Source organism: Erpetoichthys calabaricus, chromosome 13 (assembly GCF_900747795.2).
Source record: "Erpetoichthys calabaricus chromosome 13, fErpCal1.3, whole genome shotgun sequence".
NCBI classification, from domain to species: domain Eukaryota; kingdom Metazoa; phylum Chordata; class Cladistia; order Polypteriformes; family Polypteridae; genus Erpetoichthys; species Erpetoichthys calabaricus.
In genome coordinates, this window is record NC_041406.2 from 81,716,765 (window position 1) to 82,674,284 (window position 957,520).

A 957,520-nucleotide genomic window follows, 5' to 3' on the forward strand; every position below is an offset into this window, starting at 1 on the left:
TTTTTGTGAAGCTGCCTTCACTCGAGTGATCACTTCGAGCTTTAAGCCTGAGAAATCACCCCGTAAATGCACACGTTTAATTGCACATCTGTTAATATGTATGCTTACAAAGTATTAAAAGACATTCAACAATTACACAGTATTAAAAGACACTCAACAATTAATGTCATTTACCTTCGTTCCCGCGTTTGACTCGTGCTGTAAATCTCTTCCTTGTTTTCACTTCACGTGATTACGTAGGAGGCGTAATACGTGATGACGCGATACGTGACTCCGCCTCCTCCATTAGAGTATATGGACAAAAAACAGGTTCCAGTTATGACCATTACGCGTAGAATTTCGAAATGAAACCTGCCTAACTTTTGTAAGTAAGCTGTAAGGAATGAGCCTGCCAAATTTCAGCCTTCTACCTACACAGGAAGTTGGAGAATTAGTGATGAGTGAGTGAGTGAGTCAGTCAGTCAGTCAGTCAGTGAGTCAGTGAGGGCTTTGCCTTTTATTAGTATAGATAAAAAAAACTGAGAAATCACATGTACATAAGTATTCACAGCCTTTGCTCAATACTTTGTCGATGCACCCTTGGCAGCAATTACAGCCTCAAGTCTTGTTGAATATGATGCCACAAGCTTGGCACACCTATTCTTGGCCAGTTTTGCCCATTCCTGTTTTTTTTTTTTAATTTTATTTATTAATTTTATTGTAATCATTCCATACAAATAGATCAATTTATAACAAAAAAAAAATTGAAGACACATCAAACCCCACCCCTGAGAAGGAGAGCTTAGCCAAAGGAGAATTGCTTAGGGCTTTTTAATAAAGCAACAATAAACAAAAGAAAGGAAGAAATATATATAGGTAAATAAAAAATGGAGAAGGGAATTAAATGCGGTAATAGTTATTTCTCTTACTCTAAAATAATATTGATTAGATCCTGCCAGGTTTTAAAAAAATTCTGTACAGATCCTCTAACAGAGAATTTGATTTTTTCCAATTTCAAATAATATAAAACATCGGTTTCCCACTGACTTATCAGAGGAGAGTTAGGATTCTTCCAATTTAACAAAATAAGTCTGCGTGCCAAAAGTGTACTGAATGCAATCACCGTTTGCTTGTCCTTCTCCACTTCAAGTCCATCTGGAAGAACACCGAACACAGCTGTTAATGGGTTAGGAGGGATTGTGACCCCAAGGCTGTCTGAAAGGCACTTAAAAATTTTGGTCCAAAATGATTTTAGTTTGGTGCAGGCCCAAAACATGTGACCCAGTGAGGCAGGAGCTTGGTTGCAGCGTTTGCAGGTTGGATCTTGACCTGGAAACATTTTGGACAGTTTTCAGTGAGACAGATGAGCTCAATATATAATTTTTAGTTGAATAATTCTATGCTTTGCGCATATGGAGCTTGAGTGAATTCTCTGCTTGCTACCTTCCACTCCTTTTCTGATATATTGATTAAGAGATCTTCTTCCCAATGTCCTCTTGGGTCTTTGAAAGGTAGGGAATCTAATAAGATTTAATATAATGCGGAAATGGTGTTTAATTCCTCGAAATTGAGCAGTATTTTTTCCAGCATGGCGGAGGGTACAAGGTGAGGAAAATCGGGCAGTTTCTGTTTAAAAAATTTCTAATTTGAAGATAGTGAAAGAAACGTGTAGCTGGGAGGTTGAATTTGGAACGTAATTGTTCAAAAGATGCAAATATGTTGTCTATATAAAGATCTCTGAGCATTTTAATCCCAAAACTTTTCCAGGTATTAAAAACTGGAAATGTTTGTGAGGGTTGAAAGAGGTGGTTCTCTTGCAGAGGTGCCACGGATAAAAGATTTTCCATCTTAAAATGCTTTCTAAGTTGGTTCCATATTCTGAGTGAGTAAAGCACAATTGGGTTATTAGTATATTTGCGATAACTTGCATTTATTGGAGCGCAGAGCAGGGAGTATAAAGAAGTACTACAGGATTTTACTTCTATTGCGAACCAAGCCTGTGTATGTTCATTTTTTTGTGTCCAGGTTTTTATGGCTTGTATGTTTGCTGCCCAGTAATAAAACTGAAAATTAGGTAAAGCCATGCCACCTTCTGCCTGAGGTCTTTGTAGGGTCGCTCTTCGGATACGTGGGTGTTTTGAGTTCCAAATGAATGAGGTTATTGTTGAATCTAATTGCTTAAAAAACGATTTATTGATATACAGTGGTGTGAAAAACTATTTGCCCCCTTCCTGATTTCTTATTCTTTTGCATGTTTGTCACACAAAATGTTTCTGATCATCAAACACATTTAACCATTAGTCAAATATAACACAAGTAAACACAAAATGCAGTTTTTAAATGATGGTGTTTATTATTTAGGGAGAAAAAAAATCCAAACCTACATGGCCCCGTGTGAAAAAGTAATTGCCCCCTTGTTAAAAAATAACCTAACTGTGGTGTATCACACCTGAGTTCAATTTCCGTAGCCACCCCCAGGCCTGACTACTGCCACACCTGTTTCAATCAAGAAATCACTTAAATAGGAGCTGCCTGACACAGAGAAGTAGATCAAAAGCACCTCAAAAGCTAGACATCATGCCAAGATCCAAAGAAATTCAGGAACAAATGAGAACAGAAGTAATTGAGATCTATCAGTCTGGTAAAGGTTATAAAGCCATTTCTAAAGCTTTGGGACTCCAGCGAACCACAGTGAGAGCCATTATCCACAAATGGCAAAAACATGGAACAGTGGTGAACCTTCCCAGGAGTGGCCGGCCGACCAAAATTACCCCAAGAGCGCAGAGACGACTCATCCGAGAGGTCACAAAAGACCCCAGGACAACGTCTAAAGAACTGCAGGCCTCACTTGCCTTAATTAAGGTCAGTGTTCACGACTCCACCATAAGAAAGAGACTGGGCAAAAACGGCCTGCATGGCAGATTTTCAAGACGCAAACCACTGTTAAGCAAAAAGAACATTAGGGCTCGTCTCAGTTTTGCTAAGAAACATCTCAATGATTGCCAAGACTTTTGGGAAAATACCTTGTGGACTGATGAGTCAAAAGTTGAACTTTTTGGAAGGTAAATGTCCCGTTACATCTGGCGTAAAAGGAACACAGCATTTCAGAAAAAGAACATCATACCAACAGTAAAATATGGTGGTGGTAGTGTGATGGTCTGGGGTTGTTTTGCTGCTTCAGGACCTGGAAGGCTTGCTGTGATAGATGGAACCATGAATTCTACTGTCTACCAAAAAATCCTGAAGGAGAATGTCCGGCCATCTGTTCGTCAACTCAAGCTGAAGCGATCTTGGGTGCTGCAACAGGACAATGACCCAAAACACACCAGCAAATCCACCTCTGAATGGCTGAAGAAAAACAAAATGAAGACTTTGGAGTGGCCTAGTCAAAGTCCTGACCTGAATCCAATTGAGATGCTATGGCATGACCTTAAAAAGGCGGTTCATGCTAGAAAACCCTCAAATAAAGCTGAATTACAACAATTTTGCAAAGATGAGTGGGCCAAAATTCCTCCAGAGTGCTGTAAAAGACTCATTGCAAGTTATCGCAAACGCTTGATTGCAGTTATTGCTGCTAAGGGTGGCCCAACCAGTTATTAGGTTCAGGGGGCAATTACTTTTTCACACAGGGCCATGTAGGTTTGGATTTTTTTTTCTCCCTAAATAATAAAAACCACCATTTACAAACTGCATTTTGTGTTTACTTGTGTTATATTTGACTAATGGTTAAATGTGTTTGATGATCAGAAACATTTTGTGTGACAAACATGCAAAAGAATAAGAAATCAGGAAGGGGGCAAATAGTTTTTCACACCACTGTATATTGGAATGTTTTGAAATAATAAAAGAAGTTTAGGAAGGATACTCATCTTAACAACGTTAATTCTTCCGGCTGGAGTGAGACGAAGGGTTGACCATCTATGCAAGTCTTACTTAATTTTTTCCATGCAGACGGCAAAATTTTGTTGATAAGGAGCTTTATGTTTACTTGTGATATTTACCCCTAGGTATTTAAACTGATCTGCTATGGTAAAAGTTAGGGTGTCCAATCTAATATTATATGCTTGTGAATTCACTGGAAAGAGTATACTTTTATTCAGATTAATTCTAAGACCAGATATCTTTTGAAATTCTGTGAGTGCTGTTAAAACTGCAGGCACAGTGTTTTCTGGGTCTGATATATATAAAACCATATCATCTGCATATAGAGAAATTTTCTGTTCCAGTCCTTCTCTGATAATCCCCTTTATCTGATAAGAATTTCGGCAGTGAACCGCCAGTGGTTCAGTGGCGATTGCAAACAGCAGTGGTGACAAGGGACATCCTTGTCTGGTACCACGTTCTAGCTTAAAGTAGTCTGAACAAATATTGTTAATACAAACTGAAGCTTCTGGATTGGTATACAGTAGTTTGATCCATGCACAAATATTCGGGCCAAACCCAAATTTCTCCAATGCAGTGAAAAGGTAGTTCCATTCAATCATATCAAATGCTTTTTTTGCGTCTAATGATAGTAATATCTCTGGGGTGTTTGATTTTGCTGATGAATATATAACATCGGAGATTGGAAGATAGGTGTGGGCCTTTAATAAATCCAGTTTGATCCTGTGATATTACAGAGGGCAGCACTTTCTCCATCCTTCTAGCTAGAATTTTTGAGAGTATCTTAACATCATTATTCAGGAGTGAAATTGGTCTGTATGATGCACATTGTAACAAGTCCTTGTGTTGTTTAGGAAAGACGGTGATTAATGCTTGACGAAATGTTTGAGGTAGTATGTGGTTGTCTCTAGCTTCTGTAAATGTTGCCAATAAGAGGGGAGCTAGCTGAGTGGAGAATTTCTTATAAATTCTACGGGGTAACCATCAGGGCCTACCAATTTCCTGCTTTGAAGTGACTTTATAGCATCTAGTAATTCTGTTACCGTCAGAGGTTTATCCAGTTCCTCAGCACTTAAAGCATCTATTTGTGGTGTCTGTAATGTATCCAGAAATGCATTACATTGTGTGTTGTCTTCTTTGAACTCAGTAGAATATAAGGATTTATAATAATTTCTAAATGCGTGCATTATATTTTTATGGTCAATGATTTCTTCTCCATTCGTGTTGGTGATTACTGGTATTGCATTGCGAACTTCTTGTTTGTGAATTTGTTGAGCTAAAAGCTTATTAGCTTTCTCTCCGTGTTCATAGTATTGATGTCTTGACTTATAAATAAGTGGTTCAGTTTCTTTAGTTGTTAAGATGTTGAGTTCTGTATGCATGGCCTGCCTTTTCCTGTGAAGAGCTTCACTTGGACACCTGGCTTGTTCTTCATCTATTCTAGTAATTTTGCTTCTTAGCTCTGACAGTTTCTTTCTAATTTATTTCTGTGGGAAAGATATGAAATAATCTGTAATCTTAAGAAGGCCTTTAGAGTTTCCCAGAGTGTTCCTGCAGAAACCTCTGTGGGTGTGTTTGTCTCTAGGAAGAAGCTGATTTGTTTGGATATAAATTCTGTGCAGTTCTTGTCTGCTAATAGAAGAGGGTTAAGACGCCATCTACGAGGTGAGTGTGAGGGGCTTAATGATTTTAGCTCCAAGACTAGAGGGGCATGGTCGGAGATAACAATTGTGTCATATTTGCATGATTTAATCGTAGGCAGGAAATTATTATCTATAAAAAATAATCAATTCTTGAGTAGTTATGATGCACTGGTGAGTAGAACGAATATGATCTTGAGTTTGGGTTAAGAAACCTCCAGGGGTCTGATAAGTTGTGGTCAGTTAAAAACTGTGTAATTGTCTTTGCAGTGTTAGATGTCGTCCCCCCGTCACAGGAGTCCTATCTAAGAGTGGATTTAAAACACAATTAAAGTCCCCAGCCATAATTTTTTGAGTGTTCACATTGGGAATGGATGCAAATAGATTTTGCATGAATTCCTTATCATCGACATTGGGTGCATAAACATTTATCAAAATCATTTTACTGTTAAATAAGTTGCCCATGACCATCACATATCTCCCTTCTGGGTCTGATACTACATCTGATGCTACAAATGGAACTGTTCTGTGTATGAGAATTCCCACCCCTCTAGTTTTCTTTATAAAGCTAGAATGGAACATTTGGCCAGTCCAGTCTTTTTGTAGTCTGAACTGATCCTTGCTTAGTAAGTGGGTCTGCTGTAAAAATACTATTTTAGCGTTTAAGCCTGTTAGGTGAAAGCATGCTTTCTTTCTCTTTAATTTGTGATTCAGTCCTTTAACATTCCAGCTCACAAAGTTAACTGTCCCATCATGGAGACATTGATTCTGAGTTTTTAATGTCATTTTATAGTCTTAACTGGTAGTGAGGCAGTTTTAATCTTAATTTCAAAATTCCCCATGAGTTATTGCATTTTAACCTATTGTTGCATTGATATTTATAGTTATAGTGATTAGAAGAATAGATTAGATGTAGCCTGCTCTCCTTCTCTCCTCCCTTTATCCCCCCACCCCCCCATTTTGCCTCCCCACATGAGGCTTGATCCCACTTCGCGATGTCCCGGTCCTCTGACATACAAAGAGACAGAGCACGTCCAAAACAAAACAAACCCCACCCCGCAGCGGCGTTTGAGAGTTAAAACAAAGAAATATCTATTGCAGCTGAATTCTAAATACTATCTGCCAAAAATATAATCATTAACAGTCTTTAAGCTTAAAATAATCTTCAGCAATTTTAAGATATTAAAAGAATGAACCCTGGGAATGATTTTTAAAAAGTAGTCTAGGATAAACATAGTAAATCCATAGTGTAATGTAATAGTATAATTGTAATAGTAATGTAATAGTAGAAATAGCAATAAACCAAGAGTATGATGTTAAAAAAGTCTACTTAAAGGTAGTAAAAAAAAAAAAAACCAAACCCTACTTTAATTACTTCCACACATCCACACTCACGTCTATAACTATAATTAAGTCATAAACATATAATGTCCAAGTAAAAAAAAGGATGTATAATTATAATATCAGTCTTTAAAAGTGGATCCGACAGCAGATGATAGGTCCTTCCCATGCCTTGACAGAACATGGCTCCTTATTAACTTTCAAAAGAGTGTCGAAAACAGCTTCTTTAGTTCCTTTTCAGCTTCCTCCTTGCTTGAAAATACATAATATTGGTCTTGAACTTCCACTTTCAGTTTGACGGGATACAAGAGGCTGTATTTGATATCGGCTTTCTGTAGCAACTTTTTAATGTTAATGTAGGCTGCGCGTTTTGCAGCTGTTAATGGTGAGAAGTCGGGGAAAATACAAATAAGATTATTTTCTAATATAATCTCTTGCTTGTGTCTGAGAACTGCCATCACATCAAGCTTACATCGTAATCGCTCAAAGCGGACAATAAAAGACCTAGGTTTAAAGGTGCTTGATCTGTATATGCGATAAGAAGCTGCTATCTCAATGTCGAGTTTAAAATCATCTCCAATTATTTTAGAGAGTAATTCTACTGCAAATTTCACTGGGCTTGAGCTTTCTCGTTTCTCAGGTAAACCCTCAATTCTTATATTGTTTCTTCTGCACCCATCTTCCAGGGCTGCAAGTCTGTCTCCGAATTTTTTACATTCAGAATTCTCAGCTGTAGCTTTTTCATCGGTGTTAGACGCCAATTGTTCCACTGTTTCAACTCGAGCCGTGAATACCTGCTTAACGTCATCCAGCTGATCTGTAACGTCATTAATCTGGTCGGCAAGCATTTTCAGTTTGGATCTATTTTCTTCGATGTGTTCCTATTTCTCCAACATGCCTTTAAAGTTCATGTCAAAACGTTTAAATAGATGCGTTTCCCAGTCTTTGTTATCCTTCTTAAGCTCATTCTTGTTATCCTTCTTAAGCTCATGTATGGCCGTAGCCATGGCAGTGGCCAGTGTAGTGATCATCTCTTTCAGTTCGGACAGTTCTTTTCGGATTTTGTGCTCCGCGAGTGGAAATGCAGCTCCTGTTACAGCAGGTGCTGCGGGCTCGCAATGAGTAGATGAGAGCACATCCTGCAGGGCCTTTTCTAGTCTCGAATGATCCTCAGAAATCGGCGATCCATCGCGACCTGTACCACTTACACCTTCGCTCCCATTTTCACTCTCAACTGGAGATGATACAATGGAGTGGGGTCCCAGGAAATCTGCGCATTCGTCTGCCTGTTCCAGGTCAGTCTCTGAGAGGCCATACCTTGCACTCAGGCCGGATGTCTGTCCAGACTCTGATGCAGCTTTAAGTTTCTTTTCCGGTTCTTTCTGACTTTTCTTCTTGTTACTCATGCTTGTATATTGTAGTGGAGGTTCCTTGGTTGGGTTAAATACAGGATACCTCTAAATAATATGAAATACGTGGGAAAATAAAGCCGCTGCTAGCAGAGCTCTGCTTTAGATGTCCATCTCCTATAACGGACGAGACCAACTCCTCTTGGCACATCTATCCTTGGCTAGTTTCGCCCATTCCTCTTTGCAGCACCTCTCAAGCTTCATCAGGTTGGATGGGAAGCGTTGGTGCACAGCTATTTTAAGATCTCTTCAGAGATGTTCAATCGGATTCAAGTCTGGTCTCTGGCTGGGCCACTCAAGGACATTCACAGAGTTGTCCTGAAGCCACTCCTTTGATATCTTGGCTGTGTGCTTAGGGTCGTTGTCCTGCTGAAAGATGAACCGTCACCCCAGTCTTAGGTCAAGAGCGCTCTGGAGCAGGTTTTCATCCAGGATGTCTCTGTACATTTCTGCACTCATCTTTCCCTTTATCCTGACTAGTCTCCCAGTCCCTGCCACTGAAAAACATCCCCAAAGCATGATGCTGCCACCACCATGCTTCACTGTAGGGATGGTATTGGCCTGGTGATGAGCGGTGCCTGGTTTCCTCCAAACGTGACGCCTGGCATTCACACCAAAGAGTTCAATCTTTGTCTCATCAGACCAGAGAATTTTCTTTCTCATGGTCTGAGAGTCCTTCAGGTGCCTTTTGGCAAATTCCAGGCGGGCTGCCATGTGCCTTTTACTAAGGAGTGGCTTCCGTCTGCCCACTCTACCATACAGGCCTGATTGGTGGATTGCTGCAGAGATGGTTGTCCTTCTGGAATGTTCTCCTCTCTCCACAGAGGACCTCTGGAGCTCTGACAGAGTGACCATCAGGTTCTTGGTCACCTCCCTGACTAAGGCCCTTCTCCCCTGATCGCTCAGTTTAGATGGCTGGCCAGCTCTAGGAAGAGTCCTGGTGGTTTCGAACTTCTTCTACTTACGGATGATGGAGGCCACTGTGCTCATTGGGACCTTCAAAGCAGCAGAAATTTTTCTGTAACCTTCCCCAGATTTGTGTCTTGAGACAATCCTGTCTCAGAGGTCTACAGACAATTCCTTTGACTTCATGCTTGGTTTGTGCCCTGACATGAACTGTCAACTGTGGGACCTTATATAGACAGGTGTGTGCCTTTCCAAATCGTGTCCAATCAACTGAATTTACCACAGGTGGACTCCAATTAAGCTGCAGAAACATCCGAAGGATGATCAGGGGAAACAGGATGCACCTGAGCTCAATTTTGAGCTTCATGGCAAAGGCTGTGAATACTTATGTACATGTGCTTTCTCAATTTTTTTATTTTTAATAAATTTGCAAAAATCTTAAGTAAACTTTTTTTCAAGTTGTCATTATGGGGTATTGTGTGTAGAATTCTGAGGAAAAAATGAATTTAATCCATTTTGGAATAAGGTTGTAACATAACAAAATGTGGAAAAAGTGATACGCTGTGAATACTTTCCGGATGCAATGTAACTCCCAGTTTTATTACTGAATTGTGATTTTATATGCTATTAGGCAACAGGAGAAATCAGAAGGAAATGAGGAGGGTTACCCATGAATAAGGAATCCATCCCAACCTTAATCCCTCACTAAATGCTTTCAGTTCACCAATAACCTGTAATTATAGGAAACTAAGTAGATATTTAATGGTTCAGTAGTCATGTAGAAAATAGAACCGGTGCAGCTGACCCTTGGCAAGCTGTTACAGCCAGTTGCATTCCTGTAAGACAACCATCAACATCCAGTTTTCACAATATGAAATGTGTTTGGTATTGGGAGCTTCAGAGATTTTGATATTGATAATATATTAAAAGCTCTGCAGTAAACAAAACCTTTCATGAAAACATTTCTTGTACCACATACAAGTTAGGCATTTTGTTAAAAAATTAAATTGAAACAAATTAAATTCACTTTATTAGGAATAGCTCAAAAATTATTTAAAATTTACCAAGCACTTAAAATTATTGTCATCTATTTATTAAGCATGATAAAGTGGTGATAACCTTTTAAGATTTTGATATCTTTGAATGGTAATTTCCAAGTAAACCTTCTTTGTTTGCTTTCTGGATGGGATGGAATCTGATATTTTGAATTAAATGTAGGGCTGTATGTATTAGTTATTTGTAATTTACTTGTCATTTGTTTTTAAGGTAGGGAGAACACTATCCAATTTAAGGTAGGGAAAACATTGATTCCAAAATATTGACTTTATTGCAGTTAAGTCCTGTGTGACTTTGACTTAATTTTTTAAACCTCAGAAACAAGCTGTTGCTTTTGTGCATCATAGATGCTGCTGCTACCGTTGCTGCGGTGCAATATTGTGTACTTGTATTAGAAAAAGGTCATCACTACAATTTAAGTGATTCTCATAATACTTTTGCCAAGTTCTTTTATAAACCATGGCTTTTACTTTGACACTCCCCAGCCCAAATGTTTTAACCATCTGTATAATTAGTTTCACCCACGTTCGTTGTAAAAATGTCATTTAAAAAGGTACCCCAATAAATACTTTTTCACACTCAAGATGCTTGTCACAATGCTGCCTTTCTTTTTTCTCAGAAATGCTCGATCAAATATAAATACATATATAAAGAGAACTCACAGTAAAACACATTTAATAACACCTTTATGTGAATATAATACAATTTTATGGACAAATAAAACAGAAAATGATAACAAAACTACACAAATTATGTATTTAAAAGCATAAATAAGGATGGTTTGTAAAAATGAATGTTCAATATATTATGGATGCATGTCCTTAAATGTCTTACAGTTAACAAAATAAGCCCAATCATTACAATATTGTATAGTATTTATACAAATATTTATGCTAATGATAAAAACAATGATGCAAATAGGATTGTATAGGATTTATTGATCAATAAAATAAAATAAATAAACAATGCAGAAACTGAACAATCTGACTCTGCATGTTCCTTTACATGCAGCGCCCCCTGTTGGACCAGTACCGCTCCAGGTAGACATGGACAAAGCTCTGCCGTAAGTGCTGAAGTGTTTCAAAACAACATCACTCGTCCTTGTCTTCCAATTAAAATTCAGTCTTTTTCAAAGCCTTCACCCACAAGCAAGGATTTTCTTCTTTTCAAGGTAGGAAAGATTACTGTTTTGTACTTAATACTTAATACTTAAATATTACTTTCAGTGGACTTGGAAAGTATTCAGACCCTTTTACTTTCAGCATACTTTACTGTGTTGTAGATTGAATTTTAAAAGGATAAATTTGCCATTCAGTCTACACTCAGTAACCCATAATGAAAAGAAGAAAACATTTTCTGAAAGGTTTGAAAATTTATTTAAAATCAAAAAATGAAATCTCTCATTCATGTAAGTATTTAGACCCTTAATTCAATACTTTGTAGAAGCCCCTTAGGCAGCAATTACAGCTTTGAGTCTTCTTGGGGAAATCTCTAAAAGCTTTGCACACCTGGATTTTGGAAGTTTATCCTATTTTTATTGAAAATCTTCTCCAGGTCTTTCAGGCTAACTGGGAAGCATCTGTTAATTCCCCTCTTCAGGTCTCTCTACAGATGGTGTTTAAGTCTGGGCTTTGGGTGGGACACTCAGGTACAGTCGGAAACTTTTTACGAAGGCACTCCAGTATTGTCTTGGCAGTATGGCTCTGGTCATTGCCAAACTGAAAGGTAAACAGTCTCCCCAGTCTGAGGTTGTGTGCACTCTGAAGCAGGGTTCTTCAAGGACCTCTCTGTATTTGCTTGCATTCACCCTTCTTAGTTCTGACCAGTGGCCCTGTCTTAACTGCTGAGAAGTAACCCTATGGTGTGATGCTGATTCCTCTATGTTTCACCATATGGATTGTATTAGGCAGGTGAGGATCGGTGCCTGTCCTTAACCAGACCTAATGCTTGGAGTTCTGCCCAGAGTTTTATTTTTGTTTAATCAGACCAGAGATCCTTTTCCTCATGCTCTCAGAGTCCTCTAAATGCTCTTTTCCAAACTCCAAGTGACAGTTAGCCACTTTACCATAAACAACTGATTGATGGAGTGGTGCTGAGATGGTCATCCTTCTAAAAGGCTCTCCCATCTAGGTAGAGGATTTCAAAAGGTCTATTAGAATGACCATTGCTTTCTTGGTCTCTCTCTCTCTCAACCAAGGCTCTTCTTGCCTGGTTACTCAGCTTGGCCTGATGGCCAACTTGAGGCAATGTAAATTTATATATATATACTAGGGGGCTTTGCCCCCTGCTTGCTTCGCTCGCCAACCCACTTGCCTGCGCTTCGCGCCAGTAACTTTGCGTCTCTGTCACTCGTGTATGTGAATTTCACTTTCACCAAACAACAAAATTTTTAATTCTTGCGGATAGGCCTCTTCATTGGGAACAAATACTACTTTTCCCTGATGGTAACATGAATTAGACAATCTACAAGTCTCCGACTTAAAGTTTAAAGCCAAACAATATCTACATACTTCTGTCATATCACCTATGTTCATATATTCAATCTCTTTTCGCTTTTACCTTTTCATCAATATCGCATCGAATTTTGATTCCATGTTTGGAATTGCATCGTGACAATGCAACGTATAACTGCCCGTGACTGAAAATCGCTTCTTTCTCTCTACAAGAAATGTGTCTGACAGTAGCATTCACACAAATGAGAAATGATTGAACTGTGTGTGTGGTTATGTGGACAGAACTTTTTCAAATCTATTTGCATAAGTTCTTGTCTTGCGGGGCTTGAAATTTTATCTCGCAGGATTTCACTTTCACCAAACAACAAATCTTTTAATTCTTGTGGATAGGCCTCTATATTGGGAAGAAACACTACTTTTTTTTCCCTGATGGCAACACAAATTAGACGATCTACAAGTCTCCGACTTAAATTTAAATCCGAACAATATATTTGATCTGTTTTCGCTGTTCCGTTATTTTACTATTAATAATTTCCATTTGTTTGCACTAATGCGATCTTTACTATCCTTTTTTTGAGACTTTTGAATTTTCGTACTTCCATTATCGCTAACCTGCTCTAAATGTGTACCGCACCAACGTTTTTGAATTTTTTACAATGTTCTACTTTGTCATCTACTCTTTGTGTTTTATTTCCGGCCCCGGGCACAAAGACTTGTCTCGTGGGGCGTGAAAGTGTCTCTATGAGAAAATCACGTCTTGTCTCCTTCCAAGATTTTTTTTTATAATAGATATATATACAGTATATATTATATATCCATCCATCCATCCATCCATTTTCCAACCCACTGAATCCAAACACAGGGTCACAGGGGTCTGCTGGAGCCAATCCCAGCCAACACAGGGCACAAGGCAGGAACCAATCCCGGGCAGGGTGCCAACCCACCGCAGGACACACACAAACACACCCACACACCAAGCACACACTAGGAACAATTTAGAATCGCCAATCCACCTAACCTGCATGTGTTTGGACTGTAGAGGAAACTGGAGCACCCGGAGGAAACCCACACAGACAAGGGGAGAACATACAAACTCCACGCAGGGAGGACCCGGGAAGCGAACCCAGGTCTCCTTACTGCGAGGCAGCAGTGCTACCACTGCGCCACCATGCCGCCCCTATATATATATATATATATACTGTATATATATATATATATATATATATACTAGCAAAATACCCGCGCTTCGCAGCGGAGAAGTAGTGTGTTAAAGAGGTTATGTAAACATATATATACATATACATATATACATATATATACATATTTACATATACACATATCTACATATACATATATATACATATATACATATATATATACATATACACATCCACATATATATACATATATATATACACATATCAACATATATATACACATACATATACACACATACATACACACACACATATACATATACACATACATACATAGTACGTTGTAACACGGGCTGTGATTGTTACATGGGAGGGAGACGACAAATCACAGTTTCCCGCTTTCTAATCGGGCCTGTGATTGGTGCTTTGACTGATGCCCAGATCCCACAGTATCTCCCCTTAGGAGAGGCGTTAGGCAAGTGTAATTGAATAGTGGTGCTGCAAGTTTAGATTTACACCTGTTTTTAAGGCTTATTGACTGAAAGGGGCTTTCATGAAAAAAGTTAGGGCTTTGCTACAGGATACACCCTCCACAAGTTAAGGAAGTAAAAATAAAGGTATATATTTCTGTTTTATTTAAACCTTTTAAGTTTGTATGCGGGCGGTATGGTGGCACAGTGAAAGGTGCCAGTTAGGAGACCCGGGTTCGCTTCCCTGCGTGGAGTTTGAATGTTCTCCCCGTGTCTGTCTGGGTTTCCTCCAGGTACTCTGGTCCTCCCACAGTCCAAAGACATGCAGGTTAGGTGCATTGGCGATTCTAAATTGTCCCTGGTGTGTGGGTGTGTGTGGGTGTGTGCGCCCTGCGGTGGGCTGTCACCTTGCCCGGGGTTTGTTTCCTGCCTTGTGCCCTGTGTTGGCAGGGATTGGCTCCTGTATTTAGGATATAGCAGGTTGGATAATGGATGGATGGACATTTGTATGCATAGTCCCATTTGCCCGTTTTCATTTTTTTTCTTTCTTCAGTAATATTTCAGTAAACCCGGAGCTTGTCAGTTCAAATCCTGGTACTGACACCACTGTGTGACCCTGAGGAAGTCACTTCACCTGCCTGTGCTGCAAAAAACAAAAGTAATGTAACAAATTGTACCTCAGATGTTGCAAGTTGCTGGAATAAAGGCATAAGTCAAATAGATAAATATGTATTATACACATAGGAACTATTCATTTATTTTCAGTTAAGTCATCTGCAGCAAACCTTTATAAATGAGGGTTTCTCCTTTTTAGATAGTGCAAACTGTTTCTTCTTCATTGAGGTTTTCTCTTGGAGAGCTTTTTTCATTTCATTTAAAATTAAAGCAGCAGCTGCCAAAATATGTAGCTTTCTTATTAATTTTTCAACATTGTGTAAAATAACTTTATAAAGTAACATAAAAGGTTTAAATACTGGTTATCCTTTTACACTAAAATATTACTAAAGAGATACAAAAAAAGTAAAATGCATATGTTGTTTTTCTTTAAGGAGATTAAATATTACTGAAGAAAGAAAAAAAAAAAACTAAAACAGCCAAATGGGGCTATGCATACGAACTTAAAAGGTTTAAATAAAACAGAAATATATACCTTTATTTTTACTTCCTTAACTTGTGGAGGGTGTATCCTGTAGCAAAGCCCTAACTTTTTTCGTGAAAGCCCGTTTCAGTCAATAAGTCTTAAAAACAGGTGTAAAGATATTGACAATAAGCTACGCAAACCCACCAAGACATGGAATCGTTTAAATCAAGGCGCTGTGCTACCTTCTTCCAGATCGGCCCCAAGGTGTTCATATTTTTCCAAAGCAGTTCTGGTCTCCATCGGCATCTGTAGCTGAGTCGAAAAACACCATCCCATACTATTAGTTAACGATTAACACATTTCGATATGTATTGTAAGCATACAATACAACTGATAATATGTTGCGCTTATTTATCTGGTGTACCGACATTTTTGCGTGCTTAACGGCTGAAATCCAACGTGGTTTGTGCCCTTCAGAATGAAAACAGTTTGCATTTACCTTTTTAATAAAAGGCGAGCTTTTAAGCCTGAGAAATCACCCCGTAAATGCACACGTTTAATTGCACATGTGTTAATATGTATGCTTACACACTGTTACCTCTTCATTGAGGTTTTCTCTAGCATGTAAATCGGGGTAATTACATTCATGGCATTCGTAGTCTGAATCACAATCTGATTGTATGGGTGGTTACCTACCAGGTAACGCTTATGGTTGGCCAGCAAGTCAGCTAACATCAGCCACGGTGCCTTCAGTTGTGAGAAGCAGATCATAGAATGGTTGAAAATAGTTTACTGTCAAATAATGCAAAGAGTACGCGACATGTGTTTCGCCCTAATTCTTGGCTCATCAGGCGTACACACTCTCTGCACTCGCTTACGGGAATCGAACCTCGGACGTCAGCGCTAGAGGTGAAGCCCCTAAAATTGCGCCACGGCATGTGGTTCGTTTATTTGACAGCATGTAGATCGGGGTAATTACATTCACGGCATTCGTAGTCTGAATCACAATCTGATTGTATGGGTGGTTACCTACCAGGTAACGCTTATGGTTGGCCAGCAAGTCAGCTAACATCAGCCACGGTGCCTTCAGTTGTGAGAAGCAGATCATAGAATGGTTGAAAATAGTTTACTGTCAAATAATGCAAAGAGTACGCGACACGTGTTTCGCCCTAATTCTTGGCTCATCAGACGTACACACTCACTGCACTCCCTTACGGGAATCGAACCTCGGACGTTAGCGCTAGAGGGGCTTCGCAGCGGTGAAGTATTGCTTTTAAATTTTAATTAAGAAGAAAAGAAAACCTTTTTAAATTGAGGGAAAATATACCAATAACAATTTGTTAAGGATGTGTTTTTTTGTGAAGCTGCCTTTACACAGCCTGTCTGCTGTTTTATAAACGAACGCCATATAAGGCTGTCCTTTCTCCTTCACAGTCAGTTCACGTGATTACGTGTGAGGCATGATGACGCGATACGCAACCCCGCCTCCCACGGCCAGCGAGCTGCAGTCCATTACTGTATATGGACAAAAAAGAGGTTCCAGTTATGACCGTTACGCTTTGAATTTCGAAATGAAACCTGCCTAACTTTTGTAAGTAAGCTGTAAAGAATGAGCCTGCCAAATTTCAGCCTTCCACCTACACGGGAAGTTGGAGAATTAGTGATGAGTGAGTGAGTGAGTGAGTGAGTGAGTGAGTGAGTGAGTGAGTGAGTGAGGGCTTTGCCTTTTATTAGTATAGATATACCCTGTATATATATATATATATATATACTGTACATTATATACAGGGTGGCACGGTGGTGCAGTGGGTAGCGCTGCTGCCTCGCAGTTGGGACACCTGGGGACCTGGGTTCGCTTCCCGGGTCCTCCCTGCGTGGAGTTTGCATGTTCTCCCTGTGTCCGCGTGGGTTTTCTCCGGGCGCTCCGGTTTCCTCCCACATTCCAAAGACATGCACGTTAGGTGGATTGGCGATTCTAAATTGGCCCTAGTGTGTGCTTGGTGTATGGATGTGTTTGTGTGTGTCCTGCAGTGGGTTGGCACCCTGCCCGGGATTGGTTCCTGCCTTGTGCCCTTTGTTGGCTGGGATTGGCTCCAGCAGACCCCCGTGACCCTGTGTTTGGATTCAGAGGGTTGGAAAATGGATGGATGGATGGATGGACATTATATACAGTGGTATATGTACAGTTAGGTCTATAAATATTTGGACAGAGACAACTTTTTTCTAATTTTGGTTCTGTACATTACCACAATGAATTTTACATGAAACAACTCAGATACAGTTGAAGTGCAGACTTTCAGCTTTAATTCAGTGGGGTGAACAAAACGATTGCATAAAAATGTGAGGCAACTAAAGCATTTTTTTTAACACAATCCCTTCATTTCAGGGGCTCAAAAGTAATTGGACAAATTAAATAACTGGAAATAAAATGTTCATTTCTAATACTTGGTTGAAAACCCTTGCTGGCAATGACAGCCTGAAGTCTTGAACTCATGGATATCACCAGATGCTGAGTTTCCTCCTTTTTAATGCGCTGCCAGGCCTTTACTGCAGCGGCTTTCAGTTTCTGTTTGTTTGTGGGCCTTTCTGTCTGAAGTTTAATCTTCAACAAGTGAAATGAATGTTCAATTGGGTTAAGATCAGGTGACTGACTTTGCCATTCAAGAATTTTCCACTTCTTTGCTTTAATAAACTCCTGGGTTGCTTTGGCTGTATGTTTTGGGTCATTGTCCATCTGTATCATGAAACAGCGCCCAATCAATTTGACTGCATTTAGCTGGATTTGAGTAGACAGTATGTCTCTGAACACCTCAGAATTCATTCGGCTGCTTCTGTCCTGTGTCACATTACCAATAAACACTAGTGTCCCAGTGCCACTGGCAGCCATGCATGCCCAAGCCATCACACTGCCTCCACCGTGCTTTACAGATGATGTGGTATGCTTTGGATAACGAGTTGTTCCATGCCTTCTCCATACTTTTTTTTTGCCATCATTCTGGTAGAGGTTGAATGTTTTTCCAGAACTGTGCTGGCTTTTTTAGATGTTCTTTAGCAAAGTCCAATCTAGCTTTTCTATTCCTGAGGCTTATGAGTGGCTTGCACCTTGCAGTGCACCCTCTGTATTTACTTTCATGCAGTCTTCTCTTTATGGTAGACTTGGATATTGATACGCCTACCCCCTGGAGAGTGTTGTTCACTTGGTTGGCTGTTGTGAAGGGGTTTCTCTTCACCATGGAAATGATTCTGCGATCATCCACCACTGTTGTCTTCCGTGGACGTCCAGGTCTTTTTGCGTTCCTGAGTTCACCAGTGCTTGCTTTCTTTCTCAGGATGTACCAAACTGTAGATTTTGCCACTCGTAATATTGTAGCAATTTCTCAGATGGGTTTTTTCTGTTTTCGCAGCTTAAGGATGGCTTCTTTCACCTGCTTGGAGAGCTCCTTTGACCGCATGTTGTCTGTTCACAGCAAAATCTTCCACATGCAAGCACCACACCTCAAATAAACTCCAGGCCTTTTATCTGCTTAATTGATAATGGCATAATGATGGAATTGCCCACACCTGCCCATGAAATAGCCTTTGAGTCAATTGTCCAATTACTTTTGAGCCCCTGAAATGAAGGGATTGTGTTAAAAAAATGCTTTAGTTGCCTCACATTTTTATGCAATCATTTTGTTCACCCCACTGAATTAAAGCTGAAAGTCTGCACTTCAACTGCATCTGAGTTGTTTCATTTAAAATTCATTGTGGTAATGTACAGAACCAAAATTAGAAAAAAAGTTGTTTCTGTCCAAATATTTAGGGACCTAACTATATTTCTAAACAATGTCCAACCAATTCAATTTGCCACAGATGAAATCCAATCAAGTTCTAAGCACATCTCAAGGATAAATAAAACAAAAAGGATGCACTTCACCCAAATTTGGAGTGCCACAACAAAGGGTCTAAATATTTATATGAATGGTGACATATCAGTTTTAGATTTTTAATAAATGTGCAAACATTTCTAAAAAACTTTTCACTTTGTCATTATGGTTTTTGGGTGTAGACTGATTAGCAAAAATGGTATATTTATCCATTTAAAATAGTGCACTGTTTTCTTTCAAAAGGTCTTTTCTGTGCTTTAAGAGAAATTTACTGCCCTGAAAAATATTTTAATCTGTGCTGCTCTTATACCCTTATTCAGGATATACTAAAATGTTCTATTGACCTATTAGAATACAATTTATTAACAGATTCATTAAAAAACTGTCAGATTTTGCAGAAACATGTGAAATACTGTCTCTTCACATTCAAAGTTATCACAGTTTTTAGATAATTTTTAAACATATGTGGCTAGAAACCTTTTAAGTTACTGTACTACTTAAAATTATTACTAAATTAGAGCTGAAGGTTTACTACTAAAATGAAAATACTTTTCTCAGAGATAGTGTATAGTTGTAGTAGGCATTAATATTTCCCGTTTTAAGGAATGTGCTGAACACAATGTGCTTAAAGCTTTTCCTAACTATGCATAATGTCTGTTGATTTTGCTTTGTATCTCACATACCTCGCTAGAAAGCAAAATGGATCACAATGTTTACATTTAGAAATGCGCAAAGATGCAAGGAGAATCAGCAGGGTGCCATCACAGGCTAATGTGCTCTTTGCAGGGATATCAAAGTGCACTGAAGTGAAAGACAGTAATATTGGGGTATGTTAAGGAAATAAGAGTGACCAGCCATGCACAATGCTCAAGATTCATCCTGTGCTCTCTTTAAGAGTTAGCAAGCAGGCTTTCTTTAGAAAGCTCATTACATGATGTAATCACTAGTATTTTCCATGCTCAGTAAAAAAGTGACAACAGTCTGAAAAAATTAATAATAAAGATGTATGATTTACTGGTTTATAATTTGTCTAATATGCACCCAATAAGTTAGTTAAGTCTGTACACCTGGCACTGGTTAGTTCCAACATTAAACTTTACTTTGCAACCTAATTTCTCCTACAAGAACATCAGTTTTTAAGAGGTTATACTGTAAGGGAAATTAATAAGTGTGAATAAAGAAGCAAAGGGTTCAAAAATAGGAAACATCATATGCACACTAACTGCTCACAGTGAGAAGCTGTCATGTGACATGTTGAGTGTTTCAGTACATACAATTCTTTATTCCTGTGCAACAGTATACTAAAAAGTTGAATCACAGGTGAGTTACACTGAACTGTAATGCATTAATTTTTCAAACTTGCTGTATTCCAAACCTTACAGGTACTGCATGGGGCTGCAGCCTATCCTGACAGTATCAGGTTTAATCAAAAGTGGAGTAGATCTTAATTTGTCACAAGGCACACATGATGTACCTGGGATCATTCACACTGAGGAATTTGAACTTGCTATTACACTAATTACACCCTGGAAGGCTATGTTTCCCTGCTGTGTGGTCTTGAGCTATGTCCAATACTACCTGCTAAAGCCACTGCTTCACTGTTCTATCGTATCTTTTACATTTCCATTCACTTTGAATATCCACCTTTATATTTTCTAAACTTCAGAAGAGCAGTTATTCTTCACAGCACATATGGCAGAATTTGTCTGTGTCTGGGCAGTGTAACACACACACCAAAATGGTCAGTTTGACTAGTTTGTACTGCACAACAAAGCCAGAGATTTCTAATGGAGAAAACATACAACTGTTAGAAAATGCAAAACTTAAAAAGTAATGTATACATTTTCAAGTGACATCTCATACCCTGTTATAATTTTGCGCTTTTTAATTTTTTTGTACATTAAGATCAATTTTGCTAATGTTTTTTTTTTTCCCTTTCTTGGGTTTTTAGTGTATAGAATTCATTTTTATTATTGGTTTTGGATCCTGGATTCATTTAAACATTTTAATTCTTTTTTTTTTTCCTTTTTTATTTATCACAACACCATTTTATTAACCACTATTTTCTTTGTACAATCCCAATTCCAAAAAATTTGGGACAGTATGGAAAATGCTAATAAAAGCAAAAGGGGTGATTTGTAAGTTTAATTTGACTTCTAGTCAAACAAACAGTTTTACCTAAGCAACTGCATTGTTTTTTGAAAGATATTTACATTTATTCTGAAACTAGCCACAGTACCTTTCAACAGGTAATATAATAATTTTAAAATATTTGCTAACCCTTGCCCTACATGTACCTCCAGTGCCTTTCCTCTGTATTCAGATGCGTCTTTTCACTGGTGCTCTCTCGCTCGAGTGTGTTTCTGTAAGCTTGCTTTCTCAGACTCATTCATTTTCAAGGCACCTTTCTCACTTTCAGTCCGGTTTTATACTTTCAGTCTTTGAAGATTACTCTTTCAGTGTGTGCCTTTACTCCACACTCACACTTCCTTTTTTTGTTTTGTCACCAAACTGAACAATCTGGTTGTTCTAACAGAAAGCACACACAGACCTTAGTGTTTTATTATATAGTAAATTGATGCCTGCAACGTGTTCCAAAAAAGTTGGAACGGGGTAGTTTAGGATTAATAATAGTCTGATAAGTTGAAATAGCAAGGAGAAGTGAAACAGGTGAGTTCTAGTATATAGCAAGCATTCAAAAAGGCATGGGGCCTCATGTATAAACGGTGCATATGCACAAAAATGTTGCGTACAAACGTTTCCACGCTCAAATCGCGATATATAAAACCTAAACTTGGCATAAAGCCACGCACATTTCCACGGTAGCTCATATCCTGGTGTACGCAAGTTCTCCACTTGGTTTTGCAAACTGGCGGCACCCAGCGTCAAAGCAGTGCTACTGTTCCTGTGTGGTTATCCTTTCTTTTTTAGATCCACATCCCTGACGCGGCTTTATAAATACACTGAAATTAACCGCATATTGTTTATTAGTTTAATGAATCTGATTATAATTAACCTGTAAACAATATAATGGTCCACAGAATGGTCAAACTATTCTAAATACCATAGCTGCTTTAGCATTGTTACTCTCACTGCACCTTCTTCTTCTCCTTTCAGCTGCTTCCGTTAGGGGTTGCCACAGTGGGTCATCTTCTTCCATACTACTCTCACTGCACCACTCGGAGTATTTATATCACTGTATCTGAGTGGGGAATCACAGCTCTACAGCAGCTGATTGGAAAGAGAATTATCGGTATACAGCATCAAGCACACGCTGCCTTAGCCATGCTGTCTATTGAACTGCTGTCATACGGCAAATGCTTCAGAGCCTTTCCTCACGGTTCAGAAATAGTTTCATCCCAAGAACTATAAACGTATTCAATCAGTCCATCAAGTGCCCCTTGTAGAATGCTTTGTACTTATAAGTACAATTACCTCACTGTAAACTTGCGATACAGTTATAATATTGCACAACCTAAGCCACTTTATAAGGTGTGTATTTACATATGATGACGATATCATTTTTAAGATGAAATGCAGCAAAATATGTTTATTATAATATACAGATAAAACTTTAACTTAATTTAAATAATCTATATTGTTAATAAATAAACATGTGAGGAAACGGTGTCGCAGCTCAAGAAAGGAGATGGCGCTCCGTTCACGGATTGTTCCTGCCTTGCGCTGTATTCTTGCTAGGACATGCGCAGCACTGGATGGATAGAATAATTTAACATGTACTTTGAAGATATTTCAATGTTCCTTAAAAATTTTGAAGAATCGGCGTTCTAAGCTTACAGATACAATACAATACAATACAGTTTATTTTTGTATAGCCCAAAATTACACAGGAAGTGCCGCAATGGGCTTTAACAGGCCCTGCCTCTTGACAGCCCCCCAGCCTTGACTCTCTAAGAAGACAAGGAAAAACTCCCAAAAAAACCTAGTAGGGAAAAATGGAAGAAACCTTGGGAAAGGCAGTTCAAAGAGAGACCCCTTTCCAGGTAGGTTGGGTGTGCAGTAGGTGTCAAAAGAAGGGGGGCAATACAATACAATACACAGAACAGAACAAATCCTCAATAACAAATAAAAAAATAAAAAATTTTTAGAAGTACAGAGCAGAATTTAACAGTAGATGATATCACATAATAAGATTTGGATAATTTTAGACTCCTGGAGACCTCATCCATCAAGCTGCCTCCCCCATTTGGCCATTCCATGGCTGAAACAGTGTTGGGCCAGCCAATCCAATGAAAGGACCCTTCTTTCTCACGATTCCTGCGATCCTCCATCAGGGATGACTTTACCTTAGGCAGGTGGGCCGTGGCACCAAGTGCCACATTTGAGTACCGAGAAGAGAAACAGAATAGGTGAGGGTTAGTATCCAATTCTAACTATCATGTTACTTATGTTTCAGTGCGAATGACTAACAACAGAGATGCAGTATGTACAGCTAATCAGCAGCTCTAGTCAGGATATGCTAAACTGAAGTAGTGAGTCTTCAGCTGGGATTTAAAAGCTGAGACCAAAGGGGCATCTCTTATAGTAGCAGGCAGACCATTCCACAGTTTAGGGGCCCTGTAACTAAAAGCTCGACCTCCCATTGTTATTTTATTAATCCTTGGAACCATAAGCAGACCAGCATCTTCAGATCTTAATGTGCGCTCTGGTTTGTAAGTCATGATAAGTTCAGACAAGTAAGCCGGACCTCGGCCATTTAATGCTTTATATGTTAAAAGAAGGATTTTGAAATCTGCCCTAAACTTAACCGGGAGCCAGTGTAAGGATTTAAGAACTGGAGTTATGTGTTCGTATTTTCTTGTTCTTGTAATAATTCTTGCAGCCGCATTTTGTATTAAGTGGAGGCTGTATAAAGAACAGTTTGAACGTCCAGTGAACACCGCATTGCAGTAGTCAATCCTACTAGAGATAAATGCATGAATTAATTTCTTAGAATCCTGTTTATTTAGAAAGCGCCTTAATTTCCTAATATTTTTAAGATGGAAGAAGCATGGTTTAGACAACATAATATATGCGCTTTAAATGACATGCTAGAGTCAAAGATAGCTCCTAGATTGTGGGCTGATTCAGTAAAATTAATTGGGATTCCAACTGAGTTAAATGATGACAAAATATTGTTATGATCAGCGTCATTCCCTACAACAATTAACATCTCTGTTTTATCTGTATTTAAAGACAAGTAGTTCTCATTCATCCACTCCTTTAATTCACTAACACAACTAATTAAGGACAACATCGGAGAAACTTCATCTGATTTAAATGAAAGGTATAACTGGGTGTCATCTGCATACGAGTGAAAATTAACATTATGTTTCCTAATGATAGATCCCAGTGGAAGCATGTAAAGTGAAAACAGTAAAGGTCCCAGTACTGAGCCCTGCGGGACACCATATTGAACTTCTGTGTATAATGATGGAGTACTGTCAGCACATTTCTGTACATATTGGAATCGATTTGATAAATAAGAACTAAACCAAGCGAGCACGGTGCCTGTAAGCCCAACATCATCTTCTAGCCTGTGTAGTAAAATAGAATGGTCGATGGTGTCAAATGCTGCACTTAAGTCCAACAACATAATTACAGATGGCTTAACGTCTATTACAGAGCTGATTGTGTGGCGATTGAGTATTTGGAGAAAGAAAAGTAAGGACAGGAATTGGGGGTTAGTACGTTTGAAAGAGACAGTACAGCTGCAATAAATTATTTCATCGAAGGTTGCGCGCGGCGCAGCAAGCATCCAGTGTGAGGCATGAACAATCACTGCGCCACCGTGTTCCCATGTTTAATAACATGCTTTAACTCCTATCATCATGAAAATGATATCACATATACATCTCAGTATTTTAATTATTCAGAGAGCTGTAATATCACAAATGTAATGGATTCTGTGTCCTGTCGGAGGAAGAGAAAGCCGGTTTAAGAAGCACATAGTGATTCACACACACAGAGCACATAGAAGAACAAATACAAAACAAAGCATTTAACGTGCTACTTTAGTTACGATGGGATTTGAGAAACTAGTAACAAACGATTTTAAGAGGAAGTTTATGATGTTCTACTTTAATGAAAAAATAAACTACATGGTTCAGGTGGAAATTTAGAGATTAAAGTTGACATTTCGTGCTTTTTTCCCCACTATGTGCCTATTTTTTTTTCTCTGTACCCTAATTAGCTTTCATATGACACTCAGACGGTGGGCTATGACTTGCCTTTTCATGGCGACTTTGATATCTAACAAATTCTTTTTTATTTCGGGCACTGTGCAAATTTGTGAACTTGAGCTTTTGAGTTTCTCTGACACTCTATGTCACTCGATCAACTTCCTTTTGTTGTTTATACCACTATTTAAACCAACAAATAGTACGTTTTTCCTTACCTCCACCTGGTATTCGCTGAAATTCTTTTATTTCCCCCCGTGCTTTTGCCATTGCCTTTTCATAGAACGCTGAGCTTAAGGGCTATTTATATTGATTTGCATATTCAAAGAGGCATAATTCTGGGAGGAGTTGGGGCGGGACAGCAGGCATGTGCACGTGCGTTACTTTTCACGCTGACTGGGATTTATGTAGCAGAAGAACGTGGAAGTTGGCGTTCGCACAGATTTATGCATCTGGATTTTTTGTGCATACGAACATTTCCGCTTTTGTGCTTACGCCATGTTATAATGTGAATTCTACGCACGCCGTTATACATGAGGCCCCTGGTGTTTCAAGATCAAGGATGGTTCGAGGCTCACCAATTTGCCAAAAGATGCGTCAGTGAATAATTCAGTCTTTAGTCTGAGACATTGAAACGCATTACAGTTTCTCTAAAACATGCACATTTCCTGCTCCGGATAACACCATTTTTGAAGCTGCTTCACATTCTGAACTAAAAAACCAGGTGTACATTGTCTATGCTGTAGTTTAGTAGACCCACCTTGGACACAATACACTGTATTTTCATCTTCAGTCCATAGATTCTGATTTACAAATCCCTATAATCTTATTTATTCAAAATGAATGTTTTATAATGTGTTGCTATATAACAAAAATGAGGAAGGTTGGAAGAATATCAGAACATGAGACGTTATCATTCTGCTGTGGTGTGGCTTTATAGGCCAATTTATACATTTTGCTGTGAGTGATGAAAGTAACCAGATTTTTTATTTTCATGCAAATCACATATTTGGTTAGGTAGAATTTTATTATCCCAGGTGGTAATTTGTTAATTTATTGTTTGTCGGCTATCTCCTTCACCTTTCCACTGGTACTTCTGCTCTATATCATGTATATGTCTTTTACTGAAATCTTTTGGCCCCTTGATCATTGCAGAGTGCACAGTGTTATGAACTACATGTAGCTTTAAAAAGAACCAGAGGCCAGGCTAAGTGTTTAATTTCAAACTGCCATTTTCTTGATTCTTTCAGTTAAGACAAACACAGTTCTCTGTTTCAAAATCCTAAAATCCCATCCTCTTATTTAAAAATAAGAACATAGGATGATAAGCATTTGCTAAGATGTTATTCCAACTTTATCTTCAAGCTGGAAAATAAAGTCATACAGAGATAAAGTGATTCCAAACTGCAATGTAATTATAAAGAAAAATAATTATTGCCATTCATACATCTGTTTGTTTTCACTTGAAAGTAATATCTGGAATTTACAAAAATTTAATTAAAAATATACACGTTAATAAATGACTCCTGACAATTCTTGTTTTTACTTCACTTACGTTTTAGGTCTTTGGTTTTTGGCAGAACGACCAAGAATTTTAGATGCTGACTGTCATTACAGGTTTTTGCACACACATGCCTCTTGTGGTCCCCGTCAAACCTTTCTTGTGGCTGCTCACATTTTCTTTTTCCATTAAGCAATTCAAGGAGGTAACATGGAACTGTAAAAGCATGTGGACCCTGTCTATGCTGCAGTCCAGCAGATCCTCTCTGGATACTCGTGTCTGCAACAACACTAAGGCAGTAGCAGTAAGCATTTGCGCCTTTCTGCTGACAATATTTTAAAGGTCATCGTTTATACTTTTTAAACTACTTTGTCTTCATTAAATTCGTTTGCAACACTCTAATTTTGGTTGTTGCTATTTTTTATTGCACAATTTTTACATTTGGTGGCTGTTGGTTTTTATGTTTATTTTTTAGCTTTAGGCCTTTTACATTTCTCTGGATGTAACAGTTTTCCCAGGATTCAATGGAGAGTCTTGGAGACTCTTTAGAATTTGATATTGTCATTTAGCATCAAATGTGAAGAGAAAGAGTGAGAAACCACTCATCCACATTATGGTTGCAACTGTGTTTACTGATATTATGAGGTTAATGACATAAAAGCAAGCACTGAATGATCTTCTTCAACTAATGACTTTACTTCTTTCATATATTTGTAATTTGCTGATTATTCTCCTAGAGCATTTTATGTTTTTTAGTGTGAGTAAAAGCTCAAATCATTTAACTTGAGGTAATTTTTAGACAATATTTAACTGTTTCACCAATTCCCACTTTTTATTTTTGTCTATTCTATTTAGTAGATGTAGAGATAGAAGGGAAACCTGCAAGTCATCACTGCTTGTCACAGCCCTGACAGTGCCCTTGGATCCCCCGAGACCAATGTTCACTCCATTATTCCTGGGAACATTTCCTGGTGGAGGAGTAATTCCTGTTACCCCCTACAGTCAGCCCTAGGATTCTGTACTCCCCCACGTAACATCCATTCTTTATGGCCACAGCCAGAAACTCCCTTTCTCTGCTCTCTCAGCCAGCTTCTTCAATGCCTTCCTTAACTTGGCCCTTGGCACATGTGGATGCTCCTACAAAGCCTCAACCCCCTGCTTTTACTGGGTAGATGACTGTCCTTCATCCTACCCCTGTACACTCATCCTTTGGACATGTGCATTTCTCTCTATCCTTCTTATCATGGGCTGTCTTAATCCCTTCCTCTGAAGCAACAGTCAGCTGTACCACAACAACTGCCAGAGATGGGAATAGATTCATACCGGGTGGCATGGATCGTGGACTATCTTAAAGACAGACCTCAGTATGTGCGTCTTGGGAACTGCAGGTCTGACATTGTGGTCAGCAGCACAGGAGCGCCACAGGGGTCTGTACTTTCTCTGGTCCTGTTCAGCCTATATACATCGGACTTCCAATACAACTCGGAGTTCTGCCACATGCAAAAGTTCGCTGACGACACTGCTATTGTGGGCTGCATCAGGAGTGGGCAGGAGGACGAGTATAGGAACCTAATCAAAGACTTTGTTAAATGGTGCAACTCAAACCACCTACAACTGAACACCAGCAAAACCAAGGAGCTGGTGGTGGATTTTAGGAGACCCAGGCCCCTCCTGGACTCCGTGATCAACAGAGGTGACTGTGTGCAGAGGGTGCAGACCTATAAATACCTGGGAGTGCAGCTGGATGATAAATTGGACTGGACTGCCAATACTGATGCTCTGTGCAAGAAAGGACAGAGCCGACTATACGTCCTTAGAAAGCTGGCGTCTTTCAACATCTGCAATAAGATGCTGCAGATGTTCTATCAGACGGTTGTGGCGAGCAGCCTTTTCTACACGGTGGTGTGCTGGGGAGGCAGCATAAAGAAGACGGATGCCTCACGCCTGGACAAACTGGTGAGGAAGGCAAGCTATACTATAGGCATGGAACCGGACAGTTTGACATCTGTGGCAGAGTGACGGGCGCTCAGCAGGCTCCTGTCAATAATGGAGAATCCACTGCATCCACTGAACAGTATCATCTCCAGACAGAGGAGCAGCTTCAGCCATAAGACAGCTGTCAGTGTCCTGCTCCACTGATAGACTGAGGAGATTGTTCCTCCCCCACACTATACGACTCTTCAATTCCACCTGGGGGGGTAAACGTTAACATTATTCAAAGTCTGTTATATCTGCATTTTTATCACTCTTTAATTCAATATTGTTTTTATCAGTAAGCTGCTGCTGGAGTATGTGAATTTCCCCATGATGTTAATAAATTATCTATCTATCTATCTATCTATCTATCTATCTATCTATCTATCTATCTATCTATCTATCTATCTATCTATCTATCTATCTATCTATCTATGTGTCTGTAGTCCACAGCACACTCTCTGGCTGGCTGGAAAGAGGCTGTGATAAACTCCGTGGGAAACTGGAGCAGCTAGTCAATGGTCCCATCACTTATTTCATATCTTCTTACAAGTAAACACACTAGTATTTTTATCTGAGCTTAAAGATTGTATGATACAACAGTCAAAGCACTATTTTGGTATGTGGTGTTACATTTGCATGTATCCTATCCACCCTCAGTGTGCTTTTTACCCTTAGTCAGCCCAGTCATGTTAAATTCTTTAGCTTTTTCTGATAAGATCTAAATTTGTATTCTCTTCTTTTATAAGCTCCATTTTATCTAAATAGTCATATAATTCCTATATTAACAGATCACACAAATTAAATATTACAATTCTCATTTAACAAACTGTAAAAGGCACTATCTGCACCCCAAATACAGCTATATTTCATTCTAATTCACTTCCTCCTACTAGGTTGTCCAAACTTTTAGTTTTTGTGGAGCTCTTCTTCCATCCTAACTATTTCTGCGATCATCGGCTCATTCCTCTCCCTATTGGTGACTGAAGACCACATGACGGTGAGTTCTTCCCACCACCACTTCCTGGTGCATCAGGCTGCTAATGTTTTAATCAGAATGCATTTAGTTTTTCTCTGGTGATTACAGCACTAGTGAATTTTCCGAGTTTGGTAACCAGATGTCTCTGCATATCAATGCAGTAGGTAGCAATCTTTTGATTACAGGTGGAAGCTCAAAGTGCTGTCTTGAAGCAGCTCATAATAATCTGTGGCTGCAAACTGATTGTATAGTAGATTAGCTGCATCATTACTACATAATCATTCATTCTCTGGACAACAGATAACTGAGTGTAATGTTAGGAAGTAATTTTAGTGATGACTTACTTATAAAAGAGTAAAAAAAACAGAAGATCTAAAACAGTTTAAGAAACAGAAGAGAGGCTTCTTTGTGTTACTGTGAAAGAAGCACAACATCAACAAATCATTAGATCCAGAGAAGCCTGTGTGACAGTTTATGGTCTCCGTGACCCCTTGAACCCTCAGACCAGACGTCAGACACCAGGTAAAATCCGAAGATGAATATTTTATTATAATAATAAAGTGCACAAAGCACCACCACTCCACTATACTCAATAACCAATCAATAATCAATACAATACTCAATCCTCCACTCCCAGATGCTTAACCACCCTGCCTCCCAACTCAGCTCAACGTCTGGGATTTCCCATCGTCCTTTTATATTCCCTGACCTGGAGGTGTTCCTGTCCAACAATCCCACAAGTCCTTATGACTTCCGGATCAGGGTAAAAGTCCTTTTCCTCAACCCGGAAGCACGTCGTTTCTTCTTGTCATGTGATCATGACGCACTTCCGGGTTATAGGGCACGTAAGAGTCCTTGAGCCTCCCTGCAGCGTCCTCTGGTGGGCCCCACAGTGTCCAGCAGGGTTGGGAATAAAACCTCCATTGTCCATAATTCCCTGCTGGTCTTCGGGGCACTTCCATGCTACAGGGAGGGCTCCATCTAGCGGCCTGGGGGTATTGGCAGGGGTAAATGGCCGGACATCCCTCATATCTGATTAAAGTAGACTCAATAAGACAACAGGGTTTACTCTGTTTTTTGTGAACAGGTTGTTGGTTTGCATTTGTCCTGTAATCACCTCCATTGTGTGTGTTTTAACAAAAAATACCCCATTTCTGAAACATACCTCTTGATTGCCTTATTATTCCAGAAAATTTTCTGCTTCACAATTTTTTCATAATTTATGAGAAATTTAACAAGGATCAATCCAAAATGACCCCTTTACATATCTAGCAAACACATATTTTGGTGACCCCTTACACTAGAAATATTTCCCAGAAGAAACAAGAAAATTAGACAGAACACCCACCTCTTGCTCATAGTCCATCTCTTTAGAATTACGTCTTTTGTGCTTGGTTTTTTTTTTCCTCCAAAGCACCATCAGTATTTTTATGTGTCACCAAGGTGTGATGTCTGGCCTCCCACAGGCATATCACTGGTGGTTGCTGCTATATTTAGAAACCTCCAATTTTCTCTCATATTTGTGGTGAACTTTGCATGAGCTCAGTTTAAAGATATGAATCTACTTATACACTTACCTAAGTAGGGTGTGTACTTTTAATTGGTTAGTGGAGAATCAGAGAACAACCCCAAACTAGAAACACACTGAATAAAAGAAAACATGTAAAAGAAGATAGGAATGAAGAACAGATAGTTGTATGTATAACCGGAAAAAGGAAAATGACAGTAGCTTGTCCATCTCATAACACTAGTCAAGGTACCATTTATATACTATATGTTGCATTATTATGGAATTTTTAAACATTTAGTATAACAGAAAAATAAGAAGAAATGGAAGTAAGCAAAATATTTGATGAAGTGTAAGTCTTGTTAATTCTGCCCATAACATAAAAATAAAATTAAACCTGCTTTTTAGATTCTTTTTGATATACACAATTCATATTTGTACTTAAATGTACTTAAAATGACAATTTGTAGCCTACTAAGAATGGTAGAGCTAATACTGGACAAGTATACTGGTCCAGCTTGCAAAGAGATGTGGGAAAATGTCCTGGATTAATTAAGAAATAGGTAAATGTTTTGTGAGAAAGCTGTCATTATATGAACATGGCTATTGAAGTTAAAGGGTTAACTTTTATATCCTAATATCTTTAAAAGGAGTAAACCTCAGAGAAATCAACACAATTGCTCATCTGAATACTAGGTGTCCAACCAACTGTTTTCCATTTACTATTTTACAAGTTTATAATATTATACAAATTTTATTTTACAAGTTTTAATATGTTATATTAACATGTTCCAGATTTATAGTTTAATTCTGACATACTAATATGCATCTAATCAAAGTGTTCCAGAGTTTGAATCATGTGTACATATTACTAAAATATACAGTGTCACACACATGCGCATGGGAGGCAGCTAAATGGCTTGAGTAAGGGCAGTTCCGAGTCATACCTGGATGTGGCAGAGTAAACGGACTCTTTTTCTCCCTTTCCTGTAGACCATTCACGGGAGATTCTACCTGGCCATCTTGACGTCACCTCAGGGACCGAGCCTGTGGAAGGAGACCTTGCCGGCTCCGGCCCCTGTGATGTCACGTCCGGGCTCAAACCTATGGCTGAAGACCTTCCTGAGCCTGACCCCTTTGATCTCACTTCCTGTCTTTCCCTTTAAAAGCCTCCACCTTTTCCCTATTCCCTAAGTTCTGTTTTGGACTTGGTTTTGTGCACAGCAGTGCTATCATTTAAAAAACAATTTGCAGGCAGGAAACCAAATATACGGATGGCTGCCCTAAACCTTGCTATGGCTCTTTGTGGCTTTTGTGACAATAGTTTTTAATCTTATGTATCTTTAGCAGGATTTTTTTTTCTTTTGAGTTCTCAAGAAAATGTTGCATTTCATTTCTAATTGTATCACTTATTTTTTTTTCTCAATTTTTTTTTTCATAAAATCAACAGGAAATCAGTATGTCAAAATTAGAAGCAATCTATATGTGAAATAAATCCATATGGTGCCCCTCAGTCGTTCTCTTTCTACCTAGTGCCATGTTTCATGTCAAAGCACCTGCCGTACCACCAGGAAATGCAGCAGTCTCAACCAACCACAAGGAAGAGGTGGTAGGGGAATTATAGGGCATACAGAATTGAATCTGGGATCAACATTCATCTTCAAAGTGGTCAACTGAAACTGTAAACATTTTGGGATATTAGACTAGGACTGAATTGTCTGCAAAGAGACGCTGAAAGTCTGAGACGGACATTTCATGAGAATATATCAATGTCCAAATACTTGAACAGTAATGGGGATAAATGTAGGGTAGGTCATAGAATGATCAGAGGCAGCAGGGACGACTTACACCAGTTATACACCCTGACATAATTTCAAAGGAAATGCCTAAATCTCAAAGAGATGCTTAGAAGTGTTCAATAGATATAGAAGATGTCATCAGCATGAAGTGGAAATCTGTGATTTGTAGTATGTAGTGAAATAGAAGTAAGTAATTTTGATGTGTAAATAGCTTCAACCAATGGATCAAAATATAACCTGAAGAATAGAGGAGAAAAATGTACCCTTTCTGGAACCATTCTTAATAAAATTGGAGACAATATGTCTGAATTTGTGAGCAGCACAGGTAAATGTGCACAGCACAGCAGTAAATCCCAATTAATTCCAGAAGCTGCGACAGAAATACCTAGTTTAACCAATCAGAGTGTAAAGCTGCAGGAAAAAATAAAGGGGAGTGATGCATCAATTACATGAAGGAGTCTTCTGAGATTATCTGATGCAAAAAGTGGTAATCGATGAAACCAGATAAAATGAGGTGAATCAGTTTATGGATATTATGGAGTTTAGCAAAAAGTATGCCATTTGAGTGTGGTCTTTGCCTTGTTTTAACAGGAAAGTAATGACTGCAGTGTTGGTTGTTGGATTTAAATACTGTGTGGAAGTGGCTGCAAGAAGTATTTGGAAAAGAAGTAAAGAAAGTTGTTCTGAAAAGACCAAAAATAACTCAGGTGGAATGAGATCAATGCACGGGGCTTGCCCTTTTCATACTGGCCAACCATTTATTCTATTATGAAAAACATTTTTTAATAATTTCACTACATGCAAAAACTATCCATCCATCCATCCATTTTCCAACCCGCTGAATCTGAACACAGGGTCACGGGGGTCTGCTGGAGCCAATCCCAGCAGGAACCAATCCTGGGCAGGGTGCCAACCCACTGCAGGACACACACTAGGGCCAATTTAGAATCGCCAATCCACCTAACCTGCATGTCTTTGGACTGTGGGAGGAAACTGGAACGCCCGGAGGAAACCCACGCAGACACGGGGAAAACATGCAAACTCCACGCAGGGAGGACTCGGGAAGCGAACCCGGGTCTCCTAACTGCAAGGCAGCAGCGCTACCACTGCGCCACCGTGCCGCCTGCAAAAACTATACCAAACTATATTTTTGTCTTTTCAAAGTTTATGCAATTTTAGAAAACAATTTTATCTGTTCATTAATCTTTATTAACATTTTGCTACCTTTAGAATTATAATATGCAATTTTCTGATAGTTTTGTTGATCTTCAAGGAGAATAATAACATTCAAAATCATATAAATGTTTAAAAATGAAGACACCATTCAAAGTGTCTTCTAGGGTTCAATAAATTCTGTCTCAGATATTAAACACAGAATACAGTTGGTTTCTTCCAACACTTTAAATTACTGAATGAAGCACATTTTTGAACCATGTCTGACCTCTTTAACAAAAAAAAGGAAAAGATAAAAGATGTTATTCTAATTCCCTGATAACAAAGGAAATGTTTTTAATCTATTCTAGATACATACTGTAATGGCAAGTATCTTAATACATTAGAAAAAACAGTTTAGAATGTGACAGTATCATTCATTGGACTTACATATAGGAGAAATAAAATGAAATCAAGAAATCTGGTCATTCTTCATCTGCTCTAGCCAATGCTTTATTTAAGAAAACACTCACGGTTAATGAAATAATAATGATAGGTCAACAGTTTAACACAGTGACAGGCACTCTTAGCAAAATATATACATCAGCTAATACATCAAGTTCTTCATCTGTATCCTCCATTCAAAGTAGACATACAGACACAGTAATGAGAAGAGAAATGGACGCATACGTGAATTGAATAGTCAAATCATAAAATCATGAAATCATAATATTTACAACTAACAGATAATGTTTAAATTTCAAAGTTAAAAAAAAATTAAATAGAAATGCTTGTGCAAATTTGTGAAACTTTTGTCCATCTAAAATTTGGAATTATACCACTGTATGTTTTTTCTGCTGTTTTTATAACAATAACTAAAAGATAAAATGTATTCATGTTTCCTCTTTAACCCACATAAATCAATGCCATGAATGAAATAATAATCATATTAGATAAAGTAAAACTTCTAAATTCTGATCAAAATGCCTTTTGAATTTTGGAAGCACACAATACATTGCCATTTCAGATGAAGCACACAAGCTGCATTATATCCATAATGACTATGAAGTATCTCAGGAGAAGCAGTTACATTTTATTTGTCAAATCAGATGTCATGCATTGCATAAATAGAAACTAGCGTAGTTTTTATTTTTCCCAACAAGAAAGAAATTCACAGATCTAATTATTTATATTTCTACATGGTTTACAGTGAAACACAGAAATAAAAAATATATATTTTTATTATTTCAAGCAACATAATATTTATAGGAGTAAAACATGTATACACTTTTTAAATGGTAAGGGTTTTAAAAATTGCCAATATAAACAGAGAACAATAAATGCTTATTATACAAATTTTAATATTATATAGGCAACTGGGATTCGATAAAATTACACAGTTGAAGATAACAGTCCAGATATTAATTGTATCAATTTGTATAACACATTTTATGATTAGGAACATATTTAAGGCTTTTCAAATATGTAGCTTTCTTTAGCTTCACCATTTTTGTCTTCATCATCTGCATATAGTAATGAAATAAAATATTTTAGCCAAACATCAATATACTTTATATAACACAAGGTAAGTGACACTAATGTGTAACACTTTGTATATTACCATACTGAATTATATGTAAATTGATGATTGGGTACTACAGAAATAATACAAGAGGAACTGATAGACTGAAAGCAGTGTATTTGAGAAAGCGCAGCATCCACTGTTCAAATCTGGCTGAGTATTTCTCTCTTTAAGTTGCAGCATTTAAGAGAATGGGGCTTGAGATTAATAAATGAAGTTGTCTGTTTTTGACAGCTTCACAGGGAAATCTGCAAAACGAAAGGAGTGAGCCTGTGAGCAACCGATGAAGCAGATGCTGTAAAACAACAGGGGACGGTTATCCTGCTTCCAGTGAGTTGAAGGTAGTTTGATAAACAGCCAGTCATGTGCCTTTAAAGCCCCATCCATCAGAGGATTTCTAGAAAATTAACACTGACACGTCCTGATTGAACTCACTGTGTAGCGTTCTGCATTTTTGCATAGTTTTGAAGAAGTGGTGCTCATTGAAGTCATTGTTTTTAATAGATTACTTAACTGCTTTGAATCACTTTGTAACTGTGTGTGTAATATAATTATTTAAAATTCCACATAAGATATGTAATGGGTACAGCTGGGTAATTATTTTTGTACATACATCCATGTTTTAATTAACTGTTAACACGTCATTTTAAATTACATAGCTAATGTAAAAAGGGGCTATTATGTAATCTTCATTTTCATTCTTTTTCTTCATACTGCTAGAAGTGTAGCTGCTCTTGTCTATGGTTTACTGTATTTTTTAAAATTGTAAAGGATTTTTGAAGTGTAGCTTCATGGCAGAAGTATGAGGAATGGACTGAATTTTATTTGAAATCTTTGGCAGATGAAGGTTCTGATCATTTTAATTAGTAATATTTAATTTCTTACTTGCAAAGTCACCTGATGGTCACTGCTTGACCTGTAAAGGGCACTGCGTAATTCAGGGAACACATTCAAAGGATGGATATGACACTAACCATAACACTGACAATAATTATTCTTTGGTATTTCATTTATCCATGCTTGACATGAATTCCTCAGAATACGTGCATGCAATCACTGCACAAGCCTTAGTATGCACACCACTAACTTTGAACTGAACACTGGCTTGCATATATTTAGAAAAATTGTAACAGAATTTTGTTACTAATTTTGCCCTTAGAATTTTTACTTGGAGTAATTATGCATGCACACTTATGTTGACTGATAAATAGTTAAAAAAAAAAAAGAGAATTAAAGATCCGTTCATGCATCTAAAACCACTTACAGCTGCACTGGGAATCAATTCTAAACAGGACACCATTTCATTACAGAAAAACTTGTGTACACAGCCACACTGGCATACGTCAGAGGCATGAATTGGCCTAACCTGTATGCTTCTTGCATGTGGGAGAAACCAAAGTGTCCGGAAAAAGCCAATTACTCATGAGGAGAATGTGCAACTCCACAGTAACTGGGCATTAATTGAGGGCCATGGAGAGTGAGGCAGCAGCACTTGTCAATTGAGGTGTGGAAAAAAGAATAATAATGTGTATTATCACAATGACGTCCAAAACATTAAATCATAGATACACTAAGGATGAGTTGTTTGTCTTTTGTGTTTTTTTTCCCCCCAGTTTTAAGGTTCTGTTTGTTTGGGGGGGTTTTTTGTTACTTTTTTGGGTAACAAAATATATTGTGCCAAAAACCAGAACTTTTTTCAGTTGTGAATTCTTAAATTAGTCTGCAAACAACTTTTTATTTGTTTTTGTGAAATAAGATTCAGATATATCAACTCAACACACAGCATACTACCTATTTGGATTGTTCTATTCCTGAATACAAACACAGACTGTTTGAACACATATATACGAAATCTCATATCTCCTAAAAGGCTGTTATGTCTGTGCATTATGTTAATGTTTATTCGTCACTTGAACACTATACAACGATTCACAAATGCTGTCTATTGGATTATACATACATTCTGTTTCTGCTGTCTATTATGTCTGTCTGTTGTTATATAATGTGCACTTGTCTTTATGTTTGTGTTCATACATTGAGACTGGAGAAACGAAATTTTGTTCAGCTGTGCACTCCTTGTTGTATTGTTTGAATAACATTAAAGTACATCCAATCCAATCTGCTGTGTTCATATTTAAGTCAAATGTTTAAATTCATTTTGGCTTTCACTTTTTTACAAGGAATATGTTTATTTGAAACATTATATTTCCAAAACTACATATATTAAAATGAAGCATTCCTGAACACATTCCATGCATTTTAAAATATGTATAACGTCCTTTCTAACTTTTCCGTTCACCTTCGTGATACTCCAGACACAGTATGCAACGTTGTGAGATTTTTTTTAGATCTACATCTTCTTTTTCACATGCAGGGACGGTCTTTTCAAATTGTCTGATGGAATGACTTCATTTTTATGCCATCAGTAAAACAGATAACTCTCAGTGTAGTGGAAAAGAGCAAAAAATCACTCCCCTCTATATTTGAAGGTTGTTTTATGCTACATTATGCTACACTCACATTCTATGGTAAATTTAACAATTATCCAAATTCTGTGTTAAATGTGTTACTTCATTTTGTCAGACGGGTGTGCAAAGTACAGATATACATCAATTTGATGCCAAAAATGGCATTTACATTGGTTTATAATTTGGAGAGAAATGTGATGGTATTGCAGGTCAGCCCCACACTACCAGGTCCTTCAAGGAGCCTCTCAAATCCACTATTGCTGATAAGATGCTTGAGGGATAAGCCTAGCAAATAAGGACACTCACAAAGCAAGGAGTAGATGCAAAACTGAAATACTGCTTTTATTACAAACAACCATCAAAAAAAACCCAAAAGTGTCTAAAGTGAAGTGCAGTCTTCAATAAATAAATAAGCCAATAAAAGTGGTGACTATCCATGAGTTAAAAAATTCAGAATTAAAAATGAGAGTAAAACCAACAGCCATCAGGTCCTTCATGATCTGTCAGAGGAGCCCAGCCCAAATCCATCTTTGTCTCCCTGGCTCTCCCACGGCTCGCTCAGCCAGCAGAGATGCTACCACACATGGCTCTCATCACCCTTCCAGACCCCCAATTGCATTGGATGCACTGATTGAACAGTTGGTGGACCCGAGCGGTCATAATGAGACAATGTTGAAAATTGCTCATACACATGTCTTGGTAGGGGAGGGGGTCATCTTGACACAGAGAAGATGAGGGATCACATTTCGAAACACATTTTTTGGCTGAATATGGGCAAAGATGTGGAGCAGCTTTGTAAGTCTTGCCCATACTTTCAAGTTGTTTATGTTCATAGACCCGCTTGGGCTCCCCTTTCACCGATGACTATTTTAGACATCTCTTTTTGAGATAGTTGGGTTAGTCATTGTTGGTCCACTTCCCAGGAGTAAGAATGGTTATCAGTATATGCTTGTGTAGGTTAATTACACAACAAGATATCCCAAGGTTGCCACTTTGTGGAAGACTAACTCGCAGGCTGTCTGGCATTCCACGCGAGATTTTAACTGACCAGTGTACATTCTTTACCTCCTGAGTAATGAAACAGCTATGTGAGAGCCTTGCAGTTAAACAATTGAGCATCACTGTTTATCATCCTCAGTCAAATGGCCTGTCTGAATGATTTAACTTTAAAAGAGATGATTTGACAGTGTTGCCCTTTCGCATTTTCACTATTTGTGAATCTCTGTGGGCATCTACCGGCTTAAGTCCATTTGAACTATTGTTTGTCAATTTGACAGTTGGGTCATTTCACTCTAGGCTGACATCTCTAAATTGTCCTGTGTATCTGTGGAACATCAGTAGCATGAACAGGATTCACAAATATGTAATTATGATAGAAAAAGCAAACCTTGTGAATTTAAGAAAAGGCAATCGGGTACTTAGTTTGATCCCGTCTGACCTGCAGAAGTTTCTGGTAAAAAGGCTGGGTCCTGCAGTAGTGGAGGAACGAATGAACCCTGTGAACTATAAGGTTAGGATTCCTGGTTGTCAAAAGCCCATTCAAAAATTACATGTTAATGTTGAATGTTATGACCCTAATGAGGTGTTGGCCACTGTTGTTGATATGAAAGCTCCTGTTTGGTTAAATGCTTAAGTTTATTCCTGCCTTCATAAAAATAAAACTGATTTTCTCGGAAACATGGGCTCACCTCCTTCTCTCTTATACAAGTCTGTGACCCATACTACAATATATAACATATAGTGTAAATACAGGGGTGGGCAGAAGTAGGTTTACAGTTGTTCGTATGGAAAAAGACATGCAGGTTATGATTGCTACACTCAAGCACACTTTAGTAATAATTATGGGAAAAAGACAAATAATAGAAATAAATAATACAATCATTAAAAATAAATAATTATGTAAGAATAAACTCTGTGTTTCATGTACACACAATTATAAACCTTATTTTGCCCACCCTTATATATAAAATATCTAGTCTAATTTTAATATCTTCAGGAAAACATCAAGAGTTAAATTATTGCCACTTTATACCATGAAATCAAAACTTTGAAACTGCCTCTGAAGTTTACTTGAATCCAAAGATATACTGCACCACAACCATCTCTTAGGAATTAGATACACAGTGAGCGTGCAGCTTTTAAAAATAAATCCACTACAACGCAGTGTCCTCACAGTTCATTTATTATATGTCAGTAATTGTTCCACCTGCGAGGAGGCGTCAGATGCTTTAAATAAAATTAAGAATAGATTCAAATAGTATACAAATAAAATAATGAAATTTCAGTAAAATTTCAACTTCATGTCTACATGAATATCCTACACATCTGTATGTCCTTGTGTGCTACTGAGTTGGGGAAGTTGTACAGTTGTGCTGTATAGATAACCAGCTTTACCAAGCTGGGACTAATGTATCACATTTTTAGTTACAAAATACAGTTAAATCCTTGTCAGTCCATTTTTTAAGTCTGTTTATGAGAAATATCTTTCAGTGTAAGATTTGCTTGTGTTGCTTTCATAATCAGTAACTCATTTCTGCTTTAAATTTAATGCCCTGTTTGAGAAACAGTCAATTGTCTACGGTTGTTCTGTGTGATTTACATATGTAAGACATTTGTAAATTTTCTATTATAGCTTTTAATCCTCAAGAATCTCTTTGAATTTCTTTTAATACTTTGCTTTTTATAAGGAGTTTTCTCCCTTTATTGTATACAGTTACTGACAATTTACAAAGAGAAGCAGACGCAGGTGCAAATGACAATGTATTCTAAAAGGAAGCAGCTGTTTACTTGTTGAATCCAACTATGGTTCAATAGCAGGCAATGACCTAAAAAACAGTACATTTCAGAATAAACCTTAAAAAGCAATTTTTAGATATATAAACACGAATGCTTGGAATTATTATCCTACAAAAAATAACAGACAGTTAATCGAGAAATTAGTAAAAAATAATCGGTGCTTGTATCTATCTGAAGATAGCTGAAGTGACAATGACAAGTGCAGAAGAGAAATCATTTGAGATTGTAAAACCATGCTTCCAAAGTTATATTTCTTAAGATGTGATGAGCTCAAACGGAAATATCTAAAGAAATACTGTACATTGTCATGGGTAACAGAAATACTAAATCTGTAAATACTGTATATCCAGACAATATTAGCTAGTTCATTCTGCAAATGGAAAATTTTGGTTTTGGTTTTTGTTCAGTATTATAAAAATAGCAATTTTCTAAGCATAACCTAATGATAAAAGAGAATACATTTAAAACTGACAATTTAATCTTACATCTAATTTTATGACAGTCTGTTACATTTGAATTTGTTGTAGTACGGCACTTTGCTCAATATTAATTTCATAGGTCTCCTGAAATAATCATGTCAGCCAAATACACTGGAGTCGTAATAATAAAAATAATAATTAACACTCTGCATAGGACTGGGCTGTACAGGAAGGTGTTAAGAAATTAGGTCAGTCTGTGGTTCATCAAAAAGCATAAGCGTGAACCAGGAAAGTTTTGGGAAAAGATCTTGTGGTCAGGTAAAACTATCACTGAGCTTTTTTTTCTCAATATTCAATATGGCATTTGCAGCACAACCTTAACACTGCCCAAGGCATACTAACTGGTCTCAGACTTGTTTTTTCAGAAGCCATGAAAGAACTGAGTTCAGAAATCACTGTTGTAGTAGCAACTGTCATGTTTATGAGCGAGTGGCTTGTATGTGCTAACCTAGGACTTCATGGTGGCCTTTAATTTTCCTAAAAAATAATCTTTCAGTTAAGAGCAAACTGTCAGCCTTTTTGGTCTGTATTAAAAATTAATTCACCTTGTTTGTTACATTCTTTTTTCCAGCTGCCAGATTTGACCTTTGCTTCCTTTTTAAGCATTTTTGTTGATTGTTTTCTGAGGACTAGCTGTTTTTAGGGGCTCCCATTCCTTTGTGTTTTCTGTGCAGCTGATATAAACACAGTTCTTTCAGGTAGGGATCTTAACTGAGTAAAGCAGGTATGACCCATCACTTTCAGGCAGAGGCCATGAGTGATTAGAGCAGGTGCACTGTGCGCAGATAGGAAAAGAAGTGCTGTTAGGGTCTAAGAACATAGTCCATATGTAACATAGCTCAGATGGTAGTTACCCATACCTGACAAGTTTCACAAAAAGTTCAATGACAATGCAAAATGTGTGAGCATTTATAATAGTGAGGGACATTCTAGAAGCCAGAAGCCATTTCCAAGAAGAATACCTCTTGCACTTCACTGAACTGGATGTACAATCATCAGCATTCCCAACTGAAGAACTGGACGCTGATTGTACTCCTCCAATGGCTTCTCTTTGGCCTGGATGTGTATGTATAAATAATTATACCACATTGTATATTGGAAGTGAAAGTAGCATTTTAAAACATGTATATATCTTTTTATGTATTATTTCTCTTGTCTGATTATTTCTGCCATGGTTACTGAAGGGGTATATATTCAGGTTCAAGTATGTCCTACATTTCTATAAAGAACAAAATTCCGGGGAGCAAACTCCCCTGCTCAAGACAGTTGCCCTGGCTCAAGTTTATTTCTTGTGCATTTATTTATTTATTTTTTACTGTCATTTAAATATTTTGTGACCAAATTTGTTGTAACATTATGATTTGATTTTGTATTGTATTGTTGAGAAAAGCCAAGCAAAATTACACCTTTTATTGGCTAAATAAAAAGATTACGATATGCAAGCTTTCGAGGCAACTCAGGCCCCTTCTTCAGGCAAGATGTAATAATTGTATATAATTGTATTGTTGATAACTTTTGTTAATGTTATATTTTTAATATATTTCGCTACGTGCCCTTTCTCCTTTGTGAGGAGTTTAAGAGGAAGAGGCCACCATGGCATTTCAGTTGTACATGTGCACTTTGCCTGTTTATTCCATGCAGAGGTTCAGGTTCTCCAGGTTGGCATTTAGTGTCATTTACTGAACCCTCTTTCTTTAGTATGTACTTTTAGGTTCTTTTTGTTATTCAACTTTTTTTGCTATGTTTTCATTGGATTTTTGATTATCGGCATTAGGATTGATTTTGGTTGTTCTGCTTTTCCATTTTATTCCCACCCTTTTTGACATTTATTTTCCTTTATCATCTTCATCTTTCCCTTATCATCTATAATCTTCGATATTTTTTAAAGAGCCATAATTTTTCATGGTTTTTCATTTTTGCTTCTGAAGATTTTTAAGGGTTGTTCTGATTCTACGGTTTCCATTTTTTGTGCATGCGCAAGCTGAACCCTCCTTACAGTCTGGGGGAGAAAGCCATTTTGAACACTATGCCTCAATTTAGCCTGGAGCAAGATTCCAGGAGTTAAGGCCCCGTTTTGGTATTTTTATGCTGCTCAAGGTCAACATTTCATTATTTTTATGCTGCTCATGGTCAACAGAGTGAAGTACGTCATTATGGTTTCTTTAATAAAGACTCCATTAAGCTTCCATCCATCCATCCATCCATTTTCCAACGTTAGGGGCTGCTAGGAATTTACACTATTGTGTGTGCAGCTTTTTTTGAATTCTCCTCTATAAAATATATTTTTGTGTGATAAGTCATTACTTGTGCAATTTTAATAATTATGCAGACATATTTAAGTTTTTCACTTGCTTAAAGATCTCTGATGAAAGAGAAAGGAATTAATCAAATTCACAAATAATCAGGGGAGTTTCTTTTCTTTTAAGAGAAATATGAATCTTATAGTGTTAAGGTAGGACAGTTTCATCTGCAAATTTAAAAAGATCATTGTTAATTACAATCTGGAAAAAAGTTATATAACATTTATCCCAGCAGCTGCAACATTGCACTTGGTATATTTTATTTTTCAACTTTAAATTAATCATCTGTTTTCACTTTATCTTAGCAGAAAAAGCAACCATACAGGAACAAAAATGGGCATAATACTACTCAATAATGAATATAAAATTAACTTTTACCTCATTTTTCCTTTGTATTATAATGGTTTCATATTATTAACAGAGGCCAGATTGACATTGTCATTTATTATGTTAACTAATGCAAATCCCAGATGTCTCTTCTAAAATGAAAACTTGTCTGTGTGTGTGTGTTACTGTCAGTTTTCTACATTATGCAGATGACACAAACTGCTCTCTCTAATGTTTCACATTAGTTCTATTTTGATAAGAATTTTTCTTATTATCAATGATGGAATTTACATAGAGTATTTCTGGATATTTTCTAAAGATTCTAAGGAGCACAAAATTAATCTTGAAAAGATGACAGTGTATGCTACCTGCAGGTTGTATACAGCAATAACAGCCCTTTTGTATTTTGTTTTGTAACACATTTTGAAGCAATGAAGGTGAAAGTAACCAAATGTACATTTACATTAGAAAAGCAACTGTGCTTTTAAAACTCTCTTAGTGTTACATAACAGCTGTATTATGTTGTATGAAACTGTGTATCTGTAGGTTAACCAAAGGTAGAGTATAAGCGTGTCAGAGACTTTTGGTGTTGCTCAGAAAAATGAGATGCAAACATTTCTCTGTATAATATGTGTATTTCATGTTTCACATTTAAATTAAAATTTGAATGTCTTTTTGCATTTGTATACATGAATACCAAAAACATAAAGTTAAACCAGTTAGAGTTAAGAATTTGATTTTTTTTTCCTGTTTCAGAACTACAGCACACTAATTGTGCCATTTTTAGTGCTGTTTAATGCAAAATTGTGAGCAGCATTTAATTACAGCTTTGTTTTTATGGAAGAAAGTATTTTCTTCACTTTCAGGAAGTTACTGCTGAAAGTTACATCATGTTTTCTGCATCATTTGAGCCTCATTCATTCATTTTATAATAATGTTTCCTTCAGAGCTGCATTAAGTGGGCACATTAATTCACATACAACAAGCTGTTGAAACTCAAAAAAAAAGATTTTCTCTCTGTTTTTGAAGGATAAAAATGAAAAAAATTAGTTATTTTTAACTTAACAGAAAAGGAGTGGTTCTAGAGCCTATTTCACTTTATCTTTACTTGTTCCCCTACAGTAGTGAAAGGTGACAGGACCAGATCATCCCAGTACACAAATAGGAAAAGCATATGAACTGATTCAAGTGCATCAGCACATTGTAAAGAACCAGCAGAGAAAGCAGAGAAAAGGTTAACGGTGTCAAAAGTCTCTTATAAACATACAGTTATGTGGACTACAGCTGTCAGTAGGAAGGTGATGGTTTGTGCTTAATCAGGCATTAAATGCATTACAGTAAATATTAGCATGTTAAATATTAGCTTTCTGTTTCCTTTTCCATATCAGAGGCAAATATTCAAATAAAAAGATAGTGATGTTTATGTCAGCATGTGTTACTAATTTAGCTAGTTTCATTAGAAGTAATTTAGAAATGATACATAAATACTAGCTTGGAAAAACTGTGTCCAACAAGTAGGTAGCTTTAAGAACTTCATCTACATACTGTATTTTCAATTTCATCATGTCTGTTCTTATGTTAATCTAAACCTTAATACATTGTTATATTTTCTCTACCATTTCCTATTCTTTGTGTGTTATGTTTTTAATTTAACATTTTAAATAACATTCTCAAATCCTTTTGCTCTCTAATTCAAAAAAATATAGGCAACCTTTCGGCACTATCTGGTGCAAGGTATAGACTAAGTTTAGATGTGGTGTAAGTTCATCACTGGGCTCACTCACACTGGGTTAGTTTGGTCCGAACACGTTTCAGGCATAGAAAGAGAACCAGACAGAGCAGCTTCACATGGAAGGTAATCAGGCACAGAATTCAAAGTTATGACTCCAGATGTTAACCACTGTAACACCCAATAATAAATTCTACTAATAAGGGAAATCTAAAATGTCTGTGTCTTTATGGATCTCAGTTTTTACTTTTATTAAATAGCTACAGTACGTTGTTTTAGTAGATATTTTTCTAGATAGAAAGCTTTAAAGGGAGCTTTGAACCAAATTGGAATTTTCTTTCCCAGACTATTATGCAATCTGCAACCTCTCCATTCTGTTTCATTTATGTAACATTTGCACATCTGTTATTTGTGTAACCAGAAATATACATTTTAACAAGATATGTTTATATTAATATCCATTTCATCCAGGGGAAGCAAGAGATTGGAAAAGACACAATATTTTTCAAACTTTTGCTTCTTAGGGTAAAAAACTAAAGTATGTCATTTCATGTGTGTGAATGTTTTATTTTTTACTGATAATCTTTAAAACACTTGTTTTATTTTATCACTTTGGTCCTATGTGATACAACAAAATTAGTGTTTAATATTTTCTTAACTCTTTTATGAAGATATGATATCTAAAATGATTAGCAGTGAATGATAGACTTCTTTTTGTGGTTTATTACTTTAGTTGTATTTACCTGTCCTTTCCGTTACATAATACTTTACAATTGTTTACACATTTTTACTGTTGGCGCAAAGATAAATGAAATAATCACTTTGAGCATGGGAAAGGTGCTATTTGAATAAAATGTAATGTTATTATTCTTAATATAATTAAATTACTTTTTGAAGATCAAAAAGTGAGCCGGAGGTGGGAATTAAGCTGACAGCCTTGGTGCAATTGTAATCAATTGTATGCTCTGTGTAGTTCATAAGAGTTCATAAGTTCACTATTGTTTGCATCCATTACAGAAACACTGGCAAAGCTAAACATAAGTTTTCCTCATTGAAACTGAACAAAAGCACTTGGGAAAGCACAAATAGTTAACATCAAGAAAGTCAAAAGTCTTTGATATCAATAATCATTTAATCAGTTTCTTCTTTAAGAACTAGCAGCATCTTATCACTTAAAAAGTAGTTTGATTATACTTGAATTAAAAATACACTTGAAAGAAGGTGGGAGGCATTAGCTGTCAGCTTCTTCGTATTTTTTAAAATAATTTTGGAAATGTCGTAAATATACTTAGTGCAAGAATGGCTAGTGTTAGAACATCATTGTGTACTTCTAACAATGTAAGGATTAAATATAACATGAAAAACTAATTGCTGTTGGAAGTAATAACATTGATTGTCAAAAAATGGATATTTTTATGTATATAAAGTTCATACTATTCTGATTTGGATTTTCTAACATTGCAATGAAAAGTAGCATGGACATGCAGCTGCTACATTTTTTTAGATACAGTGCATCCGGAAAGTATTCACAGCGCATCACTTTTTCCACATTTTGTTATGTTACAGCCTTATTCCAAAATGGATTAAATTAATTTTTTTCCTCAGAATTCTACACACAACACCCCATAATGACAATGTGAAAAACGTTTACTTGAGATTTTTGCAAATTTATTAAAAATAAGAAAATTGAGAAAGCGCATGTACATAAGTATTCACAGCCTTTGCCATGAAGCTCAAAATTGAGCTCAGGTGCATCCTGTTTCCCCTGATCATCCTTGAGATGTTTCTGCAGCTTAATTGTAGTCCACCTGTGGTAAATTCAGTTGATTGGACATGATTTGGAAAGGCACACACCTGTCTATATAAGGTCCCACAGTTGACAGTTCATGTCAGAGCACAAACCCAGCATGAAGTCAAAGGAATTGTCTATAGACCTCCGAGACAGGATTGTCTCGAGGCACAAATCTGGGGAAGGTTACAGAAAAATTTCTGCTGCTTTGAAGGTCCCAATGAGCACAGTGGCCTCCATCATCCATAAGTGGAAGAAGTTTGAAACCACCAGGACTCTTCCTAGAGCTGGCTGGCCATCTAAACTGAGCAATCGGGGGAGAAGGGCCTTAGTCAGGGAGGTGACCAAGAACCCGATGGCACTCTGTCAGAGGTCCTCTGTGTAGAGAGGAGAACCTTCCAGAAGGACAACCATCTCTGCAGCAATCCACCAATCAGGCCTGTATGGTAGAGTGGCCAGACGGAAGCCACTCCTTAGTAAAAGGCACATGGCAGCCCGCCTGGAGTTTGCCAAAAGGCACCTGAAGGACTCTCAGACCATGAGAAAGAAAATTCTCTGGTCTGATGAGACAAAGATTGAACTCTTTGGTGTGAATGCCAGGCGTCACATTTGGAGGAAACCAGGCACCGCTCATCACCAGGCCAATACTATCCCTACAGTGAAGCATGGTGGTGGCAACATCATGCTGTGGGGATGTTTTTCAGCGGCAGGGACTGGGAGACTAGTCAGAATAAAGGGAAAGATGACTGCAGCAATGTACAGAGACATCCTGGATGAAAACCTGCTCCAGCAGCGCTCTTGACCTCAGACTGGGGCGACGGTTCATCTTTCAGCAGGACAACGACCCTAAGCACACAGCCAAGATATCAAAGGAGTGGCTTCAGGACAACTCTGTGAATGTTCTTGAGTGGCCCAGCCAGAGCCCAGACTTGAATCCGATTGAACATCTCTGGAGAGATCTTAAAATGGCTGTGCACCGACGCTTCCCATCCAACCTGATGAAGCTTGAGAGGTGCTGCAAAGAGGAATGGGTGAAACTGGCCAAGGATAGGTGTGCCAAGCTTGTGGCATCATATTCAAAAGGCTTGAGCCTGTGATTGCTACCAAAGGTGCATCGACAAAGTATTGAGCAAAGGCTGTGAATACTTATGTACATGTGATTTCTCAGTTTTTTGATTTTTAATAAATTTGCAAAAACCTCAAGTAAACATTTTTCATGTTGTCATTATGAGGTGTTGTGTGTAGAATTCTGAGGAAAAAAATGAATTTAATCCATTTTGGAATAAGGCTGTAACATAACTAAAGGTGGAAAAAGTGATGCACTGTGAATACTTTCCGGATGCACTGTATATCATGTACTATAACCAGAAATAAATGGAAATTATCAGCAGAATATTTTAGTAAAATGTTAAAAAAAGTCTCTGTTCAGCTTGCATGGAGCTTTTTCAATAAAGAACAGAAAAATATGACCTGTCTAATATTAAAGGCACCCATCCCCACAGACCGTGGCATTGATGGTATCTTCTAAACATTTCTTCCAGCCATCTATAAACGTCTTGGACCTTTTTTCTGGTGGTTTCTCCCAAACTTAACCTGTTATTTGTTCTAGTTCAATGGTGTTTGCAGGCCTTTCTTAAACAACAGCAGATCTGTTATCATCTGTTCAGGAAGGCTTTTAACTCAGCCTAACATTCTGTGCCTTCCTTCAGTTTACCTCTCTGTCCAGATGGTCTGGATAATTTGTGTTTGAGTCTTATATCACAAATTATGTTATTTGTTCAGGTTTTCTTATAGTATTGAATTTAGTATTTTGCTCTGGTTTGACTTTTTTCTCTCTTTATTCTATTTATTGCTTTGTGTATCCTCTATTTATCTGTTCAGTTGTTGTATGTAGAAAATATTTCTGTCCAATGTTACATATACCTTGCTGTTCTTTCTGAGACTCTGCAAGGTGCCTTGGGCATGGGAAAGGCACAATGTAAATAAAATGTATTATTATTATTATTCCATAGCAGAAATGGCTGTAGTGAATGCATACAAGGGAAATGTGGGTATTGATATGGTAGAGGAGTCAGGGCAATTACTATATTAGTATAAATAAGCAATGGTATTGAGTCTTTTATTATGAAGGTGTGCACACATAACATTTTAAACTCATTTAAGTTAGCATTATTATAGGATACAAATATTTACATTTAAAAAATTATTTAGCATTGTTGGGGATTTCAACAAAGCAAATTTAAAGAAAATTTACCCTAAACACATCAGCCTCGTGGGGGCTGCTAAATGCCTATAAAAGATGTTTATTACCACTACTGCACCCTCACCTCAGACAATTTAATCTCCTGTTAAGCACACAGGCAGAGATTGACATGTGGTTGAAAGAAATATGATTCAGTGTTGGCTTAAAGGGGCAGAGGAAAAACTGCAGGGCTGCTTTGAATATGCTAATTGGGACATGTTTAAAGATTCCTGACCTGACCTGGAGTAGTATGCAAACACCAAAAATAAAGTCTAATCCATTCTCATCTACATTTTCTTTCCATAATCAACTTCTGCAATCTTGGTCTTGCTGGATCTCAGTGCAGCATTTGACACAGTGGACCATGAAGTTCTGTTAAATTGGCTTGAGGATGAAGTAGGCATTCAAGGCTGTGCACTGAATTGGTTCGTGCCCTACCTGAAAGGCAGATCTATGTCTGTTAACATAGATGGAAATTTCTCTCAGCCAGCTCCTCTCACACATGGCGTCCCTCAAGGTTCTATCCTGGCTCCCCTTCTATTTTCCCTTTATCTGTTCCCCTTGAGGGCCATCTTTTACAAACATGATGTTGCATATATTTGTTATGCTGATGATACGCAGCTGTACCCCAAAGTTAGTTCTGACATCACTTCATCTGTAAAAAAGCTGCTGAATGCTTTAAGGATATTAAACATTGGATGGCACAAAATTTCTTGCAATTAAACAAAAATAAAACAGGTCATTATTTTTGGTCCTACCACATCTGCAGTTGAAATCAGCATGCAGTTAGGACCTTTGGCAGCAATGATTCATAATGATGTCAGAAACCTAGGTATCATCTTTAAGTCATTACTAAGTTTTGAAAAACAAATCTTCATGGTAGTAAAGTCCAGTTTTTACCAACTGAGGCAAATTCCTAAACTAAAATCCTTTCTATCACAGAAGGATTTGGAAACAGTCATTCATGCCTTTATTACATCTCGCCTAGATTACTGTAATTCCTTATATGTGGGTCTGGCAAAATCTGCTCTGTCGCTCCTTCAGCTGGTTCAGAACGCGGCAGCTAGATTTTTGATTGAGTCGAGAAAACAGGATCACATCTCCTCCATTTTAGCCTCTCTCCACTGCCTACCGTTGAAGTGTCACATTGATTTTTAAAATCTTGCTGTTTGTTTTTAAAGCCTTGCATGGTCTCGCTCCAAAATATATCTGTGACCTCCTTCACCCCTATGTGCCACCAAGAGCACTGAGGTCATCTGGACAACTGCTCCTTGTAGTGCTAAGATCTCGGCTGAAGTCTAGGGGAGACAGAGCTTTTTCAGTTGTTGCTCCTAGGCTTTGGAATGACTTACCTCTGCACATCAGGTGTTCATCCTTGATCGAGGATTTTAAAAGTCGGTTTAAGACCTACTTGTTTTCTTCTGTCTTTCATTATGTATGATGGGATTGTGGTGGATGTTACAATTGGTTGTTTTATTAATCTGCTTTTGCATGATTATTTGTATTGTGCTTATTTTAATGCTTTTTTGTACAGCACATTGGCGCATCCTCTGTTGTTTTAAATGTGCTTTTATAAATAAATAATCTAATCTAATCTTAATGGCATCTATGCCCACTTTGATTACAGTAACAAGCAGACAACTATTTCATGCCTAAAGCATCACATGATTCATTCTCCTTCCATTCTTATGTAGTCTGGGTCACCTCCAGTTTGTCACAGCACTGATCCTCAGAGGATGCCATATCCCTTTCACTTCATACCATCATGGCTCATCTGGATAATAAAAACTAGGAGGAAAAGTGTCCTGTTTTATAGACTACAGCTCAGCATTTAACACTGTAGAACTATCAGAGCTCATTACCTCAATTTGGGACTTAGTGTCACCCACTGCAATTGGATTATGGACCTCACTAGCAGACTTCAGCATGTACAAATTGGTAGAATTGCATTGTCTATTATGACCTTAGCACAAGTACTATACTAGATGGGAGATGTTCTGTACCCTTGTTGACCTATGACTCTGTGGCCAAAAACATCTCCATCTTCATCACTAAATTTGCTGATAACACCACCATCACAGGCCTCATCACCAACAATGATGCAGGCTACATAAAAGAGATTTACCTTCTAACATGGTGGTGCCAGGACAACATTTTCACCTTTAATTTCAGCAAAAACTAGGAGCTGGTCTTAGACTCCAGGAAAGAGAACAGACCACTCTCCCATATATATTAGGAGTGATGTTGTTGAGATGGCAAACTGTAGGCACAACACATTTTAGCTATTATCAAGAAGGCTCATTGGTGATTCCATGTCCTTACAAAACTGAGAAAAATTAGGATTCTTTCATTTGATCTCATTACATTCATCAGATGGACAATGGAACCCATCTTCACTGGTTACGTAACATCATGCTATGATACCTGATTAGCTCATGATCATTAAGCTCTACTTTGGGTAGTGAAAGTGGCACAGAATATTACTGGCACATAGCTTCTTTCTGTTCAGCACATACTGCACGTAACACACACTGCCTTAGAATGGCAAATAGAATCATTAATGACCTCAACCATCCAGCACAGTCGCTTATCTTACATTTTCCTTCTGGCAAATGATCCAGGACCAACAGACAAGTCAACTTTATTTTTATTTGTCCACAGTACAATCACATTTTTTGCATGTCTCCATAGATTGATTCACAAAAATACAATTAAAAAATTCTGAGAGTTTCTGTGTGTAGTAACAAATACTGTAGTGTCCTTGTCATCATAGCAAATATCATAATATAAGTTCCTGCAAATATACACTATAACATATATATACATTATATATACAGTATATATAATGTTTATACTGTATGTATATTTTGCATTCTATGTGCATTTTTTTCTTAGTTTAGTGTATGTCTTTTGTTGGTATTGTATTACTGTTGAAGAAGCAAGGTGGCATAGTGGTAGCAATGCTGCCCTGCAACAAGGAGACTGGGTTCACACTTGCCATCCTCCATACATGGAGTTTGCATGTTCTTCTTGTTTTCGTGTGGGTTTCCCCCAGGTACTCCATTTTACACCCACAGACCAAAGACATGCAGGTTAGGTGATTCGCCATTGCTAAACTGACCATAGTGAGTGTGCGGATGTGTGCATGAGTAGGTGTAGGTTTGCCCTGCAATGGGCTGTCCCTCTGTCCAGGTGCTGTTCCTCCCTTGCACTCAGTGATTGTTGGGATAGGCTCAGTTGCCTTGTGACTCTGCCCTGCATAAGCAGGTTATGAAAATGGATTGATGGGTGCATTACTGTCACTATTGTGAGGAGACATGCAAGAATTAATTTCATTGTACTGTGTACACATGACAATAAACTTTAACTTGAAACACAAATTTGAAACTCCACTAACTATTCTTATCCTACAGCTGCCTTGTACTAAAATTATACAATTGTAAACATACTGTCCATAATATTTACAATACTGAGCAAAAATCTTTGCTAATTGTGAGAAAATGCTGCTAGGTGGGTAGTCTTTAAAAATAATGATATAATAGTTTTTATTAGTCAAGTAACTTCCTAGGAAAGTGCAGTATACATGAAAAAACAAGTGAAATCAATATATGGTTTTGTCACCCTTTGCCCTAAAAACAGCGCAATTCTCCTTGGTTCACTGTCATGCTTTTAGTGAAAGTTTTTGCAAGGTCGGTTGTTCCAAGACTCTAGGAGAATTTGCCAAAGTTCCATTGCAGACTTTAATTGTCTTATTGGTAATCAAGGACAAGCTTGATGACATTCAGATAAGGCTTTGTGAAAGTCATGCCATCTGTTGCAGAATTCCATGTTCCTCTTTTCACTGTATTTTTTTATTTTGGCAATGTGTTTCAGGTCATTTTCATGCTGCTGAATGAAGTTGGGACCAATTAGACTGTAATACTCAGATGTGAGGGGGCCATCAATTTCAATCAGTTTCGCCAACTCTAGTCCAAAGCACCTATTGCCATTTTTCTGCACTGCAGTCCTTGTGTTTACATGTGTAGGTGAGCCATTTGGCTTTATTTTCACTTAGAGGAATGACTTTTGGGTTGCAACTCTTTCAAGAAAGACGTAAAAGTTCTCAGGACTGTAGATAGGTGTATCAGGGTTCAAGTGGGTTCTAGGGAGGTAAGCTTGATGCATCTCTCATTTACTTTATTCATTTTCTGTGGCTGAACACTTATACCTCTGCAAAAGAATTTGGGCAGCACATCTGGAAACACCTGTCTGCCATAAAATTTCTGATTGGGAGAGACGTTAATGAAGCAGGAATACCACCTTGTGTCTTGTCGCTATGTGCACTTATGGCACAGCGTAAGATTTGCAGGTTAAACTGCCACAACTACTCAAGCCTCACCCTTTTAGTATGGTTGTTCTTTGCCCGTTTTTATTCTACAGAGCATACAAACATCTTTACATTTTTTAAATGAAGTGGTCTATTACTATGTTAATTTCCTTCTTTAAAGACATTCAAATATGTTATTGTATTACTTCATGTTTTGCAAAATGAATATTTGGAACTCTAAAATACGCTCTTTTCTGTTGTCAGACTAATCCAGAGGACATAAAATAACCGTCGTAAGACAAATATTTTGGAACTATCAAAAGTGCCTAATACTTCTGAACAGTACTGTATCTTTGATTAATTAGATGTAGCCGTCCATGACTGGTTCTTGCCTTATGCCCAGGATTCCATGCAATCCTACAATTGTATTAGGCGAGTTAGATGTGAGTAAAAATGGCTCTTATTCCCATTTGAACAAAATGCATCTCAACCTATGTATAAACACAACATTTTTGCAGTCAATTTTTGAGTGACTGAAGAAACTGCTGAGATGTATCTTAGTTAGGAAATACATTAAATCTAAACATACTAACCGTATTGAAATATATTCTGAAATAAACCCTGAAAACTTATTTTAGTGCAATTAGCAATTTATAACATTCATGAAAATTACTATGATGTGATGAAAAAGGCAAAATGTAAATTAGTAGGTGAAATGTCCTTCAAATCAAATTATTTTCACATAATAACACTCTTTATTTAAATGTGTGAATCATTGTTCTTACCAATATCATATGGCATTTGAAAATATAGATTACTATGGTTACATCAGTATGTGAGTAGTGTAGCCCTGGAATAAATTGATTTCTAGACATTATCACTACTTAAATGATCGCCTTTGATGCACATGTCAAATGAGAGTTTAAAAATCTATACTAATTACTGAAAACAACAATCAGTAGGCTAATAGATTAACAACAGTCATATGTAATTCAAAGGAAAATGCACATTTACATCAGGACTTTTACTTCACAATACAGTAATTTTCAGATTTTATCCTCCTAACTTTCATGTATTTTGTCAAGGTACAATTAATGTAAGTTTTATGAGGACACAGAACGATGCCACTGAAAAATGAAAGTGCGGAGTGTAGAGATACACATTCTTACAATCCAAGTATGAAATAACTGGTAAAAAGATTGAACACTTTCTTTAGCATAGTTTTAAACTGATCTGTATTTTTTTTTCAAAGAATATAGTTGTGTTCTATCTTGCAAACATTCTTGCTTTCTTCTTGCTTATTATGATAATATTTGTTTTATGCTCTTAGTAGTGTTAATTTACTGTTTACACTTTAATCCAAGGTGGAGATTCCGGGAGGGCTTGAGCCAGCCTTCCATAATCTGAATGATGAAGGTCAGCCTTTACTTTCCACCAATCATTAGAACAAAAATTTACAGCAGTCAGTCTTTATTTTATGCTATAAAGTCTCTCTTTGCCTTTGCATTGGTAGAAATACATAATCACATTCCTCCCTTGCATGCTTTTTTCTGAAAGACCCTTATGTTGCTGTGCCATGTTTTGTGTGTTTTTTAGCACATTGTGAAGGATACACTTTATAATCATGTTTACAGTGTAAAGCATTACAGTATGCATAAGCTTAGCTAATTTTTTAAAACTTACAAGGAATGGATTTTCTTTATTCAAATAGGCAAACAGTTTTAAAATGGTTAGAAAAATGCATCATTGTTGTAAAATACACAATATACCTTCTTGTAATGTGAGAGTTTGCATATAGCTTGATAAATATTTTGTATGTCTTTATTTGTAATTTAGGCCAAGCAATGTAATTTAGTGTTATTTTGGTGAGAGGCATTCGTGTTTGCCCCCCCTTTTACGACTGAGTTTCTTTGAATTTTACGACAGAGTTGGGGGGGTGTGCTTTAAACCAGTTTGGCGAGTGTTTCTCTGCTAAAGTCTTTCAATCCCCGCAAGGAAGCCAGGTTACTTTAACATATGGCCTTGTGGGGTGGCAGGTTTTAAGATGTTGTATTCCCCCATTGGTCTGAAATATGGCTGTTTGGAATTGGCTTGGATCAGAAGGTTTTAAGTACCATGGTGTCCTATTGGCTCTAGGGGTTGGACGGAGAATCTATAAATCTGCTTGATCAACCACATTATCTGTCTTTTACTAACATCTGAAAGAAGCATTTCTTACTAACCTCTGATGATGAAGACAACACAATGGAGACCACAGTTTAGCAGCCATATTGGAACAGGCATATGGCCTGTTCTGAAGAAAGCTGAGCACCAATGATGCCTTAACTAGAGACATTTTAAATAACTAAAAGGTCTGTGTGCTGCTTGAACTACACATCACCATTTAATCAGGTTGTATAGTTGCCAATATTCAAATGTATTTTGCATATTGTTATTATTTATGAATATTACCAATAATACATTGTTTTATGTGTAACTTAATTCCTGCTTGTCTTTTTACTACACCTAATTGCCTATAGATATAGAAGGGAAGGTGGGGATAAGTTATATACTATAATACCTTATAAACAGTGGTAAGTCTGTGAGATTAGGCATTCTGACAAAGGCTACATAGTGTATTAATAATACAATAGGGGAAAGTAGAGCAATATATTACTCTACCAAGACAAAACATACCTGTATTATGTAAGATTTTAAAACAGACAATACTTTAAACAGCAAGAAAGTAAATGTCATTGTTTAACATTTTGAGTCATTTATGATTTACAAACAGAAGATTATAAAAGTGCACATTACAAATAAAGTTATCTAAGTAAGGCAACATAAGGTGTAATGATTCTGCAACAGACAGGCCTTTCAAAGAGAAATATACAGAGGATAACATGATTGGATGTCCGAAATGTATTCCTAAATGCAAACATGTGTAGCATAAAATAAAGACTGACAATATCTCCATTCTAATTATTTGCTAATAGTAAAAGGGTGTGTGGGTTGTGCCTTCAAATGACTGATGGCTGCCTCATACCCGTCAGAAGCCCCCAGTTTATTTTTTATGTTTTGTGTCTGAGGTAGGATGATGTTTTGTTGCAGAGCAGAAAATTGATGGTGTGAGGAAGAGGGTTTCACCAGAGAAAGGTAAGAGTTTTGTGATAGGATAGGTGCCATTTTACAAGCAGAGGTAGGAAGGAATGATGAAGTTTTATCTAAGGGAGAAGAACCTTTTAAAATGGACACTGTACAAATAAACGTAATATTCACATGTCATGTTGTAATAAGTCTTGAGTTTGTTCCACATTTGACCTTTTGGAATCATTCAGCATATCTGAAGGCAAACCTGATGAATTTCATTGTGCAAATACCATTTCAGATAATACAAAAATCGCTTCAGCAGTTTTAAATAGTTCTAGAAAATGTAGTGTTTCTGAAAAATGGTGGTAGTTCTTTAGTACTATTTTTTCTCTAAATCTTCCACAAAACAAAATAGTAGGCCAAACTCAGCTAAAAAACTGTTTACAGATTAAGGGTTTTTATTAATATTGTTCAAGGCTTAAATGTATAACACTAATGAGTAAAATGTGCTCACTGTGCATCTCATGTGATAGAAAATTAACAAGTCTAAAAGGAAAAAAATGATACATCATATCATAAAATAGACATTTTGTCAAACTTTCTCATATAACTTTACAGCTATTTGTTTATTCAATTGGAAACATCTGCTTTTAACATGTTCTACATTTTATACCTTTGGCTGGACTTGGGATAAATAACAGAACAGTGGTTTTACTTTGTTTGGCTCTTAGGGTTCAGGATAATTGAACACTTGGAGATCTCATTAGCTTGTACTATGCAGGAGATCTGGAGGAAATTCCACACTTGTCCATTAGAGAAGAAGTGTGCATTCTCATAGTAAAATACACACTGTTTAGGGGCACCAGAGGTAGCAGCATTTAACCTCTACAGCTTTGGAGAAATGAAAATTGAATCTAATATATTTCATGTAATCAGGACTAAAGATTTCCAGTGGTGTTAATATCCCCATTAAGAAGATAGTTCTATTGAAGTTTCTGGTAAAGTCAGAGGTGGGTCAAAACTGACTTGAGGGACATGGCAGTGTTCAAAATGTATAGCAGCTGTAGAAAAATGTGATATAGTTGTTATACTTTTTGTGAATGAAGGGCACTTTACTAAAACCCTTCACATTTCTAAAAGAAAAATATGACTTTAAGGATTTTGTATAGGTTGTGAACAAACAAACTACCGTAAATGCTGAGTAAAATCCACTTAAGTCAATGGTGGGTCAAAACTGACCCAAAGGACGTTGCAGTATTCAAAATGTGTAGCAGCTGTACAAAAACATACTTTTTTGCTTTTTGTAAAGTTAGGGTACTTAACTAAAAACCCCTTCACACTTCTGAGCTGAAAAGATGAATTTTAGGATGTGGAGGACAAACAAACTGCCCTAACTACAGTGGTAAATCAATTAAAACTGATTGAAGGTCAAAGCTCATCTGAAAGATATGGTAAAGTAAAAATTGATTAGCCCGTACACAATTTATTGGATGTTTAACTATTTTTTATGTTTGTTAATTTGAGGAAAAGTAGGAAAAGAAGCAAAGTTTAATTCTGGACATATGTAATTTAGGGTGCTTTAACAGGCACAAAAACAAAACAGATTTAACCCTAAGACACTGTAAGCGTTAAATAAAATAATTAGATTTATTGACTCTTGGGGGTTGATTTGTTTTCAATCCTATTTTTGTAAACATTTATCTATTTGTATGGAATGTTGTGTGATTTCAATAAAATCAATAAAATAATAATAAAAAAAAAGATTTATTGTCACTTTTGTAAAAGAGCGAGAGTTCCTTCCTTCAGATCTTTAGGAGTTTATCCAATTTCATTTACCACCAAACAATTCACACTAAAGTGTTAAATATTTAAAATTGTAGTTTCTTTGAAGAATATAAGATGGATTTTGTTCAGTGCAGTCAATTTAGTTCATTTTATGCATTTAGTCTTACTAGTAGGACCCTACTCTCCAAAATTTTGTTAGCAAAACCTGCATTTTCTCAGTAGCTGATCACAATTAAAACATAACTAAATACTGTTCAAATTATTGTTTCACATTTTGTATTTCTTATTCCACCATTTAGTTCTAAATAGACATAACAGCTTTTTACAAACTTTATCCCAAATAATTTCTCAAAGAAAGTTATATTTTATTTATTCTAAAGTAGATTAAATGTAGTTTTTAGTTTCCTGATTCCTTTGGCCCAAAACACTTACACTTAGAACAGTATGATCAAAGGTTTCTAGCAACTTGGTATACCAAGCCAAAATTGACTTTCTTTCTAGAAACTCATTTTATATAAAGCATTCTTTTTTAACCGATTGTAATCCAGTAGTTGAATATTTTGAAAACTTGCATTTGGCTAAATGTACTTGTCACTGGCACGATGGAAAGAATGGTTACTGCCATTGCCTCAATTCCCAGCCTTGTAACTGTTTTTAAGGAGTTAGCACTTCCTCCCGGTGACTAGGTGATGGGTTCTCTTGGTACTCTGGTCTCCCTCCCATGCCCCAAATATGAGCATGTTAGGCTATTTGGTGACTGTAGATTTCTGCCATGTGAGTGGGAGTGCAATTCACTGGCACCTGCTCGAATTTTGGTTACCATTTTGCACTCATAAGATACTGATGCCATTGAGTCTGGAGTAACTTAAACATGCTAAATTTGACAATGAATGGGTGGAGGTTGCTTATTATCACAATACACCAATCTCAAATATGCACTAGAAGCTTTTTATTAGCATCTCCATCTTTCAGGTAACCACTGTCCATTTGCAGACAGCCTTAGAAACTTTCAATCATTAAGGATGAATACAGTTATCTATAAATTTCTTTCAAAGTATGCATAATATTAAAATATTACTAATAATGTACTTCCTTAAATCAACCATAAAGTATAACAAACAATAGAGAAGGAAAGGTCATCCTATCATGTTAAATTCTTGTTGGCATTTTGTTCACCTGCACCTTTTGCATCTTATTATAGGATTTAATGTCCCAGAAGCCCTTAGTAAAGATTCACAGTTTAAAGGCTCTTTTATATTATGATAGACAGGATGGAGAGTGATTAAAGATGCCTTTCCTTATTTCACATGACAATCATAATTTTAAGTTCTGCTTTTTAAAGCTGTAAGAGTAAAAAATGTTTCAAATTTGTATAACATACACTACACTTTTCTCTGTGAAAATAAATTCTTAGTGTCATACAGAACCACAATCATTGCAAGTATGCTGTCAGATTGCATGGCACCACACTTGGTCACAAAGCAAAGTAGAAGGATTGAACGCTTCATCTTGACGTTCTAGGATTGAAAATAAGAATGGACCCTAAATGAATGAAATAAATGTAAATTTACTGTGACTTATTTTTTGTTCAAATGAGAAAAACAATCTCTGAAAACTGAAATGAAAAGCTGAATATGGTTTATTGTTTCATATAAAAGTAAAAAATAAATAAATAAAAGCACAGCAATACAAGTGAAAATATTAGACATAAATTAATTTTTGTAAATGCAACCTCTATAACAAATTCATATTCTTTCAAACGAAATGTGGATGCTAATTCACTATTTGCTTAACAAATAATGTTGAATTCTTGCATGTGTACAGTTCTGTAACAGAATGTGTTGTGTTGTGTTGTGTTGTGTTGTGTTGAGTGGATATGGATGATAACTAAGCAAAAATTTAAAGGGATGAATCTGTAAGCATAACAATATTGATTTTGTGTTGTTTTATTAGATATTGATTAATTCCTTTTATGATTTATATGTATATATTCTATCACATAAACATGCTATGTAGTTTAATATGTAAATAAACAATTATAAGACAGGACATCTTTTGGTTTGAGTTTTCAGCCTTGAAGTAAAAAATTCATTATTAGAGTGTTAATGCTTTACAGATGTTAACAATATTTTACTTTTGTCTTTAATGTAATGAAAGCAGGACAATGCAAATACAATTGTTTGGTTTTGTACTACATTTCTTTGTTTAGACTTTAATTTACTGTTTAAATAATGACATCAGCAAAAAAAATGTACTTGGCTTATTATTGTGATCCTGTTGCACTCTGACTCAACAAAGTATAGTTCAACATAGTTTGCATGGATCGATATATTGAGTTTAAATGTATGGACTTGATTTAAAAGGTTTCTTATAATTTGTTTCTATGGATACAGTTCCTATTCTGATTGCCAGATTATTGCTAAAAACTGCCATTTTTGTCAGAGCTGTGTAGAAGATGATTGCAGCTATGAAGATATTGAAAGAAATGTAAGGTCACATGATCTTAATTTATGTAGCCTAAATGTATCAGGAGCCAAACATGGCACTGTATCTAAAACAGTCCTGAAAGCTTTTACTTATTTTATTGCTTTCTTTTGAACTTACAACTTCTTACAACTACTAATTTATACAGATACTTAATTTACTTACAGATACAGTTACTTTAAGGCTTCTTGCATAATGGAAGTGTTTTTAAAGATTATTTTGTTCATGAAGCCTAAAGAATACATGTAATGAGTGCATCCTTATACAGTATGTTTACATTATACAGATACTCTTAAAACTTCTTGTAATGGAAGAAATGAATGAATAATTAAAAATTAAGTGTGATCACTAAATAGCAAAATTTAAACATTATCAAAATTGAAAATGATGAACTATTTAGGAAAGAAATGCACACAATTCTTATTCTTGGTTAGATTAATAAAAGCTTTACCTATTTTGAAGGGCTAGGATTACACTAATAATCCCCATTGGTAAAATATTCTTTAAATCTTCATAAAATGTAAGATGGGTCCTCCTTGCAATTTCTTGGATGAGTTGATAAGCATTTGGCAAGCTGTTCCAAACCTATGATATTTTATGTTTTTTTGACAGAGTAAATGATTGCGTAGCTAAGACATGGCTAACAAATGTGATATCACACACACACACAGACACATAAATTGCTTTATACACTGTGTACAGAATGATAAAAAGACATATTTTACAGATACACTGGAATGCCTATGACTAGAAATAATCTTTTACAGATTTTGAATAGTTATTTTCTTGAGATTTTCTTTTTTATACTTGTACTAATTTAATGTGCAATTACATTTAATGAATATTTAAAATTTTGGTATTCTTACAATACAATATTTTGTACATATAAAATTTAAAATGTACCCTTATAAACAAATGATAAGAATTATTTGATAACTGTTAAGTGCTTTTCAGCCTTTTGGACATTTTTTCATCACTCTAAACAAAGTGCTCTATAGCTGAAGGCATTTAATACAGTTTGCTAAAATTTACTGTAATCTGGCAACACTGGTAAAAATGGCATAAGTGGATGTTGACTGGTTTTTACTTTTTAAACCTATGCATTTTTCTAGGGAAAAGTAGAAATCAATTAAAAATTGTTAGGAGACAAATTTTACTTTTTGCTATTCCAAACTTTATCAGCCAACAAAGACAATGCAGGCATAAGGTATAAAAGTAAAAATTTCAAAAAAAGTAAAAAAAATAATAATAAAAATAATCATAATAAGCATGCAACACAAATACTATTTTGAAGTTATAAATATGTATGTAAGTTTCAAATATATATATATATATATATATATATATATATATATATATATATATATATATATATATATATATATATATATGAAATAAAAATTTATGAATGTAAAGAATGTAAGAATCCACACATAACTTTGTACTATATATATAAAAACCTTCCAAAGTTCTACTCCTTGCTCTGGTGTCGTGTTTTTCGAACTAATGAAGAGAAGAATCCTCTTACAGGCGGTGGGCCCATCAGCATTGGAGCTTGATTCTTGTGAGTTATTTTGATCTAAAACAAAACACATGTAATGATATCAACTTCTTTTTCCATTCTTAATAAAAAAAATCATACAGCTGCTAGAGAAAAGACTCTTGCATGAAAACATATTTTTGCAAATATATAAAATAAAATTGTATTGATGTAAGGGAAAAGAAAAAAAGTGCTTGAAACTGCCCATCTGTTATTAAACTAGGATATCCTGACTTCATTTGTATCAGCATATTTAAATTAGAACATGGTATCATACAATATATCACACTTAATGTTATATTTTCCTCCTTGATGCAGTTTTACATATAAGAAGTATTTTTTTCTTTTAACCAGATATTTATTTAGGACTTTAATATGTTTATCTAATTTGGGACTTTCTCTAATGCCGAATGACATTAAGGGTGTTTCTAGAATATGCCATTTAGCAGTATGCTGATTGCTGCAAATTAAAATATATTTAAATACTAAGTAAATTAACCAAAATGAAAAGATAATACTTTGTTAAAGTTCTTCACTCTGCCATGTTACATTGAACAAATCGAACTCTACCAGTTGGTGCAAACAAAAAACGTCCACGTTGGAGTTTATTTATAATGATGGCTCAAGACTCTTCTTTATCTCCTAAATATTTTCTGCAACAATTGAAAATAAATTATTATTAACTTTGTTTAAATAAATACAATAGTTCTGTGCATTTACAGCAATTGCTACTTGAAATCTAGCTGGGGCTGTACATTTTAACATTCTTTAAATATAGCGTGAGGGACAATTTTAGTAAAGTATAAAAATAGCACTTACTTATCAAATGACAGTGTGTGTCCTAAAATGATTTATTGCCATGGCATACACATCTAGCCATTTTTTTAAACTGATTTAGCTTATTTCATGGTTACAGTGAGCCAGGACCTACTGTATAAAAACAACACTATAAGAACAAAAGCCTAGATTGGTGCATACTCATACAAGCATTCGCACTCATTCACAATGGGGAAAAAGGATATCATTTAAATTATCGTGCAAGCGTTTTGGATGTGGAAAACCAATCTAGAAAACCTGAAAACCTTAACACAAACAGAGAGAGGGAAAACAAAGATGTTTGTTAAGTCAGGAACTAAACTAAGTCCTTGAAAATGTAATGCAGGAGCGTTAAGCTGTATTTCAACTGTACTATTTTTGTTGATAAATGTGCAATATATAAAATCATAAATAAAAATTATTTCTGTAACTTGCTTGCATACACTCTTTTCTGTCATGTTTCATGCACTTAAGGAATCTTTCAATCTATTTTTAATTACTGAAGCTAACATTTAAGAAATAATAGAGCACAAATGGTTAAAATGTATGCATTTTCAACCAGTCATTTAATTAATATTGCAAAAGCAAGCAGTGCACCCTGTCTGAAACTGAGGCCAATCGAAAAGTCAAAAACATCACTGAATGTGAATGGGAACAAAGGGGCATATCCATCGACAGATTTCTAAACCACACCCTTTGTCCAAAAGCTAAAAAAACCTAACCCTAAACCCAATAGTCAATACAAATAACTCATGGTGCAGTTAATATAAATTAAAGTAGGTGCTGAAAGTATCTCTACTATATATAAAATCCAACGTCTGTCTGTATGCCTTTCACGAGAGAACTACTGTACTTAATGGGTTTAGATTGGGTTTTTTTCTAACATTTCTGTCACTTCTCTCATCGCACTAAGAATCATAGTTTGTTTGCAGGAGCGATATATTCATGCTAATCCAAGACAGAGGCTGCGGGCCGAGGGAAGAGGTAAGCGTGATGTCAGGAGTAGGGAGCCGGGCTGGGCACTCCTCACTGTCCTGTTTCACTACTACGTGGGCGGAGCCACGGGAGACAGCTTGTATTATATAAATAAACAAATGCCTCATAACAGGCAGAGATACCACTGTATTACTTTAATTTTATTAGCCAAAAAGATTTAAACATTGAGTAAGCCCTGGATAACCCTCCTGAAGCAAATAGTCCTCAACAATATACTGTAGTCCATGCACAAAGTAGCAACTGAATCTAATCATTAATTAATCAACTAGTGACCTTCCTGGTGGCTAACCTAAATATATCTGGATAATCATTTAAAAAGGCATTTTTTGTATTCATTTATTTGGATTCCTAATTAATACATTGTATGTAAACACAATTCAATTATGTAGAAGTTTGTCCAACTTTGGAGCATTTGATGGTGATTGGTTATTATGTGTGTCAGTGGGGTGGCCCTTTTTGTCTTGCTGCTAAAAAATCTAATCTGTTGTGGAAATCTGTTGTGTAGAGGGTTAACAGGAAGGGAGACACAGCAGTTCCCTGAGGTATTACACACCACCATTTCTGACACACAGTCCCTAATGCTTAACAAACTGTTGTGTGTTGGTCACATAGTCCATGATCCAGGAGATTGAAGGAGCATCAAAATTTAAACCCACGAGATTTTGTCCCAGTCAGTAAGGCAGAATGGCGTTAAAAGCACTGGAAAAGTCAAAGAACATGATCCTGACAGCAGTGCTGGCTATGTCCAAGTGGGAGTAAGCTTAATGGAGCATGTAGATGAAAGCATCCTCCGTACATACAGTATTTGTGTCTGATAGGCAAACTGCAGAGGATCCAGATGTTCTGAAACTTGGGGTAGTAGCTGTTTTAGGACTAGCCTCTCAAAGGTCTTCATGATATATGAAGTAAGAGCAACTGATCTGAAGTCCTTTGCATCACTGGAATGGCCTTTCTTTGGCACTAGGACCAGACAGGAAAGAGAGAACAGGTGCTGAAGGACCTTGTAGAGATGGCTGGCAAATATTTCTGATCTGGTCTGATTCCATCCGGCCCTGAAGCCTTGTTTATGCAGATTTTCCCAGGTCTCTCCTCACTTCATCAGCAGAGACACACAATCCAGGGAGTGAAGGGGGGCTGGAGACTGATGCTGTGATGTCACTGTAGGTCATGCAGGGTGCAGATAAAATTTGGGATTCTGGAATCTTTTCCAGCTTTCACACAGAGTCTAGCAGTATTGGGGGAGGGCTGGACTGACTAGGACTGGATTGATTCATTAGTTCCGTTCTTGTTCCCTTCTTCTGCATTTTTAACAGCCTGCTTGTATCCATTTCATTCACCAGCGATCGTACATTACCCATGATAATTGAAGGCAAATAAAGTCTGTACCTTCTTCTCTTATTGTGAAGTCTGGCACCTGTTTTTTTTCCCCCGATTTTTAAGCTGTAGCTTTGCTGACAGCCTGGTGAGTTGATCTGATTCTCCAGTAAACAAAGGCCGCAGGTCCAGCAGTTGCTTTTGTGTGCAAGAGAGTGTGAGTGCTTCCTCACATTTTTGCATACCCATAGTAAGCAAAGATGAAGACAAACAAACACAGAGCTGCTGTTGCAGGCTGCCACTCTTGGCAGCACAGGTAGTACAAGATTTTAGCCCATGTTTGGCAAATGCATGTTCTTATTTTGGAAACAAAGACTGTAATAAAAGCATAAAATTCTGGCAACTTCGCTGATCATTAGAGCTCACCAACAAATGGATGGAAGATATCGCTCCTGCTCCTACCTAGGAAACATGTCTCCCGAACTCTCTCAAACCTCATGACTGCAAGCTTTTGCCAGTAGCTCTCCTTCAAAAATTGTATTATTGTGAGTGTCCAGCTGATATTAAAAGAAGCCAAGTGTATCCTTTCTTTAGTATTGTTTTTTCTTTCTGCATCTTAAAATCACCACAGTACAACTAGGGAAGGATATACAGTAATAAAAGCTGGAGTCTCTGCTGAACATTTACTCAGGGAGTATGCATGCCCTGCTGGAGGCTGCACACTAAAGATGATAAACACGATCCAATTCTGAAACTTGCAAAAATGACATATAGAAATAACGTGATTGTGAAGCAATATAAATATGACTGTTTTTTTAATGAGATGGCAACCAATAATTGCTTTAGTATACTGCACTAGTATTAAAAGTTACTTTTCTTTCATGCTTCGATGCCAGAAGAGGAGTTGCAAACTTATGCCTTAATCAAAGTTTAAATATTACATGTACATTTTAAGTTTTTGTCATTGCTTGTTAAGTAGTAATTTATTGATTTCATGTAAATGTGACAACATATTGGTTGATAATAAATAGTAAATATTGGTAAAAACAGTGACGTGAAACATACAGTGGTGTGAAAAACTATTTGCCCCCTTCCTGATTTCTTATTCTTTTGCATGTTTGTCACACAAAATGTTTCTGATCATCAAACACATTTAACCATTAGTCAAATATAACACAAGTAAACACAAAATGCAGTTTTTAAATGATGGTTTTTATTATTTAGGGAGAAAAAAAATCCAAACCTACATGGCCCTGTGTGAAAAAGTAATTGCCCCCTTGTTAAAAAATAACCTAACTGTGGTGTATCACACCTGAGTTCAATTTCTGTAGCCACCCCAGGCCTGATTACTGCCACACCTGTTTCAATCAAGAAATCACTTAAATAGGAGCTGCCTGACACAGAGAAGTAGACCAAAAGCACCTCAAAAGCTAGACATCATGCCAAGATCCAAAGAAATTCAGGAACAAATGAGAACAGAAGTAATTGAGATCTATCAGTCTGGTAAAGGTTATAAAGCCATTTCTAAAGCTTTGGGACTCCAGCGAACCACAGTGAGAGCCATTATCCACAAATGGCAAAAACATGGAACAGTGGTGAACCTTCCCAGGAGTGGCCGGCCGACCAAAATTACCCTAAGAGTGCAGAGACGACTCATCCGAGAGGTCACAAAAGACCCCAGGACAACGTCTAAAGAACTGCAGGCCTCACTTGCCTCAATTAAGGTCAGTGTTCACGACTCCACCATAAGAAAGAGACTGGGCAAAAACGGCCTGCATGGCAGATGTCCAAGACGCAAACCACTGTTAAGCAAAAAGAACATTAGGGCTCGTCTCAATTTTGCTAAGAAACATCTCAATGATTGCCAAGACTTTTGGGAAAATACCTTGTGGACTGATGAGACAAAAGTTGAACTTTTTGGAAGGCAAATGTCCCGTTACATCTGGCGTAAAAGGAACACAGCATTTCAGAAAAAGAACATCATACCAACAGTAAAATATGGTGGTGGTAGTGTGATGGTCTGGGGTTGTTTTGCTGCTTCAGGACCTGGAAGGCTTGCTGTGATAGATGGAACCATGAATTCTACTGTCTACCAAAAAATCCTGAAGGAGAATGTCCGGCCATCTGTTCGTCAACTCAAGCTGAAGCGATCTTGGGTGCTGCAACAGGACAATGACCCAAAACACACCAGCAAATCCACCTCTGAATGGCTGAAGAAAAACAAAATGAAGACTTTGGAGTGGCCTAGTCAAAGTCCTGACCTGAATCCAATTGAGATGCTATGGCATGACCTTAAAAAGGCGGTTCATGCTAGAAAACCCTCAAATAAAGCTGAATTACAACAATTTTGCAAAGATGAGTGGGCCAAAATTCCTCCAGAGCGCTGTAAAAGACTCATTGCAAGTTATCGCAAACGCTTGATTGCAGTTATTGCTGCTAAGGGTGGCCCAACCAGTTATTAGGTTCAGGGGGCAATTACCTTTTCACACAGGGCCATGTAGGTTTGGATTTTTTTTTCTCCCTAAATAATAAAATCCACCATTTACAAACTGCATTTTGTGTTTACTTGTGTTATATTTGACTAATGGTTAAATGTGTTTGCTGATCAGAAACATTTTGTGTGACAAACATGCAAAAGAATAATAAATCAGGAAGGGGGCAAATAGTTTTTCACACCACTATATTGTAACATCGAATGTATTTTATTTTGCTTCTTATGCCATCCTTATTGATTCACTTATTCTGACTACTCTAAAACCACATAAATGCTAAAAGGAGAAGCACATTATTAAATTGTTTTCATTTTTAACATGAAAAAAGGCTTTCTCTTTCCCTTTGGAAATTTATTACATCTGCAGCTCCCTTCAAACAAATTAACCTGCTTCCATGTGTTGCTTCATTAAACAGAAAGATCAAGTTGTATGTTCCTTTTATAACTCTGATAATTGTGCCCCTCAGTGAAGCTTATGTCAAGCTTTAGAGAAGTAGCTCATCCAAAACTTCTGGATGGACAAAATTTCTTTTTTAGGAAGCTGCATCTACATTTGAAAGATTAATCAAAGGTTTAATTTTCATGTGTTATTTATAATCAGAAACTACCATCACAGCACTAAGCACTGACCCATGGTTTTGCTGTTATGTATTGTTCTTTTATTTACTCAGTAATTCAGTTTTAGAAATATGGTAACTTTTAATACAGAACTTGCTAATTGTTACTGTAACACAACAGAAATCAAACAGCACTGACCATGGAGTAGAGTATAGAAGTATTCTGTTAGTTTACTTACTAAATCATTATAACTGAAATGTCCTGAGCTGGAGTTTATGCTGATAGTTTTCTTGACTGAATCCCATTTGGTTGCCATATACTCTCACAATCTGACAGTAACTTATAACAGGCACATTTAGAGTCAGAAAATATCCTAAAATGCTCTTTTTTGGAATTTTGTAGGAAAACTGCAGCATAAACCACCCAGCTCGGCCTTAGAATCAGTCCCAACAAAATGTAAAATGTTCATTTAACTTTTTTGCAGCAGTCATATTTAACATTATCAATACATACTAATTAACAGGCAGAGTTGCTAATGCATAGGAAATACCTACTGCCAAGTACCAGTAAGGGGCAAACGGTGTGGAGTTCATTTTATCCTAAAAATCCTGAAAATGTCTGTGAACTTCACCGAACTTACCGAAATTCATTGAAGTCAGTGGGGAAAGGAGAACTGAGCTAGTTTTGAGTGGATTATAATGGTACAATGGTCTTTTAAGTGTCCCCAAGGGCAACTATGCTGGACTGATTATTGGGGCCAAAAATGTAAATTGAGCTGTGAGGCAGCGGCAGTGCTAACCACTGTGCTTTAAATAGCAAAAGATGCAGATGAAATGATAACCACAAACAAGCCACAACAAATGGCCACAAACCAGCAAAATGTCAAACAAAACCAAAAATATATTATTACACTCACAGAGTACCAAACTTCAGTGTACTAAATGGCCATGCCATGCAGCATTTTTGGAAGATGCACTTCTGCTGGCATGCATAGCCATGCAGCACTGCAACATCCATGCAGCTGATATGTTTATTTTAATTTCTGATCTATCTTTGAAAATGCTTCAAAGAAGACAGAAAAATTCTTGAAAATACTAATATATTGTTGGCTATTGTTTCACAAGGTCTCATGTGTTTTCTGATTTGGGGAGCACGATGGGGAGGGCTGTCTTTAAGGTTTGTTTTGACTCTTCGCTAATTGTGTGGCTAGTTGCATATGCATTAAGCCGGCATACCCAATTAACCATGTGGCATGGCAGGATCAATATGATATATTTGGCAACAGTACTCATTATATTCTCGTTGTGGTCAGCTAACATACCCCTCAAATGAAAATACTGGATTTTTTTTAAATGCATGTGGAGTGCAAATACAGCCGGAGTACTGTGCATTTAATGACATCACATTTGCCTGAAGCAGATTCAGCAGTGATAAAAATGAGAGGTGGAGTATATTTACAGTACAAAAGAATTAAAATTCTGTGCATGGCTGCTACAGCTCTATGATGTCACACTGGCCTTGCAAAGTATCATGGAACACTGGGGAAAAAACATTTTTGTCAAAGACAAATGCATGGCAAATTTCCAGGAAAATATTTGGCAAACAAGGTCACCCGTGAACACAGTATATGTTATATAAAAAATGCTTTGGCAAATTTTGCTGCTCAAAATTGCCAAACAACATTGATAAATCTGACCCAAATATGATTTATAATTGTAGACCAATTTAAAAAATGTAATTTAATTCTAAAGTTCTTGAAAAAGTTGCATTGACTCATTTTATCTTTGACATTTTAATAACTTTTAATAAAGCAGAGTTGACTATTGCACTAACTGTAGCATTTTTTCCTAAACTGTTCACATCCTTTTATTTCATCCTTATAGCTCATCTGCTTCCAATTAAGCATAGGGATAGATTCAAATGGGAATGACTATAGCACCCTACCAACACACATGCTACACTCATGGTATATTTTACAATGCTGTTTTATGATAAATGCCTTCTTACAATTACAACAATAATTATAATTCCTGCAGAATTCTTGAAACATCTATCAGTCAATCAACAAGATGTCACACATCATCTCTCTTTCTCAGCATTTAAATCAAGGTTGAAAGTTTAGCAATTTAGCATAGCATACTCTTATTAGACCTGCTGGTGAGACCATTTCATTAAGGCCTGTTAGTGTTTTGTAAATACATTGTCATGTAAAAGTATTACCTCTTATTAGTATAACTTTTGACAATGATTATTTTATGCCCTAACAATAGATAAAAGAAACTTTATTGGACAAATAACACATTATCTATGTTCATTATTGAATGACTGAAGATATCAAACATAATTAAACTTAATTAGAACATTAGAACAATCTGGATGAGAACAGGCCATTCAGCCCAACAAACCTCACCAGTCCTACCCACTTAATTCTTCTAAAATAACATCAAGTCAATTCCTACTGACTACCACACTACTTGGCAACTTACTGCATGTGTCTATGGTCCTCTGTGTGGAAAAAAACTTCAGAATGTTTGAGCAAAATTTACCCTTAACATGTTTCTAAATGTGTTCTTGTTGAACTCATTTTAAAGTAACAGTCTCAATCCACTGTATTAATTCCCTTCTTAATTTTACACGCTTCAATCATGTCTCCTCTGAATCTCTTATTGCTTAAACTGAAAAGGCTTACCCCTTTAATCTTTACTCGTAACTCATGCCTTGCAGTCCTGGAATTAACCTAGTTGCTCTTCTCTGTACTGTTTCTAGCATTTATATGTCTTTGTTGTGGTCTGAAGACCAAAACTGTATACAGTACTCCAGATGAGGTCTAACCAGTGCGTTATAAAGCTTGAGCATAATGTCCTATGATTTGTACTCTACACATTATTATTCTACATAACCTAACATACTGTTAGTCTTCTTAATGGCTCTTGAACACTGTCTGGGAGTTGATAGTGACAAGTCTATTACAACTCTTAAATCCTTCTTATATGGTATACTTTCAATTTTCAGACCTTTCATTTTGTATTCTAACAGGATATTTTTACTTCCTATGTGTAATACTTTACATTTAGTTACATTAAATTTTATCTGCCACAAAGCTGCCCAAGCCTGTTTGCTGTCCAGCTCCCCCTGTAATGATTCATCTTATTCTAGATTATCTACCAATCCACCTAGTATGGTATCATCTGCAAATATCTGGTTGTGCCACCTTTATCTGCAACTGCAGCAACTAAATGCTTTCCATATCCCAATACTGGTCTTTCATATTGCTGTGAAAAAATGTTAGTCCACTCACATCAGCATGACCTATATGATCCATGAGGTTTAGGAAAATTCCTGTCCTTACAATTTACGGATCTAGTGACAGCTATGCTTCATATACTTAAAAGGGTAACAAAACAAACATGGTTCAGTGGAAGACTTGAAACAATGTTTACAGAAACAGAAGTAAGCTTGCACTGATGCTATTGAAAGGCATTACATGTTAGCATTTCATAAATGAAACAACTATGTGACAAAATTAAAATATAATCTACAAAGATGACATGGTGGCACAGTAGTTGGTAAATTCCAGCACAAGCAAGGTCTATGTTGAGTTTAGTCTGTTCAGGTGTTTTCTCTCACATCGCAAAGATGTATGGGTTAATCACTGAATGCTACTATAAATAACTGAAAAACAAAGCAATGAAAATTAAATGTTTTTCTTAATTTATTTCTACATATCATCTTTGTGACTTGACATGGCTCTGCAACTTCAATGCTACACTTACTGATTGAATCCATTAATTTTGTGAACCTGTTTAATCCAAAAACTGGATTGCATGTAACAGGAGCCTATTTTAGCATTATTAAATTGAAGTTAGGAGCCAGCCCTGGAGGAGCCTCCATTTATTCATAGAACACACTCATGCATGCAATCACACACATTTACACCAAACAGGGACAACTTAGAGTCATCAGTTCAATTAATCTGCACATATTTGGTAATATAATTGGCGATTCCATAGTGCGGAATGTTAGAATACCAAACTATATTAAACCAGCAGTTAATGTTAAATGCCTCTCAGGGGAGAAGATTTCTGACATAGAGGCCACATTGGATCGTGTAGCTGACGATGAAGTATCTACCTTATTGCTGCATGCTGGCACTAATGATATTTATTTACAGCAATCTAAGGTATTAAAGAGGAACTTCATCTCTCTATGCACCAAAGCTAAAAGAAAATGTCAGAATTTAGTTGTATCTAGCCCCTTATCAAGATTATATAGAGGGGATATGATTTATAACAGATTGTGTTTCCTTCATTGTTGTCTAGAAACCTGCAAATAAAAGCATAGCCTTTATGAACAATTGAGAAAGGCCTGGATTATTCAGAAGGGATGATCTGCATCCTAACTGGAGGGGATCTTTTTTTATTATCCCAAAATATGGCAGCAAAACTGCCTGGCTGACTGATTAGAGCACCATCTTGGCCACTGTCATGCGATCTTAAATCACAGGCTGTTGTTTAAAACACCTGTTACTTTCCTGAAGTTGTTACCCATAATCACTGTTTTGGGGCATCCAGTAAATTTAGTCATGATGCAGACTTTAAATTACTTGATAACCAAAAAATAAGGTGTATGATTAGACCAAGAAATAAAACCAGACCCTCCACCAGGGGCACCTGTAATAGAAATAGTTCAAATTAAAACAAAAAACATATCATCTCTTCAGAAAGAAGAATGCAGTTTTAAATGGAGCTTATTGAACATAAAGCTGTTTTGGTAAATGATATTGTATTAAGTACTAAATCTGATCTGTGTCTTCTCACTGAAACCTGGCTTAATAAGTTTGACACTGTTCCCATAGCTATGGCGTCACCAGATGGATACTCGTTCCTTGGCCTTGGAATAATTAATTGCGACAAAATGCAAATTGCTTGTAAAAATGTAGGCGACTTCACATCATTTGAGGCATTCATTTTAAATATTAAAACAGGCTCCAACACAATTGTAGTGCTAGTCTACAGACCACCAGGACCATAGTCATTGTTCATAACTGAATTTGGCAACCTTTTTATGATTTGGCTATAAATTATGATCACATAGTGCTGATGGGGGGACTTTAATGTACACATTGATGTGGAAACTGACACTTTTAGCCAATGATTTACTTACTTGTAAATTCAGTAGGATTTTGTCAGATTGTCAAAGGTCCAACTCATAATTATAACCACACATTGGATTTAATTATAATTTACGAAGTTGAAATTCAAAATGTAAGTATTACTCCATTAAATTAAGTTATTTCTGATTACTACTTAATTACGTTTGGTTTGGTTCTGTCCTTACCAATAAATACACTCACAGATTAAAACAAAGACAGTGTGACATCTAGACTGTAATTCTGCTTCAAAATTTATAAATACTTTGAGTAAGTCAAGTGTAATTGTGGGAAACAATTTAGATCAGCTAATATCACATTATAATATGACCTTGAGAGATGCTTTGGACACAGTGGCTCCCCTTAAAACAAAAGTGATCAAAGCACATAGAAACTCACCCTGGTTTAATGAGAACACTCAAGCTCTTAAATTAGAGTTTCGAAGGCTGGAGCGCGAATGGAGAACAACAAAGCTGCAGATCTTTCAAATTGCATAGACAGAGTGTTAAAAAATATAAAAAAGCTCTCTTTAAAGCTCGCTCAGAATACTATTCTAAAATCATAAATAACAATAATAATAATCCTTGGGTACTATTTAGAACAGTGGCTAATTTAACAAAAGGGAATTCAGATCTACAGTGCAAAATGCCAACAGACATTAGCAGCACAGACTTTATGAACTTCCCAGATCTCAGCATCACAGTGCAAACCGTATACTAACATGGCAGACCTTGTCTCACATTGCTTTTAACTCTTTAGACATTTTAATCCTGTAACAGAGCAGGATGTCTTGACTTTAATTTTTAAATTGAAACCTACTACTTGTTCCCTAGATCCTGTGTCAACAAAACTAGTAAAAAGCACAATGGAAGTTCTTGCAGCACCTATTCTTAACATTATTAATAGTTCATTATTGCCTGGCACAGTATCTGATGCACTAAAAGTGCCAGTCATCAAACCATTACTTAAAAAGTCAGACCTAGACCCACACATACTTAATAACTATAGACCCATTTCAAATTTACCCTTTCTCTCTAAAATACTAGAAAAAGTAGTCACCACACTGGTCATAGTACAGAAACGGCACTAACTCGTGTTGTAAACGACATTCTGACATCCTCTTATGAAGGAAACTCCACTGTAAATATGTTGTTAGACTTAAGCATAGTGTTTGACACCACTGATCATTCTATTTTACTGCACAGGCTAGAAAATGACATTGGGCTTACAGCCACTGTCCCTGCCTGGTTTAATTCTTATTTATCAAATCAATTCCAATACATGCCGAAATGTGCTGACAGTACTCCATCATTATACACTGAACTGAGATATGGTGTCCTACAAAGCTCAATACTGGGACCTTTACTATTTTCACTTTACATGCTTCCACTGGGATCTATCATTTGAAAACATAATGTTAATTTTCACTCATACACAGATAACGCCCAGTTATACTTTTCTTTTAGACCAAATGAAGTTTCTCCAATGTTATATTTAATTAGTTGTGTTGGTGAATTAAAGGAGTGAATGGGTGAGAACTACTTGTCTTTAAACACTGATAAAACAGAGATGTTAATTATTGGAGGGAATGATGCTGATCACAACAATATTTTGTCATCATTTAACTCAATTGGAATCACCATTAATTTTACTGAATCAGCCCACAATCTAGGAGTTATCATTGATTCTAGCATGTCATTTAAAGAGCACATTACAAAGCTGTCTAAATCAAGTTTCTTCCATCTTAAAAATGTTTGGAAATTAAGACGTTTTCTAAATAAGTGGGATTCTGAGAAATTAATTCATGCATTTATTTCTAGTAGGATTGACTACTGCAATGCGGTGTTCACTAGACGTTCAAACTGTTCTTTATACAGCTTCCAGTTAATCCAAAATGCTGCTGCAAGAATTATTACAAGAACAAGAAAATATGAATACAAAACTCTAGTTCTTAAATCCTTACACTTAAGTGTAAGTTAAGTTTAGGGCAGATTTCAAAATCCTCCTTTTAAAATATAAAGCCTTAAATGGTCAAGGTCCGGCTTACTTACATTAAGATCTCAAGATGCCAGTGTGCTTATGATTCCAAGGATTAATAAAATAACAGTGGGAGGTCGAGCTTTTAGTTACAGGGCCCCTAAACTGTGGAATAGTCTGCTTGCTACTATAAGAGATGCCCCTTCAGTCTCAGCCTTCAAATATAGGCTGAAGACTCACTACTTCAGTATAGCATATTCTGACTAAAGCTGATGATTAACTGTGCATACTGCATTTCTGTTGTTAGTCATTAACACTAAAATATAAATAATATGATACTTATAATTGTTACTAACCCTCAGCTATTCTGTTTGTCTTCTTGGTACTCAAATGTGGCACTTGGTGACACTGCCCACCTGCCAAGTGGTTTTGCCTGCCTAAGATAAAGTAATTTCTGATGAACGATTGCAGGAATTGTCAGGTAGAGGGGTCCTTTCATCGGATTGGCCGGCCCAGTGCTGTCTCAGCTGTGGAATGGCCAATAGGAGGAGGCAGCCTGATGGCCAAGGTCTCCAGGACTCTGAACAAATCTTAATTGTATTATGTGATATCATCTACTGTTGAATTCTGCTCTGTACTTGTAATATTTCTATTGCACTATTATATTGTATTGAGGACTACTTGTGTTCTGTTCTGTGTATTGTATTGTATTTACCCCCTTTTTTGACATCCACTGCACACTCAACCTACCTGGAAAGAGGTCTCTCTTTGAACTGCCTTTCCCAAGGTTTCTTACATTTTTTTTCCCTACAAGGGTGTTTTTGTGAGTTTTTCCTTGTCTTCTTAGAGAGTCAAGGCCACGGCTGTCAAAAGGCAGGGCTTGTTAAAGCTTATTGCGGCACTTCTTGTGTGATTTTGGGCTATACAAAAAAATAAATTGTATAATATTGCATATTTGGGACATTTTCTGTCTCTAGAACTGTGAGGCTGCAGTACTAACCACTATGGCACTGTTATCAGGATTCTTGCTTTTTAATATTACTTTCCTGTTTTTAGGGTCATTGGTTTAACATAAGTATGGCAGAACAATTCCCCACTCTATCCCAGCAATTGACTTCTTTATGTTAAATCTAGATAAAAAATGCCAACTTGTCATAAAAGCATACAGTGTGTGCAAGGTTGTTCAAGCTATCTAATAGTACCTGGCACTGCATATTCTCACACCAATAACTTTCAGTTATTCTGATAATATGAACTATAATTCTAATTTCAAAAGCTAAAACTATGCTGTTATGGATAGCATCATGGATGAAAATAAAACTGAATGAAAAGAGCAGCTGATAACAGAACTTTAGTGTTCTTTTTAGTGTGAAACATAATATTACACCTCTCTGTTTTCTAAATGATACATTCTTCATGTTCAGTCAAATTAAGTAAGACATTTAATGAGAGCTTCCTCTGCTCGCAGCTAATTGAAAGCAATTATCAAGGTGGCATTTTGATGCCAACTTTAAGATACATTGAGAGATAATAAATGATCCTCATTATGTAATAAAAAAAGGTCAGTTACTGCCTTAGGGGCCAGCGATGTTAACATTTTCTTGAGAACATTTTAATACATTTTCATCAGTGGAGGTAAATGTAAAGAAAGATCAAACATTCATTAAATATCAGCTGTTGTCTTCTTTAAAACTATATCAGACATAGTTTTTCCTTTCAATGCCATACAGAATAAAGCTCAAGAAGGTTCCAATTAGTTTTTATCAAATATTTGGAAATTATTTTAATTATGCTTTTAAAAAGAAATCATATTCTGTGTAAATTTAATAATAAATATGTCTGTAGTTGTGGAATATCTTGTATAATTATAAAACATTACTAAACATCCATCCATTTTCCAATATATTGAACCCTCCTTTTCCAGTATATTGTATGGGTGCAGGAAGGTGGCAACTATCCTGACAGTATGAAACTGAAGGTGGGCACCAGTATTGGATGTACAACAAGTTTATCACAGAGGATACCTGAGCAAATACCTACATTCAGCCAATTTAGAGTTGTAAATAAACCTAATCTACATCTGTATGTAATATGCCAGAATTCACACTGAAAACAATGCAACAACAACAAAAATTCAAACACTGAGAGAATCTACAGATTTATTAGAGACTGTTTCCTGATGCTTTAAACAGCAGCCTAATAGCCATCAACACTGTACTGTAAAAAACTAAAAATATAATACCATTATAGGGTTTAGATTACATGTGCTTGATGTTTGATGTATTCTTGACACATTTTTAGAGGAAAGCATCAATTACTATTAAAAAAATTCTGTATTTTAATCATGTTACTATAAATTGAATGCCTTGTTAACATATTAAAATAAAATTGAATATAATACTTACATAGACTATTTGAACTTTGAGCTCATATTGTTTTTTGTAGTTTTAGATATATTTTCATACCAATTTTCTAACTTTATTTGGTATTTTACTTTACTGTTTAATTGAAATAATAAAGATTTATAAAAACTGAAAGGGTACCTTATTTCTAACATACAATACAGTCATGCTCTAATTTATGGAGTTGTGACCATCCATACAATCAAGGGCTGTAGGAAAACACTAAAATAATAATGATCTAGAAATTACCAAAATCAGCCACTAGAGACCATAAAGACTGAATGTCTTTTTTGTTACATACTTGTGGCTACATTTCCTGTCTTTCTTCCTGTTGCAACCAACAAATGGCCACAATCTCCAATACGCGCAGCTTGTAATGATAGTTGATCTGTGAACTTGAGAGCTAACAGTAATGTCTTAATTAATTTACATAGAGGAAGCGGTAATAGGAGTTGGTGTTTTGCAGAAGTTGTTGTACATGTCTACGACTGTTCAAGTAAAGAGTTACTCCTTTCCAAACAACATGTCGCTGAGTTATTGGAACCTACAATAAAAAGAATACACAGCTGGCATATCTTTTTTGTTTCCAATCTGTGCAGATGATTTATACTTTTTACTTTCATCAAGTGAGAAGTCAAGCAAAATGACACCTTTTAGTGGCTAACTAAAAAAGATTACAATATGCAAGCTTTTGAGGCAACTCAGACCCCTTCTTTGGGCAAGATATAAACTTGATTGATTACAAGATTAAAACTTGGTTGATTACATTGATTAAAAGATTGATTACATCTTGCATGAAGAAGGGGCCTGAGTTGCTTGCATATTGTAATCTTTTAGTTAGCCAATAGAAGGTGTAATTTTGCTTAACTTCTCAATGCATTCACAATGGCTAACACGGTACAACATACTAGTACTACTTCCATCAAGAAGAATGAAACACCTTGTAGATTCCAATAGGAATTCGCCAGGCTAATACAGTGGAGCACTTTAAAAAACTGCTGAAAACACATTATTTTAGCATGGCCTTCTCATAACTTCACAGAAATTTAAATCCTGATACTCTGTATATCCAATTCATTATAATAACTATTCATGGTGGCTCTAAAATCTGTACTAACCCCTACTCTCTCTTCTGTTTTCTTTTCCGGTGTCCTTTTGGTGACCATCTACTCAAAGCACCGTGATGTTCCAACAATGATGGATGGATTAACAGCCAGAAGTCTGTATGACCATCAGCATCAAGTGACTCAGTGAGAACCCTAACTACAAAGAGGACTATTTTATTTATGTTAGGTAGAATGCCCAGAGGGGACTGGGCGGTCTCGTGGCCTGGAACCCCTACAGATTTTTTTTTTTTCTCCAGCCGTCTGGAGTTTTTTTTTGTTTTTTCTGTCCACCCTGGCCATCGGACCTTACTCCTTTTCTATGTTAACTAATGTTGTCTTATTTTAATTTCTTATTTTGTCTTTTAGTTTTCTTTTCTTCATTATGTAAAGCACTGTGAACTACTTTTTGTATGCAAATGTGCTATATAAATAAATGTTGTTGTTGTTGTAGACAGTAATAATTATTTTGTCATTATAATTATTATTATTTCAAAGGATCTCATATATTTTCTGACTGTTGGAGGCCCTGTAAGTTTTAATTTTATTAGAGCTGCTCCATGTGGCTAATTCTTATGTATTCAGCCCATACCGCCTTCCCTTACACAAAGACTCGAAGATAGGTTCATGCTACTCTATAGCACCAGTTGAAGTATGCATACCGGGTACCCATTTGACAGAGCCTCAACTGTAATGACCTGTACGTGAAATCTGACATATAGCCAAATGGCTGGTCCCAAATGGAGCTGTAGGTCGACACATCCATCCATCCTCTTCTGCTTATCCGAGATCAGGGGCAGCAGCTTGAGCAGAGATACCCAGACTTCCCTCTCCCCGGCCACTTCTTCTAGATCTTCCGGGAGAATCCCAAGGCGTTCCCAGGCCAGCCGAGAGACATAGTCCCTCCAGCGTGTCCTGGGTCTTCCCCTGGGCCTCCTCCCAGTTAGATGTGCCCGGAACACCTCACCAGGGAGGCGTCCAGGAGGCATCCTGATCAGATGCCCGAGCTACCTCATCTGACTCCTCTCGATGCGGAGGAGCAATGGCTGTACTCTGAGTCCCTCCTGGATGACTGAGCTTCTCACCCTATCTTTAAAGGAAAGCCCAGACACCCTGCGGATGAAACTCATTTCAGCCGCTTGTATTCGAGATCTCGTTTTTTTGGTCACTACCAATAGCTCATGATCATAGGTGAGGGTAGGAACATAGATCGACTGGTAAATCGAGAGCTTTGCCTTGCGGCTCAGCTCCTTTTTCACCACGACAGACCGATGCAGAGCCTGCATCACTGCGGATGCCGCACCGATCTGCCTGTTGATCTCGCGCTCCATTGCAGAGTTTGAATGCATAAATAATGCAGTCATGTGTCGACCTACGCTGAATGGAGCGTAGGTCGACACATGACTGCATTATTTATGCATTCAAACTCTGCAAAAAGTAGCATTACATAATATACAGTAAAGTCACAATGTCATACACATTTAATTCAATGTAGGGTTACATGTGGCTGGATCCTATTACAGCAGGATTTAATTCAGTGCCTGAACCAACCCAGGAGAGGGCACCAGTCCATCACAGGATACACTTAGGCATACACATGGCAAATTTGTTAGCACCAATAAACCTAATTTGTGCATATTTTGGCATTTGGGAGGAAAATCGAAGTTCCTGAATTAAAACTAATGTAAACATGAAGACAGCATGTAAATTCAAACCAGGGTACTAGAATGTTGGATTTGTGATGCAGCACACTAACCACTACACTACTTTTGGAAAAAGTGCATGACAGTTGGAAAGGATTCTGGGCATTTGGGAAGCAAGTCAGTTAAATAAAAGTATTTCTCTTTTAAGATATTGAGAAGTATTTTTTTCTTGTGGTAACATTTGTAATTTACTTGTATAGTCTAAGCTAGCATTAATTTGTATTTTAGTGATAGTATTATTTCTGTATTAATAGGTGCTAATGCTATAAAACAATTACACCTCTGTACAGTACATCTTGGAAATATAAGACCCAGTTGCACATTTTTCACATATCAAGGCTGAAATTTCTTGTTGTGTAAGTTGTTCTGAGAAATTACATTAATGATTTGCTTTCTGAATTTTAGTAGTTGCAGTTTGTTAAATACACAGTACCCTTAAATAATTTAATATGAAAACTGAATAAGACCAAACATGACATATCAATTATTTTATTGCATTTATGAACACAGTTAATTGTCATGATTTATTCCTTTTATTATACATTTGTATGTAGGGTAAATATAGTGTTAGTTTTTAGACTATAAATTCTCTAAAGTAGTAATAAACTAGACTTAATAAAGATTACTTTAAAAACAGAAGTAAGGTGTTTATGTCAACAGAAACGCCTTTTGAGAATAATGGGCTGAAGCTTAGGAAAGGTCAGTAAAATGTTGAACACCGCCTGCTAGCCATGAAATCTCAATAATTCACAGATGCAAACAGCAGGCTAAAAGATACAGTCCTTTTATTTTATTTTATTTTTTTCTTCAAAAATAGCAAATCGGCATGTGGTTAACCATTTACACACAGGGGAGGGTAACCCAAGGGAGTAAACTGAAGCACAAAATAAATATTATGAAAAACCTACTGCTCCACTGGACCTGCCTGAACAGATTATATTCTTTAGCATCACTTAGGGTGAGTCCACCAAAACCCCAGTCCAATATTTCCAATATTTACTTTCACTCATTCAGATTATATAATTCAGTGTCCATAGTAGTGACCTGTCACCTTCACTTACCTGTTACAGTGTATGAAAAACACTAACATTTGTGCATTATTTGTTTTGTTTTCTCATTTGGAATGATTGCTTTAATAAGGGACAACCACAAATACCACAACATGATGTTACTCAGCAATTGTGATTGTGAACAGGTACTTAATGGGCCACGTTCCCACATATCTTTTTCTGCAGCATACTCTATGCTATTGCCAGTACTTTACCACTTTACTCCTTTGTTGTTGAAGGACAGTCCCTTAGGTTAGCCTAATGTGCCAACTATACACGAATACTTGGCTTTCTGGTGACACCTACTTGTCTGCAGATCCAGATCTCTACTACAAGAACTTTTACAGGCCTTCTTACTGCTTAAATTCACTTATTTATTACTAAGGGGCTTTTCACCCTGCTCGCTCTGCGAGTCCACCCCCTGCCCCCGACCCCAGGGCGCACCACGCGCCATCCACTACACATCTCTGTCGCTCGGGTTGTGAAGGGCAAGGTGTGGGGGAAGGGCTGAACGCACACTAATGAGATGTGGACGGATAATCTGCTTGCTTACTGCTCCTCCTGCCATGCTGCGTGTTCTGCTTGTTGCGCTGCGCGTCTATCATTTAAAAGCCTGTACAGCAGCTATCCTTTTGTCTCACTGCCCACTGCTAACAGCGGGACATCAAAGTGTCTCTTGCGGGATGTCCGGGCTGATTATTACTATCCTTATTTTCTGAATTGGCACATAGATTATTATTGTTCTCTTGTGCATCCTTTTTTGCCTTCTTTTCTCTCCAACACTTTTGTGTCTCTTTTTGACGCACTGCTCTTTCTTCCTCGCTTAGTCATTCACGTGCCATCTACAATGTATAACATTTTTAAGAACTGGGAGCACATGAAATGTGTCTGCCAAAAGCATTCCAACAACTGCGAGGATGGATATCCACGAACTTGTTTTAAATTGTTTGTAAGTAGGGCGTGACGAGCAAAAGTCATCGTCTCACGGGTCTTGCTTCCTAAGGTTGTAATGTCTAGCCTCGCATGACGTCAAAGTGTCTCTGCGAGATGATCACGTCTCGACCCAAGATTTTTTTTATATAAGTGATAAATTTATTTGAGTGTATGATCATGGTGGATTATATTCAATCTTGATAGCAGAGGGGACAAAGCAGGAACCCTAGAATGTTTACCAGTCCATTGCAGTGCACACTCACACACACTTATATAGTGCAAGGCAAACTTAGATTCAAACAACCCAGGGAGAACATGGATCATTTGTGCAGACACTACCCACGATTTGCACGTACGTATAATTCTGAAGTTGTGAGGCAACAGCAGTAGTAACTGTGCCATAGTATTGCTTTTTTGGCTTAAACTATATAGTAAAAATCAATGAGAGGTACTTAAATAAACCTTTAAGAGCTCATACTTGTGGCTGCCTTTCATAATCAACACATCTTCCTCTTTATCAGATGGGCCTACAAAAGAGCACTTTTGTGGGCATGTAAAGCTTATTATCTTCATCCAGACTTAATCTATGTAGACAGTCTTTGCCAGGAGAGTGACTATTTTGACTGTACTCTTTTATCAGTATTATCTAGTAATTAATATTGTAAATTACAAAATATTTTACAAACAATACATCTCATACATACAGTATATAATCATGTCTGAGAAATGGCAGAATGTTCAGCATTACTGATATATTTGTACAAATATACTGAATATTAAATACTAGATTACAGTGTAAAAAACATGAAGGCATACTACAAATTAGTCACATTGGGCATTAGAAACCTATGCAAAATGTTAACTTTTACCACCAAGACCTCCATGTTTTACAAATTCCCTCAGTACAAGTACTAGGTCATTCTAAATTTGTTGTCATTTCTCCTTTTGTTCCAATGATGATGATTCAGCATTGAGAAAACATTCATTAAATATGTATGCCCCTATATGCCAAGCAGTAGAACATCCATTTTTCTTGATCTGATCACCACATTGTCAGAATGAGTGTTAAATGAATCTCTGCTGAATTTGATTCACCTTGACCTCGGCAAAAACACAAAATATTTGGGAACTTTGCCTAATTCAGCGAAATGCATTGATGTCAATGAGGAAGGAGAAACTGAACTAGTTTTGAGTAGATTATAATGATGAATTTGTCTCTTAATGGCTTCTGTTAGCTAGGGAAATCCCTGCCAACTATGCTGGACCGATTATTGTGGTCAAAAATGTGACCTGAGCTGTGAGGCAGCAGTGCTAAACACTGCACTACCATGCCTCCTGCAATAAAATAAATAGAATAAAATATCAGAAAAGTACAATTTCTTGCAGACAGGAAGCATATATTCAGTACGGCTTGTTCCTAACAGATTTGATAGCATTTCTCACCTATCTTGAACCAAAAAGTACTGTTTGTGTACTTTGTTTACCCTGCCGCTATTTCTCATTCACTGCAGCTTCTAGTAAATAAACACAACACGTGAACTCTTCTTTCCTTCCTGTTTGCATCTGCTGCACAGCACTTGTAATATTATTAAAAGAGCAGGCTCAATATTACACACAGGTCACATACAAGTCCATGCAAAAAACATTTCCTTTAAGGTATGAATACACTGACACATTTTCAGTTTCCTTCCACGAGCACATATTGTATTTAAATGTATTTATAGGTTTAGTGCTACTTTTTAGCCCATTGCTAGGATCAGTGTGATTTACTGTGATGGTCCAGGTTGGCTCCATGCTCCCTGGATGCTTCCAGGAGCCTCCGGAACCTGGGACTGTCAATAGTCATGAGCCAAGATGAGCTGGGCAAATGAGGATACACACAGTCAGCAAAAGTGTTCAATGCTTTTACTAAAATGAAAACAAAAACAGTGTGTAAAGTGCAAGTTCTATGAGTTCTTCGAAAAACATTCAATACATAAATAATTCATAAAATCCAAGTGTCCAGTGGAGGTTAAATACTCAGATACAGACATACGCCCAAAAGCCTCTCTCTAAAATCTGGAGTCCCTTCAGCTTATTCCATCAGGATCTTATAGCATGAGGAGACACCCACTGACAGGTGCAATCTTCCATTAATCCCGGGTTCAGGGTCCTGCTACCAGTCCATTAGCATCATTAGAACTCTCCTCCAAACCCCACGACACGTCTCCCTCAGCCAGTCTGTCAGCATCAAGAGGAAGACACCATACAACGGGGCCACTCCTATTCCTCTTTGCAGTGGAGTGGTGCTTTCAAACAAAATAGAATGCTGTGTAAATAAAAAGCTGTAAACCCAGTTTTAGAACAAACTGAAACTGAACCATTAGTTGAATTAAATGATAATGATGACAATGAGAATTGGTCATCAGACGTTGACATGGATAGTGAAACTGATGTATATAGCAATGTAAGACTGAACTGTCATGATATGCCTGGTGAATTTGGTCACTTGAAATCTACGATCAAGTAAAAGGACAAGAAAATTGTTAGCACCCTAAGTGCTGTTCACAAAGCAGCAACTATCATTCATGTCAGGAAAAATGTAGAAGTTACTAAGCCTAGCACTGTGGTAGCCCGCAATAACACAAAGGGAGTGTCAATCGTGTGGATCAGGCACTGACCTCTCATGCACAAACAAGAGAATAAATAATAAAAAAAAATGTGTCCTGATTGCAGCATTGGTGACTGTTTCAAAATATATTATGCAATGGACATTGTGGTGGATTGCCGGCTTCTTACTCTGGCCCTCACCCCCAGGCCGCCAGGAGGAGCTCTCCGGACAGCATAAACGTGCTTTGTTGGGTTGAATGGCCTGTTCTAGTCCAGATTGTTCTAATGATCTAATGTTCTAACAAACTAAATCTTCATCAGTACAGCAGTGGACACTAGACATGCATTTTGTACTGTATTTATGTTAATGTTTTGGTTATTACATGTTACTGTTACACATAATAACATATGTTCTTGTTGAAAAGCAATCAAAGATTTTGACTCATTTTTCTGGGGGTAAACATAATGTTAAGGAAGTTAAATGAAAATAGCACAAAGATTTTCAAATCAAGAGGTTGATTTTTGAATAAAGAAAAAGGCTGGCTTGGGAGAACAAGTAGAAACAGTCCTTGGAGTGTGGCCTGAAGGGGACGCTCCAGCTCCCCAACACCCGACAGATTCACACACCCACAAGTCCAGCAACACACAGGTTTTTATTTTGTCTTGGGAAACTTTTCCCTTAAGAATTTCTCACAGCACAGTACAATAAGCACAGTATCAAGAAGTACACAGGACTTTGTCTTCTTTTCTTCTTCCTTCTCTCTCTTTCTACACCTCCTCCTTTCTCCAGCAAGCTTTGTCCCTTTTCCTCTCAACTCTGGCTCCTGGAGCTGCGGCAACTGGCATTCCATTAGCCTAGTTCGGAAGCACTTCTGGATGAGGCGGGAGCTGACAATATACGGCTCAGCAGTAACTGCAGCACCCCTGGAACCCAACAAGGCTGAGCTACCAAACTCCAACTCCCAGCATGCTCTGTGGGAATCCGTGGTACTGTAACAACTCAGGGGAGCTGACATCTAGATAATCTCCTGAGCACGCTTTCTCCCCCGGTCCTTCCATTAAGAAGGCATCCCACAGGAGAAACAGAGTGACATCCCAGATGCATGTTCAAATATATCTAAAGTAAGAAAGGCAATTATGCTTAACTTTGTTAAAGAAGGAACTGTAGCTATTGATAACTCATGCTACATACTAAATTAAAAAAATAACAAGATTGTCAAACTCTGTTAATCAAGTTCATGGTTATAGGGGTTGTAGTTTATCCAGGCAGTAGTGAGTGCCTGAGAAAAACCCTAAACAGGGTCCAATTTCATTACAGGCCCCCCTCATGCATAGAGCAACACTCACACAGCCAATCAGCTTAGCCAGTGCTTCTTCAGATATGTGAGAGGAAAAGTAAAGTGCCCAAAATAAAACCGAAACAAAAACTCCACACAAACAATAATCAGGCAAAAGATTTGAACTAGGGACACTGAATCTACTATGTGAGTTGGAGGAGTTAAGACACTGTGCAACCCGCATACAAACTTGTATATAAAAATAAGGACATAATTGTATAAAACACTGGAAAAACAGGGGCTTGTATTTGATCACAGATATGTGATTTAGCATGTATGAGTTGTCCTCGCATTAGCTAACTTCCACACTAACTAGCATTTTGTGCATGTTTGTGCATTTTAAGTGCGCATCTCCTTAGTCCAGTATGAGATCTACCAACTTGCAATTCACAAATCGTCCATCCAGTGTACACCACTATTCAAGAAATTTTATTTTAACAACTCAGCATGCATCACATCAGTCTGTACACTGTACAATGGTAGATACTGTACACTGGAAGATACTGTATGTTTAAATTATTATTACCTTGTCATTATTAATTTACAAAGCCTTTCAACTACATATTGTATTATAAAATGTAACACCAACCCATCTGCATTGTGTTGCTTAGCAGCCTTTGCAATGATTGATAATATCCAAATATTCCTAAAGATTTTTTTTATTCATTTCTACCCCTATGGAATTTTATCACACAGAGGAAGCAGACATGGTCCTGTAAACTAAAGCAATGCTTAATTTTTTCATGCCTAGGGATATTCAAGTGAGCAGATTAAATGGGTTGGAAGTATTTAGAGTAAGTGGTAAAGAGTTAAATTCTCCAATACTTACAAAGTAAGGTTATCTGCCCAACATGTGTGTGTATTTGTATATATAAAAAAGCGAACCTTCAAATATGATTAACCAAGACATATGTCAGGAAAAGGTGTTTATTGAAAAAAAAATTACCCCAAGACATGTCACGTTTTATCTCATTCAATTCTTTCCTCAACTGTACTGTATATTATTTTGCTTTAATATATTGCTTTCTTAGTCATTTAGCAGTAGTTTGAAATTCATGCCTTCATTTTAAAAAGTATGTTACCATAAAGGCCAGCGACATGGGTTTAGTTTAGTTCATTATCTCCTGCACTGTTCCATCTATCTATCTATTGTGGGATATGGCCAGCCATTCATCCCGGCCAATACCCTGTAGCGTGGAACTGCCCTGAATGCCAGCAGGGAATTATGGACAGTGGACTTTTAATTCACAGCCCTGCTGGATACCTGGGGGCCACCAGAGGACGCTGCAGGGAGGAGTAAAGACTATTTTCCCTACACCCCGGAAGTACGTCCTAGTCACATGCACAGAAGAAATGACGTACTTCTGGGATGAAGAAGATAACTTTTTTTCTGACCCGGGTGGAAAGGTGGCAACGCGTCTGGGAGAGTGGAGGATTGATTAGTATTAATTATTGTTGATTTATATGAGTATTGTGGAGAGGAGGGTGCATTGTGCACGTTATTGTCCTAATAAATATCATATTTGGACTTTTACCTGGTGTCTGGCGTGGTGTCCGAGGGTTCAAGGGAGCGAGAGCGCCCCTATCTATCTATCTATCTATCTATCTATCTATCTATCTATCTATCTATCTATCTATCTATCCCACTTGTAATGTAAATATGTTAGTAATCTGCAAATTATAATCAAACTCATTCCTCCCTATGCAACTTTCTGTTTTGTCTTTTTTGTGGCTTGCAAAGAATGGGCGTTCAACAGCCAAATCTAAAGTTAATAATATTAGTATTCTTTTTAATTAGTATTCATTAGAAATCCAACTTTTGTTTTTTTCTTTAGTTTTTTGAAAAGTGCTAATTTTGGCAAAATTACAATAAATATGCCAATGAGATCAAATATTTACTTTTACTCTTTTTTTTATAACTGTTAGCCAACAGCTGTTATTGGAAAGCAAATTGTTTCTCTCTTATATATGAACTAGCAGGAGTACCCGGCGTTGATCGGGAATCTATAACTGGTGAATTTCCCAAATGAAAGAAACAGAACATAGAAATAGAACAAACAGTTTTCTGATTGACATTTTAGTGTAATAGGTAATATAAGTTGTCATTTCAGAGCCTTTGGATACAGTATATTTTTTGTTTTGCCTTGTGGTGCGAAAATGAACAAATTATTAGGATTGCCCACTGTAGAATATGGTACGTAGAGTTGCCCGTGTGAAAAGCATGGATTTTTCAAATTGATGCTTTTAACTTGGAACGATTGTGTTTGAGCCTTATTAATTCATATAGCAAAAGCCAAACAAATAGGAAATTGTAACCATTTGAAATCAAAGGGTAAATCATTCAGAATCAGCGGAACTCTTGGTATGAAATTATCTTCATGTCTTGCGCAGTGTTTCAGACGGCCTTGAAAGAGACCTTTTTCTGGCATCGGAAGTGGACTTTCTAATGGTACGTCTTTTTTTCGGTGGCATGGGTATATTAGCGAAAAGCAGGACAATTATATAGATAGATAGATAAATACTTTATTAATCCCAAGGGGAAATTCACATACTCCAGCAGCAGCATACTGATACAAAAAAAAAAAATTATAATGTGTTACATGTTACACTTTGTATGGAAACATGTTGACGTCTTGAGTAAGGTTTGAGACGGCCTTGAAATAGACTTTTTTGAACAGGAAATTGTAAACGTTTGAAATCAAAGGGTAAATCATTCAGAATCAGCGGAATTCTTGGTATGAAAACATCTTGACGTTTTGCGCAATATTTGAGACGGTCTTGCAATAGACTCTTTTGTGGCATCGGAAGTGGACTTTCTAATGCCATGTCTTTTTTTGGTGGCATTGGGTATATTAGCGAAAAGCAGGACAATTATAATGTGTCACATGGTATTACACACGGAATAAGCACCAATTTGAGATGAATGTACGTTATTTACATTACGTCGGAAAGCGAACAAATAGTACTAGTCAATGAGAAAGACCAAGACTGAAATATTACTTTGAGTCGGAAAGCGAGCAAATAGCACCACAAAAACGGAAAGCCAGTAAAGCGCACTGGGTCGTTCACATTTTACATCCATATGGCAGTTCCCCTTCATGCAATAAAAGCAGTCAGCTTTCTCATACTTGGATACTCCCGCAATGTCTTGGCAATTTAAAGAAACATTGGTAAAGAGGGAAGCACAGAGACCAAACGTGCCGCTAGATGGCCCTGCCGTTAACGTCTGTTGTAACATGCGGCCATCTTGTCGATGATAAGTACGGGGACTTTTTGCAAACGTTGTGTCGGTCAAAAGGTGTCCCGCACTTGACCAAGGACATTTTCCCAACCAAACATACCCCATGACCTCCTCCTGATCACAAAGCAGCCCCATGCCCAGTTTGGTGGCGATCGGAGGCCGGTGCAGATTTGTATGGTGGACAAACAAACATAGACTCTGCTTTATATATTAGATTGGCATACTGCTACATTTTCGTTTTTTTTCTCATGTAACCTACAGGACAAGCATAAGCTAGTGGTCAAGAAAATAGGAATACTCAGTGCTTTGTTAAATATCCATCTATCGATGCCACCACCACCATCAATGTCACAATTGTAAATCAAGGTTTACCTGTACCCAGAACAAGCTAAGAGCCAGCTATTTCTGCAGGTGTAAGTGTTACAGAATCCATGCTTGGATCTTGACAACACCCACAGTCAGAAAATATGCCTCATGTTGCAGAAATGCAAGGCTGGATAAACAGAGCAACTGCTGGCACTTGCAGCAGGTGAATATCCTAAACTAAAAACTAAACTAAAGAACTAACTAAAAAGAAATGGCCCTAAGCAGCCTATTTTATTAGAATTCCCTTACAAAAATTTTGGAGTCTCAAAGTGATCCATTTCCCCTTATTACCTGAAATATTACTCAATTAAATATTTATTTGAGAAAGAAGCAGTTTTCTGTTCTCCCTCCTGCCGTTTCCATAGTATGAGCGTGGTGGAAGAGGATCCATTTAGGAAAGAATTGAGTGACTAGAAGAAACTGAGCACTAAACTCAACAAACATACAATCTTCCAGGCCCATCTGAGTTACATGGTTAAATGGAAAACTTCAAACAGACAACACATTCATGATCTACTGCACCAAACTACTAGAGAGTTATAAACCTTCTGCAAAAACATATCCTGTGTGCTCAAGGTGGTTGATATTTTGAAGCTACTGTCTTCATCTCATTTTGCCATTCCAAAAGCACAGAGAATGAAACAATTCAGAACTTCAAGGTAGTTTTCTTGAAGTATACAGCTTCTTTTACAGTTCTTGTACAGAATTTGAAAATATTCAGTTCACATATTTTAATGCCACCAGCCCAGATTTCCAGAAAAAACTGATAGACAAATGCAGTTACTACAGTAGTTTGCTAACATTATCTCAGGGCATGTTTCAGGAGAGCAGTGGCACATAATGTAGGCCCCATTCATATGTACAGTATTTTGTATGCACTGCGTGGCACACATACTTAACCTGGTGCTTATTAGATGCTGCACAGTGAACCAAACTGTTGACATATTCTTGAATTTACTTATTTAGCTGTGTTCAATATTTGCATAGCTATCCAACTGCCATTGGTTCATTGAAATGCAGAAAGCTCTGAATATGAAATAAACAAAGATTGTACAGCAAACTGAAATGAGGTTGGCATGCTAGTGGCAATGTGTGAAGTCAGTTAAAATGCACTTCTCTAAAATCAAAGGCTGTTTGAAAGATATGTGGTGAGAAAGAAAAATCAGCTGTTGAGGCCAGAAGTCTTTTTGAACACATGGACACACTATCATTTATCTCACTGTACTGTAACAAGTACTGCACATGGAGCATGAAACTCACAAGACACTCTCTGAAACATAACCTCAGAGTACATTTGATATCTAAAAAAGATGAAGCCACATAGAGCAATGTATGGATCTAAGGGAAATGATTTTATGGGGACGACAATGTGTCAGTGTGAAAGGATGCACAAGTGGATACTCCTTATCCCATTGCATGCACAAGCAGGCCACAAAAATTTGACAGCTTCCTGGTCTCCACTACATTAGGCCACCAAAAAATAAATGAAATTACTCAGCAGGTAATGGAATAAGTCAGTAACGTTTGAGAAGCACCTTCTGGATACTGCTGGATACCCTTATCTCCAAACTGGATTCATGTGAGAAGGTGCCGCATGGTCTGCATCTCGCACAGCACTTTGAACATTTAAAAGCCTATACAGCAGCTGTCATTTGGTCTCACTGCCTTGTCTTTCTTCTCCCCCAGACATTCTCTGGTCCTGTTGGGCCTTCCGCTCCCGAGGCGCTCCCCTATGAAGAGGAAGATTTTCTATTCTTTTAATTGAGAGATGGAACTGTGCCCTCCAGGTACACATGGAGCTCAAATCATTCCTGAAAGAGACTTGTTTGTTTGAAGTGTTTGAATATAGTTTCTGTCTCTAGAATCTCCTGTGTGAATCTGTGCAACTCTGTGACCCAAGCGTGACAAGATATGTACATCCTATTAAATTGATTCTACTAGATTTGACTGTGCTGGACAATAACTGTGTAATTCATTGTGTCACACAAGCATGAGTAGTGAGCATTCTCAGGGGCATACCACTCCTGGTTGTGATAGGGCACTGACATTCACATCTTCTTCTCTTTTATCCCCAGACCGGAGGCTTCAAGGCTTAATGGTAGATGAAGACTAGCCTAATCCCACTGGAAATTCCTCCTCTTCCAGGAAACAACCCATATAATGGCCACACCTACTGTACATTTAGTCAACAATCTTGTTATGGGCTTGTGTCTGGAAAGATGTTTCTCAAATTTCAGATTTACAATTGCAGTATGTATCTGTCTTATAATAAACAGGGATCACTGGCTGGTGTCCCAACTCTTCTTCAGTGTGTTGCCTTATCATTTTACAATCTACTATAACAGACAGTGTTATTGCTTTCTATCATTGAGAGTGTGTGTGTGTGTGTGTGTGTGTGTGTGTAAACATTTGGGTGTAGGCATAACACTGATTTGAGTAATTTTATGTATAACAGTTTTGTTGTGATTCTGAATATATCTCAAAGCTAATGAGAGTTATTGCCATGAACAATAAGACTGAGCTCCTACAAAACTCACATATAATAAACAATAAATAATAGTACAGTGGAACCTCGGTTTGCGAATAACTTGGTTTACGACTGTTTTGCAAGACGAGCAAAAATTTTTGATAAATTTTGACTTGATAAATGAGCGAGGTCTTGCAGTACGGGTAGTATGTATACACTTTGTCTGCTGAGTGTCATGTGATCACAACTGAGCTGATGGTTCTTCTCTCTCTCACTGCAGGATTGTGGGCAATCATCTCCTATTCTCTGTCTGAGTCGTGTGCCTCACTCATAGTAAACATCCGTACGAGCGTATACTGTTTACTACAGCATTAGCATTGTGACTGTGTGTGCGCACGCTTGTGTGTGTATGAGTGTGTGCTCACTCGCTCACGTGTGTGCTGTGACGTGCGAGTCCCCGTCCTACACACTAAAACACAAAGCTGAGTCTCAGTACTTTAGCAACAACTTTATTCAGCTTGAAACAGACACAGCAGTCAGGCAGGGCCCTGCACATTTATAATGTTCCTTGTTCCTTGTATCACCCATCAACGGCAGGCACTTATAGCATGTCCGCGATTTTTTCGGATTCGGTTTTACGGCGAACTGCTACAGCGCTGGGAGACTGCGATTGCTTTGGGACGCTCTTCTGCGTGTCGTCCCGTTGGGTGAAATCCCACAAGAGTTTAGAAACTCACTCACACCAGCCACGATTCTTTTCAAAGGTAAAATGCAGGTTAATTTATTTTATGTATTTTTACTTTATATTTTGTATTAGTCATTTTTATATGAATAGTTTTGGGTTGTGGAACAAATCATCTGAGTTTCCATTATTTTTTATTTGGAAATTCACTTTGATATACGAGTGCTTTGGACTACGAGCACGTTTCCGGAACGAATTATGCTCGCAAACCGAGGTTCCACTGTAATTCTTTACATTTATATAGTGCTTTTCTCACTAGTCAAAGTGCTTTGCAAGGTCCATACATGAGGGACCCAGAATGCGCATGCCCGTGCTCTCCTTACTGCGAGGTAGCAGTGCTGCCACTGCACCGTTACAGGTCACAACACAAAAATATTATGAGTAAAACAGTAAAAATAAACATAAACAAGCAACTGAGAAACAATAAAATTTAGAATCTTAATATATATGGTTATTTGAGATTATGCTTTTTTAAATTTACAACATTCTGCAATGTTTCTTGTGCTGTTCCTTCATAGCCATCCTTATTACATTTAACCAGTACTGAGTAAATAGTCCAGTATGATAGCGGTCACAGGACATTGTATTTTTGATTGCCAGTACAACAAATATTTCTTGCATTTCCTTTCATCCTACACTTACCCAGATCTTTGTAGACATGGAACACATATAAAATGCATGTATTCCAAATAACTATATACTGTATTATTTACCCTATACAACTCCAGATCTCACATGCAGATAAGGATACTTGGCTTGAGCTTGGAGAACTTTTTACCCAAGCTGAGCTCCGTCAAGGCAGGGGATAGGGCAGCAGGCTGCTTGTGCTGATCGGCACATTTACAAAACAAAAGACGCTGATGGAGAGGTACGAAGGGATTTAAGGTGGGCCGGGATTACGAGTTTTTTTGTAGGCTTCAGGAATTCTAGTGTTAATAATTATTACCAAATTACTAGTAATCTAGTAATCTACCTTAGCTGCCCCTTTTCAGGATAACTTACTTTTACATAGTATTTGAGTCTTGGAAGACATTAGCCATTTCTACTTCCAGAGATATTTACACTGATAATAGGTTTTCAACTTTTTAATGATATTTTATTGTAAATATGCAATTCTCTAAACACACTTATTTTACTATTTACAAATTTGGAACTTTGCAAAAAAGAATTTGCCTACCTTCGCTTATCCACTGCCAACTCTCAGACTCAAAAATATTTTCACTAGCAAGGAAAAGAATATTGGCACCATTTGTACAATTTATTAAATTGTTATTGTCACAGTGTTCACCACCAGAACACCTTTGGCAATGCTGAGAAACAGATTTCTCTCTCAATATCTCAGAAAAGGAGTGAAATTTGATAATTCACTATTTTGTGCAAACCATGATGTAATTCAGCTGAAAATTGTACACTGGATACACCTCTCTAAATTAAAACTATCTCATATATGTGAGAAATTGTACCCCAATTATGAAGGAAGTCGGGCAACACCGGCCTTAATTAAGCATATGGCTTGGGGCTGTACAGAGTTAACCCCTTTTGGGAAAAGATTTTTTCTTACCCATCAGATAGTATAGGATGTACAATCATTGCCAATTTTCTTACAATAACATTATTTGGAGCTATATCAGATAAACTTAGATCATTGGGTTGCAAGCTTTTAGGTTAAACAGAGTTGTTATTCTGTGTTCAGAAAGTGTAATTTTCAGTGTGTTCAGGGAAAGGGTAATGTACATTTTGTGAAGTGTTGCTACAGATATTTGAAGTAATCGTCCTTGCACTGCTAGGACGATCAGCGGAGATTCTCCAAGGGCACCAAATCTGATGATCATCATGGATTGAGTCCCAAAGATACTAAGAAGGGCAAGACTGGGTCTCGAGAATAAAAAGTTTAAGAAACACTGGCTTAGACTATTTGGTGATAAACTGACCATTATTTCCTATACTACATTACTTGCATGTTGATTGATTGTACTTAATTGGAAGAATCCCAGTGCATCCTCTATATCTCAATGGGAAAATGATTTTTAACATTTTATAAAGATAAAAAAATCTGGTTTTCCTTGTATGGAACTATGCAGAACTTGTTTAAAATTTCATTTTTCTTTTATGTTATGCTAAAATAAGTTAGCTGAGCTCCTGCCTGTGTTTCTGATAAACTCCTATGGTTATAATTAATAAGAATTTGTATGACACAGTGGATCTTTTTTTTATTTACTACTAATTAGTTCTGTTTTGGGTGAGGATGGGGATTTCAGTGTGGCTTATGATTACATACCTTAAATATTTCTTCCATAAGTGGCATCAATTGTATGGCTTTTTTAAATCTTGTAATTTTATTTTACTGAAACTTATATATGATTTTCATAATATAAAACTTCTGTAATTTATAGATCTGGAACAAGTAAAATGTTAAGAAGGGCACAAAAATAAAAATAAATAAACACAGTTCTACTTACTAGCATGGTGGTGCTGTGATCTGTAATGGGTTGAAATTCTGACCCGTTCTCTTTCTATATGTTGCTTTTACATTTTCTCCATGTATGCATGGGTGTTTTTCAGGTATGAGAGTTTCTTATTAAGTTAAATAAATCTTCTAAATTAGCATTGGGTCTGCATGTATGAGTGTGTCCTGTGATGGATGTTCACTTCTTTCAATGCCTGCTCCTTTCTTGCCCTCTGTACTGCTAATTTCCCTTAATTGTGACCTGGATTATGGGTAGGTAGAACAACAGATGACCATTGACACAAATTCATTTTTATGAAGCAATTAGGGATGGCATGAGTGTAAACGGTGATTTACTGAGATATGTAGATAACTGAATTTTTCCATCGATAAATACACATTGGTTAAGTATCTTCAAAAAAAATGACTTTGATATTATATAACTACCAAATGAAGTAACATTATTCTAGGTAATTTTAATTGCTGTTTAGGAAATGCATAGTTTTTGTTCAATACACAGAATATTTGAATAGTGTTTTAAATAATGTCAAAAAGCCACAATATTAGGCACAACTACAGTTAATACATTAAAGGGTGTACAAATGTTAATTGAAATGTTAAAGTCCACATAACCGTCATCATCAAGTTCTTCCACGTGAACCCTGAATACAAAGAGGACTGATTGTGAGGTCATTTATGTTAGGTAGAATGCCTAGAGGGGGCTGGGTGGTCTCATGGCCTGGAACCCCTGCAGATTTTATTTTTTTCTCCAACCATCTGGAGTTTTTTTTTTGTTTTTTCTGTCCTCCCTGGCCATCAGACCTTACTTTTACTCTATGTTAATTAGTGTTCCCTAATTCTATTATCTTATTTATTTTGTCTTTTTTTTTCTTTCTTCATTATGTAAAGCACTTTGAGCTACATCATTTGTATGAAAATGTGCTATGTAAATAAATGTTGTTGTTGTAAAGGAAATATTATTTAATAAACAATATTTTAATATTTTGTACTTAATAGTTTTTTAATAGTAGCTGTGGAAACAATTTATCTTTATCAGCCAAGTTAGAATCCAAGATTCTGTCATTATTTGTCATTCTATACAGTGCAAATATAGTAAATTCAGTTGGTCAATGAAGAAATCTTGTCATAATTCATTGCCTAATCTCACAGCATTAATGACAACAGTGGTGTACATGATGGAAAAGAAGAGCATTTATTTTGCACTTCAAAGAGGTAGTTTATACTTAAAAACTACCCGATACTGAAAAACAACTTTCACAGGATATTTAAAATAAAAATGCTGCTCTTTTCTGTTCTGTCTTGTTTATTTCTTATTAATGTGATTTTGAAAGTTCAATCAAAAAAATGTCATTCTATGCTATGTTAATCAGAGTTAGGTTGTCTTCTCATTTGTTCACATCCCTTTATCAGTCCCTGTCACTTTTTGAATATACAGTGCCTTGTAAACATTTCACATTCTGTTCCCAAAAAGTGCAACTTAAAATGTATTAGTGGAGGAGTTTATTTTCACAATATCACATTCAGCATGAATGATCAATGACTAAAATATTTAAGAATTAATAAAAACAAAGAATATGTTATTTTTCAGACCTTCCTCAAACTATTCCCAAATTATCTCCGCTGCTGTAAATAAATGTGCCAAAATTAGAGGTCTCCTGTATTCCTTCATTGTAGTTCAGATAATCTGAATGTGCTGCGTTGATGATTCAAGCTGTTTCTCTTGTATAAAATGTTTTTAGAAGCAATATTTGATTTAATGCCGAGCAAAGTGGTGAAGAAACAGCTCTTGAATAAAAAAGGTGCAGATTGGAGTATGGTAGCTGTTAAATTGTCAATATTTTTAATACCCCTCTGGGCTTTGTCAGGTCATCATTGTCAAGTGAAAACAGCTTGACACAACAAGACACTGTTTCGATCATGTTGTCCGTATTAACTGAGTAGATGTGAGTTACCATAAAATTACTTTAAAATAAATACAGAGGACTCTGAGTAAAATTTATAAAAACACTGTATTAAACTTACAGGTGATTCTACAATCATGGTTTATATAGAATGGAACCTCCTGATGAAGAAATGTAAAATTATAGCGTTGTTGTTTTTCCAAAACTGTTCTATAAATTACATTTGTTTGCATTGATTTTTTTTTCTTGTACATTTTACACTTTGGTCTATTGTCATGCTATTGTGCCTGCAGCAGACTACTGTGCCCTCTTTAGTGACCTTAATAAACAAGGTATAATTTATATCCAGATTATAATTCATTATTGCTTGCCTTACTGTATATTAATCTGCCAGTTTTCTTAGATCCTCTGTCACAAGCTTTCTAATTATTCCAAAGACACATTTTAAATTTCTCGGTTTGTCACTGTCAGAAAATGAAACACTGTCTCTCCGTCTGTTTGTGAAGCTCCATCAGCAGTCACATTCAAATCATCTCCAAAAAATTTAGCTTTACAGTTTTACATTTTAGCTATAAACACATCTGAATTCTTTAGTATTTATTTTTTCCAACTAATGCATTGATTTTATGACCTTGTCAGCATATATTTTCACCGTACCACCATATATTTCCAGATCTGACATGGGCAACATATATGACCTCACCAGTGCCATTTTGCATAAAACACAACCATGCCTTCACTCAAACAAAAGACATCCTAAGATTGCTTTTTAAATGTTCTGCTGTGTTCTCATTGTTAGAAACCTGTAGCTCTAGCTGCAAAAAAGAATTCTAGCAAATACAAATGCTGGGTATTTTATTTTGTTCATCATGCCATGTGGGTGCCGTTTTTCTTTTTCTTTTTTTTTTGTCTCGTTTTTTTCTGCAGTCATTGCATTGTCCTGACATTCTCTGCTTTTCTATTGAATGAACACATTTCCGCTTCGCTCCAAATTTGCCTCCTTTTTTTCATCCTACTATCATCAGTTTAACTAAAATTTTCAATAGACACTCTGCAAATGCTGCTTGTCCAGTCTATTAAAAAGTATTAGCTGTCTTTCTGTAAGAACAATTAATCATTAGAAGTGGCCAGAGTTGCATACAGCAGTCAATCTGCAAGCAAGTAGTGCACTGGTTACCAGCACAGTTATAATTTGGCTACAGTTTGCACATTATGCCCTTGTTCACATTGTTAAAATCTGCGTATTTCAGTATCCTCTATTATAATTGCATGTTAGGTAAGTTTCAAGTCTGCCTTGGCCTGTTGTGAGAAAGTGTGACATAGATTGTGGTTGGTTCTCCAAAATGCAGTAAAGCTACTGTAGTTTCCAACTGTCCATGATCATGAAATGGGAATGGCAACACACCAGAATTAAAATCAAATCAAATTTTATTAGTCACATACACATATAGTACAATATGCAATGAAATTGTGGTTTCCTTCAACACAATCCAACCTCTGCTCCTTAGGGACAAGCTGACAGAGATGGGAGTAGATTCATACCTGGTGGCATGGATCGTGAACTATCTTAAAGACAGACCTCAGTATGTGTGTCTTGGGAACTGCACGTCTGACATTGTGGTCAGCAACACAGGAGCGCCACAAGGGACTGTACTTTCTCCGATCCTGTTCAGCCTATATACATCGGACTTCCAACACAACTCGGAGTCCTGCCACATGCAAAAGTTCGCTGATGACACTGCTATCGTTGGCTGCATCAGGAGTGGGCAGGAGGAGGAGTATAGGGACCTAATCAATGACTTTGTTAAATGGTGCGACTCAAACCACCTACACCTGAACACCAGCAAAACCAAGGAGCTGGTGGTGGATTTTAGGAGGCCCAGACCCCTCATGGACCCCGTGATTATCAGAGGTGACTGTGTGCAAATGGTGCAGACCTATAAATACCTGGGAGTGCAGCTGGATGATAAATTAGACTGAACTGCCAATACTGATGCTCTGTGTAAGAAAGGACAGAGCCGGTTATACTTCCTTAGAAGGCTGGCGTCCTTCAACATCTGCAATAAGATGCTGCACATGTTCTATCAGACGGTTGTGGCGAGCACCCTCTTCTACGCGGTGGTGTGCTGGGGAGGCAGCATTAAGAAGAAAGACGCCTCACGCCTGGACAAACTGGTGAGGAAGGCAGGCTCTATTGTTGGCATGGAGCTAGACAGTTTGACATCTGTGGCAGAGCGACGGGCGCTCAGCAGGCTCCTATCAATTATGGAAAATCCACTGCATCCACTAAACAGTGTCATCTCTAGATAGAAGAGCAGCTTCAGCGACAGACTGCTGTCACTGTCCTGCTCCACTGACAGACTGAGAAGATCATTCCTCCCCCAAACTATGCGACTCTTCAATTCCACCCGGGGGGGTAAACGTTAACATTATATAAAGTTATTGTCTGTTTTTACCTGCATTATTATCACTCTTTAATTTAACATTGTTTTTTGTATCAGTATGCTGCTGCTGGAGTATGTGAATTTCCCATTGGGATTAATAAAGTATCTATCTATCTATCTATCTATCTATCTATCTATCTATCTATCTATCTATCTATCTATCTATTTAGTCACTCAGCTCCTTGAAATGAAAATAAAGGGATAAAAAAAATACATAACTGTATAACTTCAAAAAACATTAATAGAATTATAAACATTTAATAAATAATAATAAAAGCTACATGGATGACTAATTTAAATAACTTAGTATGACGGAGTTAACAATAGGGCATCACGCATTTCTAGACACTTTCCTTACTTAATGTGCAGATGGACTGTGGGAATATTTTTGAATATGTGATTATTTTGTGTGGCTATTCTGCAGGACTTATCATTACCCCCTAATACTTTCAGTGTTTTTTGAGAATTAACTGTTTTGCCAAACAAGTATCTCAAAAGTAATTTTAAAGATTTACATTTTAAAAAAGTCTTTGAACTTAAGCTGCAATGCAGAATTATTGATCTGACTTGGTTGTTACATTGGGGGAGGTCATATGAAGTTTTTATTTTTTCCCGTTCTAACCCTTTGACCCAATGATGTTTTTTTGCTAATTTTTGAAGAAAAAATACTTTAAAAAAGACAATTATCAGTCTAATTTGTTAAACAGGAAATATAAAGTATATTAAACAAATCAAAGCACTGAAAAGAGAAAAAAATGGATTGAGGTGTCTCTGTGTCTCACTGAATAAAGAGCGGTAGTCTTTTTCACAAGTCAAATCTGGTTCAGTGTATTAGTCCGCATAGTACCAGCATGCTGCTTGGCAAGGATTTGTAGAGAAATTAATGTAAGGCTGAGTATTTCCATTGTCAAAACTGTTATTATTTATAGATTTGTCAGGTGCGTCTGAAGCTGAAAGATTTCCCAGTGTGCGCTTATGCTATGAGCATGATATTCTGTAATCAGATTTTTTGTAAATGTTGAGTTTGTGAAGACAGATGCAGTTGGAAAATAAAACAAAGAGAAAGTGGTAATGAAAACATTTTTTCATGGTATTTTGTGGAGATGCTGAAGTGGCAGCAGCTGCATATTGCTGGTTTTGGCAACATATTTGACTCTAACCAGAACAGTGGGTTTTATATACAGTCTGAAAGTAAAAAATAACTATTTGTGATTTTTTTCAAGCTTTCTATAATATGCTAAAAAGAATCTATTCATATACACTTCTTTCGTAATTTTTTTAAATGGACTTGTTAAGTCTGCACTCCTTTGTTAATTTCTTTTTTTAAGCAGCCAATTAACAATGAGAAGACACAGGTGCAAATATCAATGTACCCTACAGAGGACAGGAACAGATAGTTTAATGTCATTAGCACATGTGTGTATCTTCATCATCACTTTACTGCTTAAAATATTCTGTAAAAAAACAGCATCTTAATTATTAGGCTGAGAAAAATTAAGGTACCACTACCAACCATAGTGATCCCCTTGGACAGAATTTTCAGAGCTAGCACTTCGGAGGTTTCTGTAAAGGCATTACACAAATCTTGAGTGAGTGTAACATTTCAGAAGTTTTCATATAATGGATGAGCATCAGTATAAATCATGGTAGCTCATTTGAACATTTATCAACAATGCTGATAAAGCAACCGTAATTGTAACAAGAACATTTGGTGTTTAAGATTCATTTGTATTATTTTATGCAACGACAGTTATTTTGCTAGATAATAATGTGGCAATGGTGAGTTAAGGATGGAATTTTACCTTCAAAGTTACATTTTATTTTTACATTATATCTAATGTTTTAGGCAATGATTCAATGACTGTATATTACACTATTTCTGAACTCACATCCTCCAGTACAGAGTCAGGAGAAGCCATGTCCTATCATAGCAGGAATAAGAACAAATCAGGAAACAGCTGTTTATGGAACATCTGTGTGCACCATTCAAAAATGAAAACCCTTGGTGTACTTGGAGTAGCAGAAAAACAGCAGCACTGACAGAACGTTCAAACTCAAAACAGTGACTGACTATGTCAGTAATCAAACCTCTGTTGTGTTTCAACCGCTCCAATCACTATGCTTCTGAGCTGTCATTTTACATTACAGTTTATATTACATTGTGGTTATTTTATTTATTAAGAAAGAAAATATGTCAATGAACAATACATCTTTAATATAGGCTCTTTTTCTATAGTTATGAGTGCTGAAATGTATTTATAATGAGAATTAATTACAAGTGGCTTTTGATTGTGTGATAATGAATTATTTTTGTTTTTTTCCCTTTTAAAATACAGATTTGGGTTAAATCTTTATTGCAGGCTTCATAAATGAGTTCCCAAGGGTTATTATTATATATTTTATCTTATGTGGCTTTATCTGAGGAAAACTATTATTTTTTATAATTTACTGAAATATGACACTTTAATAAGAACACCACCGTATTATAATTAAATGACATATGTATTACAGCTACTTTGATAAGTTGAAAATTATTACATATATCATAAATATTAATGTAACCAAATGCACACGTCCCCATTCAAGCAAGGTAATGCTTTAATTAAGTCTTAATAGACAGCCCTTCAAACCACAGAAAGCCCTAATCACTTTTACATTACCACAATCATTAATAATGATTTTTATAAAAATCTTCTGCAATCGTGGAGTTCCCTTGGAAGCTTCATTGAGTTGGTAATACAGACACAAGGGTATCATCATCATTTTATAATGTACTGTGAAAATGACAGAGGCATAATATTAAAATTCATGATTAATGATATTTTTCTTTATTTTTTGCTAATAGGTGTAACTCAGCTTTTAAATTAATAGGGTTGTCATACATAAGGTTGTTACAAATCAAGCACATCATGAAAATGGAAATGATATACTTTGAGGGTATTCAAAGTGGTGCTTTGGAATACTTAAAATATGATGAGCATTTTTTAACTGTTAATGACTCTAAATTAATTGCAAATTTGTCACCAGTTCTGTTGCAGTACATTAAAATTAAATAAAGAGTGTATAGCATGTTAGCCTATTTGCCTGAAGAAGATGAAAGTACACAGGCAGTAAATTACATGTCAATTATGTTCAAGATTTCAAATTAAAATGTGAGGGTAGATTTTGAGAAGTTGTAGAATAATAAGTAACGTAAAACAAAATGAGTTTATGATTCTCGGGTTAGCTCTTCTTCATCATTATTATGAGAACTAGCCAACAGAAGCGTGTTATGTAAAATATTTATTTTGGTATTTAAGTAAATAAAATACAATTTTAAATAGTGTAATTTGTTTAAGAAAATAGTGTGCCATGATTTAAATATACCATATATTCTATTGGAATATTCATATTTCTTTATGTACTCTGCAAGTATCTGTAGCCAAATTTAGAAATAGACTCAGTATGTACAGTAAAAAGGTGATTGAATTTCCTGTGACCACACTATTCTTTAAATGATTTTTCAGAAAAAAAAGTTCTTATGTGCATGTCTCAGTGTACAGTCTGTTGTAATGTTAATAACTGCTTACTGTGTTTGCTCAATTGAAGTCTAGTTGCTGTATGAACACTGCTTTGAAATCTGTGGTTTGTTACTTTTACCAAAATTCTAACACATTCACATTCAAAAATGTAATCGAATAAAATAAATACTTAAAGAATAGGATCTATTTCTATTATTTCTTATGTTGCATAGCTTAACTTTATCTGACTGCAATGTAACATGCACATCTATAAATCATTGAGTCTAATATATTACAAGCCCTTAAAGGAATATTCCACCCTAAAATGATTATTTGTTTATCTGTTACCTGCCTCATGTTGTTCATAGTGATGGCCAAATTTCTGACAGAATTGGCTTCAATGGGGTCTACCAGGGGCAAACTGAACAACAGCAAACAAAACAAACACATCCATGAAAAATCTCAAATTACTTGTTTCACTTACTTCTGTAAAATGAGAGCCGTGCCCAATAGTAAAGTATTGAAGAATGGCTCTTGACTAATGTGTAGATGGGGAGCAGCGGTTTTAAGGTATTTTAGCAAAAAATACATATTTTTTGGACTAGATAACCAACATGTGGATTATGTGACACAAGTAAATTGAGATTTTTTTTTTTAATGGACATTTTAATATTGCTTGATAATCTTCAGTGTTTGCCCCAGCTTGCCCCCATTTAAAATAGAAACAACCACCTAAAGGAGGGCTACAGGTGGCACTAAACCATAAAAAAGAAGCTGAAATAAAATCTGAAGTAAAATAAAAAATATTATTACTGTATGCAGTGGGAGATGATTTTCTTCCAAGAAGTGATAATGTGTCAGAAGACAGCTGAGAAAACCAACTGACATTCAAGCAAAGACGACATCTGTGCTATGAAAAGTGAATGGAAGTCTCATCATCAATGCCTACATGAATTTCTGTTTCTGAATGCTAATTGTGATATGATCCGAACTTGTACTTAAGCATAGGGGCTATCTAGGTTTTGGAGTGGAGGTATGTTTTCAGTAAGCAAACTGGATTTGGGGTTACATACAAGGAATGATAATTGAAAAGTTATTTAGGGCAATGGCACAATTGTATTCTACTTATTATTACTGGAAAGTTAAGAGAAGCCATATAGAGAGGTTAATATTGATGCCAACATTTTTAACAGAGCTAATGTAACTTAAATTGTTCATACTTCTTGATGAACTGAACACACCTTAGGGGAACTTTCACTGAAAGTAAAAGCAAGTATAATTCTTATAGTAATGTGATGTAAAACAGAAGGGCAATTTCAGTGGAGTTTTATTGATTTATTTCCTACAAGTCTGTTACAATTATAATATCTCATTTAAGATTTATGACTAGTTGCGTTTTGTACATTTTCACAATAAGTGTTGTAAACTCCAACATTAGTTAGATCATTTTTTAAGTCTTTAACACAAATTATAGACAATTAATATGCCTTTTAAGAATATTAAGATTTATAAAGTTCTTATATAATTATTTGCATAGTCCTGTAACTACAACTTGACATTGTTCATCACTACATATTGAGCTCTTTTTATCTGGGTCAGTGATTTAATGTCTACCTCATAAACAGAAACACAAGAATATAGGGACACATATCCTTCCAAAAATACTCAAAACATATCCTATGGATATCAAAATGTGTCTTTAGTAAACCCAGAGTTATGTCTTTTATAAAAACAATACTTCCTCCATATATGGAAAATAAAGAAATAAAAAAAAATCTGACATGCAGGAACCTGTCCACAGTGGACTTTCTTCAGAGTGTGATGCTGTAAATATGACCTTTTTGGGATTAAAAATTTCATAATTTTTTTAACAGATATGTCTCAACACAGGGAAATGAGTTTCAAAAAAGAAATATCAATGTAATAACCAAAGTACCCACACCAAATGTTAAAAAGCTGTGTTTTTCAAATGGTATATTCACTCTTCTTTTGTACCCGCCCAGTAATTCCTGATTTTTCTGATCAACAACATTGGGTTTTTTTTTTTCTTGTATCAAACATCAAAAATGATTTTCATTCTTAAGTGACTTAAACTTTCTCAATTCCTTCTCACTGTATTTTTGCAATAAATATCTGTTGTTCACAAAAACAACTTAAAGTGTGTTTTAAACATTAGAGTTTCTTTGTATTCTTCACACAAGTTTGTGTGGATGTTTGTTTTCAATGGTCAGGTTACTATTGTGCCTTAAGAAGTTGACATCCAGCCATTTGGGAGAATTCTCTGTTCCATGTGCAACTACCAGTTAATTAGTGTTTCAGAAAAAAATACATTTTATTATGAGTTTTGCTCAAACACAAAATGCATTTAATTAGTATTTCAAAAAAACACATTTAATTTACATTGGCATCAGAAGCAAATTCACCTATGATCACTGTGGCAGTCAATGTGTTAAATATTTATGTTTTCTTCTCTGGCATTTCCAAGGATCTCAAGCATTTTCTCAAGCATTTCCAAGGAAACCAATTATTCTATCTAAACAATGTGACCTTTAAAATTAAGCACCTACATTTTGTACTTCTGTGTTACACCCATTGCAATCCCTTACCTCAAGAGGTTTATACTACTAGTTAATATAATGTAAATTTATTATTGTAGTTACTTTTGGCATAACAGATCAAAAAATGAACAATAATGTTAATAAGCCCTGGATAAGTCTATTAACCCATCCATTATTAAACCTGCTTAATCCACAGTTGAGTCACTGGGACCAGTGCCTATTACAGCAGTATCAGGCACAAGACAGGAACCAACTCTGGAGAGAGCAACACTCACGGGCTCTATGTATAATCACAACCTTGGACGTAATACGTCGAATACCGCCGTGATGATTATCACCTGAATGAGACCTACAGGAAATGCCAGTGTTAAGGAGAACAGAGACCGGACAATTTACTTAAAACTATATAGTGGCCAGGTAGTGAGGCTGTGCTCTTGCCATCTTGCAAAACTCAGATTTATAACAGGAAGTGTCCATGTAAGATCATGGTATCCACTAAAAATCAATTCAGCACAGTTAAATCACTGTTTCCATCTATGATGGCAGATGAGTATTGCAACAAAGAAAGAAGTGGCACCACAGAAATGTGGTAGACTCTGAACACATATTAACAAATCTTTAGGATCATGCCAACTTGGCATCATAGCAATCTGAGTACATTCGGAATTTTAATATTATCAGCATTTACCTTATTCCAATGAAGCAGTTAAAAACAATGTGTTTTCTGAAACAAACACTGATACATTTTAACAAGCTAATTTTATGAAAGACAAATTGCATACAGTGTATGTAAGATACTACCACTTGTATATTATTAGTATTATTGTATTCTAAAAGATATGTGTCTCTTCATTGACCTTTTTTTTCAACTTAATAATTATTTGCTAAGAAAGTACAGAATTACAGATGGAAATATTGACTTGCTTACATGCAATCTGCTAATCCATCCGAGGATCAGACCATGTCATGTTCTAAGGCATTTACCTTTTTAGTTACCCTCTCAGCTTAGTTTCCTAGCAATGATTTCCTGTTGACGCTCTGCACACCTGACTCCCATTGTTAATTAAGGAAGGGTTTAGGGGAGTGGTCCACATGTAGATCTCAATCATTCTTCTTGTTTTTCTGAACTCAGATATGTGGCACTTTCACTGCTCTGAAGGCTTCATATGTTGTTAGTGGTACTTTAGACAAAATACCATTAATGTAAGAGTAGATTAGTTGGCTGCTGGCATTACAGACCACAGATTTTAGACAAATGAGAATAATACCCTCTTACATTTAATGTGAAAATTAGTATATTTAAAACAGTAAGCCCTGGTCGAAAAGTTATTAAGATGTGAATATGATTGTGATCAATGAAATAAATGAAAATGATAGCAAAGGTCTGCTCCTCAGGAAAACTACAACTGAACACAAAGAAATTGAGCAACCTGAAAACACAACTTATCAGTTGTTAGGAAGTGACTTTCAAAAAGTACAATAAAAGAAATATCAGAAAGCAGACTAGTATTGAAAGATGTGTTCAGAATAGCCCAATTTCAGTAGTGGTAGGGTGCTAAATTAGTTTGTAAAATATTGTTCAGTGATCAGTTTGAGGCTGAAACTAGTTCATAAAAACATTTTTGATGATCTTAGCCCTTGGAATGGAAATTACTAATTTAATATTTGTCATAGCTAGTTCAATGGGATGAAATATTGCTGAAGCACTTTTAATATCAGATGGATGCAGCAAATTTATCTATGATAACATTTATTTGGATGTTATACCAGGAGACGACCTGCACTGTGTAAAGCAAGTGTTAATGATGGATTAACAGTATTAAGTGTGGTTTTCATTTTTGACTTTCAACTACAAAGCACCTTTGCATTAAGCTAGTAGTTAATGAGCACGGACAAGTACTAAACATTCAGCAGAATGTACAGCTGGCAACCAAAAGAGAGCATCACTTGATTGGACATAAGAAGATGAACTGATGTATTGCATCAGCTGCTACAATTCTTGAAAGCATTTTATGTAGAAAGAGTGTTGGTAAAGACAAAGCATAAGGTACTATGATTTTCTACCTTGATTGAATCAACATGAAAGTGAAAATGATAAAGGAGATATCATTAACATCCAGATAAAATTAAACTAAATCTGTCAAGTTATGCAAAACAGAAAATCCAAAATGTAAATAGAACATTAAGATAATGTTAAAGATATTAATACTTTGTCCTACTAGAAAGCCGGCTTTATTACTATTAATACACCATTAGATGCAAAATTGTTTCAAGTAAGTGTGTTACGATGAAGAAAATGCTGACCGTTTAATAAATAAATCATCAAATTAGGTTTTGAATATAGTTATACATAAAAATATCTAAAACTACTGTTTGAACATAAAACTAAAATAATATATTTCCTGTGTTTTTAAATTGACATTTTTGTGAAAGGTCTTTTTTTTTTTTTATGTTACAACATACCATAATACATTAGCAGAAGCTGGTAGAAATTATGTAGATGGGGGTTGGAGGCCTTCTCACCAGCTCTTGTAACAGTTACATTAAAAATAAAAAATAACAAGCCTTGTTTCTAATATTACTTTTTAACACAAATAGGTATTTAAAGAAATAACACTATTTAAAAGCTAGAAATGAAATAATCCAACATTAAGGTTTCAGTATATAATAACATGACAATCTATCTGAACAATTGTTTTGTTATTATTATTTTTAAATACTTTTCTTTGCAACTTAATTTTATAAAAGCAGAACTGAAATTTTGAATTTGGAAACTTGACACAGCTGATAAACTCAAAAATGCATTTGTACAGCAGTTTTCAAAATGTTACATGAAAAATAATAAATACCAAGACCTACAGGCATTAAGAGTCAGACTTGCTAATACGTCTAACACGTCTAATTTGAAATTATCCATGTATTTAAAAGCACTTTCAAAGGAAAAATCAGACTTTTTCTATGTTGCACAATGTTGAATGCACAGGGAAAGCCCCTTTCCTTTAAACATCATGTCTTATATCTGCTTTGTTTCTTCAAACACTTTAGTAGTAATGGTGAATACTCTAATAACACATGCTGTAGCTGAAATGTTTCTGTATTTCGTCACTTGAGGCTCTTGGAGCTTAATTTTCTAAGGAAATTAAGGTCCAGCTTCATCTTTTTCTTTGTCAGCCTATTCTACCATAATTTTTTAAAATAAAAGAACGTGTAGCCTTGAGTAATTTGTGAGTGATGTGTCTCTAAGAATTTACACTAGCTGATATAATTTTATAGTGAAATACAATGAAGCATTTGTAGGGTTATATTATATGCAGTAGATAATTTGGTAAATTTAAATAATTTCTGCTGTTAATTATTGCAAACTTATAATTGTAAGACATTTCTAGTGATATTTTAAAGTTTTACTTTCACAGAGATTTTTCAATTGGTCATAAAGACATGCTGGAAGAAAGAAACTGGAAGTACAGGAAGCTGATATATTTAGAAGTGGCTGGAGTTTCCCAGCCACTTTAAGCCTAGTTAAATGGGCCATAAAGGTACTCTACATTCAGTGTACAAGCTATTTATAATGATCAAGGACTTTTTAAGGATATTGTGGTAAAAATCACAACGCATGCACCTGGGCTGATTTAGCAATGTGTCAGAAGACAAGAAATGTTGTTGGATAGCGGGTATCCATTTTGGGCATATCTGTTGAGAACTGTAACTATCCCTCTTAAACTGGATGAAGAAAATACAATGCAGCATATTAGCAACCCCACAGAATTATTGAAGACAATACGGGCATATGGAATAATGCAGTTTTATTGTCTTCACAAACCTTTGAGGGGAATGAGATTTTCGTCTCACCTGCATATGGTGCAATGACGCATACAAGATTATTGCTAGAGCAGTCATACCCCAATCCAATAAAGGCAAGGAAGAGGGAATAAATGTTGGAAATGTCAAGATTGCTGCTGTCAGAGCAGTGTGTACATTAAGTTGGTGTGGGGTCAGGCAGGCCATCATCATTACCCTATTTACATAATTATTTAGTTCTGTTCATTGTTTTTTTTTTAATGAAAGACTTTTTGAATTTCATTGTACTTCTGTTATCCCATATATATATTTAAGAAGTAAACACACTATGGAAAATACCAGATTATAACTTAATTATACAGCAAATACTAACAATTTACAAATTGCCTCTAGGTTGCTCAGGTGGGGCCTGTGTGTCTGAAAAGCCAATTCTCTTGGCTATCTCATTCTATTTGTGTTTCTTCTTGCTGTTGGGAAGACTGCTGCATGCCATAGTAAAGAAAAAACACTCTATAATCATCTAAAACAACAATATACACTTTTCAGGAAAAGCTTTGTTTTCTGTAATATCGCATGTCTTTCGATTCTTGTGCACTGATCTTAGAAAGAACAGGTGATTGATTTTGTTGATTATTTAATATGTTACAGTTAAAACTAAGATAGATTAAGATATTACTAAGATATTATGGTATTTTCTTTATAAATAAAGAAGATAAATAAAGATAAATATCATGATGTTTGGTAAGAGACCACACCACATCATTATATGCACATTCTCAATTCTTTTAAATCTTTTTGATTTTCTGCTACATATATTCATAAAATAAAAATTTGTAAAATATATGCACTGTACAAGTTAATACAACTTTTGGAATCACATTTTTATCAAAGATATGAAATTGCTATTCTATGACATACAGTTAGGTCCATAAATATTTGGACAGAGACAACGTTTTTCTAATTTTGGTTCTGTACTTTACCACAATGACTTTTAAATGAAACAACTCAGATGCAGTTGAAGTGCAGACTTTCAGCTTTAATTCAGAGGGGTGAACAAAACAATTGCATAAAAATGTGAGGCAACTAAAGCATTTCTTAACACAATCCCTTCATTTCAGGGGCTCAAAAGTAATTGGAAAAATTAAATAATTGGAAATAAAATGTTCATTTCTAATATTTGGTTGAAAACCCTTTGCTGGCAATGGCAGCCTGAAGTCTTGAACTCATGAACATCACCAGATGCTGGGTTTCCTCCTTTTTAATGCTCTGCCAGGCCTTTACTGCAGCAGCTTTCAGTTGCTGTTTGTTTGTGGGCCTTTCTGTCTGAACTTTAGTCTTCAACAAGTGAACTGCCTGCTCAATTGGGTTAAGATCAGGTGACTGACTTGGCCATTCAAGAATTTTCCACTTCTTTGCTTTAATAAACTCCTGGGTTGCTTTGGCTGTATGTTTTGGGTCATTGTCCATCTGTATCATGAAACGCTGCCCAATCAATTTGACTGCATTTAGCTGGATTTGAGCAGACAGTATGTCTCTGAACACCTCAGAATTCATTCGGCTGCTTCTGTCCTGTGTCACATTACCAATAAACACTAGTGTCCCAGTGCCACTAGCAGCCATGCACGCCCAAGCCATCACACTGCCTCCACCGTGTTTTACAGATGATGTGGTATGCTTTGGATAATGAGCTGTTCCACGCCTTCTCCATACTTCTTTTCTTGCCATCATTCTGGTAGAGGTTGATCTTGGTTTCATCTGTCCAAAGAATGTTTTTCCAGAACAGTGCTGGCTTTTTTAGATGTTCTTTAGCAAAGTCCAATCTAGCCTTTCTATTCTTAAGGCTTATGAGTGGCTTGCACCTTGCAGTGCCCCCTCTGTATTTACTTTCATGCAGTCTTCTCTTTATGGTACACTTGGATATCGATGCACCTACCCCCTGTAGAGTGTTGTTCACTTGGTTGGCTGTTGTGAAGGGGTTTCTCTTCACCATGGAAATGATTCCGTGATCATCCACCACTGTTGTCTTCCGTGGACGTCCAGGTCTTTTTGCGTTGCCGAGTTCACCAGTGCTTGCTTTCTTTCTCAGGATGTACCAAACTGTACATTTTGCCACTCGTAATATTGTAGCAATTTCTCAGATGGGTTTTTTCCTGTTTTCGCAGCTTAAGGATGGCTTCTTTCACCTGCATGGAGAGCTCCTTTGACCGCATGTTGTCTGTTCACAGCAAAATCTTCCACATGCAAGCACCACACCTCAAATCAACTCCAGGCCTTTTATCTGCTTAAGTGATATTGACATAACGACGGATTTGCCCACACCTGCCCATGAAATAGCCTTTGAGTCAATTGTCCAATTACTTTTAAGCCCCTGAAATGAAGGGATTGTGTTAAAAAAATGCTTTAGTTGTCTCACATTTAAATGCAATTGTTTTGATCACCCCACTGAATTAAAGCTGAAAGTCTGCACTTCAACTGCATCTGAGGTGTTTCATTTAAAATTCATTGTGGTAATGTACAGAACCAAAATTAGAAAAAGTTGTCACTGTCCAAATATTTATGGACCTAATTGTATAAGAAAGCATATCATATTTTTAATACTACAATGTGGCTGACAAAGCAGACAAAAACTGTCTACACGTTCCAGCAATCATGAGAGAGAAAACATGATCAACAAGTCTTTGATAGGCTGTAACAAAATGACGAAAGAACGGGCACATTTTTTTTTCACACAAGCGGAGCAAGACCTTTTATTCGAAGCACATGAAGAATTTCAAGATTTAATATGCACAAGGGGTAACACTGCAAAAGCAGCCCAAACCAGAAAAGATGGCAGGCAAAAAGTGGCAGAGAAATTAAATGCATGTGCACTGTACTTACTGAAAGCAGGGTTTCATTTCCTATGTGTCAGTTTAATTATTATTTAATATGTCATAATTCCAGATCAAACGTGAGCACTAGGAGAACATGGGAACATGTTAAAGTGAAGTACAAGAATATACTTCAAACTGGTAAATGTTGGTATATAACTATTTAAAGAACTGATGACATAAAGAATCATATATAATGTAAAGAACATTAGTTTTAAAGCTAATAAGAAGGCAGACAAGCAAAAAACAGGTGGAGGTCCACACGGTCCAGACCTAACCCCTGCAGAAGAGTTGGCTCTCCAGCAAAATGCCCATCGCCCTGTTTCTGAGGGCATTCCAGGGGGAAGCTCCTCCTCAGAACCAGTGGCAGGATGCAGTGGTCACTTTGGTAAAGGATGGTCATTGCATATATTTATCCTCAATGTGTACCATAGGTAGGTTCCCTATAGCCCTCTTTTTGTTTTGGGTCAGTTGCAGGGAATGTCATATCCCTAGAACCTGTGTCTGACCAACGAGATATTGACAAAGGTCAAATATTTGATGAAGACACTGTGTCTGATTGTTCATCAGGAGGAGAGGTACATTTTCCAAATAATGTTTGATCAAACTCCACTGTGATCAGTCCCATGTGCCCCAATCACATTTGGAAACCCTGGATAATGAGAATGTTAGGCTGATTGTGAGATTCTTTATGGAACTGTGGGTGTTTTTACCTGTGTATTACCTACATGCAATGGCATGAAACGCCTCTTTTGTCTGCACACGCAGGTGTCCAGGAAACACTATGAAAACCCGAAGGAAATATTTCAGAGCTAAACAGACTTTACGAATTGCCTGGCAAACTGCACTTTTAGATAGATTTTCCGCATCGCCTACAGTATATAAAAAAAGTGCTGCTTGCAAAAAACCTCAAAGCAATACATACTGTGTGGTTGTGAGAGCCCGACTTTGCTGAGTTTGACTTCGAATATAAGGTCCTAATAAATTTTTGAGGTGCAATATTCCCCCTCGGCTAAAGTGGTATCTTTCGAAAAGAATTTCCTCCGGGAGCAATAAAGGATCTTGCCGATCATGCAAACCCTTCTCTATATGAAATTCTCTTCTTATAATTTGCGTACAGATATCAATTGGTCGCTCATTCATGAACGGCGAAGTCATGACTAAATGAATTCCACGCATGGACAGTGATTAAGTGTGTGAGCTAATCCTTGTTTACATAGAACAAACCTGCTCCGAGCAGGTTTGAGGATTAGGATGTGTTGCTATGACAACACTTCCAGCAAGAGTTTCGAAAAACCGACAGATCCAGGATCACGCCAAATCGTCAACAATTACATCTGGCTAAACGAGTAATCCACGTACGAAAAATACTCCCCGGGTGTCCTAATGCTGGGTCTATTTAAGGCCTCAGCATATCTCAGGTTAGTGTTACAGCATTAGCTATTACTGCTGCTGTTGTTTTGCTCCCCTTTTTTGCACCTATCTCCTCTTTGTATGTTTGTTAGTCTTGTGACCATTTAACGCTAGAATCCCTGAAACCTACAAAAAAACTCGTAATCCTGGCCTACCTTAAATCCCTTCGCACCTCTCCATCAGCGTCTCTTGTTTTGTAAATATGTCGATCAGCCGACGGAGCTCAACTTGGGCAAAAAGCTCTCCCAGCTCAAGCCTTGTTTATCTCAATGTGAAGTGCCTGGAGTCGTATAGGGTAAATAATATATTGTTATTTGGAATACATACATTTCATGTGTGTTCCGTGTCTGCAACGATTCATGTAAGTGTAGGATGACATGAAATGTGATAAATGCAAGAAATGTTGAACACATACCTAAAACACAAACTTTTTTCATGTTTTAGTACAAAATTTTGACATGAAGCATATAATGTGTGAAGATTGCCTTCTGTGATCTTTCTAGACCATAAGCCTTTTTGGTTTGTAGGCATTAGGCCTTTTTTAAATGTATTAGGCCTAATAATAACACCTTGCGGGCAGCACGGTGGCGCAGTGGTAGCACTGCTGCCTCGCAGTAAGGAGACCTGGGTTCGCGTCCTGGGTCCTCCCTGCGTGGAGCTTGAATGTTCTCCCTGTGTCTGCGTGGGTTTCCTCCGGGTGCTCCGGTTTCCTCCCACAGTCCAAAGACATGCAGGTTAGGTGAATTGGTGATCCTAAATTGTAACTGGTGTGTGTGTGTGTGTGTGTGACCTGCGGTGGGCTGGAGCTCTGCCCGGGGTTTGTTTCCTGCCTTGCACCCTGTTTTGGCTGGGATTGGCTCCAGCAGACCCCCGTGACCCTGTAGTTAGGATATAGCGGGTTGGATAATGACTGACTGACTGATAACACCTTGCATGAATAACCCAATTTTTTAACCCTTTCCCTTTTTTCTATTTATCTATGTTTTCATTTTATAACTATTTTAACTGTTATTTGATTATTTAGCTAACTTCTATTTTTCCTTGTAAGAAAACCCCCAATTTTCATTAGTTATTCTAGTTAACTGTCTTTAATTTTATAACTCTTTCCCTTTTTTCTGTATGTGTTTTCATATTTAAACTTCTTTTAACTTTCATTCTTTTAACCTATTTTCTGTTTTTTTCCAATTTTTTTTGCCTGTTTAATTTTAACTTAATAGATTTAAATAGTAAGCACTTCCTGGCTCAGAAGCCAATTAACCAAAAGTAGCCTGACAATCAGAGTTGTACATAAATAAAGAGTGCAAATGGTGGTATTAAATGTAACAACGCTGTCTCCCTACATTTCTGCACTGGCTTAATTTATGGATTTGTTCTTCAATTGTCATCAATTGTTTTTTATGCATATGATTTTTTTCCAAAGTAATCTATATATATAAGATGCCAAAGGCTGTGTTTGTCAGTTACAAAAAATTTGAGCATCCTTCTCCACGCAAATCTTTGAAGCTGTATGGAAGAAAGAGTATAATTTTCCCTGATATAAAAGCTTATTCTAAAATTTATTGATTAGATCCTGCCATATTTTAAAAAGGTTTTGAACAGATTCTCTGAGTGAGAATTAGATTTTTGTCAATTTCAAATAGTATAGGACATCAGTTACCCATTGACTTAAAAAATGGATTTGGATTCTTCCAGTTTAGTAAAATAAGTCTACATTCTATTACTGAGGTAAAGGCAATTACGATTTGTTTGTCCTTCTCCACTTTAAGCCTATCTGAGAGTACACCAAACACAGCTGTTAATGGGTTAAGATTGTGACAAGAATCTTAATTTGGTGCATGCCCAAAACATGTGGTCCAGTGAGGCTGGAGCTTGATTGCAACATTCACAGGTTGAATCATGCCCTGGAAACATTTTGGATAGTTTTAGTCAAAGTCAAAGTGAACTTTATTGTCATCTCAACCATATACAAGTATACAGATAGACGAAATTGCGAAGCTCAGGGTCCACAGTGTAACAACATGACGTGCAATAAATAAATTAAAAATAGAATTAAATTTAAAATTCAAAAATTTTAAAATTAAAAATTAAAACACAAGACAAGACATTGTGCAAAGATAGGACAAACAAGTAGTAGCAATATTGATTTGTAAGATATGTAATATAATGAATAATAAATAATAGATATAGATAATACAGAAATTATCAGTGTATGCTAATAATTGTTTAAGACGTGTAAACAATGACAGGTCAGAATGTTTCACAGCAGAAGGATCTCAAGAGTGTCAAAATACTTTAAGGTCAGTATGAGATTTTCAGTTTTTTTCTACATGCACACTCGTCTTTGCAGGAAAGTGGCTCGCATGTATAAAAGTTCTGTTTTTAGAGGTGGTTGAGGACTTGTGGAAGGTCCCAGGGGGCAGCCTGGTGTTAAGGAGTCTAACAGCTTGGGGGTAAAAACTCTCCTGCATCCTGGCAGATCTGGCTTTGATGCTGCAGTATCTTCTCTTGAATGGCAGAAGAGTGAAAAGTCCATGTGAGGGGTGTAAGGGGTCCTGCACAATGCTGCAGGCCTTGCGGACACTGCGTTTGTAAAATATGTCCTGCAGTGAAGGGAGAGGCACCCCAATAATGTTCTCTGCTGTCTTCACTATCCTTTGCAGGTGCTTGCGGTCGAATATGTTGCAGTTGCCAAACCAGACCGTGATGCAGCTAGTCAGAACACTCTCAATGGTGCCTCTGTAGAACATGGTGAGGATGGAAGGGGGAAGACTTGCTTGCTTCAGCCGCCTCAGGAAGTGTAGTCTCTGCTGGGCTTTCTTGATTAGTGATGAGGTGTTATGTGTCCATGTAAGTTCCTCAGTTATGTGCACACTGAGGAACTTGGTACTCCTAACAGTTTCCACATCTAAACCGTTGATGCTGAGTGGGATGTGGGCAGGACGTGATTTTCTGAAGTCCACAATTATCTCTTTTGTCTTGTCGACATTGAGAGATAGTTGTCTTCACACCATGCGGACAGCCGTTCCACCTCATCTCTGTATGCTGTTTCATCATCCCTGCTTATCAGTCCCAGCACCGTCGTATCATCTGCAAACTTGATGGTGTGGTTGGTATTGTGCGTGGCTGTGCAGTCGTGAGTCAGCAGGGTGAACAGCAGTGGACTAAGCACGCAGCCCTGTGGTGCTCCAGTGCTCAGTGTGATGATGCTAGAAGTGTTGTAGTCCATCCAAACTGACTGGGGCCTCTCTGTCAAGAAGTCCAGGATCCAATTGCAGAGGGTGGTGTTCAGGCCCAACCTGCTCAGTTTTACAACCAGCTTTGGAGGGATGATTGTGTTGAAGGCAGAGCTAAAGTCTATGAATAGCATCCTGACATATGTGTCTTTTTTATCCAGATGTGTCAGGGAGAGGTGAAGGGCAGAGCATATGGCATCCCATGCAAACTGAAGAGGGTCAAAGGAGGCAGGGAGATTAGTCTTTATGTGTGACATGACTAACCTTTCGAAGCCCTTCATTATGATTGGTGTGAGTGCAACTGGTCGGTAGTCATTCAGACATGATGACTTCTTCGGCACTGGTATGATGGTGGTCGACTTGAAGCATGCTGGGACTGACGACTGGCTCAGAGATGTGTTGAAGATGTCTGTGAGGACACCAGCCAGTTGACTGGCACATTCTTTGAGCACACGACCAGGTATGTTGTCAGGACCTGCAGCCTTGCGTGGATTGACTCTGGATAGCGTCCTCCTCATGTCAGTTATGGAGAGGCAGAGCGTCTGGTCAGTGGAGGGAGGTGTTGCTCTTCTCACAGGCTCTTTGTTCTGTGCCTCAAACTGTGCGAAGAAGTTGTTCAGTTCATCTGGAAGGGAGGCATCACCATCGCTGCTGTGTGGGTTCAGCTTGTAGTTTGTAATTGTCTGAATGCCCTGCCACATACGATGTGTGTCTCTGGTGCTGCTGAATTGTTTGTTGATCCTCTGCGAGTATGCCAACTTAGCTCTCCTTATAGCGCGAGACAGGTTGGCTCTGGTCACCCTGAGGGCGGCCTTGTCTCCAGATCTGAAGGCTGCATTTCTGATCTTGAGCAGCTTGTGCACTTCTCTTGTCATCCAGGGCTTTTGGTTGGCTCTTGTGGTAACATCCTTGGTAACAGTAACATCCTCTATGCATTTGGAGATGTAGCCAGTCACAGAGTCTGTGTACTCCTCCAGTAATGAAGATAAATGCTCTCAACAGAAGATTTTAAGTTGAATAATTGAATGCTTTACACATATGGAACTAGAGGGTATTCTGTGCATGGCTGTCTGCCACTTCTTTTCTGAAATGTTAAATGAACGATCATTTCCCCATTGTGCCCTGGGATCTTTAAAAGCAAGGGACTTTAAAAATTGGGCAGGTTCCATTTAGCAAAGTTTCTAGCTTGAAAATAGAGGAAGAATTGTGTTGATGAGAAGTTACATTTGAAGCTTAATTGCTCGTAGGATGCAAAAGCATTATTGATGTACAAATCTCTAAATGTGTTAATCCTAGACATTTTACAAGCATTCAACACTGTGTATGTTTGAGAGGGTGGAAAATAGTGGTTGTTATGTAGAGGTGCAACAGATAAGAGCTTCTCTTTCTGAAAGTGCTTCCTACATTGGTTCCATATTCTGAGTGAATAAAGCACAATTGGATTATTAGTGTACTGACAATAGTTTGTATTTACTGGAGCACAGAGCAGGGACTATTCTAGACCAGGCTTGTATATGTTCATCAGTTTGTATTTATGTCCAGGTAAACTGATCTGCTGAAATGAATAGTAATGTGTCCAGTCTAGTATTGTGTGCTAGAGAGTTCACTGGAAAAAGCACACTTTTATTCAAATTAATTTTGAGTCCAGATATCTTTTGAAAATCTGCTTTTTGGACTGCAGGCACAGATATATACCATATCATCAGCAGATAGTGATATTTTTTGTTCAAATCCTTCTCAGAAAATCCCCTTTATCTCTTATATATTTTGATAGTAAAAAACCAAGCTCAATGGCAACTGCAAAAAATAATGGTGATAGGGAACATCCTTGTCAAATCTCATGTTCTAGTCTGAAGTAGTCCAAAATAATGTTGTTAATACAAACTGAGGCTTCTGGACTGGTATGAACTAGTTTGACCCATGCATATACTGTATGTTTAAACAGAACTCAAATTTGTGCAATGCGGTGAATAAATAGTCCCATTCAACCTGGGATGTGAGATTTAATGGGTGAATATATATAATATTTATTTTAGTAAAAAACATTGAAATCATTTTTAAGAGTATAGTTTATTTCATGAGTTTCAGAGTATTTGTGCAGAGAACTCAGGGGATGCATTTGTATCCAGAAAATAATGATAAAGATGAGTATGTAGGGCATAGTAAATTAAGCTCCATGATTAGAGGGGCGTGGTCAGAGATAACAATAGTGTCTCATATACAAGATTTGATAATGGACAAAAAATTATTACATATGAAGAAATAATCTATTCTTGAGTAACATGATGAACTTGTGAGAAGGAATATGCTCTAAGGTTAGGATTTAAAAACCTCCATGGGTCTGATAAGCTCTGATCCTTTACAAGCTGTGTAATTTTTGCAGTATTAGATGTTATTGCAGCTGTAGCTGAAAACCTATCCAGGTCTGCATTTAAAACACAATTAAAGTCTCTGGCCATTATAATTCTATGTGTGTTCAAATTAGGAACAGATGTGAATACATTTTGGATAAAAACTCTATCATCCACCTTAGATGCATAATTATTTATTGGAATCACTTTAGTATTAAATTAAATGCAAATCACTATAACATATCGCTCTTTATGATCACATATTACGTCTGATGTTACAAATGGGATAGTTCTGTGTATTAAGATTCCCACACACCCCTAGTTTTCTTTGTATAGCTGGAGTGAAAAATTTAGCCAATCCAATCCCTTTGTAGCTGAAACTGGCTCTTACTTATTATGTGAGTTCCCTGTTAAGTGAGTGAATACTTTCTTTCTCTTTACTTCATAATTGAGACCTTTGACATTCCTGCTCACAAAGTTTACTGTTTGGTTATAAAAACATTGCTTCGGAACTTTTGTTTACATTTTATAGTCTTAAAGTAAGGCTATTACAGTTTTACATATGATAGCGTTGACCTAGATTTGATATTATTTCCAGGTGTTTGGCTATGTTATGTTGGCAATAAAGGTTATTAGAGTAGAAATCTAATCTATATATATAAAAGTCAATGTATGTGTGTGTGTTTGTATGTATGTTCCAGCATCACTTCCAAACTTGGTACACGTTTCTCATTGGTCGACTAAAAATACTGTAAGGTGAAATCAACCATAACGCACCCCCTTCTGGGTAGGGTGGGGGTTATCTTGCGGTCTTGTATGCATGTTATCATCCAGCTGACACTCGGAACAACCACCAGAGGGCGAACTGGAGGTGACTGCCAGCATTCTTTATGTTTGAGCACCACCGTGTCCCTGTTGCTTTTGAAATTAAATAGAGTTTGCTGGTTCCGAGCATCAACTGGATGATAACATACATACAAGACCGCAAGACAAGCACATTAGTGAGTCTTCATTGTTTGTTAATTTATTTTTATTTTTAAAGTTGTGGTTTTTTCATTTATATTTTTCTCAAACAATTAAAAAAAACCACTTTATTTTCCTCCCGGGCAATGCCGGGTATTTCAGCTATGTTAGCTAGTGTTAAATAAGAAAGAGCAAAGTTCTCTTTCTCTCTCTCTCTCTCTGCCTCCCAACATCCTCCTCTCCCCACCCCCATTTTGCTTAACCAAGTTAAGCAGACCAAAATTCACAAAGTCCCAGTCCTCTGACATGCCAAGAGAGACAGAGCATGCCCAAAACTTAAATTTATAACATGCATTTTTCAGACCTTCACAGAACCATTTTATTTTGATTGTTTTCTTAGAATGGCTGCCTTTTTGGGTAACTGTTTCATGGCCATGGCCATGTTGTTTATGGTTGTCGTGCCATTGCCAGTCATGTGACGTTTCTCACAATTTAATGACAAGATGGCAGGATGATGGTCAAACTAATCTAGTTTTGAAACTCTTTAAAACAAATGGTTAGTAATTTAGTTAGGGAAAGGATTTCATTTAAGACTAAAAGTTTTATCACTGTGTTCTCATTATGGTTGTTTTTTTCTGAAATGTTCCTTATTGTCAGTTCTTTGATCACGTTACTGCTCCCTCTCAAAAATATATATCTCCTAGTCTATTTTTGCACACATTTCTTTTACTTCAATTCTCTCTTGCAAATAAGAGCATAACAAATTTAATTTTACATGATGTCTTTGTGTTTCTTTTATTTCTTTGCAGGTTTCAGTTTGTTTCAGTAGTTCAAAGTTTTGTTTTCATGTATATATTGAATTAAAAAACATTTTTCCATTAAATCTGAAGAATGCAGAAGTGAAAATCAAGATGTCACAAGAAAGATAAACTTAAATATTCAAGGTGGCAAATGCAAACAAAGTTTCTCATTAATTTCTCATTTCCACCATGGTTATTTGCTGTACTAATTACCTAATTTGTTTTTTCTTGCAATAGTTCAGAAGGGGCAATATGAAGTTATGAATAGGGATGTTATTCACATTATCAAGAGAAGGATTGTCATCATTTGTGAGATCAGACAATGCATTCTGGATCTGCTGAAAACATGAAGACAATATCATGCAAAATATTTTATTTTGGCTTGGTTCTAGTATTATAAATGAGTCATTGAAGTAATAGGAAGGGTAAGAATTACTTGTACTGAAGGCATTAAAATATAAAGTATATATTTGCTTAATTCTAGTCCATCTATTGTAATAATATTGTGAATGTTTTGTCCATGTATATCTAAAACCCCGTCAGTGGGAATGCAGCTGGGGCAGGGGGTGGTCATTGGCTCATTCAGCCAAAGTTTAGAACTACAGCACAGGAGTGAGCCACACAGTTGGAGTTGCAAACTAGTTGTACTTCCCAACAGCTTAATGACAGAAAGACAGGAAATTCATTCACAACATGATCTGCTTACTATGAAGCAGTGTCTCTGGTGGCTAACAAGTTCCCCCATGGTGAATGGAAATAAATGTCAAAGATCTGTAAGGTAGAAAAAAATGTACTGAATATACAAATGTCACCACTGGAATTTCTTCTTTAGCAAAGAGCCGGTTGTGATTCGATTAATGAAGTACTGAACAACACAAATGAAAAATGGAAAAAGATATCCATGTCTATATTTGGGTTTAATAAACACTGAATATGAGCACTGCAAAATAAATATTACTACTTGTAACAACAAATTCATTAACTGAAGGTATAACCAGATGATAATATAAATGAATATAAGGAAGAAATATATATCACATTGCTTTATACAGTCCAAAGCAATCTAGTTAGTTTGACTTCTGAGACAAAAAAATTAACCTTGTGTGAGACTGTTTTGTATTATATTCTGTGTTGGGTCCATATTTGCTGTGATATGGTGCAACTACTCTTGACCTTGTACTGGAAAACTTAAGTGTAGAAAACACATGACTGGTCTTTCCTGCCAGACAGTATTTCTTGCTACTTGAATCTTGTTAAATTGTTAAGAATAACTATACTATGTCTTTTTGAGAATGTTAGTTTTTCACAGCAAAATGTGATTCTGCAGACCTGAGGGAAATGAAGAAAACACCTCCTCAGGGTACAGCCACTGAGTTGTCTCTAATAGAAATAGTGTGCAATGCATTAATTTGGTGTATTTTTAAAAATGTGTATTTTATTTTCTTTAGTTAAAGCAAGGTGAATCAAATATAATAAAGTGTATGTCACAAACGAAGCAGCTGGATGGGTCAGGCAACTAATTGCTAAATAAAGAAAATAAAATGAATATGTTTATGTCTGCCCCATCAGATTAGATTAGATTACATAAACTCCATTAATTCCAAGGGGAAAATTCAGATGCATACAGCAGCAGAAACATAAAAAAACGAGGATACAGACTAACAGGACAAATAACATACCCAACAAGTCAATCAATCCACCGATAAATAAATTAACTAATATATGGTGTGCAGATACTTCAAAATGAACTGAAATAGTACATTGGGGGAAACATTGAATTGCCTGATAGCAGTGTGCAGAAAAGACCCCTAGAGGTGCTTCTTAGGACACTGTGGTGTAATGAGCCTGTGGCTCGAAGTGCTGCAAGACAGCAGCAGCTGGAGAGGATGGAGAGGATTTTTCATGATGGCATCCAATTTTGCCACCATTCTCTTTTCCACAACAGATTCCAGTATGTCCAGCGTCTGCCCTATGATGGAGCAGTCTTTCCTGAAAAGTTTGTTCAGGCATTGTGCTTCTTTTGAGCTCAAGTTGCTTCCCCAGGAGACTGCAGTGTAGAACACCACAGAACATTTCCAGCAGTTTGTTGCATACATCAAAAGACCTGAGTCTCCTTAGCATGTACAATCTGCTCTGGCCCTTCTTGCACAACATCACTGTGTTGTCAGACCAGTCTAATTTATTGTTTATGTGAACCCCTGGATACTTGTTGATCTGCAACAATTGTACATCCTCCCTGAATAGTGACTGGTCTCAGATGCTCCTTGGCATCCTGGAAGCTCACCACCATCTCTTTTGTCTTGTTGATTTTGAGTTGCAGGATGTTGTCCCTGCAACACAACATGAAGTATTCCACAACCTTTCTATACTCTGACTTGTCTCCCATTATTAATGCAATCTATGATGGAGGGGTCATCTGAAAATTTCTGCAAGGGGCAAGCACTGGTATTCTGCTGTAAGTCTGTTGTGTAGAGGGTAAACAGGCAGATAGGCAAACTGCAGAGGATCCAGATGTTCTGAAACCAAGGGCTCATAGTTATTTTAGGATCAGCCTTTCAAAGGTCTTCACGGCATATGAAGTAAGAGCAACTGTTCAGTCTTACATGTTACAGCAAGCACTGCACAATGTACACTGTACATTAAAAGGAAATACGTTTAAGGACAAATAGCTGATTTAATCCTTGTCTTTTGAAAGGAATCAAGTAAGCCATGGTTTTAGAATTTAGTGGTTTCAAGTATTTAAAAACATATGTCAGAGGGGGACATTTTTTGTGCACTGGGTGGTTCCATTAGGCACCCATTGTTGGGACTGGGGGGTGAGAAGTTAAAAGGCTGTCTGCAGGATGTAAGTATTTGCTGTATTGCAAAGGAGTCACCACTTTGAAGTTTATGGCTGGTTGAGATTTACAAACAATACCACGTGTGATAAAAGAACTGCTGCTTCCTTGGAGGATCCTGGATAATCCAGTTACTGATTGTGTCAGGATTGTTTGTGTAAGTATTTGCTGTCTTGCAAAGGAGTCGCCACTTTGAAGTCTGGCCTTGGAGGATGTCTGTATTTACCTGACTTGGAAATATTGGTTTCTAATCAGCATATCTGTACTTATTCATGATTGGTAACAATTCCTTTTTTTCACTTGTGTTTTCATTAATTGTTAAACCCAGTAAATGCAGATATACCATTGTTTAATCTGATTGTCCAGAACTGATAATGGCAGGGACTGAAGTAGATAAAAACTCCTGGCAGCAGAAGGCAGAGGGGACAGTCCACAGAAAACGCTGCCAAGGCACTCGGACAGAGCACAGGGGTTTGCAGGCAGACAAGGGTACCTGGCTGGCACGACGTGAGGCACAAGGACGGCAACACTTCCAGGGAGGAAGAGACAGTTCCACAAAGAGACGCCAGATGTGGGTTCATCAAGAGAGGGAATCCGCATGAAAGGACCAAGCGAAGCTGACAGACGAGAAATGAGGCGTGCCTAGGTCCCAGCAACACAAGGAGCCCAGAGTGAAAGAAAAAGGAACAACGAAGAGACGCTGACAGGGATTCAACAATTTGACACAACTTCTGTAGGGGACGAGTGTCCGGGGAACAGAGTGCATCCATGGACAGTTGAACAATTAAGTGTTGGGGTAACACAGTGCACAAACTGGACTCTGCACCACTAAAGGTTGTATCCTCCAATTCTTGTTTTTAACGGACTTTTAGAGGGTGGACTGTGTATTTTCCTTTTTTAAAAAAAGGAAATTGATTCCTGATATGTTTAGTTTTTGTTATGTTCGCTTATCTTTTTAATGTACCTTATATTGTTTTATGTAACAGAACTTACTGTTGCTTTTTTCTAAAATTACTGTTGTGTCTTTCATTGTGTGTTTACTCACCGCCCAATTTAAAGAAACCTGTGTGCTATTATTGGTAAATTTCAGGAGTTCCCAGTCTCTTAATAAAACTGGGTGGCGTAGTCGGATATTTTAATGGTGTCTAAGTTAGATTACCTATAAGTGTGACCATACATCTGTTACATATATATTACTATTTAAAAAACTCTTAAAAAAGAAATTGTGTTTGAAAAGTTCACACAATAGCCAAGTAATTGGGCAGAGCATTTGAAGTATGTGTGTTTGTGAAATGATCAGGCCTTGGCAAGTATGTTCACAGCCTAGTGTTGTCTGTGGCAGTTGTGTTTGTAGCATTTATTGTCAAGTGCGTGATAAAATATCCTTCAGTTCTCTTGGGAGTAACTTTGAGCAACAATTAAAATAAGAATGTGACTTGTAGGGGCCGCTGCAGCTCCCCAAACACCTGACACAAAGTGGATTTTATTCGTGGGAAACTCTTATAGCAAATATTTCCCACAGCACCCTGGAACATTTTATCTTTGCCTCCTCCAGCAAACTGTCCACCTCCTCCCGACTCTAGCAGTCTGAATGAAGGCAGCGGGCTTCCTATAGCATGGTCTGGAAGCACTTCCGGTTTGAAGACCAACGAAGTAGGACTCTCCAGCAGCCCCTGGCAACACCCCTGGAAGCCAACATGACTAAGCCACCAAACTCTAATGCTCTGTGTGCCCAGTGAAAATCGGAAGCACCTTTGCAATCTAGGGGGGCTGCTATCTAGCAATCTGGGGGAGATAATGCCCTCTGCACGCTATTTCCTCCATTCATTCTATTATGAAGCTGTCCTGACCACAGACTAAAAGTGAGTAATCATTTAGTCTTGCATTCCAAGATAAAGTAGGCTGATATAAAACATCTTTGCACATGGCTGCACCAAACAACTCAATTATCATACCACACAGTATTAACTTAACTTCAAGAGTTAAGCAATGTTATAACCAAGATGAAAACTTGCTTTTCCAAAACAACAAAAAGAAGGAAGAATTTAACCAGGAGATGTTAAGAGTGGTCAGAAAGAAGCAAGGCAAAATAATGTTAAAAAGCCATGGCCTGAGGCCAAAAGAAAACAAAAGCATTATCTAACAAATCTAAAATTTTGATCAAAAATTTCAGTCAAAAATAACAAGAATCCAAGGTCCAAAGAATTGTTAAAAACTTTCTTTAACTAATACCAATAAAAATTTGTTTTAGTTTGTTTTTATATGCATACAATAGCTTGGTTATCGAGGGCTGCATGACATTTTCTTAAATAGGAAATTAGCAATAATGTCATAGGTAAAGAACTTCATGACTGGCCACAGGGTAATTTTTCATAACAAAATGGTTAATTTGACATTAGAAAAACAGCCATTCTCAAACCAAGTTTAAAAAAAGATTTGTGAAGCCAAAAAAATGCAAAGGAGCTCAGAATATAAGAAAATAAAGATTTTTTTAAAGTAGTTCAAGATAAATAAAGGTTTACAGATAAGTAAAATAATTTTCTAATATAGCATCCATAGAAAAACTTTAAACTAGATAAACTGGTCAATATAATATTTTTTATATAATCAAGATCTTGTCACTGTGGTTTTTCACTGAGAGAAAGTTGGGAAATAACAGGCTTAAATGGAGTTATCTATATATATAAAATGCTAATGGTTGTCTATCTGTCACACAAAAACTCACAAACTCCTCACTTTGAAACTTGATCTTAGTCTCAACAGACAGCTTATACCATGATATGCACAACAGGACACATGAATTAGACATGCTGGCTACCTCGGCCATGAAATTAGGTGCTGGGGTCCTTCTCTTGACAGGTGCGTCAATTCAAGTCAAGTTGGCTAGCATGCACTGGTACAGTCCGTTGCCGCACCCACTACACAACGAAACAACTCGGGATCCTGGTTTGCAACCCCCCAGGCAGACACACAGTCCAGTCCCACCCTCTGGAAATGACCCTCTATCTGCCGCAGCCAGGTGTTACGTGGATGACCCCTTGGTCTGGTCCAGCTATTCGCATCCCCAACAATGAGGATCTTATGAGCTGGATCACCCTCGGGGTAACGCGCCACATGGCCGTAGTGCCGTAACTGACGCTCCCTCACAATGCAGGTAATGTGCCTCATTCGGGACTCCATGAGCAACCACTCATTCGACACAAAGTCAAACCAAGGATTTTCCGGAGAGACACAGTACCAAAGGAGTCCAGTCTTCGTCTCAGGTCACTGGATAGCGTCCATGTCTCGCAACCATATAGCAAGACAGGAAGCACCAGGACTCTAAAGACTTGGACCTTCGTCCTTTTGCATAGATATCAGGAGCACCACACACCCCTTTCCAGTGACCTCATGACCCCCCATGCTTTCCCAATCCGTTTACTGACTTCATAGGAAGAGTCACCAGAGACATGAATGTCACTGCCAAGGTAAGTAAACCTCTCAACATGGTCAACACTCTCTCCGCAAACAGATACACTGCTGATGGCTGTGCCAAGTGTGGCTAACATGAAAAGCATGGCAATGTGAGCAAGCAGCATTGCTGACAGGGAAAGAACCTTGATAAGCTCTCTTGACCATGAAGCACATTGCATAGCTCAACCAAACGTTTCCATTGAAAGTACCAGTCATACACACCGAGCACCACAGAAAATCATACACTACCAAACTATTGGAGGGTGTGGGCTTCCTCCACCACTTTATTGGGCTTCAGGTCCTCTGCACGCCAAGTAGCTGCGTTGCCGCCTCACATGGCTGACAAGAAGACAATGGCAGTGAGAATCTCAGGAAAAGATCCATGGCAACATCAGGTGGCAGTGAAAGACGTTACAGGATCCTTGGTGGAGTGATCTGGGATTGTTTATTTTTTGAGAGGCATATAGGCCACATTTCTTCAAGGACTGGAGGTCCTAGTGTTACTAGTATATACTAATTTTTGGAAATAATATTTGAGTAAGTCCATAAAAAGGGCTAGCACCACACCCTTCTGCTCAGACACTTATTTGCAAGTTTGCTGCTTGTGCTTCTATCATGATTTTTTAACACTTGAGTGCAGTGTTGCAATTCATCATCCTTTCCTCCCAAGTAAGCTATGTGGGTGTAAGTGAAGAGCTTAACACTAGAATTACCCGAGAATACGAAAAAACTTGTAGATCCGACCCACCTTAAATCCCATCACAATTCTTCCTCAGCATCTTTTGTCCTGTAAATGTGCTGATAAAGACAAGCAAACAAGCAGCCTGCTATTCCATCCCCCCACCGCCGCAGAACGTGCACAAAGTTCTCCCGGCTCATGCCTTGATTAACTGGGAGTGAAGTGCTGGAGTTTTAGAGTGGAAATAATAGATTATTATTTGGAACACATGCATTTCATGTGCATTCCGTTTCTACAATAATCTGTGTAAACACATTGTTAAAACAGAAATGTTTTTCATATTTTAGTAGTAAATGACAAAATGTTGGAATAAAGCCTGAAGTCCAAAGATCAAATAAACACTTTCACAAAAGGTTCAAGGATAAAACAACAGCTTCCAGTTTGATCCCGACTGCCTCCTATATTTTGCGTCTGTAACAGTAACTGTAAAAGTTACCGGTTTTTTTTTCACTTTTATTCTCTCAGTCACGATCACGATGCATACTACCGCCCTAGGGATCTGACGCTGTTAGTTTTTATTTGAAACTGGGAATAACTGTAGATGTGAGTGGTGTTTTGAGGCAATGGAACTAGACATTCTCTGATCTGGAGGGGTAAAAGCTGACACACAAATGCTGGTGAATCTGCCTTCTTCGTATCTCACCTACACTTGATTTTTTTTACTCAGGTGTTTTACACAGACCCTTCTGTCATTGGCCCTTCTATGATGTACAGCATAATGTGTGTATCAAATATATTGCCTCATGGTGGCAGCTATCTCTTTCCCTGAAATAGAAAAGTATGTTTTGTTTGTCAATGCCGTGTAAAGCTATTCTGCCTGTAGTTCACTCATATACCAAACACTCATTACAGTATTTTAAAAAGATTTAACAAGAAGCATTGGGAAGGTACTTAATAATATTTTAAATAGGATGTCATATATATCCCAAAATAAACAAAATGAAGCACAGAGAGTGAAATGTTTGGCTAGGCCAAAATCATAGACACATGTAAACGTCACATACATTACTCTTAAGCTTTGAAAGTAAGGTATTTTCTGCTTGATTTATTTGATGAAGTTATATATTAGGAGAATTTACAAAGACATTTTTCAGCAGAACCACAGAAGGAGTCATTATCCACCTTCTGACTGCACACATAAACAAATAACTAAAGTAAGTTAACATTATTGTCTAATTGTATAATGCAAACCCGTCATGACAGGGTATAGCTGCAGAGTTTTAATATGCAGTGTATACACAGACCACAATGCTTATGTAAACTCTACTTGCTGTTGTTATGCCACATAGTGATGCAATAGTCAAAATAAGAGAAATACAGTATATTGTAGCAACGTGAAGAACTTCTCAATTGCATGAGGCCAAGTACCTGAAGTGGTCTACATGTGTATGTCTGTCTGTCTTTTCTTTCACCACACTCATCACAATATTCAAATTAATTATTAAGCTTCAGTTACCTTGTACAACTGAGCTCTTGTGAAGTGATAACAGAAAATGTAGCTTTCTATTTTATCAGTGTCAAGAGTTTCTGTTCAGTTTCTTTTTCTCCCATTCTAATACATGAGTAGACATGAGACACTGCAACCCCAAACATTTAAAGTGCCCAGACTGAAGGAAATTTGGAGTGAGTTTTTAGGAAGAAACCCTGTGGGTGTAGCCCTTTCAGTACCCACTATTCACTACAAACTTTCTAAAGGGTTGTCTTTGGACGTGAATTCTCATTCGAAAATCAAGTCTGATCCCACAAGACTACATTATAGTAGTTTGTAAAAGCACCTTTTTCTATCATTTTTGGTCTCAGGGTGGTACACACACTCGGATGAAAAGTCTTTTTTAAGTTGTCAAAAATGGTATCACAGCAGGTACAAGAAAATGTATGTTATATTTTGTTTGCAGAGTTGGGCCTGCTCAGTCAACAGAATTGTGGACACTTGTCTGGACAATCAAGTTAACGTGTTGTTGTCAAGTGTATTTAAAGAGTCTAATGATATGACGGGCACTGCACTTTCTTCTGACCTAACATAATGTTATATGTAATTCTCTGCCAAGAATTTAGTAAGACCTGTACTGCAAAACCTTCAGCATTTAGACAGTATGATTTTAGTAAGTACCCCAATTATTACAGTTTTGTCACATTGTTTTTTTATAGTTAGAAAATGAATTTAGATGTAGCTTGTAGTAGTAACAAGTATAATAGCTTGTAAATGTTACAGAAGGCTACAATAACAAATTAAATAATATCAATATAGTTTAGCATCAATATCACTATTATTGGTTTCAGGATATTTTATTGAAAAACATTTTTTCCCTGTATCGCTCAGAGTTAAATTGTTAGTGGTTGGTTTCTTTCATTACATTTTTCTTTTCACAAAATAATCAAGCAATATATTTCAACATTAAGTCTAACCTAAAAACATCACAGTAGGTTTAACTAATACAGTAAACCAAACATGTATCCACAAACAATTGTCAGTTCTTTCAAAGTATTACCTTCAATACTCCAAGGTTATTTTAAACATTTTCTTAGAAGGTCATTTCTTAGAAGAACACTTGCTTACGGCACAGAATTATGACATTTTTTTCTTGAACTATATAGCATCCTGTGTATAGCTTGCCGTAAAAATACTGCTGTCCCAGCACATCTGATTATGGGTAGGAGTGAGGGAGATTACCTTTTTACTGAACACACCATGATATTTATTTAAAACTTATTGAAACACCACCATATAATCAATATTTGCTAAAACAATGAGGGATAGCTTACTGTGCATGGTGTTTGCATCCAAGGTTCTCCATCAATCTGCATTGGAAGAGACTTGCTGGTCCTTGATATAAAAATAAAACAAATATTTTATAATGCTAACAACAATAAACAATATTAAAAAATTGTTAACATTTATAATAACAGGATATCAAAGACTCACTTTAAAATAAACAGTATTTCTTAGAAAGCATACTCTGTATCAAAGCTATTATAAGAAATGTCTTTAGGGTAATCTATATATATAATTCACTAAGGCAAGACAACCATGGAAAGCACGCCGGAAGGGGCGTGGATTCACTAAGCCGCCGACAAGTAAGACACCCATGGCGCACGCAGGAAGGAGCCACGCCCACCAACTCTAAGACCATTGGATACGACGACAACTCGCAGAGCCACGCCCACCAACTCGGACGCAACAACACACAAAAAACAGCGTCATTTATATTCGTCTGTTGTAGAGGCCACATGCACCTCCGAGCCACGTTGACTGTTCATAGAGGCATGTTTCTCGCGGACGTGAATCGCCATATGCAGCGTGTAAAACAGTTTGCGAGGGGTATCCCATGGGATCCTTAAAACAATCCTTTACAACTGAGGGTAAAACACAATGAAGTAAGCAGTCTTTAAAAACCGAGTTTTCGGTTACGACGCACGACCTCGTGCACCATAGCAAACTGTTTTACACGCTACATACAGCAATTCGCATCCGCGACAAACATGCGTCTTCTTAGATGGTCCTGCAGGAACACGGAAGACGTTTCCCTGCCCACCAACCCTCCTTTTTCACCGGCCCGCGTCTACCCTCGCTCTCTAGGCATTCACACTGCCTGCCCATGTGCCCGGACGCAAAAACTCACCGACCACCCAGTTAGTCCCTTTCGTCTGTGCTAGGAGTCCACATGCACGTCTGAGCCACGTTGACTTTTAATTATTTTTTTCGGTTTCGACACCCGACTGCGTCCACCATGAAAAACCATGCGAAAGGAACAATGAAGCCCCGCCCAGAAACTCTGCCCCTCCTCCCACGTGCTCAGGAACGCACCTCAGACCACTGCCCGCCAACTCAAACAGCTTATCAAACACATACTCACTCGCTTTGGTCTGTGCTGCGGTCCAAATCCAGCTGTGAGCCACGTTGACTATTCTTTTGCCCTCCATGGCTACCGCTTCAAAAGTATTTCATGGAAACAACACTTCTTTCAATGTTATAGAAATTCCTGCTTCAGGTAACTGTTTGTTTCTGTCAGTCAGGTTTTTTTGGAAAAATGTCATTGACGAAACTGTTGCTCTCAAACTTCGTAACATGGCTGTTAGCTTTGTTTGCCAACATTGGGATAACTTCGGTGACGTGGTGTCTGTTGTTGTTAGTCACAGAGGCATTGTTATACAGTCTGCTCAACAATACGCTGACTACATGAATACGTCCGGAGTCTATGGTGTCAAGGCAGAAATTGTGGCAATGTCCCAAATCCTTCCAGCTACTATCAGCATTTACTTCCAAGAACGTCCTCATGCCTCTCCTTGAGTTTACAATCCGGCCCAGCGTCTCTTCATATCCCTGCTCTTTAGCAGTTCTTTGGATCATGGACATTACGAGGTTCTCATGCCTCTCAAATACCCACGTGATAACCTTCTGTTGACATCTTTTGACTCTGTCGGTATGTGCACACAGGGTGCACACCCACTTGCTCGCCACACTAATGTGACTTCACCTGCCCACTCTCCTCTTCCTGAAAAACATTTAAAGACACACTCCCCTGAACACATGCATTTCACACAGGACTTTCAATGCACCTTTTGTTCCAAAAGCTTCAGAATGCACAGATATCTGAACACAACACTAACCGAATGATGCAATGTGAACATTGCCGACAATGCTTCAAAACAACTCGCGCTCTCAAGAAACACTTACGAACTCATTCCACTCTCACCTTCAATTGCACATTTTGTAACGAGGACTTCACAGGTGAGATGGCTCTCCACAACCATATGCAGATGCATTCAACACAAAGATTTGTATGCAAAATTTACGACAAACACTTTCATGCACGCAGATACCTTACTAACCATCTCAAAACACATTCCCTGATGAATTCTTTTCAGTGTCAACACTGCTCCAAAACCTTCACACGCCAGAAATATCTCAAAGCACATTTAAACACCCACTCCACTAAACAAACGCATTCCAAACAGATCTTTGAATGCACGATTTGTTCAAAAACGTTCCGAGTGCAGAGATTTCTTAACATGCATTTAAAAACACACTCCACTGAACGAATTATGCAATGTGAACATTCCCAGCAATGCTTCGACACAACTCATTCCAATTCCCTTCAGTGTCAACACAGCACTAAATCGTTTATGCACAAACATGGCATTCACTTTTCTGCAGCTTTTCAAGAAGATACCGCCATTCACGTCCAAGAACATAACATTGGCCTACCTACCGCACTATGTGCTTCTTGCAATGCTCTTCATTGGCCAGCAGACATTACACTAAGTGTTGTCATGCCGGCAAGGTGTCTTTGCCACCGCTATCCAAACCCCCTCTTTTATTAGAAGACCTCTTGACTGGCAAGAACCCGCTGTCCCGAAATTACTGTGATCATATCAGGGAATACAACTCTGCTTTAGCTTTCGCGTCAATGGGCGCACACATTGCTCAACCATCTGGACAAGGACTGTATGCCTTTCAGAATCCACAGTCAAATTTATCACCAGGTCTCTCCTTTATATACCAATCCTGACACGTCACCACAATACGGTCAGCTATATATCTTCGATTCTGCTGAGGCTACCAGTCAACGTTTGCAAAAGGAATGTAATAGCGCTTGCAGTGACATTTTGTTGCTTCAACTAGACAACATGATACGACAGGTTAATCCCTTCGCAAAGTCTTACATGCAAATGCATGACATTATCACTCACGGTAACCCTGTTACTGCTGTACGAATGGTGTTCATGGAAAATCCAGGTCTGGATATGAGAAGGTATAATGCCCCGTCCTGTCAAACTGATGTTGCTGCTATCTTTGTAGGTGAAGACGGGGAACCTCCTGCACAACGTGACATTTGCATATATCCAAGGGGAGATGCTTGCAAACGTATCTCTGTTCTCAATATGAACTGTGACCCCATGGTTTATCCACTGCTATTCCCTTACGGAGATCCAGGCTGGCACATACAATTAACCCATGTTGAGGAAAAGCGAACCGCGAAAAGAACGCGAGTCACACAGCTCCAGTTTTATGCTTTCAGGCTTGCCATGAGATCTTCATTTAGTGTCTTGCATTCCAGTGGCAAACTCTTCCAGCAATACATCGTCGACGCATATGTCAGAACAGAAGGCGTGCGTCTACATTACCTTCGCTCACATCAACAAGATTTGCGTGTAGAGCAATACAGAGGACTTATGGATGCTGTCACTGCGAAAGCACATCACCATGACCTCCGCCCTGGACAATTGATCATTCTTCCCTCTACCTTTCAAGGCAGTCCAAGGTACATGCAACAGAACTACCAAGACGCGATGGCAATTGTCCGCAAATGTGGAAAGCCTGACTTATTCTTAACCTTCACCTGCAATCCTGCTTGGCCGGAAATCTGCAACGCCATTTCCCATCATGAGCAAATAGAACACAGACCTGACATCGTTGCTCGCGTCTTTCATATCAAACTGCGACATTTTCTAACAGATATTCTGGAAAGGAAAATTTTCGGCAATGTTCTCGCTTACATCTTCGTCATTGAATTCCAAAAATGAGGATTGCCTCATTGCCATATGTTATTTACACTTGACTCACAATCCAAAATAAGGACCAAGGATGATATAGACAAATATGTTTGTGCTGAGCTTCCAAATCCTGAAATACACCCTCGACTTTTCCAAATTGTCACTAAATGCATGGTGCATGGTCCGTGTGGCACGCTCAACGCCAAATCACCTTGCATGAAAGACGGCGCATGTACCAAAAATTTCCCGAAAGACTTCAATGCGGAGACTCAAGAAAACACACAAGGCTACCCCATATACCGCAGAAGACAAGGGAGAACTGCCGTTGTTGGCAAATATGATATCGACAACCGTTGGATAGTTCCTTACAATCCGTGGCTTTCTCAGAAATTCAATGCTCATATTAACGTTGAAGTTTGCACGTCCATTCAATGTATCAAGTATCTTTATAAGTATGTGTACAAAGGACACGACGCTGCATCAATTGCACTTCGCAGGGAGCCAGCCGATGATATTTTTCAACATGACGAAATACAGACTTTCCTTGACGGTAGGTATGTTAGTGCTCCTGAGGCTATGTGGCATTTGAACGAGTACAGCCTATCAGAAAAATCTCACGTCATTACCTGACTACCAGTTCATTTGCCGGAACAACAACTCATCTTCTTTCATGAGGGTCACGAGGAACAAGCGCTCCAAAGACACGTCCACAAAAACACTATGCTGTTAGCATGGTTTGAACTCAACAAAACAGATCCTGAAGCTGTAGAGTTACATTACACTGATGTTCCACAACATTACACATTTCAAAAATCCTCAGGAAAATGGAAAAAGAGAATCAGAGGAGGCACAAAAGTGATCGGTAGAATGCCTGTTGTTGCCATTAACGACACTGAACGTTATTACCTCAGACTTTTCCTTACCCGTTGCGTGGGTATCACAAGTTTTCACCATCTACGAACAGTCAATGGTATCGAATGTTGCACTTTCAAAGAAGCTTGCCAAGAATTAGGTCTTCTTAAAGACAACAAGATATGGCATGATACTCTTTCAGAGGCATCCCAGATACGAATGCCACGATTCTTGCGAGAAATGTTCGTTTTCATCTGTGTCTTCGGTGAACCACACAATGTTCCACACCTTTGGGACACGCATAAACTCTCCCTTTCTGAAGACTTTCTCACAAAATATTCCACAACCACCGCTTGCATGTATGCTCTCGCTGACATTAATGACATGCTGCAACCACATGGCTTCAACCTGCACAAATTACACCTACCCCCCACTGACATTTCTCCACTGTGTCATTCATCTCCCACCTTCGACGCTCAGGCTGAAAACTCACACGCTATAGAACACTACGACAAACTCAACACAGAACAGAAACACGCTGTTGATACTGTTTTACACGCTGCATATAACAATTCCCATCCCCGATGCTTCTTCTTGGATGGTCCTGCAGGAACAGGGAAAACCTTTGTGTACAAAACCCTGATTCATACCATCAGAGCTAGGGGAGACATTGCTACAACTGTAGCATCTACAGGAATAGCTGCAACATTATTACTGGGAGGACGAACTCCTCATTCTGTTTTTAAAATACCGTTGAAGCTCACTACTACTTCCACATGCAACATCAAACCTTCCTCACCACATGCTCAACATCTTCTACAATCCAAAGTTATTATATGGGACGAGGCGCCAATGACACACACATACGCATTCCAGGCAGTTGACAGGTTATTACGTGACCTCATGGGTGACATGCAAAACAATACTATTGGGTGGAGATTTCCGACAAATTCTTCCCGTCATTATGCGTGGCTCCCGCGCGTTTACTGTCGCCAGTTGCATTAACAAGCACCCTTTGTGGCGTCACATGCATGTTCTTACACTGACAACAAATATGAGAGCTCTTCCTGAAGAACAACATTTCGCACAATGGCTCCTTGATGTTGGGGATGGGATAAATGGAACACCTGTGACATTGCCTTCACATTGTTTTCCTTTAATTTCTGATCCCGTTCAACAACTGTATGGCGACATCGACTTCTCAACTGTCACTCTGGAACAACTCAGCACGCGAGCTATATTAAGCGTCACCAACGAAGACTCGCTATACCTTAATGAAGAAGTGCTAAAACTTATCCCTAACAATGAGGTGACTTTCATGACCGTGGACTCCATCGTCACAGATGATCCTGCAGATCATCTTTTATTCCCCGAGGAATTTCTTAATAGTCTTACTCCTACTGGCATGCCTCCACATAAACTCAAAATTAAAAATGGATCCATCATCATGCTTCTCAGAAACCTCCTGCCTGCAAAAGGTCTTTGTAATGGCACTAGACTCTCTGTTAGCACCATTCACCGTAATGTACTGGAGTGTAAAACTATCACATCTGCAACCTCACAAACTGTCCTTATTCCCCGGATATGCCTGACCCCGTCAGATTCCAATTTGCCTTTTACTTTTACCCGAAGACAATTTCCTGTTCGACTGGCATTTGCGATGACAATTAATAAGGCACAAGGACAAAATTTCAAAAAGATATGCCTGTATCTGCCAAAACCAGTCTTCACTCACGGACAATTATATGTTGCTCTCTCCAGAGTTCCATCTTTTCATTCACTTTCTGTTGTATCCTCAAACCCTCCCTTTTTAGACAACTGTGTCTTTCCAGAAGTGTTCAACCATCAATAAATAATTATGCGGCATTTGTTATGCCGCAGGTTCACTATTGTGTTGTATTTTCCTCTCTCCAGAGTTCCATCTTTTCATTCACTTACTGTTGTATTCTCACACCAACCCGTTTTAGACAACTGTGTCTTTCCAGAAGTGTTTAGCATTCAATAAATAATTATGCATGAGATTGACCATGTGTCTACCCGGCGTAGAGAGGCGTGGGTAAGCCGTTGAACCCCATTCGGGCTGCAAACCGTGGAATTCCCACTAAGTGCGACTCATACGCTCCCACTGATTACGTCCCTACCTTTTGTACACACCCCCCTGCCACCTCGCTACTACCGTGGTCGGGTGTCTTGGTGGATTATATATAGAAAAGCAGCCAAAACTGCACAGAGCAATGAAAAGTCTACGTGAGTCACAGGTGTATCTGGACTGTGCAAAGATGACAACGACTCAAGTGACGAGTTGGAGGTGGGCACATGAGCAGGCAGTGCATACTGAACAAAAAATCAGCACACTAGCATGACGGAGAGAGCGGAATGGGCGTCCTTCTCCTCTCCTCCCGTTCCTTTCTCCGCACCTGAACGCCGTCCACCCCTATCCCTCCGTCTGGGAGTAGAAGGCGCGATGTCGGTCTGCCAGTTTTCAATCACGGACGATTGTGTGTTGGTTTGTTCCGTGCATTGTTACAATGTTGCTTTTCTTGCTGATTTATTACATTGCCGATTTTTCAAATGTTAATTTTCTCCCTGTGCTTAAAAATCATTAAAAAACTGGCCTGATTATGCGGCGTATGGTACGCCGCAGGTTGGCTAGTATGTTATATAAAATATACTTTAACTTAAGTTCAGAGCAAAGTACAGTAATGACATTTTCCATTCATAATTAAAGTAGGGGTCGTTCTTTTCTACTATTTAACATTCACAAATTGCTGAAAAATCACCCAGGGAAAATGAATCATAATACATAAATCATCAGTTTTATTCATACCATTGACTTCATTATAAATAAATTAATAAATAAAATGTAAATTGTATAGGGAACTTAGCAATTATTTTAAATGTAATATTTGGGGTGTACTCACATTGGCAAATCGTTCAGTGTCCGGGCACATTTGTCAACATTTAACCCTGCAAAGTCTAGTTTGTTTGACTAGTATGATTGTTCCGTGCTGGGCCCAATGAGCATGAATTGTAGTTCACAAGAAAAGCTACAAATTCCTTCCTTAACATAATTTGTTTCTGTAAAACTGTCATTCGTGGAGCATGATTAACAGCAAAATGCTGCTCTGCATACTCAACAAATTTGTAAGAGGGTAGGGCATTATCCTGCCCTACATGACTCCAAAATAACCACAAAATAAGTAAAATCATTTTGACATGCATGTTGTCACTCCATGTTCGGATCTTGTTTTGGCTTTACACAAAGTCTGATGGTCATGACGAAAGCACAGTGTGAGTGCAGGCCAGCGGGGGAATAGGGAGGGGGGACAATCGTGCTTGGGCACGGTACAGAACAAACGTGCCAAGTGTGAGTACACCCTTAAAAAATGTGGAGCAGCAATCATTTTAAATGTAATATTTAAAAAAATGTAGAGCCTGTGATGGAGGGGATAAATAGAGATCTATTAATTCATGAATGAATTTGCTGAACCTGATTAAAGAACAGAATGCAAGGCCAACAGGGATACATAACCATCACATGAATACAGACCTATAACTCGCTTATAACTGGTCATGTTATAGTTGCCAGTTATTCTAATGTGCATATTTTTGGGAGGTGGGTAAAAACCAGAGTACATGGAGAAAATTTCACACAGATAGTGAAATGGACCAAAATTCAAAACCACTTTTCTGAAGTCACTGCCATAACATGCTGCCCAGGTATAAAAATAAGTGAAATGATAGACTGATCATGGAAAAGTCCATTTGCTTGACAACAATAGCTAATTATTAGGCTGAAGATGGTGCTGGAGTAACAGTGCCTTTGTTCTTTGCTCAGGGTATAATGATCTGAAATTAAAGTAAAGGAAATAAGAATCTTACCTAATAGTGACAGAGGAACTCTGAGCAAGCCTTTTTCCAGCACTTTTTAATCCTGTATAGATCTGTCCCATTTCCATTGCACCTTCCAGGCCAATAACTTCAAAAAGCTGATCTGAAGGATCTAAGAATAAACATAAAAAATATATGTAAGTATTGCCATGTGTATTTGAATGGTAAATTACATTACTCAAAGGGAACCCTTAAATAACACATTGGATATATCAATTGGAAAATCTGTACTGAATAATACCATGTTTTTTTGTTGAGAAATGATGTAACAATGGTCAATAGAATTCAAAATCACCAACCCATTAAGGGTTGGATTCAACCTCACAGGCTGATCCAACTTGCGTTAATTTCAGCACAGAAACTCATAGTGTGACTCAGTTTTGTGTAAGGCCCCCTTATGCCTGTATGTACTCCTGACAACGTCTGGGCATGCTCCTGATGACATGATGGATGGCATCCTGGGGAATCTCCTCCCAGACCCTGATCAGGGCATCAATGAGCGCTTGGACAGTCAATGGTGCTACTTGGTGGAATCCGATGCACCGATACATAATGTCCCAGAGGTTCTCAATTGGATTCAGGTCTGTGGAACGTGCAGCCAGTCAATGGCATCAATGCCTTCCTCATCCAGGAACTGCTTACACACTCTGGCCACTTGAGGCTGGGCATTGTCCTGCACCAGAAGGAACCCAGGGCCCAATGGACCAGTGTGAGGCCTGACGATGGCTCTGAAGATTTCATCCCAGTACCTAACAGCAGTCAGGGTATCATAGCCTAGCATATGAAGGTCTGTACGACCCTCCAAGGTATGTCTCCCAAGACCACTACTGACCACCCCCCCCCCCCCCCAAATCAGGTATGCTGGATGATGTTGAAGGCTTCATAATATTTTCAGACTCTTTCACATCTGTCACACATGCTCAGTGTGAACCTGTTGTCATCTATGAAGAGAATGGGGCGCTAATGGCGGAGCTGCCAATTGTGGTATTCTCTGGTGAATGCCAATCAAGCTGCATGGTGATATGCTGTGAGCACAGGTCCCACTGAAGGATGCTGGGCCCTCATGCCACCATCATGGAGTCTATTTTTGACAGTTTGGTCAGAAACATGTACACCAGTAGCCATCTGGAGGTCATTTTGTATGGCTCTGGTAGTGGTCCTCCTGTTCCTCCATGGACAAAGGAGCAGATACCAGTCCTGCTGCTGGATTGATGCCCTTCTATAGCCCTGTTCTGCTCTCCTCTTGTAACAGCCTATTTCCTGGTATCTCCTCCATGCTCTTGAGACTGTGCTGGGAGACACAGCAAACCTTTTTGCAATGTCACATATGGATATGCCATCCTGGAGGAGCTGAACTACCGGTGTAACCTGATTCAGTAGCAGATACTGCCTCATGCTACCAGTAGCGAGGAGGACACTAGCAAAATTCAAAGGATAAGGAGACAGCCATTGTTTGTGGTCACCACCTGCAAAACCATTTCCTTATTGGGGGCTGACTTGCTGTTGCCTCTCCATTGCACCTACTGTCACTTTCATTTGCACCAAAGCAGGTGAAGTTGACTCACAATCGCATATGCTTCCTATTGATAACTCTGTAGCTTAATTGACTTGGTGTTAGACTGAAGATTAAGTGTTCCCTTATTTTTTTGAGCAGTATAGTTTTTCTATTACTGACCACACTCAAATATCTAACAAATATTTTTCATTTTTTGAAAACCACAGAAAGAAGACAGTTTTACTGTTTTTCAATACAGCAGAGTTGTATACCAAGTAATTCAACTAACATTTAAAGTGCAATGAATGTCATTAGCATTGTTTGATACATGTCACTGAACAGAAATCACGCAGGAATAAAACCTTCAAAGACTGATTCGTTACAGCAATGCTGACATGAGAAAAAATGTGTTTAGTATGTTATGTGAAATGTTGTAAAAATGTTTTGAAATCTATTTAACTTCTTATTATTAGTGAATTCAATTTTAATTCAATATTACAAATAATGTAAAAGAAAAATGAAATGAAATAAGTTACATCAGAGATTTTAAAACAAAAATGTTGTGGCGATAAACACTATCTACGAATACAATTGGTTATCACCAACAACTTAAGAAAGTGGATGCAAATGTATTAAAAAAGGAAAATAATAGAAATGAGAAAATACCTGCAAAAAAGACAATAAGGCAGTGACAAGTTTGCTGTAATTTGACTTAATTACATAAACATATAGTTTTGTCATGTTAACATATTATATAATGTACACCTTGGCTGTGCCAGCTTCTCATCCCTTCTCACTTACCTTCTTAGAAATGTTCCTTCAAAATGGACTCTGACATTTTTTCATGACACTATTCTACTTGGTTTCCACACTAATTTTTTTTTTTTATCTTCATATCATGCCCTTCCTAAAGTTTTCCTAGTGTCTGTTAATAATGAATTTTTGTTTTAATATGTACTGTTGTTATGAGATTATCGATGTGCACTGAAGTGTGATCTTAATTGTTCTTTAAAATGACACGTTATTTAGAAAATTTTTAAAGATTCTATAAATTAGAGATCGAATGATTAAGGGATAAAATGTATAGCTCAGTCCTGACTTCTTCTAATTTTTAATTGCATATAAAAGTTATAACTACATGGGTGTTTTATTCAGTGACTAGCTGTGCCCTGCAGTTCCGCCCGTGCATTAGTGAAAAAGGACAATAGGGAGGGCCCTGCCTGGTACCCAACTCCTAACATGACGCTTCCCCCTCCCCTCGCCCCACAGCCTCTGTCTCAGATTAGCGCAAATATATCACTCCAGCAAGTGAACTATAATTCTTAGCGAGATGAGAGAATTTGCAAAATCAACTGGAATGTTCAAGCAAATTATAGAAAAAAAATGATCTAAATCCATTAAGTAGTTCTCTCGTTCGCTAGCTAAGCAGAGGTAAGGCACATGCCCCAAGGTTGGTGAGTGAGTTAGGAGGTACATCCACGCCATCGCTTCGTGTCTCTCAGTTTTGCCCAAATAAATTGGTACCATAAGTGAACTACAATACATAGCGCAATGAGAGAAGTTGCAATATCAACCGTTATGTTCAAGCAAATTATACAAAAAGACCTTTTCTAAATCCGTTAGGTAGTTCTCTCGTGAAAAGTGGACAGACATACAGACAGACAGATGTTGGATTTTATATATAGAGAGATTTTTATTATATTTTTTTTTTTTGCTACAATTACTTTCTGCATGCCCTGTCAAGGACCATTTGCACTTAGTGTAGCTGATTCCACATCCCTCCCTAACCCTGAATTAGAAAATTAGAATATTACAAAATTTTTGACAAGAAAAGGCCTTTGAGCCCAACAGGCTGGCCAATCCTACCCACCTAATTCCTCTAAAATTACATGATGAGTAGTTTCGAATGTCCCTAGTGTCCAACTATCTACCAAACTACTTGGTAACTTATTTCATGTGTCTGTAGTTCTTCCTAATGTTTGTGTGAAATTTACCCTTAGCAAGTTTCCAGATGTGTTCCCATGTTCCTGTTGAGCTCCTTTTAAAGTAACAGCCTATATATACCTTCTGTACTAATTAGTTTCATAGTTTTAAAAATGTCAATCATGTTAACTCTTAATCTCTGCTTTCTTAAACTGAAAAGGAATCATCTTCTTTAATCTTTCCTCTTATTTCATAAACTGCAGTCCTGGAATGAGGTTAGTGTCTCTTCCCTGGATCATCATTTTGTAGCATGGCGACCAAAACTGCACACTGCACTCCAGACAGTGCCTCACTTTGACTTGTATTCTACACATCATGTTACTGTATGTAACCTAATATTCTGTTGGCCTTCTTAGTTGCTTCTGTACAGAATCTGAATGCTGACAGTTATGAATCCAATACAACTACTAGGTCCTTCTCACAGTGGGTATTTTAAAGTTTCAGACCTCTCACTGGGTATTCAAATCTAACATTTCTACTTTCTAAACATAGTACCTTACATTTACTTACATTCAATTTCATCAACCACAAATTTGTCTAAACCTGTCTTCTGTCTGTATACTGTATATATGACATTATTTCTTGTTGTGTACCCTACAATTTGAAAGATCAATAAATAATGAACACTTGCAACATTTAATTAACATTGATTACATATATGCAAACCGAAGTCTGTTAACATTTGTATAGCACATTTCACTTAATACAGGCTAAGTACATAAGTGCTGCTGCTTTGCAGTAAGGAGACTGTGGAAGATTGTGGGTTCGCTTCCCGGTTCCTCCCTGTGTGGATAGCACTTTGAGTACTGAGAATAGCGCTATATAAATGTAATGAATTATTATTATTATTATTGAAGCAATTATAATGTATTTGCATTCACAATTTCCAGTTACCCATACTCTCGACCAGAAGGAGAAGGCAAATCCTTCATGACACAAGACATCTATAACTAGCCTGCTGAAAAAGCAACTCAGTGTATGTTAGCAAACTTTTAATGCTTTTATAATGTATAGACATATGCATTGCAATATAGAACACAAAGTTTTACATTTTTCATTATATATTATTTTTTTCAAATTTAAGGCATTATACAAATCAATAGTGCATAAGGCAGACTTGTAGAAATTTTGGGGATGTGTACTGTAGATGGCAGACTGCCTAGCAATTATTTCTGCCTTGCGCATGATGTTTGCTGGGGCAGACTCCAAATTCCAGACAAACCTGGTCACGATAAGCATGTTTGTAAAACTGATGGATGGATGATTATACTGTAGTATCAAAATAGAAAAGGTAATTGTCTCTAAAATTTACTAAAAGAGGTCAATGAATATAGGGTTGTGTACTTATCATAAGTCAGACAGGCCATTGTGATTATACTAAATGTTTTTCTTTATAAAATTCACATTTCCTCACATTTTCTCAAATGACCTCTCATTATGTATTATGAAGGGTCTCCTGTTCAAAAACACATCTTTTGCTTGCATACATTATGTGTTACATATAAAATATATAAAACTTTCTTTTATATATTAAAATGATATCTAGATGTTTTCATTAACAATAAGTTTGCTACCTTTTCTCTAAGCATAATATGCCAATGTTTTTAAACAGGGGCATTAAACATTTTTCAAATTCTTTTTAATATTTTGATAACAATGATCCATTTATTGCAATTAACATATTTTGATTACAATACCTAAATGGGAAAATTGGTGTGAAATAAAGTTTATAATACAGTATTGATTAATGTGAGACCAGAGATTTTTTATTTAGTGATTTTGTTTAATTTACTGAAACTATGTCTGGACCCTGTGATGGACTGGTGCCACATCCAGGCCTTTTTCTTACCTTGTGCCTAGTGCTACTGATAGGTTCCAGCCTGCCACAACCCTGAATTACATTAAGCAAGGTTGAAAATGACATGTGCACATAGAAGTACTTTTTGCAGATGCATGACATTCATAGTTATTTTTCACCTCATAATTTTAGGTCAAGATAAATAATGAAAAACTGCAACATTAACATTGATTGCATGTAGCATCAATACACCAGAAAATACAAAATCTGAAATCTGAAAGCAAAGGCGAAGCACAAAGAAAAAATAAACTAACATCAAATCAGACCAGTTTATAATGTACTGTGGCAACAAAAACAAACTATCTGACTAAAAAATCTTAACTTCTTTATTAAGTTATGTTGAGCCGCTTTTTAAAATCAGTGAGGTACAGAGTGGGAAAATGGAAATGGAAAAAAAGTTGAAGCTGGATAATTTCTCAGTTTTGCTCTGAGTTTCTGATCAGATTTGCAATACTGTATTCTTTCATGTAATAAACTGTTCTGTCTGATGATTTATTTCCTTATGTTGCCACATAAACTCTGTGAAAATCCATGCAATGCCACTATGCCTGCATTTTTGTTTGACAAAACTTGTCAATCAATGGTACTTTCTTTCCTCTGCAAATTAAATCAGAGAAGTATGTATGAATAAGATGTGGTAAATGTAGGCAATTATTCAATTAAAAAGAACATTTTTTGCAGGGCAAATTGAAATGTCAGAATTTTCAAATGTCATGTCAATATGCAATGTAATTAAGTGGAGGAGCAGTTTTGTTGCCTGACATTTTTTTATAAGCATCTGTCTATTTTCTCTGCATTGAACATAATTTTTAGCCATTCAGCAAAGTATAGAATATACTTAGATAACCAAGCTCTATAAATATTCTGCATAAATATTTACCCAGCTGCTTGGTTGTGCTGCTTTTCACTGTAGGAACTATGTATAGATGAAAACTATATACAGTATCATATTGTTGACCTCATGAGCATTTTACTAAGCAGTCACACTTGATCAAGATTAATTTATCATTTACACAATATACAAAGATAAAATACAAGCAGCAGAGTAATTAATGATACTATATATACCATATATACTGAATATAGTTTTATAATCTTATATGATTGGTAAATTATAAGTTAGAAGGAAATTAAACCCTGGGAAAAATTGAACAATAAATCTATTTGTCCACTAACATTTTAGAAATATGCCATGTTAAAAAATATACAGTATGTTGTGTATGTATATATATATATATATATATATATATATATATATCCATCCATCCATCCATTTTCCAACCCGCTGAATCCGAACACAGGGTCACGGGGGTCTGCTGGAGCCAATCCCAGCCAACACTGGGCACAAGGCAGGAAACAATCCTGGGCAGGGTGCCAACCCACCGCAGTATATATATATATATATATATATATATATATATATTATGAGAAGCAGCCCGGACACAGACAGACGGACATCATATTTTCTCCCAACACACGTTTATTTACACTATTTACAAGGTCCAGTACACACAAACCCATTGCTTCCAGCACCAATCCCCCAAAGTCCAGGCATCTTCTTCCAGTGCCTGCTTCCTTCAGGCTGCCTCCACTCCTCTCCAACACGACTCTCGTCCACTTCCACCCGACTTCAGGGAGACGGCCCCTTTTATCTGCACCCGGATGTGCTCCAGGTGTGTTCCGGCAATCTCCCACAAACACGCTCCAGTGTGGTGGAAGTGCCGGCTAAGTACCCGGAAGCACTCCGGGTGTTCCCACTCGTCTTTCCCCAGCACTTCCTGGTGTGGCGAAAGTGCTGGGGTCCAGGGTTCTCCAGGCATGGGGGCGCCCCCTGGCGGTGACCACGGGCCCCTACAGGGTTGTACCCGTGGCCCCCAAAAGAACAAGGGCGGTCACCCCCTCATGGTCTGGAGGAGGCATGAGCCCTCCTCCTGTCTTCCTGGGCGTCCTGGCTGGGTGCCACCACCAGCCGCGTGCCACTATATATATATATATATATATATATATATATATATATATATATATATATATATATATATATATATATACATATATATAGTGAAAGACCAGTCCAGATACAGACAGACACTGAGTCTGCCAGAAGTCCAAAGACACACGTTTACTTTCACAGCACAACACTGCCAAAAATTAACTCACACAGCTCAGTCCTTTTCCTTTTATTTCCTTCTGCCGCCTCCACTCCTCTCTTGCAAGCTCTGTCCATTTCCAGAGACTCTGGATCTCTGAATGGAGTGAGGCGGTCAATTTTATAATGCCCCGGATGTGCTCCAGGTGCTCCTTGATGATCTTCGGGCAGCACTTCCTGGTGTGTACGGAACTGCTGCCCTTGCACCTGGAAGCACACCGGGCATACCTGGTTCCTGTTCTGGCAGCGCTTCCTGGTGTGGCGGAAGTGCTGCAGTCCATGGCTCTGGAACGATCCAGGTGCCCTCTGGCCCTGATACAATCCAGGGTGGCTGCTCTCTTGCACCCCAGGGATGATATTGCCCCTCTCCCAGTCCTTCCCCTCTCCAGGCGTCCCAGTGGGGCAAGGGCACTGGTTGTCTGCCACAATATATATATATATATATATATATATATATATATATATATATATATATATATATATATATATATATATATATAATATATATATATATATATATAATATATATGTATATATAATATATATGTGTGTGTGTGTGTCTATATACAAATATGGTATAAATGCAAAGATTGTTATATATTTTTTATATTCTAAGAACTATGTATAGTACGAAAACTTGTCACTTAATAGTTTTGAAAGTTTTATTATGCACAGTCAAAGAATCCAAAATTCATGTTTTCAAATGAATAGTCTGAGTAATCTCATTGCCACATATTCTTTATTTGCAGTTGCGTCAGATGTGACTGTAAGTCTGCTGCACTTACATGTCTATGGATTTTTTTGTGTATTTCATGTTCATTTTCACTTAATCTGTAAATGTTTAGTTCTAATAACCTTTAAAGCTTTTTTATTTAATTATATTCATACATTAATAATACACATTTTGTTTGCATATTTTGCATCACTATTTCAAAAAACATAATACTGTAAGTCTATACAGTAGTAAGTCCCATTTGTCTCCTATTAACCCTTTGCGGTCGTTAGGCCAGAAAACTGGCCTTAGTAAAAAGTGCGCTATAGGTCGTCAGGCCACCGCTGGTGGCCCTGCAAGTTTCTGACCGATTTGCACAGTCGCCTGGTCGAGAAAAGTGGCCTGTGTTATTCCTACGTGCTTGAAAAAAATAACTGCTGTAATTATTGGCGTTTTTTCAATAATTAATTACGACTAATGTAGCGTGACGTTGAAAATTAAATACGACTGCAAAGGGTTAATAATGTGTCCATAGATTTTATTGTAAAGAATCAGTGTTTAACTACTGTAATTGTTATATGCAATGCACTTATATTTTTCAGTAATTCAGTGATTTCAGTAATGTTCTGGGCAAGTAATCAATGTAAATTTCACTAAAGTAATACACACACTTAAGTATTCATAAAATGTCTATGATGTTGCCATAATTTGTCATCTGTAATGTACTGCCATAGCACTGAACTGTTTTAGAAAAATGATAAAGTTTATATATTAACTGTTTGTAGACATAATCGTGTACCTTTAAATGTCACAGCTAGACCAGAATTGATTTGATTGTTAATTTTTTTTTCAAAGAAATAAATCTTCCATAATGTTATTAATTCATGTGTTTTCTGTGAACTCTTGTTGATAGCAGTTAATATTTAGTTAGCAGAAGTTGTGATAGTAGTATGATCCCATTTACTTCTTCAAAATAATAAACAATAAGAATGGATTATTTTAACAATTATGTTTACACTAAATACTGATATTCTACTAAATTTGCCAAAACCACAAAAAATATGCTATAAGTAAATAAGTATAAGTAAATATTAGTAAATAAAAAAAACAAAAAGCAGCTACAGAAGAATCAAAATTTTTCATTACTCAGTGAAGTTTTTCAAAAGCAAATTCTGAAATGGCTCAAAACTAACCCTTAAATTATTTGAGTACATTTACCTAAAAAGTGGACTTTTGATGTATATCTGATGACATGAAGTAATAAATGCATGTGTGAATAGATAGATAGATAGATAGATAGATAGATAGATAGATAGATAGATAGATAGATAGATAGATAGATAGATAGATAGATAGATAGATAGATAGATAGATAGATAGATAGATACTTTATTAATCCCAAGGGGAAATTCACAAAAACTTCAAACAAGAATAGTTCGGTTCATTTTAAATAGTTTTTGCCAGTAGAACTGTCCTTAAAAACAGCAAAGCTTTACCAGGCACTCTTATTATTTATTCCTCCTTCTTGAATAAAGTAGGGATGGAAGGAGGGAATGGACTGGTATACAAACCACAATGGATGGTGTTCCTCTAGCCAGTCAGGAGGAAATAATGGATGGATTTTAGGGGTGATGTGGATGAGGGTTGTTCCCTTTTCTAGTCAGGAGGCCAAAATAAGGGAAGGATGTCGGGACACTGCTTCTCCGGGGCCATGTGTTCCTCTAGTATGCTGAGTGGCAGCATCCCTCTCATCAAGCTCCCATTTGGATACCCTCAGGGCTACATGGGTACACACAGCTGTATTTGTTGATAGTGCCAGACGACCCTGAGGCTCTAAATCCTCTGACCCTGTATCTTACTAGCATCATCAAGTGGATAAATAAAAATTTCCATAAACGTAAAAGGAAAAAAACAGAAATTTTAAATTATGGCAGCAAACAAAAAAGTGAGGACCTTAGAAATAAACTAGGCCATCTGAAATTCTATCCGTGGTATCCCATGCTAGCTCTAGTTGCTTAAAACCTTCAGTCATTTGTAGTTATTATTATTAATGGGTTTTTTTCAGTTCATTTTTGAGCAAATCACTTTTGGGAAAGGAAGAGTCTAGATATTTCAAGGTAAGGTCCACATTTGACTAGTAATATGTGCTAGTAATGGCACCAGAGAGTGACGACATGTCATACATTGGTTAGACATGCAAGTAACAATTCCACTGTATACCAAACATTAAAATAAACTTGAATTGGATTTAGAAACAAAATGAACAGCTCTTTAAATCAGAGTGTTTCTGAAAATCAAATAAAAGCTGCTTAATTTATAAACTGAAAAGTATAAGAAATGATCAGCTGACTGTTGCACAGAATTTGTATTAGTACAAACAGCCATTAAGTCAAAAATAAAGGGTAATAACACACGAGTTAGTATTTTGTTCAACTTTTTAGAAAAGTAAAATGTTCCAAATTGTTAAAATTGTTTGATGTGCTACCAAACATCTGGAAGAAACGAACCTCCCTTGTGCACAAGTCTCAAGTAGTGAACTTATACTGTATATTGGGTATTGCATTGTTTTCTTGTGATTGTCACATAAATAAATTACAGTCGTCTACTCATTCATTGAATATTCAGACATTTTCATCATAATGTAAACAAGAAAACAAAAATATGCACTTGTTTTCTGAACAGTCTTTTACTATTATGGGGGAACATTGAGTCAGGGCCTACCCCAACAGCATCAAGTACAAGGTGAGGTCCTAGCCCTGGACACACAAGAGTCCCAAGGGGACAGACATGAACACTCACACGTTCACTCATATTGGGCCACATTGGAGTCACTTAATCAGACATTTCCTTGGCGTATGTCATGAATTAAAAAGCATCTGAAGAAAAGCCACACAAATGAAAAACATGCAAACTCCAGAGTAGGATCACTAGACCTGAAACAAAGCAATGCTAAGCATCGTGCCAGTCTGCACAAAATGATAATCTGAAAGGCATATACGTTAGCATGGATGATGGAGACAATGTGTCACATTAGTCACTGAAGCTTCCAAGATAAAAAAAGATAAATTTTGTTTAGAGTATAGTCATATGCAAATCATCTGCCCAGAACAGAGAAAAGAAAAACACTACCCTAGCAAAGATATTTACATGCTAGCAAAACTTTTTGCAGTATTAGAATAGGAACAAACCATTAAGACAACTACTGTTCTGATATTTTTTGAGGTACATATGCCAGGATTATTTGTAATCTACACCTCTTAACAAAGAAGGAAAAAATATGTGAAACATACAAAAAACACAGACAGCAGATTTACCAGCAAGCTAAACTACTTTGCAAGCTCAATAATTACTCAAAATAAGTTGAGCATTCTGGATCAATACTCATCATACTACATGCACTGCATCAAACGCAGCTGAGTATTGGATTTTATTTCATCCTAGAGAGAAGCACTTGACAACTTAAGATAAATGAAAGGTTTTGTTACTTTATGTTGTTTCACTGCTGTCACAAAAGATGAAACATCACTGTGAGATGTAATAGTATTTTCAGTCAGAATGCACAATGCATAATAGAAGAGAAAAAGGTATAGAATTATTTTGAAATAGTAGAGCTTTCTTCTTTGACCAAACAAATAATTATATTAAACCAAGCAAAGAGAAATAAGCAGAAACTAGAATTATGGCCTAAGCAGCATTAAAGTCAAAAATCAAGAAAACATACAGACTCATAAGTTGGAGAAACCCTGTAAAGGATGACTATCCATAAAATGGCAATCATACACACATACTAGGTGACACTCTAAATGAGAAGCCATTCCACTGAAGGGCTAACAAATACACAAGGCATTCTAAGACAACGTAAAAAAATGACATAGGTAACTTTTGTATCTATCATCCACTTTCCACTTGTTTGATCTAGGTAACAAGGGGGCACTATATACCTAAATCTGTAAGGTCTGGAATCACTTTCAAAGATCACAAATAAGTGTTATATACAATGGAGATGTCTAGTTGTTACGATGCCAGGGAACTCTTCAATAGTCCTAGAGCAGAATGCATTGTTTGAAAAAAAAAAACCTTTCCTAGGCCATTTACTGCAAATTCCCATTCCCTTGGCCCTGTCCTGTTTTGTGAACCATTTTTCATTATAGTCACAGTCTGTGTATTTTACACACAATCATACCACAATAATTTGAATAAACAAATCATTTTAAAAGAGAAAAATCATCCTTAGAATAATATTTTCAAACCAGGGTTGTGGAGACAGACCCTAATTCGGAGCTCTGGCTGTAAGGCAGGAGAGTGGGCACCAGTCTGTCATAGTATATCCTCAATATAATTAATAAAATTAAAACAACTGTATGTGTTTGCCAATATTGTTTGTAAATGTTTTGCAGAGTTGGAGGGGACATATTAAAATGAACTATAAATAATGGCTGAGTTGATTTCAGAGACATTCTGATCCAAGCTGAAAATCATGTAATAATTTCAATGTATTTCAGAAACAGGTTTAATGAAAAGACTAAACACTTCTTATGATAAGCTATCCATCATAGATTAATGGCACATTCAGGGAAGAAAGTCCTTTTCAACAAACATAAATTTGAGGCTTGTCAATGGGGGAATTTAATCTTAATATACAGTATTTGTGCTCTTAATATAACTAATTATACTGTATTAAGAAACCTGCAACACACCTTCATTGACTGTCTATGGAGCATGATATACACTACTGCAAAAAGTTGGATTTGTTTGATGATGGTTAGGGCACAAAAAGCAGATGCAAGCAGATAATCTTTATAGCGTTGTATTATAGCACTTATATGTCCAATTTACAGCCCCCCAAAAAGCTCTGCTTGATTTTCTGTCTCCTATATTGCATCACATCACTTATTAGCCAATCAAAATACAGAAAACTCCGCTGTTTATGCAAATCTAGTGCAACTTTAAAACACAACTTCTACAGCACAGTCCAATATTACACTTACAAGTTTGTAATAACTACATAAATGATTAAAATTACATAGACAGAGGGGACCCACTTGAACCACCAACAATGTGTAGCACCCAGCTAGATGATGCGATGGCTGCCATTATTGTACTAGTACACTCACCACACGTTAGCTCTTAGGTGAAGGAGGGCTGAGAGAGACAGCCAATTAGAGACAGGGAATGATTAGGGGGCCTGAATGGACAATGCCATGATAAGCAGTTTAGCCAGGACATCAGGATAAACCCTAATCTTTTTGAAAGATGACCAGGAATCTTTAATTACCACAGTGAGTCACAACCTCAGTTTTATGTCTCATCTGAAGGACGGCGCCATATTTACAGTACAGCGTCCCCTTCACTGCACTGAGGCACTGGGATCCACACAGAGACCATAGAGTAACTTTCCTGTTCTACTGTACGTTGCATTTAAATTGACTACTATGTGATCAGTAATTGAATAGTATTTACCAATTACACATCTGTTGTATTGTCAAGAAAATATTGTCTGCCTATTTTCATATAATAACAGTTCATTTTTGCTTGTGCCAGCTCCACAGAGTTTGTTTTCTTATGATTTGTTAGGTATTATGTGATATTGCTGTACTAAATAAAGTAATTCAAGTGGTGGTGCAATGGAGAAGTGGGTAGAATTGCTACCTCAAAGGTTCAGATCCTGTTGTGTACATGGCCTATGTGGAGTTTGCATGTTTTTCAGGCTTGCAATCTCCTGAGTCTAGAAACAAATACGTGGAGTTTGAAAATATACAAATGGATAGATGCAAAATATAACTTGAAGTCTGTATAGTTTTGTGTGAACATTAGTAAGCACTTAAAATGAACTGAAATGTCTATTAGAATGTACATGTTTAGCCTTTGGCCTCGTAAAAACTGTAGTCTCTGTTTGTCACTAATGGGTGCACGATTAAAATATTACTTATGTACCTTTCACCTTTGTTTCCCTCTAGCCAAGAGAAACTAACGGGATGCTTTAAAATTCTGTGAAGGATTAGAGTTTACCTTGAAGCGAACATTGACTTGACATGGTTTCTAGGCAGGTGTCAGAGGACATTAATTCTTTGGGCTCCATTCTCATACTTAATAATTTACTTCTAACCAATTTTATACAGAATTTTTATTCCACCTGAAGTCTGTTGTCACCTAGTGTAACCTGCGGTGATTTATAAATCTCAGAATATTCTTGATTTGGTGACATGACGCATAATGCCATTTTTGTTCATGGGCACTTTAACTTTTGTCTTCTGATTTTTGACATGGCTTATGCTTTAACCTTGAGACAACCCTAGACAGCTTTTTACACTACTTTGCACTTCCACTGCTGTGATCTATAAATTTGTAAGGAATATTTACACAACTAAAGTGGTTTTATATAATAAATAGTTAGCAGAGAGGAGGCAGTGTGCAGCAAATATAATCAAAAACATTTAACTTATTAAAAAGAAATACATATAAGATTTTTTAATATCCACCAAATTATACATGCATTTACAAAATAAGATGTGAAAGAAGGCCTTTTCAAATTTAAGCATCCAAAAACACACTAGAAAACAAGGCTTGAAGTCAGGCACAAAGTCTTTCATGCAGCCAAGAACATCTTGGAATATTCTGGTTATTCAAAGAAAGAAGAAGGCACAGCAATGGACCTATATTGTTTATTGGGCTATTAAGAGCTCCAGCTCCCTTACTCATGGACTGTCAGTCTGTCTTGATAGTTTAATACACGAAGGTTTGGAATTTTTCTCTGGATCAAACCACCTGGTCAAACCTGGAGGGCCAAGACATGAGCCTCAGACAAGAAACTTGCCCAGTTCCCTGTTGAAGCAGAAACTCTTGCTTAATAATGTTAAACACCTTCCCAGCTATTTGAATGAAGAAGTTAAAATAGTATTAAATAATAACATTTTATTATTTATTTTTATTATTTTTATCACCAATGTTTGAATTTTTTGCCCTCTGTCACCTATTTTGAGGCATGAGTGGGTGTGTTTTCTGGCTAGCATTATGGTTCTAAATGAAATAACTTATTTTATAGGTTTTTATATGGAAGACAAAAACTATAGTAAACTGAACGGGTCTGTATCAAAGGAGTGACACTTCATAGGAGTGACATAACAAAGGAGTGACATAAATACTGTATTAAAGGAGTGATATTTTATTGGAGTGACATAACGACGGAGTGACAAATTGTGATTCAAATTTTATTTCATAATTTGTTATCTTGCTTCAACAGAGAGCAGGAACACAACTGAAAGTACACTTGCCAAAAAAATCATTGTCGCCTCACCTACCACTTGGATGGTTGGTTGGATGGTTGTCACTCCTTTGAAATTTATATCTGAGGTTTCACTCGTTTGTTATGTCACTCCTATGAAATATCACTCCTTTGAATTGCTCCCAACTGAACGGATTATCAGACATTTCTGATGTACAAATGTCGAGGGCTATCTAAAACCACTACAAAGGTTACTTATGAATTTGTACTTGTGAGTTGTTAGAAGTAACTGCATTTCATCATTTAATAAGAACACCAAAATCCTGATAAATGATGAGGTTTAGTGTCAGGAAAGGCATCCGGCCATAAAAGTCAAGCTGAGAACTCTGTTGGAGAAGTCTATAAGAAAAAAACTAAATAAAATTAAAAATAAAATTTCCAGAATATTACTTAATTTGAGAGTCTATACATATAACTGGATTATTGTTTCTTTTCTGTCCGACTATGCACCAACACTTTGCAGTACTGAGTATCATGTTTATACATGTACGGATTGTTGTGACTAATAATATTCCATTATTAACCACCTGTTCTATACATTTTGTTAAAACTTACTCTGAAAGGTATTAATTGATAAATACAATTTCCAAATGAATATTTATTGTAAAACAGACAAATGACTTTTCTGCTTCTTTTTATTCCTACCTTAGTATTTTTGTCACTTCTATTAGCATTTTTGTCTTGCATTTGACACTTCACCTGTGTTGCTTAGAAATAAACTTGTTGTTTAGTACATTATCTCTGAAACAAAAAGTTCTTTGCCTGAAGTAAGATGAAGTTCAGACAAAGGAAAGTATTTTGTATATACTGTATCACTGCATAATATTCAGTGACACCAGGAAACACTTGAAATTTACATTTACATATGATATCAATACCTTAAGTGTTTCCATTGTTTCCTACAATGTCTGATTTGCAGCTTGCATCCTGCTTACTTTCTTTTTTTTTGCATTTTATCTCTTTTTTAATTGAAGGATGTTTCTAATAGATTGGGGAAACAGGGAACAGCTTGTTGACCTTCATTATTGAAAGGCTTCTTTCTTTGGCTCTCACTTTCTGTTACAGCTGTGACTGGCTGCTACAAATAAGCTAAAGTAGGTTTTACAAATGGTTGCGTAAATTTTGTTCATAAGAGCCAAAAAAGCACAATATTATGTAAGCCAGAATAAAAACTGAATATAAATTCTGTATTGCATATATTAACTAAACTTCATCAAATGCAGATACTATGTAATTTAAGAATTTGTCCTTTCAGTAATCCATTTTATTGACAGTATTCCCTTTCAGGACTATTCTTAATAAAATGTGCACAAGATAGGAGGCAGCCCTGGACAAAGGGCCACTTTAATTTCTTATATACACCAATCATATCAGGTCAATTTATAGAAACCACTCTGTCTATTCATTTATAAATATGGAAACTATTGATTTGAAAACTTTTAGTTTGTCTCACACCCTGGCCATATCACAGAAATGGTTATAGCCAGAATTGTTGATCATGCTTTGATATACTCTAATGGAGAAAATATTATAGTAATTACTCTTCTTGATTTATTTTACTATAAGTGCTGCATTTCATACAATACATCACAATACTTTATCACAAAAAGTTCTGTTCCATCATTAGACCTTTTTGTTCTATAGTTTGCATCCTACTTAAATTTACAGTATTTCCAAAAAATATAAATATCTAGCAGCATTAGTCCACTATTTTTGTCATGAATAATACATTGAATTTCAATTCCTCATGATATAGTTATTCTACAAATCCCGGAAAATTTTGTTATATTATGTTTTCTGTTATTTTTAATTATCATGAACATTATTTTGGTATTGCTATCATGACACCAGTTTGTTTTCTTTTGTCATGTGGAACACCATATTATTTATCATTGTCAGTTGCTGTCATGTGACAAGGTGTGCAAAGGTAGTCACCTGACATGTAATGTTATCATGCTCCCCCTAAATAAAATAAATAGAACTATCAAAGTAACTAACAGTCACACAACTATGCACAACAGTTTAATGGAGCATAAGTCATGCACACAGAGAGCATTCCCAAAAAAAAGTGGTCTTATGCAATAAGATCCTTGCTTACCCTTGCTTATTCCAGCTCAGTGTTATAGGAGGGGTTTATCATCAATATATTTAGTTATGATAAAATGTATTATGTTTGGAGATTTCGTTTCAATGTTTCCTGTGTAAAAAATGACTTTGATTTATAATGATATTGTATATGAAAAGTAAGGTATAGAGAAAAGAAAGATGGATTGTATAAAGAAAACTATGAAGGGCTTGAATTGAATTGAAATGAACAGTTACATGTGAGCACTGTCACGCACGAGCGCATGGGGAGCAGCTTAAGGACCCGACGTGCAACGCGCCAAGTCATGCCAGGGGACAACGGCGGGGTACTAACCTCTCTCTCTCTCTCTCTGTTTCCTCAGAAAAGACGAAGCACCGCCGCCATAATCTTGCCCGGACAACTCCAAGAAACACTACACTTCCGGGTCCCTTTCTTTCCTCTGGTCCCCATTTGATGACGTCAACTACCCATCCATCACCACGTTTTCCCAACATCCCACTGTTTTGATTTCTGGTCCGGCTCCATAAATTGTCTGTTTACCCGCCCTTCTGTGTCTAATGATTTGTACTGATTATTTTGACCTTCGTTACAGTATAAGGGGCCTAAAAACCCCAAACCTTTATGAATTTGTGGTTTCTCTTTATTACGGTGGCATAGTCGGCAGGATACAAGCCCGAGAAAGATGTCAAAAGGGAAAGACCTGATAGTGTCCTAACAACGATGGCAAACGAGCTCCAGGCCCTCAAAGTGGACCAAGCAGCCATGAAGGCAGAGCTCGCAGAAACAAAAAGATGGCTGGCAGCAGCGGAGCCTGCACGGCCCCAACCTCCTCCTATTGTTCCTCTCTCGGAGGCTGACGACATAGAGTCGTACCTCTCGCTCTTTGAGAGGACAGCCACCCGAAACCAGTGGCCGCAGGCGGAGTGGGCATCCATTTTGGCACCGTATTTGAAGGGCCCGGCGCAGCAGGCTTATCATGACCTTCCTGAGGAGGAAGCCGCCCAATACGACCTCCTCAAAGCCGAAATTTGCGAACACTACGGCGTAACCTCCAGCCAGCAGGCGAGGGAATGGCGGCAGTGGACATTTGACCCCGGCAGCCCGGCTAGAGCCCAGGCCTTCAAGTTTTGGGGCAGGTGGTTGAGCAGGTGGTCTGCGAGGCATTCGTGCTCGCCATGCCGGACTACCTCGCCCAGCAGGTCCGGAGACATCCTTTTAAGGATATGAACAGCCTTCTGTAGGTTTTGGAGCGACAACTGGCGGTAACCCACCTCGGGGAGTCTGAGAAGCCATCTTGCGGGGTCCGACAGGGGCGTGTGGCCATCCCGGAACCCACCCGTTGCTACTGAGGCTCTGGCTAAACTGAGGGACAGGGTGCCCACCCCACCATGCTGTTTCAAGTGAGGCGAGGTGGGGCATATCGTCAGCTGGGCCAAGGGTGAGAGGTACTGTGCTCTGTCTAATCCTCTGGTGGTTAACAATACGGGAGTGGTGTTAATCAATGGGCACTCGGTGGTAGCATTATTAGCAGGTAGCAGGTCCGCAAGGTTCTTCATAACCTGGGAAGGGATTCCTAGAGAAATGCTCGTCGCTGTGTTGCCCAAGCCCCCCTTCCCGGTTATACTGGGACAAGACTAGTCAGAAAGTAACCGCGGTAGAATTGTCACCACTCCGAAACCTAAGCTGGGTCTGATTATGCTCCTGGTGCTCCTCTGCGACTATTGATGACGTGGACCATCCAGGGGACCCCTTTTCGGCTATGGACCTCAACCCAGAAGTGAAACCAGAGGAGGTTCCGGGTCGGGGTAGTGCTACCCCCGATCCGCTCGCCAGCTTGGAATATCAGTCTCGGTCCATGCCGGCGTCCTTTAAAAGAGAACAGTGGAATGATGATTCCCTGAAGTTTGCCCGGAATGCCATCGTGTCTGCAGACGGCACATCGTCAGCTGATTCCACTCCACCGGGACCCTACTTTGTTTTGGAAAATGAGTTGTTATATCAAGTTGCGGAACACGAAGGTGAGATGCGGAAGTTGTTGTTAGTTCCACTGACCTACCGGCGGGAGTTATGTGAACTAGCTCATGCCCACCTCCTAGGCGTCCACCTCGGGGCCGAAAAACGCTGGAGTGAGTGAAGCTCCGGTTTTACTGGCCCGGGATCAATGAGGAGGTCCGACGTTTCTGTCAGTCTTAACCAGTCTGTCAGTTACGTCAGATACCGCAGAGGGATCGCGCTCCTCTCGTCCCGATTCCCCTTATAGACGTGCCCTTTGAGAGGATTGGTTTTGATCTGGTAGGACCCCTAGAACCTTCGACGCGAGGCCATAAATATATATTGGTTATGGTCAACTATGCAACTCGATATCCCGAAGTGGTTCCCCTGCGAGCTGCCAACTCAAAAAATATTGCATGGACCAAGGTACGCCCTTTAGATAGATAGTTTACATCGGATACGTTCCGGGAAGTCGCCAAGTTACTCTGCATTAAGCATTTCAGGGCATCGGTATACCACCCCCAGACGGATGGGTTGGTGGAACGGTTCAACCAGACCCTGAAACAGATGCTCTGCAAGGTAGTCAGCGTGGATGGTAGGAACTGGGATCAACTTTTATCGCTAGTACTTTTCGCTTACCGGGAGGTGCCACATGCCTCCACAGGGTTTTCCCATTTTGAACTCCTGTAAGGACGCCAACCCCAGGGCATTTTAAATGTGCTAAAAGAAGGTTGGGAAGGGGAGGCGCTTTCCTCCACTAACATTCTAGAACATATCGCGCAGTTACGTGAAACGCTAGAGAAGATTCGACCCCTCCTAAAGAACACATGTCTAGGGCTCAAGTAGCACAGGCGCGGAATTATAACAGGAATTGCTCACTGCGCGAATTTCAGCCGGGAGACCGCGTAATGGTGCTTGTGCCCACTTCTCACTCCAAATTGCCGGCCCATTGGCAAGGCCCGTACAAGGTTAAAGAGAGGAAAGGGCTCGTGGACTATTTGGTGAGACAACCAAATCGTTGACTGAGCGAGAGGGTGTACCACGTTAATCTATTGAAACCATGGAGGGATAGGGAAGGACAACCTCCCTCTTGGCCCTCCCTCTCCCTTTTCTCAGAGAAAACCAACCTTAACCTCGGCCACAATTTGACTGCCCACCAGCGACGGGAGCTCGAGGGTGCAATCCAGTCTGTCCTGGAAGTGGTCAGTGAAGCACCAGGCCAGACCTCCCTGATTCAGCACGACATTGTGACAGACCCAGGGGTGGTAGTCAGGGAACAGCATTATCATTTCCCGGAGGCAAAACGTGCTGAGGTGGAGCTAGAGGCACAACAAATGTTGGATATGGACATCATTGAAGAAAACCATAGCTCCTGGTCCAGTCCTATCGTCCTCATGTCTAAGCCTGATGGGTCATGGAGATTCTGCAATGACTTTAAACTTCTTAATCAGGTCTCCAAGTTTGATGCCTATCCTATGCCCCGAGTAGATGAGCTCCTTGAGAGGCTGGGGCCGGCCCGTTATCTGACTACTCTTGACATGACAAAGGGATACTGGCAAATTCCCTTAACGGCATTTGCAAGAGAAAAAAACGACTTTTAGCACCCCTAGTGGGCACTGGCAATACAAGGTCCTTCCATTTGGGCTGCATGGGGCGCCAGCAACTTTCCAGCGTCTGGTAGATAGAGTTCTAAGGCCCCACCAGTCCTATTGTGCTGCCTACCTGGATGACGTGGTCATTTTTTCCGGCACCTGGGAGGAACATGTATTGCAGGTATACACTGTCCTCAATCCCCGGAAATGTTATTTCGGGTGGAACAAAGCCAAATATTTGGGCCACCTGGTAGGAGGGGGAATGGTGAAGCCACAATGTTTCAAAATCAAAGACATCCTGGAATGGCCCCATCCGATAGTCAAGAAGCAAGTGCAAGCCTTCTTAGGACTAGCGAGTTACTACCGCCAGTTTGTACCTCGGTTTTCTGAGAGGGCCGCACTCTTGACAGATATGACAAAGAAAAGGGCCCCTTTTCATGTGCTGTGGAATAGCATGATGAAACAAGCATTCAGTGACTTAAAAATGGCCCTCACAACGGCACCTGTGTTGAGAACTCCGGATTTTTGCCTTCCTTTTCTCCTCCAGACTGATGCTTTGGACACAGGTCTAGGTGCCATGCTGAGCCAGAGCATTGATGGTGTCAAGCACCCCATGATCTACCTGAGCTGGAAAATGTTGGACCGGAAGACAAGGTATGCAGCGGTGGAACGGGAAGCCCTGGCCATTAAGTGGGCGGTAATGTACCTGTGGTACTACCTGTTGGGACGGGAGTTCACCCTGGTGACAGACCATGCCATACTCCAATGGATGGCTCTTCACAGGGACTTGAACCCTCGGGTCACTAGGTGGTTTTTGGACTTGCAGCCGTAGAAGTTCACCGTCACTTATCGGCGGGGTAACCTCCAAGCCAACACTGATGCTCTCTTGCGGGTTCATGACCTCTTGGTTCAGGCCGCCCGAACCGATGGGTCTGGGCTGAAGGGGGGAGGTCATGTCATGCACGAGTGCATGGGGAGCAGCTTAAGGACCCAATGTGCAACGCGACAAGTCGTGCCAGGGGACAATGGCGGGGTACTAACCCCTCTCTCTCTGTTTCCTCAGAAAAGACGAAGTACCACCACCATAATCTCGCCAGGACGACTCCAAGAAACACAACACTTCCGGGTCCCTTTCTTTCCTCTGGTCCCCATTTGATGACGTCAACTACCCATCCATCACCATATTTTTCAGGGATCCCATTGTTTTGATTTCCGGACTGGCTCCAAAAATTGTCCGTCTACCTGCCCTTCTGTGTCTAATGATTTTTACTGATTATTTTGACCTTTGTTACAGTATACGGGGCCTAAAAACCCCAAACCTTTATGAATTTGTGGTTTCTCTTTATTACAGCATGAAGAGACTGCTTAATTATGTAAATGCTTAAACTGGTTACAGAATTATGTTGCATAACAGTATTTGTGTTCTCATTTTTCACTAACTTGTATCATCATACACCATAATACAAACATAACCACAAACTTAGGGAAAATGATATTATGGTCATATTCAACAATTATTTAAATTTTTTATTCATTTAAGTAAACTTGGTTTCAACTGAAAGTAAGAAATACAGAGACATTCAAAGACCGTGACTGAATATACAGTATACAGTGTAATGCTGGACTAATGCTAGTGTGTTAAAATTCATCCATCCACTCATTCCCCAATCCAGTATTTTTCCAGTATGTAGTTTAGAATCCAGAGACAATCCCAGCAGCAATTATGTCAGGACACATGCCAAAAATAACACTAGACTGATATAGGAAAGCAGTCCCAGTGCCAATAGAGTTATTAATCAACCCAACAGCATGTCTTTGGACAGTAGGAGAAAAATGTGTTCTGCAAAGCAATCCCATGTGTACATGCAGGTTGAGGGAACAGATACAATTCTAAACACAAGGCACCTTGTCTGTAACAGAAAGAAGAGCTGCTGTGAGGGAGAATCAGAGACATTTTTCTCTTTGTTGGACAAAGATTAGTGTTTTAATTTTGCCAATCAGGAAACATTGAATAAACTAAATGAAGGAGCACAATAATTTATTATTTTAGGTTCAATCCGTAGTTACTTTCTGCCTTGTGTGAAAATTGATAGGGGCATGTATACATGCCGTAATATTTAGGTGTGTTCCTAGACTTGGCCAGCTGTTGGAACATTTTAAAATTTTCCAGTTATTTAATTAAAGAGTTTGTTATTGCAATTCTATTATTGTAACAGTGAATCATATTCAAAAATAGCTGACAAATAAATTTCATAAACATTTTTTTTATAGAAGTACCTAATGGAGATTTAAAATGTGTGCTGTTGTCTCAAGCTATTTGCTGAATCCAAGCATCATAGATAGCATATTATTGCGGTGTTTTCATAATAAATTTTAGCATCAGAGAAATATTGAATCATTAAAACATTTAGTTAATGCAGTCATTGTTTTTAGTGTACTGGATATACTGAGAGCACGAATAATCAGTAAATTATAAAGTGTCACTGCCATCTTTCATACATTACAAAATAAGCTAAGCTGATTTTACCTTTTACGTTTATGGGCATGAAAATCATTTCACTTACCCTTACACTTAACTTCAGTTTCAAGGAGTAGGAGAGGTAAGCTGCTGAGACTGAGGTTCACACAACAGACCACTCAACCACAGAAGTGTCTCTATGTTATGTTTTGGCCAGAGTACCTTCCCTGTCTTATGATTATGTTTTTTCCTTTGTATTTTTTGATAATTTTTCAGTTTGAATTATATAGTGTGGTAATTTCTATTAATATCGTTCTGATCATTTATCATTTAGTCAAAATGTCAGTCAGTCAGTCATTTGCCAACCCGCTATATCCAAACACAGGGTTACGGGGGTCTGCTGGAGCCAATCCCAGCCAACACAGGGCGCAAGACAGAAACAAATCCCTGGCAGGGCGCCAGCCCACCGCAGGGCACACACACACACACACGCACACACACACCAAGCACACACTAGGGACAATTTAGGATCGCCAATGCACCTAACCTGCATGTCTTTGGACAGTGGGAGGAAACCCACGCAGACACGGGGAGAACATGCAAACTCCATGCAGGGAGGACCCGGGAAGTGAACTCAGGTCTCCTTACTGCGAGGCAGCAGCGCTACCACTGCGCCACCATGCCGCCCTTGTCAAAATGTTTAATACATTATTGTATTTTTTAAGTTTAATGTACTTCTGATCCCTGTTTTTTGTCAGTGGAACCACAAGAGGCAGGGCCACCTGTACATCATATTTGAGGGATGGTTCCCAGCCCTAAAAAGGCTTATGGGAGATGCAGTCCCTCACTGTTCATTGAATGAACGGATGCAGGTAAGTTTCTTTTGTTATTATTATTGTGCTTTGTGGAATTATTGGATTTTTTTATCTGTATGCTTTGTTTTGGACTTCAGCCTTGATTTGTGTTTTAGGGACTTGTTTGCCTTAGATTGCCTTTGTTGTTTAAGACAGTTCCTTCTGTTGTTCTTTTTGGAACTTCTTTGGTTCGGAGCATTTTTGTAAAAATTATATTTTTATTTATAAATGTTTTCTGTTTTCTCCATTTTGCTTCAAGTCAAAGGTTGATGGATCGTTTCATTTGTGGGGCTTTTTGCTACAATTATATCACAGCATAACTATACAGGACTTGAGCTACTCAGTTGAAAATTAAATAAAGTTATGTGACGGTCAGGGTCAGCTCCATGTTCCCTGTTTTGTCTGGGTGCCTTCTTGAACTGTCAATAGTCATAGACCGAGATGTGCCAGGCAAATCCAGCCAAAGGATACGTGCAAGTGTCAGTGTTTTTATTACAATCCATTAAAAATCAGTTAAAGTTCAAATTAAAGTGAGGTGCATCGAAAATCTATATATATAAAAATGGAATGGGTGGGTCGTCGGGTGGGCCTTTTTTTCATTCCGTCGTTTTTTCGACGTTTTGAAAATGTAGAATGATTATTTGATTTTTTTGTTTTTATTTGATCGTGTCTATGTAGCCGCCGTCGTAATAAAGTATCGCTAAAATCGTCATTTATCGTAATTTATTTTTGACGTATAACGTCGCCGTTGTCGAGGTCAGTGATACCAGTGCAAAAAATCTGCTTACGGTTGAAAGACACGCCCTACTCACTGGACAGTTAAAAACACCAATCAAACTAACGATGACATCAAGTATTACCCAATCAAAAGTAGGAAAGGAGGCATCTTCATAAAATGCGTGTGGGATGATTTGCATGAGACGCTGCTTTAAAAAAAAAATGATAAAAAAAATACGGGATAAATCCCGTCCAGTATTGATTCAAAACGGGACGCGCAATTTCATTCTCAAACGCGGCACGATTCCGTATTTTAAAGGACGGGTGGCAACCCTACAGTGCCAGGTAACCACCCATACAATCACATTGTGATTCAGACTAGGAATGCAATGAATGTAATTAACCCGATCTACATACAAGGCGAAAGTCTTGCAACATTCAAAGATGATGGTTTGGGATAAGTACACCATACAACATAAAAGAGCTTATGAAGCCTTGAACCGAAAAAAGCAACATCTCAGAGATCGTAAAAAAAAAAATAGGAGCTAATGTCGTTTTACTCGCTGTAGATTTTAGTCAAACATTACCAGTTATTTCACGAGGGAGACCAGCACATCAACTCAACGCGTGTTTAAAATCCATGCTTCTCCCACGCTCGGTTATATGTCGCGTGTTCTCGGGTAGGTGCACCAAAAAATGTATACATTTAAGCATGTAATGGGCAAACAAAAAATGAGGTATACCCGAAGGCACAGCAGTAGTACTTAATGTAACTTTACTTCTTAAATGTTAATGTTTTACTGTTTAATAATTTATACGCTTCTTATATGTTGTTCAAATTCTTTTATCAAAATACCACTGACAGCGCAATGCACGATAACATCGAGTGAATACACCATACGCATCCGCCCACGGCTGCCCTGCTGTGCGCAGATAGGACTTGATTGTACAATAAAATAAAATAAAGATAAAAAGACTAAAACAATCATCACCCATAAAGCGGATAGTAGACGTGACGTACTATATGTGTACCACATTTCAAGTGTATAGGTGCAACGGTTTGCGAGCTACAGGTCATTTAAAATCCTGGACAGACACACAAATTGCCACGGTAGCAAATTACAGAAGAAGATTTTACTGTTTAATAATTTATCTTTATATGAAATGTGCTTCTTATATATTACTTCATATTCTCATATGATAATGATGTTAATGTTTATATTGATTTCTGTGTTATTAAAACTGCATGTATGTGTGTATATGTATATATATATATATATATATATACTAGCAAAATACCCGCGCTTCGCAGCGGAGAAGTAGTGTGTTAAAGAGGTTATGAAAAAAAAAAGGAAACATTTTAAAAATAACGTAACATGATTGTCAATGAAAGCCCGTTTCACTCAGTAAGTCTTATGTGTGTGTTTATGTATGTGTGTGTATATATATGTACATGTGTATATGTAGATATGTATATATATGTATATGTATATAAATGTTTATGTGTGTGTGTATATTATATATATAATATATATATATATATATATATATATATATATATATATATATAAAAAGACAGCAACAGTTATAACAATGACAACACAATTACATTGACAATCATGTTACGTTATTTTTAAAATGTTTCCTTTTTTTTTCATAACCTCTTTAACACACTACTTCTCCGCTGCGAAGCGCGGGTATTTTGCTATATATAGATACGAGCTGTATATACCCGGCGTTGCCCGGGGCAGAAGTAACCTAATCGGTCAAACACTTACATATATACCAAAGTAAACCTAATCGGTCAAACAGTTACATATATAAAAAAAGCGAACCTAATCGGATAAACAGCTTCATATATACAGAAGCGAACCTAATCGGACAAACAGCTAATCTATATACATAAGCAAACCTAATTGGTCAAACAGTTACATAAATACAAAAGCAAACCTAATCGATGAAACAGCTTCATATATACAGAAGCGAACCTAATTGGTCAAACAGTTATGCATGTGCAGAATAATTTTACAAAGATTATGCGTGTTAACAATCATTAAAAAGAAAAGATTGAGGAACTCTTCTTCTATATGTGATGAAGCTGGATGAAGCTGACTTGACGAAGACGTAGGTGGCATAGATTGGTTTTTCTAAAACAGAAGAAAAAAATGAGTATCTATTATTATTTTAAATTAGAATGAAAATGAGAACCTTGATTAGAGATAGATTATCCGTATTAAAATATGTGCATGAATAAACTTTTGCTAACTCTCTAGCAAAAGTTTATTCATACAAATTGGCATGGGATGGCTTTGTGAAAAAGTAAAAATTAGATAAAAATAAATTGAGAATGCGTACTTCGATTTGACTGAGATTATCTGTAATGATGAAAAAAAAGTTTAGTATGTTTTTTTTTCCATACGGGAAGGATGTAAAACCTTACATAGGCACCCTTCAGCCCGTACTGAAGGGTACTGTCAGATTCTTACTGACTAAAAAACACCCTTTTTATTCCACAGCTACCCCAAAAACCACTATTAGGCATTACTTTGGGGTGGCAGTTGTTTAGTTATGAAACAGCTGGGTCCTGAAAAAAATCTGTCTTATTAGTGGCTTCATCACATATAGAAGAACAGTTCCTCAATCTTTTCTTTTTAATGATTGTTAACACGCATAATGTTTGTAAAATCATTCTGCACATGCATAACTGTTTGACCAATTAGGTTCGCTTCTGTATATATGAAGCTGTTTGACCGATTAGGTTTACTTTGGTATATATGTAAGTGTTTGACCGATTAGGTTACTTCTGCCCCGGGCAACGCCGGGTATATACAGCTTGTCTTCTATAAATAAAATAGCCAATAAAAAACAAAGTGAAATCTGTGTATCCAGTGGAGGTTAAAATGTCATTAATAAATAAGTCCCATAAAAACAAGGTTAACATTTAGAGACAGTTCTTTCTTCAAAATAAAAGCCCAAATGCTTCCCTCTAAAACCAGACATCTCCTGGACAGACGTGGCAGTAATAGCAGATGCCCGCTAACAGGTGGCTCAGATCTCCATTGCCAAGTATGCCACATCCATGGGGCTCCGCTCCGAGCAACACATATGCCTCCCGTTGCTCATCCCTCCACATCCACGGGAGAAACAGCTCCCTGACATTGTTCAATAGGACCACCCATCTTCCAGCCACACCTTGAGGCTTTCTCATGAATGTCTTCCTCCGTTCTTCTTACGCACAGACTCTTCCGATCCTGCCTCTCACTCTTGCTCTTTTCCTTTTAACCTCCATCTCTCTTTTTCCTTTTCATTTCTGCACTCTGTTCTTCCTTTTCTTTCAATTTTCTTTCCCTGTTGTTCCACCCCCCCCCCCAATGCAGACTCCTCTTATATAGGCTTGATTGGGTGCAGGATAGGTACGTCGCTGCCTCCAAGGTATGAATGAAAAACCCGCAACCGATTGGAGCCTGCACTTCCTGGGATGCAATTATTTATTTAAAAACCTGCACAACACCACGGATCACTTATGACATATTACTAATAATAAACAATTCATAAATCTGATTAGGTATAACAGTAAACATATTTTAAAAGACATTTCAGTCAATTAGTGAGACGAATTTAGGTGTATATTTATTAACAATAATAAAAAAACATACCACTAAAAAGAATGAACACTTGGAGCCCACATGATATATATAGTTAAAAAGGCATGGTAGATGCCTAATATTTAGTAAATTAATGTTAAACAAAGAAAGGACTTGCTAGAAAAATACTGGTGTATGGGCAACACCAACATTTAAAGATGCATGCTGTTGCTTTCACGGGTCATCCCAACAAATCTTTGCATGTAGATCCAGTTCACAGTAAAGCAAACCCATGAGGGTAATGCATTATTTATCACATAAGTGAGGAAAATAAATGTATACAGTAGTAATAAAAAATATAACAAATGTTTTGCAGAAAAAAACATAAGTTTGATATTTTTCAAGTCAGATATTTCTTCACAAACATGGTATATATGCATTTTCTATACGATATTGTGTTCTAAAGTTAAGTGTTTTCTATAACTTTTTAAAAATACATAGTCGGTTCTATAATGTATACATAGTCAGTTTCATAATGCAACCCATGTGCCTTTGAAAATAAAATGAATATGTCCTCTTTGAAGCAACAAAAGTTTTAATATAAGAAAATATGCCTTGTTTCCAACACATGTTATGACAACAAAAGGGATCTGGAAATATTAATTTAATAGCATTTTCCTAGTAGTATTTTTCTTGCGGTAAGGATACATTTTCTAGTTACATTTGTGATAGTAGTAGCCTTCCTGGGAGAAGTTCTCACATAAATACAGAAGTAAATCAACATGACACCAAGCACATGGCACAAACTGTTTTGTACGACTTTGTCTTTTGAGAGGAATCCACACCCTTTTTAAAAGATTGCTGCGTAAGAAGGTAAGTGCTGATGCACTATGCACAGCTGGTCTTCTTTTACATTTTTTGTTCAACAATGGCATGTATAAGCTATTTTACATTGTGTGTGTAATCGCAAGACGCAAATCGATGTTTGACATCTTTCTTGGCATGTAAAATGGACGTATTCTATAAGTTTCTAAGATTTATTTTCTGGGGTGCTCCATGCACCATTAGTTACATTATAAAACACCTGGACCAACTATGTATTTTTTTTAATTTATAAAAAATGCTTAACTATATTCCCAATCATCAGCTTGATTTTTCTCCATTTACTTTGAGGCATTTCCTTTCTAAACTATCTTTTTATTTCAGTATCTTCACTTTGATTTCAGATTTTGCCATCAATACAAGATCATCTATATACAACAACTTCAGCGCAATCCTTCATGTACTTCTATGTTCACCACCACCATTACTCTTACGAAAAGAAATGGACTTAGAGCAGATCCCTGGTGCAGTTCCACCTTCACCTTGGAACTTTCACCATCCCTGTCTGCTGTCTTGATCACCATTTATGCTTTCTCATATATTGACATCACTGCACACATTAACAACTGACCTAACTTTCTCAATACCTACCTCACCAACTCACATAGCACTATGTGAAATGCATTTTGCAGATTTACAAAATCATAAAGCAGCTTCTTTCTCCTTGCCTGATACTTTCCCTTTGCCTGTGACCTGGGACTAGAATAAGGTCATTTTACCTTCTGCGTATCATAAAAGTAGGTTGGTGCCAGGAAGAGCATCTGGCCTTAAAATTCTCTGTCTCTATACAGTAATCCCTCGCTATATCGCGCTTCGCCTTTCGCGGCTTCACTCTATCGTGGATTTTATATGTAGGCATATTTAAATATATATCGCGGATTTTTTGCTGGTTCGCGGATTTCTGCGGACAATGGGTCTTTTAATTTCTGGTACATGCTTCCTCAGTTGGTTTGCCCAGTTGATTTCATACAAGGGACGCTATTAGCAGATGGCTGAGAAGCTACCCAACTTACTTTTCTCTCTCTCTCTCTTGTGCTGACTTTCTCTGATCCTGACATAGGGGGTGTGAGCAGGGAGGCTGTTCGCACACCTAGACGATACGGACGCTCGTCTAAAAATGCTGAAAGATTATCTTCACGTTGCTACCTTCTGTGCAGCTGCTTCGTGAAGCGACATGCTGCACGGTGCTTCGCATACTTAAAAGCTCGAAGGGCACGTATTGATATTTGATTGTTTGTTTTTCTCTGTCTCTCTCTCTCTCTTTCTCTGCTCCTGACGGAGGGGGTGTGAGCTGCCACCTTCAACAGCTTTGTGCCATGGTGCTTCGCATACTTAAAAGCCAAACAGCCCTATTGATTTGTTTGCTTTCCTCTCTCTTTCTGACAGTCTCTGCTCCTGATGCGCACTCCTTTGAAGAGGAAGATATGTTTGCATTCTTTTAATTGTGAGACGGAACTGTCATCTCTCTCTTGTCATGGAGCACAGTTTAAACTTTTGAAAAAGAGACAAATGTTTGTTTGCAGTGTTTGAATAACGTTCCTGTCTATCTACAACCTCCTGTGTTTCTGTGCAAATCTGTGACCCAAGCATGACAATATAAAAATAACCATATAAACATATGGTTTCTACTTCACGGATTTTCACCTTTCGCGGGGGGGTCTGGAACGCAACCCCCGCGATGGAGGAGGGATTACTGTAATTCCTTAATGATGAGACATTACAAGTTAAGTCAATGAAAAGAAAGTAATATTTCAAAAGTGATCACAGGTGGAATAGCCAGTAGGAAGGTGGCAGCTTAATGGCAGAGGTCTCCAGGGCTCTGAACAAATCTGAATCATATTATCTGATATCATCTATTCTTGCATTTCGCTTTGTACTTGCAATATTACTATTGTACTCTTGTATTGTATTGAGAATTACTTGTGTTCTATTCTATGTATTGTATTGTATTTACCCCTTTTTTGACACACACTGCACGCCCAACCCACCTGGAAAGGGGTCTCACTTCAAATTGCCTTATCCAAGATTTCTTCCATTGTTTTTATCCCTACAAGATTTCTTTGGGAGTTTTTTCTTGTCTTCTTGGCGAGTCAAGGCTGGGGAGCTGTCAAAAGACAGAGCCTATTAAAGCCCATTGTGCCACTCCTCGTGTGATTTTGTGCTATACAAAAATAAACTGTATTGTATAATTGTAGGTGAAAATGAAAAATATTCTGCCACAACTAAGTGATGTGACAGTTAAAAGAACAGAGAGGAGCAGAAGATGAAACATAGTCAATAAGCAATGTGTGGGTCATTACCAGAAAGACTAATTACTTCGTTTCAATGACAAAATGGATTTCAAAAGTCAAAAATGGGAAGGCAAAAACTTTGTAAACCAGAAAACCAAAACTAAGGTACTTGCAATCGTTTTTTAGAATGTACTACAAACTTAGCCAAAAAGTTACACGTGACGCCAGCTTAAAAAGACCAATTCTCCTAGACATCATGTCACAGATCTGACTTGAGGCTAATCTAATGGCATTTACGAGACATACAACTATGTTATCTGTTTGTTCTCCTGTCATCCTTAAAGGTAATTATTTTAGAGTTGTTTTTATTGAAATTATCAGTTGTTACATTTTTTAACAAAACTAATTTAGAATATTCAAATCATTTGTAATATTTAGTAAAATGTTTGTTAAACCCATGCAGTATTTTTTCCACACACTTTTGTTGTATGCAAAGTTAACATTGTGAAAACTTGTTATAATACATTTTCTACATAAAATCACTCCAAATGAAAATTTTTGGGAATATTATGAGACTTGAAACTGGAGTCTGAACTTCTTGAATGCTTTTTTCATTTCAGCTACAGCTGACTAAAGGAAATTATAAAATAAATAGAATTTTTAAATTGTAATTTAAAAAGCTGTTGTCAATTGTAACAAGAACATAAATATGCATTCTGAAACCTGCTTCATCCAATTAGGGTGTCACGGCGGGCTGGAGCCTATCCCATGAGCACAAAGACAAGTCTTTTCCGGTAAATGATGTTTATAACAGAGATTATTTAAATGCACTCCTCTGTTCTAGTCACTTTAATGAAGTCATGTAGCTGAAATTGTTGTCAACCTAGACAAATGGCCAAAATGATATATCATAGTGGTTTGTAAACTGTAGTGCAGAGAATAAAAAAATAAAGACACGCTGAACTTTTTAACAATATTTTTGGCAGAAGATAAAAGCAACACTGAGACTTAATTTATAGTTCAGTCCTCCATTGTCCAACTAAACACCAGAAGCATACTTACAGTATTTTCTGTATATAAGGAAACACATAAATAATCTGCTCAGTGAGCTCTTCTAAACATGTGACCACTTACCTAAAAAATATGAAATCTATTGTATCGCAAAATCTATAAAGAATTTGTAACAACCTATGCTGCTTAAGAATCTGTGATCATTAGTCAGCATTTGTCACTGTCCATCTGCCAAAATCAATCAGAGAATGTACCTTCTCAGAAGTTTAACCTGTCAGTTTCAACTGTAAGGAATGTAATCAGGAAATGGAAGGCCACAGGCACAGTTGCAGTTAAACCCAGCAGGTCTGGCAGGCCAAGAAAAATACAGGAGCAGCATATGCGCAGGATTGTGAGAATGGTTACAGACAACCCACAGATCACCTCCAAAGACCTGCAAGAACATCTTGCTGCAGATGTTGTATCTGTACATCGTTCTACATTTCAGCGCAATTTGCACAAAGAACATCTGTATGGCAGGGTGATGAGAAAGAAGCCCTTTCTGCACTCACGCCACAAACAGAGTCACTTGTTGTATGCAAATGCTCATTTAGACAAGCCAGATTCATTTTGGAATAAAGTGCTTTGGACTGATGAGACAAAAATTGAGTTATTTGGTAATAACAAAAAACACTTTGCATGGCGGAAGAAGAACACCACATTCCAAGAAAATTACCTGCTATCTACAGTCAAATTTGGTGGCGGTTCCAACATGCTGTGGGGCTGTGTGACTAGTTCAGGGACTGGGGCCCTTGTTAAAGTCGAGGGTCGGATGAATTCAACCCAATATCAACAAATTCTTCAGGGTAATGTTCAAGCATCAGTCACAAAGTTGAAGTTACACAGGGGTTGGATATTCCAACAAGACAATGACGCAAAACACAGTTCGAAATCTACAAAGGCATTCATGCAGAGGGAGAAGTACAATGTTCTGGAATGGCCGTCACAATCCGCTGACTTGAATATCATTGAAAATCTATGGGATGATTTGAAGCAGGCTGTCCATGGTCGGCAGCCATCAAATTTATTTATTTATTTTTTTAATTAATTTTTTTGTAATCATTCCATACAAATAGATCAATTTTTACAAAAAATAGGATTGAAAACAAATCAAACCCCACCCCTGAGAAGGAGAGCATGGCCAAAGGAGTAATACTTAAGGCTTGTAAACATGCCTAAATTATTGAGTTTAATAGGGCAAAAAAGATGAATGGAGAAGGAAAAGAAATGCGAAAATAATTATTTCTTCTTATTCTAAAATATTATTGATTAGATCCTGCCAGGTTTTGAAAAAATTCTGTACAGATCCTCTAACTGAGAATTTGATTTTTTCCAGTTTCAAATAATATAAAACATTGGTTTCCCACTGACTTATTAGAGGAGAGTTAGGATTCTTCCAATTTAACAAAATCAGTCTGCATGCCAAAAGTGTAGTGAATGCAATCACCGTTTGCTTGTCCTTCTCCATTTCAAGTCCGTCTGGAAGAACATCGAACACAGCTATTAATGAGTTAGGAGGGATTGTGACACCAAGGCTATCTGAAAGGCACTTAAAAATTTTGGTCTAAAATGATGTTAATTTGGTGCATGCCCAAAACATGTGACCCAGTGAGGCTGGTACTTGGTTGCAGTGTTCGCAGGTTGGATCTTGCCCTGGAAACATTTAGGACAGTTTTAAGCGAGACAGATGAGCTCGATGTATAATTTTAAGTTGAATAATTCTATGCTTTGTGCATATGGAGCTCGAGTGAATTCTCTGCATTGCTACCTTCCACTCCTTTTCTGATATATTAATTAAGAAATCTTTTTCCCAATGTCCTCTTGGATCTTTGAAAGGAAGGGACTCTAATAAAATTTTATATATTGCAGAAATGGTGTCTAAGTCCTCGAAATTGAGCAGTATTTTTTCCAGCATGGTGGAGGATACGAGATGAGGAAAATCGGGCAGGTTCTGTTTAACAAAGTTTCTAATTTGTAGATAGTGAAAGAAATGTGTAGCTGGAAGGTTAAATTTGGAATGTAATTGTTCAAAGGATGCAAAGATATTATCTATATAAAGATCTCTGAGCAATTTAATCCCAAATCTTTTCCAGATATTAAAAACTAGATATGTTTGTGAGGGTTGAAAGAGGTGGTTCTCCTGCACAGGTGCCACAGATAAAAGATTTTCCATCTTAAATTGCTTTCTAAAATGGTTCCATGTTCTGAGTGAGTGAAGCACAATTGGGTTATTAGTATATTTGCGATAACTTGCATTTATTGGAGCGCAGAGCAGAGAATATAAAGAAGTACTGCAGGATTTTACTTCTATTGCAGACCAAGCCTGTGTATGTTCATTTATTTGTGTCCAGGTTTTTATGGCATGTATGTTTGCTGTCCAGTAATAAAATGGAAAATTAGGTAGAGCCATGCCACCTTCTGCCTGAGGTCTTTGTAGGGTCGCTCTTCGGATACATGAATGTTTTGAGTTCCAAATAAATGAGGTTATGGTTGAATCTAATTGCTTAAAAAATGATTTATTGATATATATTGGAATGTTTTGAAATAAAAAAGAAGCTTAGGAAGGATATTCATTTTAACAACGTTAATTCTTCTGGCTAGAGTGAGATGAAGGTTTGACCATCTATGCAAGTCTTGCTTAATTTTTTCCATACAGACGGCGAAATTTTGTTGATAAAGAGCTTTATGTTTACTTGTGATATTTACCCCTAGGTATTTAAACTGATCTGCTATGGTAAAAGGTAGGGTGTCCAATCTAATATTATATGCTTGTGAATTCATTGGAAAGAGTATACTTTTATTCAAATGAATTCTGAGACCAGAGATCTTTTGAAATTCTCTAAGTGCTGTTAAAACTGCAGGCACAGTGTTTTCTGGGTCTGTTATATATATAAAGCTATATCATCTGCATATAGAGAAATTTTCTGTTCCAGTCCTTCTTTGATAATCCCCTTTATCTGATAAGAATTTCAACAGTGGACCGCCAGTGGCTCAATGGCGATTGCAAACAGCAGTGGTGACAAGGGGCATCCTTGTCTGGTGCCACGTTCTAGTTTAAAGTAGTCTGAACAAATGTTGTTAATCCAAACTGAAGCTTCTGGACTGGTGTACAGTAGTTTGATCCATGCACAAATATTCGGGCCAAACCCAAATTTCTCCAATGCAGTGAAAAGGTAGTTCCATTCAATCATATCAAATGCTTTTTCTGCATCCAATGATAATAATATCTCTGGGGTGTTTGACTTTGCTGGTGAGTATATTATATTCAACAGGCGTTGAAGATTGGAAGATAAGTGTCGGCCTTTAATAAATCCAGTTTGATCCTATGATATTACCGAAGGCAGCACTTTCTCCATCCTTCTAGCTATAATTTTTGAGAGTATCTTAACATCATTATTCAGAAGTGAAATTGGTCTGTATGACGCACATTGTAACAAGTCCTTATTTTGTTTAGGAAAGATTAATACTTGACGAAAAGTTTGAGGTAGAATTTGATTGTCTCTAGCTTCTGTAAATGTTGCCAATAAGAGGGGAGCTAGCTGAGTGGAGAATTTCTTATAAAATTCTACAGGGTAGCCATCAGGGCCTGCTGATTTCCCGCCTTGAAGTGACTTTATAGCATCTTGTAATTCTGATAGGGTCAGAGGTTTATCCAGTTCCTCAGCACTAAAAGTATCTATTTGTGGTATCTGTAATGTACTCAGAAATGCATTAGAGTGTGTGTTGTCTTCTTTAAACTCAGTAGAATATAAGGTTTTATAGTAGTCTCTAAATGTGTGCATTATATTTTTATGGTCAATGATTTCATCTCCATTTGTGTTAGTGATTACTGGGATTGCCATCAAATTTAACTGAACTGAAGAGATTTTGTATGGAAGAATGGTCAAAAATACCTCCATCCAGAAGCCAGACACTCATCATAGGCTATAGGAGGTGTCTAGAGGCTATTATATTTGCAAAAGGAGGCTCAACTAAGTATTGATGTAATATCTCTGTTGGGGTGCCCAAATTTATGCACCTGTGTAATTTTGTTATGATGCATATTGCATACTTTTTGTTAATCCAATAAACTTAATGTCACTGCTGAAATACTACTGTTTCCATAAGGCATCTTTATATAAATGAGATTTCAGGATTCTGCCTTGTCTACCTTCTAAGACAATGAAAACACTATTGATCAATGAATTCAAAAATTGCAAACTCTTGTACATAAAAATTAATAGCTTTAAATGGGTCTGTGACATTCCAGGTTGGCTGCTGCTGCCATACTACTTTGAACCTGAGACTGTCAATAGAGATGAGCTAGGCAATGATGACAAAAATAAGCAAGAGCAAGGTGCAACAAAGTACTTAGTGCTTTTGTTTTTACCTGCTCCACAAAAACAAAGTGCACTGCTTCTTCTTCTAAATAAATAAATACTCCTATAAAATCAGTGCAGTGCAGAAAGTTAAAAGCAATAAATGAATACATCCTCATTAGAATATCATAGAATAAAACCATGCAGATATCAGGATCCTTTATCACTGGAAATCATACTTTCAAAGCCTAGCATCTCTTTCTCTTCCATGTCTCCCTCAACTCACCCCACAGGTCATGCAGCCAGGCAGAGATGCCAACAGTTGCAGTCCCATCATCTCGCTCTCATCCTGACTGCTTTCTGCGGCGTCTGCTGGCACACTCAAAGCTGGCCCTCCATCTTCAATATGTCCTTTTCCTGATGTCTACATCTCTACCCGCTCCTGTTCCTCCAAAGTTTTCAGTGGATGACTACCCCTAGAGCGCCTTTTGCTTTGCTTTCTCATGAGGCCAATGACTGCTTTGCTTTGTCTCCAATGCGTTGGCTGAACCGCCCAATTCTGCCTTTCTCTTTCACTTTCGGAATGCTTTTTCATATCTTCACACTTTTTCCTTGCTCAGGATCTCCTTTATACTTCTATGGGTGCAGTGTCCTAATTATGAACTGAATAGTGACAATGAGGAAATTGGAACCAAGCATGATCTTATATGTAAGCGTGATCAGCCCCAATTTCCCCATTAAACATCCCTGGGCTGCACAAACATGCACACCCATGGAGCCTGAGCCACACTGCTTTTATTAAAAACCTGCACACAGTCATGAACCCTAACAGGCATCACTACAGGGACCTAATTCATATAGGTCAGAAAATATGGACAGGAGACAAGCTGACATGATAATTATTTTTTATTGCTAATTAAAATGCAAGGGAAAATAAATCACATTTCTCATTTTCATGTCTTTCATAGAAGGGAGATCTGAGATTCCTAAAATGAAATAAAGGACAACTGGTGGACACTGCATGCATCAGTAACAAGATGGTTATTGGGAGAGTTTATGCTTTACTTTTGAATCTCCTCTGTATGACCTCAATCGAAATTACTGTGTTTGACAGAGTGTACTTTTAAAGGGTCAAATCACCTTTTGACCAATTTGTCTGTGCTAAACATCCATCCATCCTCTTCCGCTTATCCGAGATCAGGTCACGGGGGCAGCAGCTTGAGCAGAGATGCCCAGACTTCCCACTTCCTGATCACTTCTACTAGCTCTTCTGGGGGAATCCCGAGGCATTCCCAGGCCAGCCGAGAGACATAGTCCCTCCAGCGTGTCCTGGGTTTTCCCCGGGGCCTCCTCCTGGTTAGGCATGCCCGGAACACCTCTCCAGGGAGGCATCCAGAAGGCTCCCTGATCAGATGCCACCTCATCTGACTCCTCTCGATGCGGAAGAGCAGTGGCTCTACTCTGAGCTCCTCCTGGATGACCGAGCTTCTCACCCTATCTTTGAGGGAAAACCCAGACACCCTGCAGAGGAAACTCATTTCAGCCGCTTTTATTCGCGATCTCATTCTTTCAATCACTACCCACAGCTCATGACCATAGATAAGGGTAGGAACGTAGATCGACCAGTAAATTGATCTCCCGCTTCATTCTTCCCTCACTCGTGAACAAGACCCCGAGATACTTGAACTCCTCCACTTGGGGCAGGATCTTGCTCCCAACCGTGAGAGGGCACTCCACCTTTTTCCGGCTGAGGACCATAGTCTCGGATTTGGAGGTGCTGATTCACATCCCAGCCGCTTCACACTCAGCTGCAAACCAATCCAGTGAGAGCTGAAGATCATGGCCTGATGAAGCAAACAGGACAACATCATCTGCAAAAAGCAATGACCCAATCATGAGCCCATCAAACCGGACCCCCTCAATGCCCTGGTTGCGCCTAGAAATTCTGTCCATAAAAGTGACAAAGGGCAGCCCTGGCGGAGTCCAGCTCTCACTGGGTACGGGTTCAACTTACTGCCATCAATGCGGACCAAGCTCTGACACTGGTTGTACAGGGACCGAACAGCCCTTATTAGAGTGTCCGGTACCCCATACTCCTGGAACACCCCCCACAAGATTCCCCGAGGGACACGGGTGAATGCCTTTTCCAAGTCCACAAAACACATGTAGACTGGTTGGGCAAACTCCCATGCACCCTGCATGGGTGTAGAGCTGGTCCACTGTTCTGCGACTAGGATGAAAACCACACTGTTTCTACTGAATCCGAGGTTTGACAATCTGATGGAACCTCCTCTCCAGGACCCCCAAATAGACTTTTCCAGGGAGACTGAGAAGTGTGATCCCTCTGTAGTTGGAATACACCCTCCTGTCCCCTTTCTTAAAGAGGGGACCACCACCCCAGTCTGCCAATCCAGAGGCACTGTCCCCGATGTCCATGCAATGTTGCAGAGGCATATCAACCAAGACAGTTCTACAACATCCAGAACCTTGAGGAACTCCGGGCGTATCTCATCCACCCCCAGGGCCCTGCCACCAAGGAGTTTTTTGACCATCTCGGTGACCTCAGACCCAGAGATGGGAGAACCCACCTCCAAGTCCCCAGGCTCTGCTTCCTCACTGGAAGGCATGTTAGTGAGATGGAGGAGGTCTTTGAAGTACTCCCCCCACTGATCCACAATGTCCTGAGTCGAGGTCAGCAATGCACCATCACCACCATATACCGTGTTGACACTGCACTGCTTCCCCCTCCTGAGACGTTGGATGGTGGACCAGAATGTCCTCAAAGCCGTCCGGAAGTTGTTCTCCATGGCCTCCCCAAACTTCACCCACGCCCGAGTTTTTGCCTCAGCAACAACCGAAGCTGCATTCCGCTTGGCCTGCCAGTACCCATTAGCTGCCGCCGGAATCCCACAGGACAAAAGGGTTCTGTAGGACTCCTTCTTCAGCTTGACGGCATCCCTCACCGCCGGTGTCCACCAACAGGTTCAGGCATTGCCGCCACAACAGGCACCAACCATCTTACGGCCACAGCTCCAGTCAGCCGCCTCAACGATAGAGGCACGGAACATGGCCCATTCAGACACAATCAGGACGTGGTCAAAGTTCTGCTGGAGGTGGGAGTTGAAGCTACTTCTCACAGGGGACTCTGCCAAATGTTCCCAGCAGACCCTCACAATACGTTTGGGCCTACCAGGCCTGACCGGCATCCTCCCCCACCATCGAAGCCAACTCACCACCGGGTGATGATCAGTTGACAGCTCTGTCCCTCTCTTTGCCCGAGCGTCCAAGACATGTGGCCGCAAGTCTGACAACATGACCACGAAGTCGATCATCGAACTGAGGCCTAGGGTGTCCTGGTGCACATATGGACACCCCTATGCCTGAACATGGTGTTCTTTATGGACAATCCGTGACGAGCACAGAGGTCCAATAACAAAACACCACAAGACTTCAGATCGGATTAGGGGGCATTTCTCCCAATCACACCATTCCAGGTCTCACTGTCATTGCCCACGTGAGCATTGAAGTCTCCCAGCAGAACGAGGGAGTCCCCAGCCGGTGTGCCCTCTAGCACCCCCTCCAGGGACTCCAAAAAGGGTGGGTATTCCAGGCTGCTGTTCGGCGCATACGCACAAACAACAGTTAGGACCCATCCCCCCACCCGAAGGCGGAGGGAGGCTACCCTTTTGTCTACCAGGGTGAACCCCAATGAACAGGCTCCAAGTCAGGGGGCAATAAGTATGCTCACACCTACTCGGCGCCTCTCACCGGGGGGAATTCCGGAGTGGTAGAAAGTCCAGCCCCTCTCAAGGGGATTGGTTCCAGAGTCCATGCTGTGTGTCGAGGTGAGCCCGACTATATCTAGCCAGAATCTCTCGACCTTGTGCACTAGCTAAGGCTCCTTCCTCTTCAGAGAGGTGACATTCCACATCCCAAGAGCCAGCTTCTGTAGCCGAGGATCGGACCGCCAATGTCCCCGCCTTCAGCCACCACCCAACTCACACTGCACCCAATCTCCTTGGCCCCTCCTACAGGTGGGAGCCCATGGGAAGGGGGACCCACATTACCTCTTCGGGCTGTGCCCGGCCAAGCCCCATGGATGCAGGCCCAGTCACCAGGCGCTCGCCATCAAGCCCCACCTCCAGGCCTGGCTCCAGAGGGGAGCCCCGGTGACCCGCGCCCGGGCAAGGGAAAATGCCATCCAAATTTCTTAATCATCATAGGAGGTTTTCTGAACCGCTTTGTCTCGACCCTCACCTATGACCAGTTTGCCTTGGGTGACCCTACCAGGGGCATAAAGCCCCCAACAACAGAGCTCCTAGGATCAATGGGACATGCAAACCCCTCCACCATGATAAGGTGGCGGCTCAAGGAGGAGTATGCTAGACATCTCTAGGATAAAATTCTACATTTATTGATCATGACAAAACTCACCGACCATCTCCCATCACAATACACATGCATGCACCAGGAGTACAAGACTAACCAAATGTAAGGATGCTTGTCTCCACTTAGTAAGAAGTGAATAGATATATGAAGCAGACCAAGGATACATTAGTAGAGTATTTAAATGAATAATTATACACAGCTAGAACAAAGAGGAATGTACACATACTCCTGCGCACCCCAGTCTACCTAGGATTAGGTAATTGAAGGTTACATCTTTAAATGGATAAATGTGTTACACTCTAGATTTGACACCTAACTAACACTGGTTTCATTTTTCAAATTTGATAATCAAGTGCTGTATGTGTTTGATATGTTTAGAGATTTTGCAGTTTTTTTCTTTTTTCAGAAGAAGATTAAAAGATAAAAATATCTTCAGTAATATACATTGCTGTGTTTGACTCTCTGCTTGCAATGTATGGCTAAGTAGGTTAAGAATGTTACATGTGAGGGCATAATCTGCATAAATAAATTTCAATATTTAGTCTGTAATTCTCTTGTCTGATTATATAATTAGAGAAGATAGTGTCAAAAGCAAACTTTCAAGCGCTATTAATGAGGGTAAGCACTGTGACAGATGTGCTCCTATATGCACTTAGGTGTTAAGAGTGTGAAAGAAAAATAAAGATCTTCTTGAAGCTTCAAAAAGTTTGGAATATTTTCTTCATATAAAATTATGCCTGTTATGTGATTTTTTTAATTGCACAATCCTAATCGCATAAAAAATTCAGCTTAATCCATTTCAGGGTTGTGATGGGCTTGAATCTATCCCAGAATCAATAGGTACATCCCACCACAAAGGGCCAATGGCCAATCTTCATAATTAGCATGTGCCTGGGTATGTGAGAGTAAAATTGGAGTACCTGGAAGAAAATTCATGGAGACACATGGAAAATGTTTAATTTTTACACAGACAACTGCCAGATGTGCGAGTTTAACCCAGGATGCTTGATTCATGAGGAAGCAACACTGTGCAACCATGCCCTTCCAAAAATCATAATTCAATTCTTTATTATTATTCAATATCAGCAGTTAATTAATAGCAATCAAGATATATACTGTATATATGTGTATATTAGCAGGGGGCCTTATTTCTAAAAATGTGTATAGAATGATGCTGAACCTGAACATAAGATTATTTGCTAAGAGTTCCTATGAATGAAATATAAACATCTGTATGCATTAACAAATGCTTCTAAATTCTTCCCACTCATGGTCTGATTATAACTTTATCAAAAATCATCTTAAAATTGAATGCACAAGACTATGTGAGTTATCCTTACTCAGAGAATGACCATATATGATATAAAGCTATATAAGTGGCAAGAAATCAACTTTAATTGACTCTGTTAAAGTATCCAGTGAACATTAAGTTCAGAGCAAAACCAAAAAAAAGATGACAGAGGAGGCAGTCAGAGCAAATAAGCTTCTCAGCCCTGGTGTTACTGGAAAAAAAAGCAAGGCTTGAAATAACCCTCACGGAATCCAGGGATCCCTTGGTCAGAGGCGCTGCTCCCACCTTGGTAATAGGGAGGAGGTGGAGGCCAGGAGCAGCAGTCCAAACCAGCAGAGGGGGCCTAGGCCTGCGTACAACACCTAAATGGCAGAAGGCTAACCCATTAGAACGGCAATGCCTGGTGATAGAGGAGGAGTGCCACCAGGAGGAAGCGGGTAGATGTGCTAGGGCTGTGTCCCAAGCCAAGCAAGGCCGCTGGATGAAGTGGGATGGTGTGGGGAGGAGAAAGATCACCTGGAGCGAGCTATGGAACATGGAGTCCAATATGCTGAGCTTTACCATCAGAGCCACATATGATGTCCTGCCCTCTCCAACAAACTTGCATCTCTGGTTTGGAGAGGATCCGGCCTGTCTCCAGTGTGCTGCCCCAGCAACTCTTAAACACATCTTGGTGGGTTGCAAGACGAGCCTTACCCAAGGCAGATACACCTGGCACCACAACCAAGTGTTAAGGAGCTTGGCAGCTGCACTGGAGATTAAGAGGGTAACTACCAACGCCATACCCTTGGAGGCTGAGACTGCCTCTCGGCAACAAATATCTTTTGTCTGTGAGGGGGAGAAGCAGCCGGCCAAAAGAGCGTCTCCAGTTTCATGTCCACTGAATGAATGGGAAATGCAAGTGGATCTAAATCAAAGGCTCACATTCCCACCTGAAATCGCAATAAGAAACCTGCGGCCAGACCTGGTCCTTTGGTCTAAATCCTGTCGACGTGTGTTCATTGTGGAGCTGACAGTCCCATGGGAGGAAACCATCGATGAGGCATTCAAAAGGAAAAAGCTGCGATATACAAACTTGGCAGATGAAGCGGAGGACCGGGGCTGGAAAGTGTCTGTGCATCCAGTGGAGATGGGCTGCAGGGGTTTCGTAGCTAGTTCCACCACAAGGCTACTGAAGGAGGTAGGAATCAGTGGGCAGGCTCAGCAGAAGATCATAAAGGAACTGGCAGATACCGCCATAAGAAGCAGCCATTGGTTGTGGCTGAAGCGGAATGAGACCGTATGGGCTGCCCATGGAGCCTCCAGCGCGGCACACACCCAGGTCTGATCAGCCTGTGGTGGGCCGTCCTCGGGTGAGGGTGTATTGTGATAAAGGCCGAAACACCCAATGACCCTGGGGTATACAACTGATGAGGTGTCGTACTGGAGGCAGTAACACTGCCAGATGAAAATCCATGAGGACATCTCCAGTCCTACCTAAGAAATCAATGCTGTCCTGATTACAAAGGAATTAAAACACCTAGTCCTAGTAGACATACTGCCCAATAAAGCAGGCAACCAAAATTAGGCAAGCAGGTAAGATGCAACCTGTCTGCAAGTTCTGCCTGAAACATCTCTGTTAAAAGAACCCAAGCATGGACAGAACTGGCACTCGCTATGATTGTGTCAATGTATGCAGTTCAATATGTATTGGCAGAGTTCCATAAGGATGACCCTTATTATGTGATAATGGTTTATGAATCACTCATTTTCACAACAAACAAATGTAACTGATCACTTAAAAAAAATGCACTCCCCGTGTGCACGCATTTGGTGAAGTTCTATAATAGAGCAAACGTAAAAATAAGTCCTTCCTCTTTGAAGATTTATATATATACTAGTTACAATAACGGGCGCTAGAACAGTAGTGCATAAACATTAGTAGGAACAGTCTGTATTAAATGGCAAGGGACTTTGACCTCATTCTTTTTGTTGGTCGTATTTTTCTTTGTCTTTCAGCCTTTCATTTGTTGATGTTTACTTGCTGAACTGACCGTTCTTCGTGGGCTGCCACCGTGTATTGTGTGTCTTTAATTTTCTGTGACAGTAATACTGCCTTGTACGTCCGCTGGCTTGTACATCCGTAATATACCTTTAATTTTCTCTGGCGGTAATAACAGGCGTGCGTGTCGGTAATATGCCTTTAATTTTCTCTGACAGTAATACTGGCTTGTATGTGGCTGTAATATGCGTCACTGTATTGTGTACCTTTAATTTCCTCTCGCAGTAATACTGGTTTGTATTTCCGTAAAACGCCTGTAACTTTCTCTGACAGTAAAATTCGTGCATCGCACCGTGCCCCGCGCATGCGCACTTCACCAGAAGACACACACACACGGACACCTGGACGCACACAGGGATTTTATTAAAGAGGATATTGTGGAACGAGCCCCGGATACAGACAGGTAGACATGAGGTTTGCACCCAACACACATTTATTTACAACTATTATGTACAAGTCTATGAAGCACATCCCAGTGCCGCAGCACCAATCACCCTCAGTCCAGGCCCTCTACACAATGCCTTTCACTCTCTTCAGGCCGCCTCCTTTCCTCTCCTCCAGACCTCGTCCTTCTCCTCACCCGACTCCAGCCTTGAATGAAGGTAGGCGGCTCCTTTTATAGTCCCCCGGATATGCTCCAGGTGTGTTCCGGCAATCTTCCACCGACACGCCGCAGTGTGGCGGAAGTGCCGGCTGCATCCCCGGAAGCACTCCCGGTGTCCCTGCTCCTCTTCCCCCCAGCACTTCCTGGTGTGGCGGAAGTGCTGAGGTCCATGGCTCTCCAGGCAATTGGGTGCCCCCTGGCGGTGACCACGGGCCCCTACAGGGTCCCCACAGCAACCAGGGCGGTTGCCCCCTCGTGGTCTGGAGGAGGCGTCCCCTCCTCTGGTCCTCTTGGGCGTCCCGGCTGGGTACCACTCCCAGCCGTGTGCCACAATATATACACTGTATATATGTGTTTCCCCGAAAATAAGACCTACTCCGAAAATAAGCCCTAGCATGATTTTTTAGGCTGCTCTGTAATATAAGCCCTACCCCAAAAATAAGCCCTAGTCAAGATCGTCAGCTGGAAAGTAAGGCACCTAAGGCCAGGTTTATACTTCACGGGATGCGACGTGTGTGCCCAAAACATCCATTAAATTCCGGGGACACCTTGTCACAATATCTCTGAAAAGGATGTTTAATGATGACATCCATCAATCCGGGGATACGCCGAAGCCCCAGAAGCACGTATCGATTTAACAACTGGGTTCGATTTTAAGATGACGTTTATGGCGGTCTGCTTTAATGATAAAGTAAACTACAAGGTTAAAGAGGACATTTTGAGGTTATAGCCAAAATTTTTACTTTAATCACAAAATAGACATTTTCATTATGTCCTTATTTTTTTCTCTGTGGCTCAAATACGCCGCCGTACATTCTGACGGTATTGTAAAGGTGCAAATAAAAAAAAAAAAAGACGGCACAGAAGATTGTATGTGAAACTTATAAAATATATCGTGTCATTACTTTGAGGAATATGTGACACTTGAATATAAAAGCACCACGAATGCATTTGTATGTCGGCATTTTGCTTCACCACATCGAACCATTCATCAAACGCGCAACGATCCTGGAGGATCCTAAAAGCGGCTGGAGTAGCAAGAAATTCAGGGTTTGAATGTGGAGAGTTATGACGATATTCCAGAAGAAGATGACATGACTGTATTTGGATAAATGTATATTGTTGTACATGAATAAATATAAGACATCCCTGGAAATAAGCCCTAGTGCATCTTTTGGAGCAAAAATTAATATAAGACCCTGTCTTATTTTCGGGGAAACACGGTATATATATAAATACAGTGGAGAAAATAAGTATTGAATGCATCAATGTTTTTGTGACTAGTTTCTCCATACAGGAGGTGTCTTCAAGCTGTCATTACCAATAAAGGCTTTTCTAAGTATTAAATAAATTTCAGTAAGCATGTTCAATACTTACTCCCTATGTCATTCCACTTTATTACACATAATTTATGGACTTATTTGTTTTGATTTCTTTGTATGTGTGGATTACATGGGTTGTTATTGAAATCTGGTGTAAATATTGTGTCAATATTTGTGAATTTCCCATTGGGATTAATAAAGTTTCTATCTATCTATCTATCTATCTATCTATCTATCTATCTATCTATCTATCTATCTATCTATCTATCTATCTATCTATCTATCTATCTATCTAGCTATCTAATAGCCCCATTAGAAATATATTTACTGAGAAAAACATTGAAACGTTCAATACTTATTTTCCTTGATGCATACATACATATATATATATATATATATATATATATATATATATATATATATATATATATATATATATATATGTGCATATATATATATATATATTGTCACACACGTGCGCTTGGGAGACAGTTTACGGGCTCAAATAGATGCAGTTACCCGCCAAACCGGGGGTTGGAGCTGCCCTCTAACTCTTCTTTCCCCTCTCCCGGCAGAACAACTGAGGAAAATACCCAATAAAAACACTTCCGGTTCCAACCCTCAACATCACGCCTCTTCATATCATCACTTCCTGCAGGTCCACCTATATATACACTACCCTTATTTTCTTTTGCACCAGTTCCGTTTTGAACTCATTCTGTAAAGACGTCATTTCCATTTTTCTGTGCGATAGTATATTGGGGATCCCCCCAAATCTTTGACGGTGTTCTTGTGCTTATTTTACTATATACTGTATATATACATAATGTCACAAAAACCAGACATAAGAGTCATGAAAAGGTTTGGGACAGCCACCCGTATAATTTGGTTTCCTGGCTACAAAGTTGCTTTCAATAGATATAGCACTGATGTGCACAAAACCGAGTCCAAAACAGAACTGAGGGAACAAGGAAAAGGTGGAGACTTTTAAACAGGAAGACAGGAAGTGAATTCAAAGGGGTCGAACTCATGAAGGTCTTCTGCCATTGATGCGAGCCCGGACATGACATCACAGGGGCCGGAGCTGGGAAGGTCTCCTTCCATTGACTCGGTCCCGGAAGTGACGTCAAGAGGACCAGGTGGGATCTCCCGTGAATGGTCTGCAGGTAAGGGAGAAAAAGAGTCCGTGCACTCTGCCACATCCCGGTATGTCTCAGAACTGCCCTTACTCAAGCCCTTTAGCTGCCTCCCATGCGCACGTGTGCGACGTTATTATATATATACAGTATATATGTATATATATATATATATATATATATATATATATATATATATATATATATATATATATATATAAGGCATGTTCAATTATAAACAGGAATTTTCAAGTTCTGTTCTTTAAAAGAGTACAATGTGTAGACATGACTCATTGAACAAACACACGCATGTTTGAACTTGGCATTAGTAGTGCTGGCTGCTCTTTCCCCCCCTTCCTGTCAGTTTTAATCAACATGTCGGAGCAAGAGGTACACAGAAGTGTTACACAGCGATTTATTATTACATTTTTGACAAATGAAGGAGTCATTTCATCTCAAATTTATTTGTGACTTAAAAATCAGTTTGGGAATGAGTGTCTCTCTCAGTCTAGAGTGTATGATTGGTTCAAGTCATTAAGAGAGGGACTATTATCTCTTCGGTCCACTTAAGGAATTTTTAGTAGTGGAGAAATTTAAGTCAAATGAGATGCTGTCATTATTGATGCTGTGCAAGAATGGGGCAACATGCAGTCAAAAGACTTCTCCTCTTCTGGGATTAAGACGTTTCTTGAGCGCTGGAACAAGTGTATTGCTGTGGCAGGAGATTGCATAGAAAAACAGTATGTAAGTTGTTTCATTGTATTCAATAAATAAAGTGTAGCTCATAAATTCAGGTTTATATTTGAACGCCCCTCATATATACAGAATTACAGAATGCAGAATATTCAGAATATGTTTTTCCTTACAATGCAGAACAAAATCAATATAATGCATTTTAATATTGTATTTGTGTTTTATTTAATTACACAAATTCTAAATTAAACAGTGATATTGTTGCTTGCAATAATCTTTCTACATTGCCTCTCTGCTGAATTCACACAAGGATAGAGATATCCTGAAATTTGCAGATAACTGTCATTGTGAGTCTTTTACAAGATAAGGAAGGCAGCCACTGATGTATTGTCGATGAGTTTGTACAATGGTGAGATTGTTCCTTTTTACAGCTTAATATTACTAAGACAAAAGATATGTTTGTAGATCTTAGATCCTCCCCTTTTTCCACTGTCTTAACTTTAATTAAAGGAGTAACAATGGAGATGGTAGAGCACTACAAATATCTGGGGAAAGTCAGATAACAGACTAATCTTTGATATTAACACTGAACACATTTGTAGGAAGTGGCAGGCACAGCTTTTCTTTCTTAGAAAACTCAACTATTTTAAAGTGAACAAAACAATAATAACACTGTTTAAATACGTCATTAATTGAGTCTATTGTTACATTTGTTTTTATATGTTGGTCTGGCAACCTCAGCATTAAGAATATAAATCATCTTAACAAAACTGTAAAAATTGGTAGTGAAATTATTGGCTTGCAGCAGATCTCTCTCAGTGAGCTGTATCACAAACAGGTTAGAAAGAAGGTCGACTCAGTTCTGTTAGACAGTAGCTATTCTCTTTTTCCTAAATTTCAAATTTCCTAAATTTGTTGCAATCAGGCTCCAGATTTAGGTTTTTGACGGTAAAGAGCAATACTGTGTTTTTCCTAGAGCTAGAAGCATTTTGAATTCTGTTACTTGTGGGGAGGCTGCTAAATGCTAAAATTTGATATATTATATTGTGTACTGTTGAAATTAATCTTTTCTGTACTCTTATTGCATGTGTGTGTATACAATAAAACCGGCTGGCAGCTGCTGTAACTTTCTTTATTTTATTAGATGTGTCTAACAATGCCTTATGTTTTTCTACTTTCCTACTGTAAAGAAATTTCCCTCTCGTATAATAAAGTCGTAATTTTAATTTTGGTTGTTCTGTTTTGGTACTAAATTTTTCTCTTTAAAGTTTAAGCTTTTCACTTTTTACATTTTATTTATTTACATGTTTGTTATTATTTTTTTTTTTGTATAAAACCCTCAATTTCAATTCGGGAATACCAGCTTTATTTCATTTTTCATTGCTACATTCTGGCAGTAAATTGTTGCACGTTGCCACCTCCTGCTCTGACTTGATAAAGAAATCGTGTAAAATTTACAGCTCATCGGTAGAAGGGCTATGATGTCAACAATAACAGAGAGTGCTGGCAGTTATTTACCATATTTCCACTTCAGACATTGAAAAAACTGAAAATACTGTCATGAATGATTTTCCCAATTGAGTAAGCAGTAGCTTCCTGACTCATGTGCAAAAAAAGTTTGCACATATACTTTTCAGTTTGAGTATGTGTTAGAATGTTCTCAAATCAAATCGATTTCAGGTTTTGTAAATGCCAGTATGCATGTACAGTATATCAATTTTCATGTAAGATCAAATCCATTTAATTTAAGACAAAATCTGTATGTATCACTGATTTATAAATTAAGCCTCTGGATCACATATAACTTAGAAAGGCCCATAATCGGAAACAGGTAGCTGTGCAATGGCTGACCCTGCGCTTTGACACTCAAAGGTCATGTAAAAAGACAATTTCCCCTTTTGGATTAACAAAGTATATCAAAATAAGAGAAAGATGTTTTAAGCTTTTTTAATTTTTTTCATATAAATACGTATTTCATGGACCAAACAATAGATCAGCAATAGCTAATTGGAGTAAGGTAGGGCATGATTCTAATGAAGAAGAGAAGAGAACATTCACAGAAGAGCACATTCAGGGAAAAGAAATAAAGAAAAAGACAAAATTATTATTATTTTTTTTTGTATATTTCACTTAACTTTGGGCAATATTTTAGTGGTGCAGTGGCTAAGGAATTGGACTTTAAACCACAAGGTTGTCATGTTTGTTTCATCCTTCCTTTCAACTGAATGTAGTAAGCCCTGACAAAGCCACTTAATCAAACTCTTAACTGTCCAAAAAAAACAACCTGTTAACCTGTGTGGTGTATTCTGAATTTCAATATCTACATGTAAATACCTGAAGTAAGTATTACTATGAATATCATGGGATTTGATGCTTTTGAAAGGGAACTCGGGGAGAATGATAATGATTTGGCCTAACTCAGAAGTTTTAATCTCAGAATAGAGCAGATTTCAACTGTTGCATTAAAATAAAAAGACGACATTTGCATTTAGGGAAATAAAATCGAATGGGGGAGGAGTGGAGTAAATGGTAACTACTATTATTGAAGGAATATTTTCAGATATGCTTTCAGCAATTGTTAATAGACTGTCTGGAAACAAGGACGTTGAGGCTGAGGTCATTGTTGGATTAGTTAAAACAAAAGCTGTTGAATCTCTGCTGTTCCTAAATGGGTTAGGAAGTTATCTTCACATCTACTGTTTTCGAAAAGCTACCATAACCTTTATTTTCATTACACAGTTTCTAATTGTGCAGGCTTAGCTTAGTTTAAACTGTAAGAATGTGCACAATTTGAAATCAACTCTAAGATGTTCTTTGCTCAACATTTGTGCAGCTATTTAACACACTATGCATAGTTTTTAAATACCTACCATGCAAACTCGCTTGTCAAGGTCACAGTGGAGTTTTTCATTGATTGCTACAACTGTACTTTCTATGTACACATTTTTAATGACCTGACACATTGCCTGCCAGCTAATGTACTTTTTTTCTCTGAGGGAGACAAAGACGTGATGTCCTAAAGGGAGCAAAGAACAGTTTACATCACATAGGCAACCGTCATCCAAAATGGGGGCTTTAAAGGAAGCTTGTCTGCATTGTATATGGTTCATTCGCATGCAGTGCACATTTGTGCAATTCAAAAGTTTATTATAATAAATTATTATATCAGATTATTATAAGAAAGCACCCTTTTGTCTGGTACCATTGAATATTTCTCTCTTTGTAACATTGCCTGTCTAGGCTGCTTACCTAATGTATATGGCACATACAGTACCATAGGCAAGGTTCATATAAATATTTTTTTCAGTCATTATTTCCTTATTTATATTGGTGTTCTTTTCATTAATGCCCCTAACATTCGAGAAGCACACTGTATCTCCTACTAATTGACTCTGCGCTCCTGCTTGACTATATACCTGGATATGATCCTGAGGACAAAATCAAATTACTTATAAGGAAGAGTGATGGAATTTGAACTTTCTATGGCTATTACAAAAATGAAAATCATTTGCTCTAGTTGTCCATTGAAAAATCTAAACTACTTATTAAATTACAACTATTTATGTTGGGTAGAACACCTGATGGGGGCTTAGCAGTCTTTTCGCCTTGAAACCACTGCAGATTTTGTTTTTTTTTCCTGCAGCTTAACTGGAGTTTTTTTTTTGTTTTGTTTTGTTTTTTTCAGTCCTCCCGGCCATCTGATCATATCACTGGAATCATCTTTAGTGACTTGCATTATGATATTGTATATAAGGATGCTACCCTTCTCCTAATGTTTTATAAAATTGTATACATTTACTTACAGTATTTTACTTTGTTACTTATTCATTAATATTCTTGCCTAATCTTATTTGTTTTTTCTTTTCCTGTAACTTTCCTTTGATATTTTGTATAGCACTTTCAGCTACATTGTTTGTATGAAAATGTGCTATATAAATAAATATTGGTATTGTTGTCACTCTTTTACCATATGCCAACATATTTACTATTTCATATTAAGCAAAAGTACCATGTGATAACATATCATAAGGATCTCTTGGTAGCCAATGATGGTTCATGAGTTTTAAGGTATCTATGAATAACAAAGGAAACAAAGGAAGCCTCTATCATAAAATACAGCTTAGTGGCATCAGCACTTGAACAAAAATTTGCTGTGCCTCCTAATGTTAGATTGTTTTTTAAATTGTGTTCTGAATTTTTTTTAGGTAAGGAAGACAGAAGTTTTGAGAAAGAATAGTTATGCTCACTAATTATGGTGCCGGAGAGTGGTGAAATGCAGCATGTTGATTAGCACAGGCAAGTAAGATTTTCGCTGTACTCTGTACACTTAAAAATAATTACCCAATAAACTTAAACCTAAAATAAAATAGACAAATGGGATAATAGATTTTTTCATTCAGCTGACCTAAAATAGTACAGGCTCCTCTTTCACACAGTGGCAAGCAAAAAGTATGTGGATCCTTGGGAAATAACCATATTTACGTATAAATTTGTCTTAAAATATGATCTGATCCTCATCTAAGTTACAATAATGAACAAACACACTTTGTTTTAACTAAAAACACACACATTATTGTATTGCTCTTGTACATACTGAATACATCATTCATACATTCATAACTGGAGATTGGCAAAGGTATGTGAACCCCTAGGTGGATAACTTCTACAAAAACTAATCGGAATAAGGAGTTAGCAAATCTGGAGTTTAATCAATGAAAAGAGATTGGAGGTATTGTTTAGCGCTACTATGATCTATTAAAAAGACTCGCACATTTTGAGTTTGCTATTCACAAGAAGCATCTGACAATGTGAAGTATGCCTCACAAAAAAGAGATCTCAGAAGGTCTACAATCAAGAATTGCTGAAAGATAAAAAAGAATTACAAAGTAATTTGAACCTTGAGATATGTGTCATCCCACAGTATGTACAAATGAAGATGATTTAGTACCGTGGTTGTCGAATGCTCAGTGAGGTAAAAAATAACCCTAGTGTAAAAGCCAAAGACTTGGATGAATAATTGGAATAAGTCTGTTCATGAGTCTACCATACACAAAACACTGAACAGACATGGTGTCCATGGCAGCATACCAATGAGATGGTTACTACTCTCAATAAAAACATTACTTTTTGTCAATGTTTGCTAAAGAACGTCTTGACACCCCCCAATGCCATTGGGAACATTTTGGGGATTGATGGAACTAAGGTTGAAGTATTCAAAAAGAATATGTAGCATTACATATGGCGTTAAAAGGGCACTGCATACCAACATGAAAACATTATCCCAGTGGTGAAATTCGTTGGAGGGAACATCATGATTTGGGGTGACTGCATTGCCACCGAGAGGAAAAATAATTTCCAAGATTATCAAGGTATGTTACAGGATAATATCTGAGTGACTATATGCAAGCTGAAGCTTAGTAGATGTTAGTTGTTGTAGCAGGACAATAACCATAAACATCAAAGTAAATTTGCCTTTTGTGGGGCCCAGTCAGAGCCTAGGCCTTAATCCCAGGAGAGATGCTGTGAAATAATCTCAAGAGAGCCATTTACTCTAGAAATCCTAAGAATATGGCTGAGATGAAGCAATTCAGTAATGAAGAATGGTCCAAAATGTCTCAAAAACGTTGTGCAGGTCTGATCCACAGCCACATTCAGTGCATGTTTAATGTTATTGTTGCCAAAGCAGGTTCAGCCAGTTATTAAATCAAAGGATTCACTTAATTTTTACTTAGCACATGGTGAATGTTTGATGGGTGTGTTCAATAAAGACATGAAAGAAATTGTCTCTTATTAGCATAAGCATATTGTGTTTGTAATGTGTATACTTGTAACTTAGAGGGTAGATCACATCACATTTTATCACCAATTATTGCAGAAAAGCAGGTAATTCCAAAGAGTTTACATAATTTTTCTGCCATTGTATATGCAAAATTTGCTTTCTTCTTTCAAAATAAGATTTTTTCATCATTCTTATTTCAAAGGTTTTTTCATATACTGTAACATCCTCTTTTATTTTCTATTCTGTGTCTGAATAGAGTACATCTCTTTTACTTCTCCAGAACCATAAGATGTATTTTATATTGTGGCATTAAAGGGGTTGAACATTCCAGGATGCTTTACACTGCTTCATCTACAAACTTTATTTTCAATTCCAATATTAGAGATACTCAGTTAACACTGCTCTTAATACTTATAGTAATTCCTCTTAATAAAGATTATCCATAGTACTTTTGTTGAGGTTTGCATTGCCCAGTAATATTTTTTTGTTTTCATCTTTTGGTATTAATTCTGTTTTTGGTTTTACATAAACCTATGTTTTTCTTTGTTTTTGCTTTGTTTAATTACTTAGTATGTAAGCATTTTATTTTCTTTGAATACATTTCTTGTGTTCTGTGGGTGGAGGCCCAAAGAGCAAGCCCACCAGTGATGTTATTGCTGAGTGAACACCGTTAGCCTTTAAATTCAGGTTGAGGAGAGCATCATTGCTCTTGTGTAGTTAAGAACATTTTTTCTGAGTAATGATTGGATTTTACTGGTTATTGAATATTTGCTTCAAAATTTGTGGTCACTGTGTCTGTTATGATTCCTGAAGCCTGAGCTTTGTTTTGGGCTTAAGCAAATTAAAAAACCTTCCTATTGAGCCTGAGACAAAGCCTGATTTTGGAGGAAAGTCCTGGGGCCTCATGTATAATGCCGTGCGTAGAACTCACACTATAACATGGCGTAAGCACAAAAGCGGGAATGTGCGTACGCACAGAAAAATCCAGATGCAGGAATCTGTACGTACGCAAACTTTCACGTTCTTCCACTACATAAACCCCAATCAGCGTGAAGAATAACGTACATGCATGCGCCTTCTGTCCCTCCCCAATTCCTCCCAGAATTACGCCTCTTTGAATATGCAAATCAATATAAATAGCCTTCTGTGAAAAGACAATGGGAAAAGCACAGGGGGAAATATAAGAATTTCACCGAATACCAAGTGGAGGCAAAGGAAAAACGTACTATTTGTTGGTTTAAACAGTGGTATAATCAACAAAAGGAAGTTGATCGAGTGACAGAGTGTCGGAGAAACTTGAAGGCTCAAGTTCACAAAGTCGCACAGTGCCCGAAATAAAAAAGAAATCACATATCAAAGTCGCCATGAAAAGCAAGTCGTAGCCCACCGTCTGAGTGTCATATGAAAGCTTATTAGGGTACAGTCAAAAAAAATAGGCACACAGTGGGGAAAAAGCACGAAATGTCAACTTTAATCTCGAAATTTCCACTTTAATCATGTAGTTTATTTTGCCATTAAAGTAGAACATCATAAACTTCATCTTAAAATCATTTAATTTACTAGTTTCTCAAATCCCATTGTAACTAAAGTGGCACATTAAATGCTTTGTTCTATATTTGATCTTCTATGTGCTCTATGTGTGTGAATCACTACCTGCTTCTTAAACGGGCTTTCTCTTTCTCCGACAGGACACATAATCCATTACAATCGTGATATTACAGCTCTCTGAATAATTAAAATACTGAGATGTATATGTGATATCTTTTTCATGATGATAGGAATGAAAGCATGTTATTAAACATGGGAACACGGTGGTGCAGTGCTTGTTCATGTCTCACGCAAGAGGCTTGCGGCGCCATGCGTGACCTTCGATGAAATAATTTATTACAGAAGTACTATCTCTTTCAAACGTACTAACCTCCAATTCCTGTCCTTACTTTTCTTTCTCCAAAAACCCAATCGCCACACAATCAGCTATATAGACGTGAAGACATCTGTAAGCTTAAAACGCCGATTCTTCAAAACTTTTAAGGAACATTGAAATATCTTCGTAGTACATGTTTAATTATTATATCCGTCTATCCTTCCAGTGTCACGTCAGCACCAGCAAGAATACAACACAATGCAGGAACAATCCCTGAACTAGCTAGCGCTGCGGCACCGTGTCCTTACATGTTTAATTATTAACAATACAGATTATTTAAATGAAGTTAAAGTTTTATCTGTATAATATAATCAACATATTTTGCTGCATTTCATCTTAAAAATTATATTGTCATCATATGTAAATACGCGCTTTATAAAGTGGCGCAGGTTGTGCAATATTATAACTGTAGTGCAAGTTTACAGTGAGGTGATTGTACTTATAAGTACAAACAGTTCTACAAGGAGCACTTGATGGACTGATTGAGTGCGTTTATAGTTCTTGGGCTGAAACTTTTTCTAAACCGCGAAGTCCGTACAGGGAAGTCTCTGAAGCGTTTTGCCTTGGCTCAGGCAGCGTCTGCTTCATGCTGTGTACCGATAATTCTCTTTCCAATCAGCTGCTGCTGTGATTCCCCACTCAGATGCAGTGATATAAATACTCCGAGTGGTGCAGTGAGAGTAATATGGAAAAAGATGATCTGCTGTGGCAACCCTTAACGGGAGCAGCTGAAAGAAGAAGAAGATGCATTGAGAGTAACAACGCTAAAGCAGTTATGGTATTTGGAATACTATGGCTATTCCCTGGACCATTATATTGCTGCACGTTAATTACAATCAGATGCATTACACTAATAAACAATATGCAGTTAGTTTCAGTGTATTTATAAAGCCGCGTCAGGAATGTGGAGCTAAGAAAGAAAGGGTGACCACGCAGGAACAGTAGCACTGCTTTGACGCTGGGTGCCGCCAGTCTGCAAAATCGAGCGGAGAAATTGCGTACGCCAAGGTATGAGTTACCGTGGAAATGTGCGTGGCTTTACGCCAAGTTTAGGTTTTATACATCGCTATTTGATCGTGGAAACGGGAGTACGCAACATTTCTGTGCGTACACACCGTTTATACATGAGGCCCCTGGTCTGGCCTGTGTGATTTTTGAAGCCATAATATACTTTATGCATGTTGTGTGTTACTGTATCATGATAGGTAATATGGAGTGTGTGCTAGCAAAACATAAGAAACGTGAAATACTTCACTGAGGCCAAAACAATTTGTGAAGACTAAAAATTGTAAATGTAAAAATGGGAAAGACAGTGATTTAACAAATTAGTTTTAAAGTTAGACCGTGGCATCATAAAGCAGGTATATTGACTCAAGACAAGAAAGTAAAAGATTTTAATCAAATTAGTAGAAGAAACATGGTTAGAAAGCAGAAAAGACTGCCAACCAGTTGTAAGGTTTAAAAGCAAAAAATCAGTCTTTTAACTAGAAAACATTAGTTTGTAACCAGAAACAGACAAATCAAAATAGTGCAGCACACACCAACATGGAAATCCTAATATGGGATACTCCAAAATTGAAAGTGCTGGTTTTCATGCCAGCGTTTTGAATGATGTTACACATTGCATACTCCCAGGTGATTCTGGGAGATCAGTGTGACAATGGTCAGTTCTATAATATAAATAATGTGGCATCACAATTAAGACATTATGAAAATTAAACTTTGTATATGCTACATAATGCAAAAAAAACTTCATAGTTATTGTGGAACCATTTTGTTCTCTTCTTTCATTAATTATGTTGGGTATTTTAGGTCATTTTTATTTCAATCTGAAATGTTACAGTGCTATGCTGAATTGTCACTGTTATTTCTGCCTTTTGCCTTAAATTAACATGAAGTGCGTAATCTTCTAAGATTACATTTTCAGGATTGACTTATTGGGCTTGTATTTTGCAGTGGAAAACTGACTAATAAAGATGATGTAAGCCACTAAATACTGACTGAATGGTTTTTGTAAGGTTAGTTTTGGATGTCTATGCACGACGTCTCTCCATACCCCATAATTTATTCTTGCTTTCTGTTTTGTTTCCTATTTTGATTTATTTTTCCTTGGTCATTAAAAACAATCCAAACCTTTTTTGGGTGATTTTGAAGATCAAGAAACCTTGTGGTAGTCACATTTGTTTCTGTACATAATGAGTTTTTCACAATGTGTAAATTTATTAACATCTCTTCTGCTATGCCATTTTGCTTTTAGTATGAGAACCACCTTTTTCAGCATTTTTGTTGCTTGTTTTCTATCTTGTTTCTATGCTGGGACAAGTGGAAGTGTGAGAGTCATGACATCATTGGGTCATAGCTGTAAAGGTCAGCATTTTGCACTTCCCTTGAGTCCATGACTTGGCTCTCCCAAACATACAGCATTTGCTTGCCTTTATTTTTGTTTCTCAATCCCTTCCTTCAAAATTCTTTCTCTGCTTTTTGATAAGGATTAACATTTAACAATTTAGCTCAGGTTATGTATTTCTTTTTCATTTCTTTGATTTTCAATCTCCTGCTCCATTTGCTGACTACGATTCTTGTTTAATGTCCTCATCTAGTTTGTCTGATCATTTGTCTTTCTGACTTTGACTCCTTGCGTACTATTTTGTATTTTTTGGTTAGTTTTTTTTTGACATCTCCCATATCCTTTTCCACTGAAAAGCTGCTGCCACCTTGTGCAGTACACACACTTACCAGCTTAAATGTTTTTGTGACTTTATAAAAATTAACAAATTTTTGTGGATTCTGTCTCCCGACTTTGAATTCCATACCTAGTTGTAGTTACTGTGGAGTTTTCTTCCTTGAGTCTATATGTGTTTTCCACTAGTTATTTCTCCCACATTCCAAAAGATAAATGCAGTTGTGTGTGAGTGTGGTGTGAGAATAATTTGAAGGTAACAATAGTTAAGTGTTTTGGTTTATTTTTCCGTATTAACATACAGCATCTATCTTATAAGTATAAAAGAGTTAATAAAATTAGTTTTGTTAAGTTTGACTTGATTGTATGGAATGTTATATGTTTTTAATAAATTAAATAAAAGTTCAAAAATAAAATAAATAAATGTCAGAAACCTATTCACACAATTCAGGAAACCAGATAAAGGTCAAGTGAACAACAAAAACAAGAATATACCAGGTGAAGGTTGAGGTAATACACTAAATGTACTAAAAGATGACTACGAGATCAGCAGATGTCCTGTAACAAGACTGGACAGTTGTCACATACAAAGAGATTTCAAGGGTAATAGCTAAAAAATATAGATATGAGTAAAACCTGAGTGTGGTACAAAAGTTATCCAGGTGTGTAAGCCAACAAACCAACCAGAGTAAATGTCAGGTGATGTGTATGCATTGATCAGCACTGTTATGTAAATTCAGTTGTGTGTAAAATTAACCTCTGCCCTTATTATTTTGACCATTCTAGCCATGCTGTAACAGACTGCTGTGAGGAGAGCTCCCTTTTCAGCATTTACTCTAAGAGTGAAGAAAGGACGCAATAAACTAACATGGTTTCTGAGCATGCATGGTTTCTGACTCAAAGAAGTTTTATCAAACTTGCCATGGTAAAGGATAAGTTTCTTTCTTTAATTAATTAAGATGTTGATTTCTACCACAGTGGATGCATACAGTATGTAAATATGACCTGTTAATGAGAATTTTAACCCCAGCAAAAACTGACCACATTATAGATCAAATATTTTTTTTCTGTTGAAAAAACTGCATGATGACAAATTAGTTTCCATGTATTAAGCATCTTTACTATATGTATTTTACATAGGTAACAATAGCTGTTTCTTTTTTATATCTGCTTATATATTTATTTATTTACAGTACGTCTGTAAAAAAGCCAAATTTCTCCCTGGGGACAAATAAAAGTCTATCTATCTATCTATCTATCTATCTATCTATCTATCTATCTATCTATCTATCTATCTATCTATCTATCTATCTATCTATCTATCTATCTATGTACCTGATGTCCAAAACAGTGCTAGTTTGCTCCCATGGTATATGTCATCCATGAATGGAGGGCCAAAACACTGTTAGCCTTGATGTTATGCCATAATGCAGAAATGGTGGGAATATTATTAAGGATGGTCTATTGTTTCAATGAAACAAAATACACAGTGTGTCTAATGTGTTCATTTTCAACTCCAAGAATTTAGACCACATGTCAAGACTTTAGCTAATTATACCATACACTCCAGTACGTCATCTTCACTCTCTTGATGCTGGTCTTTTGGTCATTCCCTACCTTTACTACCTTCACTTAAACCTGCCCTAGAATTCACTCAGGTCTATCACCTTTGAAATATTACCTTAAATGCTTAAATTATCATTATCTTTTATTCTTGACATTCCTTAACTTGATGTTTTAATTTTGTTTTATTTAAACTAGATTTATCATTCCTTCGACAATAATGTGGTTTTATTTTATTTTATTTTTTTTTATTCTTGTCCCATGTATTCTCCTTTTTTGTACAGTGTATTGAGACCATGCCACATGGTGATTCTGCATTTTAAATATACAGTATCTGATTGATTGATTGATTGATTGATTGAATAGAAGGTTATAGCAGTTTAGACTCAATGTTGTAAATCACCAAAAAGAAGTCTCGATACTCACAGATATGTTTTACAGCAACAACTGCTAAACTCACTTCTCACCTACCATTGTAGATATGAATGTAAAAATCTATGCCTTATTCATCCCTAAAAGATACATGTAGGTTTTTACATATAATTTGTTATTTTTGGCATATTAATTACATATTTAAAGAAAATACACTTAAAAAAACACTTGACCATGTAAACCAAGACAATACTTTTCAATCCTAGTCAAAACGTTTACTTTTTAATGATGAAGGTTAAATCAGACTTTTTCAACTGGAAGAATGTCTTACAAGAACTAGTATAATTTAGTTGTACTAGTACAGTAAGTATATTTCTAAATAGACACACTTAAGATTATAACTTTATATAATTTAATTATTTATACATGTTAAATTGCTTTCAGGTTATCTTACCCAACAGTGAACTACAGGTAATAAGGTATTGCCTTGAAAATATCTGGCTATAATGGCTTTAACTAGAAGTCTGGTTTAAAGTTTAAAGCAAACAAAAAATATTACAACACAGATGAAAAGATTATAACTAAGAAAACTGAATTAGAGAAAAGAAAGAAAAATAGAAATACAGCAATGAAGTTTAGTAAAGTTCATTTGGAATCCCTCACTTATATGTCATGTCATTTTCTAACCCACTTAATCTAGGCCAGGGTTGCTGGGGGTGTTGAAGTCTATTCCAGCTAGCATAGGGCACAAGGCAGGAACAAACCCTGGACAGGGCACCAGTCCACTGCAGGGTGAACACACACACACACACACACTAGGGCCAATTTAGTGTTGCCAATTCACCTAACTTGCATGTCTTTGGACTGTGGGAGGAAACTGGACCACTCAGATGAAATCTACATGCATTTTGCATTTGTATTGTCACCTCTTCATAACTCTATAGGCAACATTGTATTAATACTTGACATTAAGGATGCTCTATAAAAGATTAACTGATTGATTGATGAATTTTGGTGTCATTAATTTTCACTGCACTAGTCAGCACTGTGACACCATTAGGATAGACAATGCGGGAATACAATTTAATTGTTGCTTTGCCAAATAACCGTTTTAAAATGTGTGCATTTTCCCATTATTGTATTTAATGTTATTTTACAAGGTGTTAATCAGCTGTGAACCATTCTGAATTAAATCACACTTTTATCTGCTTTGCAAAAGTTGCTAAGCAGGTGCCTAATTATGTTTTTTTTTTCACCTTAGGCCCTTTATTTTCTAAGATAAAAAAGTACATTGTTTCTAGCTAACTTTCATTAGATGAGAACTATTAAAATGTAATGCGTATATGGCAGAAAGAGAACACTGAGCAGCAGGATTGTTTGGTTAATATCACTTGGCTATAAAGTTCTTTTAGCAAATCCTCAGGATATGAAAATGTACCCGTCATTCAAAGCATGCAATGTCAAAATTCTGAAAGCTAATGAAACAATTTAAACCTATTACATGTTTCAGAAAATAGGTAACATGTTATATTATAATTGAACATATTAGTATTTCCTTGACAAATGCACCATAATTGGTAGTAGACAGAAAGTTAAAAAGTATAGCTAGAATCAGGTCAATCAGAGCGACTCCGTGTTCCACCCTATTTCTAAATAAAATATACATTTTTATCAAAAATAATTTTATAATTCAAAGTCTACTAGTGAGGAATAATGAAAGGGAGGACAGAGGAGTAACAACTAAATGTGCAACTTACATAGGAAAAGATCCATGTTTGTACATTGGTGTGGCTTACCCATCAGCCAAACACAAAATGTTATTATGTCACAAGAACCACACATCTTTCACACTTGCCTCCCAAACTCTCGACTCTGGCCATACTACAACACTGCTAGTCATATCTTGGCCCCAACTCACCTCTCAACTCCAAACTCCATAAGTGACTGGCAAGCAACATCCTTGAAATTCTACCTTGTGATTATCTATGTTGCAATCTCCCAAATCTTTTCAGAAACTTCACCTGATAGTTCTTGGTCCATCTCCTCAGAGGAACCTCTGGTTGGTGCAGGTATTCCTGCATTTGTGAGACCTCATCAACAATTAAAGGCCTAGGCACCCTTAGTGCCATCAGCTTTGCCTACTCCCCATAATATGAAGTAAAACTCTACCTGTTTCCCTGTTATGTTTTACATAAAGTCTTAATATTGAACACTAGGCGCCCAACCCCCAGTTGCGGCCAGTCTGCCGCTCGCATTGTGAAGAGGGGGGCTGAATGCATCCCAAGGAGATGCGGTCACTCCTCTGAAACCCTCTCTTAAACCGTGATACAATGGGAAACAAATATAGTATTTTTTTACCTCCTCTTTGCTCGATCAGCTGCTGGCTTGCTGCTGCTGCCGTGCCGCATGATCTGCATCTCACTTCAAACATTTAAAAGCCTGTACAGCAGCTGTCCTACTCTTTGTCTTTTATTTCCGGCCCCGGGTGTGGTTAAATCTCTTGCCACTCTTGGTTAAGTCTCATCTCGCGGGACGCGAGTTATTGATAATTTTTAGTTTATAATTTAAAAAATATTAAAAAAAAATAAGAATTTGAAAATCTAACAACATCACATTAAAGTTCGATAAATTCTGAAAAGAATGACACCAAACATATATATATATGTAGGTTTTAAAATAAGCCCTAATTAAAGCGTGACAAAAAACGTGACATAAAATCATTGCACAAAATCATTGCACTTTTAGGCTTAGGATTTTATATATATATATAGTAGATTATATATGATCTGAAAAATATAGTTGAACAGCATTAAATGAAAGCTTATAGTAGCAGTATAATATACCAGAAATAATAAAAAAGAAACTAATAATGTATTAGTTTATTAGTTGAATGTTTATAGAACTAACTGTTCTTATTATTTGATATCAAATTGAATTCAGTTTATGTTTACACTGTATAATTCTCTTCACTGAGTGCAGACTCAGAGTACTGTAATAAGTTAACAGGTAAAATACAATTACAAACTTTACACATAAAGATACAGATCAGTTCAAGCACACAGTAAAACAAAACAATTTCAATTTCCTGAATGACATAAAAGGATCGTAAAAATATACAGTATGTCAATTTATATTATCCCTGAGAAACGGCCAGTTGACAACAGAGCATCCCTGGAGAACATAAACCTCTGGGTAGTTGACAGTCACTTATAATGCAAAGCTAAAAAAATAAAAAACAAGTCAGATATAGTCACAGTTTTGGAGACCTAGGCCAATTGGTGGCCCAACCCTTCCTCAGTACACTATATTTTTTTCTAATATATTTTTGACATCATAAACAGTCATTCATTTGCAAAGTCAAGAATGTGACCATTTTGATTTGCTTTCGGGGACATTACTAAACCAGAAGAAATGCATATGTGCTTCCTTCACAACCTAGAACTCACTGACCTGAAAAAACAACACTCAGCATAGCTTCACCCAACAACTCATCCTTACAAAGGACACATTATCCACCAGCTCACTTGTCTCTAGTCAGGACGGAAGTATCTCCATACTTTATGCAACAACTCTTGGTGCACATCTTTCCAAATGAACTTTACCTTTCATCTTGTATGTTTATTTTACTATAGAGTAGTTGAAGCAAGTTAATTGTTAGTGTATGAAACATAGACCAGCTCTAAGTTTAGAATTTGTTATGTATTTGTTTATGGTGTTAACAGATCTTGAAAATTAAGTGTGAGCCATATACAGATAAAACTGGAAACAGTATATATATTTACTGCTGTGAAACTAAATGTCTAATTCTAATATCAAGCAATCAGTTATATAAAAAAGTGTTTTTTTATATTTTTGTTAAAAAGCAAGCAAATATGTTGATATAAAAAGAATTGCAAACATTACAAGTATAGTAAATACTGTAAATTGTAATCATGTTGTAATGTGAATATTAAAGCATGCCAGGATGCTATGATAAATACACTAAATGCATCCAGGTTGCATTTCTGTGTAAATGTGTGAATGCTTCCATAAGGTTATGAAATGCTGTCATAAACTCCTGAAAGATTTTAAAACACTGATATGAGCACTATTCTCTTTTCCACATCTGGTGTCTGCTTATTGTTAGTTATTTTATGAACTTGTGATCCAAGAACTGTTCCTGGGTGAATCTGTATCAGTTTTATTTATTTTTTTGCCTGATTATTCTTGAATGGTATGCATTGCTGAGCAGGGGTAACATTATCTGCAATTCACAACTAATTATTATTATTTGAGCATGCATAGTGTGAAGTAATTAGGCTTTACTAGATACTTTTTGAAACTTTTTATTATTATGTTCATCTTTAAAATTGAACTTAATAAAAACAGGTGAACATTACCAAGGAGTATCAAAAATATTTAGTGTTTAGTAGAAATTTTGTGTATTTATTGTCCAAAGTTTTAATTGGATGTTGTGGCAGATGGCTGGGTCCCATACCCGGCCAGGATGCCCCTTCGATGGGTATTCAGGGGGAGCAGCCCTGGATGGTGCAGTACCTCCCCCTGGATGCTGGATGGCCGCCCCCCTGGGTTGGAGAGGTGCCTCAGTCTCTCGCAGGGCTTTATGGGAGATGGGGTTCTCCACAGCCCTGTTGGGATCTGGGGTGGCTGCCAGGGGGTGCAGCATGGGTCCCTGAGCCCAGCTGGCCTAATCTTCAGCCCCACCTGGGAGTGCAACCGGAAATAGGTGATCAAGTACCTGGAGCACTTCCAGATGGGCCATAAAAGGAGCCAGCAACCATCACTCAACGGCCAGAGTCGGGAGGAGGAGGACTAAGCTTGTGGAGGAGTGGTGGTGGAAGAGAAAGAAAGAAAGTGAGAGAGAGGAGTGTTTTGGTGTTGCAGTTTTAGTGCTTGGGACTGTGTTGTGGCTGGGGGGATTACGGGGAAGACGTGCTCTCCTGCTGAAGAAAATAAAAGTTTTATTTATTTTATACGTGTGCCTCTGTGTCTAATCTGTGTCGGGTCGGGCACAATATAGCACCTTTCTTACAATGTGTTATTTTGGTTGTGATTTCAACCACAATACTTTGGATGGAACAATGACAAACTTCCTTCAGTATGTGTCATGCTCCACAAAAAGCTTAATTAAATGTTAAATACCTTTAAGTGTAAATATGTGACACAACTGGGCAGATCTGACTATAATCTGATCAATCTTACTCCCGCCTACAAGCCTGTTATTAAATGGCATTAGATCTCTTATTATTTCCCAAACCAGAGGTTCTTGTGTGTGTTTGGAGGGTTTGGGTGAAATATTTTGTTTATTATAATATTTCTGTTTTTATTGAGCTTCTGTAAAGTCTTAATTTCACTTTGGGGGCTGTCACAGAGGGCCAGGGTCCTTGTCCAACCGGGACGCCTCTTCATTGTATGGACTGGGGGAGCAAGCTTTGTCAGAACAGTACCTCCCCCAGAACGCTAGATGGCAGCCCCCCTGGGTGGCAGTGGTGCCTCAGATTCCTGCATGGTTCCATGGGAGATGGAGTCCTTTACAACTCTTTTGGAATCCAGGGTGCCACCAGGGGGTGCTGCAGTAGTTCCTGAGCCCATGTGGGCGGTTCTTCCGCCACACCCGGAAATAGGTCATCAAACACCTGGAGCACTTCCGGGTGGGCTATAAAAGGAGCCAGCAGCCACCATTCTGGGAGCCAGAGTCGGGAGGAGAGGGACTAAGCTTGCCAGAGAGGAGTGGAGGAGAAAAAAGAAGAATAATTGTGGTGTTGTACTTGTGGGACTGTGTTGTGCCTGTGGGAATGGGAAAGGCGTTGCTCACAGGCAGAAGAAAAATAAAAGCTCTTTTGCTTTAATTAGTGTGCCTCCCGTTTCTGTCTGTGTCGGGTCAAGCGCTGGTTTAGCGCCTTTGTCATGCAAACGGAAAATAAAGTATTATCTATCTATATGCCTGTCTTGAAGACTCTACTGTAATCACCAAGTTATATGAAAAAAAATAAAGTCTTAATAAACTTTTAAAAGTATGACAATTTCCTTTTAGGCATTTTGTATGATGATGAACATTAAAATATTCACTCATTCAAATTTAACTTCATTTATTAAGGAAAACTTCATTTTTAGATTTGTTGCATAACATTAGCTGATAAACCACACTTTGTCAAATAAATAAAAATAACAGAAAAGCAATAGATATTCACGATCACTGATGCTTGGCCACTCACTGTCAGTGATCTAATCTGTGGCCATATGTTCTGGACTAGAGCTGTCAATTTATCAACTAATGGATTTTTCTGTTCTGTATAATTTAAACTTCCACCACTGGAAGAGTGTCTGTGTAATCTTAGGAGAGTTTAGGAACACAGAATCCAAATGGACTATATTGAAGACTTCAGTAGTGAAGACAATTGCAGGGTGGTGATGAGTTTAGTAAGGCAATTGAGCATGCGCCTTTCAGAAAGCCTCAAAAGCGGTTTTGGAAAATCAATGGATATCTAAAGGAAGGTACACAGGACATTGTCCAGGCTCTTTTCTTCAAGGATTGAGAAGCATTTCCTCAAATAAAATATAATTGAGAAGTGCAAAGGACACTTTGAAAAATTACCTCCTGGTTAGGATTGTGTAAATCGCTGTGGTGATTAAAAATCTTCATAGTGACAAGGCCACACAGGTGGAAGAGCTCCAACAGGAAAACTGAAAGCACTTGATATTATAGGGTTGTTTTGGCTAAGCCACTCATTTAATGTTGCATGGAAGATAGGGACACTGACACAGGACTGGCAGACTGGGTTGGCTGTCCCCATTAAAAAAACAAAAAAAGAAAAAAACAATGAGAGTAAATCTAATTTCCTGAGAAGTCACAATCCTCAGCCTCCTAGAGAAATCCTATGCCAGGGTAGTGGAATGGAGAATCTCTCCAATAATTTAATCTCAAGTTCAGGAGTAGCAATATGGATTCCATGCTGGCAGTGGAACAGCAGTCCACACTTTTGTTCTTGAACAGATATGTAAAAAGGTCATGTGTACATGTGCCCTGTGGACTTGGATAAAGCTTTTGATTTTACAGTATGAAGTTCCAGTGCTGCTGTTGCATGCCATTTGTTCCCTATATTTGTGGAGAGAGGGTTGTGTTCTCTGACCTAGTATTTTAAGTCAAGACTGTTTCAGTGTTGGAGATGGTCTCTGCCAAGAATGTGTCTTATATGTTTTCTTATTATTGATTTTAATGGACAACATTGCAAGGTGCAGCCAAAGTTTGAAGAGTATCCAGTTTTGGAATCTAAGGGTTGTATCTCTGAGGTTTGCAGACAATTTTGTTCTTGTTGTTCTTAGCCAACTTGACATTCCTGCACAGGTTTTTTGGGCTCACTTTGTATGACAGAAGGACGAGCTTGACAATACAGGAGGAACCTGGAGTAAAATGTCTGCTTCTCCAGATCGAAATGAGTCAGTTAAGATGGTCCAGATGGTCACCTTGCATGGGAGGTGCACTAGTGTGGCCAGCTGAGAGAAAACTGTCGGGTGGTGACAGGACATGGTGTAGGAATTACATTGCTTGACTTCTCAAGAAGGACAAGAGAAAATTGCTGGGAATAGGAAGGCCGGGTCAGTTTTGTCACTGAATTGCTATATTGTCCCTTTACCAGAAACAAAAGTGGTGATGATGATGGTCACACATAAGTCAGAGGTTAAAATGCAAAATGACTATACTTCATTTTAATGCTCATGTGGGCAAAAATACGTCAAAGTATTTGAATTTTCTAACAATTTACTTATACAAGTAAATAGAAACAAAGGTAGAAAAATAATATGTTGCAAAACAAAACACCTATTTACAGTGCTTTGGAATGGATGATACAACATGCAAAGTATTTGAGACTATCAGGGGGGCTAATGCTCTCATATGGAGTGAATAAACTGAATGGCATTAATGCACAAAACAAAAGGCTATATAATAAATCCTTTTGCACTTGCCAGTCTGAGCACCAACGCTTTCATCCTGTGGTTGGAAAGATGTTAGCAAGGAAAAGAAAGCATTGAACCTGTAACACAACCTACTAATACATCAGTGTGTACTTATTAACCCAGTGAACATATATGGTATTTGGACATTTATTTTAGATACCCAGGGGCTACACATTCCAGTTTTTATTTTTAGGATTTAATTTTATTTATAACATGGGGCTCTGTGGCAAAAAGAAACAGATTTCTAGCATCTGTGGAGTTTGATCACCTAATAACTGTTTACCAGTCTCCCATTCAGCACTTTCAACTGTGGCTATAACAGGAAGAAACTATAAAGTGACAAGCAATTGCTATCAGAGATTAGATTTTTGTGAATTTTAGTTGGAAATGTATTTCGCCCTTTTTGAAATATGTGTAAAGACCAGTTAACTTTATTAGGCTTTTCATTTTTTGCTAGTTACTGAACATAAAACAATGTGTGAAGTTTACGGATCACTCAGGTCTTTACTTAAAAACTAGTAAATTACACTTGATAGCAACAGAATTAAAATAGAACATAAACATCCTATTTTAGCTTCTCTTTTGAAATGACACATTTGATTTCAATTAACCAAACTATAAACACCTGGTACTAACAGAGCTCAAACAGCTGGATTCTGACTCATGTTGCATCTGTGTTAGATATGAGATCTACATTTGCGTGTGTGTGTGTGTGTGCGTGTGTGTGTGTGTCTGCATGTGTGTGTATCCATTCCTCTGTTTCTTCATTTAACCTGCTATATCCCTTTCTAGGATGGTGAGGAGCTGGAGTCTGTCCCAGTGGTGCTGGATGCAAGGCAGAAATTATAGCTGGAAGTGGCCCAACCCATATACTGTGGATAAATATCCACACATACATATACAATACGAGCAGACACTATGTTTTATTGTGAATTTGATTGTGTTATGTTAAAAGTGACACAAGATATATTTTATGTGTAAAAATATTCTGTCCTCTTCTACTGAATAATTTATTTAAAGTTTGTTAGTTTGCCAATTTCAGATGCAGTGGGCTCATTGCATTTTTTTTACATCATTTTTTTTTTTTAATTTAATAGCAATGTTGCTGATTTGCTATATTGGTGAAACTAAAATATGGCGACTTATTAAAATCTAAATGGGTTTTAAAGGGAGCTGGCAAAACGCTTGAAAACTGGAATGAGTCAGTCAGTTATCCTTTACTTTATTGTGTCATTCACAATGTCTTCCGTTGTAGTCACCTGGCAAACCTCCAAGGCAACAAACCAGGTATGCCATATGCTCTGGTCTTTTCTAACATCACCTTGTTTTGTAGATTTTTTTCTCATTGAAAATTAAAATGTTTGCTGTGTAGGGACTAGTTCTCCCCAATTAGCTAGTTCAAAAGAAAAATAACAATAAGAAACCCATGTTAAATTGTAAAATGATAAGCAGTATTTTTAAAAGCATACAACCCTTGTTTGTTTGTCTATGCTTATTAGTTTCAAAGCAATTGAATCTTAAATGGGGATTTATTTTAAATATTTTGAAATAAAAAACTGAAATAACTTAATCTGATGAACACTGAACCCAAGCAGGCAGTATGGCATAGTAGGCAGAGCACTGGAATTTTGCCTACGAATGCTGGATTGGTTCCTGCCTCTGTCTGACTGTATATAATGAATATGATCACAATTCATAATACAGTCACTCTAAAATTTAAACAAGAGTTATTGTGTGGTGAGTTAATTGGTAATAATTATACAAGAAGTACACCTGTATAAAAAAGGCTCCATAGCTGACAGAAAAGAAACACAAAAAGCTGTCCGCTTAAATGTTTAAAAAAAAAATAAAAACACAAAAATTAAGAAATAGTATCTGATAAGAGGAATTAAAAAATGTAAATTACCTTAAAATATTGAAAAAGCATACAAAACAAGAAGAATTCTGGACTGATAGGAATAATGGGAAGAAATGAATGTCTCTCTTCACCAGTCAGGATTTCTCTCTTCTGTTACAAAACATGGCTAGAATCCAGCTGTTCCTAACTTCCTGTCTTCATGTTTGATCGCACCTTTTTATATTAATATTTTATTATTTTAACAAATTAAAATTACAATTAGTAAATTAAATATCAGTAAGACACACAGTACAGTACTACATCTGGATCAAATCACAGCAGATATTTCCTAAAAAAAATGAAAATGTTTTTTTTTATTCTCTTAAATTTATAGAGGGTTTTCAATGTTGCCATATCTTTGCTGATAATTTTTAACTAATGTGCTACTCCGAATTTGGATCATAGTCTTCAATCATTTCAGTCAATACCTCAGGAAAGTTTATGCTTAAATGTTTTCCTTATGTTTTTCTTTTTTTCTCCTTAGCTCGTTGCTGTTCAACAGGCTGAATGGGATGCTTGTTGGTATGCTCTTTGCTATAAGATGCTATAAGACTGTACAATCTTTTGTACCCTTCAAATCTTGTTTGCCAGTCAAATTTATAAAATATTTATGGATGTTCTCCACAATAGCCTTGGAAACTAAGAACATGTTAAATTCCCTACTTGAAATTCATAATTGTTGATGAGATAATTCACCAAGCTGTTGCTAAACGCTTAATTATAACTTTCATGATGTAATCACATTTTGGTCCACCTTGGCTAAGGCAAGGATGGTGTGACCACATGGGTATGGCTTCCATTGTTGAGGTTAGCATACAGGGTAGGGATTTGTAGCCAAGGCTATTTTCTTTGCAACACTTTGAAGAAAAGGAAACATATTTTCTCAATATATTCAATGAAAACTTACCTTGTTAGCCATGCCTACTTATTGAATTGATGCATAAAAGGTAGACATCTCTTTGAAATGCCCTACAATTTCCTGGGATTCTTGGAGTGATACCAAAAAAAAACACTTCAGCTTGAAATCAGCCTCTCCCTTGCAAACAAAAGAACGAACCTTCCTTTGGAACTTTCTTCTCCATCACTAAAATGTATGTCCACAATGACTCTCACTTCTAAAACAGGTTGTACTTTAGTATTTAGTTTTCATCCATGATAATATTTTAAAGTGCATTTGAGAAACACTTCTGCTGTCAGTCACTTGAAGCAGTTACTTGTGAAACTGCAAAAAATAAACATTCTCTTGTAGAACTTGTCAAACCCCTAGCTTCGATACACTTATTTACCTCCTCCTCCTTAACTGCCTTCTTCAGGTCTTCAAATCACAAAATATCTTTTTATCCAATTAGAATATGGATGAAAGGGATATCATGCTTAATTTTCCTGTGTTTAAATGGTACATTCAGAATGTATGAGTCAGTCAAGCATAGTAGCATCTGCATTTTTTAAAGATCTAGGCCAAGAAGCTATTCTTAATAATAATAATAACTTTTATTTATATAGTGCTTTTTCCCATGCTTCTTAATTCCATATCAGGTACGATAATCTTTTACTCTTATTTTGACAGATTGTATATATGGTGCAATAAAGGAAGCCCATGTGGCAGCCCACCACACCCAAAAATAGAAGAAAAAGGTCCATGCAACAGACCCTGCACCTCAATGTAACATCAAGGATGTACAAAAAAAAGCAAAGTTGGCTCCTTTATTAAAAATAATATAGAATGGGACATATAAAGGGAGAAAATACAGGGAGATACCAAGTGTTGCCATCCTGGGCCTAGGTAACTGCTCTTGGAGCTCTGCCTACACCAAAGCACTCCTTTCCTCAACTGACATTTCTCTCTATATATATATCTTTGGCTACTCTTTCTACTGACAACTGTGTTACTGTCCAGTCTTCACACAAATCTGCACTCAGTGGACCTCTGGCTGTAAAGTAGTTCTATCCCTCATCCTTGACCTAGGCATAACCTTTCGTGTCATAAAATGGCCTGATATTTTCTCCAAAGATCAAAATCTGCTCTGTCTGCACCTTCTCCTAGTGCAACCTCTTGTCATTTAAGCATTCCTCACAATAACTGAAAAAGTAAGCTCAAATGGTCAATTAAATGTCTTGTTTCTTTGCTACCTCAAATCTTCTGAATTCTCTCAATTATTGAATACAGAGCGAAAAAGTATTAAAATGCCTGAACAAAACAAATACACACCAGAAATGTTGAACATACACATAAAATATAGCTGCATGGTCAACACAAAAATGACATAATCAAGGTGAAAGCAAGTTTTGCTAAATGTTTTGTGTGAAGCTTTTTGCCTGTCATAGCTTGGGAAACATGCCACAGACATCAGTGCACAACATCATTAATGATGGCTGAAATAGCTAAATAGACAAGCAGGAAGGCTAAAAGCAAAGTCTCACTAAAATATGCCTCTATCAGTATCAGTTCTCAGTCCAGACAAAATATTTTACAGACCTGCCTCAGCTTGAAGAATAATTCACTCTGATGCCCTCAGTCTGTACGTGCCCTGCTAAATGTTTTTTAACTGGACAAACAGACAGTTATCAAAGGAGAAAGTAATTTCGCTAGCAATACACATCAGAAACAAAGCATTAGCAATAAAAATAATGATTAAAAATGATAAACGATAACCACACTGATAATTCCAAAAATTTCATAAAGTGAATCAGATGGCCAGTTATTGTTTATCATGTAGCTTTTGGAGTGTGTTGTGAATGTGGGAGCAAATAAGCAAAAATAATCAGGCACTTTCCAAGAGGTACAGAAGTATACAGAACAGCAGAATCTGCACATGTTTCAATACATGTTGTAATATTTTACTTGCATATAGTAGAATGTTTTGCAAAATTATAAAAAAATTACAATTTCAGTTAATTAAAACATTGAAATTCTCTAAATGTTGTGATGTACTTTACCCTGTATGGCAAACTGCAGCTCTTTTGCATCCAAAACAGCGGTTCTTTTATCCTGAGCCTTTTTTCCTACTCTGCGATGACTACGCCGTTTTCTTGTCTCTCCCCAAAGGTTTGAACCTCCATGAATACTTGGAATATTCAGAATGGCAATTCCTTCCAAGGAAATATTACTCAGGTCAAGTTGGGTTCCATCACACTGTGAATTAAGATAAAAAAGGGAAACAAGAATTTCAGTGTTAACCATTGCACCACAAAGCCACACATGATGAATACTGTATGTCTCAAGCTTCTACTATATTAATCATATTCTAAAATTCACAGAAGAGTGTTTTATTTACTGAATGCCTTAAAGGTCTCCACCAATGTAAATGCAGATTTTGGATAGTGTACTAGCCAACATCATGCATGTGAGTCTGAAGATCACCATCCAAGCTCTTGTGATACCACCCAGGGGGCACTGACCCTAGCAGTCCTGTCATGTTCTTCCTCCACAGTCTTGAAAAACCACCAAGTGAGAGCAACTGACCCCAACCCTACCAATCCCAGAGTTTCAAAGGATCGACTGCCTGGAAAGAGGTGTCATTTATTGCAGAGACGACCTGATGAAAAGAGTTCCAAGTCAGAAAACCCATTGGCAGAGCTGAAACGAGTAGACACTCGTCACTTCACTATGTGGAATTTTCTTTTGTCGTCTTTTCTCAAGCCATCAAGCATTGTTTTTGTTTTGTACCATAGTAGTAAACATTGGAGGGTTATATTGGCACCCCAGAATATTTCTGTTTTGTTGACCTTCACTAGGACAACCACACCAATATTAAGCACACACTCATACAAAGGCAAATTCTGGAGTCATCAGTCACACCAACACAGTGCAGATTATATAAGTAGAAGAAGATATAATAAATAAAAAGCTGTCAGGGCTTAAAACATTCTTCTTTGGTCCAGGCATCCCTTCTACTTTCTATTTTCTCTATTTGCATCAGGGGGTTGTGCACAGAATTTGTGGGGTACCTCTCTCTTCCCATCTTCCACTTCATCTCTTGTACTCTTTTACTTCTACTCTCTCTCCTAATTCCAAACCTATGTCTAATATCTATTCCTTCCTCCACAAAGTTTCCTTTAGAACCCTTACTTTCTAATCTAATGGACTTACAGACCTTTGTCCAAAACCTGCACTGTGTTTGAATATTGTTTTTCAAAACATCAGAAATTGTTCCACAAATCCCATTTAAATGTGTCCATAGGTTACATCCTACTGCCCAGAAATGCTACCTCATGTGTTCAGAACCAGAACCACTTTAAATTCTCTGCCCTCTTCAACTCCCTGGCACACTTCCCCATATGTTCTGGGACTACCTCCTGTTGCTGCCCTCTGGTGCTATGTGGCCAAACCCCTCTCCAGGATCTTCTCCTCCCCCGCCCCTTTTTACCCTCAAGTCCTTCTCCTTCTGGATCATTCTTTTTTCATCTCTTTCATCCCCCTTTCTTTCAACCAACAGAGGAGTCTTCTGACTGCTTCCATTGCAGCTAAGCCACTATTAGCTTCACATTAAAAACTGTCCTGGAATGGCTACAACAGTCAAAAGTCTTCTTTCTGTGTTGTCCTTCTTCAATTCTCTGTGTCCTTAATTAGCAAATCTTCTAGCTCTACTATACAAAATTGGCTTCATGTTGTGAACTTACTTATGAGCAGGTTGAGGGATTGTTCCATGGTGTGGTTTACCCTGTTTCACTCCTTTTAACCTCATGTTTTTTTCTTTAGCTGCAGGTTCCCCTGAGTAGGGTGTATCAGCTGGTTTTCTCATCAGCTATATATTCTGATTATCTTTTCTTTCTTTTGCAGTCTAAGGGCAGGATATGTGGGTGGGTACAGTGGAGTTTTGTTGTTTTGGGATGGGTGAAGATGTGTTGTCTCTTTTTAGTTTGCTTTTACATATTTCAAGTAAACTATTACTACAGCTATTTTTGATGTACTTCTTTTTCAATAATGTAAATATGATCACAAAAAACAGATAAAATAAAACATTTAACCTCTATACTTAAGCTTTAGTCAATAAACAGAAGAACACAAGTTCAACATAGTTAAAGTGAATATAACCACCCAGCATTAAAGAAGACTAATAGAACCATCCCAGATGGAAGAAATCATTTTTAATTAAACATCCATATTACTAACCGAGAATGCTAAACCGGATGGACGCAGGGACATCCGGCCATGGGCCGTAGCCGCAAAAAGACGTACTGCGCAGGCGCCCCAAGAAATGAGGCTCTGCGAGAGGCGGAAAAAAGGAGTCAGCACAGAAAAAAGGAGTCAAACGCAGGCGACGCACAGCGCCGCACGAAACCCATTGCACACGAAACTAGCACACAAAAAAAAAGAAGCCGCTCGCGCCCACCTGCAAGCCCCCACCCCCCCCCCTACAGGCACCGGACGGGACACACACAAAGAGGACGATTCAACAAGCCCCTGGCACACAAAAAACAAAGAACCCAAAACCACCCCATCCACCCTACAAGCAACGGACGGGACACACACAAAGAGGGGGATTCAACAAGCCCCTGGCACACAAAAAGAAAGAAGACGCTCGCGCCCCACCAATCCAGCCCTCCCCCCCCACCCCCCCCACCCCCCATACCCCCCCCCCCCCGCTCAGATGCCGCAAAAGCACACAGCGCCGCATGAATCCCATTGCACACGAAACAGGACCCACACAAACAGGAGGATTTAACAAGCTCCTAACGCACCAAAAAAAAGAAGCCGTGACCGCCACGCCAGGCCCATTAGAGACGAGACATGGCACACGAAACGTTCACAACAACGACGAATCAGACCCACAAACACACTAACATCAATAAGAAGTGACACCCAAAGCCCCATTTCTAAAGGAACCGTCCATATTAAACATACGTCATCTCAACACCTTCACACTAGGCAGCATAGGTGGATCTCCTTACAATAAAGCACTATTAACCGTTCAACTGCAGAAAAGGCTCCATATTAACAGTGAGTGCGATCCTCCTTATTACTTATCCATATTTCGCATGCTGAGGAACAAACAAGTCATGAATACACACTCACGGGTACAAAACGATTCGGCTCGGATAATGGGACCAAACACACGAACCCGCATGAAACAACAAAATACACGGCGGCGCATCTGCATTACATCCTACAATAGTTCATTTGATTTTGCATCTACCGGAGTAAATATCAGGTCACCAAAAGGCAATGACCCATACTGCTTTTGCGTATGTGGACAAATATTACATCGCATTGGAACAGTGCACCCTGAAACAAATCAAGAACGCAAATATGCACAAATCACGTCGGCACCTACAAAGCGCTTCTGAAACCGCGGAAGAAAAAATGTCTCGGCTCCAAAAACACATGTCACTCCTTATTCCAAATACCGGTCCCAATCACAGAAACATCGGTATCCACTATGACAATGCACAGTAACAATGCACGTGACATCCGTCTTGCCACACTATTAATTATAGATGAATGTACAATGGCATCCAGTCACTTACTCAACACCATTGATAAACTTCTACAAACGTTGATGAATAATAATATTCCCTTTGCGGGAAAGGTACTTTTATTAGGAGGAGATTTTAGACAGTGCTTAATTATTACTCCACTTACAATGCGCTCAGCTATTGTTCAGTCCACCTTAAAATACGCGGACAATTGGCATTGCGTTGATGAATAATAATATTCCCTTTGGAGTGAAGGTACTTTTATTAGGAGTAGATTTTAGACAGTGCTTACCTATTGCTCCACATGCCATACGCTCAGCTATTATTCAGTCCACCTTAAAATACACGACGACGTCATATAAACAACACGAGACCGAACTACAATACATATACAGGCACGAGACCTGATTGGTGATAATACGAAGAAACGAACAGTCCACATATTAACAGTGAGTTCGATCCTACTTATTACTTATCCATATTCCTAACGATAAAGATCAAACAAGTCATCAATTCATGATCACGGATACAAAACTAGACGGCTCGAGTAACGGGACCACAAACACGAACCCGCATCAAACAAAAAAATTCACCTCGGCACGCTTCTAAAACCGCGGAACAAAAAATGTTACGCGAACAATTGGCTTTGCTTTCTAAAGATACACTTGGTACAAAACATGCGATTTCCAGATCCCGAATATAACAATTGGTTATTACAACTAGAACATTGTACACTCACCAATACAGATGGACTTCACCCAGATATTATTACAATTCCTCAACCCTTCATCTGCGACGACTTACTTACGGAGATATTTGGAACAGCGGTCTCATTAGACCAAATGCCCCTTTTAACACAACGCACTATATTATGTCCAAAAAATATTAATGTTGATCACATTAATAACCAGGTCATTTCATTACTTCCTGGAGAGGCACGGCTCTTTCTAAGCTCTGACAAAGTTGACTCTGATGACGACAATGAACATCTAAATTTCCCCTTAGAATATTTGAACACTATTAACCCAGCCGGATTACCACAACACAATCTTAACCTTAAAAACGGAACAATAATCATGCTATTAAGAAACCTTAACACTAAACAGGGTTTATGCAATGGCACACGTTTAGTCGTCAACACCATGACACACAATGTTATTCAAGCAACAGTTCTTACAGGATCACATGCTAACAATACTGTTCTCATTCCTAGAATTGACCTTACGAGTTCTGACCTAGAATTACCTTTTACATTGAAACGCCGACACTTCCCCATTAAACCTGCATTTGCCATGACCATCAACAAATCACAAGGACAAACCATGGACAAGGTTGGCATCTACCTCTCTGAGCCCATTTTTGGACATGGACAACTTTATGTTGCCTTCTCACGTGTTCGACGTTCATCTGACGTTAAAGTTAAAGTTATAAATGCTCCATGCCAAGAAAGACTCATTCAAGGACAGGACACCATCTTTACTACTAATGTTGTGTACAAAGAAATATTCCAATAAACCATTACTCTGTGCCAAACACTGTATTTTTTGCTTTCTATATGCATCATCCACACCTGCACACTATTCTATATCTAATTCATACATCTCACTCTTTGTCATGCCCCAACGCCAGGGGTTGGCGAGCGAAGCGAGCAGGGGGCGGAGCCCCCTAGTGGTGTTAGAAACAAGGTTCCCAGTTTCTCCACAAAATTACAGTGTCCTCTATAAACAACATGACAATGAAAACAGCACAAAAATATTTCAAATATTTAAACAAGCTTAAAAAAAAAAAAAACATTGGAAAAACCAAAACGTACATTTTCTAAAATTTAATATGAGCTAGAAAAGGTTAATCAAAACAAAACAGGAAAAAAAAATAGTAAGCATATCATAACATGGCCACTGACAGGATCCTGTGTGCATTTACTATTTGTGGGGAGTCCTTTTTTATCTTTTTTTAATAATTTGGCCCTTTTTTTGTTTTTTGTTGTAAGGATATAAAACAAAGATATATTTAGTAAGGCAACTTCCAATATGTCCTGTATATCAGTCCTAATGTAAATGTCATGACTAGTTCTTAACACTAGAATTACCGAAGCCTACGAAAAAACTTGTATATCCGGCCCACCTTAAATCCCTTCGTAACTCTACGTCAGTGTCTTTTGTCCTGTAAATGTGCAGATAAAGACAAGCAGCAAGCAGCCTGCTACTCCATCCCCCCACCGCCACAGAACGTGCATAAAGTTCTCCCAGCTCTTGCCTTGATTTTCTGGGAGTGAAGTGCTGGAGTTTTATAGTGGAAATAATAGATCGTTATTTGGAACACATGCATTTCATGTGTGTTCCGTTTCTATAATAATCTGTGTAAACACATTGTTAAAACAGAAACATTTTTCATATTTTAGTAATAAATGATAAAATGTAGACATAAACAACCTTGCACATAGTCTAGGTATGACTAATTCATCCTGGATGGAGTAGAACATTTAATCAACAATCACATGAGACAAGATTAGGGCCTATATTTATCAAGTGTCTCAGAGTAAGAAAAATGTCCCAGCTGGCCCACAAATCTCGGAGTGATGCAAGTTTAGTCCTAGTCTTAGGAATGGGAGTGGAAGCATTTCATCAGTTTTCCTAAATTACAAAACCACTTCTAACTTCACCAGGGTTTAGAAGTGCATGTGAGCTGTCCTAACTAGCAACAACCTACCAGAAGATGGCGTTCAGGCAGAGATTGGCACAAACATTTGGGGAAATGCTGAACAACAATAAACTCATAAAAAGATATTAATTTAAGAGAGATGGAAAACAATTCGTAACAAATTTTGTAAGTTATTTGATCGTTCCATCTATGTGGAGAAGTCATGTCCTGTCAGCTGAAAGTAAAGTGTTTTAACATATCATGTAAAATGCAGTTTTTCAATATTGATGATTTGGGTATTTCAAAACTAAGTATTTCTCAGATTCTACACCAAAATTTTGACATCCCCAACAACACAAGTTAATATACAGATATATACATTTTCCCTCTGCTTCACATAAATTAATATTAAAACAAGCTGCATTTATGCATATCAGCATGATCATAAAGATTATTAACATAGTACAAACACACAGTGGTCATGGGTGCAAACTGTACTGTCGTAGCCAGCATATTACAGTACACTGAAAGTAAGCAGTGCTGGATGGGTGACTAACAGTGAAATGTCACACGGATAGGCTGAGCTTTGCATTCCATGAACCCTGGAACATTCCTGTTACATGTTACAAGTTTCAAGAAGGCCACAGGAGACTCCTGGGGCAGTGGATAAATAGAGTGTCACAGGAAATAAGCAGGGATTATGGAGGGGGCACACAGGGCCGCTGCTGGCCAAATGGGTGCCCTAAGCAGAAATTTACTTTTGTGCCCCCTCCCCCAAATATTACGGAAGTAAAAATAAAATAATAAAAAAAACACTTACTATAGGGGCCAAAATAGAACTTTATTCAAATAAAAGTAAATACATACATAAATTGTATCATTTATAAATTACAATTGTAGCTCTACAGCAAAAAATACAAACTAAAATTACACTTTAAATAAAACATTTATAATAAATAAAATAAAAAATAATAAACTGAAATAAAATCAACACTGTCATCTGCTGGAGCTTTCCAAAGTTCAAAATTTACAAAGGCACACTTCTGCTTTTTCTTGAGGCGAAGTCGTAAATGAGCTCTTCATATGATAAAGCCTTTGCTAATTCAGAGTTGATGCTGACAATTGCCAGACCACTCATGCGCTCTTGTGCCATAGATGAGCGCAAGTACGTTTTGATGAGCTTCATTTTAGAAAAACTTCGCTCAGCAGAGGCAACAGTTACAGGGAGCGTCACTGCTATGCGCAGAGCAATCCAGAGATTTGGGTACAACTCTTGTAGGTGGTTGTTCAATTATTATCATTTTTGGCCAAATAGGCAGCTGTAACAGAGGTGAGGGCGCGCGCGTCATCACGTGTGCTTAGCCTACTCTGCGTTCACCGTAAAATGCAATATATACGTTTATATTTTTGTTTATTTGTATATGTATATTATTAATATTAATTTATTATTATAATATATAAAAATGATTTTTTTGAGCAGCTGGGATGGTGCCCCCCTGGGAGTTGGTGCCCTACGCAGACTGCTTACTCTGCGTATAGGGAGCGGTGGTACTGGGGACACACACATTATGAGTCCCATTTTGCAGCTCGAATATAATGAAGTCATGACATTATTCATTATCATATGTGAACTCTCACTCCTAGCTGGAACTAGGTGTGGAATGCTTTGTGAATACTTCTTATGTCCTACTCTGAGGTACGTCAAATTCTTATCCTTTTAGTACAGTTCCTATGGGTAACTCTAAGACACTTGATAAATACAGACCTTGATCAATCGGATGTCTGATCATTTCTGTGCTCATGCCTACATCAATTAAAGTGCTGTCAAGATAGCTTACTTCACAGGTATATGTAAAGGACTGTAAAATTCATTACTGAAAACAAGAATGACCATTCTTCGGACATACATCTCCAACTAAGAATCTATTATAAAATCTCGTTCTTATGGAATTACTAGGGGGCTTTGCCCCCCCTGCTCGCTTTGCTCGACAAACCCTAATGCCCCCCCAACCAATATAGCCTGCACTATGCGCAAGCCAGTTCAGGTCTCTGCCGCTTGTGTATGTGGATTTCACTTTCACCAAACTACAAATCTTTTAATTCTTGCGGATATGCTTCTTCATTGAGAAGAAACACTACTTTTCCCTGATGGCAACACGAATTAGATGATCTACAAGTCTCCGAATTAAAGTTTAAATCCGAACACAATATTCAATCTCTTTGCACTGTTCCATTATTTCATCGAGTAATAATTTCCATTTATTTGTGCTAATGCGATTTTTACTATCATTTTTTGGTAACTTTCGAATTTTAGTACTTTCATCATCTCTAACCTGCTCTGCATGTGTAACATTTTTGAACCTCTTTACAATGTTCTACTTTGTCATCTACTCTGTCTTTTATTTCTGGCCCTAGGCGTGGTTAAATCTCTTTGCACAAAGTCTTGTCTTGCTGGACTTGAAAGTATCTCTCTCTGAAAAAGTCACGTCTCGTCCCAGGCTACAAAGTCTCATCTCGTCCCAGAAGTTTTTTATATAATAAAGAGATATTACTGCTCTCAGTAATACTGTCAGCAACAATTCTGAATGCTTTTGATTTTGAGTTTGTATTCAGAGGTTTGAGTGTATCACTCACTGTCTACAGGTGTGCTTATAGGTGTGCTTTCAAATACCGGCAGAACTTTAGTGAATGTGAAGTTTTAAAAAAATGCAATTGTTTATAATTAACTTATTACTTTCTACTTACACCACTCAAACATGCAACCGGCTCCCCACGCAATGGGGAGAAGAGTAAATAAAATGCAGAAGAGTAAATAAAACAAATAGAAGTGTAGCCAAAAAAGCACTAGTGATATACAAAATGACAGAAAAAATATGAAAACACATCCAAAAAAAAAACTACCCAAAAACATTTTGAAAGGTAAAATGTAAGATATGGCTAGTTTGTAACTAATGAATGACATTACAGATCATTCCATGGCATTTTATTTAATATTTATAATAAAATAAGGTGCTTTTTGACCAGAACTGGCCAAGAGTGTATGTATAACTGTAGAGACAGTGCTTCTAATACAGTAATTGTAAAAAAAAAAAAAAAAATTAGCATTCAATTAATATTTAAAAGCAAATGGTCATTGAAGAGTCAGAATTAATTTATAGTGTGGGAAGTGACCATCTTTTAAAATTTTACACTGAAAATAACAGGATATTTGGCATGAAACGGGGCAGAAATTCAATGAAGAAATCCATGCTTGGAGTTTCATCACATTAACTTAAAACATCAATCACACCTTCAAGTAAGATATGATTCTTGTTGTTACACTGTGCTTGAAATAACTCTTTGTTTATTATTTTACTTTTTAGTGCTTGAAGTAGGCTGGTACTTAACAGTACTCAACATCAGCACTTCTGTGTTTTGCAGTTTTAAATAACAGCTATTTGTTTTGGTTTTTTTTTTGCATATAGCTGGTACTCACCAGTATGCAGTACCAGCTCTTCTGCTTTTTACTCTTCGGAGTATGGTCACTTTTTCTTTCATTACTCTGTACTGTAATGCTACACACTGATATCTCCTTGGAATTTGTAATGATCCCAATGTGCTATCCAACCAAAAATTGCTCCATATATATGTAAGACCTTGGGGTTCTGCCTCTTCATTGTTTTTACTTCAACCACTGCTGTACAAAATTTAAAAAACAAATATGTGTCCATACAGCCATTCACCTGTCAATTTTATAAGACCTGCTGTATCCTGAGCAAGGTCACAGGGAAGCTTGAGCCTATCCCAGTAAGCATGGGGTGCAAAAGGCAGGAACATCCCCGGACCATCACAGGTACCAATAAAGCTAATAGGAAATGTACAGATGTGTGTTCAACTCTTTATTTCAACCTGTTTCAGATGCTCAGCTTACTGTATGACCTAAAACATTTTAATACGAACATTTCATTTATTTGCATTTTAAAAGTGATAAAATTATTCAGGCATTACCAGCCAGTAATATCATTCACATAAGTAAATACCATTGGAAAACACATCATACATTCAACACAATTTTTATGAATTTCAACATTGTAAGGACAGATTATTTAAAGTGTTAAAGAAGTAGTTATATCAAACACTATTAAAATATTGTAATAAATGCTGTAATCATGCACAATGTAGTTTGAACTATGTTTCATGTAATTGTTATTTTTTTATTACCATGCTGTTATGCATACAGGTAAAATTATTTCTAATTATTTCTAATTTTCCCCCATGGTTAAATGATACTTTATCAGGTGCAAAATCTTAGAATTTACAATTATGACATTTTGCAACAGCGGCAATGAGATATTCATTGCATTGTCTTTTTGTTTAACTGCATTCCAAAAATATTAATGTTAAGTTCATTGGTAACTCTAAACTTATGCCATACGAGTGAGCATGAATGTGTATTTCAATGTGCCCTGTGATGAGCATGTAACCCATCCAGAGTGGTTTCTATATTGTGCCCGACACTCCAAGATTATTCTTTGACACCACCATGACCCTGAGCTGAATTAAAATGGGTGGAAAATGTCATGGTATGTTTATATACTGTATGTACAGTATGAATGGCCTATGGCTTAAAAATGCTGTAATAACAAAGGTGCCTTACAGAGATATTATTAACTAAGGAATACAGTGATTACAGACAAGCAACACATAGCTTCCCTGTGAAAAGCATGAAGTATCTAATTTAATGCCTGCTACTTCAAGTTTTAGCCTTGATTATAGATACAAAAAATCAATTCAAATAGGACACTGCAGTCACTTGAATGCAAAATGAACATTGGTAGGTATCAGAGCAAAACCTTATCCGCTCATCTGTGTCGTTGAAATTGTAGAAAACATTAAAAAAAAAAAACAAAGGTACAACCAGGGTCAAAATTTTGGGTCCAGGAATAGTCTACAGTCTTCCCCTGATCAAATGAGGGAGGTGTGTAACTTTGGCAGAGATTGGTCCAGTGATGGGGATTTGTATACCAGACATTATATACAGTGTACAGCAGGGTTCCCAAACTCCGGTCCTGGAGGACCACCGTGGCTGCAGGTTTTCATCCTAACCCTTTTCTTAATTAGTGACCTGTTTTTGCAGCTAATTAACTTCTTTTCAATGAATTTTAATTGACTTGTTTTTTAAGATTTGTCATCGTTCCTCTGAATTCCTTTATTTCTTTCCTTAAATGACACCCATAACAGAAATGAAATTTGAAGTGAGTGAGCCAACAGAAGACCATGTAAGTCAGGGCCTCAAACTCCAACCAATCTAATTCCAACCAGTTGCTTAATTAGGCGCTGATTCTTATTGTTAATTAAACCCATTCTTTAATTCCATGGCTTGTTGATGCTCTCATTGTGCGATACAGTAGCATACATTTCTGAAATTGTTGATTTTCTTTTTTCTAAGGGCACTGTTAAAATGTTTTGTTGACCTGAGCAAATAAACATTCCTGAGACTTTCATCTTTCTTTATTTTCAGATACTGTATGATTGACACCATTTGCTGGTCATGTTTTGGCTCATAGTTCCATAGGTGCCATCAGGAGGCGCTGAAGGGATTTGCAGTCCTTACTTTTCAGGACCTCCACCAGACCAAGAAGTGCTTTTTTCAGGCTATCCCTGGCACCAGAAGTGCTCCTGGGTCTGCCATAAAAGGAAGCCACCTGGCCTTCTCCAGTAAATAAGAACTTGGAGAAAGGAGAGCAACAGTCGCTAGAGGGAGGTGGACGAATAAAGAAATTAGTACAAGGAAAGGAAGAATTGTGTCAGACTTGTGTATCATTTGAATGACCTGGAAAGGTATCTTGGTTAATAAATCACTTTATTTGAACCCGGGACTTGTGTCTATGCTTTTGTGTTTGGGGTTTGAAGTCCTAGAGCGCTTCTTGTCATTCACTATATACAGTATATAGTCTTGCATTACCTGTATGGTCCTCTATTCTGGTCTAGACACTCAATACTATTTGAAGCCATGATTATTTGGTTCAAAAAACTGATTGACATATACAAATAGCACAACAACTCATCAACATAACAAACGTATTTATTCTTTCTATTGAATTAGTAAAAGATGAATTACATAGTATTTGACTATAAATAATCATTACACTTGCATTTTACTTGAGCTATGATTAAGCACCTTTATTTTTTCTAGATGACATCAACTGCATGTATACAGAACTAAAAGCAGAAGTAAAAAAAGCTGCAGTTATCTTTTCACAGAACAAACCAATTATGCCATTTGATAGGGAAAAAAGAACATAGTGAAGGTTTCAACTTGTTACTTCTGGCAGCAACGAGATATTCTATTGTTCTCTAAATCCTTATTGGGATAAAAAAAACACAATGTGAAATGCTGCAAGACAAGCACACATTAAGTAGCAAAATTATTCTGAAATGACAGCCCTATCATACTGATCCCAAAAATAGATGGCAGATACTCATTTAGAACTGACAAACCATTGACCATTTATAACACTTTGTTTCACTGTTAATGAAGGCATTCAAATTTCCCAGATAATTTCTCTAATTGCATGTATTATTGTGCATTTTAACATATATTCTGAGGATGTGTCAAACACAGAAAGAAATTAGTTTCATAATTAAAAATAATCTTATGTAAATACACTGCAGGTCTCAATGAATCAAACACACACTGGGTGTCAGGCCTCCCACTGTCCTCAAGTAGAATTTATTGGTTGGATAATTAGATGGTACATATTTTTAACCTTATTTGCATGCATATTATATCTCTTGCAGACTGACAAGCAGCAGTAACAACAAAAGTCAGATTACCATGGGGAATTCCCACAAAGAAGCATTTATTCCTTATAATTTACAGCCTAAATTAAAATAATTTGATCTTTGACAAGCAAGAAATGTCAAACAGAAGGGGGTCCTCTACAAGTCATGACCTGCAGCTCTGAAATCTGCCTAATTTATGTCATCCACATCTTGATTCATATTTAAACAAGTTACAGTTTAAATAAATTATAAATATTCAATCTAATAGCTTTGGTATACCCCTGCTGTTAATTAATGGGGGTCTCAGGTCTTCTGCACAAACAGTAGATATTAAAGAGGGGTGTATTGTGGAATGGATGAGATGGGGCTTGGATCCATTATCACTCAATATTAAACACAGCATGCAGCTCTGTGAATTAATTATCTGAACAATCCTTTCTACATCTTAAAAATACCTAGCCTTTAAGATGTATAAAATTAAGCTTTTTTATGGAGAATTAAGTTTTCAGGCATCCAATTTACTTTGCTTCATTACACAAGTTGAATGGACATATCACGCAGGTAATGTATAAATGCCAACATAATTACATAGTTGTGCTAAAAAAGAATGGTAGGTCTTCACTTATTGCATGGTAGACAGTCACGGACCTCCGTAAAAGTTGTTGAACAATATATCCTCAGTAAAAAGTAGCAATTATGCCTGTGTCAGTATTTGTCTTCTTCAAAGAATGTTTTTGTGTAATTTTAGCTAAGAATGGATTGGCTATGTTTGGATATCCACTAAATAATCTAATTCTGTAAATGGTGTGAGAAAATATGCAGTCTGATTAAAGTGTTTTTAATTGAATGCCACGATTTCAAATTGGAAATCTTTTGTCCTCCAGTAAAACGGCCTTTGAGATACAGTAACTTTATTGCTGCCTCCATTTTTTACAGTCTGATTGTACAGTATAATTAACTACTGTAAACATAACACAAACAATTGCTTTTACTTTTTTTAAATAAATAGAAATTCAATAAACCTATACTATTATTACAGAATTGGTCTATATTTATTTAGAGTATGAATTTATATCATTAATTATTGTAACATAGTTATTTAATATGTTTTCATAATTTACCATAGTTTACATTTAACCATCACTCACCTTTACTAGCTTTTATATGGGTAAATGTGTAACATTAAAAATTAAATGAAAATGAGATATTCCCAAACACTAACAATACAGCAAACATTAATGGATAACTATAAGCAACTATTAATAGTCTGCATTTTATAAAACATAATATAAAACTCCTGAAAGAAATGCTTCACTCAAAAATTATATTTTTTCTTATGTTACTTACCCCAAGTAATGTGTAGTTGTGGCCAAGAAAAAAATTTAGTCTCATGTTTTTGTGAGAGAAAACAGTTTATGATATAATAGAAGGTAATGTTGACCCAGTCTGTTCAATGGCAAACATTGTAAAAAACGTCCACGAAAAAGCTTTAAAATTCTGACATAAATTGTGTCACATAATCCACAAGTCCATTATCCATACTCAAAACATGCAAAATGCATGCATTATTTGATAAAATATTATTATTACTTACTTATGGAAAACCTAGTGTACAAGATAAACAGGAACAATGAATTCCAATAATTTTGTGCATTTGAATTGAAGAAATGATTCTTGACCAATGAATGGGGGGGGGGGGGGCATGTCTTCAATTCACACAGAAAGCCATCTGGCCCTCTTTCACCTGCATTCCACAAAGACACTAAATTGAGGAACTATTCTGTGACTTTCATTTGATAACCAGAAGTGTTCAATAAAGATAAACTGACATGTTGGATAATTAAAGAGGTCCCAAAAGGACATCCATCTTTGGCTTGCACAGCTCTTGCTTACTCTAATAGACACATGAAGGTATGGTCCTGAAAGTAGATTCTAATATAATCCACAGAGGCTACATCTTCTCTTAGAAACTAGACCCATGCTTGTCTTTGGAGCTAGAAAGCTGATCCACACTCGTTGTAGCTTCGAACCTCACCCATGCATCTTTTAGTGGAAATTATTCTCTTTGGACCTGGGGTGGGCTATTCTCCTTAGAGCTCTTGGAACAGAACACTCTAAAATCCCTGTAAGTGACCTAACAGAGTGACTATATCTAATATCAAATATTCCATGATTGCACTCTGTGCCAAGTCACTTATGCTGGACAGGAAGATTTAATTCAAAAAATGAAGTATGAAGTCTTATCTGAAAGAGTCATGTTTTTCCCTATGAAGTTGTAGAGAATATGGCAAAAAGAGCTGAGGAAGATAGTGGTACCCCAAAGTCGCAACAAAAGACCATATGGCAAAGACAACATGAGTATGGCTACACAAGCAGTTTCTTCACTTGAATCTTCAGAGATGACACACAAGTCACCACAGCATCAAAGAACTTAAAGGCTTAGTATCATAAAATGTTTTCCCAATGTCAATATAAATTAGAACTGAAAGTAGCTAGTAAATAGCTAGCAAAAGACCCGATTTTTCAGGTTTCATCTTTACTGTGCAACAAGCTTATAAATAACTGTTACAAGGTTTTAACTAATTTAGAAACACATGCCCGATTTCCTGGATGCATTTCGATTTGCATTTAGAGCCAACCGGTCTGTGAAAGATGCAGTGAAATTGGATTTAGCTTTCTTTGCCAACACCTTGATAAGGGAAGGGGTTAGATAGATAGATAGATAGATAGATAGATAGATAGATAGATAGATAGATAGATAGATAGATAGATAGATAGATAGATAGATAGATAGATAGATAGATAGATAGATAGATGTGAAAGGCACTATATGATAGATAGATAGATAGATAGATAGATAGATAGATAGATAGATAGATAGATAGATAGATAGATAGATAGATAGATAGATAGATAGATGTGAAAGGCACTATATGATAGATAGATAGATAGATAGATAGATAGATAGATAGATAGATAGATAGATAGATAGATAGATAGATAGATAGATATCTATCTATCTATCTATCTATCTATCTATCTAGATAGATAGATAGATAAAGTGACTTGAATCGCACATAATTATAAGTTACAATTTTACAGTTCAGGATGTCAGTCACTGGCACACATGGCTTCATTGTCTCTTTTATGTTTGAACCCATAACCCTTAGTACTGGTGCACCCAAGGCTGAGTACTTTCCCTACTACTCTTCTCTTCTCACTATATAAAAATGACTGTACCTCTGGTGAGTTGTCAGTCAAACATCTTAAATTTGCAGATGGCATCACACTAATAAGTCTCATTTCAAACAATGATGAGTCCATATATATACAAGAGGCAAACATCTGATAGATTTGTGTAGCCATAATTATTTGAACCTTAACATTCAAAAAACACATGCTCACCTACCATTTGCTTTAAACATCATAGTCGTTTGGATGGCAGAGTCATTTAAATTTCTGTACAGTCACAAAACCTTAAATGTGACAAAACCATCACATATACAAGTATCACTAAGAACACCTATCAGAGAATGTTCATTTTGTGCCAGCTGAAACAACTCAATCTCCCTTAGCAGTATTGATTGAGTTCTACACAGTCATCAGTGAGTCCATCACTTACCACTTATTTAAGTCCTATATGAGTCCAGGGTAAAGAAGCATGTCACAAAGATCATTGCTGATCCAAATTATCCAGGACACCCCCTATTCCATAGACTTACATCTGACAAAAACCTTATAGGGTTGAAAGCTAAAATAACACTTAGTTTTTTCATGTTCATTTATTCTGACTAACCAGGTTTGAGGTTCTACTCAGTATCTATGTATACTGGCACACCTTACACTTTTTTCATATTTTATTTTGTCTTTTGTATTTTGTTTTGTCCTTGTATGTTGCATCAGTGCTACCTGGCCAATAAAGTGAATTCTGATTCCTATTCTGAAACAAGCCCTCAGTCACAGTCTAACAGTTTGGTTCTCTTTAACACATGCCTGTGCTTTAGAACAATCTATCTATCTATCTATCTATCTATCTATCTATCTATCTATCTATCTATCTATCTATCTATCTATCTATCTATCTATCTATCTATCTATCTATCTATCTATCTATCTATCTATCTATCTATCTATTTTGACAGACAAACTTGCATCCTAGCTGGTATGGACACTGCTCTCTTACCTGTCCAGGAGGCCTTGGTAATGTAAGGTGAGTGAGGGAGCAATAATATCTCCTTTCCATGCCAGGACCTGGAGGAGGTGCAAGGATGCTACAGTGTGAGTGGCACCCTAACAACCACTGAGTGACATCTGGGATGCTCTCAGGAATTGGGGAGATCAGCACAGTGGTCAACTGCCTTGTATGGGTAGAGCATCCCCCAGTGCACTAGAATGCAGCATCCCATTGGGCAAGCCCCAGTATGGACACCCAGAGGTCAGCATGGAAGTTGTGGTCCAGCGGATTTGGAGTCAGGTGTGGAGGAAGGACAGAGCTCAGCTGGAAGGGGTGGAGGTGGAGAAAAAGAATAGAAAGAGTTGTGCTGTATTTTGAACTAAGGAACCCTGAAGCTGTTATTTAAATTAAAAGCAATTTAGTTGAACTAGGACTGTTGTGGTACAATTGTGTCTAGGGGAGTTTGGAGCTCATTGGCACCCCCTACAGGACACACTATCTATCTATCTATCTATCTATCTATCTATCTATCTATCTATCTATCTATCTATCTATCTATCTATCTATCTAAATGACTTAGGTCACTGGTATTTTTTTGCTTTGTTCTTTTACCTTTTTTGTCCCATATTTTGCTTACATAGAACTAGCTAAGCCTATAAGCATGCATGATGCATGCTGATTCTAGAGTCATGTATTTCAGAGGCGTCAGCAAATTCCAAAGAATTACCCAGGGCCTACTGTTTTGAAGGTGCTGGTGTTCCAGTAATCTAAACCACCGCTGGCTTTCAGTTTCAGGATTAACCAAATACTTCCTAGTGAACTATGTTCTGACTAAAAACATTTCTGACTTTTCCACTAATTTACTTTGCATTGGTGCATGCATGAATAAAAATTGTAAAACTTTTATTCAAAACCACTAACAAATAAAACTACTCTATGTAAGACCACCTACTACTACAGTAAACGAAACTGTGAAAATAATATTGAAATAAAAAATAACTAGTGTACAAAGCAAGCAGCTGAATGCACCCTATAACGTGTCATTAAATGAAAGCAGAAAATAAAATGGAATTTCAAATGATTAAAAAATCATTCACTGTTAAACACTTATATCAGGCTGAGAAAAAGTGGAATTGTTATTTTAGAAAAACTACTGACTACTAACCGACCATGTAATAGTGAGCTGCACTTTTTGCCAATAGCAGCTAATTTCACTTAATGCAAATGAAATCTTTTATACTGACATTCACTTCAGTGTACGCATATGCATTATACATTTACTTGCACAGAGGTCGCTCTACACGAATACATACTGTATGTTGTGGCACAATGCAAGACGCAATATGAATAATGTTCACCATTCAGTAGTTAAGCTAACATGTAATTAACATGTATTCATATGTAGTGTGTATTATTTGACTGTGATGAGTACACACTTATAATTCTCACTTACACATACAGTATGCATTTCATCTCCTTTTGTAAAAGGTGTGAGTAGACAGGAACACTGTGATGTTTGTAGAACTTTATTGAAGTTCCTGTCATTTTTCAATGCATATATTTGGTTTTCTGTTAGGCATTTGTATTGGTTTCTAGCTTTCTCTGTCCATCTGGTTCCTGATGTCTTTAGTCTCAAGAGCTAATAACCTCATTTATCTTATAACTCTGCATTTTTTAAAGCATACTGCACAGCAGTACTCTGGTACTTTGATTGGTGAAATTGAGGAAGAGATACATATAGCTTATTCCAAAACTAAACAGAAAGATTGAATAGAATAAAAAAAAACATCTCTTTTGGCAAAAATGAAGATCCAACAGACTGAAAGGAAAAATGTATTTTTTAGCTCATGGAGCCAGGGATATCATACATCGACATATATGTGCATAAACAAAAATGATGCCTGCTATATGGTAGTATGCAATCAGCACCTACTGAAGTCATCAACACACAATCATGTGAAAACCAAACATAAAGCAAAGGAAAAAAGCTATAAGAAATTCAAAGAACACCTTATAAAATATATTTAAACACCCCTGATTCTGACACACCCCTTGACTCCATATACGTTTTAAGGAATATTCAGGGTTCTGTTGCTGATTCTGGTCTGTCTCTGAAGCACTTTTAGTTTCAACGTAAATCAGCCTCTGTGTCAAGTCCTGAAGCTAGCATTATTATATTCTATTACCAAACTCAGTTTGAATATTTCTGTTAGATTATGCATTTTGTGTACTGTTCTGACTGTTTAGATTTGCTAATATGCACATACAATGCATTATTTTAATTTGTCCCTTAATTGACACTAAATTTCAAATACACTGCAATTTAGGTACAATAGTAAAAATCAAACAGCAATTGAAACTAATTTTAATAATGATATATTTCGATGAAATATAATTTTACTTAAATAATACATCAGTAGGGGTGGCACGGTGGCGCAGTGGTAGCGCTGCTGCCTCGCAGTTGGGAGACCTGTGGACCTGGGTTCGCTTCCCAGGTCCTCTCTGCGTGGAGTTTCATGTTCTCCCCGTGTCTGCGTGGGTTTCCTCCGGGCGCTCCGGTTTCCTCCCACAGTCCAAAGACATGCCGGTTAGGTGGATTGGCGATTCTAAATTGGCCCTAGTGTGTGCTTGGTGTGTGGGTGTGTTTGTGTGTGTCCTGCGGTGGGTTGGCACCCTGCCCAGGATTGGTTCCTGCCTTGTGCCCTGTGTTGGCTGGGATTGGCTCCATCAGACCCCCGTGACTCTGTGTTCAGATTCAGCGGGTTGGAAAATGGATGGATGGATACATCAGTAAAGTTATCCATTCCTTCATTTTCTAAACATGCTTCATCAGATTGCAAGGTTGGGTCACAAACATAGCAGCACCATTCACAAGTCAGAAACCAAGCCTGGACAGGACACAAGTCCTTTGCAGGCACGTGGATAGACACTATCACTCTCACTTACATAAAATCAGTTACCTAAGGAAAAAAACAAAGCTTTATGCTATTGACAGATACATAAATGAAAATTCATGAGACCAGCTGCATTTGTTGCTTGAGAACAGATTTCTATGCTTGCACAATCAGGGTATCTCCAAGGGCAGCTAAGGCTGTTTCTACAAACTACAAACAGCAGTGCAAATGTAGATGGCAGATAGAGAAAAGGTGGTTTCTGTCAGCTCCTGGGATCTCACTGATGCAAGAAAGGCTGCCAAGGTTGATAGAGATCAGACTCGGAGTGCCCAGTAGTGCTGTGTGGCTAATGAGAGGTGCTAAGAGTTGAACAGATAGGTTAAAAGAAGCTGCTGAAAAGACAAGAGTAGATGGAGAGAGACAATGTGCTAAAAAAAAACAAACAATGCAGCTGCAGATGAAAATAACAAAAAGATGTTGAACAGGATTGCAAGAGACTTATCAAACACATGATCAGCAAAAATGTCCAAATTATAAATGAATAAATAAAGGAGATTTAGGAACGAATAAAGAAGGCAAAAATGAAATACAAATGCAGCACCTATCCTTCTGGGAGGTACAGAACTGAATTTGCTTTTTGATTTCAGGCAAAAGGCAGCACTACAGATGTGTTAGAAATAGTTGTTTTTAACAAAAAAATAGCAAATCACAGACACCAGAACTAAAAAAGGCAACTACAGTATAGCTACTACTAAGTCCCTTTGTTTTTATTTGTGAGTAAAGTTTTAAATGGTGTCCGGTTGAAGAAGCTGAGGGCTCATGTTACACAGTTGCCATGAAGAAACCGGATGAGTTTTGAAATGCCAGTTGCCAATCTCATCTTATTGCTGCATATTAAATTAAAAAAAAAAGTTTGTACTATCAAATGCAATACCTTGATTGTAGACTTAAAAAAATCTTATTTTGGAATGTAATGAAGCATTATAGCTTTCTTTATCCATGTAAATAAATCTTCAGGGCATGGTACCAAACATTCTACAGCTTTGTCAAGTTTGGTAGTAGTAATGCTGTTGCCTTTGAAATTGTTACTAAATTTAAGCTTAGTTTCCTTTTTTGCTTGCTTTATTACTGCCATGAACTTTGCTACAAAAATGGCAATGGTTAATATAACATTTTTGATATTAAATGAGATATTGAAAGATAACTTTGCCAATGATATTGTGCGCTCAGATACATCTCACTGGCAAAGGATCCTGAGACCTATGAATTAAAGGTGAGACTGACTGTAAGCAGGGCTAAGAATAAATTGATGCCAGGTACTATAGAACAAAACTCACAAGTCACATTGGTCAGTGTAAAAAGTAAAAGATATCAAATATTTATCATACCATGGGAGATGCATATCGAAAAATTATGGTACAGAAATTAAGGCAAAAGTTAAAATCAGCATGGATGTTTCCATCTTCCTTTGTTTTTTGCACAACACAGTCATTATAACGATCAAACTGTGCTTTTATAATCGTATTACCTAGGGCACTTTAGGCTTCTGAAACATGGAAAAAAATGTCTACCATCACAGGTCAATTGGAGGCCTTTCAATAGCAATGTCTTACATCAATTTAACTTGCGTTATAGTTTTACCATATTTCAAATGATGAAATGTTAAATAGAGGGATTGCAAAGAGGCTCCATGACAGAGTGCAGGTTGTGATGTTGGTGGGATGGACATGTTAGAAGAAGATGCAGAGAATGTCTGGCTAAAGGTAACTAGCAGCCGGTGTCAAAGCAAAATGCCACAAAAAAGACTTAAAGGATGCTGATTATCTTTGGAGGAGAAACCTTGCTGACCAACAAACCAGCACAAAATGGAAACAATACATCCTGTATAGTTATTTATTTGTTGATTATTACCTTAAGAAATACAATTAATTATAATTATTTTTGCACTATACCCACAAACATGGTTAAATTCATTGGTATGTGATGTTGCAGTACCTATTGTATTCTATAAAATAATAACTGGAGCCGTGATTCAGATTATCAGCCCTTCTGAATAATTTTGGAACATCCAGTTTTTGTTGTTCTCTTTCACAACCTGTGAGCAAATTTCTTTCTATTCTCATCTTTAGATAAATTGTTGATATTTGTTTTGTTTCAATTTTGTGGTAGCTTCATATCCATCTATTTTACAAAGTCAGTTGAATACTCAACTACTGCGGGCTCATCTTTGGACTACCATCTTATTTTTTTCGTTCAGGTTACTGTTGTTTTTATTCCACTACTTCCTGCATCCATTAAATCTTCATGTTAATGTTTTATTACAGTGGCACCATTCATTTCATATAAATGCCTATCCATCTTACCAGCTTATCCCTTTCAGGAATGTAAAGAGATTGTAGCTATCCTGGCACCACTTAGCGTAAAGTGGGAGCTAACCCTGAAAAGACCACCAACCTATTCCACACCATACTCATCATACAATTTGAACTGACAGTATGACTTAATATAATGGGAGTAGCCTCTCATGAAGAAATGACATCACAGTGGTTATCTGAATCTGAAGTTCAAGAGATGTAAGACAACATAACTGTTGATTTTTTCACTCATTAAAGTAACAACAACATAATTGATTGGTAATTTAAAAAATACTTGAAATCACCTAGCAGTGAACTTGTAAAATAAGATATATTTTTGAGTTACACACAATAATAAATAATCCCTGACATGGTAATGTCTAATATATTATATTAGTATGAAATAAAATATGAAAATATTTGCAATAATTACCTCAACTTCCAAGAATTCATTAAGTTTCTTGCAGGTAGCTGAAAATGTCTCAGATGTACCAAATTCAAAGTACCAAAACTTGTTTTTCATTCTGGAAAATATAACAAAGGGTATTTAGCCAGTCCAGACCAGATTGTGCAACCTTATAAGAATATAACATTATGTTCAAATTTGTTTTTCTACCAGATTAAACTGAAGAAAATGTGTCACACACTAAACTACTATTACATAAAATAGCATTGTACCCGTGGAACATAGCAAAAACTAACCTCCTTTGGAAAATTCAGATTGAATGACACTGTAGTTTATTTTGGGTTCAAAATGCATGCAGTTTTTTATTTATTTTTTTAAATATTTACAATTTCATAGGTTTTCATACCCGTTTTGTTTCTAACAGTGCCACAGTTCACTGTTTTCTTTTGCACGAAAGCCCAACTCATAGTATAAAATTCTGAAACCCGCTCAATCCAATTCAGGTTTGTGGTTGGTGGTGAAGGGCCTATTATGGCAGCATCGAGGACAAGGAGGAAGTAATCCTGCTTACAGCATCAGTCCACTGAAGAGCACACTCATGTTTGCCTGTGACATACTGTACGGTTTTCAAGATTGTAACTTTACTGGCAGATTAAAATAAATATTTTGTATATCAAATACAGGAGATCTGGGGAATAAAAATTCTCACGTGTCACATAGTTCCTTTAGTTTGGAAAATGTACTCGATCAAATTTAAGAAAAAAGAGTGGATTAAGAAAATTAATGTTTAGATACAGCTTCATAATTATAAGTATTAAAAACATATTTTCCAGACTGTATTCCAGTCACAAATAAATCTAGAAATATTATACATGCAATTGTTAGTAATAGTAGTAGACTACTAAACAGTGCTCAGTCTGTATGTAAAATGTGGTATTTTTATTAGTATGATGTGCATTTTTTAAATAATTTACAAATAAAAATAAAACTGTTTAGGTGACAAGGTAATTTGGTATGCAACGTGTATCCCATAGTTGTGGTAAAAGAGGAAAGTTGTGTGAAAATGGACATCGGTGACTGAGGTTACTGCTGAATCGGTTTTTGGAAGCAATTGTAATCTTTTCCCCAAAGTTGTGGTTTCAACTTGGGATTCATGTGGTGACTTTATATTCATGACCAGACTACATTGTCAGTTCATTTGAGCATGTTGCATGATACAGTTAAGAGGAAAATTTAAAAATAAAAACTCATAATTCAGCATTGGGATAAGACAGTAGTGTTCAGAGGGAATTTATTTATTATGGGATACGGTAAAAATCTTGTACACCCCCTTAAGTAAGACTCCAGTCAGCAATGAGATGTCACATCAAAATGTTTGTTGCCAGGTTATCCTAACAAATAAAATACTTCAAATTTTACTTCACCCATTCAGTTTGGTCCACTTTAAATCAATTTTCATTCAAGAACAAAAATATTTCCAGAAGAAAGTGATTAACTATGGCCTATTCTCACTTAGAATTTTTGTAAACAAATAGTACCTACAGTATATCAATGAACTTGGCAATCAAATTGCAGCCATAAAAAATCAATTGACTACTTTGAAATATTTAGGTAAAATTCCTAAAAGAAGCAAATTGTTATAAGTAAATAAAATTACGGCTCCTGAAGTGAACATTGTAACAGACCATTGCTGTTGTTAGAATGTCTGCCATATTCTGAAAAATTCAAGCATATACTATAGCAGTAGAGTGTTGTACAGTGTTAGCCATAGATTGATACAGGAGAAAGTAGGGTGAAATGACACCTTTTATTGGTTAACTAAATAGATTACAAATGCAAGCTTTCGAGGCAGCTAAGGCACTTTGCCTGATGAAGGGGCCTTAGCTGCCTCAAACACTTGCATTTGTAATCTATTTAGTTAGCCAATAAAAGGTGTCATTTCACTGTGCGTTCTCCTATAAGCATATACTATGTAAGATTATCACACATATATAACCACTAAAAGTATTGCTTTACCAGTTCTAGCATGTTTAGATAATAGTACAAATAATGAACAGAAGGATAATGATTAATGGGTTGATTTTTTTAACACCGAGTCTTGCACACAGCATATCATTTGCCAAAAGCACTTCTTTTTGTTGTAGATAAATGTTGGTTCATTTCTTTATTTGCATAACAAATCCCACACATATAGAGCTTTAATACAATAGGTTTGTTACAGTTAGTGCACAGGTTGGGTAAGTATCTTTTTTAAGTTTGCAGAGTAATCCAGAAATTAGGACTGAAATAGCAACCTTGTGGTATAAAGTAGAGACCAAGTGAAAATTGGTTTGACTAAAAGGTCAAAACATGCTAAATGCCACTCATTGGATGGACAAGCTGAACATTTTGGCATTCACTTTAACATGGAAATGCTCAATAGACTGATATTGATTCAACAGAATTGGTCTGCCATATATCAGAATGCAAATGACAGAAAGAACAATGCTAAATAACCTTCTGTTTTAAACTATATCTTCCATTAGTGTACATGAAATATAATTAATGCTTATTTTCTTGGGCAGCACAGTGGCACAGTGGTAGCGCTTCTGCCTCGCAGTTAGGAGACCCGGGTTTGCATCCCGGGTCCTCCCTGCATGGAGTTTGCATATTTTCCCCGTGTCTGCTTGGGTTTCCTCCCACAGTCCAAAGACATGCAGGTTAGGTGCATTAGGATCACCAAATTGTCCCTAGTGGGTGGTGGGTGTGTGTGTGTGCCCTGTGGTGGGCTGGCGCCCTGGTTGGATAATGAATGACTGACTGAATTATTTCCATCCATCCATCCATCCATTTTCCAACCCGCTGAATCCGAACACAGGGTCACGGGGGTCTGCTGGAGCCAATCCCAGCCAACACAGGGCACAAGGCAGGAACCATTCCTGGGCAGGGTGCCAACCGACTGAATTATTTTCTTTATTTATTGGGATCCATTTTTTGTTAATTTTTTTTGGCTCCCATCCATTCTAAATTCAAGAAAATGATTACCAAAATGTTTGAAATAACATCTAGCACTAATATCTGTGTGGTATACCCACCTTCTCTGTGCTCTGTGTTTCCTCCACATTCTGAACACATACATTTGGAATTACTCACCTTTCTAAAATAGCGTATTTTAAATATAATACAACAAGTAAGTTTGCTGTTTTACTTTCACTTTAATACTGTGTATATTTGTGGGTACTGCCTTCTCATTTAGGATTGGTTCTTGCCTTGAACCAGCTGCCATTTAGGGATGCACTCCGTCTTAATTTCTAAATTCAACATTTTCACAGTGGCACCATTGCAATTCTTTCTACCTTATACCTCAAGAAACTTGAATTGAACCCAAGCTGTGTGAAATTTGCTTAATCTTCTTTTGTAATGAAACTCTGAGGTCCTTTGGACTCATTACCACATCCCGAAGATATTCAAATTAGGATATTCATTGACTTAGGGAGTATGCTGATGAAGTTGTATCAGATCATACAACCAGAATCTTGAATTGGAGTAAGTTGGGTCAGAATATGAAACGATAGATATGTAGACTCCAAATTATACATTTTCAAAGTACTTGATTCATTATCCCCAATCATTTTCTCTCCTATACCAGCCTACTGCATATGTAACCCTCATTTAAAATATTACTTCACTTTTCACTTACCAAATACTAATAGCACAGAATACAATAAGTACCAGATGACTAATAAACTTACTTTAAATTAGTTATACAGTAGTTGTTTCCCAACCAAATAATATTCTGTATTTAAGATTAAGAAAATGTGAGTTTTAATATAATGGCACACTAACTAAATCTGGGACACTTAAGGTCTGCAGATCAAAAATCAATATCTGTAGAAATCCAGACCCCTATTGCTCAGAAATACTTTCATTCAGATATGTGGTAATTTTATTGTAAACCATAATTCATTTTTACAATGGTCTCCAGCAATGTAAGCACTTAAATCCACAGAGTATTTAGACTTGACCAGAAAAGAAAGGTGACTGTGTTGTTAATATTTCATTAAATCTGTTCATGTTCTCACAAGTGGCAAATTAACAGGGGTTAACCATGGCACCTGGTGTAAAAACCAGCAATTACATATCAGCATGAGTGCAAAAGAATGAGATATTTTAGAGCCTCCGTAATTAACTGATATGCAAGCGCAATGAACTGTGATCTACTTAAAACAAATGCTGTCATCAAGATGCCCTGCTCTACATCAGTATAACTGCCTTGAAAGACGATGAATAAATACAATATGTGACTTTCAATTAGTACATTTTAAACGTATTTCTTTATTTCCAGAAACTGTCAAATTGGTCTTTTGTCAAAATTTTCTATTTATAAAATAGAACATTTTAAAATTACATAATAATGATAATATTTCTGTTCTGAGCATTGTCAGAACCCACCAGATCAAGAATAATTATCTTCCACACTAGTATTTGTCTCAGAACCCGTACAGATGAACTCATTTCAGACTCTACTTTATGTCATATTCAAGTATACAAATACAGCTGATCTCACAAGGAAGGCACTCTTATGACTGGTCCAAGTGCAGCAAAATACTGAGCAACTGAGGAACCTACGCCAACTACTTAAAGTCTCAAATTAGATAGATAGATAGATAGATAGATAGATAGATAGATAGATAGATAGATAGATAGATAGATAGATAGATAGACTTTATTAATTCCAAGGGGAAATTCACATACTCCAGCAGCAGCATACTGATACAAAAAAACAATATTAAATTAAAGAGTAACAAAAATGTAGGTAAAACAGACAATAACTTTGAATAATGTTAACGTTTACCCCCCCGGGTGGAATTGAAGAGTCGCATAGTTTGGGGGAGGAACGATCTCCTCAGTCTGTCAGTGGAGCAGGACAGTGACAACACTCTGTCGCTGAAGCTGTTCCTCTGTGTGGAGATGACACTGTTTAGTGGATGCAGTGGATTCTCCATAACTGATAGGAGCCTGCTGAGCGCCCGTCAATCTGCCACTGATGTCAAACTGTCCAGCTCCATGCCTACAATAGAGCCTGCCTTCCTCACCAGTTGGTCCAGGCGTGAGGCGTCCTTCTTCTTTATGCCGCCTTCCCAGCATACCACTGCGTAGAAGAGGGTGCTCGCCACAACCGTCTGATAGAACATCTGCAGTATCTTATTCCAGATATTGAAGGACGCCAGTCTTCTAAAGAAGTATAGCCAGCTCTGTCCTCTCTTGCACAGAGCATCAGTATTGGCAGTCCAGTCCAATTTATCATCCAGCTGCACTCCCAGGTATTTATAGGTCTGTACCCTCTGCACACAGTCACCTCTGATGATCACGGGGTCCAGGAGGGGCCTGGGCCTCCTAAAATCCACCACCAGCTCCTTGGTTTTGCTGTTGTTCAGGTGTAGGTGGTTTGAGTCGCACCATTTAATAAAGTCCTTGATGAGGTTCCTATACTCCTCCTCCTGCCCACTCCTGATGCAGCCCACAATAGCAGTGTCCACATCTTCCAGTATGGAATCCATTATACAATAGTATTTATGTAAACAAAAGATCAGCTAAGTTTAGGTCTCATCATAAATAGTGTTTTTACTGCATATCTCACAACGTTGGGTGGCTTACAATTACTCCTGGAGCATAACAGCATCATTTGGCGCATTTAGCCTACTGCACTTAGGAATTTTGTTTATACAGTATTCCAGTACTTTTATTGTGATGACACTTTTAGCCAACACAAAATGATACAGCTGCTTTCACAACTGAGCTCTGACAGGTAACGTGACCTACCTATGGTCTCTTGGTCAGTATTGGCCTTGTGTTGAATAAATTAGCTATTAGACATCTTTACTCCTGGTGTCAATAGAGCAGGTGGCCTACAATTGTAAAGTGACTTTTTTGCAATATTTTAAAAAGAACGTCTCCATTAATACCATAGATGCCACTAAACAGTTTACAGCATTGCACCAATGTTATGCTGCTGCATTTATCACATATCAATTCAAAACACATCACTGCAACACTGGTTTTGGTTTGATGCATGTGCCTGTTCAAAACCACAGACATAGCATGACATTATACCGGTATAAATATTCAGTCCCAAAATCAGACTGTTTACAAGAAATGTGCAACAAAAATTATGGAGGAGATTAGCTACAACAAATGTAAACATGTAAAAATTTGCTCACACACTTGCAAGTAGAAGATCTGATTTTCAGTTACATGAACAATAAATGCTTGCTCAACACAAACTGTAGTCACCATAAAGAAATGTGCTTGCATGATCACAATGAGATCTCATGAGATTTATTTTGTCTTTAAATACAACAAACAACTGTTCAAAGATCTAATGGAGTCTCTAAAGCTTTAATACAGCAGATGACATATGACAGGATGATGATCTCTAGCCGTCTTCAATTATACATCACACCTGGAAAAAATGGCTGGTTTTGTACTTAAATAGAACTTTTCAAACACATAAACCTGCTGAGCAAGTTTTATGGCAAACAAATTTACAGTTAACTGTACATTGAAACTCTTAGAATGTGTTTTCAAAAAAAGGCGTGCTGCTATATGATGGCAACCAAGTGCTTTTTCTGAAATATTCCAGTATAATTCCTGACATTCACATCATACAACTACTTCAGCAGAAAACTTGACACCACGAATACAAGATCAAATTCCTACATTGTCGGCAAGGTTTAAGAACTTGGACTTAAACATATATTATTCCCTGTCAACAGTTTTACATGCAAGTCTAAATATTAAACAATTTTCCTTTGGTGTTTCACATCATGTCATACAATACATGTAGAAATTAAAATTATAGAATTGTTTAAAAAGTGTATTACATATTAAGATTCTTCTGGGGCATATCAAACAAACCTCCTCAGTTGGCTGAATATTCACTTAGGTTAGGTTAAGTTAGGTTAGGTAGGCTTTATTATCTCAAAGGGAAATTTGTTTGTAGTAGAAAAATACAGAGTAAGATTTTGTTACACAGATAAAAGAAAATTAGCAAAGACATAACAACTGACAACTAGTGTTATCAATAGTGCACACGCTCAAGATTAGTAAAAAGAAGAATAATTATCTATAACAGTATGCCAAATAATAATTTTGAATTTAGCAGCATCATAACAAGTAACAGAGTTCAAAGTGAGTATACTGTAGGTTTAGGAATAAAAGAGTTCTTTAATATGTTGCCTTTTACCATCCGAAACCTAAAGCAGCCTGATGGCAACAACTGAAATTTAGGAAAAAGGCGATGGCTACTGTATAGAAGAACTGAGATGGCCTTCTTTCTAACCTGTTTGTGAGACAGCTCAGTGACAGAGGTCTGCTGCAAACCAATAACTTCACTGCTAGTTTTTATAAGATTAATTATTATTTAAGATTAAGTTTATGTTCTTAATTCTGAGGCTGCTAAAGCAACATATAAAAGCAAATGTAATAACAGATTCAATAACAGATTTATAAAAAGTGCTTTGAAGTGTGCATCTGTCCACCTTAAAACAACTGAATTTCCTACAAAGGAAAATCTTTGAATTACCAGTGAGAATCAATGTAATTAAACTGAATAGATTTCCAAATTACTGCAATGGGTTGGTGCCCTGTTCTGGATTATTTTCTGCCTTTAAGCAATGGCTACTGGGATAGGTTTCAACCTGGTGAATTGCAAATTACTGCACTCTTTTTGAATGCATTCTTCTCTGCCAGTATAAAGCACAATATCTGTTTTTTGGTTTATTATGCACAACGTTGTATTCCAAGCTACAGATATGAAATATTGCACAAAGGTGCATCTCACAATTAGTCAATACAAAGAGAAATGGCGCTGCACACTTTATGACTGTAGTGTGAGGGTTAGCATGCTTGCCTTTATGCCAAGAAATCTGGGTTCGATTCCTGTTATTTTTACTTTACTTATTCTTTAATCAGTAATATTTTTCACTATTTTTTCATAGCTCCAAGCCATTTTTGGTGGGGCCATATTGTCTCCACAGTTATTTATTACAAATTGGGGTTCTTTGCACAAGAAGGAAGAAAAGAATATATTATACAAAGAAGCTTTTCAACACTACCAAAGTTATTGATTAAAAGCAGTTTGTCTAAAAACAATAAGGTCTGCTTATATATAATTTGTAGCTACTTTTTAACTTTCCCCTTTCATAGCCAGGCAGAACTGGGTAATTCAGCTAGTATGTTAAAAATATTTCTTAAGCAAATTCACTGCAGTAATATAATTGCTTATTTGAAACAGTTAAACCTGAAAAAAAATTCTCTCCTACATACCTAAGGCAGAGGGTGGTCTGGTGCCAAGAAAATTTAACTTGTACAATTGGATTGCATTTGCTATGATGTTTGAATTCTGCAATACAGTACATCATGTTGTATAGTTTTGAACCTTAATCATCATGACTTTCTATGGAGATTTCTAAAGAATGCCTAATATCCGTTCCTCTTTATTTGCGCTATCCTATGCCTCTGTATTCACAATCTGTTACATATGTAATATTACTATTAATTACATCTGTATAAGACAACAATAATAGAGAATAAGGAGATTCAAAGAATGTATTTTCTTCTCCTGATTTTTCACAAAGGCATTTATTGTGCAAGCAGTGTGGCATAGAGGTTAATGCCTTGGATTTCAAAACCTGAGGCTGTTGATTCATATCATTCAACTGACACTTGGTAACTCCAAGTTACTCCACTTGGAAAAAAAAAGAAATATAACCAATTGTATCTCAAATGTTTTAAGTCACCTTAGATAAAGGCATTAGCCAAATAATTTAACTATGTGAAAGTCAATATAACTTGATTTCTCCATCTTCTTAATTTACATAATATACAGACTTCATTTCAAAGCAGATTGCTGATAATAGAGATTGCAATAAGCTTTCACAGCCATACACATACAAAAAATGGGAACTAGACCTTACAAAAACATTCTTAGACAATTACTGGAAGTCAACACCTGATTGCATACGCTCCAACGCAAACACAGGCTATTTCAGTTTGAAATTTTACATCACATCAATCTCTGTATACTGTACTTACACAGGAAAAATTGTACCCATTTTGATATTGCTTGTGAGAAATGCCTTCAAATGCCCTCTTCCCTTGGACACTTCTTTTTGCTATGTTCTCATCTAATTTGATCACTACTTCTGCCTTTTTTGAGCATTACCAGGATTACCTTAAATCTTTATTCTGTAATATTCATTTTAAAGTGTGATAAACCTTTGCCACACTATGAGTTTGCCATCTTATTTTGCACAGTTGAAAGATTCTCCTTCCACATTTGGTATATTATTGGTAGTTCTTATATTTATTAAATTCTTTTTTGAGAGAAAGGTTAACTTGATTGAGACTATTGTGCTAGATTAAAAAGCAGGTACATAAAGAAATGTACTTATATTCACATAGATTAGGTTAAGTTAGGTTAGGTAGGCTTTATTATCTCAAAGGGAAATTTGTTTGTAGTAGAAAAATACAAAGCATAAGACATTGTTACACAGATAATCAATTCGTCAGTCGTGTACTGCAACACATTGTTATGCTCTTCTGAAAAAACAAGGCAATAATGACAAAGGCACTGAAATTATAAAGTCTAAATAATGATTGTGGAAAACCAGTTCAAATTTCAGAACTTGACAGTTTAAGCACCAAAAATCACATAGAGGAGATGTGGATTAAAGTTCCAATTTTTTGGATGAGTAAATTAAAAGCCTGTGGAGACACTTTAGACTGGGGTCTCTACTGAAAACCATGCAAACAAATTCCATATCAATGACACAGTGTGACCAAAAGAATGAGTTCTTCCTTCCTCCTTTAACATCTGTTAAACACTCCTTTAATTATTATATTTTATACTTTTCATATTATTGTATTACATTTTTTGATATTCAGTGATATAAAATCCAAACTGGTATGTAGTTTAGAACACAGATATTTTGGTTTTGATAGATAGGAATCTTTGACACACATTCTTCCAAATTTAAAAAGAAATTAAGTATATATTATGCAGTGTCCACTATACACTTTTGAATAAATTGCCTTTTGTGCTCATTGTATTATCTGAATATTTTGTTTTCCACTTCTGTGCACTCAATGACTGTACAACTATCATGGGCCTTTACTGTTTTTTTATTAAATAGATATACATTTTCAAAAACATTTTAAAAATCATTGATCATTGAATCATTAACAATTGTAAAACAGTCAGTGTAGATAAAAACTCTTCATACACTAAAGTTGTATAAAAAACAATTAACTGTGCACTCCTTTTATCCCAAACCATTTCAAACCTGTAAACGATCCTGACTTGTAATAAGCAAACTCAACAGTTTTCACTTCACCTCAAGTTCAGAGAAATCATGAAGTGTATGTGATTATCGCTAAACTCGTCAAAATGCATTGAAGTCATTGGGGAAGGACTAACTAAACTAGATTTGACTGGATAATAATGGAAACATCTTATTTAAAGTTTTCCTGAGGGCTAGGGAAACGTCTGCCAACTATACTGGACCAATTATTACGACCAAAAAGGTGACCTGAGCTGTGCAGCAGCAGTGCCAACCACTGTACCACCATGCTTCTGTGCGATCAAAGAAAAAAGAATGCAGTCTAAGATGTACAATCGTATATTCTGTCAAAATAAAGCGGAAATGCCAAAATTGTAGTCAAAAAGTCAGAAAAAAATAAGTCTTTTAAAGGCAAAAAGTTCAAAGTGCCGTGTCATGATTGAAGCCGCTGGCTTGTCCTGTTTTCTGAAGGCTCTCCAAACTCTCTGTGTTGATGCTTTGCACTTTTTCTTCAATCAAAAAGATAGAAACGTCTCAAAAATTGTAATAAGTCTTTCATTATTGTTTATAGACTTTCCTATGTTTGGTGTCAGGCTCCTTCAAGGTTTGTTTTTAATCTCCATGTGACTAATTATGCAGGCATAGGGCACACACCTCCTTCTCTTATACTGGCGTGGAACTCAAATATTGACCTGCACATTTGGTGACAAGCAGAGATAACTTGTTATTTATGCTGTAATTCCTTCATTATTTACTATCTGTTTTACCACTAACTAAGTCTCACAGAGTCTGTAATGCACAAGATCAGCATTATATACCCAGGGGGCGATCCCATCTAGTGTTCCAGCTCTGGGGGATGTCACACTGGCCTCTCAAAGCATTATGGGGCACTGGGGAAAAAACAGTTCTCCTAAACAAGCTGAATCATCAGTAAATAATTCAATGAACAAGGGCGAACATGAATGCAGCAAATTCGCTACAAATAACGCTTTGGCAAAATTCGCTGATCAACATTAATCCTGACCAAACAGGGCTGGTGTTAGGAAATAATTCATTATCATTATTAATAATGTTTTATTTGAGGAGTTGATATTAATTTTAATATTTTTCATTTTTGTTAGTTTTGTGCTTTATGGTCCACAGGCACCACCATATGGTTTAGCAAAGGCACCCATTGCTAGTCACATGACATATGACGCCACTATAAAACATAAAGGTGTTCACTAAGAAGGTCTGGATTTTTACTGTACAGACAAAGAGAAGACCTAGTTTAAGCTGATGCTTTTAGTAAACAGAAATCATTTGAATGACCTCGACATGGAGAGTATGATTGCGAACTGGCTGTTACTTTTTACTTGGAAAAAATCTTTTGGTTACAAAATTTCAGAATATGGGTATCACTCTGTCTTATTTTTTAGTAATCCTTTTCTTCCATAATCAGCATTTGGGTAAATCTTTGTTCAAGATACCTACATGAAAGTAGGAAGATATTTCACAAATTTATTTACTTCTGATTAGAGATCTACTTTCATGAGACATCTTATACAACTCTGCTATAAAAATGTCTCCATTTGGATAGTTATATTGGATTAGACCTACCCAGTCAGAATTACAGTTTGTAAATTCTTCAGTTGCCAGTCTCACAGAGTATCTGACAAAATTAAGGAACAATTAGAGATTAGACAGGAACAACCTGTCAACAATTTTTGATTCACACTGTGATGCTCTACTTGTTTCACCAGTGTGGTTATGATTCACAACACTCGAGAAATCAGACAGGTGTTTCTGAAGTTCATGTCTTGGGAGGAAGGCTCTCTTATATTTTTGGTTACTGTACCGTCGGGCAATCCATTTTTGTACATATTTATACATTTGGTTGATATTATTTTTCTACTATTTTTCACATGACTCCATATTGTGCTCTAGTTTTGTGGCTGTCTGCATGGATGCAGGTATGTCGTTTACAGGTTGCTATGACTGTTACTAGCGTGTCATGACATTTTAAGTCATCATCCCTGCAAATAAAAGATGGTGGGGTGTTAATTCTGGTGTCCAAATTTCTGGATCCTAAAAACAATCTTTGAAGTCAATTAAGTTATTGAAAATCAATTTAGGGAGTTAGGGTTGTTGGTGGTTCTTTTTAAATATGAGTTTGCATATTGGAGTTTACCATATTATATTTGAATATATTGGTTTTTAGACAGTAGGAGGCATTTCACACCCTACACCATATACACAACTGACAACAACTTAAGCTCTGGTCCAAAAATACTCTTTCATTAGGGCACAGAACCTTTATACAGGTGAATAGTGGCTCTGAGGCTAAGGATCTGTGCTGGTATCCCGAAGGTTGCCGGTTTGAATCCCTGTCACTGCCAAAAGAGATCCTACTCTGCTGGGCCCTTGAGCAAGGCTCTTAACCTTCAATTGCTCCACAATGGCTGACCCTGTGCTCTGACCCCAAGGGGTATGCGAAAACTAACAAATTCCTAATACAAGAAATTGTATAAGGCGAAATAAAGAACAAACAAACAAACAGTGTTGTTCACACACTCTATTGGTATATTAATATTTCTAATGTTCACAAATTTTCCAATCCTTTTCAGTGGAGATTTTTCAAACTTCAAAACTCCGTACAGCAAGCTGTGTTTGAAATATCTCAACAAAAATTATAACATTAACCTATTTTCTTTAATTAATTCTGGAATTAGTACATTTTTCTTTGCATTGTATTATTTTTTTATTGTGTTTTAGAAACTTTTAAACTTAGTTTCATTTTCATTTTTGTTTCGTTTTGAAATTTGTTAATTCATTTTACAGTTGTATTTTGTATTTACTGCAATTCACTGTTGCTTTTCCTATGGGCACTACCATTTTGATATGCCCCCAATGCTATGAGTGTGGTGTCTGCTGCTAGCCATATGCCCCAGGAAGTTGCTGTTTAAGCCAGTGCCACATGGGGCTCAGTATCTGTGGACAGACTTGGTGAGTTTGAAAACCTGAATGAAAGTGAGAAAGCGTTAAGTTAGAGCAACAAAAGGGCAGGCAATACCATGAGATATTGAAGTATGGATAAAGAACATCATCAGTGATAACAAAGAAATCTGGTAAATCAAGAGATAAATAATTATAATGAGATAGCTGTCAAACTATAAAAAAGAATGAATTATTTTATAACCTAAAAATGTCATTATGTTAGACTATTTAGATATTGAACACACATATTTTCCAACACTGTATTATAGGGCAATTATAGAGTTGAAACTAATAATATCATGCTACTATTTTAAAATTATGTGATACTTATACTAAAGCCTCCTTGAATACTGCTGAACATTTCTTTTGGAGGTCATTCAATAATCTTAAAAAGAATGAACTATTTTTGTGCATTACAGTAAAAACTATAATTATTATTATTATACAATAGATTTTTTCTTTTTCACATTTTTCTTATTTACTCGCATTGTACTTTACATGCACTACAATTAGGCAAAAAAATCAGGATGAACTTCCAAGTCATTCTTGCTTACACACATTCTGCAATTAGCCTACTGCAAACCATATAATTTGATTGTAAGTTCATGTTCAAGCAATATGCACAATATTCAAAAAATATCACATAGAATTTTAAGAATATTTTTAGTATTTCACACTATGCATATCTATATCTCTATGTACATTCATATGGACATTTTGTGATATTTTACTGTTATAAACCCTTTCCATTCATCATAGAATTTGGAACTTTAAGTGAAGAAATGGTGCAAAATGGCAAAAAATCCTGAACAGAGCTCTAGTCCACTGCCATACCCATTAGAATAAAATTTTAAATGTTAATCTAATTAATTTGGATACCTAATGATGGCTTAGTAGAAATCTTTTGGTATTTTTCATATTGCTTATTAATCTATCACAAATTAAAGCTTGAAAGTTATAAAGTATTATGTACATCCAGGTCTGTTAACATGAATATGTTGGCAGATTGTTTCAAATAATTCAGTCCATTTTCAAAAGATTAGCCATGGAGAATATTAAGCTTATGATGTGTTACAAAGCATAATATACAGAATTTATAGAATTTAGATAATAACAATAATAGGGCTACTATTCAATTAAAATGTTTAATTGCAATTAATCATGCAATTAAAATTTTTAATCAAAGTTAACTGTATATTACTTGAATATTTCTGTCAATCATATTAATATTTTTCTATAATACAGAAATCCCACAATGATTGATTTCCATCCATCCATTTTCCAACCCGCTGAATCCGAACACAAGGTCACGGGGGTCTGCTGGAGCCAATCCCAGCCAACACAGGGCACAAGGCAGGAACCAAACCCGGGCAGGGTGCCAACCCACCACAACAATGATTGATTTCTAATACAAAATAGTTTTTGTACTCACTTGTCTATGCATATTAAATTATTGCAGTTAGTTCATCAAATAGTTTTGTGTAACAGGAACACCCAAGTACACCCTAAGGATTGATATAATATTTGGGAAAACCAATATATATGGTTTGAACTGTTATGTTGCAAGACAACATACCAAAAGCAATAACAATTACACAAATGATTAAATTTTTAAAAACAAATACCAAATCATAGCTCATCTTTTGTGCTCAATTAGCACAGTTTTAGCTAAAGTTCTTCTTAATGCTGGGATATACACAAGTCAACTCCTCAGCTGTTATCTGGAGAGGAGAAGTCATTAATTAAATCAAAAATGTGCATAGATTAGGCTTTTAAATAGCAAAGGATTAACTGAAAAAATCTTCTAAATAAATTGATATATAATGATAGGGCATTTATTTAGAGGTTTTGTGTTTTACATTTTCATATAATGTGTCATATATGAATTATAAAATAGGTATAACTATCTTAACATTCAGCCAAAATTGAAATATTAACATAGTCGATTTGCAGTGATTTGCACTGATTGCCTAGTTTTTGTTATTTTTTATCATTTTATTGAATTTATTAAAATCAAATAACAGTCCATACAAGCAAGTCAAGTTTTACAAAACTAGGTTTTGAATCAAATCAACCCCCACCCACGAGAAAGAGAGCTAGGCCAAAAGAGTACTTTAAGCTAGTAAAAATAAGTAAATAAATAAATAAATATGGAGCTCAAGTGAATTCTGTGCATGGCTGCCTTCCACTCCTTTTCTGAAATGTTGAGTAAGAGATCCTTTTCCCACTGTACTCTGGGATATTTGAAAGGGAGGGACTTTAAAAAGTTTTTTTCATATATTACAGAAATGTTGTCCAAGTCCTCAAGAATATTCAATATTTTTTGGGAATAGAGGTTGGTGGAAGGTGAAGAAAATTGGGGAGGTTTTGTTTATCAAAGTTTCTAATTTGAAGGTATTGAAAGACTACTTGCCTGGTTTTATTGGTTCCAGTATAATGTAGGATAATATAGGCTACAGTAGGTAATATACAAATAATTCAACAACAACATACCATGTCTAGTTTAGGGGAAGTCTGAGTGAGGAATAAGGTATCAAGTAAATTCACTGTGTGTTATTGGCTACTTAGCTACTGACATGGGTATAATCTGTACTGTGCTGTTTCAGGTCAGATTTCCCTCTGTGTGACTGTCCCACTGACATTCTTTCTCCCACTCAGGCCCATACCAAACAGCCACTTTTATAGATGGAATTGGATTAGTAGACATCAACACAGTAATGTTTACAGAACATGTATAATCTTGTTCTGGACATTCGGCTATACTGCTCAATAGGAATGTTTTCTCTCTTTTTTTTTCTTTTTTTTTTTTCTACTGTCAATATATGAACGCAGCATAATGGCAAAGAAGATGCTGATTGCTGATGCTCAATCTCACTCAGTGGGCAGTGCTCGTCAGTCTGCAACATTAGTCGGACACGAAAATGAAACCTGCTCACTCCTTTTGTATAACTAATAACTAAAATCATGTACTTTTCCATGCCATCAACCCAGCCCTTATACAGAGATATTCACACTATACTTTAAAAGAAGAAGGGCCCACCATATTCTATAAATAAACACAGATGCAAAGGACTTCCTGGTCACAGAGGAGTGCTGTGGCACTGTAGATCCAGATTTTTAAAAGGCAGCCTCGAACCCAGGTGCTACTCAAAGGAAGCATAAATGGCCACTCTCGGTGTAAGAGACAATCAATCTATAGCTGTGAGCTGTGGTCCACTGACTTTGATTAGAGCAACCACAGTTCTTCAGGGAAGGAACAAGATTTTAAAGAACTGTATTTTGAAGTGGGCAAATACTTAGCCCATCCCACCTAGTTAGTTACAGATAAATCCTGTTTATGGGTAGGCATAATTGAATTGACACAATTCCTTCACTTTTTACACCTTCACTACCCCAATTGATTTTCCCTCTGTATATAAATGTATTTTTTTAATACAAACAAAATTTGTCTGGTATATTTAGTTCCCTTTCTGCTTTTTTTATTTTGGGAAAAGGCAACACTTAACAGATGCTACTGTATATCACACACACTGGAAGATTTCATATACAGGTACATATGTTCTCAAATCCCTTTGCACATATTGTTTATTAAATTTCACTATCTGTATAGTTTGTTTGAAGTCTATTCTGTTTATACAGTATATGTGTTAACTTTGTAGCGGGACCACATAGTGTTTAAATGTCAGTTCTGAGTGCGTCTCGTTTCATTGTCCCATTTACTGTTTGTGCATCAGTTAATGCCATCCCCGTAAAAGGGGACGGATGATGGAAGGAGACCACAGCCACAAACCTGGAAAACACCTGTTTACAATCAATCAATCACAGCCGTCACAGGATTATTTAAGCCATCAGGAGAAGGAAGAGAGAGGAGAGAAGGAGATTTTTTTTTTATCATCACGACCACGAGCACACTGTACCTGTTCTTTTCCATATCGCGCTTAGCCATCCAGTTTGTTTTTCCATCTGCCGGATTTACTTCAAGGACCTCACCACGAGAGACCCCGGGGTAGGACTTAATCATCCACCACACACACGAGGATTCACGGTGAGGCTGTTCCATTTTTTCTGGGGAGAATCAAACAACGCAATTTCAATAATTCAGTCATCCGCTTTCAGGACAGTTTCTTTATTACCGGACTCACGTTCTCATTCATTTTCAGTTTATCATTCATTGTTGTCGTTCGTGTTGTGTGTTTATTTGTTACAGGGACAAGGGAGGGTTTTTGTTGTGTATATATATATATTTGGTGGTGTCTTGTTATTGCTGGGGTGAAGGGATATTTATATTTATATATGTTTCTATTTTTTGCATGTCTTATTTTACTTAATACATTTAATCCGTTTAATTTTACATCCTGTTTTTGTGTGCTTATATTTTTCACCGTCGATTGTGGGGGAAAAGTTTAATTGGTAAGAAGTACGGCTTGATAGTAAGATTATTTCTCAGTCAATTATCCAAGCCACAGGTCTTGGGAGTGTAGCTGCCGGCTGGGTAAAAGGGGTCGGCCGTTACATAAAGTGGTGCCCTCTCTGAGGAAATCTTAATAAATATCTATCGCTGTCTGCCTTTAAACATTTCCCCATTTAACATGTCTATAGTGCGTGCCGAGCAGGACAACACCATTGCTTCGCCACGGTGTGATGATGGAGTAGCCGGGGCGCGGCACGTCACGGTCAGAGCGTGTTCAGCGGTGCGGGAGGTGGTGGATTCGTTGCAGTCGCTGTACCTCGAAGATCACCATGGACCTGAGGAGGAATGCCTGGAGGATGTCTCGCCTCCGTGGGAAGATCTGGCGCAACAACTAACCCGGCTGGATGAGAAAGTCCGCGAGGTTGCTGAAAGTGCGCTCAGGCGCGAAGATGCCTTGCGGGCTCGCATCAGCAGCTCCCAGGAGGAAATAAAAGAATACCTCAATGAGCAAGTTCAACTCCTGGGGCGGGAAATCGTGTTGTGCCTCCAGAGGCGGGATCAACGCTGGCAAGAAACTCTTCAGGGGGAGGTCAGAAGGAGTCTCCAGAAGTTATGTCAGTCACCCTGTCATTCAACGGCGTACGGGTCTCGTGGGGGGGGGGGGTGAATACATCAATCGGCCCTCTGTTCCTGGGGTGCGCCTTTCCTTTCCCAAGTTGGGGGCCCCTTATAACATCGATGATGTCCTCAACTTTGTGGAAGAAGGGGAGGTGTATCTGGCTGTTAACCCTTTAACCCCAGAAGAGCTTATGGGGTTGATAGGGGCATCCCTCTCTGGGCCGGTGCGGAGCTGGTGGCTGACGGCCAAGAAGAACATTAAAGACTGGGTATCCTTTCGTCGATCTTTTCTCGCGGCTTTTCTTCCGGAAGATTATGAATCCGAACTGGAGGACAAGCTGCGATCCATGGTGCAACTGCCTTCGCAATCCATCCGGGACTTCGCCTATGAATATCGGGCTTTGTGTTTGAAGTGGCGGCCAGCTATGTCTGAAGAAGAGGTGGTCCGCCGCATCCTTAATGCCTGCAACCCGCGGTTAGCTGAGGGTCTCAGGGGGGTTGTGGGGTCGGTGGAAGACCTGGTGAAGGTGGGCTCGCAAGTGGAACGGAACTGGGGAAACTCAAAAACGTACTGGAATAAAGTACAAGCCAGTACACGAGAAACCCAGCCCCTAAAACCCCAGCGAGCCAAACCTTGCCGGTCGGAAGCCGATCTCGCCATCATGCAAGCGAGTACGTCCCTCCTGATCGTCCCAGTGAAGCTGCGGGGGTGGCAGGTGGATGCGGTGGTGGATACAGGGAGCCATCACACCTTAATCCGCTCAAGCATGTGGAAGAAGATTAGCCGACCGACAGACAACTTAACATCTGCCCCATCTGTCCAATTTGTATTGGCAGATGGGAGTGAACACAGAGCCCTGGGCAAAGTCCCCTTGAGGTACAGTGTACTCTCCACCACCTGGGAAATGGATACGTATGTCCTGGATGACCGGCACCTGTCCGTCCCGTTACTCCTCGGGCTGGACTCTTTAACCACCATGAGGATGACCATCCATCTCAGTCCCAGGGGGTATACGGTGCCAGGGGAAGGGGTATGCGACTTCATTCATAAATCCAAAGAAGATCTGGGCTCGGAATTCATTGGCTTCTATGTGGCAGTGAGGAGTGACGCAAGCACCTCGGCGGCAGCCCCTGTGGAGGAACAGCCCGAAGAGGTGAGGCCGGTGCTGAAGAAGTGGGCCGAGGTGTGGACTGAGAAATTAGGAGTCGCCCGTGGAGTTACCCACGTGATCCACACCTCGGACAAAGTTCCAATAAGGCACCGAGCTTACCGTGTTTCTCCACTAAAAAAGGGCATAATTAAAGAACATCTTGATCAAATGCTCGCCGAGGGAATAATCGAACCATCTTCCTCCTCTTGGGCGTCCCCTGTGGTCCTCGTGAAGAAGACGGATGACACCTATCGTTTCTGCGTGGACTACAGGGGGGTTAACGGGAAGACGAGCCTGGATGCATATCCCATGCCCCTGGTTCATGAGATTCTTGAGTCACTGCATGGAGCTGCAGTTTTCAGCACACTAGACCTCCGCAGTGGCTATTGGCAGGTGCCGATGGACGAGGGGAGTAAGAAGAAGACGGCAGTCATCACCCCTGAAGGCTTGTTCCAGTTCAAAGTCATGCCTTTTGGGCTTAAAAATGCTGGAGCCACCTTCCAGCGGCTCATGGAACAAGTCCTGAGGGGGTTGATAGGCAAGATCTGCTTTGTATACATCGACGACGTCATTATTTACTCCCCTTCTATTAAACAACATCTCCAGGACCTGGACACCATCTTCCAACGATTACATCAAGCGCACCTTACGCTGAACACGAAGAAGTGTACCTTCATTCAACCCCACATACGTTTCCTCGGGCACATTCTTTCATCTGAGGGGGTTGCTGTAGACCCCGAGAAGACCTTAGCCATCCGAGACTACCCCACGCCCACGGATTTGAAATCTTTGCAACGTTTCCTTGGGTTAGTGGGGTGGTATCACAAGTTCATTCACCGGATGGCTGATATAGCGGCTCCCTTGAACAGCCTAAGAAAAAAAGATGTCCCGTGGGAGTGGACAACAGTGTGCCAGGACGCGGTCGAGCAACTAAAGAGCCACCTTCAAGAGCCGCCCATTCTGGCCCAGCCAGATCCGCAGCTCACTTTCCAGGTACAAACAGATGCCAGCAACCTGGGGCTTGGCGCCGTGCTCACTCAGAAAATCCACCAGGCTGAACACATCATCGCTTACGCCTCTCGAGCCTTGCACGGCACTGAGCTCAATTATTCGACAGCTGAAAAAGAGTGTTTGGCTGTCGTGTGGGCTGTGGAAAAATGGAGACACTATCTGGACGGGGTTGAATTTGAAGTGTACACCGACCATCACGCTCTGACCTGGGTATTTAATCACCCGAAGACCTCCTCCCGTCTAACCAGGTGGGTGTTACGCCTCCAGAACTTTACTTTCAAGGTGACCTATCGGAAGGGCTGTGGCAATATTGTGCCTGATGCTCTGTCCAGGGTGTCAGAGCCACCGGGGATGGTGTGTTTGGCAGAGGCAAAGAAGATGATCCTCCCTCTGCCAAGAAGCCTGGAAGACCTGGCTCAAGCACAAGCCACCAGTCCATTCTGCCAGAGCATCAGGGAGGGACTGGAACAGCAGCGTACCGACCGGGTACACTTCGTGGACCTCCAGGGGGTTCTGTATAGGACCACTCCATCCTCCCTTGGGGGTCTGCAACACCAACTAGTGGTCCCGGAAGAGCTCATCCCAGACTTCCTAACTTACTATCATGACAGTCCTTTAGGTGGTCACCTTGGAAGGACAAAAACTTTATTAAAGATCCTGGGGGTTGCGTGGTGGCCGTCTGTCCGGAAAGACGTTTGCCACCACGTGAAGAAGTGCATCACCTGCCAGCAGCTCAAAAACCCACCTGGTAAACCGGCAGGATTTCTACAATCGACAATCGCGGATGGACCGGGGGAGACTTTGGGAGTCGACCTGATGGGGCCTTTTCCTGTTACCAGCTCGAGGAAGACAGTCCTGATGGTGGTGATTGATTATTTTTCAAAGTGGGTGGAGCTGTTTGCCTTAACGGATGCCAAAACTAACAAGATCTGCTCCACCCTGAAGAACGAAATCTTCACACGCTGGGGGGTGCCGAAGAACATCGTTTCAGACCGGGGTCCGCAGTTCACGAGCTCTCTATTAGATGAACTTTATACAGCCTGGGGAGTGAAGAAAAACCTGACAACAGCTTACCATCCCCAGGCTAACATGACAGAGCGAGTGAACCGGACCCTGAAGAACATGATCGCCTCCTATGTGGGTGAACGCCCTCAGGATTGGGATAAATGGCTCCCCGAGCTCCGGTTTGCCCTGAACACCGCTGTGCATGAAGCCACAGGTGAGACGCCTGCTTTGATTGCGCTGGGCAGACAGCTAAAGGGCCCGCTTGACCGACTCCTTCCCAGAGCCCCTAATCCAGAAACCACCAGTTACAATAACTTATTTAAAATGGAGGAATTATGGCGGAGAATCCAACAGAGGTTGGTGAGTTCGACATCCAGACATGCCAAGTTATATAATGCCCGGCGTAAGGAAGCGCACTTTCAGCCGGGTGATTTGGTCTGGATTAGAGCTCACCATCTCTCGGATGCCAGTTAAAGGTTCTCCGCCAAGCCAGCGCCTAAATGGTTAGGTCCAGCCAACATCATATCTCAAACAGGTCCAGTCAACTTCCAGTTTCAAAGGGGTATCGGCACTGACTCCAAGATAGACACAATCCATGTGGCCAATCTCAAGCCGTACTTCGGCCCTCCCTTGTCCAAGGTTGGGGGGGGGGGAAATGTAGCGGGGCCACATAGTGTTTAAATGTCAGTTCTGAGTGCGTCTCGTTTCATTGTCCCGTTTACTGTTTGTGCATCAGTTAATGCCGTCCCCGTAAAAGGGGACGGATGATGGAAGGAGACCACAGCCGCCAACCTGGAAAACACCTGTTTACAATCAATCAATCACAGCCGTCACAGGACTATTTAAGCCATCAGGAGGAGAAGGAAGAGAGAGGAGAGAAGGAGATTTTTTTTTATCATCACGACCACGAGCACACTGTACCTGTTCTTTTCCATCTGCCGGATTTACTTCAAGGACCTCACCACGAGAGACCCCAGGGTAGGATTTAATCATCCACCACACACACGAGGATTCACGGTGAGGCTGTTCCATTTTTTCCGGGGAGAATCAAACAACGCAATTTCAATAATTCAGTCATCCGCTTTCAGGACAGTTTCTTTATTACCGGACTCACGTTCTCATTCATTTTCAGTTTATCATTCATTGTTGTCATTCGTGTTGTGTGTTTATTTGTTACAGGGACAAGAGAGGGTTTTTGTTGTGTATATATATATATTTGGTGGTGTCTTGTTATTGCTGGGGTGAAGGGATATTTATATTTATATATGTTTCTATTTTTTGCATGTCTTATTTTACTTAATACATTTAATCCGTTTAATTTTACATCCTGTTTTTGTGTGCTTATATTTTTCACCGTCGATTGTGGGGGAAAAGTTTAATTGGTAAGAAGTGCGGCTTGATAGTAAGATTATTTCTCAGTCAATTATCCAAGCCACAGGTCTTGGGAGTGTAGCTGCCGGCTGGGTAAAAGGGGTCGGCCGTTACAACTTCACTATTTATATAGTTTGTTTGAAGCTAATTAATTTTATATTTTCTACCTATTTTCAAAAATGCCAAAGATCTGTATATTTTAGAATATCATTTATAAAGAACACTCCATTTGCATGGAGAGAACAGATGCATAATCCATTACAAATTATAAATTATTATTCCTATAGGCTTGCCAGAGTAAACATGTAATTATAATAAGTGAGAAAACTTGGCACAAATTATTATTTTTATGATCTATATTAAATAATAATAACAATAATAATAAGGTATTTAAATTAGTCTTGATAATCTATTCTGTCTGGTGGTTAAAATGTCTGTTGCATATATTTTTTTACATGATTAATTTGGAGTCAATAAAATTTAGATTTATTTTTGCACCTAAATTACTCTATATCATGCACTTCTCATCTGGAAATCAAATGCTATCATTCCATTGAGAGATTGACTTTAGGAATATTAAATGGAAAATTGAAACTGCAAGAAACTACTTAAAATTTAGTTTTTCCCTAACATACTGTAAATCCATTCTTTCTGAAATTGGCTTTTCCAATATGAGTGTGGCTGGAACCAACACTGGAGGTAATGGAGAGACACAAAAACACATAAACACACAGGGGCCTTTTTAGTTGTCTGTTAGCCTAGCATCATGTCTTTGGATTGTGTGACAAAAATGCAGACAATGCATTGAAGTTAAACAGAAATTAAACCTGAGTCCACAAATTGTAAAGTGCCAACACTTGTGTTGCACTACTGTGCTGCACTGTAATTCATGCTACTTTAGCAAATGATTAGGCAGATTGTTTTTGTACAATACAATGTAATTGTGAATGCTTGCAAAAAATGTGCTGGAAGTGGTAGTATAAATAATGGTAGTGTTATAAACTGTGTTCTGAGATTTTTCAAGTAAGGAAGACAGAAGTTTTAAGGTAAAGTAATCATACTCCTCATAGACTATACAAGCGTAGAATTATCATATTTTTCATGGATTTGCAGTTATTATTAATCTGCACTCTTCTCTGCTTTATTTTCTAGTGCCCCACTGCCAACTGACCAAATTACTGTGCAGCCACATGTGATGCTCTTATGAAAGCAGATACTCCAACTGTGCAAATGACCCACTGCATTAAATCCTCCAGGATGAAGCATGTAACAAAAAAGAACTACTTAAATATATTTCAATATTCAAGGAATCTTTTATTGTCATTCCAGCATTCATAGGCAGAAACGAAATTTGGAACTTAGACCCCAACCCCCCCAATAATAAACAGTACCATGATAATCTCATAAAGGAAAAAAAAGCTTCAAGATGAAAAGTACCCAATAAGTAGCCCCTTAACCCCATGAACTTTGTGATAAACACAATAAATAGATAAAACAACATTAATACATAAATTCAGTAAGATAACTATAGCTAAAAAAAAATTGCTAAAAAAAGTATTATTGCAGTATGCAGCAAGTAAATAAAAAGGTAGCAGCAAATAGTTTAGTACATGAGATTACTAAAACAAAATGCAAAGTGTAGTACAAGTCACACAGAGTGTATAGTCCAATTTACTGATGAGGTATTCATTAGTCTAATAGCATTGAAGAAGAAGCTATTCATCAACGTGGTAGTGCTAGCCCTCTTACGCCCAATGTGATGGTGGCAAACAGTCCATATGCAGGAAAAGTGTCATCTTCCATAATGGAGGAGGCTTTATTTTTGAACCTGCTGGTGTAAATATCCTTGATACTGGGTAGGCTGCTGCCGATGATCTGTTGTGCAGACTTGTTGCAGTGCTTTCTCATCTGCAGCCAAGCAGCTGCTGTACCACAATGTAATACAGGAGGTGAGGATATTCTCTACCACACACTTGTAAAAGGAGGTCAAAATAGAGGGGCACAGACTAGCCCGCTTCAGCCTCCCCAAGAAGGAGAGGCATTGGTGGGCTTTCTTTACCAGATAGGCTGTATTGTAGCTCCAAGACAGGATATTTGTAATATGCACCTGTGGCAGACCCGCCCGGGACGCCCCTTCTACATATGTTCCGGGGGAGCAACCATGGGCGTCTTGGTGGCAGCCTCCCTGGCTGACGATGGTGCCTGAGTTTCCTGCAGGGCTCCATGGGAGATGGAGTTCTCCACAGCCCTGTTGGGATCTGGGGTGGCCGCCAGGGGGTGCTGCATGGGTCCCTGAGCCAGAGCTCTTCTGGGTGGGCTATAAAAAGGGCCAGCAACCACCACTCAGGAGCCAGAGTCGGGAGGTCGAGGTCGAAGCTAGACGGGAGAAGTGGTGGTGCCAAACGGGACTGTTGCGTGATATACTTTAAGTACTTTTGGGACTGTGTTGTGCCTGTGGGGTTCACAGGGAAGACGTGCCCCACAGGTGAAGAAAATAAAGTCTTTGTGTCATTTTACACGTGCCTCTGTGTGAGTCTGTGCCGGGTCGGACTCTATACAGCTTCTAATTCACACACCCCCAGGTATATGAAGCAGGTCTTTTTTATCTACACCATTACCAGCCTCTCAAAGCACTTTGAGATTATAGATGTGAGAGTCACGGGATGGTAATCATTCAACCAAGACACTGTGGAGCTCTTTGGGACTCTCATGTTGGTACAGATGCCTGGGACAGTGAGAAGTTAATAATACCAGTCAGCACCTCTGTTAGGTGATGAGCACAATCCTTCAAGACCCTGCCTGGGATCTTATCTGGGCCTGCAGCTTTACAGGGATTAACCTTCAATAGGGACCTTCTTACACCTGCTGCTGACATGGTGAAGGACAGCTCATCTGATGCAGGGTCTGTAGAAGGTATTTAGAGTATCAGGTGGAGACAAGTCCATAGTGATTTATACTAGGTGGAATGCTCAGTATGGGCTGGGTGGTCTTTTCACATCAGAACCCCTGCTGATTGTTTTTATTCTGCAGTATCTCACCCCTGGATTTTTTTTCTGTCCTACCCTGCCATCTGACCTTATCAACGGAATCATCAATAGAGACTAATCTATATACTGTACATGGACTGTACTTATGTCTATGTTACGCAAGTGTGTATTGATTTGTTCTTAGCTGTTACTTTTTGTATGTTATTTATTCATTCTTATTTGTGCAACTATTTCTCTGACGTCTTGTGAAGCACAATAAGCTACATCCTGTGTATTAAAATGTGCTACAGAAATAAATGTTGTTGTTGTACTCACAAGTCATGGCTGCAGACAGTGGCAATGTGTTGCATGTTGACTAACACATAAAAGTAAGAATTTTACCATACTCTCTGCATGCACAATAATGCCCCTCTACACTATAAACTTATAATTGAATATAGAATATATCTGGTTACAAAGTAGGAACTACATTATCCTGGGTGAACTTCAGCTGTCTATCAAAGTCCACCATCAACTGCCAGCTCCTTGAAGAGGCAAAGATTCCTGCAGATCTTTTTCCTGGAGGTTTTGCTTGTTAACCAGCTTTAATGAAGGTGATAGCGTGTTTAAAAGGCCCAAATAATCCTCTCGCTGATGCTTTCTGTTTGACCTTTAAAATTTCATTGCGCACGACCTGTATCTTTTCTCTCCTAGTGTCTTGGAGCAACTACTCAAAATATTTTTCATTGACTCACATATGGAGCGTGGTGGGCAAACTGATTTCTGTATTGAAATGCTTGCTACTTTTCAAAAATGAAACACTGGGAAAAGCAGCTATACATTTATTACTCCTATATAGTCCTAGATTATTAGCCTTGAAAAATGCATGTATTCAAAGAAGTAATAGGGCTGATGAACTGTGCAGCATCAATCCATTTTTAAAACCACTTTAATCTTTGACTTGCAGAAATGCATATATCTAGTGATGGCATAAGTGCCGTTGTCTTAATGTGTCTGAGAATATAAGAACAAAAAAATGTCATAGCTCTGTTATCTTCATTCCAGCACTAGTCTAGGTCTGTTTTTTTCTCATGTTCCCTTTTTTCTGTTTGAGTTTCCACATTTGAGTATTAAGTCAATAATGTCATGTTTTAATACATAAAAACCTGGGCTTTGTAAGCAATGACATTTCCAGAAATATGGAAAGAGTTTTATCCACTCCAGTATTAAATTTATTTTACTGATCATACAGTGGTAACACCATTTTTAGCTCAAATAAACTGAAACCACCTAGAATGATTTTGAAGAAGTATTGTGATCTGATTTCTAAATTTTCAGTAATCTCAAACTCAGTTACTAATGCAAGTGCTATAATGACGAAGGTCTGAATTCAAACTACTTTCTTAAATATTTGATTAAAATCACTTGACAGGTGCAGTAGAATACAGAGTGTCTAACAATAAGTAATTCAAAATCAAGAACTGCATTCCCTGACTTTCAAATTACTATGTCACCCATGTATATACAGTACATAAAGATGGGCTATTCTAGCTGTCAATTCTTGAGACTCCTTGCACGTATCCTACCGTCAGTTCTTGAATATTTCTAAGTCAACATCCTTAATGATGATACCTCTGTCTCTTGTTCACAGTCTGTCGCTTTTCCTTCACTCAGTTTTTATTTTTTTTATTTTTTTGCAGTTAAATTCATTTTTATTTGCAGCTGGATTTATTAACAAATGGGCATCTCTGTTGTGGATGGAAAGTATCAGAAGATTCAGTTTGCTTTTACTCGTAAGGTATTTAAGTTATAAGGTATTACATAAAATGTTCTCCCTGTGTCTGTGTGGGTTTCCTCCGGGCGCTCTGGTTTCCTCCCACAGTCCAAAGTCATGCAGGTTAGGTGGATTGGCAATTCTAAATTGGCCCTAGTGTGTGCTTGGTGTGTGGGTGTGTTTGTGTGTGTCCTGCAGTGGGTTGGCACCTTGCCCAGGATTGGTACCAACCTTGTGCCCTGTGTTGGCAGGGATTGGCTCCAGCAGACCCCCGTGACCCTGTTTTTGGATTCAGCGGGTTGGATAATGGATGGATGGATGATTTTCTCAAAATATTTTAAAAGTGCATTGTGAGGGACTGGCTGCCCATGCAAGAAATGACCCTGCTTTCCAGTTAGTGCTACTAGAATAGCTACTTGTGAAAGTGTATTGGAATAAACATTAAAAGCAAGTGCTGGGAAGACATACTTGTAGCTAGGTAGTACCCTCCTAGCCATTAGGTGGAATCACCTAGTCTCAGGGTGAAAGAAAGGGGACCATACCTCCTTTTTATTCAAACCAGCCAAGAAGCTGCTTAAGTGACTTGGATTTTTAAGAGTTATGTAAAGGTCAGACACGCAATGGTCACCAGTTGCTGCCACATGCAGCTAGATTAAACTTATTGACACATCCCTTTAATTCACTCCAATTTTTTATTTTCAACTCTGGTATCTTCCATCAAGTGATTGCTGACTTCAACGTTCACAGTCGTTTCCACCATCCAATTTCCCCCTCGTGTGTTCACAAGAATTGCTCATGAATGCTTTGACATTAGTTCAGTTTCTGGCTGGGATTAGCTCCAGCAGACCCCCGTGACCCTGTGTTAGGATATAGCGGGATGGAAAATGACTGACTAACTGGTAATATGGGTATGTGGAATGTCATTTTATGCTATTTTGAGGTTGCTGATCACAAATATATTTAAAAAATATGATTCTTAACTTTCTGGAAGTGCCTCTTGGAGGGTTAGGTCCACCAGTTAAAACTGACAAATGTCAAGCATAAGCACGTGGGGTATTGTTTTAGACTATTTTAATGTCAGTGATTATGAATATGATTTTATTTTTGGTTTTTAACCCTTTACTAGGAATCTAGACCTCATTGGACCTCTATCAGAGGGTGAAAAATTACAGATTTCTACAGATTACAATCAATAAATAATTACACTTTAAAATTTGAATCAAATCACACATTTTAATATTTCAAATATAACATTTGTCTGCATTTTTCACAATAATTTTATAATAGTTGTGGGCTTATTTGATTCAAATTGCATTTTTTTAGCTTTAGTAGTAGTCAGTTTAGTACAAAGATCTTCTTGCCTATTTAGGTTTCAGTGGAGTGATGCTGAGTTTGGGTCAGAACAAATTCAAATATTTCCCATATGAAGCACTGTTAAAGTCTTTTCAGTAAATTCTCAACGCCACCCTGGGCAAAACAGTGATAGAAGCATATGTTGGGACTGGATCTACTGCTTTGATTATAAAGATCCATAGTGTCAGTAAATGCTGAAAAAAGTAAGCATTCTGTCATGGATAACATACAGGTGCTGGTCATAAAATTAGAATATCATGACAAAGTTGATTTATTTCAGTAATTCCATTCAAAAAGTGAAACTTGTATATTAGATTCATTCATTACACACAGACTGATGTATTTCAAATGTTTATTTCTTTTAATGTTAATGATTATAACTGACAACTAATGAAAGTCCCAAATTCAGTATCTCGGAAAATTAGAATATTATGAAAAGGTTCAATATTGAAGACACCTGGTGCCACAATCTAATCAGCTTATTAACTCAAAACACCTGCAAAAGCCTTTAAATGGTCTCTCAGTCTAGTTCTGTAGGCTACACAATCATGGGGAAGACTGCTGACTTGACAGTTGTCCAAAAGACGACCATTGACACCTTGCACAAGGAGGGCAAGACACAAAAGGTCATTGCTAAAGAGGCTGGCTGTTCACAGAGCTCTGTGTCCAAGCACATTAATAGAGAGGCGAAGGGAAGGACAAGATGTGGTAGAAAAAAGTGTACAAGCAATAGGGATAACCGCACCCTGGAGAGGATTGTGAAACAAAACCCATTCAAAAATGTGGGGGAGATTCACAAAGAGTGGACTGCAGCTGGAGTCAGTGCTTCAAGAACCACCACGCACAGACGTACGCAAGACATGGGTTTCAGCTGTCGCATTCCTTGTGTCAAGCCACTCTTGAACAAGAGACAGCGTCAGAAGCATCTAGCCTGGGCTGAAGACAAAAAGGACTGGACTGCTGCTGAGTGGTACAAAGTTATGTTCTCTGATGAAAGTAAATTTTGCATTTCCTTTGGAAATCAAGGTCCCAGAGTCTGGAGGAAGAGAGGAGAGGCACAGAATCCACGTTGCGTGAGGTCCAGTGCAAAGTTTCCACAGTCAGTGATGGTTTGGGGTGCCATGTCATCTGCTGGTGTTGGTCCATTGTGTTTTCTGAGGTCCAAGGTCAATGCAGCCATCTACCAGGAAGTTTTAGAGCACTTCATGCTTTCTGCTGCTGACAAACTTTATGGAGATGCAGATTTCATTTTCCAACAGGACCTGGCACCTGCACACAGTGCCAAAGCTACCAGTACCTGGTTTAAGGACCATGGTATCCCTGTTCCTGATTGGCCAGCAAACTCACCTGACCTTAACCCCATAGAAAATCTATGGGGTATTGTGAAGAGGAAGATGCAATACGCCAGACCCAACAATTCAGAAGAGCTGAAGGCCACTATCAGAGTAACATGGGCTCTCATAACACCTGAGTAGTGCCACAGACTGATCAACTCCATGCCACGCCGCATTGCTGCAGTAATCCAGGCCAAAGGAGCCCCAACTAAACTATTGAGTGCTGTACATGCTCATACTTTTCATGTTCATACCTTTCAGTTGGCCAACATTTCTAAAAATCCTTTTTTTGCATTGGTCTTAATTGATATTCTAATTTTCCGAGATACTGAATTTGGGACTTTCATTAGTTGTCAGTTATAATCATCAACATTAAAAGAAATAAACATATGAAATACATCAGTCTGTGTGTAATGAATGAATCTAATATACAAGTTTCACTTTTTGAATGGAATTACTGAAATAAATCAACTTTGTCATGATATTCTAATTTTATGACCAGCACCTGTATTTCACTGATGTTCTATGGATAGTGAGAACAGTGCCTTCAGACTGGTAAACTGCCACTGCAAGTTGCCCTCACTGGGAAACAAACTTGCTCTCAGTGCTCTGCATGGACATCTAAACCCAGTAGTCCTAGCCAGTAATGCTAAAGAAGAACCGTGCTGGTGTATATGATTTGAATTGGTATCTTTTACATAGGAGACTCAATTCACTTGAGTACTGCTACACGTGTATTAGCTATTTGTACACAAAAGGTATGTAAATCAACAAGTAAACATTGGTTAATCTTCAATAACTGGTCTCCACACCCAAACAGTCTTCTTTTTTCTGTGATGAGTTGTGTTAAACCTCAAAGCAAAACAGTCCAGAGTGAGCTCCCGTAAATGTTACAGCATAATCTGTACCCTAGATCAAACAGCAACTAAACATTTTGATCATGTCTGCTGCCACATGATTTGTTGGAGGGAGTTCAGGCTATTTGCACCTAGTGGTCACTGAATAAAGTATATGTCTCTCTATTATATAAAAAAAATCTTGGGACGAGACTTTTTCTGGTGACGTGATCTTTTGAAGAGAGACACTTTTGAAGAGAGATCTTTTGAAGAATGACACTTTCACATCCTGCAAGACAGACACGTCACGTCATACTTACAACCAATGTAAGCAAGTCCTGTGATACACGTACAGAGCAGGTTTAGAGATAATGGAAGTAAGAAAATTCAAAAGTCTCAAAAAAATGAGTGAAAAGATCATATTAGCACAAACAAACGGAAAATATTACTCGGTGAAATAACGGAAAAGCGAAAAAGAGATTGCATAGTGTTTGAGGACAAAAGGACAGGTGCTGTACTGGCTTTTAAAAGTTAACGAAATGCTGATCACGCGGAACAGAAGCAGCAGCAAGACAGTTGCTGATCGAGCAAAGAGGAGGTAAAAAAACAACTATAACTTGTTTCCCAATGTATTACTGTTTGAAAGGGGTTTCAGAGGAGCAGCCACCCTCTTCACAATGGCGCATAGCACTGGCGGGGTGGGAGGGAAGAGGTAGGCGGGTGAAGTGCAGATCACGTGGCATGGCAGCAGCAGCAAGCCAACAGCTGATTTAGCAAAGAGGAGTTACAAGAAAATGTATTTGTATCCCATTGTATCACTGTTTAAGTGTGGTTTCAGAGGAGTGGAGAGCGTCTCCTTGGGGTGCATTCAGCCCCCCTCTTCTCAACGGCACGAAGCACAGGCAAGGGGGGGAAGGGGTTGACGAATGAAGGGAGCAGGGGGCAAAGCCCCCTAGTATATTTATAAATTACATTTTAGTTTGTGGTTTATTTTGAAAACATTACATTTATGAATACCATATATGAAGCACTTTGAGCCAATTTATTGGTTTAGGATTAGGTTTGATGAATCAGAAAGAGTAGGAAGTGAGGTGGGGATTTCTTACCCTCAGCTGGGAATATTATTGGGATTTAAAACACACAATTTAACCACCACATCCAAACATAAATGATCTCTTCAAAGCAGACTGTGCCAGAAGCATCTGATGGACTTGGGAACATTTCTGTGGCTTAGGCTACTGTACATGTTCTGGAATGGCAAGGCTGAAATGATGGCTGAAATGTAAAAGTGTTGGATGTTGTTTGGCTGTCTTGATTGATATGCATGTTTTATTTTTCAAAAAATGCTTGGAGAGTATTTCTTTGGGAAGAAGTTAAATTTATTATTTTTTTTTAAAGAAAGGTGTTTTTGTGTTTCAATCGATAGAGAAACATACTTTCATGCCTCCTAAAAAAGGGCCAACTCTGAAGTTTGCACTTTGCAGGACCCATCACTTTCTTTAAGAAATTGTTCTTTTAAACATACCCACAACTTAAAACCACATTCTTCACCACAATAACCAACACAGGACTAGAGTACTAGAGAAACAAACTTGCTGTGCCTTTAAATCTTGTTTAATGTTCTTACACACAAGCAGCTGCAGAAACCACAAACAGCAGAACCAAAAGATGGCTCAACTTCACTGTAGTAAAGGCAGAAAACAGGTACTATACTTGGCCATTATGGGTTCCACAGAATGTCCAGTCTGCCTCCAGGAGGCCTGCCTCTGGACCAGCAAACAGGACAGCACAAGTAAAGAGTGATGAGCAACAAGCAGCAAGTTGTTTGAGTCAGTGTGTCCTGGCTATTTTTAACTTTATCATATTATTTATTTAAAAAAATGTTTGCATCAATGTATTATTGTATAAGAATGAATGTATTAATGCATGGGAATTTTGTATCCTGATTACAGTGTCTAGAGAGTCCCATAAATTTCATGCATGGTACTTAAAATCATGAACTGTAATGTCATTAACTTAGACATATAGTCTGTTTTATTTAAAAGTTGGAAAATTATATCAAAATGTTACAGTCTAGAAGTGTCCACTGAAGATAAGCACCTATTACCTGAGAAGTTAAGTAAAATTTTACATATGGTTACTAATCAATACATATGACTTTATATAGCACTTTTTACAAGGCACTTCATTAAACATTAACTCTAATTCAAAGCAACAAAAGGAATAAAAGTCTCAAATATAAAAATGTTCAACATACAAAAGTAAAAATGACTTGATTTTTGTACCTAATTCAATTAAAAATATGTATAACTTTCAAATAATATGTAATGACATTGTTGAAATAACCATATATTTAAACATGTATGGTTTTGTAAATTATTTTATAGTTAAATAAGTTAATAAATTGCACCATCTTGTAAGTCTTTAAACTACACTTTCAGTGTGTACTAGGAAGAGTTAGGAAAGGGTCTGACACTTCTTTTTTTAAGCATGTTCTTTATTTTAAATGTTTTAATTAAACCCTCAATTTATAATGTATATCTTTTAATGAAATAGTTACAGCATGTCAACTGAACTCCTAGATACAGAGTGTGGCGGACCCAGCCAGGACGTCTCCACGCTGGAAGGACAGGGGGACGGAGTGTTTCCAGAGCATTTCCTACCCCAGAGCACTATGTGTCAGCCCCCCTGGGTTGCAGCAGTGCCCCAGAATCCCGCAGGGCTCCACTGGAGTTGGATACAACCCTGTTGGGAGCCGTGGGCGCCGCCAGGGGGTGCTACAGCAGCTGCTGAGCCATTATCGGCATGTCTTCCACCACAACCAGAAGTGCTGCCAGAAATGCGTCAACAAGCACCTGGAGCACTTCCAGGTGCCTTATAAAAATGTGCCAGCAGCCACTACTCGGGGAGCCAGAGTTAGGCGAAAGTTAATGAAGCTTGCTAGGTGGAGTGGAGGAGAAAAAAGGAAAGTAAAAAGGAAGAGAATTATGTTGTGTTGTGCTTTGGGACTGTGCTGGGCTTGTGGAAAATGGGGAAGGCGTTTCCCACAAGGGCAGAAGGAAAAAATAAAACCTGTATGTGCCTAGAACTTGTGTCCCATGTTTGTCTGTGTCGGGTTGAGGTGGCGGTGCTCGCCTAGAAGTTCACAAGAGGTATAAAAGAAGCAACTGCGAAGCCTTTCTCTGACATCTACTTTATCCAGCTTTTTTCTGACCTGATTTATTAAATATACTGTATTTCTCATAAGAAAAATCACTTTTTTACTCGAAAGTTTTCAGTAATGGTAAGTTGTAACATATTTGGAGTTTTTCAACAAGTCAGGTACTCCTGATAGATCAAGTACTTTCAGCATTGTTAATGTATATCTCAAAATAGCACACTCAAGAAACTAGTCCTTAAACTGTTCACATTTACAAAGTTTTTTTCACTGTGAACATCAGTGAGAGGTCATTTGAAAGATGATGGATGGCTGGATGTTAAGTATTATGATTTGTATGATGTTGTGATACCACAAGCTAAAAATGACAAAGAAGGGTGCAGGCTTCAAAATGTCACAAGCCAGACCAGGACTCCACTTGTTGTGAGCGTCAGAAGAAGGCCTCAGCCAAGGTAGTATGTCCCCAAACTGAAAAGGTAGAATTTTTGCCCTGCACAGGTCTAAAATGGGGTTCAATGATTTATTAAATGAAAAGAGGAAGAAAAAAGTGGCAAGCCAGTTTAAAAGGAAAGCACAAAGGAATAAAACAAAGTTTAGCCAAAATAAGCATCCTCATGCAAACAAATTCAATGCCAAATCCAAAGGAAGAATCCAAAGACAGACCAAAAAATAACCAGAAACCAGAAATCCAAACAATGTTCACAATAAAGATCATTACTCCACAATAAGTAATGACTCACTGCTGAACCTCTGCCCTCAGCCAGATTAAATAGGCTGAAGGAGGACTTCTTGGGGTTTCAACCACAGAACAGAACGGCAATAACCAAGAAACATATGTACATAATACATATACTGTATATTCATTCATAATAAAGCAACAAATTATTAAATATAAAAATTACAAAGAAATAAAAAACACACAGAAAAGAAAAACATATTTAAGCCAGGGATCAAATCCTGGCCTAAGCATAACAGTTTTGAAGTATGAAAAAAATAACTAAAGATATTTCAAATATTATCAGGGCATATAAGGTTCTGAAGCAGGTTGACAGTAGATATGTCAGTCAGTCAGTCATTATCCAACCTGTTATATCCTAACACAGGGTCACAGGGGTCTGCTGGAGCCAATCCCAGCCAACACAGGGCACAAGGCAGGAACAAATCCCCGGGCAGGGTGCCAGCCCACCATAGGGCACACACACACCAAGCACACACTAGGGACAATTTCGGATCGCCAATGCACCTAACCTGCATGTCTCTGGACTGTGGGAGGAAACTGGAGCACCCGGAGGAAACCCACGCAGACATGGGGAGAACATGGAAACTCCACACAGGGAGGATTTGGGAAGTGAACTGGGTCTCCTAACTGCGAGGCAGCAGCGCTACCACTGCACCACCGTGCTGCCCGAATAGATATGTATAAATGAAATTTGTAATAATAAACCAAAACTGTTACATTGTGACTATTTAAATGAGTCAGTAACCCAGTGATTAATCCATTTTATTTCATCTGTATATTCAATTTAGTGTCACAGAGAAACAGATATTTATCCCAGCCACATCAAGTGCAAGGCAAGAATCAACACACTGTTGATGAGCCAGCACCTCTCATGATACACTATTGCACACACCCAAATGCAAGTCCTGGAATCTCCAATTAATGTAATGATGATGATGGACAAAAATCAGATTACCAAGACAAAAATCCAAGCAGAGAGAGAGAAAATCTGCAGGATTCACATAGATAATGCCCAGGCTGGGGTTTAAACTCACCAGCTCTACAACTGGTGTAAACCTTGATGCCTTCTGTCTCAGTCATATATAATACATTTACAATAGCCATAAAAACTAAATAAATTCAATTTTGTCAAGAATGTTACTATTCTGTTTAATTTATAGTAAGGGTAGCACAGAATGGGGTTGTAGCTAGAACACTAAAATTTAAGCAGTCAACAAGTTGGTGAGCTGAACTATAGCACCAAAGTGACTCTGCCCACTGTAGTTGCCTCAAAAAGGGGCCTCATACTATCAGCACATTTGACATGAAGGCAAGTCCATAGGGTAAATCATTATAGGCAAACTGTAATAATCACTGCTGCCTGTGTTCTTGTGTGAGCACACCAAATCAAAGGATCAATGTATGGGGCATTTCCATTCAGGAAACCATCTTTCATATTTTATTTTAATTATCTCATCTAAACAGAGATGTGATTACCAAATATTTGGAGACATTTCACAGCAAATTAGAAACAACACATATATATAAATCAGCAAATTGAGCACAGTTTAATAGGGATTAATGAGAAATAATTCCCTTGCTCACTTAAATGATCCATTATTATGAACAGTAAATGTTTTATGAGCAAAAATTACTTTGTCCTGCCAAAAAGTATAAAAGCATTACTTGCTCTTCTCCACTATTAAGGTCTAAGTGGCTCACAAAATAAATCAATATTCCCAGGCAGCCTTCTGGCTATTGTTGAGACAAATTCTCTCTGACTTCCTGCAGTCTTTAGGGACCTGAGAAGCTCAGAAGGCTTAATAATAGGTCCTTTACAGAGCTAAGCATTGTCTTTCATGTGTAAATGCACAATTTCATCTAACAAATGTGAGGCTATAGCCTTTAAGGTCCTGGCTTTCAAAGTTTATTAATAGAGCAAATATATCTTTACAACGTGAGTGAAGTATAACACCTTGGCAGCATGCAGGCCAGAAGGGAAAACAAGTGGCAGACTTCACACAAAAATAATAAACACACTAAATAGAAGGCAGAGTTTTTCACAAGAAATAATTTTTCTTAGAATCAGAATTTTCTACAGATACATACATACATACATTCATAGTGTACATACATACATATACTTTATTTTTTAATATATATATATATATATAAATATATATATATATATATATATATATATATATATATATATATATATATATATATATATATAAAATTAAAGCACCACAATTTGATTGTAAATCAATGACTAAACCAATACAAAAGAAATGCAAACATTTTTGTAATTCATGAAGATACATTCAAAATAATATTGAAGCTGTGTTATTATGGTCACACTTTTTGAACAAGAATCAGATGTTGTGATATATTCTGGTATGGAAGGAACACGTCAATGCAGTTTTCCATCCATCCATCCATTGTCTCCCGCTTATCCGAGGTCAGGTCGCGGGGGCAGCAGCTTGAGCAGAGATGCCCAGACTTCCCTCTCCCCGGCCACTTCTTCTAGCTCTTCCGGGAGAATCCCAAGGCGTTCCCAGGCCAGTCGAGAGACATAGTCCCTCCAGCGTGTCCTGGGTCTTCCCCGGGGTCTCCTCCCGGTTAGACGTGCCCGGAACACCTCACCAGGAAGGCGTCCAGGAGGCATCCTGATCAGATGCCTGAGCCACCTCATCTGACTCCTCTCGATGCGGAGGAGCAGCGGCTCTACTCTGAGCCCCTCCCGGATGACTGAGCTTCTCACCCTATCTTTAAGGGAAAGCCCAGACACCCTGCAGAGGAAACTCATTTCAGCCGCTTGTATTTGCGATCTCGTTCTTTCGGTCACTACCCATAGTTCATGACCATAGGTGAGGGTAGGAACATAGATCGACTGGTAAATTGAGAGCTTCGCCTTGCGGCTCAGCTCCTTTTTCACCACGACAGACTGATGCAGCGCCCGCATTACTGCGGATGCCGCACCGATCCGCCTGTCGATCTCACGCTCCATTCTTCCCTCACTCGTGAACAAGACCCCGAGATACTTGAACTCCTCCACTTGGGGCAGGATCTCGCTACCAACCCTGAGAGGGCACTCCACCCTTTTCCGGCTGAGGACCATGGTCTCGGAATTGGAGGTGCTGATTCTCATCCCAGCCGCTTCACACTCGGCTGCAAACCGATCCAGAGAGAGCTGAAGATCACGGCCTGATGAAGCAAACAGGACAACATCATCTGCAAAAAGCAGTGACCCAATCCTGAGCCCACCAAACCGGACCCCCTCAACGCCCTGGCTGCGCCTAGAAATTCTGTCCATAAAAGTTATAAACAGAATCGGTGACAAAGGGCAGCCCTGGTGGAGTCCAACTCTCACTGGAAACGGGTTCGACTTACTGCCGGCAATGCGGACCAAGCTCTGGCACCGATCGTACAGGGACCGAACAGCCCTTATCAGGGGGGCCGGTACCCCATACTCTCGGAGTACCCCCCACAGGATTCCCCGAGGGACACGGTCGAATGCCTATTCCAAGTCCACAAAACACATGTAGACTGGTTGGGCAAACTCCCATGCACCCTCCAGGACCCTGCTAAGGGTATAGAGCTGGTCCACTGTTCCACGACCAGGACGAAAACCACACTGTTCCTCCTGAATCCGAGGCTCGACTATCCGACGGACCCTCCTCTCCAGGACCCCTGAATAGACTTTTCCAGGGAGGCTGAGGAGTGTGATCCCTCTGTAGTTGGAACACACCCTCCGATCCCCCTTCTTAAAGAGGGGGACCACCACCCCGGTCTGCCAATCCAGAGGCACTGTCCCTGATGTCCATGCGATGTTGCAGAGGCATGTCAACCAAGACAGTCCTACAACGTCCAGAGCCTTGAGGAACTCCGGGCGTATCTCATCCACCCCCGGGGCCCTGCCACCAAGGAGTTTTTTGACCACCTCGGTGACCTCAGTCCCAGAGATGGGGGAGCCCACCTCTGAGTCCCCAGGCTCTGCTTCCTCATTGGAAGGCATGTTAATGGGATTGAGGAGGTCTTCGAAGTACTCCCCCCACCGACCCACAATGTCCCGAGTCGAGGTCAGCAGCGCACCATCCCCACCATATACAGTGTTGACACTGCACTGCTTCCCCTTCCTGAGATGCCGGATGGTGGACCAGAATCTCCTCGAAGCCGTCCGAAAGTCGTTCTCCATGGCCTTCCCAAACTCCTCCCACGCCCGAGTTTTTGCCTCAGCAACCACCAAAGCCGCATTCCGCTTGGCCTGCCGGTACCTATCAGCTGCCTCCAGGGTCCCACAGGACAAAAGGGTCCTGTAGGACTCCTTCTTCAGCTTGACGGCATCCTTCACCACCGGTGTCCACCAACGGGTTCGGGGATTGCCGCCACAACAGGCACCGACCACCTTACGGCCACAGCTCCGGTCAGCTGCCTCAACAATAGAGGCACGGAACATGGCCCATTCGGACTCAATGTCCCCCACCTCCCTTGGGATGTGGTCGAAGTTCTGCCGGAGGTGGGAGTTGAAGCTACTTCTGACAGGGGGCTCTGCCAGACGTTCCCAGCAGACCCTCACAACACGTTTGGGCCTACTACGCCTGACCGGCATCCTCCCCCACCATCGAAGCCAACTCACCACCAGGTGGTGATCAGTTGACAGCCCCGCCCCTCTCTTCACCCGCGTGTCCAAGACATGTGGCCGCAAGTCCGACGACACGACCACAAAGTCGATCATCGAACTGAGGCCTAGGGTGTCCTGGTGCCAAGTGCACATATGAACACCCCTATGCTTGAACATGGTGTTCGTTATGGACAATCCGTGACGAGCACAGAAGTCCAATAACAAAACACCGCTCGGGTTTGGATCGGGGGGGGGCATTCCTCCCAATCACGCCCTTCCAGGTCTCACTGTCATTGCCCACGTGAGCATTGAAGTCTCCCAGCAGAACGAGGGAGTCCCCAGAAGGTATGCCTTCTAGCACCCCCTCCAGGGACTCCAAAAAGGGTGGGTACTCCGAACTGCTGTTCGGTGCATACGCACAAACAACAGTTAGGACCCGTCCCCCCACCCGAAGGCGAAGGGAGGCTACCCTCTCGTCCACCGGGTTAAACCCCAATGTACAGGCTCCAAGTCGGGGGGCAATAAGTATACCCACACCCGCTCGGCGCCTCTCACCGGGGGCAACTCCAGAGTGGTACAGAGTCCAGCCCCTCTCAAGGAGATTGGTTCCAGAGTCCAAGCTGTGCGTCGAGGTGAGTCCGACTATATCTAGCCGGAATCTCTCAACTTCACGCACTAGCTCAGGCTCCTTCCCCTTCAGAGAGGTGACATTCCACGTCCCAAGAGCCAGCTTCTGTAGCCGAGGATCGGACCGCCTAGGTCCCCGCCTTCGGCCACTACCTTCGGCCACCACCCAACTCACACTGCACCCGACCTCCTTGGCCCCTCTCATAGGTGGTGAGCCCATGGGAAGGGGGACCCACGTTGCCTCTTCGGGCTGTGCCCGGCCGAGCCCCATGGGTGCAGGCCCGGCCACCAGGCGCTCGCCATCGAGCCCCACCTCCAGGCTGGGCTCCAGAGTGGGGCCCCGGTGACCCGCGTCCGGGCAAGGGAAAACGCCGTCCAAAATTGTTTTTCATCATAGGAGGTTTGTTTAACCGCTCTTTGTCTCATCCCTCACCTAGGACCAGTTTGCCTTGGGTGGCCCTACCAGGGGCATAAAGCCCCGGACAACAGAGCTCCTAGGATCATTGGGACACGCAAACCCCTCCACCACGATAAGGTGGTGGTTAAAGGAGGGGCAATGCAGTTTTGTTTTGTTTTATTTTTACATTGATCTTCTTCTTCATCCGGCTGCTCCCGTTAGGGTTTACCACAGCGAATCATCTTTTCCCATATTTTTCTGTCCTCTACATCTTGCTCTGTCACACCCATCATCTGCATGTCTTCTCTCACCACATCCGTAAACCCTCTCTTAGGCCTTCCTCTTTTCCTCTTGCCTGGCAGCTCTATAGGATCCTTTCCGTAATATACCTATAACTTTGCCACCCCCAGTTCTTTCTCCTGTTTTTTGGTCAGTGCCACCGTCTCCAACCAATATAACATAGCTGGTTTCACTACCGTCCTGTTCAGCAGGATAAATTAATCAGTTATGTATTCATCCACCTTAATCATCACTGGTGTAGCCAATTGATTTTCAAAGTCAAATAATTAGTGAAATGGAGATCATCTGTGTGTAGTAAAGGTGTTTCCATTGATTGTTAGAATAAATGCACCTTAGTTGGAAGTTCCAGCTTGTGACTAATCAGTCATGGCCTAATTTTCACAATGAAAATGAGAAACTCTAAGCAACTCCATGAAAAGGTGATCAAAACCACAAGCCAAGGGATGGAGACAAGGAACTATGCCAGTCCCAGAATATTACTTGAAGTCCAGTTAAATCAATAATTAAGAAATGGAAAGAGTATAGCATAACTGTAAATCTGTCTAGACCAGGCTATTCACAAAGAGTGATGTACTGTACAATATGAAGATTAGTGGTGGGGAGATCACCAAGAGACCTAACTTGGAAGGAGTTACAGGTTACACGGCTCAGATTGGTAAGACTGTGCAGACAACATCTGTTGTCTGGATACTTCACTATTTGCAGCTTCATTGAAGAGTGGCAAAGAAAAAGCCATTGTTAAAAAAACACACAAACACATAACATCTCAGCTAGAGTTTGTCAGAAGGCAATTGAGAGACTCCGGTGTCAGAAGGTGTTAATCTCTGAATTACAACTTGTACAGAGAAACAAGGACTGACTGGCCTCCATCACACTTTATAAAGATTATAAGTTGCTAATAAGATTCCATCTTTAACTAGGTACATTACTTTTGTTTGTTTAGTTTTTTTGATATGACATGAAAGTCACTTGCTTCCGAAAAACTGAAATTTTTGAAATTATTTGAATAGGGTAAAAAATATGAATATATTTAAATGGAATGGTACAGTGTAGTTATTAGTGAGCACTGCTTCACAGCTTCCAAGTTTTTGGCTCAAGTCCTGCCCGTGTGAAGTTGACACATTTTCCAAGTAGGTTAAGTTGATTGGTTATTCTAAATTGACCTGGAATGACTTAATGTGATTGTGTGCCCTATGAGAGTCATGTGTTACAATCAGTGTTGTACTTCTTGTTGCTGGAATAATCTCTGAGCCTTTGACCCAACATTAGAATAAACAGTTCAGAAAAGAAATGAATATTGATATACAGATAGAGTATAAAAGGTCCATCAGAATGGATCATGCTCATTATTCTGTAAATAATAATAAATGCACCATTACCACTGAGGGATGTGTTGCTTTTACTTTTAATGATATAGTTGACCCTTAAAAAGAGTCGAATGTTCTGTTTCTTATTAAAATCAGAAAGGGAATTTTCATGTCTTAGAAGTCCAGTTATGTAATGAGACTCCTACTGGATTTCATAAATCTATTGTTAGTCATTTAAAGAATGACATAATTCTGAGCCTTAACCCCAGGTACAGGTAAATGGAAGTATAAGCAAACTAAATGGAATTTTAATTATTTTAGTAGTGATTTACAGCAATGTAAATTAAGAGATTAATAAGTAGTGCCAGTTGAAGAGTGTAATTTTATTTCTCTTAGATTTATATTAACTAATTAAAAAGAGATAAGGTGTACATGATATTCTGTTTTAAATGAAACCTGAATTACTTATTTTAAAAAGAATGTATATTGTAGACACACTTTGCATTCAAGGAACAGTGCCCCTACATGTAAATATGCCAGCTCTTGATTTTAAAATTTCAGAGTTTTACTCCAGTTCTCACAGTTAGAATGTTGCTTTATGGTCTTGGTGTCTATGGGATAATGACATTTTGATTTTTTTTGGGACTTGTGACTAGATTGGCAACAATTTACAATTTGCAGTGTCTTTTTTACATATAGCTGTAAGTAGAATTTTGTGGGCTGTAGTTCTGCATAATTTTCTCCTAAAATGCAGTCAGATCTTCAACTACAGCAAGTCAGTAAAACAAACAAATGCAATTTTCTTGAACTAGTAACACACACACAATTGCACTTTTTAATGCTACATATTTTCTTTGAATATTCACAGTCTAGCTTTTAAAAAGTATGTGAACTTCTAGACTAATGGCTGCTTTAAAAACTAACAGGAGTCAGAAGCTCCAATCAGTGACCTGAGGTAGAATGTGCCCTGCACTATAAAAAGGTCACATAAAGTGGTGTCACTAAGTAAGTCTGCTCTTGTGAACCATGCTCCAATCAAAAGAAACATCAGAGGACCTTACAAGAAGCACTGTGAGGATGCTTAAAGTTTGAAAAGGGTTTAAAAATGCCTATGAAGGACTTGGTGTTTGTCAATCCAGAGCACTGAATACAAACAGGAAATTCAGTAATGTTGCTATTCTTCCTAGGAGTGAGTGTGACAGTGTGGGTCAGCTCCTTGCTCCCTCTTCGTTTTTGGGAGCCTCTTGAACCCGACACCATTGATAGTCATGACCAGGATGAGCTGAGCAAATGAGGACAAACCAACCAAGCAAGAGGATAGAGAAAAGTGCAAGTGCTTTTATTAAAAAGAAGTCAAACCAAAACAAGTATTCAGAAAATGCAATGCTTCAAACAGTTCAGTAATAAATAAATAATACCTAAAAAGAAGGTGACTCTGTGAAGGTATAAATCAGAACAAATCTATCTATTATAAAAAGAAATCCTGTCCCCTGTCCTGATAGTCTACGATACGTGATCTTCTCGGAAGATAATTTAAAGACCCGCGAGACGAAAGAGACCTGCCACGGTGCGTCTCACGGGAACATAGAACGGGAGTCTTGCGAGACACACCCTACTTACAAGCAATATCAAAAAAAAAACAAATTAGTAGTGTAAAGGCAGTCATGCAGCACACACAGCTCCAGGGCTCTCAGTGCATATAAAGTGTATACTGTAAGGTCAATACGGTAGAAATGAATACGGTAGAAATTAAATGAATAGGGTAGAAATAAAACGTTGATGATTAAACGAAGAAGAAAGAAAAGCACGGAGAAAAGAGACTGAAATGCATTGGACAGAAAAAAGAGCAAAAAGGAATAATCGAGGTGCAAATTCAGAAAATAAGGAAAATAATTATCAGCCTGGAACAAGTGGAACTGAAAAAAAAGCATGTCCAATCCGGCTCAGAATTAAATGACAGTGAGTAAAAGACAAAGTAGAACTTCATAGAGACGTTTACAAACGTTGGCGCTAAACACATGCAGAGCAGGTTAGAGACCATGAAGCCAGTGAAATTAGAAAGGCTCAAAAAAAAAAAAAGGATATGAAAGTAGGAAAATTAGAAAATATAAAAAAGTAAAGTTCACAGTAGCGCAAACAAACAAACTGCCTCATTTAACTATGCACCAGTCTAACTTTGGTTTTGCACAATAATTACTACACTATTGCACCTTAACACTTAATTCTACTTTATTCACATAATTTTACTTATTTATTATGTTCTACTATACTGTTATCTTTCGATCTATGACTTTTTGTTAATCTAACTGATATTCTTCTAACTTTGCACAGTTTTTGATAAGCGGATCAGGATGCATGTGTTGTCCTGTATAACTATGCATGTGACAAATAAAGAATCTTGAGAGTTTAAAAAATGGAGTTTACCGCACATGCATTTATTGGTTACTTTGTTCATGTATATATATTTATCTGTCTGCTTATTTAAAAACCTAAATTTACCCGAGGAGTCAAAAACGTTCTGTCTAGCCCTTGTACAAAAACCTAGACAAAAGCTGGGGTATAACCTTGGTAAACCCATGTACTTTTGGAACTGTGAGAGGAAAATAGCACGACTTTACAGACAGGAGTCCAATGCAGAACTCTACTTACTTTTTTACTTTGTGAAAAAAAAATATTAACTGCTGATGATGTAGATCGTTTTGTCTGTGCTGAAATTCCAAACAGAGAAACCTATCCTGACCTTATTAAAAAGATTCAGCACATTGGGACTCACAAGATTACAAATATTGTTTTTACAGAAGTTCTGAAATAAAAGTGAAACTAATGAAATAGCAACAATTCAAAGAAAAAAAAATCTTAAAAGTGTGTATCCGGAAAACCAAATACGGGGGTTGATGAGCGAAGTGAGCAGGGGGCAAAGCCTGCTAGTAATTCCATTAAAAACAAGGTGAGAATTCAGGCAAGAAACTAAAAAGCCCAGTGCATTCTCCTTTCTCACTGGCGGCTCCCCTGCTTATCCCATTCGGGCCTTGCAGCCAAGGAGTTGCTCTACTGACAGATGCAACTGACCTTCTGCAGGTCTGGGTCCCTGCTGTCCCATGGCTACAGTAATGCTCCCTCCTTGGATTGGGTCCCCAGTGGCCATGGTGCTCATGTTGGAGCTCTCCTCCCAAGCCTCCTTGACCCCTGCTGCTTTGTCGGTCTTCTGCGGCAAACTCTTCACATATCTGGTCACTCCTACTCCTCAAACATGTTCAGCCGGAATGACCCACATCAACCCTCCCGTGTGTTGTCCACACATTCCTCTCCAGGGTTTCTCTTCCTAGCTGCCTGCCTTCTCTCTCCCAAGCCTGCTCTCTTAGCTCGCTCTCAAATGCCTGCACCAGGTCCTTGTGCCTCCTGCCTTCTGCTCTCTCTTTCTCTCTTTAACTTTCCTTTTTCTTCTTGTTTTTTTCCTTCCTATCCCTCACACTCGCACTTTACGTTTAAAAATGGGGACATGGTACAGCTGAGGCAATCAGCAGCTCCCAGCGTCAAATAGCGTCGTGAGTGATCCTGCACCTGTACGCTAGGTGTAAGGCTGTCCACTCCCGCAACGCATACGGGAGCCACTCTCGCCACACTACCATGCACCCACCTGAAGACGCAAGTCTGACGATAATTTATTTAAAACGGCAATCAGCCCCGGACACTCACTTTACCACAGTAAGTGTAAAGATCATGGGAAGAGCACTGTGTACAAGGCTGAAGAGGCTAACAAAAATAAAACCCTTTGGTAACAAACAGCAAAGGACCTGCAGTTAGCCCTTGAACTTGCTAAAGTCTTTTTTCATGTGTCCACTATAATGAAAAAAGCACTTACCAAGAATGATGTGTATGGAATGACATCATAGAGAAAACCACCACTGTCCATAATTAAAACTGAAGCAATTTTTTTTTAAAGTGAAATAAGCTAAATTTCCTTCTAACCATCGTGCAAGTCTTATCACCAGCTACAGGAAATGTTTGGTAGAGGTTGTACCAGTTACTAAATACAAGGGTTCACATACTTTTCCTTCTTGGATTGTGAATATTCATATAATGTGTTCAGCATCAACATAAAAAAGTATAATTGTTAGTGTGTTATTAGTTTTATTAGTTTGTCTATTGTTGTCATTTAGTTGAAAACCAAACCACATTTTTATGAGTAAATAATAAAGAAATTCAGGTAATTCCAAAGCATTCACAGACTATTTTTTGGCAGCAGTACTCATATTCTAATTATAGATTTTTTAATCCACTCACCTGTCAAAAAGTTGGAAACATCCCTGTATGTACAGCAAATATTAATGAAATACTAAATGATTTGGAGGCTACAAAGAGAGAGGTACTGCTAGGATGAGAGACTAAAATCAAATAAAACACCAGGGCTGCATAACATTTATAGTAACATGCTCAATGAAAATGGCAATTTAATGTATATAATGTAAAATTATCTAAGTTTATTTTGAAAAATATTCCATAGTAAGTTAGAATAAGCAATATGGGAAACTAGCATATGTCACCCTGCTGTTAAAAATGGTGTTTGGGCTAATCCTGGTCACTATAGGTCATTTAGATAAACGTGTGTTGCAGGAAAATTAATGGAAGTAATTTTTAAAGAAGTGATGAATAAAGTATGCCAAGTATAAGTGAACTTATTAACAAACTGTGAAACTCTAGTGGGCACATGGGTAAATACACATTTCTCACATGCTTTTTATTATTATTTCATACTTGACTGTGTACTTAGCAATGCTATTAAACAAGATATGCGATAAATACACAACAATAATGCATAATTATACCGTAATTAGGCGAGTCATTTATCAATGCTTTCGTATTACAGACTGACAGTGTGCAGTGCTCACAATGAAAAAGAGATGGCTAATTCACCACACAGAGGAGATGAAGAGTCTCTTTTGTTTTGAGCTTGATAATGTAGAAAACATTGCTTTTCCATAGAGGTTTTCTATTACCAATAAAAATTCCTTCTTCTTCTGTCATATAATGTCAAGGTTTCTTCATCCTCATGAATTTCAGTCATCTGCCAACTTGTGAATTAGAGTACTCAAGTACACCTTATCCTTCACAATAACATATGCATCATATGTTTATAAAGTTCTGCATTACAATTTGTCAGTCTCTAAAGCACTTATTTACAGGTAACAGATAAATAACTACCACATTTGCAAAAGGTCGACATTTTAATTCTATAAATGGCAACACATCCTTTAGTTGCTATGAAACCAGTCAGCCATATGCTATAGTACTAAATAAGTCCCTCTCAGCTTTGAGAACATTTTACTCATTCATTTTTAGAAAATTTCCTCAATTCCTCCAAATTTGTTACCTCAACTGCCTGAATAAATCATTCCGAACTTTATACATTTCTCTTGATCTGGTATCTTGAATGTGGCTTGGTTATTTCAAAACAAAGAAATTCTTAATTTTGACTTGTTCACAACTCACAAACAGTGAAACTGATGTTCTCCACCAGAACATCTCAGAGTGAATCTTAATTTATAGTTCAACGAAAGTAAAGTGTTTTTGCCAATAGACATCAAACCAGTGCCAAACCATGACACTCTCACCACCATGCTTGGTTGGGTTATGCTTATTTTAGGGGTAGGCAGTATTACTTTAAAGTGAACTTGGCTTTATGTGAGGTAGGTCTAATGGTCACTTTTAAAAATGATCTTCCAAAAAAAACACTGAATGTTTTCTCCTACTACCAATGGACTGACCCCCAGCCCACAGCTGGTTCCTGCCTTGGGTCCACTGCTGCTGGGATAGGCTCTGACCTTGACCGCCTTGAATTAGATTAGGCAAGTATGAGAATGATATGTTATGTTTTCTTCTAGTTATAGCTATTCTAAATGTGTGTTGTATTGTAGAGGTACAAACATGAACATTACCTGCAACAATAAAGGTCTGGACATCTTTGCAGAATGTCCTTTAATTAATCTGGAAATACTTAATGACTTTACTTGTTTCTTTGTGAGGTTATTTTGAAGAATGTATGTATCTAGGTAGAGAGCCATTACAGTTTTGTGTTTTCCATTTTTGGACTTCTTTTTTCAGCATACTGATGAATTCCATACTTTACTATAGGTTTTTGAGGCCCACTGTGGAGAATTTGTGATTACTTTATTTATTTGTTTTTTAGTATTGATTTTATTTGAAGAAAATAACATTCCATATGACCAAGTCTAACTTATATAACAGTGAAAATAACATTATATACAATCAAGTCAAGCTTAACAAAAGAATACACTGAAGTGTATTCTATGCATGGGTGCCTTCCACTGGTTTTCTGAGATGTTAAGTTAAAGATCCTTTCCCCAACGTACCCTGGGATTTTTGAAAGGAAGGGACCTTAATATATTTTTTTAATATAGAATTGAGATGCTGTCTGAGACTGATCAATATTTCTTCTGGAATAGAAATGGGTGGAACAGGAAGAAACTGGGCAGGTTCCTTTTAGCAAAGTTTCTAATCTGAAAGTAGTCAAAAAATTGTGTTGATGGAATGTTATTCATAAGATGCAAGAACATTATCTATATACAATTCTCTAAATGTTTCAATCCTGGATGCTTTCCAAACTTTAAATACCGTGTAGGTCTGAGAGGGCAGAAAAAGATGATTACTATGTAGAGGTGCAACAGATAAAAGCTTCTCTGCCTTAAAGTGCCTCCTGCATTGGTTTCATATTCTGAGTAATTGATGTACAATTGGATTATTAGAATATTGAAGATAATTTGTATTTACTGGAGCAGAAAGCAAGTCATATAAGGAAGTACAGCAAGATTTAATTTCTACTGCCGGTCAGGATTGTGTATATCGATCAACTTGTGTCAATTTCCAGGTCTTTATAGCTTGTATATTTGCCGGCCAATAATAAAATTGAAAGTTAGGTAGTGCCATGCCCTTTTCTGCTTTAGGTCTTTGTAATGTTGCCCTTTGGATGTGTGGATGTTTTGAATTGCAAATAAATGACATTTTAATTGAGTGTAATTTCTTAAAAAACAATGTGTTAATGTAATGTAACAATAGCATTGATTCTCCGTACCAATGTGAGATGGAGGGTAGGCCATCTGTTCACATCTTTTCATGCTGATAGCAAAATTTTGTTGAAAAAGATCTGTATATTTACATGTGATGTTGACCGCTAAACATTTAAACTGATCTACTAAAATAAATGGGTTGGTGTCCAGTCTATTCTGTGCTAGAGAATTCATTGAAAAAAGAACAGTTTTATTGAAATAAATTTTAAGTACAGATATCTTTTGAAAATCTACTGGTACGGAAGTTTGTGGGTCTGATATATACAGTACCATATCATCTGCATAAAGTGATACATCCTTTTCAAGTGCTCTCTGGTAATCCCCTCTATCTCTGATACATTTCAAAAATGAATGGCCAATGGGTCAATGGTGATTGCAAAAAGCAATGGTGATAGGGGGCATCCTTGTCGAGTCCCTCATTCTTCTTAGAAGTAGTTTGAAATAATATTGTTAATATAAAAAGAGGATCCTGGACTGGTATAAAATAGTTTGAGCCATGCACATATGTTTGCACAAATTTGGGTTTGGCCCAATGTGGTGAATAGGTAGTTCCACTCAACCATGTCCAGTGCTTTTTCTGTGTTCAAAGATAATAAGATCTGTGGTGTGTTAGATTTTGTGAGTGAGAATATTACATTAAACAAATGTCGAAGATTAGAAGCTAAGTGTCTGTCTTTCATAAATCCTGTTTGGTCTTGTGATATTACAGAAGGAAACACTTTCTCAAACCTTCTATCTGGAACTTTGGAGAGTATCTTAATATCACTATTCAGAAGTGAAATAGTTCTATATGATTGTAATAAGTCCTTATTTTTCTTTGGAAAGATCGTAATGTTTGCCTAAAAGCTTGATGTAGAATTTTGTTGTCTCTAGCTTCTATAAATGTTGTTAATAATGGAGCTAATTTATTTGAAAATTTTTATAAAATTCCCCTGGGTAGCAGAGCCTACTGTTTTCCCACTTTGGAATGAGTTCAAGCTGTGCGTATTTGTAATGCATCAAAAAACTCATCATATTATGTCTTATCTTCTTTAAACTTAGTAGAATGCAAGGACTTATAGTACTCTCTAAATGTGTGGGTCATATTTTTATGGTCAATGATTTTATCTCTATCTGTATTGGTAATTTCTGTAATTTCATTGCGAACTTCCTGCTTGTGGATTTGTCAAGCTAAGATCTTATTAGCCTTCTCTCTGTGTTCATAGTAATGATGCTGTGATTTAAACATGAGCTGTTCCATTTTTTTTGTTGACAAGAGGTTAAATTATGATTGCAAAACCTGTCCATCCCTATAAAGTGTTATAACTTTAAAGCACAACATTCTAAGTAAGGTTTTCTGACTACTTAGATCATGGTATTTTTTTAATGTAACCCATATGATTAATACAAACTTGATTAGATTTCTTGCTACTAAAGGAACACTATGACATTTTTGGTGTAACCAGCTTGTTAGATAACTTAGTACCCACTTATTTAGCATCTGCTTATATTTACAGTACCTCATTGACTGAACCAAGCAATTAATTTTGTGGATCACTTACTTTTCCATAAGAGTTCATGTGATGGTGAAGGTGCTTGCAGATGGCATACTCTCTTGAACCCAGGTTGTTGACACTTGTGTCAATGGCAATAAAGTCACATAACACACAGCAATGGATAGTGTAAACTTCTAAGTGCTTTTACTTCCACAAAGTGTTTCAAATTCAAAACAAAATGCAGTTCTTGCAATAATTGATTAAATAATCAATGAAACAGGATCCAAGGGAAAAAATAACAAATAAATAATACAATAAATAAGTTAAAATCCATAAGGGAGAGGTAATCCATATGTCAATCTTTTTTCTCTGTCCTCATCCTTGTCAGGACCCCGGAAATTCCCTGAGGTGCAGCCTGCTGCATCCCCACGATCTGCCACCTCTTGTGATACTTTCAGACTCGAACTGTCACCTCCGCCAGTATCTTGGATGCCACCACATTGGAACCCCTTTCTTCCATCAGCTCCTGTGTCTTTCTTCCTTCTTTCCAGCTCACCTTTTGGTTGATCAGCCAACAAGTGTGCTTCCACTTCTCTTGGACCTCTCACTCAGCCATCTGTCCAGCTCTCTAAAATTATTAGCAACATGGAAACCTCCTAAATTATCCTCCTCTTGCTTCATCTCTCTGTGCCAATGATCATGCTTTCTTTTTCTTTTTTTTTGTTTCATTTCTCCCCTTCCCATTGTAGCTGTGCTCCCTTTATACTCATGTGAGTGTGGCACCTCCTAACTACTATCTGCAGAGCTGACCGATTAAACAATAAGCATGATCACACACCAAACACCTTATGGCAGCTCAACTCCTCAGCCACGCTAACCCCACAATGCCTGAGTCAGTGTTTTTTGGTAAAACCAGTACACTGCGGTGTATCCCTAACACACTTCATCACAGTTCATTTTATTTATTAATTTTTTTAGGTGTATTCACATATAATCAAAAAGTATTTGTGCAATAGCTATTTCTGTCTGTCCACACAAAACAAGTCAGCTCACAGTACACCAATTTTGTTTAAATTTGGTACACTTATTATTTAAGGGAATTTGTCAGAACAGTTCAATTTTTGTCAGGATATCTCAGTGCACTGTACACATTTTAGAAATTTCAATATCTTCAATTGAAAAGCATTAGCAAATTTGTGAACTTGTTTGTCTTGAACAAAAAATCATTCTGTATGACCTCAACTATGAATCATCCATCCATCCATCCATCCATCCATCCATCCATTGTCCAGCACGTTGCATCCGAACACAGGGTCACGGGGATCTGCTGGAGCCAATCCCAGCCAACACTGGGCACAAGGCAGGAACCAATCCCGGGCAGGGTGCTAACCCACCGCAGACTATGAATCAGTGTTTTGTTTTTAATTTTAGTTTAAGAATGATTACTTCAGGTTGTACATATATATTTTATATTTTGTTCTTTTACTCCAAATGGCAAAACAGTGAAGCACCTGTAGTCATGTGTGCTGAAGCAAGTACACTTTCCTGCAGGACATGGTATGGAGTACAGTCAGGTATAAGCAGGGTTAGAGGACCGAATATCGCCATATAAGAAAGGTATGACATTAGTTTTGTAAATTTTATGCAGTTGGCTGATGATATTCTTTATTTATTCAATATGGTGGCAATGATATAGTTTATTTATTCATCACCACAAAAGGTAAGCATTATCTCCTACCATACCAGAATATAAGGGTAGGCCTCGTTATATGCTAACAGTTGGTTTCTTCCTTTGCCTCATCCATCGCTGCAGTTGCGTGCCATCTTGTGTGAACCTCAGTTGCAACCCACTTCTCATACTCCTTGAAGTTGAAGTAGGGAAGTGGCATGGTGTTTATTTCCGTAAAAGCAAAAAGTAAAATCAACTTAACTTATGCAGAAACATATGAATGGTGGCTTACTGACTAAATTTGCACTCAGGATTCCCATTACACTAAAAAAACCTAATAGCTGCATTATATGAAAATTATAATGATTCAGTATTTCTCTGCCACAGTGTTGTATTGGCAAAGGGCAACAATCATCAGCTATTTATCATGTAGGGATGCACCCAGAGATTTTAGCTTGATACTTTTATATTGCATCTTCATTGAGTACTTTGAAAAATATTTTGTTTAAGAAATTGAAACTATAATTAGCCCAGTTAAGAAAAAATCAGTTGGTCAAAGAGCATTTACCTACCATGCACCTTATCTTTGGAATGGCCTTCCATTATGTGAAAGTTGATATTTTAAATCAAAACTAAATATTTACCTTTGCTTCTTTCATTATAACCTGCCCTAGAATTCAGTCAGGTCTCTTGTGTCTATCATATTTGTAATATTCCTTAAATGTTTAAATTATTATTATTTTTATTACTTGTTGACATACCTTAACTTTTAATGTTGTTTTATTTAAATTATATTATTTATTATTCCAATTAGCATTGCTGTCATTTTATTGTAATTTGTATTTTTATTTGCTTACTTTATATCTTTTTCCATATACTTCCATATTCTTATTTGTACAGTGTTTTGGGATCATGCGGCATGATACTGCACTTTAAGTAAAGTTGATTGATTGAATGATTGATTGATTGAAGACATTTTTATATATATTGTACTGTAGTGTGTGTCACTATTCATTATTAATTTGATTTATATTTTTCAAAGGATTAATTGACACACAATTGTCAGAGCAATATAGTAGAGAGTCTGCAAAAAATACTTTATTTAAATAGAATAAACAATTAAGTCTGCATAATTGGCTTAAGTCCGAAAACACAGATAGAAGAGTAATAAATCAGAGTAGAAACCCACATTACATGACTATCAATATGCTTTACAGTCACAAACCACATTTTTCCATTTTTAAAAAGCTGGCTTCACTCATTACATTATTTGTTTAAATGTCCCCAATGAATATGGAATTAGTGGTAATGTGAACAGATTTAACTCTGAAGTGTTAAAAGTCATCTAATTATTGCCATCATGTTTCCAGTGTGATTAAAGTATGATCTTTAATTGTGCTATTTCATGCTAATTAAAATGGTTGGAAGATGATATAAAGTGTAATGCCAATGCAAAATTTTCAAAATTCAGTGACAGTTAAAATGACTGTTCTATATACTGTGTCAAGATTCACATTTTAAGAAGAAGAAACTTACCTGCTATGTGCATACATTATGTGAATAAAAATTGCTTGTCCATTTGTGTAAGCTGATTTACAGTTACTTACTCTGGACAGCACAGTGGTGCAGTGGTTAGTGTTTCTGTTTGTGGTTTAATGTTTGATTCTCAGCCAGTTAATCGTCTGGATGGAGTTATACTATTTTGCCTGGGTGTTCTGCTTTTCCTCCAACATTTCATACACGTGTGTTAAGTTAATGTCTGATTCTAAACTGGCTCAGTGTAAGTGAATATGGATGTTGAGGTGAGCTGCACGGATAGTATTTGCCCCCTTGTGACAATGTAATAAAGTTTATATTATGATATTTATGTGATTTACAGTAATTCCCATTAATTTTGTTTCATTAAATTAATACATGTGATGAAATTTTTTTTTTTTATTTTGCCATGATTCAGAACAGCTAGTGCTAATTACATCAGGTAATGTAAAACATTGTTCATATTCCTATGTAAATTTGACAGCTTAAAACATGTTTTTATTGTTGCATCACCCTTTAAAATAAAGTCAGTTGAAGGCAAACTTTAATGCCTAAAATATCCAGAGAAATTAAGTCAATAGAATCGAAACCACTACAGAGTAAACTTAACAGGGAAGGAGCGGACACACAGGTTATTTGTCATCTCTCCTCCTTGAATCCTGCTGTCTTGCCCTTTTCATTCCTTCTTAAATCTTTACTCTTGCTGACATGTTTCATGACTCTAGCCATCTCCTTTATACTAACACTAGTTGTCAGCATAAAACAGCAACTGATTTTTAAAAATGGAATATTAACATCAGCATGCACTGCTGTCATACTGCGCCTGTGTATTCAGCCAGTCATTGATTTATGATCACCTTCAGCCAAAACGGCATGTTTGAAATATTACAAACCAAATGGAAGTTTGATGGTAGGGAAAACAAGTGGAATAAAAATTGTAGGAAAATTAATTTGTAAAGTTTATTAACAGAAGCAATGAAATCTAATGTATCATTGCAATTTTATATTCCAGCTTTATTTAGTGCAGTATCAGTTGAAATATATATAGCATTTCCATTAGGTTCAGTTTTACATTTACACTACTGTGTTAATGCCTCACATTGACAGAAATACTGTTTTTTTTTTAATTAATAATACATATTGTTGAATACTATGCAAAAAGCAACATCCCAAATATATAGAAAACAGAGAGAAAATCACGTACGTTGCTATCACTATCATAACTATATGCTTACAATAATATCTCAAAATATTTCACACTATGTTAATATAACAAGGAAAGACATGCAGCCTCTAAACAAAGCAGGCAATAAATGGACTGATGTTCCCATTACAAAATGTAATCTTCGGTAATATAATCCAATTTATTTTTATATAGTGTCATTCATAAAAAGAGGTTTGCTCAGAGCTCTGTATAGAGTGTCAGGTATTAATAAGAAACAAAGATTGATACGATTAGTTAATATTTCTATCACACAGCTCCACTGGAGTTTATTTCTTCTCCTGATAACCTGTTTGTTGGAGTTCACTTGTTCTCATGTGTCTGCTGAGTCTTTCAGCTGGTATTCCATATTCCTCCATCAACCCAAAAGGTGCGCATGTTTGGTTAATTGATTGTAAACTGAAGAGGCATTAAGCTGTGCGCATGGTTGTCCTTTGGAAAGAAAATTTTCCTTTCAGTTGAGGCTCTTGGTCACCTCAACTCTGTAGTGAGCAGGTTACAAAATTACACATAAGGATGAAGAGCTTGGTAGGAATTGATTAGATGAGTTGGACTTAATATCATGTTCTTATTGATCAATCTTTATTGTATCGAATATTTTCATATATTTATACAATGCTATGTACAATTTCCTTATTTTTTAATTATATGTTTTTGTATCAGTCACACCACTCTCTGTTTAAGGACTTTATTTGATCAGATCTTACACTTCATACCTATATAAGATTGAGACTCAAACCAGAAACACCTCATAATACATTACTGCCAATGTCAAAGTTGAAGACACCTTCTGAAATATTCAATGTGTCTGCACAAACAATGTTTTTGCCAGGGTACAGTTCTGGGGCCTCATGTATAAACGGTGCGTACGCACAGAAATGTTGCGTACGAACCTTTCCACGCTCAAATCGCGATGTATAAAACCTAAACTTGGCGTAAAGCCATGCACATTTCCACGGTAACTCATACCTTGGCGTACGCAATTTCTCCGCTCGGTTTTGCAGACTGGCAGCACCCAGCGTCAAAGCAGTGCTACTGTTCCTGTGTGGTTACCCTTTCTTAGATCCACATCCACGGCGGCGGCTTTATCAAATACACTGAAATTAACCACATATCGTTCATAAATTTAATGCATCTGATTGTAATTAACCTGTAGCAATATAATGGGCCAGGGAATAGCCATAGTATTCCAAATACCATAACTGCTTTAGCGTTGTTACGCTCACTGCATCTTGTTCTTCTTTTTGCTGCTCCCATTAAGGGTTGCCACTGCGGATCATCTTTTTCCATATTACTCTCACTGCACCACTCCGAGTATTTATATCACTCTATCTGAGTGGTCAACCACGGCAAAAAGCGTCAAAGCCTTTCCTGTACGGACCTCGCGTTTCAGAAACAGTTTCATCCCAAGAACTATAAACGCACTCAATCAGTCCATCAAGTGCTCCTTGTAGAACTGTTTGTACTTATAAGTACAATCACCTCACTGTAAACTTACACTACAGTTATAATATTGCACAACCTGCGCTACTTTATAAAGCGCATATGATGACAATATCATTTTTAAGATGAAATGCAGCAAAATATGTTGCTTATAGTATACAGATAAAACTTTAACTTCATTTAAATAATCTGTATTGTTAATAATTAAACATGTGAGGACACGGTGCCGCAGCGTATAGCTAGTTCACGGATAGCTCCTGCCTTGCGCTGTATTCTTGCTGGTGCTGACGTGACACTGGAAGGATAGACAAATAGAATAATTAAACATGTACTACGAAGATATTTCAATGTTCCTTAAAAGTTTTGAAGAATCGGCGTTCAAAGCTTACAAATGGCTTAACGTCTATTACAGAGCTGATTGTGTGGCGATTGGAGAAAGAAAAGTATGGACAGGAATTGGAGGTTAGTACGTTTGAAAGAGACGGTACTTCTGTAATAAATTATTTCATCAAAGGTCGCACATGGTGCAGCAAGCCTCTTGCGTGAGATATGAACAATCACTGCGCCACCGTGTTCCCATGTTTAATAACATGCTTTCATTCCTATCATCATGAAAATGATATCACGTATACATCTCAGTATTTTAATTATTCAGAGAGCTGTAATATCTCGAATGTAATGCATTCTGTGTCCTGTCGGAGAAAGAGAAAGAACGGAAGCACGTAGTGATTCACACACAGAGCATATAGAAGATCAAACACAGAACAAAGCATTTAACATGCTACTTGAGAAACTAGTAAATTAAACGATTTTAAGATGAAGTTTATGATGTTCTACTTTAATGGCAAAATAAACTACGTGATTAAAGTGGAAATTTCGAGATTAAAGTTGACATTTCGTGCTTTTTTCCCACTGTGTGCCTATGTTTTTTGTTTGTACCCTAATACGCTTTCATATGACACTCAGACGGTGGGCTACGACTTGCCTTTTCACGGCGACTTTGATATGTGATTTCTATTTTATTTCGGGCACTGTGCGACTTTGTGAATTTGATCTTTCGAGTTTTTCCGACACTCTGTCACTTGATCAACTTTCTTTTGTTGATTATACCACTGTTTAAACCAACAAATAGCACGTTTTTCCTTTGCCTCCACTTGGTATTTGCTGAAATTCTTATATTTCTCCCTGTGCTTTTCCCATTGTCTTTTCACAGAAGGCTATTTATATTGATTTGCATATTCAAAGAGGCGTAATTCTGGGAGGAGTTGGGGCGGGACAGAAGGCGCGTGAACGTGCGTTACTTTTCACGCTGATCGGGATTTATGTAGTGGAAGAACGTGAAAGTATGCGTGTGCACAGATTCCTGAATCTGGATTTTTCTGTGCGTACGCACAATCCCGCTTTTGTGCTTACGCCATGTTATAGTGTGAGTTCTACGCACAGCGTTATACATGAGGCCCCTGATGATTACATTTTTATTTTGAAACTCATTGTACACAGATGTCCTTGCAGAATTTATTTTAAAGTAATAATTCCTGTAATAATTTTAAACACTTCCAATCATGTCACATCTTAATCTCTGTTTGCTTAAACTGAAAAGGTTCAATTCCTTTAGTCTCTCCTCACATCTTGTATAATCTGAATCTGAATGGTCACTGTTTTATGGACTTTATGTAGCACTGCCTATTCTTTTTTGTAATGTTAAGAAACATCTTCAAAAGCATTAATGTAAAGTATAACCAAATCACAAAGACAATTATTAAAAACAAAGTCAATATCGTTGTTATAATAGTTTTTATTATTTTTTTATGGGTTCACCTGGACTGTTTTAAGTAAAGTATACAACTATTTAGGGGTTTTGGAACCTGATGTTTTGACAAAGTAAAAAAAAAATTGTACCATTATGCTGCAATACAATATTGTTTTGTACATGGGCACTGCCATTTTGCAAGTTCCCATTGCAGAGATGTAGCTCATAGGTCTTGACATCTGAAATCGTTTAACATTTGTTTGAAGTTCAGCACTGGCAGATATGTTGTCATTTGAGTATGCAGATAATGCTCATGTCAGTGTGAGATGCTTAGGTGATAATTAACTTCCTGGTCTTAGAATCATGCTTTTGTTTTTGGAACCTCAATATTTAGTTAGTAATTTAAATTTGACGATTGATCAGCTCGACTTTTGGTTCTTATTTTGGCTTGTCTCTCTGACTATGTTTCATCTCCTAATCCTGATCATTAAAAAACTGTATACAGTAACTCTTGTTATTTTCGTATTTCCTCCGACAGAGTGTAACCTCAAACATTGCTCAGAAGAATAAAGTACAATGTTGCAGTGATGTTTGAGTGAGAGAATACTGTATGTATGATGTTTAATTTCCATTAGTAGACCTCCAAAGGTCTGCAGCTGACTGAGGTTACTGCTTGTTCAGGTGGTGCACAATGACTCGACTGCTTGGAGTACTGCAGCTTTATATACATTATTTCATTATAATCAAAAGGCAACAGACCAAATTCAAATAAGAAATACACTACTATTAATAAAAAATATTGGTGGGGCTAAATAAATTATTTATCAAAGTGTCAATCAGATTATAATTTTAAAATTAATCAATGTAAAGAATCATCCCACATATTTATTTTTAAAACTTGTCTACTTCATTACAGAGCCACAGGGGACAAAGCCTACCCCAGCAACCCTGGGCAAATGGCGTAAGGCTTTAGTTTTGAGGTTAATTTTTATTGGACAGTATTTGCATAAAAACACATAACATTTACTTACTTAATTTCATTTCTGGTGTAAAGGAAGAAATACGTAGAAACAAAAGGTTAAAATCTTCAAAAATATAAAATACTTAAAAACATTAAAAAATAAAAAAAAAACTATATGTCACACACGTGCGCATGGAAGGCAGCTAAAGGGCTTGAGTAAGGGCAATTCCGAATCAGACCGGGATGTGGCAGAGTGCACTGACTCTTTTTCTCCGTTTTCTGCAAACCATTCATGGGAGCTTCCATCTGGCCCTCTTAACATCACTTCCGGGTCCAAGCCTATGGAAGAAGACCTTGCCAGTTCCGGCCCCTGTGATGTCACGTCCGGGCTCGAGCCTATGGTTGAAGACCCTCATGAGCCCGACCCCTTTGACCTCACTTCCTGTCTTCCCCTTTAAAAGCATCCACCTTTTCCCAATTCCCTCAGTTCTGTTTTGGACTTGGTTTTCTGCACATCAGTGCTGTGTAACATTTTTACGATTTTGCAGCCAGGATACCAATTATACGGGTGGCTGCCCCAAAACTTGCTATGACTTGTGGTCAAGTTTGTGACATATATTAAAACAATAATTGAATAACTACATCTAACAGTTTCAAAGCTTTGTTCTAGACATATGGACACTTTATTCTCCTCAAAGCTTTTTACTGCTGCTGATGTATTTTTTGTTAAAATGCCACATGGTGCTAATGAGAGAATTCCTAGAGTGGTTTGTGAGACATGAGACATTGAGATATTCGAGCAAATACCCTTGCTGATTTAATAATGGTAAACATTACATGCAATTCATGATAGTCAAAAGCTGAGATGATTCCAGACTTTCCTCAGCACTGACCTCAGACACATATTCATTAGGTAGCTTCACTAGCTTCATTCATTTTGTGTGCCTGTCTGGTAACTTGCTGAAGCTTCTTTAAATTTTGATTTGTCAGACCACTATACTAGACAATGGAGCTGAAGGTGAACTTGCCCACACCTGCCCATGAAATAGCCTTTGAGTCAATTGCCCAATTACTTTTGAGCCCAAGAAATGAAGGGATTGTGTTAAAAAAATGCTTTAGCTGCCTCACATTTCTATGCAACCGTTTTGTTCACCCCACTGAATTAAAGCTGAAAGTCTGCACTTCAACTGTATCTGAGTTGTTTCATTTCAAATTCATTGTGGTAATGCACAGAACCAAAATTAGAAAAAAGTTGTCTCTGTCCAAATATTTATGGACCTAACTGTATATTATATATATATATATATATATATATATATATATGTATATATATATGTATATATATATATATATATATAATAATAATAATTTTTATTTATATAGCACCTTTCCCATGCTCAAGGCACTTCACAGAGTTTAAGAAAGAACGGCAGGGTATAAAGTATATAGCATTGTACTAAATCAGATAAATAAATAAAGAAGAGTAAGATAGTAAATTCAGAGAAAAAAAAAGCCTAACAGGCAACATAATTGATGGTCTAGCACACACACACAGGTTACATGAGCAACTTGACATAGAGGTAAGCATGTGTGCACATAGGGGATGGTTTAAGGGCTCTAGTAATGGTAATTTTCTGCCACTCTAGGGGTTGATGCTGTGTGATAACGTCTTCTCTTTTGTTCCCTTCTGAAAACCGGAAGTATGACGGCTTTTCCACCACTGATGTCACTTCCAGTGTCTGGCTGCCAAGACCCACCTTTTTCTACTGGCCAACAGCATAACCATAAGCTTCGCCGTTTTTGATCAGTCAGAACCAGACTCCTGTCTGAAAAGATGTTTTCTCACCATTGTTAATTGTTTGTATTGTTTTTTTTTTTTTTCCAAAACCAGTTTTACAGATTTGCCCAAGGGTACAGCAACACTCCTTATTGTCTCTGCTTATTAATGTATATATACAATACATAGTCTATATACTATATCTATCTATCTATCTATCTATCTATCTGACAGAGAAGTTTTATTTATTCGTCCACGTGACTGTCGCGGAAACTACCACATTGTAACTTTTTTTTAGTTGGCAGTACTTGATAGTAGAAGAGGAAAACAGCTTTGCGTCTTTCTACTTTTTAACTGCACCGAGCTGTACACAATGTGAAGACGAGACCGCCTTCAGCGGTGAGGGGTCGTGAGAACAAAGTGGACGCTGGGAGGCGCGGAATGTAATTTGGACGTTCACATAGAAAATGTAATTTCTATACCACAGCGGTTGTGTAGCACTTTTCAAAAGGGATCTACTACTGAGGGATGATCCAAATACATTTTAGCTGCTGTTAGTACTACTTACCTGTTGTGTTATACCGCCTTTAAAATGTTTACCCGAAACCACTCCAGTAGTTAATGTTAATGTTTTACTGTTTAATAACTTATAGACTACATTTTATTTTTTTCCCTTGCACTCAGTGAGCGAAGCCACTGGGTAATCAACTAGTCTATTATATAAAAAAATCCTGGGTCGAGACGTGATCATCTCGGAGAGACACTTTGAAGCCCCGTGAGACTTCTTGCATGTCTCGCCCTACTTACAAACAATTTCTCGGAGACACTTTAACGTCCCGCAAGACAAGGAAGTGAAACAAAAGGACAGCTGCTATACAGGCTTTTAAATGATCGATTCGTAGCGCGACATGCAGAGCACACAGCTCGTAGCAGCTAGCAACAAGCCAGCAGCTGATACGTCTGCATTTCCTTAGCTTGCGTTCAGGCCCCCCCCGCCCCTTCACAGCGCGAGTGAGAAAGATGGGGGCACAGCCCCCTAGTGTAGCCCTAGACCCCCGGCCATCTGTGACAATGTATATATATTGCATATATACAGTATATATATGCAATATATATACATTGTCACAGATGGCCGGGGTTCTTGTCAGGATGCCTCTTCATTCTGTGGACTGGGGGAGCCAGCCTGGTCAGGACAGTACCTCCCCTGGAATGCTAGATGGCAGCCCCCCTGGGTTGCATCGGGGCCACAGGCATGGGATTTTGGAACTCAAGCCTGTTGGGGTCTGTAGGCACCACCAGGGGGCACTGTAGTTGTTTCTGAGCCCATGTGGGATTGTTTTTCCGCCACACCCGAAGGTGCAGCCGGAAATGGGTCAGCAATCACCTGGAGCACTTCCGGTTGGGCTATAAAAGGAGCCAGCAGCCACCGCTCCGGGAGCCAGAGTTCGGAAGAGGAAGACAAAGCTTGCCGGAGAGGAGTGGATGAGAAAAGAAGAAGAAAATGTATTGTGGTGATTGTGTTTGGTGCTTATTGGGACTGTGTTGTGCCTGTGGGAACGGGGAAGGTGTTTCTCACAGAAGAAGAAAAATAAAACATTTATTTGTTTTATAAGTGTGCCTCTCGTGTCTGTCTGTGTCGAGTCAGACGCTGGTATAGCAATATTTGTAATGACTGTTCTGAGAATCTTGAGTTTTTTTCTACAAATTAATTACAGTGGTTGTCCCGTGTTGCCATATCAGTTTAGGGAGTGAGAAGGAGAGAAAACAATTCTTAGTCATAGTATACTGTATATTTAATCACAAAGAACACACATTTTCTAAAATAGTGGATAAGCTGATCTGTCCCACTAGCAAACAGGTAGCATTGATGTGCTTCTTTTATAGAGGACAAATATGTCACTGTAGCTTCACTGATTTATTGCTTTTTGCAAGATTAGCAGTGAGCTTTACTCTTGTTTGCCATGTTGGATCCTCATTTAACACTTCAACTTGATTGTTATTGACTTCTTTAAACAGAAAAAGGCCAAAAATCTCTGGTAGTGAAAAATCCTGACAAACATATGTTTTCAGTAGGTATTCATGTCTTACCTATTTAAGACTTTATAAGTATTAAATCAGTGGTCACTGATCATTTTCAGTAATGGTTGTTATCACGAATGCCTAAAAAAATTTAAACTGTTTTATTCTCTGCATTTTAAATATTACCAGTAATCTGAATATGTTGTAAGCATAGTATTATATGAGAATTTAATTGATTTTGATTACCGTAAGTGAAAGAACATGCTCTCGTTATATTTTAATTTTCTTGTATTGTCTTACCTTTTTCTCAATAAATGAAAATATTTAACAGACATAATTTAATAAGAAACTGAAGTGGTTCTATACTAACTATTGGTTCACAAAGCTGCTGGTAGACACTTTGTTCCTGACCCAATCACTATCTATGTGAAGTCTGTACATTTTTGTAGTGTCTATGCAGGCTTTTTCTGGGCCCTCCGGTTTACTCTTACAATCAAAGGTGTGAGCCTTAAGTGTTAGGTTAACTAGTTGTTCTAAGCTGGCTATACTGTTAGTGTATGCATAATGGGACCACTCAATGGACTGAAATTCCCCCTTGGGATGGTTCTTAATTTGCAACAAATGCTGCCAGGATGGTAGCTGCTGGTAGCATCTAATTTGCTCTTTCTATAACTCTGGCCTCAATATTATTCTAATGAGCCTGTATAGAGAAAAAAGGGGTTAAAAATTGATATATAATTTAACAGTTATGCTTAGCAAGCTGCGGTGGGCTGGCACCCTGCCCAGGGTTTGTTTCCTGCCTTGTGCCCTGTGTTGGCTGGGATTGGCTCCGGCAGACCCCCGTGACCCTGTAGTTAGGATATAGCAGGTTGGATAATGGATGGATGGATGGATGCTTAGCAAGAGTAGCTTTAACAAGCTAATGCAACATACAGATAAAATCATTTATTTGATCACAGAAATATATAAAATATTTCCATGAGTTAACTTCTACATGCTGTACTGCTGGTCATCATCACAGCTTAAAAATAAAATTAGGGTTCCATAAATAATCAACAAAGATATATTAGAATGGCCAAAGTAGGAGTCTGTAGGTTATTGATTTTGTGTTGTGCTTTTGTCAGGGTCATTTAGTGGCTTTAAAAATGAGCTTTCATTAGCCAGTTTTGGAGATACTATTAAAGACTTTGATTTATAATGTTTAATCTGATCAATAGACACAAAAGATTGTGGTGAAAATTATGTATTGCTGGTATGTGAATAAATGCATGTAACTGTACTGCAATTTTAAGGTTTTAAATTTAGATTTTTTTGGTCTGAATGGTATAGAATAGATAAATTTATATAAATTCAAAATAATTTTTTGATCATTTATTTATATTAATTTACCATAAAAGACATACTATATGGAAAATATGTACATTATTTTAATCATTACCAAAGAATACAGTTGTAAAACCATGATAATATTCTAATATTTGGGTGTACACATTGTAAAATATTCCAGTTTTTAGAGTTAAGATTATATTATGTGAAATTACATATATTTCTTATTTGAAACAAACAAAATATAAGTTTTTTTCATGATCTTCTTTACATGTTCTGCTTATGTAAATTTACAAAATTTTAAAATGTTTTATTCTGAGCAAAATAAAATAACATTAACATATCCAATAAATAATTCCCTAGGTAGAAAATAAGACAATGTTGTTTGTTTACAATTGTGTAACTTAATCCTAGCATTCATTTTGAGGAAAATCAAAGACCATGTGGCGTCTTTATGCTTTATCCGTGTTCCAGTAGATTTTTCTTTGTATTCTGATTTTCTTTCATTTCCCAAAGATGTCTGTGTTGGTGACTCTAATGGCATTGGTAAAATTGTTTGTGTGTACTACAACAAACTGATAACCTATCCAGAATTGTGTCCTGCTTTGTATTAAATGTTGCCTGAGATACTGTAGCTCCTGGCGCTCTGTAACCCCATAATTGAAATGCACTTAAAAGTTTTGATGTCTTCAGGAAAGGAAACTAAAGCACAACTCTCCGATTCTGGGAACAGCTGGAACAATTCCAAGATACAAAGGTTTGAAACACTTATGGTATTTTCACAATTTTACCCCAATATACAATAAATTGTTTCTTACTGGAAGCAACCTCTTCCAGTATTAAGAATAAAATAATTGAGCTGGATTTATATTTACAGTAAGTATACATAATTATGATATAATAGGAATGACAGAAACCTGGGTAAATAAGAGAGATGAGTATCAGTATAACATAGAAAGGTAAACATTATTTAGGAGAGACTGGCAAAACCAAAAAGGTGGAAGAGTCACCATTTATGTAAAGCACAGTTTTCATGCAAGTCTTCAATTTAAGTGCTTAGCTAAGGCTAAGTTTGAATATTTTATTTGACTAGAAAATATTATGGATTGAGGTCTTATACTAGGAGTGTGTTTTATAGATGTCCTACTACAGACTTTAGTATCAATATACATCTTTTTAATAATATTAATAAGCCAAGTTTAGTGGAGTATATTACAGTCATGGAGGGCTTTAAATTACCCACATATTAACTCTTCAATCCTTACAAATAGTGAAGCATTCTAAAACATACTGTTTTAAAAAAACATTTAATGATTATATTAAAGAGAAACCTGACTAGATTTAGTATTCTATAATAATCATAATAGGATTCAGGGGAAGAGTATAATTAAACCATTAGTATCTAGTGATCATAATGTATTACATTTCACAGTGCTCTGGCAGAGAAAAGATGCAAAAACTAAAACTGTTAACTTTAGTTTTAGTAAGACACTTTTTGAGCAGATGCAGCAAAGCCTAAAGAAAAATTGCTATAGACTTTGAAGCCATCTTAGTTTTATGTGTAATCCAGTAGAAGTTTATCCCAAAATTCAGAAGACATAATTAATTAAAGATATCTCTGGCATTGATCAATAAGAAGCAAAAAAAGAAGTTACAAAGGGGAATAAAGCTGTATAAAATGTAAAAGACTAACTGTGCGGCATATGAGACCATATGAGCAACGGTTAAAAAGAAGATAGGAAAGACAAAAGGCAGCTGGAAGGAAATATTGCAGAAGTACTAAAAAGAGATCAAGGAGGATGTGAATAACATTTGGAGAGGTAACGGCGAGCTAGAATATACAAACAGTAAAACAGCAAATGCTCTGAACTGGCACTTTTTTTAAGTTTGCACGTGTGAAGATGATGATAATCTCCCACAAGGATCCTACTAAGCAGGTGCTTTATGATGTGGAAATTTTATAGGGAGAATTACTGCTTAGACGAATTAAGGCGAAATCTTACCAGATATCATTCACCCTTAAACGTTTAAGGAAGTTTGCGAGTACATAAAATCTATAAACCCATATATCTTTGGAAAATCTCTGTGCAATGGATAAATTCCTAAAGAAGGTAGCAAATATTATTCCATTGTATAAAAAGGGTGATCAGACTGATCTAAGAAACTATAAGCCAAAAAGCTTAATGTACACCATATAGAAATTAATGGAATCAATTGTTAAGGAAAAGATCGACTAGCACATGACTAAAATAGGTGTGTTAGCAAATAGTTAACATGGGCATGGATTCAGAGAGGGAAGGTTACATTTCACTAACATGCTGAAATTCTACCAGGAAGCAAAAAAAGCATATGATAAGAACGATGTATATGATATTATTTATTATAATTTTCAGTAGGTTTTCGATAAGTCACCACAAGAAGGGTTGATGTTCAAACTAAAACAAGTGGGTACAAAATTGGCACAAACAAAGCAAGGGTTATATTAATGTAGGGACGTTCTCACTCTAGGTGATGTTAAAAGTGATGTCCCTGAAGCTGATTTTTTTTTTTTAAATATACATAAACTATCTACCATAGATAAAAACATATACAACAAGCTGGTAAGGTTTGCAGGTGCCCATCAGCTAAATTGCTACAGAAGGACTTGGACAACATATAGACAGGCACATTTGTGACAGATGAATTTGAATGTAAGTAAATTTAAGGTTTTACACATAAGAAGTAGAAATCTTATATTTAAGTACACAATGGGAGATTTGAATCATGAAAGTACTCAATAAGTGGAAGGATCTAAGAATCATAGTGGACTCATCACTATCTACATCAAGACAGTGTACAGAAGCAATCAAGAAGGCTAATTGGAAATTAGATTATTTATCACAATGTGAGTGTGGAGTACAAGGCAAAAGGGGCTCTGCTTAAGCTATATAGTGAGGCCTTACCTGGAGTACTGTGAACAGTTTTGGCATCCAATTTACAAAAAAAAATAAAGTAGCAGTGCTACAGAGTGACCAGGGAGAGTGATTAGACTGATTCCAGGACTGAAAGTATTAGCTATGATAAAAGATTAAGGGAGCTGAATCTTTTCAATTTATACAGATGTATGTGAAGAGATGTTATGATTGAAGTGTTTAAATTATGAAGGGAGTTAGCACAGTGGATCCCAGATGTTATATTAAAATACATTCTTCAAGAAGAATGTAGAGACATGGTTGGAAACTTGTAAAGGGCAAAATCGCACAAGTGTTTGAAAGGTTTTCTTCACACAAAGAACCATAAAAAACATGTATTATGGTTGACAGTAGGACATTCAAACCTCAACTTTTTGGAAAGGCTATGTAAACAGGATTTGCCAGCTTGTCAGGCTAATTAACCTGTTCTCATCACAAGTGTTCTAATGTTCTAAAGATCCCTTTCCCATAATATTTTCAGTATTGTTTAGAATATTATTGAAAGTTTGTTTACCCAACTGCGGTGAGTTGGCACCCTGCCCGGGATTGGTTCCTGCCTTGTGCCCTGTGTTGGGTGGGATTGGCTCCAGCAGACCCCCGTGACCCTGTGTTCGGATTCAGCGGGTTGGAAAATGGATGGATGGATGTTTACCCAAACAAATGTGCTCTCTGCCACTTAAACGGCATTGTGGCCAAGACATGACATTGGCATTGACCTATCCTCTTGTGAATCACATCAGTCAGTCATAAGCAACATATCCATGATCACGAGAACATCTAAAATGGTGCAGTAATGACACCACATTAAAAAAATCCAGAATGCGTAAAATATTCGTTGAAGAACATGACGAGACTGTTTTTTTTTTGCTTTTCTTTACTTTTTTATATTTTTGTTGTTGGAATTTTGGCTTTTGCTTTTGATTCCATATTATGAAATGTGTATTTTAAGTTTTGCATTTCTTCCTTTGTGGTGCAGTGGGCAGCGCTGCTGCCTCGCAGTTAGGAGACCTAGGTTTGCTTCCCGCGTCCTCCCTACGTAGAGTTTGCATGTTCTCCCCATGTCTGCATGGGTTTCCTCCAGGTACTTTGGTTTCCTCCCACAGTCCAAAGGCATGCAGCTTAGGTGCATTGGCGATTCTAAATTGTCCTTAGTATGTGCTTGGTGTATGCGTGTGTGTGAGTGTGTGTGTGTGCCCTACAGTGGGCTGGCACCCTGCCCGGGGTTTGTTTCCTGCCTTGTGCCCTGTGTTGGCAGGGACTGGCTCCAGCAGACCCCCGTGACCCTGTAGTTAGGATATAACGGGTTGGATAATGGATGGATTTATTCCTTTGTTAAACTATTTAATTTACTTACTATATTAAATAATTGCTACTTGTGTTGTGGCCAGAAATGTTTTGACAATTTTCTCTGTCCACTTGTGGCAAAATCAGCATGAAGAAGAATTCAAGGAGATCTAATCAAGCTCCTCGAAATTCTGAAAGACACTGATAAAGTTCAACTGGTAGAATTCACTTGATTAAATAGTGAATCACATACCAAGAGATGACTGTGAAAATTATGCGGAAGTGCATATTAAGAATACAGCCAGAAGGAACTGCTTCACAGAAAACGTCATGGGAATCTAGAACAAGCAATTGGAGTCATACTCTTGCAGTGGAAACCTTAGAACATTTTAAACTGTCATGATATATTGCTAAAGTATAAAGTGCAATATAAATAAAATTTATTATTATTATTATTATTACTATTTTTTACATCATATAGTTTATATTTTTTCAGCCTTTTCATTGGTTTCTAAACATAAAGGAAAAATAATTCTGAGGGTTTCTAAAGGTCAAGGAATTAGAGTCACATTAATTATTTTTTATTTACAAGATTTATGAAGACGTTATCTTTGAAATACGTCTTGCCGCATGCTGTTTTTATTATTGACAATGCCTTTGTTTACAGTTTGTTATGCAAGATTTCCTGGCTGCTGCTAGGCAGGAAAACCAGGGATGTGTGAAGCATGACATCTTTACCATGACAGTATAAAGTTCAGAATCATATATTTCCTATCCAAGTCTGTGGATAAATTAAAATGGACAAAAAACGTAAGTTATTATTGTTAAAGATATCTATTATTACAAGTTATTTACTGTTCTTTGACTTTGCAAAGGATTATTATTATTATTATTATTATTATTATTATTATTATTATTATTATGTTAAAAAAATTCTGGTTATTGACTTGTTCACTTTGTTTCTCAATCTACAATTTTGTCACATATCCTGGCTTATTTTTTTTCTATCCTCCCAGTGTCAACCTTGGATTATTATTACAATTACAATGCATCCTTTGATTCCATCTTAATTTAACCTGCTGCCACCTTATACCACCAGTACATAAACAGTAAATGCATTAGATGTTGGAACAGCTTAACTATGATTAGACCAAATTAACTTGATGAACTGAATGGTCTCCTCTTATTGTTCACTCTTATGTTGTTAATTCTCAATGTCATGTCGTTTATAAGCTTAAACTCAAGATTCATTGTTCTATTTTGAAGCAAACCTTAAAATTATGTTCAGTATCATTGCAGTTTAAGCACCAATTTTACCCAGATATATCTCATCCTGAGCTAATGTCTACCTAGCATCAGTGACCATAGGTTAAAATTAGTTGATCCAGAAAATGGATGGATGGAAGGATGGATATCATCCCTTCCTCATTCAAAGAGGATTCCATCAGAGATATCATTCATATCCTGTTATATTCCTTCATTGCTTCCACCTCTGACTGACATTTTCCACACCACAAACAAGACAGCTCCCTTTCACATTTGTGGATCTACTGTGAACTTCTCATTACATGCTGTATTTAGTATGTCAGTATTTATTAAAAGGATGCAGTTTCCCAGGTTTGCAGACTTCTTTGTCATGTCATGTATGACAAGTTGCAAGACTGTGTATGCTTCAGGCACTGCTTTGCATTTGTAAATGTAAGTATTCTTTGGTATATAAGAGTAATTTTATTTGAATGATAAAAACAGATTTGTAAAGAAATAAAAAAAAACCCATTGATTGCACAATGAGGAATAACACTAGATTTTTTTTCCTGTTTGAAATGATGGACTGTGCTAAAGATTTCAATGCAAACCACTGCAACAGGAAGTGTTACTTCTTTGTTATAGTAATGCCAGCATATGATTACTGATGTGAGTAATTTATATAGCACTTACCTGTTTCCAAAGATATTTATAGCTGTAAATGATATCTTTATTTGCTTTCGTTTCAGATTTACTGATACAAGTACAGGAAATAAGAGAAAATAAAGAGAGTTTGATGTGTCATAGTTGTATTGTGCCATTTCTATTTCATTTTAGAGAGAATGTGGTCCTGCATATATTTATACAATAAAGTGCATGTACTTAAGTTGACATTTTGGTTTCAGGCTATTTAGAAACAGCCAAAATGCACCTAGCCATGAGATCAGCCTAAGCATTACTGTGAACATGGCCATAGTAATAATGCAGGACAGTAAGCTGCTCATTGACCTTTCTTTGTTCTCTCATTTTTAAAATATCACCTGCATTATTCATTAGCTAAACTTATTGTTCATTTCTGACTGTCTTCAGGTTATACTGCTGCTTGAGATATGAAACTAGAGATATCGATATATTGCCAAATATTAGTGTAATTTCAGTTTTACATTCCTACTTTGTCTAAAACAATACATTTCAAATAAGCAAACAGACTGAAGATTGGTAAGTTGTTTGTCAAAACAAGGTGCTTCAACTATGGTTGGTAGTCTGCAGCATGGTGTAAGGTGCAGTTTTTAAACTCTGTGTAAAGCACCCAAACAGATCATTATATTTGTGACAGAATACATGCAGCTTAAAAATGAATTAAAACAAAAAAAAGAATACATGCAGCTAACAAGCTGGTTAAATTTTAAGACAACACTTAAATTCACAAAATGGTACATTACCTTAGAATCAGTACAGTCATTGCAGATGGACTCGGAAAGAAATCAGACTTGAGCACATAATGTTTAAGGTAAATAAATATTAAATTGTACATGTAGTAAGTAACAAAGATTATGCAACAAGCAGTATTAAATTAGTAAATATCCCTTATGAAACAGATTACGGACATGTGATGGTTTCATCCAGTGCTTAAAGTGGAACCAAAATACTAGCGGTACTCTATTAAAGGTGATACAGTGACATTTAATCAAATATTTTGTGTTGGTGGGGAGTGTTCCATGTGAAGGTTCACAAAAAGATGATGGTACTCTGGGAAAAGGTGCCAGTACAGTGTAACTTTCATCATTGTGATACAATTACAATCACTTAGAGGACAAAGTTCCCTGTGAAAATTAATAAAGAGGTGCCGGTATTCTCAGCTATGCTACGAAGAGTACTCTATAGAGTACTGTATAGTGAAACTGGAAGAGGTGCTGGTCCACCAGCCAATAAAGCACTTCATTCGTCACTTTTCATAATTGTACAGAAATGATTTAGAAGGCTAGTAAGAAGTTGGTAACATAGCATGCATTTTTTGGCAACAAGTCATGTGAGGTTATTAAGCTGTACAATGAATGTGTGAGCTCTCTTTTGAGTACTGTATTGTACTTAACTAAAGATATAACAGTAGTAGATTAAGTCCAGAAAGAAGTTATTTGACTGATTCCAGGACTTTGAGATACAATACGAGCTATGAGAAAAGGTTAAAGGAGCAGAATCATTTCAGTTTAAGAAAATTGAGATTAAGACATGCATGACTGAAGTGTACAGAATTATAAGGAAGATAAATACAGAGGATTATAGCTGTTATTTTATAAAGAGTTCTTTTATTACAACACAAGAACACAAATGGAATTCAGTTAAAGAGTAAATTTTGTACAATGTAGTAATACTTCGATCGATCGGCTGTGATAGACTAAACTGGCAGATTTTCACTCCAAACACTTGTCGGTGATGGGTACATGGACGATCTCAAAAAAAGTTTTTTCAGTATCTGCTTTTCTAAGCTTTATGGTAATTTAGTTGTAGTGTTGTTTTACATTGAATAATGCAGGACTTGAGCAAGCACACATGTATGTTTCTAAAAGAGCTTTGTTTGTGGCATTCATTCCTTCTGCATCATTTGATTGAATGAGTGACTTGGTGCTTAGCAATTAGCTGGCAGTTGCTTTCCTAGTCCTCTGGAATACTTAAAAGACCATTTCATGATTATAATCCACTCAAATGTAGCTCCGTCCCTCCTTACCCATTGACTTCAAAGCATTTTGTGATTTTTGGTTGAAGATCCTGAACATTACCATGATTTTGCCAAATTTATGGTGAAGTGAACTCCGCGGGTTTGCTTATCACTAGTGACCAAATAGTGTGATATATAAGAACACAGTAGACACAATCAAATCTTGCCTTGGTGATATTTTGAAAAAATGAGCTAAACATGAATTGATGAGCTGGGTTGGGTTGTAAGGTCTGTTCTTTTCAAATTGTTGTCATATTGTTTGAGATCCAGCAACCATTATTATCATTTAGGAATGATTAAAAATGACATTTTTTTGGCTAACTGTTCTAGAGCAGATTAAAGTAGGACCTTAAAACTCAAGAGACATGACAAGAGAAAGAGTGAAAGTACAACATGGAATAGTAAACAGAGGCACTATAAGGTTGTATCAGTAAAATCAAGACAAAGATAGGTGGGGTTTTCAATTTTTTTTATCTCCTGAGTCTCTCTTACTGTCTTTGAAATTAGCTTTCCTTTCAAAAATAATTGTAAGATTTACATTTTAGGAAGATTTCACTAATTTATAATAAAGTCAAGAAAATTACCTGCATTAATACTATAGGTCTCATTATAGTTTTAAATTCTTTTTTCCAATGTCTACATCTGCTTTAATTTATGTTTGAAATAGACCTCTTATCAAAAATCTACATTTATTATTTTTATTATTACTTTTATAACTTGTGTTATATTAATTTACACAAAGAAGAAAAGCTCAATTAATTTAGTACTTTTGTACATTAATTTTCCATATCAGGTTGATCTCACCACCCATCTCTCTTACCCAATTCAGAGAACTTTGTGAACAAAAGGCTCAAAATACAGTGGCCTATCTAATATGTTAAAACATTAAAAATCTTAATAGAGACCTGGCTTGTTCATTTTAATACAGCAGTCATGAATGCTTGCCAAGAAGAATGAAAAACAGTCACCCAGACAGTGACTTAGTTGGAAATTGAACCCTGGTTCAGGAAACTGTTAGACAGTGCATTCTATAGAGCCACATTTGAATCATCAATAACTATTATTAATTTAAAACATACAACTTTACTTATTATGCATTTAAAAATGATTAAATGTTTACTGTATTGTGTTACATAAATTTCAGTTGTTTCATTCACATTAATGCATATTGCATTGTGTCCAGTGCTTCTGCCCTGCAATAGGTATTTTAAATAAAAACTGTACCTAATTAAAACAATTACTAAGTAAGCCTGTCTGGTACATTGATGAGATGCACATCTTTTAAAAGTTTTAGCAAATATTTAATTGTAAAACTTTTTATCTATGACCATGAGCAATATAGCTAAAAGTTAAGAAAAGTCTGTTTACTGGTAAAAGTGTAATACCACCATATAATAAAGTGCAAAATGGACATCTTACACATACGTGCGTGCGACTGTCCCGAGGCTAATGTATGTTTATGTTCTCAGAAGCAACAAAAATGATGACCAAACATTGATTTTTTGACACAGTATACTATCTTTTATGATCAATGACCCTATTTTGCCGCTAATTTATTTTTTTATACCATACAAGATAAATATCACATTGACTTAACAAGCTTTTGAGCATTTTATTGATGCATTATTTTCTGTAAGATAATAGTAATTTAAAATAAAAACACTTGCAGGTAAAACTCTAAACATTACATCTAAAATACAGTATAATGTTTGTTTTGGTCAGGTTTATAACATTTTAAGGTTTACTATAAAATACTGTCACAAATGGTAGTGTAAAACATTTCTGGAGTATCCAAAAAGCAGTAATTTATAATGTATGTTCTTGCTTACAGTGATCCCTAGAGAGGATTAGCAGGGTACCTGCTGCTACTCTGAACTTGATCCCTGCAGTGTTTTTAATTGCACTCTAGTGTCCTCATCCTTTTTTTTTGTGCTTTGTTAATTTTCTAAATATTAACACATTTCAGAAAAATTGAAACATCTTAAGTTTCACTTGCTGCCTTTAAATATGTGTGTTAAAATAAAGGTAACTGACAAACAGATGTTTCTCAAGATTATTCAAACAAGACTTCCACATAAATTATACAGAATGCTGTATACAGCATTTGCACAGTACAAAGCATTGCCTTCAACGCTGTCCTCCAGCTGCATCGAGCCATAAAGACTGAGAATCTTGTAAACTCATTTCTTAAACACACTGTAAGATTTTGACAATCTGCCCCATCCTTGAGGCACTAAACTGTCTTGCCAAGCATGCCTCAAGTGGGCTATTTTGTTTGTTAAACAGCCAGCAATTATTTAGTTAAAAAGTATCCTTCTATTTTTTTTTTTAAAGTCAGTCAGTTTGAATTAGTGCTTAGTTTTGCTGTCCTATCAAGAAGTTTTAGTTGTCAGTCTCTGAGAATAATTGTGTAATATTAATTAACTGAAAGTCAATTTTATCCTGTAGCTTACCTAGCTTTTCTTATATTTACAATTTGAATATATGTAAACTAATATGTAAAGCAAAATACTGTATCAGTACCTGCATTTTCGTGTTTAATACATATGTTAGCCTCTAAATATAAACATTGCCTCACATCATGCAACATGCAATAATAATCACTAAATAATCATTCAGTAGTGTTACATTAATAACCTCAGTTAGTTCCCTACTGTTAATTCAGATTTTGTGAATAATTAATTACGCTGATATTAGGGCAATATAAAGAGTTGTCATTAAATCTGATCTGATCTATAGGTGATGTGTTTACTTGCACATTCTGATTAATATACTGAATTTACAAAAAAAACCCAAAAAACTGAAAAATAAAAAATCTATTTGAAAAATAGGTTTACCTACACATCCTAATACACTGCTTTAGGCAAAAAAAAAAAAGAATAACATTTAACAATTGTTGGTTTTAGAGAGCCAGGCAGCCTGCTTTCCATCAGTCTAGCTAAGACGATTAGTTGCTAATATGAGAATTTACTAAAAATCCTGAAGGAAGTTACAACTGTTTCCCAAAAGTCAGAAGCAAGTAAATGTACCCATAGTGTACAAATCTGCATTTTAAAGTTTAATAGGTTAGCCTCCTGACATTAACACAGCCTCTCCTCACAAAACATACAGGAATAATCACTAAATAACCATTTAGTCTATTAGTAACATTAGTTAGTTCCCTGCTGATTGTACGTTGATAAAAAGTATTGTCATCATAGCTGATCTGATCTATAGGTGAAGTTTACCTACACATTCTGACTGATACAATAAATTTGCCAAAAATTAAAACAACATTAGCATTTGTTGGCTTTAGAGCACCAAGTAGCCTGCTTTCCATCACTGTCTCTAAGAAGTTTCTGTGCTTATTTGAAAAGCTGTTAAAAAACCTGAGAGAAATGATGGCCGTTTTCCAAAAGTTAGCAACAAAACTTATACACACTGTACAAAATGAATAAATAGAATTTTACAAAATTTCTTAACTGGCAACAAATTGTTTATTCATACACAGGAATTGTTTATTTATACACAGGTGAAGTAAAATGTTCTGTTCAATGAAAATATTTAGACTGGAAAATAATAAATATACTATCACTTGTTATTTCGAGCATCAGTTTAAAAAATATTTATATTTTTTTTGTTTTAAGAAAAAATATAAGCAATAACAGAAATGATAAATCAGTTTTTTGGAAATGCCAATTTGTTAAACACTCAAGGCTCAGTTTGTAGAACTTTAACAAAATGTTGCATAGATTTTGTTATATTGGAGACTTTAAAAATAAATTAACATGGCAGATAGCCTGCTGTGCATATCATTAACGTGTAAAGACAAGAACAGCAACTGGGGTTGGGTATTTTATTAATGTAAAAAAGTGAAAGTACACAGTGGAAATTGTTATAAAGTCTCACAAATCAAAATACGTCCTGTGTCCAACTCTAATGATATGTGTTCACTTGGAGAAAGAGTTCACACATGATGCTTCAGGTGTTGTGAGTTAAAGGGGAAAGTTGGGTACTTGAAGATTTACTGAGAATGTAAAGAGCTTTGCTTGTAGAAGCTATGTGAAGGTACTGCTCGTCCTGTATGTGTGCAAGGACTGAATGTGTGGATCAGTAATGGGAATAGGATATAAACCAAATGTGCCAGTATAACTTTTCATGTAATTGAGTTTAAACAGGAGATTATTCTAAAAAGAATCAAGTGATTAACTGTTTAAAATTCAGACTACGATATATTTTCAAGCTTCTCAACAGAAATTCTCATTCTCAACATTTTAATCAAGTTCAGGGTCATTGGGTGGCTATAATGACCAGTCAACAGCTCTTTGCTGAGACTGAAAAAATTTTTTAAAAGTCTTTGTGCTTATAATCAAGTATAATTTAAACTTGAAACAAGTCCAATCTGAGGGAAAACAAAATTCCACATAAGGAAAGTTCTGGGTCAGTAAATATTTCCTGAGCAAACTGTCTGCAGAGAGGGTGCACCAAAACTCTGCAATGGGAGCAGGGCAAGGGTAAATCCAGATTATTAAAATCCAAATGCAAATGCTTTGCTTTGTTTAGCATTTGTGCATTAAGGCACTACGGCCATGTGCCGCGTTTCCCCGAGGGTGATCCAGGTCGTAAGATCCTCATTGTTGGGGACCAGAGTGGCTGGACCAGGCCAAGGGGTCGCCCACATAACACCTAGCTGCGGCAGATAGAGGGTCATTTCTAGAGGTAGGGACTGGACCGCATTTCTGCCTGGGGGGTTGCCAACTGGGATCCCGAGTTGTTCCGTCGTGTAGTGGTTGTGGCAACACACTGTACCAGTGCATGCTTCCCAACTTGACTTGACTTACTGTAGAGTCTTCGGTTTGACTCTCATCCTGAACAGTGACTCGGTGGAGTGTTTGTTTATTTATGTTTTTCTGAGTATTCCATTTTTCCCTCATATCATAAGGAAGTTAATTGATGACTCTAAATTGTTCCAAGATTAATCAGGGAGAACATGTACATGAATGTACGCTGTAATGAATTGCAGCTCCATCCATAGATAAATAATGGAGTTTTGGTGGGAGGACACAAAGCCTCTCAGCTTACAGAGAGAAGCAGATCCTCCCATGCTAGGAGAATGGGAGTCATGTCATCCTTACAAGGATGAATCATATAAGATAGGTAGGAAGCCAGTAACTGCCCCTCAGCCTGGTTTACGCCATTGTGGAAACGAACAAACAAGACTGTTTTGCTCATTTAAGAGTTAGACATTATGAGAACGTCCTTGGGAATGTGCCTTTTTCAGTTGCTGGGACAACATACTACACTAAAGGGAGCTCTGCCCTGTGGTCACTGCAGCCAGGAGACACTGGGACAGAGTTTAAAGTCAGTCAGTCAGTCATTGTCTAACCTGCTTAGTCCTGGGTTTTGAAGGGTGCTGGAGCCTATCCCAGCTACCATAGGGTGCAAGGCAGGAACAAACCCAGGACAGGGAAACAGTTCATCACAGGGAAAACACACAGACTCCCCAACCACACACTAGGGTCAATTTAGTATCTCTGATACACCTAACTGAAGTTAGTGGCAGTAAAAGGAAAGGCCAAAGATGAGAAACACAGGGTTGTTGTAAGAATATTTTACCGCCTGCTAATTAAGAGGAAATAAGTATCTAAAAATAGGTGGCAGCTATCTATATATACAGACCCAGGGTGGCTGCATACAGTATTGTCTTTTCTGCTTATTTTCCTTTGTACTTTAACTCTTTTCTTTTGTGTGTGTGTGTGTGTGTGTGTGTTTGTTTTAATAAACACACTTACTGTATGTTTTATTATACAAGTTCAGTATCTCTTATCCGAAATGCCTCAAACCACTTTTTCAGATTTAGGATATTTTTGGATTTTAGAACATAATGAGGTATCTTGGGGATGGAACCCAAGTCTAAACATGGACTTTACTTATGTTACATATACACCTTATACACATAATCTGAAAGTAATTTGAAACAATCTTCTTCTTCTTTCGGCTGCTCCCATTAGGGGTTGCCATCTTTTTCCATATCTTCCTGTCCTTTGCATCTTGTTCTGTTACACCCACCAAATTCATGTCCTCTCTCACCACATCCATAAACCTTCTCTTAGGCCTTCCTCTTTTTCTCTTACCTGGCAGCTCTATCCTTAGCATCCTTCTCCCAATATACCCAGCATCTCTCCTCTGCACATGTCCAAACCAACGCAATCTCGCCTCTCTGACTTTGTTTCAGAACCATCCTACCTGAGCTGACCCTCTAATGTCCTCATTTCTAATCTTATTCATCCTTGTCACACCCAATGCAAATTTTAGCATCTTTAACTCTGCCACCTCCAGCTCTGTCTCCTGTTTTTTGGTCAGTGCTGCCATCTGCAACCCATTTCTAATTAGCAAATTAGTAATTACTAAAGTAATTTAAAACAATACTTTTGTTTTTTAAATATTTTAAATAATTAAAAAAAAAATGTTTTAATTTTGTTCATGAAACAAAGTTTGCACACAGTAGCATCAAAAGAATACCTGTAAACAGCAGCAACAAACAATGGCAGGCTTTAAGTCTCCACCTATGATGCTGAGTTTTGATTAAAAGGTTACTGTACAGAGAATAAGCTAAAAACACAAACATGCATGTAGGTCTGATGGTGACAATGCTTGATAACAAACTGTCAGCAACAGATCATCAGAGTCATTGCTCCTCCTAAGCTGTGTGGGTTTCATGCAGCACTCTTATAGCTGTGTTATATCCTTCTCTTGTGCAGCAGTTTGCAAGTTTAGCACAGCCATTTTTGTGCTCTGAATTTCCCCTTTACCCCACCTCAACACCCTCCTTTTCATTTGAGTGCCATTTGTTGGTGCTAGCTGGTGCTCGATAGTTCATGGGAGACCCTCCGTCGCTGGTGTAGTGGTGCTTCATGCCACTTGATATTCAAACACAAACTGTAGAAATCAGTCATAAATGGTAAGTACCAGCTCATGTGTTATTCACATCTACTCATCACAAAAAAAAAATTAGAGGGAGCTTTAGTCAGAGCCCCACTTGGTCAGATGAAATCAGGTGTTAAATTTTACAATTGTTATCGCTTGAAAAGTTCTGGATTTTGGAAATTCAGATTAGGGATACTTAACCTGTATTATCTATGGTGAACAAACCTGCCTTGGTGTCATCATCTTCTATTAAATTTAATGAGCTGCTTTTTTGTTTTTACTATACCCCTTGTACCCATTATGTAGTCTTCAGGATTTTTACTTGTTGTTTTTAATTAAAATGCTCTACAGTTTTGCCCTGCTGGTGTTCTTGAAATAGTGATAGTCTTCAAAACATAGAGCAGAGCTGCGTCTTTATTACAATTTTGTTGAAAAATATTGCATGGCCCTTTTAAGGAAACTATCCTATTTTTGAACAGATATTGATGTGGAAACTTTAAATATTAAAATGTCAGGTTTTCATTGCTGGATTTTTGTTTTTATTTAATGCCAGCGCATAAATGATAAATCTACCTCTGATGTCATGTCACATGCAAGACTATTTTTGCCATTCAGTGACATCAGCATGCAAATTAATTTTCAGTGAACTGTATGGCTGATTTGTTTATTCACTCCAAAAAATATACAGGACATATTTAAAGGTCATATTAAAATGAGTCTCCTTTTACTTCTGATCTTCAAGCCAATACCTACACATGATATTTTTTCTGTTAACTTGATTTAGTATGTGTAGTTTAGTGTTATTTTTAGAATTGATTACTCCTCATGCCATACAAATTTAGACTTCTAAAAGTCTGGCTTATAGCACGGCCATCAGTTCTGCTTTGCTGCTCTGGCAAGGTGGAAACACTTGCTGTTGAGCCTCAATTTTTCTTTTTTTTTTTTTACATACCTTGTACGTATAATAATCGTCAGTTTTCTGAAGCCAGTTATTTTATTACAAGGTTCCAAAAAATGCAATAATCAACACTGGATGAGACACCATGTTCATTACAACATAAAGTGGAGTACCCAGAGAAGCCCAGGTACACACATGGGGAAAGTGCAAATTCCACATTGATTTACATCAGGTCAGAATGTGAAACCAGGTCCCAGAAATCGTGAGGCAGAAGCAATAACAACTGTGCCTTCATGCTGTGCCATTATTATATAGTCATATTCAAGTACTAAAAAGTAGTTTCATGTTACTGTAATAAGGAACTGTATAGTTATACTAATGGTGTTCTGCAGTGCTAAATATGTAGCTGTGACAGGTTGAAGTGCCCTATTGTTTACAGCTGTATGCATTGCTATTACCACATCCCATTTGATGGTGATATGATTCCTGTTAACATCTCAGGCTCACAGAATTACTCCCTGCTGATCTATGAAAATGCAGGGTGATGTATAATTTAACTAATACCTGCTGAGATGTTGAGCATTTTGCACAGCCTTGACTGAGCAAAGAAGCCAAAGAGCACCATCAAAGTTCACATATGAATAATGTGGTCAGAAATGATAAACATACTTTGTCTTTTACACACTGTAAATTACAGCCAGAAGACTATAAAGAGAGCCATTCTCAGTTGATCATGTGACAAAACTGAATTTATACATGAGAGAAACACTTCTGCCTCTCTCCTTTTCTCTTGTCAATATGGCTATTAATGTTAATTTTAATAAGCTTGAGGCGTATTTTAATATTTATCCAACAAACCTGTTATGTGTAGTTTGTTCAGTTTCACAGTACAGGAGAGTGGAACATGATTGTATTTTGAAATGGCATCTTAAATTTAATTGAAGGAAAAATCACACTCTCTTCAAAAGAGAACTGATGAAATGAATTTCTGTTAGCTATACATCTCTAATACTTACAGATAAATCAGAAAACTGTTGAAAACACAAATGAAGCATTTCCCTGCTTCCATTTACTTATGGAAATTATCGAGCATCAGGTTAGACATACAGCTTAATTTTTTTAAGCGCAGGAAAAAATTAATATGGAGCAGCATCATTTTTTGACTTGTATCTTCTTTCTTTATACCAGTATTTGTATTTTCCAGCTTGTTTTGCAAGGGCCATTGAAAAATGACAAATCACAAGGGTAACTGAAAATAGGATCAAAAGATGAAATCTTCAAGAAAAACAATAGCAGGGGGCGTTACCAGAATGTTTAATCATGTCACAAAGCCCAAAATGTGATTAAAAAAATATGGTTAAGAATCTAAAGCAAGATCTCTGTACATTAGGAATTGAACAGAAAATGCACTCATCAAAGGTTTTTGTTTTGTATCAACAAATTTGGGTAAAGGTTGTCTTATGATGCTGGCTTATATATCTTTGCAACAATGATGTCACAAAATATGGCTTCCTTGGCCACGACCCTAACAATCAATGAATGTGACCTGACAATGGGATCACAGAATTGATGGGAAAGGTGCTATTTAAATAAAACATTATTATCATCTCTGTATTGTATTTAAAAAAGTTTTCCATCGTGTCTGCGTTATTCAGCCTTGACCACTCCCTTCCACACAGATTACCCAATTTTTACTCCTACTGCGCACATCTTCTCTCCATACCACCCCATGACACTCTCAGTGCTGCTAACTCGCCCTTCAACACAGTTGGTTATAACGCAAGGCAGAAAAGCAAATTATCTATCCAAGAACATAGAATTTTAGATCGCTATAGAAAAGCAACAGGAGCTGATAATGAACATCAAAAAAAAAGAAAATGAACTAAAATGAACTGCATATAATAAAGATCATTCAATAAATGAGAGAGAAAAATATCCTGAACAATATATGAACAGAAATGAAAAAAGCAACAATTATAGAATGTAAGTTAAAGGATAAAGTAATTCATAATATCATTTTTGACAAGGTGTTAATGTAATTTCATTTTTATTTACTTTTTATTACGTTACTTTTTTACTTTTACTTTTCACTATGTTTATTATTCATTGGTATTTAAAATAGACAGCAAATCAGCATGTGATCTGAACGAATCTCCTTAGTGTGTGATCAGCCCCCCTCCCCCTTCACAACACGAGTGGCAGAGGCGCAAAGTGGCAAAAGGACAGCTGCTGTACAGGCTTTTAAATGATCGACGCGCAGTGCAAAAAAAAAGAAAATGCAGCTCGCAAGCAGCAGCAGAAAGATAGCAGATGATCTGACCACATCTCCTTAGTGTGTGTTCAGCCCCACTTCACAATGCGAGCAGTGTAATACAACCCACAAGAAAGAGATTTAACCACGCACGGGGCCGGAAATAAAGGACAAAGAGTAGATGACAAAGTAGAATATCGTAAAGAATTCAAAAATGTTGGTGCGGTACACAGGCACTGCAGGTTAGAGAATAATGGAAGTATGAAAATTCCAAAGTCTCAAAAAAAGGATAGGAAAGATCGCATTAGCGTAAACAAACGGAAATTATTACTCAGTGAAATAACGGAACAGCGAAAAGAGAAAGAATATATTGTTCGGATTTAAACTTTAAGTCGGAGACTTGTAGATCGTCTAATTCATGTTGCCAGTGAGAATTAAAAGATTCCAAAAACGTTGTTGCGGTATGAAGTCCCGTGAGATGGAGACTTTTAACATGAGATTCTTTCAAGTCACGCCCTACTTACAACTATTTTCAAACAAGACCACAGTCATCTAACCTCAGTCATGTGAATGCTTTTGTCAGACATGCTTCCTGCGCTCTCAGCTCTTATACAATTTATCAGGACAATAATTTTATACTTTCAAGATGACACATCAACGACAAAGTGAAGAAGAAAGAGCATGGACAAACATTCGAGAAAGTCATTCTATTTATTAGAGAGAAAGGAACGATGTTCACTCACAGGCAGTTATAAGTTGCATTGTCACGATGTAAGTCCAAACACGGAATCAAAATTCAATGCGATCTTGAAGAAAAGTTTTTACAAAGGTTTTAAAGTAAAAGTGAAAATAATGCCTATGTAACAATTCACATAAAAATAACAATCTCTTTAAATTGCGTATCAAACCAAACCTGGGGTTGGGCGAGCGAAGTGAGCAGGGGGCGGAGCCCTCTGGGCGGAGTTAATTAAAATGACTAAATGAAATTAAATGTCCCAAAACAAAATGTAGCAACAAAATGAAAATGAACTTAACTGAGCAAGGTTCAAAACTTTAAGGGGAAAATACAGAAGCTGAGAGAAAAATGTTTTGGCACAAGAAACTGCCAAAACTCAGCTGAGTTACAGTCTTGCTTTGTTAGTGTGGGTTTTCATTATCCTTCATCTCAAAGGCATGAAATGAGTTAGTGTCTCTAAAGTGGGCTGTCACCCTGTCTGGGTTTGTTTCTTCCATGCAATGGATATTTCTGAAATAGGCTTTTGTTTCCTGTAACATTATAATTGCAATAAACGGTTGTGTTGTATAGTTGTATGCACACATTATACTGTATTGAGAAGAATTAAAAAAGCAGTCAACTGCTTTACTGGATTACTGATTTTCTGCTATAATGTTGTCTTCTCAAGCACCTAATTCAGACATTTGCCATTCTGGAAATGGTCTGGCATGGCTGAACATTCTATACAGGAAATATCAAAAGAGCAGATTTGATCAATGTCAGAGGAAATGCCATTTTGTATGGCACATTATTTCTGTAGAAAGTAAAGCAAAATGTATGCAATTTATAATGAAGTATACCTGTTTATGTATGTGTTTTTTATTGCAGCAATAATATTAAAGCATCAACCATGTAAATATTGTTGTAATAAAAGATTTTATAATCTTATGCCATTTTTTTATATAACTGCACCATGTAAATGATTGACAGCTTGGTTATTTTATACCCCCTTTAAAAATTCACATCAACTTAATAAATGAACTCAATTCACTTCAAGAGTGGATGCTGCAAGTTGTGGGGGTGGAGCTATAGATTACTGGACAGGTGACTGTGCTTACTAGGTGGCCTAACAATTAATCTGAATGGTTGGAGAAACATTGCACATTTCAAATTTTATAGGAAGGAAAGAAGGAAGCCTTTGTCACTGTACCTATACAATGAAATTGTAAAAGCTACATCTGTAAATTGTGCAAGTACAACAAACAACGACAAACAAATAATATGAAAACACATATTCACTATAACAAATAAATACCATTCATAAATAAATAAGGGATGGAAATTATTATCCACTGAAGAAAATGTTGTATAAACTTGGAAAAATAAATTCAATTCAAACTCTGATGGCCCAAGGAAAAAACTACCTGCAAATCTTTTTGTTCTAATTTTAATTCTCATGTACCACCTGCCCAAGGGCAGTAGTGTGAACAATGAGTGGCCAGGATGGGGAAGGGTCTTTATTGATTTTCCTGGCTCTGCTGAGGCATTGGGCGCTGTAGATATCTTCCTTGGAGGACAGAGAGCAGCCAATGATTTTTCTCAGCTGTGAATGTTACCCCCTGCAGAGCTTTACTGTGTGCTGCTACACAGTCAGCATACCATGTTGAAACACAGCATGCTAAAACACTCTCGATGGTTGAGCAGTAGAAGTTCAACAGCAGCTTGTCCTTAATTTCCACTTTTCAAACATGTCTCAGGAAATGCAGTCAGTGCTGGGCCTTTTCAGCCATTGCCAGAGTGTTTGCTGTCCAGGTCAGGTCCTCAGAAATGTAAGTTCCCAGGAATTTTAAGTAGGTGACCTTCTCCACCAGGTCCACATTGATGTAGAGTGGGGCTGGCTCTGCCCTCTGCCTACTGAAGTCAATGACCATCTCTTTAGTTTTGCAGGTGTTGAGTGACAGACTATTCCTGGACCACCACACTGACAGCTTCTGCACCTTATCCCTGTATGGTGACTCATCTTCAACGGTTATGAGACCTACCACTGGGGATTCATCAGCAAACTTGATGATAGTGTTGGTGGAGTAATTAGATGTACAGTTATAAGTGTACAGGGCATAGAGAAATATGCTCAGTACACAGCTGAGGGAAGCCGGTGCTAAGTGTGAGGGTGAAGCAGCTGTGGGGGCCATTTCTAACGGATTGTGGGTGGCCAGTGAGGAAATCCTTTATCCAAGCACAGAAGGAGGGGGAAAAGTTCAGGTTATGCAACTTATTGATTAGTATGCTAGGGATGATTTTATTAAATGCTTAGCTATAATTGACAAATAGCATCCTTACATAAGTCCCTGAGCGTTCCAGGTGACTCATCAATGTATGGAGGGCTGTATTGATGGTGTCTTCTGTGCATATATTTGATCTATAAGCAAACTGGTAAGGGTCAAAAGTGGGATGGAGACTGGCTGGCTTTAATGTGCTAAGTAATAAGTCTTTCAAAATATTTCATGACTGTTGACAACTTAAGACAGGGGAAATGGTGGCCTGTGTCAGTGACAGATTAAATATCTTAGTAAGGACTCCTGCCAACTGGTCAGCACAAGCTTTAAGTACCATTTCCAAGCATGCTGTCTGGTCCAGCAGCCTTCCTCGGCTTCAGTCTTGAGCACCTCTCTCACTTGAAGTTCCTGAAAAGTGAGCATGTTGCAGTTGGGGGCCGGCAGGGGCAGAGTGTCTGTGTGAGACCACTCTGCCTCAAAGAGAGCAAAGAAAAGATTTAGTTATTCAGCCAATGAGGCATCAGCACAGATCGGCACATGTGTACTGCTTTTGTAGCTGGTGATTTATTGTAATCCCGGCCACACCTGCTGTGGTTTATTGTCTGTCAGATAGGCCTTCACCTTGCTGTTGTAGGCCATCTTGGCAGTTTTGGTGTCTCTTACCAGATTTGCTTTTGCTGCACTTTACTGGGCCCTATCCCCTGACCTGAAGGCAATGCATTGCAGAAATGATCAACACACAACATTCACATAGAGGTTTGCAGCCATCAATAATTCCAGATTGTTTCATTTGTGGACGGCTAATCTGCCGTTTGTGAGGAAGATGCTCAGTATTGCTGGGGGAGGGAGTGAAGTGTTTGTATAATATCTAACTGCATTTACACCATTGTGTTTGTTTATATACAAGCAAATACTCCCACCTTTATTCTTGCCAGAGTCTCCGTTCTTGTCAAAGCGGTAGATGGTATGGCCCATCAGCTGACTTACGGTGTCCAGGATAAGCGGGTGCAGCCAGGTTTCATCACACTGCATTTACGAACATAGAAGTTTGCAGCCATCAGTAATTCCAGATCATGTAATTTCTGAAAATTGTATTTTATTGTCAGTGAGGAAGAGACCCTGGGGGAGGTTTAGGGGTTGTACAACTGCTTCCTTAGTCTAACCAGAAGGCCTGCCCAGCATACTCGCTTCAGCTTGTGCTCCCTATGCCGCCTGCCACCTCTCAGACCCAATAATAACCCAAGGAGCTCCTGGAGGCTTCACTATATTCTGCGGTATTTTGTAAATCTGCTTGTAACTGCTTGTAATGTCCATATACATTGTATGGCAATATTAAGCAAGTCCGTATGACAATAGAGATCCATCTTAGCACACCTTGAACATATTACATGCACACACATTAACACAACCAAGCACTGAAACAGAGAGCTGAGAGCCGCTGCGTCCATGTGTGCCACCATATCTGTGCAAGATAAGGAGTCATCAAGCATTGTTACACTGAATTCATCCTGGTGTTTTTATTCAAAATGAGTAACCTCAATCACTTAACTTCATATTTTTTTCTTGCAAAAATCTGCAATATTTATGCCTGATGATGAAACTTTTACTGATTAGCCAAGAAGTACAATTCAAAATTGTGAGGGAGAAGTGATTTTGGTTGAAATGGAGCCATTGCAACTACCCAAGTGAAACTTTACTTTTACTCTCGTTCTCAATAAACAGTGCAGAAAAACAAATACTGCATTCTAAAATTTAGTGTTATAAAATCAGCTGGATTTCTTTAACTGATTGATATTTTGGTAACACTTTATAATAACTTTCATCAATAAGCTATTAACAGATTTAGTTCATGTATATTCCAAGAGCTATAAATGCCATTAAATGATAATTCATGCATTGTTAACACTCTGGAATAACTTTCAATAATATCTCATCAACAAACATATACAGTATAATGTTTCTTTAATTATATACCAATCATTTATTCATTAGTTGTAGTTCATTTTGCAGTGTTTAATCAATACATCCATTATAATTGTTTGTAAAGGTTTTTCTAATGAAAAATTTAAGTCACCATAAAGTGTTCCTAATATTTCATTATGCCATTAATAACCACTGCTAAAACAAAATGGAACATGATTGCATCTTTGACTTCCTTCAGCATTCACCTTCGTTTAACAGATTCAAGGTATCAGAACAGCCTGAGTTATAGTGAAGAAAGTGCTGAGCCAGAGACACAAGGAATGGTTAATGGCCCTTGGAAGGACTGTTTGTTAGCTCTTTTCTTAGGTATCTGGGCTAACATCTGCTATTGAGAGATGCTCAAACTTCATTTTTCTGATCTTTCCTTACTGTACTGCCCATCTTCTCATTCTTTTCCAGTCTAATTTACTGTGCAGTTTGGCAGAGCTTCTTTTATATGCTCTGTCTCCCTGCACATTATAACTTGCAGGTGCCCTCATAGGTCAGAGTCACAGTAGTATTTATAGATGTGATAGAATTTCCATAGCTATTGAGAAATTAAGCTTAGTTTACTTACTAAATAAATAATACTCAAAGCTGAATAAAAATCACTAGTAAGCACTGAAATACAAACATTGAGAATTTACCTCAAATAACTGCTGCAATTGAGCTGTTTTTATTCCCTACTGCAGCACTGAAATGCAGAACTGAGATGGTAGGAATTGAATGGATGAATGCTTATGCTATGCAGGTTTTTTAGGTGAAAGTGCTCAAATATCCTTGCATCCAGAACTGCCACCCTCTGTTGCCCCCCAATTCCCAGCCCCCCTTTTCCTAGGGTGCCAGTCCAGGCTTGGGGCAGAAGAAAACTTGCCATCAATGGATGACCCCCAAAATTCAGGTTATCACAATGTAAAAACTGACGTACATGTTTAAATGTTAACACATCTTCAATAAAGCTCATTTTGCTTTGCTAGTTATTTTTAGAGATGCAAATTATTGACAATATATTAATGATATATTAAACATCTGTTTAAATATCTTAAAAGTTTAAATGCATGCATTATTCATCATGCTGACATACTGTATGCAAAAATACTTTACAATACATGCAACACAAATGTATAATTGTTGTGTAACAATTACTTTCAGAGAAGGGCACACATGAAAGTAAACACTGAAACAAATGCATGACAGGTGGAGCAGCTTGCAGCTCAACAGGAGAAGGTATTACTTGGCTAAGGAAACTAGGAAGGTTATGGCCACATCACCCAGTAGGAATCACAAAGCAACAACTGCTAGTTTGCAATACTTTTGCAATAATTTTAAGGGGTAAAAATTGGAATACTACTTGAATAATGGACTTAAACTAATGATTTTATTTCCTGTTTTGATCCATAATGCAAATTGAGCCTGCTTTTTATTGTTAGCATTGTATTTCCCTCATTATAAGAAAATGGAGAATTCTATTCTGTCGCACATGTTTAAAAATGCAGAATAAAAAGTGAAATCACAATTGTCAATAAAAGTCATAAAAACTTTATTATATACTGTATCTATTTATAGTAAATTATGGCATTTCTGTCAGTCACCTCATGCCTTCAAAGTTAAAGCTGTTTCAAAAGGCATCTGTTTTTAAGATGAAACGTGGAAGAAAGAAAGAAAAATGCAAATTTTTGGTTAAACTGCAATGTTAGAAATGTGCCAGAATTTGGACTCTTCTTTCCTTTTAATGTCAGTAAACAATGTATGTGAAGATAAGACAACTGCCTTTTAAGGCACTTCAGATGAGTCATCTATTTAACAAAAAATGACAATTTAAAGGAAAATTTAAATAATTCTGTGAAGGGTCCTTTTATCATTATTTCTGATATTAGGTATGGAAACCTATTAAAAATGTGGGTAACCTCATAAAAGCATTATTGTTCTGTGATCTCACTTTTTTGCTAAAATGCACCTATTTAACAATTTTCCATTTTATTCAGGCACTTCAGAAAGAGTGATTTTACTAGTTTCCTTTAAATATTGGGAATTTTCTTTTTATCTATTTAATAATAAATATTTCTTCATTCAGGAATTACCTTGCTGAGAAATGATGATTTATTCACATAAATCACACTGTAATCCTGAGTATAAAAATAATTATCACAATATATTGTAAACACAATATTACAAGCATACAGTACATAAAAAAATTCTTTTCAGTATCGCCCTGCTGTGAGAGAGGCAGGGCCACAGGTGAAATCTCAATAAATTACACTCATAAGTGGCTATGAATAATAGATGACAGCCTGGTTAGACAAATTATTTTATCTCAAATTAGGTGCAAGCAATTAGGCAGCCAGAGGCCTTGGCTCCTGCAGCAAGTGCGCAAGCACAGGCAGCTGGCTGGCCTGGGTCACGCGATGCTTCCTTTGAAGAAACTGATAATTAAGCTAAGTATCTCTTAATGTTTTGGCTTCCCTGTGCCTTTTGGAAAGGTTAACATAGGAATATTTTAAAGTTTAAGTACAGGCACACAAATGGTAAAAGGCTGACTAAGCTTATTTTCAAAACATTATTCAACTAACCCTTTGTTATCCATTCATCTCTTGTTATTAAAATGGGATGGCTAACTCATAGAAAATATCAGCAAAACAACGACTTCAACCAGTATACACCTTTCTACTGTGTGCATAATTGAGCAACTGACCTAATGTGTGGAGGCATAAGGACAAGGAAAACAAACCAGCTAAAGTCAACAATATAGTAACAGTGTCCCCCTTGTTTTAGTGTCCCATTGTACAATGTACAATATACAATGATACTTGAATATCAGTGCTTATTAGCAATAGTATTAATGCCAAGGAAAACATTAATGGTCTATATGTACTCTCAAATAAGAACTAAAATGGAACATTACTTGCACAGGAACTAAAACTGACATGCATGGTAAAAAAGAAAATATAGGATATACAGAATTCCATGAGTACATTCAAGTACTGATAACATGACAACTTTCAGGATGAAGTTGAGTTGGACATTTTTTCCGCAGCTTTTTGATTCTCCTTGCTTAGTCTGCATTGCAATTTTTTTTTTCCATCCACAAGATGGAGTGGACAGCTATGAGACAAATGCACTCCTGTTCTTACACTACCTGTTTGTGGAGGACTGTGTCTGTATTATGTCAATTAGGTATTTTGTCCATAACCAAAAAATAAATATTTAATGTGGAAGGAAACATTAAATTGACTAATTGGGTTTGAGCAACTTTTTTGACTGTGTAATTTGTATTATTTTCGTATGTTTTGCACAGCACATGAAGTGATTATACTACAGTTTGTTAGCCTTTCCACATCAAACTATAGCAAAAGCTTATATTCTAGTTCATTGTGTATTCCCCCATCCCTCAACTAATCAAACATGTTAAACAAGGAGAAGACTTGAGAGATACCTACGTGTGAAAAGCCCTTTTCACTGTTTATAAATAGAAAAAGATCACTGACACTCGACACTCATTTTCCAAGTTGCATTATATAAAGACTTGTGCTAAATAAAGAATAATAATAATAAAGTCTAAAGGCAACAATTAAGTGTTTGCTTGTGAAATTCAGTGGCATAGTAGTGGTGTTAAAGAAGCACAGAAGATCTCCCTGGTTTTTTCACATTTACAGCATGCTTCAGGGAATTCACAATGAAACTGAAGACAGTGTGCAAGATGGTGGGGTTGTAGTAGTTGGGGAATAAAAGTAGTGTTAAAGTAACCAATCCCCTATGGCCATAACAACAGAAGGTTTGAATATAATTACTGACTGTTCAAGTTATTATTCTGTCAGAAAATGATATTTAAGTCATAAAACAGAGATTGTAAGTTTTGTACGTTCTGATCTTAATTTGTGCTCCTGCAAGTAATCTTGGCCCTTTGAAAAAACAACCTAATGTAAACCCTTCACAAAAAATCTTGGTGTGACTTTTGATAATGTTTTTAAATTTGATGAAAAAATTAACTCCATTATTAAATCCTGTTTTTATCAGGATTTTTTTTTTTTAAGGTTAGAGCAAGGGGAGGTTAGACCCTCTAAATGTCCTCCCTCCACCCCCAATTGTTATATATCTATCCAAGCAAACCATCCCCTGACACCCCAAGATTGTTGAAAAATTAATCCTGACGCTCGTGTTCCTATCCTTCTCCTCGATCACCTTGTTCAACCCATCCAATAAACATTCAGTTCTTACCATCAACAAAATACCTGTACCTTTATCTATATCCATAGAGACCATCTGAAATGGTAGCCATAAACCCATATCTACGTCCTCATCCTTCCAAAGAACCCCTTGTTTCCTTTGAGCGTCCCGATATCTCCAGGCCAAGATGTATATCAGGCTCCTCTGGCAGTCCATCAAGATGTTTTTAAGATACATCCAGTCCCAAAATTCTGGTGGGTCCATCACTTTTCTCAACCCAGGATCCCACTGCCAGGTCCAGCTCCAAATTGGCAACACGTCACCAGGGCCCACCTTTCCCCTACCTCCACAAGACACTTTACCACACATCCTTTATCCATGATCCCTAATCATCCTATTCCACACCCAAAAGCAATACATATTGGAGGCCCATCCTACACTCCACTCCTCTTCTGTAAACTTGACCCCCAAATGTACGCTGTCCATCTCCAACAGAGGATTCATGCAGGGTCAGAAATGAAATATCCCGCACATACAAATTCAACCAATCCTGTTTGTGACCTGATCAGATACAACTCATAAGTGGACTGCACTTCATGCTTGATCTCCCTCAACCTCCTCCTTGAATAGCCCCTCTTTCGTAGTGCCTGAAGCAAAATGTGGATGGCCTTGTCTAAATCTGCCTGTGCTGTATTGATTCTAATAAAACGGATTAGCTGTGATTTTACGATTCCTCTAAACGTATGTCTCAGATGGAAACTAGAGGCGTGCAAGAGCGCATTGAAATCCGTCTGTTTAAAGAAGACCCTTAAATGTAATTTCTTACCCTCCTCCATTTCCGTGAAAAATACCTCCGTATCAAAAAAGGACAGAGCGTCCCTGCTCATTTTTACTTGCAATTTAATATTGGTATGGAGGCCATTCATCACTTCCGCAAACCGCTCAAATTCTACCCAAGTAAAGGACCACACCCCAAAGATGTCATCCAAAAACCTCAAATACAACAGTGACCAGTGCACCAAGTGCACTTCGCAAAACCTGTCTCCTCCCAATCTGTCATATAAATATTGGCATAGACCGGGGCGAATTTCTTCCCCATCGCTGTGCCATAACTCTGGAGATACGTATAATTTCCCATTAAATTTAAAGTTGTTGGTCCTAAGACTTAATTCCAGTAAGTCCAAGATGCCCCTGTCCGGCCCACTCGTATCCAGGAATCTCTGGAATATCTTTTGTACTGTCTGAAGGCCCAACTCTATACTGATATTGGTGTTTAGGGATTCTACGTTGATTGTGAACAAGAATGCCTCCTCTGGGAAGACCCTATCCCAATTGATCTGCAAAAAATGGTACGTGTATCTGTTGTAACTATTATGTCTCTGAGACACCGGATTTAAATAATAGTCGATCCATTCCTAGATAAGGTACAACTTGGAGGTGCAATCAGAGACTATCGGACGGCCTCCCAGAATCTCGAAGGGGACAGTCCATTGACTCAGGAGGCTTCTGTATTTTGGGTAGCAGATAAAACTTTATGACTGCCGGAACTGCCGGACCCATCAGATATCCTTTTTGTTTGAAAGTGATGTAACCCTGCTGGAACAGCCTTTCTAAAATCAAGCTAACCATTTTCCGGGTCGTCTCCTGTATAGACTTGAAAAGAGGCCTATAATGCAGCCATTTTGAAAGTTGTCTTTGGGCCTCGTGCAAATATTGCACCCGATCTAGGATGACAGTCATTGAACCCTTATCCGGAGGTTTTATAATTATATCCCATCTCCGCCTAAGGGTCTGGAGAGATCTATTTTAAGCCAGGGTTAGGTTCTGTTTGTTTCGGTCCGAAAACTTGATTTGATCGATAAACTCCAAATCTTTCTTGACCACCTCCAATACTGGCTGACTCACCTGCAACACTTTAGGTGTCCAAACCGACCAATCCACAAAAGGTGTCGCCGTTCCCTGTCTATCCAAATCAAAATAATCCACCAATTTCAGTTTCCTCCTCCTGAGGGGTTGGCATGAAACTCAAACCCTTCTGTAAGAGAGATATGTTGCTCTCCGTCAACCTAAAGTTTTTCAAGAGGTTATAAATATTGACCTCTTGGGCGGACACAAACCTCCTTAGCCCGTCAAAGAGTTTAAATATTCCTGCCAATGATCCAAAACCAAAGCTACCTCTCTTTCTGTCCTGTGTATCCCATCAGATTCGAAACTCCTATCACCATCACCATAACACTCCAATGCAGAATCTTTGAATTCTTTCTCCAACAACTCATTAAATTCCAACAAATTAACATGAAATTAACATGTTCCCCTTCCACCGAATAAGGCAGCTTGGAGATGAAGATTCGCGCCCTCGGAAACTTCCGTTGTGCCACCGTGAGCAATTGTTTAATCTGTTTCTGGATCATACCCAACCGAGTTCTGTGATTATTTATCCCTATCGAAAAAATCACTCCCTTAGTTTCCTCCCTCAGGGTAAGACTGACCAAGACGCATTGTAAATTGCATATCTTTTCCTCTGGAAAACTATTTAACTCTAATTGATTATTTTTATACTCTCTCACCCTACTTACATTAGAGTCTCCTATAACCAAATAGGGCTTCTTAGGATCCAGATTCCAGTCTTTGTTCTTACGCTTCGTATGCTCACGCACTATCGGCCTCTCTGCCACTTCAAAGGCACCCACCGGACAATGGGAAGGCTCAGATCCAATCGGAGAAACATTCAACTCCATCTCTGTCAACTCCACCTCTACCTCCATTAGTAAATGTTCCACCTCCAATTCCACACTCAGGGCCCACCTCCTCCCCCAAGGGAAGATTCCCACTATAACCTCTCATTTCTCCCATCAGACCAATCTCCTAACTCCGCTCCACCTTTCCACACATTAATTCTCACTCCATGGTCTCACTCTTCCTCAAATAATCAGGTCAAGGTAGCCACCCTTCCTGCCCTTCCAAATCACTCTTCGAACCACCCCCTTTTCCCTCCTCACTGTGACCCAACACCCCTTCAGAGAACGAAAACCTTCTAGATGAGGGTGTCGAGGAAGGACACACTCCTGAAGAGCCACCGCTACTCACACTTTCCTCACCCTCCTCTAAAGATAAAGGACATTCCAAAAGAATAAAAGCATGTGCTTTATTAAGATCTATATCACCAACTAAAGTTTTTATTTGCACCATATCAGAACATAATCCAACAGCTGGTAACACCTGCTCTGAACCTGACCCCTCGCGAGCATCTCCACTCCTTCCATCCAAACCCTCCTCAAGATCCTCAATGGTCTGTGCGATCCTCCTCCTCTGTTGAATCAAGAGATATGAAGAGGAGCTAGAAGAAAAAAGGTTGTTCCCCAAAGAGGTCTGCCTATGCCCTCCCTCCAAGACTGTTAAGCCCCTCTCCTGTATTGAATCTAACCCAGGTGAAGAATGCAGTCCTTCCCGAGAAGTGTCTACCCAGGTGCTCGAGGCCAATTGCGGAGTCCTTGGCCAATCCATGTTTGAGAATAGCAGTGTAAGTGTTATGTTATGCAAGTATAAAATGTCTTTGAGTTTGCGCAGATCTATGTATAAAATATATTGGAGTGTAAAGGTGTAGATGACGTACATAGGATATCTTTATACACAACATTTGTAGTAAAGATGGCGTGTTGTTCTTGAATGAGTATTCCTTGGTATGGAGTTATTATAATCTTAAAATCACTTATTTACGTCAGTTGAGCTCTTTCGTTTCTGAGCCGTGGCTCCTTCGCTTGCGGTGTATAGGCGCATGTGCCCTCCGTACTATCTCGGGTGTGACTATGCTGTGTTTTGTGGACGTTTGGGGAATCCGTACTTTCTCTGGTTTGACTGTGGGGCGGGATGCCGAAGCCTCTTCGGTTTGTGTTTTCTGTGAGTACATATAGTATTGTATTACTGTAATGTGATTCACATATGCTGTGGAGTCCGGATCTTTGGGGCTTCTGTACTATCTCAGGTTATTGTTTGCGGTGCTTTAGAAATGTGTTGTAGGCGCCTGCACCTTCCGTACTATGTCGGGTTTGACTATGCTGTGTAGTGTGGACGTGTAGGGTTCTGTACTCTCTTTTTGTATCTCCGTCAGTCGAGCTCTTTCTTTTTGGAGCCATGCCTGCTTTGCTTGCGGCATTTGAGACGCGCATTGTAGGCGCTTGCGTTCATTGATTTTATCCAGGTAGCTCCGTTTGTCGAGCTGTATCGTTTTGGAGCCGTGACCGTGTCTCCATTAGTTATACGTTGTTTACCGTTAGTAATATGGATATTCGCACTTACTGTTAATACGGAGCGTTTTCTGTCGTTGTACTGTTAGTAATGCATCACTGTAATGTGATTCACATATGCTGTGTATTTTGGACGTGTGAGGATGCCGTATGTTTAATACGGAGCATTCGTTTATTCTTATTACCCATCTGGTGTCGAGCCTGTGTTTTCTGTGGTTATACTGTTAATATTGTATTACTGTAATGTGATTCACATATGTTGTGTTGCACTTACTGTTAAAATCACTTATTTGCGTTAGTTGAGCTCTTTCGTTTCTGAGCCGTGGCTACTTCGCTTGCGGTGTATAGGCGCATGTGCACTCCGTACTATCTCGGGTGTGACTATGCTGTGTTTTGTGGACGTTTGGGGACTCCGTACTTTGTCTGGTTTGACTGTGGGGCGGGACGCCGAAGCCTTTTCTGTTTGTGTTTTCCGTGAGTACATATAGTATTGTATTACTGTAATGTGATTCACATATGCTGTGGAGTCCGGATCTTTGGGGCTTCTGTACTATCTCGGGTTATTGCTTGTGGTGCTTTAGAAGCGTGTTGTAGGCACCTGCACCTTCCGTACTATGTCGGGTTTGACTATGCTGTGTAGTGTGGACGTGTAGGGTTCTGTACTCTCTTTTTATATCTCCGTCAGTCGAGCTCTTTCTTTTTGGAGCCATGCCTGCTTTGCTTGCGGCATTTGAGATGTGTGTTGTAGGCGTTTGCGTTCATTGATTTTATCCAGGTAGCTCCGTTAGTCGAGCTGTATCGTTTTGGAGCCGTGACCGTGTCTCCATTAGTTATACGTTGTTTACGGTTAGTAATATGGATATTTGCACTTACTGTTAATACGGAGCGTTCTCTGTGGTTGTACTGTTAGTAATGCATCACTGTAATGTGATTCACATATGTTGTGTAGTTTGGACGTGTGAGGATGCCATATGTTTAATACGGAGCGTTCGTTTATTCTTATTACCCATCTGGTGTCGAGCCTGTGTTTTCTGTGGTTGTTCTGTTAATATTGTATTACTGTAATGTGATTCACATATGTTGTGGAGTCCGGATATTGTATTACTGTAATGTAATTCACATATGTTGTGGAGTCCGGATCTGTGGGGTTTCTGTACCATCTCGTGTTTATGCTTGCGGTGTGTTAGAAGTGCATGGTATGTTGTGGAGTCCGGATCTGTGGGGTTTCTGTACTATCTCGTGTTTATGCTTGCGGTGTGTTAGAAGCGCGTGGACCATGCTGTGTAGTGTGGACGTTTAGTTCAGAAGCGCGTTGTAGGCACCTGTGCCTTTCGTACTTTCCCGCGCCTTCTGTACTATCTTTGTGGACCTATGGGGCCTCCGTAGCCTCTTCCGTTTGACTCTGGGGTGCAGCGCAGAATCCTCTTTTTTGTATGGCTGTCGTTAGTCGTTAGCTATGGGCGCGTTGTTGCTTCATGTCTTATTCATGTTAGTTGAGCTCTTTCGTTTTTGGGCTGTGACTCCTTCGTTCGCGGTGGATCAGACTTCGCTTGCGGTTTATGAGACGCGCGCTGTAGGCGCCTGCGCACTATGTCTCCTGGTCCCATCGCCGTGTACCTGTGTCCATGCCTTCCGGTTTACCATTCTCGGTTAGTAATATGGATAGTTCCTTTAATAAAAAAGGGGAATATCAAGGAAAAAATATTTTATTTAAAATTGGCCTACTCACTCTTTCTCTGCCACTGCCTACTGTTTCCTCCATTTTGCAAAAGCCCCAATTAAACTTATAAAATGGAGGGATTTTCCCTCCCTCCCGGGCTCTAAGTGCTTAATAAATAAGTGCTATGAATCAAGGGCTAAGAAGACTAAAAATAAGTGGTACTACTACTAAATAAGTGCTAGAAGAATAAAAAATAAGTGCTCTAATGCTAAACAAAGACAAACACAAATGATTTGTAAATAAAGTTCACAAAAAAGGAGAATTTTTTTTTTGAGTGTCTATGAGTTAAGCCATTTCTTTCTATAGATGATTTTGAAAAACTAATTCATGCATTTGTCTCTTCTCAGCTTAACTATTGCAACTCGTTTTACACTGGAGGTAATCAGTCATTCCTTGCTCATCTTCAGCTAGTCCATAACACTGCAGCAAGGCTTCTAACAGGAACATGAAAACAGAATTACATCACACCATTCTTAGCTTCTCTTCACTGGCTTCCTGTTTGCTACAGGATCAGGTTTAAAATTTCACTGTTTGTTTTTAAGTCCTTGAATGATTTAGCCGCCATTTATCTTACTGATCTTTTAGACCCTTTTTCTCCTTCATGGCCACTGAGGTCTTCTGACCAGAAGTTATTTGTCATGCCGAGATGTAGACTTAAGCTTAAAGGGGACTGTGCTTTTGACGTAGCTGCCCCTAAGCTTTGGAATAATCTGCATTTTTATATCAGGCCAGCACCAACTTTAGTTATTTTTAAATCTTCCCTGAAAGCTTTTATTTTTCCCTTAGCTTTTTAAACTTATTTTATTTATACTATTACACTATTTATACTATTGATTTAATCAGTTTTGGTGTATTTATTTTATCTATATATGTATTTGTGGAAGCTGTACAGAACTTTGGTCAACTTCTGTTGTTTTAAATGTCCTTTATAAATAAAATTTATAATTAAAAGTTCATCTGCACATTGCAACATTGTTTACACACAGTTTCAAACAGTCCGCAGTCTTAGGTGGCTGTTGATTTGAACAACAATGTCTACAACATAAAATACATGCATTGCATTTGTATCTGTAAAAGCAGAAAAAAAAGAGAAACTTTGTCAGTTCTTTATGTTGTTCATTTACCTTGGGCTCCTGCCTCGAGAACTAAACTGATATCACATACTGCAAACTGTCAAGATGGCTCATACATACAGTATGTGAATGAATTTTAATGAAGAATTGATTAATGACTTTTGTTACCTTGTTTGAGAAATCACAGGTAGTTTTATTAGTTTTCATCAGCATTAGAGGGAGGTGTTCCGAATGGCACCATGTCTGCTTTATCTTTGATCATGTTACTTTGCATGAACAGAGAATCCAGTTTTCAAGAAGGGCTGTGTTTTCAACTGTCACATTCTTCTAAAGTTTGCAGTTTTAACCTTAAGCACCTCATGCTTTGTAGATGCAATGTTCATTACAACTTTGTGTGTACACTTTCCAACATAACACAGCTTCTTTTAAGCACATTAATGTTACTCCCATGTGCCTTCTGCTAGTGAATGTGGTACAGTTACATTAAAACAACAGAAAAATGCCTGTGCCTTCCTAGCTGTGGTTACAAAAGGACAATACACACTAGAAATGCCTACATAGTATGAACTTACTATCATATAATAGAATATAGTGTGAAAGATGCCTGGACACAGACAGACACGACACCAGATGTCCACAAACACACACGTTTATTTACAGTTCTTTTCTTAAGCACAGCACATACAGTACACTAATCACCACAATGAAAGCTCAGTCCTTTTCTTCCTCCTTCCGTTACTCTTCTCTTTACTGCTGCCCTCACTCCTCCTGTCACAAGCTCCATTATCTACCTCCTGACTCTGGCTCTCCGAATGGAGTGAGGCGGTCTTTTTTATAATGCCCCAGATGTGCTCCAGGTGCTCCGTGACGTTCTTCCAGCAGCACTTCCTGGTGTGGCGGAAGTGCTGCAGTCCAGGACTCCATGATCCTCCGGGCACCCCCTTGATGGTGGCCGCTGGCCCCAACAGGGTTGAGCTTCTAAGCTTTGATCCCGTGGCCCCCATGTAGACCAGGGCGGTTGCCCTCTCGTGGCCCAGGGGGGAGGTATTGTCCCTCTCCTGGTCCTTCCAGGTGTCCCGGCTGGGCAGGATCCCCAGCCATCTGCCACAATAGTTACAGACCTTGTACTGTTATATATTGTGTATGATCCTTTTCTTCACATTCTTGAGCTGGAATGAAGTGGACCTTTTTTTAATAATTTGGCAGTGCACAATATTCTGTGGAACCCTGATGGTGCAAAGGCTGTGTTTCACAACTACAGGTTTAAATTTATAGATTTTTGTTTATTCAATAAAATGTCAAACCTATCATACAATTTACTGTACACTAGTTTAAGAATGGTGGGCTCTGTGATAACTTCTCTTTGTAGAGGCTAGTGTTTATCTCCTGGCTAGGTCATTGCCTATATGACGTCTGCACATTCTTCCTTTGTTATTACTAATATTGATATTTTTGTGGTAAACGTAAAGTGTAAATGGTGACGATGATGGTCACAAAGACTTGCATGTTAGATTTGCTGGTGAGCTTCATTTAGACAGACCAGTGTTTCTTAAACTATGGGTCACAACCCATATTGGGTCATAGACATATCTGTGATAGGTTGCCACTTAATTGTGTGATAAAATTAATCAAGTTTGTCCATGTGTAAATTCTGTATCAAGTAATAAACCAACTACCATTTATGAAACTCTTTGCAGCAGTGCAATATGTGAAACAACACCTCTGATGCATCACAGAGAGCTTTAATTTCTGTGTCTCAAATATAATAAGTAATCCAACGTTCCATCGTGGACCAGTGAAACAATCAAACAGAAGACTGAGAGCAAAGACGTGTATAAGAAAGGGGGGAGAGGAGACAATGACAGGCAGCCAGGCTAGTGAGGTGAAGAGACCATGGCACAACTTTGAAATATCAAAATGAAAAGAAATGTGTGGTTCAAGGATATGACATCTTTCAATGTTTTGTGAGGCATCATTCAGTAGAGTTAGGGTACAGTATATATAGTACCATGACAGTGTTTCATACGAAATAAAGTTTCAGTGGCCATGGACAACTGATTAGTCCCTCATTATGCGTTCGCCTTTATGGTGTATATTGACGCTTAATCTACAACTTAGGTGCAAAAAGGATTTTGTTTTAAGTTTAGCATACCTTAGTCAGGAAGAATTATTTCATTGTCACACAATTTTAAAGCTATATGATAAATATCAGTCTACTAGTAGTGTGAAAGACATGTTTGTCAGACTGCTTTGAGCTGCAAGAATGCTTGAAAATATCAAAACGGTGAGACAGGCAGTTGACATTCAGCATGAAGTTTGTGAATAGATTTAAATATTTCAAACTGGATTGTTCACTGAATTATTCATCCAGATTTATCCTGTATAAAATACACATGGTGTATATTTATTTTTTAGGAATAATTTAAGTTTTATTCAATTAATTGAACTGTTAATTGGAAAACAAAGTATGTAGCTATTTGCAAACTCATTTCAAAAAATGTATTATTAATGGTGGAGCTCATTTAAAAAAAAAGATTGTTTGAAAGAAGGTAAATAGGCTGCATTAATCTGTTAATTTTTTAACTGCTTCAATCCTTAACTCGTGCCATGAGTCAGATGACAAAGTTAAGTGATCTTTCATTCTATACTTTCAAAAATCATCATATCATCGCACCAATCCCCAAGAAATTCTTTCTTTCAGCTTTACTAAAGCTTAAACTAAGCATTTCCACTGGCAGTGAAAACCCTGAGAATTCTATTCCTGTTTTGAATAATAATAGTTATTTTAGTTTCAAGCCCCAAGTGCTCACTGCATGGAATCTGCATGTTCTCCCAGTGTCTGTATGGGTTTCCTCCAGGTGCTCTGGTTTCCACCATCCAAAGTCATGCAGGTTAGGTGGATTGGCATTGCTGATTTAGCCCTTGTATGGGTGTGTGTGTGTGTGGTGAGTGTGCGTTTGTGTGTGTTCACCCTGTGATGGGATTGCTACTTGTCCAGGGATCATTCCTGTCTTTCACCGTATGGTTTCTGGGATAGGGGTGGTCAGTTGCCCCATCATTCTTCTCTGAATAAATAGATTTGAAATATGGATAAACAGAGTATTGTTTTAACAATACACTTTTCTCCTTTAGTTATAATCATTTGAGAAAATATACTTAAAAGGAAACAAAAACATATATAATGTAGATGGACATTGTTACTTGCCTTTTTATGACTCTGTTGTCATTATGATAATAATCATCTTCTTGGGTTCCAGTATGATACCAGGTTCTAATTTGGGTCCTCAGATAAAAAATGTTAAGTATCCCTGAATTAAGCCAATGTGAGACTGTTTATCTGAGTGTATGAATGTACCCTGCAATGGCTTGAGGTACTGTCTAGTGTTAACTTTTGCCCACTCACCTGACACTGCTAGAATAGATACCCCATTATATATTTGAGCTGTCAAACAAGAGGCCTTTATATTAAAATGGGTTATGGAACAACTCAGATATTTTTTTAGAATGTTCACTTACCCTTACTATTTTTGGGAGATAGCCAATAACAGAGAGGTTAGCCCAAGGAATAAGAGTAATGTGAAACATAATGATCATATTGAAAATTACTGACAATATTGAATTGTGCCTATATATAATATATACAATACATACAGTATATCCCTAACAATATATAATTGTGCTTGTATTGGACCTATATGAAAATAATATACTTAATAAAAGCCAGCATGCTACCTACTGTATGTGAAAATAATTTACTAAATAACAGCATGAGTTTATAAGAGGAATATCTTGATAAACTAATGTGTTAGATTTTTTCAAACAGGCAACTACAATGCCAAAGTTACATTTTTGCAAATAAAATAATTTACTTAGACTTTCAAAATTCCTTTCATACGGCCCCACACTAAAAGCTTCTTTTGAAACTAGAAACTATAGGCATTAGAGGTAACCTGTAAGACTGGATCTCAAGTTGGTTAACTGGCAGGAGATAAAGAACAGATTACAGTAGAATTTTCTATGTGGAGTGAGGTTATCAGTGAAGTCCTTAATGGGTCTGTCCTTGGAATGTTATTTCTTGTGAATTATTTTGATGATATAGATTTCAGTATAGTTAGTAAACTTGTGAAGTTTGCAGATAATACTAAAATTGAATGAATGGCAGACACTGAGGAAACAGCAAAGAGAATTCAAGAAGACTTGAAGAAAGTTCAGAAATGGGTGAACACTTGGAAAATGCAGTTCGATTTAGAAAAGTGTAAAGTGCTACACGTTGACAAAAGGAACATCATTTATAAATACAAAATGGGAGACACTGTCTCCTAGTAAAGCAACCTCGGAAAAGGATTTAGGGGTTTATTCTGACGCAACATTTTCATCACTTTATTTGTAGAGAACAGTCTGACATAAATATCATGAATTGCTAGAACTGTAAAGAAGGTATATACATCTTCTGTGCATTTGGCTTGCATTCGTCTGTATGTGTGCACAATAACGTCATAACACTTTTTTTTCAAAGAAAATATAAAATCCTTTGCTCTAAAATATTTGGATCCATGTCAGGTTACCCATATATGAAATTAGAAGTAATGAAGATATACATTCAAAAATGTAATACTTGCTACACTACTGGTAAAAAGCATTAGAACACTCATTTTCCAGTTATTATTGAAATGTAAGCAGTTCAAGTCCAGTGAACAACCTGAAATTGGACAAAGGTAAGCGGTACATTGCCAAAGGTTAAAAAAAGTTTAGTTTACCAAAACAGAAAAATAATGCAATTTTCAGAGTTGTACAAAAAGGACTTCTCAGAGAAGAATTAATTGGTCAACAATGTATAGCTTTTCTACAGCAGTGGGAGTTTATTAAGCCTTGAACGTTGATGCAAACAATTCCCACAGGTGTTCCAACTTTTGTTGATTACTTACCAACTCTCAATCTATATAACAGCAGTCATGGAACAAACTGTGTTCCACATCCTCAACTATGTTTGTACAATACTGCACCATATACTGCTATAATATTGATGAGGAAAAGGAAATTAATAAAGGAAGACAGACAGACCATTAAACCTTGTAGGGCTTTCCTTTAAAAAAAATTGCAAAGAAAGCCAAGGTGTCAATGAGTAGTTTCCTCCACCATCAAAATTAACTTGGAAACTGGTGAAAACTGATAGGAACAGCAGACTCAAAATCAGAATAGAATCAGAAGTTTGTGTTTCTGAGAATCAACAGCTTGTCTGACAGGTGCATCACATGACATCTTCAAGCACAGCTTAACAGTTGTTCAGTATCCATATCTCCAAATATTTAATTGTTCTATGCTTAAATTTCAGAGTACATTGAGACTTGCAGTGGTTTCTGGGCGAGGCAAGCCTCTCACTTACTTACTTTGCAGTTTTAGCACAGACTATCTTACTGCCACTTCACCTGTGAAACCTTCATTTAGAAGTCTTCTCTTTACAGTTGAAAGTGAGACCTCACTTGCCTACTTTGACCACTGTTAGACTGAAGCTGTTGTCCTGTGAGGTGCCTATCATGACTTCCCACACTGACATAGTGAGCTGCTCTCTCCTGTGACTTTAAACTGCACAGTGCCATTTTGGTAGTGGCCTTGCCCCAGTCAACTCTTACTAGAATGGCACACTGCTTAAATAGCCATTTGTTTTGATTAGTGATATTCTGGCCTACAAGTTTTCCAGACATCATGTTTGTATTAATTTAAGTATATTATTCCAAGTCTGGCATAAGTTGAGTTTTACTGGTGGAAGTTATTTCTTCATCTTTACTGCTCAAAACAAGAATTGTTTGAAGTAGCAACCTCAAAGAAGAAACTTATTTTAATTGTACCATTGCTGATCCTCTAGATTGTTCAGTTATTCACATTTTTCATTAAGGGGTGCTGGATCCTTTTCGACATTATATTGTGGAATGGCAATAGTGGGAAGAGGAAAAAACGAGAGACAGAAGAGAATTGGATGGAAACATGCAAGAGGGCAAGGGACTGAGTAGGTACAAAGTGTACCAGACCTGCCATGGATGGCAAGAGGCCACATAATCTCCTCACCAACAAGTTTTGACCCAGAGTGTTTAACCAATATAAGGCCCAATAGTCCGTTCAAGAGTCATACCAGTGAGGGCTAACAGTAGATATGTTCTTTCTCATCCATCCTCGGTGGCAGGATTGGCATTCCAGCCACTGTTAAAAAAGACCTCACACTGTTCCAGTGTGGTGCAGAGGTGTCACCTCTTGCACGGCTGCATTTAGGTCTCAATCCGGGTGGTTTGTCGTGTGGTGGGTGTGGCAATGTGCTGTATCAGTGCATGGTCCCACCCTCCTCCTCTTAAAGGCAGAAAAGGAAATCAGCAACTAAGGCATATGGGTAATTTTTGTAAAATTTCTCTTATGTATTTTATTATTATCTTTTTTCTTTTTTTAAACACGACTTTTTATACTTGACATTATCATGGCTGTAGAAGGACACACATTCTAGTTACCCCCACAAAAACAAGTAACAAAAAAGACACAAATTAATATATCAAAATAATTCATAATCCAGACTTTCTGGTCTCTTTTGCTAAAGAAGGAAACACAAATGAAGGGGAGGATTTGGATTAATTAAAAAAACAAAACATCATTTTTTAATTTATCTTTTGTTTTAAAGGTTGTGTTATTTTTTTTATTTTAATATGAAATTCACAGCCAGAATTGTACTTGCACTGGTTAAAGTTCGGACATAGCATGGCAAACAAAACAAAATGTTTTTTTCAACGTCAAAAGCTGATACATGTGTGAGGCCCATAGCAATGTCCACTGTGTCACACCCATTGGCTACTGTAGTAAAATAATGCTACTTGTGTGTAACAAAGAGAACAGAAAAAAAACAGAATCCAAAACAGGTGACCAGTAAGTGTGAAAATATGCAGTCAACTAGTCTTAGAACCTGACGAGCATATTAGAAATTCATGTGCTAATATAATAATTTCATGGTGCTGATGAGTTGCATCAGCATGAGGATGGCATCACTGACGAGTCACCAATAGTATTATTGAAATGAACAGCTTTTGAGCCAGTTGCAGGGGAGCCAATAAAAACATCCAGCCTGCCAAAATTCCAATTAGTGCAGCAACAGCATCAGAGTAAGGACAGCAAGCTACCTTAAATATAAAAGTAAAAAAAAAACAACCCATTAGGTGAGCACTGTATTACAATGTATATTTTGGGATGACTCTTTTAATTGCAACATTAAGGTAGTAGTTCTTAGCAATAGCAGGATCACAGAGATCAATGTAAAGCTGGAGAAATGTCAAGATGCTGGAACTAACACTGAAGCATGACATGTCTATACTGTAGAGCATTGTTATGATAATTAGTGTCTCCAATTTGGTTTTTTGTGGTTCTGTTTATGCTTTTACCACTGATAAAACTAGAACCCACTGAGGCTGAGATATGATAGAGCTCCCCATGATTCCAAACACTAGAAATAGGCACGGATGAATGTGATAAAATATTACTGAAAGGTTAATCATTTCTGCACATTAAATTGAGGTGTAGAATAATAAGAATGAAATCATTTTTTTAAATTATGTTGTCTTATTGAAGGTGTGATATTTTTTCAAGTAGTAATAATCTGTGAGTAAGAGAATTATTGGTATAGATTTCCTTGATCTGTTACTTAATGGTTGAATATAGTCAGGGGAAAGTGGAAAGTTGTGGTTGCCATCCTTCAGATAGAAGAAGATACATAACAAGAAGAAGAATTAAAGTGAGGTATGTGGCTGTATTTATTTTAGATAATGTCATAGGGTATTGTACAGTGAATTTCATGCAATTATCCATGTTTTGTAATAAACCTAACCTTTACAGTCAGGTGATCCATACAGAATAGTAGCCTTAAATAAACTGAAGTTATAGATGAAGATAATTGTGACCCATCATATTAAGAGAAATGAAAAGGAGACAATATTTGTAAGTATTAAGCAAAACAGCTTTGCCTTACTTACAGATAAGTCTCTGAAACAACTGTCAGCAATGTATTGGCTGTTTATGTACATTTTTAAGAGGGCATTAAATATAACTTGCCCTGATATGCCTTTAATCATAAGAGTTTCTGGAATCTGTCAGATTTATAGGTATAAGAATACAAATAGAGAAAATGAAAAATATAGTATACAAATTATAGGGCTAGTAGAGTGTCAAATGGTCAAAGAAGCAGATTATTGACAAGGTTCAGGAATCAGTGAAGACAGCCTAAAACACTAGACAATGATGGATTTAAAAGGAATGCAGAAATTATTTGAGATAATCAGAACTGATGACTGGGAATAGGCTTCATGTTCAAAATCAACCAGTTAATATGTAAGACACCCATTATAAAGGCCTCCTTAACATCTAAAATAAATCATTGCACCAAAATGCATCTTAAGTTCTTAAGCTTGTGTTGAGCCAAAAAAATATATAATGAATGGTAAAATAATCAATCACACAGCTGAAGTCAAGCACAAATGAAGCATCATTTTTAACAAGCATCTAAGTTACTAGCTTGATATCTTAGTTTAATCCACAAACCTCATTATCACCTTTCATGTAACGGCTTTAGAAGTAAATTAATCTATTCCGAATGAGTCTCATTTTGTCACTTTTTTTCTCCTAATCACCTCTGGTGTAAATAAAAAACATGACGCATTGTGCATTTATCTGCAAGTTAATTTTTCTTTAATAATGCAATATAAATATGTAATTATTGTTCCTATAATTAATACTGAATTTTGCTTAAAATCTCATATGATGGACAATATATACATTTCCAAAAACTACTGTATAATAAATCATTTCATGAAAACTAATTTAAAAACCTGAAGAAAACAAAAAAAAGTATGTTAATTAATGGTATAAGACAATGAGCATTACACTTTTGTTTGAAAGATACTGTGGCACAAGCAATAAAAGGGACAATTACTGGAAGCATGTTGTGAAGCACATTTATATTAAATACACATATGTTAGTATTTTAAGTTTAATTTACATTGATTGTTTAATAATATCATGTTTAGTAAATTAAATTAGATACTACCTTTTACAAAAACATGCAATTTGTAAGTTAAAGATGAACTTGTTTACGTAGGTCCATATTGCAAGTTTATATAGTTATGAAATTAATGTTTCCAAAAACAAAAATTATTTTAGAAAGTGTGTTGGCTCTTTCACTTCATATTCATTGTAATAAATGAAGAAATTCAGATGGACAAAACTCTGTTCTGGAGATAAATCTTCAAAGAGAAGAATATTCAGAGAGTAATTTCTCACACCTACAGTATGAATCAGGCTATCCTCCTAAACAAAGCAAAAGGCTTCATTTTATTAAAGCTCTGGACCATCTTTCTTGTTTTCCCTCTCCTTTGTTTATTTCATTTATTTGTTTCTTTTACTACTTTTTCCAACTAGTAGACAATGCGCCTTATTATTATTGGTGTATAATGTGTGAAGTTACATAGTCACATTCTACACATTACTCATAATGCAATGCAAAAACATTTAGTATTTAAAATTATTGTGCAGTGAGATGTTTCTGTGCACAGCTGCATAAAATAAAATTAGATACTCAGACGTTGGGGTTATTCTGAATATGGTGGCTGATGACAGTTAATAATACAATTAACAAAGAAATAAAGAAGTGTGCAAACTGACTGATAATAAAACTAAAGAGATGACAGTCCTCTTCACTTCTGAGCAAAGCTTGTTTAATCTGTTCATGACATCACTCTTAAACCCACTTATTTCATCCTACCTTATTAAAATATACTTGGAGAAAAAAATATTACAACAGAACAAAATTAATAAAGTATATAAACAACTCAATCAAGGTATCAACAAACAAGGGTATCGTAATCTAAAAAAAACAAAAAAAACTCAATCTCCATCAACAAAGAGAGCAATACAAATCGATAATCCATCTAAAACAGTTCTTTGTGGGGGTTTAAAGAGTCTGTAACACAGAAAAAGTGAACCATGGGTCTATCATATTTACTTTGGAAATATATTAATAAGTTCTTTAACAAGTTCTAAAAAAAGTTATGACCAGATTGTGGTAAAGAGATTTTTTTTCCCACATCAACATACAACTTTGGTTTCCCATTGAGCTATAGAAGGCATAATGTGGTATAAGATATTACGACCTGTTTATTCAGATGGATAAACAGCCCAGGTTGTGCCACATGGCATTTTAGGGGATGTGACAAAGAGTTAGGCTGCATTGAGTGAGGTGCATTGTCTGACTTTATCACAGTGCAACAACAACAACTACAATAATTATTTATATAGCACATTTTCTGACAACAATGTACCTCTAAGTGCTTTACGAGATGACAAAGAGAAAGTTACAAGAAAATAAAAACAATTAAGATAAGGCAATACTATTAAAGAATAAGTAACAACAAAACAAGGTAAGGTCATATGGCCAGGGGGACAGAGAAAAAAAACTCCAGTTAGGTTGGAGAAAAAAAAAAACAATCTGCAGGGTTTCCGAGGTCAAACGATTGCCCCGCCCCCATTGGGTATTCTACCTAACATAAATGTTCTTAAATCAATCCTCTTTGTTTTCATGCTTCACATGATAGGATTCTGATAAAGTTGGTCTTGTGGACAGATGAGACACCTGCCTTCATTCTATCATCTGAGGAGGCTGTATGGTGCCTTGATCAGGTGGTGGTGGCACAAATCGCCACCACAGAAGAACCGGAAAAGACGGCAGAGAATAGTGGAGATTAGTACAGATTGTGGATCCCTGAAGAATCTAATAATTTTATATCAATAGAGTTTACTATGAATACAACTAAAATGTAGCTACAAAAAAGTCAAATTAAAATAATAGGTTTTTAGCAGTTTTTTTTTTTTTTTAAATGTTCCACAGTATTAACCTGGCGAATTTCTATAGGTAAAGTATTCCAGATTTTAGGAGCCTAACAGCAAAAGGCTGCCTCACCACTTCTTTTAGCCTTGGCTCTTGAAATTATAAACAGACCTCCAATCGAAGATCTAAGATTACGACAAGGAGTGTGGGGGGGTCAGGCATTCCAAAATGTAGGATAGAGAAAAGCTATTTAAGGCTTTATAAACCATTAGCAGTATCCATCCATCCATTATCCAACCCACTATATCCTAACTACAGGGTCACTGGGGTCTGCTGGAGCCAATCCCAGCCAACACAGGGCGCAAGGCAGGAAACAAACCCTGGGCAGGGCGCCAGCCCACCGCAGTCATTAGCAGTATTTTAAAGTCAATTCGGAATGACATAGGTAACCACTGTAACGACGCTAAAACTGGTGAGATGTGCTCAGATTTTCTTTTTCTAGTTAAGATTCTGGCTGCTGCATTCTGCAACTGATTGATGTCCTTCTTAGGTTGTCCTGTTAGGAGTGCTTTACATTTATCTAGTCAACTAAAAATAAAAGGGTGAATTAATTTTTCAGCGTTTTGTAAAGTTATAAGAAGGACAACTTTTTATATATTCCTTAAGTGAAATAATGCAGTCCTTATAATCTGGTTAATCTAATTTAAAATTTAGGTCAGTCAATGATTACCCCTAAATTCTTTACCTCTATCTTAATTTTTAAACCTCAAGTTTATTTCTAATGCCCTCACTATATACATGTTTGCCAATCACTAAGATTTCTGTTTTTTCCTTATTTAGTTTGAGAAAGTTTCTACTCATCCATTCAGAAACACTGCAAAGACATTGGATCAGAGACCCAAGAGCGTCAGGTTCATCAGGCTTAGTGCAGTGAGTGTCTTGCAGTGATTCACCATTTGTAGGTCAATTATTAGTTAATGCTCCAGTTCTATGATATGAAAAGAATCAAGAATTGCGTGTGCAACTGTCATCTGTAAATGAGGCACAGAAATGCGTGTTCTCATAGGTTCCTTGCTACAGGCAGAGCGTTCGTAAAGGCAAATAACTTTTTTAAGAGAATGAAATTTGGACCTTGCAATGATCTGTAGAAAAGGACGAGGTTTAGTATTAATTTCTATGCAAGCCCTGCTCGTGAAATGTCACTAATTTTGAGGTTTGATTGGAGATTTTTGTCGGTGGGGCGAGGATGAGGAGCTCTGAATTGTTGTTTACAATTAGCCAATCTCTCCTGCTGGCAGTAGCGCAACAATTTTAACCATGTGGTACATCTGTTTATGAACTGTAGTGAAGGTCTTGTTGAGGGACAAAGCTGAAGTGTTTCATTGCTTAGTGGCATTCCCACACTTGTTGCTTCACGGAGGTCTCCAATCCCCCAAACCTCTTGATTGTCGATCATGTGTCATTTCCTCATGGCACTTGATGCTTAGCAGGATACACCACCCACGGATTGTCAATCAAGTCTCAAAGCTTTACAGGGGACTTTTAGTTCAATTTTAGTTGAATTTGTTCACCTGCAGTACTGTATGTGGTTCAATTTGTTGTTCAAAAATTACAAATTAGACTTTTTCATCTTCAAATGTGATATTGCTTTTCTAGGGGGTGCAGAGCATAGAATAGGTGGGAAATGCGTCTTTTACATATTAATGCACTGTATTATTTGCTATGCCTATATATCCTTCAAAAGTAAATGATTTTTTTAAGAAAATGCTGAATCTTGGTTCTTTATGCTTACTGCATTTCTTAACACAAAATTAACAATACAGAATGTAACATAATACATCTCTCCAAAATGTATCCTTTTAAACCTCGGTATGCTGTTTTTAGGGAATTTAATTCCTTCATTGAAACAGGTTTACCTGAATAATTCCTTAGCAAAAACATTCCACTTGTGTCCTTGTGCCAGTCTCAACAGGTTTTTTCAAAGGAATCTCCGATGTGCTAATTAATAGTGTACTTGACATAGCTAACTCATCATTAGATATGGGGATCTTCCCAGATTGTCTAAAGACTGCAGTAGTTAAACTCATTGTTTAAAAAAAAAAAAAAATCTAGACTCCTCTGTGCTGGACTGCTTTAGACCTATTTCTAAACTACCTTTTTAAGTTAAATTCTAGAATAAGCAGCTTTTCAGCTGTTAAATTACTGTTTAAATAAACATTTTATTATTGATAAGTTTCAATCAGAATTTTAGAACAAATACAGAAACTGCACTGCTTAAAGAATTAAATGACTTGTGGGCTAATGAAGACAAAGGGCACTCCTGTTCTTGTTCTCCTACACCTGAACACAGCATTTGACGCTATAGACCAAAGTATTGCTATAAGTCACCTCAGTGAATGGGTGGGCCTCTCTGGCAATGTCTTAAATTGGTTTCAGCTTTATGTAACAGGTAGAACATTCTTTGAATAGAATAGAATAGAATAGAATAGAATGCCTTTTATTGTCACTGTACACACGTACAATGAGATTAAAAGCAGCTCCTTCAGTGCAGACATATATGTAGAACACAACAAGTAAATAAACAAATAAACAAATAGTGCAAAAAAGTTCTGCGACGCTATATACATATGGAAAGAATAAATAACTATTGCACTATTGGGTTATTGCACATAATTTAAATATTGCACAATAATGATGATCATGTGCAGTGAGTAGTGGATGTTGGACACTGAGAGTAATGATATTGTGCAGTATACAGATATTACACAGTTATTATCAGTACCATTTAGATATTGGATATTGCACAGTTGATGGATAGAAGGAAGTCCAGTGGTTGGGGGGTTAGACTGTGTAGTCAGTGCATGTGTGAGTTTAGAATGGTTATGGCTTTTGGGAAAAAACTGTTCTTGAGTCTATTTGTCCTTGTTGTGATGCACCTGTAGCACCTCCCTGAAGGCAACAGGTCGAACAGATCAGAGCCAGGGTGGGAGCTGTCCTTGATGATGTTTTTTGTTCTGCTGAGGCAGCGGGAGGTGTAAATGTCCATCAGGGAAAGGAGAGGGCAGCTGATGATCTTCTGTGCTGCCTTTACTACTCTCTGAAGCCTCTCCCTGTCTGCCATGGTGCAGCTGCCGTACCATACTGTGATACAGTACGTTAGTAGCAGGTTGGAGTCCAGGTTGTGCTTTCTGAGGACCCTCAGGAAGTGTAACCGCTGCTGAGCCTTCTTGATGACCGCTGTTGTCTGTCCAGGAGATATCAGCGGAGATAAGAACGCCGAGAAACCGGAAGGTATGGACCCTCTCCACACACTCGCTAATGATGTAAAGGGGGGCTAAGTCGGTGCTGTGCCTCCTGAAGTCGACAATGATCTCCTTGGTTTTCCTGGTGTTCAGAGCCAGATTGTTCTTTGAACACCAGGCTGCCAACTTCAGGACCTCCTCTCTGTAAGCTGCCTCATCTCCCTTTGAGATGAGTCCGACCACTGTGGTGATGTCAGCAAACTTGATGATGAGGTTGTTGTTGTGGGCCGGACTGCAGTCGTGGGTGTAGAGACAGTACAGAAGGGGGCTCAGCACACAGCCTTGTGGGGTACCAGTGTTCAGCGTTTAAATGGAGGAGTGGTGGGGGCCGAGTCCCACAGTCTGGAGCCAGTTGGTAAGAAAGTCTTTTATCCAGACACATGTGAGAGGGGGGAGGCCAAGAGTGACCAGTTTGGTGATGAGAATGTCAGGAATGCTTGTATTAAAAGCTGATCTGTAATCCACAAAGAGCATCCAGACGTAGCTCTGCTGCTGCTCTAGATGGCTCAGCACAGAGTGGAGAGCTACGGCGATGGCGTCTTCTGTGGATCTGTTTGCGCGATATGCGAATTGGTAGGGGTTGAAGTCTTGGGGGAGATAGTCCTTGATGTGCTGGAGAACCAGTCTCTCGAAGCACTTCATGATTACTGGAGTGAGGGCCACAGGGTGATAATCATCTAGGCTGGTGATGGGAGACTTCTTTGGCACTGGAATGATTGTGGCTGATTTTAGGCAGGACGGAATGACTGCCTGGGCTAGGGAGAGGTTGAAGATTTTGGTGAAGATAAAGGTGAGCTGGTGGGCACACGCTCTGAGCACCCTACCAGGCACTCCATCTGGGCCAGCAGCCTTCTTGGGATTCACTGCCAGGAGCACCTGTCTGACATCGTGCCCCTTTACAGTGAGTGGAGCAGTGCAGGAACCCAGTAAGGGCGGGAGCAGGGCTGGAACAGGTGAGTGCTGCTGTTGTGATGATTCAAAGTGAGCAAAGAAGCAGTTTAGGTCCTCTGCTAGCGGCGCACTCAGATCTCCTGTTGTTGCATCACAGTCTCTGTAGTTTGTGATGTTTTGTATTCCCTGCCACACCTCCCGTGTATTGTGGCTGGACAGGTGGGACTCTATGCTTCTCTTATGGTCCGCCTTGGCTTTTTTAATTCCACTTTTCAGAGCGGCTCGGACAGCCCTATACAAAGCTCTGTCACCTGACCTGAAGGCAGCATTGCGGGCTCTGAGGAGTGTACAGACCTGGCTGGTCATCCAGGGTTTCTGGTTTGGGAAAACCCGAATGTTTTTGTCCACAGTCACATTTCCGATGCAGAATCTGATATAGTCCAGTACTGTTCCTGTGAATGTTTCCAGCTCTTGGTGTTCAAATATGTCCCAGTCTGTCTGTTCGAAGCAGTCCTGTAGTTTGGAGAGTGCATTTTCTGGCCAGGTTTTAACTGTCTTTATGGTGAGCCTGGCACTGCGTCTAAGGGGGGTGTAGGTTGGGGAGAGCAGGAGAGAAAGATGGTCGGACTGGCCAAGTTCGGGGAGGGATATAGCTCTGTACGCGTGCTTTGTTTAGTTGTGCTGATTATTGTTCAGTGACCCATGATACAGCATCATGATATGGGGATGTGTCAGTGCCCATGGCATAGGTAACTTGCACTTTGCACCTGCAGAAAGATATGTACACATTTAAGAGTAACAAATTCTGCCATCCAGATGCTGTCTTTTCCAGAAACATCCCTGCAATTTCCAGCAGGACAACACCAAACCACATTCAGGTACTAGATTGGCCTGCATGTAGTCCTAGCCTGTCTCCAATTGGGAAAGTGTGTCACATTATGAAGTGCAAAAAATGGCAATGAATTGTGCAGCTAAAGAACTGCATAATGGATGAATGAGGGAAAAATTCAGCTTGCTAAACATATAACTCACATGTGCTTTCAGTGCCCAAACATTTATTATTGTTATTTAAAAAAAACGGTGATGATAAACAGTGGTAAACACTTGACATTTCCAACTTTTTTGGAGCATGTTGCAGTCACCATATTTAACATGAGTGTACATTTAAAAAAAACAAATTGAAATCAAATAAGGTGGTGTTTTCATTGTTTTCAATACAGTACAGAGTGAATTCTGTTTAAAAATCACTTTTTTGTTTTAATTAGCATTCCCCATACTGTACCAACACTTTTTGGAATTGTAGTTGTATTCAAAAACAGTTAGGAAAGTAAAGGTTTTAATGAAGCCTAAGTGAACTTTCAGAACACTGTAATACATGCAATCCCTTTTTCTTATGGATCTCTAAATCATATTTGCCTTAACAGTTTTAATAAAATAATAAGTTTTAATCTGTTTTAGTGACCCTGTATCATTTATTTTAAAAGTAGTATCCACTGCAAATAAATTGTAATACTATTAGGTTCCCCCAGTATGTGGATGAATTTAGCCCTTTTGTATTTTCAACTTTGTTGTTAATGTTGTTTTTTATGCATCTTTAAATTTTTCCACATAATGTTTCTGGAGATTACATTCATGCCGAATTATATAAGATTGTCTCTTACATAGTTGATCGAAAGTACCTGGAATTTCTTTGTTCAAACATTCTGGTCAAATGTGTATTGATGTCCACAGACATTTTGATTATTAGTAGTAATTTGACTAGTGTTGATGCCTTAAATTATTTTTAACAAATTAAAATGAAACATAACATGGCTATTCTAGCAGTTAACAAATTAAGGAAAGAACGTAAAATCTAAATTATCAGTTGCAACACACCAATGCTATATGCACATCACAAGGACAACAAAGCCTGGTGTCCCTTTTCTCCACAACGTAAGTGTATAATTACAACATATTCTACTGCGATTTGACAAGAAGAGTGACTTGTTTAAAAATGCTAATTATCTCCTTTGACTGTGAAAGATAAATGTAAAAAAGCTACATGTTCCATGAATCTTATGAGAACTTGAACTATTTGTAGTTAATCCATCTGCCCTCAGTTTGCACCCTAAGGGCCTAATTAATGAAGCTGTCACAACTTCAGTACATTGCAGGATCTGTTTTGCCAAAAAGAACACAAACACTGTAGTTAAGCAAAATATAAATGCCAAAAAAAAGATTTAAAAAATACCCTGTATATTCGTGTGCTGAAAAGACTACTTTGCCAAAACCGAAGGCTGAAGCATGATTATACAAACCAATCGAAAATATTCAAAAACAACAATTTTGCATAATATGGTTAAGGCAATGGAACACACAATTTCTACTTTACTTATTTAAGAAGCGATTTAATATATTGGAGGACATAAAATGAGGACTGAACTGAAAATTCTGGGGCAAAAGGTCACTAAGCTTGAACTCTGCACTGGTTTTGTAAAATGAAAACAGTTGGGACACTGAACCTTACATTTACTTACATTTGGGACATATTATTCATAGTTTTCCAAAACTGATGGTGAACATCACAAGGTGTAGAATTCGAAAGGCAACACCTCTGCACCACAAACAACGCCCCTACGTGAAAACAGTTTGGAAAAAACGCCAGCTTCCTAAGTTGCAGCTTTTAAAATGCTCTCGTTTCAGTTCAGAAATAATACAGGTTTGACGAGTAGAATAGATTTCAGCCTACCAGTTATAAAGCTTGGCCTAAGAAATGGATAAACTGGTGATGCATGAAGTCTAAAAATGATGGAAAACAGACAGGTAAAAAAGTATAAAAATTAGAACATGAAATGAAAGAAGTACAGTGACAGGAAGAAACTTGTACTGAGAAGAGCATTGACTAATTTCTGGTAGTCACCTCACTCTGACAAAGCACATGAAACAACAAGAATGTGTACAGGAAGATTTTTTTCCCATTTACTGTGCAATATGTGAGAAAGAACTTCTAGGTCACATTATGCTAATATAACAAAAACAATTTTGTGCCTATTGCCCCTTCATCTATTGGCTTTGTATTATTATTATTTACCTGTTTTTTGCCTAAGAAAAAAAGAAAACCATCCATTGGACAAAAATATTCTCCTTATAACACTACTCTACCAGTCAGTGTGAAATTATGGGTAAAATTTCCTTTTAAGATGAAATAAAGAAAACAAAAGTGACAAACAGTATATGATCAAGTATAAAGTAAAGTGGGTGTTAATATAAAATTATTTCTATTTTAAGAAAGACAACAAGGGTAGAATCTCTGTGACTGTGTCTTTTATTTTATAACTCATACTCAAATGTAATGGAGAGTATATATTCCTGTTATCGATAGATTGGAAATAGCTTACCTACTTTTACTTACTTATTTCACATGTATACTTAAATAATCTAGTGTTCCTATTCTGTATTTTGTTAAGTGCATAAATAACGCTTTTTACCATTTATGTAGTCTAGACTTGACGTTTGTCTATTTTCAGAGGTTTGGTGGGTGTTGAGGATGCTGATCTAGGGATGTCATTGTAGCAGAAGTAAGATTTAGGGAAAATTATTTAGACTGTAAAGGCTCTATTTTAAAATAAGGCAAACCAAAACCTGTTAAATCCAATTGGTCAGTACCAGATCCTCAAGATTAAACCTGTTGGGTGAGCCTTAAAGACCTTAAGGTCACTATTTTCTTTAGATTTCTCACCCAAGCCTTTCTCTAGGCACAGTGAATACTTTTTATTTAGTCCTGAACTATAAAAAAGTATTGAGATGAGATGGTTTGTGCATGTGTAGAGGAGAGATGAGGGGTACATCTGGAAAAGAATGTTGATGATGGAATCACCAGGCAAGAGGAAAAAAGGAAGGCCTAAGAGGAGGTTTATGGATGTGGTGAGGGAGGAAATGAAGGTAGTTGTTGTGGCAAAAAATGACGTAAAAGACAGGTATAGATGGAGAAGGATGATCCACTGTGGTGTCCCCTAAATGAAAGCAGCCAAAAGATGAAAGAAGACATTTGTTAAATATTGGCAGAAACTTAAATTTTTCCATTGATGTCTCACAGCATTTTAGTCTTTGGGTGGATTCCCTGATGACATGATTTCCGTGAAGAATATGCATGTCAACTGGCATTTGTTGGGTATTCGATTTTCATCTGTTTCCTTACACACTCCAAATTGCCAATATATATCTGCTTTGCCTTTGTCTTTCTCCCTGCCTCCATCCTATTTCCTGCTGCTATTTCCATTCCCTGTGGCATTGTCTTTCTTTCTTTAATCTTTAAAGACTATGTCCATAGTTGTGCTTCGTGACAGGCACCATCCATCCATCCATTTTCCAACCCGCTGAATCTGAACACAGGGTCACGGGGGTCTGCTGGAGCCAATCCCAGCCAACACAGGGGACAAGGCAGGAACCAATCTCGGGCAGGGTGCCAACCCACTGCAGGACACACACAAACACACCCACATACCAAGCACACACTAGGGCCCAGAGGAAACCCACGCAGACATGGGGAGAACATTCAAACTCCACGCAGGGAGGACCCGGGAAGCGAACCCAGGCCTCCTAACTGCGAGGCAGCAGCGCTACCACTGCGCCATCATGCCGCCCTGACAGGTGCCATGAATATGTAATATGATGTGCACCTTATATTGTAATGTGTCTGTCGTACCTTCATTTTCTACAGACGTTTACTGTTAGCTGAGAGGTTTAAATAGACACATTTTCACTCTCTTTCCAACTTTGAAAAAACATGAGGAAGGATTTAAGAATTTCGGATACCTTAGAATCCATTCTTCTCTAACCTCACTAAGGATTCAGAAGTGCGTGCAGAAGGACCCACACTATTTATAGACCACTGGAAGATTAAAGGATTCAAAAGGATCTGCTCCTTGTGTTTTTGCTTAAATGAAGTGATATGAAAACAACAAAAAAATCTCTTTGGGTGACTCTACCTCAGTGTTTGCTTCTGAAAATGTAAGTAAAGATATGTTAAAAATGAGACCCAAAATAAAATGCAGTCCAACATGTTAACTATGATAAAATACAATATATTTGCAAGTGGGACATTTAATTTTCACGTGGTTTTATTATTTCATAATTAAAAATATATTAACCAAATGATCAATTACTTTCCACTATTGCACGCAATTTTTGTGTCAGTTTAAAAAGTAGTACAGAAGTCTTTTGCATTTTAATTCATTTCCACAGATTGCATGTCATAAATAAAAGCAAAGCAGACATATTGCAGACTTCGATTCGATCCGAGATGCTTTAATTGTGCCAAAACTATAAGTAATCAAATAACTAATCAGTGTCTAAAGGTGGGGTAAGGGGTGTCAACAGATTAATTATATTTAATAATTTTATTTCAAGAAAGTAATATAGTATACAATCAAGAAAATAAAATTTGCAGAACATATACAAGAAATAACTTAACCTAACCTCACAAAGCAAGAATTCAACCTCCAACACAGCAAAAGAGCAGAGAACCAAGAGCATAGAGAAAAAAAAATAAAAATAAAAAATAAATATACAAAAAGGAAAAACATCCATTTCCCCCTAAATGAATGCTTATTCTGTTTTTTTTTAATTAAGTCTTGTCATGTTTTGAAAATGTTTTGGACTGATCCTATGAGGAAAATCTTTAAATCAAGTTTTCACTTAAAGTTTCTGTATTCTGGCAGCAAGCATACGTTTAGTTAATATGGTCTGTGGAGTGATTACCGAAGTGGCGAAAAGTATGTTTTAGGTCTCAATGAAAAAATGTACACTTATGATGAGTTGTATAAAGTTGTTTTCTTTTTATACATTGTTATCTTTTTAGTCTTGCACATGTTAAATTAAGCAGTGCAGTTAAATTATCAAGATGTGTGGGTTGTTATTAATTTTATCTAAATATCTAGTGAAACATTTGTTAGTGTTACAGAGCTTGGTTTCTTCATAGCTTTTTATTCGTACCCTCTGTGATAACCAGATAATATATAGCTTTTCCCTTCTTTCAACATTCAAGAGAATGAAATCATCATTTAAATCACCAACTTCCACCTGTTCAGTGAGACAGCATATCCTCTGCCTTATCATCCCCCTGTTCACCTTCTTTCCAAGTACAATACACTCATGATTGGAACGCCCATTCCCCAAATGTTGACACCCCTTGCCTCACATTTTGACACTGATTGATTACTTTTCATTTTAACACGATTAAAGCATGCTCTTGAATTGAAAAACAATGCACACTGTGCTGCCGCTAAGTAAAATGCAATACATCTGCTTTGCTTTTAGTTATGATGTGATCTATTGACATGAATTAAAATACAATATGGTTTTGTACTGCATTTTAAACAGACACGAAAATTGTGTGCCATAGTGAAAAGCAATCAATCATTTGATATGTTTTTAATAATGACACAATAAAACTGTACCAAAATTAAATGTCCTACCTGCAGATGTATTGCAAACATGAACACACCAACACTGTCCATTGTTCAAATAAATGGTGTTTATTATAATTACCACATATACACAAGCACAAGAACAAGTTGTTTTTTCTCTTTTTTTTCCTCCTCTCCTCTCTCTACCACATTGCTCTCCTCCAGTTGAGTGTTGCATTCCTCCCAGCTCCAACTCGCCTGCACAAGGCAATGCGGTCCCTTTTATTGAGCACTCGGTAGTACTTCCGGTGCCAGGGATTTTGCCTGTTGGAAGCACTTCCAGGACAAATGGAAATCCAAAATAACAGGGAGTGTATCTCCCTGCAGAGCCCTCTTATGGCACCCACAGACCTCAGCCGGGCTTATTTGCTGGACTACAATTCCCAGCATCCCCTGCACCGATATCCAGGGCTGCTCCCATCTAGTGTTCGGGGTGAGCAAAAATTCCTCTTAGCCAGTCCTTCCATTTCATCCTTGCCAGGTACGGTACTACAAATATGTCCGGTCAGGACACCTGTCCATCTGCCTGGGGCTTAAAGTCTGGTATGGAATCTTCTTCTCCTTTTGCTGGGGTGTCTGTCCATCCACCTGGGGAATCCCATTTGGGTATGGCACCTTTCTGTCCTCTTGGAGCCTCCTGTCTGGGTAAGGAACCATCCTCTCTCTTGGTTTTGATGCCTGTCACATATGATACTTACAAAACATAGTTTATCGGTTGTATTATGATTAATTTTGAACAAATAACGCACTACCGGTCACAAAATGTAAATGCATTTTCAGAAATGGATTTTCCTATGCAGTCTCAATAAATCTATTTTGAATTGAATTGGTATAAATTCAATTAAGAAGAAGGGGCTCATGTTTTTCAGGTAAGTATAGTATAGTCTGTAGTGTATACACACAAGCTGTTTGGATTTAAAATCTCATTGCATTACATTCAGCAATAATACTTAATAATGTCTTTTTTTTCTCTCTTCTAAAATACAGGGGGAATGATATAATTAGAGTTTATGAACAAAAAGCACATTATTCTAACTAAAAGTAACAAGACACTATGGCTTTTTTGTTTATTTCCTTTTTTATTTTATTACTATTTTTTGTTCATTATTTTTCTTCCTCGTCATTTTTTTTTAACATTTTTATCTTTTGACTATCTTAGTAAGAGTAATTATGATAATTATTATTTAATATTTCAACAGTTTATTATACACTGTTGTTTGAGGGAACTGTGTTTTCTCAGTGTGCAATTCTTCATGGCATGTCACAGGACTGAGTCTCTGAAGTGTTTGCTTCATTTGGGGAGGCACGTTGGGGGGCAGTGGGAGGGAAGGAGTGGATGGTTGAGACAGCTCATCATGTACGTTTTATTCTTTGCCCTCCCTATTATTTTGAAACTGTGCTGGAGCTATTTATGGTGAGAGGGCTCACAAGTTGGAAACATTTTGTTGAAATGTCAAAATTTTTAAAGATACAAAAATTATATAATAATGATCATTTATTACATTTCATAAACTAGAACATTAATGGTCTCAATCATGAACTCAGGCAGAAAAAATTGATTTTGTATATCAGCACCTAGAGTAAAGGAAACCCACTTAAGTAGTATCAGTTGGGGGTAACAAGAGATTTGTTGGGCCAAGTTGTCCATTCTTACAAAAACAAGAAGACATAAAAGAGTGGGAGTTTTAGCTTATAAAGCAATAACCTTCATTCATCCATCCATCCATCCATCCATCCATTCATCCATCCATCCATCCATCCATCCATCCATTATCCAACCCGCTATATCCTACAGGGTCATGAGGGTCTGCTGGAGTCAATCCCAGCCAACACAGGGCGCAAGGCAGGAAACAAACCCTGGGCAGGGCACCAGCCCACTGCAGGCAATATCCTTCATAGCGAATAAAATAATGTCAGAACTAGATTGGAGCTATGCTATTGTGATGTATAAACTAATTGACAATAATGTAATTCTAGTTAATATCAGTGATAAACAAATTCTTTTTTTAATGAATGAATTTTCAGTTTAAGCTGTCATAAGCTTAGTAAATTGATAGATATTAACTGTATATTAAACCAGAAATTTTTCAAGTTTTTAATCTGAGGACCCATATAACAAAATAGATACCCTACTAATACCCCAAAACAGTGGTTATTATCATAATGACAACAAAGCCATAAATACTGTAGCCAAATAACAATGGCCAAATAACAAAAAACAGCAAAGTTTTTGTATTGTTTCATGCATATTTCTTACATTAATATTACTAAAAGGGAAAAATGGAAATTAAAGTGTATAAAACAAGGCTAATAAAGCAATAATTTTCATTTAAAACAAGGAATAGATTCCTGAGATGTACCAAATAATGTCTTTATAGTGAGTGCAGCATGAGGAGTAGTTGAGTTTTGAAGGGATCATATAAATCATCACTTAATCTAGTCATTTGGGTCATGATGCAGTCAAAAAATAATCTGTGCAGTTTTTTTTTAACTTGTCTTAACATTTTTTTAAATAAAGTCTTTCATATTAGCTCCACTATTAACAAGGTTAACGCTTTTCTAAATGAGTCGGCAAATAGTTATTCAAGTATATTAATTTAGGAATTCAATAAACACATCAAAAAGTAGCTAAATTATTTCTGAAAAAAAGTATTCACTGTGTGTATTTTATATGGTGATGGGATAAATCTTGATGAATAAATCAGTGAACACTCCAGTCTAAAATGGTTAATGGTACTGACTGATGTTGTGCTGAATGTCTACAGCATGTCCCAGTCTTTGGGCTGTTTCTGCTGTTCTTACAGTTCTCAATAATCCATTAAACATGAACTGCTTTAAAAGTAATGTTATGAAAAAGAATTCTTACCTGCCAAAGCATAATGGAAAATCTTCTTTGCACCTCTGTTACAGATTTAGATTCAATATATACTGTAACAGCAAACACACAATGAGACACCAACCTGCTGCCCATGGCCGCTGAAACTGCTTTTAATATACAACATATATGTCCTAACTCCTAGATAGATAGATAGATAGATAGATAGATAGATAGATAGATAGATAGATAGATAGATAGATAGATAGATAGATAGATAGATAGATAGATAGATAGATAGATAGATAGATACTTTATTAATCCCAAGGGGAAATTCACTTTTCCTATTGACGAAGTCTCCACAACACTCTGAAAATCGTTACATTATTGAGCCGAATCTGTCCTTTTCATTTTGGCATTTCAAATTCAGGCATAACAGTTTTTCTTATCCAGATGTGCCAGGATAGTATGCAGTACAAAGGGATATGGACCAGTTGTGATGATGTGCAAAATGGAGGTGATCATGATTTTTCTGGAATATTCTGTTTAATGTATCCCAGTGCCATTCTTCTTAAAACAATTTTTGCAGTGAGTGCTATCAGTCTGTAGACATTTAGACAGTTCACATTTGTATCTTAATGACAAAGATAATCGTTGTCCTTGTGAAGCAGGGAAGGACTATAGATTTTCTTAAGAAAGTATTAAAGATGTTTAATACGGAAGATATTAGCAGTAAACCCTGTTTTAGACCAGTCAACAACAGCTGAAATCACTTTATGAAACTGCTGATATAATTTCATATTTTATGAAAGATCATGAGTTTTTAGGCCATGGAGATTTTTCTACCCTTTTCAAGGCAATTTTCCTTTTCTCCAACAGTACATCATAGGTGTTCAAGGACTGTCTTTATAGATGATAACTTTTTGACATTTTGTAAATATGATGTAATCCCTATTTCAGGCTTTGCTCACCTGATTTTAAGACTTAAATACTACACTCTACTGATACAACCCGTCACAGACAGGCTCAGGACACAGTTCAGAACACACGTTTTTCTTTTTTTTTTTTCTTGTGGGAAACACTTTCCCCACTTTCATACCTGCTCAGCACAGTTCAAGCACGAGGACACAAGCACACTTTTCTTCTGTCCTCTCCTCTTTTTCTCTCTCACTCTCTCTCAGTCCGCCTCCACTCCTCCCGACTCTGGCTTCTGGAGTAGTGGCTGCTGGCTTCTTTTATGCTGCTCCTGGGTGTACTCCAGGTGGCTCATTAGCCTACTCTGGAAGTACTCACAGGTGTGGCAGGAGCCCAATATAGTAGGGCTCTGCAACACCCTTTGGCAGCACCTACGGAACCCAACAGGGCTGTAGCAAACTCTAAATCCCAGGTCGCCCTGCATGAACCCATGGTCCTGCAGCAACCCAGCAGGGCTGCCCTCTAGTGTCCTGGGGGAGATAATGCACTAAGCACACTCTCTCCCCATGTCCTTCCATTAAACAGGGCAGCCGTCCGCAAAAACAAGTTAATAGAGACCAATACATGTGTCTCTCATAAAAATAATTTCTAAGCTAGACGAACTTCAAAACAAATTACTGAGATCAAGATTGATGAAGAATATGCAGACTTTTATGACAAAATATACAAAAATAAGTTGTCATTACAAACAAAATTCATTTTCTGGCTAAAATGGAGCCACTAATTTTAACTCACACCACTGTTATTATGAATACGGGCAAATGGCTAGAAAGATTATAGCTTAACAAAAATATAAAAAGGAAGTGTGCAATGGAATTACAGAGTTTAACAACTCTTAGGATCCAAAGTTAGAGAATATAACAAAATTGCTAATATATTAAAGAAATACTTTGTCTCTATGCACATCAGAGTGTAATGATGGAGAAGCTCATGTTAAAAATTTCTTTGACAAATTAAAACTGCATTATCTAGAGTACACTACACTACTTATAGAGGAACTGAACAAACAATCAAGCTGCATGAAAATTTATAATTCTGTATAGTCTCCACAAAAAAGCAAAGCAATGCTTCAGTTTATTCTCCATAGCCATTCTGTTTATAAAACTTTCCAATATGAGAAAGGGAAAAACATTGAATGTAGGTTATGATTTAAAGCATTTTAATTATCCATAGTCTTGAATTAAACATTGTACTGATAATAATTTTGACTGAATAGTGCAGTACTTATTTTACGGTTATGCAAGATAAAATCACATCAGTAAGTGCACATCTGGAAATGAACAATGAACATTTTGTGCCTGGTAATAAGCCATCTTGTGCACCATGTTTTCTGTTTTTGAGTTCTTAATAGTGATAATGCCCTTTGACACGGCACTGTAGTCTTCAAAACTGAGAGAAAACCCCAATTTACAGTAGTAATATGTACAGTATTGATCGAAGAACTAACTACAATAGCTGTGTGTTCCTAGTGATGGAAAAATTTACGCAATTTTCACATGCAGTTCCAGTTAGTCTTAAGCAGTCACTGCAGTGGGTGTGTGAAGCTAATGATAGACATGCACAGCTAAAGCATTGATTCTCACCTCCTACGGTAGACAAAAGTGAAATTTTAGAATTTCTTTGCAGAAAATTAGTCTTTTTCAAACACATTTTTAAGAACACTTTTATGTAATTAAAAAGGTATACCATTGTTATTTTCACTTGTTTTGCATCAGTGTTGTCCTGGGTGTATTATTTGGCACTAAGGCAGTAGGTATATATAAATATCAAACTTATAGTAATTGTACAGAAACAAATTATCATTGATTTGAGATCTCTAAAGTAATCAGTAGCCGAATACTTAACTGATTTTAATCAAATCTTTTACTGCATTTTTTTGTAGTTCTGTTTGTTTTACATTCTGTTTTACATATTATTATTATGATAAGTACAATTTCTGATTTGTAGGTTTTATCATTTTCATGCCAAGATATTATTTTTTCACAGTTAAATAAAATTTGTCATAATGTTGATATAATTTTCACTTTGTATGCAGAACACTTCTACAGTGCTCAGGTCTCACTGTTAGTTTGTCATGTGCTATAAGAGTTAAAACATCTGCAAAGTGAGACAGTGCTCTGTATCAGTATTACCTACAATTATACAGGAAGCCACATTGTAATAAAAATTATTATTTTGGTTTTAATAACTATTTAACATATCACATTGCAGACCTGCATTTATGTAGTGGACTCTTTAAAACAGTCTTAAAATTAAGTATTTCAGAACTCCAGGCAATACCTAACCATAACATCTGACTGAAGAGGTGGCACCCTTTTTTATTCTGCACACACAAACCTTAAATGTGCTAATGTTTTATTTACTGAGTAACAGATGAATTTTATTGAAATATTTAAATATTTTTTTAAAAATTCCACTATGACAAACCAGACAAGTGTAAAAATAAAATAAACCTGCAGCTATGTTTCTGTTAGTTGGCAGCATTACTTGTTTGCACTTACTATTACTTGGAAAATTTGTCTTGTTCCATTGCATTCTCTAAATATAATGTGCTTAATGTGTCATAAAATAAGAATGCACCTTGGCCAACGTTAATACCAAAATGTGGTGCTAAATGTTTGTGTCCTTGGTGCCAGTTTTATACACAGCACAGTGTAAATCTCTCTCTCTCTTTCTATATGTATATATAAAATCCAACGTCTGTCTGTCTGTCTGTCTGTCTGAGAACTACTTCACGGATTTAGATCAAGTTTTTTTCTATAATTTCCTTGAATATTCTGGTTGATTTTGTGACTTCTGTCATCAAACTAATAGTTTGCTTACAGGAGCGATTAATTTGCACTAATCCGAGACAGAGGCTGCGGGCCGAGGGGAGGTGAAGTGTGACGTCAGGAGTGGGGAGCCGAGCGGGGTCCTCCTCACTCATGTGTCAGCCGCGGAGCGAACCTTGCCTCCTACTTAGCTAGTGAACGAGAGAACTACTTAACGGATTTAGATTGAGTTTCTTTCTATAATTTGCATCAACATTTTGGTTGATTTTGTGACTTCTCTCATCGTGCTAAGTATCATAGTTCACTTGCAGGAGTGATATATTTGCACTAATCCGAGACAGAAGCTGCTGGCCAAGGAGAGGGGGAAGCATGACATCAGTAGTGGGGAGCCGGGCAGGGCCTTCCTCACTCACACGTCATTCTCCGTTTGAATTGGTCTACCTCTGTCCACATTTTGGAGCATACCTTTCCTCTGCTTAGCTAGTGATACCTGTTTGTTTATTGATTTTTAAAGTTTGTCCTGTTTCGCTACTACGCAGGCAGAGAGAGCCACAGGGGACAGCTAGTACATAATATGTATGAAAATGAGTTACAAACTAATTTCTGTATATGTATATTTTCATTACTTTTATTTTCTGTTGTTTATTTTCTATGCCTTTCGCCTAAACTGACTAGAAGCAGGACTTCTTTATTTACCTTTCCCATGGAAGTTCTTTTTTTATACCTTTAACTTTATGAAACATCAGAGATCCATATACTGTAGTACTCTTTCATACTACATTTTTATTTTTTACTTGGACATTCATGGTGTCCCAGAATTGTGGAATCACATGCAAAAATAACTAATTGGTGTATTTTTATTTGTGCAGCTACAAAATGTCTTAGGCAGGAACAAACCCAGGCAATTTTTCTCTTAAGAAATCATAACCAGAGAGAAATTGCTTCAGAATTTAACTATGAGTAGGTAATGCAGGGCTTCCTTTATATGAATTTTTCCCTATGATTCCAGACTTAAGGAACATCCTGCGCATTGTTAATACTCATTCCTATTTTAATAAAAAAATGTGTTCACATTGCAAATGGAGTAAAGTGGATCTCTTTCTCTTTGGCACTTACAACACTTGCTGTTTAGCAAGATTAATACAAATTTGAATTCCCTTGATCATACATGATGTGATGTCAATGTACCAAGTTACTCTTTTCTGAAACTTTCATTCTTTCTGTTTTGGAAGGATCATTAAATAATGTGACAGCCATAATATTTTATGGGATGAAACTTTAATTTAACTAAATTACACATTAGAAAAGTAGAAAAGTAAAACTTTGGTGTTTAATAAATATTTTACATTTGTAAAGAGTCAAAAAAACTATACTGAATTCATATGGTGTTCACTAAATTCAATACTCACAAAAATGTTCCGTTGTCAGAATTAAAGCAATGATGCCATCTGCTGTTACACATGCAATGCTTATTCTGTTTTAATTGGGCAAAAACAGGTGCAAAAATATTTATTTCAAGTGTAACATATAGAAAATAATCTTTCTGTATTCTACTTTTCAATATTAAAACAATCATATAAAGATAACATTTTTATAGATTTTGGAATGAAATGTCAAGCATCAAAGTTCCAGAATCATATACAGTGAATGAAAAGAAAAACAGAAAAAAAAGATTTTTTTGTTTAATTTTCCTCTCATTATTTATTTCCACTGTTATCATCAGTGAATTTTTTCCTTATTATCAAGTTAACAGGTTCATATTCAATTTTTCACTTAATAAGGTATCATCATTTAAAATGATAGCAGGGAGAATGATGGTAAATATACGACACACCATTTGACCTGCTCCTTACTAAAGGTGTGCCAGCTTGACATCATTTAATCTAAATTAGTTTCTGTTGACCCACAGCCAAAACTCCACAGTAACTGGACTAATCCATTAAAAATAATCAACCTGCATTTGCTGAAAGATGTTTAGGTGCTGAGGTTAGTTGGTTGAAAAACATTGCATGTTAATCATGCGGCTGGGTGCCGCACATCATGTTTTGAAGTTTTTTCCTGTTGGCAAAGATTTCCTGCTGTTCAGAAAATAAGCAGTCATCATTTTACTGCCAATTATGCTCATACCTGTTGATTGATTGCACAAGGTTGGCGAGTCCTAAATCAAAATCTATGAAGCACTAATATACTGTATGTCAAATGTTTATTTAATATTGCAAATTACATTTTTTATTACTTATGCATACTAATTTAATTTATGGTGACTAGTTCATCGCAAGTGTTTTTGACATTTTGAAAATACACAAAATTGCAAAGAAAGACAAACATATCTAATTTTTTGAATCAGTTACATTTCAAATAACTATTCTGTACAATATATAAAATATGAAAACCATTAACTTCCAATGACTTGAAGCCTTTTGAAGATAATCAGCACATTATGCTTTTTTAATAAGAAAATGAATCAGCATGGTCAGTTATATATATATTCATTTACATTTTCTTAAATTGCATTAAATCATTAGTAAAGCTCAATAGTTTTTGCTAAAGAACTGTTCTTGATTTATGTTTGATCTGGAATTTCAGAAATTTGCCTGTGAATTCTCATCATCTTTTTAACTATAAATGACATATATGTTGTGGAACATAATGTTTGCTTTTCTTATGTTTTGAAATCTCTTGAATCAGATGGTAATAAGTAATACGCTCTTGTATTTCAGAACAAGTCTTTTGTTGGTATTATTAAAATCCTTGTACCTTAACCTTCTTCTTTTTGCATTTAAGCTAATTCTGTATCCATATATATTAGACAGAACAATTTGAATGGCCAAAGCAAATGGTATTGTTACCATATTAGATGGTCAACTGGGCATCCAAAACAAATCTAAATGTCTGCATAAGGTGTATGAAAAAGTTAGAAAGTATTTTACTGCTTTCCCTATAAAAATCCATATATTTTGAACAAAGACTGTACTATTATCTTTTTACAAATTTCTTAATGTTGTATACTGCACACTATATGTATTTAGTACATAATGTAGTAAGAACAGCTTATAGTTCCTAGTGTTTATCTAATGTGTAGAGAGAAGTAAAATGTGCAAGCTGACAACTCTATATAATGTACAAATGTATGTAGTAATTTGAACACTATAGGATAAATGTCAATCATCTTCTCTTACTCTTTTTGCTTAGTACTCTTCATAATACATCCTTTTCTTAATGTTTTAAATAAAGAGATATGCTTTCTCAGTATGGACTAAATAATTCTAATGGCTCCACTCATTTCAAGTTATTGTAATAAGCCGTATTAAATATATATGTATACACACACATTTTTTATTCTGTAGTAACATTAGATTGTGTGCACTATAAGTATCTTGTTATTATAAACAAGTTGAAAACTAACTAATTAAAAGTTAAAGACATTTAGAAAAGCTATTTACTAAGCCAACACTAAATTAAAAAATCGAAGTCAAATAAGAAGCTTAACAAAACAGTCCAAACATTACCAGAACACCTCTCCCTAACTAAACTAAGATTCTGCAAACTCATTTATTTAAAATACTTGAGATGCTGCCATGCCCGTGTGATCTGAAACAACATAGTATTGTCCATGCCTAAACATTGCAAAATTGATCCACCACTAGAAACGGAAGGCATGAAACTTATTAAATCCAACACAAAAATATAACATTTAAAATGTTTTTCAATGAATAAATAGTCAAAATATAATTTTAGACTTGGACATTATTGACCTTCAGATTTTTTTTTTTTACAGCTGACATTCTCCAAATTGGTCACTGTACTATTTGGAAATTAGACTGACTGGAAACTGCAAATTGACCTTTGTATAAGTAATCGAGCAGAGGTGGGTGTGATGGAAAGGTGACCTGCCCAGAGCTGAGTACTACCTTTTACCTGTTGCTGCCAGGATAGACTCCAGCTAGTGGGTTTGAAATAAGTGATTGAATGAATTAATGAAGGAATGGGTCTATTTGAAATGGTTAACTCTGTCTTGTCTCATGGATGGCTGTTCAAATTGAGGTTAAGTATATTATAATGTACCTTTCTGTGAGCTTTTGCAATTTTGTATGATTTATAGTTTGTTAATAAAAATTTGATCACAAAAAAAAAAATTCTGTGACTAAAGAACACATTTCATTAAGCTGAATTCAGTGATGTGTTCTGAGGACCATTCTAAGATTATGCCTGCTAAACTGCTGCCATGAAAAGATGCACATGATCAATAAAAATATTTTCAGAGATTTTGTATATCAGGATCTAGAGATGTTTGAGACTATGTTTCCTCTTCAGACAGTTTTCTGTTGCAACAATACCACTGCAAATGCGCAAATTTTGTGATATAGTAGAGTACCCTAAGCATGATGTATTGCATTTGTTCCACATCCTAACTTAAAATCAAAATAAATATTGTTTCCTCAAGAATTTATTACAACATAAGAGGTTTCTAATTTCTGTTCTTTTACAACTATAATTCTTGTTTCTTTCTATTAAGAATGCATTTATGATGAATTGACCTTTGCCAGTTTACTGATTTCATTTTCTGTTTCATGCTACATTCTCTGGCAGTCAAACATCTAATAACATATATATATATATATATATATATATATATATATATATATATATATATATATATATATATATATATATATATATATATACAAGCTCTGTAAGCCCATGCTGTAAAAAGCCCAGGGTCCTAGAAACTATTGAAATAGTCAGAAAAAAATTGAAATGTAGAGATGTTAGGTAATTGAAAGGAACTACTCTGGGCATCTCTCTTCTATGAGGATTCGTTTTGCTGACGTGCTCACATCGCTTTTGCATTAGCGGTGGGAGGAAAAGTAAAAGGGATACCATTTTGCCGATGTTAGCGGCTAAGCGACTTTGTCTTTCTTTTGAGGTTTCATTTTGCTGACGTGCTGGACTTGCTTGTGTTATTAGCGGCTAAGCAAGTTTTCTGTTTCCTTGAAGGTGGAGCCCTTACCCCGACTCCACCTCTCACTTCCGGGCCAGACAGACAGACACACACACTTCCACGTGTAGACGTTCATATATAAGATACACATTTTTTTTTCCATGGAAGGACATGCCCATTGGCCAAACTGTTACACTGAAAGTTTTTTTTTCCTATCAATGGACAGTGAAAGCACATTTCCACCATAAGTACCTGACTGTATTGGTAACAACCAGCAGGTCATATTCCAGTCCCCTAATCATCATAAATTACAAGGAAATAGGATTTTTTCAGACCAGACAATATTTTCCCAATATTTCAGTGTCCAATTTTTTGAGTTTTTTTAACACACAGAAACTTCATATTATTGCTATTCACTGACAAAAGCAGAACTTGGTTGGGCCATCGGCTGTCGTACCCCATACAAGAAGAGATAAAATGAGCTGTGAATTCTTGTATATCTCTTTCAACATCTCTTCTCAATTCACATTTTAGTAGTAGATGGTCTGTAGCCTGTCTTTATTCTACAAAATACATGCTCTGTTCCAGTTTCAACAGCATTATTTTACCACAGGAGTTTTACAGGAGGCCATTTTAGTGGCCAGATTTCAATATATCAAAGCATGAAATCTCCAGAAAACTTTTCATTTCTGATATACTGATACCACTTACAATGGCAAGTCTGGCAAATGCTTCCATAGTGCATTCAAAACCACCTAAAGCATTAGACTTGACCACTCTCTTTTTGAACTGCAGTGTACACAAGACAAAAACACTGCTTCCTTTAAATAGCAACTGCTGGATGTATGATGCTGTCATTGATCCTATAGTAAATTACATGGGAATGGCAAGTACACATAGAGTGGCTGCTCAATCTATTTGTAAACCCATTAGATAATGCAAGTTGTCCTAATCTATAAAAAGGAATGGTGACACTTCTCTACCATATGATCTGAATACATTTTAAACCAGGGTATAGTTTGTAAAGACAAAGTCTATAATCAAGGCTCTATGAACCAAAGGGAATTTATGCAACAATTCAGTTAACATGATCTCTGCAAACTATTTTAAGAAGGGAGAAATTCAGGAAGCAAATGGCACTTTCTCATGTGGAATCCTCAAAACCTTTTCAGAGCAGAAAACTCCTTTATTTACATTTCAGCCTCGGTTTGTTGCTCTCTTTTGATTTATGTTTTTCATGCAAATCTCCAAAATACCACAATCAAAAAAATGCAGTTTAAATCCTCTGATTTAATATTGCCACTAAATTTCTTTTCTTATGAACTATTCATAATGTGAGCTATGACTTGCTATTCAATGGGTGATACTGTATCTTTGGTCTTACAAATTGCTCTTGAATCACTTACTACTCATGTTAGGAAAGTGGCTAAGCTTTGTGTTTAAAATGATGCACCATCAAAGAAGGTGTTGAAGCTTAGATATTTTGGTCTTTGTAATTTCACTTGAACTTGTTAATGCACTTTTTAACAGGAAGACCAAAGATAGACAACAAAATCACATTCAGCCTGACCTTGAATATCCTCAAAAACCCTTAAGGCTGCTGTCTCAGGTCCAGAATATACTAACCATTCAGCAGTGACTCTACAGGAACAATGATTTCGAAAATACTTGATACCACAATAATAAAATGAAGAAAAACATATTGTTGGCCTTGGCAGAGCATCATACTTGTTAGCTTCACTTGAGCATTAATGAAAGTTGTTTTGTTGTTTAAGACTGCTGGGTTTACATTTTATTTAAAATTCAATTAGAACATACAACACTTAAAAAGGAACAGAGACAGAATAAATGTACTATGAATAATAGGAGAATTGTTAATTTTACCAGAGCATCATAGGACACAACCTGATTGGCAACATCATCAAATTATGTTAACAAAAAAACCATCTGTGATGAAAAGGGCACACATAGAATTATAACATCAACTCATAAGTTCTGACTTACCTCAGTGAAGTTATTCCGATAATTTTAGATTCTGACCAGTCCAGAAGCACGCTATACGTATGTTTTCATAGATGTTAAGAATATTAAAAGCACCAGAGTACTGTATGCTGGATAAGAAGTATTGCAACTTAAACAAGGCGTTTTATGTTGTATGGTACGTGATATGACTGGACTCACTCTTCACCCTATCCTATTTCCTTAACCACATTTCCTGACACAGGCTGCAGTTGCAAAATGTCAAGCACAGCTGACTAGTCTTCCAAAAGTCCAGAACAATTTTAAGCTCTTTTGTAATTTAGAGGTTTTCCTAGACTAGGTGCCATGCCTTAAGTATGTTCATTCAGTGTTTTGACTCCCCTTGTACAGTTACAATTGGAGGTAATAATGGGGCAAATTCATAAGACCCTAGACCAGGTCTACAAGCTCCTCAAGTTTCAGAATATCAGTGACTCTATTCTGAAAATTTTCAGAATTGAACTGCTCTTTTATTCATTATTCACTGCTACGAATTTTCTGTCTTAATTGCAGTCAGCATGATCTTTTTTTTTATATTTTAGTTTTTAATTATCTTGATTTTCATAACAAAGATTCCATGCTGCTTTGTAGTTGCAGGTTAAGAATAACGTCACTGTACTTTTAGTTTAATGTAGAAAAATGTGCAGCTAATAGGCGCTAAGGGCAACTTCTAATTACAGTAAAATGATGGACAAACAAAACATCCACTAAAATATTACAGTATGTGCAGTATTGCATTCTTTTGCAGTTAACATTTAGCATGTAATTATATAAAGCAGCTCGTCTAATATTTCTCTAAACCACACTTGTCAAGACATAACAGTAACTGGTCAGAGTGAGTAACTGGTTCGCACTGGTTTTCAATAAAGGAAGCACTCAGTTGAACACCAAACTGTATATAATATGATATTTCCATGATTTAAAGAAAATTACTGTGTTCCATTACTGTGATAAAACCCTTTCTTTCCTTTTAACATATAAAATTCACCTCAAACTCTATGTGTGCTGTGATGTGATTTTATTATTAATTGTTGTATTATGTGGAACAAAAGTCTGCTGTTGCCTCAAATTTTTTAGATAACGTCTGTTTTATTTGGATGTAACTGATACTTGATGTTCACTCTTTTAATACAATTTAAAATGAACATTATTTAATGGTCTTTTAATCATTTTTTGCATTGATTTAAGCTATTTGTAAAGAAAAATGCAAATCCTTACCTACTGTTGAATTTTTCAGGATGTTTCTCTCTCATAATATGAAATCTGTGTGCAATTGAAGCATCCTATAAAATGAAAACAAAAAACACAAATATAACAGCAGTCCAAGTGTCCACAGATGTAATAAAAGAGGCAAAGGAAGTAATTGGTCATGACAGTGCTGAAGCACACCTGACATGTCAATGTTTGATCAAAAGTTATGACTTGCTGGCATGGAAAAAAATATGCATATATAAATATTATATAAAGTATGTGGAAATTAAATGAAGAAAATTATAGCAGAGTGCAATATACATATTACACCATTAGTTTAACAATAAAATTAAATACAAACAATCATATTATTTGGAAAAACAGGTAATTTAAAACAGGTAATTTTTTAGCAGGTTCTATATTACACATTTTCAACTTTGTTGTTTCACTTATTTTATACACTTCACAAGAGTACTACATCCTACATGACATTTTAGTCTCCCAGTGCTCTAACATTGACCAATCAACTTTCAGATTAAGGACTACTGGTTAAACAGGGTTTTCATAAAGGACTTCCAAACAATGAGTGTATTTGTATTTCATTCTCAGTTTTAGAGAATAGGAGTATCTGCATAAGATAAACTGTCGAGATGAAGTTTTACAAATAAGATCGCGCTAAATATTTGCTTCAGAAACTTTATTCCCTAACAGAACCACTCCAAAATAAACTATAAGAGGATTAGAATCTATGGAAGCCCAAGTGATGCTAGTGTAAACTACGAATTTTAATTTTTTATTACTGGACTTGATAAGATTATTTAGAAATGTGTTCTTTTCAAATTATTTATGAATGTAAATATTGCTATTCTTAATTTTTCAGAAATAATTTAACTTTGTTATTTACTCCAAGACAGGATGATACCAAGTACAACTGAAGCCAAAAATAACCAGAAGTAGATAATGTCGGATTAGAACAAGCCACACACAAATTTTTTTTTAAAGTGCATAAGTCACAACTGCAGACTTAAATTTTGTCTCAAAACCACAAAGGAGATTTCTGCATAAAAAAAATCCTGCCTCACATTTAAGAAAACTCAGAGATATATCAGTACAGGTATACTGAACTTCCCGTTTGAGTAGGGTCATGATTACAGTATAGTTAGAGTTTTAAAGTTTTTTGCCATTGTAAACTATGGACATAGTAACTACAGTAAAATTGTGATAAAGAAGGACAGAGAACTTCGTGACCTGGTGGGTAGCAGAGCTGCTTCACACATGCACGGTCACTTAGTGATAGAGTGTGAGTGTGTTGAATGTGGCCATGAATGAGGCATGTAATGGACTACTATCCTGTCCAAGCTCAGATACAACATTATACTCAATGTTCCTCAGACCGGCTCTGGCACTATAAAGCACTGTAATTGAAAATATGATTTTATTAGATTGATGAAAATTAACCAAATAAAGTTACTATTTTATAGTGTTATATTAAAACAAATATTTGCATATCTGTATTTTTTAAATAAAGGAGTAACTCATACATAATAAACCAGGTTATATATACAGTTTCAAGTATTGAACTAAACCATTATTTTTAATATTACATATCAGTAATGTCTACAAGTCAATAAAGCACTGTGTTAACACAATATTATATTTTTAGGATTTTAGTCAGATAATTAGACAAAACCCTAAATCGTAGTACCTTTAGAATCAAACCTGTTCAGCTTTTTTTTTATCTCCATTAACTGTTCATTTGCAAAATCTGAAACCAGTAACAACAAAGTCCTCTATCAGTCAAGCACCATGGGGCCACAATGAAGCATAATTAATCTGAAACACATTAAATAATCAAAGCTGCAAACAGATTTGTATTTTCCTTGGCAACAGTATTATGTTTCTGTTTTGGATCCAGGCAACAGAACTTCACAATTTATGTTGCTAATGTGCATTAGCCTACCATAGATACACTTTATTTCAGTATTCATATTCTGCATATGGCTCGTTTCATGATAAATTATTCAATAATAATGTTTCTATAACAAGTAAACACAGCAGGTAATATAATAAATAAAGATGATCACAATTTAAAAGCATTGTAAAAGTAGTGATATGTGCATTTATTCTACTGCATTTATTTGTTTGATATTAGATGTAATCCTGAAAAACATATTGATTAAAGTTTCATGGAGCAAAATAAGCTCTTTACAGTGTTGTTTGATTTGACTATTTTGATTCATTTAGATATTTAAAACTTAAGGGCTCTGTGAAGGGCCCATTTGTCTGTTTAAGGGAAAGAGACATGATAGCTGGTGAAAAATACTCAGATAAACTGTCGTATTCTGAAATTACAGCTGTGATTCATGTAGTAAGTAATCGGTTTTGAATTAAGCATGGTGATGCTCATTATTACTGTACAAACCTTTTGTATTATGTCATATTTTGACATTCTCCCAGATTGTTGATTCTTCTGGTTAGAATGTTTTTAATAAAATTAGAAAGCCGCATCGGAAACAGACAATTCTATAGGGAGAGGGTTACAAATAATAGTTTTTATATTAGATCAAAGACTTCCTATTAATAGTACATCTGGGGAATGTTTAATATAAAATGTGCAGATACTTAACTTAGTAATGATCCTATTTAATTACACTGACTTATGTGTAGCCATTTCTAAAATTTGATCCATGCATTTTTATTTAGTTTTTACTTTGTATTAGCAACTCTGAATTTATTGTATCATTTAACTTACACTGCGGATCATATTGTTTATATCTTTTGCCATTTTGTTAGAAAATGTTTAGTTACTGACACATATATTAAGAAAAGATTTGATTTAAGGGATAGACAATATTATGCCTAAAATAGGTACAGATACAAATAAATTGTGGTACTACTAATCGAAAGCAAACATTAAAGTCAGTGGTGTGCAACTCTACGTCTTATTGATAATGTTTCAAGTGAAATCATTATATCCAGGTACTTGAGTTTAAAACAATAAAATAATGGATTGCCATTCCAACTGGAATTGGTTGCTGCCTGGGATAACTCAGGTATGATATAAAGGCTGTGAAATGTACATATAAAGTTGATAAACAGCCAAGGGAGATAATTTCAGTGTTAAACTGACAATATACAGTATATTCAGAAAGTATTCAGATTGTTTCACTTTTTTCACATTTCACTATGTTGCAGCATTGTGCTAAAATTATTTAAATTATTTTTTTCCTTATGAAGCAACACTCAAATCTCCAGAATGACAGCGTGAGAAAAGGATTTTAGAAATCTTTGCAAATTTATTTAAAATCAAAATTGAAATATCCCATTGACAAAAGTATTCAGAGCTGTTACTCACTATTTAGATTCACCATCTTAGACCTGCAGTCTTCTTGGGTATAACATAATAAGCTTCGCGCACTGAAATTTTGGGATTTTCTGTCATTCCACTGCACATACTGTATATTCTCAAACTCTGTCAAGTTGGATGGAGAACATCAATGGACAATTGTTTTCAGGTCTTTCCAAAGATGTTCAATTGGGTTCAAGTCCAGGCTGTGGCTGGGCAATCAAGGATATTCACAGAGTTGTCCCTAAGCTACTCCTGTTTAGTCTTTGCTGTGTGTTTAGGGTTATTGTTCTGTTGGAAGGTGAACCTTCGGCTCAGCCTAATGTCCAGAGCACTCTGGAGCAGGTTTTCATTAAATATATCTCTAATTTGCTCTGTTTGATTTCACTTAAACCCTGACTAGTCACTTAGTCGTTACTGCTAAAAAACATCCACAAATGCTTCACCACTGGAGTGCTATTACACAAAGTGATGAGTGGTGTCTTGTTTCCTCCACCCATGATGCCTAAAATTGAGACCAAATAGTTCAATCTTGGTTTCATCAGACCTGGGAATCTTGTTTCTTATAGTCTGGGTGTTCTGTAGGTGCCTTTTTGCTTTCACATGTCTTTTCTTAAAGAAAGGTTTCAATCCGGCCACTCTGCCATAAAAGCCCACATCAGTGCAGTGATAGTTTTCCTTCTGAAAGTTACTCTCAGCCAGAGTGACCATTAGAGTTTGGTCACCTCTTTTACCAAGGCACTTCTCCTTAGATTGCTCAGTTTGGCCAGACAGTCAGCTCTAGTAAGAGTCATACTTGTTCCAAACAAATTCCATTTAAGAATTAAGGAGACTACTGTTTATGCTACATTTTTTTTTCTGTAGCCTTTACCAGCTCTGTGCTTTAACATTACCCTATCCCTAAGCTTTGCCAGCAATTTCTCTGACGTCATTGCTTGGGTTTTGCTTTAGTACATATTGTCAACTGTGGAACAATAGGTGTGTGCCTTTCCTAAGCATGTCCAATTATTTTGAATTGACCACAGGTGGACTCCAAATAGAGGTGTGCAATATTGGCAAAAAATTACATCTCGATATTTTCTGGAACTTTGGTGATAACAATAATTAGACAAGATTTTGCCTAGTTTAAAATGTGTTTGTAAAAGTCTTATTGAACTAGCTTGGTCTTGTTAATAGGATATTATTTGTAGTTTACTATTTAGGATTAATGGAAACACTAGTTAAGGAAAATATGTCTTTTTTATTTACTTAAAAATGAATTAAAATTACACAAAAACATTAAAATCACCAGTCAAAGCATTACTGAGATCAAATGGTGCAAGTATGAGTAAACCGTTTCAAAGTGACCTAGAGGATTTACACAAAATACCAACAACAAAACAATTATAATGAGAGCATTTTAAACAGACGTTTATCCTTAATATAAACAAAATATGAATCCAAAGGGAATAAAATACTAATCATACTACAGGTCATGAACATGACACTCTGGATAAACAAACTACTCTGCTGTAAAGTGAATTGTGCAGCATACAAGCAACAACAAAAATCTAACAGACTGTCTATAGTGTAAAAATCCAAAGTTCTATCAAATACTGCATAGGGAAAAAATATAGCATTTGTAAACAAATTCTGTCATATTGCACAAAGATACTAAAAAAAATCCCAACAAATCTATAACATTTTTAAACAAATGACTAACTTCAAGTTCTGTCTAATATTGCACAAAGATATAAGAAAAAAATAAAACAATTGTAAAATTCTACTGAGGAAACTTCAAGTTGTACAACAAAAACACCAGTCTGTCCTCAGCATCTGGCTTCAGAACAGCACGGATACATGTTACCACATTTCCTCCATTGCTGAAAGACCTCTCAGAAGGACTGCTTGAGGTAGGGAAGCACAGGTACTTTTTTGCAAGTTTCCCCATTTTGGGGAAATGTACTTTTTGTGTGTTCCACCACTCAAGTGGATTTACATCACAGTCCACCTCAGGTATCGCCAAGAAGCTCTTGATCTCTTTTTCAGTGGCAATGTGCATTTTCCTGTGTGTTTATTTTTTAAATAGCTGCTAAAAGACTTTTTGTTTTGCTCCTTCCCTTGTGTCATCACCTACTCCATCCTCTGCAGCCATAGGGGGGAAGATGGAGTGGGATGAGGAGGCAGGGAAATGTGCCAGTGTATTAAATAATGAAAGAAAAAAATGTGCTTTGGAATCAAGGACCCCCAACCCAGACGGCTTGTGTCATAAAACATGCCTAATAGGCATATGCTTCTTATGGAAATAAAAATAGAACATTCGGTGAAATTACGTAATTTATTCAAGCAGATTAATAATTCGTTTGAACTGATTTTTTTTTTTTTTGCTTGATACCTACTGGACTTCTAGATCAATTTCACTTAAATTACATTTTATAGAGGAATAACAATTTTCATCACGCCAGCTCCGAATGCCATGACTCGTCTTAATCTCAGTTTATTACATGTAGCGGTTTCAACTACGTTCAGATACATTTGTCTCACAATTACAGGAGAAAAAAGGCAATTGATCTCAACACAAAAATGAAGGTGATCAAACAGTATGAGGAAGAGAAGAAGTCAAATGTGATTGCATGTGACTTTAATTTACTGCATTGTAACTTGTGTTCAAGGCACATACTGTGCTGCTGTGCTGTGGCTTTGAATCCGGGTAACCTCCAAAGCTTCAGTGTTATGACTCTTGATTTGCAACTTCGTGCGAACCACCAAGAAGGGGTAATGAAACCACACTGAACTCCTTTATCTGTTAATGTTTATTATTAGCAGGCTGGAATGTTAAAACAGAAAACATTTAATTGCTCAAACTCTGCCAGTACAATTCCTCCTCTCACAGTTAATACAATGAATACTTGGAGAGTCTCACGCTGATGATGTAACATAACGCAGACAAAGAGATGTGTTTTTGATTTTGATTGTTTTTTGCAAAGTGAGTGACATATTCAATAATTTCACCTTGCACATTCTTAAAACAACAATGAAGATTATATCATATAACGATACATACTCTCCTAGACGAGACATACACTCCTAACTCCAAACAAGATGATGAAACATCTCAACAGTGAGCAATATAATGGAAAGCACCTGAACCATATTTTAAGTGTCATAGCAAAGGGTCTGTATACTTGTTTAAATTTGATATTTCAGTTTATTTTCAATAAAGAAGTTTTGAAATCCTGTTTTCACTTTATCATTCTGAAGTATTGAGTTTTATACAACTTTATTAGCTCAAATTTTTTAAGTATTATAAAAAACTAGCCAACCCGCGGCGTAGCATACGCCACATAATTATGTATTGATGGGTGAACACTTCCTGAAAGACACAGTTGTCCAAATGGGGTTGGTTTTGAGGATACGACTGTAGGTGAATGAAAAGATGTTACTCTGGAGAGGGCAGCATACAATACAGCGTATTACACGCTGCATACAGCGATTCACATCAAAGCATAGACACTGCTAAGATTATGGGATATCCCTCGCAAACTGTTTTACACACTGCATACAGCGATTCACATCCGCGACAAATATGATTCTTCTTAGATGGTGCTGTCGCGTCCACCCTTGCTCTCGAAGCATACACACTGCCTGGTCATGTGCCCGCTCGCAAGAGCAACTAACAGAGACCTGCCCACCAACTCTAAGACCATGGGATACCCCTCACAAACTGTTTTACATGCTGCATACAGCAATTCACATCTGCGACAAACAAACTGTTTTACACGCCGCATACAGCGATTCACATCCGTGACAAACATGCCTCTTCTTAGATGGTCCTGCCACGTCCACCCTCGTTCTCGAAGCATACACACCGCCTGGTCATGTGCCCGCTTGCAAGAGCAACTCACGGAGACCCGCCCACCAACTCTAAGACCATGGCGTATAAAACAGTTTACGATGGTGGACGCAGTCGTGCGTCATAACCGAAAAGAATGCAGTGGAACCTCAGTTCACGACCATAATTCGTTCCAAAACTCTGGTTGTAAATTTGGTCGTGAACCGAAGCAATTTCTCCCATAGGATTGTATGGAAATACAATTAATCCGTTCCAGACCATACGAACTGTATGTAAATATATATATTTCTTATATATTAATATAAATATATATTTTTAGTTTTATAAGCACAAATATACTTAACTAAACCATAGAATGCACTGCGTAATAGTAAACTAAATGTAAAAACATTGAATAACACTGAGAAAACCTTGAACAACAGAGAAAACTAACACTGCAATAGTTTGTGCTATAGCAACAAAAAATGAACATTTGAAAAAATCCGTAATTTAATAAACCACCAAGAAAAGTAACATTTCAAAAATGCACACTACGAACCGATCGCTGTAAACAGAAGTGAAAACAAAATCAAGCCCAGTGCATTCTTTAACTGCCTTCCTACCTTATGAGTCCAGCCCTCTCTCTCTCGCGCGCTGCCTGTGTGTGTGTGTGCGGCTCTCTCTCTCTGGCCCTGCCAGTGTGTGTGCGGCTCTCTCTCTCTCACTGCCTGTGTGTGTGCCTCTGTCTCTCTCTCGCGCTGCCTGTGTGTGTGCGGCTCTCTCTCTCTCACTGCCTGTGTGTGTGCCTCTGTCTCTCTCTGGTGCTGCCTGTGTGTGTGCGCGGCTCTCTCTCTCGCGCTGCCTCTGTGTGTGTTTGTCGCACAGGAAATGCATAGGGAGAGACTGAACCTCGCAAGAGCAACTAACAGAGACCTACCCACCAACTGTAAGACCATGGGATACCCCTCGCAAACTGTTCTACACGCCGCATACAGCGATTCACATCCGCGACAAACATACTTCTTCAGAGGTGCATGTGGAGTGTAGCAGAGACGAACGCGAATGACGCTCTGCTCTGTGAGTTGCTGCGTCCGAGTTGGTGGGCGTGGCTCTGCGAGTTGTCGTTGTATCCAATGGTCTTAGAGTTGGTGGGCATGGCTATCTTGTGTGCTTTCCATGGGTGTCTACTAGTCGGCGGCTTAGTGAATTATATATATAGATGTTAATTAAAAATGAAGTCATGGTACAATACAATCAATATGAATATTTAACCTAAAAGATAATGTAATATGTTTTACAGGAAAAAGTATACCGTAGGATGTTGTCAATGTCACTTTTTAACTATTACAGGAACAGGCAGTACTAATGCAGATCAGATGTGATGATTTTACAAACAGATGGATATTTGCTAACGTGTTTAAGGCAAATGTCAACTGGGGTGCAATGCACCACTTACACTCATTGCTGAGCAGTTGCTCTTGATAAAGCCCTACAAATAGACCCATTGATCCATTTTTTAACCCACCTATTCAGCATGGGGTCACAAGAAGCCAGTGCCTATCATGGCAGCATTGGGAACCAGCCTTGGACACAGAGCCAGTTCATTTCTTTGCATAACCATGCAAAGCCCACAGTCATTCATACTGAGTCAATACAGAGTCAGCAGGCCTTTGGGGTTTTGGAGGAACCTTGAAAAACAACAATTCAGATATAAGGAGAGCGTACAAATTCAGTACACAGCGCCAGAGCCAGGATTAAAACCTTTAATGCTGAATACAAGAGGTAGTAGTCCTTTTTCCTATGCCTTCTACAGATAGACATGATATCTAAATACATTTGTAGAATTCTACAGTGAACATGTTTAAACCTGTACCTTCTGCCTCTGAAGCTTTAAAAAACATCAGTAGACACAACTGTTTCTGAAATGACTTTACTGTAGTGTTGCAGCACCTGTCTGTTTTTGATTATAATTAAGTAGCATTTAATGGTGTTATCGTATTAATGTATTCAAGCCTTCTTTGATTTTATGAACCAATTAAAATTATTGCCTCATTAGGATAATTCCATGCTGCTTATTTTACATTAAATCACTGAACAAACCACAAGAATTGATGTCCAAACTGTGACTGATGCACAGAGGCAGTAGTAAAACTCTTAAGTGGAGTTTGTTTTTTTATGTCTGATATATTAAAATTTCACCAAGAAAAGAACATTAGTTTTGAAAAAAAAAGTAATCTTTCAGTAGAAATGGATTGTACAATTATTAAATAAATGTTATACCTTTGTTAACTTAAATGTTACATATTTTGAGAGCATGGTTACATTATAACAGTTAATACTAATTTATTTTCTTCTGCACTGGGCTAACTATATTGGCATAGGCTGGCATCCAAGTGAAGGCAATACATTTTAACAGTAAATGATATTAAATCTTATTTAAGATTAATAGGTCAGTTTCAGTATTTTTCACATTAATCTACTTAACATTACAATTAGTGGAAAGAACATTCTATTTGCTTTTATTCCTTTTATAAAATTGTGAATGAATGTTTTAATGCATGCATTAATGCCTTCATTGAGAAACTCTCATTCTGTGAATTTCTTTGTGAATGGAATAATTCAATGATACAAAAAAGTATAGTGTCACACAAGCAGCTGAAATCTTTAAAGGTTTTGTAGAGGGGATGAAATCATTTCTTTGTTTAAAAGTCTAACAATACTCCTCTCACCCTTTGTGACAGATCTTACTTTGGCAGAATATTTTGTCCATTAGCATATTTCATGTAGCTTATTTCAGACAGGCTATCAAAACAGACTATCTATATTCTAAAACATTAGCTTTAATTATGATTTTGAAAAATATGTGATTTTTTGTAAAAACACTTGTTTCAGGGTTAAGATCCAAGCTAAGGATCCTGAGGCTAAAACGTTTTCCCTGTCTAAGTTAGAGTCGCTATTTACTGTAAATATATAGAGTATGTACATGCAGGTTCAATGAAAATACCTAGTTTAATAAAAAAAGTGAATTACAACATCATTTTTTATCTTTAGATTCTGTTTTACATTTGTAATCTCAGATACATTTATTATTTAGATTTACATTTATTTGCTTAGTAGATGTTTTATCCAAAGCAACCTCCAAAGAGGGCAACATAATCAAGTAAATATCAGTCTTGGGGACTGTTTCGGAACAAGCATTACAGGACAAGATTACAAAATTGATTATCATAATTGAAGAGCTCAGAACAATATACAGCCAAATTACAATTCCTAGATTATAAAACCTAACAGTTAATATCAGTCGGACAGAAATTCTACAAACAAGAAAGGCTTCAAACGCTTCTTAAAGATATTGAGGGAGTCAGCAATTTAAATGGAGGTGGGCAGTTCACTCCACCAACAAGGACCTACACATAAAGTGAGTCTGTTTTGAGATTTGATGCCATGCAAAGGTGGAATCATTAGATGCCATTCATCATTAGACATGAAAGGTGGAGAAGGAGCACAAGACCTCACAAGTGTCTTAATATACATATAGTAGGTGCTAATTCACTGACTACTCTGTAGAAAAGCATCAATGATTTAAACTTAAAATGTGTCACAACATGGAGCCAATGTAGTGATATGAAAAGAGGAGTCGCATGTGCCTGCTGGTTGAACGCCAGATGTGCTGCTGCCTTTTAAATCATCTGCAGCAGCTTGGAAATACATGCCAGTATTCCTGGCAGCAGAGGATTTCCGTAGTCCAGGTCATGTCAAGACAACAGCCTGGACCAGGAGTTGTGTTGCATTTTGTGTTTGATATGGTCTGATCTTGAAGATGTTGTTTAGAGTGAATCAGCAAAACCAAGATACTATTGCAGTATTACTTAACACTAGAATCCTTGAAGCCTACGAAAAAACTTGTAATCCCGGCACACCTTAAATCCTTCCGCACCTCTCCATCAGTGTCTTTTATTTTGTAAATGTGTCGATCAGCACAAGCAGCAAGCAGCCTGCTGTCCCATCCCACCCTTGACAGAGCTCAACTTGGCCAAAAATTTCTCCCACCTCAAGCCAAGGCTCCTTGTCTGCGTGTGAGGTGCCTGGAGTTTTATAAGGTAAATCAAAAAAACATGTGCGCTTTTATTCAAGAATATAACCAAAGAAGTAAAAACATTTGATTTACATGTTGCTGTCAATGAGTTAAAAACCCAAGCTCAAATGTCAATCGACAGGTAGATTATATGCATTCTTGAATGGTGCACAGGTAAGAACCCCACTGCCTCATAACCCACTGTCCCGGGTTTGAGACCGGGCATTTTGAGTAGTGAGTTGCTATTATTATTATTACTATAATAAAAAACATACACTTGATTTGAGTCAGTATCACCTGGCGTAAATTTTGGCTAATTGTAAAAGTTAATGCTTTTAGCATTTTTGTTTTTTTTTTTTTCTTTTCAGTTTTACTCTCTCAGTGACGTTCATGTGGTACAACAATCTTGCCTCTCACTCTCTGAGTTGATGACATTTATCTCCATTCTTTTCACATGAGCAGAGCTGTGGCTGATGCCTGTTCAGAACTATTTGTTGTGACCAGCAATGAAAATACGATGTCCCGTGACCGTTATCAGACTGGACAAAGGCAGGACCGTAACAACAAACAGCTTCTTCACAGTGCTCTCGCTAGCTAATAGACTGCTGCACTCTAACCTCAACCCTGTTGAACACCTTCAGTCTTCTTGTTCCACATCATTACCAGACCTCAAAAATGCTGTTTTGGTTAAATGGGCATAAATTTCCACTGACACACTCCAAAATCTTATGGAAAGACATCCCAAAATAGAAGTGGCCATTATAGCTGTAAAAGGGTGGCCATCTCAATGTTGATGCCTATGATTTCATAATTGATTGTCCAATAAGCTATGGGACTGTCAGATGTCAACAAACGTTTGGCTATTTAGTGTATATACAATATAGTATTTTGGTGTCTCATGCTCACGCCCTGAAGGAAAGAGACTGAAAATGAGTAGATGCAATAAATGCAAAAAAACAAAAAAAAGTTCTGCACTTTTGGTGTGCTTTAGGAAAATAATCTGAAAAAAACAGACTTCTTCCTTCTACAAATAAAGTGCACAACGTTTTCTTGCCAAAAAGAACTCAAACGTGTACAGCACAAAAAGATGAGTCCCAATTTCCTCTAGCTTACTACCTCCTCTCATCCATCTATTGCTTTCATTCTATTACAAACAGAAGGCTCTCTCCACTAAGCAGCTTCTTTCAAAGTTTACGGCACCAGAAATGATCTACAGGTGGATTTGCCCTGAAGACTACCTCTAGCATCCATGCAGTAGTTTTATATTGCTGAAGGTTTTTGCCTGTCCAATCCTGGTAGAAGCTATGAGGGTTCCTCCTATCCTTGTTCAGACTGCAAAACTAGCCCTCATTGACCCAATGGGATCCTACATTAACTTTATTCTAAGTTTCCCTGTGTCCCTGCCATGGCTCTCTCTATCTCTTTCGCAAATGAACACACTTGATTGAACACTAGGGTTGATGTGGAAATGAATAAATGGCAGTACTCTGTTTTTGTCTGCTTCTTGGTCCTCTTTGCAATGCTATTTAAATTTAACACAATTTCTTAATCAAACTTTACCTCTCAGAAACTTTGACCGTGCTATTATATGTATATAGTATATTATATACTGTATTTACTCGTAAGCATAATTCACAGGGTAAATCATTCATGGATAGATAACCTGTCATTTTAGTTGCTAGTATTTTATAATTTTACAGTTAGGAAGATTATTAAATTTTCCTGTTACAAATTAAAGCATCAGGAGGACCGAGGTGCTGATACACTTGTTCTGTTTTGCTTATGCTTAAGCTGCCAGGAAGACTTTATAAAGCATAAAAAAACTGCTGATACGAAAGTTTCTGTATGCATGCTTAAGCAACCTGTGACAGCAGCAACTTCCTACATGCACGTACAGTCTGCTGGTGTTTATGTTTTTGATTGATTTTATTTAAAGCAAGTAACATTTAATACAATCAAGTCAAGCTTAAAAAAAACTACATTGACCCCCCCCCCCCCAACAGCCAGAGTAAAACTTTAAAAATAGAAATGATGGAAGATAATCCTTTTCCCCAATATAGAAGCCTGTTCTAAAATTTTATAGATTAGATCCAGCCAAGTTTTTAAAAGGTTTTGAATGATGCTCTAAGTGGGAATTTGATTTTTTCCAATTTCAAATAGTTTATAACATCAGTTACCCACTGACTTAAAAGAGGTGGGCTAGGATTCTTCCAGTTGAGCGAGATAAGTCTACGTGCTAGTAGTGAAATAAAGGCAAATACATTTTGTTTGTCCTTCTCCACTTTTAGCCCATCTGGGAGTACACCAAACACAGCTATTAATGGAATTGGAGGGATTATGACACCAAGGCTGTCTGATAGGCATTTAAAAAATTTTGTCCAGAATGATGTCAATTTGGTACATGCCCAAAACATGTGGCCTAGTGAGGCTGGTGCTCAATTGCAACATTCGAAGTTTGGCTTTAGCCCTGGAAACATTTTGGACAATTTTAAATGAAATAGATGTGCTCAATAAAAGATTTTAAGTTGAGTAAATTCTGTGCCTGTCTGCCTTCCACTGCTTTTCTGAAATGTTGAGTAAGAGATCGTTTTCCCAATGTACTCTGGGATCTTTAAAAGGAAGGGACTTTAAAATGGTTATATATTATAGAAATGTTGTCTGAGTCTCCAAGACTGGTCAGTATTTGTTCTGGAATAGAAATAGGTGGGAAGTGAGGAAAACTGGGCAGATTCTGTTTAGGAAGGTTTCTAATTTGGAGATAGTGGAAAATTGTGTTCATAGGAAGCTAAATTTGGAGTGTAATTGTTCATAGGATTCAGACATTTATATACAAATCTCTAAATCATTTAATCCCATATGTTTTCCAAATATTAAAAACTGTGTATGTCTGAGAGGGTGGAAAAAGGTGGTTATCATGTAGAGGTGCCACAGTTAAAATATTCTCTAACCTGAAGTGCTTCCTACTTTGGTTCCATATTCTGTATGAATGAAGGAAAATTGTGTTGTTAGTATATTGATGATAACTTGTATTTACTGGGGTACAAAGCAAGGAATATAAAGAATTACTGCAAGATTTCATTTTTATTGCAGACCAAGCGTGTGTGTATTCATCAATTTGTGTCAATGTCCAGGTTTTTACAGCTTGTATATTTGCCACCTAGTAATAATATTGAAGTTAGGTAGTACCATGACACCTTTTTCTTTGTTTCCAATAACAGAATAAATGAGGTTATGATTGAATCTAATTTCTTAAAAAGTGATTTGTTAATGTATATGGGGATATTTTGAAATAGTAACAGAAGCTTAGGGAGGATATTCATCTTGATAGTGTTAATTCCCCCTGCTAAAGTAAGCTGGAGGGTAGACCATCTATGCACTTTTTATTTAAGTTTTTCTATGGAGACAGCACAATCTTGTTGAAAAAGAGCTTTATATTTACTTCTGATGTTTACCCCGGGCGGCACGTTAGCGCTGCTGCCTCGCAGTTAGTAGACCCAGGTTTGCTTCCCAGGTCCTCCCTGCATGGAGTTTGCATGTTCTCCCCGTGTCCCCGTGGGTTTCCTCTGGGTGCTCCGGTTTCCTCCCACAGTCCAAAGACATGCAGGTTAGGTGCATTGGTGATTCTAAAATTGTCCCTAGTGTGTGCTTGGTGTGTGTGTGTGTGCCCTGCGGTGGGCTGGCGCCTTGCCTGGGGTTTGTTTCCTGCCTTGCACCTTGTGCTAGCTGGGATTGGCTCCAGCAGACCCCCGTGACCCTGTAGTTAGGATGTAGCGGGTTGGATAATGGATGGATGGATGTTTACCCCTAGGTATCTAAAATGATCTGCAATGATAAAATGTAATGTGTCTAATTTAATGTTGTTTGTTACAGAATTCACTGAAAACAGCGCACCTTTGTTCAAATTAACTTTAAGTCCAGATATCTTTTGAAATTCTGCTAGTGTTGTTAGGAACACGTAATTTTGTGGGTCTGATATATACAGTACCATATCATCTGTATATAGTGATATTTTCTGTTCAAGTCCTTCGCTGATCTTCCCCCTTATCTGAGATGCATTTTTGAAAGTGGTGATTGCAAAAAGCAGTGGAGATAGGGGCCATCCTTGTCTAGTACTACAGTCTAATTTGAAGTAGTCTGAAATAAAGTTGTTAATACAAACTGAAGCTTCTGGACTGGTATACAGCAGTTTGATCGAGGCACAAATGTTCTAGCCAAACCCAAATTTGTGCAATGTGGTGAATAGGTAGTCCCATTCAACTATATCAAATACTTTTTCTGCATCCAAAGATAATAAGATCTCCGGGATTGTCAGACTGTCTACCTTTAATAAATCCAGTTTGGTTTTGTCATATTACTGAGGGAAGCACTTTCTCAGTCCTTCTAGATAGAACTTTGGAGAGTATCATAACATCATTATTCAGAAGTGAGATTGATCTGTATGATGCACATTGTAATAAGTAATTTTTCTTAGGAAAACGGTAATTAATGCTTGGCAAAAAGTTTGAGGTAGATTTTTATTGTCTCTGGTTTCTACGAATGTTGCTAATAAAAGGGGAGCTAACTTAATTGAACATTTTTTTATACAATTCAGCAGGGTAGCCATCACAGCCTGGTGCTTTCCCAATCTGAAGCGAGTTTATAGTGTCTAGTAATTGTGATAGTGTCAGAGGCTTACCCAATTCCTCTGCACTGAGAGTATCTAGCTGTGGTATCCGTAATGTATAAAAAAACACATTAGATTGTGTCTTGTATTCTTTAAACTAAGTAGAATATAAGGACCTATAGTAGCCTCTAAATGTGGGCATTATACTTTATTATACTGATTTTATCTCCATCTGTATTGGTGATTACTGATATTGCATTGTGAACTTTCTGCTTGTGGATTTGTTGAGCTAAGATCTTATTAACCTTCTCTCCATGCTCATAGTAATGATGTTGTGATTTAAAAATTATTTTGTTCCATTTCTTTTGTTGTCAAGAGGTTGAATTCTGATTGCAAAGCCTGGTTTTTCCTACAAAGTGCCTCATTTGGAGACCAGGGGCCTCATGTATAAGCGGTGCAAACTCACAAAAATGTTGCGTATGCCCATTTCCATGCTCACTTCGAGATGTATAAAAACTAAATTTGGCATTACGCCACATCAATTTCATGCCAGCCTTAAACTGTGCGTACTTTACTTTCCACCCCATTTTGCAAACTGCCGACACACAGCATCAAAGCAGTGCTACAGGCAGAGGTGGTGGCTCTGAGGCTAGGGATCTGCACTGGCAATCGGAAGGTTGCCGGTTCGAATCCCGTAAATCCCAATAGGGACTCTGCTCTGTTGGGCCCTTGAGCAAGGCCCTTAACCTGCAATTGCTGAGCACTTTGCGTAGTGAGAAAAGTGCTATATAAATGCAAAGAATTATGACTGTTCTTGTGTGGTTTCCCATTCTTTTTTAAATTCACATCCCTGACGTGGCTTTATCAGATACACTGAAATTAACCACATATGGTTTATAAATTTAAGGCATCTGTAATCAACCTGTAACAATATAAAGGTCCACAGAATGGCCAAACTATTCCAAATACCATAGCTGCTTTAGCACATAGTCTATTTCAACTTCTCCCATTCAGCAAACGCTTCAGAGCCTTTCCTGCACAAACCTCGAGGTTCAGAAACAGCTTCATCCCAAGAGCTATGTATGTATATTGTACTTATGCTTTCATATTGTATATTTTTCATTGTTTTTTAACGTATTATTATTATTATTGTTTTATCATTTTATAGGAAAATAAGTTTATGGAGGATTTACATATTGAATCTCATCGTGCCATACAGTAACAATAAAGGAATTCAATTCAATAGAAGAGAGTGTGTATTTACAGATGATGACAACTGGCTTCTAAGTCGATTTAGATTTCCAAGTGCTATCTTCTTGGAGCTCTTGATATCATTTTTAAGAAGAAATACAGTAAAGTATGTATATTACATTATACAGATAAATGTTTAACTTCATTTAAATAACGTACAAAGATATTTCAATGTTCCTTAAAAGTTTTGAAGAATCGGCATTCTAAGCCTACAGATGGCTTGACATTTATTACAGAGCTTGTGTGGCGATTAGTTACTTGGAGAAAGAAAAGGAAGGACAGGAATTGGGAGTTAGTACGTTTGACAAACACAGTATGCTGCCATAAATTATTGTATCGAGGGTTGTGCACAGCGCAACAAGCATCTTACGGGAGGCAGGAACAATCTCTGGACTGGTTGCCAGCTTGTCGCTACCACTGCACCACTGTGCCACCATGAAAATGATATCAAGTATTCATCTTAGTATTTTAATTGTTCAGTGAGCTGAAATATTATGAATGTAATTTATTCTGTGTCCTGTTGGCGTAAGAGAAAGCCCGTTTAAAAAGCACATAGTGATTCACACACATAGAGTACATAGAAAAACACATACAATTCAAAACATTTAACATGCTACTTTAGTTACGATGGGATTTGAGAAACTAGTAAATTAAAGATTAAGTTTATGACGTTCTACTTTAATGACAAAATAAACTACATGATTAAAGTGGAAATTTCAAGATCAAAGTTGATATTTCAACCTTTTTTTCCCACAGTGTCCGTTTTTTTTTTTCTTTTCTCTGTACCCTATGACACTCAGGTGGCAGGCTTCGACTCGCCTTTTCACTGCGACTTTGATATCTGACCACTTCTTATTTATTTCGGGCACTGTGCAACTTTCTGAACTTGAACTTTCGAGTTTCTCCGCCACTCTGTGTCACTCAATTAACTTCCTTTTGTTGTTTATACCAAGAAATAGTATGTTTTTCCTTGCCTCCACTTAGTATTTGCTGAATTTCTTCTTTTTTCCCCATGCTTTTGCCATTGTCTCTTCACAGAATGCTGAACGTAAGGGGCTATTTATATTCATTTGCATATTCAAACAGACGTAATTCTGGGAGGAGTCGAGGTGGAAAAGCAGGCGTGTGCACGTGCATTACATTTCACGCTGACCAGGATTTATGTAGCAGAAGAACATGGAAGTTGATTTATACATCTGGATTTTTTGTGCGTACGCATCTTTCTTTTTTTGTCCATACGCCATGTTTTAGTGTGAATTCTATGCACGTCATTGTACATGAGGCCCCTGATGTGTGGTTACCCTTTTCCTGCCCTTCCATGCATTTCTGGACTCTAGATTGGTTAACTTTGTGTCAATAAATTCACTAGAATCATTCATTTAATGTGTAAAATAAATACTGTATATTCTAGGACAAATAAAGCTGAAAATGCTATTAAGGTTGTTCATTTTTACAACCAATTCAATTAGTAGGCAAAAGGAAAACAAAAGAATTTACACTTTCAAAGCCATAGACACAGAATATACAGTATAACCTGGCAACTGAAGTGAGTAGCATGAGAAGTAAATTGGCTAAATGTATTGCAGTCTACTTAAGTTGTAAAGAAAAAGACAGCATTAAAAAGTAAAATGCACCATGTGTGGTATGTCATCAATGAAGTTCCAGAAGGAGTGGGTATGAGACTGCTTGCTAAAGTCACTAATTTATATTAATGACATTGATTCAGATATAGTAAATAAATTTGGGAAATATGAATCTGGCACATACAGTATATTGGAGGGACTGCTAATTGAAAAGAGGTACAAAAACAAACAATTCAGAAATGCTTGAGTGATCTTCAAAAGTGGGCAAGCACATAGAAAATGTAGTTTAGTTCCATGTGGACAGAACATTATTCATATATAGAAGATGGGAGACAATGACTTACAAAATGTTGATTCTGAAAAGGGTTGGTGGCACATTCTCTTAAAAATGCAAAGAACCAGTTTAGAAAAAAAAATGATGCTATATTGTTAAAATCCATATACTAAACTGCTAAGAGTTATAAATTCAATGCTGAGTTTTCAGAGTTCCTCAAGGCTCTGGATGTTGTAGGACTGTCTTGGTTGACACGCCTCTGCAACATCGCATGGACATCAGGGACAGTGCCTCTGGATTGGCAGACCGGGGTGGTAGTCCCCCTCTTTAAGAAGGGGGATCGGAGGGTGTGTTCCAACTACAGAGGGATCACACTCCTCAGCCTCCCTGGAAAAGTCTATTCAGGGGTCCTGGAGAGGAGGGTCTGTCGGATAGTTTAGCCTCGGATTCAGGAGGAACAGTGTGGTTTTCGTCCTGGTCGCGGAACAGTGGACCAGCTCTATACCCTTAGCAGGGTCCTGGAGGGTGCATGGGAGTTTGCCCAACCAGTCTACATGTGTTTTGTGGACTTGGAAAAGGCATTCAACTGTGTCCCTCGGGGAATCCTGTGGGGGGTACTCCGAGAGTATGGGGTACTGGCCCCCCTGATAAGGGCTGTTCGGTCCCTGTACGATCGGTGCCAGAGCTTGGTCCGCATTGCCGGCAGTAAGTCGAACCCGTTTCCAGTGAGAGTTGGACTCCGCCAGGGCTGCCCTTTGTCACCGATTCTGTTCATAACTTTTATGGACAGAATTTCTAGGCGCAGCCAGGGCGTTGAGGGGGTCCGGTTTGGTGGGCTCAGGATTGGGTCACTGCTTTTTGCAGATGATGTTGTCCTGTTTCCTTCATCAGGCCGTGATCTTCAGCTCTCTCTGGATCGGTTCGCAGCCGAGTGTGAAGCGGCTGGGATGAGAATCAGCACCTCCAAATCCGTGACCATGGTCCTCAGCCGGAAAAGGGTGGAGTGCCCTCTCAGGGTTGGTAGCGAGATCCTGCCCCAAGTGGAGGAGTTCAAGTATCTCGGGGTCTTGTTCACGAGTGAGGGAAGAATGGAGCGTGAGATCGACAGGCGGATCGGTGCGGCATCCGCAGTAATGCAGGCGCTGCATCGGTCTGTCGTGGTGAAAAAGGAGCTGAGCCGCAAGGCGAAGCTCTCAATTTACCAGTCGATCTATGTTCCTACCCTCACCTATGGTCATGAGCTATGGGTAGTGACCGAAAGAACGAGATCTTGAATACAAGCGGCTGAAATGAGTTTCCTCCGCAGGGTGTCTGGGCTTTCCCTTAAAGATAGGGTGAGAAGCTCAGTCATCCAGGAGGAGCTCAGAGTAGAGCCGCTGCTCCTCCGCATCGAGAGGAGTCAGATGAGGTGGCTCGGGCATCTGATCAGAATGCCTCCTGGACGCCTCCCTGGTGAGGTGTTCTGGGCACGTCTAACCGGGAGGAGGCCCCGGGGAAGACCCAGGACACGTTGGAGGGACTATGTCTCTCGACTGGCCTGGGAACGCCTTGGGATTCTCCCGGAAGAGCTAGAAGAAGTGGCCGGGGAGAGGGAAGTCTGGGCATCTCTGCTCAAGCTGCTGCCCCCGCGACCCGACCTCGGATAAGCGGGAGACAATGGATGGATGGACTGTGCTAATATTTGTATTTCTAAATACGTTTAATAGTCTTATTTTTCTATTCTCACCATTGCTGATTTGTGTTTTTATGAGTGCAACATTTTTACTTGAAGAATCATTGTGGTTTTTGCTTATCATAGGTTCAAGATACATTTTCAGGATGTACTGCAGTGCATCCTTAGCGATGTTACCTGGGGTTATGGGGTACTTCAGGTCTTTCAACATCATACACCCAGACAACCCAGCCAGAGTTGATCATACCCCAACTTGCATCGCAGCAGTAACAGCCCATAAATTGGTTCTCTTAATCCAAAGGCATCTAGTGGCTTTGTCTGTGGCATCCAATGAAGATTTTATGGCTGTCTTCTTTGCAGCTTCCATAATACCCAGCAATTTGAACAGTTAAAGCCCAACTCTATTGGCTCATTGTGATTCTACCAGCCTTGAGTCCGACACAAGTCTACCAGTTCCTTGTGCTTGGCATGCTTTCTTTCGTTGGCTATGTTTCTTCCCAGCATGATCACTTGTTTGGTTGCTTCTGACAAGATGACAATTTCTGGATTTAAAGTTGTTGCAATTATGTAGTGTACTCTGGAAATCCCAGTCTTTTGCCCACGGCAGCTTTCAGCTGCCAGTCAGAAACTGTAGACAGAACAACAATGCGTATTACTGGCTGTGAATGTGGCTTTTCTCCAGCCTTAACAAAAGCAATGGTCTTCTTTGGAGGATGTTGATGTTTGCTGATGTTGTGGCTACACTGTCAGAAACTGCCTTGAGCATCTAGTCATGGTACCAACACTATTGACCTTCCTCAAGGGCTTTTGGGCAGCTGTTTGGAAGGTGTCCCAGAGATCCTCTTCCAGACCACAAAGGACAATAAGGTGTGTCATTCTTCCCTCAAGGTTTCTTAGCCTTGGTAGCGTGTCATAAATGGCTTGGCCAAAGAATTAAAACACAATAGAAGTCTGTCTGCCAGATGTTAGACCAGGTAATTATGTGCTATAGTGTCCCCTCACACCTAGTCAATGTTTCCTGCTGCTTAAGCCCCACCATCCTATGTGTCCTTTCTTCCTCCACAAATACTCTCACTTCTACCTGAATCAGCTAGTATCTCTGTTTGCCCTTGGCCATGTCTCCCTGGATTTTAGGGAAGTAGCCAGGGCCTGCTCAACCTGTTGCCACAGCGCCCACCAGAGCCTTTTGCTTCAGCCAAGTATTACATACCCCATACTTTTTCAAAACATAAGTCATAAATCCAACTTTCAGTGAAATAGTTTTCAGGAATTAAGTATTTTTAATAAGCAATATAAATGCATATAAGTATGATTGTAAATATATTAACATTTTTTGATGTATAGTGCTACATTGTTTCACTAACCAGAAATATCAGCGAACATGAAACTTGATAATGGAAATTGTAGAAAAAATGTAGTAAAAAATATTACAATGGAAGTTTTAAGTTTGTGCAAAAGAGAACTGAATACTTGGTAAAGGTCACCTTAAATCCATAGTAAAGGTAATAATCCAGTAATGGAAGTAGTGTACATAAGAAAGCAATTCTACATTAAATGATTGATCTGAGCTGAGTAGACTTTACATAGTCAGTTATAATGTTGTGCATGTTTCTCCAAAATGGGTGCTCTGATTTATCAAGAGTGGCTTCGTGTAAGCTAGCATAAACGAAGGCAGTTCCTGAAATATCTAGCACTGCCTGCTGACAGATGTCAAAGTCCATTTACAATTTCTGCTACATTGAGTGGAATAATTTTAGTTTAAGGAATGAAAAAAAAGACACACAAAGGAGAAAATGGACTTAGATAAAGGTTGGATAAAGCTTGCCAGGGTCATTGGAAAACACAGTATCTTTGCTTTAGATGTTTGATTTGTCAAATAAATATTCTGACAACAAGAAACACTTCTGTCACTTGCTATAACAATTATCTGCTAACCTGACTAAATCAGGGCTGATCTTTGCTTATTTGTACTTCTCAGTATCACTGAAACTCATTACTAACAATAATAAAGAGCCCGTAATTTGATTTTGTTCCCTCTTTCGGCTTTAGGCCAATTATCAAGCACATGCCCAGCTGATATCTCTTCACACTGAGATTAATTACACAGCCACAGGCTCTGGGTCATTATGAGACTAACTACAACAGGCTAGGACTACTCTTATGATTATCTTTAAGTGGCATGCTTACTTCAAAGACCTGAAAGCTATTCATATGATTACTCTCCTTCATGGAGGATTATTTAGCCAGTTAACATCAAGGATAATAGACAGTCGCAAAATCTGTGAATCAAATTTACTTTTAAATTAGTTTTGCGAGAGGAGAAACAGGGATTAAAATTTAAAAGATTAGGATTTGCCCTAATGTGCATAAAATTAAGACAATAACTTATACCATGTTGGATACTGTTAAATATTATAAAAAAAATCTTCATTTATTTTGTAAAATGTACATTAGTAAATTTTGTTCAAAATTTACTTCACACTTAATTAAGAAAAAAAATACTTGGCAAGAGCTTTGTAGTACATGGTGTGCACACTGCTATTTCTGTAGAAAGGCCAAATAATAAGTAAAAATAGCATGTATGATATTTTATTAACACATTTCTTACACCGTAATGCATAGGATTTATAAACTTTACTTCTATGCTTAGTCAAACCATTTTTCCTTTTTAGATTAGCTATGGGCGGCACGGTGGCGCAGTGGGTAGCGCTGATGCCTCGCAGTTAGGAGACCCAGGTTCGCTTCCTGGTTCCTCCCTGCATGGGTTTCCTCCGGGTACTACGGTTTCCTCCACACAGTCCAAAGACATGCAGGTTAGGTGGATTGGCGATTCTAAATTGTCCCTAGTGTGTGTGTGCCCTGCAGTGGGCTGGTGCCCTCTCCAGAGTTTGTTTCCTGCCTTGTGCCCTGTGTTGGCTGGGATTGGCTCCGGCAGACCCCCGTGACCCTGTGTTAGGATATAGTGGGTTGGATAATGGATGGATGAGATTAGCTATAAATTTTCCTGGGTAAACAGAAATGAGCCCTGAACAGAATGCTAGTTCATACCAAGGCAAAATGGAGTTGTCAACTGATCTATTAATATCTTGTTCAAATGGAGTTCCTACAAGAAGCCCAACTTGAATATTTCAAGTCCATAAAGTTCCTGACATTAACCAAAATTTAACAATAATACAAGCACTGATACTTGCCTTGTGTCACTTTAATTAAATCCTATGATAGTGCTGTAAGTTGTTCCTTAAGATGCCATCTGTGCAGGTGACAATACAAATTACTATGTGGTCCACTGATTTTAATATACTGTTTGAAAGTGGATAATTCAAGTAGCTGTCACTGAGGAGCATGTTAATGCCAGTTTTGTAGTACACAAGCTGTACTTCCACTTTCAATGAATTTAAAGTTTCTTTACTTGTATGAAATTGGTACATTTTTTGGTAAATGTTAATATTCATGCTGCACGAAAACATCATCTGTGTACTTACAAAATGTGGTTTATTCACAGTAAGAAACTAACAGCTGCTGAGCTAGCAGTTTTCTTTCTAAATGAAAACGAATGGTATTCTAGTTTATTGTTTATGATCTTGTACAGGGCTAATAAATTTGCCATGCAATTCTTGGTTTCACAATTTTGAGGTCAATAATGTTTTGGTGTATTCAGCATTACGTTTCTATTGATTTGAATGTTTTCAGGAAAAATAAAAAAAACATATGTATGCAGTAAAGTGCTGCTGCCTCACAACAAGGAGGCCAGAGTTGATCAGTAAAGTCTGCATGTTCCCCTGTGACATTCATCCAGGTGCTTCAGCTTCCTCCCACACTCCAAAGACATGCAGATTAGGTGGACTGATGATGTTAAATTGCCCCTAATGTGTATGTGTTCAGTCTGTGATGGACTGGTACTGTTCAGGGATTTGACCTGATGAATGCTGGGATAGCCTCCAGTTTTCTCATAGCCCTGCTCAGGATAAAGTGGGTTTATAAGGGAGACAGACAGAAATAATGTGCATACAGCACCTATAAAAGTATTTATCCCCCTTGGAAGTTCTCACATTTATTGTTCTATCTGTCAGGTTGCATGAGGGTCATGAGTGAACAGCATTTTCAAGTCCAGCCTCAAATTCTAAATTGGATTGAGATCTGGACTTAGCCACTCCACGACATTAATATTGTGTTTTTAAGAGCTTATGCTTGGGGTTGTTGTCTTGCTAGACAACAAATCTTCTTTCAAGGTGTAGGTTCAATTTACAGTTTTGCCATACTCTTTTCATTTCTTAATGACTGATTTAACTAGACACCAAGGAATATTCAATTGTAGGACAAGGTGGGCATTTCCCACTCTGCTAGGCTTTAGTGGCACACCAGGCCTGTTAAAGCAGATTTTAACAGGGATCCAGGTATCCTGCTGCATTTTCCCCCACTTGCATTCCAAACTAAGTGCCTGATCTCCAGCTTGTATCAGGATCTGCCTGGACTTCATCTGATAACAAAGGTGTAAGTCAGAGTTGCACTGACATCTCTCCAGAGGCCCCTCTGCCGACGTTTTGAGCCGGAAGGCACAAAATGGACTCAAACAAGGACTAAGACTTATAATTCAATGAATGACAACTAAGATGGTCTAGAGAATTTGCTTATTAGAAGGCACTGATTGTGTAACTCCAATTAGAAGAAAGTTCAACCTTTAAAACCATCTCTCAAAAGGGGAGAAGAAAAGAGAGGCAGAAAATGTCAAGTTAAGAGAAGTTCACAATTCTCTCAGGGCACCTCTGTGGGATTCTTTCAGGGAGAGGTAACTCTTCAAAATGAATGAAATCCTGCTCTAAGAACCTAATAGTTATGGAGAGCCACATAGGTTCTTCTGAACTTGAGACCCAGTTTTCCAAGATAAACAGTAAGCCAGTCTGAAAGCTGAAAAGCAGTCATTACTTCAAAACGGGAACTTCAGCATGTAAACTCTTGTGCCAGAAAGAATAATGCCTTTCCCTATGAAGTTGCAAATGATACAGCAAAGGCCCTAACAGTAGAAAGCAAGCTGAGAAAGCAGCATCACAGAACCTGAAAAACAAAGGATCATGAAGCAAAGAGTAAGAGTGCACTTCAACGCATGAAGAATCCTACACTTGAACCAAGACCAAAGCAAAAAAGCAACAACTCCACACAATATGGGGTGTAATCTTTAAAGACTTGATGTCATAAAACTCTTTATCTGTGCCAAGATAAAGCAGAACTCTAAATACCAGTAAACAGCCAGTCTATATGTTATGTTTTTCTGTCCAGTCTTATATGTCAACGTATATATGCAGTTATCAGATTTCTATAATTCTTGTGTTTATCAGTAAATTGTATTATTCTGTTTCTTAAAATGAGTGTGCTTCAGTTATCTTGATATAAGTCTAAAGGTCAGAGATAAATAAAGTAGGAGCCTTGCAGAATTATTTGATTAATTACCAGTATTGCTGAAGGCAAAACTGATAATTAGCCAAGTTAAAATTTATTTTTCAAATCCTACGCAGTGACTTTGATATTTTTTTTAGCTTCATTCCCTTGTCTTGTGCTTTTCAATCATCTTTTCATGGAGTTGCTTGGGGTGTTCTTTTTATCTTCATTGTCTATGCTAGGCCACCATATTGACTCATCACAAGTTGGCCCATCAAGATAAGATGTACTTTTACTACAATCAACTGAAACCCCAGACATCTGACCTCAATTGAACTAATTACGTGACTCCTAAAACCAACTGGCTGCACCAGTGATGATTTAGGGGTCTCATTTTAAACTTTCAGTATGTGATGAATTATTTTGTGCATCATATTAAGCAGCAGAAACAATGATTCCTTAGTGGGGGGGAGGGGGGAAATGGGCAGCGGCTGGCTTCAAAACAGCAAAGAGGCTCAGTGGTACATAGGCAGGCGGCTAGCTGTAAGAGCAGACAAGAAATGAACTAGCCTTGTACATTCAGTAAGCAAGTTTTTGTAGATTGAAAAGTTCCCAGTGGTCAGGAAGTAAAGAAACAGAGAGGGCAATAGCATAAGGGTTCATTATTTTGAAGGAATACAAATGGTGTAACTGAAGAACTTTTAAGTAAGGAATAAGTGGAGTGCAAAGTTAGGAGAACAGAAAGATTGGTGCCTTGCCTGGGTGTAGGTGGTTTCTGTGTTGTGCTTGGCACAGCAGCATTACTAGAGAGAAACCTTGGTGGGCTGGAGGAGTCTCCACTGTCAATAACAATGCAAAATCAAATGACAAGGTCGGACATAGTTACTGTTCTGGAGAGCTACACCAAATGGCCACCTAACCCTTCATGGGCATTCTACAGGACATATTTGTGCTGGGTAATCCATTAAGATATCATAACCTTTTCATTCTTTGATTCCAAGGCTCCCAGCATCTCTGTTGTCTTTTCCACGGGCAAGAAACAACTTTAAAGTAGGACAGTGGCACCAATTGCTACAGCATGATGTGGTGAAGAGAAACAGAAAAGAGGAAGGTCAAAAACAGTTCATAATTATTTTAGTATTTATATTGTTTGTGCAAATGACTTACAAACAGAGATGCAATATGCACAGCTAATCAGTAGCTCTAATCAGGGTATAGTAGAGTAAACTAATGAGTCTTCAGCCTGGACCGTCCACTGTTGTTTTAATAACCCTTCCATATAGACAGGAGGTTAAAGGAGTAGGTTAACCATGACACTAAACTCTTATACTTGGCCCCAAGGGGCAAAAGGTATGTTGTTTCGTTATCTGTTTCAGTATATACATTATTACAATGGGGCAGCACAGTGCTAGTGATCTGGGTTCGTATCTTAGGTCCTCCCTGCATGGAGTTTGAATGTTTTCCCCATGTTTGTGTGGGTTTCCTCTGGGTGCTCCAGTTTCCCCCCACAGACCAAAAACATGCAGATTAGGTGGATTGGCAATACTACATTTTCCCTAGTGTGTGGTTGGTGTGTGTTAACCTTGCAATGGACTGGTGCCTGTCTAGGGTTTGTTTCTGCCTTATGCCTTATGTTATCTGGGATAGGCTGCAGCAACCCTGTTCAGGACTAAGCAGATTTGAAAATGACTGACTGAAAAATTATTATAATGCTGCTATTATAGAAGCCAACTACCATTACAACAAAAGATCAATTTAAACTTTTAAAATGTAATATTTTCTTTTCTTTTTCAAAACAGTTCTATTCATCTCTAACCATTTACAATTGTAATCTAAATTTTCCAGTTGAGTAGCAAGTACTGTGTATTGCCCTGAATATGTCAGAGATCAAGAGTCGTCATGGGGGAAATGGGATGTCTTCAGAATCAGGGCATATGTTAGGCTTTATAAGTGTTAAAAGAAACATGAATTGTTAAGGATCCTTAACAGTAATGGCCCACAATATGAGACACTTAAAATATCCAAGTACATAAGAAATTTTCTTAATATAATATTCTCAAATTCAGCAAATTCTCATTTTGCTACAAAATATGAAATGTGAAAATATTACCTTCACTGTACCGATCTCTACCAAACAATGTTTTATATAAATCTAATCTCAGCATAAATATCTTAAAGCCTGGTTGTTCATTTAGCCAGTAACATACTAGATGTAAAGAAATTCACTAAATTCCACCCAGTACTTGGAAAGAGTGACACAATAAGTGCAGTTGTTAATGAGTCCCCCTCACAGTATTAGTGATCTGTATTCAAATCCTCACCCTGTCATTGTCTGTTTGGAGAATGTACTTTCTTCTCAAAAGAGATAATACCCTGTTAAATTAACTTTCTATAGATTAGGCTTGAGAGTACTAAATGGGCATGTTTACTTCTTTAACTCAGAGAAGGTTATGTGGCTGTTAATTCTGCTAAGGAAAAGTGAGAAAAATAGCCTCAGTGTATTTACAGTGTATTGACTTGGTGTGGTCTATGTATGGTGTGCTTATGGATTTTTACATGAAAGTAATATTTTTGAAAAGAATGTGAAGTAAACAAAGCTGATCCCTTACATTTTTTAAAAGTGTGAATGTCTTTCTCCTGTTTTTGCAGAAGCCTCCAGAAAATAGGGACGTATAAGTAACATTGAGCCTAAATAACTTACACTTTTTCATGTTTTAGTACCAAAGTGAAGAGAATTGTCTGTAATTTGATATTACTTTGTTTTCAGTACTGATGATGTTGATCAAAATTGTGTGCCATGCAAACTATTGCAGTACTGAACTCAAAAATGTATACAGCCATCTAAAACTGTGAATGAAAGCTAAGCAAGCAGTACCAAGTTCGAATAATTTTAGGTCTGCAACACAAATAACCATTACATGTTTACACAGTAATGCATAAACGTTAACATTTAACATATACAAAGTTATTGTCTTTTTTTCACCTGCATTATTATCATTCTTTAATTTAATATTATTTATTGTATCAGTATGCTGCTGCTGGAAAATGTGAATTTCCCATTGGGATTAATAAAGTATCTATCTATCTATCTATCTATCTATCTATCTATCTATCTATCTATCTATCTATCTATCTATCTATCTATCTATCTATCTATCTATCTATCTATCTATCTATCTATCTATCTATCTATCTATCTATCTATCTATCTACGTCTATATCCAGCAGACCATCCATCCATCCATTATCCAACCCGCTATATCCTAACTACAGGGTCACAGGGGTCTGCTGGAGCCAATCCCAGCCAACACATGGCGCAGGGCAGGAAACAAACCCTGGGCAGGGCGCCAGCCAACTGCTTCAGCAGACCATTGAAAGCAAAACCATATGACAGTAGTCCACACGTTTTTTATTTATCAAAAGACTAGGATCCTATTGAAACTGTGCACACCAAAGGTTTTAAAAAAAAAGATCAAACACCCAGGGTAAGACATACGCCATCTCCTCCTACAATTTTTATGAAGTTACATTACATTTTTTTAATTACAAATGTCAGACAGAAATTGAAATGGATCTGAAACAAGTGTCATTTTTTACAATTACAGCTGCTTCGTGGCTGACTTGAACTATGGAAACATGCCTGAACAGAACAGAACAGATTCATCATATTGATCAATAATTTACAGGTAAAAGCAAATGCTTGCAAACAGCATACTTTCCTCAGGAACAGAGCTGCAAATGCTCAAGGACTGAAAGTTGCACTTGCCTGCTGGGGCAGTAGGTTTGCAGATTTCAGATAATGGTGCAAACGTCATGAATGTTGTTGATATCAGTACTGAAACAGTAAACACTGCATGCCATGGTGCATATACTGTTGCCATATTTCATATGTGATAATGTGCAGACACTTTGTCACCATACTGTATAGTGAGTAGTATTCAGTATTTTTTTGATTTGATGGTGCTATGTTTGTTTTCTTGCACATTATATTAATGACACAATGACAGAAACATGTAACAGTGTATCAAAATCTAAATACTGCTTGAGCTTGCTGTACATTTTTGAATGGGGAGTGGTGGTGATGGCATATTTTACAAATGTATGTTTTGAAAAAAAATAATTTATATTGAAATTTATTTGATAATTTGAATGTCAGCAATTTACTGTATTTAGTGTATTTTAAAAACAGTCACAAATATTTTTTAGGAAATGTGCTGCATTTTTATTGTTAAAAATAAAAAGGAAACATTAATATTAATTTCCACACCAATTTTTTAATTTTTCAACTAATCTAGCATTTAAAAATTTCACCTTAACAATTTTAGGTGGTCCCTGCTACAGTAATTTGATGTTCATTGTAATGGCTCTATACAGTATAGAATATAGTATATGAAAGTGCATTTATTATATAAAATCAAACCTTGAAATTCACCTGTCAACACCTGTAAAACAGTCTACAGCTTTGTAGACTCTGAGCACTCTATCTAACTTTGTAGCTGACCATTTTTTCCCATCATACTCTCTCACTCTCTGTGAGATTTCAGACTTGATGAGGTTTTTATTTACTTTTATTGATGTAATTTTTGGTGATACTTGCTTGCTTTCCGTATTTCCTTGCACCAGAAAAAAAAAAAATCATGTTACTTATCTTATATATAAATGTCTACATGTGGAAGTGTGTGTGTCAGTCCGGCCCGGAAGTGAGTGGTGGAGCTGGGGTACAGGCTCTGCCTCTGAGGAAACAGAAAACTAAACGTCTATGCATGGAAGTGTGTATGTGTTTGTCTGTCCGTGCAAGGCTACTACAACATGAAGCTCAGAGAGATGGCAAGGCGGCCCCAAGTTAACGAGTCGGGAAAAGAAAGCAACTCTGTTGCCAAAGTAAAACTGCAGAGAAAAGAGAGAAACTCTTACGCAAGCGAGACAAGCACATTTGCAAAATGGTATCCCTTTTACTTTACTTCAAGCCGCTAATACACAAGCAAGGAGAGCACGTCGGCAAAATGAAACCTAGGAGAAAGATGCCCAGAGTAGTTCCTTTCAATTACCTGACATCTCTACTTTTCAATTTTTTTTTCTGATGATTTCAATAGTTTCTAGGACCCCTGGCTTTTTACAGCACGGGCTTACACAGCTAGTGTTATAATAATAAGCTTCATCTCTGTTATCCATTCACTTGCTCAAAACATGCAAAATGAATGCTTTTTTCCATTCAGGGTTCTCATAAAAGACTCTTGACCAGTGAATAATGTGGAGAGGGAAGTCTTCAAGTCAAAAGTCACTCCGTCTTTCAGTTTATAGTTTGCATATGCACTGATCATTCCAAAATGAACGATTTAACAAGATTTTAGCAAAAATAGCATTTATTTTGAGGAAGTGACTGGATAACTGACCTTTGAATTATGCAACACAAGTAATGTGAGATTTTTATTTTCTTTTTTTTCCACTGATGTTTTTCAGATTGCTTGCCATTGTACAGAACTGGTCACCATTGAGTTCTCTTACGTCATGAACTTTTTTCTCAAGCCTATTCATTGGCTTGAGATGGTGATTTCCTAACTGATTATTTCTGATCAATGTGGCTTTACCAAATCCTGTCATGCTGCTAAGTAGAATTCTTGTTGTATCTCATGCATATTGCCGCTCCCGCACCGCCCCTTACTGCTGTTATTTTTACCCACATCACAGAAAAGAGAAATACATCTTCCTCCACTTCCTTGTCTCTATCATTTTCCTTTTAATAGGTTTTAGTCTCTCTCTCTCCTATTATTGACCATCTTATATGCCCTTCAGATATGGCGATGGACTAGGAAATGAATGGGTCCACTGCCGATACAGCATGCCCACACCTTTTGTTTCCGAACTGGACCTTGTACTGTATATTTTCCTCTTCATGGTCTTATTATGGTATCTCCACTCTCAGGGACATTTTTAGCAATTCATGGCTTGAAACACGACCCTCTCCCCTCTCTTTGTCTGTCGAGTCGATTCATGCTATCCCTCCAACTTCCTATGAGTGTGTAGAGCCCTCCTCTCTTCTGCCCTCTTTAACTTCATCCCGTGTACTCTTTTGCTTTAACCTTTTCTCCTACATCCTGTGACGGGCGGCCATGGCCATTACCTGACCAGTACGCCAGCTGGATGGAAGGACCTAGGGAGAGGGCATCTGCAAGGCACTACCTCCCCCGGAACGTTAGAGGACAGCCCTCCTGGGTGGCTGTGGCACTATGGATTCCCGCATGGCATGCTAGGAGTAGGAGTTTGGTACAGCCCTGTTGGGTTCCGTGGGGGGTGCCAGGGGGAACTGCAGAGTCCTATCTTCACGTTGCTATCTTTTGTGCAGCTGCTTCCTGAAATGACATGCTGCACGATGCTTCGCATACTTAAAAGCTCGAAGGGCACGTATTGATTTTTGACTGCTTGTTTTTCTCTGTCTCTCTATCTCTCTCTCTCTCTCTGCTCCTGACGGAGGGGGTGTGAGCTGCCGCCTTCAACAGCTTTGTGCCGCGGTGCTTCGCATACTTAAAAGCCAAACAGCCCTATTGATTTGATTGTTTTCTCTGTCTTTATGACAGTCTGTGCTCCTGACGCACACTCTTTTGAAAAGGAAGATATGTTTGCATTCTTTTAATTGTGAGACGGAACTGTCATCTCTGTCTTGTCATGGAGCACAGTTTAAATTTTTGAAAAAGAGACAAATGTTTGTTTGCAGTGTTTGAATAACGTTCCTGTCTCTCTACAACCTCCTGTGTTTCTGCGCAAATCTGTGACCCAAGCATGACAATATAAAAATAACCATATAAACATATGGTTTCTACTTCGCGGATTTTCTTATTTCGCTGGTGGCTCTGGAACGCAACCCCTGCGATGGAGGAGGGATTACTGTACCAGCTTTGCATAACTTTCCATAGACCTCCACCTATCATATCTAATTGACTGACGGACATTTCCCCCCAAGCCCTGTGTTGAAATACCATTTTCAAAACATCAAAAATTGTTACAGAAATCCTAATCACTAGAACACATAACTTAAATTTGTCTGGAGTAGTGGCTCTGAGGCTAAGGATATGTGCTGGTATCTGGAAGGTTGTCAGTTTAAATGCTGTTACTGCCAAATATGACCGGATCTCTTTCTACAATCCTTTCCTCACCCATTCATTTACTCTCTCAAGTCCTCCTCTTGAACCTGATTTCTCTTTTGTCACTTTTCCTTACTCTCACCCAGGTACAGGTTTTTTATATCTGCATCCATTGCTGCAAAGTTACTCTTAGCTTCCTGTTGGAAATCTCCTGGCTTTGCCTCTCCACCAGTCGAAAAGCATCCATTCTATGATCTTGTCCTTCATGAAATCTATGCATCCCCGATTAACAACTCTTCCAGCTCTACAATCCAAAATTGGCTTTATAATGTGCAGGTAGTCAAGGGCTGGGCTGCGAGAGTGTCCATGATGTGGCATCTTTTTTCACTATTTTTTACTTCTTTTTACTTTCCTTTTTTGTAGGTTTTCTATTTTCCATTTTTTGGTGCTTCAGGGGTTAGATAGTTGGGGGTTGGTAATGCTGAGGAAGGATGTTGCCAAATTTATGTTTATTTTGATTTTTTTTTATATGTAATTTTTGATGTTCTTTTTTATTAGTAAAACTCTGATCACAAAAAAAAAAAAACTTACAAACTCCTTATACTCCAAATGAATCAATGAACTACTTAACTTAATGTGACCTACACAATATAAAATCCAATATTGCTCACCCTCTAAAGAATCATTTCTTGTTCGGTAAGATGAATCACCAAGGCAATCCATTCATGTCTTTAACTTGTCTACATGTACTGACACAGCAACTCTTTATAGACCGTTAGACTGCCTATGTTAAACGCTAATGCTGATTGACCTTACATCACACTTGTAGGTCAGTCTATTGACCTGTTTAATAAAAGCACCATTTCTAACATAGTAACCTTCATCCAAGTGCAAAAGCATCTAAGTCACAATTAAAAAGATATATTTGTTCATATTCAAAAAAAAATGTAGTTTTACAAAAGTTTCTTAAAACATTAAAAGAACAAAATGAGAAGGAATTTCAAACAACATATACTAAATTTATTTTAGTATAAAAAAGATTCAGTTCAGCCAGTAACAGTAGCAAAAAAGAAGCATTTTATCATATTTTTGTTACATGTGTCTGAACAAATATGTTGCTGACCAGTTAATTTTAACAGGAACCTTAAAAGAAATTGTTTTTAATATTATACATGATGACATTGCCCACATTGGAGAATTGAGAAGGCGTTTATGCAGTTCAATATTGTAAATAGCTTAGTATAAAACATAATACATCATTAACTGTTTACATCTGGATGTAGAGCATGACTTGAAATAAGGGTTCCTAGGAGACTGGAAACCCCTAATTTATCCTTTGGATTAAAAAAACAACAAGAACAACAAAATTGTGCTATGTCTTTGTACATAAATTTTATAAACATATAATAGTCCAATGACTGCTTTACCTTTGAAATGACCTGCTTCTGCCTCGCCTCATCTTACTAGAGCTGCAGTGCTGATCTGTGGCAGGGTGTCAGATTGGTTTATGGTATCTAATAAAATTATTCTGCATAATGAAAAAGCAATTTTAGCATTGCACACCCACCTTCCGTTTTTCTCCCACAGTCCAAAGACATGCAGGTTAGGTGGATTGGTGATTCTAAATTGGCCCTAGTGTGTGCTTGGTGTGTGGGTGTGTGTGCGTGTCCTGCGGTGGGTTGGCGCCCTGCCCGGGATTGTTTCCTGCCTTGCACCCTGTGTTGGCTGGGATTGGCTACAGCAGACCCCCGTGACCCTGTGTTCGGATTCAGCGGGTTGGAAAATGGATGGATAATAGTCCAATGACTGCTTTACCTTTGAAATGACCTGCTTCTGCCACACTTCATCTTACTAGAGCTGCAGTACTGATCTGTGGCAAGGTGTCAAATTGGTTTATGGTATCTAATTACATTAATCTGCATAATGATAAAGCAATTTTAGCATTGCACACCCAACTTAGGTGTTCCGGTTTCCTTTCACAGTCCAACGACATGCAGGTTAGGTGCATTGGGGATCCTAAATTGTCCCTAGTGTGTGCTTAGTTTGTGTGTGTGTGTGCCCTGCGGTGGGCTGGCGCCCTGCCTAGGGTTTGTTCCTGCTTTACGCCCTGTGCTGGCTGGGATTGGCTCCAGCAGACCCCTGTGACCCTGTGTTAGGAAATAGCAAGTTGGACAATGACTGACTGACTGACTGACTGACACCCACCTTATGTCATGTCTACATGTCATGAAATGTGTTTCTTCTGCATGATGCTGGTCAGAAGTACAAGGTGGTATAGTTTTTATTTAATGATCTGTATATGATCTAATTTATCTACTGATGACATGTTTTTTAAAACTGATAGCATTTTCTCATGATTGTCATATAAAGTATGTTTATTATATTGATATAGAGTATACAACAATGATAAGTTCTCAAAAGGGTTAAATTTCTTAGTTTGTGAAACTTTCATATGGGCCATTCATAGTTAATTACAAAAATATACAGTCTAACTAAAGTAATTGTGTTGTACAAAAAAATCTTCTTCTAATGTCTTTTGTAACTCAGAATAGATTATGATTTATCAAAGTGATAAAGTTTAAGAAAACCCATCATGCAAACTTTTTTTCTATCAGAACCTTCAATAATAACATTTTTTTATTCCTTAGTTTTCTTACTTTGGTTTTTTCTTCAAGGAAAATAACAACTTAAAGAATACATGCAACTTGTTATGCTGTGTCTTCTATCACAGGTCAACTCAGAAAACCTTAAACTGAAGATATTCTTTTCATTTGCTATATCCCTCATATGCTAATTCTTAAAAGTGAAAGACTTTTTTAATAAGGTAACCTGCTCTCCTTTGGTGGCATATCTATTCAACGGTATTCTGAGAATCTTAAAATTAAGCTTTGAGACTGATGGTATTATAGACTACAAATTACTACATCTCGTATATTTGGTGAAATAGGCAGCTCCATTCAAAATTAATGTCAAGAGGAATTCTCCACAGTTAGTGGTACCACATGTTCTTCTAAATAGAAATGTCAATTTAGCATATAAATAGAGAACTATGTAATAAGTGAGTTAAGAAAACTAATTGATGAATGCATTGATATATATTAAAAGTATGAAATTATATAAGCTTACCATCTTTTAAGTCAAATTCTCATTACAGTACCATATTAATAGAAGACAATATTAACAGCTTCAGAGTTTTATTTAGAAAAGTAGCTAATATTACAAATGCAAAGCAGGAACTGTCAGACTTACTCCTATCTAATGTTAGTTCCATTAAGTTCTTATGGATTTATTTTATAACTGTCTGTGCTACCTGTTTAAGATGGGTTAAAATCTAAGTAATCAACATAGGCCTCAGCATTAACATTAGAAGTGCGCATTCAATGCATATGTCTCTTTTATACGCCATTTGGTATGGGAATTGTTAAAACAGTGTTAATGTTTGTGATGCACCATCTATTGGAATGACATATGCAATGTATTTTATCACTAAAAATGTTTGTGTTGTGCCATCTTTTGAAATGACAGATATTTCAACGGGACGGACACACAGACAGACATATATAAACATCATTTTGTTAAAGGTTGTTAAAGTATATAACGTCAAAAAAAGTCAGCTGTTAGCTTTACGATTTTAAAATATAAATGAGTGACATTAGAGGAAAATGTATTGTTTTAAAATGTGTCTACTACCTTTCCCAAAGACCTAATTTCAAGTACATTTTTTAATACATTACTTAAAGCCATTTCTGAAAGTAATCAATACATTTACTGAATTTACTAAAATTCATCATTCCCAACCTTTTATATTAGTTATTATTAAATCTTTATTAAAGACATATTTATATATCGGAATGTTTTCAAGATTCATAAATCTTAAATCTTTAAACTGATTTTAAACTACCATTTTATACTAAAAGACTAAAGAAAAGTATACTGTACCAGCTCAAATTTTATTAAAAAAATATAACTTTTGTTTAAAATGTATGTCTGGCTCTCATTCCAGGCAGAGTATGTTAATTCATACCACACAGGTTTGCTGTTACCAGTCAGTCAAACACTATATCTGTAAACCTATATCTGATTTTGATGGTGTAATGCAGGGCTATTCAATTAGTTCTAAGTAGAGATTATGAAAATAATACCAGTTGAAAGGCCATCGTTTTTTTTTTTCAATTTGCTGAAGGAGAAAAATCAGAAGAAATCAGTCTAATATGTTGTTAGTGAGACGTGCAGGCAGCGATGAAGGTGCTGGCCAGTGGTGGATGCTGGCTTACTTGTCTTAGTTTTATTTATATTAAAGAATACCTATTTGCCTGTAATCACTGAGCTGAACATTGTTAAAATAAATGGTGCATGCCTTCTTGAGCCAGGGAATAAGAGTACTTCCTGAATAGCCTCTGAAGTTGCTAATGGCCTGCCAGAGAGAGCCCAGCAGTAAGTTGATGATGAAGTTAGAGTGGGTAGCCTCAAACTCTTATATCACAGTAAACACACAGTTTCACCCTGAAACAAAAAATTATCTTTCTCATCTTTCGCTATAAAATTGCCTGTTTTTCTCTATTTGAATGTAGAAAGCAACATTTTGCACTAGGACTGACCACCTACTCAAAGAACATGCAGGAGACAAGACAGAGGAATAGCTTGTGGTAGCTGTTACCAGCTTGAGGATATTTTTGGGTGACTACTTAAAATTGAACTTTTGCACTGATAAGGTGGGACAAGTAAGAAAAACTGACACAATTTATAAGCCCGAGAAGTGCTACATTTAGTAGTTTATGTGCATAGTGATATTTAAGATCTGGTATAGAACAGATTAGAAACTAGTAATACAAGATTCATGTAATAATATACAGGTAAAATTCCGTTACAACAAATATCTTTACAACAAAATTTTCATTACAACAAAGTATTTTTATGGTCTCGACAGTTTCCCCATATGACACGAGTCTATAGAAATCTTGTTACTACGAAGTACATTCAGCAGATACTTTCATTACAACAAAGTGCCTAAAAGACCTTGAAATGCTTGAATGAATCATCCACAGAGCAGTTCTGTGGTCACAGCTCAGTTGTGCACAACAATCCCCAAACAGAAACATCGTAAAAAAAAATCTTTCTTTGAACTTTGCTCGTACTATTTTTTTTTTTTGCTGTTTTTGTTTTCAGTGGTTTTCAGTGATACCTTTTGCTTATTGCTTGTCAACATTTGAAAAACAACCATTGGGATTTAACTCATTGTCACCCTCCTATAGAAACGGTAGACACGAAAAAACGATAACAGTTCATATTAGAAAAATTTCATTTTTGCAGCTCTCGATTGTGGCAAAAAGAAAAAATATGTTGCCCGTGAATTTGGAATTTCGCCATTGACACCGTCAACTTTCTTTAAAGACTGTGCAAAAAACAGAAGAAAAATCTCAGGTTGCAAACGTATGCAAACTGCTGCATTTCAAGACGTCGAAAATGCTGTTTTTATGTAGTTAAGTGATGCTTATTCAAAAAACAATCCTATTAATGCAGCACTCATTCAAGAAAATGTGAGGTTTCTAAACTCTCTTGGGACCTCCCCCAACTGGACCACTTGCCAAGGAGCATTCCGAAGTGCGATCACCGCGTCTGTGGAAGACTGTTTATATGTTGCCGGGGCAACAGCAGGCTCACAGCTCTGCTGCATCTTTCCGCCAAAGCAAACTCGAAGGGTGATGCAAGGAACATTGTAAATGCAGGGAACAGAATTACCTGGCCACTAACCTGGCCACGACTCTGCCTGACTGCTGTGTCTGTTTATAGGAGAGTGGCAGATCCCGCTACAATAAATAACCCTGCTGTTCCTGTTTCAAACTGAATAAAGCTGTTTTTTCTAAAGTACTGAGACTCAGCCTCGTGTTTTGGGGTGTAAGACAGGGACTTATAGCGTGACCCTGATCTTTTAGGATTCGCTTCTGTGGCGCCTCACTGCAACACTGTGAGCCTGTTGTTGCCCTGCCCCAGCAACGGACAAACAATCTTACACAGACACGGCAATCACACTTCGGGACGCACTTCAGTGTGACGTTCCCATTGGGGGGGGGGGGGATCCCAAAAGAGTTCAGAAACCTCACAATATGAAGAAGAAGAAAAGGATGATTCAGCTTCTGATTGATAACTGTGCTGCCCACAACATGCTTCCACATTTAGATAATGTTTGCGTTGAATTCCTCCCGCCCAATTGTACAGCAGTGCTTCAGCCATTGGATTTGGGCATCATTCGCACCTTGAAAGTGTATTATCGCAAGGAAATGCTGAGAAAAATTCTCATCAGCATAACTTGCAGACAGGAGAAGATTAAAATTAATGCGAAAGAAGCTATTGAAATGATTGCAGACGCCTGGACGCAAGTGTAAGAAAGCACTATAGCAACAAATACAGAATCTCATTACAGTAATCCCTCCTCCATCGCGGGGGTTGCGTTCCAGAGCCACCCGCGAAATAAGAAAATCCGCAAAGTAGAAACCATATGTTTATATGGTTATTTTTATATTGTCATGCTTGGGTCACAGATTTGCGCAGAAACACAGGAGGTTGTAGAGAGACAGGAACGTTATTCAAACACTGCAAACAAACATTTGTCTCTTTTTCAAAAGTTTAAACTGTGCTCCATGACAAGACAGAGATCACAGTTCAGTCTCACAATTAAAAGAATGCAAACATATCTTCCTTTTCAAAGGAGTGCCTGTCAGGAGCAGATCATGTCACAGAGATAGCGAGAGACAAAAGCAAACAAATCAATAGGGCTGTTTGCCTTTTAAGTATGCGAAGCACCGCGGCACAAAGCAGCTCACACCCCCTCCGTCAGGAGCAGACAAAGAGAGAGAGAGAGAGAGAGAGTTTGTTTTTCAAGCAAAAATCAATACGTGCCCTTCGAGCTTTTAAGTATGCGAAGCACCGTGCAGCATGTCCTTCAGGAAGCAGCTGCACACAGAAGGTAGTAACGTCCCTATCATCTAGGTGTGCGAACAGCCCCCCTGCTCACACCCCCCTACGTCAGCGCAAGAGAGAGAGAGAGAGAGAAAGTAAGTTGGGTAGCTTCTCAGCCATCTGCCAATAGCGTCCCTTGTATGAAATCAACTGGGCAAACCAACTGAGGAAGCATGTACCAGAAATTAAAAGACCCATTGTCCGCAGAAACCCGCGAAGCAGCGAAAAATCCGCGATGTATATTTAAATATGCTTACATATAAAATCCGCGATGGAGTGAAGCCGCGAAAGGCGAAGCGCGATATAGCGAGGGATCACTGTACAACGAAATATTTTTAGGTTCCTGGAAGTTCTTTGTAATGGAATTTTACCTGTACTGTAGTTATAAATATAAGCAAGATTATTAGCTATAATATTTGTAGAATATACTGCATTAAAACATTCCCTCTAATAAAACTGTTGTTGCACATTAATACTAATAACTCTGTTAATAATATCAACCAAAGCCAACACAAAAAGCTAGTAGGAAACCAACTGTAAACTTATTGATGAATTAAGAGACTTGTTGTGTAGCTGAAATGCTACAATATGCTAACATTCAATACTACTTGTAGTATTAAGACCATCATGTGTATATGGACACTTGTACAGTAATGGAGAATGGCACTAAAACTATTTGTACTGGAGCCATGTAATTATAATTTTGGTAATAATATCAGTGAGATATCCAAGGTTAAAGCATTATCCTGCAACTCAAGGCTCTATTGTTTCCTACTTAGTTAAAAGTTGGCAAAAAGTAGAAGCTTACCTGACAGTTATTCATGAGCTTTCAAGACAGCAACAATTAAACATCAGAAAGCAAGTCTTTAGCTGGTTGTTTACTAGTTACGTAGAATTCTAAATTATCTTGCCACGGATAGAGCAGACTGACATTGCCCAGCCTTTCTTTTCCAAGAAAATTTTCGATGCTGTGTAAACTTGTTTTGCTTTCAGTTCAAATCAAGAATTTGGCTTTCAGTTGAGTGCAATCATTGTCTTTCTTAACCGACCCTTTGTCAACATCCATACCGTGATATATCCTTTCTCAGCTCAATTTGGGTGTTAGGCCCTTTGCACTGTCCTCCTGAATACTGGACTTCATTGTAGCACAAACGTTTAGGTTCTAGGATCATCTTATGAAGTCTGGCTTCTTCTCCCAGATTGTGTTCAGTTACTGGCACAGAGCTCGTCTTAGAAGATTGGATATTATAGCTACTGAAGGGAGTGTTCAAGGAGATTCCAGAGCGTCCAGCTTTAAAAGCTCCACAGAGATAAATCATTTCAGGCCCAAAGAGGAGTTGTATGTTTCAAGGTCCCAAACCTCTATTGAGAGAAGACATTCAGTGTGACAATGCCGGTCCTCTACAGACTCCCTTTTCCCACATGGGAGTCTGCTGAACCAACACCGTCGATAGTTATGATCGAGATGAGCTGACAAATGAGGACAATTCTCTGATGATGCCAGAGGATGATGGAAAAAGTGCCCAAGTGCTTTTATTCAAAAACAGTCAAAAACAAAAGTAAAACCAAAAAAGTGTCCATTGTGCAGTGTTCTATAAACAGTACATAAATAACTCCATCTCACTTGGTCGCACCTCAGAAGCCTAGGGAGGGCACCTGCCTTGCTTGCCACACCCCACCCGAATATTCAGTGGGACAAACTAGCCCCTAGAGTGCTACAGCCAACACTTCTTCGTGGGGCCCCAGCTCATACTGCCTCCTCCGTCCACGTGGCCAGATCGTCCTTCCAAGACTCCCTTTTACGTCTTTTAACCTCTTTCCTTTCCATCTTTTTCCTTTTATTTGATTCCCCTCCTCTCTCCTTTTGTGCCGGCCAGTATATATACACACTTGTCTCCATGGGTGCAGCACCTTTATCACCCGCCGCAGGAAGCCAATGAAGCAATTGAGAACGATCACACCCGCACGTGCAGGTGCGACTCGCCCAAACTACCTCATTAACTCCCCGTGGTCATGCAGTCGCACCCACGGAAAGTGACATGGCTTTATGGATTTAAATCAGGCCCCATTTTTTTTTTTGAAGCTGCAGACCTGCTATAACACATTCAGGCTCAAAGAGGGATGGTAAGTTTCAAGGTCCCAAAGAGAATGCTTTCAGTCTACCCAAGGATAATGGACAAATGCATGCTGTGGAACATTTCCATTTTACATTCAATTTGGGATGCCAAATAAACCCGAAGAATATCAGTTTCAGCTTCTGAGCAAAGGCAAAAGTGGACACAAATCAACTTTCTCTTTCTCTGTTTATGGTTCAAAGACGGGGAAAGACTATTTCGCAACAAATATTCTAAAGATGCTAACTGCAATAAAATATAGTTTATTGATAACATAAGAATAGTAGAGGATGGATATATGTAGGTATAAACAGATGCCAAGAAACAAATCTACAACACAAAACATACACCTATGTTAGTTTGGTTTTCTCTCCCTTTTTTAATATAAAGTGAGGCCACAAACTTCTGAGGTATATCTCCCATCCTTAATTCTTGTCTAAAATCTTGTATAAAGAATTGCCAAGGAAACATTATTCATTCAGGACTGGTTTTTAAATATTTTTGTAAGATTTCCTGTCTAAACGTTTCTTCATTGTATAAGTTTCCAGCTGCTTATTTTACAACGGCATTGATTCTCTTCACACCTTGTTCGGGCTTGTTTCCCCCCAACAGCTTCTATTCTGAAGCTGCTACATGTCTGTGCACCAACATCTTCTACGAATTAAAGGAAGATGCACTTGTGAGTTTAGTTTTCCTATCAAATGCTGGAGAAAAAATGTATAAATGCTAAAACTTACCCATCACAGGTTACTACTTTAAATTCAAGCAACACAAACAACTATAAATACTGTAATAGTATTAGGCATCCATAGGTCTCGAGAGACCATGGCATATGCACACTTAGAGAAACATGAGGTGATGGTATTATAGTTTTTGGTGTGGCTGAAGAGCCAGATTTGTGAGTGCCAGTCCCTCTGGCATTGATTAAACAAAGCATTACTGCTGCCTTGGTTTGTCCCCAGGATTACTGTCTTCTCTTCTGCAACTTGAATCAGCATGGTTAGTCTTTGCTAACTAGTGGTTACTGCCAGATTCCTCCCAGCTGCTGATGTCAATGACCATGGACTTCCTATCATGCTTGTAGACATCCTTAAAGCAGAGGTGGAGGCGGCTTTGTGCTCTGGTGCCATCAGCCAGCTCACCGTAAATGAGATGCTTGAGGATCCTTCTGTCAGACATCTGGTGGATGTGGCCAATCTAGTGAAGTCTGTGCTGAAACAGCAGTGGGTAGACTGATGATAAGGTCAAAGTCCTGAAATGCACTGGAGTACTGATCTGTCGGTCTCTACAGTTGCTTTTATGAGTGGATGGTCAATATAGCATCATTAGCATCATAATGACCTGCTGGACTTTGGTCTTTGTTTTTAGGCCTGAAAGGCTGAACAGCTTGCCATCAGACCTTGTGTGAATATACACCCCCTTGTGTGTGTAAATACTGTACAAATGCTAATATGTTCACTAACTTTACCCTAGTTACAAGCAATGTTAATTTCAAACAAATGTATAAAGAATAATGCACTTAGTTTTATTCAGTTCTTCAATGGGTGGTTACGGTGCTTCAATGGGTGGATACGGTGTCCTCAAGTCTTGCAGCCCCACAGAGAGATTTTCATTGGCACATGTGAACACAGAAGGATGATAAGCATGAGTTGTGTTTCTTTGTCTAGATGGTTTTCTCTGACTTGGCTTTTGTTGCAATACGTGCTGTACTGCAGGTGATCAGATCTTTATTTCAGCAAATGAATGTGCTGCTTTTCTGTACTGTCTGTCCTGCTTTTTCATATTGCAATCCTTTAGTGAGGTAAGACTCAATGCAGCATCCAAGCCAAACTCTGTTATGATCTGTCTTCTGTTGCTAATGTCGTGTACTGGATTACCTCTTAGAGCAGAACGGTTGCTGTAGCTTTTTGTTTGCGGCCACATCATAGGCAATAGGGTTTTCTGCTATGGATCAGCAATTGCTGGCACAGGAAAAAGCTGTTGCAGAGAGAAAGCAGTTGGCTAATCCTGACATCAATTATAAAGGAAGGACTGGGCACTTTGTTGTTGGTTTGTTGAGTGGGAAAAGATTGAATTATGGTCATTTGTCTCACTAACTAAACTGATAAACAGTACAAGACTGAAATGGCCCTAGATATATATCAGCAAAAGTGTAATTTGCCTGCGATTAATACAGTTTTATCAGATATAGAAGATTATAACTGAAAGATTTGACAGGGGCTTAATTCTGGAAAATACTGACATTTGGTTTCAACTTTATCAGGGCTACCAAAAATATTGTGTAGTGAAATTAAGGAAACTATATATAGATATTAAAAATGATTTTTATTTGACTTAACCTTCTAATTTTGTGCTTATATATTACCTTGTATTTTTCAACCTTTTACAAAATCCTTTCATCATGAAATAATATTGTTTTCACCCTTTGCTCTCTTATGCATGAAGATTTTTTGACATAGATTTTGGAAGCAGTTCTGCAGACTACCGGTAGTTACTATAATACGTTGAAGAAGCATGAATTTCAGGTAAATGCTGTCTGTCTTTAGACTGTTTTTCTTTTTTTTTGACCCATCTAATTGTAACCCACTTTTCTAGCTTGCATTAATCATATCCTTTTACTACTAATGAGTTTCATCTGCATGAAAAAACAGTGTCTTTTTAGCAATGGAAGATAATTATTTAAGGAATAATCATGTTTTTCTCATTTGAAACATCAAAATATAAATCAGAGAGAACCGCTGCTATTCAAGTTTCAGATAGGGAAGGCTGTCTAAATAAATGGGTAATAAGCAAAAACAAAATTTAAGAGAAAAAAAAATTAAATACTGTAGGGACAATATCTTTATTCATGCTTTATCATAATAGACTATTTAATTAGTCAGTACTAAAAAACAAATGACCAAAACCTTGTTTATTATTTTATTATTGCAAATTTTTAAGTTTGATTTAAGAAGCGATTTGCATAGGTTCACACAGTCGGTTATTTGTCACCAATTTGCGCACGGTCCTCTTCAATGCTAAAAACAAGAAATCGACAGCAGAAACACGAAACACAGTTTATAGCATTCCATGCAGTTCTTGCCCAGCGGTATACATAGGACAACTTCAAAAAGAATCGCAACACGTATACAGGAACATCGCAACGCCGTCAGAAGAAAGGACTCACGATCACTGATCTACACGCATACTAAATCAACAGGACATACATTTAACTGGGACAATGTACAAGTAAAATTTAAGGCCAGTACTAAAAGTGGCAGAGAGCTGGCCGAATGTTGGCTATCAAATGAGAACGCCATCAACAGACACTTGGACATAAATCCAGCATATGGAAACTTAAGAAGAACATCCATCCATCCATCCATTTTCCAACCTGTTGAATCCGAACACAGGGTCACGGGGGTCTGCTGGAGCCAATCCCAGCCAACACAGGGCACGAGGCAGGAACCAATCCTGGGCAGGGTGAAACCCACCGCAGGACACACACAAACACACCCACACACCAAGCACACACTAGGGCCAATTTAGAATCGCCAATCCACCTAACCGGCATGTCTTTGGACTGTGGGAGGAAGCCGGAGTGCCCAGAGGAAATCCATGCAGACACGGGGAGAACATGCCAACTCCACACAGGGAGGACCCGGGAAGCGAACCCAGATCCCCAGATCTCCCAACTGCGAGGCAGCAGCGCTACCCACTGCGCCACCGTGCCGCCCTAAGAAGAACATGTTCATAATAAATAAACTGTACACCCAATACCCCCACCCCCCCCATCACACTGACTTAGCCACCCCCCTCCCCACCCCTTCCACGAAATGTTTTGCTATATATTGCCTTTGATTCTTGTAAGTCTAAGCATTATCCAATAATGAAGATCCCTGGCAGGGGTTGAAAGCTCAGGAATGAAAACTACTTTATGATACGTGATTAATTTTTTCTCCCTTTGTGGATCTCCAGCTGCAAATATGCAAACCGTATCACAGAACTTCTCTTCCATATATATAATGCTGACGTCCGAGGTTCGATTCCCAAGAGGGAGTGCATTAGAGTGTGTACGCCTGATGAGCCCAGAATTAGGACGAAACACATGTCGCGTACTCTTTGCATTATTTGACAGTAAACTATTTCAACCATTCTATGATCTGCTTCTCACAACTGAGGGCATCGTGGCGGATGTTAGCCGACTTGCTGACCAACCACAAGCGTTACCTGGTAGGTAACCACCCATACAATCAGATTGTGACAGACTATGAATGCCGTGAATATATATATATATATATATACTACTAGGAAAACAACAGCATTCAATAACATAAAGCACATTAGCTAGACCACATTAGATGATCTGCAGGAAAATGATCCCTTTATAGAATGTTCTTGCTGTTACCTATAACCGTCATGCTGAAGTACTTTGCAAAATTACAAAAGAACTTCAGCCGATGCTAAACAATGATGACAGTTGTAGTCCCAGAACCTCCCCTCTGGGCATACAGACAACCACCAAACCTGTAGCAACTAATTGTTCTGAAGCTCTCAGAGTGAACCAAAAAGAAAATATTACATATCCCTGCTACAGAAAAGATGTAAAACGTGCTCACATTTATAATACAGATATCACACTGCTGAAAAGAATATTGCATAAAGGGATCGTTTTAATATGCAGATCATCTAATGTGTTATACCTAATTCTATATATGAAACATCCCAACAGTGCACTCTACATGGGAGAAACTGGACAAACACTTGGCCAAAGAATTAATTTATACTGGTCCCACATTCAGCGTGGCACTAGAGATATTCTGGTAGGAGCTTACTTCAGCAGCAATGGACACTGTGAGCAGGACTTTAAAGTCTCTTTGCTTAAGAGCAACTTCAAGACACAGCAGGAGGCAAAGGAATTGGAAGTTAAACTGATGATAACATTTAACATATTAGAACATGGTTTAAATAGAGACAAGAGTTTTATGATAAGATATGAGGACTATTTACATCTATCTGTCTGACCCAGATTTGATTACAGATCCACATTGTAAGGAAAACTCATCAAAAATATCAAAAGACATTGCTGGACAGTTATCTCATCAAAAGATCCTAACTATACATTGTTCTCCTCCCCTCCGAAATGAATCTTAGGCTGGAGAGGTCTGTTAATTTTTGACACTGAAGATGACCCACTTAAATGTTTTCAAATGCTGTTTCTTTCCTATTGTATATATAAACACAGGGAACTTCGCTTTCTTAAAAACAACTGGCCTGAACAAGAGGCCTGAGTTGCCTTGAAAGCTTGCATATTGTAATCTGTTCAGTTAACCAGTAAAAGGTGTCATTTTGATTCACTTCTTAGTGTATCTGTAATGGTTAACACAGGACATCAGTAATGCTATTATCCCCTACCCCAATCTTACCATTATTACTTAGTTGTAATGCCACATGCATATTTTCCGTGATAAATCCTTGTTTTGGGAATCCTAAAAACACTTTTTTGGAAGCTTTTGCACACGCTGTGGTGCCATTTTGTGTTCTGGTTTTTAGATGATGGCTGTCATTTATTGGCCATCTGTGCATGGCTACAGCCATGTTGTTTTTGGTTGCTGTGCCTTTTATGTGATGCAGAGATCACACAATACATTGAGTCACCATTACACACATACATAAAATGGAGGCACACTGAAAACTGTGTCCGAACAGTAGACTGGATTTCAAAGGACAAACCAAAAACACAAGCAACAGATATGGGAAACAGATCCTAGTTAATTTGAAGGCAATTTGTTATTTCAATTATTGTTTGTGGTAGTTTTACCCAAGCCTATTTTTCAATCCCTTTTTAATGTCTACATCTTCTGGCTATTTTTTTGATCTTAAATAATCAATATTATCTCACAATTTAATCCTTAGTACTCGTAACACTCTGAGGAACACGTGCAATACAAATGACTCACATCGGTCCTGCAAAAATAACGGCTTGCATGCAAGCAGTCTTGACTTCATAGGCATAAGAATAATTATTTTTTAGAACTTGCAATTTGGGGTTAGTATCTGAAAATGCTGAATTTTCGGAAGGGATGCACTGTATATATGTGTTCTAATATTAAAAATGAAAAATAAAATAAAATGATGGAATACCATCCTTATATCTCATTCACTCAAATATCAGTTTGGCATGGAGAATTTTGACACAAGTTGACAGGTTGCAGGTTTGCCTAAAAGATTGTACTAAGTAAAACAATATTATTTTCAACTTTGTTTTAAGTCCTTCTAAAAATAATTTCTGCATTTGAAATTGGTGCATTAATAAGAAAGTTATGTCAACCCATTTATAACCAACATAATATTGCTACTTCACAAAAATATTAACTACACTAACACTGTTTTAAATTCCATAATGCATAATAGGTGTGATGCAAACTTTTATCTGTGATCTGAAACGTATCCTGTACATCACTCAAGAAGGTAAATATTAGAAGCAAACTGGTAGACTGAATCATTGTGGCTCAACTATGTGAGAGCTTTTGAAATTAAGTGCTTTCCTCCAATCCTTTAATCAGATTTTTTCATACATACACATTAACAATTTGTGTGAGTTTATCACAACATCCTAGCATATCATTTCTTCATAGAAAACATCTAATGACTATACAGTTAGGGTTTGCAAAAGGCACTTATTGTTTCAATAATTTAAAGATAATCTTTTTATCATTAAAAATATTTACCTCACCTTCTTGCACTCATATACAGCAATGTTTATATAGTCCATGAGTGTAACTATGATTATCAAAAAATTAATGAAAGACCATATTGTACCTTGTTAAGCCACTGAAAGTGATTGGAAAGACCTGGTTCTTTATTGCCTTAGGATTTTTTTTTCGATTACTTATAACCTTAAAAGTTATGTTTTAATACAATTTATAACTTAATATGATTGTATTAACGTTATTAAGACCATAAATAATGTCAATGGTAAATCAATAACATGTTAAGTACATTTTTTAAAGTCATGTGTTATTCAAGAGATAGAATGTGCCAAGAATTGTAATTGTGAAAGAAATATTATTAAGAGAACAGATCCATCTTATTTCTAAACCTGTGGTAAACAAGTCATTGGGGCAACAGTCTATCCTGACGGCACCACGATACAAAGCAAGAAGCAATCCTGGTCACCAGTCCACTGTAGGGTACACTTGGCCACACACTTACACTGGTCACACTTTCATTTTACAAATAAACTAACACATTTGTCTTTAAAATGTAGGGAGAAAAATGAGCACCTGTAGGAGATCCTACAAGGACATACTATACAAACTCCACATACATATTATATGGGTCAGAACACTTTAATTATGATAAATCAGTACTTGCCCATGAGTTTGGTGTAATGAGTATTCTATTTAATATATGTTTGAAATAAATACAGTAAATGCATTACTAGAGAAACCAGGACTGGTTTGTGAAATAGGCACTATATGTTTATTTCATATATATTCTGCTTTGTCTCTGTCATTCTAAAAGATGGTGCATCAGAAACATTTTTAGTAATAAAATGCATTGCATTTGTCATTCCAATAGGCACTACATCACAAACAATAACATTGTTTTTATGAATCCCACACCAAATGGCCAATAACAGAGACCTGTGCATTGCATGAGGTCTAGATTGATTGCTTAGATTTCAACACATCTTCTAGTTCTCCATAAAAACACTGTCTGAAACTTACCCTCAATCATACTGTTTTCTTCACCTATTTTAATGTCATCTTGTAATCATTTTCTTTGAAAAAATAAGATTTTGTTAGCAATATTTTAATTTGAACTATATGTAGTATTACTTAGGTGCACTCATCAAGCCTGTCATTTTTAAGGTGCTGGTCCCAAAAGGTGCATTAATAATATGTTTTTCTCCTAACCAGTACTTTCTTCTATATCACAACATGTAATTATGAGGATATATTATGTAAAGCTATGAAAAACTGGGGTTAATGTGAAGAGTACTAAGAATTCAGTTTACTATAATGTGAATCATTAGCAGATAATGAACATAATAATAAATCTAAGATGCTCCATAGTACTACTCTAAGGGGGTACATACTACTTAATATTAAAAACTGAAGTTAGGTTAATTTATTATTATTAACAAAAGCATAAAGCCATCCTTTTTTAGATAAAGGACAGCTGCACTTAGTCTTTTTAAACAAACAAAATATTATGAATTTATTTGTATGCTGTGGACTTGAGAAAAAGTTTCCTGGTGGTCTTACTGATGGCACAGTGGTCCACAGATTCATATTTATGTCTCGTAGTATTTGTGCTCTTGCAGTGATAGCTTGGATTTCTCCTGTGGACTGGGGGTTCCTCCTCAACTTGAAAGACATGTTGTTGAGTAGATTTTAAACTATCAGCTGGGTGATTAAGTGTGGTTGAATGCATTACTATGCACTTTGATGGACTGATATTCTGTGTACCATTAGATGCTGAGCTGTGCTATCTGTTGCAGCTTAGACCGGATGTCTCCCTTTAGCACTGCACTTGGAAAAAAAAAAAAACGGGGTCTGAAAATTAATGGATGACTGCAGATGTTCAAACCAAAAGAAATGTATTTATCATGAATTATCTTTCTGGAGGAGCTACAATATCTCACTTTTATAGCAGTAATTTTGTCACTAGGGAGACTCCAGCTGAAGTTCACTAACTCTGTTTATTTCAGCACACCATTAATTTTGGTAAGAATAACTAGAAAACTGGGTGTGATTTTTTTATTATACCCTAAATGATATATATCTTTACATAGATGTTGAGAGTAAATTATACACTGAATAGACAAACTGTAACATAAGAATAATATTAATCTTTTCAATACTGACATTTTGCCTTTGCAGCAAAATTGCCCCTTTAAAATATTCTGATAAATGTACAACTAAAGGTCCAATATCTGTTTCAAAATTTTTACCCTTTTACATTTTTATCACATTATTTTTATTAGTTATATATTTACAGATTAACTGTATGCACATATTGGGTTTGCTGAACTTTACTTCATATTTAACATCCAAAACAACTTGATTGGCATTTAAATTTGCATCAAATCAGCTAACCGTGTAGGTGGTCTCAGTGTGATTGCAAATGATCTCTGCATATTTCCTTGTTATTTTCTGCAATGTGGTACTGAGAAAATTTCAGTTCCTTTGCAAATGAAGACACCAGGGAAGTGAATATATTATATATATGTTTAATGCTGTATTCTTTAACATTTTTATATTCTTTTAAAAACAAATGAGATTTTATTTAATAATTCTATTGACATGATTAAATGCAAAATAACAGATAAAAATATGACATCTCAGCTGGTTAAGTGGTGGCCGTGTCCAGTCCACATAAGTGCTATGAGTGTGAGGGATAATATTCAATCCCTGGTGAGATATGCCGCATGGCAAGCTCAGGCAGTGAGCCCATTCTCAATTTACTGCATCATTTTACAGCTCCATGATCAGAATTTGAATTCCTGCATATCTTCCTTATGTCTGTGTAGATTTTGTTTTTCAGGAACTCTAATGTCTTTAAATATTCCAAAAAATTCCATATTAAGATAATCATTTAGTCTAACACTGACCATTATGGTCAAATGTTAGTGTGAACATGACTGTGCTTCTGTGTCCCGTAAAGCCTTGGCTCCAGCCTTGTCAAACCATGTAACAGAAAAAGTGGGTTTAGAATAATAGATGGATATTTGTTTATAAAATTAACCACTAAAGACTATTCCCTCTGTTACAACTTCATGAAATGTAATATAGAACAAGAAAACATTACTGGCAAAGTGAATTCTTCAGATATTTATTTGCTAATTATCCAGCATCATGATACATGTCAATGTACAGTATACATAACGGATACAATACAGCTGAAAATCACAAACTATTAAAAAAAATAGACAAAGCCTTTTTTTATTTCCTAACAGCTAAAAAACTGAGTGCCATATTTAACTATTGCTAATTGTTAATTTCCTCCAAATAATTTCATTTTGTCTGATAAATTTCTATTTTTATTTTTAAATATTAGAAATGAGTACATTAGAGGGTCAGCTCAAGTCGGATGGTTGGGAGACAAAGTCAGAGACGCGAGATTGCGTTGGTTTGGACATGTGCAGAGGAGAGATGCTGGGTATATTGGAAGAAGGATGCTAAGGATAGAGCTGCCAGGGAAGAGGAAAAGAGGAAGGCCTAAGAGAAGATTTATGGATGTGGTTAGAGAGGACATGCAGGTGATGGGTGTAACAGAACAAGATGCAGAGGACAGGAAGATATGGAAGAAGATGATCCGCTGTGGCGACCCCTAACGGGAGCAGCTGAAAGAGGAAGAAGTTCTTTAAATGATTTTTCTGTTTACATTACTTTATTTTATACTAAACTGGTTTATATGTTTTCACTTTTTTAATGATTGTTGTGAAGTCTTTTCCTACATTTATTTTGAAATTTTATGTGCTTCATACTGACTGAACTCTGTATTTTCCACATGCTTGGGTTTCCAAAAAGGACCATTGGAGTCTATTTGGGTCAAAGACACGCAGTCAGTTTGATCAATGTTTCTAAATTCCTATGCTTCACTTTGGTTGTTTTATCCTTTGTGTTTAAACTGTAATGTAAGAATAATGTTAATGTTGTCAATACTGACATTTTGCCTTTGCAGCATAATTGCCCCATTAAAATATCTTTTAAATATCTTTAACTTAGTATTCCATCCAGCAAAGTTCCATGCACTATGCAAATCCAGCCTCCTGGTGAATGGGTGACAATTAATAAAGTTATTCCTTTATTGCCTTTCTATACAGGCCAAAACAGTCAAATTATTGTGACAGAGATTGGTATTTTGACATCCACAGTCTAATCTAGTTATTTCTTGAAAGACAGTAGATTGCCTCGTATATATTTTACCATTTTGTGTATTTCTTTCTCACAAATAATGATACAGTTTAAAAATGTAATTACACATTTAATCAAGCATTCTCAAGCCGACTTAATCCAATACATGGTCCTAAGGGCCCAGGTTTTATTTCTGCAGCACTAGCCATATTGCAGGAAGGAATGCTGTACAAGGCCATCACAAGTCCAAACCACACAGACACACACAGCTTCTTAAGTAATTGTATCACTTAGCTATTGTTTTAAACTTGTAAAGCATGAGGTGATATACTGTACAGTTGATAATTTGCTATACTTTCAATATTTTTTGTTTGCCTTTTAATGCACACTATTCAACTAATATAAATATTAATATGACTGTTGAGTTATTGGACCATCAATTCCAGTGTGCATTCAAGTTTTACACCTACTGCAGCACTGACCTTCTGTTTAGGCTAAAGACCAACCAGAATAGATGAAACTATAACATGGATTGATGACTGATGTATTGTTGAAAATGATAAAGATGTCACCGATAGGTGAAAAGCAAGCTGAAGACATTGAGAGACAAAGTATTGCTAGTCACATTTACGCCTCAGATTTTAACAGGGCTTTTTAGAATGGTCAGTGCTTAAAAATAAGTCTGAACTCCAAATGGATTGACAAGTATTATGCCTTATAAGCCACTGTATATGTGATTTTGTGAGCCCCAGCATGACTTCAGACAGCACAATATGCTCAATGTCTTTAAGAATGAGCTTCATTTTAAATATGCTGCAAATCTATCATCACAACTATAAAGCAGAGTTTTCATGACCTTTGTACCAGCTGGTACGACCCACATCCGGAGTTTATCTATTACGCTTTCAGACAGCTGCAGTTCTGCACATTTGTCTTTTAAACAAACGAGCAGCTGTGTTATGTTCAGAAGAGCCACTTCATGGTGATTTTTGTACCAGCCAATATCAGAAACATGCAAATACTCATATATTGCCAAAAACCGTATACCTCACAATTAGATTCAGTTGTCTTAGCATGTGTCTTTACCATCTTTTTATTAATGGCGTGCATTCTCCATTTACTATGAGTTATTTAAAATCATTCAATTGCAATTTTCTTCCATGGGAAATAGCATTCCTTCTGCAAAATTAAGTTAGACATTTTGTAAAAATCAAAAAAGCAAAAAGGACTGCAATTTGTGCACTTTTGGGTTTTTATCCTCTTTATTCCTTTATGCTACTGATGATTATTATTATTACTATTATTATCATTACTATGTTTCCTTTCCCTATAAGAATGCATGACTGCCTTAATATTTTTGGCTTTGTAATAAAGACTATGATGAGAATAGTTATAAATCTTTTACTTTCTTCTGGAAACACCAGTGTACGAAGCTTGAAGCATCATGCAATACTCAACAAAAATGAAAGGATTAATGCACTACATATAGGCAAACAATATTCATAACCCCTTACACTACATAGAGATGCCAGGATATTAGAGATGAACATTGTAATTTAGATCTTTGTTTGCATTATTTCTGATTTGAACTAAATCATGCCAGCGCTTGACAAAGGCTTTGGCCAGACTCCTATTTAGACCCATAGACATCTGGCATTACCTTTCTTGCAGTCAAAAAGGATAATTGAGCTATTAACACATTCAGTAGATAAGAATTAGCAAAATATTCTAAATAACAAGGTATCAAATTATCTCTCTGGTGACTTCCCCTATCTGTTTTATCCTAAGGGAATGCAAAGTGTGCTGTTGAACAGCTCTGGCATTTTTAAAGTAAAATTAGCAGCAAATCTGCAAAGCTTATACAATGCACATTTCATTACACTAACATTCATTTACAAATACAAACATATTTGAAAAAAGAAGATAATGTTTACAAGGGAGACTTATTTTGCCTTTAAAAAATAATTACTATTTTAATGAAAACAATTATCTGAAAAAAAGTTAACCTGTAACCTATAAAGGTATTCAATTTACATTGATCCATTAAGTTTTAATTGTCTTACTTGAAAGAAGAATAGCTGTATATTCATAGTCAGATAACCTTTGTAAAGTCTGTGCTTTTTACTTAATTAGTCATGAATATTTTTTATTCGTTCTACATATTTCTCTCCTACCTTCATAATTGAGTGTTCTGTAGAAAGAACACTGTCTTAATTTATATTGTCGTATGATGTGTAATATGGAGGACTCTAATAAAGAGTAGGTCAGGTTATTTTATCAGTGGTTTGATTTGGAGAACATTTCTAATGCCATGACTCTGCCAACTGACATTACATTTTAATTGTACGCTGAGTTGATTTATTCTTATAATCCAGTCAATTGCAAACAAATTAATTAACTGCTTCTTTAATGCCACATAACACACACATTTCCTTTAAAGAGATTCTGCAGTTTCTGTCCATACAATGCAAAGATTATATCAATTATTCAGAAATAATTAAGCATATTATATTAATTTGTGCAGTATTATAAAGTTAATTTCAATCTGTTAGTTCATTGAACTGAATTATGCATTCTTTAAAGGCACTATATAAAGTAAATGATTTCCCTATTAATTTTAGCATGTGAAGCTACATCTTGCTCTTTCAAAGTATGATATGTAGAGGGGAGATACATTATTAATTTGAACTGCAAAAACAAGTATCTTTGAGATGACTAGTCTGTTTCAGAATCTACATGCTTGCGAGTACAAGTCATTTAGTACAGCATTGCTCCCTAACTCTACCATCATTTCTTATCTGCAGTGAACCTTACAGATTTTCCACCAAAGTCTAAACTCTCTAAATTTATTGGATATGTCCTCAGTTATCTTATTCTTGCAGCTGACAAAAAATATTTGGAACATCTAAGCATTCAAGGCATTACTTCCTCTATGCACGGCCACCATTTTATCTTTTCACCACTGCATAAGACAGCTCACATAAAATTCCACAGTAAGGTATGTTGGAAGAGAATGTTTTTCCAACCTTTTGTTAAAACAAGCTCTTTTTAATGACTACTCTATGTGAACATACCACTTGGGACCACTGGACCTATCCAGAAAAAATTTAGGTCTAGTCCAAAATTATCCTATTGAAAGAGAGTCATCCTTACAATTTATGAAAAGCAATTGACATGATGACACAGGCAGAGATGCGGTATCTCCAAACTAAGACAAGACAATTATCCCTAAGGAGTGAAACTCATTCTGAAACTTTCCTGGCCACTCCATCAACATAACATAAAATTTCAAATCCATTAAATCCAAACCATGACTGCAAGGATACCAGAGTCTGCATGAGGCACTAGTTCATTGTGGGGTCAACTCACATACCCATCCACACAGGAACAAATTTGGAATGGCCAATTAACATAGGCTGCACATCTTCAGAGATATGGGAAGAAAACCAGAGTCCCAGCAAGAAAACATGCTGAGACACTGGGAGAACGTTTGAGCAGGTGATTCACAACCAGGCTACTGTGCCACCTCAACATATTATTACATACATGTAAAGTTATATACTATAAGAACATATGAAGACATGGAAATAAAGATAAATAAAACTTAATAAGCATCCAGCTTATAATGTAATCTTTTTTACAAAACCTGTGACCACTGGGGTCGGGTGCTTTTTAACACTCTTAAATACCTTTTCCATCTAAATGTAATAATTTTGGCTTGCATTGTATTAATGGTCATTGCCACTATTACACTATTAGTGTCTGGAGTAAGCTCTGTCCCATCTCCAGAATCAAAGAGCCTGCAGAGTTCGTTCTGTGTTGACCTGCTTCCCACAGAGAGACACCTCAGATATGCAACAAGATAAACAGCACGCAGATCTTGTTCAGGTTTGTTAAATACTTTGATGAGCAGTGTTTTTTATGGAATACATTAATTAGGTTGAATACTGGAATGGAAAATGCACAGAACATGAGATTAGGAAAAGAATATATTATAGAAAGGAAGTAGTTAAATGTTTGACACAGCCCAATATAAGCATAGTGCACAGCATAAGAAAATAGTACCACGATGTGGACTGACTGCAGAAGAAACATCCTTATGGTAAATCAATTAACTTTTTTTCAAATAGTCACATAACAGATAAGAGGCTTATTACACAAAGATCATTATTAGGATTTTAACAGACATGTGACACTAAATTAGAAACTTTATTTTACCTCATCCATTGGTTATCCAGGGGGAAAGGTATAAAGTTAGCTATGCTTTCAAGAAGCTAGAGGAAATAATATCCTATCCTACACTTTATGTCTGGTATTGATTATTGTCTTTCCAAAGAAAATATAAAGACCATGTGGAATGTGGACCTTACAAAATAATACTGAATAGTGATGTCAAAGAGTTGCCTTAAGTTTTATAGAACAGAATAATGTCACAGGGTCAAACTGGATTTGTTAAAGATAGATATCTATATATAGGCAAACCATCAAAGATAGTCTGAAGTATTATCAACTACTTCAGCATCTGATATAGAGTTTTGCATTTTCTAGGTACCAAAAAACATTTTATAGAATGGAATCAGATTATCTATTTATGGAGCTGTGGAAATTTAGGTTTGGGCCTAATATTTGTGTTTGAATTAAGTCCTTTGGCTCCAGCCCAAAAAACACTGTTTGTGGAAACAACATCAATTCTGATAATTTCACATTATAACATGATAAGAGACACTTCTTTCCCTTATCTTCAATGCATTTTTTCTATTGCTCACAGACTACTGGCTATTCACCTTTGGAAATAGACGGAAATAATAGGAGTTATAAGAGAATGAAGGAGAAGTATATGTATTTTCAGCCCCTACATTTCTAAGCTTTGCGGTGATTTAGTTGTAATGCTTCTTTACACAAGGTATTATGGTATTTGAGGCAGCACTCGTCTTTTTTTTTTTTTGCAAACAACTTCCTGTAGTGTAAACAAAGAGCAGTGAGTGGAAGCCTGTTTTATCAGTGAATTGAGAGGTGATTGGTATAATAACCTTAACGTTAAAGAAAGTAGTGTGTAATAGACTGGAAAAAAAAAGTAATCAGAGATTTTGTCCTGTGTAGCTAGACAAATGGCAAAAACAGCTACTTTAAGGAATTCACAGCTTGATTTTGTCTTTTAAATTAAAATGAACATTGCATAAGTTTGGGCAGCATGCTTATTCAAAATGCAATACCTTACACTATTAATTGGAAAAAGAAAGATAAAGATGAATTTGAAATCGCTGCTTAATCAATAATAGGCTTTTTTAAAAACATTTGTATTGTGTTTATTATTTGTTATGTGTCATACAGAATAAGATTTGGTAAGAAACAAGTACTACATAATTAAAATAGTAATCCATATTTTAAAATTAAACCTCAAGAGTTAAGAATGTCTAGCTGATACACTGAAGAAAAAAACACACCTGTATAAATATAGTAAATGTATTAATTAACAGCAAAAAGCTGTAGTACAATTAATGATTTAAATGATTAAAACATATAGGTAAATATATATTTACATTTAAGCAGTGTTTATAGTTATTTATTTGTCAGAGAAATGGTGAAAATTACTGTTTATAGTTAAGCCTTGTTTCAGATAGGTACATTACAGAAAAAAAACTAAACAGTATGGCAGCTTGTAATTATGAGAAGCTTTTATGCCATATGTATTATGGACAAATATTTTTGTACATATTTTATTAGTTAAAGTATGTATTTTAAGGAAATATTATTTACTTTAGTATTTTAGGATCACTGAACAATAAGCCTACAGAATTTCATATTGTTAATAAAAAATGAACAGTTAACACCTGTGGTCTATAGTTCAATTATAAAAATTAAAAAATAGTTGTTATAAAAATTAAATAAACTTATTTGTCTGGTTATGCAGGAGATTAGTGTACAAAGCTTTTTAAAGGGATAAAGAAAAAAAAATTGGAATCTACATGCGAATCAGCCAATCAAGTAACATGAAATCGGTATTGGCCTTAAAAAACCTGATCGGAGCATTCCTGTGTAGTAGTGTTTGTTTGATTGTTTTCTTATATTAAAATAAGATCATTAAAAAACATCAGAGATGATTCAACAGTTTGAAGGGGTAAGCAAAACAACAATTAGATTTCTGGAAAATACTGAATTTGTCAATAAAAAACAGTAAAACCTACCACTCCAATGGAAAAATAGTTGTTAATAATGCTATAAGGCACAGGATCACCCTTTTCTTCTTTATCATTGGGAATTACATCTATCTTCCATCTGTCCAACATTACTTCTGTACTGTTTTCAATATCCTTCAGAATCTTGAGCAGATTTTCTCCCTCATAACCTAATGCAACAATAATGATACAATTCATAGAAGAAACACATTAAGAAACAAACAAGCAACACAACTGTATACACTTAAAAAATATGAGTAAAAAGTGTTAGATACAAATATTTAATTTCATTAAGCCTGGATAATGAAAACAAATATTCAACATCATGACATGCAAGGTTGCTATATTTACCTCCACCCCATCGGAGACACCTTGCTAAATCATTTCCCGTCCCAAGTGGCAGCACACATACTGGAGGATGTTTGTTTAGATTCGCCTTATCTGTGAAACAAAGTAGCTATCAGTGCCTGTTTTAACAAATCCCAACATTTGCCACATTTTTTTAAGTTAAAAATAGACACTTAACCATACTCATGAGTGAAAACAGTTTGTGTTTTGACCCTAGTGTCAAACCTTGCATTGCTTTTTTTTGACAAAAGTCTATAATTCTGTATCTCAGAATATATAATTTTATTTTAAAATACCTGAATATACTTTTATATATATTAGGCTCAGTAATGTATGTACAGACTCAATCATTACAAACTATAACTTCATCAAGCATGCATTGTATATGTAGGGATGGCAGTCAAATAAGAAACAAAATAAAACCTTACAGTGTTTGAAAATTTTGGCAATATTGTTAGTAGTCTGAAAGCTGTGTAATTTTCAATATTGTAAAAGACATATAATCAGTTACACACACACACACACACACACACATACATATATATATATATATATATATATATATATATATATATATATATATATATATAAATAAATATGAATATGAACACAACCCATATATATGTACTGTATATATGCGGGGGATGTTAAAAAAGTTTCAACACTTTTTTTAACTCTGTTTATTAAGAATTTCAAAAACAAGTTACATCACTTTTCTACATAGTCACCTTCGTTTGTGATGCAATTTTCCCAACGTTGTACCAACTTTTTTATTGCCTATTTAATACTCCTTGCCTCCCGCCTTCACCATTTCCAATGAAAATATAAAAGTGCAGAAACTTTTTGAATGTCCCTTGTAGATCTGTTAACATTTATTATGAATGCAGTGTGTCAAAATATCTCCTTCTGCTATTCCTTAATGTGGAAATGTAACAATCACCAATGTCATAAATTACCAATTACTGATTTAAAAACCATACCAGAAAAGTACAAAAGAGCATCAGTTTATCTAAAAGCAAAGCCCTGGGATGAAGAGCACATTTCCAAACTAAAATCTAACATAATTTGGAAACGCCATAGGAATTCAAATTCAGATTTTGACAAACTTGTGAATCTTTTACAATTCTGTTATTTATACAAAGACACAGGTAACTGTGAATGTAACCAGAAGACATAAACATCATATTTTTTCTTGAAAATCAGTACAAAGTTCAACATAATAAAATAATATTAAACTGTCATAGCTTGTATATGTACTCTATATTAACTGTCAATTATGCCTAACTGCTCTACAAAATAGAGCTGTTTTAACTTGAAATAGATGTTTTTCTTCTTTTTTTTCAGACAAGGCTTATCTGCATACCTTAGACAGATAAAACTGTAACACAGGCACAACCTTGTTTACTCCAGATCAAAATATGTGCTAAAATGTGCTTTGCAAATAAGAATCAGTGTGAATAGATGAAGATCTTACAGTAGCTATAAGTGCATTTGCAGCTAATTAAAAAAGGTTTAGCTAATATGCCACACCTTTTCAAATACCAGACTTAAGCTTCTTTGACACATGCAGGTTGAGGTCATGAGCAGATAAAACTCAAGGTCAATATACTACGTAACTCAACCTGAACATTTGGTAGGTCATTGCAATTGCTAGGACTCTGTCTTAGTATGTGTTAACAATACTATACAATTATAAGGCCAAGTGTGCAAAATGTTACAACACTCAAATATTATTATATATCATATTGTATAATATGCTGATGTCAATGTGAAAGAACAAAGTATGTGAGATTATGACAGTAATGCATTTAAGGCTGCCAAAAGTTACATTTTTCACAATAGAGGTTGGAATTTAAAGTTGTTTTGCAAAGAAACTATGTGTATTCTGAACTTGGGGCAGGTTTCTCCATTTTAAGCAGAAAGAGAAGATAACTTTTGGTAATAATGAAAGATACAGCTGATTCTCTTGAGTTTTTTTGCAATATAAAACCCTTGCCTGCCCATCTCCCTAGAAAGCCTAAATAATTCATTCTTTTCAATTAATGTCTCTCTGTATGTAACAAACATGGCTCTTCATTTTTCCAACTATGGAGACTCGACTCCAGACTGAGATCTCTGGCCTGAAGCAACCTTAAATGATCTAATTTCCAGCTAGAACCTGGAATCGTTTATGGGATCAGAGGTTACATCCTTTTACAGGTACATGCTGTCATTACAAACCAAGTAGCTGCGAAAGGAATTGGTTTCCATCTTAGCTCTGTATTCTCTTAAATGGATAACAAAGTTCCCTTGTTTATAGACAGAACATGTGCACTGCCACCTATCTGCAACATGGGAAAAACTACCCTCAGCTTTAAATGGGCAATCTGGTCCCATTTCTGGTCTTTTAGCCCGCCCTCAGTGAGCTTTCTAAGTGAGCTTTTTCTCACCTGCTAAGTAACATGTCCTCCTATGCAAATGGGGGCACATTCCACATTTCAACCTCAGATGACACCTTCTTGGTTTATATGTTGATTACTAGAAGGTTTATTTACAAGGCAATTTATCTTGCAGGGATGACTTTATTCTACAAGAAAGTCAGTGTTCCTACACTGGACTGTAAAGTCATAAGTCACCCTGACCTGTCAGTGTGGGCCTCTTTCTTTTTTGGAAGTTTTTTGTTGGATTTCCTTCTTCTTGTTCCCACCTTGGTGGTGAACATGCCCCCTTGAAAGCTTTGCAGGCCAGGCATCCCTTCACATTATATAAAAATGCCAAAATAGTATTCCCTAAGATTCTATGTATAAATCTTATTCCCAATTGTTCTCTGTTATTAGCAATGGATGTCCTATAAAATGTCAGCAGTACCACAAGTTCAGTACTTTTTATGTAGTTTATGTATTCTTTTTATTAGTTAGAATGGAAATACATGTCTACAGTAAATATGGAATACTCAGTACTCATATTCAGTCTGTGGCAAAAGCAAGGTACAAAAGCCATGTTTTGACAGTGTTCTAATTCAGTAATGTAAATACAGTGATTCATTGCCTGTATGTTAAACAATACGTGTATTTTTAGCCATAAACTGGAAAAATAATAAACATTTCAGGAAAGTGTCATTTTAAATTGTGCATCATGAAACTGCAAATATTTGTGGTTGCTCTATTCTCATATACAGCATTGATTGGATACCATGGCAACCTAACAAGATGTAAAGTTCATAAAGCATTTCATGGAATAAGTACGTGTTTGTAGCTATATGAAAGCAATTACTCTACAAGGAAAGAAGGAGACAAAAAATATATAAAAAATAATAAGTTATGGATACAGGTTAAACACACACACACATTATATATAAATATAAATAGACTGAGAGACAGAGAGAGAGATCCTACCTATGTAGTCTAAAATCCACCCGACTGTCCCATCACCTCCACAGGCAAGAACTCTAAAATCTGGAACATCTCTGAAGAAGTTTAACCTAATAAAAAGTACATTCAGTACTTCATTATTATAAAGCTTTCAGTTAGATCATTTCTCATTCTGTATCAGGTTAAATAAACAAGCCCTGGCACACGATGCAATTATTGAAAGCAAATCAGTTTTACTCCAGTGTGACAAACTGTAAAGGCTTAAAGCCACAAGAGACTGAGATCTGTTAATAACTGAATTAAATGCAGAAGTTTTCAAAATACAACATACTGTTTTCATCACTATATTGTTAACATATGTCAAACCTAAATCAAAAACAGCATATCCTATTTGCCAGAAGGGCAAGTGCTTTCTGAAAAGCAGCCTGTTTCAATTGTAATTTGATCAAGGCAAGCATTGCTTGAAGAATAGTCTTCCGTTCACCCAAGCTAATGGTCCTTTAACCTAATGAGGGGCAGACTCTGGTTAGAGTTTATTATGGTAATTAATTATATAAAAACACACTCTATTGGGATTTACAGAATAAAGCCAAAGAAAAATGTAAACCAATTTGTTGTAAACATTAAAGAAGTCATGGGATAAATTGAAATATACTGTAATAGCAAAAGAAAACATATAATCAATAACATTTCAAGCAAAGAAAAAGGAAGGCAATGTAGTATTACTTTCAAAAAAGGGGAGTTAATAAATGGCATGGCATACTCAGATGACCTGATGTTTTAATGCTATACACCTGCTTGCAGATTTAAAGCACAATTGATTTATTATTATGTAGCATCCAGCCATTTCTAATAGCCAATTTATCCCTTTATAACAATTTGCATAATGTTGTAAACAAATGTTACTCTGAAGTACAATATACCATCTAAAAACAGATGCATTCCTCAATATGGGATTTAGAATTTTTTTTAAATGAGACATAGTGTGTTCATATTGGAGGGGATGATCCTCGAAAAGAAGAAGTCATGGTTAAATACAGGGGGGCGATTCAAAGAGGTGAGGCTTCAAATAAAAGAAGGATTGTTCAAACAGGTGAGAGGTCATTTAAAAAGAAGATGGGGCTTCCAAATAAAAGAATCTGTGATCAATATAATTAGGCACTTATGAGAGGGTGTATTAAGACTGGAGAAAGGATTATTATATGTGTGATTCTGCATCCAAATATAACATTACATGTTCAAACAAGAGGGTTGGTGCTGTAGGAAAATAGATCCTTCTCTTATTTGAAAATTTTCTATCATGTGAGAAATGTTGTAGGCATTTAAATATACTGGGAGCTATGTTTAAATACAAAAACATATATTGCAATAAAAGACACATCATGTTCTAATATAACCCTAAATGTCTGTAAAGTAAAATTGCCAGGCAGTGCTTTAAGTCATGGTGGATATGTTGTAAGAGGTATATAAAGAAGCCAATTTTTATTGTTTTGTGCAAGGATAAATACACTAAATACTTAAAAGCAAATCACTAGTCATAAATTGTTTGCTTATGCGTCTTCTGCTCAAGTAGTAATGTATTTTATATGCAGAAACTACTATTTCTAATTACCGTTAAGACATAATGTCTTTGTTAACCCCCTCCGGTGCCCACCACACAATGGAAATTTAAGAAAGAATATGGCACCAAAGTTTACTCTGCAGGATATTTTACTGAGAGAGGCTTTCACTTCCACATATCATAACTAACTAAGGGAAGACTGTGGTGATGCAATGAGCCTAGAACTGTGGCCAGTTCAACAACAGAAGTTTATGTCCCAAGTTAAGCATGTTCTTCAAACCATCGTGGGTGAACTTCGACCATTAGCATCCAAAACCTATGCTTACTGCTCCATCCAGTTAGGTGGGATAGAGTTTGTTTACCAAGAAATATGATTGTTTACAATTCTTTTATTCTGGTCTAACATTTGCTCTAACAATGTAACTATTGCAGTCCATCTGTTTTAACAAGTGCAGATGAAACGACTCTCTACGTGGCCCAGGAAGTAGTCAAATCAGTTGCGTTCAGGTCTTAATGTTCCAATCAATCCAATTAGGGTCAGGATGGTCTTTCCAAAGTGGTACGGTATCTATGTACTTTGATGAAAGGAAGGCTGCATTTAATAGGAATATTGCAAACAAAAATATCACTGTATGCATTTTGGCCATGCTGAAGCTGACTAAACTATGATGAAGCCTTTTATGTTAAGATATTCAGATGTCTTTTATGCCATAGTTGTCATGATGGATAACCGGCCAATATACTATTGCAAAAACCCCACAACAGGAAGAGTCAATGTCAAGCTTTTTTTTTATTATTTTACAAAAACTTCTTTGTAGCACAAGAAACTCTGAGGAGCACAAAAGATACATAAGGAGTTGCCTTAAAAATAGGTAATCCAGCGGCAAACAAGTCCCAAAAACACAATTCCAGAGAGGGGTGAAAAAAAACAAAGCAAAGAGGTGAAAATCCAGTAAATCAACAAAAATCAAAGCAATAATCAAAAAGAACACACCAACACATAAAAGCTAATAAAAAACACCAAATAATAAACATACAACAATATTATCGTTAACAAAGGAAACGTAATCTAACATGAACAAAAAAAGACCTTAACAGGGAATTTGAACAAACCAGTGGAGGACCCTGGCTGAAAAGTAACAATGATAAACTGATAAAGCATCAGTCTCATGCAGCCTGGAGATTATCTTATACTGCTGTAGTTCATTGTGATTCCGTGTTGCCACAGAATGATGAGAAGGCATAGATAATGAAGCAACAAAAGCAACTTTTGTTCAAAACATTCTAAGTGAAAAGAGATTCCAAACACAATCCATAAACACGATGTCTGTTAGCTCAAACCTTCTTTTTATCATGTCCATTCACTGACATGTTTTTTACTATAATTAGCCATTCTGTTTGGGGCAAAGTAAATCTCTAGTAATGCAGTGTAATACAAAAGATGTACAGTAGTGGCCAAAAGGTTTGGTAGTGACACAAATGTTATGTTTTGCAAACTTTTCTGCTTCAGAATTTTCAGATTATTTTTTACGTTTCTATGGCATACTGAACAATTATAAACATTTTGTAAGTTTCAAAGGCTTGTATTGGCAAATACTGTACATCATATTTATGTAAGACATCAATATTTACAGTGTTAACCCTTCTTATTCACAGCTTCTACAATTCGCTCTAGCATGCTGAATATCAGATCCTTGGCCAAATCCTGACTGATGGTGATACATTCTTGTCTTTTTTAGTGATAGGAATTGATTGTGGGCTTATATAGGGGGCGCTTTTTCAGATTTGACCACAGGTTCTCTACAGAATTAAGATCTGGGGAGTTTTGCAAAACACATTTGTGTCACTGTCAAAGCTTTTAGCCACTACTGTAAAATATTATGGTTCACTATGGGTCTTATCCTGTTTTTTTTTTTTTAATTATGCTTACTTTTTTTCTTCTTAAGATGCTCTGTTTTAGTATTTCTGTTAATTGCTTCATTACTATTAATCATCTTTTTTAGTTTCATTTGTTATTTAATTATACCTCCTCTGTTAGATGCCAATAAACCTTAAGTTCCTAGCTGTTTTGATGTAGGTGTGGCAAGGCCACCTATTACACTACAGGCCCCATTAATTAGCCTTAGTTCATGAACTGGAGACTATAAAAGGTTCTAATAGCCATTCCCTCGGTGCAGTGGTATTATCCATGTGTGATGTTTGTTTACAGCCTTTCACATTTTGCTTTTTGTTTAGTTTTGCAGTCTCTAATCTTTTTGTTATGAAATATGTAGTTTTTCAAATTTGTGCTTTTGTACTGGGATTTTCAGTATGTTTCTTTGATTAGCATTAGTAGTCTTTGCTTTCTTTTAAGGAATTTTGTATTTCTTTTAAATTCTTTTGTATTTTGAGTGTCTGGATATTGACCTATTTGTCTTTAACCTCTAAACTCTTTATTTGTATTCTGCACTTTTCTGATCATTTCTTATTTTTCTTTCTAGATATGTTTGATTTTTTAAAAAGTTTTCTTTTTGTTTTAAATTCTTCATTTATTTTACCGAATAAATAAAAGAATTAATTGCTTGTTTGTTTCCAGAGGTTTTCAATGTTTTTTTGTCTCACCATGTTTGGCATATTCAAAAAACAATAGTACGCCTTCTCTGTCTATATGAATTCAAGGAAAGAATGACGTGAAAAGAACATTTAGCAAATTGCCTTGTGGCCTTGCCACACCATCTTTGTCCTTACCACTAGAATCCCTGAAGCCTATGAAAAAAGTTGTAATGCCGGGCCACCTTAAATTCATTCGCACCTCTTCATCAGCGTCTTTGTTTTTTGACAATCAGCACAAGCAGCCTACTATCCCATCCCACAACCAACGCAGCTGAAGTTCTCCCAGCTCAGGTTTGTTTATCAGGGAGTGAGGTGCCTTGAGTTGTGTAGGGTAAAAATTATGTTTGGAATACATACATTTCATATGTGTTCCATTTCTACAGCGATCTGGGTAAATGTTGGCTGACAGGAAATACGAGGCAGGAAATGTTAAACATATAACTAAAACAGAAACTTTTTCCATGTTATAGTAATAATGACATGAAGTGTATAATGTGTGAAGACTTTAGTTCAAATATCAAATAAACACCTTTATTCAAGAATATAACAAAAGAAAAGAAAATCATTCAGTTTACATGTTGCTGTCAATGAGTTAAAAACCCAAGCTCAAATGTGAATCAAAAGAAAGTTGATATGTCTTCGTGGATGGTACACAGGTAAGAACTGCTGCATTATAATCAAAAATTTACGGGTTCGAGTTCAAGTGTTCCTCGTTTTGAGTAGTGAGCTACTATTATTATTATTATTACTATAATATAATAAAAACATACATTTGATTTGAGTCTGTAACACCCGGTGTAAATTTTGGCTATTTGTAAACAAACTTGAGTTGGGAGAACTTCACCTGCATCAGTGGGGGGATGGGATAGCAGCCTGATTGTGCTGAGTGACACATTGCAAAACAAAGATGCTGATGAAGAGGTGCAAAGGAATTTAAGGTGGCCCAGCATTACGACTTTTTTCTTAGGCTTCAGGGATTCTAGTGTTAACTATCTAATAAATAATGTTCACAGTTTCTCACCTCTCAAAATACCCTAAAAGCAAACCAATTACTTCTAATTTCTCTCAATCACTCTCTCTCTCTCTCTGCAAATTCTGGTATTTCCTCTAATGTATTAGTGAACCTTCCAGCAACATGCCTCCAAATTCAAGACTCATCTGGTTTCTGTAATGGAATGATTTTTACTTCCTGTCTAAACCCAAACATCACTCCTGGGGCCAGCTACATCCCATAAACTATATATGCAAAAATTTACACCGGGTATTACAGACTGAAATCAGAGGCTGCTTCATTGTGGCACTTTCAGGTCTAAACACTAACATGGTGAATTGCTTGTGTACTTAAGTGACTTTAGCTGTAAGTGGAAGTCCCATTTTACTTATGGTGTCAAGCAGAGCTCCGTTGCAGAGCAGCAGTCAATTAGCCAGTGAAAGCGCTGTGAAGAAGTTGTCTGTTTTTACGGTTCTGCCTTTGTCCAGTCTGATAGTAGTCACGGGACATTGTATCTTTGATTGCTGGTACAACAAATAATTCTGAGCAGGTATCAACCACAGTACCAACTGTGGTCATCACTGTTCTTGTGAAAAGAATGGAGATAAATGGCATCAACTCAGAGAGGGAGAGGCAAGTTCTTTGTACCACGTGAGCATCACTGAGAAAATAAAACTGAATAACTGATACAGGATTTTCTAGTGTTTTTAACTAAATATTAAATAATACTGATTCTAGCTTATTAAGACCAAGAGGAGAGGAGAAGTTTAATGAAAGGGAGCACTTGTTGTTGTGTCTCTTAAAAAAGGGCTGTCTATTGAAAAAATCCTAAAACCATGGGATGTTTATCATAATGATCAACTATTTTTATTACTCTTGCATTTATCTACTTAAAGAGAAGCATCTAAATTTACTGAGCACCTTTTAGTCTGACTCTACTATTGTTTTCATAATGGTGGGGTATCCATTCCAAAACACTGTACTTTAAAAGAAACATTCAACCTGTCAATTCCAAAATCAGCTTCTTTTAAAAGTACAGTATTGTTTATCCACTCTTCAGACTTCCTTCCTAGATTGACAACAAACAAATCCATATACAATATTTGATTTACAATAGAAATAATTTGGTTTCTTTGATTCTAAATATGATATTTCAGTTTCTTACCATACCTGTAAGAATCCATTTATGTAGCTGTTTATTCTGCAGCTGAGATTTATGAAGTGTTTTGTTAAAAGTGAACCTTTAACACTCAATGATATGCAGCATCACAGCTATCTTTTATGACATCTGCCAGGCTATTTGTGAATAGTACAGACTAGCTGACCTGTTGATACTGCAGCTGCAAAAGTCTGTGACATTCATTCATGACTGATGCCTCCTGCATATTTTGTTCAGAATGTGCAGTTTCTCATAGAGAAAACAGAGAAAACTACACAGTTCTTATTTTATCTTTTATGAAAGGTGCATTTTTAAAAGTTGCTAAAAATTAAGTAAACAAATATAACCTAAAAATGGAGATTAGTGTTTTTTACACCATCCTCACCAGGATATCCCACAAGCTATGATACTAGCTAGCTAATAAAATTTTTTTATATCAGAATATTTGCCTTTGAAATCCATGTGTAAGATTATACTGATTATTCTGGGAGAAAACATGCACATAAGTTAATTGAGGTTCCTACAACAGAGACAGAACATTTTTAATACTTATGGATAAATTGAGAAAATAAATCAAAAATGTATAATCTAAGATTAAACAAGGTTGCCTTAATTTTAGAGTGTGACATTTTTCAAACTTTATTTTAGGTCTAATTTCTGAAAGACAAAGGTTTTTATTATTTCTTCTTTTACATTTATTTTGAATGATTCTTAATCATATAAAATAAACGCTATATACTTAAACAAAAAAAAAATTTTTTTGCTCATTATGTAACTTCCCCAGACTGAAAACCACCAGCCTAAATACTGCAAACTTTCACTACACAGTTATTATGAGCAGCGCTTTTAAATTAGAATCAGACTTCAGGGTTATTAATGCGGGTGTTGTTAATGAAGGCTTCCTTCACTCAAATAATAAATTTGGCATTCTTTAACTTGTTAATTATAAATTAAATTGATTCTTTTTTAAAACTATTCATAATCAACTCGGATTAACATGCAAATGACTGGAAAATGGCAATTTGTAAACAAGTTGATTACTTAGCTGTCAAGTATTTTATAAGGGTTTCTTATTATAATCAGGGGCCAATTTATCCAAATAGTCCATCCTAATGTTTTCCTTCTTTTTAGAAATCAATTTTCTTAATGTTATAAGGAATATGAAACACAGAAAGCATTTCTTGAACATTTACCTTTTTTATAAACATAAATAAGCATATTTTTATCATAACACTTATGGAAGAGTGGATTATTTTAGATAAATAAACCTATATTTACTATAGTAACCACTTATCAAAAATAAAATTTGTGCAGTTTTAATTTGTGTGAGTAATCAGATTAATAGATTGAACAGTTTAAAAACTAAATATTCAACATATTTACTCCATATTTTTAAGTTTTTATTTTTAGTGGACTGAAGTATTTTATAATTACATTTTTCTTAAATTATATTGTTTAATATATGTATTGTCAAACCTACTCTTCCTACACAAACTGATCCCATCTTGACATTGGGGTATATTTTCAGGAAAAGTAAATATAAGGGGTATTCAATAATTTATCTAACTGACTGTGAAAATAAAACCTGATGGTCAAACACACCTCATTACTTTTCAATGTTATTGCACTTAACTTCAACACACTTGGTCCACTTTGCCTCCAGTGATTTAATCCATTCAGAATAGAAGGATTCATCTTGATCCACCAGCCCACCCATTACTGTCACCATCATCATCATCTTTCATAATTATCACCCGGAAATTGTTGCCTATATAAGAATTTCTTCAGGTTTTGAAAAAGAAAAATAATCAGTAGTGGCCAGGTCTGGACAAACACAAGCTTTTTAAGTAATCGACAGAAGTTGGGACACCTGTGCAAACTTTTTGCTTCAACTTACTGGGCTTAATTTACTTTAACTTACTCAGCTTCTTAAGTTGTCCACCCACCCTATTGGTTTGTGCTGCTCTTCATGTGGCCAGTCAATCACTTCTGCTGTAGCCTTCATTTGCATAAAAGCTCCTCTCAGCACAGTCGATGTACATTAGCATAATATTAATAAACATCGACAAATTAAAAAAACAAAGGTTGTCTAATTCTCTTTTTTCTATAATGTCACCAAATTTCAATCAACACAGTCAAAGCATTTTTGACTAATATATTTTTCCAATTGTGGGGGAAGGGGGGTGTTACCCCTAAAAATTGATATATCATTAAGTCATTTCTTAGTGATTACCTACTACCCTAGATATACAATTCTGACAAATTTCAGCGTTTTGTTAAATGGGAAATATTGTTTTTGTTGAAAAGTGTGTGAGTGAGTGAGTCAACTGTGCATTTATATATATATATATATATATATATATATATATATATATATATATATGTATGTACATATGGAAGAGAAGGTCTGTGATACGGTTTGCACATTTGCAGCTGGAGATCCACAAAGGGAGAAAAATTAATCACGTATCATAAAGTAGTTTTTATTCCTGAGCTTTCAACCCCTTCCAGGGGTCTTCATCAGAGGATAATGCTTAGACTTACAAGAATCAAAGGCAATATATATCAAAAATTATGTGGGGGTGGGGAGGTGGCTAAGTCAGTGTGATCGGGGGGGGGGGGGGGTTGTGGGGGGTAAAGTCTTGTTTATTATGAACATGTTCTTCTTAAGTTTGCATATGCTGGATTTATGTCCAAGTGTCTGTTGATGGCGTTCTCATTTGATAGCCAAGATTCGGCCAGCTCTCTGGCACTTTTAGTACTGGCCTTAAATTTTACTTGTACATTGTCCCAGTTAAATGTATGTCCTGTTGATATAGTATGCGTATAGATCAATGATAGTGAGTCCTTTCTTCGGACGCCGTTGCGATGTTCCTGTATACGTGTTGCAATTCTTTTTGAAGTTTGTCCTATGTATACCGCTGAGCAAGAACTGCATGGAATGCTATAAACTGTGTTTTGTGTTTCTGCTGTCGATTTCTTGTTTTTAGCATTAAAGAGGACTGTGCGCAAATTGTTTGTGGGTTTGTGTGCTATTCTGACGCCTGACTTGGCCAGGATGCATGCTGCACCTTCCAACACCTTGTGGTGATAAGGGAGTGAGTGCCAGGTGGGGTGGGGGTTCTGATTCAAGTCGATTGTTTGCTGAGTTTTTTGGCGTCTTCTGTGTAAGCTCCAATTAATTCATGTTTTTGAGTATCCGTTTGAAGTGAAAAGATGGAAGAGACAGCGTCTCTCGTTCATTTTTGTCTCCTTCGTATTAGAATAGGTGTGGACTCTTCTGAATACGGTTTTAACAGAGCTCTCATTTGGGCTCTTCAGCTGTACACACTCTACTGCTCCCCTCTCGGGGAATTGAACCTCGGACATCAGTGTCAGAGACAAAGTCCCTTAACACTGCGCCACGGCATGTAGTTCGTTTATTTGACAGCCTGTAGGTCAATTACAGTAATTACATTCATTGCATTCATAATCTGAGTCTCGACACGTGTCGTGTACTCTTTGCTTTATTTGACAGTAAACTATGCAACATTCCATGATCTGCTTCTCGCAACTGAAAGAGGGCATCGTGGCAGATGTTTGCCAAATGGCAGACCAACCACAAGCGTTACCTGGTAGGTAACCACCCACACAATTCAGGTCGTCGAGACTCAGACTACGAATGCAATGAATATATATTTATGTATATATATATGTGTGTTTTGTTTCCCCCCCCCCGCCCCCAAAGGGGACTGTTTAACATCATACCCTTGGTTTACTGTATTAGGACTTACTATCAGACGTTATCTGCTTATCCATGGCTACTGTTTAACATCATCCCTGGGTTTACTCTGTCAGGAATGTTTAAGATTATATTTTATGTTTATAGTATTTGGACTGTATTGTCAATAGTTATTTCTATTTTAATCTTTATACACAACTGCTGGGGGGCTTGTTTTGTTTTGTACATGCTCTGTCTCTACGTATGTCAAAGGACTGGGACTTCGTGAAGTGTGGTCTAGTCTCATGTGGGGAGAGGAGAAAGAGAACAAGCTATTTCTAATCTATACTTTTAATCCTTACAATTGTAAATGCCAACGTAACAATAGGCTTCCTGGCAATAACTCCTGGAAAAATTGGAAATTAAGGTCAAAGCTATCTTATGTAATAATGTACTATCTTAATTTAACACTAAAAAATGTCAACAAAAGTTCAGAAGCAATGTCTACATGACCAAACAGTTAATTTTTTGAGCTGGAATGTTAAAGGTCTCAATCAAGAATTAAAGAGAAAGAAAGTATTCTATCATCTAACAGGTCTAAATGCTAAAATGATATTTTTACAGGATGCCCACTTATTAAGCAAGTATCAGTTTTGGTTGCACAGAGATTGGACTGGCCAAATATTCCACTCCAGCTATACAAAGAAAAGTAGAGGTTTGGGAATTCTTATACATAGAACAATTTCATTTGTAGTATCAGATGTAGTATCTGATTCTGAAGGGCAATATATGATTATCAGAGGTAGTTTATTTAACTTTAAAGTGGTTTTGATAAATGTCTACATACCCAATGTGGATATTGTTATCTCTGACTATGCCCCTTTGATCATGGTGCTCAAATCATTATGCCCCTCATACTCATCTCGCAGCTATTGTCTTAACACTAGAATTACCAAAGTTTACGAGAAAACTCGAAAATCCAGCCCACCTTAAATCCACTCGCACGTCTCCATTCAGTGTCTTTTGTCTTGTAAATGTGTTGATAATCCCAAGCAGCAAGCATCCTGCTATACCATCCCCCCACCACCGCCAGAGAAACTGCAAAAACCTCTCCCAACTGAAGCCTTGTTTATCAGTGAATCAGGTACCTAGGCTGAAAAATATATATCGTTATTCGGAACACATGCATTTCATGTGGCTTCCGTGTCTGCAAAGATGTAAGTGTAGGATGACAGGAAATGTTGAACACACACCTAAAAGACATACTTTTTCCATGTTTTAGTACTAATGACAAAATGTAGACATGAAGTGTATAATGTGTGAAGACTGAAGTCCAAATATAAAATAAGCACTTTCACAAAAGATACAAGTACAACAGAACAAATGCGCTTTTTTCCCCTAAGACTTTAACCAAAGAAAAAGAAATCAGGATAGTGTTGCTGGTTATCCTGACTTCTTGGGTAGTACAGCAGTTAGAGCTGCTGACTTCTATTCTAAAGGTTCTGGGTTCAAGTCTTAACGTGTCCCAAAATAAATGTTTTGAGTAGTGAGCTGTTCTTATTGTTACTATTATACAATAACAGCATGCATTTGATTTGAGTCTGTAACAGCCGGTGTAAATGTATTGTACTTGTAAAGGTTAGCATTTTTTTTTTTATTCAGTTTTATTTTCTCAGTCACGTTCACGCTCACCCTGATCCGACACTGCTGTTTTCAAATACAGACGAGCTATAACAGAGGTGAACTCAGACTGGAGAAAGAGAACAGAAGCCCTCCCCGCAAGAAACGTCCACTCACATATAAGAACAACGCAGCTGCACCAGACGTAAAGGCGAAAGATGGCAAAGTTTGGATACAGGACGAGGTCCAGCGTCATCCTGCCAATCACCTGTCCTTCAAAGAAACAGCACGGCTTACAGAGCTCGCCGACGTATCGTGCAAACTCCTGTTTGTGCTTATGTTTTGTGATGGTCTTTACATAAGAAGCATTTATATTTTACTTATAAAAAAGCCAGATCGAATGTTACTTATCTTGATTTATTTACTTATCTTCCTACAGCGTAAAGTCACAAGTAGACTACAGAGCTTCCTCTGTTTGATCGACATGGGCACGCTGACACAGTACATGTGTACTGAAGTGACTAGCTGCAGGTGGAAGCTCCTGACGCACCCTACACAACTGTGTTTGATCTTATTCAGGAAAAGATCCCAGTCGCCCCACTGGAGAAAGACTTTCTGAGACTCTTCAGTACACGAGAAATTCTCCACGCTAGTGTTTAGACCTGGACGGTGTATGTGCCCAAAAAAAAGTCTAACTGCATTCTCGTACCATTGCTCGCGTACTAAAGTGTCAGCAGGTATTTTTCGTGGCATTACACATGTAATTTGAGTGCATGCCCTTGTCGAGACAAGGCAAAAGGTGGCATGGATGTACCTAACTTTCAAGTTTTATTACTGGGTGGAAAATATACAAGCTATTGAAAACCTGGACAGTGACACAAATAGATGAATACACACAGGCTTGGTCCACAATAGAAATAAAATCCTGCGGTACTTCTGTATATTCCTTGCTTTATACCCCAATAAATACAAGTTACTATCAAAATACTAACAACCCAATTGTGCTTCATTCACTCAGAATATGGAACCAATGTAGGAAGTACTTCAAGATAGAAAAACTTTTATCTGTGGCATCTCTGCACAACAACCACTTTTTTCCACCCTCTCAAACATATACAGTTTTTAATGTTTGGAAAACATACAAGATTAAATCTCTTAGAGATCTGAACATAGATAATGCCTAAATATCCACGAACACTCCAAATTTAACTTTCCATTAACACAATTCTTCCACTACCTGTAAATTAGAAACTTTGCTATACAAAATCTGCCCAATTTTCCTCACCTCCAACCTACTTTGATTCTGGGAGAAATATTGATCAGTTCAAATTTTTTTTAAAACCTGCCGTATCTAATCAATAACATTTTAGAATAAGCACTTAAATTGTGGAAATGTAGATTTTCTCCCCCTTTCTTTCTACTCTTGAAGTTTTACTCTGGCTGTTGGCCTTGTTCTCTTTCTTATTGGGGGGGGGTGTGGGGGTTGGTTTGAACTTAGTTTTGTCAGGTTTGACTTACTTGTCTGGAATGTTATTTGCATTTAATAAATTCTATAAAATGTAAAAAAAAAAAAAAAAAAAAAAGAGAAAGAAAGACTCAATGGGGTCAGGCCTGTTGAGGTATAGAACTGGCGTGGTATGGTGTGCCCACTGCATGGCAGAACTCAGGTCCAAATCTGAGGCGGCCCATTGTGGTAGTTGCATGGTATGCATGATGGGTACACCTTTTATTGGTCTGGTCACACTCTAATGGCTGTTGCTGTGGTGGCTCCTCCAGATAGTGTCTGATGTCACTCCTTTCAATAATCGTATTATGAGACTCATATTAAGGCACTCTCTGAGTGTCATTTCTGTTGTCTCAATGTATGTTCTGACCATGGTGATTGATGTCTTGGTGAGAGATATTTTATTCACAACTTTGCTCAGTGGTTGATGGGTATCCACAAGATGACACTCTTCTGATTACTTCAGTACGATCACTGGCGCTGACGGGGCTGGCTATGAGAACTGTGTTGGTCCCCATGGGTCTGGCGACCATGGTGAAAGTGGCTCCATGTTCCTTGACTTTGTAAAAAGTCAGGGGCTGCAGATCACTGAATTCTGCTTCCAGCACCCTGAGCCACATCTTTGGACTTGGTGTTCCAATATTGGGTGAAGGAGATTGATCACAACCTTGTAAGCAGACAATTGAGGCTCCTACAAAACTGCAGGGTCTACAGAAGTGCCCAGTTTGTGAATTCTGATCACAGACTTGTTGTAGTCTACCAGCTACTAGGAGAATAAGATTGAACCTAGCCAGACTCCAAGATCAGGCTGTTTGTAATGAGTTTGCATGCAGTTTGTGTGAAGAACGTGCAGACTTGGGTGCGACTGCTGATCCTAATGTAATGGGGGAGACGTTCCATGACAAGACCCTGAAGGATGCTGATGGTTATGTTGGGATTGCCAGTGTTCACAGAATGTGGCATTTCATCTATCTCGAAGGGCACTCTGAATGTCATAGAGAAGAGTTGAAGCACATGGCTTGATGGCAAGTCTGGTCTGTACTGAGAACTGAGAAGGACAGCTGCAAGGGCTGTGAGGGCAGATAAGGAGGCATTTGTTAGAGGAATCTGTGCATTTCACACATCATCTATGGTCTAGTGACCCATGTCTTGCTTACAGAGGAATCAAAGAATTAGGCACGTACAAATCTGTTCCTTGGAGAGTCGCAGTCAGGGGTAGAGAAAGAACGGTCCTTACAGATCACACTGCAGTTGTGACCCGTTGGGCTGGCTACTTTGAGCAGCTGTTTAAAGCTGATCCTCTGGTTAGGACGTTAAACATACCTGGGTCCACGGTTCTTGAGGTTGATCCTCCAATTAGCTGTGAACCACCCAATCTCACTGAGATTGCACAGGTGGTGAACCTGCTGAGGGTAGGGAAGGCTGCTGTTATCTGTGGTTTCTGGGATAAACTTCTCCAGTCTAGTGGTGAGGCTGTCCTCGTGGCATTGCAAGCAATCTTTGCCTCCATTTGGGAGGTGGGCAGCATCCCAAATGATTGGAAATCGGGTCTTGTTATCGATATCTGGAAAGTGAAGGGTGATTGCCTAGTTTGCAGAAACTATAGATGGATAGCATTGCTCTTGGTGCCAGGTAAGGTCCTTGCTAACTAACCAATCTCTTTCTCTCATTCTTCCTAGGGCACGAAGCGGAAGTGGAAGCAGAAGCAGACAATGGCTGACGGTGAGATGAATCGCGTTGCAGTCGTAGTAGAGGAACTCCAGGCACTCAACGAACAGATTCAGAAACTCCTGTCCAGACAAAGATACCTTAGAGATCTGAAGGCTTGGCGGCTGGATAAACTGTCCTCGCCATCTGTAATCAGCGTAACATCAACCCCGCGTTGTGCCGCTCAAGTGAACTTCACCCCCGCGCCTCGTAGGAGCGACACTGATGATGACCTTGGCGTATTTCAGCTATGCAGGCGGGGGTCCTTCGGCACAGGCAAGCATCTTAACTCAGACCCGGTTCGACCCTCTCTGCGTCCCCAGTTCACCTTCAGCCCCTGGTGATGTAATAGTGGTAGGTGATTCTATTGTTAGAAACCTCAATATCACATGCCCTAATAGAAAATCATTTGCTTCTTGTTTTCCCGGTGCTCGGTGTCCGAGATGTGATGAGACGTGCGCCAGCAATCTACGAGAAGCACAAGAACAGGGCAGTTGGAGCAATTGTTTTGCATGCCGGCGTAAACGATATAAGGCACCGACAATCGGAAATCCTCAAGGCTGACTTCACAGCATTAATTAAAGACACGAAGGAGAGGACCCCATCGGCAAAGATCTTCATTTCGGGTCCACTCCCTCTCGTCAGACGATCAAACGAGTACTACAGTCGTCTGCTAGGATTAAACAACTGGCTGCAGGGCTTCTGCAAGAATCAAGACATCGGGTTAATCAACAACTGGGACCTCTTTTGGGAAAGACTGCATTTCTTCAAGCGAGATGGCCTGCATCCGAACAGTTTCGGCGCCCGGGTCCTCTCCAAAAACATATCTAAGGTAATTCGTTTATCTTGACTATCTATCTCTGCTCTTAACCCCTTCCGAAATGCTACTGCTGTGCTAGGACATGATAATTGTTTAAGAAAATCTTCCATAAAAGTGCACAACATAACTACTGTAATAACCAATCTCAATGCACGTAGAAAATCTAGGCAATACGGCATAAACACCAATAATTTAATTAAAATTACTACTTTAGATGAACAATGTATTAAAGCTATAAAAACAGATTATAGATTAAACAAAAAATACACAGAGCGGCGCTAATAAAAATAACTGAGTTCCTGTTCCAAATATCAATAACGCACATAGTATTCATCTCTGCCCCTCCGAAACATTAAATATGGCTCTATTAAATGTTAGAGCTTTAACTAACAAGACGTTTTTTTATCAACGATCTTATTAGTGATAAAAAAATAGATTTTATTGCACTAAGTGAAACATGGATTAACTCAGATGGCGCAGCTGTTTTAATCGAATCTGCGCCTCCGGATTACAGTTTTACTTGTGCAGATTGCCAAGGAAAAAGAGGCGGCGGCTTGGCAAACATTTACTCAAACCGGTTAAAATGTAAAGATGTCAGTTTTGGTAAATTCAAGTCCTTTGAGTATCTCGCCGTTGTTATCCATGGAGATTCTCACGTTCTAGTATTATCTGTGTATAGACCTCCAAAATTCAATGCGTCTTTTTTTGAGGAATTCTCTGACTTAATGTCAATTTTAATTACGAACTATGACACACTCTTAATAGTTGGCGACTTTAATTTTCATATAGATAATCAGTGTGACCAAAAAGTAAAAGAATTTATGAACCTCCTGGACTCTTTCGATTTGAGACAGCTCGTTAATCATCCTACAGATAAAGCAGGTAATACGTTAGACTTACTAAAGGACTAAAAGTTGAGGTAAAGCAGGTCATTGATACGGGTCTATCAGACCATTTTCTTCTACTGTTTAATATAGAAATAATGATAGAAAACACTTATGAGAAGCATATTATTAAAAAATGCTTCTTTGACTCATCAGCTGCTTTAAAACTTAAAAACATTCTAAGCAATCAGTCCGTTTATAGTGCCAACTATAATAGTGAGGATAATGTAAATAGTAAGGTGGAAAGAATTAATACTAAGGTGAGAGCTGCTGTTGACATAGTTGCACCTGAAAAGACAGTTAAAAAATTTTCTGGCATTGTTATACCATAGAAGACTCAAAGAGTGTCTGATTTAAAGAGAACATGCTGTAGAGCTGAGTGTAAATGGAGGAAGACTAAACTAAATATCCACTATGAAATATTAAAAGTTAAAATAACAGAATACAATAACACAGTCCGTCTTGAGAGGCGCTGGTATTTCTCTAAGATTATAAATAACAATGCTAGTAATCCCAGAGTCTTATTCTCGACGATTGATCGTCTGTTAAACCCAAGTAACTCAAAGGAATGCCTCCTAAGTACTTCCAGTAAAACCTGTGACGCTATTGCTGTATTTTTCAATCAAAAAATTAATGATATTAGAAATAACATAGTATATCTCCCCAACACTAAGGATCCTTCTAAACCCCAGTATTCCGTTATAAACAAATTAAAGTCTTTCACTAGGATAGATTTACCTGATTTACATAAAATAATTTCTCAAATGAAACCCTCCACCTGCGTCCTTGAACCAATACCAACAAATTTTTTCAAAGAAGTATTGGGCGTGCTAATTGATAATGTTCTTGACATAGTAAATTCGTCATTAGATACGGGGGTCTTCCCAGACTGTTTTAAGACTGCTGTAGTTAAACCCCTACTTAAGAAAAATAATCTCGACCCCTCTGCTCTAGAAAATTTTAGACCCATCTTTAACCTGCCTTTCTTAAGTAAAATTCTGGAGAAGGCAGTCATTATGCAGTTAAATGAGCACCTCAATAAACATGCTATTCTTGATAAATTTCAGTCAGGTTTTAGAACAAATCACAGCACAGAAACTGCACTCGTTAAAGTAGTAAATGATTTGCGGGTAAATGCAGACAAAGGCCATTTATCTGTTCTCATCCTCTTAGATCTGAGTGCCGCATTTGACACCATTGATCATAATATTCTTAGAAATTGCCTTAGTCAATGGGTGGGCCTCTCTGGCAGCATCTTAAATTGGTTTGAATCCTACCTGGCAGGGAGAAAATTCTTTGTTAGTTGTGGTAATTACAACTCAAAAACACATTATATCCTATATGGTGTTCCACAAGGCTCTATCCTGGGTCCGCTGCTCTTCTCAATCTACATGCTTCCATTAGGTCAGATTATCTCAGGGCACAACGTGAGCTACCACAGCTATGCTGATGACACACAGCTGTAGTTATCAATTGCACCTGATGACCCTGATTCTCTTGATTCACTAACACAATGTCTAACTTGTATCTCAGAATTGATGAATAGTAACTTTCTCAAGTTAAATAAAGAAAAAACCGAAATCTTAGTGATTGTCAATAATGGATACAATGAGACTATTAGAAATAAAGCAGATGCATTAGGATTAAAAGTCAAAACGGAGGTAAAAAGCTTAGGGGTAATTGTTGACTGTGACCTGAATTTTAAATCGCATATTAATCAGATCATTAGGACAGCATTTTTTCACTTAAGAAACATAGCAAAAGTTAGACCTCTTATATCATTGAAAGATGCTGAGAAATTAGTTGACGCGTTTGTTTTCAGTCAACTGGATTACTGTAACGCACTCCTCTCAGGACTACCCAAAAATGACATAAATCGTTTGCAACTAGTGGAGAATGCAGCTGCTAGAATCCTAACCAGGAAAAGAAAATCCGAGCACATCCCTCCAGTTTTGATGTCACTACACTGGTTACCTGTGTTATTCAGGATTGACTTTAAAATTCTGCTCATGGTTTATAAAGCCTTAAATAATCTCGCCCCATCTTATATATCGGAATGTCTGACGTCTTATATTCCAAATTGTAACCTCAGAACCTCAACTGAGTGTCTCCTTAGAATTCCAAGAGCAAAACTTAAAAGAAGTGGTGAGGCGGCCTTTTGCTGTTATGCACCTAAAATCTGGAATAGCCTGCCAGTAGGAATTTGCCAGGCTAATACAGTGGAGCACTTTAAAAAACTGCTGAAAACACATTACTTTAACATGGCCTTCTCATAACTTCACTGTAATTTAAATCCTGATACTCTGTATATCCAATTCATTATAATAACTATTCATGGTGGCTCTAAAATCTGTACTAACCCCTACTCTCTCTTCTGTTTCCTTTTCCGGTGTCCCTTTGGTGACCATCTACTCAAAGCACTGTGATGTTCCAACAATGATGGATGGATTAAAAGCCAGAAGTCTGTATGACCATCAGCATCAAGTGACTCCATGAGAACCCTAATTACAAAGAGGACTATTTCATTTATGTTAGGTAGAATGCCAGAGGGGACTGGGCAGTCTCGTGGCTTGGAAACCCTACAGATTTTATTTTTTTCTCCAGCCTTCTGGAGTTTTTTTTTGTTTTTTCTGTCCACCCTGGCCATCGGACCTTACTCCTTTTCTATGATATCTAATGTTGTCTTATTTTAATTTGTTATTTTATCTTTTATTTTTCTTTTCTTCATTATGTAAAGCACTTTGAGCTATCTTTTTGTATGAAAATGTGGTATATAAATAAATGTTGTTGTTGTTGTTGTTGCTAGGGTCATCCTCAGTAGGATCTGTGATCACTTGCTTACCTATCAGTGACTAGAGCAGTCTGGTTTTATGCTTAAGATATCTACCATCAACTGCATCATGACACAGAGGGTTCTCATCGAGCGCAAACATGAATATCGGCAAAGTTTCTTTGCAACCTTTGTCAATTTTCATAAAGTGTTCATCGAGCTGCCTTATTGGACATCCTGTGATTTTGCAGGATCCCCCCGAAGTTGCTGGATATCATGGCCGGCCTGTACACTGGTAAAGTGAGTGCTATGCAGAGTGGAGGCAGAACCTCTGTGATTTTGCCAGTTGGTTCTGGGATTCATCAGGGGTGTGTTCTTGCTACTACTCTGCTCAATGCTTGCATGGACTGGGAGTTGGGCAGGGTCATGGGGTCCAGCACTTGTGAGGATTCTGTTGGCGAAGAAAGATTCACTGATCTTTGCCGACGATGCTGTGATCTTCGTAAAATCAATGGAGGCTCTGAACAGGGCTCTCGAGAGACGAAGCAAGGAATCTGAGTATTTGGGCATGCAAGTGTCCTGGATAAAAAACAAGATCCATACCTTTAATGACATCTTGGGCACAGCCATCCATAGTATGTCTGTCTGCAGAAAGAGACTCCTTGGTCTCAGGAAGGACAGGATCATATTCTTATGTGGTTACTTTTATATCCATTTTTAATGCATACAAGCATTAAATGGAAGAGTGGCACTGACTACTCATGTTGCATGGCTTCATTACTCTTGCTAGACTACTGTTTAAGAAATTTTGGTTGTTTTAACAGAGGGTACTCTATTATTCCAACTACAATTAATCTTAATGGCAGCTGGTGGCATTCGCTGCTGCCTTTTGAACTAATTTAATTTGTGTCAGATAGTAAGAGTTCATGTACTATGCTTATTTAACTTAATGTATAGAAAGACATCTTTTTATACAGCGTGGAGGTAATTTGATTTTAATTTTTTGATTTGTATACTTTATTAATCCCAGAGGGAAAATTGTCAGCCATTGTTCAACACGACCGCAGCAATTTTCAGGTTAAGGGACTTGCTGAAGGACCCAGCGGAGTACAATCCCTTTAGTAACATGATTTCAACCAGCAACCTTCCAGATACTAGTGCAGATCCTTAGCCCCTAAGCCAACACTCTGTGCATTAGTAGAGAGAACATGCAGGAAATGTAAATGGTAGAAAATTGCAGGATGTCCATCACTACTTTACTCCATTGTCAAATCATGTTAGGATATGAAAATGGTAGAATGTTCAGAGCTTGATACCTATAGTTAGAACACTGTCAGAAGATGGGTTACTTTAAGCTGGTATAAACATGGAAAATCTCAAATAGACTGTTATGAATATAATTATGGGATATTATGACTTAAAGAAATATGTCATGTCTTTGTTATATGTTTGAATGTTGTGCAATAAATTGTGTTTTAGATATTTAATTTTCTGTTTTTAAATACTGATTTGACTGGGTAAAATTCAAAGAGCTAAGTGGAGGTTTAGGTGGGATGAGAGTGGTGTGGGCCTCTGGAAAATAGTTGGTGGTCTTCTGGAAAGATCTAGGGTTGGGAAAAAAAATAGTTCACACAATAAACATTGACAGAATTGTTCTTTTAGAAAGAACATAGTCTCCAAATCTGCGGTGGGTTGGCACCCTGCCCAGGATTGGTTCCCTGCCTTGTGCCCTGTGTTGGCTGGGATTGGCTCCAGCAGACCCCCGTGACCCTGTGTTCGGATTCAGCGGGTTGGAAAATGGATGGATGGATGGATAGTCTCCAAATACTCATTAGCTTTACTAGATAGAAGAATGTGAAGAACATGAAAGAAGTGTGGCATTAATGTTGACTGCTGGCATCCAAAATAAATCCAACCAGGCAAAGTGTAACTTAACCTAACAGAGACAAGAGTCAATAATTTTTAAACCACATAACTAAAATGGGAGGCATTTCTTAGATTGTGTCAAAATAGGATATAAAAGTAATGAAACATGAAAACACATGGGGATATTTTTGAAGTACAACATGCAAGTCTATTAAAATATTCTGATGGGAATAGACATAAGATCCGGTGAAATGATTTCTTAACTTAATATGAAGATAAGAGGTCTAATTTCATAGGTATACATTATACAACAGTTTCTAAGAACATTTCTAAAAATCTTAAAACATTTTTCATATCCATAGTGAATGTCTAATTCATGACAGCACATAAACAAGATCAAAATTTGTTTAACTTGTTTAAACAGACCATTAGTTCATAGCTCATAACCAAAGTTAAACTAGACAAAATTGCCATAAAAGAAAAGAATACATTCCCAGTAATATAAAATTACTAGAGTACCTGCAAATCGTGCTTGTTGGACAACCATACAACCAAAAAGTAATTGCAAATAAATTAATAATAAATAAAGTGCCAAGAAATTAAACATTTCAATTATTGCATTTGCACAACAAAGTTTTTGCTTCTTGAACACTGTTGGATGTTTCTTATAGATTTTTGGGCGCTGATCATGAATATCACATCAAAATTTACCCGTCACGTACCGTTTCAGTTTTGTCATGATTTTTTCTTATATTTGTATTCAAACATTTTCGCTCCCGTAAGTCCTGTAAGTGACTTATCAACAACGGTTTGTGCAGCCTGGGCATGTCCACGCATGGAATCAGGCCAGGTTGGAAGCTGTTCTGTGGAAGTTGACTGCCTGGGCAGGTCTGAACGAGCTTGACACTGTCTCAGCATGCTATAAAGGTGGCTTGCATACACCGATCCTGCTCATTTGGTTAATATAGATAGTCAGTGTGTATGTTGTTGTGGTACCCAGCTGGGACGCCCAGGAGGACTGGAGGAGGGCTTGTGCCTCCTCCAGACCACGAGGGGGTGACTGCCCTGGTTGTGTGGGGTGCCACAGGTACAGAGCTGTGAAGCTCAACCCTGTAGGGGCCCATGGTCACCGCCAGGGGGCGCCCTGCTGCCTTGGGAACCCTGGACCTCAGCACTTCCGCCACACCAGGAAGTGCTGGGGGGAAGAGGATCGGTAACACCCGGAGTCCGTCCAGGTGCATAGCCGGCACTTCCACCACACAGGGGAGTGTTAGCAGAGGAGTGTCGGGAAGCACCTGGAGCCCATCCGGGTGTGAAAAAAAGGGGCCGCCTCCCCCCATTCGGGAGCAAGAGTCGGGTGGAAGTGGACAGAGCTCAGGAGGAGAGGAAAGAGGCGGCCCAAAAGAATGGAAAGGCATTGTGTTGGCCAGGACTTAAGGGGTGATTGGTGCTGCGGCACTGGGTTGTGCTCACTGTTATATTGTATATAGTGTAAAATAAATGTGTGTGTGGTGAAACCATCATGTCTACCTGTCTGTGTCTGGGCTGTACCCCACAATGTATAGTATCAGTATAGTAAAGTATAGTATCTGTAGCAATATAACAGTAAGCAAGCTTGATGCTATTGACGTTTTGGTGTTGGGCGATATGTCTCATCAAAGTTGTAACAGCCGCGATACATTCTGCTATATCTGTGGTGAATATACACTTGCTACGCAGAAATGTTGGATGACTGCTCTTGTGAAGAAAGCTTATCATCTGTATTTTGGCTGCAAAATTGGTGATCAAGACAAGGAATGGGCGCCTCACATTTGGTGTGCGACATGTGCTATAAGTCTGAGAACCTGGCTCAGAGGCACTCGAAAGATGATGCCGTTTGCTTTTCTGATGATATGGCGAGAACAGAAAGACCATGTGACGGACTGTTACTTCTGTTTGACTAATGTGTCTGGTTTCTCTGCCAAAAACAAAAAGTCAATTGAATATCCTAATCTGCCATCAGCAATGAGACCCATGCCACATGATGACAGTCTTCCAATTCCGAAACCACCAGAGGATTGGACCTTTGACGAACCAGATGAAGAAACTGCAATGCAGGGTACTGACAGTGACATTGACCCGGATTTTGAACCGTGCTCATCAGCCGATCCACATCTGATAACACAGTCCGAATTGAACGATTTGGACAGAGATTTGGGTCTGTCAAAATCAAAAGCTGAGCTGCTGGGTTCGAGACTGCAGGAATGGTGTTTGATGTCACCAGGTATGAAAATATCTGTGTTTCAAGGCCAACATGATATAACCAAATTTTTTTCACAAGTCGACAGTCTCTGTTTCTGTTGTGACATTGAAAGATTGTTCTTGGCCTTGGCTTGTGATCACAACCTGGAAGAGTGGCGTCTCTTAATTGATTCGTCAATGTTAAGCTTGAAATCTGTTCTGCTACACAATGGCAACGTTTATCCTTCAGTACCTGTTGGCTATGCAGCACACATGAAAGAAACATATGAGAATATGGAACTGTTGCTGAAGCACATCCAGTATAGCAGGTACAACTGGAATATCTGTGGAGATCTTAAAGTCGTTGCTCTTTTACTAGGACTGCAGCTTGGCTATACAAAGTACTGTTGTTTCATCTGTGAATGGGACAGCCGTGCCAAAGAGTCGCATTATTCTGGACAGAACTGGCCACTCTGTAAAAAGTTAGTTCCAGGACAGAAAAATGTGGCACATGAATCACCTGTTGACCCGGAAAAGATATTTTTGCCTCCTCTTCACATAAAACTGGGACTCGTGAAGAATTTCGTGAAAGCACTGAACAAGGAAGGCGAAGGTTTTCGTCATTTAAGACAGATGATCCCAAGAATAACTAACGCCAAGATCAAAAAGGGCATTTTTGTTGGCCCCCAGATCAGACATATTATGAGTGAAAAGCGATTTGAAGATCTGTTAGTTGGGCCGGAAAAAAATTGCCTGGAAAGCCTTCAAAGACGTTGACAATTTTTTGGGCAATTACAGAGCCCCAAACTACATTCAGCTGGTAGACAAACTTCTCAAAGCATACGAGACAATGAAGTGCAACATGTCACTCAAGATTCATTTCCTCCACTCACACTTGGACTTCTTCCACGCAAATCTTGGTGCTGTTAGTGACGAACACGGTGAAAGGTTTCACCAGGACATTGCTACGATGGAGAAACGATACCAGGGCAACTGGAATCCGTTAATGTTTGCTGACTACTGTTGGACACTGCAACATGATGCACCAGACATTGAATACAAAAGAAAATCAGGAGCAAAACACTTTTAATTCTGTTGAATTTAATAGTTTATGCGAAACATAAACGTGACTAAATCCGTTATTGTCAGTAAACATATAAATGTCTGCTTCGCAGAGTTCCTACGTCATGCAGTAAAACCAAAATGATATTTGTGCATACCCAGTAGTAGGTACCTGTCACAATCAGCAAAAACTTTTCAGGAAGCAAGACTTTTCAAAAAAATTGTTGTGCAGTGCTATGAAAGCGTGCTACAACTACTTTCTCCACTAAAGGGCATTTCAGGGTTCAAATATGAATGTATCTGGACATAATGATTATGTAATGTTACGATAGCACACATGCTTATGTGGCACAGATGAACCTCCTACATTGTTTTTCCTCTCCTGGTCAGAGGATAAATTTTTGCAGGGCATATCCAAAACAAATCAATGTACAGTAGTTTTAAATAAGGCTATTTTTTATGAAGAGAAGTCAAAAGCAGTTACAAACTATCTATATATATAATTCACTAAGTCCATGGCAAGCAAGACGCACGCAAGACAGAGCCCCACCCACCAACAATTCACTAAGCAGCCGACCATGGCACGCACGACAGAGCCCCGCCCACCAACTCTAACACTTGAGAAAGAGAAAAACCATTACCTGTATAATCATTTTAACAGTATAAGTATATTACTAGTTTGTATTAATAAGCTATGGATTAATTGCTTCTAATAAGACTTACATATCAAAGTATTAAGTGTTTACGTGCAAAAGCTAAAAGAACAAACTTGCAACATTTCTGTCAAATTGCTGACCTTTTAGTCTGTACTCAGGAAACTGTTAATTTTAAAAAACATCTAGGATTGTAAAATCAGCAGCAACAGGCTTTTTCACTTCTTCTTAAGTTGTTTTGAACAAATGTGTTGTAATTTTTGGGCATATTACTGAACCCCCCCAAAGAATTGTGTAACCTTGTCTCATGATAAGATGTCTCTGTAAGATGTATCAATTATAAAAAGGGAACTCAACCCCCCCCGCAAGATTGGGCTATTGCTGGTAACTGTCAGTGACACAAACTGACAGGGGCTGCAGTGGTCCCTCTGCTCATCAAGAATAAAGAAATTGCTTTTTTACTCTACATCTGCTGTCTACCTGCTGTTTGCCTCGAACCTTCATCCACAGTTTTCTGGTGCCCGAACGTGGGGCGGAGACGGACAGGTGACTACTCGAGCGGGATCGCCCAGAGGACCAGTAAGAGGACCGATTCCGGCTGGATCGGGAAGACCAGCTCCGGCAAAAGTTAGGACTGGCCTGCCTCGGGCGAATCCTGCGTGAGAAGTCTCTGGCCTCCTCCGATTGTATATGAAGGTCGAGTGAAACTGGGAATCTCGATGCATGCTCAATAATCCAGGTAAGGAAATCCTAGAAATTTGATTCTGGAAGGACATCCACTGCCTAAGCGAAAACCCTTAGTGATCCCGTATGTGTCAGGAGTATCGGAACAGCTGAGGCGCATTTTCTCGAAACACCGGGTCTCAGTGGCTTTCAAACCCCAAAACACACTACGCCAAAGATTGGTCTATCCCAAGGATCGGGTCCCACGGCACAAACAGAGTAACATAGTTTACGCAGTTAAGTGCCAGGAGGAGTGCCGTAAATTGTACATCGGGGAAACCAAGCAGCCACTGGCTAAGCGCATGTCACAACACAGAAGAGCTTCCTCGTCAGGCCAGGACTCCGCAGTCTATTTACATCTACAGGATAGTGGTCACTCCTTTAAAGATGAAGAGGTGCACATCCTGGACAGGGAGGAGCGCTGGTTTGAGAGAGGAATCAAGGAGGCCATTTACGTGAAAAAGGAACGACCATCTCTGAACAGAGGAGGGGGCCTAAGGGTACATCTGTTGCCATCTTACAATGCTGTGATTGCAGCCATTCCTCAACCCTCTATGAATGGTTCACACGTCTACTAATCAGTGGACAATTTGCATATCACTGATCAACTGGCCCTTTGTCAATGGTGCTAGTCTCGGTGATTAAGCAAAGGTACTGTTTATAAGGTTGGGGAATCCTGCAGTCAATTGAGACTGAGGAAGAGACTTGGATAAGTCTCGAAATATTTCTCCCACTTAAAAACTTTGTCCAGATGAACAGAATCAAATTTCTAGGAGTGAAACTGGGAGTTTCCCTAGCAGGACGAGAAATTCTTGGTGAGTAGACCGAGGGAATCCGATTGAGTAAAAGACGTAACTCAGGGTTTTGACTAGTTTACGGTAAAATATAAATTAAAATACTGTATCACCTGGCAGATACAGGACCAGAATGCGGAGAATAATACTTGGGTCCCTCAGAGGCAGTGTAAGATGTTAAGAATGTTAGTGAATAACACTCCCTGTGAAGTGGAATTGAAAGAGGTGAGTGGCACACTTCTCATAAATAGAGGAATGGGAGTGGGAAGAATAGAAATACATTGAGCATCTGAGAAAAACACTGTGTGGGTGGGCGAGTCTCTGCCTCTAACGTCTGGTCATATTCCTGCTCCTATGGGTTAGTCTGTGGTGGACACCAAAAGTGGTTACCAGCTGTTAGGCGACTGACGAAGGGATTGGCATTGAATTGTCGAAACCCCCGGACTCAGCGTTGGACAGACTGTCAGTCCGCTAAAGCCACGAAGGCAATTTTCTTGCCCTTTAATACAGGTCCCCAACCCCAGACATAACCCCAATCAGCCCGCAGGAGCTAACAATCCCACCACAGTAATGATACATCGCAATTGGGATATCCAGGAACTGAAAGATGTGGTGTCCGAACTACCCGACCCTAAGGGAGTCGGTGGCTTAAAATTTGTGGAACAGCTCCAGCAATTGGACGATATGTATAAACCAAATGCTGCAGAATGGACACAGGTGCTGAGACTAGGCACTACCTGGGCAACTGTTAATCATGGGATGAGGGGGGATGGAAACACCTGGAGATGGGACCAAGGTCACAACCGAGACGGAGATCAGGAACCCCAATTTTTAGAACAATGGGACTTGTTAAAAACTGCAATTGCAGGAATATATAAAAAGGGAATGGACTGGTCGCTCATATAAGCCGCTAAGCAGCAGAAGGATGAGACGGTCGATGAGTGGGCACACAGAATACAAGACCTGATGGCAAATCATTCTGGTCTAGAAGACAGCGATGACCGAAACCGCGCTGCCGTTCCTCCTGTTGTTTCGGGACTAAGAAGTGACATTCAAAACAAAGTCCGCACATCCTGCGTAGGCTGGGAGAGCGCTACTTTTGAGGAAGTGAAACACCATGCAGAGCATGCCGAGAGACAATCTAAGCAAAAAGAATCTGATACACAGTCTAAGCTGCTTGCAGCACAACTACAATACTACATAGGGGGAACGAGCAGGGGCAGAGAATTCCAAGGCCACGGACGTGGCAACTCTTTCTGAGGAAGAGGGCGTGAAAGGGGACGAGGGTTCCAGTCCTTCAACCCCAACAACCCCTTCACCCAGATGCCTAATTCATCAGAGCAACCTCCATTATCTTACACCTGCTAAGGCTGTGACGAACTGGATCACTTCAGACGTGACTGTCCAAACAAGCGTCCGCCACTACCACCCCCTCTCCCAGAACCCATTGACATTCCTTGGTCCTAGGAATTAGCAGGGACCCCCAGCCATTTCTTCCAGTTTCCTCTGCTTACCCGTCATGCTGACACAGATGCTTTACTGACTTTGATATTAAATGGCAAGGAAACTGTCTTCCTTGTGGACACGGGAACCACATGCTCCACTTTGTCACTGCTGGAGGTCCCTGCCTCGAAAGACACTGTGAAGGTTCTCACTGCTTCAGGACAACCACACACTTTACTAGTGTCAAAGCCTCTGCAAGTGCAACTCAGCACTGACAGCTCTCCATTAACTCACCGCTTCCTGTTAAATCATCTGTGCCCTGTCAATCTACTGGGAAGAGACCTCATGACTAAACTGTCAGTCTCAATCTCACTGACAGAACAAGGATTTTACTGCTCCATTCCTAAGCTCCTGTGCCAAACTTCCCCACACCCCAAACCCTCTTTTGCAGCCTGGACCCTAAACATCTCCCCACACACCTTTCTCCTTAAAGCCCTACACTCTTTTCCTTCATGCATCTTTCCCCACCTTCAAGTCCCTGAAACCCTCCACTGTACTGCCCAATATTTCCCCACTGAAGTAGACATGCCTTGGTTAGAATCTTTTCTCTCTTCAGGTACTTGCCCAGAGACCCTTCATATCCCTTGCATGTTCATTTCATCCACTAAAGCTGCTGCTTCAGTCCATCTCACATACTCACAGAACATTTTCTATCTAGGAGGTTCGGTTCCCCATGTTTCCTTGGCCAAATCTAACACCGTTCATTGGGGAATGGGTTGAACAATGTCTAAATAGGACTGATTGGCAATACGTCGCTCCAGGCATTTTTGATACTTCAGACCATCTAATAACTAAGGTATTAATCCAAATTGACCTACCGGTCGTTCGTTCTCTTTGTCACCCGTCTGTTTCTCTATGCTCTCTACAAACTGACTTTTTCCCATGGCTTTCTTCAATTCCTGACACCCTATGGTCTCAGGGAAAGAACGATTTTGGCAGGATCGCAAATTGTGAACCTCTGGTGGTTTTTCCAAAATCATCCTTCCATCCTCGCCGTGCGCAATATCCTCTTTCTCCCGAGGCCGAACTCGGAATTTCTGCTGTACATAAAGACCTCGTTGAAAGGGGGGCTATAATTCCTATCAAATACTCTCCTGTAAACTCTCCTATTCTACCAGTAAAGAAAGCTGATGGCTCTTGGCATTTTGTCCAAGACCTCAGACAAGTTAATTCTGCTATTTTTCCTAGGGCACCGATTGTCCCTAATCCTTCCACTATTCTCTTTATGATTCCTGCAACAGCTTGTTACTTCTCAGTAATTGACCTAGCAAATGCTTTCTTTTCTATTCCTGTACATCCTGATTCTCAGTTTTGATTTGCTTTTACTTTTCAAAACCGGACATGGACTGTTATGCCACAAGGTTATACAGAGGCTCCTTGTGTATACGGCCAAGCGCTTGCTCAGAACCTGGAAGGCTTCTGGCCTAACAGGGGGAGTGCATTGATACAGTACGTTGACGATTTATTACTCTGTAGCGAAACAGAGAGAGCATACACACAAGATACAGAATTATTGCTCAAGTATCTTGCAGAAAATGGCCACAAGGTCTCCAAGGCCAAGCTGCAGCTAGTTCAAACCACTGTCAAGTACTTGGGTCATGACATCACTTGTGGTACCAGAGCTCTGTCATAAGACCGAATTACGACCATGCAAAACCTTCCAAGACCGGTCACAAAACAACAGGTCATGTCTGTATTGGGCATTTTAGGTTACTGTCGACAATGGATTTTAAATTTCTCTGAAAGAGCACAGCCTTTACAAAATTTAGCTAACACTGCTGACCTTCCCCTTTCTGGTCACATACAGTGGAATGAGCAGGCTGAGAAGGCTCTATGTGATTTAAAAAGTGCACTACTCTCTGCGCCAGCTTTAGGACTCCCTGACTATTCTCGTCCATTCACTCTGTTTGTGGACGAAAAGGTGGGATATATGAATGCAGTACTAACACAGCTCCATGGAGAAAAACAGAGCCCAATAGCCTATTTTTCGAAAAAATTGGATCCAGTGGCTACAGGACTTCCAACCTGTCTCAGAGCAGTAGCAGCCACAACAGAAGCCGTGTTAGCCAGTACAGATATAGTGCTCATGAGCCCCCTAACAGTAAAGGTGCCTCACGCCGTACACTCCATTTTAGTACAGGCCAAAACCTCACATCTCACTACTGCTAGGGCAATACACTATCAAAACATACTCTGTACTCTGTCAAATGTTACAATTGAAAGATGCTCCACTTTAAATCCAGCCACTCTTCTTCCCACTGAAGAAGAAGGGGAGCCACATAACTGTTATGATGAAATAACTAAGGTCTTAAAACCTAGGCCAGACCTGCAATGAAACTCCACTAGAAACCGGAGAAGTACTCTACGTAGATGGGTGTTCCTTGCAATTGGATAATGGAACACCCTCAACCAGCTATGCAGTGGTCAAAGGTGACCACCTGCTGGAAGCAAACCGAATTTCTTCAAGTTTAAGTGCGCAAGCAGCTGAATTAATAGCTCTCATCCGAGCTTGTCAGTTGTCAGAAGAAAAAATCATAACAATTTACACTGATTCCAGGTATGCCTTCGGAGTCTGCCATGATCATGGAGCATTGTGGAAATTAAGGGGATTCAAAACCAGTACTGGTAAGCCCATCCAACATCAGAAATTAGTCGAATCCCTCCTCGAAGCTATAATAAAACCATCAAGATTGGCAATAGTTAAATGCCAGGCCCACACTGGGAAACAAGATCCTGTCAGCAAAGGAAACGACCTGGCTGATCACTTTGCTAAACAGGCTGCCTATAATAACACACCAATCTCTTTATTCCAACAGAAAGATGACAAAGACCCTGATAATCAAATTATCTTTTTACAGAGCGCAGCCACGGACAGAGAAAAGAGAAAATGGTCCAAAGAAGGATCCCTCTCTGATGGGGTCTGGACCCATAAGCAAAATAACAAACCCTTCCTCCCAAAAGCTTCTTTCCCAGGTATGGCAAAAATCGCACATGGCCTGGATCATGCTGGAAAGGATGCAATGACTCAAGATGTCGAGCAACATTGGGAAGCCACAGGTTTCTCCACGTATGCAGAGCAATTCTGCAGATGCTGTGTATTATGTCAAAAATTTAATGTAGGTAAAGGTACCCAGGTAAGTTCCGCCGTCACACCTAACCCAATGGGTCCATTCAAACATCTCCAAATGGTCTTCATTGAATTAACACCATCTAAGGGCTACCGTTACAGCTTGGTAATTGTCGATGTGTTCTCCCGATGGGTGAAAGCTTTCCCTTCCAAACATGCAGACGCCAAAACTGTGGCAAAAGCCTTGATAAAAGAAATCATTCCAAGATGGGGAATACCACAGAAATTGCAGACTGATAACGGTACCCATTTTGTGAACTCTGTAATAAATGAATTGGCCACTTGGCTCCAGATAAATGTACATCATTACTGCAAGTACCATCCTCAAAGTGGAGGTATTGTAGAGAGGTGCAATGGCACCCTAAAATCTAAATTGGCAAAAATCTGTGAGCAGACGAATTTAACCTGGTCTGACGCTTTACCCCTGGCCTTAATGGGATTGAAAGGGAGGACACACCGGCATTTGGGACTTTCGCCGTTTGAAATTCTGACTGGACGTCCCATGCCTGTTAGCATGGTTATTGGAAATGTTACCCTGCATACTGTGGATAATGATCTTCTCTCTAGTCTGACTGGTCTCCGAGCATCCCTGAAGGAGGTCCAAGAGCAGGTTAACCAGGCTTGGCGAACCAGTCCTCCACCAAAGGAGTCCCAGATTCCCCTGGGAACCTGGATACTGGTCAGAGACACCCGAAGGAAGCACTGGCATCAACCTCGCTGGAGGGGATCATTCCAAGTGCTGCTATCCACACCTCACGCCGTTAAAGTCGAAGGACTTCCTGCCTGGATTCACGTGTCGCATTGCAAAAAATGGCCCTCATAGCTCTGCTAGTCCTAGTCTTTTCTATCCATCTGACTTTGGGACAACGACAAACAGGTGGTGACCATCTGACTCAACAACTGAAGCAAATACATGGGGACTTTCCCACGTTAACTTTCCAAATATGGAAGACTGCCTCATTCCAGATTGACTTTTGTGCCATTGCTCCCTGTGGATCCAGCAGACAAGACAAATGGAGATGGTCTGAAAAATACGTTTGTGTGACTCGACCCGGGTATAAATCTGATTCAAGCTCCTCTTCCAGCCTGTCTGAATGTTCAAGCTGGAGTGGTGTGTTTGCAAACACTGGCAACCAGGACTTGGGGTATAATCCGTAGGAAGCCCAGGAGCATGATCTAAAAACAAGGTTTTCTATAATTAAATCAGGGTTTACTCCAATTTATGAATGTAAGGTAGAAACTTGTAATCCTTTGATTATCACTCTAAACGACCCCTCATATTATGATAAAGGAACCTATATATTAGGGGCCTATGTTTCTGGCACATATCCCCTTGGAAAATTTATTATACAGGTAATAGGGACACAACCCGCTCTTGTCACAACTAGCTCAAATATCTCTGCTACACCTCCTCCTGACGACTTACCCTCACAACCGGTGAAGTATCTAAATATTACTTCTTTGTCATCTACCTTTGCGGTGGAAACAGGCTATGGAGACCACAATCGCTGGCTCCAGTGGGTGTTTTTCTCTGCTAGACAGGTAAACCAATCAAATTGCTATGCCTGTGCCACGGCCCGACCTCACCTGGCCACAACCACTTTTCCCCTAGCTGACCCCTCACTTCCAGCAGGACTCTCTTGTGTATTACAGCTATTCTCTTCCCCGACTCCCCCTACTGACCCTTTATGCACCTCATTCCGCCACCTTTTTCCTCCTTTTCCCCTTATGACTCCGCCAATGTACCGCACCTATTGGGCTAATTACACCTGTTTGTCCCGGAAATGTTTCAACTCATCCTCTCCAAAGGTTGGTAGTCTGTCCCCTCGGTGGTGTCAGGAGACTTACAATGTAACTCCTGGCACCAACACCCATAAAAACCTTTCTCATTCTTGGTTTTCCTCCCACAATACCCCTCATGCTGATATATGGTGGATGTGTAAAAAAAATATGCTACTCTCAATCCTTCCCTTTGATTGGAGTGGCTGTTGTACTCTAGTCCAACTGATTATGCCCTTCCACATTCTACCGCTTCACTCATCTGCTACTAATATCCCTACACCTAAACCTCATAGATTTAAACGATCTGAATGGGGATTTACCTACCAAAACAAATATGACCAAGCTTTACATGGCAAAGGTGTATATATAGATTCTATCGGAGTTCCCAGAGGTGTTCCAAACAAATACAAAGCACGTGATCAAGTGGCCGCCGGGTTCGAATTAATTATTTTTAATAAAAATGTAGACTGGATAAATTACCTTTGTTACAATCAACAACGCTTTCTAAATTATACTCGTGAGACCGTCGAAGGTATTCATGAACAACTAGATAAAACATCTCTCATGACCTGGCAAAATCGAATCGCACTTGACATGCTTTTAGCTGAAAAAGGCGGTGTATGTGTCATGTTCGGTGATAACTGTTGCACTTTTATCCCTAACAATACCGCTCCTGATGGATCAATAACCCACGCGCTTGCTGGCCTCACTGCCCTTTCTCAGGAACTTGCGGAAAATTCTGGTATTGATAATCCACTGGATGAACTATTTGCTAAATGGTTCGGATCATGGGCTGGATGGATCAAATCTATTTTCATCACTGCCATAATTTTCTTTGCAATAATTGTTGTTTGTGGTTGCTGCCTCATCCCCTGTACCCGTGGTCTTCTGCAGAGACTAATAGATGCCTCTGTCACAAAATCCTACTTCCTTTACTTCCAACAATCCCAAGAATCCCCGACCGCCCCTTTACTTTCTGAATATGATGATGATGAACTTACCGACTCTGTTTAAATTACTAATGTGAACATTTTATGTTCAAAGGGGGGAACTGAGAAAGAGAAAAACCATTACCTGTATAATCATTTTAACAGTATAAGTATATTACTAGTTTGTATTAATAAGCTATGGATTAATTGCTTCTAATAAGACTTACATATCAAAGTATTAAGTATTTACGTGCAAAAGCTAAAAGAACAAACTTGCAACATTTCTGTCAAACTGCTGACCTTTTAGTCTGTACTCAGGAAACTGTTAATCTTAAAAAACATCTAGGATTGAAAAATCAGCAGCAACAGGCTTTTTCACTTCTTCTTAAGTTGTTTTGAACAAATGTGTTGTAATTTTTGGGCATATTACTGAACCCCCCAAAGAATTGTGTAACCTTGTCTCATGATAAGCTGTCTCTGTAAGATGTATCAATTATAAAAAGGGAACTCAACCCTCCGCAAGATTGGGCTATTGCTGGTAACTGTCAGTGACACAAACTGACAGGGGCTGCAGTGGTCTCTCTGTTCAGCAAGAATAAAGAAATTGCTTTTTTACTCTACATCTGCTGTCTGCCTGCTGTTTGCCTCGAACCTTCGTCCACACACTCCTCCCACGTCCATTACCTTCACATTGTTTTCCTTTTATTTCTGATCCCTTTCAACAACTATATGGCGACATCAACTTCTCAACTGTGACTCCGGAACAACTCAATACGCGAGCTATATTAAACGTCACCAACGAAGACTCGCTACACCATAATAAACAAGTACTGAAACTTATCCCTACCGATGAAGTAACTTTCACCAGCGTTGCCTCCATCGTCACAGACGATCCCGCAGATTGTTTCATTCCCCGAAGAATTTCTTAACAGTCTTACTCCCACTGACATGCCTCCGCATAAACTCAAAATTAAAATAGCTTCAGTCGTCATGCTTCTCAGAAACCATCCATGGCAAGCAAGACGCACGCAAGACAGCGCCACGCCCGCCAACTCACAGAGCCCCACCCACCAACAATAATTCACTAAGCAGCCGTGCGCGCAGATGATTTCCACACGTGTTCAGTCTCTCTCTGTGCATTCCCTGTGCAGCGAGCGAGCGATCCAGAGAGAGAGAGAGCGACACACACAGGCGCGTGAGAGAGACACACACACACAGACGCGCGAGAGAGAGACACACACACACACAGGCGCGCAAGAGAGAGAGACACACACACAGGCGCGCGAGAGAGAGACACACACACTGGCACGAGAGAGAGAGGCACACACACACTGGCGCGCGAGAGAGACACACACACAGGTGCACAAGAGAGAGACACACACACACAGGCGCACGAGAGAGAGACACACATACACTGGCATGAGAAAGAGAGACATACACACAAAGGTGCGCGAGAGAGAGAGAGAGACACACACACAGGCATGCAAGAGAGAGTCACACACACATACAGGCGCGCGAGAGAGAGACACACACACACTGGCGCGAGAGAGAGAGGCATACACACATTGGCGCGAGAGAGAGAGACACACACAGAAAGGTGCGTGAGAGAGACACACACACACACAGGCGCGCGCGAGAGAGACACACACACACACAGGCGCGTGAGAGACACACGCGTGAGAGAGAGGGGGCTGGACTCATAAGGCAGAGAAAGCAGTTAAAGAATGCACCGGGCTTGATTTTGTTTTCACTTCTGTGTACAGCGATCGGTTCGTAGCCTGCATTGTTGCAATGTTACTTTTCTTGGTGGTTTATTACATTACGGATGTTTCAAATGTTAATTTTTTTCCCTGTGCTTAAAACTCATTAAAAAAGTGTTTTTCAACTGTGACTCCGGAACAACTCAGTATGCGAGCTATATTAAGCGTCACCAATGAAGACTCGCTACACCGTAATGAACAAATACTGAAACTTATCCCTACCGACGAAGTAACTTTCTCCAGCGTTGCCTCCATCGTCACAAAAGATCCCGCAGATCAAGTTTCATTCCCCGAAAAATTTCTTAACAGTCTTACTCCCACTGGCATGCCTCCGCATAAACTCAAAATTAAAATAGGTTCAGTCATCATGCTTCTCAGAAACCTCATGCCAGCAAGAAGTCTCTGTGATGGCACTAGACGGACTGTTACCAGCATTCACTGCAATGTGCTGGAGTGTAAAACTATCGCAGCTCCTACCTCACAAACTGTCCTTATTCCCCAGATATTCCTAACCCCATCAGATTCAAATTTGCCTTTTAGTTTTACACACAGACAATTTCCTGTTAGATTGGCCTTTGCAATGACAATTAATAAGGCACAGGGACAAACTTTCAAAACGATATGACTGTATCTGCCAAACCCAGTTTTCAGTCACGGACAATTGTATGTTGCTTTCTCCAAAGTTCCATCTTTTCATTCACTCACAGTCGTATCCTCAAACCCACCCCATTTGGACAACTGTGTCGTTCAGGAAGTGTTCACCCATCAATACATAATTATGCGGCGTATGCTACGCCGCGGGTTGGCTAGTTTTAAATATAACACTACATAGGACCTACACAGAGGTTAACATAGTTATAGAACATTTAATTAACTAAACAAACATTTAAAGTGTATCGGATTTCATGGTAAAAGAAAATTCCCCTAACAAGGAGGTAACTACTTGATAAATGGACAAGAGGAAAACAAAAACTGCAGTTTACAGCATTTCAGTAGAAGATAAACACCCTAGAATTCCATGGTCTTTTGGAGTAGGCAAGATTAGATTTTTGTTGTTTCATTCCGCATGACCTTTGTCCCCATTAATGGAATCATACAGTTATGGTCATAGAAGGTAAATGGAGATGTTTCAGTCATGAGATAAAACATAATGGTGGATAGAAAAAATAAGCCAGGCTAAAAGGTATAAACTTAAAGCAGACAGGATACACTGAATAAACAATGTCTGAGATGAAAAGTAAATATATAATAGAGAGACAAGAAAGAAGTTGCTGTACTACAGTCTTCTCTGATGCAACTTTCCACTTCTTCTGTTCCAAAGGAAAAGACTGCATAGGAGGCAAGGTAGAGCATCAAGAAGTTCTGATACAGGTAGAAGGTCAGAAAAGTTAGAAAAAAAAATCGAACAACAAAACCAAATCTCTAGGCAAAAATTACAGTCAAGAAAGCAAAAGTAAACTTTCTTTCACTATCTTGTTTTAAAGTGCCCCTAACCAAAACTAGCATGGTTACCAAATGTGTCAAGTTATTACCAAGTCATGAGACTGGCAATGGGCATTGTGACAGTAAGCAAAATGGCCATCATCATGCAGAGATGATCACAAAATGGTGTTGAGCCTCCAAAAAATAGAATACAAAACATTATCAGAACACTGATAAAATAATACAAGTATTACAAAAACAAACTAGAATTATACACCAAGCCCAAAATTAAAAACACAAGGTTTACAAAACCATGATCACAACACATACTAAAGTTAGCTGGTACAGTAAAATATAATAGTTGAAACCTAACTTCCCTAAAATTTTCACATATCTTTTACCAGGAAAATCACCTTGGTCAATGTAACAGTGGCATCACACATTTACTTAAGAAAAGGAATCAAATAATCAATAGTACTGAAATAAGAGTAACCTAATAATAAACTCTGATAAAGGTACACTAAAATGTTCAATCTTAAAATGTTCAGACTGATAAGAAATCCTTTACAGTAAGTAATATGTAAAATATTACAAATTTGATAAAAAGTCCCTGACAGTAAGTAAAATGTAAATTATTCCAAGTTTGAAAGACATATAGTTAAGGCTCTACCACCATACAGTATTGTGGTTTTATTTATTTGATGGTTGCAATAAGCCAAAAGTTAACAGTGAAAATTAAAAAAAAAAACATTCATGCAGTTGTACTTTATTAGGGAAAATACAACCTTTGGGAGCCTGAGGCCAATGGATCACCTCTCAAAGTTGGACAGAATTACTAACAACCATAGCTTTATGAGTGAGAGGAAGTCACTCAGTCCATTAAGCCTATCTGCTTTACTAATAGCTAAGATGTCCCAGTTCCTACAGAAAATTTAAAAAGATGTTAAAGCTTTCACTTCCATGATATTGCTCAGTTGTTTGTTCCAGATTACCATAGTCTTCTGTGAAGTGCTTCATGGTTTCAATCTTAAATGTACTTTCTTTTCATTTCCACCACTGTCCATAAGTATGCAATCCTCTATTTCAGTCTTATTTGTGCCTTTGAGAAATTTGAATATCTGAATAAGGTCCTTACGCAGAATATTAAGCTTAAGAGTATAGAGAGTTATTCTCTTAGCTTGTCCTTTAGTCCTGGGATACATTTGACTGTTATTCTCTGCACAGTGCCGTTGTGTCTTTTTTTGTAGTGTGGTGTCAAAAGCAGCACACATTCCTAAAGGCAGTGTCCCAATTACATTGTACAGTTTGCATATCATACCTTGATTTATGTTAAAGGTTTTAATTTTTAAATCATAACTTAACATTTTATTTGCCTTTTTAATTGCTTCTGCCTAGATGATGAGGATGTTGTGTCAATGTAAATCCTTAATCTCTCCTAGAGGATGCTTCCTGTAGGTTTTTGTTGTTCATGTTGTATCTATAATTAATATTTCTTTTTGCCTGCGTGTGGTTCTTTGTACTTACCTACATTTAATTTCCCTGTTCAAGTGTTTGTTTTGAAGAATGTCCAGGTCTTTTTTTTATTATTTTTGCTTTCTACTCAGCTTTTACTGTCCCTTCAATTTTACAGTAAACAGTAAAGGTCCAAACATACTGTAAATCCGTGAGAAAATCCACTAATTGTTTCTTCCTATGTGGAGCCTTTTCCTCTTATGTGTATGCTTTGCTTCTTCTAAAATGATAAAGCTCACAGTGATGACTAGAGGATTACAATGTGAAATCTATTACCTTGCCAGCATTAAATAAAATGCCTCAATTCTGACACTGAGAAACCAATGTTGCCAATAAAAGTTCAAAATGTTTACAGTGAAATTCACCTAAAGAAGCATTAATAGTGTAACACACAAACTATTAATAATGACAAAAAAGACTAGCCTAAAATTATGTAGCTATTGGGAGTTGGAACATTTTTTATATTAGTATATTGTAAAAAATAGAGTGTAATTTTTTAAAGACAGATTTAAAACTTTACCATCGAAATAATATTTTTTCAGTTACAAAAGTGTGGCGTTGCTTTGAGGTTTACCTGTATTTACTGAATATTATCTGTCATATAACGCATTTGCTTTGCATTGAATGTGATGGCTGTTATATTGATGAAACTTTAAAGTAATACATCTGTCTCATCTACAGCCCTCTCAAATGTGATACTATGGTTGGTCAAATTGGTGAAGCCTGCATTTTCTTGCCTTTCATTATTTAATTAGAACCCACAAACTTCATAGAACAAAAGCTAATTTGATTCTGTAACAGATTACTGTAGTTTACAGTTTTTGTAAGTGATTTATATGCTATCAGAAAGACATTCACTGAAAATGAAGGCTTTCTTTGTCTTTCTGCACTTCTACTTAAATGTTCTAATAATTTCCTGAATTGATTATTACTGTTATTTAGCACTGAGAAAGTAAAAGGTAAAAACGATTACAAATTTATAATTACATAAAAGCCCATAGCGTTTAAGCATGACAAAGTGCGTCTGCTGCCAAAAAATATTTGTAATTAATTGTTGTTTTCTGTCTATAATTACAGAGAATCAGAGTGTGATCTCTCTCCTGTCTGTGTAATATGCGGGTGAGCATCCCAGCATGACACCACATACTGCTTACAGATAAACCTGTTTGACTGTTTTGACAGACAGGATAATCTCTAATGGAGAAAAAAAGTACTTAACACTCCAATAAAATATCAAGAAATAAAGCCTTCTAAATCTGAATATGAAAATGTAGCTTGCAGAATTGTTGGGTACGCATGAGCATTTTGAGGTTTGTGTTTTTGTCTCTGCAAACTGTTTTGTTAAATTCAGATTTTAGTGATTATTTTATAATGTCATTTGCATCCATTTGTCTATTAATGAATCAAGTTAGAAATTTAGAGATTTTTAATGAGTTTCCTTTTAACAATATCAGATCTTTTGCCTTGCAGCTCCAGCTCTTATTTTTCCCACAAGTACACCTATTTGCTATCCTGATTCATTTTTAAAACATCATTTTAAAAGTGGATATATACAGTGGTACAGCCATATTTAACTATATATTATTAACTATATAGGTTAATTACTAAATAGCCTTATTTTCCAAAACCACTTATTACCATTCAGAATTTGTCATGTAATCAGAAGGAGACCAAACTCCATATGCAAACCCAGTCCATCGCTGGACACATTTCTGCAACCATGCTTAGTGAAAATATGTTGATTTTGAGTTGGTAATCCACTCCAGCCTACAAGTGTTTGGGATGAGGGTGGAAACCGAAATACATGAAGGAAACCCACACACAAAAAATGAATGTGACCATGCAAAAATTAGATCCCAGGACTCTCGAGAGCTAGTAGTACTAAATACTGTGCCATTGTGAAATCCAAAATATCTTTAGCATACAAAAATAGTTATAAGTCATTTAAACACAATTACTTTTCATCTTAATTTTTTCATCAATGTTTTGTTCCTAGTTTCATAAAAAGTAAGAAATGCTTCCATTCATTTATACATTCTATTCAAATAGGTGACCATACTGTATTTTTGTGCAGTTTAAAGAGTTTTAGAAAAAAAGAAACTTACCCTGGCATGGGTCCGTTCATTGCAAGATTGTAAACTTGACGGGGATTCAACAGGTACTGAAATTTTCTGAATATTCTAAGAAATAAGATTATAGAATTACAAAATTGAAGATATGCAATGACAAAAAAGCATGCAGTATTCAATTTCTTACAAGTAACCTTCACCTTGTTTCATTAATAGAAATTATACCAGAAGTGCTTATATGAGAGAATAATATTTTTACGTTACTTATGTTAATATTTTAATATATACTAAATACCAGTGGGCATAGGGTTTAGTTTTCATCTGCCCTGTTTTGCCACTTGTATGTTTGTTTCCCCTATGTTTCATAAAGGTTATCACATTTAATTTTGGAAATCAAGATTATTATAAAAATTACATCATGCAACTCAAAAGGAGTTTTACTTAACTAAATTGTGGCTTCTGATGTTGGTTCTAAAACAAAAAGATAATAAATTGGGAATAGATTCTGTATTGGTTAAATTTGTGGGACAACTCCAAGTCTAGAGTAGAAAAGACTTTAAATAATTAATTAATTATAATAAAATGCTGTATGTGAGTCTTTCATTTTCTTATAAGGTTAATGGGCATTTTTTATTAAATAATCCTATTATAAAATTTGAGCGTAAACTTAGCACACACATTTCTATTAAAATTCTGTATTTGTTAATATGAAATGCTCATTTATTACGATCAGACTCCACTAGGCTCATCAGTTGACCTACACAAGCTTCTGTAAGTAGAAGAACAGTATTTTACCCAACTATTGCCCTTTTACACTGAAAGACTTAAAGGTATATTGATGTTTTTCTCATGAAAAATTCATTTTATATTAAACATTACAGTTTTACATTAAAATGACTTTCAAGGAGTAACCCTAGAAAACAGTTATCTATAAAACATTTATATTCTTTAGAGTAGAATAAGAAGCAATCATTAGTTTTATTAATTCAGTTGAACTGAAATACTCTATATGAAGGAATGACATTTTTATGAAAACTAAAATGTTTTTTAATACAGCTGGTTCTTTTTGCTTAATGCTTATTACCTATATGAAAAAGCAATCATATCCAAACTGTATTTGTTTATGTACCCTAACATGAAATTTTCCAAAATAATCAAGAAATTGTCCATTTAAAAGAAACTCTATGCGACACCCATTTTTAATAAGATTATTTCAGGGGGATTCGAAAAATCCATATTTATAATTTTTGATTATATTCATTTTCAGAACATTTACTACACTGTCATATTAAATGACTTCTGATGAAGATATTTTACTCATCACTGGAACATAGTACATGCACAAAAACAATCATACACTTAATTTATTACATTAGAATATCAGCATAATATTGAAGTCATATAAGTAAATTCATCAACTATAGTTTACAAATTATTTATTTATAATCTGGAGCTAAAAGACTACTGGGCTGACCACTCTGCCATTACTAATATTAACAAAATTGCTGATGACAGGAATACTTTTGAATACTTTACAAATTCTATGACCCTTATGGTGTTTTGTCTCTGTTTCCCAGGGTATTTTTACATAATTTAATCTGATTCTGTGCTTTCGTAAATTTAATTTAATAAAATAAAAATCAGCTGTGTTTTTAAAGTCTTGAAGGAAGAAATTTAAGTATAGTTTACTTTCATAATGGAAATTATACTACACTTAAAACTTTACAAGCTATAAAAGTGGACAGGAGGTGAACAAGATACTGTATCTTCAATGTAAAGAGTCTGAGGAGCAGGCTTTTACAGGATTGCGCTCCACAGAGGTACAGTAGTGCATGGCAAGACACAAAAGAATACTTATTACTGACATGTACATCTAAATTTTGATTTAGAAGTGAATTAAGTTTGAATTCCTTGTGTGCCATTCTAATTTTGGAGCTGCTCCCTCAGGAGAGATTACATGGTCTTGGTTACTAAAATGATGAACTAACAGACAGAAATGCAAAACTAATACTACTGCAATTGCTTAATGATGTTAATCCAATCATTCAAATGGTATAATTGTATATTATTTATTTAATGGGTGTTTCTTCTTTAGAATAACGTCAAGGAGGCATGACTCAGCACTCATAGGATGGGCATACCCAATACTCACGGATAAATGATGGATATATAGGTAATCTAGGTAAAACAGATATAAACCAGACAATCTAGTGAGAGGGTCTTTTCCATCTGAGAATAACATAAGGCACTGCTATTCTGCCACTTGGTGGAAGAATGAGAATAACCTTAAAACCGCTGTAGCTGTAAGAGTCTAGGTTGTATACTTTATGTAGTTCTTCCAACTATGGATAGATTGTTTCTTGATTTTGATTTTTTTTTAATTTGATTTACTTTGCTAATCCCTGAGGGGAATTTGTCTTTTTGCATGACCTTTGAGGGTCAGAGCACAGGGTCAGCCATTGTACAGTCAAGTCAAGTCAAGTTGGGGAGCATGCACTGGTACAGTGCGTTGCTGCACTCACCACAAGATGAAACAACTCGGGATCCCGGTTGGCAACACCCAGGCAGACACGCAGTCTAGTCCCACCCTCCGGAAATGACCCTCTATCTGCCGCAGCCAGGTGTTACGTGGGCGACCCCTTGGCCTGGTCCAGCCACTTGGGTCCCCAGCAATGAGGATCTTACAAGCTGGATCACTCTCAGGGAAACGCGCCACATGGCCGTAGTGCCGTAACTGACGCTCCCTCACAATGCAGGTGATGTGCCTCATTCGGGACTCCATGAGCAACTGCTCATTCGACACAAAGTCAAACCCATGATGACATTTTTTGACATTGTACAGTGCCCCAGGTATATTGAATAGAACAGTTTGCCCTCACTGCTATTTTACCAATGGTTTCTTACCTGGTATTTAAGAGCTCATTAATAATTTCAGGTCACAGGTACAGATGAGAGAAGACATTCTTAATAGGTTCTGTGCAATGTGTAGTCTTGTATAAATGGCACTATATGAGCAAGGGTGTACCTATTGATTGAAGACCCAAATGCTGAGTGGACACACTCTGGCTGACAATTTTAGAGTTCTGATGAAGGCACTATATATTACTACAGTTTGGAATATATGCTGCTACATAAAAATGAACCTAACATTTGGGATTGTGTGAAAAGCAATGCATTGTCATAATATTACATTTGCACATCATATAACAGAAGTCAGAAGAGTCAGAATGAAAAGCCTGAAACACATTCCCTTTGTTTTCTATATGGTGTGAAGCCAAGGGCATGTACAGCCACCCTAACCTGACACAGATAGGCAGAACACAAGTTTCACCACACAGGACATGTTTACTTTACAGCTGGGGAAGCACTTTCTTCACTCCCCACAAGAGCACAATATCCACACCACACCAAGTACAGCACAGTCCCTTCACCTCCAGTCCTCCTTGCAGGCTTTGTCCTTCTTCCTCCTGACTCTGGCCTCCTGAGTAGTGGCCCTGGCTGCTCTTCTAAAGTGTTCTGGGTGCTCGTTGACTTGCTTCCGGCAGCACTTCTGGGTGTGACAGAAGTACTGCAAACAAGGGCTCAGCAGTTCTCAAGGCACTCCCTGGCGATGGCCACGGGCCCTAGCAGGGTTGAGCTTCCATGGTCCATATACATGGCATTGCTGCCCTCTAGCGCTCTGGGGGATGTTATAGTCTGAAAATGCTCTCTCCCCCTGGACCTTCCATTTTAAGAGCGTCACGTTCGCCATAGTGTTTAGAATGATACTCTTGAATTGACTCTTTTCAAAAGCGAAGTCCAGGTATCATCAAATCAACTTTGTGCATGGACAGTAATGGCAAAGTGAAATTAAACTTGCTTGCTTTTTCATAAGAATTTAAATTTTATTTTTTTAACATGTAAAATTTGTGACACTCTAAAACTAATAAATAAAATGCTATAGAAAAATTGTAGAGTCTGCATACCTTTGTAAATACTCACTGTTGCCCCAAATAAGTGAGAGCATTTTCTTTCAAATTTAACATTAATAAAGTGCATGAATATGTGGTTTGTCACAATCACTAAAAACAGAATAATATGGTTAACTATAATATTATCCTATTATTAAAAAATCAAAAAACCTAAGTTAGTATAGCAGGTGTGGCTTGGTGGCATAGTGGTTGATGCTAGTGCTTCAAAGATCTTGTATCCTGGGTTCAGAAGTTACCTGGTTGTTGTCCATGAGGTGTGAACATATTCTCCCTTTGTACATGTGGGGTTTACAATTACAGCTCCAAAGATGTGTGTAAGAAGTAACTTGGTGATTCCAAATTGGCACTTTGTGAGTGTGGATGTATGTCTGAGTGGACATTGCAATGAATTGTCCAGAGCTCTTTCTTGCCTCTCTGTGGCACTGAATTGGATTAAGTGGGCTTGAGAATGTTATGTTACTAAAATAGCAAGACATCATTAAAGAATATGACAGTAACTAAGCAGTCAGATCATATCAACAATAAGATTACTATCATCATGTATGAGAACTAATAAGAATACAATAATGAGCCCACTATTTGATGTAGTTAGTATCTTTACAAAATGTTAACTTTTTGTTTTCATTGCTTACACAAAAGAATCTTACATCTTTCACTAACCTACAAAAACAAAATTCTCACATGTATGTCTGATATATCTAAAAACACCTAAACGTATGCGGAGAATCTTTTTTTTATGACACATTTTTAATGTTATTAAAGAAATGGCCTGTTGTGTTATTTAATCTATATTCTACATTCTTGGAAGGTTCACGGGTTTTAAGAAATGTACACTGTGCATTTAAATTGATTATTAGATAGATAGATAGATAGATAGATAGATAGATAGATAGATAGATAGATAGATAGATAGATAGATAGATAGATAGATAGATACTTTATTAATCCCAAGGGGAAATTCACATATTCCACCAGCACCTTACTGATACAAAAAACAATATTAAATTAAAGATTGATAATAATGCAGGTAAAAAAACAGACAATATCTTTGTATAATGTTAATGTCCCCCCGCCCCCCCAAAGGTGGAATTGAAGAGTCGCATAGTTTGGGGGAGGAACGATCTTCTCAGTCTATCAGTGGAGTAGGACAGTGACAGCAGTCTGTCGCTGAAGCTGCTCTTCTGTCTGGAGATGACACTGTTTAGTGGATGCAGTGGATTTTCCATAATTGATAGGAGCCTGCTGAGCACTCGTCGCTCTGCCACAGATGTCAAACTGTCCAGCTCCATACCAACAATAGAGCCTGCCTTCCTCACCAGTTTGTCCAGGCGTGAGGCGTCTTTCTTCTTAATGCTGCCTCCCCAGCACACCACCACGTAGAAGAGGGCGCTCACCACAACCGTCTGATAGAACATCTGCAGCATTTTATTACAGATGTTGAAGGACGCCAGCCTTCTAAGAAAGTATAACTGGCTCTGTCCTTTCTTACACAGAGCATCAGTATTGGCAGTCCAGTCTAATTTATCATCCAGCTGTACTCCCAGGTATTTATAGGTCTGTACCCTCTGCACACAGTCACCTCTGATAATCACGGGGTCCATGAGGTGTCTGGGCCTCCTAAAATCCACCACCAGCTCCTTGGTTTTGCTGGTGTTCAGGTGTAGGTGGTTTGAGTTGCACCATTTAACAAACTCATTGATTAGGTCCCTATACTCCTCCTCCTGCTCACTCCTGATGCAGCCCACGATAGCAGTGTCATCAGCAAACTTTTGCACGTGGCAGGACTCCGAGTTGTATTGGAAGTCCGATGTATATAGGCTGAACAGGACCGGAGAAAGTACAGTCACTTGTGGCGCTAATGTGTTGCTGACCACAATGTCAGACGTGCAGTTCCCAAGACGCACATACTGAGGTCTGTCTTTAAGATAGTCCACGATCCATGCCACTAGGTATGAATCTACTCCCATCTCTGTCAGCTTGTCCCTAAGGAGCAGAGGTTGGATTGTGTTGAAGGCGCTAGAGAAGTCTAGAAATATAATTCTTACAGCACCACTGCCTCTGTCCAAGTGGGAGAGGGATCGATGTAGCATATAGATGATGGCATCCTCCGCTCCCACCTTCTCCTGATATGCAAACTGCAGAGGGTCGAGGGCATGTTGAACCTGTGGTCTCAGGTGGTGAAGCAGCAGCCTCTCCATGGTCTTCATCACATGTGATGTCAGAGCAACAGGCCGGAAGTCATTCAGCTCACTAGGACGTAATACCTTTGGGACTGGGGTGATACAAGATGTTTTCCAAAGCCTCGGGACTCTCCCCTGTTCCAGGCTCAGGTTGAAGATGCGCTGTAGAGGACCCCCCAGCTCCGATGCACAGACCTTCAGCAGTCGTGGCGATACTCCATCTGGACCCGCTGCTTTGCTGGCAAAAAGTCTCCTCAGCTCTCTGCTCACTTGCGCTGTTGTAATTATGGGTGGGGATGTCTCTCCTATGTTGGTATCAGCAGAAGGATTTGTGGAGGGTGCAGTACTCCGAGGTGAGAGTGAGAGTGGGTTAGGGTGGTCAAACCTGTTAAAGAAGTTGTTCATTTGGTTTGCTCTCTTCACCACATCTCTCTCGATGGTGGTACCCCGCTTCGAGCTGCAGCCAATGATGATCTTCATTAGGGTTAGGTTAGGTTCATTACATCCATATATTTTGTGTGTACGTTTGTGTGTTTAGTGTACTGGCACCAAGACAGTTTAGTTTCCTTCCTTGTGCCCGTTCCTGCCAGGACACAATCTAGCAAACCTCCAACTCTCAAAGACATTTTGTGGGAAATTAATTAATTACTGTTGATTGCAGGAAGATTTAACATTTTCCATGAGTACAAAGGTAACTTTTTATTCCTTACAAAAAGAAGTAGCAAAGAGACCATTACTAAATACAGTATATTATTCATCTGTAGCAAGAAGTTATCAGACAGCAATCGATGCCTTAAAAAATCTAAAGGCATATGAAAGTAGTTATGTAGCTTCATTAAAACTCTATATGTGAAAACAATGTAAACATTGTCTTCATTGTATGCATGTATATATGAGAATGCATTTAATTAAGTTGCATAAACATAGACATATACTGTAGATCAAACTGTCTTATTGGAAATCATTTTCTTACTAGTTTATTTCAAATTGATCATGTGATTCATGAACAGTAAAGATTCTTATCTGTGAAATGTTGCTATATTTCATAAAACATTCATAAAACAAATTACAAATAAAAATTAAAGCAATTAGACATACAGAGAAGTGTATAAAACATTACAATATTACACAGGATTCTTTTGGACTACAGTACAAAACCTATACTGTACATAAGAAACACATTTACCATTTAGATTAAAAGGGTGACGAAGAATGGACATTAGAAGAATGCCCCCAGGATAAGTCATCAGAAAGACTAATTCATTGTAATTTCTATTTCATTATATTAACTGGGCCTAGTAATATGTTGATCTCATAATTTTAACAAAGTACAGTAATAAAAGGAGAAACTGAATAATTCTTAGTAATAACCTTATTAACTCCATGAGTTATCAACTAGAACTACTCGCCAGATGACATCAGTCACGCAATTTCATCAGAAAATAGTTACAGTAGCATTCTACAAAATAAAGGTAATACCTGTAAATAAAATGAATGATGCAGGAATACATATTGGAGACATACCTTTAACAGGCTTTTAATGTTTTGGTTGTTTATCAAAGATAGAAAAAAATAATTATGCAAAAAATATATTTGCTTTACATATTATACTCTGCCATCACTGAAAATGTTTGAAACATAGAATGTTTACCTTTCTCCTTGTTTTCCTCCACTTTTAGGATTTACGAAAACCAGAAGTGGATGTGTTCCCGGGACAGGAGTGATCTAAAGTTTAGTAATAATAATAAAAAAAGAATTAATTCATACATTAGGAAAAATAAATGCTTTCTTTCAAGTAATACTGTACAATGTGAAGGTTAATTCGTACATATTTTAGTTTGAAATGAAACATGCTTCCTATATCACATATCTAATTCAATATTTAAATTTACAATGTTAAATGAATTTAAAATAGATTTTGACATTTGATCATTTAATTGTGTCTCTTTTGAGTCTGCTTTATGGTTGTGATCTAGCATGCACAACTGTTTTTATCCTAGTTTTTGAAAAAAAAACCTTTTGCTGAAGATAAGAGGCTAATAAAAGTTTATTCAACATGTTTTTCAGTTGCGTGAAAGAATGAGGGCATATTATACTTTTAAAAAATTCAAAACGAACAACTGACACATTATGTTATCACAGACAGTTCAGGATGCTGTAATTTCTTCCACTGTGTATGAACTACTTAAACCAGAGTGATCCATAATTTGTGGAGATGTTTGTTCCCTTCCTGTGTGCCAAATGTGCACCAATGAGCCTACCATTGACAGAGATAAAGCACCTAACTAGCTTAGTCTCCTGTCCCCATAGACCCAGGTAAATTAATGAGTCTCATCCAAAGGTTATGTATGATCTATTACTTCCTCTAATTATAAATAATAATCCTGATTATTATGCTGGTTAGCTAGAAAGAACTGAGATGAATGTTTCTAAATATGATTAATAGTCTTTTTTGAGAAGTGAGGATCTCCTCTATCATACCAAAATGAGCAACTTTCATTGCTGCTGACTTCTTTTATATAATAATTGTCATTCTAATCAATGAAATTCAAATCTTTGTTATAGGCTTTTGGAAGTTATAATCCAACGATACTGCATAAGAGTTTTTTGATAATGTAATATAAAAATTACATTATACTATGTATGTTAACAGTGGTTTGATGGTTTCACAGTAGACCTGTATTCATTTATCTGATTTGGTTTGAAAAAAGTGAGTACAAATGTGAGTAAATCCTCACATATACTGTATATGTGCAAGTAACACATCATACCTTACACTTAGATCTAACTACAGTGCAAATAAATGTAATGATTTGGGAAATGATTGGGAATAACTTTGAAACCATAATATTTTTAAAAAGTCCCAGTAATAATTATAAATAACTTACAACTAGTAATACAAAAACTGTTTCAAAATTTATGAAAACATTTGCATTGCTGGTTGAAAAAGTAATAGTTGAGGTAGTAAAATGTGTCTTTATGAGATTTCATTAAACAAAAGAGCAATATCTCATTAAAATAAGAATAATATGTAGCACATTACACATATATCATGGCTTAATGTACTACATGAATGACAAAAATGGTGCTGCAACTGTTGCGTTGTACCTACTGTACAAGTCTCAATGTGTTGGGTAATACACATTAGACAGGAATAAATTAAAAAAGACTTTTGTGTGGTTAAGTGCTGAATTACTATTGTAGGTGTGAGCATACACCAAGGCAAGGAAGCTCAAAGATGCAGCTGACACCCAGAACACATCAACAGCGCATCGCCAGCAGAATATGAAAATAAATGTCATTTTTCAACCTTTTTGTTAATTGCCATTGATTTATTTTAACCCTGTCAGTCTATCATTGTAGAAGTGGTACTATTTCACCATAACTGATGTGCCTTGTCTATTGCATTTCTAAAGTAACTGTAAAGAATTATTTATAATGCTGAAACCTTCATATAACCACAAAAATTCTTTTTAGAAGGTTGCTAAGTCTTTATTACAGAACAGTCTGAACAGCAATTGATAGACGACCTGATGTTAAATAGTTGACCTCTTGACATCACAATTTTTACGACTACAGTGCTGAACCACATGCAGCAACAATGCAACAAAATGACTGGGATGGCAACATAATCAACAAAACAGGGAAATCAAAAATAAATAGTAAAAATTATTTGAAATAAACTGATATTTCTTAAACCCCTACATTAAAAAATGTAATGATCTGCACTTTTTTGGAGTCTTTACAGAGTACAAATAGACTGATGAATTCAGAAATCTCACTGATATTTCTGTGGTGACTCTGAGGAAGCCGACCATATTAAATGTACTTTGACCAGTACAGAACAAGGAAGCTGTCATGTCTTTAGTTGTATTTAAATATAGCATGTATATGTCATTTTAAGTTTACACTTTGTTTAAAAAATGTAATGGTCAGTATTACCATCTCAACAGAATAATGCTTGGATAGAAACAACTGCATATTGTACTGTTTACTGAATTATAAAAAAAATGTGCAAAGCAATTGCTGCAAATAATATGTAAATTAACTAATTTGAAGGATTACTCAAACTGAAATTAATATTTAGTTTTTAAAAATCAGAAATTAGCTTTTAATGTGATTTCTGATCCTGCATTAAATCATTTACTAAATCGTGATGGTGGTTAGACCTATTGCTTCACATCTCCTTTGTTGAACTCTGTAATTTGACATTGTATAAATGCAGTTTGAAGTGTCTTCCTTTTTATTTTAATTTATTAATTAATTCATTTTGTCATTTAACTGTTGCCTAAATACACATGTTAAGACATTTTTATCCTTCTTCTATAATCTATGGTTTTCCTCTGCAATCATATTCCAGGTGTGTATGGTGCACTTCAAACTTGCATATTCAAGTTCTCATTATCAAACTGAAACACATACAAACACTAAATGCACTTGAACAATGATTGCACTTTGAAATGAAGTTACCAGGTGTACAGGTGTGGGCACTACAGCACAAATACAATTATAGCCTAAATGAGAAAATCATGATAAACTCTGGGAACCTTAGAATGGGCCTATATAAATTTAGTGTAATTTAGCCACTGTGTCTACATGTATTTGAAACTAAAACATTGGATTATAAGGCGAAATACAAGTCATTTTCGGCCAAACCATTTGGTCCAAACCACACTATTAATCTATCATTATTAGGGTTGTGCTCACCAGCTGGTAGGGTCCTGTATACTGAGAGCGAGGTTAGGAGCACACGCTGTTGGCGCATTGCCGCACCCACCACATGACAAACCAACTCACGATCCCAGATTGGGACCCGAGTGTAGCCATGCAACAGATGATACCTCGGCACCACACAAGTTCAGATGGAATGGAACCAGTGTGAGGTTTTTTATGGTGGCCGGAGTGCCAGTTCTGCCTCCAACCACCAGGTTCTTCCCTGCAGGTTGGAGGGCCTACTTGCAGGGCTGGATGCAGATTAACATCATACCCAGGACTGTATACTAAGCAAGTGTTAAATTTGTAAATAAGTTGAACACCCTTAAGCATAGAATTAACTAAAAAGTAAGCCAAAATCAATCGGTATGCAGTATTTTAAAGTTAAAAAAAGAATGTACATAGTGTTTTCATACAGTATTGACAAATAAAAGTCTACTTCTTGAAAAAAGTTAATACCTGAATATCAATAATGTTACTTTAATAGTGAATAAAAATATTTTTTTTTATAAATTATGGTCTGCAGTGTCACCTGCCCACATTGGGTAAGTGCACTGTTGTTTTTATAAAAGTGATAATATATTATGGTTGCAGAACTGTGTAATCTTCTGAGAAATGCTCAAACTATAAAACAATATTAATGTTTTATTACAGATTATTGAAAATGCTGTGCAACTGATGCTGACAGAAGATTTAATTTTACCACACAAGGGGCACTGCAAAAGTCTGTACCCTTTCATGAAAGCTCATTTATTGGTGACTTCAGAACTGCATCAATGCACTTTTTCATGCACTTGATCCCTCTGTAAATGTTCATTCATTTTTGGGAACAACTAAAAATCTCAAGGTGCTTAATTGGGTGAATATGGAGGGGGTTCAACCAGTTGGATGCCACAGTTCTCCAAAGTTTCAGTTGTCACCTTTGCAATGTTCGTCAGCGCATTGTCATGGTGGAAAAATGACTTGTTCAGAAGCGGGCGAAGGTGGCCTCCACACCTCTCACTCTTTTCTTTTGTACCATTTGCCAAACTTCCTTTTTTTGTTATAAGCACAGGAAAGAATAAACTTGATCTCTAATTGATATGAATATGGTGGCAGCTCACTAAGTACTGAAGGTTAAGGACTTCTACAACATCTCTCATCAATTGCCACTCTGTCCCTGAAACACTTCAAAAAATAATTAAATATGAACAATTGGTATTCCTTTCAATTAACATTAAGGCCAACTGCAGAACAAGTTTTGTTGAACAAATGTCTGAAACTCATAACACATACCAGTGGCATTTTTGTCATGAAAATTCTGGTGCAGTCATACTAGAATTTTCCTTTATGTATGCAGACTTCTCTAACATTAAAATAAACTTACCTAACCCCTAAAAAAATTAATCAAACAATGGAATGCTGGGCATGAAAATATGAACTACATACATTGAAACAGCAACACCACAAGATAAGAATTAAACAGCTTTGAAGTAAAAAAAAAAAGGGACAAGGCAATAAAATGGAAAAGAACATGAAAGCTGCACATTGGACAAGTGAAACACTAACTCTGTGGCTGTCTGGTATCAGTACTAACCTCCTTACGCATAGGTGATGCTAGACAGTTCAAGGCCATCAAACAATTGAAAAAACATATTTCTGCATATCTGTTCATTTAGGACCAGGACTTTGGGCTTTTTTGAAACAAGAACATCATAAAGCCTGGCATTTTTTCCACAACATGGAAGGAGCACAGGTACATTAAGTCTTTCTTGGGGGCTTTTTCAGATTTAGCAAAATCTGGCAGTCCTCCCTCAGTGGCCAGTGGAGATCAAGATGCCACTCAGCCTCATTCTAATTAGCATACTTCTGGTAATGATTTGTTTATTTTTTCTCATTAACATGGTGGCAAACTTTTCGCCAGCATTAATTACCATTTTTTCTAAGAAAAAATAAGGACTTATTACAATGTGCATCATACAGACCAAACTCACTTCTGAATAATGATGTTAAGATACTCTCCAAAGTTCTAACTAGAATGACTGACAAAGTGCTCCCTTCGGTAATATCACAAGACCAAACCGGATTTATTAAAGGTAGACACTTAGCCTCCAGTCTTTGCCACCTATTTAATGTAATATATTCACCCATAAAGTCTAACACTCCAGAGATCTTATTATCTTTGGATACATAAAAAGCATTTGATATGGTTGAATGGAACTATATGTTCAGCAGATTGCATAAATTTGGGTTTAACCCGAACAAATGTTCATGGATCAAACTACTGTATACCAGTCCAGAAGCTTCACTTTGTATCAACAATATTATTTCAGACTACTTCAAACTGGAACATGGTACTAGACAAGGATGCCCCTTGTCACCACTGCTATTTGCACTTGCCATTGAGCTATTGGCTGTTTACATTCGAAATGCATCAGAGACAAAGGGCATTTTCAGAGAAGGACTTGAACAGGAAATATCATTATATGCAGATGATATGATACTATATTCTGTGCCTGTAGCCCTAACTGTAATAGCAGAATTTCAAAAGATACCTGGACTTAAAATTAATTTTAACAACAGTATGATTTTTCCAGTGAATTCTCTAGCAAACTACATTAGATTGGACACCTTCCCTTTTATCATTGCAGATCAGTTTAAATACCTAGGGGTAAAAATCACAAGTAAATATAAAGCTCCTCTTCAATAATATTTTGCTTGGAAAAACTTAAACAAGACATGCACAGATGGTCTACCCTCCATCTTACTTTAGCAGGGAGAATTAACACTATCAAGATGAATATCCTCCCTAAGCTTCTGCTTCTATTTCAAAACATCCCCATATACATTAACAAATCATTTTTAAGGAATTAGATTCAATCATAATTTCATTTATTTTGAATTTGAAATATCCATGCATCCAAAGGGCGACCCTACAATGACCTAAATCAGAAGGTGGCATGGATCTACCAATTTTCAGTTTTATTACTGGGTGGCAAATATATAAGTTATAAAAACCTGGACATTAACACAAATAGACGAACACACACTAGCTTGGTCTGCAATAGAAAGGAAATCCTACAGCACTTCTTTATATTCCTTGCTTTGTTCACCAGTAAATACAAGGTATTGTCAGTATACTAACAGCCCAATTGTCCTTCATTCATTCAGAATATGGAACCAATGTAGGAATTACTTCAAGTTAAAGAAGTTAAAGAATATTTTATCTGTGGCACTTCTACACATTATTTCATATAGAGATTTGTATACAAATAATGTCTTTGCATTTTATGAATAATTACATGGCAAGATCCAACTTGCAAAACGTTGAAATCAAGTTCCAGCCTCATTGGGCCATATGTTTTGGATGTGCTCCAAATTAACATAATTTTCGACCAACATTTTTAAATGCCTCTTAGACAGCCTTGGTGTCACAATCACTCCTAATCCATTAATAGCTGTGTTTGGTGTACTCCCAGATGGCCTTAAATTGGAGAAGGACAAACAAACTGTAATTGCCTTTACTTCACTATTAGCATGTAGACTTATCTTGCTCAACTGAAAGAATCCTAGCCCACCTCTTTTAAATCAGTGGGTAACTGATGTTATATACTATTTAAAATTGGAAAAAAAATCAAATTCTTACTTAGAGCAGGGGTGGGCAGATTCAGTTCTGGAGGGCCGCAGTGGTTGCAGGTTTTTGTTCCAACCCAGTTGCTTAATTAAAAACCAATCCTTGTCAATTATTTAATTGCATGGCTTGCTAGTGCTTTAACTCTGCCATGTCAGGTCATTCTCATATCCTAGATTTATTTTCCTTTCTAAGGATATCATCCAAATGATTTGAAGTCTAAAACAGATGAGTAATTCTCAGTGCTTCACTTTTTTCTCTTCACTTTCCTTCCAAGTATTTAATTAAACCAAATAGTGCATGATAAATACACACAGGTGTAAATGAAAACAAGCTAAATGGAGAAATGCTGGTCTCTTTTGTCATTTGCATGGTATTGCTAATTAGGAGCAATTAAAAACCAAGAATACAGCTGTTTAAGACTAAAATAAGCAATAAGGGTTCAAAATCTTAACGAGCGAAACAACTAAAGTGAAGCTGAAGTGTTACTTGAGCAATAAGAGCTTCTTATTAAGCAAATGGGTTGGAGCAAAAACCTGCAGCCACTGCGGCCCTCCAGGACTGAATCTGCCCACCCCTGACTTAGAGGATCTGTTCAAAACATTTTTAAAACCTGTCAGGATCTAATCAATAACATTTTAGAATAAACATTTATATTCCCTCTTTACTACTCTCAAAATTTTACTCTGGCTGTTGGCCTTCCTCTCTGTCTCAAGGGTGGGGGTTGAATTTAATTTAGTTTTGTTAAGTTTGACATGATTTATGGAACGTTACATGCTTTTAATAAATTCAATAAAAGATAAACATAAATAAAATGAAGTTTGAAAGCTGTTAGTGGAAGGATTTTGGGGGGTGTTGGAAATGTTTATAAACCATTCCCACCATGTTTACTGCTTGTGTTCTTTAGTTTGGACTTTTCTTTTCTTCTGTTTTTGTTTTCTTTCTGTTTTGGCATTCATAGAGGCATTGGTAATACAATGTACACAAAGTGTATTCTGGCCAATTCAGATCTGTGATTGCTTTGAAAAATAAGAAGTGGAATTGTCTCCTTCCAAGAATTAAATTTTTTAAGGAACTCTGCTTTGTTTTGGGCACACAACATGTTTGCTTTATTTGCTAATTAAAATTATTTATTCTAGGAAGGAAGGTGGCTCTCTGGATTAACAGCAATAGAAAGAATTGCATGAATGAACTTTTTTACTTATGTTTTTTCATACAGTGGCATCACTTGCCAAGCAAAAGTTAAATTCATTTTGCAAGCTGCCCACCACTCTTTAAGCAGTGACTAAAATTTGTTTTGTTTGCCTATGAGTATTTTAAAGAGCAGAAGATCGACGGCATCCCTAGTTGCATGAAATCAGCCACCTCTATCCTATATGTAACTGCACAATATTTCAGTTCAAGCAAGGCATAATCCAGGTGGTTGTCCAATGGTGGAAAGCAGCCATCTCCAATTTTCTGTATTATGTATTTCATCCAAATGCTTCATCAAAATTCTACAGTATGTTTGACTCGTTTTCATTACTGTGTCATGATACTTGCCTTCACTGACCTTGAGTCCCTATCTGTTAATAAATTTGTCTTGCGCTTACTGTAACTCAAGGATTTGAACCTGAGTAGATAGATAGATAGATAGATAGATAGATAGATAGATAGATAGATAGATAGATAGATAGATAGATAGATAGATAGATAGATACTTTATTAATCCCAATGGGAAATTCACAGTAGACTGAAACTTCAAGAAATTCAGGTTTTATCATTGGCATTTATTTAACTTTCAGTCATAACATTGTTCAGATTAGAAATATTATATAAATCTGTAGTTTTTTAGTTGTAGAAAAGCTACTACATTCATTTATATACAAAAGATGTGACTACTCTGTAATGCTTCGCATACAGATTGTCCTGATGATTCAGTTACTACTCTTCAGTTATTTAAAAGCCTGACAACTTAAATTCTAATTAAAACTAGGAAGCATTGCCCTATATTCACATCCTAAATGAATATATTGACCCTTTAAATGTAAATGGCTTAACCTCAGTTAATGTACAGCATTTATTGCAATCTCAAAATGCAGGTCTTCTTAAAACTTCTAGAATAAATAAAATTGTTATGGAAGACAGACCCTTTAGCTATACAGCATCCAAAATTTAAAATGACCTCCATGACAGCGGTAAAGATGATCCATCAGCCTCAGCGTTTAACTGAAGATAAACAACCTTGTTTTAGCATGGCCAATTAGACTGCTCATACCTATTTTATTAAAAACTGTGGCAGCAGTTTCAACTGACTGCAACTACGTTTTTCAGAATCTGTTTCTCTTCTTGCTTGTAAAATCACTATGACTGTCATTACTCTTTAAATTGTCACAGGAGCAATGACAAACCCAACATCAAACCTACATTGCATTTCATCAAAATCATTTACATTTAATTGTTCCGTATTGTACTGTAAAGTGGTAGGGAGGGGCAACCAGACAACAGACCACAGACATTTGTTTTTCTGGAATCTTTGTTGACTGAAATTTTGCATTTTTCCCCTTCCCCTCGTCTATCTGGCCTTATCTTAACATTTAAAAATAGCTTAACATGTTTATTGTTTACTGTGTATCAACAGTAAAAGTGGCAGATGCATGAGTGTGAGACTTGGTATTTTAAAATATGTTAAAATATTACTTCATACTTTTCAGTATGTTAAATTAATTGATTTAATGTAAACTACATCATCACTACCAATTTAACAGCTGTTTTCCAGCTTTACCGATGTTAGCTGGTTGCCCCACAAACCTTTTTCCTCTATGGGTCTGGGAATCCTTTCCCCTGTAATTCCATCTGGCTACACCTCTTCACCTAATCGTCCTCTGTGCTTTCGCATCACATGCCCAAAACATGTAGTCTGTTTCTCCTCGGCACAGCACCTATCACCTCTCTTAGCTCAGCATTTGTCTTCCTCTCACTCTGTGACATTCCAAACAACCATCTGATCATTCTCATCATCCATTTTTTGCAGCATTGCCTTTGTTTCATCTTCATTAGCCATGTTGCACTCCCATAGAGCATATAACACCTCACAAAGCTTTCATAAAAAGTCTTCCTTGAATGCCAGAGAGGCTCCTTTAGAATTTGGAAAATGGGACAGCTTCCAGAATTTCTTCTATACATCCTTCACACTATCACTGCTGTGATGAAGTGCAAAACAGAAGGAAAGTGTACTGAAGGCAAAATGGAAAGGTAAAGATGTGAAAATACTTAATGGGAAATGTGGAGGTGAAGAGGGTAAGCTAGTAGGTTTGTTGGTAAATGAATGAATATAGTCTTGGCATATTCCCCACAGATTTGTAGAAGTGATGAAGAGAAAGATGAGATTTAGGACAGGTTGATGAAGGTGACGGCTCACAGAAAGAGCATTGAAGTGGGAGGTGACATTAATAGGCATGAGAATGTCGCAGTTTGTGAGACTCAATGACTGTGTTTCTGATACAGATGTGAGCAACACTGGAATACCACAAGTAACACCCCTGTCTCATTTTCTCTTCACTCTGTAAACCTCTGACTACAAATATAACACCAGGTCACGTCACTTGCAGAAATTCTTGCAGAAAGTGATTCTGCACTTATTGGGTGTATTGATAAAGGGGATGTGTCAGACTATAGGAGTGAGTTGGAGAACTTTGTTTCTTGATGCAAAGGGAATTGTCTGCACCTTAACACTAGCAAAACCAAGGAACTGGTTATTGACTTTTGCCACACCAACAATCTATATCCGGTTACTATTCAAAGAATGGATGTAGAGGTGGTCCACTCCCTCAGGTACCCATTAATTGACAGGTTGTATTGCTCTCGGAACACAGAGGAACTATCTAAGAAAGGGTAGAAAGGTTCTTTTTCCTTAGGATACTGCATTCCTTTAATGTGGGAAGTGACATCCTTCATATCTTCTATAACTCTGTAATGGCCAGTGTGATTTTTTCTGTTGTTGTGTGCTCAAGATACAGGATGCATTGTGGACCCCCTGGAGGGAGAAGTGAAGGAAAAAATTAAAACCAAGCATATTATAAACAATGCTGCACATCGTCTCTCTTACAAACTAACACTGAGGACTTCCAGCCATTCAATTATTTAGCAGAAGTGTGTCAAGAAATGCTGCTGGGGCTCCTATATACCAATGTAATACCTCACTGTGACTGTGACAGCCAAGTCAGAATTCTTCTTTCTTTTTAATGTTCTTGCTTTACAGTCTGGTGTGTGTTCAAACCAAAATGTGTGAATATTTACTTATCTACTTGTTTATATATTTATTTATTTAAAGAGGTTCTGTATAAAGCCAAATTTCACCCTCTGGACAAATAAAGTTGTGATAAATGCCATAGGCGATGGCGATATTGTTGTTGTGAAAATAATCGGTGCCCCATGAAAATGAGACTGTAAATAACACAGTTGGCAGCCTTTTATCAAAGTTTATTGTTTAAAGTCAATCCATTCAGTAAGGAGGGGTGTTTAATAATATGACACTTAACAAAGTGGACAGGCATAGAATGCAGCTGAGCTCACAAGAAAGCGTGGCGGAGACACGAAAGCACAATGCAGTAAAGCAAAAATATATATATGTGCACACATATATTATTTATTTATTTATTTTATGTATTGAGTTACTTTTACAAATGTTGTTTGGTGCAAGATTGCCGATTGCTGTGGACTGCTTATAATCAGTCCTGCTGTAAATGAACTTAAAGTTGATCGCTTATTTATTTATTTTTTTTAAAAGTGTAGTTTTGACATTTGTGGTGTTTTTAGTACATGACAAGAAAACCAACACTAGTTGTGAAGACTGTTACTTTCATCTGTAATCAGCACATTAACATGACATGGGGACAATTTGGTGTGGCTATTTTAAGAATGAATTTCTTTTTCTATGCTGTGAATGAGTCTAAGTCAGTCAGTCATTCATTCTCCAACCCGCTATATCCTAACTAAAGGGTCACGGGGGTCTGCTGGAGCCAATCCCAGCCAGCACTGGGCGCAAGACAGGAACAAATCCCCGGGCAGGGCGACAGCCCACCGCAGGTGCTGTGAATTAGAATCTTGCATATGCTGATAATCTTAAAAGCACATAAAGCACAAGGGAGTATGACGGGGTTGTGAATTTTGCACTACAGCATCCCTTCAAGGATTTTTCCTTCCCATCTGCACTTATTCAGTGTTGGCGAAGGTATGCATCATCTGTGTTTTTGGTTGTTTTAGTGAGAACACAGACCATTTTGTAAACAATGTGAAAACACTAGTATGGACTAAGATTGTTTTGTTGAAAAATGCTGATTTTAGTAGTGTGGACATAGTGTAACAAGAGGATGCCATTTACAAGTTTATCTGAACTGATTAACTATTAACTAGGCTGCATTTCATATCATCCAGTCCCATGTTACAAATGGCATGTTATATGTTTATTAAACTTGGCAGGGTTATTGGTTGCTCTCATTGTGCTTTGCAAAAAGAACTTCATACATACCGTATTTCATCCAGCACTATCTATCTATCTATCTATCTATCTATCTATCTATCTATCTATCTATCTATCTATCTATCTATCTATCTATCTATCTATCTATCTATCTATCTATCTATCTATCTATCTATCTATCTATGTCCATGGGGATTTTAGCTTAATGTAAAACTCCTATACATGTTAAGTAAAATAAATGTTAATACAAAATTAAATTTGATTTTCCATAATGTAATGTATTATTATTATTATTATTTGCATAAAAATACCATACCTGAAGTCCTTGACCATCAACTGTCACAGAATTAGCTCTCTGCATCTTTGTCTTGTCTCCTAAGGATCTTGGATGCTGAGAATCTTTTTTTACTGTTGTTTGTCTCTCCTTAAAAACAAAAATAAAGTAAATGCAAAATGATATCTTGCATTCATAACAGAGTGGTAAATAGCCCATGATGAAAACAGACTGTTTTTAATTCATGTTACACAATGTATAGTATAATCTTCATTTTAAAGTTACAGAATACAGCTAATTTAGTGGTGTTGTGACTTGTCTTCTAGCAATCAGCTAATTCAGCACTTGCAATTGGGGTGCATTTCCCAAAAATTATTGAACTTAGTGAATAACGAACGAGATAATGAACAAGTTTTTCCCCAAAGCCTTTCATTATCTGACATTTAATAAACAAGTTTAAAGTAATTCTTTGTTGGGCTCCTACGCAGTGTCCACATCAGAAAAGAAGTCTGTCGCTAACAGGACCATTGATCCTACATATTTTAGTTGTCATATATATTATATTGTCACAACAGACATGTGCAAATGCAAAAAGAAAACAAGTAATAGAAAAATCAAGTATTATGTAAAAAAGCACAAAATAAAGAAATGAAAATTTTCAGTAATAGGTAAGATTACTTTAACCTATTAGTTAAAAATCTATACAAGAGCTCAAAATGTCATACGGTTTCCTTGCAAAAATGCCAAGCAGTGATTGAAGAAAAAAAAAACACTTCACAACAGAGGAGTTAAAACAACTTGTCCCTTTAATTTACTTAATGTTATAAGGATGCAGACTTTGAGTGTAACTTTCAACATGTCATCCTTTTTAATTTATTCAACTGTAAGATGTATATTTATGAATTCTAATAGTTTTGGTCAGTAACAATGAAACTAATGATAGAGTTCTGGTAAAATGTGTGAGAAGCACTAGCATGAGACTTAATATTCTGCTGCTTTAATCACATTTTTCTAAAGATTTTATTTGACTTCCTTGATCTATGTACCAGTTGCAAGCTATTACTTTTACAAAATAATGTGCTTGAAGCAGGAAATTTCTCAGTATGTCAACATCTCCTTTTACTAAGAATGCAAAACTGATCTGTTTATTACTTTTTCTAACAACATGATGAGATGCCATATTGTGAGTGGCAAACAATGAAAAATAAATTAATACAATACACAATATAATACACAAATAAGACAATAGATAAACAGTAAGTAAGACACAAAGATGTACATTTTGTAATGGCTGTATAATCAGCCTGCAGTGGGTTGGCACCCTGCCCGGGATTGGTTCCTGCCTTGTGCCCTGTGTTGGCTGGGATTGGCTCCAGCAGACCCCCGTGACCCTGTGTTCGGATTCAGCGGGTTGGAAAATGGATGGATAGATGTATAATCAGCTATAAGGGAGGTAAGAAGTGAATTGTAGGGATTTTTTTTTTATTTACATCATGCTGTCTATGGCACCATAATGAACAGCATTACCCCAAGTACTTTTAAGAATCCTGACAAAATTAAATTATAATACAGTGTTAAATAACATTCTCATTACTGATAAAGATGCTATTTTGTTGTATCATAAACTTTAAACAATTAATTTATTAGAGACAAAAATATTTGATTCACTAATAAAGAACAAATGCATTTTTTTTGAAGTTCACATGAAATATTTCACACAAATGCTGTCATTGATTTGATCAGACTACAAAGAAGCATGACGTAAAATCAACGGTGGGAAGCTCGGTAGCCTTTTCTCTTTCAAGTCACTCAAGCAGTGGATGCTTTTAAAAAGCAATAAAATATTCATGAACATAGGGAAACTGAACATGTATCTGAAAGGCAAAGTTAACAGCTTATCTGTCCATCTACAAATTCTAAATTTCTTTACTAAAAGTGGGCTTCAAAGAAAAATTTGACGTGACACTTTTGACCTACTTTGTAAAATGGCAAACCATAGGGTGGAAGACTAAAATAAAGAGAAAACCGTGTCATATATGAGACAGTACAATATATTGAGTGGGTAGTGTGGCCCAGCTTGTGACTAACACAGCCAATAAAGGACATATTCTAATGAGCATCACAGATCTAAGAAGATATGAACTGGACAAATTATAAAGGCTGTTTGATTTCTTTAATCACTCTCTAAAAGTGAGTATTCTATAGTATGGTTCCCTGTACAAATATGAAGAACTTTTAATCAAATAAAAAGTGTACATGGCATATGCAGAAAAAGAAACATTGCTTACCAGGACTACTGGACATATAGATGTTGGTGGTAAAATATGATCCCTCAGTGATCCACAGTCACATTCAGGCTTTACATGTGATGCACATTTATTATGTAGCTAAGCACAGGAAAAAAATATGAACAGCTGATGTTAACAAATCATAATCAATAACCAAAGAAATGTATAACTTAATAAAACCAATTTAACTATCATATACATGCAAGATTTGTTGTGTCTGTTCTGAGTATATATAGATCACTTCACATGTTAAATATTGCTTTTTAAAAGTCATATGATCTGTTTTTTAAAAACCGAAAGGCATGATGTCTGCTTACTTTTGCATAAGATCTACATTTTCAACATTTTCATTTTCTAAAAAGTTATCTTTGCTTTTGGTTTCCATAGTTTCTGGACATTTTTTTTTATTTTTACACATATGTATATAAAGTCAAGTAAATTCTTACCATTATATTGTCTTGTCTGTAACTGTGAATGCCTGTCCTGTGTCAACTCGAAATGGCATAGTGTCTAATACAGTATAGTTTTAATCATGAAAAATATCTACAGAAATATGAATTTTTAATGTATTGTAGCATATGAAAAGTGTAAGTTATTGAGTTCCTTATTATTAGTATCGAAAACTTGTACTGGTATTTTAAACTGAAAATTAATGTTTCTAGTAATGAGTCAGATTTTAAACAGAATTAACTTCAAGTTTATTATCTTGAACAATGTCACTTCAACACAAAAAAAATATAGAATGCAACATATATACAGTTATGTACATACACAATGTGTAAACAAAAACATGTACAGAATTTGTTCATATAATTGACTGTTCAGTCACCTTACTACATGTGCAGAGAATCTGCCCTGACTGGTGCAAATGTAAATTGTCCAGTAGAAGGAGTGAGAAAAGCCACTGCTCAGGGTGGCTGAGGTCTTTAGACTGTTTGCCTTTGTCAGGCAAAGTGTGTTGTTTTGAAACAGATGGGATCTAATTGCGTTCTGTGCCACCTACATCACCTTCTGCAGTGTTTCATTATCTTGACCCAAGCTGGTGCTGTACCAGGATATTACAGTGCCAGTGAATATGGACTCCAATGTGCACTTGTAAAGGTTAGTGAGAGCAAATGGGGAAATCTCTAGACGTCTGAGGAAGTAAAAGTGTTGGTGAGCTTTCTTGACAACAGACAAAATGTGTTGTGTCTTAACAGCATCCTTTCCAACGTAGAAGGGAAGGTGATCTGCTTTCTGTTTCCTGATATCTTTGACCAGCTTGTTGGATTTGCAGATACTGAGGGTGAGACTGTTGTCTCAACACTACAGTGTCAGCTGGTGGACCTCTTCTCTGTAAGTGTTTTTTAATTATTTGAGGTGCTCAGGTATCATCAACAAATTTAATGAAGGAGTCGGAGCTGTATTTAACCACACAGTCATAGGTGAAACAAGGAATACAGAAGGTGGCTCAGTACACTAACACAGGAGTGTCTGCATCGAGTGTTAATGTAGAGGTTGTGATGCTGCCAATCTACACATGATGAGCTCTAAAAAAGTAGCAGACCAAAGCTTATTTTGAAAAAGAGTAAATTATAAAAATGCTTTATTTTCAAAAGTCTCTAATTGCGTATGTCTGAAAATGACATGAACATTGTATGAAACTAAGCAAATATACTACTTATAACAATCCATTCATAAATTTTATTTTAAAGATTCAACTTTACTGTTATGTGTACAATAAAGGTCAAAATAGTGGCTATTTTCAGTGACAAGTCATATTACATCTAATTATAAAAAAATAATCAAAACTAGTAACATAAGTTAAAAAAACAAAAGAACAGAGAGAGGACACAAAGCTTCTGTAAAAGGCTGCTGCAGGTACAATTCTAAGCTAAATTCACCAACTTTTAGAGCTATATTTAAATCTTTTTCATAATTTTTGTACACAAGTTGTTTAAATTCCGTATTGAGCCAGAAATGGGAACACAACCAGAAACGTTTTAGTTCAAAGCCCATAGCCTTAGCTACTAGGTGCCATTATTGGCTAGGCATGCATAACACATTCCTACTTCTACAGCTTTAAAATTACATAAGTGCAGCAAAAACTAAACAGGTCTTTCTGCAAGTGATATTTGAATGAACATTTTTTTTACTAGCAACAACTGTCTTTAGTCTCAACAGAAGTAAATGTATGGTATGCTGTTCAAACAATTACTGTAGAAAGTTTGATTACAGGTTCACACGCATTATATTGATGAGATTTGTGATGAATGATTAAAGTTAACTCATAAAAAAGTAGCCCAGCAGCACTATCACCATATTCTCTCTGTTATTACATAACATTCCTATCTTTCACCCACATTTATACTCCTAACATATACAAATACTAGAGCTACAAGGAATCTCTGTAAAACTGCATACATCCTATAGGTACATTATTTCTATACCTTATTCAGTTTATTTCAGATGTCAAGTCAATAATGGCAACAAAAAAGGGAAACAGCATCTTTTAATGCACTAATCACTAACTATTAAATGTAAAAATGTTTTATAATACAACATATTAGTCATAGTTCTGACAGCTGTTCTGTAATTTTGCAAAACAGAGTTCAAAAATATTAAATCTTCGTTGGAGGTGCTGGGCTGGTTGATCTCTGAATAAGGGCTGTTTTTAATTTTACTTTAAACACTCTTATTGCATTGTGCATTCATATCTTAAGCAAGCTGTCTGTATAGTGTTGTTCACTGTCAGCAAGCTTCACATTCATTGGACATTTGATTAGTGAATCTTTGTCTGTATTAAACAGATCACAAGTGTTTGGTGATGTACCATGTGCAACAACATGCACACTACTCTGGAGAGATCAGTCATGTCATCCTTAGGCCAAATAAAGACCTTCAAAATAAGGGTACATGTAGTACTTTAGGGCATATATACTGTGTAAGACTGCTGAGTATTGCATAGTATCCTGTTAACTATGAGAAGTGTTCTTCAACAGATAAATGTATTCATATACCAGTATATTTAAGGAGTTCTTACTGCTCTCATGTACAGTAATAGCAAGGGCCTCAATTGCACCAATATGCATTTTTTATATAGTGTATAAATGAATGGTACTAATTAGTGTTGGATTAGGATTAGTCCATTAAATTATACTTTTTCAGTGTGGTTTAAGGCCAACATTTTAAAATGAAGTGCTAAAATGTATACAAATTTTATTTTACATCCTGCTGTGCCATAGCAGCAGTGTTACTTTATAATTAGAACACTAGCAGGTAAACTGAATTATTTCGTTTTTACTTTAGTAAATCTAATTCTTAATGATCTAAACAAAACTGATTCCAGAAAAATATGGTTCACAGATTTTCTTTTTCACATAAACCACAATCTAGCAATCCATTTTAGGGAGCTGCTTATTTCAATTTTGGGTCATTGTGTGGGACCAAGTTCAAGCCATCTAGAGCAAAGACCTTGCAAAGCTGATCGTAGAATACTTTACATCCCTTGATCAAAACCACACTGTTTTTTCTGTTTTCGCAGCTTAAGGATGGCTTCTTTCACCTGCATGGAGAGCTCCTTTGACCGCATGTTGTCTGTTCACAGCAAAATCTTCCACATGCAAGCACCACACCTCAAATCAACTCCAGGCCTTTTATCTGCTTAATTGATAATGATGGACTTGCCCACACCTGCCCATGAAATAGCCTTTGAGTCAATTGTCCAATTACTTTTGAGCCCCTGAAATGAAGGGATTGTGTTAAAAAATGCTTTAGTTGCCTCACATTTTTATGCAATCGTTTTGTTCACCCCACTGAATTAAAGCTGAAAGCCTGCACTTCAACTGCATCTGAGCTGTTTCATTTAAAATTCATTGTGGTAATGTACAGAACCAAAATTAAAAAAAAGTTGTCTCTGTCCAAATATTTATGGACCTAACTGTATATTAGTCCTCGTGGATTATGCGACACGGTACCCAGAGGCTGTTCCTTTGTGCTCATCTACATCTAAGGCAATCGCACGGGAACTAGTAGGGGTCTTTGCACGAGTCAGGATCCCTAACGGACCAAAGGACTCCCTTCACCTTGGAAACATTCAAGGAGACTGCCAAGTTACTGAAAATCAAGCACTTAAAAACCTTGGTATACCATACTCAAATCAACGATTTAGTAGCGAGGTTCAACCAGACTCTCAAAAAGATGCTTCGCAAGGTGGTCAGCGAGGATCGGAGGAACTGGGATCAACTCATCCTCCTCGTACTCTTTGGCTATCGGGAAGTCCCACAAGCCTCTACGGGCTTCTCCCCTTTTGAGTTGTTATACTGAAGGCAGCCCCGGGGAAATTTTGGATATCTTAAAAGAAGGTTGGGAAGGAGAGGTTCTTCCCTCGACAAACATACTCGAATATATTGCACAGGTATGCAATAGATTTGACAAAATTTGACTGATTCTAAAGAGTCATATGAAGGAAGCACAAACAGCACAGGCCTGCCTGTATGATCATGGCAAGACCCTCCGGGAGTTCCGCCCAGGGGATCGGGTCATGGTATTGATTCCCACCTCTCATTCCAAATTGCTCACCCATTGGCAAGGCCCTTACGAAATTAAGGAGAGGAAAGGATTGGTTGATTATTTGGTGAAACAACCTAATCGTCAACCAAGCGAGTGGGTGTATCATGTGAACTTGCTGAAACCGTGGAAGGAAAGGGACCCCAATCCCTCCTCTGGTCAGCCCCACTCACTCTTTGCTCAAACAGATCCCCTTAATTTTGGAGCAGAATTATCGTCCTGACAGAGGCAGGAGCTGGAATCAGCTATCCGCTCTGTCCCAGAGGTGGTGAGTGAAACACTTGGTCGGACCACTCTGATTGCGCACAATATAGTGACTGAGCCAGGGGTTATCATCCGAAAGTGGCCCCATAGACTCCCGGAGGCAAAGAAAGCTGGAACTGGAAATCAAACGAATGCTGGAACTAGGAGTGATTGAGGAAAGTTTTAGTCCCTGGTCCAGCCCCATTGTCCTCGTCCCTAAGCCCAACGGGAGTTGGAGGTTTTGCAATGACTTCTGTCAGCTTAACCAGGTATCCCAGTTCGATGCTTATCCCATGTCAAACGTGGACGACTTCCTCGAGAGGCTGGGACAGGCTAGATTCTTGACCACACTTGACATGACAAAAGGGTACTGGCAGATTCCTTTAACAGAGTCTGCGAAGGTCAAGACCACGTTTAGTACCCCTAGTGGGCACTGGCAGTATTGTGTCTTTCCATTCGGGGCTCCTGCAACTTTCCAGCGTCTGGTGGACAAAGTGCTCCAGCCCCATAACACGTATAGTGCTGCCTACCTGGATGACGTCGTCATCTATTCCAGCACATGGAGGGAACATGTGCAGCAGGTCACAACGGTATTGTGGACATTAGGAGAAGCCGGGCTTCGAATCAATCCCAAGAAATGTTTCTTCAAACTGAGAGAAGCTAGATATTTGGGCTACCTGATTGGCCAGAGTACTGTGAAGATACAGTGTTCAAATGACTGAATGCCATTCTGAAATGGCCCCATCCGCAAAACAAGAGGCAGGTCCGATCATTTCTTGGTTTGGCCGGGTACTACCACCGGTTTGTACCTAGGTTTTCTGAGAGAGCGGCGCCCTTGACCGAATTGATGAAGAAAAGAGCTCCCAACCATGTGGTATGGACTGACAAGACGGAGACTGCATTCGGTGACTTGAAACAGGCTCTGACTTCAGCACCTGCATTGATAGCCCCTAACTTTTATCCTCCAGACAGACGCTTCAGACACAGGCCTGGAAGCCATATTGAGCCAGAGCGTCAATGGTGTTGAACACCCCATCATGTACCTAAGCCAGAAACTGTTGGATCGGGAGACCAGATATGCAGCGGTGGAGAAGGAAGCCTTAGCGATTAAATGGGTGATTACCCAGTTGCGATACTATCTTTTGGGCTGAGAATTCACTCTGGTGACGGACCATGCGCCGTTAAAGTGGATGGCCCTTCACAAGGAGTCGAATCCATGGGTCACAAGGTGATTTCTTGACCTGCAACCGTACAAGTTTTCACTCGGAAGGGGTCTCTTCATGCCAACGCTGACACCCTCTCTCAGACTCACGACCTCTTGGTGCAGGTCGCCCGACCCAACGGGTCTGGGCTAAGGGGGGAGCCTTGTCACACACATGTGAATAGGAGGCAGCTGAAAGGCTTAACGACTGGTAGTAACATATCTGCCCAGGGGGCGGCAGGGTGCACTGACTCTTTTTTTAAGTCTCCTGCAGATCTTTCCCAGAGAATCTCACCAGGAGCCGCTACCTCAACATGGGACACATCATTTCCGGTCCCGGCCACAAGGATGATGTCACTTCCCCCATACAGTGTCCATTTTAGGACATCCTCCTCCCTCCGAAAAAACTCCATCCTTCCTACTACCTTCGATAAAATATTCCTCCTCCCTGCGAGGAATCCCCAGTCACCCCTCCTCCCTCCTCTCTCCTCCCTCCTCCATCCGCTCTCAGTTCTCCGATGTCCGTTTTCCGCCATCCACCCTCCTATCTCCGTCATCCGCCTTCAGCTCTCCATCAAACCCCACACTCCCCCCGCCCCCTCATCGACATTTTCGTTAATGAAGTGACGTAATACTTCAGCTCCACCTTCTTCACAAGTTCATTAGATAGATAGATAACCAAATTATTTGTCAATTATATTTCACAGTAAGAATTTACAGCACGACTCAAACGTGGGAACGAAAGTAAATGACGTTAATTGTTGAGTGTCTTTTAATATTGTTTAAGCATACATATTAACACATGTGCAATTAAACGTGTGCATTTACGGTGTGATTTTTCAGGCTTAAAAGCTCGCCTTTTATTAAAAAGGTAAATGCAAACTTTTTTCATTCTGAAGGGCACAAACCACGCAAAAATGTCGGTACACCAGATAAATAAGCGCAACATATTATCAGTTGTATTGTATGCTTACAATACATATAGAAATGTGTTAATCGTTAACTAATAGTATGGGATGGTGTTTTTCAACTCAGCTACAGATGCAGATGGAAACCAGAACTGCTTTGAAAAATACGAACGCCTTAGGACCGATCTGGAATAAGGTAGCACAGCGCCTTGATTTAAACGATTCCATGTCTTGGTGGGTTTGCGTTGCTTGTTGTCAATATCTTTACACCTGTTTTTAAGGCTTATTGACTGAAAGGGGCTTACGTGAAAAAAGTTAGGGCTTTGCTACAGGATACACCCTCCACAAGTTAAGGAAGTTAAAAATAAAGGTATATATTTCTGTTTTATTTAAACCTTTTAAGTTTGTATGCGGGCGGCATGGTTAATGAACTTGTGAAGAAGGTGGAGCTGAAGTATTACGTCACTTCATTAACGAAAATGTCGATGAGGGGGCGGGGGGAGTGTGGGGTTTGATGGAGAGCTGAAGGCGGATGACGGAGATAGGAGGGTGGATGGCGGAAAACGGACAGCGGAGAACTGAGAGCGGATGGAGGAGGGAGGAGGGAGGAGAGAGGAGGGAGGAGGGGTGACTGGGGATTCCTCGCAGGGAGGAGGAATATTTTGTCGAAGGTAGTAGGAAGGATGGAGTTTTTTCGGAGGGAGGAGGATGTCCTAAAATGGACACTGTACCCCCAGACTCCCTATAAAACCTCACTCCCTTTCTCTGGATTTTAGTTCTGTTTTGGACTCTGGCTTGAAAAGACTACTCACTCTAAAACTTTTTTTTTTGCTTTTGCAGTCAGGAACACATTATAAGGGTGGCTGCCCCAAACCTTTGCAATGTCTGGTGTCCTTCCTTATTACTATATATTATAGTAATATATATAATATATATAATATAATATATTATGTGTGTTCCGTAGATTCATTCATTTTCTAACCCAGTTATCCAGTTTAGGACCACTGGAGAGATATAACATACTGTATGTATTTTTTATTCTGTAAATAGCCTCAAAGCTTATGTAGTAAACTTGTCTTAAATAGAATCATATGCCAGATTTGCTTGTAATAACAACTATTAATACATTTTAATGGCAATTCTATTTAAGAAAAATACTGTGCAATTTTGTTTGATATATGTTATCATTTTATGTTTGACTTTTCAAATATAATAATCTTTTTTTTATTTTGAATGAAGTATAATAATTAAGTACATGATGGCGATATGGCAAGAAATTACTGTTAATTGATCTGGCAATGATAAAAAGTAAATATTTAGAAATGTTTTTGAACTAACATGTTATGTTACACGTTTTTATTAAATTTGATGAGACACAACTCTTATGTGTTGCTGAAGAAAAATAAAAGTGTGGTTTTAGTATTAAACAGCCTTTTTTTCTTTGTTAATTATTGTTAAAAAAGAAAGAAAAAACAGGAGAATTATTCGTAATTAAAATAGACAAACTTAAGTTTTAAAAGTTAACAAAGAAGAAAGTGTCTTGGATACAGAAATTAAAATCTAACAGGAGCTGATTTAGCTGATATCAAAGCCTAACTGAGAGATAATTTAACAACATGGTAATCTGTCTCGTTCGTCATGCTAATTCTCAGCCCCAGCAGTGAGGCAACTTGTACAATAATTAATGCACACCAGGCCACATAACATTAAATAAATGTTTCTCAATAAGTGCTTGAAATTCAGTGATAATTAGCAGCACTGCTTCTCTGTGACATGCATGCTTGTCTATGAAAAATTGCTTAATCTTCTTATTAGATCCTGAAGTCTTTTGTCAAATTGTACCTACCTAAAGAAGAAAATGAAAAAGTCTCAGAGGTTAATCATGGAAAAATCTAAACATTTTAAAGTTATAATAAACTTACTGAAAGATGTACAGTATTTTACATTAGCTTTCCAGAAATAAAGTAAAATAAAATGTGATTTAACCATGATATTAAGATGCAATCATATAATCTCAAAATCGCACCTGATTTAGAAACAAAAGGGAGATTTATTGACTTTTCTTGTATGTGCATTATCTGAATTGAACTATTCTTTTCCTTTATAATGCATAACGAAAACAGTGTATTCTTGACTTTTGCAGAATTTTGAAGTTTAAGTGAGAACTCTAATACATTTTCAAGAGAAACAGAACTGATGCTGAATAGCTATGAAAATAACAGACAATGAATGAATGAATCCATTTTTATGAGTAATTTGTCTATTCTTCTATCCATTTTCTGAATCAGTTATTTTCTCTGAATGATCTCTGGGATATAGACATCCTGGCAGTACCTGACATAAGCCAAAAGCTAATCCTGTAGATGACACCAGAATTGCACTAATGTGCATACTCAAACAGTGATGGGTTTATCATTATTAACATTATTACATATTTGTCAGACACATTTACTCAGGATGACTTACAAGGTCAGGACGGATTACAGTTGTTATATGCATGTTCTTTGGAGCACAAACAGGTTAAGTGACTTCAAGTAAATGAGTCACATAGTGATTCAGAGGTGGTGATTTGCTTGATTAAAGACCAGGGTCCTAACCACAACACCACATCAATTTGCTTTAAGATTATCAATCAACCTGGAGAAAACCACATGCAAGAAATGACTGGTCTGTGAAACAAACCAAGGTCAGACAGTAAGGGTAACCGCTGTCCCATCAGCCTTGGCCATTTATATAAAATTATTTATGGGCAAAAGTTAAATGCAAAAATAAGCTGTTAGGATTTCTAGGAAACATTTTTTAAACAAAAAAGTATGTTAAAAATCATATTTTGTAAACCAGCATATTCTGTTTCCAATTCACTGATAACTCATGTCTATCCAAGTCGCACTGAATGCAAGAGAAGACCCAAACCTGGACAGAATGCCAGTGTATTTTAAAACACCCATTTACATCAGACAGGTTTAAAATTTCCAGTTAACGTTAATATACTGTGTGATTAGTTTCAGGTAAACCATATGAACATGAGGACAATAATATGCTTCACCTACATCTGAAGTAGTTAGCATTTAATCTCTGGCACAGACATGGCAAAGAATGTCTTATAGAAAACATATCTGTGTCAGTCAAATAACTTTTTGAAAATTACAACCTGCCCTAGAAACATTTTTATTACTTGCAATTTGGAGATGCAGCTCACTGTAGCATAGCACCATTTCCACTTATTATCTGCAATGGAAATACTGCTGCCCTACAGATAATGAAGTAATTTCAAAATCATATGAATGTCTTCAAAACAACTTTCAGAGAGGGTCTTACACTCAAAGTTACAGATAATATGTGGAAAGACACTTTCCAAAGAATATATTACTTCACAGTTTGTGCTAGACATGGATTAGGTCTAATATAAGATTTAGATTAATATACAATTGTACATTGTGCACACCTCTATGAGCAAGTATTATCTTATGTCTACCACAAGTTGTATCCCACCTACAGAATGTACTACCTGCAAAAAGCTTCAATTGGCTACATATTTTGGGTTACCCTAAACTTAAGTAGTACTAGACATCAATTTGTCCTATACTGTTGAAGGATATTGATGCTATAATACATCTTTACTTTCATTTCAGATAGATAGATAGATAGATAGATAGATAGATAGATAGATAGATAGATAGATAGATAGATAGATAGATAGATAGATAGATAGATAGATAGATAGATAGTGTGACGGGTGGCCGGGTCCCATGCCCGGCAAAGATGTCCCTGCTGTATATGTTCCAGGGGAGCAACCATGGGCAGCTCAATACCTTCCCGGGGACGCTTGGTGGCAACCTCCCTGGCCAACGGTGATTCCCCAACCTCCTGCAGAGCTCCATGGGAGATGGAGTCCTCCACAGCCTGGTGGGGAGCTGGGTTGGCCGCTAGGGGGTGCTGCCTGGATTCCATAGCCCGGCTGGACAAACCTTCAGCCCCACCCGGAAATGCAATTAGGACCAGGTCGTCAAGCACCTGGAACACTAGCAGGTGGGCTATAAAAGGGGCCAGCCACCACCACTCAGTGACCAGAGTCGGGAGGAGAGGACGAAGCTTCAAGGGGGGAGTGGTGGTACCAGAAGGGTGTGTTCTGGTTGTAGTCAGTGCTTGTTTGGGACTGTGTATTGCCTGTGAGGTTCACGGGGAAGGCGTGCCCCACAGATGAAGAAAAATAAATCTTTATTTTGATTTTTATACATGCCTCCATGTGAGTCTGTGCCGGGACGGGTGCAAGAAGGCGCTATTGTTACAATAGATAGATAGATAATGCTTTATTTGCCCCGAAAGGACTTTATAGAAGACTTTAAAGAAGCTCAAGATAAATTTAAGTATTATCACAAATAACAACCACCCAAATACACACACAAGAACTTCTGGTTTAGATAATTGGAAGAGAGCTATTGGAATGCCATCCTTAATGGTTACTTTAATTTAATTGGGTTTCTCACATTTCCAGCATAATTTTGCTAAACCCAGATAATCATATACTACAAAAAGTCTTCTTTATTCCCAGAGCAATCTTGAACCTTACACTTTTTTCTTTTAGTCTTTGATTGCATTGAAAATGGTACTTTGGGAATATTAAAACAAGGAAAATTAGATAATGTGTGTTGTATAAATTATATACAAGTAATGAAACACTGTCTTGCTTTTCTAAAAAGAAAAAAAAATATACACTGCAAGCTTTGAAAACTCAATAAGTAAAATAGAGGATCTTAAGTCTAGAAATTTTGGTAGTGTGCATTAAAAATATATATTTTTAATTTAAATATAATTATGGCTGTTAACATTTCAAGCTGCCTCAGTGACTAGAAAGATGTGAAATATCAAACAAGCCACTTCAGCATTATATAGCTCTTTGCAGTTCTGTTATGATGTTCTTTCAAAAAAGAACTTTAAAACTGTGAAAACAGGATTTAGTGCAGTATAAAGAAAGAAAAATAGTCGATTTCAATACTTACAGTTACTTGGCACCAAACACAGTGAAGGCCTGTCAATCCCTGATAACATTTAATAGTTTTGTGACATTTGTCGCATTTTGTTTGACAGTTTCCTTCCACCCAGAAATGATGCATAACCTAATAATAAGAAAGTATATCCCATTATTTTATTTTTATATATTTTACCAGATGTGCAATACTCCTTAGAATGTAATTAAACTAATAAAAAAGAGCGTACCTCAGTATTCTTTTTGGATTTGACATAAGTTTTAATACAGGATAAAGGTGCCCGTGATGCACAGCGTTCATGAACGGTATACTTGCAAACTAAAGAAAAAAAAGTAATAATAATAAAGTTTTTCTAATCTGATAAAAAATAATGCACTGAATGATGGTATTATAATAAACAGTATGCATTGACTAATATGTTTATTTGTTTAGAACAACACTTTGAAAAATGTTTGCAAAAAATACGTATTTTTAATAATTCAATGCTTTTATATTATTTTGGTATATATTAAAATGCCCACTTAATAAAGACACTGATTAAATTTATGTATTGTCAGACATGCACAAATATGGGACAGCGTCAGGGCTGTAGTGTTGCCTGCACTTCCATTTCCACTCCTAAGTATGTGAGGGAGCTGACTCTAACAGGTTTTCCTCTTTTGCGTCCAGAATGGATTCACAGATTGACTACTGACATCACTTCCTTTACTACTGGACTGAAAGTTCTGCCCCTTCCGTCCAGGACAACATATAAACCCACCCTTAACCAGTAAATGGCACTCGCTGTGGTACCCGTGTCTGAGTGTGACACAGCTCTGCACAAGAAGCAACTTCCTACATAGGGGAAACTTATCTTGAGACCCAAGTGAGCACATCCTACTATGGCGATTACGACTTGATTTGTCTTTTTTTCCCTTTCATTACATGGGCCTTACTGAATTGGTACCCCAACACTTCATCCTGTCTTTGATGTTTTAATACAAAATATACATACAATACACTGTAACCTATACATTTTCTATAAGGGACAAAAGAAGTTAGTAACCCCAAAAAAATCTGTTGTAAATTGTAATGTTTATAAATATTTAACATAGACAGTTGCTTTAAATGTAGTCTATATACTGTAAAGGAAAATAATTTCTGCAAAGGCTGCAATAGGTCATACTCACATCTACTACATTTCATTCTGGAAGTACACACTTAACCATAATATACAGAAAATCAACTGTTGACTGTACAACTACCACGATAACATTATATATATATATATTTATATGTAGTACCTGCCAACTAATACAAAGAGTACACAATATGTTTTATTGAAGTCTTAAAGTTAAAAAAGTCAAAGGAGAAAAAAGTATTAATATGTGATTAATGACATAAACAACATTTATGAAATCATGTTTTTCAAAATGCAGTAGCTGATTTTTGTATCTATAGTATTAAAATAATGCTTTTTAAAAAACATTAAACAGAGTGAAGAAAAACGTTCAGGAGAAATCCAACAGTTTTTCATTACAAGTCATTATATTTTCTTTTTCATGATGATATGACTACAGTAAATACCCATCAAAATGAAATCATTTACCATTTATCGATTAAAAGTAATGTATACACACAGAAAAAAAGCTGTAACCCTTCAAGCTTGATATTTCATTTTGAATGAAGTAAAACATACTTTCCAATGTACTTGAAATGTAAAAAGCACTTTGCATTCACTTCGTCTAGATATTGATTATTCATGATTAATAACACGGTTATTGGAAAGAAGCCAGAAGTTGGCCCCTTCTGCTGCTCTTTTGGGGGGTTAAGAATTATACTTACATGAGCAACACAAGCCTTGTTTTCCAACTCCAATAAGCATATTCAAGCAAAGATTACAGTACGCAGGTTTGTTAAAGTGTTTTAGTCGCCAAACATGCTGACCATCATCCTTTACATTCTGTGACAAAATAAAAAAGCACATTCAGTTTTAAGCATAATTTAACATTACCAACATTCTGTCTGTATTTCATTATATGTACATTTTTTATCACTATATAATATATATATATAATTTTTGTTTATATCATACATATTTTTGATCAATGACCTGTACCACAAAAATAGCAATGACAGTAATATATACTGTAGCTGTGCATAATGCACTACATCAAAACTATTTAATTCGGATAACCATCTGTCTTTGTCTTATTCCGTGGTTAGGGAGCTAAAGCCTATCCTAGGGACACACACTCACCCACACATCCTTATAGTTTGTCAGTTTAGAGTCACCAACTAATTTAACGTGTAAACCTTTGGGCAGTGTGAAAAGGACCAGAATATCCAAAGGAAAAATCCATTCTCGGAGTACATGCAGACTCCAAACATACAGAGCCAGGCCAAGGGACCACCAAATTTTCCGGGTCTGTGAAGCTGTAGTGCTAACCTCTGCAGTATAATGAAGCCACCTGAATCATCATAAATATTTATGCTATTTAAAAAAAAAAAACATTGTAAAGACTGGGTAGTGTCACAGTACAGCCCTTGCTGAAGTCCCAGCCGAGTTGCCTTTTGCATGGAGTTACCTTTGTTTACTTATTTTTTGGAGATTCACAGTTAAAAGATATGTTTTCAGGTTAATTTGTGACTCCATATAACCACACTTGGTGGTTTTATATGAGTGTGTTTTTGTGTGCTGTGTGATGAACTACAAACCTACCCTGGGCTAATTCTTGCTCTTTCAGTGTGCCAGTCTCTTCATTCAGAATTGGATATGTGAAACTGTTGATGATGTAAAAAGATCTCCACAGCCCAGAAAAGAACAATAGAAATTTAACATGAAATATTTAAGTATTCCAGGGCCAAATTCATAATTATTTTACACTTTTCTAATGATATGCTGAGGTAATGTGTTCTATAATATTCTATTATTACTTGAAATGGCCAATGACACACATTTTGAAAGCATTGTCCTGCAGTATATACAACTGAATTTTTATACAAAGCCCTTTGGCCTTTCTTGTCTTTTACCCACTTTCAGGTCAGCTTTATTGTTTTGAATGAAAAAATTCCATTAAATACATTAAGATTTTTAATCATAATCTGTATCATATTAAAAATGCCTAATTTACATGTACACTATGTGTTAATTATCACACATATATTCCTCATTGATCACACATTACACTAAAGTAATAATGGAACAAAAAGTGTCAAATTATTTATTCCAAGCATAATATATGCAAATGTTTTATAACTTGTTTATGTATACTGTACTCTGTGTATTTAATAAAGCATAAGGCTTGCTGCATTGTAGCTTTTCAAAAATGACTCGTGAATATACACAAATGTCACATTTCGAATTTTATCTGTGTATTAGAAAAATCACACTTTTTTCCCTTTTCAAGTGAATATTCACCCTAGCAAGAAGAAATATGGTATTTATAAAAATGGAAATAGATAAGGAAGAAGAAGAATAAGATGAAGAAGTGAAACTTCCCTCTTGGATGAAAAGAGGAAAAGTCGGCCAACCTGATGTGAATTTCAACACTCAGACAGAATTTTGCTACTGTGGTTGTGAAAAGGACAGGCAAGATATTGTTTAAAAAGAACAAATAGTAAAGAGGTGTAAAAATGAACTTACTGTACTTGTTAATTATGAAAAATGATTTTATACATACAATATAAAATAGATACAATATGTTTCATGCTAAAATATAAGCTAAATTATTATTGGCTATAGCATTACACTTAAATATCAAGTTAAATTTCACTTACAAGTGGAAGCATGACCATTGTGATATGCTGCTACTAGAGCAATAAAAGCGATATGTTAATGGGTGATTCAATAATAAAAAATAAAAATGAACTGTCAGTAGATATCTTAGTAATGCTATGCTAAAAGAATGCTTCATATTATTTTATTCACAAAAAAACTAAAGAAAGTGAAAAAAGTGAAAAAAATTAAATCATTGACAATCTTTTACTGTCATAATGGCATCTACCGTGTCATAATAGTATGTATCAACAAACAAATAAAATACTTTTATTACTGTTCAGCTTGTCTATTCTTTTGCAGTAATATTACTGTTAAGTGAAGACCTTAAAACAATGAGTAAAATCCATCCATCCATTATCCAAACCGCTATATCCTAACTACAGGGTCACGGGAGTCAGCTGGAGCCAATCCCAGCCAACAAAGGGCACAAGGCAGGAAACAAACCCCGGGCAGGGCACCAGCCCACCGCAGAGCATACATACACACACACCAAGCACACACTAGGGTTCAATGTAGAATCACCAATTCACCTAACCTTCATGTCTTTGGACTGTGGGAGGAAACCCACACACACATGGGGAGAACATGCAAACTCCACACAGGGAGGACCCGGGAAGCGAACCCAGGCCTCCTAACTGCGAGGCAGCAGTGCTACCACTGTGCCACCGTGCCGCCCATGAGTACAATAATTTCTAAAAATATTTTGACATAAACCAGAGAAACATCATTTCTCTATGGTGCTGTATCACTGCTATCGAGCTTTATCTTGAAATCTGAGCACTGTGTATGTCTGCTCATTCTCTATATGGGTACTTAAAGGTTTACTTCCATTTTCCAAAGAAATCCAGTCTGGCTAACTGGTCATCCTCAGTTTGCAGTGTGTGAGTAAGTGCAATGGACTGGGGCTGCAGCCAGGCTTTCTAATGCTCAATGCATCAGTATGCCCTCCACTACAATCTTGGTACACCTCTTCACCCAACCACTTTCTTTTGCCCCACCTGTTCAAACTAGTCTGTTTCTCCTCAGCACTTACATCTATTGTCTCACCTCTTAGTCTTTCTCTTAACTCAGTTCCCAGGACAGGGCTGGACAGTAAACCTAGCTGTACTAGACAGGTTTTGAGTATAAAAAACTCCTAAGGATTTCCAGTCATCAAAGTGCATCTTCTGTCTGACCTTTCTCATTTCATGTTTGTTGCTCCAGTGTCAATAAATTATGCTACATTAATTTATGAAGGTGTTGTTGCTATGAGTTAAGAAATAAAAAGAGAAGCATTGTTATGGAATACACATATTAATTTCTATTTCAGCATATGTATGTTGTATTTATTTTGAATCTACATATTTTTATTTACTATTTTCTCCATATAATACATGTTTTCTACATTTACTTTTGTATGTTTTGCATGCAATTTTATTATTAGGATAACAGTCTTAAAACAATATTTTGCTTTTATGGATGAAATATCCAAATTTGCTATTTTGATAATGTGCTTGTCAACAACAATGTTTTTATGTGCTTCTTTCATTGTATTCAAATAGAACTGAAAAAAATCCTGAACTTTGCTGCATAAAGCACACTTTGTTTAATTTTTTCTAGTTATGTTTCTGATTTTGTGTAGTTAACATAAACATAATTTTATAGACCCCAACCTGGAAAGCACTCACCCACTAAGTAGACAAACAGACAAACAGCAACCATATTTTCCCCCTTCAGGCTTTGGTGCTAAAGTTAGTCATATATGATTGGGATTCTGAGATGCAGTCAAGCAGAGTTGAAAGTAAAGATCCGTGACAGCTGGTACAGTATCATCGATAAGCACAAATAAAACAAATTCAACAAGGTAAAAATGTTTACTGGTATCCATTTTGCTAACATCATAAAAAATAAAGGCACTGGTTCAAAAATCAGTTTCCTGTGCATAATATGAGTGTAACTTAGCAAGAGCGAATAATCTACACATTTTCAAGAAATGAAAGGAAGACGGCAATTACACAAATAAGCTGTGTAATGCAGAACAGAAGATACAGTCACTAAACATCAATGAGAATTTATTATTCTGTTTGCTTCAATGTCACATTGTTCGGTAAGATTGTTCGGTAAGATTGCTGAAGCCAGTATAAATTCATGAACAAATAAAACAAAGATTTTCAGATTTTATGAAAGACATAAATATTTACATAAGATAAGAAAAATTAAATGATTGCAATCTAACACAAATAATATGTTCAATTATACTTCATTTGAACATTTTATCCCTTAAATCAAATATCTTACTAAGAGTAGGTTTCTTATGTTTAAAAGGGTTAATCGGCAAGTAACAAATATTTCACAGTAATATGTTTTGTGCTTTATGCATTTATTTTGTATTTGGAGCACATTAAAATACATTGTGTATTTTTTTTTATGGATTGATCACATTATCCATAATAATAATAATAATGAAAAATAATCCATAACAATAAGCAATGTTTCAAGATGAATACAATTCATCCATCCATCCATCCATTATCCACCCCACTATATCCTAACTACAGGGTCATGAGAAGTCTGCTGGAGCCAATCCCAGCCAACACAGGGCGCAAGGCAGGAAACAAATCCCAGGCAGGGCGCCAGCCCATCGCAGTGAATACAATTAATTTATATAATTCCTAAAAAAATATTTGTGGTTATCAACATATTAATGGACGTGGTGTTGATTGTCATCTTGTGGCATGTTCTTTAAAGCACTTTTCTATCATTAACATATCTTTTTAAGGTTTAAAAAGAATTCATTGGAAATATGTCAGTATAAGTTCACAATCACATGAAGATAATACATTATTTAATGAAAATGTATTCATTAGGACTATCTATTTGCCCATCCATCCATATTTAGACCCCTTTAATTTTAATTAGATTCAGGGCTAAGGGGGCTCGAAGCACAAGGCAGAAACCAACCGTGAACAGCGCACAAGAGCACCACAGGGCACACCTGTCCTCACACCCACACTCACTCCAAGCCAATTTAGAGTTGATAATTAACCCAACTAGCACATCTTTGAGACATGAAACAAAAAGCTGTGAAGACCAACGTGGAGGTCCTGCAAAGTCCATGCAGATAGTGACTGGGCTGACTAACTCCAGGGCTAACATTAATTTACTGAACCATTTAGATTCATAAAGTCAGGATAAGTATGTTTTACAATTTCTCCTAATGTGGGCTAGTGTTGTATTTTTCATATCATTATTATATGATATATTATGAATATTATTATGAATATAAACATGAAAAAATGTACTCTTAATGCAGATAATAGAAAAAATAATGTGTGCAATCTTGATGTTATATTCTCAAAAATTCACTACGCATATAAAATATGGTTTATTTTAATAACTGTTAATCCATTACTTAGACTTTGAAATTACTTGCCAAATGGCTTATGCATAGTTTACATACTTTATGTATTATATACAATTATATGCTGTATGTCCACCTAGCTACTGCATGCAGTTTTTAACAGAGCTGAGTATACTGAACATTTCTAATGAAACATTACCATCTAGTGGGCATAGTAATATAACACCAATGAAGCCTTTTCATTTCATAGAGATGTATTGTATGTTTATGTAGCTATAATAATTTTAACACAGAATATTTTAGGTGCTATCATATCTTATCTTACACCATAACGCAAAATAATAACTCTGGCCATTATTATAATGTATGTTAATACATTTTTTCTTTAGTAATTCCACTGATTTTTAAAACCCTGAGGACACTGGTAATTGGGCAATGCTTTCTTTGTAGCAGATCAAAAAGGTCAAGCATGCTAATTCACAACGTCCCTGGATCAAATGATTTATGTTTTTTATATTTGTATTTTCTTTTAGTTTGTTAATGAGCAAGAAAGAGTTTATGTCACAGTTCTCATATACTGTTCTAGATCCATGATTATTCCACCTAATTCTGGAGGCCTTTAGTGGTTCTGGTTTTCTTTCCAACCAATGTTATTTCTTAATTAGAATGTGGTTCATACTGTTAAAGTACTGTGGTATTTAATGAGATTTTTTTCCACCTCTCATTCTGCTGTGCTGTGGTAACCATTTTGCACTTTATATTTCTTACAAAATGTTCATTAAAAGAACTGACTAATAGTACTACTCAGTCCTACTCATTATTATTTTTCTAGGTATTTAAACAAACCTTCAATTTTAAGACATTGAAGACATTTGCTGTAAATAGTACCAATTTAGATATGCCAGTGATGCATTTCATTTTACTTGAACCTTAACCTGCAAGTGCTTCGTCCTGGGTATCTGCATCCAGCCCTGCAAACAGGCCCTCCAACTTACAGGAAAAAACTTGGGGGTTGGTGGCAGGACTGGCACTCCAGCCACCGTAAAAACCTCACACTGCTCCATGTGGTGCTAAGGTGTCACCCGCTACACTCGGGTCCTAATCCAGGTGGTTCTTCATGGCGTGACAACATGCTATCATCACATGCTCCCAACCTCCTCCTCCTCCTCCTTACCATTAACTGTTGTGGTAAAAAGATTAATCTTACAGTTGTATCTTTTGGGGTGAATATATTAGAGATACTGGAATATTTGCTATAAGCTCATTATACAAACATAACATTTGCCACCACTTCAAACTACCTTTCACATTAACATCTCAACTTGGTCCCCCAGCAATACAATAAATGGTAACACTTTAGTTTAGGTACTCGAAAAATGCATCCATTACTCATTTACTGTTATGTAACAAGACCTTAACAAAGGCTTATTTTGGTGTTCATGACACTTGCAAAGCATCATTAAAGTGGCTATTCATTCCTGCACAGTTTGGCATTTGACATGCTGGTAAAAATACTTCTGAAAATAAAGGATTCAAAAGTCTTATATTGAAGTGTGCAATATTAAAAGACATATGTCTCACACCATCTCTGACCGTTCCAGAGATACGTTATTTTAGTAGGCCACATTGAAGAGATGAATAACTGCTTTATTGGTGCTTTGTAGATGTTATGAACACCAACAGAAGCCTTTATTAAGGTCTTGTTACATAAGAGTAAATAAGTAATAGATGCATTTTTGTAGTTGTTAAACGAAACTATTAACCAATAATTAGTCTTTCCAGGAGACTACATCTCCACACTCCACACATCTCAACACTGCATATTTTTTTACTTTTTAGATTTTAACAAGGAAGTCCTAGGCAGATGACCATGCTTCCAGTGAGTCCACAGCACATTCTTGCTCAATTTTCAATAAATCTTACTCTTAGCTAATATAAACCATCAGTCAAACAACAGTAGAGACCTTCCAATCAGAGTGTCCAGATTTTATATTGAAGTCTGTTTCTTGTAATTGCTGTTTGTCTCCATAACTGTATCTGGAACAGAACTGCCCTACTTAAAATTATTTTTGGCCGAGACAAAAAAAAAGGGCTTTCAAAGGGCACTAAGTGGAAAAGGTGACAAAAACATTCGGATTTTAAAATAACAACAATAATATAACAAGAGTTTCAAAGTTCAAAAATAGCAACCAAAAAGGTAAAAAGGCAAGCAAAATTTCCTGACACTAAACAAATATCCCTTTCCTCACTGTCACCAAGTCATTTGTTTTTAATTTGGCTGCCAGGCTGTGCACACCACCTGAAATAGCTGGATGATAATATCATAAGCCACGCCCACGTGTGATGTGTATCATCAGCCACACACACTACTTACAACAGACATGATAATAACAACACTATTTTGGTTTCTGTGAAAATAATAGAAATGATGGTAGTGTCTAAAAAGCAAAAATGGTGACATGCTAACATCAATAAAATTAATGTAAAAATATCATAAAATAACAATATCCATATAGTAAAAAATAATAAAAAGTTATTTATAATATTCCCACATGGACTCACAACAAGCATGAGCTATGGCCATAGTATGACTCTGGAACTATACAATTTCCAGTATTAGCAGGGATTCATTTAATTCTATAACTGCATTTTGTAATAAATACTTAATTTACACTTTTTTCATACCTTTAAAGTGTCTTGCCCTGATGCAAAATATGTTTTAATGTCCTTTTTTCTTTCAGTTTTGGCTTTTATATTAGTTATAACAAGATGAAATAATGTACTGTACATAATCTCCAAGGCATTAACACTTCAGCAAGAGATCACCTTGTAGTCATAAAGTTTAACCTCATAACTGAACAAAAATCAGCACAGTTTTATCTCTTGTGTATCACACTTTATACTGGTACTCTTCATCCACTCCTTTAAACTCTGCACTGCTTTCTACTTTGAAGGATAGAAATATGTAGAAATGAAAAGGTGCATTTCATTTGCTTTTGTAAATGTAAAACATTTTTATTATCTGCAGTAAGCATTTCAGTAATTCCATTTCTATTAAAACATTCTCTCAGCTTCTCAATTATTCCTTTCTGATACTGTTAAATATCTATTTTGAATTTACATTTACCACCACTAAATATGTTTTACCTAGGTGAAAAGTTGCATAATCCACATCTTAAATGCACAACACATCAAACTTTGTGGTGGTTTAGCTACAATGGCAGAAGGCCATGTCAGCTTCTACTCCTGTCAGCCAGGAAAGCATAGTCTGCAGTGGGCATTGGCTTACCAAAATTAGCTAGTTGAACAAACGTATATCAAAAAAATATTTTGAAAATTCTGTATTCTAAAAATCACAGCTGTATATATTGTATTTTTGCTCCATTCCAGCCTTTCCTTTTGCCTGCCATTTATCAAGACTCCTCCAGTCTGTGTTATTTGCTATCCAATGCTTATTACATGGCAGTGAGACAGAAGTGAATGGGGGATACAAAAGGGTTGAGCTAAGATTATGTAGTTGTTTAAGCAAAGTGTATTATTTTTGCAGCACTCATATTCTTGAGCTGCCTTTTTGTCAAAAGGTTTTTTGCTATTTTATTAACTTTCTATCTTGTTTATTGGGTTTACACATCTTATCCTGTGCTTTTCTTCCAGTTTTGGTATCATGACCCTCCATCTCATTTTTGTACTTAGTTATTGTTTTGGCCTATTTGGATTTAATCACTGATTCTAATTGCCAGCTTGTAACTGCCCTTTCTTGAACAATAGATTTTAAAATTAAAACTATTTGAAATTAACCTATTTTAAATGTTAATTAGAACACAGCAGGCCCCTGTGTTAATGGCAGTGTATCTTATTTGAAGCTGCTAATTAATTACATTTTGCAATGATATACTCATTATTTGGCAGCTAACAAAATATATTTTGAAAGAAATAAAAGAGCAACTTCTTAGCAAATAAAGTAAGGAAAACTAATATTTTAAAGTTAAAGAAATCTTTCCTAAATTATTTAAAATTTAAACACATGATGGGTATTCATAGAATGGCACAAATAAATGGCGAGAGTGCAAACTTGATATAACATAACATCAAACCCACTTAATACAGTTAGGGATTGTGACTGAGGAACACAAGGAAATAAACAACTCAAGACAGGACATCAGGTTATCTCAGGGTCTACCCAAGCACACACCTACACTTACCCAGACACACCTATCCAGCATGTCTCTAGAGAAGAATCCTAAGAATACAGAAAAAAAATGCATGCAAACACAGGGAGAATATTCAAATCCCATATGGACAATGGGCATGTGATTTCTATCAAGGATGCTGGATCCATGAAGCAGCAGCACTGCACACTAAACAAACATGATAACCTGAATACACCTAAAATATTTGTCTAGTTACAGCAGGGTATAATCTAGTAATCAGTAATTACACGGTAGTGGCCTCAATCTGTCTTTTAAGACTTTTGATTTTTGCTGAGAAATGTAATAATGACAAGAGTGTGTATGCACTAGATTGTAGCGTGGCTACATAGTTTATAATGTTGTCAAATGTTAGTACTAAGTGCGTCTTGTTCCCATTGTCCCGTTTGCTGTTTATGTGTGTATCAGTGAATGCCGACTCCTTCCCAGAGCCCCTAGTCCAGAAACCACCAGTTACAATAATTTATTTAAACTTGAGGAATTACGGCGGAAAATCCAACAGAGGTTGGTGAGTTCGACATCCAGACATACCAAGTTGTACAATGCCCGGCGCAAGGAAGCACAATTTCAGCCGGGTGATTTGGTCTGGATTAGAGCTCACCATTTCTCGGATGCCAGCAAAAGGTTCTCTGCCAAGCTAGCGCCTAAATGGTTAGGTCCAGCCAAAATCATTTCTCAAACAGGGCCAGTCAATTTCCAGATTCAGAGGGGTATCGGCACTAACTCCAAGCTAGATACTATCCATGTGGCCAATCTCAAGCCGTACTTCGGCCCTCCCTTGTCCAAGGTTTTTGGGGGGGGGATGTAGCAGGGCTACATAGTTTATAGTGTTGTCAAATGTTAGTACTTGTTTCCATTGTTCCATTTGCTGTTTATGTGTGTATCAGTGAATGCCGTCCCTGTAAAGGGGGACGGATGATGGAAGGAGACCACAATCTCAAACCTGGAAAGCACCTGTTCACTATTAATCAATTACATCCATCACAGGACTATTTAAGTAATCAGGAGGGAATAGCCAAAGGAGAGAGGAGAAGAGAAAGGAAGGAAGGAGAGAAGAAAGGAAGGAAGAAGGAGAGAAGAAAGGAGACCATTTTTTTCAACCACGGATCAACTTACTTGCTATTTTTTACATTGCGCCTTTGCACCAGTTTGTTTTTCATTTTGCCGGACTGTCTTCCATCCCTCATCTGCAGAGACCCCGGGGTAGGATCGTCATCCACCACACGTCGAGGAATCACGGTGAGGTTGCTCCAATTGCCGGGAAAATCAAATATACTCATTTATCGCTAGTTCAGTCAACCATATTCAGGACAGTTTTTATAACCGGACTCAAGTTCACGATCATTCCGTTTATCATTCATTGTTGTTGTTCGTTGTTTGTTATATGTTACAGGAGCAAGGGAGGGGTTTGTTGTATTTATATATGGTGGTGTCTCATTGTTGCTGTGGTGGAGGGATATTTATATTTATATATGTTTATCTTTCTATTTTTGCATTTGTCTTGTTGTTTCATTTAATACATTTTAATCAGTTTAGTTTTACATACCTGCTTTTGTGTGCTTATATTTACACCGATTGTTTGGGGAAAAGTTTAATTTGTTAGAGGTACGGCTTGATAGTTAGATTTAAGCTCAGTAAATTGTCCAGGCCACAGGTCTTGGAAGTGCAGCTGCCGGCTGGGTAAGGGGTTGGCCGTTACAAGATAGTATTAAAACTGATAAACATGTTTGGCTATTGATTTATTGCAACAACAGTCTAGCAATCAGTTTAATGATTATGGCTTGATCTACCTCAGGAATGTAGGGGGACAGAGATAGGAACCAAGCCTGGATATGATGCCAGTCCATTTTTGTGTAAAGTGGAACACATATTTGTAAAGAAATTTTTAAAAATCAAGGGAATAATTTGTTAAAAATCAATCTGATGTATTGTGTATAGAAGATAATATTCTGTTGTAAAGCAAGAATTGTGCTGTTTTTTAAAATATTCAGGGTATTTGGAATGGATTTCTAAGCATAAATTTAATAAGCTGGTTAGGCAGAGATATTAAACTTATGATTGCCTGCCACTCTGTCTATTAATCTGATTATATTTGTACTTAGAAAAGGACATACATCTCTTAATGCAAAGATGCTACTGATGACTAAACCTTTACTATAAAGACAACTCCTTTCCATATTTCTCTCACATGATTTTATTCGTCTATCCATTTCTTAAAATCACTTATTTGATTTCAGAGGAAGTCAAATGAGCACAAAGTTGTTGAAATATTAACAAACAAAAAGAGAGAACATTGGAATAAAGTCTAAAAAATAGTGGTGCCTGTCGTGGCGGCAATCCCCGAACCCGTTGGTGAACACCGGCGGTGAGGGATGCCGTCAAGCTGAAGAAGGAGTCCTACGGGACCCTTTTGTCCTGTGGGACTCTGGAGGCAGCTGATAGGTACCGGCAGGCCAAGCGGAATGCGGCTTTGGTGGTTGCTGAGGCAAAAACTCGGGCGTGGGATGAGTTTGGGGAGGCCATGGAGAACGACTTTCGGACGGCTTCAAGGAGATTCTGGTCCACCGTCCGGCGTCTCAGGAGGGGGAAGCAGTGCAGTGTCAACACTGTATATGGTGGTGATGGTGCGCTGCTGACGTCGACTCGGGACATTGTGGGTCGATGGGGGGAGTACTTCGAAGACCTCCTCAATCCCACTAACTTGCCTTCCAATGTGGAAGCAGAGCCTAGGGACTCAGAGGTGGGCTCCCCCATCTCTGGGACTGAGGTCACCGAGGTGGTCAAAAAACTCCTTGGTGGCAGGGCCCCGGGGGTGGATGAGATACGCCCGGAGTTCCTCAAGGCTCTGGATGTTGTAGGACTGTCTTGGTTGACCCCCTGATAAGGGCTGTTCGGTCCCTGTACGATTGGTACCAGAGCTTGGTCCGCATTGCCGGCAGTAAGTCGAACCCGTTTCCAGTGAGAGTTGGACTCCCCCAGGGCTGCCCTTTGTCACCGATTCTGTTCATAACTTTTATGGACAGAATTTCTAGGCGCAGCCAGGGCGTTGAGGGGGTCCGGTTTGGTGGACTCAGGATTGGTTCACTGCTTTTTGCAGATGATGTTGTCCTGTTTGCTTCATCAGGCCGTGATCTTCAGCTCTCTCTGGATCGGTTCGCAGCCAAGTGTGAAGCGGCTGGGATGGGAATCAGCACCTCCAAATCCGAGACCATGGTCCTCACCCGGAAAAGGGTGGAGTGCCCTCTCAGGGTTGGTAGCGAGATCCTGCCCCAAGTGGAGGAGTTCAAGTATCTCGGGGTCTTGTTCACGAGTGAGGGAAGAATGGAGCGTGAGATCGACAGGTGGATCGGTGCGGCATCCGCAGTAATGCGGGCTCTGCATCGGTCTGTCATGGTGAAAAAGGAGCTGAGCCGCAAGGCGAAGCTCTCAATTTACCAGTCGATCTATGTTCCTACCCTCACCTATGGTCATGAGCTATGGGTAGTGACCGAAAGAACGAGATCACGAATACAAGCGGCTGAAATGAGTTTCCTCCGCAGGGTGTCTGGGCTCTCCCTTAAAGATAGGGTGAGAAGCTCAGTCATCCGGGAGGGGCTCAGAGTAGAGCCGCTGCTCCTCCGCATCGAGAGGAGTCAGATGAGGTGGCTTGGGCATCTGATCAGGATGCCTCCTGGACGCCTCCCTGGTGAGGTGTTCCGGGCACGTTTAACCGGGAGGAGGCCCCGGGGAAGATCCAGGACACGCTGGAGGGACTATGTCTCCTGGCTGGCCTGGGAATGCCTTGGGATTCTCCCAGAAGAGCTAGAAGAAGTGGCCGGGGAGAGGGCAGTCTGGGCATCTCTGCTCAAGCTGCTGCCCCAGTGACCCGACCTCGGATAAGTGGAAGAGGATGGATGGATGGAGTAAAGTCTTAATCAGACACAGGCATTATGGGAGGAACTTTGAGGCACTAATCAGGCAGGGACCAGGGTAATAGAAAAGGAAAACGTGCAGTTGGTGACTACTTTTCCTTTTTCTGTCACAGACAGAAGGATGAATTCAAATGGAAGATATGCTATCACTTGTACCCTGGTCCCAGAAACCTGCCCTTTCCAATCCACTGACAATACAAGAAACAAAATTTGGCATTAATTTCCAAACTAGCAACAGCTGGTGACAAATCTTGTGCCTCAGAACTTAAGTGACTTTCCAGCAGCTATTCACAGTTCGGTTTCTTTGTGTTTAATTTATAATTGGCAGTAAATGGGACCAGCATCCAAGACCCCAACCCTTTATCTTGTGTTCCTCGTCTTCATTACGCTCTCCAAAACCCTAAACTGGGTTACACCCTTTTAAGAATGCTAACAGTTTTGAAATTAACAATGTAACAAAATATAACAAAAATAATCCTTCTTATTTATCAGAAGTTCTTTAAAATAAGTAATTTTTGTTCTCTTTCCTATATTTAACTTGACTACAAACAACTCTGTTATATAAAGTAATATCCACATAGGAAATCTGATGAATCAGAAATACTACTAAACAAAATGTGTATATACAAACTTGCAGCAGCTACCATTAAATACTAATATTAATAGACAGGATTCATGCACTGACCATCAAGAATGCCAGTTTTGCATATTAGCAAATGAGTTTTAAGAAATACAACTTAATAAAGAAGAAAAAACACAGCAGTTGTCAGGTTTTTTAGACATTTTTCAATTACTTTGGTTTTGCCTGTAACATTAAAAAAATTGTTTTGAACCTACATATTGTATGCAGTATAATGCTATGGTCTTAAAACACAGAAGTTTATCTTCTTGGCATTTTGCACAATTTGGAGCCAAGCTTAGATAAGGTGCCAGTCCACCAATAAATCTAAATTCACATCTTTAAAATGTGAAATGATAGCGTCCCAAAGAATAGGGAAACAAATCACAGCACTATCAGGCTACACTTCATGGTACAAGTGTACTCTTTTAAAAGTATTACTATAGACAGAATAGCATGTATTCATTTTTTTTGTTTTTAATTTGAAATCATAGTGAGAGATAGTTCATATACAGTGCTATTGCAGGGTGAGGACTGAGATTACAACCTATTTCGTTATGTATTTAAATCTATTTTAAATATGTGTAAGATAAAACATGCTAATGTATTTCAAGAAGTGTGAAAAAAATGTGTTCTGTGCAGAAATACAACAGTCCTTCAATATTTTTAACTAAAACACACTTCAACTTCATTAACTGATTTTTTAGTGTTACATTTGCATTTGTTCGTAGGTTAGTAGTTGTCCCAACAAATACATCTGAATGTGCTAAAGGAAGGCACTGATGGGAAAATGTGTGCAATGGTGCTTATTATAGTATTGTAAATCATAACCAAAATGGCCTATAAAGTATTTATTTAGCATCAATGGCACTTTGTGTAGGCTAAATGTATGAATTACTTGAATCTAATCTTTGCACAAATTACTTTTAACCATACCACATGAACTAGCATGACAGTACAAAACAAAAAATTATGTATCCCATTTTAACTTTTTGTGTAGATGATCAAACAATCAATAACATTTTTATGTAGTCTAAAACAATTTTTTTCATGCATGATTGTTTAAATACCATTATACATAGTGAATACATAAGGGTATAATATTCAACAAACATGCCTTTCCAATCCGTTTTTAAGCATTTTGGTTTATCATAATGGTGCTGTTGCAGCTAATTAGTTCCTGTTTTTATTACTATGCACATTAAACATTTGTTCAGGATGATCAAACTCAAAAGAACTAAGCTGAAAAGTCACTGTATACTTTGTAGAATCCCACATCAAACTGCTCCCTATACTAAATTAAGTTTTTAAAATAAAATAATCCACGATATAATAAAACTGTGTGTCCAGTTCCTCTTCTAATCTGATTGGTCAGTTTAGCTTTGGTGACATGACGACAGAGGAAGTGTGAGTGTGAGACACAAGAGAACAAGTAAAGATGTGTTAAGTATCCTGAGAGCATCGTCTTCAAATACTGGAAGTATAAAATGAGACAGGAGGTGAGAAAAGTCCCATGCAAGTAATGACAGAGTCTGAGAAGACGACTTTATGGGAATGTGTGTGAGAGAGGGAGCATCGGCAAAGAGATATTCACACATGCAAATACAGAGGAGAGGCACTGTAGAGCTAAAGGCAATTTTTTTTTTATTCTATTACCCGTTTTCAAATAAATTAAATAAAAACAACACTACTGCAAAGCAATTAAATATTTTGGTAACATATTTCCATTATTGTTTGTGTGGGGCATTATAAACATTTGAACAAACTGCAAAGTTCGTTCGAATATGTACTTATCATTATGTGAATAGTCTGGGGTGAAGCAGAGGACATACACTGTATCTGCACTGTGTGCTTTACCTGGGATTTTTTTTATTTAAACTAATTAACATTTTCAACATAATTTCAAAGCCATTGCTTCTGAAAACGTTCCATTTTGTGAAGTGTTCCAGTATCAATCCAACTATGATTTTAACTGAATTGAAGTATTTTAACTTGTGCTGCAGAAGTATAGGAGTAAATAAAGGGTGTTCCATATATATGCATTGTGTACTGTCTCCTTAACAGCAAAAAATATCTGCAGACATTACACTGAACACTTAAAATAACATTATAGAGATAGTTTTGATTTTGTCGTCAAAGACCCATTAGTTCCAAGTGATATTTAAAATCTAATGATGTGTTTGCATACTATTAAGTATTTTTTAGCATTAAAAAGTAGGAAAATATAATTTTATGATGGCTAATTTTAAAAGATTACTATTACCAAAACTTTAGTTATGAATACTGTGATGTTATATATCATAATTAAGCATTATTGCATGAAATAGTTCCTATCACTAATGAATTGATAAAATTAAGTTCACAACAATAGTAAATACAGCTGGAAATTAAAAATAAAAATTATAAATTTTGAAAATTCACCTTTTTTACTGTGGTAAAAAGGTTAAATGCAAATCTTTAAAATGTTTGAAGCTGTGAATACATACTTTTATCATTTATTATGTCCATTAATACAGGTATTTGTCCAATGAAACTTTAAAGAAGTGGGAAGTTTGTCTTTCAGACAGAATATTCATAGACAACATTTATATTGAAAAGAAAGACAGCATTGTTATTTCTTATTTATCCTTTCTACCCCAATAACCATAAGTGCCAACATAACAGTTGGCTTCATAGTCATAACACCTGGCAATAATATTAAGTCTGGGTCAGAGTTATCATATGTAACAATGTACTACCTTAAGACTACAAAATGTCAACAAAAGTTCAAAAGCAATGTTTTTATGACCAGTGAACTGGAATGTCATAGGACTCAATCATGAATTAAAGAGAAAGAAAGTATTCTCTCACTTAACAGGTTTAATGCCAAAATAGTATTTTTACAGGAGACTCACTAAATAAGTAAGGACCCGTTTCGGCTGCAAAGAGAATGGATTGGCCAAATTTTTCACTCCAGCCATACAAAGAAAACTAGGGGTGTGGGAATCTTAATATACAGAACTACTCCATTTGTAGCATCAGACTTAATATCTGATCCTGAAGGGCGATATGTCATGGTGATGGGCAATTTATTTAATACTATAGTGATCCTGATACATGCACCTAATGTGGATGATAGAGATTTCATCCAAAATGTGTTCACATCTGCTCTTAATGTGAACTCTCAAAAAATTATAATGGCCTGAGACTTTGTGTTTTAAAAGCAGACCTGGATAGGTCTAACATCTAATACTGCAAAAATAATTACAAAGTTTTTAATGGATCAGAACTTACCAAACCCATGGAGGTTTTTAAATCCTAACGTAGGAGCATATTCCTTCTTCTCACAAGTTTACCATTGTTACACAAGAATTAATTATTTCTTCCTTTAACAATAACTTTTTCCCCATTATCAAATCTTGTAACTACAACACTATTGTTACCTCTGACCCCTCTGATCATGGAGCTTAAATTATTATACCCTACACATTCATCTCACACTCATGTCCCCCCGTCATTAGCTGATAAGAACTGTATAGAATTCATATTCAAGCAATTTAATTATTTTCTAGAGACAAATGCATCCTCTAGAGGTCTCTGCAAGAATACTCTGGGAAACTCTGAAGGCATTTTTAAGAGGCCAGATTATTTCATGTCTTTCTCACAAAAATAAATTGGAAACCAAGAAGGTATCTGAGTTAATCAGTGAAATTACCAGAATAGATCTATTAAGCCAGTGTGTAACTGATGTCCTCTACTATTTGAAATTGGAAAAAATGAAATTCTTACTCAGAGGGTCTGTTCAGAACTTTTTAAAAGTATGGCAGGATCTAATCAGTAACATTTTAGAATAAGCTTCTATATCAAGGAAAAGGATACTCTTCCTTCCTTGCTGCTTTTTAAGATTTGCTTTGTTGGTTTGCTCTCCACTCTTTCTTTTGGATAAAGGTTTAATTTTGGTTTGATTTGTAATGATTGTTATTTGCTTTTAATTAAAATCAATTGATGAAAAAAGAATTTATTTAGTGTTGTACATTCACCATGTAACATTTTTTCTAATGTTGTATGGACTCTAGGTCATACTGATATACGGTATTTAGATATAGTATCACCTCCAGATATTAAATGCTTCATATATTTCACCCAGTGAAAATTAATTAGCACAAGATTCTTCCTGAAATAATGCATGCAATGATGCTTAATTTCAAGCATCGACATTCTGGACATCCAACACGTACAGACTTTGTTGATGTTTAATTGTTCATGGAAAAATAGGTTCTGCTGACCCATACCTAATCTATTACATGTCTGCTACATGCCACCACCCTTCATTTATTAAGATTCATTCCACATTGATAAGATTTTCTTCTTTTGCCAATATCAATGAATAGCCAGATCTTATTTAAGAAATGTTCTACCATAATGGAATTCTGCAGCCAATCTCTTAACAGTGGCAGATGAAGGGGACTGGTCTTAGTACACATTGACTCTGTAAGAATGAATATCAGAAGGCATATTGTTCTTTAGCATTAGCAATAAGACATTTTATGATAGCACAATGCTTGATATTCAGGTTTTTGGCACACACATTGACTTAGTCCTGAAGTAACATCCATACACTGTGAATCACACCTTGTTAACTGACATATTTTCATACACAGATGTCAATCTTTGACAACTTAAAACACAAAACCACATTATTATCTCTATCAGATTTCATCTTTAATGTGTTTGATCACATACTGCAAGATTAAAAATTATCAAAACAATGAATCATTATAGATTATTAGAAGATTCTGGTATTAATTACAACTTAGCAGAAAAACATACCGACTCCAATCCAAGCAAAACAAGAAGGGGAATTGTAGTCATCCCGCCTTGTATCCATTCTTCTAAGGACACTGTGCCATCACGGTCATAATCTATCTCCTCCATCATTTCACGAAGAATCTAAAAATAGGAGAGGTGATTTTTTTTTTCAAAGTTTTTATTACTAATAAAATCACACCATATCAAACAAGATGCCTTGAGCATGGAAAAGATGCTATATAAATAAAATGAATTCTTCTTCTTCTTATTATTATTACATTAAACTCAAAGGTACAAAATACAGAATTTGAGTAAATTAACATATGTTTAAACATTATTCAATATTTAACATTGCACTTCTACCCAAAAGTCAAAATTAAAAGTTAAAATCCTTCATACATTTAAGGAGCATCACTCACATATTTTTTATGATTGCTCACGAAAACACACAAATTTTCAACAAAATTAAACTATAAAAAGTATTTAAATGAAATCAACTATAACCCGATTTATGAATTATGGCAGTTCTGAAGGCAAAAGGGGGTCCAACCTGGTCCTAGTTCTGTAGTACTTCATATACCCTCAAAATTCAACAACATTGTCAATAAGTACCATATGCGCTGGACAACTAAAACAAGAATGTTCTCTACAACGTCACTTCAATGCTACATACTGTCAGTAGAAGAAGCCTTGTTTTCCAGTGTCATTTAGATATGCTATACTTTACCAAACTTTATCCTCTAGTGACCCAACAACTCAACAACATCTGTAGCCAAACCTCCCTACATATATTAACTGTCAATTGTTAATATATATATAAAAAATTCTTTATATACAGTAATCCCTCCTCCATCGCGGGGGTTGCGTTCCAGAGCCACCCGCGAAATAAGAAAATCCGCGAAGTAGAAACCATATGTTTATATGGTTATTTTTATATTGTCATGCTTGGGTCACAGATTTGCGCAGAAACACAGGAGGTTGTAGAGAGACAGGAACGTTATTCAAACACTGCAAACAAACATTTGTCTCTTTTTCAAAAGTTTAAACTGTGCTCCATGACAAGACAGAGATGACAGTTCTGTCTCACAATTAAAAGAATGCAAACATATCTTCCTCTTCAAAGGAAACAGAGAGTAAAGCAAACAAATCAATAGGGCTGTTTGGCTCTTAAGTATGCGAAGCACCACCGGGACAAAGCTGTTGAAGGCGGCAGCTCACACCCCCTCCGTCAGGAGCAGGGAGAGAGAGAGAGAGACAAAGTCAAAAATCAATACGTGCCCTTTGAGCTTTTAAGTATGCGAAGCACCATGCAGCATACTTAAAAGCTGCACACAGAAGGTAGCAACGTGAAGATAATCTTTCAGCATTTTTAGACGAGCGTCCCTATCGTCTAGGTGTGCGAACAGCCCCCCTGCTCACACCCCCTACGTCAGGATCACAGATAGTCAGCGCAAGAGAGAGAGAAAGAAAAGTAAGTTGGGTAGCTTCTCAGCCATCTGCCAATAGCGTCCCTTGTATGAAATCAACTGGGCAAACCAACTGAGGAAGCATGTACCAGAAATTAAAAGACCCATTGTCCGCAGAAATCCGCGAACCAGCAAAAAATCCGCGATATATATTTAAATATGCTTACATATAAAATCCGCGATAGAGTGAAGCCGCGAAAGGCGAAGCGCGATATAGCGAGGGATCACTGTATACACTGCCTGGCCAAAAAAAAAGTCGCCACCTGGATTTAACTAAGCAAATAGGTACGAGCCTCCTATTGGATAATTACTGCATGGGCGATTTATCTTTCAGCTGGCAACAAGTTATTTAACCCCAATGGTGCAATGAGTTGCTTCTCATTTCTTAAACAACCATGTCAAAAGACACATCTCGTGGTCGTGGAAAAGATGTTAGTCTGTTTGAGAAGGGTCAAATCATTGGCATGCATCAAGCAGAGAAAACAACTAAGGAGATTGCAGAAACTTCTAAAATTGGGTTAAGAACTGTCCAACGCATTATTAAAAACTGGAAGGATAGTGGGGACCCATCGTCTTCGAGGAAGAAATGTGGCCAGAAAAAAATCCTGAATGATCGTGATTGGCGATCACTTAAACGTTTGGTGAAATCAAATCGAAGAAAAACAACAGTTTAACTCAGGTCTATGTTTAATAGTGAAATTAAGAGCATTTCCACACACACAATGCGAAGGGAGCTCAAGGGATTGGGACTGAACAGCTGTGTAGCCGTAAGAAAACCACAAATCAGTGAGGCAAACCGGGAAAAAAAGGCTTCAATTTGCTAGGGAGCATAAAGATTGGACTCTGGAGCAATGGAAGAAGGTCAATGTGTCTGAGTCCAGATTTACCCTGTTCCACAGTGATGGGCGCATCAGGGTAAGAAGAGGCAGATGAAGTGATGCACCCATCATGCCTAGTGCCTACTGTACAAGCCTGTGGGGGCAATGCTATGATCTGGGGTTGCTGCAGTTGGTCAGGTCTAGGTTCAGCAACAGTATGTGCTCCAAGAATGACGTCAGCTGACTACCTGAATATACTGAATGACCAGGTTATTCCATCAATGGATTTTTTCTTCCCTGATGGCACAGGCATATTCCAAGATGACAATGCCAGGATTCATCGGGCTCAAATTGTGAAAGAGTGGTTCAGGGAGCATAAGACATCATTTTCACACATGGATTGGCCACCACAGAGTCCAGACCTTAACCCCATTGAGAATCTTTGGGATGTGCTGAAGAAGGCTTTGCGCAGCGGTCAGACTCTACCATCATCAATGCAAGATCTTGGTGAAAAATTAATGCAACACTGGATGGAACTAAATCTTGTGACATTGCAGAAGCTTATCGAAACAAAGCCACAGCGAATGCGTGCCGTAATCAAAGCTAAAGGCGGTCCAACGAAATATTAGAGTGTGTGACCTTTTTTTTTGGTGGCGACTTTTTTTTTTTGGCCAGGCAGTGGCCAGGCACTTTCTATATTAAGTTAGAAAGTGTACTAAAGTGTACTAAAAAGTAAGAAATAAGTCTCTCATACATTACTCGTAAAATAAAAGGTGGGCGCTTTTGCTAAGATTTTAAGAAGTGTTTTTTGAATGTTGATTGATGAAAAGCACCTACGCTTTTATTTTATGAGTGATGTATGAGAGACTTATTTTTTACTTTTTAGTACACTTTTTAACTTAATATAAGTGGGGTTTTAAAAAAGTATTTTTGTATATATATATTATTTTCAGCTTTTTAGTCTTGGGTTTGTTTTAGTATAATTTTGTAATCAATATTTTTTAACACTTCCTTTATTAGTTCTATCCGTTACTAGCGCCATCTATTGGTGAAATTTTGAACTATTCTTCATATGAAAATTTCATTTCTTAACATGGATTACTTGATCAATAAGTGAAACTGATTATTGATTCATGTATTGTCATCGGAAGTGAGTAAGTGTGCAAAATTTCAAGTCATTTGGACATTAGGAAGTGGGTTAAATATCAATTACAAGATTTGTACTAGACAACAAACAAGTGAAGTTAAAATAAGCGTGGTAATAAAAAGAAACACAATTCCTGCAATCTATTTATATATCAGTGGCATCAGATGATTCTCAAAGACAAATACTATCTGCAAGCCTATTCTGTAATGTTTAGTTGCCTAATTTTGCTTAAAATCAACCACATTTAAAAAAATGTTAGCTTTGAAATTAGTAATAGCCATGGACCTTATGGAAAAGGATTGAAACCTCTACTTTAAAGAATATACAAATGTAGAATGCAGAGAACATTGTTTACTCAAACAACTTCTACCAAAGTCCTTTGCCCTATAGAATTTGAACCAGCTTCCTCACACTGATCAGCTCAGATTGGAAACAGAAAAATGAGTGACCTAGCCAGCTGAGCTAAAGGAATTTTCTTGTAATCAAGGAAAAACTTTTTTCTGGAGAGGTTCATGAGGTCCCAGAATTGTTTAAGGCAGCATATTCACATCCTAACTCTGTGACAGTCTTCTGTGTATGTTACTTATAATTATTTTCAGCCAAGTGTTTCATTTCTCTAACACTTAAGGGATGGCTTATACTAGAAACACAAAGACTTGGTCACTGCCAAGACTTGAGCCTGTAACCACGTTCTCATCTGTCTAGTCATGGGTATAGAAAGTAACATTCCTCCCATTATAAGGATTTTAAATATGTCCGGTGACTCTTTGCACAGTTTCCAATGCATTTTTGAGTTTGTTTTGGGTTTTGTTTGATCTTTGTTTTGAATTTGCTATAATGTTTAATATTTCCATCAGTCTGTGATGTAAGTATGCATTGTCATGGAACAGGCATTGTTGCCATTTATTTGGTTGCACATACTCACCCATAACAGTATGGGCATCATGTTAATGGCCATCACTGTAAAATGAAAAGTGGTGAAGAAAAATTGTTTGTTAAAGAAAAGACATTTATTTTGTTTTTTTACCATAGGGACTGACAAACTGAATTTCATAACGTACATTTCTTATTTTGTTTCAGTTATTAATCTTATCATGCCTCCTATTTCCCCTTAAACAACAGCCGTTTTATATGGTTTTGCTTGTTTGATCTCCATGTGCAGTGCCTGTAGCCTGATTTGTCATTTGGTTTCTAGGACTGTTCATCTCTCCTTAGTCTGTGTCTTATTAAATTTCTCTAGAGCTTTATTTGTTTAGTTTGTAACAGTGGCTTTTCAGCTCTTTATGCTGGGTCTGCAATTTTGTTGCCTTCTTTTTTATTAGTGATTGTATCCAGCATAGAGCGTTAGCTCCCTGGGAATGAGTTCTTTTGTAATTGCGGCATTGTACATAACCTGAATCTATATAGGTATGATATAAAAAGATGATAACCCTCCCTTGATGATACGGCGGTAAGAAATCATATAGGAGAAATAACAGCTTTGTTTAATGACGGCTTACGCTGCATAACAGATAAAGGAAACCAATGGCAAGAACCTAGTTCGGGAGTGGGGGCCCGATGTGTAGAGTCTGCTATTTTCGCCTTGCAGTGGAAGGAGTTTCAGGATTGGATGACATTATCTTCCATCCGTCCGTCGGCTTCAAAGGTGTTCCGGGCAATGTTCCAAGGCTTTATACTCTTTCTTCATGTGCAGGCCCCCACTTAGGTGAATCATGCCATTCCAAACAAGGCAAAAGAGGATACAGTTTCATGCTGACATTGACACACAAAAATAGCATATAATGGTCCTCAGTGTGTTTGCCCATTTCGCAGTTGTCTCTAACTGTCTTGTCTTATAGTGCTTGTCTAGCAGTTCTAATATGGTGAACCCCTGTGCTAAATCAGGCTCTGTGTCAACTGTGCATGTGAGTAGAAAAAGGCAAATTTATAAAATATATTTGCACATAGCACAGTGACATATTAAACTTGTACACTTATTACAGTGATTTAGCAACATCTTCTTGATTGGTGCCTGTCTGCTCAAGCTACTCGTTAGTTGTCATTTTCATGTTGGCAATGCTGCTAAAGAAAATCAAACTGGTGCTGCCTCGTCCTTCTTTGCCTGTTCAGCTACCCAAGCTCTTTTTTAAAAAGCTGTAGTGTTCCTTTGTTTTCCTGTACATTTCCTAATCCATCAGCTTAAGCAGCAACTTTTGATTCCTGTACTTTATGAGCAGCTTAATGATTTAACCTAGCAATAATTGACTTGTTTTCCTAATTTTAGTTTATTCTTACCATTGAATGTACTCTGATTAGGTTTTGATTACATTATCTTGCTTTTCCTGATTTGGTTTGACCTCTGCCACTATATTAAAATATCCAGCTGTCTTAAATGGAGGAAAAAATGCAAGCCTAGCTGAACTATTACACTCAAGAAGCTAAAGGAGATCATCTTCAGTGCCTCTCTCAATATAATAGACTCAGTTACTAATGCAATTACAACACATTTTAACTAGCCGACCAATTTACAAAAAAGTTTGAAAAATAAATGAGAAAATAGTATATAGCTGAATGGCAATGTAGTAAATCAGATTGAACACAGTAACATTCCTGGTTCAAAAGTCATCACTGACCAACTATGCAACCTTCAGTAAGCCACATAACATGCACATTTTGCATTTAAAGATACTTAAAATGATGTCTTTCTAATTTATAAATTATTTTGAGTAAAAATGTCAGAAGACGGACAAAATAATCAAAAAACAATAACTGATTTTATTTTTGTTTGTAAATAAATTTTACTCATTCATCCATCTTCCTAACCTATTCAGGGCTGAGTTGCAGTGCAACGAGCTTAACCAAGCAATTATAGGGTGCAAGGCAGAAACAAGCCCTGGACTGGGCGGCAGTCCATCGCAATATTAACACACACACATATACACACACACTAAGTCCAGTTTAACAATGCCAATTCAGCCAACTGGCATGTCTTTGAACTGTGGGAGAACATGCAAAGACTTCTGGTCACCGAGTGTCCCACATATCCAAGTTGGCGCCAGTGTACGTGTTGTCTTGCTCTCTGCTGTTATTACCTTTTGCTGTGTTCACTCTGTCTGCGCTGTGCCCTACTTGTTTTTGTATGTCTGCAATACACTATGACCGTCAGACCCTTATGGAGATACATTTCGTTGTTATTGAATCATGTGGTGGGTTTCTGGACAGTTGCTATTACAATACAATATATCTATCCATCCATCCATTTTCCAACCCGCTGTATCCAAACACAGGGTCACGGGGGTCTGCTGGAGTCAATCCCAGCCAACACAGGGCACAAGGCAGGGAACCAATCCCAGGCAGGGCGCTAACCCACCACAGGACCAATACAATACAATACAATTTATTTTTGTATTGCCCAAAATCACACAAGAAGTGCAGCAATGGACTTTAACAGGCCCTGCCTCTTGACAGCCCCCCAGCCTTGACTCTCTAAGAAGACAAGGAAAAACTCCCAAAAAAACCCTTCTAGGGAAAAAATGGAAGAAACCTTGGGAAAGGCAGATCAAAAAGAGACCCCTTTCTAGGTAGGTTGGGCGTAATGTGGATTTCAAAAAGAAGGGGGTCAATACAATACAATACACAGAACTGATTATTCTCTTTGTCCTCCTACTTGTTGCTACGCTTTACTCACAATCCTGTCAATAGGACTTATGCTGCTCATCATGCATCCAGCAGCACCAGAGGAAGCACCGTATGAAGTGCTGTGGTAAACAGAGTGGTGTTTTAGTGAGTATTAAGCTGAAACTGGATTCACTGTATGGATCATTCGACTCCCAGATCTGGGAAGATTGTGGCAAAAAGAATCTCTTTCTGATCCGGCAGTCCCTAGAACTTAGATATACTGGTCTTTGACCTGTAGCCATGGATCAACCGGTTGGATCTTTACGATGGTTCCCTGGATTCTTACAGCTTCACAGTGGTGGTAACTATGGTAACCTTCATCTACTGGGATCTTCACAACAGTTAATCAGCGATGGGTCCTTTATTAAATGGTGTTAGATCTCTACTGAAAAAAACTATTATTTTAAATGAAAATTTTGTCTTTCATGATTTGGACTTATTTCTGATATAGCTGAGTGAGAGTGACGTAAGACCTTTTTTTGAACTCCCAGGTCTATAGGCCATTGTGGAGGTCTAACTGTAGTTTTTAAGAATGTCGGTTATTACCTACTTTTGGCTTTGAAGTTCAATTGATTAAGGTGAATTTGCCTCATCCAGCTCTGTGTCATGGTGTACAAACCCTCCCAAATTCGTGTAAGGATTTTGTCCAAGAATTCGGATTTTTTGTCATTGATCATAATACTCTGTGATCATGGCGCTGTCCTAAACCTCTGGCCAGAGATTTTTTCCATCTTATGGAGTCTTTTGTTACAGGTCCCACTCATAAACATGGTCGTACCTTGGGCCTTGCATTTTCGTCAGGATTCTCTGTTTAAATCTTTGAAATGGATAATGGATATCTTTCTGACCACAGCTTTATTATATTTGATAGACAATTTACAGTACCTGCCTTTAGTGACTGTTCTTCAACGTTATTGGTTGCATAGCTTTAATTCCGTGACTTTTTTGTAATTCATATGAACCTATTTCTTTATCATCTAAGGCAGGGGTGTCGAACTCCAGGCCTGGGGCCTCATGTATAAATGGTTGCGTATTCCCGTTTCCACACTCAAATCGCGATATATAAATTCTAAACTTGGCATAAAGCCACGCACAGTTTCACGCTAGCTCAAACCCTGGCGTACGCAAGTTCTCCGCTCAGTTTTGCAAACTGGCGGAACCCAGCATCGAAGCAGTGCTTTTACTCCAGTGTGGTTTTCCTTTCTTTTTTAGATGCACAACCCTGACACGGCTTTATCAGATAAACTGAAATTAACCACACATTGTTTATTAGTTTAAGGCATCTGATTGTAATCAAACTGTAACAATATAATGGTCCACGGAATGGCCAAACTATTCCAAGTACCATAGCTGCTTTTGCGTTGTTACTGTCACTGCACCTTCTTCTTTCAGCCACTCCCGTTAGGGGTTGCCACAGCGGATCATCTTTTTCCATATTACTCTCACTGCACCACTCGGAGTATTTATATCACTGTATCTGAGTGTGGAATCACAGCTTTACAGCAACTGATCGGAAAGAGAATTATCGGTATACAACATCTAGCACATGCTGCCTCAGCCATGCTGCCTATTCGAACTGCTCTCATATGGCAAACGCTTTAGAGCCTTTCCTGTACTGACCTCGCGGTTCAGAAACCGTTTCATCCCAAGAACTATAAACGCAATCAGTCCATCAAGTGCTCCTTGTAGAACTGTTTGTACTTATAAGTACAATTACCTCACTGTAAACTTGCGATACAGTTATAATATTGCACAACCTGAGCCACTTTAGCGCGTATTTACATATGATGACAATATCATTTTTAAGATGAAATGCAGCAAAATATGTTTATTACATTATACAGATAAAATGTTAACTTCATTTAAATAGTCTATATTGTTAATAATTAAACATGTGAGGAGACAGTGTCGCAGCGCTAGTAAGGAGCTGGGGCCCCATTCATGGATTGTTCCTGCCTCACGCTGTATTCATGCTGGGGCTGGCGCAACAGTGGAAGGATAGATGGATAGAATAAATAAACATGCACTACAATGTTCCTTAAAAGTTTTGAAGAATCGGCGTTCTCAGCTTACAGATGGCTTTACATCTATTACAGAGCTGATTGTGTAGCGATTGGGTATTTGGAGAAAGAAAAGGAAGGACATGAATTGGGGGTTAGTACATTTGAAAGAGACAGTACTGCTGCAATAAATTATTTAATCTAAGGTAGCTCACGGCTCAGCAAGCATCTTGCATGAGGCAGGAACAATCTCTGGATGAGGCACCAGCTCGTTACTATCACGGCACCACCTTGTTCCCATGTTTAATATATTGTTTAATTCCTATCATCATGAAAATTATATCAAGTACACATCTCAGTATTTAAATTATTCAGAGAGCTGTAATAGCATGAATGTAATGGATTCTGTGTCCTGTCGGAGGAAGAGAAAGCCCTTTTAAGAAGCAGGTAGTGATTCACACACATAAAGCACATAGAAGAACACATACAAAACAAAGCATTTAACGTGCTACTTTAGTTACAATGGTATTTGAGAAACTAGTAAATTAAACGATTTTAAGATGAAGTTTATGATGTTCTACTTTAATGACAAAATAAACTATGTGATTAAAGTGGAAATTTTGAGATTAAAGTTGACATTTTTTTTCCCACTGTGTCCCTATTTTTTTTTCTTTTCTCTGTACCGTAATAAGCTTTCATATGACACTCAGACGGTGGGCCACGACTCACCTTTTCATGGAGACTTTGATATCTGACAGCTTCTTTTCTATTTCGGGCACTGTGCGACTTTGTGAACTTGAACTTTCGAGTTTCTCTGATACTCTATGTCACTCTATGTCACTCGATCAACTTCCTTTTGTTCTTTATACCACTGTTTAAACCAATAAATAGTACGTTTTTCCTTGCCTCCACTTTGTATTCGCTGAAACTCTATTTCCCCCCATGCTTTTGCCATTGCCTTTTCACGGAATGCTGAGCTTAAGGGCTATTTATATTGATTTGCATATTCAAAGAGGCATAATTCTGGGAGGATTTTGGGGGGTGGCAGCAGGCGTGTGTTACTTTTCATGCTGACCGGGATTTATGGAGCGGAAGAACATGGAAGTTGGCGAACGTACAGATTTATGCATCTGGATTTTTTTGTGAGTACGAACATTTCCGCTTTTGTCCACAATGTTTTAGTGTGAATTCGACGCACGCCATTAAGCATGAGCCCCTGGAGGGCCGCAGTGGCTGCAGGTTTTTATTCTGGCTTTTTTCCTAATAAGTGACCAGTTTTCACTGCTAATTAACTCATGTTCCCTTCATTTTAATAGTCTTGTCTTTAAGGATTCAGTCCTCTGAATTTATTCATTAAATGGCAGCCAAACAGAAATGAGACCTGAAACGAGCCAACAGATGACCAGCTAAACTGTGATTTCAAACTCCAACCAATCTCTTAATGAGAAGCTGATTCTTGCTGTTAATTGGCTTGTTGCTGCTCTCATTCTGCCACAGCAGACATTTCCAAAACTGTTGATTTTTCTGTTTTTTCTAAGAACGCCGTCAAAATATTTTGGTGACCTGAGAGATCAACCATCACCTTTCTTAATTTTCAGATATTGTGTGATGTGGCAGCTTGTTTTGTGTCTCATTATTGTTTGGCTGCTAATTAAGGAAAAAGAGACAACTAAGGGGGCTGAGTCAAGTTAATTAAAATTAAGGCAAAAGAAGTTAATTAGCAGCAAAAAAACTGGTCACTAATGAAGAAGATGGTTAGAATGAAAACCTGCAGCCACTGCAGCCCTCCAGGATTGGAGTTCGACACCTGTGATCTAAGGGAAGCATCTTCTCTGGACTTCAGCATTGATGAGCTTGTGAATCAATTCACATCTGCTTGTGTGGATATTTCAAATATTGTAGATCCCCTTAAAGAGAGGAATGTAAGCCAAGAAGACAGTGGCGACTTAATGACACTGCATGTTCTCTCAGAACAACATGTATGAAGGATTAGAGAAAGTGGAAAAAGGATCATTTCCCGGGTCTCCTTTGACATCTTCAAAGACTCCCTTGTTAATTATCAATAAGCTGTGAAGGCTGCAAGAATGTTTTTTTCTAATGTTATTGCGAGCAACTCTAACAATCTTTGAGTATTATTTAGTGTTGTTGATGCTGTGCTTAACCCATCTGGGGGTTCTGCAAATGCTGGGTCATCACTCTTTTGTGATGACTTTTTGTAATACTTTATCAGTATGATTGCTGATATTAGAGCTAAAATTGTGCCTTTTGCTCAGGATCCATCGGAGGGTGTCATCGACTCCGCTGCTTTTCATCATTTTCATCCAGTTTCAAGCATGATAAATGTTCTGTTGTTGGCAGCTGATTCTGCAAGGTGCGCAATGCAAATTTTATTGGACTTGAGCATCAGACACAATTGATCATGACATTCTAAATAATATTCTCAAACACTGGGTTGTCATTCTGGGTACTGCTCTTAAGTGGTTTGCGGATTCCTTCAAAGGCATGACTTTTTTGTACATGTTGGTAGTTCAATGTCTCCTACTGCTTCCGTAACCTATAGGGTACTCCAGGGATCTGTCTTATGTCTGTTCCTCTTCTCCTTATATATGTTACCATTCTGCTCTGTACTGAACAACTATAACATCCTGTATCATTGTTATGCTGATGATACCCAAATTTATTTTCCATTTATTTTGATGAAATGGAATTGGTGACAAAGCTTTTTAACTGCTTAGATAATATAAAATATTGAATGGCACTAAACTTCTTGAAGTTAAATGAGTCAAAAACCAAAGTCATTCTATTTGGTCAACCCACTGTTACCCAAAACATTACAAACACATTGGATCAACTTGTCTGGCACTCAAAGTCATGTGCTAATAATCTCGTGGTGATTTTGGATTCAGATTTTTAAATTTGATAAAAAGACCAATGCTGTGGTATGTAACTTTTTCTACCTCAGGCCATTTAACAAAGTCAAGTTGATTTTATCATTTAATGACCTGTGAAAGCTCATTCATGCATTTATAACCTCATATCTGGATTATTGTAATGCCCTTTATGTCGGTGTATCCCATACAGCACTGTCTCTTCTGCAGATGTTTCAGAATGCAGCTGCTAGAGATTTGACCTGCAGCAAAAAAAGTGATCATACTGTTCTGGTATTGGCCTCTCTTCATTGGCTCCCTAATAGTTACAGGGTGAATTTTAAGATTTTAGTGTTTGTTTTTAAAACCATACATGGGTCAGCTCCACCTTACTTAGCTGGTCCATATTCATCAGCCAGGCAGCTGAGGACTTCAAATAAGCTATTGTTTACTGTCCCACATGTATGGTTGAACATGAGAAATGATCATGCCTTTGTGGTGGCTAGTCCAAAACTGTGGAACTATTTGCCACTCATAATAAGGTCGACTCCCACAATTCATAGTTTTAAGTTTTTACTAAAAAAACACTTTTAATTATTGCTTTTAAGCTTATGAGTGTGTTTTAAATCTTTATATTCATATTATTTATACTGTGTTCATCTTATTCATTTGCATGTATGAATAATTAATTTATGTTTATGTGTTCGTGTACGTGTGTTTACGTATGTATAACGTTTTCTATTTATATATACAAATATATATATAAATATATGGTTGAAATAGTTTACTGTCAAATAAATGCAGAGAGTACGCGACACGTCCGAGGTTCGATTCCCGAGAGGGAGTGCAGTGGAGTGTGTACGCCTGATGAGCCCAGAATGAGGGCGAAACACGTGTCGCGTACTCTTTGCATTTATTTGACTGTAAACTATTTCAACCATTCTATGATCTGCTCCTCACAAACTGAGGGCACCATGGCGGATGTTAGCAGATTGCTGGCAAACCACAAGCGTTACCTGGTAGGTAACCACCCATACAATCAGATTGTGACACAGACTACGAATGCCGTGAATATAAATATATATATATATATATAGTAATTCTTTATTTTGCTTTTATTTCATACTATTAGCTTATATTCTATGTAAAGCACTTTGGTCAACTTTCAGTTGTTTTAAATGTGCTATATTAATAAATAAATACCCAGGATGACACCCCGGTCTCCTTACTGCGAGGCAGAAGTGCCACCCAACCTATAATTAATGGAGAATTATTTAACTTACTGGTTTAAGTTCTGTAACATCCCATTCCAAATATTCTGCAACATGCATCATTTGTGAGACAATGTTTTCTAATTCCTGCATGAAATAAGACATTTTTGTTACAAAAAATTATAATCAGAATAAAATTTTTAAAACATTAACCAATATCTCAGTGTTAATGAAACTTTTTTATGTGCTGTGTTTGCTTTGTGAATAATCAATTTCAAAATGAAAACCTATTTTATATTTTTAGAAATTTGGCTTTTTCCAGAAATATGCATTCTAAGAGAACTGTTGTATGAATCAAACAAACTCTGATACAGAGAAAAAAGTAAAATAAAAAAAGAAATCACTCCAATAAGAAATACAATCAATCCCACATTTCATAGAAAGTGTTGAGATTTGAAATTTAAAACATTTAAAAGTAGAATTGATATCAATCAGAAAGGAAAAATGCATTAAATATTCCGTAAATTGCGCATTTATAAATCCAGATTTAACACTAATTTAATGTGAGTCATAGCTTTACAAACAGTTAATATAATTTATTTATTCACACATTCTTGGAGCTCAGTTTTCCTTTATATGACAGTAGACTGATGGAGCAGTTTACTTATTTATTTATTTATGACAAAAAAAAACAAAAAAAACCTGTACCGAGTTGTCCAAGTATCCATTTCCGTCTGTGTCATAGAGACGAAACATAACTGCAATTAAAAAAAAAACAAACATATTAAAGATTTTAAGAAACTGTTCATAAGTAAAGAAAATTTGTAAATAATAACTTTGAAGATTTGCAGACATAGAAACCTAATAAACAATGGAGCAAAAACCTTCTCAAATAAATATTTTTCAGTCCAAATTTGATAATAAACAGTGCAAGGGATCAGAAATCAAAGGAAACAGAGCATCAAGTCTGTATCTTCTATATCCAAGAAGCTAATGTTGCTGCATATTTTTGTTGCAATCATTTCATAATTAGGAAACAATGCATACTGGCAATGTAATTAATTTAATTTCATGGCTCTTTAGTGCTCTTATTTTACCATTTCAGTCCTTTCTGAAAATTTACATTTTTAATTTATGTGAAAATTACTTAAATGTTTTAAGGACTGAAAAGGGTAGTCATTTTAGCCCTTCGCATGTGTCTCTCTTTAGGTAAAGTATTGTAATCGTCCAAAGACTTGATGTCAAGATTTTGATGACCCTCAACGTATTAGACCTCCCTGACTTTCTTGTATATGAAGATTGGGAAAGTATTGGAATCCTCCAAAAATTCCATTTCAAGATTTTGATGAAGCTCGATGTTTTAGACCTCCCTGAGTCCAAAAATACCATTTTTGGAATTATGTCTGTGTGTGTGTGTGTGTGAGAGCATGTGGGTGTGTGTGTGTGGGTGTGTGTGTGTGTGTGAGTAAACATGATAACTGATAACATGAGTACGCTTTCACTTAGGTCAACCAAATTTTTCATACAAGTATTAGGTACAAAACATAAATTTCTATCAACTTTGGGCTATTTCTGCTAACTGGAAGTACTTTACATTTTATTCATGCAGCTGCAGAGTCCGATTTATAAAACTTTACTTTTATAATTGTTCATGTTGATGATGGTTCTTTAATGTACATAATATAAAAATATAATCATTGTCTTGCAGTTTACTCCTCAAATATCCATCCCCATATGTGAGTATATGAGAAAGTCTAGGGGAGACCACTCCCGATTTTAATAATAATATACACTTAATGGTTAACACACAGGTATAGATGGACCAAATTAAATAATCAGTTATTGGCTTCTATGTCATTTACATCTCATAGTTAACTGGCAATTTATTAAGAAAACAGGAAGCAATCAAAACTGTGAATACACATGTCTAAGATGAACAAAAGGAATAACTGATTGTGAATCCTAACAAGGAAAATAACTAGATTCAAAAAGTAAGTTATATTAGTAACTGTAATTGGTTTCTTATTAAGAAATTGGTTGAAGCTAAATACTGCAGCCCCCCAGGACTCACACTGAGAGTCTCAGGGAAAAAGGAAACATATAATTAACTCAAACTGTACTATATATGGGTATTACAAATCTCTATATATCCTTATTTCATTTTCACCTTTTCCTTTACTCCTCTTTTCAGAAGGAATAAGTCACAGTCAAATTGCAAGTATTCAAATTGCAAGGATACCTCATATACATAACAATCATTTATAGATAAATAGATCAATAGATAGATGGATACTACTTTATTTGTCTCCAAGGGACAAGTATTATAACAAACAACAACCCCCCAATACACACAAAAACATCTGGTTTAAATTATGATAGAAGATCAGTTGCCAACTAGTAACAGGCTTGTTACTACAATTTGGATTATTGTCATGTAAAAAGGTGACATTTTTTAACTTTGATAAAGGGTAGCATGTGAGTTGAAATATGTTGATATATTTCACCTTTATCCTGATCAGAGTCTATATAACAGAGGACGAAAAGTACTGTAACTCCATAATATGATACTACCACCATCTTGTTTGATCGTATGTACTGTGTTCTTTGGTAGATATTTTTTGGAATTAAGGTCAAAAAGTTATAGCTCTAGTTCAAATATAAAACACTAAATATTTAATAGTATATTCACCCCTTTTAATATGACACACTTAGATCATCACTGGGGCAGCCATTTAGAATTAACATAATTGGTTAAATGGAGGTCACCGGTCTGTACTCAAAGTGTATCTATTGATTATAGTATAAACGCACCTTACATGGAAGATCCAACTTGTGGTGAACCAGTATGGTAGCCTTTCATGCACAATGAAGATAAAAGAATAATTCAAGCAACCCCATGAAAGGGTAACTGAAAAGCACAAGATAGGGGATGGAGAAAAGAAAATATCCAAGTCACTGAATATCTCTTGGAGTCCAGTTAAATCAATAACACTGCATAACAAAGTTTTTGCTTCTTGAACACGGTTGGGTGTTTCTTATATACATTTTCTCTCCTGTAAGTGACTTATCAACAACGGTTTGTGCAGCCTGGGCATATCCAGGCATGGAATCAGGCCAGGTTGGAAGCTGTTCTGTGGAAGTTGACATCCTGGGCATGCCTCATTGGGCAGGTCTGAACGAGTTTGATGCTGTCTCAGCTTGCCATAAAGGTGGCTTGTATACATTGATCCTGCTCATTTGGTTAATATAGATAGTCAGCGTGTTTGTATAGTAAAGTATAGTATCTGTAGCAATATAACAGTAAGTAAGCTTGATGCTATTGACATTTTGGTGTCGGACAATATGTCTCGTTAGTGTCGTAACAGCCGCGATACATTCTGCTATATCCGTGGCGAATATACACTTGCGCCTCAGAGACGTTGAATGACTGCTCTTGTGAAGAAAGCTTATCATCTGTATTTCGGCTACAAAATTGGTGATCAAGACAAGGAATGGGCACCTCACATTTGCTGTGTGACATGTGCTGTCAGTCTGAGAGCCTGGCTCAGAGGCACTTGAAAGATGATGCCATTTGCTGTTCCGATGATATGGCGAGAACAGAAAGACCATGTGATGGACTGTTACTTCTGTTTGACTAATGTGTCTGGTTTCTCTGCCAAAAACAAGAAGTCAATTGAATATCCTAATCTGCCTTCAGCAATGAGACCCGTGCCACATGAAGACAGTCTTCCAATTCTGAAATCACCAGAGGATTGGACCTTTGACGAACCAGATGAAGAAACTGCAATGCTGGGTACTGACAGTGACATTGACACGGATTTTGAACCATGCTCATCAAGAGATCCATATCTGATAACACATTCCGAATTGAACGATTTGGTCAGAGATCTGGGTCTGTCAAAAGCAAAAGCCGAGCTGCTGGGTTAGAGACTATAGGAATGGTGTTTGCTGTCACCAGGTACAAAAATTTCTGTGTTTCGAGGCCAACATCATGATATAACCAAATTTTTTGCACAAGTCGACAGTCTGTTTCTGTTGTGACATTGAAGGATTGTTCTCGTCCTTGGGTTGTAATCATAACCCGGAAGAATGGCGTCTCTTCATTGATTTGTCAATGTTAAGCCTGAAAGCTGTTCTGCTACACAATGGCAACGTTTATCCTTCAGTACCTGTTGGCTATGCAGCACACATGAAAGAAACGTATGAGAATATGGAACTGTTGCTGAAGCACGTCCAGTATAGCAGGTACAACTGGAATATCTGTGGAGATCTTGAAGTCATTGCTCTGTTACTAGGACTGCAGCTTGGCTATACAAAGTACTGTTGTTTCATCTGTGAATTGGACAGCCGTGCCAAAGAGTCGCACTATTCTTGACAGAACTCGCCACTTCATAAAAAGTTAGTTCCAGGACAGAAAAATGTGGCACATGAATCGCTTGTCAACCCAGCAAAGATATTTTTGCCTCCTCTTCACATAAAACTGGGACTCATGAAGAATTTGTGAACGCACTGAACAAGGAAGGCAAAGGTTTTCGTTATTTAAGACAGATGTTCCCAAGACTAACTGACGCTAAGATCAAAAAGGGCATTTTTGTTGGCCCCCAGATCAGACATGTTATGAGGGACAAGCGGTTTGAAGATCTGTTAGTTGAGCGGAAAAAATTGCCTAGAAAGCCTTCAAAGACGTTGTTGACAAGAGCCCCAAACTACTTCACATTGATATTAAAGAGTCTTTTTCTGTTGACCAATGTCAAAAAAGCTAAAGTAAATTCGCAATGATTCAATATTGTCTTATATATAAACGTCAACACGTGAAAGTGTGCGTCTCTGTCTGTCTGGCCAGGAAGTGCGAAGCTATAGCAATGAAGCTGAAAGAGCTGGAATGTTGGCCCCAAGTTAATGAGTTGGAGTCAAACTTGCTTAGCCGCTGATAGACAAGGGGGGCGAGAACTTCCACAAAACAAAACCACCGGCTCTGGATTTCAATTTTTTTCTGACGATTTCAATAGTTTCTAGGAGCCCAGGCTTTTTACAGCACGGGCTTATACAGCTATTACTGTATAATAATAGTGTGGAAATTTTCAATGGGGTGAAAACGTTTAATAGGCACTGTATATTTACATTAAATTCACAACACAGAAGTAAAGACCAATATCAGAGATGGAGTGCCTGGTGTTTTAGCTTCCATCTGTAAGTGTATTCCCACTTGAAAGAAATTACATGATCACAAATATAATCTTCTTCTTCTTTCGGCTGCTCCTGTTAGGGGTTGCCACAGTGAATCATCTTCCTCCATATCTTCCTGTCCTCTAAAAAAGGAAATTAAGCCACCCAAGTATTCAGAAGGAGAACTGTTTCATTCTGCACAATCCAGGGCTATTGCTATTGTTACCTATTTCGGTATTCCCAAACAGATTTTAACTGCTCATGGAACCCCTTTAACATTAAAAAATATTTGCTGATACATGCATTTATGTATTTGTTTGTTTGTTTGTTTTTACCTATGTAGATAGGCACATCTGTTGATCACACCCAATGCAACTGCCCTGTAAAAAAATTATATAAAATTTTAAAAATGTGCTCTTAGTGGTTGAATATGGAAAAGTCTGAAATGTTGTTACTCAATTTCTTTATTGTAGTTATACTCTAGGAGGTTTCTGAATTCCCCTAATATTAGTCTATTCCTTATTAGGATTTTGAATAGTTTGGAAACATTTTAATGTGTATTCATAAATTGAATTACTGCAAACACATGAAAGCTATACATAAGCTCATTTTGAAAAATGAAAGCAAAAACAGGTCAAAGCCCAGGTATCAAAACACTAACTCAAAATGCTGATCAAATGGTACATGCCATCATCTGGGTTCTTTCTTTTTTATCCATACCAACACCAACATCAACATGTGACTGCTGTGTATGAGTACCTGAACAAAAGAATGAGATAAGTGGTGTCAAGACAAAAGCAAGGGCTAGGGGGCTCAGCCTCAGCCAACTTATTACAAATATAAGGTGCACTTCCCTTTAAGCGGCTATAAATGCAAGTTCACTAAACAGTTCTTATTATGTGGAATGGTCCTTATTTGATGTTACCTTTACTGATGGGTCTAGTTTAAGATAGCAATTTCTTTCTTTTTTTTTTTTAAATTTTATTAATTTTAATCATTCCATACAAATAGATCAGTTTTTACAAAAAATAGGATTGAAAACAGATGGACCCCCACCCCTGAGAAAGAGAGCATGGCCAATGGGGTAAACCTTAAAGCTTGTAAACATACCTAAATTGATTAGTTTAATAGGCCAGTAGAGATGAATGGAGAAGAGAAAAAAATGCATAGAGAATTGCTTCTTTGGTGCTTTAAGAGCTTATTCTAAAATATTATTGATTAGATCCTGCCAGGTTTTGAAAAAGTTCTGTACAGATCCTCTAACTGAGAATTTGATTTTTTCCAGTTTCAAATAGTATAAAACATCGGTTTCCCACTGACTTAAAAGAGGAGAATTAGGATTCTTCCAGTTTAGCAAAATAAGTCTGCGTGCCAAAAGTGTAGTGAATGCAATCACAGTTTATTTTTCCTTCTTCACTTTAAACCCATCTGGAAGACCACCAAACACAGCTGTTAATGGGTTAGGAGGGATTGTGACACGAACGCTGTCTTAGAGGCACTTAAAAATTTTGGTCCAAAATGATGTTAATTTGGTGCAGGCCCAAAACATGTGACCTAGTGAGGCTGGGACTTGATTGCAGCGTTCGCAGGTTGGATCTTGCCCTGGAAACATTTTGGACAGTTTTAAGCAAGACAGATGTGCTCGATATATAATTTTGAATTGAATAATTGTATGCTTTGCGCATATAGAGGTTGAGTGAATTCTCTGTATTGCTGTTTTCCACTCCTTTTTTGATATATTGATTAAGAGATTTTTTTCCCATTGCCCTCTCGGATCTATGAAAGGGAGGGACTGTAAAATAATTGTATATGTTGCAGAGATGGTGTTTAAGTCCCCAAAATTGAGCAATATTTTTTCCTGCATGGAGGAGGGTGCAAGATAAGGAAAATCGGGCAGGTGCTGTTTAACAAAGTTCCTAATTTGAAGATAGTGAAAGAAATGTGTAGCTGGAAAGTTATATTTGGAATGTAATTGTTCATAGGATGCAAAGATGTTGTCTATATAAAGATCTCTAAGCAATTTAATCCCAAATGTTTTCCAGATATTAAAAACTGCATATGTTTACAAGGGTTTAAAGAGGTTGTTCTCTTGCAGGGGTGCCACAGATAAAAGATTCTCCATCTTAAAATGCTTTCTACATTGGTTCCATGTCCTGAGTGAGTGAAGCACAATTGGGTTATTAGTATATTGGCGATAACTTGCATTTATTGGGGCACAAAGCAGGAAATATAAAGAAGTGCTACAGGATTTTACTTCTATTGCGGACCAAGCCTGTGTATGTTCATCTATTTGTGTCCAGGTTTTTATAGCTTGTATGTTTGCTGCCCAGTAATAAAACTGAAAGTTGGGTAGAGCCATGTCACCTTCTGCCTTAGGTCTTTGTAGGGTCGTTCTTTGGATACGTGGATGATTTGAGTTCCAAATAAATGAGGTTATTGTTGAATCTAATTGCTTACAAAATTATTTATTGATGTATATTTGAATGTTTTGAAATAAAAAAAGAAGCTTAGGAAGAATATTCATCTTAACAACGTTAATTCTTCCAGCTAGAGTGAAATGAAGGGTTGATCATCTATGCAAGTCTTGCTTAATTTTTTCCATACCGACAGCAAAATTTTGTTGATAAAGTGCTTTGTGTTTACTTGTGATAGTTACCCCTAGGTATTTAAACTGGTCTGCTATGGTAAAAGGTAGGGTGTCCAATCTAATATTATATGCTTGAGAATTCACTGGAAGAGTACACTTTTATTCAGATTAAGTCCGAGACCAGAGATCTTTAGAAATTCTGTAAGTGCTGTTAAGACTGCAGGCACTGAATTTTGTAGGTCTGATATATATAGTATAATATCATCTGCATATAGAGAAATTTTCTGTTCCAGTCCTTCTCTGATAATCCCCTTTATCTGATAAGCATTTCAACAGTGAACCGCCAGTGGTTGAATGGCGATTGCAAATAGCAATGGTGACAAGGGGCATCCTTGTCTGGTACCACGTTCTAGTTTAAAGTAATCTGAACAAATGTTGTTAATACAAACAGAAGCTTCTGGATTGGTATAGAGTAGTTTGATCCAAGCACAAATGTTTGGGGCAAACCCAAATTTCTCTAATGTAGTGAAAAGGTATTTCCATTCTATCGTGTCAAATGCTTTTTCTGCATCCAATGATAATAATATTTCTGGGGTGTTTGATTTTGCTGGTGAATATGTTACATTAAACAGGCATCGAAGATTGGAAGATAAATGTCGACCCTTGATAAATCCAGTTTGATCTTGTGATATTACCGAGGGCAGCACTTTCTCCATCCTTCTAGCTATGATTTTTGAGAGTATCTTAACATCATTATTCAGAAGTGAAATTGGTCTGTATGATGCACATTGTAATAAGTCCTTATTTTGTTCAGGAAAGATGGTGATTAATGCTTGGCGAAAAGTTTGAGGTAGAATTTGATTGTCTCTAGCTTCTGTAAATGTTGCTAATAGGAGGGGAGCTAGCTGAGTGGAGTATTTCTTATAAAATTCTTCAGGGTAGCCATCAGGGCCTGCTGCTTTCCCGCCTTGAAGTGACTTTATAGCATCTAGTAATTCTGATAGCTCCAGAGGTTTATCCAGTTCCTCCGCACTAAAAATATCCATTTGTGGTATCTGTAATGTATCCAGAAATGCAATAGATTGTGTGTTGTCTTCTTTAAACACGGTAGAATATAAGGATTTATAGTAGTCTCTAAATGTGTGCATTATATTTTTATGGCAAATGATTTCATCTCCATTTGTGTTGGTGATTACTGGGATTGCATTGTGAACTTCTTGCTTGTGGATTTGTTGAGCTAAAAGCTTATTAGCTTTCTCTCCATGTTCATAGTAATGATGTCTTGATTTATAAATTAGTTGTTCAGTTTCTTTAGTTGTCAAGATGTTGAGTTCTGAATGCAGAGCCTGCCTTTTCCTATGCAGAGCCTTGCTTGGATGCCTAGCATGTTCTTCATCTATTCTAGTAATTTCGCTTCTTGGCTCTAATACTTTCTTGGTTTCTAATTTATTCCTGTGGGAAAGATATGAAATAATCTGTCCTCTTAAGAAAGCTTTTAGAGTTTCCCAGAATATTCCTGCAGAAACCTGTGAGGATGTATTTGTCTCTAAGAAGAAGCTGATTTGTTTGGATATAAATTCTGTACAGTTCTTGTCTGCTAATAGAAGCAGGTTAAGACGCCATCTGCGAGGTGAGTGTGTGGGGCATAATGACTTTAGCTCCAAGATCAGAGGTGTATGGTCAGAAATAACAATAGCGTCGTACTTGAAAGATTTAATCGTAGGCAAGAAATTATTATCTATAAAGAAATAGTCAATTCTTGAGTAGTAATGATGTACTGGTGAGTAGAATGAATATGTTCTTGAGTTTGGGTTTAGAAACCTCCAGGGGTCTGATAATTTGTGGTCAGTTACAAACTGTGTAATTGGCTTTGCAGTGTTAGATGTCATCCCCCCTGTGACAGGAGTCCTATCTAAGAGTGGATTTAAAACACAATTAAAGTCTCCAGCCATTATAATTTTATGATTATTCACATTGGGAATGGATGCAAATACATTTCGCATGAATTCCTTATCATTGACATTAGGTGCATAAACATTTATCAAAATCATCTTACAGTTAAATAAGTTGCCCATGACAATCACATATCTCCCTTCAGGATCAGATACTACATCTGATGCTACAAATGAGACTGTTCTATGTATGAGAATTCTTTGTATGAGTTTTCTTTGTAAAGCTAGAATGGAACATTTGTCCAGTCCAGTCGTTTTGCAGCCGGAACTGATCCTTGTTTAGTAAGTGGGTCTCCTGTAAAAATACTATTTTAGCGTTTAAACCTGTTAGGTGAGAGAATACTTTCTTTCTCTTTAATTCGTGATTCAGGCCTTTAACATTCCAGCTCACAAAGTTAACTGTCCCATCATGGAGACATTGATTCTGAATTTTTGCTGCCATTTTATAATCTTAACTGGAAGTGGGACAGCTTTAACCTTAATTTCCAATTTCCCCACGAGTTATTACCATTCAGCCTATTGTTATGATTGTAGTTATAATTATAAGAATTAAAAGTATGATTAGATATAGCGTGCTCTCTTTCTCTCCCCCCCTAATCCCCCCACCCCCCCTTTTGCCTCCCCATGTGAGGCTGAACCTCACTTCACAAAGTCCCAGTCCTCTGACATACCTAGAGACTGAGCACGTCGAAAACAAAACAAGCCTCCACGCAGCGGCGTTTGAGGATTAAAAAGTAGAGACATCTATTACCAATAAAGTCTAAATACTATATGCCTAAAATATAATTATTAACAAACTATAAGCATAAAGTATAATCTTCAGCAATCTTAAAGTATTAAGATAATAAACCCAGGGAATGGTCTTAAAAAGTGGTCTTGGATAAGCATAGAAAATCCTAATACAATAATAACAGTAACAATAAACGAAGGGTATGATGTTAAACAGTCTCCTTTAGGGTAGTAAAAAAAAAAAGAAATTAATTTCTTCCACACACACGTCTATAACTGTAATTGAAACATAAACAGAAAGCGTCTGAGTAATGAAAAGGATGTATAATTATGGTACCCGTATCATTACAAGTGGATCAGACAGCAGGTGATATCTCCTTGCCATGCCATGACAGGATGCGACTCACTATTGTGTTTCAGAATAGTGTCGGGATCAGCTTTCTTAATTCCTTTTCTGCTTCCTCCTTGCTGGAGAAGATGCGAATGTCTGCTTAACGTCATCCAGCTGATCGGAAAGTTTTCTCCGTTTAGACGTATTTTCTTGAATGTGTTCCTCAATATTCCCCAGCATATCTTTAATGGTCGCATCAAAACGATTATATAAACGCATTTCCAAGTCTTTATTATCCTGCTCCAAATCAATTATTTCTTTCTTCATACTTTTCTGGATGTCTTTCTGGATGTCTTTCTTAAGCACACTTATGGCTGTGACTGTGGCCGTGGCCAATGTTGTGATCATTTCCTTCTGTTCGGACAAATCGCTTCAGATTTTGTGCTCTGCGGGTGAAGTAGCAACCCCGGTTATAGCCGATGCTTCGGGCTCGTGAGGAGTAGATGAAAGCACGGACCTGCAAGGCCGCTTCTAGTTTCAAGTGATCTTCTGGAATCGGTGAACTATCGTGACCTGCATCACTTGCACCTTCACTCCCATTTTCGCTCTTGACTGGAGATGATGCAATGAAGTCTGTGCATTCGCCTGCCTGTTCCAGGTCAGTCTGTGAAAGGCCGTACCTCGCACTTGGGCTTGATGTCTGTCTAGACTTGAATGTAGCTTTAAGTTTCCTTTCCGGTTCTTTCTGACCCCCTTTCTTGTTACTCATGTTTATATACTGTAGTGGAAACTCCTCGTGTCGAGTAAATACAGGATACCTCAAAATAATAAGAAATACGTGAAAAAAAAAGCCACTGCTAACGGAGCTCTGCTTCAGAAGTCCATCTCCCGTAATGGACAAGACCAAATAATTGCTAAGATAGCAATTTCTAAAGTCATGTTGTTCTTTTTTGTCTTTTGTGATAAACCTAGGCCCACTGAGATGCGTGTGCTGCTCGTCTTTGCTTTTGGTAATGAGAAAAGTGGGCTTCCATGTGCTTTGATCTAACCCCCCATAACTTTTTTACCCTGTCCCTCAAAATCATCAATTAAAGGGCTCATTGAAGAAAGAGAGACAGGTGTAGGACAGTGTAAAATTGGTTAAGGGGGTTTTGCCTTTCAATTTTTCAGACATCAGTCGAAATGTCTGTTTAGATCAGATAAGATTCACTCCAAGCACTCGGTTGTTGCCACTGCCTGTTGTCATTGCCTAGGGAGGAGACATGACTCGATATACTTCATTGACTGAACATTTGCCCGTCCTTTTGTGAATCACCTCAGCTGTAAAATCTGCCTGCCTACTCATGTCAGATTGGCAGCTGGCTTGAAAACTACTGCATAATTTGTCTCAGATTCCTGTGAATAGTATGACAGTCTATGTCACAAACATAGCTGGATGCTTTTGGACTCCCTGGTTTGCCGAGCTTGGGGCCGTCATGTTCAGCTCTGTACTTTTCTCCTGGATCTTCTGTGACAGTAATACTGAAGTCAATACTAGAGGACTGCAGAGGAATATTTTATTAATTATCCTACCAAATCATTTGTGCTGTAGTTTCTATTGTGATATCATTGTCTAAGGGCAAATATGGAAAAAATGATTATGTTGTCTTTGAGATATATGGCAATAAAGCAACTAACTAGAAAAAAATAAACTAAAACTGCCTTTTTTCTATTGGGCTACATCTAAATTCTGTTGTTTTTTTTTAGTATATCTTTATATATGAAAAAGAAGTTAAATTATTTCTGACACACACCATTAAAAGAAACAAATTCTTGACAACATAGATCAATCAGAAGAGCCTCATTAGAGAACAGCAGCGTGCAGATATAAAGTGGGAGGCAGTGGCAGCAATATAGGCAGTCAAACTGCTGAATTACTACCTGCCATGGACAGAGTTCGACCTGTTTGTGACTGACTATACCGATGTAAAATGGATTGCCATTTACAAAGATGTCATTAGGATTTTTCTCAGCCTAAAGTATGAAGAACAAACTCCAGATGTTGTTCCTGCCTTGTACCCGATGATTGCTTGGATAGGCTCCAGATGTCTCCCGAAACCTGCCCTGGATAAGCAGTTTAACAAAATGGATAGTTGTTATGGCTGTCTCTCAAGTTCATAGCCTCATGGTAGGTGTCTTTCCAAACCTCAGATTGGAGCTAATGAAGAGTTGTGGCCATTAAAATTAAAATAAATATTAGCCGTCTCAGATGCTGAAATCCTTTTCACATTTCTCATTGCTAGAAATAGCAAAACCATGCTGAAGTAAGATATGTGATTGATGGACAGCAATGCTTCATTCACCCTGATCAGGTTTAAATAGTGTAGCTCTGTAGTCACGTCACATGCCTGAATATGAGAAAAAGGTAGATAACTTGAATGAGGAAATATAAAGAAATGCAGTTTATGTGATCAAGGCACTTTAGAAGTGTTTTTTTTTTGGTACTCGAGAGTTGTAAATATTCAGTGTAAAAAAAAAAAAAAAATTAACCAAACTCAATATTTCAGCCGAGGATGTAGTTTTGTATATATGAAGAGTTTACAGGGTCTCCCTGCATCTACCCTAGCTTTCTCCAAGGATTCAGATTTTCATCCGTATCTCAAAAATGTGGATTTTAAATTGATTGGATGCTCCAAATTGTTCTTTTGTGAGTCACTGTGCTTATGCCTAAATTAAGATTGATTTTAACATCCCAGAAGCCTGTAATAAAATAAGTGCATTTGGAAATCAATTGCTGGATGAATAATCCTGAAACAAATTACAATGGAGAAGGTTTAAATTAAAGTGTAGTTGTCTGAAAATTAAGAGTGTATTGAAGTCATACAGTTTTCTTATTAAATTAATATTATATGTGTAACTGATAAATGAACAATTAAAACAATAGTTTTATAATCACAATGAGAGGGGTTAGTTAAGTAAGCTCTTAATTTGTATATGAAAGATGAAGTATGAAATATTGCCAGTAGATGGCGATCAAAGCCTATGAACAAAAAATAATCATTGTTGTGTAGTTGATACCATACATCCTTTTTTGTTTTTGGTTTGACTGCAATATTTTAATATTATCTATGGAATAGTTCATTGTAAATGTGATCCTTTGCTGCTGTCATTTATTTAGGTAATGTTATTTCATGGAAAAGAATATTCGTAGAATTTAGGATATAGATAATCATATGTTTAAATATTACAATGTAATAATAAAAAGGCAACAGTGCATAATGAAATCTAGACATTTTTTTGAAAGTTGCACCTTCATTTTTCATCTTCATGTCTTTTACCTTACACTCCAAATTGTAAGTTTAGATCTTCAAATGAGTGTCTGCTTATAATTCCAAGAGCTAAACTTAAAAGAAGTGGTGAGGCAGCCTTCTGCTGTTATGCACCTACAATCTGGAATAGCTTACCGAAACAGATTCGCCAGGCTAATACAGTAGAACACTTTTAAAAACTGCTAAAAACTCATTATTTTAACATGGCTTTCTCATAGCTTCATTTTAGTTTAATCCTGACACTCTGTATATGCATTTAATTATCAATATTATTCCTGGTGGCTCCATAATCCGTATTAACCCCTACTTTCTCTGCTGTTCTTTTTGCAGTTTTCTGTGGTGGTGATCTGTTCCACCACCCTCTGATCAAAGCAGCGTGATGTCCCTACATTGATGGATTAAGCCAGACGTCCACATGACCGTCATCATCAAGTTTTTCCATGGGAACCCTGAATACAATGAGGACTGATTGTGAGGTCATTTATGTTAGGTAGAATGCTAGAGGGGGCTGGGTGGTCTTGTGGCCTCAGAGCCCCTGTAGATTTTATTTTTTTCTCCAGCTGTCTAGAGTTTTTTTGTTTTTTTTCTGTGGATATGCTGTATACTACGAAGCCAAGTAGTTTCAAGGTGGCTGTGTACATTCCTTCCTTACAGGTATGATGGATATTCACTCTCTAAAATAAACTTTGTAAAATGTCTTTATTTTTTATAATTTGCTACTGCAGCAAACTCAGCATGTGACCCAGATTAGATATGCAGCTGGCTTACTCATGAATGTGAATAAGAAAATGTTATTTTTTATGATCAACTGATTATGGCACATTATCAAACAATAATTTAAAGAATATAGAGGATAGTGCAGTACAGAAGTAACAACCTTTTACCATTATAATACACACACACACACACACACACACACCATCACTAACACCCTGTCACCATTCTGAGTCGGTGAAAAAGATTTTTAGTGTCTAAGGGACAACCGAACGAAATGTAGACCTAATTGCAGACCTAACCACAGCAAAACTTACAGGAAATCTTACAATTACTGTGGAAAAGAGGATGGACGAAAAAATGAATGCCATTCATGAAAAATCCCCTCCAGGAGGTGCTCTCTTAGAGCACTTTTAGCCACAGGCTCATTCCACCGCTGTGTGCTAAAAAGCGCCTCTGGGGTTTTTTTCTACTCACTGCTATCAGGCAGTTCAATACTCCCTCCCAACATACTCTTTAAATGCATTTTAACTAACTACAGGGTCACGGGGGTCTGCTGGAGCCAACACAGGACTCAAGGCAGGAAACAAACCCCAGGCAGGGCGCCTGCCCACCGCAGGACACGCACACACACCAAGCACACACTAGGGACAATTTAGGATCACCAATTAACCTAACCTGCATGTCTTTGGACTGTGGGAGGAAACCGGAGCACCCAGAGGAAACCCACGCAGACACAGGGAGAACATGCAAACTCCATGCAGGGAGGACCCAGAAATCGAAGCATCAGTGCAATATTTATTAATTTATTTACATGTATTTACTGACTGTATTATTCATTCTATGCATCTGCATCTTTGTTTTTTATGTTTCTGCTACTACAGTATATGCATCTGACTTTCCCCATTAGATTAATAAAATTAATCTAATCTAATCTTAATTGGAAAGTCAGACTAGACAAGGAAGATTAAAGGAAGCGAAAGGAAAGGCAGATTATAAAACATACCCTCAGGTAAGTTTCACAAAACACTGTAAATAGATTGCTTTAAGTTATAAATAATTGTGTATTGGCAAAACAAGTTATTTTTTTATTTTATACTTTTATAATTAATATAGTAATCATTTACAAGAGGTGCAGTAATACCTCTAGAGCTAATGGAACATTATGTTTGCTCAGTAAGCTAACTCTATGGTTGTTTCAGTCTGAATAAAGGATGGGTCAGAGTTCCTTGAATAGGCAAACATCTTACATTTAGGGTTCTTGCTACATATTATGGGGAGTATGCAACAGAAAAACCTCTGTGGTTTCTTGTGCCTTCAATTCAAAAGTGGGGCTTGGGAATACTAGCACTGACAAAGTGTGCTGTAATTGAATGACAAGATTTTTAGATAGCATTTCTGACCAAGGCAGTAACTACACTGGTCTACAAAAAAATATTTTTTGTTTGCTACTGGGAACTTCAGAGCATCTCTTTATTAAGTTTTCTACACTGATTTCATATACGAAATCAGAATTAAGCTAGCACGTCAGGTTTTTGAAATAAACATCATTGATGTTTTGACACTTTTGAATATCGATATAGTATATCAACATGATATCTAGAGTTTGGACTGTGTCCCACCAAAATTGTTTTGATGTGTTTATTCTGAAAACAAACCAGAAGCCGATACCAGAGACACGTTAAAGCATATTTATGTCAATTTACCTCAATATAAAAGTGACGTCAGCCTGCCCAAAAATGTTGGGAGGCACTTGCTTTTGCGCTTGTACTGCACATCCGTCTCTCTTTGCAAGAACCAAAAGTAGTCACCCATCATGTTCGGAGTGAATTTTCCCCAATTTCAGTTTTCCATCACCTTTATATCTTGATGAAATCTTTCCCCATGCTCATCTCTGACATTGCTTAGATTTGGTGGAAAAAAGTCGAGATGAGAATGTAAAAAATGCGTCTTCAGTGACATTCTGGCTCCCGTAAGCAAATATACTTTCAGCATATTCTCCACAAGCTCAGTATAATTCTTTGCTCTGTGACTGTCAAGAAAATTCTGGACAACCTGCACGAATGAGGGTGCTGATTCAGTTGGCTTCAGTTTCCTTTTGAACTCATCGTCAAGCATCAGTTCACGGATTTCAGGACCAACAAAAACACTTTCCTTAATTTTGGCTTCACTTTTCTCGAGACCAAACTTATTTCTTAAATGCTGAAATGCATTGCCTTTACTGTCCAGTCACCCTAGTTGTCCAAGACCTGGAACATCATAACTAAAAAATGGGATGTGCTGGATGAAAACGATTTTCAGATTTGGAGTCAGCAAGTGAAATTTGTTAAAGTACAAGTGAAAGAATCCCAGTAGCAAAATGCTTGTTGACCAGTGCTATTAGTTGGCATTAGCAGGTCCACCCTGCCAGTGGATGTTGAAGTAAGAGCTGAGAGAATAGAACCACGGGGTTTAGAGCTTTCAGTCGAGTGGCCCCTCGCCTCTGGAAGTCTCTCCCACAAGACATTCGTAATATCGACTCTCTTCCTACCTTTAAATCTCATCTTAAAACACATCTTTTTAAGATGGCTTATTCTGTTTGATCATTTTAGCTAATAAATTTAAATTTAATTTTACTATTTATTAATTTTATGTTGTGACTGTTGTTGTTAATGTGCTCTGCAAGGTATAATATTATTATTACAGAATTTGAAAAATTCAGGCGAGAACAGGCTATTTATCCCAATAAATCTTGCCAGTTCTGTCCACCTAATTTCTACAAAATAACATCAAGTTGAGTTTTGAAGGTCGTTAAAGGCCTACTGTCTACAAAACTATTTGGTAATTTATTCCATGTGTATATGGTTTACTATGTGAAGAAAAACTTTCTAGGATTTGTGAGATTTACCTATAACAAGTTTCATTGTGCGTCCCCCTATTGTTGTTGAACTAATTGTAAAGTAAATGCCTAGATCCATTATGTAATAATCCACTTGTATAATTTTAAAAATTTCAACCTCTTATTCTCAGTTTGCTTTAACATTCAGCTCCTTTAATCTTTCCTCATCTTTCAATCTCCTCAATCTTTCCTCCTGATTTCCTGGAATCAGCCTAGTCACTCTTCTCTGGACTTGTTTTAGCGCTGCTATGTCTTTTTTGTAGCCCAGAGACCAAAACTGCATACAGTACTCCAACTGAGGCCTCATCTGTGTATTATAAAGCTTAGAAGGCATAAAATTCTTAGAGTTGCACTCTGCACATTGTGCTGTATAGCCTAACATTCTGCTATGCTTCTTACTGGCTTATAAACACTGTGTGCAAGCTGGTAGTGATAAGTTCGCTATGACTACTAAATCCTTCTCATAAGGTGTACTTTCGATTTTCAGATCTCCCATTGTGTACTCAAAGCTCACATTTCTACTTGGAACGTATAATATCTTACATTTCATCTGCCACAAATCTGTTCAAGCCTTTATGTTGCCCAAATACCTCTGTAATGATTCAGTGGATTCAAGATTATCTTCCAATTCACCTAGTTTAGTATCATTTGTAAATTTAACAAGCTTGTTAGTTATATTCCTATCCAGATCATTTATATATATTAAAAACAGCAACTGTCCCAGCACTGACCCTTGAAGCACACCACGTTTAGCATCACCAACTTTTTAGAAGGTTCCTCACACCATAAAACTTTGTTTCTTGTGGTATAACCTAACTTTTGCATCCATCTATACACTACTAGTATGAGACAGTTTAGGGGGCAAGTGAGGTGTGAAGGGAGAGAGCCTCCTCACCTGAAAAATAGCAATTTGACCCTGTATAGATAGAGAAGTGCAACAAGGCCTCTTCTAGCCTGATTTGGTTTTCTTCAGTACTTTTCTGTTCTTACTTTGATTGTCCCTACATTGTTTGTCTTTGTCAAATAAACTACCTTTTTCTTTGTAAAGTTTTAGGCCTTGGCACTTTTTGTTCTATATATCGGGGTGACACGCATAAGTGCACCTTATCAAAGTACAGCTAAGCCCAATAAATTGCTGGCTCATCAGAATTCATAACAAGTGTTGTAGAATCTGGAATTAATGAAAAAATAGTCTAATAAAAAAATATGCCACAAAAATGAGCTAGTCAAATCTAGAATATATGGACTGCTGTTGTTCTTTGGAATATTTGTGAGAAACAAAATCCTACATGGAAACTAGCATGTAAACAAAAATTCAATCAGATTTCTCAGAAACCAGATTGCTAATAGTATTTGTATTTAAACCAATCATCATTCTCAATCTTTTAAAAATGAAGTATGACGCAGAGGTTTCAATGAAAAATACAGAGACCTTGACTAAATATTGTATGTCAAGTGGATTTTTACCAAAGTACATAAAAATCTGAAAAATTTACCAGCCTGGGTAAAAGTCTAAAATGCAACTGAGAGACAGAAAAAAAAATATATATAATACAATTATATATATAATTGTATTGACCCGTCCTTTCATTTACTGAACCTGCTTAACTGAATTGAAACCTATCATACTTTAATCTATGTTCATGTACTTTTAGAGTCACTAATCAGTTTAACGGCAAGGACTAAGTGTGAGGGGCCCTGGAATTTATTCTGGTCTTGCTGTATGGCTGGCTCCAGCAATAATGAAGTCTGAGATGCCAACATAGATTTTGCTGATATAGTATTTGTCACAATGACTTTGATTGTCCCTGAAGTAAATAATTAAAAATAAAATCTCTGTAGAACATTCTGAGGAAGATAAAGACAAACAATTCATCAAGATAAATGCAATGTGTACTGCAGAGTTAGCAGTGCAAAAGATTAAAGAGGAACTATCACATCTAAAATGTCAGAGATTGAGACAAAATCTATGCTTTGTCTGTTTTTACTGAAAACTAATCAAAAGATCTCATCCAAATCAATTTTTCTTCTATTTTTTCATAACATGTTTCATATATTGCTCTATGCTTATCTTAAGCACAAATGTTTGAATAATTGCTGTTGATGTTTATTATTTTATGCATATAAATCTCTACTTTTTCCTCTGGGGTTTTTAAATATGGTCTTTTTGATTTTTCATATGAAGGAAAAAGTGAAACACTTGAAGCAAGTATGACAAAGGGTAAACTAATAGGAGAAGTTCTCCTTTGGATTTATACCAATTTCGATTAATCTTCTTATATAATACGCTACCGTGGCTGTCCGTTTGTCTGTCTAGAATTATAAATCACCTATACCTCACAAACCGTTTGACCTATTGACCTGAAATTTGTTACACATATACTACGTGACGTCTACTATCCTCTTTACGGGTGCTGATTGACCTCCAAGGTTATTCCTCTTTTTATTTTCATTTTATTTTATTGTAGAATCAACTCTCAGCAGCGGCCAGCAGGGCGGCCATGCGGTGCATGTATACGGGTGCCATTCTCATTCCTACCACCTTCGCTGTCACTTCCCCTACCTCTTCATATCTTAAATCAAGATTAAGTGCCAGCTTAAGTGAAAAATTAAGGAAAGCGTACTAAGTAATTGCAACACAAACACTGACTTAATCAGTTTTAATGTGAAAAGATGCTGACGAAAGAAGAGAAGAAGCAGGCCACTAGGGTTGAGAAAAGAACAGCTGCTCAGGAAGCAGCAAGCGCATCAACCTCTGAGCAAACTAATGCTAAACATACAGAGAAAGAGGATGAAGACTAGGAATGCTCAAGTCAATTGGTGCAGTGCGCCGTTACTGGTTATAAAATAATAATAATAATCCTACTGGATCTATATGAGATTGCAAGTTTTTACATATGGAATGGTATAATGAAATTACTTTTATTGTGAATTGTGTATTTTTTGGATGTGGGCTAGCATTTTAAATGTATCTTTCAGTATGTGACCTAGACTTGATCTAGACTTGTTCATCACGAGAATTGCACTATTGTATCTACTATCCCAGTTAAGAGGCTGTCATTTAAGGCTTCCCATAAGTATTGACTCCAGAAATATACAAATAAGGAAAGGAAAGCGGATAACACTGGACAAGTGGTTGTTCATCCACAAAGATATTTGACAGGAGCAATAGGGTACACCTATGTTAAAGCATACACGTTACTAAGCTGTTACATCATTTATGTTAAAAATAGCTGAAGCTTACTTTCATATTAAAAGGAACAACAACATAATCTTTTAACAGATACATTTATTACTGAAGTGCTGTACGATAAGCATATCAAGAGGTTTCTCCCTGTAGAATTTCTTTTGTGCATCACATCATAGATTGTATGTCACTGAGGTGAACACAAACACTTTTCTCGTACATTTTGTGTCATGGTCATGAGGGTTGGATGTAGTCTAAGTCTCCAGGTCAAACATCAAAATTGCATTAACAAAGACAAGAAGTACATACTTTCAGTCAACATCCAGCTTTCTGACTCTGTTTAATCAGTTATGTATATATATTGCATTAGCTTATTAGTGTTTCAAAATTCTGACCACTAGGATACATTTTCTTGTTGAGGTACTGGATCATACATTGTCTTTCTGTAGCTTTTAGACAAGATGTTTTATTAAATATTATTTACATTTTTTCTGCAATTAAGCATAGGTTAGGAGTGCACAGTAGTACCCCATTCTCTTTAAGGCCAACATCAGATGGGTAACACTCCATTATGATAAGGGACGGAGCAACACTTTATTATTATATGGAGGGTTTTAAGATGAAAGAATGTGCTTTTTGTCAATGGGCATTTCTTGGGCCATATGAAGTTGGTTGAATTATATATTCATTGTTTCACTGCAAAGGTGTCTAACTAATAAAATGGCACTTTATCTACTGCTATTTTTTTTTTTTTTTTTTTACATTTTGTTGGCAGTTGTAGCACACCGGGGATTTGGAGTAAATTCCACACATTTAATATACCGTACTGTAATCGAGGATGGTATCCTTTTAACACAATGTGCCCCAACATATATGAAGAGAGACAGAAAAGAGGTAATGGCATTAGCATTTGACATGTTTAAAGTTACAATTTAATCATAAAATAATGTTCATAACTATCTAATGCGGCGGCACGGTGGCACAGTGGTAGCACTGCTGCCTCACAGTTAGAAGACCTGGGTTTGCTTCCCAGGTCCTCCCTGCATGGAGTTTGCATGTTCTCCCCGTGTCTGCTTGGGTTTCCTCCGGGTGCTCCGGTTTCCTCCCACAGTCCAAAGACATGCAGGTTAGGTGGACTGGCGATTCTAAATTGGCCCTAGTGTGTGCTTGGTGTGTGGGTGTGTTTGTGTGTGTCCTGCAGTGGGTTGGCACCCTGCCCGGGATTGGTTCCTGCCTTGTGCCCTGTGTTGGCTGGGATTGGCTCCAGCAGATCCCCGTAACCCTGTGTTCGGATTCAGCGGGTTGGAAAATGGATGGATGGATGCCTGAAATAAAGTCAAAATATGAAATTATCCAACATATTACTTTCTGCTGCACTAATAGACTATGTATTTACAGTTCTCTGTGTGATGAAATATCTTCTAACAACCATTAACCATTTCAGGGTTAATGCAGTGAATGATGGATTGGGCAAAATTTAGTTTTAAACAGCTTATGAGCTCTTGTTTAAAATTTTCGTTTAATGTAACATTGCTGTATTGCTTAAACTCTACATTTACAGTAACTGCATAAAAGTTTTCAATCTAAAGATTCAGTTTTTTATTCCTTCTCCAGAGTCCTGGAATTAGTCTCGGAGCTCTCCTTAAGTAGTATGTTGTCTGTATTATTACACTCACAAAAACTGCACACGGTTTAATAATGTGGCAATAAACTTCAAGCAATGAGTTGTTGTATGTCAGGCCTCCTAGCATCCTATTAGCATCTTTATTTCTTAGGTATTCTGTCTGCTCATATCCATTAGGACTACCAGGTCATTTTTATAAAGTGGATAAATTGTTCAAATGTATGTAATAAAATATTTTAATTCCTGTGTGAAAGGATTCACAATTATTGACCTTAATATCCATTTACTCCAAAACATTCAATCTGTCAACTTTAGCTAAACATGAAGTGTCTGCTAATCCTTTTCATTCAGAGATCTTTGAACCATTTATTTTGTGATGGGCGGCCACGCCACTACCTGGCTGGGACGCCAATGGATTGGAAGTACCAGGGTTATTTAAGGGCATTGGTGAGGCAATACCTCCTCTGGGACACTAGAGGGCAGCCCTCCTGGGCGGCTGTGGCACCCCGGATTCTCGCAGGGCATGTCGGGAGCTGGAGTTTTGATGAAGCCCTGTTGGGTTCCTTGGGGGCCACCAAAGGGAGCTGCAGAGCCCTATAGAGGTAATACTGATGAGCCATCTGGAACACTCCCGGGACCTGAATAAGAGGAGCTGCCTTGCTCCATTCAATGGCCAGAGAAGGAGTGGAGGCGGATGAACTGGCGACAAGAAGGGAGTGTGTATTGGTGGTGGTTATTGTGTACTTTAAACTGTAAATAAACCAGGTGTTGTGTTGAACCTGTGTCCTGAATGTGTGTGTCCAGGTTAGGGTGGCTGTATGCCCCCTGGTGGCATCACAATTTAAATTAAAAGAGGCAAAAACCTGTATTTGTCATCATTTAAATTAAAGAATGTCTCTGTGCTGTAACCCATTAATTTGTCAACCGTCTTCACAAGGTACCTTCCATACATGCCACTTGCAGTTTAATGTTTAGTTTCTCATAGTAAGCAATATTATATACATGTATAATTTTTGATTTCTTATAAAATTTCAGAATTGTCTTTTTTTATATTGTGACCCTGCGTGCCAGAAATACCAGGCTGTCCAGAAAGCCACTCATCTCCAAGAAAAGCCATGCTATTCATACTATTCTTTACATGCAACACAATTCTATTTTAATTTCTGTTATAGTTAATTTCACAAAGTCTAAACACAAAAAAATAGGTTATGGGTTATAAGAAAGATTAGCCGTTCTCATGTCTTTGAAGGTAGGCAGATTCTATTTGTGTTTTCATGCAAAATGAGTCTAAATAGTAAAGCTTTTTCTTGTTACACAAGCCATCTACCAGTGATCAACTGTTGACTAACAAGTCCTTAGCTTACCTTTACCCAGTTTTAAGCTCTTGTCTAATTGTCCAAAACCATTTTAAATTAATGCAAAATAAATAATGTGTTGTTCTCTATATAGCCTGTTGTTAATCCTGTCATTATTAAATTATTAATATCTACAATACAATGCAAAATCTTCCCACATCCCTTTATGTACTGGATGATCATTGATAACAGTCACCAGACAAAAGCCTAGATGCTCACTTTAAAACTAACTAGTGAAAACATAATATAAGGCACATGATCAGAAGTACAGTATTGGGGTACCTTAAATGTGCCGCTAAGTCATCAGATACAATGACTTTACATCCTGTTGCTTTTAATAAGTCAAATATTGCTTAGAAGAGGGGTTTAAATGCAAACTGGGGCTATTTCATTAATGTTATATGCACAAAAAATATATAGAAATATATCAATACTTATCTTGGTCCTCTGACACATGGTTAACACTGCTAAATCACAACTCCAGAGACCTGAGTCAAACTCCAGCCTGGCTGCTGTTTTTGTGGAGCTTGCTTGCTTTGCTCTTTCTGTATGAACTTGCAGCAGGTATTCCATTTTCCTCTGGCAACCCAAATGCATGAAGTTTAAGTTGATTGCTGGCATTAAATTGGCCTGGTAAGACTGAATTCGAGTGTTTCTGTGTGTGTGTGTGTGTGTGTGTGCGCTATACAGTGCAGTGCAACCCCATTCAGGGGTTGGCATTTGCGTGGTGCTCATTACTTCCAGAATGTGCTACACCTCCTCACAAATCTGGAAAACTGATAAATTAATAGCTTAGAACATTATTCAAAGCTTTTCAGTCATATTAAAGAACAAGCTGCTAGCGTATAACTTTGCAATTTCTTCCAATTCCCACAAGCCTTACTGTTTGAAATAAGTGGGCTGTGAAAAGGGGAGGATCAGTTTTAACTGTAGCTTAATGAAAACTTTTCAGTTTGTGCACATTTAATAAAATCTGTCATTTGAAAGTTAACAAGTGTCTGTACTGATTACAGTAAACAAAGATTATTCAAGTATGTACAGTAGCTCATTTTTCGTAACATATTGCTGGCTGCACTATGGTATATCCCTTCAAGTCATCTCTGGTTGCTAGCATCCTGCTGGTAAACAGATACACAACTTTATGGAACAAATACTTCAAAAAAAACATTAAAGAAAAAAAATGAAGAAGCACTCCAAGGGCCATCTTCCATCCATCCATTATCCAACCCGCTGAATCCGAACACAGGGTCACGGGGGTCAACCCACCGCAGGACACACACAAACACACCCACACACTAGGGCCAATTTAGAATCGCCAAAGGGCCATCTTTGTTTCAGTAAAGATTCAAATGAAGCAAGTAAGTCCTGTGCTTAGAGAGTACCCTCTTGCTGTTGCATTCAGACACATCAAAACAAGGATGCATATGAAGCAGACCATGGAATGTCTCCACATATGGTTTTAGTACTCCTTCTTGTCAGGTCTTAGGGAGTGTGGAAATCCTTAAAATCATTATGAAACAACCACACATAGACGCTAATGAAATGCCATAACCACTCAAGAACATGTGGATTACACTCCGTCCCTCTGCATTTCCCTAATGGAGAGTAAAGGAATACCACAAAAAAACAATTTGATTTTTTTTTTAAATGTATACTTTTTTATCTGTTACTTGTCCCACGTTGTTTGTTTGTTTCAATATGTGGTAAATAACAAATTAAAAAATATAAACTATATTTAGGCGGCATATTCTTTTAACAGTTAATGAAAATCTTTCAGTAACTGGAAAGAAACATAGCATTGGAGCAAACAAGAATTTCACACATTACATTAAACTTCAACTTGAAATATTTGCTTTTCCTTGCAGATATCATACAGTATTTTGGTATTGTTTACACATGTTTGGCAGTTTTCTTTAAAATGTATATCTTGCTCTTCTGCTTGATACAATGTAAATATCTAAGTTCAAATGTGTGTATTATTTAGGGGAAAACATAAAAATAATAATTAATCCCAATGTTGGATATATATGAGATTTCCCATATACCATGATAAAATGCCATTATTTTTATTATGGACTATGTGTATTTTTTGCATGTGGTAATGAGGAGTCTCTGTTTTGTAATAGGTAGGCCCAGAGAGCCATAGATCCGTTTTATTTAATGATTATTGTTTGTCTAAATTCATTCTGTGGTATCTAACTATTAGCGGATTTACATTTAGTTAATATATCACCCAAATCTCTGGGCCTCAGCAGTGTCTTCCTTAATTCATGGACTGCTCATGTGTAAACAAAAGATCACAGTAATGTGGAACTTATACAGACTTTACATTATATGTACTGTATAGTTATGATTTTTTTCTACTACCTGATGTTAGATTTGAATATATAATGGGAGGTTTGAAACTTAAAAGTACACCTTATGAGAAGGACACAGTAATCCTAATGGAATCTTCACTTTCTACACTGACAGTGTACAGAAGCGATCAAGAAAACTAATAGAATGTTAGATCATATATTTTGATATATGGAGTACAAGTCAAGGGGGGCTATGTTTAATTTATATAACATATTAGGAAGACCTCACCTGGAGTGCTGTTTGGAGTTTTAGTCTCCATATTACAAAAAAAGACATACCAGTATGATGGAAAGTCCAGAGGAGAGCAATTAAGCTAATTCTGGAACAGAGAGGTATGAGCTATGAGGAAAGATTGAAGGAATGGAACTTTTTCAGTTTAATCAAACAGTTATTAAAAAATGACATTAAGAGGTTATATGATCGATAGGTTTAAAATTATAAAGGAAATTGGTACAGTGGATCACAGAAGTTACTTTAAAATAAATTCTCCGACATAAACACAGGGAAGCAGTTAGCAACTTCTTAAGGGCAGATTTCGCACAGATGAACCACAGACACCTACAATAAATGACCAAGTATGATGGAGAGTAGGACTTTAGAAACATTCAGATCTTGATTTGATGTTATTTTGGACAATCTAGGTGAATAGGATGGTCAAACTTATTGGGCAGAATGGCCTGTTCTCATCACAGTTCTTCTGACATTCCTATGCTCTAAAGTGTTTTTGTTTCAATTATGTTCATTACTTTTCACTTTGATTTATCAGTTGTTGTCACTAAGCTTCTTTACTGTGGTTAGTTCACATACAGTATACAAATATCATGATCACTGAAAAATAGATATTCTTTAAGTTTGACAGATATGGCTAGTGTTGCAATAGCTGCCACTGGGATATGCTACAGTGACAAAAATTATTCTGAGTGGCTGAATATTATAACACCAAATTGATAAGGTAAGATCTCACTTGTGTAAAATATTACAACAGGGTAAGTAGTTATGACAAATTCTGTAGTCAGTTGATATTTGCAGTTCACATTTTTAAAGGCCAGTCGAGAGACATAGTCCCTCCAGCGTGTCCTGGGGAAGACCCAGGACACGCTGGAGGGACTATGTCTCTCGACTGGCCTGGGAACGCCTTGGGATTCTCCCGGAAGAGCTAGAAGAAGTGGCCGGGGAGAGGGAAGTCTGGGCATCTCTGCTCAAGCTGCTGCCCCCGCGACCCGACCTCGGATAAGCGGGAGACAATGGATGGATGGATTTTTAAAAAGCCAATAATACATTAAGTAGGTAAGGCCACTGTTAACTGAGTGTGCCTGGGCTGGTTGTGGCCTTTATAACTAACAAAAGGCACATGGCTGTCAGTGCAAACATATTTCAATATTATGTGTATTACTGCAGTACTGATTCACTGCCTTGGAACATTTAAAAACAATCCCATTAACATTTCAATTTTTTTTTAAATATGCCTTTTATAGTTACCTGGGAAACCACCTGTGGCATTTTTAGTTATTGTCCAGACTGGGTTTTGAGGTGCAAAAATGACTATAGATTAGATCTAGTCTTGTACGCTTGCAATTTCACACTCAAATTCAAAACTGGTAAAATGGAAAAGTGCACCTCATGCTACACATCAAACGTGGCAGTGGCTCTTCAGCACAGACAGCAGTGACCTTAGGCAGCCAGGCTTAGTCCATAGACAAGACAGAAGCAGGCACTGCGTTCAGAAGCCTTGGATTGTTTGGCGAGTGGCTGTTAGCTTTTCCAGGCATACCAGATAAAGTGATGACCGCTTTGGTTTTGATCACAATCTCAAGCATTTTCCAGTGCATTCTACTGTATCTTTTTTGTAACATGTCTACATAATAGCAAGGGAAGAGCAAGTTTACTATTTGAATTTAATATTTAGCATCTGCAAACAGCATGAGAGCCTGCATTGTTAAATCCCATCAAAAAACAACAAACTCGAAAGATTAATTTTACCAAAGCCTGCTTTATCAACATCAAGAAACAAACTAGGTTTAATTCTGCAAGATAAAATAATATAGCAATTGTGTTTGAAAGCTTTTACATTTCAAAATATCCATATGTATAACTATGCATTTAAATGTTTATAATTTAACAGTGTTGCTCAAATTTATCTGGAATGAAAACACAGACATACTGATCAATCACTGCAGGCTATGTTAGTGCATAAGCAGTATTCATTTCACTTTATAATTACCGAGTAAAAATATTTAATATAGTATCATTATGTTTTTATTTTCATAATATTCACATCATTAAATCTGTTTGTATTAGCTTTCCCATGAAAGCTTTTAAGAGTTCAACTGCTTCTGCAGTGGCTTAGTGCCATGCCAATTATAGGATTAATAATGCACCACCACATACAGGTTGTATACAAATGTATCATTTTTTTGTGTTCATATGAATCATTTATGAATGCTTAGAATTCACTTCAGTTTTTTTTTTTTTTTTTTGCTGGGCACCTCCTCACTCACCAGTACAAGAAAACCCTCACATATGATATACTGTTTGACTCTTGATGATGTCTAGTTATACAAGATGTTGAGGTTTTTGGGATTCCCTCCTATTTTAGGCCATTTTTGGACAATACTTTACACCTTTATGATAAAGAGTAAATTACACATGTATGATAAAGAGTAAACTACTAGGTATCTTCTGTAAAAGTGATCAGAAGGACTTGAAGCATGCCACATCAGCCAACCCCAGGGGTCCAGCCCCTATTGGGATACGAGGGGTCAAAATTTAAATAAAATTTAGACCGGTAATATAGGCCTGTGGAATGTCGTTTTATGCTATTTCAAGATTGCTGATTGTGAGTATCATCATATTTTTGATATTTGATTATTTACCTTTAACACTAGAAATTACCAGAGCTTTACGAAAAAACTCATAGATCCGTTCCACCTTAAATCGCTTTGCACCTCTCCATCAGCGTCTTTTGTCCTGTAAATGTAATGATAAGCAGCAAGCAGCCTACTATCACATCCCCTCACTGCCGCACAATTTTCTCAACTCAAGTCTGTTTACCTGAGTGTCAGTTGCTTAGAGTTGTATAGAGTAAGAAGTCAAGTAAAATGACACCTTTTATAAATATTATATGGTTATTTGGAACACATGCATTTCATGTGTGTTCCGTGTCTACAACAATCTATATAAACACATCGTTGAAACAGAAACGTTTTTCATGTTTTAGTAATAATTGACAAAATGTAGACATGACATGTTTATTGTGTGAAGCCTGAAGTCCAAATATCAAATAAACAGTTTTCACAAAAGGTACAAATATAACAGAACAAGTGCGTGTCTATTCAAGAATATAACTGCAGAAAAAGAAACCGCGTTAGGGTGCAACATTCACATCCCTTTGATACGATCACTTCGATGGCGCAATGGTAACAACTGTTGATTGGTAATTCCAAACTTCACGGGTTTGACCCCGGACGACTCCGTTTTGAGAAGTGAGCTGCTCTTATTCTTGCTATCTTAGAATAAAACAGCCTGTGTAAATTTATGATACTTGTAAAGGCTAGCTTTGGTTTTCTTTTTATTCAGTTTTATTCTCTCAGTCGCATTCACGATCCCCTCACCCCCCATCTGACACTGCTGTTTTCACATAAAGACGTGCTATAACAGAGGTGAACTCAAATGATGACGACGGTTCTACTTCGGAGAAAGAATGCACGTCGCACTTTTGCCGTCGCTGTACTTTGTATATGTACACGGGAAGCTCTGCAGTCTACTTGTGACTTTACGCTGTAGGAAAATAAGTAAATAAATCATGATAAATAGGTAAATAACATTCGATCTGGCTCTTATATACAAAGTACAGCGACGGCAGCTTCCACCTGCAGCTATAGACTCTTCAGTACGCGAGCGACTCTCCACGCTAGTGTTTAGATCTGGACGGTGCTTGTGCTTGTGATTACCAATGAACAGTTGTTAACATTGCGCCATCAAAGCGATCATATCAAAGGGGTGTGAATGTTGCACCCTAACGTGGGTTCTTTTTCTGCAGTTATATTCTTGAATAGAAGCGCACTTGTTCTGTTATATTTGTACCTTTTGTGAAAAGTGTTTATTTGATATTTGGACTTCAGGTTTCACACAATAAACACATCATGTTTACATTTTGTCAATTTAATACTAAAACATGAAAAACGTTTCTGTTTCAACGATGTGTTTATATAGATTGTTGTAGACACGGAACACACATGAAATACAGTACATGTGTTCCAAATAATCATACAGTATTTATAAAAGGTATCATTTTGCTTGACTTCTCACTTTATACAACTCTAAGCAACTGACACACAGATATACAGACTTGAGCTGAGAAAACTGTGCGGCAGTGGGAGGATGTGATAGTAGGCTGCTTGCTGCTTATCGACACATTTACAGGACAAAAGACGCTGATGGAGAGGTGCGAAGCGATTTAAGGTGGGACGGATCTACAAGTTTTTTCATAGGCTTTGGTAATTCTAGTGTTAAGAGCCACTCGCAGAAGACTGAAAATGACTAATTTAAAAAATAAGCCTGTGAGGTTTTGTTTTATGCTATTTCAAAGTCAGTGATAACAAAATTAATGTTTTTGTTTGGTTTTTAAACCAAGAGTAAGGGTCTAGCCCTCTATACCTCTATCAGAGGGTGGAAAAAGAACAAATCTTTATCACGATTAAGAATATTTTGACATTAAACATTTCAATTGAAGCACATATTTGAATATTTTAAATACTGTATACAATTATTCTTATTTATTATGTACTTCTATTTCATGAAGTAGATCATTATATTTCTTATGAACACCACAAAATAGGGCAGCTTATGCTAATTCAGACTTTTTAGAGTCTTGAAAATACTGTAATTTGAATTAAGCCCTTTGCGTTTTTCTTCAAGTGTATACTTAAAGTGTAATTAACTACCTGTCTATCTGAAGTGTTATTAGACATTATTTCTGTACATGTTAAGGTACCTGGTAACTAGCCTAATGTGAGTGCGATGGAATGGTGTCTGTCTTGTACCCAAGACTGTTAAGACAGACTCTTGTCCCCTTGACTCTTGGATTAGCAGGTGAAAGATTGTTATCTTACCTTATGTATATTATCTTGTATCTACAGTACAGGTGAGTACACATTTTTCTTTCATATTCTATAACTGATTATGTACAGTACTTAACTATACCATTACTTAAACCTTGAGTACATGGTTCTTGTACCAAGTTACAATGTACTTATGCCATGTACGTACACTATAATAATTCTTTTTTCTTTGCATTTATATAGCAAAGTGCTCAGCAATTGCAGGTTAAAGGCCTTGCTCAAGAGCCCAACAGAGCAGAGTCCCTATTGGCATTTATGGGATTCGAACCGGCAACCTTCCGATTGCTAGTGCAGATCCCTAGTCTCAGAGCCACCACTATGCCATAAAAAGACTATAGAAAGAAACTATTAAAGTGAAGTTCTGCCACACATTTAAATGGAATAATGCAATGCTGCATTTTTTGTCAACAGTAGAGGACACTCTTGGTGCATACCGTAATCCAGGAAAGTTTCCAATGAGACTAAATAAATAAAATAAGATGATTTATGAAACAATCAGTATAAGAAGATATACCACCAGAAAAAATTCAAAATTGCAAAACAAAGTAACAAAACAATACACTTGTTGGCATTCAGGCCTCCACCTGGCTGCCTACCTCTAACCAAGATAAAGCACTCCCTTTTTTCACCTCTTACACCTTCTCTCAAACATACTGCCTATGACCAGTTGTTCAGCTTTCCTTCTGACTCTAATGTCATTAGTCTTCTAGCTGAGAGTACTTTTTAAGCCCAACCCATAATACTTCTGCTGTCACTTCTGGTCCCACTGTGGATGTTTCAGAGCCAAGGATGATGAGAGACAGCAGGTCAGAGCTCCACCTAGTGGAACCTGTTGTTCTTGCAACCCAAAAAACTTGTCTATAACACGGAGAAGCATTTCAGGCACACCTTAAAGCTCCCTGTTGACACCAAACAGACAGATGGTCATTCTTATCACTTCTTAATAATCTTTGCCCCAAAAAATTTAAATATTGCCTTAGAATAGCCACAGGGTTAGGGTAAAAGTCAAAATGAGAATATGTGCAACTAATTTTTAAATAAAATAAACTTAAAAAGAGACAATGAACTATTGCTTTAGTCTTTGAATACAGTATGTTTATTAAAAAGGCTGTCTTAATTATTACATTCAAATCAGTATTATTTTTAATATTTAAAACCCTCTCATTTAGTGTTAGCACCATAAGCCTGACTATTTCTTTGTTTATATATCTCCAATGGTTTGGTACTACCATTGCACTCAGTGCTACTTGGATAGGATCCAAATACCAAAGTGAATTTAAGAGAACTGAGAATGTTATGTCTTTCACTATTTAAATCTCCTCCACTGTCAACTGGCCAGCAATGGACAGATATTGTTGGTTTGCATTTATGTTTAATCAATTTCTACCTTACTCTGCTTGTGTTTTAACAAATCTGCATTTATACCATATGTGTATCAGTTCTGTATTTAGTAATTTGTATAATCTATACTTATATTATAACTAAGAATTGTTCAAAAATAATCTTGATTGTTCAAAAATAAGATGTAATTGTAATTGTAAATATATGCATAGTCTTGCCACTGAACCTGAACAGAAACTGTTATAATAAGTAGGAAAAGTCATTTTAGAGGTGCATCTACTTACTCATATTTCCCATAGTGTGTAGTGTTTAGCTGTCCAGCACATTATTATCTGGTGATGACAAAGTTGTTGAATTTAGACGCAAAGGGATCTCATGTTCCTTTTATTTATTTGAACATGTCCACAGGTGTTATTGAAAAGACTGAATGTTATTTTATAGATAACCTACTTACCAGGCTGTATTACTTTGTTTTTAGCATATAAAAGTATGGTAAGACTATTACATTTACCCAGTCATTAACAGTGTACTTATTTCGTTAGTGCATTTCCCAAAAAAAAGACAAAATTTGACTAACAGAACAATGTTTAAAAAAATAATCATGTTGGACTAGTTAAGTCCATATGTAAAAAAGATATTCAACGTTAATCATTCTGAAAGTGTTTTCTTTAATCAATAAACTTGCTGCTGTTTGAGCAGAAAGATACTGATCAACACTTTTGAAGAAAAATGATTGCATATATTGTTTGCTGGACTCTGTCACATGCATTTTGTATGATGAGCTACTTTATCAAATCACAGTAATCAAGGGCTTTCAGTCTGATCCAGAATCATTTCTTTGCTTCCCTGTTAAATTCCACTGAATTTGTGAAACAAATTGGTTCCATTTAAACTTGTGCAGACAGTGGGTAGATAGTTATTTTCTGCTGTTAGTGTATTTTTATTATTTCCATTATTTGTCACAAGTTATACCAAGAGGCTTTCAGTTTCCTGAAAGATCATATGCTCCCTTTTATGCTGTCTCATTTACACTGCTTAAACATTTCCACAGTCTTCAGTGACCTCCACAAAAATTTTATAGGCTTTAATTATAGACTCTTTGAGAACTCTGGGACAGATGCTGTCATGGACCTTTAATTCATTTCTGTTTAGCTCCTTAAGTAATGTATTACCCTCCATCTGAATTATTCTCACCAGCACTTTATTGCAGTTACTGACATATTTCATATATCTTAAAGTGAAGATGATCTCAGAAAAATAGATACGTAGCACAGATATTTTAAGATTTGATGTAATTTCCCATTAATAGTCTCTCTTAATTTTAAAATACTCAAAACACTTTTTACTCATTTTTACATTATTAGCAATATTTTTCTCAAATGTGTTTGCTAATATCCAACATCTTTTTAAACTGCTGATTTGTGAATTTCCCATTGGGATTAATAAAGTATCTATCTATCTATCTATCTATCTATCTATCTATCTATCTATCTATCTATCTATCTATCTATCTATCTATCTATCTATCTATCTATCTATCTATCTATCTATCTATCTATCTATCTATCTATCTATCTATCTATCTAATCCACTAAATCTAAGGTCACGGCAGGTCAAGACATTGCCTTTAAATACACTCTGCATTTATTGCCCTGCCCTATCACACCTATCAGCACTTCCTCATCAGTGTTATTGCTTCCAGCTTTATTTATATACAGTATTTGTTTTTCTGTTAAATAATTAAATATATGTATATTGTGAGAGACGGCCGGCAACTCAACCCGGCAGAGACGCCCACAGAGTGGGAGGATGGAGGAAGGCAACCTTTATGGGACACTACTTCCCCCAAGACGTCAGATGGCAGCTTCCCTGCAGTGTAGCAGTGCCCAGGAGTCCCGCAAGGCACCATGGGACATGTAGTTTTATATCACAGCCCTGCTGGGTACTGTGGGTGCTGCCAGGGGACACTGAGAGAGAACCTGGGGAGTCATATCTTTCCCATAGCCCAGAAATATGAAGTCACGAGGACGGAAGCCCCGAAGAACTTCCGGGCTGATTAAAGAACTTAAATTCTCCATCTGACCTGGAAGTGCTGGCAAGTCACGTGGACGGAAGAGCAGGAACTATATAAAGGACTGCTGAAGACTCGGCAAGCAAGCCAGAGTCTGGTGGAGGTGGACAAATCTTGCTCAGGGGGGTGGAAGAGAAATAGATAGAGAATATTGTGTTTAATTTATTATTAATTGCCTGGATTATTGTGGCTGTGATGCTTAGGGAGCATTATTTAAAGAAGAAAAGAAATTAAATATCATCTTAGTGCTTTTAACCTGTGTTCTGAGTGTCTGTCTGTTGGGTTTAAAGGGGCAACAGTGCCACCTACCGTCCACAATGTCTATATTTAAGTTAAAAATATATGTATGGAAATTAATTCAATTAATTTAACAAAGACGCCTTAAGTTGTTTATATACAGTGCTGATCAAAATGTAGTTAATTTTATATTGTGCATGCAAGTACTTGTAACACTTGTTTGGTGAATAATCTACTATACTTTGTAAATAGATGTTTATAAAATTTTAACATGCTGCTAAACTAATATATATCATTTTAAGTAAAACTTAAGAATGCATTGTGATAGAGTATGATTCATTACATACATTCAAGTTTATCTTCAGGACGACCTCCTTCAAGCAAGGAGAGGTAGCAAATAATATCTTTAAGCTGGACAGTTTTTGGTGGATCTGATTTTGGATGGTAAGGCACTCTTGGAGGAGTTCCATTGCCTTTAATGATCTTCAAGCCTAAAAGATAAACATAATAATCAGTAACATGTTATGCATTGTTTCATTTAACATAGATTAGTGAACTTTTATTAGTTCAGAATATTTTTTTAAAAAAGATGAGCTGACAGGATACACTGGTCTAATTAAATATACAGTAGGTGGCTATTTCTTTATTCACTACAATAGCAACTGAGCTCTTCTTGGTATTATGAAATGAGTACATTTTAACTCAGATACAACAGGTAACATTTCACATTTTTGCTACATCAAAATAATGATTATATAAAGATTGAAATTTTAACCCTGACATTTTAGTGATGAATCATCACATTTATTTTGGGAAAACTGTATTTCTAGATATACTTACTTACTTAGAACCTTATTTATCCCCAGGGGGAGATTTGGCTTTTTAAGAAGCTTTTAGAACAATCAGATAGATAGATAGATAGATAGATAGATAGATAGATAGATAGATAGATAGATAGATAGATAGATAGATAGATAGATAGATAGATAGATAGGCCTGTCTTGAAGTGATATTACCAGCCCAGCACACCACAGCATAGAAAATCACACTGGCAATTATAAAAGATATGAATGCAGTCTCCTAAGGAAAAAGAGCATGTTCTGCCCTTTTTTATATACTGCAGTTCCTCTGTGTTTCATGACCAGTCCGACTTGTCATTAATGTGGACCCCTAGGTACTTATAGGAGTGGAAAATAAAGAAATATGTGACTCCTTAAATCTTGTGCAAATTATTAATACACCAACAAGAGTAAATCGTAAAGCACAAAATAAATCCACCTTGCTTGATTTATTTAAACAAATACACCACATAAATATACTGCAACTGGCATATTTTGCATTTGTGAGTATAAAATGTAAATAGATACTTAGAAAATGGATGAATGGTGGGATAAGGAGATACCTTACTTCAAAGATTATGTTGAAGGTCAGCATTCAATGCAGAGCTTGAGGTAGTGATATATTTGTATTTGGAAAGAAAACTGTATTTTTTTTTTGTTCAGGCATATATAACAAGAAAGGGCTTTTTATTACTAAAATATGGCCGTTTGCAGCGCATAGACCTTTTTCATTCTATGAACATTTTTCATAACATTTTACTGTGACACGACTTACAAATCAATTCACAGATTATGTCAAAGCCATGGAAAAATGGCCCCGGAACTTCATAATTACTGTATAAGGTGACAATAGGTGAGACAATAAGGTGAGATACAGTAGGTGAAAAGGCTTTGACAGGAAAAGAGCTCTTATTTGTCTGTAGTTCATCCGTAGGCGATAAGAAAGATGATGAGTTTTGTGAGTGTTAAAGTGACACATCCTCCAAAAGCTGAGATTTTGCCCTTTCAAGAAAATTTGGGTTATTTTAAATAGCATTGATCTTTTACAAAATATGTTCCTTTGTATAAAATAGACTATATTTAGCCAAGAGAGAACTAAGAAAAAAATCATAATTAATCCTAGATCTTAGTCCGCAATGGTGAAGAGCTGTAGTTACCACAGACTTTAGCAAATTTCAAGGAACAGTATAATATCCATCCATCCATTTCCCAACCCGCTGAATCCAAACACAGGGTCACGGGGGTCTGCTGGAGCCAATCCCAGCCAACACAGGGCACAAGGCAGGAACCAATCCCGGGCAGGGTGCCAACCCACCGCAGACAGTATAATATAATATGATTTAATGCTGAATGATTCAAAATGCCTCCTCTGAAAAAATGGTGACTTGGGACTTTCCCAATTTAACCATTAATACCCCAAAAGTATATTCATTTGTCTTAACAAGTATAATTGATTATTTGATCTGTTTGAACTTAACATACAGTCTACCTAATTTCAAATACTATATTTAAATTTTTAAGGTGTAGAAAGTATCAATACACAATACATTAATTTCTGATGCCCCTTTACTAATATAAAACCAATTTCAACATTACATATGCAGCTTTTGCATAATATTTTACTTAAATATTTCAGTAATCTATATGATGGGCATTGACACAAATCCTGTACTCCATTCAGTTCTCATTGCCATATTATCTGAGTTCTCTCTATAGTTAAATGGACACTACTTTCCTAGATAACACAGTGCTGCGGTGGTTAGCTCAGTTGTCTTGCGGGCTGAGGGACATCCGTTTACACGGAGTATATACATGTGCCTCCTGTCAACTTCTCAGATGGGGGGGGGCAAGGGGGGACATCTGTCCACCGGGCGCAGCATCCAGGGGGCACCAAATTGATGTTTCTTTCCCTTCCCCATTGCATTTTGGCAAACAGGAGGGGGTGCGAAATCTTCAGTTGTCCCTGGGCACTGAAAACCCTAGCTACGCCTCTGCTCAGATGTCCTTCCAAAGATGTATTCTAGTTTGATTGATATGTCTGAACTGGTGAGTATGGGAGAAGATGTGTTAGTGTGCCTTGTTTATTTGTGCCATGTACCTGATTTACCAGGCTTATCTCTGGCTCCCAGTGGCTCTGTAACAGCATAAGTAAGGAAACACAAGGAACTGTGGATTATATCAATAGTCAAATAACTTGTAAATGTTAATCTAAATAATGAATGGTAAAATGACAGAACCTTAATCATAACATTATCTTCTTAATTTCATAACACTGAAGCTTATTTTTTAACATTTTCAAAATGTATTTTTAGTATTATTTTTATATTATGCATTAATTTGTTGTCTAATAAAAATCAATAATCCTTTCCTATTATAATACATTGAAACGTTCCTGGTGTATCCTCCTATTTTGCCCTTCTTTAGTGACTACTGAATTTGGTATATTATTCTTGCAGTTAATTATATTTAATACTGATGATTATATAGTTAGATGTACATAATGGGGTCAAACTTTTTTTCTTTAACATCAGATGTACACAGTCCTAAATACCGTTGTATTTACCTCAAAATTGTTCAGCAAGCCAAATGTCCTATAGTGCTCAACCTGCCTTTTGATGATAAAAGATGAGCAACTAGGGCATTGAACTTGAGCTACACTGAGGCAGCTACAGTATAAACTCTTCATATCATCTGAACACATCAAATGAACTGCTCCACTGGACTGTAAACAAGTCACTTTTAAGCTTTTAATTTGCCCCATAGTCATTTCTTCAAACCATTCTATTCTAATAAATCCACTGACCTCCATTTAACTTCTGACTCTGAATGGAAAAACTGAAGTAGCCATTCTAATTTGTTGAGTGTTCAAACTATGTAGGTCTCATTTCAACAATTTCAATGTCAGGTCAATACAATATTTTAGAGTGAAAAGAACTCTGGGCTTTATTGTCTGTCATTTTCCTTACTTATCTGGTCTCCTAGTTCATTACTGTTCTTCAGTGCAGCTCTGTCCAGTATTCATCACTACACAGCATTTCTAAATGACCTTGATCGGTGCGAGGTATAGGCTAGTCACAAGCGAACAGCTCAGCATTTAAACTCAAGATTTCTGTTAATATGAATGTTTAATACTGAGTAAGCACACTCCAAATTATCAATAGAGCTGTAAATACATTTTTGATCAATTTTATACAATAGAAAATAACTGAAAAAATGAAACATTAAGGAGATATGTCATTTATAACAGATACCTGAGATTTATAACAGTTAACTGAGATGGACAGAGATGGATTATTTCTGTCTCATATCAAATTTGCATGGATTATGGGGAGTCCATTGTAAGTTTTTAATTTTACTGAACCCTCTTGGATAACATTCCATGTCTATTTAAGGAATTACAGTAGCAATAAAAAGGCCTATTTTTGTGGCTCAGTTTCATAAACTTCTTTTGTTTGACCCCAGAGAGAATAATTCCAAGGTTTCAGATTTCTGTCTATTAAGCAGGATTTACAAAGAAATCTGGGGGGTTCATCAAACATCCAGGACCACTCAGAAAAAAACTAAAAAATGAGTCTGATGCAATCACTGCATTTCATGGCGAGCCACGTTTGAATATAACTATAACTAAAGCCTCCATCAAGGAATACAAGGTCTAGAAGTCCTTGCATACTCTCTCAGCAATAACTAAAAACTTTTAACTTATCAGAAGTATAATGTAACCAAGTACTAATTTTTCAGTTTGATATACTTTGTTAGTAACACGCTATGCTCTGCACACATTTTGTTCTCAGCAAGTGGCCTCTCCAGAAAAAGCACACACTCTCTGTAAAATAAGACACTTTGCCTGTTTTATAGAAAGCATGCGAATGCTGGGGAGTTTTAAAGGGGAAAGAAGGAAATGGCAGGAAAGAGTTTGCTTAGAACTTTATGCGGCCAGGAAGGTAACAATACATTTTGAATGATGGTGTTTTAAGGGTTAATGTTGCCAACAATGTCATCACTGTCAGTAAAATAAATATCAATATTCAGAGGATGCTAATTTACAAAATCATGGTGACGCATTCGAATGCTGTGTTGAAACCAAAATGAAGAGGATTCTGAAGTTAAATCTTTAGTATTGGGGTGTACAAGATAAAACCAAGGGTTCAGGGGGTTCAGACAGAAAAGGCTGATTTAAAATGAGACAAAAACAGACAATGGTGCCTCAGCAGTGCCTTGAAAGGTTGAAGGCATTTTGGAAACTGGCTAAAACATTGCACACATATGTATGTATGCAGAAAAGAGTGGAATAGTTACTACAGGATGAAAATAAAATGTCGTAAAAGGATCACTCAGAGTTTCAAAGTATACACATCTAAATATGATTATGTAGTATAATGATTTGATAGCTAAGAAGGAAATATTTTGGCCACTTTGCCCATCACAGTATACTTGTAACATGTGCTTAACTTAAATCTTACACATTACACAGACATGGGAAGATCGACTTACTGTAGAACTTCCTACTCTTAAACTTTTTAAAAAGAATGATTAAATTAATTATTCAGCCAAAAACAGGTCAAATTTCTTTTGAAATTGAACACAATATTAGTGGTAACATTCTCTTCTGGAAAAGGAAAGTTAAGCATGTGATTTAATAACAATAATATGTGGCCCTGAATCCCTCAAAAGTACGATATACAGTATAAAGGCCACTCCATACTCCAGGAACATGTTGCTATTGCTAATTGACGTATAATTAATAAGAATTGGATTTCTAATTCTTTCCAGTTTTCATTTGTTTAATTATAGTTGTCCTTTTCCAGATGAACAAATGAATTGAAAAAAAATGGGCAGGTAAAGTATATTTATAGTGAATGAACTGAAAATGATGAATAAACTGGTGATCGGTTATTATTGACTCAGTTTTGTTTAGGGGTTTTACCTTAAGAATAATGAGATGAACAAAACTTAAGCAAGACTAACATATAGATTAAGAAAGGAATGACACATAAACAGTTGAAGATAAAGTTTCTTGAAACATAAGGTTTACTATGCTTAATGAGAAATGACGAAACTGTTTGGCTATAACTTGACATCACCTAGAAAAAGATATGAATTACCAGAGAAAGAAACAGAGCTTCACATCAAAGGGATAATAAAACCTGAGATCAATAATTATTTTCAAACTGATGAATATAGTATGAAAGAGGTGATTTTTACTTGTTCTGTTTTTGACTTGTAGTTATTTACAAAAGAATGTAGGAAATAATAAAAATGTTAAGTCTTTGAATGGAGGGAAAAGAAAGGGAAGAGAGTTCAATAATAAAAAATACATTTGAATCTGTTGGAATTGAAATCCAAGAAATGTCAGGAATATGTAAAACAAATGAAAAAACAAATTGGTTGATTTCCTAACAATTGTTAATTAGCTACAGGTTAAGAAAACCACAGGAACTACAATATGGTTGGTGTTTACTCATATTCAAAGAAAAGGTTTCCTAACCAAAAGATTAATTTTAAATCACAGTTAAATGTTAATCATGAAAGATATAAATTCCTGGTTAAACAGTTATACATTTAAAAGTCAAATCAGACAGTGATCAGTCCAACTATAGATAGATGATGATCTTTTACGGCCAATGCAAACACTGACAAAGATGAATGATAGCAGCTTGAGCGTCTGAGTTGGGAAACAGAAATATGATAAATAAAACCAGATTTAGAAGCCGAACTGATGGCAGATCTCAGAAACAGCACACTAAGTGAACTGTTTATCCAAATTCCTATACAAATGTATTTACGCTTGAGTCTTGCTCCTGTGCAGAATAAACACAGATAAAATCTTACTAAGTGAAATAAAATCTCTTTATAGCACTGTGTTGACAGGCAAAGTTTAACAGAAATCTAGTGTTTATTTTAAAAGAACTCGGCATACTCATTTCACAAAACTTTCCCTGATTTGCATTGGCCACAAGGAAACTCAATACATTACACTATGTGGGAATCTATAAATCAATGCAAACATCACTAAAGTAAGGAAGCACTGCAAACAAACAATGATAGACAGAAGAAAACATAGTATGCATGTGAATAATTAATGAAGAAGAAACTGATGAAGGGCGGCACGGTGGCGCAGTGGGTAGCGCTGCTGCCTCGCAGTTGGGAGACCTGGGGACCCGGGTTCGCTTCCCGGGTCCTCCCTGTGTGGAGTTTGCATGTTCTCCCCGTGTCTGCGTGGGTTTCCTCCGGGCGCTCCGGTTTCCTCCCACAGTCCACAGACATGCAGGTTAGGTGGATTGGTGATTCTAAATTGGCCCTAGTGTGTGCTTGGTGTGTGGGTGTGTTTGTGTGTGTCCTGTGGTGGGTTGACACCCTGCCCTGGATTGGTTCCTGCCTTGTGCCCTGTGTTGGCTGGGATTGGCTCCAGCAGACCCCCGTGACCCTGTGTTCGGATTCAGCGGGTTGGAAAATGGATGGATGGATGGAAACTGATGAAGCATTAATTAACTCCAATGAGAAAAAAAAGACAAATTCATGAAAGCTGAATTAACCAGGAAAGAAAATGGTATCCCCAAGCACTCACACTCAACAATATATATGGAACAGTATACTTTCAGAATGCATGGGAATGACACTGAAATCATTGTAATGAAAGAGGAGTGTGACCACATTGCTTAAAGCATCAAACATTTTAAAACTGTAGAGAATGAAGTAAAGTAGCCACTCCATGGCCTACCAAACTAGATGCGAGGAACCCAAATTAATGGAAAGGTCACTAGCAACTTGGTAACTCCAAAATAAAAATTAATATCATAGCCCCAAAATATTTATTTGGTCTTCAAATTTCGTTTCTGTTAAGGAAAATATCAAAGATTTTTAAAGGAAAGTAATCATAATGTTTAATAATAATTATCAGTTTTGTTTAGCAGTTTTTGGTTTGTTTGCTGTATTCATTTTTGTAATTGCATTTTTGGTTTTCATAGATCTTTAATGTGCTTTTCCAGATCCACCATTATCTTTGTATGAAATTGTTAGTACTATAAAATCTACACTGTGTAAACATTCCCAGATAGAAACCCCTTCTCTTAAGACTCTACTGGACATTTTACTATATTTTCAGGTTCCTTAACCTAGGGCGAATAGACGTTGATTTCAGGCTATGCATCCTGGTTTGGCTTGCCAGATATCCTGTATTTTCAGGACAGTTTTTATGCATCACATCCCGGAATTGAACAAAATGTCCCATTTGTCCTGTTTTGTGCATTTTTAGGCAGTCAAAACACCAAGGGGACCCCCTCTAACCTAATTTCGATTTCACATGCATTTTTCCCAAGGAGCATGATACTCCATGAAGGACTGGACTTTGATTTCATGTACATTTTTACAATGTGCATGATACTCCATGATGAAATTAGGTCTTCCTAACAGTGTCCCTGGACATGTGTTGAGGAGCTGTGCAGTGCAGCTGGCAGGAGTCTTTACAAAAATCTTTAACCTGTCACTGTCCCAGGCCTCAGTACCTCTTACTCCCTTTACCAAAAAAATCACCCATAACCTGCCTGAATGACTATCGGCCAGTAGCACTCACCCCCTTGTTGATGAAGTGTTTTGAGAGACTGGTCTGGAGTCATATCATGTCCTTCATCCCTCCCACCTTTGATGCACACCAATTTGCTTACAGGGCTAACAGGTCTACTGAGGATGCTGTTGCTGCTGCTCTCCATGCTACCCTGTCCCATCTGGAGCACCAGGGGAGCTTCGCACACCTCCTTTTTATTGATTTTAGCTCTGCTTTTAACACCATCCTCCCTCACAGATTAGTGTGCAAGCTGCTAGCCCTGGGACTCCTGTATTCCACCTGTATATGGATTAAAGACTTCCTGACAGACCGCACACAAAGGGTTAGGGTGGGCCCTCACATCTCCTCGGCCATCAGCATCAGCACTGGATCTCCTCAGGGGTGTGTGCTGAGCCCCCTGCTCTTCACGCTGTACACACATGATTGCGCCCCCACCCACCACAGCAACACCATCATCAAATTTGCGGACGACACCACTGTGGTGGGGTTCATCTCTGGGGAGGATGAGTCCACCTACAGGGATGAAGTAGAGTGGCTGACAGCATGGTGCACTGACAAGAACCTGCTCCTGAACACAAGTAACACCAAGGAGCTCATTGTGGACTTCAGGAAAAAGGAGACGGACATCAAACCACTCTACATCGGAGGGGACTGTGTGGAGAGGGTGTCAGACTTCAACTTCCTGGTAGTCCACATCATGGAAGACCTGTCCTGGGGTGTGAACACAGCTGAGCTGGCGAAGAAGGCTCAGGAGAGACTTTATTTCCTGAGAGTCCTCAGGAAAAATAACATCCCCCAAAAACTGCTGGTGTCCTTCTATCGCTGCTCTATTGAGAGTATCCTGTGCTACTGCCTGTGTGTGTGGTTTTCCAGCTGCACAACAGCGCAGAGGAAAACACTTCAGCGGATCGTAAAGACTGCCCAGCAGATCATCAGCTGTTCTTTACCCTCTTTGGATGAACTGCACAGCTCAAGCTGCATAAGGAAAGCAGAAAATATCTTAAAAGCCTCCTCACATCCCGCTCATGACATGTTCCAACTGTTGCCATTAGGCAAAGATATAGGAGCATCAAAACAAGACTAATAGACTGAATAACAGTTTCTACTCTGTTGCTATTAGGGCACTGAATGCCACCTAATCACCTCCAATGCAGCAGTGCAATAGATGACATCTTGTGCAATAGTGTTCATGTGCACTTAAGGTCTTATGTTGAATGTTTGTGTTCTACCTTATTTCTTCTTTTCCTTTTTTTAATTATATTTTATTTATATTTAGACACCACAAGGACTGCACCTAATTTCGTTGTATTTGTTACAATGACAATAAAGATTTTCTGATATTCAATTTGCATCTAACACACTTACTGGATTATTGAGTTGTGTCTCACGTTGAAATCATAACAATCTGGTCAGTCTGTTTACAAGTGTCTTGGTTTGGAACTTTGAAAATCTGGTCACCCTACCATAGACACTATGTCAGAAGTATGCCCTACCATAGCGTTTTGGGTAATATGAGTAGCAGAATTTGAAGTAAGGAGTACATCAGGTAAGGTAATGTAGGGTTGCAATTGAACAAAATGGAGTTTTGTATTTTAATACATACTTGTATATTATGGCACCAGAAAGTGGCTTTGTATTCCATGTTGATCAGAGCTTCAAGGGATTTAACATCTGCTCTTTATTTCCTCATATTTTATTTAGTGGTGAAAGGTAAATGACTTAATATGAACAAAGGGAAATAAGTATAATGAATGTACTATTATGTATTGTGAATGTCATCAGCATGTTAAGATAATTTGTCACAGGTAGTGATGCTATTGTAGCACTGACCGACTAAACCTTACTGCTCATTCTAACCTTCTCCACATGTTCCTGGGGAATTGCTGGGTGTACTCAGAACAGTCAAACATATAATCTTTTCAGTGTGTCCTGAATCTGCCTTAGTCTTCTCCCTAGAGGTCATACCAGGTATACAGTATCCCCTGGAGTAGCTGGCTAGGTGGTGTCAAAAGTAATTTGTCACAAAAGGCAATATTAAAAAAGCCATTTATCTTTTGCCCATTAGTCAATACAACTATGATGACCAGGCTTTCCAGAGAGTATAGAATATTGTAAATCGTATATCCTTGTCACCAATCCTTAAAAATGTGTTCATCTTTATATTTATAAAGGAAATTGCACAAATTGTCCTTTTGTTACTGATGTACATGGAAATGTTTATAATCTTATAAAAGATAATTACACATGAGTTTTGCGATGTTGTCACACTATACTTTCCTTCATAGATTCAGAATAATGAAACAAACATAAATATTGTGAATTTCCCATTGGGATTAATAAAGTATCTATCTATCTATCTATCTATCTATCTATCTATCTATCTATCTATCTATCTATCTATCTATCTATCTAAATAACTCTTTTTGATTATAACATATACATAAACAATATTCAGAGGTAAAAACATCAACTGAGACTGTATTTATTTAATCTATTATTGTAATACCAATTAAAATTTAACATCTACACTTAAGCTGCTCATGTTTTTCTTGATTTTACTATCAAGAGGAAGGCCTAAGAGGAGGTTTATGGATGTGGTGAGAGAGAACATGCAGGTGATGGTGCAACAGAGCAAGATGCAGAAGACAGAAAGATATGGAAGAAGATGATCTGCTGTGATGACCCCTAACGGGAGCAGCTGAAAGAAGAAGACTATCATCATAAAAGTATCTGTTAAGTCATTATTGTAATTACAGTACTATTCTTTATGTAACACATTAAAGTATCATACTTTTCACTCTAATTTTAACCTTTAATAAATGCATTGAACCTGATATCACTAGTGTGAATTTATTTATTCAGAAGGAAAAAAATTAATTTCACCAGGAGATGTTTTAGAGATTGTTTAATGGACAAGCTAAAAAAAAGTGGTCTAAAGGCAGGGCATGTCACGATTTGGAGTCAGGGCCATAACGAGAAAGAGAGTAAGGCTTTCTAAAGGCTCCACAAGTCAGGCCAGATCTCCTTTGCCCGCCTAGAGTAGACCTCAAACTTCAAATATAATGGTCTGTTTCGGCCTGCAAAACTGCAGGGGAGGTAACTTCTTAGAAATATATTAGAAATGTCTCTGAAAAATTGAAGGTGTCTTGCAAAGAAAAGGAAACTGTAAAAGCCTTTTGCATGCAGAGACCAATTCACCCATTAGTCTTTGAAAATAAAAATGTTTATTCATAAAACAAATAATGTAACAAAATGCTCCAAGAGCAAATAAGGAGGAACAAGGAGTTACCTAAACAGGCAATCCACAGTAAATAAGACACAGTTTGAAAGAATAATCTACTACACACAACAAGAACAATTGAAAAAACACTCCATACAGAAAACAATACTCACAGAACTCCTTTACAACTGCAATGTGTCACTGACTGAAGCTTCTGCCACACTGACCTAATTAACCAGTGAGAAGGCTCCAAGTGGTGACATCAGGGTGATCCTTAATGTTGAGGTATCACTCACAAAGCACAAGGGACATTTAAAGACGTAAATTTACACTCACACTTATGGCTATGTATTAAATAATTAAATGAAGAGAAAAACATTTTGCTTAAAAGAAAACAAAAAATTCAAATAATGAAAAATTAAACAATAAGAAAGCATTAAATATATAAAAAATAAACGTAATCCGGGGCAATAATTCTGGCTGATCCATAACATGCTAATTCAGAAGTCAACACTGAAATTGAACAAATGGATCAACAAAATTTAAAACAAGTCCAAAATACATAACCAAGTCTTATTAACAAAAAATATAGTTTCTTTAAACAGAAAAAGTTCAAGTTTTTAACGCACCGACATCTTAAATAGTTGTTTACATTATGATATCACACATAGTGACTCTGGAAAAAGATATTGCCACTATAAACAACATGGCTGTGATCGTGAAAAATTCAAACCAAAATAGCAGTGTCCAAAAAAAAAAGCACAATGATATAATGGCGCTAAGATGATATCTGAACAATAAGAACAAAAATTAATAACAAAAACAAAATTTTTGCTAGTAAAGAAATAATAGACCAGAATGATTCTATAGGTTTTCAAATATAATCATGGCAAAGTCACTCTTAAACATTCTTACTAGAACTGTTTGCATAAAATGTCTGTTTTTCTGTCTACAGGAAACAACTCAGCTCCCTAGTCCACAAGTCTTGTTGATATTTAGTATGCTTATTCCTCAATGAAATGAGCTGGGAAAGTTCCATTTTTGTTGAGATATCTGTAACGCAGCACACATTCAAAACTGTTTGCTATTGTTTAGCTTATCTAAGATAGAGAAACATTCTGTGCGACTTCAATTACAGATTACACTTTCAAATTTACCTTTAAAGAGGTAATTTTAACTAGAGAATTTTGCACTTTTTCTTCTTTTCCATGTCCAGTGGTAAAACAGATCCCCAATAGTAGGTTTTGAAACACCAGCAGAGTTGCATACATTGTAGGGCTGAAATTACAGTATTAGATGCTTGGACGAAAATCTGCCCCACCAGCTTGCTTCTCCTGATAAATGCAGTCATACCAGGGAAGTTAACAGAGCTTCACTAATGAATTGTCAGCAGATCATAACAATTCAGTATTTCTTTGACACTATCCATCTTGGTCCATTGGAGCCAATACTTTTAGCTTGAGACCTGAACATACATTTTAAGTCTCCATTGTTTATATCTTTCAAAAATGTTATGATTAAGGAATATGAACTATAACTAACCATTGGCCTTTCCCACCCAACAACTATCACAGTATAAAAAATGATGTTTACCAAGCTGTTTCAGTCACCACAAACTTGTTTTTCTTTGCAATGTATGTACTCTGCTAACACATGTAATTAAATCTGTTATTAGTGTTATTTTTGTATATCAATCTTTTTTAAAAAACTAAACACATTAAAAAATTTGTAAGCAAAACTGATATCTGTTTGAACAGAAATAAATAATTCTCCCACTTTCAAAACTGTTAACTAAGTCCCTAAGCACATCTGGATGTTATGCTATGAATGCATGTTCTAACTTTTTCCAATAAAGGAGTGGGTAGCATTAGTCAAAAGTCAGGAACCAATTAGGCATTGCAGTTGATCACAGGGCATATTCATTCATAAAGTCATACTTTCTTCTATGGGACCAATTAACAACTCAATATGTATGTCTTTATGATGTGGTAGAAAAAGGAGATTGCGACGAGAGAAATCCCACTCATACACAATGCAGAAGTGCAAGACACAGTGTATAGATCGGTGAACAACTTGGTCTAAACACCGAAAACAAAGGGTTATGGTAAGAGGAACTTTTTCAGAATTTAGTATGGTCAAAAGGGTTGTCACTCAGGGATCACTGCTGGGAATAATGCTTTTTCTAAAATATAAATAATAACACCATTAATAAAAACTGAAATAACTAGCTGGTTACATTTTTTTGATAATAGAGTACAGTACTTATTGGTGCTTTCCCACTGAATTAACTTTTTTTCAGGAACCAGGGACTTTTTAGAAACTCAGGAACTTTTGTAGCATTCCCATCTCAGGAACTTGGGCCATTTGTAGTTCCTGGTACTTTTCTAGCTCCTACCCCAGGGTATGTACTTTTCGTTCAACTAAGAACTATAGTGGATGGGGCTTGAGCGATAAATTGTGGTGATTGGTTGACCACAAGCACTGGCGCCATCTTACAAATCTGTTAGTAGTTTGGCCTTTGGACAATTATCAGTGAAGATGGAGCACACCCTTTGCCCCACATCACTTTTCATAGCTGCCTCCCTGGTGCGCCACACCACACACTGCATCAAAGCAGTAATCTCCCCTGTGATGACACAATCACTTGGAAGAAATAAGGTGGGAGGTCACCCATGAACTCCTAATTGCACCCCACTTCTCACTGCATCCTTCTTTATAGCTGTCACCCTAGTACACCACTCCATGCAACGTATCAAATTAATTGTCTCCCCTGTGATGTGCAGGGGTCCCCTGTGAAGTTCCGAATGTGCCTAACGTCACACTGCATCACTCTTCTTTGCACGTCACACAGTTTGCATAAAGGTTCCAGTTCCAGTGGTGCAGTTGGAACAAAACACACAAAAAGTGTCCAGAGACCACTCATTGGTTCCTTAAAATGACAAATGTGGACTAGCAAACAACTTGATATCAACTTGTAAAAAGCATTTTAATTTTATACTTATTTACAATTCTAAGAAAACAGCATCATCTCTATACTGTATACTGTATATAAAATCCAACATCTGTCTGTCTGTCTGTCTGCTTTTCAAGAGAGAACTACTTAATGGATTTAGATCAGGTTTTTTTCTACAATTGAACAATGATTTTGTGACTTCTCTCATTGCACTATGTAGTTTGCTTGTGGTACCAATTTATTTGTGTTAATCTGAGAGACATGCAGCAGGCTGAGGGGAGGGAGGGGCGGGGCCCACCTCACTCACATGACAGCCTCGGGGTCAAGGAACTAAGCAGTTCCTTACCTCTGCTTACCTCGCGAACAAGATTACTACTTAACGGATTTAGAAAGTGTTTTTGTTTCTATAATTTGCTTGAAAATTCCGGTTGTTTTTGCGACTTCTCTCATCATGCTAAGAATCATAGTTTGCTTGCAGGAGCAATATATTCAGCAGTGCAGAGACGGACAGGGCCCTCCTCACCGTTTTGTTTCACTACTATGCAGGCGGAGCCACGTGGGATGGCTAGTATATTATATAATAGGATGATGTATTAATTATCATTAAATTTCTGAACTTTGAAATTTTGGAAGAATACAAAGAGAAAAAGACACAATTTAGCCTCATGTTAATGTTTTTAGGTTATTTGTTTTGTACTTTTACATTTTCAGGTAATTTGCCAAAGTACATTATGGAAAAAATATCAACTGACCTAAAACAATATGATGAAAACCCTGATACAGCAAGTATTTCATCATTTAGATACAATTTATATAGCCTAACCTTACAATAATCAATTTTTCCTAATTATTCTTAATCAATAAAGGATGTTAGACTGTTCAATAAAAAGCTTAAATGTGAAGTGTTTTTAATGAGTGGTGTTCTATACTCCTGTCTTTAACAGGTCTTCAGAGACCTCACCAACATTCATATGCAATAAGATTAATGATTTGCTTTTCAAATAAGGGAAATGTATTTTAGAAGTATGAGTTGATAAAATAAGATGCATGTATGTGAAAGCCAAATACTTACATATTTAACTGATCGCTATTTGACTAACTGAAAATTTCACCCTTGAGTGTACATTTTTATTGCTTATAAACCCATTCAAGGACAACATATGTAACAGAATTTTACTATAACAAATCTTAGTACTAATGTAAAATAAAATATACCATTTTATAAATTACTACAGTATATTCTTCATGATTTTTTATGTATAAAGATATATACTAATTAAATATTCAATATTTTACCATTGTAAATATAATACATAAACAATTTCACAGGTTTGCATTCCTCAAAGTTGAGACATCAATGGTGAATGGCTACAAAGATAAAATTATATGAGAAATATTTGTATTTTATTTGAAAACAATTATGGTTATCTTTTTAATATGCAATTACTAAAAATGTTTAATCTCCTGAAAGAAAAGATAAATAAAATCAATATATCATGAAAGTAGTACTTTTATCTCATTGAACAGTTTAGAATATGTAATACGTTAGTAGTTAAAAATTAACTAATATAAATGTGACATGCATTTTCAACACGCATGAAAGAATAGCTTCTTATCTTACCTCCAGCACGCAGAGTCTTTTCTGTTGTTGTGGGACTTCTATGAGAAAATTTGTTGCTGAATGACATAAAGAGATGTTGACAGAAATCGTCAGGCAGCTCCGTTTCTAAAAAAGTCTTCATGAAGAGTGTAAAGCCTTCATAGTCAATAGCCTACAATAATAATGTAATATTCTAATTTTAATACAATGCATTCCCTTGCTTGTATAAGGTATTCAAAAGCTATTGATAAAAGGTTTGAATAATTTTATATAAAAAAGTATATCTCTGCAAATCACATTTCCATCCTTCTGTCCATTTTAGTACTTGTTAAACCACTGGGTATTAGGAGAACTATGGTGGATTCTAGAGCAGCAGTTTCTCAGTGCACACACACAGATCTGCAATTTCAATTGTATTGAAAAAAGCTTTTCAAAAGCATTACATTGAACAACAAGAGGAACCCTATCTTTACAAACAAAGAGCATGCATGTCTATAGTGTAAATACAAAATGCCTGTCATGGCTTCAACTGTGACAGAGTCCCTCTGAGGGGATGGGATTTCTCAACTATATCTTATTAGAATGGGGAGTTTAAACATAACTAAAAGATGGTGCAGTGGTTGCGCTGCTGCTTTGCAGTAAGGGGGTTATGGGTTTGCTTCCTGGGTCTTCTCTGTGTGGAGAGCGCTTTGAGCTATATAAATGTAAAGAATCATTATTTAATACAGTTAAATAAATGCTTTGATGGTCTCTGTTTAAAAATAAGTAACATCCTTACAAGTAGTCCAAATAATTCCAGCTGTTGTGAATTATAGTGGTTTTAATGTAAGCATATTTAAAAACACATAAAATGAACATACTGTAGGCCGCTCAAATGAACTCACCTGTGACAAAAACACATAATGAAAACTTACAAAGTGAAGATGAATTTACTCTTTTAATGTTAAATAAGTATGCAATGACTCCAATCAGATGCTACACTTCATTGTCACAAATCTAAATTTCCTGAGCAAACACTCCCAAGGAGATAAAGAGGTGTTACTAAAATCTGGTTGCCAATCCATGCCAGGGTACTCCAGTTAAACAAGCTTGTACCAGTGTAAAGATCCGGATGAATTAAATGAAGAGTGTTGAAAGAAATTTTGTTTACCTACTAACTGCTCATAGTCTAGTATATAAAGCTCTTAACATATGAAGTGAAAAATGTGCAAAACAATTTAGAAAAAAACAGCAGGTGATAAGCAATATATATATACAGTAATCCCTCCTCGATCGCACAAAGGTGAAAATCCGCGAAGTAGAAACCATTTGTTTACAGTAATCCCTCCTCGATCGTGGGGGTTGCGTTCCAGAACCCCCCGCAAAAGGTGAAAATCCACGAAGTAGAAACCATATGTTTATATGGTTATTTTTATATTGTCATGCTTGTGTCACAGATTTGCACAGAAACACAGGAGGTTGTAGAGAGACAGGAACTTTATTCAAACACTGCAAACAAACATTTGTCTCTTTTTCAAAAGTTTAAACTGTGCTCCATGATAAGACAGAGATGACAGTTCCGTCTCACAATTAAAAGAATGCAAACATATCTTCCTCTTCAAAGGAGTGCGCGTCAGGAGCAGAGAATGTCAGAGAGAGAGAGAGAAAAAAGTAAACAAAAATCAATAGCTGTTTGGCTTTTAAGTATGCGAAGCACCAGCGGACAAAGCAGCTGCAAGGATGTACAATGTAAAGGTAGTCTTTCAGCATTTTTTAGAGGAGCATCCGTATTGTCTAGGGGTGTGAACAGCCCCCCTGCTCATACCCCCTCCGTCAGGAGCAGAGAATGTCAGAGCAAGAGAGAGAGAGAGAGAGAGAAAAGCAAACAATCAAAAATCAATACAGTAATCCCTCGCTACTTCGCAGTTCACTTTTCGCGGATTCACGACTTTGCGGATTTTATATGTAAGCATATCTAAATACATAACGCGGATTTTTCGCTGCTTCGCGGGTTTCTGCTGACAATGGGTCTTTTTACTTGCTTCCTCAGTTGGTTTGCCCAGTTGATTTCATACAAGAGATGCTATTGGCGGATGGCTGAGAAGCTACCCAATCAGAGCACGCAGTTAAGTTCCTGTGTGCTGCTGATTGGCTCAGCGACGGAGTGTTGCATTAACCAGGAAGTCTCATCTCACTCATTCATCATTAACGTGCTAATGCTTCAGGGGCCGTGTTCAAGCACCAACAGAAAATGCAAATGATTGCAGAAAAGGTAAAAGTTTTGGATATGCTGAAGGAAGGGAACAGCTACACCGCTGCAGGACATCGATTCTTTTTATTTAAAAAGGAGGAAAAGCATATAAGATCTACGGCCGCAGTGTCCTTTAACCAGGGTGCAAAACGAGTTGCAAGTGGACGTGATAAGGCAGTAGTCTGGATGGAATCTGCTTTAGGAATCTTTGCAACAAGGTCGACGATGTCATGACCGCCTACAAGCTGCTACGTGTACTTCGCTATACAGTAAGTGTAAACTTATCTACCGATTTCATTTTGCTTAGCAGTTGTCCCTGTTTTTAATAGAGTAAATGGTGGGTTGTAAACAACACAGGGAGGGTTTACAAATGTCCAAATACACGTTAAATAATTAAATAAATATAGTGTCCCTACTTCGTGGAAATTCAGTTATCGCGGTCGGCCTTGGAACCTATCTCCCGCAATAAGTAAGGGATTACTGTACGTGCTGTTTGATCTTTTAAATATGCGAAGCACAGTGCGGGAAGCATATCGCTTGACAAAGCAGCCATATGTAAGCCCAGCAAGGAAGAGAACAATGTGAAGGTAATCTTTCAGTGTTTTTTGAGGAGCGGCCGTATCCTCTAGGAGTGCGAACAGCACCCGTGCTCACAATATATCTGAGGAGTTTTATTTAATATGTAATACGCGCTCTGGTAGGGTAGCTTCTCAGCCATCTGCCAATAGCGTCCCTTGTATGAAATCAACTGGGCAAACCAACTGAGGAAGCATGTACCAGAAATGAAAAGACCCATTGTCCGCAGAAATCCGCGAACCAGCAAAAAATCCACGATATATATTTAAATATGCTTACATATAAAATCCGCGATAGAGTGAAGCCGCGAAAGTCGAAGCATGATATAGCGAGGGATTACTGTATATATATATATATATATATATATATATATATATATATATATATATATATATATATATATATGTTTTGGTTGAGATAATGAAAAGGCATAGTTTAAAAAGTATTTCTGAAGGTGTTTCTGACACTGTGCTTCTTTGGTAGCCTATATTAGACAGCAGGGTGAAAAAAAGAAATAATAATAATAATTCTTTGCATTTATATAGCGCTTTTCTCACTACTCAAAGCGCTTAGCAATTGCAGGTTAAGGGCTTTGCTCAAGGGCCCAACAGAGCAGAGTCCCTTTTGGCATTTACGGGATTCAAACCAGCAACCTTCTGATTGCCAGTGCTGAACCCTAGCCTCAGAGCCACCACTCCGCCTTGCAAAAATCAGTTTAATTCAGTCTTAGAACATTTATGTTTAGTCTGCCTTCATGTACAAATAAAATGAAGAGGGCAACACAGTTACCATCTGTTTACTTTTAACAGTTTATTTAAAAGTGTTTTGCCTCATTAAAAGGCACTTGATTAAATGAATATATGGCTGACAGAGAGGAATTACAGTCTATACCAAGGAAAAGGACAACAAAAGTTGTTTGAGAATTGTACGGGTCTGATTAAGGCATATATTTCATTACTCAGGTGGTGCCCGGCAGTATGTGCTTGGAAACTGTGAGATGTTTATCATGCTACAACATTGCTCACAGCATTAATGAGCTGATAAATGGGAGGCAGATCTCTGCTGGAGGAAGTCTTCTGTTGGAAAGTTGGAACAGCAAGGACTAGAGTCAGGAAAGCAGAGAGGCACGAAAGAAAACAATATAACTTAAAATATAATATATATAAAAAGATACACATAGTGTACATTGTAGTCATGTTGTGTTAAACTGGAGATCCCGGTAAACACCAGGCAGGTCCTGGGTAGGGATGTCTGGATACAGGCATTAGAACTGAATAGAAACCATGTCCATTAGTGAGATTCTCTGGAATAGGGCTGTGGAGAACTTCAATTGCAGGAGCAGCAATCTGTGACTTCTGGTACAGGCCTTTCTCAGAGTTCAGTCATTTGAAAGTCACTGTCCAACAATTATTCCCCATATGTAAGTACAGTAGTGAGTTGGGTATTTTAGTTTTTAGTCATATATCTGTTTACATATGTAGTTTCTAAATATTTTATTCCATTTAGCATTTTGGTTTTGCTATTATTATTAGTATTTCTATTGTATTTTATGTTTATTATTAGCATTACATATATTACATTAGTACTAGGGTGTTGTACCGTGTTAGCTTTTCTCTATATATATTACATTAGAAATTTTTCTTCTAATTGTTTCACAATAGTTCAAACATCTAGGAGTTATTGTCACAAAGAAATTCAAATATTTATATACATTTAAAATTTGCAAAAAGATAGAAAGCACAGCAGAAGATATTGATAAGTGGCCATCTGTTCAACTCTCTTCAGCTGTAAGAATTACTCTTATGATATATCCTTCCAAATCTCTGACTTGTTTTTAAGTGCATCTTCATATATATACTATTAAGTCCTACTTCAAAAAGCTTGATTTAATTATCATTTTGTTGATGTGAAATATGAAAAGACCATTATTTAAAAGGAAATATTGCAAAGATCTGAAGCAGAGAGTTTCATGACATTACCTAAACCTTTATGTTTACTACTGGGTTGAAAATATTTGTATTTTGAGACCAAAGAGATCAGTACGTAATGAAACTGCACCTTCTTGGTCAGCCATGCAAAGGTAATCTTGCTCAAATTCCTTCCCAAATTACTTGTTTTGTGGTCCAGTTGTCAATAACTACCATCACTTCACTAGCAGTCGGGTTGTGCATCACAGTTTAAGGTAGAGATGCTATTCTCTTCTGCTCCAGTGCATGAAAATACATTCAGTCATCTGTAACCTATGCAGCATTTACAGTAATTTATGGAAGGTGTAAAAGCCTTTCTTAGTAAGCTAATGTTCATGCTTTATCCATGCAAGTATTTGTTTATTTATGATAGAAATGCTTACATTTTAATATAAAGTTAAATAAATTACTACAAGCTATGTTCAAAACTACTCTCTTCAGTTTTGTGTTTTGGAAAACATTAAAAGCTAGTTATCATCCTGATTTCCCTGCTGCTTCCTTAATCTTACAGATGAGTTTGTGATGGAAAAAAAGAGACACTGTGGAATATCCTACAGGAAGCAACCTCTGAAAAGGATTTAGAGGATTATGTTGAAACAACAGTTTAATTGCCTAAGCAATGTGCAGAAGCTATTAAAAACTCCAATAAACTGTAGAATATAAATCAAGAGAAGTTATGTTCAGACTATATAATGCACTAGTGAGACTGCATCTGGAGTATTGTGTGCGGTTTGGTCATCACAGTACAAGAAAAACACAGAAGTACTTGAAGCTGTGCAGAGGAGAGCAACCAGGAGCATGTCAGGACTTAAGGACATGTCCTACACTGGCAGGCTCAGAGAAATAAACCTGTAATAATAAGCCTTGAGCAGAGGAGACTGCGTTGGGGCCCTAATCCAGGTTTTCGAAATTCTCAGAGGCATTGATAAAGTACATCCAGCAGAATTTTTTCAACTTAACTTTAGGACTAAAGTCAGAAAGCACTTCTTTATTCAAAGAGTTGTGAGATTCTGGTACAAACTACCAAGGCATGTAGTTGACTACCTTTAAGAAGTATCTGGGTAAAATAGAGGACAGTTTAATTATTAACTAGACAATTGACTGAATGGTCTCCTCTTATTTGCCAGATTTTTTATGTTGTCTCATTTGTCAGCTTTATTTTCTTATGTTCTTTGCATGTGAAGTTGAAGAATTCTACAAAAATCTCAGAGCATAGCATCCATAAAGTGGATGAAGCACTCGTGAAGATTTCTTGGGGGCATATTACTAAAGGTCCTCAATTTAGCCCAAGATCTCTAGTTGTTAAATTAAATAATCCTAATCTACTATCAATAACTCAGTAAGAAAGAGATGTGCTATAATATCTAAAACATAAAATATTCTTTGTAAGGAATGGTGCAAAGTGTTTTTAGACTCTTGCAGAAATTTACTGATGTTGTTCTAAAATATGCCTGCTGGGGCTTTGCCTCTGTTCTGCATTCTTTCTGATGTTTTAATATAAAAGAGGAGCCATTTTGTAATGGGCTGTTTGTTCATATATCTTTATGAACAAGATGTGGGTGGAGGCTGAAGTGTTAAGTATGATTTAACTCTCTTTTTTGGAAATGTTGTATTCATTGTATTTTTGAATGGATTATGTGTTATCTATTGCAGTATGGTGTTTAAGCTTAATATAAGTACATTTTTAAAAAGTAGACAATATTTTATTCTGAAGATTTTATGATTCTTTTTTAAATTAGTTCTTTACTTACAGAAGTAATGAGGAGAAGGAAGAAAAGAGGGAGCAATACTTTATCATTTGTAGTGTTTTCCAAAATAGAGGTAAATCAGCACCTTTACCAGTGGCATTTTTGGCTTGGAAATTCTGGTTGGACCATACCAAGATCTTGCTTAATGTATGCATACTTCTTAACTGTAATATCCATCCATCCATTATCCAACCCACTATATCCTAACTACAGGGTCACGGGGGTCTGCTGGAGCCAATCCCAGCCACCATAGAGCACAAGGCAAGAACAAACCCTGGGCAGGGCACCAGCCCACCGCAGTCACTACAATATTAAACTAATTAAACATTAAATTAGTAATAATATCACATAAAACCAGTAATTCAATGACATGCTAGTACCTGGACTGTCTCAGTTTTCATTGGATCATTGATACAGTACCCACTGACAAAATTGTCTTCTGACAAAATACAGATTTAAAGGTTAAGTAAATGGAAAGCCTTGCAAGCCTCCCACTGACCAGGAAAAAGTGTGGGATATGAAATTGAAATAACAAAAATTCAGCTTTAGAATGAAATGGCTTTGAAGCACTGTCCAGTAGCAGCACTAACCAACACAATGCCAGATGTTTGTGGCACTGTGCAAGGCTGGCAAACAATTGAGTTTTTTTTTCTCTCCACACCAGAACTCTACACTTCTTAAAGTGTGGGCATTATACAACTGGCATCTTTCCCACAAAGTGGATGAAGCACTTGGTGGCTTTTTTAATTTCATGCCATCAGGCAGTAATCCTCATCAGTGGGTGAAGATCAAGATTCTGCCTGGCCCCATTCTGATAAGTGTAATGTCTTATGCTCAATGCATTCCTGATATTAATCTTCTTTCTTTATTTTTAGATTGATGTAGCTGCCTTTAAGGAAGCAAATAGCACTGAAATTTTTGTACCTGACACCCAAGGGTAAACCTAGGACACTGCCAACAGAACAGAGCTAGTCCTTTTAATTGGAAAAAGGCTTTCAGAACCCAGCATAAAGACAATTTCGCATATTACAAAAAGTCATATTTTTTACATAAGAATTACACTGAGCATATGATTGGAAATTGAAAAAAAAATCTTAAGTAAACAAAGTTCTTGGTTGTTAATACATTATAATATTAGGTTACTTTACTGAGGAAAGCTTATCACAAATTTTACACAGCATTTGGTGGAGCTGTGTCCCTCTGGCCATAGTGTACATCCTTACAAAGACACCACAAGTTCATAGCCTGACTGATAGACGTATTGCTGTCCTTTAAAGGGGAAATTGAGAGTCTTGTTTTAAGATGCTGTTTGGAATGAAGTGTACTGGAAAAGGAAAACTTTGATTTCTGAAAGTATATATAGTTCAAATCATGGATGTGTATTGCTTCTCTACCTCCAAAAGTGTACAGTTTATTTAACCATAATTAAAATTAAGTTTAACTTAAAACAGATGTTTGCAGAAATTTGATGTTTACAGACATTGCATTTGTAGTCTGACTGGCGTATAATTAATAAGGCAGACAGCATATCAGGTTGGCTCTTAAAGTCCTGCTTTAAGCAGGTATCTCCAGTTTTTCATTTGTCTTTTTAACTGGTCTCTGACCTGTGGCATTGTACCTAAACTGTGGGAACAAACAATAATTACCCCAGTTTCTAAAGTTTCCAGGCCAAGCTGTCTGAATGACTATAGACCATCGGCACTCACCTCTATTCCAATGAAATGCTTTGAACATTTGGTGAAAAACATTTTAATGACAGAGACAAATTCTTGTCAAGATAACCACCAATTTGCTTACTGTGCAACCAGAAGTGTTGAAGATGCTCTGCTAGTTATCTTACATCAGATCTATACTTTTCTTGATCAGCCTGGTACCTATGTCAGAGCACAATTTCTGGATTTTTCTTCAGCGTTCAATACCATACAGCCTCACATACTGATTGGAAAACTGAATACAGTAATCCCTCGCTATATCGCGCTTCGCCTTTCGTGGCTTCACTCCATCGCGGATTTTATATGTAAGCATATTTAAATATGTATCGCGGATTTTTTGCTGGTTCGCGGATTTCTGCGGACAATGGGTCTTTTAATTTCTGTGTACATGCTTCCTCAGTTGGTTTGCCCAGTTGATTTCATACAAGGGACGCTATTGGCAGATGGCTGAGAAGCTACCCAACTTACTTTTCTCTGTCTCTTGCGCTGACTTTCTCTGATCCTGACGTAGGGGGATTGAGCAGGGGGGCTGTTTGCACACCTAGACGATACGGACGCTCGTCTAAAAATGCTGAAAGATTATCTTCACGTTGCTACCTTCTGTGCAGCTGCTTCCTGAAGCGACATGCTGCACTGGTGCTTCGCATACTTAAAAGCTCGAAGGGCACGTATTGATTTTTGATTGAAAAACAAACTCTGTCTCTCTCTATCTCTCTCTCTCTCTCTTTCTCTGCTCCTGACGGAGGGGGAGTGAGCTGCCGCCTTCAACAGCTTTGTGCCGCGGTGCTTCGCATACTTAAAAGCAAACAGCCCTATTGATTTGTTTGCTTTTCTCTCTCTCTCTGACATGCTCTGCTCCTGATGCGCACTCCTTTGAAGAGGAAGATATGTTTGCATTCTTTTAATTGTGAGACGGAACTGTCATCTCTGTCTTGTCATGGAGCACAGTTTAAACTTTTGAAAAAGAGACAAATGTTTGTTTGCAGTGTTTGAATAACGTTCCTGTCTCTCTACAACCTCCTGTGTTTCTGCGCAAATCTGTGACCCAAGCATGACAATATAAAAATAACCATATAAACATATGGTTTCTACTTCGCGGATTTTCTTATTTCGCGGGTGGCTCTGGAACGCAACCCCCGCGATGGAGGAGGGATTACTGTAGTATGAATGTAAACCCATTTATCACATTGTGGATTCAGGACTTTCTTTTAAATCGTTCACAGACAGTCAAGGTACAGGACACTTTTTAAAAAGTCATTCATTCAAACACAGGAAGTCCGCAGTGGTGTGTATGTATTATCACCATTACTATTTACTCTGTACACAAGTGACCTGAGACAGAAAAGTGACCACTGCTCCATTATCAAATATGCAGATGACACCATGCTCATAGGACACATATCTGGGGAGGATGGAAGCCACTATCTAAATATCTAAATACACTACCTGGTGTAATACAAACTCCCACCATGAATGTAAAAAAGACAAAAGAAATGATATTTGATTTTAAGAGACAGAAATCTGTATGTTCACCCATTGCTGTTTTGGGGAAGGAGGTAGAAATAGTGAATTAATATAAACTAGCCAACCTGCGGCATACCATACACCACATAATCAGGCCGCTTTTTAAATGATTTTTAAGCACAGGGAGAAACTTAACATTTGAAAAATCAGTAATGTAATAAATCACCAAGAAAAGTAACCTTGTAACAATGCACGGAACGAACCAACATACAATTGTCCGTGACTGAAAACTGGCGGACCGACGTAGCACCTTCTCCTCCAAGAGCGAGGGATCAGGGTGGACGGCGCTCGGGTGCGGAGGATGGAACGGGAGGAGAGGGGAAGGACACCCATTCCGCCTCCTCCGTCATGCTAGTCTGCTGATTTCTCGTTCAGTATGCACTGCCTGCTCATGTGCCCACCCCCAACTTGTCACCTGAGTCGTTTTCTTCTTTGCACAGTCCACATGCACCTGTGAGTCACATAGACTTTTCATTGTTGTTTGCGGTTTTGGCTGCTTTTCTATATATAATCCACCAAGTCACCTGACCATGGTAGTACCGAGGGGGCGGGGGTGTGTACAAAGGGCAGGGACGTAATCAGTGCGAACGAATGGCCCGCTAGCCAACCCGCGGTGTAGCATACGCCGCATAATTATGTATTGATGGGTGAACACTTCCTGAACGACACAGTTGTCCAAATGGGGTGGGTTTGTGGATACCACTGTGAGTGAATGAAAAGATGGAACTCTGAAGAGAGCAACATACAATTGTCCGTGACTGAAAGCGGGATCATCTGTGATGATGGAGGCCACGCTGGTGAAAGTTACTTCGTCGGTAGGGATAAGTTTCAGCACTTGTTCATTAAGGTGTAGCGAGTTTTCGTTGTTGACACTTAATATAGCTTGCGTACTGAGTTGTTCCAGAGTCACAGTTGAGAAACACTTTTTTAATGTCTTTTAAGCACAGGGAAAAAATTAACATGTGAAACATCCGTAATGTAATACTTTTAATACTTGTAATGCTTTGCAGTAAGGAGACTGTGGAAGATTTTGGGTTCGCTTCCTGGTTTCTCCCTGTGTGGATAGCGCTTTGAATACTGAAAACACCGGTATATCATTGTAATGAAGTATTATTATTCTTATACATCCAGCGCTCTCTCTCTCGCGCGCGCGCCTGTATGTGTGTGTGTGTTGCTCGCTCTCTCTCTCTCGCTCGCTGCATGTGTTCCTGCAGGCATACCAGTAAGTGAAGGAAAAGATGGAACTCTGGAGAGAGCAACATACAACTGTCCGTGACCGAAAAGTGGTTTTGGCAGATACATGCACATCTTTTTGTAAAGTTTGGCCCTGTGCCTTATTAATTGTCATCGCAAAGGCAAATCTAACAGGAAATTGTCTTCGTGTTAAAGTAAAAGGCAAATTATCTGCGACAAACAAACTGTTTTACATGCTGCATACCAACCCGCGGCGTAGTATACGCCGCATAATCACTCCGCTTTTTTAATGTTTTTAAGCAGAGGGAAAAAAATGAACATTTGCAAAATCCGTAACGCTGCTTTCAGTAAGTACAATGCACACGCGTTTAATTTGTCGGCCACTTTTTGCCAGCCGTCTTTTCTGGTTTGGGCTGCTTTTGCAGTGTTACGCTTGTGCATATTAAATCTTGAAATCCTTCGAGTAACTAATTAACTAACTAACACCCTCCACCCAGCTTGTGTGAAAAAAATGCGCCCGTTCTTTCATCGTTTTGTTTCAGCCTATCAAAGACTTGCTGATCATGTTTTCTAGACTCAATATACATTGTCTTTTCACTCAGCGCGAGGGGCGCGCATTCATCTCGGATTATTATATCCTGCTAGACTAATCTGCTACATGGCTGCGTTTGAAAAACTGACTTATCCCTGATGAGTTTCACTGGCATTAATGATTAGGAATCTGGTTGGAACAAAACCCTGCATCCACAGGGGTTCACCAGGACCGAGTTTGGGAAACACTGCTGAACACAGACAAAACCGACTCAGGTGAGGAGTTGGGGCGGGCAAAGTAGTTGCAGCTATTGATTATTCAGTGTTGTTTGCCTGGGTGTCTGATCTGCGTTGACTGACATGGCTATTTTCTGCGTATCCCATGGTTGTCTTTCAGCAGTGTGAATGCCTCAAGAGACAGGGCGTCCTTGTGTGGTGAGTTGTTGCAGTTTGTGACCACGTCGCCGACGTTTTCCCAATGTTGGCAAACAAAGCCAACAGCCATGTTGCGAAGTTTGAGAGCAACAGTTTCGTCAATGACATTTTTCCAAAAAAACCTGACTGATAGAAACAGTTACTTAATGCAGGAATTTCTATAACTTTGAAAGAAGTGTTGTTTCCATGAAATACATTTGAAGCGGTAGCCATGGAGGGCAAAAGAACAGTCATCGTGGCTCACAGCTGGATTTGGACAGCAGCACAGACCAAAGCGAGTATGTGTTTGATGAGCTGTTCAAGTTGGCAGGCAGTGCTCTGAGGTGCGTTCCCGATCACGTGGGAGGAGGGGTAGAGTTTCTGGGAGGGGCTTCGTTGTTCCTTTCCCGTGGTTTTCGATGGTGGACGTGGTCGGGTGTCGCAACCGAAAAGAATAATGAAAAGTCAATGTGGCTCAGAGGTGCATGTGGACTCCTAGCACAGACGAAAGGGACTAACTGGGTGGTCGGTGAGTTTTTGCGTCCGGGCACATGAGCAGGCAGTGTGAATGCCTAGACAGCAAGGGAAGATGCGGGCCGGGGAAAAAGGAGTGTTGGTGGGCGGGGAAACGTCTTCCGTGTTCCTGCAGGACCATCTAAGAAGACGCATGTTTGTCGCGGATGTGAATTGCTGTATGTAGCGTGTAAAACAGTTTGCTATGGTGCACGCGGTCGAGCGTCGTATCCAAAAAGTCAACGTGGCTCAGAGGTGCATGTGTACTGTAGCACAGACGAACATAAATGATGGCGTTTTTTCCGAGTCGTCGCATCCGAGTTGGTGGGCGTGGCTCTGCAAGTTGTCGTTGTATCCAATGGTCTTAGAGTTGGTGGGCGTGGCTCCTTCCTGCGTGCTTTCCATGGGTGGCTACTTGTCGGCGGCTTAGTGAATTATATATATAGATACTTAGGAACTAACCTAGATAACAATCTTAAATCCAATACAAATACACAAAAAAAATATTCTCTAAACGCAGTCAGCACTTATTTCTCCTCTGTAAACTCAAACTATTTAAAGTAGACAAGGACCTCATGTTGTCCTTTTATCGCGGTATGATTCAGTCTATTATCACTTTCAATTTCATTGCCTGGTTTAGTGGTCTAACAAACTGCTAAAGAAACTAGAAATAATCTCAACTGACAGACATCCATTACATGTAGAACTTAACTTCAGTAAAGCTTTGAAATCCCACAGAAATCGCTCCAGAAATTACTGTCTTCCTACTGCCATATGACTTTTTAATAAGAAATATCGGAGAAAATGATTTAAGGTTTGATATGTATACTGTGACCATTTTTGTGTAAATATGTACTATCAAATTGCCTCACTTAACCTGTCTTGTCTCTATTTGTTTTATTTCTTTGTGTCTTGTTATTAGATGCAACCGAGAAGGAAAATTTCATGTATTCTTGCGTAAACATGACTAAATAAAGAAACTTTGAACCTTGAACATTCATACCAATTGGCACATTATATAACCCCAAATCAGAAAACATTGGGATGGGATGGAAAATGCAAATAAACAAAACACAGTGATTCTTAAATTTACTTTGACTTTAATTTCATTGCAGATAGTATGAACTCAAAGATATTTCATATTTTGTCTGGTCAACTTCATTTCATTTGTTAATATACATCCATTCCTGCCTTTCAAGTCTGCAACACATTCCAAAAAAAGTTGGGACAGGGCAAATCAGGGCCAGTAATGAGGTAAAATAATTAAATAATGATGTGATTTCAAACAAGTGATGCCATCAGGTGGTTGTAATCATGATTTGGTACAAAAGGAGTATCCACAAAAGGTTGTGTCTTTCTTTGATGAGCAAAGATGGGCAAAGGATCTCTAGTTTGTCAACAAATGTGTGAGAAAATTATTGAAATGTTTAAAAACAATGTTCCACAAAGGAAAATTGGGATGGATTTGCATATTTCTTCCTCTACAGTGCATAATATCATTAAACAATTGAATGAATCTGGAGGAACTTCATTGCGTAAATGGCAAGAGCACAAGCCTAAGCTGAACACCCGTGACATCAAGAACTCATTCACAGCTTATATAACCACATGAGCAAGGGATGACTTTGGCAAACCTTTGTCAAGCACTACAAAAAGGAGTTATATTCAAAATTGTCACTTAAAAGTTTACTATGCAAATCTGAAGCCTTATGTTAACCTTGTCCAGATGCAGCGTCAACTTCTCTGGGCTCGGAAACATCTGGGATGGTCCATCACACAGTGAAAACATGTATTGTGGTTAGACAAATCAGTATTCCAGATTGTTTTTGGAAGAAATGGCTGCTGTGTGCTCTGCACCAAAAATGAAAAGGATCATCCAGACTATTATCAGCAACAATTCCAAAAGTCAGGGTCTGTCAGGCTATGAGTTTGTGTAGTGCCATTGGCAAAGGTAATTTATACTTCTGTGGTGGCAGCATTAATGCAGAAAATGACATTGAGATTTTTAGAGCAACATATCCTGCCTTCAAGACAACATCCTTTCCAAGGATGACCATGCATTTTTCAACTAGACAACGTAAAACCACAAACTGCACACATTATAAATGCATGTTTGCAGAAGAAGAAGGTACTGGACTGGCCTGCCTGTAATCCTGACCTGTCCCTAATAGAGAATGTGTGTAGAATTTTGAAATAAAAAATGCGATAACGACCTTGTGCAATTCCACATCTTAAGACATGTTTGCAGGAAGAATGGGAAAAAATAACATCTGAAACGTTTCATCGCTTGGTATCCTTTGTGCCAAAACATCTTGTAAGTGTTGGCGACATTAAAGAGTGGTGAATGCTTTACTGTCCCACCTTTTTTTGGAATGTGTTGCAGGCCTGAAATTGAACGAATGAAATAAAAGTCAAGGTAAATTTAAGAATCGCTGTTTTTTTATTTTTCTTTGCATTTTCCATACCGTCCCAACTTTTCTGATTTGGGGTTGTATACTAAAACTGAAAACCTGGGCAGAACCTAATACATTAAATATCTTTGCAATATTATATAATGTGGAATATATTCATGATAAAAGTATTGATTATAAAAATTCTACCGCTTAACAACAGCTGCAGGGATCAGAATTACAGTAAATGGTACAATGCAACTAAATTGGTTACAAATCAAATGTATTAAGGTCACATGATAAATATGGGTATTAAAAGCTTCTCACAAGCTTTAGAAAGTCTTTACAACAATAACCATAATGACTTTACTGATTCATAAAACAAATAACCCATCACAGCACCCCTGAGGCTGAACTTAACATTGCCAACTCTGCTTCATAACACACTGCAATCAATCTATAACATTTAGAAAGACACAGCTTTAAGGCCCAAGAGACCACTATGTCTTGCCCAAACTCACTTGTTAGGTTTCCAGGCAGCAATGAGATCAATTTAGTTTCATTGAGATTGTGTCAACATGTACACCTTTTTCTAAATGACTTCAGAATTCCAGACAGTAATCTAGCAGTGTGTTTTGCTGGCAGACTTTTATCAATAGCTAGTGTGTATAACAGATACTTAATATTACCTTACATTTATTAGTGACACTTGGCTATTCCTGTCCTTTACCAGTTTATTCGAAAATGTGTAAATTAAGAAATATTATACAAAAGTGAAGAATTTCTGCAGAAAAGCTCCCTAATCATCGACTGCACATAGTATACATTATTTTTCTTGTAGTTTTAAACTTTATTGATTTATTTATTGAAGCATCCAATCTACATTTATATAATCTTATTGTTGTCTGTACACGCTGTTGGCCGGATTCAGCATTAACGTTTGTGATGCATCATCTATTGGAATGTATTTTGTAATGCATCAAGTAATTAAATGTGATGCATGTTTTCATTTCAACAGATGGCACATTACAAACATTAGCACTGCTGCTGAGAATCTTACACAAATGTCTGTATAATTGAGACATCAGGCAAGCTGTCACTCTACCTTATAAATGGAAAAAATATGGAGAATAAAAGAGAATGACAGAGAAAGTACTAATCTCATTTTAGTCCATTAAACATTCTTGTGAGCTGCTCTTATTCATGTAGAAAAATGAGAGCAGGAATAATGTGTGCAACTAAATAAAAAAATCTTTTAACAGCTATAAAAGAGACCACACTGGCCTCTCAGGAATTGAGTTGGAGACTCCCATAATATCAGCTACTTTCCTCTGAATGACAGTCGATGTGTTCCAATATGATTAGTCATTCCTTTATCTGCCTTTTAAGGTTTCCTATCTTGTTTGTCTATTTAAATTTCCTTTAAAAGGTCATAATGCCAGCTGTAAACACCATCTGTTGGAAAGAAAAATCCAGTGCATCTTATTAATACATGCAACAAATGCTTTGGAATGGGTGTGTGGAGAATGATGCCTCTGAGTAAGCATGTCACAAGTGACGTTGTAGGTATTGCAGACTGCAAGTACACTCTGTTCAACTCATTTCAATTAGATGATGCTTCTGCACTTTGATTTAAGTGTTGGAGTAGTACTCCACTGGTCCAGCTAATGTTGAATATTAGACTACAGTCATGCGCCGACATACGGCTCCATTTAGGATAGACCATTTGGCCGTATGTCATACTGGTTGTGTGTTGATCACAAAGTGTACACCTTATTGTAATTGAGGCTCTGTGGGCCTGGTGTGGGTCATTGGTATGCACACTTAAACTGCTGGTATGGAATAACACAAACTGTTCTTCTCAATGACTGAAAATTGGGTCTGTGTAAGATAGTGTTTCTCAACCACCGGATCGGTCATGCATTGCTGTTTTTGGCTTATGAGTGGGTCAGAGTGGGTTGCGGTGGCTCGCCTAAGCAATCACCTGCGTTCCATGACATGGTTCCCCATTTCTTAGTGAGTTTGTTTCACCAAGGGGGGACCCTGATTATGCTGGTTTCTCCAAAAAAGGAGTTTGCAATTACTGTTATGGGGTTGTCATTGAATTTAAAAAGGTAAAACTGGGGTGTGGGACCATAAAGTTAGAAAAACACTGGTGTAAGGAAGGCGGTGTAGGCTGAATACTTAAGAATTAGCTATGTGGAGCAGTGCCGATCAAAACAAACCTTAAAGAGCACTCCAAGTGTCCGAAAACATATGTGACCATATGAAATAATAATAATAACGAAAGATTTATTACTGTGGATGGTTTTTTACCAATTTCTGGAACATAATTAGCCTTTTGTTTTCCTGGGACACTTGGTAGTAAGTACAAATCGCCTCAACTCGGTTGGACATAAATCAGCGTATGATTGTATTACTGTATATGATAGATAACACATAGTGTATCATCCTAACTATCTAAAAGGAAACATGTATACTGGACACAGATAGTATTCAGCTCCTTTCACTTTCTGCACACTTTATTCTGTTGTGTTCAATTTTAAATAAATAAATTAGTCATGTTTGCGTATCAGTCTTGTGGTAAAATGCATTTAGAGTCTGTGGTGGTATATGTGTTTTTAATGAGAGAATTTGCAGAGCCCACATTCAATGTAGACGCACACAGGTTAGCCAATTTCCTAATTAGTGGTCTGGGGTTCGTAATTAAGGCGCCTTCATGCACAGAAGTATAAAAGGGGCCTGAATAGGAAGACAAGGAGGGAAGAGAAATAGAAACAGAGAAAGAATGAAAAGAGACTGTGGCAGAGCCACTGTGGCAGGAATGGGGTCAGGAAGATGGCACCCACTGGTGCAAGCAAATGGCATCATGGGGCAGGGTCACTCATGCTGACTGCCTAAGGAGCAGAAGCAACCAACCACTTTGAGTGACAACCACTGAATGTCGAGGTATGGTGACAGAAGAAGGGAGCAGGGCTTGCAGGGTATCCTGCTAAATGCCAAGGGATGATGGCATGGATACGAGCCAAATTAAAGGGTGATTGTGCTTGCTGGTGGACATCTCCCCTTGCTGAAGAGGGCTAAAATGGTGATCAGAGGAGATGTCAATATTAGAGGGATGCACCAAGGCTCATGATGGTGTTTATTGACAGCTCCTAACTGCACTTTAGCCTTTGACTTTAACTGCTTGGATTATTTATTTATATATTAATGGAAAAAAACTACACTGCACTTTGTGTTTTGGAACTGTAAAAGCACCAAGCAATTTTACATCTGCACTTGCTGTGAAATGTCTCATCATTGCTCGGCTGATCCTCTGTACATAACTATCAACAACCTGGGTTGAAGTTGGACATGCCAGCTGAGGACACCCAGCTATAACAAATCTACACTCAGTAACCCATAATGATAAAGTGAAAATATATTTTTCAAATTTGTGAAAATTTTAAAAGTGAAATCTTTCATTCATCATTATTCATTATTTTGTTGAAGCTCCTCTGGCAACAAATACAGATTCATGTCTTCTTGGGCAAGTTTCAACTATCTTTGTACACCTGGATTGGGGCAGTTTATCCCATTCTTCTTGGCAGATCCCCTCAAGCTCTGTTAGATTAGATGGGAAGCATCTTTAGACTGCCATTTTCAGGTCTCTTTGCAGATGCTCTATAGGGTTTGTGCTTGGGCTTTGGCTCGGACACTTGGGCAGAGTTTGTCATAAAGCCTTTCTAATGTTGCCTTGGCTGTAGGTCAGGTCATTGTCATGTTGAATGGCGAACAGTTGGCCCAGTCTGAGGTTGTGTGCACTCTGCAGCAGGTTTTCTTCAAGGACCTCTCTGTATTGGACTGCAATCATCCATTTCTTAATTCTGACCATTCTCCCTGTCCATGCCGTTGAGAATCTCACCCATAGCATTATGCTGACATCACCATAGGGAAGAGATTAGGCAGAAGGTGAACACTGCCTGGTTTTCATCAGAAACAATGCTTGACATTCTGCCTAAACAGTTCAATGTTTGTCTTATCAGAGCAAAGAGTTTTTTTCCTCATGATCTTCGCGTCCTTTAAATGCCTTTCACCAAGAATGTCTTCCATCTAGCCACTCTACCATAAATACCTAAATGATATCATATTACTGAGATGGCTATCATTGCAACAGGTTCTCCCACCTCAGCAGGGAGTTCTGAAGTTCTGTTAGAGTGATCATTTGGTTCTTGTTTACCTCCCTGACCAAGGCCCTTCTTGTCCTGTTACTCAAGTGTGGCCACACAGTCAACTCTAGAAAGAGTCCTGGATGTTCGAAACTTCCTCTATTTCACAATGGAATCCTGGGAACAAACAAAGCTTTAGAAATGGATTTGTACCCTTGCACTAATCTATGTCTCACCACAGTTTGATCATGGAGGTTTACAGAGAGTGCCATGGCTTGTTTTTTGCCGAGACATACAGTGACAATTGCAGGACCTTATATACACAGGTGTGTGCCTTTCTAAACTAAGATTAATACAAGATTAAAATGTTCTCAGGCATGGTTTTATTTTTAGTAAATTCCATTGTATATATATATATATATATATGATCATTTTTAAAAACTTCCATAGCTTAACCTGTACTTTCCATGATTGGAATTGGTGGCACATGATGTTTACAAGTTTTATCTGGTTTTCATGTTATTGCTCTAATATATGCACAGTACTATTAATCAACCAGCCATGCGCTGCCCTTTCAATGTCTGGTGAGGTGACTCACCATACCATTCACTGCTATTTTCTTCAGAAAGCATCCCAAGAGAGAAAAATGAAAGCAGCTCAAGCTAACAGCCATTTTTTGCAGATGACTTTTAAATTCATTTTGTCAATCAGTCAGTCAGTCAGTCAGTCATTATCCAACCCACTATATCCTAACACAGGGTCACGGGGGTCTGCTGGAGCTAATCCCAGCCAACACAGGGCGCAAGGCATGAATAAACTCCCGGGCAGGGCGCCAGCCCACCACAGAAATTCATTTTGTTCAATATGTAATTTAAGAAAGCTTCCTTGATTAAACAAACACTTTAATGCAATTTGCAGTAAAACAGAGTAACCAGTAATTCTGATATGGAAAGAAGACTTTTTGTACAAGTAATCAGTACGAAGTTTTAAAAGACCATAAAGTCAAAGATAAGAAACATTTTATTAATTAGCAAACCACCTTATCAGGAAATATAACAGATGTAATAGAAGTGAAGATATTTGATTGATGCATTTACCTAAGACAACATCACAATTTTATACATACTAATGTATAAAATACGTGTTTTTTACATTTGCAGCATAGGTAGGCTAAGTAAATTGCTCAGGGATATATACAATATGTGAAATACAGTGGTGTTGTAAATCACTGAGTACCCATTAGTAGGTTAGCAAGAAAATATGTTCAAATACAAATTCAGTCAAAGATCACTGTTTTTATGTATCATGCTTTACCCTTGAAAATGCTAGCTTCTGACCTCCATGCTTTTATCTAACTAGAGTTGCAGTGCTGGTCTGTGACAAAGTGGCATTTGTTATTTTTTGTTTGGCCTAACTATGTTCGAAAACAAAGTTCTTTGTACATTTAATTTTTAAAAATATAAGCTTAAAAATGCAAATGTTCTCAACCAAATGTTTTGTGGTTACTTGGTAAATATGGGTATTAAAAGCTTCTCACAAGCACCTCTATGACAAGTGAGATGGTGGCTTCTGCTCTCCCACAAATAGGTGCATTTGTGACAATGAAAGTATCTGTTCTGCAGGATCCTGGTAAAGAGAACATATGCACATTTCTTTTGTTTGCATGTTGTACTGTATATCCATGCATAATGCAATTCATCAACTTAAGATATATTTGTACTAAATAACAGCATTCTCAATAACCAATATATATCGCATAGTAGCAGAGTAAAATGTATGTGGTTTGCCAACATCTGAGCTCTAAAGTGGTCTCCTTTTTACCAAGGTATATTTTACACACTAGGTCACACATTAAGTCAATGGAGGTGGTTGAAGGAACAACCATAGGCACTACCCCACAATGCCTGATGTACTCTTGTATATTTATCGTGCTTTGCCATAAATAAATAAAAAATAAATGCATGATTGATCATAGAATATTTTTATAGCAATTTTATACTAATTTCACTTAAGGAGGAGTATGTCTGTGCACTGTTTGTCTGGAGTTTGCAGTTTTCCTTCGGTATCCTAAAGACATGGAAGTTAGAATACTGAATTGTCTAAACTGACCTGCAGTAAATGAGAACAGGAATGTTCTCTGTGATTGACTGACACTCCTCCAGGGTTGGCTCCAGTTTTATAGCTGATGCTGCGAGGAGAGGCTGTGGTCAACATGACTGTATAATTGGATTAAGTGAGTCTGAACATGAATGAATGAATGAAAAAATTAAAAAATTAAATATAGTCCATGGGTAATAATAGTTTGCATTCAACTTTATATAACAATATGTAAGTTAGTTATTATGCACAATAGAAAAAAATACTAATGGTTTTGAAATCTTTATATGTATATCCTAATTATTTGAAATTCTGTATGTTACATACTTTATAAGGGTGGAACGATGGCACTGCTGCTTTGCAGTAGAGAAACCAGATTTCACGTCCCAGGTCCTCCCTGCGTGGAGTTTGCACGTTCTCCCCATGTCTGCTTGGGTTTCCTCCCACAGTCCAATGAGATGCAGGTTATGTGAACTGGTGACACTAAATTGGTTCTGGTACGTGAGTGAGTGTGTGTGTGTTTGCACCTGATGGACTGTCGCACAAAGCAGAACTGTTTTTTCCTGCCTTGTGCCCTATGCTAGCTGGGATAGGCTCAGGCATTTCACCGAAATCCTGATCTGGATTAAATGGATTAGAAAATGACATGACATACTTTTATGTTTACATAATAACAAACACTTTTTGTTCAAAATTATAGTTGATTTTTCATTCTACTGAAATTTTGGAAGATGCAATATATACTGAATGAAAAGTTCCACCAGCTTTGTGCTCTTTAAGGTTGTATATTGAAAATAGTGCAAATGAAGATATTTTGTGAATCGTCAATAGCAAACATTGCTATGGCATTGATTTTACATCTGTAAAAGCTACATACCGAATGTTTAGTTATTAGTTAAAACTAAAACAGATTAAAGCTAATTATATCATAGGAATTGTGTGTCCTTAAAATTTAAAAGTGATTTATCCAAAGATATTTGTGTTAACAAGTAATTCTATATCGGCCCCATATTAATGAAGAGAGGACAAGAGTGCTCTATCCAGGGCTGTATCCTAACTTACATGATTAAATTCCTGTTTTGTATTTTATACATTATCTTTTGTTTTGGGTTTGGTTTATCTTCCAAATGACTGTAAAGGCCATGTTATAGTATATTATATATACAGTATATATATATATATATATATATATATATATATATATAAAAAACAACGTTTGTCTGAATGTCTGTCCACTTTTCACAACTACTTAACGGATTGCGGTACCAATTTATTTGCGCGAACCTGAGAAACACGCAGCGGTCTGGGGCCCTCCTCAATCACACACCAGCCTCGGGGCGTATCTTACATCCACTTAGCTAGTGAAGAAGAGAACTACTTAATGGATTAGGATTGGGTTGTTTTCTATAATTTGCTTGAACATTCCAGTTGATTTTGTGACTTCTGTCATCGCGCTAAGAATCATAGTTTGCTTGCAGGAGTGATATATTCATGCTAATCCAAGACAGAGGCTGTGGGCCAAGGGGAGAGGGAAGAGTGACGTCAGGAGTAGTGCAGGGCCCTCCTCACTGTCCTGTTTCACTAATATGTGGGCAGAGACGCAGGGGGCAGCTAGTTATATAATAAGAATGAATACATAATTTAATATATTTGAGGACTATAATTGTTTTTTAGACAATGCAATTCAGTTATTAAATAACCAGATTTAATCATATCTATTTTGAGATCCTTGGACTCCTATTTGGCAAAATAGCTAAAGGATTTTACTCTGTTTTTTCAAAAGTTAAGATGCATTAATTTTTCATGAACAATAAAAATTTAAATCTTTCTAATGCAATATTCATTTACAAATGTTCAAAACATTTAAACCAGAAGTAAATTACAAAAAAGAACAGATGCATGTGTTATATGAAATAATGCAGGTACTAACAATTTTTCCCATTGGGATTAAAAAAAAGATGGAAAAATATTAGAACAGCAGATAAATTGAAAAATGTTTTCTGCAATTTAATTTAAATTCTGTCCTAACTAGATGAGCATATAATTTGCATAATATTCCAGAATCTCTCCTTACCATGCAATATTGAGTACTGGGTTTGTGTGGTCACATGAGGTCCACATCACTTTTTGACTTGCTCTTTAAATGGTTGCAGAATTGTGGTATTGTCCCTAAGCTCTGGAAACAGTCAGTCCAAGGTTTTCAAGCCAAGCAGACTGAAAAGACTGTAAGTATGTAGCACTCACCTTAGTTTTAATTATAAGCATTGAACATTTGTTGAAAAGCGTCTTAATAGCACAGACTAAGCCGAATAGCAACATTAGTTTCCTGTGCAAACAGAAGGGTGGAAGATAAACTGCTTGATACCTCACATAACATCAAGTTTTTTCCTTCCATACGTGACCTGGTACCAATGTCAAAGTACTATTTCTAAATTGTTTTCTTGATTTTTAATATTGTTTAGTGTCACATTTTGATTGACAAATTGAACACTATGAATGTTAATCTATATATTGTACTGTAGATTCAGGATTCTGCGGTGGGTTGGCACCCTGCCTGGGATTGGTTCCCTGCCTTGTGCCCTGTGTTGGCTGGGATTGGCTCCAGCAGACCCCCGTGACCCTGTGTTCGGATTCAGCGGGTTGGAAAATGGATGGGTGGATGGATTCAGGATTTTCTTTTAAATCATTCACAGATATTTAGGATACATATTACTCTTTGCAAAAGTATTTATTTACCACAGGGAATCTTAAATCTTGTATTCTGTCTCCTTCACTATTTAGCAGATCCCAGATACACATTAAAGAACATTGTTCCCTTTTCAGGTATGCAGATGACACTGTGGTTACAGGACACATATACTGTATGAAATGATGAAAGCCAATATGTAAATTAAATGGACTAATTATTTAGGTTATACAAGGACAACCATCCTTCTCTGAAAGTTAAAAAGACCAAACAAAGTGCACTTGAGTTTAGGACACAGAAATTCGTACATTAATCTCTAATTGCTCTGAGAAAGGAAGTGTAAATAATGACTGAATGTTAACACCCAGGAACGTACATCAGTAATAATCCAAATTAGGATGACACTATAAAAATTTTTGTGCAAGAAAAAAGGTGCATAGTAACATCATAATGGCCTTTTATAACCGTGATCTATTTTCCCATAACTTTCAGCTTCATTGAATGGTTCATCACCACGAAAATGAAATTTAAATAAACTCCAGCAGGTTACCAGACAGGCAATTAAAATTATTGGAGCTGATGTGGATGACCTGATAAGACCTGATAACTGGGAATCATCTTAGTTGATGACAGCCTCCCTTTATGTGCAACACGTCATCAGTAAATCATGGAACCCAGTCACTTTAAAGTCTCACCTACAGTAAACTACTCCTTGAATGACTTTCTTTCCAGTACTGTATGGTGTTTTTGCAAAAAGCATCACTGACAGTAATCAATCTTTAAAGAATATGGTGTGTGTGTGTGTTCTACAGTTGCACAGCCCGTATGTCTTGGAAAATATTTTAAATTGGCACAAGATGCTATCAGATAATTATTTGAAACTGATCTGTATTCATGTTTATAAATGTTGCCAATGTTTTTAACTTTTTGCAGAAATGAAGTCTTTCTTTGTCCTGCGGTGGGTTGGCACCCTGCCCAGGATTGTTTCCTGCCTTGTGCCCTGTGTTGGCTGGGATTGGCTCCAGCAGACCCCCGTGACCCTGTGTTAGGATTCAGCGGGTTGGAAAATGGATGGATGGATGGAAGTCTTTCTTGTTTCAATTGTTATTAAATGAAAAGGTACATAAAAGTTGGATTTAACAATGAATAAATTTGAATACATAATAACAAACACAAAAGTGGCAGTAACCATTTCAACGTGACCATACTCATAAATAATACATGACAATAATAAAAACCAAAGTAACAATGAATCTGACAAAATGAAAAGTTCATGTATAAAAAAATGTAAAATAATAAAAAATATGTATATTGTAGAAGATAGCCCGGCTACAGACAGACACACAGACCCAAAATGTCCAGAACACACACGTTTATTTCTTTATACTGTCCCGCACAAAACACAGTGCTCCAATAACAAAACAATCTTCCCTTTCTTTCCTTTCGCGCCTCTACTTCTTTCTTCCCAAGCTTCATCCTCCTCCTCCCGACTCTGGCTTCTGAATGGAGTGAGGTGGCCTCCTTTATAGTGCACCCGGAAGTGCTCCAGGTGTCTCATGATTAACCTCCGTCAGCACTTCTGGGTGTGGCGGAAGCGCTGCATAGGAACCCAGCTCCTCTTCTGGCAGAACTTCTGGGTGTGGTAGAAGTGGTGTATGCCCAGACTCTGGAGCTGTCCAGATGCCCCCTTGTGATGACCATGGACACCAAGCGGGTTGAGCTTCTGAGCTCCAAATCCATGGCCCCGATGTAAACCTAGGGGGCTGCCCTCTCGTGCCCTGGGGAGGTACTCCTGGTAGTATGCCCATTCCCCCGGTCTTCTCTTATAAAGTGTGTCCCGTCTGGGCAGGATCCCCGGACATCCATCACAATATGTATAACAGATTCCACTTATTTGATGTGGATCTATTTACATACCCCTTCTTACAAAGCGACAATTCTAGACACAACCTTCCAGATTGTTAATAATTTGTTTATAAAACAAAACAAGAGATGTAGAGTATGTAAATCACACGATAGTACTGGAAATTGGTTTTCCAGAGCAAATCCTTGCCAAGAGACGACAAGATAGTCCACTCTTAGAACCCCTTTTTCTAGAAAGGTTCTTTAAACTTCAGTCATAACGTTTCTCAACCATAACCACTGGAGGTGACCTAGAAACCACAGGAAAACTATATGAATAAATAGGTCCAAGGTGAAAAACATGAAATGACAAATGAATTTTAAAATAATATGATAATGTCAGAAAATAAGGACTGCTCCAATCTGTGTAACAATAGTTTAATATCCTCTATACTGCAAAACAAGATTACAGCACAGTACTCTCTGGTGGATGTCTTGACTAGCAAGCAAGACCTTCTGTCTAACTTTGTATGTAGGTTCGTATTTTCTCTTCTTGTCTGCATAATACTAAGCAGAGGCTTCTGCCTTCAGTAAGTTGCTTCTGAACTCCAGGCTAACTAAAACATAAATTATCCAGGTGGAGGAGGAGATGAAGCCCAGGCAGACTGAAGAACCTTTTGAAGACAATCAAAAAGAACTGTCCTAATGAACCTGTCAGTGGGAATTATACTTTCTGGTTCAAAGCATACATTATCAAGCTCAAACATTTTGGAAAAAGCCTTTAAATTACATTCATCATGATGTAGTACTAGGGTGTTGTACTGTGTTAGTCATTATGAATGTAGTGAAAAGTCAAGCAAAATGACACCTTTTATTGGCTAACTAAAAAGATTGCAATATGCAAGCTTTTGAGGTAACTTAGGCTCCTTCTTCATTTTGTCTGAAGAAGGGGCCTGAGTTGCCTCGAAAGCTTGCATATTGTAATCTTTTTAATTCATCATGATGGTAAGTTATTAAAAAAATTAAAGCATTTGTAAAATATCAATCAGTGAGTCTGACAGGCATTGAAGCATTTGGCTGTTTTGAAATTCTTAAGATTTGTGTGATCAGTACAGATGATGAATTGATGGCTAACATTTCTTCTTCCCCAACATCATAGATCTGCACAGAAGCAAACAGTTTTTAAAAGAATACACACATGAATGCAATTGACCTTTAACAGGAAAATGCTGTGCTAGTGCAGCCCCCACTCTGACGCTAGACACACCAGCTTCCAGGTGAAATCCATCCATCCATCCATTTTCAACCCACTGAATCTGAATACAGGGTCACGGGGGTCTGCTGGAGCCAATCCCAGCCAGAAGAGGGCACAAGGCAGGAACCAATCCCGGGCAGGGTGCCAACCCACCGCAGTCTAGGTGAAATATCTTAGTATTTGAGAATCAGAGCAGATGTGAATGTTTCGTTTAAAGTATTATTAGGGTGTTGTACCGTGTTAGCCATTACAGATGTAGTGGGAAGTTAAGCAAAATGACACCTTTTATTGGCTAACTAGAAATATGCACGCTTTCAAGGCAACTCATCTTGCCTGAAGAAGGGGCTTGAGTTGCCTTGAAAGCTTGCATATTGTAATTTTTCCAGTTAGCCAATAAAAGGTGTCATTTCGCTTAACTTCTCTCAAAGTACCAAATGCATTCAGAGAATTTTTGATCCTTTTCTCAATAAGATTTGTGACTGGGGCAATAATAAACAAAAGTTCTAAATAAAGCACCTATGATAATTTGCAAATCCCACAAATAATCATACTTGCTTTAAACTCACTTGTGGTTTCAGTTTTAACATAGCAGAGATCTTCTTCTGGTCCATTTAATATGATAATATAATGTGATAACCTAAAAACAACACCAAAGCTGATGGAACTATTTTCCAAGTTTAGCAAAAAAGTAATTTGTTCTCTATTTAGAAAGAACATCCTTAACATGATTGACATGAGAATCCAAATCTTGAGGCAAAATTAAGTTATTGTCTATGTATACCAGCACACAGTGGCCCAAAAAATTCTGAAAGATATAACTGAGAAACAACTGAAATACTGCTAGTGTCCTGCTTATCTGAATGGCTAAATAAGTCTGTGTTCATATATTAAATTCTGTTATCAGCTTTATACTGATTAAACAGGGGATAAATAGGAAAACAAAAATTAATAAAAACCCACATTCTCTCATTTGAATCCATTCTATTAAGTGGAAACCTCACAAAGACAATGATCTGTATAAGAAATAAACCCTTGTAGTAATTTAAATTACATCTTTTGCCAGCAGAAGGGCAGCAAAACACTCACACACACAAATGAAGTCACTTCTTTTCGATGGGCAAATACTGATTTATTCTAAGCGTATTTCAACCAAAGAGATAAGTACCCCAGCCAACCAAGACATATTGTAAGTTTTGGACAGCACAAGCAGCCGCTGCTTGAATGTTGGTTATCAGTTATATTTTCACCTTGGAGTCCTAAGTGAACACATCCATTGTGTAGCCAGTAAAAGATTGGGAGTGTAAATGCCAAGTGCTGCAAAAGATACACATTGCTAAGTTTGAGGAGCATCAGGAAAGATCTTGTGCAAACTTTGCATCAATCCCACGAGTAAGAAAAAACAACCATATGCTTTGTGCAGAGTAGTACTGTAATCATGCAATGTTCATGTCTACTGGGCCTAATCTTTCCATTGTTTCCCAAACATAAAGGAAAAAAGAAACTTAAAACAGAATTATCTTTTTAAAGAAAGAAATAAAATGTTTTTTTATTTATTTGAGTGAAGATAACAGTTGAGAATGTTGTATAAAATTTTTATTGAAAGCACTACCAGAAATGTTTTTGTATGTGTTTTTTCAAAACAATTTCATTCAAAATTTAACACTTCATGTCAGTGGAGCTAATTTAGCACATCAGTCGGGTTTAAAAGCAGTAGGATAGAAAATTGTATCCTGAGAAACTAAATGAATGAAGAGCGGCAGAAATCAATAACTCTTGTCAACAGCAGAACCAGTTAATGCACAGAGCATCCAGGCATTTTCAGAATGGGTTTGTTAATTTTGGTTGATATTTACAAGATAAATTAGATATAAATCTACTCTTATGGAATTGGAGTAGCAAACCAAATGGCTTATTATGAAACTTACAATAATCAATGTTATTGCTAGCTGGTTTGGGAACATAGATCAGTCAAAGTGAGCTAATAACAACTGTTTTTATGTTTAGTTAAATGCATATCATTGGCATCAACAACAAGAAAGTGAAGTTAATCGCTGACATCTTATTCTCATTTAATGCCTGAATGCCACTTATGGTCTTTTTAGTACGTAGCTCACATTAAAACCTTTCACCTCTGTCCATTTCTTTCTAAATATTTGTATCATTTTAATCTTTATGTTTAATTTAGACAAAGTATTTACCTCTTCAACCCAGCAGTGTCATACCAGGAAACTTTAGGTTGTAATAGTGACCTTTTAACACTAGAATTACCAAATCCTACGAAAAATCTTGTAAATCCGGCCCACCTTAAACCCCTTCCCACCTCTCTGTCAGTGTATTTTGTCTTGTAAATGTGTCGATCAACAGAAGCAGCAAGCAGCCTACTATCCAATCCCCCCCGCCGCCGCAGAAAGGGCAAAAAGTTCTTCCAGCTCAAGCCTTAATTATCTTGGAGTGAAGTTCCGAAATAATAGATTGTTATTTGGAACACATGCATTTCATGTGTGTTCCGTATCTACAACAATCTATGTAAACACATTGTTAAAACAGAAACATTTTTCTAGTTGTAGTAATAAATGACAAAATGTAGGCATGAAGCATATAATGTGTAAAGCCTGAAGTCTCTCATTACCTTCCACATGAACAATTGCGCTGGACTAATGATGCCTGATACATACCTGCCATTATAGCAGGTGAAAAATGGTACAGCCGGCCCATGTTGGGACAAATCCTGTCTATGACTGTGCAAGACCAGCACATACTGTAGAGGTAATATCCATTGCTTTGACACACGATGCGGAAGTACTGTCATAATGAACACATTAACCACAAAAGCAAAGCTTTATGTTTGCATCTACATAAAGATGGCTGCTGAAACTGAAAACTATTTCAACGTGTATAAAATGTATGATTTTTATCAGTAGAGTGTTTCCTAATCTAAAGCATCAGTGATTTGCTTTGAGAGATGATGGTGTCAATATATGGACCATTGGATTAGAGGAGTTGATATTACTAAAAAATGCTTTACACACTGAACTAGAGGCTTGAGAAACCATGAGTAATAAGGGCTATATAATGTAACCTATAGCCAGTGTCAGATTATTTTGCTTCCTAGGCTGAGCTTATTAGTGCAGCAACTGACTGTTCTATCGCTAACCCGTGCGACTGCCCCCCCCCCCCCGAAATGATCTTCGCTCTAAGCAAATGCCTAATTTGCCCTAATGGTGGTGCCTGCCCCTCCTACAGCTTCATAACTGTCATGTATGGAAATTAAGTCATGTGTAGTTTGTTTTTTTATTTTGAGATATTATTTTAATGTCTTTATGTTATTTTTATTGCTTTCATATGTAGTTATGTATCGATGTACTATCCTTTTAAATGTGTGTTTCATGTTCTTTGTAGGTGGAACCCTCAAGAGGTGGGACCACCTGTCAATCTCTGTTCTGGAACTGCTCCCAGACCTATAAAAGCGACGGAGACAGTAGGAATCATTGTTATTGTTAAGTCTATTGTGAATCATGAGTATGTTATTTATGGTTGGATTTTTTAGATTTTTGATTATTTTACTAAGGATTCTGTTTACTAGATTGTGTAATCTTACTTGATGTGGATCGCCTTTCAGACAACTCGTTTATGCATCTATTTGTTCTGCAGAACTTTCTTGCTGTATTTTGGTGGAATTTTGCAAATAGATCATCTTTTTATAAAGATATTTTCGTTGGCCCATCTCTGCACAAGCTGAGGTTTATAAAGACCCTCCTTTTATGGAGCTTTTATGATATTCAAGACATAAAAGGATATTTGGGGCTTGCATTGCTTTTAGACCTGCATAGGCTATTTCAAGTTGGGTCTGACCCAATAGGACGAATTTTATTGCAGGCAAGCAGTGGAGGCCTGGCCTAGCCAGTGAAATCTTTATGGGGCATTTATGAGGCCTCACACGCTTTTTGCTTTCTTGGAGGCACCAGTTCATGACAATCACATATAGTGAAAATATGTGAGTGATTATACAAGTGTGACCTTTTTCTAGATGTATGCTGAAGAGAGACAGCAATTAACATCTGGGGAACAATGTTCAGTAATGTCAGAGGATTAGTTAGAGTAAAAAGAATATTTAAATGTGGTGAAGTGAATGCCTGAGAAGAAGGACAATTCACACCTGGATACTAGTTTTCAATGGCATTGGTTCTGGAGGTAACAGGGGTTTTTTTCTTGTAAAAGACAAAGAAAAATATCATGTCATGTTTTTTGAATAGGACATAGGCATTTGCAGTACAGAAATTTATAAAAGGTCAAGGAGGAACAGGAGCAACAGCAACTGGCATTGACTGCCGCACATATAGTGTTAAGTAGATTGTTCCTTCTGCTCCTTATTACTTTCACTAGAGCTGCAATTTTAAAAGAGCATATATATCCTCCTTTATACATTGATAGAAATTTCAGTACCCCATCTCATAGATGCCACCCTTTACAATAACATTTAAGTGAGAATAGAAATTGTACTGTTCCTCCACTGAGGTGGAATGTGGCAAACCACACAGCAGGGATAATCAGACTGGGAGATGTGTATAGGCTCATAAAACTGTGGTGAGGATTAGTTTCGAAAAACAGTTTTCAGACTTTTGTTGCCAAAAATCTAAATGCTAAACCATGCATGTCAAACAGAATTGCCAGAAGTCAATAAGAAAAATTCACACTGTCACCAAAACCTAAATGCTAAACCATTGATGAAGTTGAAATGCAAGAAGTCACTACCAAAAGATGTTTATTAGTGAAAGCACACACAATAAAGTTGTCTGAGGTTTGAATCCGTAACTTTGGATGCTTCACTGAATGCAGCACAGATTTAGAAAACGTAGCATCAATGATTTGGTGTATCCTGTCACTAAATCTCAGAGCTCACAAAAAACTAAAAATCGCAACATGACAAACTGAAAAAATTATTTTATTACAATTCTATTTATATCCAGCTATATTATTAATACATGTATATATGTAACATTCCTTGATGTTCAAAACCTCTAAAAATGACAATAATAAATTTAGGAAAAAAGCAGGTTTATGTATCTTTTTTCATTTCAAGATTGAGTACACATAATTTCTTGTATTAAATAATAGTTTTATACCTGTTTTTGGGACTCTTCTCTATATGGGATCCAGAACATTCCACTGATCTGTGACTCTTACTAACTACTACTGACAGTTTTTATGAAATTTCAAAGTGTATCCTTTTGAATATTAGAAAAAAGTCATCATGAATCTTGCTGGGTGGGTAATACATATGACAGAGTATTTTTTTTACTCTGAATAATTTTTTAAGTTTCAGCAAACTATTAATTTGCAATTACTGTTGATTATGCAATTAAGCGTTGTTTGTTAATGAAGTATTAGACGAAGCCATCATTTTTCTAATTCTGCTTTTTCAACACTAGAAGCTAGAGTTTATTGTAACAAACATAGGTATAAAGTACAGTGGATGGAATGTCAGTCACGCAGTAAGTTTATAATGTACAGTATGTCTGTCATCCATAAATTAAAATAAAAGATGTGCAAGAAACACTTTTTAATCAATTTAAAAATAAGTAGTGGGGATTTTGTGCACTTCAAGAAACATGGCTTTGAACATCATAATGAGCTGCCCTTATCCTCTTTCCTCTTTTAAAATGGATCAGTGATTAACATCATTACACATCATCAGGAAATCTCCTCAACAGTCTTTTAAAAATCTACATATAAAAGACAGTACAACCAGGAAAGCATTAAAATTCAAAGAAATATGGTACTTTACAGCAGCTGCAAGCCACACATTCTTGAAATAGTTCTCACTTAATTTATACTTAATTAGATATTTTATCATGGGAAGAAAAATGATTATATCAAAATTCTTCATGCTCTAAGCTCCAAAAATAGCATTGTAGCTTACGACATACTCTTTAATTCATCTACTTCTGTAATGTGTCCTTGTATTTGGTACATGTTGAATATATGACACAAACAGTTCAAAACTCACTGTAGAAATAAATTATTTCTGATTTGGATCCTGGCAAGAAACTCATTTTAAAAATGTACTTGTTTTATGAATAACATTAGTACATTATGGTGATGTGTTTACTTAAAAAATATGTTATAGTGTAACGTGTTGGCATATTACAGCAGTAGAATAACTTATCCATCCATTCATTTATTTTCTGAAACTGCATATACCATCATACTGGGAAGAAGGAGCCTATCTCTACAGTACTGGATTCAAGTTAAAAATTAACCTTGGACAGTATACTAGTCCAGCCAAGTGCACAGTTAAAAATTACACACTTACTGATATTTGGGCCATTTAAAGTTACAAATGAACCTGAAATGCCTGTCTTTCAAAATTAAGATGAAAACATATGCAAACATAGGAAAAACATGCAGACTGCTCACCATGACAGTACACAATGAAATAAGAAAACAGAAACAAATGTTTCTTTTATTTATTGTTTTTTTAAGTTGCCACCTTTTTAAAAAATGTTTTGCTACTGAACTACAGATAAGAGATGCATGCTTCAAATGGGGTCATCAGTGGAGTCCCTCAGGGGGTCTTTCCTGGATCTGTTACTTTTTCTGATTTATATTAATAACATAGATTTCGGTATATTTAGTAAACCTAAAATTGGAGGAATGGAAGACACTGAGGAGGCAGTAAAAACAATTCAAGGAAACATAGACCAGGGTGAACACTTGATAAATGCAGTGAAATGTAGAAAAGTGATACATTGGCACATGGGCAAAAGAAACATAGATTATAAATACAAGATGATAGACACTGACCTAAAGGAAGTAACCTCTGAAAAGGATTTTAAGATTTAGTTTGACACAAACTTTCCATTGACTAAGCAATGCACAGAAACTATTGAAAAGGCAACTAAATTTTATACCATAAGAACTTGAATATAAATCAAGAGACATTATGCTCAGACTATATCATTCTCTAGTGAGACTGCATCTGGAGTATTGTTTGCAGTTCCGGTCATCACACTGCAAAAAAGACATAGCAGCACTTGAAGCTGTGCAGAGGAGATAAACCAAGTGTATTCCAAAACTTAAGAACGTGTCCTACTCTGAGAGACTCTGAAAATTAAACCAGTTTAACCTCGAGAAGACGAGACTGTGTGGGGAACTAATCCAGGTCTTCACAATTCTCAAAGAAATTGATAAAGTAGATCCAGTAGAACTCTTTCAATTAATTAATAGTGAATCACATACTCAAAGATTCCCATGGAAATTAAATGGGAAGTGAATTTAGGACTGAAGCCAGAAAGCACTTCTTTGCTCAAAGAGTTGTGGATCTTTGGAGCAAACTACCAAGATACGTAGTTGAATTAGAAACCGTTACAACCTTAATGAAGTGTCAGGATGAGATATTGGGACAGCTTAGTTAACTAAACAAATGAGCTTGATGGACTGAATGGTCTCCCCCTGATTGTCAGTTTTCTTATGTTCTACAAGACAGCATATTAGCTTAATGGTAGCATTTTCCTTTCTTGAATAATTTTATTGATCATCATGTAAAAGTTCCCAATTCAATAATGCATTAAGTTTTATTCCAATTAAAAAAAATAAGCTTTATTATTCCATCCTATTTTCCCTAAAATGACCATTAGTCCTACTTTTTCTCATTACTGGACTTGAAAAAGGGGATCACAGTCCTTTATGTAATACCTGGGACATCTAATTAATTGTTTCTTAATTAGCATCACTTAACTCAATCAGCTGTACATTTGGCCATTGAGCTATCAATATCAAATGCATTACTCATATTTACTTACACCACAGTTTCTTAAATTATGGCAAATGACCTAAAACGGACTGCAAGTTGCCACAATTGGGTTACGAATCAATGTTGTATTCAATGGGAAAAGGTGGTTTCCAACGTGTCTCACTATGGGTTCCCCCGTGTTATTTAAGTAATCAACAATGCTCCCTATTATGTCAGATTTTCCAAGGGGAACCCTTTCCACCGTTCTAATGGTCCTCATGGACTGAGTCTTGAAGACACTAATAAGGGCAAAATTAGGTTTTACGAACAAATTAAGAAACCCTGACTTAGACTAACAGAACAGTACATAACGATTGATGATTTCAATTCCTTTACTTCCATTATGGATGCAGTATAATATATTGTTGTACTACCACAATAATTCTGTTGACCACCCACCATCAGTTAACCCTCACATTAACTCAGGAAATTCATAGCATACTTCTTGTTTTACTTGTTCTGTGGGATTCTAAAACATAAGGCCTGGGAGCACCATAAAAGACATTCAGTTAGGTCAATATCCATACAGCCAATTATTTTCATTGCATTAGTGCTGCACAATAACAGAAGGTACATCTTATAGTGCCTCCACTTAAGCTATCTTTCCCAAAAAGGTACTTAATATCCCCACTATGAAGGTACACTGCTTTTCTTAGTGCTGTTATTAAACAGACAAACCTTCATTTCATTTACCTTCTTCCTATAATGCTTCAACAGTGCAATGGTGTAAGAAAACAACGTAAAAAACAAATGTTTTACTGCTGGACCACAGACAGATTAAGTGACTCTCTCTGGGTTAGACAGTGGACTTGAGGTAGGAATTATCGCAGCAATCATGCGGTTTAAAGTTCAATAATTTAGCCACTAGAAAACACTGCTATCATCCACCTGAAGTTTAAGCCACAAAAGATTTAGAAGACATGCTTGTGTGATCGGTGCCTGACAGCTCAACAGCTTCACGCACAGTTAACAGTGGTGCTGTATCCATATCTCCAATTGTTTATGGTTTAAATTTAGAGAACATTGAGAATGGAGGTGGTTCATGGCCCAGGCAAGACTCTTTCTTATTTTGTAGTTTTAGCAATGGCTTTCTTACTGCAGCTTGATGTCTTGACTTCACGGTTCAAAGTGACACTTGCTTACTTTAACCATTGTCCTGAGAGGTGCCTATTATGCAAGCTATTGACTCTCAGAAACTTGTCTAGTGATCCTGTTGTGGCTTTGGGTCTACCACACCAGTTTCTGTCAAACCTTCTTTCAGTTTCCAATTTGCTTTTGATGATGTAGGACTTGTAGCCCTTGACACCTTTGCTTTCTTTGCAATTGCTCTAAATGAAAGACGTACAATTTTTAAGCATTATAATGATCTGTCTTCCTTAGTTAATTGCCTTTTTCTCACCATTATGATAGCAATATACGGTGTAATATTGTTCAAATGATGCTTCAGAGGGTGTAGCGGCACAGTTTGTTCCAACACTACTTTAATGCAGACAGAGGGTTTGCAAGTAATCAGTTTGCAGTTGGGGAACCTATAGGAGTTGTTTGCCTGAACTGCAAAAAAAAATTGCTGCAGAAAAGCTATAAGCTGTTAATCCATTTCTTGTTCTCTTAAAAGGGACTTTCGGGATAATTCTGAAAATTTCATCATGTTCAGCTTTTGATATTCTGATCTTTTTTGTTTGTATCTCTTACAGTCTACCACTTACTTTTGAGCCATTTAAGGTTATTCGCTCAAATAACTTGAACTGTTAAATTTCAAGAAAAAATGAAAAATAAGGGGTGTTCTAAATCATAATGAATATATAAACATCAAAAAGGAAGGAGAGGGAGATGTTTATTTTAACAAAATATTTTAAAAGAATTATTAAAAAAACAATTCACTTACCTGACTAAGTATCTCTTGCTTCTGTGCAGCATTTAAATACAACAATAAAAAATTGTTAAAATATTGACTTAGGAGTGAAGAAACACAAATGCACTGGACTTACAGTATCTATTATTTTCATTTTACCATCACTCAGCACTGTGAGGCGCAGGTGGCTCTGCTCCAGCCTAACATGATATGCCATAAACTGTTAATACACAATAGAGGGAACATGTCGACTTTTCACACATTAAAGCTAAACAGGTACAAGGCTAATCTATTCACATCAAAAAGAGAAATAAACACTGCTGAAAAAGACTCTTAAAACAACAATAGAGCAGCTGTAATAACTCACAGTTTTATTAATAGTTATATGTTCTGATATACTGATGATGCAGTCATGAGTTAATACCACTGGTAATTCTTAGATGCTCTAATGCTAGATTTACTGTATGACATTAGACATTATCTAGATGCTTTCAGATTGTATATTCCTAGAAAACTGATGGTGTACATTTCATTTGTTTTATTTACAACTCTTTAACAGAAAGATCTGATGCATGAAACACTGGAAATCAGCAAACCTAGAAAGTGTGTGTATATTTATATTTTATATTTTCCATAATATAAGTTCATTATTAAAGAAAAAAAACTGGATTTAATCAAAAAAAATATATACCAAAAACAATACATATGGATTAATTACAATATGAATTAAGTATTTTTACCTTTACAGGATTATGGTTAAGACAGTGTTCAAACATGTTTGTCATATTAGGGGAAGCAGAACTGTTATGTAGATTTTTTTTATGAATAAAGATTGAAAAATATTGTAATTTAAATATGAACAGGGAAAACAATATTGTCTGGCTGAATGGCCTATTCTCATCACAATTGCTCTAATGTTCTAATAAATAAAAATTTCTGACCCTCACAGGTGAAGTGTTTGTGAATTCCAGTACATCATATCTTTGACTCTGGTATAATACATACATACTTACTGAAACCAAATTGTAAAATCTTTTACAAAAATAAAGAATAATGTATAAGGGTAATTAGTACCATTCACTCTCTCATCTACTAATATTTCATTCATGTTTGTGGCTTTACAAATTGGTACTATAGATATCATCAGAATAATTAAATTTATCACAAAGTCCATATTATATTATAACAAAAAATAAACAACAATTCACCTAAGAAGGCAAAATAATTAAAAATATCAATACTTCTTCTTCTTCTTCTTTTGGCTGCTCTCGTTAGGGTTTGCCACAGCGGATCATCTTCTTCAATAATGATATAATAATAATAATAATAGCAATACTCATGTGCACAATAATTTAGTTTAAGTGGTTGAAAAGTGACTTGCTCAGTGGGGACCCACTATCTAGGACATAAATAACATTTATATTAGAATTCAACGATTAAATTATGTTCAGTTTACATTTTTTGTGTTTTGAAATTATATATATAATTTCTGTACTTTCTATGGTTTATATTAGAATACAACGACTAAATTATGTTCAGTTAAAATTTTTTGTGTTTGAAAATTATAAATTTTCTGTACTTTCTATGGCTTTTATTAAATCATACCATTTTATCATTGACATTTTAGCAGGTCCGTAAAATGTATACATTTTCCCAGTGTAAAAACCAATGGATCTAGCAGAAATTTATTAAGGATAAAAAAGTTAATTTCACTTTAATTATGCATTTTCCGGTGAGAGTTGAGCAGGCAAGCTGCCAAGTTGGACAGATAAGGGTATTCTATCCTTAGAAACAGTTTCCAGCTCCTGTTAAGGGAATTTCCAGACACTGCTCCATCATGTCATGATTACTCACTCAGTGGGCCACTCAAAGGAATATATTAACTATATGCCAAAACCTCCCATGACACATAATAATAAAGAAAGTCTGTGGTTTTACTCTGACATTTTCCTATATTGCTAAGATTCTCACCCTCTCATTGAAAATGAGCACGGGAACTCTGTGCAGAATTTCTGAACAGAATTTCTTCCACTTGTACTTGTGGCTTGTAACCACAAGTGAGGATGAGGATGCAAGCTGAATTTAAAACTGAAAACTTCAGAGATATTTGATCACAATATCTCACTATGGCTGAATACAATTTCTGCTTAATCTGACAATGATATCAATCAACATGTGTTAAATGGACCTCAAGGAACTAGAACTATTTCTTTGTGCCAGCAACTCACCCAGTACCTGAAGAGGGCAAGTCAGTATTATCCATGAGAAGACCACAAACTCACACATACTTCCATGCCAGACATCACAGTCAAGAGAACATCATGATCTACAAACATCAGAGCTACAATATTTAGATTGCCAAACTGAACACCTTCCAAGACTTAGCTGCAGAATGACATTCTGTACATAAAAATCACAAAGAAGATGGAAGACAAGCTGCAATCTTGGTTGAGACACACATTCACACCAAGATAATTTAACTCTCCCTTTGCAAAAAGGGGGGGCACTCCTCTGGAATCTCAATGCAGTCGTGGCCCCCTACAATCGTCATCATGGTGCATATGGTCATAAGTTTCTTCATGGAGTCAAAGTACAAGTAGAAAAGATTGGCACACTATTGCCACCCTTCAAATACCTGTGCAAGAACAAAAAATAGTTCCAGTGTTCCATGGCCACGGCAGAATTTAATTTACAGTTTCTCAATTTGACATCATTCTACTAGCCAGGAATGGGCTAACCCCAAGGAAATGAGGTATGTAATCCATCAGTAATTGGAACACACCTTCTTGTCCCTCTTTTGAAAACGTAGACAGATTACCATTTGAGTCAGCCAATCTAGAGTCGCTATCCCCACATTCCATGATTTATCAAAGAGGCTTGTCATGTCTGAACCTCATTCAGCCTTGCAGCCTTGGAACTATGGAAGTTTTTAATTGCTGCAATGAAATCTGAAACACAAAAGGACCCAACCCAACTCATTCCTCTGTCTCTACCTCCTTTAAGGAAAGTGTATCCACCAGGTGTAGGAGTAACTCAAAGTGTTCCTTCTACCTCTCGACAACATACCCATTTTAGATTAATGTTTCCCTGCCCCATGTTGAGAATAGTGTGAGTGGTATAGCACCCTGAGACATTAAATACCACAACATATTTGAGTCCTTTCAAAAGTCACTCTCCATGCCCTCGTCAAACTCACCCCACACACACCAATGTTTGCTTCAGTCATTTCAGTAGATTCCCCTTTTTTAGTGTGATGGTGCATCTCAATTCAAAGGCTTCTGGTAACATTACACTAAAAACATGTTTCTTCAACATGATGGGCTCTCTTACTGCTGGTGTCCATCAATAGGCCCTAAGGTTGTCACCATGGCAAGAAATAACTACCTTTTGAAAATATCTCCTTGCAGTTGCATCCACAAATTAAGTGTTAAATAGAATGGTTTCATACTCCATGTCCTTTTTATTTACTTGTGCAGGTCAACATATCTAAAGCACCAGTATCCTTCGATTTCAATAACTTTTAAACTGTGCATCATTCCTCATATTGGAGCTAAATATTTTTTTTCTTTTAAGCACCTCACATTCTTCCAGTCATTTATCCATCCTTGTCATTGCCAAATACAATAAAATGTAGATCAATAATTAAGAAGTACCTCTCCAGGGTTATATTTTGCAAGTACTCCATCCCCATGAAATTCTTGCAGAACATCCTTAAGTTTCTTGGTAGTATCTGAAAGAAAAAATATTATTAATACTAAACTACAGCACTACTTTTATAAATAATTCTAATAATTATGTTTGCTTTTTAGTCAAATAACATGTTTCCCCTTTCCTTTTCCATAAAATAGCATACTTGTCAAGTCTTTCAAAAATAATTTAATTACAAATCTTAAATTCATGGTCAATGATAAAAAAAAGCCAATGTGCTTCTTTTTAAAATTCTTCTGAATATTTAACTATATATTCCTATGTATACTGCACATTCATTTGCTTACTTATTGCACTTTTGGAAAAAGAAAAGTACAAGGCCTGTGGAGGATTGGCGCCTTATTCAGGTTTGGTTCCTGCCTTGATCCCTGATCCTGGGTAGGCTCTCCAGGTAGGCTATCACCCCACTTTGACTCTAAAATGGATTGAGCATGTTTGGAAATGCAATATTATGTTGGGAAAAAAGCAAAGAAATCATGTCCAGAATATTAATTATTTACTACTGATATTTAAATTTAGAGACAAATTATTTAAAGACTGTTTTTTTTTATTTTGACATTATTAGATATCTCCTTCTTTAATTTATAAGATACGTGGATTCTATTAAAAAAAGTCCTCATCCAGTATACCCTAAGGATTTTGTTCATTTCTAGTCCTTGCATTTAAAATACAATTTTTCACAATGCTAACTCTAGTTATACAAAGAGAAACAGGAGAGCGAACAGATTTTATATGTCCTTTAATGAAAAAAGAAACAAATGTGATAACGATAGTTAAAGAACACACTCTGTCTCATAGTCAGATTTGTTTGGAATAGAATTAAATCGTCATTGCACTATAAAAAAGAAAACCTACAACTGTTGCAGCTCAGATAAAAAGAAAAATTTAGAACACCTCAATAGCTGGTGCTGAGGGATAAGTGAGTAGGAGGAAGAAAACAGAATTGATTATTCCTCCCCGTAGCCATAAGAATGAGATTAATTCTATAGCTTACTACTGTGTATTTTGTAGCATTTTATGGCTTACAACATTTTTTGAGGCAAATTAAAGCTTAGTTAACCAAGTGAACTTGATGTACTGAGTAGTTTTCTTTATTTGTCAAAATCCTTAATGATTTTAGGAAATTCTAAATTCATTTTATCTTATCTTAAATTAATTTCATTTTAACCAGTTCTAAATATTGTATCATCATACTGAGAAGTAAGTATAGATGGTCTCTATAAAACCATTATCTATATATTTAAAAATGGTTAAAAAAAATTGTCTGACATACTAGAAAATGAGTATTGATGTATCTCAGTAAAAGTATATATAATTCAAATAAAGCGTAAACATTATTTTGTTCGGATTTAGTAATTCTGTACAGTAAATGAATACTGAATATTTTTATTTCCTTGAATAAAAATCTTTATTTTGGAAAATGGATTTTTTCTTTGTTCAGTGTGGAGCATGTTCACCAGTTTGCAGACTTAGGGCACTTTTGTCAAGCTACCAATAATCTTTATCGGTGGTTCATTGGCGACCCTGTCAGCTCAGTATTTGAACAACATAGAGATTGCTTCACTGTCAAATGACCTTTCCAAAAATATAAGTAATTTGGTCAGGTCTTAGAATTAGGTCTCTAAAGTATAGAGAATAATTTTATCTTCATAAAGGATTTCTCACTACCGTGCAAAGTGGCAGATAAAATACAAACACATGAGAAGTAAGCTGAAGCATTTTCACTCAAAAACAAAACACACCCTATGTACAGTATTTAGTTTATTGGTCCATTTATGATATATCCTAATATTACAACTCAGCATATATAAAAAATAAAATGCATACATATTTTTGAGACACTAAATGTACCACTTAGTGTTCTGGATTTTAGCTCTGTCAGGGAAAGTAAAATAAAGGAAATAGAATGTGGTGCTAAAAAATTCCTAACCTGTCAAAAGGTGATCTAAAACTGAGGACCTTATATTCAAGCCTGCAAGTACTTCCTTTCCTTAATATAAACAGTGAAGTAAGAAACATAAAAGAAATCATGTAAAATATGTAAAATGAGGAGAAAAGTACAAGGACCAATAATCGTAAAACATATCAGAACTAAAGATCAGGTCCGTGTCCCCAGTGGTCATTTTAAAAAGGAAAATTGCCACAAAGACATCATATGCCAGCTTACCACTCTGGAAAAAATTAAAAAAGCACCAGGCAAGGAAAACAACTTGAAACACAAAAACAATGTGCTCAGCTGCCTACAGATCCTGATACTTCAGCTATGCAGCAATTTAAATAGCAGTGAGCTAGCTATGTCTGAAATACTTCCACTGGCACTTCAGGTGGTTCATGTCATCTCTTGTTCAAAGTCACTTAGGCCATGATGTTTGTGCTAAAATCTAAACACTACATTCAATTGCCTTCTTACAGGATTTATAAGCCCCAAAAGTGTCAAAGAATTAACTTGTGGTTTCAATTTTCATTTGGTGCACACTGTATTTAAGTGAACATATGATAAGCATACTGGTTTGACAGAATTTATACCTTGAATGCCTTTTTCTTGTTTGATCCAACTAATGCACGTCCATTTTGGCAGCAAGCTTTGTTAATCTAGTACATAAAATAACTACTTAGTGGTATATGACAGCCAGGGTTGCTTTCTGGCTGGGGTTCAAATTCCTCTTTTATGTTTTTGTTCATTTTTGAGTCATTTATTTATGTAAATGTTACTTCTGTGAACCCTTCTTTTTGATTGTGTTTGTGTATGTCTGCCTCAGTTACATTCCATGTGTTTTGTTGGTGAGGTGGGGCTACCTTCCCATCACCACAAGGGACGGCCCTCAGCATTTTAAAGGTGGGATCAACCCACTGTCCCATTTGAATGATCTAGGAAGTATGTTAGTGTTTCTTCGCAATTTTACTATACTTTTGTGATTTATTGAATTGTTTTTTAACCTTTTTGCTCTGTTCTTGATCACTCTCTATATTTCATATTAAGACTCTGCTCACCTTGGATTGCCTTTGCTGGTAACTCCTTTGTGTCTTTTTGTGCTCCAAGGAGTTTCACGTTATTAGAGAGCATGTTTGTTAAGAAATGTTTTTGTCCTTATTACTACCTGGGATTTGATGATAATTTTCCTGTCTAATGGGCTTTTCTGGGATACATCAGGACTTTGTGTTTGTGAACTCTTGAGTGTCATAAACACTCAGTTTATTTTCTTTTAAAAAGTATGTGATTATATAGTTGTATTATGTGAACTAGAACCAGACAGACATCATTATCTAGTTAAGCTACAGTTTATTCTTTAATAGTTTGGCTGTGTGAGTATTATGAAAATTACATGTTCATAGTTCTGTATATTATTTTATAAAACAAACCATTTTTCTCTTAAATTATTTCTTTGCCTTTAATGTCTTTAACATTTTTTTGATATGTCATTTTAACAGTAAACATAGCACAGCTCTATTTAAATATTCCCTTTGTAACTCTGGATTTGTTTGATACATAGAGAAGTGGTAAATGAAAGCTCTTCTAACAGAATACATTTAAAATGCACCTTGTGATTCAAAAATGACTGCCAGCTAAAGGCAACTGGATCTTAGAGGTACCATTTGACCCAGTGTCATCAGTAAAAAGTCAGGATAAATCAGAAATGGAATAGCTATTGCTTATTTTGCCACTACCTACTAAATCCTGGTCATACAGTTGTTACATTTTAAACACATATTTGGAGCTTTCAGACAATTAAAGTAGTTTAAATCTATGTGTTGTTGAATACAGACTTAATAAAGAAAGTGGTTCTGTCTCCTGGGATGTTTTATACAAATGCCTAGTGATAGCAAACACAACTGTTAAGTAATGGTTGGAAGTACAAGAAAGAATACTTTATATGTGTATTTCTCAAACACTTATTCTAAATATTCATGGAACCAGTGTAGGGATCAATCAGATTAAACGTACTGCAAGACTAGTTTCTAACATCTCATTTTCATAACAAGGCATAATATGTTACACTGAAGTTATACAGGTATAACAAAGTACATTTTCAAATGTTTGCAGGTCCTACAGTATACCTCAAGAATAATAACTCCCCTACCAAAGCCATGATATTTATCCACTTGTACATTTGCTGCAGTCTGGACATAGGTGCTTGTTTTTAAACTTATATTTATTAACAAAAGCATATTTGCTGCCTTCTAATTTATGGAAACATTGCTTTGCATAAGGACACCAAGTCAGAACCTCCACCAACAACCACAGATGTCCCTACTCAATTCTAAATTGCTCTTAATCAGCTGGATACCTTAATTCTACCTGTTTTAAAAGGGCATAACAGTCCCAACTCCTGCTTGTCAGGGGCTGTGTGCTTCCCTCTAATGCATCAAAGGGAAACAACAGCAAAATTTATTTAAATAGCACATTTTCATATAAATGATGTAGCTCAAAGTGCTTTACAAGATGAAGAAGGAAAAAAAGATTAGGCAATACTGTTTAACAAAGAATAAAGTAAGGTCTGATGGCCAGGGAGGACAGAAAAAAAAAACAAAAAAAACTCCAGATGGCTAAAAAAAAAAAAAACAAATCTGCAGGGGTTCCGAGGCCACAAGACTGTCCAGCCCCCATGAGGCATTCTACCTAATATAAATGATCTCAATCAGTCCTCATGGTTTTCAGGCTTCACATGGAAGAATTAGACGATGATGGTCTAATACTTGCTGTTCAAACTTTGTTTTGCTGCATTAAAAGATCTTTATTTAGTCTTTTTGGTTTTTCAAATCCCTGCTATTAGTTTCGACTTTGACTTTTACAATTGCATTTTGGCTTTGACAAAAGACCTTGACTGCAGGTTTTGACCTTTAGCCTATTCTTCAATTTACGATTCTCCTTGCCATTTTAATTTCTATTCTACTGTCTCTTGTGACTCAATATACATAGAGTGGAGAAATATATAATTCAATTTTAAAAATTATTTCTCAGTATATGGTGTATTGTTTAAGGCTTTGGACTTCAAACCCTGATGTTGTAGGTTCAAATCCCACTACTGACATTGTACTGTCATGAGCAAGACACTTCACCTGCCTGTGTTCCAACTGAAAATACAAATCTAATGTAACTAATTGTATATCAAAAGCTGTAGGCTGCCTTGGACAAAAGGTAAGCCAAATAATAATAATTTGTATATAAAACATACATTTTTTTGGTCTTGTCAATTGTGAGAGATGGATGTCTAGGACAGAGCTCCATTAGCAGCGGTGTTATTTTACATTTTTCACCATTATTCCAATGTATCCTGTATTTACTCAACCCCAGAGGATTTAATTACATTATAAGGAAAAGGTAGCTAAAGCTTCATCAAAGTCTAAACTGGTCTCAAGTTCATGGTACAGCCTGCCAGAGACAAACCTGAAACAGACAGGTGAAGGAACACATCTGCCAGGACCTGATGATGTAGCATTGGCTCCAGCTAAGAATGAAAGTGGAATAAAACTGTGAGTGAGGCGGGCAAGGAGAATTAATCGATTCCAGGGGGATTATTGGAACTGAGTATGACTTCCTCATCCCTGCTGTCAACTACTGCTAATACCCCCAGTGAGTCAGCAGCATTAACTCCAACTGGACTCACAACTCTGCCTACGGAGCACGGAGAAAACTGAAACAAACTGTCCAAGCTGAAGGTAATGATTTTAGCAGATCAGTCTAAATACCATGGGGTAAATGAAATTTTGCTGTCCTAATGGAAGAAATCAAACAAGACATGAAAAGATGGTCTACCCTCCATCTCGCATTAGCAGGGAATAAGCACTGTTAAAATGAACTTCCTTCCCAAGCTTCTTTTTCTATGTTAAAGCATCCCCATATACAGTAACAAATAACTTTTTTAAGAATTTAGATTCCATCATAACCTCATTTATTTGTAATTCAAAATATCCACGCATCCAAAGGTCAACTCTACAACAACCTAAAGCAGGAAGGGGGCATGGCACTACCTATCAATTTTAATACTGGGTGGCAAATGTACAAGCCATAAAGACCTGGACATTGACACAAATCGATGAATAAACACAAGCCTGGTGTCTGCGATAGAATTAAAATCTTGCTGTATATTCCCGACTTTGTGCCCCAGTAAATACAAATTATCATCAATATTCTAATTATCCAATTGTCCTTCAATCACTCAGAATATGGAACTAATGTAGGAAGCACATCAAGACAGAGAAGCTTATATTTGTTGCACAACTACATGATAACCACCTTTTCTATCCTCTCAATCATACACAGTATTTAATGTTTGGAAAATGTCTGGGATTAAAACACTTAAGAGTATTGTATATAAAATGATGTGTTTGCATCCTACAAACAATTATGCTTCAAATTTAACTTCTCATCAACACAATTTTTCCAGTACTTTCAAATTACAAACTTTGCTAATTGGAACCTGTCCAATTTTTCTTACCTCACACCTATTTCTATTCCAGATGAAATACTGATCAGTCTTGAAGACTCAGACAGCATCTCTATAATATATAAAAACATTTTAAAGTCCCTTCTTTTGAAAGATCACAGGGTATGGTGGGGAAAAGACCTTTCGCTTACCATTTTAAAAAGAAGGGGTGGAAGGCAGCCATGCATAAATTAAACCCAAGCTCCATATATGTGAAGCATTCAGTCATTCAACTTAAAATTTTTTATCAAGCACAATTATCTTGTTTGAAATTGTCAAAAATGTATCCAGGGCAAGATTCAGCCTGAAAATGTTGCAATCGAGCTCCAGCCTCACTGAGCCACATGTTTTGGGCCTGCACCATATTAACATCATTTTGGACAAAAATCTTTGAATGCCTCTCACACAGCCTTGGTGTCACAATCACTCCGAACCCATTAACAGTTGCGTTTGGTGTACTCCCAGATAGGCTTAGAGTGGAGAAGGACAAACAAAATGTATTTGCCTTTACTTCACTATTAGCACGTAGACTTATCTTGCTCAACTGGAAGAATCCCAGCCCACCTGTTATAAGTCAGTGGGTAACTGATATTCTATACTATTTGAAATTGGAAAAAAATCTAATTCTCACTTAGAGGATACTGTTTAAAACTTTTGAAAAATATGGCAGGATCTAATTAATAACATTTTAGAGTGAGCATCTGTCTCAAGGTAAAGGATACTCTTCCTTCTTTGCTGTTTTTAAAGTTTCGTTCTTGTTGTTGGCTCTCCTCTCTTTTTCTTGGGTGGGGGTTGAATTTTGGTATGTTAAGTTTGACTTGTTTCAAATAAAATCAATAAAAATGTGAAAAAAGATCAAGATAAAGAATATATGAGCAAGACTCCAAGTTAAATTAAAATTAGCTACAAAGGTTATCATTTTTGTGTTAAATCAGTTACTTCTTTATGAAACATTTTTGATAATTGTGCTGACATCTCTATTCCAAAGTTAGCAGACACCAAATGCCAGTTATTTGAGACTTCAAAGGCCATAATATTATCAAAGGTTAATATGATCAAAGAAGTGTCAGGGGGTGTGAGTGTTGATTTATTTGTGTTGTTTTACTGCAGTTACAAAATAGATATGGTATATGAATAATACACTGTGGGATATAATTTATAACGTTAATAAGAACTTGTTGGTAAATTTAAAAAGTCAGTTACTGCTATACAAGTAGTTTTGATTTGATCATGATTAGAGGGATGTGGTTTTTCAAAGCACCATTGACAACACCTAACATAGAGGATGCATATAGTACCATATTCTTAAAAATGTACAGGATTTAAATTCATTACAAACAAAACAATTTTAATGAACAATTATAGTTAACCCTTTAATTGAGGCATGTTTGATGGGGGAAATTATTTTATTTTTTTTACATGAAAACTGCACTTGTAATGATGATGTCAAGGTTTAGTATGCCTGGGTCCATCCCACTTCATCTTCCTTCCTGATTGTCATTGCACTTGACACTTAACATCCACTTTTTGTGTGATGAGCCCACATGGCAGCTGTTTCATGAACAGGAAGACAAGGTGGAGTCAATATTTCGAAGATATCCAGTTTGGAAACCAAAGAATTATCTTTCTGTGTTTTGCAGATTACAGTATATTGTCATCTTGGCATAATCAGTCCATGATCTCTGGTACATAATGGAATAGTGTGAAGCTGAGTATGACGTCATTGGTGAAAAATGAATACCTCCAAATCTGAGCTCATTGTCTTCTCCTGAAGGTAAGGAATAAGCAGCTATCTTAAGGCAAGATATTCATGTGCCTTGGAGTCATATTTACAAGGGCAAAATTTTCAAAATGTATAAGTCAGTTAGACTATTCAAAAAGACCACAGCCTTTAGGCACTTGCTAGGAGAAGATTTTGATGAGTTCAAGAAGCTGAAATAAGTTTCTTGTGTAGGGTTATTGGCTCATTTTCTGTAAACTTGTAAGTGCCTTGCACTGGAATTGCTGGTCCTGTAGACCAACAGTATCCAGTTAAAGTGGTGTGGGCAAGTAGTTAGAATGACCACCTTTGAGCCCACGTTGGGGGAGAAGGTGCACAAACCAAAGCCCATTGAAAGAAGACCTAGGAGTTGAACCAATACTTGCTGGTGGGGATTATATATTTCAAATCTCCTAGGAATGTGTAGGCATACTTCATGGAATTGCAACAGGAAATTCCTGGGAACATGAAAACCTGGTCAACCCCACTTAACATGTTCCTAGTTTGACCCTACAAAGACAAACTGGAATGAAAAGAAATTAATGAATGAATAATGTTGAACATTAAATAAAAGTGCCTCAGTGTCTTTTTCTTTCTCTGACTTTAAAGGTATATATACAGTATATATATATAAAGTATACAAAGGTACTGTATACTAATCACCCTCAAAAAAGATCTGACCAAACTTATTGTGAAAAGTATAAAATTATAGAGATACTTTATCATATAGTATGATACAGTGCATCCGGAAAGTATTCACAGCGCATCAATTTTTCCACATTTTGTTATGTTACAGCCTTACTCCAAAATAGATTAAATTCATTTTTTTCCTCAGAATTCTGCACACAACACCCCATAATGACAAAGTGAAAAAAGTTTACTTGAGGTTTTTGCAAATTTATTAAAAATAAAAAAAACTGAGAAATCACATGTATGTACATAAGTATTCACAGCCTTTGCTCAATACTTTGTCAATGCACCTTTGGCAGCAATTCCAGCCTCAAGTCTTTTTGAATATGATGCCACAAGCTTGGCACACCTATCCTTGGCCAGTTTCGCCCATTCCTCTTTGCAGCACCTCTCAAGCTCCATCAGGTTGGATGGGAAGCGTCGGTGCACAGCCATTTTAAGATCTCTCCAGAGATGTTCAATCGGATTCAAGTCTGGGCTCTGGCTGGGCCACTCAAGGACATTCACAGAGTTGTCCTGAAGCCACTCCTTTGATATCTTGGCTGTGTGCTTAGGGTCGTTGTCCTGCTAAAAGATGAACTGTCGCCCCAGTCTGAGATCAAGAGCGCTCTAGAGCAGGTTTTCATCCAGGATGTCTCTGTACATTGCTGCAGTCATCTTTCCCTTTATCCTGACTAGTCTCCCAGTTCCTGCTGCTGAAAAACATCCCCACAGCATGATGCTGCCACCACCATGCTTCACTGTAGGAATGGTGCCAGGTTTCCTCCAAACGTGACACCTGGCATTCACACCAAAGAGTTCAATCTTTGTCTCATCGGACCAGAGAATTTTCTTTCTCATGGTCTGAGAGTCCTTCAGGTGCCTTTTGTCAAACTCCAAGTGGGCTGCCATGTGCGTTTTACTAAGGAGTGGCTTCCGTCTGGCCACTCTACCATACAGGCCTGATTGGTGGATTGCTGCAGAGATGGTTGTCCTTCTGGAAGGTTCTCCTCTCTCCACAGAGGACCTCTGGAGCTCTGACAGAGTGACCATCGGGTTCTTGGTCACCTCCCTGACTAAGGCCCTTCTCCTCCGATCGCTCAGTTTAGATGGCCGGCCAGCTCTAGGAAGAGTCCTGGTGGTTTCGAACTTCTTCCACTTATGGATGATGGAGGCCACTGTGCTCATTGGGACCTTCAAAGCAGCAGAAATTTTTCTGTAACCTTCCCCAGATTTGTGCCTCGAGATAATCCTGTCTCGGAGGTCTACAGACAATTCCTTTGACTTCATGCTTGGTTTGTGCTCTGACATGAACTGTCAACTGTGGGACCTTATATAGACAGGTGTGTGCCTTTCCAAATCATGTCCAATCAACTGAATTTACCACAGGTGGACTCCAATTACGCTGCAGAAACATCTCAAGGATGATCAGGGGAAACAGGATGCACCTGAGCTCAATTTTGAGCTTCATGGCAAAGGCTGTAAATACTTAGGTACATGTGCTTTCTCAATTTTTTTATTTTTAATAAATTTGGAAAAATCTCAAGAACACTTTTTTCACGTTGTCATTATGGGGTGTTGTGTGTAGAATTCTGAGGAAAAAAATGAATTTAATTAATTTTGGAATAAGGCTGTAACATAACAAAATGTGGAAAAAGTGATGCGCTGTGAATACTTTCCGGATGCACTGTATATGATATAGTATGTAACATATGAATACAAAATGGTAAATGATAATGCTTTGTTGTAGAAGAAAAGAGAAAGTAGAGTTTATTTGATTACTTATGTGAATTAGCCCTGTTGTAAAATTGTATTTGAAACAGAAAATTAATTGACAAAAGTGGTAATTACTTGCCACTGCACCAGATGGCACTGTATAATAATGCCTTTTCTCTTCCTCCCACTACAGACCGGATAACTGACATCCTTACCACCTCTGATGTCATTTCCAGTGTCCCTCCACATGGACCCACCTCTTCCTGTCTGGCCTGTATTTAACCAGAAGTGTAGCCATCTTGGACAGCTTAATTTCAGACTTTCATTTGCAAATATGTTTCTTTGCTGAGAAGTATCTTCTCTACTGCACTAGCAATAAATCTTTACATTAAAGTAGAGATAAGTAAGTAGTTTTTTTTATTTTTATGGAACTATATTCACATCTAAGAAATACATAAAAGTAGCACCTGTGAACGTATGCACATGCTTATTTCATTCTAATGTTATTTCTGACTTTCTTCTGTGATTTAAGATTTTTTTTTTCATATTTCAGATGTCATGGCAGTGATATAAGACAAGTTTCAGTTGTTACGGTGGTTGTTAGCCATAGAGCCATTGTAGCTAGATGCAGGTGCATATGGTGTCCACGTCTGATATAAGTTGGCACAATAATATATAAGGACAAGGTCAAGGTCTGCTTTTGTCACTCTTCTTAATTGTAAATCAGCAAAGATGTATTGGAAAAAACAAATCTTAATAAAAAAATAAGAATTTTTACATCTTTGCTGTGTCTCTTGTCTTGCCCATGTACCTTAGACGATGATTAATAGTCTGTTAATACCCTTACTGAATGAGTCATTTTCTCTTTTTTTTGTTGCTTTGGACAGATGCATCACCTCCTAACAAAAGTTCAGACCATTAAAATGAGAAAGCCATAGCTTAAAATATGTTAGTTCATGTTGTTGCCTGCAAAGATTAACAACATGGAAGCACAGTTAAATTAAACTGCAATTACATAATAACTGAATAGTTAGTAGTTTGTTGTTGGGGAATTTTTTGTTTAATATAATCTGATACTTTATGTACAGCCAAGCTCTTCTGCCACTAAGAAAGCTGGTTTTATTACCTCATTTATTTGTTGGAAATTATTCTTAAACAGGCCATTGAGTTTTTTTAATAGCGGGCATCTGTTTTGAAAAAGTGTACAGGGATTTGTTAAAGAATTTAAAGTTGTTTTTGATTCCCTTGAGAGAAACTCTGTGCCTGAAAGCTCTTAACTGAGCTTTAAACATGGAAATCATTCCATTGGAGAATATAAAATGCATTACAGAATGCTTTTTACAGATTCAGCTTGGAATGGCAGCACATTAGTTTCTTTTTAAAGTTCTAATTTAAATTTGAGATGGTTAATAACAAAGTTGGTGAGACGCTAAAGCAAGGGTGCCCAACTCTGATCCTGGAGGGCCACAGTGACTACAGATTCTCATTCTAACCATTTTCTTAATTAATGCCTAGTTTCTGCTGCTAATTAACTTCATTTAATTGATTTGCTATTTAGGACTCAGACCCTTTAAATCAGGGGTGAGCAATGTTAGTCCTGGAGGGCCACAGTGGCTGCAGATTTTTGTTCCAACCGAACTGCTGAGACATCATTTATTGCTGGTGAAGTACTTATTGCTCAAGTGCCATTGTTCTGCTTCATTTCAGCTGTCTCGCTTATTAAGATTTTGAACACTTAATTCCTTATTTTAGTCTTAAACATGTGCATTCAATTGTTTTTATTAGCAATAAGATGTAAATGACAAAGGAACCAGCACTTCTCCACCTGGCTTGTTTCCATTTACACCTGTGTGTATTCACCATGCACTATGTGGTTTAATAAAATACTGAGAAGAAAACTGAAAAGAAAGCAAAGAACTGAAAATTACTCTTAAGTTGTTAGCTTCAAGTCATTTTGATAATATTAATAGGTAGGATATAAAAAGTCTACGATTTAATAATGTCCTGACATTACAGAGTTAAAACACTTACAAGCCATGATGTTAAATAAGATCTGTTATTGGCAAGGATTATTTTCTAATGAAGCAACTGGGTTAGAACAAAAACCTGCAGCCACTGTGGCCCTCCAGGACTAGACACTGATCACCTTTTGACACAGAGGAAGTAATTAGTTTAGCCTTATATTTGCCACAATCTTTTTAGAAGTGTAGTCTGCTAAGCTCATTTTAATGAGAACAATTACTAAATGAAAAGGAGTGAAACTTGAGTATTTAGTATTGCTAAATTTTATGTGAATGTCAAAAGCAATTCAAGGAAAAACTGCATTTTTGTTGAGGTCATTTGAAGCTTATCAAACAAAAAAGAGGCATCAGGCTTGTGAACTGAACTGTAAGACCTTGGGTTTAAAATAGTTTGTATTTACTCATAACTTTAAAATTCAAATGTATTTTTGAAGCCTTTGTGGATAGAGGGGCTGCTGATAATTATATCAGCTTATTTTATAGGCCATTACTAGGGGGATTGCCTCCTGCTCGCTTCACTCGCCAACCCCCCGGCCTGTGCTACGCTCCAGCCACTTCGTGTCTCTGCTGTTCGCATTGTGAAGAGGGTGTCTGAACGCATCCCAAGGAGACGTGTTCGCTCCTCCGAAACCCCCTCTTAAACGGTGATACAATAGGAAACAAATACAGTTTTTTGTTTTTTTTTTACCTCCTATTTGCTCGATCAGCTGCTGGAATGTTGCTGCTGCTGCCATGCCGCATGATCTGCATCTCACGTGGCACTTCAAACATTTAAAAGCCTGTCCAGCAGCTGTCCTACTCTTTGTCTTTTATTTCCGGCCCTGGGCCTGGTTAAATCTTTTGGCACAAAGTCTCGTCTTGTGGGACGTGAGTTCTTGATATTTTTTAGTTTATAATTTAAAAACGGAATAAGAATCCAGAAATCTAAAAACATCACATTAAAGTTCGATAGATTCTGGAAAGAATGATACCAAACATTTATATGTAGGTTTTAAAATAAGCCAGATTTAAAGCGTGACATAAAAATGTCACATAAAATTGTTGCACAAAATCGTTTCACTTTTAGGCTTAAGATTTTATATATAGAGAGTATATTAAGCTTTAGAGTAATTACTAACTATCAATGGTGGTTCATGTGGAATATGTTTTATAGATTTTATTGTGTTTGTTGGTGCAGTCCATTTAGAATTTATGTAATTTGTGATAGTTGAGTCATTGAAAAAGTGACACCAGGTTGTCAATAGCTTTTCCAACATAATCATCATTTTGATTGGTGAAACACAGAATTAAATAATGGAATCCTAATTGCTTAAAGAAGTATTTTCAGTTTAAAACCATATGAATTGTTATAGTTTTAAATATGGTAATTCTGTAATTTTCACTAAGTTCTACCTACAAACTACTAATAATTGAAAAAGAAAATAAATAGAAAACAGCTTTTACTACATCCCCCAGGCATTATGAATACCTATTCACTTCTCATGGTTTGAATAATGCTAGTTCAGGGGTTTATTACATTTACTAGTTACTAAAGAAAGTTCATTCAAATTTTAGTAAAATGGTCTCCTACATAAATTCTCTGACAAAGACGTCGAAAAAAAAAATCCCCACATGGACTAGTGAAACACAACTAGTGTTCAGTCATCTAAAGGAATTCCTCATTTCTGCCCAATATTAAGTATTGATCTTTATAAGAGCAATCAGAATAACAATATCAGTAACAACCTTGCTAAATTTGAAAATTATATCAAGATAGATTGAATAACAATAAATCTAGAATCATCCAGATCATTATAGATGAAATCAGACATAACTCAGGCTTGGGTAACTTTGTGGCAGATTAAATTTATTCTAAGGAAATGTTACACACACAAAGTAAAATCTGAATATACAAACAGGGGGGTTAGACCTTGAAAGTACTCCTTATGAGGGGGACCTAGGACTCAGAGGACACCCTTCACTTCCTAAGAAAGCTAATAGAATGTTAGGCTATATATCCCAATATGAGCAGTACAAATTATGGCAGATTATGCTTAATTTATCTGAAAAAATTGTGAGGCCTCATCTGGAATAATGTGTGCTATTTTGATCTCCATATTACAAAAAAGAAACTGCAGTGGAAAAGAAAATCTAGAACTGTGACGTATGAACTATCATTTTAAGCAAATGGAGACTAAGAAGTAACATGATTGAAGTGTTTGAAATTCTAAAGCAAAATAATACAGTGGATCATAGCAGTTATTTTAAAATGAGATCAACAAGAACATGAGAGCACATGTGAAAATGGGCCACGTTTATATTTCACACAAGCGTTAGAAGGTTTTTTGTTACACAGGAAACCATAATTTACATCTAACAGGTTACCAAGTAATGTGGTAGCCAGTAGTTCAACTGTTTCAAAACTCAACTCAATGTTATTTTGTAGAAAGTAGGTGAATAGGAGTAATGAGCTTTGTTTGCTAAATGTATTGTTCTCATAAACATTGTTCTATGTCATCCACATAATTCTCTCCTACTGAAAACAGACATTCAGCCTCAAGGTATGGATGTTATCTGTTTTCCTGGCAAAAATTAAATCATGATGTGGGCATTCAAGAATTTTTAGAAATCAAATTAGCCTTGAGTGACATCCAGGCATCCATTTGTAAATGTCGGCTCTGTTTTGCAATTGCATAATTCATTCAGATCTGAGGGAAAGAATGGAAAGCCAATAAATGATGCATGAACTAAAAGACTCCAAACTAACTAAAAGTCTTCGGATTTGTAGCAGCTCTTGATATTGATTCAGAAGTTTGCTTGCTTAGAATGCCTGCTATAAAATGCACAAAGAAGAAGTCTGTATTTTCAGGAATTTGCTGTTTGAGCTTAAACTTTAAACTCAAGTGCTAAATTGGAGATGTAAAACTTTGATTCATATCTATCAGGAATATAAAAAAAAACTAAAATAATAGTTTAACACATCTCTGTTAGTCAACTCTTTATCATGATGTACTGTATATCAAAGCCTACAGCAAGTAGAACAGATCCAAAGAAGTAAGCTATTACCAAGGTTGGATAGACCCTACAATTAACAGACCATGGATTTTTATAACAGACTTACTTCTGTCAAATGGAATTTCTGCAAGTTTAGTTACTGTCAATAGGTTTTCTAAAGATACCCATTGTGTGCCCAAAGCAAAGTTCATTCTGCTTCATGTCTTGCTGTTGTGTTTTATACCTTCATGGGTTTATTTATATCTAAATTACCCAAAGTCAACAATTTCTGTCTCAGATTTGGAAACGTTTTTGTTCCCATCCTGATGTTGTGATAAATTTGAGTTTTGGTTATCACTCCAAAGAAAACACCCAAAGAGAAATATTTAACCACATCCTTGAAAATGTTTAACATCTCAAAACAGTAGATATCAGTCAGATTAGTCTACAATGCTTCCTTGGACTGAAAATTACTCGGATTTTGTCAGTTTTTGTAAGCCCATCTCCTTTATTTTAAGTTGTCCCCTTTTTATAAATATGGGCTGAAACATGCACGAACCTAAAGTTATCCCAAGCTAGTAGAAAAAGGCTTGCTGATTGTTGATGGAGTGTTCAGGATGAACTTGCAGTTGCAAGTCATGGACTTCTGCATTAAATAGTCATAAAAATGCAGTCTGATCTTCATCTACTGAGAGTCACAATAATAATCAAAAACAATTAGCTAAATCTAATAACACAAAAAAGCATTGTACTCTTTCAGGCCAGTACTGAACACATTATTTAAGTATTCACAGTCCAGGCTGAACCCTTGTATTTAATAGCTGGTAGAACTTCCTTTAGCAGCAGTAACCAAATGTTTCCCGTAGCTGCTGTTGAGCCTTACACAATGGTAAGAGGAATTTTAAATGATTGCTCCATACAAAACATTCAGTTCAGTGATGTTTCTGGGTTTCCTTGTGTGAACATTAGTCTTCAGTTCATGCCATATTGTTTTAGTTGGACTGAGATTTGACTGTGACTCAGCCATTCCAGAACACACATTTTCTTCTGTTTAATCCACTCTGTTGTTGATTTACCCCTGTGTTTCAGGTCATTGCCTTGCTGCATCAGCCTCTAAAATTTATTCACACAATTTTGAATTCTTTGTTCTCTTTATGATAGCTATCTGTTCAGACCCTGAGGCAATAAATCAATACCAAATACTTTGCCCCCCATGCTTTACAGTTGGGATTAGGGTTTGGTGTTTGTGTGTAGTGCGTTGTTTGTTTTTCATACGTTCACAAATCATTGACTCAGACACATTGTGGAACATCCAGGACTTGTGTTTCGAACTTTAGACATGCAGTTATATTTCTCCTGAAGAGCAGTGGTTTCTTCTGTGGTGATCTTCCATGAACACAATTATTATTAATTGTTTTTCTCATTGTGGACACATGATATTCATAGAATAGCAAGTATCATGGGAGTAATAAATCAGTTTTATTCAGAATTCTTGTAATGTTTGCCCCTAGTTAAAGCTCTTCAACATTTTTAAATACACATTTTCTTATGCATAATTGATACACATTTGTGCAAAGGCTTAGTTTACTATCTATGGGTTTTCTAAACACTTCAGTCTCTACAGCAACAACAACAGTGATGTTTGGAAATGGTTAACCAAGCATATGTACATCTTAAATAAATAGAAAGAAAGTGAATGATGGTATAGGTTTCTGCAAGGTATTTGCTTACAGAAAGTCAAAGTAAAAGGTCTCAGCCCATGTGAGTGGAACCAGGAGCAGTCGTAACAGAAGTGACAATTGCAGCAACAAAGTCATTAGAGATCAGAAGAGAAATGAGGTGTGCAGAAAAGAGAGTAAGCATTCATGACAAGCATAAATACTGTCTTAGCTGTTTTTCACAGAAACCACTGGCACCAAGTGATCTGTGAAAGAAAGCAAAACAACCATATAAAAGTCTGGTGGGAGTCTGTTGTCTTTCTTTTTTTTTCAAGTGTGCTAAGGAGGTCTTTGAACCAGCAAAACCACAGCATGGGGTGACAGACAATTGATAGACCAAAGAAAAAGAGAGATGATTTTTATTTATTTATTTTTTTTACCTTATTTTATATTTGATATATTGCTCTGTTATTCCTTAGAGATAGAGTTGGAGAAAATAAATGGGAATGGGTAGGGGGTCAATTATTCACTGAATTAGGCACTAGAAATAATTTTAATTTGGAGACATATCTATGGTATGATATGCTCTTTCATATTTGTTTCTTTTTAACAGAGAAATATTTTGGTGTCTGGGCTTAGGTTTAAGTAAACATTAAGCACAGTACCATGAACAGTTATTTTTTCTCCTTTCTGGTGACCTTTAGTATTGCTAATTCCAGACACTGAATATTTTCAGGTTTGCAAACACAATCTGTTATTAAATAAAGGGCACCAGTGTAAAAACTACAACATATTTTTTTGATTTTTTTCATTTTTCTGCTGAACAAATTTGTCCAACACCACCTCACATTGTGTGAAAAAATAATTTCTGCCCTAGTATACAAGCGCTTTGAGCATGGGAAAGGTGCTGTATAAATAAAATGTAGTATTATTATTATTATTATTATTATAATCAACACATTTGCAGGAATAATTAGCCAAGCTTGATTACAGCTAGCCCTGCTCAATACATGCCTCACTTATTTTGACCTTTACTACAAAGGTTCAATAAGCACATAATTTCACGATCAAAGGAAATTCCTGAAAGATTGGGGAAACATTTTTCATATCTCTTGGTTCAGAAAGAGCAACAATGGCTTTGGAACTCCACCAAACGACAATAAGAGCCATTATTTCCAAATGAAAACCAGAACAGGAGTGAATATTTCCAAAAGGAGCCCACCTGCCAGATTTGCTCCAAGGATGCAGTGTAAAATGATCCAGGAAGTCACAAAGGAAACTAAACTGCATGATTCACTTGTCTCAGTAACGATCAGTGATCAAGACTACACGTCTAGAAAGACACTTGGTAAAAATGGGCTTCATTGGAGAGAAGCAAGTGAGAAACCTCTGCTAATCTGAATGAACGTGAACTTTTGTCTCATATTTGCTAGGGAGCACCTAGATGATTTCCAAGCTTTTTGGGAGAAAGTTCTATGGACAGAAGAGGCAAAAGAACTTTAAGGATGGCATGTGTTCCATTATGTCCAGCATAAAGCATATATAGCATTCCTTAATAAGGACATCTTACCATCAGTCAGAGATAATAGTATTAATGTGAAGGTGTGAGGATGCTCTTCTGCCTCAGGATCTAGACAACTTGGCATAATTGTAAAGGCCACAAATTCAGTACTGTATCACAAAATGCATACAGAGAATAGCTGGCAATACAGCAAGACAATAATCCAAAAGACCAACACCTGATAACAACAGAATAGCTAAAGGGAGAAAGTTTTTTGACTGTTCTAGTTAAAGTCTTGACGTTTGCCCAATAGAGATGCTATGGCAAGATCTGAAATGAGCTACTGTACACCTACCTATTTAAAAGGACCTGGTTAAAGGTAGTTTTGCTGTGAGTTTCCATTCTCATCAGTAGTTGATTTTGCATTCAGGAGTGATTGCGGCACTTATACAATTTGAAAGTGACTTTGAATCTAACATGAAATAGCTACAGCACATTTCAAGAACACTTGCTTATATTACTCTACTTAAGGGTTGCAAGATTAGAACACCTCTTAAAGTGGAGGCTCTTTGCATATAGAGCCCAATTTAACAAATTCATCAACTCTTATTGATTCAACGTGATTGTGGGCTGAGCAGAAGAGGCTCCAGGTGTATTGACATATTCTAAATAGTTGCATAAAGAGAAAAAGCATAATTTAATTTTTAGACAGAATAATTTAACCTGGGAGATCTCCAATAATGCACTCCATTTTTCAGTGTTACACCCCTTTGGTTGTTCATTTTTTAGACTGTAATTGGATTTTAGAAGGCTTGAATGACATTTACAGATGACACCAAATGCGAAAGTGTAACGGCTATTTGTGAAGCAACACTGCTGTTCAAAAGGATTAGGACACTCTGTGTGCGTGGGTAGACACATGGAAGATGAGGTTTAATAGCAGTAAACATTAGGCTATGTGCAGTACGTGAGGCAGGGGTTTTCTGAATTCTATTTCAAATTAAACCAAACCTACAGCAGCTTCATCCGAGCTGTGTTGAAAGTAGGCAAGCCATCAGAATGGCAGATTGAGGAGGCATGCTTTATAGAATAGTTCATGCTAAACATAACTGGTTAGTGATATTACACTACTGAAATATTACTAAGTTTTTGTTTCAGATTGTTTTAGAAACATATTTTATGTATGTATGTATATATATGTATAATATTCAATTAAATGGTTTTTCCTACATTCTGTATGTGACATGTCAACAATATAAAGTACAGTCAGCTGATCTGGATTGCCAACAATGGTGGTGGATTTTAGGAGGCCCAGGCCCTCATGGACCCCGTGATCATCAGAGGTGACTGTATGCAGAGGGTGTAGACCTATAAATACCTGGGAGTGCAGCTGGATGATAAATTGGACTGGACTGCCAATACTGATGCTCTGTGTAAGAAAGGACAGAGCCGACTATACTTCCTTAGAAGGCTGTTGTCCTTCAACATCTGCAATAAGTTGCTGCAGATGTTCTATCAGACGGTTGTGGCGAGCGCCCTCTTCTACGTGGTGGTGTGCTCAGGAGGCAGCATAAAGAAGAGAGACGCCTCACGCCTGGACAAACTGGTGAGGAAGGCAGGCTCTATTGTAGGCACGGAGCTGGACAGTTTGACATCTGTGGCAGAGCGACAAGTGCTGAGCAGGCTCCTGTCAATAATGGAGAATCCACTGCATCCACTAAACAGTATCATCTCCAGACAGAGGAGCAGCTTCAGCGACAGACTGCTGTCACTTTCCTGCTCCACTGACAGACTGAGGAGATCGTTCCTCCCCCACACTATGCGACTCTTCAATTCCACTCGGGGGGGGTAAACGTTAGCATTACTCAAAGTTATTGACTATCTGTATACCTGCATTGTTATCACTCTTTAATATTTTCTTTATCAGTATGCTGCTGCTGGAGTATGTGAAATTCCCCTTGGGATTAATTATCTATCTATCTATCTATCTATCTATCTATCTATCTATCTATCTATCTATCTATCTATCTATCTATCTATCTATCTATCTATCTATCTATCTATCTATCTATCTATCTATCTATCTATCTATCTATCTATCTATCTATCTATCTATCTATCTATCTATCTATCTATCTATAACCCTGTACCACAGTGGGTTAGAATGGGAGTGTGCACAAGTGTACCCTGCAGTAGAGGAGTAGCACATCCACTACACCTAGCCTTGTTTTTCACCTTGTTTCTATTGCTGCTGTGATTAGATAGACAAATAAGTGTGTCTCTCTGCAGTCTTGTAATGGAAAAAAAAATCAAAATTCTGCCAAGGAATGGATGAATTTCTTGCTGGCACAGCTTCATCAGGAACTCATGAAGGAGAGAGATGGATTGAAGTATTTAGGGGAGGTATAGTGTGTTTCATCACATGAAATTAGCTTTCACGAGGATACATTTGAGAGTCCTTCAGTATTCATATATGAGAAAGAAACCAACTGAAAAATAAACACTAATATTCATGTTAGAAATATGCTATTTGATATCTTTAAGAATTACTCTACATCATCCACTTTTAACAATTATTACTATCATTTTCTTCATACTTTTCCTGGTGAGAGCTCATGCAGCAATAGGCTTAGGTAGACAAAACAGTCCTTCCTATCACCATCAGTTTTCCCCAGTCCTTCTTCTCAAACACCCTGACATTCCCAGAAATCCAATGTGCCTTGGGTCTGACTATTGACTTTCTCTCAGTAGTCTCAGGGTTCCTGAGACGCAGGAGAAGCTACTGTCACACACGTGCGCATGGGAAACAGCTGAAGGGCCTAGACACTTGTAATTCTACACCAGGCCAGGGGGCGGCGGAGTGTACTGACTATCTCTCTCAGTCCCTTGCAGACCTGTCCCGGGAAATCCCGCCTCTGGACAGCCCCAAGGATGACGTCACTTCCGAACACCAGGATACCACTCCCACTTCCTGTGATGAAGACGTCATTTCCCTTCTGGGCCTTTAAAGCTGCCATCTTGTCTCCTAAGAGTCAGTTCTGTTTTGGACTCCGAACGATTCACTTCGTGTATTTAAAAAGAGCAATTGCAGCCAAGCATAATATACGGGTGGCTGCCCCAAACCTTTGTGATGTCTTCGACTCATTCTTCTTACACTACCCAAAGATAGTAGTTGAACCCATTCTAAACAGAGGCATCCACTAAGTTACTCGAATCCTTATTATCTGCCTGGGTCATCCAGTGGGATTTAAATCCCATATGGACCAGATTACCACTAAATGGTGATCAGCTGACAACTCAGGACCTTTCTTTATCTGAGGCTTTTTGTCCTGGACCCTCAGATTAGATAACACAACTACAACAACAATCATTATTCTTTGCCTCAAGGTACTCTGGTATCAACTACGTTTATGAGAAACCTTATTTTTAATATTGGTTTTGGCCATGAACAATTTATAAATAGTACAGAAATCTTTTACATTTACAGCTCAGGTCAGGTAAACTGTTCCGCCCAATTTTGAACCTCTGCGCACACTAAATGACCAAAATCTTACCATTACCTCTATATAAGTTTGTTGGACGTCCCATTAAAACCATTAATTAAAAGCATTAATATGGAGTGGAGTGGCTGTAACAGCTTCCACTCCCCTGAAAAGGTTTTTAACAAGATTTTGAAATGTGTCTGAGGGAATGTATGCCTATTCAACCAAAACAGCTTTAATGCCAGGTACTGATGTTGGACAAGAAGACCTGGCTCGCAGTTCATTCCAAAGGTATTCATTAGGGTTGACGTCAGGGTTCTGTGCAGGCCATTTGAGCTTCTCCACCCCAGACTCCTCAAACCATGTCTTTATGGACCTAGCTTTGTGCACAATGGTATAATCATGCTGGAACAGAAAAGGGCATTGCCCAAGCTGTTGCCCCAGAGTTGGAAGTGCCCAATTGTCTAAATTCTTTGTATGCTTTAGCATTAACACTTCACTGAAATCAAGAGGCCTCCTCCAAACCCTTAAAAACAGCCCCAGACCATTCGCCCTCTTGTACCAAACTTTACAGTAGACAATATATGGTCTAAAAGGTAGCAGTCACCAAATTTAAATTTGTCCATTAGACTGAAGAGGGAGTCATCACTCCAGAGAAAACTTTTCCACTGCACCAGAGTCTAATGATTGCATGCTTTACATACCTCCAGCCAATTCTTTGCATTACACATAGTGATCTTAGGCTTGTGTGAACTGATCAGCCTTGGAAATACATTACACGAAGGCCTGATAAACAGTTCTTGTGCTGATATTTCTTCTAGAGGCAGTTTGGAACCTTGTTGTGATTGATGCAATAGAAGATAGGCAATTTTACATGTTATGCATTTCAGCACGGCAAACCCAGCTCCGTGATTCTGCGTGGTCTACCACTTTATTCTGTGCTATCATTATGCTGCCAATGTTTGTCAATGGAGATTGCTTGGCTTTGTGCTTGATTTTATGACCTGTTAACAATGGGTATGGCTGAAACACCTGAATAATGATGAAGTCTTCCAGTAAGACTATATAGTCCATAGATGTTACAATTTCAAGCACTGAAATCAAATGTCTTGGAAAAGGTCAGTGTTGTGGTGTGAAACTTTGCATATAAGATGATAAATATTTTGTATTTCTTTATTTGTAACTTATAACACTAATGCCTATCATTGATAAGAACAGCAATGGTTAGATGCTTAAGAACCCCTTCTCGCTTTTCAGGAATGAGTCCCTTTGTAATTTTACGCCAGGATTGAGGGAAGTGCTTCAAACAAGTTTGGCCAATGTTTCTAGGACTCTCTCAATCAACCCCCACAGGAAAGTCAGACTGCCTAGCTGGCAAGCTTCACCTTAACACATGATTTTGGGGGCAGGTGTGAAGGTACTCTATGCCCCATTGGTCTGAAGTATGGCTGTTTGGAATTTGGTTGTATCAGATGCCTTTAAGTACTATGACACCCTATTAGCTGTAGGGGTTGGACAGAAAATCTATAAATTTGCTTGCTTTACCCCTCCTTCTCTCTCTTACCAACTGACAAAGGAGCCTCTCACACACCATGAACTGAAAAGGACAACACAATGAAGAGCACAGCTCTGCAGCCATATTGAGACAGTCCTGCGGCTTGTTGTGAAGAAAGTTGACCAAAAATGAGGACTTAACTAGAGACATTTTAAGTAACTAACAAGTCTGTGTACCGCCTGAAACTACACATCAGCATTTATCAGGTTGTATGGTTGCCAATATTCAAATGTATTTTGCATATTATTATTATTATTATTATTTATTATTATTATTTATGAATATTATTAATAATACATTATTTAAATTGTAACTTAACTCCTGCTTGTCTTTTACTACACCTAATTGCCTGAGGTTATAAATGTAGAAGGGAAGGTGAGAAGAAGTTATATGGTACAATACTTTATAAAGAGTGGTAAGTCTGTCAGATTTGAGGCATTCTGACAAAAGCTACACATTAATAATACAAAAGGGGAAAGTACTCTACCAAGATAAAACAGCCAGATACTCTGAATGGTTGTTAGGTGCATACTGTAAGGTTTCTAAACACTTTTGGGACTCACCCTAAAGGGATGACATGCCGAAGAGCATCCCGAAGCATAATCACTGCATCTATGGAAGACAGCTTATCCATCGCCAGGGCAACTGCAGGCTCCCAGCGCTGCAGCAAAAGCAAATCTGAGCCGACCGCGGTCGCACTATAAGCGCCTGCTGTCAATGGGTAATGCAAAGAACATCATAAATGCAGGGAGCAGTATTACTTGGCCACTAACCTGGCCACGACCCTGCCTGATTGCTGTGTCTGTGTTTAGGAGAGTGGTAGATCCCACTACAATAAATAACCCTGCTGTTCCTGTTTCAAGCTGAATAAAGCTGGTTTAGCTAAAATACTGAGACTCAGCCTCGTGTTTTGGGGTACAAAACAGGGACTCACACATCACAATACAGTGGACCCTTGACTTACGAACTCAATTCATTCGCGAGGGCTGGTTGTAACTCAAGTTAGTTATTAGTCAAGACTATTTTTCCCATAAGAAATAATGGAAATACCCATAATGCATTCCGAACCTCCCACAGCAACACTTACTTAACCTTTTCATAATAAAAAAGGGTTGTATAATGTGCATAATTTACCAAAACACCAATAATTTTTCTAATGTACTAACCAAAAAGTTATAAAAAGTGCCTAGCCTACCAGAAACAATAATTTCATACTGTACTCACCATTTAATTTGACATCTTTGGGTTGCAGGAAGGGAGGAGGAGGAGAATGAAATGGAGGCTGGTTATTGTTTGGAAGGTGCCTCTTTATACAAATCTTTTCTTTGTAAAATTGTCGAGATGGTGGATTTCGACATGTTGTACATATTAGCGAGATCGGTCACACAAACACCACTCTTATATTTCCGCACAATTTCCTTCTTCGTTTCGATTGTGATCGCTTTCTTTACCTTTGTTACCTTCTCTTCCTTCCTTAGCAATTATCGAAAAAAATTATATAAATCTCTGCACTGACCGAAATTACATCCACAAACACATGTATCTGGGCTCCGACTGACGCTTACAAACGCTCTCGGCTGTTTGTTTACAATCGCGCAAGCGAATACACGTGACTGCATTCAGATCGTAACACAAGATGTTGGTCGTAAATCAAAACAAAAATGTTGGTCATAAATCAAGTTGTTCGCATGTCAGGCTGGTCGTATATCAAGGGTCGACTGTACATACAAGCAACAGTCAAGTTTTCCATTCTGCAACTCAAAGACCCATTGAAGTGACTCTCTAATCTACATGAAGAAACTCCCAACTGTCCACCACCCAGCCACAGGCATGTGAGCATCCCAATTCTCACCTAGATCATTGCTTGTGGAGTAACTCCAGAGCATAAGAGAGTCCTCCCTTGACTGAGAGCTATGGTTCCAGAACCATGCTATACACAAAAGTGAACCATAGTATGTACAGTATACTAATAATAATAATACATTTTATTTGTATAGCTCTTCTGGTATTTTTCAACCTTCATGAGTCTCATTTTCTTCCTGCCAAAGAAGTAATGTTCTGTGTCTCAGGGGCCAGTTTGCCTTGCAAAGTTTGGCATGCCTGGGTCAATTCCACATTTACCTGTTCTCAAATTGACATTGCTTCTGACCCTCACTTTTCCTCTTTTGGGAGATGAGCCCATAAGCTGGCCCCACACATGTATTTCAGCCTGAGCTGTATAGGTCACCTGGCCACAAGGTGCTTACTGGTGAACACTACACCAAGACCTGGCTCCAGAAGTGACTCCTGGTATCCTTGTTCCAGACAAAGTCTCTTAGATTTAAATTGAGCATTCAGCTAAGTCAAATTATGGATTGTTTTTTAGTCTGGTTGCTCCACTTAGACCTTTTTGATGTAGGCAACACTATTAATAGCTCATATCTCCAGACAACACTGCTGTAAGGATCATTGAGGCACACAACTGCCCCACTATAGTAAGGGCACAATCCTAGGAGTGGCACAATAATTCATTTTAAAATGAAATTAAGTATGTATAAAGATAGGGCTGACTTCAGCTTACTAAAGATGCATGTATAAGACCCTAAACCAAAATACAGACACAGGAAGCTAAAATATGAAAAATTGCAGGGATTTATTATCATAAGTGGAGACAAACATAAAAGTAAATGTAACAAACACCTAAGCCTTCAGGGCCTCTCTACAAGTATATAGTCCTTGATTAGCCTATGGCTGGTCCTTTCACCCACTGCCTTACCTCGTGCCCTGCTCAACTTCTTGTTTGCTCTGTCCTTAAATCTTTCTGCCAGTTGAGCTCTTAATCAGCTCTTACCTCCCAATCCCAGTCTTGCCAGATATGTGACTGGAAGGGGGTTTTAAGCCCTTGTCTATCCTCACTTTCAGGTAATCCATTGTAACTACTTCTGGGGTCTATGGTGATGTTACAAAGCCTTTTGGGTGTAACCTCCTATGGGAACCCCAGGTGTTCCTGTATATTTATACTACTACAGATACTTGCTGGGGAAGGCCAGAAAAAAAACGTGTTGGTGTAGTTGTTAAGATTTTTGACTTCAAACCCAGAGGCTATGGGTTCAAATCCTGCTACTGACACTATGTGACCACGAGCATATCACTTCACCTCCCTGTGCTCCAAATGGAAAAGCAAATGAAATGTAACCAAATGTATCACAGATTTTGTAAGTTGCCTTGAATAAAGAAGTCAGCTAAATAAATGAATACTGTTTTAAGAATTAGCACACATTGGGTTATACAGTCCCTTGACTTTCAGGAATTTTGTATAACTCAAAACCATCTATTTATACTGTATAGCCCATTTTCCTATAGGAAGTGCCTCATGTTTGTTATAAATGGCAACACAATTTAGCTTCTTTAACAATACAGTATGTGTTTATTTTCATTTACCGTCAACCTTTACATTCAAACCCCATTATAATTATACTTTTCCAGAAACCTTGTCTTGCTTGGAAAATGTCTTATCTAATTTAGGAAGGAACTTAGGATGCCCAGCTAAATTCATGCTTTAATCAATTTTTATTGTTATCACTTTGAAAAGCACTATATAAAAATATGTTCAGTTCTGAATCACTGCAAACAACACACAATACTGTGTAAAGCAAACTATCCTTCTTTAGCCAACTGTAGTACATGTAATTTATGCAATTTTTATAGATTGAATAAAATGAATGAATATGATCACACAAAATACTTTTATTTTGGTAGCCCTACAGAAAAAAAGTAATAACTTGTGCTCTGATAAAGAAATTGTTACAATTAAAATCCAATGCTGCAGGTCTGCTGAAGTGCAAAAATCTAGTCGGGGAGACCTGTAAAATAAAATAAAGTAGAATAGGAGGTGGTGGACAGAAGTGTGCATAGGCTGATGGGCTTTTACTTTGTACAAGCTATCTTCATGAATTTCCACTAATGATTATATTAAACATTTTTTTAAAAGAATATACATACAATTCCAAAAGAATAAACAGGAAATGCTGGCTAAATATGAATTTTGCTTGACATATTTAATAGTAACAGTAGATTGTATGCAATATTGTTCTTTCTGATATATTCAATCAATATATCCTTCCACAAAGTTTAACTTATGTAAAACTACTTTGTTAATTAAGTAGCTATAGTGTTCTGTCACAGCATGGTGCAAATATCTAAAAATTGCTTAATTATAAGTTGCTATTGGATATTTTACTGCGACCAAAGAGAACCAAACAACTGAATATTTTGGTATTGAGGAGCACCTGCTGTGGGCACTTCTACCTGTTAATATTTACAGGTTTAAAACAGACACTTAATAAAATCTTGATAATGTCTCGTATTTCTTGAAGGTTATGCCATATTGAGCTTCTTTACTGTATATGTCTTGACTGTTGAATTGAAATTGAATTAATTTATAGTTTGGATAAGTCAAATGTTACCATTCAAGAGTTTGTGGGTGGGTGCTCTCCATTTAAAGTGGCTGCAGGACTACATTCATTTTTAAGACTACTCAGTGGGGGGCTTCAAGCTTAATTTTTAAGTGAACATGTGAATATGATTTATTAATTTGTTTGTTTGTTTATTCATTTCTGCAGTGATGTATTTTTTGTATTAGCGTCTTACGAAAATATATATTTTTGTCCATTGTCAACCTTTTAAAGAAATAGCCGTATCTTCCTTTATTGTCTGTTTTCATTTAGAAAGTAGAATTTTAGGATACTATTTAGTTTTATAACATGTGACACATACTCAGGCAGTTCAGGAAACCCATTTATAATATCTGACTGTATTGACAAAACTGACTCTGCAAACGAAGAAGACAACTACAAGCAATAATTTCTGATTTTTACAGAATCATGTGTTTAATACCACTTGCTCTGCAAACTAGTGTTTGGGACAATTGGCAACAGTAAATACATTTCAGAAAATTATTTAGCAGTTGTATCACATTATTGTATTTAAATTTTAAATCAGAAACCTTCACTCCTACTTGATTATTATGCAGTATATTTATATGCAGTGCCAAAATAAATAATCATGTTTATTTTTTATGTGTGAACTGTACTATACTTTATACAACCAAATGCACAGAGGCAGCCTTCATTTTGTAGCTTTTGCTAACTGCATGTAACATCCAAAGATGACACCATGAAGTATTACTAAAACCAACCCTATTCCACCTTAATGTGTGTCATCTGTGCTGTGTGTCTAACCAGTTACTATGTCTGTGGCATTCAAACAGATGGCGCATCACAAACACTTAAACCTGCTTTTATAAGTTGGCATATAATAGAGACCTCTGCATTGCATGGCACACTGCAAACGTTTAAGCTGATGTCTGCATTGATTACTTAGATTTCAACCCGTTTTAACACTATTTAATCGCTGCACCTAGCAAGACATGCAAGTGTTATATACTATTAATCCTAAAAGCTAATTTTCAACTGACTTTTCAGGGGCGTATTTAACTTTGAAAAGCTTTTCAATTTCTAAAAAGATGCAAGAGGTTTTTTAAAATTCTACTTCTTCTCTCTATGTGATCTACAGGTTGAATGTTTACAAGTGAAATGATTATATATAATTTTAAAATACAAGCACTCCGTTTTTGTCCTGTGAAAGCTCTGCACATAAAATGTCATAATACCTCTGCTCTGCTCCACTTACTGCAGCACTCTGTCATTTTCCTCCATTTGTCTCTGCACATGCACAGATTTGCTAGTGACATTAAGGAACAGCAGTTTATCTATGCATAAATCAATGTATGGACCTGCTAGAATGCCAGGGAAATGCCAGTTTGTGTTAGTGGGATAAGCAAGTTCAGAGTTGTAGGTTTAAAAGAAACCTAAATTAAGCCTGAGGAGCAGAAAGAAACACTGAAAAAAACGTTTTTATCATTTTAATAGGTTTGTATTTGCTTAAATTATTTCAGTATTTTAAGCTATATTGATAATAAGGTTAACTGCTGAAGATGGTGGAAGAGAGAAAGAAAAACTAATCTAAAAAAAAATAATAAAGCAATACGGATACAGCTCTGCGATAAATGAAATTTGAAATCAAAAAAGACATTGAGCCAAATGTAAATATATTTCAGAAATCTTTCCATACTGAAAAGTGATTCCACCATCAATCAAGTAACGTAGTTCACAAATTCATGACACACTATGTAAATTATTCTGGTACCCAGCATAAATAAAAAGAAATACGTCGCTTTATGAATTCAGGTCTGCCACAGCCACAGGCATAGACATTAAAACTTTAAAATACTTTAAATTGAATGTTGTCCTGATTTTGAGCCTTTTGCAGCATACATCGGAATTGTCATTTGCAAGGAATCAGTTTATTTCATTTCTGGAATTTGTGTACGTTTATTTTAACTTACGTATGAATTGTATTGTTATTCTGGCAAGGTCATTTTGTGTTTTATTTTTGGTGTGGTCACCATCATTATGCTAGGCCACAGATATATTGTTTATGGCTGCTATGCCCCTTGCGAGTAACCTGATGGAGAGATCATGTGACATATTGTGTCATCATGCTCCTCAGAGGTGGCTAATAGTCAAATAGACAAATAGAATGTTCTAGAATAATTAGAGGTAAACAAAACAAGTTAGGAATATTTTATAGCATTCACTTGACTTTTTTGTCTGGTTGTTTGTTTTGGCTTTGACGTTTGGCTTGATTTCTTATTTGCTGCCTGTCACTTTTGATTTCTCTTAAGAAATCTGGCCCAACACTCAGAGAGGACTTTAGCAGCCAGGAGACATGTCAGGGGTCCATCTGCCTTGGTGCATATTCGCCAGCAACTCTCAGGTCAATGGAGTGAGGAAGAGAGAGGACGGGTATATATGAGCAGGCAATGGGACTAAACAGCTGGGAAATGCGTCCAAAGTGCTCACGAAGTGCCGTGTCTGCGTACGGCAATATCCAAGCTTCTTTTTTTGCTGCCCCCTGTCCTGCCCTTTCATACAGTTTATTACTTGTATAGATTTAATATTTTTGTGGTTGGTAGAATCGTGGTGTGCCTCGGGATTTTTTGGGTTACAAAAAGGTATGTCACCACAGAAAAACTGTAGGAAAACACTGCTCTACCTACACCTTTGCTCCTGACATGCTAAAAAAGATCTCCAGAGCTGTTATCTCGCTTAAATACTGACATTGTGCATTACTGGGATTGTAATATTGTGTTCTTTCCATAAACTGCAGAAGATACCACAAACATGAATCATGGATAGAGATTATCATTACACTTCTATTTCACAGAATGTTGTCATTATATCAGTACTGTAAGCTGGTTGGCAGACTAACAAGTTAAATAAAGAGGTACTAGAGACTTCTTTTGGTTTTAGTGCCACTCAAAGATAACTTATTTAGCACGTATGTGATATGACATTTATTCAATCTTCTAACAGAAACATGAAATGGAAAAAAAAAAGAGAGAGCATAATTTTTACCTTCTGAACTTTTCTGTAGCATTTTACCTGGACTGCCATAAACCCCAATCCCACACCCCCTTTACTCCCACGCCCCTGCATCTATGTCAGTAAGTATAAATCAAGAAACTGAACACCACTGCTACGTATTGATATGTGGCGTATCGTTGAGAGACGCATAATATGAAATGTTAACTCCTTAAATTGATATTTTATTTCATAGAATTTTTAAAGGTAGAAAATATATGTGGTACTGAATGTGTATGTAATTCTTTAGGTACAACTTATTTGTATTATTGTTTCATAATGTTAAAAGAAAAAAAATACATGAAAATGCCACACTGACCAAAGCATTGCCGGAGTTGTTTGCCTCTTTGTTGGCCCTGGATTCAACAGTATTTTTTACAGCATTAACAGGCCACATTAATCTCAAAAATTAACATGTTAACTTTCCTGGGCCTAAATAAAACATTAAATTTAATAAATGTAATTAGGCAAGATCTTCTTGAATAGTTACTACTCACCTTGTATGACATAATGTTATTGCATGTCCTCTAACCCATGGGTACAACATACACAAACATTGCACTATGCATGATTTATCACACAGTGCCTTGCTAGCTGTCCATTGGTGAAATGTGTTCGATGATAACATAGTGTGTATCAGTTCAATTCATAACAGATTAGATTCTACCAATCAGAATCCCTGTGATTATAAGCCTCACTCCCACATCAACATGTAAACCTACAAATTTGCACAACACTGATGATCACGTGCAGTGAAGAACACAACACAGAGCAACCAGACTAGAACTTCCACTTTATTTAAAAAAAAATGAAGCTCTGCTTTTGTAAACTATAGTGAAGCTGTTACTAACACTGATGACCAGTTTGTATATGAAATTTTAAGAATTTGTGGGGATTTGCATCCCTTCTTAATTTTTTATTGTTACCACTGGTTTGCTATGCCATGGAGATGTTGTATACTGCATGTCTGCCATGTTAACATGAGTGAAACATAAGAGTATGAATTCTAATAGCATTATTATAACATGGAAGTTGAAAATAAAAAAGAAAAAAATTATATATAAAATTTATTGCATGCCACCTAATCAAGCATTAATGCTCCCCACTCCTGCTTCTACTCAGGTCCACCTGCCTAAACCACTTCCGGTATTGCATCTGGGAGAATCTAGTCACCCTTGGCATAATGTTCATTTGAAATCTGTAGTGTCATTTTCTAATTTCTGATACCAGCGGGAACTTTCCCTGTTTTTTTTTTTTTTTTTATTTTACTATAACTCAAAGTCAAATACATGCATACTAAAAAGGGAACAATGCCTGCAGAGAAAAACATTTTACAAGGGCAAAAACTTTGCTCTACTTTCTAAATTATTTTTTGTATACTGAGGTATGCAGCCTCAGCATATCTCAAGGTATCTTTTATTGGCCTTCATTTTGATAACTGATAGATATAGTTAAGCAAGAAGAAAATCACAAGTGAAATGTGAAATGTGTGTAAAGTGTACTGTCTCCATATAGTATTATGTATGTTAATTCATAAGTCTCTTCTTGTATTTATTGATTTGGAAGTATAGTTGCTCAACTGCATCAATCATTTTTTTTTTATAAAACCACCATCACTGTTCAAAGCATTTCATAAACAACAATATTTGATTCCAGTTCTACTTATTGTAGAGACCAATACAAAAAGATAGGTTTATAAGAATACATAAATTGTATTATTCATGTTTTGTGTCTCATTGCAGACAAAAAGACACCGTTAATAAACAATCTGAAATTCTCTGCCAGTCATTAATCATTAGCTCCATGACATTCACTACATCTTTTCACACAGTGAAAAACTGAGAGTCTGAAAAAATGGCGAATTTCCCAGCACAGCATGAACCGAAATCTATTACTTTCAACATGAATTAGTAATACTCCAGCTAAGGGCTTTATCACTTTGCACTTTAGAAGATATGCTTTCTATGTCACTTATTACACCAGAAGGTGCACTCTTATTATATTGCTGAACATAGACACTGAAACACTGTGTTTAAGATGATACAGACTGTAGTTTTATTTAACACAAATAGATCCATTTCAGTTACAGTCATATTACTCATACTGTACAAATATACACATTTCATAGAAAGCAACATATTTCTAACGAAGTGTGTAAAGACATTGCCCTTTTTATAATATATAGTAATCTCCAAACAGCTTTATATCCTAAATCATCATTAATTATTTTAATGCTGTTTTCCTGTAGTTAGATTAACAGTAGTAAACTGCTAACTGTAGAATATCGCAGTATCTGCTCAAATTAAAGTTTTAAAAGTTTAAAAACTATCAAACAGTTTGCTAATTCTTGTTTGAGAATCTTCTTTAAGATAGATACTATATAATATATGCAATGCTTTCAGCAAAATTAATTAATAGATTTACAGTTTACTGCCATGTTAATTGGGCTGTGAATTAAAGAATTTTAGGTCCGTGTCATCTGAGTTTTGATGAAAGTCTAATAATTGTACGTGGATCTTCTGACCGTATCCCTCTCCTGAAACTAATTTCCTGTTGTCAGAGCTCTATCACCATTATTTATGATACATCACATACATTTAAGACTCATTTGAGTTCATCAATTCCACATATTGCAGCTTTCATGTGCTTTTAATGTAAGCAAAGTTTACATGTTAATGTATTACCTTTGTATATTTTATTTCAACAGCTAGCATCTATTTAAACTTACTTCCTTAAAGCAAATTGGATTAAAAGGACAGAAGCTGTCATCCCATATATTTATTTACCCACTGCTGTTTCATACTAGTCCTGCGGTGGGTTGGCACCCTGCCCAGGATTGGTTCCTGCCTTGTGCCCTGTGTTGGCTGGGATTGGCTCCAGCAGACCCCCGTGACCCTGTGTTCGGATTCAGCGGGTTGGAAAATGGATGGATGGATGTTTCATACTAAATCACATAGAAATAAATGTAAATTCTGAAGCATGGCCTCATTATTTTTTACATTTATTATTAGAGTAAACCCCATATTGTACATATTATGATCACAAAACACAGTTTAGATTCTACAACAATGAATGTACATATTTGTTATTGCTAACCCTAACCTTACCCCTGACCCTAATTAACTTAAATTACTTCATTAATAAGAACCGTTAGGTCAACCCTCAGGACCTAAACGTTAAGGCTACAGGATAAAAAGAAACATACAATTGGTACTTTATAAATAACATAAAACAAATTGGTTTCTGTTTACTTTGTACTTTTCCATTTCTTCTGTATTTTTTCCTTCCAATCAGTTAGCTTACTCCTCTTGGTAGCATGGGCGCTCACTACAAGCACTCTTGTCTCTTAGCCACCATCACTTTCTCACTCTTAAGACTCTCAAGTCTGAGCGGCCTTTCTTAATAATGAGCCTGTCTTTTTGTCCTTGTCTGTTACCTGTCCAGGATTATGCTTACTGTAGTCGGCTTACCACTCCTCTGGTACTGACCATACTCCTACACTGGGGTGATATTTGCCATTACTGCTAGGGCACATTTTCCTGTTTCTGTGGCACTGTTTCCTCTTTATTAAAGGGTTTTCTAATATCACTAATTACATATTACAGTGCGTATGTTGAGGTGTCAGTCAATTCTGGTAGACACCCTTGTCCCATCACAAAGGATTTACAGAGCAGATCTACAGAGACTGCTCTGCACAATATGTCTTCTTTGTAAAACTAATTCAGGGTTAGAAAGAACAAGTGGCTTGTAAACTGTAGCGGTACACCAAATCATAGTGCTGGGAGCACCAAGCAATCTGCCTGGTGCATAGCTAGAGCTATTAACCAATCAGAATGTTGAAATGGTTCATGTGACCTCCTCTCTGTACCTCAGAGAGGATCTGAGTGTTCACTTCAGTGAATGCTAAAGAAGGCCTGCACCAAGTAGTAATTAAAGATGATTTTCTGTCTATAGCACAAATATTGCTTTGGACAACTTATACAGCAAGGATGAGGAGATTCACTTAGAAGAAAAGCATTTTTTCATTATTTATAATTCTTTGCTACAGTTTTTATGATGTTGAAATTAAAATGAATACCTATTGCGTCTACCCATGTTCAGGACTGTCTTAACAGCATCACAGGCCCCTGGGCAAAGTAGTGCGCTAGGGCCCCTGTTTTGAAAGCAAAACAAACATACATAGGCATCAGAAACATCATGAGCCCTCACCAAGTGCCCATTGTGCCCATATGTTAAGATGGCCCTGCTTAACACTGCTCATAATACAATCAAGTATTTTTTCCATTTTAACTTTTTGAAAAAACAGTTTTTTTCTTATTGGTTGAGGTAAGATTGATTTTTTTGTTGGCCTGTATTAGGAAACTCAAAATATTTCTCATATCAGTCTCTGATCAGTTTACCTGCATCTTCAACCACAAATCCACAAGCTTCAGAACTGGGTGAACACTTGGAAAATACAGTTTAATGTAGAAAAATGCAAAGTGCTACAAATGAGCAAAAGAAACATCAGTTATAAATATAAGATGGGAGGCACAACCTGTGAAAAGGATTTACGGGTTTATGTTGACACAACATTTCTTCATCTTAGTAATGTGCATAAGCTATTAAAAAGGCAAATGAAACGTTAAGTTAAATCATAAAAACTGGAATAAAAATTGATGGACATTATGATTAGACTATATAATTCATTAGTGAGACCACATCTTGAATATTATGTGCAGTTCTGGTCACCACACAAAAAAAAAAACACACAGCCGCATTCAAACTGTGCAGAGGAGAGCAACCAAGTAGTGTATATACCGGGACTTAAGGACATATGCTACTGTGACCGACTAAGAGAATGAAACCTGTTTAGACTCGAGCAGAGGAGACTGCATGTGATCTTAATACAGTAATTCAAAATCGTCTAAGGCAGAGGTCCCCAACTCCGGTCCTGGAGGGCCCCAGTGGCTGCAGGTTTTCATTCTAATCCTTTTCTTAATTAGTGACCTGTTTTTGCTCCTAATCGACTTCTTTTGAATTAATTTTATTTGACTTGCTCTTGAAGACTCAGATCCCTTAATTGTTTCTTTTTCCTTAATTAGCAGCCAAACAATAATGAGATACAAATGTGATCCAAACACATGACCAGCAAAACTGTGTCAATCATACAATATCTGAAAATAAAGAAAGGTGAAGGCCTCAAGAATGCTGTTCTGCTTAGGTCTCCAAAACATTTGTCCAGTGCTCTTAGAAAAGAGAAAATAAATAATTTTGGAAAAGTTGTTATTGCAAAAAGAGGGCAGCAACAAGCCATGGAATTAAAGAATGGGTTTAATTAACAACAAGAATCAGAGCCCAATTAAGCAACCGATTGGAGAGAAACTGGTTGGAGTTTAAGGCACTGACTTAGTTGGTCTTCTGTTGGCTCACTCACTTCACATTTCATTTCTGTTATGGGTGCCATTTAAGGAAGGAAATGAAGCAATTCAGAGCAACATTGAAGATAATCAGGAGAACAAATCTTAAAAAAACAAGTCAATTAAAATGAATTCAAAAGAAGTTAATTATCAGCAAAAACAGGTCACTAATTAAGATAAGGGTTAGAATGAAAACCTGCAGCTACTGGGGCCCTCCAGGATCAGAGTTGGGGGCCCCTGTTGTAAGGCATTGATAAAGTACACCCTGAAGAATTCTTTAAGCTTAATGACTAATCACTTACTCAAGGAAATTAAGGGAAAATGTGTTTAGGAATGAAGCCATGAAGCACTTCTTTATGCAAAGAGTTCTGAGAAACTGGAACAAACTACCAAGAAATGTTGTTGAAGCAGAAACATTGACAACCTTTTATGAAGTAATTAGATGAGATATTGTGAGTCAGACAGGTTAACTATAAACTAAGCAAATAAGCTTTATGGACTGAACGGTCTCCTCCTGTTTGTCAGATTTCTTATGTTTGTATATGCAAGTCAGCAAAAGAAAACAGAAACAACATGCTTCACCTGCTCAGAAAAACAAAGAATTGCCAACTGTCCTTGAGGCTTTATATCCACCTTTACACGCACCAGTCTCATATGATCACCTGCACCCCAAGTTCTCATTAAAAAGTTGCTGTAACCTGTTATTTCGCTTTCTCTTTCATGGCTCTTATGCCTTTCCCATGATGTTTACAAGTCTGTGGAGAAACTAATTTGTCTTTGATTTTACTCAAGTGCCTGTCAATCCTTTTTCCCTGCACCCACACACACCACCAGTTCTTTAATAGTGTCCCTTGAAAATAAAATTAAAAAATTATAATACTGCTTTCTGTTCAAACATAAATATAAGTAACTAAAATATGATAAACTATTTAGCAAAGCGATGAAAAAGTAAGTGAATCATAGCAAAATAAATCAGGTAACACTACAAAATACAATCTGTGACACTCGGCAGCCTCATACATCTGATCACTTATTGTTATACACAATGTGTGACTATTTATGTTTTATACTGTAGCTACTATGGATGTTTACAGGTAACCATTTCAAAAACTGGCTTCCTGTTTTCTTTAAGTTTTGTAAGCCTGTCATTAAGGTTCATTTATTTTTTTATATTATTATTTTTTTGAAATCACACAACATTCCATACAAATAAATAAATTTTTACAAAAATAAAATCGAAAACAAATCAACCCCCACCCCTGAGAAAGAGAGCTAAGCCAGAAGAGTAAAACTTAGCTAGTAAAAATAAGTAAATAGATGAATTAATAAGTGAATAAAGATAAATGGAGAAGAAAAAAAAAGCTTCCTCAGTGGTTTAAAAGCTTATTCTAAAATATTGATTAGATCCTGCCAGGCTTTGAAAAAGTTCTGCACAGATCCTCTAAGTGAGAATTTGATTTTTTCCAGTTTCAAATATTATACAGTATAACATTAGTTACCCACTGACTTAGAATAGGAGAGTTAGGATTCTTCCAATTCAGTAAGATAAGTCTACGGGCCAATAGTGTAGTAAAGGCAATTACAGTTTGTTTGTCCTTCTCCACTTTAAGCCCATCTGGAAGTACACCAAACACAGCTGTTAGTGGATTAGACGGGATTGTGACACCAAGGCTGTCTGATAGGCATTTAAAGATTTTGATACAGAATGATGTTAATATGGTGCAGGCCCAAAACATGTGGCTCAATGAGGCTGGAACTTTCCAGCATTTGCAGGTTGGATCTTGCCCTGGAAACATTTTGAACAATTTTAAGCAAGACAGATGTGCTCGATATATAATTTTGAGTTGAATAACTGTATGTTTTGCACATATGGAGGTCGAGTGAATTCCATGCATTGCTACCATCCACTCCTTCTCTGAGATGTTGAGTAAGAGATCCTTTTCCCACTGTCCTCTTGGACTCTAGAATGGTTTTATATATTGCAGAAATGCTATCTGAGTCCTCAAGACTGATCAATATTTTTTCCGGCATAGAGGTAGGTGGGAAGTGAGGAAAATTGGGCAGGCTCTGTTTAACAAAGTTTCTAATTTGAAGGTAGTGAAAGAAATGTGTTGCTGGAAAGTTAAATTTGGAATGTAATCATTCATAGGATGCAAAGATGTTGTCTATATACAGATCTCTAAGTGATTTAATCCCAAATGTTTTCCAGACATTAAAAACTGCATATGATTGAGAGGGAAGGTTATTTCTTATTTCACAAAAAATGACAAGTACCGATGAACCACACAAACAATGTGCCATAATGCTAGTTCTGGAATGGTTGATTCTTTTTCCTGGTCTCAGAATTATGACTTGTCCATCAGGCTCTTGCACAAACCCATCTCTTTAGGCAGTTTCTGACCTTTTCTCCAGTCCATAGAGTTTAAACCCATTTATGCAATAAACTCTAAAATATTTACCCAGATGACTTTCAAACTGTGTCACTGGCTGTTGGGCTATGATTTACAAAGCAGAAGTTAAAAATACTCTTTATTAGCTGGAGGCTGGTCATTCTCTGTATTAAGGCTGTATTTTTTTTTTAGTTTAATTGTTTTATGAAGTTCATTTATAATTAGTAAAACTATCTGACAACTAGGTCTATTGACATGGATATGAGCTTTGTAATGGTAATTAAACATTTTGCACTGAGGTACCTAAAAGGCATTGTGTGTGGCAATGTGCACAGTGCAATGTCTGCTTAATTTAGTTCATATCTAAAAAATGGGACAATTAAAGATTTTTTTTAAGAATAAGTCTTTTCATCTCTACATATAAGGAATTCCACAATTTCTTTTGACTATTAATAGCACTGATCTCTGAGCATGCTAAAGATATCAGTATGGTATTTGTAATGCTGCATTTTAGTCTGTCATTTTTTTCGTGCTGCTCCCTGCATTGCAGTCATTTATGAGGGATAGACTCTGATTTCCAGTGACTGTAACCTGGATGAGCAAGTATGAAAACAGATGGATACACAGATGAATGATTTTTTTTTATTGCATCTCCTCATCTTTTGATTCCTTTTGTCCCAAAGGAACAGAAGTATAGTAACAGAACTGTTCAGTTAACCCTTGGAAAAGTAAATGCTCTGAGCAACCTAAAAGCTTCTTCTCTAGAAAAACTACTAATGCATCTTGTTTTCTGAACAAAGGAACCATCCAGAAGAAAACAAAATCTATTGTCTTTCTTATCCTTTGGTTAGGTAGAAACAATGGTAAGGCCAATATTTTGTATTGTATTTGCAGTATGCTTTTATTTATTCATTTCCAAAAGCACAGAAATCCATGACAAATTAAAATATATAAGTGGCAAGGCAGCTCATATAAGCAATTTCATGCAAAGCATTGCTGAATAATCACTGCTTCTTAAATGGCAAAACAAAGCAAATGTTTGTCCTGAATGGATATAAATAGAAACTAAAAGACATAAGTATGTCATAATGTTAGTGTGATGGAGGATATTGTGATGGAGTTGAAATGTATCCATTATGGCTAGTAACAGACAATGGAATAGGTGGGGTAGCATGAAGGTTTGGATAATTCTTTTTGATTAATTGACTTAAAAGTCTTTAATTCTATAAATTAATAACTGTAACCCTTTAGGAAAAATAAGGAGTTGGGTGTTGTGATGATTTAGTGTTCATTTATATGTCATTGTATTGCATTGAAAATACGTTTTCTTTTGGCATTTCTAACATCTGTTGATGATCATGAGTTTTCTGAATCTTTAATCAAAATCAAAATGCTAAGACGAACTTGTGGTCAAAATTGCAAAACGAGAATCAAAACCCGAAAAGTACCTTTTTTTTGTGAGTCATTACAAACGGAAAGGTCTTAATTTTCAGATACATCACTGTTTGCCTTCTTTTACAGTATTGATGCCATAATGTAACATTTCAAGGCAGGAATCAAGACTAAGGCACTTGAAAAGCGCGTTTAGAATTTACCCACAAACGTATTTAATAAGCTGCATGTAGCACTGGCTTAATCCTGCCAATGACATCAAGCGGTACAACTTCTGGGACCATGCGTCCTACCAACCCACTGTTGCATCTTAGGAATCAATGTAAAAATGGTGTCTTCCATTAAGAAAAGATGGTATATAAATTTTACCAGTCTTAAACAGAATCCTATCAGGAAAAAATGTAAGGTTCATTTGGTTTCCTTGTAAATTTAGTAAAAATCAGCAATCATACTAATAACTGAATTTTGGAAATATACAGTGAAATCCTTAATACCATGTAATATACAGAAAAATAATGAACAAAACATCCATCCATCCATCCATTTTCCAACCCGCTGAATCCAAACACAGGGTCACGGGGGTCTGCTGGAGCCAATCCCAGCCAACACAGGGCACAAGGCAGGACAACATATATATTATACAGCTTTGATTGTCAGTTGTTAAAGTTTTTTTTCATAAAGATGTTTATGCAGTAGGTGTTAATTGGGATGTAACTTTACATTTGCAAGAAAGGAGAATTTGCCAAAAACACAGCAAGCTTTATACATTTTTGAGATGCTTAAGCATAAGATTAAATATAAACAAATGAAGCAGGTTGATAGTAAACAATAACCAATTAAAAACCTTTATTTTTACATCATAAAAAAGCAAAAAAAAAAAAAAACACAAAGAAAATATGAGGCTGAATATTTTCTTAAATAACACGCTACCGTGGCTGTTTGTTTGTCTGTCCAGGATTTTAAATCACCTGTAGCTCTCAATCTGTTTCACCTATTGACCTGAAATTTGGTACACATATACTACGTGGCATCTACTATCTGCTTTCAGGGTGATGATTGACCTCCAAGGTTATTCCTCTTTTTATTTTTATTTTATTTTATTGTAGAATCAAGTCTCGGCAGCGGCCAGCAGGGCAGTCATGCGGCGTTCTCATCCCTACCACCTTTGCTGTCACTACCTACCTCTTCATATTTTAAATCATTCTTGAGGCAGATTGAAGACTTAAGTGCCAGTTTAAGTGAAAAATTAAAGAAAACGTACTAAGTAATTGCAACACAAACACTAACTTAATCAGTTTAACACGAAAAGATGCCGACAACAGAAGAGAAGAAGCAGGCTGCTCTAGGGTAGAGAAAAGAAGAGCTGCTCAGGAAGCAGCAAGCGCATCAACCTTTAAGCAAACAAATGCTAAACATACAGAGAAAGTATGAAACCATGAATACTCAAGTCAAGTGTATTCACTGCACCATGCAGTGTGCCGTTACTGGTCTATAATATTTGAATAAGCAAGGTGAGAGCAGAATATAATTATGAAAACCCATTCCTGTAAGTCCTTTTTTCTTTAACTTTTTGTAGAGGCAGCTACTAGGCAGAAGTTTAACAGGGTGCAGAATGATATGCAGATTTTCAAGGGACTGCTAAAAAGAGAAGACAACCAACACCTCTACAGCCTCTACCTTGAAGCCACCTCATGGATATCTATTTGGGTAATGATATCTGAACTAAAGCCTGAAAACTTTGTCCCATAAAAGTAGCGCCAAGTGGTCGATAGGAAGAAAAAGTCTTGAGAGATGAGAGGATTTCAAGTAAAAAAAACCCAAAGCAGGTCTGTGTTCTCAAAGATTAAAATCAAGCCCTTTATTGTAATGCTTGAACTGCCAGTTATTATTAATGTTTTCAGAATCTTAGAGAAATGGATTAGCTACCTTGTCTTGCCTTCACATTCCAATATTTTAAGTTGTGGCTCACCCGCTAAATATACTAGTAAGTTTAAAGTTGGTGTAGAAGAACTCCATCTTGACTTTGCCTATTTTTTTACCCTCTCATCACCCTTAGTCTTAGACAATCTAAATTGAAAGATTTGAAATAAGATACATGTGTAAGAAGTAAGCAAGTCACCAGAGCTGCACTGTAACAAGGCCCTGGGATGGTATTAGGGGCAACTACGTAACTTAATCAACACATTCAGCCTGGGAGTATAGGTGTGTGGCATCCACTTCTACATAATGTTTTAGTGTAACAGTAAATACACATGGAAATAGCCAATTCTGTTAAATGGTACGAGAGAAGCTACATTTGCCAGTACAATTGGAGACAACCTGCCATGTCGAGTAACTTAGTAAAGAGAACTTTTTGATGAACGCTTGTCATAATTGAGAGTACCCAGCACAGCACATACAGTATCCACCTTCTATGTAGCCATCTTCATAGGCACAAATCAATTAAAGGATGTTAATTTAATTATTTTTTGGCCTGGAATCCTAGGAGGTTAAATACATTTTTGTTTGTCCATGGTATCACTTCTCTTTGTCTCATTGAGCACAAAAAAGCATTAGCTCATTGCAGGATAGAATCATTCTCTAATACAGGGCCAATTTAGCTTTGTCAATCAAACTACCCCGTAGACCTTTGAGTTATGGGAACACTCACAAATACAACAGAAATGTGTAAACTGTGCAAAGACAGTTACTCAGCTGTAATTTAAACCCAAAACCCTAGGGCTATTAGGCAGACATGTCAACAACTCTGGAGCCCTATATTTAGGCATCCACTTTTGTAAGGTTCACGATAATAGTATGCATAATGGTTCAGCTCAGACCTAACCTATATCAATAAATACCAACTATTTCTGAGGGAATTTCCAGGTTATGCTAGGCCTACTGAGAGACCTAATTGCTATAGCATATCAAGGATCTAACCTGAGTCCATTCCCTAGTGGAACATACCTGATGTAACGTTTCAAGGAAGCATGCTGTAAGAATTCCCACCACATGACCATACTACCTTAGCCCTTACTTTATCACCAATATATAGTTAGACACTCACAGAACCTAATGTCTTCCATACCGAATTGTGAACAACACCCTTATATGTCATGTTTTACTGTGATTTTCAGAGGAGCAAGACCCTCTTTTCCAGGGATTGACTATAACCTCAGATTTAAAAGTGGTAGGTCTCACACACAAAACACATTTGGCTGCTTACCTCCCCATTACACACAACAGTCTAACAAGCTTAAGAGAACAAGAGCGTCCATAAACAGTAGAAGTACCCCTTTAACCTCTGTCATGTTTACACTGAAACTTGTTATCCTGGCGATGAAAACCAGGAGCACTGTCTAGGTGAACTCCTATACCCATCTTTAAAGGACTAATATTAAGTATGCAAAGATAATGTTTACTCTACAAATACAGAAGCAGAATTGTACTCTTGTAGAATCTTCCACAGGATCTCCAAAGGACATAAAGTCACAAGCTGTTTTCAAGTCCACATAACATGTTAATACAGAATTAGCAAACTTGTATGAACTTTAGAAAGTCCATGGAAGAACAGAGAGTTGATCCGCTCTTCTACAACCATGCAGAAATTTATATTTTTCATCCTTGTATCTAAGGTTCAACTACTGACAAAAGTATCTGTTTGACATAACTCACATGTCAACCCATTTTTTGAGAATGAGAACCAATGCCCCAACACTGGCCTAGCCTTTAGCGGAATATTGAAGAGCCATGTTAACCAAAACACCCCTACAATAACCAGTTTTTTTCAACCAAGTAGTCTTCCCAACACAATGTTTCTAACCTCAGCCATAGAAAATGATTTATTTACACTGGATGTTTTCTGCACTGTTTGGAATAGAACATATCCATTGAGTTAGGAGTTCTTCAGACTTCTTCTTCTAGCATTTTGACTACTTTTTCTTTTCAGATCTTGCTAAGTATAGTGTAAGTGATAAGTCTCCTACCCCTTCTGGGTCACTGAAAGGCTTGCGAGAAGGGTCTCACTCTATTATAATCTAATATTATATTTGGTGTACCTAACGTTTACAGGTCAGGTCAGGTTGGGGAGCATGCACTGGTACAGCACGTTGCCGCACCCACCACACGACAAAACAGTTTGGGATCCTGGTTGGCAACCCCTCCAGTCCCACCCTCCGGAAATGACTCTATGACCCTCTGTCTGACGCAGCCAGGTGTTACATGGGAATCCCCTTGGCCTGGTTCAGCCGCTCAGGTCCTGTGAACCGGATCACCATTGGGGAATCGCGCCATATGGCCATAGTGCTGTAACTGACGCTCCCTCACAATGCAGGTAATGTGCCTCATTCGGGACTCCATGAGCAACCGCTCATTTGACCCAAAGTCAAACCAGTGGAACCCAAGGATTTTCCGGAGAGACACAGTACCAAAGGAGTGCAGTCTTCATGTCATGTCACTTGATAGTGTCAATGTCTCTCAAACATATAGCAAGGCAGGAAGCACCAGGACTCTAAAGACTTGGGCCTTTATCCTTTTGCAAAGATATCGGGAGCGCCACACACCCCTTTCCAGTGACCTCATGACCCCCCCCATACTCTCCCAATATACAATATTTAAGATGAATAAATATTTTAAAACTTATGCATACAAACATAGAGAAATATGTACAAAGTCACTCAGAGTAACACTAAATTAGTATTATTTCTCTAAGATCAATTATTAGAACATTTTGTACCTTACCAGTGGTACAAGTTCAACTCAAAAAGCCTGCCAGTACGTACTAGGTCCACTGGAAAAATAAAGTTGTGACCAATTGTATAATTAATTAACAGACACCAAGACCCCCTGTTAGCCAAAACTGATTTTACTCCATACCAAGGATGTTCAGATCATAACAAGGAAAGTCATACATTATACATTTTTTAACTGTTGGATCACAGAGAGGTTATCTGAATTTGTTTCATTTTCTTTAACGGGAACATTTTCTGGAAGTGGTTTATTTAACCACATTTTAGAAGAAAAAAAAAGTTTTGGACACTGAGCATACAACTGGATGACTTGACATTGAATTATGTAACACAAGGAACGTGATATTTTTTCATGTACTTTTTGATATAGTTTGCTGTTGTCCAGCATTGGGTAACATAGACCCCTGTTGTATCATAAATTTTAACCATGAGATTAAATTTTTTTCTTAGCTATCACTACAAGCTACATGGGGAAGATAATATATTGAAAAAAATTCTGTGTGAAGTATTCCTTTAGTCTAAACTCTACTTGACCCGGGTTAAAATGAAGGTGTCAAAACTTTAGGAAGAAAATTGTCATTTATTTTGAATTGAGTTGTTTATGTGCCACCCTGTTTTTAAATATCCTCCATTTTAATTTTGTCTTTGACTTTTTTTCTTGTTTTTGTTTATTTGTTGGTTTGCCAGTTTGATTTTATTTTTTCAACATTATTTTTCTTTTATTTCATTTTTCATTAAGTACTTTATTCTACAGCGGCACGGTGGTGCAGTGGTAGCGCTGCTGCCTCGCAGTTAGGAGACCTGGATTTGCTTCCCGGGTCCTCTCTGCGTGGAGTTTGCATGTTCTCCCCGTGTCTGCGTTGGTTTCCTCTGGGTGCTCCGGTTTCCTCCCACAGTCCAAAGACATGCTGGTTAGGTGCATTGGCGATCCTAAATTTTGCCTAGTGTGTGCTTGGTGTGTGGGTGTGTCCTGCGGTGGGTTGGCGCCCTGCCTGGGATTTGTTCCTGCCTTGCGCCCTGTGTTGGCTGGGATTGGCTCCAGCAGACCCTTGTGACCCTGTGTTAGGATATAGCAGGTTGGATGATGACTGACTGACTTTATGCTACTGGTATCTTGTGAAGATATGTTGGCTGTGTCGTGTTGAATTTCTTGTTTTTTCACTACTGTTATTGCTCCCATTTCCCTCAACACTGAAATTTAGTAGGCAATTTAAGAGGAGTTTGTGCCATTGAGGTAGTTTTCCATAAATGGAATAATGCCAGGGGAACTACAGATATCAAACATGAAGTTTTAAACTCATTAAAAATTTAAGGCGCAGGAGAAAAGGAGAACACAAAGGAAAAAAAGAGAATTCATAAAACAAAAACCCTGCTCACTTCCGAGGCCTGCTTTTACATGTAGTTGCTGCATCTACAAGCTATCACACCAAAGCACTTCCTCATCATTTTCTGTCTCTCTCTCTGAAGGCTCTTTCTCTCAAAAATTAGTCACATTCTGCCTCAATGTTTGTCAGGATTTTAGAGAAAATAATATTGTTTTGTTTGAATTATTAATTGTGTTTTTTTTTTCAAATACAGTAAAATTGGTTGTTATTATGCCATGCCTCCCTAGGAGGCCTGTCCTGTATAGGTACATTTGTGTTATGTCGCAGAAGCAGGGTTATATTGCTATATTGCTTATTTAAGGGAGAGCCACATACCCTGTACTCTGGCAATTTCTTTTCAAGGTGTTTGCTTTTGTTTTTGGAATATTGTTTTGTACTTAATTACTGAAATCGCTCATTTACACTTCATTCAGTAGCCTCTGGTATACAAACATTGCTTCCCAACCTGAGCTCCCTTTGCCCTTTGAAAGTAATCTCTTTCTCACTCATTTACTTTACATTTACATTTACTTATTTGGCTGATGCCTTTATCCAAGATGACTTACAACATTGCTGATACAATTGGTTTTCCAGTTGGAGCACAGGCAGATCAAGTGATTGCTCATGGTCACACAGCGTCAGTAGCGTCTGAAGTCCAAAGCCTTAACCACTACACCATTAATTACAGAAATGATAAATTAACTTTTTGATACTTTCTTTTTAGAAAGATTGAATCTCAGGCTATATCCGCATTACTATGTTTTCATGTAAAACTTTTTTTTAAACTCAAATTATTTATGTGCACACTAGCATTTTCACATTGTTTGTGAAAGTATTTTAATCCATACTAAAAGGATTGAAAACATGTATGATGCAATCATCCGCCTACACTCGGTAAGTGCACAGCATATGCATCTTAAACCAGGAATAAATTGTACGATTCTGGCACAATGTTAAACCCGATTTTCAGTTGCATGCAAATTTTCTGAGTTGGTCTGAATTTCATCTTCATAGACAGTTGTTTCATGTGCAGTACGAGAGTAGTTGTGTTACCCAACTGCCTGTCCCATTTGGGATGTCACATGATTGGAAGAATTTCTATCATGTTAGAAATTTCAGTTGGCTGTCTCGGAGTGTATGTCGTCTCACAAGCCAACTATTTGATATCACCATTTAATTTCTTGAAATTCATTGTGCAGCAACCACAGTAGGTGTACATTGTACATGTACAGTTTAAACACCCACATTGTTGCATGCCAATTGGATGAATTGCCCATGCAATTTGACCACATATAAGACTCTATAATGCAGTGTGAGTGGTTGTTTGACCGTAATATCTGAAAATCACACAAAATGCAATTTAGGTGCATGCAGGTTTGTAACACAACAACACACTATGGAGAGCTACTTTCCTATGCTTAGTATGTTAGAGTATGTTTTTCTTCCATGAAGGGCGACCAATCAGGGAATGAGACACTGTAATGAACAGGATCCACCCAGGGAAGAGGCACGTATTAAGTACAAACTAACTAGACAGAGATTGAGTCTATGCATTTTCAGACAACTTTCATTCAACTGTCATCACTGAAACACAGCACTGGTGTTTTCAAATGTCTGGCTCTGAGAGTATTTTCAAAAGTGTTCACTTTTGTCGGTTGAAAACAACAATAATTGAGACAAATGCCTGCATTTATTAAATGAAAATATACTTGTGTGGATGGGGCCTCGTTTGAACCACTACCCTAAGAAGAATTTTAAACCCCATCATTGTCATTTCTGATCAAACCCTAATTTGGATAAAAGCACACTAGGCTTTTATGACTTATAGTACTCCAACAAATCTGGGCTTCATTATACCCCTTAAGCTTATGGAAATGAAGAATTTGATTAAAGAGTAATGGAGGAAAAATGAATGCAGTTAAATCAGCAAAATCATTCATTTTTTTCTAGTTAGGTAGAATAAACCTAACCTTGACAGATTTTGTGACAATATCGGGAACTTTGAGGGAACTCCATCAGTATGTTTGAGACATTATCAAGCCGCATCTCCTTGGTGTTTCTTTTTTTGCCATCAAAAATTAATTAATTGACCATGTAAAATATTTGCAATGCACTAAAGATAAAGAAAAATGATATAATGCAACATAAGTTACACTATAAAAAAATGCAGATTAAAATCATCCAAATAACTGTGCTTTGTTTTAAAAAACCTCTCTAAGTCACCGAAAAAAAATCTTTTAAAATAAGATAAATTAACATACAGAAACCCACTCACTGTAATTTCTGGCAGCACTAGGTATGAGGTATGAACAGTCCTAGGGTCAAAGCCTGTCGTAGGGCCCACTCGTACACATACCGATGCTTAAACTCCACCTACCCTAACGTAATAGCTTCGGGAATGTGGGATGAAAAAACATGAAGGCATCTGTACTCCGTTTATGGAAGTGTTCATTGAACACCAGGATATACTGGACAGTTTTTGAGCTCATTCAGAAAAGTGTATTGTTAATGGTGGAACTCATTTAAAAAAGCAAGTAAATGGTGTTGACTGCATTTTTTTGATTACTTTATTTCTTATCCAGTGCCCTGAATCAAGTGACTAAGTTAAGTGACCATTTGTACTACCATTTTAAAAATCATCAAATCCTCATGCCACACACCTTGTACGGAATTTATTTCTCTTAGCTTTACAAAACCTTATTATACTAGGCATTTATACTGGTTGTGATATACCTTAAAAATCTATTAATAATTGTTTTGTTAACAAGTTTGCTTCCCACTTTTCTATTTTTTGGGAGCAAAAAACTTTAGTATTTTAGTATATGGCCATTTTTACTTGTCTTGTGTAGTTCTGCTTTCATTATGGTAATAAACCTCCACTTTCATTCCAGAATGGAAATGATTTTCTTATTTGGGTCTGCACAGTAAAAGTTTCAAGAACCCCTGGTGTAGAGCATTTCCTAAGCTTGTGATCTAGTAATGTGGCAGTTGATGACATCAATCACAAGAAGGATCTTGTCCTGGGTACACAAATGTATTTATTTTTAGATGAGATATATGTCAATGATTATCAGTTTTGAATACACTCTAATATGGTACATGCAAATATCCCTCCAATGATTAAGTGCTCAGTCCTTTTTATACTACTTAAGCTACTCTACTAGTTTGCCTGATTATTGTTAGGAATGTAATGTCTTTATTATTACCTTATGTTTCGTTGAATACATTAGTTCTCTAAGATAAAGAATTTCAAGATAAGGCATAGGGTATTGTGGCAGATTAGGCATTAGGATTTTGTTAGGAGTTGTAAAGAAAAAAGTTGTATTCACCCTATAAGATAACCTGAAGTGAAATATTTTTAACTTTCCATAAAGCAATAACCATTCCACATATTTATATACTATAAGTAATACTCATTCTGTGGTTAGCAAAAAATAATATTGTTAAATCTATAAAAAAATGTATTCAGTGTGTCTTCAAAGATGTCCGTGTCATATAATGTACGGTACTTAAAAGGTGTTCAAGGTTATCAAAAGAAGATTACTTTATATTTGGACCACTCTATTTTTCATTTCTACCAGACTTAGAGATCTGCCTATAAAATACACTATGAGGAAAAATAAAGAAATAGAGCAAAAAGAAGCAATTTTTTAAAGGACACTAGAACCACAGACTCATGCCAGCCTCCATTATAAATCACCTGCCTCTACTACCGTGACAAGTAAGAAAAATAAATGAAAACAATGCCATTTTGTTCTCCCTCCCCAGTGTGCATCTCTGTGCATTTAACCTAATATCTTTTAAGCTTTGCTTTGAGAAGACCTCTTATGTCATAATTTATTTCTCATAAGCTTTTCAATGTCTTCTCCTGTTTTATGTTGTGCTATAAAAAGGCATTCCTTTAAACGTTCCTTCATATCGAAAAAGGCACTTTACATTTAGATTAAAATAAATGTGTTTTTATTATTCACTAGCCACTATACTTGCCCCAAAGACAAAGGAAATAGAATATTTAAAAAATATTTTGTTATTCTTTGCCCTACGTGCACCTTCAGTACCTTTCCTGTGTAATCCTGATACTCTGTATATCTAATTCATTATAATAACTATTCATTCAAAATCTGTACTAACCCCTACTCTCTCTTCTGTTTCCTTTTCCGGTGTCCTGTTGGTGGTGGCGTGCGCCACCACCATCTACCCAAAGCACCATGATGTTCCAACAATGATGGATGGATTAAAAGCCAGAAGTCTGTATGACCATCAGCATCAAGTGACTCCATGAGAACCCGAACTACAAAGAGGACTATTTCATTTATGTTAGGTAGAATGCCCAAAGGGGACTGGGCGGTCTCGTGGCCTGGAACCCCTACAGATTTTATTTTTTTCTCCAGCCTTCTGGAGTTTTTTTTTGTTTTTTCTGTCCACCCTGGCCATCGGACCTTACTCCTTTCTATGTTAATTAATGTTGTCTTATTTTAATTTCTTATTTTGTCTTTTATTTTTCTTCTCTTCATTATGTAAAGCACTTTGAGCTACTTTTTGTATGAAAATGTGCTATATAAATAAATGTTGTTGTTGTTATTGTATTCGCGTGTATGTGAACATCTCTTCACCAGTACTCTCTATCTTGAGCACACTCCCATAAAGCCTGCTTCTCAGACTCTGTCATAATTTTTGAGGTGCCTTTCTTATCTCTTGCCTGGTTGTATACTTTCTGTTTTTGAAAATGACTCTCTCGATGTGCACCTTTACTCCTTGTGCGTCTTACACTCACACTTCCTCTCAGGTTGTGTTGCCAGAGTCAAACTGACCAATCACATCAAAGCCAAACTAATCAATCAGATTGCTCAGAGGGACTGGACAGACAGATCTCACTGTTTTATTATATACAGTAATCCCTCCTCCATCGCGGGGGTTGCGTTCCAGAGCCACCCGCGAAATAAGAAAATCTGCGAAGTAGAAACCATATGTTTATATGGTTATTTTTATATTGTCATGCTTGGGTCACAGACTTGCGCAGAAACACAGGAGGTTGTAGAGAGACAGGAACGTTATTCAAACACTGCAAACAAACATTTGTCTCTTTTTCAAAAGTTTAAACTGTGCTCCATGACAAGACAGAGATGACTGTTCCGTCTCACAATTAAAAGAATGAAAACATATCTTCCTCTTCAAAGGAGTGCGCGTCAGGAGCAGATAATGTCAGAGAGATAGAGAAAAGCAAACAAATCAATAGGGCTGTTTGGTTTTTAAGTATGTGAAGCACCGTGGCACAAAGCTGTTGAAGGAGGCAGCTCACACCCCCTCCGTCAGGAGCAGAGAAAGAGAGAGAGAGAGAGAGAGATTGAGAGAGACAGAGAAAAACAAACAATCGAAAATCAATACGTGCCCTTCGTGCTTTTAAGTATGCGAAGCACCGTGCATCATGTCGCTTCATGAAGCAGCTGCACAGAAGGTAGCAACGTGAAGATAATCTTTCAGCATTTTTAGACGAGCGTCCGTATCGTCTAGGTGTGCGAACAGCCCCCCTGCTCAATCCCCCTACGTCAGGATCAGAGAAAGTCAGCGCAAGAGAGAGAGAGAGAAAAGTAAGTTGGGTAGCTTCTCAGCCATCTGCCAATAGCGTCCCTTGTATGAAATCAACTGGGCAAACCAACTGAGGAAGCATGTACAAGAAATTAAAAGATCCATTGTCCGCAGAAATCCGCAAACCAGCAAAAAATCCGCAATATATATTTAAATATGCTTACATATAAAATCCGCAATAGAGTGAAGCCGCGAAAGGCGAAGCGCGATACAGCGAGGGATTACTGTAGTACCATTTTTTATATGCAGATTTGATATCTGAAAATATACCTTAAAAGATTTATGTACATTTTTATAAAGTGACTATTCTCTGTATTTTTCTGATATTGTTATTTGCATGTTTATTAATGTAGCTGTTGATTTAGAGTATGTTGAAAAAAGGTAAAAACTTCTGTGCACTACCATTTGCTCTTAAACAAAACCATGTGCATGCCATTTGTGTGAGTCAATCTTTACTAAAATTTTTATCCTCTGAAAAGGATGCTTATGTCAAAAAATTATGAAGAAAACTGAAGACAACTTTCAATATTGAAATCCATTGTAGATCACCAGCAATATCAGAAGAGAACTGTGGTGCTACCGGCATATGAACAGCCTGCTATCAAGCAAACTAGCATCTGCATTTGTCACAACAAACAATGTAAAACATTAAAATATTTTTCATAACCACAACCAATTGACCTGCCTCCAAAATACACATTAGAATGCTGATAAAAGTATTCCGGTATGAAAGCTGTTTGAAACACTGGGAACAGCCACTCTACAGCAGATGCCACATCGTAAAATGTTTTGGGTAAATGGGCTTTAATACTGTATAAGATGAAGATGTTTAGTTTCAGATAATCGATAAATAAATCTCCTGTATTATTAACAGTGTATGAGTCTCCTGGACTGTGTGTTGGAGATGGTGGTTGGCCAGAAATGTTAGAATAGAATCTGCATTATAAAACACTTTGAATCCATTATAAAGCATGTTTTATCAAACTTTAAATTCAATGTTAGACCCTTTCATCTTTTTTAACTTGTCTCTGAGCATCATGAAGTAAGAGCTTATTGATATAAAATATTGATTTCTTGCTGTGTCAGAGTGCAAGAAATCAGGAAGAAAAGAAAGCAGATTTCTAAGGATTCTGCAATAGATGGGGGCTTGAGACTCCTGTCAGGTGTAGGAGAAAAGGCAATGACACAAACAGGCAATGACAGAAGCACATATAGCATGGGATTAGACCATGGATGAGTGATACAGGAATTTCCCACAAATCCTGTCATCTCCCTGAGAATCAGGAATAACAATTAATGTTATGTCACACCTCTGCATGCATAGGGAGCATCCATGAAACTCTAGAGGTAAGCACATCAACACCACCCCCGGAGGATACACGGACACAACCAGCCATAGACTAGGGAAAAGTTGCATGAAGACCACTGATGTCCCACTTCTTCCACCCTGTAGGCTATATAAAGAGCAACATTGCTGGATGTTGACGTTCATTTCCAGAATCAATTCAGAAGAGGACCGAGCTCTGCCATGGAAAGCATTTTTAACCCTTATGCCTTAAAGAGGTTCAGTCAAATGACAACATCTGTGATCATTTTTGTTTTGACTTTTTGTTTAACTTAGCTAATTTGCCCAACATTAAACCGGTTCCCGGGTGATCCCCAACCCTTTTTCATCTTCCTGTTGTCTTTTGTTTACAGTTATGTGTCATGTATATTCTCTGTGACAAAGCCTGAAAACGATAGAGAATACTTAAGGACATTTATTTTAGGCAGAATGCCTTTTGGCCTCGGAACCCCTGCAGGTTTTGTTTTCTTTTCTCCACTTTAACTGCAGTTGTTTTTTCTGTCCTCCCAGCCATTTGACCCTTTTGTCATAGTCATCTCTAGAGACTTACAAAATTCTATATATATATATATAATATCCATATATATACTGTATATCTAGACAATATTGTATATAAGGACACTACTGTTCTATTAATTACATATCTATGTTATGTAAGCTTGTATGGATTTATTTTTCTGTTACTTATTCAGTATTATTCTTGCATAATTTAATTTGTCAATTCTTGTAACTCTGATATCTTGTAAAGCACTTCATGCTACATATTTTATGAAAATGTCGCTATAGAAATAAATGTTGTTCTTCACATGTCAGTTATCAACCAATCTGATCCACTGTTGAGTCCCCCAGATATATTTAAGTATGCATCACCTTTACCTCTTACCCTATTATCCTTGGCCTGCCAGAAGCCCACCACCAACTCCTTTGTCTTTGCAATGTGTAGTTCCCAATGATTTTTCTTGACCTGTGCTGCACTTTTATAAACCACCACATCTCCATTATCAACGTAGTCTATAGTATAGGAATCATCTGAGAACTGTAGAAGGAGTTTTACTTAAACTCATTGGCGTTGAGGATAAAGAGAAGATGAGACAGGATAGTACCCTAGGGTGATCCTCACACTTATGAGAAATGCCCTGCCAAAAGTTTAACTAAACGTCAGCTAATGGATTGTTTACTGTACTGGGCAAAGCTTTCTGAAATGAAATGTAGAGAAACAGCATTGAAAAATATTTGCATTATTTTACAGGGACATAGACTCCCACAGCATTTAACCAAGGGGAGGAATAGAATTACAGTCCTCTTCTGAGAATGCAGATTCATTTATGTGCTTTCAGTGTTCAAAGGCCCTATTCTCCTGAGAGAACCTTGCAGCAGACATGAGACTACATCTAACCACTAACACTAATAGCTTTGAGCCAAAGCAAAGTATTATGATACACGTATTAGAGCTTGTCAATTATAACTCTGTGCCAACTGGAGTTTTCAGTTAATTTCATTTTCTCCAAGCAGCTACACCACAGTGCAGTTTATAGTTTAAACTCAGCAACTATATTAAGGTCCTTTTGTGCTGGTTATATATTCATTTCAGTAGCACTCTATTCACCATCAAACCTACAAAAGCTACGGCAAAGATAGATGGTGGCACTGAAAACACCTTTTGTGCATTTATTCATTTAAAAATTGTGTCCTTTACAAGACAATGTACATTACCAATGTACAACTTTGTGTTGACCTTTACCAGGCAGTTTGGATACACACCAAGCCTATATGATGCTTCAAGCTTCTCCAGACTATTAACTTGCTCAGATGGGTTTTCCATGACCTCTAAAATTTGTAATTCTGACTTACATTTGAATACAATGAAAGTGTTAAGGATTGTAGGGATGTCTTCACTAAAAAAATACTAAGTGATCTGCTTTCTCTAAACCTGCTGATATCAGAAATCTTCTCAGTGCTGCAGAATGTTACTTGGGGCTTCATGTATAAATGGTGCATACACACAAAAATGTGGCGTACGCCTGTTTCCACACTCACATCGCAATGTGTAAAAATTAAACTTGGTATAAAGTCATGCACATTTTCACGCCAGCTCAATCTCTGGCATACACAAGTTCTCCGTTCGGTTTTGCAAACTGGTGGCACCCAGCGTCAAAGCAGTGCTATTGTTCCAGTGTGGTTTCCCTTTCTTTTTTAGATCCACATGCCTGACGCGGCTTTATCAAATACACTGAAATAAACTGCATATTGTTTATTAGTTTAAGGCATCTGATTGTAATTAACCTGTAACAATATAATGGTCCACAGAATGGCCAAACTATTCCAAATACCATAGGTGCTTTAGTGTTGTTACTCTTACTGCACCACTCTGAGTATTTGTCCCACTGTGTCTGAGTGTGGAATCACAGCTCCACAGTAGTTGATGGGAAATAGAATTATCGGTATACAGGATCAAGCACACACTGCCTCAGCCATGCGCACAGTCTATTCGAACTTCTGCTATACAGCAAATGCTTCAGAGCCTTTCCTGTAGGGACCTCGCGGATCAGAAACAGTTTCAACCCAAGAACTATAAACACACACAATCAGTCCATCAAGTGCTCCTGGTAGAACTGTTTGTACTTATAAGTACAATTACCTCACTGTAAACTTACAATACAGTTATAATATTGCACAACCTGAGCACTTTATAAAGCGCGTATTTACATATGATGACGATTGGCTTCTAAGTCGATTTAGATTTCCAAGCACTATCTTCTTGGAGCTCTTGATATCATTTTTAAGATGAAATGCAGCAAAGTATGTTTATTACATTATACAGATAAAATTTTAACATCATTTAAATAATCTATATTGTTAATTAAATATGTGAGGACAAAATGTCACAGCGCTAGCGACGAGCTGGCGCCCCATTCAGGGATTGTTCCTGCCTCACACTGTATGCTTGCTGGGTTTGGCACAACCCTAGATGGATAGATGGATAGAACAATTAAACATGTACTACAAAGATATTTCAATGTTCCTTAAAAGTTTTAAAGAATTGGCATTCTAAGCTTACAGATGGCTTGACATTTATTACAGAGCTGATTGTCTGGCGATTAGTTACTTGGAGAAAGAAAAGTAACGACAGGAATTGGGTGCTAGTATGTTTGAAAGTGACAGTACTGCTGCAATAAATTATTTCATTGAAGGTTGCGCACGCTGCAGCAAGCATCTTGCGTGAGGCTGGAACAATCTCTGGACAGGGTGCCAGCTCGTCATTATCACTGCGCCACTGTGTTCCCATGTTTTATACATGCTTTAATTCCTATCGTCATGAAAATGATATCAAGTATACATCTTAGTATTGAACTGAGCTGTAATATCATGAATGTAATGGATTCTGTGTCCTGTCGGATGTAATGTCCACACACATAGAGCACATAGAAGAACACACAGAATACGAAGCATTTAACGTGCTACTTTAGTTACGATGGTATTTCAGAAACTAGTAAATTAAATGATTTTCAGATGAAGTTTATGACGTTCTACTTTAATGACAAAAAAAAAAACTGTGATTAAAGTGGAAATTTCGACATTAAAGTTGACAGTTTGAGCTTTTTTTCCCGCTGTGTCCCTATTTTTTTTTCTTTTCTCTGTACTCTAATAAGCTTCCATATGACACTCAGATGGTGGGCTACAACTCGCCTTTTCACCGCGACTTTGATATATGACAACTTCTTTTTTATTTTGGGCACTGTGTGACTTTGTGAACTTGAACTTTCGAGTTTCTCCGACACTCTGTCACTTGATCAACTTCCTTTTGTTGTTTATATCACTGTTTAAACAAACAAATAGTACGTTTTTCCTTGCCTCCACTTGGTATTCACTGAAATTCTTCTATTTTCCCTTGTGCGTTTGCCATTGTCTTTTCACAGAACACTGAACCTAAAGGCTATTTATATTGATATGCATATTCAAAGAGGCGTAATTCTGGGAGGAGGCAGGGTGCAACAGCAGGTGCGTGCACATGTCGTTGACTGGGATTTATGTAGCAGAAGAACATGGAAGTTGTCATATGCACAGATTTATACATCTGGATTTTTTTGTGTATACGCACATTTACACTTTTGTCTGTACTCCATGTTTTAGTGTGAATTCTACACACAGCATTATGCATGAGGCCCCAGGTCTTTGCTTACACGCTACATACTTATTTCTTAACATTTTAAAATTGAGCTTTTTTAACAGATGTTTTTGTTTTTAGATAAAAGACAAAAATAAAGAACTGTGGCAGTTTCATTGTAACAAAGATAACCTTAGCTGCATAGTCAGACTGTTTAATTACATTAATTAGTCTTGATGATTTGAAGCAAATCGTGATCATACATTCCCATTACTTGGGGTCATTTCAGAAGGCACTGGCCTGTACTGTTAGATAGGTATAGTGCTGTGTCAGACCTGATTCAAATCAAATTTATTTTAGGAACAAACAAGAATAGAGAGCTTCCTGTATAACAATTACTTTAATAATAAAAAAAAATTATTAAGCAGATTGATAATTTGCTATTTTGTGTTTTCAGTAGATACTACAAGCTACTAAATGTTGCCATTTTGTACCCTAATGCAATCATTTGAACATAAATTTCATTAAAGTCGTCATCCTAAAATTTTAAAATTCAAAATGTGTTAGTAGAATGCCTCAGTCATTATAAATTATAAAAAATAAAATGTAATGCCTAATCTTTGATTTCATGTACACAAAAAGGTTCTGTGTTGGCTGTTACATCATGGGCAACATCAGGTATGCATGCAAGCCATATTTAAATCAAATCATTAAGTCATGGAGTCATGTTGAAAAGAAAAAAACAATATTACATTTTGACTAACTAGACTATCAAATGTGTAGGGTAGTTATTTCAACAAATGATAATGGAACATTTAAAAACTGAAAACTGATGATTCAAAGCCATAAAAATCACAGTATGACGGGCAAGTCTTTGTAGTGTACCATCCAATAAAGAGATACCCGCCATTAAGACCTGAACAAGGTGGCAAATAATCGCTTTTTATTAAAACTCAGGATTAATGTCCTTATACATATTACACATGTTTAGGATTGGAAGGCACATCTTTAATATGAAAAATGGTCAATGTCCAACCTTCACAGTTTAACTGTCATTTATTTTTGCATTCTGTATATGTCTATCAGTCATTTTCTAACCTGCTTACTCCTGAACAGGGTCTTGAGGGGTGCTGGAGCCTAATCCAGCTAGCATAGGGTGCAAGGTGGGACAAATACTGGACAGGGCACCAATCCACCACAGGGCGAACACACACACACATACACACACACACCCTAACCACACATTATGGCCGCTTTAGTGTTGCCAATTCCCCCAACCTGCATGTTTTTGGACTGTGGGATGGAACTGCAGCACACTAGAGGAAACCCATGCAGACATGGGGAGAACATGCAAACTCCATTTGGGGGGGGCTGGGTTCCGGCAACTTGAACCCTGGTCTCCTTACGGCGAGGCAGCAGGGCTACCACTGCACTACCCTGCCACCCGTACTCCAAATATGTCCTTCTTTTTAATTATATTTTTCTTTCTTTTTTTCTGATGGTATAAGGTTCTAGTCCTTCTAATTGCACTTTTCCAGGTATGTTGATTTTTTCTTTATATATGGTGATTTGGCAGCTCAGGATCATTTCTTAAAGAGGTTTGCACTCCTGCCATGCTGCAGGGAGATAGCATCTTTCAGCACAATCCACTTTTACAAATGCAAAACATAACACTAGCAAACTACAACTGAATGAGACCAAGCCCCTTGAGGAAAAAAAATGAATAATTAATCTATCTCAAATAAATATAGGTTCACAAATAATTAATTGGAAATGCTAAATTTGTCATCTTCTGGAGGCATATGTACATCTCCATATTTCAGTTTTGCACTTGTAGACTGATAACTGCATTGGATGCACTAGGAACACAATATGCTGGTGCATGATGTTGCAGGCATCTTCCTGTATAAAAACATGTGGTAGGCAAAGTTCAGGTGTCAGATCTTTGTGTTAGCAAGAGAAGACTGTGCCATGTTTGCAGAAAACGTTAAACCGGACTACGAAAGAACTGAAGATGTCATTATTTAGTTAAAGAAAGTAGGGAGACTGATTGTAACTGTTTCACTCCTAAAGCAAGAAATCAGTTTTGAGATTTAAATTATAACTTGTCCATGTTGTTTTGACCTTGGCATGTTTTGTAGTTTTGAATCTGGCTCTGCACCTCTAGTTTTCATAGGTTTCCTGCTTCAGATCTAGCCTGATTTCCAGCAGACTTATGTAGCAGCAACTGACCTAGATTGCGATAGACTTATACACCTTATTCAAAGGTTTCACCAATGAATACACCCCCTCTTCACCCATTTCTCAATGTGCTTAAATCAAGTTAAGAGGCATAGGAATTCTACTCTTGCACACACAAGCATTCACTTATACCATCTAACTTTTAATCACTAATTAATCCGAAATGCACATCATTTTTTTGTGAAAAAACAAAAAAGTGTTCCCTAAGACAGTCCCACTCAGAGGAATGAAGGACATGTAAATTACATACAGAAAATGGTCTTATATTACATTAGCACAACCTGATCAAATGAGAAGAAAATATCATTGTACATTAGTCATTGGAAATGCACTTTATTTTACGCTGCATTGCACCTCACAACCATGAATAGTACAAGAGTCAGGCAAGCAAACTAGCACAGGTTCTCTGTGAAAGCTGCACACAAGTAGATTGACATAAACACCATTACGTCAGCACAGGAATGTGTTGGGAAGGTTGTCAGCTCCTGAATTAGCAAGCTATTGTACCACTTAGCATGCACTGCGTGTTTTGTCAGGCACTAACATCTGTGTTAAGTAGGTGGAGCATGCCTCCTCTCGCTTCTAAGCCAGTCTCTCATTCCTCCTTAAAAAAATCTGAAAGGCTTAATCTCCAAGCAGACATGTACAACAGACAACAAAAAGGACCCCAAGCAAAGAAAGAGTCAAGAGAGTGCCTGTATCTTTGGTGCATCGCCCAATAATAGTTATTGCAGCAATGCAAAAACAGTATATTGTGGAATTGGCAAATCTCCTGCTTTTTACAAAAGCAAAAGGAAAAAAAAGGCTTTTGTTAAAATGAAAGAATACCTACATTGTGTGTACTTCTGAAGCTGAGAAAATTCTGCAGGGCTTAGAGTGACCCACTTCTCTAGATTAGTCATGATGATCAATCTCTTTCTTGTTACATCCCAAGAATCCCTGTGAATTCAGCAATTCATTCAAGAAGGTCTCCGCTCGAGTAATTACTTATATCCACAGAAATGACATGTAAGACCAATATGAAGAAAGCTTTCTGAAGTGTAACTGATCGCAGTTCCTTAAATGCTGTATCTCCAAACCTAAAAGAAAAAAGGGTAAATATATTTTTAGATAAGGGATCTAATACTATGAACAGGAATCAACCATTGCAGCTATGATTTCAATTATTTTTTTATTCTCTCTACAATGCTATTTATAAAGTTGTTCAGCTTGACAGGCTTTATATCAAATTGATGAATAAACCAATCCAGTCTTAAATTAAATAATAGCACACGTTATTCAACACCTGATCAAATAAACAAAAAGATAAGCAAATGCTGGTTAATATAGGTGTCAAATAAATGCAAATAAATAAATACAAATAAATAAATAAATGCACTGTAATGTTAATATTTAAAACATTTACTGAAGGAACCTAAACATCTCTATATGTATTTTGTTTTAATGATAATATATTTCTTTGGATTTACTGGAGCAAAATTATAGCAATAATATTTTATCCATACAGAATTATGCTAATTTGTTTCTTGTATTTTGGTGTGCTAGTGCATTGGTTAGTGTTGCTGCCTCACAGTTAAAAAAAAAAAAAAAACCTGTGTTCAAGTTCCACAATGTTCATTATCTATATTGTCTTGTGGGGCCAGACATGAGTCTGGGGACAACTCACTAAAAAGATTGTATTGAATATTGGTAAAATCCGCTATTGAAAGGGCTCTGCCCACAGGGTTTCTTTTCTAAAAACCCATCCCCAATTTTCTTCAGTCCATGCACTTTAAACAGCCAGGGCTGCAGAATTTAATTTCTCCTTGTGTATTGAAAAATACACAAAATAACAATGAAAAATCTGGGAGAGAGCAAAAGAAATTGAACAAAAGACTTGATGCTGAGAGAAACTAAAAGGCTAAAATTGGTGTAATCAATTCAGAAGCTCAATCGCACAAGGTAACTGAAGGTTAAGGATTAATTTGTAGAACACTACAGGTACTTGGTTCCACCTGATTGAGAAGTGCTTCTGTTTGCTACAATATCTTTCTGTCATTTTGACAGTTGTATCACTATGTAGCATAATAACAACAAATAGAGTTTAGATTAGCATTCTGGTCTATACATATACAATGTGTTAAAATGCTGCGGCTGAATTCTATCATGGCGTGTTTGCATTTCCAATTCAACAGTAATGTTAACTTAGTTATTCATTTAAGCATGCAGTCAGAAGGTGAATGCTGCACAGACTTGTCTGTCATCTGTTGAAGTGTCACATTTACTAATTATGGTGTTTTGACAAGCAATACAATACAATACAGTTTATTTCTATATAACCCAAAATCACACAAGGAGTGCTGCAATGGGCTTTAACAGGCCCTGCCTTTTGACAGCCTCTCAGCCATGACTTTTTAAGAAGATAGGGAACAACTCCCAAAAAAACCCTTGTAGGGAAAAATGGAAGAAACCTTGGGAAAGGCAGTTCAAAGAGAGACCGCTTTCCAGGTAGGTTGGGCGTGCAGTGGGTGTCATAAAAAAGGGGTTAAATACAATACAACAAAACAAAATCTGCATCTCCTGTGACACTCCATTATTGTCATTAGGTGTTGTCAGTAGGTAAATTTACTGGTTTAGGTGTTTTAGGTACTGAAATCTTCATCTCCTGTGCCGCTTCATTATCACCTCTCTTAACAGCAGTCCTTTTCACCTCCTTTTTTCAGGGTGTGATACACCATTTACTTCTTCTTCCATTGCAACAGGTTATGTTTATTTTTAACACATGCAAAGTACTATCTGTACATGCAAGATACATTTATATGTTTAGTAGTGGTCTTTGTTTACAGCCGAAAAGTCTCCTAAAATTTATTGTAACTAGAAGTTTACTCCCTGTTCACATGAGCACCACTGCTCTTTGCAGTTCAAAATCACCGTCTCTACTTTGAGCGTTGTCTGTTAGGAGATATTGGGTAGGTTTAGAAATGTCTCTGTGAGCCCTCTAATAGTTCTTATCTACTTTTAAGCACAATTCACTCATGGTTGTCTCGAGATGTATATACATCTGATTCACTGAGAGTATATTATCTGTGGCATTTGTAAATACCTTCTGAACCCATCTTCTTTTTCTTCAAGTTCTCTCACATCCCAAACACATGTAATGTCAGATTGAACAATCTGAATGAGGGCTTTCTTAAATATTTTTACTCACGACTGAATCTTGCCCTTCTTAGTGTCTTCGAGACTTATTCCATGACCATTGTCAGAATGACGGGAGAATTGCTGCCGATCATCATTGTTTTCCCTTGGAGAATCATCACTAATTGACAGTGCAAGGAAGGGGGTTCCCCTTGGAGTAACGCCAACTGATAGTCATAACAGAGCAATGTCAATTGCTTAATCAATCCACATCACTGCAACAAACTTCACAAACCATACAAAACCCATTCCCATTGAACACAGTAGTGACTCACGATCCCATGTGACCCAACTCGGGCAACCTGTCTCCCATTTTGGGTCTTGACTCACAGTTAACAAAACTCTGCTCTAAATTGTTCTAGTGTATATTCATGAGTGAGTATCCTCAGCAATTGACTAGAATCCTATCCAGATTTAGATACTTAGCTGATTCAGGTGTTGCCAGGGCAGACTCCACCTCTAAATGAAACCTCAAATGGAAAGATGGTACTGTACTGTAATAAGGTTAGATTATTATTTTATTGGCCAATCCCTTCATTTCCAACAAATTTACAAGATTAGGATACAGTATAGTTATTCATATGCAATTTTTACAGGTGTGTTAAGTGACTTACTGACAGTCACACAGTTAGCCAGATGTGAGGAATGAACCTGTTCAAAGTCTTGTGCCTTAACACTAGAATTACCAGAGCCTACGAAAAAACTCGTAGATCCGGCCCACCTTAAATCGCTTCTTAAATCCATTCACACCTCTCCGGCAGCGTCTTTTGTCCTCTAAATGTGCTGATAAAGACAAGCTGCCAGCAGCCGGCTTTTCCATCCCCCCACCGACTTAGAACGTGCACAAACTTCTCCCAGCTCATGCCTTGATTGATTATCTGGGAGTGAAGTGGAGCTTTAGAGTGGAAATAATAGATCGTTATCTGGAACACACACATTTCATGTGTGTTCCGTTTCTACAGTAATCTGTGTAAACACATTGTTAAAACAGAAACTTTTTCATATTTTAGTAATAAATGTTACAAAATGTAGGCATAAACTATAGAATGTGTAAAGCCTGAGTTCCAAAGATCAAATAAACACTTTCACAAAAGGTTCAAGGATGGTACAACAGTTTCTGTGGCGTAATACGCTAAGATTTGCTTCTCAGAGCGCAGCAGCTTTGCCGTTCCTCACAGACCTGAGTTCAATTCCCCGCTGGATATAAAGTGTTACTTTTTTTTTTTTTTAACCTCAAATGGACTTGAAATTTATAAATTGGTATGTACTGTCAGTTAATGAGAACGTTATATTTTCATGTGGGATGCTCCTTTTAAAATATTTTTTTAACAATTGAGACTACAATTAGCATGAACAACTGTCCTTATAACTGTTATTTTTAAGATCCATAACACACAGACAGACAGAGCACTGTGTAATAGAGACAGACAGGCAGAGAAATCACTAGATATATAAATAAACAGGGAAGGCACATGTACTGAAAGAAAAAAAGATCAACATGTGCATTGTTCCTGCTGCACTGAATAAGCTCACGTGCTCTAACATCACCCCTTCCCCCGATCTGACTCTAAGTAACAGCAGAAGTACTGACGCAAACCAAGTGTAATCAAGAGTTCCCGGTTTGATCCCCACTCACTCCAATATTTGCCGTTTTCAGTAGTAAGCTGCTCTTTTTGTTAATATTATAATAATAATAATAATTCTTTGCATTTATATAGCGCTTTTCTCACTACTCAAAGCGCTCAGCAATTGCAGGTTAAGGACCTTGCTGAAGGGCCCAACAGAGCAGAGTCCCTATTGGCATTTACGGGATTCGAACCGGCAACCTTCCGATTGCCAGTGCAGATCCCTAGCCTCAGAGCCACCGCTCCGCCAATATTATACAGTACACACATGCACTTGGTTTGCGTCTGTACTTGTGCTGTTACTTAGAGAGGCAGAAAGTACAGGAGCTTGATGTGGATAGTCAAGTAAGACCTAATGAAGCTTAAGGAAATACCCCTGATTGTGACACAGAGGTAAGCCATGCTGCCTCATGGCTGCAGGCCCCTGGGGTTGAATCCAAACTCAGTTACTGTCTATGGTGATATATTCACATTCTCCCATGTGATTTCCTTTGGGCATTTCCCCCTCCATCCACATCCTAATGTTCAGTTTAGGTTGACTAACCACTCTAAATTTGGGCTAGTGTGAGCAGCTTCTATGAGCATGCATGAGTAACTTATGAGAAAAAACTCAGAACTTAGTTATTGATGGGTTTTGCCCATAGTTGCTTAGTTAAGTGTCAGCTTCTTGCGATCTAGTAGTAAACTAATAAAGTTTGAAAAAACTGATGGAGGAAAAAAATAGAGAAGCATTTTTTAATTTAAGCCACATCCCTAAGACAAAATCAAACTCTACATACATATTTCTGTGTCACTCACACTCTGTCAGGAATCTTGCTAAGACAGTGTTTTTACAAACAGCACGTCATCCATTGCATCTTCAAAAGACATTTTTTGTAGCAGAAAGACAGCTTGTGTTTGTGCTCTGCTAAACGGGTTCAAGACCACACGGTGTGCAGTTATGCCCCCCCCCCCCCCCCACTGTGTTTGCACATTTTTGATACAAACATACACATTTATCTTATTGCTTTATAATGAGTGCTAGCACTAGCAGCACAACACACAGTATTATAAGAGAGAAATCCTGGCTGATTTTTTATTTTATGTTTTTTTTTTTACCATTTGCTCTAATTAACTGGAAAATAAAGAAAAATAAAACCATTACAGGATGAATTGGGTCTATTTAATTAGTAATGGCAGATATATCAAAATCATAGCAAGGGTGGCACTGTGGTGCTGAGGTCAGTACTGCTACATGACATCTGTAGAGTGTAGGGTTGAATCGCACCCAGAGCTTTGCATATGTGAAGTTTTCACGTCATTCCTGTATGTGCTAGGATTCTTTCTCCTCACACTTTGCTTTTCCTCTTACATCCCACAGACCTGTGTGTCCTGCACTGGAGTGGTGTCCCATTCAGGACTGGATAAAGCTGGATCGTTTTAGCACTTGGATATATCATGTTAATTAAACAGAAGTTTTAATATACAGTATATACATTAAAGACTGTTCATGTGTGGTGCTGTGAATTGTAAACTGCAGTTCACTTCAATTTTCTTAAGGCAACCTTTAAACAAGTTCTTAAGAAATTCATGATTATAATTTAGCAAGTATACTACAAATCTCCTTTTTCTTTTGTAATGGTTTTAATTTTTTTTTTTAACTGTATACTAGCCATAACAACTCATCCTCCCATATAGAAGGCTGTAATATTGAATGGGTGCATAGCATATACATCTGTAGGCACATAACAAGGATGAGAAAATGGATAAATAACTTTCATGCTTACTTGCTTCTATGTATACATGTAACTTGTATGTTTAAATGTTTGTTGTACACAGTATATATACTTGTATGCTTACATACTGTAACACCTTAATGAATCAAACAGCATATTTAAGCAGAAAACACTTCCTTATACATAATATTTTAAGCAAACATTCCATCTTCATTGGAAATTAGTTTTTCCTGCTTTTCTGTATTAAAAACATTTGTACTTTAACTAGACCAAGTGTCAAATGCTTGGCCAATAGTAAAACTGCAATGAATAAATCAATAACAAAAATATCTAAAATTTGGCAAGTGATGGAGATGGAGGAAATGGAACATGTGCTTCCACGCCAAAATGGAGCATGAAAATGAATTGAGTTTTACTGTGTGAGAGACAGCCGGCAGCTCAGCCAAGTTGAGATGCCCCTGAAATGGAAGGATGGGTGGAAGGCAGCTACTTGTGGACACTGCCTCCCCCAAAATGCTAGATAGCAGTTCCCCTGGAGGTGTAGCGGTGCCCTGGATACCTACAGGGCATCCTGGGACTTGGAGTTCTGTTTCTCAGCCCTGTTGGGCGCCATTGGGTGCCACCAGAGGGTGCTGTGAAAGGTTCTGGAGCGAGTCATGCTTCCCGTATAGCCCATAAGTACTAGGAAGTCACGAGGACGGAAACCCCGAAGTACTTCGGGGCTGATTAAAGAACTTGAGTTCTCTGTCTGACCCGGAAGTGCTGGCAAGTCACGTGGAAGGAAGAACAGAAGCACTTCTGGGTCGTGCACTATTTAAAGGACTGCTGAAGACCCAGCAAGTGAGCCAGAGTTGGGAAGAGTAGGACAGAGCTTGCTGGGAGGTGTGGAGGACAAAAGAGTGAGACAGTGAGAGAGAGAATTGTGTTGATTGTTGTATTACTTGCCTGTTTATTGTTGGCTGTGGTGCTTAGGGCACTGTTTTGGAGAAGAAAATGAAAAATACTTCTCAGTGCTTTTACCTTGTGTCCTGTGTGTCTTTCTGTTGGGTTTAAAGGGGCAACAGCGACCCTCTAGCGTTCACAACTGTTATAAATTCACATATATGCATCAGCCTCAAAATTTATATTCTGTACTAATTGAAGTTTCTGCTGTGTGTTTACTACTATCTACATACTGACTGCATTCACTTCCAGATTTTGCTTAGCTGTATGCTATACGTTGCTTGTGAATAAATGCCAGATTCAAATTTGTGAAATCTAAAATGTCATTCATGAGCCATACATAGATATATATAATTTCTTTATATGAAAAGGTGTTATTGCGTGTTTTTCCCTTTGTTTAAATAATTACATATTACATTTTCCTTTTGTGATTTACTTGCTGAATTAGCATTTTTTACATGAATGTTTTAAGATTTTCCTATTTGTTGCCTTAGGCATATTGTGTTGAACTGTATTTAGCAATTAACATTAGTTGTTTCTCTTTCTAGTAATTATGATTAAACATGAGAAATGTCTTGGCCTACACAACTCTCTGCTAAGATAAACTCACTTCATTGAGCCTAGTACATACGGCAAAGACACACATGTTAGGATCACTTGGCGCACTCCTTCTCCATACTAGCAACCTTAAAAACTATGGCTAGATAAAGATCTATAACTCTCTTGCCATTCACATTCATAACCCTATTAGTCATAATACTAGCTTGGTTTTAATCATCTCAAAAACTAAACATTGCAGAACATTTTCAATAGGATATGGGATTTACTGACTACATGCCTAAAATCGTACACACGGTACAATGTACACAATCACTCCAGGGTCGTCATTAAACCGTAGAGTGCCTACCAAGTGAGAATAGCCTTGTTCAGAGTTTCCTCATGAGTAGCCTGAAAGCAAACATTTATCCATGTTACTAACCGAGAATGGTAAACCGGATGGCATGGACGCAGGTACACGGTGATGGGACCATGAGATGTACTGCGCAGGCGCGTACAGCGCGCGTCTCATAAACCGCACGCGACGTTGTATCCGCTGCGAATGAAGGAGTCACGGCCCAAAAACGAAAGAGCTCAACTGACGTGAATGAGAAATGAAGCAACAACGCACCCATAGCTAACGACTAACGACACGGCCATACAAAAAAGAGGATTCTGCGCTGCAGCCCAGATTCAAACGGAAGAGGCTACGGCGGCCCCACAGGTCCACAAAGTGAGTGGGACTACTACGGAAGGCGCATGCGTCACCGCCATATTGTGAGTGGCACTACTGCGGAGTGAAGTTAGGAATAATGTGCTGCTTAGGATTGTACAAACCGCTGAACGCTTTACACTGAATTCAGACACAATACAGCTCAACAATACAAACACGAGCCCACCTAGATAAGATCAATGAACGCAGGCGCCTACAACGTGCGTCTGAAACTGCGGAAGCAAAGCAGGCACGGGTTCAAAACGAACGAGCTCGACTGACGGATATACAAACACGAGCCCGGCTGGATAAAAATCAATGAACGCAGGCGCCTACAACGCGCATCTGAAATGCCGCAAGCAAAACGGGCACGGCTCCAAGACGAACAAGCTCGACTAATGTATTTCAACGCCAGGGGTAGGCGAGCGAAGCGAGCAGGGGGCAGAGCCCCCCTTGTATTGTTATAATTAGTTTGCAATCTATTTGAAAATTTTTGTATAGCATTATGAAAAATTATGTTATAATGTTAGTTTATATTTTTATTATTTTAGTGAGGTCATCACAGCCACATTTTGTGTTCTAGTTTCTTGGATGATAGCCACGCTTTTGTGTTTCTGCATCGTTGGAACAATGTTTGTGGTTGCTGGTAACATGACATAGGTTACTCCCTGCTTACAGCATATAAGATGGCAGTGCCAGCACACAGTGTCCAGCCTTTTGGATATAATTCAAATCTCTCTGGTGATGAAATCTTTTTGAATCTCTCGTTGATTATATTGCATTGTAATTTCCTGGTCTAAAGCCTCTTGTGTTCATTTACAGCTCAAATGTCAATGATACAATATATATAGCTTGGCGCAAAAAAAACTTGGCATATTAGAGTTCTCCACAAGGACAGCTTTTATTGTATAACAAACAAACACACACACAAGATTTTAATAAATATAAACAACATTTAGAGGTCACCCCATTTGGCAGTTTTATGGTGTCATCTGGACTGAACAGTAGGCAACTGTTCCACATTTGTAGGTCTACAATATTAGCACTATTTGTCAGTTGTGAAGTTTTCAACACTTTATATAGGCAAAAATTGTAAAGAATTTCTGTGCAGACCACAAATAAACTAGAAATAAATAGAAACTTGCACTTACTACTAGAATATTCTGGTAACTTCATGTTAGTATTAGAATGTCCCCTGTTTAATTTTATTTTTGTATACTAGTCACGTAGCTGTAACAACACAAATAAAATGTTTAGAATGGCACAGCCTCTAAATGTTTCAAAATCAGGCTGAACTATTACAGTTAAGTAAGCTATCACTAATGGACACAAATAAGCCGTGTGGAGAAATTATTCTACAAATCATATATGTATGTATATCTGCAGATGTGTATGTGTGTGTGTAGCCTGTTATGTGTGTTTTTTCTGTATTTTAGGACAGAAGCTTTATTTTTGTATTCAGGGTGAATGGAAAAAATGTCTCCAATATGAAGAAACTATGTGATTGTCAGTAAATGATTGTGGGTGATAATGATAGCTTGTTTGCTGGTGATATACTGTATAGCGTAAACCGAGACTTGCATGTGTTCTTGCATGCGTATTCCAGAAAGACAGACGAATAAAATCCTATTGCCAAAAACATTAAAGCAAATATTCAAAATTACTCTTCCAAATGATAACAATGAATTCAATATGCATTTCCCAGAACAGAATATCATTAAAAAAGCATGGTACTCTTGGTTTTCTTATTTTCTCAGTTATGGTCCCTATACTGTTCTTCATACTATGTGACCAGGAGCTAGTGAGTAAAAATTCTCTCTCGATAGGATAAGCACAGGCATTCAAGCAAAGGTCAGTCAGTGAGTCTCCAGAGATTTGTAAAGAATGTGTGCACATGTAGGTTGAGAAATCGCAAAAGTAGAGCTGCAGCTCTTTGGCTCTGTCAGTTTACAAATCTGTAGTCGCACTGGTCTCATTTTGCTTTGAAGTTTGGTATCTTCATTTTTATTATTGAACATTTCACCTATAATACTGCACATTTTCAATACAATTATGATTTCAGGAGACGGTGTCTGTTAGATACAATGACTAATAATACATGACATTGCAGTGTAGACTTATTTATATGACAAGTAACAGCCTCATCTTTTTCAACAATGAGATATTTGTGTATATTTTATCAACAAATGAAAGGGAAAATATGAAACTTAACTATTTAAAACAGCAGAAACATAAAGCATACACCACCTTTGTTATGTATAAAATAAAACAATTACCGGTCATGCAGAGAAAATGAACAAATCATCTAAACAAAAAACACCCTGTAGCTGTTCACGTTGTTCTGGAACACATCTGCTGTCTTATAGTCATGTAATAGTGCAGAACACCATCTGTTTCTCTCCTGCCATTCTTTAAATAATTAAAACAAATTGATCTAAAGTTGCTCAGCTGGACTCAAATTGAAAATGTTGTTAGACAGCCAATACTACCTTACTTGAAATAATCAAACAGGTACAGAGAAATGTGTTGTCTGCAACTGTTTTATGCTGTTGTTGAAGCAGAACACTCTAATACAGTGCCTGGAAAATTGCAATAAGATTAATACTGTGGTGCAATTGATAGTGCTTCAATAAAATGGTAAAAGAAATAAAACATGGGTCAGGGGAGCATATCATCATACCTTTTTGCCATTGTAATATGCAGTACATACATTAAAGTGGATAAAATTAGGCAGAATCTGTAAATGATGAAAGCATACAGTAATTGTCAGACAGTATCACATAAATAAGTTAAAGAGGTGGAACTTACAGTTTGCTATTTAAGTTTACAGGTTTTGTCCATTTTTTCAAAACAAAGAACAATAAATAGTTTAGTGTGTCCTAAATTTGAAAAGTGCATGGATGTAATTATGTTTTTTTGCAAAAAAATAAGCATATTTTGATGCAATTATTTGATAAATGAAATTTCTTTTTTTTTCTAAAATTAGTCATTCTGAAAACATTGAATAGGAAAATACAGTGAGACTGAAAAAATGTATACAGTTTAAAATAAATATATCTTCTAATATGTAAAGCTGAATGTGTGCTTATGAGTTTGTTCAGTATGCACATCCACACCGCTGATATCTCTCGCAAATTGTGCACAGATTCCCCATTTATATAGGAGAAGATCATAAGCTATTATATGTTCCAAAGTCTTTCCACATCTTTATTTAGTGACCACCCCAACAATTTATTAAAGAAGGAGGCATTTTCTTAGATTAGGCATGCACCACAGTGGTTTAGTCGGAATTTTGGAATGAGGCAAATATTTTTCCCAAGGGGAATTTATTTAGTAACCTCACCTTTACTATATTCCGCTCCAGACTGCACACAATAAAATAAAACTAATTAAAATTTAAATAGTTCTTGTCATTTTTGTTTCATGTATGTATACTAGTCACCCCTCCAAGATGAAGACTTGCTGCTAATATTATTTTAATAAATAGTTTAATGATAGGGAGCATGCTCATAGAGTTTCAGCAATGCTGAATCTTGCAAAGGAGACTAAAGTATAAAAGAGTTTCATTTCATAAGTGAGAAATGGGAAGCAATAAATTAAGGGTAAATAGGGGCACAGTAATAATAAATAAATGCCTAATGTCTCTGTGGACCTTCCTAGAGGAAGTCCTTTGTCCCCAAATGTTAGCGGGGATGACTTTCCCACATTCCCAATATATGCCTCAAGAACCAAGCAAACGCCTCTACTTCCTCTGATTTTGATTACACTTCTAAATGCTAGTGAAGTGTTTGCTACCAACTCTTCTACAGATGCTCCACTTAACAGAATTCTGATCTGGAGGTAGCTTTAAGACACCTCCTAGGGTTATCTCCACCCTGGATCAATAATCCCTTCGGGGTCAAGATCAGCTAAGCATTTCTTTTAGGGTTAACAGGCTAGTGCTCGGTATATCTGCCAAAAGTGTTCCTGCAACCCCAAGCCTCCTGTTTGCCATAATGGACAAATTTTTCATGAAAGTACACATACTACCTTGCCTTCTAAATTTGTAGCATGGTCTTCCTCATAGAACTATCTGCCTCTGTCAGATTGGAGGTGTTGCCACCTCTGTCATTCTTTTTGACCAGTCTTTTTTTGTGATTCTGGCTCCCTGGAAATGCACATGCTGTTTTCCTAGAACGTGTGTTAAGTCAAGGCGTCATATGTCTGTGCTTTTGACCTCTATATTATTCTTTCAAACCTGATCCAAACCAAGCTCCCTATGACAACAATATTCATATTTATCTTATATATAAATGTCTACGCGTGTGAGTGTGTGTGCCTTTCTGTCCAGCAAAGAAGTGAGAGGTGAAATGGGGTTAGGGCTCCACCTCAGAGGAAACAGAAAACTCGCTTAGCCGCTAATAACACAAGCGAGGCCAGCACATCAGCAAAACGAAACTTCAGAAGAAAGACAAAGTCACTTAGCCACTAACATCAGCAAAACGGTATTCCTTTTACTTTTCCTCCCACCACTAATGCACAAGCGATGCAAGCATGTCAGTAAAACAAATCCTTCTAGGAGAGAGATGTCCAGAGCAATTCCTTTCAATTACCTGAAATCTCTACATTTCATTTTTTTTTTCTGACGATTTCAATAGTTTCTAGGACCCCGGATTTTTTTTACAGCACAGGCTTACACAGCAAGTTTAATATAAGTGAACTATTAATGTCAAACTTAATTTCTCCTGTAGTCCACATTAATCTTATCCTAAGAGTAAAAGCAATGGTTATAGCATTATCAAACCCTTACTGAAGTTTTAGGTTTTGGTGATCTAAAAGCTAAAACCAAGAATGATCATGCCAGATCATTCTTATCTTAAAAAGATCTTGTAAACAAAGACAAAGGAATTATTTTAAAGAAAAATAAAATAAAAAGCTTTCAATGCTTTGGTTGCATAAGAGAATTGATTTGAATTATTATCTGTATTCTATAATGTATACATGCTCCGGCACATGATGACACTGATGTGTGATAAGCAAATATAGTAAGTATAGGGATGGTTGGAAGAATAGGTGCACATACACACTTTTTTTTTCTTGTTTAGTATATTATATTGTAATTGTTTTGGCTATTAGCTATATAGTAATGTTACAAATGATGTATTGAGGTTTCCTGTTTGTGGCCAAGGTTTCCTAAAGTTGTATGGCAACTTTGCATTTGTGCAGAATAGCAATTAACCCCAATTCTGCGAATAAAGAACTCTGTGTATTCTTTAAGAATGGTTAATAATTTAAATACAAAATGTTAGAATTACCAAACCATCAAGCGTTAAATAAGTTGTACCTTTCATATTCCCAGCAGCAACCCCCATTCTGCATGAGAGAAGCAGGTTGGGAAACAATAGCTCGATGTAATTATAACATTTGTATAATATATTCAACAAAACAGAGGTAAGCATTACACATTAATATTAAAATTCTTGTGCGTTTTGTTAATAATATATTGTAAAACTAAAGGAAAGTGATTTCAGATTCTGTTGGTCTCTTACTAATCTGTCTACAGTATATGAGCAGCAATGAGAGGAAAAAAAAGAAAATGGTATAAAAAGTGTACTGTTTTGGTAAACATACCATCAACAAGTTCATGCATACTATCCATCTACCAGGCCATTTTTCATGTCCTCTCACAAGAGAAGGTTGCAGGCAGTGTGCAAAATATCCTGTAGTAATCAAGGAATGCCAATTTTTGGTTGAGCAATGAAGTCTTACTTTGGTCCTATCTAATATACAGTATATAATTAGCTATACAGAATGCTGTCACTTAGGATTCGCATATCTTAAGTAGATGAATCCCATCATTCTTGAATACAAAAAATGACCCACCTTGTACTTCTGACCAGCATCACATAGAGTGGTTACAGTTTGTAACACCTAAAGCACTTGTGTGTGGTGGAAAAGAAGCTGCCAATGTTTACTTGAAGGCAAGTTACAAAAGCAGTGAAACCTTTGTTTATTTGGAACATTTTTATTGTTACTGTATGTTTGGTTTTAGTAAATCCAAAATTTATCAGCAGAGAACTTTTTATTCTTTTCTTTGTCACAGTGCAGATCTTACCCAAATGAAATATCACTAGCTAAAATAGCTAGCCTCTCATGCATATTAATATAATTGTGTGCAAATCTACTACCACAACACCCTACCACAAACAAGGGCAACAGCTCAAGTTGGATAAGAGTACAGCAGACAAAAGTACACCATTTCAAAGGTACAGCAACACGAAAAAGAAGAAACTCCCTAACAATGACCTTCTTCTAAACTCATTGTCAAATAGTGAACCTAAGTGAATGGCAGTGAACCCAAATGTAAATCCATACTAAGGGCTGAGATATACTTGACGCCACGTGACTTGTACACTTGTGGATGCTACTGCTATGCAAGCAGTGTACTGACTATACTTGCATGCGTACTTCATGTAATTCTGGAGGATTACACCAGGTGGCAGTGTGAGAAATCATCACGGTGAAAAAACATTTGGTTTTGCTGTGTTGTGAGTTGAGGGAAGAAAGAACACAAAAATTATGTACATTCTGATGCTGTTGGGAAGGTGCAAAAAAAGATGGCAACAGTGACACAGAAGATGGTATGTGAGACATTTAAATGTATCATATAATTACGGCGGGGAATATACAATGCTTGTATTGCCTATGTGAGAAATGGGTGGAGAAAAGCACCATGAATGCTTTCATATGTCAGCACTTAAGTTTGGTGATTTGCTTCATAGCATCAAAACATTCATCAAACATCGAAGCACGCACATTGATCCTGTTGGAGCTGCATTGCAACATGCCGTCTGTCACACTGCATTATGTTACAACAAGCATCAGACTCCAAGCATTAGCAACCAGCTACAAGCTTGGGCCAGCAACAGTTTCCAACATTGTGGCTGAGGTCTGCCAAGCCATATGGGCTGCCCTAAAGATGGATTTAGTGGCTTTCCCTGATACAGAGCAGTGGGAGATCATAAAAATAGATTTCTGGCATTTGTTGAACCACCCAAACTGCCTAGGCATAATAAATCAGAAACATGTGAGAGTACGTGCACCATGGCAAACTGGGAGTGCATTTTTTAATTAGAAAGGGTAAAGATATGGGTTCACTGTAGATATACGAGCATACAGCTGTGACAGTGACGCAGGAATATTTATGAGAAGCTAGTTTGAATCACAGCTTATTCAAGGGAACTTGTCCCTGTTGCCTCTATCTACTCTGTCTTGCAGTGAAGTAATGAACCCTTGTGTGTTTGTAGCAGATGAAGCATTCCCTTTGAAGGTGAACCTGATACGGCCCTATTCAGGTCAGTGTGAACAATTCTTTCTTTCTCTCTCTCTCACACACACAAACACACACATGCAGGTCAGGGTAGCATGCCCTGGTACAGAGTTTTGCCACACCCACCACACGATGAAACAGCTCAGGATCCTGGCTGGCAACCCCCCAGGTAGACATGCAGTCCAGTCCCACCCTCCGGAAATGACCCTCTGTCTGCTGCAGCCAGGTTTTACATGGGCATTCTGTTGGCCTGGTCCAGCCACTTGGGTCCTCAACAATGAGGATCCTGTGAGCCGGATCACCCTCAGGGAATCGAGCTACATGGCTGTAGTGCTGTAACTGACGCTCCATCACATTGTGCCTCATTCGGGACTCTATGAGCACCCACTCATTCAACACAAAGTCAAACCAGCGGTACCCAAGGACTCTTGAAGAGACACAGTAGCAAAGGAGTCCAGTCTTCGTTTTAGGTCTCTGAATAGCGTCCATATCTTGCAACAATATACCAAGATAGGAAGCACCAGAACTCTAAAGACTTGTACCTTTAGATATTGGGAGTTCCACACACCCCTTTCCAGCAACCTCATGATCTATCCATGCTCTCCCAAAGTGCCTACTGACTTCATAGGAAGAGTCACCTGAGACATGAACGACGAGGTTGACAATCTCTTCACAGACTTACATACTGCTGATGGCTGTGCCTAAGACGTCATTGAAGACCTGGATCTTAGTTTTTATCCAGAACACTTGCAAGCCCAGACACTCAGACTCTTCTCCCAGTCTCTTTGAAAGCCCCGGTCAGAGCCTCCATTGACTCCATGAAGATTACAGCATCGTCAGCAAAGTCAAGATCAGTGAATCTTTCTTCACCAACAGATGCCCCACAGCCTCTGGACCGCACGACCTTGCCCAAAACCCAGTCTATGCAAACACTTAACAGAGTAGGAGCAAAAACATACCGCTGACGAACCCCAGAATCAACTGGGAAAAACGCAGAGGTTCTGCCTCCACTCTGCACAGCACTCACAGTACCAGTGTACTTTTCTTTTTTGTGTGTGTGTTTGTATTTTTAACTGAAATATGCAGTAGTTTAATCATGATTTTGTTTCATTTTTTATCAACAGGAAGCAGTCTCACTCCTCAGCAACGTATTTACAACCATTGGCATTCCAGATCCAAATGGATTTTAGAGAATGCTTTTGGAATTCTGCTGCCATGAGGAGAATTTTCTGAAAGGCCATGGAGTGTTCAGATGACAAAGCACAAGACATCACCAATCACCAAAGCATGCATTGCTCTACACACTACCTCTGCGCTGGTGACAGTATGGAGCCTGATGGTGCACGATATCTGTCCAGTACCCTGGTGGACGATGGGGACTTCCTAGGGAGAGTGGAAATGCATGGTTGAAGGAGATTCCAAGCTAACAAATTCAGGATGCCTCACTGCCAGCCACGCTACAAGGACTGGCACTCTCATCTGTGACAATATTTTCAGACTGTTGTAAGGAAAGTGTCCTTCTAGGGTGCTGTGCTCCAGTGAGGCACACTCAATTAAGACTATGTTTATGCTGTTTCTCATTATTGGGCCCTCAAAGGTTTAGAATGTAAATAATTAACGAGATCCTAAGAGACTGTAATGTAAATCATGATACATACTAGACATACTTCAGTTTTGTTGCAGCAATGCTGAACAGTTCTGTGAAATATTTCTCTCACCCTGAAATGTTTTATTTTAAGTTTTAAAACTTTAAATAACACATACAATTTTTAAGGGTGTGTTTGACATTCAAACAACATATGTGAACAATCGCAGGACTCTTTAATGTGTTTATGTAAACACAAACATAAAACTCTATATGCAAAAAATACAGTGAAAACTATGAGTGCAAAACTTTAGTGGTTTTGTAAACCTACTGATATGAGAGCTTGAGTTGCTTTATCTCTTTAATCAGTCTGTTTGCATCTGGTTCTGCAAGCTGCAGAAGGAACTGTTCCAGGTAGTTACAAAATGCACTATACATGTTTTGGGATGGCTGACTGTCATCTTGCGGTTTAGACAAAGTCTGTAAATGAGCAGCATCAACTGGATAAACTTTTTTGTCTTGCTTTCTCTTCTTTGATGGTTTTGAAGGAGTTGGTTTTGAAGATCGACTGCACTCTGAATGATCTGATGAAGGGAGCTCAGTTGTAGGTGAAGGCACATTTGTTTCATTTGGTCCAGGAATTTCCTGGTTGCTTGTCTGTAACCACAGTGAAAAATTCCATTTATTTTGACAACAAACTGTAACGTGAGCAAAAAAATATTGGAGGCAATATACGCAAATTTTATGTGTAAATATTTCACACATTGCTAAAATTTAAATGGTTAAGATTAATAATACATAAAGAATCCGGAGTAAAAAGTAATTACATTGTGAGCACACAATGAGGTGATGTTAGCTATTCTTGTATTAGCATATGCTATATATTAAATATGATGCTTTAGCACTCACCATAGGATTGAAGTTTGTATCGGTTGGACGATGGGTGGCAAAGTTTTGCATCCATGCCAGACGCTTCACAACTTCAGGACAAAACACAGCTTCTGCTGGATCCCCACTTCTTTTCTTGGAAATGTTTCGCTTTGCATAGGTGTATCTGTCCCAGATTTGCTTCTGTTTCGTCTTGCACGTTTCCATATTCACTTTCAAAGTGCTGGCGATTTGATGCCAGCTGTTCTGACAAGTATGTTTGTCACTTTGGAGAGGGGTCGGCACATCATAAAGATGACGATAATTTCTAACCTGCTCTATCAGCTCTTCCTTGAAGCATTCAGCCATCTTGATAATAAGTGTAAAAACATAAAATGATGTAATTGAACAAAATGTATGTGTGTAAGTACAGAAAATAGGACAGAATGATCAAACTTGTTTGTGTTTTGCGTACGTGGCAAAAAGCATGTATACTTTCTGGAAGTTTTCTTTCAATGATGTGTGTGACAAGAAAATATACCTTTAGGGTAAGGACTTTACCAATTGGAATAATACAAAATGAGTCAGGACGCTATTTTTATTGCTTACGTGGTCAACGATCAGGAGACTAGAAAGGTATAAAAGAGCAAGGATATCTTCGCTCGAGGCAGATGAAGTGCGGTGTCCTAGGACTGTATTTCTCTGTCATTTTATCCTTGCCTGGTATGTATCAATAAAAGGTTTTTACTAATTTTAATTTTCTTCTCTGTCTTCAGTCACAAAAAGTGTCCACAGTTTTTTGGCGCCCGGACGTGGGGCAAGAAACGGCCGGTCGACTCCTCCAGCGAGACCATTTCAGTGATCCGTCTTACCAGCGGACTGCCGTCAACTTGAGCTCCGGCAGCAGAGCATGCAGCTCCGGCAAAAGTTAGGACTGCCCTGTCCTGAAAGAGTTCTTGCGTGAGGAGCCCCTGGTCTCCTCTTTGCTACATCCACAGTGACTGAACGGATTTCCAGACAGAGCTTGCACACTTCCAGGCTGGGGTAAGCACCGGGGAATTTCCGAACATTTTTTTATTTTCTAAATTACGGGAGGGCGAGTTTCCTGTTGACCGTCTAGTCATATTCATATCTCAACGGGTTGCTTAAGGTGATGGAGACTTGACCCAAGCAGTTTGACGCATACGAAAGGTCTGACGAAAGGATACTGGCCTCACCCATATCCTAGACTCGGCTGGACGTATTGATGTAGTATTCTGCTGAACCGAATCGGACACGAAGTCACCTGAGCTGGAATCCGGGGATGTGAGCGGACAGGCTAACGGGATGAGTAACGGGGTGGTATATATATATATATATGGAAACATAAACAGAAAAAGAGCACAGATTGCAGGTTTGCTGTTAGGACGGAATAAATAAATCTACATACTAATAGGAATACCGTGTTCTCCTGGGAACTGGGACAGGACCGATAGTTAGGTGTCTCCCCTTGGGACTAAAGAAGGGAACAGTAAGGGAATAGTGAGTGGCACACTTAATACCTCGCTGATTCATACGTACAAGGGATTAGGCGAATCAGTATATAGTTGGAAAATTAAATACAGGACCCGGGAAGAGCAAGGGGACATAATGGGAACTTATAACAGTAAGCCTGTTAATCGCCGCACAGGGGGATCAAAATCATTAATGCTGGAAGAATTATTTTCGGAGGATCAACAGACGCCCCGTAAAAATGGGTCTCCTAGGAAATTTATAGAAAAGAAGACAGGTTTAGATTTCAAGAAGGCATGTAGGAAATGGAATAGACAGAGTGGTGGGCGTTGGCCGATAGAGGGGACAGGAGATGCAAGTGAAATACAGGAAGCTAGGAAGATCCTCTGTAGGAATAAGCAGGGTTGTTATAATAGTGGACCGTATCGAATGGATAATGTTCGATAGATGGAAATTAGTAATAAAAGACAGAAATTTAGAAGCAGTACAGAAACAGAATGAATTGTTGCGGGCAAATGAGGGAAAGGCTAAAAAGGAGAAAGAGGAATTACTAATTACATTACAGAAAGTTCAGACAGGCACTGAACCACAGGCAGACGGGAGGAAAAGGAAGAATAATCCAAATAAAGACCCCCTTTATCCTATTATTTGTTCCTCTCCTCAGTACCAACCTCAGGCACCTCCATTATCCCCTCCTCTATCCCCCATTCCGACTGCCCCCCCCCCTACACTACAACTGGCAGAAGTTTCTCCCGATGATCCCCCAGGCACAGATCACTATGACCCCTCTACCCATTGTGATGACCCACCCCATACTAGACAAACCCCCGTCTCCAAATGCACTCGAAGTCAAACCTCCACTCACAAACCAGCTCCAACTTTTTTCTCTTCTGATCCTTCACCTTTACTTACTTGCCCTTTAATAGAAGTTCCCAATCCCCATTATAACCCTGCCCATCCAGCCGGACCCCAAAATCCCACAACAGTTATGATAAATCTGAACTGGGACATCCAAGAACTAAAGGATGTCGTGAATGCACTTCCAGATCCAAAGGAAGTAGGAGGACTAAAATTTGTTGAACAACTTGATCAGTTAGATAGCATGTATAAGCCTAACGCTGCTGAATGGACCCAGGTACTTCGTCGAAAGCTTGGGACCACATGGGCCACTGTTTGCAGGGGTGTCCGCAATGACGTTCCATGGGTATGGAACCCAGCTTTAACTCGAGGACAGGGGATTGGTGGAGAAGGCGAATTTAACCCACAATGGGAGGCGTTGAGACAAAATATTGCAGAAAAATATAAAAAAGGAACAGACTGGTCCCTTATTTCTGCTGCAAAACAAAAGAGAGACGAGACGGTTGATGAATGGGCACATAGGATTCAAGACCTTATGGCTAATCACTCGGGCTTGGAAAATGTTGATGACCGCACCCGAGCTGCAGTTCCACCTTTTGTTTCCGGTTTGCGCCTTGATATACAAAACAAGGTCCGCACTTCCTGTATTGAGTGGGAAAGTGCCGCGTTTGATGAAGTCAAACGACATGCTGAACATGCCGAAAAACAAACTAAGCAGAAGGAATCGGACTCTCATGCCAAATTATTGGCAGCACAGATGAACTATTATACCAGGAATACTCCTGACCGAGGCCGAGGATATGGCATTAGAGGAAGGGGACGAGGAAGAGGACGAGGTGGTTTTGGAGCTCCTCCTGCTGACCACAATAACAATCCTTTTATTCCCTCTCCCTTTAATCCCAATGTTAATTCCTACTCTTGCTACGCCTGTGGTGAAACTGGACATTTTCGTCGGGAGTGCCCTCACAGACAGCAACAGCCCCCGCCTCCCCCTATTCCACCTGTTTTTTCTGACACCCCTGACCAACAATACTGGCCATAGGAAAACGCAGGGACCTCCAGCCACTCTTTTCAACTACCTTTGCTCACCCATAATTCAGAGACTGATCCTTTACTGACATTGTTCGTTGATGGCACTGAGACTATTTTCTTAATCGACACTGGTGCCACTCGATCTACCCTCTCGCTGGCAAAGGTCCCTGCCTCGAACGAGACTGTTACTGTGCTTACTGCTTCTGGACAACCTCACCTTCTTCAAGTATCAAAACCTCTTCAAGTCCAGTCACGTCCTGGCGGACATACCTTACTGCATCGTTTTCTTTTAAATCAGCTCTGTCCAGTTAACCTTTTAGGAAGAGATCTCATGACAAAACTTTCTCTTTCTATTTCTATGACTGACAAAGGTTTTTTCTGTTCTACCCCCAAGTTGTTGTGTCAAATTGCCCCTTACCCCAAACCCTCTTTTGCAGCTTGGACTTTAAATATTTCCCCACACACCATTCTCCTCAAAGCCCTACACTCTTTTTCCCCCTGTCTCTTTCCCAATTTACAGGCCCCTGACATTTTACACTGTACTGCCCAATACTTCCCTATAGAAGTAGACACCCCCTGGCTAGAATCTTTCCTTACTTCTGGTACTTGCCCCGAAACCCTTCACATCTCCTGTGTTTTTATTTCATCCACAAAGGCAGCTGCTTCTGTTCATCTTACATGCTCACAGCATATATTTTATCTTGGCGGCTCAGTGCCTCATATTTCCTTAGCTAAATCACGCACTGTTAAATGGGGGGAAATAGGACCATGGGTAGAAAAATGCCTTGAAAGAACAGACTGGTTACAAGTTACTCCAGGTATTTTTGATACTCCTGACCGTTTAATAACTAAAGTGGTGTTTCAAACTGATTTTTTAGTACATCGCGCTTTGTGCCATCCTTCCTCTTTTGCTTGTTCATTGCAAACCACTTTCCCTTCTTGGCTCTCTATGCTCCCTGATTCACTATGGTCCCAGGGAAAGAATGATTATGGAAGGATAGCCCATTGTGAGCCTCTGGTGATCCACCCGAAATCCTCCTTCCGCCCACACCGTGCCCAATATCCTCTGTCTCCCGAAGCAGAGGCTGGCATCTCCGCCGTACATTCCGATCTCGTCAAACGCGGTACCGCCGTTGGACATGGACCGTCATGCCTCAGGGATACACTGAAGCCCCTTGTGTATATGAACAAGCTCTTGCCCAAAATTTTAGAAGGCTTTTGGCCGGACGGGATACAGTATGTAGATGATATGTAGCGCTACGGAAGAAGATTGTACAAAAGATACCCAGAAATTGTTGCTGTTTTTGGGGGACAATGGCCATAAAGTTTCTAAAGTTAAGCTGCAGCTAATCAAAACAACTGTAAAATATCTAGGTCATGACATTACGTATGGAACAAGAGCTCTCTCTAGCGATCGCATTACAGCCATCCAAAATCTTCCTAGACCGGTCACAAAACAACAGGTTATGTCTGTTTTAGGTATTCTGGGCTACTGCAGACAGTGGGTTCTAAATTTTACTGAAAGAGCACAGCCGTTGCAACAATTGGCTAATACTCCTGGCATCCTCCTTTCTGGCCAGGTCCAATGGAATGAACAGGCTGAGAAGGCTCTCTGTGACCTCAAAACTGCTCTTCTATCTGCGCCCGCGCTTGGTTTGCCTGATCATTCTCGTCCATTCACTTTATTCGTGGACGAAAAGCAGGGATTTATGAATGCAGTACTGACGCAACAACATGGAGATAAACAAAGACCGGTGGCTTATTTTTCTAAAAAACTGGATCCAGTGGCCGCAGCACTTCCTCCGTGTCTTCGTGCTGTGGCTGCAACAACAGAAGCTGTATTAGCAAGCACGGATGTAGTTCTCATGAGCCCCCTAACAGTTAAAGTGCCTCACGCTGTACATTCTATCCTAGTACAAGCCAAAACTTCACATCTCAACCAGTTACGCAGTGGTCCAAGGGGACTGCCTGCTGGAAGCAAATCGAATTTCATGAAGCTTGAGTGCACAAGCAGCTGAACTCGTAGCACTCACTCGAGCATGTCAGCTGTCCGAAGGGAAGATCGTAACAATTTATACGGATTCCAGGTATGCTTTTGGAGTCTGCCATGATCATGGAGCACTATGGAAACTAAGGGGATTTAAGCCCAGTACTGGCAAACCCATCCAACATCAGAAATTGATTGAATCCCTTTTAGAAGCTATAACCAAACCATCGAAGCTAGCGATTGTTAAATGTCAAGCTCACACAGGAAAACAGGATCCTGTTAGCAAAGGAAATGAATTAGCTGACCACTTTGCTAAAGAGGCTGCATATAATAACACACCAATTTCTTTATTCCAACAGAGAAATGACCAGGACCCTGATAATCAAATTATTTCTTTACAGAGTGCAGCCACGGATATCGAAAGGAGAAAATGGTCCAAAGAAGGGTCCCTCTCTGATGGGAGTCTGGACTCATAAACACACTAACAAACCTTTTCTCCCAAAAGCCTCTTTCCCAGGAATGGCAAAAATTGCCCATGGCCTCAATCACGCAGGTAGAGATGCCATGGTTCGAGATGTTGAAAAACATTGGGAAGCTATAGGTTTCTCTACATATGCAGAACAATTTTGCAGACGCTGTGCAATATGTCAAAAGTTTAATGTGGGAAAAGGTACCCAGGTAAGTCCCGCCATTACCCCTAATCCAATGGGTCCGTTTGAACACCTCCAAATGGATTTCATTGAACTAACCCCGTCTAAAGGGTACCGATATTGTCTTGTGATTGTCGATGTGTTCTCCCGATGGGTAGAGGTTTTCCCTTCAAAACACAACGATGCCAAAACAGTAGCTAAAGCACTAATTAAAGAGATTATTCCAAGATGGGGTATCCCTCAAAAGTTACAAACAGATAATGGCACTCATTTTGTGAACTCCGTTATAAATGAATTAACCACCTGGCTCCAAATTAATGTGCACCATTATTGTAAATACCATCCCCAAAGCGGAGGCATCGTAGAACGATGCAATGGCACTTTAAAAGCTAAACTCGCAAAAATTTGTGAACAAACTAATTTATCATGGCCAGATGCACTACCCTTAGCTTTAATGGGACTAAGGGGACGGACACACCGACAACTGGGACTATCGCCGTTTGAGATTCTGACCGGACGTCCCATGCCCATTGGCATGGTTGTAGGAAATGTGAATTTGCATACTGTGGACAATGATCTTCTCTCTAGTCTTGCAGGTCTCCGAACCTCGTTGAAGGAAGTCCACCAGCAGGTTAATCAAGCCTGGAGGACCAGCCCACCTTCTAAGGATTTACCAATTCCCTTGGGCACCTGGATCCTGGTTCGAGATACTCGGAGGAAACACTGGCATCAGCCTAGGTGGAGAGGACCATTCCAAATTCTTCTATCCACACCACATGCCGTGAAAGTTGAAGGACTGCCTGCCTGGATCCACACATCACATTGCAAGAAATGGCTATCTTAAAAAATACTTTTTCTGTTGACTGTTACCCGCACCCTCTCAGGCTACCCAAGGATGGGTGGTGATCTCTATCTAAGTACTTTACCGCCTCTATGGAAAGGGCATATATGCTACATGAGGAGCACATGTCTCGTATAGCTTCTTCCATTTTCTCCTCCCCATCCCCTTTTCCCCCCCCTTCCCCTTCATCAACCATTTCAATTTAATTCTACTGCCCACATCATTTTGTTCAAAAAGGGAGGAGTGTAAAAACATAAAATGATGTAATTGAACAAAATGTATGTGTGTAAGTACAGAAAATAGGACAGAATGATCAAACTTGTTTGTGTTTTGCGTACGTGACAAAAAGCATGTATACTTTCTGGAAGTTTTCTTTCAATGATGTGTGTGACAAGAAAATATACCTTTAGGGTAAGGACTTTACCAATTGGAATAATACAAAATGAGTCAGGACGCTATTTTTATTGCTTACGTGGTCAACGATCAGGAGACTAGAAAGGTATAAAAGAGCAAAGATATCTGCGCTCGAGGCAGATGAAGTGCGGTGTCCTAGGACTGTATTTCTCTGTCATTTTACCCTTGCCTGGTATGTATCAATAAAAGGTTTTTACTAATTTTAATTTTCTTCTCTGTCTTCAGTCACAAAAAGTGTCCACATAAGCAACAATGCTGACTTCATGTACCAAAACTTGAACACACTGGCCACCCAGATTTTTGCTGTTACTGCAACTCGCGCACGTATCACATTAATTTCTGACGATGTGCTCACAGGATGTGTCAAAAGAGCATTGAGAATGTATGTAGCCATGATGCATGCATGGAAGCGTTCTGAACATCAAGTATACCCCAGCCCTAACTCACACTTACTTATACCCTGAACCTGTATATTTTTTAGAATTTGGGTGGAAATCAGAGAACCAATGCAGATATAAGGAGACAGTACACACAGTACACAAACAGTAACCAGTCCAAACTCATTTCCCTGAACTGGAAAGGTAGCAGTGCTCTCCATACAGCCACTGTTCCCTCAAGCTCGATGTACTAAAATTTGGTAAAAAATGTAACAAAACGTCTGGGCTTTTATTTTTAAGTCCTCTATTTTCTTAGAAACTATATCACTGGAAAATCAAAATCATAATTTTTAGTACTATAATTTTCTAAATTAGATTTATTTTAGATTCTGCAATTGACAAATGAAAAAAAATGTGTTCTGACGCAAAACGGGTTATAATTGCACATTTCACTGATAAGTACTGTATAGGTTACTAATGCCATTAGTGTATGGAAGCAAAAAGTGCCATTTTTTTTCCTGAACATCCCTGGGTTGAGGCATCAAATGTCTTTTATTAAAGGCAGGGATATTGCTTCAGCCCACACAGCTTGCCATTTTACTGTCCCTCTGCTATACTCGTTTTTTCTCTCTCTCATTCTCTTTTTATTTTGCATGGACACGTCATTGCCCTAACTGTCCCTGATACATTTTCTCTGAATTCGTAAACAGAAGCATTCTTTTCATCAGATGACAATGAAAAGTAATTGTGGATTCAATGAAATTCAGCCATATAAAGAAAACAAATCAGAGCCCCATAAGGCTAGAGGCTGACAAATATTGCTTGTGCTCTAATTACTGCAGAGCTTGGTGTGGTTTAACATGATGTGCTTACATGAGTGTAAAGGCTACTTTACCTGTGAACACTCTCTGACTGCTTATGGAATATAAAACACCCAGTGTTAACAATGATGTAAGGGGCTTGGCATTTCATATAGAAAATGCAACAAGTTTTTTCTTCTCTCTTGGCAAAAAAAGGCTGCCTTGATCTCAAGAAATAACTGCACAACACCTTTTTCCATATATATATATATATATATATATATATATATATATATATATATATACAGTGCATCCGGAAGTATTCACAGCGCATCACTTTTTCCACATTTTGTTATGTTACAACCTTATTCCAAAATGGATTAAATTCATTTTTTTTCCTCAGAATTCTACACACAACACCCCATAATGACAACGTGAAAAAAGTTTACTTGAGGTTTTTGCAAATTTATTAATCAAAAAACTGAGAAATCCCATGTACACAAGTATTCACAGCCTTTGCTCAATACTTTGTCGATGCACCTTTGGCAGCAATCACAGCCTCAAGTCTTTTTGAATATGATGCCACAAGCTTGGCACACCTATCCTTGGCCAGTTTCGCCCATTCCTCTTTGTAGTATCTCTCAAGCTCCATCAGGTTGGATGGGAAGCGTCGGTGCACAGCCATTTTAAGATCTCTCCAGAGATGTTCAATCGGATTCAAGTCTGGGCTTTGGCTGGGCCACTCAAGGACATTCACAGAGTTGTCCTGAAGCCACTCCTTTGATATCTTGGCTGTGTGCTTAGGGTTGTTGTCCTGCTGAAAGATGAACCATCACCCCAGTCAGAGGTCAAGAGCGCTCTGGAGCAGGTTTTCATCTAGGATGTCTCTGTACATTGCTGCAGTCATCTTTCCCTTTATACTGACTAGTCTCCCAGTCCCTGCCGCTGAAAAACATCCCCACAGCATGATGCTGCCACCACCATGCTTCACTGTAGGGATGGTATTGGCCTGGTGATGAGCGGTGCCTGGTTTCCTCCAAACGTGACGCCTGGCATTCAAACCAAAGAGTTCAATCTTTGTCTCATCAGACCAGAGAATTTTCTTTCTCATGGTCTGAGAGTCCTTCAGGTGCCATTTGGCAAACTCCAGGCAGGCTGCCATGTGCCTTTTACTAAGGAGTGGCTTCCGTCTGGCCACTCTACCATACAGGCCTGATTGGTGGATTGCTGCAGAGATGGTTGTCCTTCTGGAAGGTTCTCCTCTCTCCACAGAGGACCTCTGGAGCTCTGACAGAGTGCCATCAGGTTCTTGGTCACCTCCCTGACTAAGGCCCTTCTCCCCCGATCGCTCAGTTTAGATGGCCGGCCAGCTCTAGGAAGAGTCCTGGTGGTTTCAAACTTCTTCCACTTATGGATGATGGAGGCCACTGTGCTCATTGGGACCTTCAAAGCAGCAGAAATTTTTCTGTAACCTTCCCCAGATTTGTGCCTCGAGACAATCCTGTCTCGGAGGTCTACAGACAATTCCTTTGACTTCATGCTTGGTTTGTGCTCTGACATGAACTGTCAACTGTGAGACCTTATATAGGCAGGTGTGTGCCTTTCCAAATCATGTCCAATGAACTGAATTTACCACAGGTGGACTACAAGTAAGCTGCAGAAACATCTCAAGGATGATCAGGGGAAACAGGATGCACCTGAGCTCAATTTTGAGCTTCATGGCAAAGGCTGTGAATACTTATGTACATGTGCTTTCTCAATTTTTTTATTTGTAATAAATTTGCAAAAATCTCAAGTAAACGTTTTTCACATTGTCATTATGGGGTGTTGTGTGTAGAATTCTGAGGAAAAAAATGAATTTAATCCATTTTGGAATAAGGCTGTAACATAACAAAATGTGGCAAAAGTGATGCGCTGTGAATACTTTCCGGATGCACTGTATATTATAAAAACATTTTCAAACATTATTTAATATTGTATAAATTTGAATCAAGCTTTGATGGTCACTATGAATCCTTAACTGCATAATCAAGTTTGAAAATGGATGGATGGATGGATGGATAAATATGATAAAATGTATAATTCTGTAATGCAAAATACAAACTCTCCAAAGGAAACAAAATAATAAAGCATAATACTTTGATCTAATGATACATATGAGGCCTGGATGCTCAATTTAATAGATGCTATTCTATTATTACTGTTTCAAAGCATATTCTTCATAACAATAGATCACATAAAAAGCATAATGTTTGTTCAGTTTATTACCACTACTACAGAATTGCAATATCTCCTGTGGCACAGTAATTTGTTACATTTGTAAGAAATGTATGAAACATGTTTAATAATGCTGTGGTATATTATGTTTACATAGTATTGTACACTGAGCCAATAAGTACGGCTAAAATAGCTGAATTAGATTAACTCTTTACTACGTAGTGATGCCAAACTGATTATTGTGACCAAAAATGAGACCTGTGCTATGAGGCAGCAGTGCTAAGCACTGTGTCAAAAGCTTCAAACAACAAAATCCAAAGACAGAATGATAACCCCCCCCCCCCCCTCCCCCACAAAAAGAAGAAATGTCCAAAAATTAACAAAAAGTAAAAAAAAAAACAAACAAACAATTCTATATCATTGAGCTCTCAGAGTTCCAGTCTTCATGGTGCGTAATAGCTGCTCCAGCAAGCCGCAGTGTGGGATGGCTCAATGTATTATTTGAACTTGGATAACTATGAACCATTGTTTTTGTTTGCGATTTATCTGTTCAAATTTTTCACTTTCTACTTACATCAAGATGATGTATATAGTAGTAAATCTTTCATTACTATTATTATTTCACAGGGTCTTATATGTTTTCTGACTAGGGGAGGGCTTCTTTAAAGCTTATTAAGACTCATAGATATGCCACATGGCTAATTATGCATGCATTTGGCCAATATAAGAAATCAACCATGCAGCATGGAGGTGAGTGAGTGAGTGCCAAGGATCAATGTTATATATTCAGTGACAATACTTTTTATATTATCATTATGGTCAGCTAATGTACCCCTCAAATGAAAATATTGCATTTTTTTCTTTAAATCTATGTGGTGCACAAATCTGGCTGGATTACAGATAAGGCAGATGACATCACACATGTGCAAAGCAGATTGGGAAGCGATGTAAAATGTGAGGTGGAGTAGGCTTAAACAGTACCCATGTGTGAAAGTCCTGCTCATGGCAGCTATAGCCCTGTGATGCCATAATGGGGCATTTGAATAAATTTGTTCTTCTAAGTCAGCTGGAATGTTGAATTTCCAGGAAAATACAAGGTCACCAGCAAATACAGCATATTTGCTGTGAAAATACAATTTTCCAAAGTTGGACGATCAACAATACATTTTACTATTATAAAAATGTACAAGTTTGTAGTCCTTAATGTTCCTGTTGTATTTTAATAGTGAATATAAGCTGAACTTTACCTTTTATGTACATTACTATTATTGCTAATTTTACCAATAAATATATGGGACAAAAATATCCTGGTAGGTAAAGTCTACTAATTAACCATTTAGTGCAATGCATACAGTAGTTCACTCTTACATTCCTGCTCTTCTGTGATTAAACTCGTACATGCAAAAGCTTCACATCATTTGTAATGTTCAACATAATTTTACTTCTGTCATGATTTGTTTGATGTCTCCATTAACAACACTTTATTTAAAAGTAACTAAACAGAGCAGATGAGTCATTCCATGCTTGTTGAATCCAGGTGCATCTGTCTCTTTTCAACTGTCACATTTTTTAGCAGATCTTTTTTTTCAGGATCATTCGGCCTTATTCATCAACTAAAAGAAGCAAAACACATGTCCAGTGATTCAAATTATTTCCCCTTTTCTCATTATTTGCTAAATGTTATTAACATTTTTATAAATAAAGTATCAAGTAAATATCAAATTATACTAATAAAATATATCTCATAGATAGATAGATAGATAGATAGATAGATAGATAGATAGATAGATAGATAGATAGATAGATAGATAGATAGATAGATAGATAGATAGATAGTGTTGGATGAAATACGGTATGTATGAAATTCTTTTTGCAAAGCACAATGAGAGCAACCAATAACCCTGCCAAGTTTATTAAACATATAACATGCCGTTTGTAACACAGGACTGGATGATATGAAATGCAGCCTAGGTAATAGTTATAAATAAAGTATCAAGTAAATATCAAATTATACTAATGAAATATATCTCATAGATAGATAGATAGATAGATAGATAGATAGATAGATAGATAGATAGATAGATAGATAGATAGATAGATAGATAGATAGATAGATAGATAGATAGATAGATAGATAGATAGATAGATAGATAGATAGATAGATAGATAGATAGATAGATAGATTCTTTATTAATCCCAAGGGGAAATTCACATACTCCAGCAGCAGCATACTGATACAAAAAACAGTATTAAATTAAAGAGTAATAAAAATGCTGGTAAAAACAGACAATAACTTTGAATAATGTTAATGTTTACCCCCCTGGGTGGAGTTGAAGAGTCGCATAGTTTGGGGGAGGAACGATCTCCTCAGTCTGTCAGTGGAGCAGGACAGTGACAGCAGTCTGTCGCTGAAGCTGCTCTTCTGTCTGTAGATGGTACTGTTTAGTGGATGCAGTGGATTCTCCATAATTGATTGGAGCCTGCTCAGCGCCCGTTGCTCCGCCACAGATGTCAAACTGTCCTGCTCCATGCCTACAATAGAGCCTGCCTTCCTCACCAGTTTGTCCAGGCATGAGGCGTCCTTCTTCTTAATACTGCCTCCTGAGCACACCACCGCGTAGAAGAGGGCGCTTGCCACAGCCGTCTGATAGAACATCTGCAGCATCTTATTGCAGATGTTGAAGGACGCCAGCCTTCTAAGGAAGTATAGCCAGCTCTGTCCTTTCTTGCACAGCGCATCAGTATTGGCAGTCCAGTCTAATTTATCATCCAGCTGCACTCCCAGATATTTATAGGTCTGCACCATCTGCACACAGTCACCTTTGATGATCACGGGGTCTATGAGGGGTCTGGGCCTCCTAAAATCCACCACCAGCTCCTTGGTTTTGCTGGTGTTCAAGTGTAGGTGGTTTGAGTCGCACCATTTAACAAAGTCCTTGATGAGGTTCCTATACTCCTCCTCCTGCCCACTCCTGATGCAACCCACGATAGCACTGTCGACAGCAAACTTTTGCACGTGGCAGGACTCTGAGTTATATTGGAAGTCCGATGTATATAGGCTGAACAGTGCCCTGCGGCACTCCTGTGTTGCTGACCACAATGTTAGACCTGCAGTTCCCGAGATGCACATACTGAGGTCTGTTTGTAAGATAGTCCACGATCCATGCCACTAGGTATTAATCTACTCCCATCTCTATCAGCTTGTCCCTAAGGAGCATATGTTGGATGGTGTTGCAGGCACTAGAGAAGTAGCGTATAGCTTATAGCAGTGTATACGTATATGTATAGCGTATAGCAGTGGTGTAGTTGGGGGGGGCAAGGGGGGACATCTGTCCCGGGCGCAGCATCCAGGGAGCGCCAAATTTCCCTTCCCCATTGCATTTTGGCAAACAGGAGGGGGTGCGAAATCTTCAGTTGTCCCCAGGCACTGAAAACCCTAGCTATGCCACTGATAGATAGGAGTGGTTTTGAAACAGTTTACTCTACTCTCTTGTGGTGTTTGGAGGAGGAACTCTTGAGGTGTTTGGAGGAGGAACTCTGATGCCTCAAAGCATGTTCTTCTTTTTTCTCACGCTGACTCCCAGCCTCTCTCTCTTTGACTAGAGATCAGAAGAACGTGCCCATGTCCTGGAGGAACAGTTAACTATAAAAATCCGTGGAATGTCCTTGAAGTTCAAGAATTGAAACCTCCAGGCCAACTCCTTCTGGCCAAGTGATCCCAAATAAGAGGGCAACCCATTAAAGTCCAAATCAGTTAACCTCCATATAGAGTGACAATCTACACAGGGTGTAACTTATGTATAGAATGAGCACTTCACAAAGAGGCTCTAAGGAAAGGACTAGTTTTTCGTCTGATTTGTCTCTCAAGAGAGGTCCGTTGTGAGGCTGAGAAGTCTTAAAAAATTAGAACTGGGTTTTTGCTTTGTAGTAAAAGTTGATTTTATCTTAACTCTTTTAGGGCTAATTTTTTTTTGTTTCTTTTCTCCCAGGGCTAAATATTTTTCCAAAAACTAACTTTTTTTAAAAAAAGAACACAAAGCAATTGAAATCAACAAAAAATATTTACTTTTGACAAATGTTACTGTCTTGCATGTTGTATGAGCCTGCATACTCTATGATTTCACATACATATCACATACATTTTACACAGCAAAGTCCTGCAAAGCCTGATCTATCTCATGTGTTGCTTTGGTGCCTACTTTTCAATTGTCTGTTGCTGCACTTTCTCACATATATTGTTAGTGTGTACTGTAGAGAGACAAATCACCCGTTTGCCATCGTGCCATGCCACTGCCACCAAGTTTTCTGAATAAAACTTTGCAGCATCACGTACCTACCATCACGCTGCATAACCTGTCCTAAGCCACCAGGGGACAAATCACATTTGGACCAATGCTCTCTGAAGTTATATCACCAGTTCCGTCCCATCTCTATTTGTAATGCCACAGCGCGCTTCATCTCGTCTTTTGTTGTGGGTTTCCACTTTGAAAAACGAGAATGTGATGCAAGTGCAGCCCGCGATTCAAAAAATTTCTCTGCCTACCTGTTTGTCTTGTCTGACAGTAGCTGAAAAGCAGCATCAGGAGAGAGCAGCCTGAAGTAGTTCAGCAGCTGGTGATCTGTCGTGTCCAACAGCAAGCCATGCCGTCTTGTGAAGTACGGTAGCCCACGGATCAATGTCTGTGTATTCCTCCCACGCGAACCTTGCCGTAGATGCATCGGCTGCGCGAATGCGTTCAGCTGCCAGCGGATCAGCTGGTGCGGCATCGGCTGGTGTCCAATCAGCCGATGCTGGCTTCTCACTCTCTTGTTCGATCTCCTGATCACTGTCAATAAAATCCGATTCTGAAAAATCACAGTCCGACTCCGCGATAATGCGCAAAACATTGTCTGCCGAGTGTTTTCTTTTCTGCACTCGCTTCGCTCCCTTGTGACATGTCGATGCCATCTTGCCATTGTTTACATTTTGCAACTCACGCACACGCAAGGATTAGTTGCAGAGTCAACGAGTCTAGCATTCCTCCAAGCACAGAGGGAATGCCTGTGACGTGACAGTGAGTTTTGTCGCCATTAACAGCTGATTGTTGCCCTCTATCCTTGGATGCCGACTTTTGTCGACATTCGCCCTCAACCCCTCCTGTCGACAAAAGTCGACATCCGCCCTAAAAGAGCGGAGATCTGCTCATTGTCTGTAGCATGATTTTTTTCTCCATATATATTAGCCAATTTCTTTCTGTCCAGAAGTTATATTCTGTTGGGTGTATTCAACCTTTACTTTTGCAATGTACCGTCTACTGAAATGCATTTTGTAATGAATGTAGTAACAAAATACATTGCATTTCTTATTGCAACAGATGAAGTATCATAAACATAATTACAACTAATCCTATTCCGAATGCTATACAGTATAAGCATTTGAAGCAACAGACAAATTCATAGTATAACTTAATAAAGAAAATACTGTATATAAAATTACAAATAAATGAAAGGAGAGTACTTATTTCATCTGAGTCCTTTAAACATTCTGGTGATCTGCCCTTACTAATATAGTGTGAGTGTCATGCTGGATGGACCGGTATCCCAACCCAGATTGAAGCTGGTTCCCTGCCAGAAAGTGAGGCCGCAATGGAAGGACAGGGATGAACTGGCATCCCGACCAGGATGGGTATGAGTGCATTTCCCAGAAGGGAGGCCTGCAGAAGGACAGAGGGTGTCTGCTTCCCAGGGGTGTATTTTCTCTCCTACTGTATATACACACAGTGGCAGCATCCCAATTATGGAACATCCGTATGGATACTCACAGGGTAGGCTAGGAATTGCAGTCCCCTGTATCCTGTTGGGGTTCTTGGGTCCCACCAGGGGGAGCTGCAGAGAATCACTATACCCTTCCTCCTGATCTGGAAGTGCTTCCGGTGTGCAGTGCTGTGGCCCTGGAAGTACTCCCAGGTCTAGCATAAGTGGTCTACAGTTGGGAGTTGTGAAAAGAGAAGAAAAAACTATTACTTTGTTGTGCTGCCTGAAAAGGAAGAAAGCTGATACACCACCTGGAGGTCACAGTAGCAAAATAAGAGCACAAATAAACAGTGAAAATAAATAATATTAACACCTATGAAATAGATAAATGCATATAATTTTTTAAAACCCTACATGTATGTATTTTTAATAGTAATTTTAATCTGTCTTTAATGGTAACAGAATAACTATTTTATATTAATAAGTTTTACACTTTTCTACATGACAGAAATAGATAATTATATTGATTCAGCTGCAAAATGAATGACTTTACAGATTTAATTGCAAACACACTAGCCATAAAATTATTATCAGAACAAGACAACCACTTCAGTGAAGGTACAATCAAGAAAATGCCCAACAACAGCATACCTCTTATTGATGTCAAGCTGATAGAAATTTGAGGAATCTCAGGAGTCATGAGGTGAAATTTCCTGAAAATAAACTATAGAACGTTCACCAAAAAAGTTAAAAATCTAGGTACCACAACACAACTCAGCAGTTATTTCCCTTTAGGTGTATTTTGGCACCCTATGCTACATGTGTTTTCCATATGTTTAGGAAAATTTTTGTCATTTGCTTTTTCTTAGATGTTCAACCTAGATAACTTCAAATTCTCTCTTACTGTCACCTAGATCTGACCCATCTAGTTTAATGACCCCCAAAATCTCTGATGCTTTGTTAAGGGAAAGAAATATATATCTTGTTTTCTAAGCCATTGTCATCTGTCTCAGTTCAACACCCTTTTTTAAAGGCTCTCTCTTCCTTTTCCAGTTTTAGAAACACTTAGTTCAGTGGTTCTCATCCTGGAGCCGCAGCCCACTAGGGGGATGCCATTAACCCTCCAGGGGAGCAGCAAGACAACTCAAAATAATTATAAAATAGTAAAATATTTAAATCTCTTAAATTCAAGATACAGCAGGGATGGCAAACTTATGAGGCCCGCTCCATAAATTTTCAAAACAAGTTACGGCCCTCAAGGACCATTTGGTTTTTTTAAACACCCTCTTCAAAGTTGATTTCATATATACATCAATCAGTCATGACATTAAAACCACCTGCCTAATTTTGTGTTGGTCCCCATCATGCTGCCAAAACAGCTCTGATCTATCGATGGATGGATGCTACAAGACCTCCAAAGGTGTACTGTAGTATCTGGTATCAAGATGTTACCAGCAGATGTTTTATGCTCTGTAAGTTGCAAGCCTCCAACAATCAGACTTGTGTTTCCAGCATATCCCACAAATGTTAGATCTGATTGAGATCTGGGTAATTCGAAGACCAAGTCAACACTTTGAATTCTTCATCATGTTCCTCAAACCATTCCTGAACAATTTTTGCAGTGTTGCAGGGCACAATATCCTGCTGAAAGAGGCCACTACTGTCAGAGAATATCGTTACCTAAAAGGGGTGTACGTGGTCTGCAACAATTTTTAGGTAGGCTGTACTTGTCAAAGTAACTTCCACATGAATGCCAGGACTCAAGGTTTCCCAGCAGACCATTGTCTGGAGCATCACACTGCCTCCGCTGGCTTGCCTTCTTCCCATATTGCATCCTGCTGCCATCTTTTCCATAGGTAAATGATGCACGCATATCTGGCTTATCCACATAATGTAAAGGAAAACATACCTATTGTAGGCACTTTTGGTGGTCTACAGGGGTCAACATGGACACTTTTCACCGGTCTACAGGTACACCATTCCATACACAGTAAGCTGCGATGCATTTTGTTTTCTGACACCTTTCTCTCATGGCCAAAATTAAGTTTTCCGTCAATTTTTGCTATAGTTGCTGTGGGAATGAACCAGATGGGCTAGCCTTTGCTCCCTACATGCATCAATGAGCCTTGGCCACCCAAGACCCTGTTGGTGGTTCACTGGTTGTTCTTCCTTGGACCACTTTTAGTAGGCACTAACTACTGCAACCACTGCAAATTGAGAACACCCTACAATACTCCGATCTAGTTATCTAGCTATTACAATGTGTCAAATTCTCTCAGATCCTTATGCTTCCAACCCATCACCTTTAAGAACTCACTGTTTACTTGCTTCCTAATATGTGCCACCCCCTGACATGTGCCATTGTAACGAGATAATCAATGTTATTGACTACATCTGTCAGAGGTCTTAATGCTGTGGCTGACCGGTAAAGATATAGCAGGATTGCATTTACACCTGCCATTTAAATGCGTATCTAGTGTTCTTATCAGGTATGGACAGAGAACATATGACCTTCTCTCATATAGACAACAATCCTGGGTTTAATGGTTACACACGTTTATCTCCTCAACCTGTAGTTAGAATGGGAACAAGAACGACCCAAATAGAAAAAGTGAAAAAAAGATGGAATGGCGTAAAGAACCTGAAGTGTTTTAGAATGATGACAAAGATCTGACAGTTTCATAATGGAAGGGGTAGGTTAACTTCAGACACGCCACTAAAGTGACCTGATTGTTATAAATGGAGAGAAAACACATTTGCATTTCCACTCGGGTTAAATATGACTATCTCTGATGGAAACATTGCAGTGCTGAATCCAGTGGATAGCAAAGTATTTTCTATAATTAACTTGTAACAACTAATTCTGTTTCTAAAAAAATGTTAAAGCCAAGGCTGCAGCAAAAGTACAAGAAAGTAAATATCATGGTCTATGCAGGGGGTTTTCACATATTCTGATGGTACACTCGGGGGACTGTAAGAAAGTTTAATGAGGTCATGCCCTCATCCGGAAGTGGTTGCCTGTTCACGACAGACTTTTCATTCCGCCATATTGGTTTATCTTCAGCATGTTTGTTTGTTTATTGTTTCAGTTGTTTTTTTACGTTAAATAAATATAAAATACTGGAATTCAACAGTCTCATATCGCCAGTCATCTGACCATGACTCACTCGGCACTCGGCTGTCTGTTAGTTAAACCCTGCGAATTAGCGCATTTCCAGAGGTCCCTGACATCCCTCTATTACATGGTCCTTCGAGACGGAAAGCAAAACAGACTGACCAAGAGCAAAATGAACAAGGCAGTGTGTACGGAGGAGCTTAACCTCGTCAAACCAAGCAAAGATGCAAAGAAGAACACCCAAGCTGACATCCCCGTGTCAAGCCAAACCGTTTCTTCTGACCCAAGCTCACACAATGTAGATGACCCGTCTGCGGGCGCCTTGGTAGCCTTTCCGCCAACGGGCTCAGTCGGCGCACACAGTAAGCTCGCAGTACGCAGCCAAGGCCGCCAAGAGACAAGAATTCCAGCACACCTTTTGGACTATGATGTGGGATACTGTACTTCCAGAGGTAACGCACCCTCTATCGCATGTTCTAAGCAAAGCGAATGTAGCAAACCGAGAAGTGCCATTAGCGCACCTTCGAGTGAAACTAACTGATCAGTAAAATCGGATCAAGGCAGCAATAAATACAGTGTACGTAAAGATTTACAATAAGTTGAGTCTCCGTTTCCCTTCGAGACTCACAATCAGCAATAGTAAGTGAGGAAAGGAAACATGCTGAACTGGAGGAGATTAAGCGGAAGATAGAGGAGGATGAGCGAGCTGACGAGTTATGCAGCCAGCTTGATAACCAAGCGTGCGACGCGCTTCGCCAAAGAGAAAGCTTAATGCAAAGGCTCTCTAGACAGTGACGTCTTAGACAAGCAGAAATGGACTTGTTTGATATCGGCCTTTCTTAAACAAGAGAAGGATGAAGAACGTTTATCATTGCGTGCTTGTCAGTCTACTGACGTTTTTCTAGGAGTAAATGTGAACTCTCAAGTGGAAGTATGTTATCCACCAGAATATGACCATTGCAATGCAAGTGAAATAATTACCAATGCACAAGTGGCACCTCCTAATATTCTTTCAAAGGATGCTGGTGTAAAACTGCAGGGTGATTGCACATCACAGATTCTTACTGCCACTACAGCAAAGTGTTATTCATAGAATGCCATACACTGCACCTAAGGATTGTAAGGATTTAAACTACTATATTCCTTTAAGTGACAAGGTGCAGCAGCAGCCTCCAAATGGAGCAACATCAGCTTTGAACCCAAATGCACCCCCTTATGGGGCGGCTCACTTCCCAGATGTCAAACTAAATAGACCTCATTCAGACAGTAAGAGACCTTATTGTCAACAGCCAGATTTGCAGCCGAACACTGCATGTTCACTGTTTCATCATCCAATGCACACAGCACCAAGTACAGCATCTGTGTATTTTTCCTGCAGCAAATATGATGGATTTATTAATTGCCTCATCGCATGGTATTCCAAAGCCAACCCTGCCTTACTTTGAGAGTGGTAAGGAAAGTGACTTTGCCCTTCTTATGATGGCGCTTGACAGCCTTATTAATAACCATGCACACCTTACTGAACAGTATAAGTATCAAGTGTTACTTGGACAGCTTAAACTACCAAGTGCATACAAATTAGCTAAAGCATGCATGCATGATGCAAACCCATACACAACAGCATTGAAAGCTTTAAAGGATAAGTATGGACAGCCTCGTCAACTTGTCCAGAGTGAAATTGGAGTGCTGATGAATACACCTTTTAAAATAGGAGACGCTGAGGCATTTGATGAATTTGCTCTCTCAGTCCACTCACTTGTTGGGATGTTGAAAACGCTTGAAGGAAATAATGGATATGAACTGAAATGTGGCTCACATGTTGATCGTCTTTTCTGCAAACTACCTCCTAGTTTTCAAGATGGATTTGTTCAATATTGCATAACACAAGGCATATTGACCAGAAATGCTGAAACAACTTATATGCTGCAGGATCTCTCCATCTGGTTACAGACCAAGTCACGAGCAAAATGAATCGCAGAATGAGCTGTTCTTCTTTACCAAGGTGAGGTCATGAAGTCAGTGAGATGAACACCACTATCTTACATCCAGAAGAAAGGAAACCCCACCTCAGTGCATTACTGTGCTGAAGCAAGACCAGCTGAAACAGCAACATGCCCGACACAGACAACAGATAAATCAAATCCTATGCCATACTGCCCATACTATTATTGTAAAGAACATTACCTTAATAGTTGTGCAGAATTTAAGAAGTTAAGCACTGATCAGGTTTTAAAATGGATTAAAGACAATAACCGCTGTTGGAAATGTGCCCGTTCACATAAGCCTGAAGTCTGCAACTTAAAGAAGCCCTGCAGCTCTTGCAAGGAGCTTCACCTGACCATACTGCATGAGACAATTACTAACTCGAAGCAGAGTGTTCTAATGACAGTTGTTGAGCCAGAAACGATATATTTTGATCAGCAACCAAGACTACATAATGTCATGGTAAAGATTGTAAAAGTGCTACTTCACAATGCTGGACAATGCATTGAGGCCTTTGCTATACTAGATAATGGTTCAGAGAGAACAATTATCCTGCCTTCAGCTGTACAGAGTCTTAAGTTGGAGCAGAGAGCAGAGACACTGACTCTTAGAACAGTGAGACAGGACCTTTTACAGGTAAATGGCACATCAGTCACTTTTGATATCTCTTCTATAGCAGAGCCCTATAGGAAATACAAGATCACACAGGCATTCACTGCGAACTGTCTGGGGTTCTCAGAGTATTCCTACCCAATTTCCCAACTTCAGAAGCGTTACCACCACCTACAGGTCCTTCCATGCTACTCGATCAAAATTGGACATACCAGCTGTAGAGCTGTTGCAAGCAAAACCTATGAAAGTGAGTAGTGAAGAAATGCAATGCTATGCAACCCCATTACTGCGTAAGAATGATGGGACCCATTTTAAAGCCATAAAAGAGGCAATACTACCTAACTTACAAAGCACTGAACATCATCTTCCTAGGAACCAAGAACTAACTAATATTTATAACAATCGAAACCAGCAGCTGATGGATTCTGGGAATGTAAGATTTGTAACTCAAGCAGAAATTGATGCCATTCAGGTTCCTAAGGTCTCTCCTATACCTGGAACATTGTCCACATCATTATCTTCATATCTGACCACTCACAGAATCAACCCACAACCACAGACTGAAGCTTTGGACCCAATGAAGATATCGTTATCCTTAAGCTTTGATCAGCCACCAACATCCGCACCACTTCCTACTGCATCATAGGCAAAAGTGTTTGAGGCTGTTCCCAACAAAACTTTCCACAGTAGTGGAATTAATGTCCACATTTTAGTTCCATTCCAGTCAATACAGACAATGTTCAAAATGAATACCCCTATGCCTCCAGCCAATGAGGCAGAAGCACTGAAACAGTCCATTCAGTATCGAAGCAGTTACAACCAGAGTTTTCCCAGCCAGGCAGATCACGAGGTGGAATATCCAGAACTACAACAGGAACAGTTGCAGTCAGTGATCAACACTTTCCACACCCAGGATCAATCTATCCCAGCAGCAGGCAGTCATCAGTTATTTTTTTTCGTTACATAAATATAAAATACTGGAATTCAACAGTCTCATATCGCCAGTCATCTGACCATGACTCCTGCACTCGGCTTTCTGTTAGCTAAACCCTGCGAATTAGCGCATTTTCAGAGGTCCCTGACATCCCTCTATTACAGGGAACTTGGATGAATACATGTTGAGAGCCATTTATCTATAAGAAGAGTCACTCTACAAATTCATGACTTCTTCATTGATGCAGCTCACTTACGTTATAGAAACTTTCCAACTGTTTTGTTTTCCTAAATAAATTTTGATACCAAGTGTACAGGTATATATACAGTATATATAAAAAACTAGCTACAGTTGTTAAGATCATGTAGACCCTGTTTGGGGATTTTGCAGGCAAATCCTATTTTGTCAGTGCTTCTCCCTACTAAGCAGCCCCCAGTTCTTTATCTTTTTCTTTATGCTGCCTTCAGCATACATATTTGCAGCACACTGTTCAGCCTTAAGGATCTCTCAAATATATCAATTTTCTTAGAGTAAATTTGTTTTTCAAGTGCTTTCCCAAAGTGTGCTGCTCTTTTCTCCTAAATGTTTCCAGGAACTCATCTGGCAAAAGTGAAAATGAGGACAATTCCTCAGACAGAGTTATCTTTAGCCAACACCCCATGCTTCGTTTTGGCAAGCAGTCTATCCGGATCTAAGCTCACTTTGGCTATAAGTTCTGTCTCTATTAGGGAACCACTTATGAAGTCAGCATGCAGATTTGTTCAACTGGGAACAACTGAAAAATCAGTTGGCACAGGGGCTTGTTGCATTGCAGGCGGGCAGATAAAGGTTACCGACTCAAGTGCTTCAGAACCTGAGGCCTTCTTGGATGGTTTTGTTTTCTTCATGCCTGCCAATGATCTTTAAGCCTTCTGTATAATAGCTCAGGGCCAGTTATCAAAATATGCCTTTTGTGTTCAGGCTGTTGTCTTACTTTTATTTGGGCTGCCACACAATCTAGTATTAAAACTATACTAGGTACAATAGGGGCATCTCCGGGTGCCACACTAATCTGAGACAGAATTGTAGCTGATGCCATTCTTCTTCAGGAATGGCTGTGCATTCAAAACTGTATAATGAAATAAAATAAAGTCATACTGATTGCAGCATGTTGGCCAGTCATTGTGTGTATTTGAAATGGAGTTTATTTTCTCTCCCTGTGCCTACATGGATTTTTACTTGGGAACATAACTTTTCCTCCTGCATCAACAGGAAATGACTTTGCAATCTAAAATGTCTCGGGATGAGTGAGTGTGAGGGTGTGTACACCTGAACTATGGTTGTTTTTTACCTTGTGCCTAATGCTGCTATAATAGGCATTAACAGTCACAACCAAAAACTGGATTAACCTGTTTAATAAAGGATGGACAGAATGGTCCTAGAATATTATTTTCACTCAATTAATGGATAGATATATAATCAGACTGGTGAAGTAATAAATGCTGTCTTGTTAAGTTAGAGGTGCTTTCTACAGTACATTCTGGACATTTTGGTTGTTATCAATGGAAAAGTTCTCAAGTACATAATGTGCTTGCCATCTGCAGCAGCACCAACTAATTTATAGTGGATAGTATTGCAGACATTCCTCAACCTGGTAAGCACATTTTTGTTGGAAACACACTGCTCATGAAAATAATATCTGAACAACCTAACCTTTTCAGCAAATGTACAATCAAGCAGATACACAGTGTGAATAATAGCGTGCCTGTTAATGATGTAACACTGAAAAAAAGATCGAGAATGCACAGTTCACAAAACTCAAATATTGCATGTAAGACAGATGACCTAAAAAGAAAGTGTCCCTAGGAAGTAATACAATTCTAGAATCACTGAGACCAGTTGTCACTGTCTTGAAGAAGGTGAGAAGATCACTACTTGTACCTCACTCACAGTAATGGTGCTATCAGCTAGTCATAACCATCAACTTGAGAAAGTGTCATTAAGGAACATTTATTTGTTTGGCCAACGCTTTTATCCAAAGCAATTTACAACGTTTGAGATACAATTGGTTACATTTCTTTTTGTTTTTTCTAATTGGAGCACAGGTGGGTGATGTAACTTGCTCAGGGTCACACAGTGTCAGTGGTAGGATTCAAACCACAACTTTAGCATTTGAAGTCCAAAGGCTTAATCACCACGCCACTGCTTGTCTGCCAGGAACCTGGATAATGTTGTGGACGATGATATACAAGCAAATATATGGTCTGAAACTGTTTCAGTTACCTCTCATCCAATATCCAGAAACCTACGATTAGTTTCAAGGGCATGACAGATTGTATGGATCTAGATGTGGCATGGGCTCCTTCATCTTCATGGCCTACTACTGCAGAAAATTTAGACAAGACAGTCTTTACAACAGCACCTCTAAAGCCACACTAAATAAACTGAATGCAGTAGCACCCAATATGACCAGCATCCAGCTTACTTCTACTATCACAAATCAGCATTACTCTCAAATATTGTAATTAAGATTGTATACTCATTGAAGGAATTTGTCAGAACAGAACATAGAGAACCTTACCTTAAGTCAATTTGAATACCGTGGCAGTGCCTGACAAATTCAACTCTTCACCACAACTACTAATAAATCATCCCATCCTCCCAAACAACATCTTCAAATAGAGCTTATTAACTACAAGGAAAAAGGGCCTCCTTAAGAAAAGAGATACTACAATTGACCAATAAACTTAGAAGAAAAGCAATCAGAATTCAGAAACATAACCAAAATAAGTCAGTGACTTTCATCCAGTTAATTAAGCTTATCGTGCTTCAGCACAGACATATTGCTGTATGGGATTAGGGGTACAGTTTGAGTAACATTCACCATTAATTGTCTTTCATATGTTGTGCTGTTGTGAACGAGATCAATAAAGTTCAGAGAACACTGAACACTACAGAGTTAGCCTTCTGCTCAAGGAACAGCTCTTCTTATATATAAACTTCTACACGTGGAAGTGTGTTTGTCTGTCCGGCCCAAAGTGAGAGGTGGAGTCAGGGTAAGGGCACCATCTCCGAGTATACACAAGCGAGGCCAGCACGTCGGCAAAATGAAACCACTGAAGAAAGAGTCACTCGCTTAGCCACTAATACAGAAGCAAGGCGAGCACTTTGGCAAAACGGTATCCGTTTTACTTTTCCTCCCATCGCTAATACACAAGCGAGGTGAGCAAGTCAGTAAAATGAAACCTCCAAAGAAAGACAGTCACTTAGCCGCTAATGCACAAAGGATGCGAGCACATCGGAAAAACTAAACCTCCTAGGAGAGAGATGCCCAGAGTAGTTCCCTTTAATTACCTGACATCTCTACATTTCAATTTTTTTTCTGATGATTTCAATAGTTTCTAGGACCCCGTGCTTTTTACAGCACAGGCTTACAATGCTAGTATTATATAATATGGTAAGTTATGTATTTCAGTGGTAATCTCAAATTATTTATAAAAGGTGTGCAAAACAATGCACAATATCCTAATATCCTAATGGGTCAAAATAAACATATTTTGCTAGCTGACAAAGTCAGGTGGCACACCCCACACACCCTTCTTTCCGCATAATTTCTCCCAGGAGCTGTTTGTGAATTGGTGCATCACAGTCTGCTTCGGAAAGTCCCAAGGCCATCAGATTATGATACATTCTCACAGTCTCAATAGGGATTGCTAAGGCACCCATGCATGTCCTGTGACTGGCTGCGCAAATAAATAATCACCAAAGCCGATGTAGCTATGTCATTGACATCCCTACAGTACCAAGCAGGGAAAAGAAATTGTAGCTGACACTATACCAACCATTCTTAGCATTTACTGGAATCTGATACTACATGGGTTAGTCATTTCTGGGGCACTGTTGTTTAGGGGGTAGTGGTAGCTGTTATGGTATATTATCGTACAAAAGATTTCACCAAGATTCTCCTCTTAACAATGTCCTTTAAAATGACCCCTGAATAACTCATTCTTTAACTCAAATATATTTGATACTGGTTCTGCCATAGGCAATCTGTCACAAAAACATCTGGAACATCACAGAAGAGCATGGATTTTATGACCCGAGTATAAAATGTGATGAGACATGGGATCATGGCTACACATTTAATGTCAGATAGATATTGTTGTCACTTTTTAAAGCTGCTAAAATGTTTTTTTTTGGTGAGGGGATGTCAAAGTTTGACAGCAATGTTGTCAATTCCCTAGAAGATGCAAACCCTATCTAAATAATTTTATGTTTATAATTGATGATCATGTTTAGAAAGTGGCCTAAAAAATTTTCTTGCAGGAAAGGCCAAGATGGGCTATTGATAGAATATTGATAAGTTTGAAAAACACTAAAGAACACAAAACATAGCAATGTCGAAGTGGAAACAAAAGTGTGATTTCTTTTTGCATCACAGCTAATGTAGGTATAGCAGAGAATAACAGATACAATCCCAGGGAGATTGTGCAGAGTCCATGCAGACCACCACTGGCCATGAAATTCACAGCCACTGTAGCTGCTGGTAGGTAAGGCAGGATCAAGCACGGGTCAAACGCATGCAGAAAGAAATCTCTCAGTCCAAAAGTTTGTTTTAAAAAGTTTAGTGAAAATTCAAAGCAAACAGTCCACACAAGAATAAAGAAAAAGGTTGTTACACATGGACAATAAAAGGAAAAACGTTTCTTCTTGTTAAACTTCAATTGTTTATATACTTAAGGATGAGTTATTTCTCTATACTTTATTTCACATTCAGTATGTACTAAACATACGGCTCTGTACATACAACTGAGCACATTAAGGCACCGTTTAAAACCATGTGCCCTCCATGCCCTATACATGGCAAGGCAGGTCACTAACTGAGACTATTCTGTAGTCAGTGGAGCAAGAAGTAGTTAGAATATACCAATTCAATTCAACTTGTGGGGGTTATAAGAACCTCCCATAGATTATGCACTAATATATAGGCAAACATTTCATATAACTTTAATACAGTATTTAGCAAATGGCTCTTACAGCCAAGATACCGAAACTGTTACGCTACCCTTGTTATAGTACTTATAGTCATATGAAAAAGTTTGGGAACCCCTCTCAGCCTGTATAATAATTGACTCTACTTTCAACAAAAAAGATAACAGTGGTATGTCTTTCATTTCCTAGGAACATCTGCGTACTGGGGTGTTTCCGAACAAAGATTTTTAGTGAAGCAGTATTTAGTTGTATGAAATTAAATCAAATGTGAAAAATTGGCTGTGCAAAAATTTGGGTCCCCTTGTAATTTTGCTGATTTGAATGCATGTACAGTAACTGCTCAATACTGATTACTTGAAACACCAAATTGATTGGATTAGCTTGTTAAGCCTTGAACTTCATAGACAGGTGTGTCCAATCATGAGAAAAGGTATTTAAGGTGGTCAATGGCAAGTTGTGCTTCCCTTTAACTCTCCTCTGAAGAGTGGCAGCATGGGATCCTCAAAGCAACTCTCAAAAGATCTGAAAACAAAGATCGTTCAGTGTCATGGTTTAGGGGAAGGCTACAAAAAGCTATCTCAGAGGTTTAAACTGTCAGTTTCAACTGTAAGGAATGTGCTCCAGAAATGGAAGGCCACAGGCACAGTTGCTGTTAAACCCAGCAGGTCTGGCAGGCCAAGAAAAATACAGGAGCAGCATATGTGCAGGATTGTGAGAATGGTTACAGACAACCCACAGATCACCTTCAAAGACCTGCAAGAACATCTTGCTGCAGATGGTGTATCTGTACATCGTTCTACAATTCAGCGCAATTTGCACAAAGAACATCTGTATGGCAGGGTGATGAGAAAGAAGCCCTTTCTGCACTCATGCCACAAACAGTCGCTTGTTGTATGCAAATGCTCATTTAGACAAGCCAGATTCGTTTTGGAACAAAGTGCTTTGGACTAATGAGACAAAAATTGAGTTATTTGGTCATAACAAAAAGCACTTTGCATGTCGGAAGAAGAACACCGCATTCCAAGAAAAACACCTGCTACCTACTGTCAAATTTGGTGGAGGTTCCATCATGCTGTGGGGCTAGTTCAGGGACTGGGGCCCTTGTTAAAGTCGAGGGTTGGATGAATTCAAACCAATATCAACAAATTCTTCAGGATAATGTTCAAGCATCAGCCACAAAGTTGAAGTTACATAGGGGCTGGATATTCCAACAAGACAATGACCCAAAACACAGTTCGAAATCTACAAAGGCATTCATGCAGAGGGAGAAGTACAATGTTCTGGAATGGCTTTCACAGTCCCCTGACTGAATATAATCGAAAATCTATGGGATGATTTGAAGCAGGCTGTCCATGCTCGGCAGCCATCAAATTTAACTGAACTGGAGGGATTTTGTATGGATGAATGGTCAGAAATACCTCCATCCAGAATCCAGACACTCATCAAAGGCTATAGGAGGCGTCTAGAGGCTGTTATATTTGCAAAAGGAGGCTCAACTAAGTATTGATGTAATGTGTCTGTTGGGGTGCCCAAATTTATGCACCTGTCTAATTTTGTTATGATGCATATTGCATATTTTCTGTTAATCCAATAAACTTAATGTCACTGCTGAAATACTACTGTTTCCATAAGGCATGTCATATATTAAAAGGAAGTTGCTACTTTGAAAGCTCAGCCAATGATAAACAAAAATACAAAGAATTAAGAGGGGTTCCCAGTTTTTTTTCATACGACTGTATATGTGTTATGTATTGTAAGATGCATCTGTTATTGGAATGGTTCTGCCACTTTGTAGAGTATTTGTAATTCTGAATGTTGCATAAACTGCATGCACAAACAACACAAATGCATTCTCCCCTAGACTCAAATGGCAAACCAAAATTACATTTAAAATTTAAAATGACAGGATCTGGAAATTAATGTTAATCTTTTGGAATGTAAAAATAAACAACGTGTAATTAAACATCCCACCAATGCTCAATTACAGTAGCTTTCTTTCCAACCCAGTTTCCTTTTGACTTTAAGCATTCCGACTTTTTCCAATTACTAATTTCTGTCAATCCAGTTTCAATATGAATATAGCAAGTATTTGTATATTAGAGATTACAGTATTTATTTAGTTATTTATTTTCTTGCTCAGATTTTTTAGTTGTGTGTTTATTTTGTCTTTGCTTGCTAATGAGCATGCAGATGGCTATGACACAGTAATAATAACCCCCTTCAGCATTTAATGTCATTGGCACCTGTGCCTGCTCCACTCTGTTAAATGCCACAATTTGGATACAATTAAGGAAGAGAACACCATGGGGAAAAATGAATAAAACTAAAAGAAATGACAAAAGAAATTATAAAGTATTTAAAGCTATAACAAAAAAAACTTTCTAAATTTCTTATATTTTAAATCTCACAATGCTACATTTTTCTGAACACAAACTAAGAGCAGAAATAAGATCAACTAATAAAATGATGATATCAAATAAAGATAAGAATAAATTACTAGTTCACTGTTGATTTCTTTCGAATGAAAACCTTCACCCACCAGAGTTCCACAGGACAAAACTTGAATATCATTATTAGTGATGAGCAAAATGATTCATACAAACTGAATTTGCAACGAAGGTCTGTGTTTTGCTTGGTTAACAAATATGTGAAAAAAAAATTGTGTTTTGCTTCTAGCAAAATGTGTGTAATTAATACAAGAAGAAAGGTGTTTAGGTCCTGTCTCGAAATATTTACATACGTTAATTTTTCATGTCTGCCAGTCATTTAGTATTTAAAAAGAGAAAAGAAATTACGGACTAGTTTCCCGACATGTGTAGATATTTTCATGATGTGTTCTGGTAACACAACCCCCACATTGTCAATTCTAAAATACGTCCTAAACCGAAAAGAAATAACACTCTGTGGCACCTGGGGTGGACATACTGTATCCACAACCTGGTCTGCAGCAATCAAGAAACAGTTACAGTAATTGCTGAGTAACAGAGCTATGGAGTTGTTGTCTAGTGAGATTTTCCAGGGTAGAAAACCCAGTAATGTGCACAGTGGGAAATATGTACAATTTCACATTTAAGAAAAAAAATAATTTCACCTTAGCAGTGAACGGGGGGGCCTAAATAGCACAGATTTAGCAGGTGCGCCACATTTACAGGCATTGTGCAGCTACAGAAAAAAAAAAAAACACAGGTAAACATGAAGTTATGAACGAGTCTTTAGGAAGCAATACTCATTGTTTCGCACACAAAAACCTGTACAACATCAGGAAAACTCGTGTTAGTGATTTTTTCATTTCCCAACTGCGAAATCACCTGCAATTTTAATGTCAGTTTTGCAAAACTGTGTGTGAATCGAAATGTTCCTGTTTTACATATCTCTAACCATTATTATAGATAACCTAAACAGTATCCAAAGCTTTTATCTCAATGAAATAACAAGTAATAATATTTGATTAGAAGAGTAGAATATAATTAATGGAAATAATAGATAAAAAATACAGATGTTGAATTTTTGGGACCATTGACAAATTTGTTGATAATTAATGGTCCAAAACTCGTTTAAATTAACACAATTTAAGACATCACGAACAAAACTGAAACCCAACTATTTGTATTGTATATAGTATTTGTTTCTCTTATAAAGCAAGTCAATGGTTTAGTTGAAATTAAACTTCTGACAGAGAGGAAGACATTGCAAATCTCTATTAATAAACATGACTCTAAAAACACTAAAATCAAATTTCGCCTTAAAAATAACTGAAGTTACCTTTTTACTGTGAAAATTTTGATTTCAGTGGCGGACGTTTGTTAATCATCCTGCTCATTTCAAGTACGCTTAATCTAAAAATATAAGAGAGGATGGACTTTGAGAGTACACATTGAACATCAGGAAATGGAAAGGTGTACTATTAAAATAATCCTGCTACAAATTAATTTGTTTTATTGAATCTAAATGCACTGTTCAGTCCAATTCCAATTCCAGTCAGATTTTAAACAGCACTTCATAATTTCTTGAGAACTGTCATTTATTTGTTGCATTAATAATGCAAGAAGTGCCTCAAAATGGATTTTGTATATAGATATATAGAGCAAAATGTTCTGTAATGTAGTGGAAATTTACAACCTATATAGCCATTAAATCAATTTGAAAAAATGAAATATATATGCTTTGGTTCAGTCAAAACATGCATCTATATTCATGAAATATTCAGGTTTTATTTAACAATGACATTACAAGCCTTCACCATTTTATTGAAATATTTCTAAACTCCAACTAAACATATACTATACTATTATACGTATGCCTGGCACTAAATAATGCCTGAACATCTTCTGAAAGAAACATCAGACAAAGATCAATTCATTATTGACCCTCAAGGATGTGCTAATTAAATAAAAGAGAAGCGTTCCCAGAATAGGGAATGGGGACTGGAGCGAGGCATTGGAGGGTCATTCACAGGCCACTGCCTTTTGGCCAGTTGACTAACAGAGCCTAGTTAGATTCAGCCTGAAAATGATGTGTGTGGGGGATCCATGAGAGTTTATCACCCATAAGGAAACAGGTGATACTCAGAAACGATGCCAGTTATGTAATGGTCAAAAACAGGACTAACCAGGATAGATTTTGTCAAATTAAACTGGTTCTTGTGGCATGGAGTGTAACTTCTCTGGTGGAGAAGGAGCTGGAACTTGTGCCTAGATATAGTTAGACTCATTTCTAAGCACAACATTGGTTCTGTAACCAAAACACTTGACCAAAGGTGGACTCTCTCGCTGTCTCACTCTCTCACAAGTCCCTGTCTTGGGTGGCATACTGATTGAATGTGTTTTGATTTGCAAGAGCATTGCCTCAATGCAGTTCTGGGATGGAGAGTGTAAAATTTTAACTGTTCCTTATGTGAATACACACAAAACCTATTCATTTTATTCTGACATTTAGAAATATTTTAGTTTGTGCTTGTAATAGTACCATCTGCTAACTCTTTAGTTCTACTGGGAGACTTCAACACTCACATGGGGATATTGGAACTACCTGTACTGGGAGGAAGGACCTGCCTGATCTGAATCCGAGTGGTAAATTGTTGATTTTATACTAGTTATGGATTGTTCATAACAAACACCTTGGACCAATACTTTGGGCCAAAAGCCAATGATCAACTTTTTAGTCCAGTCATCTATTCTGAGGTCACATCTTTTGAACATTTGGGTAAAGAATGGTGCCGAGATGTCAAATGATAACCACTTGCTGCCGAGTTAGTTCAGATAGAAGGAGTACCTGCTTTACAAACCTGGCAAATTTTAAATGGGTAGTGATGGTGTGTTGGGAACAATTAGGGGATGCCTCTGTTTAGAATAAGTAATTCCCACCTGTGTGAGAGCTTCTCCTCGATGTCAGGAGAGGTGACAAATATAGATCATGAATGGACCATGTTCAAGACCTTAGTAGCTGAAGCAGTTTCAAGGAGCTGTGACCAAAAGGTTGTTGGTATTTGTAATGGTAGCAATCCTAGGACCTGTTGCTTTGACAACTGTAGTAAGGAATACTGTCACATTGAACAAACAGGCATTTCATGCAATGTAAACAGAATTGTCTACAGATTTGATTAAGAGATATCAATAGGCCATACAGGTGGCATTTGTGGCTGTGATTCAAGCAAAGGCCTAGGAGGGGATGGATTTTAGTAAGTAAAATGTCAATGACTTTCAGAAAGAACCAGTGGAAAAAGATGTAGCCACAGGCAGGACATTGCATAATTGTGTTTTCCAAAAGGGAAAAATACATGTAGGACATATGGCAAGAGGAGCGAAAGCGGCTAAGTGCTTGGCTTCAATGGTAGAAAGATATATTTTCTTGATGTTCTTTGGATCAGTTCAACTCTTAATACAATAACATCAATGTCTTATCTGCTAATATTTACTTAAAGATTCTGAAGAAATATCTTAATTCAAAGACTACACAGAACCTTTCTGGTCGCCTGAAGGGTAAATAAACATTATAACTAATTTGTCATATACCTTGGTTTTCTCATTCAGCATATTTGAGTACAATCAAGATTAATGAAAAATATCTGGGTTGGAACTTTCCATCCTCATCAATAAATGATGAGGTTGCATAGATTATCATGGAGCAATAGTATGGCATCACTCCTGCACATAACAGCTGTACCGCCTGCTTTTAACTGATTCTAGGTTGGTGTGTCAATGTCTTTGTTCAATACATGTGTATACTATAACAATGTAACACACATATATTTGTATTTTTTCTTTTCTGCCATATCAAATTTTAAAAAGCAGCACTAACTTTTGTACGAAACATTTAGTCGATCACTTCCTTATGAATTAATGGATAAATAAATGGATGGGTGAATGGACACAGGAAAAACAGGAGAGTATAATTCTACAGAAATGTACACATGCTTTGTAATGACATGTTTGTTTAGAGCTCCATGCGTCCACCAATAGGCATGGTAATAAATTTATGAAAATGATATGTTAGTATAAATGTTTTATCCATTTATCCATCCAACCATTTATTGATCACACTTAATATCTAGTTGTAGTGCCCTACTTTGGCAGCCTTGGATGAAAAGCAACAACATAGAACCTAGGCCTGACTTCAGGCACACTTATCCAACTGTCCACACTCATTTATACCAGGCAAGACATCCATCAAGCAAACTAGCACATCTTTCTTAAGAGAGAGGAGAACTGGAGAACACAAAGAAAGATCCAGATATACATAAGAGGAACATGCAAAACATGCAAACAATGTTGGAGGATGGCTTTAGGTCCATTCTCCTGAAGCTGTGAGGCAGCACTAGTAATCTTTGTGTTACGGTGCCTTCATAGTATTAAAAATTATTGCTAATTTTGAAAATAAAAGCAATTGCAGTGAGCCAAATATATTGTTTATATTGAATGCATTTTAATAAATTTATTAAGGAATTAAATCTTACCTTAATATTTCACAATTTAGCATTTATTTTAATTAAGGGACTTTAACATTAGGAAATAAGTCATTGTACATAGTATGTGATTTCCTATTATGCACTGTTGTATAGTAACCAGAAATGTTTTGAAATCTTTGAAGAGCAGAAGGGTGAGCTGGTGAGCTCAGTGTTTACCCTGCAGGGATTGTTATCCTGCCAGGCCCAAAAGTCAGAGCCACTTAATGAAAATACAGTAGCTTGAAATGATGAGCCTGAAAGAGGTCTGCTAGTTCTTGAACCACCCTGGGCTAAGAGAGTGGGAAGTTTGACAAGACAGTAACTAAATCAGGAAGACTAAATTGGAGAGATACAATTAGTTCTGAAAAGACCTTGCATTAAATAAAATAAATTAATAAAAATAGAATAAAAAGGTAGTGTTTTCATGGTTAATGATGTTAGACATTTACACTAATGTGTTATTAAAAGAAACAACATTGTAAATCATAATTCGTGCAGACTATTTTCTCATGCATTTGCAGAAAAGTTTTTCAGCATTTTTTATATTTTTTTGTCTATCAAAGTCAATTAAAAATACTTTTATTATTAAATGTTCATGCTACAATATACAGTAAATGTATAAACCTGCATATACACTAATTTCATATTTTTAAATGTATCATTATAATTTTAATTGTAAAGGAATATTTTTAATTTTCATTAATTGGAAGTTTAAAATATGTTAAAATAAAAACATAATTATAACTACTGTACATGTAGCAGACTATTCAGATTTTGATGCACATTTTCCTTCAATTAACACTAGAAACCCTGAAGCCTACAAAAAAAGTCGTAATCCCGGGCCACCTTAAATTCCTTTGCACCTCTTCATCAGTGTCTTTGTTTTGCAAATGTGTCAATCAGCACAAGCAGCAAACAGCCTGCTATCCCATCCACCACTGACGCAGCTGAAGTTCTCCCAGCTCAAGTCTGTTTATCTGGGTGTGGATGACAGGAAATGTGAGGCAAGAAATGTTGAAAACATAACTAAAACAGAAACCTTTTTCATATTCTGCTAATAATTGGCAAAATGCTGACGTGAAGTGTATAATGTGTGAAGTCCAAATATCAAACAAACACGTTCACAAAAGGAACAGGTATAACAAAACATATGCACTTTTTTCCAGGAACCGAATAAAAAGAAATTGGGTTAGGGTACAATGTTGACACGTCTGCTTGGATAGTGCAGAGGTAAGAAACGCTGTCTAATAATCAAGAGGTTGGGGGTTTGAAAAGTGAATTTGTTTTGTTATAGTTTAGTTAAATTAACTACTGCCAATAAAGTTTCAAATACTGTATTGTTACTGAGAGAACTCACTTAGTTTCCTTAAATGTTCTGATGTTATCAAAGCACTTCTTCATTTTAAGTCATATTAAACTGTGCTTTCCAAATCTTAATCATTGCTTTTTCTAAAACAATCCTTCTTCACTAAAGTTTTAACAGCAAACTGAAAAATACCATGTGCACATCCACAAATTATAAGTTTTTGTATGATAAATTGGTGCAGTTAATAAGTCTAATATTGAAATGTAGGTTGTTTAATATACATTAATTTTTGGAGTTGTCAGGGATTTTGTGCATTATCTCCTGTATTATCCGAATTATTCCTAGTTATTTTACAAAAGTAACTGATTCCAATTTCAAAAGGTGTTATAACTATTTATAATCAGAAATACCAGCTCTATACTCTTCTTTAGATATACCGTATTCCTTAATAAAGCTGAAATAGTTTATAAAATATTTAGTAAAAAAATAAGTTATATAAAATATCCTTTCTATTTCAAATAACCCTGAAAGAATGTTATGTGTGTAATGCTTCGTAACATAATAATAATTCTTTATAATTTTATGTAGCGCTTTTCTCACTACTCAAAGCTGTTTACATAGTGATTGGGGAGACACTTCAGTCACCACTAATGTGCACCATCCACCTGGAAGATAAGATGGCAGCCATTTATATGTCAGTAATCTCACCATACTTTAGCTATTTTGGTTTTTGGTACACTGTATTCATCCCCGAGAGGAAATTGTCTTTTTGCATGATCAATGCAGTGTCAGCCATTGTAAAGAGCAATTGTTCAGGTTAAGGGCCGTGTTCAAAGGCACAACAGAGTAGGATCTCTTCTGGCAGTAATGGGATTTGAACTGGCAACCTTCAAGATGCTAGTGCATATCCTTAGCCTCAGAGCCACTATTAGGTGGTGAAGGGGTCTGAGAGATAGGAACCATTCAGACACAGGGGATGATTAGGAGATCAGAATGACTAGGACATGGAGAGCAATTTATCCAGGATATCGGGATACACCCTACTCTTTATGAGGGGTCTTTTATGACCACAAGAGTCAGGACCTTGATTTCTCATACAAAGGATGGCACCATTTTACAGCACAGTGACCCTGGACTGGGGCATTGGGACCAACATTCAAACCACAGGGTAAGCTGCCTCCTGCAACACCTCTTCCAGCAGCAGCTCAAGCTTTTCCTGGTTGGTCTGCCAACCAAGTACTGGCCAGGCCCGCTTAGCTTCACGTGGATGACCTGGTCTGAAGTGATTGTGCTATGGTTGCTGGTATAAGCATTATTAAGCAAAAAATGAATATTATAGAAACTAAGAATTGTGATTTTTTCATTTTTAAAGGGCATTGTGAAATAATCAAAAACCTAAAGTACAGTATTTTTTTCTGCAAAGCTGAAGTAAATTCAACACATTTTTGTATAGTGCTCTTCATTGAACACAAACTCAAAGCACATGCTAAATCCACCATACTTACTGTACATACATAAACACACTAACTTAGTTAAAACACAGTGTAGATCAGAGCAGCCTTACTTTAACATAAATAAATAAAATGTATAAAAACAAAATTGTTATAGTAAAAAAGCATTGTTATTAGTAAAAGTGGCTACTTCAATTGTAACATTATTGCTCTACTTTTCTTGTAGCGAAACAATGTATGTATGTGTGTGTGTATGTAAAAATATATATATGTATATATAGGCACCCACACACTGTATCACTGTATGTAGTATAGTTTTGTAAAAAAAAAAAAAAAATTGACAAAACAATTTTAGGGGTAATGAAACTTCAGGTATATAATAAAGATCAACAAAACAACAATAATGAGCAAAACCTAAAAGATAAAATATAAAATAGTTGAAATTAAACTGAATGATGAGCAGTAATGAAAATTCAGATCAATGATAATTAAAATGTTTCAAAATTAAATTAAATTAACTTGTTATCCTTTTGCCATTAGAATATACAAAGATTCCAAAATGTTTTTTGCACATTGTCTAGCTGTGTAAAGTGAAAGCCAACGTTTTAGTCACCATGGTAATTTTCTGTTTTTTGAGGTATCTGTCTTTAAGAGTCGACAGGAAACCACTTTTATTTGGAGTCATACAAAGGAACAGCGGGCAGGCCCCCATTTCCCTTCTTTGCCAGTTCCTCACTCATTATTTTAATTGCCTTTATTCTACTTATATTGCACTTGTATAACAGTTGCAGCAAATTGGGAGGCTTGGTTCAATTAGTGCACGCTTCTTTTGAGTAATGCCTCAAATTCTAGCTTTAAGGTAAGCTTTGCAGAATATATGAACATGTATACACATGGGCATTATTATATAATATAGATTGAAAATCACATACCTCTGTATACAGTACAATAGTCATCAAAGTCATGAACACCCAGAGGAAAAATTATTTCCACCTTAGGGATTCTAGTGGCCAAATCCATTATGTCAAAAACATAGCTTATGCAAACTGTATTCATATGTTTTAAAGTAACAGAGTATAGGGAAGCACGTGGACATTGTTTCATGGTAGATTTCATGGTAGTAAGAAAATAAGGATTTAACATGTCATTAAGTGTGCTGTTGCTTTTTTCTATAATAATGTAGAGATTATCTTGATAATTTTGCATTTTGTTTATGGAAGATACATTTTCCTCTGATGGATGATAAAGTAGTCATAATGTGCATTAAGTGTATCACTATGTGTGTGTGTGTGTGTGTGTGTGTGCTATTATTTATTAATTCATATACTTATTTACTTCTAATTTATTATTTAGTTATCTTTTGTACCAGGAGATAATATACTATGACATTCTCCAACCCATTCAATCAAACTCAAGGTCTCAGAGACCTGAGCCGATGCAAGAAGGCAGGAACCAACCCTGGCCCACACTTACACTCACTCTAAAATGGAGTCAGTTTTAAAGTTTAGATACTGTAACAGACAGGGATGTGGAAGGAAAACCACAGTACCCAGTGGAAGATAAAGAGTAGATAAGGAATATTAGATTCATCAAAAATAGAGATCCTCAGTACACACAAAAGCACACATATATACCACTCATTTTTTAAAATTTAATTTTAGAGAATGGTACACTGTTCAGGATTACCATACCTGCTATATCTAAAGTAGTGACTATGGTATATAAGTTGGGGGGAAATGCCCAACATGTATCATGAATAGTAAGTGTGACTGATATTGAATTCAGTGTAAGAACTACCTCTTATGACAAAGAATGGATATAAAGGAGTTAAAAGATAAAAATTAAGAACCATTCTTTTGGAAGCACAGTGGTACTGAATCACATCTCCAGCCTGGTTATGGAGTGGTGTGTGCAAGTCCTTACCTGTGTCTTCTTATGGTTTCTTTCCACATCCAAAACTTGAGTGGTTAACTTTCTGTGTGTGAGATGAGCTCGAGTTTTGATCGAGTTTACATTGATGGATTAAAGGCCAGAAGTCCACATGACCGTCATCATCAAATTCTTCCATGAGACCCCTGAATACAATGAGGACTGATTGTGGTCATTTATGTTATGTTAGGTAGAATGCCTAGAGGGGGCTGGGCGGTCTTGTGGCCTCGGAACCCCTGCAGATTTTACTTTTTTCTCTAGCCGCCTGGTGTTTTTTTTGTTTTTTCTGTCCTCCCTGGCCATCAGACCTTACTTTTACTCTATGTTAATTAGTGTTCCCTAATTCTATTTTCTTATTTATTTTGTCTTTTTTTCTCTTTCTTCATTATGTAAAGCACTTTGAGCTACATCATTTGTATGAAAATGTGCCATATAAATAAATGTTGTTGTTGTTGTTGACTTCTTGAGTGTTATAAAACTGGATTAACCAAGTTCAGAAAGTGCATAAATGTATGGATGGATGGTCTATTCTGTTGCTGTGCTTCTTATACTATTTACATATTTAAATGAAGTGGGCGAATCACATTGCATTCCAGACAGCTATTTTTCTATTTTTTAATTTGTTTTTGGCACAGGACAGATAAATAAACATTAGGAGGGATGGTCATAAGTGCCAATAACTGCACAGAAATGGTTGTGATCCATTACGAGGGTGCTTTTTTATTATATGTATAGCAAAAGAGAATTGCTCAGTGGAGAGAACTATTTTGAGCTTGAGATTTGGTTAGGACCCACAAATATAAATTACTTGAAATGATTCTATCAGTCATTTAATACAATTTACATATACCAATAAGTGAACTAAGTGAAGGAAACGCTACATTGTCTAAATTCAAAGAATATTTTCTTTGAAGATGCACTATATTTTAAACACACAGTGCCCACTTTAGGTGTTATTTTTTAACACAGTGGGCTTTACTAACAGATAAAAGAATGGCAGAAATATTTGTTTTAATCAGATCACAGAAGTTTTCTTTACTAACCGTCTTTGGCAGCCTTTAACAGTTTTAATCAATTAGCTACTTCTGCGTTTTACATATGGATATGAAATTTTAATAATACCCTTTATCCCAGAGCAACTTAACTGAAATGATAGTATCATTCTTACTTTTTCCATTTTTTTGTTTTAAGATAATGTTTATTAAAAAAATGACTCTTTATTATCTTAATTAGGACAATAAGGGGAGAATGGAAAGACACTTTGATTCTCAATTGATGCTTCCTGACCAAACTATTTTGAATATATAAATCCCAGGCTAGATCAATATTAAAATTTGCCTTGTTATCTGTCCTTTTGATTTTGTCTTTTGAGTAAAATGTTTCAATTTTGCTAATAGAATTCCTTTAAATATGTTTAACAAGTACTCTTGCAATCTAATCAGAGGAGTACTTCTAAATAAAAGCATCATAGTGCATGTAAAATACAATTTAAAATGTGTGTGTGATAACCCTAAGTGTTGCCCAACACACAGACAAAAGTTTTAGTGTTCATACATTAATAATAGTGACAGCCATTTTCATCGTTTTTTTTTCAAACAAATAAATTATAATGATGAAAGTAGTTACAGGATAACAGTATATGGATTATAATTTAGTTTTGTGAGGACCTACTTAATGAAAAATCTGATCTGTGGTGAATCTTATGTTGTATTTATGCCATCTTCATAACAGTTTAGAGTCAACCAAAATATCTGAATAAGCCAAATGATACGTTCTCAAAGAAATGCTGGCTAAACTAACAGCCACACATTTTGTGATCTGTTTACCTATGACTAGAAGTCCAAAATTGTATTAACATTTGTAATGTTGTAATGTACTTTAAATAACTTGAATTAAGCCAATGCAACGATAAAAACAAAAGAAATTCTACTGACAATATGACAAATGATGACATAAAATACTATAAATATGCCCAATTTTTAACTTTCAAAATAAAACAATTAAAAGATGGAATTTAAATAAGTTCCTAGGATTTAATTTCAAACTATATATTAGTGAACATTTAAAACACAATAGCATATGAAAAATATTAATTAACTAAATTACAGAGAATTAGCATGATTTTCCTCTACACAATGGTCATCTCTCCCCAGAAAGTTTGCGATTATGATGACTCCCCACCACTCAAATGTATACAATACTATTTAAGCATTCCAAAATTTGAGTTTTGGGGTAAAGGAGCACCCTTCAAAAAATCACAGGTATGTAAATGAATGCTAAATTTTGCTCAGTTTCATAGATATATAGTATGCTTGTTCGACTAGGGATGCTGACAGTGGAAAAAAACGTCATCAATATATATGAAGTTATGGATAGCTGATTAGAGGCAAGGAGGAGACATCAATTTCCAGGAGATTCCCAGAAGTTCTGGGAGACCTGGGAAATGTGCATGCCTCAATAACAAATGTAATGAATTCAGCTCATATATAGGTAGTGCAGTTCCTAATGATAAGCTCCAAGCACTGTGCAAATTTGCAGATACAATATACTTAAAGCACAAACTAACATTCTGTGAATGTGAAATGCAGTGTATAATATGCTTAAATATAAAAATATATACACATACATAATAATGCATAATCTGAAAACATAATGAAACACGAAAAGCTATGGTTTTGTGGTTATAATGGCCGGATCAACAGCAATTACTGTAAAGTTGAAAAGAAAAATTCTAAATGCACATGTATACCAACATGTATATCAAGTGTATTATAATAAAACATATTTTGGTTATTTCAGTTTTTCATAAAGAAGATGCATTTCAAATTTTAAAACTAATAAGCACTACAGCTCTTCTTCGCTCATCAATCTTTTTATAGTATGATTTTTCCCTATAAGGTCACACGAAGCCAAAGACTAACCCAGCAACATTCGGCTCCTGACAGAAACCAACCCTGGACAGAACCTCATTCCAGACTCTGTCCCAGGAACATAGCCATGCACAGTCAAACAGGAGAGTCTTTAGTTATCATAACACATAACTACAGTATAAAGGATGTGTTAGGAAATTAAAGTACCTGGAGAAAGCCCATAAATACACATGGAAAATATGCATATTCCACATAGGCACTCTAGCTCCATAGATCTGCTGAGCAGCTCATTAATTTAAATGTGAAAATTGACTTTTTTCCTAAATGTCATACATTTTTCAATAGTCTAGTTCACCTTGTTTATTATCATATATATTGTAAATACAAAACTCCTTTTCCATCCATCAATATACTAATTCATCCTTCCACTTTCTATTCTACTTATGCAGTCCTTGGTCACAGGGAGCAGGTGCCTATTCTGGCAGCATCCTTCACTACGCAAAATCACGCCGGCAACCTCAATGGTCACTATTCTGTATGAACAAAATGTAAAGATTCAAACACTTTTTGACACATCTTGATATTATGCCAAGTTTATAAATGTTTAATGAGTTTCCTTAATTTGTAATGCAAGGTTTAGGCTATGCTTACACATATATAGCAGGTCTAGCACAATAATTACTTCACTATATTTACCTAAACAACTATTAAGATGTTCCCAAGTGTTAGTGTGTGTGTGCGTGTGTGTGCGTGCGTGCGTGTGCGTGTGTGTGTGCGTGCGTGTGTGTGTGTGTGTGCAATGAACATGCATTCTCCCTAAGGCTGTTCCTAGTGCTGCCAGAATAGGCTCTGGCCCTTTGCAACCCTAAATCAAACTAAGTGGGTTTAAGAAAAAGATGAGACCATTACAATGAAAGAAGCACAATAGCACAGTGGATAGTGCTGCCCATTCATGGATCCAGTGTCCTACGTTTGATTCCTGTAACTGGTCATTGTGTCCATATGTAGTTTGCATGTTATCCCTTTATGTTTGTATAGCTTTCACTCCCACATACTCAAACACATGCAGGTTGGGAACAGAACTCAGCTATTCAGAAAATATATTCCTCTTCGGTTTGTGCAAAGCATTTATAATCAAACTAAAATTGTACATCAGCCACATGCATTGCCTAAAATTGATCCAGGATAAGATCTGAACTGTAAACTCGGTCAACAGGTGCCCATCTCACTAGGTCATATACTTTGGGAGTGTTCTCCACTTCCATTATTTAAAAAAAACTCCCAATCCTTTAAAAGCAATATTTGTAATAACACCAGATGACAAAATTATCCAAAGGGACATTCTATATCATATAAAAAGAAGACTAATCCATCTCACGTAACTCAAAGGAAAACTGTTTCTTATATTAAATAGAAAAAAAATGAAATTATCTGCCCGAGAAACAGTTCAAGAATGTTTTAGAATTTTGCAATAATAGATGACTGTTATCTTAAAAAAACTTGCCTGGTCTTCAGTTGACATTTGCTGCTGCTTTAACACTGTATGTAAGACAAATCATACGCATTGCTGTCTGATGTGGATATGGACAGGAAGCTTTCTATGTCTTCTTTTCAGTTTGATGGGATTATTTTTTTCTGTTTTCTTTTGGTGCACAGCTGTACTGCTCACATGTCATGAGTGTATCACTGGCTGAAAAAAATGCATTTTGTTGTTTTACTCTCTGAAATAAAATATTAAAAAGGGTTAACTTAACTAGTGCCTTTAGATTTGCCCTTCGTGAGTGCTAGCATGGGTATGTGTATGAGTGAGCCCTGTAATGGACTGGCACCTTATCCGGAGTTGATTCCTGCCTTGTGCTAGTGCTGCCGGGACAGGCTCAGGCTTTTCAACTCTGACTTGGAATTAAGTGGGTTTTGAGAATGTTTTTTGATTATTACAGTGCATCTATACTTGATAAACTTTAACATCATCACTATGTAAATTATTACATTTCACATGGCTTAACATTACATTGCTAAACAATTGTTGGTGCAAGATATGATAAAATTAATAAATAATCCAAAAGGATTTATATTAAAATTTGAAGTCATTTTTGATGGATATTGATCAGAGTTTTATATTTGCTTTATTATTCATGTAATATAATAAATTAGAAAACATGTATGTTATCATTGGATACACACCATATTATAAATCTATTGGAATAAAGTTAACAGGTAATCCTTTTTAGCATTTGTATATGAAGTTGACACAGCAGATAGTTTGGGTGTGCAGCTGTTTGCACATGCTGTAGAAAAAGCCTTAGAGTTTACAGCTTTCAATTCTTCATAAGCCAGAGTTGCTGACCAACCTAATTAACACTTGTCATGGTCATGTGAACGTTAACAACTGTTCTCAGCTAATTAGCACAATGTATTAAAAGCCAAAGATTTCTTCATTTTGCTAAAGCTGCACTATGTAAAAATTATTTTTTTCCCCCATACCTAATCCTGCACAGTTTCCTAAACAACTAGAATTGATGGCCACAAAGCACCTGATCACAAACACCGCTCTTGTCAAGTAATCACAAATGAGAGAACGATGCAAGTTAAATCATCTATCACGTGTAATGAATTTCACTGCCCCATTCATAATACGTGAGCTTTGTGGGGGATGTGCTCCCATACTGTAAACTGAATGGAGCACTCTAGACTATCATCAGTATAAAAATATACACCATTTTAGGTGTAGTCAAACTACAATACTTTTCCCTCTTGCGTATTTTGCTTGCATGTACTACTACAATATTCTTTTTAGATTTTACACTCTCACGCAGCACAGCAAGGAATCTCCAGTAAGAAGTCTGTACTTTTGATCTCTCCTTCTAATGTTATACATTTTATTCTGTTTATCATACCTTCCCTTTTTCAGACTCATATTGAATATCTTATTAAGCATAGAACAGAAAATCATTTTAAGAAAGAAACAGGTTGACAGCTGACTAACTGTGGTCATAAAGGATTTTAAAATAGTGCTATAAGATAAAACAAATGGACTTGTTGGAAAACAAGTGTTTCAGCCTTTTAAAGTAGTTCTTTCTTTTTTCTCATCTGTGATGCTCAGGCTTTGAACTGCACCATTCTTCTCAGGAGGGTGCCTGCTGATTGTAAAGACAGCTACAAATACTAGATGATGACTGACACATATTGAAATCTACTAATATTAAACCTTCGTCTCACAAGCAAAGCCAGGCATGCAAAAACATGTCTTTGAACAGATACACGAAAAAAGCAAGAACAACAATCTCTTAGCACAATGGCAACAGAATACACCCATGAATTCAAACACTATGCAGGATTTTATTTATGTAGCAACAGCAACTTACCTAGCAGACAAAAAGAACAAGATTTAAAAAAAAAAAACGAAGCTAGAAATGTATAGCATTCACACCAAATGTCTCTGTTCACCCTGCGTATGTGGGCTTCTCCATCTTCATTATGCAGTTCTCTTTTTTTCGCTTCTTTTATCAATAAAACAAGCAAATGCAGTGGGATGCTGCAGACATTAGAGAGGCACTGAGCGTGTGTGCTGTGCTGAAGAAGTGTTCCAGTGGCTGTGTAATTATCATTTCCCACACTGCTACTGACGTCACTGCTGGCCTCCAGGAGCTCCTCGCACTTCCTGATTGATTGTCCTAGGCTTCAGCACTTTAGGAAAGGGACAGAGACCAATCTTATCAACTTGGTTTTTTTTTTTCACGGACAAGTGCAGCCTCACAAACAATGTAATTCCTGCAATTATTATCAAAAGTGCACCAAAAGTGTGTCTGCACATCAGCCTATATCAATCATTCAGCACTAAATCCTAATGAGAAAATTCAAGTTTCAGTGCAATTGACAGATCATGCATAGAATGAGCCATTATGTGTTTGACCTTTAAAAGCCATTTTTGTGTTTTTTTCCTTTCTTGGTTTTTTATTTCCTGGTAAATTGCATATTATCTATTCTGGGGTGAGTTAAATTTCTGTATAAAAGGTTCAATGAATTCATCTTATCACTCCAAGCTTCTAACAAAAGCAGATTAATAAGAATATCACATGCATTCTAAAATGTAGCTAAAAGCTGTACTTTTAAATGACAGTCAAAAATCATTTGAAAAGAAATGTGAAAAAGAATCATTCCTATAACATTCTCTCCTTGTATGAGACCTCCATCCATCTTCCTAACCTGTTTATCTGTAGCTTATTCCAGCAACCATCAGGCACAAGGCAGGGACAATCCCTGGACAGTGTACTAGTCCATCACAGGGTGAAAACACAGAGAGCACAGAGCATCATCAATCCACCTAACCTCCATGTGTTTGGACTGTGGGAGGAAAGCAGAGTACCAGGAGGAAGGACATACAGACACAGGGAGAGCACTCTACATAAGGAGGACCCAGTACGTGAATCCTTACTGTGATGCAGCAGCGTTACCACCGTGTCGCCCTGTGTTGAGACATTTCCACAAAATTAATATAAGCTGGTTCTTGATCCTCTGCATTCAGCCCATAAAAGAAAAATAGTGTGAACTAGAATTTAGTATCATGTCTGAATTTAGAGTTATGTCTAAGCTAGTTCACATAAGGGTGAAGTGATTGGATGGATGGATGGATGGATGGATGGATGGATGGATGGATGGATGGAATGCAAGACTGGTGCTGTACTAACATATACTGTATTTTATGAGGTTTTACATATTTCTCAAAAGCTAAAAAGCCTGAAGTGCAGGCCATGCAGATAAATGCTAAATAAACAGAAGTTTGATTTTGGGGTTGTGCAGTTTCAAATCACATAAAGCAGGAGTGTCAAACGAAAGGCCTACAGGCTAGACCTCCAGCTCATGGACCTTTTAAAAGCAGCCTGCTTCATCAATATTCAAAACATGTAACATAATGGTCTGCAATGACTGCTAGTTTTCTCAAAGAACCCCTTTAAGATGTGTTTCATATATAGATAGTATCCGTATATAATATAGGTAGATTACATTTACACCTGGCATTAAAATGCATCTCTACACTCACCAGCCACTTTATTAAGTACACCTCGCTACTACTGGGTTGGACGCTGTTTTACCTTCAGAACTGCTGCAATTCTTCATAGATTCAACAACACGCTGGAAACATTCCTCAAGAATTTTGATCCATATTGGCATGAGAGCAACACACAGTTGCTGCAGATTTGTCGGCTGCACATCCATGGTGCGAATCTTCTGTTCCACCACATCCCAAAGGTGTGCTCTATTGGATTGAGATCTGGGGCCTCATGTATAACGCCGTGCGTAGAACTCACACTATAACATGGCGTAAGCACAAAAGCGGGATTGTGCGTACGCACAGAAAAATCCAGATGCAGGAATCTGTGCGCACGCAAACTTTCACGTTCTTCCACTACATAAATCCCGATCAGCGTGAAAAGTAACGCACGTGCACACGCCTTCTGTCCTGCCCCAACTCCTCCCAGAATTACACCTCTTTGAATATGCAAATCAATATAAATAGCCTTCTGTGAAAAGACAATGGGAAAAGCACAGGAGAAAATATAAGAATTTCAACGAATACCAAGTGGAGGACAAAGGAAAAATGTACTATTTGTTGGTTTAAACAGTGGTATAAATCAACAAAAGAAAGTTGATCGAGTGACAGAGTGTCGCAGAAACTCGAAAGATCGCACAGTGCCCGAAATAAAAAAGAAATCACATATCAAAGTCGCCGTGAAAAGGCAAGTCGTAGCCCACCGTCTGAGTGTCATATGAAAGCTTATTAGGGTACAGACAAAAAAAAATAGGCACACAGTGGGAGAAAAGCACGAAATGTCAACTTTAATCTCAAAATTTCCACTTTAATCACGTAGTTTATTTTGCCATTAAAGTAGAACATCATAAACTTCATCTTAAAATCATTTATTTTACTAGTTTCTCAAGTAGCACGTTAAATACTTTGTTCTGTGCTTGATCTTCTATGTGCTCTATGTGAGTGAATCACTACGTGCTTCCGTTCTTTCTCTTTCTCCGACAGGACACAGAATCCATTACATTCAAGATATTACAGCTCTCTGAATAATTAAAATACTGAGATGTATACGTGATATCATTTTCATGATGATAGGAATGAAAGCATGTTATTAAACATGGGAACACGGTGGCGCAGTGATTGTTCATATCTCACGCATGTGCAACCTTCGATGAAATAATTTATTACAGAAGTACTGTCTCTTTCAAACGTACTAACCTCCAATTCCTGTCCTTACTTTTCTTTCTCCAAAAACCCAATCGCCACACAATCAGCTCTGTAATAGACGTTAAGCCATTTGTAAGCTTAGAACGCCAATTCTTCAAAACTTTTAAGGAACATTGAAATATCTTCGTAGTACATGTTTAATTATTCTATTCGTCTATCCTTTCAGTGTCGCGTCAGCACCAGCAAGAATACAGCGCAAGGCAGGAGCTATCTGTGAACTAGCTATACGCTGCGGCACCATGTCCTCACATGTTTAATTATTAACAATACAGATTATTTAAATGAAGTTAAAGTTTTATCTGTATACTATAAGCAACATATTTTGCTGCATTTCATCTTAAAAATGATATTGTCATCATACGCGCTTTATAAAGTGGCGCAGGTTGTGCAATATTATAACTGTAGTGTAAGTTTATAGTGAGGTGATTGTACTTATAAGTACAAACAGTTCTACAAGGAGCACTTGATGGACTGATTGAGTGCGTTTATAGTTCTTGGGATGAAACTGTTTCTGAAACGTGAGGTCCGTACAGGAAAGGCTTTGACGCTTTTTGCCGTGGTGGAGGTAGTGTGTACTTGAAACTGTATACCGATAATTCTCTTTCTGATCAGCTGCTGCTGTGATTCACACTCAGATACAGTGATATAAATACTCTGAGTGGTGCAGTGAGAGTAATATGGAAAAAGATGATCCGCAGTGGCAACCCTTAACGGGAGCAGCAAAAAGAAGAACAAGATGCAGTGAGCATAACAACGCTAAAGCAGTTATGGTATTTGGAATACTATGGCTATTCCCTGGACCATTATATTGCTACAGGTTAATTACGATCAGATGCATTACACTAATAAACAATATGCAGTTAATTTCAGTGTATTTATAAAGCCGCGTCAGGAATGTGGAGCTAAGAAAGAAAGGATGAGCACACAAGAACAGTAGCACTTCTTTGACGCTAGATGCTGCCAGTCTGCAAAACCGAGCGGAGAAATTGCGTACGCCAAGGTATGAGTTACCGTGGAAATGTGCGTGGCTTTACGCCAAGTTTAAGTTTTATACATCGCGATTTGAGCGTGGAAACGTTCGTACACAACATTTCTGTGCGTACGCATCGTTTATACATGAGGCCCCTGGTGACTGTGGTGACCATTTGAGTACAAATGACTCATTGTCATGTTTAAGAAACCAGTCTGAGATGATTTGAGCTTTGTGGCATCCCTTCTAGAAGTAGCCATTAGAAGATGGGTATACTGCAGTCATAAAGGGATGGACATCGTCAGCAACAATACTCAGGTAGGCTGTGCCATTTAAACAATGTTCAATTGATACAAAGTGTGCCAAGAAAATATTCCCCATACCATTATACCACCACCACCACCACCACCACCACCAACCTGAACCATTGATACAAGGCAGGATGGATCCATGCTTTCATGTTGTTGACACCAAATTCTGACCTTACTATCCGAATGTTGCACCAAAAATCAAGACTCATCAGATCAGACAATATTTTTCCAATCTCCTGTTGTCTAATTTTGATGAGCCTGTGTGAATTGTTGCCTCAGTTGCCTGTTCTTAGCTGACAGGAGTGGCACTCAGAATGGGGTCTCCTGCTGCTGTAGCCCATCTGCTTCAAGGTTCGATGGGATGTGCATTCAGAGATGTTCTTCTGCATACCTCGGGGTAACAAGTGGTTATTTGAGTTACTGTTGCCTGGCCAGTCTGGCCATTTTCCTCTGACCTCTGGCATCAACAAGGCATTTTTGCCCAGAGAACTGCTGCTCACTGGATATTTTCTCTTTTCCTGAAAATTCTCTGTAAACCCTAGAGATGGTTGTGCATGAAACTCCCAGTAAATGAGCAGTTTCTGAAATGCTCAGAACATCCTGTTTGCACCACCAAGCATTCCACATTCAAAGTCACTTAAATCACCTTTCATCCCCATTGTGATGGTCGATTTGAACTTCAGCAGGTCATCTTGAGAATGTCTACCTGCCTAAATGCATTGAGTTGCTGCCATGTGATTTCTGATTAGATATTTGCCTTAACAAGCAGTTGAACTAGTGTACCTTATAAAGTGGCCAGTGAGTGTAATGTCCACATGTACAACACAGCTACTTACTGGTATTTACTGTCCGCAAGTAATAACAAACAACGAAAAAGTGAAAAGAAGGTGAAATGCCACACTGCTAGAACATTTAATAACTGAGGTGCCAAGTTCTTTGGCGGAGAGGGAAATTAAAGTGAGAAAAGCTCAGGGCAATAAAATCTTGCTTTGAATTTAAATAAAAATGGCCCAAAATCTGTCCACATAAATCCTGAAGGAGCCTGACCCAGAAAAAGTGACATTAGTGGATGAATAGAAATGGGTTAAGTGCAAAAACAACTCAACACGACAATGGATAATAAGAATTGAATTATTAAAAGCAATGGAAGTAGCTATAGTGGGGAATTACTGTACGACATTGATTTCCGAATAGGTGGAAACAGCAGAGTAGTGGGGTCCTCGGAGCGAATGAACTCACTGCTGCCCACAGACACCAACCATGTGCCAGTCTTTATTACCACTAAATCAACTCCTGGGCAGGGACAAACCGGAGACCACACCTTGCTCATCATATGGGAAATAAAAAGAAGGAAGTCAGTTGATGAATTTTTGGAGTATTTACAGGAGTCTGATCATTCAAGTGAAAGGCGATACAAGCAACTCATGAAGTTTTACAGGTACCGATGGAACAGTTAATTAGGATTCTCCTGGAAATTAAGTATTAGAAAAGAAAAAATAGATGTACACCTTTTTGTCAGAGCAATTTTTTTATATGTTGCACTTTTATTCTAAACATTGGATGACTTTTCTTGGTGTTATGTATGTTGCACAGCTAAAGTTTAAATTAGTGTTCCAATTTTTTGGCATTGTTAAAACTGAGTTGAAGCCATAGATGTTTTTTTTGATGTTTGCACAGGGTTGAGAGCTGTCTGATGGTTTGTGACAGCACTTTTGTTTTAAACACTTAACACCCATACTCGTGCCAGAACTGTTTCTATTTTACTCACATTTCCCATTGTCTCCAATAAACATAATTGCATTTTTTCATTATTGGTCATATGAAAATGTTTGATGGATTGAGAATTATTACACAATACAGACAAAGAAATTAAAAAAAAATTCTCTGAGCCTTTAATTTTATTTATTGAGTATTATTACTTTGGTAAAATAACAGGAATGGTTACCTGGCTAAAAAAGGTGAAGGATGAGGTGAAGGATGGGGGACTCCGTTATTGCTATCACCTTGTGTATGCAAGTGGCAGTTCCTCACAGTGGTCTTTTTCTGGTTTGACACACACACATATAGCAAAGGGTACACACAGCCAAAGTGTCAATCCTGGTATTTTTGAGGTTGCGCAGCCTCCTCTATCTGCATGACATTCTACCGAAATCCTACTCAGCTGCTACTCTTTCATGACTCACTCTAACTTTGTGGTTCTGTTTTCAAATATAGAGTGCTGTTATCTTGTTTTGGGATAACAATGATATATACAGTATTCTCTAGTAGGTTGTACTCTTCCATCAACTGCCTCCGAATCACATAGAAGGTGGAGGCCATTTGCATATCCACAATATTGTACATTTTCTGGAGGCCCTGCAAAAGTGTTAAAAAACCTTTCCTGGTCAGCAACAATTCCAAGGAGAAGCAAAAAGTAAAATGACATCCTATAAAGATAGCCCTTGCATTAAATAGGAGGCCTGTGAATTTTGACATGGCATCCATCAATAGCTCCAATTAAACCAATTATTCCACGCACATCCTCCTAAAAGCTGTTGCACTCTCCGTTGTCTGACACCATGAGGGACATTTAATTAACAAAGAACATATGTGACCCTAAGCACCTTATGATTTTTTCTGCTATGCTTTGTGATAAGTCACATTTATCGGAAATCTCTCTTAATCGGTTTTGGTTTGCCTTGTACCAAAAGAACATGACACTTTTCTTATTTGTGAAACGTAAATGAATATTCATTTTGCAGCTCCTTATGTTCAAGTGTGAGAATCAATATTTCAGTTTTTGGATGACATGCAGGTGGTGTTTGATTGTTTCATTATTTATTTCCACCTAGAGCTTCCACGCCATGCCAGTGTTCAGACATGGCTGGTCACAGTTTTGGACTTGAGAGGATATTACAGTCCTATAGACATTTAGGTTTACATTAGTGGGAATTAACAGACTGATAAAAGATTATGATACTTATTTTGGAAAACCTTACAAAAGGGCCTTAAAACATTTAGAAAACTAGAAGTGAGTTTAAAAATAATCATAAGCAACTAAATTCAATAAAGCAATGTGCCCACAGAGGGGGTGGATAAAAGCAATAAACACACAATGACAGTAAAGATAAAAACAATGCAACAAACAACACATTAATCTAAAGACTTTTCTAGCACCATATGCTAATAAAAGTAAGAAATGAATCACTGCAACCTCTGTTGATCAGACAAGAACAGCTGAAATGCTGATTTTCCAGTTTTTTGTTTCAAATTTGCTGCTGACTCAGTTAAAACTTTAAATTAAATTTTCTGATAGTGTTGTATTTGGAAGAATATGAAACCTAATTAACACATTTCCTTTGCTTTTCATTTTTATGAATAAATCGCTAGCCCATCTCTACTTGTCTTGTGTATCAATAAACCAGAAAAGAAAAAACAAATTTGTTGTTGTCATTCAGCATGTCACTACCACTTGTCCCACCAGTTATGCATGAGATGAGAACAAAGTTAATGGTTGTGACATCAAAATTCCCCTTCATCACTCCATCACAAGACACAACCAGGCAAAGATCTGTCATGCATGCACATCTGCGGATCACCTTATCGGCTCAGATCAAGCATACGATACCATCCCAGGAGAAGAGAGTGCACTGTTGCTAACAGTCTTGTCTTTTCCTTCTGCAGCTCTGAGAAGACACCCTCAATGATCATGCAAACATACAATGCTGGACGTCTCAGTCTTGAACCAAGCCTACTATAGGACAGAGCTACATGGACGGACTCTTAACATAGAGCCATCAGAGGCTAAAGATCTATTGTTTGCTTTTTTACCTATTCTTGCACCATGAAGCACCTGTTTATTTTGCTGCTAAAGCTACTATTTTGTTGTTTCGTTATTAAACAGGGTGGCCGGGTTGGCATCTCAACTTTTCTTTTGATTTTGTCTTTGACTCGTACCCGACACTACACTCCCATTCATTTACTTTAGTACCACCATTCAACCTAACCGGCTTATTTATGGGAGTAATAAAATTGACTAACCTAAAGAAAAGCCAACAGAAACATAAGTGGGACCTGTAAACTTTACAAAGATAATGACAACACTGGGATTCATGATTAGTATCCAAAACTATGAGTCAACAGCAGTAACGAAAGTGCTACCAGTCCTTATAATGTAAAACTCTCCTGATTTTGCTCTGTTATACTTTCTTTCTTAATGTACTGTTATGTCTTTCACTTCTCATCCGAAATGTATATTGCTATGTAAAGCACTTTGTACTGTGGCTAAATGTAAAATGTACTACCAGATAGTATAATACATGACAGACATTATAACTTTATCTTTTTCATAATTTTATATTTAAAACAATAGCAGACCCAATTCTAAATATTCAACACCAGATGTCACTGTAATTTATTACTTTTTCAGCAATTGATCTTTCCAGAGTTTATGTGCTTATAGAAATATGAAATACAACAACACATTTGTGCTGCTAGTAAATGCAGTTCATTATCAGGAATTCAGTTGATAACAGGAATGTAAAGCAAGAATTCTAACAATCACTCAATATTTAGGAAATAGCTACTACATTTTACATATCTTCACTTAAAAATCCTAAATGGTTAAAACCTAAAATTTAAATTTTGTCCAACAAGATTTTTTTTACCAAATGTCTCTGTTAAACAGCCAAGTGTTGGAAACAAAAAAGAACTGCTGATTCACATTTGCCAATAGAAGTCTACAGTGCTCTAAATGTGCCACCATCTGTGACACCCAGTTATAACATTTGGAAAACACATCTTTCTTGTTTTACTTTTTTTAGTTTTCACTTCTATATTTGACATTGGTCTGCTTGTTGTTGGCTAGTGCTGGATTTCAACTCTGCCAATTGTTAGTACTTTATTTAATGTCACAATGCAGTGCTTTACCGGACCCAGATTTGTTCGGAGTAATGAAGTCATGCTGGTGTCCCTGTGTTTGTTTTAAGCATCAGGAACAATATTTGGCATTGCTGTTTGAATTTTGTAAACCAAAAGGAATAAAACACCACTGAGGGTTTAAAACAGACCATTTCCCAAATGAAAAAGCCACATTGATTCATTTTAGACAGTATAAAACTATAAAGGAGACTCAACCTAATATATTGTATCTCTGGGAGATTTCCAGGTTTACCAATTTCGCAGTATGAACATAGCTAGCAATCTACCAAAAATCTTTAGACTTCACAATTCATTAAAATAAATCATACAGACCACTGTGAAAGGGCTGGTAGACTGGCAAGGCAGCAGTGACATGAGGAGTGGTACGATAAGGTTGGGAGCATGCACTGATAGAACGTTGCCACACCCACCACACGACGAACCACCTGGACTGGGACCCGAGTGCAGTGGGTGACAACTCGGCACCACACTGGAACACTGGAACAGTGTGAGATTTGCTTACAGTGGCTGGAGTGCCAAGCCTGCCACCAGCCCCCAAGTTTTCCCTGTAAATTGGAGAACCTGCTTGCAGGGCTGGATGCAGATTAACATCACACCCAAGACGATGCATAAGTAAATGAGAAATTAGCTATCCTTTGCTTTAATGATCTCTGTCACTCTGTTTGTTTTTCCAATTCTAATTTGAATGTTTGCACCATACATTCTGCAGCTCCATTTATTTGTAGGCAATAGGGCACTGAAGTCTTATATATTACTGCATTTAGTCTAAGGAACTCGACAAATTCAGCTGACTTAAATAGTGAACTATTGTCTTATACTGTCTCTTCCAGAAAACCATTGGCAGCAAATTGTTTTCTCAAAATATCAACCAACCTAGTGGTAGTAGTGGCATTCGTCTTTTCAACCTTGACCCACCTAGAATAGGCATCTACCAACACTAAAAATATCTGTCCATGTTTTCACAAAAAATCCAAGTGAATCATCTACCTGAGTCTTTCTGCCCAACTTCAAGAATGTACAGGTGCTTTTTCTGGCAGATTCCTATTTTCTTGAGAGAATCTGCATACAGCCACCCTCTCCTCTATCTGCCTATCCAATCCTGGCCACCAAAAATGAGTCTAGGCTAACACTTTCATTTTTACTATTCCTGAGTATTCCCCATGTAACTTGTCCAGTAGGGTACAATGTAACGATGCTGGAATTACCACTCTCAGCCCCCAGTTTACACAATTGTTCTATACTGTGAGCTCTGTTCTCCTTTGAAAATAAGGCTTCAATTCATCCTCGCTTAGATACTCTGACCGCCCACTCAGTTTATAGAATTTCACCTTCTTCAACACTGAATCTCTAGCTGTCATTTGAGCAATTTCTGCTGCTGAAACTGGAAGAGCATCTAAGGAAGTCTTTGTACTTTAAGCATGAATTTGGACCAATTTCTTTTAACGGCAGTCTTGATAAGGCATCAGCATTCCCGTGCTTGGCAGTTTTTTAAAAGTAAATCTCATATTGATAAGATGCCAAGATTAATGTCCATTTTTGTAGTCTTGCAGCAGCTAAAGAAGGAATTGCTATTTTGGGACTTAAAATTTTGACTAAGGGCTTGTGATCAGTGACTAACTCAATTTTTGTGCCATATAGATATTCATGAAATTTTAACAGCTCGAAAACAATAGCAAGTGCCTCTTTTTTGATCTGCAAATAGTTTTGCTTGGTCTTACTGAGTTTCCAAGAACCATATGCAATAGGCCCCACTGTGCCATCTACAGTATGTACTTGTGTGCAACAATAGCTCCTACACCATAGGGGAGCATCGCAGGCTAAGGACACGGATAATCTTTGATAAAAATGAACCAGTAATGTTTCCAAACAAAGTTGCTGCTTGGTTTTCACAAAAGCAGAATGCACCCAGTCTGACCACAAACATTTTCGTCCCTTCTGCAGTAACTCTGTCATGGGTTTCACAAGCGTAGAAAGGTTGGGAGTACATTTTCCGTAATAATTCTAGGTATGACCTCAGTTCTCATACATTCTGAGGTGTGAGAGCCCTCTCAATTGTCTCAGTTTTTTTCATTCATAGGCCTTATTCTTTCACAATAAAGTCTGTGGCCTAAATACTTCACTTGACTCTGAAATAATGAGCAATTGTCTGAATTAACATTAAACCCATTTTGCTTTGTTCTGTTCAGCAGAGTTTCAGAATTCTTTAAGTGCTCCCCCTGGTCAATCCAAATAGCAGATCATTCTGTTCAAACCTTGTAAAACTGTGTCCATTATAAACAGAAAAATGGAAGGGGCACAGACTACTCCATAGGGTAATTTGTTCATCTGGAACAGTCCCTTCCGTGTAATAATATTTAAATATGCCTTGCTTTCCTTATTGAGTTCAACTTGCTGATATGCCTGTGCTAAATCAATTTTACTAAACTGTTAACCTGCATCAGGTCCTCCAACTTGCAGGGAAAACTTGGATGTTGGTGGCAGGATTGGCACTCCAGCCACAGTGGAAATCTTCACATTGTTCCATTCAAACAAGTGTGGTGCTGAGGTGTCACCCGTTGCGCGGATGCGCTTCAGTCGTAATTTGGGATCCTGAGGTAGTTCATCATGTGGTGGGTGCGGCAATGCTCTGACAGCGTTTGCTTCCAACCTCTCTCTCTCTCTCTCTTTACCATTATCAAGTCTCACAAACAAATCTTGAGCACAGGGAATAAGGTAGGAATCTACATATAACCATGTGTTAATGGTGACCTTATAGTCCCCACAAATACTCCCATTCAGAGGATCTGTAATAAGGACTGGCACTGGCTAGAGTGGGTCACTCTTCTCAGGTATGCATTTCTCTGTAGTTTTTTGTGATTAAAATATATTGCATTAGAAATATTATATTAAAAAATAGACAGTGTGATTAAAAATTCTGTACATCTAATGGAAGGTTCTGAACAGGCATGGTCATTTTGAAAAAGACAGTATCTGGAAGTCATTCCTCCAAGCCTAGGATGAGAACACTGGAGACCTCTGTGCTTCATAAACCCTGTGGGCCATGGACCTTTATGGAAAGAAAGTGAAACATGGGCAAAGAGAACTGCAGTTAACTAATTTGGATTTAAAACTACTCCAGCTTCATTAATCTATACAACTTGGAGTTGGAAGGCTAGAATACAGCAGGGGCAGAATTGCAATGAAGCAGCATGGCAAGATGTATAAAGGGCAATGTAGCTGTGTTTGTCCCAAATTACCAAAGTTCTGCAGCTTTTAGTTTTGTTCATACGATGGTTCTGGCAATAGCGTGATGCGTGTTCAGGTAATTCAAAGCAAAACAGTTCACACAAGAAACAGAGACAAAAATTGATATGAAAGAAAAGAAAAGTTCTTGTTTAAGACTTATATATACCTTGTTTCATTTCTGACTGTGTGTTTCACGAAAGATTTCAAACAGCTGCACTATCTTTGTAAAATTTGCAGGAGTGTCTTTAAAGCTTTAGATTTCAGTCATAAGATCGGAAATCTGATCTTGCCTTTTCTTTAAATGATCTTTAAGAACCTTAAGCACATTCTTTGGATTCGAGTCCGTACTCAGATCACTCCATGAAACTCCACTTGAAGTCCGCTGGGACATCTTTACAATTGCACAAGTAGCTGACAGCGCGTTTCCAGATAGACAGCTTCTTAGCAACAGCTATGTCACAACTGTGACGTTCCACCAACACAGACAAGTCAAGCTTCTTTATCTCAGGCAAAATCATAAGCAATCATCTGTGATGCCTTTATATTCTATCACAGTCTCTTACATCCTCTTAAATTTAGGTATGGTGACTTCTCTTTCAGTTCTGATCAGGCATAGGTAGAAGAGAAGAGCACAGCATCTCTCAGTAGTACAGCATTTTTTTTTGTTGACAGGTCCTCAGATAGTAGTTTCCAGTTCAAAGCCTTCCAATGAGTTTTCTGACAAAAAATGTAGCTGCGTTTGTCTCAAATTGCCAAAGTTTTGCAGCTTTTAGTTTGTTCTGGCAATAGTGTGACACATGTTCAAAGAATTCCACAAACCAAGTATCTTCGTTTTTAAAAGTTTTAGTAAAATTCAAACAAAACAGTTCACACGAAAAACAGAGAAAAAATTGATATAAAAGAAAAGTTATTGTTTAAGAAAAGTTTGGTTTAAGACTTATATATCTTGATTAATTTCTCTAAGTTTGGTCATACAGTCGTACTTGAAGCACGTTAAGCATGATCAGAAAATTGTATGCCATCCCCTATTTGCAAACATATCTAACAGTCCATGCTAGCAGTAAGACTATTTCCTAATTTGCTTAATTAACACTCTGTTTTACAAATATAGCTAAGAAAGTTCTATATCATGTTAACTTACAGGGGTTAAAGGGCTATACCATATTCTAACTAACTATGAGAATATTTAGTAAACACTTATATGAATTTAACATTAAACATTAACTTTCTAGGACTGGCTCTTACAGGCACAAATAAATAGAGAATAGGATTGAAGGTGGTGTATTACACTTGATTTTTTTTTTTGTTTCTGACACTTCAATCCTCTCTACTTTTATTATTTTACTCCAAGTAATACATTGACTAGATGAAAACCTGTTTAATATCCAAGGGTAGAGCACAGGGGTTCCCTGGTCTATGGTTGGCTGCCCATTAGCAGAGAGTACTGAATTTGTGATATGCTTTAAGTTATAGTAAGTCCATTTCTGTCTTTTAAAAAGAATAGGCAATTTTATTTAGTGCAGCTCTGAGTCCTGTAGGAGCTCAGAATGTAAGATACCTGCTCTATCAGGCTGCCTCAGTCTACTCTCTATTTCTCCATCCAGGCTCTAGAGTATGTTTATAGTGCTTAATAAACACTGCATTCCAGGTCTTCCTTTGAACGAACCTGTTGAGAGGTCATTTCTACTGCATATTCTCAGGAATTTTTAGGAGTCTTGAGCCCTTTTGAGATTTTTGCCTACAAGTCAAATCTCTGAGCCTGAATTTGATTTCCATTATCTGCGTTCCTTGCTTGTTGCAGAAGTGTCATGCCATTGAGCTAGGATTTTTATTTTAAAAGTAGATGTTCTGTTTTCAATCTGTTATGCCATTTTATCTCTGTTGTTTATTTATAGCAAAGGAAAAACATAGTCAAACCACATGAAGTTGCTTGATTCATGTTGATGTGTCAAGGGTTAGTAGTCAAATGATAGAATGGAATAGAATGCCTTTTTATTATCACTATACACATGTACAATGAGATTAAAAGCAGCTCCTTCAGTGCAGACATATATGTAGAACACAACAAGTAAATAAACAAATAAACAAATGGTGCAAAATGTTGCAAAAAAAAAGTTCTGCAACGCTATATACAAATGGAAAGAATAATAACAAAATCGAGTTATTGCACATTATTTAAATACTGGAAAGAATAAATAACTATTGTACTATTGGGTTATTGCACATAATTTAAATATTACACAATAATGATGATCATGTCCAGTGAGTAGTTGATGTTGGACCCTGAGAGTAATGATATTGTACAGTATACAGATATTACACAGTTATTATCAGTACCATTTAGATATTGGACATTGCACAGTTGATAGATAGAAGGAAGTCCAAGGGTTGGGGGTTAGACTGTGTAGTCAGTGCATGTGTGAGTTTAGAATGGTTATGGCTTTTGGGAAAAAACTGTTCTTGAGTCTGTTTGTCCTTGTTGTGATGCACCTGTAGTGCCTCCCTGACGGCAGCAGGTCAAACAGATCAGAGCCAGCGGGAGGTGTAAATGTCCATCAAGGAGGGGAGATGGCAGCCGATGATCTTCTGTTCTGCCTTTACTACTCGCTGAAGCCTCTCCCTGTCTGCCATGGTGCAGCTGCCATACCATACTGTGATGCAATACGTCAGCAGGCTCTCAATGGACGAGCGGTAGAAGGTCAGTAGCAGGCTGGAGTCCAGGTTGTGCTTTCTGAGGACCCTCAGGAAGTGTAACCGCTGCTGGGCCTTCTTGATGACTGCTGTGATGTTGTCTGTCCAGGAGATGTCAGTGGAGATAAGGACGCCAAGAAACCGGAAGGTATGGACACTCTCCACACACTCACCATTGATGTAAAGGGGGGCTAAGTTGGTGCTGTGCCTCCTGAAGTCGACAATGATCTCCTTGGTTTTCCTGGTGTTCACAGCCAGATTGTTCTTTGAACACCAGGCTGCCAACTTCAGGACCTCCTCTCTGCCTCGTCTCCCTTTGAGATGAGTCCGACCACTGTGGTGTCATCAGCAAACTTGACGATGAGGTTGTTGTTGTGGGCCAGACTGCAGTCGTGGGTGTAGAGACAGTACAGTAGAGGGCTCAGCACACAGCCTTGCGGGGTACCGGTGTTCAGTGTGCGAATGGAGGAGTGGTGGGGTCCGAGTCTCACAGTCTGGAGCCGGTTGGTAAGAAAGTCTTTTATCCAGACACATGTGAGAGGGGGGAGGCCAAGAGTGACCAGTTTGGTGATGAGAATATCAGTAATGATTGTATTAAAAGCTGAGCTGTAATCCACAAACAGCATTCGGACGTAGCTCTGCTGCTGCTCCTCCAGATGGCTCAGCACAGAGTGGAGAGCTACAGCAATGGCGTCTTCTGTGGATCTGTTCGTGCGATATGCGAATTGGTTGGGATCAAAGTCTTGGGGGAAGATAGTCCTTGATGTGCTGGAGAACCAGTCTCTCAAAGCACTTCATGATTAATGGAGTGAGGGCCACAGGGCGATAATCATTTAGGCTGGTGATGGGAGACTTCTTCGGCACTGGAATGATTATGGCTGATTTTAGGCAGGATGGAATGACTGCCTGGGCTAGGGAGAGGTTGAAGATTTTGGTAAAGATAAAGGTGAGCTGGTGGGCACACGCTCTGAGCACCCTACCAGGCACGCCATCTGGGCCAGCAGCCTTCTTGGGGTTCACTGCCAGGAGCACCCGTCTGACATCGTGCCCCTTTACAGTGAGTGGTGTGGTGAAGGAACCCGGTGAGGGTGGGAGCAGGGCAGGAGCAGGTGAGTGCTGCTGTTGTGATGTTTCAAAGCGAGCAAAGAAGCAGTTTAGGTCCTCTGCTAGCGGCGCACTCAGATCTCCTGTTGTTGCATCACAGCCTCTGTAGTTTGTGATGTTTTGTATTCCCTGCCACACCTCCCATGTATCGTGGCTGGACAGGTGGGACTCTATGCTCCTTTTATGGTCCGTCTTGGCTTTTCTAATTCCACTTTTCAGAGCGGCTCAGGCAGCCCTGTACAGAGCTCTGTCACCTGACCTGAAGGCAGCGTCGCGGTCTCTGAGGAGTGTATGGACCTGGCTGGTCATCCAGGGTTTCTGGTTTGGGAAAACCTGAATGTTTTTGTCCACAGTCACATTCCCGATGCAGAACCTGATATAGTCCAGTACCATTCCTGTGAATGTTTCCAGCTCTTCGTGTTCAAATATGTCCCAGTCCATCTGTTTGAAGCAGTCCTGTAGTTTGGAGAGTGCATTTTCAGGCCATGTTGTAACAGTCTTTATGGTGGGCCTGGCACTGTGTCTAAGGGGGGTGTAGGCTGGGGAGAGCAGGAGAGAAAGATGGTCGGACTGTCCGAGTTCGGGGAGGGGTATGGCTCTGTACGCGTGCTTGATGTTGGAGTAAACATGGTCCAGAGTGTTCTCCCCTCTAGTAGAACACTTAACATGTTGATAAAATTTTGGGAGTACAGTCTTCAAGTTGGCCTTGTTAAAGTCTCCTGCAATTATATGAGCACCGTCAGGGTGGGCTCGCTGCTCACTTCCTACACTGTCATTCAGAGCTGTGGTCAACCTGGAAATGATATCACATTTTTTCTGTTCTGAGGAGGGAAGCAGACTGCCTTGAGAACTGTTCCTTTACCTAATGTTTTTTTAAAAATGAATCTTCATAGGAGATTCAACATGCTCACATGGTAAACAAAGCATATACAGTATATACAAGTACAGACATACACTTTTAGGAGAAAACTAATAATTCCTGGAATCGGTCAATAGCATTGGAGTAGGGTTTAGTTATCGACTATGCTGCTAGGTATTGTGTGCCTAGTCTTGTTATACAGTTTACCAGGTGGCATTGTGCCGAATTAATCGAGACCCATATTTATGACATTTATTCTACAACTGTGCCCGTGACTTTGGTGTTTTTTTATTCTATAACCTAAAAAAAGATGTCACGTCATATCGAACATCAAGACAGACATCAACAGACATGTTAATAAAGAGTTTCTTCATGAACAGACTGGTCTGTTAATAAGCAAAATTATACTGACTTGATCAGGCATCTGCTGGAAAGCATATGGAAAAATGGCACATGTAAATCTACAGTTTGCACCTGACAATGCACCTGCACACACTGTGTTGTCAGTCAAGGAGTTTTTTGTAGAACAGTGACTGACTGTGTTCTGTTGTTTATGCACCTTGACAGCCATTGTAGTTATTGGGTATAGATGCTGTGCTCAGGTGTAGAAGTTTTAAAATAAGAAAATATGAGGAGCGGTGTTAAGTTAGGTTTGGATGTGTGTGCAGATTCAATTGTCAGTGTGCAATAAACCACTGATACTTTCAATAACTGTGACCGCTCATCATTCAACATTTAAAACAAAAAAAAATGTAGTTGTTGCTTCACACCACCTGTATTCCTCAGCTCTCCCTCTACTGTGACTTCCTTTTGTTCCTGAATTTAAAGCTGAGAGTAAAGGCAAGATAATTTACTATTGCATTAAAAATCCAGGAAAAAATTGCTAGAGGGATATGAAATGTTTCTAAGAATTGATGCAGTTCTAGGAGTATTGCATCTTTCACATTGACTAAAAGGGGGAACTGCTGTAAGTTGTATGATAATTTTTTTAACACTTCTGGGAGTGTTTGGTCCCCTCTTGCACATACATATAGTTCTTAAGCATTTGTGATGGTCCAATTTTTAACTATATAACTGGGACTACATTTGTGGGTATAGTTCTAATTAAAATGACCTGAAAGTAGACCAGAAACAAATTTAGTCAGAATGATCAATCCATTTTCATCTATAATGAAAAAATCATTAAGGGTCATTCCTGAAAGATCATTAAAAGACTGTTAAGTGAGGTATCACGTAAAATGGAAAACACTTTCAACAAGTAGATAACCAAACATTTTCTTTACACACCAATTTCTAAATGAGAAATGCAATTGTAATTTTGATTACTTTGGTAATAGTTAATGGATAACATTTAGCTACTGTAATGAGGATTAAGCAGGGTTTCTGAACACATTAAAAATAGCAGAGAAAGATATGTGTCTTAAGCTTTGAAATCCTCTAGTCATATTATGGAACAACACGTAGAAATATTACAATGATAGAAGGACTGGTAGATTATTAGGAACCAGATTACTTTTTTAGATGTTAAATTTTATAAAACAGGACTTCTTTCTAGTGGCATGGTAGTACATTGGGTGCCGTGGAAACAAATTTTGAGGAGGTCCCCATGTAAAATTAAAGAAAAGAAATTTCTTCAACAAGGTTTAATAAAATGTAGGTATATTTAATTGAATATAGAGTTTCTTTGAAACAAGATTTTGTACATCAAATATTTAATTTTTGCATAAGATGATAACACATTATATAATACATTATAATATAATACATTATTTCAGAAACATGAATAGGACACTTACAAAATTTTAACCAGTATTTTAAGTTATTTATTTATTTAACTGACACATTAAATGCAAAGTAATTTAAAACTACTGCTGCATGGATTTTTTTATTGAGTTGGCACGTCAGGAGAAGTGGATACTTTACTGTTTTATGTGCTATTTTCATTAATGTGTGTGGTAATATTAATGAAAGAAAGGATACATTGAATTGTATTATATGAGGTCAATTTATTATTTACTATATTTCACATGGCATAATTTACAATTTATAGAAATGTCAATGTATCGCACAAATAAACTAGAAATCCATGTTAATCATATCCTCAAGTTAATGTTCACAATTAAAAACATGAATATCACAATTAAAACTAGAAAATATTTTCTCATAAATCCTAGTCATATAAGAAAATCAATTATCCAGGCGTGTTAGATAAGTTTTTCTTTCTGGACTTCTTTTATTTATTTATGCATTTATTTATTTTGGCTTTATTTTTTTTTGGTACTTTTTAATTATTTGTTTGTTTTTTTTGGTTATTTCTTTTTCAGTAGAAAGAATTAGTGCTATGGTTTAAAACTGTATGACCAATGGCAGGAGTTGTCATTGGTGTAATTAAGGGCTTCTTAAACTTTTACACAAATAAGAAAATCGATTGCATACTGGGGACAAGAAGAGGACTATTACTATAATATTAACAGAGCTATAAAGATACAAAAAATAATGGCCATACAATAATAATAATAATAATAATAATAATAATAAACAGTAAATGTTTTTGTTTAATTTTTCAGTATATTTTTCACATGAATAGTTTTAAAATTGAAAAATGGAAAGTAAACATATTATTAATGAAGCACTAATTCACACAGGGAATCGATTGCTGAGGTCTATCACAGCCAGTGGAAATGTTTAGTGTTAGCTTTGGTAAAGCTGAGAGAAAGAAATTGTTGGGGTGCAGAGCTGATGATTTTTGAAAGGACAGTACAAATGGTCCTTTAACTTAGTCACTTGGTTAATGGTGCTGGATATGGAATAAAGTACTCAAAAATGATTAATTAATGCAGTTTATTTACCTTGTCTTAAGTAGCGTATTTTTTCAAATAGCATTTTTCAAAATAGCATCGCAATGAACAGTGCACACAGTATTTTTAAATGAGTTCACAAATTGTTCAGCATACAGTATGGCAGTTTTTATTTAAAATTGGAGCAAATGAGTTAAAAAGTAGCTAAATTATTCCTAAAATGTATGCACTGGCTGTATTGTATGTGAGAGATAGGATAAACCTTAATGAACAATTTGGTGAACGTTCCTCTTTTAAATGTTTAATGCTGCCTGCTGAACTTATGCTGAATGTCTATACCTTGTCTCTACATTTTGATAATTTTATTGTTCTTGTGGTTCAGAATAGTCCAAACATATCTTTCACCAGTGGATTGAATTTTATCCAAGCACATTAAGATAGTGTGACGAGATGGTATTCTTCCTCACCAAGGCACATTAAACTTTCCGTACACCTCTTTGGCAGATTTTGATTCAATGTATGCCTAAACAGTGACCATACAATCAACTATTGACCATGGCCACTTAAACTGCTATTAGTAGACAACATATACCATATACCCCAATCCTGTTCACTTGCATTTCGTAATACTCCAAAAATTGTCACATTCTTGTGCCACATCAGTTAATTTCATTTTCACATTTTAAATTAGTGCCATGGTTCCCTCACCTTACAATCTCATCTGTTATTGTATTTTCTCTCCCCCTTTCTCATACATTTTTCCCATCAATCATCTCAGTTTGATTGTTTCACTGGTTGTGACAGAGAAGTTGGTGTCATGGGGAATATTTTTTATATTATTTTTATTAACCGTGTTGTTTCACACACTAAATTGAAGGCGGTATATAACTGGTGCATGAACTAACTTGGCTACCTTTACTACACAGTCATGTGGCAACCTACCACAAACATGTCTGCAAACTGTTAGTTAAGAAATATTCCTCTAACTGATTACAGCAGTATGCTTTGAAAGCACCGTGTGCAATCTTGACCACATGCACTTGCTGCATAGATTGGTAAACATGCAACAGTGGGAATTTTTTGGGAAAAAAGAGAAAGGCACTTAGGGTGATTTCCCACCCACTCCACATGGTTGCTACACTACAGCTTGTTACACAAGAGCAAGATAAAGAAAATCATACTTAGTTTTGAGTGTAAAATATTAGAATAAACTTTAGACTCTTAATAGAAACTGCAGACAAAAATGAAGCAAGAATAAGCAAATTATAGAACTTCAGACCCAGTCTTATTATATAACATGCTACCATGGCTGTCCGATTTTAATTCACTTGTACCTCGCAAACCGTTTGACCAATTGACCTGAAATTTGGTACACATATACTACGTGATGTCTACTATCTGTTTCAGGGTGATGATTGACCTCCAAGGTTATTCCTTTTTTTATTTTTATTTTATTTTATTGTAGAATCAACTCTCAGCAGCAGCCAGCAGGGCGGCCATGTGGTGCATGCGTATGGGCGCCGTTATCATCCTTACCACATTCGCCGTCACTTCCCTTACCTCTTCATATCTTAAATCATTCTTGAGGCAGATTAAAGACTTAAGTGCCAGCGTAAGTGCAAAATTAAAGAAAACGTACTAAATAATTGCAACACAAACACTGACTTAATCAGTTTTAACGCGAAAAGATGCCTGCGAAAGAAGAGAAGAAGCGGGCCGCTAGGGTGCAGAAAAGAAGAGCTGCTCAGTAAGCAGCAAGCACAGCAACCTCCGAGCAAATGAATATTAAACGTACAGAGAAAGAGTATGAAAACTATGAATGCTCAAGTCAAGTGTATTTACTGCACGTTATCGTGCAGTGCTCCGTTACTGGTAACTAAATAATACTCTTCATTCCTAATCAGATTTTTAGTATGTATGTACATTAAACTGTAGAATGATTCGGTGAATTAGAGAAAGATGACGTCTTTGAAAAGAGGCATGGAGGAAAAAATCAGCTGAAGGAGAAAGGTATCTGAATTTGTAAAACTGACAGATTTTTATAATCTGGAGCAGGGGTAGGCAATGTCGGTCCTGGAGTGCCACAGTATGTGCAGGTTTTTGTTTCAACCCAGTTCCTTAACGAGAACTCAATTATTGCTGATGAAGCACATATTGCTTAAGTGACATTTTGATGCTTCATTTTAGTGGTCTCGCTTGTTAAGGTTCTCCAACCTTAATTGCTTATTTCAATCTTAAACTGCTGCATTCAGTGTTTTAATTGCTCCTTATTAGCAATAAGATGTAAAACAGGGGTAGGCAATGTCGGTCCTGGTGAGCCGCAGTGGCTACAGGTTTTCATTCCAACCCAATTGCTTAATTAGAAACCAATCATTGCCAATCTCAGACCTTATTTAATTTTATGGCTTGTTAGTCTGTGCAATGTAAGGCTTTTATATCGTAGATTTTTTTCCTTTCCAAGGATATCAACCAAATGATTTGAAGCCTAAAACAGATCATTTTCAGTCTGTCACATTTTTCTATTAAGTGTTTTATTAAATCAAACCGTGCATGATGAACACACACAGATGTAATTGGAAAAAAGCTAGCTGGAGAACTGCTGGCTGCTTTGTCTTTTACATCTTATTGCTAATAAGAAGCAATTAAAACACTGAATGCAGCAGTTTAAGATTGAAATAAGCAATTAAGTTTGGAGAACCTTAACAAGCGAGACCACTAAAATGAAGCATTAAAATGTCACTTAAGCAATATGTGCTTCATCAGCAATAATTGAGTTCTCGTTAAGGAACTGGGTTGGAACAAAAACCTGCACATACTGTGGCACTCCAGGACCGACGTTGCCTACCCCTGATCTGGAGTATAGAGTGGATATCAAAACCCAATATTCCATTATTGAAATTTCAATATCTGTTGATTTAAAGGCCAAAATCAAGGAGTAAAATGTCCCAGTCACAGTTCAGTATGGCAGTCTGTCTACTTAGAACAGGATGCAGATAATGTGTTTGTAGTATGCACCATTTCTAAAATTACTGGTCACCAATTCCACAGTCTGAATTCATTCTACATTTGCATACTACAACATAAATATATTAAGGACTTCTCAAACTTTTCACACCCTCTACCATATGGCACAAAACTCTGAACAGTGCTACCAAATTTTATATATAAGTAGTACTTATTCAGAAACTATGACATTTTTAAAAATAGAATCTTGACGTTAAAAGTAGTTTAGAATATTTTGATGAATTTGTCTAAGTGTGCTTGTTTTTAAGCTGTTGTGAAATGATAAACTTTGCCTTTTGTGTTGTACAAATATGCTTATATTGATATTTTATGTTTATAAAATTGCAGTACATGCCCCTCACATCATTATGGCAATAAAGTATTTACTACATTAAATTATATGAGACCATTTTCACCTTCAATAAAAAATGCTGTTTACAAGATCTTAAGCAAAAAACAAAATGGATAATTTTAAGTGTCATTTGCTGGTAATGGTCACAGTTATGGTTGTAAATATTAAACAGTTCAATCTGTATAGCACCTAAGGGGCAGGAAATTGCAAGCAAGGAATAAATGAAAACCAACAGCAACAAAAAGAGTGCAAAAATGGAATGATAAGGAAGATAAACTGAAAATCTAAGTAGCAAAATTTCAGTGGAGAACAGCAAAGAGGAATTGCACTCTGTATAGTATACAGAAGGCAACAATTCAGCTGGAAAGTACATTTAGTGGCATGTGGAGAGGTGATGCTAAACTGAGACATAATGAGATGACATAAACAGCTGTTATTCAAAAAAGAAGATGCAGGAGATAGTCGGCAAGGGGTGAGTAATCATCAGAATGCAACAACTAAAGAAAGTGGGATTGCTATGACCTGGTGGACGTGGCTAAGTGTATCGGCACAAGACATCATGGCTTCCATGCTAGATAAAAGCCATATGGTGTGGAAGGTCTAGCTACAGACCTCTGGAGCTCTGCTGAACAGCCAACCAGTTTATGTTACATGATTTGCACAGTGAAAACTTTATGAAGTATTTGGCTCCGATCTACTACAAGACGTGCCTATATGATACTTTTCATTACTTGCGTTTCATTCCTGTTTGTTATGTTGTAGCCAGGGTTTTACTCCTGGCTCAGTTTTCTTTTCTTTTCATTCAAAGATTTTGTGTTTCTCTATTTGTTATTTAGTAAGTATTATTGATTATGTTTTTTGTTTTCTTGTTTTATGTTTTAGTGAATATTGTTTATTCATTTATTTAATTATATATCTGAGTTAGGTGTATTCTGTTTTAATATGGACGTCTTCTAGCTTTATCCCTTGTGTTCTGTGGTTGGAACCCCAAGAGGTGGGTCCACCATGAGGGAATTCTCTCAGCCTATATACAGTATATAGAGGTTGAGAACTTGGATTCGGGGCAGCACTGTGGCGGAGTGGTAGCGCTGCTGTCTTGCAGTTAGGAGACCTGGGTTCGCTTCCCGGGTCCTCCCTGCGTGGAGTTTGCATGTTCTCCCCGTGTCTGCGTGGGTTTCCTCCGGGTGCTCCGGTTTCCTCTCACAGTCCAAAGACGTGCAGGTTAGGTGGATTGGCTATTCTAAATTGTCCCTAGTGTGTGTGTGTCCTGTGGTGGGTTGGCACCCTGCCCGGGATTGGTTCCTGCCTTGCACCCTGTTTTGGCTGGGATTGGCTCCAGCAGACCCCCGTGACCCTGTGTTTGGATTCAGCGGTTTGGAAAATGGATGAATGGATGGAACTTGGTCTCATTTGGTAAGTATTGTTTGGATTTTTTGACCTCTTGTTCTTTGTGCTGTTTTTCTAGAAACTAATCTCAGATAATACATTGGATTTGTTTCCTTTAGTTTTTGGGCAAGTGTTTTTTTGATTTTTTTTACTTCTTTTTTTTTCTTCCTTGCCTGGTTGTTCTTATTGATTATTTAATAAATACTTGAATTTTAAATGAACCTTTTTTCAGTTTTGTCCTAAAGATCATAGGTTTCCTCCTCCGAAGGCCAATTTTACTACTAAAGTGCATTTTAAAAGCCTTACACCTATTTTGCGCTTGTATAGGCTGGAATGCCTGCCTTTTGAGTTTGGGGCTAGCCTGCCTGAGAGATGAAGCCAATTCAGTAGGCTCAGACCTGTATTTGGGGCACAGTTTGCCATTCTGTATAGTTTTTTTGAGACCTGCACCCCTTCCTTTCTGTTTCTGTGGCAATTTTGTTTTCATCTACTCCCCATTTTTTTTTTTTTTTGTACTTGTCTACCAAGCCAAACCTTTCAAGGCTGTAAATCTGTTTATCATTTAAGCTAAACATATGTGTCCAGCTAGCAGATACCCTATTCTCCTTTGCCTGTATGGATAATCTGTTTTCTATAATTGGATTCATTAGCCTCATTACCACGTTTACGCTATCTGTTCAGATCACCAGCTCTTCTGATCTGCAGCTGTATTTAAGCCAAAGATTGCTCATTTGCATTTGCCATTATGGTGACCCATATAGTTATGAGGTCATTTTGACCTAGTGCCAGGTGATTTTTTAATTTGTAGCCTATAACAACACCCCACACCTTTACTACTATTGTTTTTAGCATTAGCTCTCCTTAATAATAGACACACTGCTGAGCAGCATTTTTGTTCAGTTGCAGATGTCGAAGAGTTCAATTTATAGGTAAATATATAACTGTATACCTGAAATTGAGCCTCAGATTTATTTCTGCTTTTCCTACTCATTCAGTAATACCTGATCTTAACTGCACTGTGGATAGTTTAAAACATCTTTTGGCTCCAGTTTATGAAGATGTTATTGATCATTATACCATCGTCAGAAGTAACTATGGTATGGGGGGATTCAGCAGCTATGTTTTTTTACTAAAGTCTTACAGTTAAGTGTTCCATTATGGAAGGTGGTCTTGTAATATGTTAGACCATAGAAGATTATTAATTATATGGGTCAAGTTATATATCACCTAGTACATTGCCTAGTAATTTCAGGGTTTATCCTTCTTCTCTTAACCCCAGGGTGGTCATGGTAATACAATACATTTTCAGAATATAAGGAAAAAAGTCCATTAATTCCTGCAGGACTTGGGGTCAGGTGCATTGTTGTATTCTCTGGAGACTTTATGATCCTGATGAGATGTATTAGAGGCTCCTGTTGGGATATTCCCCTGTCAAAACAACTGTTTCACCTGAGCAAAGCATGATCGGCACATCTGGACATTACTAGCTCGGTCAGATTCTACAGCAATTCAATTGTTTTCTTTTCTAGATAGATAGATAGATAGATAGATAGATAGATAGATAGATAGATAGATAGATAGATAGATAGATAGATAGATAGATAGATAGATAGATAGATAGATACTTTATTAATCCCAATGGGAAATTCACATTCTATGTTCTGTTTTTTAAGAGTTTTAGTTTCTTTTGCTTTGTTTGCTAGCAGTCTCCAGCAATCCAAAGTGACCACCATTTAATGATGTCACAGAGTTGCAATCACATATCATTAAATGTGACTTTATAGTAGGAATTGGATGTTAGTGGCATATGATCACCACTGCCTAGAGATAGGATGGGCTTTACAAGCAAAAAAAAAAAAACAGTTAAATGAGACAATGCTGCTGGACCCAATTAATGGTTATTTTAACGTATCTACATCATATCATCTGTTAACTGCTAACCAGACAGACAGACTGATTTAGTCTGTGAGCCCATTTTATTGGATAATACATTTAAAACAACATTTATTTATATAGCACATTTTCATACAAACAACTAGGGGGCTTTGCCCCCTGCTCGCTTCGCTCACCAACCCCCGTGTTTGGTTTTCCGGATACACACTTTTAAGATTTTTTTTGCTTTGAATTGTTTCATTAGCTTCACTTTTATTTCAGAAGTTATGTAAAAACAATATTTGGAATCTTTAGGGTCCCAATATGCTGAATCTTTTAAATGAGGTCAGTGAGACATGTGTTTAATGACTTTGTATCATAATTCAGGATAGGTTTCTCTGTTTGAAATTTCAGCAAAGACAAAGCTATCCACATCATCAGCAGTTAATAATTTTTTTTTGCAAAGTAACCAATAAATGCATGTGAGGTAAACCCCGTTTTTGAAATTTTTTGACTTAAACTTCAAAGCCTTACAATATTTACATACTTCTGACATATCACCTGTGTCCATATATTCAATCTCTTTTCGCCTTTTAGTTATTTCTCCAAGTAATAATTTCTCTTTGTTTGCGCTAATGCGATCTTTACTTTCTTTTTTTGACACTGTCATTTTTTTCTGCTTTCATATTCTGTATCTTGCTCTGCATGTGTTTCGCGCCTATGTTTTTTTTTAATCTTTTGAATTCCAGTTTTCATTATCTCTAACCTGCTCTGCATGTGTTTGGCCCCCTTTTTTAACCTCTTTATGACATTTTACTTTTGTTTTCTACTCTGTCTTTTATTTCTGACCTCGCTTTGTCCTGCTTTTTTTTCAATGACACCTGGTTCATGGTGATTATTTTCCCTTTTTCGAGTAATAATTTCCGTTTGTTTATGCTACTGCGATCTTTACTTTCTTTTTTTATACTTTCTAATTTTCCTACTTTCATATTCTTTAACTTTCTCCACATTTGTATCGCGCATAAGTTTTTTTTTTTTTGAGCCTTTCAAATTCCACTGCTTTCATTATCTGCTCTGCATGTGTATAGCACCAACGTTTGTGAACGTGTTTATGAAGGTGCAAAAGCAAAAAGACTTTGTTTTCCACTCTTTGTCTTTTATTTCTGACCTTGATTTGTCCTGCAGTTTTTTCAATTACACCTGGTTCTGATGATTAATTACCTTTTGTTTGCGCTAATGCGATCTTTACTATCTTTTTTTTTTATACTGTAGCGACTGACGTAATAAAGTGTCGCAAAAGTTCTACTTGAACAATCGCCAACTTTGTAACCCCAAACACAACTTTCTAGCACCCTCTCTGATCCCTCCTCCCCCTTACCGCATCAATCAATACCCCGCTATCAGTCTTCCGTGCTGTACTCCGCCCTCCCTCAATCGGACCTAACAGTTACTTAAAACAAAAAAGGCTTCAACTTGGCTGGGGAGCTACAATACTTTTGAATTTTACTGCTTTCATATTCTGTACCTTTCTCTGCATGTGTTTCGCGCCATCGTTTGTTTGAGCCTTTCGAATTCCACTGCATTCATAATCTCTTATCTGCCTTTTTTTCTCTCCAACGCTTTGGGTCTCTTTTCTCAGCGCTGCTCTTTCATCTAGAACGTATTGTCCTTATACACTTTATATGTGCTGAGAGCACAGGATCTGTATGTGCTACGTGCATTTACATGTCTGAGTGTTTTGCTGGCCATACTCTTATTTGATAAGAAGGGCGTGTCTTGCAAGAATCTCATGTTCCACGACCCCGCAAGACGGCCCTGGGACTATCTCTTGGCACCAAGTCTCATGTTTACGGTCCCCGCGAGACGCTCCGTGGCCAATCTTTTTTGTCTCACAGGTCTTTTAAATGTCTTCCAAGAACTTCCAAGAAGATCATGTATCGTCGCCCTGCTTTTTCTTTCCAGGATTTTTTTTTATAATAGAGAGATGTAGCTCAATGTAGCTTAAGGTCAGATGGCCAGGAGGAGAGAAAAAAAAAAAAAAAAAAACTAAAACTCAATTTAGGCTGGAGAAAAAAACAAAATCTACAGGGGTTCCAAGGCCAAAAGACCACCCAACCACCACTTGGCAATCTACCTAACACAGATAGTCCATAAATGCATGGGGCAGCTTGGTATCTTGATTAGGTGGTGGAAGAAACGGATAAGACAGCAGACAATAGTACAGATTAGTAGGGAATTTCAGAAATCAGAGGAAAATGATAATTCAATGCCCATACACATTAATAGGGATACTAAAATGTAGCTTCAAAAAAGCCATTTTAAAATATTTAGCTTTTAGCAGTTTTTTAAATTGTTCTACAGAATTAGCCTGGCTAATTTCTATAGGTAAAGTATTCCAAATTTTAGGTGCATAACAGCAAAAGGCCACCTCACCACTTCTTTTCAGGTTGGCTCTTGGAATTTTAAGCAGACTTTCATTTGAAGATATAGGATGAGGCGAGTTTATTTAAGGCTTTGTAATACATAAGTGGCATTTTAAAGTCAATTCTAAATGACACGGATAGCCAATATACCATTGTTAAACTGGTGAAATGTGCTCAGATTTTCTTTTTCTAGTTAAGATTCTTGTTGCTGTATTCTGTACTAACTGGAACCGATTGATGTCTTTCTTAGGTTGTCCTATAAGGAGGGCATTCCTGTCATCTAGATGACTGAAAACAACCTCATTTTTCAGTGTCTTGTAAAGTTATAAGAGGTCTAAATTTAGCTATATTGCTTAAGTGAAAAATGCAGTCCTAGTAATCTGATTAATATGGGATTTAAAATTTAGGTCAGAGTCAACAGTTACCCCTAAATTCTTTACTTTTAACCTGACTTTTAAGCCTAAGGGATTATGTTTATTACTAATATCTTCACTATGTCCATTTTTGCCAAAAACTAAGATTTATGTTTTCTCCTTATTTAGTTTGAGAAATGTACTGTTCATGCATAAGACACAGGATCAGAGAGCCAAGAAAGCCAGGTTCATTAGGCACTATCGATAAATACAGCTGTGTATCATCTGCAAAACTGTGGTAGCTCACCTTGTGCTTTGAGATAATCTGACCTAACAGAAGCATATAGATAGAAAAGAGCAGTAGACCCAGAATAGATCCTTGTAGTACACCATATACAATATCATGGGTCTCCGAAGTACAATCACCACAACTAACAACGAATTTTCTACCAGTTAAGTAAGACTGAAACCAATTTAAGACACTGGCAGAGAAGCCCACATATTGGCTAAGGCGATTTATAAGAATACTGTGATCAATGGTGTCAAATGCTACACTCAATTAGAACAAGAATAGATATATGGCCTCTGTCCGCATTAACCCACAAGTCATTTACTACTTTAACCAGTGCTGTTTCTGTACTGTGATATGTTCTAAAACCTGACTGAAACTTGACAATAATAGAATGTTTATTCAAGAAATAATTTAGCTGTGTTTTGACTGCCTTTTCTACAATTTTACTTAGAAAAGGCAGGTTAGATATCAGTCTAAAATTGTTAAAAACAGAGGAGTCAAGATTAATTTTCTTGAGAATGGCTTTGGCAACTGCAGTCTTAAGACAGTCTGGGAAGACCCCCATCTAATGATGAATTCACTATATTAAGTATACATTCAATTAGCACAACAGAGACTTCTTTGAAAAAAGCCTGTTGGAGTTGGGTCAAGGGTGCAGATGGAGGGTTTCAGGTAGATCTATTCTGGTGAAATAATTTAACTCGCTTAAAATGGAATACTGGGATTCAGTCGGATTAAGTTTGGGGAGATGTACGATATTATTTCTAAAGTCATTAATTTTGTGTTTAAAAACAATAGCGAAAGCCTCACAAGTTTCACTAGTAGTTTTTAGGAGGTATTCCACTGAGTGAGTTGAGTTTAGAAGACAATTAATCATTGAGAACAAAACTCTTCAATTGCCAACATTCTCATTTATAATTTTAGAGAAATAAGACTGCTTCGTTGTTATATTCAGTTATTTTAGCCTTTGGACTATCATAATGAACTATCTATTTACTTTTTCTCCATTTACGCTCAGCTTTCTGACTTGAATCAGACACTCTTTGAGTTTCCCAGGATATAACACTTTTGGAGGATTTTTGGGGCAATGAAGTCAGCTGCAGCTCTTACCTTACCATAAAAACTTTCCACCATGCTATTAACATTGTTGAAGTAATCACTACAAATAGACTGATTGTGTAGAAATCAGCAAACTTTGAAGCTGCAGATATATTAAAACTGTGGCACCATCAGAGCTACAGTAAACCATGTTTCACTTAATGTAAAAAAGTCAATCTTCCTTTTACTAATAAGGTCATTAATGTAAAAAGTCTTGCTGGTTAACACTCATTATTTAGTAAGGCCATATTTAAAGTCTCAGAAAAGCAGAGCTGAATTGGAGTGTTACGACAGCTTGAAATGGTAATTAAATTATCCATCCATCCATTTTCCAACCCGCTGAATCCGAACACAGGGTCACGGGGGTCTGCTGGAGCCAATCCCACCCAACACAGGGCACAAGGCAGGAACCAATCCCGGACAGGGTGCCAACCCACCGCAGGACGTAATTAAATTATTCACTAAATATTTGCACAGATGAGTACTTTTTCAAGTTTCATTGGTCTCTAAAAATATTTAGAAGTATCGTGCCAGTTGCATATCATTTAACATTAACTATTAGATTTGAAATTCACTCTTCATTTCATGTCATACTAGTGGTTTCTTGTGCATGGATATCTAGAACTTACTCACCACCTTTGATTATGCTGGATTGCCATCCTAAATACGAGATTCAAAAGATTCTTGATTCTCAAAGGATAGGTGGTTGGGAGCAGTATCTTATTAAGGAGTAAATGAGAGGTCATGGGTTCCTTTCATCATTGCCGCAGCACTTTTACTTTAGGCCTCTAGGGAAGTCCAGATAATATTGAGAAATGTTAGATTTAAATTCACAATGGGAGATCCAAAGCTTGAAAGCATCCTTTATGAGAAAGACCTAGGGGTCATGGTGGACTCATCATTATCTACATCCAGACAGAATACAGAAGTGATCAAGTGGAATGAGCGGAGCGGAATGGACAAGCTTGATGAGCTGTATGACTTGCTCTTGTCACAGTTGTTCTAATGTTCTAACTCAGGGTTAGGGAGAGGCCGCTGTCAGAATCAATAAGGAATCTACTGCAATTTTAGGAAATTACACATTTAAATGTTGTGACAGGCCTTTTGCTTTATCTTTGTTCCGGTGTTTTGTGTTTATGTACCTACACAATGACTTTTTAATATGTATTTTATTTTCCTGGTCATTTATAATTAATCTTGTTACAGTTTGTTTATGTTTCTTACTTACTATAATGCTGTATTTCTGTAGTCTTTAGGACACCACCTTAGGAATAGGAATAATGTGAGACAGAACCTTAAACCACTACACAACTGTGCCACCCAAAGGAATCATCTGATATAATTAAAACTAAAAGAGCAGAATTGCTTGAATTTTAAACATATTAAGGTTCATTTAAACAGTAGGTTGCACACTGTCAACTGAAAAAAGTCACTCCTAAATAAATCTCTGAGTCTATTAAAAATTTTATAACATCCACAAACCCACTTAAACTTATTTGGGGAGCCTATTCCAACAACATCACACATGAGGCAGTGAACAGTCTGAAATTTACACAGTATTCATTGAAAAATAATAAAGATTACTCACTATTTTAAAGCATCATCTTAAAACGTTCAATTTCACAACTGTAATGACATTCTCATATATTTTAAGTTTCTTTATTTAAAGCAAATGTTGCCATGTGTGCACAGGTACTGAGTAAACTGCAAATGTAAAAGCAGAGTATGATGGGTGAGGTGTATTCTTTACAATGTAATGTTCTCGGCATGTCATTAGTGACAAAATTTTTTTGCTTCACTAATGAGATATACACAATGCCTGTTCATTTAAACAAGATTTAGAAGCATTATTGATCTAGACTTCAAGCCAGGATGTAATGTGTTTTATGAACGACCAACCTTAAAGCTGATTTGAAGAAGGCAATACATCTTATTAAAAGCCCAAATCCACACACATGCTGCATTAAGGGCATAAATCAGAAAACCATCAAAAAAGGGAAAACTAGAATAGAGTAAGTAGGCCATAATATGCTACTAATTTTACTTAAATCTTAAGTGTAGTGGCAGAACAGACATGTATAATGCACTGAACTTATGATATTATTTTAAATGCTTTTTTATATAGGGTAAACTAATTATTTATCTTTTTATGGTTAATTGTAGTTACTGCATGGAGAATTCGCATTTTAATTATCCATTAGTGACAGGGATCATACTAATCAATTGTAAATCATGGTTAATTATCCATGCCCTGTAGGTGCTGGTTCCTGTTGCTTTATAGAATATTATACCTGAATTACATATACTTCATCATCTGTAAAGTATAAAAATGTAGGGATTGTTAGTTTTAAAATTTCACAGAACTTTAAAATGTTAGGTTGCATCAGTAAAGGATGGCTTTTCTTATTTCCAAATGAGACTGCTTACCTGGGTGGTCTAATGTAAAACCTCATTAGTCAACTGCAGTTGCACTGTTTGCCAATACATATTACTCAGTTTATTTTTATAAAGTCCAGCATGTAATAAAATATTCAATTAAAAGTATTCTGACTGAGCACACTTTCGCTTCTATACCCAGTGCACTTTCCAAAAATTTCCAAATATAATATGACATAATATGACATATGAAATCCATCATTAACACAAAATGTAATGTTGCACTAGCAACAAAGAAATATTATGAAGTATATAGAAATATATACCTACTAGGGGGTTCCCCCTGCTTGCTTCGCTCACCAACCCCCCCAGCCTGCGCTAGGCGCCAGTCGCTTCGCATCTCTGCTGCTCGCATTGTGAAGAGGGGGGCTGAATGCACCCCAAGGAGACGCAGTCTGAAACCCCCTCTTAAACGGTGATACAATGGGAAACACAGGTTTTTTTTTTTTTTACCTCCTCATTGCTCAATCAGCTGCTGGTTGCTGCTGCTGCCTCTAAAAATCTAACAACATCACATTAAAGTTCAATGAATTCTGGAAAGAATGATATATTCTAAAAAATACCACTATAATGAGGATAATTTCATTTGGTATAGAAAAAATTCTAAAAACAGGTTCTTTGTATGTGCCGTTGCATGCAGTCCAAGGCGGACCACTGCTGATACTGAGAAAAGAAGTACAAAAAAACCCAAAAAGTTAGTAGTGGCCAGTCAAAAAGAAGTCTTGCTAACTAAAAGAAATCTAAGAGATTAATATGAATCAACCTAAGCCACAGCTCTAACAAGAGTATATGATAATAAAATAATGAATCTTCAGCCTTGATTTCAGATACTGGGGGCTTGTCTAATATTGGAAGGCAGATTGTTCCAGAGTAAGGATATTCTATACCTAAATGTCTTGCCTTCTACACTGGTTTCTCTGTCTTAAGTATATAAAAGGAGGCCTGCATCTTGAAATTGAAAAGTACAGATGCACATATTTTATATGGCAGAGGGTGAGATGGGGAATGGCTAAACCATTTGTAACTTTATACATAAAAAAGTGGATTTTTTAGTTGGCTCTAAACTTGAAAGCCATTGAAGTGATTTATGATCTGGAGTTATATTGTTTATACTTCTTAGATCTTGTTATGATTCTTGCTGCCATATTTTGAATTAACTGTAATGGTGCAAGTGAACAATTTAAACAGCAGGACAATAGTCAATTCTGCTTGATTGAATGAATTATCTTCTTAAAATCTTGAGGCTGAAGAGACTACCTTAATGTTAAAATATTTCAAACCTGGAAAAAGCAGATGTCACAACCAGCTAACACGTAAAATGGTAAAAAAAAAAAAAGAATAAATGTGCTCCTGAGTGTTAAAAGACAAGTAAGTGTCCAAGGATTTTTGTGAAAAGCAGGAAAAAGACAAGGAGGTGAAACTACAGGCAAGAGATCAGGGCAGAAAATCACAACAAGCGAGACATCAGAAAAGAAAAAAATAAACAGGCAACCAGAAAATAAGAGGGCAAAACGAGAATCTAAAGCCCGAGGCCAAATATATGTTGAAACTGAAATGAAAACCTGATGCTAGGGCTTACTTTGCTTTTACTATCTACTCTAAAGCTTCTTCAAGACTTCGTTTATCCACCAAGGGATAACTTACACTGTAACTGCGGTGATATTTATACTGTCACTTACATGATGGCAAAGACACAATGAACACAATCACATGACACCAGAACGCATCATGTAAACAATGAAAGCCAAAACAGGAACAAAAATCTTCTTTCAAAATATGTCGAATTAAAAATTAAACCTAAAAACACAAACCAGAGAATTTAATTTAAGTAAGCATGAGCTAAGGAAAATGACCATTAGGAGAGTGAAGGAATGGCTGCTGAAAATGGGGATTTGCAGTCATATGCGAAAAAATAAATTAATAAATTAAAAATCACTTATTTTCAAGCAGTAATAGGCATAGGCAACACTGGTAATTCCTTGGCTATATTTTTAATTCAATTTATTGGTATCTTTATAAAAAGGTATTAATTTCTATAACAAACATAACAATTTTGGGGAATTCCAGGCTTTTGACTGGAAGCGTATGCCAGATTTTTTATTTGTCAAGTTACCTGTTGTTTGTAGTAAAACTTGAAGATTAACATTTTTATCAATTACTCTGCTTTCTTATAAAGTTTAGTATTTTTCATCTATTCACATTGATGTATTTGCAATTTTTCTAATTCTCCATTCACATTCTGCTTTAGTTAAAGATAGTATGTGTTCTCATTAAACCAAGGTGAACATATTTTCACTTTAATCATCTGTGTTGTGAGAGAACCTGTTTACAAGGACAACTTTGTGGGGCCAGTTAATCTTACAGTATTATTATTATTTAAATGTCTCACAGTTTTAATGGTAAATTGAACATTTACTGACAAAGAAAGAAGCAAAAATAAACATAATCAAGTAATAATTTAAAATGTTTTCTGCTACGTCGCCGCCATGTTTGTTCCCTGGCTTATGGTTATTTTCCTTTTTATAGTTACAGTATTCCTGTTATTGTTGAATTATTTTATGTGTTTTTTGTCTTTAAGTATTTTTATTATTTTTTTTTTATTTAATTTTTTTAATTAATTAATTTTTATTAATTAATTAATTTTTATGCATTGTAATTATGGCCTTTTAAACTACATTTTTTGTGTTCTGTGGGTGGGCCACTCAGGCAAGGCCACCATGACATCCCTGCTTAGGACCACCTTCACCCTTTCTAGGCTAACTGAAGGCTAAGTCAAGCAGAGGTTCCTTGAGAAGTTTTGATGTTTTTATCTTTGACATATTTTCTGTTTAGTTCTGTCTGGTTTTATGGATTTTTTTTCTCCATTTTTTGATTCAGCCTTTGGATTTTAGAATTTTTTGCTTTGGGTTTCTTTTTTAAGTATAGCCTTTTTGGGTTATTATTGCCCTTTTTCCTGTGCCTTGCCATTTCTAAACTTCTTTTTGTTAAGTAAATGCTTATTTAGTCCTTTTTGTCCATTTATCCTCTTATCACTTATTTTTTTATAATTACACTGTTTATATTTTTATTATTAATAATAATTAAAGGCTATTTTTGGGTATTTAAAGTATTTTGAACTTTCTAAAACCTTTCAATGTTTGGGTTTAAGCTGCCTGCGGTGGGCCCTGTCCCTAGGACTGACCAGTGAAGGCTTGGTCAGGATTTAGTTTATTTGGAGGCCTTTTGACCCCTGTTTTGTTATTTTGGTGCAACTATTTAACAGGTTCATTAATAAGTGAGTTAATGACTTACTGAATGTTAACTTCATAGGCCATAAATAAATCTAAAGTGTGATTACAAGAGTGTGAAGTACCTTTCACATTTTGGGGAATTTATACAGAATCAATCAGGCAAAGAAAAATGTTTACCGAAGGTGTCGGTTTCCACATCAAGATGACTTTTAAAGTCACCCAGTAACATTGCTTTAACATAAAAGCTAATGTGAATAAAAGGTTGCTAAACTCACTTAAGAGTGTGGTGTAAAGAGCAGGCAGCCTGTAAATGGGCAACATGTAACTACCTTTAATTTAGGTTTAAAATCTAAAATTAGTTCCTCAAAAGGTGTCATGGTATCTAGACTTTAAGGTGATGTTCAAAGCACATCATTAAAAACATTTCCAGGTCTGCCATTTTGGCTTCTATTCTGTGAGTTATGATGACAAGTAGAACCATCAGGAAAGGAGTTCCTTTTCTTTTACGACACTTCAACATGTAACTAATTCCCTTACTATTATACGCAACATTAAGTTGAGGTTGAATTATGGTCTGTATATGATGATCACGATTTTTATTTGTAATGATTTTGAAGCTCTAGTAAAGTATTTTCTGAGGTGCTTTTATGTGGTGACTATGAGAATTAGACATATCAAACTCTAAATATGAGATAATAAACCAAGGGCTGTTTGCAAAATAAGAGCTGGAGCCAGGATGATGCTATAAATAGTCAACCAGACAGTTTTCTTGGCATATCTTGGGAGAAAACAAAATCAGTTACTGCAGAGACAGTCTTTCTTTAGAGGTCCAGGCCTTCCTCTAAAACAATCCCAATCATTTATGCAGGCTGTGCTTTTTGATGAAGTATAGGTCTATAATAAGTCTAATCCTTGAATATAGTGAGAAATTTCCCATTAGCATGTGTGCTCATACATATGAAGAAATTCTTTAACTTCTGATTTCTGAAAACAAATATTATTACAGCAAGTGTGTAATTTTAGAATAGCAACTTCATCATTGGCAAGTTCGGTCAATTTTTTTTCAGTGTTGTAAATCCTGGCACTTCTGGGTTTTCATGCTAGGAATTCTGACATTTTAAACTATAGAATCACCAATTATGAGCATTTTATTTTCAACATCAGAAGTTGCTGTTAAGCATTTAGAACTCCCCTCTGACTAAAGCCCATTTACTATGAGATCAGATTGGTATAGCTCCCTTTCATTGACTACTGGGTGTCTGGGGGGGCCTGGGGATTAGGCAGAATGTGAAAACTGCAGGATGATCTACGCAAACAGAGCCAGTGCAACTTTCAGTTTGCACTCACACACACTGCCTCACACACACATATCCAGGTCCAATTTTAAAGTTGCCAGTTAATGTGACCTTCAGAAACATTGTGTCTCCAATAATCTATTTCTAGTGTAAGTATAACCTTTATCTTTTTCAATCAAGCCAGTAGTGTTTCCGGCGCATAAGCAGAAATCCAATAAGAAACCTCTTCATTCAATTTGCTTGTGTACAAGTGCAGTGTTGCTAGCAGTGCATCCGTATCAACACGCAATGTTGTAGTCAGCAAAACATAATCACTGAGGAGGTATAGCGGAAAACCTTTATGTAACATTTTTAGTCTGTTAAGCTTTTCGGTTATACTGCTTTTTGTCTAACTGCCCAAAGTAGGATGAGTTCATTGATGTATGAAGTCCCTCCAGGTAGCCCCTGACCTTGAAATGAATTATCATGTATCTGTCTATGTGCGCTAAATACTCGATTATCTAATGTCCCATATATGAGTCTTTTTGTATTGGATTAACATGTTATCAGCTATATGCTATACATACTTTTGTATATTCATAAACTAGCTTCAAAGGTGTCTTTGTTAAATAAATTTATTATGCATATACAATATATTGCTGGAACCTTTTATGTACGAGTGCTCAAGTAGAATCAAGGGTCAGATGAGAAAGACAAACAAATGAAATGCCCAGACAATGCAGAAAAATGTATGAGTATACCCAGTCACTTAGGCTAGGAACATTAATATTTAGATTTTTTCTTTATATAAAAAAGAAATATCAGTATCAGAAGTAAACATCCATCAATCCATTGCATTCATTCTCCAAACCCGCTTATCCAGAGCAGGATCGCTGGGCAGCTGAACAATACTATTCATTTTAGGTAGATAGATACTTTATTATAGCGCTTTGAGTACTGAGAAAAGCGCTATATAAATGTAATGAATTATTATTATTATTATTATTATTTATTAATCACCAAGGGGAAATTCACGTACTCCAGCAGCAGCATACTGATAAAAACAATATTAATTAAAGAGTGGCGAAAAACACAGTGTAAATTAAAAAGTGCAAGGTGGAGAGTGTGAGGCAGGTATAACAGTCAATAACATTGTATAATGTTACCGTTTACTCCCCGTGGAATTGAAGAGTCGCATAGTGTGGGGGAGGAACGATCTCCTCATTCTGTCAGTGGAGCAGGACAGTGACAGCAGTCTGTCGCTGAAGCCGCTCCCCTGTCTAGAGATGATACTGTTAAGTGGATGCAGTGGATTCTCCATGATTGACAGGAGCCTGCTGAGCACCTGTCGCTCTGCCACGGATGTCAAACTGTCCAGCTCCATGCCTACAACAGAGCCTGCCTTCCTCACCAGTTTGTCCAGGCGTGAGGCGTCCCTCTTCTTTATGCTGCCTCCCCAGCACACCACCGCGTAGAAGAGGGTGCTCGTCACAACCGTTTGATAGAACATCTACAGCATCTTATTGCAGATGTTGAAAGACGCCAGCCTTCTAAGGAAGTATAGTCGGCTCTGTCCTCTCTTGCACAGAGCATCAGTATTGACAGTCCAATCCAATTTATCATCCAGCTGCACTCCCAGGTATTTATAGGTCTGTACCCTCTGCACACAGTCACCTCTGATAATCATTTTAATAGAAGCAATACCATTTCTTGTTACAGATATATTCTGTATTCATTATAAATACAAATATAATAAAAGAAATTAGTACTTTGAGTTGTAGCTTTGTACTGCATGAGACAAATTAAACTTGCTGGCAAATTTAAATCTAATTGTGTTTCTTGTGTTTTGTCCTGTTTTTTTTTAATAACCTTTAAATCATTTTTGAAAGTATTTTTCCATAGTTTGTATTTTAAGACAGTAAGGATTTCTTAAGAATTGCATAAAACAGCACTTTACCATTTAATGCTATAAATAAATGCATGATAAAAATGGTCACTTACCTTTAAAATGTTTTTCTTGGTTCCTGTAATTAGAGTGGAAGTTAGAATAGCGACTGAATTGTTAGTATTTGATGCCCTTTTTTGTGGCTAATTACCAATTAAAACATCATGTTTTGGCACCAGTACATAAGGTTTCAGGCAGTAACAACACACAAATAAATCTACAAAAAAAGCTTCACCATTACTATTCTAAATATCCTCTTCACACTTGACAATTTGAAACAAGTGTCCGTGTATCCCTGAGCCTATGTGCACAGTTAAAGAGTGAGGCACAAGTGTTATCTGCCATTCAAAAGTTACAACAGGACCCCACCTGCTCCATACAGGAAACTTATGCTGCCTGCCCTCCCTAACTTTACAGTAAGTTTACATGAATTGTGGGCTACTTTTTATATTTATGGAGCAAACAGTGTTTTAATGCCTGTATGTAGAATTCTGAGCTAGAAAGTCCTTTAGCAACTACTCACTCACATTTTGGGCAAGTTTTGTTTTTAAAATAGGCCATTCCAGGTCTGTCTTCTGCTGTCTGTCTGTTTCCTGCACTTTTTGACCATGGAAACTTAGTCAGTCAAGCCCCCTGTCACACAAGCAACAGAATTATTTGTGAAACTAGGATTTGTGCAGAATCCTATGCACTCATTTTGGAGCAATTTTGTATCTTATTGAAATTCAAAGCCAAGTAAAAAATGCACCATTCTTAATTTCTAAAATAGCACAGAGATTGCCAAGGTTGTTTAACAAGAAGTTCTAGTAATAACAATAACTAAACTTAAATTGAAAAGCAGGATACAGCAAAGCCCTACAGCCTGAAAAGTCTTCCATGGTCAGCATCAGCCACTCCATTACAGGCAAACAAAAGCCCACAATATGAGCTAGAAGCTGCTGACAATATTAGTAAAATTCCTTGCCCCTTTTCCTATATGTATTTTTTCCCGATTTTGTCTATGTACGTAATTCCTGTCTATTTCTGATTTAATATATGTATCATTATATCACTATAACTAAGACTTGATACTGTATGTGATTTTTTGTTTGGAGGATTTAACTTATGACTTCTTTTTGCACAGGAATATATCTGCACTGTATGAAATGTCCATAGTTGTCATATGCACTGTTTTGAGGTTGCTAAGGATACTGTTTTGGATACAGCGAATACTGTTATTACTTGCAGTTTCTAGTCACCAGGCTCTTAGTTTTACAAAACGAAAAGCTGAACAAAGTCTCATTCTGCTAACACAACAAAAAATCTTGCACGGTGCATTCCTGGATTCAAGACACTGTGTAGACTACAGAAGAGCTGATATGGGTGTAGTCCTAATGTTTATTAATTAGATGCCGATATGTGATAAAAATATATCCAATGTCTTTAAGTTATCATGGGGGTCGTAAGAGTTATGAGCTGGAAATGGCATAAGCGGTTGTGCATTTCAGCTGCACCATCATATATACTGTGATCAGCAATTGCTTTAATTAAGTCTCCAAACCCTGGCCAGTCTGGTAAATGGTGTCTAGGACACTGATAAGCAGACATCTGCTCAGCAACTTCCTCTATGACAGTGAAACTTTACCTTGTATCCTCATAATGATACATTATTACTGAGCAAACAAAGGAAACTTTTCAGTGTGCTGAAATCCACTAAATGCCGCCTGCAGTGAAAGGATACTGAAGAACATACTGAACTTACAAGAGCTGGACACCAGGTGGCGCTTGTTTCATGTCAAGGATGTTATCAAGCACGAGCTTGCCAGCACTAGAGAGCAACACAAAGAAGTGAACAATTTTGCCAAGAACAAAAGCTGTTGGAATCGAGGCACACCTCAACTATCTTGGGAAGCCAATCTCAGAAAGCATGCACTGGAAAAATGGCTTAAGGAAAAAGAGAAGCCAGAGGAATACTTCAGCAGGATCCAACATAAAATGCCTTTAATGCTACAGGGATATGATTCCATAGAATTATGGCGCCAAAGCAGGCTTTGTTTGCCAATGATGATGATGATATACTTATAAAGGAAAGATTTCTTTTGTGGATATGAATGACTAACTGAAATCAGATTCTATATTTACAACTACTCATAAAAAGTGTGATTTTATTTATTTGATATATGTTATTAATCCCTAAGGGGAAACTGTCTTTTCACTTGAACTTTGGGTGTCAGCCATTGTACATCACCCCTGGAACAATTTTCAGGTTGAGTTCCTTGCTCAAAGGCTAATGGAGTAGTTATCCCTTCTAGCAGTAAAGGGATTTGAATGAGCAACCTCCCAGATACCATCAGAGGTTCATTGCCTGAGAGCCACAACTCCACTTTAGAAACTTCCATAGCAATGGACTTATTTTCTGTGGAAAAATATGGTCACTGTTGTTGTGATAGTGAAACTTTCTGAGTAAAAACAATCAAAGATATTTTCTAGGTCAGATTTTCTTTTAACCCAGTAGTATGGCAGAACATTTTTTGATCCACAAAGCAAAGAAGAATATTAATAAAAGTGATGAAGAGTTGGTCTCGTCCGTTATAGGAGATGGATGTCTGAAGTAGAGCTCCGCTACCAGCAGCTTTATTTTCCCAAGTATTTCATATTATTTAGAGGTATCCTGTATTTAACCCGACCAAGGAACTTCCACTACAATATACAAGCATGAGTAACAAGAAAAAAAGTCAGAAAGAACCGGAAAAGAAACTTAAAGCTGCTTCAAAGTCTGGACAGACATCCGGCCCGAGTGCAAGGTACGGCCTCTCGGAGACTGACCTGGAACAGGCAGACGAATGTGCAGATCTCCTGGGATCCTGCTCCATTGTATCGTCTCCAGTCGAGAGTGAAAATGAGAGCGAAGGTGCAAGTGATACAGGTTGCGATGGATCGCCGATTTCTGAGGATCATTTGAGACTAGAAAAGGCCCTGCAGGATGTGCTCTCATCTACTCATCGCGAGCCCTCAGCACCTGCTGTAACAGGAACTGCATTTCCACTCGCAGAGCATGAAATCCGAAGCGAACTGTCCGAACTGAAAGAGATGATTGCTACACTGACTGCCGCCATGGCTATAGCGATAAATGAGCTTAAGAAGGATAACAAGAATGAGCTTAAGAAATCTAACACTGAGCTTAAGAATGAGCTTAAGAAGGATATCATCGAGATTAAAAAGGATAACAAAGACCGGGAAACGCGTCTATTTAAACGTTTTGACATGAACTTTAAAGGCATGTTGGAGAAATTAGAGGAACACATCGAAGAAAATAGATCCAAACTGAAAATGCTTGCCGACCAGATTAATGACGTTACAGATCAGCTGGATGACGTTAAGCAGGCATTCACGGCTCGAGTTGAAACAGCGGAACAATTGGCGTCTAACGCCGATGAAAAAGCCACAGCTGCGAATTTCGAATGCAAAAAACTTGGAGACAGACTTGCGGCCCTGGAAGATGGGTACAGAAGAAATAATATAAGAATTGAGGGTATACCTGAGAAACGAGAAAGCTCAAGCCCAGTGAAATTTGCAGTAGAATTACTGTCTAAAACAAATGGAGATGATTTTAAACTCGACATTGAGATAGCAGCTGCTTATCGCACATACAGGTCAAGTGCCTTTAAACCCAGGTCTTTTATTGTCCGCTTCGAGCGACTACGATGTAAGCTTGATGTGATGGCACTTCTCAGACACAAGCAAGAGATTATATTTGAAAATAATCTTATTCGTATTTTCCCCGACTTCTCACCATCAACAGCTGCAAAACGTGCAGCCTACTTTGACATTAAAAAGTTGCTACGGAAAGCCAATATCAAATACAGCCTCTTGTATCCCGCCAAACTGAAAGTGGAAGTTCAAGATCAATATTATATTTTTTCAAGCAAGGAAGAAGCTGAAAAGGAATTGAAGAAGCTGTTTCCGACACTCTTTTGAAAGTTAATAAGGAGTCGTATTCTGTCAAGGTATGGGAAGGACCTATCATCTGCTCTTGGATCCAATTTTAAAGAGACTGGTATTATAATTATACATCCTTTTCTTTATCTGGATATTATATGTTTATGTCTTAATTAGAGTTATAGACATGAGTGTGGAAGTTTGGAAGTAATTAAAGTAGGATTTGTTTTGTTTTTTTTGTTTTTTTTTACTACCTTAAAGTAGACTGTTTAACATCATACTCTTGGTTTATTGCTATTTCTACTATTACATTACTATTACATTTAAACTATTACTATTATACTATTTATACTATTACATTATACTATTACAGTAGGAATTACCATGTTTATCCTAGACTACTTTTTAAAATCATTCCCAGGGTTCATTCTTTTTTTATCTTAATATCTTAAAATTGCTGAAGATTATTTTAAGCTTAAAGACTGTTAATGATTATATTTTTGGCAGATAGTATTAAGAATTCAGCTGCAATAGATATCTCTTTGTTTTAATTCTCTAACGCCGCTGCGGGGTGGGGTTTCTTTTGTTTTGGACGTGCTCTGTCTCTTCGTATGTCAGAGGACCGGGATATCGCGAAGTGGGATCAAGCCTCATGGGGGGAGGCAAAATGGGGGGGTGGGGGGATAAAGGGGGGAGAGAAGGAGAGCAGGCTATATCTAATCTATTCTTCTAATCCCTATAACTATAAATATCAATGCAACAATAGGCTAAAATGCAATAACTCATGGGGAATTTTGAAACTAAGATTAAAACTGCCTCATTACCAGTTAAGACTATAAAATGACATTAAAAAATTAGAATCAATGTCTCCATGATGGGACAGTTAACTTTCTGAGCTGGAATGTTAAAGGCCTGAATCACGAATTAAAGAGAAAGAAAGTATGCTCTCACCTAATAGGCTTAATCGTTCTACTCACCAGTGCATCATAGCTACTCAAGAATTGATTATTTTTTTATAGATAATAATTTCCTGCCTACGATTAAATCGTGCAAATATGACACAATTGTTATCTCCGACCATGCCCCTATAGTCTTGGAGCTAAAATCATTAAGCCCCTCACACTCACCTCGCAGATGGCACCGTAACCCTCTTCTATTGGCAGACAAGAACTGCACAGAATTTATATCCAAACAAATCAGCTTCTTCCTAGAGACAAACACGCCCACAGAGGTTTCTGCAGGAACACTCTGGGAAACTCTAAAGACCTTCTTAAGAGGACAGATTATTTCATTTCTTTCCCACAGAAATAAATTAGAAACCAAGAAAGTGTCAGAGCTAAGAAGCGAAATTACTAGAATAGTTAAAGAACAAGCCAGGCGCCCAAGTGAAGCTCTTCACAGGAAAAGGCAGGCCCTGCATACAGAAGTTAACAACTAAAGAAACTGAACAACTTATTTATAAGTCAAGACATCATTACTATGAACACGGAGAGAAAGCTAATAAGATTTTAGCTCAACAAATTCACAAACAAGAAGTTTGCAATGCAATACCAGTAATCACCAACACGAATGGAGAAGAAATTATTGACCATAAAAATATAATGCACGCATTTAGAGATTATTATAAGTCCTTATATTCTACTGAGCTCAAAGAAGATAACACACAATCTAATACATTTCTGGATACATTACAGACACCACAAATAGATGCTTTAAGTGCTGAGGAACTGGATAAACCTCTAACGCTAACAGAATTACTAGATGCTATAAAGTCACTACAAAGCGGGAAATCAGCAGGCCCTGATGGTTACCCTGTAGAATTTTATAAGAAATTCTCCACTCAGCTAGCTCCCCTCTTATTGGCAACATTTACAGAAGCTAGAGGCAACCAAATACTACCTCAAACATTTCATCAAGCATTAATCACCGTCTTTCCTAAACAAAATAAGGACGTGTTACAATGTGCATCATACAGACAAATTTCACTCTTGAATAATGATGTTAAGATACTCTCAAAAATTATAGCTAGAAGGATGGAGAAAGTGCTGCCCTCGGTAATATCACAGGATCAAACTGGATTTATTAAAGACCAACACCTATCTTCCAATCTCCGACGCTTGTTTAATATTATATATTCACCAGCAAAATCAAACACCCTAGAGATATTACTATCATTAGATGCAGAAAAAGCATTTGATATGATTGAATGGAACTACCTTTTCAATGCATTGAAGAAATTTGGGTTTGGCCCGAATATTTGTGCATGGATCAAACTACCGTATACCAATCCAGAAGCTTCAGTTTGTATCAATAACATTTGCTCAGACTACTTTAAGCTAGAACGTGGTACCAGACAAGGATGTCCCTTGTCGCCACTGCTGTTTGCAATCACCATTGAACCACTGGCGGTTCACTGATGAAATTCTTATCAGATAAAGGGGATTGTCAGAGAAGGACTGGAACAGAAAATCTCTCTATATGCAAATGATATGGTTTTATATATATCAGACCCAGAAAACACTGTCCCTGCAGTTTTAACAGCACTAACAAAATTTCAAAAGCTATCTGGTCTTAAAATTAATCTGAATAAAAGTATACTCTTTCCAGTGAATTCACAAGCATACAATATTAGATTGGACACCCTACCTTTACCATAGCAGATCAGTTTAAATACCTAGGGGTAAATATCACAAGTAAATATAAAGCTCTTTATCAACAAAATTTTGCCGTCTGTATGGAAAAAATTAAGCAAGACTTGCATAGACTGCGGTGGGTTGGCACCCTGCCCAGGATTGGTTCCTGCCTTGTGCCCTGTGTTGGCTGGGATTGGCTCCAGCAGACCCCCGTGACCCTGTGTTAGGATATAGCAGGTTGGATAATGGATGGATGGATTCATAGATGGTCAACCCTTCATCTCACTCTAGCCGGAAGAATTAACGTTGTTAAGATGAATATCCTTCCTAAACTTCTTTTTTTATTTCAAAACATTCCAATATATATCAATAAATCGTTTTTTAAACAGTTAGATTCAACAATAACCTCATTCATTTGGAACTCAAAACACTCAAGTATCCGAAGAGCGACCCTACAAAGACCTCAGGCAGAAGGTGGCATGGCTTTACCTAATTTTCAGTTTTATTACTGGGCAGCAAACATACAAGCCATAAAAACCTGAACACAAATAAATGAACATACACAGGCTTGGTCCGCAATAGAAGTAAAATCCTGTAGTGCTTCTTTATATTCCCTGCTCTGCTCTCCAATAAATGCAAGTTATCGCAAATATACTAATAACCCAATTGTGCTTTACTCACTCAGAATATGGAACCAAATTAGAAAGCATTTTAAGATGGAAAATCTTTTATCGGTGGCACCTCTGCAAGGGAACCACCTCTTTCAACCCTCGCAAACATATCCAGTTTTTAATACCTGGAAAAGTTTTGGGATTAAAATGCTCAGAGATCTTTATTAGACAACATATTTACATCTTTTGAACAATTATGTTCAAAATTCAACCTCCCAGCTAAACATTTCTTTCACTATCTTCAAATTAGGAATTTGGTTAAACAGAAATTGCCCGATTTCCCCCACCTCGCACCCCCCACAATGCTGGAAAAAATACTGCTCAATTTCGAGGAATTAAACACCATTCCGCATTATATAAAATCCTATTAGAGTCCCTACCTTTCAAAGATCCAAGTAGGACATTGGGAAGAAGATCTCTTAATAAATATATCAAAAAAGGAGTGGAAGGTAGCAAAGCAGAGAATTCACTCGAGCTCCATATGCGCAAAGCATAGAATTATTCAATTAAAAATTATATATCAAGCTCATCTCTCATTGCTTAAAACTGTCCAAAATGTTTCCAGGGCAAGATCCAACCTGCGAACGCTGTAACCAAGCTCCTGCCTCACTGGGTCACATGTTCTGGGCCTGCACCAAACTAACATCATTTTGGACCAAAATATTTAAGTGCCTTTCAGACAGCCTTGGTATCACAATCCCTCCTAACCCATTAACAGCTGTGTTCGGTGTTCTTCCAGATGGACTTGAAGTGGAGAAGGACAAGCAAACGGTGATTGCATTCACTACACTTTTGGCACGCAGACTTATTCTGTTAAATCGGAAGAATCCTAACTCTCCTCTGATAAGTCAGTGGGAAACCGATGTTTTATATTATTTGAAATTGGAAAAAATCAAATTCTCAGTTAGAGGATCTGTACAAAATTTTTTCAAAACCTGGCAGGATCTAATCAATATTATTTTAGAATAAGAGAAATAACTATTACCGCATTTAATTCCCTTCTCCATCTCTTATTTACATATATATTTATTTCTCCCTTTCTTTTGTTTATTGTTGCCTTATTAAAAAGCCCTAAGCAATTCTCCTTTGGCTAAGCTCTTCTTCTCAGGGGTGGGGTTTGATTTGTCTTCAATTTTGTTTGGTTATAAATTGATCTATTTGTATGGAATGATTACAATAAAAATTAATAAATAAATAAATAAATAAATAAATAAATAAAAGTGATGAAATTGCTCCAAACAAAAGTGAAATGTGCATTCAAACAAAATGATGGAATGTACTCATTTCCTATATCTTTACAACTACTGTAAAGTGGGGCAGTCATATAGATGAAGAATCCAACATTATCTAAAACAAATCGATGCAGATTTCACAGAATGGAGCTGCTTTACCGAAAACAACAGAGCTTATATACTTGATTAAGCAGAAGTGAATTGAAGTTTTTTTTTTCAATGAGACCTCTGGTGGAGCTTCATGGACAGACCTATTCAGATAATTTCAGAAAGTAGAAGGCACAAAGATAAATGTCTGATAACCAAGAGATACATGACAAGTGTTTGGGGAAGTGAGAAATCTGGCATTACAAGATGTGTGTTTTGTGTTACGTATTAACGATGAGCAGAATTTTTAAGTTAGTACCTGAGTTTTGAAGGTAGCATGATATGATACAGAAATTCAATGAGGGTGAGCCAGTTAAGAGGCGATACATTTGTTACTGACATCACTGGCAATGATATTTTGAACTTGCAATGAATTTGTTTTTCATTCAAGGAAGCCACTGCAAAGACAATCACAGTTATTCATATACTGTTAGTCAAAGATAATCACATTTATTTGAATAGTGTTAGTGAAACTTGCTGAGTGAGAGTTAAAAATCTGACTAGATGTCCTGAAGCAGTCAATGATCTTATCTACAGCATATCTGATATGCAACCAAGTGTAATTTTACATTAAGATGGGAATTATTGTCAGACAACAGGAAATATTAGGTTTATATGATGAATTAGGAAGTCTTTCTTTACACAGAGAACCACAGACACATGGAATAAGTTACCAAGTAGAGTGGTAGACAGTAGGACTTTAGGGACTTTCAAAACTAGACTTGATGTTATTTTGGAAGCATTAAGTGGATAGGACTGGTGAGCTTTGTTGGGCTGAATGGCCTGTTCTCGTCTAGATTGTTCAAATTTTCTAATGGTGTCCTAGTGGTAACATGTAAATATGGAAGAGACATGGACTAAGCACTGGACCTTGTGGGGCATCAAAGATGAAAGGATGCATAGAATCTGATTAAAAACAAAAGAGTCAGAAGCCAATTCAGGAGAAACATGCCACAGTAGGTAAGGCATTATTATTCAGGTACCAGAAGTAACAAAGAAGGAGGTCTAGCATTTAAAGTAAGTAGGAAGTCTTTTTCAATCTGCCTATGCAATTACTATAGGGTATATATGTTGTGTGTAATGTACTTTGCCTATTAAAAGTATTCACCCCCTTGGAATTAGTATACAAAATTAAATTATAGTGTGTTTAACTTGGCATTTTTGTCATTGATCAACAGAAAAAGACTCTTTAATATCAAAGTGAAATCAGATCTCTGAAGGGTGATCTAAATTATTACCAAATATAAAACACAAAATAATTAATCTCATAAATATTCACCCCCCAGTCAAGTCAATATTTAGTAGATTCATCTTTGGCAGGGCGGCACGGTGACACAGTGGTAGCACTGCTGCCTCGCAGTTAGGATACCTGGGTTCACTTCCCAGGTCCTTCCTGCATGGAGTTTGCATGTTCTCCCCGTGTTTGCGTGGGTTTCCTCCGGGTGCTCCGGTTTCTTCCCACAGTCCAGGTTAGGTGGATTGGTTATACTAAATTGTTCTTAGTGTGTGCTTGGTGTGGGTGTGTGTGTGTGTGTGCCCTGTGGTGGGCTGGTGCTCCTGCCCAGGGTTTGTTCCTCTTTTGTGCCCTGTGTTGGCTGGGATTGGCTCCAGCAGACCCCCGTGACCCTGTATTACGATATAGCGGGTTGGATAATGGATGGATGGATGGATCTTTGGTAGCCATAACGGCCTTGAGTGTTTGCACATAAATGTCCATTGGCTTTGCACATCTGGGCACTGCAATTTTTCCCCATTCTTCTTTGCAAAGCTGCTCAGGGTCTGTCAAGTTACATGTTGATTGTGAGTACTGTAATTCATTGATGTATAACAATAAAATGTTAAATCTTACAAGGGGGTGAATACCTTTTATAGACAATGTATATAATGTACAGAATGTTATTATAACAAACAATGCATTGCATGTTGTGATGGATGGCCGACTACATATTCCGGCCCTCACCCCCAGGCCGCCAGGAGGAGCTCTCCCGACAGCATGATCGTGCCCCGAGTTCCAGCAGGGCCTCATGGACTATGTAGTGTTTATACACAGCCCTGCTGGACACCTTGGGGGCCACCGGGAGTCGCTGTAGGGGGGCTCGTGGGCTCTTATGGCCCTATAACCCGGGAGTACGTCACGGTCACGTGACAGGAAGGAACGACGTGCTCCCGGGGTGAAGAAAAGAACTGTTTACCCTGACCCGGAAGGAATACGGACTTGTGGGTAATGGACAGGAACACCTCCGGGTCAGGGTGTATAAAAGGACTGTGGAGGAAAGAGTATTGAGAGTAGTGTGATTTATATGAGTAGTGTGGTGTGTAGAGTGCTTTGTGCACGTTATTGTTATTTAATAAAGAAGTCTTGGACTTTTATCCAGTGTCTGGAGTGGTACCTGAGGGTCCGAGAGGTGGACAAAGACCTCTACTGCTACAATGTATTATTTAAAGAGGTAAAAGTGACATGTAAATTGCCTTCAAATTTAATAGTCTAAACTGCATAATGCAGTTCCCAGCTAACCTTCAAACTGTAACCAAATACATTTAAACTGTGGTCAAAGCTGAAAGAAAAAGGGGCAATACAGCATTTGTTATGTTTTCAGATATGCTGCCTTCATTTCAGATCACATTGTGTTGGAGAAGCACAGTGGTGCAGGAGTTAGCACAACTGACTCCTGCATCTACTTGTCCTGGGTTCCAATCCCATGTCTCAAATTTTGTCTGTTTGGGTTTGTACATTTTTGTCATGTAGGTGTGGGTTTTTCTTCCAGATACTGGAGTTCTAGGTGAATTTGTGACAGTAATCTAGTCCCATGCAGAGGTATGAACTGGTATGCTGCCCAGATTAGATTTCTTCTTTCCATGAAATAATGTTGTTTTATGCTGGTGTAAGGAAGTCTGTCAGTTTTTAGCTGTGATGACCACAGAGCAGTCCAGTCGGACAAGATGGATTGTGAGCTATATATCAAGATGAGCCAAATGATTCTTTTGTGCCTACACCTGAAAGTGCTAAGCAAATCTCTTACGTAGTCAGTGGGGAGCTATGGGAGTAAACTTCACATAATTGTAAGATACACAAGCATGCATTGCAGGAGCAACAGTAAAGCACATGTGCAAACAGCAGAGCAATATCTTCAGCAGTGGCTTTCAATGTACTTGTAAGTAGATACACTTAATGCTAGCGTAAGTATATGGGCGCACTAATCCTGTTCCCATTTCATGTTTCTCATCTGTGAAGATGATAACTCAAACCAGGTTAATCTTATTAATGAAACATTACATCATTTGCTTGATTTTAATGAATGTTGTTCAAAATTGTTTTAGAAAGAAAATCCCAGCAATGCTTTTTTTTTCTTTTTTTCCTCAAGACACTATAGTCCCTTTTTATTAAAACCTAAGGGCATTTTTGCCAAAGTTGACATTTGGTGGTCCTCACTGCTGTCATAAAGTATTAAGAAATCAGAAATAACTTTTAGGCTATTGGCTGTTTGATTTTTCCCAACATCTATGATAAGGTTCCTGATCCACTGGGAACAGTCAGCAATAATTGCACGCATCCCACACAATGTTTGTAAACAATCTGGCTGACAGATGTCCCAGTGCAATACACTTATTGGCTTCAGACTTCAGAAAATCCATGTACTATGAAAGATAATTGGAGTGGCATACAACTGCTTACAGTTTGTGTTACACTAATGCCTTACTCCACTCAGGGGGCAGGCACTGTAAGGCATTTGCTCCTTGTTCGGACTGAAGCCATCTCTTTCTGAAGGATTTCTTCAGGAAGTAAGATTAAATTATTAACACTAGAGTGGAGACATTTTTCATTACATCCCCAGGATGGTATTCCCATGTTTTTGCATAAGGTCAATAATGTGTGGGAGAGAAATAACATGATTGCCATGTTGCAAGTGCTTGTATTATACCTCTTCCAATCACACAGCTTTGCTGTTATTACCATTAGCTTCTTAGAGCCTGACAAAGACTGAAAATGGTCAGAATGAACAATGGCCTTGCTCACTCTAGATAGTAAGCTCCTTCTAACCACACACAAGAAATGAACATCACTATTTTGTAAATAGTAGCATTTACCCTTTATACCAATATACAGTTTAATTTTTATTTTAAAACTAATAGTTTCAAATATATTGAATGTTCATACATTTTGCAACACCAAAAAGTAAGTTTACTAATTCATATTATAGAGAAGAACACAAATATTTTAAAGATTTTGTGAACATTTTAAAGTAGAGACACACTTACTAGTATCATATTAAACAGTACTCTGTCTAGCTAGTTTAACTGGATTATTACAATAAATGTGAATAAAGCTGGTGTTCCCTGAGAATAATGAATTATTATTATTATTATTATTACATAGTTCACTATGTACAAATCAAAATGATCAATATTATTATTATTATTATTATTATTACATAGTTCACTATGTACAAATCAAAATGATCAATATCAAGTGACCTGTCATTACATTTCAATTATCTAAGATTGCTTTGAAGTTGAATGGATAGGTTGTATTGAACATAAATGTAAGGAGTCCATTGCTGAGCACATTCACTTACAGTATACAACTATACATTTGAATTAAATGGGTTTATCAAATGAATAAAAGTTGAGCAAAAAGCAGTCATTATTAACATCTCCTACATGTCGGTGCCAAAGTGGCTCATTGCTTACCACTGTTTCTTCCCAGGCCAGTTACCATCGGTGTGGAGTTTACATGTTTTGTCAGGTTCTTCCGTTTTTCTTGCATTTTAGGTTAGGTGGGTATTTGGGTGACACTAAATTGACCCAATACAAGCATCCATGTCCTCCCAGATACTGCTGTCCTGTCCAATTTTGGTTCCTGTCTGGCACCTAATGCTAGAACACAGATCAATTCAACTTCTCCTGCCATAGACTGATGTATCTATGTAAGACAGGAAGCATAAAAACTTAATTTAGTTTTCTCTGGACAATGTTTCACTGAAAATACTTGTAACTTGAGTGCATGGTAGTGTGGGATATATGCTACAGTGTTAGTCTCAGCCAGAGGGCGCATTTTTGATGGTTAGGCATTAGACATTGGATATTTTAAACTTTAAGCCAAATTTTTTCTATCAAAACAAAATAACACCATCTGCAAGACATATATATATATATATATATATATATATATATATATATATATATATATATATATATATATATATATATATATATATTGTCACAAAAGCCACAAAAAGCCATAGCAAGGTTTGGGGCAGCCACCCGTATAATTGGTATCCTGGCTGCAAAGTCGTGAGAATGTTACACAGCACTGATGTGCACAAAACCAAGTCCAAAACAGAAATGAGGGAATAGGGAAAAGGTGCAGGCTTTTAAAGGGGAAGACAAGAAATGAGATCAAAGGGGTCAGGCTCATGAAGGTCTTCAGCCATTGGTTCGAGGCCGGACATGACATCACAGGGGCTGGAATCAGCAAGGTCTTCTTCCATAGGCTCGGTCCCGGAAGTGACGTCAAGTGGGCCAGTTGGAATCTCCCGTGAATGGTCTACAGGTAAGGGAGAAAAAGAGTCCGTGCACTCTGCCACATCCCGGTATGACTCGGAACTGCCCATACTCAAGCCCTTTAGCTGCCTCCCATGCGCATGTGTGTGACAATATATACTGCATATATAGTATATTGCTAAGACTGTTTGCTGTCCATACTGTTATATTGCTGCCTCTCTCTCCATGTTCGCATGTGAAAGTACATATTCTTAGCTAATGTATAAAGAATTTCTTTTTTATCCTATTTGTCTTATTATTGTTACTGATTTAAAGGGTACTCTTGCTGCTTTTGTACCTTGAAAAAAACGTTTGTGAGACAAGGAACAAAAGAATCTGTAGAAATGTAATCAGATACGTTAATTATGTTTGTGACTTTATGAAAATGAAAACTTTGGACTCCACAGCTATCTTGTTTATGAATAATGTCTAACTGTGCTACACAAACAATTTTGCCAATACATAGTAAATTAAAAAAACATAAAAGAAACATTCAGCCGGAAAATAAAATGTACAAAACAAAATGACTGCAAAATATTCTGTTATAAACTACTGTAATACTAAGAAGGCATTGAAAGTTGCAGTGAAAAGTATATCACAGGAGAAGTTAGTATTACTCTTCTCCAAAGCAAAATTATCTCCTTGGCTATATAATATATTCAGTAAATCAAAAATTATCAGACCTGAAAGCCTCTGGGAGCAACTTAATCATAAAACCTGTGCTCAATATTAATGTGGGCTAAAAAAAGGCACATTCTTCACACAAAGGACATCGTTCACTAGTCAGCTAATAATGCAGAGATACAGAAATACTTTCTTTTGAAAAGAGTACACGTAGTTTTGCCAGATTACCAATGACAGTTAGAATAGACTGACAGTGTTAAGAATACAAGTTAATATAGTGTAATAGGCACCAAGATAGTTGACAAATACATACATGGAATAGAGCCCTTAAATAATCTCCTCTGCCACAAAAGCAACAAAGCATACACGAGAAAAGTCGCAGCTCTTCTCTAAAGTATAAACCTTGCAGAGTCTCCTTTTCATAGTCCGGACTCCTAACTCTGGGGTTGTCTTGATATCCCCCACCCTAGTCTGTGTGAGGTCAGCCTGCCTGCCACTGCAATAACCTTAATCTTTACTATGCTGGTATTTTAAACAATTGATTACAGGTGCTGGTCATAAAATTAGAATATCATGACAAAGTTGATTTATTTCAGTAATTCCATTCAAAAAGTGAAACTTGTATATTAGATTCATTCATTACACACAGACTGATGTATTTCAAATGTTTATTTCTTTTAATGTTGATGATTATAACTGACAACTAATGAAAGTCCCAAATTCAGTATCTCGGAAAATTAGAATATCAATTAAGACCAATGCAAAAAAAGGATTTTTAGAAATGTTGGCCAACTGAAAGGTATGAACATGAAAAGTATGAGCATGTACAGCACTCAATATTTAGTCGGGGCTCCTTTGGCCTGGATTACTGCAGCAATGCGGCGTGGCATGGAGTCGATCAGTCTGTGGCACTGCTCAGGTGTTATGAGAGCCCATGTTGCTCTGATAGTGGCCTTCAGCTCTTTTGAATTGTTGGGTCTGGCGTATTGCATCTTCCTCTTCACAGGTCAGGCGAGTTTGCTGGCCAATCAAGAACAGGGATACCATGGTCCTTAAACCAGGTACTGGTAGCTTTGGCACTGTGTGCAGGTGCCAGGTCCTGTTGGAAAATGAAATCTGCATCTCCATAAAGTTCGTCAGCAGCAGGAAGCATGAAGTGCTCTAAAACTTCCTGGTAGACGGCTGCGTTGACCTTGGACCTCAGAAAACACAATGGACCAACACCAGCAGATGACATGGCACCCCAAACCATCACTGACTGTGGAAACTTTACACTGGACCTCACGCAACGTGGATTCTGTGCCTCTCCTCTCTTCCTCCAGACTCTGGGACCTTGATTTCCAAAGGAAATACAAAATTTACTTTCATCAGAAAGCAGCAGTCCAGTCCTTTTTGTCTTTAGCCCAGGCGAGACGCTTCTGACGCTGTCTCTTGTTCAAGAGTGGCTTGACACAAGGAATGCGACAGCTGAAACCCATGTCTTGCATAAGTCTGTGCGTGGTGGTTCTTGAAGCACTGACTCCAGCTGCAGTCCACTCTTTGTGAATCTCCCCCACATTTTTGAATGGGTTTTGTTTCACAATCCTCTCCAGGGTGCGGTTATCCCTATTGCTTGTACATTTTTTTCTACCACATCTTGTCCTTCCCTTCGCCTCTCTATTAATGTGCTTGGACACAGAGCTCTGTGAACAGCCAGCCTCTTTAGCAATGACCTTTTGTGTCTTGCCCTCCTTGTGCAAGGTGTCAATGGTCGTCTTTTGGACAACTGTCAAGTCAGCAGTCTTCCCCATGATTGTGTAGCCTACAGAAGTAGACTGAGAGACCATTTAAAGGCTTTTGCAGGTGTTTTGAGTTAATTAGCAGATTAGAGTGTGGCACCAGGTGTCTTCAATATTGAACCTTTTCACAATATTCTAATTTTCCGAGATACTGAATTTGGGACTTTCATTAGTTTCAGTTATAATTGTCAACATTAAAAGAAATAAATATTTGAAATACATCAGTCTGTGTGTAATGAATGAATGTAATATACAAGTTTCACTTTTTGAATGGAATTACTGAAATAAATCAATCTTGTCATGAAATTCTAATTTTATGACCAGCACCTGTATATGAAACCATTTTGATTATTATGAACACAAAGATATTTTAATATGCCACTGAGTAAGACAGACATGTCAATAAATGTCAAAATGACATTATTGATGTACCGATTGACAAAGATAACACTATGTAAAATAATTTTATACCACAAATTTGAAGCACCTGGTAGGCGTTCTTAGTGGAAAGGAAATATAAAAGATGGTGGCTTTTATAATGTATGCAAGATAAATAATATCAGACCTAATGGCAGTGATTATGAACACATGACAGCATTTAATGGAAAATCTGACATGCAAAAAAATTACCACAGGAAAATGTTATTTGTGATAGAAGGCAGGGATAAATGCATCCTGGCCAGGCCGAGATGGATGGTGGGTCTTTACCTGGCTAGGAGGCTTTCATAATGGATTAACAATGGTCATGGAGAGGCATCCTTGCCAAAACACTTGGTATTCCCCTGTTCAGCCAGGAGGCTGTAGTGGAAGGACAATATGAGTTATGGGGCATATCAACCGGGATGTTGGTGTTCCCTTTCCTGTTTAGGAATACAAAATAAGGGAGGAATAATGAGAGATTCCCGTCTAGGGTCATGTGGACCCCCGCTGGGCAGCAGCTGTACTCTTAGCAAGGCCAATTTTGGACAGCCACAGGGCAGCATAGAAGTCGTGGTTCTGGTAAGCTCCCCTTGAGTGCTTCTAGGTGGAACTGTTAGAGGAGGATCCTCTGTTCTACTGAGGTTTTGCCTGAGACAAAAGAGCTTCGTGGTGACTATATTTTTTCAACAGAAGTAAACTAGTTTAAAAAGGAGCCCTCCACTTTGGAGTCAGAAGAGAAGAAGGACAAAACTCATTTGTGGAGGAGTGGAGGAGAAAGACATGAAATATGCTGATATGTAAAGGAAGAAACCCGCTTGTAAAGGTACAAAAGATAATAAAAACAGTCTTTTGAACCCGGGACTGTCATTACTGTCATTGTGCCTGGATATGGGAGCTCTAAGATGCCCCATGCTGGTCACATACAAATTTTGCAAAATGTTGTAATAGCAACTCAATAGTAAATGAGAAGGTTAACTGTATTAAATACTGAAAGAGTTAAATAAAATATATAGAAAAGTACATAAGAAATACTCTTTTTTTGTACTGCATTCATGTGAATCTTAAAACTCTGAAAAGGTAAGTAATATAACAGTAATTAAAGGTTATTTGAAATAAATACTAAATTATTTGGAGAGTGTAGAACGTCTGCTTTGCTTCGATTAAAACGGCTAACAGTCACCCAAGGGTGCTGAAAGAAATTTAACATGGATTTTTTTGAAATCACTTTACAATAGTAAAATTGCAAAAGCCTTCAAGCTAGCAAAAAATGGATTCATTCAATAAAAAAGGTGATCAGAGAGCTCTTAATAGCTATTTGCAGTTAGCTTAATGTGTATCACAAGAAAATTTATAGAAGCAATTACAAAGAAAAGACAGAGCACAAGCGAACAGTCAACCAGTATTTGGACTGTGTTTCATTTATACGCTGACATTTTATGAGGAATCAACAAAGGCATTGCATTAATGTAGAGTGTATGTTATTATTTATCTTGGTTTTAAATAAAGGCTAGTCATGAAACTACAACAGAGACATAGATTCATGAAGGAAGTGTGCATGTGGGTGCACAGTTGCCTTAAGCATGGAAAACAGCCTGTTACAGTTCAACAGACTTCGTACAGATTAAAAGTGGAATTTTGCACAGCTGTTTCTTTCATGTATACAAATAATCTGATGAAAATGTAGCAAACTAGATGGATTAGAATCAATAAAATCCTTATGGGGGATTTTCAGATATGGTCAGTTATTTAGATACACTATATGGTCAAAAGTATGTGGACATCCCTCCAAACTATTGAGTTTCAGTGAAGGGTACTCTTAATGCTACAGCATACAAAGACATCTTGGACAATTGTGTGTTTCCTACTTTGTGGCAACAGTTTGGAGAAGACACGGTTTGAGGAGTTTGGTATGAATGAAGTTGAGTGGCGTGAACAGAGACCCTAACCTCAATTGTTTTAAACACCTTTGGGCTGAACTGGAATCTTCTTATTTAATATTAGTACCTAACCTCACAAATGCTCTTTTGGCTTAATGGGCAAAAATTTCAACAGTCACATTGCAAAATCTTGTGGGAAGCCTTCCCAGAAGATTGGAGGCTATTATGCCCATGAAGGGGGGTGGAGGAGCGTCTCCATATTAATGCCAATGTTTTTGGAATGTCCAACAAGCTCATATACAGTGGTGTGAAAAACTATTTGCCCCCTTCCTGATTTCTTATTCTTTTGTATGTTTGTCACACAAAATGTTTCTGATCATCAAACACATTTAACCATTAGTCAAATATAACACAAGTAAACACAAAATGCAGTTTGTAAATGGTGGTTTTTATTATTTAGGGAGAAAAAAAAATCCAAACCTACATGGCCCTGTGTGAAAAAGTAATTGCCCCCTGAACCTAATAACTGGTTGGGCCACCCTTAGCAGCAATAACTGCAATCAAGCGTTTGCGATAACTTGCAATGAGTCTTTTACAGCGCTCTGGAGGAATTTTGGCCCACTCATCTTTGCAAAATTGTTGTAATTCAGCTTTATTTGAGGGTTTTCTAGCATGAACCGCCTTTTTAAGGTCATGCCATAGCATCTCAATTGGATTCAGGTCAGGACTTTGACTAGGCCACTCCAAAGTCTTCATTTTGTTTTTCTTCAGCCATTCAGAGGTGGATTTGCTGGTGTGTTTTGGGTCATTGTCCTGTTGCAGCACCCAAGATCGCTTCAGCTTGAGTTGACGAACAGATGGCCGGACATTCTCCTTCAGGATTTTTTGGTAGACAGTAGAATTCATGGTTCCATCTATCACAGCAAGCCTTCCAGGTCCTGAAGCAGCAAAACAACCCCAGACCATCACACTACCACCACCATATTTTAATGTCGGTATGATGTTCTTTTTCTGAAATGCTGTGTTCCTTTTACGCCAGATGTAACGGGACATTTGCCTTCCAAAAAGTTCAACTTTTGACTCATCAGTCCACAAGGTATTTTCCCAAAAGTCTTGGCAATCATTGAGATGTTTCTTAGCAAAATTGAGACGAGCCCTAATGTTCTTTTTGCTTAACAGTGGTTTGCATCTTGGAAATCTGCCATGCAGGCCGTTTTTGCCCAATCTCTTTCTTATGGTGGAGTCGTGAACACTGACCTTAATTGAGGCAAGTGAGGCCTGCCGTTCTTTAGACGTTGACCTGGGGTCTTTTGTGACCTCTCGGATGAGTCGTCTCTGCGCTCTTGGGGTAATTTTGGTCGGCCGGCCACTCCTGGGAAGGTTCACCACTGTTCTATGTTTTTGCCATTTGTGGATAATGGCTCTCACTGTGGTTCGCTGGAGTCCCAAAGCTTTAGAAATGGCTTTATAACCTTTACCAGACTGATAGATCTCAATTACTTCTGTTCTCATTTGTTCCTGAATTTCTTTGGATCTTGGCATGATGTCTAGCTTTTGAGGTGCTTTTGGTCTACTTCTCTGTGTCAGGCAGCTCCTATTTAAGTGATTTCTTGATTGAAACAGGTGTGGCAGTAATCAGGCCTGGGGGTGGCTACGGAAATTGAACTCAGGTGTGATACACCACAGTTAGGTTATTTTTTAACAAGGGGGCAATTACTTTTTCACACAGGGCCATGTAGGTTTGGATTTTTTTTTCTCCCTAAATAATAAAAACCACCATTTACAAACTGCATTTTGTGTTTACTTGTGTTATATTTGACTAATGGTTAAATGTGTTTGATGATCAGAAACATTTTGTGTGACAAACATGCAAAAGAATAAGAAATCAGGAAGGGGGCAAATAGTTTTTCACACCACTGTAGGTGTGGATGGTCAGGTTTCCACAAATGTTTGGTCATATAGTGTATGTAACACATGAAGTTAAATGTTAAAAAATGTAAAGTCATATATACAGTAAGAATTGAAAACACTGTAGACAATTACACAAAAAGGGGTCTAGGAATGGAAAAAATGCTTTAAGTCCTCAGTTCATGCAAACCACTTAAATGTGTTACATGATGTTATGTGACAGAGTCATTGTGGAGGACAAGCCAAAAAAGTAACTCTTCAGATGTATGAATTACTTGTGAGGACATATTTGGCTGCGGTGGGTTGGCACCCTGCCTGGGATTGGTTCCTACCTTGTGCCCTGTGTTGGCTGGGATTGGCTCCAGCAGACCCCCGTGACCCAGTGTTCGGATTCAGCCGGTTGTAAAATGGATGGATGGATGGACATATTTGGAATACTGCGAGCAGGACTGTGAGGGTGCTTGGGGTATTTTCACTCTTTGTTCTTTTTTTGCATTGGCGTTTTCTTTACTTGCATTCTTTTATTGTGTTTGAGTCTTGGCTTGGGCAGAGTTGTTTTTGACATAGCCTCACAGGCACCATGTTACTAAAAACGGAGGTCTTGTGTAACAAATGTAACAAATTATTGGTATTGTTTTGTTATGAAACTATATATTTTTGTTTCTGTTCACCTGAGGGCTGTTTAATATGTTGAGCCAGCAGCTTTTTGTTGTCCCTCCTGCTAATGTACATACCCATCTTTTGCTAATTGCTTTAATACTCTTGGTAGTCTCCATCACTTGATGTTTCCTAATGTTTTAAAGAGGCCCCCTTCTTGTGTGTCCTCGGCTGCAGTTTAGTTCTTTTGAGTTGCTCGAACAGTTTTTCAGCAGCTGATGTGTTTTTTAATTAGCTGGCTGCTTCCTAAGCAGTGACCATATGCATTTAAAGAATTGCTCATCTGTGGGTTGTGTGTTTTAGTCACAGTATTCTTTAACAGAGTGTGTGTTCTAGCAGCTACTGTACCTTCCCATGATGAATGAAGTCTTGTTCTTGTCTTGTTTGTAGCTGGCCAATTCTCGGCATATAGGCAAGCTACCCCATTTCTGTGACGCTGGCCCACCCCAACTAGCATCAATCAGTTTCTTTTCAGTTTGGTGCATTCATAGGAACAGTTACTTGGCTTAGACAGCTCATTGATTTACTCTGAAACAGAACTGTGTAATTTCCTTTGGAGTAACTGCAGCTAATCTTAACTCCCCTAAATAAAACATCACTTGGATATATAATAATACTGGTATTCATGACATAAAGTGGCTGCATATGTGTGTGATGCATTCCAGCCGTGTGCCCTAGTCATGTAAACATTTAGTGTCTCAAACTCCAAAACACAAAGAAAAGGGGCCAAACATATTTCTAAAAACAAAATAAAAACAGACATGTTGCAGAGCAACTGTCAAACCTCCCCAAATCCTGACATTATAATGTCCCAACATCTCCTGGATCATGGACTGCCTGACCAATAAACAGCAGTTTGTGAGGCTGAGGGACTATGTTTCAGAAATGGTAGTGTGTAATATTGGAGCACTTTAGGGGACTGTCATGCCTCCCTTCCTGTTTACCTTCTACACAACAGACTTCCAGCATAATACTAGCTCTTGCCATCCATAGAAATTTTTAGATGATGTGCCCATCATAGGCAGTGCTGGTGCTAGGTTATTTTGCGCCCTAGGCCAAGCTTATTAGTGCACCAACTGGCGGTATAGGAGCTAACCCATGTGGATGAGTCCCCTATTATCCCCCCAATGATCTTCACCTTAATGGTGGCACCAGCCCTGATCATAGGCTACATTACTAATGGGCATGGTTCAGAGTACAGGAAAGTCGTGGAGGACTTTGTCTTGTTGTATAGGAACAGCAACCTGCAACTCAACATGGGACAAAAAAACTGGTGGTGTTCCTCTGACGTGCCAAGAAGCCCCTGACATGAATCACCATTCAGAGGAAGGATGTGGAAGTGGTGCAGAACTACAGGTACCTGGGGGTTCATGTGAACAACAAACTGGGCTGGTCTGACAACACAGTGGTGTTGTATAAAAAGTGCCCGAGCAGGCCATACTTGCTAAGGAGACTCAGGTCTTTTAATGTGTGCAGAAGGCTGCTGGAAATGTTCTATCAGTCCAGAGTAGTCAGTGTGCTGTTTTATGCTGCAGTCTCCAGGAGGAAACAACTCAAGCACAAAAGAAGCACAATGCCTGAACAAATGTATCAGTGAACAGGGCAAACCTAGACACATTGGAAAATGTTGCAGAATAGAGGATGGTGTAAAAATCAGATGCAATCATGAAACATTCCCTCCATCCCCTCCAGGAGGTGCTCTGTTGGAGCACTTTTTCACCATGTTCTGCTAAGAATGGGTCTCTGCAACCAATTCAATGCTTCCTCCCAATGCACTCATTAAGTGTGTTTAATAATTCATTTATTGATTGATTGATTGGTTGGTTGATTGGTTGTATTATTTGTCCCATGAGTGTGTATCCTTGTTTTTTTATGTTTCTACTGCTGTATGCATTTGAATTTCCCCATTGGATTAATACAATTTTATCTAGTCTATGTAATCTAATTTAAGGAAATGAATGTTTGCAGTTTACATAAATGGAAATTGAAGTGTAACATGACAGACATGTTTAAAATTTCAAAAACTGTATGAAAGATTGAGGCCACCCTATGCTTTCAGATGTGTGCTTCAACAGGGCACAGATAAATATGTGGCTAAGAGGAAAATTTTGCACAAATGTTGGTGATTTATTTTCATTATATATAATAATCAGCAGTCAGAGTTTAGAAATTATAAAATCATAGTCATCTATAAGGTTGAAATACCTCAGTGCACACCAGGTAAATTTCTCTATAAACCTTGAGCACAGTCCTTTTTTGGAACTGAAACTGTTTTTACAATAATACTCTTTGCCAGTAATTGAAGCTTCTTCTATGTGTAGAAGTGTTTCGTTGGGCCCTATTTCCAGCTTGGCCAGAGTTACAGTTACAATAGTTTATTGGACAGAATACAGTTCTAAATCTTTAAGTAATTGAAGGCACTTTCTTTTTTTTTTGACTTACCCACAATATGGTGTAAAGTCTCTGCAAACTTTCAGACTCAAGCAGCACATCTCACGTCTGTTCTCACAAATCTAAATTTAATAAACTGGTATAAATAAACAAATCTGTTAAACCTGAAACGAAGTGTGACAGAGGATCTTACAGATTGCAAATTTAGGAAGTGCAAAAGAAGAAAAAAAATAGAAGGGACCAAAGTGGTATCAGCTAAAATAAAAAAGCTGTTTCAAATCATAGTACCCATAGTAAAGAGAACAGCATCCTGCAGCTGTGTGCTGCTGAATCATTCCGACAGAGTGAAAATAGATGGACATGTGTAATGCAAAAATAGGATGACCTTTTAATGTGCTAAACATTATGTCTTTTAAATGCATGTAGTAAATAATAAAGCAATGTATAATATTCCACTTCAAGAAAAAAACATTCACAGTACTGTTTTATTCTTGAGACAAGCCTGCACTCTTTCAATGTGAATTGTTTTTGATCCTTATTCTTACTATCATTCTACCACATTATCATTAATAAAATATAGAAATGACTTCCTTAGGTTTCATTAATGTTGTTAATCTTACCTGTTCTCTTTTTTCTAATGGGAATATGGTGCACTTTAACCACTCATGAAGGTAGGTGAAACACACATACCACAGAAAAAGACATTGCATCTATTTAAATTTCTTCCTGAACCACCAACACACTAATAACTCCATAAATGTGGAAGTTATGGAAATATGGAAGAAAAGACGCATAAAAGAGACATAAATCTGAACAAATTGCTAGAAAGGAATTATAAATATATGGCTTTCATCCTGAAGGCCATAGCTGGTTTGTGACCCTTGTGAGATATTGTAATCAAGAACACCAGCCATGTACGTGTGAATTTTATTACCTGTGGGACCCAAAGAATCAATGGATATAAAACTGGAGAAGAATAATTGTTTGTTCATCACGTGAAATTATAAAGTCAACAGATGAGGCAGAAGTTTCAAAACAAATTTCACAAAATGTTATTTTCTATCTCACCTCACATTTCAAAACTGTCTTCTGAGTCTTGTACTGTTATGAGGCATATACATTTGACTTTTTAGGTGTTTGCAATATTTATATATTTGCAACTCTGAATAACCTTACAAATATTAGACATGTGAAATGTGCAATCACAAAAAAGTGAGAAAAGCATACCAAGCAACACTTCTCCAGAGCTGCTGAAAGGCCAATAGAGACATCCTGTGCTACCTTATAAAATGCAGCTTTTATCATTTTTCACCTCACTTCAATTCAGTTTGTTTGACCGCATCATTTGTAAATAAGGATGCTTAGCACAAGTGAATATTTTGTTCCTAACTACATAACTACATAATATACTAAATGGACTTTGGGCAGTTTTGTTGCAGTTTAGAGTTTGACTTTTATATAAAATTACTAGTGACAGCCTAAGTTTTGTTGCTTTGGTGCCAGCGGCGGTAGTTTAAGCGATACTCACTGTATAAATGATGTTCTTTGTTAGTGTCCTTCAAAAATCACTTCTCTGTTCTCACCCAGTCCTTCCAGGCGTCCCGGCTGGGCACAGCCCTCAGACCACCCGCCACATTGCCCCTCAGTCAGCTGAGACCCGTAGGGGCCAGCGGTCCATCCCACGAGGGCAGGTCTCCCGCGGCGGGGAGCCGACACACTCCTATGCAGGGCCCGGTCCTACAAAACAAAAGCTGGAAAAAGGGGCGGAGACGTTGCCTTGACGCCACCACTCAGCGTCTCTCTTCATTCCATATAGGCAATGCTCCCCCCTTCAACCGGCACTTGCTACTTCGGCACCCCCTCCGAGGTCTCCGTGCCCCCAAGACCAGGACATCAGAAGGGAACGCTCGCACACCTGTCTTCTCAGCTGATTTGTGGGCTTCCCTCTGACACAGCACAGGGCGGCCTGTCACCATACGTGAGCTACCAGCCTCACATCCTCCCTTGTTGGATGAGACAGCTTTTTTCCTCCGGGACCTCCTCTTTCTCTGGGGCTCCCTGATGGTCTGGGTCTCCTTATGGCAAAGAAGGAGACCCTGTGCCATCTGCGTCCCTGTGGAGCGGCATGAGACTTTCGCTGACTCTGGGAGCAGGGCACTTTGACCCCTGTCACAAAACAGCCGGCGTCTTACCTGCCCTCTTGCACTTTCCGCCCCCACCACACGATCGGTCCTCATCACCGCATCCACTATAGGAGATGCGGCTACTTGATTTCCGGAACCGTACAATACCGGAATCCCTTCGCACAACAATCCCCTTTTCTTCATGGCACAGGTATTACTTACCTGTACCGCCGCATCCCTCTGGCCAGAGAATCCAACGCCATGCTGCTTCATCCACTGCCATAGTGTCTTCAGTGACGCGATCGCCTTCCACTCCAGCTTCTCCCGTGTCTCACTGAGGACGCGTATCACCTGGAGGAGTGACTGTGCAGGCTGAAGAACCCCCTCCAGCTCACACACAGCCGCTAACAAAACCATAACATCAGCCAGTGGTGGCCTTACCTGTTGTTCGGCCTTATCCGCCGGCTGTGAGCCACGGAGCCTCTGTGCAGGCTCAGTCGGGTCGACGTCGGGCTTAGGATGGATGTTCACTGGCCCCGCCAGTGACCAATCAATGGCGGGGACACATCACACCCCGTCCAATCCCTTGCCTGTCTCAGGGAGGGACTTCCGGTCCTTGACGCCCTCCTCCACCCTTCGCTTGGGTCCGTCAGGGAGTTGATCTTTTGCTCCCGCCGACGTCCTGCTGCCACTCCCCAGGCCAGCTTGCTTTGACCTTAGACGTGGATCCACATAGTCTCCTTCTGAAACAAAAACAGAGGGGACGGCCAGGTAATCTCCGCCAGGCCAACCGGCTCTGGGCGCGATGCTTACCTGAGGGATCCTATCTGCCGGAGCAACCATCCTCCGGCTGATCTTTCCAGCCCATATGCCGACCTGGGCATCCGCAACGGTGACATGGGTTTGGGCTCTCGCCGCTTTTGGAGCTGACCCGCTCCTCCTACTCCCCATAAGTCCGGATTCAGACGTCTCCCTGGACCTCTGGCGACCATTGAAATGAGCGGCCTGTTGCATGCGTGGGTGTGTTGTGCCGTGTGCGTGCCTTCGTCTGCTGTGTGGGGTTGCTTCCACAAAATTATTTTTATGAGGGGTTCCCCAGTTTTTAGCAGGTGGAGAGTCCCATCTAGGATGCCATTGTGTAAAGACAGCCCCCAGGCACAGACAGACATCAATTGCCATGAAACACACACGTTTATTCACAGAAGGTCTTGTAACCCCCGACACAATGCTGTACTCAGCCCACACTCATTCCCTTCTTTCCTTCCGTCTCCATATTTCTGCCACCTTTCCTTCCAAAGCTTTGTCTTCCTTCTCCCAACTCTGGCCCATGACTGGAGGAAGGCAGTCTCTTTTAGATCCAGGTGCCCACTGACGACCTGTTGTGGTGGAAGTGCCTCATGAGCACCAGGAAGCACTCCGGGTGCCTCTGATATTTCTTCCGAATGCACTTCTGGGTGTGGCTGAAGTGCTGACATCCAGGGCTCCTCAATCCTCTGGGTGCCCCCTGGTGGTGGCCACGGGCCCCTGTAGGGTTGAGCTTCCATGCTGAGTTCCTGTAGCCCCCATACAAACCAGAGTGGCTGCCCTCTCATGGTCCGGGGGAGGCATAGTCCCTCTCCCGATCCTTCCAGGTGTCCCGGCTGGGCACAGCCCCCAGCTGCCTGCCACACAGCATAATATACAGCATAAGTCTAAAACAAATATTCTTGGAAAAAAAAATAATTTTCTAAGTCTGGATGATATCTGTGTGGATGTTCATAACTTCGCTCATCCCACATGTAGCAATGCAGTAACAAAATACCACTATCTGGTCACTGTAGTACTCTTACCATCATACATAAGGATTTATTTTATTATTCAGCCTGAATCATGTATACGTAGGACCTGAAGTGTACCCCAAAATATTGACCTTTATTGGTGAGGTTTTGCAGCAAAAGGCTGTTTTACCACTTTTTTATGTGCAAACCAGTGTTCAAGGATCTAATATTATGACTGGGAATATACTGGAACAGGCACTATAAAATATAAAAATGAGCGAGAGTATTCAGAGCTTTATTTACCATTAATAGTACTTTAAAATCAATCCTAAAGGACACAGGTAACCAGGGTAATGATGCTAAGACTGGTGAACTATGGTCAGATAACTTTTGCAATATTCCTTAAATGAAAAAATGCAGTCCTAGTAATATAGTTACTATGCAATTTGGAGTTTAGGTCTGAGTTCATAATAACAAGTAAATACTGGGCAAATTTGCCTTACCAATTTCGGAGGAACACTGGAGTTGCTGGACAAAATTTCATAGACACAGTGCCAGCCCCAGACATTTGAGGTGTAAGATGGTAGCACTAATCACTGCACCTCTTGGGATGGTTTGCCTGGTGGATTGTGCGCCCTTTGCAGTGTGATTCATGGTGCATAACCTAAACTGTTACTTTTATAGAAAATGAAATGTTTATAAATACAGCTAATTCACTGGTTTTTTTTTACATTTCATTCTCCCATCCAGAAACTATGTGCACTATTTAAAATAACAAAATCAGTTCATTTTAAATTGATCATATCATAACTTTCATGTGTTAAAAATATTTTTGTCAGATCAATATTTAGGCATTGCTAGATGAGATTGTATACTGAGCAGATGATGCGTGTTCCCCCATGGGCTGAAGACTGCAGATACACATTACAACGATGTCACTTGTGCCATTAAGAGATATGTTTCTTTCTGAGCATTAGTTGATCATTAAAACCTAACATATCTGTAAGTCATAAGACAGAAATGATTTAATTATTATGTTAAATGACACAAACAGTTGTATAAAACGACAGCTCCATATATTTGCTTGGAAATTGTGTTGTCTGCTCAGGCAATAACATCACACTACACAGTTATAAAAACAGAGTCTGATGTTGACTTGCCCAGTTACTTATACATAAATGTGCTATGCTTCTACTTATTTACTTGTGTTTGGTCTTTACTCAGTTATTCGTTTTTTAGCTGCGGATTTAATTTGTAGTGTTCATTTTATGTTTTGATTTCATTTTAAGATAGTTAAAAAACAGTCTTTTGCCAACACCATTTTGTTTTTCTTAAGAGCTGCCATTTTGTGGTTTGGTTGCCACCACATTGCTAAGGAAAATGGACCTGAAGTGTGCAGTATGTGATGTCATAACGGTATAAAGGTTGTGCCATGCCCTTCCTGCTCATCTATGATTACAGACAGATCCCTTGAATTTGTTGTTTAGTGTTCCTAATTGAATTTTGGACAACAAATTAAAGGTATTTGTTTTTGACATAATGGCAGATTGCTCTGCCTTCTGTTTAACAAATTTGACTTAGCTTCAGAATCACATTTTATTTTCTAGCTAATGCTAAAATACCATCAGTCATTTTCCTCAACAGAACAGTAATAATTATATGAAAAAAATAATTTCTTATAATAACGTCTTTTATTGTAAAGAATACTAATGAAAAAGTGACTTTTTTTCTTTTTACATATTAAAGAAATTTGGTTTAATTAATTTTCAGAAGCTTGTCTTCCTAAATGTATTTCTTTTTATACTTGTATATCTTGATTTGTTCCTGGAATTGAAAGTAGAAGGTCTGTGACTAATGCCTATTCTGTTACTTTCATTTATATTTTGACTTATATTATGACTGCTGAACTTACAATGAATCTCTAGTAGTAAATTAATAAATACATTTGAGAAAAAGAAGAAGACCTTTTTCTTATTTTCATGACTCAGCAAGTATTAAAGAAATAGGAGGAACAAGACAACAAGCCATTTAGTTTATTAAATTGTCAACTAGGAAAATATATGTAAAAAAATATAAATTAAAACGTACTATATAATAAACTCTAAGGTCTGTGTGTCCAGTCCCTCGGAGCAATCTGACCGGTCAGTTTGGCTTTGGTGACGCGACAGAAAAGGAAATCTACGTGTGAGTTGCATGAGGAGGAGTAAAGGCGTATGAGGCATACTGGGAGAGTCACCTTCAAAGATGACAAGTATAACAAACGGACAGGAGGCAAGAAGGATGCCTTGAAAATAATGACAGAGTCTGAGAAGCGCAGGATAAGAGACGTTCACACACACAAATACAGAGAAAAGGCGACGAAGTTACACGTAGGGCAAGAGATAGCAAATGTCTTTAATTATTCTATTAACTGTCTTTGACATGTACTGTGGCTAGAATAAATATAAAATCCCTTGCACAACATCAGCTCTATGATGACATTATGAAAGCACACATACTTTTAAACCCAGAACAAGAGGGAGACTGGCAGTCACAAAAAGAACATGAAAGAACAATCCGTGTACAGCATATTTTGAATTCTTTTTTTTTTTGTTCTGAATGTGACACTGAATTCTGTTCACATTTATTCTTACGTGAAAAACAGTCAAAACCATTAAATTATGAAACTATTGCTATTTTTGTATCATTGAAACTGTATTGGACATTTTAAAGACTTGGCAAGCTAGGAACAATAAAGAGGTGAAAATGTTTACCTTCTATTTTACTCTCTTTATCTACTATGTCAACTGTTTGTCAATACAATCCCATTTTTTATATACCATGAAAAACTGCCACTGCTTTGTGTTTAATTTCTGGACCCACTGAAAAAGATTATATTTTGTTTCTTTTAAAGATGGTTATTTGTTATCCTAGTGAACATCTTGCAATAAAAGTTTTTAAGCAGTAAATGCTGTCTGATCTGTAGAACAATATACTATAGATATGCAGTTTCAGCACTTAAATAAAGTAAGTGGGAAATCCACATAGAGAATCACCTACATGGTGGTCTGCATATTTCTTTCCTTCAGCCTATGGAGTAACTATGTTTTTCACTTTGTTTCTTTCATATTGTCAGTGTTTAAACCAATTATTTTTATAAAAAGCCACAAATTGTTTATCTGTAGAGATTTTTGGTATATTTGTATTGGAAAAGAAATAAAGTCAAGATGGGCCAGTTGCAGTGCACATTCAGCACAGGATCATCCCGCGATCATCTCGACTTAGTGCCTATTTAGTGAAATAAGACTATATTTTGAATTTAGCGCTGTTGCAGGGTTCAGTTGATCTGCATACTACTACTTTCCGTTAATCATTGGCTTCTCTTTCTAGGGGTACAGGAGACTGAATGAAAATCTTACAGGCAGTCTTTCAATATATGGTTAGCAGAACAGCTACCATGCCAATCTATGTCCCTGTGTTCTTGGTGAAGAACTTATTTTAAAGTAACAGCCTGGATCCATTGTACTAATTTCTTTCATAACTTTAAAAATAATTCTGTCACTTCTTAATTAGCTTAAAACAAAAATGTTCAGCTCCATCAGTCTTTTCTTTCAATTTGTAACTTGCAACCTTGTATTCATCTAGTCTCACTTCTCGGGACTTTTTCTAGCGCTGCTTAATCATTTTTGTAGACTGGATACCAAAACTACCCATATAGTCAGGAAGTAAAACAAGTTTTTGTTGGGGTCATCTATAAGGCCTTTGTACCTTAGCTCCTTCTTCAGGCAGTCAAATAATTGTGGTTGAAGAGTGTGCAGTTATTATTTGGTCTTGGTGATACAATTTTTCTATTAAATTAGATTAGTTTTAATTAGTGTAGCCTGCAGCAAGGTAGTACTCAGAAGCAGGCACAAATGTTGAGGTACCATCCTGGTTACCCTGTATAATCATTCAAAAATAAAAAAGGCAAAAACAGATGCCTAAGTGCACAACTAAAAAGACACCAGCTTAAGGTCAGTCTCATGGGCTTTCTCACTCTGTGCTCTCTATCTGGTACCCATCTTAGAGGACTCAGGTCTAGGTGTGCTTAAAGATGCCAACTTTCCCTGCTGTCAGTTTATGTGGCGGACTGACAGAAAGGGGTGGGACTTGTTCCAGAAGTCACAGACGGGCAGGAGCGCCCCCCACTGGGCATCTTCTTTGGGCTGTGCAGAATGGAAAGCATACCTTGACGACAGCACCTCCTCTCGCCCTTGGAGTGATATCTTTTACTTCAGCTGAGCTTGTCTGAGGGACTCCCTGAAACGCATGCGTGGCATTAGATAAAACTTTTTTAATCTCAAAGGGAAATTTAGATGCAAACCGTTGTCTCTTGCTCTGTACTCCTTCACCTAGATTTGAGACTGTAGCATTTTTCTGTTTTCCTGGGACTGAAGTTCTGGTTAATTTTGCTATAGGCTTGAACTTTCAGGGCATTTTGAGATTCTACCTCCTAGTCTATTTTGAACTGTTATTACACCACACCAATAATGTGTCACTTCACTTTTGAAAAGCACTGGGTGTCTTTTCACGAAGTAATAATGTCACAAAGTAATAATGTCAGTCATTATGCTTTATTGACCATCTCCAACAGCCATTCAGAGAGAGAGAGAGAAAGCAAACTACAAACAGCAGCAACCGCCATGTATGAACTCTGCAAACTAGTTCTATTAAAAAAACATCAGAAACAAAAGATAGGAAGAAAGGAAAGGATAACAATCACTCATTTTTACTGGCTTGGCTGTTTAGCCTGGAGCCTAGAAAACAACAACAACCTTAAATCACATTCAGGAATCAAGAACTCCATCTACATCCTTAATCAATTGAAACCGCCATGGACTGTTTTATTTGCTTTTGTATCTTTTCACTGAATTTAATAACATCAAACTGTTTCTACTTAATGTGTTGCCATGTGCATATGCCTAAGTCAAATGTAGATATATATACTGTATTTATTTTTTTATATATGTAAATTAAATCTGGTTTTTGTCTTGCCATCTTTATGTATAAGGCTTTTAATTAGTAAACAATATGGACCAGTTTCTGATAAGAGTGAAGGCTTGTTTTGCACCTTAGCGTTTACATTTTTTTTACAATGCTCAGGTTGATTTTCTATTTAGCATACTTACATTTATTGCAAATGATCATAGTATTAATTAATGGTAATATCCAAGTAACTATGGTATATCTTTATTGCTTTTGTTGATTATCTGTGAAAGGCACCTTGAGTTGCATGTAAATGTATATTAAGGTGCTATATAAATAAAGTTATTATTATTCCATTATTAAAAGTTTTATTTTTCCAATGAATAAAACAGTTTAGACCATTTGGAGCATGTAGTTTTCCATTTTTCTAAAAAATCAAGGAACAATACATCTACTTATTTGTTACCATTTTTATGTCACTATTTTTAGCGAAGATACTGTATAGAAAGACCTGGACATTTAGCACTTTATGGGGAAAATCTCCTTATTTACTTTACTGTACTCTAAACAGACTTTGTGCTTTTTATTACAGTTATGTTGTGCTCTAAATATTTGGAGTATATTTACCCTTGGGGCTTTATTTCTCTCTCTGTTATAATAAAAAAATCCTGGGACGAGACAAAACTTTTTAGCCTGGGATGAGACGTGAATTTTTCAGAGAGATACTTTCACGTCCCGCGAGACGTGACTTTGTGCCAAGAAATTTAACCAAGCCCGGGGCAGGAAATGAAAGACAAAGCGTAGATGACAAAGTAGCAACATTGTAAAGAATTCAAAAATGTTGGCGCGATACACATGCAGAGCAGTTTAGAGATAATGGAAGTATGAAAATTTGAAAGTCTCAAAAAAATTATAGTAAAGATCGCATTAACGCAAACAAACAGAAATTATTACTTGGTGAAATAATGGAACAGCGAAAAGAGATTGAATATACCAGTGGTTCTCAGGCCCTGTTTACGCAAGGCCCACATTAACAATTCAAACATTTTTGCGGCCCACATGTTAGCCTTCGCTGGCATATAATTTGGGGTAAATATTACTAATATACAGTATTATGTAATTTTTTCTTTACATGTTTAGTTGCTCATTGCTTGCTACACAAATACAATAATAAAGAGAGAGACAACGATAATCATTATCTGGTTTATTTTATTTTCATTTACGTTAGTAAAGTTGTTAAAGATGATGCTGTTTGGGCTTACATAGCATGTCAATTCTGGCTGAAATTTTTGATAAACACACTCGAAGATCATCCTCCATGTTCATTCTTGACTGATATTTTGTTTTCATGGCAGTCAATGCAGAAAATGAAACCTCGCACCTCGAACTTTCATCGCTAGTGCTGACAACAATGGATATTCAAGCGAAACTATGCACCAAAAGGAAGAGATATCCGTAGCAGGATCGTCAAATTTGATTTGTAATGTGCGATCGCTAGACAGCTCCGCTAAGTCATCTTGTGCACGACTGGTTAATTTTGAGGATGCACACTGAAAAGGATTACAAATCCAGTCAAAAGCTTCAATGTCTTCGGACATGAAGTATTTGTCAAAATATTCAGCAAGAGATGTCAGATACTGTCTTATTATGCCAGTGACCCGTTTCAGCATCTCGTCGTTGACTTCATTGCTCTCTATAAATTCACAAAATAACTGAAACATGTCGTGTGAATTGCTTTCGAGTCGTGTGCGCCAAAGTCGTAGCTTCTTCTTAAAAGCTGCCACTTTGTCGTATGTCTTGAGTAAACTGGCATCTTTACCCTGCAGTGATGTGTTCAGATTGTTCAAAAGACTAAAAATGTCAGCAAGGTATGCCAGTATGGCAAGCCACTCAGTATCTGCGACCTTACCGGCCAGGTCGAGATTGTGTTCGGTCAAAAACTGCAACAATTCGAAACGAAGTTCAAACACCCTTGCGAGAACTTTCCCTCTGGATAGCCAACGAATAGCCGAGTGCAATAGTAGATGCTTATGTTCTGCAACTGCCTCGATACAGAGTTGAGCAAATAATTGACTGTTCACTGTTCTAGTTTTAATGACGTTTACAATCCGTACACAGTCATCGAGTACAGATCCCAGAGTTTCGTGCAAATTCTTTGAAGCCAGTGCTTCACAATGGATCATGCAATGAGTGTCTACAATTTCGGCTGACACTTGCTTTATGCAGGCTACAACACCATTGTTGAGACCAGTCATTGTGGCAGCACCGTCGGTGCAAACACCGATGCAGTTCATTCACTGCAGGCCAAAAGTTGTGAAAAATTCGTTTATAACACAAAATATTTCATTGTTCTTGATGGCAATGACTTGCAAAAAAGAAATTCCTCTTCTATAACATTTTGCCACCAATAGCGAACATAAACAAGCAGCTGTGCTTCACCAGCGATATCAGTTGATTCATCTAATTGAATCGCAAACTTAGTAGACTGTAACCATTCAGTTAACTGCGTGACAATGTCCCCCAACATTTCAGAAATTCTTCTGCGGACAGTATCATTTGAGATGGGAATGCTTTTCAGTTTTGTAGCATATTCTGAGCCAAACAATATATCGCAAATCTCAAGAGCAGCCGGCATGATAAGATCTTCTCCAATTGTGTGTGGCTTTATTACTTTTGCAATTCTCTGAGCAATCAAGTAGAATGCTTTAACAGTTTTTTCGTTGAGAGTAGCTCTTGTTTTTAACACTGTCTTCTGTTTAGTGTATTCCGTGGCTTTACGCTCAAAATATTCTTTGGTTTTATTCTGTAGATCTGGATGTCTTATAGTAAGATGACGACACAATTTCATCAGCTTCATAGCTTCGTTCGAGAGGATTTGCAAACAAATAACTCACATCGGCAAATTTTGGTCATTTGCTGATGTAAAACAAAACCGTATTTAACATATTCTACATCATATTTTCGAGCATATTTAGTTTTCTTACAAGTAACAACTTTAGTGTCGTCTTGATCATAACCGCTTTTGCTGCCACTACTATCTGTTTCTTGGTGTGAAGTCGAAGGTTTACATTTCAAAAATCGATCCATTTTAGGGTCTAAACTTCTCTACAAGCCTAAAGTAATCTAAGTCTACTCTAAACAATAAAAAGGTTAACGGAAAAAGTGCGTGACAGTCAAATTTAAATTATTATTGCTTAAATCCCTTGCGTCATCGCTTGCATCAGCCAGTGTTAACAGCTACGGCTGCATTTTGATCCTACTAAAGTACTAAAATAAGTAAATTAAACAAAGAATCTCTAAGCCCTAAAATCCTGCAGCTTGCATCCGTACGTACGGTCTGCCACTAACAATGCGTAAAAAATGAGGATTATTTTTTTGTTTCCTTTGACTTTTTGTCTAATTTTGGTACTGGATTAAGACTTTAGCGCGGCCCACCATATTCCCTGCCCACCTTTGGTCCGTGGCCCACGGGTTGAGAACCACTGGAATATACTGTTTGGATTTAAACTTTAAGTCGGAGACTTGTAGATCATCTAATTCATGTTGCCATCAGGGAAAAGTAGTGTTTCTTCCCAATGAAGAGGTGTATCCGTGAGAATTAAAATATCTGTTGTTTGGTGAAAGTGAAATCCTCATACGCGAGTGGCAGAGACGCATAGTGGCTGGCGTATAGCAAAGTGAGCAGGGTGCAAAGCCCCCTAGTAAGTATATATTTTTTTCATGCTTACTGCAAATAGGTCATAACCAAAGAGCCACACTTATAAACAACAAACTCTAAAGTGAATCTCGATATTGCCTTTTGATTTTTCTTGAGTATGAATTATATTTAAGCTGAACTGTCATTTAGTATTGCTTTGATGTGCATTGTGAAAGCTACTTCATAAAACAAAGATTGATTGATTAAGTGTATGCCGGCATTAACACAAGCACTCCACTGTTACAGCCAAATACAGTACTGTAGCTTTCTACATAGTCATGTGAAACAAATAGCAAGCTTTGCTAAAATAATGCAGATTTTTGAAGTTACATTTCTTCTGAAATGTTTAGGTGTACAACATCAAAAAACTGACTAGCTTGTTGTAAGAGGTGAAATAAGCATAGTATGCTTTTCAACAACTGCTTTCTGTTACTAGAAATGGCTTTAATACTTCTTACACAAATATCTTTTTTTTGCATGAAGGTTGCTATGGCAATAAATAAACTGGAAAATTTTATCAGAGATTGTATAGCAATTTATTTGACTGAAGCTTCTGCAATAATCTCTGTGTTTTTATTGATTCTTATCATGATTGCATATTGTTCTGCAGAGTCCAATTATTGAAGCAGGATTGGCTACGTACAGAGCACAAAATATCAACCATTAGACAGAGACAAGTTTTATAATTAGGAAATGTTAAAATTAATAGTTCAATTAAAATTGTGATAAAGTGCAATGTGTAGCAGACTATGCTGAACATGAAGAAAAGCATGTTATTTTGTAGAATGTCATCATTACTTGAGGCATGCTAATATGTATATGTGATAGTCAATTATAAAATAAAATGATAATTGCAAACTTCTGGAATATAACTGATTATATATTAATAATGATAATGGTATATTCATATTCAGGCCATGGCACTGTTTTGTAAGAAGAAACTAAAAAATGCAAATTACAGAAAGGTAACAGGAATTTGCTTTACTCTGATGATCTGCACAACCAGCATATGTACCTACCTACTTTAGCTAACTTCAAATTAATCCAATAAAACAGATAAAACAACAGAAGAAAAAAAAATAATGAAAAAAGGTGGAGGAGCACAGTCACAAAAGAGTAAGAATTGTTAACAAGTAGCATAACTGAGGGTCAAAAAAGTCTGGCTATTCTAAAGTAAATGAAAACAGCAGACAATTTTATGATGCATTCATGACAAAATGGCCAGCATGATATCACATATTGACACACTCCTTGCCTCCAACAGCATGATTTTGTAGCGAATTCAGATGCCCTAGGAGTGAGAGAGATCATCATAAGTCAAAAACAACAAGACATTCCAAGGAAAAAATGCTAACTAAATAAATAGCAGTGTAGAAACTCTCACCGGGCTGCTGTGTCAGGAACCATCTGGAGGGAGAGCATCTCAAGGTTGTGTGGCAAGTGTCTCCAACCTACAGTGCACACTGACACCTTAGAATAGAAACTACCACATCTAACTTGTTAAATGTCAAAAGAGGGGTTTATTTATAGTACACTGATATACTGTAGGAATAGTGAGAAAGGAAAAACGGGCACATATGAGAAATGACAAATCAAATAAAACATAAAAGTAACAGCAGTGTTTCAAGATTAAACAAAAGCAAGAAATCAAATGCTTTACCAATGAGTTTAGGAATGGGTCAAGACTATCGCATCAGAGTGCATGCATACACCAACATTTGTATCACACTCAGATCCCCCCACTCCTGTTTAATGATGTCATTAATATTTGTCCTTTTTCCTTTTACTATTTAGTGGTGAGCTACAGTTTACATAGAAAATATTTTCCAAGCTTTCCTTTTGTTTAATTTTCTAATTGCAGTAAATTAGGTTGCTACCACCCTAGACACTCGTATAATATGTGTAATATAATCTGAAGGGCAAAGACCCTCTTACACAAAACATAAACGTTCAGCTATAACAGCAAAAGGATTAGTATTTTTTGAGAGGAAAAGAACATATTGTATTAATTATGGTCAAATTCCTATTTATTGAAGAGTACACAGCCTTTGAGGGTGTAATTTATGATTGAAAAATCCATTTCTTGTAATGGAAATGTTAATTGTTAGCCTGCAACCTAATATGACCTTTATTGGATTGAATCTTTAAAAACGAAATTGAATTATACAGTTAAAATTAACTAATTGATCCTTTGAAAAGTAAAAGTCCCAGAAAAGTCACATTTTAAATTAGATATATTAATAACAAAAATATTACAAAGCATTAATAAAGAATTCAGAGCCATACATTTAAAAACCTTTCGCATTTTAAATCCATCCATCCATCCATTATCCAACCCGCTATATCAACAACAACAACAACAACAACATTTATTTATATAGCACATTTTCATACAAAAAGTAGCTCAAAGTGCTTTACATAATGAAGAAAAAAAGAATAAAAGACAAAAAAGAAATTAAAATAAGACAACCTTAGTTAACATAATAAGGAGTAAGGTCCGATGGCCAGGGTGGACAGAAAAAACAAAAAAAAACTCCAGAAAGCTGGAGAAAAAAATAAAATCTGTAGGGGTTCCAGGCCACGAGACCGCCCAGTCCCCTTTGGGCATTCTACCTAACATAAATGAAATAGTCCTCTTTGTAGTTAGTTATCCTAACTACAGGGTCACGGGAGTCTGCTGGAGCCAATCCCAGCCAACACCGGGCGCAAGTCAGGAAACAAACCCCGGGCAGGGCGCCAACCCACCGCAGGGCACACACACACACACACACACACACACTAGGGACAATTTAGGATTGCCAATCTACCTAACCTGCATGTCTTTGGACTGTGGGAGGAAACTGGAGCACCTGAAGGAAACCTACGCAGATATGGGGAGAACATGCAAACTCCACGCAGGGAGGACCCGGGAAGCAAACCCAGGTCTCCTTACTGCGAGGCAGCAGTGCTACCACTGCGCCACCCTTAAATCTATTTGAATAATTCCTATATAAAGAATTTCAAGAAAGGACTATTTTTAATACATTTCTAGAAGGATTGAAGAGATATCTGAGTGAAGGTTAATCCCTGATGTGCTTCTCTTGAAGTAGTAATCAAGAACATTTTGCCCCAGCTGTGGTATATTTTATCCACTGTGAGAAAATCAGCCCGGACACAACCAGACGGACACCGGCAGTTCTTAAAAAACACACATGTTTATTACAATTTGTCCCCAAAGTCCAAATCCCGCACACACACAGTGTTTCCAACACCACAACACCCTTCCTCGGGCCTTTCAATGTCTGTGGGCCGCCTTTCCTCTCCTCACTGGAGCTTCATCATCCTCCAGCACCCAACTCCAGCTCCTCGATTGTAGGAATTCGGCCCCTTTTATATTCACCCGGATGTGCGCCAGGTGCTTTATGATGACCTTCCGGCGGCACTTCCTGGTGTGGCAGAAGTGCCGCACGAGCACCAGGAAGCACTCCGGGCGTCCCTGGAAGGTTTTCCTCCACCTACCCAGGTGTGGCGGAAGTGCAGATTTCCTGGGCTCCACGATGCTCGGGGTGCCCCCTTGCGGCAGCCACAGGCCACAATGGGTGAGAGCTTCCTGGCTCGGTCCCCGTGGTCCCCTCATTATCCAGGGTGGTTGCCCCCTCGTGGCCCGGGGGATATATAAACTGCTTCCCGGTCCTTCGAGGCATCCTGGTTGGATCTGGCCACCAGCCTCCTGCCACATCACCAATGACCGACATTCCTTTAAAATAATGTATTCATTGTAATTGTGTAAGGAAAGGTGGTTATAACATACTGTGTATTATTGAGCACTGTTCAAATCATCCCTGAACTGAAGGAGAGATGACGTACAGCCACTATGACATGTAGTCTGGATTGCATTATGGAACATACTGAAAAGATATTCCTAGAGATCTAATTCTTATTATTATTGTATGTTGTACTTCAGTTCAGTTTTGAGTGTAATTAATGTCTTTTAGAGGACACCACATATACTCAGTCCATCATATGACTCAGCTCACACATTTAGCACACCATATGTGTTTGAGGTAGTTGTGAAGCAGCTGATGACAGTCAGAAGAAATCTGAAGACTATTTATAATCCAGTCTGACAAATTTCAGATAATGTTTAATGCCAGTGAGTGTAGTCCTAGTGTACACTTTACTTGGGCTTTACACAGTCTATTACAATTCCTTTGTGATAATGTTTTACGTATATCTCCTTTTATCATTACTTCTTATATTTATGCCTGTAAAATGTTTCCACCATGCATCAGTCTCTCCTGCAATAATGTGGTGTTTTTCAGCAATGCAAAGTACCTGGACGTCACCCCTACATTTGTTAGGCAGATGTATAGACACACCTTGAACTCCACCAATACATTTAAAGGCAATCACACAGAAATGGAAATGTGGAAAAAGCACCAGAGACCGTTTTTTTAAGTACTCATCTATTCACCATTATCATCATCACAGGCTTAACGGCTATTCTCTGGGTTTATGAAGGTTGTCAGGTTGCCCCAAATCTTTTTCCTCCACTTTTCATGGTGCTGAGCATCCTTTGTGGTAACACCCACTCTTTGGTTGCATTAAGTGCTATTTAACAATAATTGAAATCTGCTGATTACTTGATGTGACCTGCTTTGTGGTTAGGTCCTTTAGTCAAACTGAAGCGAGAAATGACAAAACAGACAACATGAAGTCAGACAATTGCATACCATGCTAAGCGTGATTTCTTAGCTCCCCAACCCCACTTCAAACTTTCAAAAAAGGACTGCAAGAGGCTGAAAGCACAGGAGGGCATAGAAAAGAGGATTGTCACATTTGAAACAACAGTCCTTACCATGTTAGCATATTCAAAGGACGTCGAAACCTTTTGAAAATGTTTGGATTATTTGACTGAAATGTAATATATAGGTTAGAGGTCAGTCTTTTTTATAACATGGTTCCACTCCTTACTGAGGTTAGGTAATACTAGGGTGTTGTACCGTGTTAGCCATTATGAATGTAGAGAAAAGCCAAGCAAAATGACACCTTTTATTGGCTAACTAACAAGATTACAATATGCAAGCTTTCGAGGCAACTCAGGCCCCTTCTTCAGGCAAGATGTAATACAGAGACTGAAGTTTCCTATGTTTATATACACACTCTAGGACAAGAAACAACATTGGTAAATCTTGAAATGAGAAATTTTAAATGTAAAAAATTGATAGATTCATTCAGGCTAGGGTTAATTTAACAAGGGAGAAAAGAACAATATATTGTCAAGATTTCTGGATAAGATAACTGTCCAACGAAGTCTTTTGAAGTTTGTAATGAGTTTTTTCAAAACAATGTGGATCTGTAGACAGGTTGTCTGTCATTCTGAGAGATGTAAACAATCCTCATATCTGGCCATAAAACTCTTGTCTCTGTTCAATCCATGTTGTAATGTATTAAATTTTAGCATGAGTTTAACTTCCCATTCCTTTCTCTCTTGCTGTGTTTTGAAGTTGCCCATAAGCACTGTGACCTTAAAGTCCCTCTCACAGTGTCCATGGCTGTTGAAGTGGGCCGCTACAGGAACATCTGTGTTGCCATTTTTAATCTGGAACCTGTGTAAATTCATTCTCTGGCGGTGTTTGTCCAGTTTCTCCCACATAGAGTGCAGTGTCAGGACATTTCATGCAGAAAATTAGGTAGACTACATTAGATGATCTGCAGGAAAATGATCCCTTTATGTGATGTTCAAATTGGCAGTGTGGTATAACTATACGGTCTGTATCATAGATGTGGGCACATGTTTTGCATCTTTTCTGTAGGCATGGAGATGTGCCATTTTGTGTTTGTTCACTTAGGGAGCTTCGGACAATTAGTTGTTGAAGGTTTGGTGGTTGTCTGTATGCCAAGAAGGGAGGTTCAGGAAATACATTTTTTAGTGTTTGGTCATTGTTTAGTATTGGCTGAAGTTCTTTTATAATTTTTCAAAGTGTTTCAAGATGTGGGTTGTAGGTGACAACAAGGGGGATGCGGTTCTTGTTGTCTTTGTTTTTATTTTCCAGAAGGTTGTCTCTGCATATGGCAGTAGCTCTTCTTATTTGAGTGTCTGTTGTTTTGGGGGTGTAACATTGTCTGATGAAATCTTGTCTGAGCTCCTGCAGTTGTTGATCCCGGTCTGTCGGGTCTGAGCAAATACGATTGTACCGTATTGCTTGGCTGAAAATAATGGAGCGCCTTATATGCTTGGGGTGGAAGCTATCACTTTTCAGGTAGGTCCGTCTGTCTGTCAGTTTGTGAAAAACAGAAGTTACAAGGGTGTTGTCTTTCAGTTGAATGGTGGTGTCCAGATTATGAAGATGTCATCTATGTAACGGAGATACAACATTGGTTTTACGATGCACATTGACATGAAATCTTCCTCCAATTTTGCCATAAATAGGTTTGCATAGTGAGGTGCAAACCGACAGCCCATTGCAGTCCCCATTTGTGGCAAGTAGCAATCTAGATTATGTATCAGAGTGAATTTTATCATTTCTATTACTGACTTTGTGGGTAAATGATGTTGTTTGAGGTACATTTCACATGCCAATATGCCATCATCATGGGGGATATTTGTGTAATGTTTGAGGTTAGGAAATAATGATAATTTCAAGCACCAGGCATATTGACACTTGACAAGCCCAAAAATGACTGAGCTGGCTTTGTAGTAATTAACTTGTACAACTTTTCCAACAAGCAAAGTATTTCATTGGAGTGAAAAAGAACAGACAGCTGAGGCGTGAAGTTCATATTATCTCTGTAAAGCAACTTGTCAGGCCCTTTGAATTTAATATCATTTGTGAGGGGCACATTGAAATGAGCATTCAGCTCACAATGTACTTTCCTTGAACTCTATATTTTACACATGATGGCCAGAGCAGCCGGCCTAACAATGCACAGGCCTTTTCAGACTCAACTAAAATTCAAAAATGGAAAGTAATGAAAGGCAAGATTTGTATTCATCATAGGAGACAGTTTCTTTTTTTAAACATGATATATTCTACTTTCATCTTTTAAAGGGTAAAATAATCTTTTCCTCACTAGTAATTCAAGCCTTTGGGATAGCGTTTATGTTTTGACTGTCTCATTTACTGTCAGTTTCTTCTGGTATGTATTTATGAGTAAGCTTTTCGTGTTGTTTCTGTATTTCTTTAAGGTGCAGCAAAACTGAAAGAAGTGGTACAGGCAGGAGATGTTGAGAGAAACGTTTTTTCACACTACTTGCTTTGTAAAAATTGTTTTTTTCTATCCCTGTTGTGCACACTTTGGCTCAGTTTTACATGTTCTATTAGTCTTTAAGCTGGTAATTTCTTTTTCTTCAATCTGACAACTTTTCTCACCATTGGTATCCAGCAATTGATTCTAGGATTGAGTTCAGTTCATTTTGTTTATTGCTGCAGGTCACAAAAACAACATACCCTAAGTTCTTGTCAATAAGCCGCGGCTTATCTAAGAAAACAAGAGTTGTGAAAATGAAAAAATAGAATATCGGCTTATACATAAGTCCGGCTTATACATCCATCGCGGGGGTTGCGTTCCAGAGCCACCCGCGAAATAAGAATATCCGCGAAGTAGAAACCATATGTTTATATGGTTATTTTTATATTGTCATGCTTGGGTCACAGATTTGCGCAGAAACACAGGAGGTTGTAGAGAGACAGGAACGTTATTCAAACACTGCAAACAAACATTTGTCTCTTTTTCAAAAGTTTAAACTGTGCTCCATGACAAGACAGAGATGACAGTTCCGTCTCACAATTAAAAGAATGCAAACATATCTTCCTCTTCAAAGGAGTGAAGCAAACAAATCAATATGTCTGTTTGGCTTTTAAGTATGCGAAGCACCGCGGCACAAAGCTGTTGAAGGCGGCAGCTCACACCCCCTCCGTCAGGAGCAGACAAAGAGAGAGAGAGGGAGAGTTTGTTTTTCAGTCAAAAATCAATACGTGCCCTTCGAGCTTTTAAGTATGCGAAGCACTGTGCAGCATGTCTTTTCAGGAATCAGCTTTACAAAAGATAGCAACGTGAAGATAATCTTTCAGCATTTTTAGACGAGCGTCCGTATCGTCTAGGTGTGCAAACAGCCCCCCTGCTCAATCCCCATACGTCAGGATCACAGATAGTCAACGCAAGAGAGAGAGAACAGTAAGCCGGGTAGCTTCTCAGCCATCTGCCAATAGCGTCCCTTGTATGAAATCAACTGGGCAAACCAACTGAGGAAGCATGTACCAGAAATTAAAAGACCCATTGTCCGCAGAAATCCGCGATATATATTTAAATATGCTTACATATAAAATCACAATTTAAATGACCGCTACGCGCTCGTGTTGACTCGGCGACGCCCAGAGCAGAAAGAACGCGCTCCGGCCGCTCCAACCGCGCCATGCGGGAAGTGAGAGAGACGGCAATATCTCACACTCTCTCCCCCCTTAAAGAAATTAAATGGGCGCGAGTGAGACCACTGACCTCCCTCCCTTCTATTAGTTATAGGTTATAGTACGTTCGGCTTATCCATGAGTCCGGCTTATCTATGATACGATTTTATTTTAAAAATTCGTATGATTTTTGGTCTCCGGCTAATACATGAGTCCGGCTTATAGACAAGAACTTAGGGTAATTCTTTTTTAAACAATTGCTCCAAGACCAGAAACTTTAAACTTCTCTTAGTTGTACCTGTGATTTAAATCTTTTAGTAACTAAAAATATGTAAGAGGATTGGAAAATGGAATGGTAAACCAAGAATATCACCTGAAAATTCCGCTTCTGTTTTTCTTTCACAAACTTTAGAGTTCTTCTTTAATTTTCTGATAATCTCAAAATCTTCTAAAGCAGTGTTCTTCAACCTGTGCCGGTCCGCAGAAAATTCCTGCCGGTCCATGAAAAATTTCGACTGAATCATGTAGATGCACAGTTCTGTTCATGAGTATATAGCACATTTTTTTAGTCGACGCAGAAGCTAACTTTTGTCCGAACCATGATTTATTTAAATATGTACTAGCCCCAATACAACGCCTCTCACGGCTATTTTTCATACTACTTTAGATCGTGTTTACAGATTTCGCCGTGCATTTGACACTTCTCTAAGGCGCTGGTCTCCAATAAATGCCGTCGACTGCGCCGCATCAGATGCTTGTTCGGTGGATGAAGTGCGCAGCTGCCGAATGTCAGTATAGCGTCCGCTCGTCTGCTGATAACACGCCACACAATTCTTATTTTATTGCTCATACGTATTGTTTTCTAATATTTTGTTGTAGTATTTCGGAAAACAGGTTATTTCTTTCGTAAAATTTTTATTTTTATTTAATTTTTAATTTGTAAGGCCTACAAAATGGAGACAAAAAAAGTCAAACAGCAAAATCTTTTAACGTTCTTTAGTAGAGGCAAGGACAATATTCAGGAGAAAATTAGTGATGGTGCTGAAAGAATGCCAAGTACTAGTGCTTCAAGTTTAGGTGAAACACAGAAAAATAAATACATTGATACTTTGGAATGTGAAATACAAACCAAAAAGAGAAAAGGAAACTATGTTAGGCATTACGATAAAGAGTATTTAAAGCTTGGTTTCATTGTATCCCCTGGCAATGAAATATCGCCACGGCCTTTGTGTGTAGTATGTTCCGAAATTCTGTCAAATGAAGCTATGAAACCTTCCAGACTTGCTCGTCATTTGCATTCGAAACAGAGATTTTACTGATAAGCCACTGAACTTTTTTGAAAGATTACGTGACCAGATAAAAGTGCAGAAAAGTCAAATGAAAATGATGATGACTAGTGACAAGTCGCTGCTTCAAGCGTCTTATTTAGTTGCACTTCGAATAGCTTAATCGAAAAAACCATTTACTATTGGTAAGGAGTTAGTAAAGCCTTGCATCTTAGATGTCGTACGAGAAATTTTAGGTCCTCAAGCTGCTGTAAAACTAGAGGCCATACCGCTTTCGGACACCATCATTATGAAAAGAATTGTTGAGATGGCCACTGATATTGAAAATCAAGTTGTAGATGGGATAAAGAAATCGAGATATTTTGCGATTCTACTTGATGAGTCAACTTATCAATAGTAATCATGCTATCCTACTTTGCTTCGTGAGGTATAATGAAGATGAAGACATAAGGAAAGAACTTCTTTGATGTCTCGACTTACCTGGACGAACCACTGGTTCAGAAATATTTAATGCTCTTGATGAGTATTTTCAAGCGCAGGGCTTAGACGGGAGCAAATGCATCGGAGTGTGTACTGACGGTGCTGCGAGCATGACCGGACGTTGCTCAGGAGTAGTTGCGAAAATAAAAGAAGTTGCACACCCTGAAGTTTTGTCCACTCACTGTACGATCCACCGAGAGCACCTAGCTGCAAAGAAGCTTTCTACTGAACTAAACACTGTGATGAATGATGCGGTGAAGATTATTGATGAAATTCGTAGTCAAGCTATAAACTCAAGGCTATTCACGACACTATGTGAGAGCATGGACTCACACCACCAATATCTCCTTCTCTATGCAGAAGTGAGGTTGTTATTGAGAGGAAGGATTCTTTTGCGCCTTTTCGAACTGAGGAGAGAAGTAAAGCAGTTTTTGCGAGAGCGAAAATCTGAACTGGAGCCTTTGTTGAATGAAGAATGGCTGGCAAAGCTTGCTTACTTGGGGGACATATTCAGTCTGCTCAATGAAGTTAATATTTCTCTGCAAGGGTCATATACAAATATTTTTACTTTAAGAAATAAAATGGATGCGTTCAAAAAGAAGCTCTTTGGAATAGTCGCTTACAAGAGGAAGATATAGAAATGTTTCCACTTTTGGAAGAATTTTTGATTGCTGCTGATGTCAACAAGAAAGTCATAGTCAACATAATAAGTCAACATTTAAGAGCATTAGCTGAAAATTTTAATAATTATTTCCCTGAAAATGAGGATCCTCGTAAAAGTAACCTCTGGATTAATAATCCATTCTTGGAAGATATAAAGTCATGTGCACTTGATCCTCGTGAAAAAGAAAAGCTGATCGAGTTGTCTTCTGATGTCACTCTGGTGTCCAGACATAAAATGCAATCATTGTCTCAATTTTGGAAATCGCTAGAAAAAGAATATCCATCTTTGAGTTATAAAGCTATCAAATTATTGGTCATTTTTTCGACTTCCTATTTGTGCGAAAATACTTTTTCAGCCATGTCAATAATAAAAACCAAACAGAGAAATCGAATGGATGTTAATGCAGCGCTTCGTCTATCAGAAACAACTCTGCAGCCACGTATATCAAATTTTCTAACAAAGAAGCAGCAGCAGATGTTACACTAAAAAATTGTAATTGTATAACTGTCTAACATATACCTATATAGTAATAAAATACTATCTATATTGGTTTTTATTTGTGTCATAGCTTTCAGTTGGTCCGCAAAATATTTATCCTATTCTCACCGATCGGCAGGTGCAAAAAGGTTGAAGAACACTGTTCTAAAGGTATTTAAATCCTCTTGGTAGAGGTAGCTGTTCTTTCCTCACATACAACTCATTTGCCAGAAAAAAACATAACTTCATATTTGTAGATGCTGACTCACAATCTCACCTGTACTCATGTAATGTTTCATGTAAATTTAAATTTATCTCAGCTAAGAACTACAACATGATATATAAACAATAAATATATACTTTCCACTGTGATGGACTTACTCCCTGTACAGGTGTGGTCTCTGCCCCGTGATTCTGCACTGGATGAGCACATTAGGAAGTTAGATAGATAGATGAATATACTTTCCAAACCTTGGTTGTGTCATAAAATGAAGACCATAAATTTTTTAAACTGTATTAGTGATAATGCAACCCACCTTTGTTTTAAATAATTGCACACAAAAATAGCTAAAAGGAAGCTAGGCCACCAAAAGACCTACAAACCAGACCATGACTTTCAATGTTCTGCTTAAAGTTAGGCCTCATCTCAGGCAGCCTGACCCCAAGCTCCAGAGCTAGGCCCACAATAGTGAAACTAGCTTTTAAAGTTCAAAAAATGCCTTTAATCTCTCTGATGTTAACCACAAGAGTGACTCAGGCTCAGAATTCTGTATTATTGTGGTCAACCTGAGTATCTAACTGAGTATCAGGGTGACATTTAATGATCTACTTTACAGTGTAAAGCCTTAATAACTCTCGGAACAGTATTCTGCTGCCATCCAGTGGATAACATTATACTGCAATTATGCTGCAATAAAATCATGTTCTATGAGTTTTGCCACCATAAGGTAACTCGTCAATATTCATGACTAGGTTGAAGCCTTCAACCAAAACACAATGAGGTGTAAACAAGAAGCTATAAATCCAGTTTTAGGACAAACTGAAACTGAACCATAAGTGAAATCACGCGATGGTGATGACAAAGTAAATTGGTCATCAGATTTGACACAGATAGTGAAACTGATGAATATGGCTATGACTGTATGACAGAACTGCAATGATATGTGTGGTGAGTATAGCACTGTGAAGCTTCCCCGTGGCTTTAGGAGCTTTGTGGCAAAAAAGGCAAAACGATTGCAGTTAAGTAGAACGACAAGAAAGGTGTTAGCCTTCTAAGTACTGTTCATAATGGAGCAACTGTCAGTGTTCTTTTCGGGGGACATTTGGAATTCACTAAGCCTTGTGCTGTTACAGCCTTCAACAATACAAGGGGAACATTGATTCTGCAAATCAGGCATTAATGTTCTTCCTTCTCATGCACAAACAAGTAAAAAAATATTATATGAAAAGTGTGCATGGAAACACGCTGTCTCAATTGTGATGTCAGGCTATGTACCGGAGACTGTTTCAAGAGATGTCACACGAAGGGAGTGCTCTAAATCTACATCAGTACAGCAGTGGACACTAGACATATTTTTCCTACTGTATTTATGTTGACATTTTAGTGTTTACATGTTTCTGTTACACATGATAACATTCTTTAGTGTCTCATTTTTCTGGGGGTAAGCATAACGTTAAGAAGATTAATGTTCCAAAATACACAGAAATGACCTTCAAGGGAGAAGCTTGAGAAGAAAGCACCAACAAATAATCCTTATAAATGAAAAATGTATTCAAAAGATTGAAGGAAGTACAAAAATGGCACAACAAGGAAAAAAACACCAAAAAATACAGTAATCAGAACCAAAAAACTGAGAGAAACTCAATACTGACAGATATATCTCACAGTTATATTTTTTATGTGTATTTTTTACCAGTAAGGGGTTTTCAAGTGTAAGGAATTCAATTATGATGACAGTTTTGAGTTATGAAAATTATTTTGCAATGTTTCCATTGCCATTTTGTTGTCGTTATGGACACGGTCATTTTTAGGTTTTCTGTTGTCAAGATGCAGCTCCTGGTTGCCAGGGATGCAACATCTGACATCATTCATATGACTGGTCAACCTGTGAACCAATTGTAGAAGATCTTATATTATCTGAGATTGCAGATTAATAACAAACCTTGCTTAGTGATTCTTTCCAAAAATATATTTACTGGTTACAGGTTTTTTGGCTATGTTTCTTCAACTTTGATTTTTAATTCACGTTTTGGGTTTTTAAAATATATTTTATTTGTTACAGATCTTTGGGCTGTTTCTTCAACTTCGATTTTTGATTCATATTTTGAGTTTTGTATTTCCTGATTATAATCTTAGCTTTGCTTATTTACATGTTTTCTTCTGTTCCTGCTCATTATTTTGTGCTATTTACTATCCTTTAGCACAACTGGGGCCTGTACTATAGCTGCTTTTATTTTTTTAGCATTATATTTTGTTGCAGTGTGATTTGCAAGACAGTAAAATGTGTGTGTGAATGGAGCAACATTCCTTTAATTAAGCAGTATAGTTTGTTACCCTATTGTTATATTAGATTGAATAAACCTGTGGCCATTTATCTAATAAAGGTTAGTTTGTACAAAGTTGAAGTCAGATTAATCATTGCTAAACGTTTGTGTCAATCAGTGTTGTGGGACGGGCAGATCTCCTGCATAGTTGAGGTGTTTCTGATTCAGTTTAACAAGAAGAAAATTGACTTGCACCACATAACAGCTGGATACTAGGGGTTAATGACATCATTTGACATGCTGGGAATGATGTAGAATTTAAGAGAAAAAGTACAGATGGAATGTTGTCTGTTCTGTTTTCTGTTATGAGTGCTCTGGATTGAATAAAAAAGACAGTGTGTTTTAGTTATGGGGTAAAGTGCCGAAGGGTCATTTAAGGAGCTGGTCACTACTTTTGTTAGGAGTTTGCAAGTGTTTAAGCTTTTTTGGCACATTTTCCAACTTACATTGCTGTGTTTCTCTTTCTTTATGTGCTTTTGTTTTCTGCCTGTTTTTATGTCTTTCATGGTAGGTGTGACATGAAAGGCAGTTGACATCATAGATGGGAGAGCCAACTGCAAAGGCAAACAAATTTGGGGAAGTAGCTGCTTGACAGGAATTGGTCAGCGGTACAAGGGCCGCCTGAGAAGCCAAGGAGAATGTTGAAAGTCTTTTTTTGTGATGTGCATATCTGACACCAGCACATCCTCTTATTGGAATTTTGCTTCTACCCATATATAAGATGCTTTGATCCATGGATGAATTTTTACTTGTGACATCTATGTTCTTTTATCACAATTTTGTCTTGTACTCACACTCAAGAAAAATATCTGTGAGTCAAAGGAAATCTGTATCATCAGGTGTTGGATAACATCCCAGAGGCCAACTCTAACATGTGCCAGAAGGGATACCAGTTGGTCGAGAGGGTCCCTTGAATTATTATTCCAATGATCAGAATATAGTAGAAGTATTTAGGGGAATTCACTAACAACATAGTAAAAGTGGGCCAGCAGTTTGGCAGAGATACCTGGAGCCACCAGAGTGAGCGCTCTACAGATGTGCTTCTGTGGAATCAAACTAAAAGAGGCCACTAGCCATAGGTCCATTAACACTAGAATTACCAGAGACTGCGAAAAAACTCATAAACCCAGCCCACCTTAAATCCCTTCGCACCTCTCCATCAGCGTCTTTTGTCTTGTAAATGTGTCGATAAGCTCAAGCAGCAAGCAGCCTGCTATACCATCCCCCACCACCGCAGAATGGGCAAGAAGTTCTTCTAGTTCTGTTAAGCTTGGAGTCAGGAGAGCAATGGTAGATGTCAACTTGAATTGGGAGGAAGAGTGGCCAGAATTGTCATGCAAGAAGGAGAGGGAGGTATGATTGTAGCAGTGCTACTAAATAAGAACTGCATCTCCCAGCAGTCCTTTCAGGGGCTGCTGGGGTCAAAGGTGATCAAAGGTAGTTAAAAGGAGGGCAGAGGGCAAAAGGAAAAAAAGTTTGTTTTGTTTGGTGCGTTGTGTGTTGCGTTTATCTGTCGTGCTGCCTGCTATTGTTGGAACTTTAATTAATCATTGTGTCCTGGACTGTATTCGTTTGTTGGGGTCTGGATTGTCTGTCTACCTGTGCACTGAGTACTGCGTTTGGATTCATTGGTTTTCCGGAAGAGGGAGCGCTCCTGAACCATCCATCCGATTTCATCCTTTCAGTAACTACCGGTAGGACTGTGTTTTCTTTCATCCTTTCAACATACAGATCGCTGGACTTAACTTCGTCACTTCACATTTCATCCGGTTTGGTTTCATGGACTTTGCTGTGTGGTGTTTGTGTGTATATATGTTAAATGTAATATCGCTGAAGGGGTCAGGGGTGGTATTACTGTCTTCATTTAGTTAATTGTGTTTCATTATACTCTTAATTGTTTGCTTTCCCAGTGTGCTTTATTGGTCTCTGTCGTGAGTGTGTGTGGGTCAATCCAAGGCTGGGGACGTTCCTGGGATCTCTTGTATTAAAATAAATAAATCACCGTCAGCCTGGACGGTGTGAATCTTAGCGGCCCCTGACCGCTACAGATTTTGGCGAGCCGGGTAGGAGCCAGGATATTTATGTTCCCTTCTAGCCGACTTTACATACACCACTTTCAGAAGCATGTCTGTTGTAAGCGCAGTGCAGGGCGAGGAGCTTGAACTGAGTAGACTGCTGGTTGATGTGCGGCCGCAGCCTAGGCCACGTCACGTTACGGTCAGAGCCTCTCCCGAGGAGAAGTTGAGCCTGCTGGATTCCTTGTGTGTCTCCAGTCCGGAGCAGCCTGAGACGGCCAAGGGACGGCTTCTGCATGACCTGATGCTTCGCCTAGAACAGCTAGAGACGCGGGTGGGTCACATCGCCGGCAGTTTTCTAAATCGAGATGAAACCATCCATGATCTCATCGATGCCATGCCCGCCCGAGTTTCCAGTGAGGCGGTTGTGAGGGTGCAGCTTCTGGAACAGTCCTTCGCAAAGTGTGTGCAGCGCCTGGAAGCCAATATGAGAAAGGAGATCAGGAGGCAGGTGCTGGAAAGCTGGCGTGCCGTCACGCAGCCACTGGGGCAGTTGACTCCTTTAGCGGGAATAGGGAACAACTCGGGACAGTCGTCCTTGTCCGTTGCGATGCCGTGGATGGAGTTCCCTAAGCTGGCCCCTCAGTGTGCACCCACGGGCATTGTCGACTTTTTGTAGAAGAGGTCGACTTGTTCGTGGAACTGCATCCTCTGAGTGGAGCTGAGTTGCGGGGAGTCCTGAACACGGCACTCAGCGGGCCGGCATGCTCTAGGTGGTTTGCTGAGCGGCACAAGTGTAACACCTGGGTGGAGTTTCGCGCTGTCTTCCTGAAAGTGTTCCTCTTGGATGAATACCAGGTGCTGTTGGAAAAAAAGCTCCGGACCTTTGTATAAAAGCCATCATAGAGTCTCAGGGAGTTTGTCTTTGAATTCTGTGCATTGTGCCTGAAGTGGCGATCTGACATGCGTGAGGAAGAGATATTGCGACGTGTTCTTGACGCTTGTGACCCTCGGGTGGCAGCTACTCTGAGGGGGGTCGTGAAGTCGGTTGATGAGTTGATGAAGGTGGGGTCCCGAGTGGAAAAGGACTGGGCGGCTATCGGGATTAGTGGGTCTCGAAAGGGTTCCACGACTCGGGATGTCCCCTGTGCCAAACCATGAGGAAAGGCCCCAGTGGATCCCCGTGCCGATCTCACCCTGGTGCAAGCCACCTTGCCCCTCTTAGTGCTGCCCATACAAGTGCGAGGTGTCACTGGATAGGTGGTCGTAGATACAGGGAGCACTTATACCCTTATGAAATACAGCTTGTGGGAAAATCTTAAAGTGCCTCATGAGCAGTTAAGGGGAAGTGCAAAAGTAAAATTCTTTCTTGCGGATGGAAGGGTGCACGGGGCCAAGGGCAGGGTTCCTATGAGGCTCTGCTTACATGAGACATACTGGGAGACAGAGGTTTACATCCTGGAAGATGACCACCTGTCAATGCCCTTATTGCTGGGAATGAACTCTCTTGTGTCGGTAGGTCTTACTATCCATCTGTCGCGGCTGGAGTACGAGTTGCCATGGGGTGAAGTCCATCGGTTTGGGATGAAGGCTCAAAACAATCTGGTTTGGCCTAACTTGTGTTATTATCTCGCGCAGTTGGTGGATGAGCCCAGCCCAGTAGAGAAGGCTATTCTTGAACAGCCGGAGCTCGTTCAGCAACTGCTTAGGAGGTGGCACTCTGTGTGGACGGACAAATTGGGTCGGACTAAGGTGGTGTGTCATCACATTCACACAGTCGAACCTGTCCCTGTTCGGCACAGAGCCTACCGAGTGTCACCTCTGAAAAGAGGAATAATCAAGGAGTGGGTTGACCAGATGTTGGCAGAGGGGGTCATCGAGCCTTCCACCTCGCCATGGGCTAGCCCTGTGGTGCTTGTTCAGAAGGCCGACAGGACCTACCGATTCTGTGTGGACTATAGGGAGCTGAACAAGAAGACCTTGGATGACACTTACCCCATGCCACTCATTCATGACATCTTGGAGTCTTTGCATGGGGCAGCAGTATTCAGCTCCCTCGATTTGAAGTCCAGGTATTGGCAGGTGAGGATGGGGAAGAGTAGCATGGAGAAGACGGCCGTCATCACCCCAGAGGGGTTGTTCCAGTTTCGGGTGATGCCCTTTGGACTTAAAAACGCTGGGGCATCATTCCAACGGCTAATGGAGCAGGAACTCTGGGGACTCATTGGGAAGACCTGTTTTGTTTATATCAATGACATCATTGTATTCTCCCCATCTGTCCAACAACATCTAAAGGACCTTGACCACATCTTCCAGAAACTGCATAAGGCTCATCTGACCCTCAACATCAAGAAGTGTAGATTTCAGCAAGACCATCTGAACTTCCTCGGCCATGTGGTGTCGGCAGACGGGGTCCGGGTGGACCCAAAGAAAATTAAGTCCATCTTGGACTACCCAGCACCCCAGGAGGTAAAAAGTCTCCAGCGCTTCCTGGGGATGGCTGGGTGGTTCTACAAATTTGTGCATGGGTTTGCCGACATCGCTGCCCCTTTGTTTCAGCTGCTGAGGAAGGGATCCCCCTGGGAGTGGTCACCAACATGCCAGGACTCTTTTGAAAGACTCAAACAGGCCCTGATATAGCCTCCAGTCCTGGCACAGCCTGATCCTTCATTAACCTTTCAGGTCCACACTGACGCAAGTGACCTCGGGCTCGGCACCGTTCCATCACAAACTAGCCAAGGAGAGGAAAGAGTGGTGGCCTATGCTTCACGGTCACTAAAGGGCGCCGAGTATAATTATTCCAACACACTTCCTGGAGGGAACCTCGTTTGAAGTCTACACTGACCATAGGGCTCTGACCTGGGCATTCAATTGCCCGAAGACCACGTCTAGGCTAACAAGGAGGGTATTGCGCCTCCAACAGTTCACGTTCAGGGTGTGCTATCGGAAGGGTTGTGCTAACGTTGTGCCCGATGCCTTATCACGGGTTCACTAGCCCGCGCCAGTGGTATGTGCGGTATCGGTCTCTAACCCTTGGCCTGATCTTCCCCTGAACATGCAGGAAATCGTTCAATCTCAAGCAGCCAGTCCTGCATGTCGGGGTTGAGAGAGGGCTCAGGGGGGAGGCCTGACCGCATACATTATAGGGAACTTCAAGGGGCACTCTGTCGCTGTGTTCCAACAAAAGATCGGGGTTACCATTATCAGTTGGTAGTGCCTGAGACATATGTGCCCAAGTTCCTACAGTATTATCATGATAGCCCGATCGGTGGTCACCTTGGACATACTAAGACACTGTTTAAAATCTTGGAGGTGGCATGGTGGCCGACTATACGCAAAGACGTCTGGTCCCATGTCCAGACTTGTACCACCTGTCAGCAATACAAAACCCCACCTGGTCTACCCTCGGGACAGCTTCAACCAGTAACCAACACTACCCCGGGGGAAAGCCTAGGTGTGGACCTAATGGGACCATTTCCTGTTAGTAAGGACCGGAAGACCTACCTGATGGTGGTTGTGGACTATTTTACCCGCTGGGTGGAGCTATTCCCTTTGGCTAATGCCACCGCCAAGAAGATATGTTCTACCCTGAAGGATGAGATATTTACCCGATGGGGGGTGCCAAAGAACATCATCACAGATCGGGGCCCGCAATTTACCGGCTCAGAGGCTGAAGAATTGTGGAAGCAATGGGGGGTGGTTCACCTGAAAACGACAGCATACCATCCCCAATCTAATCGCACTGAGCGGGTGAATCGGACCCTGAAGACCATGATAGCATCCTTCGTCGGAGACCACCATTAGGATTGGACAAAGTGGCTGCCTGAGCTGCGGTTCGCATTGAACACAGCGGTGCACGAGGTTACGGGTGAAACCCCTGCATTGTTAGCTTTAGGCAGACAGATAAAGGGTCTTCTGGAAAGGATTATTGAGCTCAACCCACCTAAACCAGACTCATCATTACATAATCACTTACAGAATATACAACAAATCACACAACGGGTAAAAGAGAGGACGGTGAGGGCCCAGTCCACACAATCTCAATCGTACAACCGGAGACATAAGCCTGTGCATTTCTTGGTTGGGGAGAAAGTCTGGATCAGGACTCATCCCCTCTCCAAAGCCTCTGAGAAATTCATGGCTAAACTGGCTCCTAAGTGGTTCGGCCCGGCTACGGTTGTCCAAATGAAGGGACCAGTGACCTACGCAGTGGAGTGGGGATTGCCAGGGACTAAGAAAATAGACACTGTAAACATCTCTAATCTCAAGCCTTGGTTCGGCCGTACACCACGGCCTGGGGGTGGGGATTGTAGCGGTGCTACTAAATAAGAACTGCATCTCCCTCTGCTCCCTCAGGGGCTGCTGAGGTCAAAGGTGATCAAAGGTAGTTAAAAGGAGGGCAGAGGGCAAAAGGAAAAAAGTTTGTTTTGTTTGGTGCGTTGTGTGTTGCGTTTATCTGTCGTGCTGCCTGCTATTGTTGGAACTTTAATTAATCATTGTGTCCTGGACTGTATTCGTTTGTTGGGGTCTGGATCATCTGTCTACCTGTGCACTGAGGACTGCGTTTGGATTAATTGGTTTTCCGGAAGAGGGAGCACTCCTGAACCATCCATCCGATTTCATCCTTTCAGTAACTACCGGTAGGACTGTGTTTTCTTTCATCCTTTCAACATACAGATCGCTGGACTTAACTTCGTCACTTCACATTTCATCCGGTTTGGTTTCATGGACTTTGCTGTGTGGTGTTTGTGTGTATATATGTTAAATGTAATATCGTCGAAGGGGTCAGGGGTGGTATTACTGTCTTCATTTAGTTAATTGTGTTTCATTATACTCTTAATTGTTTGCTTTCCCAGTGTGCTTTATTGGTCTCTGTCGTGAGCGTGTGTGGGTCGATCCAAGGCTGGGGACGTTCCTGGGATCTCTTGTATTAAAATAAATAAATCACCGTCAGCCTGGACGGTGTGAATCTTAGCAGCCCCTGACCGCTACATGCTTGAGTTATGGAAGTATTTATAGTGGGAGTGAATTATGCATCTCTCAGACTAGAAAGGGCACAACCTGTTGGATTAAGTTTGCAAAATGAGGATCTTATTCTTTACTTATTTTTGTCTGTTTGTTATTATTATTGTAATTCTTTTGTGTATTACCTAACTGTCTGTGTTTAATAGCTAGTCATGGCTTCAATGGGTGTTTACTGCATCACCATTTTGCTTTCTTGTGGACGTGCTAGACATGTGGCACGTAGCATTACATCAAAAATGCAACAGTATAAAAAAAACTTCATCAAAGAATTAGTGTCATCCAAGATTGTGGATAATTTTGTGCAGGTTATTTTCTTAAATTCTGGTTTAAAATAATATTGCAGTCCCTTCAGAGTTCAAATTTTGTTTAGTGTTTGGGCTTTGGTGGCAGTTACTTTGACTCCTTGGTTACCATTCTTTTCTGGCATTCAGACTTAAAATTCATCCTCCCAGTCCATTTTACATTTAAACTAAGAAAATCGGTAGAACACATGGTTGTTTTCTAGGTTCAGAATATGCTGAAGTACCCCTTGCAGTTAACTCATATATTTCCAGTTCTGGCTGTTATATTCTTGCAGGCTGGACAACACAAGAGATACAAAATTCAAACCTGATAAACACCATTGCAACACTTAAAGAAATCTGAGTGGAAACATATAATTTTTTCACTTTTGTTTCCTCTCATGTCCCTTTTTCTTCTCTGCTTTGTAATCCCAATGGTAGGTTTTTAAACACACCATAGGAAGAAAAACAAAGCATCCCTTAGGCTTTACTGCTCACTTCCTTTCTCTTGTCTTAAGTTGAAATGACTTTCTAATCCCATCATTTTTTACGTTCCTTTCTGGCTTTTTCTTCATGTGACTTGTGGAATTACTTGCAACCTTCTTTAACTGCTGTCCCTGCAGGGTTTCATTATGTTGTCAACTGGAAATGGAATGTCCCAACATAACAGGAAGAAGACAAGTTGCCACTGAATAATTCAAAGCTCATGGACTGTCCTTGATCTGCTGTTCTTCAGTTTCATTCAGACACACAGCTACCAAGAAAAGGGTTTGCGCTATCCGACAAGACACTCTCTCGATTTACGTGTCCTACTTTTCCACTAGTGCAAGTTATATGCATAATTAATTTGTGATATTCACAAAAAAGAATGAGCAGCAACTGCTTATTATTTAAAAGAAACTCTTATGCTTACCTAAGCCTGGCCTTGGTTACTATGGCAATGGGAATGAGTGCCCCTGAGTAAAAGTATCATTTTCTTTGCACAGCTCCTAAGATCAGGGTTGTAATATTTGAAAAACTACACATCATATTGCTTTTTATTTAAAATCTGTCTGTGCATCATGGTATCTCAATTGAACAAAAAATCTGCTATAAGAGCATCAAATTAAAAACAAAAAGGTTTTCATGAAAAAATACCCAGCATAGTTCATCAATTTGTATTGACTTATTGGGACCAAAACAATAAAAGAAAGACTGAATATCTGCAGCCTCCTGCCTTTATCTACATTTCTAGCTTTCATGTATTTAACATTTTCAGGTATATAAATATTTTCTAGCAGTTTTTTGAAATGATCTTCTAACCAGACGCCATCTGTGGCCCCATTTGTATTAGCAGAACTGCTTATTTTAGTCATAATTGTTGAGAATTTTTATGTTGTGTCCTTTAGGGTCAAACTTCAGTTTCAATTCTCTGGTCTGTAATTCCTGCCTATTATGTCTCGTAGCTCTTCCTATCCCTGTCATGTCCTTGATTTGTAAAGACCAGAACTGCACATATAATTACAAATAAGGTACTGAAGAAAGCCGGATGTTTCTAGCCAATCCTGAAGCAAGAATGAATAACGACTTGGTCAAATTAGTAAACAAGTGTACTTAATAAAAACAATAAAGGACACAAAGGGGTTAACAAAAAGAGCAACAAAGTACAAAAAAAACAAACGGGAAACTAAACCAACTCCTGTCTGCGTGGAGGGGTGTCTTGCACTTTTGCCCACCTATTTACAGTATAACAAAAGTAGGCCCTCCTCTCAATCACCTTTCGCATCAGTCTCTAATTCTCTAGGCTGTGCTCGAAAGGACATCTCTTGGGAGCAGTCGTTATCAACATTCTCAAGGTTAGGTATATGATTTAGAAGCCAGCTTCTTCGAAATCCCTCTATCATGTAATCTCTTCTAAACAGGAATGTGTCCTTTCCTCTACAGTATATAACAGAGGTCCACATACATTGCTGAACAGCCTCTTGCTGCTATCTAGTGGACAGGGGGACTTTTGCTAAATTACAATATATTTCTTTCCTTATTGCCATTCTCCAATAGTTGTTCTGCTGAAATACCTACTGTTTGGCATGATGGGACATTCTATTATTAAAAAAATGTAACATTTTACACTTGTTTAATAAAATTCTGGGTAGACTGGAGCCAATCCCAAGAAGCCCTGGGTGCATAGCAGGAAGTGGTTCCAGAGAGGGCACCAGTCTTCCGGCATTCTGTCTCTCACAAAGGGTCAATTTGGAGTCATGAATATTTGTGGATGTGAGAGAAGAAAAGGATACCTGGAGTACAGTCCACGTAGATAAGGCGAGAACATGAAAATTCCACATAGAATTTTGCAAGTGTCTATTTTTCTTATATTATCAAGACATCACAAGGTCCTGCCTCTTCTGCCTCTATCAAGTTCATCTTTTTGACCCACACTTCCATCAAAAATGAGCTCCCCTCTATAGTGGATACATATCCTCTAATCTGTACAGTATATATAATTTTTAATGTTATTTTTTTCACATTACTGTTGGCTGGCACGGTACAGTAGTGGATAACATTTCTACCTCATTCCTTGGGTCCTGTGCTCAGTTTACATTTTAAGTAAAGAAATTTCCTTGTTTAAAAAGAAGTAAAAATGCGTCATCTGCTGCAGTGGTTCTGCTTGTTTATGTTCTGTGTTTAAGGTCCTTTTTTATGTTTTCTTTGTTTAATTTCAAATATTTTCTACATGTTTATTTTATTTATTTATGAAAAGTGTATAATTGTTTATTATTATGTACTTCTGTTTCTAAATGTGGTCATGTGTTCTCTCGTCTTTTGTGCTTTGTAGGCAGCCACCTGTCTGTCTCTGTGACTCTGTAAGAGCTGGGGAGACCTACTAGTCAACTGCGGCTCATTCTTATATGCTTGGCTTCGTGAGTTCTGTTGTGTTTTCTGTGATTTGAGGTTGTTTACTGGATTTCTGACTATTGTTCTGTTCTTTTGACCACGATTCTTGGATTGCAGTTTTGGGACATTATTAGTTACTGGATCGCCTTTATTAGGAATATCCATTTGTGCCTTTTTGTACACTTGTGTGCATCTCTGTGTGTCAGAACTTTTCACAGAATAAACCTGTTTTTTTTGTTTTTTTTTATAAAGATTCTTCAGTTGTCCATATACACAGCCAAAGGTTGACAGTTACCCTTTCTTTGTTGGGGGCATTTGCTGCAATATTTTTTGGATTTACAGTTCTGTGGCCAGTTTCCCTTTTTGAGGGCCTGCTCTCCCTGAAGCCAGCTTGTCTCCCCTGGGAACTGGCCAATTCAAGTGTGCGTCAGTGTGCCAAGTGTGAAAGATTGTGGAAGAGGACTCCGCACACACGATAACACTTCATTTCACACTGTTATATATTAAGTCTGACTTTATAAATAATCCTCAACAACAACTGTGCCAGTTAATAAGTGAGTGATAAGCAATTAAAATTATTAAATCATGGCCAAATGAGAAATATCTGCTTACTTTAGACTTCTTTTCTACTTTTTGTATTTTATCAATCGGCTACAGTCCCAATCAAATTAACATGCAGTTTTGTTTCATCAAGATTCTTAATGATTAAAGGAACTTTTGCTTCAACTTGGTGACCATGATACCTCAGGTGGTAAAGGCAGCAACTGGGCTGAATGGTGTGTCGCATAGCATCCGATGCAATGAACTGTTCCCTGCATTCACTGTTTTGTTCAGTTTCACATCATATCCATCTGTTGCACTAGCATTCTTTGCACATTGGAAGCACTTACATTAGGATATTACTGCTTCATCACATCCCTGACCGTGAGCTGATTGTGGTGCAGCGGGTCCACAGCTCACGTCAAAAAGGCCACTTTTTAAATAAATAGTCACTGCACTCGCGGCTAAGAGAGGGGGTGTGGTATGTGTGGCCGGAGCAGTTCCTGGGTGATGCGTGATGCGGATGGTCCTCACTTAAGTGCACAGGTGAGGAGTCATCTGCATCCGTAATTGGTGCCAGGAGCTGCTAATTGCCACACCTGATCCACGACCTCGTAAAAAATAGAAGCACGAGGCGGCTAGGAAGAGAAGAGATGAGAAAAGATAAGAGAGAAGGATGGAGGTTAAGGGAGAAGAAGGCTGGAGAAGTGTGGAGGCGGTGCGAGCGAGCAATCGACAACAGGCTCACATGAGCAAAGGCAGGTAGCTGGTAGGAGAGCCCCGGAGGAGTGTGGCCAACTCTTGGACAGGGCAGATTGAAGAGGTCACTCCAGCTGAGTAATTGGGAGTAGCTGGAGTGACGGGCAGTGGAGACGACTGGCTGTCTAAAGGAGCGGAGTCGTGGAGGCTTTGGTCGTGTTGAGCCCCAGCGTGAGCGCCCTGGCCGCTGGGGGAAGAAACCCAAGTCTCAGTCCGGTTGGAGCCCGATGTAACCAGGGATCGGAGGGCTACCGGACTAGTATTGAAGGAGCTGCATTTTGCTGGTAAGGCGACTCCCCTGTTGCGGGGCCCGTGAGGAAGAAGCAGGGAAGTAGTCGGGCTGTTTCCAGCCATTATTTTAACCTCGTCATTTTTAAAAGGATGTATTTATTGGACTTTAACCTCCACGGATTCATCTCTGTTTTAATGGATTATTTATTTAAAGATTTTTGATGCACTACACTTTTATTTGGACACTTTGTTTTTGTTTGTTGATTTTAAATAAAAGCACTTTTTGCATCATCCCCTTGCTTTGTTGTGTCTTCACTGCCTACTTCATCTGTGACATAGGGTTCAAGAGCTCCCAGAAGCAAGATGGGAGCTTGGAGTAGAACCTGCGTCGTCACACTGATCCAGAAAGGTACAGGTTGATGGGGAACAGATCCATCTGTAACTGAACACTGGATATCTTTTAAATAGAAACCACAAGTGGCAAAGATAGATAAGAAAACCTCAATCACACAAATTTCAACCACAGAGCTACCCAAGGCTGATGCTACAGCCACAAAATTGTACTTACATTTTCCCCAAGACTGCACAACCAAATATAATAACAACTGCACCATCACTTTCTTGATGTCTCTACAGTGAACAACATCAATAAAGCAGCAGACAGGAATGAGAAGTCTAATTTGGCAATGTCATTAACCGAAACATCTCCAAGATAAAGCAAATCATTATGCATACCAGAAACACAGAGAGAACCTCTTGGCAACCGCAGAGAATCATTGCACCTATTCCTCAAAGGCAAAGGTATTCAATACCCTAAATACATATAATCACTCTGAAAAAAGGCATAAGAGAGCCTCTATTTTTTTTAAACACCTCAGAAAATGGGTTCCAAACAAAAGAATCTTTATAAACATTTAATGAATCATATGAATTGATCTGAACGGTGTCATACCTGTGTTTTATAGTAGCATTACCACACAAGGCCTCAGGAAATTGAGAGGATTATTACAACCTCCAAAAAACGTGTAGGATCTGATTTGCCATCAGTTGAAGACATGCAGTAGAAAGGCTGTTGAATTAATTCTGGTGACGATTCTAAGAATTCCAACAATTCAGCTGTAGACTGTTGTACAATCTCTGTAGATCTCTCAGCGTCTGTCTGTATGTCTGTCTGCTTTTCATGAGAGAACTACTTAACGGTCATAAACACTAGTAGGTCATAAACAGACTGGTTGATAACATGAACGATATGTTCATATGACTGCTAGAGACAACATCAAATAGGACTACACTGTAAGAATGTACACACTACACAAGTTTATTTTCTAAACTGGGTTTCTGTTTTTCTACATTCTGCTATGTAGAATAACAAAAAGCTTAGCTGTGGTCTTCAACTTGTGCATAAAAAAATCTGTTATTTTGAAAGAAATTATAGTTATATTTAATACAGGCAAGATCAATGTAAAAGCCAAATAATGGTACATTGTTTCATATTCCTTATTGTCATTTTTGTTTGCTTATCAGTAACAAGTATCAGATATATAGGTCTGAAGCAAAATTCATTATCTAGATGATTAACAGTTACAGGCACAAATCAGAAGGTACTACATGATAATGAACTGTATATATACAGTGGGTACGGAAAGTATTCAGACCCCCTTCAATTTTTCACTCTTTGTCATATTGCAGCCATTTGCTAAAATCATTTAAATTAATTTTTTCCCTCATTAATGTACACACAGCACCCCATATTGACAGACAAAAAAAAGAATATATGAAATTGTTGCAGATTTATTAAAAAAGAAAAACTGAAATATCACATGGTCCTAAGTATTCAGACCCTTTGCTCAGTATTTAGTAGAAGCACCCTTTTGAGCTAATACAGCCATGAGTCTTCTTGGGAAAGATGCAACACGTTTTTCACACCTGGATTTGGGGATCCTCTGCCATTCCTCCTTGCAGATCCTCTCCAGTTCTGTCAGGTTGGATGGTAAACGTTGGTGGACAGCCATATTTAGGTCTCTCCAGAGATGCTCAATTGGGTTTAAGTCAGGGCTCTGGCTGGGCCATTCAAGAACAGTCACAGAGTTGTTGTGAAGCCACTCCTTCGTTATTTTAGCTGTGGGCTTAGGGTCATTGTCTTGTTGGAAGGTAAACCTTTGGCCCAGTCTGAGGTCCTTAGCACTCTGGAGAAGGTTTTTGTCCAGGATATCCCTGTACTTGGCCGCATTCATCTTTCCCTCGATTGCAACCAGTCGTCCTGTCCCTGCAGCTGAAAAACACCCCCACAGCATGATGCTGCCACCGCCATGCTTCACTGTGGGGACTGTATTGGACAAGTGATGAGCAGTGCCTGGTTGTTTCCACACATACCGCTTAGAATTAAGGCCAAAAAGTTCTATCTTGGTCTCATCAGACCAGAGAATCTTATTTCTCACCATCTCAGAGTCCTTCAGGTGTCTTTTAGCAAACTCCATGCGGGCTGTCATGTGTCTTGCACTGAGGTATGTGTGGAGACAACCAGGCACTGCTCATCACTTGTCCAATACAGTCCCCACAGTGAAGCATGGCGGTGGCAGCATCATGCTGTGGGGGTGTTTTTCAGCTGCAGGGACAGGACGACTGGTTGCAATAAAGGGAAAGATGAATGCGGCCAAGTACAGGGATATCCTGGACAAAAACCTTCTCCAGAGTGCTAAGGACCTCAGACTGGGCCAAAGGTTTACCTTGCAACAAGACAATGACCCTAAGCACACAGCTAAAATAACGAAGGAGTGGCTTCACAACAACTCTGTGACTGTTCTTGAATGGCCCAGCCAGAGCCCTGACTTAAACCCAATTGAGCATCTCTGGAGAGACCTAAAAATGGCTGTCCACCAACGTTTACCATCCAACCTGACAGAACTGGAGAGGATCTGCAAGGAGGAATGGCAGAGGATCCCCAAATCCAGGTGTGAAAAACTTGTTGCATCTTTCCCAAGAAGACTCATGGCTGTATTAGCTCAAAAGGGTGCTTCTACTAAATACTGAGCAAAGGGTCTGAATACTTAGGACCATGTGATATTTCAGTTTTTCTTTTTTAATAAATCTGCAACAATTTCAAAAATTCTTTTTTTTGTCTGTCAATATGGGGTGCTGTGTGTACATTAATGAGGGAAAAAATTAATTTAAATGATTTTAGCAAATGGCTGCAATATGACAAAGAGTGAAAAATTGAAGGGGGTCTGAATACTTTCCGTACCCACTGTATATATAGACTCAAAGAATACCCAACACTTTGTGCTCAAATGAGAAAATGTCTACCACTGATAAATCACTTCAGATTACTACCGCAGTGACACAATAGCAAACTAATGTGCCTCTCAGTAAAGATGAAATCATTAATTTAAAGCAAACACAGTTGATAAATCAGCAGGGTATTAAAGAGGAACTCATTGTTTTCAAACCTCTAATATCAATATCAAATAGGTCCCCTTAGACTTTGTTTTTCTTCTATTTAATATTTGATAATTATAAAGTTAACAAAAGTCTGTTAGTTGAAATCAAAGAATTACTGAAATTAGAAAATGTAAATGTCATACTCAGCACTGGTACATTAATAGTAATTTTATATAAAAATAATTCTTTTGTGTCTATTTCAAACTTGATGTTAAATGGCACTATAACATTGCTCAACTAAAATGATTGCATTTGGGTTGATACCTTTAGTTTCTGGAGATTCCCTGTTCTTTTTGTTTGTTTGCTTTTTTCCTTTTTCATCCTGGTGTTTTTGTCATGCAGTGACACAGCAGCACCACTTCCTCACAGCTCCTGCTCCCAGACCTGTTCACTGTGAAGTTTCTATAACCTCTGTGTTTTCCCAAGTAGTCAGATTTTCCTCCCATATTCCATAAATATTTGTATTAGGTGGATTGGTTATTGTAATTTGCCCCCATTTGTGTGTGTCTGATACTTGGGCCCTGCAATGGACTGCTGCCTTATCGAGTGTTGTGCCTGACGTTACCTTGATAGGCCCAAGCCGCAGACATTTCTGAGCTTCAAAAAGTTAAATTGAGAATGTCAAGTGTTTTCTTTGCTTGGTAGGTTTTTTTACGATTATCTTTGGCTTTAATTATTTACTTTCTTTAATGTATTTTTTAAACATTTCTCCAGTTTTTTTGATTTTATAGTTGTCTCTTCATGTTAAACTTTAGAAGCAAGAGAAAGAAGAAACAACAGCGTATAGTTTTAAAATCCCTAGCAGACCATTACAATTGCTTGACCAAAAGGAGGTAAGCTGAAGCTTTATTGTATTTGTAGAACCACAGAAGAACCTGACTTAAATTTACTGTTACCAAGTAATGTTCTAAAAATTGCTTATAACTGTAGCTTCCTTCATTGAAATGCATAATGGCCACATTTTAATACTAACCATTTTGCAGTGCTTCTACTAACCCGGGGAAGGCATGACACCAACTAACTTCCAATTTTATTACTGGGTTGTAAATATACAGTGTGTACTAAAAGAATCCATATTATTAACCGAAGGTTATGGACGCAGGGCGCAGGTTGCATCGAAGCGCACGTGCACTGCCGCACTGCAACGAGCCCGCCCATAGCTAACAACACAGCAACAGAAAACACGCCTACCAGTATGATCGCCACTGCAACGAGCCCGCCCATAGCTAACGACACAGCCACAGAAAACACACCCGCTAGACAAATGAAGCGCACGAAACAAATCCGAGCCCATAGCTAACGGTCATTCTGTTTGGCGCCCGCCCTGGAGTCCAGAGTCAAACGCAGCGTCGTCCCAAAACGCGGTGGCACACGCCCCAGAGTCAAATGCAGCGGCTTCCCAGAGTCAGTAGGTGGCGCTCAAATAACACAACGTAATGCGCCGTGGCACCCGCCCCAGAGTCAAATGCGGCGGCTTCCCAAAACGCAGCGGCTTCCCAGAGTCAGTACGTGGTGCCCAAACGACACAACCTGTGAGCTACACTTGCTCTAATCCACTGTGCCAGTAATATAGATCACATGACGGTCACAGACTCTAACCCAGCGGCTCCCCAGACTCAGTGGCTGGCACACGAACACCACAACCTGTAAACTGGACTTGCTGTGCTCCACTCTGCCAGCAGTCGGTGTCAGCGAAGGCAACGGAATCACGTCTCCACAAAACGAGACCGCTTTACTACAGATATGCTTATGTAATTAAATGACATTTCCCCAGACGCACCCACCCTCCATGATATATCATCCATCCAGATATCGGACGGAACAGAAACTGATTGCCATTCTTGGATTTCTGATTCGCTAGCGAATCGCGGGCTTACTTGTATAGAAAGAAGCAGGAAGTGATGAAAATGTCCTGCCTGACAGGCCTATGCCTGAACCTTCTCAATCTCTTCTTTATATGCATTTCCTGGTGTTCCACCCATCATGCTGTGGGAATGTTTTTCAGCGGCAGGGACTGGGAGACTAGTCAGGATAAAGGGAAAGACGACTGCAGCAATGTACAGAGACATCCTGGATGAAAACCTGTTCCAGAGCGCTCTTGACCTCAGACTGGGGCGACGGTTCATCTTTCAGCAGGACAACGACCCTAAGCACACAGCCAAGATATCAAAGGAGTGGCTTCAGGACAACTCTGTGAATGATCTTGAGTGGCCCAGCCAGAGCCCAGACTTGAATCTGATTGAACATCTCTGGAGAGATCTTAAAATGGCTGTGCACCGACGCTTCCCATCCAACCTGATGGAGCTTGAGAGGTGCTGCAAAGAGGAATGGGCGAAACTGGCCAAGGATAGGTGTGCCAAGCTTGTGGCATCATATTCAAAAAGACTTGAGGCTGTAATTGCTGCCAAAGGTGCATCGACAAAGTATTGAGCAAAGGCTGTGAATACTTATGTACATGTGATTTCTCAGTTTTTTTATTTTTAATAAATTTGCAAAAACCTCAAATAAACTTTTTTCATGTTGTCATTATGGGGTGTTGTGTGTAGAATTCTGAGGAAAAAAATTAATTTAATCCATTATGGAATATAAGCTGTAACATAACAAAATGTGGAAAATGTGATGCGCTGTGAATACTTTCCGGATGCACTGTATTTCTGCTAATTCACAACTCCAATGATCTTTGTTTCCTGGTATGGTCTATGTGGTGCCACATTAGATCATTTGGTACCTGTAAATTGCCAGAAGGTGTTCTAGTGCAGGGGTCCCCAATTCTGGTCAACTCTAAGCCTTTTCTTAATTATTTGCCTGTTTTTGCTGCTAATTAGGTTCTTTTGAATTAATTTTAATTGACTTGATTCAATTGAATCTCCCATGAATTTCTTCATCGTTTCTCTGAATTTCTTCATTTCTTTCCTAAAATGGCACCCAAACAGAAATAAAACATGAAGTGAGTGAGCCAACAGAAGACCAACTAAGTCAGGGACTCAAACTCCAACCAATTTCACTGCAACCAGTTGCTTAATTAAGAGCTGATTCTTTAATTCCATGGCTTGTTGCTACTCTCATTGTGCTATAGCATACATTTCTGAAATTGTCGATTTTCTCTTTTCTAAGAGCACTGGGGGGTATTTTTCATAAGTGGATTAGTCGTTTAGCTGGATGTAATTGTTGACAATTTTGCCTGATCCTGGATCTGTCGGTTTTTCAAAACTCTTGCTGGAAGTGTTGTTATAGCAACACATCCTAATCCTCAAACCTGCTCCGAGCAGGTTTGTTCTACGTAAACAAGGATTAGCTCACACACGTAATCAGTGTCCGTGCGTGGAATTCATTCAGTCATGGCTTCACCGTTCATGAATGAGCGACCAATTGATATTGGTGTGCAAATTATAAGATGAGAATTTCATATAGAGAGGGGTTGGTGCGATCGGCAAGATCCTTTATTGCTCCTGGAGGAAATTCTTTTTGAAAGATACTGCTTTAGCCGAGGGGGAATATTGTACCTCAAAGATTTATTAGCACCTTATATTCGAAGTCAAACTAGGCGAAGTCGGGCTCTCACAACCACACAGACAGTATGCATTGCTTTGAGGTTTTTTACAAGCGGCACTTTTTTATATACTGTAGGCAATATGGAAAATCTATCTAAAAGTGCAGTTTGCCAGGCAATTCGTAAAGTCTGTTTGGCTTTGAAATATTTGCTTCGGGTTTTCATAGTGTTTCCTGGACAACAAAAGAGGCGTTTCATGCCATTGCAGGTAGGTAATACACAGGCTAAAACACCCACAGTTCCATGAAGAATCTCAATCAGCATAACATTCTCATTACCAGGATTTCCAAATGTGATTGGGGCACATGGGACTGCTCACAGTGGAGTTTGATCAAACATTATTTGGAAAATGTACCTCTCCTCCTGATGAATAATCAGACACAGTGTCTTCATCAAATATTTGACCTTCGTCAATATCTCGTTGGTCAGACACAGGTTCAAGGGATATGACATTCCCTGCAACTGACCCAACAAAAAAGAGGGCTATATGGAACATACCTATGGCACACATGGAAGACAAATATATGCAATGACCATCCTTTACCTGAAATGAAGTAACCACTGCATCCTGCCACTGGTTCTGAGGAGGAGCTTCCCCCTGGAATGCCCTCAGAAACAGGGCGATGGGCATTTTGCTGGAGAGCCAACTCTTCTGCAGGGGTTAGGTCTGGACCGCGTGGACTTCCACCTGTTTTTTTGCTTGTCTGCCTTCTTATTAGCTTTAAAATTAATGTTTTTTTATATTATATATGATTATTTATGTCAACATTCTTTAAATAGTTATATACCAATACCAGTTTGAAGTATATTCTTGTACTTCACTTTAACCTGTTCCCACGTTCTCCTTGTGCTCACATTTGATCTGGAATTATGACATATTAAATAATAATTAATCTGACACATAGGAAATGAAACGCTGCATTTAGTAAGTACAATGCACACTACTTAGCGTTTAATTTGTTGGCCACTTTTTGCCAGCTGTCTTTTCTGGCCTGGGCTGCTTTTGCAGTGTTACCCCTTGTGCATATTAAATCTTGAAATTCTGCTTGTCCTTTGAATAAAAGGTCTTGCGCCGCATGTGTGAAAAAAAATGCGCCCGTTCTTTTGTCATTTTGTTACAGCCTATCAAAGACTTGCTGATCATGTTTTCTAGACTCAATATATATGGGCTTTTCAATCAGCGCGGGCGCGCGCATTCATCTCGGATGACTGGATCCAGCTCGACTCATCTACTACACCTCTGCGTTTGAAAAACCGACCTATCCCGGATGAGTGTCACTGGCATTAATTTATCCAAGATGAGGCACCTGATCTCGGATGATTTAAGCGACATACGAAAAATATCCCCCTGGTCAAATGTTTTGGGGACCTGAGAAGATCAACATTCCCATGACCTTCGTCTTTCTTTATTTTCAGGTATTTGTATCATTGACTCAGTTTGCTGATCGTGTTTTGACTCATTTTGTATCTTACTATTGTGTGGCAGCTAATTAAGGAAAAAGAAACAATTAAGGGTTCTGAGTCTTCAAGAGAAAGTCAATTACAATTAACTCAAAAGAAGTTAATTAGCAGCAAAAACAGGTCACTAATTAAGAAAAGATTTGGAATGAAAACCTGCAGTCACTGCGGCCAACCAGGATCGGAGTTGGGGACCCCTGTTCTAGTGCAGGGGTGGGCAAATTCATTCCTGGAGGGCCGCAGTGGCTGCGGGTTTTTGTTCCAACCCAGTTGCTTAATTAGAAAACAATCCTTGCCAATAATTACATTTCATGGCTTATTAGTGTTTAACTCTGCTTTGTCAAGTCATTCTCATATCCTAGATTTTTTTTCCATTCTAAGGATATCATCCAAATACTTTGAAGTGTAAAATGGATGAGTAATTCTCAATCCTTCACTTTTTTCTCTTCTCTTTCCTTCCAAGTATTTAATTAAATCAAATAGTGCACGATAAATACACACAGGTGTAAAGGGTAACAAGCAAAATGGATAACTGCTGCTTTCTTTTGTCATTTGCATCTTATTGCTAATAAGGAGCAATTAAAAAACAAGAATGCAGCTGTTTAAGACTTAAATAAGCAATAAGGGTTCATAATCTTAACGAGGGAGATAACTAAAATGAAGCAGAAGTGTTTCCAGAGCAATAAGTGCTTCTTATTAAGCAATTGGGTTGGAACAAAAACCTGCAGCCACTGCGGCCCTCCAGGAATGAATTTGCCCACCCCTGTTCTAGTGTGATCACTGCAATAAAGTGGCATTCAGTCTAGAATTGGTTTCATTTTTACATAACAGACTTCAATTCCATGGGATTTGACATTCAAAATTGCAGATTAGGAAAATAGATAAGTGAATACTTTTTGTTCAAATGTAGAGTGATCTTTCTGTGGGAGTTAAAAAGTGTTAGATCCATATTACTAACCGAGAATGGTAAACTGGATGGCATGGATGCAGGTACACGGCGATGGGACCATGAGACATACTGCGCAGGCACGTACAGCAGACGTCTCATAAACTGCAAGAAAATTCGTATCCACCACGCACGAAGGAGTCACGGCCCAAAAACGAAAGAGCTCAACTGACGTGAATGAGAAATGAAGCAACAACGTGCCCATAGCTAATGACTTCCGACATAGCCACACAAAAAAGAGGATTCTGCGCTGCAGCCCAGATTCAAACGGAAGAGGCTACGGAGGCCCCACAGGTCCACAAAGATGGTACGGAGTGAAGGCGCAGGCGTCACCGCCATATTGTGTGTGGCACTACTGCGGAGTGAAGTTAGGAATAATGTGCTGCTTGGGATTGTACAAACCGCTGAACGCTTTACACCGAATTCAAACACAATACAGCTCAACGATACAAACACGAGCCCACCTAGATAAGATCAATGAACGCAGGCGCCTACAACGCGCGTCTGAAAATGCGGAAGCAAAGCAGGCATGGGTTCAAAACGAACGAGCTCGACTGATGGATATACAAACACGAGCCCGGCTGGATAAACTCAATGAACGCAGGCGCCTACAACGCGCGTCTGAAATGCCGCAAGCAAAGCGGGCACGGCTCCAAGACGAACGAGCTCAACTAATGTATTTCAGGATACCCAACGCTGGGGGTAGGCGAGCAAAGCGAGCAGGGGGCGGAGCCCCCTTGTATAAAAATAACTGAATATCCTCAGAATTTTTTCATGTAGCACAGAGCAAAGGCTCTTTAACGTAGTTGTATGGACCATAGACCAATTGAAGGCAAACCTATGTTTGTATCTGGATTTTTTAACTTTGACAATAATCATTTTACTTGTGTGGCAGATGGCCAGGGCCCTTATTATGGAAGGACCAGGGGAGAGGGTAATTCCAGGACAGTTTCTCCCCTGGAGGGCAGCCCCCTTGGTTTCCAGTGGGGCTACAGGTCATGAGCATAGAAGCTCAACCCTGTTGGGGCCTGTTGACATTTTTGGAGCCCGATTTGGCAGCACTGTCGCCACAACTGAGAGTGCTGCTGGAAGAAGCTTGTTAGGCACCTGGAGCACTTCTGGGTGCCCAATAAAAGGGGCCGTGACACTCCACTCAAGGACCCAGAGTTGAAGCTTGCCTGGAGGAGTGGAGATGAAAGGAAAAAGAGAAGAAGGATACCGTGTACTAGGTACTGAGGTGCTTATGTACTGTGCTGTGGGGAGAAGGGAAATGGAGCTCCCCAACTGTAAATATACCTGTGTGTTTTGTGCTAAACTTATGTCTGCCTGTCTGTGTTAGATTAAGGCGGCTGTATACGCCCCAGGGCTTCACAAGTGGCAATGCAGGTGGGACTTCCTGGCCATCTATTGGCAGGAGACCCAGTTTAAATATCTTTTGGCCAACCCAACACAACAGCGGCACATGCTGAAGCCACAATAAAAAAAAAAAGCAAAAATAAAACAAGGAAAATCACCAAAGACTCACGGAAGCACCGCTCCCAACCCATGGGGAAGAAGCCCAGGCAATCTGCCAGACACACGCCGTCAATGCTGGCGCACAGATCAGCAAACCTGCAGGAAAAGCCACCTTGAAGAACCACACTCCAGGGAACAGGATCCGAGAGGAAGGTGTTGGGCCCAGCGGCAGTTTGCCCTGGGACAGTTATCTCTCTATCCCCTACACCTGCCTTATAGTAGGAGACTGCTCAGACCCATGTCTCTATCCTAAGCATGCCAAACTATGGAGTTATGACGGGGCGAGCGCTGGGGAAATGCCGGATGAAGACCGGGAAGCACTGCTTGTGGGAAAACAAATGCAGGAGGAGGGTTGCCTGGAATCTCATTTCCCCTGTGTCGGGTTAGGGTGGCTGTATGTGCCCTTGAACTTCACACTTGTCAATTATAGTTTCATATCATTTGGAATAAATAGTTCAGCAAATGTATATTTTTGCATATCATTGAGTGCAAGCATGCATTAGTCTCTTTATTGGCTTTTTTTCCAATTCACAAGCATTGCTATAAAAACAAAGAGACAGTATTCAAGGTAACCTAAAGAGTGACAGCTCTTTCTTTGCAAATCACACCAGTATGTTCACATCAAAAAAAGAATTGCTTAAAAAGTATGCAAAAGTCAATGGAATGTCTTCATCCCTTCTTATAAAAACATAAGTACAGCATTTGGAACATATACGGCTGGTTATTACTGACATGACTGAATGAAAGCAGAAACAAGCTGTCAAATTAGGCAAAATCAACTGAAAGTAGGACTTGGCATCTGATTAGAAATTGAACTCTAGCGGCCACAGTATGTCCTCCGGGCTGACACTGAAAACCTCTGTTTTAGAGGACTACTGTATTTGATACAGAGTATTTAATGCCTAGAGTGTTCTTTCCTCAGTATTTTCTGAGCCTATTAAATTTTGACAGCATTAATATTTTTCCTTTATTCCTCTGCTATTTTTAGACATTGCTCACTTTAAAAAATCATAACTTATGAAGGCAAACCCCATGTGTCATATTAAATCAGATGAACAGGCACAAAGCAAAATATGATCCTGTGCTATAAGCAATCAAATATTCACACTGCCAAAATGCAATAAAGCAGACAAAGGGACTCTGTTTCACAAATTATTCTGTTGGTATATTCATGTGCACATCCTGTGTATGAATTTTTTAAAGATTTATTGTTGTTCTTCCACTTCCATACTAACTTTATTATCTAAAATTTGTCCCTTTGATGCTATTTTCAGTTTAACAGGAAATGCATTGTTAAGTGTTATGTTAGCGTTAATTTGTTATCTTTATTTTTGGGTGTTATACATTTTTATCCAAAAACTGATAATTACTTTTATTATATTTCAGAAGCATGCTAAATTCAAATTTAATTTAGTAATATATATACAATGGGTACGGAAAGTATTCAGACCCCCTTCAATTTTTCACTCTTTGTCATATTGCAGCAATTTGCTAAAATCATTTAAATTAATTTTTTCCCTCATTAATGTACACACAGCACCCCATATTGACAGACAAAAAAAAGAATTTTTGAAATTGTTGCAGATTTATTAAAAAAGAAAAACTGAAATATCACATGGTCCTAAGTATTCAGACCCTTTGCTCAGTATTTACTAGAAGCACCCTTTTGAGCTAATACAGCCATGAGTCTTCTTGGGAAAGATGCAACAAGTTTTTCACACCTGGATTTGGGGATCCTCTGCCATTCCTCCTTGCAGATCCTCTCCAGTTCTGTCAGGTTGGATGGTAAACGTTGGTGGACAGCCATTTTTAGGTCTCTCCAGAGATGCTCAATTGGGTTTAAGTCAGGGCTCTGGCTGGGCCATTCAAGAACAGTCACAGTCATGCTGTGGGGGTGTTTTTCAGCTGCAGGGACAGGACGACTGGTTGCAATCGAGGGAAAGATGAATGCGGCCAAGTACAGGGATATCCTGGACAAAAACCTTCTCCAGAGTGCTAAGGACCTCAGACTGGGCCGAAGGTTTACCTTCCAACAAGACAATGACCCTAAGCACACAGCTAAAATAACGAAGGAGTGGCTTCACAACAACTCTGTGACTGTTCTTGAATGGCCCAGCCAGAGCCCTGACTTAAACCCAATTGAGCATCTCTGGAGAGTCCTAAAAATGGCTGTCCACCAACGTTTACCATCCAACCTGACAGAACTGGAGAGGATCTGCAAGGAGGAATGGCAGAGGATCCTCAAATCCAGGTGTGAAAAACTTGTTGCATCTTTCCCAAGAAGACTCATGGCTGTATTAGCTCAAAAGGGTGCTTCTACTAAATACTGAGCAAAGGGTCTGAATACTTAGGACCATGTGATATTTCAGTTTTTTTTTTTTTAATAAATCTGCAACAATTTCAAAAATTCTTTCTTTTGTCTGTCAATATGGGGTGCTGTGTGTACATTAATGAGGGAAAAAATTAATTTAAATGATTTTAGCAAATGGCTGCAATATGACAAAGAGTGAAAAATTGAAGGGGGTCTGAATACTTTCCGTACCCACTGTATGTATTTGTGTTAGAGGATAATTATTTTTGCTTATCATTATATTGTCAATATGACATCGATGGCACCGAGATTTTGGGTACAGCACAATGACATTTAAATAAGGCCCACTCATCCATCCTGGTCCATGTCCTTTCACTAAACAAAGTCATTTGCTGGAAAAGAAACTTTAAAAAAGAAGGACCAAAAGCTCGTCAGTTATCCACAGACTCGGACAGTGAAAGTTTGCTTAACACCAGCTTTTTAAATGTTACATTAATAATGCGATCACAGCACAACCTCTGGGGACACACGCTTGGCAGCTCACACATGCTAGCAACAAAAATGACAGCATCCATGATCTCACAAAATGGAGTCATGGTAAAAATATTAATAAAAAAGATTAGAATTTCTATATAATAAAAATCACTTTTTATCTGAAAACTAAATTCACCAAAAATTCCCTGATGTGAAAAGCATAAGTTTGAACCACAGAAGGCACATAGGAAAATATTACATTACATTCAGCAAAAAAAAAAAAGTTTTTTGACTGAGGTTCACTCCTCTGGTCCACTCTGTCCTTTTGACTGACAATTTCACTCTGTGATAGCATAATAAGTACATTTCATCTCAAGCCAGTTCTCCTGATCAATTCATAATTAAAACATATTTTTAATATGAATTCACTGAATGATTTACATAATTCAGTAATTCACTCTGACTCTACTGAAACAGTGAATCAGTTATTTATTTTCTAATGTTTATGGAATAGCCAGGGGTTTATTCCTGACTCAGGAGTCTTTCCCCTTTTATGCATTCATTTTTTTTTGTATTTTAAAAATTATTTTGTGAATTATGTTTGTGTACTGTTTATATTTGATAATTAATATTGCATTGTTTGGTACAATAATAAAAAGTAATAAACACTTATGTATTTCTTAGTTCTGGTGTCTTATGTTCCTTGATTTTTAGACAGGGAGCCTAAGGGGACTTTTTTATTTAGCTTTTCTGTATTGACTTTGGCTATGTGTCTGTAATTTGAATTTTGAGTATTGTTGTGTTACTGTGTAGTAGGGGTTTTTGTGGTTATCCTCTTTCTATTTGAGATTTTTATGGTTTACTGTTTGGTGTGTTTTTGACATTCACCCCTGTGCTTTGGAAGTGAACCCTAGTCTTTAAGGCAAAGCCTTTCTTGAATTTGGTGAAGCCCTACAATCATAACAAATATTCTGCTGCATCTTTTAAATACAACTACAAATCAGCATGTGCAAGTTTTCAGATTACATTAAGTAAGATATAAAGGAAAAAAAAACCTTGCACCCCAGATGAGATGACAATGTGTAGCTGGGTGAGTTCATTTATGATTACCCCAGACGTTAGTTGTGATGGTGAATTAATGAGTTCTTCAAATGTTTACCTGGGGTTAGTAATGCACATGAATGATTATGCAGGTCCTTTCAAGCTATCTTTAATCGAACAATATACTATCTATAATGATAACGGAACACTCTCAAACCCAATTAACACAACTCAAAAATGTAATGGTGGAGGGCGCCTGAGCCTATCGTGGCACCACTAGGTACAAGGCAGGAAAAATACTTGGGACAGCATGCCAGTCCATTGCAGGATTCATTCACCCTATCTCACACTTGGATATTTGAAATTGCCATATTGTGGGCATATAGTGCTCAATTTTACTTTGGTGTTTTTAATTGTACAGGGAATTTAGATATAACTTCAGGTGCCTCTATAATATTAAAAAAATGAGAAAAATATTTATCTGTAATTGCTGATGCTAGATTGTCACCCTGTCTACCACACATTTACTTTATTTTCCTAATATAACACATCTTAAAGGACAAGTTTGGTATTTTTAATGTTATTTCTTCACAAACATGGTATATATGTGATTGCCATGCAAAATTGTGTTCTAAAGGTAAGTATTTTTTTAAAAATTTAAAAAATATTGCCAATTCTAGGACCTCATGTATAACATCATGTTTAGAATTCACACTAAAACATGTACAGACAAATCTGGAAATGTGCGTATGCACAAAAAATCCACATACATAAAATTGTGTGTACGCCAACTTCCACGCACTTCGCCTTTATAAGTCCCAATGAACAAGAAGTTTAACACATATGAACATGCCTGTAGCCCCATCCTGACTTCCCACAGATTTTCACATATTTCAATATGTAAATCAATTAAAATACCCCTTCTGTTCTGTGTTTTGTTAAAAGACAATGGTAAAAGCACATGGTAAAAAGAAGAATTTCACTAAATGCGAAGTGGAGGTCCTACTCAGTGAAGTGGAGGCAAAGAAAAACATACTTGTTGGTGGCTTAGGCAGTGGTATGAGCAACAAAATGAAATTGATGGAGTGGCACTCAAATTTTAAAGTTCAGAAAGATGCACAGTGCCCGAAATAAAAAAGAAGTGGTCAGATGTCAAAATCAAGGTGAAAAAGCGAGTCATAGCCCACCATCTGAGTGTCATACAGAAGCGTATTAGGGCACAGAGAAAAGAAAAAAAAAAGGGGACACAGTGAAGAAAAAATGGCCGAAATGTAAACTTTAATCCTGAAATTCACACTTTCAACTTATAGTTTATTTTGTCATTAAAGTAGAACATTGTAAAATTCATCTTAAAATCGATGTTTAATTTAGTAGAGTTTCTCAAATCCCATTGTAACTAAAATAGCACATTAAATGCTTTTTTTCTTTTTTTTGACGCAAGGAAATGCTTTCTATTAACTATTATCCTTTGTATCCTAATTGTTTTCTATTATCCTTTAACATATCCTTCATTAAGTGTCTTTTGGGAGTGAAATATTTGTAAAGTCAGTAGAACTGGTCATTTGGTACTATAGATCACTAGTTTTAGACATTAAATTTTTTTGGTTTACGATCCTCTGATTGGTTGTAATGCACTTGACTTGATAAGACAGAATATGATGTGAAAAAATAATCGCATACATTTTTAATACTTTCTGAAAGTGGAGAGCAGCTGATTACCTTAGCTGGCCTACTAGGCATGTTGGTGTTAAAAAAACAAAACGAATATGTGGGCATCATGCATTGACATCACAACTGACTTCTTTGTCATCTCATCAATAAAACTTAACACGACCAGTAGAAAATTGTTAGTATATCATTTTTGTAACATTAATAGTAATGATAGATTGTAACGGCCGACCCCTTACCCAGTCGGCAGCTACACTTCCAAGACCTGTGGCCTGGATAAATTACTGAGGCTAATCTATAAATACCAAGCCGTACCTCTAACAAATACAACCCCAATTCCAATGAAGTTGGGACGTTTTATAAAAGGTAAATAAAAACAGAATACAATGATTTGCAAATCCTTTTCAACCCATATTCAATTGAATACACTACAAAGACAAGATATCGAATGTTCAAACTGATAAACTTTATTGTTGTTTTGCAAATCTTCACTCATTTTGAATTTGATGCCTGCAACAAGTTCCAAAGAAAGCTGTGACTGGGGCATGTTTACCACTGTGTTATATCACCTTTCCTTTTAACAACACTCAATAAGCGTTTGGGAACTGAGGACACTAATTGTTGAAGCTGTGTAGGTGGAATTCTTTCCCATTCTTGCTTGATGTACAACTTCAGTTGCTCAACAGTCCGGGGTCTCCGTTGTCGTATTTTGCACTTCATAATGCGCCACACATTTTCCATGGGAGACAGGTCTGGACTGCGGGCAGGCCAGTCTAGTACCCGCACTCTTTTACTACGAAGCCACGCTGAAATAAACAGGGACGTCCCTGACAAAGATGTCGCTTGAATGGCAGCATATGTTACTCCAAAACCTGTATGTACCTTTCAGCATTAATGGTGCCTTCACAGATGTGCATGATACCCATGCCATGGGCACTAACACACTCCCATACCATCACAGATGCTGGCTTTTGATTTTTGCACTGATAACAATCCGGATGGTCCTTTTCCTCTTTGGCCCGGAGGACATGACGTCCATGATTTCCAAAAACAATTTGAAATGTGGACTCATCAGACCACAGCACACTTTTCCACTTTGCGTCAGTCCATCTCAGATGAGCTTGGGCCCAGAGAAGCCGGCTGCGTTTCTGGGTGTTGTTGATATATGGCTTTCGCTTTGCATGGTAGAGTTTTAACTTGCACTTGTAAATGTAGCGACGAACTGTGTTAACTGACAATGGTTTTCTGAAGTATTCCTGAGCCCATGTGGTAATATCCTTTACAGAATGATGTCGGTTTTTAATGCAGTGCCGCCTGAGGGATCGAAGGTCACGGGCATCCAGTGTTGGTATTTGGCCTTGCCGCTTACGTGCAGAGATTTCTCCAGATTCTCTGAATCTTTTGATGATATTATGGACAGTAGATGATGAAATTCCTAGATTCCTTGCAATTGTACATTGAGAAACATTGTTCTTAAATTGCTGGACTATTTGCCAACACAGTTGTTCACAAAGTGGTGAACCTCGCCCCATCCTTGCTTGTGAACGACTGAGCCTTTTGGGGATGCTCCTTTTATACCCAATCATGACAAACACCTGTTTCCAATTAACCTGTTCACCTGTGGAATGTTCAAAACAGGTGTTTTTCAAACATTCCTCCACTTTCCCAGTCTTTTGCTGCCCCTGTCCCAGCTTTTTTGGAACGTGTTGCAGGCATCAAATGCAAAATGAGTGAAGATTTGCAAAATAACAATAAAGTTTATCAGTTTGAACATTCGATATCTTGTCTTCGTAGTGTATTCAATTGAATATAGGTTGAAAAGGATTTGCAAATCATTGTATTCTGTTTTTATTTACGTTTTACACAACGTCCCAACTTCATTGGAATTGGGGTTGAAATATTTTCCCCTCAATCAATGGTTTAAACATAAGCACACAAAAGCAGATATGTAAAAATAGATGGATAAATATAATAAATGAAACAATAACAAAAAATGCAAATTTCACACGTAGAAAATAAGTATACAGTATATATGGATATGTATATCCTTCCACCAAAGCAACAACGTGACAACACCAAATATACAATAACAAACCCTCCCTTGTCTCAGTAACATATAACAAACACAAAACACAAATAACAATGAATGAATACGGAAAATGCCAATGATAGTGAACTTGAGTCTGAGTATACAACTGTCCTGAATACGGATGACTGGTCAACAAGTGATGTGTTTGAATTTCCTGAAAAAAATGGAACAACCTCACTGTGAATCCTCGGCATGTGCGTCTCTGGTGATGATTGAATTGAAGTAAGTCTGGTGGAATGAAAAACAAATTGAATACCAAAGCACGATGTGGAAAAATAGCAGGTGATGGTGGTTCGTTATAGTGAAATGCAATCTCTGTCTTTCTCTTTCCTCCCGGTCTGTTCCCTCCTGATTGTTTATATAGTAATGAGCCGGATGTAATTGATTGATTGTAAACAGGTGCTTTCCATCTTGGGGCTGCGGTCTCTCTCCATCATCCATCCCCCCTGTATTTACGGGGACGACATTCACTGATGTACACATTATAAATAGCAAATGGGACGATGGAAACAAAACGCACTCAGTACAAACATTGAAAACACTATTACTATGTAGCCCCGCTACAAGATCACACCTTATTTACATGTGAAATTACCTTTAACAGGCACAATGCTTATTGTTGATGTTTCTTTTTCTTATAATGAAATGGTGACATGCAGTTTTGCTCAGAAAAGACAAATTAGGTCTTAATGGGAGAAAAGGGCACTTGGGCCAATAAGTGACTTGAAGCCACTGTTGGCACTCCTTTGTGTACATCTCTAGTGGCAATCAGCAATTTCCCACTTTTTTCAAGAACCAGGTACTTTTTAAAAACTCTGGACCTTTTATAGCATTCCCACTGCAGTAACTTGGCAAATGTGTAGTTTCTGATAGGGAGCACCTGTTACTTTATTTTTATCTCCTATTCCAGGGTTATGTAGTTTTCATTCAACTAAGAACTAAAATGGGTGGGGGTTGGGTGATGCATTGTACTGACTGTTTGACCATAAACACTGAAGACATCTTACAAATCTGTTAGTAGTTTGGGCTTTGGAGAGTTATTTCAATTTCAATTCTTTTTTGTCATGTGTACAAGTACCATGTACAATGAAATGCTTGCTTGCATGTACCCCTGCAGACAGTGAACATAGACAAAAAAAACCCCACACACAATAAATAAATGAATATAAATAAGAACCAGAATCCTAGGAATAAATAGAGACAGTGACAGAAGTATAGGTAGCAGTGGAGGTGACACAAGGTTACTGATTATTCATGATTCTGATTGCAGTTGGGTAGAAACTGTTCCTGAACCTGGACTTTAGTCACTTCCCAGATGGGAGGAGGGTGAAAAGTGACAGTGCAGGGTAGCTGGGGTCCCACCTGATACGGTTCACTTTCCTGGGACAGCGTGTAGTGTGGATGTCATGGATCGCAGGGAGCTGTGTGCCCGTGAACTACTGTGCTGTGTTCACCACACGCTATAGAGCTCTGCAGTCCTGAACTGAGCAGTTGCTGTACCAGGATGTGATGCACCCTGTCAGGATGGATTCCACAGTACACCTGTAGAATCTGCACAGGGTTGTGGGGGACATCCTGGCCTTACTCAGTCTCGTAAGGAAGTAGAGGCGTTGTTGGGCTTTCTTGACCATTTAAGGTCATCAGTAAGGGTGACTCTGAGGAACCTAAAGCTGCTGACCTGCTCCACAGCCTCACTTCTGATGAAGATGGGGCTGTGCTCTGTTGCCTGTTTGCAGAAATCCACAATCATCTCCTTAGTTTTGCTAACGTTGAGGGTGAGGTTGTTGTCCTGACACCATTCTGACAGGAGTCTGACCTCCTCCCTGTAGGCCGTCTCATCGTCCTCGCTGATCAGACCTATTACAGTGGTATCGTCAGCAAATTGAAGATGGAGTTCTGCACTTTGCTCCATGCACTGGACCAAAGTAACAACTGCATTACTCTTCATAGCTGCCTCCCTGATGCACTGCGCCATGCTCTGCGTCAAAGCAGTAGTCTTCCTCAGGATGTTGCAATTTCTTTGAAGCAGTTTGGTCCCCCTGTGAACTCCTGATTGAGCTTAATTTCGCACCACATCACTCTTCTTTGCGTGTCACATATTTTTCATAAAGGTTACAGTTACTGTTGTGCTATAGGAACGCAACACACAAAAATGCCCCAAGGGCCAAAATCGTAAAGGTACTCATTAGTTCCTGCAAACAAAGTTTGTGCAGTGAGAAGGAGAATGTGTGTTTTTTGAGAGATCAGGCAGGACCAAGAAATGGGTGTAAAAAGAAACGCAGTCAAAAAACAGGTTGGGCTCAAACCCAGGAACCCAAAAAAATTTGTAGTCAAAAGAAATTGCACATTAATTTGTCTTTGAAAGATATAATACACTCTCATTATTATTTTTAAAGAATTTAGGTAGAGTTGCGCTGTTTATGTACTTACTGTTATCTTATTTAACGTCACTGCCCTCTGGCAACCCATTGTTATGTTTAAAAATGAGTGGCTATTGATGAAGAATAGGAAGGAACTAAATTTCGTTCATTTCAGTAGTTACTACAGATGGATGATAAAAATGAAGTTGTATTGTCATAAACTTGGAAGAAGTCACAAACATAAATAACACAGGTCTGCAAAATTAAACTCATAAAAAGTTGTCTTAATTGTGACTTTATTTTATTTACATTCATGAACACAATAAAAAATATACAGTACTTACAATGCTTCATCACATCAAATTGAAGAAATTACATTAATATTGAAAAAAATTACACAGTTTATTCATATATACTGTTACGCATGAGCTCATAGGGAGCGACTTAAAGACCCGATGGGCACCGCGAAATCTCATGTCAGGGGATAACGGCAGGGTACTAACCTTTCTCTCTGTGTTCCCTCAGGAAAAACAAAGCAACACCGCCGTGAGTTCACCCAAACTCAATAGAACTCAAGCAACTTCCGGGTCCCTTTCTTCCCTCTGGTCCCCACCTGATGACGTCATTACCTCCCATCTACCACCACGGTTCCTTCCCAGCATTCCATCTGCCTACTTCCGTTCCCACCCCATAAATTGTCCGCCTGTCATTATACCAATTGTCTTAGTTCTATGTGTGAACTGACCCGATTGAAGAAACCTTACAGTACATGGAGACGGATACCCCAAACCTTTATGATCTATTTGTCTTTTTATTATAATACATTATTGTTCCAGATTAAGTAAACATGAACATATTTAGGCAATCTAATATTGTCAAACATGTATCTATGAAAACAACAATACACATTTCTTACCTTACCTATAACTATCTAATTTGTCACTTCTGTTTTTTTGATCCAGAAACCTTTTTTTTGGTGGCACATCGTCTGTACACTTTTTCTTCTGCATCCCTATAAATCATCTAGCAATAGTCCACCCTCACAATGATATCCCAATGTTCTTGGGACCTCCTTTCCATGTCCTTGATATTCTGATGGAATCTTTCACCCCACTCTTCACTCGCCATTTCAAGATTTTTAGGGAAATATTCCAGATGTGAATCCAAAAAGAGAACTTTGAAAATGTGGAAGAAAAATAAGCGACAATATTTAATTTAACAAAAGTACGTCTTTACTAGCATCAATGCTGATCTAGAACTTTAACATTAAAGTCCTAATCACTTGAAACACGCTCCCCAATCACTAGCCATGCCGCAAATCAATCCCAAACTGCTTAGTTTATACCAAACAAACAAGAGTTAAGTCATGTCTAGTGACTTATTGGTGGCCCTTAGTTATCAAACATATTATCAGCCTTATTGTTTACAGAGATCATTAATTGTCTTATCAGTAAAAGCCCATCTTTAATCTCCAAGATTCTCCTTTAACAAAAACATGTCATATTCTATGGGTTTGATATACTTAATAAGTACTTATAAAGATACAGATATGTCTAAAACTAATGAAAATCAATAGTACGAAACTATTTAACATTACATGAAACCCAGTTTCTTACTTGTGGTTAAACAACTATGTATATTTTGCTAATGATAGCATTTAAAGTTAACATAGCAGAATACAATCCCTGAATTAAGACATATATCCACATAAATACAATACATTTTGAGCAATATTCTTCCACAGAAACTAATTACTTAAAATTGACTAATAAAATTTACCCAACTTCTACATAATTTGGATCTCTATTGTTACCTAAATACTTACAAATTACTGATACCCAAGCTTCTTGTTCCAGGCCATTCATCGCACCATCAAATTCTGCATCAAAAATCAGTTTTCTAATATCAGGTCTGGCAGAAATCCCCTCTTTCAATGTAGCCTCAGGCAAACCCACACACTTTCAGCACAAATACATAAAACAGGCTCCATCTTTTGACAGGGCTTTGACAAACTGCTTCCCTGAACCAAGCTTAATATGAAGCGGTGGTTGAGGTACTTTATCTGGATCTACCAAGCTGGCTCTGATGATGTTTATGGCACCAGTTATAAAAAGATTAAATATGTATAAAATAGTATAGAAGTAAAAATGGTTATAATAATTATAAAAAGAGTTTAACAAAAAGAATGCCTCTTTTTGTACAAACGAGTTTAATGTGCTTTGGCTGCAGATCAATCACGATATAGAGATGATTTATAGGTCCTGTACAAGATAACTAAAATTAGATCTGAATCTTACCTAAGGAGGAAAAATATATTGATAACAGATAATAATATTCTACTTGGTCAGACTCCATGGGAGGATTTAAGTGTTTAAAAAAATGAGCTCTGTATTTTGAAAAGAATGTATTGACATCATTTTCCATTTATGGTTTACTCATTTTATATTGTTACTAAGGATTTAATGGAGCACTGCCAATTTACCATCTCCATCTTAGTCATGGAAAGACTGATTAAGCCATCTAACAATAATGTCAATAATTGACTTAATCACAATTTAGTAAGTGATATTAAATTACTTTTTAAACAATGCCTTATTTCCTAGATGATTTGCAATGTTTAATTTCAAATATATTACAGTCATGCAACATTAAACACTTTACTAACATATCATTGTACAGGATGGCATTCCACTCTTTGTAACTGTGCAGGCGACTTCACAAATATCTTGCAGCTTCTGGAAGGTATCTGCCGAATTTCCTGGCCTCTGTCATGTCACCTTTCAACACAGTCTGTTTTACTCCGTTCAGTCCTAATGCACATAATGGCACAGTAGCAAGTTTCCAAAATCGATACAATTTAAAATTCATTCCAGTGAAAATATAGCCAGTATTATAATGAACTCTGGCTACATATAACCTGAAATTGGATTAATCTTTTTTTCTGATTTGCCAGCTCATATTTTACTTTAAATGAAGATTTCTCTTTTTTAAATAGAGAAATAAGAGACTTGCTTTTTTATGTATACCATGTTTGATAACATTTGGCACCTGTGTAAAAGAGCAGAAATCTCAAACATTATTTGAGGAAAAAGAACCAAGTAGCCTATGACTCCTTTACTGACAATTCTCTGTCATGTAGATATAATTGTATATGCAACTGTTATCCATTGCATTTTAGCTGTATTTCAAGTTTAATTCGTGAACTTAGGACTTCTTTATTTATTTTTAATTTACTTGTTTATAGCAAAGCCCTTAAGTAAACATGAGAAAGCACAAAAAGAAGTTGAAAAGAGCCTTGCATGAGCCTTAGATACTCCCTACAAACTTAGTATGTAAGTTGTTTAGTTTGAAATCTCATGTTGTTATCATGTGTGTTACATAACCTACGGAGCAAGAGTCACGCTAAATGGCAGCCTGGTGGTGAACATGAGGTCCATTGTACTCAGTACACATACCAATAAATCGGAACTGAACTGTTTCCACTGCTTTGCATTTTCAATAAATGCCTTAGATTTTTGAACAAGCCAAGCCACCTCAGAGTAGTTCACACTGGCGTTAAACCCTCAGCATTACTTTTGCACGCAAAATAAATGTAGTCAAATCAGATAAAACAGATTGAGGCAGACAAACCAATTATCAAATTTTATAGCACATGCTCAATCGATCTTTCTGAGGATATAGCAATAAAAGAAGTGAAGAAAAACATTTTGGAGCGAGTAAACTTACTAACATTTGTTGGTACCAATCAATCCACAGATGCATGTGGAAAATATGCAAACTATGCAGGTCCAGATGTTTTAAGACAGGAATGACAGCAATGTGCTACCACTCTGCCTATGCCGAAGCATCTGTAGTAAACTTACTGAACTTCAACCTGATTAAAACCAAATGTGTTCCTACCAGTTCTTCTCACTTGACTTTTTTCAGTGATTATTGTCTAGTTCTCAACAAAACAGCACTTCACATCTTGGCATCAACATTCAAAAATGTCAATAAGAGTACTCAGAGACAGCTCTTTGAATTGAAACAACGGCCCGGGTTCTGAAGTGTGCTGCGGAGGAAGACTAGCAGTAAAGTAAAGTGCACAAAATGGGTGAATCTCACAGAAATGTTTTGCCTTTTCCCTTCCTAAAATGACCTGTTTACACTGTTTTGAAAATATGTGTGCAATCTCAAGATGCAGATAAATACCCAAGAGGAATCTTGGCTTAAAAAATCGAGAGTGGTCTCCCCTCGACTTTCTTGTATACTCAGATATGGGGATGGTTATTTGAGGAGTAAACCGCAAGACAATGATTATATTTTTATACTGTGTTCATTAACGAACCATCAACAACAAATCAAATCAAATTAATAATATATTGAACACTTAATATAAAAGTAAAGTTGAATAAATCAGACTCTGCAGCTGCATGAATAAAAGTACCACTTCTGGTTAACGGAAATAGCCCCAAAGTTGATTGAAATCTACGTTTTGTACTTAATACTTGTATGCAAAATGCTTAAGTGAAAGCGTACTGAAGTTATCATGTTTACACACACACACATGCACACACATACACACACACCAAGGCATAATTCCAAAAATGATATTTTCGGACTCAGGGAGGTCTAAAACGTTGAGATTCGTCAAAATCTCGAAATGTAATTTTTGGAGGATTCCATTATATTCCCTATACTTTGTATATGAGAAAGCCAAGGAGGTCTAAAATGTTGAGATTTTGATGAATCTTTGTACGATTACAAAACTTTCTTAATACTTCGTATGTGAGAAAGTAAAAAATTGCCATATTTTGTACGTTTTAATGGTTTTATTTTACGTAATGTTAGATTCTGGTGCCCTTTACCTTCATTATAAAGTACTAATATAAGCTAGGTATTTTTTTAAATTTGTAAAATTCACTTTAGAACACCATTCTAAATAATTCATGAACACCATGATTTTGAAGAAATGACTTGAAAAAGAGCGAACTTATCCTTTAAAGGAAATCTGCTCTTTGGACACGATAAGAGGGCAACAGGGCATCTTCAAATTTGTAAAATGGCTTTTAATAAACACACAAACAATCTTAAAATGTAAATGTCAGAATTAGTTTCAAACACAATTTGCTGCTCCCAGCAAATACAAGGTTCAGCAAAATGCCTGTTAGCCGTAGTCAGATATTTCAACAAAATCAAGATTTATTTCCAGAGAGTGAAATGGAAATTATATAGCCACTGGTACCATCCTTTCTGTGAGCTTGAACGAAATTCTGCAAGAAAAATAAAAAACGCCACAATAACAACAAAATATAGTTTATTCAGAAATTTGATTCTGTTCATCTGGACAAAGTTTTTAAGTGGGAGAAATATTTCGAGACTTATCCAAGTCTCTTCCTCAGTCTCAATTGACTGCAGGTTTCCCCAACCTTATAAACAGGAACGACCATCCTCTGAACAGAGGAGGGGGCCTAAGGTTACATCTGTCGCCATCTTACAATGCTGTGATTGCAGCCATTCCTCAACCCTCTATGAATGGTTCACACGTCTACTAATCAGTGGACAATTTGCATATCACTGATCAACTGGCCCTTTGTCAATGGTGCTAGTCTCTGTGATTAAGCAAAGGTACTGTTTATAAGGTTGGGGAAACCTGCAGTCAATTGAGACTGAGGAAGAGACTTGGATAAGTCTCGAAATATTTCTCCCACTTAAAAACTTTGTCCAGATGAACAGAATCAAATTTCTAGGATTTCCTTACCTGGATTATTGAGCATGCATCGAGACATAGTTTATTCACTGTATATAGTGTCCTGTAGCAGCTGATAAAAGCAACTAAAATATATATTATTCAGGCAATGCCTCTTTATTTTTGCAATGTATAATACTTCGCAATGATGCATCTATAACTGTATTATTTATTTAAAAAACACAGTTCATTTTGGTTTGAAACTTCCATCCTTAAGTACCACATTGCTTTTGGGCTTCTCGAAGAAACAAAATAATCTTTTGTAAATTGCTATTTTGTCTGTATTTCATGAAGATTAAATCTGTATGCAGTGGGGTCCTCAACTCATCAGCCGCTCATTGTCACTCATGTCGCCCCCTTCCTGGGCCTGCTGCTGTGAATGGAGATGATTGCTTCACATTTTCTTCTTTCAGATCTGCATTTTTACTAAAAGCAGAGTTGTAAATTCACCCGAATTTCCTATATTTTGATAAAGTCAGCAATGTGACTTTGTCTGTTATGGGGTGAGGAGGAATGCTTGCATTAAAACCACTGGCTCCAACATTTCATTACAGAATTGTCCTTCAAAAGTCATGCATTTTATGCATTAAGCTTCTTCTACAAATTATTATATATACTTTGCTAGGAGGCTAATATGCCAAAAATAAAATGAAATATAACCATGTGATATCTCTCTATATATAAAATCCAATGTCTGTCTGTCTGTCTGTCTGTCCGCCTTTCACGATACAACTACTTAATGGATTTAGATCGGGTATTTTTCTAGAATTTGCTTGATCATTCCAGTTGATTTTGCGACTTCTGTCATCGCGCTAAGAATCATAGTTTGCTTGCATGTGCAATATATTCGCGCTAATCCGAGACAGAGGCTGTTGGCCTAGGGGAGAGGTGAGTCGGTCTACCTCTGCGTTTTTGGAGTGTATCTTGCCTCCACTTAGCTAGCAATACTTTTTTGTTTACTGATTTTTAAAGTTTGTCCTGTTTCACTACTCCGTGGGCAGAGCCGCTAAGGACGGCTAGTTAATAATAAAAAGAAAGACAAGGCAGGAAGATTCAAACTCCCTCGTGACCCTTGTTTGAAGCTGAAATTAACCACTCCCTTTCAGGTATATCCTTAGCATTGTACAGTGCATCCGGAAAGTGTTCACAGCGCATCACTTTTTCCACATTTTGTTATGTTACAGCCTTATTCCAAAATGGATTAAATTCATTATTTTCCTCAGAATTCTACACACAACACCCCATAATGACAACGTGAAAAAGGTTTACTTAAGATTTTTGCAAATTTATTAAAAATAAAAAAATTGAGAAGGCACATGTACATAAGCACCACTTGTGCTTTCGAACTTTAGCTCCAACATGCAGAACAGCCTTTAGCTGAATTTATAACACTAACATTTGAGATATGTGGTTGGGTATGAGCATAAAGAGGTGTTTCTAGGCTCTGAAAAGTTCTGGGCACAGCCCAGGATGCTTTTCTGCGTCTTTAATTGTAGTATGGTTCAAATCAGCTTTCCAGTCCAAATTCAGTAGCGACAGATCCAGTCAGGGTTGTCCACTATCTGTGAAAGACAGTGTGCAAACTCCATGGAGGAAATACGGCTCCCTCCATGCCAGCGTGAAAACTCCACTGGTGTTCCGCTAAGTAGAGTGCATGTAAAACTGTTCCTTTCAGAGCGTCAGTAAAACATTTTGCTTCTCAGTAAGACTACTTGAGGTCTAGAACTGTTGTTCCCAAAGAATTAATAAATGCACCCAGATCCAGGCAACTGAATGGTTTTAATATTGATGTATATTAAAGTCCAATATTTTAAAATTGTATTTAATATTTGGTTTATTAGAAATGTTTGTTTCACTTAACATTTTCAGTGACCCATATTTGCTGGTTATTTGGCCCAATTTAAGCCCCTAGCTAACCTATTGTCAAAACAATTTGTCTAGCTCACATCAAATTGAAATAAAATTATTAATTAATACACGCTATAGTGGGATAATAATGAAGAAATGAATTTTTTAGAAGCACATTTTATTAACTTTTTAAAAGTTTTCTTTAACTCTTCAAAAATTATTTTTAAAAGAACATTTACAACTATTGTCTAAAATGAAACTGGAATAATTCTTAATAAATATACCTTAACAAATTTAAAACAGAGCATTTAAAATGTGTCATATACAAACTATTCAGCACACTTTACCTGTGAACTACGAGGGACGTTCAAAAAGTTTCCGCATTTTTTTAACTCTATTAATTAAGAATTTCAAAAACAAATTACGTCTCTTTTCTACATAGTCACCTTCCTTTGCGATGCAATTTCCCAGCATCGTATCAACTTTTTAATGCTCAATTTCTATTCCTCCCGCCTTCACTGTTTCCAACGAGAATACGAAAGTGCGGAAGCTTTTTGAACGTCTCTCGTAGTATGATTAAGTACACAAAAGGAAATTTACATTTATAATTTATTTTTTAAAGTATACAAAAAATACACCAAACTGTACATGTGAGGGCGGCACGGTGGCGCAGTGGGTAGCGCTGCTGCCTCGCAGTTGGGTGATCTGGGGACCCGGGTTCGCTTCCCGGGTCCTCCCTGCGTGGAGTTTGCATGTTCTCCCCGTGTCTGCGTGGGTTTCCTCCGGGCACTCCGGTTTCCTCCCACAGTCCAAAGACATGCAGGTTAGGTGGATTGGTGATTCTAAATTGGCCCTAGTGTGTGCTTGGTGTGTGGATGTGTTTGTGTGTGTCCTGCGGTGGGTTGGCACCCTGCCCAGGATTGTTTCCTGCCTTGTGCCCTGTGTTGGCTGGGATTGGCTCCGGCAGACCCCCGTGACCCTGTGTTTGGATTCAGCGGGTTTTAAAATGGATGGATGGATGTACATGTGAACAAGTATATTTAGGTTCAAGAATGCTTATTCCACATGAAACCTGTAAACCATGAGGACTGATTTAGATCATTTATGTTAGGTAGAATGCCTAGAGGCGGCTGGGTGGTCTCGAAACCCCTGCAGATTTTGTTTTTTTTTTCTCCAGCCCTCTGGAGTTTTTTTGTTTTTTCTGTCCTCCCTGTCCCTCAGACCTTACTTTACTTACTTGTTACTTAGTATTGCCTAATTTTTATATTTTTTCTCTTTTCTTTCTTCATCTTGTAAAGTACTTTGAGCTACATCATTTGTATGAAAACATGCTATATAAATAAATGTTGTTGTTGTTAAGTACACTAAAGCCAATTCACATTTGTAATAAACTATTATAAAGTATACAAAAAATACACCAAAATGTACTTGTGACCAAGTATACTTAAGTATGCCTAAGTACACTAAAGGACATTTACATTTATATTTTTTGAAAATATACCAAAAATACACCAAACTGTACTTTCAAACAAATACACTTAAGTTCAAGTATATGCTTAAGTACACTAAAATACATTTCCATGTAAAATTTATTTTTTTGAAGTGTACAAAATTACAATTGAAGTGTGTTTGAAAAAAATGCACTTAAAGAAAATATATTTTTGTTATAGTTATAAAAATGTTAGGACATTATTCATATACTTTCGTATGTTACTTTTTCTGTAGGGTATCCAAGGTGGTGTAGAACATTTGAGATGCAAGTGGTTACATTTCTTTTGCTTCTCCAATTGGATCACATGCAGATGAGCTGACTTGCTTGCTCGTGGTCACACAATGGTGTCAGCTTCAGGATTTGAACCCACAACCACAGGGTTTGAAACTCTTAACCACTACACCACACAGCTTGCCTTATCTTCCAGAATGAGTGTGATCTAACTGGCGCACGGCAATATCAGTTTGAACAACTAATAGTTTTGTTCAGATGCAAGGACTACAGTTTTGTAATCATAGTAAGGTGTTTTATTCCCACAAATGACTGACTATACATTTCCCCATATATTACTGGGCACACAATGCATATCCTTTCAAATTGCAAGAACATGTCAAGATACCACTTGGAAGATCTGAACCCATTGTGTGACTTTACTGAGATCTCTGCTGGAACTTGAGACAAGACACTGGTGAGACTACTGGGGTATTTTTTCTCAGGAGAAAATTCTGAGAAGTATGAGACAAAACGACATTTCTCCATTTTATTACTTTCTGATCTCAATGTTGTCTAGGAGAAACCAGAGAAATATTAAGGAGATCTCTTTTTTGATTTTTTATTCCTATTGTGCCTTGTTTGTATTTGCAGCTTTGTGGTTATGTACATCGAACATAATATTTGTCTCCAGACCTCTAATAGTTTGATAGGACGGTACATTTTGATAAGTACACTTCAGGAGCTTTTGCACATTTCTGTGTTACAGATAATAAAGCATTGTTGTGCTTGCAATGAGGAAAGGCAGACTTTTAGTAATGGAGATGACCAGGAAGAAATATCAAAGATCAAGACGCAATAATTTGCTAACAGAGGGTCTGTCCTATCTTTCAACAATTCGAAACACTGAACCAAAAATCAGTCAAAAGCCACAAGAGGGGGTCTGAATATTAAATGGAACTCCTAAACACTAACACCAAACACACGGATTTTTCTGTTGTTTTATCCACAAATGTTGAAGACCCGGAATTGCGTGGTGCCAAACTTTTAGATAGACAGATAGATAGATAGATAGATAGATAGATAGATAGATAGATAGATAGATAGATAGATAGATAGATAGATAGATAGATAGATAGATAGATAGATAGATAGATAGATACTTTATTAATCCCAAGGGGAAATTCACATACTCCAGCAGCAGCATACTGATAAAAACAATATTAAATTAAAGAGAGATACAAATGCAGGTATACAGACAATAACTTTGTATAATGTTAACATTTACCCCCCGAGTGGAACTGAAGAGTCGCATAGTGTGGGGGAGGAACGATCTCCTCAGTCTGTCAGTGGAGCAGGACAGTGACAGCAGTCTGTCGCTGAAGCTGCTCCTCTGTCTGGAGATGATACTGTTTAGTGGATGCAGTGGATTCTCCATTATTGATAGGAGACTGCTCAGTGCCCGTCACTCTGCCACGGATGTCAAACTGTCCAGCTTCATGCCTACAATAGTGTCTGGCTTCCTCACTAGTTTGTCCAGGCGTGAGGCATCCCTCTTCTTTATGCTGCCTCCCCAGCACACCACTGTGTAGAAGAGGGCACTCACCACAGCCATCTGATTGAACATCTGCAGCATCTTATTGCAAATGTTGAAGGATGCCAGCATTCTAAGGAAGTATAGTTGGCTCTGTCCTCTCTTGCACAGAGCATCAGTTTTGGCAGTCCAGTCCAATTTATCATCCAGCTGCACTCCCAGGTATTTATAGGTCTGCACCCTCTGCACACAGTCACCTCTGATAATCATGGGGTCCATGAGGGGCCTGGGCCTAAAATCCACCACCAGCTCCTTGGTTTTGCTGGTGTTCAGGTGTAAGTGGTTTGAGTCTCACCATTTAACAAAGTCCTTGATTAGGTCCCTATACTCCTCCTCCTGCCCACTCCTGATGCAGCCCACGATAGCAGTGTCGTCAGCAAACTTTTGCACGTGGCAGGACTCCGAATTGTATTGGAAGTCCGATGTATATAGGCTGAACAGGACCGGAGAAAGTACAGTCCCCTGTGGTGCTCCTGTGTTGCTGACCACAATGTCAGACCTGCAGTTCCCGAGACGCATTTTATCCTGTGATAGTGATGATGTCAGCACCCTGCACCTTCAAGGGATGCTGCGTAGCAAATAAGATGACACAGATATATATCTTAACAAATGGACTTCTCTATTGAAGCCAAATTTCTCATGAAATCTCTGCAGTAACTCTACAAATTAATGAAATCACATTTAATGGATCAAATATTTTTTACTGTTTGTATATGACATAAAAACATTAACGATATCAAAATTACATAGACCTTATTTCTAAACTGGATTGGGAAAATGCAGGTTCACCAGCCCCAGATCTTTATTAAATACTTGTATGTTAACTTTCTATATTATAACCTCCTGTCTATTAAAGAAACTAAATAACTTAAACCTTTCTGTGCCTACCATGAGCACAGACAGAAAGCAAACATAATTTTAACAAATTAAATAAATAAGAAGGTACCTCAGCCATATCACTACAAAAAATGAAATTTAACCAAGTCGAAAGTTTTTATATCAAGCCATTAAATTTTTTTTTCCTTATTATAAGAGGTATTGACTTAAAAATAAATATTTTGAAGTTATTTAGCTTTTCTTTAGAAATACAATCAAGTAAACTTTGCTTACCCCACTGGCAGATTTTATGCCACATAAAAGCAAAACAACAATTTTTTCAGCAAAAAAAAAAATCTGCCACTGGATTAACCAAAATTTACTTGACTGGATTTTTGAAAACAAGCTAAATAATCTTAACCACATATTTATCTTTAAGTCAATACATCTTATAATAAAGAAAACAAGACATAATGGCTTAATATAAAAACTTTTCACTTGCTTAGATTTCACTTTTTGCATTAGTATGAAACAATTGAACTATAAAAGTTACAGTAAATGACACATTTATGAACTAGGTCATTGCACTCTACAGAATTCTGTACTATTGAACTCTAAATTGAGTTTGTTTTTTTTTCCCAAAAATGAAACATACCAAGCTACAAACTTTCTCAATTTCTCAAATGAAACATGCAGTTGAAACATAAGTTTGATATTTTTCAAGCTGAAGTTACTTTTTCACAATATTGTATATTAATTTGCAACAGTGATTTTTTTATTAAGTGAAGCAATTTTTATAAAGTTTAAAAAACATTGTGCCTATTCTTGGAGTCTAAATGTAAAAAAAAAAACATGTTAAAACTTACTCAATACATCCACTTTTGAATTCTGACACCACGCCTTCCTTGTTTCAAAGTTATGTTGATGACACCAAAATGAAATCAGAAATAATAGATTTTATCAGAGTTTCTTAGATCTATTTTTCTACAGGTAAATATATGATCCTGCTCACTTGACTATAAGGAGCGGTGGCTCTGAGGCTAAGGATCTGCACTGGCAATCGATAAGGTTGCTGGTTCGAATCCCATAAACAGCAGGTGACTCTACAGAGCTGGCCCAAGACAATTTCGGGCCCAAAGCAAACTGATACCGAGGGCCCTGTAAGGGGCCCGACCCCTGCAGCTAGGGGGTCCGGGGCAGATCCCTGGCTGCCAAGCGGTTTCCTGCATTCTGAAATGCAGAAATGCGTTTTCCTGGCATCTACAACCATCACTTTTTGACGATTTCTGTTTGACACTGACAACCGTAACCGTAACACACTGACAGGAGCCAAATTCGCAGGCTGTCAGCGCAGACTGTCGTACAAGGCCCTGAGTGAAGGGTATGAGTGATGGAGGTCGGAGTGGGCCCGCATAAATGTCTTTAGTGACGATACATTAACAGATAAAGCTACATTTTAGCCAGCTTTTGCTGTTTCCACCAGGCAGCACGTGGAGGTAAATAGCTAGGCCAAGCACTTCCTTTTTTTGCTTTTTATATTTTTTATATATTTTTTTTATTTTATGAAGCTGAGATCCACATTATTTTGTTTTTACATTTTTATTCGGTTTTAAAGCTTGTTTTCATACTTTCGAGATATTCAGATTTCCGTATAAAATAACTTACCAGCAGATATTGAAATCTATTTCACACAAAAGACACTTTTCGAACCTTGGCACTGGTAAATTCATGAATAAGTTCAGAATAATCAAGAGATTCGACTATCTCTTGCTCAACTGAAATCAATGCCAGACTATTCAGACGTTCGTAGCTCATGGAGCTTCGCAAGTAATGTTTGATAAGCTTGAGTTTTGAAAAACTCCTCTCCGCCGAAGATACTGTTATAGGCACAGTCAATGCTGTTCTGAGAGCCACAGCAACATTAGGCATGGCAGTTGCTAACTCCTTCTCATACAGATATTCCAGTTCTTGCATGGCCGTTGAGTTGCTAGCAACTAAATTGGCAAACATGCGAATTTCACTGCATAGTGCATGTGGATCAATGTCTGATTCATTATTCTTCGAGTCAGTTAATGCAATTTTCAAGTCCATAGAGTATTTCATCAAGGTATTATCATCCATGGATGATATTAACTGATAATTGTGCAGAAATCCAAAATTGTCGAAATGCTGTTTCATTTGATCAAACCTCTCATTCATGGACATAATTGCTTGATCCAGAAGGACAAGAAAGAATTCTGTGCGAAACTTTTCCTTTGGATCAGTTATTAACTCATCCCGGACTTCATAATAGAAATGGCGCTTTGTTCATCTCCTGCGTAATCTGGTTACTGCAGGAAATGCGCCATCCTTGGAAGGCATCTCCAATTCATTAGCGAGCTCTCTGGCTGTAGCTTCTGCTAATTCTAGTCCATTTTCTCTGTACGAACCCAAATAGTCAGAGACACTGTTGATGCATTTGAGAGCAACATCATACTGCATATTTTCATTTTGCTAAATTTTGCTGGCTACATTGATCTGTCAAAGAATGTCGTACCAAATCGCTAAGGAAACAAGAAATGGAAAATTTTTCATCTGCTTGGCTAATGCAGCGGCTTCAGTTCTAGCCTTAGGATCTTTAGAATCTTCAGAAACATCTACCAGCGCGTCATACACAGAGCCTATTTGGACTCTGACAGCTTTAACACTCTCAATCCTGCATTCCCATCTAGTGTCACAAATGCGCTTCAGAGTGAAATTATTGATGTGCTGCTCCAGAATCTGCCAGCGTACTGTAGAAGCACTAAACAGCAAACAGATCTGATGTAACGTTCCAAAAAGCGACATGGCAGTTGGTGACGATTTAGCCATGTCTCCAACAAGCAAATTAAGGCTATGACAACCGCATGGGATGTAGAATGCTCGTGGATTTTTATCCAGTATTCGTTTTTGAACGCCACTGTGTTTGCCTTTCATATTGGAACCGTTATCATATCCCTGTCCCCTACAGTTACCTAGGTCCAATTTCAACTCCGAGAGCATCCGTAGGCATTGGTCTGTGAGATTGGAGCCAGTGCTATCATCAACGGCTATGTACCCTACAAAATATTCTCGAACTTCCACTGAGGAGCCATCAATATGAACGATCCTTATTATCATCGTCAACTGCTCTTCATGGCTTATATCAGGAGTGCAGTCAAGAATGATTGAGAAATTCTTGGCCTTATGAATATGGGAAATTATTTTCTCTAACGTAGCATTACCCATCAACTGAATTATTTCATTTTGCACATTTTTGCCCAGATAATGATCGTGGATTTCATTGTCTGTAATCCTTCGGACATGCTCTTGCATGCACGGATCAAATTTGGCTAACAATTCCACTAACCCAAGAAAATTGCCATTATGCTGGGCAAACATACGATCGCTAGAACCTCGAAACACCAGGTTTCTTTCACCCAAAAAGTGAATAATAGCAATAATTCTTGTTAATACATTGCGCCAATGCTCAATTTCTCTTAGCAGAAGTTCTTGTGCACGCTTATCAATGGTACATCCTGCCTTCAAGCGATTTTGAAGTTCCAACCAATCCTTAAAGGCACGTATATGGTTGGCAGATATTTCGTGACTGCACACGTCTCGGGACAAATTTCTCCAATCACCGCAACCATCAGTAGTCAATTTGATCTGGATATCCGAGAATAACTTGCAGCAGAAACAAAAAACTGCATTTTTGTTCTTTGAGTAAACAAGCCAGGGCCTGTCAACAAATTCCCCATTTGGTAATTTTCGGGAATAAAAAGAATCAGAAAAATGGCACCCATCATCATTCGTCGGATATTGAATCCTGGTTTCGCGAAAGGGCCCCTTTTGGACTAGGAAGACACGTTCCTTGTCGGTGATTGCTGCACCCCACAAACCTGGATCTCCCCAACTGAAGGAATCGAAATCATTATCAGCCTCGTCGTGATCTTCATCTTTCTGGTTAGAAACCGAAACGGCTGGCAACGTTGCTGAACCTGACGAAAAACCCATGTCCATGTCATGCTTAACATCATTGGCTTCTGACTCCTCGGAGTCGGATACAGGTTTGATGGGGCCTGGACGGCATTGCGGTATCTTTGACTAATGGAAGTTCAGTCCTGGTGCTATTGCTGCTGCTGCTGCTAGAGCTAGCCGTTTTCATTAGGAAGCGTTGCAAAGCGCCTTTTTGGGTAGCGAAGAATTCATCTTTCACTGCTTTTTCTTTACGTTTTTGAGCAACTGATTTATATTTCTTTGGCGGTGGAACTGAAGACAATTAGAATACAATAATTTCAAACTGTGGAAATTCCGCAAGGCCTAACTACTATCTACAAGACGTTCTTTCTAACAAAATGGAAATATATTGATATGAAGGAAAGTGATGGCTTTATGAAGAGAAGGGCCCCTTTTATGCTCTGTCGAGAATGCAGTGCAGCGGAGCGGCCCTGACTGAAGCGTAAGTGGCCGCCTACTGAGGACAGAGGCACAGATGGAGTGCCGAGTGGAGATGTCCACGTGGAGTAATTAGGTGATGGAATATGTTGCCCGTGAATTATATATATAAAAAAATTAGTAATAGAGGTTGGAGTGAAGGAGTCTGTTGCTCCATTGGGCCCTCTGCAGCAGCATCGCATCACAGGAAAAAAAACCTTGGGCGCAGTGGGCCCCCTCCAGCTGTGGGCCTGAAGCGGTCGCTTCGTTCGCTTCGCCCTAAGGCCGGCTCTGGACTCTACTCCATTGGGCCCTTGAGCAAGGCCCTAAACCTAGAATTGCTCTGTCCTGGGTATGACGTTAATCTGCATTCAGTAGGGAAAACTTGGGGGAACAAATCCTAAAAAACAAGTCAATTAAAATGAAATGAAAAGGAGTTAATTAGCAGCAAAAACAGGTCACTAATTAAGACAAGGGTTAGAATGAAAACCTGCAGCCACTGGGGCTCTCCAGGACCAGAGTTAGGGACCCCTGCTCCAGAGAAATTCAAGATGCTCCCAGATCAGCCAAGAAGTACACTATATGGCCAAAAGTATGTGGATACCTCCCAAAAATATGGAGTTCAGATGTGTCGGCCACACCAATTGTTAAAAGGTGCATTAAATCAATAGCCATGCAATCTCCATTGAAAAACACTGGAGGTAGAATGGATCCTGCTGAAGAGCTCAATGATTTTAAGAGAGAAATAGAGATGGAGAGAGACCACCCTATATTTCAGTCCACAAGTGGCATGTTGATATGCCTCAATGCAACTTTTCAGAATCCAGGTCCATTTACAGGTTGAGAAAAAGGAGTACAGTTGAATGGAAGCATAGGGAAGGGTATATGAAGGCTCGTTTCACTAGTCAAGCCCTTTAAGTGTTTTCATTTCAAGCTGTGACCACAGTATTAGATAAATGATGAATACAATCAGAAACTGATTTTTTTTTTTTGTTATTTACTTACTGGGTTTATTTCGAGTTGTACTTATGAAGGTGCAAGCATCTGCTTTGTATGTATCACGAGAACATCAAGCAGAGTGGGAATGGCAGATTAGGCAAAGGGTCCTCAAGTTGGGAGTAGTGTCAGCTGTGTCACTGCTTTGTTTTAATGAACTATGGACAGCTGTCTTGTATGACGTTTGACATGGAGATTGAGGAAGGTATTCAGTGGAATGTTGTGCTTGGTGAGTTTACAGCATGTAGTGTGTATCTAAGCGAATGGACATCCATGTGCTAGAAGCCTTAGTTTAATAATCTAATGAGGCATGCAGATGGAAATGACATGACTTTTTAATCTGTTCACGTGAAACTGGCCAACAGGGTAAAATCTGGATGTGCATTTCTGGAGGGGGGTTGAAAAAAAAACAAAAGAGAGAGGTGGTCTCTTGGTGAAGTTGGAAAGTTAAAGTTGGAAACACAGAAATTGGAAGGTTTTGAGTCTCGTGGAGGAAAAAGATTAAAGACATTTCTCTCTTTTTCCCAGAAAAAAGAGAGACTGAGAGTTGTTAGAGGGGATGATTTTTTAGTGTCTGATCTATGTACCTGTATACTATTTATTGAAAACTTTTTCATTTAAACAAAGTGCAATTTAGATAGATTTTTTCTTTTAGTCTGGGCACAATAAAATCGATATATGCACAAACCACTGGTATCTTGGACTCAGCAGCCTTAGCCGTGGAAATTAGGCATTTTGTCTCCAAGAAAGATAGCATGTTTAGTGATGTTAGAGGTTCTTCAAATTGCTATTTACACATCTTGAATGATAGCCTCATTTGAACTTCTCCTAGTATTTGATATGAATAGCCTTGGTGCACTTGTGACACTTTTTGAAAACGTCACCCAGACACTGATCTTTGTGTTGGCCAGGGTTGTGGCTGGCACCTTATTTGGTACTCTGGTATCTCCTAGTCAACCTGGGAGTCTTTCTACTAAACCTGAACAGAAGGCGCCTTTCTTTAGCCAGATAATTTCTGTAATTGTTTTACCCAATAATGGGGTTTTGGACTGTCATTATAACAAATACTACCTAACTGCCACAACATCTTGCAGTTACCTCCACTATTTGAGACCTTGAACAGGGACCCTTGCCTCTAATGCTAGCGAATTATAGAAGTTTCTCCAGTATCTTTTTAATAACTCTGTCAAAGACACTTTTTTCATTACGTAAATTTAAGAGTTTTCCTAACCAGCAGCATTACTCAATTTACTAACCTCCATTGTCACAGATTGCACGGCTGTGCTCGGGTCCTAATTTGGGACCCTAAGGTGGTTTGTCGTGTGTTAGGTGCGGCAACATGCTGTATCTGTGCAGACTCCCAACCTCTCTGCCTCTCTCTCTCTCTCTCATTTTCATCTGCACCACTGGTAAAGAAATTATGTCAATATTAAAGATAATTTTGCATTCTACTTAAAATTTTCAACAGATTTCCAGCATATTTGACTGTCTGCCAGTATGTATTGCTTATACTAAGGGCTTCCTCTTACAAAACAAATATGGGTAATGAAGATTTATACATCTGCTGCATCATAGTGATCTACACAATATCAGAACAGAAATGTTTCTGTATACAACAGAAATATAGATTCAAGACACACGTGCACAATGCCAAGAAAATTATGTATGAATTATGATCCTTGTAATATGAATGTCTGCAAAGAACTCAAAAGTATTAAAACTAAACTTCATTGTGTTTTATCTACCTCTCACATCTCTATCATAACAGGTGTTCATTTGTCATATACAAAACGTTATTAAAGTGCAATCCAATTCTCATTTTTCACTTACTGAAGTTATTCATCACTCCTTTGGTTAGAGTACTGCAGTTTTCTTTTTAGTGGTTTTCTAATATAAATTACCAACAGGAAATAATAGGTTCACAGCACTCCTGCCAAAATATTGACTTAAATCAAATTCTGCCACATCCACACTATTCTTGTCTGTTATCAAATCATCTTTTAAAATTCGGCTACTGCCTTTCAAATCTATCAACACCATCATTCCAAAATATCTATGTTTATGCAGCCTTCTCTGTAAAAACCTGTAATACTGTACAGCATAAATCTTCTGAAGCTAATCTTTTCACTAATTCAAAGCTAAGCTTTGCAATTCTCGCCAACTACTTATTCAACTTTATGGGTCTAATTTCTGGAGCTGTTTTCCTGTATCTATTCATGAGGTTCCATCTGTCATGATGTTCAAAATAACGTTGAAGACTCATCTGTTCAATTTGCTTTCCAATCTACTATTACTGAATTTACTAATTTTTTTTCTATATATTTAACCATAACATTGCTGTGTGTAGAGAGACAGACAGATGACAAAAAATAGTAAATCACTTATTCTATCCATTCCTTTATTTCTGGAGCCCACCATATATGTTATAGGATCACAGGGGCCAAGACCTCAACATAGTCATGTTCACACCTACATTCGCTTATATTGGAACAATTTAATCTTTGTAGTTTAAGGGTCAGGTAGCATTTCTGTTTTTGAAAATGAAATGGGAAAACTACAGGTAGACTGACAGCCTCAACCAAAGAGTAATTGTAGCCTAGTTAGAGCTGGAATGAGGGAAAAAAAGGATGCTTTCCAGCTTGCCCCTTATATACCATTCATATTATTTTTAGGTGTATGCCTGAAGTGGTTGAATCAAAATGATTTGATCCATTTATTTCACCAAAATATAAAGCACCCCAGAATCTTGGGTACTGTCAATTTTCAATCGCTCTTTAATTAGAAGCACCATAATCTAATGTCGGCAGTGTCTTGTTTGTAAATTGTACAATGAGTAACTTGCAGCAGATTGTCTATGGTTCTTTTTGGATTTTGTGAAGCTCCACAACATCTCTTTAATATATTATATAAGACAAACTTTATTTTGAAATGTGTTCCATTAGTGCCATTAGTTCCGTTGGTGTTGCCTTTACTTTTGTCATTTCCCCTTATTGTTTGTCTCCGTGTTTTACACTTTTTACTTGCACAGAGTGGAAGTGAGAACTGCACCTTTAAGGGAGTACAAGTACTGAGGACTGGTCAACTGCAAGGGTAGGAATTAGCTTAAGGTAGCAGGATGTCCTAAGTAGTTGAGGGAATTTCAAATCCAGAGTACCTAAGCAATTACAGGGAAGACAGAAATGTTTTCTGCAAGAGAAATAATAGATGGAGGCCTGTTCTGCACATAATGGGCTGCACAACCACAAACAAGACCATTCAATTACTGTCAAATCTCTTTAGCCATTATGGGATACAGGAAATCCTGTTCGTGATGATAGACTAAATTTCATTGTGCAAGAGTTCACTGCATTGTTGAAGGCAAACCAAGTTAGATACATTCGCTCAGCTCCACATCACAGAGATTTGTATAGACCCTACTCAAAGGGATGGACAATTAATTAGGAAAGACATGACTTTTTTGCTGACAAGCCACAAAGCTCCACACCCTACAAAAAATATCTCCAGCAATGGCCTTTATACTATCATCATCATTTATACACCCATTTAGATGCTCTGAAACCCAGTGTGAAGTCTACTATGAGGCACATACGTATAAGATTGCGAAATCCATTGTAGAAATTCATGATCTAGAACTGTTTAAGCCAAAGATGCTGATGAATCAGCACACTCTGGCGTTGTGGTCATTAGTTTGTATTCCTGTTTTTGTGTATTTTGTAATTTGCTTTTGTATTTTTTGGTTTTGATGGCTGCTTTGCTTAGGGAACTGTGTATGGTTTGAGCTCTCTGGATTTATTTGCTTTAAAGCTAAAACCTCTTTTTTGCTCCTTTTTCTCTGCCTTTCCCTTATTGAATCTTTATAAAAAGTAATTCTCTCTATTATAAAAGAAAATCTTGAGACAAGACAAGACTATTGCCAAGAGATTTTTTTCAAATACCGCCCTCCTCTAAACCATTTACAATTAACTAAGTTCCCAATAAAAGAAGACTTATTATGTACAAATCTTATTGAAGAATTTCATCCCGAAGGGTTATCAACAGAAGAAATGAGTACACGGGCAATCCTAGCACAGAGAAAAGTCAAACTAATTAATGCGAAAATTGTCAATCGGTTACACGGCAAATTGGTTAAACGCATATCAATAGACTATTCTGAAACAGGTGGTGGTGATGGTGCGGAAGATGAAAACATCAACTTACAATATCCCGTGGAATATCCACAACAATTAACACCGTCCGGTCTTCCACGGCCGAATTACTGTTGAAAGCAGGGTGTATTGTAATGTTAATGCATAATTTATGTATGAGTGATGGACTAAGCAATAGGTCAAGATTAGTTGTATTCAAAATTGGTCGAACAATTCTGACATGTACAATTTTAACAAAAAAGGCGACAAAAAAGGTAATGTAGTAACCCTTCTGCGGATAACATTAGACACCATCTTGATGTGCCATTTGTAATAAAACATTTACACTTTCCCATTAGAATAGCTTTTAGTATGACAATTAACAAATCACTTGGACAAACATTCGAAAAAGTCGGTTTATGTATTAGAGAGAAAGAAACGATAGTCACTCACGGGCAGTTATACGTTGTGTTGTCATGATGTAAGTCCAAACACGGAATCAAAATTCAATGCGATATTGACGAAAAGTTAATTTCAAATATTGTTTTTACTGGAGTTTTACAGTAAAAGTGTAATGTAAAATACTTAGTTCTATTATGCATATGTAACAATTCCCATGAAAATAACAATCTGTTTAAATTGTACATCCGCTTTCCCATATGCAAGCGGTAGAACTGCGAAGTAGCTAGCGTGTAGCGCCCGCCCGGGGGTTGGCAAGCAAAGCAAGCAGAAACTTTGATTTTCACCATAGGCGGCCTGGGATGACGCTAATCCAGTGGGCCCAGGCCTAAAGGTAACAGCAGGTCTGGCATTTTCTGGGTTTTATGGAGGCCTGCTTCCCTTTTTTTTTTTGTTGTAGCAGGAACCACAATTGCTTGAGATTATTTGTGGGCCAGAGAGAGAAAGATTTATGTTGAGAGTTGTGACTTTTCAAAGTGGACCTGGCACGTTAGGGCTGCTGAAGAATGGAAAGGTCATGTGGATCAACTTCTTTCTCAGCAGAACCAGGTGAGTCCTCAAAAGCCAACTGAAACTGAGGATGTATAGCCACCTGATATTCCCGCATGCTGTGGATGGCATCACATTCTTCCTAACTAAAGCTAACATCACACCCCTAATGACTTCATGAGGAAACCACAAATCACCTGATGCCTCAAGCTCCCAGATGTCCTGATGTTGTAAAATATTATTAAACTACACCTGTACTATTAGAGATCAGAATAAATCCCCTGAACTTGTGTGTGGCTTGGAGTGGTTCCCCCTTACCCCAGTTTAGTTAGCCATGAAATCAATGATGGCTTTTCATATGAATTTTTCAGTATGGAAAGGTAATATGTTTCATGAGACAGCTTATATTTTGAAATGCTTTGTGTGTGAGTCATAAGGCCTTTGATTTGGCTGATGAATTTTAGACATGTCTGTTAGTCATCCAATTTGTTTGCTCTGGAAATGATTCAATAAATCTGGACCTCCTTGTATCCCTCTTTTTCAGCTGCTTATTCAATGATAGATAGATAGATAGATAGATAGATAGATAGATAGATAGATAGATAGATAGATAGATAGATAGATAGATAGATAGATAGATAGATAGATAGATAGATAGATAGATAGATAGATAGATAGATAGATAGAAACTTTATTAATCCCAAGGGGAAATTCACATACTCCAGCAGCAGCATACTGATAAAGAAAATATTAAAGAGTGATAGCAATGCAGGTATACAGACAGACAATAACTTTATATAATGTTAACGTTTACCCCGCTGGGTGGAATTGAAGAGTCGCATAGTGTGGGGGAGGAATGATCTCCTCAGTCTGTCAGTGGAGCAGGACACTGACAGCAGTCTTTCGCTGAAGCTGCTCCTCTGTCTGGAGATAACACTGTTTAGTGGATGCAGTGGATTCTCCATGATTGACAGGAGCCTGCTCAGTGCCCGTCGCTCTGCCACAGATGTCAAACTGTCCAGTTCCGTGCCTACAATAGAGCCTGCCTTCCTCACCAGTTTGTCCAGGCGTGAGGCGTCCCTCTTCTATATGTTGTCTCCCCAGCACACCACCGCGTAGAAGAGGGCGCTAGCCACAACTGTCTGATAGAACATCTGCAGCATCTTATGTTGTTGAAGGACGCCAGCCTTCTAAGGAAGTATAGTCGGCTCTGTCCTTTCTTACACAGAGCATCAGTATTGGAAGTCCAGTCCAATTTAATATCCAGCTGCACTCCCAGGTATTTATAGGTCTGCACCCTCTGCACACAGTCACCTCTGATGATCACGGGGTCCATGAGGGGCCTGGGCCTCCTAAAATCCACCACCAGCTCCTTGGTTTTGCTGGTGTTCAGGTGTAAGTGGTTTGAGTTGCACCATCTAACAAAGTCCTTGATTAGGTTCCTATACTCCTTCTCCTGCCCACTCCTGATGCAGCCCACGACAGCAGTGTCGTCAGCGAACTTTTGTACGTGGCAGGACTCCGAGTTGTATTGGAAGTCCGATGTATATAGGCTGAACAGGACCGGAGAAAGTACAGTCCCCTGCAGTGCTCCTGTGTTGCTGACCACAATGTCAGACCTGCAGTTCCCGAGACACACATACTGAGGTCTGTCTTTAAGATAGTCCACGATCCATGCCACCAGGTATGAATCTACTCCCATCTCTGTCAGCTTGTACCTAAGGAGCAGAGGTTGGATGGTGTTGAAAGCGCTAGAGAAGTCCAGAAACATAATTCTTACAGCACCACTGCCTCTGTCCAAGTGGGAGAGGGATCGGTGTAGCATATAGATGATGGTATCCTCTGCTACCACCTTCTCCTAGTATGCGAACTGCAGAGGGTCGAGGGCGTGACGGACCTGTGGCCTCAGGTGGTGAAGCAGCAGCCGCTCCATGATTTTCATCACATGTGACATCAGAGCGACAGGCCAGAAGTCATTCAGCTCACTAGGATGTGATACCTTTGGGACTGGGGTGATGTAAGATGTTTTCCAAAGCCTCGGGACTCTCCCCTGTTCCAGGCTCAGGTTGAAGATGCACTGTAGAGGACACCCCAGCTCCAGCACACAAGCCTTCAGCAGTCGTGGTGATACTCCATCTGGACCCCCAGCTTTGCTGGCACAAAGTCTCCTCAACTCTCTGCTTACCTGGGCTGCTGTAATTGTGGGTTGGGGTAAACGCTCTCCTACAGTATGCTGGTATCAGCAGAAGGATGGGTGGAGGGTGCAGTACTTCGAGGTGAGAGTGGGTTAGGGTGGTCAAACCTGTTAAAGTTGTTCATCTGGTTTGCTCTCTCCACGTCTCTCTCGATAGTGGCACCCCACTTTGATCTGCAGCCAGTGATGATCTTCATCCCACACTTCCTTCATGCTATTATTCTCCAACTTCTGCTCCAGCTTTCTCCTATACTGCTCCTTCGCCACCCTGAGCTGGACTCTGAGTTCCTTCTGCACACACTTGAGCTCATGCTGATCACCGCCTTACAATAATAATAATAATAATAATAATTATATATTATAAAATTATAATAATAATTATTATTCATTGCAGATACTGTAATATTTAAGTTCTCTTGTAAGTGTTACAACACCAGGACATAACAGTGGTATTATTTAGAGAATGTAGAATTGGCCTCTGGTGATAACCTACAGACATTTAACTTTAGTGACAAACCCAGAGCCAGGCTAGATTGTTTAGGTGTGCTCCATGCAAATATATTTCAGCTTAGAGTTGGGAAAACATCAACAAAAACTAATCTACAAGCAGGAAGTGTTGTCAAAAACTGGAGGAAAGAAGGAGAAAATGAACAGATTAACAGTAGGAAATTAAGGGAGGAGAGCAACAAATGGAGTGCAAGAAGAAAGTAAACCACCTATCCTGTCATAGTGATAAAGGAAAGACCATGCAGTACTGACACACGTTTTGTTATTTTGAGCGTTCTTTAAACCTCATTATGAAATTTCAAATATGAGGAATGAGGCCATACCAGTACAGAATCTCTTCTCATCAGTCCAAACTCTGCATTAGCATTGTTGAGTAATTCTACAAAACAAAATAAAAATTTGATTAGAATGAGCTTTAATGAAATCGCCACTCAGTATGCGAGACACAAAACAGAATAAAAGCTCAGGCCGAGGAAACTGCACAGATATCCAATTAATCTTGCCTGTGTGTGACCTGCCAACTCCCAAAATCAACCTTTGTTTATTAAAAAGATTATTCTCAAAAGAAAAACAACAACAATACCGTGTCTTTAAAAACAACTTCTTTTTATTATCATTTTTATTATTTTTGAAACACCAACTTAAATATTATTTAATTATTATTCTGATGCAGTACAAGAGCACATTCATTGAGGAAGGTGCAATTAGATTGCAGTGCTTGTTGTTGGCATTAAGTGATGAGCAACAAGCACTCAGGCAATGCAAACAGATTATAATAATAATTCTTTGCATTTATATAGCGCTTTTCTCACTACTCAAAGCGCTCAGCAATTGCAGGTTAAGGGCCTTGCTCAAGAGCACAACAGAGCAGAGTCCCTATTGGCATTTATGGGATTCGAACTGGCAACCTACCGATTGCCAGTGCAGATCCCTAGCCTCAGAGCCACCACTCTGCAAGATTAAAAGATTATGCTTTATTTAACAGCAATCCAAAAAATACAGCATGCAAGTCAGAAAACTAGATCATTCCAAATGTGTTATTTAAATGTCTTCACCAAGTACTATCACAAAACACATAAGGGGACCACAGTATAGCAGTGATTAGCACTGCTACCCCGCAGTGCTGGGGATCAGCATTTGATCCATAACCTGACTGCACTCCACATTTCCAATATTGTTCAGTTCAATGTATTCTTGTACACTGGTCTTCAGTGAGGTCACCTCCAGAGTGCTTCCATAGTTTTATAATATTAATGTGATAACACTAAAGTATATATCCTCATGACACTTGCATACCTCATCACACATGTCAATGGTTAAACACTACAAAATCAAGCCAATATAATGTCCTATCAAAATAACAATTAAAATATGGCCAGATGACTGGAACAAAAAAAATTGCAGTTGATGAAATGAACTCCTGGTGGAGCATTGCTGGGGCCAGATAATAATCTCATTATCTGAGATAATAAGAAGGTCCCGTTACCAGTGTTATTAGTGTTGATCATCCAGGGATGTAGTCTTTGAACTGTTGTAGTAATGTGCCTATTCATGCACTACCAAAGTAAAAGAAAAATAGCCTATTAAGTATCCTGTAAAGTCAGGAAGGGAGAACAGAAAAGAAAGAAAGGCAATTACCTTTATATTTAGTAGAAGTGAAGGTAAGACGATGCTTTCGTTAGCTGCTTCAGCAGTGCAACACAGCGAGGTGCTGGCAGTCCAGTGGCAGTGTCGCTATGGAGGCCTACATAGCTTTACTCAAAGTTTGGTTCCAACACTAGCAGCTTGCACCCATTGCTCAAGTAAGAAAAAAGTGTTTAGTTTCATTTACTGCAGAATGTAAAGGGGATCCTGAAGGTTAACTTAATCATAGACTTAGAAAGAGAGGTATTAATTTACCTTCAGTATGGAGTCTGAAAGTTCTCAAGCCTGATTCTCATGCATGCTGGTGTGTGCCTGCTTGGTCGCTTGTATTTTAATAGACGCAGTGTAGAGGTGGATGCAATGTGAAGCGTCAACGTGCCCAGGATTGGTTAGAGGGTGTCGTAGAGCTTCAGAATTGGTTGGGAAAATGGCACTAAGCATAAAAGGTTCTTCTTGCCTGCAGAGGTCATCTTTCGACCAAGTTGTACTGGTGAGTGTTTTATGTAACTCAGCCTTTAAAGTACATCAAGCACAGGGGCTTCTGCCTAATTTGTACACATTATACATATATATATATATATATATATATATATATATATATATATATATATATATATATATATATATATTAGCAGCTGGAGATCCACAAAGGGAGAAAAATGAATCATGTATCATAAAGTAGTTTTTATCCCCGAGCTTTCAGCCCCTACCAGGAGCCTTCATCAGAGGATAATGCTTAGACTTACAAGAATCTAAGACTATATATAGCACAATTCGTTGGGGGGGGGGTATGGGGGTTTGTACAGGTCGTAACATTTTATTTATTATGAACATGTTCTACTTAAGTTTGCATATGCTGGGTTTATGTCCAAATGTCTGTTAATGACGTTTTTGTCTGAAAGCTAAGATTCAGCCAGTTCCCTGGCACTTTTAGTACTGGTCTTAAACCTTACTTGTACATTGTCCCAGTTAAATGTATGTCCTGTTGATTTTGTATGCATATAGATCTGTGATCGTGAGTCCTTCCTTCTAATGGTGTTGCGATGTTCCTGTATACATGTTGCAATTCTTTTTGATGTTTGTCCTATGTATACCGCTGGGCAAGAAATGCATGGAATGCTATAAACTGCGTTTCGCATTTCTGCTGTCGATTTCTTGTTTTTAGTATTGAAAAGGACAGTGCACAGATGGTTCATGGGTTTGTGTGCTATTCTGATGCCTGATTTGGACAGGATGCGTGCTGTACCTTCAGACACACCATGTTGATAAGGATGTGTGTACCAGATGGGATGGGGGGGTCTGGTTCGAGTCAATTTTTTGCCGAGTTTTTTGGCGTCTTCTGTGTAGGCATTGTTTAATGAATGTCTTTGAGTATCCGTTTGAAGCGAAAAGATGGAAAAGATAGTGTCTTTCATTCATTTTTGTTTCCTTCGTATTAGGAAAGCTCAGGAATAAAAACTACTTTATGGTACGTGATTCATTTTTCTCCCTTTGTGGATCTCCAGCTGCTAATATGCAAACCATATCACAGACCTTCGCTTCCATATATACACTATATATATATATATATATATATATATTTATACATCCCCTAGTATAGTTTTTGGTGGAGGTATTTATGTGAATTGGGTTTGTGGTGCACTTTTTGTCTTTTTGTACGTGCACTGATTTTCTTTCTTTGTAAATATTTTTGCAGATTATCCTGTTTGGAGAACTGTTTTATTGTGGAGTTTCTACCTGCCACCATTTTTTATTGAGGAAGACTGCCAATATACATTTATTGTTCTTGTTTCTTTTAAATTTAGGGACTTGCCATACTCACTGTAAATACTGTACAGCTTCACCTTTTTTTTGGGACATTGCTTGTTTGTTTTCTGTGTGTCAGTTGCACTATGGACTGTGTATAAAGTCCACAGGGTACTGTTTAATGTGCACCTGTAAATAAAAAAAACACTTTTGATTTTGAAACGCAACCTTTTTGTGTCTGTCCCTTCCTGTCTATCATCTCTCATTTCAGGTTCTGGTTGGCACCAAAGTTTAAGACACCCAGTGTCTAGTCTGGTGCCCTCTTTCTCACTAAACGGGGTGTCACAATAGGTTCTACAAAATCTGCCTATATCTTGATCTTCACTAGGTAGTATCATTTCAAGTGTGGATACTGATGGAAGATCAGCAAAGTTGTGCTTTTTTGTCAATGCAGGAACACACACAGCAGAGCATATAATGAAGAGTTCAAACAGAATTTCCTTTCCATAGCTAACCAAACAGCAACAGTATTATTACTTTCCACTTCCATCATCTCAAAGTATACAGTATATTGTAATTGACAGGGACTGTGAAGCCTGAGGCAGGTCAGTAGAGTTGGATTAAGCCTGTTGAGATGAGGCCTTTTATAAGTAGGCATGAAGGCCTGATCAGGGCAGTAAAGCCTTTTGGAGGCCATGTTTATGTCCCCATTGCACAACATAACAGAAAAGACATAAAAATATAAAAAAAACAATAATTCAAAAACAACAGTAAAACATAGAATGCACATAAATACAGACCCTTACATTACTGCTGCAGGCATATTGTTTATTGCCACTATGCTTGTTGCTGGCCGTGTGACTCTGGGGTCACATGACATATTATGTCATGACTCCCCGCCTACTACCTTTTGTATTCAAGTTTGTGGATTCATCCTAAAACTGTGGTTGTGCTAATTGTGTTTTTTTAGACTTGGTTTTTGGATTTTTGGCCTGTTATTTTTGACTTATATTATTGAAAACAAGGGTTTGCATTGGTTTCTAATCTTGAGAAGTGGCAACAGGAATCGGATATAAACTGAGAAAAACCCAAGTAAGTTCTTCAGTGCAAATAGGCAGTACATGTTGGGCAAAAATCATTTTGCTTATTTTTCGAACTTTCTGATGTTTACCTCTTATGCTGGTTAAGATTTATGAATTTTTCCCTCTTCATCTCTTGGTCCATCCCTCTATTTGGTCTTCCATAATCCAGCTTTCAGTGGCAGAACAGCGGATAGCGAGGGGTTCAATAGCAACTGCAAAAGAGGTTGCTGATGATAGTGGGCATCCCTGTCCAATTCCACATTTTGCAGTAAAACACTCAGAATTGATATTGTTTATACAAAAAGAGGCTGGAGTATAATATTATAAACTTGCAGATATGTTAAGTCCGAACCCTAAATTACATTGTGCAGCAAATAATTTTAAAATACACTCTCTTATGTAGAGGTATAACAATTTAGCAAACCATATCCAAAATGCAGTGCACATAGTTAGACTTGTCATCACGTTAAATTTAATTACGTAGTTAGCTTCAGAACTATACTTCGAATCAGTGAAACAATTTTATTACAGTGGAGGAAAAAAATGAAAAAACTTGATGTACAAATTGTATTAAATTCTCACACAGCTTTTTAGTGGTGAGCTTCTGAAGATTCACCACTCTGGATTGTTTTAATTTACATTGTTTAATCTTTGAGAAATAATTTTCCTCTCTTTGTCTTAGCATTTGAGGTTCTGCCCTGTTATTTTTGAGTTATTCTATAGTGTTTAATCTTGTATATAAATAAACAGGTAAGAGACCACAGGCTGTTTAGATTCAGGGCCTCAAGTTTCTTTTTAAATAACTCCTTTTAAGTCAAGCTCCACATGTGGTGAAACATTCTTTTTCATATTGCTCACTATAAAAGGAACTATATTAAATAAATAGGCATTGATTGATTTTGATTATATGGCTTACATAATATTTACTTACCTTGATAAATGATGTGAAGAAAAAGGCTTAATTTGCTTCCAAATTATATTAGCAGAGTGGGTAGCATTGCTGCTTCACAGCAGTTGTATTCTGGATTGTTTCCAGCCTGGGCAGTTTGTGCAGGTTTCCTCTAAGGACTCAAATTTTTCAATCAATTTAACTCATTTTTATAAAGTGTGCTTCTAATTGACAAGCTCAGCATGCTATACACATCTACAAGTATAATATGGTTAAAATAAAACACAAAATAATATTAAATAAAAACACAAAATACCAAGCATTTTGTACATAAAGGTATAACGTAACTGCTTAATATCATTAAATAGCAATGCTGCTTCTCTAGAAACTCCTTGGTTCAAATCCTGACCAGGTCAATATGTCTGTAGAGTTTACTTTTTCCGACTGTAGAGTTTACTCTTTCCGACTCTTTACTCTTTTCTAGCAAGTCATTTATTTCTTGATGATTAACAGTGGGCATAAACTTGCAGATATGTTGCCTCGAAAGCTTGCATATTGTAATCTTTTTAGTTAGCCAATAAAAAGTGTCATTTTGCCTCGCTTTTCTCTACATTGATGATTAACAGCAATTACTTAAATGCAGAAACAGAATGTTAGCTTGTGAAGTTTGCAGATGTCACCAAAACTAAAAGTATAACAAATGCTTCAGAAAGACCTAGTTTGCAAGTGAACTTTAGTGTTCAAAGTTCTTAACACCGCATCCAAGGGTAAGATGAGCAGCTTTGATTTGAAAGAAACAAAGTCTGAAAATTGTTTAACGATTTATCTTTCTCATTTTTCAGGCAATGTGCACAAGCAAGCAATAATCTCAACTGTATGAAATACCTTGTAAAATCAAACTGTTAGATTGACAAATAGTTGTTGATACAACTGACAACAGCAGTCAGCTCTATAGAGTGAGGACTGTGCTGGGCTGTCAGCCACTGATCTTATGTGGGCTAGCTCGTACTTAATAAACTGTGTTCAATATTTACAGAATACTCATACTATATGTTACAACTAGTGTTTGTTCACGGGCTTATATGAAATTTCCTGTTGGACTTTTTGAGAGGTTGACAGTAATCCATTCCCTTAAAGGACATTTTTATATATTTTCAGAATATAAAGTCTGTTTTGGACTTTAAAAAAAAATCAGGCAACGTTTTAGGTCAATGCAGGCTGAAGCCTGCCTGTGGAAGTTGAGGAATGGCCTCCAGGGGTAAAGCCACAGGCTACTGAAGGTACTGGCCTGTTTTATGGATCTTTTTCAGAAGTCTTGCAGTTTTTTCAGCATGTTCTTGCTAAAAGTTCACAACACCATGATGTTGCTCAAACCTCAATACCAAGACAAATGTACTTTCACGCGTTTTCCTCTGACTGTACTCAAAGATGTAGCTATTCCAAGTTGATACTGTGTGTGTGTATGCTTGAGCAGGCTGTAAGATGGATTGGCCATTAAATTCAGCCATAATATACAAATTCATGAGATAACAGTCTCTGAAAAACATAATCATTCACATTTCAGGGCACAATCCTAATTTCAAATGATACAGGTCACCAGCTTTCTACAAAGTCATAAAGTACCAAAAGTGATTTACACACTAACATACAGTAAGTTATTCTAGAGAAGCAACCATAGATTTGTGCAAACAGCATTTAAAGCCCAGTAATAAGGACACTTTTAAAAAAAATTTCCAGATCTGCTAAAGTGAGCACCTTTTAAGAACATTTTAATTTTGTAATTAATGTTTGGTAATTTTGTGTAATGTAATTAATGCTTTAATTATTTGTTTTGTACGTAATGTTTGTAAGTTAATGTTTTTTAATGAGCATTTTAATTGTGCAATTAATATTTTTCTCCATAATTTCCCTCTATTAGATAATTTAATTATCGGCTGCAGCCAAGAAGAATGAACCAGTGCCAGTTTGAAAAAAGGGGAGAATATTAGATATAGAACATGGTAGGCAATCCTGTGTATGTGTTCCAGTATCCTAATGCATGGACAGTAAAACAATTTCAGTGTACAGTGACGATTTCCATCATTGCTGTAAGTGTGCCTTGAATATATTGTTTTGTACTACATTTAATATCTGGTGGTATATTTTATTTGTCTGTTGTTGCTATTGTTGTACTATCACTAGTTTGTTGGAGACACACAAGAATTTCATTGAACTATATACACATGACAGTACGTTCAATTTGAACTTAAAGCTATGACAGCATGTTTAGAAATTTGTAAAAGAATACACAGCTGCATCGAGTGCCAGTGGAAGCTCATTTGGAGCTCTAGGCATGGTGGATGGAATTTGCCCATCGTTGTCCATAGCAGTTAGTCAGTATTATTAGACTTCAATAACCTGTGGGCGGTGGGTCCCCCGCGCACACCCCTTCAGTAGCATAAATGCCGCCCGTTTCTGTATATGCTGCAGACTTTAAGCAGCATGCGTCCCTAGGTATAAGGAATGCGCAGACTTTTTATAACAGTGCCCACTGGGTAACAACACCCATTCAGTCTCATCAGAGGTCAACGACCAGTAACCCTTTACCTTCTATAAAAGGTGCTCTTTAGATGATGGTGCCCTGAGTGGCCGCCTATGTCGCCTAATGGATTCACGGGCTCTGGCCAAGTCTATATGTGAGCACATTCACATCATCAAAAATTGTTCTTCAGCCATCTCTTGAAAAAAAAAAATTACGTAAAAGTCCCATCACACAAATCTTGACAAGCTTACATGAAAGAGAACAAAATAAAGTACAATACCCTTTAACACTGTAAATTGTATAAAATGTTTAATCCACATTGTACAAACTACTTTTCTTTTTTCCAATAATTTCTACAGCAATAACCTGCAATCCTCTGTCTACCACTGACAAATAATTTATACAGTATTAAAATCTCACCAAACACAATAATGAGACTACTGTATTAGTTTTGTATTATTTTAATAACAGTACAGCAATTACTTTTGCCATTCCCTTTATATTAATGTATATTCAGTTTTGGCATATTTTCTTTCATGATTACAGTAATCCCTCCTCCATCGCGGGGGTTGCGTTCCAGAGCCACCCGCGAAATAAGAAAATCCGCGAAGTAGAAACCATATGTTTATATGGTTATTTTTATATTGTCATGCTTGGGTCACAGATTTGCGCAGAAACACAGGAGGTTGTAGAGAGACAGGAACGTTATTGAAACACTGCAAACAAACATTTGTCTCTTTTTCAAAAGTTTAAACTGTGCTCCATGACAAGACAGAGATCACAGTTTCGTCTCACAATTAAAAGAATGCAAACATATCTTCCTCTTCAAAGGAGTGCGCGTCAGGAGCAGATCATGTCACAGAGATAGAGAGAGACAAAAGCAAACAAATCAATAGGGCTGTTTGCCTTTTAAGTATGCGAAGCACCGCGGCACAAAGCTGTTGAAGGCGGCAGCTCACACCCCCTCCGTCAGGAGCAGACAAAGAGAGAGAGAGAGAGTTTGTTTTTCAAGCAAAAATCAATACGTGCCCTTCGAGCTTTTAAGTATGCGAAGCACCGTGCAGCATGTCCTTCAGGAAGCAGCTGCACACAGTGCAACGTCCCTATCGTCTAGGTGTGCGAACAGCCCCCCTGCTCACACCCCCCTACGTCAGCGCAAGAGAGAGAGAGAGAGAGAGAGAAAGTAAGTTTGGTAGCTTCTCAGCCATCTGCCAATAGCGTCCCTTGTATGAAATCAACTGGGCAAACCAACTGAGGAAGCATGTACCAGAAATTAAAAGACCCATTGTCCGCAGAAACCCGCGAAGCAGCGAAAAATCCGCGATATATATTTAAATATGCTTACATATAAAATCCGCGATGGAGTGAAGCCGCGAAAGGCGAAGCGCGATATAGCGAGGGATCACTGTATTGGTTTCTAGAGTAAAAAAGAGAGTCTTTAAATATATTATTCAAACAAGACATGCTTAATTACTTAACAGCTGTGCCATTAAATACGAAAAGTTTTTTGTGTCAGCTTTCGATGTCCCATATAGCAAAAAACTCATTTGGCTTACATAAAAGAGGATGAAAGCAGGTGTATTCCTTATTTATATTAATTTACTGAATACAAAAATGGAATTTATTAATTAATTATTGTAGTACAAATATTGGCTTTTAATTTTCAGAGCCAATGAAAAAGAATACAGTACTTTAACGCTTTCAGGGAGGATGTTGACTTTTGTCAACAGGAGGGATTGAGGGCAGTAATCAACTGTAAGCTTTGACAAAACCCACCATTATGTTTCAGTTTGACTCTCTTTTCTGGAAGGAAAGGTAGCTTGGTTGGTTTGAACGAGATTCCCTGTGCTTACCTGTGTAGTGAAGAGCAAACAACGGGAAAAATGGCATTGGCATCTGGCGAGAGATCGAAGCTAATGCACAAAGCAAAATACTCCTTGGAAGATGTTTTGCATATCATCATGGAATTGGACTCCAATTTTGATACAAGTGATCTGGAGATTGAGATCAAAAATGAGAGTGAGGTACCGGCATCAGCAGATCATTCCCAACTGATCGATCCTCAGCTGATCGTGGTGCTGAACACTTTTCATGTAGCTGACGTGCCTACAGAAATGTTCACCTGGGAGGACCGCCACTTACAATGACGAGAGGTACAAACTAGATTGTGCTGCATTGTGACTGTGACCGCCGCTACCACACCTGCCCTGCGAAGGCAACCTGGCAGTCAGCCTGTCGCGCATTCCTGCCAGCCATTTTGCTACCCGTGAGCAGCTCGAGCCACAAGAGATGGTGAATTGGTGGCCACAGCACGCAGCAACAGACATTTTATGTTGATTTATGTGTAAAACCATTGCTTTGAGTGCTTTTCAGCAAACTTAGTTTTTTGGAAAAAACCCTCAAAGAATTAAAAAGAAGTGTATTAATCAAATACTGGTATAATTACTGTATATTTGCTGGATGACATTGCATATAATACCCTTTCAGTAATGTTGAAGAGGAAAATTAACTACTTATTAATGCTTAATGCTGCCTCACAGGTCCTGAGATCTTGTTTAAAAAGCTTTGCAAGATTTTGAGTGTGAAAATACAGTATGTGTACAGGAAAAAAAACAGGAATACACATACGTATAACAGAAAAAAATCTGATGTGACGTATACATGTTTCTACTTAATTTACTCTTTATAAATCACAATTATCTTGTAAATGTGTGTTTATGAGCGCCCTTCAAGCCCTGCTTGTTTCCACCCTGAAACAACCATATATGAACCACGCAAATCAGTGTCATACATACGGAATCACAAGGCTGCAGACTTTTTCAAAGGTTGGCACAGTAGCCTCCTACATGGCACATCCAGTACTGCAAGGCAGAAGCTCTTGTCTCTAACTCAGAGGTATGCAAGAACTTTTATTTGGTGTCAGCAACAAGCACAAATACTGTACATTGAATGGCAACATGTTACTTATGCTGTAAATCCCGTGAGCTCCAGCAACACCAAGCCTGAAAAACAAGACAACAAAAAACATCCCAGCTCTGGTGACGAAGTAGATCACTAGTCACTGGCACAGTGTGCATGTAATGGGAGGAGGAAAAAACATATTTACACTCTCTGAGTTCAATCTGCAAATAACACCTGTAATTATATTATGCCAGAGCTGTCCTGACGATTGTTAGTCTCACCTCGGCATCATAGATGACTTGTATGTTAATAGACTGCCACTACTTACGGCTAACAAAAAAAACAGCTTCATTCTCGTTTGGTGCCCATTTTGCAATATGTAAGCATAATGCCTAAGTGCTATGATTACATTCTGAGCAGTGGACAATTGCCTTTTTATGTTATGTGACAAAATGTTATGTTTTACGAAGGTGGCACCCATACAACTGGATGTAGTGCCTCCTTAGTTAGCTAATTGCTTCTAGCACAGCGGGCATGATGCTGTCAAACCTGGCTTACAAGTGACAACAGGTAGTCTAAAGTGATGAAAAACAAAGTTCTTCACTGCAAATATGCAGCATTAGTCCTCTTAAAAGAGGACTCATCCATAGGGCATACTACTCCTCATACTTATATTCCTTTCAATTCCGCAGAGGTTCCTTTAAAACGAGCAATGAGGGACATTGTGTAGAATTTCTTGCATGAACCTCTCAACTTCACTATCACTACTGTTCCCACAAATCCATCTGCAATCAACTTATCACCTAAATAGCACAACTAATCCACATTGGTTCGTTAAAATCATTGTAAGAACTGTTGTCGTCGGTAGTGGACATGGACTTCTTCTTCGCACTTAACACTTGTCCTACCCGTTTTGACCATTTCAATCCATTCATAAACACTACATTGTGGTAAACACTGTCTCCATATTGTGCAGAAAGCCTTCTAAGGATTTTGGCACCTGGTACACCTTCAGCCCACAAAAAGCAGATCAATGCTCGCGGCTCTTCTTTGGTGCAAACAAAGAGCAAAATGGCCATGCTTTCCCCTAGAAAACAACAAACGAAACTTGACAGACACACAATTGTCATCAGAGAAAGCTGTACAGCCAACTCTGATGACATTTAAGAAAATAAGTACAAAGGTGTGACTGATTATTGACATACCCTCTTATGTTTATAATGTGTATTATCAAAAATAAATGCATCATAAAGAATATCTAGAAAAAAATAATTTTAATATGAAACTTGAATAATCCATCCATTTTCTAACCCGCTGAATCCGAACACAGGGTCACAGGGGTCTGCTGGAGCCAATCCCAGCCAACACAGGGCACAAGGCAGGAAACAATCCTGGGCAGGGTGCCAACCCACTGCAGGACACACACAAACACACCCACACACCAAGCACACACTAAGGCCAATTTAGAATCACCAATCCACCTAACCTGCATGTCTTTGGACTGTGGGAGGAAACCGGAGTGCCCGGAGGAAACCCACGCAGACACGGGGAGAACATGCAAACTCCATACAGGGAGGACCTGGGAAGCGAACCCGGGTCTCCTAACTGCGAGGCAGCAGCGCTACCACTGTGCCACCGTGCCGCCCAACTTGAATAATACCTGCTATAATTTGTATTTATCCTCAGATTAACTTCCTAAAAACAAACATTAACATCCAAGTGTTTTCCCTATAACTGCACTGATGTACTTAAATTCTAATTCTATTATTTAAAAGATATAATTTAAAATGAGATGAAATTAAAATGTGTAAAACTATTTCTTTCTTTTTAAATCACACTATATTACATCAATGAAATCAAATCTCAGTTATTTGTATCAGAGAAGGTCTTTATCTGTGTAATACAGGTCCATTTTTTGCTGACATTAGTGATTGTGTCTACTTTCACTGTTTTTTTCCTACTGACAGCCCATGCTGCATGGATGGGCACCTGCTTTAAGTGACCCAGAACTGGATAAAATACAGTAATTCTCACTACGTGGTAATTTTATGTGCAGCAGTGCCAGAATTGTTAAAATGTATACCCGCAGAGCAAGGTACTTTGTCATTTCCAATAAAAATTACACATCAAGTAAAAGGTGTTTACACAGCGTTTAAATGTTCTTTAAAAGAAGGAGAAAAGAAAAAATGAATTCATTGAAATTTAAATGCACAGTTACAAGAAACAGGAAGTTGTCTCTCATTAGCTGTTGTTTAAACATTCCTGTCAAACAGCAATGTGGACAACTGCTGGGCATCAAAAGAAGTCACTTTACAACTGGACTGCAGTTTATGAAATTTCCAGTAGGTGGCACCTGTATACTTAACTAACAGCATCTTGCTGCGTCCACTAATAAAGTTGGATGTTTTAAATAACAAGTAAAACAAATCCAGAATTTGACTTTGTAATTTATTATGGAGTCTTAAACAAATTGCTGAATATTATTTGCTATTACTATTATTGCAAAGTAATAATTATTATTGAACCAATGATATTGATTTATTATTACCTTTGTCATTAAATGAATGAAATTATCCAGTAAATTGAGTTTGTCTGGCTATACATGAATAAAGAAACAGCCTAGTTTCATATTAATTGAAGGGACTGTTAAGGTATACTAAAGATTATTTAATTACTTCATTACTCACCTTCTGTTTTTAGCTAAACGCATCACAAGTTTAAAAGCGTATGTAGCAGTAAATTAGGTTTTGACACAAGAATCACATAGACAAGCGTCATCTAAAATTTCTGAAAACACTCTTTGTTTGGTCCTTTTATTATATCAACAGCTAATTACTAATTCAATATAAAGATAACATTTACTTCTTTCCAGAACCATCATGAGAAGTGATTTTTAAAACTATCTGATGTGAAAATGAATTAATAAAAATGCATATTTCCAAAAAAAATCTTTTATGTTGCCTAATATGGTGATCTCCAAAGAAGAACAGACACAAAACTCTGGTTTTAATAGGAAAATAGTATTTGCTGATGTTGCAGTTACATTTTCAAGCAAAAAAAAACAATTATTCCACCCATAATTTCTGAAGTGTATGTCTTCAAAAGATTTCCATAATAAATACAAATATCTCTAGTGCTTTTCTGAAATAAGAACAAAAAAATATAAAGAAGACACAGTTCAGGCAAAACATATATTTGCACTGGATAATCACTGGCACTGGCAAACTTTTCATCATCATCATCATCATCATCATCACTGGTTTAAAGGTTATTTTCCAGGTTGACCCAGGTTAGCTGGTTGTCCCCAAATATTATTTCTGCCAATTTGCAAGGTCCTAAGAATTCTTTGGAATGAGACTCATTATTCTTGTGCCATCCAACAACACCTCCAATCATATGTTCTTTGGTTTCTGTCTCATCCCCCCACTTCCATCTTGGTGTACCTCTTCTTTTTCTCCTCAGCACACCTATTGCATCTAAGCCAAATCTTTCTTTTAACTTGGTATACACCTCCCTTCCATTCCATGACATTCACACATCCATCTGATCATTCTCATCTTTGTTCTTAAATCTCACAGAACTTACTACTCTTCACATAGCCTTAATAATCTTTACCCTCCAGCCCCACAGAGACTCAAAATGGGGGACAGCTGTCGGAATTTCTCCCATGCAACTCTCACCCTGGCTTTCACTGCTCAACCCATAACTCCATCTGCACTCAACATGTAAACTAAGTGGCAGAATTTCCCTACTTTTTAGACAACAACTCCACTACCAATCTAAACTTCAATTACTACGTCAGTATCCTGCACCACTAGCACACAATTTCTACAACAAAAGTCGAACTTGCTGCCTGTAGACTACTTTTCACACCACTACAAATGTTATGTACCCATCTTTCTGAATCCATGCATTAGATAGAGTTTCTCTAACAAATTTAATGGATAGCCATGGGCTCACATCTTCTTTGTGCTGTTCCTGTTCTCAAACTGTCACTTAGTCTTTACTGCATTTTCCACTAAAAATGAGCTTCTATTTTAGTATCTTTATTTTAATTGTGCCTTAATTTTTCCCATGCAAACATGATCATCAGCTTACAAAAGACCGCATAGCAATCTTTCCTAAACTTCTCTCCCCTCACTACCTCAACACCATCATGAAAGGTAACAGACTCAGTATCAGATCCCTAGTGCGGTCACGCTACCTCAAAACATTCAATATGGCGCTTTCTATAAATGACACGATGCCCTGGTTAGGGGGGTGTAATGACTTTTGTGATGCTATGTAATGAAGTGAGGACTGGGGTTAACATGTACTGACGTCACAAACCTTTAAGATAACTGATACTGATTATATTTAAGCAGAGACGTCAAGTGTGATATTATGCATAGCAGATATCCCAATGTCAACCGAGGTGCAGCAGCATACTCTGGGCTTAGTCAGTAGTCACTGTACCAACAATGTATGGTGCGAGGGTAACATCCATATGCAGGCCTAGTTCGAATATAATGATGAAATAGCCAAACCGTGTCACATTCTAAACTACTCCATAAAGCTATTTGCTGGCAGACTAGCTGTGTAGCTTCTGCATTTAGTCTGTAATTTAGGTATTGTGCGTAATTAGTCTGTCTTGTCTGTGCTTTACCCACGGTGGATAAAAATATTTTGTTCCAATTGTTATGTTAAGTGTGGAGTGCAAAATGAAGATGATCTGGACCTAGGTAGACTCTCTGTTCCTAGAAATGATATCATTGTCAGCAGTGTCCCTGTTTGCACAATGTCAGATAATTTGTTGTTGTTATTGCAGAATGAATAAGCAAGTATTAACATAAAACAATTCAGTGAACACACTTATTTGATTTTGCAACAGTAAAAAGCATACAAACTTTCTGCTGCTTGCATAGTTAATGCTTAAAGTTTGCACACTACTAATGATAATTTGCTTTAGTAAGACATAGACTGAGAAGAGTTTTGTGTTATTATTTTGAGAATGTTAAGTTCACTTTTTTGCAGTTCATGGGTCGTCCCAAGTTTGTGATATCATTACTGGAAGGGGGATAAGAGATTTGTGACAAAATGTGACGTCATTTATGGGCGACCCCTATCCTCATCTGCTGTCCTAACATTCACATTTCTTCATACACTGACATCACTGCAGACATTCACTATTCATTCACACCTAACTTTCCCAATGGCCAACTCACCACCTTTCATGGAATCCGTCAAATGCCTTCTGCAGAAATTGACCAAGTGAACACATTGGTCACCTAATAAAATGTAGGCTTTTAATCTTTTACCAAGTCCAAACATAAACAGACACTCAATGGTGCATAGAATAATTACAAAACAAAAAAGTAATCAGCTAGATTCAAGGCTCTGTAGAGTGGTTGGCAGTCAGGCAGTCTACTCTCTCCTGAATGAGATGAACCATGCCAGGAGCACCTAGGCTTTAATGTGAAGGAGTGGAGTCAGTTGCCTTCAGTGGACGGTTTCTCAGGGTGGTTGGAGAAAAAGGAGATGATACCATCAGCAACAGTGGCTCCTCATGTCCTGGAGTGGTAGAGCTTACCTGTGATGAGCGTGGAAAGCAAACCTCAGACGCACATGCGTGACAAGATCTACAAATGCATAAGGCAGCTTCGTTTCCTTTGCCAGATGATTTTTCTGCATTTGTCTGACAACAAAAATTACAGAGAGAAATAACTTTTAAATTTGTTCATAAAGAATGCATGAATAGCATAATACATTATTCTGAAGAAAAGATGTAAAATCTAAACAAGACAACAAAAATATTTCCTGGCTTAGTGCTACTTAGTTCTGTATAATTATAATATCAATGGGTTTTTTCCTCTTTTGCTTGCAGAATTATATGAGGGTATTCTGGGATTTGTCAATTCAATGTAATAGTGTAGGTGGAAAAGTAAACATTGCTGGTTAAGCATATGTATGGAAGAAAACAGCCTAAAAAGGCCACTCCTAAGTTCATCGTACAGCCCCACCAAAAGTGATGGAAGCAAGCGATAACATGAACAATTAACTATAACAATATTATACGCTTCTTTATTTCTTTTCTGTGAGATAATGTACTGCAATGTAACACTTAAAAACGAGCAAAGCAGATGACAAGAAGATAAATGAAAAAATAAAAACAAAATATTTCTTTCAATACTGTTAGCTTTTAAACCTGTTGTTTTCAATGTATCATGGAAATGTTTTGAATGTGGATCATATTCAGACAGTAGGAATTTTCCAGAGCAATCACTGTTTCTAGGGATTTCCACCTGGAGGCTAAGACTGTTTTGGCAGTGAATACTCCTAAGAGGAAGGCTCTTTTATAATATTGAGTTAAACCATGCTAGAACTGTGAAATATCTGAAAGCCTTGGGTTTGGATGGGGATTTTAAGGCTTAGCAGTGAAAATAAAGAATTACAACACATCATACAGAAAGGACAGGGACAGTTCAAGAATATGCAGACATATGTTGACTACCCTATGTGGCATGGTGGATACACAGATTAGGGGTGGTTCCATACCACATTTGATAAAGCTGTGCATGATACTTTTTATGAACTAGCGGTTATTCTATGCAATGTCGGGTTTATTTTGCAAAAGTAAAGTAAATGATACATCAAGAGCAGCATGGTGGTACAATGGTTTCCTCTGAAGCCTCAGAAACCAGGAATCTTTGATTTTGAACATACAGTATTCTTCCTATGTCTGTGTAAATCTGTTTTTAATCACGTCAGTGGCGTACCTATTAGAGTAACCGACCTCTATACCAACTTGAAATGAGTGTTAGTTTGAGTGAGTGTACACTGTAATGGGTCCATGGTTGCTTTCTATTGTGGCCAACGCTACCAGGTGAGCATCAAATAAATTGATACAGAAGACAATGTTTAGAGGATTTCATTGTTTTGTTACTTGGCAATGGGGGAAGAAACTTGTATAGCAGGAAAAACTCAAACAGACAGTCCACCAGACAGTCCACTGGCTCTGCAGCTGTGAGAAAGTGCCATCAAAATTCCCACATCTCTATTACATTGCTGACCCACTTGTTTTTTGGTGTCATATTTGTATGACTGTACTGAAACATTATTTTTTAATTTACATTTTAAAACCTGATGTATACAATTTTTAAACGTTTTACATTTTAGTTCTACAAAAGAAGGAATAACATGACTTCTGAGTCAAACACTTCCTTATGAGACGAAGGATAAAGGATTCCAGATGAGTATCACCTGCTAAGGATTTGTCTTTCCATTCTGAAGAGAAAAACCCTGGTCTGAGGTGACTATGCTTTAGATAAAGTACCAGAAGAAGCCTCAAAGAAGCTCTGTAGAGCTTTCAAGAAGGATCCATGACTTCCATCAATTCATGGAAAGACTTGCATAATTAAACTGCTTTTGTTTTCAAATGTTTAAATAAACCATTTATTTTGGTCTCAGAACATAAAATTCTGTATTCTGTTTGGCTGAGAACTCTGAAACAGTCTCAAATGGCATAGTCAGCAGGATGAACAAAGAAGGTGTAGGGAATGTCTCCTGGTTTCTGGGATAGATGGCAAGTAGGCTGACTTGTTACTGTAGTACATGGCAGATTATAGATTTTGCAGGTGATATAAAAAACATGGTTGGGTAGGTTTTATGAAATGAAAACTGGCCTAGACTGTATAGCTCAAGATGGCATAAAAGCTGGAGCATATAGATTAAATGTATGGCTACTTACAAACTTTTCCTCAGAATAAAATAAGACATGTACCATTTTTAAAACAGATTGATTTGGTTTGAGGCCATATATTTTAACCAAGGCATGTAGAAAGTGCAATGCACATGGGCATCTGACAGCCCAATGTGACAAGTTAAAATGTAGAAGATGTGATATATTGGGACACTTAGATGAAGAACATAAAATGGAAAATCTGATTCAACTTGTGTGACGCAGACAATCATGTCTTTAAAGATTCCCCAATATCTTTTTCTAAAATTCCAAAAGCTTCTAGTAAAGCTAGATGAAGAATCTGAAGCAGAAGAAGAAGATGTCCAGATAGTCACAGAAATATGTTGGTTCAGCCAGAAACCCTGAAAATCCACAGGGAACTACAGGTTGAGCATCTCAAATCTGAAATATTCCAAAATCTGAATTTTTTTGAGCTCAGACATGACACCACAAGTGGAAAATTCCTCACCTGACCTCACTTATCAATTTGTCCAATGTTACCTTTAATTTTCTCTTACTGATTAAATGTGAATAAAACATGATCTGTTTATGATTGATTTCTTTAGTCCTCCATTGAAATTCAAGTTGTGCAAACCACCACTGCACAAGCTGATGAGTGTTGGGACCTGTTGGTGCGGTTCCCAGTGAAGTGTTGACAGTTACAGAAGCATTAGCAAACAGTGAAAGGCACAATAACAGCTGTGGGGCACTTTCAAATTTCTGTGCACGAGGGGAGTGAATTGCAGTTCAGAACTGCTGTGTGCTACTGGTACACAAAAAAGGTGCGTAGTTGCACACCCACGCTGCTTACAGGGAACACAGGCTTTGACGCTGTCATGGCACCAGATTGTCACCAAAAGACCTGTGTGCATTACTCACTGTGTTTTTAAATTATTCTTTGTGTACTGTAACCTTTTGATCAAAGTACAGTATCATACCGTTGATACAGGTATTCTGCTGATGCTACTGTGCATAAACTTTGTTTCATGCACAACATTATTAAAAATATTGAGTACAATTATCTTTGGGCTATGTGTATATGGTATATATGAAAGATAAATGTATTTTGTGAGTAGTTTTGGGTCCCGTCCTCAAGATATCTCATTATGCGTATGCAAATATTCCAAAATCTGAAAATATCCAAAATACGTCTGGTCCCAGGCATTTCAGATTAGGGATGCTCAACCTGCACTACAACTGAATTAAACGTTTTAGAAGAAATAAAGCCCTATTTAAAGAGCAGCCAGATAAAGCAAAACTCCATAAGAAACGTAAAATGAGCATCTATCTCTGACCTAAGTGCAATTAAAAGAAATGGAGGAAACTAAAATTTTGGCTGCAAGTGCAACCTTTTTAGATTCACAAGAAATGAATGTCTTTTTTGAAACTTTACAAATGAAAGATCCAGAGGAGTGGAAAACAGTAGCAAAATTAGGTAGGATACAACAAAGGAAATATGCAAAATGGGCCAAACAGGGTAAGACAGAAGATAGAAGGGAAGAAGAAACTTACAGCATTATATTTGTGACCTTTAGTTGATTGTATAAGTATATGTGACTCAAATAGAAGAAGTATTTTTTTTTTTGTTCAAATCTGAGAAATAGGGTGGCATGGTGGCGCGGTGGTAGCGCTGCTGCCTCGCAATTAGGAGACCTGGGTTCGCTTCCCAGGTCCTCCCTGCGTGGAGTTTGCATGTTCTCCCCGTGTCTGCGTGGGTTTCCTTCAGGCGCTCCAGTTTCCTCCTACAGTCCAAAGACATGCAGGTTAGGTGGATTGGCGATTCTAAATTGGCCCTAGTGTGTGGGTGTGTTTGTGTGTGTCCTGCAGTGGGTTGGCACCCTGGCCAGGATTGGTTCCTGCCTTGTGCCCTGTGTTGGCTGGGATTGGCTCCAGCAGACCCCCGTGACCCTGTGTTCAGATTCAGCGGGTTGGAAAATGGATGGATGGATATCTGAGAAATATAAACAGATAATTTGCATTCAAGAATGTGGCATTCTTTTTGAAAAGTGTTACAAAGACTATGAACTACGTAGGGTGTATGGGAAAGCTATATTTCTGGAACTAATGAAAACAGGAATGTGGATATAGGTATATTAATAAAGAATAAACAAATAGAAATGGGTAAAGTGGCAGATGTTATTGCAGGATGATTAATGTCTGCTCAAGAAATGAGGGCAAGGAAGTTCTAAATTTAGTAACTGTATATGCACCTATAACTAAACATGAAAGATTAGACGTATTTCTAGCAATGAAAAGAGAAGTAATCATCACAGAAAATAGCAAAAGTAACAATGAAAAACAATAAATACACAAAAAAATAAACAAAATGGGGAATACATTTAAGGAGTATGATAAAACACCTCTGGATGGATACAGAAGTATTAAAAAAGGATAAAAGATTTAAATGGGAAGGAGCAAGAAGAGGGCGGCACGGTGGCGCAGTGGGTAGCGCTGCTGCCTCGCAGTTGGGAGATCTGGGGACCTGGGTTCGATTCCCGGGTCCTCCCTGCGTGGAGTTTGCATGTTCTCCCTGTGTCTGCGTGGGTTTCCTCCGGGCGCTCCGGTTTCCTCCCACATTCCAAAGACATGCAGGTTAGGTGGATTGGCGATTCTAAATTGGCCCTAGTGTGTGCTTGGTGTGTGGGTGTGTTTGTGTGTGTCCTGCGGTGGGTTGGCACCCTGCCCAGGATTGTTTCCTGCCTTGTGCCCTGTGTTGGCTGGGATTGGCTCCAGCAGACCCCCGTGACCCTGTGTTCGGATTCAGCGGGTTGGAAAATGGATGGATGGATGGAGGAGCAAGAAGAAATAGACCATGTAGGATTGATTTAAAGTTTGCAGATTCAAAGACTAAAGAAATGCTAGTTAAAGCCAGTGCTCTTTTCAGATTATAAGGTGTCAGTATTGGAAGTAGAAAGTCCAGTAAAAGACAGTACTAGTAAAGAAACTATATGGAAATTAAATGTTATAAAAATCCAAGATGAATATAGAAACCATTATGGCTATTGGTGTACTTTAAACGTATGGTGTAGAGATGTGTGAGAGTGGTGGGATTTGGTTAAAGAAAATACTAAAGAGTTTTTCCAAAAAAGGCAAAAGCAAAGAAATGGAAATAAAGAAAATGAATCTATTATAAGGAAAGTTAGAGATGACTTACGAAAGAAGTGCCAATGAAAATAAAACAAGAGAAGTAAACAATAATCATTTTTTACTTTTACTAGTATTTACTACTTTTATCAGAAACAAGAAAACATTAAATTTCAGAGTAGAGTTTTGGATTTTATCCAAAGAACAGCAAGTTAGGTTTGAAGAAATAAAAATTGATAAAACAGAAGAAGTACTAAAACAATGTAAAAAAAGGGAAAGCACTAGGAAACGATGGGCTCCCAATGGAATTCTATTTAGAGTCTAATAAAAACAGACTTGGTAGAATTATTTCAGGAAGTTATAAAGGAAGGTGAAATGTGAGAAACTTTGAGAACTGGCATAGTTACACTCATGCTAAAAAAGGAGAACTTCATGTCTTAAAAAAACTGGCAGCCAATAAGTCCCTAATGCCAAGACTACAAAATGTTAGCAAGAATTATGGTGAACAGAATATAAAATGCATTACAGGGTGTAATTTCACATGAGCAAACTTGTCATAGATGGAAGAAAAGCAATAAATAATCTGTGACTGACGTGCATCAGTTCGCAAGTGAATGAAAATAAATCAGGCTTTTCATCAGATCACACATTAATTTATACAGAACATCTTAAAGCAAATACAGTTCCCACTAGTACTCACTGAATGGCTTAAGATATTATATATAATAAGTAAGATAATACTTCCTTAAGTGACATTTTCCCAATAGAATGTGGGGTAAGATAGGGCTGCACCCTTTCTGCTCTAGTCTATGTGTGTGATAGAACTTCTAGTCCTTAAGATCCAAGAAGACCAACAAATTAAGGGGATGTCTAACCCAGAGAGCAGAAGCAAGCAAGTGGTAGACCTCCTGTATATGGATGACATGTCTGTAATGTGCCGAGACAAAAAAGGCATAGAAAAGACTATGAAAGATATGGCTAATTTTAGTGAAGCATCAGTTCCAACGTTAAATGCTAGAAAATATGAAGAAATATTTTGATTACAATTTTTAAAAGGTAGGCATTTAAAAAAAAATAAAAGAGAAACTTAAGAGTAATGTTGATTATGTGAGATATTTTGCCAAGACTTTAAAGTCAGATTAGAGCAGGGTTTTTGTAGTAACCAAGGCTTGTCGTTCTTAGTGTCTTTGACACCTGTTTCTTGATGATTGTCAGAATGGAGGGAAGTCCCCCTTAGAAAATCACTACAGATCATCAAAGTGGTGGAGATGCCCTGCTTTGGAGAATCACTTTTGATCATCAGAGCAATGTCAATTGCTTAATCAAGCCGCAGTAGCCCACCGCGACCCACTTCTCATATGCAACTCATTCACATTAAATTCAACAGTGACTTATGACCCACAGTTTAAGAAACTCTGGATGAGAATATAATGATGAAAGGAGAACTTCTGATAGGGAGGAGGAAGAAAATAAAAGATTAGGTTGACCAGCAGGCTTTGCAGAAAATTAAACACTAGCTGATTTTAAAGTGGATTGAACATGTAGAAAATAGAAAGGAAAAATGTATACTAAATATGACACTATATTCCAAAACCATGCACAGGCCAGATAGGAAAGAGAAAATGTCGGTTACAGTGTTACAGAGTTACAGTGAGGACAACAGTGACAAGATTTGTCACCAATTAAAATGATGAAACGAAGATATACAATGCTCTGGCCATAATGGAGCTTAAAGTACTTAACAAAAAGGAATGTTAATGTGTCCAGCAATGTCTGGACCGATATTAGAGCACTAATAATAGTGGCATCTTCCTTTGGATAGGTTGGAAAATCAATAGATGACAGAAATGCATCAATAGCTTGCAAAGAGGCATTCTCTTGGGGGCAATAAAATGCTGAGTAAAAAGCATGTAACTCCATATTTATGGATGTATGTGTCACATATCAGTTGAACGTTGCTACCTCTTATTTTTAAGATAAACAAGTCTGTAAACCTAGGAGATATCTGGGTTCTGCAGCATTTCCATAATGATGTGTGCTTACCCTGTGCATTTGAAAGTATTTTTTTCTAGCTGTAAGGGATTTAGCTCTGCCTTTACTCCAGAGATATGTGTACAATGGTTACGATTTCATGAATGGTATAATCTACTCTTGCATTTTGCCTTGAGAGTTGTCATAGTGCTCTGTGCCTGCACTTGATGAGGAGCGCTGTGCAAGAACAAAGTAGTTTGTACTATTTTATTGTATTTCTGAGGTGGCAATGATAGACTGACCATCTAGGCCAGTGCTCCGCAACCTTTTCTCACCTACGACACACCAAAGTTCTTCCTAGAATTCCGTGGCGCGTCAAAAGCTAAAATATATAGCAGTGGCGTAGCTGGGGGGTCCGCTCCGAGTGCCAGCTATTTAGGGGCGTCCAAACTACGGTAGTTTCCTTTTTTTTTTGTTCCCTGAGGAGGCGCAAGAAAAAATTTCTTTCAGCTTTGGTGCGTCAAATTTTTCACCGCCCCGGACAACATGATCTCCAATTTATTTTTCAGCTTTAGGGCGTCAAATTTTTCACTGCCCCGAGCAACATGATCTCCAGCTACGCCACTGATATATAGATATTAATTTAATACACAAATTTTACAATAAATTTTCATTTTTTATTATAAGTATACATTTATTATAAGTATACATACATAAAAACTATACTATATTTACTTTTATGCAATCTTAATAATTATTATAGCATAATGACTGATTAATGTGATACCTGCGCTTGTTTCAATGAACACAAAAGTTTTATATTCGGCTCAATATTTGACAGCGCAACCCGAAGTTCTTGGTCAAGATCTTTTAAGCATGACCGCTTATCATTTTTAATTAACACAAGAGTTGTTTGTCTTTTTTGGCGTAACTGGGATGGTTTGAATTTAGATGGCGATTTAGTTTACTGGGTGCCATTGCCTCGTTTGATAGCTGATCGCCGCAAATGATGCATTGTGGCTTTGGAGCCGTTTCGTCACCACACCACGAAAATCCATATCGAATGTAGTCATTGTTGTACTTCCTTTTCACAATCTTCTTTGTTTTTTTTTTTTGCAACACTTGTGCTGGGTTCTTCATCATCTGTACGTGAAGACGAATCTTTTCCACGTAAAATTTTATCCATATTTAAAGGGGTATAAAACTAAATATGAATCACACGAAGAACGTTAACCATACACAATTCAGCAACACAACTAATAGTAATGAATGATAACTACTGTTGCAAGACGAGTGAATGCGACATAGCACGACTAATACATCGGCTTGAATTGAATCTAGGTGAGGGCATGGAGCGCTCTGCCTATCAAAGCATACTACGGAGTTGTCTGGTGACTACGTAGGGCCTACGTCATAGGCGACAGGCGCCAGGCGATGGGATTTTTTATTTCAGAGAAATGACACATAAAATTATGAAACCTTTAAAAGGCTATTTACGCGAATATTTCATTGCACGTATTCTCGTTATTGTGTTTCTAAGGAGGACCGTTGAAATATTATTTAGTTAGAAAATTGTCTTATTTGATGGCGTCACACCTGTATCGGCTCAAGGCACACCAGTGTGCCGTGGCACACTGGTTGCGGAGCACTGATCTAGGCTATGTGAATAGAATCACTTGTATATGGTGTTGTATTTACCCCATTTTTTGATACTCATTGCACGCCAACCTACATGGGAGAGGGGACTCTCTCTGAATTGCCTTTCCCAAGATTGGAGGCCTGTCAAAAAATGGGGCCTGTTAAAGCCCATTGAGGCATTCCTTGTGTGACTCTATGACTATAGAAGAAAATATATTGTTGTTGATTGTATTTGTATTAGAGGGTTAGAATTTGGGGTCTAATCTTAAATGAGATATCATGTAGAAAATTGTGTGAGGCAATTTTTTTGGCCGATTCATAGCAATAGATTTTGATCTTTGCGATAAAGAAGACGTTATGAAAAGTCAATCACAATCCTAATCACAGTAAACGGAAAATAATTGTATTACTTCTCAATGTGTATTGCAGAATTGAAAACAGGAGGCAGAGGTGCGGTGAACAAAACTCAGGCAATGATCTTTGCCAGGGCATCACTTGAGTTCCCCTGTAATTATTATGCTGATAGGTTTAAGTAAGGCTTTTGTTGCTATTGACGATGCCATTTTATTACACTGGCTTGGAAATTATGTTGGGCTCTTAGGCCCCGTTTTTGTATGGTTTAGTTAATTTCTAGAAAGTTCAGAAATGTGATACTGCACTCCATTGTAACATTCTGAGTTTATATGTGGTGTTTCTCAGAGTGCAGTAATGGGAACCTTTCTGTTTCTCTTTTTATGTGTCCTTTAGGATATAAAATTTGGAAATGTAATACAAAATTTCACTTATTATATGGATGACACCCAGTTATATTTAATATAGAAATGTTAAGCTACAATGTTATCCTGTACTTCGATATGTATAATGAATAAAAATAACAAATTAAATGATATTATGTATTTAAAACAAATAAAATTACAAAGGGAACAATGTAAACAAGATACAGTAATGAAAATCAGATTAAAAAAAGAACATACTGTACCTTGATACCTTTGAAGAAATATAGATAATGAACAAGTGAATTAAACATGTATTATAATTACATTCAAAATTCAAAACCAAAAATAATTCAACAAAAAGAGCAATAAAGAATATAAATTGGTAAGTACGAAGTTGACAATGTATGGAAATCAGTTGATGGAGTCACAGTAAGAGGTATAACTGTGAAACAAACAGAGCTAAGGAACGCAATCCAACCTGTTCAGTGTAAAAAATGAGGCAATTGAAAGAAACTGAAAGATACATTTATTTAAAAAAATAAATCAAGGTTGTTGAGAATGAATCGGGGAGGTATTGCAATATAAAAAACATAGCTAATGACAGTTAAAATACAATCGAATAATGTATCAACATTCAAGAAACAGGACATACATAAATCAAAAATTATTCAAATATAAGAACATATTGACAAAAGTGAAGGAGCTTTCTTGAAGTGGATACTAAAAACAAAATGAAATTAAAAAACAAACAAACAAATCCAACGGTGATCTTTTTTCAGTCTGACAATCTGCTGTAACGCTCATTATGTTTTTCTTCTGATATACATTTTGTATATTAGCTTGGTTTGCATTTCATTACTGCTTGACTGCTGGTTAAGAGTTCTGAATGAGTCAGGAGTTTGAACCTGTGAGTTAAATAATAACAGCCCAGGAACTGGATATTGAAGAATTCTGCATGATATCACATTATACCTGGAAGCCTGAGTATCCAGTGCAGCATAGTGTAGCACTATAACACAGAGAGTGTCAATGGATCCTCGCTCTTTACATTATTCTTTTAGGACTGCTCGCTGTTGCCACACAAGTTGGAATATATCTGAGACTTTGGCAGACTTGCTGTTTTTCTAGGCTCCCCTTCAGCTGGCTCTAAAGTTGCTCATTTGCAGGATAAATAGCTTCTTTGTTGGTGATTCATCTTCAGGCTGATGCACCTTTCCAGATCCATTACAATAATAAACACAACCACTTAAGTAGGAACTGAACCAGCTAAGACTGGGCAAATCATGTAAAACGTCATGGTCAGCTTTGTCAAAAGCAGTACTGAGACAGAAGGAGATCCGGGACAGTTAGGCTACCCACTGTCTCTATTTACTCTTAGATCATTCAAAATCTCCAGGAGTGTAGTTTCATTGTTATGATAAGCCCAAAGCCATCAGTGTGAAATGTCTCGTTAAGATTGTGTCTGTAATCATTTATCTGGATTTGATAAAACCTTCTCAGTTATTTTGGCAAGAATTTAGAGATTGTTCTATGATTATTGAGTACAGATGGGCCAAGATAACTTTTTTTCAGTAGGAGTCTGAGGATAACAGTTTTTAGCGTGCATGGAAAAAATCCCATATTCTATAAAATATAAGCTATTTCTTGTCTGTCTGGCAGTAATACTCTGTTTAGCATATTCAACAATAAGGTATGAAGTGTTCCATCTATTGAAATGCATTTTGTAATGCAGGTGGTAATATAAAATGCCTTGCATGTTTCAGCACAATAGATGGTGCATTACAGACATTATCACTGTTGTTAAGAATTAGAATGTACTAATTGCTAGATGACTGAGGCAACAGACAAACAGATGCTTTTAATTAATAAAAGAATCTTTACAATGAGTAATTTTAGGAAATAAACATTGATAAAGGGAGTACTACTCTCATTCAAGTCCATTAAACATGTGGGTAATGTGCCCTCATTAATGTAGCAAAATGAGTGCAGGAATAAATCGAACATATGAATAAATTCCATTAAAAGCTGTCACACTGGCCTTCCAGTTGCTGCCACAGGGTAAGTACTTCCTCTATAAGACGTTTTTTACTTAATACCATTTACACCATCTGTATTAGTACATTGGGCAAATGCTGTAGAATGGATCTGTTAAGAGCGACGTTCTTCACTCTTTAACATCTTCGCCTTTCGGCTACTCCCGTTAGGGGTTGCTACAGCGGATCATATCGTCCGCATATTGATTTGGCAAAATTTTACACCAGATGCCCTTCCTGACATAAACCCTCCCCATTTATCCGGGCTTGGGACCGGCATGAAGAAACACACTGGTTTGTGCATCCCCTGTGGCTGGGTTAAACATTATGCTTCTAAAATAGCTCTTTACAGGGCTTATAGAACCAATGCTTGAGGAATGGTTCTTTGCATATGAAATCAGTTCTCTGGGCTTTGAAAAGGTTCTTAATATGTGGACAAATCCAAAATCTTTAATTATAGTATGCTACTCAGCAGGGCACTAGCAGAAGAAAACTTGAACTTAACTTGTATTGTTGTAGGCAGCAAGAGTTATTTAAAAATCATGAATCCATTAGTATTTTATAAATCAGATATCATCTGTTCACAGTTATCTATGCAACCTGTAATGTATCTAAATAAATACAGGTTCTTTCTTGAACCTGCATGTGAAGGGTTCTTTTGGAAACCAAAAATGGTTCCCCTATTAGATTGCTCTGAAGAACCACTTAGACAGTTTTTAAAGCTGTGAATGAAGTTGTACAGTAGATACTACAGACTACATTTACTCTTTTGTGAATTCGTTTCAAGCAGAGGACACTTCTGCATTTAAATTTAAGAGCTAGACCAACTGGGCCAGCTAGTACAGCATATGGATACTAAATATTCAAGATAATGAATCAATGAATAAAAATGTTTAAAAAAAAACAGCATTTAAAGGGTCAAGGGAACAGTTTGAACATTGTAAGGGGGATGTAGTATTTGTGTGTTAAAATCAATATCCAAAAAAGTGGACAAATTACAACATGATGAGAAGTAATGATTCTGTGAGGACGAGTGCTTGTTATATACTTTTTTTATAGAAGTAATTTTACCATTTAAAATGCTGCAAATCCTACATTTCTCAACTGTGAGGAGTCCTGATGGGATTTGAACAAAAGGATTAATCAATCTATCAATAGTGGGGGAAAAAAGAAGTCAGAAAATAGGAATAAAAAAGAAATGACATTTTGCAGAAGATCCAGGGACAGCTGTAGGACATGCTGGAAAGATGATATCTCTTGGCTAGCCCAGAAATATCTGGTAATTCTCAGAGTCTGTTGGTGGGGACCCAGTGGGCTGGGCTGTCCAACTCAGTGAAGTGAAGTAAGTTATGCAATCATAATTTATGTGTGCCTCCAATTATATATTTTAAAATCTTCATACAAAAACAAAAAGTATTAGTAAAATTGCTTAAGGTGCTGCTAACAACAGTACACGTTGCTTTGATATATTTAACATACAAGAAACAAACACCAAAAGCAAGCCCACATCTGTCTCTTGGTGATTAGTTCAGTCATGCAACATATCTCTGCACTACATGATGTAACATAATGTGATTATATCTTAATAATATAAAATGAAGAAACAACATTACATTTCTAAACACATACCAAGGTAATTTAAAAACTTAAAAATAATTTACAAAAATATTTCTTATAATGGAAACCTTATTATTAAAGTTGATCTTTTCATATGATTACTAATTTGTATTCAATGCCAAATAAAGTGGTTATGAAACACTGCCACATTGCAACACGCCACTAAAATGAAAAGTCTAACTAACTATAAAACATATAAAGACACACATTCAAGGTGTGGAGGACTGAGTAGTAAAAATTAGAATAAACACAAACAAGAAAAAGTTATTACCAAGTTTCATTTTCTGCGCTGCAGTATGCTATACTTAAAATGCAGTTAAATTCTCAAACTCTATTTTATTAAAGATAATGTTTATTTATAAAAACTCAACATAACCTAATCTCAACAAATTCATAATAATAGATTACCTAACTTTAAAAAAAAAAAATTAATATAAGACCATCTAGACTTAAAAGTTCAATAAGAGAGTATTAAATAAATACTTTTAAACAATGTATTAAGACAACCTAAACGTAAAACTAATACTAAAGGCAGCCTAAACTTAAAGTTTTAATTAAAGACAACTTCAACCTAGAATATAAATATAAAAAATGTCCTAAATTAAAAATATAATTTTATATACTTACTTCCTTAATCCATTATTCTAACCCTAAAAATCGACTAAATTAAGCCTAAACTTAAAAGAGCATCCTAAATTTTTTCTTTTTTCAATTCCTCACCCAATCCACAATATTACAGATATATTAGGATTAAAATACTTACCTTATTCACTTACCTTAAATACTTACCTTAGGTCCTGTTGAGTTGTTCTGGGTCCTTGGCCTCAATCCAGCTGGTTGGTGAGTGTCATCCTTTTCTTCTTTTTTTCCCTATTCTTTTGGACAAGTGTTGGTAGACCTCAAGTGTGGCCTAGTGTTGCTATTGGCATTGTTGTTTGGGGCTCTTTTCTTTTTCATTTCTTAGTATTTATTATTTTAGATCTATTATGTCTAAACCAGCACAGAAAGTCTACTTTAAACTTCTGCAAGCAAAACATCATGAAGAGGTATTGAATAGATCAGACCCTCCAAAAGGTATTTTTAACTATTTTAATAGAGACTCACAGTTTTTTAAACCTGCCTGTCCCAATCCTGAATTTTTACAAATTATTGTTAATTTAACTCAAGATTGAAGAGAACAAGCATTAAAAGCTCTTAGGGAGCACTATGGAAAGGTTATTGCAAATCAGATAGATCAACTGCCACAAGTAGATGAAACTGCTTTGCATACAGCTGTGCTCAATTTTAAAAGAAAATATGTCAATAAATTTAACCCCCTTATTTTGAATTCTTTTAGGGAATTGGTGGCCCTCTATTCGTCTAATGACACACCTTTGACATCCCAGAATAATCTTTTGGATCAACTACAACAGCGGGAATTACAGGCCTTGCCAAAACCAGAGGTTGCCAGTTCTTCTCCATAGTCAGACTCGGGTAAGCAGTCGATTCTGTCGACATCTTTGTTATCGCAGTCAGGTGAGAATGGTAATGATATACTTTCTTCGACAGACTCGGGGGTCATGATATCTCAACAATTTCTCCAACAAAATCTATGAAGCATGAAGAGTCACATACTAAGGGGTTTTAAATGATGAATGGACATCAGGAAAAAACTGTTTTAGCTCCAGACTCCAATTTTGATACTCCCCTTAGTGAAAAAGAAAATCCTCAAAAGATTAATCAAATTAATATAGATAAGGATATCTCTTGTTGGGACCCCAAATTTGTGGAACCATGTCTCATCTTGACTGATAGTAACTTTTTTGAGCTGGTGTTTACTGTATCTGGACAGGTGTGCAAGTGAAGGTGGTACCAAGGATTACCATTCGTGATTTGGCATTGAAATTACGTTAATGCTCAAGATGCCCACGCATACGGCAAGTTATTGCCCTGGTTGGGATATGAGATCTCTTTTTACCATCTAAACTTAAATTGGCTTTACCACATCTCATGATATCTTTGAGTCTTACTTTTCCAGAAGCTAAATTACACCTGGTGCCTATTCCTGTTGCAGGGCACTACCAGCTCCAGTTTTTGACATCAGTGAATAACGAAATAGTCCAGACACTTGGGGATTTGATAGATATTCTCCCCACTTGCCTGGCAAATTTATTACGTATTAATTGGATTTCACTGGTGTTAACAAGAAAGTCGGCTGAAACTTTGCTCGATTACTGGCTGCGGAAGATAGTCTGGGTGACCTAATTTTTAAACCATTCCATTTTCCTGTCTTTCACATTCTCATCTGCCCCCTCTTTTTCCCTTACTTTTTCTTCCTCCCCTTTCCTAATCTTAAGTTCCTTTCTTTTCTGTCTTTGTCTTTAACCACATAGACAGATTCCCCTGCCCCTTTCCTCAATTCTAAACTTAACCTCTCTGTTCTCCTCCTAATCCATTGTCCCCATGCCTAAACATAAATTCCTTTCTTTTTTCTAACCCTAATCCTAAATTTTTGCAAGGGACTAGATTCCTTACCCCTAGCCCCAATTCTAAACTTAACACTACTGTTTACCTGTCTATTTCTCTAACCCTTGCCTTATCTTAAGGTACTTTCTTTTCTATCCTTTCTTTGTAACCCTATTAGATTCCCCAATCCCTCTCACAAACCCTAAACTTTATAACCCTCTGTTTTCTTATATATTCTACACATCCATGTCTAATCTTAAGTCCTTTCTTTTCTTTGCCTAACCCTAAAAACTGTCCTTTACCCTGTTTTAAAACTATTTTTAACCCTTAAACGAGCCTCCAATTTTAAAATATTTTTTAGTGTCTTAGTATAATTGTTATGATTTTTGCTCTTTTATAACATGATTTCAGTGCCTTTAACAGATTCCTTTTATCTCTATTTGTGTTTAGATTTGGTAGTATTTTTATTGATTTTTTAATCCGGATTTTAAACACTTCTTAATTTGGCCAGTAGGGGGCGCCACTTCTTGAACCCTCACTTTAATTGAAGTATTTGGTGTTTTTTTCATGGATAATTTTATAGATCACTTTTAACTATATGTTGGGACCAATTTTATGGGGTATAAAGGTATTTTATACACTTTTAAATTATTTTATACTGGTATTAGGAAGAATATAGTTTTTAACATAAATTTATATTGTGAGATCTGTGTGCCCAGGCATGCCTTTGGGCTGTTATCCCCTACCCTAACGCCTAAAAATCGACTAAACTAAGCCTAAACTTAAAAGAGCATCCTAAAATTACACACACACTATATATATATATATATATTATATATATATATATATACTGTATATATTATAAAAAAAATCTTGGGAGGGAGACTAGGGATACGAGACGTGATCTTCTCGGAAGAAAATTTGACATTCTGCGAGAGACACTTTAACGTCACACGAGTTCACGGACATCTAACCAAGCAGTTATTTTTTTTTGGCAGACTGACATCATGTGTTCCCAGCTCTTAAAACAACAACAAGCAGAATACGCAGCTCTCCAGCAGCAGCAGGAAGCCAGCAGATGATCCAAATGCTTCTCCTTAGCGTGCGTTCAGCCTCATACCCCCCCTCCGTTCACAATGCGAGCAGCAGAGAAGCGAAGTGGCAAAAGGACAGCTGCTGGATAGGCTTTGAAATGATTGACGTGCAGCGTGACAAACAGAACATGCAGCTTGCCAGCAGCAGTAGCAGAAAGACAGCATCTCCTTAGCGTGCGTTCAGCCGCCCCCCCCCCCCACCCCCTTCACAACACGAGCAGCGTTATACGTCCTGTGAGAAAGATTTAACCATGCCCGGGGCCTGAAATAAAGGACAAGTATTGTTATTACAAAAGTTTTAAAGTAAAAGTGAAAATAATGCATATGTAACAATTCCCATGAAAATAACAATCTCTTTAAATTGTATATCTTGGAAACCAAACCCGGGGGTGGGCGAGCGAAGCGAGCAGGGAGTGGAGCCCCCTAGTGTATATATATATATATATATATATATACAGTGATCCCTCGCTATATCGCGCTTCGCCTTTCGCGGCTTCACTCCATCGCGGATTTTATATGTAAGCATATTTAAATATATATCGCGGATTTTTCGCTGCTTCGCGGGTTTCTGCGGACAATGGGTCTTTTAATTTCTGGTACATGCTTCCTCAGTTGGTTTGCCCAGTTGATTTCATACAAGGGACGCTATTGGCAGATGGCTGAGAAGCTATCCAGCTTACTTTCTCTCTCTCTCTCTCTCTTGCGCTGACGTAGGGGGGTGTGAGCAGGGGGGCTGTGTGCAGCTGCTTCCTGAAGGACATGCTGCACGGAGCTTCGCATACTTAAAAGCTCAAAGGGCACGTATTGATTTTTTTTATCTGTCTCTCGCTATCTCTCTCTCTCTCTCTCTCTCTCTCTCTCTTTCTCTCTTCCTGCTCCTGACAGAGGGGGTGTGAGCTGCCGCCTTCAACAGCTTTGTACCGGCGGTGCTTCGCATACTTAAAAGCCAAAAAGCCGTATTGATTTTTTTTTTGACTGCTTGCTTTGCACTCCTTTGAAAAGGAAGATATGTTTGCATTCTTTTAATTGTGAGACAGAACTGTCATCTCTGTCTTGTCATGGAGCACAGTTTAAACTTTTGAAAAAGAGACAAATGTTTGTTTGCAGTGTTTGAATAACGTTCCTGTCTCTCTACAACCTCCTGTGTTTCTGCGCAAATCTGTGACCCAAGCATGACAATATAAAAATAACCATATAAACATATGGTTTCTACTTCGCGGATTTTCCTATTTCGCGGGTGGCTCTGGAACGCAACCCCCGCGATGGAGGAGGGATTACTGTATATATATATATATATATATATATATATATATATATATATATATATATATATATATAATATACATACAGGGGTGTGTCAAAATTATGTTAACATTTGAATGGCGGAAACAATTTCTTCACAAAACATATGTGCAAAATGATTTAAAGGAATGTTTCAACCTCTCCGCCATCATGTTCAACACACATACCATATGTGGCGCATAATTAATCAAAAAAAATTGTATATACATTGCAGCACCATTAGTGTTAACATAATTTTGACTTACCCTGTGTGTGTGTATATATACATATATATATTATATATATATACTGTATATAGTCACATACGCACATCACGAATAGGGGGCAGCCAACGGGCCTGACGCTGCAGGAAAATAAGAACAAAGGGAATGGACAAAGAATACTTATGCTTCTCTCTCTTATTCTTCAGGAGAAAGGAAGACAATTAAATGTACCTTTTGGAACTCGAACACAGTTACATGCACCCACAACACGTAACCCACTTCCGGCTTTCAAAGACACAGCACCACTGGATGACTTAATTTTCGGTCCACTCTCGATGACCTCACATCCGCCTTTCCTCTGTGTCATCATCTCCGGTCTTTTTCCTCCATTACAAATGTTAATTCCTGTCCGTCTGCTATAAAAGTCCCCCTGGTTTACTCAATCAATATCTGCCGAAGTCTGTTATGTACTCATTTTGTGTTACAGAGAGATTAATCGAAGTGACCTACAGTATACAGGACAGCATCCCAAACCTTTATACAAGTCTTTGTGCTTTGTCTTTCACACTATATATTTTAACTATATAACACCACATGTAAGAGATGTATGGACACCTAGTCCAATAAACACAAGCATAACAAAACATAGAACCAATACAATTAGAGGATTGGCTTGTATATTGCTAACAAAGGAGTAACAGAAAACAAACCCTTCCACAAAGACAAAAAAGACCAATAAACAAAGGACATAAAAACAATACCCCATCAATGTTTAGAAGAACAGGAGAATATTACTAATTGGGAAAGAATGACAATCAAACAAATGAAACAAAAACCTCATTATAAAATCAACAGAAATCAACTCAATGACACCAATTATTATAAACAGATCCCAGAACCTTTATATCCTCAAACACAAAAACAAATATACAAAATATTAGATGAAATGAACAGCAATGGCCACATAATGAACCATGAAAAAACATATTTAAAAGAGCCAACATATCCAAGGGTTAAGAGGTTTTACATATTTCCAAAAGTCTAGAAGGACCCAAAAACATGGCCAAAACCTTACCAAATACCACCAGGAAGACTGATGTCTCTGATTGAGAAAGAGGGAACTATTTTTTTAATCTATTACCGTCCTTACATCCAAGTTATATTAAAGACACCACAGATTTTATAAGCAAAATTGAAGACAACCTAGTAACAGAAAATACACCATTGTTTACTATGGATGTCAATACTTTCTACACAAATATAACTACAAACCTGGGACTGTAGATCATAAACCACAATTTAAACTTTAACCCCAAATGACCTGACACATTTTTAGTACATTTACTGGGGATCTTAACAAAATGGCTTTGAATTCCAAAACATATTTTTTATAACAAAAAGAAACAGCTATGGGCAAAAAAATTGCACCAGAATATGCCAATATATACATAATCTATTGGGAGAATGGAGTACGTGAAAACTGCCCAATAAAGGCAGCAAAATAGTTTAGATTCTTGGATGACATATGGGGATTGTGGAATGACACTGAAGAGGAATTTCAAAAATACACAAACATTCTGAATTTCTATTGGCACACAGTGAGCCGAGAAGAAGTAAACTTCTTGGATACAACAACATACAAGAAGAATAACAAACTGATGACTAAAATATATTTCAAAGAGATGGACGTGCACAGCCTACTCCATGCTGACAGTTACTACCCCAAACTCACTCTTAAGGGATCATCAAATCACAGCTATTAAGATTTAAAAGAATATGCATGGAACAAGAACACTTGGAGTAAGAGACTTAAAATCTCTTTATGGCACGTAGACAAAAGGGTTATACTAGAATATTTTTGAGAACAATAAGAAAACACTTGAGAAATGAACAGAAGACAGAAGATACAGTAGTACGAAGGAAGATAAGATCATGATCATAACAACCTACTCAGAATACAGTAAAGAAGCAAATCCATCCATCCATCCATTTTCCAACCCGCTGAATCCGAACACAGGGTCACGGGGGTCTGCTGGAGCCAATCCCAGCCAACACAGGGCACAAGGCAGGAACCAATCCCGGGCAGGGTGCCAACCCACCGCAGAAGAAGCAAATAGAATCATCATTATGAACTTCACAGAAATGCAAAAGTAAACAGGACAGAGCCAGCCCTAGACAATTTCGGGTCCGAAGCAAACGGATACCGAGGACCCCATAAGGGGCCCGACCCTTGCAGTTAGGGGGTCTGGGGCATAGCCCCGGCCGCCAAGCGATTTCCTGCATTCTGAGCTGCAGAAATGCGTTTTCCCGGCATCTACAACCATCACTTTTTGACGATTTCCATTTGACACTGACAACCATAACTGTACAGAGCCGGCCCTAGATAATTTCGGGCCAAAAGCAAACTGATACCAAGGGCACAGTGGACCCCCTCCAGCTGTGGGCCCGAAGCGGTCGCTTCATTCGCTTCGCCCTAAGGCCGGCTCTGAACAGGAATACTAAAGGAGATACATGTAATCTCAGCATATTGAAAAAATGAAAGCTTTTTAGACATTCTAGTTTCAAGTAAAATATAGAAAACAAAGCAATAAACATCAGCTATCAGAATAAAATATTGGTCAAATACTGGGATTATGAACGATTTTTGAAAAAAAGAAATGAATTCATTAAAAAAGGAAGTTGTGATACGCTGCCCGGACACACACAGACGGACACCGTATTATAGTCCACCACACGTTTATTAAACATAATAATTCAATAAAGTGCACAAACCCAGTGCACAAAGCACCAATCACCCCTTAACAGTCCTGGCCACAACACAATGCCTTTCAAGTCTCTGGTCCGCCTCCACTCCTCCCCAGCACGCTTCGTCCTCTTCCTCCCGACTCTTGCTCCTGACTGGAGGGAGGCGGCCCCTTTTATGTGCCCCGGATGGGCTCCAGGTGCATCCTCAGGACCTCCGTAGCCACACCCCTGTGTGGCGGAAGCTCCCAAGGAGAAGCCGGAAGTCCACCGGGTGCCCTCAAATCTCTTCCCCCCAGCACTTCCCGGTGTGGCGGAAGTACTGAGGAACAATGTTCACAAGGCATCGGGGCGCCCCCTGGCAGTGACCACGGGCCCCTACAGGGTTGAGCTTCTAAGCTCTGTACCCGTGGTCCCCAAAGCCACCAGGGAGGACGCCCCCTTGTGTCTTGGAGGAGGCACAAGCCCTCCTCCACTCCTCCTAGGCGTCCCGGCCGGGCATGGACACCCGCCGGGCACCACAAAGTTCAAAGACATAATTTTTCAAGAGAAAAAACTGTATATGATATCAAGTATAAATAAAGGAGAAACCAAGAATTGATTTAAAACAAGACTTGGGCAACATCTCTCTAATATAAGATTGAACAAGAATAAAACACCATTAATTCAACATTTTGTTAGGATAGGGACACAAGACTTAAGAGTAGGAATTTTGGAAACAAATGCAGAATGGTAAACAAAAAGAGAAAATGAGAGGAGAGTCAATGGATAAAGAGACTCAACACCAAATGGCTTTGAGAAGGGGGTAAAAGGAAACTTACTTGGATATAAAAAAACTTACCCTGGACATAAAAATTAAAAGAAATACTGTATTGCATATAGATGTAGAACACAAAAAAAGGATTTTCCAGATACAAAATAAACTCAATTTTGCATCTAATCCTAAAAGCACAAGGTTAATCTTAATCCTAATTCTAAACCTAATCCTAATCATAACCCAAATCCTAATCCTTAAAAAGACGTTTATCATAACTTGCCTAACTCTACTCCCAACCCTAAACCTAAAAACCCTAAGCCTAAAAAAATCATTATTTAACATACATGCACCAACATTTATTAAAAAGATGCAAAATATGTCACAGAGGTCAAAGGTTATACAATAACAAACCCCCTAAAGGAAATATAAAATAAAGAATAAAAGATATAAAAACAAGGAAGGTATCAAAAGATACATTATAAAAAATATTCCCAGAAAAATAAAAACTGCAGATTTAATTTTATAAAATAAAGGAGAAAAGAGTTTTTAAAGAAATAAACAATAGCGGTCCAGAAAAAAACAACAACTCTCAGAAGTATAAAAAGACAAAGAAAAACACCATTGTCATAGCTGAATTACTTGTATCAATAGAGAAAAAGATCATTTACACACAAGCTTTAAACATTTTTCCCAAAAGAATATACATGAGTATATTATAAAGGAGTTAAGAAAGGGGAGAGAAAGAGGGGTTTGATATTGTGTGACATTGTATGTAAGGTGGAAAGTGCAGGCACTTATTTGAAAGACAAGTGGGAAGGAGATGACTTTAAAACAGCTCTCAACTTCAAAGCTAAACAAACATAACCCTTTTATTTTGGGAGAACTGCTCTTTTTTAATTGAATCTGTTAATGTAAAGTGTGTAAGAAAACAAAAATGACAAAAATTAGTGGAATTAAAAAATAATCTATAAGCAGCTAATTTGATGGAAAGACCTGGAAAATTTCAAAATGAACCAGTCAATCTAAAGGAAAACAAATGTGTAGAAAAAATGTAAACGGAACACAAAAAGTTTTGTCAAGAATAATAGAGTCTATGTTGTAGTAATGAAAAATAGTGACACAACATATACGAGGGGGAGTCAAGCTAAAGTTAGAAAATGGGATTTATCAGATAATGGAGCGAACCTTAACAAAACTGATAATGTCATTTCTCAACATAGTCTCCACTCTTCTCAATGCACTTGCACCACCTGCCTGGAAGTGTTTGGATTTCAGCAGAATAAAAGGTTTCGTCTTGTCCTTGCAACCACTGTTTCTTTTAAAAATTAAGTTAAAAAAAAAAAAAAAAAAGCTTTTAAAGGTGTTAATTTGCTCAGAAAGCCAGAGGGTAAAACTGTAATTGAAGTTATGAAGGATTGCCGAAGGACATTTACTATTTTGTCATTATTTTGAATTGAATATTGAATATCTTTATTGTCATTGCTCAGGTACAATGAAATTGGATGCCATCCTATTAGTGCAAAACAGCAAGAAATTGTTGCACTACAAAAACATATACATATGAAGATTTATAAGAGATTTTAAAAGTGGAAAAGCAAAACAAACATATTTCACAACAAGACATTTTTCTCATTCTGCTGGTTTTATTGCATAATTTGTTCTCTTTAAAGTTTCATTGTGTGAGCATCATTTAGTGCAGTCACGGCCTTTGGGTAAAAGCAATTTTTTAGTCTTTTTATTGCCTTGAAGCATTTTCCTGAAGGCAGCAGTTCACAAATAGAGTGACTGGGGTGGGATGGATCTTTAATTATGTGCGGGGCATTTTTCAGACAGCGGGAACTGTAAAGATCTTAAAAGGATGGGAGAGGACATCCAATTATCTTCTGGGCAGTGGTGACGACCCTCTGGAGCACTTTCCTCTCTGATGGTGTGCAGTAAGTCAATATGCTTTCTATGGAGCAACAGTAGAAGGGCATGAGCAGTTTTTGGGTGAAGTGGTTCTTGTTCAGGATCCTCAGGAAGTAAAGTCTCTGCTGTGCCTTCTTTACCACCTCTGTGGTGTTTGCACTCCACTTCAGGTCCTCCTCTATGTGCACATCCAAGAACTGGAAGTTCAAGACCCTCTCCACACAATACCCGCCAATGAATTGGGGCTGAATATTTGTTTTCTTCCTCTTAAGGTCATTGATCAGCTCCTTGGTTTTGGTGGTGTTAAGAACCAGATTGTTGTCTCTGCACCACCCAATAAGCAGACTCATTCTCCCCAGTGATGATCCCCATCATGGTGGTGTCATCCGTGAATTTGATGATGTTGCTGCTGGAGTGTACAGGGATGCAGTCGTAGATGTAGAGGATGAAGAGAAGGGGGCTCAGCACACAGCCCTGTGGAGAAACTGTACTAAGGTTGAGAGCTGAGGAGATGTGGAGGCCTACTCTTACACTATGGGAGTAATCAGAGAGGAAGTTCATAATCCAGAGGCAGATGGAATGAGATAGCCCCAGATCTGTTGATATGGCCACCAGTTTATGAGGAATGATGGTATTAAATGCAGAGCTAAAGTCTACAAAGAGCAGCCTAGGTGGATTAGGATAGTATGGAGAGTTGTGGCTAAGGCATCCTCTGTAGACGTGTTTGCCCTGAAAGCATACTGGTGTGTGTCTAACATGGGTGGAACGCCTGAAATGATGCAAGTTCGGACCAGTTTCTCAAAGCATGTCATGATCACATGAGTAGGTGCCACTGGATAGTAGTCATTTATGCTGCTCATGGTAGACTTTTTTGGCAGTGGAACTATGATAGAGGACTTCAGGCAAGGTGGAATGGTGGACTGGGATAAGGACTGGTTGAAGATCTTTGTGAAGACCCCAGCCAGCTGATCCGTGCAGTCCAACAGCCCTCATCCACAGACGCCATCAGGTTCACCACCCTCAGTGTGCGCCTCACCTCATGCTCCTCCACCACGAGGATGTGGTGGTTGTGGGCTGGTGAATTTAACTGTCTCTGATGACATCACCTCGAAGCAGTCAAAGAAGTGGTTCAGCTCTTCAGCCAGCAAAGTGTCACAGTCAGCAGTTGAGCAGCTGCTGGACTTGTAGCTGGTGAAGTGCTGAAAAAAAAATGTTTCAGTTGGTCATATGTGACGAAAAATAAAATTATGGAGCGTCAATAAAAAAATTAATTTGATTCAATTAAAATTCATACATTTGTTAAAGTTAAATTTCTAACCAGCTTAACTATGGAAACAAAATTACACATCCTATAAAACTTTATTAAAGTATGTAGGATAATGGTTATAATTAGAGAAATGGTTCAATTCCACTTTGTCGCTAATGTCATTTCTGTCTAATCACCTTCCCACCCAAGTCAAGGTTTTTGTCACGTGCCGAGGACTGTGTGGTATTAGGATGGCTAAAAAATGTATATATAAAAAAAAGATTATTAAGTGACACAATTTTATTTAAAAAATTATTTTTTACTTTTTAGGGCAATTTTGAGTAAAATTGTGTCACTTAAAAATGTTTATTTATCTATTTTCTTCACTCCACACAGAACCGAGAAACAAATAACTTTGTAGATCTCTCTGTTATGCTATATTTTTAGCAATCACATTTAGGTCTATGTGCCATAATAAAACCACAGTGAGATCCCTTTCATGTTCATTTATATTTCAATTCTTAGAGCAAATACAATTGATGCAGATGATAAATCATTTAGCAGTAGAGCAGAATTGTCTCAGTTCTGAATAATAATCTTGACAGTACTAGGTAAGAGATGCCCCATTCTTTTCATCTTTTATATCAAACTTTAAAACCTGTAACCTTAGTGTAGGACACTCTTGCTAGACATGGACAGTATGTGTATTTTACATTTACATTTACATCATTTAGCAGACGCTCTTATCCAGAGCGACTTACAACAGTGTTTGTTAGTTTTTTTTTTGTTTTTTTTTTTTCTCATACCCCTTGGGGTCAGAGCGCAGGGTCAGCCATTGTACAGCACCCCTGGAGCAATTACAGGTTAAGGGCCTTGCTCAAGGGCCCAGCAGAGTAGGATCTCTTTTTGGCAGTGACGTGGATTCGAACCGGCAACCTTCGGGATACCAGCGCAGATCCTTAGCCTCAGAGCCACCACTCCGCCCCCGTGTAGATGTAATATTTTTAAATCTTAATTGTAGCAATCATTAGAACTGGCTGTGTACATACTCTTTCTTTTATTTGTGCCATGGTAAGTTTTGTGGCACAACTGCATTTGCCACTACATGCAGGCTATTCCACTTGACTTTGAAAGAGGTTTAGAGTACAGGGAAGAGAACAGCCTCACCACAGTCACACTACAGTGAAACTTTACCATATAATTACCCGACTGCCTTGCCTTGATGACTGATGTTCTCATGCTCTGCAACATCAAAGGTGCATTCAAGAATGGATGGAATGATGGACTTGGATAAATCAAAGACTAAAATTTTGTCAGTCAACAATAAGGTCATAATATCCTGCATGTGAGAAGAAAATATTGTTGCAGTTAGTCCACATTGAGTACTAATCAAGCATTTAGATATATATACAGCAGTAACCCCTCCCAGGAATTACATTTCAGGCATGAACTTTGCAAATTAAATATACTTGAATGGATTCATCTTTAAATGTCAATTATAAAGATCTTACCTCATCTTCCTCAATTTTCAAGAAAGTATTTGTGCATTGCTGCTTCTAGCTGTACCTTGTGTGATTTTAGTACGTCTGTGCTCATTTGCAGCCCAAAAAGAGCATGTCTCACAGATGACAACATTGACATGCTAGACTTCCTTGCAAAAAATTTGAAAGCATTAAAGAGATTTTAATTTGCATTTGTAATGTAATGTGTTGTTTTTAGCTGTTGTATTTCATAAGAATTGCACTACTGTTAATTTAGTTATTTATTGTGTACAGTTATTTACCGTTCAATAGACAGTTGTACATTACTGTTCATTTTATTTAAATGTCTATCTAGTGTGGGTTTGTGCATTTATTGTGTAATTTTTCTACCTCAGCAAGAATTACAAAAGGTTATGAAGTTTTTTGCAATAAAAATGTTTTTGAGTTACATTATACTGTGTTAAGTATTGAAAATGGTATTGAATTTCACTACTTTTCTTGGTATCATATTGAAGTATGAAATTTTGGTATAGTGACAACACTACTTGCTACCCACAGAAGTCCGGAACTGCTAGTACTCACTTTCCATAAGAGCGACTTCCTTTCTTTAAAAGTGCTCTCGATGGACCCTTCATTAGTCGTACACTCTTCTAGTGCCTGCTCTTACCCCTGGCAACTTCTCATTGTAGATATAATTTCAATGTATAGAAAAACAAGTGTTACTGTAATTGTGATATGTCAATGCCATTCACCCAGTCTCAGAAATATGGAACTCTAGATTACAAGTGACATTTCCAACATAACTTGGAAATAAAAACACCATTTAAAAAAAATGAAGGAGATTAAGAAGGTCTGTAAGCATACAATATTAAATGAGACAGATCCTGGCTGTACCCTAAAATTTAAGTATTTCCAGATAATAGTGCACATGGATTTAAAGCTTAGAAGCCAGGATTAATTTCCCCAAAGTATATATGATCTAGAAGGCCTCTGAATGAGAAATTTTACAGAGAAAGTAAATCCAATCCTTTAAGGACAGAGTTACAATAAGCAGGTATTTTACATTCTTAACAATAAATGCCACAAAGCAATTACATAAAAAAAATGAAGTAAAATCAATTCCCCCCAAATGAATAAATTATAATCTCAGGCTTCAGACTACATATTTCCAAAAATATCAACGGTTAATAAAAAATACATACAATCCCTAGAAATGTTCGCTAAGGAGCTTGCACCAGCAGTGGGTGTGTTAGCTAAGGCAAAGGTGGTCTCCAGTATCGTGACACTGCATGAAACATTTTAAACAGTAAAGTCCAGACAGTTAATGCAGGTGGCACTGGGAAATGGTGGCTACCCATGGGGCCTTACAGAAAGCTAGGCAATGTTTCTATGAGCCGACAGCAAGAAAACTCAGCAAACAGGCATTCGGTGAGCCTTATTTAGGTAAAACCAGAGATCCAAAATCATTCATTTGAATGTCTGCCTCATGAATGCAGCTTGTTCATGGGCTGTTACAGAACGCCTTTAGGCGGAAAGCCTCCAGATTTCCAAGACAAGTCTTCATCAAGACACGAATTCTTTGAAAATGCCATAGAACTCAACACTAGGATGAAATATAGAAGGTTATCACCCTCTCGTACACAAGGACTGTGAAAGTGATTAGAAGCCAAAAAAAAAAAAAGAACAAAGGAAGGGTGGCCAATAGGCCACAGTTGCTTATTCTTCTGATTAGGAATTTCAGCCCCTATGGAGGCAGGAGCATATTGTTTTATGTGTGGAATGTGTTTTATGTGAGACCACCATAAGATCCTCAGTCCTTATATTTAGGCTGTGGATTAAGGTGACTCAGAGCACCTTTGATAATTGTGCAGTGTTACTTTTTCTTTGTAAGTAATATTTGGATGTTTTTGATTTTGCAGATCTTTTGTTTTATTTTTGAAACTTCTCTCTAGGATTATGTGATGATCTTGATAACATTGTTTCTTTATTTTTGCCATTTCCCCTTGCTATGTCATTCTGTTTTCCTGTTGTTTATTTAATAAATGTAATATTTAAAGAAATATTGTTTTTGTCCTATTAAGCCAGAGGTTTACAGTTATCATTTCCCTTTCAAGTGTATTTTTGATTATATTGAACTTTTAAAAGCCTGTGCCCCATTTTGGGTCTATGCAGGCCTTGCAGCCTGTCTTCTCAGTTTGGGATCAGGCTACCTGGGGCGAGGCCTGTTTTTGAGGCAGACCAGTGAAGTCCGGGCTCTGTTTTATTTTCTTTTGTGAGGCCTGCTCATACTGGTTTGCCATTTTGTGTTGTAGATTACAACAGGTTTCTAATCTGAATGTTTTCAACAACTCTACTGATCTAATACTGCCCAGTTTTTCCTTGATTTTTTATATGAGCTGGCTCTCGTTCTTATTATTTATTTATTTTTATTTTTAAATGTGTTTACTGTGTGACACACCTTCTGGTGTACTCCAAAAAAGTTCTATAAAAATAAAGATTGATTGATTAAAGCAGCCCACCATCTCATTCTTTGAAGGCTGTTTCATTCTGTTTCCCATCTACCTTCTTCTTCTGTGGTTGAAAGTTATGCCAGTGAAAATCTGGAGCAACATTCTTATGGATGGATGGAAAATTTTTTTAAATTTCTTTGTACCCTGTTAAACTGCCTTCTGCTTTGAAACAACATATATTCTTGACTTTTTTATTATCTGTTTTGACCCAAATGTGTCTCTGGTTCAGATTTTATTCTTTAAAGATATTCTGGTAATAACTCCTAGCTGTTTTTCTGACTACTGCTTCATCTACCCCTTAGAATCCTGTCCATTGCCACCTTTAAAATCACATCAGAGGCCCAGTAGGCTTAAATAATTTTTTATTTGCCTAGCTGGATCATGACAAGAGCATTACTTGATGCCAATAACAATAAAAAAAAAATCAAAATTACAAGCAAATCATGTATAATAAGTATTTTACATGGAAAATCAAGCTTAATTTCTTTAATGCATAAAATTAAAAATATCTTTCAGTTAATTTGGTAAAATACTTTCAGAAATAATTGACTAAGTAAAAATGGATATTACAGTTAATAAGAAATAAAAATATATGAGTAGACAACAGACACAAAGTTCAGTGACCTCTTTATTTATGAAATGGATCATTTATGATCAACTACAATAATTATTAGTTATATATAATCAAAATACAAAGTCATGGAGAATTGCAACACATTTTGAAATGGAGCAACAGGATGAGAGGAATGTGTGGTATAAATGCATTCTCCTTTATCACACACCATTAAGATCATGGCCTTGAACACATTCCAGTTCAAAGCTTTCACTTGCCAATTACTTCCCATTGCATAATTTAGGTGGTCTTAAATTTCAGAAAAGGAGTTTTTCGATTCTGGCTTACAGAGTAAATACTACATAGGCAGCCCAGCAGCGGTGATAGGTCAAAAGCATATTAAAATTATAGACCACACTGCAGTATTTCCTGACGCTCATCCCACCTCTGATTCTCCAATGCTGTCCCATATACAGTAGTCTGTATTCCAAGTTCAGCAGTACCGGAAAGATGCTGCAAATTTTTTGAAAAACTGTGCAGCTGTTTTTGCATGATGATGGAAGAAAAATATAAATATATGTTTATTTATATAGAAGATTGATAATATACTATAAAAATAAAATATATTTGCATATCACAGAACTTCTATTAATTTTCATGGTTTGTAAAAATTTTTTAATTTAATGCACAATATTAGTAATAAATGTTACTAGGAAAAGACCACAGCTGCATTTCATTTACCGGGAAGACATCTTTCGACAGTTTCTTATTCAGAAATATGCTTGCAAGCATCTCTTCATGTTAATCGCCATTAATCTTGCATGTATAAATAAAACTGGCTAATGTATAACAGTAATGCATGTACATATATCACATGCTTTTCTATGAAAGAAGACTTGTTAATATGAGCTTAGGAAACAATTAGGCATGGCCGTATTATCAAAGAGAAGTTTAATATCCAATGATGAATCCTGCCTTTAACTGTTCCCATCTGGTAGACACATCCGGTTAAACAGAAATCTTCGGAATGAGTTCCAGACATCCTTTACACATGCAGCAGTCAACCCCGTACATGACATCAATTGCTGACTGTGTATCAGAAATGACTTGTAAATTGTAATTTGCCAAAACACATCATCGCGGAATTCAAAAATTCAGCATATTAAAACTATTAAAAAAACAAAATTATTTTTAAGTAATACAGCTACTGGAACAATCTGTAACCTAATGCAAGGAATTTTCATTCTGTTTCTGCACTCAAAACCTTGACGAGCCATTGTTTAATCACAGAACGAAGTTCTGTTTCTATGCATCCAGGTTTTAATTTTCCTCTTTTATTTGTGGTATAGTTAGTTTTTAATTTTTTGTTCTGTTATTGATGTTAAAATATAGATACATTACATGCTGTCACACACACATGCATTAGGGATGACTTAAAGGCTCTGGTGGTGGTAATTCCTCTCCAGTCCACAGGGTGGTGCTGTATACTAAAGCCTCTTCTCTTCCTCCTTCTGCAGACCAGATGATTGACGACCTTACCACCTCTGACATCATTTCCCGTATCGGTCCACCAGGACCCACCTCTTCCTGCCTGGCCTGTATTTAACTGGACATGTCGGTGTTTTGGGCAGTCTTGTGTGTCTTCAGAGATGTTTTTGTGGTTCTCCCTGAAGAATATTTATATTATTTTGTATTACAATATACAGAGTTATAAGTTATAAAAAAAAACATAAAATGGTAAAATTATGTTAAGAATGAGTAATCTGGAGCATTTAATGACCACATGCAACACATTTTAACTTGCAAAAGAATTTTTGAAGTTTTCCAATAGATGTCTGTATGTCTCAGCACACCAACATCAACACTGCACTAAATGATATATACACATCCTTACAGAATGTTTACATGCTGAGGTGTTGTTTACTGTTGCTGGAGACTTCAACGGTGAGATTTTTTTTTGTTTTGGAAGAACAAAATTTGTAATGTAAAATTAACCTAACTTCTATTTACTATCTGAAAATGAAATGGTAAGATCCTGTTGCTAGTGCCATACTAGATTAGCTACATCTATTAATTGTTTAAAATAAGTATATCATCTTCAGATACTTTCTTTACCAACATTATCTCTACATAGTAAAGCCCTTGCACTAAATGAGGGAGATTAGCAAACGTATGTATTTTTAGTGAAGTCTCTGACATACACATAAGAAACATTTTGGTAATAAATTATATTTTTGGTGAAATTTTTCAATGGATACAAATCTATAATTGATGTACAAGTCACTAAAGGTCTCAGTGTGGTGAACTTTCCACATATTAAATATTGTGTGTTTTAAAGAGAGGGAAACTACAAAATTAGATTGTAAGACTGATAGTAGCACTTATGCCTAGTGGGTTTCACCTTCACAAATGCCAAATTCATTGTGGTTGTTGATCTGTAATATCATCATTATTATTATATTTGCAACAATTTGTAGATGGTTAAACACACAGTGGTGCAGGATTTTCTCTCTCTGAGTAACCATGTAAATGTGCATTCAGTGATTCAGTTGGTGGTCGACTTCTGGCATGGCAAAGAGCCATTGAGACCAGTCACCTTTCAGGGGGAGGACGTGGAAGTGGTGCATAGCAAAAAAGTAATTGGGGGTTATCATAAACAGCAAACAGGACTGGTCTGAGGACACTGTGGTGTTCTACAAGAAGGACCAGAGCAGACCTTTACTTCCTGAGGAAACTCGGGTCTTTTGATGCATGCAGCAAGCTGCTGGAAATGCTCTACCAGTCCATAGTAGCCAGAGTATTGTTCAATGCTTAGGTATCTTTTGTGAAGCAACGTGAGCTAAAAAAAACACAGTGCCTGAACATACTTATCAAGAAAGCCTGCTTCATCACAGAGCTAGGCCTGAATACTTGTGAGACTGTTGTGGAAAGAGAATGGTTGCAAAATTAGAAGCCATCATGAGGAATCCACTTAATTCCTGCCGTGAGACACCCTGTTGGAGCACATTTAGCCACAGGCTCAATCCTCCATGGTGTAGTCAAAAGCGCCTCTGGGGATGTTTTCTGCTGTTTTGTGATGTAAAAGTATCTAGGCAAGGTACTTCAACCTCTGAGATTCTTTTTATATTGGTGGACAAGTTAATACTGGAAATGCCTGAAGTGTTAGCCTTGATGTGCACATGCATCCTGCAAAACATTCATTCAGCATAGATATGGACAAATATAAAGCAAGAATATCTCAACCCTGGCTGAGGCTAGCTACCTCAAATTTGTTATCTTACTAGGCGCTAGAAGCCACTCCACTCATGAGGTATCCCTTCCAGAATTCTCCTACTTGTCAATCCAACTTCAGATTGCTTGCCCTGAAAGAGTTACACTTCAGGATACCCTAGCAAAAGCCAGTAACCACAACTCTTGTTGGGATTTTGTATCCCAATGGCAATCTTTGAAAGGGCTACACAATCTAACAGAAGCCAAGGTCTATTCACTACCTATACTTCATATTTAGCAAGCTTTCCAACAACATTACAGTGGTGTGAAAAACTATTTGCCCCCTTCCTGATTTCTTATTCTTTTGCATGTTTGTCACACAAAATGTTTCTGATCATCAAACACATTTAACCATTAGTCAAATATAACACAAGTAAACACAAAATGCAGTTTGTAAATGGTGGTTTTTATTATTTAGGGAGAAAAAAAAATCCAAACCTACATGGCCCTGTGTGAAAAAGTAATTGCCCCCTGAACCTAATAACTGGTTGGGCCACCCTTAGCAGCAATAACTGCAATCAAGCGTTTGCGATAACTTGCAATGAGTCTTTTACAGCGCTCTGGAGGAATTTTGGCCCACTCATCTTTGCAAAATTGTTGTAATTCAGCTTTATTTGAGGGTTTTCTAGCATGAACCGCCTTTTTAAGGTCATGCCATAGCATCTCAATTGGATTCAGGTCAGGACTTTGACTAGGCCACTCCAAAGTCTTCATTTTGTTTTTCTTCAGCCATTCAGAGGTGGATTTGCTGGTGTGTTTTGGGTCATTGTCCTGTTGCAGCACCCAAGATCGCTTCAGCTTGAGTTGACGAACAGATGGCCGGACATTCTCCTTCAGGATTTTTTGGTAGACAGTAGAATTCATGGTTCAATCTATCACAGCAAGCCTTCCAGGTCCTGAAGCAGCAAAACAACCCCAGACCATCACACTACCACCACCATATTTTACTGTTGGTATGATGTTCTTTTTCTGAAATGCTGTGTTCCTTTTACGCCAGATGTAACGGGACATTTGCCTTCCAAAAAGTTCAACTTTTGACTCATCAGTCCACAAGGTATTGTCCAAAAAGTCTTGGCAATCATTGAGATGTTTCTTAGCAAAATTGAGACGAGCCCTAATGTTCTTTTTGCTTAACAGTGGTTTGCGTCTTGGAAATCTGCCATGCAGGCCGTTTTTGCCCAGTCTCTTTCTTATGGTGGAGTCGTGAACACTGACCTTAATTGAGGCAAGTGAGGCCTGCAGTTCTTTAGACGTTGTCCTGGGGTCTTTTGTGACCTCTCGGATGAGTCGTCTCTGCGCTCTTGGGGTAATTTTGGTCGGCCGGCCACTCCTGGGAAGGTTCACCACTGTTCCATGTTTTTGCCATTTGTGGATAATGGCTCTCACTGTCGTTCGCTGGAGTCCCAAAGCTTTAGAAATGGCTTTATAACCTTTACCAGACTGATAGATCTCAATTACTTCTGTTCTCATTTGTTCCTGAATTACTTTGGATCTTGGCATGATGTCTAGCTTTTGAGGTGCTTTTGGTCTACTTCTCTGTGTC

General features: G+C 37.7%; 1 protein-coding gene and 1 long non-coding RNA gene across 2 annotated transcripts; both read right to left on the reverse strand.

Annotated features, from left to right (window-relative positions):
* Positions 1-63,070: 63,070 nt before the first annotated feature.
* On the reverse strand, positions 63,071-760,062 carry dgkb (diacylglycerol kinase, beta). Its single transcript, XM_028817172.2, has 25 exons — positions 759,856-760,062; positions 696,343-696,589; positions 635,685-635,761; positions 632,065-632,085; positions 595,582-595,732; positions 579,735-579,878; positions 545,138-545,187; positions 544,502-544,576; positions 531,285-531,404; positions 512,462-512,579; positions 510,867-510,955; positions 510,650-510,766; positions 498,750-498,848; positions 496,504-496,611; positions 484,055-484,128; positions 476,289-476,363; positions 435,547-435,632; positions 432,176-432,265; positions 431,834-431,994; positions 372,691-372,755; positions 237,567-237,657; positions 214,827-215,022; positions 141,014-141,134; positions 132,548-132,608; positions 63,071-63,266 (listed from the first exon to the last, which is right to left on the reverse strand). The coding sequence occupies exons 2-25, from the start codon at positions 696,410-696,412 to the stop codon at positions 63,159-63,161; spliced, it is 2,367 nt and encodes a 788-aa protein (XP_028673005.1). The 5' UTR covers positions 696,413-696,589; positions 759,856-760,062; the 3' UTR covers positions 63,071-63,158.
* A 135,211-nt stretch (positions 760,063-895,273) lies between these two features.
* LOC127530059 (uncharacterized) lies at positions 895,274-898,433 on the reverse strand. Its single transcript, XR_007936594.1, has 2 exons — positions 898,357-898,433; positions 895,274-895,724 (listed from the first exon to the last, which is right to left on the reverse strand). It is a non-coding gene; the product is annotated as an uncharacterized LOC127530059 (long non-coding RNA).
* Positions 898,434-957,520: the final 59,087 nt, after the last annotated feature.

Bases quoted from the DNA above. Each gene is read 5' to 3' on its own strand.
- dgkb (XM_028817172.2), bottom strand. From the start codon at position 696,412: ATGACTAATCTAGAGAAGTGGGTCACTCTAAGCCCTGCAGAATTTTCT. The intron at 545,188-579,734 runs GTATGTAATGAA...TTTTAATTGCAG, and splicing joins TCCTGAAGATAAACTTGAAT to TTATGTTTCGTCTCTATGAC. The intron at 531,405-544,501 runs GTAAGTTAAATA...TCCTATTTTTAG, and splicing joins ATGTTACAGAACTTAAACCA to ATTCTTCGTGAAATGATGGA.